We start from the raw sequence: 903655 nt of genomic DNA on the forward strand, positions 1-903655 counted from the left end.
GCCTCACAATGGGCCCATGACTTGGATACTCTACAATCTCAAGTCATACATGTAGAAACAGGCACAGAGAGGCTAAGTAACTTGTCCGTGGAAGCAGAGCCACATTTCAAGCCCATCACGTGGTCCTCTCTGCCTAGGCCATTACTTTGGAAGGGGCCACATGTCACCACATCAGGAGAGCTTGATCCAGGGCCAAGGTGCAGGTTCAGGAGAAATGCAAATCAAAACTACAATGAGATACCACCTCACACCTGTCAGAATGACAAAAATAAAAAACACAAGAAACAACAGGTGTTGGCGAGGATGCAGAGAAAGGGGAACCTTCCTGCACTGTTGGTGGGAAGGCAAACGCGTGTGGCCACTCTGGAAAACAGTTTGGAGATTCCTCAAAAAGTTAATAATAGAGCTGCCCTAGGATGCAGTAATAGCACTACTGGGTATTTACCCCCAAAATACAAGAACATTAATTCAGAGACACATGTACCCCTATGCTTATAGCAGCATTATTTACGAAAGCCAAATCACAGAAGCAAGCCAGGTGTCCATCATAGATGAATGGATAAAGAAGATATGGAATATATACACAATGAAATATTATTCAGCCATAAAAAAGAAGGAAATGTAGCCATTTGCAACAGTGCAGATGGACCTAGAGAGTATAATATTAAGTGAAGCAAGTCAACCAAGGGAAGACAAATACCATATGATTCCACTCATATGTGGAATTTAAGAAACAAAACAAATGAGTGAGGGGGGAAAAAAGGAAGAGGCAAACCAAGAAACGGACTCATAATCATAGAGAACAAACAGATGGTCACCAGAGGGGAGGTGGGGAGAGGGTGAGATAGGCGGTGGGGATGAAGGAGGGCACCGGGGATGCTTGGAAATGTTGAATCCGTATATTGTACACCTGAAATGAATATAACACTGTATGTTAACTAACTGGAATTAAAATAAAATAAAACATTTTAAAAAGATGCAAAAAAAATAAATAAATAAATAAAAATAAAAATAAAAAGATGCAGGTTCAGGGAAGCCTGGGTGGCACAGAGGTTGAACACCTGTCTTTGGCTCGGGGTGTGATCTTGGAGTCCTGGGATCGAGTCCCACATCAACCTCCCTCCAAGGAGCCTGCTTCTCCCTCTGCCTGTGTCTCTGCCTCTCTCTCTGTGTCTCTCATGCATAAGTAAGTGCAATCTTTAAAAAAAAAAAAAAAAAAAAAAGATGCAGGTTCAGGAACCAGTCTTCAGCTACCATCTGGAAAATGGGAAGAAGAACAAGAAGACAGACCCAGGGGTCAAACCCCAATCTGCTTTGTTCCAGAAACCATGACCTTTCCAACAAAAGCTCCAAGCTCCTCTCAAGAAGGTAGGGAGGATAGCCAAAGAGCCTTTGGTGGTTGCTTACTTGTGTCTCCTATTGGGTTTTAAGGAAGCTTAGGAGAACATCTCCAAAGGTTTGAAGCTGAAAGGCGGGTCCCAGGAATTGATGCAGTCTCAGCTCTTAACGCAAGGATCCATGTCCATCGCTACTAGAGCTCACTGAGGGGCAGGAGCAGCTGCCAGATTCTCTGGAGAAAATAGTAATGCTCTTGAACTTCCACTGGCTCTTCTCAAGGTCCTTGGATGGAGCAAGTACCATGTTCCAGCCTGTTAGACAATTCTTTTTTTTTTTTTAGAAACACAGTCTGTGGGGTCACCTAAGAGGCAAAATAAGCATGTACTCGGGGTACCAGTAAAGCAAGGCACTACGCATCTCCCACCCTCTAAATATTAAGGCTCTTCTATTTGATTTTTCCTTTTTTTTTTTTTTTTTTAGATTTTATTTACTTATTTGAGAGAGAGAGAGAGCATGAGGGAGTGTCCACAAGCAGAGGGAGGGGTAGACAGAGAAGCAGACTCCCCACTGAGAAGGGAGCCTGATGCCTGACTCCATCTCAGTACACTGGGATCATGACCTGAGCCCAAGGCAGGCAGCACCCTGATTTTTTTTTTCTAATGAAAGTAGCAATCACACAGAAAACTGAAACTTTGTTGGGCATGTTTAATACTAATTTTCCATATGGCAGAGGATACTAACTTGTGAGTGCTAGGGCCTTGCTATCAGGGAAATCTCAGGTACTGCAACAAACCCCCCAAATGTATGAGGGTTCAAACACAATAGAAAATTATTTTTCACCAGTAAAGTCTGAAATGTGTGTGGCTGTCCTCCAAGTGGTGATTCAGGGACCCACGCTCTTGAATGGTGTGCTCTGCTGTATTCAACACGTGGCTCCCAAGGTTACCATACTCACTGGCATCCAGCTGCAGAAGGGGAAAGCATGGAGGACTGCATGCAGGAGGTGTTCACGGGCTGGGCCGAAAGCAGTACCCATCTGCTCAGACTCCATTGGCTAAAACCCACTCACGTGGCACATGTCATTGTAAGGGACACTGGGAAATAAAGTCCGGGGGAACTGACACTGGCTTGCGAAGCAGCTGACCGATCTCTGGAACAACCTTTAAAAGTCTTCATCTGAGTCTGATGGAGGAGCTGGTTTAGCCCCACCTCCAGGCAGACGGAGACAAGGGGCCACATCTCTAACCCCCTGTAAGGTATCCAGAAAAAGCAACTCTTCAATAAAAAAGGAATGATAAGAATGACTTTACACATAATATATTGACTTAAAAGAATAAATTGTCAAAATATAAGCTTATTTATTTAATTTTTTATTTTTTTAAAGATTTTATTTATTTATTCATGAGAGACACACAGAGAGAGGCAAGCAGAGAAGGACCCAGGATCGCAACCTGAGGTAAAGGCAGATGCTCAATCACTGAGCCACCCAGGTGTCCCTATAAACTTATTTTAGATGAAAAGGGATTTTTCGTTTTGAAATCCTTTCCTTCATGAATATTTGCTTGGACATTCATCTCGTCCCCGGGAAGCTGTCATGGAATGCACAGCTCCATGAGGGAGACAGACATTAGCCCCAAAATTGTACAGATGGACGATCACCTGTCTTGGTTTGGGTTCCTCCAGAACCTCTAAAGACTAGGGTTCAAAGGAAGGTGATGTCCGCCGGTGATCCCAGGAAACACCAGCAGAAGTGAGGATGGGAGCCAAGGAGGGTGCACGTTCCCGCTGGTGCCTCTGTGGCACCCTGGGCCCATTCCCACCGCCGGGGAGCTCTGGGTAATAGAGAACACCCCCCCTCAAGCCTTCCCACCAGAGGTGCAAGGGCGCTGGGGCCCCGATACTTGGGGGTGCTCATGTCCTGGCGCCTCTGGCCCACTGCACGGAGGAACAGAGCAGACGCCGGGGCCGGAGACGGCCGGAAGCTGGGCCGCCGGTTGCACTGGCCCGGCTGGACACACGCGGGGCTCTGGGCACCTGCCCACGCCCCGGGCGCCGGGACTGAGAAGCACGGAGGAGATGAGAACAAGAACGAGATGAGGGCAGCCCCGGTGGCCCAGCGGTTTAGCGCCGCCTGCGGCCCAGGGCCTGATCCTGGAGACCCGGGATCGAGTCCCACGTCGGGCTCTCTGCGTGGAGCCTGCTTCTCCCTCTGCCTGGGTCTCTGCCTCTCTCTGTCTCTCTGTCTCTCTCTCTGTGTCTCTCATGAATAAATAAATAAAATCTTTAAAGGAAAAAAAAAGAACGAGATGGTGAGGCCCAGCTGCCGGGGAGGCGGGCTCTGGAGCCAGGCGCTCTGCTCTTGCACGAGGCAGCGGCGTGAGCTCCAGCAAGTCACCAGCTCTCTGCCTCGGTTTCCTCATCTGTAAAAGGGCCAAACAGCGGAACCTGCTTGATGGGGAGGCTGGGAAGCTTAACCGGGGCGATTCTCTGGAGAAGCTCAGCACCCCCCACCCCCCACCCCCCCTGCCCCCGCACCCCCAAGCCAGCTCGCCGTGCTGTTTGACTCTCCCACCCCCTCTCCCGAGCAGGTGGCTCCTTCCCAGGCCCCTCGTCACACCGCCCCGAATCAGGTGGCGCTTTCGGCCTCGGCTCTGGAAACCCAACTTCCCATGACCCGGGGACTGGCAGTGTCCCCGGCCTGGCCGCCCTCTGTGCTCGATTGATCCCGCCGGACACACGATAGCCCATTTGTACGTGATGGCATTTACTTCTCTGCTTGTTGGATTCCAGTTTCAGGCCAGGTCTGAGCACCCGGCCACGGGGAGAACAAAGCCCCCTCTGTTCCCCCCAGCCATTCATGTCGACTTTTGTTTCAGCCTAAAATAACACCGCGCTGGAGGGTATTTTCTTAACACCACCAGGCCCTGTGGAAAATGTGGCGGGTCGTGGCTGCTTGGGCCCGCTGATAACGATGTCATGATGTATAGGTGAGCTCCTGCTCCTCCAGGGCCCGGGTGACCCTGGGATTAGGGCCGTGCTTATCTCCCAAGACATCTTGCAGTGTCTGGGATTCCATTTCACGATGGAGGCCCCGGGGGCCGGAGTTATGTTATGTGCTTATGAGCAAAGTGGACTATTCCTGGTCAGGGCTGGAGTGGATTACGGCCGATCACTCGGCCTAAACCGGGGACATCTGAGAATGTTGAAAAAAGGAAAGAGGCTCCTCCAACCCAAACAAACACGGACTTCAAGCGAAGGCTCGGGCACTAAACATTTTCAAAGGCCTGCCTGGGTGAACACGGGTCCCGTGAAGAGTGGGTTCCCAGAGTCTCCGGCCAACCTGCCAGGAATGACGCTCAGCCCAGCAGCTTCATAAATCACACGCGGGCAGCTTTATGCCAAGAGGTGCTATTAAAAAAAAATTAAAAATTGACTTGTCCAAAGGGCCTTAAAAAAGAAAAGTCCCAAACCCACCACTTTCTTTATTAAAGTTCACAGAAAATAAATATCAAATTTCTTTCAGCCTGAATTTTCTCTCCAACTATAATCACAGAAACTAGAGATGGAGGGGGGAAAAAAAGAGGTGGGGGGGGGACCCTACTGGGTCACTTTTTCCATAATTTGTGCAGTGAAATTTGTTGCTGCAATCTTGGCAAATTCACTTTCCCATCTGCTATCGAGAAATCAAACAGAACCCCACGACCTGAGAGCAATCCCAATTCTAGAAATTTCTGAAACACATTGCAGAACAACAACAAGAGATTTTTTAAAAAGCTTCCCTTTAATTACAGACGAGCTTTCTATTTAGTTCAGCCCAGTCATGAAATGAAATTGAACTTCCTTTCTGATTCATTCTTGAAAACCTCAATGTGGATTTTATCAGAAACAGATCTGACGCCCTTGTGGTGCTCCCTGGGTCAGTCTCAATTCTGGATCCGTGTCTTCATTAAAGCTCATCTGTTTGGTTTGCTTAGGGAGAAATCATAACAGATCGGGTCCGATTGCTTTGCTGCTTGTGAAAAAATGTACTGACCTTTTCTTTGCCTTATTAGGATAAGCAGAGGCGACAAAAGTCACAGAGCAGAGTATTTTCCTAAGAGGGGCCCAAACGCCCCACGGAAACTCACAGCCCTGGGAGAGGCCCGGCACCCCAGCCCCCGTTTTCTGGACTGCAGAGCCCTGACCACCGCGGCATGTGGGAGAAAGGCTGGCTACCACCAAAGTCTGCTCCTTGCCTTTGGAAAGATACTCAGGTGACCGCAGATGTCCCTGAAAGCTGAAACAATTTTAAGTCCCTTCCCCCACCCCGTGGACCTTGGCACTGATGCCTCCTTTTCTCACTAACCTTAACTAAGCCACTTAAAAAGAAAGTGGAGGGGGGCCATGGGGGAGATCTTTATAAATGGCCATCAAAACCTGACCACAAATGGTTCCAATTTGCCGCAGTGATTAAATCTATGTGAGTTTAAGGGTTTTCATTCAGGTCATTTGCTACTTTGGAATTTTGCTGCATGCCTTGCGAAGAAAACCAACTTATGAGTCAGCAGTGAGCGTGAAAAGGGAAGAAGGTTTACTAAACAAACTCCAAACGGAGCTTAAGTGGATATAGAAAATAAAGACTCCGAATTCTAAATATGGATCTGAGAGGAGTGTAGCGGGGATTAGAGTCGCCTTTGTGCCTGGTGGGGCAGCCCGAGAAGCTGGCAGCCCGGGATCAAAGTAACAGCCACCAGTTTGTCAATATGCTAAGCTGGGTGTTTACACAAAAGTGTCAGCGCGCACTTTCCACCACAAAGAGGCTCATACATTCGAAGATTAATTACTTCCAAAACAGAGATGGTGGGTAAATACTGGCTTCTCCGCAGCCTAGCCTCCTCGGGGGTATTTGCTCAGCCCCAGGCTGAGATGCTGCCAAAGGCGGAGAGATGGGGGCCCGCGCCCAGAAGCTGGGGGAGCCCCATTCTGGTCCTCGTGCTTTCCTCCCTTAGCACATGTGGTTTCTCGGTACTTCACCTCCCCTGGAGCAGCCCCCTGCATGGCACCTCTCTTCTCTCCGTCTCTCCCCTCTACCCGCCCCCCCGCCCATGCAGGCTGGTGGGGCAAATTTCCTCAGTCCCTCCCTTCTTGCCTCTCCTTCTCCCAACCACTAGCACGTCGTTCCTTAGGCTACCCTAAGTAGAGGGGAAACTGAGGGACTGGACTGCAGGACCCTTGTGTAAGGAGCCCAACCAAGCCATCAATTTCTTTCTCGGTGTCCTCTGCGAAACGAGGACAGGAAACATACCTGCCCCCACAAGCACAGCCCAGTTAGAAGATTTAAAGGAGAGAAAGCTAATAGAAAGGTAATCGAGAGCGATAAGGCAACAGCGACCCTGGCAGGATTCTCCGCCAGCTTTCCGACAGGGACCTATTTTTCTCAGATAGTGGAAACCTGCCTGAGTGTGGATTATGAACACACACACACACACACACACTCGCTCTCACACACGTACCACTCCTCAAACCAAAAGCCACATGTGGGGCCCATGAGAAGTTCCTCGGAGAGTATAGTTCTCAGACCACATGCATTAAAACCACTGCAAACACTTGTTCTCAAGGCACATTCCCAGGCCCTTCTCAGATCTAGAACCAAATTCTCAGTTTCGTGTTTGCTACAGGAAGTGCTTCTGTCACTGGTGTTGCAAGGATGGTGCTGAGTCGTGCAGGAGGGAATGTCCTTCATTTTTACCGCTGTGTGTTTGCCAGAGTATTATAACACATGTGACAGCACGAGCTCACATGACTGCACTGAGTAGGTCAATGTAACACTAAGCACACACAAAAAAAACAGAAGTTGTTTTTATTTTTTTTTTTACTTTTTTAAAGTCTTTACTTTAATTCCAGTATAATTAACATACAGTGTAATACTAATTTCAGGTGTACACTATACTGATTCAACACTTCCATGCAGCTCGGTGCTCCAGAAGTTGTTTTTAAATTGCCTAAATTAACTGGAGATGAGGGTGGGATAAGAAGGTGGTGAAAATCATAACAGAGGCCTGCAGATATTTGAATCCAAAAACTTCACTCTGGAGGTGAGAGAAGCTCCCAGGCTGAAAAGCACAAACCTGACGCCAACGTCTGTCAGGGGGTAGTTTCCTGTTCTTTCATTTGTTTGTTAAAAGAGAAGCAAGGAGTTGGGGGACGGGGGCTGCCATGAGATTGTCAGGTGTGGTGGACGCCCTGGGTCCTGGGGGGCTGCTCCCAGTGCCCTGGGAGCTCCCGGCACAGAGAAGAATTTGCATGGCAGGTATTTTTGAAGGAAAGGTGGAACAGGTGGAAGCAAGATCCTTCCCCAAACCCTCACTAGGAGCCCCACAGCTCTGCTCTTGTGGTCAGTGATGTCAGTGGGGATGTTTGTTCTAAACCCTCCTAAGGGAAACCCAAAATCTAGAAAGGAAACCTACAGGGACAAAAGACTGAGGAAAGAAAAAAAATATGTTCTTCTCAGTCCCAGTCTGGGTCTCAAACAAAATTCACTCATTTATTCATTTGTTATGCAACAAATAGATACTGAGGCCCCACTATGTGTTAAGCAGTGTTCTGGGTACAGGGGATCTTATATAAGGAACACATGGATGAGGTTCCTGCCTTCAGAGCTCGTGGGGGGCCGGGGTGACAAAATAACCAGGCAGACACACATAAACCAGGTAATGGGAGATGATATGTCAACTGCGAAGGACATAAGAAGGGTGACATGAGGGGTGCCTAAGTGACTCAGTCGGTTAAGTGTCTGCCTTCAGCTCAGGTCATGATCCTGGGGTGCTGGGATGGAGCCCTGCATCAGACTCCCTGCTCAGTTGGGAGGCCTGCTTCTCCCTCTCCTCCTTGCTTCTGCTATCCCACTGGCGATCTCTGTCTCTGCCTCTCTCTCAAAAGAAAAAAAAAAAAAACCAAACTTTAAAAAAAGGAAAGAAAGAAGGGTGACACGATAGAATACCTGGGATAGCCTCCTGTGGAGTGGCAGTCAGAAGAGGCCCTACTGAGGAGTGACAGGGCAAGTCTTCCAGGCAGACGGAACATCAAGGGTGAAGGTCTTGGAGGTGGGAAGTGCCAGGCTCCAAGTGTGGCTGGAGTGCAGTGAGGGACAGGATCTCAGAGGGAGACAGCCAGGCTCTTCCCCGGACAGTGAAAAGCCGCTGGAGGGCTCTAGCTGGGGAAGAATGAGGTCGAATGGACATTTTAGAACGTCTACCTGGCTGGGCTGGTGGCAGTGACCCTCTCCCCAGGCCACAGTGACCTCCTTGCTTTTTCCTAAATGCCCCACACATGTTCCTGTCTTCCTTGCACTCACTTTCCTCCTCCAGGAAGGCTCTTGTCCCAAAGAGCCACATGACTTGTCCTCGCTTCCTTCAGAACGTGCCTCCCGTGTCTCTCCGTATCCAAGAGGCCATCCCCGACCATGCAATCTATAAAAGTGCACCCTGTCCCCAGAGCTTCCCATCCCCCATTCTACTGCATTTGTCTCTGTAGCGCTTAGCTATTACACAGCATACATACGTTGACCTGCTCGTCTCCGCCAGTCAAATGTAAACACGCCTGGTACATAGTAAGTACTCAGCACATGTTTGTGGAATGCACGGAGCGGCTGAGTGCACTCGCTGGTCAATTAACCCCTCAGAAGTGAGTTTATCTTGGTGTCTAGTAGGCTTCACAGCACCCCTCTCAAGACCATTCAGATCCACCCTCCAGCTCACTTATTAAGAGTTCACGTCTTCACTCCTTATTTAAGAAATGTTTATTGAGCATCTTCTACCTGCCAGGCTGAAACCAAATGAGCCGATGTGTCAAAGTAGCTAGTGTAACTGACAATGTCCTTACCCCGACGAGATGATGGGGTGAAAGAACCACGCGAGCACCTGCTATGTACTGCGAATACCCCTGAACAAGTGGCAGCGTGCCGCCAGTCGCATCATCGCGCACCAAGGTGGGCTTTGGTTCCAGGGCCAAGTGGGATCTTCATTCCCCCCACCTATGCGCCCCCACATCCATTCTCCTTCTTTGCCCTGCACTGTGCCCCATGAGGCTGAGCTCAGGACCCAGGCACCCAGGCTCTCTGGCTCCCTACTGGCCAGTGGGAGACCCCAACAAGAGACTAGGGAGAGAAAGGGACAGGATATCTATTCCTTCCTCTCTTCTTGCTTTGGGCCATGATGGCTGGCAGCGGCCCTGTCTTCCAAGGCTATAGCTTGGGTCCTCTTCTGGGTCACAAACTTCTCACCACATCCTCATGAGGCAGAAGGGGCAAGACGTTCCCTGGGGTCTCTTGTAGAACGGCACTAATCCCACTCACAAGAGCTCCACCCTTATAACTCAAGCACCTCCCAAAGTCCCCATCTCCTAATCAGGGATTAAGATTCCAATATATCAATGGGGTGGCGGGTGGGGGTGGGGGATACAACATTTGGAACTTAGCAGTCATGTACATATCTGTTTAATTATATAGATATATATAGAAATATACATACATATATTATGTATTGTTGTATATCTATGCCCCACCCCATCCTCCTGGTATTTAGAAATACCACACCAGCTGAACTTAAAAAAAAAAAAAAAAGATTTTATTTATTTATTTATTCATGAAAGACACAGAGAGAGGCAGAGATACAGGCAGAGGGAGAAGCAGGCTCCCTGCTGGAAGCCTGATGAGGGACTCGATCCCAGGGTGTCCTCCACCCACAGCAACAGCTGTACTTTCACTTTAGCATCAAACTGGTCAGTTTTCTTCCAGCATTTAAATTGCAACGTGTCCTTAAGCCTGGGGAGGAGGCAGCTGTGGGTAGGATAAAAAGTAGACTTGCAAAATGAACTGTCAGCCTCTGGAGGTTGGGGCAGCCGTGGCGGAGGGGGTGGGTGGGTGCTAGGTCCATTCATTCCTCAGCCATTCATTCATTCAACATTTGTCACAGGTCCAGCATACCCTGGGCTCAATGCCAGGCTCTGGGGACCCAGAGAGAAACCGGCCAGACAGGGACAGAGGCTCTGTTGGACACGGGGGGTAGGGGGGGAGGTTGGAGGGGGGGTAAGGATGAGCACATGCAAACTGGTTCACTGAGCCCACATTTCTTTGTTTCTTGGCAGGAGAAAGAAGTGCTCGTAGAGGAACAGCAGGTTCTCTCCACTTCGAGATGGGCAAGACACCCAAGCGAAGTTCTGCAGAAAGCAGGTAGGTGTTGGAATAGCATCTGAGGACTCTCATCAGCCAGCCAGGAGATCTTTGTCACCTAGTTGGCTGCTAATTGTAGGGATTGTAGGGCGTTTGTTCCTCTGGGGCCGAGGGGAGCACGGAGAGAGATACCACCAGGCGGAGAATGTCATCAGCGTGGTTAATTGCAAGAGCATCGCCGCGCGGCTAACAGAGGAGCACTGTGGTGCTAACGGTGAAAACGGGTCGTGTGGCCCCACTGGTGTCCTTACTGGGGAGCTGGTTCAAGGCTGACCCTCACCTCCCCCTTCGCCTTATCTCCTATTTCGATCATGTCCACGATTGCAAAACAGAGAAGGTGTTATCACTCTCATCTGCTCGTGGCATCTGATTATAGATATAACTGAACAAATCAGTTTGCTGACTGCAGCCCAGTGCCTGGAAGCTCACTTCTGGGTACAGTTGCCTGGCGGCAGGGCGTAGCCTGGAAGGCTCACCGGGGAAGCGATCAGGAGAGCAGATAAGGGAGGGCTGGTTCCTGTAGTCACAGGCTGTTCAGAAACTCCCGGATGGTCACAGGTTTAACGAAAATTCCCACCCTCCCACAGCAGTTGGGGCAATGCCTTGGGTCACAGCTAGGGAGGAGAACTCTGAAAGGAAGATGCGTGTGTGTGTGTGTGTGTGTGTGTGTGTGTGTGTGTTGAGGGGCGGGGAGTGCAGTGGAAGCTCGCCTCAACCCCAAACCCCTGAAGGCTTAAGGATGAGCCTAGAGACCAGCTGCCACCTGAGGCCGGAGCAAAAATAGAGGTCCAAACGGCAGCCCCTCCTCAATCTTCAGGGCTCCTGTCATTTATTTCCCGGAGCAGGTGAAATTTAAAAGTCCACCATGCAGGTAAAGAGACACAGCCAGGTGGTTTTCGCAAGGCTGCTGGCTTTTGGAGCCGAGGGACAGAGGAAAGGAGGAAAAATGATATTGACTCAGCAACTGGAGGTTGAAAGTAAATAGTGCCAGTGTAAATAATTAGGCTTTTAAAAAGAGCATTTCACACAGTTCCATAGGCCCCCGTGGGAGCCAGGAAGGGGAAAATAGAATGAGCGTAAATGGCTAAGAGCACCTTTCTCTTTTCCACTCTATCTTTAGGGCTTGCTAAGAGGTACCAGGGGAAAAGAAAGTGCCCCGGGGTTGGAAGGGCGGGGCAAGGACTCCTCGACTTGTATCCCACGGGCACAGGTACACTCATCAGACTTCTGGAGGGCTTCGTGACATCCTCCCTAAAGTTTAGAAAACCAGGTCTCTAGGAGAGGTAGAAATGAACTACACGGAGCCCGGCCTGGAGGAGGCGGCCTGCAAATGCCGGAGTGAGAACGAGGAAGACAGCTCACACTGGGCCACCTGCCCCACGGCGCTACACACTGTGTCCCCGGGTGGCATCTGGGGACCGAGCATTTCTCACCCGTACCACCCTCCTGGTGACCGTGCAGACTAGGAGTAGCTAGCCCGTTTTACAGACAAGGAAACTCGGCCTTTGGCCGGCTAGAACTCCTCCCCCAGGCCACGTCCCTGGTCAGGAACAGCATCAGAATTTGAACCCAGAGCCATTTGCTCAAAAAGGTTATAGGCATTGAGGCAGAGGCAGAGGGCAGTACTGGGTGCTCTTCCAGAAGCCACACGAGTCCAGGCCTTTGGGAACATGGGCCCAGATGCTCAGCCTGCTGGACAAGCAGGTGGCTACAGGCCAAGGCCCAGAGAAACTGCTCATTCTGTCCCCACTTGACCTGAGGCCTGTAGGAAAAGACAGAACCATTTCTCAAACTCCCTCCAACACGGGCAAAAGCCACTCAGGGCATAGCCAAGGAGATTGGAGCATGCCCTGGGGCTTCCCAGAAGATGCCCCAAGGTGATCGTGATGATGCAAATGATGCTGAAACTTCCAGTGAAAACCAAAAATCAGGCCATAAATTGCTATACCTGGTGCCAGGCACCTAAACAAGTGGGTGCAACTCACTGGGTTATAGGATTCTCCGTGGTTGTTGGGCCTCGGAAAGCCTTCCCTCTCCCTCCTCTCATCCTCCCTCCCCACATACTTAGACCAGATCCCCACGGTGGCTTGGAGGATGGCAGCTGGACAGAAATGCATATGGAGTGGAGAGGACCAAGGTGGCCAGGGTGTGTCAGAGGATGGTGGTCCTGCTGGTCTTATGGTCCTGGGGAGGGAGGTTATCCCAGCTGCACTATCGACTGGGGCCATGCACTATCCCCTTAGGCAGAGTCATGCCTAAGTGGCTGTCCACAAATGCAAGCTTGCGGAGAGAACCAGGTGGCACACAGATGAACAGTTTGTAATATATATATATACATATAAGTATATATATAATTTGTATATATATATATATAATTTGTGTATATATATATAATTTGTATATATATACACAAATTATTTGTGATTTATTGATGTGACTCGGGAAGAACCATCTAGCCTACCTTGTGTTTGACAGGCAGCCCGTTTCAGAGCCTAGACCCAGGGTTTGAAACAGAGTGACCTTAGGCAGGTGACCTTACCTTTCTTATTTTTTTTTTAAGATGTGTTTATTTGTTTGAAAGAGAGAGAGAGAGTGCATGCATAAGCAAGAGGGGCAGAGGGACAGGGAGAGAGAGAGAGAATCTCAAGTAGACTCCCACTAAGCAGGGAACCGGATGCAGGGCTTGATCTCATGACCTTGAGATCCTGACCTGAGTGGAAATGGAGATGCTTAACCTTCTGAGCCACCCAGGAGCCCCTCCTCCTATGTTAAATGGCAATGGGGGGCGCGGCGGGTGGAGAGTTATGTAGTAGAACTGGCCTCAGGGAGTTGATACTGACGGGGTTAATCTATTTAAAGTGTTAACAGCAGCATCTGTCTATCATAAGTGTCTTCTTATCAAGTGAGTGACTGTTGTCAGTACTATAATCACAGATTCCTGCTTATAAAAATGCCAAATTCACCTATGTTAGGAAGGTGGTTCGAATATAATATATGTATATGAACGCATGGGGAGGTGGTGTGTGTATGCATGTGCGCCTGCAACCTGTAAAGACCAATGCAGGGCGTGGCGGGTCTGAGAAGGTGGCATGTGAATGATTGTAGTTTGGGAAACTGAGCTGCTGGTTCATTTTGCTGGACTGCCTTCCTGTCACCTCCCAGCAGAGCTGGCCTATTGTACACCCGGTCCCAGCACGCTTCTCCCAGGGTGTGCATGTCCCCAAGGGGCCTTTACCAAATGCAGTCAGCTCTCCAGGTGGCCTCTCTGCTGCAGGGGTGGGGCGAGAGGATGCCCATTGTTCTCCAACAAGTCCCACCAGCTTATCTGTGCTCTACCTTGGCTCAACTTCTTTCTCCTGCCTCCTACCAGAAACCCAGAGGCAGCTCATTGACCAGGAAGACCTGACTCATCTGATGTTAATTAGATGGCAAGAGATTTATGAAAACTCCAGCCTTTCCACTCTCTGCCCACACCTCTGGCCCTGAGAAAGTCATCTGAAGCGCCCCGATTCTGTGGGATTCTGGGCCGAGGGCTGAACACAGCCTCGCAGACCGTCATGGACCGTCTGCAGCCCACACATCTGCAAACCAGCTCTGCCCGGAGGGGCTCACGCTCTGCTTCTTCGGTGCCCTGTCACAGTCCAGGGAGAGGTGGCCCCAGCCGCGTCACTCTACTCCCTTTGTAGAAATGCAGAGAAGCACTATGGTACTGCCTCCAAGGTCCCCTCTGAAATGAACTTCGAAAGGATTCTGGTTTGCATGTCAGTACCAAATGTCCTTGGAGGAGAACCAAGATTAACTTGCCTTATCTTGAAGTCAACCTGACAATCAACTGGGTCACAGCGAAGCTCCACTGCAGGCAGAGAAATCCAAATCATCCCTAAGCACCTGAGCTCCCCACCAAGTCCTTCTCAGGCAGAGGCCACAGACTGACCTCCTAGTGACCCAGCCCTGCAGCAGATGGGGCGCTCAGCACTGTCGGGGTCTGTGTGATCCGACCAGCATGGCTTGGGGCTTTCTTCCCTACACCCGGACTGAGACCCCTGCACACTAGGTTCCCCTTGGGAAAGAGAGAGGTGGAAGAGGGTTCAGGAGAGCTTGGGGTATCCCAAATCCTTTGGAACCTCTGAAAGGCTAATAGGAAGGAGTGAAGCCTGACCAAGGCACTGGATGCAGTTAGGTTGGTAAGGCCTTAGGAATAAACAGACAGATCAAAGGGACAGGAGAGAGCCCCAGACGGGACACGCTGACACGGAGAACACAGGGGACAGTACCGGGACCTAGCAATCGATTGTGTAAAAACAGCTCTTTTTCATCAACGAGGCTGGGTGGTGTGGTTAACCATTTGATGAAAGTAAGAAAATTAAATTGTGACCTCCGTCAGACACACACACACACACACACACACACACACACACACACTTTCCAATGGATTAAAAATCAAACAGTCTAAAAAATTAGAGGCACATTGTGGGTTAAGTGAAATAAGCCAGTCACAAAAGGACAAATACAGTAGGGTTCTACCTGCAGGACAGGAGTCGGATTGGAGACAGGAGAATGGTGGCTGCCAAGGGCCAGGAGAGAATGGGGGAGTTTTTGTTTCATGGGGACAGACAGAGCTTCAGTTTGGGGAGATGAAAATGTTCTGGAGATGAATGGTGGTGACGGCCACATGACCAAGGAAGTGGCACCTGGTGCCCCTGACATGTATGCTTAGAAATGGTTAAGGTGGTAAATGTCCTGAGGCACCTGGGTGGCCCATTCGGTTATGCAGCCGACTCTTGGTTTCAGCTCAGGGCCTCAGGTCATGATCTCAGGGGTGTGGGATCGAGCCCCCACATGAGGCTCCAGGCTCAGCGGGGAGTCTGCTGGTCCCTCTCCCTCTGCTCCCCACCCCCACCCTGCTGCTCATGCACACTCTCTCTAAAATAAATAAATAAAATCTTAAAAAAAAATAACAGATTGCCATAGGTGGTTAAGAAATGTTTTTAGTGACATTGGGGAGAACAAGAGGTTCCTATCCTCAGCCACTTCGCACGTTTGGCCTTTCCATACAATTCCTGCTTTATTATTTACCTATTTTCCTTTTAAATTCTTCTTTTAATTAACCTTGGTGAGATATGCCTTACATATAATAAAACAGCACCTACATTAAGGTTTACTGTTGTTGCATGTTGCCTTTTCTCAGAAAGTCATATGAATGGGATCAGAGAGCTCCTAGTCTTCTGTTTCTGATTTTTCTCACTCAACACAATGCCTTTGAAGCTCATCCATGTTTTTGGATGCCTTAATATTTTGTTCCTTTTTTATTTTTAATATTATGTATGGAGATGCCACAATTTCTTTATCTATTCGTCTGTTGACAGACATTTGGGTTGTTTCCAATCTGGGGCTATTACAAATAGTGCAATGAACATTGGCGTGTAAATTTTATGTGGAAAGTCCCAGCTTTCACTGGGACTGGAATCACTGGGTTGTATGATAAATGTCTGTTTTAAACTTACTTTTAACGTAAATTCATTTTGAGAAAAAAATGGATTCGCTATTAGAATTCAGAGGTGATATCACTTGCCACAAATTGAAATTCACCACAATAATAAAACCCCCAAGATTCAAATATATATAATAGTATGGGGTTTTGTTTGTAAATGCAATGAGGATGTAACGTTGCACAAAGCAATGCTCTTACATGCCTGAGAGATACTGTTGCCTGCCAAAGGCTTTGAGCATTAGGTTAGTCCCAGAGAATTCTCTCTGCTAAAGGGGGAGATTAGCAGGTGTTGAGAGGTGTTAAAGATTGGGCCAGGTTGTCTTTGAGGGAAGGAATGACTCTGGGATTCAATGTTACTTAACGTCCGGCAGTCATGCCACCAGGATAGCACAGAGAGCTAGGCTTTGGTCACCTCTGATTTTGCTGACCTCTGTGGGCAAGGAGAGAGCTCTTCCAGCTACATCTATTTATTGAACAAAAAAAATGGCAAAGCCTTTATTATGGGCTGGAAGTATCCTAAGCACTTTACAGCAGTTAGCTCATTTAACAGGTAAGACTCGAAACACTTTTTATGAGAGATGGGGATTGTAAGAAGTACATGTGGTGGTTCCTGATGAAAATAATGTTTTCGATGCAACTAAGTAACGTTCCAAATAATGGGCACATCAGATAGTGGAGACCCTCTTCAAATCAGAAGCCATGGTCAGACATGAGCCTGGTCACAGTGCTCTCAGGCCCGTTAACCTTATTCACGGAGGCTCAAATGCTGGCCACAGTAACACAGCAGCTGTAAGCCCAGCACTGCTCACAGGCGTGGGTCTAGAATCAGATTTCGGTGGAATCAGATCTCCGTAACCAGACACGCAATCTTCGGCAAGCAACTTGGTCTCTTAGTGGGAAGAGACCTGTGAAGTAGGAATAAAAACACCTGCTCCATAGGCTCTATAGGTTGAATTGGAAGACCTGCACAAGATAACAAATGAAAAGCATTTAGCATTGGTGCCTAGCAAGTAGCTCTTGATGAATGACAGGTTGTGGTATTGTTGTTATGACAATAATATAAAATGCTGGCACTTGGGGTGCTCTGTGGATAAAGGAAAATATGGGTCAGAACGTCAACAATGACCTATTATCAAATAACTATGATGTGCCCGGCACTGTCTTAGGTTCTGGATCTCTAGTGACAGAAAAAGAGAAAAACAGGCCTGGGTCTTCCCCTCATGGAGCTTTTACTCAGTGGGAGACATGAATAAGCATGAAATAAGCATGAAAACAATAGGTAAGTAAGATAACGTGGGGTTCTGATGATATATTAGAATAATTTGCTATGAAGACATGGGTATTCTTTGGGATGGTGAGCAAGGGCCCCTCTAACAATCTATGAAGTTAAGACCTATATGACAATGAAGAAGCAGAAGAGGATTTGAAAAGACAGGGGAGGGAAACAGAATGATGATGAGTTTTCTTTATAAAAAAAATAAGATTTTATTTATTTATTCATAGAGACAGAGAGAGAGAGAGGCAGAGACACAGGCAGAGGGAGAAGCAGGCTCCATGCAGCGACTCGATCCAGGGTCTCCAGGATCACGCCCTGGGCTGCAGGCAGCGCTAAACTGCTGCACCACCAGGGCTGCCCAATAATGAGTTTTCTAAGCTACAACATTAGAATGTGCAAAGGCCCTGGGGGTTCCTGGGCTTAAGGGCAAAATAGGCCAGAAGTAAGAAATAGGTGAAGACCTGATTATCCAGAGCCTTGGAAAGCCATTCAAGAAATTCTGTATTTCATTCTGGTTGGAACAAAAATATTTTCCTTGAGGTATTTTAAGCCAGGGAAGGTTGTGATATGATTGGATTTAAGATTCAGAAAGATCACTCTGCCTGCTGTGCAGAGGATGAAGTACAGGGGCAAGAGCAGAAGCAGGAAGTCCAATCTGGAGGCTGTTGCAGGAATCCAGTGGAAATATTGGTGGATTAGACTCGGCTGGTCCCTTCGTAGTGGTGAGGAGTAGTCCTGGGCAGGATGCAATTTAATGGATTTGATAAAGGGGCAAGAGGAAGAGAAGAGTCAAGAAGGTCTTAGGCTTTTGACACCAGCAACCAGCAAACAAAGCTGCTGCTTCCTAGGATGGATATAAAGATGGGAGGGGAGCGGGTACATTTGGAGCATTTTAAGTCAGAGGTATCTGTTAGACAGTTGTAGAAAAAACAGAGACTGATGTCGGGAGCCCAGAGGAGGGACCCAGGCTGGAAAGCAAAATTTCAGATAAAAATATTCTGAAGCTATGGTATCAGATGACATCACCCAAAGAGAACAGTTAGAGAAGTAGAGGCCAGCTATGCAACACTTAGCCCGGCCGAGAAATACATTTGAGAAATGCTGCACACTAAATTTCCCTCGTGGGGATTCCACATGCACAGCAGCACATTAAATGCTCTGATAAGTCCTACAGTTAGCAACGAAGTCTGTTTATGTTCGTTTAACTTAGGGTTCTCCAAAGGGATTTGATCGTGGAAACCTTTTTACACATAAAACCGATTAACATGCCATGGAGTGCCAAACAGATGAAGAACTCGAGTCGGGTCTTCAAGGATGAGTGGAATCAGGGTGGTTTATGTCTAGGAGAGTATCAAGTACAGGGGTTGGCAAACTTCTTCCGTAAAGGGCCAGATCGTACAGATTTGAGGCTTTGCAGGCCATATGGTCTCTGTTGCAACCATTCGGCTCTGCCACCGTAGCACAAAGGCAGTTGCAGGCAGTATGTAGATGAGCGGGCACGGCTGTGTTCCAGTAAAACTGTATTTCCAAAACCAGGCTGCGGGCCAGCTGTGGCCCATGGGCCATGGTTCCTTGACGTCATCCCCTGATGGAAGATAAGGGGATCTAAAGAAGGCAAAAGGCAGAGAGAGGGGTGTGATCCATAGGAGAGAAAAGGGCAGAGGGGGCGAGAGGAAGTAGGGAAAGTAGGGAAACGGCCAGCAGGTGTCTGGGGGAGAGGGAGGAGCTGCTCTGGCTGGAGGTGGGCTCTTCCCTCTTCACCTGGGGGCAGGGAGACTCCCAGTATCTTGTTCTGCAGACACAGAAGCAGAGGTGCAGAGGTTAGGCCACCTACCCCACTGGGACCCCAGCCCGTGTCACCTGACTCTGAGTCCAGCCACACTGACTCGGACACACCACAAGATAACCTGCCCTGAGACTGAGAAGACAGTGCAGCCGGCCTCCACCTCCCCCTGCACCACCCCGCCCCGCCCCGCTCCTCCCCTCCCCTCCCCTCCCCTCCGTGGACGAAACTCTATCCAGAGGCCTCCTCCGCCTTGTCCCTTGCCCAGGCTGGGGACTGGATTAAATGGCCAGCCGTGCCAGGCTGCCAGCCTCTACCTCCCTCCCCCGCTCCGTCGGACGGGGGATGAAAGGGGCAAGTGGCTCACCAAACAGAGAGGAGTTGTGCATTAACAAATGCCAGTACCTCCGGTGCCCATGAGAGCAAAAAGAGATCCAAGAAAACACTGATATTTATTTATCTGGTGTTTTCTTTCAGATCTAGCAATGTGACAATAACACGTGTCACTGTCAGCCCAAGCCCTGCTGGAAACGCCTTGAAAACTACGTGGAGGTTCAGAAAATAAACAGCCGTCGCTCTGATTCCGGTGATAAAATACCAGTGTAAGGAGAGCCTCCTGGGACCCATAATCTGGAATTGTCAGGGGATAAGAATTGTCTGTCTTTTTGATAAAAGATGTCAGCTACCCTTCTGGGTTTTAAACAGAAAGAAACACTTCTGATTAGGACACTGCTTGTATATCCTGAAGTCTCGTTGAAAGAATCCCTGTGTGCAATGACGGTGCTTCACTTGCCCATCAATGTCCTTAAAATTTCCTTATCAGAAGAAAATTCAGCCAAATCAGAGTTACGGAAAGTCCACAACTCCGGAGCGCCTTGTTTTTCTCTGAGCACTTGCTTCATGAAGGCTGAAGTTTTCTGATTACTGTTCCGCTCCAAAAGCCTTCAAAGACTGCTCCAGAATTGACAATTATTATTTTATTTTTTATTTATTTTATTTTTTTTTTAAGGCTCAGGACTAATTAGCCTCATGAAAGACTGTTTTGTTGTTCGCGGTCTGTGGTTGTTCTATGGCTTGTTTTGCCTTGAAAACTGCTACAACTGCTCTTTTCTTTCTCAATTGAAATTCAACAGGGAAAAAAAATAGTCCAATTAGGAATCATCAGTGGACTGCCTCAGACATAATAAAGCCCCGAATAAATAAATATTTATTGAATGAGTGAAGGAGTGAATGAATATGAAACAGGCTCTCATCTCGGGGACAGGCTAAGGATCCAAGCCAGGAGCTCGAATAGCCACCAGTACCTGTTGATCAAGGCAAACTAGGAGGCTAGCCAGGCTTCTTAACACCAGTGAAACTCAGCTGATGTGTTCAGAACACCGTGAAAGGTCACGCATTCATTCAACAAACCTTCATGGGCCATCCATTCTGCTCCAGGCTTTCTGCTGGGCCCTGCGGGAACAGCAGAGCAGGATGCATAGTCCCCGCCTGCCCGGGGCTCACATTCTAACGAGAGGAAGGCGCACAAAACACAAGCACACAAACTAAGGAAGAATTTTGGGTTTGTTTGTTTGTTTAAGATTTTATTCATGAGAGACACAGAGAGAGGCAGAGACACAGGCAGAGGGAGAAGCAGGCTCCCTGCGGGGAGACCGATGGGGGACTCGATCCCAGGACCCCGGGATCACACCCTGAGTCACCCAGGCACCCAGAATTTTGGGTTTAACGAAGTGCCGTGATGGACAGTTAACAAGAGGTTAACCTGCTCTGGTTAGGGAGGTCCAGGAGGCCACTCTGAGGAGGCGTCATTTAGTCTGAAGGACGAGAACGCACCAGACATGTGAGATCGCAGCCGTTCGTGGAAGATGAAGGAGATATTACTCGGAATGGTTCCCTGCAGCTGCTGAAGCAAATTGCCACAAACTCAGCAGCTTAAAAAGATGGAACTTCACTCTCTCCAGTTTTGGGGCCAGCAGTCTAATGCCGGCAGAGATTCAGGTGTCCGCAGACCTCCCTGCCCGCGGAGGCTCCGGGGGACATGCTGTCCCCTGTCCCTCCAGCTCTGGAGGCTGTCCCCTGCCCTCTGATGTGTGTGTTTCTCACCTCCAGAGGCGACGTGACTGTCCATCATCCTGCCTACAGTCTAATTAAGACAAGGCCAGTGTTCCTTCTCTCCTATGCCTCAAAATTCTTCCAGCGTTTACCCATTACTCAATTCTAAGGCCACTTCCCCACATTCTGAGGTCTGTGCTGTAGGAGGGCTCTGCTTCCTTGTTGCCAGTTAATAATCCCTTGAGTTGGGGCCCCTGGGAGGCTCAGTTGGTGAGGCATCTGCCTTGGGCTCAGGTCATGATCTCAGGGTCCTGGGATCAAGTCCAGCTTCGGGCTCCCTGCTCAGCAGGGAGCCTGCTTCTCCCTCTCCCTCTGCCCCTCCCCCTGATTGTGCATTCTCTCTCTCTCTCTCTCTCTCTCTCAAATAAATAAGTAAATCTTTAAAAAAAAAAAAAACTCTTGAGTTATTCAAGGTGTTTGCAGCTCAATCAGGCCAGCTCAAAGGCATGTCATGATGGAACATTCTAGAGGCCCTCTCATATATTCCTTCAGCCCCAATTTCTTTTTCATTTTAACCATTTTGTTTGGGAATGCACGTGCACTGTATTATGTTGTTTGGTATTTTCCAAAACTCATAATACTCACTATTATTTTACCTTTACTGATAATGACCCAGAGTCATTAAAATGAACTTCTGTTGAGGCAGGATGGTGAACTTTTACCCTAAAAGCTATTAAGTGTGCTCCTGGGGACCCTCCACACTAAATGTTTCCAATCTGCTAAATTTTGTGCCTGAAAGTGGAGGTCTCCCACTGGAGGTCTCCCATTATTGTCCCACTGGGTTTTCTTCTAGGCTCCATGTGCCCAGGGTCTTACTCCCATGACCTCCGTGTTGGACAGACCCAGCCCTTGCTGTGGGTGCTGCTATGAAGAGATGGCTTGGGGCCACTGTGATCTTTCCGTGTTTGCCCTCCTCCCCCATCTGGATGCTGAAAATCTTTCGGTGGTTTCTCGCTGCCTTTACGATGACCAACCAATTCCAGGGCCTTAACATGGACATAAGGCCCAGCCAGAGAGGCCCTGGGCCACGGTTCGTTGACCATGGAACCGGGCTGCCTCCCTTACTCTGTGCTGCAGACATCCCAACCTCTACAGTCCCTTATATCTGCCACACTACCACCTGCCTCTGGGCCTTTGAACCTACAGTTTCCTCTTCTAGAAGTGTTCTCCTTTCCCCATCTCGCCCTCGTCTGGTAAGCTCTTCTCAGGCTTCACATCTTGGCTCCATTGTCTGTTTCCTCGGGAAGCTTCTCCTGACTCTGCTGACCAGGTCCTTTATCCCTATAGGCTCCCAAAGCACTGCGTGGCTTCCCTCTGTTGCTCTCAACACAGATGACCATATTTACATGTATTTATGTGATGATAATATAACCGGCTGTCTCCCTCCAGCCTACATCACTCACTCCCGAGGGACTCTTATTTATTCTAGTCCTTACCACGTTCCCCATGTATCACACAGTTGCTGCTACACGCTTAGTGAATGAGTGAATTAATGAATGACCTGCTAAAGCGCTAGATCGCCAACAGCGAACAATGACTTCCAAGATTATTGTCTTCATCTACTTGAAGAGAAGATGAATCTCTTTTCTTTCAAAAGTGTGTCCGTTTCTAGGCCAAATAGGCTCCTCCTCCAATGCCAAGTCATCTCTGTAATCCACTCACGTCTTCACTGGCCTGTCATTCTGCAAGAAGATGATCTGACTCTTGCTCCCTCAGATGAGCAGGGCACCAGTCCTAGTGCATTCTCAGAGCCCCTCCCCCGGGTCCATGGGGGTCCCTGGTCCTGGTGTGTGCCCGCTGAGCACCTTCCTTGTCCTCCAGAAGGGCTTCTAATTCTCCATACTGTCTGGAAGGGTCTGGTCATCCAGCCATGCTCCAAAGAGGACAGGAGTCAAAGAGGAACCACAAACACTGTCCCCACTTGCCCAGCAATGGAGAAAGGGTGGGCGGTGTGGCCACTGGAACTCTGGAAGCTGGTTCTTCCAGCAGCCAAGGAGGATGACTCGCCTTCCCAGAGTGCTGGGTGCAGCCCGATCATACCATGTCCTGACAGCAGAAAGGGCAGGGCTTGACCTCATGCACAGGACGGTCCAGTTGTGGGGGACACGGGACATCCAGGGCTTTGCTCGACCAGCATAACAACTGTCCAGCAGTTGTCGGGATGTGAACTCTAGACAGTGGGTGCCCAGGTCCCAACACAACCTCTAGTGCCTTAGTTTCCTCCTAGGGAAAATGGGCTTTTAAATTTAAAAGCACCTATCTTTTAGGGGTGATAGGAAGGTTAAGTGAGTTATACAGGCAAAGTACTTAAGACAGGGCGGGTGCTATGGGTGCTATAAGATTAGCTATTAACTCTTGTTGTTATTAGCGATTACAGTCACTGCTGAGTTGGCGTGCTATAAATGCCATCTCCGTATAAGCATCAGAATGCTCATGGTATAAGATGGATTGATTAATCCAGTTCTAGGCTGGGGAACAATCCCTGTGCATATCAATTTTCAAACAATGCACTATTTTTTAACTATTCTGTATTTTTAAAATAACACGGATGGAAGGAAACATCAACCCCTTTGATGTGTCCAAAGGATGTTTCAGAGACACGCGGGTGGCTCAGTCGGTTGAGGGTCCCACTTTTGGTCTCATCAAAATGTCATGATCTCAGGGTCAGGGGATTGAGCCCCATATCGGGCTCCGTGCTCCGCACAGAGTCTGTTTAAGACTCTCTCTCCCTCTGTCCCTCCCCACCTGCTCATTTGCTTTCTCTCTCAAATAAATTTTTTTTTAAAGGATGTTTCAGACTGCATAGGGCTCAGAAATCCCTTCAAAGAGCCCAGGGGTCCCTGTGATCCTAATGCAGGCAGCACGGAGTACTGTGAACATTGCAGGCTCCGGGACCAACCTCACCTGGGTTCAAGTCCTGGCACTGCCTTTTGCTGTAACTCCCCTGCACGCTCCTATGGACCTTTTCTCTGTGCCCATTTGGAAAATGGGGATAATACTAGCATTTTGGCAGAGGGTCATTGTGATCATTGATTTAAAAGCACGGAGCATATGTCCTAACACAGAGTAAGTCCCTGATAAATGTTTGCTTCTATCTGTTAGGATCAGACACAGTTCAACGCTATGAGGCACGGCATCTCCCTGCAGTGGCTAAAAGCGTAGAAGACATAGGCTGATCTGTAGGGTGTTTAAACCCAAACCCCATGCCGTCTTGTTTCTCTGCCAGTCCTCTTGCTCGTAAAAACCAAGGACCTAGAGAACACTGAGTGATGCGAGTCAGCTCACTGTCTGGGTCCTGGGTCAACAGGAGTTGCCAGTAGGGATGTGATGTGATCAGGTTCAGCTTTTAGGAACACTCTTCCAGAATTTGGAATAGAGCAGCCTCCCTGCTCGGCCCCTGTAGAGGGGATTTGTCATTTTGTTTCCAGCGGGCGATGGTTTCCTCTCTCACACCTAATCCTAGCCAGAGCGGACACCGGCTGCCTGCCCCGGACTGGTCCAGCCGCCATCTATCTTGATGAGAAGCAATTTCATAAATTCAAATGGGGCAGGTTTCCTACACAATTTATTTAGCTTAACAAGTTAATCAGAGTGCACGAGCCCAATTTGTCACTGTGCTGTTTTCTCTCGCTTGCCGCTCTAATTGTATAAATATGCCCAGAGGTTTGATGAAACTTCTAACGCATCAAACAACAAATGGCCCACTTACAGAGCGCACCGTGGCTATTTTGAAACAGGCGTCTCCCTCTTGAAGCTGGCAGATTCCTAACCATCCAACAGCCTGGCACGGTTAGGGGGCTGCTCCTTTGGGTTCAGCTTCGGATCCCAGAGCCTGGAGCAGAGCAGGCAGGGGGTGGGTAAGGAGTGCGGATGCTGTAGAAGGCCGCTGTCCCATCCTCCCTCGCATCCCCTCTCTCTTTGGGATTATTCAGGACGACCAATGGCCAGACTCAGGGACTCAAGAGCTCGATCTCTCCGGGGTCCAGGCCTCTTCCTCAGATTGTCATCTGAACTCCTTTCAGCACCTGATTTATTAAGAGGCTCAGGGAGAGGATGTTCTCCTGGTCCCTGGAAACTGCTAATAAATCTGGGGCGAGAATACAGGTGGCGGAGCTCTTGAGGCTGGATGGCCGAGGGAAGGGGGGTAAACCAAAACGAGTGTGTCCGCATTTGGTTCTGGAAGTGTGACTTTTCAGGATTTCCTTTTCATTTGTTTTGAACTCCCGCCTTTTGGATGCCAGCGCTCTGTCTCCTCTGTGTTCGGGTTCGCATTTCACCCTATAAACGTAAGTTTCATAAAGGAGGTGTCTAGCGAGGAGATAAAACATTCTGCAAGGCAAAGCACTCCTGTCCCCACCCCACCCCCCATCTTTCACACATTTTTGTCTCAAGCCACAGATGTTTCCTCTGCCTTATCGTGTGTGCCGAAAAGAAATCCAATATGCTGGGCTTTCAAATTTTCCGCCACAGAAACAAAGACAACAGGAGGGGCAGGGAGGGCATGCTTCGCCCCGAGCCCGGAGGCTAGGAGGGAAACGTGGAGGGCAGGTGCCCTGGGAGAGGTAACGCATTCAAGTAAGAAATGCATCGCCCACCTGTGCCACCCCAGAAGCCTCCAGTCGCAGGCCGGGCTGGGACTGTGCGCATGGCCCTGGGGACTGCTGCCCAGACCCTCTATCCTGCTGCCTCACTCCCTAGAGATTTCCGTCTCCCTACGAGGTTAGCTGCACGCACCCTTGTCCAGGGCCGGGTGTCCTTCCCACCACGTCACCACAGCCAGGACGCCCCCCGGGGACCGGGTCCTCCGCCTCGTCCTACCCCACCCCACCCCAGTGTCTCAGATGTAACCTGACCACCAAAACTACTCTATGTAGGGTTTTCACCTTAACGCCCCCCATAGAATCTCCTGGAAGGCTCACACCCCCAGGTGTCTGAACCGTGTCATGAGTCACCAGACCTAAAGCGTGTCCAAGGAGGCCCTCACCCCATTCCAGCCATTCATTCTATCATCCTGTTGCCATGTCCCCTGGGCCCCCTCCTTCTGTGACTACAGCCCCTGCCTGAGCTCACACACGTCTCCCTTCAACCCCGGCATGGGCAAATGCTTGAGCTTAACAGATATTTATTTTGATGTGGAATAGAAAACAAAATGACTTTTTTTCACTTATGATAGTGATACAAAGCTCTCTTTTGGATATATATATATCTAAACAGAGAATCAAATCCCTTTACACTTTGAGAAACCAGGCTACCTGACATGCCGGTGGGGCAGACTGGGTGAGAGCACGCACTCGAGTCTGAAACCCAGCTCTGCAGTGGGGCCCTGGGTGGGGCCCTGGGCAATTCCTTAACCTCTCTGTCCCTCCCAGGACTGCAGTGAGGGTTAAGTGAGTTACAGCTTATTCTATGCAGCGTGGGGTCCGTATGGTGTTCCTGCATCACCATCAAGGAACTCTGGACTGTCAGGGCTCCTCTCTGTGCTTCTGGAATAATGTTCTAAAGGCTGCACCTGATCACATCACATCCCGACTGAAAACCCTTCCCATTGCCCGTAGGAGGGAGTCTCACCACAACGGCCCCCAAGGTTTTCCACCAGCTGCCTCCATCCAAGTTCTACATCTTCTTCCCCTGCTCTTGGCCATCTGCTCTCCCTGGTGCTGCCACACCAGTCTCCAGACTGTACCCCAAATGCACCTCGTCTGCTCGTGCCTCCCGCCAGATGTGCTTTTCCCTCTACTTGTCCACTGGGCAAACTCCTCCTCGTGTTTCAAGATACGTTTCAAATATCAGTGTGCAAAGGGATCTTCCTTGTATCTGCTCCCCAGACAGGGTTCGGCTCCCTGAAACACACACACACAGACACACACACACACACAAATTGCCCAAAGTGATTCCCTTTAAAATCACAAAGCTAAACTTATTCAAGGTTAAAATATCTTTTTAAAAAATGATGTTTAACCACATTCAAGCTGCAGTGACAACTGAGTTCCTTTTGAGAACTCACAAAGAACAGCTTCTCTCTCAGCTATAATTCCCCCAGAACTGGGTTCTGTGTTGATACAACGGATGTCCCGCCACGTCTGGCTTTGAAGGCAAAGATTATTGCAAAAAGGCTCATTTTGTGAACACGTCAGAGGACTTCATTCATTTTCTCAAGACCCTTTTGGGACCTCGACAGCTAGCTCTTCCTCTGGCAAGGCCCTGAGTGGGTGATCATCCCTGGAGCTCTTCCTTTGTTCGTTTGCCATCTGCCTTAGCTCCACCACGTGCCCTTCCAGCGGTGGCTCTGAGAGCAGCTCCGAGGACTCCTCAGGGATCACCTTCGCCAGCTTCTTGAAATGCATCTTTGGCGAGATGGGTGATTTCCAATTGCAGGTCATTTGAGTTGTGTCAACCTGGTGTTTTATGACACTTACAACATGGGGATAATGGAGAAGAACCTGAAGACAGATTTACGCAGGGCCTGGAGAGGTGTTCTTGGGATATTTGCTTCTCTCCACACCCTTCAAAAAATTAACACTCAGATGGCAAGGCCCTTGGTCTCTCTTCTATTTCTTACTGTCTCCTGGATTATAACTGGATGCTTGTATTTGAGGGCACATGTGCCTTCAGTGCCCCGTATCTCCCTTCTGCATCTGTTCCCCTCACTCCTCTCCCCTTTGCCAAGCCTCCCCAACACACTCCCCCAATACCCACAGGCAACTATATACACAGACTTTCCTTCTTTCTCTCATTTTCTTTTCTTTTCTTTTTTTTTTTTTAAGATTTTATCCATTTACTCATGAGAGACACAAAGAGAGGCAGAGACACAGGCAGAGGGAGAAGCAGGCTCCATGCAGGGAGCCCGACGTGGGACTCGATCCCAGAACCCCGGGATCATGACTTGAGCCGAAACAGATGCTCAACCACTGAGCTCCCCAGGCCCCCCTCTTTCTCTCATTTTCAAACATGTGATGTTGAGAAAGGCAGTTCTCGTAGATAACATCAGACGGGAATGGCACATATATTTTCATTATTAGGCTGTCTTATCAATTAACATGGCTGCCCCAGAGCACTGGGTCAAGGGTCTGAGACCATGTACTGCCTCCGTGGGAAAGATCCCCATTGTAGAGGATCTATGCCTGCCCTGAGCTCAGCCAGAGAATGGTGGGAATGAGAAATGGGATTCCAAACCTGGTCCAAGGGGGACTCTAGACCCATGGCTCCTCTCCAAGAGTTCTGCATAGCAAGTCCCATCTCTCGTCTCGTCTAATAGTCTAGAAACCATCTACAGAACCTCTTCTAAGCCAGAGTTTGGCCCAGAGCCCTGATAAAGGAGCAGTTTGAGCCCCTGTAAAGAAGCCCCTCATTTGCTGACTGGGTTGAGGTTGAGGTAAGGAAGCCTTTTTTTCTTCCTTTAGAAATACCACCAGCCCCAAGATACTCACCTCTCCAGTCCTGAGGAAGAGTGTGAGCCACATTTCCCACATTCGCCCAAATTGGTCATAGAGCCCCTTGAGCAGAAACACCAGAAATAGGTCATTGAAAGACAAGTATCCATGTTGGTAGATCCTACTCGCTTTCAATGAAACAATTCATTCATTCATTCATTCATTCATTCATTCATTCATTCAGTGAGACAGACCATCATCAGCCATCCTATGGCACAGGGGGGCCAAAGTCAGCCAGGTGCACCCTGAGGGCAGAGCTGGGCATGTCAAATAGATCTCTTAGAAAGAGCAATATTTTGGGGAGGCCATCATTTTTATAATGACAACTTTATTTTTTATTTCTTAAATTTTTATTGTGGAGGATTTGGACAAATACAAAAGTTGACAGAATTAGTAAACCACCGCATATCCTTCACCAAATCCCATCAATATATTTACTGTTAATTACCTAAAGAGCACATGAATACATCCATTTGTAAAACTTTTTTTTTTCAGACAACTGATATAAAGCTTGAGACCTCCTCCCCTAGTCCCATACCCCTTGCCAGCGCTGACTACTATCATTAGTTTGGTGGGTCTGCTTCCTGACCTCTTTCTGTAGATGCTTCTAGAAATACATGGTATTGCTCTGGCTTAGTTCTGTAAGTTTGTTTGTTTGTTTGTTTGTTTGTTTTTTAAGTGTTCGTTTTATATAGTTTATTTTGTACTGTTTGGATCTTCCTGCATCTCTCTCACTCTTGTTTTTTTGTTTGTTTGTTTTTATGTTTACCAACAAGAAGTTTTAGAGCGTTTTCCAAGTCTGTAGATAGAGTTCTACCTTTCGGTCATCACTGACAGTCCGTGCTAACCAGAGGACTGGAGCATGAAGTAAATCCTGGGGAGACGATAGCTGCCCCAGCACGTTATTTAACCGTTGCCCCAGGATGGACCCTTGGGTTGTTTCCAGCTGCCTACTAAACAATGTTGTGATGAACATCTTTGTGCAAATTATCCTTAGTTCGTGTGCAAGTACTTTCCTAGGGCAGATAGATACCTACAGGTGGAATTACTGGGTCAAGGGGCATGCCCAGGCAGTTTTAATGTTAGTAAATCCTGCTAGATTTTCTCATTTTCAAGTTATACTGCCACTAGAACTAAAAAAAAATGTTCATTTCCCTACATTACACAATACTGAAACTGTTACACTTGAAAGTTGTTTGTAGTCTGATAGGTGAACAAATGAATATGATATAAATTTTAATTTGCATTTCACTGATAACTGGTAGATCTGAGTTATCTGTTCTTTCCTTCTTTGGGCCATTTTTATTTTCTTACATTATTTAGTGAAGATAAGGATATTTGATGCCAAGGCACATGGCCTATAGTAGCCACTACCAGGGTTTATTTCATGTCTCCTGTCCCCTCTGATTACTAGTCATCCTCAGCAATGCTGAGTGGTCCAACCGGTTGAGCACTGTGAGCTCTATGGTTTGGGATTATCATAGAAACACTGGACATGGGCCCTGACATCCAGGATTGGAGGAGATTCCAGAAAAATGAGAGACTTCTCTGACATCTTTAACCAGGGATGGCATCTTGGAGCAGAAGCTAGACAGGCTGTGTCAAGCAAGGGTCTGAGATGGTCTAGGGAAGAGCAAGCCTGAGAGGCCTTGGCTCCAAAGTGTGGGTTCCCGTTCTTGGCACCTCTCCACCACTCCTAGGCCCTATGCGGAACAATCAAAGCCACAGACAGCTTACCCCCATTAGGTCTCGGCCTCACTGGGACCCAGTCATCTCCAGAGAACTGGCACCAGCCCCGGGAGAGGACACAGCTGCAGAAGAAGCTTATGTTACAGGTAATTTTGGCAATTAAGACTCATGTTCAATTAAATGGATTTATATCATGTTACTTGGGAGGCCTAGTGATCTGGGGCAGGTCCCAAGTGGAATTAAGCACGGAGAACTCCAAGTTCCAAGCCCAAGCCCTCCCCAGTCTTCCTATCCAAGAATACTTTTCCTGCTCCCCGTCTGAGAGCTCACAGGAAGAGAAGCGCCTGACTGCGCAGCCCCTTGTCCCACTTCCCTGAATTCCTCCTACACAGAGCCTGGCAACCCAGCTACTGGGTGACCTCTCCTTTGCACCTTACAACAACCTGGTGAGGACCCTCCCCGTTTTTCAGATATGGACATTGAGTCTGGGAAAGCTCTCCTTCAAGGACACTCATCAGATAACTTGGAGATTATGACTCAGAGATTATGACGGATGATCTTGAGGTCTCTTTCTTATACCGGTATTTAGAGCTTTTTGTCTTGTTTTTTTTTTGTTGTTGTTGTTGTTGTTGTTTTTATTTTTTGTTTTTTTTATTTTTTTTATTTTTTATTTTGCTCTATCTGTATGTCAACCGTACCCTATTTGCTTAATATTTTTCTCTAAATCAACTTGCTTTTAAAAACGTATATACTTTTGTCTAGCAGGAAATCATGGGGTTTGTGTGTGTGTGTGTTGTGTGTTGTGTGTGTTTAAGATTTTTTTTTATTTATTTATGAGAGACACAGAGAGAGAGGCAGAGACATAGGCAGAGGGAGAAGCGGGATCCTTGTGGGGATCTCGATGCGGGACTCGATCCCAGGCCCCCAGGATCATGACTTGAGCCAAAGGCAGACAGACACTCAACCGCTGGGCCATCCAAGTGCCTCAGAAATCATGGTTTTGTTGGATAAACTACATATGTTTTCTTCTCTGCCCATGTAACTATGGAATAAACAGAGTGCTATATATCACCAAACAGTCTCCTGGCGATGCCCAGGACGCCACATTTGTGCCTCACCTTGGAAACACTGCACACTGCTTCTTTAGGGGGCTGTGCCCCCCATACCCAGAGGCCAGCCCTCTGGTCGGGGGTCGGGGGCAGGGGTTTGTGGTGTATAAGCTCTGGTGTCAGGCACACCAAATCCCGGCCTTGCTACTTACTACCTTTCTGAACTTGACCAAACCTCTTAGTCTCTCGGAGTCTCGGTTTCTGTGTCTATAAAATGGGACTAATAATAGTACCCTCCTTTGGGGCTGCTGGCATAATTAGATTAAATAACACAGGACATGAATCTGACACTTGATAGCTCTCATTAGTTTCTGTGGCCTCTGGGAAGGAAAGGAAGCAGGGCATGGCCTGGTTCCCACCTGCAAGAGACCAGGGTAGAGTTCAGGTACAACTTGATGGGCTGCAAGGGCCAGTGTTCATACCTCTGGGCAGAATGCAGAGTCTTCAGAGCTTCTGCCTTGAGCTCAGGCCTCCATTTGGCTACATTTTGAGCTCAATTCTGACAGGAAAAGTAATGATCCCAGAGCAGCTAGTCATCTCCCCGTCCCGACCCGTACAGAGCAGGCAAGGCCAGGACATGGGAGTCAGAGCAGCAGGCACTTGGGGCAGCTGCCCTCTCCACAGACCACACTAAACAATTCAGGGCACATCTATCTGCTTTGATGGTGGGCTCCACCTGGGGTTCCTAGGAAGCTGGAACCCTCACATGTGCTTAGGAGCAGGGGCATGGACAGGGCCGTATTATGACGTTGTTTGTGGGACTTGGGCACTTTTAGTATTGTGTTAGTACTGTTACACTTGAAAGTTGTTTGTCCCTTCCTTCATAAAAAAAAATATTAGAACCTCTATTTTACAACTGTGTTGGTATAAAGACAAGTTGAATCCAGGCAAATTGAATCCAGGCTGGATTCCTTGTTATATATTTATCACTATCACATTCATCTTCTTCTGATTTTCAAAGAAATTAACATTAAGACCTTCTCATGCACCCTAGAAGTACTGTGGGCCTAGCCACTGTCCTACTTGGAGGACAGGCTATCGTGGGGTGTAGGTGGTCTCAGGGTATAGAAGTTTTCCCTAGGGCTGAGCCCAAAGGGGAAAAGCCCATGGAGGAGTTTCTCCCAAACTGACTCTCGGGTACTCTGGGGCACACCTGAGTTTTCCAAATAGTCTGCAAGGAGCCATCCTCACCTGGACAGTGGAATCAGACCAGAGGCTAGAGCAAATGGGCCCAGGCTGGATCTGGGGTTCAAATGCCAGATTCCAGCTCCTCCCCAAATGTCAAAGGTAGAAGGAGAAACCCAACCAAGGAGAGGAGCTTGATGGGCGCTCCAGCCCTAGAAACAAATACCCCACACCCAAAGCCAACATGACCCTCGACAGACTCCTTCCTGACACATTTCCATTCCCCACCCCCACCCCCAAACTGGATCCCAAATACAAGTTCCTAATAGCAGGACGAGCCCTCAGCCTGGCAGCTCTGTGTAGAATACTTTCCTGACTCTTCGAGGCAGAGCTCTTGGTTTGAAGATGGCAAACCAACCCACATTGCTTCTGCAAAAGGGAGGACTTGTCACGCAGCTTTAGGATATCTCAGGGAAACTAGGGTCAGGAAAACCCTACTCTTTTGGGGGAGACTGGACCCACGAGCTAGAGAGCCCTCTGGGGTGGGGGGCCCTCTCCCTTTCATCTCTAGGTCTGTATACTTCACTCTTCTTCCTCTGCAACCTGGCCCAGTGGCAAATATATGGCAGCCCCATGCCTCCTTAGACTACGCATTCCCGTTCAGGGATGCCCTCAGCCACAGCAGTGCTGTCTCTTCATCTTGAGTTCCTGATCCCCAGGAAAGAGAAGCTGATTGGCTCAGCTTGGGTCAGGGGTCCTTCCAGCACTCCTGGGTGCCTGTGTCCTGTAGATTAAAAAGCATTTCCCACAGAGAGTTTCAGTGAGTGGTCCTAAGGACCCAAGAGTCTAGCTGGGAAGCTCCGTTGGCTTGGGCCATCCAGCTGAATCACATAGTTCATCAGAAGCAGAAGGAACGGAAGTTGAGTCGGGTCGCCAAAATGCATCCATCCAGTCTGCCCGTTGAGAGCGACCACGGGTAGGCAGAGCCATCCTGACGCAGCTGTCCTCACCCACGTTGCTTACAATCCTTCAACCAGAGTGTGATATTTACCCAACAGCCGCCCCTGGGGTCTTGGTCACAAACACACAACCCGGACCAGGCCACACAGAGGGCCACGGGCCGCTCATTCGTGCCTGGACACAACCCACTTTGCAAGCAAAGGATGGTTGCCTGACAGACGCCCCTTCTTCTCCCCAGGCCCCTGGGTGAGACTCAGCAAGAGGAAAGCAGCTCCGGGCCGGGTAGGCCTGGGAGACGGGCGGGAGATGGCAGTCCCCATCCAATAGCTCAGCTCTGGGCAGTGGCTGAGCCCTTCCAGCCAGCAAAGTTACGGCCAACATACCAGCATCCCAGACGCTGAGCAGATGACACTACTCGTCTGCCATCTCTCCCAGGGAGCCTGCCAAGTCCCCAGGCCCGGCCAGTGCTGACATTTAAAGCAAAGTGTGTGTCAACCATATTAAACAATATCCCAAGCTGTGGGTTATTAAGTGCAGGGTGAATTGACCACAGCAATTAAACTGAGATTAGGGAGTGATAAAGCCAGGGTCCCGGGGCCGCAGGCCCTGTCACACGGGGAGGCCTATTACAACGTGTGAAAGCCACATCAGAAACTCCGTGGCGTGGCCTTCAAAGAAAACTTGCCCTATCACCCCAGCCCCCCAGCTCCTCACCTTGATTTGACTTTTCTACCTCTGGCCATCTGAGGTCCTCAGAGGACACAGCTCCTGCCCAGCATCTGGGAATGACTGGAGACTGGCAAGTAGGGTCATGGGAACCTGGCCTCAAAGCAGTGTTCTACCCGTTGCGTCTGGAGGCCCGCTGCCTCCTCCTTGCCCCTTTCCCAATTCAGATGACACACAACGTGGGATCAGCCTTGAACTCCAGAGCAGGTAGGAGCCTCGTTGTGTGGCATCCTGTAGCCCCAGGCAGCCGCAGAGGAGCAGCTGGAGGCCACACAGGCGGGGCCAGCCAGGAAAGGCCCAGGGAGGGCCAACCCTATATGCCATCGACTGGGCGGAATGTAAGGGTGAGGGGAAGATATGCCGGCGCTGGACAGACCCCACACACCTTGAGGCAAACACGCGCTGCCCTTTGAGTCACTGGCTTCAGTCCCCTGGGCACCAGGGCCGTGCATGGTCTTGCCACAGCTCCATGGCCTGTCCTCCAGGCTGTTGGGTGGCCCCAGACATTTACACGCTACCTGGTGTGTGGGTGGGGGAAGCGGTGTCCAGAGGAGGCTCTCCTTCTAGATCCGGGTCTGAGCCCTGCACCCTGCCCAGGGAGCTGCCTCTGTCTCTCGGGGACTCAGCGTGCAGAGAGAGGCGGTGTAGCTCCAGAGCCTGTTGTCCCAGGAGCCTCGGGGGTCCAAGGCTCTGTGGTTGAGGCCATAGTGCTTGCAGTCAAGGCAGCCTGCAACCCAAGCTTTGGTCCTGCCTCTGGCTCAGTACGGCACCTCGAGCAGGTGGGCTGCCTCCCATTTTCTCATGTATAAAACTGCCCAGCAACAGGATATATACACACATATTCACGGTTGGGGAAGAATCTTTTTTTAAAGATCTATTTATTCATGAGAGACACAGAGAGAGGCAGAGACAGAGGCAGAGGGGGAAGCAGGCGCCTGCGGGGAACCCGATGCAGAACTCGATCCCAAGACCCCAGGATCACGCTCTGAGCTTAAGGCAGGTGCTCAACTGCTGAGCCACCAGGTGTCCCGTTGGGGAAGAATTTAACACAAGGGAGGCGCTCTGCTACATTGGTGGTGGTCATTATTTTATTTTTCCAGGAGAAGTCACCACTGAATTCTGTGGATTACCCCTGAGGATCACAGCGAGTTTATTCTCTGGGCTACTATACAGGATTTTGCCGAGGCCTCCCTTCCATGGCCGGCCACCGGCTTTGCACACACGTCTACCGTGGGCCCTACTCCACAGCAGAGCTGGAGGGGCCGCTGACTCTGCAGGATGCCCGTGGATCTCAGGCTCCTGCAAACACCGGCGTCTAAGGAGTTAGCTGGGAGGCCGCCCCCGTGGGAGCCTGCAAGGTGGGGAGACCGAAAAGCCAGTCCTTCACCCCGCTGTGCTGTGTCTCTCTCTCTGCCTTAGGTGGCTCTCAGAGACTGCATCTGCCTGTGGCACAGGCCCTTGGCAGACAGGAAGCTACGGGCCAGGCCATAGCTTCCACTGGGTGACCCTGGTCCCGGTGCTTGGGAAACACAGCCTGTGCCCTTTATCGCGCCAGCCCCGGGAGGCTAGGGTGGTAGCTGCTTCCACCGCATGCCCCCACCCCCGACCCCTGCTCAGCACCTCTACCCCTCCTCTAGCTGTCATCAGTCCCCTGACTTCACTCCCCTCATTGAAAACACTCGAGTTTTATGTGGAATTCAAGAAACAAAACAGAGGAGCACAGAATAAGGTGGGGGGAATGTAACAGGATGAATCAGAGAGGGGGACAGACGGTAGGAGACTCTTAATCATAGGAAGCACACTGAGGGTTGCTGGAGGGGAGGCGGGAGAGGGGATGGGGTAAGTGGGTGATGGGCATCAAGGAGGGCACATGACGGAATGAGCGCTGGGTGTTACACGCAACTAATGAACCTCTGAAACCAATAATTCACTATATGCTAATTAGAATTTAAATTAAAAAAAAAACAGCACTTGACTGGCTGGACCCTAACTCATCCACATTCCTCTCCAACGTGTCTTTATTGCATTCAGAGAGGGCAAGGTCCTAGAGAATTCCTCAGGATTTGACTTTTAATGGATAATGTGCCAAAACATACAGGCTTGATGGTAAGCCCCGGGGTGGGGGGACACGGTGGGAGGGGGGGAATGTTTGGTTAACACTTGCGTGCCCACAGCCCAGAACAGTGCTGACCCATAGCAGGCATACCTATAAATAGGTAAACTAATGATACGAATGGAGGGCTAGGAAGGCAGCCCCTCTTCTGGGGGAGGGGGTTCCATGATCATGGTTGGGTCCGTTGAGGAAAGTTTCGCTTCTGTCTCAGCTGGTCTTTTATGACTAGAAATAACAATGATGGTGTTCAGAGGGTTAAAGAAACAGATTCCATCCTAGCTTCCAGAAAGGCCAAAGTTGCCCCCTGGACCAAGTCAGATGCAGTCCGGTGAGACGGGTTCCTGGGATTAGTGGAGAGCGCTCCAACCTCACCTTACTTGAGCATTCTGCTCTACATTCATTTTCCTCCTTGCTTTGCTCTTTAAGGGGGCGGGTCAGTCAGGGGGGCTGGAGACCATCTTGTTTTATTTAACATATCCCTATATCCTTATAAAATGTCCAAAGTCTCTTCCAGTTGGAGAAAGATCTGAACACATGAATGCAGCAATAGCGTAACCCAGAAATAGTGTGGGCTGGGGAAACGGTTGAACCCAATGCACTGGGCCTAGTTGCAAATGGGCCCCTGAGGTTAAGATGCCACTGGCCAAACGTTTCGAGCATTTTTGGGTTCTGAGTGGTCAGGAAGGATGAGGAATCTCTGCCCAAAACTCAGTAGATTCCAAACTATAAAAGCCTTGGGTCAACCATAAAGACATATATATTTGGTGCCTCTGGGAAGGGGGAAGAGGGGGTCCTCAGGCTGCCATCTGGCTTCTCAGCAGCCCCACCCCCCAACCGCACTGAGGCCAACTTAGCCTTAAGGACTCCAGGCTCTACCTCTACCCTGGATCACAATTTATCTGCCCCTGGAACTCCCCAGCAAGACCCTACTCTCACACTGGAAATCTTCTGATAAACTAACTCTGACTACAGTGTGAATAGTCCTGCATGGGCTTAACGTGTCTGCATGTGAATAGGAAAGGTGCCTTAAAATGCAAGCCCTTTGGGAAGGATTCTAGATACCATCAATGGAGCTGTAATATGGGAGATTTCTAGAAGGGAAGCCTTCCCACCGATAATCTATTGACTTACCTCTAAATTGCCCTTCCTGGTTACAGTTCAGCCACAGCAGGACCTTGAACAAGCTACATCCTCTTCCTGAGCCCTGGTTTTCCATCTGTTACTTAAGTAGGTTGAATAAAGAGACATCTTAGGTCACTTTAATTCAAAAGTTGGTTCTTTGAATGCAAATTTCTTAGCTAGACATTTATATCTTCCCATTATTTGACCCTAAACTCAACTTTATTATCCATGACTCCCCTTACAGAAACAAGAGGGATCATATTAACAATGCTATTAAATAATCCTATAAAATCACTGGTGTTTTGGTGTTTCTTGAGTACTTACCATGGGCCAGGCATTACTTTAAGCACATTTTCCATTTGACCTCAGACAGCCCTAATGATAAGATTCCCATTTTACAGATGAGGAAACAAGGGCTTAAGTCATGTGCTGGTCCAGCAAGTAAAGGCTGGGGCTAGAGTTCAAACCCAGGCAGCCTGTGCCCTAAGACATGACATCATGCTGGGTAGGCTTGTTCCCTGGACAAGATAGGGCCCCCCTCTCCCTACATCAATTCGAAAATTAGGCTCAGAGAGGTTAAGTCACTTGGTCAAGGTCACACAAGCAGTAAATTGAGCCTCTGAAGCACTTCCTTTGGGCTCCACCCTGTTTCCACTGGATCCCAAGACCTTCAGGCTGCCCTCTGGCTTTTCAGCAGCCCTTCCCCATCACGGTGGAGCTGCTTTACAAGTACCTCCCTCCCTCTCTCTCTCTCTCTCTCTCTACACTCCTCCACCCCTGCCCCCCCTCACTGCCTCCTGTTCGGGCTTTTAACTACCTGAACTGCCTCCTATCACTTGGCTGGAAAAGCATCAGAAAATCTGGATAAGAGGGGGACAGAGGGTCTGGGAGACTCAGCAAAGGCAGCTCTTTTCCATGAAAATAAAAATCAAGAAAGCCCAAGTCTTTTAATCTGACCCAGAAAATAAACTTCCTTTCTTCTGGGCTGGGATAGCAGATGCCAAGATCCACCTCAGGCCTTTAAAAAACAAAACCAAACCAAACACTACTAAGCCTTAAACCCCTCTATGATTCCGTTTATAATAAAAACATTGACTTCCCCTCTCCCCTGGTGGGGCGAATTGCTGCGGTTAAAGAATCTGTTTTTGTAGTCAGCTAATTACCCCCTTAAAGGATGGCTGATGATCTAACTTCCCGCCCTCAGCTTGGCCTCAGAGCTCCCCAACTTGGCTCCAGAGGGCTACGGGGCTGAGAATCAGGCCTGAAGAGGTTAGGGAAGAGGGGGACAGAAGCCCTCAGGGCCCCCACCCCCCAGAGCATGGCATAGGCACCCTCAAGGCAGAAAATCTGTCTTCCAACCTGCCTCTGCCACCTCCTGTCTTCGCAAGTGATGCTACTAACTTCCTGAGGCTCAGGCTTCTCATCTGTGAAATGGGGACACCAACGGTACCATGAGAAGTTGAAAGTCCGGGGTCTAGCACAGAGCGAGTGCTCAGTAAACACTAGATTCTTCTCCCTTGCCAGTCCTACTTTCCCTTTCCTTCCTGGACTACCCAACACTGAAGAGCCTGGCTAAGCACCTGCCTTCCCAACTTGCTCTTGCTCAATCATAGCAGCCATAATAACTATAACGAACATTTAATGAGCACCACCAGCCAGATGTATATTGAGTGGTTTAGAGCTGTTACCTTATTTAATTCTAGGAATGATCTTGAGACACATCCTATTCCTACTATTAGGCCCATTTTACAAAGGAAACAACTGAGACTCAGTAAGGCTAACTTACCCACCTAGGAAGGTTAGCTGTTGTAGAATTAAAAGTCAGCACTTTGATTTGAATGCCCATACTGGGGACCTCCATAGAAGTCAGAAAAATTTATCTCTCCTCCCGTCCTTGGGAGATCAAAGAGAAAATTTAAGGCCCTGGGCCTACTATGGATACCAGACCAGAGGCAGAGGCTCTGTTCTCTACCGAAGTGCAGGTTATAGTAGAAAGAGGTGGTGCCGGGCCCAGCTCAGATATCATTGGATCCTACTGTATATGGGAGGTCCTTCAGTTCTCCACGATGCCCATTTGGAAGAGGAAAGAGGGAAGGGTGGAGAATACCCAACAATTCTTCCTTAAGATGGGAGCTAAGAAGGAAACTGGCAAAAGTCAGCACCGCAGAAGAATATGGCGGTCAGGGAGCCTCCCTCAGGGAAGCTAACATTGTAGGTGACTCCTAAAGGCAGAATGAGAATTAGCTGGGTGAATGTAGTATTCCAGAAGAGGGAACAGCACAGGAAAAACCACCAGCTCACAAAGAACTCCAGGTTTGTGCCTCCACTGTGCTTCCCAGCTCCATCAGCCTCTTGGTCCAGATTTCCAGTCTCAAACACATTGTTTTTCTTCTTAAATGACCCCCTCCTATGGCCCTTTGGGTGTATGCCAGGCTGGGAACTCTCCAGACCTGTGCAACGCTCTGTTCCTACAGCTTCTTGTTTGCCTCTCCCTCTGGCTTCCTGGATTCCTTATCTTCCTCTCTTGTGGTTTACACCCTTGTTATGGTCTGAACTTTGGGTCCCCACAAAATTCATAACTGGAAGCTCTAAAACCCAATGTGACTAGATTGGGGATGGGGCCCATGAGGAACTGATAAAGGACAAATGAGATGGTAAGGGTGGATGCTAATCTGATAGGGCTGGTGCCCTCATAAGACAAGAAAGAGATAGCAAACCTCTCCCCCACCCCCACCCCCATCCCTCCCTCTCTCCCTTTCTGCTGTGTGAGGACACAGTGAGAAGGTGGCCAACTATATGCCACAAAGAGAGCTTCCACCTGAACTCTAGCTGGCTAAACCTTGGTCTAGGACTTCCAGCTTCCAAAACTGTGAGGAAAAAACTTTCTACGGTTTTTAGCCACCTAGTTAGTCTATGATATTTTGTATAGCAACCCATATATGCTCATCTCGATGAAATAAACCTTTCAGTAGCTCTCTGGGAGTTTCAAGGTGGGGGGGTGTAGTTTTGTTTTGTTTTGTTTTTGCTTTTTAACTCTGAAAAATATTTTGGACAAAGAATTTGCTGAGTGTAGAATTTTAGGATGAGAAGACTCTCTTCCTAGGGTTTGATGGCTATTCTCCACTGTCTTCTAACTTCCACTGCTGTTGTTGAGAAGTCTCTGGATCTTCTTAACCCCCAATTCGTGAAGTATGATTTTTTTTCTCCCTGAAATCTTTTACAACCTTCTCTTTATCTTTGTTCTGAATTGTCACCATAAGAGGACTCAGTGTCAATTGTTTCTCATTCATGGCTCTGGAAAGCCAATGGGTCATTGAATCTGAAAACTTCTGGGCAGTTTTCTTGCATTTTATTTTCCTTTCAAAATGTCTCTGTCTCTACTTACTGTGAGTCTACTTTCTGACCTTCCTGACCGTAGAATCAAGATACATGAATTTGGCCTTTTTAAATAGATCTTTTCCCATAATAGCTATCTTTTGGGGTTTTCTTTTCCTAATTTGATCTTCTGATTTTCTCAACATTATCTTCCATCTCTTATTATTACATGTTAGTATTTTTGCCATTATACTTTCAGTTTCCAAGAACTCCTTTTTGTTCTACACCAGCTGATTTTCATAGATATAATATATTCTCTTATCACTCTGGGGATGTTATAGTTTGTTTTTTAATATTCATTCTAGCTCTTGTATTGTCTTTCTTTTTTCTTTTTTTGAGAAGGGTCTGGGTTTTTTCACACTGAAGACTTTTCTCAAATATCTAAAGATCCTTGGCCTTCTGTTTATATTTAATAGAGAGGACCTAGAAAGCAAGTGGAAATCTGTGAGTGTGTTGATGACTGGTCAAAGGCCATATTTTGCTTTTGGAGACCCCCAAATGTCAATATTTATTGCTCTTTCCTTGGAGACCTTCGTTCTCCAGAGGGGGAATCTCTCATCTCCTGGGGGGTGGCAGTGAGGAAAAAGGGAGGGGGAGTCAGTACACAAGAAGCTAGAATTCAAGGAACCAAAGACAGGATCAGCCCTTTAACAGTTCAAATAGGATGGTTATTGAGATTCTGTGTACTGGGTAGAGGGAGAGGGGAAGGGGAAAAAGGGACTGGGAAGAGGGAGAAGGGAAAAATGGGTGGGTGAGGAGATGTATGTTATTGGTATCTTGGTTAAAACTCATTCTTGTCTGAAAACCCCAACACTTTCACTTATGCATTCTGTGTGGTGATTTCTATCTCAGATGGCATCTAAGAGGCTGTTAGATTTCTGTTTTATTCTCCCCTTGAAACTTTTTTGAGAGGTATAAATATGGGAAATAAATATAACTCAGTGTCTGACAGTTTTTCCTTTATATGTCCATCTTTTAGAAGGGAAGTTTTCGTATTTAAACCCCATAGTTTATTGCTTTCTGTTTTAGTGTTAAGTCTTTCTATTATACAAGTAGGAGGTATTTGTTACGGATAATCTAGACCAGGACTCAGCTAACATTTTCTGTAAAGAGCCAGCTAGCAAATATTCTAGGTTTTGTGGGCTAGGTTTTGTTGTCCCTACTCAACCCTGCTATTGTAGCTCAAAAGTGGCCATAGACAATACATAAATGAATAGCCCTGGCTGTGTTCCAATAAAACTTCCTTATAAAAACAGATGGTGGTCCAGCCTTGGCTCACAAACCAGTTTGCTGACCCCCCACCTGCAGAATACAGACTAATAAAATGAAGAAAACAAAACTACCAAAGATAATCGACGTTGGTATTTTGATGTGTATCTTTCCAATCTTTTCTCCACGTATATATATTTCATTTTCACAACAGGACTGTCATCTACACACAGTTCTAAACTGTTTTTCTCCCATAATATTTCAAGAATATTTATGCCATGAAAGAGTCTTCAATAACATTACTCTTACTAGCTGGGAAGTATTCCATCACATAGATCGATCACAATTTATGTAACAATCTCCCTATTGCAAGATTTTGTTTTTAATTTCCGTCTCTCCTATAAAGAATCAGGGCTAATATTTAGTTGCTGTGCATGAGTCCAGTGACACCAATGCTGTACAGGAGCCATCTGTTCTGATTAGTTTGTGCTCTTGCCATGCCAGCCATTAAATTTTTTTTTTTAACATCAAGCCTATAAACTATATGGGAGTAAATAACATGAGAAGTAAGTCTTAATATGATTTAATAATTACTTTAGGATAAATTCCTAGAGAAGAACTTGTTGCTTACAAAGTACTCACATTTTTAACATTTTTGACAAGCATTGTGAAATCAACGGCCAGAAAGGCTATGCCAATCTTTAATCCTACCAGCAGAATGTGAGGGGAACTTTTTTTCTACTAAGGATCTTTTTAATAAGTAAATTTCACATGTTATCATAAATTCTTAAATTTGTACAAGATATCTAGGATTAATGTCTATTCTCCCTCTCAGAAACACCATATAGAGTAGATTCTCTTAGCACATTTCAGGCACATAACTTTCAACTTCATCTTTCTCCGACACCTGTGCCACAGACTTTCATCACAAGAAGTACACTTAGAAAAAGGGATCCTGTGGTTAAAGACGTTCAGGAGAAGTGAAGGACTGTCATCCTGTTCTTTGACAGTCCGAGAGCTCTCCAGCCCCTTAAAAGCATTGAGAAGACCTGCATTCCATTTAGAACCATTTACCTCTTCAACCTAGAATTTAGTAAACAAAACTCTCTCTTCAAGTAATAGCGATAAGAATTCAAATGACTTAGTTCTTCAGAACAAGTTTGGGGAATCTGGTCTCAAGTGTGGACAGAAAGCATTATCTTATCGTTGTTCAATACTATGGTGTTCCCGCCCAATAATCCCACCACTAAACAGGATGGTAAACACAACACCACACCACAACGAGGAATTAAGATTATTGGCAAGTTCTAGAAAAACTTTTGGTGAGCACAAGCTAAAAACAAAACAAAACAAAACAAAACAAAACAAAAAAAAAACAAAAAAACCCCCACAATAATATTAAGACTACTAATTCTAGATAAAGGGATGATGAGAGGGGCATAAGTGAATTGAAGTTGCTTGCCATATCCTGAGATATGAAGTAGGCAACCCATAGAGCATAAGAGACATAGTTTTACCTTCACAGGTAATAGCAAAGTTGAGGAACTCATTACCCCATCAAGTTCAAGGAACATTTAGGCAAATTAGTGGATGTCAGATTCATAATGGATTATTGGAGGAAAGCTAAAGATTCGGGGAAAGACAGTATTTCTGACCTTTTGGAAACTGACATCATAGAAGGAAATTACCATGTTCTTTCTTGGAGTCTGCCAGTCATCACTTAGTTCTTTTCTTAAAGGTCCCTAAAGGAAGAATTCTTTGCCTCCCTTAATACCCCATCTCATGCTATTTTATCATTAATTGTTGGGAAAGATCATCCTCATGCCTCATCAAAACCCTTCATCTTCTTTCTAGCCAGGAGCTGAAAAATAACAATTTGGGACTCTACTTCTTTTATTTATCAATATAAAGGGAGGAGAGAAGAGTTAAAATGTAGGGAGGGCCCTGAAAACTCACTCTTTCTATTGATTTTCAGTAATCTTCCCAGAGTAACTTAGAATTTGAAAAGTTTTGTCAAAATGTGTTTCGCATTCACACATTAAAAAAGGAATAGCTCCCCCAATCACCCTCCTGCTTTCAATGATTCCTGAGTGATGTAAGTTCTATAAAGATGATATTCATTCAAGCTTGTTATGTCCTCTCTCCAGGGGCCTCTTTCATAACAGGGCACCTCTCAAGATCACTAGCAGCGAAATCTCAAAGTTTCTGGGCACTGTGGCCACACAATACATAACTCAGGAGATTCCCCTGTAGGTCAGCATCTCAAGGTTCTCTATGAACTCATTAACTTTCTCAGCCTTGATTGACAAAGAAGACAGAACACCTAGGAAAGACTGTCATTCTATCATGGAGAAGACATCATCTTACATTGCATCCAATCCATTTCATTTTGTGTATACAATCCGTATGCAAATGAGCTAGTGATAGGAAGGAATTTGCCCAAAACTCTGATTATTAAGAAGTGTGGCAAGGGTTAGAACCCTGGGTCCCCTCTTCTGCAGAGAGCTCTCTCCACTTCCTTCTGTTCCTCTCTACACTGTACACTTTTTGCCAACCCTATGGGGGAAGTTGATGGGTCAGAAGGGTCTAGGAAGATTCCTTTGTGAAGATAAAATCCGTCAATTTCTAGTCTTTAGAAACAGTAGAAATCTCATTTGGGGTTTTGAAGCCTTTGTCTTGTGTATGTTTAGAGTTAAACCTTTGGCTGGATGTGAAATGTTCCAGAACACTCTCCCCAACTGCCTAGCAAGACCCTTCCAAATGCCCTCCTTAATTATGCAGAAAGCATCTTTCTTGCTAGGTTGCCAAATAATATTGCAGGAACTAGAGCAAAGCTGGGACTTGTTTTCCTCTCTTCTCTTGACTGTACATCCTTAGTTTGGTTTTAAATTTCTCCATTCTCCATGGCTATTGGCAACACCGGATTAGTAATGCTAAAAAATTTATCTTTACAACCTATTGTCTTAGGTAAGATTGTATCAACAGCTCCAGATGGACCAATCTCTAAGAATAATTTCACTTCCTCTTATCATTGACAGGAATCACATTTACATATTCTACTGGTGGGCGAGATAATGCAGAGATGATTAATGTCCCTCGATGTACAGATACCTGTAGACTGTTTGATCAATGTCTCCCCAAGAAAGTGTCTTTCATTCTGGATGCTCAAAGTCCAAAAACGTGCTGTGATTAATGTAACTAAATGTTTGGGGTCGGCAGAAGCTGCAGGCTCTGTTCCCTGCGTCCCCGTCACACTAAAGAGAGGTCACGGGAGACTGGATTAGTCATGTGGAGAAAAAGTCTGTGGGGCGCATGTGTGCATGGGATTTCAAACATCCCCTTAAAGAAAGAAGCACAATCTTCCCTGGAATAGCTCCTCCAGAGACTCACAGGTCTGATTCTGTGCGTTGTATTAAAGTTAGGATGTATTCTGATTTATTTCACATATTTGTTAACCAGAAATATCTGGCTTCTCCAAGTTATCCCTTAGAGAGGCATTGGAACCAGCTAGAATCATGGAACATAAGGCATGGAAGGGAGTTAGATATTGTGCTTTGTTTTCTTAATCCTTCAGATTTACTTAAACATTTCCTCTGCGATGCCTTTAAAGAGGTACCAGTCAGGGTGGCAGAGTTTGAGCAGGGAGTCCGGGGGCAGCCTGGACTGCATTAGATGTCAGCTCTTCCTCAAGATGGGGGGATGTGGGGCAGGTTCCAAAACCCTCTTGTGCCTCAGTTTACTCATCTGTAATCTGGGGGTAATAACCACAAGTACTCTTAGGGTCGTTGGCAAAACAAAATAAGAAAACATCTTTAAAGTGCTTAGTTCAATGCTTGGCACCTCACAAGAATTTAATAACTTCTAGTTATTGTTGTTGTCGTTATTAATCCTAAAAATAGCTTGTTGAAATGTCTCATACTCATGCATGTCTCATGCACACTTCATGCAAACAATGAGGCTTTCTTCAGGTACTGCCTGGCTACGTTCCTCCTGCAAGGAGATCTATTTTCCATTGGAAAATATTTTTAAGGAAATTATATTCAATTCAAGGACATTTACATAATAATATGCATATCTAAAACCTGACTAAGCCAGGCTGCCCCTAGCTGTGGGAGCTGAAGAGGCCATATTTAGGAATACAAATTACTTCTGGAATATGTTTCTGTGCCCTGGACTGCTCCCAAGGAACACACGTGGGTCACAATTAAATGGCAAAACTGGAAGATGTTAGAGGAATTCAGAAAGAAAATCCAGAACCACATAAGGTGGTCAAATCCAGAAGATGGAGTTTGGAGAGGATGAGCCAGAGGTGAGAGTGGTAGGAATTTCTCAAGGGTGAGGACCATAGGCGCTGGGAAATTCATTAGGACTATTCATTCATTCATTGATTCAACCATTCATTCAAGAAACATTTATCAAATGCCAGGTACAGTTCCAGGTGTTGAGATAATGCAGGAAACAGGTCAGACCCAGTTCCTGCTCTTGCAAGGTTTACATCCCAGCAGAGAGAACAGACAGGGCAAGCAGACAATAAATAAGGCTATGTCAGCCAAGTACAGGGCTGCAAGGAAAATGGAGCCCCACCCTTGTTTCTCCCTCTCTGGGCAATGAAGACGTGCTCCATAGAGAAGCAGCTCCTGTATGACTTTGGGGAAAAGCCATGCCCTCACCAGAGCCCGCTCTTTGGAATGTGAGACCCATAATTCTAAGTCCCCAATGTGAATCCTTGGAAAGATGGCTGCCAGCAGTTATACAATCTGGCCCAGGTTAAGCAGCACCCACTATGTCCACTGCCAGGTCCCCTTCCCTAGCCCCACCCCCAATCCACTATGACTTGCCTTGGACATAGTCTATTCCCAGGCCGACTGTGTCAGTCAGTCAGAATGGGTGCTAGTGGGTAAGCCTTTGGCCTCTACACCAGATGAGATTATGAAAGTCTAAGAAGAGACAAGCTTTCCTTGCTCACTGACACAATCAGAAGATGTGCTGACCCAACCATACAAGTAGGAGGGAGACCACTGTAGGGTGATGTGCATCGTATCCAAGCTTGTCCTGATGGAAGCCACTTTCGTCCCCTTCCACCGCCCATTTTTACCCACCAAAGGGCACAGGGCTCTCTGGAACCCCCAAACCCTGTGGCCCAGCCCCTTCCTCAGTGTCACACAAACACCTTGCTGTGAAGGTTCACCTCCAAGGCTGTGCTCAGGAGTTAGACCAACCAGAGTTTAAATCCTGACTCCACCCCTTGCCAGCTAAGTGACCTTAACCTAGCTAAACCTTAATTTTATCACATGGAAAATGGGGGAAATGCAACTAGCAGTATGAGGGCATCAGTGAACTCGTACTTTCAAAGCCTTGCAAATTGTTAGCTCATAACAAGAAGAAAGGAAGAAAAGAAGGAAGGAAAGAAGGAAGAGAGAATGAAAGAGAAAGAAAGAAGAAAGAAAGGAAAGAAGAAAGAAAGAAAGAAAGAAAGAAAGAAAGAAAGAAAGAGAAAGAAAGAAAGAAAGAAAGAAAGAAAGAAAGAAAGAAAGAAAGAAAGAAAGAAAGAGAAAGAAAGAAAGAAAGAAAGAAAGAAAGAAAGAAAGAAAGAAAGAAAGAAAGAAAAAAAGAAAAAAAGAAAGAGAAAGAGAGAAAGAGAAAGAGAAAGAGCAAGCTGCAAGAGCGCTTCACTGGGACGAAAATGCCTATTGCCTGCTAAATAATGCAGAGTGTTTGCCCTTTCTCACTGTGAAGGTTTAGAAAAAGGTTTATGTGATTTTGCATTTTTCTCCAACTGGGAGAGAGAGCCAGGAGGTAGAGCAGCAGCAGGGGGATGGGTCTCCAGCAAAAAAAAAAAAAAAAAAGAAAAAAAAATACACATTCAATAAATGGGAAAATTATTTAAATAAGCAATCCTGAGGAAAAAAATATGGAAGCCAATTTTATTCATAAAACAACTGATTTACAGCATTCTAGCTAAGAGCAGCTTTTAACTCAAGCCTCTGAGATCCTATTTATTATTCAGCAAAATATTCAAGATTAATAAAGGTATCTTTAATACTAATATAGCAGCAAGAGCTAATATATGTAAAATAATTATTATGAAAAGTATTATCAATATTTGGGGGAATAATGTACATGCATAATGAATGAATTTTGCCCCTGGGTTTAGGCTTACATCTTGGCCTGATTTTGCATGGAGAAATTCTGCATTATAATGAAAGGCAAAATGATCACACATTATAACTGCGAGTTTTTTATCACTGCTTAGAAGGATCCTAAAACTGTCACCTAAACAGGAAAAATATATATATATTCCATATAAGCATGCAGATGGTGAGATTTATCATTCTTTGAGTGGTGGAAAACACCCAAACACCCAATTGCTTTCAAAATGACAACTATCAGCCCTGAAGAAGTAAAGAAGAATTTTTTTAATAGCCAAATATCACAAAAATCTACTAAATTTTAGGCAAGGGAAGTGTTGCTTAGGTTTATTATTTTATTTTTAGAAATCCTCAGGTATTACTCAAATGGCATTTATAAATTAAATCGGATGAAGAATTATTTTCGTCTTTATGAGCCACTGAGGATGTTATAAAATTGAATAGAAACTCCTCCCCCACCTCTACCCTCACACCACACTTGCGGGATAAAAAATAAAATTCTATTCAGCAAAACTCTGAGCATGTCTCCTTGCATCAAACCTTGTTGGGGAGGAAGGGCAAGAAAGAAGGAAAAATTAGGGACCATTCCTTTCCTTCTAGAGCACTGAATCATATAATAGAACGGGTATCTCGGCAATGAGCTCTCTAGTCTAGTCCCTTTATTTTACGGATGAGGATGAATGAATGATGAATCCGTGCAAAGCTATGTTTCCTTACTTCTAAAGCAGAGGACTTTCTACCACCCCTCCCGCACCCCATCCACCAAGTTCACCGGGGCAACCGAGGAAGATGCAGTGTCTGCCGATGATGTCAACCGTTGCCACACAGAATCTGCACCTCCTCCACCGAGGAGGGGGTCACACTGAAGTTAGCCTTCACCACACTCAGCGCAGACCCCAATTTTAGCAAGAAATCAACTCACCATTTCTCAGGACCTACTCTACACAAAGCATAATGTGGACTCCACTCAACAGCCGCTATTCTTCTCTAACTGAAATCTCTGTGGCGAAGTCTTCTACCGTAAATGATCCCTCAGGTGGGGCACGCATGTTCAGCATCATCTAAAGAAAACAAAAGTTTCCAAGCATTTGCTAGCTCTGGAATTTATGTGTAAGAACTCATGTTTGAGAGGTTTTATTTTTTATGTTAAATGACGACACCATAAATCTCATGAACCGCGTAAATCAGACTTGACTCCAGCCCCGTGAGTGAGGCCAGGACCGATTTATGACGAGGCACAAGAGAAGAACAGTGTGTTTTATTTGTTTTACCACCTGGCATTTGCACGCAGAGGAGCCTTCGGGGGAGCTGACGTGTACAGGCCAGGGAACAATCCACAGGGCTACGATAAATCCACCTGCAATGAGCAACCCACCTTGGGTTGAGAACTTGGACTCGACTTCAAAGATAGGCTGTGTGGTGGAAGATACTTAGTCCCAAGCAGCGACGGCCTTTGGGTTGGAAGTCCACTATGACAACTGCCATATCTTGCCTTCAAACACTGCTACTTATTATGATCAACAGAGAGAGTCCTTTGTGGACTTTTCCCATCTTTATTAATGGGAAATTCAAGATCAATATGAAACATTTTAAGGGACATCGTATGAGTTCTGAAATGAAGATAATTTGCCTTAAAGAGTCCCAAGTCACTAAAGCCGTTTCCCTGAATCCTGTCTCTGGGATAATAGTCATTTATTAAACAAATATTTAATGAACATCTACTAAGGGGTGAGTCCCTCCTCTCATGGAGTTTACTGTCTAGTGGGGGAGACAGAAAATACAAGAGTAGTAGATCAGATGAGAATAACTGCTATAGAGAAAAATAAAGTAGAGTGACGGAGTGATTTATTAGATAGGAGAGTCCGGGAATGCCTCCTAGATAAGTGGCCATTTCATTAGAGGCCTGAAGTCAGAGAAAGAGCCACGCAGATAGCAGAGGCGAGTACAGCCACGCAGGGCGAAGACTGGAGATGGGACAAGGCTGATGTGTTCAAGGAGTACCCAGGGAGATTAGGACGGCCAGAGTGTAATGAGTGAGAAAGAGAGTCATATGATGAGACTGGAGACATCACTGGGGACCAGACCCATAGAAGGACTTGGGCTTTAATTCTGAGTGAGATGGAAATCTTAAGAAAACTTGAGCAAAAAAAAAAAAAAAGAAAAGAAAAGAAAAGAAAACTTGAGCAGAGGAGCAGAACGATGTGAACTGTTTTGAAAGTTGCACTCTCCTTTTGGAGGACAGAGGGTTAGGAAGCAAAGATAGAAGCCAGGAGATCGGTTAACATACTACTGCAATAGTCCAAGCCAGAAGTCATGGGCGCCACTGGCAAATTCCCTTCCTCTATTTTATTTACTTTTTTTCTTTTTTTCTTTTCCTTCCTCTACTTTAATCTCAACTTGCACCTCATGCATATTTCTCACTAACCATTAAACACATTTTAAGGACAAAATCACAGTTGAACGTAGAGTCTGAGAGCTCTGGATAATTTGGCGAGCAGGGGAGCAGGGGGAGAGATGTTTCTGAAAACTAAGTTTTAAGTCCAGAGGACATAAGAAGTCCTTTTCCTTTTGAGACATATCGAAGATACTACAGTTCCATCTGTTAGACAACAGGATGCACCGGAGGATGATACCATTCTTTCTGATGACCCTAAAACCAATTTTTTTGTGCTGTAGGTTCAGCTTCTGGGGAAAGTCTTCCCTACACCCGTCTACCAATGTGTCCAGAAAGCAGTACTAGAGACCTCACCGGACTTAATGAAAGCTCAACTGCACTTCATAGAAAGGAGAGAGAAAAAGAGCATCAGGAGAGAGAGGGAGGGAGGGGGTGGGGGCCGCTCTGCTGTATCCTCTTCCAGCAAATTGGTTTCCAGTCATGTGAGCGGATTGGGAAGAGAACACTTACGAGTGATTACTAACACAGGAAGGTTGCAGGGGGGTGCACCGCGTAGACAGTGAAGAATGGGGCCAAATGGGAGGGAATGGACAAATTAATGATTAAGGAAGATTTTTTTTCTTCTAGGAGTCGTGTCCAGCCTGGCCTCCCAGATTTGAGCAATCTTTCACTGTCAAGAGAGGCTGGGAGATTGATTCAATTAAGATTAGCAGAGTCGGAAAAATGGCATCTGGGTTAGTTTTGGTGAGTGGTGTCCTCTCTCATCTCTTGGTGGTGGTGGTGGCCTGAACACACGCAGGGTTGAGCTCCGTCGGATCCCCGGGAAGGCGACGCAGGCTTTGGAAGTGGGGTTCGTGGACCAGACACTGGGCAGGAGAGGTGGCACTTCCCGGCTCTCTTCCTCGGAGGTCTCTTGCATGTGTCCTCCTTGGGGTTGATTTTCTTATAATTAACCACTCGTTGGAAAGGAAAGCGCAGGAGCTGGGGAAACTCTGAAATGGGGGCGGGGGGGGGGAGTCCTTGCTGGAATTTCCACTTGAAGCAAATGAATGTAATTGGTGGTCTCATTAATTCCGAGACGAGGCCCGGGTGCCCTCACCGGTGCTTCCCAGGGGCCGGAGGGCTCCGGAGACGCGAGCGTGTCTGCAACAGAGAGCGGCAGGCAGCGCCCCGTCTGCTGGCCAAGAGCCTCACAAGGCTTGAGGTCCGGGGGAGAAGGGATGGGGGAGGACATCACTGTCGCCTCGTCCCACTGCCACGCCGAGAAACCCAGATGCGCAATGCTCCGGCTTCTGCCCCGTGGATCTCTGCGTGGAGGGGTGGCGGCAGATGCTGACAACGGATGTGCCTTGCAATTCACCGCTGCCGCCTCTAAATTCGTATTCAGACCCTGTTGCTGGATAAGTTTAATGAAAGTGGTACTTTCCACGAGGTCCCTGGTGGCATTAGTTCACATTACAAAATCATTATACATAATTTGACACTATTGTGCACCGTTAGCTTAGAAAAAGAGCTTGTTTTACAGCTCTGGGGACAGAGGTCCCTCCAGATAAGGTTGGGCTTAAGAGAGAGGAGAGAAGTGCCTCCCTCTGGTTAGTAATGAGGACTTTGATGTTTGATGCAGCTACTCCCTTTATGCCCATCAAGACAGATATTTAGTCCAAGGGAAAAAAAAAAAAAAAGAAAATAACCGAGTTAGGCTCCTAAAAGGCAGCGGAGGACCAGGCAGTGAGCTCTACCACTCTTAAAAGCAAATATTTCATCTTGATTTTAAAAGCCTCTCCCAGTGCCACAGACCCCTGCTTGATTTTTGTTATTGTTGTTGTTTTGAAAGGTCCTAAAAAAAAAAAAAAAAAAAAAAAGGTCCTGCTCCTGGTGACTTGGCACAACTTGTCACACACTGTTCCACCCTGTTCCGCACAGCCACGCAGGGCTGGCATCCTCGTGGGCTGTGCAGGAGTGGCCTCACCCATCCTTAGAGATGAAAATGCTTATGCCTGCACGCAGGTAAATGGGTCCGTTCCTGAGTGCCTAAGCCCTGAATACCCCAACCCTTCCCTCAGGACCCCAGATGTCCTCAGGAGCCAGCAACTAAAGGGTTGATATCTGTCACTCCAGGGGACATGTAGGCTGAAATGGATTAATTTATGCCCCTCCCCAAACTCTTATATTAATGTCCTAATTTCTAATGTGACTACATTTGGGATGGGGCCATTAAGGGAGGTAATTAAAGTTAGATGAGATCCTAAGGGTGGGACTCTAATCCAATAGGGCTAGTGTCCCTATAAGAAGAGGAAGAGGGGCACCTGGGCGGTTCAGTCCCTTAAGCATCTGTCTTCGGCTCAGGTCGTGATCCCAGGGTCTTGGGATTGAATCCTGCATCAGGCTTCCTGCTCCGTGGGAGAGTGTGCTTCTCCCTCTCTCTCTGCCCTTCCTCTCTGTTGTCTCTCGTAGGCAAGTTCACTCTCTCTCTCTCTTTCTCAAATAAATAAAATTTAAGAAGAAGACGAGGAGGAGACTGCTCTCTGTGAAACACACACAGAGAAAGGGCCACGTGAGGACACAGTGAGAAGCAAGGAGAGAGGTCTTAGCAGAAATCAGCCCTGCCAGCACCTTGATCTTGGACTCCCAGGCTCCAGAACGATGAGAAGAGACATCTGTACTGAAGCCACCGCACCTGTGCTATGTGTTGTGGCCGCACTAGCTGACTAACACCCAGGGAGTTCTCATGGGTTAGTTCCCATGCCTCATATCCTTCAATAAATCATTTTGTTTTCACCTGTTAGCATCCTTTCCTACAAAAAGAAGTCATGTACCTCCCTCTAGCTACCTTCCAAAAGTACATGGTTCCAAAACAGAATTAGTTCACACCTACATGCCGGTGTGGACTTGGGGTGCCAGGTGTCATCTTGACCCCTGTCCCCTTAGACAGGTTGGCTAATTGGTCAGTCACCCAGGCCCCTGGAGCCCACCTGCTCTGATATCTAGTACCTGTCACTTCCTTCCACCTGCCCAAACCCCCCCTTGGCTCACAGACCAACATGTGTCCCCCTTACTACACTGGCAGCCACCAAAAGTCTGGCCTTCCTGCTCCAGGCTGTCTCTCTCCCACCCAATCGCCTCTCTTCAGAGACATAACTTTTCTAAGACCCCGAGCACTTCACTGGCCCACTTGAAACTCATCCGTGGATCCCTATCCCTCTTGGATAGAACCTGACAGCATGGGGCAGGCCTCGCAGAGTGGAGCTTTCCCCTTCCAGGTGATGCACATGCTTTCCCTTGTGCCTGAAGCAGCTCTCCCAAGCCCCCCCCCGCCCCCCCCCCACACACCACGCGGCCAGCTCTCACATGGCCTCCCATGGAGGGCACTGCTTACATGAGTCTGGCAGTTGGTCATTCTGACGCCCTCAAACACTTCCCAAGATGAGGACCTCGGCCCCTCTGGCTCTCCTATGGGCAAGTCCATCTTATGACTGATCTGAAATCGTGCTCCTTCCTATACTCTCCCTGCTGGTCCTCCTTCCCTCCCCCTACCTCCTCCTTGTCCCCCACAACCTTTCCAGCCTCTCAGGTTTCCTTAGCTCCATGAGAGTGGAAATGACATTACCCCTTACTCACTGCTGAATTTCCAGTGCCCATGAGGCCTGCCACCGCAGGGTAGGTGCCAAGTTAATACAGGATTAACTGTATTAATATGTTGAATACAGGATTTATTTAAATATTTAAAATACCCACCATTTGCTTTGACGTGGATGGAACTGGAGGGTATTATGCTGAGTGAAATAAGTCAATCGGAGAAGGACAAACATTATATGGTCTCATTCATTTGGGGAATATAAAAAATAGTGAAAGGGAATAAAGGGGAAAGGAGAAAAAATGAGTGGGAAATATCAGAAAGAGAGACAGAACGTGAGAGACTCCGAACTCTGGGAAAAGAACAAGGGGTGGTAAAAAGGGAGGTGGGCAGGGTGTGGGGGTGACTGGGTGATGGGCACTGAGGGGGGCACTCGATGGGATGAGCACTGGGTGTTATGCTATATGTTGGCAAATTGAACTCCAAAAAAAAAATCATTTTTACATAAATAAATAAATAAATAAATAAATAAATAAATAAATAAATAAAATAAAATAAAATAAAATAAAATAAAATGAATGCTAGGGCTCCAGGAGACCTCAGGGAGTAAGATCGAGTTAAACTTCCTCTTTATTAGGTGAACAAACCAGGGCTCGGCCACGGGAAGAGAATGGCCCAAGGTCACAAGGTGACAGAGTGGCCAGGCCAGGCTAGAATCTGGACGTCTGAAAGGGCTAGGAATACACAGCCAACCATAGGCCATTTGCAGGTGATCTAGGGAGAGAGTCGCTGGGTCCTTTCCCAGAGGCCGTCATTGGGATGGTGCAAACGTCAGCAAACTCCCATACCTGGTCCCACTACCATTTGTTCTCGAGAATACAATTTGAGATTGATGACATTTTAAAGGGTGTCATATTCTGGGCATTCACAACTTGGGCTAGAGTGCAGGAAATCCTGCTTGTCTCACAGAGGATGACAAATGTGCTCTGGGAAATTCCCCGAGGGAAGGAGAGCATCTCGGGGAATCTCCATCACATGGGCAGGTCTGGCCTAAGAGACCAGAGTGAGAAAGGGTGTTTAGGCAATTCCTTCATATTCTAGAAGTTTCTTGGGACACGTGTAATGTGGGAGGAATGTGTGTTTCAGATGGAGGGTGGGAGAGGAAGGTATGGTAGGAGGGACTTCAAGTCACCAGGGAATGGCTTCACCCCCAAATGCCTCTCCCTTCCTTGGAGGCCCCACTCCTTCCAATAAGGGGGAGGAAAGGTTGCTTTCAGGAGATCCAGGTGAACCTCCCACTCCCCAACCAAGAACAATGGAGGGAGAGAGATTCTCAGAGATTCAGGGGCAGGAAGCCACATTCCAAGGGAAATAGGTGGACAAAGAGAATCTAAATAACCACCCAAAGCAGAGGGAGAGAAAGGGACACAGCCTCCCAGGGGCTTCAAACCTGCAAATAAAGAAGAAACAACTCATTCCCCAGGAGAACCATGAAAAGGGAAAGACGACAAACAGACACGTTATTTTCCTCTGTCTCTCTCTCCCTCTCGCCCTCTTCCACCTCCTTTCTCCTCTTGTCTCTTTCTTCTTTCTGAGCCAGATGGCAGAGCTCACAGGGACCCCAGGTAAGTTGTCCGCCTCCTTGTGGGAATGGTTTTAGTCACACAAATAACGATAACGCTAAAGACACCTGGTATTTATGGAGACTTTACGACACACATTCCCGTTCCAGGTGCCTTGCATCGATTCCCTCCTTGAACCTTCCCCACCCTGGACCTGGGGTGCTGGGATTACGCCCCTCTTCCAGGCAAGGGCACAGAGGGCAGAGCAGCTGTCATCCGTCCCAAGTTTCGAGCGAGCCCTGTGCAGGGCTGGCATCCACCAGGGTGTCCTTCCTCCTGTGTCTCCAAGCTCCTGGCACTCACTGGATCTTGGAACTGCAGCCTTGGGGACCCCCAGTCATCTCAATGTGGGTTCATACACCCACGTTCACACTGGCCTTTACAACTTCCAGTACAATCCCTCATCTTCAACCTCAGTAGCTTCCCCTCTGAGGGCTTGAGGACTCCATCTTGCAGACCAAGAGGATTATCTCAAAAGAGCTTCAAGCTGTCCCCCTGCCAGGTGATCTAGTGGATTCCACACTCTTCTTCTAAGCTCCCCTATAGGCAAGGAGAGGAAGCAGGTAGCCCTGATAGACATTGGGGATAGAAGTGGGGAGAGAGGACAGAGTCCAAAGGCATGGAGGGCAAGCTCCAAACATCTATGGAAGCTCCTTTTTAATCTAAAAAGTTCACGAGGGGTTCACATTCTACTGCAGATTATGTCTGTCTCTGAGAAAACAGAAAAAATCATGTTTTTAACTACTTTGCTCGGAATAAAACAGATGATCTAAAAAGTGGCCCACATGCATCTCCCGACTTTATCCCCAGGTGGAGAAGGGCCTAGTCTGAGAGGATCGGAGCCAGCCCAGGCCTCACCTCACCCAACCATGTTCCAGCAGAGGCCCAGAAAGTGACGTGATTTGCCCAAGCTGCCCAACAAGACAGAGTCTAGGCCCCACACCTGCAGAGGCCTAATCCAGAATTCCTGCACCGCCTCTGATGCAGTGATTGAGCGCAGAGGCAGAGGGAGCTGGCAACGCTGGAGAAGAGTCCCCTTGTGGCTGAGGAGCCTCACCTCAGTGGGGTGGCCATCCTGACGGAGGCAATGACACCATCCACAGCACCCTTCTTGGCATTTCTGTTTCTGGATTGTTGATTCTTATAAAATGGGAATGATCATAGTATCAACTCCACGGTTTTGATATAAGAATTCAGTGAGATGCCACCAACGCCTGGCACATAGGAGGGGCCTCAATAAGTCAAACTCTTAAGACTGCCATCATCTTAAAGGAGGACGCTCCTTTTTTCCTGGTTCCCTTCTAAGACCTGCCACACTGGGAAGCTTCCCAAGGAAGCCCTTGTAGAGCTCTGATCACGTTAACCTGCCTCCACGGGGTGGTGTGGGGCTTCTCCAAGTGAACACCTGCAGAGAGCCCAGTCAAGGCCCCGGTACAAGGGAGCGCCTTACAGAGAGTTTCTGGGTATGCCTGTGTGTATATTGACTATTTTATATTAGGTAGTTTCAGATGGACAGCTTTATAATTTAATGTGTGCCTACGTTACAGAGCGATGGCCACCGTGTGTCCAGCTACCACCCATCACCGTATAAGTGACGCCCTTTTACCCACTGGTGCTTAACAGCAATGACCTTTTATATACTTAGAAGTAACCTCTACCTCCTTATATATATATATAAAGACTTATCCCCTCCGGGCTTCTTTTCACGAAGCGCTATTTGGGTTGTCTCTCCAAGCGAATCTCTTTAGAGGACGCAGGAATGAGCATTCTGGGAAGATGACGTCAGGAGATCAGTGTTTTCTGGTGTCACAGGGGAGAAACTTCTTAATCCACACGGCGCTGACTTTTCCCCTCCCCGACCGGCTCGAACCCCCTGTCCGCCCAGCGCTGCCCTGGCAGGCTCCCAGAGCCCTCTGGCTCCATTCAAAATCCCCTTTTCAGAGATTTGGCAGTTTTATGGCCTTTAATGACCTCCTATTGTACCCTGATTGCCAATCAGGGCACACGTAATGACCGAGCAGCATCACTTAGCCCTTATTCCGATGACAATGGCCAGAGTGGCCAGCTCGCTGTTTTGACATGAGCGGGGTCACAGGGAAAGTTTTCGGGCGGGTGATTTAAGGAGGCCGGACCAGCCAGCACCCTCGACTCCTCCGTTGCTGGGACTTGGACAAAAGAATGAACTCTGAACTTTTCCTTTGACGGATGGAGGTCATTAAAACCGTGGTGGGGGCCCCTTCAAAGGCAGGTGTAGACCAGGCTGTCCCTCAAAGCGCCTAATAAAGAGAGAACAGGCAATTGTGTGGGACTCAGAGAAGGGGAACTTCTGAGAGATTCACTCAAGTGGTTCAAAGAAATCAATGAGCCGCTCTGGCCGATTGACAGGGGGCAGAAGTGCCGCGACATTCCCTCTACCACCCATTGAATGGGTGGCTGCCCCAATTGTTCCCAAACAGGGGCCACCACAATAAATGCTTGGGGTCCTTTCATGGGTACCCAGGGCTCCCGGGTCTTACGCCAGCAAGAGAATCCACAGAAAGGGACACCACCAACGCCCATTTTAAATTCCATCCATTTTAATAACGTGCCTAGAGATCTCCAAGCAGCTTAAAATATTAAAGGTTTCTTTTAAACATCTGGAAGATAACATCTAATTACTCGATCCTGCTCCAGGTTATTAATATGTAATCGGAGCTAATCCCACCCTACCCAAACAAACAGCAAACAAAAGCACTTCCCCTAGAAGTATCATCTTCACAGAGCACGGAGAGCCCCCAACATAGCTTGCAGACAACACCGCCCCCCAAGCCTCGTTCCCACCACAGCACAACCAGCTGGGACCACATGCTGGCCCTGGAGGGCCAAATCCAGAAATGTTGACCTCCTGGCAGTCGGCAGGACAAGTCAGCTAAATAGATTGACTGCAAATGACTTGAGTCATCCAAGTTCAACCATGAAGGGAAATGAAAGCTCAGGAAATTTCACCTCCCTCCTCTGTTTTTTTCTTTTTTTTTTTCCTTTCGAAAGGTGTTTTTGCTTTTCGCATAAGGGTCAGGAATTTTGATCCCAAAGGTCTGAGCGGGAATATAAATGGATTTGGACAAACTGGAAGCCGGCTCTTGGGGGAGTGGTGTGCTGAATGCATCATTAGGATCACTTGCCCGGCACATTACACACACATGCTCTCAGGATACCGAATTCGGCACCCCTCTCCTGCCAGGGCGATGCTTATTAAGGGTAATGCGATCGGATGAGAAGGCGACACACAGGCAACCACAAAGCCCAGAGGAAGCAGCTGTGGAGACAAATAATGAAGGTCCCGCCTCCCTAAAATGCACCCACGAGGCAGAGCCACATCCTTTTTGCATTGTCCAAGGACAAATCATTGCGGGTTCTTGAGCAGTCGGTGGTGTCAGCAAGACTGAAGGGAAAAGCCAGGGCTCCCCGGTCCCTGGAGGGGCCCCGGAAGCACCTAGCGGATGGAAGTCCACTGGAACCCCAACCTCTCCGTCCCTAACAGTGAAACTGACAGAAAGGAGTGGGGTGAGCCTCATGGAGCCCTAGAAAGAAAAGACAAAGGAGGCCATGAGAAACCATGAGGACTTTCCATCTCTCCAGATCCCCAAGAAAAATGGTCTGACTCATCCCAGCAGGTCACCGTAGTACAACTCAGGCTTTTCGGCATCTGCGAGCCCAAGCCAGGGCGGAGAGTCCTAGGTGTTGGAGTTAAGGGTGGACAGCATAGACCCAGACCCCGTCTTCACTGGAAGATGGAAATTAAGCAGATCATTTCTCAAATAATAAATATTCTGACAGATGCTCCAAAGGAAAAACACCAGCGCTCTAAGAACCCAAGTGATGGCTGGGATGTCTGGGGGGATGAGGGTAGGAGTAGAGGTGCTTCAGGCCGTAGGGGCTGGCGGATGCCCCTCTTCACTGCAGAACCAAGTTAAGGAAGGAAGGGGAGAGGTGGGGGGGGAGGCTGGGAAGGGGGAGGGAGACAGGGGGAGGGGAGATGAGGAGCAGGAGGAGGAGAAGGACCAGAGAAGAAAACTAGGTTGTTTGGCAGGTCAGCTCCCAAAGAGGTTGGGGCAGAAATGTCTGGAAATATCTGGAAGGTGCAGATCTACCTAATTCCTGGGCCGGTTAAATCTGCCCTGAGGCCAAAGACCCACCAAGAGCTTCCATCTTGAGTTCATGCCATCCCACGCTCTCTGGACCGTGGAGGGAAGGAGCATCACGATCAGACATGACCGTCACCTTACTCAGCTGAGGGATAACCTATAAGTCTCGCTTCTCACCATCTCCTGCTAAACAGTGTTATCTATTAAAAGGTGGAAGGAAAGGGCACTAACTTGGCTACTGAGCATCTGCACGTTCTCACCTGCGATCCCTTTACCAGGGATGAGGGCCCCGGGCACCGTCTTCAGCCGGATCTCCTGGTCGGGAAACACCACGACCTGCGGGTCATTAGCATGTGCCTGTTTCACAGATGGGAAAACCGAGGTTCAAAGAAGCCACGTGCCCGGAGTCACACGGCCTGTAAAAGCGGATCCGGAACTTATGCCCACGCAGTCCAGCTCCAGAACCCGTCCCCTGACCCTTTCTCCCAGGATGTGGGACATGGAAGAGCTTCCAGCCCTTCCCCCTGGCCCCCGACTCCGAGGCGCGTCCGGCTCAAGATGCGGAGGCTCAGTTTCCCGAGAGACACTACACGCGCCTCGGGATGCGCGGCCTCCAGGTCGCAGGATGGAGGCCCGTTCTGAGCCCCACACCGCTAGGGGTGGCGCTGCTTTTTTTTTTTTTTTTTTTTTTTGTTCATTCTTTCTTTCTTTCCTTTTTTTTTTTTTTTTTTTTTTTTTTTTTTACAGGAAACATCTCAGTTAAATATGCAAGCGTGTTTAATTGCCGGGGCTCAGGCAACTTGTTTATCTTCCTTAAACACTGCCAGGGTGGCTCTCGTTTGTTATCTGGGGTGTGAAATGGAGGCTGACAACAATTAATACCTCCTCCCAGGCAGCTCGGCGGCTCTCTGACGGGAAGCTGTGTACTTCCGAGCAGGCCTGCGAGGAGGTGGCGGGCCCGGCCGTCACTCAGGATCGGGGCTGGGGGGAGTGACAGCGGCAGCTGACGGCCCCTCCCGCCGCCTCCTGAGAGGCCCCCATGATAAAGCGGCCTGCTTTGTGGTGTAATCAACTTGCTATACATGCATTACCTCCTAATGAGCGCCGTGTTTAAACAAGTGTATAGAACACATCTGTCCGGGCCTTGAGACTCGAGGCTGTGTGACCAATTTCAGCATCTGAAAGTTAAATTAATGGTAAAGGGTTTAATTGTGAGTAAACAATACGGCATTAAGGAGCAGTAAACACAGCAGTGGGGACCCACCGGCCGGGCTCCGGCATCACAGATGCGGCTGCCTCCACGTGACTCTTAATGGTCTCCCCCACCCGGACTTTCTGACGGTGTCCTGAAGCCCATTTGTCATCTAAATGGCCCGTCCCCCTTCTCGAACAGCATTTTGGCCCACGGTCCATTCCCGGGGCCTGCGGGGTCTGTGTGCTCTGGAAGGTGGGCAGGCCAACCCCGAGGCCGGCGGGGAGGGTCTGGAGAAGTTCCGAGGGGGCCCAGACGGGGACAGCCACCCCCCCAACCCATCCCCACCCCACCCCACCCCCGACACCCAGGCGACTGGCGTCCATCCGGAGCAGAGAATCCGCCTGCGACTCCGGGCTGCAGTGACAATGCTTCCAAACCTGGTTTTAAAACACCCTAGGGTGTCTCCCGTGAACAAAGGATGCCTCAAAAGCAAATTAAGTTCCCTTTAATTAAAGATCATAACATACGCCACGGAACATTCCGTCACGGTAGGGGGAAGGAAGAGACTGTCACATGAAATGAATAGGACTCCACAACTCTAAAAAATTAAGAATTACGCCACAAAGACTCTGCACCTTCCCAACGTGTTCGCGGCGGTAGGCAATGCCATCCTGGAGCTGGAGGGTGAACTTGGCCGTGGGGGTAGGATGCGGAGGGGTAGCCGGGTGTTTCCCCGCCGCCGTGTGCACACAGCGAAGCCCTTGGCCTTGGGAAGGAGGAGGGCACAGGTCAGGTCCTCCCTGTCTTTCTCTCCATCCCCTCACTCAGCTGGACACGGCCCGGGGCCCAGGTCCTGGGAAGGTTCAGAGGCTCACAAGAGCCCAGGAAGATGCTCTCCCCAGAGGGACAGGTGCCTCTCTCTGCACCCTTAGCTGTCACCACCTGGGAAAGCCTGCAGCAGGTAACTCAGCCGCCCAGAACTTTCCTCCCCTTTGCCCTGCTTGCATCCCGAGCAAAGGAGTGTGTCCTGCAGCCCAATGCCCGTTGGCAGAACACTGAATTGGGGTCTGCTGCGGGGGGAGCTCAGCTCTGAACAGAGGAGCCCTGGTTCCTCAAGGACCTCACAGAAAAAGGGGCTGGTGGTGGCCAAGATCAAGCCATTTCTCTCCCTTCAGATGTAGGGCTGTGTGCTTTCAAAGACAATAGAGTCTCGTGGCGTCACACCCAGACTCCAAAGTCAGGGTCAGATCCAGGCTCTGCCACTTACAACTCTTGGAGCCTCAAATTCCCTCATCTGTGAAATGGGGTAATAACGGAGTTGATGAGAGGATTAGATCCATTAGTACTTGAATCCATTGGGAAGGGGCTTTGAACGCATATGGTAAGTGTAAATACTCAATTAATGCTGGAAGCATTATGATGGGTGTGCAACGGGTGCCCCTTTGCACAAGACCTAATCAAGCTGACGTGCAGGAAGAGCTCAAGGAAAAGCAGGGCCACCGCCGCGTCTGGCTCACGGGGTGCACCAGGCTGCTGGGCTCGCCGGCCCGGGCGTGTGCGCTGAGTCTTTTCCTCCGCCTGCTTGGTCCTCCCGCCTCCACAGCCAAGCACACAGGGCAGCCCCAGACCCTCTGGACGCCAGCTGTGCAGCACGAAGGTCACCGCAGCTCCAGCCCCGCCTAGCCAGGCAGACCTTCCACTCCATTCCGAACGCCCGGGCTCGGTTCCCACAAATAGTGTAAGTAAATTCTTGCCTCATAAAACCAGCCCCACGTCAAAACCAGCTCTCAAGCTGCAAGTCAAGTTTGCAGAGCTGCATTTCTTAGAAAGTCTTCCCAACATGTTGGCTCATTTCGAATGTTCTAAATACAGATAACCTCATATTTCTATTTCTGAAACCCTCTTGCCAGTGATTTCTTTTTCTTTTTTAACACTAAATGGTTTTCTATATTCGTGTTGGGCAAATCTGTGTGCCCCTCAGAGACCCCAGAATTTCTAACTATGAGCTGTGACACCTGCACTGGAAGGGGGCTCTAGGGGACCTGCTTGAAAATGGCTCTGGGACCTACAAATGGCTGGAAGTGGGGTATAGTGGCTGGGCCTCTTCCTTCCTCCTCCACCTGGCTACCCTTTTGGTGGCAATCTACAAAAGTCTGGTTCTTCCAAAAGCACAAGAAATTATTACCTCACTTTGCCACACATTGGGTAATGGAGTTGCATCCCCACTAAGCCTATGTTGCCAAGTCTTTGTTGTCTCTTGCTTTAAAATTATTCCTGGTCTGACAAGTGCCACCTCCTGTTTCATGTCTGACAACCAGACCCATGGCACATGGAGACAGAGAATGACCAGGTTGAGACACCCCTTTTGTGACAGAGGAGTCCTTCCATGTTTCCAGGAATAGCCAGAACCAGAGTCCATGGCCCACCTAGGCCTGGTACCGACTCTACTCCTGCTGATCCTGCCCTGTTCTCCAGAAGAAGGTGGAGCAAGTTCAAGCTGGATTTCCAGCAATGACCTGTAGGCATGCAACAGATGTCTGTAATCCCTCAGAAGTGGAAAGAAAGAAATTCAGAAACCCTCTCCTTCACTGATTCTTGCCAAACTTTTGCCTCTGCTCTGAAATTCTACCTTCTGATGAAATCTTTTCCAGAGCTCCTATCAAGACCAAGGGATCAGAGCCCTAAGTCCCCTGACTTCAATATCAACCCTGATGCCCACCCTTCAAACCCAGAGCACATCTGCTGTGTTCTCTCATCAGGCTGAAAATCATTGTACCTTATCTGATTCATTTTGATTGATAAGACATGGCCCAGAGAAGTACATCTACCAGCAGAAAGTAACACAGCAATTAATTTACCAGGGTAAAATATAGACCCATCCCAAATACCATCATCATCATCGTACTCTGTGGTCCCTTCAAATAATGGTCTCCCTGCCCCTGAGGTCTTGTCCAACAGATATACCCTGTATATTTTAAGGATTTATTATTATTATTATTATTATTATTATTATTATTATTATTATTACTTGAGAGAGAGAGAGAAAGTGTGTGTGTGTGTGTGTGTGTGTGTGTGTGTGTGTAGGGAGAAGGAGAGGGGTAGAGGGAGATGTTGAGAAAGAACCTCAAGCAGACTCCATGCTGAGGACAGAGCCTGATGTGGGACTCAATCTCACAACCCTGAGATCATGACCTGACCCAAAATCAAGAGTCAGATGCCAAACCGACTGAGCCCCCCAGGCGCCCCTGGACACCCTGTGTATTTTAAAAGAGGAAATGCACTCGTTTTCTGCCCCAACTCCTTTAAAAAAACAAAAACAAAAACACAGGCCACGGACCCAGCTATATAAACAGGAAGGGAAAAGGTAACTCATTGAGCCAACAGATCCTGTTTTCGTCCCTCTTCTGTGACTTTAGTTTGTCTTTAAAGTCCATTTTCACCCCTTATTGATTTTAGCTTTCTACTGGTCTATGAATGACAACTTGAATTAAGACAACACAGGCTGAGAGGCCACTAGGCAGTGCTCAGTGATATCCTGGGCTGCCTGGTGGAAAGCATCACAGCCCTGCAGCCTCCTGCCCGCCCTCAATCTCTTGAGGAGCGGTGGGCAGAAAGACGCCCCTACCCAGCTGTCTGGCATGGGGTCCAGTTAAGTGAGAATGGGGTTCTGAGGGGAGAGCCAAGCATCACCTCGCAGCTGCCGGCCCCATGGCCTCTTTATGGACAGAGGTGGTCTCTTCACTAAAGGGACTGTGTGTTAATTAGCAGTTCCAGAAGAGATTACAGATTCGGCCCTGCCTCTGCCTGCACTGAGCAGAAAATCTAAGCCTGGTTGGCCTGGTTCTTCCAGACTCACAGTTGCAGAGAGCAAACCCACCAAGGCACCTTTAAGTGACTGCATTTTCCTTCTCGCCAAGGCTCTTCACCTTGCACAACCTTTTGACAGAAGTGCCAGTTAGCCACCCATCAAAAGTCGTATTGATGATGTATCTTATCCCTTCATCTACTGTTAAACACACACACACACACACACACACACACACACACAAAATGTAACAAATCTTTTAACCCAGGAATCCTGGTTTTACAAATCCATCTTAAGGACATCACTGGGTAAGTGCATATGTTTATATAAGGACATTTACTGCAGTACTGTTTATGACAGACAAAAGTGGAAACATTCTAAATATCCAACAAGGACGGATTGGTAAATACCTTTTGATAAATCCATTTGATTAAATACTAGGCAGACATTTAAAATCATGCTGATCAACAGTATTTACAATGGAAAGATGTTTACAATATTTATGCTATGTAAATAAAAAATTAACAAATTACTGACTTAAATATGTATAGTCTGGGCAGCCCCAGTGGCTCAGCAGTTTAGCGCCACCTTTAGCCCAGGGTATGATCCTGGAGACCCCGGATCGAGTCCCACATCAGGCTTCCAGCATGGAGCCTGTTTCTCCCTCTGCCCCTCTCTCTGCCTCTCTCTCTCTCTGTCTCTCATGAATAAATAAAATAAATTAAAAAAAAAAGATGTATAGTCCTATTCTTGAAAAAAGAAACAAAAAACCCGACCACTTCCTGGAAATCCTCTATTGTTATTTGCATAGCAAACAAAGGAGAAAGGAGACAAGCCAAAATGTTAAGATTTGGGGAGGTTTTAATTCCCTTCTGAGTGATTTCTCCATGCATTCATTTATAATCAGGTAAAAAAATGATAAAGCTATTTTCATGGTGAGTAGTTAGAGCTGCATGGGCCAAAGAGATGGCCCGGAATAGTGCTCCAAGCTGTGTAATGTCACCCGAAGAGAGTTCCTGTCATGTCATATTTGGAGCTTTCGCTGCTCAAACAACAGCAATACAACCAATGCAGGGCACTTCCTATTTTCTTGTATCTTCCAGCATCCAGTGGGAGGCCCTGCACACAGTAGACTAATTTAGAAAGCCTGTTCCCACAGTCACTGTGGACAGCAGGAGGTTGATGAGACTTTTTTCTTTTGACCAAATAGACAGAGAAGACAGAGACCCAGAGAGAGAGAGTCTGACCCAACACCACAGTATACCAGGAACAACGTTCATCTCCATGGCTCCCCCATATTCCCAAAGCTGGAGATCCAATCCTGAGGGACAGACTGATAGAAGACCTCTCCATTTAGGAAGCTCCCAAGAAGATATTTCTAAACCCATTTTGGGGCCATGGATAAATCTGGTACCCTTGATGGGAGCTATAACCGTCTCCAAGAAAATACACACAAACACAATTTTGCAGACAGCCCAGGGGGCTTACGGGCCGTCATGAACCTTCTGTGAGTGACCCTGAGCCAACAAGTCCTGGGGAGGCTCTGCTCCTGGGGACCGGTCTCCATGGCAGGCCAGCACCCGTCTCCAGTTCTGATAATGAGCGCTTGCCTGCACACTTCCCACACCTTCACGTCCACCCCCAAGTTCCAGGCTCCGGGCCCCCCCAGAGCAGGCTGTGTAAGGGCCAACAGGGTGGGGAGATGATGGGGAGGCAGTGAGCGGCAGGGGAGGTGGCCTCTGTTCTATGAGGAGGCCGCCATCTTGTCACTCCACAGCGCCTGACGGAGCTTCCTCAGGAGCAAGAGCACTTCCGCCTTGTGCAGGGATGTTAAAGAGGGCAATTAGAAGGTACCACAAGTCAGACCTCACGCACGCACGATCCTTCCAGATCTGAGGCCCGGCCTTCTGATCCTCTCAGCTGGTACAGAACTGGGGCCAGTAACAAAAGGTGTTAATAGCCTGATGAGGAGCCCATGCTGATAGATGACCCATTATGGTGATCGCTCTTGTGCGAATGGCAAATAGGTTTGATCAATTAGATTTTAATGTAAAGTGGGGCCTGGGGGAGAAAAACAGCAACCAGGAGAGGGAAGACCCTTTGTTACTAATGTGTCTGGAAAAAGCACTTAATTGAGGTCATAATAATATTAGCAGTTCTCATCATCAATAATTCAGCCTTATTTATTACTACCCGATAAAGTCCTGTCAGGTGGGGAATGTAGGGGGCTTTTGTTAGAGACAGGATACATGGGGTAGCCTCTCTCTCTCTCTCTCTCTCTCTCTCTCTCTCACCAGCTGCAGCTGCTGGGCCTCAACATCCAGGTTTCTCTCGTTCTCAAAATACTTTCTAGCCACCCTCTCCCTATAGGTAGAAACGGGGCACAGAAAACTGAAGTTCATCACCAGGCACGATGGACCCATCACCCATCCTCCCTGCCTCAAAATAAAAAATAATAATAATAATTTAAAAAATTAAAAAATAAATTTTTAAATTTTTCTTCGAAACGGCAACTAGTTTTGCTTCAGAAACCGCTCAGGAGAAAAACAATTTCTAGTGCCACCTGATTTAGTACCCTAAAGAATAACAAAAATTCTGCCTTTTTGCACACTCGGAGTCACCTGTGGTTTGTTATCTTTTGAAGCAAAAGAGAGAGCGCGCGCGCGCGTGTGCTAAATGAATGTATAATTGTACAATTAAAGATGCTAGCTCCAGTGCTAAAATTTAAAATGTATTAGTCTCATAAAACCGCCTCATTAGTCTCCGTGTCTTAAAGGACATACTTGTCCATAATGAGGCGAACGCAGGAAATGGTGCAGGGGTGAGGACAAGGGGAAGGAGGAGACATTTGAGCCGGCTGCCATTTCATTTTTCAGAAAGGGGGAGGAAAAACACTTAATAAAGATAATTGGGCTGGAAGTGCCTGTTCCCATCTGGAATCTCAACACAGTCAGACCCCAGGGCAGACGATCGGTCATTAACCAGGAAAATAACCTATTTGGAAGGGATCCGTTTGTTTTATAAATGATGCTCCACTTTAGAACAGCTTAACTGCACTAATAATAAAAGTTCCTCGAAACCCCGGCCAGGGGATGGTGCACAAATATCGATCCGGCTTCTGCTGGTAATGGCTGGACGTGGCTTCCGCTCTGCTCGCAGGAGAGAGCTTTTGAAGTTTGGCTTCTCCTTTTTTTTCAAGTCTAAATAGAATTTAAACTGCCCTTCGGTGATCAGTGGCTATTAGCGGCCTGAGTTAGGAAATAGCGAGTCGTGGGGTCAGGAGCGGGGGGGCCCAGGTGGAGGATGGAGGGGGGAGGCGAGGCCCCCAGCGCAGGGGAGGGGAGAGGTCAGCTCGGAGCCCAGCAGCCTTGCAGGGTGGGTGGGACCCGGATTGCTACAGCCCGGCAGAGACGAGGCCGTGGAAGCATTAATGCCACCCCCCTTAGCCTCAGCCCGGTCACTGTGTTCCCCCGACACAGACACACGTGTGTGCACACACACACACACACACACACGCACACACAGGTAGGGCAGAAGCAGTCAGAGAAGTCATTCATCAAAGCCGAACTAGAATTGTATAGATCAAGGCAGTGAGCAGAAGCCCAGCGCCTGATCCCACTGCCCCGATGGTGAAGACAACGGGGAGCGATTTACTATAATTAGAAATAAGGTTTCGGTGGCAAAGCTCCTCTGATCCACCTATTTCCAGGGAAGGTTGCTTAGCTGCTTAGGAGGGCGTGTGAAAGCGGGGTCTTCTGAGACAAAGGGAAACTGGGAGGTGGGGACTGAGCCTGCAGGCAACCTGCCTTTTAAAGAAAAGGAGGGATCTGAGCCCCGAAGGAGCCAGCTCTCCACCAGTGTTCTCCGCTGGGGCAGCTCTGCCCCCCAAGGGACACTTGGCAAGGTCAGGGATATTTGGGGCTGTCACAACATGGGGGGCAAGGCACTGCTGGCGTCAAGCGGGCAGAGGCCAGGGATGCTGCTGCACATCCTCCAGGGCACAGGGCCCACCCCACCCGCCCACATAACTATCTTCCCCAAATGTCAGCAGTGCCAAGGTGGAGAAGCCTGGTCTGCTCAGATCACCTTCACGGAGGTGATCACCCTCAGATCACCTTCCAGTTTACTCTGCGCCCCCCCCCCCCCCAATGCTGGCCTCTGGCCTCACACGCCCTCTCCCTCCTCCCTTTCAGTTTCACTGGTTAACATGTTCCAGGAAAACGTCTTCCTTCGAAGTTTCTCAAGGACCATTTCTAGACATCACTTCCTGAAGGCATTGGTCTCTGCCTGGCAGCTGAAGGGAAAGGGGATGAAGGACCTGGGTGTCCTCTGTGGCTCCACTGGTCACATCTCCAGGGCACCTCCTGTAAATGGGGAGGATAAGAATGCTGCTCCGAGGGTCATAAGGAGGACATGGGGAAACATTTAGTTCAGGACCAGGCATGGATTAGTTGCCCAGAAAGGAATTCGAGGGGGCACCTGAGTGGCTCAGTGGTTGGGCGTCCGCCTTTGGCTCAGGGTGTGATCCCGGGATCCTGGGATCGAGTCCCACATCGGGCTCCCCATGGGAGCCCACTTCTCCCTCTGCCTGTGTCTCTCCCTCTCTCTGTGTCCCTCATGAATAAATAAATAAAATCTTAAAAAAAAAAAAAAAGACAGAAAAGAATCTGAGGAGACAGAGAGAGAGGTGGGGAGACGGGAGATAGAGACAGAAATGTTTGGGCAAGGGGGAGTTGGGAGTCCGCAGGTGCCGGGCACCATGGTGGCAAAATGGCTGCAACCCCCAACACCCATGGGTGTCCACCACCCATCCAGGGATGCCTGCCATTTTCTAACCATGAGAAATAAAGCTCATGCACAAAGCTCTTTAGAATCATCATCCCCATCCCCTACAAAGCTAAAGTGTGTGTCTGAGCAAAGCCCCCTCGTTCACCTTTCCCCCTCCCTTCTCCACCTTGATTCAGGAGAGAAAGGAGGAGGGTGGGGCATGGCCTTACCAAATTTCTCCCTGCATGCTCCACTGTTTCCTCCTGACAGCGTTTGACTGTGCTTATTATTTCCAGCAAAGCCCTTATCATTTTCAATGTGAATTTCAAATCACACTGATCCAGCCCTTCTTAGCTAAAGTCAGCTTTATCAACCACAAGAGATGTGGGATTTGAGAGAGATCTAAGTAAATTCACATTGTTTGGATAAACTCATTCAGGGAGCTCAACAAATCAAAGCCGAAATGGATATGTATTCCAAAGAGACTGAGACAGCCGGGGGAGAGGAAAAAAAAAGAGAAAAAGTTACCATTAACATTTTTATTTCTTAACACACATGCACACACACACACACACACACACACACACTGCAGCCCCTTTTTAATGAATGTGTTCACAACCTCCTTTTGAACCATTACCAGGGCTCCTTAGGACACCAGGTGAAGCCACAGAAGCCGCGCTGCTGATGACAAGGCAAGCAGGTTGCTGGAGAAATCACATCGCCCACCCCCACCGCCACCTCCCAACTTCGGTCAGCGAGACCACTATCAAATATGGTAATGGGTGAATTTATGCATTATCCCATAATTTAAGGAACTGTGTGTATCATGTATATTTAAAACTATTTCTCTATAGTTTTAATTATCTCAGTCTGCAGGGGCAAAAAGAAAAAAAGCAGGCAGCTCCCTTGCCTGAGACCGAAATGAAAGCATTTGCCTGCTGACAGCTAAGATGTCTGTCCTAGCTGGTTGAGATTTCCTATGAAATTTGCATTGGAAAGGCAGCTTTAAGTATACTTAAAATAAAAAGGGGGCATTTGCATCTAATTTGCTACACTTGCAGTATTAGAGTTTTATCTGAATAAAGACACGTCAACTGGATTTATATAGCTAAGCTGATAGCTGGGAAAGTCAACACCGAAAACATTAGCTAAATTCAACAAAGTTGGAGAACAGCTAATAATATTTACAAGTTTGGGGTTTGTGTTGTTTTTTTTTTTTTTTTTCCCACTCCACTGATGACTTTAAACCTGTAGCAAATTATCTTCTTTTTACACAAGTTGGGTAATTACAAGGTTTTAATGAAAGGCATCTTCAGAGATGGACCCCTTCTCTCTCCCCCAACAATGCCACAATGTATGCTTATAAAATGGAGTGGTTAGGAATGTGATGTCATGGTGAATCCTGGTGGTTGGGGACTCAGGCAGTTTTGACTTCTGACTCGGCCACTAACTGGGCAAATACCGCCTTCGGCCTAGTTTCTTCACGTGTAAAATGGGGATCGTGACATTTGTCATCCAAGGGCACCAGGGCTGTGCAGACTGGGAGTTGCAGTAAGGTGCCCAACCAAGGACACCTATCTGCTTGGTGCCCCTTGAAATCCATCCCCTATCAGCTTGGCAAGCCAGTCATGTCCGCATCCTCCCGGGATGGGAATTCACCCACCGGTGCTGCATGGCCAGCAGCCCCACCGCACCTCGCAGGGAGGTGAAGAGCTTTAAAATGAAATGGCAGAGGGGCACCTGGGTGGCCCAGTCGGTTGCGCCTCCAACTCTTGGTTTTGACTCAGGTCGTATCTCAGGATCCTGGGATTGAACCCTGACTTGGGCTTCATGCTCCACGGGGCGTCTGCTTCTCTGCCTCTCTTCTCTCCCTCTGCCCCTCCCTCTGCTCACACACATGCTTGAGCGCTCCCTCTCCCTCTCTCTCTCTAAAATAAATAAATCAATCTTTAAAAAATATATATTAAATGGCATAGGGTAAGCACTTGAATAGCATCTAGCACATAGGAAATGTCTGAAAAATGCCGGCTTGATGACAACGGTGATGAAGATCAACAATGAAATGCCACACAGCTGATCCATTTCTTCTATTGGAGGAAGAGCTTCAGCACTGTCTTCACTCACTTGAAAGGCTCCACTCTCATGGGGGTCGTCTGCAGACCAGCCTCGTGACCCCTGCAGCAGGAAAGGCAGGGGTGGCCCCGATGCCTTTTCGATTTAGAATGCTTTCCGCGCCCCCCAACACCCTTTCCTCAGCTGGCTGGGGGTGCAGTAAATCCCAGGCTCTTGGCACAGCCTCACACAGCTGGGACCAGATTCCTGCGTGCTGGGAGGCCCCTTCTGTGGCCACTTTTCCTAACCCAGCGTTGAAGGAAACACCCCGTTGGGAAGGGAGCATGACGCCCCCCTGTGTTGGCCTCCCTGCCTCACCATTCTCTGAGAAGCCCATGCAGCCTGCCCCCAAAGTTCCTCAGACCCCAGCTGCATCTCCAAGGAACTAGATCCATAGGTCTTTCTACCCGGAATCGTGGAGCTTACCCCAACCTCCTTCAAGCTCCACCCCTGAGGCTCTTCCCTTGGCTCAGAGCACTTACCTTTTGGGTGCGCAGGGGCAAGTCTCTTATTCCCACTCTGAGCCTTGGTTTCTTCATCTGTAACATGGGTATAGAAAGGATACCCACTTCTCAAATCTGTCGTGGTACAAAGTAGCTGATGGCAAACTACAGAGAAGGGACAGGCTGTCACATACCGAGGCCCCGCTTGGCGGAACAGGTTCCTGCCACCCAGCCACAGACCCACAACCAGAAGTCCTGACCTCAGGACCCGGAGCTAGGAGCACCTGTGTCCATTTCAGGGGCTGGTCAGAATCACTGGCTGATTCAGATATCCATGCTGATGGAAGGAAAAGAGCCTCCCACCCACTTAAGCTTGCCAAAGCCGGCCATCTGGGGGCACCGGCACACCGGCTGCAGGTTCTAATGTTTTAGTGGGAAAAAAAATGTTAAAACTATCTCCAATGTCAATAATCAGGATCCCCAGAGCCAAGAACACAGTGCCGCCCGGCTGGCAGCTTCCTCATGGCACACAGGATGATGTCACCAGACAAAAGATCCTGCTATTTAAAAACGATAAGCAGTGTGCTTTCACTACCCCGTTGACCCCCTGCAGATGCCGAGGATTGTGTTATCCCTAAGCAACAAAATGTCATCTCTGAGCAGGACATGGAGCACCTCCATGGTAGTGTGCTAGGGGAAGCACCCCCACCAGAGCAAGAACGGGTGCACCTGTTATTTGGAAGGTGATCTCAGGAAGCACTGCAAGGGGACGAGGAGGTGAGACAGGATGGAGGGAAAGTCTAGCCAGAGTGGCTTCATGATTAGGACACCAGCCCATGTTCTGACCGCAGCCCCCCCCCCCCCCGTCTCTACTGTCCATCCTGTGAAAGCTGGAGACAGTGCAATGAGAAATGATGCGGATTACATGTGGACAATAATGGTAATCAAAAACCAGAAAAAGTAGATCAAAATCACTTCTGCTTGCTACCGTTGAAATAAGTGCTTAACACAGCGAGTGCTCAACACGGGTTAGTGTCTATGTTTCTAACTGTCTGAACCTCTTTCCTGACAAATACACAAATATATCTCCCTTTGGAGAAAAAGAAAAAAAAAAAAAAAGGCAGGAGCTCAGAAGACTCGGAGACTGGCACACTCCCTCCCAGCAACCAGGACAGCTATGGAAGAGATGAAGGTTGCCCAGAGACTGCCGCTAAGCCCTATCCACCCAGCACTGGACCCCAGGGAGTCCAGATCCGAGGCCAGGAGAAACTAGAGGGGGCTGCACCCTGGGGCTCACAGGACCAGGCTAGATTGGGCAGTAGGGTGGGGAGAGAAAAGAAAAGGGACAGAGGACACTCAGAGGCCCACACAGAGGAGAATGTTCCCTGGGTGACTCTGGAAGCCTCGCTATGAGCTACCCTCAAAGAGCCTCCCTTTGTAATAGCCTAATGGCCTGAAATGTCCCATCAGCCAAGTTTTCTTTCCCTGGCATGTTTCCTAAGTCTGAACTGGCACATTTATAATATCTGAAGGTGCTCGATTCAGCAAATGGCACTTTTCTGTGTGGCCATCCCCACCTCCCAGAGAAGCCAACAAGCCTGTCTAATTCTATGTCCAGCCTGGATGCCAGAGCCAAAGCTTTACAGTCGCCTGGAGCTGCAAGCATCACCCTCGACAACTGAGCCTTTCCTCTCTACAGTGTCACTGCTCTACGGGCCTGGCAACCCAGAATGAACCCGAAGTCATCCAGGGCGCTGACTTCAGCAAGTCTACCTTTACGGACATCAGTACTAGAGCCACACAGACCTGAGCTTGAATCCTGTCTCTGTCACGTACTAGCTGGGCAACGCTGGATGTGTTGTTTACCCTCTCTGAGTCTCCAATTCCTCATCTGTAAGTTGAAGATATTTGGTTACTGATCTCAAGGGAATGTTTCTAGAATTAAGAGCTCATCTGTCTGATTCAGTATTATGACAGAATAGACGTTTAGGAAAAACCTTCCTGCCACATAACACATTCACCATAAAAAAAGGTTGGATAGAGTATTTTGTAAGAAGGCCCTTTTTCCTCTAATGCAGGAAAGAGCTGGCAATAAAAGCAAATGAAATCCTTGGAGACCAGAAACAACCAGAATGCTCAAAAGCAAGCAGAAAGTAAGCATAGACTAGTGTTGGCCCAAGGAGCAGCTGCTAACACCTGGTGGATGCAAGCCTTCGTTGTAAAGGGGCTCTGGTGTGTGGAGCAGCAAAGATAAGGCTTCGGGACTCAAGCAAAGTAGCTGTTGAGATTGGTGACCCCTGAAAGGTGACCCTCTCCATGAATGAATTAGGATAGGAAATACCATCCCGTATATCAATAAAGCTGTTACAGAAAATAACTCATCATCCCACAGATAGAGACCATGGAGCTTTTACCAGTCTCTCCTAGGAGCTTAGACATGAGCCTAACTTGGGTTTCAAGTCAGAATCCATTCACCAAATCTATATATATGGCACAAAAAGCCCTATGCCTTTTAAATTTATTTTTAAGTGGCCCCATGTTGGTAGCTAATCAGGAAGACTGGCAGAAACAAATGCAAAATTTCTGTAGAGCATTGCCCCACGTGTAGGCCTCAAACTACTCCTACCGATAAAGAGCCAAGACAACATAACTTCATAAGAAAAACTCACAAAATCACAAGGAAACAAACCACCATGAGAACAAGACCTGCAAATCTGTATATATGTGAACAAAGAGAAACAGACCATAAAACCACCCATGTCTAGTATGTTTTTAGAATTGAATGACTTTTATTAGTAGATTATACACACAATTACATTGATGAATTTCAAAAAACATGTGACTGAGTAAAAGAAGACAGATACAAAAGGGTTCATATTGTGTGATTTCCCATATTCCATTTAGGGAAAGTTGAAAACAGCCAAAACTATCAATGGTGGAGAAGTCAAAGAGTGGTTTCTGTGGAGAAGAAGGTGGGTGATATAGGGAGGGAGGGAGCAGCTTTAGGGGTGCTGGTCAGCTCCTGATTGCTCACCTGGGAGGTGGCTCTATATTATGTCCACTCTGAAAATTCATCAGGCCATAAACCTATGATTTCTGCCCTTCTCTATATATAATTTATACTTACATTTAAGCAAGAAAATAGGTAACTTAAATTGCACACAGTGTGAGGGGAAATTAGTGAACTTGACAACAGGTCTGAAGGAATTACTTAGGCTATAGCACAGTGAGAAACAGGGGTGCAAAAATTGAAAGAGGAGAGTTAGAAACCAGGGAGAGTAGAAGGAAAAGATCTAGCATACAGCTAATCTGAGTTCCAGAAAGAGGGGAGACAATACTCAAATAAGAACAGTTGAGAATTTTCCATATATTTTAAAGACTTTATTTATTCCTGAGAGACACAGAGAGGCAGAGACATAGGCAGAGGGAGAAGCGGATGCTCTACCACTGAGCCACCCAGGTGCCCCTTAGCACAGGTCTTGATCTCAGGGTCATGCATTCAAGTCCTGTGTTGGGCTCCATGCTGGGTGTGGAGCCTACCTAAACAACAACGACAATAAGGTTTTGGTAAAGCTGCAATGAGGTAATATAAGTCCAGTATTTGGCACTTAGTTAATGTAATGTAACGTTGGCTTCAAAATCAATCCCCTGTTGGGCCAGAGCAGGCGTGATAAGAGTCAAGTTCATCTTAAATTATTCCCAGAGGCTACTACCTCAGGATTCTCACTTGAAGCCTCAATTTAGCTCTCTACCTATAGAAAGTATTTATTTGACTAATGCCAGCTAAGGGCAGACTTATGTAGGAGCTTCAAGAAAGGAAATGTAATGGATGGATGCCTGGGTGACTCACAGTTGATCCTCTGCCTTTGGCTCAGGGCATGATCCCAGGATCCGGGATCGAGTCCCACACTGGGCTCCCTGCATGGGGCCTGCTTCTCCCTCTGCCTGTGTCTCTGCCTCTCTCTCTTTCTCTCTCATGAATAAATAAATAAAATCTTAAAAAAAAAAAAAAGAAAGAAAATGTAATGGAAACCCACTCCCCACACCAGTCCCAGCCCACTTCCATTTCTAGGAACAACACTCCCTACACACCCACACTCAATATGCCCATCCGATGAAGAAACAAATCTAATAATTGTTCTTGTGAGTGCATTCTGCTTGTCACTCCAAAGTGACACACTGTGATCACAGTGAGATGTCACAGAGACTTTACAAAGTTAGCAGAGCAGGTTGAGAATCAGAGACTCAGAAGGATGAATGGCTTGCCCTGGGAAATAATGCACATACCTGTCAGGCAGACCTTGAATCCAGCTTGCATCTGGCTCACCTGCTTCCCATCTGGGGCCTGACCATGGACTCTAAAGCGCCCCCCCAGTCTTGCAATAAATGACTCTCTGTCATCATTCTGGTCCCCTTCTCAAAGAGGTCTTTCTAATTCATTCTCTACTGCTCCCCCATTTTCACCTCCAAATAGTACTCCCCCACTATTCCTAGTTACCTTCTATTAGCTGTCCATTCGGTTACTGCCTTTATCCACCAGAGCGTCACCCAGTGCCTACCAGAGTGCACAGCACGTGGTTGCCAGTCCATAAGTGTTTGTGGAGTGGATAAATTTAAGTCGAGTGAACTCATAAAATTGAATGAGCTCATTTATGCAGTTATCTTTCTTTAGGTAAGCAGCTATCATCACTGAACAGGGGTCAAATACTATACACACACACACACACACACACACACGTATGTATGTATTTCTCCTTACAATCCTTCCCCACCCACACTGAGCAGCACTCACTGGACAAAAAGTACTGGATGAATAAAGGGAATGGTTCATGAACATGACCATGACCATATGTACCTTCTGACTGCTGCCCTTTCTCACTCTAAGCCACTCCTGGGACAGAAGAACCAAGATCACTAGGAATTAAAATAAATCCATCCCTAGAAGCCGCTTCTCACCTTCTTGTTCTCATTCAATTAAATGAAGACAATGAATGGGAGTGCATCCCACCTGGTGATGGCCATTTAGAAAGCTTCCTCCTGCTTCTCTACCTTTGTTTTGTGGCTCTAGGACTTCACTGAGTCCCATCCCATCGCTAGATGGTGCAGAGGAAGGGAGAGCAGGGAGAGAGAGAGAGAAAGATAGAAATATGTTTGAAACAAAAAGAGAGAGAGGGGGAAAGAATGTAACAGTGTAAGGTTGGTCACACATTAGTCATTAAGTCAAAGCCGAATCCCAGTGTTTGTGTGAGGTAGAATTATCTCATTCTTTTAGCCTGTGAGTCTCTGTGATCCACCAGTCAAGTATGTGATTGGATTTCGGCTCAACAAAACCTGAAATTACACACCTATTGTGCTTGAGCTAAGCCTAGTTTCACAGTGGTGGAGAAGGCTTCTCCCAGCTTCCTTGGCAGTGTTCGATCCAACGCCTGTTCTCAGTGGCTGGTTGATGAATGAGTAATAGGATTAGAGTCTCATCTCGAGCCACATGGTAATTGTCCTGTTGGGTGCAGGGAGAAAGGCTGGGGTGATGGATAGAGGCTACAGAGTGGAGGTGGGCCTGTTCCCTGACATGTGCCCAGTAACACAGACAGGCCAGGGGCTGCAGGAAGGACAGAGCCATGGCCTGGGAAGAGGCCGGCTAGCATTTACCAAGGGTCTTCAGGGTCGCTGATCATGCTAGGCACCTGCTGAGAACACATCCACCTTATCGAATGCTCAGAACTGCTCCCTGAGGTGGAGGAGGGGACATCTTTGGGGTTTTATCCTGCTTCACATTTATTCCCCACTTCTTGATACAGGACCCTCCTCCTTCTCATGGGGAACCAAACCATGCTCACTTCCAGAAGAAGCTTCTGGAAGGACTAACTCTACCTCCAGTTCTCAGGAAGGTCACATGACCGAGCTAATAGGAGATCCTGGCAGTAACTGGCAACAGTGCCCCCAGGCAATAGGCATGTTTGTTCCCCAGCCAGTGAAATGGCAGAGCATGAATCAATAGGGGAAGCAGGAAGAGCAACCACCAGGGGACATGAAATTGGGCCGTGGAATTCGGAAAGAGAGGGCCATGTTTTCTCTTTCTACTAATACCTTTACCTCTAAGACTAAGGTCAAGTCCACCCGCTGAATTTTTCAGCAAATAAAAGCTAGTAAACACCCCTTTTGGTTCCAGAGAACTTGACCTGGTTTTTCCATACAAGTGAATTATCGAATGTTTTACAAATGAGGAATCAAAGCTCACAGTAGTGGGGCTACCCACTCAAGGTCACACAGCTGAGAAGTGGCAGGGCTGGGATCTGACCAAGCCTTTTAGTTCCAAGCCCCACATGTTTTCCCAAACGCTGTCCATCTCCACCAGCTAGCTGTGGAGGGCCCAAAGACTCTGACACCACAAGGGAAGGAAAAAAAAAAAAAATACTCAGCAGCCTGGGAGACCCAGGGCACATTTTGGGGTGAAGAAGGCCAACACCTGGTTTCCCATTCTGTCCATTGCTCATGGTCTTTCCCACTCTGGGCAAGAATCCACAGGGATTTTGAATGATGAAATTAATAAGAGCTTTAGAGACAGACCTAAGTTCAAATCCTGACTCACCAGTTTATTCCGGTTAAGTGACTTTGCATGTCTCTTATCCTCTCTAACATCGCTTCATCAAGCCCTTCTGGAACTGCTGTCCTCAGGGTTGTTTCAAGCCACGATTCACAGCCTGCTGCTTCTCCAACGCCAGCTCTGGCTCCGTCCCACCAGCCCTTTCCTCACCAGCCTCTTTGTTTTGTTTACAGGAAAGAAGATCCTGTCCCCTGGCCCCCATCTATGAAATGGAAATAAGTATACCTCCCCCTTATGGTGACTATGAGGATTAATCAGATAAAATACAGTTGTCTATTATGCCTTCTGGTTGCAAGGAACAGAAAAACCCATTTACTGTGATTTAAATGAAGAGAGGTATGTAGTTTTCTTGCATAACAAGTTATCAGGAATAGACAGTTACCTGATTACCTCAACGGCTCTACAATCCGCTTGCCTTTCTTTCACCTTGTGGTCACAAGGTGGCTGCAGCTGCCCTAAGAGCAGAACTCGCAGGACAGTAAGTTTTCATTCCCATCTTTTTAAAGACAGCATCCCGTGCACTGCCCCTTAGGCCTCACTGGCCCGAACTGGATCACATGACCACCCCTTGCCTTCCCGCCCACTTCCCCAGGGCCTCCAGCCCTGGCTCCTCTAGCTGCAAGGGATGCTGGGAAGACAAACCTGTGGGCAAAGGGAATGAGGAACTTCGGTGGCTTTGCCAATCTTTCTCTATCCTCTGGTCCTCTAGTAAAAGGAATAAGGAGGAAAGTGACCTCCAAGGAGACAATCACCACAGTCACCAGATTATATAAAGTGCTCTGGACAGAATCTGGTGCATATAAAATATTCTGTAACTGGCAATATTATTATTATTTTATTTTATTTTATTTTATTTTATTTTATTTTATTTTATTTATTCATGAGAGACACACAGAGAGAGAGGCAAAGGGAGAAGCAGGCTTCTCATAGGGAGCCTGATGTGAGACTCAATCCCAGGACCCCGGGATCAGGACCTGAGCCAAAGACAGACATTCAACCACTGAGCCACCCAGGCATCCCTGTAACTGGAAATATTATTGTTGTTGTTGTTGTTACACTAAATGTTCTGCAGATCTCTCAGGAAAAGGCCTCCTACCACCCTAACCCTCCTAGGTGCCAAGCTTTAAGAAGCACAGCGCCTGCAGGCATCCAGCTCTGCCTCCCTTCCTGCGCCCGCACAGCCACCAGGAAGAGAGAGCTGGCTGGTGCTGGGAGGAGGCTCAGCTGTGGAATGTCTGGCCTGGTCCTTGCCACAGAGAGCAGCAATCATAGCAGCCTCTGCAGACAGAGAGCTGGAGCTGAACGATCCCATGCAAAGCAGATTTGGGAAGTGAGTTTCTACAGGAGAACGGCTCAGTGGGTGCTAAAGCCTTTCTGCGACTGTTGTCCTCAGGGTTGTTCAAGCTATGATTCATGGCCTGATGCTTCTGTGACACCAGCCCTGGCCCCATCCCACCCATTCCTCACCAGCCCCTTTGTCTTGTTTGCCAGAAAGACAGTAGCTGATCATTCCCCATCTGTGAGAAGACAACGTGTTAGGGGAGTCGTTCTTTCCTGGAACATACGGGAGAGTGGCCCATCCTCCAGTCCCTCTGCACTCACTGGGTCCCCAAGGACTGATGCTTTCATTCATTAATTCAATAATTCATTCACTTCATTCATTTATTCAGTCAATCATATATTCCACAGATAGCTTTGAGTGTCTACTAGGGCTCAGTGCTGGGGTTATAAGCCAGCAAATAAACCACACATGCTGCTTGCTTTTTTTTTTTTTTTTTTTTTTAAGATTTGATTTATTTATTCGTGAGACACAGAGAGAGAGACAGAGACAAAGGCAGAGCAGAAACAGGCTCCCTGAGGGGAGCTTGATGTGGGACTCAATGCCAGGACTCCAGGATCACAATCTGAGCCAAAGGCAGATGCTCAACCCCTGAGCCACCCAGGTGCCCCCACACATGCTGCTTTCAATCACCTCTCCTGACCTTGGCCTGGGACAAGTCCCCCAGACCTCCTTAAGGATGTTACCCGGGACACTCCCAACATCCCCATTCTTCCTCCTGCAATTCATGCTCTGGTCCTTCTAATCACAAGTGTCACCTTGTCCATGTCCGCAGGCTTCCACTTCACATACACTGGGATGGCTCTAATTAAAAAGGCAGACGATAACAAGTGTTGGAGAAGACAGGAAGAAATCGGAATCCTCATGCATGGTTGGTGGGAATGGAAGATGGTGCAGTCCCTTCGAGAGGCATCTGGAAATTACTCAAAGGTTAAACAGAGTCATCCTGTGATCCAGAAATCCCATTCCTAGGAGATTGAAGACAAACGTCACACAAACACATGTACACAAATGCTAATGACAACACTATTCATAAGGGCCCCAAAGTGGAAGCCATCCAGCTGTCCATCACCTGGGTAATATTATTCAACCACAAAAAGGCACGAAGTACTGATGTGTGCTAAAACGTGTGAACGTAGAAAACACTGCACTCAGTGAAAGAAGCCAGACACAAAAGGCCACATACTGTAGCATTCTATTTCTGTGAAAAATTCAGAGGAAAGAAATCCATTGAGGCAGAAAGTAGATTAGTGGTAGACATGGGCTGAAAGGGGGAGGAACCAGAAAGTGACAGCTAATGGGCTGGGGGCTCCTCGGGGGGATGATGAACATTCTTTGGGGGATTATAGAATTAGTGGTGATATTTGAACAACCTTCTAAATACATTAAAACCACTGAGTGGTCTATTTCAAGAGAGTCAGTGTTATGATGATATGTGAATTATATCTAAACAAACACACACACATACCCCTCCCTGGCAGCCCTAAGAAAATTAAGGTTTAGCTGGAGAAGCAGGGGCTGACCCATTGGCTTCCTGTCTTCTCTGGCATCAGCCCAGACTACCAGTCCTCCAGAGACGGGCCCTGCATGCTAAAGCCCCGCCGGCCTCCTGCAGACCCTGCTGCCAAGGGCTTGCTGCTGCAGCTCTCTCCTCTCCCTCCACTCTCCTCTGCCCTGAGTTCACTGCTTGATGAGGCAACCCTGGTGGACGCTGGGCATGTCCTTGGGAAGGACGCCGGAGTGGAGGCCTCAGCGGTGTCCTGTCACCCACCAGCCTGGCCTGACTGTGTGATTCCGGAAAGGAGAAGAGGAGCACAAAGCAGCCACCAGTGCCACTGGAGGTGACCTTCATCACAACCCTTGCCCCAATCAGAGCTGGCACACCAGCTTGGAAGAGTCACCATGAGGGTTGAGGATCAGTTCCTTTTTTCCTTACAAGTTTTCTAGCGAATCAGGCTGTACTTCAAGAAGCAACTGGGTGGAATTTTCTTTCAAACACAAAAGCTGGAATAGAAATGCCAGACAGTCCTCAGGCTGGTCTGCTAATTAGGAAGCCAGTTAACAAGCCCATCCTCCTTGGAAGACCTTAATGCCTTGAAGTGACATTTCCCCACCACCACCACCACCACCCCACCCTACCCTCGATCCAGTTAGATGCATCATCTTCACCTTTTATTCTCCAACTGTGTTGGGAGCTGGGGGGAAAAGCCCAAGTCCCACATTCCTGAGGTGAAGGGTGCTGTGCTTCCTAACAAACCAGCTCATCCTCCTCTCAGAAACTCCACTGCCCCTCTCTGCCTAACCCGCAGGCTTGTGTGAAGATCTCCTATCCTATAAAGGCTATGAAGATCCAGTACTGTAGGGAGGGATTGGGATCAAGAGGACAATTCTAATGACAACCACTTCCCTTAAGTACACGGAATTGCAGAGTCTAATGAGATTGAAGCACAACATGGGTGGGTGCCATATTGGTATGTGTTGTTTCTGAACCTGGAAAACAATAGCGTCAAGATAGACAAGCAGGGATCCATGGAGACCCCAAGCCCAAGGCTGCTCTTACCAAAGAAGGGGTCAGCCAAATGGGAGAAAAGATGCACACAGGCAGAAAGGGCTCTAGACCCACGAAAGGAAGGGTGGTTGCCCTTGGCTGTGCCACTCTTTCCAGGCTACTGCTGAACATCCAAAAGAGAAATGCATCAGCCTGGCCAATACCTGCTGCCAAATCCAGCACCCAGGAACAGGGTCTGGCTGGAGGAGGGGGATCCTTGAGCCCTCACCGAATCTGTTAGTTCCTGCAATCCTTCAGCCTTGGGGATGAATCTCCGACCATCAACAAGCCTCAGTTACAAAGCAGGCTCTTTTTACACTTCATTTCCCTGCCTCCCAGGGCAGATGTGAGGATCAAGAAGGATCACACAAGAGAAACAGATTAATATTCCAGAATGCCATGAAAATCTAAAAGAGACATGTCAAGAAAACACATTTGTCAGAAGGAACTCTTCAAAGATGGAAGAAAACTCTTGGTGTTAATTCAGCCCCTTATGGGAGTTTATGTGCCCCTTCAACTTACTCTATTTTCTCAGTGCTCCAGAAAGAGATAAAGTCTACAGAAATGTGGACATTCAGCCAAGTTAATACAACTCGAAGACTTATTCTTCCCTTGAACATGTATTAAGTGTCCACTGCATGCTGGGTTCTGAGCCGGATGCTGGGTTATGGACACGAGGCACACACAATCCCCGACCCCTTCCAGCAGGATAGGTAGACATTAAAAAAAAAAATTACACACTTGGTGGAGGCTCTGGAATAGTGTTCATGGTTTATCGAGGGCACAGCTCTGAGCACGGTGACAAGAGCAAGGAAAAGTTTCAGACAGAAGCACGAGCCTATTGTCAAGAGACTAGATTTGGGGGCCATGCAATCCAAGGTTTTATTTTTTTTTAAGATTTTATTTATTCATGAAGAGACACAGACAAAGAGGCAGAGAGATAGGTAGCGGGAGGAGCAGACTTCCTCCGGGGAGCCCGATGCGGGACTCGATCTCAGGACCCCAGGATCATACCCTGAGCCGAAGGCAGACGCTCAACCACTGAGACACCCAGGTGTGCCCAAACCTAGGGTGGAATAGCAACTTATTTGATTGGGTGACCTAGAGCAAACGACTTGAACTCCCCCTGCCTGGGTTTCCCCATCTGTAATCTAGAAAAGACATCAGGTCTACCCACAGGGCTGCAGGAAGAATTAAATACACAATGCATGAAAAGTATCTAAGATGGAGCCTGATACACAGTCAGTGCTCGGTAAGGGGGGGCCTAGAGAGTGATGCTGCACTGACTTTTGAAAAAAAGACTATTCACCATGGAGCTGGCAAGGTCAGGGAATGAGTGTATAAAGGAACACCCGAGAAAGTGTTCAAGAAAGACCCAGAAGCCTAGTGCCCTTGAAGAATTGTGAGGCGGTGAAGGGTCCGTCTGCACCCCACCTCACCACCCCCAACCGAGATTCTCCCTTTGTTCAGTTCTCACCCACAGAAGCCAACAAGATGTCACCTGCCAGGCTGACCTTCACCTAAGGAAGGCTCCCCCCAGGCCGTGGGCGTTTGTTGCCGGCCTGATGGCGAGCCCCTCCTGGGCAGGGACGTCTCCTTGCCTGCACAGAAAACTGGGCCATACATCTCATTAAACCACCGGATTAAAATCCAAACTGGTTCTGCCCTGGCTAATTTGCTGCGTGTACCAATTAAGTCCCCACCCCAAGGCCTCAGAGAGGCTGCTGGGAGAGCAGGTGGCCTGGAAGCCATGTCATGCGGTCAAGCAAGTGATGTCCAAAGAATGTGACCAGATCAGTAAGGGAAGCCTTGAGCGATGGCAGGAGGCACGGCGTCCAACACACGGAGAGAATTCTCTTTCCTTGCAATGTTCGTGGAATGGGAGACTGTTTAGCTGGTGAATAACTTCCCTGAAGAAATTCTGGGGCATTTCATCATCACCAGCTGGTGTTTCTTGGCAGCTGAAGCAAGATTATGACCGTGTTGAAATGGCACCTACTGCCTTGTAGGAACAAGGCATGACTTGCTACCTCCGCAGGCCCGCACAGCCTCTGACTCCGTGGTGTGTCCCCCAGGCAGCCCCCCGGGGCAGCTCACTCCCAAGGCAGCTCCTTGGGCTTTACAATGAGAGAAGCTGGTGGAATGGGGGCCTCTGAGCCAGCCCCGAGACAAGTGCCACCGGCCGGCCACCAGCTCCCCCAAACACCGCAACCACCTCCGCTTCCAGAAACCCTTCCCGTTTTCAATTCCGCCCAGGTGTACTTGGACACATTTGAAAAATCTGTTCAATAAATTACCACCTCTACATGACCTGACAATAGCCACAGATAATCCAGGGCTATTAGAAGGCTTGTTTACAACTCCTATAATTCTAGGTTGTGCAAAGCCCAGTAGGTTGGGAAAGGTGTCAACCTTCCCTCTGTTAATGGCACAACTTGTGTTCACAAATTATACATAATGGATCCAAAGATGTTACAGACATTTGAAAAACAAAAGCCGTGCCTCCTCCCAACCTCCCTTCTGGGAGTTTACCCTCAAGGAAATTACTGTGAATGTGGGCAAAAAAAATTTGCACAAGACTGTTGTTTATAATAACAAAAACTTTAGAAAGAACCTACAGTGCACAACAATAGAGGATTAGTTCAACAAACCTTGGAACACGCACGCACACAATGAGGCTCTAAGTAGCCATTGAAAATAATATTGCTGAAGACAGCAGGACATGGGGAAATTGTTAATTATCTATTGTTAGAGGGAGCAAAGCAATAGCTGCAACTAATTCCATTAAAATATCTTACATAAATATATATATATATATATATATATATATATATATAAAAGTTTTTGGTTTTTTTTTTTGAATAGTGTTTGGGAGGCAGGTGTGCTCCCCAGGCAGCCAGACAGGTTTGGGGTTTGAAGCTTCCAAGCTCTGTGACCTTGGGCAGATTATAGAACCTCTCTCTCTCTGGACTTCGGCTTCTCTATCTGTAAAATGCAGAAAATACCAACTTCATTGGGCTGTTGGGAAGAGCAATAAAATTACCCACATAAAGTGTTTAGCACCATGTCTGATATGAGATAAATGTTCAGTAAGAGGTGATTCTTGCTGTCGTTGTTGTTATGTGACAATGGTTGACTCCAGGAGGTAGCATTATAAGGATTGGGGGTTGTTTCTGCTTGTCCGTTTCCTAGAAGGTACTACTATTGTAATGACCAAGAAGAATTTTAAACTAATAAAGGTGGGGTAGGAATTGTTGCTTTTAAAGAGGGAAACTGGGACTAATGAGAGGTGAGGCGTGTCTGTGACCTCCTCTGCAAGTGGGGACTGAGGACCTGATTCTAATAGATCCTGCTGCCCAGACAGGAGGGGAGGAGCAGTGGGCTCAGGAGGACCCACATCTAAGGCAGGGGTTCTGGAGGAAGCAGGGGGCAGATGGTCCCAGACATTTACAAGCAAGGTGCCTCCCCTGTTCTCCCTTCCATTTCAGCTCCCCTAGGAATTTAGGTGATGGAGGGGTTTGAGCCTGTGGGGGGGAAGGGGGCCTGAGGGAAGGGATGGATGGGGTTATAAATAAAAGAGGTGAAAGGGTGCTGGGGCACCTGGGTGGCTCAGCAGTTGAGCATCTGCCTTCAGATCAGGGCATGGTCCCGGGGTCCTGGGATCAAGTCCCACATCAGGCTCCCCGCAGGGAGCCTGCTTCTCCCTCTGCCTTCTCTCTGCCTCTCTCTGTGTGTCTCTCATGAATAAAATAAATAAAATATTTAAGAAAAAGAGGTGGAGGGGTGCTGAACTGGGGACACTAAAGGGGTCCCCATAAAAGGGGTATGTGGATGACTCAAAGCTAGTGTAGGTCACCCGTGTTTCGGAAAGTGCAAATTTGCCTAGTCTTGGGGCCCCAGAAGGTCAAGAACAGCGTCAAGCCTCTGGAGGTCTGGGTGGCCTCCTGCCCTCCTGCACAGGCCACCAGCTCCCAGCGCACCTCACCCAGGGGCCAGGCAGGCATCCACCCCGGGCCCTGAGAGCCTCCTTAATTAGCTCAGGTCTCCCAGGTGCCAGGGCATGTGGCCACAGTAGCTCAGGAGGGGGAAGGCCTGGGGTCCACAAAATCCAAAGCCAGTGTCGCCCCAGAGCAGAGTGGAGCCCAGGGACAGGACCAGAGGACGTTGCTCCTTGACACAACAGAGAAGCAGCCCCCAGATCAGAAGCTGGGATCAGACGGAGACCTGTGCCGGTGGTGGCGCGGGGCTTGGTTCTCAGGCAGAGAAATCCAGAACACAGAAAACACTGAGCCCAGTGTGGCCGCCTCCCTGGTGCCCTGGAGGGAGGTGAGGCCCAAGAGGACCGCCTGATAGCAGGAGGTCCCCACTGGCCCCAATTTCCCAGTGCACTGCTAGGATGGAGGGGCGAGGGGGGTGGGGAGCGCTCTGCCTCCAGCATCTCTGTGGGGAGAACTCGTAGCCCTACCTGAGGACCAGCAGCCCTGGTCCAGCTGATCAGCATTGCAAAGCCACTTTTTCAGGAAGGTGGGCCACTCAGACCCCAGGGCCATCTTCCTTTATGCCATTCCTGAAAAAAGAATTCTAAGATAGCACTTCCCACCCATCAGCATGGCCATAATCCAGAAATGGGAAATAACATGCGTCGGGCGAGAAGTTAGGACCATCATCTACTGCGGGTGGGAACGTGATATGGTACAACCCTGAAACAGTTCGGTGGCTCCTCGACAAGTTATACAGAGTGTAACTTGTATCCACTCTTAAGTGGATGCCCAAAAGAATTGAAAACAGGACCTCAGACTAGTACATGGACACACGTGTTCACTGCAGCATGATTCGCAAGAGCTGAATGACGACAACCCAAATGTCCATCAATGGACAAATTACATTTTCTGGAATGTGGCATATTCCATAAAATGAAGTGTTATTCGGCCATGAAAAGGAATGACACGCTGACACATGCCACAACATTGATGAATCTCAAAAAACTATGCTAAGTGAAAAAAGCCAGATACAAAGGGTCACACATTGAGTATGAGTCTACTTACATGAAATACCCAGAATCTATAAATCCATAGAGGCAAAAAGCAGATGAGTAGTTTCCAGGGACTAGAGTAGGGTGGGAGCTAGGGGCGGACTGCTTAATTGACATGGGTTTCCTTTTGGGTGATGCAAATGTTTGTTTTTGGAGCCACATAGAGGCAAATGTACTAAATGACACTGAATTTTATGTATAAACTGGCCAGTTTTGTCAGGTAAATTTCACCTCCATAAAAATAAACGAACCTTAATTATGAAATTACTGGGCCGTGTGTTTCACCCACGTGATCTATTTCATCCTCAGAACAGGCCCACGATGCAGAGATTTATTATCCCATTTTACTGATAAGAAAACTGAGGCTCAGAGAAGTGATGTAATTTGCCCAAGGCCTCATAGCTCATGCTCTGCCCAGCTGTCTCAGAGGCTGTTTCAAAACTGCCCAGAAATTCCCCAGAGTTGAGCAAGATGGCTCAGCAGTGTGCCGGGAACAGGCATCCTGGCCTGGGTGGTGAGGGGACAGGCCAGGGGCCTCAAGGGTGGTTCCATGCCCCTTTGGGGTGCCAGGATTCTGAGAATAATGGCAGGGGACCACAGAGGAGAGGGATGCCTAAGGTTGAGCATGGCCTGTGGGAGAATTGTGGGGATGTTGGGGCTGGGGCAGAGGCTGGGGTGGAGGCTGAGGAGGCCGAGGCCCTGCCCTCAGGAATCCAGACACCTGGGATGGTCAACTGTCCTTGATCCTTCAAACCAACACTGCCTGCACCCTCCAGTTCTTATCTCGGAAACCTAACTCAGAACAGAGGCCGCGCAAGGAAGTACGAGGAGCCCTGGCTTCCAGGTCATAGCCACTGAGTTCTCTGAGTCGAGAAAAGGTGCATCTTGTCCTTCCTCTCTTCCTCCTCGTCTCCTCTTCTTCCTCTCCTTTCTTTCCGCCCTTCCTCTTCATCTTTCATTTCATAGCTAAGATTTATTGAAATGGCCATCCCATTACCCTCATGCTCTACAGCATCCTGAATAAGCACGGGACCGATTTCAGCCAATGAGGCACGGAGGGAAGACTGCGGGTCTTCCAAGACATGCTTCCTTGCTCCAGGAAGAGTTGGTCCTGCCCCTTTCTCTAGACATTGTCCCATTGGACTGTGTGGCCGGAAGCTGCTGCAACCATGCCACCCCTGGCCTCAGAATGCAATTACCATGAACCGGGGGAGCCGAGAAGGAAGGACATCGCCACGGCCACTGCCACCGAGCCACTGATGATGCTGGGCAGGGACCCATCATCATGCAAGAGAATAAATTTCCTGATTGCTTAATTGGTGTTTGCTCTTCCTTGCAGCCAAAAGGATCCCACCTGGCAGATACATAACGCTGATAAGAACTCTTGGGCAGAGAGGGGTTGAGTAACTGGTCTAAGATCACACAGCTGGTGGGACTGGAATCTGAGCCTGAGCATCTGGCCCCAGAGCTCTATCTTCCCCTGTAAGATGCTGCCTCCCCCCTTTGGACAATTGCCACTGCAAATAAAGTGCCTGGCACAGGTGGGGGTAAAAATATCTCCTGCACGGGGAGGGATAAAAATACAGGGGTAAAAATACCCCACAAGAGACACAAAGGGCCCAGGACAGAGCAGAGGGCGTGCCCAGTGGACATGCAGTCCCCACTCTTTCCATTTATCAGCCCTGACTTGATGTCTGCTTATTCCCAACAGCTCAGAAGCCAGACTTCCACGTTTTTGCCAACGTCTGTCCCGGACCCCGCCTTGTTTTCCAACCTCTCCTTGTACGAGGCTCCCTGCCCCCAGCCCCCCCCTACAGGCAGCTACCCTGGCCTGTTAGTTCCTCCAACCTGAGAAGCTCCTTCCTAACCCAGGGCCTTTGTCCTTGCTGCTCCGCGGCAGGAATAGCACCCTTACCCCCAAGGTCTTGCCATAGTCAGCTCATCTCAACACTCGGGTCTCAGGAGAGCACCCCCCGCCTCGGGGCCCATCCGTCTCAGTCTCTACAAATCATTCTATCTTATTTCTCAATAGATCACATATGCTTCTCTGACATAGTGTCTTGTTTGTATGACTTTGTTTCATTATTTTCCACCATCCCCCTTGGAACGTAAGCTCTAAGAAACAGAGACAAGTCAGTTTGATTCATTGCCAAATGCGCACACCCAGAACAGTGCCTGGTACACAGCAGGTGCTCAATGGATACCCACAGAAGGCACAGAACTCTGTCTCCAGGAAGCTTTGCTGTCTACACTGCTTCTACGAGAAGCCACGCTCTCCGCGTGGAGTGCCTTTTACACCTGGGCTTATCTGGCCTTTCCAAGAACCTTTTCTCGTTGTCAGACGTGCTTTTCTCAGACTCGCTGTGAAAAAAGGGGTTTCAGTGCTCATCTCAGCCCTGCCAGTTTGTCACGATGTGACCTTGAGCAAGTCACTTCACCTCTCTCGGTGTGCCTCCGCTGCCCTCACTGTCACCCAGGGTCATGATTATTTTCACGACCTTCTTGTGAGGAATGAGTGAGGAAATGCACGGGCACTCAGCAGTGTCCCCGGCATAAAGGAGCGGCCTGTGTTTGTAACTTAGGACAGAATGTAAGAGAAAGAGAGGGGGTGGGAAGGGGGGGGTGGAAAGCTGCATGGGAATCTTGTTGACAGGTTCTGGGGCAGCCAGCCTCCTCTGGATCTCTTGGAGCAGCAGCATCTCAAGAGGACCCCTGCCCTGGGGAAAGAATGCAGGACATCTGGCTAGACACGGGTGCAAGCAACCTTTCTCAACTCCAGTGGGTTCCCTGATAGGATCAGGCAGTGACGGCGCCCAGAACTCAGCACTTCCCCCATCCTTGATCTGGGGAGTGAGCTTTGGGGCATCGAGGGGCCAGGGAGGAAATCCACCCTCAGTCCCCAGGGCTCTCAGCAGTGGCAGCCGCTGCTAGGGAAAAGCTTCATGCCAGGATGGTTGGGTCTTAATAGCTGCTAATTGGTCATAAGGCAAATGGGGGAAGATATTAACGAGCAATCCATTTGGCTCCAAGTGAACGGACTATAACCCAGGGGATTTTATCGGTCTGGCTCTGCATTTTAAGAATTTTCATTTCAGGAGTGGCTTGGTGCTAAGATGGTGCACTGTGACCAAGGCTGTGTGACTGACAATGGGGGAGAGAGCTGAGGGTGACAGGATTCAGGTGTCTGCAGCACAAGCCTCCACCATCTTCCTGTCCTCCTGCTGAGCTTAGGGTTGTTCTCAGACCTAAGAGGACCCCGCCCACCCATAGCATCCCACTCCCTTCTCCTACTCACCCCACTGACCCTTCCTGAAGGAATCAGGCCCACTCTCACAGAGGAATCCACCTTCATTTCTAGGTGGGGCCTTACCCAGAGAATGGGGTATTCTCTGAGAATGACCACATCTGGCATGCATGGATTACCAGTTCTCTTTGTCTTCTTCTTCTTCTCCTCCTCCTTCTCCTTCTTCTCCTTCTTCTCCTTCTCCTTCTCCTTCTTCTCCTTCTCCTCCTCCTCCTCCTCCTCCCCTCCTTCTCCTTTTCTTCTTCTTCTTCTTCTTCTTCTTCTTCTTCTTCTTCTTCTTCTTCTTCTTCTTCCTTTATAATGGCTCTTAGAACAATATGTGCTAATTAAAAATTCAACAGAAATATATCGAGTAGAAAATGAAATAGACTCCACTCCATAATCTTGTTTCTCAGAAGTAACCACCATTAACATTTTGATCTAGAGCCTTACAAATACATGAATGGATAAATCCTACCTTTGATATTAAGTATTTCAGAGATTAGTGTAATGAATATCCAAGAGTGTACCTTCCATCTAAAGAAATGAAACATTACAGACAAAATTGAAAGTCCTTGCATCTTTTCCTTGTCTCATTTCCCCTTTCTCCAAAGGTAACCTTTGTCCAGAAATGATCCTTTCTAAACCCCTGTTATATTTCTGACTATGTGCACTTAGATCCATATGCAGTATGTAACATCATTTTACTTAATGTTATTCTTTATAGAAATAGAATCATTGTATATGTAGCCTTCTGCAACTGCTGTTTCTTCTCTAAATTGTTCTCAGATTCTCCATGTAGATATTTGGCAATATCCAACAGTGTATGAAGGTTCCTGTGCTCCACATCCTCACCAACAAGGCATTGTTAACACTCCAATTTTTACCAACCTATGGGATGTCAACTGATATTTCATGGTTGTTTCAACTGTATTTCCATGATTACTAATGAGATTGATTATCTTTCATATGTTTACTGGCCTTCCAGTGTCTCTCCTGTGAATTGACTGACTGTTCATACTCTTTCCCTAATTTCTATAGATAGATAGATGATAGATAGATAGATAGATAGATAGATAGATAGATAGATAGATAGATACTGATGATAGAGATGGAAGGTCTTGACACAATTTTCAAATTAGCAATTTATAAAACATTTCTTGATGTGTAAGAGACATAGTCCCTATTCTTTTTTTTAAAAGATTTTATTTATTTATTCATGAGAGACACAGAAAGAGAGGTAGTGACACAGGCAAAGGGAGAAGCAGGCTCCATGTGGGGAGCCCGATGTGGGACTTGATCCCAGGATCCAGGATCACGACCTGAGCTGAAGGCAGACGCTCAACCACTGAGCCACCCAGGTGCCCCATAGTCCCTATTCTATATAATATTCTGCAACATGCTTGTTATGTTCTTACTATAGCTTGTACATCTTACCAGGCCAGCACTTTCTTGTGTATTCAGCCGTTGCATAATATCTGTATATTACGATTTATTAATCATTCCTCTGGACGGACATTTTAAGGAGTTTCTCTTCTCCATTATAAATAATGAGTATTTTTGGAAAAATTATTTAGGTATAATCGCAGCTATTTCTAGAAAAGATGGTCAATTCTCAGTAAATTGTAAGTAGTAATCTATAACAAAGAGGAAATTAGAATTCAGTAAAGAGTGCAATGTAATAAATTCAGCATTAAATCTCTTCCAGACTTAATTCCTCCTCTTTCAGAAAAATTTTTAAACCAAAAAGTAATCTGCGAATAACCACTTTGGAATTCTGTTTGGCAAAATCCACTAAAGCTAAACATGCACCTGCCTATGACTCAGCAGTTCCACTCCCGGGTACCCAGCCAACAAAAATAAGTGTGCAAAAAAAAAAAAAAAAAAAAAGTGTGCATATCCATGAAAAGACATGTATGAGAAGGTTCACAGCAGCTTTATTCATAAGTAACTTAAAATTGGGTACGAACCTGAGTGTATACCAACGGATACGTACAGTAACATGGATGGATCTGAGAACATTGTGTTGAACTGGAGATGCCAGACACAACAGAGGATATACTCTATCATCTCATTTATATGAAGCTCCAGATCAGTCAAAACTAATCTATGGTATTAGAGAAATCAAGATAATAGTTGCCTCTAAGCAGGGAAGGTATTGAAGGAGCCCACAGAGGCTTTCAGAGGTGTTGGAAATGTTCTGTATTCTAATTTGGGTCCTGGATTTATCGAACTTTACCTTTAAGAGATGTATACTTTGTATTTATTATGCTACTATGGCTTTTTTTTTTTTTTTTTCTGAAAGAAACAACTTGGTTATTTTAACTTCTTTGTATCCTGCCTAAGTGAAAGGAAGGAGGAAACATTTTATTAGGAACCTAAGTGCTAAGCAGTAAGCTGAGCATTTTTATGAATTTTTAGTTATAAGTTTTAGTTTTAAATTGTAAGTTTTAGAAGTGCCCCGTGATACACGCATAACTGTTCCTTTGTTTACAGATGAGGAAACTGAGTGAAAAATTGATGTAATGTGTCCAAGGTCATGGAGCCACTCGAGCTCTATTACTGACCATGTGAATTACAACTATAATAGTTGGCATTTGTCAGACACGCCATGTGCGTGGCATTATTCTTAGTGCTTCACATGTACAATCTCACTTGTAATATCTCGTGTTATCTGCAATATGATCCTGTGTGCCAGGCATCATTATTAATCCCCATTTTATAGACGAGGACATTGTGGCTTAGAAAGTCACTTCCCCCCGGGGACACAGGGCCGATAAGGGGCAAGCGCCATGATCTTCTCATTTCTGCATGACACCAGTCCCATTTCTGAGTTTTCCAGCTCCAAGAGTGGAATTTGCCTCACACTAGATAACCCTGGGGATGCTCTCCTTGCAGTGAGGCTGGCAGCTGTTTGCCTGGTTCCAGTGTCTTCTGGTGGAAGCCTCTGCTTATTTGTTGACTTGTTTTTCACACTTGCTCATCTGTTTAGAAAGTCGGAAAACAGACCCATTCAGCATGGGAGCCCAAACATTCCAAGCTAAATTAGCAGGCATGTCTCCCCAAGGCCAAGGGGATCAGGGAGGGGAAGGAGAGAGAGAGAGAGACAGAAGAATCAGCACCCGGGACCCCAGGGACCCCAGCGCAGATAATAAACTAGCAGCAAAAGGCTTGTGGTTACATGTTTTTTTGTAGAATTGGATCTCACCTCGGGACCACAATTTAATGGGAAATACAGCTTGAAGGAGGTGAATGTTGAGGGCTTATGAAGAAATGGCCATCTAACTCAACAGGACCAGCTGGTCACCCTGAGCAAAGGGTGAGGGGGCAGAAAGGGTCAGCAGGGGTGGGAAAGGACAGAGAGCCCCTGGCCCACCACTGGCGGACTGTCCTGCAGTCCTGCAGAGGAGGCCTAGCAGAACCGAAAGGATCCCATTACACAGCCAGCTCTCCTTGGTGTCACTACTCCTCCAGCCACAGGGCTTCCATCTCTGGCCACGGTCATCCTGCTGCCAGCGGTAAGTCATTTCCACAAAGGGAGGAAATCCCCACCTCCGTACACCCCCAGCCTTCAGCCCACCCACCACGCTGCATCCCTTCCCTCACCTCCATGGGGGACATAGCTTCCCACAAGGCCCTTGGACAGAAGCCCTTGGGTTGGGAGGAGAAGGAAGTAGGGTCCCGGGGCAGCCTCAGGGACCCCAGACTCACTAACAATACAATAATAATAAGCTCAGCCGCCACCTAAGAGCCTACTGGGTACCATGGCCTCCAATCCCTTAGATGACCCTACAAGGGATATATATTAGCCCATCATATGGAGGTTTGAAGGAGAGTAGGCTGTCATTGTCCCCACATGTTGGCCTGGCTCCAGATTCCCTCACTGCCTCTGCAGAGGAAGAAGGAAGCAAGGAAAGAGCAGGTAAGGGAAGCAAGGACGTTGGCATAATGCTCTGTATGCAGTAGGTGCTCATCGAGTACCGGGCTACTTCCACCATGACGGTTAACACGGTGATATATGCCCGACAGGGTTCACACGGCTCCTGATCCCTTCCCAGGGAAGGGGCCACTCTGACAGCCACTGTCGGTCGTCTGGGGCTCTCCTAGCTGCATCAGTGATGTTTCCAGAAGAAAAGATTGCTCCCTGGGGACGCACATACACTCACTCAGCCTCCCCTTAGAACCCCACAGCCAGGGAGAAGTCCGAGCCCCGACAGGCCACCGCCCAAGTGCTGGAGGGCTGGGAGCTCGGTGGTTCCGCCGGGGGTGAGGCTGACAATTCTGGAACGCAGTGAGGTCGGTAGGCAGGTCAGCTCTGCGTGCGAAGGGCAAGAGTTTCCCAGGATCGGAGAGGGATTAACACCCCCTGGAGGGCTTCCGGGCCCCAGCGCCCCAGGCGCTGCTGGTTCAAGAAAAGCCAGGCTCCCTGTTGGCCGCATCTAGGCTTACCCACTCAAGGACCCTTCGGCGGTGTGGATGGAGAGGGCGGCTATTGGGTGGTTGTTCTGGAAGAGTCGGGAACAGCTTCAGCTCAGCCATCCTGGAAAACGATGGGCCTCAGATGGTGGCAGCCAGGAGTCCTAGAAAAAGGCTTCTTGCTCCAGTCCCCAGAGGCCAGCACCTGGAGAAACAATACCAGATTGTTCCCTGGAGGTGAAAACAGTCTGTTCAATTCCTACAGTGTGAAGAAGGAAGGCCCCGGGGGGACATTATTCACCCAGAAAATGCTTTTAGAATGCAAAAAGAAAGCCAGGCTTCCCTGAACCGAGCTGTTAGGAAAACCGGATTTGGAAGGCAAAATTGTTCATAGTCACATTTCCAAGTGATTACGGCCCGCAAAGTCATTTCCAGCCATGCCACCACACCTGTCCGGTCACCAGGGGACCTTTCAGTTCTGGGCAGCTGGAGTCTGGATGCTGATTATACGAGCTGTGCAACCTCGGGCAGGACCTCTGCTCTCACTGAGCCCTGGCTTCTTCGTCTACTCCCATAACCTACCCTTTCTGCTTCAGCCTCTCAGCCACTTGGCTGCCTGAGCAAACATTCCGGGAGTTATGAAAATTTCACTCCCCACGGTTGATTGATGACCCAAATTGCACAAATTTCTCACTTTCCCTGTAACCATGCCCTTGGACCATCAAAAGGTAGAGCCTGTTTCCCCAGCTCTTAAATCTGGGCTGCCTTGTGACTGGCTTTGGCCAACAGGATGCGGCGAAGTGACAATATTCCATTCCCTTCGTGTTTCTACTTGCTCCCTTGCACCCCTGCACTTGAGCCTGCAACCTGACACATATGGAGCCATGCTGAGTCCACCTGACACCTCAGACTTGCAAGAGAAGCCACTTAAGCAAAGTCACCTGCTGGTTCAAAGCTAACCACAGGGCAGTGAGTGAGCCCCTCCAATGAGTTCAGAGCAGCAGAACCAGCCAACCCAAAGACTTATAGGTACAAATAAATGTATTCTTCATATGTGCCACTGGGGGTTGGGTGGTTGTTACGCAGCATCACTGTGGTCACGTCTAACTGATACGCACCTACATACCCTGTCACTCACCAAATAAAAGCACAGTTGTTAAGTGGATAATGTTGGAACCAGTCCTCCTGATTTTGAATCCGACCTTCAACCCCTATCTAGCTGTGTGATCTTGGGCAAGTTATTGAAGTTCTTGGTCCCTCCATTTTCTCATCTAAAATCGCACTTGACCATGGGAGAGTCCACCTCATAGAGCTGCAGTGATTAAATGAATAAACAGCGCACCATGCTTAGAACAGCACCAGGTACAAAGTTAATGCTGTGTAAGTATTTGCTACTAATACGGTGTTCTCTGCTAAGTATATTATCAATCCACTTTCCTCTATCCTCTACTGATGTCACCCTAATCTAGGACATTTTCTGGATGGTTCTCCACCCCCATCATATGCTATTAATCCACTCTCTATAATGAAGCCAAAGGAATCTTTCCAAGGTGCAGGACTGACAGTGTCACACTTTGATGAAAACCTTTCAGTAGTGCCCCTTTGTCCTTGGGACAGTTTAAACTCCCCCACATGATTCCATGAACCTGCCTCTGTTTAATTCTCTGGCCTCCCCTCCCCCTGGCTCCCCACACACACGTCATCAGTAACAGCAAGAGTGATCAGAGCTGTGTTGGCCACTTCCCCACACAGAATTCCAGACAAGTTCTTCAAAGAGGGCTCTTCTACGTCTGGACCCAGGGGGTATTGTAATTCCTTGTCTCTGGGACTGGTTGTCACAGCCGATGAGACAGGTTGCAGGTGCAACCCTTCACCGTGTCTTCCCCTTTGTGTGGAGTTGCCAGTGGCACAAGAGGACTGCACCCCCTTGGCCTGAGTCCCTGAGTGACAAACGGCATGGAGTGGGGTTTACGCCCCTCCCCATCCTGGGCTTCCACACCACACCGTGCTGGGCGGGAAGCGCGAGTGAGTGATAAACCTTTGCTTGAAGTGACATTGGGCCTATTCGTTTCTGCACTATAACCTTGCCTCCCCTGACTGGTATAAAGGGGCCAGTCAGCTAAGACAGGAGGTAATCTCAGGTCCCTTATACTCTGGCAATCATTAGAGGTGACCCGTGGTAGGGAGTGTACAGAGGGGGAGAGTTCTCGCAGTGTCGTTACTTAGATTTCAGTGGGAATAGCATGTACTTTCTGCAGACGGGCAGATAGATCTTTCCCATCTGACCGGAACACAATCCAAATGTTAAAATTAGAGACAAAAGTTAGCTGCTGAGGAAAACATCAAAACATGATCCTCCATTAGACCAGATTGGATTGGAAATGCCCCCATGGCTGCTGCGGTAACTCACAGGGGTAGGGCGGGGTGGGGGGGTGCTCTATTCAGATACAGAGCTGATTTGGCAGGACGGGGCGGGGGAGGGAGGGGTAAACCCCTACCTCCCACTCCACACACATACACGGCCCGCCCCAGGCTACGGCAGGCCGAACCACTGTCTGACCACAGTCTGGTCTCCTCTGCCCACCAAATCTGCTCCACAAATACATTTCAAATGATGTCTTTCAACACTTAACAAATGCCCAGAGATCTGCTAATATCAGACTGCTTGGAGACAACTTTTTTTTTAAGATTTTATTTATTTATTTGAGAGTGAGAGAGAAAGCATGAGCAGGAGGAGGGGCAGAGGGAGAGGGAGAAGCAGACTCTCCGCTGAGCAGGGAGTCCGATGCAGGGCTCCATTCCAGGACTTTGGGATCATGACCTGACCTGAACTGAAGGCAGATGCTTAGCCCACTGAGCCACCCAGGCGCCCCTGGAGATAACTTTTTTGATGCTTATTTCGAACCTTCCTAGTAGGGAAGGCAGTCGTAAGTCTTTTTTCCCCCGCCACCTAGCTTCCCAAGGCTCCCCACACATCCTATCATCAGCCAGGTCAGACCCCCAAGCATGTTTTCCCACCACAGTCGGGGACCCTGACCACTGGCCCCCAACAGAAGGGCCACATTGCAGAACCTCTCCTATGTGACAAAGAAGGCCTGGAGGTTTGTGCAAGGGAAAGGGGAGCTGCATTCTGGCGGCACGCACTTTGATATGAAATTCTGGTCAGGGCTGGACCCTTTATTAATTTGCTCCCCATGAGCATCAATGGAACTATTTCCGAAGACTGAAAACCCAGAGCAGGGGAGAGGCAGAGATCTCCTAAAAAGTACCATCTATGGAAAGTCCGTGCACCAAGACATGGGATGCCTCTTCACTTGCTTTCCTCTCTACTCCAAATCCTTCCCCAGTTCTGGGGGCATGGAGCAGGAATCTAGGTCTTTACCTGGTTCACCTTTTGACCAGATGAGGAGCTCAGCTCTACCTCAAATGAAGGAGGGAAAGAAGGCAGGACCAGAGCCATAATTTCCTGATGGTAGAGACACAGGCTTTTCATGGGGGTTGTCTTGCCCCCAGCTGCCCTGCCTTTTGGAGGCAAAGCAGCCTACAAGGGTAACACAGTACCTAAATCTTCATTTACTCAGTATTTATCGAGCACTTGCTATATGCCCAGTGCTATGCTGAGTCCCCACTTTGGCTAGTCAGGGTGGCTGGTGTGAATCTACAAAACACACCAGGGAGAAACATCTATCATATAGAACCAAGGTGAGTGCCATGAATAAGCAAAGAATGTGCAACAATTAGACATGAAAAATGAGACCCAGCTTTAGACTGGGGAGATGAGGACATCAAGGAAGGTCACTGTGAGGAAGCAGCATTTAGGAGGAAGCTGGGTATGGTTGGGCTAAATGGTGTTTTAGGCCAAGAACCCAGTTTCCCCATGGAGTTTCTGAGACTAGAAACACTTGAGACTGGAAAGCCAGGGAGAAAAGACCGCTGTGGCCAAATGGTGTGGGGAGTTGAGGGACACTGGGTGCGGAGGAGACCAGGGAAGTCTGAGTGACTCAAATAGGCATTCATAAGAAGGTAAGTCTAGCCACCATGGCCCAAAGTGGGGCAGGCCCTAGAACGACCTCATTGACCTCAAAGGAAGCCCATTTATCTTCCCAAGTGAGTATGTTTCTTAGGGCTTAAGTGTACTGGACTCCTGCTGTGTTCCTCAAACCATCCATTTACTCCTCACCAGATGTATATTGAACATTTACTAAAACAGGCCATGGGATTCAACAGTGAATAAGGCACAGGTCCTGCCTTCAAAGAGCTTCGTACCTGGTGGTTGAAACTGTTCCCAAATCCATCGATTACAATATAGTGTGATAAGTGTTAGCATTGAGGCAATTCAGCCTAGAAGATCAGGGAGGCCTTCTTGGAGGTGACGACATGTCAGCTGAGTCTTAAAAAGGCATTTTGAATTTGTTGAGAGGAAGAAAAAGCCTCTCCAGACAGGGTACAAAGCATTTAGAAGCAATGACACTTTTGCTTTAATCACTGGTTCCCAACCTGTCACACATTAGACTTGCCTGGGGAGTTTTGAAAAACTGGGCTATCCTAGCTTCACCCTTTAGAGATTCTGATTCTGGCCTGGAGGTGAGCCCTGGATGATTCTAAAATGCAGCCAGGTTTGCGAACTCCTGCTCCAGTTAGTCCTTAGTTACAATCAGAACCTTGGAGGACTTTGCCCTTTTGTCACCCAAGAAGACTGTCATTTTGCTCCCAGGATGCTTGATATCTGCCCCGAGAGCCCAGGGCAGCCATGGGGTGACCTCAGGACAAAGTAACAGCCCCAAAGTTCTCGGACTGGGCGACACAGAAGTTTACTCCATACCTTCTCTCAGCCCCGAAAAAGAATTCCCAGCCGATGCAGTAGACATGGAAGCCAACCACGCAAAGACTCGGGGGGAAACAAGAGTGAGGCAGGAGGGGGTGCCAAGGAGCCTCCGCTGACCTCCAGGCTTGATGCTGAGTCCAATTCCAGCTTTGTGATCTTGCCCTACCCATGCACTTGATTTACCCACCATTTCTCCTGGCTTAGTAAATAAACATGTGTGTTTCCAAAGGAAGCTTTGTACCAAGTGGATATTTGGAAATGGGAAGCTGGTGTTCCCGGTCCTCAATAAAAGGCAACCTTAAGAGTCAAACAGGGGACACCTGGATGGCTCAGTGGCTGAGCATCTGCCTTCAGCTCAGGGCGTGATCCTGGGGTCCTGGGAGCCTGCTTCTCCCTCTGCCTGTGTCTCTGCCTCTGTGTGTGTGTGTCTTTCATGAATAAATAAATAAAATCTTAAAAAAAAAAGAGTCAAACTGACTTCTTAATAACGCTATTAAAGTCTGTTTGGATGCATTTGCATACCGAAGCCTCTGTACCTGAAGCTTCCTCTGCTTGTAGTCTTGCTTTGGCTTTTTGCTTTTACTGTGGTAAAATATATAAAACATAACATTTGCCATTTCGATCATTTTCAGGGGCACAGCTCAGTACACTCATGTTGTGCAATGAGGACCATCATGCATCTCTAGACCCTCCTTCATTTTCCCAAACTGAAACTCCATACCCACTGAGCAACACCTTTCTTTTCCTCCTCTTCCCCTCCGCCACCCCCCCACCCCAATTCCCAGGCAGGTTATTTTCTCTTTCTGATCTGTTCGTTTTAAAGGGAGATTGACAAGAATTGAAGGGGTATTAAGGACATATGAGCACCAACCAAGGTTCTTTTTTTAACTTAGTTGTGATTGGAAAGAGGCTGAGTGGGCAAAAGTTAGAGAGGAAGACAAACCATGAGAGACTCCTAACTCTGGGAAACAAAGGGTTGCAGAAGGGTGCGGGGATGGGGTAACTGGGTGACAAGCATTAAGGAGGGCACAGGATGAGATGAGCATTGGGTGTTACACTATATGTTGGCAAATTGAATTTATTTATTTATTTATTTATTTATTTATTTATTTATTTATTTTTAAAGATTTTAAAAATTTATTTATTCATGAGAGACACAATGAGAGAGGCAGAGACACAGGCAGAGGGAGAAGCAGGCTCCCCGCAGAGAGCCCCATGTGGGACTTGATCTGTGGTCTTCTGGCAAACACGCAATAAAATCTGAGTTGGACACCCAAAAAGGGAGCAAAGAGCAGGGAACTGTCACCATGATTGTCTCTCGGAATCCAACAAGGCTGAGAAAACTTATCCCCATTTTCCCAAAGAGGAAACTATAGCTCATCAAGGCAATACCTTACCCCAAGTGACACAGCTAGCCCACATCCAAGTCTCTGGGGCCAACTACATGCCTCTGCCCATCTCACCCCATCAGACTGATCTCCACGGGCCAGCTTCAGGCTAGCCCAGCCAGAGGATGTGAAGAACGGGGACCCTCGGCATAGAGGCTGCTCTGAAGCTCTGTATAAACACGGTCCACACTCAGGAAGCGGACTCCTAACAAGTTAATCAGAATCAATCAGAACAGCGCATGCCCGGGTGACACTCTTCCTGGTGCATAAGGAGTGCTGTCACTCTCTGGCCATGGGGCCACCAAGCTGGTCCTTTAATGAATGCACATCTGCACATCCCAGGGGAGCCCACCCTGCGCCTTCCCAGGCCTTCACTGGGCAAACAGCCGCGTGCATACTCACTCTACATTTGGGTGTTCCTGCCTCTGCTGGATTCTGATGCAAATGGATTTGACACATCCACCGAGCAGCAACCTCCCAGCTGAGCTCCCCTGTTTGCTGATGGTTTCCAGCATCCTCTCTGGACTCCTTACCTCCATCTTTCGTGTTTGTTTAAATAACAGCCAGGTAGAGACCTCAGTTAGACATCCTCCAAGATGCCAAGACTGGAAGCAGCATCCCCTGCACGCCTCCCCACCCTCGACAGCCGTCTGTATGTTTGCAGATCTTTGACTGTCTCCATTTATTTGTGAGGCTGGGATGGACCCATATGAATAAAGCTTGCACATTAGTAGGAGTCTCCTGCATTTCCAGGCTCCGGGCTGCTGCCCGGTACTGCTTGACCCTTCAGCTGCCTGCACGCACCTTATTACCCACGCCCTCCCCAGCATGAGATGGATTATATGCACCGGCCTCCGAGACATCACGAACACAAACCCATTAAAGAGTTTGAGAACTTTCTTTAGAAAAAAAAAAATCTAAAAAAAAAAAATCTACCATTACCTTTTATCCATCCTTTTTTGGGGGGGATGGAGAGGGAGTATCCATCTTACTATGATGAAACTGAGTTTTAAAAAATGAGTCTAAGATCTGTGTTTTCCCCAGATGAGAGCCCCACCAGGTGTTGAGAGAGAAGTGTTCTCTGCCAAGTGGTCAGGAGACGATGGGGTGGGTGAATGTGGCCCTCAGGAGAGAGAACCAGAAGTCAGGCTTGAGTCTGAAAGGCCTAAGGTGTCTGGCACAGAGAGGACAGGAGGTTATCTGCCCTGTGCCCCCAAGGCCAGCTAGGGATTGGGGGGAGCCTCCTTCACCCACAAGAGCTGAGTGGCCACTATGGCCTGGAGTTTGAGAGCAACTTTGAGAGGAAAGAGTTTATAAAATACTCCAAGATTTCCAGAACCTGGGCCTGCTAATCCTAAATTGTCCAGAAACATTGTTAAAACTTAATTGTCTTAAAGATGTTTGTCACTTGCCTGAAACAATTCATTCTCTTCCTCTGAAAATAGAGGCACTAAATATTAGAGAATAAAATGGCCTTTTCCATTTTTGAGACTAGATGTTTAAAAGCAGTCCTGCTTAAAAAAGTTCAAAGGCCATTTGATCCTGAATCAGTTTTTCCCTAAAACCCCATTATTTCCACCAAACCCAAATCATGCACATTGGGGGGTGAGAAGCAAGGATGAACAGGGAGCAGGGGAGCCTGGAATTGGAGAGATCTGAGTTGGAGCCGGAGCCCCCCTTCTGAGGGGTCTCCAGCTACCCTGTAGAAGTGTGAGGATTCAAAGAGAATCCCTCAGCCCCATCCCTGACACACGGTCACTGCCAGGTGCCACAGCAGACACTGTTTGATGCCTTCCACCCCCCATCCACCCTGCCCTTTCCTGCTTGCTGGGAGATCTCCCATGTCGCTCAGGGTGCTGTGTGTCCAGTGCTCATGAACCATGTCAGGCCAGCCACTGGAGAGCTGCCTCCCAGCATACCCTTCAGCTGGACGACCATGTGACTTAGACTGGACCAAAGCCACAGAACGAGAGCGTGTTACCTGCTTTCAGAAGAGCTTGTCCCCCTAGTATCTCTCCCTCCTACCTTTCATCTGGCTGCCATACTGTGACCGAGGTGCCCAAGCCGGAGAGCGAAGGCCAGCGGGCTGAGGAAAGCAGGGGGAGTATGTCCTCTGTGAGCTGGTCGGACTCCTCACCAAAACGGGAGCCACCCTTCTCCAGACCTCCTCTGCTAGCGTACGATTAACCAATTGCTTGGGTTGGTCGATTGGATCTTCTATTTTATTCTGCTACTGGTGGGGGACACCTTTCCTACCCATCATTCCCAGACCTGTCCATACTTCCCTTCCCGCCGGGGGATCCGGGAAGAACCATAACAAAATGGAATTCCAAAGGAAAACAATCCAAAATTTTAAGATAATCATTTTCATGACTGGGTAGTTCTGGTGGTTCCCAAGATACCAGCAACAAATCCCAAGGTCATCCCCAGCCTGGACGGTGAGGGGAGCTCCACCCAGCTCCACCCAGTGACCCCGGACAAGTCACTTACCCCTCCACCTACATATGCCTGTGTCTCTAGCTGCAAAAACAGGAATCGTGATACCTAATTTACAAAGCTGTTGACGAGGCCCTTCCTTGGAGGGCCTTTTGGAAAACACAAATCAGCACACCGCCTACCCCCCTGGGTTCACGAGAGGCTCCCCCATCTACCACCTGCTGACCTCCTGGGCCTCGTCCCTCGACACTCACCCACGTCCTGCCAAATTTCCCTCAGGGGCTGGAACAGGGCCTGTGCTCTCTCCTCCATGTCTTCAACTATCTCCCCGTGCCTGGCACACTTGTTCTCCTGCCCTCTTACCTGCCTGGTCCCTGCTCCATTTTCTCTTCAGCTTAAAAGAGGCACCCGGGTGGTTCAGTCGGTTGGGTGTCTGCCTTCGGCTCAGATCATGATCCCAGAGTCTTGGGATTGAGCCCCATGTGGGGCTCCCTGTTCAGTGGGGAGCCTGCTTCTCCCCCTGCCCCTCCCCCTACTCATGCACTCGCTCGCGCTCGCTCTCTCTCTCTCTCTGAAATAAAGAAAATCTTACAAAAAACCAGTCACTTCTTGGAAGCTTTCCTTGATCTTGCTTGTGCGCCCGTACGTGCACACACATGCGCGTGCACACACATAGCCTTCTTAAGACTCCGTGGTCCCATTACCTGTCCAACAGCTGCCTTCCCCCATTGACTTCACCACTGGGCAGAGATCAGATCCTCCGGGCTCACCTTTGTACCTCCAGCTTCTAGCCCAGGCTGGACTCATAGTAGGCACTTCGTAAATATGTATTTATTAACGGTGCACACGCTCACGTGAAGCAGTAAGCGTAGACGCTAGCACAGCTGCAGGTATGGGGCAGGCACACAATGAATGCACACCTACGAGCAGACGGCTAGTGCAGCGGTTAAGGCCCCTCCCGCGCAGCAGTCCTGCCGGGGCTAGAATCCCAGCTGTGCCACTTATGAACTGTGTGACCCTGGGCAAGTCACTTAACCTCCCCGAGGCCCCGTTTCCTCGAGCACAAATAAGCATCCTAATAATAACCACCTCATAGTGTTGTTGTGGGAGTTCACATAGTTGATAAAAATAAAGTACCAGGCCATGGTTAAGTGCTAGCTATTATTACCGTCATCAAAACTGTTATTATGCCGGAGCCGTCCAAGTGGGGGGCTGGGGCAGTCCAGCCCACAGGGGACCCTGTCACCAGGTGTTCTCCGATGCCGGGCCCCGGCCCCCTCTGTCGCTGCCCACCCCGCGTCCCCAACAGAGATGCCACCCCCGAGGCTTGCCCTGCGCCCACCCTCCAGCCCTCCCGCCCGTCCACCAGCGGTCACAGACGCACACGCCTGATTGATAAAGTCCCTATCTGGTCATTTACGATCTGGCTGCTGAAGAGGCGGCTCCTGCCAGCTCGAAAAGCAATTAATCTACAAACAAGCTGGGCAACAGCAGGCCTGGGCATTGCAGTCTCGGCCGTGGCCGCTCCAGAGAGCAGATAAGGCTGCAGTCGGCTATTTATTGTACATTTTAATTAAGTGCTTGTTAACGACAGTTATTTTAACAGTCATAAAATTACTGTTGTAATGCATTTTGTTGGAGGGAGAATGGAGGGGCCGCAGGACTTTATGAAAGCAACCACAGATTGCCTTCACTTTAAATCAAAGAATAAATTCTGAAGAGGAAGGACGGTCCTGTGGTCCAGGCCGAGACGCTAATGGTTATTTAATGCGCTCATCAGTGTTTGTAAGTCCTGAGCATACGGCGCGGACACAACAGCCTCCAAACCCTCTTTAACACTTATTTGAGATGACAGGAAAAATGAAACCGTTTGTGCTTTCAATGGAAAAGCAATCATTGGTACATTATATTCGCCTTGCCCTATCATGCTAATGCATGGTAAAAATGTCACCAAATGTATTTAAGGGCCTGATGGACTGTTAACGTTGGATCCCTGGTACTGGACTGATTAATAAAAATCTTCAATTTGTATGTAAATGCAGCGAGGCCTCATATCATCCGCATACCTGCACCCAGAGAAAATAATAAAGTGAAGTTTAATGCGGGAATTATCAGCATTTATGGAGCTCTTAAAGCAGTGGCGGCCCTTGGAAGCAGGCGTGGAGGGAGGCGCTGGCGATGGGCAGAGATGTTTCTCGTGGGATGTGTGGGCTTCTCCCGAGGGCTGGCTGCCGCTGAGCTGCTGATACCACACCCCGGCGCCTTGCTTTCATCTGAGGCCTGAGCCAGGTGAAGGGACTCTGGAGGGTGAGTTGGGGCTGCTGCCAAGTTGTTCCCAGATGTGGCTCCTCTAGGGCTGACACCTCCATCTTGGGACATGTGCCTGTGTCCCTCCCGGCTCTGATCTAGAGGAACCCCATTGAGGGGTCAGACCACCTGCTAGGCCAGAGAAGTGGAGATGCACTGCCTGCTTGTAGGGACTTGACACCTTGGTACAAAGGGCCATAGTGACAAGAACAGCCACTTACTGCTGTGTGCCAGGCACAGAGCTACGCACTTTGCATGATATCTTAATCCTCATGATGTCTGTGCCAGGGACTGGCTCCCTCTTCACCAGACCCACTTCCTTTTCCTCTTGGACATGCAGCTGAACTACATTTCCCAGAGTCCCCTGCAGCTGTGAGTTGTCACGTGTTAGCTCAGGTTAGCTGAGAAGTGAACGCAAAAGATGGGATTAGACACAGAAGGATTTTATTGGTGGGGAGGAGGAGCAGAAAACAGCTGGGAGAGCCTTCAGGCCACATGAGGGTCTGAACTCTGTGGAAATGGAGAGAAAGGAGGATTGAGTAGAAAAAAATCTCAGATTGAGTCATGCTTCCAAGAAAGTTTCTGCCAGGCCAATGGGATATCTTTGAGCTACAGGTGCCCATTGGAAGAGGCTCTGATCTTGCTAGAGGAGGCCTGGCTAAAGACCTCCACCATGCTTGGCACCAGCTGGAAGAAGCATGGCCTCTCTCCCCGTGAATGTGATGGTAAATCCAGGACAGCAGTTGGGGTTCTGCTCATTTAAGCTCCCCAGAGTAGGAATGCTGAGAAGTGCATTTTCATGGCTGCCACGCTTTTTAGCTGATGGAAGGTTGGCAGGACTCATGTGCACCCCTTCCAGGCCTGGCCTATAAACCCTCCCATGGGCCATCTATACTCATTTCTCCTCCTTCACTTGATATGCACAAGTATGGGAACCTAGGATCTGTGTGTCAAAGAACCAAAGATGGAAGAAGCTTGAAGCTTGACCTGCCATTTGAAGGAGAGCTCCCTCATCCATCAGAAACATCCATTTAGGGAATCCCTGGGTGGCTCAGTAGTTTAGTGACTGCCTTCAGCCCACGGTATGATCCTGGAGTCCTGGGATCGAGTCCCACGTCAGGCTCCCTGCATGGAGCCTGCTTCTCCCTCTGCCTGTGTCTCTGCCTCTCTCTCTGTGTCTTTCATGAATAAATAAATAAAATCTTAAAAAAAAAAAAAAAAGAAAGAAAGAAACATCCATTTAGGACATCACTGGAGTGGTAAATAAACTTGAATTGCATTAAGGCATTGAGATCAAGGCATTACATTAAGGCTATCACAGTGGTTAGGTTAAGTGTTAACCTAATATCAACTGCAGAAAGTGAGTGTCCTGGCTCTTGTTTCTCAAGTGAAAAAAATAGTCCAGAGAAGTGACTTTCCCAAAGTTATACACTCTGGGTGCAGCAGCCCTGGGATTCACATCTGACCATCTCCCTCCTGACTGGCCAGAAACACATAGACCAGGAACACCAAAGTCCTTCTAGCACCCCTGCACCTTGCAGACATTAAAGGCCTCCGTTCCTCACTCTCTGGGGTCCCCCTGAAAAAGGAAAGAGGGCAAGCTTCTAATGGAACTTTCAGAGTGTTGGAGTCTGTGAAGTTTATAGTAGGGAAAGGGTGGCCAGTAGATATTTGGGGGGACCAACCCTGTCCCCCCAAATTGCTCCTCTCTCTGGCTCCGGACAGCCCTATGAGCACACCAATCTTCCTGCCAGTGACAGCAAACCTCACGAGCCTAAGTCAGTACAATGATCTTGCAGCATAACTGGACAAGAGCTGTTAGTATTTTAAATGTAGCTTCTCCTTTGGCTAGAAATTCCATTTCTCAGAACTGATCCCATAAGAATGCCAACACCAGGGTGCCAAGAATATTTGTAAACAGACTTACTGCACGTTGTTTATATGGAAAAATACTAGTTGCAACCCAGCAGTTCACCAATCAGGTCTTGGTTATATAAAGTATCATATGTTCTCCTACTGATACACTGATACATGGAGCAGTGGGGTAGGTCTAGAGGGACTACTTTGGGAGTATATATATTATACTGGAGCAGGGGGGGGAGTTACAGAACATTATTATAATAATGATTCCATTTTTTAAAATGTAATAAAAAGTGTTCTCTTTGTTGACAAAAGGAAAAGGATATGCAGAGATGTTCACCGAACTGGTAAGAGTAATGAGGAGGCGGAAGTCTGATTTCTAAAAGAACTATCATTTCCTAGGCCACGCACTTTTGCGGTATCAGAATTGTTTACCATGAGCAAGGATTACTTCTCTAATCAGAATGAAATTTAAGAACCATGCTTTAAGTATCCTGGGGAGATGCTAGGACCTCAGGAGGCACAGTGGAGTGAGAAGTAAAACAGGGAAGAAAGCCCCAGAATGATGGATAGTGGCTGGGCTGTTGGTGTGAACACCCGGGGCTCCATCGCACCCAGAACCTTTTGGGGGAGGACGCACAGCACACCCCAGAGCCATCCCACCTAGGGGCGAAGAAGCGGGCTCTTTCTCCACCGACTCCCAGACTCCCACCTCTCACTAGTTGCTCCTGCTCCTGATGGTGTTAACAGCACTTGGCCTGTTCCACCCAGAGCCTGAGCATGTTCCTTCTTCCTGCCAGAAAAAGCCTTCGGAGAGCAGAGGCAGGTGCCCGAGGTAGGAGCCATCATCCACAGATCTGTCCACGGAGGCCTGCAGGTGACCTCTGGGGTAGACGGCAGGGATATGGGTGGAGACCAAGAGGCTCTGCTCCAACAGCATGCTTCTCCTCCTTCATTCCACGGTGTCCTGCACCGTGCTGACGTGCTGAGCTCATGTGAGGGACCAGGAAACACACAGTGAATCCAACTCTATATATATTAAATATACAATAATAATAATGTTGGGGCACCTGGGTGGCTCAGTGGTTGAGCGTTTGCCTTCGGCTCAAGGTGTGATCCCAGGGTCCTGGGATCGAGTCCCACATCAGGGTCCCCACAGCCAGCCTACTTCTCCCTCTGCCTGTGTCTCTGCCTCTCTCTGTATGTCTCTCACAAATAAATAAATAAAATATTTTAAAAAAGAAGAATATTATTAATATGTAGACATTTCAATGAGGCTAAGAACTCCTCACCTCCCAAATAAGAAAGGTTTTTGGTTTTTTGCTTTTATTTTTTTTCACACTTTTCCTCAATCCTCAATAATATCCAGGACTCCAAAATAAGGATAATAATAGTATAAGTAAAAAAGCCAATGACTGTGCTTGAGTAGCAACGATTACGTGCTAGGCATCATACAGTCCTAGTCTCTAATCGACTCCTCATAGCCCACCTGGGAGGAGCATGCCATCAGTAGCAGCTGTGGTCTTGGCTGTGGCCTGTCCCATCAGCCATACCCAACAGGGAGGCTGAGCTTGTGCTTTTGGGGCAGAGCAAGAGCACCCAAATTAAAGAATAGAATTAAGGCATTCAGCAGCTGCTGCTCCAGAAATCATAGGAGCAGGTGTCTGAATGCAGGCCCTTGTTGAATTCTCTTATGCTTTGAGTACTAGTTGCACTTCGAAATACATTCTTGTGAGTTCCTCTGTGCTTTGGGTGTCTATATAGGTCTGTATGGGGTCTTTTCTTGGTTTTCCTCTTACTGCGGCCATTTCTATGGACATTGGTGACATGCCAACTTCTTGCAGTTCAGGCACAGAGCCCCTTGCAAAGTCAAGACTCCATCATATTCTTCTTGCTTCCTGTCCTGAGACTCCCTCTGACCCCATGGGGCTCCTCAGACCCATGGAGACCCACTTAGCATTGGCCAGTTGGCCAGGCAATGTGTACCCCAAAACACCAGAGGCCATCCTTGACCAACAGGGGTGGAAAATGATGGGGATAAGCTTTTCCTTTTGTTGCCCAGGCAGATCATACTGATACTCATTTCATAATGCATCCCTGTGGTGTGTCTCCCATGCTCCTTGTATGACCTGACCACCTCCCCCCATCCCGTCCCACCCACCCCTGGCACCTCTGCTCCCTCTTTGGCTCCTGCTTCCTGGGATTCTCTCAAATAAACTACCTGCACAATAGCCTTTGCCTCAGGATCCGCTCCTGGAGGAGTCCAGGCCAAGACAAGGTTTTAATCAGAAATAATCAGAGTTCCCAAAGGGACACAGGCTTAAACAGGGTTTTTAAGTAGAAGATAGAAATTGCTTGGCAGAGAGAAATGAGATGGGGAACATTGGAAAGACAGGGAGAAAAATTAAGCCAAAAGAGAAAGAGAGGGAAGGAAGAAAATAAAACCTCAATTTGCTGGTTAGCCCGCAGCCTACCTCTCTTTCTAAGTTCCAAATTGCCTTCATTTTTTCAAAATTCCAATCAAGTCTATTCCAGAGGAAGCAATTTCTGCTAGTGCATGGTCCCCTCACCTCCTGACCCAAGAGAAGATCTTAGAACTTGAGCTAAAAGAAACCCAGCAGACATTAGCACATCAACTGGGAAAAGAAAAAAAAAAAATCTATCCACAAGTCACTGCAGAGTATGTTCCATCTGATACAAAGGGTTCGCTCACCATCAGGACCCTAATGAGAATGTGGCCGGGACACTGGCAGGAGCTTTGTGACAAAGGAGGAGACAGTCGGGTGTCTACAGCAGCACATGTTCACACGAACCAACGGGGCAGCAACAACAACACACAAGATTTCTCCCTTTCCCCAAAGACACATGGACAGAAATAAAATAAGACTTTCCCTCCCAGATTTTGAAATTAACCCATTTTAAAGACCTCCTGGCTGCCTGCCTCGCACCACTGGCCCTTCTGGAGGAGGGGCGAGGACACATGTTGGCCATGCATGCCCACTCCCAGTAGGAGGTCCATGGCTGTCGGTCACCAACCATGTCACCGCAGCACTTGTTCAGGGCAAAAGCGAGAGATAGAGTCACTGATGGGGTAGCCACAGTCTCCAGGTGAACAACAGAGGGACTCATGGGAAACTGAGCCCTGTCTCCTCTTTCCTGCAGCAAAGGCAAGGAGGCAACTCTTTTTTTTCAATTTTTTTATATTGTGATAAAATACACACATCGTAAAAATTACTGTCATATCTATTCAACTGTGCAGCTCAGCAGTATTAAGTAGATCAGCATTGTTGTACAACCATCACCACCATCTGCCCCTAGAGCTCTTTTCATCTTGGAGAAATGAAACTCTGTGCTTTTGTTCTTTTTTTGAGACAGAGACAGAGAGAGAGAGTGAGGGTGAGAGAGACAACATGAGTAGGGGAGGAGGAGAGGGAGAGAGAATCTTAAGCAGTCTTCATGCCCAGCATGGAGCCCAATGCAGGGCTTGAGCTCACAACCCTGAGATCATGACCTGAGCCGAAATCAAGAGTTGGAAGCTTAACCAATGAGCCACCCAGGCGCCCCAAAACTGTGTCTCCATTAAACACTAACTCCCTACTCCCATTCCAGCAAGCTCTATTCTACTTTCTATCCCCATGAATCTGGTTATTCTAGAAGTAGCTCATAAAAGCGCAGTCATACAGTAGCTGTCTCTTTGTGACTGTCTCCTTTCACTCAGCACAATGTCCTCAAGGTTCATCCATGTCATAGTAGGTGTCCTTTATTTTTAAGGTTGAATCATATTCCATCGTACGCATTTACCACATTTTGTTTGCCCCCTCATCTGTTCATGGACATGGGAGTTCCTATCACTTTTTGCTATCGCGAGTAATGCTGTTTCTAATGTGAGTGCACAAATATCTCTTCCAGACTCTGCTTTCAATATCTTTGGGCATATCGGGAGGGAACATCTCTTAACTACAAGTGGCCCCATAAGAAGCCAGAAGAAGGGATGCAGGACAGTTGTTATCAACATAGGTTTTGCTATTAGAATGGGCTCTGAATCTTGATTCTATTTACACTCTCCACACGTGACGAAATAACACTTGTTGGGCACCCACCATAGGAACCCATTCCTCTAAGGTCTTCTGTATATGGTATTCGTATATGTATATGTATATAATTCTCATAGCGATTCTATAAGGTAGGTTTCATTATTAACCCTTTTTCATAGAGCAAGAAGGTGCATGGAAGTTGAGCAGTTTCCGTGGATTCAAGTAAGTGGTAGAGCCAAGATCTGAATTCAGACAGTCTGGTTCCTGAGCCCTATAATGATCATGATAATGAGAGGGAGGAGGAAGAAGAGGAAGAAGAAGAGGGAAGAAGGAAAAGAACGGGAGTTTTAAAGGAAACTGAGTACCATCTCCTGGGGCAGAAGAGGGGCAACATTTTTTTTTTCTTTTCATCAACATGAAACATGAAAAAAAAATCTCAGGACGGTGATGGTGATAATTTAGCCATCACTCATGTGTGCTAACTCCACATGAGTTGGGCATGGCCATAGCATCTAAGTGCTCATACTCTAAGCACTCTCTGGGCTAAGTATATTAATCCTGTTTTGCTCACAAAGAAGCTGAATGTCTGAATGGTTTCATGACTTGTACAAAGTCATGTGATGAACAAGAAGAGGATCCAGCTTCCAAAACCAGATCCTTCTGTCAACCAAGTCTTCCCCTGTCTGTTCGTTCAATCCCTGGTGTCGGCGTGAAACCCCCGATAAAGAATGAGGAAGGACCTGGAGCAGAGTTCATGTGTTCTTCCACCCTTCCGGCATGTTCTTTGGCCCAAGCAGAAATTCCAGGGACATCTGGCAAGAGGCAATAAGGTGTGACAGTTGGAAAGGAGGAAGAGGAAATGCCACGTAGCTGGAGATGAGGAACAGATTTGGGGGCAGCTTTTGGAGAACGAGCACCTTTGTGGCAGCTGCAGGACGCATGAGGATGAGAGCCGGGAAAAGAGGATTTTAGGAAGTGTCGCTCTAGATTACGACTTGAGTCCACGTGGAAGTATTTTAAGAGTCACAAGTAAAGATTAGGGTCCTTTTAAAATTATGTATTTTTTTTCAGACCCTGATCCTCTAAATACAACAATGAAGTAAGACTGGGCCACATAGGGCCCCAGCTTATATTCGGGTTAAACCAGGTGAATAATAATATTGGGTGGACACTCGGTAGGTGCCACGCACTGGGTTTATGGCAAAACTGAGACAGAGGTGTCCCTCCACTCAGAGCTCTCTCTTCACAGGCCAAACCCAGCGGAGGGGATGGCTCAAATCAGGAAATGGCACTGTTTAGAGATACTTGGGGGCCTGAGATTAATACAGTTTTCTCCTTTAACGAAGAAGGGAATATCCAGGTAAGTCCAAGCCCTCCTTTGGTGTGGGTGTCTGTCCTGGCCTCCTCCGCCTTCCTCCATTCCTTGTGGCTGGGCTTTCTCCCACTCCCTACTATCCGGCTCCCCATATTCCCACTCTCCTGCTTTCCGACTCCAATTCTAATGGCAAATGTAGCATCAGTCCTTCCTCCCTCATTCAGGGTGCTCCCCAATGGCGTTTCCCACCCCAGCCCTGGCTTCCATGGCCCACTCAAAACCTTTGGGTTTCCAACTCACTCCCAAAGAAGACTGGCGTTTCTCACCAATCCTTGGACCCAGTTCCCCCCAAAGTGACTGTTGATTGCTTCTAAATTCCACTCTCTCCTGTTCCCCTCTTTCCTCTGCCCGGTGTGCTCCAGTCTTGAGAAACAACCTTTTCCTTTTCTAAGCACTTACTGACTCTCTCTTCATTTAAAAGATTTACATATTAACTGTACCAAAAATTTTTTTGAAAAAATGAGAAAAGGTAAAAGAAAATGAACATCACCCAATCCCTCTGCCCAGGGATTAATCCCATCATTAGCTGCCATGTTGATGTGAAAACCCTGTAAGAGGCCCCCATTCCTCCCCAAGATGAGGAAACTGAGGCACAAAGAGGCTAATTGGCTTCTCACATCTTGCCCAGGTGGTAAGGGCCAGAGCAAGGATCCAGGTCTGTCTGACCCCAAAACTCTTTTTTTTATTTTTATTTTTTTTATTTTTTATTTTGACCCCAAAACTCTTGTTCTTAATCTGTCCACTCCCCCATCCTCTTGCTGTCCCTCCAGGGCTCTGGCCACTGGGGGCCATGTTCCTTCTCTGGCACAGATGGAGCAGGTGCAGCTAGTCTGGGCGGGCTATTTATCAAGACAGCATGTGCCCTCTGCCCATGGGAACAAACACCCACTCGGGGTGGCCAGTCATCAGAGAGGTATGAGATGCCCTCCCTCATCCTTACACCACAGAGCACCTCCTCTCCCGGGGTTTGTGCCAGCATGAAAGAAAATCCACACCTAATAGTCCGGCACATTTACCTTGTACCCGCCTAAGCCCCCCTTGAGAGGCAGAAAGCAGCTATAGGGAGAAGACATGGAAACATGGGGACAGGTTACCGCCTGAGGAACCCACTGTGGCGGTGTTCTTACCAATTCACATCATAAGCAAATGACTTTGAAGGTGCCTGGAACACATATTGGCTGGAGTGCCATGTCCTTGCTGCTCTGAATCCTCCCAGATACCCCTCAACATGTGTCTCATTCTTCTCCTAGGAACAAACCCCCACCCCAGGGGGTCATCCTAACCTTCCCCCAGCAATTTACATCAGCAACTCATTCACAAGAACCTTGAGGGCATAGGAGCTATGTGTATACACACACACAACCCACGTCTACACCTCTAATGTTATTACTGTGATGACTTGCTTAACACCTGTTTTCTCTGCTCAACTGTGAGCTCCATGAGGGTAAAAATGGTGTCTGAACTACCCACTGCATTTCTCAGCTTCTAGCACAAATTGCGCAGTGATGTGGGAGCGAACAGCAATCAACCTGGCTTGTCTCCATGTGTTTTCTTCCCTTCCTCCAACTCTCCCGTTCCTTGATCCCTGGCTCACTACATTCAACATTCCACTCAGCCACTGGTCAACACAGATCTCAAAACCTCCTGAGAATATCTAGCCTGATTTCTGCCCTTGGGAAAAACTTACAATCTGGTTGGAAAGGTAGGACCGAAAAAAAACATCAAATATTATTGGCCATCTAACACTTAGTAGATATATTTTGGGGGCCTTTTGGTTACAAGAAACAAAAACCCAACTCAAACTGACTTATGCAAATAGGGCAATGGTATGGATTTCAGGCATGGCTGGATCCAGGACTTCAGCTGTGTATAATAAGTCTCATCAGGCTCATTCTGTCCCTCTCCTTCCCCAGTAAGGACTGCATGTCTCAGTTCTGTCTTTCTCTGTGTTCCTTTCATTATCTAATGGAACCCTCCCTTTGTGGTGGCAAGATGACCATCCTCATCCCTATGCCTATATCCTATAAGTTTAGCTTTCCCTAAAAGAAACAGTCTCTTTTTCTCAACAGCTGCAGAGTAAAAAAACAATGGTAACAGAATTAGCATCGCAGGCCTAACCTGAGTCTTGTGCTCCATCTTGAACCCATCACAATAAATACACTTAGTAGCAAGGTCAGGGTCACACGCTCACCCCTGAAGCCAGGGCAGGATCTGAGCCATCCTAAAAAACATTCTGAGGTTGAGAGAGATGTTATTTCTCAAGAAAGTGGGGATGCTGCTATCAGAAGTGGGAAGGGATCTTGGGCAGCGCTGACTACATACCCACCAGAACAGGGATCAGCCACTCCTCCTTTAGACACATCCTTCATCTCTATTCTTCTCCTAGGTAAACTCCTTTGGCATTTACACCACAGTGAGAAAGTGGGCTGGGGGTGGTGGTGGTGGAGATATGGGTATTATTATCTTAATGTTATTTCACTTAATGGGTGAAAATCTAAACCCCTGACAGGTAGTACCTGGACAAGATCGCAGGGCTGGTTGTTGTCAGTCCTTTAAATCTTTATTTAGAATTGCAAAAATCTTTATTTAGAATTGAGAATCTGGGGTATGATTGGGGTGGGCCTGGGACTGGTACCATAGACCCAACCTGCTGATGGCAGTGTCTTTTTTTTTTTTAAAAGATTTTATTTATTTATTCATGAGAGACACAGAGAGAGAGAGAGAGAGGCAGAGACACAGGCAGAGGGAGAAGCAGGCTCCATGCAGGGAGCCCGACGTGGGACTCGATCCCGGGTCTCCAGAATCAGGCCCTGGGCTGAAGGCGGCGCTAAACTGCTGAGCCACCCGAGCTGCCCCTGAAGGCAGTGTCTTAATTTGAGTTCCTAAAAGCAGGTGCTGAGCAAAGGATTTGGGTACAGGTAGTCGTTAGGGGGGTGATCCCAGGAAGCTCACTGAGGCAGGGAAGGGACGAAAGCCATTCAGGAGTGAGTCAATGGACAGGTTCCCACTGGGGGTTAAGCCCATGGGACCCCCTCAGATGAACCAAGTAGAACCTGCCTTAGAATGAGCCCACAAAGAGAGAAGAAAGCTGGAGTGTTTGTTCACGCAATCTTGTCACTCATTAATTAGCTAATTATAATTCTAAATATGAATATGGGGACATCTGGGTGGCTCAGTGGTTGGGCATCTGCCTTTGGCTCAGGTCGTGCGTGATCCTGGGGTCCTGGGATTAAGTCCCGCATCGGCCCCCCTGCAGGGAGCCTGCTTCTCCCTCTGCCTGTGTCTCTGCCTCTCTCTGTGTCTCATGAGTAAATAAATAAAATCTTAAAAAAATAAAATAAATACAAATATGAATGGGAACATAAAAATCCTGTGTCGCAGAAGTACAATTCATGATACTCTGTGCATGTTTGTTAAAAGCATTCATGTGCTGGTGGCAAATATTGGGACAAACCAAAATCTTCCGGAACTTTATGTCGATGTTTCTTTACTCTTTGGGGTGACTGGGGAGCTCATGATAAAAGAAGTGGGGGTGCTGTCAGACGCTGGGGGGCCCTGTGTGCCATTGCCCTGGGCTCCACTCCTGTGACTGGGACAGTGGATTTTCTGGGATGCTGGGCACATTCTGGTGAACTAGCCTAAGATTTGGAATTTGTCGAGTCCCAAAGCCTTCAGCAGTGGCTCTCTGGACCTCAGCTGGACTCCATGCAGTGGCTGGATCATCAGAGCACAATGCAGATGACCCGGGGTTGTAGCCCGGCCACCTGGCCCAAGTCGCCAGCCCTTCCAGCTCCCCAAAGCTATCCCGGCAGGCCCTCTGCCCAAGGGTGAAACTTCCCTCCTGGGGACCTTGAAGTCTAAGACCCCAGCACTTTGGATCCCTCTCCTTCTGCAGTGGTCTTCCTTCCTTCCTCTGACCTTGCACAATGGAGAAAGCCCCGTTATCATCAATCACCCAGGGGCCTCCAGGGAACTACAGGATCTCTAAGTCCTTCAAAGCCCAAATCAAAAGCAACCACTCCATTTGGATCCTGACTGCTTTCACCGAAGCTTCCAAACTGGTTCTGTACTTGTCAGATGCGGAAGGAGGAAGGGGAAGGAGTAAGCAGAAAGGGAGGACGTCCCCAAGGTTTGGCCGGTGGGGGTATATGACAAAACAGTGACCCCACCAACCCCACAGCACCAACCACATCATTCACAGGGCCCAGAGCAAACTGAAAAAGTGGGCCTCTTGATTGAAAATTATTAAGACTTTAGTAGGACACCAAGAGCAGAGCATCAGAATGAGTGCACAGGACTGTACAACCACAAGGCTGGTCCTGCTCCGCTTCACAGACATTGCTCCCCTCCACCTCTCTCCCCCAGACAGGTCTTTTTTTTTTTTTTTAAGATTTTATTTATTTATTCCTGAGAGACACACAGAGAGAGACAGAGACACGGGCAGAGGGGGAAGCAGGCTCCCTGTAGGGAGACAGGACGGATACAGGACTTGATCCCAGGACTCTGGGATCACAACCTGAACCAAAGGCAGATGCTCAACTGCTGAGCCACCCAGGCCTCCCCAACACATCTTTCTAAGCCACTGAATGATATCCTCCGACCGGCTTTCCTGAGCTGTCTCCAAGGCCACCTCCCTCCCCAGTTACTTTCCCATCCTCCGTTTTTTTTTTGTTGTTGTTGTTTTTTTTTTGTTTTTGTTTTCCATCCTCCGGTTTTATTCTTTCATTGTTTTATCAGGCTCTGAAATTACTTGTTTAAAGTTGTTCATGAGTGTCCGTGTTTATATCTGAGTCCCCCAGGAGAACGTAAGCTTGAGAAGGCAGGGGTCCGGCCAGCTTTGCATGCCACCGTGTCCCTGGTGGCTATCACATGGCGGGCCACAGAGGGAGCCCACAGTCAGTGCGTGGCGAGAGGCGGATGAGCCAACCAGATCACGCACAGTGGGTTCAAAAGGCGACAGGGGCTCCGTGCCAGGCTCATGCCCTCCCTGGGAACAGCCCCAGCGTCCGCCCCAGGGCTGTTAGCTGACTTCTTTGCTTTTCAGCTCAACAGTGACATCGTGAAACTTGCACGGTTTGCCCTTTCGGCCCACTTTACAGGAAGAGGATATCCTGCAGAAATTAAAGAAAGGTGGGATGTTTAACAAAACCCCATAAATAAGCCCCTGGCATGCCTTGGTGACTCCTCCTGCCACTAGGTCCAAATGTCATGTTTTATTTCCAGTCAATGGTCAGAAAGGGAAATCACTTACGAAATGCCCAACCCCCAAAGTAAGTCCCCAACACCATGGCACTGTCCTGAAAATAATTTGGCAAACTAGCAATGTCTACTGAAGCCGAACATGTCCACATCCTATGTCCCATCCGTAGGGACACACCCAGCAAAAATGCAGCTGCATGCCCAGCAAAATGCATGAACCAGGATATCCCCAGCAGCCTTATTCATGCAAACTACCTCAATTCCCATCAACAGCAAAGTTGATTAGAGAAATTGTGCATGAAGCACCTTGCCAGTAACAGGAATAAACAATCTTCAAGCAACAATATAACATTGAGTGGAAGATACCAGAAACAAGAGAATACACTCTGTATGATTCTGTTCTCACCAAGTATAAAACCAGGCAAAACTAACCTTTGCTATTGGGAGTCTGGCTAGAGGGCACCGTCGGAGGTGTTGGGGTGACTAGGAGACCCAGGTTCTCCTGAGGGGCTGTCACCTTCTGTTTCTGGATGTGGATGCTGCTTACATGGGTGTTTTTCACTATGTAAAAATGTATTCTATACATAGGATACTTGCATTTCATGGATGTATATCATTCTTTGATAAGAAGTTAAAATTTTTATTGAAAAAGGGAAATCCTGGGGCTCCCATGTAGCTCAGTCAGTCAGGGTCAGACTATGCAGTTTCTGCTGAGGATCATGAGATCAAGTCCAGAGTCAGGCTCTACAATCAGCGGAGTGTCTGCTTGAAATGCTCTCCCTCTGCTCCTCCCCCCACTCGCATGTGCACTCTCTCTCTCTCTGATAAATAAATCTTAAAAGAGAGAGAGAGAGAGAGAGAGAGGCACCTGGTGGCTCAGTGGTTGAGCATCTGCCTTTGGCTCAGGTCATGATCCTGGGATCCTGGGATCAAGTCCTGCATCGAGCTCCCTGCTTCTCCCTCTGCCTATGTCTCTGCCTTTCTATCTGTGTGTCTCTCATGAATAAAAAAATGAAATCTTTAAAAAATAAAAAAATGTATGTTAGGTACATAATCATATGCCAAAGTGCTTCCTTATGTGTTCTGAGCACTTGACATGGATTAAGTCATTTTTCCTCAAGGCATTTTACAGATGGGGAAACCAAGGCACAGAGAGGCCAAGTAACTTTCCCAAGATTCCCCGGGGAGTAAGAGACAGCGCTTGGATGTGAGCACAAGACTTTTTCCCAACAAGCCAGGCGACCCTGGAACCCGGATCATGATCCATACCCATGACTCGATGGTATGTGGAAGACACACACGTAAGGAGGAAACAACGGGTTGACTCCAGTGCCCAAAGAGCCAATAAGACAATCCCCCCAACCAATTTAATGAGGAAATGACACAAAAGCTCCTTGAATTGTGTATGGGTGAGAAGAAGGGGAGTGCATGGATCTGGGAAGAGGAAAGGAATGAGTTATCCAATTAAGATTTCACTTTCAGGAGTGAAACCCCAAATGCAGGTGGCACACGATGGCATGAACACTGCAAGAGCCTGGGTTGATTTTTTTCCCCCTTTCCTTTTTCCTCAAAGCCGCGAGGCGCCAGAGGGGGAGGGAGGTGAGAGCCCACACATATCCCAGCATGCCAGCCTGTGCCCTGCCGAGCAACCTGACTTGTCTACTGCTTCTAAACAGCTGGAAAAATGTCAAACTGTCATCAGTGATTAAAGTGGGATTTTCCAAAGGTTTCAAAAATATTTCAGAATTCAAGACCTTATTCCTCTTGCAGAAGATAAATCCAAGCAGCATTCCTTTAGCAGATGCATCATGGGACCCGTTTTCCCAGCTGGAGGTCTTCTCTGGGTTCCCGGGGTAGTAGAGGGCAGGCTTGGCCTTTGCTGTAGTTCTTTTAAAGATTCAAATAGGTCTTCTTGGCTGCTTCCAACCAACCACGATGCATGGGAACACATGCAACAGGCCCCAAGCTGCCCCAGAATGCATGTAACTCTGAAATGTGTTTATGGTGGGCCCATTTGCCCACTTCAAAAGCCTACAAGGCTCCTGAAGAATGGACCTGTGCCTTGTCCACTTCTGTGTGCAAGGTCAATTATACCACCTTCAGGGCTCAGTGCCAAATAAGAAGATGGGCTCCTGGTTCGAACATTAAGAATTTCAAGATTGCCGGGATCCCTAGGTGGCTCAGGTGGTTAGGCCTCTGACTTGGTTTCGGCTCAGGTCGTGATCTCAGGGTTGTGAGATCTGGGCCCCAAGTCGGGCTGACCAATCAGAGTGGACCCAGCTTGGGGAAGGCCTTGCTATGCTATGCCTTGAGCCCTTTGGTCACTGGGACACTGGACCAGGGAAAAGACGGAACAGCTGGGGCAACAGGAGAGCTCTAGGAGGCTGAGGGTAAAGCAATAGGAATGTTGCCATATTTTAACAACCAACAAACTGTGCATGTCCAGACCCGCTGGATACCTGCCTCCTCATAATTACAGAGTCCTCCATGGTGGTCCAGACAGCGCACTGCTAATTCCAATCCCTAAAAGCCAATCTAAATCCACAAACATTTGGCATACCTACAGTGTACCATAGACTGAGGAAGTACCTGAGGAGACAGTAGACAAAGAACAGAATGGGGCATTCTGGAATATGATTGAGACTGGGCCTGGCACACAGTAGATGCTCAGTTAATACCTATGAAATTAAGCTAACTGAAATCAGAAGCCCCACCCAAGACATACAAGCCCTGTTAGACCCACTGTTCTAGATCCACAAGGCTTTGTAGTAGTTACCTATCATTACTGCACAATTATTCTAAAATACATCAGCTTAAAACAGGGATCGGCAAACTTTGCCTTAAAGGGCCAGATAGTAAATATCGTAGACTTGTGGGTCATATGGTCTCCATTGCAACTACTCAACAACTCCTGCTGATGGAGCGGGGAAGCAGCCGTAGACAATGTGTACACCAATGGTCCGTTTCTCTGTCCCAGTAAAACTTTATTTACAAAGACAAGTGGCCAGTCCACAGGTGACAGGCTCCCGACTCCCAGCATCCAACAACAAACGTGTATTATTTCACAGTTTTTGTGAGTCAGGAATCCAGGTGCAGCTTAGCTACGTGCTGGTGGCCCGACATTCCTCATGAGCTTGCAATCAAGTGGTTAGCCAGGCCTGCAGTCACCCGAAGACTCTGCTGGGACCGACTAATCTGCTGCCACGCTCACCCACACGGCTGCTGGCAGGCCTCAGTGCCTTGTCCTGCAGGCCTCGCACAACACGGGAAGCTACTTGTGTGTGAGAGATTGGGAGAGAGAGAGATTCAGAAAGTGCCCAAGACTGAAGCCACAGTCATTTTATAACCTAACCTAATCTCAGAAGTGGCATCTCATCACTCGGGCCATATTTCAGTCAGTAAAAGTCAAAGTAAATCAGTAAGTCCAGCCCACACACAAAGGGAGGGCTCTCCAGGAGGACAGGAGCTGGGGATTAGTGGGGGTCACTGGAGGCTAGATGCTGCAGTCACTCATCTTGTCATTCATATAGTAAACATGGTTTTGCACCTACACCCGCTCAGGGTAAGCACTGGGAAGAAATACCCTGGAGACAAGACACACACGCCCCTGTCCTCCTGGCACTGCCAGCTTATATTTTTCTTAGAACTGATCCTGTTATATTAAATGAGAAAGTGAGGGGCGCTTGGGTGGCTCAGCTGGTTAAGCTTCTACCTTCTGCTCAGGTCATGGTCCCAGGGTCCTGGGATCGAGCCCCACGTGGTTGGGATCCCTGCTCAGCAAGGAGTCTGCTTCTCCCTCTCCCTCTGCCTCCTCCCTTCTGCTTGTGCTCTGTCTCCATCTCTCTCTCTCAAATAAATAAATAAGTAAAATCTTTTAAAAAAAGATAGAAAGAGACACAAAATTAGAAAAGAAAAAGAAAAAAAAAAACAACCTGAGAAAGATATTCCTGCATAATAAAAATGATTTTCCAGAACTCATAGATGTCTATCTAGCTCAACCAACAGTCCCGATAATAGAGAGCAAAACCCCAAATGCCTTCTGGAGCCAGAGAGACAGCATGAAAAAGTAAAGACCCCCCCCCCTTCCCACCTTAGAGCACAAATGTGTTCAACAGAGAACCTTGGGTCCCATCTCAAGAGAGCTATGACCCCCATTCAAATCCAGCCTGTTGGGCTCTGCCAAAATGTGGATCCAGTGTTGTTGGAAGTGATTTTTCAAGAAAAGTCTTAGAATTGGGATTTTATGTTAGATCTCTTAACTTTTTAAATATGGGCGATGGTGAGAGACTGTGTATGGCTTCTTCTATTCTCTGTCTCGGCTAAGCTTCCCCCGGTCTCAGGTCCTAAGGCAAAAGCTTACATGCAGGTGGTTTACATGGAAAAGGATTCCAGAGAGCAAGGACAGGGAGTGAGGGGGGACGGGGGAGAGCCACACAAAGTCTTGCTCTTAGGCTGACCATTGCTGTGGGAGCCAGATGCTGCTAACCCTTCTGAGGCACTTAGGGCCACGGGACATCGCCTGCTCCAGGATGGAAGGTGGCAGGCATCTGTCCGCTGCCTCCCCTTTGGTCAAGGGAGCCCCACAGGTGTTCATTCCCCTGCACTTCCAGCTGGCATGCCCCTGGGGACCCACAGCTTGCCGCTGGCACCCCAAGCCAATGCATCAGAGGAGCCAGAGGTGCACTGTAGGGCTGTCAGGTGAACCTGCTCGTGCCTGTGGAAGCAGCAGCTGAAATAGGGTGAGGCTGAAAGTATTTGAAGTGGGTACAAGACTGGTCCCGTCCAGCGGTCCCCCTGAAGGAGGCACATATAGCCTCTTGCTGTTGAAGTCAAGCTTGGCCACGTGATTGTCCTGGCCAATGAAAGGTGAGCAGGAGCAACAGGTGTCACTTCCAAGCATTCGCTTCGAGAGCCACTATGTGACTCATCGTACTCTCTTGATCTCTGTCACCGGCAGGCAGCAACACTCCAGATGGGAGCTGCTCTGTCACCCTAGGTTCAGGAGTAAAAATGTCACGATCGGAACCATCACTAATGACACGTGGCCTGGGTGATTATCAGCCATTCAGGTTGAAGGATAGTTTGCGACCGCAGCAGAGCCCAGCCTAACCTGACTGATGCAGCAACCAAACCAAAAAAGAATGTTAAAAGTGTGCAAGGTGATCGAAGAGTGCAGGCTTTAAAGCCCGGGACACCACAATTGTGACCTCTGTCTTAGAAGAACAAAGGTCTAGGGATCCCTGGGTGGCGCAGCGGTTTGGCGCCTGCCTTTGGCCCAGGGCACGATCCTGCAGACCCGGGACCGAATCCCACATCGGGCTCCCGGTGCATGGAGCCTGCTTCTCCCTCTGCCTATGTCTCTGCCTCTCTCTCTCTCTCTGTGACTATCATAAATAAATAAAAAATTAAAAAAAAATCTTTTTAAAAAAAAAAGATATATTTAAAAAAAAAAAAAGAAGAAGAACAAAGGTCTAGCTTCACAAGTGAACTACTGTGGTCCTTGAAGCTCACTTTGCAAGCTGTGGGTGTGGGGAATGGAGGGCTCTGCTGTGGACCCTGATACCGTGTTCTTAATACCATAATACCATCAACAGACAAGAAGGCTTCTGGAGCTGGCCTTGCTCCAAGTTGTTCATGCTAACAAGCACACAGAGAGGATGAGATGGACATACCAAGCAGAAATGATGGGCAGAGTTTAGGCCTATGAGAGTACATGGGGTTGGAAAGTAGAAAGGAGGCATCAAGTCGAAGGGCTGAATTTCATGACCTCCCTCTCCACTGAGGAAAGGGACAGAGACTCACGTATTCACTTCCTGTAAGTTCTGCAGGGCTTCCCAGATCAGCATCTTAGATTCAGCAATATCACCAAATAAATATCAGCATGCAGGCTGACTACAAAACACTTGAACACAAGGACTTCTTCCCTCACCACAGGGCCTTTGCACATGCTGTTCCTACTGTTCAGAACACCATGCAATGGAAATACAATGTGAACCACATATGCAACCTTAAATTTTCTGATACCCACATTTAGAAAGGTAAAAAGAAACAGTGAAATTAATTCTAAGAGTCATCTTTACTTAACAATATATCAAAAATATCCTCCTGGTTTCTCTCTCTGTGTCTATTTCTATGTCTTTTCTCCTCTTCTTACAAGGACACTAGTTTTACTGGACTGAGAACCCATTCCACTCCCGTAGGACATAAAACTCCAGCATACATTTCTTTTTTTTTTTTTTTAAGATTTTAAGATTTTAAGATTTTCTCTTATTCATGAGAAACCCAGAGAGAGAAACAGAGACATAGGCAGAGGGAGAAGCAGGCTCCCTCAGGGAGCCTGATGTGAGACTCGATCCCAGGACTCCAGGATCATGCCCTGGGCCGAAGGCAAATGCTCAACCACTGAGCCACCCAGGCGTCCATCCAGCATACATTTCATTTTAGCTAGTTATATTTACTATGGTCTGACTTCCAAACGAGGTCACATTCTGAGGTTGTGGGAAAGAGATGAATTAGAGGAAGACACTATCCAACCGGGTACACCCGGTATTACTGTGTTGCTTTATAGTACTTGATGCTATCTTAATTTGTCCTGCTTGTTTTCCTGGTTAGTATTTCAATGCCCCACTAAAATGCAAGCTCCAGGAGAAAAGCTAGCTCCTCACTATCTGCTGCTCTTAGCACTGTTTCTAGCCCACAGAAGACACTCAATAAACATTTGCTGCCAAGAGAAATGGAGAAAAGGAGACAAGGAGAGAAGAAGCAGACCTTCTGGTTTGATTTTTTTTTTAAGGAGGAGGGGGAGAGGGAGAGAGAGAGAGAGAGAAAGAATCTCAAGAAGACTCTATACCCAAAGCAGAGCCCAACATGGGGCTCGATCTCACGACCCTGAGATCATGACCTGAGCTGAAATCAAGAATTGGTCGCTTAACCGATTGAGCCACCCAGGGGCCCCTGGTTTGATATTTTTAAGATGGTCCGTGGGAATCAAGAAAGGGCTGATGCTATGGGGGCTTCCTACAAATGGTGGTTTGGGGACGAGCCTTCTATTCTCTTCCCAGAAGATTTAGAACAGGCCCAACTAGGGCTTTTGGACAACCTCTTAGAGCTATTCATTCCCGTGTCTCCTAGGAACTTGCCCTCAACCTCCCAGCTGTTCACCAGCCCCTCCTTGCCCCCCCCCGTCCCTCCTTGCCCCCCCCCCGTGGAAAAGTAACTGCCAGCTGACCAGAAGAATGGCAGAGACAAAAGGAAAAAAAGGGACACTTGCAACTCCTGCCCAGGTGACACCTTGTGCCACTTTCTTCTCTTCGGAGGAGCAGTGTCTACCTGTAAGGGTGGCTGGTTCGTACAACTGAGAATGCAAGCAGTACCAACACTCCGCTGCCTACAGGTCATTGACAGAAGGGGCTGGGTAGGGACTGGAGTACCCTGGAGCGTCCCCAGGTAAATGGGCAGCGGCCATGAACTCTAGGTTATGTGTTCACAAGGGAGAGGCTTGTGTTTCTTAGCCCTCCAGTGTTTCAAACAAACTGGGATCTAGATTTTTTAAATAAAATTACCTAATTAGCAAGTGTTGGCAAGCAATTCAATTTTTGAAGAACTCAATGGAAGCCAACCTCACCATTCCCTCCCCCCTAAAAGTATGCCTATGGCCCCACTTCTAGGGAATGGGTCCTCAGTGTGTCTCTAACAGTCCAAAATTGCCAATCAGTGTGGACAGGAGCAAAATGGTACTCTGGTCTATAGACTCATACAGGTAAGGCTCAATCAAAAAAAGCAAGGAACAGGTTCCAATACCTACAGTTAGGCCTAGGCCAGCCAGAACACTTTCACCCCTTTCCTAAGCAGAGATAATGCAGCCTTGACCCAGGTCCCCTCCAAATATTTGCATGAAGTATGAGGATTAAGGTGAAGGGAAAGCTCAGCAGCCTGGCTGTCCTTTTCTTTCCCTCAATCCAGGGACTACTCTTTGCTTATCTCCCTTCCAAACTCCCAGCACCACCTCCCCAAGTCCGCAGAAAACCTTCCTCCCAGAGGGATCATAGTTAAGAATATCCAGTCTGGTCTGGACTCTCTATGCTTCAGTTTCCCCATCACTAAGATTAGGGCTAGGTCTTACCCAGCTTTGTGCAAATTAGAGACAAGCACTTTTCTCCCAGGGCAGCCCTAAGCCAGGGCACCAGCTTGATGAGTGCAGAAGGACTGGACTTCAGGACCCTCTTAAAGGCCCCTCAGCTGGATGCCTTTGTTCAGTGAGCAGCCTGCACAACCATACATGGCCACCCTGGATAGTTTTTCCTTTGTAGACCTTCTATGTGATACTGTTGAACACACATTATTTGTGATAATTAATAATTAATAATTATATTGCTTGATAATTAATGCTTGATACAATTATTTGCTAATTAATTATAACTCAACATTTTTTTAATCCTATTTTTTTTTTTACATGCTCTTCAACAGAGTATGGGTTTACAGTGGTAAATTTTAAACCAGTGCAGCTTTTAGGGTCCTCAATATGATTTCAGGTATCTTGGAGACAGAGAATTAACATTGTTGAATAATAAGAAGCATTCCCTTTTCAATTCTCTCATTTTCTTCCAAAAGAGATTCGGTACTTAATATTTCCAACACTTGCTAATGATTACACACACACACACACACACAGGTCCTCTAGAAGTCCTTCCCAAGCAAGCAACATGGCTCGCATGTTTTAGATTGCCTGGTTTTAGTTGTTTTTTTATCTTTCCCCATTTCCCTTATGGTAAGAGCTACTTTTCAATTTACAGTAGCAGTATCAAGTTTTCTTTCCAAAAACATGTATGTAAGTATTGAAAACGAGTCAACTGTAGGGAAAAAAAAATGTTAAACAAATAACAGTAGAGGTGGTAGTGGAGGGTTTGAAGTTTGGGAAACCCGACACCACCCTATTCCAGACCAGGCCAGATCTGGATGTTTTCTCAGCTTTCCCGGCTTGAAGTTGGGAGGAGAATGAGGGATCAGTGTAAACGTCTGACACCCAGAGGTCCCCTGCTCCACTGTGTCTGGAGCTGGGCCTCCGCGCCCTCCTGACTTTCCAGGACTGGGTTCCCTCGGAGCTCAATTCTTCAAGCACTTGCTCCCTGGAAGCTCCTGACTCTCATAAACCTCCACCTCTCCGAGAGGCATGTCCTCCTCCGAGAGGTCCTGTCTCTTGAGCTCTGGGGACCTCCTCAAGAGGGACGTGCCCCTCGAGAATGAATGCGCCCTCGGGGTGGGCTCGGGACGGCCCAGGGGCCTGCGCGCAAGCTGCCCTGGCCCGGCGACGGCCCCGCGCGCTCCCCGACCACGGAGGGAGCGGAGCAGGGTACACAATGCGGCTGTGTTCGATCCCGCGACGTGTCACTCACAATCGCCAACAATTTATTGCCATTAGACGACGTTGTCAGGCGCTAATTTCCTGGTGGCGCTCCATCACAGGCCTCGAAGCACCAGGGGAGGGGGCTCAGAGGCCCACGGGCCCGGGGGCGCGAGGGATCGGGCGCGAGCCAGGCGGGGGTTCCCGTAACGAGGCTTTAATGAGGGGCGCGCGGCCGGCCTTTGTGGAGGAGCCCGAGGAGGCCGCGCGCCCCCGGAGGTCACTTCCTCCCCGGGGCCCGAGCACCCCGCGATCCCGCTGAGGGCCGGCTGCGGCCACCAGGCTGGGTGCCCACTGCGGGGCCCCCCGGGGGCCGCGCCACCCTCGCCCGCCGCGAACTGCGGCCGGAAACGCAGTCTCTCCATGCAACAATGCAAACGCGCTCATTACCATCTCCTCAATATGCATGAAGAAAATGCGCGAGGCTGGCCGAGCCCCATCACCCGGCGCTGGCCTCGGCATCCAATAAGGCGACAAATTCATCTCCCAAGACGGATGAGAAGGGGGCGCCGCGGGGAAGGAAGATCCACGGAGGGGAGGGGGGGAGACAGGTCCTGGAGAGGGAGAGAGGAGAGAAGAGAGAAAAACACACGCAGAGGAGAACCCGAGAGCCAGACCGAGGAGCGGAGAAGCACGCAGACCGGGAGGAAGGGGAGAAGGGGAGAGAGAGGGAGCGCTGGGGGCGAGAAGGGGGACCGTCACACGCACACGGGCAGGCAGAGATGAACAGAGACAAAGTCAGGGCAGGGGGGAGGAGCCCGACTGAGAAAAGTGAAGCGCAAAGTGGTCCAGAGGAGCAAATAAAACACCGGAGGTGGGGGTGGAGGAGGGAGCGGGGGAAAGGGAAGGGAAAGGGATGATTGGGGAATCGAATGCCTAGAAAGTGGGGGAGACAGACAGCCGGGGAGCGAAAAACAAAGGAGAGGGCGGCAGTGAAACTGCTGCAGTCAGGTGGAGACGAGGTTGGTCGTGGAGAGGTAAAGGAAAATCAGATCACTTGCGCTGCGGGCCAGGTTTTCCATCCCCGCCATCCTGGGCGCGGCGAGTGGCGGGCCGCGGCGGGGCCCGGGGGCGCCGGCCGGGCGGGGTTAGCGCGGGGGGCGCAGCGCGGAGCCGGGGGCCGCCGGCCGGCCTCGCGCTCCTCCTGCGGCGGCCCGGCCGGCTCCCGGGTGCACGAGCCCCGCTCGGGGCCCACCGCGCGCGTCGCGGCCCGCAGCTTCGGCGGCCTGGGCCGGGCGGCCTCTCCCCCGCCGAGAGCAAAGTTGGCAAAGTTTCTTGCAAAGTTTCCCCGACGCTCCTCGGGGCCCAGGGGCCGGCCTCGAGGCCCCGGCGACCAGCGGGGAGCGGCAACCCGTTCCGGGGCGGCTCTGCAAGGCCGCGGCCCCGCGCCTCCTGGGATCCCCGGGTCCGGATTCCGGCCTGATGCAAATCCCTCCGGGCGCGGACGCCGGGCCACGCACTCGGGCGTCCGCGAGGCTGCTAATAGCGGAGAGAGAGAATGCGGAAGAGGGAGAGAGAGGGAGAGAGAAGAAAAAAATATTCTCAGCTCAATTTAAGTCTCATGGAAAGGGCTTACAACTGTAATTAAATCATTAAATTCTTGTCTACGCTTCACAGAGCGGAGAGAAATTAACTTCCCACCAACCTCATTTTCTATTTGAACATGAAATAATGATTTTCTGCCCGTCTAATTACAAAGCCAACATCTGATCAAGCCAGCATCCAGAGGGGATTATCGCATGCACGAGTATTAGACCTCATTACCAGCTTGAGTGCAAAATTATTACATCTTGTAATTGGATGGTGAGATTTATATACAGATCGGCCCGGTTTCTGTAAGATTGTAATTACAAGCTTCGTTGGTTAGCTACTTATCAGAACTTTGCAGGAAAACAAAACAAATGACTGAGGAAAACGAGCATTTCATTAACCTGTAACCCGAGCGCGGGGGGAGGGAGCGGTGGGAGCGTGCGCCGCGGCGTCTGCAGGCAGCGGAGGGATCGCCGGCCGCACTGCAGCCCCGGGACTCCGGGTCTGGGAGGGAAGGACAGAAGATGGGCCTCCGCGGGGACACCCAGGGCTGCAGCGGCGCCCCCCGACGGGGACGCGCGCGCACCGTGAGGCTGGGCGAGGCGGGGGGCCGAAGGGGGCCCCGGTGGTGAGCCGCTCGCGTGCAGTGCGTGGCGCTGCCCCTGAGCCTGGAGGGCCGCGGGCCCTGGGCAGACGTCGGGCCGCGCGGCCCCAGGTGCGAGTCCAGCGAGCGCTGCCGTGTGCACCAAACGTGTCCTGCGGACACCCTCTGCGTGCACTGCCGCGCTCGGGGCCGCGTAGAGAGAGCGTCTACAGCAAGCCTCCGAAGCGCTTTGTGCGCTGGGAACGTTGGAAGGCGGCGAAAAGACGGAGAAGCTTTTGTGTGCGGCGGTTTGTGCGCGCACGCCCTTCCCAAATCAACTTCCCGTGCACCTGCTTCTCCTCCCTGTGCGAGTGTCACTTTAACCTCATCCCTTGGATTAAAAATCTCTGGAGATGGCTTGGCTGCCCTCGAACCCGCGAGTTCAGTCCGGGGGCCGAGCGCCACTGGCCGGTCGAGTTGCAGAGCCAGGGCCACGTCGGGGCTCGGCCGCCTGGGACGCTGAGTCCCGACGTGAAGTGCGAGCTCCCGGGCCAGGGCAGGGCCGATCTCTGCTGGACACTAGGGTAGTGGAGAGGCCGCTTCTGCTCGGGACCTGGGGCTCCTGGAGGGACCTAATGAAAGGAGGTTATCGGGTACGCGAATGGGTCTAGGGTTCGCCTTCGGGGCCACGGGCGCCCCCGGACCTGCGTGGTTGGTTCGCAGAGAACAGCCTCGCCCGGTCCCTGGCCTGTTTCCCACCTCCCGCAGCTCGACGCAGCCCAGTCGATAGCTGGTTAGGCGGGAGAAGCATCTCCGAGGCTCATAGTTTTCTCTTTTCCTTCTGGAAGAGCGGAGTTAAATAGCGAGCGTTTCATCCGGGCGTTTACAGCGCACCCCCCAGAGCCCCCGCCTCGGAGTCTGGCTCCTGGCTTGCTCGGGTCCGATGCCACCGCTTTGTGCAAACTCAAGGGTTCAGGGCCGTCGAGGCTCAAGGTCTGACACCTAAGGAAGCACTCGGGGAAATGATGTTACCCTCAATTCTGTAACCCCTGAGATCTTCCGTGAGAAGCTGAGCCCAGGATTCCCGAAGCCACTTGGCTGAGAGGTTTAACTGGAAACGAAATCAGGCGCCGGGGAAACATTTCAAAGCCAGAGCTTCCCCTGGTATCTCCCCCTCTGGGGGAGACTCCAGCTAAGGCGAGCGCCAGGTATGAGACAGAGAAGCAGGTGGGGAGGGGATATGGGAAAGAGCTCAGCCGCACGTGAGAAGGCCACACGTCCGTTTCCCCAGTTGAACCCCAGACGGGTCGCCCTCGAACCCCAAACTGGTCTCCCCCAAACTTTCCCGTCTCCTCACTACCACCACCACCACCACCACCACCACCACCACCTGCATTTTTCTCGGAGCCGCCGCCCTGTGCGAAGACCGGTGAAAGGAGCCGGGAGTGAGGGGTGGGGTCAGAACTGGGAGCTCATTCCTGAACTGCCCAGAGCTGCCCAGACCAGAGGGACAGCCTGGGGCCGGGACTCTCCGATCCCTCCACTCCGGTGGAATTTGGATTCAATTCCTCCATCAATCGGCGCGGCGGCCAGTTTCCGCCTCGCAGCCCGGGCTGGCCACTCCAGAACAGTCACCGCCTCCGGGTTGTCCCCGGAGCGCGGCACCGCTGCAGGCCTGGCCTGGGCGGCGGTCGCGGCCGCGGCCTAAAGCTTTCAGCCCGCAGTCGCCGCGACTCCGGGAATTTCAATCCCGCGGTGGGCTGCACGCCCTAATCCGTGGAGGCGGGCGTTCGGGTACTGGGATTTCAGGTTTGATTTAGGAAATATCCCACTGTGAAACTCAAAGCCTTGCCTCCCATCCCCACCCGAGATGGCGATAGGATCTTTGCAGAGAGAAAACAGTTTGGCACGGTGACCGGAGAGCAGAGGAAGGGGCAGGGAAGCGAAGGGTGTCTACGGACCGAAAACCCCAAGACAAACTTGTCGAGGCGCTCTCGGAAAGTTCCCGGAGCCTTCGCCACCTGGCTTTCTGCTCCTCCCCCCACGCACAGCCGCTTAGGGCGCCGCTGGGCTCCGCTCTCCAGTCGTGGCTCCCCGGGATCCCCAGGGGTCCGCACTCCAGCCCCTCCAAAGGCAGAGCCCGCCATTTCCATCAGACATTCGCACCCGGACACAGGCCGCGTTCAAGGAGCTGATTTCAGGGTTTGGTCCTGGGGGGTGGGGGGTGGGGGGGGCTGCTTCGCTCCCCCGGGCAATGAGATGGCCTCTGAAGCCTCGGCTAGAAGGCACCCCTTCCCCCCTCGCACCACTCTTCTAGTTCCTTCCTCTACGCCGCCGAGCGTGGCCTGGAGTCTCGGGGTGCGAGACGAAAAGGGGGCCCGGAGCCGAGGAGAGCCCCAGCGCCGGCCCCGGGCCGAATTCTGGTCCCGACCCAGGCCCCGCGCGGCGGCGGAGGGGGGGGGAGGTGCCGAGGGGCTGGCAGCCGGGAGGGGCCCGCTGACCCCGCACTAACCCGCGGCCCCGCGCCTCCCGCGGCCCCTCCCCGCGCAGGCCGGAGGGGGCGGGCGGGGACTCGGAGCGCCCGGGCTCGCGGCCCCGCCCCGCCCCGCCCCGCCCCGCGCGCAGTATCCTCCGGGGTGGGCGGCCTCGCCTGGAAGGCGCCCCGGCGATTGGCGACTCGGGAAGGAGACGCGAGGAAAAGTCGAATAAGAGGGCGCGACGTCAGACCCGAGATTTGGGGAAGGGCAGGGGAGGAGGTGAGGGCGGGGACGGACACACAGACACAGCCTCAGACCCAGATGCACGGACTCACACCCCCCGCACGGCACCTTAAGTGTCCCCAACTTTAGGCCGCCTGAGCCCGGGGCGCCGAGGCCAGGGCTGGGGGTGGGGGGGGGAGAGCCGTGGGAGTTGACTGAGTGAGATAAAAACAGGGGAGAAGAATGAGTGAAGGGGGCCGAAAGGGGAGAAGAGGAAAGGAATAGAGAGGACGGAAAAGCAGAAGGAAGAGAGTTTCCGAGCGTCCAGGAGAGTGCAAGAGCCCGAAGGAGCGGAAGCGATCCTAGGGGGAAGAGGAGCGCGGGGAGGGCGGGGAGGGGAGAGGAAGGGCGAGGAGGAGGAGGAGGAGGAGGAGTGAAAACTAGAGGAGGGCGAAGGAGGCGAGGCGCGACACTGCTCGGGGAGAGGAGGGCAGAGAGGAGCGAGGCGCGGGCAGAGGCAGCTCCGGCTGCGAGAGGAGGGAGCGCGGCGCAGAGAGGAGGGGCTTGCGGGCCCGTAGAAATGTCAATCAGAGCCCGGAGCCCCGGGAATCTCCGCCAATCTGTTCGGACCTGACCTGGCTCCTCGCCGCCGCCGCCGCCGCCGCCGCCGCCGCCGCCGCGGAGCAGATCAATAGGCGAACGCGGAGCGCAGCGCAGCGCGGGAGGCAGCGCGGCCCCAGCCCGGCCCAGCCCCCGATGCGCGCCGGAGCCCGCGGGCGGCGCTGAGCTGGGCGGCCCCGGGGGCCGGGCCCCCTCTCCGTCCGTGCCCCGCGGGCCACCATGTCCTTCCCCCAGCTCGGATACCAGTATATCCGCCCGCTCTACCCACCCGAGCGCCCGGGGGCCGCCGGCGGCGGCGGCGGCAGCGCGGGGGCCCGGGGCGGCCCGGGAGCCGGAGCCTCGGAGCTGGCCGCCTCGGGGTCCCTGTCCAACGTGCTCTCCTCCGTGTACGGGGCGCCCTATGCCGCGGCCGCAGCGGCCGCCGCCGCCGCCCAAGGCTACGGTGCCTTTCTGCCCTACGCCGCCGAGCTGCCCATCTTCCCGCAGCTGGTAAGCGCCCAGGGAGCCGGGGTGGCGGGGGGAGGGTAAGAGTTGGGGCGCGGGACAGGGTGAGCGCGCGGCAGTAACGAGCGGGGCCCAGGCCGGGAGGGTGGAGGCGGTGACGGCTGGGGCTCACCCGCGCGCCCTCCGCGCGTGTCCCTTCCCTCTCCATGTGCGTGCAGGGCGCGCAGTACGAGCTGAAAGACAGCCCGGGGGTGCAGCATCCGGCCGCGGCCGCCGCGTTTCCGCACCCGCACCCCGCCTTCTACCCGTATGGCCAGTACCAGTTCGGGGACCCGTCCCGTCCCAAGAACGCCACCCGGGAGAGCACCAGCACGCTCAAGGCCTGGCTGAACGAGCACCGCAAGAACCCCTACCCCACCAAGGGCGAGAAGATCATGCTGGCCATCATCACCAAGATGACCCTCACCCAGGTGTCCACCTGGTTCGCCAACGCGCGCCGGCGCCTCAAGAAGGAGAACAAGATGACTTGGGCGCCCCGCAGCCGCACCGACGAGGAGGGCAATGCTTATGGCAGCGAGCGCGAGGAGGAAGACGAGGAGGAGGACGAAGAAGACAGCAAGCGCGAGCTGGAGCTGGAGGAGGAGGAGCTCGTGGGGGAGGAGGAGGACACGGGGGGCGAGGGCCTGGCGGACGACGACGAGGACGAGGAGATCGACCTGGAGAACTTAGACGGCGCGGCCGTGGGGCCTGAGCTCGCCTTGGCCGGGGCGGCGCACCGGGACGGCGACCTCGGCCTGAGACCCATCGCAGACTCCAAGAATAGCGACTCGGACGACAGCTCGGAGGGCCTGGAGGAGCGTCCGCCGCCGGTGTTGAGTCTGGCCCCAGCGCCACCGCCGGTGGCCGCGGTGCCGCCGTCCCCGCCCTCGCCTCCCGCGGGCCTGGACCCCTGCGCTCCCGCGCCGGCGCCCGCCTCGGCCCTGCAGAAGCCCAAGATCTGGTCCCTGGCCGAGACGGCCACGAGCCCGGACAACCCGCGCCGCTCGCCCCCGGGCGCTGGGGGTTCCCCCCCCGGGGCAGCCGTCGCGCCCCCAGCCCTGCAGCTCTCGCCCGCCGCCGCGGCCGCCGCGGCTCACAGACTCGTCTCGGCGCCGCTGAGCAAGTTCCCCGCTTGGACCAACCGGCCGTTCCCAGGCCCGCCGCCGGGCCCACGCCCGCACCCGCTCTCCCTGCTCGGCTCGGCCCCTCCACACCTGCTGGGACTTCCCGGAGCCGCGGGCCACCCGGCCGCGGCCGCTGCTGCCTTCGCTCGGCCTGCGGAGCCCGAGGGCGGAGCAGGTGACTACGGAGCGCGGGCCGCGGAGGGCAGGGGTGGGTTCGGGTCGCGCGGGCGCGGGCGGGGGCGCGCAGGACCCCGGGGGCGCAGGGCGCTTTCCGCGGCCCTGACTGCGGCACTGGAGCGCTCTAAAGGCCCTCCTTTTTCTTCCCGGCTCCCCTTAGATCGCTGTAGTGCCTTGGAAGTGGAGAAAAAGTTACTCAAGACAGCTTTCCAGCCGGTGCCCAGGCGGTAAGAGACCCCGCGGTAGGGGGTGGGGTGGGGGGGGCGGGGATGGTGGGATGGGCAAGGGGGGGAGGGACAAACGCGGAGGCACACGCGCGCCTTTCGCCCCCGGGGGAGCGCAGCCGGGACGCGCTTTAGAAAGGGGCCGGAGCGCGGGGCCCTGGGTAGTCCCCGCGGGCGCACAGCCGGCCCCGAGGTCCCGGTCCTGGACCCCGGGCGCGGCCCAGGGTGCGGCTCGCTGGGCACCCGAGCCCGGCGGGCCCCTGGAGCGGGCGGCGGCTCCGGGAAGCCCACCTGCAGGCCTCCCAGCCCGGCCCCGCGATCTGCCGCCCTCCCGCCCTCGTGTCGGTGAAGGCCGACATCCACAGCGGGCCGGCATCTGACACGGAGACGCCTCCCAGCCCCCGGCCTCAGCCCCGGCCTGGGTCTCCCGGCCCTGGGCAGCGTCGGTGCTCCGAACTTGCCTTTGCTACCATTGCTTCTCTCTTCCAGGCCCCAGAACCACCTGGATGCCGCCCTGGTCCTATCGGCTCTCTCCTCGTCCTAGTACTTATTTTTAAAAATTTTAAATCGTTGTAATAATTGTAAAAAAAAAATCGCTCTGTATAGTTATGACTTGTAAGCATGTCCGTGTATGAATACCTTAAAAAGAAAACTAAACAAAAAAGAAAAAAAAATAAAACAAGTCCCCCTGAGTCCTCCCCAAGTGGCTTCTGTACCCCACATTAGCAGAGTCTGTGAGGGTTTTTGGTTTGTTTTTGTTTTTGTTTTTGTTTTGGTTCGGTTGATTTTGGGGGGTGGAGTCTCCGTGAGAATAACCGTGTCTGACTTTTTTTGTATATACAGAAAAATGTACATATGTGTGAACCAAATTGTACAAGAAAGTATCTATTTTTGGCTAAATAAATGAGCTGTTGCCACTTTGACTATAACCCGCCTGTCTGCCCCCCCCCCCCCACGACCGATCGGCTTGGTTTTTGTTGTGTTTTGTTTCATCCACTCCCCCCACGCCCCCACCTTTGAGGAGTCGCCGGGATGAGAGGAAAAGGAGGAGAGTCAGGACCGTGTGATCGGGAGAGCGCGGAGGCCGAGGAGACACAGCAGTGGCGGGCCCTGGGGTTGCCGCTGGAGGTGAGGCAGTTGGAGAGAAGTACGTGGGGCGCCCGTGGGAAAGGGCAGGGGAAGCCTCAAGATGCCCTCGGAGGAGTCCGGGCAGTTGGGCCCACCTGCCTGTCCGCTGGAGCCACCGAGGGTTCTTGGGGCCTGCTCCTATGACAAAGCAGAAAGACTCCGAGAAGGGTCTGGATGCAGAAGGGTTAGGCTGGGAGGTTCTCATCACTCCCAGCCCCATTCGTAGAGACAGGCACAACTGAGGGGTTCTCAGTCTTCTGTAAGGGCATGTGCCAGCTCAGTTCAAGCCTCTTCCAACCTCCTTGCACCCTAGACTCCTCCTTACAGATGAGAGGGTGCGGGGTGGTGGTAGCAGAGGGTGGGTAGGGAGGAGCAGGGAGCCTAGGGATGAACATCCTTTCCTCTCCGGGACTGCGCCCAGGGCGAATTTAGTTGGGGGACCCGTGTCCTGGTAACATCGGTTTGTCTTGGCACCCCAGCGGGTTTTCCGCAAGTGCCCCAGAAGGACGGCTGTCTGGGGGTCCCGGTTGGGGGGGGCAGGGGTGTTGGGCCCCTGTACCTCTGCATCCGGGACTCAGGCTCCCAGCCGTCCAGGGGTGGGCGGGTTGGGGGAGGGAGCCGAGAAATTTGGGGCTGGAGCTCCCTCTACAGGACAAAAGGGCCACTCAGCGCCTACCTCGGCGGCCTCTCCAGCCAGGCCGGCGGCCACCAGCCCCCTCCTCCTCCTCTTGTTTTCTCTTTCAGTGGCCGGCGGCGGCCCAACTTTGACTTGAACAAGTTGTAGGGAGCGCCAGAAGAGTGCCGCCTCGGGGCATGAAGCGGAGGGTACCTCTTTTTGCATCTCCTTCCTCGTGATTAGTTAGTAAATTTAGAGGGTGGCCAGATACCAGGAGTTTGCCACCCACTCCCACCCCCTTGTGTGGAGCCTGTGACAATCCTGCAGGTCTCCTGGGAGGTTTGGGAAGCGCTTGCATGCCTGAAGCCACAGAACAAGGCAGGCATTCTATTTATAGTACCCCTTCCAGGTTGGGGAGGGGGAGCAGACCTGGATCCTAAATGCCCAGGCAGCTGCCTGCATGGCCCCCAAGGAACCTCACTGAGGCTGGGGAGTCTGGGTGTGGTGGCCCCCCAGGGGCAAGGGGGAAAGAGGGTCTGTTGGCATCCCGTGTGTCAGTAAATGGCCTTTCCCAGAGGACTGGTGAAGCGGAGGCTGCTTTCTGAGCACAGACCTTCCAAGCAAGGCTGGGGGCTCCCCCTCTAGCCCTTTCCCCAGAAGTGGGAGATGTCTCTCGGGGCTCCATCCCCTCCCAGCTCTTTATTAATGGTGTTCATGGGATTCAGACGCCTTCCCAGGTCTCAGGTGGAGGCTGTGGTTCAGCTCAGGTCCTGGGCAAGGCTCCCCTGCCCCATGGAACGGGCTCCAATCGTCTGGGCCTGGAACCTCAGAGACCAGGGCCCCGGGCCAGACAGAGGCCTCTGCTGTTAGCCTGAGTGCCTATAGGTGGGCAGCCCCCCCGCCATAGCCTGTCCACTAGTGCCTCCCGAGCTCCACTGTGGCACAGATCTAGTTCCCAGGTCTATGTACGTCCTGTGAAACTCTAGGCAGATAATTAACTTCTCTGCACTGTTTCCTCATCTGTAAGATGGGAGTAATGCCACCTACCTCGCAGGATGTGCGGGTGAGAGAAAGCTCGTCCGGGGCTGGCCCGGGGTCACAGGGGTAGATAGCCCTGGTCTGACTAATACTCTATTCCAGAATCTCAGACGGCTCTCTTCAACTCTGGGCAATATTTCTGCCCATACACAACCTTCAGCCAGAAGAGTGAGGTGTCGGCCATCAGGCACCACAGGACCCAGTTCAAACCAGGGAGAAAGGAACGTCCTAGGCCATGGTGGTCAGGGAGAGGGTGAGAAGGCAGGCAGCCTCTCTGCCCTGAGCACCCACCAGGGGAGGAGGAAATGCCTCTGTTCACAGGGAGGTGGGTGTGGAGAGGCCAAGCTTGGAGAGATCTGATTCCCTGTGCTTGGCGTCTCTCTGGTGTAAACCCTGAGGCTTGCCCACTTCGTCAGGATGGTGGCCCTCCGATGAAACAGTCCTGCCTCTACGGAGCAGGCAGTGTGTGGGGGGCGGGGGGGGGGGGCAAGGACAGCTGGGAGAGATCTGGGAGTGGCTCCATGTAGCTGGATCTTCTCCGTCCAACAGAACACATGGGCCCTTCCCATGGCCCCAGATTGACCCCCATAGGATAACTTCAATCAAAACAAAAAAGATCCCATGGGCTTTCTAGCCAAAGGAGGGAAGAAGAAGCAGCTCCCCTGCCCATTTCACCATTTCTGCATCCTCCTCCCCAAGCCATCCCCTCCTCTCCCTCCTCTCAGGGATCCTAGGAACTCTCTCCATCCATACTTTATTGTGTGGACCTAAAATTTTAAAAGGAAAAAATAAGCTGGAGGGAGTACAGTTCAGAGAGAGAGAGAGAGAGTGAGGAGGAAGCCAGAGAGAATAAGGAGTAATAGAGAAAGAATGTCTGGGAATCTTATCCTGGGTCCTGATTAAGCTTCAATTAGAAATAAAATATGTCAATCACTCCTCCTGGAAGGGGTTCCTGCTGTCGGGGCTGGTTATGCAAAGCACGCCATGGTGTGTGGGGATAATCAATTAGGTCAGAGGAAGGAGTGTATGTCACCGCTTCCCTCATTATCTGCACGGAGCTGGAGGTGGGGGTGCATCACCGAGCCAGAGAGCCAGAGGAGAATAAAATTATCTCCCTAAGTGATGGCCCACCTCTGGGACTGGCACATTCATGATTTCCAATTGAATTTATTTTCACTGGAATACAGGGAGGAGGAAGCGGGGTCCAGTCAGAGGGCAACCTGGAAAAGCTACTGCGGTAGAGGCTTCCCCGGAGAATAAAGAGGGCTCCAGCCACTCACCTGCTCCAGGGGAGGCACCAGGAGAGGGCAAGTCCTCCCCAGCTGGGCCGATGGTCTCCAGGCCACCTGGAGAGTCCACTGTCTCAGGCCTGGGTTTTGGAAGGTGAGCCATAGGGATTGAATCCTTGGATGGGAATTGGATGTCAGACATCTTCACTGATTTGTTGGGACTTTTCATCAGGAACTCTGGCTGTGGGCCTAATATTCGTATCCTTCTAGAAACGTTGTCTGTATCTTCTAACTCCTAGCTGCATGTACCCTCTACTTCTGCCAAATGAAAGAGGGCAATCACGGGTATGTACAAATTATGTCTATGGGGCAGAGCTAACTCGAGCTTGAGGGGAGGCAGTGTCATCCCGACCTGGGCCTCCACCCTCACCATCTGCAAGATAGAGGGGATTGGAGTCGATGAATCCAAGGTTGTCGCATTTTGGGCATAAATAGAGGGAGCCCATAGCCTCTCTGGAGACTGCCTCCTGATCCTGATTAGCCACTGTCAGCGGATCCAGCCGGCCAACGTGACCACACTGAAAATGTCCATCTATTGGTGGCCTACCTGGCTCACTTGCAGCTCCTGCTTCCCTCTCAACAGAGGCTCCAGCCCCTCTGAAGACCATCCAGATTGTTTGCACGGAAAACCCCACAGGGCACCTCTTCCTGAGTGTGGGAGAGGTGGGTAGCCATGGCAAGAGGTCCCTAGGTTGAGCAGTGGTTCTCCGCTGGGCAATGCCCCCACTCCCAGGACATATGACCATGTCTGGAGACACTTTCCATTGTCTTGACTGTGGAAGGGTGCTGCTGGCATCTCATGCGTGGAGACCAGGGATGCCGCTGACACCAGGGATGCTGCCCCACAGACACTGGCCAGCCCCGACAGCAGAGAATTAGGAGGTCCGAAATGTCCATAATGCCTCAGTCAAGAAACCAAGAGGGTGAGGGAGGGGAGAGGCGTCTGGGGCCATTAGAGCAGTGTGTTTTCTCCCAGAAAACTCAGCTGTGTGGAAGGGAAACATTAGGGGAGGATGCTAAGTGGGGCCACTTTTTGCTCTTTAAAACTCTGGGCCCTGGAAGGGGGCCGTGGGGATGGGGGAGCACAAGCACGCAACTTTGCCAGCCTGGGAAATAGAAGAGGAGGTCTCTGCTCCCTGAGCCGCTGGAGGTGGGACCGTCTCAGGAGGGAGAGACAGACTCCTCTCCAAAGAGGATGTGTGTCTGGAAAGTTGGGGCCTTTCTCACTGGATATTTATATCAGGAGCAGGTTACGGGAATGTTCTCGCAGATGAAAGCCTAACTCCTGTGGTTTGGCTCATAATAATTGCCACCTCTTAACTGCCGCCAGCCCTTCCTACGCATAAATGTCTCTATTTATTTACTTGCTTATTTTACCCCAGAGTGGGTGTGGGCGTGTGGGTGTGGGTGCATGGGTGTGTGTGTGTGCACGGGTGTGTGTGGGTGCATGTAGGAGTGCGGGTGTGCGTGCATGTGGGGTGGGGGGTGCGTGTGGGTGTGTGTCCCGTGTCAGGGAGCAGGAGGGAGACAAAGGCAGGGTAAGGTCTTACTCTGGCCCGGCCTGTCTAGGACGGGAAGGCTGTGATTTCATGGCTTTTGTGCTGGTGGGGAGCCCTGCATTCTCCCACTGCTCTGGGCCGCTAACAAGTGGGCCCGTAGCCCTCCGGGACCTTTGGAGTGCACTCATCTGAGAGATTGTGCTTTTCTCAGCCGCTCAGATTTATTTTGCTAAAGTTACAGGGCAATTATGGAAATGCGCCCTTTGAAGCTGGGCTGATTTCTCTTTATTTTCTTCTCCCTGACAAAGCAGAGCTTCCCTGCCTCTTGTGGGCTTTTTTTCCCCCCTGCTCGCTCTCTCTCTTTCTCTCTCTCTTTCCTCTTTTTTTTTTTTTCTGATAATTATTAGATAGCGGGAGTTTCCAGGGGTAATTTTAAAAAAATCTTTTGAACAGTGATAAAAATGTGTGTAGATTAAAATGACATTACTATTATTTTGATATTATGTTATGGTTTTTTTTATGGGATTTTGATGGCCAGCAGGGGAGAAATGAATTAATGATAGCAAGAGATAGGCCTCATGCTCAGATTGTGGGCCTGTGACATGCTGGCCTGCCTGAGGCCCCGAGTGGGGAGACCCTTGGCAACCTGGCAGGCCACCTGGTTGGCTCAAAGACTGGCTCAGCCTCCTGGGGCTCCCACTGGGCCCCCCAGAATGCAGAGCTCCAGGAATTTAACAGGATGAACGCCCTGCTTCCCCTTTCCTCACACCTCGGGGAGAAAGAGGCCCAGACTCAACAGAGCTGCGTTTTCTGGGCTTTGTACATTATTTATCACTGTTGCACAGAATCTGGAGGCTCTGTGTGAACCAACCCAACTTATTTCTCTCCTCCCACCCCACTTTGCTTGACTTGACGCTGGGGTGTTGAGGAAAAGTGTCTGAAGCCAGATGGTGTCCACCTCAATGCCAGGGAGGCCTTCAATGCGGGATGGGGCCTGCTTAGAGTTGGGGGTGGGGCTCAGTTTCTATTTTTTAGAGCGGCTTTGAAGTTTTCTTTGTCCATATTTTTCTTTGCTCCTTCCTTCTTCCCTTCTTGTCTTTGGGGTGAATGGCTCATGATCTGTATACAAATGCTGACAGGAAGTCTCGCCCCCTTCAAGACCTGGGCATTGGCCTCAGTGGCCGGAGTGGAGGCCGTGTCACCTCCTATTTCCTTCACCCTCTTTCACAAAATAAAATAACTAAAATAAAACGAATAAAATGGGGTTGAGTGCTTATTATTTGATAGGCCTAACCATTAACCATGCTAACTGCTTTCCATGAATTTTCGTTAATGCTCACAACCCCTCCTCAGGGAGACCTGATAAATAAATGAAGGCTTAAAGAGGTCAGGTTAAGAGACTCTTCTGGTACGAGGAGAACATTCCATAGGTATGTAGCTGTCTGGATTAAAGGGGTAATATAAGGGCACCTGGGTGGCTCAGCTGGTTACTCATCTGCCTTCAGGTCATGATCTTGGGGTCCTGGGATAGAGCCCCATGTCAGGCGCCCTGCTCAGTGGGGAGTCTGCTTCTCCCTCTCCCTCTGCCCCTCCCCACTGCTTGTGCGCGCGCGCTCTCTCTCTCTCTCTCTCCCCCTCTGTCAAAGAGATAAATAAAATCTTACAAAAATAAATAAAAATCAAAGGGTAATATACATTTGTTTGTACAAGGAACTGGTGTGATTGCCTCGGGGAAAGGACCCAGGCAGCTGAGGGTCAAGGACAGGAGGGATGTTTTTTAGTCTCAATCCATTTGCTCCTTTTGAACCTTGTGACTGTGTTAACTCCTCAAGAAGCTTTTTAGATTTTAAATGACTAAAATGCGTGAGAGAGAGTGAGAAGAAAGACAGGCACACAGAAAGCCACTTCCCTGGATCCCACAGCATTCATTCATTCACTGACCCCTCAGGTAACCCTCCAGTACCACCCATATGTGCCAGGCCAGGCACCTTGGGTGCGGTGGTCCAGAGGGTGGGTCCCGCCATCAAATTGTCTTGGTTTAAATCCCAGCTCCGCTGCCCCCTAACTGTGTGACCTTGAGCTATTGACTGCACCTCTCTGAGCTTTGCCCCCTCATAAAACAGAAAAAAAAATCATTATAATTTTACCTCCCGCATAGACCATTGGGAGGATGAAATGAATTCATGTGCACTTAGAACAAGGTACCATGCAGAAGGATTTGCCTCATGCATACTAATTACCTAGTCTATTACAAATGTTATTTGCATTAATGGTAACAACAACGACCCTGGGCAATGGGCATGATTGTCCCCCACTTTATAGGTAGGTCAGCCCAAACTCAGCCACTTGCTCAGTGAAGCCAATGAGGGGTAGAGTCAGCATTCTGACCCCGTGTGCCACTTGCTTGGGATTCAGGGTGGAGTGCCCATCGGCTGTGACACCACTTTGCTCCTGCCCCACCTGCTTACCTGATCCGTGTGGACCTGACCCTGTCTTGCTGGGGCCAAGATCCTAGGAAGCCCCTACACCCTGCCTCCCACTGCAGCCCCCCATTTCCATCACAAAGTCAGCAAATTGCAAGGGCATGTGAATGGCTGTGTCACAGACACCACCTTGAGTCTGTGGCCTTTAAATTAAATTTTTAAAGTAAGTACAGGACAGAATGAGGATCTCTGTCCACCTGTTCAATTCCTCCTCACCTTTGGTCCTGGTGGAGAGGGGCTCTCAGGACAGTTACATGCCAGTGGCTTGTTGTAAGCAGTCATCCTTCCAAATCTCTCTGCATGTGCTCCCTGCAGCAGCAGCAGCAATCTGGGAGCTGGTTAGAAATGCAGAAGTCCAGGCCCCTCACAACTCCACTGAATCAGAATTGGTATCTTCCTAGGATTCTCTGGGGGACGTGGGTGCATATGAATGTGTGAGAAACACTGGTCCCTATGCCTTTCAATAAAACATGTGGCCATTCCAGAACGGAGACAAGAACAGTCTCTGAGACCTGGACCTCTATGGGATAGGCAGGATGGAGGATGCACGAGGGAGGGTGGAGCAGAGGGGAGGAAAGGAAGGAATGAGAGGGGTAAAAGGAGAAGGTACCAGGCTTCAACATGAGGCTGAATTTATCAGGACTAACAACATATTGTGCCCCTTCCTCTATTTTTAATCATATTCAAGGTTGGCTGCGTGTAACAACAGGCTCCTCATGGCCACAGCTTCTGCCCTTCCAGATATTTCATGGCATGCGGATATATGTAATTAGAAAATGTGGGACTTTATTAACAGGAGCTGATTTCTAACAGCATGCCTCATAGTGATCCCCACTAAACTTGGGCGATCTTATGAAGGGAGGGGTGAGTCAATATGTCGGCATCTACTGCTACATAACAACCCCCGCCTCCCCCCCCCCCCCAAAAAAAGCACGCAGAGATAGGAGAGAACAAGCAGTCATTCTGAAACATGTTCTGTGCATCCGGATTTCAAGAGTAGCTTAGCTGGGTAGTTCTGGCCTGAGGTTTCTCATGGGGGTTACAGTCAAGATGTCAGGGCTGGCTGGAGTCATCTGGAAGCTTGGCTGGGTCTGAACATCCAATTCCAAGACAGTTTGCTCACACAGCTGTGGGCAGCAGTTCTCAGCTCCCTTCCACGTGAATCTGTCCACAGAGCAGCCTGAGTGTCCACAATATGGCAGCCCTCTGCCCCCAGAACAAGGGGCCCCAGAGGGACCGAGATAGAAGGCACAGTTCTTTTTGATCTCTCTTCAGAAGTCACACTGTATCATTTCTGCAATATTCTACTAGTCAGCCCTCTTCCATATGGGAGGGAACTATGAAAAGGCATGAATATCATGATGCAGAGATCATTGGGGCCATCTTGGAGCCTGGTTACTACAGTCACTGACACATATGTGTGACTTAACTCAGCACCAGCTTTCCTTTCGAAGAAAAGACATTCCTGAGATCCTGAGCATCTGAGTGCCTGGGTGCCAGAGATAGAAATCCAGTTCAATAGCCTTTTCTAAAAAAGTTTTTGTTGGTTCATGTAACCAGGGAAGCCAAGAGTGGAAGAAATAATAATGATAGTGTTTATTGATCACATGCTATGAGCTAAGTACCTGCTTTAACTCATTTAATCCTCACAAAGATTAAGAACTTGAAACCATCAGTACTTTGTTTCTTTTTTAATTTCAGCATCTACATCAGTGTTGGCCATCTTCTCAGAATTCCCCAGGTGGCAGGTATACCATCACCATTAACTCAGTATCCGTGGCCTTGAGAGCTGGTGATCCAAACAAAGGGAAAGAAAGAAACGGTTTCAATTGGTTCATCTCAGTTATAAAATCCCAAGGAAGAACTCTGATTGGCTCAATTTGGTCATGTGTTCATTACTGGGCCAATCACAATGGCCAGGGGTGTGGCAGGAAGAGGAAGTTCCTTGAAGAAAGATAGGGTGCATCGTAGAAAGGGCAGATGGAAAGGGTGCAGGATGGGAGAGGGAAAGAAGATCTGCAAAGAGGTTTGGGATGCAGGTGATGAGAGAGCCATCGGTCAGTACCTCAAAGGCCAGGATCCCAGGCTGGTTACTGCACGAAGGGCAAAATCAAAGGCAGACCACCTCAGCCCTTTCCGACCAGCAGATTCCATCTGGCCGAGATGGACATGAGTCATGGCCCAACTTCTGGAGCTTCCCCACGTGAGTATCATCCCTAGGAAAAGAGCTGAGTGAAAGTACACCTGGAGATTCTGACGTCAGACCCAAAGTGGGGTACAAAAGTGCACATTCCCTTACGTCTTATTTTTTATCTTAGTTAGGAGCTTGCAACTCCGTAATATTTCCCTGTTTGTCTTTTTATAAAAGTAGCTTTTCTTGAAAAGATCTTTAGAGCCCCCATGGGCCCTATGGCTTTGATACCTCCTGGGGAACTACTGGGTACCATGGAGGTCTGCTGATGTGACTCAAGAAACTTGGAGACAGGGGTCAACAAGAACCAGTTCCCAATGTCTTGGGAGGGTGACAAGGGAGAGAAGAATGGGGTTGGTCTGGGGGAGCTCCTGGGGACTCATGTTTTGCTTAAAGTCAGTAGAATTTTAGGGCTTGGCATCCCCTCTTCTCTTCATGGTCCCTCTACCTCTTTTCCCCTCTGACACTTGATCCTGAGCTGAGGGATACACTTTGTCCTGGGGATTCTCTAGGAGCTTGGTGCATCCCAGAGCCTCATGTTACTGAGCACTTGATAAATATTCACCGAGTGACTTGCTGCTTTGGAATTTGATGATAAAATCAGGCTCTTCCTAATTTCCTTTTGGGTCGTTAGGACAATCTTTTGCAAATATTTTCTAAAATAAGAATTATTAAATACTCTAATTATAAATACCATTCTGTAAAAATAGCTTAATAAGTGCCAAATAGAAGAAGTTTAAATACAATTATAAAGTGTAATCATTCTATTTTAGTACATGTGCTGCCGAAGTGAGCACTAAAGTGTCATCATTATAAAAGAGTTAGTAGGGTACTAGAGTTCCCCTTTGTTCAGGTTTGCCATGTGACAGTGACTTGTCGTCATGCTTTTCTTTGCCAAGTCAGCAAGAGAGTCTCGTTTGAGGGCAACAGTTATTCCATTTGTCCTGTGTCCTCTCCCTGCCATGCCTGAGCAAACTCAGATATATGCCAGCCCTTCCCGAGCTCCCAAATATTAAGGTGGAGTCAGGACTGTTCTTGAGGTCACTCAGTAAGGTTGGGACTTGGGGTCCCTGTCACATGCTCTCACTGATTTTCCTAAGACGCTCCCTTATTGTCCACATAACAGTCAGGCCAAGAGGTCTCCACACCAGGGTCTGTCTTCCCAGCAAAGCTCCTGACCTTTTGTGTCCTAGAATACAGCAGAAGAACAGGATGGCACAGCCTGGCTGGAAATAGTACTTGGGAAAAGGCCATAGACTCAACCACTTGCTCCACAGCATGCAGAGGGGCCATTGCCAAAAAATATAATTATCCAGAAATGTGGAGCAGAGACACTGCAGGAGAGAGGGGCTGAGCAGAAGGATGAGAGGGGAAGGGAGGCAGAGGCAGTGCCGATCTGATGGGTGGGCAGAGTCCCTCTCCATCAGTGGTGAGCTGTGACCAGGGGCGAGGACACATCCACAACTAAGGTAGACTGGTCTGTCAACTCTGACCTTCTAAGAAAGCTGTCTCGATGATTCAACCCTTCCAAGAAAGAGGCCCCTTCCATCCTGCAAAACTGTGGATGTTCATCCTCACTCTGCAAAGAGAGAATCAGACAATCTCCCCTAGAGGAACCCACCTGGGTAGGGTCCCGGGTCCTCAGATGGGATATTTGTGATGGGAGCAAAAGATGGGTGACCAGTTTGCCTGTGGGGAAACCACAGTGGAATATTCTCATCTCGCTGCCTCTGAGGTCTTTGGCTCATAGATTTTCAAGCATCTGCTGAGCTTCTTCTGAGTCAGGTTCCACCCTTGCTCTGATTCTCATTGGTGTGACAGTTACAGCACATTGGTATTTCTCTTTGCTCCAGCAACACCCTCTTGAAGTACAATACAGGAGTATTAGTGGCAGGTTATAGGACCTCTCTGAATTGATACTAGTGTCTCCAACCCTGAGAACGCGTCATAACACACACCAGCACATAAGTGTGACATTCAAAATATTTAACAGCTGGGACCTCACTGGCATCAGAGCTGGCAGGGTCCTGAAGACTCCTGCTGTGTGCCAGGCATTGACAGGTCAGTCTGTGAGTCATGGGAATGTCTGGGAGGTCCCAGGGTAGAACCAGAGCAAAAGAGGGGACACTTGGGGATCTCAGGGCAGCACTCTTTACCAACTGCCATGGAACTATTTCAGGATTTTCAAAACAGAAAGAATTGGATATCCACCTACAGAATAAGAAAGTTGTATCCCTTTCTTATTCCATACATAAAAATTAACTCAATATATCAGAGAATTGACTATAAGAGCTAAAAACTATACAATTTATAGAAGAAGATATAAACATAAATCTTCGTGACTTGGGGTATGCTAAAGCCTTCTTTATTTTTTTTATATATTTTTTATTTATTTATGATAGTCATACAGAGAGAGAGAGAGAGAGAGAGAGAAGCACACAGGCAGAGGGAGAAGCAGGCTCCATGCACCGGGAGCCTGACGTGGGATTCGATCCCGGGTCTCCAGGATCGCGCCCCGGGCCAAAGGCAGGCGCCAAACCGCTGCGCCACCCAGGGATCCCTACTAAAGCCTTCTTTAGATATGACTCCAAAATCACAAGTAGCAGAAGAAAAAAAAAAGAAAAAGAAAAACTTGACTCCATCAAAATGTAAGGCTGTGGGGATGCCTGGGTGGCTCAGTGGTTTAGCGTCTGCCTTTGGCCCAGGGTGTGATCCTGGAGTCCTGGGATCCAGTCCCACATCGGGCTCCCTGCATGGAGCCTGCCTCTCCTTCTGCCTGTGTCTCTGCCTCTCTCTCTCTCTCTCTCTCTCTCTCTCTGTGTATCTCTCATAAATAAAAAATAAAATCTTAAAAAAAATGTAAGGCTGTGCTACTATAAAGGACACCATCAAGAAAGTAACCAGAGAACCATAGAATGGGGGACATAATATTTGCAAATTATATATCTGATAAGGGAATTGCATCTAGAATATATTTTTCAAAAACTATTACAACTCAATAATGAAAGAAAAATAACCCAATTTAAAAATGATCAAAGGATCTGAATAGACTTTTCTCCAAAGGTAATATACAAATGGCTGATAAGCATGTGGAAAGATGCTCAACATGATTGATCATCAGAGAACTGCAAATCAAATCCATGATGAGACATCACTTCACACCGTGAGGACAGCTGTAATCAAAGAGTCGAATAATAACAAAGGTTGGACAGGATGCAGAGAAACTATCACCTTCATAGTTGGTGGGAATGGTGCAACCCCTTTGAAAAATAGATCAACAGTTATTCAAAAAGCTAAACGTTGTTTTTATATGACCCGGATTTCCATTCCGAGATATATACTCACGAGAGATGAAAGCACACATCCACACAAAGCTCAGACATGAATCTTCAGAAGTAGCAGTATTTGTAACAGCCAAAAAGTGGAAACAGCCCAATGTCCATCACCTGATGAATGGATAAACAATATGTGGTCTGTCCATACAATGGGAATACTATTTAGCTATGAAAAAGATTGAAGTCTTGACATGTGCCATGATGTGGATGAACCTTGAAAATGTGTTAAGTGATAGGCCATTGTAAAAAGATTGCATACCATATGATCCCATATATGTGAAATACTCAGAATAGGCAAATCGATAGAAACAGGAACTGGTTTCCTAGGGTTGTTCCAGCTGGGAAGAAATACCGAATGACTGCTAGTGGGGCAGGGTTCCTTTTTGAAACAATGCAAATGTTCTAAAATCTATGTAGTGATGATTGCACAACTCTGTATTTTAAAGTCTGCTGAATATTGTACATTTTAAATAGATGAATTACAATCCATGTGAATTATAGCTCAAGAAAGTCACTGGATATGTCCCACTGCGGCAACACATAAACATACTACTTAAAGACACTCTCCAAAATGTTCAGACACGCATGCCTACACGTATGCATACATACGCACTAAGCAAACACAAGAAGAAGGAGAAAATTGGTTCGACACCAATAGCTGTGAATATTCCCCTCTAAGGCTCCTCTAAGTGAATTTTTGTTGCGAAGCTTTGGCATAAGAGGTATCGCTGAAAACACATAGAATTTTATCTCCCCCAAAGAATAAAAAGCTTTTGTAACCTCAAATAATTATGTTCTGGAACTTTCTTATATGGCAAGCTCCCTGAGTCGTCTCTATAGCCTTCGTACAGTAACAGGATTCCATAGGACAGTATTTGCAGGGAGACCTGCCAGGGGCTTATAAAAGCCTGGTGCTGTTATCCCCTCAAAAAGCAGACAACTTCCCCCCGACGCCAGTAAACTGCTGTCACCTCACACTAACCTAGGAGAGGTGGTAGGGGAAGATGTTTTCCAGAATATTACAGTGCAGGGATGCAGCTCTGAGTGCAGGGAAGATGGAGGCTTTAGTGACACACCCTGTGGCTAGGGTCGGGAGCCCCCAGTCACACACCATGTGGGAGACTTGGAGAAGGCTGGTCGACAGGTAGATGAAACCCTTGTCTTCATCAGGAGGGCCCCGCAAAGCTCTGAAATGCACTCACAGGTTAACTGCCATTCCAGGCAAGATGGGTCCAGGTTGGAAGGAAGGCCTTCCTTCTCAATGGCTCGTCCTTGGTACTGCTGCCTGAGGTCACAACCATACACTCTGCTATGATGACAGCTGGTATCTGACATTTGTTGAGCACTCTGATAAGCATCTACAGGCTTATCTTGTTCTAGCCTCAAAGCCACTCACTCAGGTCAAAGCTATCATCGTGCCCCCTCTGCAGGTGGAGCACCAGAGTCTAAGGGGGACAGGGTGAAGGTCTGGGCCCAGGTCTCTGCCTAACACCGTTGCCAAAGTCCTCATCACTTACGCTTCAAAGGCAGGTGCTCCGACCCATACTTACAAACTAATAATTAGGGGAGAGATAGCAGAGGAGGGAAGAAGCTCGTTCTTTTCTTTCCTTGGCCACAGTGAATTACTGCTGAACTCAGCTTTCATTAGTGAATTACTGTCAAAACTCTTGAGAAGCAACATTTTGGAGGACAGAAGGGTGGGGGACAAATAGCCCCTCCAAGATAAAAGGAGAGAACAAATGGAGTGGAGGGTCTCTTACACTGAAGAAGTCTTCCTGCAGGTGTTTAGGAAGACAGCAGGACCAGTACGTTAAGTAAGATAGGGGAGCACAGACGCCCTCAAAGGCTGGGCCAGTCCCCTGCCCTTGGTCGCACGGGGACCCAGATAGATGCCTCCTCACCTAAGGCTCCACGAGCTGTCCCCTCACAGAGGGCACCCCCTCCTTTTCTCTTCCTTCTGCCTGTGCGCATGTCAGAGACCTGTCCTGTAGATGAATGAAAAGGGGTTGAGGAAACCCATTTGCCCAGCCTGAGTTCCTCCATAGATCCACACTAAATGGCAAGGAGACCGCAGGCCAAGAAAGAGCCCCAACCGGGGCCAGACACACTGAGTTCGAGCCTCATAATCAACTCTAACAAGCCGTCCACTTGGGTTTCTTTCTTTTCATGTTTTTATTTTGACATACTTCTAAATTTACAGAAAAATTGCAAGGATCGTACCAAGAATTCCCGTAAACCCTTCACCCAGATGCCTCAAATGTAAACATTTTACCATATTTCTCTCTTTCTCATCAACGGATAGATAGCCAGAGACAGGCAATACTTGTTTTAGGTACTTATCTTTCACTTGTATAGATATATGAGTATATCGGTATTTAGATTTATCTATATTTACACAAGTGATAGCTATGTAAATATAAAGATCTCCACATAAAAATATTTATATATGTGTACAGTACACATATACAAGCCCATATCTACCATATACACATGTATGTGTATATATGTCCAAGAATATATGTAATTTACACTATGTATATATATATAAGTTGATACTTCCAATTCCGATCCAGCAGGGCCGAGTTCGTCAGATCCTTGTGCTCTCCGTACACGTCCCTCCTTTGTCAGTGAGAAACCTGGCTACTATGATGCACCATGTCTTCCCTTATTAGCCCAATCCCAGAATACACAGCATTTTCAGAATTGCTAACCTCTACGATTACAAAAAAGGAACCAACTTTCAAGAGCTAAAGATTCACACTGAGCTCTTTTGTCTTTCATCCAAACGCTGTTTCAAAACCACCGGGCTCTGCTCTCCCAACCCTTCCTTTCAGTGTGGTTTATTGTTTCATTTGAAATATAGTTCAGTTCATTTGTTTTCACTTGTACCTCATTTTAAGATTTTCCGCCAACCTTGATGATTTTACTCCCTTTTTTTTTTTTTTGAGTGCATGACATTATTATCATGGTTCCCAAAGTCAGAATTGAACCAAAAACATATATTAAGAGAGGCTTTACTTCCTCCCATTCTTTCTTTTTTTTCAACCCCCTTCCCACCCACTTCCTAGAACTAACCAATCTCATTAGTTTCTGTTTTATTCTTTTAGCTGTTGTTTTCTTGGCTTTGTACAAATATTTTCTTTTTCCCTTCCTTTTCCTACACAAAAAGTAGCATCCTGCTTGAGCAATAGGTCCTGGAAATCACCCCCACCCACCTAAGTCCCAGATGTCGTCTTCATTCTTTTGTACAGCAGCGTAGAACTCCACTGGGTGGACAGCACCACAATTGTTCAGCAAGTCTAGTAGTATTTAGATTGTTTCCAATATTTTGCAATTACAAACAATGCACCAAGACATAACCTGGTGCATTATTTTCACATTATTGGAATGCCATCCACTTTTAAGTGTTATGTAACAGTAGGGATTAGATCCAACTCCATGTAATAGAAAATCCCAAATAACAGAAATATATAATGGGTTATTCCCATATGCATGACAGAAGTCCAGAGGTAAGCAGTCCAGGGTTGGCACAGTGGCTCCTTCAGGGCCGTCAGGGACCCAGGCTCCTTTTGTCGTTGTATTGTTCCATTCCTAGCGTGTTGTTTCCATCCCCATGGTCACCTCGTGACCCAAAGTGGACCTGACGCTCCTGCCATCACATCTGTGCCCCAGAAAGAAGGAATCAAGGGCAAAGAAAAAAGGGAGGGCCTTCCTCAGGGATTATTCTTTTATGAAGACATTCTGGAAGAATCTCTCAGCAATATCTACCTGCATCTCATTGACCAGAATTTAGTCACATATGTACAAGGGATGTTGAGGAAAATAGTCCTATAGCTGGCCACAGTACTGCCCTCAGTGATTAGGGCTCTTTTGGTGCAGAAGCAGGAGAGAATGGGTATTGGCCGGGCAACTAGCAATCTCTACCCCATGTTACTACAATTAACTTTGCAGCCCTTCCGTTCTACTATACAACCTGTGAATCTTCTGTGAACAAGAGCAGACAAAGTCACCTCCCTCCCTAGAGTAGTTTGGGACAATCTTAGGAGCACTTTCATCACACCCAGCCAGTGCGAGGCCCTTCCCCCTTGGGGACCAGAAGCACCCTGGAGAAAGCAGCCACTGGGGACCACCTGTTATCTACGCCACGAGGAGGGTCAGATGTTTTCACGAGAAGAGGAAATACAATGATCCTTCAGCAAGCAGAGGAGATAAGCCCAGAAGCCAGATGCCACTGTCTCTCACCAGGCGCGAAAGGAACAATGTACTCAATGTTACCCGGAGAACCAAATGTATCAAGAGACATTTAAAAAAGTCCCCCGGTTTGTCCCAGGGGGATAGGAACTGTCCTAGGAAGCAGCGTTAAGTGTAACCTGAATAATGTCAGAGGGGCCAGAGGAGGCAGCGCTTCTGGGGTGAGTTTGGGAGCAGAGGCGGGGAGGGAGGAGCGTCGGTTGGGACGAGCAGGGGACACAGCTGCCAGACTCAGACTCCGAGACGAGGAGGGGAAGGGGACTCCCAGGGTGGCACGGCGAGAAGCACCGGGGTTCTGGTGGCCAAGGGACCCCGCCTTGATGGGTGACAACCATAAAGTCACTTCCCTCTCTGGGACCTCCATTTGCTCACCCACAAACTGCTCTCTAGTTTGGAGCAGGTGGGAAGAATTCAGTGATGGATTAAAGCCCAGCAAGGAGGTGGGGCTCATGAACAACTAGCCTATCTTGTAGTGTGCCAGCTGCCGGGCAGTCCTCCCGCAGGTAGCAATATCCGGTCACCAGACCCTCCTGCACTGGACGGAGCCTTCGAGAAGGCAGGAGAGCACGCGCCTTCCTGGGGGAGGCCAGAGTCCCCTGTCTCCCTGGGACACAGTTAAAGGATCTGCCTGTTCTCACGGCTGAGCCTCGTTACCCTCTGCTACGTGAGGCCGGAGCAGGATGGCCCCAGGGGCCGAAAGAGGCCAGTCCACCTCAAGAGGTGGGACATTTTCGGTTTCCTGTTTCCTGCTTCAACATGCTGGTTCTAAAGGAATTTTGTCCCCAAGGCACTGTTCATTAAGAAATCACTTTCCTCATACTCAGGACTCCTAGGATGTCAACCTGTAATTTAGCCTTGTCCCAGTGTCCACTGGACGTGCAGCCCTGGACATGTCTCAGCCTCTGGAAGCGGCCCTCCCTTCCCCCTCAGGGTGTTTTGAGAAGCCAACAAAAGCTCTGCTCTCCATGGTTAAGTACCAGAAAGTGCTCATGCCCATAAAACCAACTCGTGTGAAAAAAGCACATTCATTCTTGTCCATTAAGCTCTTGAATAAGCCAAAAAGAAAGAAAGAGAGCGAGAGCGAGAGCGAAAGAAAGAAAGAAAGAAAGAAAGAAAGAAAGAAAGAAAGAAAGAGCTACCATGTATTGAGCACCGATAGGTCACCGATCTGCTAAACGGCAGAGCTGAGATTCAAACCCAGTGCTCCATCACCCCAAACCTAGACTCTTAAAAAGTTAGACCTTCTGGCAGAGGGCCTTTCTGAAGCTCAGAAGCAGAGCCTAGAAGCAAGGGCGCAGGACGGGTATCCTGTGGTGTGGGTGTCCCCAGGAGCCTTCCTCCTCCCGGGCGGTGCCCCCCTCCCTTGAAACCCAAACTCCTCCCTTCACTTCTCGGCCACAGTAAAAACCAAAGTTTATTTTCGTTCCCTCCCTCCCCATGTTAAAGGAAAGCAGAGCTTGGGCTCCACATTCCATTCTAAATAAGGGATCGGAGGACTGTTCAATCTAATTAAGATGATTTGGCAGTTTGGAAAGCCATATTTCACACACCCACGTGCACACAGGCACACACCCTGTGCACACACACACACACCCTGTGCACACGCGCACACACGCACACACCCTGTGCACACGCGCACAGACCCTCTAGGCAGCCCCGGCCCATCATCCCCAGCCAGGTGCTCTGCCGCCAACCTGGGGCCGCAGAGGCATCTGCCCCGCCACTGCTCCTCTGCAGGGTCTGGGGACGGTCCGCATGTCATTGCAGGGTGGTCGCTCAGATGGGGACAGTGAGTCACCCGGCTCCTTCTCCTGCCTATTGATTGCCTTCTGGGACTTCCACGGCTCAGGCCCTTGCGTGCTCCAGACAGGAAGGCAGCTGTCAGTTGTGAGAAACTAGGGTTCCCTTTTTATTCATAATTGAGTTTTTATTGGTTGTTCTGAGGATCAGTACAGACATTTCAATTTGTACACAGTTCTTAATGTATGTACCGAAAATCTAAAAAATCATGTGGTTGTGATTCTTTTCTAAAAGTTATTCCAGTGAACTTCCAGCTTAAAATTTGGAGGCAAATTTTCCTTAACAGTATAGAAACTAGGGTTCTGCCTCCAGGACGGCATCAGCTGGAGGGCAGGGTGCGGGCGACCACTACCAAGGGCAGCGATGGGCTGTAACCACCCACTCAGGTCTGAGGCCTCCCATGCCCTCCTTGGTGATCAGCCAGCGGAGGAAGGGGGTCCTCTAAGACCGCCCTTCTCAATACGTGGTCTGTGGACCAGCATGTAGGTGTCACACAGGAGCTTATTAGACGTGCAAACCCCACATTAACACATGCACAGGAAAGTTGGTGAAACTCTGCTCTCAGTTGAAAACCTGGAGGCCTCTGCCACCCACCGCCCCAGATGCAGATTCCTTAGCTTTCAGGGCTGAGTACCCGGCCAAATAAAGAAAAAGCTCTGCAGGAAGAGAACTTTGAGAAATATTATATTCCATGTTCTTCTCCAGAACACACAAAACCTATCAGCACATTAGAGGCACTGATAAGTCCTGCATAAAGGAACATTTACTTTTTTGTTTAACTGAATGTCTCCTAAATTTATTTAACCACTAAATATTCTTTTCATAGAACACCCACTGATGGAATATATTTGGGGAAATATTACCCTTACTTGTAAGAGGCAAGCACAATTCCTCATATTATCTTTGGGAAAAGAGCAGCTGTGGTGTCCTCACGACAGTACATCTTAACAACCAGGTCTGAGACCTCAGGATGTCCAAATCAGGAACCTATTTCATTTTTTTTAAGATTTTATTTACTTATTCATGAAAGACACAGAGAGAGAGGCAGAGACACAGGCAGGGAGAGAATCAGGCTCCCTGCGAGAAGCCCGATGCAGGACTCAATCCAAGGATCCCAGGATCATGACCTGAGGCAAAGGCAGATGCTCAACCACTGACCAACCCAGGCACCCCTCAGGTACCTATTTCAAGGGTGACAGGAACATTTACATCACTTACCTTTGACTAGGGCCACACCCAAACCTCTTCAGGATTCCAACCTGGATTCCCATGGTCCCTCAAATTTAACATGCCCAACCCAACTGCATTCCAGAATACTTACCTATACCAACAGGAATCTTCTCCCAGGCTCCAGAACTGTGTCTTTACTCCCCTGACCCCTTATTGCCCCTCACTCCTCCCCCACCCCCTTTGCCTTGTCCCCTCCATCTGATCAATTGCCAAGCTGACTCTATTTTCTCTTTGTCACGTTTGTCATCTCTTCCCACTCTGCTCCCTCTCCTTATGACTAAGCAGGCGTCTTGTCCCTTAAGCACCTCCCTGTCCCGATTTCTCCATAATTCATCCTGCCCACTGTGACTAGAAGGATTTCTCAATGCATGGATGTGCTTCTGTCATTCGCCTGCTCAAACAAGTTCAAACAATATCATCACCATCAGCATCCTTGGGGATGACATTTACCAAGTGCTTGCTTTGTTCCGGTTCTCTTCCCATTTTGAAGACGGGGATGTTGAAGCACAGAGAGGGTAAGAACTTGTCTAAAGCTCCACATGAAGTAAACGGTCGCAAGAAGATTTGAGGTTTAGGAGATATGGCACCAAAAGCTTGGTGCTTCCTCCTTGCATGGCACTACCTCCCTTCACAGACCCTGGGCTGAGGTCTCCCTTGGCCTTCCGTTAGCCCTGTATGTCCCTCCTTTCTCACCCAGGCCAAGCCGCCACCATAGTGGAGTATGGCACCATTACTCATCTCCATCCATCAGCACCGCCATGAAATCTTTGCTGAAACACATTTCCTCCACTCCCAGCCCCACCACCCTCCATCTGTGTTTACTAGGATCCTCTCTCATCCCGAAGAGATGGCCATCTTTTAGAGGCCCTTAGCCTCAAAAAGGCTGTGTCTCCTTTTGCCAAGCCTCCCACAGGGTCGGTGGCCCTCTGTCCCCTCCAGTCCATCCTGCACCCTGTTTTAAAAGATCTGGAGTGAGCTGGAAAACTTCTTATTATAGAAATACACCAAAAGGAAATAACATTTCAATTCAGCACATTATTTGTTGGGCACTGCCAACATCTGGAGCCGGATGAGAAAAACTTACAGCCTGGAAAGACAGGGTGTTCTTTTATTTAAACCCCATAATATCCCATGAGGTCATTAAACCACGATCATTCTCTTTCTATAGAGGAAGACTCAGAGAGGCAGAGACAGTTTGCCAAGGTCACACAGCAAGTAAACGAGAGAGCACAAAGTCCCTCCTGAGCAAATTGCCTCACGGGATTTTTTTAACGTGTTATTTTTAATTGCAAGAGAAATATAAATGTGTAAAAAATAAACCAAACAAATCTCAAACAATACCAAAGAGCATAATGGCAAAATGCCTCCATTCGGATTCTGAAATCACTAATACTGTATATTTCTAGGTGTTTGTATAGATCTATAAATGTACACGTATATCGTATGTATATGTGCTTATATCCTACGTACATACCACCCACCCACATAGGCAGGTGTACGAATACTGAAGTAGTCTGTGCACGAGCTCCTGAACGTTTGCTCTGTGCACTCAGCAGTCTCTCCCAGGCATTATTCTAGGCTGGCCTGTGTGCTTTGCACCAAGGCCAGGATTAGTGAGAGCGGAGAGGCGCTGGGCACCTTCATGACGTCATGAGCACCTCCTGAAATTTTGCATCCGAGGCAGGTCTTTATTTCTACCCCAGTTCCCCACCCTGCCTTGTACACATTTTATTTAATCCTCAGAGGGAGTCCATGTTGTCAGAAAATATAGTTGACCCTTGAACAATATGAGGGTTGGGGTGCTGAGCTACCACACAGTCGAAAACTCAAGTATAGGTCTGACTCCCCAAGAACGTAGCTACTAATGGCCCATTGTTGACCGAAGCTTTACACTCACAGTTGATAACGTGCATTTTGTAGGTGACATGTATTCTCTATTATCTTCCTATAATAAAAGAAGCTAGAGAAAAGAAAACATTATTCAGAAAATCGTAAGGGGGTGCCTAGGGGGCTCAGTCAGTTAAGCATCTGCCTTCAGCTCAGGTCATGGTCCTGGGGTCCTGGGATCGAGTCCCGCATGAGGCTTTCTGCTCAGCAGGGAGTCTGCTTCTCCCTCGCCCTCTGCCCCTCCCCATCTCTTTCTGTCAAATAAATACATAAAATCAAAAAAAAAGAAAAAGAAAGAAAGAAAGAAAGAAAGAAAGAAAGAAAGAAAGAAAGAAAGAAGAAAGAAAGAAAAGAAAATCATAAGGAAGAGAAAACACATTTCCGGTCCTGTATAGTCTGTATCAGAAAAAATCCACATGCAAAGTGGACCTGCAGAGTTCCAACCCATGTTGTGCAAGGGTCAACTGTATGATGATGATGGTGGTGGTCTCTGTGTCACAAATCGGAAAATGGAGATGCAGAGATGTAAAGAGATTTGCCCAGCTTGAGTCCAGGCTGAACCTCAGGCTGTGTGTGTAGTTCCTAAGTCCTGGTCTACACCATAGGGCTCCATTGGAGCCTTTTTTAAAGAGTTTTATTTATTTATTCATGAGAGACACAGAGAGAGAGGCAGAGACATAGGCAATGGGGAACCTAATGCAAGACTCGATCCCAGGACCCTGGGATCATGACCTGAGCCAAAGGCAGACACTCAGTCACTCAGCCACCAAGAGGCCCCTCTGTTGGATCCCTTTAAGATTGAGGAGTTGCACCAGTGAAGCCTTCCCCTGGCAGACAGCTTCCTGAGAAGAGCAGGGGGGGCCAGAACACTCTCGAGGAGGGAGGGGTCACGGAGGAGGTGGCATTTGAGATGAGTGGTGCAGCACGGCTGGGATTGCAACAGGTGGCACGTTGGGGGGGGTAGCGCCCAGGGGAGGGAACTGGAGGCACAAGGGCCTGGAGGTGAGGAAGGACCGGAGCTGTTCCAGGACAGTCGGGTTTGGCTAGATGGGGTCAAGTGCTCAGAAGGCAGTGGGGAGGATTCACGAGATGAAAGGCGTGCCAACCCAGGGGCCCCCCTGGGCGGGGTGGGAGGCCTTCACCCTGTTGTGCGCAGGGGCAAGGTGACTTCTCTTAGGGCTGGAGTGGGCACCAAGCCTCTGCTGCGCTGGCAGCTGCCCCCATCTCTGCGCCTCGGCCTGGAGCAGGCCATTGCCTTTTCTCACCGGAGAAATAGCAAGAGAAGCAGACGAGCCCCTTGGGCTGCTGGCATCTTTCTGCCTTATATTTTGGCACAAAGGCACTCAGCTCTAAAGCATGACCCAGAAAGTTCTAGTGAGTCACGCGTCGTGGGCTGAGTCCCAGGGGTGCAGCTGGGCGGTCGTATGGCAGGGGCTGGTGTCTGGGTCCCGGGCGAGGCCAGGGCAAGAGGCAGGTGTGAAGACAGGGCGTGCCCCGTGCACGTGATGGTAGGAAAGGGCCCCTCTCCTCCCTCGCCCTCCACGGAAAAACATCTTCACTTCTGCAGTCCTCGCAAGCATGAGAATTTCTTCTGAGGGAGGCTGGAATGCCCAGGTTTTAGGAGAGCAGGCTCTTTCTCAATTATTTGTGTCCAGACTGCCCTTTCTGTGGATCATCTGTGGAAAATTGTTAATCCCTTAATGGGCTCCAGAGCCACCCAGCTTGTTTTGCTGCTAACCCCCATCATGCACTCGGCGTGGCCTCCCAGAGCGTCTGTCTGGCCTCTCCTTTGAGATCTGTATCCTCGGCCCAGAGAGGCGTGTCGGGGCCAGGGCAGAAGCAGCTGGATTCACAGCTCAGCCTCACACAAACAGCTTCCCCCCATGCCTCCCCTCGGCCCACTCAACTACCTCGTGGCCCTTCCCAGGCCGCTTCCGGCTGGAGGCTCCGTGGGAGGAGGCCCGCCGGTGCCCACCCTCGTGGCCTCACTGCCAGGCATCCAGGAGGTGCTTGCTAAATTACTAGAAGAAATGAGTTTTTCTAATGGGGCTACTGCCAAGCTCCCCTAGCACTTGACACCTCGGTCACCTGACAAACACCACAGGCCTCTCGTGGGCGTATAGGGCCAACTGAGTTTTCCAGGAACTCCCCAACAACTTTTTTTTTCTTCTTCTTCTTTTATTAGATTTTATTTATTTATTCATGAGGGACACAGAAAGAGACAGGCAGAGGGAGAAGCGGCTCCTTGCAGGGAGCCCAATGTGGGACTCGATCTGGGACCCCAGGATCACGCCCTGAGCCAAAGGCAGACGCTCAACTGCTGAGCCACCCAGGCATCCCCATTTCTTCTTTATTATAGAAAAATATGTATAACATCAAATTTACCATTTTACCAAGTTTAAAGTACTACTATGCAGCCATCAAAAAAAAAAAAATGCAATCTTGCAATTTACAAGGACATGGATGGAACTGGAGGGTATTCTGTTGAGTGAAATAAGTCAATCAGTGAAAGACAATTCTCATATGATCTCACTCATATGTGGAATTTAAGAAACAAAACAAAGGATCATAGGGGAAGAGAGGAAAAAAATAAAACAAGAAGAAATCAGAGAGGGAGACAAACCATGTGAGATTCTTAACTCAGGGAAACAAACTGAGGGTTGCTGGAGGGAAGGTGGGTGGGGGGATGGGGTAACTGGGTGATAGGCATAAAGGAGAGCACGTGATAAGATGAGCACTGGGTGTTATATAAGACTGAGATATATATATATATATATATCACTGACCTCTACCTCCAAAAATAATAATACATTATATGTTCATTAATTATGTGTTAATTAACATTTCATGTTAATTGAATTCAAACAAATTTAAAATAAAATAAATAATAAAGCGCACAATTCAGTGACTCTAGAATATTCAGTGTTAGACAGTCATTGCCACCATCTAGGTTCCAGAATATTTTCGTCACTGCCCGCCCTACTCCAAAAACCCTATAGTCCAAAACCCTAAACCTAGGCAACCAGTTTCTGTCTCCATGGATTTGACTATTCTGAACATTTCATATAAATGGAATGCTACACTATGTGGTTTTTTTTTTTTTGCATCTGTCTTCTTTCACCGAGCATACTGTCTTCAAGGTTCATCTTTGTTGTAGTGTCTAGCAGCACTTTGTTCCTTTTTTGGCCAAATAATACTCCATGGCATGGATGCACCCCAGGTTGCTAATCCCTTCACCCACTGGGGGACTTTCGAGCTGCTTCTATCTTGTAGCTATTGTGAATGCTGCTGCTATGAGCCTTTGCGCACAAGTTTTTGTTGGAATATTTACTTCCAATTCTTTCAGGTATATATACCTAGGTGTGGAATTGCTGGGCCATATGGTAATTCTATGTTTAATTTACTGGGGGAACTGCCAAACTCAATTGCCACCTTTTCCTAAAACACATTCATGTTGATTCTAGGACATTCAGAAAATGCCTGCACAGTAAAGCAGAAGTTAAAATCACCTGAAATCCTGGCACTGAAAGATACATATTGTCAACTTTTCTGAACATTTCCCACCATGATTCTTCAAAATGCCTTAAATATGGGGTGGCTCAGTTGGTTAAGCGTCTGCCTTCGGCTCAGGTCATGATCCCAGGGTCCTGGGGTCGAGCCCCACATGGGGTTCCCTGCTCAGCAGGGAGCCTGCTTCTCCCTCTCCTTCTGCCCCTCCCCACTCCCAATTCGTGCTTCGTTCTCTCACACTCTCTCACTCTCTCAAATCAATAAAATCTTAATAAAAAAAAAAAAGAATCCCCAGATACATGGTATACCTTCCCTTGAAAAGTTTTTACAAAGACAGAAAAGCCACTTAATGCCACCTTCTTGGTGACACTCAAGGCTATTTAAAAGTGCAAGGTCACCACTCCCCTCTTCCTTTCCTTTATTTTGCTCCCTAGCCCTTCCCTGTCTTCCTTATCTCAATAGCGCTTAGTGTAACCTGTCAAGGCTGGAGTTCTCAACTGTTTTGCTCGCTGCCCTGTGTGCAGTAGGGACATGGTAAGTATTTGTCGAATAAATTCATATTCATGAATAAACGAAAATGCAGTGGCCAATTTAAGAGTGAACTGCTATTTTATTATTTTTTATTGTTTTTAAAGATCTTATTTATTTATTCTTACGAGACACATAGAGAGAGGCAGAGACACAGGCAGAGGGAGAAGCAGGCTCCCCATGGGGAGCCGGATGCAGGACTCGATCCCAGGACCCCAGGATCATGCCCTGGGCCAAAGGCAGATGCTCAGCCACTGAGCCACCCAGGCATCCCTGAAAAGCTATTTTAACTGTGTTTGTCAACGTGCGGCAGAAATGGTTGTGTATTATTCCTCATGGGTGAGCAGCCACCTTGGAAATCTCTGCAGCCGGCCTCCTCCTCTGAAGAAGGATGGCATGCCTTAACCTGGCCATGGACATGGCCCCTGGGAATTCCATCAGCTGGGACCAAGGCCTTGCCCGCCCTTGAACATTCTGGGTTCTGTTTTGCAGGAGAGGCCCTGCTCATTTCCATCACAGTCCTGGAGAGGCCTGGAAAAGACGGTCCTGAAAGATCTCCTAACAGCCCAGAGCCCATTTGGTCCTAATTTCAGGACGGGCTTCTTCCGAACTCTAACCGAAGTCAAGGGTCCCCAGGGGAGACCATGTCTCTGCCTCCACCTCCCTGCCCAGGTCAGAGCAATTCTGCTGGCCACCTTGTCACGGGCCCGCTCCGCTCCTGATATTAGTTACAGATGATGGCAATTAGAGGCCGAATCTCCCTGGCTCCTGGTCGAATATTGAGACAGGGCTACAGCTATTTTAAGATTTTAAGCAGATTTATACTTAGTGCTTCAAAGACGGCCAGGCAGCAAGGAAAATATGGTAACTGTTGCTTTAAATTATAGCTATCATTACTTCAAAAGGAGATTCAATCAGAAACCACTGAAGACTAAAACTATTTACATCTCCTGACACTTAAAAGCAAGCGAGCAGTTTTAGCCTGTCAGCCTTGGACATGTTGGCTACAAAGAGAGAGGTACCTCACTGGCCGGCGAAGGAAAACATTTGCAAGGAAGCAGGAACCGAGAAGGGATCCTGGGGGTCCTCCCACTTGCCTGCCTCTCTCTCCCACGGTCTCGGAGGAATTCAGGGTCTGGGGCCCGCAGCAGTCTCCAAACGCCTGGCAAACCGGGCTCTCCCCAAGGCCGGGGGACTGCCCTTTCCTGTCTGGCCTCTGGCCTTCGGTCCCAGCCCTGGGGAAATCCTGTCTCATCCCATTAATACGAGTCCCAGGACAGGACGGTCCCCTGCTTCTTCTGGGCTAAGCTGCACAGACAGGACAGGAGGGCTGGGTTATGTATCAATCAGAATCTGAGCCGCAGACGGGGCTCAGAAGTGTGGGCGCTGGAGACGGACTCCTCCGGGATAGACTGTGGGCTATTTAATTTACTAGCTGTGTGACCTCAGAGAAGCCACTTAACCTCTCTGAGACTCAGCATCCTTATCTGTAAAACCGGGGTATTGCACAGGATTTCTGAGAAGCTTAAACGAGACGGTGTGCATAAAGCATTTTATTAACGAGGATAGCGCTAGATGCCGTAATACATAACCCCTCTAATTTCAGCATCGCGACACAATGAGATTTATTTCTCACTCATATGACAACTCAGAGAAGGTGCTTATGGTCCCTAGGCAGCTTTTCTCCCTGTGATGATCTGGGGATTCAGGATCCCTCCATCCTGTGGCTAGACCATCTCCTAGTGTTTCAGAGTCCCCCGCGGCCGGTCTCAGGCAGGGCAAGAGTGAGCGTGCCAGGTGCCAAGGACACATCTTGGAAGATCCATGAAGGCAGCAGTCACCTTGCCCTGTGTGTCAGTGCCTCTGAGAAGCCCCCCTTTCCCTCCCAGTCTGAATTAGAGGTCCTCCCTACATGCTTCCCTAGCACTTGTGCTTCTCTGTATCCGTCGCAGCCCCTGGAATGTAACTTTGCAGGCAGAGCCTGAGCCTCTGTTGCTCACAGCCAAATTCCAGAGGGACTTTGCACCTGGCACACAAGAGGGGGTTCAATAGATGCTGGCTGGAAGAATTTAAGAGTAAGATCCAGAACCTTGCCACATTCCTGCACACGGCAGATGCAGATCAGCGAATGGTGCTTAACAGGTGATTAGTGAACATTACTAGCTGGTAAATTTAGAAAAAGGATATACAGGCATTCTCTATACTAGAGGCTAACTATGGCCTGTGGGCCAAATGCGGCCCACCACCTGTTTTTGTAAATAAAGTTTTATTGGAACACAGACCCCATCTGTACATGAGGAGGGCTGAAAACCATCCCCAGATGGGCTGCTGCCTCCTGGGGGGAGCTCCACACAGGAAGAGCTCACTTGTTGGGTGGACAGTGGCTGTCACCTGCCACAAGCACTTAGTATACTGTTTTCCATTAACGTTGATATTATTTTACTTACTAGTGTTTTATTTTTTTTAAGATTTTATTTATTTATTCATGAGAAACACAGAGAGAGAGGGGGCGAGGCAGAGACACAGGCTGAGGGAGAAGCAGGCACCATGCAGGGAGCCCAATGTGGGACTAGATTCCAGGACCCCAGGATCACGCCCTGGGCCAAGGGCAGGTGCCAAACTGCTGAGCCACCCAGGGATCCCCCCTTACTAGTGTTTTAAAGCAATCTTGCAATTGCACAAAGGAGATGCAGGGAGATGTGTGATTACTGCAAGGTTACAGCTGGTACGCGGCAGAATGAGGATTAGAACTAAAGTCTCTTGGCCTCTGACCCACCCTGGAAACTAGGAGAAAGAATAAGAAGTTTCTACTTTGCGGGTTTTTTGCTTTAGACAGGCAGGGACCTTGGAAGTTTTGCTCTAGGTTTCAGGAAGCCGATGTTTCAGGGCTGCTGGCCATTTTGCAGGTTGGAAGAAGGTCAGCTCTGTTTTTCCTGGGTTCTGGAATAAAACCTTCCCAACCTGCAAGGCTCATCTGCAATTCCTAGCCCAGTATCACTTGCCCCCATCACCTATGTGATCTGGACCCTTTTTCCAACAAGAAAGTCATGGCAGGTGTCGTGGCCAGGCCGGTGTTCTCCAGGTGAGAGCTGGTGCCTGCCCATCCCTGGTGAGAAGGTATTAGAAAAAGGCCGCTTCTCCCTGCCCCCACCCATGGCTCACTCTGCCTCCATCCTGTCCGGGGCTCAACCCAGCCCTTCCCTTGCCTCCAGGCCCCGGATGGCCTAAGTAGTCACACACACACTACGTGACCTGAAGGACAGCCAGGGTGGGGCCCGTGGTGGCAACAGATGAGTCCCTTTCAGTTCTAGAGTTTTTTAAAAATGAGGAGTGTGTGGGGCAGCCTGGGTGTCCCAGCGGTCTAGCACCACCTTCAGCCCAGGGCCTGATCTTGGAGACCTGGGATCGAGTCCCATGTCGGGGCTCCCTGCATGGAGCCTGCTTCTCCCTCTGCCTGTCTCTGTGTGTGTGTGTGTGTGTCTCATAAATAAATAAATAAATAAATAAATAAATAAATAAATAAATAAATAATCTTTTTTAAAAAATGAGGAGTGTGGGAGAGAGACCCCATTCTCTAAGTGGGTGCGGTTGTTGGCCTGTTTTTCTGATGGGACGCCTTCATTATCATGAGACACACCCTCAGGCTATCAAGGATGTGCTTAAACTCAAGGAAGCCTCACGTCCTGGCTGTTTTCTGGCAGAGGAGTATCACTGTAGAACCATCAGATGTCCCTGAGGGGCAGCCATCGATTCCCAGAAGGAGCCAAGCCAAGGCTGAGACCCCGGGTGGTCCAGGGTGCTGGTTCTCACCCACACTGCTCAGGGCCCTAGGGAACTTAGGTGGACCTGGAAGCACAGCAGGCAGGGAAGATGTTCTCCCACACAACACGGCTGTAGGCAGAACCTGACAGTGCTGGGCATCCGTGTGTCCCGTCCCCTCAAAGCTGCTCCCCACTCTCCCCTCCCTGCTCTATGGCCCAGAAGGCTGATCCAAATAGTCAGGTTCGTTCCCACACCCTCCCTGCTCATCTGTCCCTCGAACCCCCAGCTATCTCCTGATATCTCCTTAGCAATAGGGAGCCCGGCGAGGGACTAGAGGAGGGAGGCAGAGAGGAAAGGAGGAGAATGAGTTGGGGCAGTTACCCGCCAGCTCCCTGTGGGGCATCCAAGACAGGCCAGGAGGGGGCTCAGCAGGTGGCTCGAGAAGACCCTTCCTGTCTGGATTCTCTCGTCTGGATTCTGATAACGGCTCCCTCCCTTTGTCCCTTTGGGCAGAGGGGCGCCACAGCCCTGCTGTCATGCCTTGCATTTCTCAGCATCCTTGCCCACATCCTTGCAGATAGTGCCTTGTGAAGCTTCCTCAAATGATCCTAAGTGTCAGCTGCTGCAGGCCTGACCTGGTGGTGACAGTGCCAGCCCTCGCCAGACCCTGGTTTCCATCAGCCCCCGTGACTGGCACAGCCCTCCCAACCTCATCAGGGAGATGGTTGTGAAATACGCCCCCCTCGGGAAGGGCTCAGGGAGACCAGGGAACCCCGCCCCTGCCAGGTGGGCAGGAACCCCAGGCATTCCAGGAAAGGCCACTCTACAAGTAGCTGATAGCCGTAGATCTTTCTAGGCAAGAAGCTGGGAGCATTTCGACCACAGTGAATGGTGGGGTGGGGCGGCCAGGCTAAGGAGAAGGACTGAAGGAGACAGTGAGCCCTTCCCTCATCTTCTTACTACCCCCGGGGAATTCCGTGTCCAAGCGGTCGTAAAATACCCACCTGATTTAGGAGGAAATGGTGACAAAAGATGTGGCACCACCAGGAACACTCGTCCTCGTGATAAGTCGTGGAGGATTTAAAAGGGTTGCTGACATTTGCCGTTATGTATCTTTTCATTAGAGGTAACTATCACTTTAAGCAAATTGTTTCAGGGCCTGGAATGTAGCAATAAGTGATCTAATTAGTGTAGGCTGTAATTTAGGAAGGTTCATTATGTCACAGACATTATGACTCCTGGGTATTACTAAAGGACTCATTTGTAGCCCTTCGAATGATTTTCTCATGAACACACATAATGTCATCCATCGGACTAGCACGGAGCCTTAAGAAGATCGACTGGACGAAGCTGAAACTCCAGGCTTTTTTGGGAACTAGGTTTCAGGATAGTGGTAATAAACGGGGGAACAGGTAGTTCAAGGAAAACCGAGTTTCGACAAGAGCAGCATGGAACCCTTCAACTCTGCCACCCAATGTCAAATACGTCCCTTAGGACGAATGTGACATTCGTTGTGAACAGAGCAGCCTCTAACATCTAAAGATTTTAGCTCTTTGGGAGCCAGAGAGTCTGAGAAATGGCTGGCTTTGAGGTTTAGTCATTTTCTTTTGTATTCTCAGTCTCCAAAGAAAGAAAGCACACCTGTGATATCCATAGTCACAAAAATAAAACATGCTGTCAGCTGAACCACCAACTTGGGATTGTGTTACTGGGGCCAGGCCGAGGCTAGCCCGCTACTGTCTACCTACCTGTTTGCCCTTTCGTCCTGGGCATCCAGGTAGACTACATTTCCCAGCCTCCTTTGCAGTTCGGGTGGCCATGTGACCCAGCTCTGGCCAATGGGAAGTGGGCAGAATTGATGGGCATCGCTGCGGGGCTGGGCGCATCCAATCTTAGCGCTGAGCTCCTGTTTGCTGTCAGGATGCAGTTAACGGGGTGGAGGGTTCCGCGGGTGCAGGGGGTGATGAGAGCACCACCAGATGGAGAGGCCCTGAGTGACCTCCGTGGGGTCTCCTCCTCCATGGATGGACACGGGGCATAGACCGGACTAATCCCATGCCTATGGGGCCCCATTAAATCCTTGTTCCTCAGCACCCCCAGCCAAGATCTTGAGCAGCTCTTTTTATTATTTATTTATTTATTTACTTATTTATTTACTTATTTATTTATTTATTTATGTTCAATTTGCCAACATATAGCATAACACCCAGTGCCCATCCCATCAAGGGCCCCCCTCAGTGCCCATCGCCCAGCCACCCCCACCCCCCGCCCACCTCCCTTTCCACACAAACCCCCCCCCCCTTCTTTTCCCACAGTTAGGAGTCTCTCATGTTCTGTCTCTCTTTCTCATATTTCCCACTCATTTTTTCTCCAAGCAGCTCTTTGTGTTACAGGAGCAAGGCCATTCTTTTCCCGGCCTCTAAATATTTTTTTTAAAGAGTTACAGAAACTTAACCAATTTCCAAAACTTTCAACCTTATGAACATTCACAGACAGGAACAAAGCCGGCGTCCAACACGGTCAGATCTGCTCCCCGGGAACAATAGTCGTCAAGGGCAGGGAGTTAGTCTCTTTGCTTCTGATTGGATGGGCGCGGATGGTGGGGCTGGAGGGAGGCAGCATTCTGAGTGTCCGGCCAGGGTCACGGGGCAGGTGTAACCTCGACGGATCACTTGCACACACATCCAGGAGAGAAAACTAAGGAAAAACTTCCAGGGGCTATGCCAAGATCAAACAGCTAGGAAGGGCAGCAGAAGGAAACCCTCCTCTCCTATTTCTGCTTCCTCCCCGTCACCCATGTGGCGGCACAGGACAGCATGTCCACGGAGCAGCTGTTTTTTGGTGTGATGACCCTCAAACGGTCAGCAACTGTGGATAATTATAACCACAGAGGAACCACGTTCCCTAATGCATGGACCATAAACCCATCAGTTGTCTGGAGGCCACAGAGGGATTTATAAAAGGCCATTCGTCTAATTAATAATTGGTCCGCTGCCAACTTAAGTGGTTTGGTGCTGTTAAGTGTAAGTATATTTTTAATGTAAGGAACTTATTCCCATTAGCTGTCTTCTCTTTTGAAAATATGGCCAAGTGAGAGGCTGAGATTCCACACGCTGAATCACCTGGATTTGCTGGCCTCTTAAGAGTTTACCTGTCAGGCCAAGTTTATTTCCCACACCATGCTCCAAAGGACAAAGCCCATCTTTCATGCAATAAACATTGAGGGAAAATCCCGGCAACGGCAGGCTCATCCTTTGGCACTTTTTTTTTTTTTTTTTTTGGTTCCAGGCCTGCCTGTGTAAACGTTGCCTAGCTCACAGCACAAAGCGCCATGTGTAGAGCCAGACCTTCTGCGTGACTGTGTGACCCACACAGACAATTAGGATATTTCCCGCCTTTGTGCTTAAGGGAGAAGCATCTCTAACAGACATCACTGGGGAAGGCATTTGTGTCTTGGTTTGTTCAATGTTTTGAGGGTCCCAGAGGCGACTTGGTGCTATGGAACTCGTGCCCACCCCCCCACCCCTTCCCCGGCAACCCCCGCCTGAACTCATATGCTGAAGCCCTAACTCCCAATGTGATAATATTTGGAGATGAGGCCTTTGGGAGGGAATCAAGTGACCCAGGGTGGAATCCTCAGGATGGGGTTAGTGGCCTTATAAGAAGAAACAATGGGAAGAAAGAGCTGTCTTTCTCTACTAAACAAGAAGACCATCTGCAAGCCAGGAATCAAATCAGCTGGCCCTTCGAAGTAGGACCTGCCAGCCTCCAGAACTGTGAAAAGTAACTTTCTCTTGCTCAAGCCACCCAGTCTAAGGTATTTTGTTAGAGCAGCCCAAGCTAAGACACTTGATGAGGCCCTCTTCCGTCTGCCAGTTACCCTGCTGAGCGCCCTGCAGTTTATGGAATAAAACAAATCCTTTTTCCCTTAAGGAACAATGGCAGTAATTTGCTCTTGGTGATCCTTTCAAAATATCCCCAAGAATGTTCTTCTGAGCCGGTCGCAAATCAAAATTCCTCCAGCTGATTGTGATTTAACAATACGAGTTATTGAAATGTTTCATTTGGTCCAAAGCTTGCATCAGCTGCTTGATCTGATAGATTTGAAACAAAAGAGGAAAAAATGTTTTTCCATCCTCCTAGGACTTTTCCAGACTTGCTCTGCTTTTGCCAGGCTGTGATCTAATCCTAGAAACCTCTTCAGGACTGCTTGGGCCTAGGGAGTGTTATTTAAGGCAGGCCGGCTGCACACTTTGCAAGTGGCACTCAACACTCATCCATAATCAGATGCCTGGGCCATAGGTGCCTCTATTTAAATAGGGCTGCACTTTATGACTTCTCACTTGTTTAATCCACCCTCTACACATTGGGAAGTTTTAGGAAAGCCTTTGTACAGAGAGAGAAGAGAGCTGGTTTGGGGAAAATCAACTCAAATCCTTTCTCTAAATGTGAATCGCCTTTATAAAGATGTTAAGCACATTAGACATTTTCCCTCCAACATCCAGCTGTTTCTTCTAACTGCTTCCAGAAAACCCATACAGAACCAGAAATGCTCCAAGGGGGAAAGAGCCCGGAATCACTGAAAAACAGCAACAGTCCCCTCCTCCAGCCTCCAGTGGAGGGGCCTCGAGTCTTCCAGAGACTCCTCCACCCAGCGAGCTGCCCTGTCACACCTACACAGGTGTGCTATCGGCGGGGGGTCCCCGCCTCCCCCGCAGCTGACTTGCCCACCACCCATTCCACCCACTCTCTCTTGTGTGCAGTCAGACCCAGATGTAAAGCAGATTACGGTGTCCGTATTCTTTACGAGAGAAAACACAAACACAGGTCTTTTCCTCGTTCCCTGCAGCAAAGCCAAACCCATTCGAGAGAACCTGTGGGAGAATGTCACCCGAAGAGTCGGTGCCCGGCAGCTTGCTTTAGACGACGACGGCGCCGCAGGGCTGGAAACATCTGGAGTGTGCAGAAGAGGCTCATCACTCTTCGAGCTGGAAAAACACACACAGCCTGAGCAGGCTGCCAGGGACCGAGGGGAAGGCTCTCGACTTCCCAGCTCACCCGAGCCTCTCGAGGTTAATATTCCAAAGGCAAACACTGCATTTGCACAGCACGTTCTGTCTCGAGCCTTCACTCTGCTGAGTAAGTCACTTGATGCTTTTGAAGCAATTTTGAGGCCAAAGGCAGAGAAAAGCCTGCAAACAAATGATAGGACACTCAAAGCAATGATCCTGCTCACGTGTGCCCTTGTGTGCTTGGACAAGTGCCTCCGAGCCCATTCTTCTCTTCAGGATCCTTTCAGCAAAGCTGCCCGTAGAGACAGGATGGTGACTGGCATCCCCATTTTATGGATGGGAAAACTGACATACACGGCCCTGGGAGGGATCTTCGGGAAAATCTCCTGCATTGGGCCTAAAGTCCCAGTGATACCTTGATGCCGTTGGGCTTAAGGAAAGCCACCGAAATCATTCTTGCCTGCTCTGCCACCCAATAGCACCAGGATCATGTCTGATCTTAGCTGAATGCCTTCCTGTCCCAGAATCCTGTGACAGAGATAATAATCATACTTGCCCCAAAACATGGGTAAAAAAAGACTATCAAACTCTTGAAACAGTACCTGGCACATGGTAAGCACTTAATAAATGTTAATGATGGTGACGGTGGTAATGATTTTGAAACCTATGCTTAGATAGATTTCTAGAAAAAACTAAGTATAAACTTGTCCATCAGAATTCCAGATAAAAGAAGATTATAATTGGATGATGCTATGGGCTTTTAATTTCTCCCTTCCAAGATCAAATATTTAAAGAGGTCAGGCCTGACCTTCTCATTTCCATTTTGGTACAGGGTTCTGGTTATATTTGTAAGGTTCTTGGGGATGCCTGGGTGGCTCAGTAGGTTGAGCATCTGACTCGTGATTTCAGCTCAGGTCATATTCTCAGCATTCTGAGATCAAGCCCCACATTGGGCCCTGAGCTCAACAGGGAGTCTGCTTGAGGTTCTCCCTCTCCTTCTGCCCCTCCCCTGGCTCATGCTTGCTCACTCTTTTTCTCTCTAAAATAAAGAAATAAATCTTAAAAAAGAAAAGAAAAGAAAGGTTCTGAGTTGAGATGTCAAAAAAAAAAAATTCTCTGCTATCTGTTCCTGAATACGCCAGCACTGATGCCTCAGGCTGTTAGATCAATTGAAGAATCTCCCTGCACTTGGCAGCAGAGGTAATAACTAACTTTCTGCCAGGGAAGTAAAGGAAATCCAGAAATCTTTGACCTACCTCTTTGTGTTGGTATCTAACATTTTACTGTTTCTTTGACATCAAAAACCATCTGGAGACCCAATGGCAGAGCCTGCTGGCGCTTCTAGTGTGCGTGTTCTCCTCGCCTTCCTGGGCACACAGCCACCCTTACTGTCAGCTATGGCCATAGGGCTGAGCTCTGGCGGATAGAATATGAGCAGAAGGGATGTGCACCACTTTCAGGCCTCACATAGTTGATCCTTATTTTTCTCTTTCCTCATGTACCAGCAGACTGTAAAGAGCCCCATGGACTATAAGAGGGTTGAGTTTCAAGATGGAAGGAACCAGAGCCCCTGAGTCACTACACGGAGGAAAACTGTCCATCAATCAAGAACACTTATTTTGAATCATGAATAAGAAATGAACTCATGTTGGGGTGCCTAGGTGGTAGAGTCTGTTGGGTGTCTCGCTCTTGGTTGTGGCCCAGGTTGTGATCTCAGGGTCATGGGACCAAGTCCCACATCAGGCTCCAGAATCAGCTCAGAGTCTGCTTAAGATTCTCTGTCTCCCTCTCCCTCTACCCTTCCCACTTGCGCTGTCTCTCTCACTCTCAAATAAGTAAATAAATCTTTAAAAAGAAAGAAGGAAGAAAGAAGAAAGAGAAAGAAAGAAAGAAAGGAAGGAAGGAAGGAAGGAAGGAAGGAAGGAAGGAAGGAAGAAAGAAAGAAAGAAAGAAAGAAAGAAAGAAAGAAAGAAAGAAAGAAAGAAAAAAAGAAGAAGAAAGAGAAAGAAAGAGAAAGAAGCTAACTTATATTAACCACTGGAGTTTGGGAGAAATGGTTTAAAAAGTCTGCCTGCCCCTAACTAGAGTAGCTCCCAATTGTGGCAAACTCTAAAGCAGTGACTTAGCTAAGTACACACAGCTAATTAGGGATTTAAGCTTCAACTTCTTATCCAAGGCTGTCACCACTAAAAGCCCCTTAGAAGATGTCATCCACTAGTGCCTGACACATAACAGGATCTCCAAAGTTGATGGATGAATGGATGGATAGATGGGCATGTAGGCTATTAAATGTATGGATATATGGGTTGAGGGGTTGGTGGATGGATAGAAGGATAGGTGGGTGGATGTGTGGATGAATGAGTGGTTGGATAGATGGATGGATGGGTAGGTGGATGGATGGGTGGATGGATGGGGGTATGGGTGTACCGATGGGTGGATGGATAGATGGTTGGGAAATGGATGGATGGGTAGATGGATAGATGGGTGGATGGATGGGGGTATGGGTGTATCGATGGATAGATGGATAGATGGTTGGGTAGATGGATGGATGGGTAGATGGATGGATGGGTGGATGGATGGGTGGGTAGGTAGGCAATAACCCTATAGTCATTTATCCATTAAACTGTCTTCAGTTCACAGGAGAAGGAACAGAATGAGTTTGTTTTTCTTTGGGGTGGGATGGGGTTTCATGATCAACCCTGAGATCTCAGAGATGGGCAGTTCCATTCAGGGTTGTAAGGCCTGACCAAGGGCTGGTGAATGCACATTGGAATCAGTAGGGAAATCAACCATTCAGACTCCCTGGGGTCCTGATTCAGTCTTCCACATGGTGGAACACACTGCCCCCCCAAAAAGACAAGACTAAATAGACACAAGCCCAGCGAACTGAGGCTGGATTTTTTACGTGGCTAGCTGGAGGAGGGTCTGCCAAATATGAATATGGTGTTTATCAAGAAACAGAGGGCATATCAGCCAGCTGGGCCAGCCCCACCTCACTTGCCACCTGCTTATCTCCCCCCCCCCACCCCGCGTATGCCATTTCACTGTGTTGAGGTGCAGAACACTCAGACCTCCGCTCTGCCCAGGAACCCCCCTCTGCAGGGCTGCAGGGGCTGAGCTCCCCACGTTCAGCTCTCTGCAGGGATGGCTGGGCTCCCCTCCTCCCGGGGACGCGCCAGCCTCTCCGCCTCTGGCAAGCAGGCCCTTTCAGCCTGTCTTTATGTCCTTATCAGGGCTCCGCGGCAGGCCCAGGTGCCAGGCCTCATTCACTCAATTACCGTCTTCACGGGACACAATGCTCGCTTCTGAAAGCCTACACTGGGCGCAGATAGAGACACTTTCATGGCAAGGATTCAGAGCTAAATCCTCTTTTGATACTGTCAGAAACTCCCTGCCAAGCTGACACTGTATGTTAGAGGGAAAAAAGCTCACCAGCGCAGAAAGCCGAAATTAAATTAAACAGGATATTAATACCTAGTAGTTAAGGAAATGATATTTCCTTTTCTTGATTTCTCTCTCTCTCCCAACGCTGGAGCCAAAAAATGCATCCCAGCTCAGCTGAGCCAGCCGGGCCTCAGGTTTTCGAAAGCACAAGCAAATCCCCAACCATGACTGCTCTCAAGGCAGATCTTCCTTGGGGTCCCTTGGCCAACCCGACCCCACCAAACCCAGGCTTTCCAGCTCCCCTCCGTTCTCCTGAAGGACAGTCTGTTGAATCCCTCTGAAGTGGAAGGAAACTGATACTCAGTTCAAGTGGTGAGATTATGGGTGGGACTTTTTTTCCCTCTGCTGTATTCTAAATTTCCAAAAACTATGGCCATGTTATTTTTATAATAGAAACTGTATTTATGTTTTAAAAGGACAACCCCCTATGCCCTCTCTTCAAGTTCAGAGCTTTGTGCTATTTCTCGATCACATGCTTGGCAGCAGATCATCACTGATAATAACAAGCTCAATTGTCATTGAATCTGTATTGAATGGTGTCCATTTGGCACCTTCTGCGTGCCAGGCCCTGTGCTGAGCACTCGTGTGAATTGTTTCATTAAATCCTCATGACAGGTGTGTCAGGTTAGTAACTGCTACCATTCCCACTCTAAAGATGATTCGCACACCCATGTTCAAGGTAGTGTCATTTACAGTAGCCACAAGGTGGAAATGGCCCAAATGTCCATCAAGGGATAAACGGATCAACAAACTCTAGCAAATACATACAATGGGACAGCAGTCATCCTGAAAAAAAGGAAGGAAATCCTGACGCTACAGCGTGGATGGAATTTGAGGGCATGACGCTAAGTGAAAGAAGCCGGACACAAAAAGATAAAAAGATAAATACTGTCCTTTTGTGTGAGGTGCCAGAGTGGTCAAATTCACAGAAGAAAGGAAAATAGAACGGCGGGTGTCGGGGGCTGGGGTGGGAAGAATAGGAATTTTTTGTTTAACAGGTACAAAGTTTTAGTTTGGAAATGATGGAGAAGTTCTAGAAGTGGATGATGGTGATGGCTGCACAACTGGAATGTCCTCATTGCCATTGAACTGTACACTTAAAAACAGTTCAAAGGAGGGATGCCTGGGTGGCTCAGTGGTTGAGCGTCTGCCTTTGGCTCAGGTTGTAATCCTGGGGTCCTGGGATCGAGTTCTGCATCAGGGTTCCCTGAAGGGAGCCTGCTTCTCCCTCTGTGTCTCTGTCCCTTTCTTTGTGTCTCTCATGAATACATAAATAAAATCTTTTTTTCAAAAGATTTTTCATTTACTTATGGGAATCATGCTGGTGATAAGAATGCTCTAAAATAAATTTTGTGAGGATTGTACAACTTGATAAATAAAGGCCTTGGGGTGTGTACTCAAAAATTGTAAACTGTAGGACATGCAAAATATGTCTCAAACAGTTATTAAAAAAAAATACAATCCAAGTTCTTGGGTAGCCTACAAGGCTCTATAGATGCTTCTCTGGTCACTTTCTTCTACTTCTCTCCCTCTTATTCACTCCACTCAAGCCCCAGTGGCCTCTCCCTGTTCCTTGAACATCCAAATGTGCTTATGCCTCAGGCCCTTTGCACTTACAGTTTGCTACTTCTGGATGAACACTCCCTCAGATGTGTATATGGCTTTCTCACTCCATCCAGATCTCTGCTTGCATGTTACCAAATCAGAGGGACCTTCCCTGATCCCCGTCTAAACTAGCCCCTAATCTTTCTGTCCCTTTAACCTGTTTCATTTTCCTTCTTAGTATGTATCGCCTCCTCTTGACCTATTATGTCTTTATTTAGTCTCTCTTGACCTAACAATGTAAGCACAACAAGAGCAAAGGCTTTGTATGTGTTTGCTGCTGGCTCTGCCTTGTCTGCAGTTACTTGCCCTTGGTCAGCCTCAGAATCACACCCAGGTGTAGACAGACCTTAGAGAAGACCCGAGCCCAGCCTCTTCCAGAATGGCTTCCCCATGATGTTTGGCCAACCATGGGCAGACAGATCCCGAAAGTGCTAAACATGGAAGGGCTCTGAGAAGTTCTGTGTGGAGCTTGGTTGGACTGCTTATAACCTTCCCTAAATAAATTTGACCCCAGAACCCTTCCTCCTTCTTCCTTCCCCTCACTGAGCTATAGAAGATGCAACACCCATAGGGTCCTGGGGTAAACTTCCAGAGATGCCGTGTCCAGGCAAGCCTTTGTTTTGCGGGTGAGAAATTAGTGTCCCAGAATGGGAGAGGGACTTGCTCAAGCCTGGGGACTACAAGCCAGGCTTCCCAGCTCCCAATCCCATCATCCTTTCCTTAGTAACCTTTGTTTTTGACCTTCAGGGATACACGACATTGGCTGGATGCAGAAGAGGACCAACGTGCTCTGTTTCCCAGAGTTTGCCCTAGAGAATGGGAGAAATAGGGAAAAAGAAATACACAATTCTCCCTGTAGTGCTGTGACTTTACCGGGTTCACCAGCATTTATGAGCACTTACTATACGCGAGGCTCCACCAGTATTTATTGAGCACTTACTATACACGAGGCACTGTGCCCACGGCTTCACGCACTTCAACTCTTCTCATGGTATGTGAGCCCAGTGAGGAAGTCCCACTTTACAGGTTAGGAAACTGAGGCTTGGCGAGGCTCACTGACCTGTCCAGGACCACATAGCAGGGAGTCTGAGAGCCTAGATTCGCACTCCAGCTTTCCCAGCCGCTAAGATCCACTGCCTCCTCGGACCAGCTGCCTCTCACTGGTCCCCACTGGAGCCCCCCTGCCTCCACCAAGGTTAAGAGCTTTGCAAATCCCCCTAGGGAAACTCTGCCAGGGTCTGTAAGGAACAGATCAGGGAAAGGGCAGCTCCTCTACTTCACATCCTTTCATGTGTTCCAGACGAGAGGGGGCATAGGGACAAGGCAGGTGACCTGGGCCACAGTCCGGGCTTGTTCTGGAGATCTCCTCCACTCACTTGTGGCCCCGTGGGGTGTTAAATAATGAAAGGTATAGGTGGCAGAGGGGGTAAAGAACACTGTTCTCAGGCCTCCACATGTGCAAGTACCCTTTCCCTGTTTGTTTTCTCTCTTCTAGTAAAATGAGCTTCTCTGACAACCTCCTGGCACGGAACCCTGCGGAACGGAGACCAGCAGAAAGATTGATCCCCCATAAATCAGTACAGTTCAGTCTAACAAGCAATTATGTGATTGCAACAAGCGCTGTCAGAGGGGGCAGACCGCGGCCCAACACGCAGCCGCAGCGTCACATGATCTGCCCTCGCCGTTGCTGGGGTTTTTTTTTTTTTTCAAACAAAAAGAAATTCTCCAAATTCATGAAAAATAAAATAAAATAAAACCCCGACTGGAAGTAACAGATGGAAAAGGTGGAGCAGCAATAACTAGTGGCTCAAGAGGAAACGAGGAAACGAGGGGAGGCCGCCCTCCCCGACCCCCACCCCACGGACCGCCCCCCCGCCGCAGCTTCCCTACCCCACCCAAGTCTGAGTCACCCCCTCCCTCGCCAGTCCCTGCTCTGTTGGGTGTCTTCTTTTCTAAAGCTTTGCTATTTTGTTTATCATGGATTTTTCACAATAATTTTGATTCTAAGAAAAATACGGCATTAAAATATTATTTTATCCTGATCACTGGGTTTTCTGGCTCCTATGCAAATTTTGTATCACCTGCCTCACCTTTGACTCAGCCCTGGCTGAACGAATGCGGGCGGGAGACAACCAGCGTGCGGGGCAGCAGTGCTAGGTGCACTGATTCAGTGCAGGCGAGTGGGACAGGAGAGGACAGAAGGCCATGCAGATCCAGGTCAGCTGGATCTTCTCTCCTCCCTAAACCCCATGAGTCTAGACAAACCCCAGGAAAATGAACCCCCGTGAGGACTAATTCTCCCGTGGGCCGCAGAGCACAGGTGAGAATAAATACCGGATCAACTAACCCTCATAGGCTCTAGCCCCGTGCTCTGCGCATTCCTGAGTTCTGTACATGTGCCTGTTCATTAATTTCCCCACGACTCGTGGGTACGTCCTAGTAGGACGAACCATACGATATTGCCACTAATCGACTGTTTCTGACTCGCACTGATGGCAGTTTCATGTCATGTGGCCTGAGAGTGTTATCCCCATGTCACTGATAAGCAAACTGAGCCATAGATGGGGAAGCTAACTTGCTCTAAGCCCCAAGGTGGTGGAGCCAGGATTCCAACCTGGGCAGTCTGGCATGAGGCCCTGCTCAGAATCACTCTCCTCTCCTCCTGCTCCCCCTGTAGATCCTCTCACTGTCATAGTAGGTCCTGTCCCTGATCAGGGCTGGTGGCTTTACTTTGTAAGGGGGTGGTGGTGCATGCTCTGAGAGATCAAAGAAGAGCTGCACAGGAGCCTGCCCTAACTTAGGACCAGCAGCCCAAGCAAAGGGGTGCCCTGATGCCTCCTCCAGACAGCCCAAAGGATTTGTAGCCTCAGCTGGCTTCTTGGCTGCAGGAACGTGTGTGGTGAAGTTTCAGGCCCCTGGAGCCCAGAGGTGATGGAGAAAGTGGATATACCATCATTTCATTATTTGTGGTGGTTGGCCCAGGGCAGGGGGCCCACAGGGAATGTGCCGCATTCGCTCCTGGAGGACAGTGGTCCCCTGCAAATGCAGTTCCAGCATTTATGGATGAGGTACATCAGGCGGCATTCCTAACCTGAAACTCCCACCCAGCCCAAATCCAGCAGCAGCTTTCCTACGATCCTGGAGGTTTCTAGACGGTGGGCAACTCCAGGCGGAGCTAAGGTCGAGCACCCAAACCACAGCCCTAGAGCACAGATCCAAAGAAGCACTGGATGAGCACACTGGTCGCTTTCACATGCCAGCCCAGAGTGGAACAGAGGCCCAGGACCAGAGTTCAAGCCGTGGTGGGAAGGCTCGAGGGCTGGGCACAGTTTTTGTTATTATGACTTCTAAACCTACCAGCTTCGCAGTGACAATCAGCAGTCAGTCCCCAACAGGCCTGAACTCAGCCCCTGAGAGGACGGAGACCTCAGCGGCTGCCTTCCTATCTGGGTGCAAGCTGGTGAGCGCACACCATTCAAACATTCCTTCCCTCCTCCCCAAAGGCCATCTGGGCCCAAGAACTCTTCTTATCTGATGCATCGTAGCCTCCCACGAATGCTCACCACCACTACCATTTCTGATTTTGTAGTTAATGCGAGGCCTCTGCATTGTAGCCTGGCGGCAGAGTCCAAATGAAGAAAAACTGCAGATTTGCAATTGCTTGTCTCTCCTCATTGTCTCCCCAGTTTTGGCAGGCAGACGATGTGAGCAGGACTCAGGGAGTTAATATTTGAAGCTCCTTCCCTGGTAGCACCAGCTCCCCGCGTCTCTTTTGTGCGAGTTTAATAAAATAAATTTTGAATATCAATAAAGTACGTCCTATTTTTCTTGGCATGTCCCGGCCCTGCTCCATCCTTCTATTGCAGAAGTCATGCTACAGACAGATCACTTTTCCACAGATCATTGATGTGGTGCCACGAGGGCTGCAGATGATTTGCTAAAATGCTCCAAAGGTATTCAAATTTCTTTAAAGAAGAAATTCAATTTATGTGCATTTATATTACAATGTCTGTCAGGAAGAAAGGTTATAATCACCAGCATATTTTAGATTTACATTTTCTTCTGTACATGAGGTAATGGTATTAGAGGGAAACTTTGAAGCTTAGGGTTGAATTGGACGCATGGTCCTATTTTCATTGCTGCTAAAAGCAGGTTTTTGAAGTTCTTGAGGAAAGCATATGTTAGCATATGTTAGAGAAATATCAAGAACAGGAGGCTGGGTGGCTGAGAGTTTAAAACATTTGTCTTTCCTTCTGGCCTCTCCATGTGGGGCACAGATAGGCTATGCCTCTACACCTCGACCCCTCCGGGAGCCATTTGGGGTGTCAGCGCCTGACACAGAGTCCAGGAGAAATGAGTGTGTGCCAAGGCCACTGCCCTTCCTCACCCTGGGAAGGCCCAGAGAGCCAACTCGGCGGTCCAGGGAGGGCAGGGAGGGGTGAACCACAGATTCACCCAGGAAGTAATCCTTGATCCTGGATATTTTTAAATTACTTCCAGTGCTTTCTTCTGGGAAAACTTCTAGGTTTTCCCAGGAAAATTTCTTCTCGGAAACTTCTGTTTTCAATCCTTTCACCATCCAATGGGCCAGTACAAGCAAGATGGTGGCTGAGCCTACGTCATGTAAACAAAAAACTGGCATCTGGGATTCTTGTCCAAGAGCCAAAGCTGGTAACAGGCACAACCAGGATTCCAATCCAGGGATTTGGTTCCATGGGCCACTGTGTTAATCCAGTTGCCTGGGGCCATCCAGATGGAGACCACATTTAGTGTCTTTAGCTATGCTCCCTAGACAAGGATCTGTGGGAAGCTGAGTGAACAAATGTTCTTTAGTGATCCTGACCCGATGCTCAACATCTCCCTCTTCTGCTCCATAGCAGAGTTTCGGACACCTGGCTTTGCTGCTTCCAAATTGCATATTTAAAAAATTGGGCCAGGGAAGGATGATGTTTTCTCAACTTCTTGTCCATGGTTAAGACTACATATTTTGTTTGGTGGGTATTTCTAACTGAATGTCACCACCTCTTTTATTGTGTTTCTTCCTAATGTAAAAATAATAACCACCGAGTATAAAACATTTAAGTTTACACTCAATTATAGAATTATGGGAGAAAAGGGAAATTAAGATCAATCTTAATTCTATTTCCCAGAAGTACCATTGTTAACATTTTGGTATATAACTTCCTGTATATCTTTTTTTAAAGATTTTTTTTTAATTCATTCATGAGAGACACAAAGAGAGAGAGGCAAAGACACAAGCAGAGAGAGAAGCAGGCTCCCCACAGGGAGCCCCATGTGGAACTCGATCCTGGGACTCTAGGATCATGCTTTGGGCCGAAGGCAGGCACATAACCACTGAGCCACCCAGTAGTCCCAACTTCCTGTATATCTTATACACACACACATATATAACATGTTGAACATGTTTTATATAAATACATTTTTCATAAAAGTGAAATCATACTAAATTGTTTTATTGAGATGCTGGTTCACAACAGATTATGAGCATCTTTTTATACCACTGACTATCCTACAAGAGAATTTTAACGGCTGCATAGGATTCCCCTCTATGGTTGTACTTTAAAGTATTTAACCAATCCCTTTTTGTTGGACATTTAGGTTATTCCCAATTTTTCATGAATATAATTGATACCATGATGGACTTCGATGCAGCTAAATCTCAGCTCATAGCCACAATTATTTATTTAGGACAGACAAATCAATAAAAGTGAAATGTGGGGGCGTACAGGATATGTATATTTTTAATTGTTTTGGTCAAGATTGCCACACTATCTCCAGAAAGATCATACCACTGACTTTTTCCATCAGCAGTGAGTGAGAGTCCATGTTTCATTGACCTAAACTCTAACTTAATTGGTTAAGAAAGCCACTTTTAAGTTATTATTCCACATGGAGAAAGGTAAACAATGTATTTCCTGGGAGCTCAGCCTCTTCTGGGAAAATAGGAAAAAATTACCTTAGTTAATGTAGAATTTGGGGAGGCTTCCCATGGGAGAGAGCTCACAGCTTGTAGACAGGTGTTCATGTGATATCCATGAGCCTTTTAGGGTGATGGAGACCTAAGGTTGGTATTTTACTTTCTGACCCTCCAGCAATCACTTAAACTTGGTAGGATGGAAATTCCTGGCTATGACGTGACAATGAAATGGAAGGCTTTGTTCTGTGTTTTAAGAGAAAAGAAAAAATCAAATAGGAGTTAGATGGAAGAGCACAATATGTGTCTTCCCCAAAGCCATGAACAGAGAAATGGAGAAGAGAGGTTAGTAACTGAAAGGAAAGACGCAAGGATTGGCTTAAAGGAACAGTAGTCTTTCTCCCGGTTCTGAGGCTCAGCTGAGCAGCTCTTCCTTGGGTTTTCCCTGGACCCAGTCATGCAACACAAGTCAGCTAGTAGGTGTACTAGGCTGGGAAGTCCCAGCTGACCTTACCCACCCTGGCTGCCACTGGGCACCTCAGGACCCTCCAAGTGTCCCCTCACCCTCTGGAGGGTGGGACTGGCTCCCTGGCTTGGCAGTCTTGGGGAGGTGTTCCAAGAGAGCCAAGGCAGGAACTGCGAGGCCCTTTAAGGCCTAGGATCCAAATTCACCCAGCCTTGCTTTTTCCAAAATGTCTTCTTATTGTGATAAAATTCATGCAACATAGAGGTTACCACTTTAATCATTTTTAAGTATATAATTCAGTGACATTAAGTACATTCATGTGGTTGTGCCACCATCACCATCATCCATCTCCAGAACTTTTCCATCTTCTTCCCAAACAGAAAGTCTACCCATAAAACACTAAATCCCCATTCCCCAGTCTGCCTAGCTACCAGCAGCCACCACACTGCCTCCGCCTCCAGGAATTTCACTACTCTGGGTATCTCCTAGAAGTGGAATCATACAGGGACACCTGGGTGGCTCAGATAGTTGGGTGTCTGCCTTCAGCTTGGGTCATAATCTCGGGATCCTGGGAGCAAGCCCCACATCCAGCTCCCTGCTCAGCAGCAAGTCTGCTTCTTCCTCTCCCTCTGCCCTCCCCTTGCTTGTGCTCTCTCACTCTCTCTCAAATAAATTTTTAAAACTCAGAAATCTTAAAAATAAAAAGAACTGGAATCATACAATGTTTGTCCTTTTGTGACTGGCTTATTTCACTTAGTATAGGGTGTTTAATCCATGTTGTGGCAGACGTGAGAATTTCCTTCCTTTTTAAGGCTGAATAATATTCCAATGTATGGATATAACACATTTTGTTCACCCGGCTATCCAAGGACACTTGGGTTCTTTCCACCTTTGGGCCACATTCACTTTGGCCACATTCTCTAAGTATAAGCAAGCCCAAGACCAGCCCAGAAATAGACCTACCGACTGCTGGGAGGAGCAGCAATATCACACTGGGAAGCCCATGGTGCAGGAGACCTGGTTTGTTGGGGCCATTCTACAATGCTCATCTACAGGAGCCAACAATAGCACTGACAGCCGGAAAGATCCTGACAGAAGCACAAGAAAATGTAACAGGTTATGAGTGCAACATCCAGAATGCTGGTGTAAAGAATAACTTTAGCACACACAGGAACGGGAAAGTAGGTGTGTTCACGGCACAGAGCTTCTGAGCCAAGAGAACTACCAGTACCTTCCAGTTCAGAGACATCGTGAGCTTAGTGCTTGCTTATGAGTTTAATCAAAATGAGCTCTGCGTAATGAGCGTATTGGTCTGTGCAGCGGCTGAGATGGAATTTGTGGGAAAAGAGGCAGGGATAGGGGGCAGAGGCCGTGAGTTCTAGCCTCCCGGACCCCCAAACAGGAAGCAGCCATGCTATCTCCCCAGAGTTAATTCCATACCTTCTCTGGGGTTGCAGTTTCTCAGTAGTAAAATAAAAATCACCACCTCTATCTTGTCATGAATAGATGAACTCATGTTTGTAAAAGTCGTTTAAAAAAAACACATGAAAAGAAAAACACGATTATGTCTTGCTCCTTCCTCCTTCCCTGGGTGATGTCTTTCAAGTAGCCACGTGCTCTTCCCTGGTGTCCGATTCTCTGTTCCTTCCCATCTGGGGTCCCTGACAATGGGCTTGTCTTTGCTTCATCTGCTTTCTCTCTGAAGTACAGCCAGGTGCCCCCAAAAGACTAAAGAGCTAAGTTTACCAGGGCGCTTCCTGGTCCATTTCGATTTCAAAGTGCGCTGCGGGTTCTGGATGCATGTTAAACAGTAACCCGGTCCTCAGCCCAGCGGCCCAGCTGCCCCTGCTTCCGTGCTGGTCACTGTCTATTTTCCTGTTCCCCTGCGAGGGGTGAATGACTGGAGGAGCAGAATAGAGGCCGCTGCCTTGTTGTCGCTGCCCCTCAGTTATAAGGCAGGAGGAGACACAGTCTCCCAGAGCCTCGGTTCTTCATCTGCAAAATGGGGTGATGCAGAGCCAGGATTAGCATGAGGCCGAATCACACAAGTGCTGTCTTACTTAAAATCTTGATAGTTTGGTCACCCTGGATTTTGTTTGCTTGTTTGTTTGTTTGTTTTTGCATTTACTTTTTAAAAATTGCATTAAAATCATTTCTTGGTTACTGAGTTCTTTGGCACCCCCTTCAATCTTGTATCTGTAGTGAGGGTCTCACTCGCCTCACCCTGGTCTTGGCTCTGATACCAGTGCTGATCTCAAGGGCATGTCGCAAGGGTTAAATGAGGTGACACATGGGAATCTGTGATGGACACACCGGCAGCACCTGACACAGTGAGCTGTGGTTTGCATCACCGTGCTTATTTCATCTGTCCCCATGCCTGGACAAGGAAACTATGGCTGAGAGTGGTCCCACGACCTACCCAGGGCCACCCAGCAGTTCAACACAGGTCTGCGTGACTTCAGAGAAATCCTTCTAATCCACTCTCCTCCATGCAGACAGGGTCATGGTGGCAGGGGATGGATTGGGAGGGCAGGAAAGAGTGGACTCTTTTTCCAGCCTAGACAGTCCATTTCATTTCATGTCACTGTCCCCGGAAATGGGTTCTGTCCAGAAATAAGCTGAGGTGTCTCTCCCTATGGCCCCCCAAACTCAGGTCAGGTATAACCATCTGCCATCCCCTCCCATGGTGCCCGGTTCAGATCACAGCAGATGTCACTCTCTGTCTCCTGCACCAGGCCAGGATGGGGCTCCTCCCACGCAGGCACCTGGCCGACTTTGCTCACACTCTGTCCTGGTGACTCCGAGCACAGCCTGGCACCAAACAGATACTCTAAGAGCACTGGCGGAAGGGAAATGAGTGCAGGGAAAAGACAACAAAGAGAGCCTGCGCTGAAGTCCAGCAATCTACTGCAATACCAGGTTTCTCCTCTGCAAACCAGGGGCCATCACAACACCCACATCATGGTCTCTGTAAGGGTCAAAAAAGTAAGACACCAAACCCAATGCCTGGCACATAGAAAACACTCAATACGTAATAATTTAGATTTTTTTTTCCTCTTGCATCCTAGAACCACAGAGTAATAGCCCAGAGTTTCTCAAACGCAGCTCTCTTGACATTTTGGGCTGGAGAGTCCTTCATCATAGGGGCTGCCCGGCACATTACAGGATGTACAACATTGCTGGCCTCCATCCACTAGATGCCAATAGCATGTCCCCAAGTGTGACAACCAAAAACAAAAACAAAATAAAACAAAACAAAAAAACATCTCCAGATCTTAACAAATGCCCCCTGAGGGACAGAATTGCCGCCGGGGTTGAGATTACTGATGCAGCCCCTTGACAGATTTTTTTTAAAGATTTTATTTATTTGGTGGGGTTGTCGTGCATGAGTGGGGGGTGGGCAGAAAGAGAATCCCAAGAAGACTCCATGTTGAGTGGAGCCCAATGCAGGGCTCAATCTCACGACCCTGAGATCATGACCTGAGCCCAAATCAAGAGTCAGATGCTTAACCAACTGAGCCACCCAGGCACCCCGACACAGATATTTGAATGAAAAATGGATGATTCTCAAGAGGTTCTTATTTGCTGAATACTCTGCAATATACATGAGTTTGAGCTGGGTGGGTAGATATTAAAAGAAAAAGAAAAAGAATAGCGACAACATTCTGATCACAGATGGCAGTAATTGAGGGGTTCCCGGGGTTCCGGTGTATGTTGACTAGTCTTCGGGCATCACCTCTAATCCCAATGGTAGCCCCGTGGGGCAGGCATTACTAGTACATGTTCCAGAGGAGGAAACTGAGTTTGCAAGAGCACCAGGTGACTTGCCCAGGGCCACAGACTCATGAGTGGCAGGTCTGAAATGCCAAGCTGCTGGGTCCAGCTCCAAAAATTGTGTCTCTCCACAACTCTGTTGTGTCTTTCCAGAATCTTCCCAGCTACGTTCCAATTTCTACTTGAATAATCTCCATTGGACTGTGTATCTCTCCGCCTCTCAGCCTCCCTCCCCCACCAAATGGCCAAGAATGAAAATATCTGAGAAAATAAGCCGAATTTCTAAAAACTTATATCCAAATGTCTGGAAGGCTCTTGCATGGGTGATCAAATTAAGGGAAAGTATGCTTACACAGGAAGGGCCCCTGCCAAATTGAATTCTTGCTTGCCGCGTTGTTTTTGGACGAAGAACAGGACCCTCGGAGTATGGTTAGAGCCAAGATGATTCTGCCCCCAACAGCCCAAGAGCAGCACACAGGCTCCTGAGGCCCTGGTCACACGACCCTTCTGCCTTTAATTTCTGAAACTCCCTTAGGAAAGTATCTCCACTTGTGCCATCCAGAGCCACTTGGCCCTTCCTCTGCAGGTTCCAGCACCCGCCAGCCAAGATGAAGAGGGGCTGAGGACACTGAGGCTCTTATCATTGCTACCTTGAGTATGGTCCCTGGATCACCCGTGGCGGCAGCGTCTGGGAGCTTGTTAGAAATGCAGGTTCAAAGGCCCAAGACCAAACCTGCTGAATCGGAAACTCTACAGGTAGGGCCCAGAAATCTGTGTGTTCACCAGTCCTCCTGGAGACTCTGATGCCACTGGTCTTGCCCCACACAGGCCTTCAGCCCTCTCCTTTGATGGGCTTCACTTGAAGGAAAGAGGTCTCTCCAATTTGGCCAAGATAAAGAATATGGGGTCTGAGCAAGGGAAAGGAGTTATCTGAATCTTGGATGCAAAAAGCATTTAGAAAGAAAGGGATAGAACAGGAAGAAAAAGGAACAAACGAGGAGGCCTCATGGTCAAGATGAGCTGCTTCAGCAGGGTCACTGTCCTGGCAACTAAATAGAGGACAGAGCATCAGAACTCAAAGCGACCAACATCTACTTTGCTCGCCATGTCTTCAGTCCCACACACAGAGCTGTCAGAGAGATCTAAGTCACAAATCAATGTTGTCACTTCCTTCTGAGCCTCCCCATTGACCTTGGGCTAAGGTCTGAAACTCCCTAGGCATGCCCCCCTAAGCTGGTCCTGCTACCTCCCTGGTGCCGGCCCCCGCCTGGCACTGAGAGCCCCAACACTACCAACCACTATCACTTCCCACACTCTGCCTGGCCTGTCTTGGTCTCCAGACTCAACATGCCTCTCCCTCTGTCGGGGTTTCTTCATCAACAGGTGTGTCTCCTAGGTACCTGCTCCCAAGAAGTCAAGGCCAGAAGTCAACGGCTGTGTGGACCCTCCAACCCCCAGCCAACTTGGCACAAAAGATATCCGTCTGGCTTCAACTCTTCCGGACCTTAAGGTCAAAGATAACCCATGTTGACAATGGCATGCCATTCGGTGATGGCTACCGGGAACTGTTCAGAAAAAAGTTGGCACCGTGTGGTACGCTTAGTTGGTAAAGGCAGAAGTTCGGGGGTCTGATGCCTTGTACTAGAAGAAAAAATTATCATCCTGCATCCCACCATTCCAAACCCTTCTGGTCCATCACTGGGGCGTACCTCTTTTTTACATTCCAGGCTCCTTTGTTATTTCCAGGCTGACTCTCTTAATCGCCACCCAGGTTGAGCCTCAGAGTAGCAACCACCTGCATATTAAGAAGCCACAACCCATTTTCTAGAAGAAAAAAAAAAAAATCAGGTTTTCACTTCAGCCCTTACTCCTGAACAAAGATATTTGGTAATCATCGCCCAACTTGCTTTAATATTTAGCCAGCATCTTGGTCAGGGAGCACTCATTTTTCATGGACCGTTCATTACAACGGTTCTCCACAATCGAGCACAACGCTGGGCTATCTTTTTCCAACCTTCCAAAACACAGCGGACCTGTGGTTTGCAGTCTACTCATTGTGGCCCAGAACACCAAGCATCACAATCCTGGGGAACACCCAAGGTCAGAAGCGTATACCAGCCACAGGGGACACCCAGCAGTGGGGAGGCCCCTTGAGAAATGCCTTATGGGAGGGAGAAGGAGGGGCAGTCACCGGGCGGGACAGCCTCAAGAGAAGGCCAAGAGCAGAGCCAAAACAGTTGAGTGGCGAGGGGGAGGCTGGGTCTCGTGCCAGCTTATGGAGAAGTGACACATGTTTCTGCTTTAAGTGATCAGTTTTTACTCTTAACATTGAAGATTAAAATTAAGTGCATTACCATAGATCAGTTTACAGGGATTTGCTACATCTGTTTTGGAAATGTAAAACAAACTGAGTAACATCATTATGCGTATTACCAGAATTGGAGAAAGGTATCAGTCACAGCCCGGCTGCTCGGCCCAAGCTCCCCATCTCGGCGTTTCTCACGCGCGGCGGCGGGAGGAAGACGTGGGGCCAGGAGGGGAAGGAGGAGCCCGCGCTCCGGGCCTGTGCGGACGCCCCGCGGCCAGGTCAGCACGGGTCAGCGGCCCCGCAGGAGCCCCGCCGCGGCTGGCCCGGGGCGCTGGGGTCCCCCGGAGGGGGGAGTTCGAGTCCCGCTGCGGGAACGAGCGCGTGCTTTCGGGGCGCTCCTCCCGCCGCTCCCCCGGAGCCTTCCAAGCGGTGCTGCAGGGTCCCCCGTTTATCCAAGATTCCACATACAATCCCATAGTCAAACCCCCGCCTGCCCAGAGCGCCGAGTGACTGCCTACAGACCCGGCCAAACCCAGACATCTGCACCGAGGCGGCCTGCTCCGGGTGGATGACCACCGCCGCCCGATTCACCCCTGCAGCTCCCCGGGGGCAGCCCCGCCCTCGGGCCCATCCTGATTCACCCCTGCAGCTCCCCTGGGGCAGCCCCGCCCTCGGGCCCGTCCTGATTCACCCCTGCAGCTCTGGGGGGGGGCAGCCCTGCCCTCCGGCCTGATTCACCCCTGCAGCTCCCCGGGGGCAGCCCCGCCCTCGGGCCCGGCCTGATTCACCCCTGCAGCTCCCCGGGGGCAGCCCTGCCCTTGGGCCCGGCCTGATTCACCCCTGCAGCTCCCCCGGGACAGCCCCGCCCTCGGGTCTGGCCCGATTCACCCCTACAGCTCTGGGGGGGGGGGAGGGCAGCCCTGCCCTCCGGCCTGATTCACCCCTGCAGCTCCTGGGGGCAACCTGCCCTCGGGCCCGGCCTGATTCACCCCTGCAGCTCTGGGGGGGGGGCGCAGCCCTGCCCTCCGGCCTGATTCACCCCTGCAGCTCCCCGGGGGCAGCCCGCCCTCGGACTGCTCCCCTGCGGGCGCCGGCTCCACGGCCACCAACTGCCTCATCTGATTTCGTATTCTGCTGACAAACGATGTGCGCCCCCGCTTTATCTGGCTGCTAATATTAAATATCCGCGTGCAGCGAAGGCCTCTTAATTTGCTGGTTTCTCCCGGTACGGGGGGGGGGGGAGGTGGACGGGGGGGGGGGCTCCGAATGAACACGTGGTCCGGAGGCCGGGGGCGGGCGGGCCCCTCGCGTTGTGTCACCGGGTCCTCCCCGCGGCCTTGATTTGTCCCTCAACGTCCTGCTTCAAAGAGTGACCCAATCACCGGCTCAGCAAGCAGTCTGTTTATTATTACTTTTGATAGAAAGGCTCATAACATCCTGCAATGCGCGTGCATTTTTTATTCCGTTTGGCTCCTAGACACTAAAACCATTCGGGACCTTTATTAGGATGCACTCAGCCGCTCTTTGGGATGAGGTTGAGGTGGGATTTATGCCTCTGCGCTGCGCCCTGCACAGAGCGGCAATAATGCCTGTTTAGCAAGCACTTGGTTCGCGTGCGGGATGATCGGCCGTAAAAATTAAAGGGATACAAAGATAGATAAAAAGGAAAAAAACAGAGTGATCTCTTCAAGTGGGGCCTCCAGTAAGCCATTGCACAGGGAGGAGAAATTCATTCTTTTTTTTTTTTTTTTTTTAAGATTTTATTTATTCACGAGAGACACAGAGAGAGGCAGAGACACAGGCAGAGGGAGAAGCAGGCTCCATGCAGGGAGTGGGTTGCGGGACTCGATCCCGGGTCTCCAGGATCACACCCTACGCCGAAGTTGGTGCTAAACCGCTGAGCCTCCCGGCGGCCCTCTAATAGAGAATCTTACTCTCTAGTTGCATGGGCCAGGCCAGGGGGTCGGGGGCTCGCAGAAGTCAGGCTGATGGCTCCGGGCTGTCACTTGCCAAAGGACTTCTGTGCCACCCGGCATGGACTGAGATGCCTGCATAGCCACACTTCCTTCCCATGTTTCCCTAATTCCTTCCAACCCCAAAGGCCTGTGGCCTTGAGATAGACGGGAGCCTGCGAGAGGGCCAGTCAGATGCCAGGGCTCAGGCCCCTGTACCGGCCAAACCAGATGGACTCAGCGAGACGTGACACGAGTTTGAAGCAACTTCCCGACATTTGGCTGGGTGTCCAGGCAGCCGGCAGAGCACGCATGTTCCCTATGTGTTGGTGAGGTGCTTGCTTCCAAGGGCAGACATGATCCAGAAAACCCTTGGAAAGCACCCAGCACCATCCCCAGGAAAACCGGCCCCTTCAGGAGCTGTGTCCCAGGCAGGGCAGCCGAGGGCCAGTGTCCTTCCCTGTGGGAAACGGGCTTGGAGGAGGACGGTGAGTTGTGAACGGGAAGGGTGTCCTCTCCAGCTGCCCCTCAGCTCGCCTCACCGAGGCAGGGGGTGCACAGCGAGGAGAAGCAACCCCATTCTCCAGCCCCTGCAGCTGGGTTCTCGGGGATTAGATTGGAGGCTTTGCCCTCTGCTTCCACCCCAAGTGAGGGCCTGCAGGCTAAACGCGAGGTCCACAAGGCCGGCCGAGCTGCTGGCACCCACCCTGCAAGATGGCCACCCACCCACCCACCTCGCTGCCCCCCCTCTCTGGCTCTCACCCCTGCATTCCATTGGCCCCCAGAGATCATCTTAAAATAGAAATCAGACCAAGTCACTCTGTCACCTGTTCCAGCCCTCCCAAGGCTTCCCATCACATGCAGGAGAACATCCAGATCCTTCCCAGGGCCTGAGAGGCCCTCTGCATTGTGGCTTCTGCCTCTTTCTATCACTTCTCTCCTTCCACTCTCTGCCACGTCCTTTCTATGGTGGCCGCCTCGGCCTCCATTCTCTGCCTCTTGCTCTCCAGACTCTGGAACTTCACATATGCTGGTCCCCCTGCCCAGAATGCTGTTGCCCAGATAGGTGCATGGCTGCCTCTTCATCATACAGATTCTAGCTTAAACAGGGGAAATGTTTTGCCTCCCAGGGGAAATGGGGCCCCTATCTTGTTCACAGCACCCTATTTTAATTATCAGCATAGCATTTAGTGCTACTCCCCCCCCTTGTTTATTTATTGCTATTGTTTATTCAGCCTCCCTGTGCCAGGATATAAGCTATTTCAGAGCAAGGGTATCACCTGCTTTCTTCACCCCCATGTGCCTATTCCTTGAGTGGGGCCAGGCACAAAGTCAGGCTTAATAAATAATTAGTTGTTAGATGGATGAAGGGCAGTGGATACCACACAGCGGCAGTATAAGTACTTCACAAACACGATCCCTTGTGACAACCCTGGGCTCTGGCTACCGGGCTGTTATTATATCCATTTTACTTTCACCTAGGGGAAGGACTTACCCAAGGTCACACATCCTAGCAAAAGGTGGCAGTGAGGACTCATGCCCAGGGTCGTTTCTGATCCCAGAGCTGGTGTCCTCGACCACCAAGTTACACAGCCTCAATTTGTGGATGACGCACAAGGACATGGTGTCTCCCCAGATAACCCGAGTAGAAGGCAAGTTGGGTTCTTGCCTTATAAGCACTTCTGGGCAACAGGGCCTGTAACCACTTCCCTGCTTTCCCCATCCCGAGACTACTCTGGATTCCTGGCCTTGGCAGTGCCATGTATAAATTTAGCTTATGTGCAGTCCCAGCCTAATGCAAGAAAGCATGTTCCCTTCCCACCCCTCCCCTCTTATGCATCCCCGACTACCTTTCTAGACCCGCCCAGGGCCCCCTCTCTGTGCCTTCCACCCTCATGCACATGCCCTGAGTCCCCTGTCCCAACTTCTTGTGGGTCCCACTGTCCTCTTCTCACTCCCACCCTGAAGTCAATGACTCCTTAAAAAAAATTCACACAGCACAAACCATAGCAGGTCATGAGAAAGCAATGGAAAGAGGAACAAGCTTGACTGTCAATCAAAAAATTTTTAATGGATCCTCTGGCTTCCGACAGCTTTCACTACGTGCCTGTGGCTCATTTGAGGAATTATTCTCGGGTACCATTTGCTCTCCTGGCACCGCATCTCTAGCACGTGTATTAGACACGTCCCAGGGCGGAGTGTTTTGCTTAGTTACAGTGGATGACGAATGTTTCCACAGCTGCAAACAAGACACTTTTGCTAAGAAGTTGGGGCTGTCGGAGAGGCATGAGGACCTTATTATTGGTGTTTGAATGAAGAAAGAGAAGGAGAGCGGCAGGGATTCTTCTAGAAAGGCACCAGGGCAAACAGCAAATCGAAGAAAAGACAAATACAGTCGGCCTCTGCGGTGTCTCAACAGGCCCGGTGTTTATCTGGGAGCATACTGAGTAATTACATTAAAATTGGCAGAGACCCACTGTGTGCCCCAGTCTGAAAGCCATCCTGAGGACCAGCATATACCAAGGTCTTGCCACATGCCTGGCGTGGGTAGTACTTCACTTGCTCCTCGAGACAACTCAAGTTACAGATGAGGACACCAAGGCTCAGGAAGACAAAATAATTTGCCAGGGCTCGGAGTGCCAAATGACATCCATCAGCCTCTTAGCTACCCTGCTAAAAGCTTCTATCCTCTACTCCGCACATTTAGGTTAAGGAAAATGTTTTTCAACTCAGTGGTACAGAATCACCTAGGGCACTCTTTTCAAAAAACACCAATGCCAGAGCCCAGCTTAGACCAAATAAGTCAGAACCATTGGCAGTGGGCCCCTCTCAGGCAATGGTATTTTTGGAAAGCTTTCAAAAAGGTGGTTTTGAATGTGCAACCAGACTTGACATCCACTGAAGTGGTTCTCAAAGTGGGGTTCCCTGGACCAGTAGCAGCAGCACCTGGACACTGGTTAGAAATGCAAACTCCAGAGCCCTACCCTAGACCCATTGAATCAGAAACTCTGGTAGAAGACAGAGCCCAGCAACTGATATTTTAATGACTCCTCCAGGTAATTCTGAAACATGCTAAAGCTCAGGACATGGTATGCTGATATATCTTTGAGATTCTGATTTCCATGGTTTTTTTTTTTTTGGATATCTTCCCAGAAGTGGGATTGCTGGATCACAGGGTAGTTGTACTTTTGGGAGGGAACTGCCACACTGTTTTACACAGAGACTGCACCATTTTGCATTCCCACCAACAGTGCTCACAGGTTTTAATTTCTCTGTATCCTCACCAGCACTAGTCTTTTTGTTTTTTGAGGGTTTTTGTTTTGTTTTGTTTTTGTTTTGGCAAAGCTACCTTAACATGTGTGAGGTGACATCTCATTGTGGTTTTTGTGTATTTCATTTCCCTGATAATTCATGACATTTTTTCATATACCTGTTGGCCATTTGTATAATCCCATGTTCATTGCAGTGCTATTCACAACCGCTAAGAGGTAGAAACAGTTTAAATGCCCATAGACAGATGAATGGATAAAGAAAATATTGCATAGACACACAATGAAATACTATACAGCCTTAGAAAAGAAGAATATTCTGCAATGTACAGCACGTGGATAGACATTGAGGACATCATGCCAAATACAGAAAGACAAGTACTGCATGATTCCACTTAAATGAGGTATTTAAAATAGCTAAAATCAGGGACGCCTGGGTGACTCAGTTGGTTAAGCGTCTGACTCTTCCTTTTGGCTCAGGTCATGATCTCAGAGTCATGAGATGGAGCCCCGCAGGCTCCCTGCTCAGCATGGGATCTGCCTAAGATTCTCTCTCTCCCTCTATCCCTACCCCTGCCCCCGTCCCCAAAATATATAAATAAGATGGCCAAAATCATAAATTCAAAGACTGGAATGGTGGTTACAAGGGGCTGGAAGGAGGAAGAAAAGAGGAATTATTAATCAACAGGCATGAAGTTTCAGTTAAGTAAGATGAACAAGTTTCAGTTAAGTAAGATGAACTGGGCAGCATTGCAGCGATAGCCCGCGATGACATATAAAAATTGTTGAGAAGATAGAGCTCATGTTGTGTTCTTATCACAATTTTTTTAAAGATTTATTTATTTATTTACTTATGAGAGAGAAGGAGAGCATAAGTGTGGGGAAGGGCAGAGGGAGGTTCTTAAGCAGGCTCCATGCTCAGCATGGAGCCCGACTTGGGGCTCAATCTCATCCCCCTGAGATCATGACCCGAGCTGAAATTAAGAGTCAGATGCTTAACTGTCTGAGCCACCCAGGTGCCCCCACAATAATAAGGCATATTTTAAACCCACTGATCTTGGGCCTTTGGCTCAGGTCATGATACTGGAGTCCTGGGATCAAGTCTGGCATCAGGCTCCCCACAGGGAGCCTGCTTCTCCCTCTGCCTGTGTCTCTGTGTGTCGCTCATGAATAAATAAATCAATAAAATCTTAAAAAAAAATAATAAACCCACTGCTCTTTCTAGAATATAAATTCCAAACAGGCAAGTTTTGTTCACCCCTGTATTCTCAGCATTCAGCACCAAAATACTTAAAACGTGAACGGATGGATAAATATTGCTTGCAGTATGACGCAGATGCCACTTCCCCTACATTAAGACAATCTGAACCGGTAAGGACTGAGATCCTACTTTGCAAAGCTAGTTAAGGATTCATTTCATTGGATTTATTTAACTATCTATATTGGCAAGATGAAAATCTTTGCAGGCCAAAAGCGTTTAGTCTGTTGTTTTTTTTCTTTCGAAACAAGCTACAGGGAGAATGAAATTAACACCAGCCACAGTTGGTAATTGCCCGCCTGGCCCTGCTGTGATTAGTCCTGGTTAAGCAGGCAGGTAGCTAATCTGCAAGGCTGTTTTATTTTCTGCCATCACCGCCCCCCAGCCTCCCCCCCCCCCCCCCCAGGGTGGAGGACTGCTCATTATTGACAAAGACCGAGAATTTTCCCAGCAGTTCAGAGAGTGGATCCCGCATTCTTCTGCCCAACCCAACACTCAGACCGAGCTGTAGCTTCATCAGAGAGAATGAACCAGCCTTCCCGCTCTGCTCATTAAATGCTGGAAATGCGCTGTCTTTCTGCAGTGGCCTCCTTCCTGCAGGATTCCCTTTCCGCAGCCCGACCGCGGTTTTACCGTGTGTGTGAAAAATGTCTGGGAATCGCAACAGTACTGCAAGGGAGCAATGGTGAAATTTGTCCCCACAATTAATGTGTCCGTGATTGGCAGAGGGGAGGGGAGGGAGGGCCGGAGCAGCGGGTGTTACAGAGCAATCAGCGATCAATGGCGGGAAGGTGACCTGACACCGCAATCGTCTGCAATCGTAATCAATATCACTCGGGCTCCGGGCTCCGGGAGCCTCTCTCCACCTCCCCTGCTTCATCTCGACAGAGTTGATTCTTGTATAAATACCTTAAATAAATAGCACGAGGAGAACACCCAGGGATACTTGAAATTACGTCCATATCGCGCCAAGGCAAAAAGCGGGTTCCGCTGGGGAGATCTGTCTCTCAGAACCAAACAAGCTTCTCCTTTAAAAACCCTCATAATTGGTTATTTACACACACCACGACTTCGCATTTAGGCTGCATCTCGATTATCATAAGCATTTCCAACGTGAAGGACCCGAGCGCTGACTGCGCAAGCTCCTCTAATTTCTGACAGTTCTAACTGGAGCTGGAGAGAAGCGGTGATTGATCTGCTTGGGATTTGAATGGGATACCGCCTGTCTCCAAGCCAGGGCTGTTTTCTGGGAACATGTGTTGTCTTGAAACCCTGGCTGACACTCTTCAGGAATCATAAGGATTAGAGGGGCCAAGATTTTTGTGTTCCTTACTGGCTTGCCTCCCACCCTCATCCCTTCCTCTGGTAAGGGGGAGGGAGGAGATTTTGCTGAGATTTTGTTGTGGAAAAACAATGCGGCCCCATGGATAGGGGTCCGCTCTGCTGGTTGGCGAGAAGCAACATCAATTACATGCAGATCAATTTAATCACAAACGCCAGAGCAGATTGAAAACAAAGGCACCTCCTGGAGCCCGTGGGGCCTGCGGGATGCTAAGGGAGGCAGGTCCCCAGGGACCTCCTAGAAATGCTCTTATTGATGGGAGCCTCCTAGCGGGGAAGGATCCTGGAGCTCCCAGCGGCTCTACCGCTCTAGGGCATCCTGAACGTCCTCCTTCTCTCCTGGTCCACAACCGCCCCCAAGCTCCGCCCCCCCGCCCCGCCTCCCACCTCAAGGCCCAGCTGCTGAGAATCCTCCTGAGAGCTGGAGAGTCCATCCCTACACCACCCTGATCCACGCGCCAACAGGACAACCAAAGTGGCCCTTTAAAAATTATACCGCAGGTCTTGGTACACCTGTGTTTACCACCTGCCGGTGACTTCCCCTGGCATTTGGAATGACAAGGCTCGGTGGCAGCAGTCCCCGTGCACCTCTCATAGACTACTCTCCCACTCAGTCACTATACTCAGGCCTTCTTTCTGTTCCTTGAACACACAAAGTTTATTCCTACTCCAGGGCCTTTGCTAATGCTGTGGCCTCCACCTGGACTGCTCTTTTGTGCTTCTCCTGTCTCTTCACATGGCAGGACATAACATAAGATGTAATATATAATATATGAGGTGTTATATATTATACATCATGTATATTTATGTATGTAAATATCTTAGATCTGCCTCAGCTCAAATGCTACCTCCTCAGAGAAGCCTTCCCTGGCTTCCCACCTCAGGTCACCTCCCAGGCCCTTGTCCACCCCACAATAGCCATTCTCTAGCACATCACCATGGCATATTTTCTTCATAGTATGATCTCACCTGTGTATCCCTCTTATCCATTTCCCACCGGCAGAGGCTGGCCTCTCCTGCTCAGTGCCCTACCCACAGCATCTCAGGCAGTGCCTGGCACACAGTAGGTGCTCAGGAAATATTTGGGGGAAAGAAAGAAAGAATGAGCTTCAAAAAGGAAGCTCAGTGGCTAGACACCCCTCTGCCCTAAGTCCTGGTCCTGCCCACTTGATTATCAATTTCTCCAATGGCAAAATTAGGAGCCCCACCCCATGAAGCTCCCCGATCAGAGATGCTGGCCGTGTTGAGGACCCTACTGCCAGCCCTTTCCTTCTTCTGTCTCCTTCTGCTGGCTCAACCCCAGTGCTTTTTGGAGGCCCAACTGAAGACCCAGGAGGCTTCCAAAGCACTTGTGCCACCAAAGTGTCCTGTCCATTTAGGAAGGCTTGGGCCCCAAGCTTCCAAAGCCCTACATAGAGTAGTCTACGGGCCCTTACACTGTCCTCACCCCATTCTGGTTCCTTCTATCCCCTCTCATCCATTTGCACCAGCCTGGGAGCTTCCCTGGCATCCCTCAGGGTCTTTAGAGGGGACTTACCCCACACAGTCAGCATCTTTGCTCCCCAGTCAACACAACCACCAAAAACAGCCCCCAGGGAGAAGAGCCATGTCTCCGGCTTTATTTATTCCAGAGTTGATGTCTAGATTGCACAGCAGCTCAGAGCATGGGCTCTTGGGCCTGCTGTGGCCCTGCCACTCACTAACTGTGCAGCCTTGGTCAAGCGGCATAAGCCTCCGTGAAATGGAGATAATAATACTTAAATGAAATTAATGCTGACCATATTGTAAAGTACCTGCCCTATTATACCGCGTGTGGCAGTGGTATGGCAAACACGCGTGTGCACACGCCCACACATACTAGAATTCTGTGATTCTCTTCTGTTGGCATTAGTTTGTCATATCTGGTGCCCCATATAAATGAGCTCTTTTCCCCACTGTCCTATAGCTATACATTCATAACTTTTTTTTAGCATTATAGCTTTTTTCTCGGTAATCTGCCTTATTTTTTAAAGGCCTTTTTTTTTTTTTTTTTTTTTAGAGCAGCTTTAGTTTCACAGCAACTTGGAGAGGAAAGATTTCCCATGTGCCCCCTCCACACACACGCACAGCCTCCCCTACCCTCAACATCCCCCACCAGAGTGGGACATTTGTTACAACTGATGAGCCGATAGCACATCCTTAGCACCCAGAGTCCAGAGTTTGCATTAGGGCTCACTCTTTGTGTTGGGCATTCTATGGGTTTGGCCAAGTACATAAGGCATGCATCCCATCATTCTAGTATCACACAGACCCTTTCCACTGCCCTAAAAATCCTCTGTGCTCTGCTTAGCTATCCCTCTATCCTAACCTCTAGTAACTGATGTATTTTACTGTCTGCATGGTGTTGTCTTTTCCAGAATGCCATGTCGTTGGAACCATATAGTGTGTAGTCTTTTCAATTGGCTCCTTTCATTTAGCAATACGTGTTTTTAGGCTCCTAAGTATCTTTTAATGGTTTGATCGCCCATTTCTTTCTGGTGCTAAATAATATTCCATTGTGTGGATGGACCATAGTTTATTTATCCATTCACTTCCTTTTTTTTTTTTTTTTAAAGATTTTATCTATTCATGAGAGACACAGAAAGACAGAAAGGCAGAGACATAGGCAGAGGGAGAAGCAGGCTCCATGCTGGGAGCCCGATGTAGGACTCGATCTCAGGTCTCCAGGATCACACCCCGGGCTGCAGGCAGGCACTAAACTGCTGAGCCACCCGGGCTACCCTATCCATTCACTTCCTGAAGAATATCTTGGTTGCCCCCTCACCTTGGCTGAGGTGAAGCTGTTCTGTGAGCTTTCCCTGTCAACCAATGCCTTTGTGATCAAACTGTACAGTACTTTGTGCATTTGGGGTTTTAAAAGTTTTTTCTTATGCATTATATCAAATCTACCACTGCATGAGTGGAAATTAGGACTTAATATAGTTATTAGACATTGTCATATTTCTTCAAAAAAAATCTCTCCTATAAACCGTAAGAATAAGTATTTATAAAGGTGCTATAAACATCCATGTACAGATTTTTGTGTGGATATAGTTTTTCAACTCATTTGGGTAAATACCAAGGAAAGTGATTGTTGGATCAGATGTTAGCATTTTTAAAATTTAATTTAATTAATTTAATTTTTAAAATTTCCTTTATTTCTTTTAGACACATAAATAAAATCTTTATTTTAACATTATAGCATGCACACGAGCAGGGGAGGAACAGAGGAAGAGGGAGAGAGAGAGAATCTCAAGCTGAGGGCAGAGCCTGACCTAGGGGTCAATCCCAGAATCATGAGATCATGACCTGAGTCCAAAACTAAGAGTCAGCCACTTAGCCAACTGTGCCACCCAGGCACCCCAGCATAATAGCATTTTAATCTTTGAATTGTTCTCATTGGTTTCAACCACTCATCCATTTATTCCACACTTACCTCCTCGAGGGGCCTATCTGAGGGCTCAGTGCTAGGTCCTAGGGAAATGATGGGTATATAACAGATTTGGTGTCCACCCTTGGGGAAGGTACAGTCCAGTGGAAGAAACAGATAGGAGATAAGGAAACAGGTCAACATGTCATCACCGATGGGATGTGCATCATGAAGGGATTGTGTGGGCCAACAGAGACAAAGCAAATGAGACTAGATTCAGGAGGGAGATGTACTTAGCCAGAGCCATGAGGGAGGCCCCTATGAAGGGGTGACACCGAAGTCAGGACAAGAAGGGAGTGCAAGAGTTTCAGTCATGAGAAGGGCCCAGGGAAAGAGATCCTGATGGAGGGAATCAGGAAAAGAACTGGTGTATCCTCAAAACCAAGAAAAGCCATCATGAGGAGGGGAACTGGACTGCAGGGTCATATGAGTGCTTCTGGACAGTCCCTAGCCCCAGCTGACTGGAAGGAGACAGAAGCAAGTATGTCTTCCAGAGTGCCATCTGCCCAAGCACCTCCTCTGCCATCTGGGCATGCACAAGTCTTTAAAGCCCCTGTGCTGTGCACTTCTGACCCTGCCCAGGCCTAGGAACGACGTGGGATAAATCACAGCGATCGCAGAGGGAGTGCAAGTAGTCTCAGCAAGCTCGGGAAAGAGGCCAGATCCTCGACCACCACCCCCTGTAGTGAGGAGGGCTCTAAACTCCACCCAAGGCCCTTGCATAACTCCTCTTCAGAAGAAGGCAAAGCAGAGATGCGTGTGTTGTGTGCTGCCCAGGCTCCAATGGGGCCATGCAACCTCAAAGGAGCCTCCTGTGCTAGTGCTCTGAGCCCCTGGCTTCTCCGCAATGGGAATGTCGCCCATGAGCCCTGGGCTGGGCTATTTCCTTCTTCACCACCATAGATTCAGGACCACCACCCCCTTTTCCCCATAGCGAACACCCAGCTCTGCCTGGGTTCTTCTGTTCTCAGGGCAGTAGGCCCAGTTACCATCCCGTGTGTTTCTGGGGAGGCTCCTCTGGCTGCGTCTGAGGACCCTATCTGTTCCGGTCCCTGAGAACTCTCCCTACTGAAGAAAAAGGAAACAGGAGTTTAATTCCTAGCAGGGCACTCCCTCCAAAGATGGGTGGCAGTGTAAATTACGGTAATGAGGGCCTGCCTTACGAGTTGCAGAGGAATTTATACCTCTCAAGTAAGCATACCGTCGCCATTCTGCCCAAAATACCACTTCCACTTTCCCTATATTTCACCATTAGGGATGCATTCCTTTGTGTTGACCAGATGCAGTATTAAGATACAGATGAGTGGGGAGATTGGGGGAGGTCCATAAGTCATGCATTCACCCGTGTAAAGGGGAGGAGGCTATGGATCAGTAGTTCTCAACCCTGGTGTATATTAGAATTATCTGGGCCACACTCCTGAATAATTGAAATTAAGTCTCTAGAGACAGGGCCCAGGCATCTGTAGTTAGCGAAAGCTGCCCAGGTCCTTCTGATGCTATGCAAGTACCAACAACTGCTGCCATGGGCAAATCTTCACAAAATATACTAGGGGTCACCCAGTAGATGGCTTGCGCTTTGCAGGTTGAAGCCAAAGGAGAAGCCAGCCACTGTTCAGCTGGGGCCATACCAGATTCTCATGGCTGAGCTCTCTCAGCTGGCAGGGGCCCTTGGCCAGGTATGAGATGGATCCCCTGGCCTACTGGGGCCTTCCCAACATTCCCAGCATTGGGGCAGGAGCAAAGGACTCTGGGTTATATGGGGGAAAGAGAAGAATTTACTGATAAATGAGCAGGACACGCAACCAGAACCCTGAGCAGCAAGCTCCCTTCTCTGGCAGGAGGGGAACATTCTAACTCAGAAATCAGGAGCAAGCACCCCGTGCATTTCAGTGTAACACATACCCTGGTCCCGCTGCCTCAGCAGCAGCCTGCCTTGAGGGATCCAGGGGAAATGAAAATTAATGGGGTGGGGAAGGTAATCAGCAGTGAGTCCCACTTTTGTTAATAACCACCCTCCATCACGGGTAGAATGAGACAGAGCGTCCATTTGAGGCCAGGGTCACCTTGGGAGAAGAGGGTGGGAGCCTTGGAGGGGGTCTTCCTCCGGCCGGGGCCTCCCCAGGTCACAGAAGATGGTCCCAGCAACACACTGGCCCTCTGGAGCTTCTGGGCCCCGAGTGTGCTTTGAAGAGGGGCTCCAAGGGCTCCAAGAGAAAGGTCCCCGGCCCGCGGGGGGTGCCTCCCAGGCCTGCCTTTGCTGAGTGGTCGTGCCCACCACCGCTCTGCTTTTGTCCCTGAGACACTGCACTCCCGGGTCGCTGACCCCACCACGTCTAGCCCCTGCTGCTTCACCGCCACTGACACAGTCACCCTGAAAGACAGAGACACTTTGCGGTTGAAGGTCCTGCCAGCAGGAGGGCAGTCCCCAGCCTCTGAGTCTCTGAGCCCAGCCCCGCCGCCCCCATGGTACCTTCCCGATGCCACCCACCCCGCCCTGCCCTGCACCTAGAAATCACCAGGGCCTATAGACAAACTGCTCTCCCAAGTTAGCTCTTTGTTTCCAAAGCCATTTTCATCTCCCATCTGCTTGCTCAGCCTCCCCCGCCAGCACCGTGCTGCTCGGATGGGGAAGATGGGTGCAGGAGCCCAGATCGCAGGGCTTTGGCCTGTGCTGCTGGGCCCTGGGAACCCTGCCACGTGGCTGATGTCGCTGGGGGGAGACCCCGCAGGTCAGCAGGGCAACGGAGCCATCTCAGCCATTTCCCATATGCCAGGCACTGGAACGAGCCACATGGATATAGCACCTCACTAATTCAGCCCCACGAGCCAGTCAGGTCAGCGCGGTACAGTGGGGTTAAAGCTTGGATTCTGGAACCTGGCTTTCTGGCTTCAAATCCCTGCTCTGCCACTTACTAGCTGTGTGACCTGGGGCAAGGGACCAATCTCTCTGGGTCTCAAATGCCTGCAGCTGATCTGTCAGTGGAGTGCCAAGAAGGCCGCATACATAAAGAGCACTTAAAAACAAAGTCAAGGGTTGCTGCAGGGGAGGGGGGTGGCAGGGCCAGGGTAACCTGGCTGATGGGCATTAAAGAAGGGGGCCTTGATGGAATGAGCACTGGGTGTTCTAGGCGACTGCTGAATCACTAAACTCTACCTCTGAAACTAATGATACACATTTTTTTAAAATTTAAATTCTGTATTAACAAAAAATAAAAATAAATAAAAAATTGAAAATTTGAAAAACAAAAAGAAAAAAGAAACCAAAAACTTTTTAATTTAAAAATAATAAATAAAATAAATAAAATAAATAATAATAAAAATAAATAAAATTCACAATTTTTAAAAATAAAAATAAATGTGAAATGAATCTTTAAAATAAAAATTTTTTAAATAAAAAATAACTAAAAGTATCAAATTTTAAAAATTAAATAAAAAATAAAATAAAAATTCAGAAATTCTTAAAAATAAGTAATAGACACTAAGGAAAAACAATAAATAAATAAATAAATAAATAAATATTAAAAAATAAAACAAAGTCAAGTGTGTTAGTCTGGTCAGGCTGCCATAATAAACACACAGAGACCCATGGCTTACACAACAGAAGTTTATTTCTCACAGTCTAGAGGCTAGAAGTCCAAAATTAACTTTGCTGGCTGATTCGGTTCCCAGTGAACTTACACTTACAGAAAGAAGCCAAAGAAAGGACAGCACAACTTGAGAGAGGCTGAGAGACAGAGTCCCAGTGACTTTGTTTAAGCTCCTGGATATAGCTGTGCCTGAAGCCAGAGTTGTGAGATTGAGCCCTGAGATCATGCTGGACCTGAGCCCTGCTTAAGATGCTCTTTCTCCCTCTCCATCTGCCCCTTCCCCCTTTTCTCACTCTCAAAAATAAGTAAACAAATAAATAAATAAGCACATATGTACATACATAAATAAATTTGTAAAATAGAGTGAAGAAACAGAAATTAGAAATTCTAAATAGGTCAGAGGCACTCAGGAGCCAGCTTGGAAATGACAGTCTTACCGTCTCCCTCTGTCATGCGGAGCCCTAGCATCAGCCAGAGGTGTATTCTAAACACGGTGGAGCGCTCCCCAAATAAATGTGGCCACTGGCCAGGCTGGGCCAGAAAAGACGATGGGATTTTCAACATCGCAGTTTGGAGGCACTGGGCTCTTCAGCGCCCAGAAATCAATGCACTATCACAGGGAGCCTCCATTTGAGAGGCACTTGGCACTGATTGGGGGTGAGTCGGGCTGCAGATAGGTCAGGCAGGCCTGAATGAGCTCCTGGCGGTGTGCACACCAGAGCAGGCTGGGTGCGAATGCTTGATTCCAAGCAGCTAATGAGTCAGGGGTCAGTAGGTAGTTAGAATGGAGAACGGCCCCTCTCGGCCCCCAAGCTCCACTCTGGGCCAGGGGCAGGACAGGAGCAGATGACCCAGGGCAGGTCTGGGCCCCACAAGGATCTGGAGCCTTCACCCACTCAAGGGAAGAGGAGTTTAAGGCTGAGGGTCAGGGCCCCTGTGGAGACTGAGAGGAGGGGTCTCCCCCCCACACACACACACACAATACCCTTGCCCCTGAGTCTGTGGGGGAGGAGAATCAGAGTGAGACCCCTTGGCCATGGTAGCCCCACCCCTAACCCCAATCAGAAGTAACTCCTGCAAGGAGGACCTGATGGCTAAATTCAGCGCATCTGGAGAAACTGGGTGGGGGTGCAAGCAAAGGCAGGAAGACAGACAGCTGAGGCGGGTGTGAGCACCAGCCTGAGTAATGGATTGGGCCTCAGAGAGTGAGGGGTTCATTAGCAGGGCAAAGCCCAGGCCCCCTCGGAAGAGCGGCCGGGTCGCTGCTCAAGCACTGCTCCCGGATCCCTCGCAAGCCGGATCAGCCCAGCTCTGCAGGATGGGAGGGAGGGCGGCCGGGGCTGCCCCCCTCATCACGGGCCACCAGAACGCGTTGGCTCCCGGTTCCACTTGGCTCCTTGAATACCCGAAAGGCACAGCCTGGGCCCATCAGGGCTCCTGGGTGACCAGCAACGGAGACCAACCCTGGCTGGCGAGCTCAGAGGGGCACTGTCTGGAAGGCTGTGGGGCAGCTCTCGGAATCAGAAAGGACTCAGTGCTAGGCTCAAAAAGGCAGAGGAGAGGGACCCGGGGGAGGCGGGCAGGAGCCCGTACAGAGCCCCCTCGGTTCAGAACTCAGCCCCAGCCATTTTTCGTCCTGAGAGAGTGAATGCGAATGGCTGACCTCCGGGCGCGGGCTCACCCATTGGCCAGAAGGGAGGGGCGGTGTCAAAGCCCGGGAGAATCTCATTGGCTGAACTCGAGCCGCTGCCCCACCCATTGGCCAAGCACCTTGATTGACAGTTCTGCCAAGAGCCGCCCGTGGGAGGGGAGCGGCCAGGCCCCGGAAGTAACGCTGGAGGTCTTACCGGAAGTGGAGGGAAGCGGGAGGACCAGTGGACCTGAGAGACGAAGGAAACCCCGAGTGGCCGTCGCAAGGTCAGCAACGCCAGGATCGGAGAGGCCGTTTTCCTGACGCTTCCAATTTACTCCGAATCTACTCGTGCTCCATCAGGTGGTCAGAAAGCATCCCTCCAGTGCCGACGCCCACGCCGTAGGGGAGCGGTCAGGAGGAGCCCCTGCTGGAGCTGCGGTCGCGGGCCTCACCTTGGGCCGGTCAGTGGCCCAGACGGGGTGCTCCCGCCATGGCTTCTCGCCCACCGCGGCCGCACCAGGCGGTGACTCTGGATGAGGACACAGGCCCGCCACGGACTCGCCCACCGCGGCCGCAGCGCCAAAGCCCGGGGTTGACGGTGATGCCGCGCGGATTCCCGGGGCAGGGTGGGCCCGGCGGTGGGCGACAGTGAGGAGGAGGAGGAGGAGGAGGAGGAGGAGGAGGAGGAGGAGGAGGAGACCGTGTGGGGGGACTCAAGGAGCCGCCACGCTGAAGAAGGAAACCCAGGCCTGCAGTCAGGTTGTGTCTCATCCCAGGAGTGACCACAAAGCCCAGGCGCCACTTGGCGGATGTCCCTGCTGAGCCCGGGACGGAGGGGCTGGCAGATTCACAGCTGTGTGTGCCCAGGTAGCATCACGGAGTTCTCTGACCGACCTCTGGCCTCCCCTACCCTCCACCGGGTATCTTAAAACACAAGAGCCAAAATCAGGGAAAGCAGAGTGGATTTCCCATTTATTGAGCACCTCCTAAGGGCCGGGTGCTTTTCCTACAGCATCCCTAAGTCTCGGGACAACCCTGAGAGATGGACGTGCTGGCTGGCTCCACCTTACAGTCCAGGAGACGGAGGCTCAGGAAGATGAGCTGCGATCGGCGCCCAGGAGCAGCTAATAACCAAAATCCTGGCTGGAGGGCACGTGGGTGGAGGGGCGAACGGCTGCCAAGGAGCCCACTTTTCCTTCCTCCGCTGGCACAGGGACCAGTGGCACTGGGTGGCCCTGCCGCGTCTGCTGGGCACAGGATCCGTGAGCCCTGGACACCTGCCCTCGCTAAGTTATGGCCTCGCTTAACCAAAGTTTGTCAAAGGGCAACCCTGAGAGAAGAAACAGACTTATCTTGCCAGAGCCCTGCTAAAATCCCAATAAGCCCGTTGCGAGCTAGAGATTGAAGTGCGATTTTGGCATCTCTCCTCTGGTGTGGAAAGAGCTTACACTGAGTCATATTTCAAAAAGGCACAACTGACACAGTATAATCTCTGGTCTTAACTCCCCCTGACCTTGAGAGAGCAGCAATAAAGCGCAGGGGCTGCGGGGCTGGGAGGAAGGCGGGCTGCCAGGAGAATCTCATCAGGCCCAGGCCCTGGCCCTGGCAGCGATGCCACGTCGCCGCAGGGGAGCGGTGGGGCCTCTCCTGCCATCCCCAGGCAGGGACAAAGCTCCCAGCCACGGAGGGGCAGCCACCTCCTCCTGGAGCCCCAGCGCCTCCCTGACTCAAGCCCCCTCGCCAGCCACTCCCAGGACTCACCGCCACCTCCTCTCCTCCTCCTCCTCCTCCTCCTCCTCCTCCTCCTCCTCCTCCTCCTCCTCCTCCTCCTCCTCGTCTTCCCCTTCCCACCCCTTTCTCTCTCCCAGTGACAATAATGAAGCTGAAAATGTCGCCAGAAAAGGCATCGATCTGTTTATCTATCACTCGCTAATCAAAAGTTTCCTGCCTCCTGTTAAAATACCAATGATTTCCTTTGCGAAATCAAACAGGTCTGTTCTCAGAGACGGGAGCGCGTCAGTGGAGACAGTTTAATTACCGCCCGTGATGCCTCTTCCCTGAATACCAATCTTTCCTAAGTTACATGATGAACACACTTTAGGGGAAGAATTAAATCAAAAAGCAGGAACTGACTAATGGTGGGCCGTCTCCCGTGGAATCGGGCTTCCCTGTTACTCACTCTGTCCTCTCCCCGAGGCCCCTGTGATGCCAAGCACCCCACCCTAGGGAATCCCAGTACAGTGCAGGGGGGCCTACTGTTACATCCCCAGCCCCCTTGACACACAATAAACGCAAGGCTGAAGCCTGGGGACGTTAGAGGCAAAGCCTGGTGCTCCATTCCAGTCCTGGTTCTGGCCATTTAATTTCTAGGAGCCTCAGTTTTCCTGCATGTAAAATGGGCATAGTGAATACCCACATCAAAGGCTGCCGTGAAGATTAAATCGAACGCAACAAGCCCAACCTTGATCATACGAGAGGTCAATTAATGAGAGTGGTTATTAGCATCTCATTATAACATTAATTAGAACATTAAATGTAACTGTAAGCAGATGTTTTTCATAGATTGATATCATATTCATATAAAATATGTGACTGCAGTTTTCTGTTAAGTAGGAACATGTTCCGTGTTTTTGGTCAGCTTAATATTTTTCTGTACCTCCTACTTTCCTATCGTCAGATGTTACTTTCACAATAAAGAAATTATTTAAAAACATATATGACCACACACTGATAGGTTTTTATGATTTTAGAATGTTGTTATAAAATGTAATTAGCACGGGGGCCTGGGTGGCTCAGTCGGTGAAGTGCTTGCCTTTGGCCCAGGTCACGATCCCAGGGTCTGGAATTGGGCCCCATGTTGGGCTCCCTGCTCAGCGGGGAGTCTGCCTCTCCCTCTGCCGCTCCCCCTGCCCCCAACTCATGCTCTCTCTCTCGCTCTCTCTGTCTCAAATACATCTTTTTAAAAATTTAAAAAATAAAAATATAAGATATAAGTAGTCAGCCTCCTTTATCTCCTTTATTCTTTATGAATTATTACAGACACAGGGAACAGCATACACCAGCGCACGGAAGCACTGCTCCTTCCCTGACTGCCTCCTGATGAGAGGAAGAAGCACAGTCACTTACACGATGTTCAAACCTCCCTCACCCCTCTCGCTGTCACCTCAGTGTGCCTCGATGAGCCTTTTCACCTCCACGTCGTCCTTCAGAAGGGTGAGCATGTCCACACCACCAAAGGGCTTGCTCCCCAGGCTCACCCAGAGTGCTGGCAGGGGGGTCCCTCTCCTGCTGATAAGCTCCTTTTGACAGGAAGAAATGACTACAACGTGACACCATTTATGGAAAAGAATAGACACACAGTTTTCAGATTTTATATTCTCAAAGAAAAATGATAACATTATGTATAAAAATAAAAATAATTCCCCTCTTCTGTCTGGAAAAATGGTAAGGCCCACGGCCCTCACATCCTTCCACCACCATTCCCACGTCTCCATTTCTTTCTCACACGCAGGTGTGTGCACACGTGTGCTCACACACGCACACGTGCGCGTGCGCGCGCGCGCGCACACACACACACACACACACACACACGGCTCTCTTCCTGTCCTGATAATCTCCCACCTTCTTGTGTGGATGGAAGCCGGGTTTCCCCTGCCATTCATCACACCCCCCACTGATGCCACTCTGGACTCCCGCATCAGGGGACCAGCTGCAAGCCATGTCCCCAAATTGCTGACTCTAACCTTTCCTGGCCAGTGACCTCAGGAAGCATCCAAGCATTTGGAAATGAAGCCTGCCGGGCCCAAAAAGGAAGTCAGGTTTAGCCCTGGTGGGGGTGGGGGTGGGGCTTTCTGGGCTGGTTCCCCCAAAAGGCTTATCCCTGGGGCAGCTTCTTGACTTCCATCCTGCCCAGTGTCATGAGTGATGCCAGGAGGAGAGAGGGATGCCCTTCAGGCTCTCCCAGCTCTCTCTGGGCACTTGCTGTCGGTTCCCTGACACAGGGGTCCTCTCCCAAGGATTCTCTTCCCATCAGAATGCAGCTGGCGGGAAACTGAGGCTCAACTGGCTTATTCCCTGCCCCCCCTGAGCCTCCAACAGAAGCTAGATGCAGGCTTCCTTTAGAGCTTTGACCCAGGGGATCCCAAAGCGCCACGTACAAGAATAAGGAAGAAGACACTTTCCTGAGACTCTACCAGAAGATTCTAGAAGAGACTAAAATGTACCACACAATTTAACAGATATGCCTCGGAGGGCTGGCCCCCGGAGGTGCATTACCTGACTGTGGACCACAGGCAGCGGTGACCAAGGCAGGTCTCCACCCTCAGGAGGCACACAGCCCTGCATGGACACCAGCGCCACTGCTGGCAGCTATGGCCCCAGGCTGGGAAGTCCTGTGGTGGGCAGGCCAGCCGTTTGGGGGCAGAGAGGGAGTTTTCAGCAATCAGGTGAGGCTTGGGGGGTGGGGGCTGGGAAGGGTGCGCAAGGGTGGAGGGCAGGCAGGGCACGTGGCCCAGGGCCTGGGGAGCCCATGTGGAAGAGCTACTCCTGAGGTCACTGGGGGAGCCATCGGGCAGCTCTGAACACAGCAGTGATGTGACCCTATTCCCACCTCACCTTGGCCCCATGTGGTATTTAAGAAATGCCCCCAGGAGGCTGATGTTTTGGTCCTGTGATTAGGAGTGGCTGGCATCCCTGCCTGTGACCAGTGACCAGCACTAAACCAGTGTCGCCCTGGGGCAGGGCGGGGGGGGGGGGAGGCACTGGGTGCAGGCTTGTGGTGGGCCTCCACTTCTGGCCTCCATCCCTGCCTCCCTCTCTGCGTCCCCTTCCTCTCCATGTGTCCTCTCTCCCTCCCTCCACCCCGTTTTCTGCTCTCCCCTCATTTCTGCCCCTCCTCTTTCCCCGCCTCCCTGGACAGGTCCCCCACCCACCTTCTGAGCACCACCAGCATGGAGAGCAAGCGGGATGTCATTTATTTTTGTGGGCTCTTCTCACTGTTGGCACACACACAATTCCCACCCAGCTCATAATGTAAATATGACCTTTCTGATATTCATTATCAATTAAAGGAACAAATCTCCTTCTTTGAGCAGCACAAGAGACCTTTCCAGCCGAAGAGCACAAAAGGACCCCTCGGGCTGGCTTCCATCTCCATCCCATCACCGGGTGCTGTGTGGGTGGGGTGGGTGGGGAGGCAGGGCAGGGCAGTCAGACAAATAGAAACAAACGTGGGTGGGAAGTCCCTGGAAAGTCAATGCTGCAATTGCCTGGGACCCCCAGCATCACAGAGGCTCCAAGGCAAGTGGGCTCCCCAGTTCCTTACCCTTCTTCCCCTGCTGGGTCCCCACGGGAGGACACAGGCCCCCCACAACCCCCCTGAGCTGCAGCCACCAGAGCTCCAGCTTCTCAGGGGTCCCCTCCCACCCATGGCCAGGGCCTGATCTCAGCCCATGGGAGGAGCAGTTTCCAGGGCCTGCACCCTGGCACCTTGTGGAAAAAAGAAGAGTTTTCACATTTTATATAGATTTGTTTACAGAAAGTCGTTTTGCAAGGAGGTATACTTTCTCCCCTAGGCCCACGGTGCCCCAGCAACCCTTCATCCCTTTTGTTATTCATCCTTCCTCCTCCTCTTCCTCCCCCTCCTAGTCATTGTGTTCTGGAAGCACCCTCACAGCTCCCTCCCAACAGCGTTTCCCAGTTTCCTGCAGGAGCCAAACAAAAGCCTCGAAGGAGCTCAGAAGCTGTGGGAGCCAGCGCTGGGCCCTTCCCCTCCGGTGTCCCCCAGAGGACTCCTGCTCCCTGCTGTGTGGTCAGGGCAGCTCACCTGCAGCTCTGAGGAGGGGCTGGGGCCCCAGGCAGCTGAGAGAGAGAGAGAGAGAGAGAGAGAGCGCCAAGCGAGGGGCAGGACGCCTGCCTAGGACGGTTTCAGGAAGGCGGCCTCAGAGCAACAGTCCTGCGCACGCCCCAGCCCTCTCCTGCGGCTGCACCCCTAGCGCCTCATCCCAGATCCCCCCAGAGCCCCAGGCCCACACACCACCGCCCAGGACGAAAACCCCGACCCCCGGTCGCCTGTTGCTGTCACAGCCCGGGCCTAATTGCCGGTTAGAGAGGGGCGGCAATCCGGACCAGGCCGTGCGGCTGGCTGGGCTAACCACACCCGTCTGGGGCGCCTGGGGACCATGCTGTGTGCATTAGAGGCTCCGGGTCGCGCAAACGGCATTGGGCACGGTGGTTGCCCAAGTCTGGTTCCCATTCCTAGAGCAGCGTGCCCACCAGCAGCCAGATTCTGATGGAGAGGCGGAGGGCAGTCTGCCAGCGGGCGGTGGAAGGCACAGTTGGAAAGCCGGGGCGACACAAAGCCAGGGGAGGTAGGGGTAGGGGGGAGAGAGGGAGAGGGCAAGAGGAGACCCAACACCCCCAAAAGGTTAGGTGGTTTGGCTTCCGTGTCAGAAACGTCCTGACCTGGAGCCCACTTTGTCTCCCTATTCGCTCCTGACAAGTGGATTCTCCAAGTTCAGTCCAAGAAGAGGCAACAACAGCTCATGACCTTGAGTCAGAATCTGTTCTGTACTCTCCGAGGCCACAGCAGCAGGGGACACAGGGTGCTCATCCCACATCCCTTTCCAGATGATAGGCAAGCCAGGTCCACGCAGGCCTTCACTAGCTGCCCTCTAGAAAGAGCCAAGGCTCCCTTGGGGGCCTGCCCGCAGCCCGGGGCAGGCCAGGAACCCTTCCTCAGGCCTCTGCGCGCCTTCCCGCGGGGGCCAGGTGCACTCTGGTGACACCACAAGGCTGCCGGGGGTACTGCGGAGGGGAAACCCGGACTGGGCTCAAGAGGGGCACACAGACAGCACCTAGAGGGTACACACACACACACACACGTATTCACATATGCATACACCTGCGTGCGTGCACACACATGCACACACACACGCCCACATGCATATGCACACACACCCATACACACACTCACGTGCACACTTGCATACACATGCACGCACAGGAGTGCACATGTACCCAAGAGAACAGCGTGTGACCCACACATTTGCCAACATAGCATGGGCCCCTCTGTCTGGCCACATCTCCCCTCCCAACAGCCTTGGTTGACTTAAAATGTGACCCAATTTTGGGAGCTGGCAATAGGAAAGGGACTCCAGAAAGCGTCTCCTACATCATCCTGCCTCAGGGCACGACTGTTCTCTAAGCCACCTACTTGCTCACTGTCCCTTTACAACCCCTGGGTCTCCTGCCATCGGGGTATGTCCCAGATTTAGAAAACGAAGAATGGGAACATCCCATTCTTCAACCCATGTTCCCATTGGATGGGAACATCCAATGTACCCCTTACCAGGAATTTAATCGATGGGTATGCCAGGCATTTTTCCAGATTTTATTCATTGCAGCATTACTTATACCAGCAAAATAACTGGAAACCACCTTATCATCCATCACCAGGGCCGGGCTGAGTACAAGGTCGTGTATCCAAGACATGACAATCAAGTATCGACTAGGGTAACAGGGATGGTGAGACTCGGCCCTTATCCCCATGGAGCTTGTAGGCCACTGTTGACATCTGCATGTGGCCACTGGTGGCTGCCCTCACCCAGAGGCACAGCCACATCCACATGGGGCCTGTGGCAGCCAGAATGGAGCAACAGTGGGGAGCTCTCCCGGGTTAGGAATACAGTATCAGCAGCAGCATGGAACAATCATTGTGCCGGCTTCCTTTCCGCCTTGCTGGGATGAAACATGCCTTCAGCTGAAAGTTCAGCTACCATTACAAGCTTCCCCACTGAAGGGAGCATGGCAGCCCAGACAGGGGCCAGGAAGGAGTCACTTTAGCAATTACATTTGCTATCCATTGTATCTATATCATTAACCTCATTAACCTCGGGGCAATTTTTAAGCGCAAAACATTGTGGCTTAAATAAACAAGAAGCATGTATTATCTGGCAGAGTGTCTCTAGGTCAAGAATCTGAGAGCAGGGACTGAGAGCCGCCCTGGCCCAGGGGCTCCTCATCTGGCTGCAGTCAGGATGCCAGCCGGGATTGTGCTCATCAGAAGGCTTGACGGGGCTTGGAAAATCCATTTCTGAGGTGGGCATGGATGCAGCTGTGGACAGGAGGCCCCAGTGCCTTCCCCCTCGAGCTGCTTGAGCTTCCTCACACAATGGCAGCTGCTGTCTCCAGAGCAAGTGGCCTCAGTAAAAGTAAGCTGAAAGCCACAGTGTCTTGCATGCCCTGACCTTGAGGCGGCAACCATCATTTGCACAGTATTGTATTGGTTACGTGTCCTTTCTATTTAGTATGCAAGGGAACTACTCAAGGGATGACTACCAGGAGGTAGGGCTCACTGGTAGGGCCATCTTGGAGGTTGGTTAGCACGGTAAGTAATATTCAGATTTGGCGACCCTGAGCGCCACCACCCTGATCTGCCCCACCCTACCCCTGGTCTCTGGTCCCCTCATCTGTCCCACGAATGTTCCCACTTGCAATCATCTCTCAAGTTTCCTTTGGAAAGGAAGAGATTGTAAATTGATTTGTTAATTTATTGAAATAGTACCCCCCCCAAAAAAGAAATAGTACCCATACTATTGTTCTGCATAGAAGGCCCTCATACCCTCTCCCATCTCGTGTCTACTGCGTCCCTTTCACACCCTATGTTCCTGCTAACTTCTATGACCTAAAGATCCCTAAATGTGGATGCTCACACCTGCTCCCTGCAGGCTGTATGTTTTAAAAATAGCTGTGTGGCCTTTGATAGGTTTCTTGACCTCTCTGGGCTTCCCTTTCTTTATCTGTAAAATGGGGTGACTAAAAGTACCCGCCTCTCTGGGAATAAAGTGAAATAACACATGTCAAGTACTTAGGACGGCACCTGGCTTGGAGTAAGCACTATTAATATTCTCATTGTTGTGACCCTGTCAACACCTTATCCTCCCCTGGGAACCCCCTCTTCTTTTTTTAAAAAAAATATTTTATTTATTCATTTGTGAGAGACACACAAGAGAGGCAGAGACATAAGTGGAGGGAGAAGCAGGCTCCCCATGGGGAACTGGATACGGGACTTGATCCTGGGACTCTGGGATCACACCCTGAGCCCAAGGCAGATGCTCAACTGCTGAGCCACCCAACCCTCTTTTCAACTCCACTTACCAGCATCCTATTACTCCTTTCCATAAAGCCCCCCTGGATCTCCTCACCATCTCTGCCAGAAATGAATCTCCAGTCCCCTGCACTACTGGAGCCCATTCCTGCCTTCCTCAGCCTGGTGACATTCTGTCTGGTGACACCCAGCTCTTCACCCTCTCAATCCCACCCCACCCCCACCCCACCCACAGCTTAAATGCCAGCTCCTTGAGACTCCCCCAAGCCTCCAGCACACAGTGGGGGTGAGTGGGAGTCCCCCTCCCGGAGGATCAGTGAACAGGTGTTGAAGAAGACCTAGGAGAAATGAATGAGCAGAGACAAGTGGGGCACACCTGAATCTCTGCAAGATGAGACTTTGATGCTGCTTCCTTTTTTCCAGAGCCTGCTTTCTCAGCTACAAAAGATAACTTTAAACTTTTTTGAGTGCACCATTCAATAGCATCAGGTATATTACATTGTTGTGCAACCATCACCACCATCCTTCTCCATAAACCTTTCATCTTCCCAAACAGGACTCTGTCCCTATCAGACAGTAAGTCCCCATTCTCCCCCCACATTTCTACTTTCTTTTTCCATGAACTCAACTCTGCTGTGTGCCTCATAAGTGGAATCAAATAATATTTGTCCTTTGTGTCTAGCTTATTTTTCTTGGCATACTGTTTCAAGGTTGTTGTAGCACATACCTGAGTTTCCTACCTTTTTAAGGTTGAATAATACTCCTCTGTGTGTTTGTATCACATTGTATTGATCCGCTTATTCATTGATGGACTTTGGAGCTGCTTCTACCTTTCAGTTATTGTGAATAATGCTGCTATGAACATGGGGTGTATGGATATCCGTCCCAGCCCCAGCTTTCAACTCCTTTGGATGAACACCCAGACCAGAATGGAATTGCTGGATCATATGGTAAGTCTACGTTTACTTTTTTTGAGGCATGCCACACTGTTTTCCACAGCAGCTGCACCACTGTATACTCCTGCTGGCAATGCACAAGAGCTCCAATCTCTGCACATTCTCACCAGCACCTGGTGTTTTCTGCTTTGTTTCATTTTCTGTTTTTTAATAGCCATCTTCGTGGATAAGAAGTGCTTAAGTCTTATCCTCTTATGGCTCTTGCCATTATTGGCCAAGAAAAACTTCTTGGTGCCCGGAACATAGTAACTACTCCATGAATGCTGGTAATTTCCATTATGTAATGCTTTGGCTCATGGGACTGTCACTGGGAGGGAAGGACACTAAAGGCCAGTCATTGGCTCAAGAGGCAAAGACTCCACTTTGCACCCAAAGCCAGATTCCAAAGTGTTAACCAGCACCAGCTCTGTCATCTTTCCTTTCGCCCCTTTGCTAGGTGACTCACATACCACACATCTGCCTCTATTTGTGGCCTTGGTCTCTTCTGTTCCCTAACGACCCCTTGAAGAGAAGTAAGTGACCTCACTAAATGTAGTGATGGGAGTGACCTAGGAATCAAGGGGTCCCTGGCCAGAGCTCTCAGAGACAAGTTGCTGAGGGATCAGCTTGGGTTCAGTGTTCCACAAGGAAGCAAAGGGTCTCTCCCAAGACCAGTTTATGAAGCACAGTTTCAGAGGCTGGTGAGTCCAGGTCATAGTCACTCTGCTTTGCTTGGTGCCCTAAACTGTGTCAGAGAGCTGCAAAAGCTCTCTCCTTTTGCATTCTTCTCTCCAGTTGAGCTGACCCTCCAGGGCACGCTCACTTGTCTCCTGGAAGCTCTCAAACAAGGGGCCACATGGTGTGGCGGCTAGATAAACCTAGGTTCTCATCCCAGATCTATCTCCTGCCAGCTGTGCCAACTGGATGAATTACTTCACCTTTCCTAATCTAGGTGAGGGGGGAAGGGTGAGAACGTTCCATGCCCCACCCACCCCTTCACCCTCAGCCACAAGGGTAAAAATCTTGCCACATCTGCCACCCTGAGGTGCTACAACAGCTCTGCGCTTCATTTGGAGGGAAAATTCTCATGGACAGATTGGGATTTTCATCATAGAATCTATCCTCACAAAGATCCCCAGACCTGTTTACAGAAGGTGCTACACGAGGCAGAGTCCTCCTTTTCTAAGGACAGCAGAGCTACTTTCTTCATCTGGTTCAACTCAAAGCACTGCCTTCCAGCCAAACTCAGCTCCAGGAGTGGCCTTCCCTACTGCAACCCCAAAGGAGCATCTTCAAATGTACCAAAGTGATTGGGACTTGGATGTTTCTAGTTATTGTCAACAGTGTGATCAACATTTCCAGCTGAGGAGGGACCCCCAGCACATAAGTCAGACAGAAGAGCACCTGCTCCAGTTGAGATGGGAATTTGAGGGGTCACAGTAGGAAAGGGTGGTGATTGGGTGTAGAGAGTGATGTGTAGCTAAAATTGGTAACATGGTTTTGTTTCTACTCATTTTTTAAAAGATTTTATTTATTTATTCACAAGAGACACAGAGAGAGAGGCAGATACTCAGGCAGAGGGAGAAGCAGAGGGAGAAGCAGGCTTCCTTCAGGGAGCCTGATGCGGGACTTGATCCCAGGACCTCGGGATCACGACCTGAGCCAAAGGTAGGTGCTCAACCCCTGAGCCACGCAGGTGCCCCTGTTTCCAATTTTTTTAAGTAATCTCTATCCCTAATGTGGGGCTTGAACTCACAATTTTGAGATCAAGTATCTCATGCTCCCTGGAATAAGCCAGCTAGGCACCCCCTGTTTCCACTTCTTTAACAGGTATTTTTTATGTACTGCAAATGATACTGCTCGCCTTTTGTAGAATTCATGTATTTTCCTCTGAAATAATCTATTTAAATAAAAGAGTAATCCTTTGGATGGAAGGTATTAAGTAAATAACTATATAGTACTCAAAAGTGTCAAGATGGCCATCAAGATAGGGGTGTTTGGAGAAAGGGATCTAGCAGGCCAAGGATGATTACAAAGAGCGCCTTTACTTCTACACATTTGCTTCTGTCAAGTAATTAGTGCCAGTGATTATACAGAGTGGTTCGGGCTGTGCTGGGCTGTGCTATTGCTGTCTGCTGCCAACTCAGCACCACCACCAGCCATCTCCTTCCCAGGATTCCTGGGCAGCTGGGACTACATTTCCCAGAACCCCCTATGCAAGCAGGGTTGAAAACCTGTGAGAAGTTCGGAGGTGGGACCTGCAAGGTGGAAGAGAAGTCATTTTTCTTTGGAGGCAGTTGGCAGCCAAGTGCTTAAGATGATGTGGGGTTTAAGCAGCTTCCCAGAGAACTTCAAGAATGACTTACTTTGGTGCTACAGACTGAAGGAGTGAGGAGGAGCTTCCTAGATTTTAAGAATTGCAGGAACTTGCCGACAAACTCTTGAATAATCACTCACATATGTGCTAAAATGACATTATAGGAGCTCTGGAAATCAGTCAAAGATCCACAGCAACCTATCTCCAACCAAGAAAAAGTCACATTCAGCTGGTGGAAAATATGGTCTTTTTACTGGCCCTTGCCTGGCATTGCATGGTACAATTTAGGGGAAGAAGTAGCCTGATTCCCAGTTCCCTTCTAGAAATAAGCAAGAGCAGGGTGGACCTAATTTGCAATGCTCTAACCTGTGTGGGGGCTGCCAAAGGGATTCGCCTCCTGACCAGGAGCTCACGCTCATGCTCACGTAAGGATTCACAACCTGGATCTCAGGCAGGAAGTGGTAAATGTGGCTCAGGAAAATTCAAGAGGACTCCAGACCAGCAGACTCCTGACGCCAGCAATTATTGGTTGGGGAAGCAGGTAAGGTCTAAGAAGAAAGTGGAGACATTTAAAAGCAGTCACCTATATGGAGCAATACACAGGCCCAGGGGAGACCTATGTCCGGAAAAGCCCTGAGAAGACCTCAAACTTTCATGTGAGGCTGATCCCCAGGCTCGGTACTTGCCCTGCTGGTTGGTGAAGGTCCTGCCTGCCAGTCCACAAAGACTGGAAGAGGTGGCTGATTTTTTTAATACCCAATTTTAAACAAAGATCATGAAGTTTACAAAGAAACAGGAAAACACGGCCCACACAAAGGAACAAAATAGATCTCCAGACACAGTCCCTGAAAACACATGGGCATCAGACTTGCTAGGCAAAATCTTTACTTTTTTTAATGTTTGATACGCTTTAATTTTTACATATTATTTAATACATGCTATTTAATAAACATATTATTGATCTTACATTGTCCCCCCCCAAGTTTGCTAATATAATCAAGCTATTAATTCGGTTTTTTTCCTTTGTTAATTTGTGAGCTCTAACATGCTTTACCATTTCATAATGGTTGCCTCAACTTTCCAACACATAGGCCTCTACCATTATTTGAAAACATGATTTTTTCCCCTATGAGGATTTAAAGCTACACCAATATTTTTATTTAGAATATTTTCTTATTTACTTGGAATACTTTCATTTTTCTCCCTCTATTAAATTCATATTTTTTGATAAGGTCTTTAGAATGTGTTTACTTCTCTGCACTCTTTTTTTCTATCCATAACTCTTCTTTTTCTTTTTTTTTAATTTAAATTCAATTTGCCAACATATAACATTTAGTGCTCATCTCATCATGCGCCTTCCTTAATGCCAATTACCCAGTTACCGCATCACCCACCCCCTCTCCCCTTCAGCAACCCTGTTTGTTTCCCAGACTTAGGAGTCTCTTATGGTTTGTCTTCCTCTCTATTTTTTCCCCACTCAGTTGCCCTCCTTCCCTTATGGTCCCTTCCACTATTTCTTATATTCTACATATGAGTGAAGCCCTCTAATAATTGTATTTCTCCACCTGACTTATATCACTCAGCATAATGGGCAAAATCTTTAACAGAACTGTCTTAAACATCATTTTGTATGTCATAAGCACTATGAGTGTGCATGCCATGGCCTGATGTACGTCTCCCTCAAACCTTATGACCTTGGCACATTACCCATCTAACGCACACACAAAAAAAACCCTATCTGATATAGGCTCTAACAGCTAAAAGAAAACACAAAGAACTAAAAGAAGTCAGGAAAATAATATGTGAACAAAATTTGCACATGAACAAGAGACTGAAACTATTTTGAAAGAACCAAGAGGAAAATTAGAGGCTGAAAAATAGAGTAACTGGAAAATTTACTCATGTGGTTAAGAGAACAAGCAGAGGAAACAATCAGCAAACTTGAAGAGGAGTCATTTGAAATGATGAGTGTGAAGAGCAAAAAGAATGAAGAAAAGCAATAAGAACCAAAGGGGCATATGAGATACCACTAAACAGGCTAACAGATGCATCATGGCAGTCCAGGAAGGAGAAGAGGGTAATAAAGGAGCAGAGAGGGATCCCTGGGTGGTGCAGTGGTTTGGCGCCTGCCTTTGGCCCAGGGCATGATCCTGGAGACCCGGGATCAAATCCCATGTTGGGCTCCCGGTGCATGGAGCCTGCTTCTCCCTCTGCCTGTGTCTCTGCCTCTCTCTCTCTCTGTGTGACTATCATAAACAAATAAAAAAAATAAAAAAATAAAATAAAGGAGCAGAGAGTTGAAGAAATAATGACCTCAAAGTCCCAAATTTTAGAAAATACATGGATCTACCTATCCAAGAATCTCAACAAACTTCCAAGTTTATTCAAGGAAAAATATGCACGCCCATTCATCCAAAAATCTGGCTTCTGAGGAATTTTTCCATAAAGAAATATGATCATCTTAAACAGGAACATGGGTGGATGATCAGCTGCAAGTATTTGTCACAGCCATTTTGTAATTGTGAATAGCTGGAGCAACCTATACTTTCAACAAGGAGTTTGGGTAAATAAATCATATCTGTAAGATGGTACGTTGTGCAGCCATTACAAAATGTTGACAATGTCCACAATTGAACATAAAGAAAAGAGAGGGGCTTATAGGCATTCTAATTTTTGTAACGCAATATATATGTCTATATATGAAACAAGATTTGGAGAGATAGCCATGAAAGAAGGAATAGTAGGTTTTGTCTGAATGCATGGGATTAAGGATGTGCTTTTGTTTTCTTCATTTTGCTTCCGTTAAAAGAAAAAAAACAACTATGAGAATAGCTAGGATAGAAAAGACAAAAAATAACAAGCATTGGCAAAAATATGGAGAAAAGGGAACCCCTGTACACCATTGGTGGGAACATAAATTGGTGCAGCTACTGTGGGAAACAGTATGGAGATTCCTCCAAAAATTAAAAATAGAACTACCATATGATTCAATACTTCCACTGCTGGGTATTTACCCAAAGGAAAACAGTAATTCAAAAAGATATGTGCATCCCGATGTTACTGCTGCGTTATTTACAATAGCCAAGATATGGAAGCAACTGAAGTATCCATCGGTAGATGAAGGGATAAAGAAAATGTGGTATATGTATACGATGGAATATTATTCAGCCATAAAAAAGAATGAGATCCTGTCATTCGCAGCAACATGAATGGACCTAGAGGGCATTACACTAAGTGAAATAAATCAGACAGAAAAAGACAAATACTACATGATTTCCTTTATATATGAAATCCAAAACCCAAAACAAATGAACAAACAGAAAAACCCAAACAGACTCTTCAATAGAGAGAACAAATGGGTGGTTTCCCAGGGGGTGATGGAGGGAGGTAGGCGAAACAAGGGGATTAAGAGGTACCAACTTCCAGTTATAAAATAAATAAGTCATGGAGTTGAAAAGTACAATACAGGGAATCTAGCCAATAATACTGTAATAATGTCATATGGTGACAGATGGTGACTACACTCATCGTTATGAGCATTTTTTAAAAACTATTGGATTTATAATAAGAGATAAAGCCTTTCTTCAGAGAGTTAGAAGAAATTATTTTAAGATTTGTGTGGAATCAGAAAAGACCCCGAATAGCCAGGGGAATTTTAAAAAAGAAAACCATATCTGGGGGCATCACAATGCCAGATTTCAGGTTGTACTACAAAGCTGTGGTCATCAAGACAGTGTGGTACTGGCACAAAAACAGACACATAGATCAGTGGAACAGAATAGAGAACCCAGAAGTGGACCCTGAACTTTATGGTCAACTAATATTCGATAAAGGAGGAAAGACTATCCATTGGAAGAAAGACAGTCTCTTCAATAAATGGTGCTGGGAAAATTGGACATCCACATGCAGAAGAATGAAACTAGACCACTCTCTTTCACCATACACAAAGATAAACTCAAAATGGATGAAAGATCTAAATGTGAGACAAGATTCCATCAAAATCCTAGAGAAGAACACAGGCAACACCCTTTTTGAACTCGGCCTCAGTAACTTCTTGCAAGATACATCCACGAAGGCAAAAGAAACAAAAGCAAAAATGAACTATTGGGACTTCATCAAGATAAGAAGCTTTTGCACAGCAAAGGATACAGTCAACAAAACTAAAAGACAACCTACAGAATGGTGAGAATGGGGCAAATTAACAAGGCAGGAAACAACAAATGTTGGAGAGGATGCGGAGAAAAGGGAACCCTCTTACACTGTTGGTGGGAATGTGAACTGGTGCAGCCACTCTGGAAAACTGTGTGGAGGTTCCTCAAAGAGTTAAAAATAGACCTGCCCTACGACCCAACAATTGCACTATTGGGGATTTACCCCAAAGATACAGATGCAGTGAAACACCGGGACACCTGCACCCCGATGTTTATAGCAGCATTGGCCACGATAGCCAAACTGTGGAAGGAGCCTCGGTGTCCAACAAAAGATGAATGGATAAAGAAGATGTGGTTTATGTATACAATGGAATATTACTCAGCTATTAGAAATGACAAATACCCACCATTTGCTTCAACGTGGATGGAACTGGAGGGTATTATGCTGAGTGAAGTAAGTCAGTCGGAGAAGGACAAACATTATATGTTCTCATTCATTTGGGGAATAGAAATAATAGTGAAAGGGAATATAAGGGAAGGGAGAAGAAATGTGTGGGAAATATCAGAAAGGGAGACAGAACGTAAAGACTGCTAACTCTGGGAAACGAACTAGGGGTGGTGGAAGGGGAGGAGGGCGGGGGGTGGGAGTGAATGGGTGACGGGCACTGGGGGTTATTCTGTATGTTAGTAAATTGAACACCAATAAAAAATTAAAAAATAAATTAATTAATTAAGAACAACAAAAAAAGAGATAAAGCAGGCTATTTTAAAATGAGCCACATACCTAGGAAGTGTCAGAAGTGGGATTCGAACTTCTTTTGCTCCCAGTACACCATGCTGCCTTCTGTCCCAGCACCAAATGCCCTGCTGTTGAGTTTCCCTTCACTTAGAATGGCCTCTTTCCCAGGGGATGCCTCCCACCACGATGTCTCAATGAGGGCTCCCTTCATAATTTAAAGTGCTTTATCAGGCCTAGGGAGGATTTGTCAGCTGAGAAAACCTAAAGTTTCATCACTCGGTGGGCTTTCTAGTCTAAATTAGCTATTACAGAACCTAGCTTTTTGCTTCTGGACGCTAAACCTCAACCATCATTTCATTTCACCTGCAAATAAGAAAGCCACACACTCTGCAAGCCACACCTGCTCCATGCCCTCTTCAGACCTCCTTCACCAATCATGAGTGCAAGAGCCACGTATCAGGATGACCCAACGGTTAAAGCTGAATATTCTCATTTCTGACTTTGTCAAGGTGTCTTCACAAATTTCCTCCTTAATTTACATAATTTCCCCTAGCATCGCCTTCCCCCAAGGGGCTTTGGATATCAAACATAAACAGGAAATACAAGTCAGTCCCCTCACCTTTGCCAAAGCCTAAATGAAATCAAATAAAAAAAGTAATAAAATAAAATGAATGATGATCATTACCTTGCCATGGCTATTTCAGAGTAACAAGGTCTGACAAGTATTAATTCACCATGCAGCCATATACATGCCCAGATTATATGATGCTATATACTCACTTTCCAGTACCAGGGACTGAGATGTTTTCATCCCAAAGAATCTTTAGCATTCAAGTTTAGGAACTTTGAACTGTGCAGTCAGTTTCTGCAAGGATAAAATTCCACCAGGAAAGGGATTTAGACAGAAGTCAACTGATGGATGGCTCCCCTCGGAATCTGCAGCTTTTAAAAATAAAATTGATCTCATCACAAATCCAGGAATACTTTGTCACCAAGAGTAGAAAACAGGACCACTGGAAAGCCATGTACTCACAAACGATGCTAAAGCCTCGAAATCACGAACTAGGGAATAGCAAAGAAGCCTATTTTATAGGTGAGGACAGATGTTTTCCTGGCACACCCTTTCAAGTTTCAAGAGAGCCCCAATGTCTAGAGCAGCAATGCCATTGGTTAGAAAACTCAGCTTGGGTTCAACAGGGCAATGAGGGTGATCTTCTCTGGGCCTGGGGTTTCCTAGGAAAGAGCTCGTCTTATACTAATAAGGCAGGAGCAACAAAAGTACACAGTCAACCTCTGGAAAAGAAGGAAAAATCAAGAAATGAAGGAAGCCCCAGGTTTCCAGGCAGAGGCTGAAGAATAGAGTCGACTCTCTGTAATACTACTAGTCGGGAGATACAAAATAGAAGGATCCAGAATCAAAGTCCTAAGAGTGTAATGTTCACTCACAAGAACTACTTTTGTATTCCTAGCAAACTACAACCTTACACTAAAACTTCTAAAAGGGAAAATGTGTAGGTCAAACCCATACCAAGGGAAAGCAAGAAAAAAAAAAAAAGAAGAAAACAGGGTAGCGGGGGTGTTGTCATTGGACTCTTAGGGCATCGGGTTTGTAGCTGCCAGCCTTTCCTTTTCAGGGGTTATTAAAATATTTGAGATATATATATTATTTATATATAAAATATAAGTATATAAGGACCTATAATATATAAATATGTAAGTATATAATATGTAAGTATATGTAATATATAAATATATGTAAGTATATATAATATATATTCATAGTCCAAAATGTGAAAAGAAAATCATAAAATTAAAATTAATCGGGGTTTCATTAAAGTGTCTGCAAAACTTAATGTTATATCAACCTCATTAATGGCTAAGTTTAGCATTCATAAAAATTCCATTATGTTGGAAAACAGTTTGAAGGGTAGATATTTCTCCCTGTGCAGGGATTCCTAGGTGCAGTGATTGCCAAGAGATCTCAACCATCATAAACAAAACGGAGGTACTCAGAGCCCAAGCATTCCAAAGGCAAAACGATGTTTAAAAATCTTCTGGGCAATCGTAGCGGACGTGCGAGGTGGGTGCACCGCAATAGGAGTGTTGTGAGGCAGGGAGGGGTCTCGGAAGGTAAGGGTGCCTCCGCATCAAAGCAGCCCTGGCCCTGGGCCACCTCGGAGCCCGGGAGGCAGCAGCCAGGGGAACTGGCTCAGCAGCACCCCCACCCCAGTCCCTGGTCGGGTGGCCCTAGTGGCCCTAGTGCTGCCCGGCTCCCAGGCTCCCAGAGCCTCCCTGGCTAAGCTCCCACCTCTCTCTTAAGCTTCTATCACAACAACAGCCCCAGGGCCAGACCCCTAATTGTCAGCTTCTTCTAAGTGCCAGGAAAAAAACCCTCTCCAGTCCTCCTCCCCCCTCCCCAGCACAAGCCCAGGGGGTCAGGCAGGTTCAAAAGGTGAAATAAATGAATCTTTACACATTATAAGGACCCAAGCAACATTCTCTGTGGCATTAATGCCTGAAATGGCAGCAAGTAAAAGCAGGTGTGCTGGGCGCCCTGTCAGCTAATGACACTGATAAGCTTGCCATGCCCGGTTCTGCTTCATTTCAAACAGACTGCTGGAAAAAAAAAAGGAGGGGAAAGCCAGAGCAGAAATAATTGCGGGAGCTTCCAGTGAGCTCAGAGAGCCTGCAGGCAGAGACCAACGTGCCTGATTTCATCCTCTTCCTTTTATTTCTAGAACCTTAAACGTTCTGCTATTATAAAAGTCATCATGTCAGCCTTCTCCCCAGCCTCTCCGCTGCCCATTTTCAAATTGTATCAATTGGTAAGGCTTTTGGGCTGAAGGATTTTCATCTTGATTTATGGTTTCTGTGCTTTAGAGAGGAAGCAAGCCCCACTGACCTGATTCGAGCACGGAGGCCGCCGTCCTGGGCACGTGTCTATAATCGGATCCTCCCGAAAGCCGGGAGAAACCGGGCAAGGCTTGGTGTCTCTTGTTTCCCTTTTCTTTTCTTTTTTCCTTTCCTTTCCTTCCTTCCTTTTTCTCTCTCTTTCTTTTTTAAAAATACTATTATTAGGAGAGCAAATGGCAGGTGAACAGCACTGTCATCAATCTCCAGCTCAAGTGGGTGAAGGGTAGTCTTTGATCCTTAGCAGTGATTTGGCGGGGTTGGGGGGCAGGCTCTCGGTTCTTCAGGGTACTGATGACCACTGGCTTGGGCACCCGGACCCGGGAAATAAGGCCCAGCAGGGACCTTGCAGAGGGGCTCCTCCAAACTACTACCTTCTAAGCAAAGAAACCACAGGGTTGGAGAACAAGTGCTGTGCTGGCCTTTTGAACCAGAGGGCTGCATACGCAGTTAAAAATGAATAAATAGGGATCCCTGGGTGGCACAGCGGTTTGGCGCCTGCCTTTGGCCCAGGGCGTGATCCTGGAGACTTGGGATCGAATCCCACGTTGGGCTCCCGGTGCATGGAGCCTGCTTCTCCCTCTGCCTGTGTCTCTGCCTCTCTCTCTCTGTGACTATCATAAATAAAAAAAAATATATATATATATATAAATGAATAAATACCTACCTACATACATACACACACGCCTAAATGCCCATTTCTGCAAGCCCACGGGTGTGCGGGGAGCGCTCCCATGTCACTCTCCAAGCTGGCCGGTGGGGGCCCCAGGGCGTGGGGTGTTAAAATGTTCAGCTGAGTCATGGGGAGGGCTTGGGAATAAAAAGCAACAGTCCTCTTGGCACAGTGTCCAGCCACCGGGGCTCTGGAATAAAGGATCTGCTGGCTTGGTCATGCAGAGAGATGAGCCCTGGTCCCACCTGTCACCCATCGCCCCGCGGGGGCAGCAGGCAGGAAGGGAGCCAGGAGATAGGGGGCCGAGAAGGGGGTCCTTCCTCCACCCTGGGGGGCTGCGCGGACCGGGTTGGGAGCCGGGGCAAGCTCGGGCCAGCGTGCGGGGAAGGCCCGAGACCCTGGTAGACGTCAGGTCGGTTCAGGGGCTGCTCGGTGCGGGCGCAGTCAAACGCACAGGTAAGTTCATCAGGCACCTGCTCTGAATTGATCGCGGGGCTCCGGGGATGAGGATGGGCGCCCCAGAGACATGAGGCCCCCCTCCCAGGTTCCCCACAGTCTCTTTCTTTGCTAATTCTCTCCACTTAATCTAAGTGTGCCTGTTACAGGCCTGTTGACTTCCAGCTTTGCTTTTCCGAGCCTCACCTCAATAAACAAACAAATAATAAAAATTAAAAAAAAAAAAAAATCACACCTCCCCGAGACTGGAGCCCCTTGCAAAGGCGCCAGCAGGAGAGGTGGCTCTCTATGGCCCACGTCAAACTGGCGAGAAATCAACCCTGGTGTTGAGAGACAGAGAAAGAGAGAGAGGGGGAGGGAGAGAGAGAGAGAGAGAGAGAGAGGGAGAGAGAGGGAGAGAGAGGGAGAGAGAGGGAAAATGCTAATTGTGCCAGGGACGCTGACAGACTTGACAGTGTCTTCATTGAGAACTTGCCATCTGAAGTTCTCCCGGGCTCCTTCAGACACCGGAGGAGAGGCAGGAGGGAACCTGACAGGAAGTGAGGATTCGAGACTTCAAATACAAACATTATGAAAAACAAGCAACATCTGCAAACAGTAAGTACTTATTTATATTTTATGGAGTGTGTGCCTGGGATTCTGACAGGTTTTTAAACAGAGACCATATTAGGCCCATTCAGAGTGGAGAATGTCCCTTTTAAAAATGCATTACCCCGCTGCTCGGGCAGGTCGGCGGCTCCGCAGGCCTCAGGTGAGCCCTGACCCCGCCCGACCTGGTCTAACAAAACACACATGCGGGTTTGCAATGGGACCGTTTACGGCTCCCCTCTCAAGGTCAGCGCAGGCGGGCGCTGGAGGGTTAGTATTCAGCAGGCTTCTCCCTCAGCTGACAGAGCCGCTTTGAACTTTTCCCTTTTGAACAAATAGGACGGGAAACCGCAAAGAAACAAGTGCTGGGAATCATAGAAGAGAGTGCGCGCCGCAAATAAATAAATAAGCCGCAAATAAATAAATAAGTGGCCAGCCGTGTCCCCGGCAAATGAAAGGCACCACTCCTGGATTTCCAGTGTCTCCCTGCATTTGGGGCAGATGAGAAACTTTAAAATAAAAACAACAGAATAAACCGGCTCTCTTTTTCTTCCCCTACTCCGAAGGACGAACCCTTTATTTTTGACAACAAATAAAAAAGCAGTTGGCAGGTATGGTGTGCTGTGCACCATGAAATATTTAGTAAGGCGGTAAGGACTCCCCGGACAGCTTAAGAAAACCACGATTATATTCAGAGAGAAAGCCATGAACAAACAGAGGGGGGGAATACAAAGAAAGATAAAGGAAGGCCTTTCATCAGGACTTCCTGTCCAATAATGCAGCCAGGCTTGATCCATATGTTTTGAGAAAAATCAAAGTGTCACAACTATCCAAAATGTCAATAGCTCCGGTAAGGAATATTGTCTAACATTTTCTATTACACCGTTCAAGAATTTGCCTCCCAGCACAATTTGGAAGAAAACACTCTTTTATTTCAAAAACACTCAAAGAAAAGAAAGGAGTTGGGGGGGGGGGGGAGAAGGAAGCGAAACAAGGCGCATTTCAGTGCCGCGTGTAATACAATAATGCTCTGGGCTCCCAAACCAGCCTGAAAGCCGATCCTCTGATGAAAGTGAGTTCTCCTCCACACCTCTCCTCTGTTCTGTCCTTTCTTTGCAGACACTCTCGCAAAGGCACTTCCTGGACAGTTGGATGTAACCGAGCAATCTCTGTGCAGCAGGAAACCAGAGAAGGTGGACTTTCAGCAGCCCTCATATTTGGATAATCCCGCATAATGATTTCAGGGCTTCGTCTGGAAAGCTCCACTGGCTCCCCTCCACGCTAGGCGCCTGGCCCTGCTGGTTGACCCCCATTAAGGGAGGGGAGAGAGAGAGAGAGAGAGAGAGAGAGATCCTGGTGTGTAAACAAACAATTTATTGCTGCTTCTGCGAAATGTAAACAAAGTCCACACCCCTTGCCCCGGGATCAGTGGGCCTGGCCGAGTCTAGTTTGACAGCACAAGCGTCCTGCGCCTCCGAGTCGCCTCCTCAACATCCTGGAAACTCTAGAGGGAGAAATCCTGCACGAGTGGCTGCTGTCTGCGCCTCGTGGAATCTTAGAAACAGGCCTCCGACAATCAATATTACTGACAAATTAATCTCTGCGAATAAACTGTTGTTAGCTTCCAGGCTGTCCCGGTGCCCGACATAATTGTTTCAGTGAAGTTGAGGCCTGCGTGCCCGTTTGTTGGTATTTTTCCTGGTCGGCTACCTGTGGGTAGCCCTCCGACCGGCCCGAGGGCTTTGGTCTCATCAGATGAAATCCTCCAGCGGCCCTGGCCTTGCTGCTGTCCTTCCGTCTCTGCTAGGCCTTTTTCTCTGCTTCCCGACACATTCTGGCCAAATGCTGAGAAGATGCCCTTCACCCACCTCGCGGGAGGGACAGGGCGAGGGGGTGTGGCGGGCCGTAGTTGTCTACATTTCTGCCCAAACTCAGAACTTACCAGAAGCAGTTTGCAAGCACGAAGTGAGTCAGGCACTCCATGGCAGGGTTCCAAATTCTCCTTTAAAAAAAAAAAAAAAAAAAAGATTTTATTTATTTATTTGACAGAGGCAGAGTATAAGCAGGAGGAGTGGCAGGCAGAGGGGAAGGGGAGAAGCAGACTCCCCACCGAGCAGGGAGTCAGACACAGGGCTCGGTCCCAGAGCCCTGGGATCATGACCGGAGTCAAAGGCAGACACCCAACCGACTGAGCCACCCAGCCGACTCCCCTATTTTTTTTTTCTTAAGGAATGGAAAGGGCACACGATACCTCTGTGACTTCAGGATTTCTAAGTGTGTGTGCAGTGGTGGTGGTGGGGGATTCCTATCCAGAGCTAAAATTCACCCAGTCTGCATCAGTATTAAACATTGGGATGCCCTGTATCACCTGCTACATAGCCCTTCTCCCCAGTCCCTCTGTGGCTTGTCACCCTGGCTTTCGCAGAACGCTCTACTTCCCTTAATTCAGCACCTAAAGGGTTAACGTCTGGCAGAGCAGAAGGACCTCCAGGACACCCCTGCCCAGGACCCATTGGTGAGGGCCGCTGCCCACTGTTGTGTGGTATCTTGGTATAACCCTGCCTCAGTTCCCCACATTCATTGCCAAGCCTGAGGTCATGCGGCCTTGCCCTTGGGGGAGTTCCTCAGGAGAGCTTTTCCTGAGCCCTCCCCTCCTTGGGACCCAGTTTCCCACGGACCTCAGTCTCCACCCAAGACATAGAGGGATGCTGTGGACACCCAGGAACAGCAGAGCAAACAGGCGAAACTCAAACGCCTCTTGCCCGAGCCACAAACAGTCAACAGCAGCAGAAATCAACAGTCACAAGGGTATAATTGTCATTAGTATGTAAATTCTAAAAGCTCAGTCAAAAATATCAATACCTCCCACTTAATTTATTACTATATAAAGATGGATGGTAGTGGAGCAGAGCATTGATTTTCAGAGCCCTTAAAAAAAAAAGGCGGGGAAGAAAATCGTCAAAGACAACTTAACACAAAATGCTGTGTCTCAAAATTAATCATCGCGCCTTTTTAAAACACACACGCACACTTACAAAAAAAAAAAAACAACAACACTGTACCGACAGCGCGTGTGGTTCAATCTTCCTTGATTGGCTTTTCTGAAAATGAAGAAATGGAAGAGGCCATTTCTGCAAAGAGCCCTCTCAGAATGGATTAGATGTAAAGACGGGTTAGCATTTTTACTGTATCGACAGCCGACCATTAGGCCCGCGCGCTCCAGCCCCGCCGCCCAGAGCAAATCGAACAGGACAGAACAGAAGGGTTGCGGGCCGGGCGGGGGCAGGACGACCGCGGCTGCTCCTGCGGCCCAGGCTGTCACGCTCCCGCTCCCGCCGCCTGTAATTACGCCACCGCCTTCCTATTTACCAGAAAGTGTTCCTAGGAATAGTCATGACCGCTAAATAAAGAAAGAAATTCATCATCAGCTTTAAAACTGTGCCGAGGAGCCCCGAACCCCGGGGACTGTGCCTGTGTCTGAAATGATGCCGAGATCAGAGCAGAGTCGTCCCCTGTGCTGGGGACGGATGGGTCACTTCTCTGCCTCTGACATTTTGAGATGTTTGCATTTATACGGAGGGGGAAGGGGGGGCGGGGAGGGAAGGAGAAGAGGAAGAGAAGACAATAAAGATGTTGAGGCGGGAGATTTTGGCAGTGGATCCCCAGGCCGCTGGTTTTGTCCTGTCCTTTCGGCAGCGGGACTCTGCACTGGGAACCTTCTCCTGACGACAGCGACCGAAGCCTTCTCTCAGCCCTGCCGGCCGGCGTCGTGTCTCTAAGTCTCCCGGAGAGATTTCCAGGAGAACAGGCGAGCCCACGGCTTAGGGTACTAAGGATGTTGTCTGTCTCCTATTTCCCGAATGCCAAGGACCGTCTCTCACGCTCCTCAACGAACCCTGCAAACTACAGATTATTATCTTGGGCTTTATTACGGCATCTGCAAAAACTTCTTTTTTTTTCCATAGGGTTGCTCCACTAATAATCAGGCTACGAGCCAAGGGCAGTGCCTCACATTGCTCAGCCTCGAATTGGGCACCTTGTTGAGGAGCATTTTATCCGAGGGAACCCCAGTCCCCGATACAGGCTGTTTATCAGGGTCCATGCTACCAGGCTGATATTTCTAATTTATCGAGATGCTTCAGAGGTATTCAGCAGGAATCCAGTTCTCCTCCTCACTCCGCTTGTGAAGTGGAACTGCGGTTTGAAAGGAACATCAACTTGCTAGCTGTCTTCCTGCTGTAATTGGGTTTAATTCATTATCTTTCATTTCAATAAAATCACAGAAAAACACAGGGATATAAATGTGTAGGCTAATTGCTTATGGAAATTCCGGGGCCGTACTTGGTATAAATTTACCTCTTGCACCAGGAAGACACAGTTGTGTCATTATCGTGGAATTTTACAACAATATGTAATTATAGAGAGAAGCAGGTGTAATTAGCAAGTCTTCCCACAAAGCAGGTAGCATTCTTGGTTAAATATTTACAGCTGCGCCAACAGCCAGTAATAATGAGAGTTTTCTCAGCCGCACGTTACAGAGCATCCAACAAATATTATGAAAAGTGGTCATTATCAGCCCGGCAAGCACTGCTTTGCCTTCTCGTTTGCCAGAAATGCTTCTGTGTGGTTGCTGGACGGGAATCCGGGCTGGGTCGGCTGCGCGGTTTCAATGGTGATGAAGACAAGTAACTAAGATCTCTTCCCTTGTTGCTGCCGAGAGGAGCAATTAAAGCTGCATATTTAGAGATGACATCAGCCAGGAGTCCTGCGCAGAGAGAGAATGCCTGGCTCTTCTCCCCTTCCTTCTTCCCTCGTCCCCTTTTCTGTCCAAAGCAAACCCACGGGAAACTGCAAAGGTGCAAAGAGTCTGCAGGCTTGCACACTCCAAACCGCTGGCCAGGGGTCAGGCTGACCTGCAGCTGGGGCACAAAATAAAATCAACGCCACCCACCCTGTGCAAACACCCTCTGTGGCTCTTTATTAGCAAATGATACGAACTTTGACCCAACCCAAACAACCTTTAATATTTTCCCCCCAAATATTTAAAAAAAAAATTCATTCTGGGGCTCGAGAGGAGTCAGGGAGTCTGCGAGCCGTAATTTGACATCTGAATTATTCTGAGGCTAATATGGAAAGCTATTCACAAGCTTATTTGGAGACGTGTCAATCAAGATAGCACTTGTGCAGGGAAGATGGACCCGGGCTTAGGACTGCAGATAGCTTTCAGGGAACCACAAAATAAAAGGAAGCCAAGCTCTGATGATTATGTTACGTCTTCATTCTTGACGATGACATGGTTTTTTTCTTCTTCTTTTTTTTTTTTTTTTTCTTGGTAGAGAGTACAAACGTAGGAGAGCAGTGTCCCCGGGATGTGCCTTTCTCCACACCTGTAAAAACATTTTAACGTTTATTAATGATGATAACCATAAACAACAAACATGGTGTCGGAACTCGCCTCTGTTAATTTCAAGGCGCTGATTAAGATTTTAAGCAACGCTTCTAAATTAGACTGTCAGGCTGCTGTCTCCGACGCAGGGTTGTTTGAGCAAGCAGCCTTTCTGAGTTGATTGTGAGCCGGGCTAGCAACGTTCAATGTTCTTTCATTCATTTTCCATGAGATGGGGGTGATTCAATTAGCCCTGATTGTCCATGAGATGTGGCCCAAAATAAAACGGCTGGGCTCTGACATCCTCCTCCCGAGGTATTTCCCAGCTGACAAGTAACAATGTTAATTACCCATTGTTATGATCTGAAAGACACCAGAATTTTAATTATGTAAATTTGAAGCCATTTTGTTCATAAGACCAAAAAAATAAGCAGACAGTGTTTTTCATAGAGGGAACTGTAATCCCTGTTTGGAATCTCCACAAACTTAGCTGCAGTGTGTGTGTGATGTGTCAGAGAAGAGTCCACTCCATCCATGCCTGAGCACCTGGGGATGACTTCTTCCTCTAGAGACAAAGAATAGGGCATTGTCTTTGACATTCTGTTTCTCCTGGCATCATTCTTGGGAGGCTCTGACAGCCCGTTTGTGGGGCCATGTCTGCTAACATAGAGGGTGTCTATAATGGATGGCTTTGCAAAACGTAGGAAACCCTTCCAATCTCAATACCTGTGAGGCCCCGACCATTGCCCAACAGAAATTACACCAGACACCTTCAACAGGTCCCCCCCTCCTCGGGTACGTTGGAAACATTTTTTTTTTTTTTTTTTTTGCTAACCACCAAAACCCCAGTTAGAAAAATTCTGCTGGCTGGAAAAAAAATAGAATCATAGTCTCTTTGGAGCAATGGAGAATTCAGGAACCTTCTCAGTTCCCCAGAAAACACTTTATTCCAGAATGATGTGCTCCATGACTGTTGCCTTCCTCTAATCATCATACCCTGCATCCCTAGGAATCTATCAAATGTCCAGGAGGTATGTGGTACCCAAAAAAAACATGTTGGGTATTCCTGGTGGTCAAGCTGTACCTGATGTCAAGCTGAGACACTCCAATCTTCCCGGGGTTACGTGGTGGTATATCTCTGTGCCTTGGGAAAACTAATGGGGTAGAGAGAAATCATGTAACTCATCTAGAAAAGAATATAAAATTTTATTATTATATTAAAATGAACAGTGATAAATTATGGACTAGAATTTAAATTTATTGATTTTTAAAGATGAACAGGAGACATTTGAACATTTGAAAGAAAATGTTTCCCTGGAGTCGATTGCCTAACTCATGTCCCCATCACACCCTGAACCCTGAGAGGCTGAGTAAAGGGTGGTCCGAGTTTAACCCCCTCTGCTGGGTAATATCAGTGAGAGAGTTTGGAAGGTCTGGTATGTCTTGGCCCTCAAAGAGATTCCAATCTGGAGCCTTTTCCTCTGCTTCCTGGTGTGATTAAAAAGATGAACCAAACCGTGTCCCAGAGGACCTGGTCCTACCAATGGCATACTCTTTAATACAAAGGACCAGAATGAGAAGAGAAAGCTGGGGAGAGCAGGGGTAGGGAGGGAAGGGGTAGGAGAAGGTGTGCTTCACTAAAAGGTGCTTTTCACATCAAGAGCCTGGAATACAAGTAGCTGGACTTAAAAAATATATATATTTTATTTATTTATTCACAAGAGACACAGAGACAGAGACAGAGGCAGAGGGAGAAGCAGGCTTCTCGCAGGGAGCCTGATATGGGACTCGATTCCAGGACCCTGGGATCAAGACCTGAGCCGAAGGCAGATGCTCAACACTGAGCCACCCAGGTGCCCCATAGCTGGACTTTATCTGCAAGGTAAGGAAACAGAGACCTCACCCTAAAACTTATCCTGCTTTCAGTAGGATTTTGGCAGAGTAGACTAGATAAAAACCTAAGAATAGCTTATAAGCAAGCTGGCCACAAGATGATAAAGGAAAGGAAGTAAAGTAACTGCCACTAATTGAGCACTTATTAGGTGCCAATTTATTATCTTCTCAGTCGTGGTCACACGCCCATTTTCCAGAGTGAGAAACCAAGGCTTGGGGAGACTGAGCCTCTTGCCCAAGGGACATACCCAACAAGTGATGGAGCCTGTGATCTCCACTGGCCACACTGCAATTCTGTATTCCGGGTGCTTGAAATTTGGGGTGTCCGTAGATCTGGCTTGGGGAAGAAGAATCAAAATGGAAAAGGTCTCAACTAGAAAGATACAATGTAACTATTCCCGGGGGGTGACTTCACAGCCTCCTACCTGGGCCGGCTGTGCCTGTTGCCCTGTCTCCCTTCTCAGCTGCTGAGAAGCTCCCACCTCACGGATCCCTCCTTCCTCATCTACTCGCTCTTCCTGAAATGTCAGACTTCCTCCAGGTTCCATCCAAGACTGTCTCCTCTTCTCCCTCTGCCTCGTCTCTTTCTCCACCTCAGCGCTACTGAGGACATTCCAGGCTGGGTAGGCTTTGCTGTGGGGGCCCGTCCTCTGCATTGCAGGATGTTAAGCAGCATCCTTGGCTTCGACCCCCTAGACGTGGGCAGTAGTCCCCAGGCCCCCGGATTGTGACGACGGAGAATGTATTCCAGCCGTTGCCAAATGGCCCTTGGGGGCAAAGTCGCCCCTGGTTGTGAACCACTGCTCTAGATGATTTTACCCATTTCTATGTGTTTAATTACCAACCAGGCATTCAGAGCCTGACCATCTCCCAGAGGGGCTTGTCCAGTCCAGCCCTCTCTCCCAAGCCTGGACTTACTTACTGTCACTTAAAATCAGACCTCGTCTAGCAAGCGCCACCAGCTCCACATACTCCAGACTGAACCTGTCATCTCCCCCGCTGATGCCCAAAGCTTCCCCTCCTTTAGGTTTCCCATCTCAGAAACAGCATCAGAAAACTGGGAGTCACCCCTTATCTGCACCTCTCACCCCGTGCGCCCACAGGTGCACCTGCGCACATCCATGCCCCCAATCCATTACTATGTCCTGCTGGTTCTGGCTTCTAACCCACCACTTCCCATTTCCAGTGCCATCACCACCCCCCCTTCAAAACACCAGCATCTCCTGCTAGAACAGGTGCGCTAGGCAATGGGCTGTCCTCCTCGGCCCTGCCCTCCCAGTCCACGTGTACACATCATCCACCAGGGACTATTTGTAAAGATCTGATTGTGGTCACTGCTCCACTTCCTTATGACCCTTGGGTGGTTTCCCGTTGCTCTCAGAAGGAAGCCCAAATGCCCAGCATGGCTGCAGGCTGGCCTTGCCCACCCTGCCAGACTCACCACAAGCCACTCTCCTGGGACTTAGGGCAATTGAGCAGGTGTCCAGCCAGCCAGCCAGGAACATGGCTGAAGTCCAGCCCCACCAGCATCACCACCAGTTAACTGACCCCCATTCATCCTTGAGGACACCACCTAATTTACCCTGACTTGTGTCCCTCAGCCATGCTCCCTGGGTGTCAGGATCCTCCCCGCCTCCCTTACCACCACTGTCACTTATTGAATTGTGGATCTCCTCCAGGCACTGAGCTCTGTGAGGACTAAGACCATGATTGCTTCCTACACGTCATCTACACCTCCATGAGCTGTTCAGTACTATAGCCACGGTGCCTACTGGGCAAGTGTGACACAAGAATAAACACTGGATTTCAAAGATGTAGAACAACCAAAAAATAATGTAAAATGTTCCTGGATATTTCAGTTATATTGGGTTAAATGATTTATTAAGTATAGCACCTGCTCTGTTTACCTTTTAAAAGGTGGCTACTAGGGGCATCTGGGTGGCTCGGTTGGTTAAGTGTTTGTCTTCAGCTCAGGTCATGATCCCAGGGTCCTGGGATCGAGCCTCTCTTTTGGTTCCCTGCTCAGTGGGAAGTCTGCTTCTCCCTCTCCCTCTGCTCCTGCCCCCAATCGTGTGCCCTCTCTGTCTTTTGGTCTCTCTCAAATAAATAAATAACATTTTTAAAAATAAATAAATAAAATGTGGCTACTAGAAAATTTAAAACTACTCATGTGGCCCACATTATGTTTCTGCTGAACAGTATTGGTCTAGACTCAGTGTAATGTCTGGTATGTAATAGCGGTTTGTTTTTAATATACATTAATAAATAGAATGAGCAATCCCATCATCCACATTAATGATCTAAAATCCAAATCAGATCTTGTTGCTTTGTTACTTAAAATCCTTCCGGAGCTTCAGGAAGGAATTCAAGCTCCTCCCCATGGCGGGCAAGGTCCTTCCAGACCCCTGGATCCTGACGGGGACTCGAGCCTGAAGTCTTTGCAGGTGCTATTCCTTCTGCCTGGGTCCACCCTTCCATGCCTCCTCTGCCCAGCTGTTTCGGACCTCTCTTTAAGTCCCTCTCTGGAAAGTCCTCCTGAGTCCCATGGGACGGTGTAGGGAGCCCCACTGTATTGGAAGTCATTCATTCAGTCAGCCATTCATTTGCTTACTCCATTAGCTCCTGGGGGTGCAACAGGGAGCCAAGTCAGAGATGCTGTCTGTCTTCAGGGAGCCTACAGACCTGCTGCTCTCTCACCAGAGTCTGGGTTCCTGACAAGGACCACATCTTCCATCTCTGAAGCCTGGGGTACAGAACATGCTCTATAAGTGTGGTTATAGATAACACAATATTGTCTACCCCAATGCCACGGGTCTCACGCTAACGCACTCGCCAGTGGGTGTGTTCCCACACCAGCCTCAGCCTGGGGTGTGGGCCTCACCTTCTCCCTTCCTGACTATCCCTGGAGGGATGGGCTGGCTCAGCCATGCAGTTACCAGTTAGGCCAGGCATTTGCTCAGGGATTACTGGGCCCCTTCCAGAAGAGGATTACCTTGTGTCCAAACCCACTGGGCGTGGGAACAGCCTTCCAAATATTTGCTGAGAGTTTCTGACCTTTACCTTCTGTCCCACGGCCCCCCAGGGCTGGGATGTGAGCGATGCTACAGCAGGTGATTGGCAGCTCAGAGCTCCTCCCCTCTCCCTTCCTCCCTCCACCCCCAGAGGAGCCTCTGGTATTCAGTCCCAGCCTGGCTGGAAGGGCAGTGCCTCTGCTTAGTCACTCTTAATATTACACAGGGAATGCACGATGCTCTCCGTGTTGACTCTGCTAAGACCATTAATGCCCTTGGTGGCATCACTTTAATTTGCACTCTTGAAGGAAGGCAAACTGCTGTCCTTGGAGCCTGGGAGGATATTGCTTATATTAAAGATGAAGATGGAGTGGGGAAACCAGCTCTGACCCTCAGCAGTGGATAGGAGGATGTTGAGGGAGGGCCTGTGGCTTCTGGAAATTCAAATCCTGCCACCCCCACCCCTGGATGAGCCACTTCACCAGTCCAAAAGATATTGCCAGAGGTTCTCAGCAATGTTGGGGTTCTCCCTGCAGGCGAAGCCCAGGGGACTGAGCATCAAGGTCATTGCTGATCAAGGGGCAAGAACAGAAGAGGAAGAGCCTGGGCAGACACGCCCTCCCATCCAGGCTGCTGATGAGGGCAGGGGTAGAGCAGAAAAGGAGAGAGCCTGCCCTGCTGTGGAGGGACTTCCAGGAAGAAGATACTAGAGCTCCTGAAAGCAGCCATAGGAGCCATGGTGTGCTGGGAGCAGGGTTGCCCAATAAAATATAGGATGCCCAGTTAAATTTGGATTTCAGAAAAATCCTCGTTTCTTTAACAACTTTATTGAGTCGTCTTTGATACATAAAAATTGTATATATTTAAGATATGCAACTTGATGTTTTGATAGATGTATATACTGTGAAAAGAGCATCACAATCAAGCTGTCGCCTCTGTGTTACCATGGGCGGGTGTGTGCCGAGATTTAAATCAAAATCTACCCTCTTCGTAAATTGCAAGTATACAATATAGCGTTGTCGACCATCGTTACCATGCTGTACTTGAGGCCCCTAGAACCCACTCGTCTTGCACTACTGGAGCTCTGTACCCTTCGGCCCAAAGAAAATGTGGTATATGTTTATAATGGAATATTATTTGGCCTTTAAAAATTAAGAACAACCCTGCCATTTGCAACAACACAGGTGAACCCGGAGGACATTCTGCTGAGGGAAATAAGCCTGACGCAGAAAGACAAATATTGCATGATCTCACTTATATGTGGAACTTAAAATCGTAAAACTCATAGAATGGTGGTTGCCAGGAATGGGGGGAAGGGGTCGGAAGGGAAAATGAGGAGGTATTGATCGCAGGACACAGGAGTTTTTTATTATGGTAAAATACAGGAAACATAAAAATTACCATTTTAACCATGTTCCAGTGTCTATATATGACCCAGTGGCGTTATTGTGCCACCATCACCACCTTTTAGTTTCAGAACTTTGTCATTTTCCCAAACAGTAACCCATGAAACACTCACTCCAGGGGCCCCTGCCCCTTGGTTCCCCTATTCCAGACCTTTTGCATGAATGGAGTCATACAGCATGTGGTCTTTTGCGTCTGGCTCCTTATTACCTGGCATAATATTTTCGAGTCTCAGCCAGCCTGTAGCATGAGCTGGTCTTTGTTCGTTGTACGGAGAGATCATGTTTTCCTTGCCCATCACTCACCGATGGACACGTGAGTTGTTTCTACCTCGTGGCTCCTGTGAATGGAGCTGCTAGGAGCATTCGTGTAGAGGTTTTGATCGCACACCTGCTTCCGATAGTTCGGAGTCTATACCTCCGAAGTATGATAATGGGGAATTGCTGGGTCGTTCAGGAACCACATGGGTCACATGTTGAGGAGCTGCCAGCAGCTCCTACTGGGTTGGCATCACTTGACATTCCCACCAGCCACGTCTCAGTGTACCAACAACTCCGTGGGATATAGCCGGATAGAGAGAGGGCTAAAGGGACAAATGCAGAACACACAGGGCAGAAAGTGAAGTCGGTGTGATTTGCTGCTGGCTGACTACGGGGAGCGGAAGACAAAGAAGTGTCAGGATGATGCCTGGGTTTCGGGGGGAGAGTGGTAGCTCTCACTGGGGTGGACATACCAAAGAGGACCCGGGTGCGTGGGTGGGGGGTCGAGCAGGGGCTCAGCTGGGGACACGTTCACATTCTCAGAGTGCCCACCCTGTTCCAAACCCTGTTTCCCAAGGCTTGCCTCCATGAGCGTATTCAATCCTCACCTAACCTTCCAAGGGGAGCTCACAGAGGGTTGGTAACTTTGCTGAGGTCACAGAGCTGGAGAAGTGGAGTGGCCCAGACTTGAGGACAGGTATCTCAGACACAAGGGCTGTGATGCCACGCTGCCCTCTCAGCAACCATGCCTCGTAGGAAACCCTGATGTGTCTACACCCCAGATGGGTGTTCTGTGCAATTATCGTGTACCCTAAGCGAGACATTTGTTTTTGTTGTTTATACACTCCTGAATTATCTCAAGATTTATGAAAACAAAAAATGTGTTTTATTTTTATAATTAGAAAGAGGATAGACCTTAAAAAAAAAAAATCCAGCCAAACAGATGAAGTTGCAGGGAAGGCCAGAGGCCAACGGGCTTCTGTGGGATGAAAGACCTCCAAATAGGTGTCCTCGGCCTAGAAAAAGAAAGTCTAAGGACAGACAGGATCAAAGACCGAGACATTCAAAAACATGTGGCTGGGTGAATACCAAGTACCCTGGCTCCCCAGGACCACTGGAGGGGCTGGGCTCCCCTCGAGGCCGGGAAGAGGCTGTGTGCAGGCACATACAGGCAAGCACTACCCACATACGAGGGCCCGGCAGTTTTGCCACATTCCCCCCAAAACTATGTGTCTCTGCTACACTATAAAGGGGGAGATTGTAAATGGAGCCGTGGTTCTGAGGTAACTCCAGGGGTACCTGCGAAGTACAAGCTGGTGTGTCCTGCTTCCCGACCCGGCAGGTGGGGCCTCTGCTGACGGAGGGGCCCAGGCTCTTGCGGTGGCCCCACAGCGGGGTGAGGAATGCTTCGCAGACAACCCCCCATCGCAGCAGCCCCCCACTCTTCAGCTTGTGCAGCTGACAGTTCCTCAGGGTGGCATAAAGTGCCGCCAGACCCAGCTTCACCTCCCGGCACCTCACCCCCACCCCGAGGCTGGCTTCCCTGAGCCCCCTTAGAGAGACGGTCCCCCCCTCCCACCCGGAGAAGGCGACAGGTCTTGCACGGGAGAGAGCACCAAGCTGAGTTCTCTGAGAAAAGACTGGTCCAAAGCAGAAAAAAAAAAAAAAAAAAAAAAAAAAACAACAAAAAAAACCCCTTCCCTTCACAAGATAACAGATAGACCACCAGGGCTCCCTGAGTCCAGAGTGGTGGTGGCCAAAAATATATATAAACGGGCACAAGGAGAATGTGGGCATAATTCCAAGCATCAGAGGCATGAGGGCTTCCAGTGAATCTGGCTCTGCCCACCCTGGAAGTCGCCTCAGAGCTGCCACCTCGCCCTTGGCACACCCTCCGTGTTACTGGACGTTAGCCCTGAGTCTACGGGATCCTCTCCTTCAAATAACTTCAAGGATCAAGGAAGTCCTCGCATCCCCAAGCCTAGCACTTGACACCGCAAACATTTATCATCCCAGGTCAGGAATCCTGGCTCGGCCTAGCCGGGTCCTCTGGTTTGGCATCGCTCACAGGGAGGAGCCCCCCTCGGGTGTCAGCCAGCGCTGTGGTCCCATCTTGAGGTTCAAGGGGAGGAGCCGCCTCCAGGATCCCGGGTCCTCCTGAGCGGTGGCCACGTCGTTCTCTCCAGAGGGCAGCTCACAGCAAAGCTGGTTTCCCTCAGAGGGGGCCAAGGTTCCTGAGGCATCTTACTGGTGACGTCCAGAAGGCTACTGGGTAGACGGGTCTGGAGTCTGCGGGAAGGGTCTGGGCAGGAGATGCAGTTGGTGAGTCACCAGCAAGTAGACGGTATTTATGTATTTATGCATTTATTTTAAAGATTGTATTTATTTATTCATGAGAGACACAGAGAGAGGCAGAGACACAGGCAGAGGGAGAAGCAGGAGCCCGATGCGGGACTCGATCCCGGGACCTCGGGGCCACACCCTGAGCCGAAGGCAGCCGCTCACCCGCTGAGGCTCCAGGCATCTCCATGAGGAGACCGTATTTAAAGCCACGGGAGGGGATCCCTGGGTGGCGCAGCGGTTTGGCGCCTGCCTTTGGCCCACGGCGTGATCCTGGAGACCCGGGATCGAATCCCACGTCGGGCTCCCGGTGCATGGAGCCTGCTTCTCTCTCTGCCTCTCTCTCTCTCTGTATGACTATCATAAATAAATAAAAAAATTAAAAAAAAATAAAAATAAAGCCACGGGAAAGCGTTGGCTCGCCCAGGGAGGGAGGCGGCTAGAGACGTCGGTGCGCTCGAGGCTCCTGTGATGTGGTTCTCCGCAGGCGCTGGCAGGGCGGCTGGCGGCTGGCCCGAGCTGTCAGCCTCTTCATGAGCGGCATCTGTTGAGGACACCCTACGCTCCACGGCCTCGCCAGAGTGGCTGGTATCCGAGGGGGTGGAAGGGCCCAGTACCATAATCCCAACGCAGAGCTAGTCTGAGGGGTCATCCCAGCCTCACGGCTCTGGGGTGGAGTCAGGGGCAGGCGGGAGGAGGCCTCCCTTGATACTGCACCACAGCCCGGCCCCTCCACCCAGCACTGCCTTGCCCTGCCTTCCCCTCCTCCTCCTGCTCTGCTCTTCCCCAGGCAGGAATCCCAGGTGTCCTGCCGGCCTCAGACCCGCTGGCAGGGAATGCCACCTGCCTCATGAGCACTGGCCCCTCTCCCTCCACGCCTCCCATCACCCGTGAACTTCCCATCTCTCAGCTCAACCACGGCTTCCTCAGGGGACGGCTGTGGGACTGTCCCTCCCTGCCACCAGAAGCCAGGGTCCTGCCATTATTGGTTTTCATAGGCCTCTGGGGTCCCCTCTCCTGGACACCTCTGCGTTTATGATTACACATGGATTTCTAGGTTTGTTTGGCTGTCGTCTGAGTCTTCTACTAGCCCACAGGCCCCACAGGGTCAGGAACAGCATCTCTTGTTCACCCCACATGCTCAGTCTCATCATGGGTCTGGCACACAGTAGGTCATCAGGACGTACGTGTTTGACGAACAAGGTCCCTGGTAATGACAAATGTCGGGGCTCCAATCCGGGTGACATTTCTGGCCTGAGGAAGACCAACCTACACTATTCCACTGAGGCCAAATTCCTTCTCCCGTGAATACCTTCCTTTAAGGGTGGGATTTTTTGTTCTCACGGAAGAACAGTGAGCCACCTGCCCAGCCCTCGCAAAGAAGGGAAGGGCTCGCCCTGTCCCTCAGGCCAAAAAGCATGTGTCTCTTCCCACGTGCGCCATCTCCCTTGTCTGGTCACCGCATCCCTACAAGGCCCTGCCCTGGGCTTGGCCCCAAAGTGGTACCTTGTTTTTCTTCCTTTGTACACAGGTTGCAGGGAGTGCTGGCAAGCCCAAGGCCCCATCAGGGCTGAGGGTTCAGCTCCTCTCATAATGGGAGGTCAAACGAAATGAAAACCCACCTCCCTTGCCCCATCATCTGAATTCCTACATTGGCTATGACATGGCTAAGGGGAAAATATTGGATTTATTTTTATGAGTTAGTCATCACCCTAAGGCCCTTAAGAGGAACCGGGCGAAGTGAATCCATTCAGAAGGTCGGGAGGTCATAGCTAACTTGTAAAAATAAATCCAATATTTTTTACTCTGTCTTATTAGATTTATATGATGCAGACATCCAAGGGAGGTTTGTTTTAAAAAAAATGGTCATTTCCCAGCGCTATGTAGAGTATTTCTTCCTAGCCTCCACCAAACACCCATTCCATCTCTAGGCTCTCTGCTGGTCATCTGGCCAGGTGGCAATTTCTTGATTTTTAAAATAAAAATGGTTTGGAAATGAATACCTGAGAGTCTACATGTCCCCTCTATCATTTCATCTCCAGAAACCAGCGCAAATATTTCTTCTGAGCCTGAAGTAGCTAAACACGAAGGTCGGAAAGAACTGAATACATCTATTGGGTAGCGCTACCGGTAGGTTCAAAAATTCACTTCCCATCTGAAAAAATGAAGCAGTAAATAGTGTGGGATCAAATGGACCCATTGCTGTCACTCAGGAAACAAACTGTGCCGTCCACAGGCTTCTCTCCTGGTTCCCAGCCTGGTGCTCCCTCAGCTGGCGTCTCCCAAGTGACAATGAGGAGCATGGGCCGCTCAGAGGTCTGTGGGGGACAGTCAGCAAAAATCCATCCCCATTCCTGGATACTTGCTCAAGCACCTTCCCTGTCTGCTCTCTCATTCCTTGCTCTCCAGATGTTGACTTTCTCTGCAACAGTTTGACAAGCCCAAGATCCAGGTGTGGGCGAGCCTGGTTTCTCCTGAGCCCTCTCTCCTTGGTGCACAGATGGCTGCCTTCTTGCTGTGTCCTCACGCGCTCGTCTTCTACGTGTGCACTCATGTCTGGTCTCTAAACTTCCTCTTGAGAGGGATGCCAGTCAGATGGGACTTGGGTCCAATCTAAAGACCTCATTTTAATTTAATTTCCCCTTTAAAGATCCTACCTCCGAAGGCAGTGATGTTTTGAGGTACAAGGAGTTAGGGTTTCAACATATGAACTTGAGGAGACAAAATTCAGCCCCTAACAGCCCCAACCCCGCAGACTAGACATCGAGCTTTCTACTGACAAGGAGGGCCTGTCTTCAAACAGTGTTCGTGCTCGGGACAGAAGGGGCACCGAACCTCCACAGGAAGAGGAACAATGATGTGCGAATCATCTTTTCGTGATGAGACTGTCGAGTGACCCTCATTCTTGTTCTCTCACAGCTGCATTTCCTATTTTAGTTGTGCGTGCGAGCCCGCAGACACTACCTTCTCTCCGATCACCCCTGTCTAACTACAGAGCCACTTTGGACACAAAAAGAAGTAACGAGATCAACTGTTTAATCTGCCAATTATGAATGGTGGGAACGTGGAGAGCCCCCCATGGTTCATTGCATTTCAACCTCTTTCTTGAAGCTGAAGTTTTGAATTATCCTGTGTTCTCAGGAGAAAAGCCATCAGTTTCTGCTCTGAATTTCCAAGGCCACTTTCCATCCCGTGATAAATACCCAACGCTACCCAGATTGATCCTGCTGGGCTGTACGTGTCACGGCTCCCCTGGAGAGAATGTGAGCAATAATGTCATCACACGACTCTCCGGCCGGCCAGCCCTTGCTCTGGCCTTCCACTACCCCACCCACTCCTCGTGAAGGATTCAGTGGAGAGACTAGGGCACCCTGGTTAGGCCAGGAGGCCTGGAGGAAGGTGAGTCCTGGCATTCTACGATAGCCATCAGCCAGTGCTTTAAATTCTGACCATTGCAAGCTTTGTTCACTCTCAGAGACAGGTCTCTATGTAAGCCAACTAGGCTGCTCTCCAAATAGTATGATTTTCAGGGCGCTGGAAGACTCTCCTGCACCTCAAAATTCCACCATCAAAGCCACTCCTTTGCATTAAGGAGGTATTTTCCAAGGTGTGCTCTGTGAAGCGCTGGGTTCATTTAAATCAGTATTTGGGGGAGGGTAAGGAAGGGTTTGTTAAGGAAAGAGAAGGACACTACATTTTCTTTCGCGTCATCTTCCCAGATGCTGGCCTGAGGTCTGCCACGCAGCAAATTCAATAAATTGACATAGGATGACTGTTAAATAGTCAAGTAAGTTTGGCAAGCAGCAGACAAAATCCAAATTTTGGGCTTTCTCAAACTTTCAGTGAGCTGACATATAGCTTAGGAAATGCCAAGAGAGGGGATCCCTGGGTGGCTCGGCAGCTTGGCGCCTGCTCAGGGTGTGATCCCGGGATCCCGGGATCGAGTCCCACATCGGGCTTCCTGCATGGAGCCTGCTTCTTCTCTGTCTGTGTCTCTCATGAATAAATAAATAAAATCTTAAAAAAAAAAAACTTTAAAAAAAAAAAAAAAAGGAAATGCCAAGAGAGGGAACTTCCCGGCAAACATTTATTTGGGTTTAATAATTTCCAAGTGCAGGGGCACCTGGGTGGTCCAGTTGATTGAGCGCCTGACTTTTGATTTCGGCTCAGGTCATGGTCTCAGGTCGTGAGATTGAGCCCCGTGACAGGCTCTGTGCTCAGCTCGGAATCTGCTTGGGATTCTCTCTCCCCTCTCCCTCTGCCCCTCCCCTGTGCGTGGGTGCTCACTCTCACTCATGTGTGCAAAATAAGTTAAGAAGGTAAGTAAATAAATACATAAAAATAAAAATTTCTCTAAAAAAGTGATAATATGCAAGGGCAGTTAACCACCTGACTGACTGACTCCTCTTGTTCTATGGTGGAGTCGGCTTATAGATTAAGAGCTTCATATGCAAAAAAAAAAAAAAAAGAGCTTCATATGCTAAAGAAAAGCACTGAGGAGGACATGAAGGGGTATAAACCTGATTTTTAAAATGGCCTTTGGGGGGCACCTGGGTAGCTCAGTGGTTGAGCATCTACCTTCGGCCCAGGGCGTGATTCCGGGGTCCTGGGGTCGAGTCTTGCATCGGGCTCCCTGCAGGGAGCCTGCTTCTCCCTCTGCCTGTGTCTGCCTCTCTCTGTGTGTCTCTCATGAATAAATGAATAAAATCTTTTTTTTTTAAATGGCCTTTGGGGTGACTTGAAAAGCAGGTGTGCAGACAGGAAACCTGAAGATCCTGCCAGCCCATTTGAGGGACAGGATGCCTGAAGTTTCGTCTCTAGAATGTGCCCGATTCAAGGTCACATCAGGTCTGGGAGAGAACAGTAGGACGTTCTGGAGGAAGTCAGTTTCCTCAGATTTGTCACTGGGTCCCCAGCACAGCGGCCCCTGTCCAGGGCAGGTGGGTCTCCACCAGGACGGGGCAGTGAGCAGGGAGTGCTTGGGGACGAGGAAGGAGAAGACCCAGGAGAGCAGGGAACTGGGGCCTGGGAGAGCCATTGAAGTGGGTGGGGGTGCAGAGCTTGGACCCCAAAGAGCCCCAAGATGAATGTTAGGTAGCTCAGTTATGCCATAGCCTGAACCTGCTCCCCGATGCCGCCAAATAAACCACCACCTCCTCATCTAGAAACTAAGGCCCCTCTTCTCCTTCTAGAAAAAAGAGACAGAGACAGAGACAGAGAGACAGAACAGTTCCCATCCCTCAGAGCTTCAATTTAGCCCCCCTCTTTGATGAGCTGCCGGCAGGATGTGCACAAACGAGTGCAATTTAAAACTCCGGAAGCTCGGCTTTCAATAATTCCCTGCTAGGCTTCCGTCTGCGAAGAGTAAATAACACCACGGCTACAACCCTGGGAGCAGAATCACCAATAACAGCGCCACGCTTATAAACTTTCCCAATTTTCTGCAAATCTCCGCCGCTTTCTCTCTTGACTTGGGTCTGTATCAGATTTTTTTTTTTCTTTATTGAACATCTGCCTTGGGAGCCACTGTCACAAAAAGTAATAAACACATCAATCCAGAAGAAAAAGAGAGGATTGTGCAGTCCAAACTACTTAGCCAATCAGATTGGCAGCTGGCAGCCTGCAGGGGTGGGGTGGGAGCTTCGGGGACCCCCTTCCCGGGGGACCTTCCTGGGGCGCCCCGCCCGCCGAGATGCGCCCAGCGCCTTCCCCACCTGTTAATTGCAGTTTGCAACGCTAATCGCAGATTTCAGCCTTTGCTGAGATCTCAAGCCCTGGGATTAATTTGGAAGTCTCCCGTTCAGCCAAACCGTGACAGCTCCTGTCTTGCCTTTGCCTCTTCCCAAATACTGGGGGGACAGTGCAAAGACTCGCCCCAGAATAAAGAATTCCTTAAGAAAATAAATCCAAACAATAAACGGTTGCCTCTCAGATCGCTACCCGTGGATTCTGCAAACATGTACTGGAGACGTGATTGCGGCGTTCACGGTCCCCGAAGGCCCCCCACCCCCCATCCAAATAACAACAACAAAAAATTATGCCTGAGAGGGAAACAAAAGCAATTTATGTTTTCCAGTTATCGTCCCAAAAATAGCCAATGATTACTTGCATACCGAACAGGCGAAATCAAATCTTTCACTACTGCTTAAAAAAAAAAAAAATCCTATTACAAATTACATTTAACTCAGGTGTGTATAGTTTGCCAGTTCTTATCCAATTGTAAATTAGACCAGGGTTGCCTGTTGGGAGCGAAAAGTGGCTTTTGAAACATGTCTTATTGACTGGGTATAAATTACCTGCAGCAGATTTGTGAAGCAAATTTGAAGCAGGAGATGCCTCCAGGCAACACTGTATTGATTGTAGATTGATATTCAGCTGATTTTAAGGTGAAAAATAAATATTGTTTTAGCAGCAATTTAATTAACAAATCATTGCACAAATGGTAAGAATATTGTGTTGTCTAATACAGGGATTTGAGCCTTTTCTTTTTTCAATTATCTGATAAATGCTTAGTTTCACATGTAGATAAATTGTCTTTGGTTATCACTCTCCGTCTCTGTGAATCCGCATGAAGCAAAATCATGGTCCTGGACACCTTGCTCATTTTTCTTTAGACTCCAGAAGTGAGGTTTTCTCTGCTCCTAAGTGAAATGAACGTGCTCTTGGTCAGCACTGGCAAAAACTGAGCGGAGCCGTTTTTAGCAGAGCCCTCGTGGGACAGCGGGAACTGGGGGCATCAGGAGACCCCCGGCCCAAACCCCATCAAGCCAGCCCTGTCCTCAAGCTGTCATGTGATCCTGGGCACATCACTCCACTTCTCCCAGCCCCAGTTCCTTGGTGGGTTGGATCTTCCCTAAAGTAATGGTGATGACCAGCTCTTGGAGGCAGAAGGCCTGGTTTCTAGTGTTTGCCTGTTCCCGCCCGTGGTGTAAATTCTCCCCCTCTGGCTGATTTGAAGCAACCAGTTGGACATGACTGCATGCATCATTGGGAAGAGATCCTGCCAGCACCCCCAACCAGCTCCAGGATAATAATGATGAATGTCAACATGGTTTTTTATTAATAGCATGTCCAGAATATCCAACATTTCTCCTTTTGTTCTTTTAGGGGGAAAAAAGCAAAACAATGACAAAATCATCCAATGTGGAGATAACGTCTATAAGCATTCTCAGAAATCTTCCAATGAACCGATTTTTTAAAAAAATATCTTTTCTCCCTTGATACAAAAATATTCCATATGCATCGAAAAGAATGGAGGCAAATTCAGGGAAGTAAAAGGAATAAAAGCACGTAAATCTGTATATTGACCTCACCCAGGGATTAATATATTGGGGTATTGCTGATTCAGTTACTCCTCTGTGCCCTCTTTCTCCTTCTCCCTTACACACAGACTCACCCACACACACAGACACACACACATACACTCACACACAGACACACACTAATTTTACAAACATGAGATCAAACAAGCTTTTGTGAGTCTTGTTAACCAATGAAAATGTTATTATGTCATTAAATATTCCTGCATTTTTTAAGGGCTGCATCTCCAAGCTTTCATCAATCAGTCCTTTATTTCTGACCTCTAGGCTGTTACCAGCTGTCCGTTCATGTGGGACGACTATGGATTCATCTTGGACCAAATCTTTGTCCACAGCTATAATTATTGCTATGAATCAATTGCAAGATCAGGAGCTGCTATATCTACTGTTGTTGTTGTTTTTTTTTCTAAAGATCAAACTTGTCACTGAAAGAAACCTCTTATTACCATCTCTGTATAAGATCAGAGAAACCCATGATCTAGGGACAGGCCCTACATTGATTGAGTGACATAATATGGTTTCTTTTGTTCATATTTTTCATTTAGTTTAATTTTGTTTTATTTTTGCAATGAAGAGCCAGTTAAGGGGTTGGTTGCTGTCATCTCGTCCATCAGATCCCACCGTTCTTCATAAGGGTGACCCGTAAACCTGGAGAAAGGGGCCCAGGAGGCCAGCTCCCCACCCCCTTGTCATTTCAGAGCAGCTGACCTGTGAAGGAAGGGGAAGAAGCCATCACTGAAGCCCATGGAATTGTCCCCACTTGGAGCAGGGAGAAGGCAGGAGGAGTGGGCAGGGAGGGCTCCGCACGCTTAGGAGCACCCACAGGCCCAAGGAAGGAGGCCCCCTGAAGGGCAATAGAAGCCACTCTTTTGCCATGGAAATTTACTGTGAAAAATAGACAGCTTTAGGATATTTCTGATTTGTCTTTTCAACAATATTCAAGAGGACATTGAAGCCAGAAATGAGACCAAGCGGGATGGGAAAGAAACAATCTGAGATAAGGGGAGAGTGAATGGAGAGAAAACACAATTGATTAATTAAAAACCATCATCTGAACAGCAGGTTGGATGCTGCAGAAAATCAATTTAATGAAGTAAGAGACAAATTCAAGACATCTTCCATTATACACGTGGGGACGTTTGATAGATACCGATTTACGGCGACAGAGAAAAATGACCAAAGACGCATTTGAAAAACTTAACAGTCGCCACTAACAGAACAAAAATGGAGTACCTCCTTCTAGATTATTTGTTTATTAAGAGGAAGAAAGTAAATGTGATATGTATTTTTTTTAAAGGAAGGGAAATCAAGCCTAAAACACAAAACAAAGTAACAGAAAACCAAATATTACCACCATTATTTATAATAAGATTAGCTGCTAAATATAAAACCGTATACGTGAGTTCACACTATTAAATTCAGAGATTTACAGACATAGTAAAAAAAAGTTGCTATTTGGTTAAATGGTCCTAAAAGAGAAGAACTCAAAAGTATCACATAAGGATATAAAAGATTTGAATAAAAAAGAAAAAAATATTTGAATAATAAGGTTGATTTAAGATATAACTCTCAATTTTGTTTCCTACCAAGGAGACCAAATTCTTTTAAATTTTCCAAAGAATCTTTATAAAAATTACCTTTGGCTTCCAAGGATGGTGACCTTAATGAATTCAAAAAGAATGATATTGCTCCTGACAGGTGGCTTTAAGATGGAAAATCGAGCCCCACCATTCTTTCCCCTTCATTTCCAAAATCCCATAGACATGTGTAAAGAAATCTAATGACACAGAACAAACTATATCTACCCCAGAAAACTGACAGGAATGCAACTAAGGGACCCAAATGTTATAGTAGTTCTAAAAAGTCACAGAAAGGGGAGTGAAAAATAACCCAACAAGTGACACAGAGCCTGCATTTCATGGCAGCCATGGGGGAACCTGAGAACTCCTGAGAAGACTCTGACACCCCAGGAGGCTGGAGAAACCTTCCTATCAGAAGGCGGGGCTCAAGGGGCGCCCAGGGGGCTCAGTCGGGTAAGGGTCTGCTCGGGTCATGACCCCAGGGTCTTGGGCAGGTCCTACATCAGGCTCCCTGCTCAGCGAGGAGTCTGCTTTTCCCTCTCCTCTGCCCCTCCCCACTGCTCATTCACTCTCTCTCTCTCTCAAATAAATAAATAAAATATTAAGAAAAAAATAAAAGAAGGGTAGGGCTCAGGATGAGGACAGCCCAGGGACAGCCAATCGGGCACTCAAGCAGGGTCCTCGGGATTTCTGATGCCAATCTCACTGTGATCAATGACGGGAATGGTCACCTGGGGGAAGCCCCTGGTCTGTGGGCTCCCTGTGACTCTGGGCTCTGGCCCCTTGCCCTCCTGACAAATTAAAGTATGAGGTGGTAAAGCCCCACAGAAAAGTCGTCATCATGTAATACACTTATTCAAAGCACAATTTTCTCATAGTCTCCATATGAAAAATGCAGCATCTCCATTCTCTGATTCCCAAATGATGAGCTGAGAGGTATAAAAAAGTTAGAGGTGTGGGGTGGGAATGATAGCTGCCTCATCCAGTTTTCTCATTCCCCTCACCCTTTAGTAGGTTTTTCCAGGAAAAAAAAAAAAATCTAGGCATACTTTTTGAGTTGTTTTCCAAATTCGAATTGAATACAAATCATACATTTCTGATGTTTTTCCAAACTTTGAGACATACATCATTTCTTCAGCTCCTTGGAAGAACCCTTTTAATTAGGCTCAGTAGTATCGAGCCCATTTGACAGATGATGGATGAGAACACTGAGGCCCAGAGAAGTCAACTGGTTTGCCCAGAGTCACAGAGGGGTGGAGCTGACTCTTGAGTCCCCAACTTCTGACTCTCAGCCCACTGTTCTTGTCCCTTTACTGACAACCATAAAACCTTGACCCGAGTGACAAATAAATAAGAGCCTTGGCCACATTCGTGGGAGCCAAGATGGTTCTAAGTGAGTGAATACAACTAACAGGAGCAGCTATTACACGTGAACTTTTCTGTCCGGAGCTCACCCCGCTCTTTGACTCATTCTTCTCTCTAATGAAACGGGAAAGTGGCCGGAGCTTCTGCAGACCCTGTTTTGTCCCTTTCCGGGGGGCCTGCCTGCTGGTCCACTCCCGGGAGGTGAGGCCGGGCGGCGGGTGACTCCCCTGCAGGGGCGCGGGGGGCCGGGTGGGCAGGGCCCCGGGAGGGAGGGCGGCCTGCTAACATCGCTGACGTCCCAGCGCCGCTCCGTGTGACTTGCCCGCGGCTGAGGACCAGGCTCCCTGAGCTGTGGACTTGGTTGGCTCTTTCGTCCGAGGCCTGGCACGAAGATTTATGTGCCTGGTGTGACCGCACTCACCATCCATCACGATTAGTTACAATAAAATCTCTCTTCGTGTTTTTAAAAGCCCTTCGAGTTACATTCCATTATGCAGTTAACATGTCGCAGATGGTCGGGCCATGGCTCAACCAGAGAACCATTTTTTGATCTCTGAAAAGGAGGGCAGGGAACAGCGCTTGACCTCCCCAGAGCACCCCCCCGCCTCCAGCCCTTGAGCCTGGGCTAGAGGAGAGAGAACAATTAGAAGGGGGGCCCTGGCTCGCCCCCCCACACACCCCCAAGAGCTCGGTGGCCAGAACGAAGCCAGTGGCTGAACAAAGCAGAAGGGCTTGGGTTACCGCCTGTCTCTTGAGGGAGGTTAACCTGGGTGCCCTCTGCGCCCGAGAACATTCCCCCAGCCTCCCCTCCATGGGCCTCTCCAGGCCGGCCTGCGTCTGACTTGTTCAGTTAACACTGGCTCAAAGCCCCTGCTGGGAACTCCACTGTTGAGAGGTGAAGGGACGATTGTTGATGGTGTCCCCCCAAATCTTGCCGCTCCCCACCCTGGTCTCAATGGCATGAGCTGCTAGCCCGCTGTGCTCTCAGGTGGTCACTCCCGGGTCCTGTCACTGCCTGCCGCCTGCCGTGTGGCCCGCTGGGGTGCGGGGGCTGCAGGATCCCCTCCCTTGACATCAGCCTTGGCCGTGAGGCTTGCTCTAGGCCTCGGCCTGCGGGCGGATGTGAGGTTGGCAGGAGCTTCAAACCGTTGTGTTCCCGCCGCTTTTCTTCCTTGTTTCCAATCCATCCAGAGACAGGGCCGCTGCCTCAGGCTGAGGCTTCAGAGAGCCGATCCCCCCAGCAGCTTACGGTGACCTGCAGCCACCCTGGGACCTGGTTTGTTTTATAAGCTGCTGTGATTCTGGGGCACCACTCAGGAAGATCGGGGCTCAGGCCCCAAACTCACCCCCCTTGCTCCTTCTTGCCCTCCTCTCCACACCAGTCTAACCCCAGTCGGGCCTGCTCTGCCATTGCACCGTCCCCGCGGCCCCGGCCCCATCCACGGCTCCTGGTCTCCCCACCTGTGCTCTGCTCCAGTTTGCACGATCGCTCCTCCCCGCAGCTGGCCTGGGCATCAGAGGAGGCCACTGCCGTGCTTGACCTGCCTTCCAAGACTTTTCGTGGGTTTTTACAAAAGAAGTCCAACTCCTTGCCTGTCCCCATGCTCCGTGTGACCAGGCTCTTCACAGCTCTCCACGGCAGCCCATCCTTCTCACTACCGTGTTTGGGGGCATCTGCCTCCTGGGCGTCCCCTCTCTTCCTCCGATGTGCCAATTCCTTTGCTGTCCCCCGATCTCCTCCTGTACTGTTCCCCCGCACATCACTTCTCCAGGAACCAGTGCAAACGGCGCTTCCTCGGAGAGGCCTCCCTGACCCACTCCCTCCCTTCCTGGCTCTGTTCAGTGCGTTTATCATTACCTTGTTTGTTGGCCTATTTGCTTTCTATGTGCCCCTATACCCCACACTAGAATATAATCCCCAGGAGAGAAGGGACAGTTGTCTTTTCCTCTGATGCGTCTCCAATGCCTGACACACGGGTGCTTGATAGAATTTGTTGAGTAACAATAACATTCACTGAGCACTTGGATGCATTAACTCATCTAGAAACTTCGCGTGTGTCAACTCTCAGAAACTTGAGGTAGGGATGATTACCATCTTCATTTTATAGGTAAAGACTGACTCCAAGGCACAGAATGGTTGTCTCGCTTGGCGAAGGTCACACAGCTAGTGAGTGGTGGACCTGGGATTTGAGCCCAGGCAACCTGCCTCTAGAGCCTGGACACTTAACTACCTCCGTCTCTTGAGCAGATCTATGGCTTCGTAGGACTTTGCCAAGTCACACCCAACCAGAAATGACACCATCCTGAGAAAATAGACACGTTGTTGGAAGGCACCACTCTTCCTCCTGCCCTTCTGGAGGCACAGTGACACCGTGAAAGGAGGTGAACTCTGAGGCCAGACAGGTCTGGGTGGGCCCTTAGCTGTCATTCATCAAGGACTATCCATGTGCCTGTCACAGGGCCAAGGACTGGGCATGTGTTATGTCATTTCACAGATAGGGACACCGAGGTTTAGGAAGGTTGAGTGCACTGTGTATGCTCAGAGGCAGAGAGAGAGAGAGAGAGAGAGAGAGAGAGAGAGAATATTCCAGCTCAGACAGTGTGACCGTCTGATTGTGGGCAAGATACTTAATCCCTCCGAGTCCCAGGTGACTCATCTCCACAATGATACAAACGAGTAACACAAACTCACAGGACACCCAGAGCACCGAGCGGTCCCCGGAAGGCCGTCCGACGGCAGCGACAAATAGCAAGGAGACACCCCCACCGCTGGGCACCATTGCTCATTAGAAATAACTGCCTAGGCCCGGCCATCAAGCAGTCGGGGATTCCAGAGACTCCCGAGAAAAGTATTGATCCGCTAACGACCCGCCTAAATCACTAGAAAGCCATCTGCAAACAAAACGCCCTTGAGAAATCATTAGTTGTCACCAGCTCCTTAACCTTCACGGCCAGTGGGGTCAGACGGCGAACTTCATTCCCCTAATGCTGTGGTGTCGCCGTCTCCCCCTGCCCGAGCTTCCCGGCCGCCCGGCTAACAGCTTCGGGGACAGGAGGCTCACCTTTCCAGACCCTCCGCTTCCCGCTGAAAAGGAATCCAGCCCAAGGCCGACCCCAGAGAGCTCCAAATCAGATTCATTTTCTCTAAATCCTAATAAATGAGAAGAAGGCAGGGTGTTTCATCTCCTGCTTATCAACCGCGTGATCCATCGTGGGGACATGGCCGGGAGGCCGGGAGCATGACAGATCCCTCTCCTTAGGGGGCAAATTCATCACACCTTCCATCTCCACCCTAAGTGCCTTCTCGGCCAACCCCGCCTGCCTTCGATCTACTCAGGGGCAGTCGGCCCGGCCCAGCCACAGGGCAGCAGCTTAGAGGCTTCACTTGAAACACACCAGGAGTCCCCTCCTTGAGGGTCTTAGTTCATTTATTTCCATTATAGATCCGAAACTGTGGCGGTGCCCAGGCTGCCAGCTGGAAGCTGACAGAGGGAAGGGGGCCAAGCAGGAGAGGATGAAGGTGGAGATGAAGAAAGCCACAGTCTGATTTCAGACTCCACGCATCAGGCTCAGGGATCTTCGTCAAGGACAGAGGGCAGGCTGACCTCCCTGAGTGACCACAGCATCTCCCAAGCTCTGCAGGGTTGTGATCTGCCCAGGCTCCTGCTGGTCTCCCCTGCTCTGGGACAGAGGAGGCCCCTGAGGGACCCTGTGAGGACCCTAAGTAGCTCTCGGAATGAATTCCAGCAGAGCCCAGAGACAGGGCTTTGTCAGAACCACAAGCCCTTCGGAGGGCATTCAAAGGGGGGAGGACCAATAGGGCTCAGACCATCTGGCCTGTGGAGAGCAGGGTGCAGGGATGCCCCTGAGCCATCAACAGTAGCAGAGTCGGAGCATCTGGCTGGCTCAGTCGGTGGGGCATGGGATTCTGGATTTTGGGGCTGTGAGTTCAACCCTCACATCGGGGGTAGTGTTTACCTTTAAAATCCCCCCAAACCCAAAGAGTAGCAGAGTCTACCATAGAACTGGATTCATGGCCAAATCAGAAGGGTTCTCTGCCATGCAAAGTCGGCTTCTTGGAGGAGAATACGGTCACTTCTTAAGTCAAGAAGCCAGCAGAGGATTTGAAAAATTGCAGAGGCGAGCTTAATATCTGTCTCTTTTAAATAGTTCATATTTGCTCCTTTCAAATGAGATGCAAGAGATTTATAATTGGATATAACCCTGACCCACAATTTATTCCTCAAACATCTTCCACCCTACCCACTGGGAACAGTTTCCCAGCTGCTCCCACAGTGCTACCCCTCCGCATTCTCCCTCAAGAATATTTTGAGAGCCCTGGTCAGCTCAAAAAGAAAAAAGACCACTCTTTAAAACAGAGAGATGCAGTTACCATCTGAATGTTGCTGAGTGTCGTCTTGGACAAGAAATGAAAGAGGGCCCTTAAAAACCTTTGGACAGATAGGATACCGAAACCATAGGCAACCAAAGGAGAGGAGAAAAAAATAGATACACTGAACTTCATCTTTGTGCTTCAAAATACACCATCAAAAAGGTGAAAAGACAACCCACAGAATGGGAGACTTTTGAGAGTCAGTATCTCATGAAGGACTAGTAACCAGAATATATAAAGAGCTCTTAGAACTCAACAATAAAGATCAGAAATAATTCAAGTAAGACATGAGTAAGGGATTTGAATAAACATTTTTTTCCAAAGACAATCTACAAATGGTGAGTAAAATACACAAAAACATGCTTAATGCCATCAGTCTTTAGGGAGAAGCAAATCCAAACTGCAATGAGATGTTGCTTCACATCCCTTAGGACGGCTATCATCAAAAAGAAGGATGGTGATAGGGTTGGTGAAGATGTGGACAAATGCATTGCTCATCAATTGCAGACAGGAAAGCAGAATGGTGCCGTTGCTTTGGAAAACGGTTTGGAAGGTCCTCACAAAGTGAAACATACAGTCACCGTATGACACGGCGATTCTAGGTATAGCCCAGGAGAACTTGAAGCACAACCACGTAAAAACCTGTACACAAGGGATCCCTGGGTGGCTCAGAGGTTTAGCGCCTGCCTTCAGCCCAGGGTGTGATCCTGGGGACCCGGGATGGAGTCCCGCATTGGGCTCCCCACATGGAGACTGCTTCTCCCTCTGCCTGTGTCTCTACCCCTCTCTCTCTCTCTGTGTCTCTCATGAATAAATAAATACAATTAAAAAAAAAACAAATTTGTACACAAATGGCCATGGCATCATTATGCATAACAGCCTAAAAGTGGCAAAAACCAAAATATCCATGAGTTAACGAATAAATAAACAAAATGTGGTTCTATCCATACAATGGAATATTATTCAGCCTTCAGCAGGAACGAAGCATGTTACACACTATGACATGAATAAACCTTGAAAACAGTATGCTAAGTGAAAGAAGCCAGACATGGAGGTCACAGGTTGCAGGGTTCCATTTATATGAAATGCCCGGTATAGGTGAATCCATAGAATCAGAAAACAGACCAGTGGTTGCTGGGAGCTGGGGAGAGAGGAGATTGGGAGTGGCTTCTAATGGGTATGGGGTTTCTTTCTGAAGTGATGAAAATGTTCCACAGCTAGAGAGTGCTGGTGGTTGCATAGCTTGAAAATGTACTAAAAATCACTGAACTGTACACTTTAAGAGGGTGAATTTTATGGTATGTAAATTATATCTCAATTTTAAAAAATGAACTCTTTTGGCAGTGATTACAGGGATCAAAGGAAGACTTAACCTTGAGAGGGGTACACTCGCTAACTTCAGCAAAGCAGAAAGGCTAAGGGAGTCACCAGCCTGAGCAGGCCTGGCGCTGACTGAGCCGACTGAGCCGGGGAGGAAGGGGCTGGTGGATTGAAGGGGAGGGAGGGACGGAGGGAGGGCGGCCAGGAAGTTGCTGGCTTCCCAGGCAAGGTTCACCCGGAAGAGAGTCAGGCTTGTGTCTTTAAAGGTAAAGGAAGCTCCTCTGCTTCCAAGTAGTATGAGCCTCGATGAGCCCAAGGAAGATGAACCAGTGTTTCTGTTTCCTTTAAAGGTTCAGACGCTGAGGGTCCCCCCGAGAGCATCAGTTTTGTCCATGAGACACACACTAAGGTCTGGAAGCCAGGAGCCTTGGGTGATGGCCCCAGTTTTGACTTTACTCGCTGTCGAATAGCCCATGTCCTATAACTGTTTGGGATCTCAGCTTCCTTCCTCAAAAGAGAAGAAGTTAGAACAATTGATTTCCAAGATCCTCCTAGCCCAGGAAGGGCTAGGATCCTTGTTCCAGGATTCTGTAACAAGATGCCCCGAGCAAGTGACACTTTTCCTGTTTCCTGAAGTCTCATTTTTTTTGGAATCAGACTTTGATCATGAATCATATCATGTTATTTCCATCGTATTCCTCTTTCTTCCTCAAACTGGGCTAGAGGTTTGTCTAGCCGGAGTCTTGACTTCCCACAGGAGTCAAGAGAGAGGTGAAGCTCTTTGTAGGTGTTTAATGAATGTTTATGGGATGGCAGCTTGTAAAATGTTCTTTGGTATCCAAGCTAATGATCTGGTTTATGTCTGTACGGTTATGGAAAGCGTGGCCACTCTGTAGGTTGAGCACTAGGAAGTATTGTTGGTCTGAGACCGGACTCCGATTTTTTGAGCCCTTGCTGGTTTCAGAGGTGGACCCTGGGACTGTTCTTTGGGAGACTTCATCATGGAGAGATTTGGTAAGACTCTCCTCACTGTGCGGGGGAAACGAGGTCACCTCTCAACACACGCTTTAGATGAAAGTGCTAAGATGTCTGGTTTTTATGTCAAAGGCCAGTGTCATGGAGTACAAGGCTTATCTCTACAAGGAATTGTGATATTTACTGATTTTAAAAACCCACTTTCTCTTTTTTTTTTTTAATTTTTATTGGAGTTCAATTTGTCAACATATAGCATAACACCCAGTGCTCTTCCCAAGTGCCCCCCTCAGTGCCCATCACCAGTCACCCCAATCTCCCACCCACCTCCCCTTCCACTACCCTTTGTTCATTTTCCAGAGTTAGGTGTCTCTCATGAAAAACCCACTTTCTCTTAAAAAGGTTGAGCAATGAGGCCTTTGGACCAGAGGTGGGGAAATAAAGAACCTTAGGAAGGAGCTTCTTGCCTGCCAAGGAGCCCCATTGCCTCTCTGGCTGTCACTCTGGAGCATGGCCAGAGCCAAATGGATGTCACGTCTGCAGATGGAAACTGAAGGGCTGGCTATCCAAGACACCCCCGGCCTAGGTCTCCATCAGGGAGCCTTACCCACGTCAGTCCTCGAAGATTCCACACAGACCCATCACTCGGCAGAGCCTTAAGAACATCCCAGAATTTTAGGGCTCCATTTCAGTCCTATGAAAGGCTTAGTTCCAATAAAGATGCTGAGTTTTCTAGTTGCACTTTCTGTGTTCTCAGGGAAACTTCTGGATAGAGTCATGCAATCATGCTGTCATCTAAAGAGCACATCCAAAAGAGCCTGATTCCAAACACAGTAAACAAAACAGCAGCACAGTGGATGCCGCCACGATTCAGGATGTGGCTTGTGGGCATGGGGCATCCTTTCCGTGAGGCACTCTTGTCTGTGTGATTTAATTTCAGGGGCACCCCACCCCGAAACCTCCTCCTCACTGAATTTTGAACTTGTGCCATCGGCAAGCTATTCCTCTGGGTGAAACCCTCTCTGTGTTTAAACAGGAGGTACTCCCGGGAGGTCTCACTTTCTTGTTAGCGGAAATGCGTGCATTAGTGGGGGAAGAGGGGCTGTAAGTAGGGGCATTTGCAAAGGGGCCTAAGACACAGGAAGAATCGGTAGAAAAGTCTGAATTCATCCATGTCAGACCTTTGCTTTGGGCTGCTTTCATACCTAGAACCAAACGGAATGCATTTCTCTGATTTGTAGGGACTGTATGATTCCCACCAGGCAAACAATGGGTTAAGAAGAAGGGACGCCTGGGTGGCTCAATGGTTGAACATCTACCTTTGGCTCTGGTCGTGATCCTAGGGTCCTGGGATCGAGTCCTGCATCCGGCTCCCCGCAGGGAGGCTGCTTCTCCCTCTGCTTGTGTCTCTGCCTCTCTCTGTGTCTCTCATGAATAAATAAATAAAGTCTTTAAAAAAAAAGAAGAGGAAGAAGTTTGGACCACAGTGAGATACCACTATATACGTATATATGGACGTGGAGAAATTGGATCCCTTGTGCATTGCTGGTGAGAAAGTAAAATGGTGGAGCTGCTTTGGAAAACCGTATAGCGGTTCCACAAAAAAGTTAAAAATAGAAATCCCATGTGATCCAACAAGCTATTCCACTTTGGGGGGTATGCTCAAAGGAATTGAAGGCAGAACGTGAGTAGCTACGTGTACACCCGTGCTCCTCCCAGTAGTATTCACACTGGTTGAAAGGTGAAAATAACTCAAATGCCCACTGATGCATAAATGGGTAAACAAAATGTGGTGTACACGCACCATGGGCTATTCTTCAGCTTAAAAAGAAAGGAAATTCTGTCCCCTGCTACAACATGGATGAACTGTTAAGGACATGACGCTAAGTGAAATTAGCCAGACACAAAAGAACAAATACTGTATGAGCCCACGTACATGAGATGCTAGGAGAGTTGAATGCATAGAAACTGAAAGTAGGGGTTATTGGGAAGGTGGATAAGAACTCATTGCCTGATGAGTACAAAGTTTCCGTATGAGAAGATGAGAAAGCTCTGGAGATGGATGATGGTGCTGGTTGCACAACAACGTGAATGTATTGAATGCTGCTGAACCGCACACTTAAAATGGTTAAAATGGTAAATTTTATGTATGTTTTACTACACACACACATTTTTTTAAAGGAAAGAAAAAATTCAGTAGCTGAAAAATAGGCTTCCCTTCTCTTTCCTCTAGAAATACCAGGGTTATAACCAGGGTTCAGATTAGAGAAGGAGCTGTGTCAGTTAGAATAAGGCTAGGCTGTTGCTAGGTAACAAGCATCCACCCCCCATTTCGCACCTATGCTATGCATTCATCATGGGTTGTCAGGGGAGTTCTGTCATCCTGCTCCTCCTGGCACAGCAGCACGTGCCAGAAGGAAAAGGATGTCCGAAGGGTCTTGCACAAATAAGTAAAGGCTTTGGCTTGAACACTACATGTGACGTATCTACTCTAAACTCTTTGGCCAGAACTGATCACATGGCTGTACCTGAGGCTGGGAAGTTCTATGACCGTGTTGTCTGCAAGTGGAGAGTCTGAAGTCTTACGCAAACACTACTAATGATTTCTTTAAAAGTATGTAGACTAGTCCAGGGGAATAATGCCCCTTGCCCCTGCTCATTGCCCTTGAAATGGAGAACGTCTTCTGATATGTGAACGTTCACCCAGCCACATCATTCATCTGGTCTCTTGTCCATCCACAAACCTCTTCTGAGAGTCTGCTAGATGGGCAAGATCTTCTTTGTGGGCCTGGTCACCTCTTGCCATCACAGATGGTTTCTGGTTGCATCAAGGAAAGGCTCAATCTCCAAGTCATCAAGGCCTAATTCCTCATGGTCTTTGGTGGTCAATCCTCTCCAGCTCAGTCACCCAGGCAAGGGCTCCTTCAGGGCTCTGGTCACTTCTTGCCACCTAAGATACTCTCCAGCTATTTCTAGGATGACTGAGGCAGCCATGCTCTGAGGGTCACTGGTTACCCAGGAGGACAGAAGCTCTCCAAGCCAAGACTGGAACGGCTGCCTCACTGGGCCAAGTAGAAGAATCTCCCCTAGAAGCCTTCTGTTTAAACTCTTGAGCAAACATTGAGCTGGGACAATGCATTCTAGGTCCCAAGGACAATGAGAGCGCCTGTGCTCATGCATTACATCCGCCTGGTACACCAAGGCCAGCAGGTCCCAGCATGCCATTCATCCTCATCTTTCCCAGTCTCTTCTCTCACCTCTTGCATTTCCTTCTCTCAGCTCATTCTCCTGTGTCTTCTGGGGGCTTCTTTCCATAGCCAATGAGCCCCCCAACCTTCATTCATTTATTCTATAAGTGCTTACTGAGCATCTCCTTTGTGCCAGGCACTGTTCTAGGGGCCAGAGACAAAGCAGTGAACAAACCAGACAGACATCCCTGCCTTGGTGGAAAAAAATTGCCGCAACCCACAAGGGAAGATGGCAGCTTACCCCGAGGTGCAGCGGTGGGAATGATGAGGAGTACCCAGATTATGGACGTATTGGACAAACTCCACTATTCTTCCGGATGCTCCTCCACTTTGCCATAATCAAACCCTTCTCCGTAACGAATCACTTCTTACGAATGTCCTACTCTATTGCTGCTCTTAGTCAATGGCTGCTTACTCCTTCACAGAGAAAACGGAGGCCTTCGATGTAAACATCCCAGCTCCTTGTGTGTCACCGTCATGCTACTCATGTGGACATGCGTCTCCACTCAGGATGAAGCTCTGCTGTTCAATCCAGTTCCCTCCCTTTCCGGAACAAGACTTCTTCTAGCATCTTTGAGCTTTCCTGAATTCTTCAGTCTCATCCTGTATGCTGTATTCTCCCTTCATCTTGTTAAACATGCTCAAGATGATTCTCCTTTAAAAATTAGAATTTAGAATATTAAAATGATGAACTTTCATATCAGTTTGGGAAAGTACTGTCTGTCCATTGACTGGGGAGACAAGACAAGTGGACACACTGTGGGGAGAGGAGGAAGAGTCAGAACCTTCTCTAACACATTCACTAAGAGAAGCGCAAGATGAATTATAGATTTGAAGGTACAAGCATAAAACAAAACAAAAAAGCAAGAGAAGAATAAGGGGAGCTTATAGGACAGAAACAAAGAAATGACAATGGAGAACACTGACGGATTTGACTATGTTAAAAATCCAAACATTTATTTATGATGAAATAGACCATATATGATAAGAGATTCCATAAACAACATTAAAAGACAAATGATAGACTGGAAAACATTATTTGTGACACATACAAGACAGGGATCATGTCCAAAATATACAAAGAGCTCCTGTAAATCAATGAAAAGAAGGGACTGAACTTTTTTTTTAATGACAAAGGATATGAACAGGCAATTTATAGGAAATAATCAATGGCTAGTATGCACATAAAATAAGGTTAAAAAAAAACAGCCCCTTCTTTTCTTCCTTTCTTATACAGGTTATTGAGGCAGTAAAATGGTCTCTCCATTGCAGCCACTTTGTCTTCACTCTTAAATCCACTGCAGTCAAGCCTTGATGCCAAAATCACTAAAACCTCTCTGGCAAAGGCACCAATGGAAGGTATTTAGCCCTGCTAGAAAGACTGGTGTATTCGGAAAATAGTAAGCATCCTCTGATTGGAAGCAGAGGCTTGGTGGGGCTGAGGGTGAAGAGGAGCTGGGTGCAGGGATAGGAATGAGACAGGTGCCTGGGGACCAGAGGGCCGTGTGGCAGTACGTTTACTCTTTCAGAGGAAACTAGCTGTGGTCACTGCTGGGGGGAACAGCCTAGAAAGGCCAGACTGGAAGAGAAAGACCCAGGGGAAAGCTGTTGTCATTGTCCCAGTGGAACTATCAGGAGCTGGAATAAGGAGGTGGCAGACAGAGAAGGGACGGGCCCCTGGGGCCGTGATGAGCCTGCGGACTCTGGACGGAGGGAAGGAGGGTAAGCAGTGAGTCACAGCCAGAGAGGTGCTCCTGCCGAGGACACCTGTCCGAGACACGCATTCATCCACTGCGCCTTCCTGTTAACGCCACAATTGTTTTTAGGTCTTTGAAGAAAGACCAAGAAAGACTTCTCACAAGTAGGATGGTTTCTCCAGGGGTCCGCCTGCCCATATAGTCAAATAAATGAAAATCAAGCTGCCAGAAAGGGTAGTTTGGGAAGACATCTGACCCAAAAATAAATCCAAATGAACCATCCGATGCCCTATAACCTAAGTGTTTAAATATTTTCTAGGCTCTCTCTTCCCCAAACACGATCTCGATAAGCCTGGAGTCTCTGTGTTCCCACCCTCCGTAGGAAGAGGTGGATCTGCATCATCCGTCTTTTCTGCACCCCACGAATCCAGTTCATTGTGGATTTTATTTCAGATGGTGGAGGTGCTGGCACCCTGCGTCTCGTCTCCCTGGCACTGACTCCTCCCTCCACCCCCTTAGCAGCGGGGGGTGGGGTGGGGGCTCCTAAAAGAACAATAGATTTATAATATGAGCAAAACAAAGGAGTCTGGAAGGAACAGCTCGTGGAAATAAGTAGGTCAGCACACGATCAATTTCCCAAATTTCACATTATGTTTGAAAAATGCACCTCTACTACAGGAATCTGCTTCGGCCCTGTGGGCTAAGGCATGGAAAGTTTAAGTTCCTGCGAGGCTGCTTTATCAAGTAGCCCGAAGTTTACCCTGGAGGTGAAGCAATAAAATGGAAACAAAAAATAATTTAGCAGTTTTGCAGTTAGTTTAACCTGGCTTTCACCAGGTTCAACGGCTTCCTTCAATGGCTTTCACCTTCCTGGGGCTTGCCAGGCTCATAAAGCTACAAGCTGCATTTCAAAGCTATGAATTTGCTAAATAGAACTTCATTTCCTCTTCTTATTAGAGGTAATTAAATTTATTAGACGCCAGTAAAAGCCTTGTAAACAGAAAATATGAATGCTTATAAAATCTGCCCTGTCTTTTCAGCCTTGATAATTAAGATGTAACCAGAAAGCAGCTAATAACAGCTCATAATTTATGAGGTGCCGTTCAACCCCGAATCTGAGACATATTGTGGAGGTATTAAACACCGAGATGAAAATAATACCCCACTGAAACACATTATTTATTAAATACATAACCACTCAGAGAAATAAACACATCACACACAGAACTTGATATTTCTGATGGAAACAGTATATATACATCATCTCCTGCCTTGGATATATTACCCATCAAGCCAAATTCTTAAATCAAAGTCACAACTTGTTTAAATGCAAACTGCCCGTGGCGGCCCCAGCAAGCCCCAAATTTCCTCTAGACATTCACCTTGATGTCAGTTTTCAAAGACTGAGTCACTGTGAAGGTTTTGCATTATTGTTGTTTTTAACATTCGCGTGAGAAAAAGAAATCCCCCCAGCAAGCATTAGAGAAAAGAGAAACCGAGAGAAGACAGGGAAAAGATTTTAAAGAGAATAGCAAGAATCATAAATAGATGAAAAGATTTCCCTCCCTCCAGCACAGATGCACTAAGAACCAACTGCAGACACCATGTCCCCCGCCCCAATGTTATCTGACCCCAAATGGAATCCTTTTATTGCAGATTAAGAATTTACGTTATTATCTTTATCAATAGTCCATCTGAAACCTGTACTTTAGAATAACTGGGTGGTGGACACTTTAAACACCATATTTCATCAGTTCAAAGTTGCCTTGATTATAAGGTACAACATTATTTTATGTATCATTAAAAAAGAAGAAATAAAACACTGCAAATTAAACTATGACACGTCACTGCTGAATCCTGATGTCAGAGACATTAAATAGAAGTGGTCAAGAAAGGCCTCACTGGAAGGTGACCGTTGAGAAAGAACCTAAGAAGGTGAGGGAGACAGGACGCCTGGGTGGCTCAGTGGTTGAGTGTCTGCCTATGGCTCAGGGCGTGATCCTGGAGACCTGGGATCGAGTCCTGCATCGAGCCTGCTTCTCCCTCTGCCTGTGCCTCTGCCTCTGTGTGTGTGTGTGTGTGTGTGTCTCATGAATAAATAAACAAAAATCTTAAGAAGAAGAAGAAGAAGAAGAAGAAGAAGAAGAAGAAGAAGAAGGTGGTGAGGGAGTTGTGTGGATATCTGGGAGAAGAGTGCCAGCAGAGCAAAGAGTCCCTGCAAAGGCTCTGCAGTGGGTGAGTTCTTGGTGCAGGGAAGCCAGAGTGAACAGTGCAGAAAGAGATGGCTGGGGCTGAGAGTGGGAGTGGACAGGGCCATAGGAGATGAGATCAGAGAGGTGAGAACATATATAAAAGTTTCCTCCAGGAATGCCTGGGTGGCTCAGCGGTGGTTGAGCATCTGCCTTTGGCTCAGGGTGTGATCCCGGGGTCCCAGGTTCAAGTTCCGAATTGGGCCCCCTGGGAGGAGCCTGCTTCTCCGTCTGCCTATGTTTCTCTCTCTGTGTGTGTCTCTCATTAATAAATAAATACAATCTTAAAAAAAAAAAAGTTTCCTCCAGTTTTCTGTGAAGTTGAGCACAAATTTTTAAATATCCTTTAAAAAATTTGGGGGAGTGGTGTTATCCATCAACTTCACTCTAAAACCCTACAGGGTAGCTTCTAGAATAGTTTCAGAATCCATGCGCCCTAGCATCCCTGCCATCTTTACAGGGGGTCCTCCTCCCAGACCCCCCTTCCCTGGCAGACTTGATGCCGGAAAGCTGTTCACTCGCCCAGTTCGTTCAGAGGGGACGCGTTTGTTCAATGGCCTCCAAGCTATGAAGGGCACCGACTGCTTTCACAGTGCGGGCTTCATGAGCTAGTGCCTTTGTTTCTCATCAGAGATCAGAAATTGCTTTTATACAATAATGCTCATGAAGAAACTGCCCCCGTGCCCCAAGTCACCACCCAGCCCCAAAAGGCAAAGTTTCTCACTGGAAAAGCTAGGTTTCTCTTTTTTGAGCAATTGCGGGGAGTCTTGCAGTATGCTAAAAGCTTCGTGTACTTTCTCTTTTTCACCCCTCAAACAATGCTACATCATAGGTGCTCTTAGGAGCCCCAATTAAAAGAAGGGAAGTGGGGGCACAGAGAACTCATAACCCGGAGATCAAATGGCAGAGGCTGCACGCAACTCTAAGTTATTCCTGCCTCTACTAGAGCTGGTTTCTGGTATGTCTGGTGAACCAAGGACCGAGGCAGAACCGAAAATGGTGCTAAGGTCAAGCACCGGAGGCCCAGTGCTCCCTGGCTCTCGAGCCAGACAGCCTGGATCTGAATCCAGTCTCTGCCAGCTCCTAGCTGTGCCATCTGGGGCACCCTCTATGGCCCGTCCATGCCCAAATGTTGTCACCTGGAAAACACAATGTGTTTCCATGTTGTGAGACAGCGTACCTCACGTTGTGCGCGGCGCAGATGGTTACCAGTCCCATGCACGGGGCTCCAAGGACACTCGGGCACAGCCTAGGCCAGCGTATCCAACAGGCCATTTCAGGTCACCAAAGGTCAAAGTGTCCTGCGAGTGAACGGGGGAGATGGGTCTCCTTCCGGCAGGAGTCACCAGGATACAGCAGCAGCACCCAGGGAAGCTGCTTCCCACGGGGCGGGCGTCGTCCTGAGGTACAGGCATGAGCGAGCTTTGTGCTGCCGGCGTGGAGTCCCTTCTTATGAGGGGTCCACTCATGAAATCACGTACAATTACTCCTAAGAGTCCCCTGGGGGGCTGCCATGCTGCAACTCGGTGTGCTGTCTTTTGTCTTTTTGTTTATTTATTTATTTTTTAAGTAAGCTCTAGGCCCTTGTTGGGGATTGAACTCATAACCCGGAGATGAAGAGTCGCATGCTCTACCAACTGGGCCAACCAGGGGCTCCTGTTCAGCACAGGAAGCTGCCCCCAAAATGTACAGGGAGCCCCAGCTAGTTTCCCCAGATTGTAACATCTTGTGTAGCTGATACACAGCATCAAAACCAAGAAACTGGCAGAGCTGGGATCCAGGGAGGTGATTCCAAATTCCCAGGGTGCCCGTGTGTGTGTGTGGGTGTGCACATGTGCAGGCAGTTCTCCACAACTGCATGCGTAGATTCACGTGACCGCCCCGGTCCAGGTGCAGAGCCGTTCCAGCACCTCGAGGCTCCCACCGCTGCCCCTGAGAAGCCACCCCTTCCCGTCCCTCTCCTCCGACAACTACAATCTGTTCTCTCCAGCTCTATGCTTTTATTAGTTCATATTAGGTCATATGATAAATGGAACCGTTTATTTATACACATTTCCAGCGTATAACAGATTGGATTCTTTTCGCTCAGCATACGTCCCCTGAGACCCACCCAAGGTGCTGTGCGTATTGGTAGCCTATTGCTTTTTTATTGGTTAGTAGTGTTCCGAGGCGTGGATGTACTCACGTTTATTTACTCACTGCAGGTTGTTTACATTTGGAGGCTCTTGTGAATAGCTACTTAGCTCATGTGTGTACAGGTTTGGTGTGAATATAGATTTGCCTCCTGGGGGATGAATTTGGGTGCTCTTGCTGGGTCATGTGCTAACTACTGTTTAGTTTTATAAGAAACTGCCCAACTATTTTTTCAGAGCGGCTCTGCCTTTCTACGTTCCCACCAGCAATGGGTAAGTGACCCCCCTCCTCCACGTTCTTGCCAGCATAAGGTGATACCACTACCTTTAAAAGGCAGCCAGCCGTAGGGGCACTTGGGTGGCTCAGTTGGTTGAGTGTCAGACTCTTGATTTCAGTTCAGGTCATGGTCTCGGGGTCATGGGATTAAGCCCCATATCGGGCTCCAAGCTCAGCGGGACGTCTGCTTGAGATTCTCTCTCTCCATCTCCCTCTGCCCCACCTGCTCATGCTCACACCCTCTCTTTCAAACAGATAGATAGATAGATAGATAGATAGATAGATAAATAAATTAATAAATAAAATATTTTTAAAAATAAAATAAAATAAAATAAAATGGCAGCCATTGTCACAGATATGTAGGGGTATACCTTGTGGTCTTATTTGCATTTCTCTCTCTTTTAAAAAAATAGGTTTTTATTTATTTATTCATGAGAGACACAGAGAGAGGCAGAGACACAGGCAGAGGGAGAAGCAGGCTCCCCGCAGGAAGCCCGATGCCAGACTTGATCTCAGGACCCCGGGATCACACCGTGAGCCAAAGGCAGATGCTCAGCCACTGAGTCACGCAGGCGTCAGTGGCTTATTTGCATTTCTCTAATGGCAAATGATATTGGCCATCTTTTCATGGGCATATTCACCACCTGTATGTCCTCTTTGGAGAAAGCTCTGCAGGGTTTCTCCTCCGGTGCTGGAACATGTTGTGGTTTTACATGGAGCACCAGGTGTAGCAGCTGGCTTGTGATTTAAGCCACGGGTAACTTCCAGAATGAGGGAACAGGGATTCTGGTCCCATCTCCCCCGACTCCTCCAGGCTGTGTACCCCGAGTGTAACTTGGGGAGGGAATCACCAGGCCATTTAGCCCTTATGTTTGTGTGTCCTTCCCGAGCACACAAGATTGGGTTAAATGTCTATGATTTGAGAGCAGTGTCTTACCAACTTTATGACCCCAGGCCAGTAGGGTCTGCAACTGTCTTGCCAACCCAAGCCCACTGCTCCAAGTCTGTGTCCGCTGAGGTCTTCCAGCTTTCCCTCGACCTCCGCGGGCCCCGGCAGGCAGTCTGCTGTTTGTGATCTTGCTCTCTGGAGCTGTGCTGGGCCTGGATCCCCAGGGCCTGCTGCTCGGAGAAGGCCTTGCCGGCTTGTCCTTGGGCTGCTTCCTCTGCCTCTGGGAGACCCCTGCTGCCATGCCCCAAACACCAGCTCAGAAGCCTTGGCTAACCTACTGGCACCTCCTTGACCGAATGTGTCTTTGGGACATGAACATTGCTGGCCAGAGGCTCCCTGGCCCCACCAGGCTCGGCTTGTCCTCTGGCCTGCCACTGAGGCCCACCATGCCCGGGGCCCGCACACGTAAGACACAGCACTGGAGCCACGGAAGGGTCCAGATGTTGTACAAAACACAGGCGAGAGGCAAATTTTGGGGGGTGAAGTTGGAGAGAGAGGTCAGGGGTAGATACGTAAGCTGTGGAGTGGAGATTGGACAGCAGGGTGACGGTCAGATGAATTCCACTCCAACGGGCAGCCAACGAATGCTTACGGGGTACTTCTTACATGTCAGACAAAGGTTCGCTCGATTGATAGCTAATAAATATTAACAGGTTTGGGGGGAGGGAGCGTCCTCCTGAGTTTGATGGACGCGCTAACCTGGAAGTCAAGAGCGCTGCTGTGAGCTCTGCCCTCCAGCATCCCGTGGTCCGCTCTGGAAGCCCAGTCTGACGAGTCAAATTATATTCCCAAACTGTCCGGGGATGGCACAAGCGGGAAGGATCCACGTGGGGTGGCTTGCAAGCGAGTCAAGGATTGAGGTGGCAAGAGGGGCCGCCCGCGGCCTGGACGGCGGAGGCGCAGCGCGGGCTGCGGGGAGGCGAGGAGGAGCAGCACAGCGACGGATGCAGGACACGGCAACGGGCACGCAACTGCGTTTCGGCTCCAACGTCCGCGCGCCAGCGAGCGATTTGGAAGTCCCTCCCGGAGCCGGAGGCCCCCCGCGCTGACCCTCTGTGAGGACACACGGGTCAGCCCCCCACCTTAGGGAGCGTCGCCCGCTGCCTCCCAGCACCCACCTTGGAAGAAGAAAAAAAAATCATGGACCAGGCCCCCCCACCTCTCCTCGTGAGCCATCGGGACCACGCGAGCCTGGGCCCAGGAGCACGCGGGCCGGAGCACCCCGCCAGGCCCCCCGGGGCCCGCCCTGCAGTCCCACTTGGAGGGGCAGGCTGCGGCTGCTGAGGCCAGACGCCGGCCCCAGAGCCACCCCCCCCACCCCCCGGGTTGGCCTCCCCGGCCGCATGGCTCAGGCTTCTCGAATTCAGGAAGAGCCTTAGGTTTGGCTCTTGGTTCTGTTTCTCCCCTTAAAAGAGCTGCCCTGGAACGCCTTTATCATCACTATTTTTTTTCCACGTTGCTGTATGGAGAGCGGTCTTGGCATGAGTGCTTGGATCCGGACACCGTAATAAGATTCATCGTCGTCATTTATACCCGGTGAGTCATTACTAAGTGCTGGACAAGATGTTAATCACCTAACATGCACAATCGCCGGTGGTAGGGCTAATTTTCGGAGTGAGTCTAGGGCTTGGCGATCCTTTTTCTGTAAAGAGCCAGGTAGTAAATATTTTAGGCTTTGTGGGTCCTATGGTCTCTGTGGCAACGACTCCATTCCGCCACGGGAGTGAGGGGACAGCCATAGACAATGCACAAACCCAAGTGTGGCTGCCTTCCCACACGACTTTATTTTATGAAAACAAGTGACGGGCCAGATTTGGCCGTACGCTGTAATTTGTTGACTCCTGCTCTGCATTTTGCTCTTGTCACTTTTGCTTGGCCTGTGTGTTTGGGGTGATCAGTCTTGGCCTCTTTGATTTTAATAACCTGCACCATGAATTCCAATGGCTTGTTTGGGTAGTTAAAAAAAATCGCCAAAATTTTGTGGACCTTTGTGGCCCAGGGGAATGAGAATTAATGGCAACCAAACTATTTTCTAGACTATCAGAATTTCTTCTTTCTGGGCTGGAATTGGAGGGGTAGGCTGTTCTTGTTCTTGTGAGCACTCTGGAGCTGTCTTCTTCTTCAACATATTGGGGTTTATTTGGGAGGTGGATCCAAGAATCTTCATACTCTTCCCAAATCTTAGTACATACCAGGAGCTTAAAATCCAGTTTCTAGAATTCACCTTCAATAACTTAGTTTCTCCCATCTGTAAAACGGGTACAGTGTGTAAAAATGAGCGAGGGCCTGAGATCAGAAATGCTGGTCAAGGACAGGACTTTGAGGACACGGACCTTGTGTCCCTAGCACAGAGTCTGGCATTTAGGAAGGAATCGAGTGTTCGAAGGATCCACTTGGCAAAGGCTGAGAAGACGAGTCAACACAAGTGTTGGCAGTATGGCAGCCACTGGCAGGCCAGAGCGGGGGAGAGGGCATGGCTAGCTTCCCCACCTGGGGAGCTTCCACCTTCAGCTCGACAAGCTATGCCCCAGTGAGGAGGCCCCTGACTCAGCCACACTTCTGTTGCTTTGTGTGGGCAGAGTTTTGCTGGCCCAAGGCTGTCAAATTCACTTCGATGTTGGCCTCAGCTGGGGCTTCATGCTTTCAGAAAAATTTCCCCCACTGCCTTTCACTTGAGGTCCTTGGCAGGGATGCCTCTCCCATTCTGCACGCACAACTCACTTAATGGGCACAAAGATATGGGAGAAAGCTCAGGGAAAGGAAAAAAAAAATAACAACAACCAAAACCCCCCCCATTCGACCCAGTCTAAACCTTGGGAAATCTAACAGGGTCTGCATCTCTTTAAAAACTATACACAGACATTTCTGGTCGAAGTGAAACCATGCTTCTCACAGAGGACTGGAGACAGCAAATGAAGCTTTAGTCATACACAGTTAGTTTCAAACTTATGTTACCGCTCACGGGGAGAAATCAATGTACAGTATATTAAAAACAATCACTGTGGCCCTTCAACGATCCAATAGTTGAGCTTTGAATGCATTCGAGCTAATGGGGGCTCTAATGGCTTCTGACAGATCATTCCATTGATCAAGAGGCATGTATGAAATACGCTGCCTACTAAACTCTGTTTTGATTTTGAGAAAAGAAAACTAAACGTCCATGGTAAACAGGGCTTTGATTGTTCACATGTTCACCAAGGGGCCGCTCAGCCTGACCCTGGTCGGGAGCCGCGGAGGGAGGGACAATGGGAATCCTATATACCTGGCCTGCTTTTCCCCGACTCTAATCAAGGCGTAATCAACTGGAAATCTCTGTCTGAAGCATTGGGGTGGGGGTGGGGTGCGGGGGGCAGGGGGTGACCAGAGGTCCAGTTTTCTGTGTCGGATGAGTTACGAGCGGTCTCTTGAGCCACTCTGAGAAATTGACTCAGCCCTTCCGGGGGGCTTTGGGGTTGCTAGGTTAGCTGCGCATGGTCCAAAACGAAGAATGGGATTCCCTGTTTGGAGGGATGAGTGGGGGTTTTCAGCAGGGAGATGACAGTTTTGCCAAGAAACTAACTAAAGCGTGTTCCCTTCACCTGGGGGTGCCCCAGTGCTGAGCGCACTTATCCGCGGGTACAGGGATTTTGGCAGGGGGCATGAGGTCTGAAACAGATTTTTTAAAAATGTAGACTCCATGCTGCATGTGGAGCCTAACGTGGGGCTTGAACTCACGACCCTGAGATCCAGACCCGAGCTGAGACCAAGAGTTGGATGCTTAACCCACTGGGCCACCCAGGTGCCCCGGGGTCTGAAAAAAATTTCGAAAGTTCTTGGAGACTATTGTCACGCAGAAGGCCACTCCAGTGCCCCCTGGTCTAGCTGCTTGTGTGTGTGTGGGGGGTGGTGGTGGGGGGGAGGTGTTCAACTGTGAGCCATACGCCGCTCCCAGGTTACACGGACCTTGCCCTAGTAGGGCTGATGAAAACGCACACCAGTGCTTCCATTGCCCATCCGAATCCTACTGGTCTCACAAAATAATCATAATCTTGCTTCCTTGCATGGGCACCGGACCTCAGCATCTACAAGCCCTTCCGTTGCTGTCTCTGTGGGGGTGCACCGGGGGGTGCTGGGATTCTCCCGTGGGGTTTCTTTCCACAGCAGACCCTCCCCTTGTCCCAGGAGCTGGGAAGGGCAGGCGGGATGCCCTTGAAACTGGCGCCACCAAGGGCATGCTAATCCCTGGTCTTTATTTCATCTTTAATATCTAGCAAGACTGCGGAGGTGCTTCCTGCGGACAGTCACTCACTCAGCAGGTCAACTTGCTCTAAGCACACGCGGTCCGGTCCGGAAGCCCTGTGCTTTTCCTAAACTTCCTGTAGAACGGCCTTGACCTTCCTGTGCGTGGGGCACAGAGCTGACCTAGGCCAGCGCTTCCCATCTCGCAGCAGGAAGCTGCCCCACTTACCAGATTAAAAGCAACAGGAAAACCCTTGTGCTAGAAGCACTTCATTTGTATTGGTGCCATGTTTAGTCAGTGGCTTTTGTAAAATTGATGAATTTTGTCTAAAGGCAAGTGCAGACAGGCAAACAGATCTGTATCTGCTGTTATCCATTTAGCTTGACACACATGTGCAGAAGAACTATTTTACCTCGATTCTTTCAGGACTGATGAAAAGTAAATGCAAGCAAAGTCATGAACTGCATCATTGGAAAAGAATCACGGAATCTAATGCTGGAAGTTAATTAATGCTTCCCTCCCCTTGAAATAGACTGACCCTGGTGCTCAGACATTCACAGTCAATAAACAATTGTTGTACACAGATCATCCATTAGAAGGTGATGGCAAGAATTTTTTTAAGCAAATCTAAAATTGCAGCGGGTGACCTAATCCCACTGGAGGAAAGCAAGAGTGAAGAATCATTTTTCATAGGATCTCATTTATAAGAAGTTCCATGCCATCTGCCTAGAAAAAAATGGAAGCCGGGAGGTGCAAACGGGGAAATATAAATGGTAACGTGTTGTTCTGGCACTAAGTACGAGACACGATGTGACTCACTATACGGGCAGGATCCTGGGGACGGAACAATCCAGTGAGCGAGGCATTACTGTCCTCCCTGTTATATAAACAAAGACTGGCGGGCAGCCCGGGGGGGCTCAGCGGTTTAGCACCGCCTTCAGCCCAGGGTGTGATCCTGGAGACCCGGGATCGAGTCCCACGTCGGGCTCCCTGCATGGGGCCTGCTTCTCCCTCTGCCTGTGTCTCTGCCTCTCTGTGTGTGTGTCTCTCATGAATAAATAAAATAAATAAAATCTTTTAAAAAAAACAAAAACAAAAACAAAAACACAGACTGGGGCCCAGGGAGGTCAAGTGATTTGCCCAAGTCCCAAAGCTACCACGGTTATCAGAGGATAATAAACATTATAGCTCATAGACCTGCTCTCAAGACCTGCTACAACAGGCACTGCTGCAGGCATTTTATATGCACAGTATTTTTTTTTAAAGATTTTATTCATTTATTTGAGACAGCAAGAGAGAGAACAGCAGTGGGTGGGGGGCAGAGGCAGAGGGAGAAGGAGATTCCCCGCTGAGCAGGGAGCCTGACCCGGGGCTTGAACCCAGGACCCCAGATCATGACTTGAGCCGAAGGCAGATGCTAACCGCCTGAGGCACCCAGGCGCCCCGCCCCCATGCACCGTATTGAATCTGCACAAGGACCTTAGGCGGTAGATCCATTACTATGATCCCCATTTTGTAGACAAGAAAACAGAGGCTTAAAAGGACGGCAGCCTTCGGGTCAGGCACCGGACCCGGAGTCAAAGTGGGGAAGCCCGCCGCCAGAAGCCTCTTGCTGCCATCCAGGAGTCAGAAGGAAAGCTGGTCGATGGGAACAGGATAAATGGAAGGGGGTGGAGAGGGGCCTAGTTTTCAACCGTGGGACAGGGATCTGCGCAGGTTATCTGGAAGGATGTCTTGCCTCTAAATGGTTCTGATCGCAGAGGAACTGGGCCCGTCCTGTGCGAACAGCGGGGCCCGGGGGACGGAGGGCCGTGGGCCGCGCTGCCGGGGGGGCCGGGCTGCAGCACCCGCGGGGCTGGCCATGTGCTTCCTCCTTACTGGTAGGAGACCACCCAGAGGCCGAGCCTGCAGACCCCTGCGTGGAGTCCCCAGCCGCTCTGGGAATGTGTATCAGGGTCTCTCAGGTGAGCATGAGTCAGTGTCTCCTTTTCCCTACGGCACTCAGGCCTGCCGCAGGTGCCCCTGTCCCACAGGAAGCTATGACCTGCACCTCCCCCTCCCCCCTGGCCCCTCGCCCCCCAGGCCCTAAAGCAGCCCAGCTCTCCTGCAGCCGCCGTCAGTACAACACACTCCTGGGCCTTTCCTCCCCCTTTATGGCTGTCAAATTGATTTCACCATCGTGGTACCTATGGCTCTCGATGAGACTTAATTAAAAATACCATTTAATCACAAAGTGACAAAGGCAAACTGGATAAATGGCATTACCACATCAGCACATCCTGATCCGCTCTCTCCTCTCCTTCTCAATCTGTTTGGAGGAGAATTGCCTTTTCAAATAAGAATCCCCCTGTCTTCTGTGCACTTGCCTCTGACAGATCTCCAAAATAAACAGTATTTAGCATGGCATGGATCCAAATGTATGCAATTTGCCCAGTGGTAAAATCAGCCTTAACTAGAGCAGAGGAAAAAAAAACAAAACAAAACCCACAACAGTTGCATTCGAAAATACCTTCCCCTGAAACACACAGAAACTGTTCTGCTGAATGTGGGGTGTCTATTAAATAGGGCCTATGGAATCTCATTTCCAGCATCCCTCGATTCAGTTGGTGATGGATTTAGCAGCTTATTACTAAAATTGTGTCACAGGTGATGCCATGACCCCGCTCTTCTCTGCCTAGCGAGCTCCCCTGACTGGGAGGCTGGGGTGGCAGGAGAGGCACTCGCCACCCCCTCAGTGCAGGAGTGGCTTGTTGCGAGGTGGCAGGGTGGGACGACCCCCATAATTGCACTTGGAGGGCCCCCCAGGACAGCTTCCCCATCTCAAGGTCTGAGCCACCTTCTGTCAATCCCCAGTGGGTCCCCTTCCCGGGACGTACGACCATGTGAAACCATCATGTTGTTGATCTGCAGGTATGCTGTACATCCCCCCACTATTTCGGTCACTGTGTATCGCTCGCCCCCAGCACGGGGCTGGCACAGGGGAGCCCTTGGATGCCCGGGGTTCACAGAAGCCGCTGAGCCATGGTAGGTGGTCAAGAAAGGTTTGGGGGTTGCAGAAGGGAGGGGAAGAGCAACTGAGGGCAAGGGGATCTCTTCAGATCACTTTTCTCAAGAGAGTTAGGACTGGTGGGGGGGAGGGTGGGGGAGCCAGGCAGGAAGCAGGTGGGGCTGCTGATTCCAGGTGGTCCCTGGGGCCAGGCCGCCTGCTCCCTCAACCACACTGTGGCCCATGTTCCCAGGAAAGTCCTTTCCTAGCTCTCAGGGGGAGAATGAGACCTTCCTTCGGCCTGTGGGAACTGGTTGATGGCCAGTAGCCCCAGAAACCCCCCTTCATATTGTCTCTTGCTGTCCCTCCTTCTACCCACCTGAACCCTCCCCACAGAGCATCCATAATCCCCAAGCACGCTGAGCTCACACTTGCTGAAAGCCATCATCTCTTCTGCGAAAACGAGATCTCACTTGTTAGGCTTGCTTTAGGCAGTGGTTTCTCCCACCCCTGGCGCATCACCTGGCCCCACCTGGAGGGGTTCGAGAACTATCTCCACCTAACCCCAAGCCAAGGAAGCAGGCCCGCCCACTAGCATTCAAGGAGAAAAGAGTGGGACCTCTCTCAGTTTCTTATCATATCTTTTTAATATTTTTATTGTTTATGAGTGACGTACAAGACATATTACTACAAGTAGTCCACAAATATAGCTCAATAGTAAAACACACACATTGGGGAAAGCACTAACCATGATTACCTATTTCTACGGTAGGGGTGCAAGCAAGCAGGTCTGGAGAGTGCTGACAGTGAGGGGTCGGGTTTATGATAAATGATTACGGGGAGCACCGGGGGCCATGGAGGCCCCTCACATCCTGCCCAAGAGTGAGAAGATGCTACTTAGCCCGTTGCCATGCCAGGATGGAGGCCTAGGGCTGCCAGATGTTCTGAATTCTAAAGAGAATGCACATGTTTTAATTTTTCTATGAGATCTCCCAATTTTTAAATATTGGCACCTCATGAAATGGTAACACAGAAGAAGCTCTGGCACGAAATCAGTCCAAGAGCAGGCCACACGGCCTTGGTGCCTAGAATGTGGTTTCTATGTGCCACACACTCCTTACCTCCAGGAGTTCATCTAATCTCTATGACAGCCCGGGGATGGTGAGGCAGGCAGCACTTCCTTTCTCTTTTACTGATGAGGCTCAAGGACATGAGGGGATTCATCCAAGGTCTGAGACAACAGAGTCTCCAGATGATGAAACCCTGGCTGCTTTGGGTAATGTGGCCTTTCGGCGGTTGACTCCGTGGAAGTGAACGCTACCTTGAACTGGGGACATTCTAATGGTGGGACAGAGTCGGGTTCTCTGTGTGCCACTCAATGCGCAAAAGAGCTCTTCGGCTTCCAAACTACAGGTAAACCACTACCAGAGAAGGCGATGGGCTGGGGCAGGGGGCTAACTATTCTCGTGATTTCTGGGGTCACCATGGGGCAGGGGCCAAGCCAAAAAGGGAGAGATGTGTTAATGGCATCACGAGACAAAATCGGCACGAGGGCAGCGGGGGCCAACGTCTACATCAGGTCAGCTTACAGATACAGATGAATACTAATATTTACCAGGTATCTACCTGTCAGAATTTGTTCTATACCTGTAGCTAGGTTGTTCCATTTACTATTCACTTTGTCAGTTGGTGTTTTTAGTACCCCCGTCATAAGGATAAGGAAACTGAGGCACAGTGACATGTCAAAAGTCACAGAGCCAGTGTGCTGTTTTGATCCAGACACTCCAAAGCCAAAGCCCAGGTTTCCACCTCTACTAAACGTCTCTTCTCTGATGCACCGATATCATCAGAATGGGCCACTGGGACTCCCCGGGCCTCCATCCCATCTTTCGTTATGCATGGATGGATGGGGGAATTCTAGAAAAATGCATGTGTGGGCCAAGTCCATGAGGCAATGCAAACAGGTCTGCGTCTCTTTCATTAGATCAGGGAAACTTCTCAACGACAGATGTCAAGTGTATTTTAATTTCCAATACCTCCTCGTTCCCAGGGGCAGAGGACAGAACTCATAACTTGGGCTGTTACTGAGGTCTGGCTCACAGAAGGGACAGTGGCTGCTCTTCAATGACTCATTTCTCTTTTCATTCTTTTTGCCAATGGTGATGGTGGCTATAGACAAGTGGAGAAGAGAATTTCCTGCTCTCAAATTTTTTATAGAAGCATTATCCAACAGGACTTTCCACGATGGTGAAAATGTTCTGCATCTGTGCTGCCCAATATGCTAATCACCAGACATGTGTGGCTACCTAAGCAGCTGAGGAACTGAATTTTTAATTACAATGGAAACTGGATTTAAGAAGCTGCACCCAGCTAGGGGCTACCATATAGGACAGCACAGCCTCTAGAGGGCGTGGTGAGAAATTGGGGGGACCGGCATATAGGTTCTGTCTTCCCCCGGATGACTAAGAGTCTTCTATTCTAGAGTCTCTGAAAAGGCTTGGGAAGGTGGAAAGTAGGTTGGGCTCTGCCATAGACAGGGCCCACCCCTTGGCTCTTGGGAGCTGAATGGCTCCCATGAAAAATCCTAGTGGGGAACAGTATTTTGGGGGCAGGTTCTTGTTTCGTACCAAATCAGATTATAAACTGTGCCATCTTTTAATATTTTAGAACATTTTAATATTCGTGGGCTCCATTCCCTACTCTTTCCAACGGGGACCCAGGTTCTATAATCTAAAGGCCAAGTCTACCCATACTGCCCTTGCCTGAGCCTGTGGCAAGGTTAGAGGAAGGAGGCCAAAACTAGCTTTTCCTCCTCCACCTAAAACTTGGGCTCCTTCTAGGGTTTTGCTTCCAGAAGCAGACCTCTGAGTTCTGAAACGATGTCTGTGAGATCGAATGGCAGAGGCATCGAAGGATCATCCTTTTCCCAATACGGCCGACATTCCGGCTTCTGATCCACAGGCAGAGTTCGGGCAATCCGGGACTGGCACCTGGAAGAGTAGGAAGAGGCAATTAATCCATGGGAAGAAACTCCTGGAGGACCCCGGTTCTCGGGCAGTTTGGGACGACACGGCCGAATGCTCCAAAGACTGTCCTCCTGGGGGTTGGTTCTGACATGAAAGAATGAGTTCACCGAGCAGGACGCAGGTGTTCAGAGGGCGGAGGAACCGTTCTTGGCTGCGCTGGAACTTCTTTTTCTTTTTTCAATTCCCAGCTTTGTATTATCTCTAGTGGCTTCACAGAAGCCAATCACCGGGGAAATTCAGTTACTCTGCCTTTAAAATGGTGAATTATTTTTTCATTATCTCAACTGTTATTTAAAGTGTGTGATTAAGCCATTATCAGATTTAAATGTTTGTGGGATTTCGATGTATTACTAGATTACTGGGAAAGATTAAATTGAATTTACTGCATTAAAACGTCCAAGAATAGATTAAACAATATTATGGGCCGGGATTGACTTTGGAGATTCTAGAGATTTACAAGTGTCCCAGCTTGCTGTGCTCAGAAAAAGGCACTCCAAGGAGAGACGGATTTATAAGGATATATGCAAATAGAGGTTAATAATCATTTCCACTGATGAATAGGTGAGGAAAACTTCCACAAAATTAAATTAAAAGGCTAGCAAGAGTTACTCCCTAAGGAAAACACTTAAATCACGGTTTTTATTAAATGGATTATTCATCAATAGTAGAGAAATTAATTATCATATGCGACTAAATTATAGCCTTATAGGAAAAAAGTTGGGGCAGCATCATCCCCACCCTGGCAGGCATCTACCTCTCAGAGAGACCAGCTTATTTAAAATTGGTCTGGGAAAGCTCAGTGGCTTTAGCTTTATTCGTCTGAAACACGAGGATCAGAGAGAATGAAACACAAGTTGCAATAAGAAAGGAACAATTTCCCTGCCCTCTCGGAGCGCACAGTGGCGGAAGCACATGGACCCGAAAGAAGTACTATGAGTACACTCGGAAGAGATGTGTGGGTCCATCCCCACTCCCACCTTCTCCGCATTGTTCTCGAAATCAATTAAAAAGTGGTCATTCCCACGATTTGCCCTCTGTGGAGGACTAACTATGAAGACATCAAAGGATGGAATATCCTGGCCCTATTTCCAAGCCTGATGGTAGAGAAGGTTCCTAACTGAAAGACATCGTCTTCTCTGGGGAATTATTAATGGTGAGGTGATCCCCATGGGAAAACATACTTCAACTTTATACCTATTTGCTCGTGTGGTTAATTGCTCTACCGGCATCCTATGCACTCAATCCGTCGTACATTACACATAACATTCCAATATATCTTCAGCTCTCCGCATCAGACCCTGATAATAGCGTCTGTTAACATGCACTAAGTACTATTATGTAGCACATCACTTCATAAATAATAAGATTAGCTGACCTCAGGGCCCCAAGAAGAGTAATGTGTTTAAATGTTCTCATTATTTATTTAAAACAAGAATTAAAGCAACAGAAGCTGCTTTTGACAATCCTCTTAGCATAAATATTAAACTGTTTGCACTGATAAGCCCCACATAGCACCGAAGAACAGAGGGTGCGTTCTGCAGACTACTTGGTGATAGGTGTTTGAGACGGTGCCGCTCGCTGTCGTGGTTCTGATGGTGTCTCTGTAGTTCTAGAAACAGTCTCTAAATCACATGAAAGGGATGCAGGGAAATTAATATTCAGAGGGAGCTGCAACTAATTACAAAGGAACTCAGCAAAGCTTTTTAAATTGTGCTCTCTCTCTCTCTCTCTCTGCTTTGGAATCACAGAGCAAGGCTCAATTTACTAGGTAGGGGAAGTTATTCCAAATTGAGCATCTCAACCTCTCAGTGGATAAATTATCTGCGCACACATTATCCTGGCTGGCAGATTAAGGGCCTATGATAAGTGTCGATCCACCTAGAATATCATAAGGTTTGTAAAAAGTCAATAGAGATGCTTTTTCACCTGTCAAATGGGTTTGCCCCCTCGCTTTGAGAAAGTATTAAAAATATTAAAGCCTGCTGCAGAGGTTTGCTCACGCCATGCAGTAGACGCTTCCCCCAGCTTTTTGTCTGGGTGAAGCTGCTCTGTGATTTTCTGCCGCCAAAGAAAGGCCTGGCTGGTGTGGAAACGACCTCCTTTCCATGGGGGCCCCCCCCCGAGAGGCTAGGAGCTGGCTAAACTCACAGGCTCCCCCTGGGCCAGAGGTAGAACCCGCGATGGGGTCCCTTCCCGGGTCTTAATTCAGAGCTCTCAAGGTCATTTTCAAACTTGTTTTAATGCTCAGTGTTCCTTGCCGATTTCCAAAAGGCGGCGAGTGATGGGGCCCCAGCAGAGGGCTCGTCGCTGGAGGTGATGCTTTCCCGATGGGAGGGGACACCCCTCACCCCACCTCCATCTACGGTCTAGTCCTGCATCGTGCCAGACTGCGAACTGAAAGAGAAGGGACTGAGGATGGCTCCGAGGCATTGCATCTTTTCCGTTTTCATTCCTCTTGCTCGATTCATTCATTCTGCCTCCTTTTGGCTCATCTCCTACGATGGGGCAGGACACCCCATGCAGGTTTCTCACCCTTGCTGAGCCTCAACTTCCTGTCGAGTAGGAGTGATGATGATGAGGAGGAGGAGAATGGTAATAACAGTACTGACTTATGGGGTTATTGTGAAGGATAAATGAATTAATACACGCAGAGTGCTTAGAACACTGCCTGGTGCATAGGAAGCACTCAGCAGATATTATGGAGTATGATCGCTGCTGTTGCTTCTACCACGAGGACTGGTGATGGACAGATGATGACGCCGAGAACAGGGCTGCCTGTCCCTGTGGCAACACCCTCCCTTCACACTAACTGAGTGGGCGGCCCCTGGCCTGGCTCTCTTCTAGGAGAAGCTCTGGAGATACGGAAGCGGCTCTTTCTGGCTTGAATCTAACTGAGCCTGTGGTTGAACCCTATCACCATGTGACACTCCAGGACGCTGCGGCTTATGTGTTCAAGCTGCTACAACCTCCCGGTGACAGGCTAAAATGCTCTGATTCAGAACAACTCCACAGTTGCTCCTGAAGACCTAGAATTAATAAAACGTGCTGTCATCGTACTTTCTAAGGGGTGGCTCTTCCAGACTGATTTGGCATATACAGGGAAGAAAGTCAGATTGTTTCTTAGCACGCAGAGTCTATAGTTCCTTGCAAAATAAGTTCTCTTAGGACCCTAACTTCTCTTAGGAAATGTGTTAGGAATGTGGACCACAGTGTACATTTGCAGTCTGCATCTATCCCTACCTTCCCCATCAAGAGATTATAATTTTCCCATAGGGAATCCATCCCCCCCCCCCCCCCCCCCATGGTTGGCCATGTGGTTTGGGTGGGATTGGCTCCACCTCTACAGCCAGAGGAGAGCCTTGACCAGCTCAGGCTAACAAGCATATTGCACTCTCCCAGCCATAGGGAAGAGGCTTAGGGGGAGGCACATGTCCCAGTCTAGGGCAAGAGGGAGAGACTAAACCAGAGGACTGGTGTGGGGGCTGCAAGAAAAGCCTTTCTTATCTCTGTGAACTATCAGGATGTACCATCTGGGACTGCCACAATCATTTTGCTAGGTGCAGCAAGGGGCTGGGTTCTGAGCAGTGTCATTCATAGCTAGATCAAGCCTCACCTGGAAGCCAGTTATGTTTAGAATTTTTTAGTTTCATGAGCCATGATTCAGTTAGGTTTTCCTGTCACTTGCAACTAAAGAGTCCTGGCTGACATGCTGGCCATGCTCCCTACCTGTGAGTTATTTCCCCCCTTTTACTACAACATCCGTTGCCACAGACCTGCCTGCCAAAGGGATGTGAACTGTCCTGCCTCCAAACTGAGATGCCGCTGCTGACACAGTATAGTGTGTGCAGGGATCATCCGAGTAAGGAAAGCAGGAAAACACTGGCTTTTGCTTTTGGTTTATTTTTTTTTAATTTTTAAAAAATTTTACTTATTTATTCATGAGAGAGAGAGGGAGAGAGAGAGAGAGAGAGAGAAAATGAGAGAGAGAGGCAGAGGGAGAAGTAGGCTCCATGCAGGGAGCCCGACGTGGGACCCGATCCTGGGTCTCCAGGATCACGCCCTGGGCTGAAGGCGGCGCTAAACTTCTGGGCCACCCAGACTGCCCTTGCTTTTGGTTTAAACGGTATTTCTATTTGGGACAAACTTCTATCCAAAAAACAAGGGTGTGCTGGTGTCATCCAAATAGTTCTCTGCATGCAAATAAGCTGGTTTCTATGACCACAGCTGGATGACTTTTCTCAAGACAGTTGAAAACAGTTTCCCTAAACTCAGTGTTCCCAGGGAGAGTAGGTCATTCTGGACCCACCTAAACAGTAAGAAAGTCATCTTGTCCTCTCTATTCCCATCGTAAAGCAAATCCTATTTTTCATGCTTCTTTAGTTAGCAAATAAATGTGGATCTACCCCGAAACCCCTGCCCCTTTCATGAAACATTACAAAGGGAGCAAAAGAAAATAATGTACACGTCATCTCTCTCCCTCCCAAATTCAGATTATTTTGATACCAAGGACTCTCTATGAGCCACCCCAAACTCTCACTATGAAGGAATGGTTCTCCCTGAAATGGCTTGGTGGCACAATACAAAGCAACTGAAAGGTGTCCTACTGGCTGGCCCGGTAGCAGGCTGCCCAGAGGTCCCCTTCTCTCCCTGCCGGTGTAACTCATCCTGGGCCTCAGAGCCACTGATTTCCCCTAGGGCCACACTTGCATCTGGGTGATCGGGGTGGCAGCAACATTAGTGAACACTGGTCGCCGTGCTAAAATTAACCACTTTAGCTAAAGTGTGTGTTAATTATGGGTATGCAAGCAGTCAATAAAAGGTTAATGCAAAAGTCAAAGGATACATTTCTTCCCTTATTGCGCCACTTCACAGACTAAATGACTAACATTATACTCTGTGTTTTTAATCAATAGGTTTTACAGTAATGTGCTGGCCATTGATTTTAAGAAAACATATATGGTCTTCCTCCTTGTCCCTAAATTTTGTAACAAATAAAGAAGGACAGGTAACATTTCCATAACTCTTGGTGACATGGTAAAGATCTCAGGAGAAATGTGTCTTGCTAAAAGATTCATCAAGATGAGCAAGCTTAAAAAAAATACACCCCCCCCCCAAAAAAAAAAAAAAACCCAAAAACGCGAGCTTGATGGGGAAATATTACCAGGCACACACTGTTGAGGAGACAAGAAAAATAAACTCCTGACAGGGAATTCCTTAATGGGAAACAGGACAGCAAGAGCAACTCTTGCTTAAAACAATTACATTCTGTACACTGTTTAAACAAAAGATTCTCAATACACAGCACTGTCTTAATTTGATTTTTATAACCCCAGAGAGATGGGGGAGGTGGGTATTTGACCCCCATTTCGAGTGAGGGCTGCCTTCCCCACGGTTAACCAGGAGGAAGTGAGTGGGTAAGCAGGGCTAGGCCAGGTCTGGGCATCTAGCTGGCTACCCCTTCTACTGCATTCCATCCTTGTCATGCACTTCTGTTCGGGTGAAAACGGGCCCTGTCCCCTGACTATTTAGCTGTTCTTGACTCATTTAGATATTTGGGAGGTTCCAAATCATTTCAGGGCAAAAAGAGGAGCAAAACATCTTTTCCCTTCAAGTTCTAGAAGAACTATTATCACAGCAAACGACAGACAAAACTTCCTTTTCACTCTGATGACTCTGTGGTTCTTACAGTGTAAGCATCTATAGTCCATAGAAACAAAAGATACGTGTTCATCTTTTAGGGAGCATAAGCTGCTTCTAATTATATTCCTGGGGTGACCTTGAGAAAAATCTCTCAACCTCTTAGTTTCCTCAGCTGTTACACGAAGCTAATGCTTCTCTGCTTCACTGGGTTATGGGAAGATAAAACCAAATATGCCTATAAAAGCCCTTTAAAATGGGTAAAATGCCACACAAATGTATAATTATGTCTCAATAATCCTTTCCTCTCTGTGCAGGTACTGGTCCTGTTTCAAAACCCCGGCTGATTATGCAATGTTGGCCAGAGGCGCTTGTAACGCCTATAAATAAAAAGGAAAGAAATCACACTTCTAAAGACTGCAGGGACTGAAACCAACAACTTCACCAGAAAATACCCAGTGAACTAGAAAAGCACAGTTCTCTTCAAGTCAGTTTTTTCCAGAATTGTAATTTACAATGAGGAGCTGACAGTCATTCTGGCTGATGGGAAACAGGAGCCTGTGTCAGGCTATCAACCCCATCGGAATGTGTTTCCTCGAACGATGGAGGCCAGCATGGAGGCTTCCGAGGCCTGGCTCAGGCCCATGGAGAAAATGCTGGTATGGCCTCACATCAAATGAGGCCCAACTGGCCGGATCAGCATGAAAGTGGTGGCAAGTAATGACGTAATTGGGCAACAATCTCCTCTGTGACCTTTAATGCTCTAGAGGGAGCAAGAGACCCCAAGGGAAGGCACAGAGGTTCTCTGTTCCTCCCATTCTTTCTGGGATCATGAGAGTCACAGCATCTTGCCCCATGGAGGGGGGGGGGGGGATTCCAGTGTTCACATGTAAGTAGTTTTCATATACCATACAATCTTGATCCCTGACAGTACTTGGTGACAATTTCAGGGATTTTCACACGTAATTCTGAGTCTCCAGGATGTCTCCCTTAAACATTACATTTCAAATCAAATCTTGGGTGAGCGGGTCACTCCACTGTGCTGTTTTGCATGGTCTCACTATGCTTTGCTCCAAATAATCTGTCTTCATCAGTGGTGAGGAGAGGATGCAGTCCAGTTTATGATACTCTACGCTTGACACTCCGAGGCCTTTCAAAAGAAGTGGGCTAACAAATTTATAATTTGTGCTCTTGGACTTTCTTGTCACGGCCATCCTGGCACTGTGAGCCACTTTGAAAACAAAGAGCTGCCCGGTCGTATCTACCATAATGTTCTATCTTGACAAAGCTGGTTTTATAAAATCAGCTTCTTAAATTTGTATAACTCAGTTTACCCACGGCAGAACTACTAAGCAAAGCCAATTGCCAAATGAGTTTCAACAAAGGACACGTTCACTTTCTCTTTGAAAGGCTTTTAACCTCTTGCCTCTGTACCACATGTTAATGTTTCCAGATCAGTAAAGTCAACACATATCAGAGTGAGGAAAAGCCAAACTTTGGCCCACGGGTCAGCTTTTTTTTTTCTTTTCTTTTTTTTCCCCATCAATATACCTTTTTAGTTGGTAGTATTTTTCAACCATGACCACTTGAGAGAGAGTAGGGTTGGCTTAACTTCTAGTTGTAGAAGAGTCTACTCTGGGGTTCACACTTCAGGGAAGAAGTGAAGAGCCTTCAGCAGGAGAGCCTACTAAAGTGTGTTAAAAACCAAATAGCCCTAAAATGCTTATGAATGCTTGTGCTATCAAGCCACATGGCCAACGGGCCATTTTTCAAGAAACCACTGTGCCATTTAGCATGGATAACCCAGCTGTCTAGATCTTAGCTATCAGTCAGCACATTTACAGAGTACCGAGTGCGGGTCCCTACTGTCTATCCACTGGGAAGGGAAGGGAATAACACAGGCAGGGCCCAGCTGCTGTAAATGACTTGTGTTCTCCACATTCCCTTGGAACTCATAAGGCATTTTCCATATAAACAGTGGTTTTCATGGTTCCCAATTCTACCACCTATGATTTCTCTGAAATATCACATTAATATGCCATATAGCTCAATAACCATGAATATCAGGGGTTTGGGTTTTATTTTGTTAAATGAAATAAACAAAATGAAACAAAACATTTAGAGTTCCAACTTGGGACTCCAAGGAGAAAACTCCTTTGATATGGGTTTCCCATTCTCCTGGCTCATGGAACCAGGGCTTCTTTCCACTCCAATCACTGCTAAGAGCTCCTCTGGCCCATGGCAAGGCTCCATCAGAGAGGAGAAGGGGTAAGAATAAAGGTGCCCGGTTATGTACCTCCAGGAGATACATCTATTTAAATAAATGTTGGTCCTCAAATTGGAAACTGAGGCCCAGAAGATTAACTAACTTGTCCTAGATTTCATAGCCAAAGGAAAGAGTCCAGATTTGGCAAAATTGCTTGCCTCTAAATCTCGAGCTCTTTGCACCATTCCAAAATACCAATGTCAAAAGGATCACGTGGGGCTCTTGTTAAAAATACAGTTTACCAAAGGCACCTAGCCCCAAGTCAGACCCTCCGGTCAGTCTGAATTTTCCCGAGTGACTTTTTGGATCAGGCCAGTTTGCGAGAATGCTGCATGCACCATGTTAGCCTGCCACAAAGGACCACGAAGATGCTGAAATGGAATGTGGAGGGGGGACGTGTGGGTGTCTCTGGGTCCATAAAGAACACACGTTATATTCATGTCCCTTTCAGAGGACACCAGACTCCAAGTCAGCTCTTGCGGACATGCAACTTGGCCCCCTATGCAAGTAACTGGCGACTGTGCAGGGTCTGCACATAGGACAGGTCTCTAGGAGTCCTTCCCGGACTTTGGGGCCTCTGACAGGCCTGGGCGATCACTTAATAGGCGAGACTGCTTGGCCCACCGCTGGGGTGTAAACCCAGGGGGTGGAGGGTTGAGAACAATTTTATCCCCAGGTTCATTTGTCGGCTTGTCAGTGACATAATGATAGTGATGAATGGGCTACCTTGACAGCTCAACATTTAGGAGCTGCTGACCTTTGACCTCTGGTCACATGATAGGGTCACCTGAAACTTGCATGACTTCTACCTGGTCAAGGGTAACAATATGAGGGTCAAATAGGCTGGACGATTATATGTATCAAGTCTGAGGCAGCTTGGTCAGGAGCTTTAAGAGAGGCCGGGTTGGGTTCCCCGGCGCACAAAGCTATGGAACCACTGCAGAAATGCGCTCAACAAAAGATATACAATTTCAAAGCAGTCTAGAGTAACTTTCCTTGCGAGGGAATAGAATGAACTCATTATTTTTAAAGGGCAACAATGAAAACAAACACTTTGGAGGAAAATATATTGTGCCCGTGACTCTGCCGTGGGGAGGGAAGCGCCCAGGCGCAGGACTTAATGAGTGGTATTAATGCTCTCCCCGCAGCACGGCAGAAGGTCCAATTTGATGCAATTACTGGAATGAAATCCCCACCGGCTAGTATCAAGCCCTCCTTTCAGCCACAGAATACGGTTTCTCTGCTGTCCTGTCAGCACAGTACCCCACAAAGGACCACGATGGACAAAAGATAACCCTTTCCTAATTTCAGGACTTCCCCTGTCGCTTGAAACTCAAGTAAAGTTTGCACGGGGCAGTCTCAAACTTCACAAAGATTCCAGAATGGCTTACGGGCAGAAATTCAAGGCGGCTGTGATTTTTAGGTGCATGGTAACATTAAAGTATCTATCTATCTATCTATCTATCTATCTATCTATCTATCTAGATATTGATATATCTATATCTATAGATATAGATATTTAATATAGAGATATTTCTTCTTGCAGATGCGAAGATTTTGCTTTTTGACTATCTGGTTAAATTCCATTTACTCACGATCAGATAGTAACAGTCACGTAGGTAACGAATACGGTGCCGCAAATGAAAGCTGAAAGGCCAATGTCACTGATTTGCAGAATCTAGAAACTCCATAACCCATGCAAGAAGCAGGCATTACAGAGAAATCTGATTTACATCAGAAGCCTGGTTCCTACAAAGGATTTTTCCCCGCAAAGTCAAAAGACCGACAGACAGACTGCCACTGGAGCATAATCCACTCATACTCCTGAGAGATGAGCAAAGCAAAGGACAATGGCTTACAGAATAAAAGGCCAGCTGTTCTGACTTTGGAATGCTCATTTGAGTTGTAAGCTGTGAAATAAATTTGAGTTGATGGTTCCCCCATCTGCTCACCTGTCAGTCTATCTCCACTGTACTGCTGTTTTTAGAAATACTTCCGTGTAACCCACTTAATTGGTTTTGGGGATGCCGAGAAACATCTCCCAAGTTTATTTTAACCTTATTCTGAAAGTGAGGCTACTGGGCCTTTGTGTCTCTCCTCTTCTTCAAAAAGTATTCACTAGTGGGTCAAGAGCATGCATGGGAGAAAGCTCAGGGTAGCCCAACGCCAAGCGTGTGGCAGGGCAGTGAAATTCAGAACCAGAAGACGGGGGCCAAAAGGAAATGCCAGTTCATCGAGGACATACCAGCCCGCTGATGTGTTTACTCTCTGCGCTGGTTCAAAAGCTAAGGTAAAGTCCGAGTTCTTCCAATGGTCGGCCAGTCCCTCTGTGATCTACCCCTTCCCCACCCGGCTCTCTGACCCTTCCTCCCTCCGCTTGTCCCCGTGTTCACTTTGCGCCAGTCGGTACTGGCTCACCTGCTCTCCCTGGAACAGGAAAGAACACTCTCAGAGCATCGGTATCTGCTGTCTCTTCTACCTTGAAAAGTCTTCCCCTAAGACACCCATGTGGCTTGCTCCCCCAGGCCCTCAGGCCACTGTTCCATCAGTGAGGCCTAGCGTGACTGTCCTACCTAAGACAGCAACATCTCTCCTTCCCTCCAACCCCTTGCCGGCACTCCCCATTCCTCTTTCCCTGCCCTTTGGTCCTACACAACACCTGATACCATTTGGGGTGTGTGTGTGTGTGTGTGTGTGTGTGTGTGTGTGTGTGTCTGCAAAATAAGCTCTCCGAAAACAGGGATTTCTTTCTTTCCTTTTTTTTTTTTAAATATTTTATTTATTTATTCATGAGAGACACATACAGAGACACAGGCAGAGGGAGAAGCAGGCTCCCTTTGGAGAGCCTGATGTGGGACCTGATCCCAGGAACCCAGGATCATGACCTCAGCTGAAGGAAGATGCTCAACCACAGAGCCACCCATGTGCCCCGAAGACCAGGATTTCTGTGTGGTTTGCTCACCGCCATCTCCTCCAAGCCTAGCACAGAGTTTGGCATATTGTAGGCACGTTAAATACAGTGTGATGCACAGAAGTGCTTCCTTAAAATAGACTAATTTCCCTGCTATATAATCAGTTTTATAATAATGATAGTAAAAGTAGGAGGCATGATCAAAGGAGGAATAATATCATGACTAGCCACTGCCAAGGGGGATGGTGTGGCAGAAAGATCACTGGTTGGGAAATTCAAGATCCAGCCCTGCCACTACCTTACCCTGTGACCTGGGGCAAAATCGTGGCTTTCTGGTCATCAGTACTCAGGTCTGTAAAGTCAAGAGTTGAGTCAGGCAATCCTTAAGGTTTGGGTTCATCTCTTAGAAAATTGGGATTCTGGGGGCACCTGGATGGCTCAGCTGGTTGAGTGTCTTGACTCCAACTCTGGTCATGATCGCAAGGGTACTGGGATTGAGCCCCCACATTGGGCTCTCTGCTCAGTGGAGAGCCTGCTTCTCCCTCTCCCTCTGCCACTTCCCTGCTTGTGCATATACTCTCTGCCAAATAAGATTTAAAAAAAAAAAAAGAAAATTGGGATTGTACATATACACATAGTTAACGTCCACACACCTCATCTCGTGTGACCTGCACAACGAGGACAGGAAGGAGGGGTGATACCCAGTTTGGGAGACAAGGAAGCAGAGGCCTTGCTCCAGGTCACGTGGCCGGCAAGTCACAAAGCTGGAAGTGAGGTCACTGCCAGGCCAGCAGTTTTCTGATTAACTGTATTTCCTCTATTGGTAGAACTGGAAAGTGCCACCGGTTGCTGTTACTCTGATTCATAAACCACTTTTGCAGGCAAGTCCTAATCCCCTCAGAGGCAATATCCATATGTATCATAGATTCCAGCGGGCAGAATGCAAGATTCTCCAAGCTGCCACCTTGTTCCAGGATTAGAGATTATAACCTGCTCCATTTGCCTATGGATGCTTTATGACAGGAACTCTGCTGTTCTTAGCTGACACCCACCATCCTTGAGCTCACCTCATGGTCCAGGGTCCTCTAGCCACAATGTCTCGAGTCCCAGGGAGCCCCAGGGAATAGGAGAAATGGTAGAGGGGGAAAATGTGTGGTCACCTCCTCTCTTTAGGCAGGACAGGCAACCCCTCCCCTTCTCTCTCACTGATGGGAACTCAGTCAATGGGCTGCAGGAGAGGCTGGCAAGTGGAGGTTTTTAGGGAGATGGATTACCCTCTTCTTTTCTCTGTCAAAACCAAGATCTAGACCGAAGGAAGAAGGAAAAAAAATGTGGGTATGATGAGCATGATTCTCTGCCACAGAATGGCAGCAAACGGATACTAAGACGTTTCTGCTGGAGATAAATGCTATGGAGAGGCAGGGGAGGGCGCTGGCCACAAGGGTCGTCCTAGCCATCTATCTGGGCGCACAGTTTTCTAGGGGAGTATAGGCATGTTCTAAGGGACAGCGAGGAGGCTGCTGTAGCTGAAGGAGGGTGACGAAGGGAAGGAGGAGATGGGATCAGGAGAGCCCAGGGTCTGGGAAGCCACTGTAAAGAGGGATCTTATTCTAAGTGAGATGGGAAAGGACAGAGGGGTTTCATGCAGGGCAGTGATATGATCTCTGGCCTGGTCCCCTGCAGAAAGCCTCCAGACTCCTTTAGGAATTGGGTCATCTCATGAGAGTCAACTTCTCTGCTTGACCCATACATAGTGCTGGTTTAATAGAGCAAAATATCCTCCTTAAGACTTGTTCCTGGCTGACAGGCCACCCCCCCCCCCCCCACGCTGGGGGCTGGGAGGGAGCAGGACCCTGAACCTGATCGTCCTAATGGCTTTGAAGCTTTGTTCCCCTCTTTGCGATGGAATAGAAAAGAAGAAACGACGCCAAAGCCGCCCTGTATTCCTAAGTTCACCTGATGTGTATCTTCAGAACTCAACTCACATCCAAATTATGCTGTTCTTTTTCTTCTTGGGGCTGTGGATTCAGGCTGAGGAAGCAGGGTAATCCTATATGCTGAGAGCCACGGAAGACTGAACAGGCCTCTGAGTCGGTGCTGGGTTTGCTTCTAAAGTGCCTCCGTTTGAAAGGAGTTTTTAAAAATTGCACTTCAATGGGAGGCAGGGCACACTCTGAAGTCCCCCAGCTGGTTTCTGCTGGGCTGCCAGCTTCATGGCCGGCACACGAAGCCCCTTGGAGCCCCGGGATGCAAGGATGAGCTGCCGGAGAGACTGCTTTGGGGTTGCAGAGTGGCCTTCGGGTTAACTGGTGGGCTTATTAATTAATCATCATAACCACAACTTGCCCACCTGGGCATCTGTGAGGAGAAAGGCAGAGAGACAAGCCGCTCTCTCCTCATCACTGATGGTCTCACACGCCCGCCACCTAGACGGGCGGTGGCCCCATCTCACATTTCAGGGCTCCTGAAAGCGGGGTCTGCAGTTCTTCCTTCGCTGCCTGGGTGATCTCATTCTCCCAGCACCAGCAGTTTGCCTGTGAGGTGACCTTGGGAAGGGCGTTCAGGCAGCATTTTCTCATCTGTCAAGCTGAGACAGCCCCAGAGCCCCGGAGTCACGTCTGGTAAATACTCAAGCGCGGGCTGGCACTGGCCGTCTCATCTCACGGCCCCTCGGCTCCAGGAAGAAGCCTTCTTACCGGTGGGGGACAGAGTGAGGCCACGTCCTTGCCACATCCCAGCCACGGATGGGTGGGGGCACACGACGAGAGCTCGGCTCCATGCAGGAAGACACCCTTAGGCCCTCACTGTGGATCCCGGGCGCTTTCTCATTTGCCCAAATTCAGAAGGTCACCGGGAATCAAAGGACGACATCTGCTTGTGCAGAATGTCATTATAGAGGAGGCTGGGAACAAGAGGCCTGTTACAAGTCACCTTTCCAGCTTCCGAAAACAGGCCGAGTAACGGAGAAGTTCGGCTCCTCACTGAGCATTACAGGAGTGGGGTCAGCTGGGACCGGGCCAGGGCTCGGCGGTGAGCGGGACGGCACAGCGAGGACTTGATTAGCCGCTGTAACCTCCTGCCCCCGTGCCCGGCCTGCCAGGGAGCCCAGCTTCTCAGCAGACTGCTAAGTTAGAATTTACACTTTTTGGAAGGACGGCTCTGTAGTCAAGACCACCTGGGACTGAGCACAGAATACCTTACTGAGGGCCCATTATGCTTCCTCTGCAGCGCCAGCTGATAGGTTAGCTCGAGTGAGACCACAGGACCTGGGAAACCTGCTGTTTCTAATTTAAATTGCACTTTCTAGCTGGACACTGACTCATGAAGGTTCTGGTGGCCAAAGGCAGCCACTGGTTAAGTTACGAGGCCAGGGCTGTATGTATGTATAGCGCCGTCGGCAGGTGGCCGGCCCATGTGGTGTGAACGGAGCGGTACCAGGACGGCACGGTGTTGTTCCTCTGGCCTCCTCGACCCGGGCCAGAAAGTGCACCATTAATTGGTTCTCGCAAGCATGTGGGGACAATATAGGGGGAAGGCTTCTAGCGGTGCAACGGTTCCTAAGGAGGAGAATATTTTAAGTCACTGCTGAGATCATGCTGCTTCCTGGTGTGACAGAGAAGCATGTGAGCTCTGCACGCCCGGGGGAGTGGGGGGAAATGGGACAGAGGAAGGGGTGGGGGTCTCGGAAGCCCAATTTTACCTTCTTTACAGTTTCACCTAGGGTTGACCACATGACCAGCCTTCTGGGAGAGATTCATTCAGGAGGCCAGCAAATGCAGACTAGAAGCAATTTAATTGGTTCCAACTTAATGTCCTTTTCCAGTTGGTCTCGTGCAAGCACCTGGGAGTTATGGCCACTAACTTAAAATGATTTATAAAGTTCTTTCCCAGGAGAAAGGTCTCTGGACAGGCAGCGAGTGAGTCCGTGAATTATTTCTCCATGGTGGGTACAGTCAGAAGATGAGGGAATGGGTTCAACCGTAAAGAACCTGAAGCTCTCTCCAAAGAGGGAGGGAGGGGGCTCTCCTTTTCCCAGGAAGGTAAGTTTTGACTGCTGTGCCTAGCTCTTGCAGACGTCAGATTTGACAAACCTCTGCTTTTAGGAGCTCATCCTTATCTCATATGTCCTCACTTTACAGGCGAGGTGAATGGACTTGCTCAATACATTTGCGGCAGAGCTGGGAGACTAGAATTCAGGTCTTGGGAACCTTCATTCACCGTGGGCTTGCCTGCTTTTTCTTTTCTAACGTCATAACTGTTAATAGCAAACATTATTTAAGGATCTACTTTGTGCCAGATAGGGTTCTCCATCTTTCCAAGTAACCCTAATAACTCTGAAGTTGGTAGGATTATCATCATCTTACAGATGGGAACACTGAGGCAATAAGTGGTTTTGTAACTTGCCCAAGGTCAGAGACTGTGAGCGATGTGGCCAAGATATGAACCCAGGCACTCTGGCCCTAGAGCCATGTTCTAAAGCCACTACCCTATGATGTTTCTGAAACGATGTACACTCCCAGTCTGACATCTAATGATACAGAGAGCTTTATAATGTAAAAGCAAGAGTCTCCATCTAGGGGCACCTGGCTGGCTCAGGAGGAAGAACATGCACTCTTGGTCTCGGGGTCATAAGTTCAAGCCTCACGCTGGGTATAGAGATTACTAAAAAATAAAAAAAAAGAAGAAAGAGAGTCTCCCACCACTGGACTTGTTTCTAATGGTGGTTACCTTCTATATCTCTAACTAAGATGCACACACTGCTATTTCTTGACTTATGAACTCCAGATATTTATCTGTTGGCTTCCTGCAATGGTACATGAAGACCTGGCTCGCCCTTATTCTGCGCACGTGTGAGTGGTGTTTGTGGGAACCAGTCTCCAGCCATGGCCCCAGTGGACTAGCCCTCTGACAGTCACTCCTACGTTGGGTCAGTTGGCCTGTCACCTGCTTTAAACTGGCTGCAGCACTGGTGACAGTCCAACAGTTTCTCAGAAAAGCCTGACAGCTCTCGCTCTTGTGCTTTTGGGAGTCATGGGCAAGAAGGCTGGATCCCGGCTGTAGAGACCCCCACAAAGAAGCCACTTGGAGAGAGAGAGGCCCCGCAAGCCAGAGCTTCAGCTGCTGATGTCAGTAAGGCAGGACCCCTAGTGGGGCCCATGGAAGAACGTTCTATCGCTGAGCCCTGGTCAACACACAGAAAGCCAGAGTCTTCTGTGAGAAATAATGACTGCAGCCATTTTAAGCCTCTTAGTTCTGGGGTGATTTGTTATGCAACAAATAACTGAAAGTAGTGTTTTCTGTATTTTTAGTTCCTTAACTGGCTACCTCTGTAACTGTAGATAATATGCTTACCTTCTATATCTGGTTCCGTTAGCTTTTTTTTTTTGTTGTGCTGAAAATACATATAACATAAAACCTGGCATCTCAACTATTTTTAAGTATGTAGTGGCATTAATTGCATTGTGTAAACATCAGGCCTGTCTATTTCTGAACTCTTCCATCGTCTCAAACAGAGGCCCTATAACCATTCAGCAATCACTTCACATTCCCCCCTTCTCTGGCAGCTACAACCTCTCGTCTACTGTCTCCATGAATTTGCCTCTTCTAGATAGTTCTATAAATGGATTCACCATACAATATGTGTCCTTTTGTGTCTGTTGTATTTCACCTGGTGTAATGTTTTCAAGGTTCATCGATGGTGTAGCATGTATTAGAGTTTAATTCCTTTTCATGGCTGAATAATTCACTGTATGCAGATAGCACCTTTTATTTATCTACTTATCTGCTGATGGACTCTTGTGTTGTTTTCACTTTTGGCTGTTGTGAATAATGCTGCAAAGGACACTGGTGTACAAATATCTGTTTTGAGTTCCTACTTTCTTTTGGATATATACCTAGGAGTGGAATTGCTGGGTCATATGGCAATTCTACATTTTATTTTTTGAGGAACTGTCAGATTGTTTTCCAAAGGTACTGCATGATTTTACACTTCCACCAGCAGTGTAGGAGGGTTCCAACCTCTCCATATCCTTGTCAACACTATTTTTTTTAAATTTGGTATAGCCATCCTAGTAGGTTGAAGTAGTCTGTCATTGTGGTTTTGATTTACTTTCCCTAATAACTGATGCTAAGCATCTTTTTCATTTACTTATTTGCCATTCGATATCTTCTCTGGAGAAATGTCTAATCAAGGTCTTTGCCCATTTTTTTTTTAATTTATTTATGATAGTCACACACACACAGAGAGAGAGAGAGAGAGAGAGAGAGAGAGAGGGAGTCAGAGACACAGGCAGAGGGAGAAGCAGGCTCCATGCACCGGGAGCCCAACGTGGGATTCGATCCTGGGTCTCCAGGATCGCGCCCTGGGCCAAAGGCAGGCGCCAAACCGCTGCGCCACCCAGGGATCCCCTCTTTGCCCATTTTTAAATTTGATTGCCTATTTGTTATTGAGTTTTAGGAGCCCTTTACATATTCTGGACATTAAATCTTATCAGATACATGATTTGCAATGTTTTGTCCTTATTTTGAAGGTTGTCTTCACTTTCTTGATAATGTTCTTTGATGCACAAAAATGTTTCTAATTTTGAAGAAGGCTAATTTATCTATTTTCTTGGGTTTTATTCATTTTGAGGAGAACTTTTCAACTTTCCCTTTTATAAGATAATAATAAGAGTACCCAACATAAGATGAAAGACTGAGTCACTTAACAGCATGAAACAAAGTTGAAGGAATATGAGATACCCAATGCTTCTTGTATGCTGGAAGGGTAATATTTGTGTTTATGTCATTCTCAAGTCAGTTGATGGTTTTCACCAAAGTCAACCTCTCCCTGACACTACTGTTAACCCAACTCTGAGTTATTCCCTAAACCTAACAGTGACTAATGGGAACAATTTAGAAAATAGCCTAGAATCTTTAATTTACACTTATGCAGATTGGAGGTTTTCATTCTGCACTTCTGCAAATGCATCTGCCTGGATAAATACCTTATTTCTTCCACCAACCCAGAGGGAACTGGTGGCCATCTCAGCAGCTACCCATTTCCGTCCAGAAGAATGGCAATATCTGAGGTGTCTGGTAAATCTTTTCACAAAACCCTTTGAATCTTTTGGCAAAATTATCTGATCTGTTAAAAGAATTTCCTGACACCTTCTGTGGCATTTGTATGAGACTAAGAAAGGGTTATTAAGACCACACATGTGTGCGTATCCTACTCGGCAAGCCATCCCTTACATAATCAGTGATACTCCTTTACGACACAAGCATTAGCCAAATAGGCAAATGAAGAAAGGAATACCATGCAGGAGAAGGCTATCATAATAAGGGCTTTTCCCCAATATACAGGGCAGCTTGGGGAAACACAGTCTGACCGTCTGTACCTCTGAATCCGGGAAACAAAAAACCGACCATGATGATGCTCTCCTTGTAAAACAAGCTTTATTTGGGCCTTTCTGACAGCCAATTACCACTTTTCCCCCTATCAAAAACATTTAATTCACTGCCATTTGGAATGTCTATTTATTTGTGGGCACTTAGGATGTCAAATACCTCATAACTGCTTTTGTCCTTACTGTGAGAAAAGAAATGTGGCTCGGTAGAGAAAATTAAAAAGTGTTTTGAGCTCTCAGGTCAATATAAGCATTCTCAAAACTGTATTTGCAAAAGCTAGCATGCTGTTGAAATAACTGTTTGAACTAACTCGGTTCCAAACAGATAATGATGTTTTGCAGAATTGCTTATAAATTAAAACTGGAAACAACCTAAATGTCCATCATTGTGGGGATGATACTAAACTATGTCCACACTATGGACTTCTCTGCTACAATTAAGTAGAATAGAACAGATTTATATTCTGTGTTCTCATATGGGAAGATTTCCAAACATATGATGTACTGAGTAACACAACCAAGTTGGGTATTGATTTGTCCTGGCCTAATAGCCACTTATGGAAACGGCAAAAGAAAATACATATTTGTCCCCAGGACATCCATCTATCTGTAAATGCACAGAAAAATACCCAGAAGGGCAAGATGGTCAGAGACTGGGGCTAGTGGTCTAAGAGCACTTTTACAAAGTTTTAATTTTTGAATCGAGCAACTGTATTTGTGTATACCTGTGTGATTAAAAATGGATAAAGATGCTAACTGATGGTGAAGAAAACAAAATACCTAGGAGCCGGGGATGGGGATGTGAATCGGTTGTCGAAGCATATAAGTGCCTTCAGTTCTAATTTCCTTTCTACTAGTCAGAATTCTGGGAACTCTGCAAGAGGAAATTCTTGGCTTGGTCAGTACGGGACTTTGAAGTCAACAAGGTAAAAGAGTCCCTTTGCATTCATTCATTCATTTATTTGAGAGAGTGAGTGAGGGGGAGCACCAAGGGAGGGGTATAGGGAGAGCAAGCATCTTTTTTTTTTTTTTTTTTAGAGCAAGCATCTGAAGTAGGCTCATGTCTGGTGCAGAGCGGGACACAGGGCTCCATCTTACGACCCCAAGATCAAGACTTGAGCGGAAATCAAGAGTTGGACCCTCAACCGATTGAGCCACTCAGGTGCCCCGGTTCCTTTGCATCTTAAGGGAGAACCTGCCTCCAACATTCTGTGCTGCTTCAGTAAAGGCAGGGTCATCTGAGGATGACCTGCGGTCGTCGAGAAAGAGGATTCTTTTGCTGGTCTCTCTCACCTTCCCCAAACTTCTGCCATCCCACTGACACTGGAGCCCTGAGAGGGGGAGAGTGACAATAAAGGGCCCATGACCATACTCACTGGAAACACCGAAGCTTTATGCAACTCCTTTCAGCTACACGCCTCTTAAGGAAAAGCTGTCAAGCAACACAAAGGCAAAGTGGAAACAGATGTTTTTCTACCAAAAGGGCTCTCAAGAATGGCTTCAGATACTTCGGTTTGCTTTCTGGGTAGCTGTACCAACTGACTTCCTGGTCCACCATGACAGCCCCTGTGCGCTTCTTGGGCCCTTGGCGGGTACACGTGCCCAAACGGGGCCCGGACATGGCAGCTGAGGGTTCCAGTGAGCCCTGAAGACGGAGGCAGGTCTGGAGTTCTCAGTCTCGGCTCGGCTTCAGAGCCACTGGCACCTGCCTATACTGCCTTGCTCCCCCCACCCCTCGCCGCTCCCCCAAAACAGGCCCGAGAGCCACTTCTTTGCAAGGCGAGCCTATTCTCTGGCTGAGTTCATTTTTCCCTTCTGGGGAAGGGAAGCCTGCTTGAACTCCTCTGAGATGGGAAGGGTCTTGGGAACACAAGCTCCCCCTCCTTTAGTTCACGACCCCCTCCCCTAAGGCTTTGCTTTTAGGCACCTTACTTGCTAAAGGCATTTAACTTTAATTCCATTTGACTTCAATTGTGTCCAAATTACTGTAAAAAGGAAGAAGACAACAAGCTGTAAATATGAAGAGAGACAGAAAATCATTGAGAATCCTGCCTTTATGAATATTTGATGAAGAGAGGTTAGATCCATAGCTGGTAAATTATAAGAAATTATGTCCATCATGTGACTCTGTCAGCAAAGGTTAATACAAATGGGTTGGGACTTAGTTGGGATGACAACGCAGATTAAAAAAGATTTGTCCTGTCCTCACTGCAATTAGTTTTTCTCCTATTATTAGTGTAATAGAGTTGATCGTTAGGATTATGGCAACAGAACAAATGTTCAGTGAAATCATTTTGTGTTTCAGACTCACATTGCATTTTTACAATAAATTTTTCATCTCTGCTAATCTTGCCCTTAATTGTGTGGTTGCTGTGGGCAGGATCCAATTATTAACTCTTTTGATCCTACGATGCCCTTGCCATCAAGCACGCTGATTACATGCAGACTGAACGGGTGATCCTACGTTTTTCTGCAGCTGGATACATGGATCTCGTGGTTCGTTTGGTGCATGCAGAAAAATGGTTAGTTTTGCTCAAATAACAGCTCCAGTCGAGTGTGAAATTGTTTATAATTGTGTTATAGGATTTTGCCCAGGTTAAAGGGCTTCTTGGGGCTTCCATTATGAACCTCATTTCTCAGGTATTTATGATTCATTTTCCACTTTTAAAAATTCTGAATTAGGCTTAACATTCTCCGCTTAGAGGCCTTACTGGTGTTGCTGTTATTATTATTATTTTGCAAAGGGGATTAAGGTAGTCATCCCACATTCTTTGTACCAAGGCAGAGAGTGTAATTGATGTCAAGCCTGGTAAGCTGGGATGTAGAACAAATGGCACCGTAGACCCAAATGGCTGAAGGCATGATTTCTCCAAGTGGCAGTCTGGATTTCCCGGGGTACCTTCATGCCCTTTGACAGAGTGGAAGAGCTTGAAGATGGAAGCCAGACAGAGGGTGGGATGAAAAACCAACAACCAAAGAAAGATATGCCAGACGGTATTTAAGTCCCTAGCTACTCCAGACTAGTGTCTGAATAATTAGAAACAATCTTGGACAATGTGGTGTCAGCTTACTTAGCTTTGCTACCCTCCTTCTAGAAAACTCCACTGTCCTCACCCAAGGTCACCCTTTGGATGCCAACCTATTTGTGAATTACATAACCCTTCATAGACTTGCTGTGTGCTTTTCAAATGAAGGATAAGGCTGATGGAATGTGTGAAGATCCACAGAAGACAGAGATAAAAGTCAATATGACTTGTGCCATGGAGGGTATGCAATGGAGGGGAAGATGCGGAGGATGGAGCATGCCCACAAGAGAAAAAGAAAATGAAGAAATAAAAATCTAAACACATCAATGTAATATATGCTAATAAACCAAGGGACCCTGGAGGCCCAATGCAGAAGACAAAGTGTTTTTTCCAACTCTAAAGTAAGGCTAGAAAATATGGATAATGAGGGAAAAACTGTCTTGGGAAGGGTTAAATGTGACAGCCAAAAGAATAATTGGAATTGTCAAGCCTCAAGCAATTTCACTGTGGAAGCAGTGTCTAAGCAAGGTCCACTGAGAGTCCCCCCCAACTGAAGCATACACGCTGCCCATACTTAGAGTCATCCCAAAGTAGGAAATTTAACACATCAGGGAGCCTGCTGGATTATCAGATCAACTAATCAATAGCATTGACAATATTTCTGCCTAAAAGCATGGGGGAGCAGTGAAGTAAGGCACCAAAGCGGACAGGATCTTTGCCAATACATTACCTTGGACCTTTGACTCCTGCCACAGGCCCAAGAGGCACATGACTTTTCTTCCCAAGACCTGGGATTTTCTGCCTAAGTAACTTTGACCTGCTTGAGTTGAGTCAATTGCATCCTTCATTAGGAATTGGTACAGGTGACGTATGCAAATGGCAAAGACCCAGTCTCCCAGGCTTCTGAAGCAGCATGTCGGGTCATGCCATTACCCACTTTTGGCAGCCCTCCCCGCCAGACTCTGTAAATCTCAGTGCTGTGTGCGGCGGCGCTGGACTCAGTGGGATACAAATAGCTTCTCCGTGTATCTGGATGGCTCTTGAGACTTGAGCTACCTGATGAGTTCTGTCCCCTCTGTCTGACCTATACCTGGTGGCTCTGAAAAGACATTTAGGCCCCTCTCAACTCGCTGAATTTAATGCTCCAGAAAGCAACTAGATTTCATCCATGAGGATGAAATTAACTCAGAGAGACAAAGAGAACACACTTTTCTTGTCCCCACGTCTATAAAAGAGCTTTGGGGCCATACGGAGCCTGCTGATTGAACCTACAGCACACATGCTCCATGGAGTCTGACAATCTCCCCAAATGGCTCCTATTGGTATAGCAATCTGGAGGCCAGCCCCCAAATGTCAGAATGAACCCCAAATCTAGAAACACACTTATAGCTGGTAGAGACACGAACAAGGGAAGAAGACTCACATTTGCTCAGTACCTGGCTGGTATGGACCTGTTAACTTATTTAATTTTCTCAACTCTACATAATTATTTCAAGTTCACTGATAGGAAAACTGCAGGTTTAGAAAGAGAGGTTTAATAACTTGTCCAAGGACAAAAAGAAGACTGAATTCAAATCCAGTTCCTGCCAGGCTCTGGACTACTACTCAAAACTCTCTGGAGCACCCATGCTGCCTCGTTCCCACCGGAGGAATGAAAGACACCTTACCACATGCAGCAAAAGCAAACAGTTGGAATGTCAATGCCACAAAACCCCTGAAGCTCCAGAGAAAAAGATGGCTGGACAGTGGCACGCTTTGGAAGGAACACTGGCGGTGGTGTTTGTTCTATTCTCAGGATATATACTGGGGAGTGCAAATAGGAGACTTAAAGGGGTAAAATGCAGAACTTCTTGGATACGGGTGCCTTGTGGTCCACATCTGTACCAGTCATCAGGCTCTCTAACCATGACAAAGCCAAGGTTTTCTAGAACTGGCATATGATTGTAGTCCGCCTGGCTGTGCTGTAACTATTTCAAGGACTATTAAATTAAACCCTGGAGACAGTTTCCCTTAAGATAAAGAGCATGCTTTTTATTGTGCCATCAAAGGAGACCAGAAAACCTGAATCTTTCAGCTTTAAAGACAACATAATGAGATCAGAGATTTTGCTTGCAAAGAAATTAACTTTCGGTTAATTAATGAAAGTAACCTTAAACAGCGGGCATGTTGCCAACAACCAGGACACTATAATAAAAGGGGGGGGGGGGAGGTGGAGATAATGGGCTGCTTTCAAGGGGCCAGGCTCAGCAGCCCAGAAAAGAAATTTGATGAGGATGCTGCTTGTAAATTTGATCTCAAATTCTTAAGATGAACAAATAATAGTCTTATCTGTAATAAAGTCTGCTACAAATGCTTTCTTTTCGCCCATAATTTTCTGTTCAATTTAGATAGAAGATTTAATTAGATGTTGGTGAAACACCAGTTATTTAATAAAACCCTTAATAAAAATCTAATCTATGGTACATAGAAACTGCTGTAATATAATCGCAATTTAAAAAAATACATTTCAGAGTATTTACTTCTTACAATTAAGAAAAAAAATATATATGTGACGTGTTCTGTTTTCCGCTCAGAGTCTAAAAAGGCAAACTGAATGAAAACACAAACCAACCAAACCCAAACTGCAGCCCTTTCTCCTTTCTTGTAAAGTTTATTTTTACAGGTTTTCTTTTGTCCTACGCAACCAAAAGGGCTCTTCGAACCTGAATAGAGGCCATGAAGAACGATCCCTCTTATCTCAAAAAGATTTTTTTTCTCATAAAGATTTTTAAACTAAAATTTGCTTATTGTGAGAAATGGGTTTTTAAGGATTCCTGAAACTGTATGAGAAAAAAAGATGGGTCCTTATCTTTGTTAAATCTATTCAAAATTCTTCTGTCTGGACTATCACCAAACTCTGGAGTGATAAGGCTCTCTTCTGCCTAAGTCCAAGAGTATAATAAATTAACAGAATGAGGGACCCACTGCTCCTCTGAAGGTGATGTTAAGGACATTTGGAGTATATACTCTGAATCTCTAATACCTTGACCAAAGGTAGAATTCTAGACTGGACATCCTGAGCCCCGGGTGTCAGTCAGTATGGTCAAATCTTAGTGGTCAGGTTTCCTACACAAAACTTTGGGCCTGGTGGCAATGTTGGTTTCCCAACACACAGAGCTGCTCCTAAGTTCCCGGTTTCTGGTGTAAGAATTAAGTGGAAGTGAGATCCAAACTGTTTGATGCATTGGGCGGTCTGCTTTTTTTTTTTTTTACAGGTTTTACTGAAAGGAATAGACAGCGTGGAGACCCTGCCCTTTTCGGACTGTATTACTTATTGGCCATGTCCCTTTCCTCAATATTCCACCATTTTTATGCTCTTCCATGATTATTTAGGTAGAAGAATATGAAGTAATTTCTCAGATAAACAAAAGGGGTGAGGTGGGGTGGAATGGGGTGGAGGTTAACTGAGATAGAAGAGTTAACGTCCCTTGTCTGAAAGAACAAGTAGAAGCTGGTGGAAATCAGTCTGCTTTTCTGCTGTCTACCGACATAGCATCAAAACTGAAATGCCTAGTGAATGAACTCTATGTCCTTGGCCAGGGCCATGTGGCATCTCTGCTCACATCTGACTTGAGAAGGTCACTGTTTAATGCATCTGGGTGTTGTGATCATCCAGATTTAATCATCAGGATGGGGTTCCAGTGGCTTCCACTGTATATAAATTTAAATAATGGCCCCTCCTCTCAGAAGGAAGGAAATCCACAGAGTTTGCCCATCTGTTCTGCGAGGCTGTTCATTTTGAGTTTCTGATTAGATGCCTCCTACTATCCTATGCATGCCACAATCTCCGAACTATGCCACAGTGTTTGGGGGACATTTAATAATTTATAGTGCTTGTTATTTTTGGTTCGAATTGAATTCCTCTTTGGCCACTGACACAGGGGCTTGGCATGGACTGGACATGGCCGGTACTTGCTAAGATATACTGTCCAGGCAGCCAGTGGGAATCTATTGGCCACTCTGGAACCCCACAGCCACTCAAGAATGTGTCCTGATTGGGTGTCTGATTGGATTTCATTTCTGTGTCTGCCATGCCAATACCTACATGGCTGGCTTAGCCACTCACACAAGTCCAACCCCAGACTGGGCTGGAGGATAAGAGAAATTGGGGACCTGCCAGAGGGTTCGAGGAAAATGGAATGAGGACATTGTAAGAAGATGACCTAATTGCCCACTTTGGGAAGTGGGCTAGGGGAGGTAGGGGTGAGATACATACAAGCTGTACTGTGTCTCTTCCCAATGTACACTAACTTATCAGTCAACTCCCCTCCCCTCTACAAGTGGGCTTCACCTGCTTTGTAGCCTTACTATTCCCCAGGACAAGAGACACATTCTTCTGTTAAACACACACACACACACACACACACACACACACACACACACCTGCACGCTGTGCTTCTAGGTCCAAAAAGCCAAAAGGGGGGAAAAATCCCAGTCCCTTTTTTGGTAGAAAGCACAGAGGTGGTCTCTGAAGCTTTTTAAAATATTAAATTGTAATTAGGAGACATGAGGTTTTTGCTCTACTTGTGGGTTTCATACAACATCCTGCCTCAACAGGATCTTTTGGAGCCCATGACGCCTTCAAGCACGAGCTGTTCTTCCAGCGGGATGTTGACTTTTGTGGTCTATTAAGCAAGCAATGCATAAGTCAAAGTATACTCTTCCAGGAGAACATCAGCACAAGTGCTTCAGGCCAAACTGTACATAAGGCAGTCCCCTTTCCCATGGGTTTGCTCAAGAGAATGCTCTTTAACAGGACCAGGAGAATGGCAAACTTAGGTGTTCATACAACAATTACCCACTAGGTCCCCCAAACCACCTAAGGAGTCTATTTGTGTTGCTGGGGAAGTCACCAAGGTTCTTGGGCAGTGGGCCCTTCAGACTGACAGTCAAGGCAACCAACCCTGCTCTGGCTTCTTCATGTGGCCATTGGCAGCTGAGCCTCAGTAGCTGAGATCCTGAGCCTTGAAATCCAATAGAGGCTTAGGCTGGAGTCTTGACTTGTGACGGACCTTGGGAAAAGTACAAAATCATGCTAAGTGTCCTTATCTCTAAACAGGGCTACACATATCTATTTCACAGAGATGCTGTGAGGACCCAGTGAGACACGGCACAAAGTCTGGCACCTAACAACTAGCTCCATCAATGACAGCCTTTATTATGAGTGTAGTATCTTCCCTGGCATTTGGGGACTACAAGCTGTGACTGTTTTGTGACAGTCATTCTGTCACTGTCTTTAACAGTCAGGAATGCCTCTATTATTCTTATAAGCATGATGATTAGCTCTCTCTAGTATTTCAAAGCATGAAAACCATCCTATGGTTGGTAGTGACAGCCACCAGAAACAGTGTCAGGTTCTGGTACAGATGGTACAAAATGGTGGCTCAGAGGCCACCTTTAGCTCACATTTATTTTGGCCCAAATGGTATGGCTTTTGTAATTTTTTTAAAAATGTGAATTAGTTTTTTTGAGAAAAAGAAAAGAAATGGAAATGAAGAGATTTGAGTCAAAAATACATATTTCTGTCTTTGCTTGAGAAACAGGAAGATCTGCTTATTTGGCCAATAATCCCCCACAATGATAATTGGCCAGAGCTGAGTAATGGCTGCACCCTTTGGGTGGGACACACATGCTCCAGTTTGAAACAAATCTCACCTCTCCATGCTTGCCTGCTTCATCCATCTGTATTATCAGGTCCTGCTCTGGTCCGTTGGCTGTAGAAGAGCCAGCCCATTTCTGTCATCATTAGCCATCCGCTAGTTGTCTCTCTGGTTCCTTCCACAATTCTGCCATTCTGCTTTCTGAAGTTTTAGTTCAGAAGGGCCTTGGGGTTGCTTGAGTATTGCCTCATGAGTTACCTCACTCCACAGCAGTTACTTGGGTGGCATCTACGTGCTCTCTCCCCAGGGTGATCATCAACAACTAGTCTGGCCATCATTTGTTTTCGCTCTCTCAGCACGTTTACTTACATATTTTCTTCTGTCTTTACTTTGAGGCCAGTTCAGACCCAGATAATTGTAGAGAGATATCAGATTATAAAGCTCAGAATCAAGCTTCATTCTTGGTTTGGCCCATCTTGTGACTGTATCTCCTTATTATCAGGGATTGTGTTAGCAGACGCTGAATACACTTGTGAACACTCCCCCATCTCCAGGGACGTACTTAGCATATCTGACAGCTGAAGAACATCATTTATTAGGCCCTTCTCCTCTAATAGAATGAAATTATTCTCAGTAACAATCATATAATACTCAGTAGTAATTATTGTCTTGATTCATTCTTTAGTTTCAAATAAGTAATTAACAACGAAAAAATACATCTCAACTGAAAAATATTCAAATTCAGCCAAAGGCTGTGTGCACAGAATTAAGTTTTCATTTACCAAATTATTACCCAGATAGTCTGTAAACTGGTTCACTGTTTTAAACAAAAATATAAACTTCAGTGGTCACATGGTATGAGAGTCGAGGGATCCCCAACTGTGGTTTCTTTGTCTTAATCGCTGCCTATCATCGGTCATTTTCAATCTACTGTTTAGATGCAGGATGATGTGGCGCCATAGTCGTTGAAGACATAAATTAAATGAGAAGAGCTCAAACAATTCCAAATGGCAATGAACCTACTCTGAAATGGATAGGCACAGCTGAGTCTTTGCACGTCAGTTGCTGATGCTATAATTGAGAATCCTCTGAATTAATGTCTATGTAGAATACTATGTTCATTAAAGGACAGGTTATTTAAAATGTGCTAATTTGAGGCACCTGGGTGGCTCAGTTGGTTGAGCATCCACCTCTTGGTTTTGGCTTAAGTCATGATCTCAGGGTCATGAGACAGCCCTGTGACAGCCTCCAGGCTCAGCGGGGTTTCTGCTTGAGATTCTTTCTCTCCCTCTCCCACTACTCATACACACACACTCACTTTCTCTAATAAATAAATAAATCTTTTTAAAAAGGTGCTAATTTAAAGCCCACATATATGTAATATATATTAGAAATATATATTGGAAATGTGTATGTATTAGAAAACTTCACAAGTAATTCAGAAATTGTGTAGAAATGAGATCAACAAGAGTTTTGTAGAGAGAAGTCTTCTATCACGGGTGTTCTTTAGAACTGACAGAAAATGGTGATAATGAAAAGCAGACTGGTTCTTGTCAGTTTTATTATTGTTTTTAGATCTTCTACAGATAATGCAGCCTTTATTGCCAGCATGGAGTGGAGAGAGGGAGAGCTGGGTGGACCATTCCCACTGCCCACCCTTGGTACATCACTGCCTATCTCTTCATTTGATTTCGGCGTTTTATTGTTAAGACATTTTGGTCTGGTTTCCTGACCCCGTTTGGCCCAGAACTTTGGTCTGAGTCTTTGATCTTCTTCTCCCAAATCCACTAATCTGGACTCTTGATCCAACCGCCTACCATTCTGGCCTCCAGACCTTGCTTGCCTCTTCCTGAGGACTCAGCTCCCCACACCAAACCTCTTGCCTACCTGCACCCTTGCCCACTGCTTTTTTTCAGATACCATCCTCTGTCTTTGATGATTTCTCTGGATGTGAACACTTGCCTGCTTGATGGAAGGGGACTCAGTAAGCTTTCTTTCCAGTAGCGCTGGCCTCTTGGCACAAACTCTACATTGTCCTACTGTTGCCTAGGTTTCAAAGGAGCAATTCTAGGAAAAGCATCATCTTGATGTTAGTAGTTTGGTGGGCAAGGTGACTAGGGATGCATACTTAGTCTTACTTGATGCTAGAGAAAAACTGCTCAAAAGAATGGATGATTTACTAATGGCAGTCAAGCTGACCAGTATCAAGGCTAAAACAGGTGATAGCTCTGTTAGGTGTTGGGGTTGTTCTGGGGTTTAATGCTTTATTAGACTCCATGCTGTGTCTATGGGGCCACCAAAGGCAGCTTCAGCATTAGAGATGTCCATTTCTTAGGACAGTATGTTGCCTGATAGCAGAATTTATGGCCCTTAGTTCTGAGATGTCAATAAAATCATCTGGCCACGTGAGTGCCTTCTCCAGTACAGTCTAATATAGAATGCTTATCTTATTCAGGCACAACATCAGCTTTTAATATCCTACTAAATCTGCAAATCAATCCCTGATTTTAAGATTTCTTTGAGGGGAGTCTTAGGCAGCCTGGAGTTCCTTTATACATAACGATGATGATGCTCATAACTTTATCAGTTAATCACATATGTCAATAAGCACATAGACTGGTTAACTGAAATTGTTTCCCTCTGCCTTTGCTTAAAATTTTGGCCTATTGTTATAAGAAACAAGGGCTTTCGAAAAGAGTAGTGGTTGTGGCTCATCATTCTGGAAAATCAAAACAGAGTTTCAATATTTAATTCTAAATCCTTAGTATCCATTATTAACACACATGCCTTTACTTATTTGCAGCAAGGAATAATAATCCTAGCCTTTCATCCTGTTTCAAACGAAATAATACCAAGGAGGCATTTTAAGGTGTGGCTCTGATAGGCTAAATAATGGTTGTATCCTATTTATTTAGCCCCTAAAATCTAACAAAATATCAATATCCAATCACACAGGCTTTTAACTCCACATGATAATTTATATGTATATAATATATATACTGCATACATTATGTGTGTATATATATATATATATATACACAAATGTGTGTATACATGCAGAAACAGATAAGTCTATGTCATAGAATATCAACAGTTATACCAGTGTGTTTGAAAATGGTATTCAAATGTTCTGATATTCTTTACCATACATGCTTGCTTTGTGCAGTTCAAATGTTCCTCATTTCTGTGTAGCTATTATATGTTTCTAGGATGCTGCTTTGAAAAATCTGGGCCACCTTCAAAGATTTTTATAAAGTGACTCCTTTATTCTCATGAAGAGGAGAAAGGCGGGTTAATCATCTATTGACTCCTCAGCCTTATTACTCGCATAAAGCTCTGGCTTTGCTAAATTTCCGCTTTTTAGTTACCTAACAAACACACATCAGCAGGAGGTGCAGATAAAGATCGAAAGATTAAGCTTTGTCACTCAAATGATAATTAAAAAGAGTATTTTAAACACACTGTAAATATACACAAGCCATCATAAAATCATCAAAACCCTGCCAGAGCTCACCACCTCCAGAGTATATAGATTATCAGGGAGAGGGATATTGATGTTAAGTCCTGCTTGTCTTGGAAGATTGTCATTAACTGTCCCAAGCCTGCACTCAGACAGCCACCTGAGCTAGGGGAAGACGGGGAACCTGGCTTCACACATTCTCGTGGCAGATTAGTGGGATTTGGAGTGAGCAGTTTAATATGCATTTAATTGTGATCCCTTTCTATTCAATTCCAAGATTCCTTAAAATATATTATTCCAAGTACTTAAATAAAAACAACAGAAATCAAGATTCTGTTGTCCTGCTTTTAACAAATAATTTCATATATAGGAAAGATCTAGTAAAGCAGATTAATTTCTCCTAAAAATTTCATTTATAGCATGTCATAAAAAGACACATGAGCCCATGTATATTAGAAGCATGCAGTAACATCACCTTTCATAAAAAGAAAAGCTTGTCATCACAATCTTATTAGGATGTCATGCATTGTTAAACTGGTAAAATATTTCTGTATATTCCAATTAGTGCAACCATTTACTGGCACAGACATTATAGAGACAACTATCTTCTTTAAAAAAGTCCTTTCCGCTGGGAACTAATCCTTTGTTTGACAATTCAGAGAATGTTATTTAGAGATTTTAATTGCTCAGTTGATCTGTGGCTGGATCTCAATAATCAAAACAATAAAATTGTTGGTTTCTTTTTTTTTTTTTTGACAACTGTAATAAAATGCTGGTAGTGTCCTGGGATAGTTAACTCAAAGCTGGATTGACACTGTCAGATTCTTTTTCATATATCTTCTTTATCAGAGCAAAACTAGCTCTTTCTTAAAAAGTAAAAAGTACACTAATGATATTGCCATTATCAGCAGATATTCCAAATATAACTTAACGTCTACCTGAAAAATTCAACCTGATTATAACAGCCTAATCTGATTACCAATGAAAAGGGCCTATGATTCTTAGACGGAAAGAAAAAAAATCTTCAAATCGGTTAGAAAAAGCCAAACATTCCAATAAAAATGGGCAAAACCATAGATAAATATTTCACAAGAGAAGAAACAGAAATACCTATTTAAATATGAAAAAATACCTCTGCCTCATTAGTAATCAAAATGACATAAATGAAGTCAAGGAAATAATCTATGTCCTCATCTATGAAACTGAAACAGTTCACACACACACACACACACACACACGCACACGCATGCACACACACATATACACAGTTTTCAGCATGGGTGAAGGTAGAGGAAAACAGGCGTGCTCACAGGCTGCTGGGGGAGACTATATAATTGGTTAAACCTTTTGGAAGAACATTTTGGTAATATGTGTCAGAAGCCTTAAAAATGTGCAGATCCTTTGACCCAGTAATTCAATTTCTAGGAATTTATCCTAAGGTGATAAATATTCACGCAAAATTTTCAGCCAAGGATATTCATCCCAGCATTTCATATGATAAGGGAAAAAGAGGAAAACAACCTAAATGTCCAACAGTAGGAGAAAAATTAAGCAAAGATGGTGTATTTACACAAGTTTCTATTAACAATCCTGTTCCCGAGGAATTAGGTTAAAGAGATGAAAAACTGCTTGTGATATAGTAAGTGAAAAAAGGCAGGTTATAAAATACCATGGCTCGAGTTGTGCTTTAAAATATATGTCCGTACATATGAATGCACTGAATAAAACTTGGAAGACAGCACACTGAAACATTCTTAGTGGTTATCTCGAGGTGGTGGGACTAAAGGAGGTTTTTCTTTTGTTTTGTACTTCTCTGAATTTTCAGGAAAGTATTTTAATTAGCACAGATAAAATATTTTAATTTAAAACATGCTCATTGAACAAGCAAATTCAGAAGTATTGAGTCTTAAAAATGTTACCATATTTTCTAAATAATTTACTTTATGAAAAGTACTTGTAGATCTAAGTAAGTTTCTGCTTTATTTGGAGAAGAGTGTGGAGTATCTACACAATGATAAATTTTACAGCAATGTGGAAATAAGGCATTTACAAAAGTTTACAAGAGCAGAACTGGCAGTTAGGATGGTCAGGTTCCTGGCCTGAGAAAACAGTTCGTTCATTATACAATGTTAACCCACTGGACAGAATGTAGGACGCCCAAAACATGACATTTGGTGCCAAGGGAAACTGAGCAATTTGGTTTGGCACAAACAACTGGCTATTAATATCAGCCATTAGGAGAAACACAAATCAGCCATGAATTTGCATTTGATTTTGATTTTTAAAATTCTATAAATGTGGAAATTTTTATTTTAAATATTCATATAAAAAAAAAAAAAGAGTTCCTCCTGGCAACCACCAGCTTTCCCACTCCCACCTTCTCAACCCCCAAACACACACAGGGGGTACTTCCTGCTTCCTTTCTCACAGACAAAGAAGCCACTGGCATGAGCTCAGGGACCACACGCATTACTGAAAACCCAGGGCCAAGCCTGACCATGAAAATGAAGACCATTATGACCTTGTTGAGGTGAGATGCTTCAAAGTCTTAGGACTTCTCATTCTGCAAGTAAAAATTAAGTCATCTGCTTCCTAAAGAGTCAGAACAGAGTCATCTTACTCTCTTAACTTAATCTGTCTCCTGTCCAGCATCCCTGCTTCACGTTTTTTCTTTTCTACTGGATTCCATTTGGGTTATGAGGCATCCTGACTCTTGAGAGGGGCATCTGCTCTGGTCTGTTTGAAGGATAAATGCATGGGGGGTGCAATGGGATGTGTACGGGAGGGAGAAAAAAGGAATTTTTGGCAGGTCCAAAAATTACTGATGCATTGAGCACCTACTATGTGCTGAGTGCTTTCCACTCGTGTGTGAGTGCATTACCTCGTGTAATTTTGCATATCCCAGAATACCAAATTCCTTCTGTCTGCAAACCCCAGCCAGGATAATTCTTTGTGACTACCAATATTAAGGAATATTTTAAAACACAAAGTGTACGAGCTAATTTAGCCATTGGTTTCTTGATTTTTAATACCAGGGGAGGACTTAGATCCAAGCCAACAGCAGAAAGTACAAAAGTGATCACCTCTTCCTTCTGAACAGGGCAGAGGGGAGCTCCTCTAAAACCGGAAGCCCACTGTGGCACCTGTAGCCAGTCCAATAAACAACCTGTAGCCAGGTTGTTTAACTAAGGGCGGGGGCGAAGCTAGAGCCTGGGCAAAGGAAGATGGACAGCCTGTCTGGAACCAAGCCTGGTGTCTAGATTTTTGAGTTTGCTTTTGTTTTTCAAAGCTCTAGATTTCCAAATTCAGATGCAGAGCAGAATCGTCCTTCTCCATCCCCCACACAAGCCTGCCAGTACCCCCCACCTCATCTCTGCATACTGCTCGCTAAGCGGCTACAGTATAAATAACTGCAAGGAATGCTTTATGCTTGGCCACCCCTCCAGCAGGAGACAACTGGCTTTCTCGGTGGTGTTCAGCGAGCCCCACTGAGCCACTGCCGACGCCTCATTAGAACGCAAGACACTCCTGCCAGCCCTGGGCGCTGGATGCTAGCTGCCTGTGGTCTGCATCTGTAGTCATGACAGACGGCCGAGACTGTTGCCTTCCACTGAAGACCAAGTACATGATCCACTGCAGTTAATCAATAGGATAATGGAATGAATCAATAGGAAAGATTTTTAGAAGGTCTTAATTAAAGAAACACTTGCAGATACAAATGATGTCTTCAATGTATTGATAGTGCCAAGGTGAAGGGTTAAACACAAACAAAACCATCAACTTTATTTTGCCAGCATGCCTTCCACAGGAGAACAACCTAGCAGCCTCCTGGCCCCAGGGTCGGCCCATTAATCAGTCCCTTGTCAATTCCATGGCCACACTGTATGGGAAAATTAGGCTATGATCAAAAATTTTAATTACTAAACAGCGGCTCCAACAACGATGAAAAATAGATGTGCGCCCCCTGTCTGGCCTTCCAGTGCCCCTAAAGTGGGAGCAGCGTTCCCCATAAAAACCAGTTCTGCAGATGGACTCCCCTCTGGATGCGGTGCACAGAAATTAGAATAATTAAAGAAAGCCTAAATTGATGGATCCCATTTAGGCAGGAGGAAGTCTCCAGTGAGCCTTCTGCTCAAACATGTTACATCAATATTTTTGATTCCCTCGATGGTCCTGCGCTAGGTACTGGTTTAAAGAGACATCAATCTGTGATGTCAGCATTTATCTAATGAACCTTCAAAAATCAATGTCCAGGGTGGCCCGTAACATGCAGGCACCCAATTTGTCCACTCTCCTAGCCTTCCTGGCTAAACCCGGAGCCATAACAACAGTGGACGTGGACTCAAGTGGCAGGTGGGATGGTCAGACCAGAAAAGGCTGAGATTCCATCGTCCATCTCAACTCGGGGAACTCAAAAGATGCACAAGCGCCACGGGAAAGCCGAGCTCCCCTTCCGAACTCTCCAGGGCCTCCTGGCTCTGGACGGTGCCCCTAAAACGATCTACGTCTTCGCGTCATGCCCCCCTCTCAAAATGTGCCTTTCCCTCACTCAATTCCCCTTCCCTTTACTGTTGCTTGACAGGATTTTGGTCCCCTTCCTGACAGCTCTGGCAATTTCCCCGCTTTTTGGGTTACTCGACCGGGATTCCCATTTCGCTTCGCTCAACGGGAGGCCCAGGCTCATTTCTCTGCTTGTTCGTGTTTATGCTCAACTCACCCTCACCCTTCTGCCGAGAGGGCTCCTTGACGCTGATATCTTGACACCCTAACAGGCAGAAGAGAGGGTCTAAGTTTGTTTCGCTCCTCTTTCGCCTCTTTAAAATAAATTGGCCTGTACCGGCTGCCGGGAGGCCGAGTTATTTCAAGTGCGAAACTCGGGGTGACAGGTCTGCCATTCACCACGCCAGGCCCGGGCCTGCCTTCTCGTCTCCGCTTCTACGCACGGCGGTTCGCTCCCTCTTGACCGCGAGGGCCGGGCTGGGGCGCGGCGTGGCCTCGGACAGCTGTAGGATGGGCTGTGCGGGCCGCCCGAGTTGTCGTACAACTCCTGTCTGTCTCCTTGAGTGCGGCTTTCGGCGGCCCCTCGTGCCAAGTTTGAGTCCAATTAAAGTACAATGAAAGGTACCATGATTTCATTTGCTTGGATTGTCACATTTCAGAAGTTCAGTAGCCTGCAAAATGTTCGCTGTCTCTCATTAAGCCGGTTCCAGCAACTGTGTAAAGGCTCTAATTTAGCTGCTTTCTATGCTGGGCTTTCAGGCCTGAAGATGCCTGCCTGCAGGGGAGCAGCCGACGCCACCCGACGTACCGGCAAGTGCTGCCGACCACACAGATGGAAAATGCTCGGGCCTAGCAAACCCGGCTCTGCCACAGAAAGGAGGCAATATTCGACAGGCTCCCACCACATCTTGTAGCGTCGCCCTGGCTCAATTGTTGTTGGAGAGAGGAGGGGATGTGCGTGCTCAGGGCGTGTGCCCGGGTTTGGTGGAGGGAGGCGGCCCACCGTCTGCAAGCTCATCGTATTTGCAGAACCTTAACTGAAGACCTGCAACTTCTTTTCCTGATAGAGACATTTCTTTCTCTAAAAAATCCTCACAAAAATATGAAGCTGGACTGTCGTTTAGATACACAGCTAAAAACGAATCGCCTTTCATCAAAGAGTGCTGTACGGAATCCGGTTTGTCCTGGAAATCTGACATGTATTAGACACTGGATAGATCTTAATTGAGTCCCAGTTGGGCTTATGGAGGAAAAAAAAAATCACCATTCTGTAGACCGCGACTATGCTAATTCCCATTATGGCTCCGGTTTGATGAGGAAATTGCTATACAGATGCCAGCAATGCAAATTACCATTTACAGACTGCTTACTAGAGGCCAGGCAGTATGCTATAAGCTTATGTGTACTGTGTCATTTAATGCTCTCAATAACCCATTTTCCAGACGAGCAGACTGAGGTAGAGAACGTTAAGTCACTTGCTCAAAAGTCATGGCTGGTAAAAGAAAGAACCGAGGATCAAACCCAGGCCTGTCTGATTCCAAAGCCCTCCTTCCTAACAGTTTTTGCACTTCTGCTTCAGTGGCGAACTCTAGCGCAATTCCCAGGGGCTTCACAAACCAAGAACTAGCAGGTGCACTGTGACAGGAGCAATGTCTGTCCTGCTTCTCTCAGAGCAGAGATTAGTACGGCAGTGGGTCAATCTCCACCTCGGCTAATGCATTCACTTTGGTGGTCAGGGATCTTCTGGAGAGGTCCAATCCTGCTAACCACTCCATTTTCAAAAATAACACCTCTGAGTGTTTTTTTTTTCCTAACGACAAAAGAAAATGTAGAAATGCCCAAAAAAGACAAAAATAACTTGCAGTGCTATCACCTAGATACAGTCACTCTTGATGCAGATTCTCTACTGCCTTTTTTTTGGGGGTGGGGGGCCTACAAAACTTAGGATTCCAGTGTAATTAGCTCTGTGCTTGGTATTTTTCTCAATGAGTATGCAAATCCACCCAGACTACGCCTTGTATCCTTCCCATGGATAAACGTGATTATAATCACTGGATTAGGCTGGCTGCTCCCTGAATGTTAAACCTCGGGTTCTTATAAATGTGCTGCCATCTCAACTGACTCCATGAAGGCAAAACCTGGAACTTTTTTTTTAGGCCCAGGTGGTGAGAAGGGCCCCAGCTGGCTGAGAACCGAAGGTCAAAGAGGCCCTTGGTCTGTCTGAGTGTGCCAAACTCTGAATCCCAGAAGCTTAAAATGTAATCAGAGTTCCTGCTCTCAGCTCAGGGAACCACAGATCTCCTAGTATTCCTTAAAAAAAAAAAAAAAAAAAATACAGAGAAAGCCCAACATAAAACTGAAGAGATCAGTTTAATGATGTATGCGTAAAAAATAATCAAGATCAAAACATGCTTTCATTTTTCTGGGTAAATTTTTTTTTTTGAAACATATATGGTTGATATTCTTGCTTGGGAGATGGAAATGATACTCCAGCCTGCAGCAGTCAAGGGTTTACAGAACTGGGGCTGCTGCTCTTTGCCTGGCCCCGGGAAGGGTGTGATGAACACAATCTGAAATCAATACCAGGAACAGTTACTGCATCTCAATATTATTTGCCGAGATGGGCCACTGGAAGAGGAGTGGGGGAAGAGAGATATATGTCAATAGCTTTCACGAAGCACTCCACAGCCATGCACAAAGGGAGGTCAAATAACTATCAGCCTACCAATCCCCATTGTAAGTAGTAAAAATGATAAAATCAATATTATTAAATAAAAAGTTAGCACTGCTATTGAACTCTCTCATGATCGTGGCAGCGCTGGGCTGAAAATGAAGGAGGCTATTTTCCAATCTCTTTAGGGGCAAATGTTTAGGCTCATAAACATTTGCAAAATATAGGGGCAGATATTTTTCACATATAAACGGAGCCATGGGGACACGTGAACAATAGGCCAGGTAACTGTCACCTCGCTAGAACACAAGGATCCTTCCCACCCAGGTGAAGAGATATTCTGAGGGCTGCTAAAGGCTACATCATTTAGAGCTGGACTTTGCTCCTCTGTCCTTCAGGGTGACGGAGGTCAGGCTGGCTCGGGGGCTTTCCAAGAAAACAGAAAGGTCCTATTTGCCGTCCCTTCAAATCTTGAGATTTGGAAATGTACCAGAAAAAAAAAATCATGGGAGAGAAAAGGAAGAAAAAGGATAAAGGAAAAAGAAAAGAAAAAAATAAGGAAAGAAAACAAGGACATTTCAATAGCAGAGAATTGACCTATTCTTGTCAGCCCAGAGGACTGTGGGGAAGCTTCTCAAAGCCAAGAATGTGTTCTTTGCTGCTGGCGTTGGGTGGTTAATTGTGCAAGCCGAAGGTAGCATATAGCAGGTATTGAAAAAGATAAATTTAGACTAAAGATAGTCCAGCCAAAAATTCCTATGAAAGCAGCAAGCTCTAGTTATATCTGGAGGAGGAAAGGGGAAAAAAAAAAAAAGAAAGAAGGATGTGTAAAACTGAGTGACAGCCCATGGGCAAGACTGCATTTGCTGCTCTGACCTGCATTTAAACACAGAGCTGCTTAGCCTTTTGAACACCTAAAGTTGGCTCCCTTGTTTGCATTTCATAGAAACTACTATAGAAAGTAAACAAGAACCTTTGGTGAATTATTTAGCATACAAATAAACCAGCAAAGAAGGCTAAGTAGGCCTATATGAACTAACTGGATTGAAATATTCATCTGTAAATAACCCTCCAATCTGGTGCTTTCACGTACAAATACTACATGGAACATTAGACACAACTAGCTTCTAGGGATATTTAGGCTCACTAGAGAGCAATTTTTATGTCTACTGGCATCTGTGGGTAGTGATATGGACTGACTGTTAATATAACCAACATAAAATTTATGTGAACACTCAGTAAAATCGCAACCCACTGTCAGACAGCTGGTGGCTGATGCGGAGCACATGCGGGTTTTATATGCACTGCGTAAACTAACCTTTGCAATAAAGATTTAGCAGGTTTATTAGTTTAGGAAATCGCTATAATTAAGGATAATTCATAATGGCCGCTTATCCACTCTCCAGCAATAGCTAGCTTAATTTAGGCTCCATTTCTTGGAGCCATAAATAAGTGAGCTGCTATCTTCTGCACAGATGTAGCATTCAACCTGTTCATGTTGGCTGGTTTTTGCTTGTGTTTTAATCAAAATCATTAGTAGATAAGACCATAAAAAGCACAGGGTTTGAAATAAATTAGCAAGAAATGCATAGGCAAAGTTGGTGTGTGTGTGTATGCGCATGTGTGTGTATGTGTGTGTTAACTACTCAAAAAAAAAAAAAAAAGTAACCTCTCCCTCCAGAGGTAAAAACAATTAAAAATAAATAATCCTTTTAAATGTATTAAAGGAATTTTCATTTACAAACCCAAGGAGAGAGAAAGTGACAGAGCAATAACATTAATGAAGGCCAGAGAAATACGAGTGTGACCTCTCTCCAGTATCTCCATTTAACTGTGCATGTAATTAAAGCCTGACCTTTGCAAATGCAGCCCACTCTGACGTGCGGCAGCCTCTCCTGCCATCCAACCTCACGCTTCAGGGACGGGAGATTGCCACGGCACAGGCTCCCGCCTTCAGTGTCTGCTCTCTGTCCCCACTGACAGGGACACCTTGCCTGTGGGTCCTTAGCGACGGCTGACACTCTTCTTCCATACATCTGCTCCATCTTTGTGTTACAGCCTGTGCACTTTGTGAACACCCTGGGCATGAGTCAGCGAAAGGCGACCGGTCCCAGGATATGGGTCTAGATCATCGTCGGCACCTCCACGTTGCCAGCTGGGTGGGTGAGCACGCCCTGGGTGTGGGGCCCTCTGCTGAGTCCTCCCTGGGCCTGGGCATGAAGAGCCAGCCAAGGGACACCTTCCCTTCTGGAACTTTCCTCCAGGGAACTGCAGCTTGGCTGTCACAGGAATTTGGAATCATAGAAACGGTGAAGCCCTACAGAGACTTAAGAGTAGCTTCGTTCAGGAGACTTTCTCAAGTGTGGAGTTAATCCTGGGGTCATGGAAAGGGTTTTGGTCTCAGAGTCAGAGGGTCTGGGATGAGTTCCCCGGCTGTGTCCCCAGGTTGGCCAGTCAACCTCCCTAAGCTTCAGCCTCCCCACTTACAAAGTGGTACATCATCACCTGTCCCACCTAGAGCATGGACTGCGGTAAGGACTCAGGGAAACAATGCCCACAAAGCCTCCCGGGACCTCGAAGGTGCTATGGGGAAGTGCAGCCCAGCCACCTGGCAATGGGGTCTCTCCCACTGTAAGACAGGCCCACTGCTATCTGCCATGTTCGCTTGACCACGTTAAGAGGATCAAGAGAGAGAGAACGCGGGCAGCAGTGGCTAGTCAACTCTAAAGAGCATGACTGTGTCAGTTATTTGAGCCAGATCCCCTCCTGATAGTTTCAAAAGGTGTTTGCTGCCAGTCCACGGGTTCCAAGTACACCAAAGGTCCTCACAACCCCTCAGAGGCGGGATGGTGAGGACTTTGAGGAGGCTGAGGTAACGCCATGTGTTGAAGGCCACGATGCAAAATGGGCTGGGCACATCGGTATTTCAAAATTGTATCTTATCACCAAGACAATTTTTCCATTCCTGGTAAGTACTAAAGGTGGCTCAGCCTTCTCTGAATAGTTTGACCCGGTGACCAAAGGAGGAGCCAATAACCAGTTAAGTTAAACCCTGCAGAAGAAATTTCTCTCCCCAAGCATTGTTATGGAGAAGATGGGTGTGGAGCTAAAACTGAGGGAATTAGCATCATGAGACACTTTTTATTGACAAATGCTGGTATCCAGGGTCATGACCACAGAGTTGGCATACACGCCGAAGGCAAGGCCCCTGGCTTGCATTTCATCGCAAAGGCCCTGGGAAGGAGTGTGACCTTAGCTCCCAAGTTAATAAAAACAGCCACAGAGGTCCCGTCAGCCCACTGAGTGCCGCTTATCTGGCACGCTTACCTGCAGCCCTGTGATGGCAGGGGGCTCACCCTCGTTTTTATTCACGTGCAGGCCTATGTAATCAGGTGTGCGCTCGGAGATTTATATCCCATTACGGAAGTGATCTTGGTGAAATAAAAATCTAATGCTGCGGGCTGTAAAATAGCACTGGATCACAGAATGAGGTAGCAAGTGGGGTCAGGCAGTGGGCTGGCCCTTCCCCATTCCAGCATTCAGACTGAAAGTATTAGCCCAAAATGAGGAACATATTTATCAGGAAAATCTTTTATTCTTTTAAAATAGAGTTTCCTTTAGGAGTCAAAGTTCACAGGAACATTTACCATTCTGGTGCACAAATTGACATATTTAATAAGGCTTCTGGAAATTCAGAATTTAAATCATGGTTAGAAAGATAGGGTCAAAACATGTCAAACCTGAGAGCCTAGGGTCAAAACAAAAAATGTTTTCATTATAGCCGAATCGCTCCAAAACAGTCTTAGCCTCCAAAAATTATGAACTAAAAGAAAGTATCTTAAAACCAATGAATAGGCCCCAGGGTTTTCTAAAGAAATATAAAGTGGTGAGGGCCTGCCCAGGCAGGAGAACAAATGCTGAAGTACACAGCGCCCTCAAACAGAAGTAGTAATAGTAACGACAGTTGTAAAAGTGTGAGTTACGTAAAACCATTTTTGAGGAAACAGAGCTTCAGATATGCAGGTATCCTGTGTTAAGTTCCCAGAAGTAAAATTAGCGGGGTATGTACAATTGAGCTAGATCAAGTACATTTCCACCTATGACAAAGGCAGGTGGCCAAAGATGACAGCACAGGAATAGAGCAAGAGAACTCCTTTGAGGGGGAGGGGGGGAAAAAAAAAACAAAAAACCTTGGTACTGTAAGGTTTTTTTTTTTTTTAATTATTACATTAAAAACAGTCTTGAACAAGGACTTGATAGATGATTCTTCGTACCCCGCAAGCAGCCAGTTTATTAATGCTAACAGTTCTGGTCACTGTTATAGAAAACAGATGCTGGGATATTGGTTTGCCTCCATCCCCACCTCCTGCTAAAATGTACATCGGACACAGGACCCATCCTGTGGGTCCTCAAGACATTTATGCTGATCTCTAGTGCCGAAATATTCTTTGTAGGTAACAGAAAGAAAAGCATTTCTAAATGGCTGTCCTACGTCTCGACGCTTCTATCCCAACCCCTGACCATGCCCCGAGGAGGTTTTACTCTTGCCATTTATGCTTATTTTCACCTCAAATCTACTCCATAACTTCCCAGGGATCTCCTAGGGTACAGCCAGGCGTTCGCGACCTCAAGAATAATTAAAACAAAGCGTATTTCTGTGTAATATCAACAGTGGGATTCACGACTATAGAACACAGGGCGGTGTGGATCTCAAGCCCAAGTGGGAAACAGCAGATCCAGCACATGGCTTGTTTTTTCAAACGCTGTCCCTCAGAATTTCTTTCATTGAAGAAAAGCAGATTCCCAACCAGAAATAACAAACCTTTCCAACATAAAAGATAAATATGAGGCCCCCTGCTTCCGCCTGCCCTTTGCCTGGTGCCTCTGACACCAGCAGCTTAGCAGTAATATTTTGCTAACTATCAAAACTTGGATTCATTTCATTTGCAGATGGGGACCCCTATTGGTATGAAAAAAATCCCAGAGAAAATGGAAACTAAACACAGCCTTCTTGACCAAATATGCCTGAACTTACCAACAAAAAGAAGCAATCCCTACAATTCCAGTTCACCAGGGAAAACCGAGTTCAGACTCTGGGCTCCCCACCCTGCACCAGCACCAGCACCCCCTCCCCCACCCCAGGGAAAGCCTGACCACCCCCCAAACCAGGCTCTGAAGTTCACCCCCTCGCCCACCCTGCGGGGGGGCGCGCACGTGCACACGCGTGCTCTTCTCCAGCTGCCTGTGTCACCGGGGCTGCAGTCCATCTCTTTGCTGACAGATCTCCGTGTTGGGCAGGATTTCCAATCCTTCATGACTATCTATTTGTCACTGCAGGTGAGTGGTGGCACTCAGCCTGATCCCCAGCCACTTTCACAGTTACTTATCTGTCTTTATGGATTCATCCTGTGTGTCAAGCCAGCGCATAACAGCATTACTGTCAGGGTGACAAAACTGTCCCCAGAGTGCCACAAATGATTCTCTCTCCTTCTGGCTGCTAGCAGGGGAAACAGTGACACCGCCTCGCTTCTCTCATCCTTCTCCGGCCCCAGCCTGGTTCGGCAGCTCCTCCTGCACGGAGGGAGAGCTGGCTCATGATGGGCTCGGGAAGAGCAGCCTGCGGGGCCCTAAAAATGCTAAAGAAAAACGGGACAGGGCTCCTGTGAACTGCAGTGCTTCCCGCCAGGCACCCAAGCTTCTGTCGCCTGCCCAGGTGCGGCCCCCCGAGTGTTTAACGCCTAGCGCTGAGGTGGCCCGAGAGTGGGTCCTCCCTCCTCTTCAACGCCCCAGGCCCGTCGCTTCCCCGGCCTGGCCTCCCGAGCACGCACAGTAGTCAGCAAAGGGCCCCCGAGGCTGTTAAGTGCCGGGCTGCTAGGCCCCAACTGCGATGGCGAGCTTTTAATTGCTGTCATTTTTAGAGCAGAAATATTAACTGGAACTAATAATCAATAATGATTGCAAGGGTACACTGGGTTTGCCAAATGATCTGCAATCATCTTCATGAGCTGGCTGCTTCGGAAACAACAGCTCATTTCTCTTCTGTTCTGCAGTGGAGCCCCCCGTTCCACCTTCCTCCGCAGGCTTCCTTCCAAACGTAATTCCGACAGCAAGGCGGTGCCTGTGGCCATGTTGCTGGGAAGGAAGGTTTCTGCGTTTCCTTTATTTGAATCCCACCACGGCAGGCCAGAACGAACGCATCAAAAGAAACGCTGCCTTTCTACTGCCACCAGAAACTTGCTCGAGGATCCCACATTAAGACACGCTAGTCCGCAGCCGGGTCCGCAGTCATTTCACTGGCCTGCCCGGAGTGACCTCCTGATGCCACTCAACAGTTTCACAGACCCCTCCAAGTTCAAGGTCAGTGGCGCCTGGCTCTGTTCACCAGGGCAGCCACACTGTACTTGGGGCTTCAGTAAGTGTTAGAAAAATAGATAGTCAACAAGACACTCTACTCACCGGGTGGGGTCGGGGATGAAGTCTGGTTGGAAGGCTTTGCTTTCCCTTTGAAAGGTCAACCGAAATACAAGTGCATGCATGCGGGCGCGTGCGCGCGCACACACACACATACACACACACAGACACACGTGCCAGTTCAGGCGTGCCTCAAACTCCGCTTTGTTCTTATCCTGATGAGCGCTCACTGTCTGAGTTTTTTTAAATAGGTTCAATCTGATTTCTGACACTGGAAAAACAAACCTAAAAGCAATTTAGAAAACACCTGCCCGTGAAGTCAGATGGCAAAATATCTAAAGCTTCTCTCGAAATCTGTGACCTCAGAGGCTGACATGGTTTGATGGGAAATTTAATGTAATAGGCTGCGAAAGCCAAGAGGCCTGTTGTCAGCAATGAAGTCTGAAAGTTAGCAGAATTAATAACACTGTACAATGGAAGAGCCCTCAAGGGACAAGGCTGCAGAACCAGGGCAGTGGGGAAAAATGACTTTTGAAGTCATTTCACTATGACATTCTGTCATCACTGCTAAACGGAAATAAAAAATCATCCGAATCACCACATGTTTCTTTGTGTGTCCTTCCCTTATCTAATATAAAGTAATAACACCCCACCCAGGCTGGGAATGGACCCTCGAGGGATTCCGAGAGCTCCATTTTGAATCACTAAATGCAATAAGAATAAATGCAAGTGGGAGTCTGTTTAGCAGAGAGTGATGCCTGGTCTGTTGCCCATCGAAAGCCAATAAATCTCAATGCTTCAACAAGAGATGAAAATGGTTATCTCATCATTGCAGTGCCAGGGCGAAATTTTCTCTGAGCCAGAGTATTTTTATGGATGATTTATGTCTGGGAAGGATAGTTATTTAGCAAAATGGCAGATAATGATGAATAGAAAGTAAATATGAATAGCAGCAAGGGAGTGGTGCTTTGCTGCCGCAACAGACCAAACAAAATCCCTCCATAAAGTACATGCCACAGATAATTGCCATTACACTGAAGCTAGCATCCCTCTATGACTGGGAGTGAAATACAAATGAGCCCATCTGATTTAGTAAGTGATTGCTCTTTGTTGTTCTAGAATACATGCCCCAGGAGCCTGCTAATTTTTCTTGAAAGCATACTCGGAGTCTACAGAGTCGTAGTCACGAGCACAGGCTTTGAGCTGCATTGATGGGTTCTAATCCCAACACAACTCCCTAGTTGTCAGACCTTGGGTGAGTTCCGTCAGCTTCCCAAACCTCAGTTTCCCCACCTGTAAAATGAAGACGACGGCACAGATCTCTGAGGCTGCTGGTAGGGACTGAGCAGGGGACCCTCGTCCAAAGAGCTTAGCACGATTCTTGGCACAGAACGAATGCTACATAAGTACTCCCTATTACTATTAGTCAGGGACCAGCCACCCAGGGAACCACTAATTACTCTTTTGATTTTGTCTGCTCTTCTTCGTTCACCGAGTCTTTCAGGTGAGCCCAGAGTAAGACTTGAAAAGAGGAAGAGTTCTAAGTGGAGATTTTGCAGTCTGGTTGGGTGGGAGTCAACATTTACTCAGCACATTTTTTTCATCGTCCCACCCTCACTATCCTTAATTCTCAAGGCACACGAAACGATCGCGTTATCAAGCGGGAAGAGGAAAGAAGGAACAAAAGAAATTATTCATGGAGTTACAATGCAAAGAAGTCGATTTTAAAAATAAACAGAACTGAATTTTTGGAGCCTCTGAATAAAAGATAAGTTGACTGCACACAGAATGTCAAAACGGAGTGGAAGGAAGGTATTTCTCCCCCCTCCCACCCCCCAACACTTTTTTTTCTGTACTGAAGCACTACACAAAGAAAAAAAAACTAATTATAGTTTTAAACGTCCAAAACGCCATGTCCACCAAAAGCCCGATGCTCATTAGTACTAGTAATTAACTTTACAACTGTCAACACAAACAGCACACAGGCTGACAGATCGAGGGTAGCTCTGAGGGTGCTAATAAATCCGGAAATAACAACTTGACACACAGATGCATAAAAGGATGCAGGTGATAAAGAAATGTTGACATCAAATCTAATTATCTTCGAAACGGCCAACTACAGCACGAGCCACAGTCACGCACTGTTATTGCTGGTGATGAGCCCCACCGGAACGGCGCTGAACCGCCGCCTACAACCCCGCTTTTACAGCCCTTGTCAGGGCTGCTGAGGACAGTAACAAACAGGAAATTATCAGTGCCGCGACCCCTCCAAGTCAAAAATCCAGTGATGAATATGGGCTCAGCAAGGCATAGCAGATTACCCCCTCACGAGTTCTAAAGCTGGGATGATATATGACATTTTTATCAGGCACTTTCTCAGGAATGTCACCAAGAGGGAAAATAAAGGCCCTGCACAGAGGCGCCTAGGTGAATTATGCAACTGTAATTGCCGATCATAACCTGATATGAGTTGAAATTGCTCTGTTTTCATATTGAGATAGCATAAAATTGTCGGGAAATGCAATGGCTCCTTAATGTGGGCTAGATGAGTCTAATATTCTGATCATTTTTCACTCGGCTGCAAGGTAAATCGAGCTTCCTTAACACAGCCACTGTGGCCCAGGGCAATCGAAGGGCCCAATTTTACACTTGAATTGAGCAAATATGTGTAAACTACGATTTTTCATATTTTCTGCATGCATAAGAAGATGAAACATCTTTATCATCTGTATTGTCTGGCTGAGCTTATACAAAATATTAGTTTATCTGTCCTACTTTGGTTCATTCCATAAGCGAGACACATAGATCTGAAGGACAGGCAATATCTCCCATATAGAAAACAAGTCTATCTTTTATGCAGTCTCATTTCACAAGTTCTCCTATTTAAAACAACCACCACCACCACAAAAATCGACACAGTGGCAGGATACAAAGGAAGCATTTTTTTTTTTTTTTTCCAAAGGGGTGGAAGAGGCAAATGAAGGTACCGAACACGAGCAACTGTTCGGTCACTCCCCCGTGCGTGCACACGAGCAGGGGAAAAGCCAAATAATCTCTGGTGTCTCTGCTAGATTGTCTCCCTTCTCCCCACTGAAATCAGTTATACCGGCAAGGGGATAAAGGAAATTTAATTGTTTTCCTGCTGAGGCCTGCGGCAAATGGAAAAAGAACATGTCGGCTTTCTTCCTCCTTGGAGTCAGCTCTAAACCTGGGATGATTGGGGCGGCCTGGTGCCTGGTCTGGTTCCTTCTTGCTCCCAAGCCCCATCCCCTAAAGGCTGGAGGACCCGGGCCAGACAGAGCTGCTTCTCTGCTACAAAGTGAATCCTCCTCCTCCATAGCCTCTGCTTCTCATCCCGGGGGCCTAGGCAGCCACATGAGGCCATCCTTGTACATGACCAGCTCTGTTTAGCCTGGAAGATGAGGTCCTGGAGATGGGTCTCTGAACAAATCAGCCCTTATAAGGGCCATTATAACAGGGGCCCCTATGATGTGTTCCTTCCACAGTGATCTGTGACTGACCAGCCATGTATTAGTGCTTTATTGGCCAGTATCTTTATCTTCTCAGCATTCCTAGAAGTATTCCATTGCTAGGCCTAAGGCCTGACTCATTCTCCTGCCATGTTCAGCCTCAAGCCACAGTGAAACGTGCATTTATTTATACAGCCAGCATATATACAAAGCATTAATATAGCCTCATGGGGTTTTTGTTCTTTTAGAGATAATCAAACAATTTGTTTTTAATCAAGAGACCCCTAGTTAATAGGGCTGTTGGTGACCGAGAGGCCAGGGAGAAATAAAGTGACAGACTAGGAAGAGCCACCAAGAGTCCAATTCAGCATGGGATGCTCAAAGCCAGGGCCAAGAATTTAGGCTAACCCTCCCCCTTCTCTAGTGGCCCACCAGTTCCATAATGAATCAATGCTTAACGAAGAACAAAGTGCTGGACAAGGTTTGCTGGAACTGTCTAAAACTAAATGAAGCTAAGGCACGGTTAGGAAAAAGTGTTTTCTGTGATGTGTGTGTGCTGGGATGCCAGGAGGCTACATGAGAGACCGCTTTGTTAGTTTTATGGCTCCCCCCCATTCTGGCTTCCTCCTTTGTACACCCACTGCACTTACATTGATGATACTTCAGTACTGTAAGTTCCTTAAAGGCCTTATTTGTCTTGGTATCAGCAGCATCTAGCTCAATCCCTGGCAGAGCTGGCATTCAACAAATACCTACTGAGTAAGTGGATGAAGTGACGCTTGTGGTAATCAGCCACTGTATTCATTTTTTATTGCTGTGTAATAAGTTACCTTCAAATTAAGGCCTTAAAACAATGAACATTATTATCTAGTAGTTTCTTTGGGTCAGGAATTTGGGAGTTGGATGGCTCTGGTTCTGGGCCTCTCACAAGGATGCAATGAACCTATCAAGTGGTGCTTGATTTGGGCTGGAAGATACACTTTCAAGGTCACTGGCATGGCTGTTGGCTGGAGGCCTCAGTGGCTTGTCATGAGGGCTTCTACATTGGGCTGCTCACAACATGGCAGTTGGCTTCCCCCAGAGTAAGTGGTCCAGAAAGAAAGAGATTGCAGGTAGCCGCACTGCCTTTTATGAACTAACTGTCTCCCTTATTCTACCCAGCAGAAGCAAGTCACCAAGTCTAGCACATATTGAAAAGTTGGGGATTACACAGGACTGTGAACATCAGGATTGAGGGCCATCCTGGAGACTGGTTACCACCGCTAGATTCTCAGATAACACATTAAAGCAACACTGACTGAGTTCCCTCTATGTAGCTAATCCTGCATTGGGTGCCAGGGACACAATGTTGGTGGAAACCAAAGTAGAAGGTTCCGCACTCACCGAGTTTACAATCCAGCAGGGAAGCTGGGTGCTCAACAACCAGAGCATCAGAGCTGGGGGTGGAATGCAGAACCCAGAGCACTCGGAGCTTAAGATACTTAAACTTAGAGCCATAGGCTTTTTTTCTTTTCTTTTTTTTTTTTTTTTAAGATTTTTATTTATTTATTCATGAGAGACAGAGAAAGAGAGAGGCAGAGACACAGGCAGAGGGAGAAGCAGGCTCCATGCAGGAAGCCCGATGCAGGACTCGATCCCAGGACTCCAGGATCATGCCCTGGGCCGAAGGCAAGCACTCAACTGCTGAGCCACCCAGGCATCCTGAGCCATTGACTGTTAGATAGAATGTCATAATACGTGCTATTATCAAGCACTAGCCATCATTTTTGGCTCTTCCCCAAATAATTATATACTGTCCTGAAAACACACTGCTCTATTGTGATGGTGAGCCCTTTTAGGTACTGGGCAAGAATCAGAGGTGGTGTATCAGCTTCCTTTCTCCAATGAACTTTGGGCCAGGAGGGCAAAGACTTTCTTGACTGCCTGCCACTTCCATTCTTCAGAGAGAAAACCAAGTTATATACAGGTGGAGATGGAAACTCTGCTTTCTGAGCCCTGGAGATACCCTTCCTAGATACTAGAAGACCGAATTATGCCCATAGGTGATTTGAACCAAACTACACCAAAACAAAAACCTTCCTGTGTAGTTTATTGGTTGTTCTGTATTCTTCTCATTTTTAAAAATAAAGTAATAGGAGATATAAGTTTTTCTGTTTCTGTTTTTCTTGTTTTGTTCTGTTTTTTAATCCCAAGAATCGACCCCTTTCTTCCTAGGGGATCTTTATTGAATTGCAACACACTCGATATTATTAAGAATTCTGATCAGAGGTAAACATGCAAAACACTCAGCCAAGGGGATTAGGACTCTTTGTTAGTGTTTACGTTATCTGTTTTTAATTCCTATATATCCTTTCTTTATCTCAGTGTTTCAACACTAATTGCAAAACAGCCCTCACTAACAGTAATGAGTCCCTGGACCTTTGCAGACCTCCAGACAGAGCTCAGTGTGTAGATAAGGCCTCCCCTTAACAAGGCTCAGTATCTGGATCAAGGTCTTTTACTGCTTTTCCACTTTCTTTTGCTCATCTGGCCTTCCAGAGGCTAAACCAGCTCACTAAATCATGGAGTTCAGGGTGATATCTTAGTCAGCTGAGAGTCTAAACTCAACCAAATCTATTGAAATGGATATGCTTGCTGTTCCCGGCTTTCAAGATACTTCCTTACTTCAAATGGAGCAAGACTGAGCATCGGTATGTAAGAGCACCAATTCCACCTAGTTCTGAGAACAGGGCTTCATCAAAACTGGGCCCTGTCCCCCGGTTAATCTCAGTTTGCTGGTTTGAACTGACTAACGCTAAGTTAAGCTTGTTCTATATGATTTCAAGCATCAAGCACAGCTCCATTCTCCATCTTTTCCTTCCCTGAACGTTCATGCTGCATTTGCGGGTAATGCTGTCTGGGTTCTGCCTGCGTGGGAATCCTAGCCAAAGTGGTCAAAGAAAGAATGAGCTCTTCTATCAGTGGGGTTGGTTCAACTGACACTTACTTTATTTAGCAAGAGAGAAGCTACATTCTGTCTCTTCCTTCCTTTATCTCCCTTTTCCACTCAGCCATTTCTACGATTACAAATATCTTTTACTCTTTTTTCATTGCCAGCTCACCTACACATTGAAATGGTACCTAGTTCATCTTCCTGTCTTGTCTCTTCCTGTATACTCCTTCCAGAGACTTAATTCAGAGACTGTTGCTAAGCAACGATACATCAGAGCAGCCACTCACCAATCACTAATTGTCCTCAGCATTTAGCCTTACAAATCTGGACAGCCTGCAACAATGGCAAGGAGTTGCTGTGGCCAAAAACACACCCAGAGGTTTCTTAGCGCGGTGAGGACAGAGGCACCAGTGACCAGGTGCTACCATCACGGCTGTAACAAAGCCTCCCAGCCCCATACCTACCGAATTGCACCATTATAAGCCTACCAGCCTGGCGCACGGCTCTCTGGTCCTGCTCGGGAAATAAACCGGAGGTACGGTTGGAAATTTCTGAACGCACACACTGGCACAAATGTGCACACCGGCATTTCGCACACATTTGCCTTCCTCCCCGCTGGCCACCCCATTTCTTGAGTTTCTAGTTGAATTGAGGATCTATTAGTAATCAAATTTCAGCCCTCGATTTTATGGTGAGTGTAATGGAGTTAATTTCTCTAATGCTAGCAGTTCATGGAAAAGGTCTCTTGTGGCAGAGCAGGCCTGGGATCCGCAGCAGCTGTCAGAGATGCCGCTAAGGAATTCCTTATTAGCTAAGATGCAACCAGGCAGAAAACTCATTACACAGTGCTAAATATACTTAATCACATCTATTAGAGAAAAATGAACTTGATAATTACAACAAATAACTAAACTGCAGAAAGTGTTCAAGGGAAAAAAAAAAACCAACAACCCACACCAGGATCTAAGGATACAGGGAACGTGAGCTGCGCAAGAGTCAAGGCAAACTAGGGATGTGTGTGGCTTTGTGCGGAAGGAGAGACCAGTCTCCAGGTAGGTGGAGCTGATTTAAGTCGCCTACGAAAATGACAGATTTACATTTCAAAAGTGCCCTTGTTTATTTAGTATATGTAAAATTTTAATTAGAAAGGAATCCTCGGAGGGTAAATGCTTTGTTTGTAGACTGGTTCTCAGTGAGGGTGGGGGGGTTGGGGGGGCATGCTGTAAGGGAGCCCACAGTAAACACTCAGTTTGACAAATAGAGATCTGTAATAGCTCCGTTACACATACGGCTTCCCTGGAGCCTGACAGACGTTGAGAGCCAAATTTGTCTTTTTCTCTATCTCAGGTTTGAAGTCCCTGAGTTGGGGCGAGGGGGACCTTTACCATCCCCGTCCGTCCGAGGAATGCACAGAAGGAGCCCCACAGTGAATGCTGCCTATCAAGTTTTCTGGTGCCTGACCTTGCTCAGGAAAAGTCACTACTGACAGAGGTGGCTCAGGGCAGCTCCGCTGCTGCCGGTAGCTAGGGAGGCTGCGGAACCCAGTTAACTCTGAGCTGAGCCCCAGCAGGAGATGATCTTTGGAAACCAGGAGAAGGGGAAACCTGATCTCAGTTGGCCATGAGGAGAGATATCAGACTTCTGGGAGACAGAAATGGAGGGTGGACAGAGATAAGCATCCGAATACAGGCTGAAAGACAGGAGATGCCATCCTATCATAGAGTTAAGGGGAGCCCCAGGAAGGTGTGACAAGCGAGGGCCAAAGCGGGCCAAGCCTGGAGGGGTCCTGAGTCGCTGGCAACTTCTTCTCTGCAGAGAGGAAAGATGGGCATGGTTTTTAAGCATAGAAGTATCAGGATGGTTTCATGTCCTGATGCTTCATGTCCCTCATGTCTGCTGAGGAAAAAATACGCTGCCGTTACTTCTGAGCACTGATGATGGCAGCAGGAGGCCCCCTGTCCCCTGGATTCCAAACACCCCGGGCAAAGCAAATGTCAAGCCTGTACAGTCACACAAATGATTGAGAAGCCCTTTCCTCTTATTCATACTTTAAAGGGGATAAAAACAGAAGCACTAAAATGTGGTCTCCCCAAAACACTCAAGTGTCCTAGTCAAAGAGGTCTACTTCCCTGTCTTACTCTTTTGGTGGGATGGTCTTTGGCATACGCGAGGGACATTCTTGTTTTGTCACCAACTCATTCTGTGTAACCTCAGTTTCCCACCAGGACTAAGCCCAGAGTCTCCTTCTCAGACTAAGCCCAGAAGCTTCTAGTGCAGTCCACTCTAGCCCTGGCAATACTACCATCAAGGCAAAGGAGCCCCTTTGCTGGGAACACCGGGATAGGGTCCTTGCTTCTCCCCATGGGAAGCACAGAGCCTCCAGAGCCACTGGCAGCCATCCTGTGACCCAGAGAGGAGAGTGTGATGGTGGGACCAACGTGAAGGAAGTATAAAACCAGCACAGGAGCAAAAGAACACAGGTCACAGCCACCTCATTTGAACCCAAGATGGAACTGTACTAACACCAGATATTCTTGTCCTTTTCAAACTCATGAGCCAATAAATCAGCTTCCTCACTACTTTCCCCCATATCCCAGCCTGGTTCATCATCCCCCATCTTCAGCTGAAGGAATCCTAACTGATGGAGCATTAAATGTCCCCTATTGACCAGGATGCTTCACAGGGACTCAACCTGTCCCCGAAGGGACATGTGAATTAAGAGCCCCGACCCAGGTGACTGCTGATGGTGCCTAGCGCCTGCAATCCCGCAGCCCGGCTGCCCCAGGAACGGGCATTTCCGAACCTGGGCCATGGCACGGCCATCACGGGGCACTGGCGCTGAGAGCTGCTGGGTCCAGAGATCAGAGGATGCGGGTGTATCAGCCCAAACCAGCCATCCAGCTGTACTGCGTTTCATCACATATCAATTTTTACTGAAAAGAAAACCATACAAATTTAATCAGCTCTTCATATGGAAATATTTAACTTTTTCCCCTGGAGTTGTTTGATATTATTGTTTTAAGAGTCGGGATTAAAAAAAAAGTCAAGATGTGTGATAGTGGTGGACACAGAAAAGCATCCATTTCTGGCAAGAATGCAAGTCTCATTTCCAGTAGACTCAAGTCTTAAATGCTCTGGCGTCTCCGTCAATTGCCTGCCTCAATGAAGGACATATTACATGCCCATAACCATGAAGTATAAGACAGGAATGATCCATCCTGCGCAGTCCTCACCCACAGTCAGGGCGGAACGCTATTATCAGTGAGAATAATATGATCTCAGAGAAGCTCCTGTTGCCCACAGGTTTAGGGAGTGTTCTGTTTTGGCATCCAAATCTCTGAGGCTTCCACTTTGCTCTTCTGCCCTTCAAAGATGTTATCAAACAGCCCTGTTCCGGAGCTTTTAATCTCTGAAAAGCTATAATGTAGAACTCTCTTACATATACACCTATTAAAGAACTATGTTCTCTCTCAGTAGTCATAAAGTGTAAAACACCTCTTAAAAGAGACTTCCTTTGTTTCCCAGCCAAGGGCACATGAGACGAAAAGAGGCTGCCTTTTAAATATAATTTTAAAACACTGTATTAAATAAAATGAAGTATTGATATACAAAGTGATTTAAAAATGAGGGCTGCTTTTGCGATCATGGGCGTTGTTAAGTGCAAAAATGATGTAAGCTGTCGGCCAAAGCCAAGAATTTTCCATCTCAGAAATGGGTCATCAGAAACCTGGTGGGGGCAGGGGTGGTGGTGAGGAAAACAGAGTGCATTGTCACCAACTACACTGGGAAGACCTGTCAGCTTGAGTGAGGGTGGGTGCCTTAGTGAGGAGGGCAGGGCAACACACATCGCTGGTTGCCATTCATGAGAAGGGCACATCCAACCCCAGCCAGGACAAATGTCTGAACTGTCCTGGACTGCCCCAAACCACAGTGCCAAATCCTTATAGACTTCTAACCCTGAGTTACTTGTAAAGCAATAATGTGTATTGGCTGTGCCGCCATTAGACACCATATGCAACCAGATGAATTTTCTCAAGAGCTACGTCACCTTATGGGGAGGGGTTAGGACTATGTCTATTTACTCAATGCCATGGTATCTGCCAGGCAGGCAGGGTTAATCTGGCAGGCTCCTGAAGACCTCTTCTGGCCTTCATTGTGTTAGCAACACTTACCCTTCCCCTCCAAGGAGGAGAAATGGTGGAAACTGTTAGCAATTCAGACGATTATAAGCCTGTTTCCCAGAGGAAGGCTTGCTGGAACCCAAAGCACAGACAACTTGATGTTGACGTTATGGATAATGCTTTTTTTGAGAGGAAAAAGAAATCCCATTTCTATTATGCAATCAGGAAACTGAAGATGTCTATCTCCAGATAACCAACTGGTTGTGGTACAATTTCAGTTGGAAACCTTCACAGAGAATGTTTTCCTACTGTCGGTTCTGGTGTTTCTGTCACTTCACATTGACTTTTTTTGCTTTCTGTAGCAAATAAATCAGAAAGTTAATAGTTCTGTTGATTTGTTGGCGCTTTCTTACCCCCCTCCTAAAAAAATAAAGAAAAGAAAAGAATAGCTTTAAAGGGGGAAAAACTGATCCCAGCGTGTTAACAACTCCATCGCGGTTTCAGGCTGTGGTCATGCCAACTGTCTAGTAAAAAGAGAAATTCCACTGTAGCAGAAGTAATAAAATCTTCTTTTAAAGCACAAATACCATGCGAGGAGGAAACGTAAACCCTTGCTTTGGGATGAGGAAGGGGGGGGGGGTGGCGTGGTATGAAGTAAAATATGGACTGGAACTCAGGAGATTTGCGGTGACCACACTGCTCTGGATAATCTTTCACCAAAAGCAGCTGTTTCCATGATCCCAGAATGTTCTTTCTCTTAATCCATCACCTAAAGAATTTTAGAAAGATGTAAGCTATTATCTAAGGCCATCTTCATTGTTATTCATAAGGCGAAATATTTATCGTCCACTGTTTTTTCAAAGAAGCTCTTCTCTGAGATGGAGTCAGAAGATTCTCTTCAGCAGAGCAACACGCTCATGGCAAGCTGATTGTGGGAGGCAGGTCGATAGGGGGGCAAACTTCTGTTCATATTCATATTTGCTGATATGCTGTTAGCCATCCCCCAACCAGAGAGCTGGGCATTTAACATCTGAGTCCTCTCGCTGGATTTCTAGGTCTCATAATTGACAAATAATTGACTTTCCTTAAAATCAGGGTCAAAGCTCCCCAAATTACCACCCTTGGTGATGAACACACTGGGCCAACTGTTCCCCAGGCAGCACGGAGGAATCCTGTCTGCCCCACAGGCCCCCACTTGGTTGCTCCAACAAAAGGCAGCAGTTGAATGTGGAGAAAAAGTCAAGTGAAAAGAGCGAGGATCCTGTGACATGAGGCATTCACCGGCCAGATTGTTTTCACACAATCACTCAATATCTCTGATGATGGCCAGACTTGGAAGGGGGATCCATTTGCCAGGTATCGCTCCGACGCTGAGAGCCAGCAGGCTGGAGGCAGAAGGCAGAGCCAAATTCCTGTTCCCCAATTCAGGCTCTCCATTAAACCCCCCACATCCTTGAGGCACAGCAGAACCCTGGGAAAACGCGGGCGGACCCACAGGGGCAGGGCCCCCCAGCAAGCAGGGTCTCTCTCAGATCCTACAGCACCTCCCACCCCCCAGGGGCCCTCCCTCTTCCCCCTTCCTAAAATGCTGCCTCAGGGGAAGGAGGGGCAGCAACTGGGGAGGTAAAATGCAGCAGCAGCCCCAGCCAGCACCTTAACACTTTAATGAATTAAATTGCAAAGACACAAAGAATTGTATTTCATTTCGTCTGGCTTTACCTCCAGCCCTCCCACTGCACGGGCTGAGGGGCTGTATGTAAACAGTATCATTCCCCCCCCTCCCCAGCACACTTTGGATTTAATTGTATTCCTAATTGAAAATGAAAATTAATTTGCTTTTGATCAATTCCAGGTGGCAGATCCGCCTGAAATGGTAGCCGAGCATTTTCCCTCCTTCTCTCTGGGTGACCACACGCACGTGCCCATAAACACCAGCGGGCGTTACTGGTGTAAACAGGCCCCAGTTTCTTCTCACAAGAGGTTCCTCCCCCCACCCCCGGCCCCGCTCCCGCCCCGGGTGTCCCTCTCCCCCTTGCTGATTGGCACCGTTCAATTTTTAATAAAAGATTTACCAAAGTGACGACGCTTGTGGAAATGGGCCGCTGACAGACTGGGCCGGAATGAAGCTGTGGAGTTACAGATGTCGAACAATGGGGGCTTACATCGGGATGGACGCGGGGATCACAAATATCCCGGCATCTGGTTTCTTTATCTAAGTACCTTTCTTACGGTTTGGATCTTAATTTTTTACAGTTGACAGCAGTGTTATTTGAGCCAGTCAGTGGCATCTGGCTGCTGGAGGGGGAAAAAAAAAGAAAGAAAGAAAGAAAGAGAGAGAGAGAGAGGGAGAAAAAAAAAAAATCTCCATGCACTTTAATTAATTGTGGAGAAATTACATGGTCCTCCAACCGTGTAGTTTGTCATCAGTGCACATTACAGATTTATATTAGATGTTTCTCCACAGTGTCAGGAATAATTAAAAGGGGGTAGGAAATGATGCCAACCAGCAATGCTTTACATCAGTGGTGAAAGTTTTATATTTATTACAGCCAAACAATTTTAGAAGAAGATGTCAACTCAGAGGCTTGACTGTGCATGGAATACATATCAGGCTGGGGGGAAGCCAATGCCGCTGGAATAATGAGAGAGGGCTAACGTTTAATCTATCAGGCCGACTGGAATTGCTATGGCGTGCCACAGTTATTAATGGTGCGGCATCCCCTTTCCTCATAAAAACATTCGCCCAAAACAATAAGTAACATATGCCTTTTTCTTTTTCCTGAAATGATCTCCATCCGATTGTTCTTTCTGATCCGAATAAGAACAGAAGTGCCAACTGTATGCAAGCCACTTGTTTTGCTCCATTAATTCGTTTTACACTTCTATGGCTTGGGCAGCACTGGTGGAGCTATGTAGTCAAGAGGTATCAAGAGGACTCTTGCTTTCATTGAGCACGTGATTACAGACAGCATCCCTGCTGGGCCCTTCATGGAGGCCACCACGCCCTGACAACAGCCAACACGAGAGGTGACCGCCATCCTGTACCCGTCAGCCGAGAAACTCCAATGTTAGTCATTCCTGGTACCAACGAGCAAACCTGGAACTCATTCCTTTATCTTTTCCAGAGGTCAGAGCCAAGGACTACATTTGGAAACCAAAGGTCACAAAAAAGCAGATAAATGTCAAAGGGAACGGTCATCTAGAGGACATCAGTCTTCTGAGTCCGCCTTGCAAGAAACCAGATTTCCTTTTGTATCACCAGCACATCGGGCAGCGCATTTCAGGGGGATTATTAGATGCCCTCCACCTTCATCTTGCGTCAGCAAGAGAGTTGGTGCATGTGATAATCCCCTAATATGCCATGCCTGTCACTTCCTATTTATTAGCTCCTGGCCCTGGATATTTTCATAATTTCCGTTGAGCCGGCATGGCCCAAGAAGTGGAGACGTCCTGGGAGTCACGATCTCAGGACAGCCTTACCTTTGACCCCATGGACTCAGAGGAGACCAGGGCACCAAAGTGGTTCTCTCCTGAGGGTCTGTGGTCTGCATAGCGGGAATCCTCCTCCCTTAGACCTTCATGAGATATGGGAAAAGGCAACAGAAGCTTTTCATAGCAACACAGGTCTCAGAGAAATGCCAGGGGGTGTCCTAGGAAAATTCGCTTCAGGTTTTAGCAGGATTTTTCTACCATAAAGTAATAATACCCTCGATTATGTTAAACACTTTAATGATGACAATATCCTCAAATTACAGTGCTTTAAATTTTTTAAAGTGTTTTTGTGAATATTACTTCATTTTACTAATACTTGTGTAACTCAACGTAGAGGTATAAAAAGGAGAATAATCGTAGCACTTTTCTTCTTTAGAACTAAATAAAACATGCACCTCAGGCACATTTTCCCTTCACAGATGGCTTAGAACAGTCGGTGCTCAGTTTTCCAAAGTATTCTCTATAGTTCAAATATAATCTAAACGCCTTTCTATGGCTCTACTTTCCTTCTGACTATTCCAACTACCTCTACTCCTCCTTGAAAGCTTTTCCACGTGCTTCCCGTTCGTCCAAGGGGTCATTCCCACCTCAGGGACTTTGCACTTGCTGTTCCCATTGTCTGGAACGCTAACTCCATGTCTGCATGGGGCTATCTCCCTCATGTATTTCAGATCTCAGCTTAAATGTCACCTCTCAGAGATGCCTTCCTTGAAATCTCTAATCACTACTCACACTTCTGCCCATTTCTTTTTTTTTTTAAGATTTATTATTTATTCATAAGAGACACACAGAAAGAGTGAGAGGCAGAGACACAGGCAGAGGGAGAAGCAGGCTCCATGCAGGGAGCCCGATGCGGGACTCGATCCCGGGGTCTCCAGGATCACACCCTGGGCTGAAGGCGGCGCCAAACCGCTGAGCCACCAGGGCTGTCCTCTGCCCCATTTCTTAATTCACTTTCTGAAGTGATCTCCTTTATGTATTTATTTAACAGGGGTCCCCTGCATTGGAATGTAAGCTCCTAGAGAACTTGCAAATACTACAACTTCAGAGTAGATTTCTCTGTGTGCTTAGACGTATCTACAACTAGTTTCAAATAATCGAGTCAAATTTTTCTTTAATTCAGTAGAAAGTCTTTAATCTGGTTAGTGTAGTTGACATTTTTACCACATAAATGATTTTTCTTCATCCCGTTCAGATTTCAAAGCCACTGATGGAACCTCTCCTTTGGAGTGAACCTAAGGAAATTAACCAAATTTGAAGAGATGCTGTTGACTCATAGCTATTTTTATTGGAAAGAAAAGAATTATTAATAAAAGGTCAAGCCACCATATTTCCTGTCCCTAACGGGATTATTTTAAGGTCAATTATTTCACTGTTTGTATTAAAGTGGTTTGCTCGCTAGGTGTGAACTCTGCTTTGAACTGAGGTTTGCCCGGGCTCCACCAAATGCCTGCTAAACACAGCTGCAGAGAGGAGAACCTATGTACAACTGTGGCCAAGGCTAAGAATTGCTGGCTCCCAACACTCTGGTATTGAACAGCCAGTGCCCATGGCAATCCTGCACAGTGGGGCTGGCCAGGGCCAGGAGAAAGGAAGTTTAAATGAGACCAGGCAGATGTGAATTCTATATAGAAAACAAAGTCCTACAGGAAGTGAGAGGCCTACGAGGTGATCGAAATCTCTGGAGAGGTTACCATTAGGATAAATCCTTGCTGATTTCACAGAAGTGAAAACGCTACCTACCTCCACCCCTGTGTTTCGGGCCCAATCTCAGCCCGGTTTTCTTCCTTCTCCTCCACCCCTCTGTCAGCTGGGAAACAAAGGAGTCCCACTTTTGGAGAAGCAGAGGTGCCTTTGGGGTTGCTCCTGACAATGTGTCCTCCTCACCAAATTCCCTAAACTTCAGTTACCTTCATTAAGCCACAACGGCACCGTGCTGTGTTCCATGCTGTACAAGAAGCTGAAGAGAGCAGGTTCCTGGGGTTGGGGAGCTAATGGTTTAAAGGCGCCTGACAGGTATGGCACATGCCATGTCAGCTCGGCTCAGATCCCTTCCCTCTGCTTCTCATCGTCCTTGAAAAACCAGCCTGCTCTTTTCAAGTAAAAGGAGCAGTGCAAGCAGTAGGCCTGCCTTTCCGAGGTGAGCCCTCCTGCTCTCACAAGCTCTGCTGGCTACTCCTGGCCCTGACCGCAGTGAGGGCATGTTAGAACTCCGACAGTGTCGAAGAAACTGGATTTTCTTCCCTGGTTTTGTGGTCACAAGTATAGACAGTGAATTTGGGGGATGAGGGGCTTGTGAGTGGGAAAGGCACCTTCTAGGTTGAGCACCACCTTGGTGCAGCTGGTATAGCCGCAGAAAGAACTTTGCTGAGAGTCATCTAGCTTGTTTTAACCAAGTTGTGCCTCTAAGACCTGAAATGTTCTAGGCTTCCAGCACCCATCCTGAAGCCCTCTGGGGTCAAGTCATATGACATGACGTTTTTCCTAACTCCTAGATAGTGATTCCATTTGTGCTTGAGAACATCTTATCCTCTGACTGCCTCTGAGAGTCCTCTTCCTGGGGCCAAGCATCTGCTTAGAACCTGACTGAATATAGCTGTGGCCATAGCTATGAGGATTTCATATTCAGTGTGTCTATTACTGGAATAGAAGTTTCAGGTGTGCCTTACATTCCGTGAGCAAAAATATTGGGCATACAAGTTCAGGTAGCTCTAAGATGAGGAGAAGTAGAGTGGGATATATTTTTATTAAATATGCTCCCTAAAACTCTAAAAATAATTTAATGGCAATATTAAGGAAATTTAAAGTTACACATAATACCACTGGTCTAACAAACCTGCTTAACATCTACACGCCTATATAATTTTTACTATTTTTTAATCTATGGGCTATTTGACCATGATTTTGCTGTTTTTGTGTGATGGTACATTAGAAATACTTGCCCACACATTTCTAGGTTGTCTTCATAAACATTGCCTGTGTTTTTCTCAAGCCAAAGAGTATATAAAACTTAAAGCCATCTATTAAATGAGGGACTATAAATATAAATCCCTTGTTACTCAAAAACTTCTAGGCAATAGCAAAAAATAACACGTGAAATGCGCACGAGCTGTGATATGGTGGAGCAAAGCTGAAGAAGGGATGCATTAGGAGCCCTGATCTAAAAGCCTGAGCATGGGATGCTGTGAACTAGCTTCAGGACCTCTGGAAAATGAATCACTTTCAGTTCGTCTTAGTTTCCTCAACGAGACACAGAGGGTAGGGTTGGGTGAACTTTAAGATCCTTTCCTGCTCTAAAACTTTATGTTCGTTCCTTAAAGCAGCTTTATTCTGAGGAATGTGAAGAAGAACCGCAGGTACCTTAACTTCCTCCTTAAAGGAGTGGTCCAGTAAAAGAATACAGGCTTGTGTCCCTCGTCACCCTCTTTTGGGAACGGAGCTCTCCAACACACATGGCTTCAGTGGGAGGTTCCTGGAGCCCTGTTTGTTCGGTGGGACCTCACCCCCTATATGGAGGTGAGCGCCCCAGAAGTGGTAGCTGTTTTTCAGCCATGTGGACCTAAGATACAGGAGAAGTTGGTGTGCTGAAGGATGAGAGCAAGCACAAATTTAAGGAGATGCAGAAGTCAAGGACAGATGACCTCTCCATCTGTTCCTAAGATCAAGTTTGAGATTTCCTGTATCCATGACAGAGTCCTACCAAAATAATTGTGTCCCTTATTTTGCTGGTGTATCTCATATAACAAAGTAACTCATAGTTAACAGCTTTCATTAAGTGTCCTCTGCACTACATGTCTAGATCTCTTGGTAATTTTAAAAGAAAGTAAGCAGGGACCCCTGGGTGGCTCAGTGGTTGAGCCTTTGGCTCAGGGCGTGGCCCTGGGGTCCTGGGATCCAGTCCCATATCAGGCTTCCTGCATGGAGCCTGCTTCTCTCTCTGCCTGTGTCTCTGCCTCTCTCTCTCTCTCTCTGTGTGTGTCTCTCATGAATAAATAAATAAAATCTTAAAAAAAAAAAAAAAAAGCAAACAGTATAGGTGGTTCTATCTACAGAAGAGGAACCGTGGCAGTGAGCTCGTAAAAACCCAAAAAACACAGAAATCCACATACTCTAGCACAAAGACTGTTAACTATTTCTGATCCTCTAGCTTCACTGGTGCTTTACAGTGTGGGAAACCATGAGCAGGAGCTAGAGATCCCCAAACTTCAGTGTTTGCATAAATGAACTCATTTCCGAATGAACCTGGAGTTCTGGGCAAAGAAGAAGAAAAAAAAAAAAAAGAAAAAAAGGTTCACCATTTTGAATTTTGACCCCCCCGGATCCTCTCAACTTCTTGTGCTCTCAATGCTATGGCCTTGCATTCCCAAACCCCAAGAAATGTGGACTGATCTTTTGCTGTTTTCCCTCAGTCCAGCCCTAATGAATGCCCTCTTATGCACGCAGAGATGTTAACAGAGATAGGCGAGATGGAGGCTAGGAATAGAGTCCAGCCAAAATGTTTAAAACATTAAAGCACTACATATTAGATTAGGACTAATCTGGTAAACTCAGAATACCTTGAAATAGGGGAGACACATGAAAACATGAGCCTTTTTTTTTGTGCTTTGCCTTAATCCACCTACCTATCGGAAGGTCTAATCTATCAGGTTTTTAAACCATATACCAGAGATATTTCCTTCACTCCTCGGGGGGAAAAAGACAAGAAGGAATTGGTACCATATGAAACAATGTGATTTCGATTACATTTCTAAATTAAAGCTTTGCAGCCCCTGGATGTGATAATTGTGTTTGTTCATTACACCATCTTTACCACCACCGCCAAGAAAAATCCCAACCTCAAAAACAAACAATTAGGAAGGGAAAGAAACATATTCAGCATATACCCAGCACCCAGGAATCTATGTACAATTGAGGTTTGATTTACAGAGGAAGGAAGGGATGGGAAGATTTAAAAGCCCCTGACAATTCCAGTTATTTAACTTAAAAGCACAAACCCAAAGAATGTTCTCGGGTTTGTGTGCATCAAAACTTTCCCAAGGTTTCCCATAAGCGGTAGCAAGCTGCTTTGTCAAAGCGCTCAAAAAGCCCTTGCGACACACTGGGGTAATAATCTACAATTAAGTGTTCTCCAGTGGGCCTCAGCATGACAAACCATAATGGCTCCAAAGAAGCCCTTAAAACCTACCATGTCAATGAGCTCCCCCAAGCACGGGAATTTAGAGCTATGGATTAGACCTCTTAACCCTTCTCCTCCCCTCAAAATATCTTAAAGACCCTTTTCTCCCAGGGGAAGAGTCATTCTAGCCAGTGTCTAGTTAAGAGGTCTTTGTGAAGTCACATTTAGACCTAGTTACAGGACGTCTAATGAAGACTCTGCATTCAGCTGAGACCTCCCCTCATGTTGCCATAAGCCTGATTGAGGGGCCAGAACCATAGTGACCCCGCCAAAATGAAGCAGCAGCCTCTTAGGGGTCTCGTTTTGTTTCTGAATGTGAATGGCTCTGTGGTCTTGGAAACGACATCTGGTTTTTTTGATGCTTTAATTTTTATAGCTATAATGGCACCTTATCTTCCAGGTTTGTTTAAGGAATACCTTAACATAAAAGTAGAGGATTTCGCCAAAGAATGTGTCTTGTTTTCGATTGAAAGTAACAAAACTGACGAAATCAGATCCTGTTCAGTTAGTAAGGCCCTTCATGCTGAATATCAGTCACCGTGAGAGATGTGTGCCTTCTTTCAAACTGCAAGGAAAAATCTGGAATCAACTCTGTATTTTCTAAACTCAGTGGTTACAGTAATACAAAAAATGATATTGAAGTGGATGATCCCAATCTCTACACGTTTGAAATGGTGATCATATACCATTATTTTGGAAGGGATTTTCTTTTCCAATTATGTGTTGCTGATGCCTCCATGTGCTTCATTCCCAAATCACACCCTGCTGTTGGGGGCTGAGACCCTAATATACATGGTGCAGACACCAGCTTATTATTACAAATTCATTCAAGCCCATTCATGTGCAAATGGGAAATTTGACAGTACAATTATGAAGGACAACACTAGAAGAATTAAAGAAATTTTAGTGGCTTGAAAGCATTAATGACTCTTTTCAAGATCCTACAACTACTAGAGCACCTCTTTTACCTAGTCTTATGTTCACACCATCCTGTTGGTTTCAAAAGCTCAGAACATTACCCACCTATGGTTAAACAAGTTCCAGGGCACAGGACTGTACACAGCCTTGGGGAAAGTTTTTGGATAAGGACTGGTATAGAATTGGAAAGGATTATTTCCTAATAAAAGCTTCTCCCTTCCACTACATTCAGGCCAGCAGGCCACATTGAGATGGCAAAGTAAGGTACCTTTTTTTTTTTTTTGGCAAAAAATTTCCATCACTCTTTTTTTTTTTATATATAGTAAGGGAATTCTTTTCATTTTAGAATCATAAAAAGCTCTTAAACTCTGGTTTTAGATGGAAAAGCAACTAGCTCTTTTATTAGGAAAATACTGTTGAGAGTAGCTTTATTTCCTTGTTAGAAAAACATCTGCCTTCCAAGAGACAGGGAAGTCAATGTTCATCATAAAGCCTATTTAAAAAGGTGAATGCAAGATTTCACATATACCCTTCAGTAATAGGGGAAATGATTAACATCTTTAATTTTTTATTTTCAGATTCGTAACTGGTTTCAAAATTTGGCAAGCATGGTTATGCCCTCACAAAGTGGCAGTGGGTCCTGGCAGCGCCCTTTTATACCTTCTCAGCTCTGAAGTGATACTGAGGTAGCTATGATGTGGGCAGGGTGACACAGTATTGCACACATCACAAGTCAGACTCTCCAAGAGCTGTGAGGACTTTAAAGGTGATTCATCTAGGGGCGTTTGGGTGGCACCGTCGGTTGAGCATCTGACTCTTGGTTTAGGCTCAGGTTGTGGTCTCGGGCTCGTGAGATCAAGCCCCGAGACAGGGTCCACACTCAGTGCAGAGTCTGCTTGGGTTTCTCTCTCGCTCTGCCTCTCCCCCACTAAAATAAAACAATAAATCTTTAAAGGCCATTCACCTATTACAAAGTCACATTGCTCAGGGTTCGCAGGACTCAGGTGTGTCTGACCAACAGGAGACTTTTCCAATTCTCTGGAATGGGATGAGTACACATTCTATAAAGACAGTTTTATACAAGGACAGCTGAATGTACTCAACTCAACCTCTGCCCAGGTCTAGATGTTGAGATCTGGGCAATGGGCTTGGCAAAAAGTCGAGGGGTTTTTTGCTTCAGTTTCCCTCACACTTCACACTTGAGGGTGTTGCCCTGAGATTTCCCAGCTCCACAGCCTCACCTTCATTTCTCTGTTAGGTATAAAGTGGCCAATTCTTCAAAGATTACATAGGCTTAGTCACATCACTGAAGAAAAGCACTAGTTCTCGGAAGACAATAGTATCTCTGTGAGCAGGTGAAAAAAAAGTCAGTCTGCAATTGACAGGCCACTGGCAGTTTGTCAGTTTCTGAAAACCAAGGTGATGTAAAAGTCTTTTAACCTAAATAAAACGAAGGAGAAATCTGGCTGTCTATTGGTGAGGGCATGAACAAGCCCTTAACTACAAGCCCTGTAAGAAGAAAGTCAAGGTGATTACTAACCCACTATAAAATTGCAGAATCCCTAAAATATTTGGAAATCTTTTTTCTTTCAATTACTGGCTTTGTACTTTAGGTATGATTATATCTGAGGCCACTGAGTTGACACAAAGATCAAACAATCCCTCCCAGGATAACTCTGTGATTTTCACAGCCAGGAAGATGTCAAAGCCGTGCTTCTTTCTTTGCATCTCAGGTCTCCCCCAGAGCTACACATGGGGCTGGATCCTTAAAACTTCCCCTCTACTTCCACTAGTGGTGGAGCACACCCTCATTCCCACCAAACGGCCATTTACTTCCAAGTTTGAAATCGGAGTACCACCCTTGACTCTTTCCTCCTCATCCCCATAACCAATTGGTTATGAGGTTCTCTTACATTGGAGGTCCTCTGAAATTCATACATTCTCTTCTGTTATCACTGCTGTGCCTGAATGCATGCCCACATCACGTCATTTCAGGAACACGACTTCTCTTTAAATACAACCCTTTAAATGAGAACCCAAATCTATGCCCGTCCTGCCCCCAAACTATTCTTCCCTAAAGTATCTCTGGCATCATGTCACTTCTCAGCTTTGGAAACCCTTGAAGGCTTCTCAGAATTCAGGCATCTCTTAGTACTCCCCACATATTTGGTCTAAGTTTCTTGAACATTCTGTTTCAGTCAGAAAGTCTAACACATGGAACCTGGTTTATACTATCTTATTCTGACCCTCATAATAAATTCTATCTAATTGAAAAGACCTCTTCCTATACAGCTGTCTACATCTTACCCTACCTGAAATTTCTCTTTTCCCTTAAATCTTACATATGTAGATTGAAATGAACTTACATTTGAATTTGGAACTGATTAATGAAATTACCACCTACCCTGGGTCTGTGAGGTGCACTGGCATTTTCTCAGAAGTCCATGAATTTTATGAGAACTTTTCAATTTTATGCCTTTATTTCAATAATAATCTAAAATAATTGCTTTACCAGTTACATAGACCAGATTTTTCTTTTGCACTGCCATTTCAAAATTGAAAAGCATTTTTTTTACAGAATACTTCAGTTCAGAATTCACAACTGGTGTCTATGAGCCCCTACATGAAGAACATTTTCCTTCTACAAGACATCTGTCAATGACAAGACAATCACATGTAGCCACGTGACCTCTCTTCCCCAGTGTTGTCTCAAACTGTAATTTAGATTCTTTATTGGAGTTTTTACTTTTCAGGTATTGAATGTTTCATCTTCACATACAGATAGTGAATTCTCTAGGAACAGGAATTATGTCTGAGACTACTCTGGATTCCTGATGCATAAAGCAAGTGATTGGTCAAAAGTGGTTACACTGGTTTTGACTATGAGGGCCTGACCTGATCCACATTGGGTGGTGGGGAGTGACAATGAAGACAGAGTTCCACTAGATATCCAACCGAAAATTATGCAAAGGTAGCACTGAAATTGTTCAAATGTCCCTTATCCTCACTAGAGTGGCATCAACTTGAAGGCCTTTCCCATAACGTCACAGAGCTCTGAAATAATGCTTTTCATACAACAAGAGTTTTTATTATTATTTTCTTCCAATAAGACAATAAAAACTGAGCCTGCTTACTAGTATTAGTACTAAAATGGAAACATTTCTTTCTCATAACTGGTAAAGAGGTACTGGAATAAAAAAGCGTATTGAATTCGATCTAAATGTTGCTGGCAATTCCTTGATCTATGTTAATTTCATGCTAGTGTAGATAGAATTTTAGAAGTAGAATTCTAGAACATTCATCTCCTGTATGAACAGAGTGGTCCTGTGTATCATTCTAGACTGCATTAGTAGCAAAATGAAGGCAGAGGGAGATGCCAAGGAGGCAGGATTAGAAGGAGCAGAGAACCTCAGAATGGGATCTCACCACCTGAGAACTGGGAAAGGACTGGAAAATCACTTGACCACTATCCACGTACAGTGCTTATTTGATGACCTCAAGTGTTTCCTCATGCAAGTGTGCAGAGCTGACTTATATGGATTTGCAACATTTACTTTAATACATTAGTTAAGAACTGGGGCAGCAGTTGACAGCAGAAACCAGCACAAATGAAGCCATGGATTAATTTCCTAGAAGAAAGAATCTTCTTTAACTGGTGCCTTTTCCCTTGTCTTCCTCAGAGACAGGAATGGACGGGAGCAACTAGGAAGCAAGATGGCTGACGGGATGTGAGCTACTCCTGTGGGACGGTGAATGACATTCCTGTCTTCACCACAAGAGACCTGTGGAGTTTCACGGAGAGCCAAAAACTCACGGCTGGAAATCATACGGATTTTACAAACCTGTGACAGATAAATACATAAGCAAATACAGACACATTTTGTCATGTACAAGCTCATTCCAGAGAATGTGCTGGAATTATGCAGGAAAGTAGAAGGGGAGTTATGGGGAGAGATGATGAGCTATTTGCAAAGTAACTCATATGCCTCATGTGTTGACTTGAGAAAAAAAGAAAAAGAGGCTGGGAAGGAAGCTTTAGAAGGAGAAGATAAAGCTAGGGCAAAACGAGCAGCTTTTCTTCATCTGTGAACCATTCTTTGTTCAGGGGCTACTGCATGTTCGGCATTAAAGTTAATTAACACACAGCGCACTACTGCCTGGAATGCCTTACATAATTACACCTGTAGGCTAATTAGGTAACTCTCTGCTGTCCCTTGTCTGAATCGCCCAAGCTACAAATCTCTCAAAGTGTGGCAAGCATTCATTTAAGTAAGGATTGTGACACGCCTGTGAAATCGAAAAGTTGTCACTTCCAACACGTTAGACACACTAACAGCCGAAGTGAGTTTCCCTATATGCTTTTCTCGCAGAAATGGAAATCTTGAGAGAAGTAGTAGCATCTTCCTGCACTCCTCTGGCTTTTCGTCTGGTGTGGTCCACAGATGCCACAACAGCATGCCACGTAGAGCTGTATTTTGTAGATGACAGTGTCAGGCAATCACCCACTGAGGTATTTGTCTGTTACCTATTTAGTTTTAATAGGGTGAAATATTAATATTGATGAACTCTGAGTTGATGGAATTATAGGAAATTTAGATTTTTTTTCCCCTTAGATTTGTCTGGAATTATCTAAGCTTTCTATAATGAGGAAATATCTTTATGCTAATATAAACCTGGGAGGAGAAGGAAAAGACTGGTTAAAGAGTCCTCCATAAAATAACCCTATCCCTAATTTTCTCACACTAATGTATTAGTGACTACCATGTAATATATATAGTGTAACTTATTATTTCAGAATTTTATCCAGATTTTGAGACATTATGTACAATGAAATATTCATCTACAACAAGAGCTTTCTTCCATTTATACAATCAAATTGAATAAATGCCTAAGCTATGCTGTAAATTCCCAAGAATGTGTAACTTTGTCAAATGGGGCATAGATTTTAGAGGCATACGACGTAATAAGAGTTGTAATCAATAACGTTTAATAATGTTATGTTTATTTTTTTTCTCTGACCACTATTTGCAAGTGACACCATAAATCACCCTTGAGATTGATCACTTGGAGTGGCACACCTTTGTTTACAGGTGAAAATGACAAAAGGAACACCATGTCCTCCAATCTGTTGATCATGTGGGCAGGAGGTTCACCAGAGATCTCTACCCAACCTGTTCTGCAAACTGGTGGGAGGGGAGGGAGGACTGGGGGGTAGTGAGAAACGGAATTTAATTGGTTGCAAGGCCTGCATCCACAGCTACCATCGGCGATGCTACCCAACCGGTGGGCCCAGCCAAAGGGATCAGAAACAGGTCTACCATTGCCAAGTTCACACTCTGCCTGCAGCGACTGTCAACTAATGATAGATTAGACAAATCTGATTGCTCTATCAAAACATTCATCTCAAATCTTGATTAGTAAGCCTATTGAATTATGATTAATTCACAAGGGTGCTGCTGACAGATAAGATACTTTATCTGACAATGTGTACTAGTTGCTTTGCCTGAAGCCAAAAAAAAAAAAAAAAAAAAAAAAAGAAGAAGAAGAAGAAGAAAGAAAGAAAAAGAAAAAAAGAAAGGGGGGGGGGGGAAACAAAGCAAAACACAAATGACCGAAGTTGCTGGTAAAATAAACAGTATCAAGTACAACACATTGAGAGGGATAATGAGGCTGCACACGCCTTCTAATTTAGTGAAGAGCTTGTTTGTGCAGCCCCAGCCTTGATACAAAAAAACAAGAGGGATTTAGGGAAATACGCCGAGAACAATACACTGTGAACAAGTGGACGCCAGGGCACCCTCTGACCTTTTCCAGGGGTGCAGTTAGGAGGCTAACTTGGGACTGCTTCGGGAGGCGTCACCCTCGGTTTTGGCGACATCCCAGCCTCTGGAGCCAGAGCCAGAGCAGAACCGGCATGTCTTTCTCAACGTTACCATCCAATTACTCCCCTTGTCTCTGGGATGAAGACATCTGCGCACAGAAATAGTCAGCAGCAGACCTAAACTCTTGGGATTTGCGGAAGGTGGGCTGTTTTGGTTATCCTTGGGGGTTGAAGTGATGAGGGGGAGGAGGGAATGGAGCAGGGCTCTTGGGTTTTGTTCTCTTACAAAACAGTAAGAATGAAAATTTTTAAAAATATTCTTTTAAAAAAATTTAAAAAGTGAATCAATAAAATATTTTCTTCTTTGAGCTTTGTCTGAAAGCCAAGAAACATTCAATCTGAGAGACATACAAGTTTGAGTTTTAGTGCTTAATGACTACATGACTCAGGGAAAACTGAAACAGTATCGCTCATTCCTTTATCAAGCCAGCTTATCAGCCCTGAACCTAAATGTATCAATCAGTCCCCAGGCATTCACAGCTTTGTCGATCCCCCAAATTCAGCTGCGGTTGTTGTTGGGGTGTGGGGATGCACAGCAAAGAGTATGTGAAGTACTCAAAATCTCATGCAATTTTAGATGGTATCATTATCTTTTGCCGACTTTAGGATTTTACCAAAAGCCTAATGTCCTATAATCATGTTTCTCTTTAGCTAGTATTAACCTTTCGGTGACTTCTCTCTTCCCTCTCTCTGTCTCTCCCTCTCTCTCATAACTATCCTCTGTTAATCAATTGTGCACTGCAGATGGGGTCAAGGAAACCTACTTCCTTCTTTGATAGCCTCCAATGTTTCTACTCTTGGGGATAAAAGTGCTTTAAATGGAGTTATATTCTAGGAAAATCAATATATGATTACTGCAAAGATTTGTATTGATTGTCCTGTTGCATTGCAAAAAGGCTAAAGAAAAATGGCATGGCACATTTCCCTTCGATTTCGGTTCCACAGAGTTTGTTCTGACTGTTTTGGGCAAGAAGAAAATGTTGGAACTTTATTTAATGACCTAAAGTTTTCATCATTCAATCCACTCACTTCTCTCCCTACCCTAGAAAATGCTGCATTATCAGTGTACTGGCTGCTCATAGGTAATGCTGGGACTGGCAGGAGAGTCCTGGGGGCTGAAGACCGTCCACTTCGGCAAGGGGGCCGTGCCAGAAGCTGCTGGCTGCCTTCCTAACATCTGCTCTCCTCTTCTCCCTCCCTTGCAGAATCCTGGTTTTGCTAGGAGTAGCAATGCACCTGGCTGAAAAATATTCCTGTTTCCTTTTTTTTTTTTTTTTTTTAAATTTTTTTTAATTTTTATTTATTTATGATAGTCACAGAGAGACAGAGAGAGAGAGGCAGAGACATAGGCAGAGGGAGAAGCAGGCTCCATGCACCGGGAGCCTGATGTGGGATTCGATCCCGGGTCTCCAGGATCGCGCCCTGGGCCAAAGGCAGGCGCCAAACCGCTGCGCCACCCAGGGATCCCTATTCCTGTTTCCTTAATCAAAAGGGGTGACTAAGTGACTACATTTAGCTAATGGGATTCAAGAGGAGACTGCTGGGTAGGGCTTCTGGGGAAGGTCTTTCCAATGGGGAGGCGGGTGACTCAAGGGCCAGGCACATTTGCCTTCCCTCCCTTTTTTCCTCCTCCTTACCAGTAATGTAAGTAGCTACTGTGGTTCTCTCATAGTGGTGAAGGAAACCTGCAGGGAGAAGCCATGCCAAAAGGAGGGCAGAGCAGAAAGACTGAAGGAGCCGTGAACATTGGTGGTGTGGTGCAGCCATCATAATGGCCCTATTCTTGATGGATTTATTTCCCATGAAGGAAACAGAAATCCCTCTGAGGTTGAAGCCACTGTCATTCAGGTCTGTGATATCTGCAGACAAATGGGAGACATTTCTCCTACAAAATGCCTTTTGATGTGGGCCCTTCATGTCATCCTGAGTAATAAAAAATTAGTTACTTCCAGGGCTAATGTCTTAGGCAACGGCCCCTGAGTGATCCAATTACTTCCTGGTCTTTGTAAGCCATTTAGTTGTTTTCCTAATCATTACTGCTGAGGAATTACAATAGTACTATAGTCTTTTAAGAAATGCAGTGTAACTTTGTTAACCGTAGTGGCCCAGCCTTCATTCCCCTTTCATCGAGGACGAGGATTCCAATCTTGTATAGGGAAATTTCTTCCCCCAGGAGTGTGCCGTCTTTAGTGGGACTGTCACCAAGGTGCTGCGGCCTCTTCCACTGAAGAGGTGGGCATGGGATCCAGGCTGGGCCCTGTTAGACTGTGATTCTTGAGTAGATAGAGCATATTCTTTCCAAGAGCAGCACCCTGATGAGTATCTGTGTTTTCCTCCTGCCTGGATCCTCAGAGCTGCACTGCTGCCTCTCCAGCTGAGTTACTCTTCCAGGTTACTGTAGACAGCCCCGTATCTTTCCCAAAAGAGATCCTCCCACTCTCTTGCTTTCCACACCCATCCTGCAAGTTAGCCAGTATTTCTTTCCGTTGCTTGCAACCCAAGAATTCTAACACAGAAATTATTCCCAGGAGGGAACATAAGGCATCCACATTCCTTTTGTTTAAAAGAAGGTCTTCAGAAAGTAATCTCTAGCCTCTACCTGGAGCAGCTACTACCCAGGGGCTCAGTGCTCGCCCAGGGCACGCTGCTCCAACTCTACACTTTGGAAGGTGCCGTTCTCAACTCAGTCACATACAGCAGATGCATCTCATCAAAATCATCTCATGGAATAATACAATTAGTTACAGTTTTTCTTTGAAAATTTTAAAATTTGAAGTCAATTTTCCAGAATTAAGAAATCCAGGAAACCAGTTCTTTGTCTTACTTAAAGACCAACAAATAACTGCCATTATTTAATGCAGAGGCTGGTTCCTAAAAGTGGGAGACTTGGGTTCTCACTGAATATGAGAATCCCAGGATCAGTAAACTAGAACCCCAAGGCTTTGAGGCCCATCTAGGTTGTTCTGGAAATAAGAGCCATTTATTATTCTTTTTAGTTTTATTTATTTGAGAGAGAAAGGAAGAGATGGAAAAGGAGGAGCAGAGAGGGAGGGAGAGCGAAAGACTCTCAAGCAGACTTCATGCTCAGCATGAAACCCAACCTGGAGCTCTATCTCACAACAGTGAGATCATGACCTGGGCCAAAACCAAGGGTTGGATATTTAACCAACTAAGCCCCCCAGGCGCCCCTATCATATATAAATAAGAGAAGGAGCTTATTAAATTTAAGAGAAGGAGATTCTGAAAGCCTCTACTTTACGGCGAGAATGCTCACTGGAGAGTTCTACCTAATGGCTCACTGTGCCTAAGCATTGTAAAATTCTTACTCCATACAAGTAGGAGTTGCTTATGCCATCTACTGACTACTTAGCTTCAACGGTCTACTCCAACATTTCCTTTAAAGATTGCAACTTAAATAGAAAGTAATATTAAATTAAGAGAAAAATGAAATTATAGTAGGAATAATAACAGCTAATCTTTACTGAGTGCTTCCTATATGGCAGACACTATTCCCCGAATATTATATATATAAAAAGTAATACAATACTTGTAATGATCCATGAGTTACTATCCCCTTCCTTCAGGTGGGGAATAAGGAGGTTCAGATGAGGCAGAGGGGTTAAGTAACTTGCCCAATACCATTTAGATTATAAATGAAAGAATCAGGATAAATCTCAATGTTACTGTGATAAAATTATATATTCCTCCAATACTACTGGAAGCAATATAAACTACTATAAACTAGTCCAGGAACCTATTTTAGTAATGTAGGGCAAAAAGCCACACAAATGTTACATCTTTTGCTTAAAATTACACTTCTAATAACGTCTTCCAAAGAAACAATGAAAAAAAAATCTAAATGAAAAAAATCTAAAGAAATTTTTATTGCAGCAATATCTGTAACAGTGAAACTAAGCAGAAGTAACCCAACTTTTTAATAATAGGGAATGATTAGAAAAAAAAATGGTATACAAACTTAATGAATTATTGTCATTAAAATGCATAAGTATTAAATTATGAAGCAACATGGGAAACACTTTGGTATTAAATAAGAAAGCAGGATATAAAATTATATGCATGCATAACTCAACAATCAAGCCTAAATTCAACAATGTATTCATATAGCCCATGGCAGGAAATTGACTTTCAAACCGAAAATAATTTGCGTTAGGAGAGTGGGACTCAAGAAAGGAAGAGAAATGGCCTGAAGTTTCCACTGTCCCCAGATGCTTCTGGATCTTGACTGGGAAAGGCTATCATCTTGCCTTCACTGTAGATTAACTAGAAAGCTACGAAGGAGGGGAAGCTTAGCAACGCAAGGCTCTTTATCCAGTCAAGGTAAATGAAGTTCGGCTGGTCAGGAGAGTAAATAAGATTAGTTATGGGCTCCAGGTCATCCACTCATGGAGGTCAGCGAGTGTGAGATTATTATCCTTGGTAGAAGAGCAGCAAAATAGCATTAAGGAATAAATTAATGAAAAAGGTAGAAGATTATTTGAACTAAAGCCCTAATCAGTTTAGAGATTTCACTCAACTGCTCTACTGGCCATCAGTCAAGCTCACAAAACAAATATGCTTGTTCTCTTAAGTAATTCCAGGAGATCTCCCTTTCTTGCTTCAAAGACATCCAATCTAAGGAAAGTCATGAATAAAGTTACTCCAGTTTGCTGTTACACTTCATACAAAACCCACTGAAGCATTAAGGGGCATGCTACTAAAATAGTAAAGCAGACTATTTATACTCGATGCATAATTGCTAGTCCTGTTTGGCCTTTGATTCCAAATAGAACATCATTCCATATCCATTCAGAAACACCGAATTCACCAACATGCAAACTGCATATTTTATTAAATAAACACAAAGTAGGAGATAATGACATACATTTGTTTTCATTACAAGTAGTAATGCAATATTTCTCCAAGGCTTACTGCATTAGCATTTCTTGCCACGTTCCAAATGCCTTTGAACTTTCTGAAAAGCTACATCTGTTAGCTCCCGTGTATACAGCAGAAAGTTACCAAGTGAATTAAGTTTTAATATAAATTGCTTTGTTCACTATTAAGATTGATGTTGGACACACTGTACTGTAAGTTGCAAACTGCAATTACAATTCGTTGCAATTATCTTTGGTTGTTAATAGCACAAGATAGCATGTCACTTTCTACCAAGTGTATAATTTATCATTTGTGTTTTTTTTCCGTGAACTCTTGTGGTATTCCAAACGTATAATCTTGTTGTATTTATTTCCCAGTGGCCCAACAAAATGCACAGCAAGTGCTGACTAGAACAAACTAAAAAGCACTGCTATTGACAAGCCGTCACTTGAGCAGTAATGAACATTCTGCCTCCACTTTCACCTCAACAAACCAGCAGCTTTAATTTATGATAAAGCAAAGGAGAGGCAACCTCCAGGTTTATTATACCCTCAGTGCTGTTTCAAATAAAGTAATTAGAAGGTCAACAGACAGGTCTGGAAAGCCAAATATAAATGCAACCCTTCTGTACCGACATTAAAAAAAAAAAAAGACTAGTGTGTTCAAAGAGCATTTTATCCATCTTTCTTCTCTAGAGCGGGGCAAGTCAATTTTTTTTAATACTACCGTAACCAATCAGAAACAGTGGCAGCTCCCCTCCTTCTCTCTCTAATTTGCTCCATATGGACGATGAACAACACACCTCAAACACGCTGTCCTTAGGAGAACATGACTAGCTAGTCCAAAAAAGAAAAAAAAAAAAAAACTGCTTTGAATTGTAAACTCAGGACAGGTGATTAGGAATTTTATTCATTTATTTTTAATCAAGAATGAGTTAACATGTGAAGTGATGGAAAGCCTCTGGAGAAGTCCTAGCAGTGTTAAGGTAGTCCACAAATAAATGAGTTTTACAATTCTATTTTTAAGACATTTTGCTTAAGAAAAGAAAGTCTTGAAAAGACATCAGAGGGAAAGGAGTTGACTTGCAGAAAAATTACCCTTTCAATACACTTTGTTTTCCGTGATGAAAGAAACAATTATAATAAATAGCATGCTGTTTCTCAGGAACTGTCTGTAACATCATACTTCATTTTAAAAGTTCCTAATTTTGCTTATGCTGTAGTGTTTACTTTCCTCTATTTTGTTTCTCTTACACAACAACAACATCATGCTAAAAATGCTCCTAAAGGCCATGAAACCCAATGGACTATGACTCTATATCTAGTCCACCATCCGAGGAATCAGACAATTTTAAGGATGACATTAACTCTTCTAAACCAGCTGCTTTCAAACATTTGGATCCAAGGATTACTCGAGTGGGAAATAATGTCCCAAGAATCCACTCCATTTGTCCCCATTAGTCTACTGTTTCTCCCAGCGCCTAGATATAAGGTAGGGTAGGGAAGAGGAAAGAAGGATGGAAGGGTAGGAAGCAGGAAGTGGGGGGGGGGGGGAGAGAAGGTGAGGGCAAGAAGGAGACAAACTCAGAGCTCAACCAGCTTCTGCACAAGTGGAGAAGGTATATAACATGGGTGCTAGGTTTGAAAGACAGTTTTAAAAAGACCAAACTTTCAAAATAATGTGAGTCATTCTCGATGCCATAACCTATGAAAAGTAAGCTATCGGAGGCTATTGTGTCACCTTCATCTGGGATCTGTGGCATATATGCTCCAAAAGCCTTTCTGAAATGGCACTTCGACATATAATTTTTGCTTCAAGTAATTTTTTATCACTGTCTGCCCAAGTAGTTGGTATAATTACACTTGATTATATAAGTGGTAGAAATGTATGTAATCTCATAATTAGAACATGTAATTATGTTGTAAAAATCCCTACAAACTAAAACAAAAAGTATACAAGTACAGTAGGTGGAGTTTTTTCCTTTGTTTCATCTTGTTTTGTTTTGTTTTTTTTTTTTGTCTTCATCCAGAATTACAACTGAAGCAATGACTCTATCATGGCGTGGTAGGAAATGGTTGTATTTTGGGTTTTCATCTACTTGGCTGAAGAATGGGCAGGTTTGATCCAAGATCACCTTGATTATCTCCACTGCCAAAAAATACTTGCAAGTCAGGCATTAATAAGAAGATAGTATCTGTACCCTATGATTCAACTATGTACATGAAATGTAAAATAGTACTGAATTTCTGTGGCATGTAGTAGCTAGGCCTGTTTTTTCAACCCAGGGACATGTTTTCTTACATTGCTGCTCTCTCTTTGTTTTTAATGAAAAATGTAATGCTAATAATTTGTACAATTCGGGGAAAAAGAATGGAGAAATAAAGTAAATTATTTTCAAAACACTCTTTGAGGTGGTGATTTCAGCCCTTTCTCCAATTAGATACAACAAGAAGTATTTGACTGGTATGAATTCCTCAACCCCTCTCCTCCCCTTTCCTGGTCTTTCACTGGAGGACCAGTGAGCAATTCAACATTCAAAATGTTGGGCTGTGCAGTGGAGTAAGACGCACAGAGCCTGAGTAATACAGACTGGAAAGCGAGACTTGTTTCATCAGGGTGTAAACCTTCGGTTCCAGCCTAAGTCCTGACAGTGGCGCTCCTAGATGTCAAATCTCTACCAAACAGTAATTCTCGAACAGGAAAGCCAGTTCTACTTCTTTTCCATATGAGACCCATATACCAAAGGTTTATGAAAATAGAGGGGAGGTCCTGCTTTTTATCTCCAGTGCACAGTACTGAGACAGATTTTAAGGAAAACGTAAGGGAAATACAAAGCATGGTCACAGTACATGAGAACCTTACATGGAGACCAGCGCTCAGGACTTGTGTGTATCTTGCAGACAACCATTACATGCATAAAGTGTTACTATAGCATTCTAAATTGTTCTAAGAGTGTGCCAGAGACTGAAGAAAAAAACTTAGGGTGTCTTGGGAGATTACTGGTTACCTCCCCAACAACCATTCCCTTCTTCTTTGTTGCTAACAGAGCTCCTATTTTATTCATGCATTCAACTCAGAGAAAACAGATGCCACTGCCGGCTCAGAAGCAAATCTTAGTTAATAAAGCCAATCATGGTGTTTCCATTTTCCTTGGTAAATGGTTTAGCAGTGAACATCTGACCCAGATCTGGGCAGAGAGACTGGAAAGAAGGTCAACAGGGAATTTTCTAGGAAGGATTTCCTCACTCTTGAGAAGGAAGCCCTGGAAGAGTTGGTCTCTTTCCATCTTTGCTGTTTCAACATCTGGATGCAATGCCTGGAGCAGCTGCAGCCATTTGAAACATGAAGGAAGCCAATATAAGGGTAGAAGTTACGATGGTGAGCTTAAAAGAGAGGAATCCAGGTCTTCATGACATCACTGGGCCTATGATCATATCACACAGACAGCTGTCCTATTTCTGAACTTCCTGTAACATGAGATCATAATTGCCTTTGTTTAAGCCAAGTTGTTGTCAGAGCACAATTTGATACTGTACCCATTTGTCCCTTATGGAGAGGTAACATTCACATTTTTAGCTAATTATGGAAGAGCACCATTTATATTTTTAGCTTAGATACAAGCATGCCAACACATCTGAATTTAAATCTCATTCACTAAAATTAAATTGGTATCTGTACATATTACTGGGGAGGTTTTTAAAATTTAAAATTTCAAAATCCTTTGGAGCCCAATTTGGCAATTTCTATCGAGAATTACAAAGAAGCTTATCTTGATTTTGGCGCAGGTCAGCACCTCAGGATTTCAGTAACCATTTTACATGTATAAATAGTACTCCTTTAAATCCAGAGTAGAGTATATATTTCCTCCATGTTTTTGAATTATTTCCCTGAGGTAAAAAGTGAAATACTGGATCAAAATTGATAAGCTTCTTTGTAATTTGTAATTTGATGGAATACTATTTATACATATAAAATGGTTACTGAAATTGTTAGTAAAGTGAAAAAATTATTATGACAAGTAAAAAAAAAGAATACATAGAGTTGACTCTTTGTGGGGGAGGAAGGGGCAGAGGAAGAGTCTGAGAAGGAGAGAGAATCTTAAGCAGGTTGCATGCCCAGCCCAGAGCCTGATCCCACAATCCTGAGATGCTGACCTGCTCCAAAATCAAGAGTCGGACACTTAATCGATTGAGCCACCCAGGTGCCCCATTATACAGATGATTCTTGAACAACATGGGTTTGAACTGCATGGGTCCACTTCTATGTGGTTTATTTTTTGGTATATGTAATACTGTACTATAAGTCTGTTCCTTATGATCTCTTAGAATTTTTTAGAGCTTACTTTATTAAAGGAATGCATTATATAATAAATGTAACGCATAAGATATGTGTTCATCAACTGTTTATGTTACTGGTAATACTTCCAGTCAACAGTAGGCTATTAAGTTTTGGGGGAGTCAAAAATTATATAGGGATTTTTGTGCAGAGGATCAGCACTCTTGACCCCTGCATTGTTCAAGGACCAAATGTAGTAAAAGCACCAAAAACAACAACAAATAATCTCAACATAGGTGTATGTTTAAGAGTTTGGAATAAAATCTATCAAAAAACACTTATAGAGGTTGATGTCATGGTTGGAGGTTAGAAATGAGTTCCCTCTTTCCTAGTCTTGTTTTTCCAAACTTCCTAAATAGAAAAAAAATACATATATTCGAAATTTCCACACTACATTATTCAGCTGCTTAGTACAATTTATGGGCAATGACGACTGAAAATGTCTAGAGAGGGAGATTGGGATAGCCTGGGGAAAAGACTGGAGGCAGATGTAGAAAGCTCATTAGCACCAGGATTTCTTCACAAATAGTTGGATTTTCTTTTAAATTCTGACTCCCTCTTCCTTTAGTTCTGTCTCTCTTTCTTCTCTCTCTCTTCCTCTCTCTCTTTTCCTTTCTTTCCTTCTCTTCCTTCCTTCCTTCCTTTTTAAGGAGATGATTATTCCACAATTTGGGTAAGGTGAACAAGAATAGTTAAGTATGGGATGGTGAGTTAATGCACCATCCCTGAAAGCAGCCCACTGGGGAAAATCCCCATTTCTAAATAAGAAAAAGAAAATGCCAACTGCTTTGATTTGAGTGTTCTGCTTCAGAATAAATTTGCCTGGAAGCGCAGAAGGATACAAGGTGGGGGCTGGGAGGTAATAGTGCATTCTTCTAAATAAAAGCAGGGACATGGATGTTCCTTCTAATCTAAGCCAACAATGGCACTATTGACAGAGTCCCAAAGATGCTCATGATATTCCGCATAATTAAGAGGGATTGTTGGCATCAGAAGGACCAGAAATATTCTGTAGATTAACTGCTTACTTCATTGCTAATGACTGCCCAATTTCTTTAGACTAATTGGTGCAATCTACACTTTTGCAGCAAAGATGAAGTATCAACTTGATTTGGTGTCGATAAAAAATTGATGGATGCTTCTGACTGCTACTTCTTAACAATACACGGATTATTACTACTATAATTATCATAAATGACAAAACATGGGCAAGTGGTGATTACAAGTCTAATTCTATCTTGAGGTTTTAATGGCATAAACCACTCAGGCTTTACACTCATGATTTACTACATCATCAAAATCCCTGGAAGGATTACCCTTGGGTGAATGCCACTCATTATCTTACCAATAATACACTGGTTTGGCCCAACACAGAACAAATCATCAAGACTGAGTTCTTAGAAAAGCTCGGTTCAATACATAAATCTCTGGTTTGTGAAGGATGCATGTACTTGCCAAAATCTTTCTCTTCATTTCTGGGTGTTAGGTTGTATTTCAGGCTGACATGTAGAGAGTCTAGGGGTCTCTGGGTCACACGACAGCCTACCAAGCTGTATGCCAAAGCTTGGAGATGCTGTTACTAGCTTGGTTATGGCCAACCAAACATCACCAGAGTGCTATCAACTAGGCAGAGAGAGAAAAGGGTATAAATCTCACCTGCTCCCCACTGGGTTGGGTGCCAATACTAGAGTAGCAGAATACCCTTCTCTAGGGGAAGGGGACAGAGGAAGACTTCAAGGAGGAGTCTGTTGTCATTTTGGCGGGATGCTGTCAGCACCGAACAGCTTGGACAGCCGAACAACAAAACATGTACAACAGGCCCCTGTTGAGGCAGCTCCAGTACCATGAAGACCTCAGACCCCAAATGCAAATTGAAATGCCCCCTTCAAAGTCCAAGTGAGTAACGAGTAAGTAAAGCAGTGAAAGGTAGGGGTGGTGTGCGAGATAGCCCTCTACCATGAGCAGCTACCCACATTTGCCAGCTGGAGGGGAACCAGTACAGTCCACTCTTCTGTCTTGTTTTGTTTTCCAAGAGGTGTCAGACATCTTTCCCTGTAGTGTGAAATATCTCAGTTTTAAAATGTTGTCGGACAACTGCATTTCTTAGCACGATGGTTAAGAGAGTGGCTTCCCGGACCAGACTGCCTGGAGTTGGATGTCAGCCCCTCTAACACTGGGGACACACCACTTCATCTGAATGTCAGTTTTCCTCGTATGTATAATGGGGATAATAACAGCTACCTCACTTCAGGGAGTTGTTTTGAGGGTGAAATGAGGAATAATGAAGGTGCATAAAATAGTCCTGACACGCAGTAACTGCTCAACAGTGGCTACTGTTACCTGAGGCTGGATTTGGCCTGCTGGCTCTCAGGCTGTGACCTCTGCTGTGGGAAGGAGTGATGTATGAGGCAAGAAAAATGGCCAAGAGCAACCGCTCGCAGGCTGACCGTGTGAGTAGGAATTCTGTTTTCCCTACTTGCTGGAGGCTGAATGACCCTGTGAGACATCTTCTGAAGCCTCAGCTTTCTCGTCTAACAAATAGGGATAATAAAACACCTGCTTCGTAGGGAGCTCTGAGGATGAAATTTAAAAACTGACACAAAGCACGTGGCACAGCACTCAGCACAGGGTAAACACTCAACACATACAAATAGTCATGATTCACGTTATTTCTTAAGCTGAATTTTTCCATATAGTCTTCGAATTTTAAATCTTTTTTTAAAAAAAGCTAGTCCAGATTTCCTGCTCTTGTCCCATTCCTTTCCCTAGGCATTTTTGCCATGAGCATAGGTTTATTACTTTATTATTAGTTATGAACCATGAGAGATTCCCTTTTGAAAATTAATCTATGTTGCTTTTTAAGGTGGTACTTCATCTATTACAATTGTCCCCAAGGGCAAAGAACTCTTGCAACAAACAACTCTGTGTGTAAACGGTAGAGGTAACATATATTCTTAGGAGTGAAAGCTGCTATGGTGCTTTGCATGAGACATAATCGTTGTATACTATACTATAATATGTTATAATATGCTAAGATCCGGTTCAAGGGAATCTGCAATTGAAAAGTCCAGTACAATTAAAAGTGCCTGAAAAGCCACGTATGTTTCTACGCACACCCTTCAGGCAGGCTAGGTTTGTGTGAATGGCTGAAAACGGCATTTGCTAGCTGAGCCCTGACAGTGACTGCCTGGTGAGTGTAGCCAACCAAAATTCTCACACACTCTGAACAAAAGGAGGTTCATTTCATGGTTTGCATCATGGTGGAGCTTACTTTGGGGGGCTCCTGTAAATTTCATCTCAAAACTGGACAGGGATAGTTTCAACTGAAGCACGGCAGCCTCTGGAAAACTGAAGGGTATGTATGTGTGTCACTAGCAAAGAAAAATGCATTTCCCTTAAAATACTTATAAGACAGGTCCAGATTATACCAGAAATGCCAACAGGCACACACTGCTGCAGATGGACACCTTCAAGTCACCAGAGGTCCTCTACCACTTGCTTGTGACTTTCAAACACCCCTTTTGGCACATGAAGAATCTTGTATGTCACAGCTATTTGGGAAAATAAATTACGGATAGGATCTAGTATTCTGAGAACTGCTAGACTGTCAGGTATATAGGCTCCTGCTTCCAAGGATCAAGTTTACTCTGTGATTCACCAGGTAAATCTCTGGGCCTCTCCAAACCTCCAATCACTGAAAAGTGAGTCAATTAATACAGAAAAGCTGTGCTTTGCGAATGAAAAGTCATCAGAAAGTTTCCAAGAGAGATTTCTCTAGATAACAATCTCCATAGCTTCTTGTTTTATACCCTAGTCATGGTGCGTATTACAGGAACTGGACGTAAAGTAACTTTGATTTTCTTTGAGATCATTTAAATATTAAAAAGAAAAATGTTCCTAACGCCATCCTCAATGACTTCAGTGTCATCTCCTGGCGAATGTGGAGACCATCTGATGTGCGGGGGTGGGTGAGATTAAAGCACGGCTCCCTCTGGAAATATTCTAATGGAACCCCCTTCTCCTTCCTATGCCCTCCCCTCCAAAAGACTCACAATTGAAAAATGCCCAAATCCAATAAGAGATATCGCTTACTGTTGGGGATGCACATACCACAGGAAATGCTGGGGATAAAGGAAATCTGTGAATCAGAGAAAGATGTTGGTATGCAAGATTGAAGATATACCAGCTGGCCTACTGCTTCAGCTGGTTTCCAGAGGCCAGGAAGAAATTAGTCTCACAGTTCAGTTGAAAGAACACCTGGCCATTCACCCAGAGGCACAAATTCACTGTCGAACAGGGTTATCTTTGTTTTCATTCCAAACACACCTAGGAGTGAAGTTATTTAAAATCCTGTGACTCTCACTGTCCTACACTGCTCACCTTCACAAAAATCAGGAGGTGTGGATGAGGGCCCAGGGATGGGTTGTAAAATATCAGTGTCAATGGGACCCATTTTAAAGGCTAGGATGGTCTTCCTCTATTATAACTGGGTTGGAGCATGTCCTCTTGATTTCCCACATACATTTTATTGAAGATTTACAAATTTGAAGAGCTGGGAGGAAAAGAATTGTATTAAAGCCAAAGCATTAACACTCTGCCCACAACCAAAAAGACATATGAGAGCTCCTGAGGCTTATAAGGATGGTTAATTAGCTCAGTGCTCCCTTGTCATTTGGGGCCTACATAAAACTAAAAGCAACGGTCTAAAATCAACTCAGGTTTATCATTGGTACGCAGGTCTGTGAGTGTGGGAAACGTCATTTTACTGCTGAATCCTCAAATCTGAAGCTAATTCCTCTTTCTCCAAAGAAGAATCAGGTTGTGTCTTGCCATGAAGCGCTGCCAAGCAGTGAGGCTGGGTGTGGTGAGTCCTGGAGGAAGCGACATGTTGGTAGAGGAGGTGACTGACCTGGATTTGAAGCAGAGAAGCCAGATGTGCCTACACAGGAGGCAGATGGGACAGGGTGATCGTAGAGGAGTCGGCAGTTGGGAGGGTTGAAAGGACTGGCAAAGACCATGGCCACGAGACTCTGAGGGAGACCCGGGCAGACCCAATCTGGAATGCAGCCTGGACATGGGGCCCTTAGGTGACTCTATCTTAGACCAAGTATAAGGCACTGATCTCTGAAAAACCCAAACCTGCCAGTTCTATTGTTCACTTGTTCTTCTTCAATCCCTTTTGTATTCCCTTTTCTTGACCTGCTCAAGGGCATCCTCCGTTTTTCTGTCTTGCTCTTCTCTCTCAGGTTTGCCAAGCATTGCATATTTTTTTTAAGGCAACGTATAATTTACACTTTTGAGGAACATGGCTTGAAAGATGACAAAGAAGTTTTTTAAATTTGGAAATCAGTTTTAAACTTACAGAGAAGTTACAGGAATAGTACTGCAAACCAACCAGCTTTTCTTTATCCAAATCCAATTACTGTTAATCTCTCCTGGAATCTTTTTGCTGAGGGCACTCAACTGGTCAGGTAATGCACATTTGCACCATTAGAATGACCTTGTGCTTGGTGCCCCAAAGAGAACACAAGATGACAGTCTCTTTCCTTGAAGATTTAGAATTGGATTGTCAGGCAACCACAGATGCCCATGGCCACACTCAACTGGTTAGACTCTTTGAAAATAAAGTCTGAGCTTTTGGAAATTTCTTTACCTGCGCATACTGAGGTAGGGAAGAAATGGAAAGAAACTATAGTCCCTAAGAGCAACTATAATTTGGCAATCCAGCATTTCCTCAAATGGGTCAAATAATTACCAGTAACTTGGCATATTAAGGTGCATTACATGGGTAAAAGGAGAGGATGGTAGGCCTTGGTCAAATACATTTGGGAAACATTTATTTAGACGAGGTTTATCAAGTAGATTTCTAAACTGCAGTTTTTCCTCGGAGCCTTCAATGGGCTCTGCTAATGGGCTTTGAAAGGGTGGGAATATATATATAATATTCCCTATTTCTCAAATAACATTGAATTAGCTCACAGGATTACAGTTTCATTGAATGCCCTTGGAAGTGTGAAGGAAGTTCACACTCTCAAAGGCAGAATGGGAAAAATGTGTGAAGTAACATGCAAACAATGGCAAAATATCGTAGCCCAAGTCCATGGCCAGAAGTAATGAAGTGATACCAAGTAAAAGAGGACAACTAATCAGAGAAAAAGCAGGAAACTAAGAGGAAGAGAACTTCAGTAGAATACTTCCGTAATACTGTTGGCAGATTTATTAGTTTTAAACTGCATCATAGGGGATCCCTGGGTGGCGCAGCGGTTTGGCGCCTACCTTTGGCCCAGGGCGCGATCCTGGAGACCCAGGATCGAATCCCACGTCAGGCTCCCGGTGCATGGAGCCTGCTTCTCCCTCTGCCTATGTCTCTGCCTCTCTCTCTCTCTCTGTGACTATCATAAATAAATAAAATTAAAAAAAAAAAAAACTTTAAAAAAAAAAAAACTGCATCATACTATTATTATTCAAAAACCTAAATCAGCTTTCAAGCACTCATTGGATTGGGTCCCGACTTAGCAGAGGTAATAAGAAGGAGCTGGGAACCAACATGGAGTATCTACAGGGTGCCAGGTATTGCTTATAAAGTGTGTGAGTTCCTTGGACTGGCTTGTGTTAAGTCTCTACTGTATCTTCAGCACCAGCACAGGGTCTGACATGTAGTAGAAATGCAATGAATATTTCCAGAATCGAAATGAGTCTCCGTCTTATGGTGTGATGATATATTCATCAGATGGACTTCTGTAAGCTACATTTAAATGTTTCATTATTAGACCACAGATACCATGAGCTGGTGGTCCATCGCTTACAGACAGGGTTTTATTTGGCTTCTGGAGGGCTTTAAAGTAAATCAACAAGATTTAAGAGTTGGGAGATTTTCAGCAAAATCCAGATTTCCAGTTTCTTCTGAAATATTGGAAGATATGGCAACACTTGGCCGGCATTCCCCTAAGGCCACACCCAGGGCAGAGCAGAGTAGTGGCTGCAGCTGAGAAGCAGGTGTCACTGTCCTGACCACTCTCTGTTATCTCTACACCACTGGTCTCTGCTGCCAGTGACCCGTGTGCTGGTCCTCTTGGGCCCTCTTGGGCATCTGATCTATAATAACAATCGCCAACTTGTATAATGCTTACTATGGGCCAGGTACCATTCTTAACACCTTTACATCTATTAGTTCATAACAATCCTGGGAGGAAGGCATTCTTTCTTTTTTCTTCTTTTTCTAGAAAACCAGAACCATCTCTCCATCCATATTGTTATACTGAGCCCCTCTTTAGTAGACCGAACTATAAGAAATCAGCATTTTTATATTGTCAGATACTTGAATTGTGGCTCAATTTGATGAATGCGTTTCTACCACAGACTTCAAAACACAGAGAAGCAATCTTCTCATAGCCCTTCTGACCTACTTCTTTAGGTCGTGCAGTTCTTACATCTGTCTTAAATGACATTTGAGTGATCCTGAGGTGGGTGTTCTTACATGTCCAGTTTACAGACAAAGATCCAAGGAGAGAAGGGACATATAACCGGCCTCAGCTCTTGTACCTAGTAAGTGGCAGAGTGGGTATTGAACTCAGATCACTTGGCTTCACCACCATGGTCTGCTGCTTCCATTACCCAGACATACTTTGTTATTCCCCATTCTTTTCTAATTTGTCACATCTGTTTATCTTGTATATCCCCTCAAACTACATTGGCCTCAGTGGCATAAAATGCATCCTTTTTGTATTTTACTCTAGCAGATTGCTTTTTTTCTCAAACACCTTTTGATTTCACTGGATCAGGATGATGTGTGCAAGTAAATACATTTCCCAGCTCCCTTAACCTCCATCAGGAAACTAGCCAATGTCTGGCTCCCCAAGAGCAAGCCCAATATTGACGAAAGCTGCCACAAGCTGGCAGCCCCATGCAGTTGAGAATGGAAGGCTGCCTTCACACTTCTCACAATGACAAACACCACAAGCTTGCGTTACACACACTCTAGGCTGATGACTGGAATACACACATATTAAGTTTCATCCGTCTCCCATTTGGTTCAATGTGGGTTTACCCAAACAGCTGGCGTGGAGCCTATCCTTTCACTTAAATTAGTTCTAGTGCTCCACAGTTTTGATTTACTGACAAAGCACTCTCTTTATCTACTAGCAGCATAAGAGTTTTGTCTGGGCAGAAACGGCGGTTGGTACAATTGGGCCAGTGTGGGTACTTAGCATTTCCATGTGGGGCACTGACTAGAGAAAGGTATTTTAATTCCCAATTAGTCCATATCAGCAAATGAAATGTATTTTCCATTATTTCTTTACTCTGGATTCTGATTCATAAAATATCTTAAGGAAAACATATTTTACGTTACTGAGTCTTTGATTTCTCAGAGAAACTAATAAATAATCAACAAAAATATGATTAAAGACTGCTTGAGCTACCATCCAAAAAGGGACTCTAGCCAGCAAAGAATCTTTCTGATCCAAATCTTTTTATTCCTAGAAACAGAATTCTTACTTAGCCTTTCAAAAGCCTGATGAAGGCTTCTGCTAAGTTTTGACATAAGATTTTCATATTCAAAATATCTGTTGAAATAAGGGGAGAAGGGATATGGATCTTGAAACTGCATTAGCCTGAAATAGAGCTTAGTAAGCTAGAAAGGGAAATTACTTCTCTGTAATTGGAATTCTCTCCTAAAAAATCCCTTTGAAATCATGTTCAGCTACTTTCCCATTATGTGTCCCAGAGAAGCTAACTTTAACCCTTTCTAGAATTACCCACCATAAAAAGTATTTGATATTTATAAATTGCTCTGGGAAGAGATTCCTGTGCAGTGGTCGGTGTCATCAAAGAACTTAATCATGAACGAGGAGCTCCCAAGAGTCATAGACATGGTTGAGAAAATGTTTTCTAGGACATTTCCTCCCACTCATGCTTACATTTATACATCACATTTATCTTGGCAGCATAGTCCTAAGACAGATGCCCGCAAACTCCTCAATTTGAGTTTCTTTACCTTTGAAATGACAACTAAGTTCTGCTCCAACACAGTTCTTTAAGCTCTTTGAAGGCCAGGATTGGGCTTGATCTTCCCTTGTATCTTCAACGCTGTTATACAGTAGTTGCTTGATAAATGCCTCATGAATCATGAGTGAATGAATGAGAGCCAGTGAGGTAATCAGGGCAATGACTTAACTTCTATTCTCTTCTGTTTTTCTTATCTGTAAAATGGTAATATCATCTTCCTCAAAGAACTCTCATGAGCATTAAACGAGATAATATAAGTAATACTACATGTATTACATTAGCACAGTGCTTAGGACACAGCTATACTATATAGCTGATAATGTAACTAATACGATAATTACATATAGTTCATATATAAATAAAATACTAAGCCAAGTCCTATGAAGGCTATAGAAAAATGGGATGGAAGAAGGTTCTCCTCCCTTTTATATCTACCTTGACGTGAAGACAAGAAACCTGGTACTGCCTGAAGATATACCATAATGCTACGGTGTTCCACTGAATTTCCATGCCATCAGGCTACATAGCTGCATCACATTAGAGTCAGTGCCTGGTATCAAAACCAAAAGAGGGGTTATCTGGCCTACAGGAAAATTCTGTGTATGTTTGACATATCCTGTTTTGTATCTGTCTTCTTTCCTTAAGTAGGGAGACTCATTCAATAGTATGCAGTGGCTAACATGGGTATTTCATAACTTGATAGCTATATGCCACTTCTATGGGCTTCTTAGCTCATAGTAATAATGAGCAACATCAACTTCAGTTTGACTTGGAAGGCAGTTATATCCATAGAATCACCTAACACAGGAAATTCTACTGCTTTATTTGTGAAAATTTTTAGTGTTTTCCTTAAAGATGTAACATGCAAAGTAAAGCTAATTAAACATTTTCGAGCCTATTCCTTTTTTTTTTTTTTTTAAAGATTTTATTCATTCGTGAGAGACACAGAGAGAGCAGAGACACAGGCAGAGGGAGAAGCAGGCTCTCCAAGGGGAAAGGGATGTGGGACTCAATCCGGGACTCCAGGACCACAACCCAAGCCAAAGGTAGATACCTAACCACTCAGCCACCCAGGTGTGCCTTGAGTCTATTTCTTAACTATCATTCTTATTATTTATTTATTTATTTTCTCAAGTTTCATTTTTAAACATTATAACACAATAACAATTATCTATTACTTTGAAATCAAAAGTAACATCAGTTTTGACACAATGTGTTTTGTGTTTCAAAAAAACCCTGGAGGGAAATCCCTAAAAAATACTGAGTATTATACAAACATAAGGTAGAATATAAGTCATGTAGGATGACCTTATTTTATCCTATCAAATATTAGGGTACAGAGGCTATTTATTGTTCTCTGTTTCAGAGTAATATAGTTTAATGTTCTCAGAGAAATTATATTCTTTCTTAGGAAATAATAACATTAACCAAGGCACTCACTAAAGAGATGTCAGAATATAAAATGACTTCAGATAATTTTTCTATAGCCAAACTATCAAACATAAGATGGAGAAATATACGTGTGAGTGTGTGAGTGTGTGTGTGTGTGTGTGTGTGTGTGTGTGTGTGGAGAGGGAGGGAGAGGGAGGGAGAGGGGGAGAGAGAGAGAGAGAGAGAGAGAAAACAGAGAGTCCTCTTTTTAAAAATCTGAACTATTTCTATCATATTTCCCAGGATGGTATCTCCATAGAAATTTCTGCATGGAGACATAAGGCCAAGGAAGCAACTATACCACCAGGAAAATCAACACAAATCTCAATTCTCTACTGTACACTTAAGGGTTAATTGGATATAAGTGGGCAAACATAGATGGCAAGTGATGTTAATAAATTTTTTTTTAAGCATAGTAACAGATGTTGGCTGTCCTCCCCTACATCCATATCTAGGACCTCATGATCCTATTTGGAGCTCAAACCAACAACTCTTGGAGGAAGCCTCAGTGGTTGGCTTGAAACTCTTCAGGTTAGCCAGTCCCAAGCTAGTCTCAGAGCTTCCTTCCAGATCTGATAAAAGGTAGGAAAAAAGCACTGTTATCTCTTTAGTTCTTCCTAGCATTCCACAAGGGGTCAACACTGGAAAGCCTGGGTCAATATATCTCACAGTATTTCTTTTTCCCAAGACCTAGCACAAGGCTGCATGTAAAATGGTGGGAGAACTGGTCTTTCTACATCAGAGCCACCCAAGGGAGAGTACGCCAAAGTGAGCCCACCTGCTTCCCATCGAAAGTCAACCCAAGCCTGTGTTTCTTTACTTTGCTGGCAACCCAGGTGCTATGCAGGTAACCTTCAAACACTCTGAACACCTTTAAGATTAAAGATTAAAGTGGGATTACTCTATAAAGTAAAATATGCATGGAAAAAAGCATCGGTTTCCAGAACAAAACTCTATAAAATCTAATTCAACATCTTGATGCCTGAGTTATCAGAGTTTACAAACGACAGTCAAGGTACATCATGTGCCTAAGAGACATGTGACATACATGTATTAAGAACTCAGAGTGAGGAATAACCACATTTTCTACCTTCGAAGAGCTTCCAATATGATGTTATAGACCAAAAAAAAAAAAAAAAAAGAAAAAAAAATTAAGTCAACATAAATACAATGTAAAATTACAAAAGTGTTAAGAAGAGAAGGATTATTTCAGAGACTGAATGGATCAAAGGGAGTAGATGGAATTATGAACAATATTTTGCAAACCTTCACTTATATCAGAATTTAAGGCCCATTATTTTTTCCCCATGCCCCTGGGTCCTCTCCAGTAATGAATGATGCTACATTTTAGGTACGCCTGGGTGGCTCAGTGGTTTAGAGCCTGCCCTCCACCCAGGGCATGATCCTGGAGTCTCGGATTGGGCTCCCTGCATGGAGTCTGCTTCTCCCTTTGCCTGTGTCTCTGTCTCTCTCTGTCTCTCTCATGAATAAATAAATAAAATCTTTTAAAAAAGAAAAAGGATGCTACATTTTAGACTCCTCTCTATCTCAGGATATAACAGAGAAAGGAGGTAAAGGTGCCCAGGTAAATGGCTTTGATAAATTCACATCACAGGGGGCCACCATAACCAAACTGGGATACCCACACTGGGCTGACAGGCAGAGCATGCTATAATGCTCATTCATTCATGCCTCACATATTTACTGAGTGCACATGTGTCAGGCACTGAGCTAGGCCTTGGAGATATATTTGTCCCTAAGCTCAGGAGAGAAGGTTTCATGTAGTGTGGGTTACACAGGATAAATCATCAGACAAACAAATAGGAGCTTCAGATGCAGTTGGGTGCTTTGAAGAGAAAAGAACAGGATGATGCAACCATCTGTGCAGGGAATGGAGAGGTAATTTACCAAAGGTAGTCAGGGAGGACCTCTTTAAGGTGACAACTGAATGACAAAAATTCAGAGGTCAGAAGGGCAGAGCGCATCAGGCCAAGGGAGGAGCAAATGCACAGGCCTGGAGACAAAAACACAGTTTATGAGCTGGAGGAACAGAACAGAAGCTGATGTGGGAAGATGGAGGAGGGGTGAGTACAAAGAGGGGCAGGCAGGAACCAGGTGCTGGTAAGGAGATTGGCTTTGTTCTAGACGTGAAGCAAGAAAATGACAATGATCTCACATGAAGTGTTGTTTTTTAATCTAAAAAAATTTTGGTAACTGCTTTATTGAAATATAATTCAAATTCCATAGGATTTACCCATGTAAAGAGTACTCTTGCATGACTTTTAGTATATTCTTTTCTGCCACTCCAACCTGATAACCACAACTGTACTTCCTGTCTTGACTGATTCACGTATTCTGAACATTCCACATAAATGGAATCATAATATGTGGTACTTTGTGACTGGCTTCTTCACCTACCATGTTTTCAAAATTCACCCATGTAGCATCTATCAGTACCTCTTTTTTTTTTTTTATTGCCAATAATATTCTATTGTATAGATATACCACATTTTGATTATTCATTCAATTTGATGGACATCTGGGTTGGTTCCATTTTGGGCTTTTAGGAATAATGATGCTATGAACATTTGTGTTTAATTTTTGCATAAATATACATTCTCATTTCTCTTGGGTAACTAGGAGTGGAACTGCTGGATCGTATAATAATTCTATGTTTAACCTTTTTAGAACTTCTCAACTGTTTTCCAAAGAGTCTACATCATTTAATATCCCTGCCAACAATGTATTGAAGGCTCTAATTTTTCCCTATCATCATAGCACTTGGTATTGTCTTTATGATGAATAAGTTGCTTTTTTAAAAAAAGATTTTATTTATGAGAGAGAGAGAGTCTCAGAGACAGGTAGAGGGAGAAGCAGGCTCCATGCAGGCTAACGTGGGACTCGATCCAGGGTCTCCAAGATCAGGCCCTGGGCTGAAGGTGGCATTAAACCGCTGAGCCACCCAGGCTGCCCAATGAATACGTTTTTAAAAGATCCAAAAAACATTTATGTATCACTGCTTTAAAAAATAATTCTAGGGATGCCTGGGTGGTTCAGCAGTTGAGCTTCTGCCTTCAGCTGAGGGCATGATCCTGGGTTCCAGGATCAAGTCCCGCATTGGGCTCTCTGCAAGAAGCTGGCTTCTCCCTCTGCCTATGTCTCTGTCTGTATCTCTCTTTCTCTCTGTCTCTCATAAATACAGAAATAAATCTTTAAAAAAATAAAAATTTTTGTAAAACTCACTGCTTATTAAGAGTTTTGGAGAGCTGAAGTGCTTCAGGAATTCTAAAGAGTAATGTGATATTCAAGAGGAGCAGACATCTCTTTCCATGAAACTGCCACCAAATGGATAATAAGGATGGAGAGGCTCAAAGTAGAATTATATCTGTGCTCAGAATTTTAAAAAAATAAAATAAATAAAATAAAATAAAAAAAATTCATCTAGCTTCATAGCTATACAGAGACTACTCCTGTCTGTGCTTTCTCCTAGTCTTCTTCCACTTGTTTTTAAGTGGCAAAACGCAAGCACTTAAGTAGAAATTTGTTTTTCTCCCCCTCTCACCCGACCCCCTACCCCCAAGTGTTTGGAACACAATGTTACCAATCATCTGACCTAAAGCAAGCCTTTTCCGGGGCCAAAGCCTACTGGGGTTGGAAGGCTGTGAAGCTGGCAGCTTACATGCTGCCTGAGAGCACAACCCCGTGATCATGCACTGAAAGACTAGTTCCCAAGGGGTGCTGAGGAGGAATGAATCCTGGGCAACTAGTTCAGTGGCCTTAAAAGCCATAAAGTACAATAGGTGGATTGACATACTTTCTTAACTCCACCCTCATCGTCTCACAGGCCCATCAGAAGCACAGAATGAGTGTGAAATCCAATGGACTTCCTGAGTCCTATCCTATGCTTAGGGAGTAGGGGTAGCAAATCCTGAAGTTATCAGAGTAAGCAAAAATTAGAGTCAAAATTACACTCAAAAATCTCTTGAATTGAACACAAATATTTACTTGCCACTTGTAGCTCAATAGTAAGCCCAGCACAGCTAGGTTTTCCAACATCATTGGAATAGATAGTATTTCTTCAGTGAAGCACCAAATGATCAGTTAAATACCAAACAGTTGTCTTATGTTAGGGGCCATATTGTGGAAAAATCAACCAACCAATCAACCAACCATACCTTTGAGGACAGACTCATACTCAGAGTACAAAGAAATTCACCCTCAGAAGAGGTGGGTATAGATTCCTGACTGTCTCACATTTACTCCAGGGCAAATACTCATGGAATGGAATAGTAAGGAAAGAACTATTTAAATTGCTGTTGCTATTTCTCTTTCTCTCTTTCATTTAATATACACTATATTATATACATATATATATATATCAAATATAGTTAAAACTATATTTGATGCAATTCATGGAAATCAGTTTCAGAAATCCAAAGTTTAGACAAAAGTCATCTTTGTCACAGATCATAAAAAGGCCGAGACTCAATTGCCAAAGAAACGTAAGATCAACAGGTTTCAGTAATGAAATTCCAGAGACAAGAAAACACCATGCAGTGGCCGACCTTACAAGTGAAAGGCTATTTAGATCTTATCTGGTTTAAACCCCTTGCTACAGATTTGAGTAAAATGGGATCCAAAGCTATTTAGTGACTTATCCAAGGTCACAAGTGGCAGAGCCTGATTCAGGGTGCAGACTGTCTGACTTCTATTTTACAAATTCTAATGAATCAAAGAAATAGCTCAAAGGTAAAAGTATACCTACTGGTTTCAACTTCATTATTCATCACACATTATACCAATTAAAATGCAATATATGGGTGATTATTGCTGTGCTTTAATCATATTGTGTTGTCTACAACATGCTGATGGACATATGTTTTGGAAAATCAAATAAAACCACAGAGTTGGTTGTCAGTGGCTCTGAATTTTTTTTTTTTTAATTTACATAGTCTCAGCTTGCCTTTGGGGAATTTGTAGACCAAAGCAAACCTGTCCCCTGGAGACACTGTGGAAACAGTTCTTAAAGCAGAGTTATTCTCTTTGTTGTTGCAGTCACTTATAATCAGAGAAATCGGAATGTTAGCCTGATTCCATAGAATTACATAGCAACTGCAGTTGGACCTGAATCCCCCATAGCAGTCCTATGAATCACCAGTAGGTGAGAATAATATCCACAATTCAAGATCTGACTTGGGCCCCAAAAGCTAGCACGACTTTTTCCCCCTTATATCTGTTCTCCATTCTCCACTCTAACACCCTCCTCTTCTTTGAAATCTGAGTAGGACTCCTCTGCCTGGTGACCTGTTGGAATATACTTGATTGTTTGCTTTCTCCTGTGTTTTTCTTAATGCAATAACTTGAAATGTCAACATGAGGTGACAAGTAAATCCTCAGTCAAAATAAGTTTGCAACCAAACAGGAGGAAGAAAAGAAAAAGCATGTGGAGAGCCGGCCATGGAGGTTGTTGAATGGTGGCCAAATCCATGGCCAAAGCACTAATAGAGCACAGCATTTATCATCACACAAGATCATTCCTGTTCTCTTATTCAGCAGGCTGCATTCTAGATCTTTTCCTTTGGGACTCACCATTTGCTCTGGTTCTGTACCTACTGCAAAAATTAGGTTACAGAAAGATTACGGCACGCTATCTGGATATTGACAGAAGCAGAAGCTATATGTACAAAGCCAGAAGTACGTATAGGAAGAATATGTGTCAATTCAGAGTGGGGGAGAATGTCTCTTGCTTTTTAAATTTCCCTGTAAGACAGAAACTTAGCAAATTAACGATACTGTCTATGATGCAGATGGGAGAGAATCCACACTTTCCCATTCTAACTTGGAACAGAGTTTGGGAGAATCAATTTCTGGCATCGTCTATATGAAAGGAGAAATGAAGGTCAGCGAAGTTGTAAATCACAGAGAGGGCACAATACTGACCAGCCAGCAACTGGCTGCTTTCATGGGATCTCTGGCAACAGCTTAGGCACCACACAAGTGTCCTCAAAGCAAAAATGTGCCACATAGTGAACATGTCACCATTTCAAGCAGTTTCCATATTTTCACAATAATTCCACCCCTCTCTTCCTCACTTTGGTTGTGTTGGCCCTGTGGTGGCTATGGCAGCTTGCCTCCATAGGACCCAAGCTGAGAGGGATGAGTTACAAACCCAAATCCCAGTGTTTGTTAAGGGGATTTATGCATTAGGTTCTCTGAAACTTTATCCAGAAAGTCTTCCTCATTCCTCTGTTGGGTTTCCGGAAGAGAGAAATCCCCTCTGCATATCTCCCTTTGACTCGATGCTGGATACGGGCACATATAAATCCTGCTAATGACTTCTGCCTGTGGCTGACAGGTTCTGGTCTTTGGTGAAAGCTGGGTTCTCAAAAACTGCTTTTTGTTTATTTCCTAAAAGGATTTATTGCAGGACTTCTTCAGTTAGCATCAGCATTCCCCACCCCACAATGGCTGTCAACACCCTTCATTTACTTGGGTGCTCCAAATGGAGGGATCTGATTCATCTGGGACCCTAAACATTCTAACATTCAGAATTTTAAAACTGTCTTGGGTAAAAATCTAAGGGCCGTGTTTTGGGAGTTTCCTTTTTGGGAGATGGGAAGATGTTACTTTCTTAACACATTTCATTCTTGAGATACAGCACTCTTGGTTTTCCTTTGGGCATTCCCACCACTTGGGCTGCTTGGGGACTGACTGATTTAAGATAATCAGAATAGGCCTTATCTCCCTCACAGTTACAGGGACTGATTCAGGAATGGACACATAATTCATTCACATGAAGGAGGCATGGGAAGAATCTGGGATTAGTGATGTGATGGTATTTGTTAGGTCTGGGGCTACAACCATCCTGCATCTAGAAGAGGCTAAAGCTACCAGCAGCCATGAAGAACCTAAGAATGGAACCAGCTCAGAAGAACCAAAGAACAGAGAGATGAGATGGGTCCTGGTGATGTGGTTATTCCTGGGACTCAGCTATGCCTCGATGAGTTACCATGTCCTTTTCAATTACACGAACCAGTAAACTCTTTTTACCTAGGCCTATATATGTAAGTTGAGTCTTCTGTCTCTTGCAACTGGAAAAATAGTAATTGATACATAAATTCAGTTAAGTAGACTCTGGTATTTATCAAGTCTGTTCTAGAGTCCTACCTTCTCTCTTAGAATGTAGAAACATAATATTATAACAATCTTGACATCTTGAACAGAGGTGCTGGCAACTCCTTCTTGTAACTTCAAGCACCTTGCTTGCCCTCCCAATCAGTACCCCTGCTCTTGGGTCTCTAACCTCTCTCACTACTGCTTTTTGTCCTTGGCATATACACATGCTCTTGACTTTCCCATCTTATGAAATATCCTCCTTTGCTCAACCCTCATTTTAGCTGTCACCTTATAACTCTATTTTCTTTCTTGGTCAAGCTTTCTGAAGTAGTCTATACCAGCCCTTCCCAAAGCCTCAGTTCTGCAAATGGTTATATATAAAAGAGTACACAATCAAATATATTTTGGGAAATGCCCCAGGTAGTAGCCTCCTTTTGGACAGTAACTCTCATGAAAATGAGAGTATTAAAGGCTCTGGGAGTTCTTACAGAGATGAGGACCATTCAATTTTATTTAACCCAATGTTTCCCAAACTGATTTGACCATGGAAACTACCCCCTCTTTAATTTGCTTAAAAACATCTAACATCTCAAGGATCTAGAGTTCTGAGGAACACACACTGGGAAATGATACTTATATGCGATGCCTTCATCTCTCACATCTCATTTATTTACTTAAAATGATTATAAGACTTTTTATTTTATTTTTTATAAGACTTTTTAAATACCAAAAGTATATAGCATAATATAACACACTTGTAGTTATCATGAGCTTTGCTAAATCTTAATGAAAAAGAAAAAGATCTAAATCAAATCTGGTGAAGGATTTACAGTTTCCAAATGTTCTATTTCTCTCATGCCTCTTTATCTTAACACACATTCCCTTTGCCTTGAATGTCCCATCTACCCTTGCCCCACCATTCTTTTCCTGGTGATATCCTCTTCCCATTCAAGACTCAGCTCAGTTATTACCTCCCTCTAGGAAACCTTTCCTGATCCCTCCTGTTCCCCAGCCCATCAGGGTTCTATGGTCCTCCTCTGAATTCCCAGACTACTCTGAATGTACCCCTATCAAAAGACAGCAATTATCATACTCCTGGCTAATTGTCTGCTTATTCAGCAGTCTTCTTTATTAGACTAAGAGTTCCTTAAAGATAGACACTGTCTTTTCTTTCTGTATCCTCAACATACTTTGCAGTGCCAGGAATAACATAGATAATAATTCAATGTTTCGTGAATGGTGAATGTTGCAGGGTTTCTCAGTGGGTCTCCTCTGTGCTTAACATCCCACAGATATCTTGACCTCTGTGTTCTCCTGACTTCTGTACATTTTACCTGGTCACTATCTTCATGTTGGGATGCTATCTCCACTTTCATTTTTCTGTCTCAAAGCAAGTGAATCAACTAGGATGTACTCTGCTGCAAGTAGCAAGAAACAAACTCTCAAAAGCTTAAGCCATCAGGATACTTATGTAAGAAGTCTGGAGGTGAAAGGCATTGAGGTTGGTCATCATGGATCCAGGCTTTCTTTCCATTTATTCTACCAGTAGTAGTGTACCAGTTTTTTGTCATCATGCATGTCACCTCATGGCTGCAGACTGGCTGCCGTGGGTCCAGAATCCTGTCCTCCCATTGTGTGGCAAGGCCAGATGCTTTCTTGAGGCTCTGTCTTTTAATCAGGGAGAAAACCCTTCCTTGAAGCCCCTAGCCGACTTCTCTATGTAGTTCCGACAAGTCAGCACTTGTGCTATGGCCCCCCAGCTTGCCAGGGAGGCTGTAAGCATCCGGCCCAGAAGAATAGAAACACCATGCCTGGCTTAACCTAACTGTGATTCACCACCTGTGGCTGTGATTCACCACCGGTGGCTGGCAGAGGGGCCAATCTCCCTGAAATCAAGGGGACTCTATCCACCACCTGAACAAAACAGATTCTCTTCACAGGGATGATGGAGGCAGGGTGGAGTTAAGGGACTGGCTGCTGGGTGGCCAACACAGTGTGCCTGCCAGACTTACACTGGTATGGCTGTCAGGGTACCGGGCTGTGAAACCAAAAGATTCAAGTTTCCGGGCTGCTGCTTCTCACTCACCAGCCACAGGCCCATAGCCAGCTCCTGGTGATCTCTGAGTTCAGTGCTCATTAGCTCTAACAGAAGGTCTCCTCAGTGTATCATGTGAGCTGCCTAATGACGTTTACAACAGAAAAGCAGCTCCCTATTCATCCAGCCTCTTAAGTTAGGTATCTCGTGACATTTCTTAAGGCAGGAAAACATTTGTCCATGCATTCATCTGGCAGTTGCTGTGTGTCTCCCTCAGGGCAGTATGGGTCACAGAGATAGTTAAGACAACCTCTGCCCTCAAGAGGCTCACTGTCTGGTGAACAAGACAAACATTTACATGAAGAGCTAAGCTTAACATGACAAGTGCCATAATTAAGATCTGTAGAAAGTGCCATGGACCAGAGGGGAGGTCAACTTGCTGGGCGAGGGAAGGATGCCGACAGGGCTGCCACCTACAGCTGTGCAAGCGGTGTTCTGCACATCTCACATAGGTGATGTGGAAGCCCTGGATGCTGAGCTCCAAAGCCCTCTTAAGAGAGGAAACATTTGTGCAGGAAGCAAAGGAAGGTTGGAGGTTGGACAGGGTAAAGAAGGACTCTGTGGAGAGGGAAAAAAAAAGTACAGTCCATAGAAAATTCAGGCTACAGTAAATGTTCTGGGGCAGACCTACTATTGAAGGAAGGGGTGGGGGTGGGGGGATGGGCAACAGAAAGGAGACTGGGTGTCAGGTGGGGCTTTTTAAAACCTGAACTTTATCCTTTAGTTGGCAATAGAGAGTCAATAGAAGTTTGAAAACATTAAAAGTTAACTCATTCCTTCAAAGGTGAATGAGGCCAATCCCATTTGCAAATTAAATAACTACTAAATTGCAGGGGTCCTAAAGTACTCCCGACTCTATTTAATAAACAAAGAAGTTATTATAATGTTCCAGAAAGAATTGTCAACTGTACTTCTCAGTTTTTCAGAGATTCTGATGAAATGAATACCTGTGTTTTGTCCTTCCATAAAACTGAACAGGTTAAGGATACATCCCATAAATCCTACAATTATTTCAAGCACAAAGCATAGCTTTACTACATTATCGCTTTTAAATAACACATCACCAGGTTCTGGTTCCCAAAACCACTTTGGGGAAAATGCTTTCCTAAGTGACATCACCCCCTTTTCCATATAAAATGAAAAAATAAAGGATCATATTCAGAAGTAGCGGGCTATGGGAGGAGGACTGGTATACCTTAAGAGCCCACTATGGAACCCCCTACTGCCCTGAGAGAAACAAAGAAATAAATTAAAAATATAAAAACCCCCAAATACACATAGTTGAGCTTAAGAGAGGTGGGCTGGTTTTCCCCAAATCCATTAATAAAATAAATCACTGTATTTCATATTCACAGTCATCTCTGAAAGTTCTCCTCTTAATTGCTCCATGGCATCATGTTTTATTTTAGTAAAGTTCAGATTTTATTGCCAGGGACTAATGGGCATAGAGTCCCTGAAGAACTTGTTTTAAAACATTGACCAGTCAACCATAAAAGGGATATTAAAACAGCTATAGAGGCTAAATAAGAATTAAAAAGTATAGCCACTTATTTTTAAATTAGAATCCTCTTTCGCATTTAGGAATATAATAAAATGTGTCATAAACTTTCTACTTTCATTCCAAAGTATTGTTGTAAGGATCGACTGTAATGCAGATACAAACCTTCTACAGTTAAGCAGCACTCATTAAAATCAAGTGCTGTTTTTAAGCATTATTAGAGACATTTTAAAATTATAAATGATAACAATGTTATAAAAACCTTCCAAGGAGAGAAACAGAAAAGGAGAAACAGGGGAAATCTAATGAAGAAGACTGTTAATAAACTCATGCCATCGGTAGGTCAAAATTCATAAGGCAAGCAGGGTCAAGTCCTGGGACACATCTGGGTAGAACTCGTAGTCCAACAGAAGGCTGTAAAATGTGTTCAGATGAGATCTGTATGGATCATGGTTGCATCATTTGGTGTCCCCTGCCTCCAGTCTTGGAAGCTTTTCCATAACCTCGTAACATCTCACTTTACTAATACACCAGATTCCTTACCAAGGTTCAGTATCAATGATTAGTGAAGTAGCCCCATTTCGTAAGTGGGAAATCAGCCAGTAGAGAATCCATCTCTCAGTCTTGCCTCAAGTTCAATCTGACTAGGCACTCAGATCCCTAGTACTCTGATAACGGGTTACAGTCCTTCTCTTCTTCTGGTGGCCAAGAGGAGGGCAAAGATTGTTCACCCAGGAGGGAACGTACACTCAGATAAGCTGTGCCGGGGCCTGGTCACACGCAGAATGCGGAAACGACTTTTCAGGCTTCCTTCTGAAATAGGGCACGAGGCACAGAGAGAAAGAAGATGGTTTTTCCCAGCAGAAGCACTCTCTGGCCAAATAGGACAGACACAGGATGTCCAACCAAAAGGAACAATCTTTTAGTGAACATGATCTCTGAAAGGATTTGAAAACAGAGATCTCAGCAGAAATCCAGGCTGGTGCCAAAAAGGGGGCAGGGGCCAGGGAAAGTGCAGGAGCAGGATGGCAAGGAGGCCCAGAAGCCACTTTACTTCTCATTCAGGGGCACCTTCCATTCCTCTCAACAGTTTTAAATAAAGGCATCTTGAACTGGTTTAGATTAGCCCTCACCAGGCACATTTGTAAAGATAAAAAGAACATGGTTGTTTTCCTTCCTCTGAAAGGGGGTTGGGAAGGGAGAGCAGGAATGTTCAGCCAGGCCTCTATGAAGGAGAGAAAACAAGACTCAAGTATGTTCTTATGCCCACGTTGCTTTGAAACTTCTAACTCCCAAGCTTCTTGTCCTCTTACTCCTTGGTCACAGAGACAGCAAAGGAGAAAAGGTGGTGTGTGTGTGTGTGTGGGGGGGGGGGGGCGGGGGGCGGAGGAGGGAGTGTGTTTTTCTTCCTCATCCTGTAGTTCATGGCAGCAACTAGCTTGTGTAAACATTCGGTAGCCCATCTGAACCCTATTTTAGAACAAAACAATTTCAGTTTTAAAGTGTTTGAATTACTTTAGCTAAATCTGAGGATTTGCCTATTGAATCTGGAGCTGTTCCCTTTCAACTCTGAATGAAGGAAGAATTATGAGGCTGGAATTATTCAATGAGAGCTATCTGTCCTGGCACTCAATCAAAGGGATTAGGATTTGGAAAGAAAAGCCTACAGGTGATCCTCCAGGAAGCATACCAAGCAGTTATCAAAAACATACAAGTTCAAAGCAGCTCAATTTTCATATGTTAAGTGTACTTGGATGCAGCCCCAGGCTCCTTTCTAGGTAAAAAATTGTGTTAAAGCTGTTTGTACTTGCATACTTAGCAGACAAGGGAATAAAAAAGCATGTGGTACACTGGGGCTGAGTCCACCTCACCTGCATGTAACACGATAAATCAATTTTGTTCTTTTGGTGAAATACAATCTGATACTGTGTCCAGGCTTCCCAGACCCATCCCTGACTCCTAACATCATGGCAGATATTCATTTACCTCATCAATGCAAAAGAGCTGTCACAACACAAATGCTGTGAGGTCAGGCACCCCGGCACCAGCAGCTTAACAATTAACAGTGCATGCTATTCACGAGGCTTGGGTGTTGTTTTCCCAAACACCATGATCTGGGCTTAATGGTGTATTACCTACTTAAGAGCTTTACTTGGGCACACTGAAAAGGAGGAAAAAAAGGACACACACTGAGATTTAGGTTATAGAAGAGGATGCTTTTGGGGTGGCCTTCCTGTACTAGCGGGTCATCAAGACATGCACTTTATATATTGCTGGGAAAATTCTGCAGGATGCACACAGAAGGATCCAACTTCCTTTGGTGTGCTCAAAAGAGCTCTGAGAAAATAAATGTGTACTATATAGAACTAAGGTAAAGAGAGGTTATGAAAGCCTATTTTCAGTCATTAGAAATATATGCAAAACATGTAATAGCCTACTGGATACATAATCCATACATAATCAATCGATGGCCAGAAAGGGAGGAGCAGAGGGGCATCTGGGTGGCTTAGTGGTTGAGTGTCTGCCTTCAGCTCAGGGTGTGATCCCAGGGTCCTGGTGAGTCCCCCATCCGTCTCTCTGCAGGGAGCCTGCTTCCCCCTCTGCCTGAGTCTCTCTGCTTCTCACTCTCTGTGTGTCTCCCATGAATGAATAAATAAAATCTTTAAAAAATAAAATAAAAGGAGTAGCAGAAACTACCTGCTTCTGCTACATCCAACCGCTAAGGAAGGAAGGTCATTACAACTCCACTACAAGACTCAGCCTGTCACCGACTGACAGTGAGGGTGGTGAAGGGCCTAGAACCCGGCAAGACAGAGCAGAGCTCCAAGAGGCAAGCATGGCGATCTCTGACTGTAGGACTTCAGAGAGTGAGTTGGCTTACCCAAATTTTAGTAGCCTCATCTATAAAATGGGCATAAAAACCGACTTGCCCTAAGAGGCTGCTGATACTTATTCAATGTACGCTAAGAGGCACTGTGCATCCTACAAGCATTAACTTCTCTCCAACCACATTATGGAATAAATATTAACATTCTTTCCATCTTAGAGATGACGAAAAAGGGAGCTGTATCCTTCCGTGTGTGCCCTGCAGAATTTTCACAGCAATATAAACTCCCAACTGAGAGATAACAAAATTAAACAAGCAGCTTGCTCCAAGTCACTGTACAGTATAGTGGCAGAGCAAAGATTCAGACCCAGGACTCAGAAGAAAAGGTCTATGTTCTTTCCCTTCTCTACCTGATTTGGCCTCCCTATACAGGAGTCTCTTGAATTTGAGCTGCCTTCTATGATTAACGTTATTACTAGCCTACTGAGCTAGAGCCCCTGGGGACCCTCCTCAAATCCTCCCTCTCCCTCCCTATTGCTAATCAATTTCCAAATCTCATGGCCCTGCCTCTGCAATGTCATTCTCTTGCCTGCATGGTGCTCTTTCTTCTGGCACCCAAGAGAGCTTCTATCACCTCTGGGGTTTAACAATTGCGACAGGCCAGCTTGCTTTTTCTTTTCTCTGAGTATTTGCTCATTCTCTTCCTGAAACTTGAAATATCACCTATCTCCTTGCTTAGCAGAATTGTTCCATGCCCAGAACACAAGCAGCTTCCTTTGACCTTGACTACTCTCTCGCCGGTGCACACAGCACATGGGCTGAACCTTTGGTATGTACTACATCCTCCTCGGCATTCTGCTTAGCCAGGCTTGCAGACCCCCACCCGTCTGTAGGAACTACCCTGTGTGTGCCATGAGTACTGGGTCATATTTATTTTTATTTTTGTGGCACCCAGGTCTTCCAAATATGTTTTTCTGAACCAGGAAAAATGGAGGACGGGGAGAAAGATTACCTCAAGATTCTTTCCAGGTCACAGATATTTGATTCAATGATACAACGATACAGATGATATAGATGATACAAATGATAAAAACAAAGAAATAAGAATGGCAACAAGAAAAACCCTGGTATTACATGAGGTATAAAGCATTAAAAAAATTCTAGGCAGGGACACCTATGTGGCTCCGCAGTTGAGTGCCTGCCTTCAGCCCAGGTCGTGATCCTGGGTCCTGGGATCAAGTCCCACATTGAGCTCCCTGCAGGGAGCCTGCTTCTCCTTCTGCCTGTGTCTCTGCCTCTCTCTGTGTCTCTCATGAATAAATAAATAAAATCTTAAAAAAAAAATCTAGGCATTGGTGCCAGACTGCCAAGGTTAAAATCCTTAAAATCCTCCTTCTACTACATACTAGTTATAAAACCTCGGGAAAGACTCTTAACTTCTTGGAGCTTCAATTTCTTTCCCTCAAAAATGAGGGATAAAGACATAACATACACCCCATAAGTTTGCTGTAAAGGATTAAACAATGCGTGGTACATTTAGAATAGCACTTGGCACATAGTAAGTGTTCAATAAATGGTAGATATAAAACTACATGGATAGAATATTTCCTCTCCTTGCCATCTAAAATACTAACCTCTTAAAACAGGTACAAAAAGGGAGAAGTAAGCATTACAGTTTGTGCTCTCTCAGAATCAGAGATGAAAAAACTCTAAGAAGTTGGATATTGCAAACTCTGCTAGACTTTTTTTTTCTTTTTTTTTTTGCATAGCTCAGTTTAAGGCCCCAACATAAAAGAGCAATGCCATAAACCTGGCTCCTCCTGGCTTCTTATTGTCTTGGCACTGAACAATCAATTTGAAAGTACATTAAGTTATTTAACAGGTCACCAAGTAGCAGAAAGCTAAAAGTTTAACCATATTTACAAGGAAGAATTATATGAAAATATTTTTATTGATACTATAAAAACCACCATTAAAAATGACTGCATTGAAATACTGAAAGTGTATGGAACAAATGGGCAACTCTTAAAATATTACCTGGTTCCAGACAGTCCAAATTTTGTGTCTCGTTAGCAAATAAGATAAGTGACTTTGTCTGAAATGATGTTTTATAAATCCTATTAACAGGCTATAAGAGAGGCAGTGGTTCCCAAAACAGGAGAATTAATTTCTGAGTTCAATCCCCATTGTACCCACAGCAATGTGGGGGGACTAGAGAGGAGGGGCTATTTTCAGACCAATATACTACTAATAGTCTCTAACAATTCTATTTTATACTTTTCAACATACCTGTATACTTATTACCTTACTTGCACCTCATGACAAGCTCGAGAGGTGGGTTGGGCAAATACTATTACTCCTGGGGTTTTGAACAATAATAGAGAAACGTGAAGTGGCTTCATTGAAATCAGTTTAAAGCAGAGCTAAGTTTGACTCCCGGGGGCTGTGCAGCCCTTTCCACATTGCATGGAATTTTAAGAGTGGGTGTGCATGACATAGAGACAGATGCACCCCAATCTGGACAAATCTACAGAATACCATCCTTTTAAACTCTGTATCCAGATGAATTATAGAGTACTTGTTTGTTCTCCTACTTTTTGAAAAATAGAAGTGATATACCCTCACCATCACATAAATAATAGCACAGTGCTTTGTATATAACTTTTTTAAAGAGCAGGACGTCCTCCAATGATTGGTGCAATTTTGTTTTTGCCCTTTCTTGCCAAAAAGAAAATATGGCTTTAATAGAAGTTTACATCTGCGTGGCATTACATGCATGTAAAACAGATGTAACCTAATTACATTTTCATTTAAATTGCTAAATAGCTACCTAAGTAAAAAGCTAAAATAACATACAAACAACAGTTACTATAATAACAAGTGTACTTAGAATTGAATGAAAAGGATCAAAGCTGCAGCGTATAGAATTTTAGTTGGTCTTTCAAAAAGAGAGCGACTTCGTAATGCTGCCTCCATGTACCTCTGTCATTCAATGTCTCTCCTGCTCGGCCTGAAGACACATGGACGGAAATCCATAGCATTTATATAAAGACTCTGGGTTTCATGAAGATTAGACACACTCTACTAGAGATTATATAGCAAAACCCTAAATTGGAAATTAGAATTCCAGGGCAATAGAATCAACTTGATTATAGTTTTAAGCAGACCTGTCTAGGCTGAAATCAGAAATCACCTCCCAACCCTGAGATCAGAGCACCCTTTCTTGGATTTGTCGCAAAAGACATTGTGTCAGTCATTGCATATTCATGACCTGTCCCTTCCTGTGTGCCCCACAAAGGTTCGTCAGAAGGATCCAGAGCATTTGAGATGATGTTTAGCTTTAGAGAAGGGAACACATGGTTGGTCTTCACAAAGGAACAGAGGCAACACCACGTTGTTGGTCTGAGACAGCTGAAATCCTCAACAGTGTACTCTGGGAAACACAAACCGGTTTGACCTAGCTTTGCTGAGTAATGTCCATGCCAGCTTTTCCTTTATGATTTCAATCATATTTTTCACTCAAGTGAATCTCAGGTGATAGGTGACAGTGGTTGTTATTTTAAGTAGCCTGAGAAGAAAACTGTCTGTTTAGAGTGTTGGAGTAGTATAAAATTATTTAAAAATTAGAGTAGTCTATCACTAAAAGCAAAAGATCTAGCATTGGAATGCTAGAGTGAAAACACTCTCACATTCGCTTTCTTCTCTAAACCAGACCAGCCAGTTTTTCTGAATTTTGCAAAGGAGTGCAGAAAAATAAAAGACTTGGATCCAGCCAGTCCTGTTTGATCATGGGTCTGAAATGTTTAAGAGGAATTAAAACAACAACAAAACAAAATGGAACATCTCTCCTAAAACCAAAGGTTTTAAGCTGAGAACATCTTTATCAAAGAGATGGACAAACTCTAAAAATTAGCTTTAAATTATAGCCCAACACACCTACGCTTAGAGTTAGGTTTGGGCCCCCCTTTTCATTGGACTGAGCAAATGTCCTCTCTCTAGAGGTGCGAAAGTATGGAAAGGCAAAGGATCGGAGGAGGTGAGGCATTGAAAGACCTGAAAACAGGAAGATCACCTGGGGGCCAGCATCTGGTGTGAACGTTGGCACTTCTTCCTCAATGCTGCCTCAACATGGTATTTTAATGGGCAAGCAAAGGGCTGCCAGCACACACTGCCTCTCACTATTCTACAAACAGTCTGTACTTTCAATCTCATCAAGGACCAAAAAGGGCTCCCACACGTTTGGTGGCAAAGATTTTCTTTTTCGTATTTAGGCATCCTCCACCAAAACTGGGATGGTTCCCTGCCCGGATCCGGTAAGAATGAGATTTGGGAAGAGAACAGGAAACAACTTTTGAGAATCTTCTTGTCGCCCAGCTATTCCCAAAGCCGAGAGCTTTGGCTTGCTCTCTTCAGATTGGCTGCTGTTTGCTTTCTGCAAAGGGCGTTTACAAAGTTTCACAATGTGTTGAGAACAAGCTTGCGAAAGACAAGTGAGGGCTTGTCATGATTTTGTAACCAATTATTTCATTTGTGTTTTATAAATCGGTCATAAATGTCATTGACTAATTGCTGCCCTCCCCACCCCCCACCCTCCCTCCACCCCATACACTCACTGGAACAAACAGGCAACCTTGTACCACTCTTGCCAGGGGCCAAGAATTAATGGCAGGTTTTACACTAAACTTCCCCTATTTGGAAGGGCATCAGTGGCAGCTGAAGACACACTGTGATTTCTCTACTTAACCACCACGCCTCTCTGCTCTGAAAAACAAACAGATTTCCATCATTCTACTCTCCGCCCACCTGAGAAAGTCAGATGCCAGGAGAAAAGGTAACAGATGGCCCAAAAGAAACAATATTAAAATAATCATATTACAATGTTACTGACTGAATCAAGGTCTTTTCTTATCCATGTGATCATTACTAAACCAGTAGTTACTCAAAAGCTCACATTAAGTGATGATTTATCTGTTTGAACGTGGTATGAGCATTGTCTTCTATTGATGCTTAGTAGCTCTGGGATAGGAAATGTGAATAATGTCCTGCCTTGGAATGAACTTTAAAGAATAACCACATTCCAAAGGCTGATGCCAGAGGCGGGAAGGAGGAGAGAAGTAATTATTTTGAGATGGGTTAAAAGTCAGCAAGATAGGAAAGCTAAGGGCAGCTCTGTCCTATAAACTTTTCTGGAACTCTACTCCCTTAAGTCAGACTTGACAAAGGATCTGTCACACACATACACACACACACAGACATAAATATGACAAGCTGCCCTCATTTTTGGAGTAAGTACATTCTTCACAATGGTGTGTGAAGCCACAAAACAGTAACTGTTCAGAAACATACCAAGCCATAAACACCTTCCCTGGAGAATGAGAAGGTGTGCCACGAACCACCCAGCTCCTCCTTTTTTTCAATTTGTGAAAGCTGAAGTCACAAACATGGCTTGTAGGCCAAATTGAGCCCTCAGATACATTTTTAAACTTTTAAGAAAATTAATTGCCCCAATTTTTATGTAAGTACATTTCATTAAAAAAAAAAAATTCTGGATTTCTGGCTTCTTTTGGCAAAAAAGAAATCCGGCTAGTCCACCACAATGGGCCCACATGCCCTGGTGGCAGCTGCTCAATGGCTGTCTTCTTTAGGCTAAAGGGGTGATTTCTGGTTCTACATCATCCCCTCAACTCCCTAGCACATTGTACCTGGCCTACCTCACTCACTGACATGACCTGCAAACTCTTGTATGGATGTGACCTGACCATTTCTGCCATTTTGTGTAATTACTAATTAACTGCCCAGTAAATAATTATTTTCCCTATTTGAAGGCAGATTAAAAAAAAAAAAAAAAGATTTCAGAAGCCCTGGTCCCATTGAACGATTCCAACTGTGACCAAAATTCTACCATACTGAGTGAGTCAGTGCCTGAATTTCAGAACCATGTGCGCCATACATCCTTTTGCTCACCTGAAGATATCCTGGCCCCAGTCCACTCAGACTGGCTGGTCAGCCTTTCCTCCAGGTACCTGATACCCTTAGGGGTCTGTCGCATGTTTTGTGGACAAACTATGAAAATGAACCATACCATGCTCTAAAGGAAAAATGCATTCTATTTTTATTGACTCTTATTACTCTAAAATTAAGTCTGTTCAAAGTTGACCTATCAGACGTGCACTCTCAGCCTGACTTTTTTTTACAGTTATGATAGAGAAAAACTATCATTCTTCGTGATATATTTTTTTATAATGAGGACCACCAAAAAAAAAGGCAGAGAAATCTCAGGACCTTTGGAAATAGAAATGAATGTACATATTTTGCACTAGCAAGCAGTAATTACTTTACCATGTGAGGCTCAGGGTAGGTAGTAATGTGTAATACCTTTAAACTTGGAGCCATCCCAAAAAACAAACAGCAAAAAACCTGACCTCTGACCCTGTTTTGAAGCATCGCCACCCGCTTGGGTAGTGTTTGCATGTTGAAATATTTATTTCCTTCATAAAAAAATCTATCTGAATATCCAATCTCTCAGCAGAAAAGAGTCTTATTTCCATGTTAGCAGAAGCCCTTAAGTAATTTGGGGCTATGATCTGAACACTACAAGCTTTACCCACTTAAAACTTTGCCAGTTTCAAGCTGCATATTTTTCTCACCAGCTCCTCATTTGCAAAACATATTAGAAATTCAGGTGAAAGGTGACGAAGTTTCCACAGCTGGAAAGCCCAGTTAGAAAACTCTTATGTTCCTTGGGCATAGCTTCCAACTGAGCATTGTCTTCAATGAACAGAGCTGTGTTTCTGGGCATCCTGTCACTTGAAGACAGGGTTTATACCAGTGAGGATGAACAAGTTTTCACAAGCAGGTACTGTAGTGGTAACTTCTGGATGTGGTGTGGGAGAGACAGAAGCCTCTCCTGGCAAGCTACTTCACTGCAATACCTCTGATTGTGGTCATTAGAGTACAGGGATAGCACCCTAACAAGAGTTTCTTCATCTGTTCATTCATTATGGTATTCGAATAGAAGGCCTAATGAAAGTCACTTAGACTTTAATTTCCACCATGAAAAGGAAACTCAAAATATCACATAAGGCGCTCGACTGCATCACATTTGTAATTGTGGGCAGATGAAAGGAAAGAGGTGCAGCTGAGGATGCTGCGCCCCTTCACCAGCAGCAAGGATGAGATGAATCTGAGCATCTTTTCCATGATGCTAAGGAGGCAGTGTGGTGGGGTGAGCCTTTGCTTAATTTCCCTCTGAGGCCAGGATCGGGATACTATACAATGAAGCTCAGAATGGCTCTTAAAGCAGAAGGGCTTTAGGTTTTCCTTTGTGTTCATGGACGGACATCACTTACAGGGGAAATAAATGTCTGTGCTTTTTTGGTGCAATGATTTGGGGAACACAAAGGAATACGGGCCTTTATCTTCAGATACCACTAGAACTTTACCTCCAACTGTAAAAAAAAAAAAAAAAAAAGATTTTTTTTTTTTTTTAAATTGAGATATAGCTGGCACAACTTTACCTCCCAATTTAGTAAAAGCTCATTAGGCCTGAAATAGTGTGCAGAACCCATGCTGTCTATCTGTGAGGAAAACTGGCCACACTCTGTTTAGACTTGTATATAATGTGAATCTGGGAATTCGGAATTCTGTAATTCCGAAGTATATCAGAAAATGGTTTTTGCATCTAATCCTGTATCAGTTAGGGTTGCTTTAGGTGGGGAAAAACCCAACTATGTTACAACAAGAAAGAAAATGGTTGTGTACTGAGCTATTTAAATACAATCATTTCTCTACTTCAGATCTTTTAATTTAGACTTACAAAAAGAACCAACCAAAGTACAAGCATAAAAGTGTGTCCCCTAACAGACAATATTGCCAGTGTGTGCTCAGCGTTACTTTGGATGTACAAACAAAAAGTTTTACAGACAGCTTTTTGGATCCTAACCTGCTTGGAAGGAGAGGCACTTTGTAAGTCATACAAGTTGCTGATGAGGGCTTCTGCAAGCCTTTCCAGCACCTTTGGGCTAATGAGAAAAAGGTGCCCCCTGTGGGCAAGGAAAGTCTCCCAGTTTGGAGACAGGAGTGTGGGCTGGACTTCAGCCCCTCTTATTTTTTTTTTTTTTTTAAGATTTTATTTATTTATTCATCAGAGACACATACACACACACACACAGAGGCAGAGATATAGGCACTGGGAGAAGCAGGGTCCCCGTGGGGTAGGCCCCAATGTGAAACTTGATCCCAGGACCCTGCGATCAGGATCCGAGCCAAAGGCAGATGCTCAACCACTGAGCCACCCAGGTGCCCCATGTCAGCCCCCTTAGCTAGGAGTCTGGATGCAGAGTGAAACCAGTGTGGTGAGTATGGAACATAACAAATGCATAAGCAGGGCTCTTTCCAGCCACTCTGGTTTCCAGGTAGCCAAAGTCTTGTTAAATAAACTTACCAGCACACAGAGGTCAGGGACTTATTTCACAACTGTGTGATCAAATGATCCTGATAGCATCAAGTTAGAAGGATGAGGAATAAATCAAGGGATTCTAGTCAGAAATAATTAGGAGTCACAAAGAGCAGAGTCACATGGTTTCACTTCATGATTAACCAGTTCTTCTAGACTTAAGGGTGGAACTGGTTCTATCTTCATATTCTGGCTCTGAAGGGCACACATAGAGCTGAGATCAGCAGGTCTGGTTCTTTCACTGGTGAAAAGCCATGAGCAGCCTTCTGCTGGTGAGCATCAGAAGCTTGGAAGCCAGGTTTTCAAGCCCAGGGATGAGACTTATAGCATGGTTTGGCCTCAGGCTTCTTGTGGAAGCAAATTGCTCCAAGGAGAAGGCAAATTGAAGATCGACAGGAAGTGGGCAAGCATCAAAAAAAGCTTCAGAAATTACTAAGAGCTGGCTGGAGGCAAGCACTTCTTAATTTTACAATGAAACCAAGGAATGCAGAGTTGGTGACAGCAAAGTCACATCAGATGTAGAGACTTCTTAGTTCTCTTCTTTACTTCCATATTGGGGTTTTCTCCCCAAAGTTAGTTATAATCATAAATGAGGGGGTAAGACCTTGATAATGAGTTTCCAGCTTTGTACCTATTAACATACATGCCTCAAAAAGGAGAGATACAGGCAGAGACACAAGAAACTCACATACAGACACACAGCCAGGAAATAATGAACAATGTCCAGCCTTCATAGTGACAAAAAAATGAAATGAGATGTACCTTTTTGCCCATAAAATCAGCAATTTTTTAAATGGTAATACTCCACACTCTCAAACATGAGAAGGGAGAAGCATTCTCAAAAACGGTTGATGAAAATCTAAATTGGAACATCTTTCTGAAAATCATATTGGTAGTATTTTATACAAATATTCATTGCATGCATTTATCAAATACTATGATTTGTTATGAACTTAAAATGTACAATTTCTTTCACCCTGTAATTCCATACCTAGAAATGTATTCAATAAAGGCTCAAAAATTATAAAAGGTATTGATTATAATATTTAAAAATGAAAAAAAGAGGGGCATCTTGGTGACTGAGCTAAGTATCTAACACTTGATTTTGGCTCAGGTCATGATCTCAGGGTCATGAGACTGAGTCCCAAGAGGGGTGCCTGCTTAAGATTCTCCCTCTCCTGCCACCCCTCCCCCCACCCTAAAAAAAGTGAAAAAAGATGACTCAACACATTATTGTATATTTTGAGGTAAATTATTATTGAATGAAATATAATTAATGAGAAAATTATCACAAAATAATATGAAATAGATAAAGAAGTACAAATACTTTTTAAAACTGAAATCTTTCTAATTATACAAGCAGATACTAACAGTTTGGGGTGGTAGGATTATGAGTAATTTTTATCTTTTTCTTGTACTGTTATATAGTTTTCAAATTTTCTACCATGAGCATTTTTTAATTTTAAAAGCAGGAGAAAGTACTGAACAACAAAAATATAATTAGCTGAAGAGCAAATGTACTTAGAACTTCAAAAGCCTATAACTGAAGAAAACAGCAAAATGGTGGCATCGAAATTCCAAAATACACTTCAGCAGAGATTGACAAATACTGAAAATATATAAATTTGGAGTCCTGAAACAATGTTACAGTTGTGTGTTTAAACAGAATCAGAAAAGGTTCAAAACAGAAGATACACAGAGACCACCTGATTTAATCTCTTCATTAGATAATTGTGCAAATGAAGACTAGGTATTGCAATTACCCAGGACTCCTAGCTTCCAATGTATGCCCTTTCCATGACACTAGGGACAGCAGGACGTTTCATCTACATTACAAGTGTCAATCAACTAGTGGTAGCTGTTCAATATGCTGTGTTGAAAAGACTATAATAGGAGTTGAATAGGAAAAAATGCAGTAAGATTAGTGACATCTGCCATGGGCAGGAGAAGGGAGTGTGCTGGTAGGCATGCCACATACTTGACATTCTTGCAAAAGAAAATGACATAATATTATCTTCTCCAAACCAGGTGTTTGTCACTATAAAATCGTGAATGCCTATTTCTGGGGGAACATTTGATATAAATTAGGACTAAATAAATCTATAGCTTCAATGGGCACAGAATGAAGCGGAAAATTCATACTTTCCAAATGAAAAGGGGCAATTACAAGTTTCATAAAGGTACAGCATCATGCTTCACTTAAACATTCATACTCTCTCCCCACAAAAATTAGCTGGGAGGCAAGAGCAAAAAAAAAGTTGAGAAAGCAAACTCATGCCTTTTCTCTGGAAAGTTTTAAATAGAAATAAAGTTCAGATATGTGAGGGACGTTGCATGCAAATCTTGGGGTTAAAATAGCCAAAAGCCAATTAAGCCTTGGAGAAACTTCAAAAGAGTCAACTTCACAGAAAAGTTAAAGACCTCTGTAGGGAAATATCACCTATTTATCTATGAAAATAGTAAATACAATACCAGCAGATCAAGTCCTACTGTGTATTACATCATGATCGGGTAAGGTCTATTCCAGGAGTGCAAGGATGGCTCAACAGTATAAAATCTAATCATATAATATATCACATTTACAAATTAGAGGGAAAAAACCCAGATGTCAACCCAGTAGACAACCTCCTCCCTAAAAAATTAGGATCCGATTGAATGTAAAGTGTATTAATGAGAATAAAAATTCCTTTCCTTGATAAAAAGTATTTACCAGAAATCTCAGGAAATCTCAAACTGACTTGTGAAATATCAGAACTGTCCTAAAAAACAACTGAAAAAATATAAAGATGCCTACTGACCCTACTACGATTTAACACTGTGCTAGAAATCTCAGCAAAGACAGGAAGATCAATAAAAAAAAGGATCTCTGCTGGACATAAAAGGGCAACATCATTGCTATTTTATGTACTATTATTCCTTACCTATAAATTCCAAGGAAATTAACTGAAAAATTATCAGAACTAAGAAAAGAGTTTAATAAGGTAATTAAATAAATATAAAAACTTAGCAGCTATCCTACATATGTATAAATCCATTATAAGAGCAACAAACCCCTAATGTACCCAAAAATAAATGTAAAGGATGTGAATAATTTTAAAACTCTACTTAAAGACACAAAAGATGACATAACAAATTAAGAGATACATGAGTTCAATGGATGAAGAAACAGGTTTCTTAAAGTTCCCTAACATAAAAATCTATAAACTCAATGCACTCATAATAAAAATGCCAACAGAATGTTTTTTAATTTTTAAAAAGATTTTATTTATTTGACAGAAAGAGCAGGCAGAGGGAGAAGCAGACTCCCCACTGAGCAGGGAGCCTGATGCAGGGATTGATGGATTGATCCCAGGACCCTGAGATCACGACCTGAGCTGAAGGCAGATGCTTAACCGACTGAGCCACCCAGGTGCCCCCCAACAGGATTTCTTAAATGGAATCTGACCATCTGATTCTAAAATTAGTTTGGAAGAAAAAGGCACGAGAACAGCAACAAAATTATAAACAAAGAACACAGGAGGGGAGCAGCCCTATATTTCAAAACACAATCTTTTGCTAATTAGGCAAAAATATAAATCAAAGAACAGATTTAATATACAGAACATTATTATAAAGAACTGCAAATCAAAAAGAGAAACGACTTAATAGAAAAACGCATAAAGGATATGAACAGACGACATGAGAAGAAAAAGTAAAAGGTTCAATAATAATGTGAAAAGAGGCTCACCAGTCATCAGGAAAATACAAATTAGAATGAGACACCCTTTTCACCTGACATAGTGGCAAAAATAAAATAAACAAGAGTGGTAAGTTTATATCAATTCTTCATACACAGCTGATGGAAATGTAAATCGGTGCAGCTCCTTTAAAGAGCTACTTACTGGTTACTAAAATCTTTAATGGGCACACATTTAATCTATTAATACCATTTCTTGGGATGTAGGCTACAGAAATAGTCCGTATATACACCAAGGGGCATGAAAAGGTGTGTTCACTACAATAGGTTTGTGATAGCAAAAAAATTAAAAAATTCATAGTCATCAAGAGCAAGGTAGTTAAAGTGGGATTGATAGCCATCCATATTATGAGATGTCACACAACAGTCAAAAGGAATTAATTAGATTTCTACCCTCAAATGTGAGTAGCTTTATAAGTCAGTGTAGAGTAAACAAACATAAGTCGAACTGTAGGGATTATATCATTTTATAAAAAATAAAAAGATAAAGAAAGAGGGAAAGAAGCAATGGATGAGAAAGGGATGGAAGGAAGATAAGACACTGCGTAGGAAAGAAAAAGAGAAAGAAAAAAGCAAAACAATGCCATATATTTTTATGAGCAACATATAAATGCACGCACGTAAGGAAGAGGGAGATCTAACAAACAGGCCAACGTGATTGTGAATACATTACTTTTTGCAGGGCAAAGTCATACATTTGCTGGGGCACTCAAAGGAGGGTTGTTTTTCTGAAGAAGAAATACAAAGTAGTGGTTATGTGCGGACGCTGGACATAGGCTGCTGGTTCTAACCGTTCTTTAAATCAATCTGCACCTCAGCTTTCTCATCTGTAAGTTGGGGTAATAATAGTACCTACTCATAGGATTACTATTATCAATGAATAAATTAATATACATCAAGCATATGTCTGGCATACAGTAAACTATCAGCACGATGTATTAGCTCTAAGTTAGGATGAGCCATACAAAATTGCTGATGTGACTGTTTTTATTTACACAAATAGTAATTTTATATGGTTTAACTTAATGTTATGTGTATTCTTTTGACTTTTTAAAAATATACATGACGTACCTTTTTTTTTAAAGGCTATGGAGAAGAAATGATGGGGGTTAAGATTAGCAGAGAGGAGCTGAAGGGAGTCACTGTGGACAGAAATATTAAATAATCCAATATATGTGTCTAGAAAGAGCTTGTTTTTCACAAGGAAAGCCAGTATTTAGAATAACTTTCCCAAGTAAAATTTGAGACATGCTTTCAAAATCTATTTTGTACATATTTCCATATGAACCCACTGGACCAAAATTTTTATACAAATGTCTATATTCTGCATAACAGTAACAATGTTATTAAACCTGGAACTTCAAATACTAAAAATGTAATAATTTATACCTTAGCATGAAATAATAAAATTTCTTTTGCCAAAGTATTGCATACTGCTTTACCCTAAATAAACAACATGTTTCAAATTTGCTATGATTGTAACACTCATACAATGTTTAGGACACAGTTGTAACACACACACACACACACACACACACACAATTACAATAATTAAGAAGCAAATCTCTGAATTTAAAATGGGTTAGACTGGCCTTAGTTTTAGTTTTTGAATACTAGTATCAATTTTTAAATGTACTTTCTATGAAAAACTAATGAAACATCCTCAGCTGAAGTCAATTTAGAAACAGAAAAATTTGTCTAAATATCAAAACAAATCTCTAGTATTAAATACACAAACAACTCCAGGAGAGTAGAGATTCCTAGGAAATAGTGCTATAAATAGTTTGACATTATTACACAATCTTCTCTGCATATCTCGTAATAGAAACTGCTACGGGTGATTGAAGAAATAAGCAACTTTGACATTTCTGGATGTAACTTGAGGAGATTATTTCATCATAAAGGATTGGTACAGAATATACTAACCAACAACTCAATATCAAAACTCTCCTTGCAACTCTAAAACAGTGCAGAATGACATTTAAGATAATCCATTTATCACCATCCAATACAGGCTGCTTGTTCACAAAATGTCAGTGACAAGGCTGGAGCATTCCCATCCCCAGGCAGAGAGTGCATGTGACAAGGAATCTTTAATATAGCATCAGCTTCATTTCCTTATATTCTACTGCCATACCCTGGACTTCGGCTCCCAGAGTTTTTGCAATTTATATGAGCAGCTGTACAAATGAACCGCCTTCTCTTTTTGTCACACACCACAGAGAAACATTCCCCTCCAAGGATAATGAAGAGTCTGCATGTTCATTTGCCAGCACGCTATTTACTACTGGTGAATTGCTGATGTTTTTATCAGCCATCCTTGAAAAGCTCAGTGCTTCAATGTTCAACAATGGTACTTCTAAAAATGGAAATGGTTCTTTAAAGTAATAATAAAGATAATAGGGACTTGTGTTTATATGGTATTTATTTATATTTCAAAGTAGCAAAAAAACAAAAACAAAAACAAAAAACAAAAAACAAAACAAAGTAGCTTTGTACATGGTATCTCATGTTCTTCAGCAGATCCCTGTAAAGATTGGTTATGAATTATCAGCATTTTATAGGTGAGGAAATGGAGAGGTAAGCAAGTTTTTGTTGTTTAAGGCCTCGTTGCAATCATCCAGAATCATTCAATGCTGGGGCTGAAATGATCCTTGGGAGAGAATTAAGAAGCCCCCCAGTTTGGAGATTGCCAACAGTGTTCTGTTTGACCAAAGAGGGCCCACAAATCTATATATCTATATATATCTTTTATAAAAATATCCAAATTTCCAGCTTTTTCTGAAACTGTACCAACACTGAACCCGCATCTGGCAGAGAATCAATTGGCTAGAGCTCATCAATTAAAGTGTGTGCTCCCTAATTCACTACCCAGTGCATTTTGCTCCTTCTACATTTGTTTTACACATAATAAAACACACAGATCTTTGGGGTAAGTCCAATGAGTTTTGAAAAAGGTATATATGCTATGTAACCATCACCCAATCAAGAGACACATCTCCACCGCCATCCTCAAAGCTCTCTTATGTTCCTTTCTGATTCCTACCTCTCTTCCTTCTTACTCATCTTTGTCACCTGCACTTGAATTTGAAATTCCTCTTCAGATTATAGACAGGGAAGCCAAACCCTAGGGAGAGGCAGGGCCAGGAGTACAAGCAAGGGTTCCAAACTTCTGATCTCTACCACCATCCTTAAAGCTAAGTCTTTTCAACCTGTTGCCCCAAGAATTGACCTAAAAGAAAATGCCAGCATATCACCATCATCATAGGCCTTAAAGAGACACCAGGATAGGTGAACAATTTCAGGCTGTTCCTTCACTTCAAATGAATCAGATTTGGGAGTAGCAATGAAGTAGCAAATGGGAAGAAGTTTAGACAGAGACTCTTCCGGAAATGTAACTGTGACCTAGATTTGATCAAGTGTATGTACTCCCCGCAGAGGAGGTGGGACTGCTCCATCCCCACCAAAGGGAGAGCATCTGGGGTCAGCCTCCTGCTGTGCCGCCTTGCCACTATTAAACTCTGAAATGGCAGGAGCCCAGCGGCAAAAATAACCTCTGCTCTCTGTGCCAGGCCACCTGCTTCTCGTCTAGGGCTGATGATCTTTGTTTAGGAGGCTAAGTGCCATATGGGATCCTGGATCCTTATTTGAGGGAGGAAAAAAAAAGATATGTATGAAATTAAGCCTGAATGCATTTCTGTGTGGAACTGACTCGTGCCTTACTTTCTCTATTAACCTCCTTGGTTAATTACGTTCCCACCTGAGGGTAAGGTATGAGGAGAAAGTGAAATGAGGTCTACTCCCACATTTATATTTATACTTAAGAGGTGAAGTGAGCAGTTCCACAAGGCCTTCCTCTGGCCAGTGCATGCTGGTATCTCAACTACCCCATTAGGAGAATCTCCCAGTAGGCTCCATGCACATGGAAGAGTAAAACTCCTACTTCTTAAAAGTTTGTACCTCCTTCCCAGGAAAAAACAGCTCAGAGGGGCAGATGTGCCTGGAAAGCAGGGCTGACTTCCTTTGCAGGATGCACACCTGCCCTGGAGACCATGGGCTTTTTTTCCCCACCAAGACTGGAGTCTGGAACCAATGAGGAAATGCGATGGCTGGAAGTGACCAATGAACAGGTTCTGGTTCAGCACCGACATTTATGAGCCAAGAGGCGGATGGCCAGAAAGGCACGCACTGGTTAATAACTGCAATTTATTACATGTCCCGGATTTCGATACTTTGAGCAACATAAGGTACACACAACATGGTTTCCGTTCCAAGTAATCCCTGAAAGGTAGAGTGAAGCGGCTCTATTTTGCTGCTGATAAGGCTGAGAGATTGAGGAATGAAAACTCACTTTAGTTCAGAAGAATGAAGTAGATGCTGGACAAATACTACATCTCGCTGAGCTGCGGTTTCCTCCCCACGGGCGTAATAACACTCCCTGCCTAAGCAGGGCCTTACGAAGATCGAAGAATATATAGAGAATGCTAAGAAGTATTTCAGCACTCATTAAGTTCTTGTCGTTGCGCTATTATTAAACAAAGGGCAGAGCCAATAATAGAACCCCTGTGTCCCTATTACTGGCTCATGTGCCCTTTCTGTTAGACCGTGCTGTAAGAAACTCAGATTATAGATCATCTACCCTGTAGTTAGAACAAGCACTAGGCAAAGGGGGGACAGAGGGGATGCAGGGGGAGGGGGGAGAGACAGCAGACAAAAACCACCTAAGACATGGAGATTAGCTGTTATAAAGAAATGGCATCAGGTAATCATCATCCAAATTTGTGACTGCATTTCACAGAACAGTGCGGATGGGATTTTATTAGATGGTCCTGCCAAAAACATATTGGCAGATACAGCTCTGAGCTTGTGGTTCACCAGACACACAAGAGCCCCTCTTCAGGAAGGGGATCCTGCTTGGGCCCTGGCCCAAGTCCAAGTTAATGCACAGTTAAAAGTAGCAGCTGCAGCAATGCTGAGATAGGGGGTCCCCTGGAGGAGGGTCTTGCCAAGGAGGCTCTTCCCGAATTACTTATCAATTGTTAACAGAGAGAACCTGAAAAAAATTACACACATAAGACGCAAACAAAACCTTGACAAAATTTGGCCTCAGTGAATGCAGATGCTTTAAGAATAAATACAATTAGTCACCAGATTTATTGGAAAATCTCAAATATATGTATGTAAATTCAAAAACACTGGAAGTCCAATTTTCACCTACCAATGGGGGTTCCGTGTAAGATAATAATGCTGGCAAGGATATGTTGAAGGCCTTTATATTCAGATTTTGCTGATTGCAGTGCAAACTGGTACGACACTTTTGGAAAGCTATCTGGCAATATATACTGAAAGCCATAAAAACAGTCTTATCTTTTGACTTAGCCATCCTTCAGATTCCAAGGAAATAATCCAAAATAATGAAAAAGAGGCACGAGCAAATAGTTAACTGTAACACTACTTACCATGTTGTCGAATCAAAAGCAACTTAAATGTCCAACAACAAGGCAATGATTTTGCATACTGCGATACATTTCCTTGATGGACTATGCTGTGGCCATTCTAAATTATATAAGGAGACTGACTATAATGGTAAGTGAAAAATGTAGGCTCCTAGGGTTACAACTATTTTTAAAACATGCACATAATAGACATATGCAGTAGATAAGGACTCAAAGGGAAGCACCCCAAAATATTAATCATTGTTTGAAGCCATTTTCTTCTATTTTTAAAAAATGTTTCCACATTGTCAGCTTATTATTCTGAATATCCCCTACTCTGATACTGTTACTGTACTGTGTATATCACTGTGTGCAAACTAGCAGCCCACAACACACATCTTTACTACAGATGAGCTTTCTCTGGCCTGCCTTGCTTTAAAACAGCGAAATATCTGCCAGCATTGAAAATGCTGAAAGTTTCACATCCACAGCTTCTACTAGAATCACAGAATTTCTCCCATCCCTACAAAGCAGTGACTGGCTGGAGTTGAAAAGTGACAGCCCTTGTAGACAGTGTAGGCGCTGGCCTGTATGTCACGGCCACCATCATGCCTGTTGGCTTTCCACCCGAGACCACGTTACTCCTTCACGCCACCTGCCAGTTCCTCATCTGTGTGATCACCAGGGGAAAGAAAAAATGGATGATGGAGAATTGCATCTAATGTGATTCCTCTCTGAAAGGTGAATCACTGCATATTAAACTGGACCTCCAGTGTGGACTATCCTATCAGTGGAATCTCATGGGCCTAGCCACTCCTCTTCTCACTCCGGCACAGCCAATTCCAGGCTCTTCCTACCAATAAAAGGACAGTTGGGTCCATCTCACCTCCTCTACCCTGAAAGTGATCCTCAGTCAATGATCTCTGCTGGTGAGATCTTTCCTTGAAGTGAGGCCGTGACAAGGCCCAGGCCACTCTCCTTCTCCATGTCTGAAAGGATCAGTCTGTTAGATAGTACTTCAGAGCCACATTACCCTCGCTGCATTTCCGTGTTACAAATCTAAACCATTTTCCGGGCTTGAGACAGTGATCCAGCAGGTTAAGGGAGGTGCTTTCTCTCCCCTGTATGTCTTCCATTATCTGACAGAACTCTGGCTCAGTTTGCTGTGGGCAGATGTTTGCATTATTCTTTTCCCTGGGGCAAGGGGGTATAGGAACAGAGACTGTGTGGCAGCAAAGTGGAGACGTGGCACTGGAGGACAGGAGGGCCATCATATCTGCTCTAGGAAGACACAGTGGATGAGACACGGAACTTGCATTTGTAAATCTCCACAAAAAAGTCGCAAATTACTTTTACATTACAAAACAAAGTAACACTGCATGTTACGTTCACTCACACTTCTACAAAAGGCTACAATTGTGGTAGATGAATTAACTAGAAAACAAGCAAAAAAAACCCACAAAAAAACAAAGTACTTTCCTATTTTATGTGTCTGGTCTATAGGGAAGGCTGAACGAATAGCGCTGGGCCGTGCACCTTTAGCAGACACTAGAACTCCAGGCAGAGTGTCCTTAACTGTTTCCTAAAGCTTGCAAAAACTGTTCTTCAGGCAAGAGAGAAGATTTATTTCACATAAAGGACAAATGCTGTCCTTTAATTAACAACATCTATCTCTGGGACAAGCACATCAGGTATACAATACAGAAGATTCTTTTAATATAAAGGACAGATGGCAACTCCCCTCCTGGGACCTTCAAGGCTGCCCCAGAAAAACACACAATTTTAAAAGGCTTTGAGAATCCTCTAAGGAGAGCCAGTCAAGAGACAAGAATGCTTCACTGCCCCATTTACAAAGTAAATCAGAAAGTGTCTCGGAACCATTCAGAAACACTTGAAGAAGAGCCGGGTAAAGCCGAGAGAGGAAAATAATAACGTGTGCCTGGCAGTTAAGTTGCATCGCGAAAGTTTCCTTTCCTCTCAGCCTGAATGGCACTGGATGAAAAGGAGTTTTAATGTGAAGTCTTGACTAACACATGGGGCTCCTCCATCACATAACAACAGGGCAAAACAAAACTTTCAAACATTCTCTTTAAGCTAATACTGAAAAAAATGTCCAACTAGGACATTTCCACCCAGCTGGGCCCCAGGTTTGCTTGGTAAAAGGAGGATAGGATGGAGTCCCCAGCTTGAGTGGAATGTCTCTCCTTTTATGGTTCTCATTAATCTGACTCAACACACACATGTGTTGGTACAAGATTCCTACAGCATGTGTTATACCTGCCTAACTGGGTGCTAACATTATAAACCACACATCAACACTTCTTGCCCGAGTGTTAATGTCTATTAATGTCCTGCTGGGTAAAAGGCTCTGAGAGCCAGCCCAGAGCCACAGCTCAAGATTGCCTGCCACAAGTTCTAGTCTTGAGTGTGCTGATTTTAGGTGGCCCATTTAATTAAAAGAATTTCTAAGGAGGGCGGGGGCATCTTGTGTTGTACTTGGTTTCTTGATCTCAAATTACAGAGGTGATCTTCACACAAGAAGCTCAACAGCCACATAAACCCGAAGGAATTTAGGGTTGAGGACTCAGCCATGTGGAATTTGGCGACTGAAACCCTAGATACCAAATTAGGCGGTTTCCACTGCTGCACTGTGATGTTTTATAACACAATGATAGAGGGACCAAAAGGGCTTACCAGTGTCATAGTGAGTTTGCTTGTCTGCACATTTCCAATATGGCCTATGAAGTGGTGAACACTTTCTCCCGACTGTATTTATTAAGTTACCAACAGCACATAGAACGTGCTTGCGTATGCAATATACATGTCACTGACACAGCCGAATAAAGTACACACTGTGGATTGCTTTTACACAAAATAGGGAGAATGCTTAATGCCACATGAATGGACACATAGACAGCATGTATATGGAAACAAAATAACTGGAGGACAATTTAATAAATTTGGTGGAGTTTCCTCCAGCTTTGCTAGGCATCACTGAAAGTATGTATCTAAGCCACACCACTCCATCCTCGCAAATAAAAAAAAGAAAGAAAGAAAAGAAAAGAAAAGGAGAAGACGTACACACAAGCACAACCGTCAAAACTGGATTTGCCCTTCTCTAAATTAATCCAATTATTCAAATGTCAGTTATATCTGTCACAGGCTGGCTCCTTGGGCCGAACCAAACTGTTAAAAATTAAAACTGTTTTACTTCGTTTAGTCTTTCTGCCTTTTTAGTGTAAAATCCACGGTCCCGACAAAAAGTTGTGGGATTTGACACCCAGCGCAACACAACCCTATTGCTGTCGTCCATGCATAATTCACTTTGGAAATATGCACTTGCTTTAAAATATCACTAAAATATACATGTAACATATGCTAATTTCACTGCGTTGGCTTGTAAGCTCTAGCCACTAGGTTATATGTAAACTTCGCCAAGTGCATACACTGTACATAAAGGGATTATAAATGAAAGGAAATATCTCTGTCCCTAGCTCTCTGTCTCCAGCCTTGGCCAAACTGACAGCCCCAAATCCCAGCACCATCTAACATGCCCTTCCCGTGGAGAAGACAGCCTGTTCTCAGAGTCTTAATTACATCCCAGCTGACTGCCCAGCATTGCCAAAATCAGGCAACAAACGCTGGCCCTTCACTCACAATATGGTCTGCTAAACAGACTCCTGGTCACACAGAAAGAAACTTTCACAACGTGGAGAAATAAAGGGACAAGCAGGAGATCAAGGGAGAGCATAAATAGTAACCTAGGGGATGGAAGAGAGAGAAACAATTCATCCCCTCCATGCAAAAAAAAGAGAGAGAAAAAAAAAAAGGAGGTGGGGGTTGGGGGCGAAAAACCTTCTCTTCCCAGAATCCTCAGGCACCACTGAGCAGCAGAATTTTAACAAAGCTATCCTTATTACAATGAAATCAAAGCCCTACTCATCCAGCCAAGTACTGCTGCTCCTCAAGATGGACCGCTGATACTAAGATTCAGTAGATTAATGACTGTTAAGCAAGACTCATCCACCCCACATGGATCAGGCCATTATAATTACAGAAGAACAGCGTGCAACATTCTACCATTGCAAATGGTATCATATGTTTTCCTGGCTGGCTTTTTGGGAAGGATTTAGCTCATTTGACATGGGCAGAAGGTACCAGAGCCTTACATTCATATCCACCTGTCCGTCCTATCTGCATACATAAAATTAAGTTTCTTTCTGTTTGTGATTACATCACATGTAAGATGGTCCCCAAACTTAGAGGCTATTCTTGATTTGTACCCATTCTAAATACAGGATAATGGCATATATACATTCACTTTAGGGAGCTTCTGGAAGGCAACTGTTCTCCAGTGCAACAGAAATGTAGATCAACAAAAGATCTTGGTAGAGTGCTAATAGAGAAAGATCCACTCTGTGTATGAATGTACACTGAGAAAACATTTTCAAATATGAGCCCCAAATCAGAAGTTGCAAAGGCAGATGCTGGGAATTTTATGTGTTGATGTCAGTACTGACATTGTGTTTCCAGGGGTAACATTTATTCAACACAATGGGAACAGTGCCCACTGGCATTCTGTCATATAGCGACCCCAGTTGATTTGCAATTAAGCTGCTTCTCACATGGGCAACTCCACGTGTTATGCTCCAAGATGAATAGGGCTATGGATTTGGTTATTTTAATGAAGGCAGAGGAGCCTCCTGAACAAGGCCGGGCCAGGGCCAGATAGCTAGTTAAACAGTAAAAATAACTCAGACATGGTCAGCATAATTTACAATGTACTTAAACATATATCCTCATTAAGTTTTAAAATTACTCTATAATGTAAGGTTGGTATTATTCTGATTTTACGCAAGAGGGAACCGAAAGGTCAGAGAAGCTAAGTGGCTCACTAGAGAGAATAGGGCTTTGGACTGTGGGAGTCCTTTTTCCACTGCCCTATGCTGTTGCTCTAGAAAACACAGAGGTAAGACAAAATGAAGGTAACTAAATATTTCACACAGAGAGTGCTCGAGCAGAGAACACAAGTATCTCACTTTACAGTTAAGACTAGGGCTCAATAGGCACACCTTCAAGCAGGTAGCAATGAAGCTGAGAGGTTAAGAATGCCATTTCTGGGACGCCTGGGTGGCTCAGCGGTTGGGCATCTGCCTTCCACTCCTGGAGTGGTGGCTGGTACGGGGATGGAATCCCGCCTGGGGCTCCCTGCAGGGAGCCTGCTTCTCCCTCTGCCTGTGTCTCTGCCTCTCTCTCTCTCTCTCTGTCTCTCATGAAAAAAATAAATTTATAAAAAAGAATGCCATTTCTGATGGCACCTCTCCTCCTCTTCAATATAGCTGCTCCAGGTGAGGACAGTGAGTTTTAAGGAGAAAAAGCATGTCACAGTTAACTACTACTATTGTTATCACTAAAGCCACTGCTGATTCCCTCTGTAAGAGAAGGTGATGCCCTAATCCCTATAATACAGTGACACATGATGGAATGATTTATCAAAGGGGGTCATTATACAGAAATGGCATAACAACAAGGAAACTGCTACAGTTGCTGGGATAACAATTCTGAGACTCATAAACCGTTATTTGGATTTTTGTGTGCATGTGGTTTTACCTGCTAGAAAATGCTTAGTGAAAAAAAAAAGTTTCATTATAATATAATCTGAGTTCAGCATGACTTAGCTAGAAACCATAGCCTAATGCTATATGCAACCCTAAAATTATATCTTCACACTCCTTTATTCTTTGAGCTGATACAAAGCTGTAAGACAAGATAACACAGGATGCAGTATACTAAGCAGTGCTGAGTAATAGCTATTTCAATGATTCATTATTTTCTGTGTAACTTAAATAATGAAGATTTGGAATCCTTTTTCCATTATAGAAACGGACTACATTCAAATTGCATCTTGAGAATTGATACCAAACATCCTTTGGGGATAAATTCACTGCAATTTGAAGTCTGGGAAGGCAACCAAGATATATAATGGAAAGAACATGGACACATTTAACATGTGCTTAAACAAGAGATTTAAAAAAAAAAAAAAAGCCAACTTTAAAATCCAAGCCAATGAAAAGGGTTTCAAATTATGCTGAGAAGACATCTTTCTCACCAGCAATCTACATAAACAACTAATAAATGAAAAGAAAACATTTGTTGTGTTCTGGTTCCCTTAAACATAACTCTTTCTCAAGGTGTGGACTCCCTTAAACATAACTCTTTCTCAAGGTGTGGACTCCCTTAAACATAACTCTTTCTCAAGGTGTGGACTCTTTCTCACCATTTGGCCCATGAGCCAAATCCTGCCACCTGCTTTAGTAAATAAAGTTTTATTGGAACACAGCCACACTTACTCATTTACATATTGTCTTTGGTGGCTTTTGTGCTCTAAGAGCAGAGCAGTTGTGACAGAGACTGTGTGGCCCCAGGACCTAAAATATTTACTGTCTGGCCCTTTTCAGAAAAAGCTTGCCAGCCCCTGCTCTTGATGGAGACCTACTGTGACCCATATGGCAGGGAACTCAACCAATTCTAAGTAATTTGCCCTCATGAATTAGGTTTAAAGTTCAAATTTTAAGAAGTATACTTTATTTTGTATCCTGGCAGGGTTTTAGTTTTCACAGCAGTGATCAGAAGCCTAGCAAGTTGGCAGTATCATCAGGACAACTGAGGAATTTTAGCAATCTGCTTGAAGTTCCTAGCTGAAAGTTCTGCTTTCCAAAGTAACAGCCACTGATCTCAGAGGGACACAAATCCAAAACTGGTACTGTAGTTTTAGAAGCAACGGTTCCAAGTTTTGAGTCCCACCTTCTAAAAGTACTTACAATATACCCGGTGGCAACCATCACTCTAGCTTTGGGAGGCCCAGTTTCTTCGCTGGGAAGGTGACGATATACTCTACCTCAGTGAATTACAGAGAAGGAGATGGAAGGTTCCGGTGGATGCAAGGCACTTAAGGCAAGGTTGATTCTCTAAATGTGAGCATATGAGAAGAAAGGAAATATTTCTGGATTTGCAGAATAAACTTTCAAGAGTCATTCCTTTTTATGCATTACCCTTACCTTATCCAAATATCTGTCATCTTAAGAATCTTTTTACTGTACTGATCTGGCTACAGGTGTATGAATTCCAAGTACCACCAAGAGGGGTCTTTGTTTTCCTCTGACTTTGCCTTTTATTTTTTAAGATTTTATTTATTTATTCATGAGAGACACAAAGAAAGAGGAAGAGACACAAGCAGAGGGAGAAGGAGGCTCCCTGCAGGGAGCCCAATGAGGGACTCAATCCCAGGACCCTGGGATCAGGACCTGAGCCAACCGACTGAGCCACCCAGGTGTCTCTGATTTTGCCTTTTGAGAGCCCAAACCTCAGTCATCCTCTCTGCTGCCTGCATCCCAGAGATCTTCCAAATTCAGACTCTTCTCTTATATACTATTATAATAACCAGTTGCTAAACAAGCTCTTATACAGGCTCATATGCTGAAGTCACCACCATGTTCTCTGTGCAATCCATACAAAACGAGTCAAATAATCTAAAGAGCCAACAGTAACTCAAAATATATAAAACACTAAGTCCAGGTAAGATTTGAAGAGACATGCCTACTGCTCATGCTAAAGAGATACAGAGGCAGAAATATGGAGAATTAGTTCTGGATCTGAAATGCACACATGCAGTTATTATGAAACAAGTTGTACTTGTGTTACAGTGATATTATTAGGATCTTCAAACACCCATGACAAGAATATGTGCATTTGGAGGATCTCTGGGCACAAGTTAATATAGGCTTATGAATATATTGCTTAAAAATACCTAGAACTATGGGGCATTTTGTTATTTAAAAAAATGCAACACAGGGGCACCTGGCTGACTCAGTCAGCTAAGCACTGACTTCAGCTCAGGTCATGATCTCAGGGTCCTAGGACTGAGGCTTACATTAGGCTTCCTGCTCAGCAGAGAGTCTGTTTCTCCCTCTCCCTCTGCCCCTCCCCCCAGTCATGGGATCTCTCTCTCCTGCTCCAATAAATAAATGAAATCTTAAAAAAAAAAAAAATGCAACACAGATCAGTCTTGGGTTTAGTTTTGAAGAAACTCAGTTTTTTCTACTGGATTTGAGGGTAAGAAAATAAATCTCTCAGGATTTAAACACAAATTCTATACTTGATACTCTACTCATATTCTATACATTTCATATATAAATTAGAGACTAATACTTCTCTCATTTTCTCAGTGGGCAAAGAAAATACTTCTCATTTTGAACTTTGCTGTAAATTAAAATAATTCAATTTCAGTTTTCAAATTCAATTTGCAAAGTAACTGAAACAAAGCTTATGAATATCGAAAATAATGTGGACCACCATACATGCAGTATGTTTGAGATCTCACAAACTCTATGGACTTTAACTTACAATATAAATGGTCCATCATAGACAGCCCGATACTAGCTTTTGGCATTCAAAGTACAGATGTCCATGTTGGCAAAGAAAGCACTTTCTCAAAGGACTTTCAGATGATTCTTTACAGGCTTCCAGGTATCCTCATATCAGGGAACTGTGAACTGGTCTGCAGACTGTCTAGGTATGGGGGTCTGTTGAATGATGAAGCAAGCATGGAGCTCTATAGCTATCTTTCTATACTTGGAGGTTTGAGCTTTTCACATTTGCCTCTAATCAAAATACAGAGTAGAATCTGTCTACTGCTTCCTAATGGGGACAGGAACAAAGCTTTGGATTCTAAAGGTGTGAATATGCCCCTGAAATTAAAAGAGTTCCACTATGTCTGCCAGCTGTGATCTTCAGAGAAAAATGATAGTGACAACAGCGTAGGGTGACTTCCCCTCACAGCATTAACTTGAAGGCGAGCATAGTGCTTCCACCACTAGCCAGATCTGAATTCTTGTTCTGGATCCTGCCAGAAGCCTTTACCATTAGTGCTGACCATGAGCAGAGCAGACAAGTGAATGCTGTAAAGGACATGGTTTCCTATGTCATATCTACTATGAGAAAGAGGTCCCTAAGACTGAGTCCTCTGAATATGGTTCATGTGCTATTATGGGAAATCTACAAACGATTTCCCCAAACTCTGGAATGAGATCTGGTCAAAGAAGGTAACAGAAATGAGGAGAGAGTGAAACAGGAGCAGGCGGTGAGAACCAGTAACAGGGCTGAGAGACTCCAAACCTATGACATACTTCAATAGGTTCTCACTGAAGTGGTACCACTTGAGGTGTTCGAGAACTACCACATCAAGTGGTGGATTCCAAAGGGGCCCTCTGGGAAGTCTTATTTCACACTGCCCATTTACCTATACAATGCAAGAGACTTAATGATTCTACGAAGGATGTGTCATGGATCAAGCCAACTGATCACTGTCAGCACTGGTCATCGTCATGGAATTCCCCAGGGCCAGTCCCAACATATGCTGCCTGAATTAGTACCAAAGGTAGATTTCAGAGCAGATTTCAGGTAAAGCTGATAAATGCCTGACCAGACCTAAACTGGAATGTCTCTGATAATAACGAAACACAAGCCGGTGCATCTGGCTAGCAAAATCTGTCTTCTCGGCCTTGAACAGAAGTTGGAATCTGCCTTGCAAGAATGCACAATACAACATCCGTGAATTAGCTCAAAGAATTTAATACCTGTTGCAATTTTCTCCAATTTAGTATATGAAATAATAACACAGACAGCAATTACCATAAAGAAAAACTTCAGGTGCAATAGCATTAGTTCAACAGCTGGGATCAAGTGTCAGCCCAGAATAACAAATTTCATTCATTTTATCTCCAGCTCTGGAGACATGCTGCTACTAGCTTTAATAGTCAGGAATGTCTGTTGGCTAAATGACTCTGCAGAGCTAGTCAAGTGAGGGCGGCCCGCGACAGTTTAATTGGGCTGCTTGCTAGAACTCTATCTGGGGGCTATAAGCAGTGGACTATAAACGAGCAGAAAGCTGCACTCGATGCTGAGCAGAGCAGCCTACAGGAGGAAAGAAAAAAAGGAGAGCTTCAGATGGCAGGATCTCTCACTGGCGTCAGGTTGGCTACAGGTGAACCGGAGCAGCGTAGCTCCTGCTGCAAAAGAAAGGGGGGCGGGTTAAGGGAGCAATCATTGATCTTGTATTGATTTCTGGACACCGTGTCCTAGATCTACTCCAAGATAGAATGACAGTTTTTGGTTTTGTGCTTGCAAGAGACAAAAATGAACAGCACCAGCCCTACTGGTTTCTGATCATATTTCCTTTAGAAACGTGCCACCCATAGATTTTTTTTTTTTTTTCAGACAGGGAAATCCAAACAAGTTTATCACTGCAGGAAGAGGGTTAGGGGCTGATTAATCAGCCATTTGTCTTCACTGCTCTGGATCTGGGAGTCAAGGGGTCGAAACCGAGCACAATTGGGCTCTTTGGTTTTATCTCAGGTAACCCCCCGTCTCTGGTAATTGAACCCATTCCTCGCGGTCAGAGTTCCTGTCACTCATATTCAATGTCTGTCATTACCGAGAAATGCTTCATGTCATATTACACTGACAGAACCACTACAAGCAAGGCTAGCAAGACTCCCCCAGCACCAGAGGTAAGACAATGGGAGCCTCTTTCAGACCAGTGATGTTTAACATTTTATGTGCTGACACTGTGTCTGTAAGCACAATATAATGAAAGTCTAGTAAATGGGAGATAAAAATTCATACTTTCCCTCCTTCAGGGGCTGCCAGGCAATATCAGAAATAAAACAAGTTGGCAGCTCCGACGATACCACTGCACCAGTGCCATGGCAGGCGTTTTCTAAGTGTGGTACGTGGATTTACACACGGACACACTCACCCATGAGCACACACATCCCCATTTGTTTTTGATGTGGCTTGTGTACAAATCTTACTTCTCCCTTGGCAGGGCATGAGTCACTGTCACAGGGTTGCTAACCTCAGAAATCAAACTCTCCTCTGAACGGATTCTGACACTCCCAGACTTTAAAAGAGAGAGAAGAGAAGGCCCAGCAGCGCCTTTAACAAAGAATGACTCCATCATTTCATCTGGAAGTCTCACAATGAGTTCTGAGCAAGAGTATGCCCCTGACGGGGGTTCAAAAGCACAAAGCCCACTCTTGAACACCATCAACTCCTCATTTTCAAGGTCTTCAACCTACTTTTCCAGCTGCACCATCCCTCATTTCTTCCCATGCAGCTTACATGGAAGCCTCCATGCTCTTTACTCAATCATACTTTGCCTTTTCATGCCCCCGGGCCTTTGCACATTTTCCTTCCCTTTGGGAAGCTTTTCCTCACCTCCCTCCTCCTTCAGGGCCAGCTCATACACTGTGTGGGTCTGAGTTCCCTTAGTGGTCCACAGCTCTCTTTGTGGTTAAGGGCTCTGGAATGATGCTGGGGTAGACTGAGTCCTCATTCTGGCACTTCAGCAAGTTTGTAAACTGTGCCTCTGTTTCTTCAGCCCTGAAATGGGGGTGAACAGTAATATCTACCTCATAGGGCTGCTGTGAAGATAAAATGAGATAAACCATTGTACCAGTTACGATGGTTACCTGGTGATAAGATAGTACCCGGGAGAAGAGTAAGTACTCAATAAATATCTGCTATAATGACAGTAATAAAATAATAATATTATGGTCATTGGTATTCTCAAGGCACTCTGTTTGCATTAATATGACATCTCGGAGAGCCTTGGTGGCTCAGTGGGTTAAGCGTCTGCCTTCAGTTCAGGTCGTGATCTCAGGGTCCTGGGATCGAGCCCTGTGTCAGACTCCCTGTTTAGTGGTGAGTCTGCTTCTCCCTCTCCCTCTAGGATCTCTCTCATTCTCACTCTCTCTCAAATAAATACAAATCTTTTTAAAAAATATGACATCTCATTTTTCTTTGCTTTAGAGTGATTGGTTTCCACTGCTCGCTTCTGTTGGATATAGCACCGTGGGAATTAGTACTACCTGAGAATCCGTGAGAAATGCGAACTGCTTGGCCCCACCCGAGGAAGACCTGCAATCTGTGTTTTTCACACCCACAAGGTGATCCTAACCTGTATCCAAAGGACAGTGGGAGGTGGAGGGCTTAGCTTTGGGGACCTGACTTCTTGCTCTGGAAGCCCGGCTCCTTTCCCTCCAGGCCTCTGTGTCCCTGGAAAAGTTCCTTAACATCTTTTTGCCTTGGTTTTCTCCTGTTAAAATGAGGGGTAATTTAAAAAAAAAAAAAAATACCACTGGGATAAGTTGAGTTAATAAGCATTTAAAAAGTGCCTGGCATGGAGAAGTAGCCACTAGGGACTAGCTAGTACTTTAATTATTCAGGATTAACTGAGGAAATAATATATGAAAAGCACCTGCATGCTTATTAAAAATTCAACAAAGAGTTATGATTTGCAGTAGTATTCATCTGACTGTAAGCCTCCTGCAGCCAGAGACCCTGCCTTAGTGATCTCTGGCCCCTGAGAGCTCAGTAGTAGCTGTTCAGTAAGCAGGTGCTCTGAAGCAAGGTTTGCCACCTGGACTCTGCCATAACTCCAGCGGCCTAGGAGTCAGGTTGGGTATTGATTTGGGGTTGGTGCTTTGCTGGCCAGAAGGCCGAGAAGGGCAACAATTTGCTTTGGCTTCAGCAGCCTTCCTGAAGCCACCGGCTTCTGTGCTATCTTTTGCTAGGATCCCTCCGCTCCAGTTCCAAGGCTGCTTTCACGAAAGGTCACACCTCCCCTAAGCCTGGTAACTTTGGATTTAAAAATCATCTTGACTTGATATTTTAGAGGGAACATGGTAGGCTTAGTGAGTTTAATCTCTCTCTCTCTTTGAATACACCGGGTGTGGGACACCTTTTAACCTATCTGACAAAGCTTTAAAAAAAGCCTCTGCTTCCCAATAGCCTGCGGCCTGCAGCACAGAGTAAGGGCTAGACAGGAGCTATCCATGCTGGGGGAGGCAACCCCACAAAGGGTCACGGTGGCTCAGCACTCCTCTGGCAGAAACCAAACTGTATTCACAGATTCATCCCCTTCTTCACCCCTCCCTGGAGAAAGTCAACACGGGCTGAGGAAGAGACACAACCATCCCGTCAGCAGCTGGCCTTCCCTGACTGGTCTGCTTCCCTGATCTCTTCCAATAGTCAGGTAAACACCAGACCAAGGGTATCGAAAAGTTGGTTTTGTGGCAAAGGAAGAAACTAACCTGCTTGGAGGAAGTGCCCATTTCAGACAAGTGCCAGGCTGTCACCGTATTAGGAGAAACTGTGCTTCCACAGTAACTATAAATAAGCTAGTCCGCACAGTCGTCCAGCTAGTGGTCCAGCTGGCTCAACAGTCAGAACTGTAACAGTTAGTCTATATGAAGGTTTGCTCTTCCAATAGAAGACAGGATTCCTTCAGAGAATCGTAAGTGAGCCACCATTGGCAGTGAGCAAGAAGTAGCCTCTAAGTGTCGAAATAGGCATTCCTAATGATCCTGCCAGCAAAAAAGAATGGAGTGTGGGTTTTTGTGTGTGTGTGTGAAATTACATTTAAATCTCATGAACAAATAAACAAATTCCATGATCCTGATGATTGTTTCTACTATGGTTCCTTGTAACAAGAGGTTACTGGTGACTCGAGACTTTTTCCCTACTTCTAATAGAGGAATTTAGGAGACAAGAGAATGGAGTAAGCCTTCTTTTGATGGATCCATGGGAGCAACACAGGCAAACCCAGGTAACAGGGAGAGAAGCTGAAATTATAGTGGCATAAAAATAATTCATGTTTCTCTCCAGGGTATTATCACTATCAAATCGTACATAATAATATGTCAGATACAATCCCTGCATTCGGACACAGACCTATTCCCACTATTGCTCTGGAGCAGACCATGGAAAGAGTCTGAGACACCGACTAGACCCCCAGACACTTCACTGCTAACCATTTTCTGGAGCCCTACAATGAACCAGGCATTCAGACAGGACAGTTTCAGATCTCCAAGCACCACATTCTCAATAAAAAAAAAAAAAAGAATTATCTTCACCAAACCAAGTGGGGAAAGCACGCTGCAAAGAAATTTCTAATGCTGAAATATTGCATTGCCAAATGTTCCTGTCAAGTCGTGGTTTAATTACCTTGGCCCCCATGCCTCTTATAATCACCTGTCATTAGCAACAATGCTTGCATCTGTTTACACGTCTGTCAGAAATGCCAGGCCGGCTGAAGCCAGGGGAGAAGAAAACTTTTAGTGGGAGATGGCCTCGATTGAAAAAAAGTCACCTGAAAGTTGACCTATCTCCACCCAGGGCCATGCCTCAAAAGATAACCTAAGGAGAGGACACCTGAGGCAAACACTGGAATGGTACAGAAGCAGATTTTAAATAGGGTTGTTTTGAGATTCCAAGACCAAAGAAGAAAATGTTGGGTCTCCCGTGGCATTTCTGCTTGCCTCCAGAAGTAAGAGAAGTGGTGATGTGTTCTACCTTCTAACATTGTCAGAGTCACTCTGCCCCTGCTGTCCTCTTCAACCCAGCAAGGTCACACCTGGCCCGTACTTCCTCCATTAATTCTCCTCTCCTTCTCCAGGGACTAGGTCTTGTTCTTCTTGCCACTTAGTAGCTGCCACTGCCTCCTCTAGCTGAGCTTTGGATTTTCTCCCAAAGACCAGCTTTGTAATAGGCCACAAGCTCCCTGGAGTCCTCTTGCAGCTCCACATCCCTAAAAACAAACATGGATCCTTTTGTTTTGACATTTTAGCACTTCAAGGGGGCGGGGGCAGGGTGTGATGGTGGAGATATATCATAGGGCTATTCAGAAACCTACAGTATTTTTAGTTAGTGGGTCTGGGTCGTGACTGCTAGGGTTTGCTTCTCTTCCAATACGTTTAATTGGTTCAAGTTAAAGTTTTGTCAATAACTACTTAAGTTTTCTCTGCATTTGGTTTCATTATCTACAAAATGGATAACAGTACCCCACCTTTGTAGGACTTCCGTGAAGAATAAATGTGAATACATACAAAGCACCAATACACAGTAGGTGCTCAATCTCAATCAATACCCGTTGAGCTCCATTTTGATTCCCTCTTTCTCTCCATAAAAACTTTCCCAGCTCCTTCGGGGCTTGTGCTTTGCTTATGGTCAAGGCCATGTACCCATTTCATTTTTCTGGCATAATTAGAATTGAGAGGCCTACCACAGCCTTGAGCACAGGTGGAAACCTTTAAAATACTGGTAAACAGAATTTGAATTTCATTTTTATTCATAGTCAACAAACGCCAGTGTGGAATGATATCTGTCCCCCTACCCTCTCCTGCCACTCCAACCCCCCCTCAACTTCTTTTCCCTCGGGTACCGTACTCTGATCTGGCTGGCTGGCTCCTTCTTCGTGGCTCTGCCCAGGGAGGCTCCCTTAGAGATTCCCTAAGAAGCTCTGGGTCCCCCCAACTGCTCACCCGTTTTTCTCCATAGTGCCCCTCACCTGACATCAGCTTCTTTAACCGTTCACTTGTGTTTGGTCTCTCTCCTCCGTTAGACCCTAAGCTCCGTGGCACAGGAGGCAGGCCGTGCTTCTTGTTCTTCGTTTTATCTCTCGCACCGGATACACAGTAAGTGCTCACTAAGTACCTTCTGAGTGAATGAATGGCACGTTGCTTTCTTCTTAACCACCCACCCATCTTCATGCCACTGGGGAGCCGGACTCAAGATTAATGCCCGGCTCCCATCTCATCAATGCTCAGAGATGCTTCCGTGGCTAAGCGCTGATAGAAACACAACGAACATTCTTTTGAACCCTGCCAGAGAAGGTGATAACCAGCGGAAATCAGGTTTCTGCCCTGAAACAAGGCCTACTAAGGATTTGGGAATGAATCGGTCTTTATACAAAACACCTTTTCCACCCTCACTGGTGCATTCTACCCTCACTCCTGCCCAACCACATTCCCTAGGCACAGTGACCTGGACCCTCTGTCTTCTCCTGGCCCATGAACACTGTGAGCCTTGCTTTAACCAACATCCCCGCTGTGTTGCTTCTGGCGAGGCAGCCTGTGGGCTCCACTGTGAAGGCTGCAGGGAGGCCACTTTGCTCGTGCTACCCTGACTGGAAGGGTGGAGCCTCTTTCTTCCACTTTCTGAAATGTACAGAACTGTAGCCCTTTTCTGGGCTGGAACCATACCAGGGCCCTTCTTGAATGCAGCCCACTCAGGAGTTCTCCGCTTCATTTTTTGGGCAGCCTGCCTCCTCCCTCTGACTTTCTCTTCTCCTGATCAGTATATTCAGTGATCATTATCTCATTAAGCCATATTTCAGGGCTTGGTCAAGGTGCATCATCTTACCTTAAACGATAATGTCATTTCATTCCAGGAAAAGGTTCAAAACCCTCTCCATACTCTGAGGCAGATTTAGGGGAGAAAATCATGCTTCTTTTCGAATGAAAGACCCATCCACAGGTTGCCATGTTTCTGATACATATTTTAAAAGAAGATTATTTCTTTTCCCCACAAAGAAACCAGAGAACACTGGATTTCCCTTGATGGTGATTTCAGCAACTCTAGCCACTAACTCCTCTTTCTTAAGATGTGGTCAAGTAGATCCATTCTCTCTCTTTTTCCCTTGTCTTTTTGTATTTAAAAATGGATGGGAGAGAAAACTGTGAACCTTCTCCACATACACCAACAATCCGTGAACACCTCTTCCCTGACAGGCATTAGAGCCAGCTCCCGGGCACTACACTTTGTGCAGGAATCCAGTCTCCATTATTAAGTTTAAAGCTATGGATGAAGAAAACAAAAATGCCCTTATATTACAGATGTGCACTGGGGGCAGTCACTCTAGGGTATTTTACTAGTTCAAGATGGTAAAAGAAATCAGCCATAGCTGGCACCACCACATATTGTTTCAGAAAAATGTACTGTGGAGAATTGACAGTGTACCTATAATTTTAAAAGATTTGCTCATTTAAACCAACCGGCAGTATTTTCTGCCACATAATGGAGAAATTCACAGGATGCTGGGCCCCCTCACGGCTTCTGTGGCTATAAAAGCCCCTTCATGCTGGATTTTTTATATTTGGTAAATTAATAGTTTACTGTTCCAAGATTCCTATGTGTTTATATTATTGCTTTTCTAATATAAAAGTTTGCAGTTGTTATGGAAACATATGGTAACATTTGCTGCTAAATTTTAAATGCATTTTCTACCCCTGTTACACACCTGAAATGAAGCCAAAAACTCTCTTTGCTTTACATTAGGGTGAAATTCAAACTGGTCTGGGTGACTATAAATGGTTACTGTTTGTCTTGGCTCCTACCTGTATCAGATTTAGACTGAGGAATCTTAGGGAAGAAATTACACGGGATAAAATGGATATTTCAAAATTACAAGGCCTGCAATTCCAGTGGCTCCAAATATCAGCTTTCTGTTTCATCTCAGCCTGCCAGAGAGAAATGGTGGGGCTGCAAAATAAAAGATCGACAACATTTACTCTCTGGAGCCAAATGCTTCTTGTTTTGATTATACTGGCGGAGAAGGCTGCAGATCCTGATCAGTTAAGTCTTGTTAGCAAATTAAATGGTTGTAGATTACAATGGTGCAAGACATGAGTTTTAGCCCCTGGCTTCAACTGGAAATGACAAAAGGATAAATTCCTTCAGCCCATTTTGTTCTGCAATTTTCCTCCTTGAGCACTTCACAAGTAATTGTTTGTGTGGACTTTTGGCCCATGGGAAGGCTGGCTGGGAAACATGCGCTGGACAGGTGTCCTAAGCAGTCCCATTACCCATTTCTCCATGCCTTAACGCCTTATCCAAGTCAAGTCTCCATGTGCAATGTAACTAGTCATAAATACTACTGAAGAAAACAAAGCAACTTGGTTTAGAAAAACATCAGATGAGAGAGATGCAAATTCTTGCCTGCTTGAGCATTTTTCTGGGACTTTCAATCAAGATAAAGCAAGAGTCACAGAAGAGCTTCAGCTTCAAAAATGTGTGCCTCTGGTCTTGCTCTGGGACCCGAGAGACCTAACTCCCATCTACCTCTGGGTCCTGTGGGCTATATTCTTTTATTCATTTCTGCACATTTGTTCAGAGTTGAGATTAATTTTCATAGGTTAACTCTCTGGCTTTTCTTTCTGGGCATATAATCATGCTATTTGCTGAAGAATTTCACTTTACGTTTCAATATTAAACAATGTTTCTATATATTTGAAGTGGATAGGGGAAAGAATCAGGATGCTTTTCTAAGTACGGAAATAGAGAAGTTGCCAAAGATTTTTTTTTGTTCCACAGGCCCTTGGACAGTAAGAAATGTTAAGTCCCCCTGCATAGTACACATTTGGAGGGCTATCTGGCCTCCTATAACTGAAGAGTGATAAGGTGATAAGGTGATACCTTTCCTGCCTCCCTGCCTTTCTGCATCAATTCAAATGAAGAATGTCAAGTTTTAAGACACCTGTTCTAGTATACATCCAGGAGGCTATCTAAGGAAGCCAAGAACTCAGAATATAGTCACAGTAGGGTCTCATCAGCAGTGCAGGGTAGAGTGCTCACAACACATGGAGGGTTACTGCATTATTATATTATGCGTGAGTATATATAATATCTACAATATAAATACTGTATTAATTATATTATGTAACTAACAGGTAAACTGTTATATGCAGTGTTGTATATTTTCATGTTTCTCCATCTTCTTCTTTGAGGACAGACAGAAGGTACTATTTCTTAAGCCATCAAGATGTAGGAAAATGCAATGATTAAAAAAAGGACACCAGACCCCCACTGCCTGGGCTTGAGTCCTGATTTGGTCACATCAACCTATGGCATTTTTGGTAAATTCTCTAGCCTTTCTGAGTCTTGGGTCCTTCAACAGTAAAATGGAAATATGAGTAGCACTTTAGTTAGCACTTCCTTCACTGGGTTGGCATGAAGAGTAAATAAGGACATATGGGGAAAACATTTAGAAGAGTACCTCGTATAGAATAAAGGGTCCAAGTTAGCTGCTACTGTTAATTATGATGATGATCATCTTCATAACCGACAGCATAATTATGATTGAGATACATATTTCTTGGCCCTTTTGGTTCCTAAGGCCAATGTTTCTTAAACTTTGATATGATCCACTGTCATGATTCTTAGCATTATCCATAAACCACTCTACATTGTATTTCTAGCATTTTTCTTTAAATTAACTTAAAAAATTTTTAACCCCCATACTTCAAGACCGACTTCACCTTTGACCTCATCAATATCATCTGAGAACCATGGATCCAAATGCTAATTATGCTTTTCTAAATCTGAAACAAAATACATTACTCTTAAAAAGTGCTTATGGGGGTATGACAAAAGCACCAGGTGTGCCCCCAGCATATTTTACACTCTAGGAGTGTCTGAACTAGGCCTTGGCATGTTTCAGAAGGGCCTACCTATGCAGGAACAGGGAGGCATTTGAAACTTGGCAGAAGCCCACCACCCATAACTATCTGCATGGACAATATGCAGCCTTGTCAAGGGACTGGATGTGGATGACGGTCACTAGGCTTACTTCACTAAACACATACTCGAGTCTGAATCCTGTCTTGGTGCTAACGGACTGAAAATAGTTCCCTCTCATCAGCCTAAATTCCCAGCAATGCGAGCATCGTGTTGTTGGGTGGACTGTACACCGGGTGAGGCCCTTGTGAGAGAAAAAAAATGCCACCATATCCAGAAGTCTCGCCCAATCTCAACAGACCAGATTAAATGTATTTTGACCTCTGTGCTAACCCATTTTCATGTGATACATTTGGTACAAGAAAAGATTAATTACTTATGAAAAACAAGCTAACATCTCTACAGCAAATATATTATCGCCATAGAGAATGGGACATAGAGGTTTGTGCTTGCATCATTAGCTCAGCTATAATAAATGAGACACTCCATGTGATGTATAATATGGTAAAGAAAACCCAGCTGTTTGCTTCTGTAGGCAAGTGCATAGGTGCACTGCACCTGAGTCTGCAAACACTTAATAAGCCCTCAACAACAAAGCTGCATCACTCAGAACAGCGATGGCTGAAAACCATTATCCATGGATAATTAACTATGTCAGGACACTGAGGTCCTAACATGAGGTCCTCATAATTCCCCACTAAGGGAAAGACAGTAAGACATTATTATATTACTAATATTTAATAAGAAGGCTGTTCTATTTGTGTGTTATTAATGCAAGCTGTAAGTTACAGCAGCATGTGAATTAGTATTAGGTCTTCTGAGCACTCTATCACTTGAAGGGCAATGCAACCCTTTGAGCTTAAGAACCGTAAAAAAATACTTCTATTTGGGATTAAATTCTTTTTAAATGTTATTTGCAATTTGTTCTGTTTATTTTCCCTCTGATCATATGAACATATCCATGGCGCACATGTATCACTGGAAAAAGCCACCGCTAAAACAACCAATATTGAGGAAGCTGAAAGCCACATACTTGTAAAACATTTCTAGGGAACTCATTTGATCTTGAGAAAAGCCCATCCTTTTGCTCTCTCCAAGTATCCTGGTCATTTTGAGACTCTCCCCTATAACACAAAGTCTTTAAATTGCTCAGTAACAAGGATTTTTTGACGCTTGAAGACAAAAGCCCCTCTCCATTTATTAAGACGACTTCCAACTGTGTGGGGCTGTTCTTTACCTCGTAATTAAAATAGCACCTGAACAGGACCATCTGTGAACATGGATTAAGTTTTTACAAAATGTGAATATCCTTTCTTTTCTGCCAAAAAGCCTCTAAACCTCGTACTTATTTTGTGTGACATACCAACCACCACCACCACAAAAAAAAGAGGTATGCTTAAATAAACTTTTCCTACAATAAAAAGAAACAAGGAGAATGAAAGGAGGGTAAACATTTTGGTCTTCACTGCAACCTTCCATGCCTCAATTAAATCAATAAATTAACGTACAGCTCTGTAATTTGCTCTAAAGAACGAATGAACAGTCTTTGCTTTCTGCTCCTAACATTCTGTCAGTGGATGGCAACCCAGAGACACAGCATGCCACTTAATTTCCCTCTTCCTTTTTCAAATACACACATTTTGGAAAAGACATTATTTATACAAAAGGCTGCCAAGACATTGGGGTAAGATGGATTTGGATATACAGACGATTTCATGAGCTGGTCTTATTTAACCAAAATAAAGTCTCTTTGGGAGTTTTTTGCACAAACTGCAAATCCATAAATGCAGAGATTATAAACATTGATACAGACATTTCTTCCAGAGGGTTTTCTGACCTGATGTTAACTTTACATTAGAAATTCATGTTTCTTTAGAAATGTTGGCTTATTTTAGTGAAATGGTTCCTTTGGTACAGTGGGGGCTGTGATGTCAACCTGGCTGCATTCTAACAGCCCTTATGAAATATTTACAATGAAATTCAGCCACGCATGCGTAACAGCTGACTTTAGCAGCAGCCAGGGTCTATGCTTACTTTTCTCTTTTTATTAAAGGAAAGAAATTGCTTTTATATTTTCCTCTTCTCCAGAAGATCAAACCCACATGTATTTAACAACTTCCCAGACCACACCTCCATGTGGGCATCAGTCCGGATCAGTGAGACTAAAAGATTATTCTGACCACATGACAACTTTGAGCCATGAAAGAACAGCTGGGTTCCCCCATGGTGGAGCTAGGGATAAGGCCTAAGCTTGAGACTGCAACAGGAGAAATGGTGATCACTAGCAGTAGAGTCCCTGCCCTACACCTATCCCCAAGAATCAAATCCTTCATCAGATTCAAATTTGCCAACATTTTTGCAGACACCCTTTTTATGGTGACACTATGCACCACATACACCTCATTCACTTCTAAAAACTCTCATGATTTCTCTGTAAAAGGAAAGAGGAGACTGCCAAGTTAGAGGCAAAATAAATAAACAAACAAACAAATACACACAAATATTTCCTCCAAGTAAGAACCCACACAGAGTAGAACAATGTTAAAAGGTCACTGAAGGCAATACCCAGACTGCATTCTGGTGCCCTGGCCCGGTCATTATCTCTATTCTTGAGAAGTATGAGAAAGTTGAGAAGAGTTTTCATTCAAAGAAGGCAGGACTTCCAGTCTATAGCAGAACCCTATCTACACCATCCAGTCCTCAGACAGGTATTGATTAATTAGCCTGAATGTTAAGGTACAAACATTAGAATTTCTGCTAACATTGGAGTGCCTGGGTTGCTCACCTGGTTGAGCGTCCAACTCCTTGTTTCAGCTCAGGTTATGATCTCAGCGTCGTGAGATTGAACCCTACAGTGGGCTCTGCATTCAGCTTGGAGTCTACTTGAGATTCTCTCCTACCCCTCCCCAGGCTCATGCCTGCTCGCCCCTCTAAAATAAATATTTAAATAAGTATATTTAAAAAAGAATTTCCACTAATATTCAAATAGAAGACTTGATAAGCATATACACATAGTCTCCATTTTCCATTTCTCTTGAAGATGCAGAGGACCTAGTAACATAGAGCCAGCCCCCCCTGCAAAGCAGAAGAGCTGCTCCTACTTCTGACAGGGTGTGTACCTCCTGAGCACCTCAGCCCCACCACTCCGGCTTCGTTCATCTGGGGTACCTGCCAGGCCCTGTACACATTTGTGTTTGTAACCTCTTGTCTGAATTCACTAGAAAACTCACAAATATCCAGGTATCATGCTGCTGTCAGTAAGAGCTCCAAAGGACACTTCCTTGGGAAAGCCCAGGGCCTCTTTGGGCACAGCCTCAACATTGCGTGGGCCCTCCTAACCCTCTTGAAACCAGTCTCATTCTCTTAGTTACACAGCCCAGGGCTGATGGGTCATACGCGCCTCTGGGTAGATGTGAAAATGCTCTGAAATATCCAGGGAGAAGCCAGCAGCTCACGGAAGGGGCAGAGCTCTCAAGCACTGTTTGTGTATGCTCTGCTCCACCTGGAACGTAGATTTATGCGTGCAGGCGTACCGACTTAACACACCCTCTCTGACTTCCCTGCCACAGCCTGTTCGCGATGCTGCTGGAAGATGCTGTGCTTAATACAGCTCCCGATTCTCAGAGGCCCCTCAGAGCTCTCCAAGCAAGCATAACATGCAGAATTTCAAATGAAGAACCAACAGCAGAAAGATCATTTACAGTAACTCTACAAACAAGCTAAATGAAAGACTTGTGTTCAGTCATTAAAAATAATAATGCTAAAGCCCTAAGGGCTGAAATGTAAAGCTTAGACTTCGTGTGAGGAAGCAGAAAAAGTGTGTGTTTATTATCCCAATAAGATAACCTGCTAATTTATTTAGTAGGCAATTTTAGAGTACATTCGTTCACAGTGAAATCTTACTTTATCAGATTATGTGAACAATAACAACCACAAATAAAATGCTGGTTGCAGCCACGGGCCTTCCAGGGGCTGCTGGGAGGTACCGCTCACTCCCGCCCCTCCATTCTGCCGTCTCCGGCCCAAACCCGGAGTTAGTTATAGAGTTATCTCTCTCACACTTTGCAGATGATGCCTAACATCATGACAACAGAGAAGAGGAAAGGTCTCCGGACCTGCCTACCTACAACAAGTTTCTGTAAAGTAATGAATACAGACAGCTTGGGGACCATCCACCTGCGCTGGCTGCCTCTTCCTGCCTGCAAAGTGAAACCACCAGGGATTGGCAGAAGGTACTTGTCTGACAGGGCCAGGACAGCCTTTCTCCTCAGTGACAGCCCGGGCCTACCCTCTTAAACCTGACCCACCGTAATTCCTTCACAATGCGGCGGCGAGGCAGCTGACAGTAGCAGCTGCAGCTCCTAAGCGAGATGGATGGAATTTTGCTAACTAGTTCCCCAAGTTACATTTTACCTTCAAGATAATTTATGAGCTGCTCTGGAGCCTTGAAGAGACAATATGCTTGCCATAAAATTAACTGTAACAGTCTTGTAGGTTATAATTAACACTGGGAGGGTAGCACCAACTGGATGAAACACATGGCATAATTGATGGTGAAACTGGAAATGAAGCAAGCTAACAAAATCATTACTGTGCACGCTGCTTAGCAAAACCTATGCTTTCCGAGGGTTAATTACAATCGCCTTCCAGGGCCCATATTCCAGTAGGGAAGGGGCCAGAGCTGGGCCGGGGCGGGGCGGGGGGTGAGGGTGGAGGCTTTGCTGGCAAGGCCACGGGGCACCTGGACGGATACGGAGACTGTCTACAGTCTGGAAAGAGAGGCATGCCCAACCGAGAGCCATGCCGAGCATCTGGCAGCGGGCTTCCCGGAGCTCCGGCTGAGCCCTACGCAGGCCTGCCTTATAGATAGGACTTCATTTTCTCAGTAAACAGCATCTTTTTTTCAGTGAAGTAAAAGATATGGATAAAAAGAAGAGACTCAGAACTTCTAAAATGCCCTTCAAAGGGCTTATGATATTTATTTAGAATACGGCAGAACTCCAGCATTTCAACTTGACGTGGGCATGTCTTAGTGAAAAATGAAGATAATTCCACTAAACCTAAAGGTTTATTGAACTAAAAAGTACCCTGTCCAGAAGAGAGTATGAAGAGAAAGCTAATCAGAAAAGTGTCAATCATTCCCACCTGGCAAAGAAACGCTAAATTGTTCCTTTCGTGCCCAGATATGACATGGCCTGATAAATACCTGAAAGCAGTGACTATTCTAAACACATTGGAATCACTCAAATAATTTCAATAAGTAACATGAGGGTGATTGACCTATTTTTGTTTTTTGATTTGTCGGTTTTGTTTTCTGTCCTGAGACAAGATGCTGAAACTCATTCCGATGTGTGATACAACAGTGTCCCCTACAGGCCGACAGAATTGTTCCTCCCCCCTCCCTCCCCCCAGTACTTCCTCAGCTGAAAGCAGAGTCAAACTTTGATCTGTAACCTGGAATATCCATTACAGGGTAAATTTGTAAAACGCACTGGAGACATCCCAGGATAGAGTAAGATCATGACTCTCCACACACGGTGAATACTTTCCGAGACTTAAGCACACTGTACAACTGGTGACGGACCCATCATAGAGGAGCTAAATGCTACCTGTTCACCTTAAGGGAACCCACTCAAATCAGCCCTGACTAACCAACCCTGCCTCAAAATTTCTCCACTTAGAGGGTTTACAGGTTCTTAGAGGCTAAAATTTGATGTTCCCATTGGCGCCCCTACTCCCACCTGAAAGACTGTAAACAATATAGGAGGAGGACACAGCTATAAAGGTAGTAACTTTCCTTGAAAAGAGAACACGGGCTGGAAATTACTTCTTTACAGAGAGAAGGGCACCCACAACTAAAAAGTGCCGAACGTGCTTAGATATTGGAGGAAAGAAACCTTTGCTAATATACTCATGCCTTTCTCCACCCTGGGTAGGATCCTGGAAGGGCTCTGAGCCCTATTATTGTGGGACCCATGCCAAAGTACTACACGAACCTATGAGTGGTTGTAAAGCCTCACAGCCCAGGTCTGTGCTGGGGCTGCTCTGGCTTGACTTCCATTTCCACCATTAGCCATGTTGCCTTGGGCAAGTTACTCCACCTCGCCATGCCTCTGTTTTCTCACCTCCTAAGCCACTTAAAACACTGGCACTTAGTCTTCAATAAACGTTAGCTGCTATTACTACTAAAATGAGCCCCACTGCAGGTTTCAAGGACAGTGGAGGGAGAAGGGTGACACGGTCAGGTGGAACACCTACCCTACCTCCAGCACTTCCCTGGGATCTAACTTACAGAGAGCACCTTGTCCAGCGGGAGGGTTGCTGAGACCCTGAGTATCAAGCCCCGAGCGAAAAGCCAGCTGGAGAAAGGATTCAAATTGGAGTTCAGGCCTCTGTCTGTCAGTTCTATGTGACAGTGCTTAATTAGTGTGGGGCCTGGCACAGGACAAAATCCATCTAGCATTCATCCCTACACAGGTGTGGTAAGGTGGGGCTCCTACCATGAGGCTGGGGCTTGACATGGGTGGGGGGGGGGGGGACATACTCTCAAAGGATTAATGTGGCCAGGCTTATTTTTGACTTTTCTGTTTGGATCTAAAGGTGATGGGTAATTTTTCCTGAACACCTAGTGTGCTAGTTCTATTATTATCTCCTGTGCAAGTTACAAATGAGAAAACTGAGCTTCAGAGGGGTTAAGTAACTTCTCTCTAACTGCCTAGAGTTATTACAGACATGGATCCAAGACTCAAACCCAGGCAACCTGCTCAGAATCTATGCTCCCAACCTCCATGCCATGTTAATGAAATTTGCTCTGAAAGAAAACATCCCGCATTCATCATTGAGAATTAAATCCCTCTGGAAAGAAGTATCCCAGATTTTATCCCATGACCCATAATCACACATAAATTTCTCCTCTATTTCTCACTCTTGGAGACAAAATGCTTCCTACCCACTTGCAGCCAACACAATTTTACAATGGAGCAGTCTTCCCCACAACAGCTGGGCATATAGTGAGAGTCACATGGAGAGCACTTCAGAAGAGCCAGCCACTTTCTTCCCTCTCTTCCCCACTTTCTTTGCACAGAAGCCTGACTTAATACTCTTGCACAGCATTTATTGTACTATATTGCATAATACATTTCCCCTAGTCAAGTGTTACTCATCTCTATAACCTCAAGGCCCATGATAGTGTCTGCTACCAGCTCGGTACTCGATAAATATTTGCTGAGTCAATGCATAACTGACAGATCACTCACAGTAACCATAACCACCGTTTATTAAGTTCTGGAGTGCATTAACACGCGCAATCCCCCACCGCCTTTCTTCAAAGGAGATTTTCAGAGTTCCACTTAGGAACACACGTCTTGTCTGTCCTCCCTCTAGAACATAAGCTCCATGAGAGAAGCTCTTCCATCAGTGTTGTTACCACTCCACTTCCAGGACCTGCAACAGTGCTTGACAGCAAGTACTTGACAAATAGCAAGCACTTGGTAAGTATTTGTGGAAGAAATAAATGGATTAATCAATGCCTTTTCAAAAAGTTTAAGAAAGCACTGCCTGTGAGAAATAGTCAGCAACCAATCACAGTCAGAATCTGCCAGGAGTGAAGCTCATACTGAAGCCTGTGTGTTGATTTTATAAATAAGATGCGCAGAAGTCAATTGGCTTTTGTCTCCCATAAAACTGTTCAAATAATGACAGTAACAATGGTAATAACATTAACAACACTGGCCTCCTTAAGATAAGTTGCTGTATCTTGGAGAAAAGGTAACCCTATCTCTAGACTCATTTAATCCTTGCTCTAAATTTATACAATGTTTCAATTCCTACACATTTATGAGGAGGTTTTATGGAGTTACCAGGTTTTATGGAGTAATCTGGTTCAGATACACAAAGGACATTCTTCTGCTAAGGGCAGCAGAAAGCAGTGACTGCAATTATTAAAGGAGATGGGACAGATGTATTAAAAAGGAAAGGAAGAGATGGCAAATGGCAGGCTAGTGCCTTCCTCCTTCTCCCTCGAAGCTTCTTCATGTATTCCGCCCCCGCCCCCAACCCTGCAAACAAATTCAGCCAGTTAGGGTTAGAGTTAGCTACTGGACCGTATTCTTCTAGCTCCAAACTACCTCGGCCAGAAGTAGCAGCCCCTCTCTCTAACGTGAGTGATAGCAGTTGACATGATCAGACGACACCATCACATGTTGTCTCAGAAGATAGTAACCTCAGCTTCGTCATCCCATAGCCTGTCCTCGGGGCTATGCCTGTCCTCAGGGCTAGTGGTTCCACTTCTCATGACCACAGTTTCTGAGGGCAGCAAGCAAATTCTGGCCCAAATGTCAACTCACTAAGGTTGACGCTCATCACTGCACTGATACCATTAAAGGCATATCAGGATATTCACAGGTAACCAGCAAAAAGCAACTCCCTGGAGCAGGTAAAATGCGAACTTGAAGCCACATTTAATATGTATATATTATTTAATATATATGTGTATATATATTATATAAATTTACTTCAGAGAGACAGGGAAAGTGAGTGCAGGGGGTAGGGGGAGCAGAGGAGAGAGAGACAGAAACTCCCCACTGAGCACAGAGCCTGATGCAGGGCTCGATCCCATGACCCACGAGATCATGACCTGTGGTGACACCAAGAGTCAGACATTTAAATGACTGCACCACCCAGGGGCCCCTGTAGTCCCATTTAGGTTCAGCATTGCCCCTCCTGGCCTGAAAGTCATCCTCTTGTTCAGAGGAATGGCTCTAGGGAGGCCTCTCCCCCTTCCCCCATTTCTATTTCATTTCCAAGAACAGCATGGGATCAGGAATAGCTGCCTTAGAAATGAGACTATGTCTTTTTGTCTTGGTCCCAGCTCAATTCCATGGTGTCCATTTCTGGGCTCTTCCTCAAGGACCCAGATCAGCCTGTGCACACAGTGTCCTTCCTTGGACCTCCTGCTGGAAGCAGTAGTCAGGGTGCAGTCTTGGGACTTAAACACCAAAAAACCACATATCAGAAATTTCTCCTTACATTCAACTTCACGGTTTCTACCTCTGGCTAGATGAGATGAATACATACTCAAAAAAGCAAGAGGCCGGCGTCTCAAAGAGTCATTCCTCTTCAAAATTAAGAAGGAACTCAAAGTACTTACAAATACAGAATGGGTTGACGGGAAAGCTATTCTATTCAGGCAGCCACTGAATAAATCTGAGTGCCAGGCACTATTCTAGATGCAAGGATATGTGGCAAATAGGCAACAGGGTCCCTGCTCATATCGGGCATGGTTCTAATAAAGCTGACAGCTTAATGTTGCAATGAGCCGGGCTGCAGATTTTACAGCTGGATAACAGGCAAATGCCCTGCCCTCACAAGGTTTATATTCTGGTAGGGGAGACCAAATGTAAACAAAGAATCAAATATGTATATATGTGAGGCTATTCCTTTTTGTAAGCTCCTACTACACTGTAGGTTCCTTTGGATTAGACTTTAATGCTAAGTCATCTTCCAGGTTCTTGCAGAAAAAAAATGAAAATCTGCAGGCTAGCCACTGTGTTCCTATAAACCTGCCCTATCCTCCCCCACACTAAACTACACATTATTTCAGAATCAACACTGTACCATGCTCATCTTAATATTCCCCACAGCATTTAGCATGGTTATTTGTACATAACAGGCACTCAATAAATAACAGTTCATGGCTAAACTGGACTGGATCAACTTGTCAGTTTTGTATATAATTCAGGCCTGCCAGGAGGCAAAAGGAGAAACCACATATCCATGGAGAAAAACTTTCCTGTGCTAGTCTTGGGACCAGAGCTGATCCACAGAAGTTATACACAAACTGTTTTACTTGCTGCACCCAGATCACAGTTCTGAAGCTCATTCACTGTAGGAAAGGTTCTAACAGCTGGATTTTGGAGCCGTAACAAAGATGTCCAAAGTGGATCTGTCCTGGAGGTAAGTGCAGATGGTAAAGGTTACAGTGGAGATGGTCAATAACAAGATGGTTCTCTTGTCCAGGAAAAGGGCTAACTCGGCAGTTCTCTGAGCTGACAAAGCCCAATATGCGGAAGACGTATATAAAGTCATCAAGATCTAGAGAGTTCATTTTGACTGGAAGTAAGTAGTTCTGAAAGTTTTCCTAAGAAATGGCCATAAACAGTTTTGAAACTGTTCTCAGCACCATTTTAAGGCTCCTCATACCCGAATGAAGTTGTCTACGATGGGACTATCGATGATCTTCTGAGCCTAGAAGTGGACGAGCTGTAAATAGTGTCTGTTTACTCAGTTACGTTCCTATCCAGTGTGCAATGGCTCCGAGAGGCTGTAACGAAAGGGATGGAGGAGAATGGGAGAAGGAATGAGGTGGGGGTTTTCCAAAACAAATACGCAGGGCTACCTGCAAATAAGCCAAGGGCTGGGCCTGCCTACAGAAACCAGGGGATGGGCCCAGCTGTACTCTCACGACAGCTTCATTTGGAGCCCTGGCCCCTTGCTAAGCCGAATACTCCTAATGGGCTCATGAGTTTCTCTCCAAGTAACGGGGGTGCATGCTTACATCAGTTGTGTTCTTAAATCTCCCGGTAAGAATCTAAGTGGTTAAGGAAGCGAATGAGAAAATGTTCAAGACATCATTCATCGTCAGGGAAATGCAAATCAAAACCACACTAGGATATCTACCATCCAAATAACAAAGGAGAGTGAGTGTTGGTGAGGTTGTGGAGAAAACTTCAAGCCCTGTGCACTACTGCTAGGAATGTAAGACAGGGTGGCAGATATGGAAAACAGTCTGGCAAGTCCTCAAGTGACCATATGACTCAGCAATTCCACTCCTGGGTTTACACTCAGAGCAGAACAGCACAAAGAACAACCCACATGTCTGGTAAGTGAAGAATGCATAAGCAAAACGTGGTCTATTCCTACAGTGGAATATTACTTGGCAATGAAAAAGAACAGAGTCCTTATATAGGCTACAACGCAGATCAACTCTGAAGGCACTATGTTAAATGAAAGAAGCAAGATACAAAAAGTCACATAGCGTAGGGTTCTATTTATATAAAATGTTCAGAAAAGGCAAATCCATAGAGATAGAAAGTAGGTTAGTGCTTGCCAGGGACAAGGGGACAAAGGGGCATTGAGAGTGGCTGTTAGCAGTTCTGGGGTTTCTTTCTGGGGTAACAGAAATGCTCCAGAATGGGATAATGGTGATGGTTGCACAATCTTGCGAGTATACTTTTAAAAATCACTTAAATGTACACTTTAGAATGACTAATTTTATGTTACATGAAATTTTATAGTTTGTGAATTTATATCTCAATTGAAAAAAAAAAAACCCTAATGGCCTGGCTTTCGTCTTATGTTGTTGTATTTGCATCTTACTCAGCACAAATTTAAAGGTGTTATTTCCAAGCTAAAAAGCATTAAAATCAGACAAGTGTCCCTCAACTCCCTGTGTAGCCTCCACCTAGCTCTCAGCTCACTGTAGTTCCCCACAGGCAGTACAAGGTCAAGTCAAAATCCAAAATGAAACATATACTGACTTTGGATAATGTTTATTAGTTTTTTGTTTCCATTTTAAATATAACTATTGTCTGAGTGACAGTTGTATGTGTAGACAGTGTAGTTCAACATAAGAGGCTTTTCAAAAGCACAGCAATTCTGGTCTGCAATGATGTATACAGTGAAATATTCTCCTGAGTGGGTTGGAGCAACTTGCCTCTCCGTTGTGGTTTCAGGATGGTTCCACCACCTTCCTTTCCACTGCCTTCCACACCCCGCTTTTCTGGGAACTTGTTAGAATCTCATCCCCAGATACATTCTTCAACTGGCTGTCGAACACAATGTCTCCCCCATGGCATCTTATGTGGTGTTTTGTGTATGGTATATACAGGAAACACACAAAAATGTTCATGAAATAAACTCATTCTTATTTCAGAACACAGAGTCATAGCCGTGCCCACCGTCTCCGAAGGAGAGCACAGAGCTTAGTGAAACCCAACATCACAGTTCGGATGCCAGGACACTCTTCCCAGGGAGCTGGGAGAGAGCTTTAAGTAGATTACCCCTATCAATGAACAGGAAGGGAACATACAGCTTATGACCTGCCCAACGCTGGCAACTAGCATTGCTATGATGCTTTTTTGAAAAAGGAATAAAGAAAGGAGCAACTCTATCTACTCAATGGACATTACGTGCTTTCATCTTCCTTTTACAGACAAGAAATTACGAAGTTGTGTGTCTGAGAGTAACAGGTACATCTAGGATCCAAACGTGCACAATGTTTGGTGGCCAGGGGCTGAAGTGGATCGTAGCGTTTTTGTAGACCATTTTCCCGAACACTTGATTTACCTATATTCGCTCAACTGAGTGAGCAAGCTGAAAACAAAATATCTGATTCTCCTTCCACCATGTTCAAGGCAAAGGAAGCCCATTCCTCTCCTCCAGCTGACTACGGATAATTATTCCACAATAGACATGCCCTGAAAATTCTCCACAGTTGAGGAAAGGCACTAGGGATTTGTGGAAAATAAACCAAGGCACCGATGTTTTGCTGTATTTTATTTAGAAAAACAACTTGGGCACGGACACGGAGCTGTACCTTTTCTTCAGCGCACTTTTCAAATGATAATTTCTTCCACTGTCACCATTAAATCTTAATCCATTCCAGCTCCTTGCATGGGTCATTGAGTCTATATGTACTGCTGTTATTTTAAAATGTTTCCCCTTGGTAGGGAGAGAGGGGGAGACAAGACGTTGGGAGCCAGATGGGCCTTCTTCACAGTTCATTTATCAGACCTAATACACAGGGCTCCACCCTCTTCTCTCTCACTACTGTGGTTAAACCTCCATATAATTTGGTAATCATTTTCATTATCAGAGAGTGACCCTAAAGCAGCCTCGCCCAGGACACCCAGTCCCTGCAGCTGCTCTTTTTCTGCCTTTTCCTACAGTAGACCCTAAGAACCTCAGGGTTTATTAGCTGCAGACTGACCTTTGGGCTGCGGAGGTCAAGAAGGGGTCAGATCAGAGGGCTCGCCCAGTTCTTTAAAAGCTATAACAAGCTGTCCATCAGGCAGAGTGGACTGTATAAACAAAGCCAAATCTTCAGAAATTCTGTACCACTTCTGTTAACACTTACCCTGCATTCACACAGCTTCTCCTGATGTACTTGGGATCATTCAACTCGGGGGAAGTGAATAGACAGCCCTAATAAGCCTATTTGGAGAGGGTTGTTTATGGGATTACCGAGCTTGGGGAAGGCGACCCACAGCATTCAGATATGCCTCTGGAATCACCGGGTTGTGTGACACTGTGACAAACTCAGTTACCCCGAGTCATGCAGAAGTGACACTTTGCTCAAAAAGTGAAATTACAGGGAACATATGCTTTCAGTTTAAGAGACTTCAGGGAGTCCAAACAATGCCTCAGCTGTGGGCCTGAGAGGGAGAGAAATATTTTAAAACCCAGTTACAAGTTTGGCTTCAAAACATTCTCCCTCATATCACTACTGCAGAGGAACTGCAGAGGGGCTGGGGGGGGGGGTGCTCTTTATGACAATGGACCCCTACTGGAGCCACTGCCGGCAGCAGAGTCTCTGCTGACCCCCATTTCTTGAGGCTGTACTACTCATCATGCATTCTCCAATGTGCAATAGAAGGTAATTAGAGTCATCTGTATTTAACTTTCGGAGGAAAAAATTTCTATTATCTAATCTAACTGATCCCCTGACAGCTTTGATGAAAGTAAAATACTGTAACCTATTGCTTGGCCTTTGGCGAGCGCTAATTATTTTCTGTCAAAGCACATTTTTCCTCGTGTAATTCCAAAGTACACAATGAGCCAATCTCTAAAACACAGGCGGCTTGGTTAGCTCGGCAGTGGATGTTTTATAACTTTCACCACCACCCGCCTGATGGCTACTCGGGGTAGTGCCCGGTTCCAGACGGCCAGAGGAAGCTTTGATGAGGAAAAGAGAGGTGGTGTATGGTAACAGTCTGTTTATACAGATCATATGGATGAGTCTTTCAGATAGGTCACTGGGATGGGAAACATCAAATGGGGGTGGAGAAGGGGTGGCGGGGGGAGGATTATGGTTATTTAATACTCTGAAGACACTTTTCCTTCTGAGCTCTCAAGACATGACCCTCTTGAAATTTGCTTTCAGGTGTTTAGTTTTAAGGGGGTCTGCAGAGTGTCAGCAGCTAAGCTCTTTCTTTTCTCCTCCCCTACCACAAAGGACTTGAGAATTTTTGTTTCAGATGCTAGACTCCATCAACTTCAACACTGGCTCCAGCTCCTGATTAAATTGTTAGCAGTAAGGGCCAGAAATGCTGAAACCAGACTCCTTTTAAATAGGCCATTTTGGGCATGTTGTCTGATGATTTGGTGTAGTAGGAAATTATTGTTAACAAACCAAATGCACTCAACAGAAGACATCCATCCTCAACATTTGGTCTCTGAGCTGTGCTGTCTTTGGAGGGATGGGGCAGGGGGGGTAGTAAGGAAGGGTGTGGAAGAGAGATTATAGGGAAATTCTTTCTTTCCTTTTCTGTTTCTTATTTAATAAGAATCACCAGGGGAAAAGATATAAAAGGTTAAATATAGAAACACATCTTAGATGTCCCCATATGGATTTTCCAGTATTTAATAAAATGTGCATATTTTAATGAATATATATGCTTAAGTTGGAATACAAGAAAAGTTAAATTGGAGATTATTTACTTACTGTAGTTGAAACTGTCCTTTAATCTGACTACACTACAAAAAAGGGAGAGGGAGAGTATCAAGGGGAATTTTAAAATTATTCTTCTAAATCAAGTATGAATTTAGAGATAATATACACACTTGAAAAGCAGCTTTCCAATACCTAGTTGGGGAGGACAGTTCATACTCTTCAGTGTCTCCTTTCTTGGAAAATGCTCATCTTCAGCCTTGTTCACAAACCAATTTTAATGATAATTATTACTAGTAAAGCCATCAATTATTATAAATTCTGTTGTATGAACTCATTTGGAGAAATATTATGTCTATCAATGTTCTTGACTCCCAGGCACATAGGATTTTTAAGCATCAGATAAGACCCCGCAACAAAATTCAGCCTGATCTTCCTGATTCCTCTCTCTCTTGCTGAGAGACAGATAATTCAACAATTTTTACCCAATTGCTGATCTAAAAGGTAACTCTAACATTCGGGGGAAGTGCTTCCAGCGTTCCAACCATTAATTGTTTTTCAAATAAAAGCAAGATAACAGAATCCATACTAAGCAAGCATCCATTCTGTAAAAACTGATGATCTATAGAAACTTTCTACCAGTAGCAACTTTCTAATCACAGGTAAGTCCATGAGCAAAGAAATGAGGTTGAAGCCAACATAATTCCTACTTGGCCAGTTATAAAACTGGGGTTGATAAATAGACCACTTTCAAGCAATCTGCCTCTCACTGAGTGATGTAAGAGCACTATGTGAATTTCCCAGACATCTGCCCTAACTAAATAGCAATGTTAGTCTTTTAGACTGTTGATTAAAAGGGTCGTTCAGCATCAGGTACTACTATTATATTATGCTCAGGATGCAAACATTTATGCAAAGTGTTACACTCAGGGATAAATCATATACACCTACAGATGACATCATGGCTCATTTCAATTAATGTAGGTACCATATGAAGCAGAGCTAACTTTGGCTGAAAGCAACTATAACTCGCTTATTTTTCATGGGTCCTCAAATCAGAGGGACGAGACCCACTGTAAGGAAGGGCTCGGCCGAATTACAGCTCTTGTTTTTTAGGAACAACAAATCCCCATTTTGTAACACAACTAACCTGGCATGCCACTCCCTCCTCAGGTTCTGGCGTGTAGTGAGCAAGGCAAGGATGGCGGTCAAGATTTCATTCCTTTGTTCCACAGGGACCCCTTCTCTTCTAACTTCATGAAGCACAGCATTTGTCTAGAAGAAATGGTCCAAAAAAGAGAGAACGTGAAAAATTAATAATAAAAAAAAGCCCATAAGCAAATAAGGACAGTAAATCAATGGCTTTTTTATTACAGTTCCCCTGCTAACAAATCAATACAGTAAATGATGGTCAAAATGGCCAGCATATATTTTGTATTTAATCAATGTACAAGGCACATAAGGTAAACTCTAAAGCTCCATTGCCTTAAGTAACACATCGAGATACTGTGTGTTCTCGCTCTAATTTCCTCAGTGCACCAATGGTCTTTTTCCTGGGAACTGTCTCCCATGAGCTATTATTAGAAATGATTTTCACGTACACTTCACTGTGAGTTGTTTGTTTTGCCTTTTGAAAAAGAGCAGTCTCTGACTTTCACTCTCTCTGTTTCCTGCCACCCAGCTGAGGATTTCTGCACTGCCTCTCGTATTTGAATCATTAATTTCTATTTCCAGCCATGCCAGCAATTTTTTGGGGGGGGGGTGTCCACTCATTTTCCTTGCTTGTTGCAAAACAAGAGCTTGCAAAGAAAGGAACAATAAGAGTACAAAAAATCAAATTCAGTCTCAATGAATCCTTCCAGCTTTAAAAATCCACTACATATTTCAAATAATTATGTACAAGGATGCTCGTGCACAGCAGATTTCTGATTTGAGGAAGAATCAGTTATTCAACAGTCACTGCTCTGGTCCTTAAAAGAGATTAGGCTCACAGGAGAGTACAAAAACACTCAAGCTTCTACCTGGCATTGCAAAAGGTCAGATGTTGCTTTTAGAAATAGGTGAAGCCCTAGCACAACTGCTCACTCTAACAAGGAGCATTACACCGAAACTTGAATTTAAAGTTATCATTTCAATTTTGTCTACAACTCACTCCTGTGTGCTAGTTCTACATACATGTATTTTAAACACACAAATTCATGTAACATTATAAAAAACAATTCAGAAAACAATATAGAGTATTCTACTGGGACCTGAAATGTAAGTGTGCAAATGCCTTTTGAGTTTTAATGATAAAACTTTTCATCACACATATTTATCTTCATACAACTGGAATAGAAATCTCAAGAATTTAGAGATGTTTTCCATTTAAAGTTGGTGTGGCTTCTTTGGAGATGTTATACCCAAAGCAATTGCTAAAAGGAATAATCTTTTTTTTTTTTTAAGATTTTATTTATTTATTCATGAGAAACACACAGAGAGAGAGAGAGAGAGAGAGAGAGGGAGGGAGGGAGGGAGAGAGAGAGGTAGCCCGACGTGGGATTCGATCCCGGGTCTTCAGGATCCCACTAAAAGGAATGAATCTGTTACTTTCTTTGTACTAGTCCGTATTGAACTGATGCCAATGCCTTCACTTGCTTAAAGAGCACACTTACAATTGTTTTCATGTAACTTGGAAGTACTCCTTCCTTACTCCTCTATGGCATTTTACAGTATATACTGAAATGTCTTCCAGGACAGCCTTGAGAAGAGGTATAGTGAACATTTGTTGTCTGGTTGCCTTCTATCCAGACCCAGTCCCCCTTTCCTGTAACAACATCAAACCTTCTTTTAGGGAAGTCTTTTATTGTATGCAGTCTTAGAGAGACTGCCAACTAAAGTATTCCACTCTCTCCCATGAAGGGTGTGGGCTAGGCCAACCTGATTCGCTCTTCTAGGACTTCAGACACTGAAGAAAAATGACAAAGAAAGGGAAAAAATTTGGAGGCCATTTATCAATTTCCTTAGTTCCTACCACCCGTGGCCCTCAAAGTATTCTTGGTTTCCTGAACTTTCTAAGTAGAGATCATTCTTCTTCTTTTGATACCACGGAGTTATCCAATATCCTTTCAATCAAGTTCCATTTTGTTCAAATTCACCAGAATCTGTTTCTGTTGCTTACAATCAAAAACTAACTGATACAGAAAGATAAGATAGGAAATAGTACTCCACTGTTAAAGGATCCAAGATAATGTGACTAGCTATAGCCAAGAAAAGGACCCTGATCTCAGCTTCCTGAGTCCAGAGTTACAACTTCTACACCAGGCAATTCACCCAGTTGGACACTCAGTGAGCTTCGAGGGCAGTGACATTTTTAGCTCTCTGACCTAGGGAAGAAAACTCATTTTCTCTAGGTGCTTCTCCTGCATGAAGCCTGGGTTCCACGTGGCTAAAGCAGGAATTGCTAATGCAAATACCCACCAAAGCCAGAAAGGTAACATGAATAACTTAAGCAAGATTACCTGATGAGAGTATGTGTTCTGTGCAAAAAGGCAGTCACTATTCAACAATAGCCAACTCTGTCATTCAGAAAAGCTAAGTAGTGCCAGATTCATGAGTTTTCAAAATAAACAAGATATCCATTTTGATTTTTTTTATGTGAAAGTTTTTTATTTTAAATGTTTAAAACTTTTTTTTTTTTTTTTTAGCTTTTTAAATACCAGGTGGCCAAACAAGAAACACCAGTGACTGAACAGAACTCAGGTAGCTGTTAACTTGTGACCTCTAATGTAAAAGATGTCGAATTTCAGAGAGGTGCTAGTATCAATGGGTATTCTGACAATAACATCACTCCTTGTCTGTAATACCCTATCCCAAGTACTTAAGGTTGGAAGGAACCTCAAAAAGTCATATGGTTCATCACTATGTCTGTAGGTACATATTATTTTGCCAAAATAATAAGCAAAATGTTTCAAAGAGAAGACAAAGTACACATCTAGATGGCTCCAGGAACATAAATAAAATAAATTTCCATGTGATGGTATTAAAATAACTTTTTTAAAAAAGTCATTTATCTCTTCTTTACCTGTTTGCATCATTTAAATTTTATCCAGAGGCCCTTGTTTTCCCTGGTCAGCCTCTGAGAGGAGGAGTAAGGATTAAAGAAAGTAAGTTATGCAAGACTGGGGACCCTGACTGCTTACTTCACTACTGTACCCCAGTGTTCCTAATGATTTTTATTTTTTTTAAGATTTTATTTATTTACTCATGAGAGACACACAGAGAGAGGCAGAGGCACAGGCAGAGGGAGAAGCAGGCTCCCTGAGGGCAGCCCAATGCTAAACTCAATCCCAGAACCACGAGATCGTGCCCTGACATCCCCCTAATAATTTTTAATAAATATTTGTCAAATCAGTAAATAAAGAAGAAACTTGAAAAATAAGTATATCAAAAACAAAGAGTAAGAGAAGATGGCCTTTTAAGACTCTACTTTTAAATTCATTAAAAAAACTGAGATAGTTACATACTTTACAGAGGAACTCTCCACTTGACAAAAGGATCCACTTCAAGGTCTGTCTAAATAAATAGCCCCCCTATTGTACAGTCTCCCAAATTTCAGTCATTCTAGCACAGTCTCAAAATTCTTGCCATGTTTGTGTATGAGGTATACAATATTTAATATTTTTATTTCAAATGACTCACATTGTAAAGTTTCTTCAAAAGAAAACTGGAAAACCTGTGGTACCCGCCATAAATGAAAAGATAACTGCAAAAATAATATAGTAAAAACAAAGCTGTATGTTTATTTCATTCTAGGTAGATGTTGCTTGCTGAAGGCTCTGGGACAGAAGCCTACTCTGTCGTTGTAAATGAGGCCATTAACAAGTGTTGGTGAATGTTAGGACCTGAAGACCTCCTTGACAGAGATGTGCACTGAAAAGGAATTGAAAAGGAAGTTCAAGGTCTCACAGCCTGGTCCCCACTACCTGCGGAATCCTGGAGCGCCACCTAGTGTTCCCCTAGTTGACACCCATGATCCATGTCCCAAGCTCTGGAAACACCACCTTACTACAGTGGTTTTCCAACACTTTACAGATAAACCTCTTTTTTCCCCCAAATGTATTCTACATGGAACTCAATACATAAAACAAAACTGGAGCAGTTCTCTTTGAAGAAGCTGCTATGGAAGACCTAACAGCTCCTTTTGTCATGGGGCATCTCTTCCAAACCCCAAGGAACTATGAACACAACTTGCCAACCTCAACCTCAGAGCATTAAAATAGCAATTCAATTTTTTATAGTTTATACATTGCTGGTGGGAATGCAAAATACTGCCATGTTTGGCAGTTCTGTACAAAGTTACACATACACACTTAATGTATGACCCACTGATCCCATTTCTGGGGATTTAGCTCAAGACACAGAAGCTTATGTGCACACAAAAAACCGCTACAAAAATGTTCAGAGCAACTTTATTCATAACTGCCCTAAATTGGAAATAATATAAATGCCCTATAACAGGTAAATGGATAAACACACTGTGGTACTACATCTGTACAAAGGAATACTACTCAGCAGTAAAAAAGAAAAAAGAGACAAACAATTGACAGATGCAGCCACTTGTCTGAATCTCAAAGTCCTTATACTGAGTGAAAGAGGGTGGTCTCCAAAGATTAAACACTGCATGATTCCATCTACTTAACATTCTGGAAAAGGCAAATTACAGGGACAGAGAACAAATTAATGGTTGCCAGGGATCAGGACAGGTGATGGTTTATTACAAAGAGGCAGCATAAGGGAATTTTGGAATGATGGAATTATTCTGTACTATGGTGGTGGTGGTGGTGTGAGTTTCTACATATGTTAAAACTCAGAACTGTATATCCCCAAAAGTTTATTTTATCACATGAAAATCTTCTAAAACCTAATTGTTAAAATTCATTTCATCACATTTTTAGGACAACCAAGAATGCAGAGAACAAGTGTACATATTAAATACACCTGAATAAAAGTAGTCAGTAAAAATAGAACTAGATCTAGATAACAAAACAAATTCTGTTACCAAAAAAATGTTTTCAAGATATTGGAAAAGGATGGGTGAATTTAGATTGAGCATTCAGACCCTAAAATATAGTATTTCATAAAATTCAGAGTAAAGTCATTGCACAAAAGCTAATTTCAGAGTGTCAAAGAACATTCTTTTGACAAGGATTAACAGTGATATTTTTTTCCCTCATACTAGTGTTGGCTCCTCAAGGGTTGACTTTATGCCGGAAATGTTAATAGCCCATTTTCCCATCAGTAGTAACACAGGACTGTTTTCAAATAAGTACCAATTTTTAAACAGTCTCCTGTTACCAAAAACAAATTCTCCCTCTCAAAATTAAGGGCAAGTAAATCAGGGATTTAGAAATCATGCTCTGGGGTGAAATTTCGTTAGTAACTCTTCTTCAACAGAAATTGATGAAAATGCTGGCCTCTCAGGAAAAGACTATGAATATTCTTAGGGCTGCTAGCTGTTCAAATCCCGGCTGTCACCTCCTAGTTATGGGCTTTCAGTCCAATTGTAAAACAGAGATGACACTGGAACCTCTCCACGGGGTCTTGTGAGGAGGAGGTACCCAGGACATATGCCACTATGATTATTATTGTTTAGGACTCACGTAACAGTCTCATGCTAGGTCATATTGTTTTAACAAAAGCATTTCTTCAAGTGTCTATGACTTCACATGAAACATGTGAAAAGGAAATCAGGTGACCACTGATCAATCATGACCTATCAGGAGCCAGAACAATATTCTTTTCCATCTCCCAGATGGTAGAAAACCTTTACCCTCTGATGGTGGGTTTTATTTTTAATGCCACTCCTGGTTTTAATTGACACCATTCTCTCTTAGGCTACCACCTAATACGTGTCCTGATCTTCTTCATCTCCTCTGTGGGTTCCCCAGGGCGAGATTCCTGGTTCTCATCTGATATCTTCTGTTTGCTCTCTCCATGGGTGATCTCCTCTCCAGTGGCTTCAAGGTTCCCCTGAGACTGATGTCTTCAAGTGGACCTTGCTGCCAAGCTCTGGCCCCATATAGCCCATGACTGCCTACCTCTCCTTAAATATACCCTTCAAACATAGAGTCTCAACCTCCACTCATCCACATCTCGACTATCATTGCTCTTGCATCGTATCCTTCTTCATCGGTCTGCTCCTTCTCCTCTATTTCCTTAGCAGGGCGAATGACACCACTATCAACCCAATTACCTAATCCAGATGGCTGGGGCTATTCCTACTGGCTTCCCTGTCCTTTCCCTGTACTCCTGGTACCTAAACTTTAAATCCTGTCATCCCTCTCTGTTCAATACGACTCAGACTTATCTTTTCCCTGCTGCCACAGGCTGAGTTCAGGCCTCTCTCTTGCCCGGCCCATGTAGTAGCATCTGAATGAGCCTCTCTGCCTCCATCTCACCCCCTCACGAATGTTCTTCCTATAAGAGGGCTATCTCAGGGTCAAAGGAAACAAGGAGCTTCAGCTTCTAAAACTTCACCTAAACCAGAGTAGTTCTGTTTATAAGCTCCACTTACTGTCATTTGAGGGAAAAGTTTTTTTTTTTTTTTAGAAGCCTGAATTCTTAACCTGACCAAATAAAAACACAAAAAATCATACCAAAACAACATCTCTTAATACATGTCCTGACTGCTTCCCAAATTTTATCTCCTGCCATGTTCCATTCCATTTAGAACCAATTTCAGTTTCCTAAAAACACATGGCTGTTCTACACAATACATTTACTTGTTATATAACTGGCTAGTAACTGCTAATTCTTCAAGAAACATCTCAAATAACACCTCCTCTATGAAGTTCTCCACTAACCAAATCCTTCCGCCAGATTACATAGAGTTGATCATCCCTCCTTACTCTCGCTCTTGAACATCTCACAAACCTTGCTATGCTCCATTGCTCTTATTTACTCACTGGATGCTTCCTCCTCCAGAGTGGGAGCTCTATTAGAGCAGATAGGGCCCACGCCCATTTGTTCCCAATACCCTCCAAGGTGCCTGCTTTGGCACCATGTCATGAAAACAGACTCCTGAGGGATAGGGTGTTGAATAAATGAAAGCAAATTACATGCTGGAACATGTCTGGGAAAGAAGATGAACAATCAAGCCACAGAATACTATTTGAGATCAAAAACAGTATGTGAAACAAGCTCTGGTTTGATGCAAACTGTATCTGATGAGAATTCTAAGAAAAATGTTGTGAAAACTATTTTTAAACAAGAGCATCAAGAAAAGTAAGGCTATGCAATCCCTAGGAGACTATGTAGAAGAGTAATACATATTTGGAAGGATGTATCTAAAAGTACATCTAAAAGTTTTACTACACTGGGATCACGTGTAATCTTTGCACACCTTCCAAATAAGCCAAAAAAATCTCACTTTCTCCATTTCAAACACAAACAAACAAACAAACTACTTTGGACTCGTCTGACAACCTACAGCATCCTAAGGATCTCTAAGAATTCCCCCAGTGTTTTCAGCTACTCCTGGCTCAAAACTATGTACAAAACCAAGTAAAAAAACCATAATGAGAGAGGAAGGAGGGAGGGAGTGAAGGAGAAAGAGATTGACTGAGAATGAAAAAAGGAAAACCAAAACTCTAAGATTCTAAGCAGCCTCAGATTTGGGGTGCATGGGTGGCACAGTCGGTTGAGTGGCCAACTCTTGGTTTGGGCTCGGGTTGTGATCTCAGGGTCATGGATCCAGTCCCATGTCAGGCTCCATGCTCAGTGGGGCAGTCTGCTTGAGATTCTCTCTCTCCTTTTGCCCCTCCCACTTGTGCTCTCTCTCTAAAGTAAATAAATAAAAATTTTTAAAAGAAGTCTCAAATTTTAGGAAAAAGTCTCCCAATTCTGAATTTATTCAATTAAAATTGAGCAATTCACCCAATTCTTGGTGGATGTATTTGTCCATGCCTTCCAGTATGTTCTAATTCTGGGGTATCAGAAAGAAAGCACATATGGACATACATGCAATAAACAGAATTTGTAGCATACAAGGTTTTTGGACAGGAATCACGCTGAGCTTTAAAAGGAGAATTACATACAACATTTACTTCTTACTAATAATTCAACAGAAGTCTTTAATTCTTTGGGCTCCTTTCTGATATGGGGTAACAGCTTCTGATAGGCCTTTAATTCTGAAACTCAAATTTAATCCACCCATCTTACAAATCAGAGAACTCTGTCTAAAGAAATGCACAGCAATAGGAGGCATTTCACAAACGTGGCTGATAATCCCTCTGTTTAGTTCATTTAAAAAAAAAATTCTGCTGCTGTTTTTCCAATTTCAAAAGTCATATAAATACCAGGATGCCAGAACTACATGCCTTTCCCATCTTCCCATCTCCTCTTCCTCATCAGCGCCAAAAAAGCAGGACCATCATTATGGGGGAAATGCCCCACCGAACACTTTTTATACACAGAGCAGCCTCATGTTAGGGCTGTATTTCCCCTCTGCACACACAAATTACAAAGATATGCTCGGACTGATAAAGAGGGCTAAAGGTTCAACTTGTGAAGAAACTTGGTTTAAGATGTTATCAGCTGGGAAAGCTATTTCCTCACATCAACACTGCCACGGGCTGTCAAAAACCCAACCAGGGCTCCCCTCTTCAAAAGTCCAGGAACACTTTTTTTTTTTCTCTTTTTCTTTCCTTTTTTTTTTTTTTTTTTTTTTTAAAGAAGAAAGGCACAGAACCCACTGAGATAGCCTTAGCCCCATCAAAGAAAGGTCGATCTCAGGTCTTCCTTCATTTACTGATTGTCAGTTTAAGATGGCTCTTTTGTGAGGCCTCTGGAGCTCGGTGCTGAGTGATGCCTTCACATTTGCTAAACTGGACTGGGCATCATGAAGATCTCTAGCATGCTGGGATCCACAGCCCAGCAGAACAAATAAACACATCTCTCAGCCTTTTTGCCTACTTTATCTCCCTCTCTGGGAGCAAGAGGGTTTTGGGGGTGCTAATGTTTACACAATGTTCAAACTTTCTTTCCCCTGTTTCCTGAATTTGAGAAGACACATCCTGGATGACCTCGGCTGGGAGATAACACCAAGGCACCGCTGGCTGCCACATCTACTGGACTACTTCAGGCTGCTGTCTCCATCCTTCTCTTCCCCGTCTCTGCCTTTCATGGCGGGCTCAGCAAGGACAGCAGATGAGCTAGACTGTCTTGAACAGAAGGCACAAAGGCAGTAGTCTCCAAGACGCTGCCCACAAAGCAGCCTTTCATTTCCACCTACAGATCCACTTGGTTCAGTTCATCTCAAAGACCCACTTGATTTGAACGAACATTTCAGCAGACTTTTTACCAAATGAGCCTCAAAAATGTACTATTAAGTCATACTTTTAGCCTTTTCCCATCATGAGCTATTGAACTAAGGGAGCTCCTGGAAACTAATCAGGATGCCTAGAGGGGAAGGAATGCCGGGAAAATGCTTCTTTGGTCAGTTTCCTCATCTCTGAAGGGGTGTCTGTAATAGCACCAACTATCCTTGTGATGATTACGTGAGATAATCCACTCTGAAAGCACTCTGCACAATGCTTGGCACGTACAAAATGCTCAACGAATGCTGGAGACCTATCACCAGCAGCATTATGTGTAAAAAAAAAAAAGATTGGGAAAAAAGATCCCAGACGGTATGGATAGCAATTGTTAAAAAAAAAATAAAATCCTAAAATACCACAGCCACGAATGTGAATAATTAGAGGGGTTTTTTTCCCCAAAGCACTTTAATAGGACCTCCCATTTTTCTCCTCCTACGAACACAGAAATCGTCATAGCTCATATGTTTATCAAGAAGCTCCGGAACCCCAGCAGTCGGCCTGGGTCTGCATGAACTCTCAGGATAGTCATGGTGACGACTGCTGAACACCGAGGCTGCTGGAGGGAAGGGTGACCCGACATATCACTTAACGTGGGGTATTGGGACAGTGAATGGAAGCTGGACCTCAGAACTGGCAACATTGGTGTTTCAGATGATGGTGAAAAACTGTCCATATATTTGTCAAGGAAGAAAAAAAAAGACAGAAAGAATGGGAGGGAGGGAAGGAGGATGGAAGGCAGGGAAGGAGGGAGAGGGAGGCCTGGTGGGGGGTAAAGAGGAAGGGAAGGGGGAGAGGGAGCAAGGGGACAGGGGAGGAGGGAAGGGGGAGAGGGAGAAAAGGAAGGAAGGAAAAAAGAAGGAAAGAAAGAGGGAAAGAGAGAGAAAGGTGAAGAGGAAAAAAAGTGTTGTTTATAGAAGCCAGCTGCTTGGGCCTTGGCGCCAGCAGCCCCTCATCCTGCTATTTTACGCTTGCAACCCCACTGCCCCCACTGGCACAGGTACAACTAAATGTTGACTTCAATGCTTCAGAGAGCACTCGACTGATTTTGTACATGATTAATTGCCAAAGACATGGCTGGCCATATGGAACAGAGAAAGCATCAAGTAATTCATACTTCTGTATGTGATCGCTTGGCCCCTGTTGTTTTAATGTACAGGAAAGAGCTAGTATAGCACAGCCCTGGTGTCTTGCCCCTGACAGCCCATTAAGAAATCTCAAAGCACCTAGTCGAAGTTATGCTGTTGGCTTTTCAATAGCAGCCTAATAAAACAGAAGCAAAGCTTTCCAACTAGTCTTAAATCTTTCACATACAGTACATTAACTACTGTGGCTAAAACAACGGGCTTCTTATGATAGGAAATGGGATTTGATTTCTAGTCTCTGCATACTTACTGAAAGCCTTTTTTTGACCTTTATGGAGTTTCCAAAATCATTGTTCTTTTCCCCTCATTCTCCAAGTAGCCTCATAAGTTCCTTTGCTTTTGTAGAGTCTACCCTTAGTCACTACGACACGTGGTCTATATAATGAAGCAGATCCACACAGAGGTAGAGGAAACAACATAATTATTCTTACCAAGAGAGCCCAAGAATCATTCTGGCTTTGGAAGCACTAGCTTTTTTTTTTAAAAACAAAACAAAACAACAAAAGTTATATACTTGGCGGGTGGGCGGGGGATGGGGGGGCTCACAAATATACTCTTATCACCCTTCCCATCCCCTCCCTTTCCCATCATTCTGTGAAATGAATCCATTCAATGTGGGAAAAAAATATCAATTTATTTTCCAGATGCTCTACTGTTGGCTCCGGGTGACACTCCACGCCAGGCCAAAGAGGGACGTGCCAACCCCAAGTAAAGTTCTGTCCCAGCTTATAGTCTATTAGCTTTATCCATTACTAAAATCTTTGCAGACTGTTATTTTCAGGTTGAAGGGCACACAGATACATTTCCATGATGTTTCCCTTCCCAGGATTTTCAAATGACAGCACTAAAAACTGGAATACCATCAGTAGTTTCCTTTGTCAGGTCTGCAGTGTATTGGCAAGGGATGACTTTGTTGGCACTTTGCATTACAAAATATTTATACAATGTTTTATGTCTGAGGATGTTTAGGTGGTGAAATTATCCTCCCACCAGAAGACACCATATCTGGGAAATTCCACTTGACTGCCTATTCATTAGCAGGATTGTAATTGCCTCTACTGCTGAAGTGAACTAACAGCCCATTTAGAACTCTAAGCCAACGAAAATTTCTCTGCCTCCCTGCCACCTCTCCTTCCTCAGAACATGCTGGTACTTTCCAGGATGAGCAACTCAACCATTAAACAATATCATGAAACAGAGGGCATAAGCAAGAGGCTGGAAAGAAAAAAAGAAACAAAGGCACTGAAATTTGACTCAGTAATGTAGCAGTGAAGACACACTGCAAGATTTCTACAAAGACAAGATTTCTCACCTACCATGATGGGATAGATATTTCCTGTTTTATTTATGGGATGCTCCAGGGGTATGATGATAAAGTAATTCCTATTTTACAGATGCTAACACTGAGTTTGGGGAGCTGAGATTCCAAGAGTTATACAGGTCAGTGGCAGCAGAGGCACTATGCTAATTCTTTACATTTCTAGCTGCTCACTGCAATGGAAGCTCTAACAGACTATATGTGAAAGTATTACATGTAACCTATACAGAGAGAGAGAGTAAAAAGAAATACACATGAAAGTATCTCTCCAAAATCTCATCCATGGAAACAAACCCTACCTTAGCTGTCTCCTTTCCATAAAGAAAGTAAAAGGTTTAAAGTACAGACACGGCACACAGTCACACTCCCTGGATCCAGAATTAAGTGTGGGCATCTGCATACACCTCACATAATGAACACGAGAATGAGAGCCAGCTTCTTCCCAATTACTTTCCAATTCAGCAGGGCCTTGCCTTATCTGCATCTTTTCATCAAAAACTAGTCATTCTGCAAATAAAAAAGCAACAGTTCTCCCAACCCCACCACAACAGACATATGGCCCCGATTCGCAGCCACAGCTTCCAAGAATCTCCCTCCGCTAATCCACTCGTTGGCCTGTTAATTGTGGGTGAAGAATGGCTAACTATACCACGTACTACGTACTCATCCACTGATGATGTTTGGCCTAAAAGTGGCTCAGCGGCTTCCTGTCCTCGGGCGAGTGAAAAGTTACCCAAGATCTCCATCAGATCAGCTCTCCCCTTCCCCCAAACATCAGTAGCACAAAGGCTGAAGTGGTCTGTCATGCACACTGGATTATATGAAGTGTAAAACATTGGGGGAGAGGGGAAGGGGAGGGGAGGCCTTTGAAAGGGAACGGGGGAAAAAGAAATCACACTTGCAAGAGGATCCAGCTGACAGCCCAGTCCCTAACAAGTGAGACAAGTGAATATGTTTGGAAACATTGTGAATGCAGGAAGAGTGCAGGTCTTTTGTCTGCAGCCCTACAGTGTGTCTTTAACCCAACTGCTGCCTGCATCACTGAACATATGTTTTCTACACAAGAACTGAAGCAGAAAAGGCTCTTTGTTATAATTCACTCCTTTGTATATATCTGCCCTCCCCGCCCTGTCCACCCCCTCTTTCAGTAACATCCAAACCAAAGCCCTGGTGGACACTTTAACTGCCTGTGAGGGTGAGGCCAGAATGCCCAGCCGGGACCTTGTCCTGCCACCAGGCCTAGAGAACTGCTCTCCTCACAGTTGCAGTAACAGCAAGAGATATATTTATTTAGTGCCTATTATGTGCGAGATGTCACAATGAACATTTTATCAACATCATCTCATTGAATCCCATGGTCACCATATACGAGGCATCTTTGTCTTAAAGATGAGGAGATTAAAGTACTGAGAGAGTAACCCCCAAAGCCACAAGGGAAGAAGAGTTCAGTTTTAGATGTGTGGTACTGGCAATGCTTGGGGACACTTATCAAACAGGGGTACAAAGTTGGGAGAGAAGTGCAGATGTCGGATTTGAGACTATGGAAGATTTACACACCCACACACACCATTCTGTTCTTTAAACTAAACACTGCATCTGAGCTGGGAGAGCTGGGAGAGCTGGGAACTGGGGGGTAGAGAACTCAGAGTCAAGCAAAGCTGATGGGGCAGGCTTCCTAACTCCTGGCTGTGATGAAGAGAAGATTATAGGTCTCTCTTGTCCTTGTGGGTTTTACCACAAGGAGGACAAACACAGGCTCCAGAGTTCTAATACCTTAGTGGCTCAGAGTTGGCCATGAGCAAGTTACTTACCCTCTCTGTACTTCAGTATTCTCATCTGTAAAATGGGGGTATTTCTAGCATTTACTTTAGAGGGTACATGGGATTTAGCTTTTACGAACAAGGTCCTTAGAATAGTACCTGACATGTGGTAAGGTCCCAGTAAGTGTTAGCTACATTATATTTTTTAAAAAAGATTTTACCTATTTATTCATGAGAGACACACACAGAGAGGCAGAGACACAGGCAGAGGGAGAAGCAGGCTCCATGCAGGAAGCCCAATGCTGGACTCGATCCCGGGACCCAGGATCATGACCTGAGGCAAAGGCAGCCACACAACCACCGAGCCCCCAGGCGTCCTAGTGTTAGCTACATTAGAGTCTCACTTACAGCCACAGTAAAAAGGCACTAAAACTGATCATTGTCTTTCTACTAACCTAAGTCTTTATTTCTTCCTTTCCCCCCTCCATGTTAACCATGCCTCTAAACCTGGTAAGTATCTTTTAACATGGATCCCTTTGGCTGTTGCTGGTGGGTGATGGGTGATGGCAACTAACATTATCCAGTGCCTACTACATGCTAGGCACTGCTCACACTCATTGTATCACTGAATCCTAAAATGAAGTCTATGAGAAAAAGGTATTATCATTTCCATTTTGCAGATGAAAAAGCTGAGATGCAGAAAGATTAAACAACTTGCCAAATTTTACACCGTTAGTAAGCAACAGAACCAAATATAACCCTGGCATCCAACTCCAATGACCGAAGCAAACCTATGTGTAAACGGATTTATATCGTATAAAGTCCTTTCAGGAATGGTATCTCATTTAAGCCTCATAAAAACTATGTGAGTTAGGTAGAGCAAATATTATTAACCACATTATTGCACATGAGGAATCTGGGGCTCAGCTAAACTAAATATCCCATTCAATATCAAAATTAGTGTAGGAGTTGAGCTACAACTAGCAATCCAGTGTTCTAACTCCCAGGGCCTGTGCATCTAAACTCAATTTACAGGACGGGATTACTAAAGGCAAATTCCATGGATTAAGTCAGTTAACTAGTCTCTGAAACCTGTGGACATCCCTAGTATCACAGTACTGGGCAACTAGGTGCTTTCAATCAAAGTAGGGAAATAAAATATACACACAGGGTGGGGTGTGACCAAGGAGGTTACAGAAAACAACTGCTGAATTCAACATGGCTCTTAGAATTAATTTTGATTTACAGAAGTCATTTATGAAGCAGTCACTCTACTCAACTGCCCTGTTCACTGCCTATCATAACCTTAACATTTCCATTTAACACTGATCTGGCTAAGTACTCTCATCCCTTTCATTTTAAAGAAATGAAAACTGAAATGAGGACCTGTAAGACCAGAGAGAGAACCAATAAATTCCACCACAAACTTCTCCCCACTCTTAAAAAAAATCTTATTTTTCTTAAGATTCCTGAGGTCAGAAGTATGCCTTGCTACAATGAAGCATAGTCATATTGACAATGTGACTATTAAAACTCTCAATGAAGTAGCAATCTGGTAGGGAAAGATAATTCAGGGAAAAAAATCACATGAGCAGAGTTGCTATACTTGTCCTCTGATAACATCTACCTAAGACAAATGCAGTCTCTGCCTAGGACGCTCCCTGTAAACACAACTGTCTACAAAGTCTTCAATGCCAGCATGCCTTGCTACCTGGCACGTATCTACTCAGAGGAAATGAACAAACACACACACACACACAGACACAAACACAATTTGGGGATATAGTTCTCAAATAAGAATTCAGAACCTACCTAAGTGCCTATTAAATCAGCAATCTAAGAACATATTACCAGTACATGAATAATTACAAAAAGAAAAGCACTTTACAGTGGTTATAAAAATATAATCAGAAAGGTATTAATAACATTAACAATGTAAAAAACCTATCACTTACTGAACATGTGATAAGCCCTGCTGTTCACTTTCCATGTATTCCTCACTAAATCTTCATGATAGTTCACTGAAATAGGTTTTATTACTATCTCAACGTGTAGATCAGAAGATCAAGGCACAGAGATATTACGTAACTTGTTTGAAATCACACAACTGGTAAGTGGTGGCGCCAGGATTCAAACCGAGGTAGTCTGAGTTCACTTAGCCGCTAAACTACATAATGACTAATCACATAGAGAGCACTTTTTGTGAGCCAGGGACACAGCAGCTCACTGAATCCTTCCAACAACATGACAAGGTTGGTTGCTATCATCAGCAAACTTATGTTGCAAGTTTAATAACTGGCCCAGGTTCTCACTGCCCATGGATAACAGAGTAAGCGCAGTCAGGAGAATTGGAGTCAATGATGCTAAGTTCTTAACAATGATTTCAGTAACAGACCAGGGTTCAGAGATGGGCTCTACCTGTGGAAGAAACAGTGGCTCACTCCTTCATTGTCTGGGGTCCATCCCCCACCCTGACACATGGGCCTGTGGTCACAGGGAACAGCATCACTTTTGGAACACATCAGATCTTTCTACCTACATCCATTCCAGATACCTCAGATCTTTCCTAGCTATACTGTCCCAAGTCAAGGGGGAAAATGATAGTCTCATTTAGGGTTTGTTTTCAGCCTTTCTCACATTTATGAATATTACATACGAAAGGAATCTGAGTGGCAGACGGAAACACTAACTCCTGAATGCTAGTATTATCCAGAAGGTTACAAAAGTCCTCTAGGTTGGCAGATGCTGTTCTCTTGATATGATTTGTGCCACTGACAAGCAGTCAGCATTAGACACGTAAGTGTGGCTTAAGCAGGAGAATTGTAGCTTCCTCCTTAGTTGGGAATACATCCAACGTTCACATGAGCAATTAAAGAACATGATCGAAGGAGCATGAACATCTACACATTTATCAGAATCTGGGTCTGGAGTTTATGGAAACAAGATTTTCAACTCCAGATTTCTCAGGAATTTTTAAAACAAAACTATCACACCACTGCATTCATTTGCTTAAATTATTCCAACTGTGATTTGGAATAAACCAAACAAGTGGGATAGCTCAATAAGAACACAGAGGGACTTGGCATGGGAATGGGATACTTGGTGGCCTTCAGCAGGAGCAGTGGTGGGAATCTGCCCATGATTTGTCTTTGTCCTTTAATGCCTCCCACTTAGGGTGCTCTAAATTCTAGAGTTCTAACTGTATTTTATTCTTTTTTAAGAGAAAGAAGGACCAGTGCAACACCTTGGGGGTACAGACTGTGCAGAGCTTAACCTCGGCTTTAAATGGGTAGCGTGGCCACCACAAAGTTGCTCTGAGGGCCCCGAGGGCAACAAAAGCCGACATTTCTGCTATAAGTGATAAAGTTTAAGACGTGCAACGATACAGTTTAAGACGTGCAACGATACGACGGCTGTTGGCACGAAATCCTGATGAACTCTAACTCGCTGTAGTCAGAACAGTTTTATGCTTTGATAAGCAGATATGATTGGCTCATCTTCTAGAGATAATTGCCTCTCCTGCCTTGTTTAGTGGTTATATGTTCCAGACCCCAAGATTAAACTGTTGTAGAAAGACCGGTGATGGGCACAGGGCTTTCATGCTAGAACTGTCTCCATGAGACTGAGCAGGGACACTTTAACTTTGGGGTTTAGACAATGGGTATCCTGAAAGGGTTAGAAAAATGGGCAACAACTGAACCTCCTCCTCCCTCCTGTGTTCAAGTCAACCACCTGCTGTGGTATTTTTGTTTCAGTAACAAAGAAGCCTTCATGTTGGAGGCTCATATTTACTGTTTTGCTGCACTGGCCTCTCTAGTTTTAGTTAACTCTTAAGGAGCGGGGCAAGAAATATTTCTTGCCTGACACACCAATAAAGACACCGACATACTTTGGTGATGGGCCCCCACGAACAAATGGCCGTGGATCTACACCCACATGGGCAACCACACCGCCTGCCTACCTCAGTACCCCACCCTGGAGTCAGGAGCTCCTCTATTTCTATTTAAGAAAGTCTTATCGGCCATGGGGAGCTGCATAAAATTTGTGATTTCACGGTGCCCTACAGTAACAGGTGCTGGGGTGAACAGGAATGTAAAGTGTTAAAAAGAAAGGGAGGGGATCCCTTCAGACACATGAAGCAGCTTGAAAACACTGACAGCAGAAAGGGGGAAATTTTTAAGCAATTTGGCCGGGTCAGTAAAAAGTAACACAGGTCAAAGGAACAAAATGGTACCCAAAATTTCTGCCTGTTGATAAATGGGCCTACTGTCTTGTGGTTGGGTGCACAGGCAAAGAAAGGCTGAGCAACTGTTGCATGGAGACAAAAATATGCTCTCTTTGTGGCACTCTGACAATAAGTTACTTCAGCTCGATGAGCGCATGAGGCCCCCATCCTCCCCGGATTTGAGGCTGGGGTATACATTAATGAAAACAAAAGGGCCCGTTTTCATTGTAACCATGCGGAAGGGTTAAGCATTTGACCTTCAAGTATGGTGCGCTTGTGCTCGCTGGAAAGGTTCTTGACAATATAAACAAGAATGACTGCTGTTACAGAAAGGGGACACAATTAAAAACAATCTCAGATGCTTGTTGTACAGCTGTTTGAGTTTCAGCTCTGCCTGACCTCTAAGGAGGCTACATGTTTAACGGAGACAATTTAAGATATTTTAGTGAGTCCCTTAACCATTCCCCATTGCCATCCTTGCCCTGGGGGATACCTACCCACAAACACAAAGCGCATTTCCAGTAATGAGATTTCATGCGGTGAGGTTCACCCTGAAAGCCATTTGCCTCCCTGGTCTGTCCTCCTCTTGCCGTCTGACCACCCGGAGAAGCGGCGAAGGGCCAGATCTTACAGGCACTTGGCGGGAGACAGGGATGTCTGACTTTGGAGAGCACGATTAGCACCGTGCCTTGGAAACAACTGTTTCCCCTCCCACCTTTTTCTTTCTACAAGCAAAATCTTACCGCACCTTACTTTCCAAAAAGATGTTACTGAGAAAGAGTTGTTACTCTAGTAAGTGATCGTCGAATTTATCTGAAAAGGAATTCTCTATATTTGAACGAAAATACGGTCATTTATTTTCAGTCTGCAAAAGGGAAAGCCTGGAGACATCCCAAACATAGTTAGGAACAGATTTAAAACAAACAAACAAACCTGAGAGTGTCTTCCAAGCCACCAGAGAACATGGTTTCAAAAGAAATAGAAATTCTAAGGTAAAAGACTAACTCCTTTTCTGAGCTGAGGGAAATTACTGCCTTCCTGTTGCTGGATCTGCTTATGGCTAGCAGAAGGCCTTGAAATTCCTCCACAAGTAAGACGGTCCCTGGGAAGTGACTGTGAGAAGGTGCTGCCCACCACTGGGGCTGGAAGATGCTGGAAAGATGAGGGACTGCCAGCTTTACAGGAAGAAACCATGGCAGTCTGCTCCAGATTTGAGAAGCGAGGCTTCCCACTTGTGGGGAAGAAAGGAAGTCATACCGAGGTGAGACAAAGGGAAGAGACAGGCCAAATCTCGTAAAGAACGGGGCACGGGGAAAGTTTTGCTTGTCAAACACACTTTAATCTCTAAAGTCACTGGGCTTTGATGTTGCCCCAAACAGAAAACCTACATGGTTTGCAAGATTTACAGCATTTCTAGTGGGAACAGTTTTCATGCTCCAGGGTTTTTCCCTTCGGAGATTAAGGTTTATTTCATTGCTGATGTTCAATTGTGCCTGACTGTAAGAGCCTCATCAGAGACAAGGACATTTTCCTGCCCTCTGACTCATCAAATACACCCAACTTTTATTCATCAAATCAAGTTCGTTTTTCAAGGAACAAAGCTGCTGGAGATGATCCAAACTATAGGGTAATCACCTTGTCATTCTGACAAGATGGAAGTGTTGCTTTTGCAAAGAGTCAGCTCCTAAGAGAGATCGCCAAAAAAAGTAACTTAAAAATGGCTACACTAATCTTTATATTACAAAAGAGCACACAACTCATTTCGTGAGTTGAAAGGAAGAGAAGCGAGATAGATGGGAAAGAAAGAAATGAGTCACCACCTCTGCCTATACATCGAGGGCAACCTACCGCAAGCCCTAACACTCAACTAATTATAAGTCACATAGAACAGAAGTGCGTTAACAGGGCCACCAGAGGTACAGTTTGCTGAAGTGAGCTCTAAGCATTTCTACCCATACTCTTTTTTTTTTTTTTTTTCTTAAGCTGGATTTGACTCTTTTGGACCCAAATGAGATTTGACCTGTAAGGCTAGAACTTTATAATGTCCTTGGCTAAGAAGCTGGTAGCAAATTTCAACTGGATAGTACTTAAGTAATTCCAGCTCAGTTTAGGAAAAAGGCAGGCAGGATCACAGAATAAATCACTGCTTGGATGCAGAGACACCTGCTTTTCGCCACAGTACCACTGCCAACTAAAACACCCCCTCTAAATGGACAGGCTTAATAAAAAAAAGAATTATATTCCCACTTTTCGGAATGGAAAATGTAAACAAACCCCTTAGGTGTCTTATTTGTAATGATGCTGATGGAAGCCACTCCTTTTTCACTGAAGTAAGCCAACACATCTCTGCAGTGCAACACACAAAACCACAGAACACGCAGGAGGGGAGAGACGAAACAGCAGCACATGATCAGCAGAGGCTAAAGTTATCACCCAGGTCTCCTGGCTTCCCATCACACGACCCCTCTGGAGGTTACAGCTTGAGGTTGCCTTGAGGACACACCATAACCATAAGTGAGGTCTTACTCAAAACTGCAACAATCTGATCCTTCACCTCGTACTCCCCATGACACTATTAAAAAAAAAAAAACAAAAAAGCCCAACCATTTTCTTTGGCTTGTCCACAACAGATACACACTTGTGCAATATTGAAGGTATGGTTGTCCCTTTGGGGGTTGACTTCTGTGCAATTTGCAACAAAACACACCTTGGATTTTTAAGAGAGCTATCCTGTACTTACAATATTGATTTTTCATTTTGCTCTGTAAATACTACCACAACTTTAGAACTGATATACAGCATTAGCAGTTTCCCTGGCCTCAGAGACCAAATTAATCACAAAATCAACAGTATGTTTTTATGCCACAAGAGTTCAATTTTAGTTTTCAACATAAATTGCAGAACCACAGCCAGCGCCCAGTGCAATTTTGGAGATGCACTGCTAAATTACCTCCCATTTGTGATTTAATACAACAATGGTTTTGCAAATTAAAATGCTGACAGCTTCAGGTCAGCCTTTCTTGTAGTCAGCTACCAGGCAAGTGAATGTCTCCGGGCTGATTTCTGGAGGAAGTCAGGAGAAAGCTAACTATAACACCCCCATCTGGCTAAAATGTGCCTCTTGTCAAGCACCTCAGGTTTACTTATCAACACCAGGGACTGACAAAACTTCTCTGAAAACCTCTTCTCAACTCAGACCACAGAAATGTATAGACGGGTTTGCCCAGCTCCCCTTGCCTTGTCCTCCTGTCCTTGCCATTCAATTCAGATTCTTTCCCTGCTGGATGCACCAGGAAGGTTTTTTTGACTCTACAGACTTCTCTGGGGATTTGATACTTGTTATCTCCCTCAGTCCCACCATCTAGTCCTGGTTTTTTTCCAACCTCTCTGACTGACATCTCAGGTCATTTCCCTGGCTCTTCTGTACTTGTCTGAGGTCATCCCACCCTCTGTCCTGCATGCCCTTTACTCTCAAACCTACACTCTCTCTCACACACTCCCGATTCTTCAACCGTGGTCTCTGTGCAGATGACTGTCACGTGTCAGGTGCTTCTGGCACAGATCCACACAGGGGACAACTGTGCCAAGCCCCAAAGGAATGTCTCCTGAAGACCTGAATCCAACTCCAGATCTACTCTGGCTCTGATGTCTCTACCATCATTTCCAGATCTTCTTAGGTGTTCTACTCACTCCTCAAACTCAATATGCCCTCAAACTTCCTCTTCTTCTGTTCCTTAGCTTGGTAAATGGTATTATCATCCAGCCAGTAGCTACAACCGGAGTTACTTGTGAAACTATTAACTCCCTCATCTCTCAACTGCAACCTCCAAATGATGGTGAAGTTGTATGCCCCTCTTTAAAAATAAAACTCCAGGGGCACCTGGGTGGCTCAGTGGTTGAGCATCTGCCTTCAGCCAAGGTCATGATCCCAGGGTCCTAGGATCAAGTCCCACCTCAGGCTCCCTTCAGGGAGCCTGCTTCTTCCTCTTCCTATGTCTCCGCCTCTCTCTGTCTTTCATGAATAAATAAAACCTTTGAAAATATATAGAATAAAATAAAATAAAATATAATATAATAAAATAAAAACAAATTCTCTAGAATTTGGCCCTACCTTTTCTTCCCTCTGCTACTACCCTGGTTCAAAACCTCATTATTTCTCATCAGGATATTTGCAAAAGGTCCTTGTGGCCACAGCCTCTCCTCTCCACAATCCACGTGCCACTGGGTACAATTCTAGAAATGGATCTGCCTGCCCTGCCACCCTATGAAAGGCTTTGAATCCCACTGCCACCACCATCTCCAGATTACAGGCCAAATTCCTAAGCCTGTCATTCAAGGCCCTTCTCTTGAGTTGATCCCCTTCTCCTCTTTCCACTGTTCTCTGCTTCCTGGGTACCTGTCCCTCATCTTCCATTTCATCCCAAACAAGTCTATGAAGTACAGGTTACAAAGGACTACATCATTTCTGCATATGAGCCCTAGTATTCTCTGGAGCAGTGCCCTTGTGCCTACTGTCTGCCCTGCTTAAAATAGGCCTTGCCCTTCTGTGAAAACTGCCTACTAAAAGTCAGTTCACTCTTCAAGGAACAATTTTTTTTTTTTTTTAAGATTGTATTTATTTATTTGACACAGAGAGAACACAAGCAGGGGGCCGGGCAGGCAGAGGGACTGGAGAAGCAGACTTTCCACTGAGCAGGGTGCCTGATGTGGGGCTTGATCCCAAGACCCTGGAATCATGACCTGAGATAAAGGCAGATGCTTCACTGACTATGCCACCTAGGTGCCCCTCTTCGAGGTACAATTAATAGGCACCTCCTCAAAAAACCCCACAAAAAATAGCATCTCCACTTCCATGAAGTCTTCTCCAGTTTTTTTCAATCTGACTTTTATTCTCTGGGGCACGCTTGCAACATTTTGTTTCTACCTCCCATTTGACATCTCACATCATGTCTTACTTATGTGTGTGCCTATTTCCTTACAGGCATGCGACACTCCACAAGTACAGCACTCCTGGTTTTCTCCGATCTTTGACACATGAAATTTTTTTTTTTAATTTTTCAATAACTGTCAGATTGATTGAAGCCTTATCTGGACTTTGTGCCCTTCTATTAGATGCCAGCTGAATCTGAAATGTACTTTGTCAAAAGACTTCATGAACTCTACTAGAAAAGGATGGAACAATCACGAAATGGCAATCTGGGCACCATCCCAGGCCAGCAGGACTGTGGGATTCTTAAGAGGAGGAAGCTAAGTTATCTTAACGTTAGCCCATAGAGAAAACCCATGGATATGCTCTTGGGTGCTTGGAGGTTATCACATTTCTCCTTCATGCCCAAGACATGTTTATAAACACAGAAGGCTATAATAAAACTCACATGAGACACAAAACTCAACTTCGGCAAGTGTTTACATTCTAATCAGGACAACAAATCACTTCTCACCAGGAGATTCCATCTCAGTCAGCATGAGGGTTCTTGTACATGTGCCAAGGGGACCATGGGCCAGAAAAATTCCTGGTTCCTTCAAGCTGGATGGTGATTGTGAGCATCAACACAGAAAGAGTGAGAAGGAATGGCATCTAAACAGCTCTTCTGACACCGCCATCCAGATTCTGCGGGGTTCCCACATGCCAAATATACAACTTGATAGTTCCTAATTTGTCACATAACCCCCAACTTAGGCAAGCATGTGGCAGTACCAAGGATGATAGCTCCTGACCTTTCTGACGGGAACAGGCTCCCGTGATTGCCTCTCTCTGGCAAGGGAAATAAAAATAGGACAACTTCAGGCACCCTGTCCTTCCTTAAAATCTAAGGTGAATGATGTTTGGGATGCTGAAATTAGGAAAGCAGTGGCAGAGAGGGTGTAACGGGGCTCCAGCCATGGCACCTCATCTTCACCAATTCACTCATCTGCTCACAATCTGTTAAGAGCTGGGCCCTGGTTGCATCATAAGACTTCCATGGGAGGGTTGTACATTTTAAGACTTGCCTCCCACAAGGAAAATCTGATGAAGGCTGTCTTACTGCAGATAACAGCACTCAAATTAATACTGTGGAATTGGTTTGTCCAATAATTGGGAGGAATCTAGACAAAGAAACAGCATGGCTATTCACATTCTATTTTACAACGTGATCAACCATTCCCCGTTCTTTGTCAAGGGACGGCTAATGAGATTCATAAATTCACTACCCAAAATCACTTCAGCTATTTTAATGTCTCCAGCAACACTGGATCTCCATGAGACAGATAAGTACTCCCAAGTTTTATCTGCCATAAAGACTCAATGCCTCTAGTCAGTGAGCCAGACATTTCATGAGGGTAAGAGGGAAATATAGGATAAGGACCTGACCTAGTCAGACAGGGCAAGGGAGGCTTTTCTGCTTTTCTGGGCAAGTTGAGGTGAGATCTGAAAAATCAGTAGAAATAATCCATATACCCATATATGTGTTGGTGGGAGAGGACATTCGAAGAAGAAACACTTGCAAAGTCCTTGAAGAAGGGAGCAGCTGTACTGGATTCATCAAGAAAATGCCAGTACGGCAAGCAATATGGAAGTAAAGAGACTGGAGGGAATGTAAGGCAGGAGAGGCGGGCTGGATAAAATATTTCAGTCTTTATCTTAACAGCAACTGGAACCCATTAATGGGTTGACTCAGGGAGGGGGCACCACTGGACCTGCATTTGAAAACATTGCCCCGGGCTGCTGTGTGAAGAATATAGAAATCCAGACAGCAATAGTCCGAGGGTGTGAGAGTAGTATTTTGGACTAGATTTGTAGCAGTGGACCTGAACAGAAATGGACAGACTCAGGACATATTTTAGATGTAAAAGTTCTTAGACTGGATTATGTGGGGGTGGGAAGAGGGGAGTTTTTTTGTTTTTGTTTTTGTTTTTTTTTGTTTTTTTTTAAGAGGGGAGTTTTAAGGGAGGATCCCTGACTTCTGGCATGAAAAGCTATGTGGGTGGTGTTATCACTTCCTGAGATAGAGAACTCTAGAAGTAGACAAGCTTTGGAGGACTGCCAGCCTCACTTGTAGGGGGCCTTGAATATGGCCTGCATGTCCCTGCCTCTACAGTACACACACTATTCCCTCCAAGGAATCTCTCATCCCCATCTTCACCTCCCAGAATTCTGCACATTCTATAAGACTCAACTCAAAAGTCCCTGCCAATCACAAAGCCTTCTGAGATCCCATCCATCCAGATGTCTACCACTGTCTTCCCAACTTTCATAGTTCTATTTATATCTTCTACCAACATCATCTTCCACTTTATATACTAATTTTAAATGTGGCTATTTCCCTCTCGAGTCCTCCATTGAATTTGGGAAATATACATAGCAGGTACATTCGTGCTGGTTAAAGTAAGACAGCTTTCCTGTCAATTTGCTAATATGTTTGTAATTCATCCACACAATCAAGCTAATCTGGTAAGAGGTCAGATACCTGTTGGACAGGAGTTCTCAATCCTGAACACATGTCAGACTCACCTGTGAGCCTTTTTAAATATACAGCAACTTGATAATACCTTGGAACCAACAGAAGCCACAGTTTAGACCAATTAAATCAATGTCACTAGAGGTGAAACGCACATGATACATTTACAAAATTAATCCTGGATGATTCAAATGAGTAGCCAAGATGGAAAGCTATAGCTACTGAACCCAAACTCCTGGAGACGGTGCTCATGTCTTTAAAAAGGTGCATAAGGGTCTCTTACATACATCTTAACGCTGAATGCCTCTAATGCAGACAAATTATATTCCAGAGAAGCCTGAAAAGATAAGGTTTCTGCAGTTGGTAATGGATAATTACTGCACATTTTTAAACAAGGCAGTTTTCAAAATGCATTAAACCAAGAAAAAGGGGCAGCAGGTCATTCAACAAATATCGTGTAAGAGTACCTGTGGCATAAAAAGAGGCACCTCAGAGGAAGCATTTGTGTCTTCACTTGCCCAACAAATACTTTGGGTTCTGACTCTGAGCATTGAGAACATAGCAGTTAGACAGGACAAAGTCCCTGTCCTCAAGGTGCTTAACGTTCTAGCACAGGAAACAAACATTTATAGGACATAAATTCAGATATTACTAAGTGCCCTGAGGAAAAATCAAGTAGAGTAAAAAGTAAGACAAAGAGCCACTCTCAGATGACTTTTTTAAAAAGGCCTGAATGGGAAGCACAGATTATGTGTAAACATAACATAAGCCGAGATGAGGGTCTCAGAGAGCTATACGAATGTGTTAGATGAGAAGTAAGGGGACACGGAATTGGTAGATGGCAGGAGGAATAAACAGGATAGATTCAAATCAGCAATGCTAAAAATATGGCAGGCAATATGCAAAACGCTGCACCTATCACCTCAACAAATCTCATAATGATCTGCTAAGGGAAGCACTTCCATTATCCCCATTTTACAGATATAGATAACTAAAATCCCCAGAGTGACCACCCAGTATCATACACAGCTAAGTAACGGTTCCAAGGCTCGAATCCTAGCCTGACTCACTTGAGAGCTCAAGCTCTTAATCCAAAAATACCTAAGTTTGTAGACTTCAAAAGTGATGGGGTTCAACCTGAAATGACTTGGGAGTTATAGCCAGCAACAGAAGCAGACTTCTCAAGACAACAGGAGATGAGACCCAGCAGGGCCTAGAGTGATAGAGGGGCTTTCTACCCAGCTCCTGAGAATCAGTCTACCAATATGCTTTACTGAGGGGGTTGAAGGAAAGTTCTCCACCACCCTGCCCCCTGAGATCTCTTTTCATCCTTGCCTTTAAACTGAAAATAGAATTCCAACCCCCTCCCCCATAATCTCAAGTCCTCTCCAAAGACTTCTGAAGATAAACTCTTACCTAGGAAGAATATGTGCAGGCTAAAAGCTTCAACCCACAATTCTGGAGCCAAGCAGAAAAAGGCCATGAACAGACAATGAGCAACTGCTGAAATGACCTACTGAAGACTGACAGGTAGAAGAGAATGAAAGAAGCCGGAGAGGCCAAAGAGGCTCAGCATATCACAACACAACAACAGAAATTTGGTACTGAATAGAATCCCTTAAGAACATAACTAAAGAGTAAATTAGTCAATGTGCCATGTTTCCAGGGGTAAGGAGCCCCCCTTCACCTTCCGTTGACAGAAACAGCTATAGCACAGAGCCTTAAGACTTGGCAGGGTAAAGGGCCAAGTACCTCCCATATGGAAGGCAGTTTCACCACGTGATAACGTCACTGGATGCCAGGGCAACTGCTCTGATCACCTGGACTGATTCAGCTGACCTGGCACACAACTACGTGGTGAAAGAGAACAATCCTCCCACATTTACTTGCCAAGGAAATATGAGTGTTCCTTGCTATAGAACCTCTACTTCTATCAGAATTCTTTGGTTGCAAGTAACACAACAGGGTTTTAGCTAAGATTCTGGTGATTAAGAGAAGAGACTGGAGCCAGGCTGCCTCTGCTACCTGCAAAGCCTAGCTCTGTCACTCTCTGCTTCTGTGACCTCGGCAGTCTCTGACCTCTCTGAGCCTCAGTCTCTTCATCTATAAAACAGGAAGGAGAGATATGTAAATGAAAACTGTGAGACACCAGTTTTTACCAATCACAGCTGCAAAAAGTCTGTTAATATACTGCACTGGTGAGGATGTAGGAGAAACAAGTACTATATCACAAACTCTACATATATGTACATATACACAGATATATAAATACACATGCACACACAAACTTTGCTCCAAATTCTATGGACGGCAATTTGACTATCCCTCTTAAAGCTAAAAATACACATTCTTTGATCCAGCAATTCTGCTCCTAGATATTATCATAGATGTTATACATGAAAATCTTTTGCATTATAATATTCATTTCAACATTATTTGTGAATTCAGAAGACTAAAGATGGTAAGGGATTAGTTAGATAAATTATGAAACCACATGATGAAAAACCATGCAGTTGTGTAAAAGAATATACAAATATGGAAAGATTTCAGACTGTTACTCATTTGAGGAACAACACATAAACGTTTCTAAGTATACAGAATATCTCTGGAAAGGTACAGAAAACGTTGTGAAGGGTTTGAGGCTCCAGGAAGAGAAAAGGGTGGTTGGGGGAATTAGTGGTGAGAAAGACTTACTTTGCACTCATAAGCTTTTTGTACTTGTTAAATTCTGCCCTGTGCCCAGGTGTCACCAATAGTCCGAAAAGAGCTCACCACATGCTCATGAGGTAGTCAGACTAAGGCAATGCACTTATACCTGGAGCCACTGAAGAAAGTGGCTCCAGCATCTGTAACTTCCAGATGCTGTTAGAGAAGGAGAAACAGATGCTAGACAGGAAAATACAGTATGTTCACCTTCATATGAAAGAGCCTTATTTTGACATGCCAGGTTCAAACACAGGGCAGAGAAAAGGGTCCAGAGCAACATTCATGTCATCATATTTTGCTACGTGCATCCAGTTGAAAGTTGGTAGATGCACTACAAGAGAGAAGGCATGGCCAATGGAAGACTTGGGAATGGTGGCAGATACTCAACTGGGAATTGGGAAATCTGGGCTCTAGGTCCACCAGTATTTGGCTCTGTTGCCTCCAGACAAGCCTCTGTACATTTTGAGCCCTTCCTTTTCCAAGAGAAAGAGAATGGATGCTCGTCCCTTGGGTCCCTTCTTACTCTGACATTGCAAGATTCCATGGCAGCTGGACCTCAGCTTGTCAGAATGTGGCAAGTGCGGGTACGGGCACAACTGGTATAGACAATACATAAAGATCATGAGAAAAGGTTCCAGGCCTTGAAAGAAAGTAAGCAATGACAAAACTGCATCACTGTTACCAGTCTCTTTTTTTTTTTTTTTTTTTTTGGCATTATGAAGAATAAAGAGATACGAAGAGATATCAAGGAGATATCATTTTAAAAAGCATGAAGTCCATTCTCTAGGGAAATGTCACTTGGGTGTGACTCTCAGAAGGCTCTCTGGTAAAATGAAACAGTAGCCCCATAATATCATTTCTTCATCTCACCAATATGTTAGGAGAGATAGTAGTAGCCTCTAAATTCACTTCAGACCTTAGTTTCCTGAGCAGAATCAAAGTTGAGGCAATCCTACAGAAGCCCACATCTGAAGAACAAAGTAACAGGGAGTTATTAATCACTTGAGAATTAACACATTGTGCCTTAAAAGTAATAAAACCAGTCACTGGAAAATAGTAACATCGCACAGAGGAGCAGAATGAGAGTCTAGCAGAAATCTATATATAAAGGTGGAAGAGACCAGAGTGAACAACAACCATTTACATTCTGAACATTGACTCAGTCTTTTTTTTTTCTAAAGATTTTATTTATTTATTCATGAGAGACACAGAGAGAGAGGCAGAGACACAGGCAGAGGGAGAAGCAGGCTCCATGCAGGGAGCCTGATGTGGGACTTGATCCCGGATCTCCAGGATCACGCCCTGGGCTGAAGGCAGCGCTAAACCGCCCTGACTCAGTCTTTCAAGTGGTGTGACTGAGAAGCCAAAACGCAATGGCAAATACAGGGCAGCGTGGAGTCTACAGGCACTAATGTGAAGCTATTAGCCAAAGAATGGGGAGAAATGCAGGGGAAAGAAACCACTGTATTTCAGCAGTGGAAATGATAGATTACCACACTCGCTATCCTGAACCAAATCAAATAACTCCTGAATGACACTCTGGCTGTATTTCAAAATACTTTTATGTAAGTACATAAGTCCTCAAAAACTGTTGTCTCTCCAAGAGGCAGTGGAGATGTCACTTCCTCCAGACCTCAATTCCCATATCAAAATAAAGAAAGAAAGAAAGAAAATGAGATAGAGCTGAACAAGGAAGAGAATCATAAGTGGTTCACACGTGGGAAAACCTGGCTCTGACCGAAATCCAAAATTATTAGGCTGGTATTCAATCTGTGAGGAAAAAAAAAGACCCTGGTAGGAAAATACATCAGTTCATTTGTAATTCTCCTGCTAAAAACGTACAGTGTTGCTTATGTGCTGTATTCAGGATGCAGACAAGCCTTGAAATTAGCACAAATAACAGAATTTTGGCTTGTTTCCCCTTCACCGATGCGAGATAGTAAGATAGATTTCATTTTCTTTTTAGTTGCACATGATCAGCACTTGGCTTTCCAGGACTAAGACAGGAAGGCAGTCATTAAGGGGTGAAAGCACTGTACCTTGCAAAGAAATGCATTAGAAAAGGGTCCTTGCTAATCTTTCTAATCTTATCTCTCACTACTGGACTCACACAAACCACACTCCATCCAGTCTCATCAAGTTTGTGAGCAGATTTTGTGTTTTCCCACTATGATGTCTCTGCTTCTAGCATCTCTGAATATCCTCCACCCATCTCCATCTATCAAAATCCTTTGTATTCCCAAAGGCCTGTGTCAGAATCCACTCTCCCCTTTGATTTTTCTTCCTCTGAATTACTTACTGCTTTATGCCTTATCAACCTGGGAGACAGAAGTCCTGGCTTTTTGTAGAACTTCACACTTATCTGCACAAAGTGGAGCAGATGAGTGAAGAAATGACTAGAATGAAGAATTAATATTTCTTTTCTGATGCCACTCTATTAAAATAGGCTACAAATATAATTACAGTCTGGATATTTTTCAAGGTATATTCCATAAAAATATCTCAGCGCAGAATAACAAAAACAAGAATGCAAAGGGGGTAGATGTTAATGTTTCAGATTTAAAAGACAGAAACGGCGTGTTTTAACACAGCCTTGTTTATGAGAATATTCTATTCAATTTCCAGGTTTTGCAGACCACTCAATAAGGTCAGTTTCTTTCAGAGCTCTTATTTGCTGCCTCCTGAAATGGAATCAAGGCTATCCTAACTTAGAAAACAACACTGCCTAACTAAACTAATTAAGCCAGATTCTTTTTCCCACCAAAGTAAAAAACAAACAAGCATTTTAAAGACAGATCCTGAGAACCCCAACAGGCCACCTTGTGTTCCTAATGCCTGGCTAGGAGGACACTATATATGTTCACTCTGTGTAAAGACAAAAGAGAGATGGGACACTCCAGAACAACCAGTCAGAATTGCTTGGGGTCAGCAGCGAATGCTACTAATTTCTCTCTCCTTAGCAAACGTCGGAGGAAGGAGTGGGGAGTCTTCAGCCTCCAGTGGCATGCACACCAAAAGCCTTTGTAAGACCTTCGGTCACCGCCTACTTCACCCAAGAAGCCAGGGCTGCCTCATGGACTCAGCAATGGCAGTTCTGCTGGTTGTAAAATTACAACCAAACTTTTCCCTTTGTTCTAGCAAAAGACTTCCTGTGAGAAAGCAGTAATCCTTTAAAGCTTTCCAGCCCAGAGGTCTCTCCTGGTTTGTATTCCCCCCAGCCCCAGCCCCCAGAGGAAAAGCTCAATCACATCACAAGGCATTTCTTGGTTCCAAGCTGTACTGGGGCTCAAGGACTCCTGGTGAGGAAGAAAACTGGTCATCTGAACATCCTTTCCTGGGATCTGTCTGAAGTGTAGACAAGCAGCAAAGATGAATATTAATATGCCTTCCATCATCAAAAGCTATTGCATACCCAAAGGATGATAAATATTTTAATCAGTTTTCAGCTTGTCTAGCGGAAGTCAGTTTACTCCTCAGAGATTTTCCTAGTTCTGTGCCCAAAACCTGTCCAGTACACACTGCTTTCCCCATATAACTCTTGGAAATTAGTAATAAAAATGTCCAAGCTTTGTTGGGCAACTCATTTAATTTTCTGTCAATTTTACTCTACTAAGTTTCCCAACAGGAAAATCTAAAATATGAAGGATGCCAACAGATGAGACAAAACACCAAGATTCTAAGTTTTAGCAGTACTGCTGCTAATAACCTACTTACGTCTCACATTTTAAAAATGTTTTTCATATTTGCATAAGTTGTTTGCCAGTGACTGCTCCATCTTCTCACTGTAAATGCCAAAGGCATAAAACAGGACATTCTCAGGCATCCTCTGTACTCTCGATATTATTATTTTTTAAATGTTAAAGGTGTTTGGGGGCATTGTTGGGAGGGTTGTTTGTTTAAAAATAAAACTAACCCCATAGTATTCCTGTTAAGCAGGACCTGACATTTTAGGGAAATGTACAGAGTTAAAAAGAATTTATTAAAGGCCATGCTGTTTAACGTGGGTGGGAGAAATGGCTGGACGGGAACATTGACCTCACATCAATTCATTCCTTCAACAAGTTAAGTGTCGGGTCCCTACTATGTACCAGACGCTGTTCAAGAAGCTGAGGAAATTACAGTGAATAAAACAAAGTCCGGCTCTCACAAAGATTATGTTAGATAGAGGCAGACAATAAATGCGAATCATGGTAGATGGTGGAGAGCAATAGGAAGCAAAGCAGAACAGGGCAAGGCACTATCGTAAAAAACTCTCTCCAAGGAGTGACATGAAGTGAGGGAGTGAGTCATGCTAATAAACAGAGGGAATAATATTCTAGACGGATGTGACAGCAAATGCAAAGACCATGATGCAGGAGAAAGATGGGCATGTTCTAAAGACAGTAAGAGGGCAAGTGGGGGACTAGAAGGGAGGAAAAATAATGTTCTGGGGGTGTGGGTGGGTGGACAGACTCTGTAGTACACTAGACCCACTGCAAGGAAGTGAGATATCTGCACGTGATAGTAGGTTTGGGCTGGGGGAGTGAAATACCAGACTTATATTTTAAACAAACACTCTTACAGGGATGGACACAGGGTGATAGAAGCAGGGAGGCTCTTTCTACAAATGATGATGGTTCTTACCAAAGTGGTAGCACAGGGGGTAGTGAAGGGTGGCCAGATCACAAATATTTTAAAAACAGAGTTAACAGGATTCACTGCTAAATCAAGAGATAAATCAAGAGAACTCCAAGGTTATAGGTTAAGCAAATTATTGAACTGTGTGATACTGGGTGACAGGATTGTAGATTATGGGAGTTAAGAGTTTGGTTTGAGATATGTTGAATTTGAAATATTATTACTAAATAACTACATATGGCCCACCTTGCCCAATCACTGTTCGAGCCTCCAAGACATCAGACCCTGGTACTAATAGACAATACTAATCTATTACAGGCATTGGAATGTCCCACTACTTCCATCCAATAAAAAAAAATTCACTGTTAACTGCACAAAAAGTATATGACATCAAATAAAATACAAGCCCTCTTAATTCCCCAACATCTGTTTAAGACCTAATGTATTATTCTGGGTATTTCATAATTGCTCATTTAAATTAGTAATATTTAAGTAAAGAGACATATATTTTCAAGCTACCACTTGTTCTAAGTCTTCATAAAAAAGCAGATTATGTCTGAAATAGTAGAAATTAATTTTTTGAGTATTGCTATAATACTTCAGATTTTTATTTGAAGGCTAATTTAGTCAATCAATCAAACCAAAAACAAGTTGGAGGTCATCTGAGATTTTTATACACATCAAAGAAAAATTCACAAATGAGATCATCACAGGTGGTTCCAGATGGGCTGAGGTCACATAGAGGAAATACAAAAAAAGTCAATCATAATTTACGTGTTAGGGGAAAAGACGGTGTTAAAAACATCATCTACAAATGATCACAGAGATACTTTCAGGAATCCTGAAAAGGCAACATATCAAGTTTCCCTTGGTTTAAAAAAAGGTCATTCTTTTGCAGGTGTCAATGAAAAGAGAGTAGGATCATGGTTATGTTACCCTTAATGCACGGAAGAGTCAACTTAATGTGTTCCCGGAGGTTTCTGGTAAGTCAGATTCTGGTACTGGGACCACGTTTCTCCATAGAGACATTTTTGCAAAATATGGAAAGATTCCCAGCCCAGCTTCCCAAAGTATTTAGCCCACGTAGGATAGAAACATTACCAGAGTAGCACTGGGCTCCAATTCATTGAGTCACACTAGCTCTGGGACTGACCCCAGTTCTGGAGGAAGGGAAATAAGAGGGAAGGGACGCTGTCACTAACAGGGACCCAGTCAAATGACCCCTAAGTAATGTCTCCTAAACTGAGGACTGTCTACAATTTCCTTCTAAAATCACTAGTGGAGGGACACTGCGGGGGGGCTCAGTGGGCTAAGCATCTGCCTTCGACTCCAATTATAATCTCAGAGTTCTGGGATCAAGCCCCACGTTGGGCTCTGAGTGCAGCGGAGAGTCTGCTTCTCCCTCTCCCCCTGCTCCTTCCCCTGTTCATGCTTTCTCTTTCTCAAATAAATAAGATACTTAGAAAAATAAAATTACTAGTGGTGCATTTTCTTTTTTTCATTTGATCATTGTAACAATTTTCTTCAGAAGGTAACAGTTTTAGGGACCACTTGTTAACCAGCTTGGGGGAAAAAATCCTATAATCTTGATAATGTTCCTAACAACTGGCATACATCCTTTGGAAATCCTTCTTTCCTTTTAAAATTATAGGTCTGCTGATTTTTTTTTAAACATAATTTCATTCTTCTAGACAGATTCTTCTAGAATATCTCAAAGGTATTTCTAATAAGATAAACAACAGACTAGAACTGAATTTAATGTCCCACTCCCTACCTTACTCACCCTCCAAAAGAACTAGAGGAAATAAGGTATACAATTGTTTTAGGCTGTATCTTTTCCAGAAAAAGATGGAAATTACTGACATCCCAATCCAGCACCAGGGGTTGTGATTCACATCTGAAATACTATGATGGGTCTGCTAGTCAAAGGAATCCAAAAGAAATTCCAGCAGTTAAGGTTATGCTAGCACCCGCCAGGGGAAAGTAGCAGGATCTTCACACCTTTACATCAATCCGAAACCTGGTGTGGCTAAAATTATTTAAAACAACCAAATCTGTCTATTTGAAAAGAAAATAGAACATGTGTGAAATGTGCACACCTGCCTGTGTGTGTGTGTGTGTGTGTGTGTGTGTGTTTAACAAAGGCTAGCAAAATGTAGTGAAAGCCTATGGAATCAAGGCTAAAATAGAAACTGTGGCTGTTTATTCCAGGTTTTCTCTGCACGTGCTCACAAGAGTTAAGAGAGATGGCAAGCCTCTCACTTGGAGTTTCCTAGCTCTTGTCACTCTGTTTCACTGTCTTCTGCATTTTTAGCATTGTTCCTCTTGTGTGCAGGGCAGAGGCACCTGAACGATCCTCTTAACATTCCTGGGATGTAGCAGGCACATCCTAGTACTTGGTACCAATAAAGCTCAATTCTCATACAGCTCATATAAGGGTTAAAAACAGAAAGTCCTACCCACTGGTTTGCTCTGATGTTCCTGGAGATATTGTCACTGGATGTATCCTCAGTAGAATTCTATTCAACACCTCTGTCTTTAAGTACAAAGCTGTAGGCTGTAGCAGCTTTAAGAAACATAAGTATCCCTTTTTTCTGCTGCACAGTATCTGTGTGTGAAATTCTCTAAAGGGGTTTAAGTATTTACCCTGAACACTATCAGACGGTTTCTAAAATTTTCCTTATCCAGTTGCAAAAACACTTCAAAGAGAATCATAAACATAGTCCTTTGTGCTTTCGATGCACATTCTGTTTCTCAAGCTTAAGCCTGAATTCTCTTGGAATTGTAAATTTTTTTTCCCAAAAAGACAGGATACACAATGCTTCCTTTTTTTTTTTTTTTTTTTTTTTTAATTCATTACTAAGTCTGCAGTGACTAAGGGAAAAACTGGAAAACTCTGAGAGAAATCCAGGAGGCAATCAAAGAAGGAATCAAAACCTGTTAGAAATTCATTGCTAAATTACACTTACAATTTCCCCTCAGATATTTTACTCTTAATAGAACAATGCAGTTGTGGGTAATAACAGTGGGTGGCTGGAGAGGGAGGAGAATCGAAAGCATCAACCTTCAAAGAACACGTTTAAGAAAATAAAAACTGGGAGCTAAGGATATTTAGCCACTGTAGCTGAAAAGTGACTTTTCTTTTCTTTTCCAAATTTCCAAAGCTAAATATAGAGGTCCCTAAATTCAGTGTTTGTGTACCTAATTTGAATTATTGGATTCTTGTGACTGTTTACCTGCCTCCAATCTGTGTTTATCCTGAGCCATTCAGCACTGCCCCACTCCAAAAAGGGAGAAGGGAACTTAAATTTTCATTGGAAACCATCAGACATCTCACATCAAATCCTAAGTTTTACTACAATATATTCTGCTCTTGTATCAAAGATGCTAATTCCAAAAAATGGAAGAAAGGATTATGTTTGCAAATATAACTGAGTATATACAGCTAACATTTAAGGAAAGATATTTATATATACACATACATACTTACACACACACAAGTATATATAAATATAAGTTGGTGGCTTCACTATTAACACAGGCAAAAAATTAGTATTTATATCACTTTCTTCCTCATACCCCCCAAAAATCTTCAATCTTAGAATAAAGATGAAAATGAATTTAGCTAATTGAATTCAAATAGAATAGCAGATACTGGTATACTCAGTATATACTTCAGTGCATTAAAAGGCAGCCTTGTTCCTCTATTCGGTTACAAAGAATTTAATCTAAGGCACTGTGATGATAGCTTCATTAATCTCTCCAAAAACAAACAAACTGCTCCTCAGCTTAATCACTGCTTGTGCCTGTGTAACCTATACTAAGAAAGGCTCCACCAGACAGCAGTGGACAGGCTCTTGGCATGAGTTCTCCCAGATGATTTACACAGGCCAAAATGACAAGGAAAAACGCATGACTCATCTTGAAATTAAACTATTATAACTAACTTGTAAAGGACAACCTTTACAGTCGTAAGTACATTGCTCTCTTAAAACTTTTAACAATAAGAAACTGGTAACAGAATTAAATAAAACACCTACTCATTTTCCACGTCTCTCTACTCTCCTGGGCCAAATTTTAACATAAATGGGTAGAATTTAATGTAGCCTATAGCTTACCCAACATAATTATATGTTGTGTTTTACACTGTTTCAAAACGGATACATTAAAATGATCCAGTCTTGGCTCCTTCCCACTAAAGTCAATAAAGGTTATTAAGGCCAACTGCCATATAAACGCACTGCTATCTGGGTGCTAAAAACTGTCAAGACAGGAAATGCAATTCAAGATGATCAGGATTCTACTCTCCTCTTCTATAAGAAAGAAGCAATAAAAAAAAAATTTTTTTTAAAAGAGGCATGAAGAATTTTCTCTCCAGTGTATCAATAATCAGTACTTCTGAAAATATTTACTCTGGAAATTATTCTAGAATATTTCCATGGGATTATACTAAATTGACCTTTTGTTTTTTAAGGTCAGGGGAAAATGAATAAATGTCATCAATTTAGAGGACACCACACCTAGCATTCTTTTCTGTATCACTGTGAAGTTGATAGTGTTAAAACATTTTTATAGGTAAAATAAATGTCAGTTTTGCAAAGTGTGATACCAGACCCTGAGAGACAAATGGCCTATCCATTGAATCTGGCTACGGCAAGACTTCCTCACCTCACAGGAGACTTCGGCTTTTCAGACTTCTCTTTACCCAGAAAGCAAAGCTTGTACAGTTTCTTTCAAATGGTAACTCTCTCTTATCCTGAAGAGTCTCCTCATAATACACTAATCTTCATTGTGAAGTGGTGGATTGGTTTAAGAAAATAAAATAAAATACAAATATCTGAATAGCATACCATCCTGCACAGGGAGCACAGATGAAATGAGAAGGCAAGGCTAAATTCTTGGGTTATAAGAATGGGTTGCGTTGCTTTGGGCTTGATGGCTCATAAATTCATGAGGTAATATTCAAGGAAAATGTGATATTTTATCAGAATGTCATTCAAATATAGGGTTTAACATTTACATCACAAGAGCAAGCAGAGAGTAAAACTATCCTTAGGGGGTAAAGTGGCAAGAATAAACAGTGTGATAAAAAACAGTGCTTGCTGGAACAGAGAATGGGAAGTAGAGGCTGGGTCAGTTTTAGAGGCAGTGGCCTAAAGTTTCTGAAATATGTGACTGGTTATGACATGTGAAGAAGCAATTACCATTAAGGGAAGAAATGTGATTTCAAAGCTCATTTTCCATTCTTCTGTATCCAACCTGAGACTACACCTTCCAACCACAAAGTGGAAAAAAAAGAACAGAGAGAAATCACAACACAAGTCTCTTCCCTGGTGCGAGGGCCATCAAAGGTTGCTTTACTCATAAGCAAAAGGTGAAAAGTAATGTACATATTGCCTGAGGAGTTTTGTTTTGTTTCGACTGCAAGAGATCCATAAGATGGTGCACAACAGACAAAATAAATTAATTAGGGAAGTCTTAACACAAACCTGATTTTAAATTAAAAAAAAAAAGCACAGAGATAAAGAAGAATCATTTGTCTAAAAGGATCATAATTTTGAGTAATATATTCCCTGGAAGCAAAGCAAGTACATTCAGAAATGCCGTTCAGATTAGTCTAATTCTATAGAATCCAAATGTGCACCAAACACTGCACTTTTTATGTTAAATTGCTGTTGAATTTGTTAACCCACAACTGATTTCCTGTGTTATGGAATCTTGGAGATTACAGCTAACTTGAAGCAACAGGGATAATTCTTGACAGTTAATGGTACATTTGTGTACATTTTCCTGAAAGGCCAGCATCTGGAGGCCTCAAACTGGTAGCTCAACATTGCCCCCTACTGCTTACAGCTGCAAACATATGAGGTGGGCTGGTACAAAAGCAGGAATTCCAAAGGGCCAGTGCCAGCCAGTCCCCCCATGCCCCAACCCTAGTATACAAATACCAGATGGCACTGTACTAACAGAGCCACAGAACCATGGACTCTCTCGATGATTATTATCTTCTGTCTCTTCCAATAGCAAAAATAAATCATTATGAATTTGTTAAAAGTCATTTAAAGAGGCTTGAAGCCATGCTTAAATTTAATTTAGAAGTATCATCCCTTTTATCTTGGACCAAACCTTCACTCTGCTGATAATGATCACCCTGAGGCTTGCTGAGGAGAGACACTGGGGCCATTGATTTCACTCAGAACACTCAGTAATGCCACACCAACTGCAAGGAAACTGGCTCTGGAGAATTCCCAAGATCACTCTTCTTCCTGGTATTTTTTATACAAGAGTCATAAAGTAAACAGAAGATATTCCGTCTAACTAATGTGCCATGGCCTGATTTCTTAAAAATTATAACTACATCTTTTAAATGAATTCATAATGAATATAATCAGTAAGCTCATAATACCCAAGACTACTCTTTAGAAGGAAAAAAAAAAAACAAAACCTTGAACAAAAGCAATGCAAAGAATTTTATTTTTTCTTAAATTTTCACTTATTTGTTTGCATAATCAATGAGTTCCTTTCTTATTTATTTGTCAATGCTAACTTGTGGAGTTGCCAAATTACAATGCCAAAGTCAACCCGATGTTTTAAGGAGTCAAAGCCTGCTAAATAAAGAGGTTCTTCTAACTCATATGTAAATGGACAAAACCAGAATAACACAGTAAAAAAAAAAAAGTCCCTGAAACTCAAGCTGCTTTTATATATACATCCCATAAAAATGGAGCATACTCCACACAGGCTAATTTTAGGAATGGGGCTAAGGAGATTAAGGCATGGACTTTTCATTACCTCTGACTCAGTTTTACAATGTTCAGTTTTATACTGAGGCTCAGGTCTTTAGAGGGATCCATTTTTGTGATACTATTAGTACAATAAAAGAAGGATTATAACATTCCTTCCTCAGATATATATCCATGAAAGGGCATGATCTAAAGATCTGAGGAGATGTCTGGAAAGCAAGGACTTCCGGATTCTGACCTAGATTTTCAAACTAAGACCCCTTCACAGTTCTGACTTGATCTTTTCATTATCATAAAATTGGGCTGAGCAACAGCTACACATTTTTGCTGCTCAGTTTACTGTTTCCAGGATATTTAGAAGTCTGTGCAGTGATACTACTTCTAGAGCGTGGCAGGCTTTTATCAGTTTCCCATGACGTTCCAAAGCCAAAGGTTTGGAGGCAGAAGAGGGAGGGAGTGAAGGGCATGACCCTAGGGCCAGCCTTACTGAGTTCAAATCCCAGTTCCCTCACTTTAGGGGCTGTGTGATCTTAAGGAAGTTATGTAAACCTTTTGTGGTTCAGTCTCCTGGTTTATGAAATAGAGAACCATCATACCTACACTTTATGGGGTTGTCATAAAAGTTAAATAAGTTATATATAAAACATTCAGAATAGTGCCTGGTACTTAATAAGTATCATATAAGAGTCTGCTATTGTTACTACTATTTAAATTAAGACTTAATTCAAAACTTGCAAGTGCCTCCACTCGCCTTCCAGCTATACTTCCCACTATATCCCCTGACTCCTAGCTTTGAGCACCCTGTCCCTCCCCGCTTCCACTCTTGTTTGTGTACTTCCTGGAGCCTGATGTTCCTCTCCAAATGCCCTATCTGACCCTATACCTCCCCATCCAAAGTCCCCAAAAGCCACATCTGCTGGTCCACAGCAGTCCAGGTCCAGTGGTCCAAATTTAATATTCCCTCCTCTGGACTGTGATTTTTTTTTTTTTTAAATCTCTATCACAGGCTTTCATTTTAACTAATGTAACACCTGGCTACATTCATGTCTCTCTGCTTGTTAAACTGAATGTAGTGGTTAAGAGCATGAGCCAGAAGGCCTGGGTCTCGATCTTGCTTAGCCGCTTACACTGTGACCTTGGGTGAGGCACTTAATTTCTCAATGTCTCAGTTTTCACATCTATAACTGAAGACTCATAAGAGTTTCTACACCCTGTAGGAGTGTTGTATGAATTTTAGAAGTCAATACGGGGAAAATCCTTAGACCAGTGCCTGGTGCATCTGAAAATGCAAATGAATTTTAAATCTTATTGCTGCACTCTTCTTCCCTCCTCGTCGCTTCCTAGTATGTGTCCAGCATGGTGTCTTGTCTGTTGAAAATACCTGACCAAATGCTCACCCTTCTGAATTGAGCTTGTACTGACAAAATCGGAGCCGTTCCTTACGAAGTGTTACCTGACTCAATAATTTTGAATAATGAATTATGTATTTGTGTATGCGAATTAGGCAGCAGAGGAGTCACACAGCACAGCACCCCAGAAAATATGGCCAGAGACCTCATGTACTTACCACACCTTCCATCTTCTTCCACAGTCCTTCCAGTTGAGTCATGGGTTGACACCACCAATCAGTGCATTTTCTGTATCGATTGCCTTGAAACCAATACTGTCTCAGCCACTCGAACTCAACCTGTGGACCATAAGGAGAAGGCAGCTGTCATAATGCCCTTTTGTGAGGGACAAAGACAATAATAATGCCCTTTGTGAGGGACAAAGACAATAATAATGCCCTTTGTGAGGGACAAAGACAATAATGTTGTTACTCGATTCTCCTCCAGTAACTTCACTGCTACAAGGGGAGAAGGGGTGAGAAAAGCTCAGCCTAACCAGTTTCCAATATAACCTGGAGTCTCTGGAGCACTTCTACAAAGCCAAGAAAAGAATAATCTTAAAACTGAGGTCCTCTTAGCAAGACAACCCAGCTTGGGCTGGGGAGGGGTCCTCCAACACATTTATTAGTCAGACATGAGGAAACTATATTCATCAACAGATACTGAAGAAAAATTAATTAATAAAAATAAATTTTACAGAACAGATAAACAAAACACAAATACTGAGATGCTAAAGTATATAGCAGCCTGCACTATGTACGATAGAGAAGATATAATCGAAATAGGTTTTTATTAAACATCTTTATTAAAGGCTTGTATTTAGAGCAAAACACAGAAACACATATTAAGAGATAATCAATTTCAAGTTTCTTAGATTTAAAATCAATAAAGAATTTACCAAAAAAAATAAATAAATAAAAATAAAAAATAAAGAATTTACCATAGGCCAGGAGGAGCTGGTGAGAATCCCAGTCCTTAGAACAAAACAATACAGTTAATTGTGGGGACACATATTAAGAAGCTACAGCCATTCAAATTGTTACTTTTCAACTCAGGGCACGTGACAATAGGTAGAAAAAACAGCAAAGACATTAATAATTGTTTTTCTTTTTTTTTAATTTTTTTAATTTTTATTTATTTATGATAGTCACACAGAGAGAGAGAGGCAGAGGCACAGGCAGAGGGAGAAGCAGGCTCCATGCACCGGGAGCCAGACGTGGGATTCGATCCCGGGTCTCCAGGATCGCGTCCTGGGCCAAAGGCAGGCGCCAAACCGCTGCACCACCCAGGGATCCCAATAATTGCTTTTCCTTCCTATGAACCTACCATGGTCATTATTATGGTTATCATTTGCCCCCTTAGCATTCCTCCTATTCTAGCAAAATTCCACTGTTCATCTGTTAACTGACCCCCTTCCCTAGCCCTAGTCCATGAGGTCTGAGGAGAGAGTGCCAGTCCTAGTATCAGGGGTAGAGTGTGCAATCCAAATGTCAGCCAATCAGCCCACCACATTTCCCTAGTCACAGAATTGGGTATGCGGGCAATCACTCTTCGTTCAATCACAGGAAGTCTAGGGACCGAGAAGATTCAGGAAGAGTATTCAACAACCATTCTGCCACCGAATGGGGAAAATGGAGACAACACAGTAAGAAGCAACTGCAAGATAAAAAGATAAAAACCAGGTGCTGCTGACACCACCTGGCTCTTGATCAAGCTGTTCCTAAAGTCTTTCCTATTTAAGCCAATTCAGGCTGAGTTTTCTGTCCCGTGCAACTGAAATAATTCCAGTGTATGTACGTGATAGGCTGAGGTAAAAGCTCTGGAAGGGTAAGAAACTGTTTTTTGTTCACTTTCCAAATCCTTAAAACTCATCTTCAACTTGAAAAAATCCAATTTTACTGTTAAAGTACAACACTATTCATCCTACAAGGTCTTTTTACCTCTATCCTCTAAAGAAATGTAGAGCTTTCACAGCTTAATGTTGGGTCACCTGACTTTGCTGAGGTAATCGGGTTCCCTACACAGACAAACTGTTATAACCTTTACCTGTTACCACAAAGAATTTTTGTGTTTATCCATATTGAACTTTCATGAGGCAAACAAAAGCAACTTGTGAAGACTTAACAATGGTGAAAATGGCTCAAATAACTAGCCTGAGAACACCCAGTCATATGAAAGGGTTTTAGTTTACATTAACTAAATGTTTGTTTGATATGTAGAACTGATTTCAGTCAAAGCTGTTTAAACAAAAAAAAAAAAAAATGAGGAATGTAGACAATATTAAGACAATAGCTGCTGAACCTTATCTGTGGTATTAAGAGACAGTTCTTAACAGAAGTAAACGTGACTACTTTGAAGGGAGAGCGAATATAAGTGTAGTTCAACTTCTCTGAAGATACAGGCTGAACTTTATTACAAGAGAAGATGTTTTTAAGAGATTTTTCATGAAACTGGTTCATGTGACAGGCACAGCCGATCAGCATGGCATCATGTCCTATGTCAGGGAGAGCTGAAAAGGTTTTACAAGGTCTTCCTATCTTGGGCCTGGTTATTTCCATTGCTGAAGATAAAACATGTAAGCACCAGCCACAATGGTGTCCCAAGAAAGAAAATTGAGTACCCTATGTAAATAGTTCATTCAACTTATCAAGGTATACATGAGTCTAGATTTCAGTAAATGAGAACTCAGAAGGTAGGAGAGGGGCATACCTGGAAACTCTGCTATCAGACAAGAAAGCAAAGAAAGAGCTTGTCCGTTTTAATAAATCCTGACTTCATCCTCCTCCTCAGATGCCCAGCCACCATTTGAACCAGACAGTGCCATGAGGAAGAATAAGGGCCCCACTACTAAATAGCTATGTCACCTATAAATAAGGATAATTACCTAATAACCACATAGGTTTGTGGTGTTCATTAGTAGGTGAATAATGAACAGCCTACTATAGGCCGGGCACTTGCTAGATACTAAGGAAGCAAACTCAGCAAGACATGAGGCCTAGAATTTGTTGTCCTCCCTAGGATCTCACAATCTGATAAAATTTTCATGGCAGGAAAAGTTTTAACATCCCTGTCAATTCATGCCCACCCCACTTCCACCGAGGCCCGTCAGTAAAGTTCAACACTGAGGATTCAATCCCAGCAGAGGTTTATTTTATGAGCTGAAGTACTGCCCAGGAGATAATGATCTTTCTGGGCATCGAATCCACTGGCATGCATTTTATTCAACTCCATAACCTGACTTTTTCATTTCAGTGTTGTGGGCAAGAAACATTACAGGATTTTAAGCAAATGTCACCCTCACCACTTCCCCCACTGCCAAGAGAAGCCGTTGGCTGCTTTCTTAAACTTAATTAAGGAAGCAAAAAAATAGTTTCAGCCCTTTGATTGAGAGTTTAAGTTACAAAAACAAACAAACAAAAACAACCCAAAACAAAAAACTAAATAAGCAAAAAAAGTTTTTATTTTTCCTCCCTAAACTGTGGGAAATAGAAAGGAAAAGTTGCAGGATGGATGCTGCACAAAAGCTGAGGGGTCGGGATTCAGAATAGAATGGAAGCCTGATTTTCTTCAGGGATTTAAAAATGAAAAGAAAAGAAAATCAAAGACCAACCATGGTAACTGACCAATAAAGTCCTAAGTGTGACAGGAGTAGGGTCTCCATCCCTTCTCCAGGGTACTATTCCCCCAGGAAGCTCATAACTATCGGAGCAGAGATAAGAGACAAACCATCAGGAAGGGAATGGCTGACTTCAGGCCAAGAATGCTCCACGGGTGATGTGGATCTCCCAAGATGCGAGCATCAGGGAGACAACACACAGGAACTCTCTTGAGGTGCCCTCGGAGTTTGTGATGCTTCTAAACCAGACTCCCAGATTTTGGACATGCCCTTAAAGGAAATTCACTGCTATTCAATCTTTTAAGCAACTGCAATACAAAGATAAGCAGTGCCCCCAGGTGTTTATTTACCCAGGGCCTACTGACAACCTAGAGGCCTTGCAGGTTCTTGAAGTGACATCTGAATCATCAGAGAAATATGAAAACATGTCCACAGCAGTGTCAGTTTCATAAATGTGACTCGGAAAGCCATCTCTTATAACCCTCATAACTAACTTTTGCCTGGAACAGTCTAAAAGATCAGTCTAGGAAAATTGTTCTCCTAAAAATGTCTGGAAGTCTGAAGGGGAAGAAACCCACCTACCTTAGGCATTCAGTAGCAAAGTTCCAAATCATATTTATGAGCTACTACATCACCATATATTGTAAATCATCTCCAGCCTCTCACAGGTAAACAACTGACAGCTACTTTTCTTCTGCCAAGTTAGTTTGGGCTCTCCGTTTGGTCCCAGCTCAGCTCACACATTCCCTCATGAGAAGTGTGCACATGCCCACGGGGGTTAATGTCTCACTGTAGTAACTGGAATAAGTTATTTCACTGAGCAAGATGTTAGACCAGGGAGAGATGCTGATGTCCAATGTACCAAGAGCCACACTCCGAAGGCCCTTTTAGCTCTAAAAGATGCAGGTCTAGCCAGACCAAAGCTAGTTTTAAAAAGGGAAACAGAATATTTAAAAACATGCAAGAAGATTCTGCTTCCAACTGGACAAAAATCTTTGCTAAGTATCTTAAGTTAGGAAAAAATATCTGCTGAAGGTACTCAGTTCTATTCCCCAAAATTCCCAAAGTTCTTTTAGTTAGAAACCATCTAAGGAAAACAAGCCACATCTACACCCACATAGCCTGAAAGCTTGCAGTACATAAAACCAAAGGCTTCGTCCCATAATTGGTGCAGCAAAGGCACATGGCTTTTAAGAAAGAGGAGAAAGCAAACAATAAGGAACCCAAGGGAACTATTATGGACATGTGTGCTATTGCTTAACAATGGGACACGGTAGAAAGTGAGCATGCCAGCGCTCCAACCCAGGCCACCGTGTATGGCGAAAGAACAGTATCTGACAATATGCCTTGACATATGGAATTCATTCTCTCAGGGGATGGCCTTGAGGAATCAAAGACTGGGGTAATGGACACGATGAGCACACACACTATTTAGATTCCAGATCTCTCTCTATCCCTTCACCCCTAGACCGGTCTAAAGGGGCTAAAGTTTCTGACACATCTCTATCCCACTTGGCTAACGTATACAATGTCAAAAGCAGCCAGCCACTTCCCGAAGCTAATGGGTTCAGATGACAATATTCTACTGTTAGATAAACATGGTGATTTTACAGATTTCCCCCACTCGTGAATGATAACAAAACATGTCAGTCACAGAAGAAGACCAGAAGGAGGCAAAAACAGCCCACAAGGGTATTTAAGAGAGCACCCATTCTGCTAGCCCAAATCCTAACATTACAAGGTCTATTGAGAAGACTACATTTCCAGATTAGAATTTCTTTACTACAAATATGGAAAAAGACATCACTTTGCTCCCAAGCCTAATTCAATGAGGTCACTAGGCCCATAAACGCTTATCTTTCTTGAAGTTCTAGCTATCAGCAATGTCTCTAGTAAGGACAGGGAGGAGAGAAAATGGGATACTTATCAGGCACAAGGAAGGGAAGAAAGTCAGTCCTGAGTGCAGCTTATGAGCATCAGAAGTGATTATTATTTCCTCAAAAGGAAGAATTTCTTTGCCTTTGGTTCTGCACATTATGGCAATGTTTCATCAAGTGTGGCACAGTTCATAAGATCCTAAATATCTCTTTGGGTTTTTTGTTTTTTTTTTTAAGATTTTATTTACTTATTCATGAGAGACACAGAGAGGCAGAGACACAGGCAGAGGGAGAAGCAGGCTCCATGCAGGGAGCCCGACATGGAACCTGATCCCGGGACTCCAGGATCACGCCCCGGGCTGAAGGCAGGCACTAAACCATTGAGCCACTCAGGGATCCCCATCTAATTATCTCTTTGAAGACATTATATGACATTTGTGGAAGCGCCGTTTCTCTTCTGCTCCAAACCCCTCAATGGCTCCCCATTTCCCTCTGAGTCAACTGGAAAGTGGTTGTCCTTACAGGGACCTCCAAGGACTGATCCGATCTGCTGCTCTCAGGTCCCCAATACCACCTCTGTGACCCATGTCCTGTCACTCACAGCCCCACTTATGCCATTCAAACTAGACTGTTCCTCACCTACTCTGGAAACATCAAGTATTCTCCCACAGATTATGCAGTGGCTTCTCCTTCTGCCCAAATTCATACTCCCCAGATATCCATATAGCTCACTTCTCATCGTCTTCAAGCCCCTGCTCATGGCACATCTTGTCAGTGGGAACGTTTTCCAATTCTCTCTAGCTAACACACAACCTGATGAACAGAGGCATTAAATTTATTATTTGTCATCTTCCTGTACTAGAACAACTATTTTACTTACCAGTATATCCTAAAGCACACAGAAGAGTACCAGGCACACAGCCAGTCATTACTTGTTGAAAGGACGAAAGAGAACATGTTTATATTCTAAATTCTCCATCAATCCTTCCAGTTCTAGCAAAGAGAAAGTTGGAGATTGTTGACAGTCTTCAATGGTTCTCTCTCACCTGAATAACTTTTTTCTTTTAATATTTTTTTGTTTTGTTTTAATTTACAACAAAATTCATCCATTTTAAGTATAAAATTCAATGACTGTTAGAAAATGTATGGAGTTGTATATGAATTTCCCTTTTTCTCCCATGGATAATGGAAACCTCAGGCTCAGAGCCTCCTCCCAGCAAGAGCATCTGCAGGAAGGTGGTAACACTGCTGTTTTCACTGGCGAGATTTTTCTGGTTCCTTATTCTTTTGGCTAGTGATAATGGCTTTTACTTGAATTGGTAATACAAAGCTTCCTTTTCAAAGAAATTTATTTACATAAAAAATGAGCTGAGTTATGGGATGCCTGGATGGCTCAGTTGGTTAAGCATCTGACTCTTGGTTTGGCTCAGGTCATGACCTCAGGGTCTTAGGATCCAGCCCTGTGTTGGTCTCTGCGTTCAGTAGACAATACACTTGGGATTCTCTCTCCCCACCCACTCTCTCTCTCTCTCTCTCTCTCAAATAATAAATACATCTTTTAAAAAAAATGAGCTCAGTTTTTAAATGTATTAAATAGACAACATGTACAATCCAAAGATAAAGCAAAAGTGGAAAGGGTGTTACTGAGAATAGCAAAGCTTGTGAAACATTGGCTGGTGGGATCCAGACCTGCTGTTCTGACACACTGCAGAACTTCACCTCACTTTGCAAATAAAAAGCAAGGCACTGTTGCTTGCTCTTATGGTCCACCTATGACTCCCATTTGTCTTTGCAGGAAGACTACTCTTCATGAGTCCTGTGTTTCTGCAGGTCTTGTGAGCAAGGCACTAACTTCCCTCTGTCTCAGCCTCCTATTGCAAGAATGTTTGATATGGTGAAGCCTGGAAGATATAGTTTGCCCTCTAGAACAAAGGGCAAGGATGCTAACAGACTTGAAGGATAAAGACTGTATCTTGTTTGGAGCAAAGATCAGGATCACCTACTACCTATTATAAAAGATTCAGCTTCCCTTTGCTAAGGTTCCTCTCCTATAACACAATCCCTCCATATACCCACATTATAGGCACTCTTTGCATTGCCCTGTTGAAAGAGAGGCTTCCAGAACTGGGACAAAAATGCTGATACTCCAACTACTGCTGTTCTCCTAAGTAATTAAACTGCTCTTTGTCCCTCACTGAGGAATTTCAGGGCTCATACTCATATAAAATTATGGCAGATCAACTTGTTAGCTTGCACATAGCTTCCCAGTTCTTGAAAGTCTCACCTCATTGTGGATTTCTTCTCCTTGTTTCAGAACTACAGGCTCAAAGGATTTCAAAGAAACATCACCATTGTCTGCCTCATCACGGACATTCTGCAGAGCCAGCTGGCAGCGCTGTAAAATATAATCCAAGGTTCCGGTCGAGCACTGCAGAAACAGAACCAGCAACCGAGATTATAAGCAAAATCCAAGTTCATCATACATTACTTCCCAAGGATGTTCACATTTGCCCCTTTTCTGTACATTCATCTGTTGCCCCCACAGCTCAGTGCATACTCAAACTTAAGAATTACTAAAGTGGCCTACTCACTGGGCTCTGTGTTGCCAGCTTGGCCTCACCTGGGCCACTCTTCTTGCTGATTTTCTTATGTTGGCCTTATATCCCTAAACAGTAGGCTCCCTGAAGCTAAAGCCATGTACATATATGCAGACATAAATGTACATATATACATACATACACACACACACACACACATTTTATTATATATATTTTTCTACATATACTACAGCATCTAGAACCAAGTCCTAAATGTAAAAGAAACTTAGTAAGGTAGTTTTTGGATAAATAAATAATTAGCCAGGAAGTCAAAGACACTGGCTTTATTATAAGTGCCCTGAACCTAACAATGGGAAAGAAAGGTAACCAGACTGATTGGTTCAACAGCCTACAAAACAGAACAGTAATGGCAGGGAAAAAATTTGAAGTTATAAACACCAAGCAAAGAACTCATTTTCCTTTCCTGCAAAAACCATACACCAAGTAGTTGCAGTCTTTGGCAGGATAGGTTCTTCAAATAATGAAGACTATGTAGTTCATGCCCTCAAGGCATGTTCAAAGGCATAACTTAGTACCTTTGTATTGGCAAGGGCACAGATAACTAGTTCATCCCTCTCTTTGTCTGTGGGAGCAAAACAGAGGTCAAATGGACAACTCCTCCTTTGAATGCTATATGTCAGAAAAGAAAAGGATGCAGATGGAAGTGTGCATCCGTTGGTTTTAATGGCAACATGATTTCCTAGAATGATAAAAAGCAGGCTATAAATATATCCTTTAGGCCCAATGAGGAAAATGTATCCCCAAAGTATTTTTATTTTAATATTTATAACTTAAGCAGATCCCTTAGAAATAACCTTGAAGGCTAATGCCCTGGTACAAAAATTATTTGTATGGTTACTGCCATTTTACACAGTGTGTCATGGATAAGCCTGAGAAAAATAAAGTTATGGTGCCAAAAACAGAAGCCTGACTAATATGTATTTTAATATAAAGATCTAAGAGTGCTGGGAGCCCAACAGCTCCAAGCTGCTACAAAGAAAAAAACAAAAAGTGAAGCTGAATCACCACTCACTTTTGTCCCAGAACCACTCCTACAACCGCTCTTAAAATGACGTTGTATCTATAAACATGCTCTACTCACACCTTTACTTTCCCAGGTATGGAGTGACCCAAGTAAGAGGTTACTAATCACAATGACATTTATTACAAAAGACTGGAAACAACCTAAATTCCCCATTAATAGCAGGCTCGTTAAATAAACTACAGTGAAGCCGCACTTGCAGCCAAAAGTAAGGGGATGGGGATGCTTTTCTTTCTGGGCGTACAGAGTTTTATCTCTTGTACAGAACCTATAACGAAGCCTGTTTTTTTGACAGGGGCAGGTAACAACTTTATTGAGACATAATTCACATGTCAGAGAAGTCACACACTGAAAACATGAAATTTTTTGTTTTTAGTATATTCACAGAGTTATGCAACAATCGCCACAATTAATTTTAGAACATTTTTGTCCCCTCCCCAAAACAAACTGTACCCCTTAGCAGTCACCTGCCTCTTTCTGCCAAGCTTCCCAGCTCCAGACAACTACGAATCTACTCTCTATGACCACTGGTCTGGCTATGCTTGACCTTTCGTATAAATAAAATCATACAACAGGTGATCTTTTATGGCGGGCTTCTTTCACTGAGCATGGTAGTTCAAGGTTCATCCATGTTGTAGTCTGTATCGACAATTCCCTCCCTTTTATCACTAAGTAATATGTGATTGTATGGATATACCACTTTTGGTTTTACACTCATTATATGATGAACCTTTGGCTTATTCCCACCTTTTGCCTAATATGAGTCAGGCTGCTAAGAATATTCATGTACAGGTTTTCATTTCTCTCAAGTATGGCACTGCTGAGTTATGAAGTAATGCTATGTAGAATTCTTAGGAAGGATCAGACTCTTTTCCAAAGTGGCTGAACCATTTTATATTCCCTCCAGCAGTGCATGAGGGTTCCAATTTCTGCACATCTTCATGAATACTTGTTACTGTGATTTTGACTGTAGCTACTCTAGTGGATGTGAAGTGGTAACTCACTGTGATTTTGATTTGCATTTCCCTGATGACTAATGATGTTCAAACATCTTTTTGTGTGCTTATTGGCCACTTGTACACCTTCTTTGCAGACATGTCTATTCAGATCTTTTATCATTTAAAAAACTGGATTATTTATCTTTTTAATTATTAGTTTGTAAGAGTTATTGATATACTCTAAACACACAAGTACCTTGTGACATAAGTGAAGGGAAAATACTTTCTCACATTCTCTAACTTCTCTTTCCACTTTCTTGATGGAACATTTTGAAACCTAATAGTTTTTTTTTTTTTAGATTCATTTTTTTAAAAGATTTATTTACCTATTAGAGACAGAGAAAGAGAGCACGGGGGGAGGGGCAGAGAGTCTTAAGCAGACTCACTGCTGAGCATGAAGCCCAAGCGGGGCTTGATTTCACAACCCTGAAATCACAACCTAAGCTAAAACCAGGAGTTCAACACTTAACTGACTGTCCACTCAGGTGCCCCTATTTATTTATTTTAGAGAGAGAAAGAGAGAGAGCATTGGGGGGTGGGGAGATGGAGAGAGAGAATCTCCAGCAGATTCCACGCTGAGCACATGGCCCAACACAAGGCTCAATCTTACAACCCTGAGATCATGACCTGAGCTGAAACCAAGAGTTGGACACCCAACCAACTGCACCACCCAGGAGCCCCTAAAGCCTAACAGTTTTTCACTTTGGTAAAGTCCAAATTATCTATTTTTTCTTTGGTTGTTTGTGCTTTTGGTGTCATATCTTAAAAAAAATCACTGCCTACCCCAAGGTATGAATTACTTACTACTAAGTAGTTATTACCAAGCCTTACTAAAACAAAAGTGCAGAATAGTATGTAGACTACTACTTGTACAAAAAATGTTTTTAATTGAACAAATATTTGCTTGTATATGTACTAAGTATCACAGAAAGGATAACAAGAAGCTGATAACACTGGTTGCTAGTAGGAAAGAGGAGCTGGTTGGCTTTAGAAGAAACAGATATTAAACTATCTATTTCTTGGGTACTTTTTGCATTTTGAACCATTTGAGTGGCTACCTATTCAAAATATAATTATACATAAAATTTAAGTTAATAAAGGATATTCAGGAGAACAGATTTCGTCTGTTCCAACAAGAAAGAAAAAATCCAATAAAGGTCAAGAGCCATCAGATATAATCTAGTCACATGTAATAAAAAAACTAAGTAGATTTCTTCTGATTTAACTAATATGAAATTCAGAACATCACTTCCTTAAGACAATCTGTTTCTAATGTATTTTGAAGAGACAGAAAATAACAAATCATTTTGTGTGGCACAGATAAAACATGCCATGTTAATTCTGGATGAAGGAGAAAACATTCATAAAATAAAAGTGAGGACTTCTAGTAAAAATAAGTAAGGACTACAACACTGCCCTCAAATCATAGATTTTTCCTATCTCCTCTCTGGATGGAAATAATAATGTAACCTTCATGTTAGAAAAAAAATTTTCCCTCTTTTATTACAACAATGATTTAACATGAAATAAAAATTTATAGAAAAAACCATAATCCTGTCACCTTACCTTTTTTTATTGTTTTTATTGTACATGATTCTTTGTCTACACAGCTGTAATCAGAATGTACACATCAGTGTATATTGTTTTTCTCTGTGTGTTAAGTATTCAAAATAAGTATTTTCAGTGGTTGCTCATTGGGGCGATATTAATTTACTAGTCGTATACTCTAGAGGCACTAAAGTTCTGTTTAACTTTTCACAACTCTTTTTTTTTTTTTTAACTTTTCACTACTCTTAATCACTCTAAGCAAACATCTTTATACATGTGTGAGTGTGTGTGTACTCCTTTTTAATTATTTCCTAGGTTTGGTTTCCAAACAGTGTTATGAGATCAAAGATATTTTTATGGTACTTTATACATATCCCCATATAGCTTTCCAAAAAGTATATCAATTAGAAAAACTTCTAGAAGTATATGAAGGTATCTGTTGCACTGTAACTTTACTGACACTGAACATTATCATTTTTTACTCTTCACAAAAATAAAAAGTTACATTAAAATGGTGATGTTTCAAAAAAGTTTTTTTTTACTTTTAGGTGATTATTAAAGCCTGTATACATAAGATCACATAAAACAGAGTTAGTCCATTTTTTCTTAAAAGACCAGATAGTAAGTCTTACAGGCTTGCTGGCCTAAGGTCTCGTTCCAACTATTCAGCTTTGCCATTGTTAACTCCAAAGCAGCCATAAACGATATGGAATCAAATACGTGTGGCTGTGTTTCAATTAAAATTTTATTTATAAAAACAGTTGGCTAGTCCATGGGGCATAGTGTGCTGACCCTGATCTATAATACAGAAAGCAAGATGGTCACATCATTCATAGTAGAGGTGTCTAATTAGTAGCCTGAACTTGGGTACAAAGCCTGTAAAAGACAGAGATTTGAGATAATGTTTTTCTCTCAACAGCATCACTACATATACCTGCTTCTTTATATAAAAGTTAATTAGTGCCCATGATGTTGCCTAAAACTTAGAAGACACAAATACAGCTGTGACTTAAGCAGAAAATGCTGAACCTCAGCATATTTTGAAAGCACTGCTACTCTAATAAAATTGGTCCACCTGGAAAAAAGGAAACCAGACCACAGGGATACTGTTCAAACTGTCCTCTGGGGGGCCCCTTTTGGTGGCTTCTGTATAGGCATGTCTACTGCAGGAGGTGGAGGAGGAGAATTTTTGTCCCTTGTTTGCATTTATCTGCTGGACCGTTCCATGGGGGAGCTCTAACTCAGCCTGTTTAAAATTGAATGAACTACTGTCTTCCCCTAATGTCTTAAACGGTCATTTCTACTAATGGCAATGACATCCCCAAATCACCCAGGCTTGAGAATCAGCCAAGAGCCCAGCACAGGGAAAGCATCCAATGAAGAGTTCATTCAATCATTTGTTTGTCCATTCATGCATTCATTCATTCTTATACTCCTTCCTTCTCAACTGTCTAACAGAACTTACTTCCAGGTCTCTTTTATCATTATCTGTGTGTTTGTTTGGTACCTGGCTCCCCAGTTAAAATGGAAGGTTCAACAAAGGTAGTGTCCACAGATGTCACATTGATGATGTTGACGGCTCTCTCTCTCAAGCCCGTTGTGCGGCTAAACATGTCACAGGGACTCAAGTATTTAGATGAGCAAATGGAAGAGAAGGGCAAGGGAGAAAAGGAAAAGAGCAAATGGAAGAGAAGGGGCCAGGGAGAAAAGGGGAAGGGGACAAAGGAGTGGTTCATGGGCTTGATGGTATCTTAATTTAGTAGACACTCATGCCCTCTCTACCCCACAGCAACATGACCAGACCACGAGAAAAGCTATTTAATTCCCGAAGGACATGCCACTGCCTTATAGACTCAGACTGAGAAGGTCTTGTGCTTGTGCTTCCTGCCACTTTGTACTATCCCTTCTGTTCAACTTCCCACCTCGGTCCTCCCTGTGGTATAATGAAAAGTCAATCTACAAAGCAAAGCATAGATAACAAGTTTGGATTCAAGGTCAACCTGCAGTCCTTTTCATGATTATTCCCCTGCTGTCTGGAACCCTCCTTAACCGATCACACAGTACTCCAGGGTAACTGTTAAGTATTTCCCACCTCTTAACTTTCCACTCTGAACCGGTCTAATCAGCTGACCATCAGCCACACTGCAAGTGGTAGCAGAATTTAGCAATAAAGTCTGGTTTATGGACACAACAGGGAAGCTCAGAAATTCCCTGGCACCACTGTAACTCTCTCCTTAATTTATATTCACATATGACCAGAAGCCTGACCAAAAAGTTAAGAGAAATGTAAGTTCTCAACCATCAGAGCCCGGTCATAGCCAGCATATACACAAGCGCACAAATCCCCCCCATCTGCTTCTGGTCATCTCCTGTCCTTGACCTTGACAGATATAAACCCCTTAGAAAATCTAACTAGCAATATCTGCCAATAGCATTTTACCTTCTCCAAGAAACATAACCCCAAAGAAGCAAAATATACTTATCCCATGCTATGAATATTTTCTTAAAAACTGTATCCAACACAACTCAAAGTTAAAAAAGCAAGTAAATAAAGGCTAAAGTCAAGTTCGATGGAAGCAATTTTCCTATCAAATACTCTTCCAAAACTCTATGCAAAATTGCTCATTCAACCACTGCTGTCACATCCAATTAAGTTTGAATCACATTTTTATTTACACTTACCTCTGCCACTCGGTGGGTGGAACTAAACCGAGGTGGTAAACCAGCCAAAACACAGTGTTGGTGGGTGGCATTGAGATCATCTGTAGGAAAAATACCAAAAATTAAAAAATAAAAAAATAAAACCACACACACACACATTTATTAGTCACTATAAACTATTCAACAAAAATACAAAGTAAACAGTAAATCCATCATTCAAGAACAACAATAACTGAGGAATTAACATCTACTTTGTATTCTTTAAACCATTCTTTATAACTAGGATAATTTTGCATATATATAAATAAAGTATATGTATAGACATCAAAACCATGACACTTCCAAGAGTGAAAGGGGATGTTAATTATTCCAGGACAACAGGTGTAAACCTGGATTGTCTTTAGCCAAAAGAGTACATGGTTATCCTACTTACGTGTAGTCTTACGATCACCACTCACCACTAAGTTTTACTCTTTATGAACTTCTTTCTCTTTCTCATGATACATCAAATTCTACCCATGCCTTTAGATAATAAGCCAAAACCTTTTTATACTATTTAGGGTGGAACAGCTTTCATCTGAAAATCTGCCTTTTTCTCTCCCCAATCAAAGTATCAACTTTACCCTAACAATTTTCCAGGCAAAAAACCAACCAACTCAGCAGTTGCAAAGTTTTGGCTCTCAGAAAAGAATTCTAGCCTATGGATTCACAACCCAAGAATGGAGTAGGTGGTGAATTCATCAGCTAAAGAATAAGCCTAAAACCACACGCAGTGGAAGAAAAACCAATGGCCAAGTTGTTGTGTATTCTAAGAAATGATGCCACATGTCAGGCAAAATCTCTATCACCTCTGCTTAGGACACCACTTTCTCTATTACAAAGAAGAGAAGGAAACAGTACTGGTCCCCAGCAGTGTGTGATTTCCTAAATAGGCAAGTGAGGCTTCTTACCAAGATACCAACACTCATAATGATTTAAACCAAAAGGCAGAAAACCATCATATCATTAAAATTAACTTTTAAACAAAATAATGGAAATGCAAAATGTCAGCCGAAGGTCTCCTGCTTCTGGACATTCTGGAGTAACAGTGACAAGGTTTGCCTTCCTACCTTAAACAACTATAAAAATGGACCAAAAGTAGGGACACCTGGATGGCTTAGCAGTTGGACATCTGCCTTTGGCTCAGGGCGTGATCCCAGGATCCAGGATTGAGTCCCACATCAGGTTCCCCGCAGGCAACCTCCTTTTCCCTCTGCCTGTGTCTCTGCCTCTCTCTCTCTCTCTATGTCTCTCATGAATAAATACATTTAAAAAAAAAGAAAACAAAAATAGGAAACAAATGTTTCTGACACTGGAAAACAGAGCAAGATACAATCCCAAAGACAAACAAAATAGGTGAGCCCTAAGATTGCCCTAGCTTACTACCTAGAATGGAAAGGGGGAGTCAGACAGAACCCAGAGTTTTCAGTTTTCCCTCTTGTTGAGTTGTGAAGACAGAGACTAGAGTTTAGGAAAGCCAGGCAACAAGGATTTGTAAGACAGAATACTGGAACAGGAGAACCTGTACAAAGAGAAAACAAGTAAATATCTGCAGAAGAGTTTCTTCAAATCTGTGGCTAAGCACTGACCTGTCCACTTGTGAATGAAAGCTTCCCAAGAGCAAGAAAACAAGCACCAGCAAATGATAGGCTGAAAAATCTCAGACCTCATGTAAGGCTGAGGATATTTTGTGTTCTCAGCAGCTAGAATGGCACCTACTATGAGATAATGGGTTAGAGTCCTTGGAAAAGCAACAACTTAGCAGTAGAGCCAAATTAGTTCATCAAAGGCTGCCCTAGATCCACTTAATAGCTTAAAAGCAAGCCTCAAAAGTATCCAAGTTATTCCAAATACTTTAACTAGTCATTAGAGCAAAGTCTAACACTATTTAAAAGAATTTAACAAAATCAGATACCTAACAAAAAAAAATTCACAAATCTAGCATCCACTCAAGAAGTAACAGAGAAGAGGGGTACCTGGCTGGCTTGGTTGGTAGAGCTTATTATGACTCATGGTCTCAGGGTAATAAGTTTGAGCTCCATGTTGGATATAAAGATTACTTAAAAATAAAATCTCATAGGACTACCTGGATGGCTCAGTCAATTAAGCATCTGACTCTTAGTTTCGGCACAGGCTATGATCATAGGGTTGAGCCCCACATCAGGCTCTGCACTCAGTAGGAAGTCTGCTTCTCTCCCTCTCCTTCTGACCCTTCCCCTGCTCATGCTCTCTCTCTCTCTCTCTAAAATAAATAAATAAGTATTTTTTAAAAATAAAATATTATAAGAAAAATAGTAACAGAGCAATGAAAGATGTGACATACATGATACATGACACATATGTATATATAAGATGTATACATATCACTCTCTTCTTTCACATATACACATCTTTCATATATATAAGTAAATAAAATGAGGCTTCTAAGGATGAAAAATGTAATATCTGAAATTTAAAAATTACACTGAATGAAATAAACAGCACTTTAGACATTGCAGAAAAAAAACCAGTGAATTAGAATACACAGAAATAAAAACTACCAAAAAATAAAGCACACAGAGAAAAAAAGACTAAGATAAATGAAAGGGCATCAATGACCTATGAGATACTACTGATCAGTTTAACATAAATATAATTTGATTCTCAGAAGAGGAGAATGACACAGGGCACCTGGGTGGCTCAGCCAGTTAAGCATATGACTCTTGGTTTCAGCTCAAGTCATGATCTCAGAGGTAATGGGATAAAGCCCTGCATCAGGCTCTGTGTTCACCGTGGAGTCTGCTTGGATTTTCTCTCTCCTCTCCCTTTGTGTCTCTCTCTTGCTCCTGTGTGCACATGCTCTCTCTCAAATAAATAAAATTTTTTTAAGATTTTTATTTATCTGAGAGAGACAGAGAAAGAGCACGAGCAGGGGGAGGAGTGGAGGAAGAGGGAGAAGCTGACTCCCCACTGAGCAGGGAGCCTGATGCAGGGCTCAATCCCAGAACCCTGAAACCATGTCCTGAGCTAAAGGCAGACATTTAACTGAGTCATCCAGGTGCCCCTAAATAAATAAATCTTAAAAAAAGAAGGAAGAAGAGGAAGAAGAGGAAGAAGAGGAAGAAGAAAGAAGAAAGCAGAAAGAAGAAAGAAGAAGAAGAAGGACAGAAAAAAATTACCTGAAAAAAATTATCTGAAGAAATGATGGCCAAAGAAAAAGATCAGAACAAAGAATAAGAGCAACAAATAGAAAATATTAACAAATAAGGTAGCTATTAAACCAATTATATCAATAGCCACTTTCAATGTCAGAGGAGTAAATATATCAATTAAAAGACAGAGATTGGCAGAGTGGATAAAAAGCCAAAACCCAATTATTTATATGTTTATATATTCACTTAGTATAAGGTCACATATAAACTAAAAATAAAGCAGGGGAGAAAGACATTCTATGCTAACACTAATCAAAACAAAGCTGGAACACCTATATGAATTTCAGTCTTTGTTTCTTCAAAACAAAGAAATTATCAAGGATAAAAAGGGCATTACAAAGTGATAAAGGAGTCAATCCTTCGTGAAGATATAGCAATTCTTATGTGTACGTGCCTTGAAAGAGAGCTGAATTATATGAAGCAAATCTAATACAACAGCAAGGAGAAGGATGTCTGTGTGGCTCAGCGGTTGAGCATCTGCCTTTGGCCCAGGCCATGATCCTGGAGTTCTGGGATCGAGTCCCACATCAGGCTTCCTGCATGGAGCCTGCTTCTCCCTCTGCCTATGTCTTTGCCTCTCTCTCTCCCTCTCTGTGTGTCTGTGTGTATGTCTGTCATGAATAAATAAATAAAATCTTAAAAAAATAAAAACAGAAGGAGAAATAGACAAGTCCACTATTATAGTTGGAAACTTCAACATCTCCTATCAGAAAAGGACAGATCCATTAAGTAGAGAATCAATAAGGACGCAGCTGAACTCAAGAATACCATCAATCAATTGGATATAACTGACATTTGTAGACTACTTCATCCAAAAAGAGCTAAATACATATTCTTCTCAAGCTCATATGGAACATTTACCAAGATAGACCACATTCTGGGACCAGAACAAAATAAAAAACAAAACAAACATAAAAACAACCCAAATTTAAAGGATTAGAAATCATACAATGTCTGCTCTCAGACCATACAGGAATTAAATCACAAATCAGTTAACAAAAAGACAGCTAGAAAATCTTAAAATACTTAAAAGATTAAACAACTTCTAAATAACATAGTAAAAGAAGAAATCTCGGGACCCCTGGGTGGCTCAGCGGTTGAGCATCTGACTTTGGCTCAGGGCATGATCCTGGATTCCTGGGATCAAATACCACATCAGGCTTCTTGCATAGAGCCTGCTTCTCTCTCTGCCTATGTCTCTGTATCTCTCTCTGTGTCTCTCATGAATAAATAAAATCTTTTTTTAAAATAAAAAAAGGAGAAATCTCAAGAGAAATTTTTTTTTTTCTCAAGAGAAATTTTAAAGTATTTTCAACTAAATGAAAATAAAAATACAACATCAAAATTTGTGAGCTGCAGCAAAAGCACTTCAAAGGGAAAAATTTAACATGCTGAATGCATACATTACAAAAAAAAAGATCTAAATTCTGTAATATAAGCTTCAATCTTAGAAAACTAGAAAAAGGAGAGCAAATTAAATCTAAAGTTAAAAAAAATAACTAGAACAAATCAATGAAATCAAAAACAGAAAATCAACAGAGAAAGTCAATGAAACAAAGCTGGTTCTTTGAAAAGATCAATAAAATCAATAAGCCTCTGTCCAGGCTAAGAAAAAAAAGGAAAAATACAAATTACTAATACCAGAAATACAAAAGGGAACATCAGTGCAGATCCTATGGATATTAAAAGGCAAATAAAGTAAAATTATGAACAGCTCTCTGTCTACAAATTCAAAAATATAGATGAAATGGATCAATTCTTTGAAAGATTCAATCTGCCAAAACTCACATAAGAAATAGATCATCTGAATAGGCCTATGTGTACTGAAGAAACTGAGTCAAAATTAATTACCTTCTTAAACAGAAAGCATCAAGCCCATATGGGATCACTGGTAAATTCTACCAACCATTTAAGGAGAAAATTATATCTATTCTTTACCATTTCTTCCACAAGAAAAAAGAAGGAAGACGTCCTAATTCACTCTATGAGACCAAAAATACCCTAATACCAAAACCAGACAAAGATATCAGAAGAAAAGAAAACTGCAAACTAGTATCTCTCAAGAACACGAATGCAAAAATCCTCAACAAAATACCAGAAAATAGAAACCAATAATATATATTTTATATACTTTTATATACATCTTATAGACTTATACAGAACTATCAAGTGAAATTTATCCAGGTATGCAAGGCTGGCTCAATATTTGAAAATCAATAAATATATCCCAGCACATCAACAGGCTAAAGAAAAAAAATCACATGATCATATCAATAGATGCAGAAAAAAAATCTGACAAAATCCAACACAAATCCATAATAAAAACACTTAGTAAACTAGGACTAGAGAGTAATTTGTTCAATGTTACACAGATCATCTATAAAAAAATCTATAGCTAACATCATATTTAAACTTGATTTCTCACTAAGATAGGGAACAGGGCCAGAACGTTTCTTTTCTCTCTCTCTCTCTCTCTTTTTAAAGATTTTATTTATTTATTCATGAGAGACAGAGAGAGAGAGAGAGAGAGAGGGGCAGAGACACAGGCAGAGAAGCAGGCTCCATGCAGGCAGCCTGATGTGGGACTCGATCCTGGGACTCCAGGATCACGCCCTGGGCCTAAGGCAGGCACTAAACTACTGAGCCACCCAGGGATCCCTAGAATGTCTCTTCTTATCATTCCTTTTCAATAGCACACCGGAAGTGTTTAATGAAATCAGACAAAAAAAAAAAAAAGGTATACAGATTGAGAAGGAAGAAATAAAACTCCTTCTTCACAGATGATATGACTTGTCTCTGTAGGAAATCCAAAAGAATCAACAACAAAAAACTCTCCTGGAATTAATAAGCAATTTTAGCATGGCAGTAGGATATAAGCTTAATATACAAAAGTCAATCAGTTTCCTAATGAGTAAGTGGAATTTGAAAGTAAAAATTTATTACCAATTATATTAGCATCCCCCATAATAAAATACTTAGATATAAATTCTAACAAAATATGTACAAGGATCTACATAAAGAAAACCAAAGGAGCGCCTGGGAGGTTCAGTTGGTTAAGCATCCGACTCTTGATTTTGGCTCAGGTTACAATCTCAGGGTTTTGAGAAAGCTCCAAGTCAGCCTCCATAGTGGGAGACTGGATCCTACTTGAAAGATTCTCTCTCTCCCTGTTTTCCTTCTCTCTACTAAAAAATAAAGAAAAAAGTAAAAAAAAAGGAAAACCAAAAACCCTAATGAAATCAAAGAACTAAACAATGGAGAGATATTTCATGTTCACGGAAAGATTCAATATTGTCAATATGTCAGTTTTTCCCAACTTGATCTATAGATTCAATGCAATCCCAATCAAAATCCCAATAAGTTATTTTGTGGATTTTGACAAACTGATTCTACAGTTTCTATAGTGAGGCAAAAACCCAAAATAGCCAACACAATATTGAAGAAGAACAAAGCTGGACTTACCTAACTTCAAAAATTACTATAAAACTAGAGTAATCAAGACAATGTCTTATTGGCAAAAGAATGGGCAAAGAGATCAATGGAACAGAAGAAAAGAGAATCCAGAAAAAAGAGCCACATAAATATGGTCAACTGATCTTTGACAAAGGAGCAAAGGCAATAATACAATAGCAAGGATAATCTCTCCAATAAATGGTGTTGGAACAACTGGATAGCCACATGTAAAAAAAAAAAAAAAAAAAAAAAAAAAAAAAATCTAAGAATCTAGAACCAAACTTTACACTTTTCACAAAAATTAACTCAAAATGGATCATAGATCTAAATATAAAATGTCTAAAACTAAAAAATAACAGAAGTGGAAATCTAGATGACTTTGGGCTAATGATGAGTCTTTGGATAAAACACCAAAAGCACACCCCAGGAAAGAAGTAATTGGTAAACTGCACTTCATAAAAATTAAAAACTGTTCTGTTAAACTCATTGTCATGAAAATAAGAAGACAAGCTACAAACTGGGATAAAATACTTGCAAAAGACATGCTCAATAAAGGGCTGCAGTTCAAAATATAAAGAACACTTGAAACTCAACAAGAAAACAAACAACTTTACTGAAGAAATGGGCAAAAGACCTGAACAGACACCTCACCAATATACAGACTGCAAATACGCACATGAAAAGATGCTCATTATCATTTGTCATGGAACTGCAAATTATAACAACCATTTGTCATGGAATTGCAAATTAAAAGACACTACTAAGCACCTATTAGAAGGGCCAAAATCCACTGATAACTGGTAACACCAAATGCTGACACAAATAGCGTAAAAATAGAACATGCATTCGTTCCTGATGGGAATACAAAATGATATAGTTGTTTTGGAAGGCTATTTGTTCTGTAGGGGTTTTTTGTGGTTTTTTTTTAAGATTTTATTTATTTATTCATGAGAGACAAAGAGAGAGAGAGAGACAGAGACACAGGCAGAGGAAGAAGCAGGCTCCATGCAAGAAGCCCAACGTGGGACTTGATCCCAGGACTCCAGGATCATGCCCTTAGCTGAAGGCGGCGCTAAACCGCTGAGCCACTGAGACTGCCCAGTTCTGTAGTTTCTTACAAACTAAACCTATTCTCACCATAAGATTCAGCATCTGCCCTCCTTGATATTCATCCAAATGAAATGAAAACTTAGGTCCACACAAAAACCTGTGAACAGATGTTTAGAGCAGCTTTATGAACAAGTGCCAAAACTTGGAAGCAACCAAAATATCTGTCAGTAGGTGGATAAACTGTGGCCCATTCAGACAATAGAATAATATTCAGCACTAAAAAGAAATGAGCTATCAATAAATGAAAAGAAATGAGGAAACCTAAATACATATCATTAGGTGAAAGAAGCCAATTGGAAAAGGCTATCTTCTCTAAGATTCCAATTATACAACATTCTAGAAAAGACAAGACTGCAGAGAACGTAAATAGATGGTAAGAGTTGAGTGGAGGGAGGGAATGAATAGAAGGGTTACAGAGGATTTTTAGGGCAGTGAAACTATCTTGTATGATACTATAATGGAAGATATGTCATAATACATTTCTTAAATACATAAAACATATCCATAAAATAGACAACAACAAGAGTGAACTCCATTGTAAAACATAGACTCTGGGTGATAATGATATGTCAAAGTAGGTTAATCAATTGTAATAATTGTAACCACTAGGAGCTAGGAGCCTAAACTGCTCTAAAAATAAACTCTATCTTTTAAAAAATTATCAACTGAAAAGTCTTTGGAAAATTATTGAACAGTCCATAGCTCACAGTCTTGAGACCAATATGCAGGTATATAACTATATAGTTTTTCTCCTAGGGTGTTCTCATGGCAAAGGAAAACACTCACATCATTTCATTCAATATGTAGATGAAGAACTACTTTGTGCCAGGTACTACTCTGGGCACAGTGAACAAAACAAAGTCCTTGCTTTCATGGGGGTTACATCAGGATGGGGAAGATATAGAGTAAGTAAATAAACAAGAAATTCAGACATGACTTGCTCTGGAGAAAACAGGACAATTTAAGAAGTATAAGAATTAGTGGGGGTGTGAAGGAATAACACACTACTAGATATGGAACTATTGCTGGGGAGAGCTAAGTTGGCTTGAGATCTGAATAACGAGGATCCTGGCAACACCAACATCTGGGATGAGAGAATTCCCAGCAGAAGAAAGAGCTGGCACCAAGGCACTGAATAAGCTCACTGTACTGGAGACTGCAGCAAGGTGCTCAAGGTGGAGAGGGAAAGGTGAACAGATGAAGGTGGTCGCCGTTGGTCACAGTCAGAATGTGGGGCTTAAGTCTAGATACAATGGGAAACGATTAGAAAACTTTAAGCAGGGGAAAAAAGGGTGATCTAAGTCTGAGTAGACCACTCTGACAGCTTTCTGGAAAAAAGGGAGGATGGAAAAGGGCAGGCTTTGGAGCAGGAAGACCTGTGGGGAAGCTGCTGCTCCACGTGGGAGCCGATGGTGATGTGGACCACCGTGACTGAGCAGGAGATGGTGAGCAGTGATCAGGTCCAGAATGCTTTAGAGAAAAACAGAAGACCTGCTAAAAGATTGGATGGAGGAGGGAAGGAGGGGAGAGAGTGAAATTAAGAGCAGTACTGGGAGTTATCAGAGGAAAGAATGATTAAAGATGATTAAGTCACAAAACATTAGGTTGATGTGAAAACAGTGTTACAAAATGCAGTGAAAGGTGAGGACAGAGACGGGAGTGACAATTGTGGAGTTTTAAATACAAAGGAGAGGACAAGGAAGGAAGGAAAGGACCCAACCTCGGCAGCTGGGCTCAGAAGCGTGGCTTCAAGCCTGATGATGGCTAAGTGAGAGACTCCCTTTCAGTCTGACCCCCCTCTGACGCCTCTGGTTAAACACACCTGAGAATTTCTGGTTAACCTGGACTATTTTGTCTAAAAGAACAAAATGAAGAGCAGAGGCTGGAGGAGGTTTACTCAGGCAGATTCCCATAAAGGGTTGAAATCAATTTCTAAGAAATACATAAATGCCCTTCTCATTTACACAAATAAAAGCCTCACTGATCCTATGCTATTAATACTAGGATCCATGGACATCATAGAGAAAGTGAAAACATCTTTTTAAAAAGATTTTTATTAACTTGGGAGAGAGAGTGAGAATGCACAGCAGCAGCAAGGGGGGAGGGAGAAAGAAGACTCCCCACTGAGCAGGAAGGAGCTGGGCTGGATCCCAGGACCCCGGGAATCACGACCTAAGCCAGAGGCAGATGCTTAACCAACTAAGCCACCCAGGTGCCCTAAAGAGAAAACATCTTAATGAACATTGGTTAAGTGCTTTTGTTCCACTGAGGGGCAACTAGTCTGATGCAGGCCAAGGGGCAAACACAGCATTCGAAAGAATACACTGAGCCCTATACCTTTATTCAAATCCTCGGCAATTTCCGAATCAAACAACTCTTTTGAAATTGCTCCCACCTGTCTCTAATCCATTATGGCTTCTAGAAAAAACCCTGTAATTTTCATCCAAGAGCTTCTAATTTATCTAAAACCCTAAGTCTGTACAAGTGGCTCCAACTTCATGGACTGTATGTACATCTTAAAAGATATGCTAAAAACATTTGCTAGCTTTACAAAACACGACTCTTAATTTTTAGGAAGAAAACACTAAAGATGTCTATTTGTTAGAGCTATTTCAGAATACAGCTAAACACTGACTAATTCTATATTCAAGTGGAATCAGAGTTTGTAGAATTTATTCAACAAAACAAATAGAAAAGCCCTCACTTTGCTGGCTAAATGCTGTGTGCTCTGTCAGTGGGTGAAGAGAGCTCTGGACATTCACTGTAGCATGAAATCTCATCTCATATATAAAAGACCATAGATGCAAAGGCATTAATTTCCGCCAGGGTGACTGAATCATGCCCACAATTCTCCTGAAATCCCACCTGCTGAGATTCCCCTCCCACACGGACCAACTGGGGCAGTCAGTCATCCCAAATTTAACCCAGCCCCTTACTTCCTTGGTTTTGTTGTCCAGTGTGTTACCAGGGCTATTTCATCCCAGATTCCTTAAAGTAACAATCAGGAGCTTCGTTAAAGGCACACTCCTGAGCTAAATAGGCCCAATACTGAAATCCAATCTTCCTGGCTTCACGCAGTCACTGAAGCTTTTCATTCTTACTCACCTGTCCATTCTCATCGCTCAATCTTAATATTTATGACCTTATTTTTCCTAGACATGGGGACATCCATGACTGAGAACATATTCAGAATTTAATAGCCACTGAAAGGGGGGAGGGGAAGCTTTGTGGCAAGATGTCGGTACAGACTCAGGCCTCTCAAGCTGCCCCATTCCCAGATTCCCCAAGGTCATGATCAGGGGACTATTCAATTAGATCAAGACTTTTGTCAGCACTGAATATTAGAGAAAGGTGCTCAATATGCCAGAAATTGCGAGGGTTTGTTCTGGATAGGCTTAGGCGGGAGGAGATTAAAGAAAGGGTGAAGAGGGCTGACACATGAGTGTCTACACTGAAGGAGCAGCACCCTAGTAAATACAGCAAGCCAATTCCGGGAGTGCTCACCCTCAAACTCAAAAGAACTGAGAAGGTCTGACAGGCTACAGGGCAGCCAGGGGGCAGGCCCCTTGCCTCCACGGGGCAATCTTAAATGCAAGCAACCTGTGACACCCACAGACCCCAGGATGTGCTGCTGGTACAAGCTGCCACTTTGAGAAGACAGCCTGACATAGCTGAGGTAAGAAACTAGAACAAGTAGGTGCACCATAAGCTGTCATGGTTTGTCCATTGGGCAAGCATCTATACCACACGGAGATCAAAATGAGTTATTCAGGACACTCCAATTCTTGAAATCTCTTATCTGGCCAAAGAAGGATACATTTTCATCCTTTCATACTTCGATGGAAGGATTTGGCTGGGAATGTACACCAAGTTTTCAAAAGAAACAATCTCAACACCAATTTGCCCATAAACCAGTACTAGTCCTCCTTCTGAAGGAAGAAACAGACAGAGACAAATCACCAGACTCATGTAAAAACACTGCAGTTCAAAGGAAAGGAACCACTTTGAAACTGTCTCTGCTCAAAAGGTTTTACTCAAACTGACAGGACAAATTTTTTATAAAATTCTCAATATTTTAAGAAGACACTTGATTTAAGGAAGCACTGCATCTGTGAAAATGGGGCAAGTAGACATGAAGATGGAACAATCTGCCATCAGGAAAGACTGCTTGGAGTTGACTTTCTTTTTTAAATAGTGTCCTTTCATTTAAAATGATGGAAGATGGAGTGAACAACAGAATACATGCTACACAAAATTCAAATTGAAAGTGGATGAGGGAACTCAAAACATTCTCCTACTTGGAGGGAATATGAAAATTAGTGACAGAACAGCTAAGAAATAAGGGACAGATTCTGGAAGCCAAAATATATGAAGAATCCTAGAAAGAAAGCAGGAAAAGGATAGATGAAAGAACCACCAAAGAACAGAGGATATTGCTCAAAGTTGTGAAGGGACTCTGTACTACAAAATGGTTGTTGAAATACATAAACATATTCTGTTCAAAAATTAAATACAAAATATGACAAATGTTCAAAGAAAAACCATAATTTATCACTACAGAATCAAAACAAAGATGATCTTAGACATCTCTCAAACATCAAGTATTAGAGCTCAAGGGAACAATATCCAGAGTTTTCAGGTAGGAAGACTGCGTGCGACACAAGAATCCTATAGCTATCTAAGGAGGTAGCAGCATGTGAAGGTATAGTCACTTTCAATATAAAAACTCAGAGAATATAAGCTACCACCATTCCTTTGCCATTAACCTTCATGACAAACTTGTTAGAGCCTATACTTCATTTAAATAAAACCACAATACAAAAAGAAAACATAGCAGTAAGCTCCTTGACATAGGTCTAAGCAATGACTTTTTAAATATGACACCAAAAGCAAAAGCAATGACAGCAAAAGTAAACAAGTAGGACTATATCAAACTAAAAAGCTCTGCACAGGAGTGCCTGGGGGGCTCAGCCAGTCAAATGTCTGACTATTGATTTTGCCTCAGGCCATGATCTCAGGGCTGTGAGATTGAGCCCCCAGTCAGGCTCCATACTGGGCGTGGAGTCTGCTAGAGAGATTCTCTCTCTCCTCTGCCTGCCCCACTCCCCCTCTCATAAACAAACAAACAAACAAAAACAAATAAATAAAGAGCTCTGCACAGCAAAGGAGACCATCAACAAGATGGCAACCTACGGAATGGGAAAAAATATTTGCAAATCACATATCTGATAAGAGGTTAATATCCAAAACATATTATCCAAGAACTCCTACAACTCAAAAGCAAAAAGCAAGCAATCCAATTAAAAATAGGCAGAAGATTTGAGGAGACATTTCTCTAGAGGTACATGAAAAGGTGTTCAATATCACTAATCATCATAGAAATGCTAATTAAAACCACAATGAGATAATACCTCACACTGGTCAGAATGCCTACTATAAAAAAGACAAGGGCAGCCTGGGTGGCTCAGCGGTTTAGTGCCACCTTCAGCCCAGGGCGTGATCCTGGAGGGATCCCTGCATGGAGCCTGCTTCTCTCCCCCGCACCCCCCCCCCCAGCCCCAGGGTGTGATCCTGGAGGGATCCCTGCATGGAGCCTGCTTCTTTCTCTCTCTTCTCTCTCTCTCTCTCTCTCTGTTTCCCATGAATAAATAAAATCTTTAAAAAAAAAAAAAAAAGACAAGAAATAATAATGTTGGCAAGGTTATGGAGAAAAAACTTTTGGGGGATCCCTAGGTGGCTCAGCAGTTTAGCACCTGCCTTTGGCCCAGGGCGTGATCCTGGAGTCCCAGGATCGAGTCCCACATCAGGCTCCCTGCATGGAGTCAGGGAGTCTGTCTCCCTCTGCCTGTGTCTTTGCCTCTCTCTCTGTGTCTCTCATGAATAAACAAATAAAATCTTTAAAAAAAAAAAAAACTTTTGCACTCTTCATAGCAATGTAAATTAGTACTGCCACTATGGAAAATAGTATGGAGGTTCCTCAAAAAATTAAAAATAGAACTACCATAAAAATAAAACTTCCACTTCTTCATATTTACCCAAAGAAAATGAGCACACTAACTCAAAAAGGCATATGCATCACCATGTTCACTGCATCATTATTTACAACAACCAACTACCCACTGATGGATGAATGGGTAAAGAAATTATGGTACATAGATACAACGGAACACTAGCTATAAAAAAAGTATGAAATGTTGCCATTTACAACAACATGGGTAGACCTCCAGGGCAAGGAGGTCTAAATGAAATATGTCAGACAGAGAGATATGAATACCATAGATCTCATTTATATGTGGAATCTAAAACAAAAACAGGGACACCTGGGTGGCTCAGTGGTTGAGCATCTGCCTTTGGATCATATTGTGATCCCGGGGTCCTGGGATTGAGTCCCATATCAGGCTTTCTGCATGAAGCCTGCTTCTCCCTCTGCCTGTGTGTGTGTGTGTGTGTGTGTGTCTCATGAATAAATAAAATCCTTAAAAAATAAATAAATAAAATAAAACAAAAAAACAAGCTTAAAGATACAGAAAACAGGCTGGTGACTGCCTGATGTGGGGTATGGGGAGTGGGAAAAATGAGTAAAGGGGGTCAGGAGGTACAATTTTCTGGTTATAAAATAAAGAAGTCATGGGGATGTAATGTAATGTAATGTAAAATTGCCAAGAAAGCAGATTTTTAAATTTCTTATCACAAAAAAAAAAACAAAAAAAAACGTGTTTCCTAACTACTGCTGACCTTGAAAACAAAACAGCCAGTTATCTTACTAGCAAAATGGGTTTATTCAAGAATGACAGGGGAACTGCAATTCAGGACACTTGAACTATGGCAAAACAACAGTCAATTTCAGAGAACAAAAAAAAGGAATGCTACTTTACAAAGGAAAAGGAGGAGTTGGGAGAGGCTGCTTGAACAAAAGCCCACTGGAGGCAAGTGAGAGTTCAGGGCAGTAAGGATTTCTCACTGGCTGAGTCGTGGCAGTTTCTCACTGGTTGGGCTATTGTGAGGCAAGTGGAAAATCTTCCTCCCTGTTCCTGGGGCAGTAAAGTAGTATCTTACTGCTGGCCTCTGACCCGAAAATAAGTTGGTAGGGCAAGAGAGCTCCCTTCTCTGCTCTCCCAACTCTATTATAAATGAAGTTTCCTCTATTCAGTTTCACATTATGTAAGATGACGATGTTAACTAGACTCACCGTGGAGAACGTTTCACAATGTATACAAATATCAAATCATTATGTTGTACATCTGAAACTAATATTACATGTCAATTATACCTCAATTTAAAAAATAAGTTTTTAGGGGATCCCTGGGTGGCACAGCGGTTTGGGCCTGCCTTTGGCCCAGGGCGCGATCCTGGGGACCCAGGATCGAGTCCCACATTGGGCTCCCAGTGCATGGAGCCTGCTTCTCCCTCTGCCTGTGTCTCTGCCTCTCTCTCTCTCTCTCTGTGACTATCATAAATAAATAAAATTTTTAAAAAAATAAAAATAAAAAAATAAAAAATAAGTTTTTAAAAGAAAAAAACTCACATGAAAATTATCAGTGAGCATAAAAGTAGTAAAATGATTTCAAATACGGCTATTTAATGCAAGTATTAAAAATCATTATCATCAGGTAATGATGCTTCAACTAAAAAAAAATAACATTAAATATCTAAGTGGAAATCCAAAAGAAATATGAAAAAACACCTGGGAAGCAGGCCAAAGGGTTGCATACAGGAAATGTGAAGAAAATCAAACACACCTTAACAGAAAAACGGGCAAATGACGATCAGATGCCGAACAGTAACAGAAAGAAATATGCAAGTGGCCAAGAAACATAGAAGAAGTTCGACCTCTTCAATAAATTTAAAAATGCGGTTTCAAACAGCAGCATGCTACTTTTCCTCTTTGAAGTGACAAAATACTTAGAAATTGCAATGTTCAGTATTATCTGGGGTGAGGGAAAGGAGGCCAGTGGTAGTAACTGACAGCCACATTTCATGCACTGTGGTGGAATGTACATTGTGACAGTCTGATATGTACAGTTTTAAAATAGTCACACCCAGGCAGCCGGGTGACTCAGCGGTTTAGCGCCGCCTTCAGCCTAGGGCATGATCCTGGAGAACTGGGATGGAGTCCCACGTTGGGCTCCCTGCATGGAGCCTGCTTCTCCCTCTGCCTGTGTCTCTGCCCCTCTCTCTCTGTGTGTCTCTCATGAATAAATAAATAAAATCTTTTTTAAAAAAATTAAAACTTAAAAAAAATAAAATAGTTACACCCTCCTCTCATCTAGGTATTCCACTTCTAGTGTTTTTTTCCTAAAGCAATAATCACAGTTGCAAAGATATGTGTACAAAGATATTCACCAGAGCAATATACATGATATCAAATAAACACCAGAGATGCATTAAACCACCAAAAGTAGGGGAGTAATATTTAAGCCATTTTTAAAAATCACATTTCAAGGAATATTTAATAAGGAAAAATGCTCAAGATATGAAAGTAATGAAAAAAGGGTTTAAAACATTGTATCTAAGATAATACTAATTTTCTAAAAAAAAAAAAAAAAAAACAAACCCATATGTGTCCAAGTACAGAATGAGACACTAGATGGAATTAAACCAAATAGTTATGAAGAATATGATCTGTGCATGGTGACAATATGACATATTTGTATTTACGCTTTCCTATTGTTTATAAGTTCTTTAAAGTGGACATGCACTAAATTCCATCAAATCCAAGGTGCACCTTTTTTCTTCATATTTAGTATATCTGAAATTGGACTACATCTTCAGATTGATGGCATCTCTCCCTGGATGGCATATAGTACTACTTTTGTATGTAGCAATAAAAAATAAAACAATACATATCATTATTTTGGAAAGATCCAAAGGATAATGTTCAATGAGGAGATCCTAAGAAAAGAGGCATTCATTCCTCAAATTAAAACGATGGCACACAGCCATCAGTGAAGGCGGTATGAGCTTTGGATGGTTCTGTAAACCTTCCGCAAAATCCATTCTTCCATGGGAGTGAAAACTATCCTATAAAAACAAGCACAGAGGTGAAGATGGCCTGAGGATACACGACTTTCCCCCTCTTGTTTCTAAATTAACTTTTATGGAATGCTTAGTTTGTTGTTGGGTTGTAAAGAGGATAGATTCTTGAGGTTAATCATTCTTTTTCCCACCTTATGAACTTTAATCCCACTTTGGCAAGAGCTGCCTTTAATCTTCCAGACTGTAACTCTTCCCAAGAAACAGCAGGGCAGAGAAGCTTTGGGAAACAGAGAGATGAGAAGGGACACAGGTGGCTTGAAGGGGCAAACCTGAATGAGTAGTTTTCTTCTCTTTCCCCCTTTGAACAGGCAGGGCCATCACTTCTGCCCACTAGAACCACCCTAATGAAGTTAATGAATAAAACAGAAGCATCCACTTAAACCCTTGGTTCTGTTCCTCCATATACCTCCTGCCTTCCCTCTTGATTCATTCCTATGTCACATCTGCTTTTCCACCGGCACTTAAGGATGGTGGCTTTGGTTTCTGGCTTATACCTGGGGACGAAAAAAGGATGACCTCTACAAATACATGGCAAGTTCCCATTATGTACAAGGCATTAAGTGCTGTTATGCTGTGTAATAATACAGAGAAGACGGTAGTGGCTCTTAAAAACCTTAATTCTAACAGATAAGACCTCTGAACCAATTACTACAGTCCAGAGGGTAAAAAAGAATTACTGCATCTACACTGATTGGTTGATGCCTCTGCCATCATGGATATTAAATTCTTTAATGTCACCCTAAATAAATATACGTAGACAGAAAAACCCAACAAGGTGGAGGGAACAGCGTAAACAAATAGAAGGAAAAATGTTTGTGCCAAAGCCAATTTTAGGACAGAATTATAGCACAAGGCCACTACAATGATTTGACTGAGGACTATAATTTAGGTCTTTTTAAAAATTTTTCAATGTTTCTAGGGTCTAGAGGAATTATTCCACAGGAAGAATTTAAGGAATCTTCCATCATGGGGTATAATGCCTGGCCTTGAAATCTGCTACAGGGACTGTTTCAGGAATGTGAAACTCATTCCTTGTCATCCTGAACTGAAGCCTGCAGCAAGAGTCAATAAAATAAAAAAAAAATTAAAAAAAAAATTAAAAAAATTAAAAAAAACCTTCCTTTATGGCCATTCTTCCTATCTTTAGAGAAGTGGCAAAGATCACACACAGGATATGCAATCAAATCAAAAGTCTGAAAAATTTCTTTTCCACAGTTCATGCTTTTAGGAGTTATGTTATATAGATCAAGAGCCAAAGAAGGCATATTAAGACTGCCAGCCAAAGGGAAAAATTCCACCCAAGCAACCCAGGAGCAGATTTATCCTAATATAGTATGGCTCTAACTAGATAAAATATGACAATAAAGGATCTCAAAATTCATAGCAACTCATCCATCCTCAGCCTAAAAGAAACCAACACAGTTTTATTACCTTTAGTAGATTTTTAAATAAAAGATCTGGAAGAGAATGTACAGATTGATCCAGACACCGTATCACTTTGGAAAATTATGTGATGTCACATGGTCATTTGAACTAGATATTAGGAAGCAAAGCATTGGTCACTGAAGGAACAGATTGCCATGGAAGATTCTAAAAACTGTCTTTGGAGATCCCCAAGTAGTAAATGAATGGCCCCCCATTTGGGGGAGGAACTTCATAAACTTTTCCAGCCAGGAGCTTTCCTTTTGCCTATATGTTTATGTTGCCATGATACTGGGGGTGCGGGGACCAAAACTTTGGTTTATTCATCTACTCAATAACTCCAAAATTATTAATAAAGCATCTACTATCTTCAAAGTACTGCTGTTAGGTGCTATGGAGGTTACACATTTTTAGGAACCTGAAATAGGATAGACAGAAGATATTTTTAGAAAATCCAAGGAAGAGAAAGACATGAGACCCAGATAAAAAACAGAATGGCCAAGGACCACAATGAGAAGAAGTCTCAGTATGATAACTGTAACTGGTGACTTTGAAGAAGTAGTAAGGCGAAATGACACAGACAGCACTAGGGCATGATTATCCTTTCAATAAGAACAACAAGAAAGTCTTGGTTCAAACACAAAGCAAGCTAAAATGGAGTATGACTCTGGGCCTCTGAAGAACTATAAAATCTTGACCTGACATTTGTAACATTTCCCTTCAATGAGACAAGGTTAGTGATTACTATGGATTCTCATTTTCTATTTATGGATCCAGTCACTTTGAATAAAGGAGACACACATAACAATTGTTACATACTGGTTTTCAAGTTTCAGATTCCATGTCCAAAGAAAGCAGGGTAGTCTTATCAAAATTATAGATCAATGTGTAGACATTATTAACTTCAATGATGTGAAAGTAATGATATGGCTGAAAGGGAATTTCCATCTCCCATTTTACATCCTAAGTGTCAGAGATATACGATATATCAGCTGTAAGGTAATCAATTAGGAAAAAAAACAAAAACAAAAACAAAAAACTAAAGTAAATGTTAACTAATAAAACTTAGCAAGAGTGAGGGGTACCTGGGTGGCTCAGTCAGTTAAATATCTGATTTAGGCTCAGGTCACGAACCCAGTGCCCTGGGATCCAGCCCTGTGTCAGGCTCCCCACTCAGCACAATCTATCTGTGCCTCTGACTCTCAACTCCTGCTCTTTCTCTCTCCCTCTCTCAAATAAATAAATAAAATCTTAAAAAAAAATTTTTTTGGCAAGAGTGAGAGAGTATAAAAGCCACATCCCCATTTTCATTTTTCTTCATGGAGGAATAGACAGTGCTTCAAGCTGCTGGATGGGGAAAGAGAGCAATATTAAGTATGTGTTTAAGAGTTAAGGAGGTAATCACTTAAAGAATAAAATGCAAATACATTGAAAAGTGGTTACTTCTAAGAAAGAGAACTCGGGGACAGGTGGCAAGGAGTTCTTCACTTCCCATTTTAGATCATCCTCAACTTTTTGAACTTGTACTTCCTAGTCTACATATTATTTTTATAATAACATGAATGAGGTACTGACAGGAAAAGATCTCCAGGACATATCATTAAAGAAAAACAGCAAGTACTAGAGTAATATATATAATATAGCTTATAAGATCCCATTTGTGTATTTTGTTAATAAAGTAGCAACAATATATATGTAAATCATATTGGTATAACTATATTTATGCTCATGTTTACAAAAGGATCACAAAGAAAAGTAAATGGGAACTTCCAAATTTTATTCTGCATTATTCCATACTATTTTAATCCCTTACATTGAGAATATACATATATTGATGTATTACTTGCTCAGTTACTTTTCACAGCATTCTGAAAGAAGATCCCGTGACTACGTAATGAGTAGAGCTGCACAATTTGACGGAAGAAAAAACAGCTTTAGTCTCAGAAAAACCTGTATTCTAACACAAGCTTCACTAGGTCCATCGCTCTGAACAAGTTACTTTGCCTCTCTAAACCTCCTTTCCCTTTTTATAAAACAGCTTTATTAAGATATAATTCACATACCAAGCAATTCGTTGAAAGCATATGATTCAATTTATTTTAGTGTGCTCATGGGATTGTGTGACCATCACCACAAATGAATTTTAGAACATTTTCAGACCCCTAAAAAAACCCACACACCCATTAGCAGGCAATCCTCATCAATTTTCTTTTCTGGCAAAAAATAGGGACCCAAGAGAGAGGACTACCTACTTGATGGACTTATTGTAAGAAAGAAAGGAAATATATCAAAGATTCCAGCACAGTGCCTGTCCCTCAGTAGATACTCATGCACTTCAAGTAAAGTTCAAGACATCAGTGATAGAGAAATATACACCAGGACTGGATACACTAGAAAAGTGGAAGAGATAGAGAAATCCTTTCAAGTACCTGGGACTCCTACCCTAGGAGCAAATTCCACAAGAGATGCATGCCCTCTCCCCAGTTTTACTGAATACAGACGAATCAGGTATCGAGACAAAAAAGCACCAGTTTGAAAATGTCAGCATTTGGGGTTACAGTTTTAGAGTGAAAGTTTCAGGAGGACAGATACATCCTCAACCAAAAACACGATGAGCAAGAAACAAATACCGTAGTTGCTGAGAAGGTAAGAAGAACACCACAAGTTAGTATTGGACGAGCAGTTCAAACTATGCTGTCATGTTTCCACTTTTCAAAGTGAAAATAAACATGACAGGTGCTCATTTGGCTGTTCGAGCACTTTCCACTGAAATGGCAATTCCTCAAGCTCACCGACTGCAGCCTGAAGTTATAATTTATTACTGTTTCTCCAGTATTCCCTTGCCTCGGCAAAAAGCAGAACATAGCACCTACGTTTCAAGACCCATGAGAGGTAATAAAGTATAATTATTTAGAATTTATGATTAAGCCATAAATTACAGGCACTTTTTACTTCAGCTGGTCAGTCAGGAGTTGGGGGAGGAAGGGAATGGGGTCAGAGGAAGAAATAACAAAAGCCTTTTCCTTTGAATAAAATGTCTACATCAGGGCAGGATTGAGGGACACCTGGAGGATTTACAAAGATACCACAGTCTCCAAGCTAAGTCCCAGGGGAGCCCCAATTAAGAGGCTTTAAATTCCTAGAAGCCTCTGTTCTTCTGCTCACAGGGCAGCAGACTCCAACTGGAGTGCTCATGATGACACCAAAAATAGAAGCAAGGCGTATTTTCAGGTTATACCAAATCAAACGTTCACAGGGCTCTGGGTCTTGCTGCTCTGAGGAATAGGCATTTCAAAGAAGGTGAACCTAATCTGTAAAACACTACTGGCCAGGCTCTATAGGTGGACTCATGCCTCAACCAAGGTAAGAGTATGGTTACCACAGAGCTCTGGTTCAACTCTTCTCCCCGTCAAGAAGCAGTTGGTGAGATCACCCTTTCTTGCACTTCCTTTACGTAGTCATGGAAGTATATGTATGGAACAGTGATGGGCAAAGCTGGCAAAACTCAGGGCCTGAGGCAGGGTAAGAACATAACATTCAGCATTCTTCTGTCACCCACTCGCCTCCTGGGTTCTCCTGTAATGCCATGGCCCAGCTCCCCATCTTCACAGTTGGTCCCCACATTCAAATCGTAGTTTGCAAAGCTCTTTTTTTCTCTGGCCTCCCAATAACCCAAGGAAGCAAGTATCAAGAAGCTCTAGTTGTCCGGGGAGGCAGAGACTCGGGAGAAACATGCACAGTATGTAGCCAATAGACAACTCAGAGAGTCTGGGACCTGGTCACCTAACAGGAAATGGCCTTTCATCATTCTGCCCAAAACTGTTGGTGAAGTAAAGCAAAGCCAAATAAAGAAACAGTATGTATTTCAATTCACATTGCTATTTTTTTTTTTTTTTTGCCATGGAAATTTTACTTGGCAACTAAAGCTTTGATAACTTTTTGAAGCTTTGTGATAACTTTTTGAAAATGAGACTTAATTTGGATTGAAGGAAACAAAAATAGGCCAGAGAGAACAGTCATGAACAGTGACAAAAATAATAAATGAAGGGGAGGGGATAAAAAGGTTTACCTCAAATGTTTGCCTAGTGCTCACCTTTGTCCTGAAACATCCCATCTCTACACTAGGCTCCTGGTTAATGAACATAATTTGATGTCCCTTGAACTGTATAATCTGTTCTACAAAAAAACAAACCCACAGTTTGTCTCCAAGCCACTTTTAAGTCCCTAACTCCCTGGTTACATTCAGTCTATGGAAAACATCTGTGGCAAAGTAAATCATCCTACTCTGAGAAGGACCAGGGTGTATTTTTTTCCTTTAAGTGTGTTTTGAAGTCCTGGTTGGAAAATTAGTGAAAATTGTAAATCTGTTTGCAAATCTGGTCATGTCTAACTCTGAGATTAGGGCAAAGATTCCAATTTAAAAGTAAAACCGTGACAACCCCAGTTAAGCGTGTCCTCAGGCACTGCCAGCAGGGCCTTCACTCACTTCCACAGGCAGTGGATTTATTACAGGCACCCGACACGTTCCCCATCAGACACCCCTGGAGTATTTACTTGAGACAGCAGGGTTCAGTCTGCACTTCCTCTGCAGACCAATATATTATTATAAATTGAGCTAAACTGTTTCCTTTTCATAAGTGCTATGAAGTTCAGATTTCAGGTATCAGCACAGGGCCGAGGTCCCTCCACAGGGCTCCATATAGGATCTGGATTCTAACAAGTAAAGAGAAAAGGTAGCAACAGACTATGGTGCCTTTTATTTTTGTTTCTTTTTTTTTTTTTTAAGAGGAGATGGTGGGAAGTTCATTACAGAAACTGAATAATAAAGAAAATAATAATCTTCTTTAAGAATAATAAAGAAAATACATTAAAATGAATATATTAAAAGCACATTTTAGCTACATTGTGCTGTGCCTGGCCCAGATCGGTAAGGTATCAACTATTTCCCCTATATCTGAAGAAGGCAGGAGCTGGAAAATCAGGAATAGATATTATATCTTGGATTATCAGCTTCTATAAAATAACAGCACTTACTTCTGTTTATAACCTACAGTAGTTAAAGGAACAAATGTATGTTTTAAAATGTATATTCATTATAACATATAGGTAAAAAAGGCAAAAGGCAATGTAATTAATATTTTCATTATTAATCTACTATTTCTGAGGAAAGAGAAACATAACTTTAAAAAGAAAGGGAAAAGAAAGAAGTGTACAGAATACTCCATTATCTTCTCTTTCCTTCCTGAACAATTTAGTTCTAAAGCCTTTAGGTGAAGCAGAGGCATCACGGTGAAGGAGGGAGAGGAGGGCCCAGGAGCCCAGAGTGGGGGTCCAATAGGAGGAAGAGAGGGCCCTTGATGTGGGTGTCAAGGCCCAAATGGGACAAAAGAACAAGTTCCAACCCATGCACCCTACTAACTGTGTAACCATGGTTATGTCACTACATCACTTTAACCCAAACTGATTTTTGGGCAATATAACTATCATCTACTTTTTAGTGCTATGGAGATGATTAAAAGGATGTCTGACTTGTTGTTAGTTGCCAGTAAATGTGCTAATTATTCACATACTACTATTATTCCAGATACACATACGTGCAGACTGAAAAAAAGACTGAAAAAAAAATGACTGAAAAGGAATATACCAAAACAGGTATGAACCTGATTTTTATACTCTTCTTTCATTTCTTACCTTTCAGTGTTTGTTTCCTCTACAAGGAATATGTATTTTATTTACTCTCATAATCAGAAAAAAACACAAAATGTTCTTAAATAAACAGAAGGTAGCTAAACTTTTAAAATGTATATTTACTACTTTTATATGCAGAAAATTAATCTAGCAATTTAGAAGGGCACCAAATGATTATCACCTCTTTCAAAGTTACAAAACTGCTAATAGAAACTCTTGAGCAAAGTATCCAAAGGCAAATGGTTTACTGGCTGAAATTAAAACTCATTTATACTCAAGGTAAATATCCATATCCAAATGCTACATTAAAAGATGAGTAATAATCTATAACCTACAAATGATGCTTATCAATGGGGCAGGGACTTCAAAATAGATACTTAGTTCCCAAGGCAAGCAGGAGAGGGTCTCAGGAAGAGATGACCTTCAGCCTAAAAATCTTCCCACACAGAGATTTCAGTGTATTGGAATCAAGTCCCTTTGTGTGTATTGGAATCAAATGGTCCCTTCTAGAGCAGGAAAAGCACTATATGTGACACCTGCAAACCATCCTAATCCCCTGTATCAACCCAGTTACGTTAGACAAATCACTTAAGAAAAGAACAATCTAAAAAAAAAAAAAAAGAAAGAAAAGAACAATCTAGGCAGCCCGGGTAGCTCAGTGGTTTAGCGCTGCCTTCAGCCCAGGGCCTGATCCTGGAGACCCCGGATAGAGTCCCGCATCGGGCTCCCTGCATGGAGCCTGCTTTTTCCCCTCTGCCTGTGTGTGTCTCTGCCTCTTTCTCTCTGTGTCTCTCATGAATAAATAAATAAAATCTTGGGATCCCTGGGTGGCGCAGCGGTTTGGCGCCTGCCTTTGGCCCAGGGCGCGATCCTGGAGACCCGGGATCGAATCCCACATCGGGCTCCCAGTGCATGGAGCCTGCTTCTCCCTCTGCCTGTGTCTCTGCCTCTCTCTCTCTCTCTGTGTGACTATCATAAATAAATAAAAAAATAAAAATAAAAAATAAATAAATAAATAAATAAATAAATAAATAAAATCTTAGAAAGAAAGAAAGAAAGAAAGAAAGAAAGAAAGAAAGAAAAGAAAAGAAAAGAACAATCTCCATACCATCTCCACGACAAGCTTGATTACTAAGTGAATGAGACTATGTATGTGAAACTGATTCGTAAACTGTAGAGCAACCTGCAAATGGAAAGAAGAGATGTAGGGCTTACATAGATTAGTATTCAGCAAATGTAGCAATCACCCCACAGGAAGAAGTGAAGAGGTAAAGGGACACAACCGTAAGCACCACTAAAGTACACATCATGGGAAAGAAATTCCCTACATAATGATCTTCTCGTCTTGCTGCTGACAAAGAGAAAGTCTCAGATTGGTACCATTATACAGTTACCTCTCTAACAGGGACACATGTCCCTTTTTCACAAAGACAGAACAGGACTCAGGATCTTCAGCAAACAAAAACAGCAGGTACTTAATGCTATTTTACTCTCTATATATTATTAAAACTCTTCTAATTATAAACCAAGTGATATTGGTCTTCTGCTTAAGACTGTGTCATAAAATCTCCTTCTAGGGGTAACTGGGTGGCTCAGTTGGTGAAGCATCTGCCTTCGGCTCAGGTCATGACCCTACAGTCTTGGGATCAAGTCCCATATTGGACTCCCTGCTCTGTGGGGAGCCTGCTTCTCCCTCTCCCTCTGCCTGCTACTCCCCCTGCTTGTGCATGCTTGCTCTCTCTCTGTCAAATAAATAAATAAAATCCTAAAAAAAAATTTTTTTTTAAGTAAAGCAAATCCATTTCAGTGAAAGAAAGTGAATTTATTTTAGAGAAAAACATTACATAAGTAATAATACAGGAAGCATGGGGATCTGGCTAGAAACTCGAAGCTGACGTGTAAATGACTGAAATTTGGAAAATGCTTGATGAGATAATAACCTAAAGAACTAATCCAAACTCTGAATTTCTAGAAGGCAAAGACCAGGTTTTATCCATCTTCAATATCTCCTCCAGAACCTCTAGCAACATGGAGAACGTAGTGGGCCCTCTACAAATACTCAATTCATTGAGAAATAATTCTTATCATAAATACCAGCTTTGAGCCTTGGGGCTCTCCAATTCTAAAGCTAATACGTGAGTAGATTCCCCCAGGCAGGTAAGAGTAAGATAAACTCTGGATAGTGAGGAGCTAAAGCCAATGACAGAATAAACCTAGGGAGGCTTTGTAAGTAGAAAAGGATACTATCTATATACTGTGCACTGGAAAACAAGCATAAAGTCCAAAAACAAAACAAAATGCTTAGATCAAAAAGCCAAAAGCAAAAGCTGCACAAATGCCACAGCTTCTTCGGTTAGCCTAAGCACAGCTGAAATACTCTCCCCAAAGAACCCAATGACAAGTGGAGAGAAAGGCCTTGTCGTCAGGTCAGCTGGTCCTGAGAAGAAACTAACTTCAAAACTGGAAAAAAAGTTTCACTAAGACCTTGTACAGACAGGGAAATCATCTTACTATTTCAAACTGATAAGCTCATTTGGACAGCTGAGTAACTGATGAAAAGTCCTGAAAATTTTAGTACATTTAGGAACTCTATAAACAATTAGAATGGGGGAGAAAAAAAGTAACTTTCACAAACGAGCAATACCTGAAAAATAAGGGAATAAAAACAAAAAAAACTAGTTCCACCATGTAGAAGATTCATTATTGCTATAAAATACCTAAAAAGTTTATTTGAAAAGACATTCTAAGGACGCCTGGGTGACTGAGCTGGTTGGGCATCTGACTCTTGCTTTCAGTTCAGGTCATGATCTTATGGGAGCCCTGCACTGGGCTCCCAGCTTGGCAGGGAGTCAGCCTGAAGAGTCTTCTTCTGCCCCTCCCCAACTCACTCACATGCTTTCTCTCAAATAAATGAATAAATCTTAAAAAAAAAAAAATAGACACATTCCAATATGTAGCTAGTAATCTAAAACTTAGATAGTATAGCATTGGTATAGCTTGCCCCTCCTAATTACCAAGCATGAAGTAGCAGTCTCCTTGGTGAAGGGGTATTGCCAAACCGGGAGTCTCTATGTCCCATGAGATCTTAAAACCAACATGCCAAGTATCAGGGTCTCTGCCTTCGAGCTGAGGGTCATCCTCACTTTCCTCTTCTGGACCTGTCAAAAAGAGAAGAGCCAGATCAGAAACGAAATGTCTCATCTCAAGTTCTGGGCTTTATAATCTTTAGCTCAGGAATAATTAAGTTTTAATAAAAAATATATAGGAAGTGAGCTAGATCCTTTTACACCATATATTTTTAAAAGACACATTGTTTCAAATATTTTTAACATGTACTTTATTCTTTAATCAAAAAAATCTTTAAATGATGGGGAAATAACCACCGGTACCAAGGAAAATAAAAGATGATTTATTCAATTCCATGCAAATAAATTAGGTAATCTAGATTAAATGAACAGTTTTTTAGGAAGACAATAACATCAAAATCACTCCCAGAGGGTAGAAAAGCTAATGAAAGCAGAAAAGATAGACAGAAAGCTACAAAGAACTATCTCTTAGGAAAACACAGGTGTCAAAGAGTTCCAAAGAAGAATTCTACCAAACAATTAAGGAGTGGGTTATTTCCATATACTTAAATTGTTTAAGAGCACAGAAAAAGAAGTTCCCAAATTCTTTTTATGAAGATAGAATAATATATATTAAAAAGCAAAAAGAAAACACACACACATACACACAATCTCACATCTGAGAATCAATGCAAAATTCTTAAACATAGAGAAACAGAATCCAAATCTAACAGCATATTAAAAGAATAACATTCCATGACCAAGTAGAAATTATCATAAGAATACAAGGACAGTTCAATATGCAAAAGCTTAAAATTCATCATATTCACAGATGAAAACAGAGTCACCAGAGATACACAAAATATTCACTAAACACATCCTTCCAAAATAAATAAATAAATAAATAAACACATCCTTCCATAGCCAAAACATCAATAAAATAATAAGTGGACAGGTTCCTTAACATAATAAAATACAGATCTCTCTCAATCACAAGGCTACCATCATATTTTAATAGGGAAACATTAAAAATACTCCCAAAGTTAAGAATTAGAAAATAATGTCCTTTATCATCACAATGACTCATCACTATTTGGTAGGAATGACCAATCCAAGTGTGTTCTCTGGAGTTGCATAATAAATGAGCAATAATTAGATAAAAGAAAAGGTGCTTTTTTGCAAATACTACTTTTATCTGCAAATCAACCAGGAAAAATATATCCCAAGCAATAGTCAAATTTAAGAAAATGTTAACTACAAATGTGTGCATATTAAAACATCCAGCAAGATTCCTAAACATGGGGAGGCCTGGGTGGCTCAGCAGTTAAGTGTCTGCCTTTGGCTCAGGGCATGATCCCCGAGTTCCAGGATCGAGTTCACATAGGGCTCCTTGCATGGAGCCTGCTTCTCCCTCTGCCTAGGTCTCTGTCTCTCTCTGTGTGTCTCTCATGAATAAATCAATAAAATCTTCTAAAAAAATTCCTAAACATTTATTATCTATAAGAAAAAAATTGGGGCAACCCGGATGGCTCAGCGGTTTAGTAACACCTTCAGCCCAGGGCATGGTCTTTGGGACCCAGAATCAAGTCCCGCATCGGGCTCCCTGCCTGGAGCCTGCTCCTCCCTCTGCTTGTGTCTTTGCCTCTCTCTCTGCATTTCTCTGTGTCAGTCATGGATAAATAAATTAAGTTAAAAAATAATAATTAAAAGAAAAAGAAAAACATTTTTTAAATATTATTGAAAGCCACAAAAGAAAGTTTAAACAAATGTAAAGGCCTATTATGTTCTAGAGACATAAACTTGAATGCCATGGGAATGTCAGTTCTCCCTAAATTTGTCTATAAATTTGATACAAACACAATAAAAATACCAACAGGATTGATTTTTAATTAAGTGGGGTTGGTAACTAGACAAGCTGATTCTATAAATCACATGGAAATATAACAAGCAGGCATAGCCAGGGAAATAGTTGTTTTGTTTTTTAAAGATTTTATTTATTTATTCATGAAAGACACACAGAGAGAGAGGCAGAGATATAGGCAGAGGGAGAAGCAGGCTCCCCACAAGGAGCCTGATGTGGGACTCGATCCCAGATACCACAATCACGCCCTGAGCCGAAGGCAGACACTGAACCACTGAGCCACCCAGGCATTCTGGGAAATAGTTTTTAATATATAAAGAGCTACTGCACATCAGGAAGATAAAGATCAATACTCAAACAGAAAAATGGGCAAAAGTTATGAAGACAGAACACATAAAAGGAAATAGGATAAGCATGTAAACATTTAAAAGATGTTCAAACTTATTCATAAGAGAAATGCAAATTAAAGCCACAACAAATATTTTTAACTTGTCAGAACAGATCAAACAGTTTGATAAAATAGAGTGTATGAGTGTAGCAAAATGGCATATTCACACTCTCTATAAAGGACAATTTAGCAATACTTATCAAAATTACAAATGCATAAACACTTTCAACTTAAAGGAATTCTACAATTCCACGTTTAGGAATACCCTATTTGCACAGGTTGCAAAATGACTTTTGAGCAAAGATGTTTATAAGAGCAAAAGATCAAAAATAACCTAAATAGGGGCACCTAGGTGGTTCAGTCAGTTGAGGATCCACTCTCAGTTTCGGCTCAGGTCATGAGCTTCAGCGTCCTGGGACTGAGCCCCAAGTCAGTCAAGCACTGAGCCTACTTAGGATTCTCCTTCTCTCCCTCCTTTCTCCCTCTATGCCTCTATCCCCACTTGTGTGCCATGCACGTGCATACTCATGTTCTCACTCTTAAAGACGAAGGAAGACGAAAAGAAAGAAGAAAGAGGGAAGAAGAAAGAGGGAAGGGAAGGGAAGGGAAGGGAAGGGAAGGGAAGGGAAGGGAAGGGAAGGGGGAAGAGAAGAGAGGAAGGGAAGGAGGGAAGGAGGGAGGGAGGAAGGAAAGGAGGGAGGAAGGGAAGGAAGGAAGGAGGGAGGAAAGGAAGGAGGGAAGGAGGAAGGGAGGGAGGGTGAGAGGGAAGAAGGAAGGCAGGCAGAAAGAAAGAATCCAAATATCCAACAATAATTTTATGGTTAAATAAATTATGAAATGTACAGGCAATAAAATACTGTGTAACCACTAAAAGTAAGAGGACTATGCACTGATACAGAACTGATACATTTTTTAAGAGAAAGCAACCAACAGGATGTAATTTGTGTAAAAAATAATAACACATACATGTATGTGTGTGTATGTATGTATATACATACAAAGATATATGTGTGTGTGTACTATTTCTAGAAGGATATTCTATTCTAGAAGGATACCCAAGACTGATTTTTCGAGGAGGAGTAGGAGGAGGAGGAGAAGAAGAAGAAAGAAGAAAAGAAAAGAAAGAAGAAAGAAGAAAGAAGAAAGAAGAAAGAAGAAAGAAGAAAGAAGAAAGAAGAAGAAGAAGAAGAAGAAGAATACCAGGTACAGGTGGGGAGAGACACCTAAATGAAATGAAAGGCATATAATATGACCTGTCTAAATGAACAGTCCTGCAGGGACTTCTAAAACTTATAAAAACTTAGAAAAGCTCATTTATGAAATATTTATTAAGCACTTACTATATCTGAGGCACTGACTTGGGCACCTGGGCTCTATCAATGAATCACTGCAGAGCTTTGCCCCAGTGGAGCTTTCTTTCTAGTGAAGTTATGAATGTTCATCACTGATTTCTAGAAAAAGGACAGTTTAAATTCCATTAGATGCCAGACTCCAGTCTTCAAGGGGAGGGGTCCATTTTTCTGTTTCATCCACATTTAGGGCTCTACTAACTCACACACAGAAGGCAATCAGTGAACCGTGGTAAAGTGGTACTCAACTGCTTACTTAAAAAACAAAATGCTCTTTCAGTTCACACCATTCACAGCCCTTCCTGGATTAGATGGAAGGACAAGATAATGCTAATTGAAGGGGGGAAAAAATCCTGTAAATTAAATCAAATAACATAATAAAGCACTACATTGCTAATTTAGTATAGTTCTTAACAGTAAAGAAGTTTAGAGAAGGGACAGGTTAGGTAGAGCAGAAATCTTGGAGAAGGCCAGACTTGAAAGACAAGTATGGTCTAGATTCACTGAAGGTGAAGGAAGAAATGATGAAGGAAGACAAAAAATGCAAAGTTTCCTATGATCACAACAGGCAATGAAACACGTTTAACCTAGACTGTATTGTGTTCGTGTTACAAACAATCCAACAGTATATGCATCCCAGATGGTATACCTCCATATACAGAATTCCTAAATTCTGAACATATTACTCTACGGTCAGTAGCTGTGCATAAGTGTTAAAGGTAGTAACAGGGGGAAAGGGGTAGGGAGGAAGCCCCCTTTATAACTATAATTCACATTACTCTGCACAGTTATGGTGCAAAAAAACAGACCAGAAATCCAAGTTCAGTGAAGGAATGCTACTAAGCGACCTTTAAGCACATACCCAACTTTGGATATTCTTCAATTCCTTAAGTTTGAATCTAAAATCTGATATTGCAACAGGGCACCTGGGTGACAGGTGAGCGTCAAATCTCAGTTTCAGCTCAAGTCATGATCTCAGGGTCATGGGATTGAGCCCTGCATAAGGCTTCACTCTGAGCCTTATGGGCTATTATAGGCTCTGCACTCTGAGTGCAGAGTCTACCTGAGTTTCTCAGTCCCTCTCCCTCTGTTCCTACCCCCTCCCCCTGCTCCCTCTCCCGCTCTCTAAAATAATAAATAAATAGGTCTTTAAAATCTGACATTGCCATATGAACAGAATCTTACCTTTTTCTTTTTCCTATTCGTTATTTCTGATACATGATTTCTCAAGCATTCTTTAGTTGGGAGCAACTTTTAGCAAGTTTTCTTTTTTTTTTCTTTCTTTTTTTTTTTGGAAGTTTTCTTTAAGAATAAAGTCCTACAGTAAAAAGTCTAAAGCCATTTTTCTAGGTTAATCCCACCAAAGACATTTAAAAGAAAACCCTCTAGAACATGAATGACAAATACCTTACATATCAGAGGACACAACTTATTCATTGGTCATGGCTTTTGTGAGCCCAGGTATGGAATTATTCTGAATTTTTCTCCAAGCTCAGCAGGAAAGAGTGGTATAATTAATAATGTTCGTCACTGGCACTAGAAGGAGGAGTTAGTAGCAACAGAACAAATATAGCAGATTTTGCTATCCACACCTGATGACATTCTCTAGGCATGTCTTACTTATACATAATACATAGCTATGGCTGAAATTCTGGAATTTGTAAAACTTGATCTTATAGACCAAAAAAGAACCTGCAAAAGGTGTACAACTTGACCTGCACGACATTTTCTTAACAAAACTAAGTTAGCTGCCAACTGAGACAAGTGTTTTTGCATAAAGATACAAACGTCCAGCTATTCTTGAATTACAGGATCCGGTATCCCTGAGCCAGTCCCAAGCTAAAAGCAGCTGCCCCTTTTAGACAAGGCATGTGCTTTCTGCTGGTGACTGTCTCCGTCAGCCATTTCCCTCATCGGCAGTACCTGCCTAGCCCCTATAGGCTTTTAAATCTACAAACTTTGTTTGCGCCCATAGGCAAACCATACCAATCACCTACTTACATAAAATAACTGGAAGCCAGTCACGCCCATTTATTTATGCACTGTCCAAGGCTGAGTAGCTAAGACATAGGCCGTAAGGCCCACAAAGCCAAAAATATTCATCATCTGGCCAGCCCCTTATTCAGAAAACATTTAACAACCCTGCTCTAAGTCTTAATATTTGTGATTTGATAGAGATGTCTACTGCACGTATTAGGGAGGAAGCCAGGCTGAATAAAATAAGAATGATGTCATGCAACTAGTGTTAGCATACAACATAATAAAGTAATTAATGCTAAATTATTTGATAAGCAGATCAATTTAGCAAAAGAATACTGCTATGAGAAATCGTATGTTTATATCTGTGATACCCTAGGGCTTTTGGTGGCTTCATTCCAGAGAGCCCTAATGATAACGGATATAGCAAGGAGCACCAGGGAAAAGAATAGAAATATTTTAAGAAGGTTTTTCATGTGTCTGTCTCTGGTGAAATTAACTATGACTGAACTTTAAAAAGAAATGATTTTTAAATTACAATGACAATGATGCTGTTGTGGTTTCAAGCCAGTGAGTATGGCTATTCTGCTAAGTGGTGATCTTCACTGGCTAATGGGCTGGTTGACAACTTTCCCCTCTATCTACTCTCCCCCCTTGTCCCAATATGGCACCAATAAAGTCTTGAATGGCAAACAGAGACAGTAATAGCAATCAATGTTTCCTGATGTCTCCCATAAATCTAGCACCTTTGAAACATGCTCATTAAAATAAGTTTTCTTGAAGGTTTGTTTCCCCCCTTGGGCTGGGTATGGAAGAGGGAGGGAAGCTGTGCATCTGATAAATTTTTTAATGCATAAGTATAGTGTTGCTCACTTTCTCAATAAAATCAACTTGTAATTATCTATAGCAACTGCAGCTGATTACTCTTGCTTCATGTTATTCTGCAAACAAGCAGAGGCAAAGGCTCCTACTTGCCTTTAAACCTCAGTAACACTGAAAGGATTGTGTCTCAGTGCATTTGATGCTTTCCTAGCTCCCACTAACCAAACTGTTCAAGAAGTAAAAGATGTGACAAAATAGAAAAGAATGCTAAATTTAAACGTCAAGTTTAAAATACCAACTCCCCCCATCAAATTAACCAATTTGATTTTTTTACACTAGTTTTTGAAGAGCAATTAATTCCCATTTGGTAAAAGATAAATGCCATCCAATATTTTGTTTGTATTTCTAAAGCTGTATGGAACCACTGTCACATAGGAACCAAAGACAGAAGACTGAGCATGAAGGAACACAAGACAGTTCTAATCAAATAAAATATACTGCTTGAAATTTTGTACCACATTTAATAACATAGACCATTAATACTGTATGTCACATATCATTTCTCTGATATATAAATTTATGTTCATTATCACCACACGTTAAAAATAGCCCAATTCGGGCAATCTGGATGGCTCAGCAGTTTAAGCGCTTGCCTTTGGCCCAGGGCGTGATCCTGGAGACCTGGGATCAAGTCCCATATCGGGCTCCCTGCATGCAGCCTGCTACTCCCTCTGCCTGTGTCTCTGCCTCTCTCTCTCTCTTTTTCTCTGTGTCTATCATGAATAAATAAATAAAATCTTTAAAAAATAGCCCAATTCCTATTCCCTATTCCTTTGGCCAAGTGCTAAGATTTCTAAGACTCTAGCCTGGGCAATTATATTCTCTGTTTTTTTTTAACTCCACACCCAGAAGGACCTAAGTCCTTCTAGTTCTAGGTCCCTTCCTATCCATGTCCCAGATCTTGAGGCAGGAGAAACCCAGAAATTGCAGCTGGTATACAAAACCTCATGATGCTTTCTCTGTCCCGTGCTGGCTGATCTGTGATATTCCAGTGTCTGGGATGGAGAACCCGTTTTGAACAAAGGGAGGAAGTCAGAGGGTTAAGAGGGTACGGTATGAGGTTTGGAAGACATCTTCTGGGGAGGGGGGAGATGGCATGTTGGGTGTACAAGAACATAATTAATTCTGAGTTGCAAGTGTATCACATAAATGACATACATTTGCAAGAAAAGAGGCTGGAGAGGGAGGCAGAGGCTAGGACACAGAGGGTTTTGAGAACCGTGATAAGGAACTTAGACTGAGGGCAGTAATAGATGCTAAAGACTTTTTCATAGGTTAGATCTGTTTTTCAGAGTATTCCTTTGGAAAGTAGACACTTCTGTGTACAGACTTTGTATAATTTTTCTGGACAGGTTTCCAAAGCAATGGCATAAGCCAGAGAACATTTGGGAAACACTTGAAAGGCATGTACTGCTGAGTGAAGTAAGTCAGTCGGAGAAGGACAAACATTATATGTTCTCATTCATTTGGGGAATATAAATAATAGTGAAAGGTAATATAAGGGAAGGGAGAAGAAATGTGTGGGAAATATCAGAAAGGGAGACAGAACGTAAAGACTGCTAACTCTGGGAAACGAACTAGGGGTGGTAGAAGGGGAGGAGGGCAGGGGGTGGGAGTGAATAGGTGACGGGCACTGGGGGTTATTCTGTATGTTGGTAAATTGAACACCAATAAAAAAATGAATGAATGAATGAATGAATGAATGAATGAATGAAAGAAAGAAAGAAAGAAAGAAAGAAAGAAAGAAAGACAGACATGTACTTAAGAAAAGAAGGGTTAGCCAAGGAGAAACTGCCCTGGAAGATTTCTACAACTTAGTAACACTATCCTTGTTTGGTTGTGAAGAACAAGTAGTCAGGCCTGCACCAGATTGACTTAAAGCAAACTCCTTCCCAGCCACTGAGGAATGAATAGTCTGAAGAAATTATTTCAGAGACATTTGAAGTTGGGGGGGGGGAGGGGCCTAATCAGTTCCAGCTCAGAGTCTATTAGAAGAAGCTGGAAGCTGCTCTCAGATGCCTCAAAACAAGGAATTCAGGACAAACATAGTCCCTTGACACCGACAGATTATAAAATTAATCAGAAGTTTTCTGGGTTTTCAGGAGAAATGTGGCAAACTCTTTCTCAAGAAGTCTAAAGCCTTTCAACATGATGTCTGGCTCTGTCAGCTTTCTGATTAAGCATTTGGAAAAAAAAATTTAAGATACAAATATTCACATACATAGGAGAATCTCATTACATTATGTTTCATGGACTTGGGGGGAAAAAGCAAAAGTGAGAAAAGAAGATAAAAACTGTTCTGTGGGGACACCTGGGTGGCTTAGTGGTTAAGTGTCTGCCTTTGGCCCAGAGTGTGATCCCGGAGTCCTGGGACTGAGTCCCACGTTGGGCTCCCTGCATGGAGCCGGCTTCTCCCTCTGCCTGTATCTCTCATGAATAAATAAGTGAAATCTTTTTAAAAAATTAAAAAAAAGAAACTGTTCTGGGGGCTCTTGGCTAAAGTTTCAAAACCGTTACATTATGAAGTAAAATATGAAATGAGAAGTGGAAGCAAAGATATTTCTCAAACAATACATTCTCCAAACCAGACTTTCTAACAATAGAGCTTTTAACTCCTTGAGCAACATCAAGAAAAGGACAGAGTCATAGAGATTTACGAGAAACCTTTCACATTGTAAATAACATAGAAGATCAGAACCAAACAGGATTAATCAGAAAAGATAATTGTTTGTTCATCTAGCTTCAGGAAAAGCTTACCCAGAGTTCAAAATACCTAATACCCAGTGTTTGTCCTTCTCAAAGCTCTTAAACAAGAAAGGGAGTGGCCACAATAGCTGGGGGCAGGCATTTGGGGGCCAGGAGAAGTCTGCTTGCCCAACGGAGGAAAGCAACAGTTAAGAGGAGCCAAAGGATGAAGGGAAAGGGACTGGAAATTGACCACACTATTAACTGTTGAAATAAGGTCCACTTGAAGCCAGTAACACACTGCTGGGCTTTGTATTAAGTGAGACAATGCCTTATCTTTTTAAATTAAGTCTGTTTAGGCCATGTATCTGCTATTTGCCATCAAAAGAATCCTAATTCTAAACAGAGATGGTAGTTGCAGAAATCAGAGTTATTGGACAGCGGCCAGAATGTAGATGAAAGGCATATACTACTCGAAACTAAAAATACTGACTTTAGGCAACAAATACTTACTTTTCTCCCATTATATATACCTACAAAGAAGGATACAAACCACATCTTCAAGGGGCTTACAATTCTAATTCATAACTTAAACATGCACAAAATTAATGTAAGGCCTCAGAAGGCAGGGCAGTGGTTATTGCTTGGGGAAAAAAATACACTGGAAAGAAGCATTTCTAGGGTGCTAATATAGATTATGTCATTCAGTAATACAAAACTAAATTGCCCAATTAAGGTCCTAGACAATAAAGCTTGTTCCACTCCAAAATCTGTCATCTCCTACTCATCACATGAATACATCATTAAAAATTCAGCCATTCTTGGGGATGATATTTGCAAATCATATATCTGTTAAGAGATTAGTAATCACAACATATAAAGAGCTCCTAAAACTCAACAACTAAAAAACAACCCGATTAAAAAATGGACAAAAAAGTTGAAGAGGAAAGGACACCTGGGTGGTATAGTCAGTTAAATGTCTGATTCTTGGTTTCAGCTCAAGTTGTGATCTCAGGGCCGTGGGATCAAGCCCCATGTTGGGCTCCATGCTCACTGCAGTCTGCTTAGAACTCTCTTTCCCTTTGGCCTCTCTCCCTAAAATAAATAAATAAATAAATAAATAAATAAATAAATAAATAAATAAATAAATAAATCTATCTTAAGCAAAACTTGAAGAGACAGTTCTCCAAAGAAGATACACAAATGGCCAAGTAACAGTGAAACAAAACTCAACATTGTTAATCATCAGGGATCAACCAAGGGGCACGAGGGGGGATAATGGGTATGTTCACTATCTTGACTGTGGTCCTGGTTTCAAAAGGGTGTTAAAACTTATGCAACCGTAAATTTTAAATATGTGCAGTTTATTGTATGTAAATTATACTGCAATAAAACTATTGAGGGAGGGGGGAATCAGCCATTCATATTGGCTGGCCTTCCCTTGACAACCAGGAGACAGTACTGTGGATTTTCTTTTCTCATCAGCACTGAACACTGTCACTCTTCACTGGTAAAGATGGGTGACACCATAAAAACGATTTTATCGCCTCTCCTTCTTCTAATCTGGCCCACCTTCTCTAATCTGGATTACTACAATAGCCCCTTTCTCCTGCTTCCAGTGCAGCCTCCCTCCTTCTACTCAAAACCACAATGGCTCCTACCTTATGCTATGCCATGGACGACCCAGTACCTTGTATTACAGTATTACTTCTTTAATATCTTCTATCCACTCTGCATTCACTGCTTTCCTTTCTGTCTTCACTGCTGTTACTCCCCCTCTTCTCTCACTCAATTCCATCCATACTTGCTGTTTCTGAGATATCTCAACATCACATTCCATCTCTGGGCCTTCGATATTCCCTCTACCCACCAGGCTGGTCCCGCTCATTCTCTTTATAATCTTAGCTCAAATGTGATCTTCTAAAGGAAGCCTACTTTCCTATTTATTTATTTACTTTAAAAGATTTATTTATTCATAGAGACACAGAGAGAGAGAGAGAGAGAGAGAGAGAGAGGCAGAGACACAGGCAGAGGGAGAAGCGGGCTCCATGGAGGGAGCCCGATGTGGAACTCGATCCCGGGTCTCCTGGATCATGACCTGGGCTGAAGGTGGCGCTAAACCGCTAAGCCACCGGGGCTGCCCCTACTTTCCTATTTAAAACTGTCCATCTTGGGAAGCTCGGGTGGCGCAGCGGTTTAGCGCCGCCTGCATCCCGGGGCATGATCCTGGAGACCCAGGATCGAGACCCACGTCGGGCTCCCTCCATGGAGCCCACTTCTCCCTCTGTCTGTGTCTGCCTCTGTGTGTGTGTGTGTGTGTGTGTGTCTATGAATAAATAAATAAAATCTTTTTAAAAAAACCTGTACATCTGGGACGTCTGGGTGGCTCAGCAGTTGAGCATCTGCCTTTGGCTCAGGGCATGATCCCACAGTCCCAGGATCGAGTCCCGCATCAGGCTTCCTGTATGGAGCCTGCTTCTCCCTCTGCCTGTGTCTCTGCCTCTCTCTCTCTCTCCACGTGTGTCTCTCATGAATAAATAAAATCTTTATTAAATTAAATAAATAAATAAATAAATAAATAAAATAAAACCATATACCTGTGCCTCCCACTTGTTAACAACCTTCTTGTTTGTTTCCTGTCTCTCCTTGCTAAAACATAAGCTCTGTGAGGGCAGGGATTTTTGTTCATGGTTCTAAGCCCAGCATCTAGAAGAATGTTTGGCAGACAGTAGCTGCTTACTGTTCAATGCACATATAATTACATAGGGATTAAATAAAATGTGACTTAGACCAACCAAAAAGTTTTACTGAACAGTGTAAGTGACTTCACAAATAACTAGCAGGGGCGCCTAGTTGGCCTAGTCGGTTGGGCATCTTACAACTCTTTATTTCAGCTCAGGTCATGATCTCAGGGTTGTGCGATTGCGCCACACATTGGGCTCCATGCTCAGCGGGGAGACTGCTTGAGATTCTCTCTCTTGCTCTCCCTCTGCCCGTCCCCCCATGTATGCACACATGCACCCTCTCACTCTTTCTCTCTGAAATAAATAAATCTTTAAAAAAAATTACTAATAGCACATGGCATGAGTAGTTTTTTACAATGAAACACAGTCAAATGAGCTTTGAGATCTCAGACAGGGATGTGGGAGGCTAAGGAAAACATTAAATATCACGGTATTTTTCAAAATTATGAATGCTTCAAAACCCATAGCTGCAGTTACAATCTAGCCTGTCATGCTCTCAAAGATGAGCTCAGTAATACGAAACTTGTTTCAAAGTAAAGATTCAAGAATTATGGTAACGAATTTCCATCCATAAGTGATTTCAACTTTTCCTGAGTCAAAGACATGAATGGGAATCCTAGAATTCCAAGAAAATTATTATAAAGTCTCTACTTTCTAGCCTATCACATACTCAGCAGGAACTATGGATTCCTTTTCTTCCTTTGCTCTTCTTGGGAAATCTGGAAAATAATATCAAGAATCTGCAATACTTGGCACTATTTAAAATTCTTAAGAATTGTTTTTCCAAAAAAAAAAAAAGAATTATTTTTCCTATAAAGAAAATGCTGCAAAAAATGTATCCTTCCAAATGAACATAAAACAGTAACCAATAATTATTTACTTGACCCTTTTGAAGGTATTCCAGTCAGAGAACAAGGTGTAGGACTGTATTAGACAATGAGTTGTTAATGCCTTCTCTGCTAAAATTTGTGCCTGTGTATGTATATATGTTTGGGTTTTTTTCGTTTTTCCATTTTTAATAACCAGGAGTAACAAGCAATTGCCAGCAAAGCTAGCATGGGAAAATCAAATACTCTGCCTATTTACACACAATTCCCTGAAGCCATTCCTGATTAAATATTGTACCATCTCAATCTTCTTACTGGGGATATCTATTAACTAGCACGGCTTGTGAAGCCAATGAATTTAGTATATAATTACACGTATCCTATACAAATTACTTCTCAATGACCTCTACTCACAGAAATAAACTAAAGACGGATGACTGACTCATTATAAATCTACATAAAGATTTCACTGGGAAAAGGTATTGAAAGCAAAGTCCTGAAGGATCTTAAGCTTCACCTGAATTTAATTTCAGCAGGAAGTAATCTCTTCTGTTCTGAACTCCCAACGCATTTCATGTGAACTCCTGTGGCATGTAACAACACTTCCTTGTCACTAGGGAACTGTGTGACCTTGGACAAGTCACTGCCATTCTCCCCGCCTGAGTGTCTTCATCTGTAAAATGAGATGCTTGAACTAGGTGATTTCAAAAGTCCCTTCCAGATCTCATGGATGGCAAAGTTATAATCAAAAGAGCATACTTTAATTCACCTGTCCTTTCAAGGCAAAAAGGGCATTTGAATCACCCCTTTGGAGCCTCCCTAAGAAGAGCCAACTGAACTTCCTTTAGCAGTTGCTTGGCAAATCATGTTCAGGGCCTCAGAAAACAGTACGGTTGTCTGAAATTTCCATTCTCTTTATCCCCTTCAAGCACTTCCTAACCTCGACTGTAATATTAACTCAAATGGCTCTCTTCAAGTCCACCCTTGCCATACTTTTGGCAAGATTACAGGCAGGCCAGAGAAGTAAACATATCACTTGTCACCTGGAAGAAATGCATCCACCAAAAAGTTTCAAGGCACATGCTTTGTAAACCATCTGACTCAACATCACACACATAGCCGGAGACCTAGAGAGAGGTTCCATTTCATATAATAAGCATCTAATGCATTCCAATCACCTGATAGCATGTGTAAAAAGCCATGGCAGATGTTGTGGGAGGAGAGAAGCAAGGTGGTGGGCAGAAGAGGAGAGGATACAGGACCTGCTAGGAAGAGCAAGTAGAACATTCCCTCCACCTTTCCAGAGGTGGACATTTTAAAAACCCAAATCCCAGAGGGAGCTATACTGCAAGAATAGGAAATATCTGCTCAAAGGCAGTTAGCCTTAGCTGTTAAGACTCCGAAGCCAGAATATCTGAGTTCGAATCCCACCTCCGCTAACAGCTATATAACCATGGAAAAGTTCATCATCCCTCTGTGCCTCAGTGTCCTCACCTATAAAATGAAGAGAACAGCACTACTTCATTGACAGGGTTGGTATAAAAATAAAATGGATTAACATATATAAAATGCTTCTACCAATGCCCAGTACATAGTAAGTGCTCAATAAATGAGAGCTCCTGGAATTGTTGTTATTATTTATTAGATGAAGTTCTGGGATTCTCTGGGATTTGTTCTAAGAGAACAAAGGAATCATGCTGCTCTTACAGACTGCAATTCTGCAGTTCCCTCCTCCAGATGACAGTTACAAGGATAAACCTTTATGTATTTATGTATACTTGTATACTTTATCAGTCTTAACTTCTCCCAACCATAGAAACCATTCATTCGAAATATAAATTCCTTCTGAACAATATTCTAGGTTTCAAAAGAGACTTGATCCTCCACGCTCTTAGAGAACAATAGGACTCTTAAACTGTAGGGCTGAGAGGCGATCGGGGCACAAAGCCATCTCTGTAGCAGTCTGAGCTATCACATACCATGGCCTCAACAGCCTCAGCTTCAGAGAGCAGCCTCCTGAAGAAGGAAACTAACAAACTGGATACACTGTTCCCTCCCCATCAGAGTTCTTGGACGTGGTTGTTCTCAAATCCTTGGCAATACCTTAGTAAAGATCAGAGGAGCTCAGTTCTTTCCATTAGGACACTATCAAATCCCCTTTGGAGCAATTTTCTTAGGTCAGCATCATTATTTGAGGTGCCAGGGAAACTGGTAAAATTTCCAACACCTAAACTACTTGCTTGTTCTGGGCTGAGGACATGGGTTAAGATATTTTAGCTATCCCGAGGAAATGTCTGAGCTTGGAAAATGCCAAGCAATTTCAAGAGAACTAAGAGAATTATTTTTTTTAAATCACTTTTCCGGGGCAGCCCCGGTGGCGCAGCGGTTTGGCGCCGCCTGCAGCCCAGGGCGTGATCCTGGGGACCCTGGATCGAGTCCCACATCGGGCTCCCTGCATGGAGCCTGTTCTCCCTCTGCCTGTGTCTCTGCGCCTCTCTCTCTCTCTCTGTCTCTATGAATAAATAAATAAAATCTTAAAAAAAAAATCTCTTTTCCAAAACAGTTTAGAAAACAAAAAGCATACAGTGATAACGACATCCAATTAACAAAAACAGTTTTCAGGAAGCAGTGACCTGACCCTTCACTGTTCCAGTCCATTCCCTGGTTTTACAAGCATCTTTCAATAAGCAGGTAGAAGAGATAAACAGAAAACAGAGTAATGCTGTGTTTTGTCATCCTTTGTCAAATGCTCAGGCACAGGACAAAGTCAGCAATAGTCACGCTACCCTGGATATGCTCAACTTTCTTTTTGTAACCCCATGCTGAAAAACAATGGAGTCCCCAAACACGCAGAAACTGTACAACAGAAGAAGGAAAGTTCTGGTAGGCCACAAAAAGGTAGCCCTATGATCTCTGTTCCAAGGGAGCCAGATTTCAGAAACTTCAAGAACAAGTTTGCCCACAGCACCCCTTTGCAGTCTAAAACTATAGAGCTGATAGGGGAAGGGGTCGTTGGAGAGTGTCCTAAAACCAAAGGACTGTCTGCTGCCACAACCCACTTCAACTGCTTCTGGCCAGGAAGGACAGTAGTCAAATCTGTATGAAGCCAAGAACAAGTCCATATTTGACAAATCACTCCCATCAAGACAGTGATGTCAACCACAATAAAGTATCTTGGCAAGACTGGAAATGTGCACCTATGGGAACCTGGAAAGATTTGACAGATTTTTGTTTTCCCAGCCCTTTATCAGCAAGTTAATTATAGCAACTGTGCAGGCTACGGGAGCTTTAGAGAAAGGCAGTTGGCTGTCTGAAACCAAGATGCTGCTCTCTGGGCATAAGAAAGACAGAATGACAGTAGTGCTTACACATAGAAATATTCCATCTAAGTACAGTGTAACAATGAGCTAGACAGCCCCACTAGATGAGAAAGAGGTACACTCTGCAGATACCTGGGTGTGGCAAACCTACAAAGGACACATGACAGCCATGTCCGTACAGGTACACACACACGCTCACTTACTCCCACTCACGCACACGCACACCTCCAGAGCTTCCACGACTCATGTGCCACTCAGGGCTGCGTCTTCCCAGAGCAGACTGTACCTTCACAGCTATAACTGTACACTGCCACCGCCGACCGTTCCACCAGATTTTCATCATGATGCCAGCTCACGGCCATTTTCCCCATGCCAAAATAAGGCTCCTCTTTCAGGTATGGCATTTTCTGGGGATCCATGAAATTCAACAAAGTTACGTTGTATGCTGCTCTGTTCTTAATGTCCAGCTCATCTTGTCCATCAAAGGACCCCATACCGACCCTGGGGAAATCTGGACCTATACACACCGGCACGGCATCAATATTAGATTTCTCTTTGCAAGCAAGTTCTTCCAAAGCCTGGATGGTCTCTATCTGCAGGTAGTCATTGAGCTTGAGGAAGGTCTGACAGGCAGCAGCTATCCCGGCCTCGTCGTATTTTGTACTAGCACCCTTCACTGGCCAGGGCACCGTAAAGAGCCTGGTATTCAGGTACTTGTAGGTACAGCCTGGGTTGCCAATGAGGATGCGAGATACTGGAGTGAGTAAATCTTTGCCTTGGATCCTAACCAGGTCCCGAAAGAAGCAGCCATGCTTGTGCAGCGTTAGGAAGGCTTCTTGAACTTCTTTATGGAGGTCCTCAGGTACGCTGCCGGCTTCGCGGAGAATTAGTTTCGGGTATTTCAGCTGCCACTAAAACAAAACCAAAGCAAAAATATGTGTTCATGGAGAGCCATGAGTTTGTCATTCCCAGAAGTGTGTTTCTTTGTTAGCGTTAGGAGGAAAAAATAAAACTGTCAGGTAGTATTTCTATACAGGACTTGCATCTCTCCAGCCTCAAACAGAAGGCTACATGAAACAAATGTCATCAACTGTCCAGTCAAGATTTTCAAGTCCAAGCTCAAATTATTCATCTTTAATATAAATAAAATAATAATACTTTCTGCTTTGATCTCCCAGGCTCCCTCTACAGCTACTTCTCCCTGCCCTCAATCTGTCTGCCAACCTTTGGCCCTCCAGACAACACGATTTTATTAATTAACTGCTTACCATCTATTTATTAAGGGCTTACTAAGTGCTATGTCTTATTCTAAATGATTTAGACACATTAACTCATTTGTGACTCACAACTCCATGTGGCAGTACTGTTACTGTCTCTGGTTTATACAGGAGAATCTGGAAGCACAGAGACATTTTTAATACCTGCCCAGAGTCACATAGCTGATACATATTGTAGCTGGGATTTGAAGCCCCTGAGCTCTCGAGTCTGGTTCCAGGGCAGGAGTTCTGAACCACGAACTTGCTCTGCCTCCCAATAAATGACAAACTGGTCTCTGCTTTAATACTTTCACTGAAGGAGAAATCACTTCAAGTTGGGAATTAGATACCAAGTCCCATGAATACTAGAGCCAGGAGAATTTTGTTTACAACAATAAGACTAGTGCTCAGAGTGTATTCAGGACATATTGAATAAATGGGTGAATAAATGAGGTGTTCTATTGTGATTGAAAAAGTTGTGATCATTTTACTGGTGTCACTGGAGGAGAATACTGCAAAATAATCCCTCCTTTAATATGGAAACACATAGATTTATTACCACAGTGGAGGACTTCATTACCTGTTCAGCCACCACTCTGGCTCCTAGGAGTTAGGAACAGGTGACAAGCCAGAGTTCCCAGATTCTGTACGATGAAATGGACTTTTTTTTTTTTTTACCAAAGCACAGGATTTTACATTTGATCCTATAAAGGTTAATCTGATCAGTACCTTCTCAGTACTCTTCTGCCCATGATTTTTGAAACACATTCCTTCTATATCTTCATTTTTTTTCATTCAACATGTCTACAGAGCACCCACCAAACACTACACAGAGATATGCTCCTTCCCTCACAGAGCTTTCTACCAGATCAGGTAATAAATAAGAGAAAGCAATCCCAAGTTGCATTAAGTATCAGGAAGGGACCAAAGACCGCAAAAGCTTTGAGGAAGGACACCAGACTGTTCTAGAGACAAAAAGAAAGAGAGTTTTACTAGAGCAAAAGTGCCAAAGACAGAGTGACATGCGGTGAGGCTGAAAGGAGGCAGAGGCCGGACCACATGGAGCCTGGGAGGCCAAAGGGGGAACCGGGAGTTGATGCAAAGTGTGCTGGAGAGGACCCAAGGGGAGAAGAGAAATTTTATTTACATTTTATAATACTATACATGTTTTATAGGCAGAGCAAAAGGCAGTGCTTATGGCCTCGGTAGGTGTGAAGGGTATAGAAAGGAAAGCAGTTATGGATGATTCTCAGTTTCTGAATTTAATAACTGAGTAAACAGCTTACCATTTATCTATCTATTTGAGAGAGGGAATGTTCACTCGCACGAGCAGGAGGGAAGAGAGAGAGGGAGAGAGTCTCAAGCAGATTCCGTGCTGGGTGTGAGCCTGAGATCATGACCTGAGCCAAAACCAAGAGTTGGACGCATTATCAACTGCGCCACCCAGGCCCCCCTCCATTCTTTTTTTTTTTTAATAAGAAAGACTGGGACAAAACAGGAATGGTAGATGGAAGGATCGGAAGGAATAAGAAGCTCCATTTTGAAGCCGTAGCCATTAAGATACCTATGAGATCTTTAGATAGAAGACGCAAGGGGGGCAACTGCACAGACATACCTGGAAATCCAGGTGGCAACGTTAGCACACCTGTGGTCTATAAAGGCCTGAAAATGAATGAGCCCTCCCAGGGAAACAGCATGAACATGGAAGGGGAGTCAGGGGGCTAATAGCCATTTCCTGAGTCACAGAGGAAAGGAGCAAAAGAGACCTTTGAGGGAGAAAAGCGGGAGAGGATATTAATGCAAAAGTCAAAAGACTTCAAGTGCTTCAAGAAGGATGGAGTAGGCGACCGCCCCTGGGAAGCCAACTGAGATGAGGACAGACATCGTGATCCCCGAGATGTGGCAGCATGGAGATAACTGATGACCATGGCAAGAGCAATTGCAGAAGAGTGGTGGGGATGACAGTCAGATGAAAGTCAGCTGGCGATGGAATGAAAGAGCAGCAGTGGAGATGGCATGTTTAAATGTCTGTCTCAGGGGGTCACACTCCGAAGGGGAACAGAAAAACACAGCTGTTGATAAAGGGAAATACTGAATCAGGGGACCATCTTCAGTTATGGAAGATAGGGGGGCACATCAGGGCTTGCCAGGATTCTCCTGGGAAGAGGCTGATGCTGCAGGACACTGCAGCTGATGATGCTGCAGGACACAGGGTGATTAACTACAGGAGCAAAATCCTTGAGTGGCCAGAGCAGGAGTCTCTCAAGGGAAGGTACCTGAATGAACCCTGTGGGGTTTGTATGGCAATCCGCCAGAGTTGGTGGGGAGAAGATGGTAGAACTGTTTTGGTTTTAATCTAAAAAACAAAAAAAAAAAAATCAAGTTTTACTAAAATATGTGTACATATATATGTGTGATATATAGACACATATACAAACATTTAATATGAGTTCTATTATAAAATAGACACAAGTATACCAGTAATACGTATGTCTGTTTAATGAATAACTATGGGTAGTGTGCTGGAGTCACTTCATATCCCCTTGAGAAAGCCTACTGTGTACATCTCTTCCCAAATGCACATTCAGTGACGTCATGTTGATAGCCATGCATGCTACTGGCCATGGAGATGTATTTACATCACAGAAATTAGTTAACACTAAAAACTGAGGCTGGGTTTTTTTTCCCCCTGAGACAGCCCATTCTTAAACACTTAGGAGGACACCACTGTACAGGCTTAAAATTTGTTACTGACAGGAATAGATGATCAAAAAACATTTGGATCAGAAGAAAGATACTTCCTACATCAGAATAAACAGGAAGGAGAAAGAAGATGTAAATTTGGAGAGGACTGTAATAGTAATTAATGGTTACTATTACTAATGGTAATAGGCAAATAACTAAGTCTCAGGGAGCTTTTAGAGGGAGACAGAGGGGAGCACTTTAATTTTCGCAGTGGAAGTGCAAACCAAATCAGTAGCTACAAACGTGTGCTGGTCAAGTTGGCTGCTTGCCAAACAGTTCTGGACTCTGCCATTACCCAGCTTTTTGGGCCCAATGTAGAATGATGCTTCCTAGCCACTCATGTTGGATGAGATATATGACTGTTTGGGTCCAGAAAAATGACGGGCTGTCACCTGTAGCCTGGAGCACTTTGTCACCAGTACCACACCCTCCAGAATGCTCTTTCTGCCACAGAAATCAGCCAGTGGCTACGTGGGTCCCCGAGTTACTAATTTAATGGGCAGCGATTCTCTGCCAATCCACTAATGATACGTAGGGTGAATAAGAAATATTGCTGGGGGAACCACTGAGATTTGAGGGTTGTCTGTCACTATGGCATTATCTAGCCTACTATGACTGCTCCAGAAATCAGGAAATAAGCAGGAAGTCTAAGTACGAAGAAAAATGAAGTTATCAAGCCTGCATTTGGAAAAATGACCTTACTAGGAAAGCGCAATAGGATGGCCCCGCTTCTCAGAGTGCCTATCTGAGGTGTGTGATCATAAATTTAAAGTGACAAAGAGCAGAGTTATGTGGCACAGCACTATGAATTGCCATCGAGACTGTCAGGGATGCATTTAGGATTTATAGTTTCTATACCCATTTATCCCATTTGAAAAATAAAAAGAGAAATACCATACTTTCTGTTTATGCAGCTCATGCAGAGAGCAGTGTAATCTAGTAAGCAACAATATTTATCACTAAACTGGTTATTCTCTGAGCAAGTCCCTGAGGCCTCAGTATACCCGAAGCACTTCTAACTAACAACAGTGGTTAAGAAGGAAATTTCTCCATACTTTCCTAATAATTCTAGGTTTTTTTTAAATAATCCTCAGTGTAAAATTTTAACAAAAAGTAAGATAATTCCCAAGAACTTTATTTGGGAACACACTCCCTGTGGGACTGAGAGAGGAGAAAGACTGGAGATAATACACACACACTTCCATCTATATCTACACACAGCTTGCAGCCACTGTTGAATATGCAGTGGGGCTGGAGACTGCAGAAGATGTATTTAACACAGGGGAATAATAACTCTAAGGACCTGGGAAATTCACATAACCATATGAGTATCACATGTAAATACCTTGACATTAAAAACAGCATTCTAAAAATAAAACAGTAATAATGACATGGGAAAGTATCCGCCCCCCCCCGCCACCAAATTTTTTTCACTGATCTCTCAGTCTCTTTCCCCTCAGACCACATAGGCCTCTTTTCCCATAGGCCTCAAGGAGCCAGCATTCAGCACCTACCTTCAGGGCAGGCTTTTTCTCCCAAAATCTATACCTGCCAGGCCCTTCTCATCCTGCAAGCCACTCACTTAAGAATCCTTCCCTGAACTGCTCCCATCAAACAAGTATCCCCCATTATCATTCATCACACCCTTCTCATTTATCTTTCACAGCACTTTTCAATCCATAACTACATATTTATTTGAACTATTATTTGTTTAATAATCTCTCCTGCAAGACTAAATCTCCCAGAAGAAGGACATGGTAGCAGTTTTATTCTCCACTATATACCTAAGCCCTTGGCTGACTCGAATAGAAGTGTTCAAGACTTGTCTCTAAGAGTAAGAGGATAAAAAAAAATCTAAGATTGAGAGAAAACAGATCAGTGAGGGTCTGGGCCGGGAGTAGGAAAGAAAGCTGATGACTGCAAAGATGCAGAAGGGATCTTTTGGGGATTTGGGAAATATTCTAAAACTACTGTGGTGATGGTTGCACAACTCTGCAAATTTACCAAAAATTATTGAATTGTATAATCTTAAAATTATTTTATGATATGTAAGTTGTACATATATTCAGCTTGATAAACTGTTTTTAAAAGATTGATACATTTGAATATATAAAATTTTAAACTTTTGCATAAGAATTATAAAATAAAAAGGCAAACACTAATTGGAAAAAAACTATTTGCAATATACATGGCAAAAATGGGCTAATCACTCTTAATAAAGAAATTTTCTAAATTTAAATACATGTACACATACGTATATAATATGTATAAACATATATATCATTAGAGAAATTCACACATAAATTAATGGGGAAGGCTCTTAAATATAAAAAAAATTAACTGCACTAAAGTCAGAAAAAACATAAATTAACGTAATTTGAATTAAATTAGATTTAATTTGGTTTACCTATGAAATTTGCAAAAAATAAAATTTTATTGTAGTAAAATTGTAGTACACATTCCTGATGAGGCAAAATCAAATATTCTGATAGTCTACAACTAGGAATGCAAATTATTGCAACCTTGCTTCTGGCCAGTTGAACAAAATTCACCAGAACCTAAATATGCTCATATCTTTCCATCCAGTTATCCTACTTCTAAGAATTTATCATAGGGAAATAATAAGAGAAATGTACCAAGATTATAAGGATATTTATCATACTATTCTTTTTCTTAAATTTTTATTTATTTATGATAGTCACACAGAGAGAGAGAGAGAGAGAGAGAGAGAGGCAGAGACATAGGCAGAGGGAGAAGCAGGCTCCACGCACCGGGAGCCCGATGTGGGATTCGATCCCGGGTCTCCAGGATCGCGCCCTGGGCCAAAGGCAGGCGCCAAACCGCTGCGCCACCCAGGGATCCCCATACTATTCTTTATAAGAATTAAAAGCTGAAAATGACCAAAATGCCCAACAGGGGATTAGAGGTAAAATGGTATATCTATGTGATGAAATGCTAAAGTAACACAACTTTAGAAAAATTTCTGTACTGTTTTGTGGAAAACTTAAATAACAAAGTACTAATAAACAAGAAAGTTTATGATGGTTATCTCTGGGTGATGAACTTGGGCATAATTTTAATTTTCTTCTTTAGATATCTGCATATTTTTTATATTTGCCAAAGTAAATGTAAAATACTTTTTAAATTAGAAACGAGGGAGAACATGTCACATTCAAAAATTCTTAATTTTCATGACATTTCTTATATTTGCCAAAATATTCTTTTTGATGACCCTGAATTTTCAAGCTGTTTCTTTTTTTTTTTAAAGATTTTATTTATTTATGCATGAGAGACACAGAGAGAGAGAGAGAGAGGCACAGACACAGGCAGAGGGAGAAAGCAGGCTCCACGCAGGGAGCCCGACATGGGACTCGATCTCGGGTCTCCAGGATCATACCCTACGCCGAACACAGCGCTAAACTGCTGAGCCACCGGGCTGCCCTCAAAATGTCTCAATATAACTTCTGGTTCTAACTGAAATCTCATTTGGAATGCTGTTGAATTCTCTAGGAAATTATGACTTTAACACAATAAATACAAATGATAAGAACTGGCTGATTTAGTCAATCTCTTAAAAAAAAAAAAAAAGAAAGAAGAAAAGAAAAAAATCCAATAGAAAATTCCCTATCCTAAATGCCCATTCTAATTATTCATCAAGTAATTAGACTAGTGCCTGACACATAAAAGTACCATGTAGTGTTTCTTAAATTTTCCTTTAAAGAGAACTATAAGTAACTCTGGAAAAGAGCTGAACATTAAATAATTGAATATTAATTCATTCTGGCAAACAAATAAGTTCTCTTTTCATTTTGGACAGGTACATATAAAACAGCAGATATCACACAAGAATTTGGAACAGCTGTTGGCAGGTTTTCAAATATGTAAGAATTTTTTTTATTGTTGAATCCCATTAAAGTTTTGCCAGGGAGTATATATAGAGTCATGCAACTGTATTAATAATTGCTTGGTCACTTAATATATCTCTTGAGATCTATAAAAGATTTCATGATCTAAATGATGATTTTAATAAGCAGTTGGAAAGGTATTTTAGGTATAAACCAGCAACATGCCAGGCCTTTATCAGTGGCTGAAAGATGTGGAATGCTACATTTTCTGGATAATAAGCTTTATTTTCCACCTATTTTAAGCCATTATATAAAAATTCTACTGCTGGGCAGCCCGGGTGGCTCAGCGGTTTAGCGCTGCCTTCAGCCCAGGGCCTGATCCTTGGGATCCAGGATCAAGTCCCACATCAGGCTCCCTGCATGGAGCCTGCTTCTCCCTCTACCTGTGTCTCTGCCTCTCTCTCCTCTCTTTCTCTCTCTGTCTCTCATGAATAAATAAATAAAATCTTTTAAAAAAATTCTACTGCTTGTCCTCTCATAGCAAGGGGTGGTTCTGAAAGAATTTCATTACAGACAGAGGACAAACATGTTGCTATCTGGGTAAGATACCAGTTTTACAGGAGGCTCACCTAAATGAAGCCAGTGGAACTCAAGCTTCAGTAGAGTGAAATTAAATTCAAAATCTTCAGTGACTTGGGAAATGTACTTCATTTAAGAAGTGTTGTGATGTCAAAGGATTCTATTTCTCATCTAGCTGTTATCAGATTCTGCTGGTAACACTTGGCATTTTGCACTCCATAGAAATGTATACATTATCAATCATAATATTTGCTACATAATTTTTTCTTTTTTTTTCTTTTTTTTAAATTTTTATTTATTATTTATGATAGTCACACAGAGAGAAAGAGAGAGAGGCAGAGACACAGGCAGAGGGAGAAGCAGGCTCCATGCACCGGGAGCCCGACGTGGGATTCGATCCCGGGTCTCCAGGATCACGCCCTGGGCCAAAGGCAGGCGCCAAACCGCTGCGCCACCCAGGGATCCCTAATTTTTTCTTTTTTAAAAGATTTTATTTTGTTTATTTGAGAGAGAGTAAGAGAGAACACAGAGGAAGACAAAGAGGGAGAAGAAGATTTGCCACTGAGTAGGCAGCTGGATGCAAGGCTCGATCCCAGGACCCTGAGATCATGACCTGAGTTGAAGGCAGATGCTTAACCAACTGAGCCACCCAGGCGTCCCTATATATAATTTTCATCATAACATGCTTATGACTTGGTAGCCATTCCAAGACAAATGGACTGGACACGTAACTGGCCCAACATCCTGCTGTGCTCCAAAAGTAGGCTCTCTTCTGAGGTCACTGCATTGGTCCTGCTACAGCTATCACAATGAATCTTGTGATAACCTGTGGTTTGCTACAAAGTGACCCAAGAGATTATTTGTTCATTCATTTACTCATTCAATAGTTCTTTCTTCTTCTTTTTTTTTTTTTTAAAGTAGGCTCTATACCCATTGTGGAGCCCAATGCAGGGCTTGAACTCATGACCCTGAGATCTAGACCTGAGCTGAAATCAAGAGTTACACATATAACCAACTGAGCCACCCAGGCACCATAATTCAGTAGTTCATTTTTTTAATTTAAAATTTCTTGAATATCTGCTCCCTACCAGATACTGCATAAAGTGCCATAAATACAATGACAAGGTAGTTCCTGTTTTATAGCACCTCAGAGTTTAACAGTATAGATAAAAATAAAAAATAGCTAAAGAAAGACTTATCACAATTGAAGTATGAAAATACTACTATGGGAGCAGGGAATAAACAAGCAGGAAGGGAACCTGGAAAATTCTCAGTTATTGAATACATATTTATTGAGCATATACTATTTGCAAAGCACGAGGTACTGGGAATGCGAAGAGAACAAAACTTTGATAAGCTCTCCAGGAGCTCATATTTATTTACATGGTATATAAATATTTAGTACATAGGGTTCACAACATACATAGTATTTTACACATTTATTATTGACTTATTTACTTAGCAAAATATATAGTCTTTTTAGATCGTGGTTAAGTACCATGGAAAAAAAGAAATCCAAATTAAGTGGATGAGGACATGAGCCGTGAATGTTGCTGTTTCTCACAGGCTGGTCAGAGAAGGCCTTTGATAATAAGGTGACATCTGAGCAGAGGAATGCAAGAAATGAGGATACAAGCCCCACAGATACCTAAGGGAAAGAGTGTTCAGGCTAGGGGAACATTAAGTTGCAAAGGCCTTGGGGGCAGCAGTGTGCTCCATTGATTCTCTGAAGAGCAAGAATGCAGTAGGTTCAGGAAATGAGCTGAGAGAAGTGATCAGGAACCAGATCTTACTGTGCTTTGTGGGTAAATGTAAGGTCCTACGGTTCTGCTCTGAACACAAAGAGAAGCTACCAAAGGGCTCTGAGCAAGAAAGTATAATGAGCTGACTGGAGTTTTAGAAAGAGCACTGCTACAGATGCTGTGGGAAAACAGACAGGAAGCTTTGCAACCATCTGAGAAAGAGAAAATGGGAGCTCTGGTCCTGGCGTATACAACAGAGGAGATGGGAGGTGGTTGGATTTTTAATATATTCTGAAAGTAAAACAAGTGGCATTTCCTGGTATCTTCACAGAAGAGGTTGTATTTAAACAAGGTCTTCAAGGGTGAGTAGATACTCACCAGACAGAAAAGGGGATAAGGGTGCGCTCCACACCCAGGGAATACCAGGCACCGAGGCATGGAAGGATGAAAAGACACAGCAGAGCCAGCATGTAGCAAGAGACTCTGCATGATGGGGAGTCTAAGGTTGGACTCCATTGTTAGGCAATGGATAGAGATGAGACCAGAGAGGTAGTCTGGAGTCATATGGTCAGTGGCATTAGAGGACATGTTGAGGAGGGTGTACTCTACCTTACAGGTAAGAGAACTGAGCAAAATTTAAGAAGCAAGGAGTGACAAGTCAAACATATTGATGGGAACACAATATTAATGCCACTGGAGAGGGCACAAGGAACCACACAGGAGAATAAGAAATCTGTGTTGGTGTAAAATAAATGATATCTGAGGGCCTGATCAAGGACTGTGTTGGTGGAACTGGAAAAGAAGAAACACCTTGAGGGATTATAAAGAGGTAGCCCTGCCAGGGCCCAGCACCTGAACAAGGGATTGAAGCAATGGGTGGAAGGTGAGGACAGCAAGATTTATGATTTAGTGAACAGGACAAAGTGGGGGTTGTTGCCTTTAGAGAAGAGAATGAACAGCAGAATCCTGGTAAAAATGGATCCTTACCAAAATGTAAATCATAGCTTGTCACTTTTGTGGCTCCAAACCCTCTCACAGCTTCTCATGTCATTCAGAATCACAGCCAACATTTTCAGCACAGATGGCAAGTTCCCATATCATCGGGCCATGGCTTTCTGCTCTCAACCCTTCTGTTCTCAACTCTCACTTCACACCAGGTATGCTGGCCTCAGGGGCTCCTCCTCAAATATACCTCAGGGACTCCACTATTCCCTGTGTCCAGAACATTCTTCCCACAAGCATCTGGCTTGCTCCTACACCTCCGTAAGGTCTTTGTTTAAATGTCACTTGGAGAGAGCCTTATACAACCACCCTAATTTGCAATCTCCCACCCTACAGACCTTACAGTGCCCTCTTACTTTATCCCCCTACCCGTTTTCCCTTCCAACATTCATTTTTTGGTTTTCTTTTTCTTTCTGCTCCTTCCTCTACCCCTGCCTCATAAGAAATAAACTCAAAGAAGGAGGAACCTTCTGAGGGCTTTTACAACTTCATCTCTAATGCCTAAAACATTACCTGCACAGGGCAGGAGAGCTAAACACAGGTGTTCACTGCAGTCAGTAATGAATGAATATGGATCATGTTGTGTTAGATGCCCCTGAAAGACTTTTAGGCAGAGCCACCCAACAGGTAGTTGGAATTGGTAGCACTGGAGGTCACAGGGGAAAGCAGGGTTTGAAAGAGATGTGTGGGATTGTGGGGATGAAAGCAGAGCAATCCTAGAAGCACCAAAGAGATATAGTAGGATGATACTCAGAGTCAGATCTTGGAGTCAGACAGCCTGGACTCAAATCTGGGTCTTGACACTTCTTGCTTATTATAAGCCTTGAACAAAAATTTAAACCCTTCTGTGCTTCCCATTTTCTCATCTCTAAAATGGGATTAAAAAAAATCTGCCTCAGAGGATGTAAATGAGCAAGATGTAAGATAAGTGGTAAGATATAAATGAGCAAATACATGTAAAGCATGGAGAAGAGCAAGCAGTGCTAAAACCCAGTGCGTGGAAAGTACAGTAACTGTAAGCAAGGGGCCATATACTTAGGAGAGAGGCATTTTCTCGGGATAGGAGAGAGAGCATTCGTGTATCTGGAAGCCAGGATTTGTTTTTGGACTATCTAGTTCTTCATCTCTTTGTGCTCTGTGGTAAACCTACAGAAGTTTTCTCCAATTTCTACCTCGGGTTTGTTGTTGCTTTGTTTCTTTTCTCTACGGTCTTATCAGAAAAAAACAAAAAAATGTCTCTGAAGGTGTTTTGAGTCTGAGCATGGTATTCTGGGAGGCATACAGCGTGGCAGAAAGAGCACGGGACTTTGGAGTCAGGTAAATGTGGGCTTGAACTCCACCTCTGCCGCTTAGATACAGAGCTTAGTCTGGATCTAAAGAGAAATTTCTAGAAGAGGAAGATATACTACCTACCTCGAACCCTGAAGCCTGAAGAAGAGCAGTTGCTAGCTGAACGCACATTTGTGGCACAAATGCACAAGGGAGTTGTGAGGACTGAATGTAAGAACCACACCGTGAGGGTCAACACACATACCCAACAGGGAAGCTGCAAAAAGTCTTGCTTTTGTGACTGGCAGCTGGACTGGCATTCCTGTGGCCACGGCCTATTTAAAGGGACCCGATGTCAACTCTAAACTTTCTATTTATTCATGTCATTAAAAAAGTAATTTCACTCTGTCTTTTAAGAGAATAGATTTCCTTTACTAAGGGTCTGTTGAAGCACTAACCCTTATTATAAGGTGTACTTAAAGTGATTAGATATTGGTATCAGGCTTGTTGTAGGTCTTGGAAAGATAAAAGAGCAGCCTTGATAGTTGTTGTTTGCCTTTGAGTTTCCTTTTATCCCCCGGTGTAGGGCTGGCTCTGAGCACAGCTGCTGATAACCTTTGTGTTTAATTCTTCATGTACTATTACTACTACTTGCACCATACCGAAGCCGTAAGACTCAGTAGCTGCTTTAAAAGAGTGTATGCAATCATGTACCAGATGGTTTCCATCTATGAAAACAGCAATAAAGATTTAAGAACTGATTGCATTTTGTAGGTTTGTTTTAAGGATTCTTTCAATAATTTTTATTTCTAATTATCAAAGAATACATGTTCATTTAAGACAACCTAGAAAACTAGAAAAGCTCAAAAGAGAATACCCTACCACACTGGCACATAACATTTCTGTATAAATGCTGCAAACATTTCCCAATGCCATCTTCTGGAGGAGGAGTGTATATGTATAAAAATAAAATTAAAAGCATATTAAACATTATCATATAACCTGCTTTTTAAAATTAACTAATATATGCATTAATTCACTCATCCATCCAAGCAAATTAATTAAATACCTACTAGGTGCCAGACACTGTACAAAGTACAGGGGATGAGGGAGACAAGCATAAAAATAAAATCACTGAGATAATATAGGTACATATAAAGTACTATGATGCACACAAGAGGGAGCAGAGACAAGCCTCTATGCTGTAGAGGTGTCAGGGAACATCCTACAAGAGATGACACGTTACTAACAGGTAATAGAAGTTCACCAAGGAAGGGAGGAGGCAGGGCAGCAGAAGATGTAGCAAGAAGGCCCACACATGAGACTGCCGGGCTAGTCTGAGGCCCTGCCAAAGTCTAGTGTAGGTAACAAGATGAAAGAGTTGGGGAGATAAGGCTAGAAATGCAAGAGCCAGGCAAAAAGCAGCCACTGCTGTGTTTGAAGCAGGGGGTTGACATGCTCAGATTTGTGTCTTGGTTAGAATATGTGCTATAGCTCTAAGGGTTAAGAAAGAAGGACAAAGAGGAAAAACTACAGCAATCCATAAAAGGACTGATCCAGTGAAAGACACTAAAGATCTAATGAGAATGGAGATGACAGATAACGTCCTGGAATGGACAGTGAACTGGAAGTCAAGAGACCTGGATTCCAGATGAGTAAACATCTTTCCTGTCTCCATTCTGCAGTTACTGAGAACTAGCCATATGCAAGTGCATGTCAGGTGTTAGAGAAACAAAGATGAGGGGGCCCAATTCTTATCCCCAAGAGCTTACATTCTAGTAGGAAAGAGTAGGTGAACATGTACTATTAGGGGCTGCCCAACATGCCTTCTTCTCTTTCTCTGGAAATAGGACTCCAATTTTCCTATGGAAAACCATCCATCTCTGACTCATAGTCTATGCAGTTTGAGTGGAAATGGTGAAAATAGTCATATTTGAACCCAACTCCACAAGTAGGTGCATGAACGAGGCTCGGCAAATAGGAGCATCTCACTACCCCCAACACAATGATTGGTTCAAGAATGGGTACAGAACTCTAACTGGACCAACAGGATCACTCCCAGGGAAATCAGAAGATGGAACCAGAAAAAAAGAAATGGCTATCTTCTTCTAAGATCCCATGCGCTTAAGACCACATACCTAGGCTGAAAGAGTCCACCTACGCATGCTAGCAGGTAGAGCCCATCAAGCATAAAATCACACAGAGAGCCAAACCATAACACAGAGAAAAGCAATGATCAGATGATACCTTTTGAGGAGCTGGATTCAGGCCATGTACTCCTAGACATCTAAATTAAGAAAGTCAATAAATTCCCTTTTGCTACAATGAGTTTGGGTTTTTATCACTTGTATTTGAAAGAATACTGACTACTTCAGCAATACTATGTAATAATCACAACAGAGGTATTTATAAGGTACAAGGAGCACAGAACAAAGTGCAGTCAAGTCTACCTTTAGGTAAAGTAAGTCAAGGAGGTGATGTTTAAGTGAAGTCTTGAAGAATTAGCCACCTGGCAACAAGGTAAAAGGCCAAAAGATATTCTATGCAGAAGAAACACAATGAGCAGAGGCAAGGAAGTAGAAGAAAGCATGGAATGTTTGAGGAAGAAAAAAGCAGTCCACTGTGCTAAAGCAGAAACAGATCATGAAAGAACTGGTATGTTCTGTGGGTGATGAGGAGTCACTGGATGACCAAATCAGACCATTTCACTTCTCATTTAACCTCTCCAGACCACAGGTGCTTCTTAGATCAGAGCAAATCAACACAAATTGATAAAAATATTAAAAACTTACCTGCTGATAGAATTCATCATCCTTGGGGGTCAGATAAGGAAGCCAAGTATCTTCAAGCTCTTCAAGAAGTCTCAATTTCTGTTTAGAAATAATAATGATTATAGGTGACTGAATATAAAGCAAGTAGAATATAAAACAACCCCTTATTTTTCCAATAATATCAAGAATAACTTAGCCAACCTGAATGCATAAAAGCTTTTAGGGACAGAAATTAGCCAAACACCTATTATAAAATATATTAATTTAATTACATATATTTAAATTACACATTGTATGAAGCATTCATTTGGAAATAATAACTTTATTCACTCTCATATTCCATGAAACAATTTGATTCACCAATCTTGACACGTTTCTTTAACACCAGGGTCTTTCTCATCACTGGAATCACCTTTTAGACATCTTCTACAGTTTTCCAGAGCAAACCTTCCTGTCTATAAAATCTGCCGGAGACATAGCAGTTTCTGAATCCTTCTAAGACAATAACACTGGAAAAACCAAATCAAACCACAGTATCCATTTACAGAATGTCAGGATATTTGGAAGATTGATTCATCCTATAAATATTTATTTGATATCATATCCACATATGTATTCCTTTTTAAATAATTTTTAAATTACATCTCTAGAATAATCACTAATTCTGTGTTAAGCATCTTTGTTTCTTTTCTTTTCTAATTTTATGAAGAAAAACGTTTTTAAGCATACACAGCAAGAACTGTCTGAGGCCATTCCTGTGTCTTCCCAAATAATAACATACTATTCAAAGTAATCAGGTGAGGACCTCAAATTATAAAGTACTTTATAAAGAACTGAATACATATAAGGTGACGCTCTCCTTCTAAGGGATTTTTTTCAAAGAATACCTATGTAATCTACAAACATGTGTCTGTGTGTGTGTGAGCCCACATGGCATATAAATAGCATTATGTGTGTGTATATATAGACACACATTTCGCATAGGAATTACCTATAACTACAGAAAATTTCTCGAAAAAAAAAGGAAGAGGTAGAAACAATTGATTTTTAAGTAAACTGCAATAAAATGCATATTCAGGCTGTTATCAGCACCTTTATAAGAACTAGAAAATGGTATGCTGCACTGTGGGTCATTGCAGTCTTATTCCACACGCGTGGCTTGGGAAACACAAACTGGAATTTAGCCCCCACCTGCTTCAATGGACACTGTCTTTATGCAGAGAACAACCTGCTCAACCAGACATGGGGACCCTATCACCCTCGCTTGTCCGAGAAAAGCAGCCTTTTCTCAAAGACCCACCACAGAGTAGTCCAGAGAAAAAAAACCTTTGGCCAGAACTTAAATCTCTCTGTATCTTTTTGCATATTATCCAAGGTAAATAAAGAAAAAAGAAATAGAAATACAGTAACCAGTTGATCTAAGAGAGGCAAAACCCTAAATTTTACTCATACAAAATTCTGGTCTATTTCTTTAATGAAAGCTTTCTGCTTGGACTCTAGGTATTTTCTCATCTAAAACGATTAAGACTGGGACACCTGGACGGCTCAGCGGTTGAGCGTCTGCCTTCGGCCCAGGGCTTGATCCTGGAGTCCAGGAGGGAGTCCCACATCGGGCTCCCTGCAGGGAGCCTGTTTCTCCCTCTGCCTAGGTCTCTGCCTCTCTCTCTCTCTCTCTCTCTCTCTCTGTGTCTCTCATGAATAAATATATAAGATCTTTTTTTTTATTGGAGTTCAATTTGCCAACATATATAAAATCTTAAAAATAGAAAAAAACACATGATAAGACTGTCTTATTAGTTAAACTATTAATAGCTTTCCTTTATGAAGAATCTATAATACTAAAACGAACTATTAGTTTAGACAAATCATTGGTTAAGTGGCTCATGTGTTTTCAACATTGGCCATTATGTGGGAGCATAGAAAGAACTAATGATATTTCCATTCATATACTTACACATTTATGTACTTCATCACAAATTTAATCAAAATCTATACCTCAATTGTCACTTCAACCTCAAGAAAGCCCACATTTTCCTATGAATCTTTTGCCAGTCCTTTTTATAGACAGAATACTTAAATGCTGGGAAAAAATTAAACACATTGTTAAAATTCTTGATTAACTCAAGCACAAATGATATCTCAACATTGATATGACTCTACCCTATAATAATAAATAAATACCACCTTAATATCTCTTCAGAAATCTTAAAATAAATAAATAAATAAATAAATAAATAAATAGATAGATAGATATCACCTTAAGATCTCTTCAGGCAAGTCTATAAGGCTAATCTGTATATATGAAGGAACACAAATGTACACCTCTAAGAAATTAAATATTCTACCTTAAAAAAAAAAAAATTCTACCTTAATGAGATTAGATCAACAAGCATCAATGGAGGCTGAATTTCTATTTATAATTAATACTTTAGCTACATCATTTTAAAAACAACCATTTTCCAGCTCAACTGAAGTCCTGTGTATCAGGTATAAAACATTAGAATTTGAAAAGCTGTATCAAAAGGCTTAAATTCCACAGGAATGTTCCTACTACAGAGCAAGGAGAATATAAATGTTCTCCTTCCACTGGAAATTTTAATCTGATACTGTAAGCATCATTATATCTACATGACAGGAGAGAATGCAGATCCAGAAATCACTCCACTTAAGACCACACATATGTAATCTGTTCTGTGTATCAACATTCACAGCCTACAATTTTACCAATTAACTAATGAGATCAATTATAATCAATAATATTTATGAACTTAAAAAGAACTTTTGGTCATCCCCACCTTGGTGAAATCAATCAGGAATTAATATTAGATTAAATTGGTAGTTCATGAACTTCACATATTTCTTAAAAATTAAGATTGCTTTATAAAAAGACAAAGTCCCTCTAGAAAGCATGACTATAGAGAAAAAGTCCTCTTATACTCAAGAATGCAAATTAGTACAATACTGATAGACAGCAACTGACAATCCTATCAAAATTTATTTTTTTTAGATTTATTTATTTATTTTATGATAGACATAGAGAGAAAAAGAGGCAGAGACACAGGAGGAGGGAGAAGCAGGCTCCATGTCGGGAGCCGGACACGGGACTCGATCCTGGGACTCCAGGATCGTGCCCTGGGCCAAAGGAAGAGGGCCATAGGAGGGCCTGGGCTCTCCTATCAAAATTTAAATGCATTTGCCCATTGACTCAGAAATACTACTTCTAAGGATTTTTTTCTATGGATATACTTTACTTGCACCACGTTCAGAAGAACATACATGCAAGTTTACCCACTGGATCACTATCTGTAGAACAAAAACTTGGAAACATACTAAAACTACTTATTTGTACACTTTAAAAGAATGAGTATATTGGTATGTAAATTTCATCTCAACTAAACGAAGAGATCAGAAACAACACAAGTGTTTCCACACAGAGAACAGTTAAATAAACTATGGTACATCCACACAATGAGATACAATGCAACAGCAAACAAGAATGAGGAAGCTTCCCTGTTAGTGAAATAAAAAGTTCGCCAAAATATCTCAGGAAGTAAAAGGCAAGGACAAAATATCTGCTCATATGTGCATCCAGAACACATAAAAGATATGTGACAAATTACTGACATGGTTGCCTGCAGGCAGAGGTAGGAAAAAACTAGACGGCGACATAGGTGAAACAAGACTATTCAAAATATCCTAGGTATATTGTTTTGATTCTAGAAGCATGTAAACATACTGCCAATTCAACACATTACCTATTACTAACTCAAACATATTATCTACTAATTCTTAATGTAAAATTCAGTATAAAAATGCAGATGCCATGATATTTTACTTTGTTTTAGAAAATGTATGTTTTTGTGATATACAATAAAGTATTTGGGGGGAAACTATCATAGACCAGTACACTAAAGAATGTAGGGGGGTAAAAAACCAGAGCTCTGACAATTTCTTTGTGTCAAATGCCAAGTAGTCGGTAAACACACAAACATTAAAATGCACTCCTGAGTGGGGGTAGAAGGTGCTCGTGTTTGACTGTCAGATCTGGCTAACTGAGGCTCCTTGGCCTGATGTACAGATAAATCCACACAGCTGGGCCCTACCGCACACCAGTCAGCTCGCACACTTCTTTGCTGTCACACCGGTGTCAAATACATCAAGCTGCTCACAAATGCTGCACAAAAGCCAGAGAGTGCAAGACCCAAGCTCTCCCACCTGGTAGAAGGAGCACATGAAGGCCCTTCCATGAGGACTATGCCCCATTTCCAGAGCTCTATCAAGGAAACAAAACACATACCTTAATGCCACTCAAAACCACAAAGGTTGAAGCTAGAGGTAGAACTTTCACCCTGAGCCTCTTGACTCACTGTGAAAAGTTAAGCTATATCTGAGCTTGCAAATCTCATCAAAGAGAGACATGGTTTGCGAATACAGTAATTACATAAAAAGATTAACCGGATTATGACTCATAATATGCAGAGGTAGCTCACCTACAAATAAAGTATATTTTCTTCAGTCTCATCAGATTACATTGCTAACTACTCTTATCCTTTATCCATTTTTCATTTTTAACATAATTTTTAACCTATGAATCATATTTTGTCAGGTTCGATAAAAATCTAATTTTGTTCTCAGATACTTTTCAAGATGCAGTCCCAAGCAACAGCTTATGAATATTTAGTGTAAAAACAATCACCTGATCTTTGGAGGATTTCAAGCAGTAAGTGGAAAAATTGACCTAGTCCTTAAGCAGGACATTGAGTGAGTATGTAAAACCTCCCTGAGGAGGATACATCAAACTAACGCCACAAAGACGAGTAAAAACTAGCTAAGCCAAAAGTAGTATAAATAAATATTTCATATACCCATATGCCATATTTACTTTTAATGAAAGGAAAAACAACGTACTTTAACCACTTTAAGAAACTTAGTATTCACTTTCCCCTGCTCGCTGAAAATAATGGCATGGCGAAAATAAAGAGAATTTGGAGGAAAGAGTAGAATTTGAGTCTAGACTCATCACTTCCCATATGTGGTACACCCAAATCGACCTCTCTGGATTTCAGAGTACTCATCTGTAAAAGACTGTTTCATAGAGTCTCACGAAGATGAAATAAAATCAGTTACAGTTTACTCATCTCTAAAACACTGTCATGTTTTGTGTGTTATTAGAATGAAATAAAATCAGTTACATATATTAGTGCATTTTACAAATAATAACCTATACAGATATTAAGGAAATGGCATTCAAATAGAGGATGGGGTCTATATAACAAAGCATGAGCTAAGAAGCCAAAAGTTAGTTCTATTATCAGTCCCATCCATCTAGATATACAATTTGGAACTAGTCTCTTATCTCCATGTGACGTGTAATGAGTAACACATATAGAAATCTAAGAATAGTACCCTAGCACATAAAAAACCCTCAATATACTATAACAACCACTTATTATTTTCTCCCTTATTCTGGGAAATTAGTTTTATTTACTAGTTATGAATTATCTATAAAAGAATCTATGCATAACCCACCAAATTATACTTTATGCCATAAATTAATGCTACATGAGAAATTCAGATATTAATTTACTTGGGTGAACTACAGCAGAAACATATAAAAGCTCTCCATAAAATTTTATATATAAAAAATGCCTCAATTAGTTACACTGATAAAAATAAAAATTATTGTAAAATTTTAGAACAGACGAAGAAACAAAAACGCATCCAGTGATACAAGGTGACCAGCAAGAGATTATGTAGCTGGTCATGGGAAAATCTCAACTCATATTCTCATTTCCCAAGTACAAGGTCATTTCCACTATACTCCACCACTCCAACGAAGAGGCAACAGAAATTTTATCTTTTAACAACTGTTCAATTTTTACCTTAAAAAGTAAATATAAATACAAAAATCTTAAATGATTTTAATTAAAAGCAATCCTATTTTTTAAATTTAACACATACGCTTATACCACTAATTCTGGACACCCAAGTCTTGGCTGCTTTGGTAGCTCTACAATGCTTTCAAGAAATTCTTTTAAGAAATTTACTTCACGGGGCAGCCCCGGTGGTGCAGCGGTTTAGCGCCGCCTGCAGCCCAGGGTGTGATCCTGGAGACCGGGATCGAGTCCCACATCAGGCTTCCTGCATGGAGCCTGTTTCTCCCTCTGCCTGTGTCTCTGCCTCTCTCTCGCTCTCTCTGAATGAATGAATAAATCTTTTTAAAAAAAAAATTTACTTCACATTTCTTACTGTATCCAATAATGGGAAACTACACTGTTGCAGACAACAAATTCAGCCAGAGTAAAAAAAAATCTCATAATCCACAAAACATCAGGAAAAATTCTCAGTTTTTTACCTCAGTAGTAACACAAAAGTAGCCCTAGATTGTTGCTCCACTCTTTCCTAGAAATCTTAAACCAACACTAAAAGGATTAGGGGAGTCTGGGTGGCTCAGTAAATTAAGCATCTGCCTTTGGCTCGGGTCATGATTCCAGGGTCCTGGGATCAAGCTCCTCATCAGTCTAGCTGCTTCTCCCTCTGCCCCTCCCCCTGCTTATGCTCTCGCGCTCTCTCTCTCTCATTCTCTCTCAAATAAATAAAATCTTAAAAAAAAAAAAAGACTAAAAGGATCAAATTGTTTCCAATTAAAAACTATAACCTTGGAAAGCAAGATAAGACTACAAGGCAAAGTAATGGAGAGAAAAATCAATCAATTGAAACTGGCTGCAAAATGGTACAAATAACAGAAGTACATTTTAAAAAGTAAGGGGACGTGGATTATTCAGTTAGTTAAGCATCTGACTCTTGATTTCGGGTCAGGTTGTGATACAGAGCCCTGCATCAGGCTCCATGCTCAATGCATATCTGCTTGAAGATACTCTCCACACCCTCTCCTGGTGCCCCTCATGCCCTGACAAATAAAGAAGTCTTTTAAAAATAATAAATAAAAATTAAAAAGTGACATTAACTGTGATTCATAAATTCAATAGATTGAATATGGTAAGTAGAGGAACAGAAGAAATACAGAAAATTAAATCATGCATCTAGACAAGAAAACCTCAATGGCTGAGATGAAATGCAAACAGGATAGGATTCAAAAGAGATTATACATCTTAGAAGAAAAGAACAGTGAACATGAAAACATATCAATAGAAATTATCCAAGAGGAAACACAGGTTTAAAAAAAAAAAAAACACATTAACAGAGCATTAGTGAGCTGTGAGAGGACTTTAACCACTGAAATGCATATAATTAGAGTCACCAAAGAATAAGAAAGGGAATGGGGAAAAAGAAAAAGAACTGGCCAAAAATTTTCCAGATTTGATAAAACTATATAATTTTCCAAATTTTATGAAAACTATAAATCCACAGATTCAAGATAGATATTCACAGAACCACAAGCATGAAAAACATAAGGAAATAACACTAAAGCACAATATAATCAGGTTATTTAAAATCAATGAAAACAGAAAATCTTAAAAGCAGAGAAAAAGAAACAGTATATATTAAAAAACAAATCATTACATAGTACACACACAGAAACAAATCATTACATGAAATATCTTTGAACAATGCTAGCCAGGAGACAGTGAAAAAATTTTTTCAAAGAACTGAGAAAAATATTTGTCAACTAGGTTTCTACACTAAGCCAAAATGTCTTTCAAAATCAAAGGCAAAACAAACATGTTTGCAGTTACAGAAAAATAAAAATAATATCAGCAAAGCTTCACTGTAAGAAATGATAAAGAAAGACTTCCAAGCAGAAAAAAAAGACACTAGGTAGAAATTGGAGTTTACACAAAGGAAGAAAGAAAATCAAAAGTAGTAACTTCACTGGAAATATACAAGACTTTATCCTTACTATTTAAATCTTTATGAAAGATAGCTATTTAAAGCAAAAATAATAGTACATTGTGGGGTTTATTATGTACGTAGAAGTGAAACACACTGCAACAGTCCCATAATGGTCAAAGAGAAATGAAAGTATATTGTTATAAGATTCTTAAATTACATTTGAAGTGCAATAGTACTACTTAAAGAAATATTCTAGATAAAGATAGATGCTAGAAACCCTAAAACATCCATAAAATAGTAACAAAGAGTTACAGGCAATGAACCAACGAGGGAGATAAAATAGAATCATGAAAAATCAATCCAAAAAGGGAGAAATGGAAAAAAAGAGAAGAGTAGATGGTAAAACGGTAGAATTAACCCCAACCACATAACAATCACATTACATATAAACAGTCTAAACAATTAAATTAAAAGGAAGAGACTACCAGATTACATTTTAAAAAATCAGTATCCAATTATCTGCTGCCTATAACAAATCGACTTCAAATAAAGAAACAAATGGGTTAAAAGTTAAAGGATGGATACAATAATATGACTCTAGTTAATGCTACAAAACTATACACTCAAAAAAGGTTACAATACTAAATTTTATGTTACACATATTTTGTGACAATAAAAAGTGATTTAAGAAAGAGTGGAAAACAATATTTACCACAGTAGTACTAATCAAAAGGAAGTTCAAGAAGTTATACTGATACCAAATAAAATGAGTTTCAGAGCAAAGAATATTTTAAGAGGTAAAGTAAGTCATGTCATGATAAAGGAGTCAATTCATCAAGAGACCAGAGTAATCTTAAATATCTATGCAACTAACAACAGATCTATAAAATACATGCAGAGAAAACTGATAGAACAGCAAACAGAAATAGGGGATTCCACAATTACAGTCAAAGATTTAAAGATTCTTCTCTCAGTAACTGGTGGAACAAACAGAACATTCAGAAGAACAGAAGACTAGAACAACACTATAAACCAACTTAACCTAATTGATATTTATATAACTTAACCAAACAATGACAACACACACATTTGTCTCAAATGCACACAGAACATACTGCAAGATAGACATATCTAGATATCAATATAGTTCTTAAAATTCAGATCATTAAAAATATGTTCACTGAGGGAGAATGATGTCAGAAACACAGCTGAGTAAGACATCACTCAACTGTATGCCCCCCTCAACAAAAACAATTTGGTATCCATCCACAGACATAAGTGCCTTATGTGGGAGCTGTAGGATCCAGGACCATATACTAAGGGATCATGGAGGTGTCTCACCCACCTGGTAGCAACTAACAGGCATACAGACCTGGGTCCACTGCAGACCCCAAACTGGCCCATAAATAGGCTCCAGCCCCATCTAAGCCAAGGTCCAGGAAGCCCTGAGGAACACTGACTTAGATGATTATCCAATCCATGGACTAGAGGGCCTTTGGGGAATTATCAGAGTCCAGTGGAGAAGCTCCAGCACACCATGGGAGCAAGAAAAATCCATGACCAGACATGTTGGAAGAATAAGAGGAATGATTTGATGTTACCCATGTTACTTCTCCTACAAGGGGGCACAGGTCAGTGCACAGAGTACTCAGTACCCTTCTTAGCCCATGATTTCTCCTATGGTGAAAAGTGAAACTGTGTGAGTGAGCAGCCAGCTTCCACATCTGTATGGGATGCTGCCAAAGAGGACCATTTCTCTCTCATCCCACTAAGAGTACCAAGTTATGAGCTTTACAACTGGGGCATAGTGACTGGCTAGGAGAACAATAGCCAAGGCTTAAAACATACATATTAAAGGGACAAATATCCTATTAACCATACCATGGACTCCATTAGAAGGCCAACTCACAAGGGGTGGGTCACCCTACCCATTGGTCTGATCTTTCCAACTGGCCCACAGGCACCCAGTGCTCCACAGTTCTCACCCACAAACCCCCTTCTGCTGCAGGTAGGCAGTTGATGAAAGCAAGCTTTTTTAGACAGCTAGTGAGCAAGCACAGAAAACCGTTTTGAATCTGTGGATCAAGGACAGACCACAAACCTGAGCATTTAACAGTGCCCTTGGAAAAGCAAAAGGCAAGTTGTCAGTACTCAGTCGTGCTTTGCAGGACTGAGAGAAGACATATAAACTTAAGAATTCTGCCACAAGAGGGAGCAGGAAGTGTAGAAGAGGAATATCCATATATTTGAGAAAGCCTCAAAATCCCTAGTAGGGCTGACAAAAGGGATTTCTCTCTGGAAGTCAGTCAGTAAAGACTGGAGGAGCCAGCAATGCAAAACTTTAAGGAATATGAAAAAAAATCAGGGCACTGTGATACTATCAAAGAATTGTAATAATTTTCTGGTAACCAACTCTAAAGACATAGAGATCTGTGAATTGCCCAGTAAAGAATTCAAAATAGATGTTTTAAGAAAGCTCAATAAGCTATGAGAATACACAGAAAGACAACTGAATGAAATTAGGAAAACAATACATGAACAAAATTAGAAGTTAAACAAAGAGACAGAAATGATACAGAATCAAACACTGAATGAAATAAAAAATACAATAGACAGTACGAACAGCAGAATGGGTCAAGCAGAATTACTGGGAGTAATTCCATGTGAAGGAAAAAAACAGGACCTCTGAAATTACCCAAGTAAAGGAAAACAAGGAAAAAAAAAGTGAGGAAAACCTACGTGAACTATGAGATACCACCAAAAGAAGCAGAATATGAACTACTGGAGTCTAAGGAGGCAAAAAGAGAGAGAGAGGTAGAAAGCATATTCCAAAAAATAAAGTCTGAGAATTTCCCAAATCTGGGGAAGGATTTGGCAATCCAAATTCACAATGCCCTTACTGTACTCAAACAGATTCAACTCAAAAAGTTCTAACTCAAGACATATTATAATAAAATTGTCAAAAATCAAAGACAAAGAGAAAATCTTAAAAGCAGCAAGAGAAGTTTGTCACCCACAAGGGAACTCTGATAAGGCTAGAGTGAATTTCTCAGCAGAAACCTCACACACCAAGAAAAAGTGGGATGATATACTCAAGGTGCTGGGGGAAAAAATGCCAACCAAAAGTACCAAAAATACTTTATCTAGCAAAGTTGTCCTTTAAAAATCAAGGAAAAATAAAGATATTTTTCAGATAAAATCTGACTTCAACCCTATTAGCTAACTACAAGAAATGCTACTTGTCAAGCTAACTTGACTTACAAGAAATGCTAAATAAAAAATTCTCCAAGCTGAAATGAAAGGATACTATTTATTCCAAAGAATGAATATATATAACATACAGGTAAAGTACACAGTAAACTTCAGAACTTTATTAGAGTTATATTGTAATATTGTGATGTGCTAACTAGTAAAAAGATTAAAGGACAAAAGCATTAAAGTAACTACAGCTATAATAATTTATTAATGTATATACAATATAAAAAGACATCAAAAACATAAAAAAAGAAAGAATAAAAGGGCAGAGTTTATGGAGCATCTGGCTGGCTCAGTTGGTAGAGCACGTGACTCCTGATCTCAGGGTTGTGAGTTCAAGCCCCACAACGGTTGTGAAGATTAAAAATAAAATATTAAAAAAAATAAAATAAAGGATAGAGTTTTTGTATGCAGGTAGAGTTAAGTTGTGATCAGCATAAAACAGTCTGTTATATGTATAAAATCTTTTATGGAAGCCTCATGGAACCATAAAGCCAAAACTTATATAGTAGATACACAAACATAAAGAGAAAGAAATCAAAGCATACCAGTATAAAAAAAATCATCAATGCACAAAGGATGACACTAAGAGAGGAAGAAAGGAAAAGGGAACTGCAAGATAACCAAAACACTATTGATATGTGTTAATGATATGGCATTAATAGTAAGCCCTTTCCTATTGATAATTATTCTAAATGTTAATGGATTAAATTCTCCAAACAAAAGACGTAGAGTGGCTAAATGGATTTAAAAAAAAAAAAAAAAAAAAGACCCAAGTATGAAGAGACTCAATTAAAATCTAATGACACACAAAGGCTCAAGGTAAAGGACTAGAAAAAGACCATGCAAGGTGGAAACCAAAAACGAAAAGGGGTAGCTATACATATATAAAATAGACTTTAATTCAACTTTAACAAGAGACAAAGAAGGTCATTATATAATGACAGAAGGGTCAACTCATCAAGAGAATATAACAATTTTAAGTATGCACACACCCAACACTGGAGCACCTAAATACTATTAAACAAATACTAAAAGATCTGAAGAGAGAAACAGACAGCAATATAATAATAGTAGGGGAATTCAATACCTTATTCTCAACAATGGATAAATCATCCTGATAGAAAATCAATATGGAAACATTAAACTTGAACTGTACTTTAGACCCAATGGACCTAACAGACATATATAGAACATTCCATCCAACAGCAGCAGAATACACATTCTTCTTAAGCACAAACATTCCCTAGGTCAGATCCTATGTTTGGCAACAAAACAAGTCTTAGCTAATTAAAAAAACAGAAACAAACAAAAAAACAAGAAGCAAAACACAACACAACACAACAAAACAAAAACCTGAAATGGTGCCAAGTATTTTCTTAACCAGAATGGTATGAAACTAGAAATCAGTAACGGAAGGAAAGCTGAAAAATCCACAAATATGAGCAAACTAAATGATATACTCTTGAACAACCAACAGGTCAAAGAAGATATCAAAAGAATAATTTTAAAATATCTTGAAACAAACAAAAATGGAAACAACATATCAAAACTTATGGAATGCAGTGAAAGCAGTTCTGAGAAGAAAATATATAGGTATAAATGCTTAAGTTAAGAAAACAGAAAGATCTACAATATGCAACCTAACTTTAAACCTCAAGGAACTAGATCAAAAAAACAAACTAAGGCCATGTTTGCAGGAAATAACCAAAAGCAGGATGGAAGGAAATGAAATGGAGTCCAAAAAAAAAAAAAATATGGAAAAGAACAAAAAAATTAATAACTCTGGTTATTTTTTTAAGGATAAGCAAAATGGACAAACCCTTAGCTCACCAGCTAGAAAAAAGAGAGAAGATTCAACTAAACACAATCAGAAATGAAAGAGGAGACATTACAACTGATGCCACAGAAATGGAAAGGATTATAAGAACAATTATATACCAATAAATTGAATAATCTAGAAGATATGGATAAAATCCTAGAAAGCAGTTACCTACTGAGACTGAATCATGAAGAAATAGAAACTCTAAACATAACAGTAACAAGTAAAAAGATTCGATGAATAATCAAAAATTTCCCAACAAAGAAAAGCCCAGGACCTAATGGTTTCACTGGTTAATCTACCAAACATTTAAAGAAGAATTAATGCAAATCCTGTTCAGACTGTTCCAAAATGTTAAAAAGAAAGGAACACTCCCAAAGTCATTTTACACAGCCAGCATTGCCCTGATACCAAAGCCCAGTAATGATACAAGAAAAAAACAAAACAACACTACCAGCCAATATTTCTTTTTTTAATGTTTGATGCAGAAAATCTCTGGGGTCAGGCAGGTGTACCTTTCCTTTTTTTTTTTTAAAGATTTTATTTATTCATGGGACACAGAGACAGAGGCAGAGAGACAGGCAGAGGGAGAAGCAGGCTCCCTGTAGGGAGCCTGATGTGGGACCCAATCTCAGGACCCCAGGATCACAACCTGAGCCAAAGGCAGATGCTCAACCAGTGAGCCACCCAGGCATCCCAACAGGCCAATATTCCTGATAGAAATAAAAACAATTCTTTTTTTTAAAAGATTTATTCATGATAGACACAGAGAGAGAGAGAGAGAGAGAGAGGCAGAGACACAGGAGAAGGGAGAAGCAGGCTCCACACTGGGAGCCCAATGCGGGACTCGATCCAGGAACCCCAGGATCACACCCCAGGCCAAAGGCAGGCGCCAAACCACTGAGCCACCCAGGGATCCCCTAAAAACAATTCTCAATAAAATATTAGCAAACCAAACTCAACAGCATAGTAAAAGGATCATACACCATAATCAAGTGGTATTTATACCTGGATATGCAAGGATATTCAATATACATAAATTAATAAGTGTAGCAGACCGCATTAATAAAATATAAGGTAAAAATCATATGATCATCTCAAATGTTTTTAAAAAAACATTTGATGAAATACACCATTCTTGGCACGATTAAAAATTATCTTAAAAATCTGGTATAAAAACATTTGGCATAGAAAAAAATGTATCACAACATAATAAGGGCCATATAGGACAAGTCCACAGCTAACATCATACTTAATAAAGAAAGGTTCAAAGCTTTTCTTCTAAAAAAAAAAAAGATAGAGGTGCCTATTCTCACAACTCCTATTCAACATAGTACTAGAAATCCTAGCCAAAGCAATTAGGCAAGAAAAAGAAATAAAAGACATCCAAATCTAAAGGGAAGAAGCAGGGATGCCTAGGTGGCATAGTCAGGTAAATATCTGATTCTTGGTTTCAGCTCAGGTTGTGATCTCAGGGTGGTGAGATCAAGCTCCACATCAGGCTCTGTGCTCAGTGTAGTCTGCTTGAGACTCTCTCACCCTCTCCCTCTGCTCCCCCTGCTTGCTCACTCGCTCTCAAATAAGTAAATAAATCTTAAAAAAAAAAAAAAAAAAGTAAGAAGCCAAGTTGTCTCTGGTTGCAGGTGACAGGACCTTATCTACAGGAAGATCCTAAATACTCCACCAAAAAACTGTTAGAATAAAAAAATTCTGTAAAGTTACAGAATACAAAATCAACACACAAAAATCTGTTCCACTTCTCTACACTAACAATGAACTATTTGGATAAACACTTCTATTGATAATATCATAAATAAGAAAATTAAATTAATAAAAGATGAATTTATAAGACTTTGATAAAATAAAATGAAGACAAATGAATGGAAAAGTATCCTATGTTCATGGATTAGAAGAATTAATATTGCTAAAATGTGCATACTACCCAAAGCCATCTATACATTCAATGCAATCTCTATCAAAACTCCAATGGCTTTTTTCACAACAACAACAAAAAATCCGAAACTTACAGGGAACCACAAAAGACTCCCAAATAGCCAAAACATTCCTGAGAAAGAACAAAATTGGGAATTTCAGATTTCCTGATTTCAAACTATACTACAATGCTATAGTAATAAGAACACTATGTTACTGGCATAAAAATCAGACATATAGGGCATTGGAACAGAATCAACAGCCCAGAAATAAACTCTCCTATATGTGGTCATTTAATATTTGACAAAGTAGCCAAGAATACTCAATGGGGAAAGAACAGTCACTTCAATTAATGGTATGGGGAAAACAGGATAATCACATGCAGAGAATGGAATTGGACCCCTACATTACCAAGTCACAAAAATTAACTCAACATGGATTGAAGACTTAAACATAAGACTTGAAATCATAGGGATGCCTGGGTGGCTCAGCGGTTGAGCATCTGCCTTTGGCCCAGGGCGTGATCCTGGAGTCCCGGTATCAAGTCTCACATCAGGCTCCCTGCATGAAGCCTGCTTCTCTCTCTGCCTATGTCTCTGCCTTTCTCTCTCTGCACTCTCTGCGTCTCTCATGAATAAATAAATAAAACATTTAAAAAAAAAAACAGTTGAAATCATAAAACTCCTAGAAGAAAAATTAGGGGATCTTGACATTGATCTTGGCAATTATTTTGACATGAAAAGAAAGCACAAGCAACAAAAGCAAAAATACGTAAATGGGACTATATTAAACTAAAAAGCTTCTGCAAAGCAAATGAAACAAACAAAATAAAGTCAATCTATAGAATGGAAGAAAATATTTGTAAACCACCTCTCTGATAAGCAGTTATTATCCATAGTATATAAGGTAAAAAAAAATTTAATTAATTTAAAAAAACAAAGTATATAAGGTACTCATACAACCCAGTAGCAAAATAAAAAATAATAATAAATCTGATTTTTAAAAAGGCAGAGAACCTGAATAGATATTTTTCTAAGGAAGACATGAAAATCATCAAGGGGAAATAAAAAGGTGTCCAACATCACTAATAATCACGAAAATGCAAATCAAATCCACAGTAAGGTATCATCTCATAGCTGTTAGAATGGCTATTATCAAAAAGAGAAGAGATAACAAGTCTTGGTGAGAAAAGAGAATCTAAACCCTTATATACTATTGGCAGGAATAGAATATGGAGCTTCCTCAAAAAATTAAAAATATAACCACCATATGATGTAGCAATCCCACTCCTAGGTACATGGCCAAAAACAAAAACCAAAATCAAAAAAATGAAATCAGGATCTCAAAGAGGTATCCATACTTCCATGTTCACCGCAGTATCATTCACAATAACCAAGATATGGAAACAACCTAAGTGTCCATCTTTGATGAATTGATAAAGATTATATATATTATATATACCATATATATAAAATGGAATATTATTCAGCCATGAGAAGGAGGAAATCCTGCCAATTGGGATAATATGGATAAACCCTTGAGGGCATTATACTAAGTGAGAAAGATAAAAGACAAACACTGTATGATCTCACTTATGTGTGGAATCTAATAAAGCCAAACTATAGAAACAGAAAGCAGAATGATGGTTGCCAGAATGAGGGTTGGGGGAAGGAAAATGGAAGATGTTGGTCAAAAGGTACAAACTTCTAGTTATAATACTAGTAAGTTCTAGGGCTCTAATGTACAGCATGATCACTATAGTTAACAATACTGGTAATTGCTAAGGGTGTAGATCTTAAATAATCACACACACACACATACACACAAAAGCAATTATGTGAGATGACAGAGGTTTTAATTAACCCCATCGTGGTAATCATTTTGCAATATTTATATATATCACATCATCACATTTTACACCTTAAACTTACACATTGTTACATGTCAATCATATCTCAATAAAGCTGGGGGGGGGGTGCGGTGTTATAATAAAATAAAATTAAATATCAATAATAGAAATAGATCTTGAAAATCCAAATTTCAAGTATTTGGAAAATCCAAAATTCAAGTATTTGGAATTAAATAACCCACTTCTAAATAATCCATTAATTAAAGAAGAAATAAAACAAGAAATTAGAATCTATTTTAAATTGAAAGAAAATGAAAAAAATATTCAAGATTTCTGGGATATAACTATAGGTACAGGCCTATTATTTAAAAAAAGAAAAATGAAAAAAATAAAAAATAAAAAATAAAAATAAATAAAAAAAGAAAAATGGTTTAAAACCAATAACCTCAGCTTCCACCTGGAGAAAACAGAGAAAGAGGAGCAAATGAAACCTAAAGGAAGCAGAGGAAAGAAAATTATTAAAAAACTAGAAAAAAAAAGATCTGAATAGAAATTAATGAAATAGAAAACAGAAAAAGGAAAGAAAATCAAAGAAACCAGAAGCTGGTTCTTTGAGAAAAGAAAATTTAAAATACCTAGCTATAGTGATAAGGAAAAACAAAACAAAACACTGAAGTCTCAACGTGCCAATTAAAAGGTAAGTAAGGAGATATTATGAACTCAGATGAATAAATTCTACAACTTGGGCAAAATGAAAAAATTTCCTGAAAGACACAGATTATCAAGGTTCACTGAAGAAGATAATCTGAAAAGCCCTTATCTGAAGAGCCCTTAATCTAATAATGAAATTGAATTTGTATTTTTAAAACTTGCCACAAAGAAAACTCAAAACTCAGAACCTTCGCTGTCAAATTCTATTAAACATTTCACAAAGAAATATCAAATCTATTCAAACTCATCCAAAAAATTAATGAAATTCAATCCCAAAACCACGCAGAATTATTACAATAAAATTACAGAACACTATCCCTCAGGAATATGAATATACAAATTATTAACAAACAGCAAACTCATTCTGACAACACATTAAAAAATATATATATATGTCACCAAGTATTATTCCAGAAATGCCAGATAGGTTTAACATTCTAAAATTGACATAAGTCATATTATGAATAATCACCTTTACTGATGATGAAGAAAGAAAAACCATATGGTGATATGAATTGATACAGTAAGAACATTACATAATACCCAACATCAATCCTACTAAACTAAACACACTCCGTAAACTAGGGACATTCCTCAACCTGATAAAAGGAATCTGTGAAAACCATATAGCTAACACAATACTTAGCAATGAAAAGACTAAATGATTTCATTGTATGATCCAGAAAAAGGCAAGCATGTCTGTTCAAGACAAGGATGTCTGTTCATCCCTCTACTCCAGATTGTACTGAAGATTCTAGCCAGTGCAGTACAGCCGGAAAAAGAAATGAAAGCCATCCAGACTAGGAAGAAATAAAGAAAACATAAAATTGTCTGTATTTGCATATAATACAAGCACCAATATAGAAAATCATACAGGCTCTACCGGGATCCCTGGGTGGCGCAGCGGTTCAGCACCTGCCTTTGGCCCAGGGCGTGATCCTGGAGACCCAGGATCGAGTAGCACGTCGGGCTGCCAGTGCATGGAGCCTGCTTCTCCCTCTGCCTATGTCTCTGCCTCTCTCTCTCTCTCTCTCTCTCTCTCTCTCTCTGGGTGACTATCATAAATAAATAAAAATTAAAAAAAAAAAAAAGAAAGAAAATCATACAGGCTCTACCAAGAAAGCAACCAGAACTAGTAAGCTCAGCAAGGTTGCAGGAATACAACCTTGCAGGACGAGGCAGCAAGATCAATATACAAAAATCAGTTCTATAATATCAGAAACCAACTAAATGAAACTGAAATCTTTTAAAATATCACTTAAAGTAACATCAAAAATTAAAAACTACTTAGGGATGAATCTGGCAAAAGGTTTTTCCAGACTCACACTTGAAAAACTAGAAGAGAGTGCTAAAAAGAAATGAAATAATTTCTAAATAAATGTGGAGATATGCTATGTTCATAGATCAAAAGACTCAATAAAATGTCAAACTGCCTGCAGGATGATACAATCCCAATCCAAGATTCCTGTAAGGCTTTTTCTATAAATATTAACAAAATTAAAATTTATATGGAAATGCAAACACCTAAAGTGGCAAACAACTTTGCAAAAGAAGAATAAAGTTGAAGTACTCCACTCTACCTCTCATTATATAAAACCATAGAATTCAAGGCAGTGTGGTACTGACATAAAAGTAGGCAAATAGATAAATGGAACAAAAACAATCCCAAAGTAGACACACCTATTTGTGGTAAATGGATTCTGACAAAGATTCAAAATTAATTCTCTAGAAGAAGAAAAATAATCCTTCTAACAAATTATTCTTAAAGAATTATTTTTCTTTTATGGATTGTGCTTTTGGTTTCATACGGAGGAAAATGCCTTGCCTAACTTAAAGACTCAAAGAATTTCCTATGTTTTCTTCTATTGGTATTATAGTTAAAGTTTTATATTAATTTTTATAGTTGGGTCTTATACTAGTATATTTATTCATTTAGAGTTAATTTCTATTAAATTTTTTTTTAATTTTTTATTTATTTATGATAGGCACACAGTGAGAGAGAGAGAGAGGCAGAGACATAGGCAGAGGGAGAAGCAGGCTCCATGCACCGGAAGCCCGACGTGGGATTCGATCCCGGGTCTCCAGGATCGCGCCCTGGGCCAAAGGCAGGCGCCAAACCGCTGCGCCACCCAGGGATCCCTAGAGTTAATTTCTATATGTGATACAAGATGTGGATTAAAGTTCTTGTTTGCTTTAATATGCAATTAAATTAATATGTAATTTAATTAGTAAGAACAAAAGTGAATCCAGAGTGAAAGTTTTTAATACAGGAAACAAATCTGGAAGACAATCAGTCTTCCAACCAGTCTGGAAAACAATCTGCTAGTTTCTTTAAAAGTTATAGAGCTACAACATAACAGCACATGTCAATACAAAAATGTGTACATAAACGTTCAAAGCAGCTTTATCTGCAATTGCCAATCACAGAAATAAATGTCCACCAACAAGTGAACAAATAAACTGGAGTATACTGTAAAAAAGAGTAACTTGTGGTATATCAAAACAAAAATCAACATTCAGCTATAAAAAGAATGAATTACTGATACACACAACAACATGGATGAATCTCCATGGTTGACTGGGGCCAGGGCTGGAGGGAATATGATGGAAGCATTGCTAAGATGCCCAAAGAAACTACGGGGGTAACATAATACTCAACAAGCCTATACATGTGTTAAAACTTATCAAGTTCTTCAATCTAAAAATGTGTGGCTTATTGTATATCAGTTATATCTCAATAAACTGATTTTTAAAAAAAAGAGAGGGGGAAAGTGAGGATTACTGAAATATGGTTTATCTTGCCTGCAAAATTGGACCTGGTGTCATCTGGAGCATAAACTCTTGGGTTACTATTCAGTTTCTTTCATCACTTTAATCAAACTTCCTACTGCTTCTTGAGGCAATTTAAGTAATGCACATTTTCCTAAATATCCATTTCATCTAAGTTAGCTCTCAAATGTATCATATGCTTTTATATCATTCTTAGAAATCAGGAATACTAGTTTGTGTACCTTCTTTTGAGGCCCTAATACCAGATCACACAGGATTTGCTTCTTTCTCATATTCTCTTTATTGCTATCCAGAGTTTTAGTTTTGCATTTATTTTAAAACAGAAAAGTAGGGGATCCCTGGGTGGCGCAGCAGTTTGGCGCCTGCCTTTGGCCCAGGGCGCGATCCTGGAGACCCGGGATCGAATCCCACATCGGGCTCCCGGTGCATGGAGCCTGCTTCTCCCTCTGCCTGTGTCTCTGCCTCTCTCTATCTCTCTCTCTCTCTCTCTCTCTGTGACTATCATAAATAAATAAAAATTAAAAAAAAATAAAACAGAAAAGTAATATTTTAAATCGATAATTAATTTTCCATCCATTTATATGCTGCATTTATATGCTGACCCTGGTTTTCTATATTAAAAACTTTCCTCTCTCTCTCTCTCTCTCTCTCTGTGACTATCATAAATAAATAAAAATTAAAAAAAATAAAACAGAAGAGTAATATTTTAAATCGATAATTAATTTTCCATCCATTTATATGCTGCATTTATATGCTGACCCTGGTTTTCTATATTAAAAACTTTCCTTCTGGATTCGCTTTTGTTCTTACTAAATTGTAACGGTTATCCTGGTTAGAATTCATAGACGATAACTTTCCTCTCCAGGTCTTTTTTTATGACTGAAAATACCTGCATTTTTTTCATCAGTTTTAAAAACTGAAATTAATTATAGTCTCCTATCTTCCAGCATCTACTATTGCTACTAAGAATCTTTCTTTTGTAAATAATCTGCATTTGGGGAGAGGGGCAAATCTCAAAGATTTTTTTTCTTTATGTCCCTTGTATTCTAGTTTCAGGATGGTCCTGCTGAAAGTATCTGAAGACTCAGGTCTTTCATTATATAAAGAAAAGTCTCAACTCTAGCTCTTCACATGTTGCTTCTCCATCAAGACCTTCATCGTCTTTTTTTCTGAATTCCTAACAGACATATATTTGAACTCCTCAATATACCCCTCAAGTCTGCTAAATGTATGTTCTCATTCTATTGTTCTGTCTCTCTCTTTCTCTCTCTCCCTCCTGCTCTCCCTCTCTTAATCTTTTGTCTCTTCATGCAACCTTCAGGGAGAATTCTTTACTGCTCTCCTCCAACTCATCAATTCTCCTTTTAATTCTATCTAAAGTTCACCCCACCTATTATTATTTATATGACATTACTTTTCATTTCCAAAATTGTGAACTGGTTCATTTCTATGTATAGTTGTTCCTGTACCACTTGTGCATATTTGAGGACATTTTAAATTTTCACTTTTAGAAAAATGATGCATCTATTTATTCCTTTGAATTTCCTGAACAGGGCAACCCCGGCGGCGCAGTGGTTTAGCGCCGCCTGTGGCCTGGGTTGTGATCCTGGAGACCCGGGATCAAGTCCCACGTCAGGCTCCCTGAATGGAGCCTGCTTCTCCCTCTGCCTGTGTCTCTGCCTCTCTCTCTCTCTCTCTCTGTGTGTCTCTCATGAATAAATAAAATAAAATCTTTTAAAAAAATGAATTTCCTGAACATCTGAATATGCTTATTTTTGTTTGACTCTTTTGTTTTGTGTTGTGTTGTTTTATTGGCGAGCTCTACTAGTGTGGGGCTTGAACTCATGAGCCCAAGATCAAAAGTTGCATGCTATATTGACTGAGCCAGCCAGGCACCCTAGTCTTTGACTTCTGTAAAATTTATCTCATCTGCAATAATTCCTTGTTCTCATTGTTGAGTTTTTTAAGCTATGGGGGCTTTTATCTCTTTTTTAATTTAAAATCTAGCTAGTTAATGTATGGTATGCTACTGTTTTCAGGAGTAGATTTCAGTGATTCATCACTTACATTACACTTAACATCTGGTGTTCACGTGACAAATACACTTGTTTTCTGTAAGTATATTTCTGGTACTTTGTTTTGAAGGCTAATTCTGAGTGGATGGCTTTTTTTGTCTTTGCCTTTTTCCCTTCCTCTCTCTCTCTCCATCTGTACTCACCTTTCCCTCCATAGTGATTTTATAGTTGCCTCCACAAGGATCACTATGCCACCAGCCCAAGACCAAGTCTCATATCATGGTGATTTGAAGTACCAATCAGACTGATCAGTTTCTATTCTGGAAGGTTTATCTATCTTCTCCTGTTCCTCAAATTCCATAGCTCCATACAAACTATTCCCCTGACATGTGGGTCTTTTTTGAGTTCCCTTTTATGAGAAATACCACTTCACCCCTACCTCTGACTTTATGCAGTGAACCTAGTTCTGATTCCATCTTGAGAAGTGAATTTTTAGTCCCCATCATTCCCAAAGGACCTAAAATTCCCAACCGCTACTTTTTAATTTCCCACCTGAAGCCTTTGCATAGGACATGCCTTCAATCCAGCTTAGCCCTTTACGTTTAGTTCTCTTTCTGGTCCACAAAATCTTGCCCAAAAACCCACCTAGGACTCTTTTTTATCTTTTATTCTTTTAATGTGTTATCAATCATAACATAGTGTTATCAAACACTAGCATAAATCATGTATTTGGAGCAGAAGGCATACACAAGCTATAAGCTTACTGCATCACTTGACAAGAAGGCACAGATGATTTCTTTATAATAAAAACTCTTAGCAGGAGATTCACTAGGTCAAAAGGTATATACCCTTTTAAGAGTCTTGATTCATATTGTGAAATTGCCCTCCAGGAAAACGGTATCCATTTCATGTCCATTAACAGACAAAATCCCTTTCTTTATTTACTCACACATCAATTATTATCAACCTTTTCAATCTCTGGCAAGTTGTTAAGTGAAAAAACAAGTTCGCCCTAATTTACATTTCTTTGATTATTAATCAGGTCGAGTAACTTTTCATATGTTAAGTGCTGCTTGCAGTAGCTCCTTTGTAAAATGCCTGTTCATGACTTTTGTTCATTTTATCTTTGCCCTTCCAGATCTAAGAATCTATACTTGATATCCAGGTAAAGACAATAAATCTGGGCATTATGCAAGTTAATTAGTAAGAATTCTCATTTCTCTTTCCTTATTATGAGCACCTGTCTAACAAATTACTCAGTTCCTAATAGAGTTTACCTCTTGCATCAAGCTGTAACACTAGGGTTTTCAACACTTTAAAAAATATCCTCCCTAAGACAGCACCTTTCAATGTAATTCATACTTTCCCAAGTATTCCACAAAGTTAGTAACAGCATTCCTTTTTCTTGTAAATTACTCTTTCACAAGAAAATTTTTTACAAGAAATTTTTTTCATAAGTCAAACCACATATATAAATATATGCTTTAGTTCTTCAGACAATAATTTGAGTATCAAAACCTATTTGTCTCACCAACCTGACCTTAAGTCCTAACCACTTACAATCATCAATTTTAAGAATGCAGTCCAAGTTTCAAAAGGAAAAGAAAGTTTCATAAAGAAAAAAATTCCTATGGTGAAAATCAGCTAAACAAGATCTAAAAGGAAATAAAGGTTGGGGAGTGATTGTGGAAAGGACTGGAACTTTGGGAGAACGGTACTTTACACATTTCAAAAACATATTATTAATATCAAAGCAAAAAGTACCTCTAACAAAATAAAATGTTGGATTTTTTTTAAAGATTTATTTTTATTTATTTATGACAGACATAGAGAGAGAGAGAGAGAGAAGCAGAGACACAGGCAGAGGGAGAAGCAGGCTCCATGCCGGGAGCCCGACGCGGAACTCGATCCCGGGACTCCAGGATCGTGCCCTGGGCCAAAGGCAGGCGCGAAACCGCTGAGCCACCCAGGGATCCCCAAAATGTTGGATTCTTTACTCAGGTTTAATGGCTTAGAAAGAACAATTCTAACTTCTTTTGACTTCATCTGGAGGCACTACCTTGTAAACTATAGATTGCTTAAGCCATCTCCAAGTACCTTCAACAGAGATACTCACTTACCCAAGATTCTTCTTCACAATCAAAATACTGCCCATAATTTTGTAGATGAATACAAGAACAAGGGCAACACAATTCCATACCACAAAAAAGAGATAATAGATTAATTAAAACTCCTTCACTGCCATTGTACCTACATTCTAGCTCTGAGGACCTAACAATTCACCTCTTACATTTCCAGGAGAACAACTTTCCTCTTGGCCACACTTGTTCAGATGAGAAAGTCACATTCCCTCAATCATATTTTAATCTTCAGGGAATTTCCACCTTGAGATCTTCTACCTTACTAGTCTACTCAAAGGTCAGAGAACAGAACTCCGTGAGATTTCACCTTGTGTCTTTCCCAGCTTAACATTATTAGTATGATCAAACTAAGCACTTTCTTGCTAGCAGTCCAATTGTAAAAAATAACACTTGAGACCAATAAGATTTCTGACTTCTTTGTAATTTTACAAAGCTTTAACCATTAAACCATGATCAAACAACCTGCCATGGGAAAGCAGATGTACATGATGCTGCAGTAAAGACATCAGTAAGTGACCTCAGTGACTGTCCATTAAATAATCCTTAGCTTTCTACTGTCCCTTTCTGGCTCTCTGCTGTTTCCACAGCAAGTGCTGCATAATCAGACATTAAATACTTTCCCTTGTGTAGCCACAAGTGAATTATACAAGACATGATATATGACTTTAACAACAACAGAAATCCCTTAGCTGCTGACAGAGCTGTATCAACTATTAGTTTTGCCTAGCAGTTATAAAAAGTTAAAGAAAAATACCTGAAAGAATAAGTTATTTAATAACTATTTTATAGTTTTATAACCCAAAGTAGTTATTTCTTTTTTGTCTTCATTTATCCATTCCCAGGATTCCAGGAAGCCAATACACACTCTTTATTATCAAAATTTCTTGACTGAGGCATTCTATGAAACTCTAACTCCATCAGCATGTATTTAATCATTTTTTAAAGATTTATTTATTTATTCATGAGAGACACACAGAGAGAGGCAGAGACACAGGCAGAGGGAGAAGCAGGCTCCCCACAGGGAACCCGATGCAGGCCTCAATCCGGACTCCAGGATCATGCCCTGTGCCGAAGGCAGACGCCCAACCACTGAGCCACCCAGGCATCCCAGCATGTATTTAATCTTAATTCAATGTGTGTATTTTATGTTCACAAGTTTCCTCTTCCAATTATATCACTAATGAAAAATGACCACCACAAATGAAAAATGACCACTTTCTGATAGAAAGTGAATAATAGAGGTGCCTGGGTGGCTTAGTCAGTTGAGAGTCACACTCTTGATTTGGGCTAGGTTGTAATCTCAGGGTCATGAGATCGAGCCCCCAGTCAGGCTCCAGCTCAACAGGAGTCTGCTTGTCCCTCTCCCTTTCCTGGCAAAAACGTGTGCATACATGTGCTCTCTCTGTCAAATAAATAAATATAATCTTTTTGAAACAATGAACAATAATTCTAATAAAGTTATTCTTCTCCTACAAATATGCTAAGGCTTGCAACCTTATCTATCATGTGTGTAATTTCATTATGCTGTAAAAATACACAACTCCAATCAGAGATGTAAACCAGAAGACCAGGCCTTCCACTCAGTTATTCAGATTTTATCTACATGAACTAGATCTCTCTTTAAGCAGCCTCCAAACACAAGGGTAAAAGGCAGGAGTAAATAACGGTTAAGAGCTCAGGCTCTAAAATCAGCCCTTCCTGGTTCAAACTCTGTCTCTGCCAATTATTAGCTGTGTGAACTTGAGTAAGTCACTTAACTACCTTGTGCCTCTACTTCCCTCTCTATAAAAGAGATACAGCAATCATATGTACCTCACAAGGTTGTTATGAAGATTAAATTAAATGGGTTATTATTTGTAAAGAAATAAATGTGTGTGCAATTACAAAACAATTAAGGGTTTAATACATATTATTTAATTACATCTTAATAAAAGTTTAGAAATAGACTGATAAATAATTTTGCCTGTCCTCCCAGTTCCATTCCTTCCTGCCATCCTTGGGGTTATGTGCCAGTCACCACAGTTCTATTGGACATCATCAAGCAACCTCTTTCTTTTCCTGGGTTTCATCTCTACATCCTTTGTGCTTACGTTAGCTCAGGCTTTAAAGAAAAAGAAAAAAAATCCCTACCACCTTAAAAAAATTCATTAACTAATTCATTAATTAAACTCTTGCTTGCCCTAACCCTGCTGTGATGTGGCTTCCACCACTGCTAATTCTACTGAAACAACTCTTCCCAAGGTCAATGACCAACTCCATCTACTAAAATGCAGCATCACCCTCTTGGTCATTTGGGAAACACTGTACATAGTTACCTGCATCTCTTTTTCAAAATCCCCTTTTCCTTTGGTTTCAGTAATATCACCCATCCTCCCTATATTCCTCTAGCTATGCTCCCTCCTTCTCATCTGTTTCATCAGGTCTTCCTCTGCCCTTCATAGCAGACCTCCTATACCCTTCTTTTCTTTCAAAGCAGTCTTTCTTTAACCATTTTCATCTTCTTATAATGGGTTCCTTAAAGATAATGCTCAAATCCTCATCTCTAGCCCAAACCTACACTTAAAACTGTCTCCGGGATATTATTACAACATGCAAGCCCCCCCAGCACCTGAGACGCAATAAGCCCAAATCAAAGTCAACATTCTCCTTTCCTACCTTCCTCAAGTTTGTTTCTCCTTCTTTTAATCTTAAATTAATGTCATGGTCCACCAGACTGACAATGTTGAAAGTTCTGTTCCTGTTTCTCCTCACTCATCTCATTCATGTTTATTGGCTACAATCGGCTCTTCAATCTATGCTCTTTTAATTATTACGAAAATCTTATGAGGATGATACAGATATCATTATCCCCATTTTAAAGAAATGAAAACCAAGACTTGGACAAATAAAAATAAAACACCTGGTTCAAAAACCAGAAACTAGTAATCTCACACCTGGGATGTGATTTCACTCATTTTATCTACAAAGCCCAGGCTGCACATTACGGTATACTAGGAATGCTTATTTAAACCTAAAGGTGCACATTCCAAACACTGCCTCTACTCAGAGCCAAGTCCCAAGGAGACAACAGTGATCATGACAGATATTTCATGACAGATATTTCAAGACAGATATTCCTGCTTACATGGGATTCAACACATAAGAGAAGCGTCAGACAATTAAAAAAGCAAACTACATCAATGCAGGAAGTTCTATGATATAGGAAGCAAAGAGTGATACTGTAGCAACTAACTTAAAAGATAGGATAGGGAGCTCTTGGGGAAGGCTTTCCGTAAGAAGTGACATCTGAGCCTAGAACTGAAACATCAGTGGGTATGAGTCAAGCAGAGAGAAACAGTGGTCAAAAGGGTTCCAGAGATAGTATCTCATAACAGTTAGGAGGACTATTACCAACAATAACAACAACAACAAAAAGTGCTGGCACAGATGTAGAGAAATTGGAACCCTTGGGCATTGCTGGTGGAACGTATAATGGTGCAGTCACTACAGAATACAGTCTGGCCATTCCTTCAAAAACTTAAGCAATTCCATTTCTGAGTATATACCCCAAAACTTGGAAGCTAGTTCTCAAAAAGTACTTGCACACCCATGTCTATAGCAGCATTCTTCCCAACAGCCAAAAAGTGGAAGCAACCCAAGTGTGCATCAACAGATGAATGGATAAACAAAAGTGGCATATTCATACAATAGATTATTCGTCCTTAAAAAGACAGGAAATTCTGACACATACTATAACATGAACGAACCCTGAGGAACACTATGCTAAATGAAATAAGCCAGTCACAAAAGGACAAACACTGCATGATTCCAATTCTGTGAGGTACACACATAGTTCATTCTAGAGACAGAAAGTGAAATGGTGGTTTCCAGGGCCTGGGAAGAGAGGTAAGTGGTTAGTTAAGAGTTTTATGGGGACAGAGTTTCCATACTGGAATGATGAGAAAGTTCTAGAGGTCAATGGTGGTGATGGCTGCATGACTATCAGAACAGACTTGTTGCTCCTGATCTGTATGTTTAACAACAGGTGAAACTGTAAATGTCATGTTATATAGATCTTATACAATTTTTTAAAAAATTGTTCCAAAACACTATGCACAGTATTGTGGAAATCAGAAAGCAAAACTAGAACATGGACAATCTGAAGAAATCAAAAAGTTCAGAAAGGCTGGGGAGAAAAGATCAAAACACACACGCAGTTGCTGTAATTTCTAAACTACAAGTGACTTTAGAGTCGGAGGTCATATACTGTTCTCGTTCTCGAAATAAAGTAACCACACAGGAGTTTTTGGCATCATGGAGTTAGAGCAGAAAAAAATGCTAACAACCAGCTAATGAGAAATGAGAGCGTTCTCTAGCTTCAAAGTTAGGAAACTTCTATTGAATTCCAAGAGCAATGTGAAGTTTTTCTAGGCTGAGGGTAAAGAGACTTACTCACATGAAGTCTAAACCACAAAGAGTCTTAGGGCTCCATGACAGCTCTCTGAAAAGACAAGTAGTACTTGTTGCTTTTGGAAGACAACCTAGCTAATAAGGGGGAAGAAATGCCTTTGCTGGTGTTCTCTGAATATATTGTAGATCTTGAGCTCGCTCATGTTGCAGATCATTAGAGCTCTGCCTGCTGGTTAGATTACACATGAGGTTACGCCAATGGTTTCATTTTCGGGGTATCTCTCTCATCCATAAAATTCAATTCAAGCTAAAATCTGGCACACAAAGTCCTTGCTCAGATGGTATTTTTATATTTGCATGTATGTAAATGAGCACATGCTAACACATATTTATATCATATAATGAACACAACATACAGGTCATAATAACTTTAAGGTGAACAGCTATGACAGATTTTAAGATGCCTTTATCACTGAAATATATTACAGCTTTTACGAACGTACTACAGTCTAACACTAAAATATTTCAAAATGAAATTTGGCATGTGATCAATTTATTCAAACACCTGGTCCTTATTATTTACACAATAGGTGGGAATGGGAAAATATAATGTACTTGTACACTTACTGATAGAGCACAGAGTATGTGCAAGAAGAGGCACATACCCAAGATCTCCCTACTCCCCAGGAGGTAACTGCCCCCACGAGACAGAGGCAGTATCCAGTACCGAGTATTCTCCCAAAAGAAAGAAAACTGAAAATAGAGGTTGAGCATGCATAAGGGCAATTCTGTATCAAAAGCAGAATAGCAGACAGCCAGAGAGGTAAAAAGAATGGGAGGTCAAGGGTATAAAGAAAGAGCATAGACTGAAGAGAAGGAATTTACTAACTTCAGTTAAGGCTTAAATCTGAAGAAGACGCCTCAAATTATAATTTCCTCAGCTCGGGAATCGCTACAGTTTACTCCCAACTCAGGGCATATATTCTCTAAATGCTGACGGAATGGCATTTCCTGGCAAAGAAACATAGCCAGTTTTCTTCTTGTGGCCCTTCACCAGCAATCTGCCACTCTGAACAAGAGCATGGCATTTCTGAGACCCACAATTCATGGTTACAGGAAGGAAGGGTACTCTCCTGGGACAGGAGGCAAAGGGACCAGCCCTGGAATTATCCAGTCACACAGAATCAAGGAAACGTATCTCTGGATGTGCTCTGTCATAAACCAGCAAGAGTGAATCATTCTGTGTCCTTGCCTGCTCTGATTCTTCTCCACTGCTCACTATGGAGCCTAGGCTCATCTGCCCTCCCTCTGATAGTCTATTTTTTGGCTTGATTTACCTATAATTTCACTTGACTCACCTAGTCTGCCAGAGACCCACTATACAGTCTAAGACTAAAGCTGTTTATAGGATTAGTGAAATATACCAGACTTGCAGATGAGATAAAACAGAGGGGGGCAGGGAACTCAAAAGCTTGAAAAAAAATTTTACTTGCCAATTTAGCATTAATCTCATCCATTCTCACCTATGTCATTCCCCTTTCTGTTCCACATTAGGTCTCAAATTAATCTGCTCTAACTATATGAGTCAGTCTAAAAGGAACAAGCAAGTTTCTCCTACTAACAATTCCTCTGAAACTTAACACAAAAGAGAGTTAATCTTTTCCCCCCAAATTCCAGTTGCCTGATTTTCCTTGGGCCAACAGGTACATCTGCACCTAGTATTTCATGTCAGGCAAAGCTTTCACTCCCTTGTCTGTAAAATGTGTGGTAGTAGATGACCTTTAGCTAGAGCCACTTCTCGGGTGAGTTTACAATGACCAAAATCAAAATAAGCGAGCAAATATTGGGTTGTATTTTTCATTAAAAGGAACCCCTTGTCCTGCTTCACCTCTTCCAACATTAGAGTTGTTTTCACCTGACTTTTCCCTTTGATCCGTAGGGTAATGGTGGTATGGACAGCAAGCTCCCCACAAAGACATTCAGGTTATAAAGCAAATGCTGCTGCCCTGGAAACTGAAGGTGTATGCTTTGTACGAGGGCGATATTTCTAAAGAACCTGTGTTCAGTGCCATACGGCCTGTCTGCCACCTTATGTTCCAGCATGAGGTCAGGAATAACCGGCTTCAAGTTAATGGTTTCAGAGTACCAGCTATTAGCATTTGTTTGCTTTTATGTGCTCTCTGCTTCTGACTGTTACCCATTAAAACTTCACAGTAACAGACTATCCAAGTGGATCACTGCATTCACAGTAGTCAAAAAGAATCCAGAATAAATCAGACATTCTAAATGCGTAACTGATGCCCGTGTTTATAAGAGAGCACATTATCTCATAAACTAGATTTGAGATAATCTCTTTGAATCCCATTTCACTCAGGAGCCAGAGCTGAATTTTCTGATTTTATTTTCATTATGCTCTGATTTGCCAAAAGATACACAGTGTGTGTTGCCATTCAGCCCTGAATCCACACTGGCAAAAATGCCTGGACCCACAGAGCCACAGCAGGGTGGCGCCTTGAGCGTCACACACGGCACTTTCTCCTCCTGGTACTCCCTGCACTTCCAAAATAGCAGCTTTCTCATTTATGGCCCATAATCTCCTAATCCAACAAATACTTTTTGAAGAAGTTTCATCATGAAAAGAGGGTGTGTGTGTGTGTGTTTACTTGTGTGCTGCCTTTCTCACTGTGACTTCTCTGAGACCACTAAACTTAGCTTTCCCCTCTTCCAATACATTCCTGATCCTTCCACTCCTCTCTTTTCTCAATGCTACTGCGGTAAGCCACGGTCCTCTCTTGTCGACAAGACTCTGATAGCCTCCTCCTGGTTGGTCTTCCTCTTGTCACATGTGCAGTCAGCACAACCTCTTTATATTTTTTTAAGATTTTATTTATTTGAAAGAGAGAGAGAGAGAGAGAGATGGAGCAAAAGTGGGGAAGAGGAGCAGAGGCAGAGAGAGAAATAGACTCCCCGCTGAGCAGAAAGCCCGATGTGGGACTCCATCCCAAGACCTGAGGGGAAGGCAGATGTTTCATCAATTGAACCACCCAGGCGCCCAAGACCACCTCTTAAAAAAGGACATCAGTTCATGTTCTATAGCTTAAAATTTTCTACCTTCTAAAGGGCTCCCAATTAACAGAGAATAAAACCCAAACTCTTCAGCCTGACCCAGCGCCTGCCTGCCTTCCCCAGCTCCAGCAAGGCCCCCTTCATGCACCACTCTCTAGTCACACGGATCTTCTTTCTGTTCCTTAAATGATACTCCCCCAGCCCCAGCTATGCAAGCCTGTCTCTTAGCGATCCATTGCCAAACCAGCCCAATCGTGGCCATCCTATCGAAACCAGAGCCCTCACTCCAGTCACTCTCGCTCATATATTCTGTTTTATCTGTACTTACTGTTTGTCTCTCCACTAGAAGGTAAGCTCTGTGAAAATGGAGATCAAATATATCTTCCTTTCTTCTTTCATTCAGTAATTACTCTGTGTCTGCTTTGTTCAAGGCATCGTTCTAGTCGCTTGGATTAAGTAGTGAACCAAGGAGTCAAAAATCCCTTCTCTCTGCCCTGATGTCCTGCCTGTTCATCAATGAACCTCCAATATGAAGCAGACACTCAACAAGTATCTGTTGAATGAATGAAACATAGCAGTGATGTGATCCTCAAGTTTCAGTCTTGTGCTTCAATATGCCTTTTAAAAATATTTTCAAAACATCAATCAAGTGACTAATGAATGAACTCTGTTGAGACTGGTCACACATATAGAAGGTAAAACAGAGTCAACAATAATGTCAAGAACCTTAGATATCTGGTGCTGAGTGTTGTCCAATGGCCATCTAATTTACAGCATTTCTGTAAGAAAAATCTGCAGTCTGAATTCAAACTCCAAATACAATCTTTTTTCTTTCGTTTGTTTCAATTTTTTTAACATAGGGGAACATCATTGATCTCGTCGATGACTGGTAATGAAACCCACTTGGCAATTACCTGTTAGATTTGTCACACCCAATTTAGCACTTGGAGCAATTATAAAAAGTAAAGCCCCAATGTGAAATCACTTAAGCTCCTTCTCCATTTTGCTGGTAGGCTGCCCTGAGTCCCACCCAGAGGAGCCCATCACTGCCAACACCTTGACAGCTCACCTATTTTCAGGTCTGCTGAGATCTGCCTGGCTATCGTCCTGCCAACTCTAGGAACAGGAGTCCCAGAAAAACACAAATCCACCTCCTTTGTTCCAAAAAAAAATTTTCACTCTCAAAAGTCACCAAGTTGGCTAACCATATTCAATTTATATGCTGAATCTACTCAAAGAACTAACACACACACACAAAGATAAAGGAGAGCCAAATGGGGCTATTACCAGTTCAGATACTATTTGTTTCACTCATTTACCTACATGATTTCAGAGAGTTTTCAGAGTGTATGTGGATGGATAGCAAACACACTGCTGGGCTTTGCAGAGCCCCCTGGAAAAAAAAAAAAAAAAGCATGCACAGAAAAGAACATAAAAATCTATTGAGGAAGAGGAAGATGCCAATAAAGAATATTGGGCCCAATTTCTAAAGAATATTGGGCCCAGTTTCTAATACCAAGGAAGGATTCATGCTCAATACTCATCTAACAAAGCAGAAGTATCCTGCTAGAGGGATCCCTGAGTGGTGCAGCGGTTTGGCGCCTGCCTTTGGCCCAGGGCGCGATCCTGGAGACCCGGGATCGAATCCCACGTCAGGCTCCCGGTGCATGGAGCCTGCTTCTCCCTCTGCCTGTGTCTCTGCCTCTCTCTCTCTCTCTCTCTGTGACTATCATAAATAAAAAAATTAAAAAAAAAAAAAAAAAGAAGTATCCTGCTAGATCTGACTGCTCATTACAATTGCTTAAGGAGTTCATGTTTTTCAGTACAGCTTCCAATGCTTCATCCCAGTCCTACTGACTCAGAATCTCCAGGAGTAGGGTCTGGATGCCTGTGTGTGCACATCATTTCTAAAGCCCCTGAGGTAAAGTGATGATCAACCATAAACAGAAAGCACTGATTGACAGAATCTAAAATCTGTACTCAAACGCCATCGGAAGCTAGGCACCTTAGTGACTAAAGCAGGCAGGTAAAAGATAAAGGAATTAATGAAGCATGTATTTAAATTAAATTTAAAAATATACTGTAAGCCAAATTCGATCTGCTCCTCTTGATTTTATTTTTTTTATTTGAACTCTAACTTCTTAAAGTTAGGCACCATACTTTATTCATTCCTGTGTCAAGAACAGTATCTGATATACAGAAGGGTCAATCACTATTTGCTAAATTACTGATAAAAATAAGGGGAAATCCCAATGCTTTGGACACCATTAAGGGAACTGCCAGGGAACATTCCTCACCCACTCAAGTAAAATTTATTACACAACTACTATACATAAGGCTCTAAGGATACTACCCTGAGTAAGATCGACAAAATTCCTGTCTACGTGGGGCTTACATTCGGGGAGGACAGAGGACAGACTGGGCATTAACATTCATAAACAGATAGTAATGAATAATATTCTATCTGAAGTAAGCCAATTTCAGATAGTAATGTTATTCAGCATTAAAATAACTATATTTAGTCTCAAAGATTGTTAAAGCACACGAAATCAGGGCTGTCTGGGTAGCATAGTTGGTTAAGCATCTGACTCTTGGTTTCAGCTCAGGTTGTGATCTCAAGGTGATGAGATTGGGCCCCATGTCAGGGTCCACATTCAGTGTGGAGTCTGCTTGAGATTCTCTCTCCCTCTACCCCTCCCACTCATGCTCTTTCTCTGATCCTCAAATAAATGAATAAATCTTTTAAAAACACACACAAAAATCAGTAGAAGTTACTGGCTTCAGAGGAGTTGAAGAATACTCATTCACAGGGGGTGGGGGGTGGGGGGAGGTGGTAGAGAGAGAGTATAAGCTGAGGGTTACATGCCCTGAGCTCTGCCACTATACTAGTTGAATGACCTTGGACAAATCAAATCAATCTGCAGGAATTAGTTTAAATGATCCCTAAGACTTTCTAGCCTTAAGGTTTTATATTCTATTAATAAAGAAGCATTAGCAAAACTCCACATGCTGTGATGGTCATTCACAACCTAGTATCCAAACACTCCAATGTACCATCCCTCAATGGTTAGGGCTCTTGACATTTATATATTATTATAAGCTGAAAACATTTTCCAAGCATTTCATGAGTCCACCTTTACAGTTGACCTAAGGCAAAACCACAGGCCCAGCTATTTATTGCCACGGTGCAATGGCTACTGGCATGCCCAGACTAAGTTATGAAGCTGGCATTGATACAGGCCCTACAGCAAAGGAAATCAAGTATCAAGCTCAAGGTGATTAAGGAATCCAGAAATTAGTTAAATTCCCTCATTCAACAAACATTAATAAGAGACTGCAGGAAGCCAACCACCAATCTAATTCCTAAGGGGGGGAAAAAAAAAAACACAGGCTTTTCCTATAAAAAGAAAAGGTGTGGGGATTCTTTTATTTATTTATTTTTTTATTTGTTTATCCGAGAGAGAGGGCATGTGCTCTCAAGCACATGAGTAGGGGGAAGGGGAAAGGGAGAGAATCTCAAGCAGACTCCCCGCTGGCCTGGGAGCCAGACATAGAGCTCCATCCCATGACCCATGAGATCATGACCTGAGCTGAAACCAAGAGTCAGATGCTCAACCAGCTTAGTCACCCAGGCATCCCTGGTAGGATTCTTAACCTGAGTTTCAGATGCTCCGTGAACCCCACAAAATGAAATGTCAAATTTGGGGTGTATGAGTACATTTCTGGGGAGAGAATCCATAGCTTTTATTAAATTCTCTAAACGGTCAATGATCCAAACCGGAGACACTACACAAGAAGACATTTTAAGCAAAGTCTCTCTTCTACTTTTTACACAAATCCCCATTGTATATACAAGGAAACTGAGGTTTAGAAAAGTTATGTGCCAAAGACACAGCCAAAAAGTGGCACAGCAGAAATCTGAACCCCAACCTACCAACCTCCACAGTCTGTGTCATACACTCTCAAAATTTCTATACCTTACCCCCCACCAAAAGGCTATTTAAAAGAATGAGTCAGGGCAGCCCAGGTGGCTCAGTGGTTGAGCACCGCCTTCAGCCCAGGGTGTGATCCTGGAGACCCAGGATCGAGTCCCACATCAGGCTCCCTGCATGGAGCCTGCTTCTCATTCTGCCTGTGTCCCTGCCTCTGTGTGTGTGTGTGTGTGTGTGTGTGTGTGTGTGTCTCATGAATAAATAAATAAAATCTTTAAAAAATAAAAAATACTAAAAGGCCCCATGGACCACAGACCATTATCATGTGTTGTCAGTGACCAAGGCAGAATCAAGTCTATTTCTAAGAAGCTGGGGGAGCCAAGACATCAATTTCTCAACTTCTGCCTCTACCCTAGTGGAGTAGGAAGACAGAAGTACAACAACCCAAACTAGAGGTTTATGACTTTAGGGATCCTTTCCATTTAGAAGTCAAAGTACATGAATCTCCTCAGGCAGCCCAACCCCAAGGTCACTAACTTGTACATTCCCATGGCAGGCATCACCTCTTGAATCTGATGGGTTGGCATACATCTCACTTTCTGAACTTTCCTCTGGATCTAACTCTTGGCCTTGACCCCTCATATCAACACAAAAGGCTGTTTCCATTTCATGAGTCACAGCAGGATTTACATTAAAAAGGCAACCTGGAAATCATGTGCCAAACATGACAAAATTTGAAGTAAATAAATATCCACTTATATCTCATGGTGTACTAGAAAGAACTGGGTCTTTGGAATCAGGATTCAGTCTAAGTCCTAAGACTGTTATTAGTAGCTGTGTAACCTTAGATAAGTTAGTTTATCATCCTGAACCATGACTGCTCAATTTCTAAAATAGAGATAACAATATTTCAGATTTTAATAATCCACAAATTTTTAGTGAGTGCCTAAGCACCACCGTTCTAGGCTCTGGGGTACATTTGGGAATGTAACCAAAAAGGTTTCTTCTTGGGCAGCACGAGTGGCTCAGCAGTTTAGCGCCGCCTTCAGCCCAGGGCGTGATCCTGCAGGCCTTGATCGAGTCCCTGCAGGGAGCCTGCTTCTCCTGCCTGTGTCTCTGCCTCTCTCTCTCTCTCTCTGTGTCTCTCATGAATAAATAAAATCTTTATTAAAAAAAAAAAAAAAAGAAAAAAAGGTTTCTTTCTTCATAAAGCTTGTATTTAGGTGGAAGACAAATAGCCAAACAAATAAAACGTAAAATAATTTTAATAACACTAATCACATTAAAATAATAATAGCTAACGGTTCTTAAACATATACAATGGGTCTGAAACTATTCTAAAAACTAATTATTAACTTATTTAAATCTCCTAAGAAAGGGACATACTATTATTATATACATTTTACAGGAAAAAAACTAAAGCCCCCGAAGGCTAAGTAACTCACCCAAAGTCACACAGCAAGTTAAGCAGAAGGGCAAAAATTGAAATCCAGACAATCTGACAGCAGAACCTCACTCTACACAGCATTTGGTGATATAATGAAAATTAAATGAATGATACACAGAGAGATGTTGCTGTAGCTCATCTGGTCAGTGAAGCTACACTGAGCAAATGTCGTTTTAGGTAAGACACAAATCACAAGCAGCAGCAGCCAGGCCCAGAGTAAGGATCTAGGGAGAGCGGTCCTAGTAGGAAGAATAGCTGGTACAAAGGCCCTGAGACAGAACCTGCCTGGTGGCTTCCAGGGATAGAAAAAAGGCCAGTGAGGTTAGAGCCCAGTGAAGTGCGTGGAAAGCGTGGCAGATGAGTTCTCAGATACAGGCCGAAGCCAGATTATATGCAGCCTTTGTCAGCCAGAGCACAAGGATTTCATTCTGTACACGATGCAGCATTACTGAAGGGCCTTACAGAGGGAGGTGACACAATCTGATGTGTATTTTTAAAATATGAGCCCAACTGCCATGGAGAATGGTTTATGAGGAAGAAGGGGCTGTGAAAAGTTGAAGCAGGGCGACCAGTGCCGGTCATGGTGACCTTGGCCATGGTAGCACTGACAGAGGAGGAGGAAAGTGTGCAGGTTCAGGACACATCAGAATCACCTTGAGGATCAGATGAGGATGGACAAAACCCCTAGCAGAGCATCTGACACACAGCGGGCACTTAGAAATGTTCATTACTTTCCCTATCTAACATTAATTATAAGAGGCTTGGAATAAAACTATAAATCATACCCAAAAGGACTAAGCCTCTCTGACACTCTCGCCCCCATTCCTCCAAGGAAGCCCATAGCTTCAAGACTAAACTGGGAACACACCAAATTCAAAACACAATAGAGAATTGATCTATTAAAGGAGCTGGACTGTTAAATTAAAACCGTTTCTGTGTGCCAAACTGAAACACAAAGGGATCAGTCTTCTTTAACAATAAAGACCAGTTAAGAGGAGGCTCTGGTTACACAATCTCCTCCTCTTCACCGTGAGGCACTTAGATGGAATTTTTTTTTAATAGAAAAGACAAACTCTAAGTAAATGTAATAATTGTTTCAATAATGTGCCCTAACCACCCAAGAAGTTACAAAAAGAAAAAAAGAAACTGGAAAATTGGGATTCTTCTATTACACGATCAGCTAATTGCTGCCTCAAGTCCAGGCTACACTCACACCATTGAAGGGATGATGCTGTTTGGGAGATCTGACAGCAATTAAAGAAGCAGAAAGAAGATCTGCCTTACAAATATTTAAAAATAAGCAAACAAACTAATATAACGATCAAAAGTTTGTCAATGAGGCCAACTGACTGAAATCATTTTCACATGTGGCCCCAAAAAGTGTCTTTTTAGAGAAGCCATGCCTCACTAATGTCCCAAACAGGTGGTCCTATTGTGATCTCAGTCGTTACAACTATTAGTACCCATCATTTTTTTTCTAACAACAGCAACAACAACAAAACAAAAACAAAAATACAACTGAATGATCTGTTAAACATTAATGATCACCAAAAGTTGATAGAGCATCTCCGTGTGCTCAGTAACTAAAAAATACTGAGTCCCAGGAATGAGACCTTCAGCTGAGAATAAGCCCAAAATAGGAGAGAAATTTCCTCCTCTGGATTGCCTTACTGAAGCAGAGCTTCAGGATGAAGAGGAAATTGGCCTTAAAGATACAACCAATACAGCTCTTATTCCATTCTTTGAATTTTTAATGATTTAAATGCTAGTGCTGGAAATCATCCAAGGGTCTGAAATATCAACGCTATTTTCTTTTTTTCTTTTTTTTTTTTTTACTATTTTCATAATAATACTATTATTTGTTTTTTTTTTCACTGTGTTGACAACTGCATCTCTAGTTTGAAAGAATGGCTGGTGAAACTGGTGATCTAGCACAACTCGAGCCAATAGCACAGAAGTGCACTATTCACTGTATTCTTTACCATCACATGTTCCAGTCAAGAAAAAAAAGTTAGTTTCATTTAAAAATGTCCCTGATGAAGCAGTAAACATTATTAATCTTACTAATCTCAAATGTTTAGTAACTATCATTTTACTATTCTGTGCAACAAAATGGGAAGTATAAAGCACTTCTGATATATACCAAAGCAAAATGGTTGTCTCAAAGGAGAGCATGTGTGCAGTTATTCGAGCTGTAGACTAGCCACTTTTTCATGGAACACCATTTTTACCAAAAAATATATATATTTTTTTTTCAATACTAAACTGGGAATATATATATATATATATATATATATATATATATATACACACACACATATATAAATAGTTAACCAGACTTTGATATATGGCAGACATTTTCTCAAAATTTAATGAACTTAGCCTGTCATTTCCACATACCATATTTGCTGCCAATGAAAAAATTTTGAGTTTTCAATCAAAAATTAAAAATTTGGAAAATCTGTATTTGATACCTTGTGCTTGACAGTTACCTAATACCTAAAGGCTTTTCTGATAAGATCAGTGATGATATTAATGAATGATTTTTGACAATGTATAATAAATGCCAACATTTGGAAGATCTGCATAATTCAATGAACCCATAATTATCCAAATGACTAAAGCATGGTATTATAAAATCATACATGAGTAGGAGATCCACTCAAAATGCAAACTAAATCAATAAGTAATAATATAACAGAGTAGGAAAAGATAATTGATATGGTTTAAGATTCTACATTGCAACTAACCTTTAAGAAAGTATGACTTGTTGAATTTTGGTGTAATACCAAACAACATCCACATTTAATAGCTAAAGAAGCAGTTAAAATATTCGCCTTTTCCATTAGTGTCTGTGTGAGATTGGATTTCCTTCTTATACTTCAACCAAAACAACACAGCACAACAACTGAATGCAAAAGCAAGTATGAGAAGCCAACTTCTATTAAGCTAGAAATTAAAGAGATTTGCAGTGAAGTAAAAACAATGCCACTCTTCTTGCTAATTTGTTTGTACTGGAGAGTCATTTTTCATTAAAAAATTATGTCAATATGTGGTGGATGTTTGCTATTTTTAAGTGAACTAATAAATATTTTTTAATTCCTCATTTTATTTCCTAATAAGGTACATAGAAATAGATACAGCCCATAAAAACAAAAGCTCTTTGGGGTCCTCACTAATTTTCAGCAATGTAAGTATAAAAGAATTCTGAAGCCAAAAAGTTGAGAATTTTGGCTTAAAGCAAATCTTTAATAGCCGCCTTTCTTACACACACCCTGCACCAACCAAAAGTAGAAAAGAAGATAAACTGAATTTCTTTGGACTCTATTGTGTAATTTACTTAAGGCCCATGGGCCTTGCTAATTTGCATGTCTGATTTACTCAGAATCCTTTCTTCCTCCTCCTCTCTGGCAAGAAACCACAGACAAATTCTTTTGCTATTTCACAACCTGCTCTTAAGCAAACTGCAATGCAGTGGTATAGACATGGAGCTCATCCAGCCTGGCAAACAGGGATAAGAAGCTCAGCTCCAAGGTTTCCCAGCCAAGGGCCCTTTTCAAACACTAAAATCCACAAAACATAGCATTAGCTTGCTCAAAGCAAATAGTTAATTTGTCCTTTCACTAGAAATCAAAAGGACAAAATCATGCAGCTAGAGTGTTGCTTCAACCCCTGCCCTGACCCTCCAACATCCCCTTTTTCCAAAGCAAGTGAATGTCTAAACCACGAAGAATCAACAAGTCAATCAATCCATAACAAATATTTATACTGTCTGCATGAAAAAAAAAGGATATATAGTCATAAAAGGAAAACTAACAAAACAGGTAAGGAAAAAAAAAAAAAGCCCAGGTAAACATTGCTATAAAAGTGTGAAGAATGCAGAGAATAACTGCACTAACATGACCAAGGGCATGAAGAAATGAGAAGAGAGTCAAAAATTAAACGCAGGTAGTAGGGGTAGCAGAGCTGAAAAGCTGGTAAAGGACAAGACACTCCCAGACATCTGCTGATAAGACCTTTTGGCTAAAATTCAGTCACAACAGAGAGAAAATGAAAGATAATGCTAAAGTCCCCAAAGCCAAGCTAAGGAATCTGGACTCTATCCTGAATATTAACAAGGACACACAACAGGCTTTTGAGAAGGGTAGGAACATAATGGAAGTGTGCTATTTGTTTTGTTTTTTAAGCACTAATCTATTAATAATATGGCTGCATTAAAAAAAACCATGACTAGAGTCCAGGGGACCACCTAAGGAGATGACTAGAAAGCCCGGGCAGACATGAGCTGGGTCTAAACAATGACATGGCAACAGAAATGAAAAAGAATCAAGAGCTACACTAGTAGACAGATCTAGAATTTAATGCGGTACCAAAACTGTTAAAAAAAAAAAAAAGTGGAACCCTACGGAAGTAAACATTAAGTCAAGGTAATTAATGACACATCTATTGAGGGCCTACTAAGCTTGTTGCTGTACCTAGGCAATAAATGAAATAAGGATTTGGACACAGATAAGTAATTTTAAACAGGCTGAGGGAAGGAGGTGGATATGATGGACTTGAACTCACATCTTTCCAATCTGTTATTACTGTGCTTCCCTATGCTGCAGAAGACAGAAAGTTTAAAAAACTACATTTCCCAGACCCCTGTGGAGTTAGGATTCTGAGTGAGAAATAGGTTCTGCCAATTAAATGGCTACATGTGAGATTTAGGAGGCAGGAAGAAAATAAAATGGAGACCATCTTCTTGCCGTTTAAACATTTTCTGTAGGCAACGTAGTCAGAAACACTGAAGACTCTGTCTGCCATGACCTCCCAAGGATCTGGCTATTCGCTCTGAGCTTATTAAATGTAAGCTGTGATGGCAGGACTTTCCTGTCCCCCAATTGCAGCTACCAGGCCATGTTCTTAAAAATCAATAGTTCTAGTAAAGGCTTCCTGATTCCAGCCTTCTTGGGTACAACAGATTACTGGCCAACTTGGCAAGCCAGGCTGTAGCACTGATCGAGAAGCCCATCTCTAGAGGCTCACTCTTGAGCCCATTTCTCCCAGTGACTGTAAGAATCTATTTCCCTATCTTACTAGACATGTGAGTGGGTTTAAATAAAGGCAGACTAAACAAGTGGAACTACTTGTACACAGGTAAAAGAATGGAACTGAAACTTGGAAACAAAGCCAGGATAGAGCGCAGAAAAAATATGGATTATCTTCATGGACACAACAACTGGGGAGACCCCAGGACTATACTAATTCATTCTCTAATATTTCCACAACTCAGTTTGGAATCAACAGAGAAAAATGCTTTTGGCTTTCTTAAGTAATTATAACAACATCTGCCATTTATCTGAAGCTCTGAATATGAACAAAGGTATTCTGAAGAGTTCTCACTTCATTTTACCTGGTACTGCATACCAAAAGGATGCGTATCCTACACTGTATTTTAAGAAATGAGAGAACCAAAGCACTAAGAAGGTAAACAATTTGCCTAAGGTCACAGAGGGTAAGTTAGTGGTCCAACTAAAGTATTTCCTGCTTTAAACCTATTTTCTTCTGTTTGGTCTTCTGTCAGTTAACTCTAACCATGTTCTAAAGTAAATGTTAAAATTGTTGATGTAGAAATATTAGGAGCTTAAGAGGGCTTGTAAAACCACAAAGAATTAAATTGGGCCTAACTTATAACCATGGAAAAAATTAAAATTCCATATGTAATTTTCTTCTCCAATTTTACTTAAAATGTGGTGCCTGTGGCGGGCCCGCTGTTCCCATGACATGCTTCCAACACACACAGTCCGAGGAGCAAGTGTCATCCAATTATTTGGACAGCTATTCATTTATTTTTGTATCATTCTAAGGGTTGGAAAATTAACAGTGTTGTGTTGACAAACCTTCACTAGGCCATTACATAAAAGCTCAAATATGTTTACACTACTCAACTCTGGTTTGAAGAAGCTCAACAGCAAGTTAATATAAACCTATTCTGAACAAATGTTCAGAAAGTAGCCCTGTCGGACAGAAGGTTAAGCTTTGACCTTCCCAACTTTTTCCACAGAATGTACAATCCATCACGTACAAAAGCACAGTGAAGATGTGAGGTGTTGGTAAGTACCGCTGTTAGTGAGAAATTCTGCTAATTATTACACCAAATAAGCATAGTTAACAGGCCATGGCCACAAGAGGGGCATGTTTCAGGGCATTAAATAGCTGCCTAGGGTGGAGATGAATATATTACACTATGCCCTTTACCAATAAAACAATTTCCCGGACACCTAGAAATCCAGTCAGCTGGAGCAAGATAACGAAAGTGTTCTTGGGCTCCACTGTGATGCTCCAGTGCCACCTAGTGACTCACACATTTTAACTCACAGAGTTAGGGCAACTGACAGGATCTTTATAACCTAAGCTTGGATGTAGGAAAAGGAAACAGGAAGAAGAAATGCAATTTTGAAAGCTCTCCCAACTAAATGCTTGCTTTTTAAAGTATATATATATACTTTCCACTTTGGGGCAATTATGAATCATATATATATATGAAATTTTATATATATAAATTGTTATATATATATATATATATAAAATTTTATTTTCTCCCCAACTCTGCATTCCTAAATAAGAATGGGTATGTCTCAAAATAAGCTCCTCTAAAACCAAATCAAAGGCCAAACTAATCAGTTGCATTCCAGAACTGTATCTTTGGTCAATTATCGTCCAACATAAAACTTGTTCAAAACTAAACTTCAATAGTGTCCAAGGTAGGAAAATATAGCGGAAGGCTGATAAGTTAAGACTAAATAGAACTAGGGGCATGTGGCTGTATCAGTCAGAAGAGCTTGCAACTCTTGATTTCGGGGTTCTGAGTTCAAGCCCCACGTTGGGCATTGAGATTACTTAAATGAATAAATTAAAGGTTTTTTCAAAAAGACTAAATAAAACTAAAGGCCTTGAATCCATAAGACATATGTAAAAATCAGCATGCTTTACATAATATATTAGCATAATGCAAATGGTTAGAAAAATAAGAAAACTTAGCAATCTGTGCAAGAGTTACCTGAAAATAACTTTAAGAAGTTCCATTCCACTCTTTGAACCAAAATTACCTTTCTCATTGAGCCTGTTTCCAGGCTGTTGATTGCTAAGGCTACATCAGATAGATACACTGAACATCCACACAAATACAGTGTATTCCCCAAACAGCACCACTGCCACAGAAATCCATGCCTTTCTCATGCTAATGGTTGGTGAAAAGAGATCTGGCCTACATTGCTGAAGATAGAGTAATGAACAAAAGCAAAGTCACCTTGTGGAGTTTACATTCTAATAAAGGAAGACAGACAAAAAAACAAAAAAATCTAGAAGATATCATATGATGGTAAGCAACATAGAGAAAAATAAGGGCAAAGGGAAGAGAGGACACCAACAGGCAATAAGATAGAGAGTGCTATTTCGGGGTAAACCGAGAAACCCTCTGGAGAATGCAGTGTTTCAACAGACTTAAAGGAAGTGAGGGAACCAGACATGCAAGTATCTAGGGATGGGGGATGGGGGGGAATTCTAAGGGAGAACAGCAAGTATAAAGGCTCAGGCAGGAAGCACTTGCCTTGTTTAAGGAATAGAATGGAGGCCAGTCTGGGTGGGTAAGAAAGGAGGAACATGACAGGAGACAAAGTCAGAGAAGATGTCGGCAGGTCAGATAGAAAAGCAGAGGATTTTTTTTTTTTTAATAGGAGCTTCATTGAGATACAATTCACATACCAATGGCCCTTTTTTTTTTTTTTTAACCAATGGCCCTTTTTAAAGTACATTATCCAGAATGTTTATTCAGAATTATATAATCATGCCCACAACTTAAGTTTCAGAACATTTTCATTACACCAAAAAAACCCAGTACCCATTAGCAAGTCACTCCATACCCCACTCTTACCCAGCTCCCGGCAACCACTAATCTAGTTTTTATCTCTATGCAACATACAACACATAGCCTTTTGTCACTAGCCTCTTTCACTCAGTATAGTGTTTTTGAAACTCATCCATGTGGTAGCACGTATCACTATTTCATCCTTTTCATTGCTGAATAGTAGTCCACTGAATGGATATACCATAATTTGATTATCCATTCATTATCAGATGAACATGTGGGTTGTTTCCACTTTGGGGCAATTATGAATAATGCTGCTATAAACATCTAAGTTCAAAGTTTCTGTGGGTTTATGTTTTCATTTGTCTTGGGTAACCAGTAATGGAACTGCTGGATTATATACGGCAACTATGTTTAACATTTGAGGAGCTGTAACAACATTTGAGCATAGGGGTGACATAATCTGATTTTTTTTTTTTTAAAGACTCATTTTGGTTGCTGCCATGTAGAAAGGGGCAAGGAAAGGAAGAGGGAAGCTAGTTTGGTAGAAACTGCAGTGATCCAGGACAGAGATGTTAACAGATTGAAGAAGAATGGTATAAGTAGGGGCTGTGAGAAGTGGTTGGAATCTTTTTTTTTTTTTTTTAAGATTTTATTTATTTATTCATGAGAGACACACAGAGAGAGAAAGGCTGAGACATAGGCAGAGTGAGAAGCAGGCTCCATGCAGGGAGCCTGATGCGGGACTCAATCCCAGGTCTCCAGGATCATGTCCTGGGCCAATAGCAGCCACTAAACCGCTGAGCCACCCAGGGATCCCCAAGAAGTGGCTGGATTCTAAACATGTTTTGAAAGAGGATAGAATTTGCTGATAGATGAGATGTGGAAAAGAAAATGAAGAGTCAAGGATGTGTCTAAGATTTTTGTCCTGAGCAACTGGAAGGATGAAGTTGCGATGTACTGGGGTGGAGAGGACCACTCTGGAGGCTCCCCATGCTCCACTTTCAAGGATTCCTGCAATGCTGGATCAGAAGCAGCTGCCATATTTCTTATTTTGCCTATCCTTTTCAAGTAAGGCCATACCATAACCCTAATCTACATCAAAGTCCCTTCAGAGCCATCCTGGATATTTTGTTTTTGTAAGCAAATTCCAGTTGGCAAGACTAACCAAAGAAAAGAAGAGCCAAAAGCTATTATAATTAAGTAACCTCTGACAAGATCCATGATAAAAAGAGGTTTTTGAAACTACATTTCCCAAATGTCCATTCAGAAGTTCCTCACTTTAGAAGAATAGAATAATTCAGAAAGAGGAAACCATAGCCCAAGAGGCCAGGGGTGACACAACAGAAAGATCAATCAAACCCTAGCCTTCAAATACAACAGGCATGTTTTCTCTCTGGCATCTCCAAGACCAAGAACTTGGTTTATTAAATGTAGGATAATTCATGTTCTTAGATATCACTACAGCAAATATCCATAAGAAACTAAGAGAAGAGAAGGGGGGAAAAAAGAGGACCCTCTTTTTGGAGGGCAAGGAGTGGACACCTGAGCTCAAAATGCAAAATGTGTCTAGTCACTCCCATCACACACTTTTTAAGGCAACCAAAATGCATAACTAAGACTCAATAACAGAACTGTTTAAGAGACTTTCATAAGTCAGGATCACTACTACTTTTGAAGGCCCCACTCAACATCAAAATAAACATTAAACTGAACCCAGATTTTACATTAAAAAGTTTCTTTGCAACAGAAAAGTTTGAGTGGATTTGTATAATTTTGCACTGGAATTTATTTGGCTTTGAGTAACTCATTTACGATGACTATAATTTCTCAGTAATCACTAGGTGTACTTGGAAACTGAGAAGTTGGAAAAATCTAACTTACAAATTAATCTCAAATGCAAGAACAATACTAAATATAACAACTTACAAAGCTAATGTAAGAGTACATTTTATAAACTTTCAATTCAACAGGTATTCACTTTAATTCTGCAATTTTTTTTGTTTGGATTTAGAGTCATTTTCTTCAGTGCTCATACTGAGGTATATAGACCCCTGAAAAATGGTGGACAAGACTGGTAGTTGCTGAGTTCTGGCCACTGGAACATGAGCTGGAGTGATGAATGCCACTTCCAGGTCTGGCCCTAGAGAACTCCAAAACACATTTCTGTGTGCTCTTTTCCTCTTCTGGTGGGCTAGAATGGAGATAACCTAAGGTGACTTCACAAGCAATGTACTGAAAATGTAAAACCTCCTTCCATCTGCAACTCTACAAGAATGCACAGAGGAAGCCATCCCACCAACCTGCTTACATACTTAATACTGTTACATGAGCAAGAAACAAAATTTTACCACCTCCAACCCACTATACAGTATTTTGATATGATTTTTTTTTTTTTTTTGTAGCAATAAGCTATCCTACACCTAATTCAAACCCACAGAGCTAGACACAATGCCTGGAGTATCCCCCAGATAAATGGCCCTGATTGGAAACTTACACCTTCACCTTTTGAGTTGTGCAATAACTAATATATAATAAAAACAACAGCTATATAGTTACTAGTTATTTAGTTATTAGTTACTAATTGTTTACAGCTCTAAATGCTTTACATAAATTAATTCATCTTCCTAACTCCCAGTGGTTGTTTCTATAATTGTCTTCACTTGAGAGAAAATGAAACTGAGGTAGAGAGAAGTTAAGTAACCTGCCCCTGGTAGCTAGTAAGTGGTAGAGCCAGTGTGGATGTGGCACCCATACTGTTTAGTCATTATGCTACACATACAAGGAAAGAGGTATTAACCTGAATCCCAAAAGAGCTTGATCTTCTCTCTCATTCACTAGGAGGCAAGATAAATGGACCAAATCAAATAGTTGCCCCTGTTTGTCACATACATGTTCATTATTAACCTTAAACAGGACTTCAGATAAATCAGGACAGTTATGATTTAATGCTCTCCCTAATCCTGACTAAAAAGGCATCTCTGCTGCATATGTGGGTAGATAGGTCCAAAAGTCAGTGGAATTATATGTTCCCTTCCATGAAAATGCAAATATCTCTGAAAGCAGCTAATAAGTAAATCTGTACTTTTCCAAAGAAGCAAGGATTAACTCCATTGTGGGTTAAATTAGCTGAACATCAGAAAAGGACATCCAAAGTAAACAGTCATGTACTGGTGGTAGCCAGGAGTGATGTGACCAAATGCACACTTGAGGAGGAATTCCAAATGTGGTCATGATCATTTTCCTGGTTAAAAGTAAACAGAGAAACAAGGCAAGTTTTGACATGGACAAGACATTCAAGATCATAAAAAAGCAACAGCCTCACCAGCAGGCCACAAGTCTAGATTAAATGCTATTTCGGATGACTCATAAACCACTCCCACAATGACTCTGCTCATGAGCCAAATAGAGTCCATTCCTCCATTTATAAAGCTGCCTATCCATTCCACCAAGGTTCTATGACACAGAACTGCCCCTTTGTGCGCCAATCAGAGTATCCCAAAAAAAGTGTAAAATTCCCCTGGTATCATCTACCAGCTTAGCAAATGACTATTTCATCTTCTATCTCAAAGGGAACCACAACCCCACTTCCCAGTACTACCTCCCTAAAGGTAGAACTGCCCAGCAGTCATGATGCAGAGTCAAATGGCATTTACCTATTCGGCAACTGGTACTGTACTAGGAATGTTAACATTTATTATCTCTTCCAACTGCAAAGAATTTAAAACCTGAGCTCTGACAGCTAACACAGAAGACAGGTAGATGCGTAAGTGGTCAAAATTCATGCAGCCCCTTCTCTGAGAGTAACCATGTGAAGAATCAAAGGACACTTAGACCATTTAAGACATAAAAACTGACTGTGATATTGCCAGCGTGGAAGGAATTCCCAAATGTTGGAAACCTTATCAAGTCACTGAGAACATATTCAAATATACCATGTGCCCAGGCCTGTGCTGAGTATTGTGGCCAAAAGAAAAGGAGTTAATATAACAGCTAATGTCACCACCATAGCAGCTAATATTAACATCAGTTGAGCATTTAGTATACTACACTGAGTGCCTTAACCTATATTAACTCATTTAAAACTTGAACCAACCCCATGAACAATCCAGCCAGAAGTTCAACATGGGAAAAATAAATGAGTCTTATTATAGTAGAAAGTCAAACCTTCTTCTATGAAACTGTTATTTTTGGATGATGTCTAGGAATTCTATATATACTTTAGGTCAGTAAACAATTTATCCCTTGATTATTATTAAATTAAAAATATCCTCAGAACCTGACTTGTAAACGTTATAAAACCTAACCTGTGGGCAGCCCGGGTAGCTCAGCGATTTAGCACCGCCTTCAGCCCAGGGCCTCATCCTGGAGACCGGGAATCGAGTCCCATGTCAGGCTCCCTGCATGGAGCCTGCTGCTCCCTCTGCCTGTGTCTCTGCCTCTCTCTGTGTGTCTCTCATGAATAAATAAATAAAATCTTAAAAAAAAAAAAAAAAACCTAACCTGTAAATGGAGAATGTCGAATGCTTCATATCACAATAACCACAAGGAAATTACTTTCCTTGATGCAACATTAAAATTAAGGAGTCCCATTAGCTTAATAATGCCACCTTTAAAAGAAGTACCAATGTGAGCCTTGCTCCAAAGTAGCCCTAGGGAAAAAAAAAAAAAGGAAAGTTCTTATAGCCTTTTTTTTTTTTAAGATTTTATTTATTTATTCGTGACAGACACAGAGAGAGAGAGAGAGAGAGAGAGAGAGAGAGGCAGAGACACAGGCAGAGGGAGAAGAAGGCTCCATGCAGAGAGCCTGACGTGGGACTTGATCCCCAGTCTCCAGGATCACATCCCGGGCTGAAGGTGGTGCCAAATCACTGGGCTACCAGGGCTGCCCCTCTTACAACTTTTTAATTGAAGTTTTACAGCTAAAGATTCAACATGAAATCCACTGCTACTGATTAAGAAAATAATTTGAAAGTGTCAAAATTAGTTCCCAAAAGAGTTCCCATCTTTAAGGCCAGATTAAGGTAATAGGTGGGATTGAGCCATCTATCAGGTAAAATAAATGCTTCTGGACAGGGCCTAGACTACACAGGGTCAAGAAATTGTAAACAAAACACCACTTATAACAGAGCAGGTCAGCGCAGAGGCCTGACCCAGTGGGGGGATGCCCTGTAGCTGTAGGCCTAGAAGGCTACCCTGCAAATTCTCGACAGACGCTTAATCAATATCATGCCTTAGGACCTGAACTGCTACTATAAAATCAATATTACCTTTATTTTAAGTAGCAGGAGGAACAATGAGATTATCTTGTTCCTTACAAGTCTGTCATGGAAAATCTGGCTCATGGTGTGTGTCATCTTCTGTTTTTGCCTGGAAGGAAAGTGTTTGTTGGGCTTGGAGACAGTCTGGCACAGCAACCCAGAAATAATAGAAAAGGTAAAGGAATAACACTTCTGCTCAGAAAAGCTGGGGCCTAAATATACATTACAACCTACAGAACAACAACGAATCATCAAGAGAGGAGCTCCAAGGCTTAAGCCCACAAGCTCCATTATGATGACTCTCCAAAGTCAGATTTCCTGAGCTCCAGATTCTCTCTACCCCACAGCCTCACTAGTGGCCCCTCAAATAAAGTACCAGGTGTGTGAATGTCGAAAAGACAACACCTGATCTCATACCTGCACCAACTCCTCCCTCAGCCTTCTGGTCTCAGACATGGTCACAATCCAGTGGATCATGCTAAAAGCACAGAAGTTATCCTTGATTCCTCTGTTCTTTCAAACTCCATCAAACTCTGTCAGCTTGGCCTCTAAAATATAGCTGAAACCCCTCTCCTTCTCTCCACCTCCATAATCACCATGTGGGGCCAAGCCCTGAGCATCTCTCTCCTAATGTTTCCCCCTCATTGTGTGCTGGCCCTCCAGTATTCCCCCCACCTCGTTCCCCCACCAGCAACCAGAGTGAGCTCTTGAAAAAGCAAATCGGATGCAGGCGCTCTACACACACACACACACACACACCTCCATCCTCTTAAGACCTTCCCATGGGTTCCCATCAGGCTTGGAATAAAACCTGAATCCTTACCACAGCCTGAAGGCCCTAATGTGATCTGGCCTCATTCTTTCTCCCTTTAGTCTTTTTCTCTCTCAAGTTCTAGCCACTGATCTTCTCTGTTCCTCCTATATGCAAAGCTCATCAGCACCTCAGAGCCAAGTCCCTGTGGCGGGAATGAATATCCTCATTACCCTTCAGATCTCACAAGGAAAACCACCTTGGCGCACTCTATCTCCAGCAGACCCTCTCCTCGCCCATTATCATACCATACTGTTCATTGCTAACAGACATGGCCTTATGTATGTATCATCTTTAGTACTGTTTATTTATTTCCTATCTTTGACAGAATGTTAACCTCCATAAGAGGAAGGACTTTGGTCTGTTTGTCACCACTAAATCCCCAGAGTCTAGTACAGCACTGAGCACATAATAGGCCTCGGTTAATACCTGCTTAATAAATACCCGAGTAGCACCTAGAAATCTGTTATTTATCCCAGTCAGGCTAAAAGTATCGGCGATGTGTTCTCACTCAGAGTATTATGGTCAGAGACAGAATTTAGGAACAGAGAAACCCCTGAACTGCCCTATATGGGATCAAACATCTCTAACACTTTCCATTTGAAAACAGTTCAAGAAGACAATAGGAATAAATAAATTCTCAGCTTTGCTTATGCTCTCTACTCCAAACCTAATCAGCAGAGAATGAGAGCAGAAGCTCAGATGATGTCTCCAATCACCAACATCGCATTTGCCTCTATAAATCAGTGGATTCAATGCTTCCTTTCTCCGTCCATCACAACACACACACTTCTCACTAATCTCACATAGTTGTCTACAGGCCTCAATAAGCCCTCTGGTACACTGCTCCCCTCACTCCATCCATCAAGAGTTTATAAGTTCCACTTCCTAGATAAAGTGGTCTAAGTGAAGAGAAAGGGGAAAGCGTTAGTATTTATTCAAGTATCTCCCATATGCTGAGTATTGTGCTGAATGTTCAAAAGCTTTTTTACTATGTAAATTTTATTTAGCCCCATTTTTAGAAATGATAAAACTTAGGCCTGTGATTTGCCAGAAGTCCAGCAAGTAAGTGACAGAGGCAGGATTTCAATCCACATCATTGGAACTCTAAAATCCCAATTCTTTCCAAGTCTTCATATTAGCAACAAAAACAAGAAACATACCAATATTACCTTTTTTCTACAGTTTTAATTTGGGGAAACACACCCTTTAACAAGTAGAGCCATATCACATTTCACTGATACTGAGTCCTTAGACTATAAATTCCTTTGTATGCAATGGGTTCCTACATGACAAACAGTAAACTTCTTTAAAAGTTCCCTTATAGGGAATCCCTGAGTGGTTCAGCGGTTTAGCGCCTGCCTTCGGCCCAGGGCGTGATCCTGGAGTCCTGGGAATGGCGTAATCCTGGAGTCCCAGGATCGAGTCCCACGTCGGGCTCCCTGCGTGGAGCCTGCTTCTCCCTCTGCCTGTGTCTCTGCCTCTCTCTGTGTGTCTTTCATGAGTAAATAAATAAAAATAAAATCTCTTAAAAAATTAAATAAATAAATAAATAAAAGTTCCCTTATGTATGTATCTACATACATAGGACAGGGCCTAGGGTCCTGACATCTACATCTACAAAATATTATAGATGCAAAGGAAGATCTGACCAAAGTTTCCCTTCCAACATATCATCTCGACTTTATAAGTGATAGAAAATTGTCAATTTTGGTCAATGTGGATCAGCAGAACAAATAACCCAGTTCAGCATAATGCTTATCAAACATCCAGGGAATTCATGACAGATACTGAAACCACAAAGCCAGATGATCCCCTTGAAAGGCCAATGTCTACAGTCAATCTGAGCTTATTAATACGTGATTCCATTCTCTCTACTACCACTAAAAAGCAAAGGCAAAAACATGACATTAAAACACCCCCTAACAGACAGCCCAGGTGGCTCAGCAGTTTAGTGCTGCCTTCAGTCCAGGGCCTGATCCAGGAGACCTGGGATCAAGTCCCACATCGGGCTCCCTGCATGGAGCCTGCTTCTCCCTCTGCCTGTGTCTCTGCCTCTCTCTCTCTCTCTCTCTCTCTCTCTGAATAAATAAAATCTTTAAAAATAATAATAATAAATAAATAAATATAACACCCCCCACCAAACACAATCTGTGGGTTTTTTATATAAATCACAGGTAAAATTAAATTTAATAAATTAAATTATTCTTGTCAAACTTTATTCATCATAACAACAAATATTTTCAATAACACTACATAAAACCATGAACTCTAAAAAGGTTTATTTCTAAAAGAAAAATTTACATGCAAAATTCCATGTAGAAGGGCAAAACAAATTGGTCTGACATGTTCATGTTAGCCCTTTCTATCCTGGAAAATATTAGAAATTCTCTAAATGTATCCACTCACATAAATATTGTCCAGATCTTTCCTAAGTAATCCAGACACTTCTTCCATTATATTAATTTTCTCTGTGGATCATTATTAAATAAATTCACCACAAGCCAATTTAAAACGGAACAGCATGAAAAAATAAATAAATGGCATATTGTGTTTGAAAGTAAGAACATATTAGGCTATTTGGTACTTTTGCTATTCAAGCCTCTGTGTTTACAGATAATAAAATGAGGGCTTTTAAGGCATGTTAAATCATGATATCGATTAAATCAAAACTCTAAACTTGTAGTGGCAAGAAATAGGACTTTTTAGTCTCTTTAAAGGACTGATTAAAAACTTGGCTCTTAGTAAGGAAACCTGCTTTTATGAAAAGCTCCTACAAACAACAGAATAGCACCAAATCAATACTCTTCTTCTTTATTTCCCTTCTCCTTTCTTCCTTCCTCTCTCTTTCTCTGTCTCTCTCTCTTTTTTTTTTTTTTTGTTTTGTTTTGCTTTTAAGATCACAGAATGGTGAGCTGTGTGGCACCAGGTTCAACCCAAAACGATAAAAACCCACACTCTCTGCTCCCCACCCTAGTATGCTCTACAGCTGTAAATATTTCATGGTATTACCATCATTCACTCGGTGCTTATATTGTCTGATCAAGCCTCTATTTCTGTCTGTTAGATACTCTGGAGGATAGCGTTTTTTCATGTCTGCTGCTCAGTCACATAAAGCCCTTGCTTCTCAAAGGTTCTTCAAAGTTCAATAATTTATTAAACACTGCTGGGGTCGGTAAGCACTCACAGAAATGCATAACTATAGAATATGCGGAACTATTAAAGAGTTCCTTTAATAAAGAAGGTGACTTTAGAGAAAATGACAGCATTGTTGCTTATACTAGAGAGGCATACCTGGAACAACTGAAGCTCTCCTGTGCTAAGAGGCAAGAAGTTAAAATAAACGCAAGTACCTGGTTTCGGGTAACAGTCATTAAGCGAACACACTGTGAGATAAGACCTCCACAGAAGTCCAAAATCAGAAATCAAGTCCCAGATTTCCTGTTCCTCAGTGTGACTAGTTGGGTGACTAGTTGGGTCTCCACGTTCCCCTTTCTAAATACAGTTGAGAATTGGCAATTTCAGTAAAATACTTCTGAAGCTGTACACTAATGACATTTTTTATTTAGCAATATACTCCCTAAATCTACTCATTATACTTAGTCCTTCCTACTGATCTCTGAGCAATAAGCTCCGACGATAATGAAACAGAAATACATGTAACACACACACACACAAAGAAGTAATAAAACATTAGAGTACTATACTTTAATCAGCAAGTATTTATTGAATTCAGATTTATCAGGAGCCACAGAGAATACAAGCAGACAAACACATTGCTCTATGTGTCTACAAAATCTAGGTTGGGTGACAAGGCACACACTGAGTGCTTAGAGTTAGGACCCAAAGCAGTATAGAATTTATTGTTAAATTAAATGAGAGTTTTTGAGGGCCACAGTATTTCAGAGATGGTAGAAGAGGCGTATTTGAATGACAGTAGTCAAGGAATATGCTAGAAGGAAATTATTTTCTACATATTAAATTTTGCTTTCTTATTTTGATTTGATTTCCAAATCTTAGGAAAAGAAACGCTAATATCCAAATTAATGATTAACACAACAAATTCACTTTCACTTAAACATGGCAGATAATAGTCTGGGATCCCTCCTAAAATCAAGAGAATGAAAGGAAAGGTATTAGCCCATGAAAAATGTCAACCCCACATTCTGGAAGGTAGAAAAGGAATGTTAACTAGTGTTAACAGAAGAGGGAAAGTCAAAGCCTACTTACTGTCAGGGCAGGGATGGGGGTGGGGAGTCGAAAGACCAGCAAGTTGTAAACTGACTCATGCTACCATCTCCAGGAAGACTCAGGAATTACAGGAACCAGCTACCTCTGAAGGCAAGGGCATTTCAGAAGTGGAGGTGAAAATAGAAGTCTGGTGGGAAGTTTATGAATAGAGGGTAGACTCCACATCCTTTCTCCCAATCCCAACAGCCAAGTAACCAATGCAACCCTGACTGAGCAAGGGATGGTTTACTGTATGAAAGCTGGTGACCCAGAGAAGTCTAGACCTTCTAGTACCAGAGCAGACTGAGAATAGAAGTGACAGCTGCATGTCAGCTGAGGGCCCTCTTTTTTTTCTCGGGGGTTCCATAAATTCATGAAGGACCTGGAGGTGCCATTTTTCATCCCACATGCTAAGCACTCAGTGGATTCTTCTGATTTCAAAAGTCATTCATATTTTTAGACCAAGGAAATTTTATTATTTCTCTGATCATTTCTTCTGATATCTTGGTTCTCATTCTACAACTCCTAGAGTTAGATACTGGATCCCTGGGACTGGTCCTCTATTTTTATATCTTTCCTTTCTTCTTTTCTACTGCTTTGTTCTACTTTCTGAGTTCTACTTTGTTTTCTAACCCTACTGGAGTTTTTATTTTTACTATCATAGTTTTGAGAGTTATTTCTTGCTCTTTAAATAAGTCTTTTTAAAAAATTTACAATGGAAAATTTTAAACACACAGAAGTAGAGAGAACTGTATAATAAGCCCTCAGGTACTCACTATACAACTTCAACCATTATGAACATTTTACTCATTTTAACTCATCCATTCTCCAACGCTATCTACCTTTTTTTCTAAATTACTTCAGAGCAAACCTCAGACATCATCATAATCTTTCAGTTGTAACTCCTTGGTATGTGCCTCTAATATATAAAGACAACTTTTCTTTAAAAATATCATGATACTGGGATCCCTGGGTGGCGCAGCAGTTTGGCGCCTGTCTTTGGCCTAGGGCGCGATCCTGGAGACCCGGGATCAAATCCCACGTCGGGCTCCCGGTGCATGGAGCCTGCTTCTCCCTCTGCCTATGTCTCTGCCTCTCTCTCTCTCTCTCTCTCTCTCTCTCTCTCTGTGACTATCATAAATAAATTTTAAAAAATTAAAAAAATAAATTAAAAAAAAATATCATGATACCAAAAAAAGTATCCTGATACATTATCACAACCAACAGAATTAACAATATGAATGTTCCTTTTTGATTCACATCTTATTCCTGTTTCATGTAATTTCTTTCCTTATCTAAGAAAATTATTTATAATTTGTCTCTGACTCTCCACATTATACTATTTCTCTGTATTCCTTTCTGTTTTGGGGTGTTTTGTTTTGTTTTGTTGCTTTGTATTGTCATATTTTTTGGAGGCATTCCTCCATGCTTGATGATGCCTGCCTATCAGTTTTAAGTTCAAGTGCAGCCATACAAATGGAATTAGAAGCCATAAGTGCTGAAACTCAGTTTGTCAATTGGTGGGCCTTGCCATAGGGTAGTATGATGGAAACCTGGCCTTTTCTTTGGATATTCCCACATGTCAACCTATAGATCCTTCTTCAGGCTGGTCAACTTCCTTGAAGAGGAATCCTTAATTCTCTTCCCTGGTTACATTAGTTATATAACTGTTCTAAATAACAGAGATCACAGGCAGGCCTAGGCTACATCCAGCCTGAGGACCTAAGTGTGATTTATTTGGACCAAAAAAGTTTTAAAATTCAATTATTTACAATAAAGAGCTTTAAAAAAAAAAGATTGTATTTATTTATTCATGAGAGACAGAGAGAGAGAGAGAGAGGCAGAGACACAGGCAGAGGGAGAAGCAGACTCCATGCAGGGAGCCTGACGTGGGACTAAACCGCTGGGCCACCAGGGCTGCCCCAATAAAGAGCTTTCAAATAAAAATCCACATTTTGAGCTTTTTAAAAAAAGAAATTTAGAGCCTCTGCAAATACTGGACCCACATTCACTGAAGCTAAGTTAAAGCTGTCCCTCAAGGTAGTGCGGACATATTCTGGTTTCACTACAGGCACCACCAGTCCCTGCTGTCTCTCCTAAATTGAGACAGAGTTGCCACTTATAATAATCATCTTCCCCCATCTGGCCCCTGAGGTAGGCAAAGTTGAAGAGTCCTGCTGTAAAGAGATATGAATGCATAAAGGGAAAAGATATTTATAAAATACAGTTGGATTTATTTTATTTTGGGGTATCCTGGAAAAAGGATGGATAATCCAAAGGAAGAGTAAGATAAGGCAAAATACATCCAGCACTAGGCAACCACAAGTGGAACCCTGTATATTTCATATCTCAAAAATAAACAGCACTCCAACACCTGAGTACCCTCACTAGAGATGAAATCAGCTCTTCTCAAAGCGTCATATGCCAAAGACCTATATTTTAAGAGGGGGTGGGCACGAGGGAGGCAGAAACAGAGATTTATCCTTTGCATTCCTATAGGGAAACGAAATTCTCAAAAATGCTTTTCCTCTACAAAAGGGCAGGCAAATTATAATGCTTTACAGGCAGGAAGACAGATCAAGTTCTGAATTCAGACTTATAAAGGCCCTAAAGGCTCTTTTCTTAAATAATACACTTGACATCATATAAAATAAATATGTATATACAAATATATATACACATATATATGTATGTATATGTACACACATTCACATATATGACAGAGCCAAGCTTAGCAAAAACATCAGGTAAATTCCTAGAAGTTTCTAAAGACAGTTTAGACACGTTCAAGTGACTTTTTAAGACTCAAATGATCAGCCATTAAAAACATCCAGTGACATTTCTTTTTACTGGTTGGACACAATTTCACCAGTTTCAGACTGAAAGTCATCCTCATGACTCTTGGCTATATACCTATTAGCTAAAAATAACAGTGCTACAAAACTTGCTTTTGGACTAACAATCCTGTCATTTATCCTTTAAATGTTTATCTCCTTTGGTCACAATTTTATTGTAGTTAAACAGCAACTAGTGTGTGACCAGAAGCATTGAAAGGCTCTGCATACACAAAGAACATACTGTTGTGTTTCCCAGCTGAATGGACTTTTCCGTGTGTGTGAACAAAAGACAAGGTCCTGCTATTCTCCAAATTAAAAGGCAAGAAACAGCAAGGAAAAACACTGCACAGAAAACCTCTCAGTTCACTTTACAAATGCTAATGAAACAGTGAACCAAAGAGGCTGCTTTTCTCTTTCCCAAGTTTTCAAAGTCATGAAAAATAATTACACGTCTCGGCGTCGCTTTTAAAAGGGCTGTGTTGATAATAATTTGCAACCCGCTGAATCTAACACAGTCCATTCTATCTAATATGGATAATATGAGAGAAAGGACAGCCACATGCAAACACTGTGGCTTAAAACCAATGAGTCAGGCAAAATAGAAACAGTGCTATCTTACAAGGGATCTGAAAGCACTCAATAGACCTGACATTTGAAACCTGAAATTTTCAAAAGCTCCCCAGGTCCTTACAAAAGCAGATGAAGCTGAATCCCCAAGGCCCTCTGCTAAGCTGAGGGCCTAAGAGAAAAGAAGCTGTTGCTGCCACCAGCACTGGCAAGTGGTGAGGGCTCCCTGACCTAAAACTCGGGAAGGGCCACTGAGACCAGTCCCAGTTATCACTTCCCTAAATGAGTTATCTCCTGGTCCATCCCTCTGGCTAATTTAGCTCTCATCTATCTTTCATGTATCTCTCTTTAGTTCTTAAATAAATGAATGTATTTTCTTTTTTGGAGGTTTGCTTTAATTTGTAGGCCTGAAAGAAGGAAGAGTGAGGAAAGTATTTCGATTTTGACATTGTTACTTCAAAGGAGAGCAGGAGTCCAAGGGCTTGGGATTTATCTTCCTCTATTGCAATGTGTACAAACCATGTCTTACCTGGGATTAGGTTTGGCTTGCAAGTGACAGAAAATCCAAAATGACAGTGGCTCCGCCAGACTGGTGTGCTGATCCTCCAGCTGCCCGGAGACACTCAAGCCCCTGCCCACTGACCCACTCGGCTACCCCTGAGGACTGGCCCTCACTCTCAAGATCCCAAAGCTGCCCCAAACATTCTAGGCAGCAGGATAAAAGGAAGGGCCTGAGAAGAAAAGGGCAAAGGGCATACACCACTTTTCTCTTAAGAAAAGGTCCCAAAAACTACCTCTGTGATACAGACTCTTGTGAGTCACATGGCCACACCGAAGCTGCAGGGGAAATGCAGCCTGTATTCTGGGTAACTAATTGCACTGGAAAACCCGTGACAGGAATATGCAACAGGGACTTGGGAGTTTATTCAAAGTCTCTGCCACATGGAGATTTCCAAGTTTTATAAAACTAGAAATAGTTGATGATTTCAGTCAAAAAAAAAAAATCCTCTTCAGAACAGGAAACTTGCAAATGCTGCAAACAGAAGAGTCAGTGAAATCTACAGACTTGACAATGGAGCCCTTGAACTACTCCCTATATCCCTCAAGTACACCTCAATGATCTGAATCAGACAGCTGAATATTCTCATGTTCTTCCTCCCTTGGGATTGAAAGTCCTGCCCCTGTGACACCCACAGACCTGGAGGGACCCTCCTCTGGGTCGTGTCAACTGTCCAAGTTCCTCAGCCCTGCAGCCCCGTCACCTCCCATCATTAAGAAAGAGGAGCCTCTCACATCTAAGGGGCAAATCTCACAGAAATGACATTTGGCTGATGCCCAAAGGTGACAGGGATGAGAGCAGGATAAATAAAGAATAATGTAGAAGCCAGTTGGGGCAGTCTTTCATTATAGCTCTTTCAAGAGCTATTAATCTTGGTCATAGTCAGTCGGCTAAAAATAATTACTTCTTCTAACACATGTTGTACATGCCAACTAGCCATGGTAACAGGTCAGCCCTTTTACCTAGGAAAGACGTGGCCTCTGGTTTGCCCACAGCCATCGGAATGGGTTTGCACAGTTGTTCTAGCACAAGCTCGTCAGTCTAACCGAACAAAACTATCAGGGGAAGGATCACTATCAGCAATATTGTCACACTATCAGTAAGTTGTAGAACTAACTGGAAGACCATTTAAAGACCATCAGAAACATTTTACAAGATGTAATTTCCTTTCATTATAATGAAGGGAAATAAAATTTTAAATACTTAAGCATTATTTTTTTCAAACTAACTAGTTCACTGTTGAGGAATTTTAATGGAGTGCTGTGTGTCCTGCCTCACCAGTAATTTCTCGACACCCCCTGAAGTTCAAGGTATCTTTGAGCCTGCAAGTCAGTTTGGTTTATGGAAAATGCTCCAGGCCTGAAATTCTAACTTGCAGGTTCAGCGCTAAATTAAACAGCTGAGTAATCTTGAAGAAGCCAACAAACTCTCTGGGCCCCGCCATGGCTCAGCTGTACTACGGTTAAGTTTGACTCAAAAAAGCCATACAGTTCCTCACAGGTTAGACAGTACAAATGGGGACACCTGGGTGGATTAGTTGATTAAGCGTCTGCCTTTGGCTCAGGTCATGAACCCAGGATTCTGGGATAGAGCCAGACATGGGGCTCCCTGTTCAGCAGGGAGTCTGCTTCTCCCTCTTCCTCTGCCCCTTCCCTACCCCCACCGAACCCATGCACCCTTGCTCTGTTGTTCTCTCAAATAAATCTTTTAAAAATAAAAGAAACAGTACAAATAGATGAGCTTACATAAGCCCATATTAAGTGTTATCACTTCTTCATCACCATCATCATCATCATCTATCTCAAGTTATAAAATTCCCCTGCAGACCTACCTGAGAGAGGGATTATGAGAGGATTCACAGCAGGATTTCCTTAAGTCATGGACGTTTCCAAACCCACTTCACTAACAATGCACAGAAGATATAAAAATTAAACAAAGACAAAATTGCACAAAGCAAGATGCCCGGTCACACAGACGGTGAAAGGACAGCAGGAGCAGCTGCTGGCTGGGGGTCAGTCAGTAGCAAGCAGTACCTCCACAGGAAGAAAGTAGAGAGTTTTAAATGACAACCCACCAGTCGGATCTCCTGCAGCTGGCAAGACAGCGCAAGTCCTATAGCTTCCTGAGATAGCAGAAAGCTGCAGATGCAGGGAGAAGTGGAGTCACTTCTCCAGTCCCACCTTTCCCTCCTAAGAAAATGGGGAGACTTGACCCAGTGAGCTCTTTTTCAAGAGATATCTAAATTACTGCAGTGGGCACTCTGTCAGATACTGTGAACAGGAGCTGCTCATCTCTCAAGGTGGCAGTCTTACCCAGGAACTGTGGGCGTAGGCTGGAGGATTTACACTAATTAGGAAGGACTCAAACCAAAGTGGCACCAAATAATGAGAAGCAGGAGTTACAGCCAAATTACAAGACCTCCTAGGACCATGAAAAATCCCACCAGAATTTTGCAAATTACATAAAGTTAATGTTATAAAGCATGCACACAGATGCAAAACTTGGAAGAATTTTTTCAATTATGCCAACAACAAAAACTGTAAGTTACTAGAGGGGCCGCTATAAATCTCATAACATTTTCATACAACCATAAATCATATAACATTTTCATACTTCACATCCTTATAGGGCTTGATGAATAAATGTCCAGATTGAAAACCTATCCCCAGATTTTCTTTTCTTTTTAAGCCCTCAATGAAGGATTCTGTAAGAAAAAAGAAAGCAGCAGCACATCTGACTGTGAATTTTACTTGCAAAGTCTTTATACCTTGGGGGAAATGGGTTTACTTTTATTATAACTATAAACTTCATTTATCATTTCACAGGAGACATTAAAATAATTGTGGGCAATGTGATACTGTCCCTTGCAAGCCACATTCCTGCCCTGCAGATAGACTGCTGCCACACAGCTGGGTTAGAAGATGGTGTTAAAATTACTGTGGAACCACATAATTGCTCCATCATTAGTGGTTGGGGAGAGGAGGGGACAGAAAAGGGATGAGTCTTCAAACAAATTATTCCACGTGGATTAAAAGGGAGTATGCACAAACATATGCAAGATTGGTTGCTGAGCTATAGTATAGGAATCAACTTTAAAAAAAAAATTTAAGGGGATCCCTGGGTGGCGCAGCGGTTTGGCGCCTGCCTTTGGCCCAGGGCGCGATCCTGGAGACCTGGGATCGAACCCACGTCGGGCTCCCGGTGCATGGAGCCTGCTTCTCCCTCTGCCTGTGTCTCTGCCTCTCTCTCTCACTGTGTGCCTATCATAAATAAATAACAAAAAAAAATAAATAAATAAAAATAAAAATAGATAAAAATAAATAAAAAAATAAAAATAAAAAAAATTTAAGATTTATTTATTTCACGGGGAGGGGCAGGAGAGACTCTTCAGGCAAACTCCCTGCTGGGCAAGGAGCCCAATGCAGGCACAATCTCAGTCTCAGGACCCTGAGATCATGACCTGAGCCAAAACCAAAAGTCGGATGCTCAACCGACTGAGCCACCCAGGTGCCCCAAAACAATTTTTAATAATACTCAAATACTAACTTCTTGAGTTAAAATTCCCAAAAACAAAATTGACTTATATTCAAATCCCCTTGACCCAGTTAGTCTGCTTATGTGCATATATGGAGACACCATACTCTGTTTACCCTTGCATCGGTTGATGGACATTTGCATGGTTTTCACTTTTTGACTATTATGAATAATGCTGCTACGAAAAGAAAAGTGTATTAAAAGAAAGCCTAACCCTGCAAAAAGCTGTCGCTGTCCTATTCTTTGACCTACCCAAACTTTCCCTCCTTAAAAAGGTAACTACTACTGAATAATTCCAGAGATACTCTACCTTTATGCAAGTATTTCATATACATAGTAAAAAGTATTCTGCATCTTGCTTTAAGTATCTTGAAGACTGTTTCATATTGGTACCTACAGAACGGTCTTTTCTACTAGAGCAGCTCACCAGCTACACCTTCCTTAATTTGTTAACATGTTCCCTTCAACGGATGTTTAAATTGTTTCTTACATTTTTGCCACTACAAATAATGCCACAATGAATATTCTTGTGCATGTCTTTGTGCACATTTGCCAATATAGAAAGTGGAATAAATTCATGGCTGGGTCAAAGGGGATTGGAATATAAATCCATTTTGTTTCTGGAAAACTTTAATTCAACAAGGGTTTAATAGAAGAAATTCAAATCCTCACTGCTACTTGAATAAGTGTGTATATAATCACCAGCATAACCAAAACATGAGCAATCAACTGCATAATTATTTTTAATATCTTTATTGAGATATAATTCACATAACAAAAAATACATCCATTTAGGGTATACACTTTAATGGTTTTTAGTATATTCACGGGGTTTTGCAATATTCGCCACAATCCATGTTTAGAACTTCACCATTACTCTAAAAGAGAACCCCCGCCCCATCGGCAGTTACTCCCAACTCCCCACCTCACCCCACTCCCAGCCCCAGGCAAGCACTAATCTGCTTTCTGCCCCTAGATTTGCCTGTTATAGACCCTTTACATAAATGGAATCATACAATATGCAGGCTTTGGTGTCTGGCTTTCACTTAGCATAATGTTTTCAAGATTTATCAATGCTGCGGCACATATCAGTACTTTGTGCCTTTTTATTACAGAATAATATTTCATAATAGGGTTACATGACATTTTGTTTATCCATTCACCAGTTGATGGACATTTGGGGTTGTTTCTCTTTTGAGTTATAATGAATAATGCTGCTACAAGCATTTGTGTAAAAGTTTTTGTATGGACATGCCTTCAATTCCTGTGGGTATGGGTCAATGAGTGAGCAAATGAATGAATGAGTGAGTTAATCTATAGAAACCTGCATGAAGGTAGAATGAAAGAAAAAGAATGTTGTGAGGTGGCCAGGGTGGGGGGTGAGGGGGTGGGGGTGGATCGACAATGAATAGATTTAGGAGACAACTCTAACAATACTGTGACACCAGAGTATTTAAAGGTATTATACTTTTAAAATCTTTCAAGATATGACATTTATTTGAAAATGAGGATAAAATGAAATAAATGTCCATACACGTTAGATTTAAAAAAAAAAAAATTGTCACCAGTTAAGGGAATAGAGGAGGAAAAGTTCTATTTCTTCAAACCTATGGCTTTCTACGATTGCTTGCCAGTTTTCACCCTCCACAATGTTTTATCTCCCATGTTGTGTGTGAAATTTAATCAAATAACTTATTCTGAGCTTGCGCGATGTTGCCATGCACTATGCTAGGCAGAAAGACACACAGATTAATAAAACCATTGACTTCTGGTTCTTGAGGAGTTTGTATTTTAGTGAACATGATATTTCTGATAACAGTGTGTGGAGATTTTAAACCAGGGGTCAGCAAACGTTTCCTGTAAAAGACCATATAGTAATATGTTAGGCTTTGTAGGCCACATGTGGCTCCTACTGAATATCCTCCTTCTTCTTGTCTTTACGAGCCACCAAAAATGTAAAAACCTTTCTTAGCTCAAGGGCCAGCCTCTGGTATAAATTATAAGCAAAGAAAAAAATTACAGGTTTATAATCAAATTAAACACGCTAGACACAATTTAAAATTCATTAATTCTGAATTACAATAGCCGCAGCTCTGGTTTTTCTTACTAATTATTCTCTTATTTCCATGAATCTGTTTATACCGAAGTTAATTCTCCCATAGATTCCTTGGTTATTGACGAAATAAACTTTTTCTGTCTCTAAGTTATGTCTACACTTCAATTCTCAATTGAAACTACATTCCATCAAGCTGGCTAAAATCTGTAGAATATCAGGCCCTAGATAACATATATACACAGGTACACACATCTCTCCCTGCACTAATCCCTCTGTATAAAGCAGTCTAGGCTACATTGTGAATAAACTCCCAAATCTCAGGGGCTTGATGCAACAAAGGTTTGTATTGTTAAAGTTCCATGTCCAATATGGGCCAGTAGTGGAGGGGCTGGGCTCTACTCCACACAGTCATTCATGGACCCAGCCTAATGTAGACCCCATGATCTAAAACACATAGCTCCCAAGGTCACTGTGGCAGAGAAAATGAATAGCCTGCAAATGTCACCTCAGCTTAAATGTCTCAACCAGAAAATGACACCTGCCACTTCCTCTTACATTTCATTGGTCTGAAGGAATGGCCTGATCCCACCTCACTATAAAAAAGCTGGTTGTTTTTATTATCTTCCAGTATACTCAGAAAGAAGAGGAAAAACCAGGAGTTGAACAGAAAAAGCTAAAGCAAACATAGGATGCCAGGGACAATCTCACTATGGTTAGCTAGATGTGCCTCACTGATCTCAGTTATACATTATGCAGTCTGATTGTGAAGGTACGGTACATACACCACTCAGGCATAAATAAATCCACATTCACCATCCTTAGACTCTCCAGGCTAGTAAAACCAGGTCATACCACATTCCTGATTCCAACACAGCAGAAATGAACAAGACTTACTCAGCTATCTCTGGGATCATCCTATCTAGGGCTTATCCTGTAAGCAGTTCCAAGATTAATCAATTTTTAGATTTATCCAAAGAAACAAAACCCTCCTGTGACACCATCAATAGCAAATGTGCATTGAAATGCATACCTGAGAACATAATGAGAAAATGATAACTGATCATTTTGACAAAAGACCCTGAGCATCTTCCTCTGGGACCGCATGCCTCTCCTACAATGCCCTACATTCTCTTTTAGGGCCTATCTCAGAAACTGTATCTTTACCTTGGTTCATACATGATGCCATGCTCAGTAGTTTACACTTCACAGAGTGCTCAATAAACACTTCTTTATTTGAATGAAACTGATGGAAGTGACTCAATGAAATTATAGTGGAGCTGAATCCTGTTATACTATTGCCTCTTTCATAGCAACATTTGAGAGCTAAAAGGCTGGGACAGAAAGAGTGGCGCATTTCCCAGAAGAATCAGAGAGGGGATGTGGAGTGGATAGCCAAGTTGGACTTTGGCTCACAATGCCCCAAGGACACTGACAAATAGCCCAATAATAACCCATCTGAGTCTCAGAAGTCACTCCTTAGAGCTGCTCTATAAAAGCCAAAGGGAATTATTCATTAGCAAGTGTGAATAACATTGGATACCACCAGCAGATTGTGTTTGGCTTTACTGAATTATTCATTAGCATTTGTGAGAAATGTACAATCCAAAGGGTGTTAAACCAATCCAGATTGTTCAGCAATGTTTGTTTTCCTTTAAAAAGATTAAAAAGAAAAAAATCACCTCCAAGCTACAGTTCTTAAATTTAAGACCAGTTATAAATCTGGCTATACAAGTAGGTAAAGAGTAGAAAGTCAAGTAAGAAAGGGAGATCGGTGATCTTATTTAATATTCATCATTATAATGACAGGCAGTAGACTGAACCAATGTTTGTTTACCTGTCCACATCTTGCCTTTTTAGATGTTGTATGGTCAAAGACAGTAGGAGCTCTACAATGAGATTCATATGTGGAGGGGGAAGAAACTCCTTTGAGTCCTGTCACAGAGCAGATGCAAATTTAATTACTGCACGTTAAGCTTTCCATCTTGTCTAGATGTCCTTGGAAAGCAACTGTAAACAAGAAGCACTCGGCAATCAGGTGTCAGGGGCTCATTTGATCTGCTACGAAATATGTCACAAATCCCTGGCAGAAAGTAAGTCGAGAAGGGGAACAAAGAGAGAGAAGTGACAGTGGTGGAGGCAAATCTTGGGGGTGTGCCTGTTAGCGCTAGGGACCGCTCCCACTCCTGGCTCCGACTTCCCAGAGAAAATGCTACCTGCCTGACAACATTCTCTCATCTCACATTTGTTATACATTTTCCTGTGGTCTGCAGAAATCACCACCACAACTGGGGAGTCAACCAGGGAGATACTAAGCACAATTAAATTATTCGAGACTAAAGAAAACCTAGCTTGAGCTGATGTTTTTTTAAGACAATTGGAGAAATCCAGAAATTAATGCAGATTCAAAATTCAGGTAAAAGAGAGCATATCAGCCAGCTGTCTCAGAAAACCCTAGGCCGAGCTTCATTTCCATCTTTTTAGTGTGCCCCTAATTGAATAAGAAGAATGTTCAATTCTATGAAGCACCCGGTCTGAACCTGAGCTGTCAAATGCCCTGCTGTTTCTATGATAATGGGTGCTGGATTTGTAGGCAAGTGAAAGGAAGTGATCCCTGAGTGTACACAATTTGTAATTCTGCAAAGAGCCTGTAGCCTTCCTGAAGGGAGCCCACATCCAGAGTACACTGTTCACTTCTACAAGCCAACTTGCAGAAAACAGAGTTGTGCGCTCACAACCAAACCATAGTTCCAAAAGGCTAAATTATTTCTTGAGAACTTTAAAATTTTATTGACTTAAATAGAACTCTCCCCACTACTATAATGAATGAACAATTTCCAAATGGAGGGAACAAAATCTGAAAGCAAACAAGCTCTTTTAAATCTGAAGCCAAGTTAACTATCTCGAAGCCTCAATTTCTTCTTCTCTGAAATCAGGGAGAATGGCAACATTGTAGGACTCCTGCTAGAAATACAGAAGATAACACATGTAGGTAACAACCAGTATTACTATAGTAAAGAACAGGAAAATTTATATTAATAATACAATCACTATTTGCCTAGTAACACAAGTTTTCCCATGAGAATAAATTATTAAGACTGTCCCTAAACACTCAGCAAACATCTTATGATCATTTTACTACCTACCTAACATGTTTAAATGAGCACAGAAGTTCTTTCTGCCCACTTTAGAATACTTTTATAAATGAGTAGGAGGTATCAAAGACTCATCTAAGCTTCCAGAGAATGATCTATGACTCAATATCAGCCCAAGAGCAAGGAGGAACAGAAGTAGAAAGCAAAAGATGAAAACAACAATTGGAATCAGTCCCAGCTCCAGGTTCATTCACTCTTTAATCTTGTGTTGTCAAATCTTCCTTACATCCCTTTTAGGTTCCTTCTAAAAGTATGACCTAGGAGAAAGAACAGAACCAAAAGGAGACACCTAGTGGCCAAGTGAGTTTCAATTCAGACGACAGTGAAATAGCAAATAATGTTAACTTTATAATCTTAGACCTTAAACTATCTTTAAACCCCCTTTTAAGCATGTGAAATATATAGATATTAAAAGCAAGAAAGATGCGGTGGCCCTGGTGGCTCAGCGGTTTAGCGCTGCCTTCATCCAAGGGCGTGATCCTGGAGACCCGGGATCGAGTCCCATGTCGGGCTCCCTGCATGGAGCCTGCTTCTCCCTCTGCCTGTGTCTCTGCCTCTGTGTGTGTGTGTGTGTGTGTCTCTCATGAATAAATAAATAAAATATTAAAAAAATAAAAATAAAAAATAAAAGCAAGAAAGAGAAATATAAGACAGAAATCTAAGTATCAGAAAGAGAAACATGTGGGATCCCTGGGTGGCGCAGCGGTTTGGTGCCTGCCTTTGGCCCAGGGCGCGATCCTGGAGACCCGGGATCGAATCCCACGTCGGGCTCCCGGTGCATGGAGCCTGCTTCTCCCTCTGCCTGTGTCTCTGCCTCTCTCTCTCTCTCTGTGTGACTATCATAAATAAATAAAAAATTTAAAAAAAAAAAAAAAAAAAAAAAAAAGAAAGAGAAACATGTAAGTATAAAGGAAATACAATACTTTTATGTATAAAATGAAGCTGGATTTTAACTTCTACTTCAGCCTAAGATTCACTACCTATATAGATAGGGAGGGGCTAGTAATGGAAAGAAGGCAGGCTTTCTGGACTTATCCATACCTGGATTCAAATTCCAGCTGTGCTACTCACTCACTGATAGAGCAATATTTTCAAACCTCTTACACATCATGAAGCACGTAAAAAATTGTATTTTTGAGGTACCATGGAGTAACCAGACGAGGCTGCTGGGGCTGGAGCTGACAGGAACCAGAGAATCCAGCTGTCCCAGTCCTCATAAACTCAATCCAGGAGCTAAGAACTAAACTACAGATTGTTACAATCTATAACACATTCAAGGCACACCAGTGGGATGTGCTCCATCAACAATCCACTCAACATTATGGGGCCTTGGTTTCCTCATCTGTAAAATGGGGTAAATAATCCTACTTCACAGGTTTATTATGAGGATTAAATCAGGCAGCATATTAATGAAATACCTGGCACAAACCAGGTATTCAATAAATGCTTATTTTTTTTCTGTGCTACTTCTTTCACTATCAATGCAAGAGAACTTGTTATACCAATAAGTTAACTTCCAAACTTATAAGTAATATTAAGCATAGCTACTGTTTGAGCGCATATCATAAACCAGACAAGCATGGGGTTGTTACCACCCTTACAATCACCTTAGACGGTAGGTATAGTAGGTACCCTCTCTTGTCCACCCAGTGTCTATTCTCACAATTATTTCTGTCAACAAAATCCTGATTTTGACCTGGGCCACAATGGGCCCACCCAAAAAGCCTGCTCTCCCAGACTTCCTTGCAGCTGGGGTAGCCATTGGCATAACTCTAGTTAATGAAATACAAGTACAATTGCAAGCCAACTAATGATTTCCTTTTAAAAAAGAGAAAAAAGCCTTTCTACCCTCCTTTTCCTGAAAAGACCTCAGACCAATCCCTAAGGGTTAATCCACCATCTTTTTTTTAAGATTTTATTTATCTAGGGCCTGGGTGGCTCAGTGGCTGAGCGTCTGCCTTCAGCTCAGGTCATGATCCCGGAATCCTGGGATCGAGTCCCACATCGAGCTCCCTGCAGGGAGCCTGCTGCTTCTCCTTCTGCCTATGTCTCTGCCTCTTTCTGTGTGTCTCTCATGAATAAACAAATAAATTAAATCTTAAAAAAATATATATCTTGGTGCCTGGGTGGGAACGGGGAGAGATAATGACAGATGGTAGGAATAAGGCAAGGCAGGTAGGCACATTCATTTTGAGATAATGAAGCTGAACAGGACAGTTTTTCATGAACATTCAGAAGGAAGACCAAAAAAAAAAAAAAAAAGGAAGACCCAGCCTTCATATCCAATCTCTCCAACCAGGACATAGTAGATACTCAATAAATGTCTGATGCATGAATTCCTCAATACTCATTGTCAAGCTTTTAACTGGTTTGGTGCACAACGAGAATGCACCAGAATGGCACTTTCTTGGAGAGAAAAAATTTGATTTTCTCTCACTCAGAAACAATATGGGGGAAGCTAACTGCTACATTGGAAACTGCCCTATGGAGAGGCCCATGTGGCAGGGAACTGATGTCTCCTCCCACCAACAGCCTCCAGCCAACAGACACAAGAGTGAGCTTGAAGACAGAGCCCCTCCTACCCTACTCAAGTCTTAAAATAACTGCAGCCCCATCCAACATCTTGAATGCAGCCTTCTGAGAGACCCTGATGGAGCCAGAGACACCCTGCTAATCTATATCTGGACTGATGACCCACAGAAGATGTAAGATAAGAAACAGTTGTTAATTTCAAGTCATGAAATTCTGCAGTAATTTGTCACACAGCAATGACAGTCTATTTGCCATCTTTCAAGGAAATGATAAGCTAAGAATGGCAGAAAAGGATGCTAAAACAAGACCCTGCCCCTCATGACCTTCTTGGGCAGCTTCATCACTACCTATCTCATGAGTCAGGTGAGAAAAAAATAAATAAATAAACCTTTAATTCATTAAACAATAAAAAGCAATTCTAAGTGATATAATTATCACTATTATTACCACTATTCCCAGGTAACATCTAATGGGTTTAACACAAACATAAAAAGAAAAGTAGTGGTTCTCAAATTTCAATTCAGTGGTAAAAAAAAAAAACAAAAAAAAAGAACTTAATAGAATTTACTGGTAACCATAGTATTCCATAAAAAGGGTGGATTACAAAAGCACACAGGATGACTCCACTATTTAAAAGATACACACACAACATCTTCACATAAATACACAGGGAAAAATCTGAAAGGTTATAGACCAAGAATCAGCAATTTTTTTTCTGTTAAGGGCCAGACAGTAAGTACCTCAGGTTCTGGAGGCCATCAGTTTGGCCCAGGTACTGCCCTCTACTGTCTCAGCATGAAAGCAGGCAGGTACAACATGGAGAGATGAGTGAGGACGGCTGCATTCTAGTAAGGCTTCCGTTATGGAAACTCATTTTTACATTTCATATTATTTTTATATGTCACAAAATGTTAATCTCCTGTATATTAGAATATACAGGGCGATTTTGTTCATGTTGACATGGGCAGTGGAAGAAGGAAAAAGAGTCTTGGGAGACATGGGGACTCTAAAACACACTGAAAAAGTAAGACCTGGTAACCAAAAGATTGGCAATAAACACTGTCAGCTGAGCCACAGATAACATTTTCAGTGGTCCTCATGATCCTCCAAAGTGGACAGAAACCATGCATGTCTCTATCTGAAAACAAGCAATATGAGATGGAGAATTGAAACAGAATGAGAAAAAACCTAAGGTGAACTGTGTAGGTTTCCTCACAAAAAAAGTAAAACTACACCACAAAGAGCAGAAACACACACACAAAAACTGAAAATACTATATAAAGCACTTCTTCCACCTGTGTGTATATGAGAAATTTCATATTTTCAGAATACAGTCCGTTCACTTCACAGAAACCTAACACAGAATTTATTATAAATTCCTTATTTGCAATTTTGGTCAAAGTATATGTAAAATTCTTCAGGATTACAAAACAGATGTAACTGATGACATCCAGTCAGTATGTCCAGCTCTTAAAAAAATACACTCTACACCTACCCAGGTAACTACACATGTAACATTCGGTTTTGTAGGCACAATGTCATAAAGCCATTCTAGCTGTCACCATTCCTGTAGAAAAACAATAAGACAGGAAAAACACAAGTTCTGGTGTTTCTTGTTAACATTTACTGTGTGATCCTAGGGTTAGAGATGACACTGCTAAATATTCATGTCAGAATACAAGGCAGGCAGATCTTTCTAATTTTGAAAAGACTGTATCTAAAGTATGGAAGAAAGGCAATCGAATTATCTTAATTACTTCAAAACAAGTGACTTTTGGTTTGCCTTCTGGTCCTTAAATTCTTGTTCCTTCTGTATATCTACAATGGCTCTCTAGTGAGCAAATTTGTTTTCTCATCTTTTTTTATAAATAACAAAAAAAAAAGAATTTTTAAACATATGTAAATATTTTAAAAGATTAAATATTTTTGTATTTAACTGTTAGAAATACTTATGAACAAGATATGTCATCTCATATAATGGTCAACTTTATGTTATGTGAATTATACCTCAATTTAAAAAAAAAAAAATGCAGGCCAAAAAATAAACCCACAATCACACTGATTTGTTAAAAGAGGTGGGGATGGGAAATACAATCCCTGACATAGCTCTAAATATCTGATTGAAAAACATTTTAATTATTTTTGGGCAATCTGTTGTTTTGAACTATCTATGCCCCTCTTCTCCCCCTCTATTCACATATATACTAGGCATCTCATCCATCTGTCTGTCAACTTGGAGTTTTCGTTCATAAGAGTCAGAATATTTTTCTTTGGCTAGCGCACGGAACTGTGAGAATTAAATGAAGGCAGTAAAAAGATGGACAAGAACAAGTGTTTACGAGGATGTAAAGAAACTGGATCCCTTTTTACATTACTAGTGGGACGTAATACAGTACAGCTGCCACAGACAATAGTCAAGCAGTTCTTCAAAAAATTAAACATACAGAAGTGCCTGGGTGGCTCAGTCAGTTGAATGCTGAACTCTCAGTTTCAGCTCAGATAATGTCAGGGTCATGTGATCAAGCGCCAGATCTGGCTCTGCACTCAGCAGAGAGTCTGCCTGGGATTCTCTCTCTCTCTCCCTGCCTCCACTAACGTATCATGCATACTCTCTTTTAAATAAATAAATAAAGTTAAACATACGATTACCGCATGACTCAGCCAATTCCTCTTCTATGCATATGGCCAAGAGAAATGAAAACATATCTCCATAAAATCTTTGTTCACAAATGTTTATGGCAACATCATTCAGAATGGCTAAAAAGTGGAAACCACCCACATGTCCATCAAATGATGAATGGATAAACAAACCGTGGTATATCCACACAACGGAATATTATTCAGCCATAAAAAGAAAGTATTTACACATTCTACAACATCCATGAACCCTGAAAACATATAAATCATACTAAGTAAAAGAAGTCAGTCACAAGAGGCTACTTATTAATGGTTCCCTTTATATAAAATGTCTCTAACAGGCAAATCTATAAACAGAAAGTAGATTCACAGTTGCTTAGGGCTGGGAGTGCTGACTGAAAGGAGTGAATGGAGAATGACAGCTGATGAGTATAAGGGGGATTTTTTAAAGATGAAAATGTTCTAAAACTAGACTTCAGTGGTGATGGCCCCACAACCCTGTGAATAAGCTTTAAAAAAATGCATTGTATACTTTAAATGGGTAAACTATGTATGTAAATTACATTTCAATAAAGCTGTTTTAAAAAAATAGTCATCTCTAAGTGGGGAAGTTGAGGAGGAATAAAGGGGAGAGTTATTTCCCATTATAATCCCTCTGTATAATGTGATTTCTAGCACGTTATAAATGTGAAAAACTTGTTGGAAAAAGTACATGCAAAACTGTACAGACATCACTGAATACACATTCTTTCCTCATAACGTCAATCTGGCAGAACCAATATATGTTTCCCTAGAGGGCACCACACAGGCAAAATAAATGAAGGCTCATATTGCTGCTGGTAACAACAAGCACCCAAAATACACATGTATGTGTGAGTGAGTGGGTGTGTGTATATATGTGTGTGCACACCCGCATATGAATCTCCCGCACACAGAAATCAGCAACCTGTGTCCATCATGCAAAATTAAAAATAACATATCATAACAGGCCTCCCATTAGCACAAACTGTACTGCACTCTGCAGAAACAGATGTAGAAAGGATTCCTGCTCCCCAGGGACTCGCCACCAAAGAGGCAAACCAAGTAGGCCAATGCAAAGGCAAAGCATAAAGTGAACTGACGAGGGGGCACAATGGAAGGAAGGATTTGCAGAGATCGAAACTTTAAAACTAAATCTCAAGAAGGAACTGGACTTGCCCCCAGATGAACTGGGGGGACAGAGGAGGACAGTAGGTTAGAGGGATGAAGTGAAGTTGAAGGGGTGTTCCTGAGAAAATAAATGGCAAACAGAGGGACCTGGAAGGGGGAGGAAAGGCGGGGCAGAGCTGGGAGAGGAAGGGGAGGTTAGAGAATGGCCTGGGAATAAAAGGACACCTATGTACCTGTAGCACTTGGAATTGAGCCTACAGGCAATAGGAATACATTGAACTAATACCTACAATGAATTAAACCAGTCCAATAATGAGAAAAATCATCTTGTTAGCTAAGTAGAAGATGGATCAGCAAAAAGAGCAGAGGCTGGGAGAGAAGGAAAGAAGAGTGGAGAGAAAACCAGTTAGAAAGCGGTTGCAATTTTGCTGGAAGGAGGTATTTTGAGATAATCTGTGGAGGCGATAGAAATGAGGAGGGGTCACATGTTAGAGCTGCTCACAGACTGAGACTGGTGCCTGCCTGAAGACAGATGGGAGACAGAACACATGATCCCAAGATTTCCAGAGAGAAATCCATATTGACTTGGGTATGAGGAAAAAATTTTTCACCAATGATGCAGTGTTTCAAAGATACTAAGCTAGGAGTCTGACTGGGTTTGTCCCACTATAGCGGAGTACAGAGGAGTCCAATCGGCTTTCTCCCGGACAACGAACTCAGGAGCCAGACAGCCCATGTCAAAACCCAACTACCAGCTGCAGACTTCTGAGGGCCTGATTTAACCGTTCTGTCCCCAGTTTCTTCACCTATAAAACAGAGCTAATAATAAGATCTATTTCACGGGAGTAACATGACATCAAGTGAGATAAAGTGCACGTGCCATGTCAGCGCTTGCTATTTCTTCTACGGTGTCTGCGCAGCGATGTATTACTTCCCTCCATTTTATAAAATAAGACACTGAGGCTCAGGAAAGACCTGTTTCTTATGCTGCCAGTTAGAGGCAGACACTTCTGTCTGGCTGGCTTTGAAGACGATGCTGTTTACACTGTGCTGTGCCGCTTCCTGAGCTGCTCATTCAATCACACTCTAAGAAGCACATGGAATTCCCAAGCCACCAGCTTCCACAAGAAGAGCAGACTTGGTTTTGCCTTGATTTCCCAAGAGTACCTACACAAAAAGAGGGTGATCAGGGCATGAGCTGAGTCCTGCCTCAGGACGTGGGGAAGGATGTGACCTCGCCCTGGAGGCCTTCCCTGACACCCAAGTTGGTGTCAGCTGCCGTCCACACACTGCACGGCAAGCTGTGGATTCCCCCATTCTAAGCACTCCTTCCACTATTTTGCAAGAGTCTCTTTCCTAATCTCTCTGTCCAACTTGTCTATAAGCCCTATGAGTTCAGGGATGGTCCATCTTATTCAGCTTTGAGCAACAACCTGGAACACTGGAAGTGTTAATTAAATGTGTTGCATGAATGATTCTGAGTTCTAATCCTGGTTTTATATGTACTTATGTCAAAAGGTTGTATTATATGGTTAACAAAGGCCACATTCCTTGGCCATTCTGGAATAAAAGATAAAAGTCCCCTTTCCAGCCATACATTAATTGAATGTGGCAGAAACCACTGGCTGTCTACTCACCAGTTCTTCCTTCTGTCCCTATGAACAGGACAGCAATGAGGAGCACAATTTCAAGGAATGAATCATGAACACCCAAAGCCAGGCACGACTTCTTGGCACAGACTGTGAGGACAGAATACCATGGCCTGGGTAGCATAACACAACTTATTTGTCAGTTGTGGAAGCTGGAAATCCTAGAGCAAGGTGTTGACAAGGTTAAGTTTCATTTTGAGGCAGCCCCATCTCATAGCATGCTCACAAGACCTGTGTCCATGGGGGTGAGGGGGAGGGAGGTGAGGGGAAGAGAAACGGAGGGAGGGAGGGAGGGAGGGAGGGAGGGAGGAAGAAAGACTGCACGAGCATTGCAATGTCTCTTAAGGGCACTAATCCCATCGTGAGGGGCCCATCCTCATGACCCCACTTAACCCTAATTACCTCCCCTCAAACCCCACCTCCAAATACCATCAAAGTGGAGGTTAGACCTCAACACACAAATGTGAGGGGACACAAACACTGAGCCTATAACAAAGAGAAATCTTATTCCCTTTTGCCAGACACTAGATGCCCAGGCTTCCATGCAACCAGGAATGGCCAGATAATCCAGACCTGGCCCACAAGACATAATGAAGAGTCTACTAGGAGGCCTGCAAGGAAGAATCTAATAGAAAAACTCCCTCTTCTCTTCCCTTTTGGTTCTGGTACCAATTCCAATGGCAGGAGGGAATCCTGCATAGCATCAAATGACCAAACATATATTTCTCATATAAATCCCAATACTGCATCTTCCTACCCACTTCTTCCTGCTTTGAACATAGCTGCATGAGGACATGATATCTGGCACTATCACCACCATCTTGTGGTCACTAGCCAAAGGCCAAAAACTCCACATGGGTAAGAATGGCAGGGCAGCAAACTAACACATGCCAGTGTCCTTGATTATAATTATTAAGCCACTGCTCCAGAAGAACTTCCTTCTTCTGGGCAGCTTATAGTGCAAAAAAGGTCATATTTAACCCACTACTGTATGGGAATTGTTATAGGTGGTAGGGTTTTTCAAACTCATACTGAACAAATGCATGAAATACTTCAATGGACATCCACTCTAATGTGCTACTGGCTGCCCAATCTGAGTTGTAGACATTTGAGATTTGCAATCAAATGAACATAATACTGTTCAATTCTGGGAGAAGAGAACTGTCATTTTAGAAATATTAAAGAATCCCTACATCACCAAAGAATGTCTATTCCTCTCAAATTGTGTACCAAGGGTTCATAACATTGCAGAACAGAATGGATAATGCTAGGAATACGGATTACTTCCTTTAAAAAATAAAAGATCAAATCTCTTATTCATAAGAAACCTAAATAATAGACCAGAAATCCAGAAACTGAAGTTGTGGCATTATCTGTCCTTTTTTACCATTTGCAAATTATGTTAACAAATGAAAAACTTCACATCTTAAGGAGAAAGAGAGGTCAGGCAAGGAACTTCACTATTAGATTTGACCTGGTGAGGGATGCCTGGGTGGCTCAGTGGTTGAGAGGATGCCTTCGGCTCAGGTTATGATCCTGGGGTCCGGGATCAAGCCCCGCATCAAGTTCCCTGTGAGGAGCCTGCTTCTCCCTCTGCCTGTGTCTCTGCCTCTCTCTCTCTCTCTCTCTCTCTCTTTCTCTCTCTCTCTGTCTCTCATGAATAAATCAATAAAATCTTAAAAAAAAAAAAAAAGATTTCACCTGGTGATACAGGTACAAGAAGAAATGCTTTTTGAATGTTTTTTTTTTTTTCCATTCTGTACACTTTTTGAAAAATGGTTTGTCATGAGTTGATTCAAAGGATGGAGTTAGGGCAGCCCCGGTGGCTTAGCGGTTTAGTGCTGCCTGCAGTCCAGGGCATGATCCTGGAGACCTGCGATCGAGTCCCACATCGGGCTCCCTGCATGGAGCCTGCTTCTCCCTCTGCCTAGGTCTCTCTCTTTCTCTCTGTGTCTCTCACGAATAAATAAATATTTGTTTTAAAAAAAAAAGGATGGAGTTAAATTTCAAAAAAAATAACTTCAATCTGTAGAATCTATGTGCTTATACGACATGGCTAAAGCATTGCTTCTGTTGTTTTATTGTTACTGTTACGAGTCTTCTACCTTCTTGCTCATAAGTCTTCCATAGACATAAAACTCTTTTATTCTGGCTAAAGGAAGGCTACATTTTACAATTTAAAATTATAGAGGAAATTCTTATGTAATGTTCTTTATAACAACTCAAAGAGTGTTGCCGTAACAGACATGAGACAAACTCAAATCTTTTCCTGAAAGCACCTACAGGTGTCATATGTAACTTTTTTCCATGTAATCTCTATATAATTTATATTTCAAGATGACAGGTTAAAGCACTCAATTATTGTCTTAAAAAAGGCTCAAATTACACCAAACATCTCAAAATAGCTATGACTTTCCAAAAGTTCTCAGATTCTGTCCTCAAAGGCATGTAAGTAAATACATTTAACTGAGATGAAAATCTTGCTTCGCTGGGGAGTGGGTAATTATCCCTCTTAATTTTCCATGCTGGTGTCTCCTCTAGACTATAAACTCTACAGGTAGCTCTCTATTTAGTTCACCTCTAGAGAAGTCCGCCAAACCATGTTAGAGATCTTGGCTCTAAATAAATGTAGGTTAGAATAAAACACAGACTGAAAAAGGAGCTCCCTCTAGGGTTTCAGGTCTTAAGGTTCTGCCAACAGACTGTTCCAGGGTTGTGATTTAAGTCCCCTCATGTCTTCAAATCTCTCTTAAAAAGCCAGACTCCTTTTTCTCCTTACTCATTCCTTCCTCTGTATCCAGCACATTTCATCAGGAGCCAAAAGTGTCAAACATTTTCACTGGTAAACAGAAATCTGTTGGTCGTGTGTGTGTGTGTGTGTGTGTGTGTGTGTGTGTGTTTTAACCTGCTGTTATTATGAGAGGGGACAATGTAATCTGCCTCGGGCACCTCTCTCTCCATCCATGCCAGGCTGGTCATTTTCTTTTTATCAGAAAGGAGAGCAGGTCATCGAATTTTAGAGCATGTTGACACCAATACTAATAAAAGCAAGATAAGAAGTGGCTGCCCTTAAGGTGCCTGAACCTCCACCTAGCCTAAAACAGATACTTCACAGTTCCTACTTCACAGTTCCTACAGTGTAGTTGGAACTGGAAAGTGATTTGACACCACACCACCTTAACCACACAGACCCCAAGCACCTAACAGGAGAGTTAAAAAACGCAGCAGGGATAGTAGAGCCACCTAACTCGGGAGGTCACTCCTCACTCCCCCGGGCTAGCGAGAAGGTTCCTTTAAGAGGGTAACAATGAGGGGTGCCTGGGTGGTTCAGCCAGTCAAGTGGTGGACTCCTGGTTTCCGATCAGGTCATGATCTAGGAGTTGTGGGATTGAGCCCCGAGTCCTGCCCTGTGCTCAACAGGGAGTCTGCTTATGGATTCTCTCTCCCTCTCCCTCTGTCCCCCCTCTGCTCTTGTTCTCTCCTCTCTAACTAAATTAATATTTTAAAAAGAGGCAACAAGGAATGAGAGCACTGACTTTTCAAGAAAACAGCAGAGGCATGAACATGGTTCATTCTGAATCACAAGTCTGACAATAGTACTAGTGAACTAAGAGATCTGCTCATCAGTAGCTTTCAAATTTTTCAAGTTCTAAACCATTCATTTTAAAGAAATCTTACCCAAGGTATAGACATATAAAATACATTTAAAAAGGCCAAGTTCTTCTCACCCCCTGCCTTGCCACAGCAGAGTGCAAGGAGTGCCCAGGTCACAAGGGTGCATGCAAATCAGTGCACCAGAGCCTCCATACCACTCTGCCATTTCTAGGGCAACACTTGAGATTTTATTCTTCTTTCTCTCATTTTCTCTTCTTTCTTCTGCTCTTGATAATCATTAGTTCCTCAAGAGCATCTCTTACATTTAAAATCCCCAGTGCAGGAGGGTGCCTTGATGGCTCAGTTGGCTGAGCAACTGATTTTGGCTCAGGTCATGATCTCAGTGTCAGGAGACTGAGCCCAAAGTCAGGCTGTAAGCCCAGCAGGGAGTCTGCTTCTCTCCCCTTCCCTCTGCTCCTCCCCCTGCTTGTGTGCTGTGTGCATGCTCTCTCTCACTCACTCTCTCTCTCTCAAATAAATATCTAAAATAAAATAAAAAATAAATAAAATCTCCATCCAGTGGGGATCTAGCCCCACGTTGGGCCCTGTGCTGGGCAAGATAAGAAGTGGTGTGGAACTTACTTAAAATCCTCTATCTGCTCCTCCCCACTTCTAAAAAAATAATAATAAAATCCACAGTGAGATCCCAAATTCACTTGCAGGTAATCTAAGAAACACACTATAAAATCAGATACTTTTTACAAACTATCTTGACACGGATTTATACACCTTTCCAAAAAGTAATCTGGCAATACGTCAAAGGGACTTAAAAAATAATCTTAATTTTGACCTTATTGTTCTCTTCTAGGAATTTATTCATAAAAAATAAATTTAAAACACACATCAGGATGGCTAAACAAACCACTAAACACAGCTTGATTTATACTAATAAACAAAATCAGCTAAATGGTCAACAACATATGACGGGGTCTACTGTGCTTTGGCACTACAATGCTTCTAATATAACAAAAAAATGTAAAAAACTATGATAACTCTATACAATATTACCTAGAAAATATAAATGGATTGATAGGCAAACTAAAATTTACCTACTGAACTGGAATACTAAATCCAGGACTATCTTCCTCCACAGAAGATAAAACAATGTAAGTTTATCTGAGACTAACTTGCTGGGAGATACTGTATCCTGGCATTATTGAAATTATCGGGAAATCAATTCAATATTTCCATTTTCTAATGTGTTCATGTTCCACCCTCCTTTTCCCTTTACAAATATGTTGGCTACTTAAGGTAAGAGAAGAAGTTCCACCAAAGGTTCGCCTGGGGGGCTCAGTCGGTTAAGCCTCTGACTCTTAATTTTGTCTCATGTCATCATCTCAGGGTCATGAGATTGAGACCCTGCATCAGGCTCTGCATTGGTGTGGAGTCTGCTTAAGATTCTCTCTCTCTCTCTGCCCTCTCCCCACCCCTGCACCTACTGCATCAAGGAAATAAATAAAATCTTTAAAAATATTTTTTAAAAATAATGGAATACTTTGTAGAGTTCTCATTATAAACTCCACAATAAATGCGTCTCTAAATGTTTCAGCAGTCCTTGTCTTCAAAGTGCTAACTAGTCAAGCAAACAGATAAATAGGTGTAGTGAGATAAAAGCTAACAAATGAGGACTGGGGAATCAGAAGTCTCAGAGGAGGTGGCATCAGAGGAAAGGCTTGCACTTTCTCCTTTCCTAAATGCTGGTAAAATGGGAAGGGGGGCTTCAGGGAAAGAAGGGCATCTCTAAAGGCACAGAAGCTGGCATCTCTAGGGAGGCGGCATCTTCCCATAGCGGGAGGATCAGGTGTGAGGTGGCGAAGGTGAGAGGGGAGGGACAGGGGTCACTGCCTCTCACATGTTTCAGATCATACATGAAACTGAAACAAGAGGAACCTTGTCTGGCAAGCCCAGGAGTCTGAATTTTAACGTACAGCCAGGAGCAAATCTGAGAAATTGTAAATGGTGGAGTGACATGGCTACTTTATACCTTTCAAGTTGGTATGAAAGAAGTTGATAGAAGGGAAAAAGCAGGCTGAGTGAGGGTCTAAGGCCTAAACACAGGGCTGGCACAAAGATGAAAAGAAGAAAGAAGGAAAGACGTTAGGACAGAGGCCAGGAGTTTGGTGACCAACCTGATGAAGAGCAGGAGAGAGAAGAGCTGCCCTCCTTCTTCTGGAAGCCCCACCTCACATCTTCCCAGCACTGGCTCACTCCTTCCCTCAGTCAGTTCCGTCTGCTAGAAAGAAGCTTCCACTGAGAGCTCTTTGCTGACAACCCCAAGGACTCTTACCCTCACACTCTGTTTTATTTTTCTTCATAGCATTTAGAGCCACCAAGAGGAGGTATTTGTTTCCTTACTTATTTTCTGTCTCTCCCTACAGCACTTGAGCTCCATGAAGGCAACTGTTGTCTGCCCAGTTCATGTATTTCCACAACTTAGAACAGGGCTGGCACATAATAAGGGCTTAAAAAATATTTGTTGAATGAGTGAATGAATGAGTGACTAGGAGAGAAGGAAGGAAGGAGAAAGCAGGCAGATCACTCAGATCTGTGGTTTGAGTGCTTGCCTAAAATGAGATATTACTGTACTAAAATCAGGACAGTGGGTGAGGCAGGAGGAGTAGAAACACAAAGATCAACTGTTTTGAGTTCTATAATATTTTATCTGGCCAAGGATTACATTCTGATAAGTCTTTAATAAGTCTTTCCTGCTAAGGTAAAGACAAAAAGGAGACTGGGAAGTACCTGTGGAGGTCCTGGAGTACTTTTCAAGCAGGATCTCCTCCTTTCTTTCTCACCACAGTGTTAGTATTCCCAGCACATTGTCTGAAGACACTGAGACTGACACAGACTTACCCAAGATGACACAGCTGAGACTGGCAAAAACAAAACTAAAATTCACATCACTGGACTCGTGCCCGTATCCACTACATAATACCAGAAGCAAACCAAATTTAGTAACCAGAACTTTTCATATACTTCAAGAACACTGTTAGGCTTTCCCTCACCCTTCTGCATTTTGGGACGATTTTTAACTCGGAGTTTCAAATTTATGAAAAAAGATGGCTTTACAGTCATAATCTTCTATATATCTAAGAAACATATTGCCTGAGACTGACCTCTGAAGTCTCGAAGCCTTAGTCTCAGCCAATTAAACACTGTGTTTGAACTTCTTTACCATGAGAAAAAAAAAAGGGTCTTAAATGAGATCATCGTCACCCACCACCCATGTCCCCCTCTTCGTTCTTTATTTGAAATTTCCACTCGTGCTTCACAAATCACATAAACGGAGCTCTCCATCCCTTTGCAGCATCACACAAAGACCGAGTAAACGTTTCATCCTGTCAGCTAACCGCAGGTACCACTGGGCTGGCGTCTCGTCCCTTAAACCAATGGCCGAAAGCTGACAGATTATGCAAGACGGGGCTGAGTTTAACTGGCAGAGCCGCTCAGACCTGCACTGTGCTATCTGAAACTCAGACCACAGGAGACAACAGTTCACTTTTTTCACCGTGGCAACAGATTCAACCTCTTGGCCCTGTGGAAGCCATCTGAATATATATAACCAAAAGGAAAATGAAAAGAGAGAGAGAGAGAAAGAAAAGAAGAGAGAAAACTTCCTATCTCCTGATTGAAGAGATATTCAGCACTCAGATTTTTTATGCACATTTGATCATGCTGTTGACAGCCTTGGAAGTTAAGTAATATGGACTGCTGCACAGAGGCTTCAAACCTTGATGGAAACCAATGGCAGGCTCCTTTTGACAGTCCAATAATGACAAGCACGTTGCAGGCCAATGCCCGTCATTCACCAACATCTCCAACCTGCTCCAACTGCTGCACAGCGACTAAGTGGAGGGTCAGAGGTTAAGCTCCAAGAAGCCAGCAATGAAGGGCAACTGTCATGCACCACTGCCTATTGTGAAGCAGCAAGGAGTGGCTGTCTCCTCCAGAACATGCAAAACGTTCTCATTCTGTCCGGGCAGAGACACATCTGAAGGTCCTAAATGAGACCATTGCCAATTCATGAAGCTCCAAACTGACAGCATGCCATTCAAGCTGTCTCCGATTTGACTTTTTTCCTATTTCAAATCACAAATGCATGCAAAGTATACAGTTAAGCATAACTCTTCAGCCATGGTTTTAAGCATGCTATGCTTTTAGACACATACATAGCCTCAGACACATACACATTCTCAGATCCTAAAAGAAAAGAAAAGAAAGCGCAAAATTAATTCATTCTTCTTTAGGGAGTTTCTAATAAAGTATATAATTCAACATGGCACAGAAGAACCCTGGTGTCAGTTTTCTAGAAAAGTTCACAAATGTGTACAAAAGAAAATAATCTTAAAAAGGACTCATTTCATCTAATATCACCATATTACTATGAGAGCATAAGAATATAACTATACATGTAGAATTTTATTGAATGCAATATAATTTTAAGTACTAAGTAATTTATTAATACATTTTTAATTTTTTAAAGAGAATATCACTCACAAATTACTCAAGAGTTTCACATATGACACAAATACATCCTTCCACAATTCTCAGTTTGAAATCTTGTTTTTTATGTAATGGAATTATATGATCCCACTCAAGTGTGTGTATTAACATATATTAACAGAGCTTTGATCTTTATTGAGTAAAAAGAAATGTCTCATCTCATTTAGAAGCCATTTGATTGTCACTAAAAGTGATTGGCTGAGATCAAGAATTAAGTTGGAAAAGTCTTCTTATAGCCTTTTCACCAACAATAGTATTTCTACCCACAGGTAGAGTCCTTATAAGTGGCCCTCATCAGAGACAGCCTTTAGTGGAGTGAACTTGAAAATGAACCTTCTACAAAGGTGTTGGTCTACACACAGCTACAGCACTAACATCACTCTTAAAGCCCGGATCACTATCACCTACCCTGCCTCAAGAAAGCCTGGGGTGAGGAGATAACCTATCAACTATAGGGAACAAGGCCAAAACACCCCATCATTAAAGCCTGTACAGACTGAGATCAACTAATTGTCCTATGCTATAACAACAAGAACATAGCTAGTATCTTAACATAGAGATTCAGAAAACCAAACACAAGTTATTTTAAGTAATGTATGAGCATGTATCAACCTTCTATTTTCAAGTAAAACCAGAAATTATGGTTCATAAACCCAGATGACTATACGTAGTTCTGATCAAGAGAAATATCACAAGCTGCAAGTACTTATTCAAATACTATTGGGACAACCCCTTTTTTTTTAATATTTAACTTATTTATTTGAGAAAGAGTGAAACCCATTATAATACATAGTTCTGATCAAGAGATATATCGCAAACTACAAGACTTATTCACATACTATTGGGACAACTATTTTTCTTAAAAAAAAGATTTATTTATTTGAGAGAGAGAGAGAGTGAAAGACAGAGAGAGAACAAGAACAGGGGGAGGGACAGAGGGAGAAGCAGGCTCCCTGCTGAGCAGGGAGCCCCATGTGGGCTCCATTCCAGGATCCTGGGATCATGACCTGAGCCCAAGTCAATTGCTCAACTGACTGAGCCACCCAGACACCCCAGGGACAACCACTTGAATAACACTGTTCAAAATAAAGTAACTAAGAGTGAGCATTCTGCAACATGAGAGACTTGATAAGAATGTGAATATGAAATGATTTCTCCTTCCTGGGGGATTATTTCAGGAAGAAAATTCCTTACTTCATATTCAGGCATAGCTGGTACACAAAATCACAAAGACTCCATTTGGAGATAGGAACTTCTTCCTCAAATCCTTTTATTTTAGACCTGGGTTGCAAACCTCAAAGCTTAATGTGAACTGATACAGGACAAATATAAGAAAGTACTCCTTCTGACATCCCTAGAATCCACTAATGTACTCATATTCCTACAGAATAATACAGAATGAAAACTTAAATGCCTTCAAAAACAGGTTAGCTGATCAATTACTCACAGATGCAGGAGTAATACAAGTAAACCAAAAATTTAGGAGAGGCAGATCCCAAGAAAACTTCACATGGTTAAGTCCAATGCTCAAATTATTCAAATATCACAAGGTCTACACTGTGGGAAAAAGAGGATGTGATCCCTAAATCTGTTGTCAACCTCAGATTCCAAAAACAAGGATTCCCTCTTCAGACCTTCCTGCTGTGTGACTTTGCATGAAAGGGTCCCCACTTCATCCTTTTATGCAGATGACAAACAGAAGAACTTGTCTGGACATCAACCTGCAGTCATAAAACCTTCATTTCCTTCATTTCCCCGTTTCAAAATATCTTGGAGGGACACCGGGTAGCTCAGTGGTTAAGTGTCTACCTTCAGCTCAGGTCATGATCCTGGGGTCCTGGGATCTCTCATGAATGAATGAATGAATGAATGAATGAATGAATAAATAAATAAATAAATAAATAAATAAATAAATAAATACAATCTTTAAAAAAAAAATCTCGATGCCTGAGGGAAGAAGGAGAGAGATAATGACAGCTGGTAGGAATAAGGCAAGGCAGGTAGGCACATTCATTTTGAGATAACGAAGCTGAGGAGGTCAGTTTTCATGAACATTCAAAGGGAAGAGCCAGTCTTCATATCCAATCTCTCCAACCAGGACAGAGTAGATACTCAATAAATGTCTGAGGAATGTCCTGATGCATGAATTCCTCAACACTCACTGTCAAACTTTTAACTGGGTTGGTGCACAACGAGAATGCACCAGAATGGCACTTTCTTGGAAAGCAAACATTTGATTTGTATACTCAAGAGATCAGAGGGACAACTATTGTGTTGTACTTTCCCCATTCACTATCATCCCCTCTCACCTTTCCATATATCCCAAATTTCACTACCTAAAAGATTCTCCCACATGTGTATGTAAAGCATTTAGCAAGAATAAATTTTTTTTAAAGTTGCTAAATTCAGTCAAATTTTATCTCAGTCAAATCAGTGACTCCTGCTGTTTTAAGTGTGCCACAGATCGGTGGAGATGAGCAGAATTTCCACAGTGGGAGTTGGGGTCAAGAATGTGGCCCCGACAACTGTATGCTGCGAGCTGTTCCAGATATTCCCTCAGATCGAGACAAAGGTTGTTCTCCCCGCTCTTAACACTTGATTTTTTATCGGGCCCTCAGTGATAAAATGATACAGCATCTAATTTTATCTTTCTTTTGTAAATGAAACCAAAAGGCTATATGCTTACTGTTCAAATAATTTTAGAAACACTGCTGCATGCTCATGGTGGTGGAGGGTGGAGAATAAAGCTCAATGGAGGAACTCCTCTTCTCTCTCTGATTCCATAAGGTGAGATGCTTCAACGAAGTGCCTAAGTGCTTTGAGATCATCAGCTTAGAAGTCTAAGCTAACCCAAGGAGGTGCCCTGCTTTCCTTCTCTCAGCTGAACAAAAGCCAGACACACTCATTTTACCATATTCATTGTACACGGAGCTGTTCAGTGCAAGGAGTACCAGTTGCCTCCGGGTCATGAAATAATACTAAAAACTTTATAATCATTCATTGATTTAGTTTTCAGCATACTATATCATTTGAATCCAATGGGAGCATAAAGAGCTATTTGTGAGGTCAACCACGGTACAGACAGATGCTGACACGCTATTGATGGCAAGGTGGAAAGAAATTGCTAAATACAGCAGATCAATACCTCGTTTCACTGTTACAGCCTTCTGCAGACATAAAATATATATCTTTACAGCTACAAAAATAATAATAATGAAAGTGGGAGATAAATGCTTCCCTCAAGGTAAACTATTTGATTAGCTAAGGGCAAAGGTGACAGCAGCAGTTACACTAAAGTAACTTTATAGTCTTAAATAAAAACAGGAGGAAGAGCAGTAGATGAAATGGCAAAATGAATCAGGACACATGGGTGATTCAGATAAAACTCTTTTAAAAAATACAGTGATAGGCAAAGGACCACCAAAATCTAAGATTTTCCTATGGTCCACAAATACAGTTTCCTGAGATCTATTTATCACATGGTTTTATGCAAAACATTTCTAAACAAAATATTTTCTGTGGCTGATGGAGAATAAACAGAGTGTTGAAGGATAAATAAATGCTCTATAAAGTGTGAAAAAAAAAATGTTGCGAGCCAACCATATCTTTAGCACCTTGCTAGATATATAAGATAAACTTATAACTTGGTTCTTGGCCAGAGGGAGCTTATAATCTCTCTAAAGAAAAAGAGAATTACAGAAAACTCTAAGAAATATAAGCAATAATAAGATGACATATTTAAAATGACCAAATGTCAAAATGTATGGTTGGTACCATACACTAGTAAGTATACTATATGCACACTTACTGTTAACGTACATTCTGACATAGGAAATAAGGTCAGCAAGGAAAGAGATGAAAGAAATAATCCTCAAAAGCTTCATGAAAGAGGGAGAACTCAAGGCAATTCCTCAGGGATTGGTGGATCTAATAGAATATCATCAAATTAGTTTTCATTTCTCTGAGATGAAACTTGTTTTGTAAATCCCCGTAGTTTGGGCTTAAAAACAACCAAACAGAATTTACCATCAATTATCTGAGCTATAAAGTCTCATAGGAATCTTTAAAAACAGTCTAAAGGGTATCTTTATTTTCAAAAAGTTATACCTACTTTTTTCAGCTGCAATGAAATGCTAAAAAATGAAGGTGGAGAGCACAGGAGGGGTACTACATGATCTACTAGAAATCACAACACTAAAATGTCAGGGGTTATATTAAGTCCTCCAATGAATATTATTCTAAAAGAAAATATTTAATAATTACACAAAAACCTATTATCAATCATCAAAGCATTTGTATGGCATTTAGCAATTAAAAATCAACCTGTTAATCTAGGACCAACATATCAGGTGGCATTCATTTTCCCAAATAAAAAACGGGGATATATCACCCCCCACAGCAATTAACAAAATAAATTAAAAATTTAAAAAAAAAATCTCAGTGCAAGAGAAGCAATGAAATTATAATGTAACTATAACTGAAAGGGAAGAAATAATCATATATTTTTCCTCCAAATAAGAATTTAGAAACAAACAGCTCTAAGGCATATAACAATAGAAAAGAAATTCTATCAACTTTATAATCTATTATCAATTTATATAAATTACACTAGCTGTCCAATCTTTTTATTTTGGGAAAAGAGTATGTTTCCAGCATTCTTCTGCAGAGGAAATGTGACTGAACCAAAAAAGGTTTACATCCTCAAGCAATGCACACTCATCTCACTAACCATGTGGTATTGTGGCTGTCTAGGGCACCCCAAGTAAACTAGAAATTCTATGGGTGGATGAAGGACTCCTAGATCTTAGTATACTTACTTAAGACTCTCTCAGTAATGAGCATTTGAAAATTCAGTCTCGGAAAACAGTCAATCTATAAACATTTATTGGATATCTGTCAACAAAGTTCTGTGCTAGATATTTCAGAGAATGTGTGTGTGTGTGTGTGTGTATTTTTTTTCCTAATAGTTTCTCCTCCAAAAAACTTGATACTCTATTGGGAAGTAGAGATAATTGAGTAGTGGATAAGATAAGAATACTAAAAGCTTCCTATTTTAAATCATATTTATATCTTCATAGCATTCTTAGTGTTGTGCTCAAGATTCTACATGCACCGGAGCACAAAGATAAAATATGATCTGTGGAACTAAGGAAGAGGGAGAAATACTGACAAGTGCTCCAAAAACATGCACACACTGCTACAGAAATACAGAAAATAAATTATTTTTAAAATTTTGAAATGCTTTCAATACTTAAATAAAAATAAAAAGGAAATAAATGAACTAAGTATTTACTGCAAGTATTTAGTAAAATAAAAAGTACTTTTTGGGGCACCTAGGTGGCTCAGTCAGTTAAGTGTCTGCGTTTGGCCCAGGTGATGGTCCCTGGGTCCTGGAATCAAGTGCTGTGTTGGGCTCCCTGCTCCGCAGGGAATCTTCTTCTCCTTCTCCCTCTGCCCCTCCCCCCACTGTGCTCCTGCTCACTCACTCACTGAATAAATAAAATCTTTATAAGAAAAAATGGTGGTTTAAGCAAAGCAGAAGGAAGGAAAAAATGAAGTTTGAGGTAAAAAGTAATGAATTAGTAAAGAATTAGCATAACAAGTTCAAGAGACAGTTTTCAAAAAAGAGACCACAAGCAAATGTAATGAAGTTCTGAAGAGAGTACACAAATACAGAAAGTTAAAATATAAAAGGAGATATAAAAAATGAATATGGAATTTTTAAATTATAAAACTGCACAATTCTACCTTGTAAGCCAGAGAAGGTTATGTTCATGCCAGTAACTATAAAACTTCCGTTTCGGGGGATCCCTGGGTGCTCAGCAGTTTAGCGCCTGCCTTTGGCCCAGGGTGTGATCCTGGAGTCCCGGGATCGAGTCCCACGTCGGGCTCCCAGTGCATGGAGCCTGCTTCTCCCTCTGCCTGTGTCTCTGCCTCCCTCTCTCTCTCTATGTCTATCATAAATAAATAAATAAATAAATAAATAAATAAATAAATAAATAAATAAATAAGTAAATAAATAAAATCTATCTTTAAAAAAAAAAAAAAAAACTTCAGTTTCCGGCAGCCCCGGTGGGGCAGCAGTTTAGCACCGCCGGCAGCCCAGGGCGTGATCCTGGAGACCTGGGATCAAGTCCCACGTCCGGCTCCCTAGATGGAGCCTGCTTCTCCCTCTGCCTGTGTCTCTGCCTCTCTCTCTCTGTGTCTCTATGAATAAATAAAAAAAATAAAAATAAAAAATAAAACTTCAGTTTCTGAGAAAACATGACCAAAATTTACTCAAAAGGAAACAAAACTACATAAAAGCAATACCTAGAAAAGATATTAGAACACTTATCCAGGGATCCCTGGGTGGCGCAGCGGTTTGGTGCCTGCCTTTGGCCCAGGGCACGATCCTGGACACCCGGGATCAAGTCCCACGACGGCTCCCGGTGCATGGAGCCTGCTTCTCCCTCTGCCTGTGTCTCTGCCTCTCTCTCTCTCACTGTGTGCCTATCATAAAAAAAAAAAAAAAAAAAAAAAAAAAAAGGCACTTATCCAAAAATTACCTTCCCCAACATCACATGAAGAATTTTACAAGTAATTTAGTTCAAATGTCCAAGGGAAAAATAATTCTGATGCTTCTTAAAAGGCTCCAGAACAAAGAATGAGGAAAATGTTACAACTCATTTTATGACACAGGCTTATCTATGATACCAAAACTTGACAAAAGAAAGCACAGAAAGGAATGTTTCCCAATATTTTAACAGGTAAATATCTTCCCTCTACCATTAGCTTATCCTCAATCAGGCAAAAGAGCTTTATTAAATTTTACTAACTGAAGTCTGAATTATGGCCATAACGTGTATGTTAAATATGCCTCACTGAAGATTCTGAAAGACCCGTAGGGGGTACTACCAGCCAGCTTCCTTAACAATCACTCCTAGCGACCCATCTTGCTCTTCTAATTGAAATACTAAAAGAGTGAATTCAGTAGTATGTTAAAAAGCCAATATAATATGACCAAGTAGGATTTAGGCCAAGGAACCAATAAGAAACTATATTAATAGGTTATATTCTATCAGTAAAAGGCTTTACCATGTAAATAAATGTCAAAACTATATTCAAAAGAATTCAACCTCAGTCCCTAGTAAAAGAGTAAACTAAAAATCAAAGATTATTGCCAGCAACTATCATTATACTTACTACTAGAATCCTAAAACAGAATTCGTAAAGGCATGACTACCTGCTATTGCCTCTACTTAGAAGTTTTAGACAATGTAATAACACAAGAAAAAAAGAGAGAGGGGACTATAATTACTAAAGGGGGAAAGACCAAATTATATTTGCAGATGATTAAATTATGTGCTTAGTGTATACCTAGAAAACCCAAGAATATCATACTGAAAAATATTAGAATAAGAATGCATTCTATCTTGTGGCCAATTACAAAAACAGCACACAAAATAAGCTTTCTCATATACCACCTTAAAAACATAATTTAAAAATATCCCATTTGCAACAGTAACCAAAAAATAATAAATATGTAAAATATCCAGTAATAAACTCAATAGGTAATAAAAAGTACTTTATTGAGTAAAATTACAAACCATTCTGGGAACATAAAAGAGAGCTTAAATTTATGAAAAGATAAAGAACACTGTTGAATGAGAAATTGTTTTACCGTATTTATTTCAGTTCTTCCCAAATTAAGTTATAAGTGTAATGCAATAATAATTAAAATAGAAAGGGCTGATATACCTAGAAGACTCCAAAAAAGTGATTTTGGAAGTTTATCTGGAAAAAGTATTGTCCTCTCCATACAAAAGAGCCAAGGATTGTCTGAAAACAAATAATAGTCATGGGAGTCTTATACTGCCTGAAAGTGGAAGGTATCCTAAAACTCTGGTAATTAAAATGGTGCATCAAGGGTCCCTGGGTGGCTCGGCGGTTTAGCGCCTGCCTTTGGCCCAGGGCATGATCCTCAAGTCCCAGGATCGAGTCCCACATCGGGCTGCCTGCATGGAGCCTGCTTCTCCCTCTGCCTGTGTCTCTGCCTCTGCCTGTGTCTCTGCCTGTGTGTGTGTGTGTGTGTCTCTCATGAATAAATAAATCTTTAAAAACAAATAAAAAATAAAAAAAATAAAATGGTGTATCAAGAACAACAGACAAAACAAAAACAATAAAACAAATGACCAAAAAAAAACAAAAACAAAATAAGTAGATCTAAGTATTCTGGCATTCATTTAGTCAAGGCAGGAGATAAACTGGTTAACCTCATGAGGAGAAAACGTCAGACATCTACTCCATTTCATACAGCAACTAAATTCTTGATGTATTACAAGAATGATATAAAAAATTTTAAATCACAAAATAATAAGAACATACAAGTATCTAATCTGACACTTAGGTGGGAAAAGTTCCCCTAAAAGATGAAAAACTTTTGAATAACAATAATTCAAAAGTAAAAGGCAGGCAATAAACAACCTAGGAAAAATATTTCCATCATTTGATTAACAAATAATATCCCTAATCTATGAAGAGTTCTTACAAGTCAGTAAGATAAACATACATTAGCAAAATGAACAAAGGTTATAATAAATCACAAAAGAAATATATTTTTGCCCAATCAACATGGTGAGAGGGAATTCAACCACAAACTTAGTAATTTTTTTTTAAGGTTTTATTTATTTACTCATGAAAGACAGAGAGAGAGAGAGAGAGAGAGAGAGAGGCAGAGACACAGGCAGAGGGAGAAGCAGGCTCCATGCAAAGAGCCTGACGTGGGACTCGATCCTGGTCTCCAGGATCACACCCTGGACTGAAGGTGGCACTAAACCGCTGAGCCACCCGGGCTGCCCCACACTTAGTAATTAAAATACAAATTAGTTCTACAATGAGCTCCTACTGCATCTCCAAATTGTCAAATATTTTTCCTTTATGATAATTCCCAGTGTTGAAGAGGATGCAACAAATACGTATTCATAGGCATTCTTATTATAGTGAAAACTGGCATATCTTCTCTGGGTGGCAATCTGACAATGAAAACCAAAACTCTACAAATGTTAAACTGACAATTTGCCTTCTTGTAATATATCTGGTGGAAAATACCAGAGGTTCATACAAAGATTCATGTGCAAGAACGGTCACTGAAAGAAAATTTATAATTGCAGGAAAAAAAATCCATATGATGAAATAAGTACTAGATAATAAAAATCCATATGATAAAATGCTATACATCTTTGTTTAAAATGCCATACATAAATATGTATCATAAATATATTTTAGATAAAACTTGGCTCATAGTAATATACTGTACATATAGTAGGCATCTCTGGAAAATTATAGGCCTTTTTTTCCCCTTTTGCTATTTTTCTGTATTTTCAAGTTTTTCTAATATAGCAAACTATCATGTAATCAGGAAAAAATAGTATTTTAAATAAGAAATGCTTAATTATCTTATACGCCATACACATTGTGGTTAGCAACATGTTGAAAATAATCACATTACCTACAGTCACATCTACAATAATAAAAACAGCTAACACTTAACACTATATTCGCTTAACACCATTCTAAATACATAGAGTAAAGCAGTTAATCCTCACAACTATTATTATCTCCATTTTACAGATGAAGTTGAGGCTCAAAGAAATTGACTTGCCCAAGATTGCTCTGCTAGTAAGTAGGGAAGCTAGGGGGAAAACAAGGCAAACGGTCCAAAATCCACACTCTTAACCACAACAGGCTAAAGTCTCTCCTGATGAACTATATTCTAAAGCAACAAGTCTGATTTATAGCATAAATGTTAGAAGATAAACAATCGAATAAGCACTATTTCCTTTAAAGTAGTCTCCATGGGAAAACTATACATATCCAAAAATGTGGTCACTGATCAACACATTTTTGGAAATCCTTCCTTTGCCTGTCTCCAGGGGGCAGTAATCAAGTTTCCAATGAGAAAAATGAGATTTCTTCCAAACCACTTGCATTCAGATGCAAGTCTTAAAGTGTGATTAAGCTGCACAGTTTTGCTTATGGTAACACTTCAAGAAAAATCGATGAGGCTGATTTTACTATCACACCCATAACTGGTATCCATTCCCAGGAACTACATTCACAAGTGGATTTCACCATTTTGCTATTCATATTCCTATGAACACACTGAGCCAAAGTCATCAAAGGCAAAAACTGTATCTTATTCATCCTTGAATCTCTAGCCTCTAACACAATTTCTGGCACACAAAGAGGACTAATTAAGTATTTCTGAATGAACTCTACAGAGAATGCCATACAAATGCTCTGAGCAATGACAATATAGGAGAATAAGTAAAAATACTGCCAAGAGGGCATCTGAGTCTGTATATAGATAAACATACAATGTGGTAGAAACTACAATAGAAAAAAAATGGAAATTTTAAGGAGTAATTCCTATAATTCTAAATATTAAGGAAGACAGAACTCAGTTTTTAACAGGTCTTCTTATAATAATTCCTAGCTGTACTCATTTCACAAAACACAAGGAGGGGGAGTAGATCTGCCCCCTAAGATGCCGTCTGCATTTAGACAATGATGTCTAAAAAGCAATCTACCGAACCAAGGATGCAGAAATAACCATAAACTTTCTCAGACAACGATGCAAAAACACATCTGCTACACAGAAGACATCAGGATGCATCCTGCCTATGGGTTCAATCGACAAAGCACAACGTGGTGCCTGAAATATAAATCAAAGAACCTTACATCCCTGGTACTTATTGACATTTGCTACCTGCAAATTTCTAATATGTGCAAGATGGGCCTATTTTTATTTACAGCACAAACCACAGACTGAATGTAAAACAAGATGCTTAATAAATCCAGAGGAACATAAAACACCAGCATAACTCAGACAGCAAGACAGACACTCACTCCTTAATTAAGTGGGTGATGTTCTGTTTAAAACAAAAAGACAACCCTGGGCTATAGCTAAGATTAAGCACTCAGTGTTGCGAGGGAAACGCCAACCATTTTCAGGGCAAAGGCTTTAAATCATGAAAAATAAACCATCTAATAGTCTGTATTCAATAGTAAGTAGACAGTCAGGACACAGACTGATTTGGATTAACACATTTTCAGTTATAACAAGTAATTTTACAGAGGATTAGTATCTTGATGGTCTGATCAATATGAGGCACCGCTGCTATTACAGATGAAGAGAAAATTGCCCCTCTGGTAATAAAGTGTGCGTGTCTTCGTTCTCCTTCATTTGCTGAGTCCATTACTGTAATGGTTCCAGCATTAACAGCTGGGGCAATTTAAGCAGCAGGGGTCTGATGAATTTAAAAGCTGGGCGCACTGGCTACTCATCCTTTCCTCCCTTGCAGTCTGCATATGCAACTCCTCTGCCTGGCTGCTTCCACCGCGAAGACCATGTTTTATGAGAACAATGACTCCGATTTCCCAATTATTGTCTCATTAATAGTGTTACCAGTCCATGTGACTAAAACAAAAAGTGCTCGCAGCACACTGGCTGCTGATTCTGCAAAAAGAAAAAAAAACCCTGCACAATATTTACCTAAATAACAAGATTGACATGACAACAGGCAAGAGGCCACATAAACTGAAATGTTTGCATTCATTTGTCGGGTGCTATTCTCAAGCAAAAACAAAACAAAACAAAAACAGAACATTCCTGCTGACAGGAAAAAAAAATTCATCAGCAAAAATGTTCCATCTTCTGTTTTCAAAAAAATGGTCAACTGGAAAACACTGAGATAATGGACTGCTGTGCATAGAAACAGAAAATCCATATTAATACGACCTTGAGACTTTAATCACACCCAATTCAGCAGAGTGAGTTAAGGTTGCCACATCAGCCCATTTTATATGATTATTAGAGAAATGCTGGCCCTTGAGGCTCAGCCTTGAATGATCCAGTCACTAAATGAAGGTGCCAAAGGGCAGACTTAGGGCTAATACAGAAATCAGAGCTCTGAATTTTCTGATCACAAACAGTTATGAAAACACTCATGCCCTGGCAACGTATCTCCTCCTCAGACCAGATGCAACATAATTTGGTCCTTCAGACTGAGTTTTCTACTTGGTTTCTACCAGCCTTAAAGGTCTCAACTGCCACTTAGCCATATGGCAGTTCTTTAACAGAAAGGAAGGCATGGTCACTTTGCAAGCATCTCATTTCCAAAACTACAGAGCAAATAAATGATGGGCATGACAACAAGACAGATGTGCACAGCATAAACAAAAATGCAAGCCTATAGCACCTATTCAAGGGTCAGCTTTCAAACATGCACTGGCCTTCCAGACAAACACAATGCCAAGGACAAAGGTTTGGAAACAAGTTCCTACCAATGCAAATCTTAATCTCCTGAACATTTCCTGATCCAACCCAATAGTCCCCTCCCCACCCCCACCCCCACCCCCCAGATTCCTTCCAGCTTACACTGGAAAATCAACTGGTGAGACAATTTTGTAAAATAATACAAAACCAGTTTATAACAGAAGTCAAGTGAATGTGGTTAGCAGGACTCTAAATCCACCTCTGAATAGTACCTTTTTCAAGGGTCCAAAAGTACCATCTCAACTATAATGTTCTTGCCTTCCAAATCTTAAAAAAAAAAAAAAAGGAACAAGGAACGCCTGGGGTAGCTCAGCGGTTGAGCATCTGCCTTCGGCTCAGGGCATGATCCCAGTCCTCGGCTCAGGGCATGATCCCAGTCCTCGGATAGTCCCACATCAGGCTCCCTGCATGGAGCCTGCTTCTCCCTCTGCCTGTTTCTCTGCCTCTATGTCTCTCATGAATAAATAAAATAAAACCTTTAAACAAACAAAAAAAGTTCTTGTCATCTAGAGGTTACAAAGTCACACTTTATAACTTTATCAAGAAATCTACCATAACAAACTAACAACTATAAAATACACAGAGGATGAACTAGCATCTGATATTTGAAAGAGTGCACCAGAAAACAATTGCTGGCAGGTGCTAAGCAAATGTTGAAAAAAAGAATCCTGTTTCTCAAAATTAATACCTATACCTATGTCAAGTAATTTACAATCCATAAAGTATTTAACGCTTTTCCATTATTTCTTTCAGGCTCCAGTTTCAGCTCTCACTAATGGAAGGCCTAATGACCAACAACAGGTGATGCTTTTGGGAATTCATTCATTCATTTGATAAATATGCACACACAACTGTGTGCTTGGCACAATGTGAAGTGCCAGGAATGGAATAATGGAATGGTGAATAACAGAACTAACCAGACAGGGTCTCCACTTTCCTGAAGCATACAGTCTAAAAGCCAATAATTGTATTGCCAAACCTAGCACAATAAAATCCAATCAGCAGCCAAGGAGCAAATATTATAATTAGTAAGGGTCACACACAACCTGTATCAGACATTGGAGGCTCTTAACGATTCAATCTTTCTTCAACAGATACCTATAAATGTCTCTTATATGCAAGACACTACTAGGTATACTAGAGAGAAGGAAGGATGAATCAGACACCAATATTGTCATCAAAGAATCTAATGGTTGTTTTTTTTTTTTTTAATTTTTATTTATTTATGATAGGCACACAGTGAGAGAGAGAGAGGCAGAGACATAGGCAGAGGAAGAAGCAGGCTCCATGCAGGGAGCCCGACGTGGGATTCGATCCCGGATCTCCAGGATCGCACCCTGGGCCAAAGGCAGGCGCTAAACCGCTGCGCCACCCAGGGATCCCCTAATGGTTGTTTAAAAGTGTCTAAGACATTTCTCAAATGGCAAATTTAGTTTTCAAAACTAACACTAGCATGGTTAAGAAGAGACCTAGAAATAATACAAAGTAACAAGATTCACAATGACTCAATGGTTTAGCTAGTTAAGTTTTCAAGGAATGTATATAAAGTGGTTTGAAAACCAGGAACAAATAAACTAACCCTTTTATCTAAAGAAGGCAATCGAAACTACCAAATGGTGATTAAAGGTTGACCCATATACTGGAAGAGAGATCAAGCAAAACTTTTAGGGAAAAAGATCACAGAGTAGAATCTGCTAGGATAAGTTTTAATTTCTTTTTTTTTTTTTTTTTAAGATTTTATTTATTTATTCATGAGAGACACAGAGATAGAGGCAGAGATGCAGGCAGAGGGAGAAGCAGGCTCCATACAGGGAGCCTGACCTGGGACTTAATCCCTGTTCTTCAGGATCACACCCTGGGCTGAAGGCGGCGCTAAACCACTGAGCCACCCTGGGCAGCCCTAGTTTTAATTTCTTAAGTCCCCTGGTCATTGGCCACCATCAAAAATGTTCTACGTTTAGTTTCCTAAATTAGCAACAGATACACTGGCAAAATAATCCAAGATGGTCCATGGTGAAGGCAAAGACCAAAAGAACTTTCTCAGAACCTCACTAAAATATCAAACTGTAAAAAATAAAATAAAACTGAGGTAAAAAGACCTAAAAAGTACTTACATAAACAACAAACTTCTTTTTATTCAGTTATTATATTTATAACTCATTACATATAACTTAAGATTTATTTTATTAAATGATATTAAGACAATTGCCACCAAAAACAGACTTTTTAAATAATTTTTATTTGAAACAGCAAGTTTATTCTGGATATATTCCGTCACTGATAAAAATGTACAATACTTAAACAAAATTATTATGTTACTATTAAACGTATATAACCCTCTCAGTAATAAATGTAAACTGTTCTATTTTCAGTATTTTTTTAAAAAGATGATCTTACTCAAGCCAACATAAGAACCACTGAAACGAGTTTGGATTTCAGCATCTACATCTTTTCACTCCACGACTAAGGAATGGTTCTAATACCCTATTGAAATACCAACTGCTTTTTTCACAGAACTAGAAAAAAGAATTCTACAATCTGTATGGAAACAAAAAAACTCCAAATTGTCAAAGCAAAAATTTTTTTAAGATTTATTCATTTATTTGGGGAGAAGGAGAGGAGCAGAGGGAGAGAGAACCCCAAGCAGAATCTGCGCTGAGTGCAGAGTCTGACATGGGGCTCAATATCTGGACCGTGAGACCACAACTGGAGCCAAAACCAAGAGTCGGACACTCAACTGTTCCACACAGGCACCCCTCAAAGCAATCTTGAAAAAGAAAAACAAAGTTAGACGTATCACAATTCCAGATTTCAAGTTATACTACAAAGCTGTAGTAATCAAAACACTATGGTATTGGCACAAAACAGACATAAGATCAATGGAACAGAATAGAAAGCCAGAAAGAAACCCACAATTATATGATAAATTAATCTTTGATCAAGGAGGGAAAAATATGCAATTGGAAAAAGTATCTTCAACAAATGGTGTTGGGAAAACTGGACAGCAACATACAAAAGAATGAAACGGGACCACTTTCTTACACCAAACACAAAAATAAATGGATTAAAGACCTAAATGTGGGACCTGAAACCATAAAAATCCTAGAAGAGAGCACAGACATGGGCCATAACAACTTCCTTATAGATATGTCTCCTGAGGAAAGCGAAACAAAAGTAAAAATAAACTATTGGGATTACAGCAAGATAAAAAGCTTCTGCACAGCAAAGGACAGTCAACAAAACTAAAAAACAACTACTGAATGGGAGAAGTTATCTGCAAATGGCATAGCCATACAAGGGTTAGTATCCAGAATACATTAAAAAAATTTATAAAACTCAATACCCAAAAAACAAATAATCCAATTAAAAAATGGACATAAGATATGAATCGATATTTCTCCAAAGAAGACATCCAGATGGCCAACCGACCAACATTAAAATAGACTCAACATCACTGATCATCAAGGAAATATAAAGCAAAACTACAATGAGATGTTACCTCACACCTGCCAGAATGGCTAAAATCAACAACACAAGAAACAAGTGTTGACAAGAATGTGGGAAGAAAAGAACCTCTTGTACTGTTGGTGGGAAAGCAAACTGGTAGGGTCCCTATGGAAAACAGTACAGCAATTCCTCAAAAAATTAAAAACAGAACTACCCTATAATCCAGTAATCACACTACTGGGTATTTCCCCCAAAATACAAAAACACTAATTCAAAGGGATACACATACTCCTATGTTTACAGCAGCATCAATAGCCAAATTATGGAAGCTGCTCAAGTGCCCAGGGATAAATGAATGAATAAAGAAAATGTGGTATAGGGGCACCTAGCTGGCTCCGTCAGAAGAGCATGAGATTCTTAATCTCAAGGTCAAGGGTTTGGAGCCTACTCATTAAAAAAAAAAAAAAAGTGGTGTATCTATACAATGGAATATTATTCGGCCATTAAAAAGAATGAAACCTTGCCATTTGCAACAACATAGATAGAGCTAGAGAGTGCAATGCTAAGCAAAACACAAGTCAGTCAGAGAATAACAAATATTAGAGGATTTCATCATGTGTGCAATTGAAAAACAACACAAATGAACAAAGGAAAAAAAGAGACAAACCAAAAAACAGACTCTTAACTATAGAGAACAAACAGATGGTTACTAGAGGGGAGGTGAGTTGGGATATGGATGAAATAGAAAATGGAGATTAAGAGTACACTCACCATGATGAGCACTGAGTAATATATAGACTTGTTCAATCACTATACTGTACACCTGAAACTAATATAACACTGTGTTAACTATAGTGGAATTAGAAAAAAGAACAGGTCTAATATTTCTGAACAACCTCTAAAGGAGTCTTAGGCCTCTCATAAGGCTACATCCTTAGACAGATCTTAGGAAGGAATTCCATGATCCTACAACCTGATTAAACAGATCTTCCGGAGGAAGGAATTCCATGACTTCCATAGCACATAGATCCTCCCTGCTCCCATGTCCCACTTCCATGATAAAAACTCACCACTATACTCTTGGTACTTGTTTAATTATTACTTTTCATGGAAAGGCAGTCAGTTCCATAGAACCAAATCTGCCATATTTAGCCACGTGCCCCCAGTCCTAGATATGCTACTTGGCACTTAACCAGATTCCTCATTGGAATCACAGAACACAAAAAATGGTTTGAATGACTATTTTCTCAATTCTCCCAAGACTGGTACATAACTTATACCACGTGGGATCCACAGGAGAGAAGCTAGTGGAACCCCAGTTGAGAAATCTGTCCAATTAGTGGATATAAGTATACTAGGTGAATATCCTGAACAGAGGCTATAATATCTACAGGGATCAGGTAAGTGGTAACTTGATGCCAATGATGTGATGGTGGTAACAACTACTTTTATTTTTAATATGTGCAGGAATGTTCTGGGTGCTTTTATATACATCCCACTTAATCCTCATCATGATCATAAACATCACAATTTTACAGATGAAGAACCTGAGGTTGGGAGCAATGAAGCTGCTTGCCCCAATCAGTGATGGAGCAGGACTCGATTCCTGGAGTCTGCTTCTCCAGCCCCATATTCTAAACTGCTAACAGGCAAACGTGGAGTGTGGCAAAATGGAAAGTCCATCTACCATCTAAAGGGGCAGCCACCATGCAGCTCCAGGTGGTGCAGCGCATGCCTGGTGTTGCCAGAGAGTCTAGTTTTTCAAGAAAGCTAGACATCCAAATTTTTATCTCCACTTTGTATTATAAAATAATTCAGAAACTTCCAAACACAGTTTGGGCCAACTAAAACACATCTACAGGCAGGATAATTATGTGAGTTGTAAATGTGTGATCTCTAATGGTCCCTATCTTTCCGCAAAAACATACATCCCAAAAATGCATAATCTAAGTCTCCTTATAAGAAGTATTAGACAAATAAGAATACTGGTATAGCATACAAAGCAAACAGCCTGTAAGTCATCACAAATGTCAACAATGCCTCACTCATCCCAAATGTCAATGTCATGAAAGAAAGCAAAGAAGACCAGATTAGAGAAGGTTAAAAGAAACCAGACATATGACAACTACAGATTATGTGTGGTCCTAGAGTGGAACTTGGGCCAGAAAAAAAAAAAAATGCGATAAAAGATATTATTAGGACATTAGCAAAATTTACATACGAACTTTAGAATAAGAGTATTTTATCAAAGTAAACTTTTCTGAATGTGACAATTCACTGTATTTCCATATAACAGAGTGTCCTTGTTCTTAGAAAATACATGCCGAAGTAAAGGTAAAGCAGAGGTAAAGAGGAATGAGGTCTCCAACTTCTTCTGTAATGGTTCATTAAAAAAAAATAACAGGGGCACCTGGGTGGCTCAGTTGGTTAAGCATCTTTGCCTTTGGCTCAGGTCATGATCCTGGGATTCAGCCCCACATTGCCAGGGTGGGTGGAGTGGGGGTGGGGGTTGTCCCTGCTCAGCAGAGGGGCCTGTTTCTCCCTCCCCTGGCTGGTGTTCACTCACTCTCTAATAAATAAAATATTTTATAATAATAATAATGGTTTATGTGTATATTTAGGGAGACAGAAAGCAAAAAAGCAAATGTGACAAGATGTTAACGACTTGTGAATCTGCATAATAGGCCTGTGAGGGCTCTCTGCTCTACTCTTCAGCACTTCTATAAATTTTAAATCATTTTATTTTTTTTAAAGATTTTATTTATTTATTTAGCAGAGAGAGAGAACACAAGCATGGGAAGCAGTAGGCAGAAGGAGAGGGAGAAGTAGACTCCCCAATGAGCAGGGAGCCCGATGTGGGCTCAGTCCCAGGACCCTGGGATCATGACCCGAGCGAGCCAAAGGCAGACACTTAACGGACTGAGCCATCCAGGCACCCCTAAATCATTTTAAAATAACAAATTATAGCATCTGGAAAAACAAAAGCATGGAGGCAACCCTCTAGCGGTAAAGGGCCCTTCGGACGATCGAACTCATGCTAAGCCATATCTACCGTATCCCTGGCACAGGGACCTCATCACACTGGATCCTCTGAGTGACCCACACAAGAAGCCATGCTTGACTCCATTTTCTCCCTAGAGAAACTGAGGCACAGGGCACCAACCCTCCATCCCAACAGCAAGGAAATTTTTAAGGCCATGGTTCCAACTGAGACTTCCAACTACCAATCTGGACCATGCCACCGTATGCCTTACAAGAAAAATTCATTATAAAAATGCATGAATAGGGCGTTTAGGTGGCGCAGTCAGTAAAGCATCTGCCTTCAGCTCATGTCATGATCCCATGATCTAGTCCCACATCAGGCTCCCTGTGGGGAGTCTACTTCTCCATCTACCTCTGCCACCTCCCTTTCCCTCTCTCTTCCTCACTCATACTCCCTGTCTCAAATAAATAAAATCTTTTTAAAAATTAAAGAAATTCTTTTAAATGAATGAATATACTTTGGTGCATTCTTAGGTTTTAACACAGATTAAATAAACATTATCAGGAAAAGCTAGATAACATTTAGTCCAGCCTTTTCATTCACCCTCCAGACTTGCACAACATATAAAAGTCTATAGCATAAGCAATCACAAGAAGAAAACACAATCTAAGTTATTTCAAAGAGAAAAGAAAAATCAAAAGTAATATTACCCATTATGGAGATAATTTAAAAAGCAAACAAGAAATCTTTGTGACCTTGGAATAGGTAACGATTTCATAGATATCATTAAAAAGCATTAATCATAAAAAGCAGTATCAATAAATTAGACCTTTATCAAAATTAAGTATTTTCGTACTTTAAACAATCATTTAATAAACTAAAAGACTGGAAAACTATGTTCACAATACATATCATCAACAAAGAACATCTAGAAAATCTGACAACTCCTAACACTTAATTTTAAGAAGACAGCCCAACCCAAAAAATGGGCAGAAGATTGAATAGACACTTCACAAAAACAAATGTAAACATGGTCAATAAACACATGAGAGGCTCAGCATCATTACATGTCAGGGAAATGAAAATCAAAGCCACGATGAGGGCCACTTGGGGGACTCAGTCTGTGAAGCATATGCCTTTGGCTCAGGTCATGATCCTAGGGTCCTGGGATGGAGCCCTATGTGCTGCTCCTGCTCAGCAGGGAGCCTGCTTCTCCCTCTCCCTCTGTCCCCCCTCCCCATTCATGCTCTCTCCTGCATGCTCTAGCTCAAATAAATAAAATCTTAAAATAAAAATAAAAAAAACACTTCACACCAAGATGGCTACAATCAAAAAGACATTAACAGGAGGTGACAAGTATGTGAAGAAACTGGAACCCTCAAGCAATGCTGGTGGAAACATAAAAGGGTGAATCTACATTGGAAAACAGTATCTTAGTCCATTCGGGCTTCCAAAACAAAATACCACAAACTGGGTGGCTTATAAACTGCAGAAATTCTTTGCATCTAGTTCTGGAGGCTAGCAGTTCAAGATTTAGGTACCAGCATGGTCAGGTTCTAGTGAGGACTCTCTTCCCGGTTGCAAACTCCAAACTTCTGGCTGTGTCCTCACAAGGCAGGAGGGATGAGGAGCTCTCTCAGGCCTCTTTTACAAGACACTAAACCTTTTACTAATCACCTCAAAAAGGTGGGGAAAAAGCCCCACCTCCTAATACCATGACGTTGGGATTTAGGATTTCAACATAAAAATTTTGGGAGGACTTAAACATTCTAACGAAAACAAACAGTACGGCACTTTCTTAAAATGTTAAATGCAGATTTACTATGTGACCAGCAAGTCCACTCCTAGGCATCTTCTCAAGAGAAAGGAAAATATATGTCTGTACAAAAAGTAGAATAGGAATATTCATAGCAGTGCTGTTTAAAATAGCCAAAAAGTATAAACAGCCTAAATATCCACCAACTGGTGAATGGATTAAACAAAGTGTGGCATATTCACACACTGGAATATTATACTATTTAGTCATAAACAGGAACTAAATATTGATTCATACATGTTACAACATGGATGAACCTCAAAACAGTATGCTGGGTAAAGAAACCAAACACAAAAAAGACCACATACTGTCTGACTCCATTTACATGAAATCTCCAGAAAAGGTAACTTTTGAGGACAAAGAATTGATTAGTGGTTGCCTAGGGATGGGGGATAGGACAGGGGAATAAACTACAAATCAACACACATCTTCTTTGAGGGATGATGGAAAGGTTCTAAACTGAAATTATGGTGATTATTGCACAACTCTGTAAATATACTACAAATCACTGAACTGTACACTTAGAAGAGGTGAGTTTTATAGTACATAAATTATACCTCAAAAGGTTTTTTTAAAAAGATACTCAATGTCATTAGTCACCACTGAAATGGACATTAAAGCCACCTTGAGATACCACTACACAGCTACTAGAATGGCTAAAATTTTAAAGACTGACAATAATAAATATCAGTGAGGACATGGAGCACTAGAATTCTCGTACACATTTGATGAAGATATAAAATGGTGTACTCGGTGTGAATAACATCCCCCAAAATGATATGTCCAATCTTAACCCATGGTAGTTGTAAATGTGAAAAAGGATCTTTGCAGATTTAAATAAATCAAAGATCTTGATTGAGATTAAGATCATCCTGGATTTAGGGTAGGCCCTAAATATAATGACTGGTGTCTTTACTTGAGAAAGGAGAGGGAGATTTGACACACAAAAACACTTAGAAGGTGGCTATGGGAACACAGAAGCCAACTATGTTCTGGTTGCCCAAACCAAGAAATACCAGGAGTCACCAGAAGCCAAGAGAGGCAAGGAAGGATTCTTCCCTAGAACTTTCAGAGGGACCATGACCTGTCAACACCCTGCATCCAGATTTACCTTTAGAACTAAGAGAGAATAAATTTCTGTTGTTTTAAGACACCAAGTTCTGGCGGCCCTAGGAAACTAATGCAAATGGCAGAACCACTTTGGTAGTTTCTTAAAAGCTAAACAAAGAACTGAACAACTAGAATCCTGAGTGTTTATACAAGAGAAACAAAGACTTCTACATGAAGGATGATAGTAGCTTTTTTTTTACATTAACAGTCCCAAACCAGAAATAATCCAAATGTTCTTAAGCAACAGGTGAATGAATAAACAATATGTGGTATATCCAAACAGTACACTACTGCTCAGCAATAAAAAAGGAATGAACTACTGATACACAGGACAACATGAATAAATCTCAAAGATCATCATGCTCAGTGAAAGCAGACAGACTCAAGAGTACATACGGTGTTTCCATTTATATGAAACCATAGAAAATAGACTCGTCTACGTCGACAGAAAACATTATTTATTGGTAGTTGCTTGGGAACCAAGGTAGGGGAGACAATGACTGCAAATCAGCAAGAGGAAATTTCTGACTGAAAGGTTTGCTATGTCAACTATGATGGTGGTGTTGCAGATATAAACATCTGTCAAAACCCATCAAATTGCACACTATAAATGGGTACGAATTATTGTTCATATATTATACCTCAGTAAAGTTGATTAGAAATGAAAAAGTAAGTCATGAGTAACTGACCATTTTCTATTGAAGATTTAAAACTTAACTGTCGATACTTTGTTCTAACCAATAATATTTTCATAAGCAAATTTTAAAACAGTATCAAAGGAATTCTTTAAAGTAAACAGGAAGACAACTTGCTCTGTCAATTAAATACATTTCACATGTTGAAAATGGAAAAAAGCTTTGAGTCAGAAGACCTCATTCTGAGCTCTAGTTCTGCATAGCCACCGAGTGGCCTTGGGCAAGTCATGATTCCCTCAAGCCTCAGTTTCCACATCCATAAAATGTGGATGACATGAGTATCTCATAGGCAAAGGGTAAAGTTTCAGTAGGGTAAAAGCTCCTTTGTGCAGGGATTCCATCTTAGCTAAAGTCATAATCCCAGTGTCTAGCAAATCATAGGTGTTCAATAAATCAATGAATGAATGAATGATGAATGAAATCATTCAATAAATCAATGAGAAGAATGAATAACGTAATTATAAAGGAAAGGTGATAAGGACATCATACACAATGCCACTGGGTGACATTTATCTCTTTCTATGCACTGTTGTAGTCTAATGCAGAAGGATCCTAGGCCCTTTGAATCCATCTTTAGTATACTGTCCATATCACAGGCAGACTCCAGCATGAAAACGTCAGGTCCCTGGTGAGACCTTGTTATAACTCAGGTCATTATAGGACAGACTTTATATTTTAAATCCATAGAAGCACTGCCCTAAGACAAACACCTGTAGGACTCTAAATTCTACAAGAGCAAGAACTGTGTCTGTTTTAGTTATCATTGGTCCTCATCTCTAATATTTGCCTAATAAGGAGTAGGCAACCTAACAGCACGTGTAAAGGTTATGTAGCCAGATAAAGCAGGAAAGAGGGGCTTTTATAAAGGCCAAAGTGGCTAATGGGTAGAGAGCAAGGAGAGTGTCATGTTCCATGAGGCTGTAGAAACAAGAAGGGTCCAAACCATGCAAGGCATTGTAGGCCGTGTGACATTGTGTCTTTCTCCTAAGAGCAAGAGAAAGTCATGGGAAATTTTTAAACAGGTGGTTGGCAGAGGAGGGAAGAAGGAAAGGGACGTGATCAGATTTACATTGCAAAAAGATCACTCTCCAGAGTGTGCAAAACAGACTAGTTGTGTGGAAGAAAGGGGGCAGAGGCATGGGAGCTGTTAGGGTGGAGAGTAAGTGCAGACCAATAAGCAGACTGTTGCAACATCCATTAAAGAGATCATGGAAGCTTGGTCCAAGGTGCTGGAGACAGAAAAAGGGGGACAGGTTATCGACATATTTAAACAAACCAAAGGGACTTGATTTGCGGAGAGAAAGGAAACCCTCAATTCTTCTGAACCTTACGATTTCGTCTGTAAAACAGGACAGTTGATAATCCATCTGCATAATCTCTCACAATCTTCTATGGTAGGAACATGAAATAATGTAAACTTTACAAACTTAACGTAGGTCCTGACGTATAATAAATGCTTAAAAAAAAAAAAAGTCGCTATAGATGTTATTATTGCCATCCATGAAATGGCAACTACCAGAGGCTGAAGCCCAAAAAGGTAGAAAATAGGATTGTAGTGAGACTCCTATCCGCTGAAGACACAGAGCACGACAGGCAGCCACTGAGATAACTGTTCCAAATAAACACGTCTGATTTCACCTGAACCAATCTCAGTCCTCGGAAACCATTACTGAAGAGAAAGCACAACTGTTAGGCTCAGTCATCTGAGAGTCCGGTAAACTGAGGCACCAGGGTAGCTACAAATGTGACCAAGGAATGAGGTGCAGAAGAGCAAAAGGAAACGGTGTCGCGATTCTCATTCGTGATCCAACAGGACTAGGCCCGCATCCTGACCAGCACGAAGGTATGTCCCCCCAGGGTGTCTGGTGCCCTTACTGACAAGGCCCTGTCATCCCTCGGCTTTAGACCGTGCGTCCGCTCGCCGTGCAACCGAATCCTCCCGGTTCCCGGCCCCTAGCTACAAGTGCACGAAGGATCCCACACTCGACAGTCGCCGACATACCTTAGCTTCGCGCTCTCTTTCCTCTGCGGTCGGGGTCCGCTTCATGCTGCCGCTACAGCCGCCTTCGCCACTGCGAGCCGCGTAGATCCTTCGCCCTGGACCCCGCCTCCTGCTTGTAGTTCTCTCGGCGTCCTGCTCCCGCCCGGCGCCATTCTCCGTCAGAGCCGCAGGAACTACCATTCCCAGGATGCAAGGCGGCGACGCTCGAGAGCGCCTCGGGGTTTGTAGCACGAGAATTTCCCAGGGCCGACAGCTACGCAGCGAGCTGGCGGGCTAAGGCTGGAGGAAAACTACATTTCCCAGGAGGAAACGGAGCCCGCCATGTTTTTCCCGTGCTCCTCTGGGTCAGCCGCCCAGCACGCCGTCGGCGCTATAGCAACGGTAGCTAGCCGCGGGGAGAGAGTGGCGGTGAGTACTCCGGGGGAGTTGAAGGGGACGGAGGTGGCCCACCATCTACCTGCAGCACCGGGCAGGGTCCTGGGGTCAGCTCTACGCCGGAGAGAAGGCACTAGAGTTCTGCTCGCGTGGAAAGCAGCCCGGCACGAGACAGCACATCCTCAGGCCTGAATCACAGCCCGCCCGTTATCCCCACGCCCAGCACCGGTTTGAAATGTTATAGCCCAGCCTTAAGTCCTAGCTGAGGAGCGTTAATGCTAATGGCTGTGCCCATCCAAGTCCTTCAAGCAGAAGGGCACAGAAACACAGTGCTCTCATTAGCCCTTAAACCTCCTGAATGGCCTGTTGTTTGTTTATCGCCTGATGACCCCCATAGGCTCTGAACTACATGACGGCGGGCATTCTTTTTACCTTTTTAGTCTCAATGCCACATATTCATTTAATCATCAGGTAAATATTTTTTAAAGATTTTGCTTATTCGAGAGAGAGAGAGAGGCAGAGACACAGGCAGAGGGCGAAGCAGGCTCCACGCAGGGAGCCCCAGGGGGGACTCGATCCCCGGTGTCCAGGATCAGGCCCTGGGCCGACGGCGGCGCTCAACCGCTGAGCCACCCGGGCTGCCCTCATCAATTAAGTATTAATGTCGGTGCCCACCTTGCACCAGACCGCTGTTCACTACCGCTGTGAATAGGACTGATAACCCATCTCAAGAGGCTTATACTTGATTAGTAGAAACAAACCAGTAATGAGGTAGTAAACAAATAATTTTAGGTAGAGATGACTGCTGCAACGGAAATAAGCAGTGATGAATTTGAGGGGGGGGGAAGAATACTCAAACACAGAGTGATCAGAGAAGGCATCTCAAGAAGTGACATTTGAGCTGAGCCCCAAAGAATGAGAATCCTGCTCATGCAAAGGCTTTGAGCAAGACAGGGTACTGTGGATTTGAGGAACTTAAAGGAGTGTTGAGTGAAGTATGGCAAGCAAGGAGGGATAACAGAAGATGGTGTTGGAGAGGCATGACAGCACTGTGCAGGGTTTCTCAATCTCAGCACTATTAACATTTGGAGCCAGATCATTCTTGTGGTTTCTGTGCACTGTAGGATGCTTAAAATCGTCTCTGGCCTCTAAAAGACAGTAGCACCGCCCTCCACCTTCCCAGTCGTGACAATCAAAAATATGACCGACCCCTTCTTAGATGTGTGTGACCTTAGGTATATTACCTAAGCTGTGTCTTGGTTTTCGCATTTGTAAAGTAGTAACAACCTCACGGGGATATTGTGAGACACTTGATTAATTCGTATAACTGGAGCCCTTAGAAGAGGCCTGGCACATTTTAGTAAGCATTCAGTAAATGTTAACACACCACCACCATCATCATTATTATAAAAGCTACCATGACTCTGTCATGGCAGAGTCATCGTTTAAACACACAAGTGTCCTATGTTTAAACTGCTTGATAATTTTAGTTCCTAAAATTGACTTTTCCTGTAGCAGTGTTTCCAAAAGAAGCAGGAGGTAATCTCTCAGGTATAAGTCTGTTCGTTGTTTATTGCACAGCTAAATGCAGTGGTTCTCAACCTTTGATGAGTTATGATAAAGTTTATGAACTCTTTCCCTAAAGATGTTGCATATAAACATATGCATACAAGATTTTATAAACCACCTCTTGGGTCTACAGACCCCAAAGCTCCATGGATTCCATTCATTCAGCAGTTATTTAGCAAATGCCTGCTATGTGCCAAGCTGTGTGTCAGCCTCTGAGAATACAGACAGAGATACACAAGACAAATAAGCTGGGTTCTCTCGTGGACTTTACATTCTAGGCCCAACATCCTAGAGATTGAGAACCTCTGCCTTAAGGCATATTTACTGGTAGTTTCCATTTGGCTTTTGGGGTGGTTTGAAATGAAAATATAAAATCTTTTTTTTTCCCCCACATACTAGACATTGCACAGACCATTTATATCCACGTACAAAATTGAGTTACTGTGGTGCATCTCTGAAGAATAGAAACTGTAAAACTGTAAAGATGCCAAAATTAACTGGACAGCTTTGTATGTTGAGGTAGGAAGCCCTGGGACTAGACCTCATGGCAACAAACACAGGACAGAACAAAAACTCAGCTGGTGAATTTATGAAACATCTTTCACAAAACTTGGACCTACCCACTCATTTGTTCACCAAGCTAAAAATTAATAGTTAACTAATATTGACATCCCAGGCAAATATGCTACTGCTTTTAACTTACCATCTCACCGTTAGAATAACTGTGAGATAGCTAATTTTTTCTCCATTTTTAAAGTTAAGGAACCATGGCACCTGGCTGTCTGAGTTTTCAGTAGAGCATGTGACTCTTGATCTTGGGGCTGTAAGTTCAAGCCCCATGATGAGGGTAGAATTTACTTAAATAAATATATATAACAAAGTAAAATGAGTTTTTAAAAAATATAATAATGAAATAAAATTAAGGAACTGAAACTCAGCAAAATTAGGTGACTCGGCCAGCTAGTAAATAATAGAACAACCATTTGAATCAAGTTTCCAACTAGGTTTTTTCCAAGATACCTGCTTGCTTTGGGGGGCATAAAGGAGGGGGGGAATAGAGAGGAAGTATTTCTTAAATTTACGGGAGTTTGTTTTTGTTTCAGATCAAGAAATAAAAAGAAGGAAGAATGATAATCTTACCCCATTTCCTAAGCAAACTATAGGAAATACACTGTTGAAAGAAATGCTGACTGAATATAGTATTACTTGTACAATAGAAGCTTTTACTGTCTTCAAGCCGCACGTGTAGACAGTAGATGTCCATTAAAGTCATAATTCATTTTATTTGGTTCATTCCATTGCACAGTTAATGTTATATGTTGGAAAGATTTTATTTGAATTTTCTCTTCTCCACAGATAGACCATGTCTGGTCCCACTGATGAGACGGCAGGAGACCTGCCTGTGAAAGATATAGGTCTAAACCTCTCTGGAATGGGAGGGTTGCAAGGTATGGCCAGCTGTTATTTATTATCATTATGAACTTTGATCAGTAACTTTTAATTTAAAGTATTTCTGATATCCTTACAAACAAAGCCATTTAAGTAACTATATAGCTCTTGATTGTACTAAACAGGAACATGGAGAGTTTAGAACAACATATGGTATTTTACTGCATGCATCAATTATCAACAGCTCATAGAAAATGTAAAATCCCCCTCTGTTCTGATAAAGAATTGTTATAAATCATCTTTTTAAAATTCCACACATCAGTAGAAACTACACAGAATCAAGCCTCCAAATCGAATTGCCTGGTTTAAATCACATTCACCATTAAAATGTTTCTTTATGTTTAAATTTTATATGGGAGGAAATGCCATATTTAAAATTTTTTGCCTTTCAAGTAGAGTATCTCAAAATGGTTTGTTTATCCAAGTGATACTGACTTTGTTTTATCAAATTAATACACATTAAATGTTTCCTTTATCCTTTTATCATTTAGTGGTTGCCCTAGAGCTAAAAAAATCACTTTCAAATTGAGAATGAAAAACACTGCTTTGAGGAGCAATTTAGAGTGTAGAACTATGTTTTTGTTTGTGTATACAGTGTGTCAGCTCTGCTGTCATGCTACTGCATTTGTCATTGAGACAGCTGTGATATAAAATATATTCCACTAAGATGTCTTAATACCCCTGTGAATTAGAACAATTCAGGTGGCCACCTTGAACTATCACGGAAAGATGGTCAGTGTATTGTTCATTGAAAAAGATAAATTTGACTATACAGCTTTTATTTTTAAATTTACAAGATATATATATTATATATATATATTATGTATATATAAAATTTGCTTGAGATCTTTGGTGGAACATGAGGTATTCAGATACAATAAACATTAATTGTGCATAGCTGCTTATTGGAATTGGCTACTTTAAGTTCAGTTCTTGCCCTCGGTTTACCACTATAGGGGCTTTAACCTTTGTCCATTTGTTCTTTATTTCTTTTGGATGATAATGAAAATTAGCCAGTGATACAGAAAATACTGAATTTAAGTATATGTAAAAAATCATATACACATGCTAAAAGGTATAAAAGTTCTTTAAAAATATATATATAATATAGCTTATAAATGACTTGTAGAGGTTTATTTGTTTGTACTTGCAAATTTTACAGTTTATTTTCTAGAACCCAAAACCCATACATAGCTCCAAAAAACTTCTTATGTTCACCAAATTATTGTCATAACTCTTGCCTCTGTTAAAAAAAAGAAAGAGAACACAGTTTCAGATACTTTTTTAAAATTTTTTTCATAATTGAGCATATATGTTGAAAAGTCTTATCGAATCAGAGTTCCATCTTATAAATTCTTAAAGAATGGTTATTTAAATATCCTGTTGAATGGATACTGTTATTGCCGAAATCCTCAATATTGCATGTAAACTTTTATTTTTTTTAAATTAAAAATTGTATTTATTTGAGAGAGAGAAAGAACGCACAGGCTGGGGGAGCAGTAGAGGAAGAAGGAGAAGCAGACTACCCACTGAGCAGGGAGTCCCTAGGGGGCTCAATCCCAGGACCCTGAGCGGAAGGCAGAGGCTCAACCAATTGAGCTGCCCAGGCGCACATGTGAACTTTTAATAGCAAAGATTATTATTCTTCCCTCTGATTGGTGATGTAAGCAATGCTATAGTGTATTCTAAAACAATCTTAAATGTAAATCACGAAGGAAAAAAGTGCATTGAGGATTAGATTAATATCAATGATTATCGGGATCCCTGGGTGGCGCAGCGGTTTAGTGCCTGCCTTTGGCCCAGGACACAATCCTGGAGACCCGGGATCGAATCCCACATCGGGCTCCCGGTGCATGGAGCCTGCTTCTCCCTCTGCCTGTGTCTCTGCCTCTCTCTCTCTCTCTCTGTGACTATCATAAATAAATTAATTACTTGATTTTAAAAAAAAAAAAAGATTCAGGCTATAAAAATGTTTTAAAAAAAATATCAATTATTATCATTTTTAGAGACTATTTTAAGTAATCGCACTATTAATTACCTTGGCATTTTTGCAGAAACATCAATGTCACGGACAATGAAGTCTCGCCAGGCAGTGTCACGTACCAGTCGGGAGGAACTGGAAGACAGATTTTTGCGTTTGCATGATGAGAACATTTTGCTTAAACAGCATGCCCGCAAGCAAGAGGATAAAATTAAAAGGTTATGATAAAAAGCTTTTAGCTTTTTCTCCTGACTCTGTAAAGTTTGGAGGATATGCTTTTTTATAAACTTAATTGAAAACTCCACCTGTAATCTTTTTTGGAACAAGGCAGGTTGTAAATAAATACAGTTTTTAAAAATGGAAAATCTTACAAACTAGAATAATAAACCAAAAAGATGATGAGTGTTTATTATGTCTGAAGTTGCTATTTGAAAGAAAAAGCTAATAGCTAAGAGTGCCACGAGTATATCATATCTATAAATAACTTCTGGTTTAATATTTATAGTTTAATAAGCAAATGGCCAAAGCATCTGTTTTTTAAATGCCTTGGTTTAAAATAAAAGTTTGAAAAAGTAATTAGCTATTCTAACTTGTTAGAATGCATGTTCCCTTAAGACTTGGGGTTTACTAATGAAAACCTCACTTCAGTATCTGGAACATACTTAACTTTGCTTGGATTAGTCTAGAATCTCTATTTCGAAGAGTCTCTACTGTTTCTGAAGAATTATTGTCACCTGATTTGTGTGCAAAAGATTTTTGCAGGGATAACTTCTTAAAAGTAGGTATTCTTTCATTTCTTCTTGTTCAGAAGTACTTTAACTATCTTCTGAGTGTGTGGCATTAAAAGCAAAAAAAGCACATTCCCATTTGTAAGCTTCAACAAGCCTGTATTCATATTCATGTTCTAGGTTAAATGAAAAGGTGAGAAAGCCATGGAAGAAAGAAGATTGGGGTGGAGGTGGGGTCAGTATTCTGCTTAGAATGTATCCTAACGGGGTGATTCTAGTTCAGTTTCTACTCTGTGGACTTTGTTTTAATGGCCCACTGACCTGCTGTGTTGGGGGCTTTTACTTTGAGTCCTTTTTTGAGTCATGATAATGTCTTTTTACAAGACATGTGACTCACTTGCCTGATTCCTTTTCTGACCAGTAACACACACGTATCCTATCAGAATGAAGAATGTAGTCTATGACCACTGAACAATTTTTTTTTCCTTTGTAGGCCTAATTGGTCAGTAAAATAATTGAATTCACAACCTTGACCTCATTAGTAATTTGTCCCAGACAGAAAATATAAAACAACCTAATAATGAGCCATGTAGTTTAATGGAAAAAGGACTCAGCTAGAAGTCAAGTTGTATGCATGTGTTCTATTATTTCTCTTCCTCTAGCCTATGATATTATGTTCAAGCCATTTAACCTCCTGGGATGTTATTTTACTTAGCCCTGAGAGTAGTAATCCAATGACCACTATGACCCAAAGCTCTAAAATTCTTCTGAATTTCACAAACACAACCTAGAGGCATGTGTAGAACTGCTCTGATTTTTATTTTTACTTTTTAAATTTTAAGTAATCTATATACCCAATGTGGGGCTCAAACTTACAATTCTGAGATTAAGAGTCACATGTTCTACCAGCCGGGTACCCCAGAACAGTTTTAAATTTATCCTTAAGATGTAATTAGGACCACATCAGCATAAATATAGATTTGATAAGCCACCTTTTTCAATAAGTACTTAAACTTTATCAGATTACTTACAATGTATTAATAACACAAAATAATGATATCAAACAAATGAAAACTACTGCCCTTACTGGACAAACATGCAATCTTGTTTCTTAACAAAAAATTTACTTGAACATCCTTGAAAGAATTTAAAGCCACTCCACTGATGTGCCATTCTTAAAAATGTGGGTCATTTATTATTCTCCACATGTTGACTGCTTTTTTGTATTAAACCTGTGTCTTTTGAATGTGATCTCTATCTCTATGAAAGTCTCTCTGTAATAAAAGATTCAGATATTTCGGTTGACATCCCATTTAAATGTCAACCCTATTTCTATGGCTAAACCATTGGGTGGGGCTAAGGATCCTAAACTCATTAAAGGGCTAGATAGAGTGTGTGGCTCCGTTGGTCTTATGATACCTGCCCAAATTTTCCAGTGATATATCATTCTCTGGATTAGGTGGAAAAGGAACTAATCCATTGATTATTTTACTAGGGTGTTTGTGGTACTCTTGGATCTTGGTTTTTATTATCCTATATCCCTTATAAAGCATGTTTAATGGATTTGCCTCAAGGGAAAGAGAAAACAATCTTAACTGATTATGTTATGCATTGCTCTCCCTGATGCCACATGCTGTAGGCCGAGTAGCCAGAAGTGTAGATAGACATGTATTACTACCGCTTTTACAGAGGACTCTGCTTAGGGCAAAAAAAAGGTTGTTCTATGACATCCCAAAGCTATTAAGGATTTTTTTATTTCACTTTTGTTCTCTTAAGTAAAAGCTTCTGTCCATAACCACGCTAAAATAAAGCAAACCCCGTTTAAAGAAAAATGAAGTGAGTTTTTATTTTCAATCTCCGTCTGGCTCTTTATAAAAATAGATTCACTATAAACTAGAATCAGCTATTGAAGATGTGCGACCAATTTTGTAAAGTCTTGAACTTGTGTCTCTCATCAAAGCCACCTTTTCTTTCTTGTCCTGCCAAGATTTTTCCATTCACTGTCAGGCATGTTTTCCGTACGTGTATATTACATCACCCCCATGTGCCCTTTCTGTCTTTTGTTCTGTCTAACCAGGTTTTATCAAAACTTAAAAGAATGAAAGGTATAAACTCCTAAGATGTCAAAAACACAACTTATGTCTAAATTTAAGGTAGCATTAAAATAATACTTTTTGCATCTAAGTATTTTCTGCCATTAAACATGAATGCTCCTTGGGTCCTAAGCAACATTTAGTGGCACATTTCAGTTTCTTCTGAATTTTTCATTGGGCTTTTTGTCTGTGTGTACCAATGCATTCTAACATTTTTGAATTTGTAACATGTCTCAATCTTAGAGAACCTGAAAACAGTTCCCCTAAAACAGATCACCTATATGCTACATAGTCTTAACACACTTTTCAAAAGTTGTAACTTACTGTGGCTTGCATCTATAACCCACCACATCCACAATCTGTAGCTACATTTAAGTGCATACAGCATTCCTACATAAGGTCATGCGTTAAAAATTGCATTTGAGGAACATATGGAGTAAATATGTGTCCTCTCTTTACTAACCTTAAATGATAAGCCTTAGGAAACTGTTATTTGTCAGTGCTATAAAGCAGATTGTTGCCCAGTGGTTTCAATTATCATCAAAGGATTCTTCACAGGCAGTAATAGTTACATCAAAACCTGAAATTTATTATTCAGGTTCTGCACTGAAGTCCTCACAGTGATTATGTTCCTTTCAACAGAATGCATTTTATGCTGACTTCTCACATTCCTTTTCATCTTTTTATTATTTCCCTAGAATGGCCACCAAGTTAATACGGCTCGTTAATGACAAGAAAAGATATGAGCGGGTTGGTGGCGGCCCCAAGCGGCTGGGACGAGATGTGGAAATGGAAGAAATGATGGAGAGGCTGCAAGAGAAAGTTCATGAGCTTGAAAGACAGAATGAAGTCCTTAAAAACAGACTCATTTCAGCCAAACAGCAACTTCAAATCCAAGGTTACAGGCAAACGCCGTACAACTATGTGCAGTCTCGTGTTAACACTGGGCGTAGAAAAGTGAATGAAAATGCAGGCTCACAAGAATGCCCCAGGAAAGGTAAAATAAGCTTATATTAAATCCTTAAATGTAAATCTTTTAATAGGTTGTTTTACACACGCACATACAGTATTTCTGTATTTCTCATGTTTTTAAGTTCCTTTAGAAATAGAAAAATAGTTTTTTGACTTGCGTTTTGATAAAATGTTAACATAAAAATCATTTGTTGAGTAAAACATTGAACATAACTATTTATCCTGATATGAGAGACACGTGTGAAACTGTAAAATAGAAGTTGAGTTTGAGGTGGTTTTCTGTATTTCAGGCAGAAATCACATTGACTCAGGCAAATGGGAAAACCAGTTAGTTTGCTTATTTATGATCATGCTTACTGTTTTGAGTGATCACACTTAATTTCCTTTTCCAAAGACCTTTTATAAAATTTTAGAATCACTTAAGTCTCTTATCATGTGGAGGCAACATGACCATGCAATGTGCACATAACTAAAGGTTTAAAAAATTGCATTCTTGCTCCTCTTCTTACTACCTGGTGACCTTGGGCAAGTCATCTAATCATTCTGAACTTGATCATTACATGTAAAATAAAAGGATTTAGGCAGGAGACCATAAAGGTCTTCTTTATCTGTAGAAATGATCATAGGTTTATCATTTTCCTCATTCGAGAATGCATCACCAAAAACCTGCCCATGTTACAAAGCAATTCAGTTGCATAGGTGAAACTTACTATAAAAAGAACCTAAATGTTTCTAATAAAAATTCCCAGTTCTTCCAAGGACAGACCATTTGTAATGAGGCAAAAAGTTAATAAATATTTTAAGTAACATTTTTTAAGTTCAACTACTAGGGAAGGAAATAAAATTGTAGCTGCAGTTGATCTTCATTTGGAACATGCTTCACATAAACACCAAACATTTTGAGGAATACAAAAATCTGTGTAAAACTTTCAATTCAATTCATGTAGGAGGACAAAAAATGCCATATAAACAGAAAAGAAGAAAATTTTGTTCTGTTTTTTTCTCCAAGCCAAAATATTGACCCTCTCTCTTCTCTAGGCAGAGTTCCCTTGAAGTCAGTAAGGCCTCCACACAGCAGGAGGCAGCCACAGGATGAAAGGGCTCAGCTACTCCTAGCTTGTGAGATTGGCAGTAGACTTTGATATAACCAAAGCAGTCGTAGGGCATTATAAATTAAAAAATACATTCTGCTGCTAATTAACTTTCTACTTGGAAGAGGGCCTTGACCTCTCAGAGCCTCATCTTTCCCATATGTAAAATGGAGTAATAACACAGATGAGAAGAAAGGTCAAGAAATGGTAATTCCGTGGTGTGTATTTTACCTTTCTACTTTAGTTTGGTCAACTGTGACTGAAGTAGGGCAAGATCATCTCTAAAGTCTATAACGTGTTTTATACTAAATAAAAAAGCAGTGCCCAAATTTTAGATCAACGTGGAACTAATCTACTGCTGTGAATTGCTGTTTGAATAGAAGAGTCTGAGTCTGATGGAAGCTTACTCCTATAGGGAAAAAGAAGAAAAGAGACACAGAGCAGCTTAGTCTTTAAAATGTGACTATAAAGTTTAAATTTATCCTTGTGTTCATACACTTCTAGTAATTCAGATCTTTTTTCACTACTTGGTACAGAGTCCAAGACATAGAAGCTGCACAAAGCACTAAATAGTGATAAATGCTTTCTTTTTCTTCCTTTTTTTTTTAAGATTTTGTTATTTATTCATGAGAGACACAGAGAAGCAGAGAGGCACGCACGCAGAGGGAGAAGTAGGCTCCCCATGGGGAGCCCAATGCGGGACTTGATCCCAGGACCCTGGGATCACGACCTGAGCCAAAGGCAAAGGCTCAACCACTGAGCTACCCAGGTGCCCCATTGAATACTTTCTCAACCATTATCTTTCTGAGTGAACTTAAGACACCATTATCAGGGTTGATACCTTAGTAATAATCTCTTCAAGATCACCTTTGAGCCTGGATCTTACCCACACTTGTCAGAAGTATCACAGTGTAGGGTGACTTGGGGAGAACACTAGGCCCTCTCCACCTACAAGCCAACTTGCCTCCCAAGCTGCTATAAACATTACCATTTTCTATATGTGCCTTGTCAGGAGAAAGGATGCAAAGTACTGGTTTAAGATGTGATCATTGTAATGTAGAAACAATCCTTATTGTAAAGAACCAGTAGAACAAAGATTTTTATAAGCTGTGTATGCTTTAAAATGTAACCATTGTCAAACCACTGTTACACAGTAAGTTTTAAGATTATTTTAAGGGTAAGTAGGTTGGGGTTTGTTTGGTTTTTTTATTTCACTAGTGATGTTTAGTTTTTCCATGATTTATGTAGGAAAAGTTTATGAATTAGCATTACTGCCGAAATCGGCAAATTTTAACACAGTAAATTATTTTAATGGCTTTAGGCAGAGCCTTTCTGTTCTTTATTCTGAACTACAACCATAGATATTGAAAATTTTGGAACAGAAAATAATAGTTCCATTCTAATTAAAAATAAACTTTCTTAAGAAAATGAATTTTATCTGTACCTTATATCTGAGATTATGCTCCATTAAAAAAATTAAATTATGTCATTTTATCTACCTTAAGCTCTAGTAACTTATTTTGTAAAGTAATCATACAATTAAAATTATGTCTCATTTTTATTTTTTTTAAAGATTTTATTCATTTATTCATGAGAAACAGAGAAAGAGAGAGAGGGAGAGAGGCAGAGACACAGGCAGAGGGAGAAGCAGGCTCCATGCAGGGAATCTGACGTGGGACTCAATCCGGTGTCTCCAGGATCTCATCCTGGATCGAAGGCAGCACTAAACCGCTGAGCCACCCGGGCTGCCCTATGTCTCATTTTTAATAATGGGACTAGACTTGTCCCATGCATCGACTATTTTTATAAGAAAAATATTTTAAGAGCAGCAGCAAAAATGTTTTATTTCAAAGAATCTCATTGGTGATACCTTTTTGAGTTACCTTTGTTTAAATATGGATTTTCGGGATCCCTGGGTGGCGCAGCGGTTTGGCGCCTGCCTTTGGCCCAGGGCGCGATCCTGGAGACCCGGGATCGAATCCCACGTCGGGCTCCCGGTGCATGGAGCCTGCTTCTCCCTCTGCCTGTGTCTCTGCCTCTCTATCTCTCTCTGTGTGTGTGACTATCATAAAAAAAAAAAAAAAAAAAAAAAAATTAAATATGGATTTTCATATTGAGTTGGAATAAGCCTAAGTACAGGAAAAGTTTTGACTTAAACCCACAGTATCTGTGAGTCACACAAAGGAAGATTAGGTTCAATATGTAAGGTCAAGGAATGTGAATGACTAATTAAAAAATTAAGAAGTCTATATCAAAAAATGCTAAAAAAAAAAAAAAAAGTCAAGGTTTTGAAAACTTTTTCCTTCATACTTTAGCTTATATTGTAAAGCCCTGACTTTGGTTCTTTCAGAAATTACTTTAGGAGTTCTAAATTTAAGTTGAATCAAATTATTTCTAGGTGATTTGGTTTCCATAGTAGAATTTGATGGGCAGTACTTGCTGCTACGTACATTTAATGTGCATCAACGATAGTACCTTTGGCAATAGATTTCTGATTCTCTGTGTTATAGAGCACATATCTCTCAGTACTTAAGAAATTTTCTTATATTGCAAATTTCTTCATGATAGCAAATCAAGAGTCCTTCTATCCCAATTTCACCTTTATAATCTTACTGATTGACTTTTAGGTATTAGATTCCAAGATGTCGATGTAGCAGAAACTCTACAACCCATGCTTACAAAATATGGCAACAGTTTACTTGAAGAAGCCAGAGGAGAAATAAGAAATTTGTACGTATTCTTTTTGTCGTCTTTTTAGAACTTTATTAATCATGTCTTTTTTGATACCTCCCTTTCCTTTATTTTAAACACAATTGGTTTATGTACAAATAGTTTGCTCCACTAAATAAATACATCTAGATCTGTGGGGTAAGAACAGATACTATATAACATGCTTCCAAAAAAATGAAGAAAATGAACAACTTAACCAACTACATCAGTGGAGGCGTTTATAGAATAGTCTTCTATATTATAATTTTCTCCCAAAAGGAATGTCATCAAGCCCAGTCATTTAGAATAGTACAAGATTTCGGGGCAACATTTCCATTCTCAGAAAAATTACAGGTAATTATTTTTTTAGATCCTGAATTAATTAGCCTTTTTGCGGTTAAAAAAAAAAAGGAATTGAAGGGAGTGACTTAAAAGTTTGAAGTTATCAGATACATATGGATTTCAGATTTTGTTTCACTGTGATTCTATGGTACTGCATTCTTCATCATACTATGGTTTCAGAAAAGTTACTTCTGCCAAAGTTAGCTTACTTTCCCAGTTAATCAAAGCCTCATGGTTTCAGTGTCTGTGAGTTACACAAACGAAGGTAAGGTTCCACCTTACCTGCAGGCCTTCACCTGAATCATCAAAAAGTAACAATTCTGAATGAGGAAAGAAAACATGAAACAGAGCATCACGGTGTAGATGGTTGCTCAAGAATAATATGGGCTTCAAATTACTTCTTTTGAATATTTTAAATACCAATTAGAACAATGACTAGCCTATGAAGGAATAAAACCAGGAGACTAGACCTAATCTTCTTGCCTGCTGTTCTGCTGAAAAACAAGGGTTTATACAAGCTTCCTGAGGCTCATTACACTGGGATGCTACCAAAACATGGTAGAGAAATAAATACGTGCAAAAAAACACTATTATGTTTTGCAAATTTCTCACACACGCTCTCTCTCTTGTTCACACTCTCACTCTCTTAAGAGTTAATTTGAACTATCTAGGCAGATGTACATAGGAAAGAACAAAAGTGTATAAATTACCTGAAGATGGCCAGATTGTGGAGTACATAATAGGTAACCAATACATACTGAATTGAATTAAATCAAAGTCCAAGTTATTGTCTAGGACATTATTATATAAAAAGCAGTATTTTGAATTATTCCACATGCACTTTTAAATCGTCCCATTTAATCTACTCGTCACTATATGCAGAGGCACTTAAGCTAAAAATTTTAACTTCTGCTTGCTTTTTATCATGAAGAACTTTCTTTGTACTGATCTTGAATACTGCAGACTTTTCCTCAAATTACAAATTCTTGTAAAGGTTCTTTATTTCAGGGAAAATGTTATTCAGTCACAGAGAGGCCAGATAGAAGAGTTAGAGCACTTGGCTGAGGTCCTGAAAACTCAGTTGAGGAGAAAAGAAAATGAAATTGAGTTATCTCTTCTTCAGCTTCGAGAACAGCAGGCTACAGATCAAAGGTATGTTAAAACAGAAATATCACTTTGATAAGGTCAAAATTAGTTTAAAATACTTTATCATGTGCCATAGAAGGATAAGCCTAGTCTATTTTAAAAATCATGTTTTCACTTAACATTCTTCATATAAGCCTGCTCTAGACCTACTAACTGCTCTCAACAGCTCTAGCGGAAGGGCATTTTTCCCTAACCTACTTTGCTTCATCTTGTCTCCCCAACTCATTTATCCATTTGTTGCATTTACCATAACTGTGGGAAGTTCTAATGCCATTTGACTGCACCTACCAAGAGAAATACGTATGACAAGAACCCTGCTATTGACACAGCATGTGAATAAGTCCAGCCTCATTTAAGTTTTTCTCAAAGCTAAAAAAATTCCATAATACGGTACCAGCTTTTTTTGATCCCAAAAGATGTTTTTTTTACCTCTCCTAATCAAAATTTGCTTCAAATTCGGTTGGTTATTATGAATGACAGTGTGGCCCTACAGCAATCTCTTTGCTGCCTCTTCATTTTTGATGTTTATAATGTACTATATTTTCTTTCCCATCCTCCTTTGTCATTTGTGGTTCCTAATACCTTTCTCTCGTTTTGTACTTCCACACTGTCTTTCCAATAAGACTTTATCTTCTTACCATATTCTTCCTCAAATCATTTTCTCCCCTTCCATCCTTTTCTTTTTTCTTTTCTTTTCTTTTCTTTTCTTTTCTTTTCTTACCATTCTGTTTGTTTTCTTGGACTGAGCATACCCAGAAGTAGAGTATATTAAATTGCCAGGTACCCATCACTTAGCTTAAACAGTCATTAACATGTTCCCAATTTTGTTTCACGTATTCCTTCACCTTTATTTTCTTTAAATAATTAGCCCCAGTCAGATAAGATATCATCCCTCCAAGGAATATTAGTATATATTTCTGGTAGACACTTTTTTTTAATATAACTCCATGCCATGATTGCACCTAACAAAGTTAACAGCAATTCTTTGATACCTTCTAATACCAGCCTATATTTCAAACTTCCCTGAACATGTCTTCTCCTGTTTGGAATTCAGATGAGCTCTACACATTACATCTGACATCTCTTATGTCTCCTATTTCTCCCTTAATGTTTTTTAAACCAGACCTAGATCTCTATTTATTTTTCCCCCTCCAGTGTATATGATATCATGCTTCTGTGGCTAGATTCTCATTTTGAAAAGCCAGTATGATTTTCTAGTTTCTCATTTTGGATTCAGTTTAATCCTCCTTTAACAAACTAACCTGCCATTGTAATATTTGAAAAAACTAGGAAAAGATGCATCATATGAGACTTACTTTAAAAACAATAAAGTTAGCTGAAAATACAGAAGAAGCTTTCTATTTCAAAGATTCAAATGGTTAGTATTCTCTGATAACTTCTGTTCCTGAAAAGTTATGTGTAAAATTAAGTTACATAATGAAATTCTATATATTTAGTGATATTTGTATACTCTTATAAGGGGAAGGCAAAAGACACATGAATGTTTTTGAGAATTATATTAGATGATACAATTTGAGTACTGGCTTTGAACCAACTTGAATACGTAGGAGTTATCCCTTTTCCCCTAGGAAGAAGAACTGATTAGACTTTGTCTTCTTGGAAAACCAAGACGTTATTCCTTGTGAGGAACAGTGCTAAAGGACCAGACCTCAACACTGAATATGATCTTAATAAATTGCCAATAGCCATATTTAAAATATTTTCTAAATATAAAAATTCTGTGCTTAGACCAAGTCCAAGCTTAGAGCCCACCCCTATCACCTTTACTCAACAGCTGAGTACAAGGTTATCAGTGACTACTTCCTCTGTTATGTTTCTCAAATTCCCAAAGAGTAAGATGGATACTGTGTTGGCCATTCCCTCTTCCAAAGGGATATGATCGTCAGGAACTAGTGTTCATTGGAAGGGAGATCCAAATGTCCTTCAGTCCTAAGGCTAGGACAGCAGAAGCAGTGGAGCAATAGACAGGTATGCATATTTTCTCCTATAAATATTGTCAACAACAGACACCAACATATACACCTGGATGTGTTTACCCTAAAAATTAACTAAGGCCCTCAGTGGGGAGCTATATTATTCACTCAGTAGCAGTCTCTTTTGTCACATCCAGAATTAGAGAAAAAATGAGTATTACAGGTAAAGGAACTTTGTTGCAGAGGCCAAAGAAACCAATTTGTACCTTACCTCACTGATTTTATAATATTGAAAATCAAATGTTATTTGCTTAGAAAGGAAAGGCACTTTTAGTAAATAGCATATTGTTCCTTGAAATACAGTTGTTGAAAACTGAAGAAATGACTTCCAATAAAGGTCTTTAAGTCTTTTTTCCTTATATGTTTACACATAGCTCAAAATTTTATGTGTAACAGCAATTTTTTGAGGCTAATGGAAAACTGTTGAAAAAAAATGTTGGGAGAATATAAAACTTGGTATAATTTACTGTAAAGAAAAATCACAAAATGGAAAACATATTTAAACTTCTCTTTCACGGATACATTATTTCAAATTTGAAATTCTAGAAGTCTGATCAGGATGTTGGGCTCCTTGTTCTCAAACATGAACCTAACATAGTCGTAATCTTCAGAGTGCGGTGCTTGATATTTATGGCAAAGAGCTTTTTCATAGAATATTACAGAAACTCTTCATAGTATGTGTTTAATAGACCAGTTTGGTTTGGCATCAACTTGACATAAACTTTTGGTTATCCAAAGCCCTTAATTGCTTTGAAGTAAAAGCCCAGTGCTGTTCTTTTTTATTAAAATCATGTTTTTTCCTGTTATTGTGGTCTATTTTGGAAGACTGAGTTGTGATTTTTGCATATGTTCTACATAATGCCTCATTAGCAAAAAATCTTGTATCATTTACAAGTAGCCTGAATGTCTGTGTTGTTTTGAACAAAAATCCATATTAAAATTTAAACAATATAAAAATGCACATTTTCTGCTTATTAAAAAGGCCGTCTTAAATTAAATGCAAAGCAGTAACCAGTGAACACATGTATGTGAACATTAAAATCAGAATGATTTTACCTTTTATTGGCTTTTTCAACTCCAAAAATATTTATACTCTTACCAAATGTGTAACTAGTTTGTACTAAGTGGTTTTTTTTAGTAAATGTTAGGGTGTTTACCTTCTTAATTAAAAATCATGTAAGTTCCACAATATCCCAGTGGAGGAAATTTAACCTATAAATGTTCCAGACACTCTGATTTACCCTCTTCCCTTTGGTTGACAGCAGACTGTCAAATCTTAAAACAGAAATTCCTTTTGCAGCCATGCAATGTAAGAAACAGCTTGGCCTTAGGGAGTCCATCTTTTCCTTCTAGGCACACAGAGGATTACTTCCTGGTACTCTTAATTTCTTCCCCAGCTTTTTATTTTAAAAAATTGCGCACCAACAGAAAAGTTGCAAGAATAGTAGTCTGAACGTTCACATACCTTTCACCTCTTTGTATCTTTGTGAATGACATAAGTCTATTCTGTATTTGGCATTCATGCACTTTTCCCACTTCTCTGTCCTCTCTCCCTTCCTCCCACTGCCTCCCTCCATCTGAGAGTTAGACACATGTATCATTTCGCCTTCTGTACACTTCTAAGTATCTTCTAGGAACAGAGACATCCTCCTGCATAACCATAGTATGGCTGTCATACTCTAGACACTTAACAATACAATAACAGCAATACTGTTATACAGTCCATCTTCACATTTCCCAATTGTATCCCTGATAGCTGTTTTTTTGTTTTGTTTTTTCCCAATAGCTGGTTTTGGTTTGTTTTGCTTTGTTTTGATCTAGTATCCAATTAGGGGTCATGTATTTAATTGTCGTGTCTTTTAGGTTTCCTTTATTCCAGAGTGGTTCCCCATTTCCAGCCCATTGATAGTTGTTTGCAGAATGCCCCTCAATTTGTATTTGTCTGATTGCCCGGCCCCCTAATTTAGAGGGCACATCTGGTCTTTGGATGGAAGGGTAACTGGGGCCAAGGATAACCATGCACACATTATTATTACACAGGCAGGTGATCTGTCATTTTTTTAAAAATATATCCACCAAGCTTTTGCTGTTGTTTTAAATACCTTAGAATTTGCCCAGTAGAAAGTATCACACCCAAATATCATTTCTCTTCTCCCTGTGTTTTTTAATATTAATATAATCTATCTTTCTGGGATATCAGCTTGACATTTTCTCAGCACTTAATATGAACCACACAAATTGTCACAATTTGTAGTAACTGGTATAGTAGGACATACTTGAGAGTGGAGACACAGCTAGAACTAGGAATATCTCTGAGGAGGGAAACAGCCTAAAAGAATGGGAAGAAGTGGGGATCCCTGGGTGGCTCAGTGGTTTGGTGCCTGCCTTCAGCCCCGAGTGTGATCCTGGAGTCCCGGGATCGAGTCCTGCGTCGGGCTCCCTGCATGGAGCCTGCTTCTCCTTCTGCCTGTGCCTCTGCCTCTCTCTCTTTTTCTCTCTCTCTCTCTCTCTCTCATGAATAAATAAAATATTTAAGAAAAATTAAAAAATAAAAGTGGGAAGAAGTGGTCTCTTAAGATTGGATTTGACTGGCAGCTCTCTCATGTAAGGACTCTGGCCAAATTCTTTACTTTGCTCATAAGCCTTGGTTAGCTACCTCAGCTATAAAGTAAAGAGAATGAAACACGTAAGTTGTTCCCTACCTTTTAAGCAGCACACTTTCATCCCCTAGGGACCTCATGTTTGAAAGATTTTTGTCTACTAAGTAAGTGGTATGTATTTTAATCAACTTTCTGGGTTTTTTTCTTTGGTTTATCAAAAACCTGTATCATGCCAATGGTTGCTTCTGATAATTGTGAAGTAACTTACATCATTGGACTGACTTGGTATAATTCTAGCAAAAAATAAAAATACAAAACCTTCACCTTGGCAACTTAATTGCTGGTAAACCAACATTCTCCATTGAGCTTTTGGATATATTGAATGGAATTCTCAGATTGCCACTACTAGTTGGAATCTATTAAATTTGATCTGCAAAATGATCCCTTTAAGAAAATCAGCCAGGATTTCGGTTCTTCCTGTCTCCAACCAGTCCTTGGGAGTGCCCGCTCCATTTTCGTAAGAGAGTGATTCTGTGCATTTAGAGTGCTTGACAAAATTGTTTCTCTCCATTCCTCATGGGTGTTGCGAGTAAGAAAATATTGAGCTCTGATTTATATTTTGACTCACCATCACAAGAAAGGTATGATCCAGAGGCAAATAAACGTACACAGACAAATGTTTTCCCTTATGCAATCTTAGGGAGCATTATTTTCACCTATGAACTCAGGTAGCAGTTTTGAGCAAAAACCATTACCTTTCAAATAGACTTTCCTCAGCTTTTTAGTGAAGCTTGTTCCATTTAATTTACCAGCAACCTTCTGTAATCTTAATCAGTAGTGTTACCTTGCTAGTGACTGTTACCTGTGTACCCCTAGTAAAAGCTATGGATAACCTACATTTCTTTTAACAATATGCTTACAGAATGTCGTCCACTGTTTAAAAAAAAAAAATACAGTAGACATGTTTTAATCCTAAAGTTGTCTTCAACCTTATCCCCCAAATTTAGTCAGCTTAAAACTATGATTCAGAGAGAGCCTCTCCATTCTGTCATAAATATTTTACTCAATTACTTTCCAGAATCTCATAGCCTAGCTTCTGTATTCTACAGCCTTCTCTTCTAAATGGTGTTAAATATCATAACATTTTTGCCTCAAAAAAATCAAGAGGCTTTCTTTAGCATTCTCTGCTGGTACAAAGAGTGAAATGGTGATGAGGGTTGGGGGACAGGGTAGGGTGAGAGAGCTGTGTGCCTGGGGAGTAAAGTATAAGATACTTTCACTGAAGGAAAGATTTTTGCTTCTTAAGATTTCATATTAGACTATACATTACATAGCTCCACTGAAAGTTTTTCCTTCTCCAGTGTATCTGAGGTTTTAAGTTTCTGGATTTATTATGGCACCCAGTAGCAAAGCTGGAGTCAAGTGTTTTCAAGGCTTCCATTAGAAATTCCTTTTTCAGAGTTTATTGCTTGACTGTTTCCAATTATATGAGGGAAACTTGGCACATAGGTTGTTGAACTGGATTACTTTTTTCAACATAAAATCTAATTTATTTCAGTTTGTTTTTAATCTAGAGATGGGTCAACAACTCTTCCAATAGTTTTAGAAGATTTGATCATAATTCTAAATAATAGGTCTATAAAAAAACAAGAGAAAGAAAAGAAACTGCATTTTCCAACTTAATTGTCCAAGGTTTTTTGCAAAATCCTTGTTGAAAAATTTGAGAAATTTATTTTTACAAAGCACATAATTAGACTGCTTGATATCTGTTTGCAGATCATTTCACCATGTGTAATGCAGCATGTATGAATTGTTGCATGACTGTCAGAGTTCATCTGAATGTTTTTTACCATGGATCGTTCTTTTTGTTAGAATGTTGTCATCCTGAAGATGTGATGTTCCCATCACAGTGCATGAAAGAGAGCAAGAAAGTATGGCGTGGCAGTCACTTAAAATACTGCTTATAAAATTAACTCCATCTCTGTTCTTCAAAGGAAACCAACCTGAGGACCTCCTCCTAGTACAGAGGTGTAGGACAAGCCTCTAAGCACCGACTCTAGCCCCCTCTTGCCTCCATCATCCTCACAATCCTTGTCAGCTTCTTCTGACATTCCTTTCCCTTCTTTCCCTCTCAATCTCCCCCTGTATTTTTTTTTATCATATTTCATTGGCCTATGAAAGATGTTGAGTCAATTGTCAGGCTTGAGACAATTTTCCATTCTATGTCTTCCTACAGGCCAGGTCACACTTATCACATTGTTGATTTTGATCTTCTATTTAGGACTTTCAGCTAAGCAGCCAGCCTCTTCTTCCCACCATGACCCTCAAAAATGTCTAATCATAGGGGCACCTGGGTGGCACAGTCAGTTAAGCACCCAACTCTTGGTTTCAGCTCAAGTTGTGATCTCAGGTTTATGAGATTGAGATTGAGCCTGTGTTGGGCTCCACGCTCAGCTCAGAATCCTCTTCAAGTTCTCTCTCCCTAAGCCTCTCCCACTTGTATGCTCTTTTTCTCTCTCTCTCTCAAATAAATAAATCATTGTTAAAAATCTAATCATAACAATGACTCTTACAGATAAAGCCCCTAAAAACTGACACTTGAAAATAATCATTAAAGACTTGCAGGTGTTGCAAGTGTACTCTTAAGCAAATTGACTTTTTATTTAAAGGACCACATTATTATTTTTTTTTTAAATTTTTATTTATTTATGATAGTCACAGAGAGAGAAAGAGAGAGGCAGAGACACAGGCAGAGGGAGAAGCAGGCTCCATGCACCCGGAGCCCGACGTGGGATTCGATCCCGGGTCTCCAGGATCGCGCCCTGGGCCAAAGGCAGGCGCCAAACCGCTGCGCCACCCAGGGATCCCAAGGACCACATTATTATTGTTGTTTTCTAACTCTACTAAAGTTGCATTTGTGTCCACCTGTTGGGCATTATTAGCATAAGATACGAAGTCACTTTTCTTGGCAATATTTTGAAAAGTTTAATCTTCAAGGAGGTTAGGAAAATATTCAGGTAAACATCCACCACTTAAAACACACTAAAAAGTTTTTGAAAGATGTTTACCATCCTTTGCCTTACAGAGAAAATTCAAAATTAAAACCTATTATTTCTATAACCTTGTGTGGCTGAATGAGTTATTGGTGCTTAATTCTTTGTTTTTATCGTTAAGTAATTGTTACTCAAACATATATAAATGTATATATATTTTTCTTGAAAATACTAAATGTTTAAAAACAAGAAAATATCGGAGATGACTGAAAATGTAAGAAGAGATTTGAAATTATTTGAATAGTTCAATCCTTCCATATCAATAACTGTCAGTCACCATTGAGTGGTCAAACCAAGTAATTCTGGAGAAAACAGATTGTTATATTTTGGTTTCTAATTATGAAAAAGTGAATATCTTCTTTATTTGATTTATGTAAAATATGTTTTCCCTTCATATTATAATATTTTTAGTGAATAAAGAGCATGCTATGAGGAAGAATAGAGAGTGTACTGCAGAATGTGTGCTCAGAACTACTAGATAACGTGTTTTAGACACATAATTATTTTAACATTGTGTTAAGACTGTATCCTGGGTAAGATCCAGGTTCTTGGACTTGTTTATCTTCTGTGTGAGGACAACTAACTGTCCGATGCCAAAATACAATGAACTTTCAAATATCAAAGAGGAAAATTAAGTATTTCAAGTCCTCAGCTGGTTTACAGATGTGTGAGCTTTGTAGTCCATTTTCTGGTTCCAGTAGGGCATTGTGACAATTTTTCCAATATGTGTACACTAGATAAGTTTTGGAAGTAAAATTACTTACTTTAAATCCTGAAATAATTTTCTGAATTTAAAATTTTTTATGTTTTTTTTTTAAGGAAATGAAGTTTTAAAACCGAGCTTCACAATTTCTAAAATACTTTTTTGAATGTAAAACGTATTAAATTAAGGAGTCTTTCTCTGTCAGGAAAGTAAATGCCTTTTGAAAACGGGTATTCATTTAGATCTGTGATTAACCTTTAACAAGATCTTCCTGTTAAATTCTACATTTGCTTTAATCTCAGTAGGAAAAATACAAACTAGTATTGCAGCATATAGAGTTTCTATATACCCTGTGGACGTTAAATGATCTCTTACAGCTAAAGGCACATCTGCAACATATTTAAATGCCAGCTTTGGGCATTATTAGTATAAAATGCTAAGTCACTTTTTTGGGAAATATTTTGAAAAGTTGAAACTCCAGGAGGAAACTCCAATAAATGGTAATCTTATGATACCATTTGTTTCGAGGGAGTGGTAGGAAGATGAGTGGCTGTCTTGCATATTTTTCTCTTAGGGAAAAGTAGTATGATCGTCCTTAAAATAAGTATGAAGTTTGGGGGTGGAACCATTACTGTGCTATAGACTGATGTCCTTTAACTCTTTCAGGACGCTGTAAAATGGTTTTAAGTGCATATTGTAAGTTGTTATAGGGGTGATACAAGTCATCAAATTTGAATCTCCCTTCAAACTCTGAGAATATATGAGTTTAACAAAGTTCAAGAACAGTGAGTTGTTGGCATTAAGTAATCTATCCTAAGTGTATAGTAAACTAAAAACCTTGGTGATTGATATGCAAGTGTATAAATTTTTCCTAGGTAATGTTTCAATGAAAAATTGTGATTCCACCACAGATTTTTTTCCTTTTGCCTTGCATTTTTTACTTTGTCTCTTTTTTTCTTAAACACATCGTTGAAGGTCAAACATTCGGGACAATGTAGAAATGATTAAGCTTCATAAACAACTAGTGGAGAAAAGCAATGCTCTTTCAGTAATGGAAGGAAAATTTATTCAGCTTCAAGAGGTAATGTGATCATTTATTTTATTATGGTGATGCATAGATACAAATGTATCTATGTGTATACCTAGTATATACAGAGATATACTATCAAAGATAGTGTTTAAGTTGTATTTTTTAAATAGAATGGTCCTAACACTAGAAAGTTATTTTTAAAGATGCTCTTTTTATTCTTAAATGTGTATAACTTCATATGTTATTTGTAATTTATAACTTAATAACTAAAGAAATAACTGCTTGGACTTTTCTTAAATACCTGTCTTCTTAAAATAATAGACATCATAAATTATTTCATGCCAAGAAAATGTATTTTTGACTCCTTTTATCTGTAATTATATGGGCACATAGCACTGAAGGTTTAAATGTATTTGCATCTATCTTCAGTTATAAGCACTTATGAGATATCCAAGATAGACCAACTTATAAATACATCAGTAATCAGGTTTTGTTCAATCTTTCTTTGGTGTGGTGTTTTGTTTTGTCACTATCTACCATTATCACAAAATATTTGAGTGCCCATCATGTCAGCTATCAGTCTACTTATTTTATTTTTTTTTATTTTATTTTTTTTTAAAGATTTTATTTATTTATTCATGATAGTCACACAGAGAGAGACAGAGAGGCAGAGACACAGGTAGAGGGAGAAGCAGGCTCCATGCAGGGAGCCTGACGTGGGATTCGATCCCGGGTCTCCAGGATCACGCCCCGGGCCAAAGGCAGGCGCCAAACCGCTGCGCCACCCAGGGATCCAGTCTACTTATTTTAGATCTTAACCATTTTTGTTGACAATACTCAGGACTCTTCATCCCCATGGCTGCCTTAGGATTGTGGCCCCACAGAAATATGCCATCAGAAGGCTCCTATTTATTGGCACTGCATAATTAACATAGATTCTGGAATTAATGAACCCCAAAACATTCCAGATGAGAATTCATATTAAGCAGTACTTTCCTTAAAGTACTGAGACAAGGAAAGCAGTAAATTGATGGGCAGCATAGGGTGATCTGAAGCTTAAATTTACTATTGAATTAGATAAATATTTTTAAAATGTGTTTTGGTTAGTGTTTTCCCTCCTGCATGAACCTCCTTAAATGTGAAGTAGTAACTGCCTTCCATATAAATATGAGGGTTTATGAAAGAGAGAAGCTGAATTGGAGAGTAGAGACGATAGCACTATCTGCCCAAAGATAGAAGAGGGAGATTAAGAAAACACAGAGCTGAGGGCCATTTCTAACATTGAGAATTAGGAAAGGAAATAAAGACTGAGCTTACATTCTTTTGTCACTTTCACCTTTTTGACTTCCATTTAACAGTGCTGCCAAGTATTTGTTCAAATACCAACTATGACAAGCGACTGCAATAGCACAGGTTCCTCTTGGGATTTGGTATTGCGTAAAGAAAGATTTGAAAAGTTCAGACCAACAGCTTTAGCAAATGAGGCAGGAGGCCCAGGAAAAGCTGGTTAAAGATAGCATGCTATAATATAATCCAAGATTAACAAAAACTGGACTCCAGTTACTCAGTAGCAATGTTTCTTTTAAATGATTGGAGAGGGCAGCCTGGGTGGCTCAACGGTTTAGTGCTGCCTTCAGCCCAGGGTATGATCCTGGAGACCCGGGATTGAGTCCCATGTCGGGCTCCCTGCATGGAGCCTGCTTCTCCCTCTGCCTGTGTCTGTGCCTCTCTCTGTGTCTCTCGTGAATAAATAAATAAAATCTTTTAAAAAAATAAAAAATAAATGATTGGAGAACTTCTGTAGAATGTTAAGGGATATTAATTAGCAGATGAGCCATTTCATGTTATGGTCTTTTGGTCTCTCTGGAAAGACTTTAATATGATCATCTTTTTATTTATTAAAAAAAGTATTGGCATTTAAGAATATAAATTTGAATCTAAAACATTCATAAATGCCATTTTAAAAATTAAGGAATTGGGATGCCTAGCTGGTTCGGTCGTTGGAGCATGCTACCCTTGATCTCAGAGTAGTGAGTTCAAGCCCCATATTGGGCATAGAGATTACTTATAAATAAATAAATAGATAGATAGATAGATAGATAGATAGATAGATAGATAGATAGACAAAATTTTGTTTCTAAAAATTAAGACGACTTTAGTAATTATTTTTACTGAATTGAAAATTTCAATCTAGTTGTATTAAAACAACCCTCTCTTAGGCTGTTTATGTGCTGTGGTGACAAATCCTTTCAAGTTTGATTATCTATGGTTAACATTTATTTTGACCCATGTGGCAGCATTCTTAGCATGTCCAACCATTGTAACCACAGCAGAAAGGAAAAAAATTGCTAAAACTAATTTACTCACCGGTCGCTAATCAACCAGTCAAAAACTAGGAGGAAATAAAGGACAAAACGTTTTCTTTATGTGACTCTGTGCTAAGATAACCCTATATTTTTTTCCTAATTATACACTTAGGTCAATAGTGTCTCCATGGACAAGTAGCACATATATATTGTTTATGAGGTGAAGAATAATCTGTATATTGTGAACTTTAGGAGTAAATTCACTTACAAAATTGTAATTACTTACTAAACACAGAATCCAAAAATAATTTTGAAAAGATTTTCTTTTTGTTTTTTAGAAGCAAAGAAGACTCCGGATCAGCCATGATGCCTTGATGGCAAACGGAGATGAGCTAAATATGCAACTCAAAGAGCAACGTTTAAAATGCTGCAGTCTTGAGAAACAATTACATTCCATGACATTTTCTGAAAGAAAAATAGAAGAGGTAAGCTCCCAAGAGTTTATTAGCCATTCCTTGTATTAAAACTTCTCTGTCACTGTTTCAATAAAGTAAAATAGAGACATTTTAAAAATATGTTTACTTGAAGATCCTAAACTACATACATGGTGCTTTGAGCACAGCAAATATAGTCATGCCAACTCAGTGCCTAAAAATACTTGCAAATGTGCTGATACCCACTGTTTACCTAATGGATTGACTCTTGAGGAAAAAGAAAACACGACTTCCCAGTGGAACTTAACCTTCTCTGCCTCAACATCTGATTAGCCATTTGAGATACCAAGACCACGTTAGAGGACACATCTGTTTCTGAGGAGAGGGATAGTCTGTCGTGCAACATCAGCAATTTTGTGAAATTATTTCATTTTATTTCTAGGAAGTTATTTGAAAACTCATCTTTCTATTCTCGTTGCTACTCATGTCTCCAAGCTAGCACAGTCTCTTCCTGTAGTCTGTTAAACTTGTCCTGAAAGAGAATGGCAATGAAATAAATAAGATGCCTACATTCTGCTCTTATCTTGAAAGAATCCTTACTGTGTCTCAAACTAGCATCAAAAGAGAATTACGAACATAGAAATGAATTTTGAGAGTCTCTCACCCACAGGAAAACATTGTAACTACAAAATATACTGGTGAATAAAACTTAAACATGAATGCTAGAAATAAATACAGAAAGCTACTTTTTAGTTGTAAAGCTGTAATGATTATCCTGAGTTTATTTCTAAAAATATTCATTAGGGTAAAACAGGATATATGATTCATTAGATGTGCTACTGATTCTTTGTACATTCATTGCACATTAGATGGCTAGCAAACATAAAAAATTGTGTCTTGAGAGTAAATTGTGATTGACAAGATTTGTTTGAGCCGTGAACCAAAAGAAAAGTTAATCCTTTTATTTTTTATGGGCCAATTGGAAATTAATACAAAATGAATGTAATGATAGAATTCATCAGGGAGGAAAGTAAAAAATATTATGTTTCTCAGACTTCATAGCAAACTTTTAACACATTCTTTATTGAGATTTGACACATGTCACCATAAAGCAATGCATACATTTCTGCTAAATTAAAACAGAAATATTAATTTCATGTTTACTTAACAACTTGGAAAAAATCAATGCTAAATTAAATACAGAAAATATAAGTTGACTAGTTAGCAACTGCAATTTAGAAATAAAGATGGAAACATGTTAGCCTCCCCTCATGTTATTTTACCCCCGTGTGGTTTTATTTGATAATCACCTAATGTGTCATTTTCTTTTCATTTTAGCTGCAGGATAGAATTAATGATTTAGAAAAGGAACGGGAACTTTTAAAGGAAAACTATGATAAACTTTATAACAGGTAAATCATGAATACATGCGTTTTCTCATTCCCTTGTTTGAGATCTTTTATATCAAAGCAGTAGATGTCAGAATGTCTAATAGTGATTAAAAAATTAGCAATGAATGATTGCAAGAAATATATATATATAATTTAATGTAATATATATACACATATATATTAAAATAAAAATAGCTTTTTTTAGGTATAGGTAAGAAATTGTTTAAGCCGAGCAGTAGACTCTTACTAGAAAATCATATCACTTTGTTGCTATTACCATTTATTGAATATAAACTGTAAGCAAGCAGGCTATGCTAAATACTCTTCATACATTATTATAAATTTCTCATAACAACCAGGAAATGTAGGTATTGTAAATGCCCATTTTGCAATGAAAACAAAACAGAATTAAGTCACTTCTCTACATTCATAAAGCTGTGTAGTGATAAAACTTGGATTTGTGCATCTTCTGGTCTCTCCAAGCCCTGGTCTCTTCCCTGGACTACCCAGCTTATTAGCTGAGAGTGATTCTCTTGGTGGAAAACAAACGTGTGCACTTAAAATTGTCTCTGTTCCTTATAAAGAGAAAATATCTTTCTCTCAAGATAAATTGTTTTAAGTTTATTTGTAGAAGTAATCTTTACACCCAACGTGGGGCTGAAACTCATGACCCTGAGATCAAGAGTTGCAGGCTCTTCCAACTAGCAGCCAGGTGTACCCCCTCATATAAAATTTGAAAGAGCTAGTTCAGTTTTGTTTTTTAATCAACCTCATAGTGATGGTATTTTAAAAATTAATCCCTTCTGATAATGTTAGAAACAAAATTCTATACCACAGCTAAGCTTATTAGTTAAGCAGTACAGATATCTGTGTGTCTGTATATGTGTGTATTTTTAAGTCTTTTCAGTATATGGTAACTGATGAAGGATAAATACAGGTTCATATGAAAGTAAATTTAATATAAATATTGGAAGGTATATGTTATAGTTAATATTCAACAGTTGGCCCTATTGAGTGTATTCTGAAACATCAGAAAGTAGCCATCTGACACACAGATACACCTCTTAACTTTTTAACTGTATGTTTTGGATGTTTTATAAACTAAAGGTACATTTTGTAAATTAATCAAATCATACCTAAAGAGTGTGGTGATAAGGCTTTTAGTTATTTTTACTTTGAAAAGATACCTAGATTATTGTTAGGCGTCATTCCAGTGGCATAGATCATCTGTTTACCTACTAGTGTTGATTATCTTTGCATAGTGGCTCATTACATTAAAAGTTATCAATAGCAGATTCAGACATCAGTTATAAAATAATACCTGGGGCTCTCTCTCTCAAGGGTAGACTGGCTAAAAATCTTTATGTGGGATCTACCTTGGACCCCTTCCAGATCATTTGGCCCTATTGCTTTGTTCTGGCCTTTCTCTCATCAGCCCTGATTAATTTTACTTAAAGCATTTATTATGCCTCCTCTTTTACATTTACATTTCTGTAGAAAAATACAGGGTTTATATTGCTATATATCTAAATATTTAATAGTTCTGTGTTTGAAAATTCCAAATTTCAGTATATATAGATGACACAACTGCTGCATTATAGGGCAGAGAATAGTGCTATCCCCATATTTTAGAAATGTGAAAACTGAGACTGAAGAAAAATTGAGAGACTTGTATAGAGTCACACAGCATTGCTGAGACTCCAATGTAGTACCCAAACCCCATTCTTTTGACTCTGAAATTGAATTTTTCCCCCTGTTCTTCATTATCTCTCTGATTTTATTGCATTAGAAAACTGATCCTGTGGAAGGGAAATGTTCGTGCAATGATAGAACTACTAAGCATTCAGAAATTGTTATTGATTTATATTTATCCTCAACATCTTGTAACTTCAAATAATTTAACATGGTCTTAATACAAGAAAATAAGTGCCATTTGGCCATTACTTATACATTTTCTACTTCCCAATTTGAAGATTTACTGAACATACCTTCTGGGAATAAAAAACATTAAACTTAGCTGGGAATAATGCATAAATGGAATTTTGAGGGAGAGATGTTTTTCTCGTATTTACTTTATCACCGTGAAACTTTATCTCTCCATATTAGTAGATGATCTGAGAGTGTAAATCTGACTTTGAAGGGTTTTTTTTTTTTTGAAGGGTTTTTTTTTTAATGTTTTATGCTTGAGCTACATTTTTTTCTTGTCACATTAAAAACAGACTTCATTATGCAGCTTGCACTTGAATTTTGTGTGAGATATATGGAAGTAAATGTGTGTAATGGGTGTCAAAACACTTTGTATCAAAAAAAAGAATTAATGTCACTTAAGCACAAAACCCAGCAAGCACACATGATAGCAAATAGAACTATAAAATTCTCTAGTACAAATTTTTAATATATATTATGTTTTCAGAAGCAGAATTAGAGACACTTCCACAAAAATCATTGTTGCCCTTAAGATTTTTTACAGCTTTTGTGTTTCGTGGTTCTGTTACTCATCATTGCCAACATCTAGTGCTCATCAAAAACTAAATAAATTTACTCCCTGTTTGGTTAGTCATGGTGATAGCATGTTTTTTAAAGGAGAGCATTTGTTTGTTATTCAAAATTGGCTAGTTTTCAGGAGAAAAATATGATTTGCAGATTACATTCTCATCTTCCTTTTCCAAATGAAATTTTGAATGTGTTTATTACTTGACATATGACATATTAGGGAATCATCTGGTAAAATAAAACCCTCATGTTAGTATTTGGTATGAGCTTGTTTTAATATGAGAGAACATTTTTGATATGATGCCAAGAAATAAGTATAACTTTAAGAAATATTCCATTTAAAAATTCAGAATAAACTTTTTGCAATGAAATTTGTGTGGTCAGAGAGAAACTTTATACTACAGTATTGTAAAGCTGTGTCCCATTTTTGAAGTTAGTATATATATCTAGTTTTAGCATGGTGTAACTGATGAATACAATAGTCCTTCTACTATTGTATATATGAATAACCTGGAAAACAGCAAAATATAGGTTTCACTACCCCTTTGAAACCTCCATCCCCCAGCCTCCCACTACCATCCAATTCAGATTTAGTTAATTTGAGATAGGATCCAGAGAATCTGTGAGAAGTGATTTTAAGGTATTACTCCTAAGAGGCACTAATACCTACTTTAAAAAAAAAAAAGAAGAAAAAAAAAAGAGTTGGTTAGTTCTTGGAGATGGTGTTAACCGTTTTAAGAATCGGTTTTTACAATAGTAGTAGTCGTCTAATATCCAAAATTTAATGGAGCACTGCTGACCACTCACAGACTCTCTGGGCTCCATTTCTGTAAAGTGAGCACCTGTCCCCTACAATCTTCTAGGAATCATGAAAGCTCATGTGATCAAATACAAGCATTTTGTGCTTCCCAGAAATCAAACTGAGTACAGTTGGAGCATCATTTTCTTTCAGCAAGTGAAATATCCCTATGTAAATACGTATTTAATTTCCATTAGGTCTAAACTAAAGTACCTATGGATTTCTTTGTGGATGACTTAGAGCTTATTCTTCCCTCTCTCATACATTAGGATGCCCTTAAACATTGGAATATATGAAATTTCTTCTGTAAGAAAAAAGGCCTTAGGGTGGAGATTAATTTTTCAGCTCTTATTTCTATCTGATCATGTTGTTGATCAACGTTGTGTATGTTGACCCATGACTGCCAGTGGACATGCCAGTGACCACAGGCACCAATGGGCATTCGACTATAGATTGACATTTTCTCACTTCTGCAATAGAATGTGACAATGAAATGTGCACACAGACCAACTATGATCCCCCCTCACTTGTCACTATAGGCAATATACAAAAACATTTTCATGAATAAAAGTTTCTCAAAGACTGTTCTCATATGCAGATTTAATCATGTACACAGCCTTTACAAAGAAAATGGAGCCAGATGTGGTTCACCATTTATAGTTACACAGATGGCTCCAAGCATAGAGGAATACAGTAAATTCAAAAGGAATTCCTCATGAAACTCCAGTGGAATGTAATCCTAAATTTAGAGGGAAAATAGCAGTGGACTAAATTCAGATTGACTTATGCTGATTTACACTAGTATTTTGTGGGTTTGGAGAAACCAGGCTGCTAAATTGTTCTTAATTTAAACACATACAGCTTCTGATGTTTCTGCCAGATTAACTGTTGGTGATCTTTTTGCTGGTACTAATGCTATTGGAACACTACTGTTTCTAATTTTTGGCGTCTGATATAATGTATAATTGTGCCTATTTCATCATGCTAATTTTTTTTCCGGGTAGTACATGTTTTTAATAATACAAGACACACACACACACACACGTGTTTGGTTTACATAATTTGACCAGACATAGAAATTGTTTGTTCTTTATTTTTAAAAAATGAAAATGTAAATGTAAAGGAATATTCTTTAATATTTAAAGTACATGCTTTGTTTGGATATCATTTAAGTCTAGATAATCATACCACTGATAAAATTAACTTAAAAGACTAGTATATAGGTCCATGTGTTTCTTAAGATTCCATATGTGAAATGAGAACATTGATAGAAGAAACAGAGACCATATTTAGAGAAACTTCTAGAATTCCATTTATTTTTAAGCTCATATTATTTTAAATGCAATAAAAACATTCAAAATGTAAAATAGACACACAATTCTGTTCCTTTGAAAGCCATGCCTCTCAGAAAAGTATCTCTTTTAGAATAAAAACTCAAGACTAGCTGAGAGCAACATTAAGGGCAATTTTCAAAAACAAGCTTTTCTTCCATTTGCATCATTACAAAACCAGATTTTATGAGTTCTTATTTCATTTACTAGGTTTAAAATAAGGAGAAGAGTCAAAGCTGCTGATAATTATTCAATCATATCAAGCTTCACAGATAATAGTTTTCTGCTGAGATACAGATCGAGATCAGTTTTTCCAAAACCTGGCTATCACCTGGGGAAGTTTTATAAAACTATGAATTCCCGGGCCCCAGATCCTTCATTTTTCTATCCCTCTGAGGGTTTTTAGTGCAACAGTCTAGCACTAGTGTTTAGTTTATCGGCATTCGGGAACCACTGGTGCAAATGAATGCTGAGATTTTGTCATTAGTAGATTGTAACAAGAGTTTAAACTGTTGTGCTTCTACTAAGGAATAACATTTCTGTCTTCATCATTCTTACCGGGGTGTTCTCACTGGGTTTTCTTCACAGTTGTGTTACAAGTAAAACTTCATTCTTAGCTTGTTATTGCTGTGTGTGTTGTGTTAGGACAAAAACTACATTATCACTAATTCTTAATAGCAGAATTACTGTCTCATAGTTCACTGTGCTAGCACTTCATGGCCGGAATTCTGTGAATGTGTATTATTAAGCACAGACTCGGTAAAAGTTTCAGGTTCTAGAAGTGAAGATCAGGTGGCGAGCCTGTTTTCTCTGTTTGAAGAGGGTTTGTATGTGGGAGAGCAGAGTTTTATCCGAAGCCGATGGCTGAGGTTTGGAATTGCAGATTCCTCTAGAGTATGTACAGTATCTGAATTCCTTTACTAGTCCCACAAAAGCTGCACACTGCCAACTTTTCTGACTGTAGAGCTCTAAATTAAGGCCAGTTCCTTTGCTCATCCCACAAACCCTTTCATGTTTCCTAACCGCAGCCTGAGAAAGGCGCCTTGGTTTCAACAGCAGCAGACCAGCATATGTTTACTTAATTCCTAAGACATGATGACAGTGGTCTCTGTGCCACTAAAAGCTTTTCTCTTTGGTATTTTCGGTTGAAGCCGATTTCCAGGCTCTCCTTGCATGTCACGTGTGTTTTTGCAGTGCCTTCAGTGCTGCCCACGAAGAGCAATGGAAGTTAAAGGAACAGCAGCTGAAAGTACAGATCGCTCAACTCGAGACTGCCTTAAAATCTGACCTAACAGACAAAACTGAAATCCTTGACAGATTCAAAAACGAAAGAGGTACATATAAAACGACTACTGACTTATTCATTTCAGACATCTGTGTTACTCATTGTTATTCACTGACTCGGTCAGCACTGATTGTGGCGCCTACTGTTTTGCCAGGCACCGTGCTACATATGGGGGACATATCTTGTATTAATGGCCATCCATGTTCGTGAGTTTATTGGTCACTCAAAATTTCCATTTACTCAACCTACCTTATATGCCAAAGGAGTTTGTTTGTTTGTTTTCCTCATCAGTGATACTTTTTATTCAGGTTGTCTTTCGTTTTTTGTTTTGTTTTGTTTCCTAAATGTCGAGCCTTTCTGTATTCAGCAGTCAATGAGCATTTACTGAGCTACCAGGATATGTTAGGCAGTGTTCAAAGTTCAGGGGGATACAGCAATGAACCAAACAGAGGCGTTGCCCTCATGCAACATAAATTCAATGGGGAGAAACTGAATATAATTAAATATGCAACGTGTCAGGTGGTGGCAAGTGCAGTGGGAATAAAAAAGCGGGGTAAGATGATAGAGTAGCAGAAGTAGCTTGCTAGTTTTGATACGTCGAACAGGGAAGATCTCTGATAATGAGATATCTAAATCTACCCTATGACAGTGAACTTAAATACCAGGAAGACTTGTCAAGATATCCCTGCTAAAATAATAATCATTAATAAGTTTTGTATACAAGTCACAGATCTCACCCTTCTCATCTCATGGAAACAAAATAATTATAATTAGAGTAGATGTCTGACTTACTAGATTATACACACAAATGCACAACAGAGGAATTGAATTATTTGCGTCAAATGTTGTATCTGTTGCTCATCTACTACATAAACCAAGTGATGTGATAACGTTGCTTCTTTTGAACATTTGCAGTTGTGTTGCATGAGAGCATTTCAAAGTTTAATGCAGGCTTAGTTAAAAAATACATTTCTACTTAGCACTCTATTTAGATAACAATGCCATATTTTATTAACTATAAGAGATATTTTTTCTCTTTTGACATCTCTGAAATTGGTATACATCTTATAAATGATAACATTTTAAAATTATGGTCTGACCTTTTTTTAATATTTTAAGAAATATGAAATCAGAACACTTATAATCAATGTAGTCTTAATTTCAGTGAAAGACACATTTGCAATATTTATTTACCAAGTGACTGAATTTCGTGAAAAATTATGAATTTTTCTTGGAAATATTGTGAGTAGAATAAAATAGTGGCATGATTTGTGACTGGGTGGGCACTTAAAAGTTTTGATGTCAAAGATACATATTTCCTGATTTTTATGTGGTACTTAACAGAGTGCTTTTGTTTAGTAGTTGCTCAGTAAATCCTTGCTGACTGAAGGAAGCAGAATCACTCTATATTCCCTCTCTTTTTGCCAACAACAAATATAAACTCTCCATTCTTAATGGAAGAGAAATGGGGAAAAAAAAAAAAAAACAAGACCTGCCTTATTTCTGTGCTTTCTATATATCCCCAAATATTAACTCCAAAATTCTTTATCTCTAAGCATCTGAATTGGTCTCTGGAAAGAAACTCTTAAGGGGATAGAATCTTGGTGGTCTTTTTTAAAAAAAACTATCTATTGCTGAATTAATTCCAAAGGTTCTTTAAAATTATTTTTTTTAATTTTTATTTATTTATGATAGTCACAGAAAGAGAGAGAGGCAGAGACACAGGCAGAGGGAGAAGCAGGCTCCATGCATCGGGAGCCCGATGTGGGATTCGATCCCGGGTCTCCAGGATCGCGCCCTGGACCAAAGGCAGGCACCAAACCGCTGCGCCACCCAGGGATCCCGGTTCTTTTAAATTATTAAAACTGAAGTTGCTAAGTCATTTTAATCCACCATTAATACATTCCTCATTTTTTTTACTTTTTATGTCATGTATACCACTAAAAAAAGTCCAGTAAGCAAACAAGAAAAAAAATTCTAAAAGTCACTCAGTCACACAACCCACAAAATAATCATTATTAATATTTTTATGTATATCCTTCCAGAATTGTTTCTGTATGCACAGATAGTCTTATAATGTGCTTTTTTATTTACTATATTATGAAATCGTTCCTTGAGTATAAATATAAATCCACATCATCATCACCATTTATTAAGTTGTCATAGTTTTCCATGTGAAGATGTACCAAAGATTGTTTAAGTCTTCTGTGGATGAATTTTTAAATAGCTTTAGTTTTTTTTTAAGTATCATAAACATCTTTCTACACAAATATTTACACATTTATTCAGTTGTTTCCTTAAGAAAAATTGCTAGAACTGAATCTTTCTTTTTAGTACAACTGTTATTTATTTTGCTTGACCTCCTGAAATTTATAGATCTAATGATTAAAGTTTGGGGGTTTTTTGTGAAAATGTTACAATAGATTATAAGAAAAATATTACAGCCTTGAATCATTTTTCCCCCAGGGAAATACTAAACAAAAAAAATTGAAATTGTCTATATAAGGAAATCTTTTAATATTAGAAAGTTCCTTTTTGTATTACAGATTTTTAAATTGTTTCATTTTACTTTGAAGTCTCTTCACACATTTACCTTTTCATGTATCAAGTGTTCTTTGCCAGAAGATGTTTCCCTGGGTTCTTAGAATCATTCATCTAACTGGCAAATTATTTTTAGAGAATACTCACCTCTTTATTCAAGGTACAAATTAGTTTCAGATTGTGTGAATATGTGGGGGAAGGATATGTAAATGCAGTTTGCATTTGGTTAATGCTTAAATTAACTGCATGTGTTTAAAGGCCCTGCTTTTGAAAGTTCCTTTCTATCTTTAGCTGAAATGCATAATTCAGCATAATGCATATGGTTATATTGATCACAGCTGAAGATATTAGCACAAAGGAGCTCTGAAAATTGTTTAGTTGAATTGTTCTCTGCACTCTGCTTGTTAATGGTGTGCTTGAAGAACATAATTTTAAAAGAGTAAAATGTTATCTCATTTGAATAAAATACTGTTTAGCTTAACCTGCTTTTTGTCAAATCATAAGGTAAGGAGGTTATTTTTCATCTTGTACAGGATGCTTTGATTTTTCATATTATAATTCAGCAAGTCTATCTCTTCTTTGAACTATAGCATCTCCGTGCTTTTTAAAGACCCAGGAGTTATATCCCCAATAAACAGTTTGAGAAAGGGAAAATATTGTGGATAATTCTACATAAAATTTAGTAGAAAGAAAGGTACTAGTATCTAGTAATGTCTTTTCCCACTAATAAAATACTTTCCCACTAATAACATCCTACTTTTAAAAATATGAGGGGAAACGGGGACATTGTTGTGGAAACAGAAATCAACAAAGGAAGAAACATTTGAATAAGTTTATTTATACCTACTAGCATATCATTCTCAGGACCCTGCTGTGAAATATTGAGAGAATAGAAAAACTAGAACATAAAACTAGTAATCAAAATATACTTTGGATGAAGTCGTCATGTCCTTTCCCCTTTACCTCAACCTCACAACCCGTAGCACTTCTTGCAGGCCAGAGAAGGAAATTATATCAGCCTCAAGACCTTTGGTTTTACGTTTTTCTTACTGTACTTAACTTTCTTTCTGTTACCTAACCATTCCTATCTAGGTTTTTTAACCTAATCAACATAAAAGAAAGCATTCCACACTCTTACTCTATTCTGTAACTGAAAAAGATGTTTATCTCCTCTACAAATTCATGTTTATAATTAATCCTAATTTTTAGTTTAAAGACAAGTATTTGTCTTCAAAATTTCCAAGTACTGTTCACATTTGGAAATTGTCTCATTTAGGTCACTTAGTATTAGCAACTTATACTTGAGTATAACCTTTTAACCTTTCATCGATAAGATAAAAATGTTTATATATTTGATATTAAAATGTCTCTGCATACCCTAGAGTCACATTTTTTTTTTTGCTTTTTAGTTTGTCAGGAAATATGTGACATCAAAAATAATCCAAATTTATTCCCTTTCTTCTTAATTGTGTAATTTATGATTTTCACTTACATGTAATATTTATAGCTTGGGAACATAAAGCATTTTAAAAATCAGAAATGTATTTGTGTATTCATGTAAAGAATTCTTGGCAAATGTGTTGGCTTGTTTTTTTTAAGAAAAGGAAACAAAAATGTACAACTTGAATTGAGGACTTTTGATAAACACAAATCTTTGAAAATAGGATGAGATTAGGAGACACTTTGGATGACATGGTTTGGAGTTAGTCTACGGGGAGCCAGAAAGGATACTTGACCCCCCACAGTGAACTGTGTTGAGAGGTATGCTGAAGAACATGAGACTAAAGAATAGATTTGTTAGCTAACTCTTTTTTTTTTTCTTTTAAGTTAAACATATGTTTAACGCAGGGAATGAAAAATTAGTCTCTTTATGAATTTACCATCTTTTGTAGCTGTACCCTGTACTCCTACTTGTGAGTCCAGGCAAGTGAGTGCCTGGGCAGACATAACCTATCTATAGTCCTTAACGACAGCTTTGAGTCCATGTCCTACTAATTAACAGTTCAAACTCAATGAATAAAGAGCACACATGAATTATTACTGATGCTACCATGCACTAGCTGAGAATCCATTTCTCCTATCTTAACAGATTTGTTCAAAATGTGGTTGATTAAAATGATGGGTTTAGTTAATACCAGAGAAATTAATGTTGTTTTAATAAAAAGACTTTATGCTAAATTGGGAAAAGAAAACTTAAGGAAGTCAATTAAGACACTAAAAGACAAAAATTTTTTTGCATGCCTTTCAGGACCCTTAATAAGTAAGTAAAAATCATAGATTTAGAAACATATTTTCTTAGGTATTTTAGATAGAATGTTCCTTTGAAGTCCCAGAGGCCACAATTTCCTTATATTAATACTGTGAACTTAAGTCTTCAGTTTTTGATAAGCAACTGGATCATATGGTAGACACATGATAGCGTTCATTTGTTCCTCATTCCCTCACTGCCTTTGTCTAGGTGCTAGCACAATTTCCTCTGACCAGAACAATACGTATCAGGAATTATATCAATTTTAAATACGTTCTTATGCCTCATGTTCTCTTACCTTTCTAATTGTGTCAACTTTTTTTCTAAGACCAAAATGAGAAACTCACTCAAGAAAACAGAGAACTACAGTTACAGTATCTGGAACAAAAGCAACAACTTGATGACCTTAAACACCGCATGAAGTTTTACAACCAGGTGAACTATTTTCTTACTTAGGAAATAAACTCCAAATTTTTATCTCAGTATTTTATGCTTGGAGGAAACTGTAGTACAAAGCAAAAGACTTCAAATATATTACTTAATTTCTTAATTCATGGTTATTAGGCAGCTTACATTTCAGGAGGAGATTCTGAATAGTTGGAATGTCTCGTGTACTTAGTTTCTTAATTCATGGTATCAGGCAGCTTATGTTCCATGAGGATAATCTGCATAGTTGGAATGTCTCTTGTACTTTCCATTAATATCTCATTGTGAGCTTTTACTTACTCTATCTTTTGCAGGATAGTGATATTAATGCTGATGAATTGAGTGAAGCTCTCCTACTTATAAAGGTAACTTTCTGAACTTCACCATGAATTTCATGTCTACATATAACTGTTTCAGCATAATGATGACCCTTGTCTGTAACCCTTATACTCAGAGAATGAATTATTCAGGAAAGTGGTCAGGTGACATTTAGTTATAGCATATACATATTTCATAATGACATCAAAATTACATTAAAATAGACCTCAAAAACTCTTATTTAAAGCACTTTCTCCAACTGTAACAAACATTTCACTTTTATACACCTCGCTATAAAACTAATCAGTAATTTTCTGTCCTAAGAGATATTGGTATATACCCTATTATCTTAAATAAAATATTGAATTATAAATATTACCAGAAGATATTTTTCAGGTCTAGGATATTCTGTTATTTATAAGAAGACCTGAGAAAATACATTTTGTTCCCTTTAAATCAACACAGTGTAGCTTTTAATCAATTGAAGAAATAGAAATGTACATGATTCTTCTTTATGTCATGAAGTAATAAACTGTTTTTAGAATTCTCTGTAATTGTTCCAAATGTCTATCCAAATATATTCTCTGAATCAGGATTTTTTAATTCCTGATGGAAAATGGAAATATATCTGTTTTCAATTAATGATTTGTTCCCTGCTATATCTATATTAATTCACATGATTACATTTTAGAAACTCTTATTTCAATAATAAAACATGTTTTTGTTTTAGGCTGAAAAATCACAAAAAAATGGAGACCTTTCCTTCTTAGAGAAAGTAGACAATAAAATTAACAAAGATCTAGAACGCTCCATGAAAGAGCTACAAGCAACTCACGCAGAAACAGTACAAGAACTTGAAAAGACACGAAACATGCTAATTATGCAACATAAAATTAATAAAGATTATCAGGTAATGTGCTGCACTAAGTCGGGAGAATAGGCTTCCTGTGATACACTCCTGGTGATTTACTTTCCAAAGCAGTATTATGTATTATTATCTGTCATAATCTCTTATCGTGCATTACCCACATGCCTGGAATTTGATCTTGTAACTAGGTTCTTAGAGTAAATAGCTTAAAAACAAATAATTTTTTTAAAGTCCTGGTTTTAGAGAAGAAATAGCAGCAATGAATTCACCTTAGCTGGTACTAGCACTTTCTGTAAATGGATTGTAGTTATCCTACACAACCACATGTTATTTTAGCCTTTAACAAACAGGAAAATCACCTCCATGAAAAGGCATCTGGGGTTTTGTTAATTTTACTTCTGATTTATGGACATCGCCAAGCACAATTTTCTAAGCTATAAGCTATTGGAGGTCAGAAAACCATGGTTTACAGTTCCTGATAGCCCCAGGATCTAGGAAATGCTTGAGTCATATTGCTTTAAAAAATGAAAATGGAACTAATCCTAAGTATTGAAACTTGTTATCTCTTATTTTTTAGATGGAAGTTGAAGCAGTGACCCAGAAGATGGAAAATTTGCAGCAAGATTATGAACTCAAAGTGGAACAATATGTTCATCTTCTTGATACCAGAGCTGCACGCATCCAGAAACTAGAAGGTACAGTTCTTTGTCCACAGTACCTAGATGAATGGATTTTACAATAGTTGAAAATGTCATCCAAATCTACATTCACGATTTATTTTTGCTCTATATTTTTCTGATTCATAGCTGTAATTAATAAATTCTCAGAATTTATGGAGTTTTATCAGAAAGATTGGTTTTTATCTGCTTCTTTCCTACTCAAGAATTTTTAGTAATTTTGTTGCTTTCCAGATTCAGTGTTGTAGGCAAGATTTCAAAGTACTTTGTGACATTGTAGACCTAACTTTGTAGACCCCGTTTCTAATTTCTCTTCTAAACAAGCTATGTATCTCATCCAAACAAGTGCGGTTGCTCTTTGTCAGATTCACCTTTCTCAGTCCTACCATGGTACCTTTGCTCCACCTGAGAGCCTCCTTTATGCCCAACATATACCCTTTTACCCTGCTTTGAAATCTACCCAATTGCAATGCACGCCTGTGCCAAGAAGCTGGCTCTGATCATTCATCTACTTGAAATGTCCTTGCAGTGGTTTCCAGACTTTAACAAGTATGAAAATCACATGAGGAGCTTGTTTCAAATGTAGCTTCCTAGGCCCTAGCCCTAGAGATCTGGGGGTCCATGATTCTATATATATTTGGAAATTACTCCGAGCAATTCAGATAGAGGTGCAGGGCTATACTTTGAAAAATACTATGTACTAACTATGTACTAACCATTTTTCCTCCTATGTACTCAAAAAATATTTGTGGGGATTATATTACGTAAGTGTTCTTTACTGTTGGAGTTTTGCATATTCCCTGTGACTGCAATATAAACTCTATGATGCTAAGTACTTTGTCTTTCTTTCAAGTCCCCTGACATACAATGTTTAATTCAAATGATTGATGCCAGCAGTAATTTTACACTCTTAAAAATTACTGAGGATCCCAAAGGCCTCCTTGCTTATATGGGTTATATTTATCATATTAAGAATTAAAAGAGAAATTTTGAAAATATTTATTTTATGTCATGTGAAATTAATAAACCTGTTATATGTTAACATAAGTTACAGTATTTATTTTTTAAAAGCTGTATTTTCCATACCAAAAAATAGTGAGAAGAGTGACATTGTTTTAAATTGTTTTACCTTTTTTTAATTGACATTTTTGCAAACTTTTTGGTGTATACCTCAATAGAAAACAGCTGGGTTTTTAGACCTGCTTCTGCATTCAATCTGTTATGATATCACACATTATGTAGCCTGGGGAACTCCATTAAACACTTAACTTGTGAAAGAATAAAAACGAAAAAGGCAAGTGACATGTCAGTAGTATTTTAGAAATAGTTTTGACCTCACTAACCTTCAAAGCAGTTGCAGGAACCCTCGGGGTTCCCAGACTACACTTTGAGAACCATGGCTCTAAGTAGAAAGGTTCAATAAATATCTTTATCTGCCTGAACAGAGTTTTCCAATAGAGCAGTATTTACCTTTTATTTCAAGTAGTACTCAATAAAAATTTGCTTAATAGAATTTTCCTAAATAACAAGGAAGTCACATCGCTTGGGATTTTCATTCCTATTAGTGTTACTAAATCTTCACCAATATAATTCATCTGTCCCTTAAATTCATTCCTATTAGTGTTACTAAATCTTCACCAATATAATTCATCTGTCCCTTAAATTCATTCATTCATAAATTCATTCCTTAAACATGCTCAGGTTCTTAATGCCTCCTGAGCAAAGTGCTAGGCAGGGAGGATCCAAATAGGAAAAAAAGCTCAGGTACCACCCTTAAGGAACTTAGATAAAATGGAGCACATAGGACAGGGGCACCTAGGTGGCTCAGTCCATTAAGCATCTGACTTTGGCTGAGTTGTGATCTTATAAGGTCATGGGATCACCCTGCATTGTCATGTGTGTCCTCCCTTCCCCATTCCGCCCCACACCTGGGCTTCACGCTCAGCAAGGAATCTGCTTCTCCCTCTCCCTCTGCTCCTCCCCCTGCTCCTGCTCTGCTGTCTTGAATAAATAAATAAAATATTTTTTTTCAAAAAAGATGGAGCACATAAATGGACAGTTATACTTGACCATGAAGAGTGTGAAGCTAGGAAAATGCAGAACATAACAAGGAAACACTAAGGAGAGAATGCCTATTTAAACCTGAAGATTCAGAGAGGACTCCGTAAAGTAGGTTTGAAATCTTTAAAGATGACAGAATTTGCCACTAAGTAAAAGCAGTGAAAGGCATTCCAGACAGTAGAGGACGCAGTGCTTTTCATTTGCAAATCTGCATGCGTACCCCTGTAGTTGGAACTCATGATTAGTAAAGGAAGGAAAATCTCTCCAGGTAAGGCTGGAAAGAGCCAAATCATGAAGGCCGTGTTGCCACCCTGAAGAGTTTGAGACTTAATAACCTAAAAAAACCACTAAACAATTTTTAAAGTAGGCAGTAATATACCCAGAATTGTATTTTGGAGATTATGCTGTAGTTATTAGAAAGGGTAAATAAGATTTGAAGGAAGGAAGCACTTTGGGTTCCATAATAATCTGAGTAGCAAACACTGGGAATGTAGGTAAGATGGCATTAGTAGACAGAGAATGGACAGGGACAAATTTGGAAAGATTAAAGAGACAATGTTGAATAGTCGTGACTCTATGAAGGTTGGGACAGTAAAGAGAAAGAAAAACTAGAACAATTCTGTGGCAACAAGTTTAGGCAACTGGTTGAATGGTAACACCGGTGCTTGAGATTCAGAGTACAGAAATAACTGGAAAAGAATACTCTACAGTAGCTATATTCTATTTTGGATAAATAGTTTGCTGTAGCTGGGTCCCTCATAGGCAGAGGGCTCAGCAAACCATGAGATGTATGGGTCTGGAATTCAGGAAATAGACTGAATTAAAAATAGAAAGAGGAGAGTCTTTGCATATTGCTAGTAGCAGAAGTCACAAAAGATGGAGATGATCATCCATGAGAATATGAGGGCTAAGAGGATAAAAACAGGACCCCCAGCAAACTATGAAAAAAAGAGAAACCCTTAGAAAAGAACAAGAGAGGTAGAAGGAGAAGCAGGGCAGACGATGACATGGAAACCAAGGTAGGATAGGGGTTCATAAAAGGGAAAGTGACCATCATTGTCGAGAAAGCAAAGAAATATAAAGTGATACAAGAACCTAAGTCTGTTCCATCTAGCAATTAATTTGTTAATGATAACCTTTTCTGGAGCAGTTTCATGAGAAAAGTAAGGCAGATACTTTTTTGCAGGAAGTTGAAAAGTGTCTGTTAGATGAGGAGTTGTAGATACGAAAAAGTATTTTACTTTTTCCATAAATTTAGATGTAACATGGGGATAAAATGTGTATCTAGAAAGAGATATATCTGTTTAAAAAGCAGCTTTATAGAAGTATAATTAACATACTTTAAACTGCATATATTTAAGGCATACAGTTTGAGGAGTTTGGGCCCATGGATATACTGTGAAACCATCACCACAATCAAGACAGTAAACATATCCATCACCCCCAAAGTAGAAAAGTATATATTTCCATAAGCTGAAGGGAAGGAGTCAGTGGAAAGAGAAATTGACTTTAAAGGAGAGAATATAATAAAGCAGAAGCAGAGGAATAGGGGGAATCCAAATATTTACCTCAGCTGTTCATTCAAAAGCCTTTTTTTTCCTTTTTCCTTTCACCTGGTACAGGCTGTGTTATAACTTACGTTGTAATTTTGTTGTTAATAAGTGATGTCAAAACAAAGGATGAATTTTTATAGAATACAGTATTACTCACAGAAAAACAGTGTAGTCATAGAATTTAAGATTGAGACTCTTCACCAAAGCACTTAGACTTCCTACCACTTCAAAAGCCAGTTTGTATCTTCATATGTCAATATTTAAAAATATCTAAACTCTGTGTCTTCTCTTGCAGCCCAATTAAAGGATATTGCCTATGGCACCAAGCAGTATAAATTTAAACCAGAAATCACACCAGATGACTCTGTTGATGAATTTGATGAAACCATTCACTTAGAACGAGGCGAAAACCTACTTGAAATCCATATCAACAAAGTAACGTTTTCTTCTGAAGTTTTACGGGCATCTGGAGATAAAGAGCCTATCACTTTCTGTACCTATGCTTTCTATGATTTTGAGCTACAGACAACTCCCATAGTGCAAGGCCTTCACCCAGAATATAACTTCACTTCTCAATATCTCGTTCATGTTAATGACTTATTTTTACAATATATTCAGAAGAACACTATCACTCTTGAGGTCCACCAAGCTTACAGCACAGATTACGAAACAATTGCAGCAGGTCAGTTGAGATTCCATGAAATTCTAGAAAAAAGCGGTCGAATATTTTGCACAGCAAGTTTGGTTGGTAAGTACAATCTTATAAGCTTTGGATATTTGAATCACTAATTTGATTTGTATATTAATATGGTATTCTACATTACTGTCTTTTCTTATGGATTCAAGATGCCTTGAGGGTAGGACAGTGTCCTCTAAGTAATCTGCCTACAGTTGATTAGACTATCCTAAATGTCATTAATGATGTCAGTGCAATGGCAATTAATTTTTCACAAGTTTATAAGTGCACAGATTTATTTACCATATAATACCCTTTTTTGATTAAATATTAGTTGTAGTCATTTATCCGAGTTTAAGAGCTTATGTTATCACCATTACTAGACATTGGAAATACAGTGGTCAGTGCTAAGTAAGACAGAACCCCCGCCATCATGGAGCTTATCTTCTAGAGGGGAAGACAGGCCATAAAACAAATTCGTATCTCATCAGATGAAGAAAAATGAACAAGCTAACAAAGATGGAAGGTTGCTAATTCAGATAAGAGCTTCCTTGATAGGTGAACTGAGTAAAGATCCATGACGTCCGGGGGAAGAATGTTTCATGAAGAGGAAACAGCAAGTACCAAGATAGACAAAGATGACATGTTGGAGGAACAGCAGGAAGGCCAATGGTTAAAGCAGAAATGTGATTAAAGCAAAAGAAGGATGAGTACACAAAGTCAGCCTGAGAAAGGCAAATACCATATGATTTCACTCATATGTGGAATTTAAGAAACAAAACAAATGAGCAAAGGAAAAAAATAAAAGAGGAGGAGTAGCAAACCAAGAAACAGACTCTTAACTCTAGAGAATAAACTGCCTATTACCAGCAGGGAGGTGGGTGGGAGATGGGGAAATAGGTGATGGGGATGAAGGAGCACCTTGATGTATGGAAGTGTTGAATCACCAAAGTGTACACCTGAAATTAATATTACACTGTATGTTAACTAACTGGAATTTAAATAAAAGCTTTTTTTTTAAAAAAAGTACACTTTAAAAAACAAAAGCAAAAAAAAACAGTAGAAGGACCAGATCAGCTCTAGAAACTTGTAGGTCCTGATGAGGCAAATGGATTTTTTTTTTCTCTGAGTAATTAAAGTCACTGGAGAGTTTTGAGGAAGAAAGTGACATGATCACACGTAGGTTTTAGGAAAACCACCCTGGGTGCTGGGGGAAGAATAGACTCTCGGGGCCAAAAGGGAAAATTAGGACCATTTTCAGGCTCTTGCATTAATTTGTGGAAAGATGATGATGGCTCAGATTAAGATGGTAATGAGAACGGTGACAAGAAGCAGTTTTTTTCAGTTGATGTTTGATTAACTTCAAGATTTGCTTATCAACCAGATGGAGAGTAATGAGGAAAATGGAGGAGGCAAGAATTTCTGGCATGCAGGATAAGGAGAATAGGGAAGCCATTTATTGAGTTAGGCCTGGGAAAGGAACAAATCTGAGAAAGAAAGTCAATTTTGTTTGAACAACTTAAGACTGTCTTGTTGGGACAGCCAAATAGAGATGGCACGCTTACCATTGGATACACCTCCCCAAAGGTTGGGGATAAACAAATGAAAAGGAGAGTCATTACCATATGGAATATATTTTAAGGCTTTGGCCTCTGTAATCTCACATAGAGGCTGAATGTACACAATGCAGAGAGAGTGGCCAAGGATTGAGCCTTGGAAAACCGCACAATTTAGAGTTTAGGAAGAAGAGACACCAGCAAAGGAAACTAAAGAGTGGCCAGTGATTTAGAAGGCAAACTAAAGAACAAACAGTATCCTAGAGGCCAGCCAAGAAACCATTTCAAAAAGAAAAGAGGGTGATTTAGCTTCTGGGGAGGGATTTTATTTGATTGATTGATTGATTGATTGATCACAGGGGTAACACATATTTACATGATTCAAAAATCATAAGGTGTAAAAGCTTATACCATAAAATACCTCTCTCTCCCACTTCTGTCCCTCAACTACCTTGGACCCCCTCACCAAAGCTATGAATTCTTCCAAAGAAATTTTAAGCATGTACAAGCAAATTATGTGTATCCATTAGTATTCTGGTTTTAGGACTTTTTTTAAAAAAGATAGTAGATAGAATCATGTTTGTTTGTTGATGATCCATTAGTGAGAAAGTAAATAATGAAGTAGAAGAGAATGGGGAAAATAGTTTTAATAATATGCTATGCTCAGGAAAGCTTAAGTATAGAATATCCTCTATTCAACAAATATTGAGTACCCATTGTATACTAGTCACATTGGTAGGAATATATCAGTGGAAACCACAGCCCTTGGCCTCAAGAAACTTGGAGTGTGGGTGGAGAAATACGCTGGTGAATAGACAGTTAAGTGAAAGGAGTCAGTGTCCTAATGAGAGGACAAATCTTTCCCCTCTTTGAAGGAAGCAGAGAGCTTCTAAGTCCCCCAGAAACTGTAGAGGAAATCTTCACGGAGGAAGAGAGATGAATAGCTGCCCGAGTTGAAAAGAGTAGTGAGAGTGTACAAGGGGAAACATCATGCAAGCATGTATTACATCTGAAATATATTTGGCATAGCTATGGCATATGTCCCTGTACTTGTGGCACAGTAGAGAAGTGGGAAGGTGCCAAAGATTTCTTGAAAGCTGAATTATAATGTGGAATTTTATATTTAAAATTTTGAGATTTTATATTGTATCTGTCAGTCTACATGGAGTACAACTTGTTAAAAACAAGCTACTGTAGCATCAAAAAGAATCTGTGGAGTATGTAATACAGTGTTTAGGTTTTTTTTCTTTATATTTTGGAAGGATTTAAATAGTATGAATTGGAATATCTCAAACATAATTTGACATTGCTCTTTAATAATACTTAACATACAATGAAACTCAACTTGCAGAAATAACTTTATTTTCTTCAGCTCTGTTCTTTGCCAATCACACATCATTTGTGCAAGTCATACATTATTTTACTCAGAATAAAATTTTAACAGTGAGTTATGCATTGATTTGAAGGAACTAAAGGAGACATCCCAAATTTTGGCATAGTGGAATACTGGTTCAGATTACGGATTCCCATGGATCAAGCAATTCGACTTTATCGAGAACGAGCAAAGGCTTTGGGATACATAACATCAAATCATAAGGGGCCAGAGCAAATGCAATGGGTGAGCTGGTTGGACTTTAAGACATTTTTATGATACAGAAATTTTATAATATGTCTTTTTATGTCATGCTTTAAACCAAAATCATTTTCTTTCACAGCCATCAAGTGACTCTTTTTAACTTCTTATTTCAAAATAATTATGACTTACAGGAAATACAAAAGCAGTACAGAGAAGTTCTATATACCCTTCACCCAGCTTCTCCCAATTGTAACACTCTCATAACTACACTACATTATCAAAGCCAGGAAATTGACATTGGTACAATACTATTAACTAGACCATAGACCTTACTCAGATTTTATGTTTTTACTTGTGTGTGTATGTGCGTGTGTAGCATTAGTAGTTCTGTGCAGTTTTATCATGTATATATATTCATGTAACTGCCACCACAAGCAAGATACAGAATTGTTCCATCACTAGAAAGGAACTCCCTTGTGCTTCCCAGGGTACTTTCAAAAAATAGAATTGCAGTACTGTGAATTGGAAGTTTAAATGCAGTTCCTCAGAGCAGCATTTCCCTGTGTTTCATAGAGTCATAATGGCCTTACTTCCAAAAGAATTCCACAATACAATGAATGCAGAAAGCACTAAAGTGAGCCAAGTTAAATAGGGTCCTTGACTTTCATGTTTAACAAGAATCCCAAGAGGAAAGATTCAAGTACACACTTGAGTTGAGTAACAAAGGGATAAAATATAGTTGAAACATTTTGGAATGTTTGCTCAAGTCATAATTATCTTTTTTCTTTTGGATTACTGTCACTGCTATCCATGTGGCTGGGCCCCCAGGGGCCAGATTTATGTCCAGTGGTCCTATTTTTCCCACTCTATACTCAATTATGAGTAATGATTCAGGGGTATCCACCTGACCCCAGTTAAGCCAATCGGATTCCACTTTCAAGAGAAAACAAGACTCTCCATGCTTGGAACATGTGAAATTGAGAGCTTTGGGGCAGCCATCTTCTACCATATTAACCAGCAAAGGAAAGAAAATGGGTCTGGAGAAAGGGAATAATGAGCAAGCATACAGAGAAAAATGGACTCCAGATCAAGGGTAAATTCTGGCAGTTTTCTAGACCTCTTACCTTCCTAAGACCCACCACATTTCTGCTACGCAATTCCATGAAATAACCATATGGACTTAAAGTCTCATTTTGTTGTATTTGCTAGATGGAACTAGTTTCTATAATTTTCAATTAGAGAACCATGACTAATATAACACTGATTCCTGAACTTAGAATGACACCTGTTTCCTAGAGATCATCTTTCTGGACTAGTATTCTTTAGGACATACTATGGGAAATGCTGTAATGGAAAAGAGAATTAAAAATAGAGAGACACGGCTATTTATTTAGTTTTGTAGTTTGTTTTTAGATTCCCATTTTCTGGCTTGGGTGAGTCGTTTGTTGGAAATCCAGTTTTTGTGGGTAGATTTGGAGTGAGAACCACAGGGGGTATTTTTAAAAATCATTCCACTCTGCATTCTATAGTTGAATACAAACCAGCCCCAGGACAGCAGTATTGGAATTCCCTTCTCAGTTTTCTCCTCTCCATACCACCAGATGTCTCTACTGAGGACATTATGAGTTTGGTTCTATTTTGCCTTCTCCAGTAAACACTGCTGGAGTCAGAGGTTCCAGATGCTCAATCCAAATTTAGAAATACAGTGAAAGAGGAGCTCCCTTTGTAGAAAGTAGAGAATTCTCCAACACTAAACACGGCGCTGGAACACTAACGTTTCTTTATGCTAGGTCATCAGCTATGGTGAGCTTAACAAGTTAGTTACTGCAATTGTTTGCTAAAATGCTTATGCACTGGCACCTGAACAAAAGTTTCATATGGAGTTGTACAGTAGCTTCTACCTCTGCCTAATACCTTTCACTCATCTTTCTTCTGAAATGTCCTCCCAATCCAACTTATTATGTCCGCCGATGTTTATCTCTGACCTTGTTCTCTTGTTCTTATAACAGTTGAGCTTCAGTTTACTGGCTAATTTTAGGCTCATGTTTGCTTCCCCATACACCAAGGGTTGAAGATGAGGGCCAACTCAAATATAACAAAACAATGTCTGTGGGTGGACTCCATCAAATTCATTGGATTCTTATATAGGAGTGAGATATGGTCACAATAGCTGGAGTGGTTGAAGAATTAGCTCTTAATAAATTTGTGAACTAGAAAACATTTGTCTTTGGACCCATCTGTTCACTTTATTCATTAGCTATTAAATAGAATTAAAGGTTTTAACAGTAGTCTCTACGTGTATGTTCAGGCATGTATGTTTATTGCTCATAGCTTAAGATCACCTGTTCACCTATGTTCTAGGGAGTATTGCTTTTGACTGAGGATCAGGTCTTTTACTGAGAAATTCACTATGAAGTGTAAATATGCATCTTTTTGTCCATTTACAAAATTATTTTGTTTGGAATTTGGCAGCTGCTGTTTATCTTCTCATTGTATTATTACTATAATATAAATATGTATTTTTTTCCAGTCAAGTCAGCAAGCACCCAAAACTGCCCAGCTCAGTTCTACTGATTCCACAGATGGCAACTTAAATGAACTTCATATTACAGTAAGGTGTTGCAACAACCTGCAGTCCCGAGGAAGCCACCTTCAGCCACACCCATATGTTGTATACAAGTTTTTTGATTTTGCAGACCATGATACAGCCATCATTCCCAGTAGCAATGATCCACAATTTGAGGATCATATGTGTTTCCCAGTGCCAATGAATATGGATTTGGATCGATACCTTAAGTCAGAGTCTCTGAGTTTTTATGTGTTTGATGATAGTGATACTCAAGAGAATATTTACATAGGAAAAGTCAATGTGCCTCTGATTTCATTGGCACATGACAGGTGTATCTCAGGTAAGCATATTTCTTGAATCTGAAATTATAAAAACAAACCTAAATTATACTTCAGTTACAGATATGATTAACCTTCCTAATGTTCTCAGATAATCTTAAACTTTGGGCCTATAGTTTTTTTTTCTAGTTATGTTCTTAGTAGTTCTGCAGATTACCAATATGTATCTTGACATATCAGTCTAAAATTAATACTAACAACTCTATCAAAATATAGAAAGTCTACCCCAATATAATTCCATTTCCTCCCCTCTTCTTTGTGCTATTACTGTTCTATATTTGTATAAAGAATACCTATATATGTTATAAACTCAACAATGCTATAATTATTCCTTTATATGATTTTTTGTCTTTTAAAGAAATCAGGAAGAGGGAGACTATAATTATAGACCTTCACGTTAACTTATGTGTTTACCAATTTTGGTATTCTTTCTTCCCTCCCTCCCCCTCTCCCATTTCTGATATTCTTTATTTCTTCCTATGGATTTGCGTTTCTGTCTGGCATTATTTCCGTACTCCAATATAACTCCACTGCCTCTTTCTCCTTTGTGCTATTATTACCATATACTTTTTATCTTTATGTAAGCTCAACAATATAATTTTGCTATTACTGTTTTATGCAGTTATCTTTTAAATCAGTTAAGAAATGACAAAAAACATATTTACACTGTCTTTCATAATTACCTATGTGATTATTTGTGTTGGTCTCTATTCCTTTATGTTGATTTGAGTTACCATCTGGTATCACTTCCTTATAACCTAGAGAACTTCCTTTAATATGTCTTGTAATTCAGGTCTGCTAGTAATGACTTCTCTCAATTTTTATCTAGGAATGTCTTTATTTTGCTTTTATTTTTTAAAGGATAGTCTTACCAGGTATAATATTCTTAGTCATCAGTTATTTTTTTCTTTTGCACTTTGGGTACATCAGGTAACTAATTTCTGGCATGCATTGTTTCTAACGAGAAATCAGCTCTTAATATGATTCCCTTGTACTTGATACTGTCTTCAAGATTTTCGTGTGTGTGTGTGCGTGTGTGTTTCTTTAAACAGACCGTGATGTGTATAGGTTTGGATCCCACTGTGTTTATCCTACTTGGAATTTGTTGAGCTTCTTTATGTGTAAGGTAATGTTATGTACAAAATTTAGGGAGTTTTGTGCTGTTATTTCTTTTGTTCTTTTCATCCCTTTCTCTCTTGAATTCCCATTGCATGTATATCTGTGGTGTCCCACAGATCTCCGAAGCTCTATTCATTTTTTTCCATGTTCTCTCTGCATATTGGATAATCTCTACTGGTCAGTATTCAAGTTCACTGATTCATTCTGCTAGCTCAAATCTCCTATTGAGCCCCCCTACAGAATTTTTTTGTTTTCGTAATTGTAATTTCAATTCCAGAATTTCTATTTAGTTATTTTCTATAAAATTGCTCTTTATTATATTCTCTGTTTTATAAGCCATTGTCATCACATTTTCCTTTAATTCTTTAAATATCATTTATTTAAATTATTTGAACATATAATAGCTGTTCTGATGTTTTTGTCTGCTGAGTGTAACACCAAGAAGGCGTCTATTGAAGTGTAACACTTCTAGAAGGCGTCTATTGATGGCCTTTTTTCCTATATATGCAGCATACACTCCTGTTTTTCCACATGTGCCATGATTTTTTGTTATTGTTTAAAACTGGACATTTAGGATACTATATTATAGCAACTCTAGATTTCAACCCTCCCCTACTCCACAGGGTGCTTCTCTTGCTGTTTTTGCTTGGTAACTTGCCTGAACTAATTTCGTATCTTCCACTCACTGTACCTACTGATGTCTCTGCTAAGTTTTTATTTATCATTGATTGGTCATAGGTTGTACTTAATACCTTGAGCTGATAGGCTTCCACCCTTTGTGGGTTAGTGTACTTGTTGGGTAATTGTTTTTCAAAGTTCAGGCAGTCTGCAAGTCTCATGGTCAGCCAGGGAAGTAGCTTAATAGAGTCTGTTCTGACTTTTAATAGAGTCTGTTGTTACTGAGTTTCTTTTTTTTTTTTTTTTTAAGATTTTATTTATTCATGAGAGACACAGAGAGAGAGAAAGAGGCAGAGAGGCAGAGACACAGGCAGAGGGAGAAGCAGGCTACTTGCAGGGAGCCTGATGCGGAACTTGATCCCGGGATTCCAGGATCATGCCCTGGGCTGAAGGCAGGCGCTAAACCGCTGAGCCACCCAGGGATCCCCATTACTGAGTTTCTGTAGATTCTCATCAATATGTTCTCAATTTGTTGTATACCTTTTTTTAATTTCCAGAGCCCTTGAATGGTTGTTTTTGATCATTTTGTCCAGTTTTATCTTGTCATTCTTTTTGTGGGAAGGATTTACTGAGCTCTTCACTCAGCCACTCTGGAAGTCCCACCCATGCCTATAATAGAAGTTTATCAACTCCTTATGTTCTATCTATATTCTTTTGTTCTAAAGTCTAGAGTTGTTTTGTGGCTCTTTCCCAGCCAGCCATTAAAAGATGTGTCAAACATTTGAGGACCACGTAAAGGATACTACTCCTAAACAACCATTATACTTGAAATATAGATTTGCTATCTTCAAGTCTGGAATTTTTCATACTGAAAAATTTAGTGCGATGACTAAAATTTGTGACTCTGTATTACAGTTACAAGCTAGGTGATACTCTTATTGCCGTTTTGGGCATTTTGTTTATTTTCTAGACTTTTTTTTTTTTTTTTTTTTTTGCTGTGCTACTATTAATTTGGAGTAATTTAACAAATCCCAGTGAAATATGTTAAAATTATGATAAAATCCTATGGTAATATGAAGACTTCCTTAGATACATAAATTATTTTAAATTGTGAGGTTTTAATATATTTTTCTATAGAGACAAGTCTTTTGCAAGAATATTTAAGGCAAAAGAAGGTTGATACTTGAGCTATAACCCAAATAATGTCTTAGAGGAAGGCTAAAAGTTCTGAGTAATCTCTGAATTTAATTTCAGTGAATTAAAATATTTATAAGTTAATTTTCTCATCTTGGAATCAATATTATCAGTGAGGCCTCAAGTTCTGAAAGCAATGTGCTTCAGAGATGAACCTATCAGATTATTTTGTCTTTATTCTCTAAGCCATTTGAGGTGTGAGTAAAAACCAAAATTATTTTTAAAGTTGTGGGTAGTTCTCTTTGTTCTTCTTTAATTCTTATGGTAATACTCTGGCATTTATTAAAATTATTTTTGTAACTTGACAGGAATGTTTGAGTTAACAGATCATAAAAAGCATCCTGCAGGAACCATTCATGTTATATTGAAATGGAAATTTGCTTACCTTCCACCAAGTGGATCTATAACAACTAAAGACTTAGGAAATTTTATACGCCAAGAAGAGTCAGAAGTTGTTCAAAGAGCACCTCCAGCATCCTCTGTTAGCACATTAGTTGTTGTGAGTAGCAGTGACTTTGAATTTCCTATAGAACTTAAGAAATAGTATTTAAAAAAAGAAAGAAAAAATAGCTGAAGTCTTATCTAAGTATATGTTCATGATACTCAGTTTGACATATTGATTTATCTTAGGCACCAACACCTAAACCAAGGCGGCGTTTAACACCTGTAGATAAGAAAGTGTCTTTTGTGGATATCACACCACATCAGAGTTCTGTAAGTAGTAACCACTGAAAATAATGATTTTTTTCTCGCATACCAAATATTTTAAATAAATGATATAGGTGTAGTATACTCTACCTGATTTCAAAGGAAACTAGTAAATAAAATACTTCTTTTTCCTTTAAATGTTGGCTTTATAATTTGGCATTGTGTATAAATGTTAACTCTTAATAGTTTTTGATCTAAACCCTCCTATGACTCCATTTGTAACTCCAGCTACTGCTCTAATTCTCTGCCCCCATTTATTGGGGGGCGGGGGTAGTGGGGGATGGGAAGAAACCTCTTCAGAAAGTCCTAATTCTGTTTCCCTTTCTTCACACTGTTTCTTGAACTCATGCTAGTCAAAATTCATCCTCAGTTAAAACCACTCTTGCTAAGGTCACCAATACTTTGATTTTGCCATATCCAGTAGTCAGTTTTCTGCCTCCCAGTAACATTCGACACAGTGGAATACTTGCTCCCTCTTTTTTTTTTTTTTTTTTTACTTGCTCCCTCTTTACTTAGCTTCTGGAACACTGTATCTTTCTAGTTTCTCTCCAGCTTTACCCGTTATTCTTCTCACTGTCCTATACCAAATCTTCTATTGTCAAGTTGCCTCAGCAGTTTCACTGCAGACCTAGACTTCTACTCACTCTGTATCTACATTCAGAGGTCTTACCCAGTCTCATAGTGTTAAACATCTAGATACAATCTCTCTCATATTTATTACCTTCAGTCTTGATCTCAAATTCCAAATTTATTTCCTTCCTGCTTATTTCATATGTCCTGGATGTGTAATAGGAATCTAAACTTAACATGTCAAAAACCAAATGTGACTTCACAGCCCTCTTCTAAAATGTTTCTTTCATTGTTTCCCATTCTTAGTAAATGATTAATCATTCACTCAGTTTCACAGTCATGAAATTTTGAAGGCATTCCTTTGTCATTCTCTTTTTCACATCCTACAACCAGTTCATCCACCAGTTCATCCACCTGTCAGCTATACTTTGAAAATATACCCTGTATTCACATCATCTCCATTATCACCACTCAAGTCCCCATCATCTCTTTTGGACTTTAAAAATATTTTTTTTTCCTTGTAATTGAGATATAACTCTTAAATAGTTAAAGGACACAAAACTTAAGCATAGAGCTCAATGAATTTTTACCTATGTACACACTTGTGTAACCATCACCCAGATTAATTTTTTTTTTTCCTCAGGGCACCTGGGTGGCTCAGTCCATTAAGTGTCTGCCTTCAGCTCAAGTCATGATCTCAGGGTCCTGGGATTGAGCTCCACATCAGGCTCTCTGCTTAGCAGGGAGTCTGCTTCCCCTCTCCCACTGCTCCTCCCCTACCCCATCCTACCCCCACTCATGTGTTTGCTCGCTCTCTTAAATAAATAAAATCTTTAAAAAATAAAAATAATTAAAAATAAAAATATATTTTCTCCTTAGAGTTTAAAATAATATCTGGCATATACAGTGCTTTTAATATATATGTGCTAAATAAATGAATTCAATAATAATTATTCAGGCAGTGTTAAATAGCTAACACTTATTGAGTGCTCATTATGTGTCAGACACTGAACTAAATTCTATATGTCCACAAAATCATTTAATCCTCACAACAACCTTATGATCATATTAGAATTATTCCCATTGAAAGATCAGGAAAGTAAGGGGCACCTGGGTGCCTTAGTCAGTGAAGGATCTCAAGGGTTGTGAGATCAAGCCCCATGTTGAATGTTGGGCTTGCACTCAGGGCAGAGTCAACTTGAGATTCTCTCTCTCCCTTTCCCATGGCCCCTCCCCTACTTGCATATTCTCTCTCTTGCTCTCTAAAATAAAAATAAATCTTCAAAAAAAAATCAGGAGTAATATGAACAGAGCTTAAGTGACTTGCTTAGGACTGGGTGTTATGCTTGCTATATGTTGGCAAATCGGACTCCAATAAAAAAAATATACAAAAGAAAAGTAACTGCTCAGGTAAAATATTAGATCTGGGGTTCGAACATAAGTAGCCAGATTTCTACGTAAATGATCATAAACATAAAAAAGACATACACAGAGATATGTGTTGGAATGTGATCACAATAGCTGAAAATAGTGATCTAGTTAAATGTCCAACACCAGTAAAATGGTTCATTAAATTATGATACATTCATTCATTTTTTTTTAAAGATTTGTCTGTCTACTCATGAGAAACACAAAGAGACAGCAAGGCAGAGACATAGGCAGAGGGAGAAGCAAGCTCCCTACAGGGAGCCGATGTGGTACTCCATCCCAGATCCCAGGATCATGCCCTGAGCCAAAGACAAATGCTCAACCACTGAGCCACCCAGTCGTCCCTACATCCATTCATTTTAATACAATATTTATTAACTATGATGTTTACCCGAAGTGTCATACTAGGAGAAAATTTTATGTTGTAATATTGAGGTTTTTTAAATGTAACAGTATATATTGTATTTGTAGTATAATTCCCACTATGTAACCAAGAAAGTTTTTTATTTGCATTAAAAATTAATCATAAAGGGCACCTGGATGGTTCAGTCAATCAGACGTCTTGACTGATGATCTCTTATTAATGGATATTATCATTGGGTAATAAGAATATGGATTTATATTAATTTCTTTTGATTTCTGGTTTATCTTTCCCATTTTCTATATTGGACATGTTTACTTTTAAAATAGCAAAAATGGGGTGCCTGGGGGGCTCAGAGGTTGAGCATCAGCCTTCGGCTCAGGTCATGATCCCGGGGTCTTGGGATCAAGTCCCACATCTAGTGCCCCACAGGGAGCCTGCTTCTCCCTTTGCCTATGTCTTTGTCTTTTTCTATCTCTCATGATAAAGAAATAAAATCTTTTTTAAAAAATTAATAAATAAAATAGCAAAAATCATAAGCTGTATTTTAAAAATACACATCAGTTTATGAATCCTGGAAAATGGTTGACTAGAAATTGATATTTTATACAGTTAAAAAATAATGTTGATCATAGACATTATGTATCTTAGCATATGCAATTTTTAATTACATGAAAAATGTATAATCATCTTAGAAATATTAGAAAATACAAATAAGCAAAAAAAAATTAAAAATTAAATTTTTCCAAATCAATATATCAGAGATAGAATTTTAGTGAATTTCCTTCCATACTTATTCCCATGGGAATATGCACATTGCATGTTTGTTTTTTAACAAAACAATATAAAACTATGTATATTTTTCTGTAAATAGCTTTATTACTCAAAACTGTATTGGGCACTCTCTTCAGTGTCAGTAAGTACAGATCTACATTATCAAATTTTTCATGTTTGCAAAGAACTCAGGTATTTGTATATACCATATTTTACTTAATCCTATACTGTTGGACATTTGCATTGTTTTCACTTTTTTTGCAATTATAAACAATGCTTCAATGAATGATACTTGGAATTCTTTTTTTTTTTTTTTTAAGATTTTATTTATTTATTTGACAGAGAGAGAGAAGAAGCACAAGCAGGGAGAGCCGCAGCGGGAGAGGGAGAAGCAGACTCCTCACTGATCAGGGAGCCCAATGTAGGGTTCCATTCCAAGACTGTGGGATCATGAGCCAAAGGCAGGTGCTTAACCCACTGAGCCATTCAGGCACCCCACACTTAGCAGTTCTTAAATTACATATATATACCATAACTATCAACCATTTTACGGAAATACACTAAATTTAGGGTCATACAGATAACTACTGTATTTACTCTTCTCTCTATATATAAGTCTTAGGATCATTTGGGATTTAGTAATAAATATAAAGTAACATATATGCATGTTTTTACATCAATAAAAGGAAATATCTATTCCTCCTGAAGATGTGAAGGAAATTTCATCAGAAGTGGAGCATACACCAGAAATAGAAACTAATATGCCAGCTCTTTCACATATTCCTGAGGTATGGGTTTGAATTAAAATTATTTTGAAAGGTTTAATTTGGTTCCTAAAAGATTGTCTTTGTATTATCATGGATCAAGAATTCATAGCATTGATCATATTTTTGTGTATAACTTCATGGGAACAGAAAAATCAAAACATGACCAGTGTTGTATCAGCTACAATTATGCTGATATTAGCAGCTAACAAATAAATATATGAATTAGAGTAATAATGTAAAATTCATTTTGATAATGATTTTTTTAATAATCAAAAATTAATTTGATATTAATGCATTTTTCATTCTTGGCCTATAATAATGTTTTCATTTATCCATTTTTCTGTGCAATTTTAATGATAGTTTTTCTAATGACTCACTTACATATAATGCCTGTCTGTATATTTAAGTCTCAAGCCTTACATGCTTTCTGAGGTGCTTCAGCAAGTCCACACACATGTGATCTAAGGAACAGTGAGTGTATCAGTGTGCTTGTATTTCTTCAGGTTTCTCAAGAAAGCAGTGAAGTTAAGGTAAAAGAGAAAATACAACAAGGAAAAGATGATGATGTGTCCTTCCTATCTGAGGGCCAGGTTGCAAATCAAAGCTGGACTTCTTCTGAAGATGAAACAGAAATAACTGAGGAATTGGAACCAGAAGGTGATTTTTTCCCTTTCTTAAATTAATATTATTTACTTAATTCTGTGCTTTTTTTAAAATCTGTTAGAGCATGCCTCCTAGGACATCTTCATGTAACAGTGGATCTACTCCATGATAACCTATTTCATGACCAACATGAGACACAATTCAGTCCAGTTAGCTACTGACAGCTGGAATTGTTGCACACCTTCTTATCTCTTTCTCTCTCTTTTTTTTTTTAAAGATTTTACTTTTTTATTCATGAGAGACACAGAGAGAGAGAGAGAGAGGGAGGCAGAGACACAGGCAGAGGAATAAGCAGGCTCCATGCAGGGAGCCTGACGTAGGGCTCAATCCAGGCCCTGGGCCAAAGGTGGCACTAAACTGCTGAGCCACCCGGGCTGCCCACACACCTTCTTTTCTCAACCTGGAATGCCACAGTGTAATGAATGCAAGTCTTACTGCTGACCATGTTCCCAGTTTATATTTTAAGCGGCTTTATGTTCTCTTTGGGTTTTGTACTATCATCTGAATTATTCTAGAGAAATTAACTTTTTAAAAATTAAAACTAAGAATTCAGACAAAGAAGACAACTCTTAACAGGGTTTAATTTATATAAATATCTAGAAGAGGCAACAAGAGTAACAGCACTTAGGTGGTGCTTAGGGAATACAGAGATATAGAAAAGGAGTAGATTACAAGGGAGCATAAGAATACTTAACAGGGTGACAGATATGTTCACAAATTATACGTATATCATAGTATCAAATTTTTCTCTTTAAATATGTGCAGTTTATCATATGGCAATTTTGCCACAATAAAATTGCAAAATTTTAAATATGTTTCTACATAATAGTTAAGAATAACTTGGTTTTTGCACAATATAGTTGGTTAGGCTATAAGGAAACACCTATTACCCTGTCCTTCTCTTTGAAAAGATTATTTTTGAATTTCAGAGCAAGCTATATTATGTTTCTACTAAAACTAAACTAGGAGTTTTTCATCATTTTTTTTTCTCTTTCTACAATATAATGTAAAAGAAAATATCTTTGCTGCTAAGAAAGGTCTAGCCATGATTATCATATTCTCCTTTTAAGATCATCCTTATAACATATTCTTATTTCGCTCCATTTCACAAGGTATAAATATAATTGGTTAAACAGACTTGAACCACTAAATTTTTATTTTTTAACAGAGGAGGAAGACAGATCAGCATCTGACAGTGATGAGTGTATTATTCCAGCTCCTATCTCCAAGAATATCAAACAGGTCAGTAGCTTGATGCCAGCTAGAAGTGTTACAGAATAAAGCTGCTTTTCCTTAATAGTGTATCAGTCTTCATACATGAAAATCTTAAGGCAGAAATATTTCTGGGAAAATTTTAATGTATTCTCACAATCTTACCCATGTAATCATCTAGTACAAAAAAAAATTCATAGGTAGTTTCATTACATAATGGATCATAACGTGTTATTTTTGCTTACATGTTAACAATACTTGTCATCAGCAGCTTTAATAGTTAACTTGCTGGGGGGGGGGGATCCCTGGGTGGCTCAGCGGTTTAGTGCCTGCTTTTGGCCCAGGGCTAATCCTGGAGTCCTGGGATCGAGTCCCACATCAGGCTCCTGCATGGAGCCTGCTTCTCCCTCTGCCTGTGTCTCTGCCTCTCTCTCCCTTTGTGTCTCTCATGAATAAATAAATAAAATCTTAAAAAACAAAAAAATAGTTACTTGCTGGGATGCCTGGGTGGCTCAATGGTTGGGTGTCTGCCTTTGGCTCAGGTCATGATCCTAGGATCTGGAATTGAGTCCCACATCAGGCTCTCCTCAGGGAGTCTGCTTTTCTCCCTCTGCCTGTGTCTCTGCCTCTCTCTCTCTCTCTCTGTTTCTCATGAATAAAAAAATAATAAATAAATAAATAAATAAATAAATAAATAAATAAATAAATAAATAAATAAATAAAATCTTAAAAAAAAAAATAGTTACTTGCTAAAAACAGTTGACTTCCCTGACTCCTTTTCAGAATGATTATACAAAGATGTATTCAATCTAATATGAGGGATGCCTGGGTGGCTCAGTCACTTAAACGTCTGACTTCAGTTCAAGTCATGATCTTAGGGTCCTAGGAGTGAGCTCCTCATCGGGCTCCCTGCTTAGCAGGAACTCTGCTTGTCCCTCTGCCTCTGTTCCTCCACCTGCTTGTGCACTCTCTCTCTCTCTCAAATAAATAAATAAAATCTTTTTTAAAATTCCAATCTGAGCTTTAGGAATTGAAAATGGGATATTGCATTTAAAAATATAATACTTGCAAATGTGAATTCATTCATATGTTAAAGATGTCCCTGATAAACTATTAAAGTTATTTAATTTCTGCCAAAATATTAAACCTTCATAGAAGGTAATTTATCTTCTATAAGTATACTTTATATGGGAAATATACCACTTACCAGAGCATTTTTTATTTTAAGAGGGGGGTAGATTTTATAAAGAAAACGTTAGTAAAGTAGAAAGGCCCTAGCTTTTTCTATCCATTAATTTTCCTGAAATGATTCATTGTACTCCTTTTTTTAGAATTTCTACTTTATGGATAAGAATTAGAACACTTCTTTCAACTCTTAAAATTCTTAGCTTAACCTCTCTGCAGAACAGATCCAAATACAAACAGATGATTGACAAATACAAACAGTTCATCTGTCCAGTGTTTTATTGTCATTATTATTAATTATTACCTGACCCATGCCATCCTGATATATGGAATCTTTATTGTTCAAAATCAGTAAATCAAGGAAGGAAGGAATCCTGAATATGATTGCCTATAGACTTTTAATGATACGTTTAGTTCAATTCAGTTTAGCTTTTTTGCTTTATCAAACTTGAAATTGTTAAATTATTTATCAAACTAATGCATAGAAATTCTCTGCTCTCTATTAGAAATTTTTGAAAATGGGAATCAAAGGGAAAATGGGCCCCTTGTGTGGGATTTAGCTTCATAGCCATTTGTATTAGGGTTTTCCAGGAAAACAGAACCAATAAGATAACATGAATAAATATGTACATATCAAGAGATGTAAGGAATTGAGTTGCATGGTTATGGAGACTGAGACGTCTCAGGATCTACATTCAGCAAGCTGGAGACCCAGGAAAGTCAATGGTGTGGTTCCAGTCTGATTCTGAAGACTTTAAAACTTCGAGTGCCAATGGCATAAGTTCTAGCTGGAAAGCAGGTAGGTTCGAGACTTAAACAGAGTCAGTGTTTCAGTTCAAGTTCAAAGTCAGGAAGAGACCAGTGTTACATCTGAAGGCCATCAGACAAGAGGAGTTCTCAGCATTTTTGTTCTATTCTGGTCTTCAGTTGATTGGAGGAGGCCCCCATCCACTTTAGGGAGGGCAGTGTGCTTTACTCAATCTAACAATTCAAATGTTAATCTTATCCAGAAACACCCAGAAGGACACACCTAGAATACTGTTTGACCAAAAGTCTGAAAATCAAGTGGTCCAGTCAAGTTACCAGATAAAAGTAACTATCAGGGGTTCCCAGGTGGCTCAGTTGGTTAAGTGTCAGATTCTTGGTTTTGGCTCAGGTCATGATCTCAGAGTTGTGAGATCAAGCCCCATGTTGGGCTCCATGCTCAGTGGGGAATCTGCTTCCCCTTTCCCCTGTGCCCCCCTCCCTGCTCTCACTTGGTGTGCTCTCCCTCTCTCTCAAATCAGTCAATCTTTTAAAAATTTAACTATCACATCATTTTATTAAGAACTCTCATTCATTACATCAAGAGTAGTAAGCCTACATGTCTGAATCAGATATTTCTTTCTCATGTATCAGTAGTTTTTCTGGAAGACTTTGCCTACTTCATCAGGATTTTGGGGTACCTATATAATTTAGCCTTTTGAACATAAGAATATGAGAACTAAGATACTGAATCAGTCCTGGAGTCTAAGAAGATAGGTACTAAGGGATGTATTTAGTCAAAGTACAAACAACACTCATCTCTCTTGTCATTATGCAGTGACTCCTTTGGATTCAGTGTCTGCAGTTTGTCATCACTTCTCCTAAGGAAGTAAATGTATTCTGGCCCTGCCCTCAGGGAACATGTACATTAATTGGGAAGATGTGTTCACGAAAAGTTAAGTAGTTATTCAACTGTTAAATTACAATTTAAAACAATGTCAAGAGATTGTACCAATCATTTTTATTTAAGATTTTATTTATTCATGAGAGACACAGAGAGAGGCAGACACATAGGCAGAGGGAGAAAGAAACAGGCTCCCTAGGGGGAACCTGATATGGGACTCAATCCCAGGACCCCAGAACAACCACTGAGCCACCCAGGCACCCCAGGAGGTATAGTACCAATAATTAATGTAATAGATAGTTGAGGTAAAGAATACTTAGCTGTTTTCTAGCCCCCTTCTCATTTTTTCAGATGAGCTTTTAAGTGATAAAGTGACTTGCTGATAATCTTGTCACCAATTAAGGAAATTCAGAGGAAGGAGAAATTTAAGTGACTCTTCAGTAGACTTTAGGGAAGATATGCCCAGAGCTGGCCCACCTGTCCTCTTGTGAGCAATATGTCTACTTTTTCTAATTTTAAGCTGACTTTCACTGCTTTCCTTGTTTATTGCCCAAAGATAGCCACACAAAACTGCCCAGCCCCAAAGAGAAAAATCTAATTAGTCATGCAAAGCCACTGGATTGCATCCATCCTTATTCAGTTGTATACTCTTGATCCATTCTGTTATGGCCAATCACACAGTAAGAGGGAGTGTTCTGTTTCAATAATGACATCTCAAAGATGGGGATATATGATAACAGAGAGAAAATCATGTGCACTTCTAGTGCAGAGATACATATGCATTTCAGAAGTCAGGAATACACTAACTATAGAGCAGCCTTTTTATATAAGAGGATAGAAGACTTCAGATACAATGCAGAAGCTAAACATTTTGGATTTTATCTAGTAGATACTAAAGAGACATTGTAATAGTTCATTTTCTTTTTTTGTAAGGGTTTTTTTTTAAAGATTTATTTATTTTTTTTTTAATTTTTATTTATTTATGATAGTCACAGAGAGAGAGAGAAAGAGAGAGAGAGGCAGAGACACAGGCAGTGGGAGAAGCAGGCTCCATGCACCGGGAGCCCGATGTGGGATTCGATCCCGGGTCTCCAGGATCGCGCCCTGGGCCAAAGGCAGGCGCCAAACCGCTGCGCCACCCAGGGATCCTAAGATTTATTTATTTATTCATGAGAGACACAAGACAGAGAGGGGCAGAGACATAGGCAGAGGGAGAAGCAGGGAGCCTGATGCGGGACTGGATCCTGGATCCTGGAATCAGGCCCTGAGCCAAAGGCAGACACCCAACCGCTGAGCTACCCAGGCATCCCAGTTAATTTTATTTTCTAAACAGTATATTTATCACTCAGAAGTAACTTTCAAAGTATAGGAAAGTGTTATCTAAATTATAGCACCTTAAACCAAAATGATTCTCAACTGGGGGAGATCTTGTCCCCCAGAGGACATTTGGCAATGTCTGGAGGAATTCTGGATTGTCACTCTGGGAGGGACTGCTACTGGCATCTAATAGGTAGGGGTTAGGGTTGCTGCTAAACATGCTACAATGCACAGGACTCACAGCCTCTTTGGCCCAAAATGTCCATAGTGCTGAGCTTGAGAATTCCTTCATTCATGGAACCATGTGTATTGGCAACATCACTAGCATCTCGGTGGAATTGTTCATTGCCTTTGACTAAGACAGAATAAAGAACTTCAATTTAACAAAGAGGTTTAGCGAAAGAAAGAACTAGGTCTCTAAAATATCCAACTAATTCTAATGTACACATCTATTTTTTCTTTTATAGTAAACTAGAGTTTTTTTCTTATTATTCCTGGGAAAGTAATTTGTGTTACTTTGCTACCGACTGCTACAGTCTTGACTACCATTCCAAATGTGATTTATTATAATGGTTTAAGATGCTTTCTCAAATGTGTGAATATCATTTAAAGTAAGCAACTGCTATAAGCAATGCTTTATGCCTCAGTAGCCCTTAATCACCTCCAACATGCTTTTAAAAATTCTACTTTTAGGATAAGGTACTAACCAGTATATTATGTTAATAGGTGATATTTAGTTTTGTTAAATTATTTACCAAATAGAGTAAAATAGTTTAATCTGTAAACTTAGGAACAAACCTCAAAAGATCATCATAATCATGAATTACCATATTTTCTAGTGATTATACCAGTTTTTCTCTGTGCTACTTTAACATTCATTCAATATGAGACATGGAACCTTTTTCTTTAAAGATTGAAAAATTAGTACAAAGAACTCCTAAATATACTTCACGCACATTCACCAATTGCTAACATTTTATTACATTTATCATTTCCATTGGTTCTCCTATATATGTATGCGTGCACCTGTGGATGTATATATACATACATTCTTGAATTATTTCCGAGTTGCAGAAATCATGCTCCTTTACCCTTAAATATTTCATGATAATAATACAATACTGGGGGATCCCTGGGTGGCTCAGCGGTTTAGCGCCTGCCTTCGGCCCAGGGCATGATCCTGGAGATCCGGGATTGAGTCCCGCATCGGGCTCCCGGCATGGAGCCTGCTTCTCCCTCTGCCTTGTGTCTCTGCCTCTCTCTCTCTATCATGAATAAATAAATAAAATCTTTTTTAAAAATAATACAATACTATTTAATATGCAGTCCCTATTAAAATTTTGCCAATTGTCCCAGTAGTATAATTTATAGCATTTGATTAATCTGGTCCAGGATCCAATCCATATTGCACACTGCATTTAGCTTTCCTCTCTCATTAGCCCTATAATCCATAATGATGGTTTCAGCCTTTCTTTATGTTGAATCTTTCACATTAACATTTTTTTAAAGAATACAGGTCATTTGTATTGTATAATATCCTTCAATTTGGATTTATGTGCTGTTTTTCCTCTTATATTCCTTTATATGTTATGGTGGGAATACAATAAAAGCAGTGTTGTGTCCTTTTCAGTGTATCATGTCAGGAGGCACAGGGTGTCATTTTGTCCAATGATTGATGATGTTAACTTCCATTAAGGTGTTGTACCACAAAAACTTTTTTAAGCTTAAAAATCCTTGTGTCTCATTAGTTTCTTTCTTTACCTCTTCTTTAAGAACTGCTTCAGGTAGAAATCTCAGCACAGTGATACATAGCTCTCATCAGAAGGAAGGTATTATTGAATGGCTCTTATGTGCTAATAAGCACATCCTATGTAATATGTCCTCTAATATCACAATTCTACATTCATTAGCATCTACTGTGTGTCATAAAAGAAGCCTTTCCTGGCCTCAAAGCAGTCACAGTCTGCAGGGGAAACACAATCAATGCATAGTGGTTAGCACTAGGAGAATGGAATGCACAGAATGCTATGGGAACATTCAGGCAGGTACATTAGGGACCCTCATCAAGGAAGACTTCCTAAAGTCAGTGAAGCTTGAGCCAAGTGTTGAAGATGATTAGGAGTAAGTAAGGGCCATGGAGGGATCTTTAGAGTCAAAAGAATGATAGCTTAAGAATTAGAGAGAATGTGGAACATGGCTCTTTCTGGGAATTCAGAATGGTTTTAGGATGGGCTACGTTATGGCAACCTGAGGAGGCTCAGGAGGATATGCTGAAAAGATAGGCATGTCCTGAGCATTGAGGACTCCTTGTATCATCTGAGAAGGTTGAAGTCTATCCTAAAGTTCTATGAGCAGCCAAAGGGAGGGGGAAGATCACTCACTCATTAAACAGATCTTTAGCATTTGCTGCGTTCCAAGCTTTTTTCTAGGCGCTGAGAATATAGCAGCAGAGAAGTAATCCTCTTGCTCTTAGGGAGTTTACACTCTTGAATTGCATTTTAAAAGAGCATGCTATCAATAATGTAAAGAATAGATTAGAGGCACAGAGACTAATTAAAAAGTAATTAGAGAACCCTACTCTGTGGTTATCCCCACTTGATAGATTTTTTTAATTGCCTCTACCCTATAATGTCACAAAAGTGAGACCAGAAGTAGTGTCCTAGATAAGTATCATTTATGCCAATTACACTGTGAATCTGAATTACCTGCTACGCTGTATAAGCACTTTAAGATCACGCAGTTTCTTTTTTTCATAATTCAGAATCTCACAGCTCCTAGTTATCTCTTAGAAATGTTGATCCTTAAAAGGAATCTAACAGATTTCCCAGGACTTAGACATATTACTTGGTTCTTCCTCTTTTTTTCATGTCTGTGATGTATAATTAATCATAGATTACTTCATTTTGTTTCATTTCATTTACAACATTTATGAGCTTCGCTTTGTCAGAGTGAAATGCTTGTCCCCTCCTTTTCTTTCCAAAGTGGCATAATTAGTGTTAGCATCTTTTTTAACAGGCTACATAAAGTTTAGTGGCTGGATTAAATCAAGTCATTAACATAATGTGCTACCCAATTTGCCCCTATCTCTCTTCGTTTCCAGGACATCAAAGTGCCACAGAGCACCAGTGTAATTGGGCCTTGCTGGCCTGTCAGATTCCGTCAGCCTGATGACTGCTGCTTTTACTAAAAAGCTTCTAGGCATGATAATTAAGGGGGGAGAGGGGGAGAGTCTGAGAAATGTAAAACTTTGGACATTTCTCTATGAATATTTTATTAATTTGAATAATCAGAAGTTAACAGTATCAATTTGATGTATAATACATTGATTAAAAGCCTTGTTTTAGGTCCTTAAAATAGACATCAAAACCAAAAATTTGCATCTGCCATGGCATTAAAAAAAAGTAACAATCCTTCTTGCAAAATGTTTGTAGTTTTATCATTTAAGCAATGGAGTCTTCCATTTTCACAACAAAATGTATGGCCATCAATTCACAGATTTCTTAAGGTGCGCCCACAGGTAAGAATGGGAATTCACATGCTGAAAGAGCAGTGGTCTGTTCTGTGCGTTGCATATTTACATCTTCCTCTGTTTCTACTAAGCAGTTTTGTAAAAACTGCCATATTTAATTGGACTAAATTACATTTCTACTTGGGAACCAGGTCCTCTTGAACAATATGAACTGGCATTCCCAGGTGATTGTAATAATGATGTTTTAAGGATTTGAAAGGCAAAAATGCATAAAGCAACTCACTACTTTTAGAATTCATGTATTAAAAAATATTAAATCACTTCAGAATCAAATATGAGGGCACCTGGGTGACTCAGTTGGTTAAGCATCTGCCTTCGGCTCAGGTCATGATCCCAAGGTCCTGGAATTGAGTCCAATGGTCAGTGGGGCTCCCTGCTGAGCAGGGAGCCTGTTTTCTCTCTCTCTTCCTTCCCTTCTCCTCTGCTTGTGCTCTCTCTTGCTATCTCTCACACACACACATAAATAAATAAAATATTTAAAACAAAAAGTGAATCAAATATATCCTATCAGTGGGTAAAATAAGTCCCTCCCAAATTTTACATATAGAAGCTTAAGCTAGATAAAGTAGGTTTCAAAATATATTTTAGGTAAAACCAGAAATGTTGGATTATTCTCCTGGTAGTAACCGCTTCCAAAACTATTTTTTAGGTTTTGCTACTTAATTATCTCTTACTAATATACTATGAACATCTTTCCAATAGCAGTATACTCCATTTCTTTTAACATATACATAATATTCCATTGCACAGCTATACCATATTTATTTAAATAAGCCCCTTTTGGGAGAACCTTAAGTTTCTACTAGGTTTTGTTAATACAAACATTTCTGGTTAAAATAACAATGTATAAAAATTCCCCCACTTCCCCACATCACACCTTTGCCAAATTAATGGTTAAAAAATTATACTTCACTGATAATTCCATTATAAAGAAGCAAAAAAGGGGGAATATTTTATATATATATATATACACATATTTTTATATGAGCATACAGACACACCATTTAGGTTTACATAAGCAAAGAAAATGTCTGGAAGTGTATAATCCAAACACCATTCATTAGCAGTGAGTTTCTCTGAGACATGGATCAGGACAGGGGTGAGCAAACTATGGCCCATGTGTCAAACCCAGCCCTCCTTTTTTGTAAATAAACTTTTATTGGGGATCACCTGGGTGGCTCAGAGGTTGAGCGTCTGCCTTTGGCTCAGGGCGTGATCCTGAAGTTCTGGGATTGAGTCCCACATCGGGCTCCCTGCAGAGAGCCTGCTTCTCCCTCTGCCCGTGTCTCTGCCTCTTTGTGTGTCTCTCATGAATAAATAAATAAATAAATATTTTTTAAAAAAACTTTTATTGGAACATAGCTATACCCATCATATGACCTGCAATGCAAAAAATACTGGCTGGCTGACCCTTTCCAGCAAAAAATTGCCAACCCCTGAGTTGGGAGAAAACAAGGAATTTTTTATACTTTGCTTTTAGGATTTATATTGTTGATTACTTTTAATAATGAGTGTAGATTGCGTCTAGAAAGGAAATAATTTGTAGGCTAATTATGCATTAAAATGTTAAATAACTAAAGAACAGTTTAATATTAATATCGTGGAAGCTTTTTTTTTAAGATTTTCTTTTTGGGGGGAATCCCTGGGTGGCTCAGTGGTTTAGCGCCTGCCTTTGGCCCACGGGATGATCCTAGAGTCCCAGGATCGAGTCCCACATAGGGCTCCCTACAGGGAGCCTGCTTCTCCCTCTGCCTGTGTCTCTGCCTCTCTCTCTCTCTCTCTCTCTCTCTCTCTCTCTGTCTCTCATGAATAAATAAATTTTAAAAAATAAAATAAAATATTCTTTTTTGAGAGAGAGAGAAAAAAGTGTATAGGAGCAGGGGGAAAGGCAGAGAGAGATGCAGACTCCCCCTGAGAAGGCAGCCAGGAATTGGTGGAATTAGGCCTCCATCCCAGGACCCTGAGATCACGACCTAAGCTGAAGGCAGATGCTTAACCAAGTGAGCCACCAAGTTACCCTTGTAGAAGCCTTTTAATAAATATCTTAGAAAGGGTCAACAAATGTAGGTTCAATCTTTTTTGGTTTAGAGCAGTGGTTCTCAAAATGTGGTCCCCAAACCAGCAGCATCAGCATCACATGAGAACTTGTAAGGATGCAAATTCTTGGACCCCACCCCAGACCTCATGAATCAGAAACTCAGAGACTGGGTCCCAGCAATCTGTGTGTTATCAAGCCTCTCAGGTCATTCTGGGGTATGCTAGAGAGAATAACTTTAGGGAAAAGTGGTACTACTCACTGTGACTGCACACGGGATCACCTAGAGAGTGTTTTTAAATGCCAGGGCCCGGCTCCATCCGGATCAGCTAAATCCAAATTTTGTTTAAAGCTCCCCCGGTGATACTAATGTGCAGCCAGAATTGAGAACCACTGTACTATAACATCTGTTTTCAATGATGGTGAGAATGGAATGGCATATCAAAATCACCTGAAATTGAGGGTAATTTTTAAAATTCTCTCCTTCCTTCACATTATTGCCATAGTAAGCCACAGTTAATGATGGAAATGTGTCATATCCCTCAGGTGCATTAGGACAGGAATAAATATTCCAACCATTGCTTTAGAACATGTGGTAACAAGCTTCTGTAATTTGCTGACCATTATAGGTGCAGTAATTTACATGGTATATAAGGGATACCATGACAATATTCTAAAAATAAGTATTCCTATCCCTAGCACCATTTGTTTCTCCATTATGAACTTTTCAATATTTATATATTTGTTCAATATAGGTCTTTCACAGAGCCTTTGAGAAAAGATAAGTTACCGCCATTGATAAAAGCTGAAGTCTTTTTGGTTTTGTTTGTTAAAAACATTGTTATCTCAACAATTTGAGTGTCTCTTCACTCTTATTTCTCCTAAAGAGCTATTAATTTGTTTTTAAAAAAAATAAAGAGCTGTTATTTTAAAAAACCAAAGACTTTTCAATCAAAACATGTGCGAAAAAAAAAAAAAAAAACATGTGCGAAGAGCAGATATGATTCCTAATAAGAATTTTTTGGAGTCTAGTGTGAGTTGAGAGGACTTTTATTTGAGTTTTTGCAATGACTCTGCCCACCTCCAGCCTGAAGAAGGGAAGTTGTAAGAATCACCGTTAACCATTGCTACCTCACCCCACTTACATGTGGCCCTGTAAGTGCCAACAGTGAGTTTGACTGTTTGAACCAACATTTTGAGCTTTTTTTAGAGCTCACCCCAATTAAAATTTTGTTCTTAAAGGACATAGACATAGATCATCACCTTCCATTTCTGTTATGTATCATTTTGCTATAAACTACCAAGTTCTGGGGTGCCTGGCTGGCTCAGTGGTTGAGTCTGGTTTCTGCTCAAGGCATGATCCTGAGGTCCTGGGATCAAGTCGTACATCGAGCTTCTCACAGGGAGCCTGCTTCTCCCTCTACCTATGTTTCTGCCTCTCTCTGTGTTTCTCTCTTAACTAAATAAAATCTTAAAAAAAAAAAAAGTACCAAGTTCTACCTACCATGGCTCCTAAGAGGTAGGCTTTATTTGTATTTATTTACACACACACACACATACATACACATTTTTATGGTGATAAATATAATACTCATGTAAATTCATGTAGCCATTTGGGGAGTGATTTGAATTTCTCATATCTGTCACTTAGCAATTCTTCTAAGAATCACTCACATATACAGAAAAACAAAGGGATAGACAATGCAACAACAGTGTAATAACAAAAAATTGTGATCAACTTCATTATCAGTAGAGAAATAAGTGAACTATAGATTATATATGCATTATAAATGGAATTCTGTAAAACAATATGAATGAGTTAGATTTTAATTATAAACATGAACAATCTCTATAGTATTGAGTGAGAAAAAAACACAAGTTGCAGAATGGTTAACCACTAATTATAGAGAACGGTACCACTAATATAAAATGTAAAAACAGAAAACAGCACTGTACACATGTTGTAGAAAACATTCAGGCATGTTTGGGAGTGATACACACCACCTTCAGGATACTGGTTTCCTCTGGGGGAATGAGAAAGGAGAGAAAGGAACTAGGAGAGGTGGGGGCTTTACCTGCATCTGAAATGTTTTAGTTCTTCAACAGTAACAACAAAAAAGTTTGAATCAGACACAGCAAAATAGTAACATCTGTTTAGGATGTTGAGTATTTGAATATGCCAAATTATTTTCTATATAATTTTACAGAAATGCTTAATCACTGTAGAGATTTAGAGTGAAATAAAACTCACATGTAATCTCACCGGAGTTAAAGTTAAATCTAATTGACTGAAACAAGTTGCAAAACCTTTATCATAGGCCCTTCTCAGTTAAGGAATACTATGTTTAAGGGCTGTCGGGTATAATTAATTTTTTTTTCTTTTGAAGATTTTATCCATTTATTCATGAGAGACACAGAGAGAGAGAGAGAGACGCAGAGGGAGAAGCAGAGGGAGAAGCAGGCTCCATGCAGGGAGCCCGACGTGGGACTCGATCCCAGGTCTCCAGGATCAGGCCCTGGGCTGAAGGCAGGTGCTAAACCGCTGAACCACCCGGGCTGCCCCGAGTATAATTAATTTTTAGGACTCTAACAATTCAGCTCCAGTGTGGTTGCTCTGATGGTGAAAACCAAAGAAGAATTCAACATGAACCTCTGAAGTAAAACAAAAAAGTCAAGCATGCCAGTAAAAGCTTAAGTAAATACTATAGAAAAAATATGGCCTAAAACGTGAATTAACATCAGTCAGGAAGCAATAGTGGCATTGAGCCAAAATCATGAGAACTATAACTTTTTTTCTCTGCAAGTAATACTAGCTGTCATCACATCTTTAGATCATTCAATCACATGATATGTGGTGTCCATCTATACAGACAACAAAAAGAAAGTTGCTTGCAGTTCCTATTTGAGTGACTTCTATGACTTCTGTTTACCACAATCAGAACTTTTAAATGCTCTTTTTATATGCTGATGTCAACATCTTGCTAACTAGGAAGTTAATAGGCCAGTTGGTGAAGGAGACAAAAAAAGTAACATCATACTTAGTAACAAACATTCACACATATAGAAAAGAAAATGGGAGGGATACCTGGTTGGCTCAGTTGGTTAAGCATTAGACTCTCGATTTCGGCTCAGGTTATGATTTCAGGGTCATGAGATCAAATCCCAAGGCGGGCTCCCCACTCAGTGTGGAGTCTTAGGAGATTCTCTCTCTCTCCCTTTCCCTCTGCACCCCCACACCCCCACATTCATGCGTGCATGCACTACCTCTCTCTCACACACACACACACAAAAAAAAAAAACAGGAAAAGGCTAAAGCCTATGTATGCTGTGTGGCAAACTTACCATTTGTGGAGGCTACTAGGGTCCTGCCAAAGTAGACCTGTCATGTTCTAGTGATTCTGATCAGACATGATTATGCATCTATCTGCAGAGGCTTCGCTTTGTCATTTGAATATTGTTATCCTTTCCAAGTCTCCTAATGGAACTTTTTTTTGTTGTTTTATTATGAAAAATTGAAACATACAAAAAACTTGAAATAATAGTAACCTACCATCTCAATTGCACAATATTGGCCTGTCTTTGAAATAGCCTTACTTAACTAAAATCTAGAACGACAAGATTTCTGTATATTTTTCAATGGCTATTAATCGCCAACCTACTGAAACATGGGAGACACAATATTTGTGAAAAGAGAAAATACTGGGGATCCCTGGGTGGCTCAGCAGTTTAGCGCCTTCCTTTGGCCCAGGGCATGATCCTGGAGTTCCAGGATCGAGTCCCACATTGGGCTCCCTGCATGGAGCCTGCTTCTCCCTCTGCCTGTGTCTCTGCCTCTCTCTCTCTCTCTCATGAATAAATAAAATCTTTAAAAAAAAATAAAAGAGAAAACACTAATAATTGAGCTTCCTCTATGTCTGGCAATATGCAAAAGATAATGTGAATATGTAAAAGATATTCAGCCTCCCTTGACTCTGTATCTTTAACTGATTATTGAGAGCCTACTATGTGCCAGATAGGATGTTAAGTAGAAGATTGGTAAGAGACAGTTCTGGCCTCCAGGAGCTCACAGTGTGAGAGAGGCAGGTAAGTAAAGAAATCCAGTATAGGGATCCCTGGGTGACTCAGCCGTTTAGCGCCTGCCTTTAGCCCAGGGTGTGATCCTGGAATCCCAGGATCGATTCCCACATTGGGCTCCCTGCCTTGAGCCTGCTTCTCCTCCCTCTGCCTGTGCCTCTGCCTCTCTCTGTGTGTCTCTCATGAATGAATAAATAAAATCTTAAAAAAAAAAAAAAAAGAAATCCAGTATAATGGGACTGAAAAGTACAATGACGGTCCAGTGGAGGAACCAACTTGCTCTTGAAGATTAGTAATGCTATCCTGAAAGGACAGTATGTATGGCCCAGGGCCTAAAATAAGTAGAATTTTGTCTAATAGAGAAGATTTTTCAATGCCAAACCTGAGCTATATAAATAGCACACCACTGGTCCAGGAAAACAGCAAGAATGGAGGTTAATAGTTTTCAAGCAGAGGTGATACCTGATTTGTTTTTAGAGAGAGACTTTGGCCACAAAAAGAGTAGTTGAGGCTGCCGACAAGGGATTAGGAGCAAGAGTGCCTCACCTCTCTTACAGCTCTAGAGTATATCCACTTAATTTTTGAGTCTGTACTACATACCACACCAGTGATACCATATGCAAGATAATAGTTCCTGTATCACTGAATTTACAGCCTCATGCCGTCCATCTGCTTATAGTTCTGCCAACCAGTTATCTTTTATGATTCCTTCTGACTTCTTCCTTGTTATTCTAGCAAACTACATTTTAATACTAGGAAGCTGTTGAATTAGTTCTTCCATCAGATCAGATGAGAACCTAAAGAAATTTCTCTAGAAATAAAAATGAGAAAATAAACCACATCCTATTTTATCTTTATATCCCCAGTAGTGTATACAATGTTGAAATATCATAAGCTTTCAATAATTTGATGAATCATTGAGATATTTAGGAAGTAAAATGAACAAGAATGGGTAATCTGTAGGATGATGTGGGTATGAAAAAAGAGATATCAGAAGTGACTCCAAGGTCTCCTGGGCTTAGGTGACCAGGGAGATGGTGATGTCACCTGAGATAGGAAACACCAGAGGATGAATGAGCTTGGGGAAGAGGAGAGAATTTGAGTTCATTTCTGACACTAAGTTGGAGTTGTCAGTTATGCAATTGAAGTGCTTCCTAACCTTCAAAATCTTTATATATAATCTAGTTGAACTTTTGATTCCAGAGGCAACACTACAACCAGTATTTTTCCAACATTGAAAAATAAATTGGCTGGTCCCAGTAGCCAAAATATATCATGTTTGGAAAATTCTTTATCCAGAGCATGCTTCCCTAGATATATATGATTTGGAAAACATATCCCCTTTTTGATGTATTTTAACTTGATTCATGTAGCATAAAAAGAACAAAGAAATGACAACTAATAACTTCTATCCATAATATTAGAGAATTTAGAAGGACATAGGATAGAGGTAATGAGATTAGGGTGGGATGGGGGGGTAGTGGATAACAACAAAAAATTGGACGAGAAAGGAGATGTCATCATGTGAGGAATTTTAAAGCTCTTTTATTTATTTGAATAATGTGGGTTTTCTTTTGGTTTGTTTGGTATTAATGTTTTGATTTGTTTCTTTGGCTGTAATCTACTTTCATTTAGAATTATATTTTTGTATATAGCCTTACTTGACAACCTAAATACGTTCTTACAATAGTGTAAGTTTTCATATGAGGACTATAAACAATATATTATTAATAAAATAACCAACCCATTAAGTAAATTTTATTCCCCTGCTATTTAAAAGTTCGTTCATTTCTTCATAGGGTTCTATGATAAACAACTTTAAATTCTTCTTTTCACAATGTAGAAATAACCATGTATCTATCTCTTTTGCCTTTTTATGGCTAATTTCCTTTAATTCTTTTGTGCGGGCAAACAAATGTTTTATAAGAAGTTACTATTTTAGCAATTCTGAGTTTGTCAAATTACAACTCATGTAAAAGGCTTAATTATGCATTGTGCTACATTTGAAGCAGATTTATAAAATGGGTGTTCGTGTGTGGTATTTTGACAACCACCATACATTTTAAGGAAAAAATAATATCACTTAAAATATTTTCTTTACCATGTTAGTCTTTGGCAAGCAGAGAAGGGCTTTTCTGAAGTGAGGTTAGACAATGGAGCCAACTTCATTTTTTATGCACGTGAACGGAGAGGGCTTGAGGTTATTAGTTGAAACCGAGTAACCTTTCCAGGCTTTCATCTCTTTCTTTTCAAATTTGAATATGAAAAGCATATTCAAGTCAAAGACCATCACTTTAATGACATTTGGCAGTCATTTGATTTATTAGGTTTTAGAAAAAATTTTCCTTTAAATATTTCATCATACTATGCTAATCCTAGTAATATTGCCAGCTGCAGCCTTGTACCTGTATTAGTGGAGACAGAATGGTGTGGAATTTTCTCTGTCATCCTAGTAAAATTTCCATGAATCTACTGAATAATAAAATAACCTTATTGAAATATTCAGATTTGGGTTTTTAGTTAAAGTGTCTTAGAATACATAATAAAAGAAAATGTCTTTTGAAAGAGTGGGGTAAAATTACTTCATCAAATATTGAGGGGGTTTGACAGCAATAGAAATTGTTCTTTATGGGGATATTTTTACAATAGGATAATTATGCTTTTCAGTTTAATTAATTATATCATATGCTTTGAAATATCTAAGTAATCACTGTGGTGAATTTACACACTGATTTATGTTTGACAGTGAGTTCCTAAAAGTTGGTCCTATAGACAGGTTTTTGTTTCAGAATTTTCTAATTATTATTTAAAGCTATACAATTTACATTAGCATGCTTCTGAATTTAGTAAAGAGGAATTTAGTAAAAGGAAATGAAGCACAAATTTAAAATTGTAAAAACAAACAGGAGTTATCTTGGTGTGATCTAATTTTTAAGTCCGTCTGTTTGTTTTAAATCATTACTCAAGGAAACATGTATGGTTCATATACTGATGTCTGTGATACCAAAATCTATTAAGTAAGGATTGAAATGAAAATTACACAGTAAAACAGATATATTTTTAGTTGTTAATTCTGTAAAGATGAGATAAAAAATAAATTGCAAGGAAATATATGGTAGATTAGATAAAAATCTTGTTTCTTTTGTTTGAAAACATTACATATTGAATGAAATATATTATGGCAGAATATACAAGAGGATGAATTTTAGTTTCTGCTCTAGTTAATATGGATTCATATAGCTACATTTATTAGCATAATAGCTATAAAGTATTCAACAGGCTTTGATCTCTGAATAACCGAAACTTTCTCAGGTACTGTAGATTAAATAAAAGCAGTGATAAACATGTACTTCATTACATAGTTTGAAATAAGGCCAACTGATACTTGTCATTCTGAAAGCAATCGGAGATGAAGATCTCATAATCTTCGCCCCTGATAGACTACTAGTGGGGTATTTATAGCCTCAAATGTAAATCAGGAGACTATTGCCATGACACTGTTAACTTCAAACCCTGGGGCATTAGAATCTCATTCTCTCTCTCTCTGTCGTGAATAATCTATCATGTATAACTATACAGTAGTGTACAATGCGTTCCAAAAAAGAAACCCATTGGCCTTCATGTTTTATTTAAAATTTATACTGAAAAACAATAAAGAGGTTTTTGCTCATTTGTTTTATGTTACTTTGTTGTTTTTTTGTTTTGTTTTGTTTTTGCTCTTTAAACAGCCATCAGAAAAAATTCGGATTGAGATCATAGCTCTAAGCCTTAATGATTCTCGAGTGACTGCAGATGACACTATCCAACGGCTGTTTGTTGAATGCAGATTCTACAGTCTTCCTGCTGAAGAGACACCTGTGTCACTTCCAAAACCCAAGAGTGGGCAGTGGGTCTACTATAATTATAGCAATGGTATGTATGGTTCCTTTATAACATAGACTTTTATTTTTGTCTTATCTGTGAAGGTAACTGCAGGAACAGGGAAAAAGTATAATTCTCTAATGTTCACATAAAGTCATGGAAGTCTCATCAGAATGGATTAATAAAAGTTAAAACTATAGCATAAGGATTAAAAAATTTTTTTAAGATTTTATTTATTTATTCATGAGAGACACAGAAAGAGAGGCAGAGACACAGGCAGGCTCTGTGCAAGGAGCCCAATGCAAGGACTCAATTCCAGGAATTCGGAATCACACCCAGAGGCAGACGCTCACCCGCTGAGCCATCCAGGCATCCCAGGATTAAGAAATTAAATTTGAAGTAATACTAAAGAGAAAAAAAAAATCTCTCTAGATGTTCCTGCTATATTATAGTATCAACAGAAAGTAATACTAAAGAGAAAAGGAAACAATATCTCTAGATGTTCCTTCTATATTATAGTATCAGCAGAAAAATGTCACCTCAGTTGCCAATTGAATTGAATCAAAAAGTATGGTATTTCATGGGGGGAAAAGTACTAGCTTTTTAATCATATGATTCAAACAATTTAATGACCTAATTTTTTCTATCTTTCTGATCAATGTTATCAGATGGATGTTTTTACAATATATGTATGTGTACATCTCTCCTAGTGTCTATATGTTCAGGATTTTAATTGAGTGAGATAAATTCTTAGAATACCTTTTCATGGTTTAGCCCACACATGCACTGATAACTGGAGGCAGGTTTCCTCTTTGAGAGCTTTCTCTATCAGCTAGTTGACATCCAAGTCGGACCCAACTGGTACCCTGTAAATTCTTCAATCAGCCAACTTTAAGATGTTTTTAAAAATGGTATATATCAATGTATAATTCAAGAGGAGTAAAAATAGCATATCAATCTGACATGACCCTATGTTAAAACTGCTTCCTAAGTTCTAAAGCCCTATATTAAAACATAAAGATGGAGTGTTGCATTACCTTTAGCCAAAACAGGCCATCTTATGCTACTTGAACACTGATATTTTTTCTCACCAGTTTTATAAATTGTATTTTAATTAACATGTGTAATTGTGCTATTGATTTTATGTATACCATGCTACTGATTGATCATACAGTAAGATTACAAATGCTCATGGTTACTTGTGTGTGTATGTACGTGTAGGCACATGTGCACACACCTGCTATTTTTGGAACTGTGGTCCAAAAATTAAGACAATAATCATGAGTATCCAGAAATCTGTTCCAGTCTTCCCTGTATCCACAATTCTTATTAGTTATGTGGGTAAGATGTTTAGATTTCATGGTATCCTATTTTCTTATCTGTTGAATAAGGTACTTTCTTAGATCCCTTCCAGCTCAAATTCTATAATTCTATAATGACAGATAGGTTGAGAAATCATATGGGAAATAAATAGTGTGGTCAGAACAAGAATCTGATTCTTCCTTCCTTTCACTGACTTGATATAACAAATATTTCCAAAAATACATTCTCAAGCTTCCTAGAGATCTTTTACCTGCAAAGTTTCAGAAAAGTAAACCATAGCAAAATATTATTAGTATTGAAAGAACTGATTAGACAGCTAATTATAATGAAAATACCATACCCCAAGAAAAGAGACAAACTCTTCTGGCTTTTGTATTATTCTTTTTTTTTAAAGGTCGGCAGTAGAATGTTTGGTTGGACTGACAACAAAATTGCTTTTTAGAAATTGTACATTGAGAAATTTGGCCCGCTGCACAACAGATTGTTTTTATTTGCTTAAGAAGCAATGCAAATCATTCTGGGGATGCAACCTGTTAGCACATGCTCAAGTGTCCTGAATTTTGTAAGGTTCTCACATGTAACCAAGGACTTTGGGGGCTTTTTGTTAGTTGGTTGGCATTGGCTCAGGTATATTTTTTCCTTTTACTACAAGATAACCTACGATCTAATTGGTATTTTAACAATTGCTTATGGCTGTAATGAATAATTGTTCATCTGAATGCAACAAGAAAACCAGTAATTTATTAGAAATAAATTCTGTAGAAGTGTTTACTATATACCTTTTTTCAACTTCTCTTCCTACCTATTGGAATTTGACTGTAAGTATTTTAAAGGCTAAATGAAAAGAATTGTAAGGATATTTAAATCCTCTCCTGGTGGGAGGGGAGAGAAATGTATTTTGTGCTTCCGAGCAAAATAATGTTGTTTTTTATCTACTATATAAAAAAAATGTAATCTTGGGTCATCAGCAAATTTGAGAAATAATATTAACGTCATAGGAGGCTTTATTTTATTTTTCACTTAATTATGACATAGTGAAAATGTTTATTTTTAAATTATTGTATTTGTATCACCTTTAGTACAGGGGAATCTCCTTGAATCTTTGGTTAATAAGTAACTATCTCATCTAATTATTGTAATGATTTGCCATTCACTTGTGACTTGATGTAAAAGGTCAATATAATGTAGACTTACATCTTCCAAATCTTATTAAATGTTAATGAAAGTAATTTTATTTCCAAACTGACTTTTTAATTCCGATGGAAAATCTAAAGGACAATTAGTACATGCTATTTCCTGTTTGAACACCATACCAGTTGAGAGGTTGACTGAACCTCACAATGATTTTTACCCTGCATTATGGCTTGAATCTTTTCAAAAGGGATTTGTCTCATGAGACCTAAATTAGGTACATAAAATGAGAGGTTTATTATAGTGATCCCCAGAATTATTTATAGCCTGATTCGGTCTTTATTAAGAGGTACTAATACCACTTTCACTTACACAAAAAATATATCTAATGCTAGGAAAAAACAAAGTTGAATTCACTTGCTAGACATTTGTAGCATGAACAAAACATTTGTGTTTTATTGCGCCTGAAAATTTTGCTCAGAGAATGCTGAGAAAGCAAGAAAATAGTTTGGAAAAAATAAGATTAATGGTAGGTCTGAAGAATGTTGTCTGGACTGAATAAAACCTAGGGAATTGACAGTGGGAAGAAAAAAGATTAATGAAATCGTCCAAAGTTTTTATGAGACTTATACGGATCTGGGTCCTTAGTCGCTAAGCACTGAGCAGAGACTATGTTTTGGAACAATTAAAATTTAATTCAGAAGATAAAAACAGAATTTACATTTTGTCATTAATAAGAAGAGAAATTTGACAAAGATAAGGATTAGGGGAATGATAACACTCTGACACAAAAAGTCTTCTGAGATTCAAGTTTATCAACCCTCTGTAATTAAGACATCTGCATTTCTGCCAAATGACACTGATAAAAAAAAAATGTAAAGATTTTTCCAACCTGCAGAAGTGAAGGATAGATTTTTAATGGTAGACAATTCAAGATCAGCTCAAGTTTTTGGACTACTGTCTTGTACCTTTCTTGAGACCTATGCTTTCAATAAGTTTATGTCAAAATCTAGCAAGTCTTAAATAAATGTGATTCTAATGAGTATAAAAGTTAAATAACTTAATTTTTAGAGAGTTCTGATACTTTTCAATCAACAGAATTGCTTTTTTAAAGATCTATTTGAAGTTTTGAAACTGTAGAATTTTTTTTTAATTGTCTAGTTCCAGAACACCAAATGGTTATCTTTAGGACCCTGGTGTAGAGGTGGCCACAGTGTCCAAATTCCCTACATGTTCAACACAAAAGTTTCACTGGTTGCTGATCCCACTCAAAAAATAAGCAAAGGGATGTTGAGCTACACAGTGGTTCTCAGTGTGTGACATCCTGACCAGCAGCAGCTGTGAAGATAAAAATGCAGATTCTCAGGCCCTGAGCCAGGCCTGCTGAATTAGAAACTTCAAGGTGAGCTCAATAATCTGCATTCTAACCAGCCCGCCCAGGGATGCAGGCATACACTAAAGGTGAAGAATAACTGATCTAGATTAAGACACCCATATTCTAGGCATTGTTGGTGCCAAGCAGAAGAGCTGGACTTCACATTTGGTATACCTTGAGAGAAGTAAGCTAATGGATAGGGAGCTTGAGCTTTTTCAGAAAGGAATTTTTAAAAAGTGTTCAACCAAAGAGAGTTGTTTAAGACACCTGGAGCAGCTGCACCTAAGCAATATCCCTTTGTGAAAGAGTGAAAGGAGGGTCAGGTGGCTTCCCTTGATTCAGGTACAGAACTCTCTCTCACACTCAGGTCTGTGCTGACCACATGGTTGCAGCTTAAACAGTAGAAAAAGTTTCAGCTTCATATGGAAGAAGGAGAAATTCTAGCATGGAGGTTAAGAAGGCAGGCTCTGGAGGCAGACTTTGCTGGATCCAAATTCTGGTTCTGCCACTTTCTAACTATATGAGCTTGGGCAAATTACTTACCTCCTCTGGGTCTATTTAATCATTTGTCAAATATGGAACAGCATGGTTCTTAATACATGCAATTGCCATAAGAAAAGTATTGCGTGTAATACTTAGTACATAAATACCAATTGATAAATGATGGCTGTCACTATTTGTGTCATTGTTAAGATAATAGGAAATACAGAGTGCTGGCCAACTGGATGAAGCAGAAGCAGAAGGTGTCCCAACTATATCTTTCTTTTTTCTTTTTAACCAATTTCAATGATAAAAAAAAAAAAAAAAGTTAAACAGAATTGCCATAAGGTATAGCAACTCTACTTCTGGATACCTACCCAAAAGAATTGAAAGCAAGGACTCTGACAGATGTTCGGATACCTATGTTCATAGCAGCATTATTTACAGTAGCCAAAAGGTAGGAACAATCCAAATATCCATCAAAAAACAAATGGGTAAACAAAATCTTTGTATCAAAATGGAACATTATTCAGTCTTAAAAAGGAGTGAAATTTCAGTTACATGCCATGTGGGTGAACTTTAAAAAGCATTATGCTAAGTGAATTAAGCCAGACACAAAAGGACAAATATTGCATGGTTCCACTTAGTTAGAGGTACCTAGAATAGTCCAGTTCATAGAGACAGAAAGTAGGATAGAGGTCACCAGGGACTGGGGGGAGGCGGAAGGGGGGAGATACTATTATCAGTTTGGGATGATGAGAATGTTCTGGAGATGGATGGTCATGATGGTTGTACAACAGTGTGAATATACTTTATGTCGTTGTATGTGTGCTTAAAAATGATTTAAATGATCAATTTTATGTTACTTGTATTTTACCACATTAAAAATTTTATTTCAAGCTATTGAGGTAACGTTATCAGAACTGGCCTAGTTTAATTGAAAAATTCTAGACTTTGGATTCAGTCCCATTGGCTTGGTGTACGGGTGGCCAAAATGAGGTCCAGTCTTCCAGCATTAGTAGAACTCACCTCTTTTTTTTTTTTTTGAACTCACCTCTTAGTAAGCCTTTTTAGCATTGATAAGCAAGGCACTATACTGATAAAATACTCTGAACCCTCTTTTTTGATTCTTATAAATCTCAGAAACCTGTATCATGAGCCACTTTTACTGATATTGCATCATGCAAACAGCAACAAGCTAAGAGCCGCTATTTGACCTTGGTTCTCACTTCTCTTAAACCCTTAACCCATCCCTACACAGACACGTATGTGTCTCCCACACTGTGTTCCCAATTCAGTGCCCAGCACGTCAAATGATTAAATGAATTTGTATTATCATAATTTGAGACTGGACTAAAATTGTCCAGGGGAACATTCTCAAGATGAAAAGTGTTCCCAGGGGAGTCTGGCTTTGGAATTGTCATGGTATCCTTCACCCTGTGTGTACTTTTGATCAAGGATAGTCTCTAAATTGAGATCTGGACACAGGGGGCATTTTACCTCCAAAATGTCTTCAGAAGCTAAGACATGCTGAATGGCTGCTGAGCTGAGAAAAAATAACCAGGTTGAAAATTGGTGTTCGCACTCTGAGATGCCATTTTCCTAAAGTGCAGGTGCTTATTTACGGCTTCAAGTGTTCACCGCCTTCTTCCTGATGGAACTTTAGATCAGTTATTTCATATCCTATTTCAGCCGAGTAAAGTCTGGCCACATCCCTGCATGCCAACATGCATGCTCTTTTTTTTTTTTAGATTTATTTAGAGCACGTGGGGGGGGGGGCAGAGGAGAGAGAGAGAGAGAGAGAATCCCCAAGCAGACTCCCCATTGAGTGTGGAGCATGACCCAGGGCTCTATCCCAAGACCCTGGGATCATGATCTGAGCCCAAACCAAGGGTTGGATGATTAACCAACTGAGCCACCCCAGCCACCACCGCCCCCCCACCACGCACCATTAAAAATCAAAGACAAACTTCATACCCTTAAGGCCTCTTTCTCCCTTCCCTACATTTCTCTTCCCTTACCGCCCCCACCCGAACACCAGCAAACATCAGCCTATGGATTTCCTCAACCCAATACACTAGATGCCTCTTTTATTGCATGTTGTGGCAGGAGAGAAGGATTAAATTACTGAGGCTGTCAGGAAGGACAAGCTCTCTGCCATACATTATCATTATCACTCGTTTCTTGGGCAAGAGAAAATGCAGTAAATCCCTCAAATACAAAGCAATAAAGACTGCTGGCTTTTACTGTCATGACTGCCAGTGCCATTAACAGGCAGTGACAGCGATGTGGCACTCTTAGATGTCGCTTGTATCTTTTCTGACAGTGTGCACATAAACCTGCCAGTGACATGACATTAGATCACATGACTATTCAGATTTGATTCTGGTTTCCAGAGCTGCTTTCTTTTCCCAGGCATACAAGTGAGGTGGCATGACTTGTGTCTCTAAAAACAGGTATTTGTACAAATACAGAATGGTACTAATGTAGCATATTCTTGACTGACTTTTTCTGTGGATTTTTTTTTGGGGGGGGTATAGTGATCTACGTGGATAAAGAAAACAACCAAGCAAAGAGAGACATCTTAAAAGCTATACTACTGAAACAAGAGATGCCTAATAGAAGGTACATTTAAGCATTCTAAATTATCTGATGGTTTATATAAAATAAATCTCTGTAGCATGGTGTGGTGAAAGAAAGCTCAAGATGAAGAATCAGAACACCTGACTCACCCTGTGCCCTCAAATGAGTCTGTTTCCTCTCTGTCAATTTCCTCCTAGAAATAAAGTAGTCCTGCATACCATACAGAGTAACTATAAAGATCCCATGGTGCTTGCAAACCAAGACACCATACAGTGTATATCCAATATCCCATTACTGTTCAAGTATAACTATAAATAACATAACATGATTGCAAGGAGGGTGTACTCTCCAGCCAAATGGCTTGAATATAAATTCTTGTTCCATCACTTACTAGCTTTTTGACCTTAGACAACCACCCTCTGCCTCATTTTCTTCATCTGTGAAATGGTGATAATATTATATAGGATTGTTGTGAGGATTCAATGAGATAATGTATGTGGAATGGCTAGAATTGTACCTGGCACAGAGCGCACAGTCAGTGTTCATTTGTCATTGATGTAAGTAGTAGTAATGTCAATATTATTACTTATAATAGCTCATTAGCCTTCCAGACTATTTTACCTTACTCTCGTTGTTTAATTATATATCATTTCATGTGATTTTTTAATGCCTTTGTTTTTCAAATTTGAACAGAAGACTTTGCGATTCTCGTTCAGTAGAGAAAGTATACCCTTTTAAAGAAGGAAAAACCCTGATCTTAGTAATTTCCTGTTTCGTGTGTGCTCCCATGTGTACAGTTTGAGGAGTTATGTAAGGTGCTGCCCGTCAGCCCCATTTGCTGGCTCTCCTCCCTTGGCTGGAGTGGGCCCTTTATCTCTCTGTTGTCATCTTCTCCTTGCCCTTGTGGCCCTTACATGACACACTTAGTGCCTCAGAAACAGAGTTCATTCCTGCACACCTTAGGGATTCAAGTTCTCCCCTCTTCTAGAGGGCATGAAGCGAAGGTTAAAGACATTCTTTTTCTTTTTCTTTTTAAGATTTTATTTTTAAGTAACCTCTACACCCAGCATGAGGCTCAAACTCACAACTCTGAGATCAAGAGTCGCACGCTCCACTGACCGAGCCAGCCAGGCGCCCCAAGACATTCTGTTTTTCAAAAGAGCTTCCTAACTAGCATTTGATCTTCTTTTTCAAAAAAGGAGACTGGAATTCTTAGCTATTAGGATCTGATAGCAGCTTTTTCATTAACTCCTTGAAGTACATATATCAGTTCTTTGGATCTCAGTTCTGAAGAAGGGGTGCCAAAAGCTCTTGTTAATTAACCTGAAGTTCTGTTTTTCTCAGCATGGTAGATAATCATTCGAGTTTTACTTATTTACTTTGTACACTTGAGCTTCTTTCAAGGCCCCCTCAGATACCATCAGTGTTCCAGGGTTAGCCCAGGTCACAATGATTACACAGCCCTGCCATGTCATCTGCCGCTCTGTGGTCCACAGGCAGGCCATTACTGTCCAGGACTGAGCTCTCTTCCCATGAACAAGCCCTGGGCTCCACTTCCCAATCCTTTCAGTCTTATTTGTCTACCTCTGTGTTCACTTTGTTTTTGGAATGTTAGAACCTATTATAAGTAGAACTCCTCATCAGGGAGAGCAATTTTGTTTCCTCAAAAGTATGTATTTTTAAAAAGACAAATTCAGCTTTAACTGTAGACCTGCCTTTCCTCAGACGACCTACTTACTTGTACCAAAATGGTTTTAAAAACTTTTTTAAATGTCCACAATAAATGTGATGACTTCCACTGACCCATCCTTGTTTCTCTAAAAATCTCTAAACACCCCTAGAGACCCAAGTGTTCACGTCATCTTGAGAAAAACCAAGAGAGGCACTGGGGGTGCAAGGTGACAATGCAGAGGGTGGGGGTGAGTAAATCCCTGGGGCACTACTGTGCAAGTCTCTGACCAGCACAGCAGATGAGGGCCATGCTCACTTTTTTCCCCTCACAGTATCATTTTCTTCAGGACAAAGAGGGATTTTATGTTTTATGTCTCCACAGCCAAAAGACAGTTGTTATTCCAGTGAATATTCTCACCTTTTGCAAATACTTACAGGTCTCATTACTTCACATTGTTTAAAGTACCTGCTAGCTTATAAGAATTCAGTCTTTCAGGCAGTAACCCTCTTGAATATTAGAGATACCTTACAAAGCCACAGTTAGAGAAGTTCGGCCAGTCTTCCTGACATACATAAATTTATGTACATTGTATAATGAATTATGTACACCACCTTCACACTCTGCCCCCTGCTATATTTGGAAGCACATAAGTGTCACTTTCAAAGGGAGGTAACATGTTGAAGTGAGATTTTAAAAATTATTTGAAGTCGTCATTTTGACACTGACTTAAGGTTCTTTTTTTGGTTTCATTTCTTCCCTTTAACATGTTCTGTTGAGCAGATCCAGCATAACCATCAGCATTCCAGTATGTAAATCTCACAGGGTAACCCTTAGGCTCTTCTATGCTATTTTATATGAAAAGGAATTATTTCGAAATGAGGAGTCAAAATTGTTAAACAATTTAAGGAGTTTTAGTGCTTTCTGATTTCCTAAATAACAGCAAGTGACATTCGAAGTCTAAATCTTGATGCCCAGCCCAGGGCCTGCCTCCTCCAGTAGACCTTCTTCAAATGAGCCAACCTTAAATAGCATCGTCCATTTTGCAGTTCATGTAGTAATTCAACAAATATTTATGATCCCCTGTATAAGTATTGGGAGCTAAATGCTGGACAAGGTGGAGTCACATTACAGAGTGTATGTCCCACGGAGGATGGTAGACAGAAAGTGAACAAATAAACCAATTACATATTACAGTAAGTACTAAGAGAACATTAAAAGTTGCTAAGCTGGAGAATAACAGCGACAGCACACCTAAGGAGGTGATGGTATGCTGGATAGGATAGTGAGGGATGCGAGGACCCAGTCAGGTCGTGAACAGTGCAAGGAAGGTCACTGCAGGCAGAGGGAACTATGGGCCTGCAGGAAGACATAGATGTCTGTGTCTCGGACCTGACAGAGGAGGTTAGCAAGGCAGATCTCACTAAGAAGGGGAGAGTTCTGCAGGAGGGAGAAGGGATGCACTTCCCTTTCCACCTCCCTATGGGTATTTGGCATCTACTTGCTTGTTTAGTGTCCTAAAGAGGCTTTCTGTCCAGTCTGAGGACCAGGACAGGCACGTAGGTAACTTACTATCATCTCCTTAGGTGCACTATGGCTGTTATTTTCCAGTTTAGCAACTTTTAACTTTATCTTAGTACTTATTGTAATATGTAATTGCTTTATTTGTTCACTTGTTGTCTACCATCCTCCGTGGGACATAAACTCTGTAATGTGACTCCACCTCTTTGTTTGGCAGGCTTAACAGGAAGACATAAAAGGCGTCTTACATCTTATGTGCAGGGTAGCCTAAGCCAAATTGTAGCTTTTTAATTAATTCTAGTGTACCCTCTTCCCTTTTTTGCTTAACTTCATAGTTTCTTAATTTCATACTTGACATCTCATTTTGCTCTCTATAGAATTTAAAGCTAGGAATAGTGAATTTTGGTTTCTAGCCTTTCCCTGACATTTGGAACGATTTTTTTTTTCCTTTTTTGTCTCAGAATTCTCATATATTCAGCAGAGGTAATGGTCTGCATTTGTAAAGTGATAGAGATATGATCCTTAAATATGAGACATTATAGGAGGATAACACTTAACAATATTAGTACAATCTGCATAGCCTCTATCTTTTCTGGAAGTCTTGTGGATGTAAAATGTGCATCAGATATCCCTTGTAATTCCTTCTCTTCCACTCATCATCATTTTAGGACAATTACTTTCATCATCATTCTTCTTGTTTAACTGACTGATACAGTCATTGTATAATTTGGCAATCTCAATTTTCAATTGAAACAAACCTTCCCTATGTCTTCTTTTTCTCTTCCATTAGAAATATAGAAGCTTAAGCAGCTCTACCTAGATTAAAAATAAGAATAATAAAAGAGCAAACATTTCCTCAGTTCTTACCATGCTCTAGGCACTGTTTACATGTATCATCTCATTTGATCCTCACAAGAGCCTTTGAGATAGGTATTCCCCTTCCCATTCTACAGATCAGAGAGGTTTAGTAATGTGTCTAACATCACACAGATCATAGTAGGAGAGTAGACATTTTAACTCACAATGGATGCCCTTTAACCATTCTATCTTAATCCCTTTGTTTTATGCATCATATAAAATACTCATCTTATCCACTTACAGACCAGGATCTGTACTCTTAATAAGTATTGTGTGAATAGGGGCTACCTTGTGTTTGAATGGAAGGGATTTCTATTTTATAATAAAAATTTTTGCTGGCTAAAAACAGGGACTTAGTAAAGGAATGAAATGTCAAATACTCACTTTCAGCAAATTAGTTAAAAATACTATCATATTTACCTATAAGTGTTTGGAAAGGATTTTATTTGAGTGTATTGTTCAAGGCATGATTTCTCAGAGACTTAGATTTTCATGTAAAAATGTAATCTGAAAAAAAAAATGTAATCTGAGAAACAAGTTTCTTATTTTGTTTCTGATTTAGGATGGCTATGTTTTGAAAATGGTTAAAATGGTAGTTTACAAGCATCCATGGTTTAAGCTATGCTGCCAAGACATATCAAAAGAGTACTTAACTGTAAATTCCTGTCATTTGGTCAATCCAAGTGTGTTTGGCCTCAACACAAGCCACTAATTCAAATCAGTTACATCAGAACCCTACAATTATGTGTCTAAAAGTAAAATAAAACTTGGATGCTAGGACTGTAAGTTAAAAGATTGCTGAAGTAGTACAAACATTTCATGTAGCTGTTGGGCAGAGCTACAACATTTACCTAACATGACTCAGAATGTTACCCAGGAAACATAGTCCCTGCATTTCATAGAACACAGAGAGTTGGATTAGATAAATTTCTTGGTAGCCACTCTGAAGTTGTACATTTCTGCAGAAAATGTTGCATTTCTTTTGAAATTAGCGCCCTGATCTCCGTGGTCTTTATTCACTTGATCCTTTTAGCCTTAAAAGTAGATATGTCACAATACGATCAGATAGTGTATATTAGAGAGAACATCTGGTTCTTCTCTTTGCCTAGTAATTTCCTCAGATTCTAGAGTTAAATGTTAATCAGTGCTTAGAAAAGTGGATTTATGTTCATTTGAAGGCTGGGCATGCTATAATAATTCTAGTAGTTCGTGCTATAACTTATCTAACCTCATGTAATTTGCTTTTTATTGGAATAATTGGAAACTTCGAGATTTCATACTTACTGATAAAACCCCATTTGGGAGTTGAGTTTCATGGTGATTTTTTCCTCATTTGTGGGGATTTTGTTTTTTTCTCCTCTCAGTGTTCGCTTCACGGTGGTCAGTGACCCTCCAGAGGATGAACAGGATCTGGAGTGCGAGGACATTGGCATTGCTAACATTGATCTCGCTGACATGTTTCGGGAAGGGAGAGACATCATCGAGCAAAATATCGAAGGTATGGGTGGGAGTATTGCTCAATTTGTACAACAATTGCTGAAATCCAAATTCTTTATTAAATTTAGCTGGTTGCAGGGACATTGAGTCACACATTGGTTGAATCCTTTGCAACTCAAGCTGACTTTTCTTTGAGGCTGGAAGCTTTTCCCTACATCATTCCTTGCTCTCCTCCTCTGCCTTCCTTTTAGTCAAAAGAAATTTTAAAATAATTAATTGCACTTCACAAGGAACTATTCATTTTGTTAGTATTGAGGGTGAGTATCTGACAAAAATGCGGCCATTGGATTTTTTTAATGTTGTTTATGGAAGCTTCATGCTGTCAAGACTTATTTCAGCCAAAGCATGTTATTCTGAGTCATCATTATAATGTCTTTTGTAAGGCTTCTCTCTAATTCAGTGTTACAATTCAGTGATATAGCTACTGCAAATAACTCCAAGTTGTAATGGTCACTTATTTCCTCGCAGGATTCAGAGAGGAATAAAGGATTCCTGACAAAATGTACTCTCCTGAATTCTCACCTCAAAGGCATGAGTCCCATCAGTGCTTAATTACTACCCTCTATATTTTCATGTAACATATTTAGAACATGCTGAAGGAATTGTGCTTTATGATTCAGACGTTTAAAACTCATAATGAGGATGGCCAGGGCTCTACACAGTAAATGGACAAATGAGGCTGAGTCTTACTCCCATTTGTTAAGTTAGCAGAGCCATCTCTGGAAAACTGTACATGGCTTGTTTACTCATTTATTCATGCATTAAATGAACACTTATTTGAGCACCTCTTAAGTGCCAGACACCGTTACCCCAGAGTTCAGCTGTGGTTCACATGTCAAGCTGCCTGTCTTGAGTGTGTGCTGCATGCTCAGAAGTCAACATTAAGCTGATAATTAACCAAATTGGAAACCTATCCTAGGAATCTTTATGAACTATACATATCTAACTACATGACAGTTTGTCACAACTTTGTTTGGCACAGAAAAAGAAGATGAGAGGATTGCAATATTAACCTAAACTGTCTGAAAGACAACCAGAACCAAAAGAGGCTGAGAAAAGCAATGAAAATTATCTATGCTTTATATCCTTAATCTTCTCTCCAGACAGTTCTGTTTAGCAGTCCATCTTCTCATTCTGAGAGTCCACGCATGACCACTCTAATCTGACACAGATAGCTACTCTGGCCATGTTTTAAGTGAGAGTCAAAAAATTAAACACTCAGGGGTCAGGTCAGGATTTTAATGTTGTGTTCTGTGCCAGACACAGCAGTAGGGAGTCCCAAAGAAGAGATGTAAGTAAATCAGGGGAATGAGGTGGGGACCGCTTGTGGCCATGACCTCCTTTCCTGCTCAGATCTAAGTCTTTGTATTCCAAGTTTTGTTTAAAGGTTTCCTTAAAAAAAATTTTGGGGGATCCCTGGGTGGCGCAGCGGTTTGGCGCCTGCCTTTGGCCCAGGGCGCGATCCTGGAGACCCGGGATCGAATCCCACATCGGGCTCCCTGTGCATGGAGCCTGCTTCTCCCTCTGCCTGTGTCTCTGCGCCTCTCTCTCTCTCTGTGACTATCATAAATAAATAAAAATTAAAAAAAAAAAATTTTGGAACTGTCATATCATGATCCCTTTTAGGCCTTATTTCTTCAAACTTAGAACTTCTGATCTTGTGTGGAAATCGTTATCCTCTAGCCTTTCCACAAAGTAAACTTCAGGATAGATCACGAGTCTTCACTCCACAGGCAGTATGTTTGCACACATGTGATACCCCTGAAATGTGTATCTTCATATACACTTGACAAGCTGTAATTTATAGATTTCTGAGGTGCTGGTGAACTTTGGACTTTTATAGAGCTATCTCCATGTTTTCAATTCCTGTTACATATATCCTATCTGAAGAAAAATCTGTTGAATGATATTAACACTTTTCTGCCATTTTTCTCCATAGTCTTTGATGCCCGGGCAGGTGGTGGAGGTATTGGCAAGCTCAGGGTAACTGTCGAAGCGCTCCATGCCCTACGGTCTGTCTACGAGCAATATAGAGGTGACTTGGAGGCTGAAAGAAGCTGCTCCAGAGGCATCTCCTGCTCCTGAGTAAACACTCACATGAAAGCTCTAAGATGAGATTTCTGTAATTACTCTGGTGTATATAATCTATAATTCATGGGGTGCAGGGAGGGGGAGGCCTGGGTTTGTAGTGTTCAAGTTTTGTATACTTTTCCATTTGTTTATTTTTCTATTCCCTTCTTCCCATGACTGCCACCCCTCAGGACTTAAGTTCTCCACTGTGGGCAGTACCTTCTCAATAATTTATACCTACATGATAGCATGAGAAAGTCTATTTGCATTTTCAACACTTTCTTATAAAGAACCGACATGCAATTCCCATTTTTATTTTTAATAAGCAAAAAGGATAAATCTTAGAAAACCTATGAAAAAGAAACACTTTTATGTTATCCCTAATCGTCCCACTAAATGGAATGCCTATGATTAGCCTCATTAAGAGTTTTATACTGTGAAGATTTTATTAGAAGCAATATATGAAAATTACTTGGATTAATGTGTTAATCTTCCTCTTTAAAATGCTAATATCCATTTTATGCACATTAAAGCTCAGTATGCATTTTCTTTGATGCATGCAGTTTCTATCAATTAAATATAAAGAATGAGACTTGGCACCAACTTATTAAATTACTGCAAGTTTTTGGTTTCCTTTCTTAAAAATCACACTTCTTATTTGTATGATTTTTATGGATTTGTAATGGTGATATGGGATCCAGGGACGTGTGTATATAAAGAGGAAATAGGTACATATATGTACATACATGAAATTAATATATGTATATATACATGAAATTCATATTTTGAAAACTTAGCTTATGACACAGAAAGAAAGTATTAAAAGTATGGCTCTAATTCTGATATGCTTAGTTAGACCTGAAAGGAATATCTTTTTTATCATTTTTTAAATTTACATCAAGCTTGTACAATGGTGGGGTGTATCTGGATAACCAGATCCTCAAAAAGCAGCTCAGAAAGTTAATTTTCTAGCTTTTACCCAATCTCACTGAAGGATTTAATTGATATTTTTAATGGAGCTGTGAATCAATGCTGCAAAGGAATTGTCTCTAGAGGTCTAGGATATAATGCATTTCATTTTTTAATTTACTTTTTTATTTGTCATTTTCTTCAAAGGATTTTTATAGGCTGTGGGTTTTCACTGTTTGCAAACAGGCTATGTTCCTTCTTAAGCATATGTAAAGTATTCAGGGAGATAAGTAATTTATTAAAATCTACCTAATTTGCCGTGATATATTAAATCTCTGCTTCAGTGATCACAGACCATTTCATTTAGAGAATTAGGCATTCCCTCTTTGTGTGATTAAAGCTCTGGAAAATGAGTTCTTTGCTCCTATTTGTGAACATTCAAAGCCTGCTAATGGCAAGAAGATGGAATAGATTATGAGACAATTCATTACAGTTCAACAGAAAAAAAAAAGCAGCTATAATGCAAAAATGCAAGTATGAATATCTGCATATAGTTTGAACCATCTGTGCTCTAATGGCTTCAATAATGACTCTCGTCTTTAGGAGACTTTGAAATGACATCCGTACAATATTAATTTGTTGATGTACATTGTGGGACCAGTAGAGTACGATCTGACCACAGAAATCTATAAATTCTGTCTCTACCATTGGGCCTCCCTGTCTGGGGCCCACCATCTCCAAGAAGAATCTTGCTCTCATCAAACTCTGCAAATCTTCATAATAACTCATTCCTCTGGAACCTTCTAGAGACCACAAACATCTGCAGACTAAACCTCTCCAATCCTAGTAAACAGCCACATGTTTGTTGTCACTTCAGCTGGCTCTGAGCTCATCTTTTTGGCCTCTCTTTCTAGCTTTCTTTGGCTTCATGCAGTTACGGTGTCATTAAGGCCCATAATATTCCCTGCAGTAATTTAAAACAGCCGGATTATACCCTGGGATTAACTGAGTGGTTTTTGAGACATTTATTGTGGTATTCTCCCAGGAGGTTTGTATTATTGTTTTAAAACGTTACATCCCAAACTAAATACCCGTTTCTGCAAGGAAAAGAACCGGATTGCGCTGACTTCTTATGATCTTTAAGTGGAGAGGGGGAGTTTTTATTAGGGAACTTCTGAGACCTCGTCAGCTGGGTGGAATGTATACCTCAGATCCGATTAGAGAACTAGCCATGTTTCCATCACATTCAAGTTTGCCATAGAGATTATTAAAGATTCCTTTTCTAGTTTTAAAATAACACACCTTCCTGGGGATCCCTGGGTGGCACAGCGGTTTGGCACCTGCCTTTGGCCCAGGGCGCGATCCTGGAGACCCGGGATCGAATCCCACATCGGGCTTCCGGTGCATGGAGCCTGCTTCTCCCTCTGCCTGTGTCTCTGCCTCTCTCTCTCTCTGTGACTATCATAAATAAATAAAAAAAAAATTAAAAAAAAAAATAACACACCTTCCAACTATGTGAATTCTTACAAGACTCATTTTCTTAAGTAACAGAATACCCACTGACACTTTTTGAAAGGGTAAGTGATACTGAATGCCATTGTATGGATGCTTCAAGTGGGTTTCATAATCTGTTGGAGAATAGTTTTTTATCCTGTCTTGTGTTGACCAGAGTTCATTGAAAAAAAGTTCACCACCCTTTGGATTACAGAGCAATGGCTCTCTCTTGGGGAGCCAGGCCTGAACTAAAGTATGGCGAGGAGTGAGGGGGCGCCAACAGTGGCCTTGCCACACAAATTCTGGAGTTTAAGCAAGGCTTTTGTGAACCTACAGCTCTTGATGTAAATGTACACAGTACACTCAGCACTTTTGGGGGATGTAATGCTTTCAGTTTGGAAATATAAATAGAGATGTGATGTGGTATGTGGGAGAGTGTATTTTACATGGTTTTTTGCCTACTGTAGTAGAAATGTCAAATTCCCAGCCACTGTCATGAGAAGCAGTTGACAAAAATAAGTTTTATGGTTTACAGTGTGGTTTACATAGAGAACATTTCTCTTCACTCTCAATTTCAACATGTTTTCTAAATTATCATGGTTTATTGCCATTTAAGTTAAATTAGTTTTTTTAAGAATAAATAGAGAATATATTTAATCAAATAAAGAACAGCCACATTGAAATTCTGCTGTTCCTGCTGTTCATTCGTTACCACAAAACACAAATAGTTTCTATGTGTTATGAAGAAGTGTGGGCTCAGAAGTGGTCATGTGACTTGGGAGGTTCTGTGTGCACCGATGTTCCCACAATAAAACATAAATTATTTTAGTAATCTGACATCAAGAGCTGTGACAATGAAAACCACTTCTTACACATGTTCTAACAAGAATTTGATTAACATTTTTGTGGATATGGAAAATAACTTTTTTTAGTCAAACTACCACTATTGCTGAATTTAGAATGATTTCCTTATTCACTAGATAGCAAAATGTGAATCATGTCTGTGAACAAATATGAGAATAAAATGCCATCTTTGTGTAGTACAAAACAACCAAGGGAGAGCTCTGGTGATATCAAATTATCGAGTGATTGACAATATCAGGATGATAATTCATCCCCAACGATGAGAGTACATTTCAATAAGTCACTCATGCCTGAAGGCCTCTGACTACCTTAACAAAGAAAAACTAAACCCATGATTTATTATAGATTGGACAACATGCCTAATTAGATCCGTGAATGGGAGCAAACAGCTTTACATCCCTTCTGTTCAGAGCAAAAACAACCTTCAGGTCAACCAGAAAGCTAAAAAATATCAAAGATATAGAAACAAGTGTTTTAAAAACTGAAAATACAGAATTAGAAAACATCCCTCATTCTAATCTCTTTCATCTTGCAAGATAGATTTTCGGTTTCATTTCAAAGAGCCACCAGTGGACTGTACCTTTTAGTCTAACCTCCTGGAAAATTGAGCCCATGTTCCTGGTATTGTTAAACCTTCTGTTCTTACCCTTTCATTTTTCCATATAACATTGACTCATATCTTTAAACCATGTTTCTCCTTCAGCCTTTCTGAAGTAATATCTAGCTCTGTCAGTGTTAGAATATAGCTTCTTTTCTGTGGTGGACACCAACAGGCTTGTCTTTTGCCTTTTGCCCCTTCTCACTCTCTGTTGAGATTGACCTTTCTCATCCCTGTAACAGCATTGCCCCTCTCTTCGCTGAACACCATTAGTTTTCTTTGTAAATCAAATTCACCATCTTGATCTTTCTATTTCTGCCATCTGTTTACACCTATATTCAACTGAACATTTCCTCCTGTCTGTCCTTTTACTCATTTTTAGTTAGTCAAGGCACAATTTTTTCCTTTCTCTTCCTTTGGTGCTACAACCACTCCTTTAGATACCAGCATCCATGACAGCTCTAATAGCATTCCTCAAATCTGCCTTTATGTGAAGACTTTTTAAATTTGACCTAACAGGGCTACTTTTAGTCAGCCATTATGAAACTGAGGAAACAGCAAGCTAATTTTTGTATCTGTGTTTTTTGTAGTGAAGTAACAGAGGCTGGAATTCAGAAAGCTCTCAGAAAACACTGTTAAGAAGCTGAAGCATAAGGATTTTTTTTTAAAGGAAATGTGTCACTAAAATCAAGCTTTATTTGGCATAAATGTATTTTGTCCCAGTTACACAGGCCATCATTAACATTAGGAGAAATTTAAATAATTTTAAGAAGAAAACTGAAGAGATTACACACAACCCAAGATGAGGGAGCCTTTTCTAACCAAGAGAGCAAAGACAACCTATAAAATGAGATAGATGTCTTATGTTAACATTGAAGCAAGGTAACAGGCAAAACAATTCAAGGTGGAAAACAAGGGACAAAGAAGGACAATTTATACTAAAAAAGAAACAGGGGATCCCTGGGTGGCACAGCGGTTTGGTGCCTGCCTTGGCCCAGGGCGCGATTCTGGAGACCCGGGATCGAATCCCACGTCGGGCTCCCGGTGCATGGAGCCTGCTTCTCCCTCTGCCTGTGTCTCTGTCTCTCTCTCTCTCTCTGTGACTATCATAAATAAATTAAAAAAAATTTAAAAAAAATAAAAATAAAAATAAATAAAAAAGAAACAAGTCAAAGATCTAATGAACTTGAACATATATACACCTAACAGTATAGCCTTAAAGTACATGATGCAACAACTTGACAGAACTTTGTACAAAATTTATTTATTTGTTCCCTCAAGAACAAAGACCATGCTGAATGGAAAAATGTCAAGAACAGGTATGAGGCCTGATGGGGCAGAGTTATTGGCTATTGGAGAAATGAAAGAAAGAAGGTTGGAAAGTACATAGAACCAGAGGTGGTAGCCTTGGGAAGACTAGAAGAGAAAGAGACACTTTGAAAGGGGGAGGTTCCTTGGAGACACAGTAGTGAAATGAAAAAAAGAATCAGCTGAAACTATGGACCCCAGTGGAACAAGATAGTATTAAATGGTATCATTATCATTAAAGAAGTCATTTATTAAAGAAACGTCACTGCAGCAACAGAAGAGGATACTCTTGAGCTAAGAAACCCTGTAAGCTACCCAAACCTCTTCCCCACCTGTATGATTATCTTTCCTGGCCTGTTCAGGAAAATTGAAAACAAATAAATTTTACTTAAAATATCCTGTATCCATATTGCATAAGAAAATAAAACTTTTTGGCAGGGTGGAGTTCTACCTTAGTAATGATGAATTTGATAGTTTGGACCAGCATTCCTGTTGAGAACTGGAAAATCTGATATTATACACACGCACATACTATATATGAAGCATCTGAAAACATCAAAAAGCCGCCAGCCACCTAGGCTGTAAGGAATCACTGGAACAAAATCTGGGAACTGAGGGAAGCCCAGAGGGTGAGCCAAGCATTAAAGCTGATTTGCTTCTAGAAGCATCTGCCAATTTAAAAGTATGGATGCAAAGCTGAACAGAGATTTCAACAGACTCATGGAGCTCTGAAGAACAATAATTAGAAATTTAGAGCCCACCAAAGACTAGAACTTAGAGCCCCCAGTAAATCCTTCAGGTTCAAATTATCTTTGCATATTTTATGTACAACGTTTGGTACACATAAAAAAATAACGAGGCACATAAGGAGACAAGACTGTGACTGAAGACTAAGACAACAGACCAGTGAAACTCACACAAGTAATTCAGAAAATGGAGTCATCACCTATGAACCTCAAAAAAAAACAAAAACAAAAACAAAACAACCACTGCTTAATATGTTAATAGAGTTAGAGATGCCTGAGTGGCTCATTCTGTTAAGTGTCTGCCTTTGGCTCAGTCAGGTCTTGATCCCAGGGGTCTGGGATTGAGCCTAGCATTGGGCTCCCTGTGGAGCCTGCTTCTCTTCTTCCCTGCCCCTCGCCCAACTTGTGCTTGCTCTCTTTCTCAAATAAGTAAAATCTTTAAAAAGTGTTAATAGAGTTAAAGATAATCTTGAGAAATTTGACATAGAATTGGACATTATTGAAAGAAAACAACTGGAAATATCGAATGTAGTCTATAATTACAATAAATGAAATTAAGAATTCACCAGGTGGATCTAACAGCAAATCAGACACAATTGAAAAGTGACTTGCTGAACTGTAAAAAAAAATATATTCTAAAAAACACCCATTCTGGGGCATCTGGGTGGCTCAGTTGGTTAAACATCTGACTCTTGATTTTGGCTCAGGTCATGATCTCAGGGTTGTGAGATTGGGCTCCCCACTCAGCATGGAATCTGCTTGAGATTCTCTCTCCCTCTGCTTCCCTCCTTCTCCCCCAAAACACTCTTGTGTTGTCTCTCTCTCTCTCTCTAAAAATAAATAAATCTTTTAAATATATATATATCCATTCTGAGGCATGAAAAGTAACAAAAAAGGCAGGGGTGTATTAAAAGACATGGGATTGTGTGGAAGGTAATACTATACAATTAGACTTAATAGACCCAGGAGAGGAAAAGAGCATTAGAATCAATATTCCCAAAGATAATGATTAAGACTTTTTCAGAATACATATAAGGCACAGTTACAAGAATGGCCTCATTCTGTATGCTCAGGCTGGGGAAGTACAAAGAAAACCGCTTAAGGCACATTCTGTGGAAACTGCTGAAAACCAAAGACAAAAAAAAATTCTTAAAAGCAGTCAGAGACCTAAGACAACACTAGACTGAGAGCTGACTTAACTGAAACAGTGGAAGTCACTAGAAAATAGTATGAAACCCTTGGTGGGGGGGACCCCTGGGTGGCGCAGCGGTTTAGCGCCTGCCTTTGGCGCAGGGCGTGATCCTGGAGACCCGGGATCGAATCCCACGTCGGGCTCCCAGTGCATGGAGCCTGCTTCTCCCTCTGCCTGTGTCTCTGCCTCTCTCTCTCTCTCTCTCTGTGTGACTATCATAAATAAATAAATAAATAAATAAATAAATAAATAAATAAATAAATAAATAAAAATTAAAAAAAAAAAAAAAAGAAACCCTTGGTGGGCCCTACCTCACTCATATCCTCACTCCTCATCTTTTATTCACAAAGGGGCCAACACTCCAGGGGACTCGACCAGCGGGAGCCAGGAACTAATGCATAAATACTCCCCTTGTCCATCCCTCTGACGGACAGTTCTAAGGTCCATTCTATAGGGTTCCAGCAGAATCCAGCCCCATCACTCATAGAGGTGATCACCTTGGCAATACAACTTGGCACTGGCTTTTCCATTTTATTTCTCCCAGTCTGTCCTCTGTGGGATAATTTCCCAAATAAAGTTCCCACATGCAAGTCCTCGTTTCAGGCCCTGCTTTTGGGGAACCCAGGCTGAAAGTAAGTACCAGGAGTGGCCCTAAAAGGCAGAACATTAGCATGGGACTCAAACTGGGTCACTCACAGATCAGATGGCAAAAAGGATGATAATTATTTATGGAAAATGGTGTGGTAACCCCTGGCATGTGACAGATTCTTTTTTTTTTTTAAGATGTTATTTTTTCATGAGAGACACAGAGAGAGGCAGAGACATAGGCAGAGGGAGAAACAAGCTCCCTGTGGGGAGCCAGATGTGGGAATCGATCCCAGGACCCCAGGGAACACAACCTGAGCCGAAGGCAGATGCTCAACCACTGACCCACCCAGGTGCCCCATGTGACATATTCTTAATGATAGTGGATTAAGGTAAATGCGGGGAGAGGTGGGGGGGAGAGTGAAATACCATGTTATCAGCTACCTACTTTGCCAAACTTATGCTATACTTCCATTTTTTTTAAGTTGAAGAAAAACTTCAGTAGGTGGAAACTCCTAAAGGAATAAAGAAAACCAGCCCCAATGCAAAAGAATATAATACCATATTCCAACATGAATTAATTATAATTAAACAAGCATTTGCAGGTGGGAGGAGAAAACATACATCAGGAATTTAAAAACTCAATAGAAACTGACAAACTGGAACTAACGGGAATTGGCATTAGGAAAGAAAAGACAAATTAACCTTGTGATGACTAAATTATAAGGTACCTAAGAGAAAATAAGTGAGTGGAAATCAAAGGTGGAAAATAGTGGGTAGAAATGAAAGAAGCCAAGAATATGAAATGAAAGAAAGAATCAAAATGAAGCTATAAGAAAATGATAGATATAATAGGCAGATATAAGTACATTTAGAGATGCCAAAGAGAAAACAGTGAAATAAGACAAATTCATAATACTTTAATTCAAGAAAGCTCTCCTGAAATAAAAGAAGACCTGAATCTACATAGTGAAATGGCCCACCATGTAGGAAAATTGCTTCAAAACAGTCAACTCTGAAATATATCTTAATAAAACAACTAGACATTAAAGTCAAAAATCAAGAAAAAAATAATCTTCTGGTCCTCCTAGCCAAAAGAAGAACATGAAGGGAGGTTGGCATTAGATTTCTCAACAGCAATTTAGAGAGCAAGGGAGTGGTCAAATAGTCTTAGCAAAGAAACTGATACAATGTGAACCAAGGATTTTTTTAAATCCAACTTGGATAGTCTTTCAAATATGAAGGCTATTGGAAAACAATTTTTACTATGGTGAAATTCATATAACACAAGTTTAACTATTTTAAAGGGAACAATTCAGTGGCATTTAGTACATTTGCAATATTGTTCCATCTAGTTCTAAAACACTTCATCACTCCAAAATAAAAACCCTGTATACATTCAGCATTTATATGCTATCACCCTCCCTCCCAGCCCTTGGCAACCACCAATCTGCTTTCTGTTCCCTTGGATTTGTCTATTTGGGATATTTCATATAAATGGAATCCTGCAATATGTGGCCTGTGCCTGCCTTCTTTCACTTAGCATACTGTTCTTCTAGATTCACCCATGTTGTAGTGTGTATCAGTACTTCATTCCCATTTATGGCTGAATAATACTCCATTGAATGGACAACCAAATTTGTTTATCCACCCATCCACTAATGGACACTTGGGTTGTTTCTACCTTTGGACTACTGTGAGAGTGCTGCTAGGAACATTTTGGTACAAGGATTTGTTTGACTACCTGTTTTAACTCTTTTGGGTGTATATAAATGGGTCATGTGATAATTCTATGTTTAACTTTTTGAGCATCTACCAAATTGTTTTCTACAAGAAAGGAACCATTTTCTTTTTTTTAAAGATTTTTTTTATTTATTCATGAGAGACACAGAGAAAGAGAGAGAGAGGCAGAGACATAGGCAGAGGGAGAAGCAGGCTCCCCACAAGGAGCCTGATGTGGGACTCAATCCAGCATCCCAGGATCACACCCTGGGCCAAAGGCAGCTGCTGGACCACTGAGCCATCCAAGCATCCCTCCTTTTTCCATTTTCAATAGCTATTCTTATGGGTGTGAAGCAGTATCTCATTATGGTTTTGATTTCTGTTTCCCTAGTGATGTTGAGCATATTTTCCTGTGCTTGTTTATAGAAAAACAATTGCAGGCATGCAAGAATTCAGGGAATATGGTACTAATGAGCTCTTCGTGAGGAATCTACTAGAAGACCACCTTTGTCCAACTAAGATGTGAATGAAGAAACTTTTTTGAAGGACTGATGGTAAGCACTGACTATATTTAACCTCAGATCTTAGACCAATCAGTGGAGACAAGGTGGAAGAACAGTATGTGAGTGTTATGTGCTCTGATAACATGATTTTTTTAATAAGAGGAAAAGGAAAAATGGAAAAGTAGAATAAATTCATTGATTTCACATAGATTATAGGTGAGGGCCAAAGACAGCATTTAAAAAGCAGACAAACGGGCAGCCCCAGTGGCCCAGTGTTTTAGCATTTCCTTCAGCCCGGGTTGTGATCCTGGAATGCTGGATGGAGTACCCACATCAGGCTCCTTGCTGGGACCCTGCTTCTCCCTCTGCCTATGTCTCTTCCATCTCTCTCTCTTTCTCTGTGTGTCTCTCATGAGTAAATAAATAAAATTAAAAAAAAAAAAAGCAGACAAACCAGATAGTTGAAGCCTAAATAAGGAAGACATGGGCATTATATAAATATATTAGTGGAAAGATAACTACTAAAATAAAAACAAATCATTTTAATCACCAACATTTCTTTTATTAAAATGCAAAGAAAACAGACCAGAGAATGAAAACCACATGGTAAAAATGCATAGTAAATGCAACATAAAATAATCACACAGGACTAAAATCAAGTGTTTAAGTTGTAACAATAAATGTGAGTGGTTTTAACAAACTTATGAAAAGGAAAATATTTTCAAATTGTCTTACAAGGCAAAATCCAACTCTGTATTATAAGAGATACTTCCAAAACAAAGCACAATAAAATTAAAAGGATGGGCAAAACTATACCACACAAATGTAGACAAAGAAAGCAGGGATTGTGAACTTGATACCTGACAAGGTGAAATTCATGGAGGGAAAAGTGCTTAATGAGACAAAAGAAGGATACTTTTATAATCTTCACAGTGAAGATATAAATGATGTCTGTAACTGTGCATCAAATAATGCAGCAGCAACCTTCATAAAGCATAAATATAGGAGATAAGAAGAAATACATGAATTAGATCTACAGTAATTGATACATTAATTAGAAAAGACTATAGGTCCACTCTCAGCTCAACACAGGGCAAGTTGGAAAAGAAAAGAAATGATGTATCTATCCACACACACAAACTTAAACAACATAATCCCAAGGTACATCTTATGAACACATATTGAACCTTTCACCCTCATGAAAGAGAATATTTCTTCTTTTCAAATACATGTGGAAAATTCATGAAAATTGACCACATGTGAGGTCACTGAGAAAACTTCAATAAATTCTTTCAAATAAAAATAATGTAAACCAACAACATTGTCTTATCACAATGTCATAAAATGCAAAATAAAATCAAAAGGCGTAAGTTCTTTTCCATCTGGAAATAAAATGTTATTAAGTAATTCTTTAGTCAATGGAGAAATATAAATTGAAATTGAACAGTTTCTTAGAAAAATGATTATGAAAACCCTATATATCAGAATCTTTGAGATACAGTTAAAGCAAAGAAAATGCATAGATTAAATGTAAGAATGAAAATAAAAGTATAACAATAAATTATCAATCTCAAGAGTTAAAAAAGAAACAAAAGTAAATCTAATGAAAGTAGAGAGACTGAAATAATAAAAATAAAAGCATAAGTAATTGAGTTAAAAACCAAATAGTAGAATTAATAGATAAAATACTTCTATGAAATAATCAACAAAATGGACCTAATCATTGTAAAAGAGAGAGAGCACAAGCACAAATGAAATAGGACACTGGGAGATTAACTATTGAATCAGTTAATCTGATGAGTTAATTGATCAGTTAAATTGATCAGTTAATCATGAATCTAAACTGTATAATTCTTTGAAAATAAATTGAAAACCTAGATGAAATAGATAATTTTCTGAAAAATACAATTTATCAAAATTGACCCTGGTAAAAAAAGAAAGCTTAAAATATCAATTTTCACAATGAAATATAATATTAAAAGTTCTAATTCCAGAGGCACCTCGGTGGCACAGTTGGTTAAGCTTCAGACTCTTGATTTCAGCTCAGGTGGTGATCTCAGGGTCGTGGAATCAAGTCCCGCATCGGGCTCTGTGCTCAGCCTGGAATGTGCTTGGGATTCTCTCTCCTCCCTCTGCCCTTCCTGCTCATGTTCTCTCTCTGTCTCTCTCTCCCCCTCTCTCTCTCAAATAATAAATTTTTTTAAGTGCTAATTCCAAAAAAAGCACCAGGCTCAGAAGGTTTTACAAGGGAATTCTAATAACCTTCAAAGACTAAATAATTTTTAAAGTTCTTCAGAGTGTTCCAGAGATATAAAAAAAAAGAAAAACTCTCATAACCTTTTAAAGAACTGGATATATCATTGATCTGTAGACCAAATAAACACTGCACACACAGACACAAAAGCAAAAATCCTAAGTAAAATATTAGCAAATAGGCTTGAATACCAAATTAAAAATATAACAAGTCATGATCAAGAGGTGTTTATTCCAGGAATGCAATGTGGCTCACAAGGTCTTGAAACAGAGCCAATACATAAAAGAAGTTGGCACATCAAAGGTGGCGTACCAAGTTAGCAGAGAGAAGCAGACTACTCAATGGTGGCGTCAGAACCACTAAAAAGGCACCTAGAAAAGGTGCCTTTGGAATCCAAAATAAATTGGATTCCAACTCATTCCTTAAAGCAAAATAAATTCTACGAATATTTACATAACATAAAATGAAGCCGTAAATGCACTAGAAATAATTACTTTTAACCATTTCATAAAATCCAGAAGCTATGAGAGAAAATAGTAATAAATTTGATTATATTACAGAAGTAAAATTTTTTTCATGGCAAAAAAAAAAAAAAAAACCCACGTCAAATCAAAGGACGAATGAAAAATTTGGAAAAATATTTGCTAAAAATGAGACAAACAGCTAGTTTCTTTACTAGAACTCCCAAAGAAAACAACAATAAGAAAAAGACCAAAACCCACAGAGAAGCAGGTAAAAGATATGAACAATTTACAGAAAATCCAAATGACGTAACAAATGAATATAACATTAACTTTCTTGAATGTGATGGTATTCAATGTGGAAAAGATGCTTAATGTGCTCGTAATAACAAAAATGTGTGTTTACAACCACAATGAGATATAATTTTTCAACTACCAGATTGACAAGATCAAAAATGTTGTTAACACATGGTGCTATCAGGACTATGGGAAACACATATTGCACACTCATGTATTGCTAGTGGGAGGTAACTACCCACAGACACTGTGGAGATCAGTTTGGCAATTCCATCAGAATAAAAAGTACACTTATCCTTAATCCAACAATTATGCCTCTAGGATTTTATCCCAAATACGTACTCATAAATATAGGGAATGATGTTTGGACATTATTTATTTCATCATTGTTTGGAAAGGCAAAAATTGGAAATACTCTAAATATCAAATAAGGAACTCATTAAAAAATTATGTTACAGTCATGAAATTGAATACAATGCCACTATTTAAAAGAAGGAGTCAGGGCACCCAGGTGGCTCCTGTCAGTTAAGCGTCTGACTCTTGATTTTGGCTCAGGTGGTGATCTCAGGGTGGTAAGATCTAGCCCCACCCCCCCACCCATCCCCCCGCATTGGACTCCATGCTCAGTGCAGAGATTCTCTCACCCTCACCCTCAGCCCATCTGCCATCCTCACACTCCCTTTCTCTGTCAAATAAATAAATCTCTAAATAAATAAAGTGTACAGTTCAGTGATTTTTAAAATATATTCACACAATTCTGCAACCATCATAATAATGAAAATTTAGAACATCTTTAGCACTCCAAAAAGAAACCACTTATACATTAGCAATTATTTTCCATTTCCAGCTCCCTGACCCCCAGCCCCAGACAACCACTAATCTACTCTCTGTCTCTATGGTGCCTATTCCACACATTTCACATAAATGTGATCATACCATATCATATTTTTTAAGACTGGCTTCATTTCGCATTAATATTTTTGAAGTTCTTCTATATTGTAGCATGCGTCAGTTTTTGTTTTGTTTTGTTTTGTTTTGCTGAGTAATATTCCAGTTGTTATGGCTATACCACATTTTGTTTATTCATCAGGTGAAAGCATTTAGTTTTTTTCCACTTTGGGCTATTATAAGTAATCCTGTTATGAACATTTATGTACAGGTTTTTGTGTGGGTGTGAACTTTCATTACTCTTGGGTATATACCTAGGAGTGAAACTTCTAATATTTAGTAACTCTGTTTAACATTTTGAGCAATTGCTAGTGTTTCAAAGTGACCACACCATTTTCCATTTATGCAGTTTGAATTTTGAACCCTGTGCCAATATTATCTATCCATGACAATTAATAAAATATTTTTTAAATAATAAATTAGAACTATACCCATTGACTTGGGGAAATTTCCATTTGTATTATGAAAGATGTAAGGCAAGGTTCCATAAACTAAGAGAAATATGTATAATATGATTGTACTTTTGTAAATGGAAGACTAAAATATTTGTGTGTGCTTGCATGTGCAGTTTGTATCAGTTATAAATGTTTTTGGATGCAAGATAACAATAAACCAGATTAGCAGTGGTTAAAACAAAGGAGTTTGTTTTTCTTCCATGAGGGATAGTCTATATATAGACAGTTTCTAGCTTGTTTCAGCAGCTCTGTAGGGCTCTGAAAGACCCAGACCCTTCTTATCTATCTACCCCACCATCTTTCCACTGCATACAGCACCTACAAGCATGATATATGTGTTTTAGGTAGGAAGAAGGGCAAGGAGCAAAGACTCTCCTAAATGAGTCATCAAAAGTTTTTCTGGGAGCCCCACACATAGCTAACATCTCCTTGACCACACTTGGGTCATGTGGCCACATCTAGCTACAGGGTAGGCTGGGAAATGTGGAGAAAGGATTATCATTATTGTCTTGGACCAGACATGACCCATTGCCAGGATTAAGCACACTGCATTGCAAATGAAGTCCAGAATCCTCTCGCAAAGAAGAATGGAACCACTGTCTGACAGTACATACATACAAATGAAAGATGATTATATGATCAGGGAAAAGAATGTGGAAGGATGCACATCAGAGTGCTAACGATGCTTTGGAAGGGGTTGCAAGAGAAGACAAAGCTGAAGGAGTGAGTGGGAATAAAATAGTGATGCATTAATTAAAACAATTAAGGACTCAGAAACCAAGCCCAGACACCAGGACACGTTCTAGCATACACTGGGTGGAACAAGGCCAATGTGAACAGCACTGGTTTGGCGTTATTATTCATTTCTTAAAAATGAGGAACTGGAGACTTGGAGACTGATGTCAGGAACCCACTGAATGTCTTTGGGTTTATATTGGTTTAATGATCTATAGTAAATGGAACAGAGTTCTCAATTTTAAAAAATTTAGTAGGAGCTACAAAGAGGACACTTTGGAGCTCCAAAACCATATCGGAAACCATAGGGGAAAACACTTGGCATATATACAGAACGAAAAGCCTTAAAAGGAGCGAGCCACAAACAACAAAATAAATCTTGGAATGAAGTGTTTTAACAGAGGGAATGTACAATGGCATCACATGTTTCCACAAGGGCTAGAGACCCTCCAATGTCTCTTGCTCAGCACTCTCAAGTCTGATCATTGTGTTTTCTCCCCAAACTGACAGAGTCAGAGCCAGAGTCTCTAAATCAATTTTGGATAATAGAACCAAAGCAGATGGGGGTGGGGGAGGGCATTTTGGATGCCTGTGGGGCCCTGCCTCATGGCCTCTCTGCCACATCTGAAGATTCTGGCTGTGGCTTCGGGTGGCCAGCTCTGACAGCTTCAACTCACTTCATTCTAATAGCATCTTGCCCCAGGTGCATAATGTGCTCTTTGCTCTTGTTCTGCATTTCTTCAGAAAGAAGGAAGAGTTTACTTACTCTGTACCAGTAGGAGTTTACTTAGCCTTTATACATGCTATAACAATTTATTGCATAATAGAATGGTAGATTTGGGATCAGACTTGGCTGCCACACTACAATCTCTCTTAGGATGGCCCTCAAGGATAGGGATGGAAATCACACATGGGCCCAATATGATGGACCCCATCCATCAAGGCTGGTCCTAGCTACTGCACTGCTGAATTCTCAGCCTGCCAGTAGCACAGACTAACACTGAGCCCTCAATTTGGTACTATCTCTCAAGGAGACCAGCAAGCCATTGATGGCAAGTTGATACATTAGACTCCTACTTTGGAGGAGGCAGTAATTTGTCCTTACTGCAGTTGATACCTCCTCTGGATATGTGTTTGCCTTCCCTGTCCACAATGCCCCTACCCGTATTTCCATCCGAAGATAACAAAATGTTTGATTTACCAAATGACATCCCACACAGCATTGCCTCAGATCAAGGAAACCCTTTTATGGAAGAGGAGATATGACTGCTTCTACCAAATATTGCAGTGCCCAGAGGCAACTATCCTAATAGAATAATGGAATATCCTATTACAGGCTCAGCTGAAATGCCTGCTCAGAGACAACTGAGCAACTTGAAGTGCTGTCTTTCAGGATACAATTTATGTACCAAGTCTATAGCAAAAATATGTGGATCCAGACACCCAATATGAAGGGGCATAGGAGTAGGAGTGCCCCTTCACCTCCACTCCCAGTAACCCATTTGCAGAATATCTGCCTCCCATCCCTATCATTTTAGGTTGTGAGGGCCTGAGTCCTAAGAGGGGAACTAACTATCTCACCTAAGAGAACATAGTAAGAGTTCTACAGAAGCCACAATTAGTGCATCATCACTTTGGGTTCCTCATGCCCATGGACAAATAGGCAAGGAAAAAATAGAAATTATTATAGGGTGATGGATTAATGATGGCTCAAAACTACCCCCATCAAGAGATAGGATCTATTTTCCCTCCCCCTTGGATCTGGGCTGTGCCTGTAACTAAGACTAGCCAAGAGAATACAATGGAAGAAATTCTGTGTTTGTCTCTGATCTTCCCTTTAAGAAGTCGCTCATTTCCTTTGGGCTCTTCAGATATCTATCCATCTGAGCTCATTGGATGATAACACACAGGCTGTAGTATCTCTTAGACCAGGACTGCCAATATCTTTTCCAAAGATTTCTCTGATACTCATTTTATTGGAGTCCAGCTCCTTGCAGTGTGATTGTCTTGATACTAGCATTGTCATGTCATGCTGTAGCATAGCAACTTCTATGCCATGATGTTTAACAAATTCTGATGTTTAACATGTCTGGAGAGTTATAGTCATTAGCAGCTGTGGTTTCTGATACTGGGAACAGAGAAGGAAGGCATTCTTCCATGGAACACTATTACTAGCTTCCCAGGGAATGGAAAAACACCTCTGTTGATAATACTTGGCTTCAAGTTCAAGCAAAATATCAGGAGCAGTAGCTTGGAGAATGGTTGCTGCCTGCTAATCTCAAATCAGTATTGGCATATGCATTCTGGTCTATTTCTACTGAAGACATTTCATTTGAAATAGCTACACTGGCAAAATAATTGTAAATGTATATATTTTCATATTACATGTGGGAATGATTTGCATGCAAGACTACTTAAATGGCAAATAAAACATCCCCATCAAGCTCTAGTCAATACCATATTATTGCTTTTATGGCAATTAACATCCCACCTTGGATTAGTCTTGTTATTGTCACTATTTTTCTTATTAAAATCAGTGACCCAAAATTAAAAGCATAATCCATGAAAGAAATAATTGAGAAGCTGGACTTCATTAAAACTTAAACTTCTGCTCTGCAAAAGGCACTGTCAAGAGAATGAGAAGACTGGAAGAAAATATTTGCAAAAGAGATATCTGATAAAGGACTGTTGTCCAAAATATACAAAGAACTCAAAACTCAACAATAAGGAAAGTAACAACACAGTTTTTAAAATGGGCCAAAGATTTGGACACTTCATCAAAGAAGTATACAGATGGAAAATAAGCAAATGAAAGGATGCTTAACATATGTCATAGGGAATTACATATAAAAACAACAATGACATAACACTACACCTACTAGAATGGCCAAAATCTGGAACATTGATAGCACCAAATGCTGGCAAGAATGTACTACAACAGTCACTCTTGAACATTCCTGGTAGGAAAGCAAAATGATATAATCACTTTGGAGGACAGTTTGGCAGTTCCTTACAAAGCTAAACATATTCTTACCAAGCAGTCTGGCAACTATGCTCCTTAATATTAACCCTAATGAATTGAAAACTTATGTCCACACAAAAACCTGCATACAAACATTTATAGCAGCTTTATTCATAAATGCCAAAACTTGGAACAACCAAGATATCCTTCAATATGTGGAGGGATAAAAAGTGTGGTACAGGCATGTATGGAATATTATTCAGCATGAAAGCCATAGAAAGACAGAAAAGAACTTTCAATGCATATTACTAAGTGACAGAAGCCAATCTGAAAAGACTCTGTGCTGCATGATTCCAACTATATGACATTTTACAAAAAATAAAACTATGGATATTTGAAAAAGGCTGGTGGTTGCCATGGTTAGTAGGAGGGAGGGAGGAATAGCTGGAAGCAGAGGATAGTTAAGGCAGTGAAAGTATTCTGTATGGTGCTATCATGGTGGATACAGGTTATTATGCATTTGTCCAAACCTACGGAATGTCCAACACCAAGAGTGAACCCTAATGTAAACTATGGACTTTGAATGATAATATATCAATATAAGTTTACCATTGTAAGAAATGTCCCAGTCTGGTGCAGGATGTAGATACTGGGGAATATTGTGCATATGAAGGAATGAAGGATGGAGGAAGGCAAGAGGTTTATATACTCTGTACTTTCCACCCAATTTTGTTATGAACACACAACTGCTCTAGAACAAAAACCTACAGAAGAGAGTCGCATTTTCACATTCCTGCTTTTCTGAAGCCCTGAAGCTGTTTAGATATTAAGTTCTTTCATATAAGATTCTTGGGTGACAGAAGAAAAATATAAAACAATTAGAGACAGCTGAGTTCACCGAACAAAATTGACTGGTTCTGCTAGTAACTGACTGCATGTCCATAATTAGACCAACTTCCTTGGATCTTTCACCATAACCTGATGTAAGTATATTGGACTAGACAGTTCTAAAATCACCTGCATCTTGAAATTGTGATTCTTTTATTTCAATTTTCTTTTTTTTTTTTTTTGTTTCCACATACAGATGGTATGGTTTCATGGCCACTGTCACATTATTCTAGAGAGAACTTAACTTTGAAAGTCAGGCAGTTACTTGTATTGGATAAATAAGAGGAAAGGTGTTGCAGGATTAGAGACTTGCATTTAAAAAAAAATGTATAATGATCCAGGAGATATTACCCAGCAAACTTGGCTCTGGAATATCCATTGTGATTCACACAGATTCTCAAGGACAGATTTCTCCCCAATATGGGAAGAATTTGAATGATTCAGTATGGATATTCTGAAGGGACATGGCTGTAACAGAAGGCACATGGAGAAGATATGTGTGAAATGGAATGAAAAAGAGTTGTGAACACTTACCAGATTTTATATTCTTAAAAGGTAAAAAGAGGATTATACTTTGAAAAGATTTTTTAAATTGATAAACTTTTAGCCAAATTCATCAAGAATAAAAGAGGGATGACTCAAATAAATAAAATTAGAAATGAAGGAGGAGAAATAAGAACCAAAACCACAGAAATATAAGATTATAAAAGAATACCATGAAAAATTACATGCCAAAAAATTGGACAACCTGGAAGAAATTGGTAAATTCCTAGGAACGTATAACCTTCCAAAATTGAATCAAGAAGAAATAGAAAATTTGAACAGACTGATTACTAGCAGTGAAATTGAATCAGTAACAAATAAAAGTCCAGGACCAGATGGCTTCTAAATGAATTCTGCCATACATTTAAAAAGGAGTTAATACCTATTTTTCTTGAACTATTCCAAAAAATAGGAGAGGAAGGAAATCTTCCAAATTCATTCTACAATTCACTCATTCTACATCTATTACCATAATATCAAAACCAGTTGAAGACACTACAAAAAAAGAAAAAGAAAGAAAACTAAAGGCCAACATCTCTGATGAACATAGATAATCCTCAACAAAAATATTAGCAAACTGAATCCAACAATACACTAAAAAAAATCATTCACCACTATCAAGTGGATTTATTCCAGGAATACAAGGGTAGTTCAGTAGTCACAAATCAATCAATGTGATTTATCACATTAGTAAGGAAGAGCATAAGAACCATATGATCATCCTAAAGATGTACTTGACAAAGTACAATATCCATTCATCATTTAAAAAAGAAAGCTCTCAACAAAAGAGACTTGAAACATATGTGAACATAATAAAGCCATGTATGAAAAACCCACAGCTAACATCATAGTGGTGAAAAACTGAGAGCTTTTCCTCTAAGATCAGGAACAAGGCAAGAATGTCCACCCCTACCACTTTTACTCAACATAGCACTGGAAGTCCTAGCCACAGCAATCAGACAACATAAAGAAATAAAAAGCATCCAAATTGGTAAGGAAGAAATAAAACTTTCATTATTTTCAGATGATGTGATATTATATGGGGGAAACCCTAAAGACTCTACAAAAAAACTGCTAGAACTGATAAATGAATTCAGTAAATTTGCAGTATACAAAATTAGTATACAGAAATCTGTTGCATTTTCCATATACTAATAATGATTTAGCAGAAAAATTAAGAAAACAATCCCATTTACAATAGTACCGAAAATAACAAAACACCTAGGAATAAAGTTAACCAAGGAGGTGAAAGACTTGTACTCTGTATAAAACACTGATAAAGAAATTGAAGATGACACGACAAATGGAAAGATATTCCATGCTTATGAATTGGAAAAACTAATATTGTTAAAGTGTCCATACTAAAAGCAATCTACAGATTTAATGCAATCCTTATCAAAATATCAACAACATTTTTCACAGAACTAGAAAAAATAACCCTAAATTTGTATGGAAACACAAGACTCCAGATAGCCAAAGCAATCTTCAGAAAGAAGAACAAAGATGGAGGTATCACAATCCCAGATTTCAAGATATACTACAAAGGTATAATAAGATGCTATAGCATTGATACAAAAATAGATACATAGATGAATAGAACTGAAATAGAGAGTCCAGAAAGAAACCCATGCTTATACGATCAATTAATCTGCAACAAAGGAGGCAAATATATACAATAGAGAAAAGACAGTCTCTTCAAAAACTGGTGCTGAGAAAACTGGATGGTTATATGCAAAAGAATGAAATTCGACCACTTTCTTATACCATACACAAAAATAAACTCCAAGTGGATCAGAGGCCTAAATAAGAGACCTGAAAACACAAAACTTCTAGAAAAAAATCATAGGCTGTAATTTCTTTGACACTGGCCACAGAAACATTTTTCTAGATGTTTCCTTTACAGGCAAAGGAAATGAGAACAAATTAAATTATTGGGAATATTCCAAAATAAAAGACTTTGCACAGCAATGGAAATCATTTTGAAACTAAAACTTTCACAAAACTAAAAGACAACCTACTAAATGGGAGAAGATATTTTCAAATAATATATACAATAAGAGGTTAATATCCAAAATACATAAGGAACTTACACAACCAAACACCCAAAAAAATCCAGATTAAAAATGGACAGAGGACATAAATTGACATTTTTCCAAAGAAGACTTACAGATAGCCAACAGACACATAAAAAGATCACTAATCATCAGAGAAATGCAAACCAAAACCACAATGAGATGGCACCTTACACCAGTCAGAATGGCTAGAATCAAAAAGACAAGAAATAGCAAGTGTTGGTGAGGATGTGGAGAAAAAGGAACACTTGTTCATTATTCGTGGGAATGCAAGTTAGTACACCCACTGTGGAAAACAGTATGGAGGTTCCTCAAAAAATTAAAAATTACTCTATGATCCAGTAATGTCACTAATGGGTAATTACCCAGGGAAAATTAAAACACTCATTTGAAAAGATATGTGCACCCCTACGTTTATTGCAGCATTATTTACAATAGCCAAGATATGAAAGCAACCCAAATGTCCATCCATAAATGAATGTATAAAGAAGATGTGGTATATATACATAAAATAGAATGAGATCTTGCCATTTGTAACAATATGAATGGACTTACAGGGTATAATGCTTAGTGAAATAAGTCAGTCAGAGGAAGACAATTACCATATGATTTCACTCATATGTGGAATTTAAGAAACAAAACATAGGAAAAGAGATATAAACAAAAATAGACTCTTACATACAGAGAACAAAGTTGGTTGCCAGAGGTGGATGGGGAGGGGTAAAAGAGATACAGAATATCAAGAGTGCACTTATCTTGATGAGCACTGAGTAATGTATAGAATTATTCAATCATATGTAAAATACTTACATGGTTCCAAAGTCAGATCTACAAAACAAGGTATATTTAAAGAAAAAAAAAGAATTTTTCAATCATTATATTGTACACTTGAAACTCAATATAGCATTCTATGTTAATTTTACTTCAATTTTAAAAAAAGATTGCACTGTAGTAATGACAGAGTAATAACTAAAACCTCTGGATAAAGTATTAAAAAACAAATATATGAATGCACTGGAGAAAGTTCCAAAGCAGGCATAAGCTAAAAAAATTCTCTCATTCTCATTCTTTCTCTCTCTGTCTCTATCTCTGTGTCTCTGTCTCTCTCTTTCTCTGTCTCTGTTCTGTCTCTTTCTGTCTCTGTCTCTCTCTGTCACACACACACACACACACACACACACACACACAGAACTTTTTGCCTGAGGTCAGGCTTTAGTCAGCCACCATTCAAGTGGCTCAGAAACTCTCAGTGTAGGAGGCATGAATAATAAGAGGACTTTAGGATGACCACAGCAGTTGAAAAACAGGGTATGGGGAAGAACATCATGAAAAGAAGAGATCCACAGAGAGAGAGCCCTAAATTCAATGTATAAATTCTGTTTAAATCTCTGGCTGCCTCTGACTTACACATTCATGGAACAGATTTCAGTTTTACGAAGAATAAAATAACAGATTTCAGTTGCCGCCCACCATTGAAGAGATAGAGTTTGGAATTTGAATTCACTTAATTAACTGCTGATTAAGGGGACAACAAAAATCAAGAATCTTCAGAGGAATATAATAAATCTAGGGTCTTTACAACATATTATTCATAAAATCCAGGATATTAACCAAAATTACTAGACATACAAAGACAGAGGAAAATGTAATCCACCCTCAAGAGAGAAGGTAACCAATAGAGACATTAACCCCAAGAAGACCCAGGTATTGAGATTGGCAAACAGAATTTTAAAGGAGCTAGTGTTCAATAATGTAAAGAAAAATATGCTTGTAATGAATTAACAGATAGGAAATCTGAGCTGTGAAATAGAAACAATTGAAAAGAACCAAGCAGAAACTCTAGAACCAAACATTAAAATCTGAAGTAAAAAATGCATAGCTGATAATACATAACAAAAGAGTTAGTGAGTTTAAAATATATTAATAAAAAACAAGGAGCACCAAGGAAAAAAGACTTCAAAAGTATATAGAACATCACTGGTCTATGGGGAAATATGAAAAAGTCAAAAGGAGAGAGAGAAAAGATAAAATGGAAAAAATATTTGAATAAACCAAAGCAGAATAGATAGAAAGCAAAGCATACCTAGCATACCATACTCAAACTGATGAAAACTGGAAATGCAGAAAAAGTCTTGAGCAGTCAAAGAGAAATGATATATTACATTTTATATAAAGGGGGCAAGGCCACAAATGACCTCTGGCTTATCAGTAGAAAAAAGATGGAGGCCAGGAGACAGTGAAACCACATCTTTCAAATGCTGAGAGAGAAAGAAATGGTTAACTCACTATTCTATATCTAACAAAAGTATCCTTCAAGAATGAGGCAAAATGAAAACATTTTCGATAAGTAAAAGGTAAGAAAATGTCACCTGCAGACCTGCACTCTAAAGAATCCTAAGGAAGTTCTTCAGGCTGAAGGAAAGTAATACTGGCTAGAAACTTTCCATTAAACTTACCATTAATAATGTAAAAGAGTTATGACCAAATAGCACCATGAACCCATTTCTCTCCCAATGGAGGTAACAAAATATTGAGAGTAATCATGAGTGCTGTCTATAAAATATTTCTGGTTTTCTTCATTTCAGGAATATGATAGAATTGCCAGTTCTGCTTTTTGGGGTTTGATAGGGCCATATGACTTGCTTTAGTCGATGAAATGTGGCAGAAACTTTATCAGAGTGCACATTTTGCCTCATTTTCTTTTTCCAACCTTAATAATCACGCAACCAGAGATGGCACACACAGACTCTAGGCAGCCTTCAATAGATGTAGAGTATGAGAGAGATTTGGGGGGTTGTTTGTTGCCACAGCATAACCTAGCCTATCCTGACTCATACAGAAATTAGTACCTAGGAAATGGTTAAACCACCACAAAAGGAAAGTATATGGCACTGGCTTAGGGGCAAGCATTCAAATGTATAGCAACTGCCCTAACGGTGCCTGGAAGGTGTGTGATTCAGGCTTGCAGTGGAAAACATGGTAAAACTATCTGCTTTGATAACTTGGAAGGCAGATAATTTGTCCAATAAAAATTTCTCTTTCTGACATGCGATCCAGCAGACAATATTCAAGATAGTGAATATGCTGTCAGCATATGCCCCAAAGTGAGAGTGTATGGAACAAAATGGACATGAGAAACCTATTTTTTTAAGACACTGAAATTTTGGGGTTTGTTTTTGTAACAGAAGTCAATCCATCCTAACTGATAAAGTGGTACCACCCCAGCCCCCACCAAATCATTGGCCCACTCATGCTCATGGAGAACAGCTGCAGTTGGTAGGCAAACCACTCTGTGTTTTCACCAATGGAACATAGGCAGGTGGGGAATGCAGGACTGTAGGAACATCTATGGCTATTTACAAATTGAAAATATTCCCACTTCTAGCAAAAGGCTGAAAGCAATGCTTAGGATTATCCTAGACAGAGAACGAAGGGCAGAGGAATATCCACTTGACAGGTCCCCAACTCTGACATCTTGAAAATTCTGTCTTTATTGAAAGGAATTCAAATGAGAGCCTAGCCTAGAGAGAAGAGTCATTGCCAATATTAACACGTTCTCAAACAATGAAAGACCGGGGAATCCAACAATATAAACTGTGTGATCCCATCTTTGTTGTTAAGAAGATGTACTTCAGTGTGTACATATTTATACAAAAAGTCTAGAAATGTATATTCCAAAATATCAATGGTTGGCTACCTCTAGTATTACAGGTAATCTCTTTCTCTCTCTCTTTTTTTTTTCTGTATCTGTATTTTCTCATTGTTCTAAAATGAATAAATGCAGTATTTATGAAATAAAAGCTTTCCAAACAAAATAAACAAATACAACAACCATGAAACAAAACTTTGGGAGAGAACAGGTCTGACAAGCCAGGAAAAAAATCTAGAAAGGCACAGGGCCAGTACTATGCAGAGTCCGCTGGTGGAACTGAAGTTCACCCCACAGAGAGTGAATGCAGAGAGAATTCTGTAAGTACACAGGGAGGAACTTTTCCTTGTCAGGTCCTGTGAATTTACCAAGAGAAGAGTCTGTGTTATTACAAGCTGGTTAGCACAAAATTTTCAGGGTTTCCTGAAGTTCACGACAAACGTTTTTGGAACTCTTTCAGGCCCATGTCTACACATGGAAAGTTCTTCCTACTTTAACTCACCCTTTGGCAGCATGCAGCGTGTTAACACCCCATTTGATCACCTTTAGCAAAAATTAGGGTTCTTCTGAAGTTCCTTCCAGCCCTCTGTACGAAGTTCAAGTGTTTGAAAATACCACACAATGCCAATCTGAGAGAGGCAATCTTTTGAGGGAAACAAAAACATGAATGCCCCGGCGTATTTTATGAGTTATCGTCAAAACCACCCATACCATACTCCATGTCGATTAATAAAGCTGTTCTTTTATGCAGAGCATTAGGGAAGAAAATGAGAGAAAGAAACAAAGTCTAGAATTCTAGGTCTTGAGTCCCTTTACAAAGCATTGCTAACAAAATGATCTGTTTCTGCCACAAACAACAGTGGGATCCTTTCTCTCACAGGCTCATCTCCCTCACAGTACAATGGAGAGGGTGTAGGGGTGACCAAGGTGGGGATTGTAGTGTCAGCCTCTCAATCTCCAAAGTCCCATCCAGCTCCAGCATTGTAGAACTGAGTAGCAAATCCTGGAAATCCCGTCTATTTCACGGTGTGTTAGCTGAAGAGGGGTTTCAAAAAGCTGTGATAAATGATGGACTCAAAACAAGCTCTAATAATCAAAAAAGTGGGGCAAAGCTGGTCCTGACCAAGATGCAAAACAAAACCCTTTTATGAAAGAAATAGGCCCCATTCGAAGACATAAATCATCCTTCCTGCTAATACATTTCCTGCTGTACTTTCCCCCCAAGCTTTGTTGTTCATTTTTCTCACCATCAATAAATAAGAATTGTTTGTTACATATGTAACAACTTAGTGTTTTTCTTCTAAACCACTGTGCTCTGTGTGTTGAGGGCACATATTCTTTCCACCTGTTCTGATTGTCATTGGTGTTATTAAAGAAAAAAAAAAAACCTTTCCACTTGGGTTTATTCAGAGAGATTTAACATCTGATTTTACATGGAACTATTTAAAAGAAAAAGAACAACATGGCCTGAAGCACTTCTAGCATAGGGTGTGGAAGTATTTGATGTCCTGGTGCTTGTTCATAAAAGAATGTTGTTTTGAAATGTGCAGTGAAGTCAGGGAAAGAGATCCAAAGAAAGTTCCCGTTGAGACAAAATCAAATCAACCCACCGACCCCCAAACACTTCCCTCTTGGACCAGGGGGCCCCTTGGCTCTGTGCCCGCCATCTGTGCCCAGGGAGGCCTCGGCGTTGCTGCCTGCAGTGACGTGTGAACATGGGTTTGTCGCAGTCAGGGCACTGATAAAGGTAGTTCATGGATCGGGACCCACAAAACAGAGGCTGCCCCAGTGGTCGGGCCCGCATCACAAATTTAAAACCTACTTACGGGAAGTGCCCAACTGTCAAGGAAACGGAACGTGCACCACTCACAATCCTCCAAGTCCGAGCTGGCTGGCTTACCGGACGAACCCTGGAAAGAGGACCTGCTGGCGCAGCTTGCCCCGCTTCGGTCTCTTCTATCCTCCAGAAAGCTCCTGTGGCCCAGAACCCCTCGGGAAGAACACTCCTCTGTTGGTGAGGCCCTGTGCTCCCTCAAGGCCTGGACTGTCTGCTCTTGAACAGAGGACATCCAATCACTGCTAAATTGTTTTATTTTTGTCAACACTAACAGGCTTCTGGAGACACATCTGTCAGGGCTGACCCAGAGCCTCCGAAGGGACTCTGCAAGAATGAGTATCGCCCAGGTAGTAGCCCTTCCCCCAGGAGCCCACAGGCTCGTGGGTTACCCTTTAAAGCCAAATAAAATGTCTGGAGCCACCAGGCAGGGCCAGGAGACACCTGCCTGGGCAGGGCATTTTAGGGGGTGCCACAAACTCAGCCATCAAAGGAAATCATATTTTATTTTATTTTTATTTTTTAAAAAAGATTTTATTTATTTATTAATGAAAGACAGAGAGAGAGAGAGAGAGAGAGAGAGGGAGAGAGGCAGAGACACAGGCAGAGGGAGAAGCAGGCTCCATGCAGGGAGCCCGACGTGGGATTCAATCCCAGGTCTCCAGGATCAAGCCCTGGGCTGAAGGCAGCACTAAACTGCTAAGCCACCCAAGCCCCAGGAAATCATATTTTAATGCAGCATTTTGAAAATCAAAATTAATGCAGAAAAGTCCATGATGAATAAATTACCAACATTATAAATAAAGAAGGATCCAGAACAATGCATTGCTCACCTATACCAGAGCCCGAGGCAAAAGGAAAAATCAGTCGTATACTGATACCCTGTCTGTATTTAAAATTTTGGTAGTCTGTTCGCCTTAGACTTTTGTATTTGGGTTTTTTAAAAATATTGCATTTAAATAGGATTTCTCTTGATGGCTGAGTTTTGGAGTGCACACTCTCAAATGTGCTGAGGCAAGTGCCTCAGCTGCCTGACCCCATCCCAACCCTGAGCTTCCTGCTAGGAAGCAACAGGACCCAGCTTCCTATCCTCCCTCCCTGCCTTCCAGGATGGTGAAGGAAAACAAGGTTTGTTAAGAATCCGCTCAGGGGTCAACAGGCGCTGCAGCCGGTCCCTCTGCGGTCAGTCATCTCCGCCTGTGTTGCTGACCGGCCTCTGGCCTCCACCACAGGGCACTGCCTGCTGAAAGGGCACCACCACCGCCCATGCACTACTGTATGGGACTTAGTCTCACTCTGGGTCTTGGGGACAGAGGATCAGGGGAGCAGCAGGTCAGGCAGCCGGTTACTACCACTCCGGCAGGAGCCAACTTTAAATTGGAAGTTTCTAGGGGCTCCTGGGTGGCTCAGTCGGTGGTGTCTGCCTTCGGCTCAGGTCATGATCTTAGGGTCCTGGGATAGAGTCCCACGTGGGGTTCCTTGCTTAGCAGGGAGCCTCTTTCTCCCTCTGTCCCTCCCCCACTCATTCTCTCTCTCTCTTTCTCTCTCTCTCTTTCAAGATTTTATTTATTGATTCATGAGACACAGAGAGAGAGGCAGAGACACAGGCAGAGGGAGAAGCAGGCCCCATGCAGGGAGCTCGATCCCGGGACCCCAGGATCATGCTCTGGGCCAAAGGCAGACGCCAACCGCTGAGCCACCCAGGCGTCCCCCGCCACAAATAAAATCTTTACAAATAAATAAATATATTGGAAATTCCCGGCCCTCGCATTTCCTAGGACTCCTCGGCCGATGCGGGCCTCGGACCCTGAGGGGCACTGCCAACTTGGGGCAGTACCGGGGCCCTCAGCCCCGCCCCTGCCTGCGCCCCGAAGCCCTTCCCAAGGCCTCACAGGTAACCCCGAAGTCCAGCTCCTTTCCATGAGCCCCGGTGGGGCTCCTCCCCGTCCAAAGCCGCTGCTCGAGGTCCTGCCCCGGGCAGACGCCTCTCTCGGCAGCGGACGGACGGACGCACGGACCAGCTCTGTCCAGCACGAGGCGACGTTCCCTGTGGGCGCAGCCCTGCCCCGAGGCCCGCGGCCTGCAAGCCCCCGTCTTTCCCTCCCCACATCGCACGTGGCCCGGGCACCTGTGCGGGGGGCTGCTCGGCTCCGGCCCGGATGGCGGAGCGCGGGGCTCAAGGCGGCTGCATCCTGGGGCGCGGGGGTGGGGGGCGCGGAGCATCTGGTTCCACCCTCGTCCCTGGGCGTTGCCGGTCGCCACCCAGACCCTCCCCAGAAGGGGCTCAGCTCCCGATTCCACAGCATAACCCAGAGCCCTGAGTGTGCACAGGTGGGGAGAGAAGGGTTTGAATCCCAGTGCCCTCTGCTCCCTGGTGACACGACCCTGTGCATGTGTCTTGGTCTCTCCAGGCCTGCTCCCCCCTCTGCAGAGTGAGAATCACAAATAGTACTGCCTGCAGGAGCCTGGGTGGCTCAGTGGGTGAAGGTGCTTTCGCCTCAGGTCATGGTCCCGGGGTACTGGGATCGAGTCCCGAGTCAGGTTCCCTGGTCAGCGGGGACTCTGCTTCTCCCTCTCCCTCTTTCTCTCCCCCTGTGTTCTCTCTCTCTCTCTCTCTCTCTCTCAAATAAATAAAATCTTAAATAAATAAATAGTACTACCACCAGTAGGCATTACTGTGGGGGTAAATGAGTCTTCCAGGCTGAGCACTTGGAAGAGGATCTGGCACATGCTAAGTACTCCATGGCCATCAGCCACTCTTATTACCTCCTGGCTTGTGGCAAGTTTATTTTGAGGCGTGGAGAAGGCAGACAGAACCACTGGTCACCTCAGTGTCCCTGGGACACGGGGCTGAGGATGCTCCCAGACTCACTCTGGGTGGCACTGGACCCTCTCCTTCCCAGGAGCACTACAGGGATTGGAAAGCCCGCAGGAAAAGATCCCTTGGCTTCAGAGAAGGAGAAACTTAGAGGTTTAAGTGTAAATGGCCTTGAAGGCCAGAACACTGGGAGTCAAGTGTGCACACACCCCCTGCCTGACTCAGATCCCTGGCTTCAGAGCCAAACCCCTAAACGTGCCCTGACCCAGGTCAGGCCTGGAACGGAGCGTGTCTCCTGATAGTAATGCAAAGAGGCAGGAAGACTGCCTTCTTTATGCTTGCATAAAACTGGAGCTTTAGAGCACTTTTTGTTTCCAGGGAAGGTGTCTTGGTGGATGTACTTGGTCAAGAATGCCTTTGCAAAGCATGTCTCACACACCCCATATGGAAGGGCGCCCCACCGAGGGCTAGGCTCCTGCAGAATGCTTCGTGGCAGGAGGGGAGCAGAGCACTCCCCAGCCGTCCTCCAGATCAGTAAGATTTCTTTCCTTCGAGGGAGGATGACTTGCTTGTGGCCCCAGAGACCAGCTCCGGCTGTTAGACCCGCCCCACGTCCCATCCCTGGCCCTGTAGTCCTGTCCCCCATCCTTTACTGGCTTGAAAGATCCTGTCAGAGTCCAGAGCCTCCACATGAGCCCCCAAAGGAACAGCTGGGACTCCGCCAGCCGGCACCATCACCTCCCAGGCAGCAAGCAAGACCCCAAGACACAGGCTGACATAAGCTTTACAAAATTCTCTGGAGCCAGCTGGCCTCACCTACTACGGAACCAAATGCCAGGAAACTCTGGCTGGCCCGCCAAGTCCCCTGGACCGAGGGATGGAGGACTTGTTGACATGTGCCTTCGTCCTTCAAGAATCCACTCCCCCCCACCTTCCCTCACCCCCGCCTGCACACTGCACCCGGCCGCACAGCGGGCTGAGTCCTTGCAGCTCCCTGCGCGAAGCTGGGGAAACCAGCTCCAGCTGGTGGGAGGTTTCCTGCAGGGCCCCTTTCCCACAGGTCCCCGGGGATACACCCGGTGGCGCGGGATCCAGGTGCCGGGAGGTGGAGCAGAGGCAACCCTAACCGTGAGCTGCTCCGGATCACAAAAAGGAAAGAGGAGTCTAATCTTCCAACTGCAGCCCATCGTTTGTTTCTTGGGGGATACGGTGGCCTCCGAGGGCTGCACTTTGCTTCTCTCCCCTCTTCCCGAAGGGTGAGCCGTCCCAAGGCCTACGACCACATACAGCAGCAGCACCTCCGGCTCCCGCCTCCATCGGTATCACGACTATTCAGTGTCCCCGGCAACAGCCAAGAGCAATCGAAGAGGAAGCAGACTCTCCATCAGGGAGATCCCAGCACATCCACAGCAGCGTGTCCCCCCACCCCCACTCTGGCCCAGTCCCCACGCACAGGGCGGCCTCAGGCCTCCTCCTCCTCCTCCTCTCTCCACGCCAGCCTTGCCAGACAGCAGGGCCTGCTTCCCCCGAGCCAGCCTTGCCTTTCCCAGAAAACCTTTCCTTTACAATCCCCCTCCTCGGGGCACCTGGGGGGCTCAGTCAGTGAAGCATCCGCCTTTGGCTGGGGACATGATCTCAGGGTCCTGGAATCGAGTCCTGCGTGGGGCTCCCTGCTCAGCGGGGAGCCTGCTTCTCCCTCTGCCTGGCCCCCCCAACTATGTGAGCTCTCATGCTCTCCCTCTCTCAAATAAAAAAATAGTTCTTTAAATAAAAAAGAAACTAATCAAATCCCCCTCCTGCAGGCTGCTTCGGCTGCTCTCAGCCCCATAGCAAGAGGCTGGCCAGCCTTGTCACCAGGCACCCAATCCCCAGCTCCCCCCTTGTGACTCCCATCTTGTGTGCCTTTACCTCCGTCACCCGTTCACTTGTCGTGGGTAAGCACATGTTTTCTAAGGATGCAAAATAGACCTAAACACCTTAATTCTGGAAACTTACTGAAGGTCAAACATTTACACAGCCACTAAAATCCCCTGTGTTAGTGTCATTTACATGTGTATCTGCGAGGAAAACATAAGGAGCCCGGTAGACAGCATTTTGTGGCTTTTCTCCATGAACTCAAGTAGGCAAAAAGGAAGCACCGCTGCCAAATAGAACTATTCCCTCCGGCCTTTCTCCCCCCGACCAAAGAAAACAAAAGACCAGAAACACCTGTGCCACCCCTCTCCCTAGCTTCACTTCACAGGATTTTGGGAGCCCTGGCATCCATGAGGAGTGGGACACCCCCAGATCCGTGGCCGGGATCGTCAAAGCCCTGCATTTCTGTGAGTTTTGACTTGAGCTGAGGTCAGGACAGGACAAGGGCGGGAAATGTGCTTAAATGCTGACTGCCTGGAAGGGCTTTTCCATTTTGTGGTGTCGACCGTGGGTCAGACAGTCTCAGGGAATAAGCCGTAAGTGGAGGTGAGTCTTTCCATATGTCTTGCTTGAAAATTGAAAATGATCACCTAATGTAGTCCAGAATCCCTCCAAAACAGTTTTATTGTTTTGAAAAAGAAAAGGAAGAATGTGAGCCAGGTTGAGACGTCATGGGGTCTCTAATCTCAATGAACAAAGTGGGAGAATAATTCACCCCTGAAATTGAGTCAAAGAGAGATCCCAGCCGGTAGGGTAGCAGGTGGGCTGTGGGTCCGAGTGGACATTTCATAAAGCACCGTTTGATAAGGACGATGGCATGCAATAGTCCCAGGAACTCCAAGCTTCCACATTTTCTGATGAGAGGAAAGAGGCTGCTATCCTCCTGAGAGATTATTTAAAATAATTTTCTCAGTACTAACTGAGGGATTTTATGTATAAGGTGCAAAAAAGGATGGGGAAGATAATGGACAGCAATTTCCCCAGCAGGACTGGCAATCCACGGTAGAGAAGCTGACAATATTCTCCCATGTTCTACCCCAAAATACAGCCTCTTCCCCCAGATATATGAAATTCCACCATTAGAGATTCTTTCCTTTGTATTAGACATTCTTAACAATCATGAAAGGAAAACATTTCTTCCAAATCCCTCAAAGACTGAGTTACATTTCACTTCCAGCCTATTCTGCTCTATAGGAAGAGTATGGGGTATTTAGTTTCAGAACGAGTCAAGTAATTCTATTTCTAATTACAAAAGTGAACTGCTTTTCTGAACGAAATGATGTAATGTCTTGAATTTGCTTTAATATACTACAGAAGGTGGAGGAGTAGGTAGGGAGACAGAAAGAAGACTGGCTAAGAGCTGATTGTTGTGGAAGCTGAGTGATGGGTACATGGAAGTTCAGATCTCATACTCTGGGCTGTTATATATGTTTGCAAATTTCCATAATAGGATGTATTTATTTCAGAAAGGAAAACAAAAAGACTATGCTAAAAAATTAGTACGTTTTGTTGCATAATATCCAAAAGCCATAAAAAATATTTGAGTTGGACAATTAGTCTTCTATAATCCTTTCCCCTCCACCAGAGACTACAGCTGTAAACAACTGGTGTCTGTTGTTCCAGATTTTTTTTTAAATTCTAGAATTCTAAAGCCAAAAAGAACCTCAGAAGCTATCTAAGGAGGTCTAGTGTCTTCACTTGTGAGGATGTTGAAGGCCAGGACGAGGGTGGGTGGGTGTGGAAATGAGTACAAGGCAGAGGCCAAACTGGAGTCCAGGTCCCCCTGTCCCATGGTCAGTCTGCACTGACCCTTCTCGGGGGACACAGTTTTCCCAAACACATGCTTGTTTACTTCCCTAGTTTACAATCTTTCTATATTGACCAGTGAGAGACCTGAAAGTCAAGCCCAAAGTATGAGGGCTTTTTACCCAAGAAGTAGATTCCACAGAGCTCGGTGATGAAGGCAGGAAACCACCTCCCACTTCCTACATTCTGGGGTCTGGAAGATGCTATGTACCCTCTGCAGAGATCAAAGTGTGAACTCCTGTCCCTACCACAAACCAGGACATAAATGAACAGCTCCAGTTGGCAGCCGTACCTACCATTGGCTTACAAATCCATTGAAGCAGAGAAGTGTAATTGGGAAGGAAAAGCAAATTCCAGCCCTAGATTCCAAGGATCCTTTGCTCGGCTGAGGAGGAGCAAAAGAGCTTAAACAAACCTGAAGCTAAGCCCCAGTGCATCATCATCCCACCAGACTAAATGATGAACCAGACAGGGCACTGTCGATCATGTTCACAGGACATTCCTCTGTCCACACAACCAGACATGCTGGCAGATTCGGGGGCGATACCTGCCAAAAGTCACCGGGAAGTCAGTAAAGGCAGAAAAGAGTCCTCGATCTCTACAACGCGAAGGCCTCCCCAGAGGTCACCTCATGTCTTGCCTTGTGCTGCATCATACCAAAGCCACCTAAAGCAGCAAGAGAGGAAGGGCAGTGACCTGGAGGGCCAACGGAGCTCCGTCTCCCTGGAAACCATCCCAGTGACTCCACGTGAGGGGCGAGGGAGCTGGGGTATTGATCCTCCAGCTCTGTCAGTCCTGAGCTGAGGGCGGCCCGGCATGTTTCCCAGCACACTGGCCTGCCCCGCGTGAGGGCAGAGCTAATACAGGAATCCCTCTGCTGGAGATGGGCAGGTGCTGGCCGCGGACAGTCAGGCCACAGGGAAGGAGCAGGTGCTTCCCAAGGGCCATGGGGGTGGGGCGGGGGGGACCCCCACTCCTGCTGCAGGGCCTGTGCTGTATGTCCCCAGAGGCTGCCCATGCCAGGCTGGGAGACTGGGAACTCGGTAGGGCTAACCCCTCTTCCACCCAGACCCATCCGAGCCGGGGTGCCACATTCCCCGTTCACCTCTCCTGAATCCTACCCAGGAAGCACGGCTCAGGGGCCTTCTGTTCTCAGATGGAAAAGCTGTCTGGGGGTCAGGGTTAGGTCCACGGGACAGGGATGCTGCCCCTTCTCAAGGACCCACAGGCATCTACACCCCCATCTTCTTCAACTGTCCCTCTGCCCTCCCCGCTCGAGGCCTGAGGACCCGTGGGCTCACCTCGGGGAAGTGGGGCGTCCTCTAGGCCCGAACGAACATGGTGACCTGAGGCTAGCATTTTTGCCAGGGAGCCTTCCCACCCCCAAAAGGATAGGAAGTGACTCCGGCGGCTCATTGCCCCGGACATACACCCCCCTTCTCTCGCTGCAGTGAGCCCAGAGTGTCCTGAGCGGATGGGCAAGGCCTCGCGTACCCAGAAACACAGGGCCTCCTGCAAAGGATTCTCATCCCGCCGCCGTGCACCCCAGTGGCCAGAATCCAGGGCACACAGAGTACGTGCCCTGTGAGGTCCTTCCACAGGAGACAGACAGAGATTCCCGTTGGAGGCAAGCGTGGGAGCCGCAGGAAAGGGGTGGGGGGCGGGAGCCGGGGCCCCCCCTCCGTCGCCCAGCCATCCTGCTGCGGTGTCTGGCCAGGTGGGACTCCCCAGGATGACATTCCCAGAATGACGGCAGGGAGAAAGCCACGGAATATTCTGGAGGAAAGGGGTGATGTGAGAAGATGTGGCAGCCCGGCGGGACAGTGCAGCCAAGACGTGAGACGGTCTCTGTCGCCAGACTCTGGCTTCGGGAACCCGGGGTGGCAGAGAAGACAGGAGGGACGAGACAAACAAAACCGAGGGACTGAAGCCAGGTCCTCCTGCAATGCCATCCCCCTCCACCGCCCTGGCCAAGCGGAGGCCCCTCAGTGGGCACGGGAGGGGGTGCCCGCCGGCTCCCCAAGGCCCCATCCGTGCTGCCAGGCCTCCAGGTGAGTCCCGGGCTCCCCGGAGGAGGCGGCTGACTTTCTAGGTGAATTCACCAGCGGGGTGGGAGTGACAGCCCGAGGTGGGGGGTGGGGGGGGCCTGGAGCAGAGAGATCGTCCAGGAGGAGGCCAGAGCCCGTGCGCATCTCCAAACGCGAGCACAATCCAACCCACCCAGCCAGGAGCTTGGCTTCTAGAAGCCCAGTCGGCTTTGGGGAAAATAAGAAGGTCTGAGTTTTCTGGTTGTTCACACTCAGAAACTAAAGCCCAAGAACTTCCCAACATCTGGCTCTAACCGCACAAAACCCCCACCAGGCGTGCTGGGGCACCATTTAGTGATGTTATGGCTCCATCTACAGCCCGAGGAAGGATCTCGCCGTAGATTTCTCCGGAAGCAGCAGCCAGGCCTTTGAGTTTCACAGGCTCCTTGCAATTAATGCTAATAAAGCCCTCTCCCTCCCTTAGCTGCGTCCTTTATTCAATGCAGATTTGGAACTGCCCTGGAAGTTATTTATTTCAGGCTGTGTCTACAACAGCAGCTGTTCGGAATATACTAGAAACCCTTTTAGCCAAAATTGGTTTGGAGTTTCTATTTTAAACCACTGTTTGTAATGAATGGAATTAAATGGAGTTCTTTGCCCGCCCCACCCCCTTTTTTTCTTTTTTAACAACAGAACGAATAAGAGCCTTTAAGATAGCAGGAACTTACTCTCTTTCACTCACTGAATAAACATTTCATTAGCACCTTCCCTGCGTCAGCCTCTGTGATCAGCAACAGTGTCAAGTCAGGCCGGAATACTTCCCATAATTGATTCGTCAGAGAATTTCTGCTACTTCCTCTTGGCTGGAACCCCCACATGGGGTGGGGGCAAAGGCAGGGAGAAAGACCAAGGTCACCCACAGATATGGAGCTTGGAGGGCTTTGAAACCCAGTGATGTAAAATCCTTTGACTCATGACAAAATGGAAGCTGGAAGCCTGTTCCATACAGGTAGGATTTTTGTCCTTTTTAATTTTTTTTCCACAGGAGTGTAATTAGCTTTTTTCCTATTTAAAAAAAATAACTTCTTTGTGCAGAAACCTTGGAAAACAAGTCAAAAGAGAATTTAAAAAAAAAAATCTAAGGTGTTAGTAATCCTATCAGCCAAAGATGACCACTTTGGCGGTTGACCAGCTTAACATGGCCTTGAACTAACTTTGTCTTTCTCACAATGGTACATGTACAAATGGTATATTCTCTCCAACCCCACAGGAGATAATTATCCTTCCACACCAAAGCCTATTCTGCGTGATTCTGAATGGCTGCAGAGTATGCCTTCATGTGAATGAACCATAATTTCTTTAGCACAAGGCAGATTCCCAATTTTTCACAATTAAAAGCTCTGTACGGATGATATTCCTTCCCATGAACCCTAGCCATAAAATTTCTGGGTCAGAGGGCACATCCCATGGAGGCCGCTGGGCCAATATATCACATTGCCATCCAGGGTTAATCTAGAATTTCACGTCGCATATGAACCAACATCTACCTGTAGAAGCCCTGAGTGTTTCCCACTTCAGAGGGAGCAAATGGGTGTGAAGGGCACCTTTGCTGAGCATCCCAGCAGGAGATAGCAAGAGTAGTTCAGAATGGTTTTTTGAGGGTTCCTGGTGGCTCAGTTGGTTGAGCATCCGACTCTTGTTTTTGGCTCAGGTCATGATCTCAGGGTTATGAGATCGAGCCCCCCTGTTGGGCTCTGCACTGGGCATGGAGCCTGCTTGGGGTTCTCTCCTTTTCTCTCTCTCCTCGCTCTCTCAAATAAACAAATAGACATCTTTTTTTTTTTTTTTTTTTTTTAGGATTTTATTTATTCATTCATGAGAGACACAGAAAGAGAGAGAGAGTGAGAGAGGCAAAGACACAGGCAAAGGGAGAAGCAGGCTCCACGCAGGGAGCCCGACGTGGGACTTGATCCTGGGTCTCCAGGATCAAGCCCTGGGCTGAAGGCAGCACTAAACTGCTGGGCCACCCAGGCTGCCCAAAAATCTTTTTTTTTTTTAAAAAAAAAAGAATTTTTATTTTTTTTATAAATTCTCTACCTTGTAGGTGATTGAGACTGCAATGCCTCTAGTAAACAGGCAGCCAGACATGTCTGGGACCTGGTAAGGATTTAGTCAATAGAGCATTACCACAGGCTCCGCAGATTAAGGGAGACAGGCTGACGCGATTCCTCATCACCCATAGCTCACCGCTTGCCAGGGTGAAGTCGCCCCCGGTTTATTTTTCCTCTTTCCACATCCTATCCACGATCTATGTCCACAGATGCTTTGCCTCACCCGGCATGTCTTATACGGTTGAGCTGGGTTCCTCTGGAGGCAATTACATTCATTAGGTCTTTGAAAAAAAATCCTGGTGCTTCTCGAATGCGAGGTGTGATCTAAGGAATCAATACACCGGCTTAAGGAAGACTTGCAGATCATTTTCTTTAGAATTGAAACATTCTTCTGTATTATCCCTCCAATTCGTGGGTTCACATGGGGTGCAAACAACTCAAGGGATAGTGAAAGGCAGGTCTCACCCAAGGACTGCACAGCAAAAGTCAGCTGGGGGTTAATTTTGGAAAGAGAACAGGCAGAAAAAACTAGCTTCAGTTGAAAAGGAGAAACTAAATTTTGTTTCTCTGGTCTTTTTATTTTTAGATTTTATTTATTTATTCATGAGAGACACAGAGATAGAGGCAGAGACACAGGCAGGGAGCCCGATGCGGACTCGATCCCGGGTCTCAGGACTACACCCTGGGCTGAAGGCACCGCTAAACCCCTGGGCCACCCGGGCTGCCCTGTTTCTTTGGTCTTATGGGGCTCCTAACTGATGCTGTCATCAGCCACGAATAAAAGGGAAAGAATGTAGTAGAAAACCCCAGAACCTCAGAGCCTGATGTCACCTCTAAGTGGAAGGTGACGCAGAGACAAGAGTTGCCCAACCAAGGTCACAGGCTTGGGGGGATGGGGATGGGCTGGGGAGCCCTGCCTTTCCGGCTGCTCATCCATGTAACAGAAGGGGTGCTTAGTCGTTAGGGAGCAAGAAGACATCCAAAAGGGGAGGTGGCAAGGAGAGCCAGGAGCAGGAGAAGCCAGACTTGCTCTCTCAGATTCACACTTCTCCTAGGAAGGAGATGAATGGTGGACTCCCAACCCGCCGTGCCTGCCCGGTGATAGCTGCGCAGAGCAGGGCGGGGTGGGCGGCCCCCAGGGCCTCTGTTTCCATCGAATGTTCTGGTCACCTTGACATCCTGGCAGTTTCCCTTTACTGCACGTGTCATGCTGAGAGTGTGGGTGAGGCCCAGGCTCTGGTTCATACTGAAGGCGTGTCCTCCGACGTGCCCTGGAACCTGGGCCTGCATCCTCTGCGAGTCCCTGGGGGCCTGCGGGGGAGCACCTGGGAGACGGCGCTGCTCACCTGCCTGGCACCCTCCCTCGGCCCTCACGTCGGGGGCACACCCCTGGTGCCCGGGACTTCTCCCAGCTTCCAATTCATCTGCCTGTGTTTGCTCCCAGGGTGGCAAACCGCCGAGAAGGCTTGGGGCAGTGGGGATCTCCTTATTACTGATAAAGCCGAGGCAGAGAAGTGATCAGTACCCCACACTTGGTAGCTCACAGTGGGACCCTTGGGCGTGCCAGACAAAACAGCAAAGATCTAATTACACTGACAGGGATAACTTACAAGGTCACACACCTTCCACCTGCCATCTCCAAACCAGATGGCCTTTCATTACACGCAACAATGAAATAAAATACTTCGAGGCTGACATTTCAATAGGTCCAAGGTCCTGAATACAGCTGAACAGCTCCCCATACTTTCCTGGGCCACAATTTCCCTGCTGGAATCGAAGGTTAATCATTTTGGCTTAAATCCCCTACTCCATCACCACGGCTTCTCAGAGCTGCAGTAACAGATATTTGCAGGGTTTTCCAAACTTGCCCGGTGCCAAGAATCACCTGGGAAACATGTCAAAATACAAACTCCCAGGCCAAACCCTGAACTGACTAAGTCAGCAGTTCAAGCAGGGGCCTGGGCATCTGTAGTTTTAAAGAGCTTGTGATGGTGTGTTCAGGCAAGTCTGGAAAATATTGAGGGAATCACCTTGAAATCCTTTAATATTTCAGAAGGCACCAAGCTCTGAACACTCAAAGGTGCATTTATTATTGCTATGATTTCAGAGTAGGATTGTCAGCTTTAGCAAATAAAAATACAGGATGTCCAGTTCAATTTAAATTTCAGATAAACAAGGAATGACCTTTTTTTTTTTTTTTTTTTAGTATAAGCATATCCCATGCAATATTTGGGTTATACTAAACATTTATTTTTATCTGGCAACTGTGTCAGATGCTATGTGCCCAGTTTATTGTGTAATCTGGAAATGCTCAAGAAAAAAAATAGTGCTTAGCAAAAGAAAGTATGTCACGGGCGCCTGGGTGGCTCAGTGGGCGAAGTGTCTGCCTTCGGCTTGGGTCATGATCCTGGGGTCCCACGTTGGTCCCCCGCTCAGCGGGGAGTCTGCTTCTCCCTGTGCCCCTCACCCTGCTCATGCTCTCTTCTATCACTCTCTCTTTCTCTCTCCAATAAATAAAATCTTTTCTATAAAAGAAAGCATGTCAGTGATAGAAAAGTGTCGATTTTACCTTCCACTCTCTAAGCCCCCCAGCTTTTTGCTCGGCCCCTGCATGGTCTGCTCACCAGCAAGAGGGAGCCCCAGCCTCTGGCTCTTCTTCATTCTGACGAAACAAACAAACTAACAAAAGCTACTGTTACTGAAGAAGACAAAGTGCTTTTAAAGATGAAATGTGGGGATCCCTGGGTGGCGCAGCGGTTTGGCGCCTGCCTTTGGCCCAGGGCGCGATCCTGGAGATCCGGGATCGAATCCCACGTCAGGCTCCCGGTGCATGGAGCCTGCTTCTCCCTCTGCCTGTGTCTCTGCCTCTCTCTCTCTCACTGTGTGCCTATCATGAATAAATAAAAAAATTAAAAAAAAAAAAGATGAAATGTGAAGATTTTAACTCTGTACTAAACAACTTCGCATTCTGCTTATTGGTATCTAATATGAGACCATGGACCAGGTACAGAACTTTCCAACTTACAATGGACTTAGGTGCCGATAAACCCATCTTAAGTTGAAAATGCCATGTCATGCACTGAACCTACAGAACATCCTAGCTCAGCCCAGCCCACCGTAGATATGCTCAGAACACCCATAGTAGCCTACAGTTGGGCAAAATCATCTCACACAAAGCCTATTTTACAATAAAGTGTTGAAAATCTCAGTGAGTTACTGAATGGCCTCCTGCAAATGCAAAACAGAATGGCTGTAGGGGAGCAGAGTGGCTGGAAGCGTATCTGTTGGTTGTTCACCCTCATGATGGCAGGGCTTCCCAGCTCACAAGAGAGGATCCTACCACATATCACTAGACTGAGGAAAAGATCCAAATTTGAAATTCCCAGTACAGTGTCTACTGAATGTATACCGACTTTGCAAAATTTTAAGAGTCAGAAAATCGTAAGGGGGAACCATCTGTATGTTAACGCCATTCAGTTGCCATCTATCGGTTGATTTCAAAATGATTCTTTTAAAGATTTTATTTATCTATTTGACAGAGAGAGAAAGAGCACAAGAAGGCAGATCGGCAGGCAGAGGGAGAGGGAGGAGCAGGCCCTCCGCTGATAGAAAGAAGATGCTTCACCGACTGAGCCACCCGGGCACCCGACTTTAAAATAATTTAAGTAATTTTAAGCTATACACATTTTTTCCTCTGGCAAAACGTCCTGGACCACTCAGCCCCATGGTGTGGACGTGCCTCTATCAGATGACACCTGGCACGAGGTTGAAGGTTCTTCTTCCCAGGCCCCGATAGATATGTAGGCGCCTCACGGTTGGAAAGGTTTACAAGAGTGCCAATTTGGAAATCCCATCGTCAATTATGAAACAGACCTCCCCCGCACTGAGAGGAAGGAAAATGCAGAGATGAATATGAAAATCCGAAGGGCTGTATGGTCTAAGAATGAAATGTTTTCTAAATCAAATTAAGCTACACAGTGGAAATTGAGGAGAAAGTCCTTAAGGTGACTTTTGAATGAAAATGAAATGTCTGTTAGTAAGTTACAGAGGTGCAATGATACCAAGTGGCAGCCTTGTATCTCATTAATTTCAAACATAGATTTTTATGTGAGGCTATTTGATTATAATTTGATTATCTGACCCTGTAATTAAAGTTTATTGCCAATTTGGAAGCTTACATGTAAAATGAACTGGTTTTCTTCAAAGCAATATACAATCCTTTGGACTCATTGACTTCTGGTTTTGCATTTAAATGGAAAAGTCAGTTATAACGTGACAAACAGGTTGGGGTTTTGATCATTAATCCTGCTAAAGCAATATTCATAAATTCAATTCTGAATCAGTTGGAATACTTTTCTTTTATTAGTTTCTGTGTTATTAAATGAGATTGTTTCTGACTAATATATTTCTGGACTCAAACTGTAGCTCCGAGCTGTTATTCAAATCAAATAACATGCCCCTTACTTGTGCCTCACACTAATAAATGCCAACTTGTGATACATTTGCAAGAGACTGTCAGCAATATTAAAGAAGGCAATAATGCCATGGAGGTCTTGAAGTGAGCTGATTTTTCTAAGGGCTGATATCCGTCATTTCTCTCTCTCTCAAAAAAAAATAATAATAACCCAAACAGATATTCCAACCTTTTAGTCTTAAAGCCAAAAGCATACTTTGATTCATATAAACAGAATTTGCAAACACATTAAATAGCCAAGACATTGGAATTAGAAAACTTGTAACTTTGGGGTCCTGAGTCAGGGAAGTAGGAAGCTGATTACGGAGCAAAATCAAAGTCGTATTGGGAAGGAAAAAGTGCTGCTTAGCTTGGGAAATGGGTGAGTCTCTCCTTCCAGGACATAGGTGGGAATGTGGGAAGGAGACTATGCTGCTTTTGCAATTAGAAAAACTATTCAGAAGAGCAAGAGGGGGGTCTTCGAGACCCTCTTCCCTGAACCCGTTTTACAGATGAGGAAACAGGCCTGGAGGAAAGTCAGCTGGCCACTCCCTGTGATTTTTTTCTGACAATTTTCCCACCATCCAGCCCACAAAAGGCTCAGGAATTTTTTGGGGAAGATTTTATTTATTTATTTATTTACTTATTCATGAGAGAGATAGAGGGAGAAACAGAGTCTCTGCAGGGAGCCCGATGTGGGACTCGATCCTGGGACTCCGGGATCATGACTTGAGCCACCCAGGCACCCTAAGGCTCAGGAATCTGTGTGGAAAGTTCCGCTGGCCGGAGCAGGGGCCCAGCACCATCCTTCTGGCTGTCCGACCTCCAGCAAAGCACCTGAATACTGCGAGGCCCGGCCCCCTCCGATGTAGCCCATTCCTGCTCTTTCTCCTCGTTTCCAGAAGGAAATGAGACCAGGTAACTAATCTGTAAGGTCAGGTGCCTTATCATAGCTCACTGTTTTTTTTTTTTTTTTAAAGATTTTATTTATTTATTCATGAGAGACATAGAGAAGGAGACAGAGAGAGGCAGAGACACAGGCAGAGGGAGAAGCAGGCTCCATGCACGGAGCCTGACGTGGGACTCGATCCCGGGACTCCAGGAGGCCCTGGGCTGAAGGCGGCGCTAAACCGCTGAGCCACCGGGGATGCCCATAGCTCACTGTTTTAAGTTCAAATGCTTTACTGAGGTAAAGTCTATGATGCAGCTTTCCTGAATCATCATCAACCCTGAGTTTTGCATCATCTCGGATGACTTTCTCTGGGACCTGCAGTGCCTGGCGCCCAGCCCCAGCCTGCAGTGGTGGGTGTCCGTCCCTGCACCCTGCAGTGATGGGTGTTCCGGCCGGTGGGGCCACTGGCCATGGTCACCACAGGCAGGGCCGGGCTCAGGGCCCCAGGAGCAAAATGCTTGGCTTCTTCCACCAACACCGGTCTCCAAGCTTCTTTCAAGAAATTGAAGAATCTGCCCTTTGGGGGCAGCCCAGGGGCTCAGCGGTTTAGTAACGCCTTCAGCCCAGAGTGATCCTGGAGACCCGGGATGGAGTCCCACGTCGGGCTCCCTGCATGGGGCCTGCTTCTCCCTCTTGCCTGTGTCTCTGCCTCTTTCTGTCTCTGTCTCTGTCTCTGTCTCTGTCTCTGTCTCTGTCTCTCTGTGTCCCGGCCGGTGGCAGGGGTCGTGCAGGCTCGCGGAAGCAGGTGCAGCTGGGCTGGGCTCACCTGCGAGGTGCTCCGGCCTCGGCCCCCCACGGGGTCCCCAGCTTGGGCTCGGCAGGAGGGGGCGGCTGGGCCCATGGCGGGCCGGGGGAGGCTGCTTCCTCAGGCCGCAGGTTTGTTGTGCAGGACACGGGGAGGGAGCTGCCAGCAAGGCGGCCACGTGAGTGTGACCCCAGAACCATGGACCCAGGGTGCCCGCCACCCCGAGACTGTCTCGGCGGAGCCCCTTCCCCAGGGGTTGGCCTGGGTTGCACCTCTGGCCGGTGTAGACCCCTCCCTTGGGCCCACTCTGCGGCTGAAGAGCCGGGTCGGGCTGGCGGCCGAGACCTCGGCTACGGGCAGGGGATGGCGGGTCCCAGGCTCTGGCTCTGTCCCGAGAAGGACCTGCCCTGAGCGGTGCTGCTAAGGAGCAGGTGTCACTGCCCCGTGACAGCAAAGTTCAGGTCTCCTGACCGCCTCTTGACGGGGAGGCTCCCCACTCCATGACCACACTCCCCGCCCAGCGGTGGCAGGTTGGCACCCCCTCACCCTGCCGACCCCGCATGACCTCTCCTGCCATGCACTTGGAGGCACCAAGCCCACCTGCAAGTAGGTTGTCGCATGTGTCCTGAGACGATGGGAACTCTCCTGGGCCTGTGCTGTGGCCTCTCATTAACCTAAAAGAACAGGAGCTGCAGTTCTTGGGGCCCAGCCCCAGCTGGTCACTGATACCATGGGGTGCACCTTGCCCCGGATGGCGCGCTCGGGCTCTTTTCTGCCTTGGTGGTCGCAGTTTTGCCATTTTGCAAATGAGTGTACCCTCCGCGCCATTCTGTGTCAGCTTCTGCAAAGCCACATGACTCTACCCCCCCCTTTTGAAAATATATATGTAATTTCCATATGTTTTACAGTGTGAATTTAGTGGTATTATGTTCACAAGGATGCAGCCATTACCACTAATTCAGAACATTTTCATGACACCACCCCCCATCCCTGCAAATGCACCCTCCCTTTTGAATGGAAATCGGAGTCAGGATAGACCCATGGAGTGGCTGGGGTGATGATGGTGTTATCACCTATGAGTGCTTGCTGTATACCAGCTACTGTGCATGGTGCTGTATGTATTTCCTACAGTGTGCATCACACCCGGAGATGGGTGCACCGTGCTATCCTCCTTTCATTCATGAGGGAACCGAGGTACAGAGAGCTAGAATGAGTGGCCCACCATCGTGGGATGGGATCCCAGGGTGGTGTGGCGTCTTCCCCTCCACTGCTTCTAATGGGTTTGTTCCCTGTGAAGTATGGAAAGATCTCTCCAGGCCTGCCATTGTGGCTTTTCTTTTTTTTTTTAGTTCTTAATTTTTTTTAATAGTAGCAAAATATATACAACACCAAAGTGATCATTTCAACCATTTTTAAGTGTCTGTTTCGGCCCAAGCCCCCTTCCCCAGGGGATTTGCCTTGGTTGTACCTCTGGCCGGTGTGGACCTCTCCTCTTCTGCCCAGTATGCCGCTAAAGAGCCAAATCAGGCTCTGAATACCAATTCAGTGGTATCCAGTATATTGGCTGTGCTGTGCAATCATCACCACCATCCATCTGAAGAACTTCACCATCGTCCCAAACAGAAACTCTGTACTCATTCAAAACTAACTCTCCATTTGCTCCTTCCCGTAGCCCTTGATAACCTAGTCCACTCTCTCAATGAAATTGCTTCTTCTAGACGTTTCCTACATGTAGAATCCTACAATACTTGTCCTTCCATGTCTGCCTTATTTCACTTGGCACAGTGTCCAACATGTTCATCCATGTTGTAGACGGGGTCACGATGTCACTGCTTTTTAAGGCTGAATAATATTCCATTGTGTGAACATACTATACATTCTTGCTTATCCATTCATTGCTGATAGACACCTGGGTTATTTCTACCTCTTGGTTGTTGTGAATAGTGCTGCTATGAACACGTCTATATATACTAGCTTGAGGACCTGTTTTGAATTCTGTTGGACATAGGAGTGGAACTATGGGCTCTAGAGTAGTTCTATGTTTAACTTCTTGAGGAGCTGCCACACTGTATTCCACACAAGCTGCACCATTTTACATTTCTACCAACAGTGTACCTGCAAGGACTCCAATTTCTCCATATCCTCGCCAACCCTTATTTTTCACTTTTTGATAATAGCCATCCTGATGGGTCTGACATGGGTGTGAAGTGGTATCTCATTGTAGTTTTGATCTGTGTTTTCCTCATGACTAATGACGTTGAGCATGTAGCTTCTCATGTGGGGGTGATTTATTTTTAAAGGTCACAAAGTGGAGAAGAGGGGTAAGTGCTGCTGGATAGAAAGTTATCCGGGGAAAATGTGTGTGTGAGGAGTGGGGGACGTGGTAATGAGCAAAGGCAAACATCTGTGTCGAGTCTACCTTTTTATTTCTGAATTTTTTGAACCACTGTTCTCAGCAGTGGCTGCCTCTGAGAATTGCCTGGGGAGATTTTTTTTTTAAAGGATTTTATTTATTTATTTGAGAGAGACAGCATGAGCACGAGCAGGGGCAGAGGGAGAAGAGACTTCCTGCTGAGCAGAGAGCCCTATGAAGGGCTTGATCCCAGGGCCCCGGGATCATGACGTGAGCTCAAGGCAGACACTTAACCAACTGAGCCACCCAGGTGCCCCCTGGGGAGATTTTTAAACTACGAAGGCCAGTCACCCCCCCAGAGCTTCTGCCCTGAGCAGTCCAGATGGAGCTAGCATCAGAGGTTTCTGAAGCTCCGCAGCTGATGCTCATGCGCAGCCACTGCTCTCAGCAAACTGTCAGTGGGCATCACCCATCACCCTCCCAGCTGGTTTACAAAACTACATGCCTGCAAGCTGTGTGTTTGCGTGTGTATGTGTGTGTGAGAGAGAGAGAGAGAGAGAGAAAGAGAGAGAGAGAGAGAGAGAGAAGAGAGGTTTATCGTGATATTGCGCACATACATGAATTCTAGAACATTCTCGTCACCTCAGAAGCAAACCTCAGCTCTTTAGACATCACACTCCCAGTCCTATCCTCCTCCCAGCCCCCAGCTGCTGCTAAATTTCTGTCTCTGGGAATGTCTGTTCTGGACATTCCCTACGAATGGAATCATAATGCATGGCCTTTTGTGCCTGGCTTCTTTCACTTAGCATAGTGTTTTCCAGGCCTGTTGTAGCATGCATGGGTGCTGTATCGCTTTGTATGGCTGAATCATACTCTCGAGTCTGGATATGCCACCTTTTTATTTAGCCAGTCATGAGTTGGCAGTCATTTGTATTTCCACTTTTTGGCTATTGTGAGTGGTGCTACTATGACCACAGCTGTACAAGTTTGAGTGTGGACCTTCCAGCTTTCTAAGGTACCTCTTTACTCAGTATTGTCCCCTTACAGGGGAGGCCCACCTCTAATTTTTCATGAAAAAAAATTGGAAACCCCAGATCCCATGTCTTTAAATGTTTAAAAATCCCTTCTAAAATTTCCACTGCTTTGACGCATTCTGTGTAACTACTGTTTTTGCAGACTTCTTTTTTGAGTTTGCAGACTTTTTTTTTTTTTTTTTTTTAATGATAGTCACACAGAGAGAGAGAGAGAGGCAGAGACACAGGCAGAGGGAGAAGCAGGCTCCATGCACCGGGAGCCTGACTTGGGATTTGATCCTGGGTCTCCAGGATCACGCCCTGGGCTAAAAGCTAAACCGCTGCGCCACCCAGGGATCCCTGAGTTTGCAGACTTTTTAAAAAAGGTTGTATTTATTAATTTCAGAGAGAGATCAAGAGCATGCAGGAGTAGGGGGGAGGGCCAAGCAGACTCCCTGCCGAGCACGGAGCCTGATGCAGGGCTCGATTTCATGACCGTGAGATCATGACCTGAGCAGAAATCAAGGATTGGACACTTACCCGACTGAACCCCACCCTGCCCCGCATCCCCTGTTTTGTAGACTTGAATCACTTGGAGGCTCAAAATCTCTCAATCATCTTGAGACCATACTTAGCCATCTCCTTCCTTTGGGGTGCTTTTTCCCCCTCCTTAGAACTTCAGACAAAGCTCAGTGATGTGGTAACAATAACCGTGATGGTGGTGGCCCTTATTTCTCCCCCGCACTCACTCTTACACCTCCTTCAGGCAAGGCTTGTGTCAGAGCCGCCAAGCCCTCCGGAGGAGTAACAAGGAACTTCTGGCAGGGGTGCAGAGATGGAGAAACCAGGAGCCACCGGGTCTCTGGGAACCCCATCAGGGGAAGGAAGGGAACCAACTCTGAAATAATTACAATGCACATCAAATTCAACATTTCCCAAAATGTGGAAAGTATGTTGGTGTATATTGGGAAATGGTCTCAGGGGCCTGGAGATACAGCAAGTAACACCGAATCAGCAAAGGACAAAGTTGTTCCCTTTTCAAGCTGGGAACAGATGAAGCAAGGAGAATGGCTCAGTTTGGTGCTAATAAGTCTGTAACACGTCTCTTCAATCTTGTCTCTTAAAAAATAAAATAAAAACAGACGTAGATCCAAGGCTCCAATCCTAATGATCCTAATGGTATTGAACCAGAAATTGGAAACATTGCTTTCATTGTATTTTATAGTTGGCTTCTAATTGACGAGTCTCATTGATTTTTCTCCCCCTGCCCCCCACCACCCCGGTGGAAAATTTTGGATGTTTTCTTTACGTCTACCATCATGACATAAAGTTTACTTTTAAAATAAACATACTTAAGTTTAAGTTTATAAAGAGTGAGTTCATTTGAAGGAAAAGACTAAGTAAACAGTAAAGCAGGTGGCCAGCAGATGTGGCAGGGATCATGAAGGTGGTATCCAAATGGGTCTGGAAAATATCCATGGATGTGCTCAAAGGTTTGAGGGAGCCCCCGGCTCGGCTTGGGAACAAGAAGCAGCCTGCCGTTACATCACAGGACGATGACCAATAACTTATAGATTGAAGGGACCTTAGAGATTAGGTCCCAGCCACAATTTCTGCAGGTGACGGAACCTAAGGCTATGAAGCTTGGAGGGCCTGGGGTCACATAGGTGTCCTTTGGGAGCCAGCACTGGGCTCAATGGCTGTGTATCTGCTGCCATCGGTCATATCAATCATGTGCTGGCTCATGCATATCATGGCTAGGTCATGTCATAGGACATTCTCTCTTCCCAGCTGATCTGATACAATAGCACATTTTGCTTCCAGTAATGTGACTAATGAGTACTCTGAATCATGTGGTTCTGTCTCCGCCACTTCGCAAAGCTCCACGGATGAGGCTCGTTTGTGAAGAATGATAGAAAGTTCTCTTTCTCTCTAGAAGTAAGACAACAGAGTTGTAACTGCTACAACTAGCAGTTCTGCTTATTAAATATTTCCAATGTTCCTTTCAGATACATGGTACGGCTGTCCTTCCTTCCCCCTGCTAGGTTTGAGGATAATTTGTTTTCCAGCATAGATAACTGATACGAAATCTGGCTCTTACCAGTGAGATAATGCATCTGCAGCATATCCAGTGGTGCCACCTGTGTGTTCCTTTTTATTGCTGAGGAGTACAGCATCAAACAGATGTACCACAGTTTATCCATTAGCAGTTGAGCATTTGAGTTTTTCCCTATTTCATGGTAATATGGTAATTATGAATAAACCTATCAGGTAGTATGATCTTTGTATTCAAATTGCTCTTTTTTAAAAAAAAAATTCATTTCTCTACTTGAGAGCATGCACACGCATGTGTGCAATAGGGCATGGCATGTGCATGAGCAGGGGGCAGGGGCAGAGGGAGAAGCAGACTCTGCTGAGCGGGGAGCTCTATGTGAGGCTCGATCCCAGGACCTTGAGATCATGACCTGAGCCCAAGGCAGACGCTTAACCGATGGAGCCACCCAGGTGCTCTCAAATTGCTCTTGACATAAAATGGTTTTCTCCCTGTGGTCTTGTGTGGTTTGGTTCCTGCCACTGGGCACTCCTACCTCTTCTCAGGGCTCCCTCTCCCCACTTTCCCCGCTCCGTCCCTAGCCCAAGTGCTTCCTCCCAAGCTGGCTCTGACCTGGCCTTTCTCTGGCTGGCTCTCAATGCCTCCTCAGGGGCCTTCCTGACATCTCTACCTAAATCACCCTCCCCAGCAGGTGTCCTCCATCACCTCACCTATATGCCCCCTTCATAGCCCACCTAGTGGCCTGTAATCATCTATGTGTTTGTTATCCTCCTCCTACTGGAACATACTTTCCATCATGAGACCATGAGAGGGGAGAGGCTGTGTCTGTCTTTCCAAGGTCTTAGCACATTTTCTGGTGTTTCACAGGTATTTTCTGATGGAATGATGGGATAAATGAATAAATCAGAAACGTAGTGTAGGTTTGGCTTATATAAGTCTTGAGTGGCCAGTTACAAAGTTTGCTCTGAGGCAGGCAGTGGAAAAATCATTCAAAATGGTACCTTGAGAAAATTTTCTTCATTCAAAATAGTTTTGGTTACAGTGGGCTATAAAGAAAGCAAGGATTAGTATACATATATCTTACAGACATCGAATAGCCTGCAATTGTGGTTTCCAATTCTGTTAACTGCCATTTCCCTGTGTTGTTATGTTAACATTTAAGATATATCGGACTGATTTTATCCCTTGAAATTTCTTAGAATTTAAAGATCTATTATTCCAAAGAATATATAGCCTTGTTTATTTTTCCCTCTGACCAGTATTCAAAATTAAATAGGGAATGATATTATCATTGTGTGAATTCTGGAACAGAAGGGCATAAAATATATTGATGGGTGTGTATCTCACTTTTACTAGCAGTAAGGGTATGTGTGTAAAGGCACAAACAGCATGCAACATTCTGGTGTATCACCCTGTAAACCATAGATTTATTTTAAATGATGGGGTCTTACAATAGACTCTTCTAGAACAACAGCAAACAAAAATGTTTTATTCCAAGATTAATAGACAAAGCAATAATCACTTAATTCATCTCAAGTTTCTGCCTGCTAGCAAATCTGGAAAAGAACACACAAAAGGTAGTTTTTACTTACTTTACTTACTTTAGTACAGTGATGTGGCATGGTTGGAGTACCCTATTTAACAGGGTTCCCTGGAACCCATTAACTACACACACACACACACACACACACACACACACATATATATATATATATTTTTTTTTTTTTAGAAAGGGGGAGGAGGAGGAGGAGGGAGAAGGGGAATCTTAAGCAGGCTTCATGTCCAGCTCAGAGCTCAACAACATGGGGCTTGATCTTGTGACCCTGAGATCACAGCCTGAGCTGACATCAAGAGCTGGATGCCTAACCAAATGAGCCACTCAGGCACCCCATTACAAAAGGATTTTAAATTTATTTATTTATTTATTTATTTATTTATTTATTTATTTGGCAGAGACAGAGAGAGGGAGCACAAGCAAGATGAGAGACAGGGAGAAGAAGAGGTAGAAGCAGACTTACCTCTGAGCAGGGAGCCTGATGTGGGACTTGATCCCAGGACCCTGGGACCATGACCGGAGCTAAGGCAGGTTCTTAACCGACTAAGCCACCCAGGAGCCCCTACAAAATATTTTAAAGAAATATGGGAGCTCCTTCAATTGGCTCTTCTCCCACATGCATCCGTCCATACTGATCTCACACAATTTTAGCAAGGGCCTACCCCAGGTCCCAGAGACTCTGCAAGGGCCGAGCACACACTGCACGTAAAGCAGCTATGTTCTCTGCCCTCCTAAAGCTTGTAGTCTAGAGTCATCACAAGGACCCCAACAACCTAGTCCCAGTGGAAGTGACCTTTAAGCCAAGCATGGCTCATGTAGGCATCAGCAACTGGAGTGTGTGATGGAGGCTTCTGCGAAGCACAACAGTTTAGCTCTGAGTAGCTCTTGAGGAAGTATGTGGCTCAGGACCCATGGCTGCCCATGGGCAGCTGCATAAGTGAGTGTAGGGCCTAGTGGGCAGGGGTGCGGGAGGAGGTGGGGGGGCTTGGCAACAGCCTCCTCAATGATTCACGTGTAACGGGAGAAACATCTTTAAAAATATGAATCACCTTTTCTGTTTGGCCTTTCTGAATGTGATGTTCTGGAGGAGAAGTTGACTGGGGGCATCAGATTTACTTGGAGCAAAAGGAGAGGTCCCACTCGTTTACAGAAAAGATACAAGAGAAGGGGTCATGCTCAGTGTTTGACATTCAAAATTAGTTTTGTGTGGTAAGCCAGACTTGGGGAGATTTTCTGGTTATCTCCTTGGTTAGGAGATCAAGAGCCAAGCTTGGAAGCAGCAGTGTCTGAAGGCCTCCCAGTCTGGGGGTGATGTCACTGTGGCCCTTGACCTGTGTGGCCTGTGCTTTGGAACAAGAGAATATGATGTAGAACTGTGACTTTCAAATACGTTTTCCATGATGCAGTAAGAAACTGATTTGACATTTTTTAACCTGAACACACACACATGTGTGTATAGTCAAAACACATTACAGAGGTGGCTCAGTTGGTTAAGCACCTGCCTTTAGCTCCGATCATGGACCCAGGGTCCTGGGATCGAGTCCTACGTTGGGGCTCCCTGCTCAGCAGGGAGTCTGCTTCTGCCTCTTCCTCTGCCCCCCACTCATATTCTGTCTCTCTCTCTCAAATAAAATCTTTAAAAAACACATTCCAGAGAACAGTTCTTAGCCTTGTTATATCTGGTATTTTCTTACTTTTAAATTTGTCTTTTTAACGAATGCGGGTCATGACCCACTGACTTTATTTCATCCCCCACCAATGGCTAATGACTCATAGTTTGAAAAAACACCAAGGTGGACGAATTGAATTGGCCTTGGCAGATTTTGGAGGAGGAAGGTAGGAGAGACAAAAAGAAAGCAGTCTGTGTGTCTCTATTTCCATACTTTGGCCTTGAGAGGGAAAGATGTGGCCAGAAAGAGTGCAGGGGGTGTTTCTGCACCAGCTCCCCCGAGGACCCTGGAAACAGACCCCCTGCCTCTGCATGAGGCAGTCAGGCCACAGCACAGTGAAACGGGTGGTGCGTGGCCAGGCAGAGGAACACAGCTTTCCATTCCATCCCATCGGGGTGTAGGTGCAACCTGAAGCCTCCACATCCAGGAGGGACAGGGAGACTCCACGCCAGAAGGTCGTGGGTGGGAGGGGCGTCCACCTGCCAAAGATGAGGCTGACCAGGCCAAGGGGGCCCAGATGGCTGATTCCAGCGCTCGAATGCCCCAGGGTGAGCAGTAGCCAGGAGTCAGGGGACACCTTTGCACAGGCTCTACCTCGGAGTAGAGCTGGCTGGAGGGGTGGGAGTCTGCAAAACCAGAACCCAAGTTCTTTTTCCAGCAAAGGTAGAAAATTGCCTAGAGAAGTTTTTAGAATTGTTGTATTAGGTTGGACTTAATTTAGCCTTTTTTCCCTTTCCTCTTGCTTTGCACCAGATAGGGATCCGCGAAGACTAGATAATTACTAGATAAACTGTGATGTGTGTCCACGTAAGGTGACGCTGGTAAGCGGGGCAACAGCCCAGGTGCTTGTGGAAAGCCCCATCTCCCCCACACCTTGCTCAGGGTCAACCAGCGAAGCGCTGCTGAAATGTCTAAGAACTGGTGGGTGGAGAAGGCGCCCCGATGGAAAGTGCCAACTTCCGTGGTGCCAATACCCCCCACCCGGCCCGCTCCCCACAACCAGCGAGGATGCTGCTGGACCCCGAAAGCTGGCGAGCCTCTCCCAGCTGCCGCCGGCACATCAGGCTCTCCTCCTGCACCCCTCGGGTTAGGGGCCCAGACTTGGGGATCTGCCCATGACCCCGAGGGCCAGATCAACTTTCCAGCCCCAAAACTCCCCTTCCGTGGGCGCTGGCTCAACTCGGATAGTCGCCCCCAATTGGGCAGGTCTCCCCAATGCCCCTTTTCTCCTGGAGCTCCTCCTCTTGCAAACCTTCAGAGCTCACCTGCGCCCTGCGGCCCCAGCGGAGGACACAATCAGAGCAAAGCAGCCCTGGGGGCGGGAGGGGGGCTCCCGAGGTCATCGCAGGCCGGCCCCCTGCCTCCAGGCGGGTCTCCCCTTAAGTCGTCCTAGACAGAGGCGCCTGGCGCTGCCCATTTGCTCCGAGCGCCCCGAGCAGCCGCGGGAAGTTTTGTGCTGACTCGGTGGAGCGCGGCGCGGGGCACCGGGGAGTCATTAGCGCTGCGGCGCCGGGAGGGCCCGAGGCCTGTGGCAATTAGTCAGCTCTGCTCCTTGGCAGCACCAGCTGTCTCAGATGCAGCCGTCCTCCAGGTAGCCCTGTAATTGTCCCCGGAGAAGGCAGGTGGGTGAGGGGCCACCCGAGCTAACGGTAGCCCCGCAATCCTCCCAAAGAAAAAAAAAAAAGGAAAAAAAAATTTTTTGGAGTATTCAAATATTTCTCACTTACTTTCCAGAGCCTGTTATTGGTATAAAGGTTGAAGCTCAAGCAGCTTAACCGTTATGTGGAATGACCTTTAGTTTTAATATTAATATATTATCGTAAAGTCTGTGCGAATCACGAATGCAATTTTGGTATTCATATAAAATGCCATACGCTGAACCCGTTGCAACTTTTCCCCCCTCCCCTCCCGCCCCTCCAGGAGGCTGCCAACGAGGCGAATTAATATGCGTCATCTTCCTCGCCCCTTTATTTACTTAGAGAGGGTGGCCGGGCAACTTTATCAAGAGTAACATTATCAAGAGCTTTTCTGCAAGCTTCTTTATCATATTCACATCCGCGTCTGCTCGACACTTGTCAGTGTCAATCAAATCGCAATAATACGCAGATGATTTGCTCATTTGGTTTAATAAAATCTTTCTGCTTATTTGTGCTGGCTCCATTACACCACATAATTGCTGTGCCGCGGAGGTGCCAGGCAGCCGGTTGCCTGGGGGATAAGAGGGGACCGTCGCTATATGAAGGATTTGTTTCTTTGCCTCTGTCTCTCCCCAGTCACTCATATTCCTAAAATTAATATTGTATTTGAATCCAGCCCTGCTATTCTTATGCAGGCTAACATTGTTATTACTTATTATTTGGATGTGAAGTCATTTATTTTTAGTTTTATGTCCAAGCTGTCAAGCTAAATTTCATTGTGAACTGCCACATACAATTTTTAACTGCCATTTAAAACGAGATTCAAACTCTAAATTATGGAGTGAGCCTGTTCAAAGGGCCGGCCTGACAGGAAGTGCAAGAAGCCCCGTTTTCCCTGCAAATCAAAGGGGCTCCCGGTGATTATTTTTGTGGAAATGAAGAAGCTGCATGCGGCCTTAGTACTTGACGATCACCTTGATGGTGGCCGGACACCCAGGTGGGCACGTGGAGGGTGGGTGCAAAGAGTGGGTGTGGAGTCCGGGTGGCACTCGGAGCCCCTGTGCCACCTGCCCTAGAGGGTCTGCTGCATCTCAGGGAGAAACAGGGGCCACCTGCGTGGCCCCCTAAGGCAGGCTTGCAGAGAATGACCTGATGTGGGGCTGGGGGGCTGTCATGTAACCCCCCAACAGGATGCAAGGCTCCCCCAGAGTGTGGCTGAAGAGAAACCACAGTTAATTTAAAAGTTTTATTTTCTTAAGATTTTATTCATTTATTCATGAGAGACACGGAGAGAGGCAGAGACACAGGCAGAGGGAGAAGCAGGCTCCCTGCAAAGAGCCCCATGCGGGACTCGATCCCGGGACCCTGGGATCATGACCTGAGCCAAAGGCAGATGCTCAACTGCTGAGCCACCCAAGCATCCCTAATTTAAAAGTTGTTCATGGTTTTGCTTTGGTGTTCCCACAAAGGATGCCTTTTGTGTGTGTGTGTGTGTGTGTGTGTGTGTGTGGAGCACAAACAAACATTCCTTAGTTTTATCTCTCTGGCTTGGAGGCTTTATCTTGCTGGCTCAGCGAGAGCCTGGTAGTGTGGACAGCTACAGGCCCAGGGACCGCGTCCCCCCACTACACGCGCTCCCATCCAGGATAAGGGGAAACAAATGTGCTTTATGTGAATCTGCTCATTAAACAGCCGTGAAGACACCATCTGGGGTCAGCATCATGCCTGTCCTGCTGATGACAAATGAAGATGCTGAGCTGTAGGCTGTGGCAGCGAAGGCTCTGGAAGCACCCACTCGAGCCCATGAGGGCAGAAAGAAGGGGCTTTGGCAGGAGGAGGCCCACGAGCAAAGCCAGTGCTGGGAGAAAGAGGCAGCTGCCACCAGGAGCTCAGCGACCGCAGTCGGGTCCCCAGGGCCACCAAGGACCTGGGCTTTCTCTGCCATCCAAGAAGGCCCAGCGCTCCAGGAAGCCCTTTGCAGCTGGAGCCTTGGGAGCCCTGGTGTCTCTGCCCCTGTCAGTTCAGTTTAGGTTTGCAGGCAGGCAGGGGGCCCCAGCGGGCTGTCTGGGCCCTTTGTTACAGTGTCAGCTTGGAAACAAACCTGGGCGATCCCAACTCCTGCACCCCTCCCGGCCTTGGTCCCTGTGGCCACAGCAACCGCTCTGCCTCCAGGTCCCTCCTCCTCTGGTTGATCCCCTTAATCTCTAGTATTAAAAAGGTCTTAAACTTTTTTTTTTTTTTTTTTTTTTTTTTTTATTTACGATAGTCACAGAGAGAGAGAGAGAGAGAGAGAGGCAGAGACAGAAGCAGGCTCCATGCACCAGGGAGCCCGACGTGGGATTCGATCCCGGGTCTCCAGGATTGCGCCCTGGGCCAAAGGCAGGCGCCAAACCGCTGCGCCACCCAGGGATCCCCTAAAAAGGTCTTAATTCTAAATGTGCACACTTTGTCTTGGGTGCCAGCTTGAGTTTATGAAATAAATTTGCCCTCAGAGCTGAGCTGCTGTGGTCGCTCTGGAAGGCGGAAGGGGTTGTCCCTGGTGAGAAAGGGTGTTGGTGACATCTCTGTTCCTCTGTCCCTTTCTTGCTTGGGCACTGCAAAGAGGCTTGTGTTCTTTTCACAGATCAGGTTTCTTGAGCTGGTGGCAGTTACTTTATGGGAGCTTCCGGTCCCAAGCCTGCCCAGTCCGGCTCCATCATCCATCTTCCCCTCCTGTCTGAGCACAAGTCTCTGGCTCTAGTTTTTGGTGGGTGAGTCATGGAGCCTGGTGGATCGTGAATCTTCAACCGGTGTGGCACCAACTTTTCTATTTTTAAATAACTTTGGTAGTTTGGTAACTACAGTAATAACTGTAATTCACCTACCATACAATCCTGCCGTTTAAAATGCACAATCCAACTGATTTTAGTATGTTCAGAGTTGTGCAACCATCATCAGTTTTAGAGCATCATCATCATCTCAAAAACGAACCTTGTCCCCTTTAGCCATCAGCCCTGTAGTCACCCCACTCACACCTGCTGCCCGATCAGTCCTAAACAACCATTAATTTGTTTCTATAGATTTGCCTGTGCTGGTTATTTTATTTTTATTTTTATTTTAAGATTTTATTTATTTATTCATGAGAGACAGAGAGAGGGAGAGGCAGAGGGAGAAGCAGGCTCCATGCAGGGAACCCAATGCGGAACTCGATCCTGGGACTCCAGGATCACGCCCTGGGCCCAAGGCAGGTGACAAAATGCTGAGCCACCCAGGGATCCCCTGTGCTGGTTATTTTAGATAAATGGAATCATGTAATACGTGGTCTGCCTGTGACCGGCTTCTTTCCCTCCGTATCACATCTTCAAGGCTCATCTGCGTTGTAGCAGGCATCCCTACCCTGTTGCTTTCTCTGGCTGAATGATGCGCTGCTGTCAGATACGCCAGGTGTGTTTTATCCATTCATTCGTTCATGGGCATTTGGGCTGTTTCCACTTTTGGATTTTGTGAAGACTGCTGCTGTGAACATTTGTGTACAAGTTTTTGCTGGAACATCTCTTTTTAGTGCCTACGAGTAGAATCCCTGGGTCCTTGCCCCCAACTTTTGATCAATATTTAAAACTAATTTTGTCCACAAAGACTCACATCTGTTCACTCCTTCCTTCCTCCTTCACACTCCTCCCCCCAGAGACAAAGTCCACTGACATAAATGTATTGAGTAAAGATTTTGTAGCCAGACGGAGGACAGGATCCACGATGAATGCCCCACAGTTCCTGATGAATGAAAACCCTCATTTGGCCCCCTGGTTATATCTGTCAGCCCCTCCAGCCTGACCTCACCCCTCACCCCTGCCTTCTGCCCTCATTTCACTCCTTTCTGATGCACTTGAGTGGAGTCTCCCTTCCTTAAGCTTGCATGGCCACACACACTTGCGAATACCCTCTTTAAGTAGAGCAAAGGCCATCGAAGGCCATAGAGTGAGAAAAAGCTGAAGTCGGTAAAGCAGATCCTTGAGTTGCTGGAAGCTACGCTCCTTAGAGAACAATGGAGAGGAAACACAATTTTTCCCAGCACATTACAACCACAGCTAGAGCCTGTCCCAAGGGCCTGCCCTCTTCCGCTCTCTGCAAGGTCCAGGGCCCATGCAGACGTCTCCAACTAGTGACCCTGAGGATGGGTTCAATTAAACCCTCAGTGTCTGGGAGGCCTCCTAGAAAAAAAACAGATTTCTGGTTTCCCTGGAAAGACCAGACCAGCGCTGGCCAGCGATTGCCCTGTTGACTGGGCCTGTACCTTACCCCAGCCCAGACCTGGCCTACATCCCTCACTTCCATGTCCCATTGGGCATCTGTGGGCATTTGGATTTCTAGCCCATGCTCTATGGCAACCTCAGTGTAGCATCAAGGGAAAAGCTTCAGGGATTAGGAATAGGCAGGCCTCTGCCTGCTGAGTATGGCCAGGGCGATAGATGATGCCTCTGCGGGTGACACACAGGTGAGCAGCATGAGCAGCAGAGACGCTGGTAAGCCCATCAGAGCCATTGCTGAGAGTTCTGTGCTCAGGCAATAAAACACAGACTCAAGATGCTTGACGATCGCTGCCCAGAGAGACAACCATGTGGATGATTTGTTTGTCCAACAAATATTTAATGAGCATCTACTATGTGCTAGGCACTGTTGTAAGTTCTGGAGACATGCCTTGGAGAAATATGCCTGGGTGCCTGGGTGGCTCGGTCAGTAAACCATCTGCCTTCACTCAGGTCATGATCCCGGGGTCCTGGGATAGAGTCCTGCATCAGGTTCCCTCCTTAGTAGGGAGTCTGCTTTGCCCTCTGCCTCTCCCCCTGCTATTCTCCTCTCTCTCTCTCTCTCTCTCTCAAATAAATAATTTTTAAAAAGTAAAAAGAAAACCATTATCCCTGTCCTAGTGAAGCAGACATTCAAAAGGGGAAAATAGATAATATATAAGATAAATAAGTAAAACACCTGGTTTATTAGTGAGAAGGGAAGTGTCAAAGTGAGGGGGGAGTATTAACAGAGGTGGAGGGAGGAGGGTTGTAACTGCAAATATAGTGGCCAAGGTAGACATCGCCTAGAAGGTGATGTTTGACTAAAGACCTTGGAAGTGAGGAGGTGAGCCACATTGTTGTCTGGAAGAGGAAATTCCCAGAGGGAAATGTCAGAGGGAACAGCAAGTGTCAAGGCCCTGTGGTCGGCATATCTGAGGAAGGCAAGGAGGCTGGTATAGATGGAACAGCATAAGCAAAGGGGACAGTGGTAGGAGATGAGGCCAGAGTAGGGTAAGGGATTACAGGGGGCCTTATGGGACACTACAAGGACTTTGGGTTTTACTCTGAGATGGGAAACCATTGGGAGTTTTGGGCAGAAGAGTGACATGATCTGAGTTGTTTTCACAGGGTCCAGTTAGCTGTGTTTGCGGGGCTGTCAGGAAGAGACCAGGCCAGAGGCTTTGACAACAGTTCAGGTGAGCAGTGAGAGTGGCGCAGGCCAGGGTGGAAGCAGACCAGGTGGTTACACGTGGGTGGGTTCGGGCCACCGTTGCAGTAGGGGTGACCCAGGTTTGCTGACAGGTTAAATGTGGGGAGCGGGGTGAGAGGAGGGATGACCCTAAGGTTATGACTGTGTACAACTCAGGAGGCCCTGGAGGGTCACATGCTGTGGCCTATGCCATGCCGTTGGAGGAGACTGTGTCTGAGCATAGACATGGTGTAAGCACCCGGTAACATGAGTCAGAAGGCCCAGAGGGAGGTCCAGGCTGGAGACACAGACCAGGAGTCTTTGGTGTATAGACTGGATGAGGTCACTAGTGTGCAAATGTAGATGGAGCAGAGGAGAGGTCTGCGGTGTGAGGCCAGGGATACCCAGGGAAGCCAAAGAAGGCAGCAGGTCAGTTATGCCCCAGAGATAGAAGTCCTTCTCCATCTAGCTCATCTTTTTTTTTTATTAATTTTTATTTATTTATGATAGTCAGAGAGAGAGAGAGAGAGAGAGAGGCAGAGACACAGGCAGAGGGAGAAGCAGGCTCCATGCACTGGGAGCCCGACGTGGGATTTGATCCCGGGTCTCCAGGATCGCGCCCTGGGTCAAAGGCAGGCGCCAAACCGCTGCGCCACCCAGAGATCCCTAACTCATCTTTTATAGCAAGGCAAATTGGGTCGTATCTACAGGACTGAGCTACAGAATTTTCTCTCAAGTGCTGTGGTGCCAAATCTACAGCTTACATTTTTATACTCAATTTTTAGGCAAAGAGCTGGCATTTGTCTGTTCACACGGCTGAAATTTACAATGCACAGTGAAAAGTCTTCTCCTTCCCCTTGTTTCTCGGCCACTTGCCTCCTTACCCAGAGTCAACCATGTGCCCCATTCCTTGGACATCCTTCTGAAGGTGTTCTTAGCACGACCCTGGAGAAAGGTCTTTGTTTCTACAACTAGAACTCTTTCTGCTCCTGAGAAAGATAGAGAAAAATTAGCTCCAAGCCACAGAGAGGAGATGGCGGGGGGTGGAGGGGGGAGAGGGGGGCATGTGGTCCAGAAACCGGTCTGAATCCCCATCCTGCCACAACTACCACAACTGGCCAGGCATGGGTCCCATCCCTTGTAGGAAGGGCCTCTGCTTCTCAAACCATGAAATGAGGAGCACGGGCTCATATTAGCTCATCAAGAACTTCCTCATTCTTCTTCTGCAGTATTTCATTTTTCTGGACACACGGTAATTGGCTTAACTAGCCCCCTCACCGGGGAACTCTTACATCATTGCTAATCTTTTGCCACAATCACTAAACTTGTGAACTCAAAGTTTTGTACCTGTGAATATAAATCTGTTGGATAAATTTCTAGATGTAGAAGAGTCAGGTCAAAGGGCATGTGCGCTTAGATTTTTAATAGTGTCAAACAAGGTATCGATTTAAGCTCTCCAGAGACGTACATGAGGGTGCATGTGTTTTGATGCATTTTCCAAGAGTCCGTTACCAAATTGTTTGACTTTTTTCATCAATGGTTTTATTTATTTATTTATTTATTTATTTATTTATTTATTTATTTATTTTTTAATGGAGTTTTGGTCGGCAGGCAGGGTTGCCCGTGGGGGGATTGGCCGTAGCTCTAGACACAGCTCCCTGAAATGGCACTCGGCAGATTTAGATGAGCGAAGTCTGTGCTTGGTGGCCTCTCCCGGTAGCCCACACTCTTCTGGCCTCCTTCACTCGGAGGAAAGAGAAACTTATTCCCTCGACGGTTGTCACCATTGGAAGTGGGATTGTCTCTGAAATTATTTACCTCCGAAACAGAAATGGAAGAGTAATAGTCACCAAAAAAGGTGATTAGTTCATGGTATTTGAGGCTCTCTATGATTCACTCATTCATTCATTCATTCGATTCAGCGGCCTGGGATGTTCGGGGCACCAAGCTGGATTCTGAGAAAATGCATGAGTTCAGGTGGCCACCCTTAAGGAAGCTTATGTTCTAGGAGGAGGCCAGACCGAGCAAACGATACGAGGATTCCAGGGCACAGTGAGGCCCGAGAAGAAAATATAATAGGCCAATGCGACAATGACCAAAGAGGATGAGGTGGGAGAAGCCCTCTGGGGAGGTGGCATTTCAGCCGAGGCCTGAAAGAGAGGAAGATTGTCACACAGGATCTGGCAAAGCAGCATTCTGGATAGAAGGAACGGGCCGTCCAGGGGAACATCCAAGGAGCACATGTAAGGCTTGTGAGCCCGTGCAGAGTGGATGGCGGGAGAACTGGGGGGACAGGCAGGCCACCGGGGAGGAGTGGACTGTCCCTGATGATTGCAGCCTGACGCCCAAGGAAGGCTGTCAGCAGTAGCTGGGCGGCTGGGGGCTGGGCCAACACCACACATCGGCTCCCATTTCAATGGTGGGAACACTGCGGTCGGGACCCATCTCAAGGAAGCAACCACGGCAAAGTCCCTGAACTCGAAATTCCAAAGAGATGCCCTCAAACAGATGATCTGCTGGGTGCAAATGATAGCTCCTTGCTTCCCAGGGCTTGTTTGATGAAAGCATTCTGCTTTCTACCCATTACAGAGCATTTTATAAAACAAAGCTTTACAAGCTGCTAAGAGGCGGCTCCTCTATCCCAGTGGTTCAAGCTGGAGCGGGATCTCCTTTGATTCCTGCTGAGAAGATCGTTCTGGCTGCCAGGTGGGCCTTTGGAGCCCCACAGGTCACAGGCGCCGACACCACCTTCCATCCACGGCCACGGGTGCCATCCCCTCCCAGGCCCACCTGCCTTTGCCACGCAGGTGCTCACCACCGCCTTGGGTCTTAACTTCTGTATCAGTGGTGGACTTCATCCTTTTTTCAGACCGACTCATTCCAGCACCCCAAGCTACCTCTCGGACTTCCCCTGCTACCCTGAAGAGCAAGGCCAGAGCAGAAAAGCTAAAGCTCCTCTGGCTTTCAGTGGCGTTTTGATTGTTGTGTGCAGCAGGCTGCAGGCAGAGGCCTCGGTTGTGTGGGGCTCGGCGGGGTCCTGTCTGTCCCTCGTGCCTCTCCCCTCAGCCACCAGCTGCCGGGGCAGCTGCATCCCGCTCCGTGTCTCCCTGTGCTCAGCACATCCCCCGTGGGGACCAAGAGGCCCATTTCTTTCTTATTTCCATTCCGGCCCCATGCCTAATTGCAGGAGGGGGTGAAAAGTGTAAAGAATGTTATGATGTCCCGCCATCCTTAAAATTCTGAAATTGCTTTGGTCTTTGTTGGTCAGCAAATAAATTAATTTTCACTTGAAGAAACATTATTTTTAATGCCTTTCATTCTGGCCTGGCCTCATCCCACGGTCCGATTACTAAGGTAACTACTACCAGCGAGGATGCCATGGGAGCCGTAGATCAGAAATTGTTTACCAGACTTGCAGGCATCGATTTATTCAAGCTATCTGACACAGTTGATCATATTTTATTTTCCCAAATCTTCTCTCTCAAATTGATTTCTTCAGAAGGTTTTTTAATACAGGTTTATTCACCTGGCTAATCCATTTATCTCCAGTTCCACCTGTAAAGTTGAGACAATCTCTAGGGTGATCTGTGAGAGGAAAGAGACGTTCTCTCTGTGCCTCGCTTGCCACCCCCCGCCCTGGCCAACGCCTCCTGTGCAGGCACAGGCCCGCCCCACACACACGTGCACACATGCTCACACCCACACTCGGCTCCCACACCATCGCAGTGCAGCTGATCCACTAGAAGACCGTGAGCCTCCCCTCCCCTCCCTCGGCCTCTGTTTCCTCTGCAACATTGGAGGATCACACTACTTTCTCTTTAAAGTCCTGTCTGACTCGAGGTCTTTAGAATCAAAGGGTTGAGAGCTGGAAGGGAAGAGGGCATTGAGCCCGCTCTCCTCATTTCATGGTTTGAGATGCAGAGGCCCTTCCTACAAGGGAAGGGACCCATGCCTGGCCAGTCGTGGCAGTTGTGGCAGGATGGGGATTCAGGCCGGTTTCTGGACCACAGCCCCCATCCCCCATCTCTCTCTCTGTGGCTTGGAGCTAATTTTTCTCTTTCTCAGGAGCAGAAAGAGTTTTAGTTGTAGAAACAAAGACCTTTCTCCAGGGGCGCTCAGGCAAGTGGCCGCTGTGGCAGGTGTCCTTCCTTCTGTTGTTGCTGGAGCGATGGGGTGGGTGGAGAGGCATGTAGAGGAAGCAGGTCTTGAAAAATAATACGAACAGTATGCAAGGATGTGTAGACGCTGTGCGCTCTCATAAAGGACATTACCAACAAGGAATCTGAAGCATCACCCCAACCGGTCTAGGCTCCTGGAAGCTCAGGTGTGCCAGGAGATGGGTTTACCACTGTGAAAACAAACGTGGTGGAGCCTCCGTGCAAGGTCAGCCTATGTGTGTGTGTCAGAGGTAAGCACCCCTAGCCTAGGGCCCCCACCTCTCAGCAAGTCCACGCTGCAACACTAACTACTTGTTGACATTGCCAAAGAGGCAACCCGGTCTGATTTATGCAGAAAATGTTTCTGCCCCTCCTGCCGTAGCTCTCTGGAGCCAGGGCATGCATGCTCTCTCATGGGCCTGTCTCTGATGGGGCCGTTCCTTTGGCACGTCTGACCCTGCCTTGCCCTGTACTGTTGGGCGGACTTGTTGGATGTGTAGTTTGCAAGACGAGATGGAGGGTTGGGTCTCTGGTGAGCAGAAGCATTTGCTGTCACCAGAGAATCTTCCCATTGTCCCCATGGCTGTCAAACCAAGAGTGATGTCATGGAGGGGCTTTTGTCACACACCGTTTGGGACTGAAATCCGTCTCTTGCGTGCTCCTTGTCAGCAGAGGTAAGAGTGGTGAGCTGCCTCAGAGAGAAGCCTGGCAGGCAGGGCCTCCCTCAGGCTCACTTCATCTTCACCAAGGCCCCACTGTTCTCCCATTAGCTTCTCGAGACCACTGGCTCTGAGACGACTGTTCATTGAGACTCTCCCTCAAATCAGGTACAGGTGACAGAACTGCCGAAAAATGAATATAAATGCACAGAAGGCTCGGCTGGATTGACAGGCCCTCCGCTTCCTGAGAGGGTTGTTCCCTTGTTTGTGTGACTTGTGTTGTAAATACTGGGGATGGCCCTCCGCCCGGGAGTTTATAGAGTGCTAGGTGGGAATAAAATATGACCCTTCTCCAGAATAAATAGGTCTTGGATACCTCCAGGAGCCACTCAGCCAAGCCAACAGGACCATGGGAGACCACGTTTTTTGTCACTGAAGGATGCCTCTCTCTCCTGGCCTGGAAAGACCAGTGTGAAAGACCCATGTCAGATTATTAAAGCAGCCACTGTGGCTGTCTGCCTTGGGTGCCTCTTGTACCCCTGCTAGAGCTCAGTGTGGGCTCATCTGAGGAAGGGACCAAGGCACTAACCCCTTTCTCTTGCAGTTGTCACATCTCTTGGACTAGATTGTTTGCTTTTTTTTTTTTTTAAGATTTATTTATTTATTCATGAGAGACACAGACTGAGAGAGACAGAGACACAGGCAGAGGGAGAAGCAGGCTCCCTGCAGGGAGTCCGATGTGGGACCTGATCCTGGATTCTAGGATCATGACCAGAGCCAAAGGCAGACGCCCAACCGCTGAGCCACCCAGGTGTCCCGATTGCTTGCTTTTTTAAGTCAAATGTTCTATGTATGCTTTATTTATCCATCACATGAAAAGGACCTATTTCCTAGGCCCTTGTTTCCTTGATGCTACCACTCCCACACATGGAGATCCATGGCTGATCAATGGCTCAGAACTCCTCGTAGGAATATATGCATCTAGCCCACATGGGCTATATTTAGCTGCTTCCCAGGGGTTGCAAACTGGCAGCCTGGGCCATTTTTGGTCATCTGTTCTTTGGCCTGTAAGCAAGGAGGTGGGCCTGTGGCTCATACTTGACTTGATTCCCACACTCATGTTGTCTGTTGGGCCATGGCTTGGAGAAATCTGCTAACACGTTGTTGGCAAAGACTGGTCAAGGAATCAGTGGAGACCCGTGTTGGGATCCATTTTTACCCATGGAGAGATTGTGACCATCAAGAGCTTTGACGTTCCTTTTATCACTTCCTGTTTTCTTTGTTCCTTTTATCACTTCCTGTTTTCTTCGCATCCTTGATTGATCCACTAAGTGGTGGTTTGTGCCCACCTCCAGGAATGCGGGATGCGCGGAAGACACTCATCTTAATGTGGAAAGGGGAAAAACAATAAAGCCAGTCCTCAGCTCTGGAAATAAGCAGCCATTTCAGGGCGGCTAAAGGCATTCATTTGGTCAGCAAATAAGGGATAAGGGAGCTCCCTTTAATAAGGGAGCCAAGAAATCACAGTGGGGAAGGGATAGTCTCATCAATAAATGGTGTAGGGAAAACTGGATATCGACATGCAAAATAATGAAATTAGACTTTTATCTTGCACCAGACACAAAAATCAATTCAAAATAGATTAAAGATTTAAACGTAAGACCTGAAACCCTGAAGCTCCTAGAAGAACATGAAGGGGACCAAAAGCTCCTTGACATTGATCTGAGCAATGATTTTTTTTGGATAGAACACGAAGAGCACAGGCATCAAAAGCAGAAGTCAACAAATGGGACATCAAACTAACAAGCTTCTACACGTTGAGGGAAACTGCCACCAATGTGAAAAAGCAACCAACAGAATGGGAGGGAGTGTTTGTGAGCCAAGTATACGATCAGGAAACATAAGGAACATAAGGAACTCCTGCAACTCAACAGCAAAACAACAACAACAGAAACGAAATAACCTTATTTTAAAAAGTACAAAGGAGGGAAGCCTGGATGGCATGCTTGAGCTCTGCTTTTGGCTCAGGGTGTGATCCTGGAGTTCAGGGTTGAGTCCCACATGGGGCTCCCTGCATGGAGCCTGCTTCTCCCTCTGCCTAGGTCTCTCCCTCTCTCTCTGTGTCTCTCGTGAATAAATCTTTTTAAAAAAAAGTACAAAGGGGGACGCCTGGCTGGCTCAGCGGTTGAGCATCTGCCTTTGGCCCAGGGCGGGATCCCGGGATCCCGGGATCGAGTCCCACTTCGGGCTCCCTGCATGGAGACTGCTTCTCCCTCTGCCTGTGTCTCTGCCTCTCTCTCTCTCTCTCTGGGTCTCTCACGAATAAATAAATAAAATCTTTAAAAAAAAAAAAAGTACAAAGGACCTGACTAGAACTTTCTCCAAAGAAGACCTACAACAAATGGCCAACAGTTAAATAAAAAAGTCCTCTGCATCACTAATTATCAGGAAAATGCCATTGAGAACCATAATGAGCTATAGGTCCACAACTATAAGGTGGCTACTATGAAAGTAAGTGTTGGCGAGGAAGTGGAGAAAAGGGACCCCTTATGCACTGTTGGTGGGAAGGTAAATTAGTGCAGCCTCTGTGGGAGATGGTATGGAAGTTCCTCAAAAGAGTAAAATCAGATCTACCCTCCAATCCAGCAACCCCACTCCTGGGTATATATCCAAAGAGATTTAAATCAGGATCTTTTTTTTTTTTTTTTTAAGGAGTCTATTTATTTAATTGAGAGAGAGTGTGAGCAGAGGGAGAGGGACAAGCAGACTCCCCATCGAGCACAGTGCCCAACTCAGGGCTCCATCCTGCAACCCTGAGATCACGACCTGAACTGAAATAAAGAACCTGATGCTCAACTGACTGAGTCACCCAGGTGTCCCTAAACTCAGGATCTTGAAGTCTGCACTCCCATGTTCAATGCAATATTATTCACAATAGCCAAGACCTAAAAGGAACCTAAGGCCAATTGATGGATAAATGGATAAAGCAAATGTAGTATTTACATATGACAGAGTATTATTCAGCCATAAAAAAGGAAGGAAATCCTGCCTTTTGAGACAACATGGGTAAATCTAGAAGACAATTGAAATAAGTCAGCTGTCAAAGAGCACCTACTATGTCATACCACGTGTATTAGAAATCTGAAGGAGTCAAATTTCTGGAAGCAAAGAGTAGGATGGGGGTTAGAGGGGCTGGGGGAGGGGGAAACAGAAGGTGTCCTCAAAGGCTACAAAGTGTCCATCATACAAAGTCATTAAATCCTGGAGAAATACTGAATCACACCCTGCCCATAATTAACAACACAATTTAGTTTTAAGCATAAAATTTGTTTCCTTAAAAATTTGCTATAAGGCACCTGGGTAGCTCAGTAGTTGAGCATCTGCCTTCAGCTCACGTCATAGTCATAATTCCAGGGTCCTGAGATCAAGTCTTGCATCAGGCCCTCTAGGGAGCCTGCTTCTCCCTCTGCCTATGTCTGCCTCTGTGTCTCTCATGAAAAAACAAAATCTTAAAAAAAGAGTCAAACTGACTAACGTGTTCTCTCTGCCTGCCATGCTGAGAACAGACTGAGAGGAAGCAGAAGATGCCAAAGCCTAGTGAGGAGGCTGATGCTGTCATTTCGGTGAGATGTCAAAGGTCCTGGTGGCTCAGACCAGGGTCCTAGCAGTGGAGGCAGACGAATGAATTGGAGATCCTTAGTTTTGCAGAATAGTCCTTTGCCCTCCTGCCTCTCCATGAGTGTGACCTTGCATTTTACTGCTGAGCTTTCTGGCCAGGAAGCAGTAGTGACACACCCTCTAACCAGCTAGATTTCTGATGAGCTGCAATGGGCTCAAGTGGCTGTGTTGAGCGCCTGTGGCTATTCCAGGAAGGAAAGAGGAGGAGGACCCCAAGATCCTGTACCCCATGCTGTGTGATTTAATGTAGAAAGATCCCAGTCAACAGGGATACTGGGATACTGGTTGTGAAGACACAATGGATGGTGGTTGGGGGCTGCAGGTTTTTTCCCAAACCTTCTTAGTAGTTAGGATTGCTCAGCTAACCCCAGAGGGCTCATCACCTGGGCTAATCTGCCTTCTGGAAGGAACCTGCTGATCCTACCACCTCGGCGCAACCAATGCAGCTTTGATTCGCTTAATGAGATTACAGTAAATACTTGTCCTGAGAAGCTGGATCACGTGACCCTGGGGTGATGGCCTAACTCTTGAGAAACTCAGATAACCAGGGGGCTGCATCTCCCTCTACCCAAATGCATAGAGACCCCACACCCACCCCAGTTTACCAACCTGGTCCTTAGCCACATGGGCGTATTCGGGGCTGGTCTTCTACTGGCCCTGGCACAGGGTGAGTATGGAGCCGTGGAGAGAGGGTTGCAGTAACTGTCTTCTAGCTCCCAGCCGTCAAGCCCTCCTAATTCCATCACCATCCCGTCACTCCCCAGATCACCCTAGGAGGAAAGACTGTGTCTCTGGCCCCATGCTGGGAATTACTGTTACTGCCTCAACTCTTAAAGGCTTTGAGCCCTGAGTAGGTGTGGAAGGCTTGACTTGTGGCTAATCATTTTCATTTCAGGGAATGAGGATTCCACGTTCTGGTTCTGATGGGAAGGAGGAATGTAGGTGCAGAGGGGTACGCCAATCACGAGAAGGGTGCCAATGGAGAGGCTCTGGGGGCTAGCGGCACGAACTTTGTTAGGCAGGGCAGCCCTGAGGATGGTTTCTGAGATGAGACCCACAGATATTTAAGGCATCTTAGCTGAACGGGTCAGTAACCCATTTTGAGTCCATTCCTCTTCTCTGCGTACCTGAGCCCCTGATGGAATGCGCCCCTGCTTGAGACTAGTAAGTATTTTGTCTAAGGGACAATATAATGGAAATAGGAAATATCTCTTTTCGGTATGATTTTTTAGGAATGCAAATGTGGATGCAGGATTTTTTTTTAAAGAAATTTGTTTAGAATGTGCCTCTAACAATTTGAGAAACAGGTCGATTTACTACTTTGCTACATGCATTCTTCCCACTGCCCACCAGAGGGCACTCGACCATCCACTAGGAGATAGGAAGGTCCCTCCCTGCGGGTCATTTAAACTCAGGCTTAGAGCCAAGTTAGAGCAGAGCATGGTTTGCTTTTTAGTGTCAGTTGAAAGGAAAGGGCCCTGTAAACGGTGTCAAGAGAAACTGCTGCCTGTTCCTGGGGAAAATAAAAATACACTGATATCAACCCATTGGGATATTCAGTAATAGTCTCTGCCGTCAAGTTTATGTGGATTCACATTCCTGGAGATAGCAAGGAGGGCCTGGGTTTCCCATTCCTTCAGTAGCCTTTGCTTTCACGTCTCCACACATTAAGGAATATTTGGTACCTTGTCACATTAGAGAATGAGACAGAAAAGTTTACAGTGTACCAGTTAGCAGGGACCTGAGGCCCGACCGAGTCTGGCCACAGGGAGGATGTAGCAAATGTTGAAGTGGGAAATCCATAAAACATCCCTCCTTAAGATTGCCCTGCTTGCCCTTGCTAAGGTTCCTACACTAACCCACACAGCTCGCCACCTGGTGTCTTCTGAACCACGTTGTTCTTTTTCATATGGATTCAACTTCACTAGCATTAGGTAGGTATCTAGCAAGTGGCCATAAAAGCAAGTCCGATTCCCAGTCTCCTTGATATTTGTTAGATCAAAGACGTTGACAGGAAGTCAGCCTTAAGAGTGGGAAGTAGGAAATGCCAACTGAAAACTTCAAAATATACTAATATTTACAGTACCAGGTATTCGAGTAACTTGGGTTAGCACAGAGCATAATTGGTTTTTAATCCTGCATGCGTAATCACTAGGATGTAATTCTACAAAATCAGTAGTTTGTGGAGGTCTAGAAGCCTCTCACCCATGAAATATTCCTGCCAGAATTGGGGAATCTAATCAAGTCTTCAGAACTTACAGTTTACAAGAAATGCAGGGAAAGAGGACCAAGCTACACAACATCACAAGAAATCCAGGATGTAAAACATCCCGGTCTGTTCAGACAGTCCATGTTAATGGCAGGGGAGAGGGGATGTGAAAGGACTTCTAGAATATACGATTAAAGAAACCAGATGTAATGAGTGAATCTTGATTGGATCCTGGCTTGGGAAAATAAAAACTATGAAAGCTTTTTTTCATGATGTGTGGCAATTTAGGGCCATTTAAGTAGGTGTGGGCCTCCATTAGGACAAAGGATTTAGGGAATTCTCTCAAGTGTGATTATGGCAGTATAGTTCTGTAGGGAAATATCCTGCCTTTAGGACACACCTGCTGAAATATTCCGGAGTGAAGGTCACGATGACTGCAACTTATTTATAAATGATCTGAGAGAATAGAAAGGTAAAAGAAATACAGCAAAACCATTAATCATTGTTGAATCAGGTGATGAGTATAAGGATGGTCATAAGGTCTACGTTTCTAACAGCTTTCGTAATTAAAAAGTTGGAAAAGATCATGGTGGCAGTGTCATTTACTTTGGGGGCAGACCCTCAATATCAGTGACTTCTAAGATGTCCTTCAGGAACCACTATTCACCGATTATAAGAAAGGAAGGGGTCTTGTCTGCAACAGTGCCCGGCCCACAGCAGACCCTGAATTATTTAGCAGTGCATGAATATTGCTTTCTCTCTCATCTTTTTTTGTCTGAATCTGCCACTCCAGCTAAACTAAACTTAGGCCTTTATCATCTTTCAATGCTTTGAAACCACAGAGTGAGGTGGTTTAGCAAAGATAATGCCAATCAGAGAGAAGACTGCTCTTGTGGCTGGGGGTTTACTTGGCAGCAAGCTGAGAGAGTGGGTGCTTATTTGCTCTGCCATGTTCAAAATGCTGTTCGATTACGAGAGGAAACCTATTCTTTTCCAGCCCTCTGTGAGCTGCAGTGTTGTATACTGCTTGCTTTCCCTTAAAGCATAAATATTCAGTGGTCCATCAGATACTCTTATTTTTATTTTAATAAGTTGTAGTCTGTCTGTAGAAATCATCCCTTTCTCTACCTACCTATCCTCCAGCCAGCCACTCAGTAACTTATGTGAACTAGAGCAAGGGAGTAGGATCGGACACAACTCCAAACTACAAGCACATGTGTGATGTGATAGCAAGAACTGTGATGCCCAGGGAAGGTGCAGAAAGGACAAAGCCATTTCATCCCTCCATACCAGTGTTTCTCAAACTTCCATAATTGTCAGAAATTCATGATTTCTGCCATATGTAAGGATCACCGTTAATTATAGGATTATTCATAGCCTTCCTTGAACCCATTCACTTAAAATGCCTCCTATGGCCTCGAAGAAAACATTACTAACTATAAAAGCATAGTTTCGATGCGTTGATCTATTTTTTCTGACCTATTAAAAGAAATGTATCGCTATATAATCATCTCCTATATCTTGAAGAACATGTATAATCAGTGATACATGTACCAAAAGAAATAGGAATCTACCTTTCAGAAAAGGATTCAGGGGTGAACAGGTCGAACTAAAAATCTTGGCTTATGCGTGCACGTGTATGAAACATACACATTTCAACTAAGCTTCATTATTTTACCCCTTCCTTCTGTTAAGACCTTCCTTTCGTAGTAAATCAGCGACCCAAAGGTTTTGTATGATTAATTTCCCGGGGATCAGGGGAAGAATGGTTTGGTGAATATTTTGCTGATTAGAACAGGAGCAGGAGCCCCAAGTGCTCATAGAGACCACATATCTATTATGTCCAACACCAAGAATTCATCTTTTGACACCAGTATCAGATATACTCTAAAACTTTAGAATAAGGAAGTGATTGAAAATGTTCTATAAGTAAGGTTTAGAGTCAGCAGGGTTTTATTCCTCCATGCTTTACATACTTTTAATTTTTTATTTTGCTTTCATGTCTCATTATGTTTCCATGGTTTACACAGAAATCAAATAAAAATGTACCAGACCAAAGCTTTATAACACAGACAAGAAAAAAACACTAAGTATTATTCTGAAGTGCTAATAGATGTGGCTACTAAGATCTTTAGGTACTTTTTCAGCATGATAAGTGTACTCTATTCCCCATCTGCTATTTCACTGGGACCTCCCCCACCCACTTCCCCTCTGGTAACCATTTGCTCTCTCTAGTTAAGAGTCTGTGTCTTGGTTTGTCTTTTTATTTTTCCTTTGCTCATTTGTTTCTTAAATTCCACATATGAGTGAGATCAGACAGTACTTGTTCTCTTATTTCACTTAGCATTATACTCTCTAGCTCCATCCAGGTCATTGCAAATGGCAAGATTTTATTATTTTTGACGGCTGAGAAATATTCCATTGTGTGTGTGGTATGTGTGTGTGTGTGTGCGCGTGCATATGCATATATATCCACATCTTCCTTCATTCAATGGATACTTGGGCTGCTTCTAAAATTTGCTTCTATAATAACGCTGCTATAAACATAGGGGTGTGTATATCCCTTTGAATTAGTGTTTTTGTATTTTGAGGGAAACACCCAGTAGTGTGATACCTGGGATTGTAAGGTAGTTCTATTTTTAATTTTTATTTATTTATGATAGTCATAGAGAGAGAGAGAGAGAGAGAGGCAGACATAGGCAGAGTCAGAAGCAGGCTCCATGCACCGGGAGCCCGACGTGGGATTCGATCCTGGGACTCCAGGATCGCGCCCTGGGCCAAAGGCAGGCGCTAAACTGCTGCACCACCCAGGGATCCCTATTTTTAATTTTTTGAGGAACCTCCATACTGTTTTCCACTATGGCCGCACCAGTTTGCATTCCTACCAACAGTGCAAGTGGGTTTTTTTTTTTTTCTACCTCCTCGTCAACACTTGTGGTTTCTTGTGTTGTTGATTTTAGCCATCCTGACAGGTGTGAGGTGGTATCTCATTGTGGTTGATTTGCATTTTCCTGATGATGAGCATCTTTTCATGTGTCTGTTGGTCATCTGTATGTCTTCTTTGGAGGTATGTTTCTTCATGTCTTCTGCTCATTTTTAAATTGGATTATTTGGATTTTGGGTGTTGAGTTTTAGAAGTTCGTGAGTGGCTATGTCATTTGCAGAAATCTTTTCCCACTCCATAGGTTGTCTTTCAGTTTTGTTGTCTCCGTCACTGTGCCAAAGCTTTTTATTTTGATGATGTCCCAATAATTTCTATATGTTTTTGTTTCCCTTGCTTTAGCAGACATATCTTGAAAAATGCTGCTATGGCTAATGTTAGAGAAATTACTGCTTGTGCTCTCTTCTAGGAATTTGTATGGTTTCAGGTCTCACATTTAATTCTTTAATCTATTCTGAGTTTGTTTTTGTGTATGGTGTGAAAGTGATCCAGTGTTATTCTTTTACATGTAGCCATCCAGTGTTCCCAGCACCATGTTGAAGAGTACCTATTTCAGTCTTAAAGAAACGGTGCCTTGAGGCTGCCTCATTTCCTTTGGAGTCAATCATCTTCATTTTCATAATGAACTACGTTCCTGCTGCAGATCTGGGGGCGTACAGGTTGGTAGGTGTTTTAAATTCACTTTAGTTGTTTCTGTCCCTCATTCGTCAAATACTTCTTGCATACCTACTACATCTGGGCATTGGATTGCCTGTTGGGGTGACCACAAAGAGAGAAACACATGGTCCTGGCCTTGTGGAGCTTACAGTATCCGTGTGGGAGACAGACACTAATAAGTCCTCTCCCAAATAAGTGGAAAATTGCCCCAAGGAAGTGATGTTTCAGCTGACATCTGTGTAGGGGAGAAAAAAGGTTCCAGGTCAAGGGAACAACCAAGTTCAAAGGCCCCACCTTGCGGCGGGGTGGGGTCGGGGAGGGAGCATCATACCTCAGAGGAACTAAAATAATGCAAGTGACCCCAGCCTGGGGCAGATGCTGCTGGACGCGGTCATGCCATTGGTTGAAGGGTTGGACTCCTCAACAAACACTGGGGCCCTGTCAGCAATGAAGAAGAGGATGCGGATATCAGGTGCATAAGCAACAGTACTCACAGAAACACCCCGAACATGTTCTATCAGAAATAGAACTCTCCCATTTCCCGCCTTCTCATAAACAGCATGGTTTACCGTCACTCATCTCAGTGAATGTTCTCACCATCCATCCAGTAGCTCAGGCCAAAAATCTAGCCATCATCCATGACGCCCCCTGTGTCTCCGTGTCCCTAGCCCCCATGTCTTAACTATGGCCCAGTCCTGTCCATGCCACCTCCTAAACCTCCCTGCAATGCATCCACCATTACCTTCCTACAGCAGTCTCCGGCTCAGCGACTGCAGTGGTTTCCCAGCGGTTCTCCGGTTTTGGTGGCCTTTTCAAAATGCAAATCTGATTATGTCACCGCCCTCCCTAAAGTCCGGAGATCCAGGGTCAATCCTGATTGGCTTTGGCCCGTCACGGCAGCCTCGCTGTTCCACTTGCCCTTGGCTCGTGTAGTTGTGGACGGACACCCAGTGACTCACCTCCGGTCACTGGGCCTTGGGCCATGCTTCCGGAGAGCTTCTGGGAAAGGTATTCTTGCTCTTTGGACAAGACCCCTGGAAGGAAGGGATCCTTTTACGGCTAGGCACTGCTGCACTGGGTGTGCCCGCGTCCCAGCCCCAGGGCCTGCCCGGCGGGGGCAGTCGGGTCTCAGCACGCGCCGCCCCAGGGGCCCCACCGTCTCCGGCCTCCAGGGCTGTCGTGGGCGGGAAGGCAGGAATGGGCTCGCCGACCGGAGGGGACCTCAGAGAAAGTCAGGGAGAGGACGAGCCGGCACCCAAGGCTGGGGGGGCCCGGGCCGGAGGCAAGGATTTCCTGCTGCCCCCGCCCCCGCCCCGATGGGCCCACGTCCCTGAGCGCCGACTCCGCGCGGCCTGGACGGGAGCGCGCGGGCTCCGGGGCCCGCCCGGGGCTGACCGAGTCCGCTGCCGCCGTCCCCGGGGCTCGCTCTCCCGACTTCAAAGGCTCCTCGGGGCGGGGCCGCCCGGCGGGGACCGGAGGGTCGGGGCGTCGGGGCCTCGAGCACCCGCGGGAAGACCGGCGACCCGAGCGCCGCCGCGGGGCGGGTTCCGCAGGTTCCCCCGCCGGCAGGTCTAGACGCCCCTGTGGCAGCGCGACGGCCGAGCTGACGGGGCGCCCCCATCCCGGGGCCGGGACGCCGCGTTACGCCGCGTTACGCCGCGTTTCTCCACGTTACATAAGACGGTCCCGTAGGCTCCCCGGACCTGACCGGACCCCGGGCGGACGGCGGACGGCGGACGGCGGTCGGCGGTCGCGGCGCCCCTCCCCGGAGCGGAGCGCGCACACCGCTAGCCCGCCCGCCGGCAGGTCGCGCTCTCGGGGGCCGCGGCCCCGCCCTGCCCCGGCCTTGGGAAACCCGCAGGCACCGCCTCCCTAAATGGCCGCGGCGGCCACGCACAAGCCCGTGGGCGGGGCTCTGTGATGACTGGCGGATGCCGTGACCAATTACGTCCAGGGGCTTGTTTGTTTGTTCCCTCCCCCCCCGGGGGCCGAGACTTCCGTGACTGACAGTTCACTCCGGGCGCTGTTACATAAGGGGAGGGCCGAGGGCTGCCCCACCCGAGCGGAGCCGATTTGATTGGCAGGGAGCAGTGCGGTCGTCCCAACGCCCCCGGAAGAACGTCCTTGACGGACAGGTATGGGAGCCACTTGGCGCCGGGAGGCTGGGCGGAAGCGTCCGGGCCCAGGGGCGTGGGGCAGGGGGCGGGGCCCGACCCCGAGAGCAGGGCGGGGCAGGGAGCAGGCGGGGGCCGGGCTGGCGCTGCGGCCAGAGATGCTGTGGGGCCGCGACGGCGCTCGGCAGCCCGGAGCTCCGCGTTGAAAGCGCCGAGGTGAGGTGCGCTGCCGGCCGGCTGGGAGGGACGGGAGGGCCGTGGAGTCCTTAAAGCCGGGCCGCTAGCGCCTTCGGCCCTGTGTTTGTCTGCGCTGCCCGGCGCTCCCGACTCCCGAGCGACGGCGGCCGCGCTGGGACATGGGGGCGGGGCCGGGCACCTGTCCGCGTTTGCTGGCACCTGCTGCGCCGGCGGCCGCGGGCCCCGGGCCGGTGCTGGGGGCTGTCCAGGTGCTGGGCCCGGCCGCCCGAAGAAGGGAGGCGGGTCCGACCGGCTCGCCCGGTCCGCGGCCCGCCCTCCACGCCTCCGTCCTGCGCCCGGAGTTGGGGGGGTGTCCCCGAGCCCCGAGGCCTTCAGCTCTCCACCGGAGGGGCTCGCGGGCCCGGGGCCGGCCTTGAGCCGGCTGCGAGGCTGGGCCGTGGCCCCTGCCTTGCACCACCTCGAGACAGGTTTGTCCGGATTCCGTGCGTGTGCGGAGATGGATTTCCGCCCCGGGCGAGGGTGCGGGTCCCGGCTGTCCACAGCGAGCCGGGCCAGGGCCAGTGCTTCTTCGCCCTTGCTCAGGGCCTTGCTCGGTCTCCTTTTAGCGTGGAATTTAAAGCGTTTGGGGTGATGTATTAAGTTAGTGCCTATTTAGGGACCGTGGCGCGTAGGAAAGCAGCACCCTTCTGGAGTTTTGGCTCATGTCGCGTTCAGATCGTTCGCACGGCCCAAGACACTGATTGCTCAGCTGTATGACGTAAGGGGAGACCATCCTGTTTGGTTTGTATGGCCAGGGCCGAACCAGCAGAAATTCTCAAATTGTGTTCTACGCTTCCTTCCATCTATGTCAGTTCTGTTGGAAAATGCTGGGCCGCGTCGGTAGACTAGACATCTCATAAATGGTGTATTCTCTAAAAGGGTGCTGCAGTTTCTCGCGGTTGGAAACATAGGGCAGCAGTAGAAAATACCTCCTGCTTAAAGACAGAAGGAACTGGGGGGCAAGTTTTTATTTTTCTTTTCCCCCAAGTTTTGATTCCTAAATGCAGAGTCACAGACTCACTACGTGTTAGACTTGAAAGGGACCATATAGGTGAATGAGTCACTCCAGTAAATTTACATGGTGGTGAGCACTGTGTCCTAATGGGACGAGGTCCCCTTTAAGTCAGATGGGTCCTAGAAGTACTCTAGGTCAGAACATGCCCTCACACATCTTTGATGTCCCAACCATTCACATCTGTGCCCTAGACACCTTTAAAGGCAGACATGTGGAGAGCTCTCAGCAATAAGTTGCTGTTTGAGTGTAAGGCCACAGGTTAGTGGAAGAACCAGGATCCTCATTCCTTTAATTACTGGGTGGCATTAGGTTGTGGAAAGGAAAACAGCAGTAATTGGCATCATCCTGGTATGTGAGAGTTGGTATCCACCTGCGGACATCATAGGCTTGTCATTAAACAAATTTTTGCTCTCAGGGACATTTGGTACAGAATTCTCTAGTGATTTGCTCCTTATGAATTTAGTAGAATTTTGCTAACTTTTGACCCTTTTAACCTTCAGCTTTTTGATTGGTGCAGGTAGGAACTGAGAGAGGAGCTCTGCTTTACACAGAACCGAGCCTGGGGAAAATCACCAGAGCAGAGAAGTTGCTGTTCTTAGAGCCTGGCCTGCTGCTTTTTGTCTGCCTCTTCCTCTGTATTTTTAGTAAATGACCCAGTGACTTTATGACCTTTGAGGCATACTTTCTTGTCCACTCCTTGACACTGTGCTGGGAGATTTTGTTTGTGAAATGTCTCTGCATGCCTCTGTTGCATTTGTATGTACTGCTTGGCAATTCCTTCGTCATCTAATCCTACGGTTTCCACACATTAAACAGACATAAAAAGACCATTTCTCAGGGATGATCCTGCCAGGACCCAGTTGGCGCTCTCTGTCTTCTCTGCTCTACCTTCTCTGTTATGTCTTTGGCTCCGAGTTGCTGGGGAGAATAATTTTGTACTTAACTCTTTTTTAAAAGATTTTATTTATTTATTAATGAGAGACACAAAGGGAGAGAGAGGCAGAGACACAGGCAGAGGGAGAAGCAGGCTCCATGCAAGGAGCCCGATGTGGGACTCGATCCGGGGACTCCAGGATCAGCCCTGGGCCTAAGGCAGGTGCTAAACCACTGAGCCACCCAGGGATCCCCTACTTAACTCATTTAAGATGCTAATCAGTCCCCTTGGCTCTTTAATTCCCATAACTCTACACAGTGACAGGCCTTTTGCATATGCGGGTACAGCGCACCCTGCACCTGGCTTTCCTATAGTCAAATGCCTACTATAGATGCTAGTAGCAACTGGTGTAGTCCACCCATGTCTTCTGCATTTCTGGCACCAAAGCTTAATAACTGTGTCACTGAATATTATGAATCCTGGCCAGGGACTCGGTACACAGATTCCTGTAGGCGTTTAAAGGTGGGAAAGAAACTGGAGTCAGAAGAGAGAGGGGGTAATGAAGGAAAATTTTGAAGATATCTTTTCCCCCTAATTTTCATCACTATGTATTATACAACGTTATGCTGAATTTCTGTGTAGAATGTTAGATTTATTTCTCAACTATTTTGGAAATCTTAACTGTTGGTGTTGCTATATTTCTGTGATTTTTCATCTCATTTTTAGGTAAAGTGACTTCTGAGGACAGAAGAGTTTGATGACACAGACCACTGAATTTTTTTGGAGTCCACGTTATGAACCCTTTCTGGAGCATGTCTGCAAGCTCTGTCCGCAAAGTAGGTATAGTTGATAAATTTAGCGAGGAAATCCATTTGAGTCAAGGTAGAGGTCAAAGTAATTTATACTGAGGTTGCCTATAACCTTAACAATAATTTTGTATGTTTTTGTACATTACTCTGGGTCTGAAAACCAGTGTTGTTTTCATGTGGGCCAAGCAGGAACATGCCCTCACACATTTTTGAAATGTGAATTAAATCAAGCTGGCTTTCCTTAGGATTTTTTTTCTTAAGTTTATTATTATTTTTTTAGTAATCTCTACACCCAACATGGGGTTCGAACTCACAACTCTTGAGATCAGGAGTCATATGTTCTTCCAATAAAGCCAGCCAGGCACCCATAGGTTTTACTTTTGAGAAATACTTTGCTGCTGAAAGACAGTTTCTGAGACTAAGATTGCATCTCAAGTAGAAATCATTCTGGAAATCACAATTCTAAGATTATCTTGATTTAGGGTATTTACACATGATGAAATTTGTGACACATTATTGTAGTAGTCTTTTTACTATTCTGTAAGGTTCCACAATCAGAGCAGCTTTGAGAAAGACCAGTCCAATGTGGTCACCTCAGACTTGAGGGCACCGGTTTAATTTTTCCAAACAAAATGTCTATTTTAAAATCGCAAAAACTACATTGTAGGAAAGCTTAATGCAGACAAAAGAGAAGGACTATAACCCATAATTCCACCTCTAGGAGACCAGCCCCAGGAATCATCATCTTTTCTATCCATATAATATTGATTCTTAATGTGGCTAATTTGGGCTTTGGTTGTACTTGAGCCAGAGAAGTGTCTCTTGAGATGGTGGTTTAATCTCTGACTCATGTGGACCTCTGTCTTTGACTAAGGCTGACAGTCTGCTGGGGATAGCCCAGATGTAGATCATCAGGGACAAGACCAGAGCAGCGCAAGTGAGAGCATAGCTTTGTTCGTTGTTTCTAAGTGAGGTGCTCACGCCAGGTGGTGACTAGTATCTGTCACCTCTACTGTTTGTTTTAAGCTGCTTCACACCTGACCTTCTACAGGACCTAAGAGCCAGTGGACTCTTCTCATCTCGTACAGTTGTCTAATTTCTAAGTAACCCCTTGCCCTCTTTTTGGGGTCACCAGAAGAAACCGTTTCTTGCTCTGTACATCCTGTTCATATTGGTGTTACTGTTTTTATAGGATGTAGCTTTAAAAATTTTTTTATTGCTTTAGTCTTCCTTCAGCTTTGTTCTTTTACTAATGGCCTGCCTGCTCAGAGGACTTTTTAGTCATCTTGATCATGGTGCTAGAATGTCCTTGTGAAAGAGTCATTCCAGCTTTTAGGTCAAGGGTAAGAGTACATCACATGTACTCTTGTCATTTAAGAATCACGCTAACAAATGTTCTCACAACTTCATCTTGAATAGCGATCTGAAGGTGAAGAGAAGGCATTAACAGGGGATGTGATAACCAGCCCTCCACGTGCCGCTCCAAAGAAACAGCTGCCTTGTATTCCCAAAAACGCTTTGCCCATAACTAAGCCTACATCCCCTGCCCCAGCAGCACAGTCAACAAATGGCGCACATGCTTCTTATGGACCCTTCTACCTGGAATACTCGCTTCTTGCAGAATTGTAAGTGCTTGAACTATCTTGTTAAATTTTAACTCACCTTTGAAGGTGAAAAATGAAATCTACTCTGGTACACTCCGTATATGGCTGGTATCATTCGGTCTTAAGGCTCAAATGCATCCCCCTCCAGTATCAGGTAAGATCTGAAGGCAGACATGGGCTTGCATCTCCATGTCTATTTTGGAGAGCAAGAGGAGGATACTGAGATTTGTGAAGCATCTAAAATGGGTCAGGAACTGAGTGACTTAATTTTGGTGTGCCTGTATATGAGGTGAGGACATCCCTTCCCGAAGGGGTGGTTGTGGACACCAGGACAGTGAGAGGACAGCAATCTGTTGGTTCTGGGGTCAGACCCAGCTGGAGGCTTGTGTTCCACTGTGTTAAGTATCTCATGAGACGCATCCTGGAAGACCAGGGAAAGAGTCCCTGTTGGCAAAGGTCAGGAAGCCAGACTGTAGGGACTGGAACAGTAGACCCAGAGAAGTGACAACGTAGCAGGTACTTCTTAAAGCTGCCTTCATGTACTTGAAGACCTGTCATTACAAGAGGACTGGACTCCTGCTGTGTGACCCATAGAGGCAGAAGAAGTAGGCAGTTATAGGGAAGTCACAAAGATTGGGGCTCCAGGCAGGTAAGGGCAGGGCTAATCCTGGAAGCTGGAAGTCAGACCGAAGTCACACAAATCTGTAGCAGGAGGCAGGGGGCACTGCCCCAGAGTGCTGGGGGCTCCCTGACCGCACCCAGCCCACCACAGGGGCGCAATGTCAGCCTGGAGCGCTTGTTACTAGGACCGAGTTGTGGAGAATTCTTCATTGCTGTCGTTTTTAAATGTCTTTGTATAGCCTTCTGGAGCCTTACCTCGCTGTACTCGCATCGTAATGGTCAGAGGGTCTGAGGCCCCGGCACAGTTGGCAGTGTGTGTGACTTGATGGCAGTGGTCCCTTTGGCTTTATAATGGAGGCCTTGTGCCTGAGGCTGGGCAGCGAGTTGGACAGGCTTCTATTGTGGCCGTAAATCTGCTGTCTGTATTAGAGCACAGAACGGCCTTACTGTAGTAGACACATCTGCCAGCCAGCCATACTGCTGTTGACATGCTGAATTTTAGTGACTTAAAAACAGGATAACTGCTTTTAAAGAGGATTAAAAATGAGTGTGATGGTAAACAGGTAATGAAAACAGTCAACTAAGGTTCAACAAGTTATTTCTCAGTAAAATTCAGGCTTGGCAGGTTAAACATGTTGTAAGGCCCAGGGTCGACATTGTTTAAGATCTGGTCTCAGCCGTATTCCTTTCCGCTCATGGTGACCAGGTCCCAGAAGAGCCAATGCCCCCTTTTTCCATGCACTTTTCTTGCTGCAGGGCCCACAGAGTTCAGGTGTCAGGTTCATGAGTTCAGGTGTCAGGTTCAGAGTTCAGGTGCCTGAGTCATGGTGTCACTTTGGAGGGGGGGAGGTGGAGAACCTAGGGGGAGCACCCCATGCAGAGCCTTCCTGCCTTCACTAAGATTATCGCAAATCTAAACACGGCCCTCGGCCATGTGGACTGGTATTCACACTTAAAATGACATCTAAGTGATGGCAATTCTGTGGACTTTTTATTCTTGTTACCTAAAATTGTGCTTTCACAGGTGGTTTTTGAATGTGTGGGTGAAATCTGTTGTCCAGTCACAAAAATAAAAATTGTACACTCGTTTCCCTAAAATTTAATGTCCAGAACTAGATCAGGTTGCATTGTTCAGAATCAGCTACTAGATGGTTTCCAAGGTGATGTTTTGGGAAAGTTGATTTCTGGGAGGAAAACTTGATTCTTTGTGTATCCCTGCTTGGCTTGAATTTGTCTGGGCCCCTCTCTAGCTCCTATTTCTCTGTGAGCTGGATTTGTAAAGCTGGGAAATGGGCAGGAGCCTGGGCCAGGTGAGATGGTGATGACTTGGCTTGTATGTTAGTTGTCAGTTGCCCCTCGAGGGACTGTTCCTTCTCTCCAAACATGAACGTAGGGTTGTGTGATCTGTATGTCATTTACATCCATACAATTTCATTATTCTGTTTCTGTTTTAGTACCCTGGTTGTGAAGCAGAAGCTGCCAGGTGTCTATGTGCAGCCATCCTACCGCTCTGCATTAAGTAAGAAGGATTTGCTCTTAATTTATAGTATACTTGGTTTCTCTGACACCATCTTGGGCCTTAACTGTTTTTGATTTTTTTCCTACAGTGTGGTTTGGAGTAATATTCATACGGCATGGTCTCTATCAAGATGGTGTATTTAAGTTTACAGTTTACATCCCCGATAACTACCCAGATGGTGACTGCCCAGTAAGTAAAAGTCAGGTCTGGCTTCATTCGTTGGGTCCGAGGAGGGCTTAAAGGACTTGAAAGATTTCTCGGCTCTTTTCTTGAGCTCATGATTTTACAATTTCAGTTTCTCAAAATGTTTTGTCTACTCAGTCATCTTTGAAGGGGATTTTTGTCCTTTGTTGCATCTTTTGCCACACCCGCCTCTGCCATTAGTTTTCCTTGTTTCTCTGCTCATGGTGTGTGAGAGAGGCTGGAAGCTGTCCTACGGCACTGACTGTGTGCATGGCAACCACTGTGCTGCAGCAGAGCAAAGAGTGACTCCCACCCCCCATTCCACCCCCTGGATGCAAAATTTCATTTTACAGGAAAATGGTAGAAGTTGTTAAGTATTCCTCTTGAAGCAGCTCTTTGACTTAAAATACCATGACTGCCTTGTCCTGAAGCTGCCTTTGCAACTATCTGTATGGGTCTAATAAGCTCCTTGCTTCCATTAAAGGACACGTCTCTCTTTAAATACAGCGCTTGGTGTTTGATATTCCTGTCTTTCACCCGCTAGTGGATCCCACCTCAGGTGAACTGGATGTGAAGAGAGCATTTGCAAAATGGAGGTGAGTCAATAAGCGTTTACTTTGGTGATCTACCTCAGCAGGATGCTTCAATAATCCTACGTTGTTTCTCTTTAGGCGGAACCATAATCACATTTGGCAAGTTTTAATGTATGCAAGGAGGGTTTTTTACAAGATTGATACAACAAGCCCCCTAAACCCAGAGGCTGCAGTCCTGTAGGTTACTCTGCTTTGTTCTTTTAGATAAATTTGCAAAGGAAGCTAAGGAGATGATCTTGGTAACTTTTTGATTTAAACTTTTAACACAGGTATGAAAAAGATGTTCAGCTTTTTAAAAGTAAAGTGGTTGACAGTGTTAAGATGTGCACTGCTCGTTTGTTTGACCAACCTAAAATAGAAGACCCCTATGCAATTAGGTAAGTGGTACATGATCTAGATTAACCGTACTTTGCTGTCCTGTACTTCCATTTTCCAGGTGGTCTTAGAATGGGGATTTAAAAGGAAAGGGTATCATCTGTTAGCCTGCAACCTTTATCATTTGTTGGCAGCTCGCTTTCTGAAATCTCTTGGGCAGAAAGCTTGACATCTACTGGCATACTGTGCCAATAGCAAGCTATTTAGTCACTTTGATTTCCTAAGGATCCTTGTAATATGCATGTTCAAATGTCCAGACTTTTCTGTTCAGCTGGCAGTTTTAGCTGGAGCCCCTCTTAAACTGCCATAGCCCCACTGTCAATCAGATTGGGGGAAGGAGAGAAACTGAATAGGGTGACTAGGATGAATAGTGTGTTTCTTCAGCACTATGATATTTAATCTTGGAAGCATCCAAATGATTGTTGAGACCTGAGGAATTGGTGATTTAGCTCTCTGGCAGCACATATTGCTGGGAGGCTGGTTAAGTACAGTGGTTAAGAGCCTGGGCTCTGCAGATAGACTGGTTGGCTTTTGTGCTGACTGACTTGAGTGACCCAGAACAATTACTTAATTTTACTGCCATACTTTCTTCATCTGTAAATAACAGTACTTCAGGGATGGTTGTGAGGCTGAAATGAGCTGACCCACGTAAGCGTTCTATAAGGAATAGTTGCCCTGTGAGAGAATCATCTAGATTAATGTCTAAAACTTACATGTTGACAACTGATTATTGTTCCTTGTTAAGTTTTGTTAGGGAATTGGCTTAAGTATTCAGAAATGAATGTTATACAAATTTAGTAAGCCAAAGCAGATTTTTAAATATTTTTCTCTTCCTTAAGCTTTTCTCCATGGAATCCTTCTGTACATGATGAAGCCAGAGAGAAGATGCTGACTCAGAAAGTAAGTACATAACCATTTTTGAAACCATTAACTGTCTCCTTTCTGAAATGTCTTCTTCAGAGACTACTCATTATGTACACATAACTTTTTGGGAAATGAGTCTGTACAGCACCAAAGTCTCCATCAGCCCTATTTTTAATGTCTGTTTTTGATTATACCTAGAAGAAGCCTGAAGAACAGCACAATAAAAGTGTTCACGTTGCTGGCCTGTCATGGGTAAAGCCTGGTTCAGTACAACCTTTCAGTAAAGAAGAAAAAACAGTAGCAACTTAAGCGCTGGTGAATCTGGTGCACCGTGCACTTTCCTGCCGGACTCGGGCCTAGTTAGAGCTGACCGAGGGCAAAGGACTGCCGGAAGAGTAAAACCGTGCGAACGAGGACTGGTATCGTGTGTCCGTGTGTGCTTAGGTTCTAACAGCAAGTTTTGGAAACCTCTCTTTAAGTAACGCATTACTTCTGTCAGAAGTGTCTTTAGGGTGGTTATCTAGTTCAGTACTCCAAATTATTGGGGACCTCGAGGCTTAAGTATTTTTCTGCATATAATGCTAAAGGTAAGTTACATTCATTTACACTAATAGAGTAGATAGAGCTCGGCACTATCTAATGACTTTCACGTCCGTGGTTTCAGTTGTATATACATTAGGACGTGGAGAGGGGAGGTAGACGGGGGGAGGTTCCGTAGCTCATAAGCACTTGTAAGGGGGAGGTCATCTGCACCCCAGTCTTCAGCCTACTGTCTTACTGATTTACGGACTCCTGTCAATCACTGAGGTACACATTAGGTGAGTCAGAGGAAACCAGAACACTTGTTCACAGTTGTTTTTTTTTCCCCGAAAGCAAATTACTGTATTTTTATGGCAGGAGGGAGAAAGTGTTAAACGGTTTCTAATGAAGTCAGATATTTAAATGATGAATGACTAATGTGTTTTGTAGAAACAAAATAAACCAATAAATGATTGTTCTTTGTCATTTATACAGGAAACCAAAACCCCTTTCTCAGTATAACTAAACAAAGATTAATTTATAAATGCTTTATTGAAAAATACACTTATTTTCATATAAAATTACAGTAGCAGTATCTTGAGAGGTTTTATAAATATTTTTGCACCACTATTCTAACTGAACAGTGTAAGTTCCATATTTCTTTCAGAGCAATATGAAGTTACCCAGTAACTTGGTTTATACTGATTCAATTTACAATTGAATTTTCTCCCTAATAAGATTATTTGTTCAACTTTAAAACTGCTGGAACAATAGTGATTAATAAAGGTATATATAGATAATTCAATAGCTGTTAAATAACATTTCTAATTTTTATAAATGGTACTATGTACTAATAAAAACCTAAATTCTCCAATCTATTTTTTAAACTGCCAAGAACACACCCAAAGATAAATTTATCACCTTAATAGACACGTGTCTTTCAGATAACTACCTCCTAAAGAGGAGGTCATAATTTTTCATATTCCCTTAATTCAACTTGATTTAAAATCTTTACTTAGCCAACTGATCCCTATTAACAACAAAAACCTGGAGAATTTAAAACACATGCCCAAAGGTGGCTACTGGGGCTTAAACAGTTTAAAAAAAAGTACAAAAGCATCAAAGATGATATTGCATGTTTAGCCTGGAAGTTTTGTACTTCATAAAGTTCACATTGTAGAAAGTGCCATCGCAAATATACAGCAAAATCTGGGTTACAAAATCATGCTTTTTACAGCCCTAAAGTGCCACTTCTTATACAAGTTCACTCACACATTGCACACCAAACAATCCAGCACTTACCACACTGTACCACACCAAACAATCCAGCACTTACCACACTGTACCACACCTAACAGGGAGAGGGAAGGATTCCATAAAGGGAATGGGAGGCCTGGGACAATAATCTAGGAGCTCCGAATCTGGGCTTTCTCCCTTGTTCTGTTTCAGGAATGCAAAAACCTCCTACTCCTACCAAGTGTTTTGTGACAAACACCTAAGTTTTTGTTTTGCTTTTCATGAGAAGCTGACCACAAAACAGGTAGGAATGAACGGAAATACAGTCCCTCTGCTGGAGCACATCAACAGAGACCTCTTACACATGTATTTGAGCACGCTCTGTTCCCTGTAATACTTAGAAAAGCATTGCTGAAGAGTTAAAAAAAAAAAAAATCCCTGTTTGGATTCTAAGTAGCCTTGATGGCGAGCACTGAGTGGTAGGAAAAAGGCAGTTGGGATGAGTAGAGCTATCCTAAGGATACTGGAAGATTAGGAAAAGAGCCCCATAATCTAGCATGCATTAAATGGTGCTGCTGAACAGAGTTTGTGAAAAGACCGTTTCAGTACAACAGACTAACCTCAGTGAGAACCTCGGTCATTAGCTACGTCTTGGAGACGGCGTAATAAGGCAGAATGATTTTCTGGGCAAATTCTTTTTGCAGGGGATTCGCTTCCATCTTCCAAAAGAATCCCTCTCTTTTTGGTTGGAGTTTCTCCTGTCCGTATCATACTATTAATTTCTCTCAGTCTCTAGAGTGGGAGGAAAATAGATACAAAACAGTAATGCTAATACGCAGAGTTCAGTATTAAGAACCTCAAATGAGTTAAGAATTCACTTTGAAGAGTTTGAACATCTTTGTAAGACAAGACCTACTAAATTATATATTCTTCAATTTCACTTTTCAGCTGGCCGACGCTGATGACTATCTGGGTTGGAGGGCAGAGTATTTCTATTTTTTAACAGGTCCAGGGGTGATTCTGATGTATACTTTTCTAAAAATAAGAGTTCGCAAATTTGTGACTTTTTTTTACAGTAGATAAGGAGCATCACCTTGCTGTGCCATACTGAGTCAATTCCATATGTCTCCATTTTCCTTTTTTAAAAAAGTGTGATTTTACACAGTATTATGCCTTTTTCAGTCTAGTGTTACTCATATTTTAGCAGTTCTCAACTGGAATTTGATTCCTTAATTCCCTAAGGCATCCATTGTAGGTAATTAGTGTGATCTAGGAAGCACTAGTTATATTTCATCCTTGGAAGAATAGATAGATAGATAGATAGATAGATAGATAGATAGATAGATAGATAGATAGATAGATATAGTGCCTTCAGCATTAAGTTTCTCCAAAGCCCCAAAAGTCAGTTGCCACAGTATTTTCTGGTAGTTAGTTGGTTACAGTTTTTGTTTTGTTTTGTTTTTTTACATGCCTCTTCCTTATCCATGCCTCCTTATGGAAAATAAACTCAGCATATTCATCTGTGTTTATACAGGACATCTCAAACAGGAAAGTAGGGAGAAGAGAATCATGAATCTTCTCATGATTACTACCCCACTGCACCAGTTTTGGCCAGTCTTACTTTATCTATACCCTCCTTCATTTCCCTTTCACCAGATTGTCTTAAAGCTAATTCTAGACATATTTTATTCTTCATTTTAAAATAAATTTTCTGAGGTTTTAAATAAAATCACTGGTATTCTTTTATTACATACGCTCCTTCTCAAATCTTAACCACCTTAAGAAAGCTTTTCTTTGATTTTCTCTTCTTTCTTACATTTTCTAATCTCTAGTCTATTTACTTGAATATCCCTTATATTGATAATTGTATGTTACTTGTATATAATGTATATATCATTATATGAAATATACAGTATAGCTGTATAATATACATAGCATATTAATATATACCATACATTAATATATACATCAGTTATATATAACATCAGTGTGTTAATGACATTATATATAATACACAATCTTACACATCACAATTTATTTACACAATATGTACATATTTTAAACACAAATAACTTAATCCAAAAACATTCATACAGAATGTGCTGCGATTTCTTGTCCTCACCCAGTCTGTCACCCAGCACCTACTGTTATCTTTCACTCACTGAACAGATCAGGCTACATATAGTCTCTGCTATCTATGAATGCACTCCCTAGAAATGTAATATTGTGTATTAAATGGGTTCAAAAAAATTTGAAATGGCAGGGGTGCCTGGGTAGCTCATTCAGTTAAGGGTCTGACTCCTGATCCCAGTTCAGGCCTTAATCTTAGGGTTGTGAGTTCAAGTGCCATGTTGGACTATTTAAAAAAAAATGGAAAATTTTATGTGTTTGGAATATTTGTTTAATCGACATTGCATCTTAGATCTTCCCATATCATATATGCACATCTCTTTAACTGCTATATGATATTCTATGTCTATCATACTTTAATCCCCTACTGATGTATTCTTTCCTCCCAGTTGTTTAATACTACAAGCAATGTTATAATATTCAACAGGCTGTGCCAATCCACTGAAACTTCCCTGACAAGTATCACTAATGATCCCCAATCCTGTTAATTACTTTGCATGGTATTCTATAATTCTTTATTCATGGTAGCATAAATGTTAGGCTATTACAGGTTGGTTCTAGACTCAAGGAACTTGTGATCTCAGCTATCATCTATGAAGTCATGGTGACAAATGTTTCTTCAACCAAGTCTAATTAGAGAAATTCTCAATTCTGTGCTAGAATTTTTTTTTTTTTGAAACCTTTCCAGGTGGTGATAGATTAAGCGTCTAGAGCATGGCTTTCAATCTTGCATAACTTTTTTTTTTTTTGCACAAATTGTCATTTTTTTAAAGATTCACCTAAGTAAAATTCACCTTTGTAAGTGTACACTTGTGCATGTTTTAACAAACCCAGTCATATAACTACCACTATAATGAACAGCTGCTTCATTCCAAAAAATCCTCACATTTCTAGTTAAAATGCTACCCCCTGCCTCTCCCCACAACAAGCACTGATGTGCTTGTCCCTATAGTTTTGCCTTTTCCAGAGTTTCATAGAAGTAAAACCCTATCGTAAGTGGCCTACCAAATCTAGTGTGTTTCACTTAGGCACAAGTGCATTCGAGGTTCCTCTGTGTTGCTGGGTGTTACCAGTTTGTAGTTGCCCATTATCCAGGTGTACCACAAATCTGCTTATCCATTAGCCAGCTGAAGGACATTTGGGTTATTTTCTACTTTTTGGCAATTACGAATAGTCCTAAACTTCAGTTCGTGTACACGTTTTTGTATGAACCTTGGGTGAACACCTAGAAGTGAAATTTCTGGTTATATGGTAAGGGTACGTTTATAAGAAAATGCCAAAATTATTTTCCAGGTGTTAGAGCCATGCTGTATCATTTTACATTCTCACCAGGAATATATGAAAACTTCCAACTGCTCCACATCATTGCCAGAATTTGTTACCGTTATGTTTTAGATTTTAGCCATTCTAATAGGCATGTAACGGATGAAGCGTGTTCAAATCTTTTGCCTAATTTTCAATTTGGTTGGTTTTCCTTTTGCATTTTGATAAATCCTATATATGTTGCAGAAATAAATCCTTTATCAGATGAGAGGTCTGTAAAATTTCTTCCCACTTTGTGGCTTGTTTTTTCTTTTAAAGAGCAGGAATTCTTAATTTTGATGAAGTCCCATTTATCAGTCTTTTATGGATTGTGCTTTTGATGATGTTATCTAAGAAATCTTTGTGTAAATCATGTTCACAAAGATTTTGTTCCCCTATGGTTTCTCCTATAAGTTTCATAGTTTTACACATTTAGGTTCATGGTCTGTTTTGATTCATTTTGATATGTGGTGCAGAGTATGGGTGCAAGTTTACTATTATTTTTGTATATAGTTACCTAGTTGTTCAGCACTGTCTATTGAAAAGGCTGTCCTTTCTCCACTAAATTACTTTTGCACCTTTGTTGACAATCAGTTGACCGTGTATATGTGGTCTGTTTCTGGGGTTTTTTTTTTTTTTATTTGTGTGTCCTTTCATCAATACCACATTGTCTTGATTACCATAGCTTTACAGTTAAGTATTAAAGTCAGATAGGGTGTCTTCCAATTTTTTCAAAATTGTTTTAATTATTTTAGTTCCTTTTGCATTTTCATATACACTTTGGAACCAGTTTGTTAACCTGCACAAATAATTCTGGGATTTTGTCAGGAATTGGGTTGAACTTACAGATCAATTGGAAGAAAACGGAGATCTTGAAAATGTCATCCAATTCATGAACATGGTATTTCTCCATTTTCTTAGTTTTTCCTTCACCACTGTTGTGTAGGTCTCAGGATAGGAGTCTTGTATGTCTTTTGTCAAGACTTATCACTAAATTGTTTTAAGTAGGCTCCACACCTAGTGTGGAGCCCAATATGGGGCTGGAACTCACAACCCTGAGATCAAGACCAGAGCTGAGATCAAGAGCTGGATGCCTACTGACTGAGCCACCCAGGCACCTCCTGAAGTATTTAATGTTGTAGTGCTTTAGAAAATTTTTACTTCTCATTACTTGCTGCTATATAGAAATAAATTTGATTTTTGTACATTAGTCATATAACCTTGCTAATCTTATTAGTTTCACTAACATTTTTTAGATTGTGTGGTTTTTCTATAGAGAAAATTATGTGAATGGTGATGGTTTTATTTCCTTTTCAGTCTGTATGCCTTCTTTATCTTGCCTTATTATATATGTGAAAGCCTATAGTTAGTTGAAGAGGAATGGTGAGAGCAGATATCCTTGCCTTGTTTCAGATCTTAATAGTAGAAGACTATATGCCTTTTCTCCAAGTATACTGTCAGCTGTAGATAATTTTGGTATGCAGACTTTATCAGATTGAGGAAATTCCAAGAGGTTTTATTGTGAATGAATGTTGTATTTGCCAAATGGTTTTTCTGCAACCACTGAGATGATTTATCACCTTCACCTTTTAGAAGCGTTTGTATAAAACTGGCATGACAGTTGACCATTGAACATGTTGGGTTTGAACGTTCGAATGGGTCCATTTATACTTGGGGTTTTTTTTTTAGCAGAGTACTGTATTTTCCTTCTGATGTTAATATTTTCATTTACTTTACTGTAAGAATATAGTATATATGCAAATATGTGTTAGGTGTTTGTGTTCTTGGTAAGGTTTCCAGTCAACAGTAGGCTATTAATAATTAAGTTTGGGTGGAGTCAAAGTTGCACATAGATACTTGACTACATGGGGCATAGTGTCCTAAGCCCCATGTTGTTCAAGGGTCAACTGTATCTTCCTTAAATATTTGTTAGAATTTACCATTGAAGCCATGTGGTCCTATAGTTTTCTCTGAGAGGAGGTTTTTAAATTACAAATCCAGTTCATTTAAGAGATATAGGACCACTGAGACTACTTGTTGAGGGTATTTTAGAAGTGTATGTCTTTCAAGGAATTGATCCATTTCATCTGCATTATTACATTTATTGGCAAAAAGTTGTTTTTTTAACGTTCGTTATAGTCTTAATAACTGTAGGACCTGTACCAATAGCTCTCACTTCTGATATTAGTGATTATTTCTTTTTTAATCCTAATCTGTGCAGAGACGTATCATTTTTTTAATCTTAAAAAAAAAAAAAACCACCCGGGTTTTTAATGGCCTTAATTTTCTGTATATTAAGTTGTCTGTTTCATGGGTTCCTGCGTTTTTTCTAGTTGCTTAGGGTGAAATTTTAGATCACTAGTTGGAGATCTTTCTTCTTTTCTCATATATATAAGTATTTTAGGTCTATAAATTTCCCTCCTTTAGCATTGCTTTTGCTGCATCCCACAAATTTCGGTATGTCAAATTTTCATTTTCATTTAGTTCAAAATACTTTACAATTTCTTTTCTTCTTTGACTCATAGAAATATGCAATTTAGTTTGCAAATATTTGGGGGTTTTCTAGGTATCTCTTACTGATTTCTGATTTGATTCTGTTGTGGTAAGAGAAAATACATTATCTGAACCCTTTAAAATTTCCTGAGACTTATTTTATGGACCTCGATGTGGTCTATCTTGGTAAATGTTACCTGTGCACCTGATGCTGTTGTTGGAGTGTTTTATAAATGTTAATTAGACAGTATGGTTGTTCACATCTCGAATATCCTCACGGTTTATCTTCTGTTCACTTGTTCTATCAATTATGCTGAAATCTCTTGATGATAAATTTTTTTTTTCTATTTAGGATTTTATGTCCTGTAACTGGGAAATAACCTTCTTTATCAGTGATAATATTCTTATTAATGATATGAAAGCTGGAGTGGCAACATTAATTACTGTTGGTAGAGTATATATAACTTTTTTCCATCCTTTTACTTTTTAAAAAAAAACACTTTATTGGGATATAGGTCACATATTATACAATTCAACCACTTGAAGTATACAAATCCATGGCTTTCAGTTCGTTCCTAGAGTTGTGCAATCATTACCACATTCAATCATGTAATTCATTTGTGCAATTCATTACCACATATGCCCATTAACAGAAACCCTCCATTCCTCCCAGACCGAGGCAATCACTAATCTGCTTCTATAAATTTGCCTGTCCTGGACATTTCATATAAATGGCATCATATAATAATTACCCTTTTGTGACTGCTTTCACGTGGCATAATGTTTTCAAGTCCACCCATGGTATAGCATGTGTCACTACTTCCTTTTGGTTGGAGTAATACTCAACTATGTGGACACGCATTTATTCTTCAGTTAATGGGATATCTAAGTTATTGTCCTTTTACTTTAAAGTGGGCTACTTAGTTGGGTCTTGCTATTTTGTCCAGTCTTATAGTTTCTGCCTTTTAATTGATGTATTTAGACCACTTACATTTAATTGCTATTTGTTTGCTATTTTCCCATGTATTTTTTCCTTTTTCCTCCTTTTTCGGCCTTCTTTTGCACTGAATATTCTGACTTGTATTACTGAATTGAGTATTCATTTGGTTATAGGGTGAATATCTAACCACAGGCATACTTTGCTTTATTGTGCTTCACAAATAATGTGTATTTTGTGGCAACCCTGTGTCAAGCAAGTGTATCAGTGACATTTTCCAGCAGGATTTGCAACTTTGGATCTTTGTATCAAATTTTGGTAATTCCCACAATATTTCAGACTTTTTCATTATTATAATTGTTATTGATTATGATTCATTGAAAGTTCAGATAGCATATTTCTAAATTATGGTATGAACATTTTTTAAAAAAAGATACAATGACTACAGTATAGTATAAATATAACTTTTATATGCACTGGCAAGTCAGAAACTTCATTTGACTGGCTTTTCTATGGTAGTCTGGACCTGAACCTGCAATATCTCCGAGCTGTGCCTATATTAGAGGAATTGTCAGTCATGTCCTCCAGTTGATTTGGGGGCTATTGTTGACTTATGTTTCCGACCTTCACAATCCCACTAGCCACATCATTGGAATTAGATCACACTTATGTGGTGGTTGGAGGAAACTGTTTCTTAAGTATTTGGTCTTCCTATTCAGAAATATCAGTATGTCTTTGTTATTAAGGCTAACTGAGGTCTCTACAAGGGATAAATTTACTCCAAGGCATGTGACACCTTCTGATGCTACTGTAACAGAAAGATGGAAAAGGTTTTCTGTTTTCTAAGTTTTGCTTTCTTGTTTTCTCCAACTTTTTATTTTAAAAGAAAAGTTAGAAAAATAGTACAGTGAACACCCAATTATCAGTAATTAACATTTTATCACATTTGTTTTCTCTCTATAATTTCTTTTTTAGTTGAACCATTTGAAAGTAAGTTGCTCATACTGGGACAATGCACTTCTGAAACATAAGCCAGTACTATCATCAATACCAAAGGAATTTAACAGAAATTTAAAAATAAAATTTAACGCTGAAGTCCACATAAAATTTTCCCACTTGTTCCCAAAATAACGTTGATAGCTGTCCTCTTCTATTTAGGATCCAATCAAAGATCATGCACTGCATTTAGGTGTCCTGTCTCTAGTCCTCTTCATTCTAGAACAGTACCTTCCCCATCTTCCCTTTCCTCATGATACTGACTTTTTTTTTTCTTGCAATAGTCTAGGCCATTTTGTGTGTGTGTTTCTATCTAAGCCATCTTTATGAATACAAGTACCATGAATGGGCTTTAGGATTGAAGTGTACTCCTAAACACAGCACATGATGCCCAGTGATCTACCCTTATTGCCTCAAGGACATTGTTTTTTTTCCTTTCCTGGTGCTTCCTGGATACCCCTTCCTTCCACACCTTAGCATCTTGCTAACTTTTATACCATTAAGGCCTGATTCAAGCTTTCCTTCTCAACAGAGATGGAGGCAGATGCTGCTACACAAATCTACTAAATAGGGCTGTCACACTACACGGTACAAAATGTCCATTTCTCCCCTTAGACAAAGAATCCAAAGGGCAGAGATACTACCTATCTCTGTAGAAACACTCCATAATCAGTTTAAACTGTAAATGCACAAATAAGAAAAGGAATGAATAAATCAATCTAAATTCTTTTGTTTCCAGCCATAAAGTTCTCCCCCTAACCCTTATTTTTTTCACTTTTCCCTGGTAGTTCCCATCACTCATGTGAGTACGGAGCATTTCCTAACAACCCCAATTCTGGGGTTGGGAGTTAATAAAGGCCAAGATGTATACTAGGCTCACCTTTGAAGGACTGTTGCTGAAGTAATAGAAAATCTTTTCTCGAGGAGAAAGCATTGTTTCATTTTTATGTGGAGAAATGTAGACAGGATGGTTTTGAGACAGCTGTATTCGGCGAGGAGAACCTGTTCTTACAAACGGATAGGGAGAGAGTGGAGGAGCATCCATCTGTTTAAAAAAAAAAAAATCCATATTCCTAAGAAAGGTAATGAAATTTCTAACCAGGTGTTTTTATGAAAATGGTTATTTTTATTGAAAGAGTGGAGAGGTATAATAAACCAGTAACTTTTTTGAATAGTAAACAGTATTAGCAGCAACAATTACACCTAAAGAAAACCATACAAATAACACAAGTGCTTACTTTGTGGCAGTCACAGTTTTAAGCATTTTTAATACATTATGGCATTTAATCCCCCCAGTTAACCCTATATACTAGGGACTGTTCCTATTCCCACTTTTATATATGAAGAGATACAAGACAGAGAGAGTTAAGTAACTTGAAAGGTTACCATAGCTGGTAAGTTTTGGACAATGTGAATGCATGCAGTCTCTCTCTTGTATTACAGTAATTTTTAGGGAATCCAAAACCATCTTATTCTTGTTTACCGCTTCACAATAAAAAGAAATTCTGTTGGGTAGGCGTATTATCTCTTAGAGATTTCCTCAGTTTTATTTAACAAAAGGATGATTTCTAAGACTACTTCACCTATACAGCAGCTCATCGTAAGTGATTTCTCCTCCCTCACAAGTAAAAAAAGTATGCAATAATCCCTGTCAAACTTACTATGTTTGCCTGTGAGTACTTCATGGCAAATGTTTTAATTTGTTTTATGTAGATATTGTTGTAGAACTGAATGAGGTCTCCCCGCTCTTCTTCTTCCATGTCACTGTTGGCACCTGTGAGACGAGTAGGTGTCGGAGGGGCACTGCTAGGCTGTGGGACTGGCAAGGTGCTGCTTGACCTCATGACAGGACTGGAGTCTCTGCTGGCTGCAGCGGGTAGAACAAAGGATGTTAAACAGAAAGAGCTAGTGCAGACTGTTTTTAAAAAGTAAATTCATTAAGAGAAAGGCAAATAGTACTTGTTTAAATGGCAGCAAATGGGCACTCTATCTTCAACCCGGGGAGCAAAGCACAGATACTAAATAAGTATTAACCTTACCCCCTGCTATGTAGCAAGAGTTTACTGAGTAGTTTTCTCTAATAAATTACACCAAATTTTCTAGGACCCGTGCCCTGCATTAAGTGACACAAGTCAGCAATTAGGTATTTCCATAGCATGGTTTCAGTTGGTATGCCAAACTTTCCTGGAACTCAGACCAACAAATTCCTGCCTGAAACCTTCTCTAATTTCCCTGGAGAAAAATGCTATGCAGAATGTGCCTCAAAGCTATGGGATGAAGGACAACCAACTTTGCTACTAAATTTAGGATTCTATTTATTATTCCAACAATTTTTTTGCCAATATTTTAAGTTTCTATAGTCATAATTTCATTTAGTAATCTTTAGGTCTAAAAAGTGAGAAGCTCCTAATTTTGTTTTCTAAGTGTTCATAAAGATCTTCAACACTTACTTCTGTCTTTGTTTAGTTCTGTTGGAGAATTCTGATGGCTTCTGCTATCACTGCTGCCAGAATTTCTTCTTTTCCTTTTCCCTTTTATCAAAACACTTCTGTATACCTTTAGAGACCATGATAAGAGGACAGATTTATTGAGCACATCTTAGACTACAGGACCTTCATATGTTACTAAATTCTCACAACGACTCGATGTAGTAATAGTTGTCCTCCTCAGGGAGGTTAATATATGCAGCCAAGGTCATATATCTGTTAAATAACAGAGCCAAGATTTATACTAGGGCCTGCTGGCCTCAAATTCCAAATATGGCCTATAATGTTATAACGGGCAGTACTAGCACCCAACCATAAAATCAGGTCATTCTAAATCAAATACAAAGATCTTGCATACCTATCCTTTGAGATAAATGAACAATATTAAAGGTAAAATGAATTTTAGATTTTCACTTAATGTTGTCTTGGTTAAGTGTACAGTACTGGTTTTCTAAACCAGCCTGAAAGGTGACACAGAAACGAAACAACTTCCTAAATTGACATCTATCATGTGATTATCCGAATTAAGGAATCAAATATTTTACCTTTTGGAGAAAAGAGGACTTAAACTAATCAAGATGTGAAGCTGTCACTCAATGATTAAACAATATTAAAGAAAAGAATTCCTTAAAGTAGATTCTTATTTTGTATCCTGGGGAAAGGCTTCAAAATCAACTGTGGTTAATTTTTCATATTTATCAAAGGCTTTAAGCTTTATTTCAGCCCTGAGAGAAAATGTAGTTACCTGGCTCCGGGCCTGTGGCTGAGTCCTGTAACAACGCATAATATTCTGGAAGGACTTATCTTCTTTTGTGACCTGGCAAACAGTAAGAGTATTCTGAGAGAGAAAGTAACTTCCAGCAAAATATATTGAAGAGCTCTGTGAACCTACTTTCCCAGTAAAACTGGTGAAAATCATACAAACAGCCATTTCAAATCTCTGGAAATTGTCCTAAGGGTGTATAAAAAATGAAAAACTATTCAAGAAAATCTACTAAAATTCAGTAATAAGAGGGAGTAAGTGGCATCTGAACAAAGACCTGGCACAAAAAAAGTACATTTAACTAATTAAAAATTCACCCAAGGGACAAAATAGATCTGACTGGCAAAGAAAAAAAAGAATTAGCAATCTTGGGATAGACTGTGGAACCTGAAGAACACAGAAAAAGGAAATGCAGAAAAATTAACAGAGCTTCAGAGAGCTGTGAACATCATTCAGCACACAGAGAGAAGCAGAAAAAATGTTAAAGCTGAAAGCTTCCCAAATTTGTTTAAAAAATAGTAACCCATACAACTAGGAAGCTCTAAGGATTCCAAGTATAGGATAAATGCAAAGAGATCCATACCCAGACATACAGTAAAAATGCTGAAAGCCCAAGAAAGGGAGAAGATCTTGAAAGCATAAAGAGAAGCCCAATAAAATAACAGGCAACTTCTATTCAGAAACTACAGAAGCTAAGAGGTGGTGAAACAACATATTCAAAGTGCTCAAAGTAAACTAAGAATTCAGTGTTCAGTTATCTTTCAAAAGTGAAAGAGAAATAAATAAAATCTCAAAAATGAAAGAGAAATAAATACAAAATAAACAATTTGCTGCTAACAGACTGATCTTACAAGAAATACTAGAAGTTCGTCAAATTAAAAGCAAGTGACTTCAGTAATTCAAATACACATAAAAAGCACTGATAAAGATAATTATGGAACCGTAAAGACAGCATATATTTCTCCTTAACTGATTTAAAAAGCCATTGTATAAAACAATACATTTATAATGTTTCACTGGGCCTAAAACATACAGTAATGTAATATATTTGCCAAAAACTGCCTAGGAGGAGGAATGCTGTATTGGGCTAAGGAAATGACTCCAGATGACAACTTAAAACCACAGGAACTGATAAAGAGAATCAGAAATGATAAAATTAATAAAACAAAAGTTATACATTAAATATATTTTAGCTCCTTTAAAAGTCACAGAATTATTGTTGGATTTGCAACACTTACGGATATCACAATTCACCTCAAAAGATGAAAAGGAAACAGCTACATAAGAGTAACACTTCTATATCTCACTGGAATTATGTTAGCATAAATCTGAAGCTGATATAGATAGTTAAGGTACGTATGTTGGGGTGGGGAAACTGGGGAGATGTTGGTCAAAGAGTACAAACTTCCAGTCATAAGATGAATACATTCTGGGGACCTGCTATCTAGCATGGTGACTACAGTTAACAACACTGTATTATATACTTGGAAGTTGCTAAGAGAGGTGATCTTAAGTGTTCTCACTACACAAAACAATTGGATTAGCTCCATGTGAAAGAATAAAGTTGAACTCCTACTTCCTACCATGTATTAGAAATTACTCAAAATGGATCAAAGACCTAAATGTAAGAGATAAGACTATAAAACTCTTGGAAGAAAACATAAATATCGATGACCTTGGACATAACAATGTATTCTTAGACACCAAAAGTTCAAGCAACAAAGAAAAAATAGAAAAATTGACTTAATCAAAATTAAAAACTATATGGTTCAAATAACACCATCAAGTAAGTGGAAAAACACCCAAAGTATCTACAAATATCTGCAGAATATATAAACTACAGCTCAACCATAGAAAAGCACAAAACAATCCAAATAAAAAATGGACAAAGTATTTAAACTGGTATTTCACCAAAGATATACAAATGACCAGCAGACAAATGATTTCCTGATGGCCAGAATAAAAAACCCAAATAATAGTCAATAAGCACAATAAAAGACATTCAACATCATGAATCATTAGGAAAATAAACATCAAAACCACCATAATGGGGGCAGCCCAGTGGCTCAGTGGTTTAGCGCCACCTTCAGTCCAGGGCTGATCCTGGAGACTCAGGATCGAGTCCCACATCAGGCTCCCTGCATGGAGCCTGCTTCTCCCTCTGCCTCCTGTCTGCCTCTCTCTCTCTCTCTCTCATGAATAAATAAAATCTTAAAAAAAAAACAACCCATAATGTATCAATCAATACTGAGATGACTATAATAAAAAATTGAAAAGCTGACAAGGATGTAGAAAAATTAGAACTCTAATGCACTGCTAGTGGGAATGTAAAATGGTGCAGCTGCTGTCAAAAACATGGCAAGTTTCTCAAAAAACTAAACCTAAAATTACCATATGACCCAGCAATTCCACTTTTGGGTATATGCCTAAAAGAATGAAACTAAAAGTTCAACAAGATATTCATACACTCATCTTCATAGTAGCACAATTCACCATAACTAAAAAGTGGAAGCTACCCAAGTGGCCATCAATGGATGAATGGATAAACAAAATGTGATATGTCCACACTATGGAGTATTACCCAGCCTTAAAAAGGAAGAAAATTATAACTCATGTTACAACACAGAAAGATCTTGAGGATGTTATACTAACTGAAATAAACCAGTCACGAAAAGACAAATACTGTAGGACTCCTAGAGGCACCCAGAATAGTCAAATTCATAGAGACAGAAAGTAGAATGATGGGTGCCAGGATCTGAGGGAGGGGGAATGCAAAGAACCTATTTAATAAGTAAGTAGTTTTATTCTGTAGGGATGGAAATGTTTTGGAACAAGATAAAGGCTGGGTGTACAAGATTGGGAATGTACTAAATACCACTGAATTGTTCATTTAAAAATGGTTGATTTATATGAATTTCACATCAATAAATTATTTTAGAAAAATGTCTGATAATAAAAAGTGCTAATGAGAAGGTGGAGAAATGAAGACTTCATATACTGCTAGCAGAAATATAAAATGCTGCAGTGACTTTGGAAAAACAGTCTGGCAGCTCCTCAAATGGTTAAAAACAGTATAAGACCTTGCAATCCACCACCTTTAGGTATATAGAAAAGAGAAATGAAAACATGTCTATGCCATAACTTGTACACAAATGTTCATAGCATTATTCATGATAGTCAAAAAGTGAAAATACCCGGATGGCCATCAATTAACAGATAATCAAAATGTCATATATTTATACAATGGAATATTATGTTCTAAAATTTACTGTGGTGAAGGTTGCACATATCTATAAATGTACTAAAAACCACTGAGCTGTACATTTTAAGTGAGCGAACCAAGGGGTGCCTGGGTGGCTCAGTCACTTAAGCATCCAACTCTTGATCTCAGCTCAGGTCTTCATCTCAGAGTTGTTAGTTCAAGCCCCACACTGGGTGTGGGGACTATTTGAATGAATGAATGAATGAATGAATGAGTGAATTATAGCTCAACAAAACTGTTAAAAGTGTTCTGAGAGTAAGGAAGTAGCATCTTTACTTTTTCCTTTTATATTCCAAATGGTACTCACCTTTGCCATCACATAAATGGCACACATCAACAGCTGGTCCAGGTGTCTGTCCATCATAAGTTCAGGACACTGAATTATGGAGAATTCAAAACAGGTCCAGATTTTTTTCCTCAGTTCATCTGAAATATCCAGTTTAGCACAAAGATCCCGAAGGCGGACACCTGCCAAGTGGTAAACCTGGTAGATAAACAAAAACATTTCAAAGTTTGTTTACCTAACACTTATACTTCCCAAGCTTATACCCTGATAAGGGTACATGAAAAATTACCTTTCTAAAGAAGAGTGATAAAGAGCTGGTCTTCCTGGGTCTAATACTGCTGCCAGTTAAAGGTGGGCCTTGTTTCTGCTGATGTCCACCTGGGGAAATCTGTTGAATGGCCACCTGACCAGGGACTTGCAAGGTTGTTCCTGTCACCTGTTGAGAGCTCAAACTTCCAGCCAGGGCCTGAGCACTGAGGGGCTGGATGGAGCCAGTCACGGCTTGTGCCTGCCCTCCAACATTGACCTGGACTGGGAAGAACGTTATCCCTCCATTTTCATTCGCAATACCTATAGTTTGTTAGGGAGAAGATGAGGATGATGAAAAGTTCTCTAGGCACGGGTTTCCAGTTTCTCCCCTCCTAGCCTCCTCCCCCCCCCCCCCGCCCCCTTATCTCCTGTTGTCATTCCAGCCAAATCTCAGGTGACTTTCCAATAAATGCCACCGAGAAAGAACTCAATATTCAACTCTGCCTTCCTTACCTTGTACAGGAATGGTCACTGTTTGTCCATTGTTGGCTGTGACAGTGGCTGTTGCCATAGTGACCAAAGTCTGTCCAGGAACTGGTGTGACAGAAACAGTCTCCCCAGATACATTCTGCACAGGGACAGCATTGACGAGGGGTTGTGGGGGAATGCGCCCAGGTGTCCCTCCATCAGAAGGGCTATCATTCTCAACAAATAGCCGCCTTCTGGTAGAGCTGGCTGTTGGGGAGCTGTATCTATCATATAATGTGGCTGGAGATGTTATGCCTAGGGTCAGAAAAAAAAAAAAATCAAACAAATGGTTTAACTCAAGGAAACTGAGATCTAACTTCCAGCCAAGCTCTTAAGTTCAAAACTAATCAGTATCTGAAATACTTCATAGACAAAAATTACAGGGATCATATTCATAAGTATATTCAACTAATGAAAATTCAACCACACACTATTAAGAGCAAAATTTAAACACAAGAATTTTTCTCTATTTGTTTCACAATGCTCCCTACTTTATTCCAGCTCCTGCTAAATCAAACTCTGCCCTCTACTACTACATAATCCTGATGACTTAGGGGCAATTTAAACAATTATTCTATTTTCCTATGATACTTTTGACCATATTCAATTTCTACCTAACACTCATGTACAATGTGATTTTCACTGTAAAGCCACTACTCAAAACAAGGGGACTTGATATTACTAGGACATCATCTGGGAGCATTCCCCCCCAGTTTTATCAATTTGCATCTTTGTCTTTTTCCATGTATAGAAAATTACTAAAACTCAATGTTCTTCAGCAAAAATGGATATATGTGTTTTGGACTCAATTAAGCTTAGTTTATTATATTCTTTAAACAATTTTATTAATGCATAATTCACATAAATTTCACTTAAATTGTACAATTCAATGCTTTGAATTTGGTATTCAAATTTTGGTATACCAAATTTTGAATCTGGTATATTGCTACCTTTTTAATATATATATATATATATATATAACATGTAATTTGCCATTTGAACTATTTTTGTATGTACAATGCAGGGCATTAATTCCATTCACAATATTGTGCAACCATCACCACTATTTCCCAAATTACTTTGTCATCCTAAACATAAACAACCCCTATAAACATTATAGCACAGTCTGTTGTTAAATATGCACATCAGTGGCTGAATTTTTAAGCAGCATTCCTTCCAACTGCACATCAATTGTTGTTTTTAATTTAAAAATATAGGTAGGGAGGTCATAAGAGGATAGGGGTACTCGTGACAGACTATAGCTTAACATTTTAATTTTCCAATGGCACAAAACCCAATAAACTTACTAGATTTGTATTTGGAACAAACCTACAATTGGAAAGAATGCATTAGGATCATTATCTTGTAAAGCATTAAGAGACCTCAAGAAAATGGAGAAGTGGTAAGTACAAAGAAAATGAGTTTATTATTATTTTTTTTAATCTTTATTTTTTTTTTAAGATTTTATTTATTTATTCATAGAGACACACAGAGAGAGAGTGCGGCAGAGACATAGGCAGAGGGAGCCCGACGTGGGACTCAATCCAGGCCTCCAGGATCACACCCCAGGCTGCAGGCAGCGCTAAACCGCTGCGCCACAGTGGCTGCCCAAGAAAATGAGTTTAAAGTCAGGTCCTAAATCCACAGATTAGGGAAGGAAAAACTCTATAGAAACAGGACTGAGGAAGACCAGCTGTCAGATCTGTGTCTAAGATGGATAACAGGCAGAAAAATAGTTAAGCCATTATGATTTCTCTTCCAAAAAATGAGGAAATTTTCATATAGATTATCCATAGTTATTGAGTATGCACTGATTCTTGATTTTAAATCTGATCTTTTTTCTATAACCAGTGCTTATCAATTACATTAAAAGGTTCATCTAGAAATAATATCCTTCTAATGGCACGTAAGGATTTAGAACTCTCTGAATTTACAAAATTGCTTTTTAAAAGCAGTTTTGTCTTAACTATGTAAACTTAAACCTTGCATGTGGAAGATGTTACAAGAACAACCTGAAGGGGTGCTTGACTGGCTCAGCCTATTGAACATGATCTCAGGTTGTGAGTTTGAGCCCCATGATGGGCATAGAGATTACTTTAAAAAAAAAAAAAAAAAAAAAAAAGCAGCTGCCTAAATAGAACCAGATGAATAGTGAAACTTCTCTTTTCTGTATTTCTGGGGCCAGCACTGCTGTCCTATAAACCAGTGTAGCACAGCTCAACTGACAAGAGTTAAAGCTGAACATGCTCTGGCCATTCAGTACTTTTAACTCATCAGCTTGTCTATACCTAGTTGCATCATACAACTCTATCTTTAAGAAGCTTTTGTTTTTTCCTGATTTTACTTTTTAAAAAAGATTTATTTGAGAGAGAGCAAGAGAGCAAGCACATGAGAGTTGTAGGAAGGGGAGGAGAGAAGCTCAAGTAGACTCTGTGTCAACCACGGATCCCAACATGGGGCTCAATCCCACGACCCCAAGATTACAACCTGAGCAGAAATCAAGAGTTGGACACTTAACCAACTAAGCCACCCAGGCACCCCTCTTCTGATTTTAAAAGAAATACATATTTATTTTTAAAAATTTACAGAAAGCACCTGGAATTCTATTAACCAATATTTCTTAACAGTTTGGTTTTCTTTAGCCTTTCTGTATGCTTATATATAATAAACACACACTTAAGATACATTAATATTAGTATATATTATTAATATATTAATTATAATTAATTATATAGTATTCTCTTTATTTAATATTAATTATAGTATTATATATTAATACATAGTATTAATATATAGTTATATTAATATATAGTATTCTCTTTTTAAAGTCACTTGTTATTACATGTATCTTCCTGTGTTCTTAAATATATTTCAAAAGCACTACTTTTAAGTGATCCATGTGGTACTATAATACTCAACTTATTCTGGCTATACAAGGCTTTCTAGGGGAGGGTTCCAGTTAATAATGCACAAAATATTTCTTTTATTTAAACCCTATTAATTTCACTTCTAGTTTCAGATAGAATTTCAATTCTCAGATATTAGGCTCCCAAATACTCCCCTTAGTATTTTTTTTTTTTTAAGATTTTATTTATTTATTCATGACAGAGAGGCAGAGGAAGAGGGAGAAGCAGGCTCCTTACAGAGCAGGGAGCCCAATGCAGAACTCAATCCCATTGAGGATCATGACACAAGTTGAAGGCAGACACCCAACCAACTAGGCCACCTGGGTGCCCCCCTCCTAATATTTTAAACTTACTTCTTCCAAGTCCTCCAGTATCCGCACGAACTTCACTCACCCTTCTGGGAGTCAAAGGAGATCCAGCAATACAAATATCATCTGCTCTTTCCAGGTTCTGGGGTGGCATAACCTATAAAGAATGATATACAGAGTATCATTATTCAAAAAGGTATTTTCTTTAGAAATACAGTCACAATCTAAGGCAAAAGGAAACTTGGCTCACCAATTCTTTAATGTAAATAAAATCAGTGTCTTTTCCTGTTTCATACTGAAGTTGAAAAGGTCTGGCAAGCTTAAAAAAATTCAAAGCTAATAGGTGAATTCTAAATATGATTCAGCCTTCATTACTGATTTAGATAATTAGAATACCAGCCATTCTAAAGTACAGAGACTTGACTAGAAAATTAAGAGAGAATGCTGAATTCTTACTCTGGCACTGAAACCTTGAAGCAATCACACATTATTTCTGACTCCTAGAGTTAGGGGTTTCTTCTTAGATACAGGGGTGACTATACCATATTAAACCCAATGGCCACCCTCTCACTTCCCATAAGGGAGATACTAAGTTTAACTGCTCTCCGTGAAACAAGAATATAAACAGATTAGATCCTGTTGTACTTTTGTTACAGAAAGATGTTAAGGTATTTTCACAAACCTCTTCACAAGTAGGAACTCTGTTTTCATTGTCTCTAATTCTGTCCCAGAGTGGAGACTCTGGTTTCCATGCCAAATGATCCAAGATCTGTTCTTCAATCTGATTAAGGTGTTTTACCACTTCTCTACAAAGACCATCTTCTGCTCTAATGAATACTTCTATCACCTGAAATAAAAAATGCCCTGGTTTAATAATTATTTTTGTCACTAAAAATGCATTTATTAAGTGTGAAGCAAAAATGGGTAAATTGCATTTTTTACATATTTATAGATACAACAGATAATTCATCAAAAATTAAAAATAGAGATCCCTGGGTGGCGCAGCAGTTTGGCGCCTGCCTTTGGCTCAGGGCGCGATCCTGGAGACCCGGGATCGAATCCCATGTTGGGCTCCCGGTGCATGGAGCCTGCTTCTCCCTCTGCCTGTGTCTCTGCCTCTCTCTCTCTCTCTCTCTCTGTGTGACTGTCATAAATAAATAAATAAATAATTTTTAAAAATTAAAAATATAAATAACAGCACTATTTTGAACAGGTGGTCTTCCTTTCACTGTCTTTATAAATTATTATTATTTAAAATGCATGTAGGAATTACAGAAAATCTTTTATATAATGGCATATTTTAAATTGTTTTCAAAGAAAAAAGAGCCTCTTCTATTAAAGTTGAAAAATATTACCTTTTTTTTTTATTTTCAAAACAATTTATTTATTCATGAGACACAGAGAGCGAGCCAGAGACATAGGCAGAGGGAGAAGTAGATTCCTCGCAGGGAGCGTGACGTGGGACATGATCCCTGGACCCAGGATCATACCCTGAGCCAAAGGCAGATACTCAACTACTGAGCCACCCAGGTGTCCCTGAGAAATATTACTCTTTAAATTTTTTTTTTAATTTTTATTTTTATAGATTTTATTTATTTATTCATGAGAGACACAGAGAGAGAGAGGCAGAGACATAGGCAGAGGGAGAAGCAGGCTCCACTCAGGGAGCCTGATGTGGGTCTCGATCCCAGGTCTCCAGGATCACACCCTGGGCAGTGGTAATAAACCGCTGAGCCACCTGGGCTGCCCAAAATTTCACATTTAAAGACTCTAGCTCAGTTGGTAAAGCATCTGACTCTTAATCTCAGGATCATGAGTTTAAGACTCACGTTGGGTGCAAAGATTACTGAAAAAAAAAACAAAAAAAACCCCACAACAAATAGAATAAAAACTCTAAACATTCAATCTATGCCACTAAAAAAACTGACTTTGCTCTATTAGAATTAAGATAAACCCATACACTAAATCGATATCAGGACAGAAATAGCTATCAAATCAATGCCATCACTTTACGCCTCTATATAATATGTTAAAGAGAACTTTTCTTCCAAAGGACACTTTCAATGTTATTTCTACAAAATAAAAAAAGGTTGGGGGTCCTAGGTGGTTCAGTCAGTTAAGCATTTGACTCTTGATTTAAGCTCAGGTCTTGATCTCAGGGTTGTGAGGTCAAGCCTGGTGTTGGGCTCCACACTGGGTGTGGAGCCTACTTAATTAAAATAAAAAATTTAAAAAGATTACTATATAAGAATAGCTACTGATTTGTTTGCTACCTTTTTTGAAAGGCTTCTCAGCTAATACAATGAAAGTATCCTAAAAGCCCATGGCAGATAAAAGGAAGAAGCAAATGAAGCTTTTACCCAAAATAGGTCTTTATACTGTCTTAGAAGAATTTAAATAGTTCTTAAGACTCTTCTATTTCTCCTTCCCAGAGTAGAAATTACTAATCATATAATTAAGAAGAGAAGAGATGTACTTAGGTAGCAAAATGAATTAACTGGCTAACGACAGGAAGTTGATCACATTTCCAATTTCCTCATCAGTATTAGATTTTAAAAATACCTTATAAAAATGATAAAGTGGCACATCAAATATTTCAGTAATAAATGGAAAATTCCCAGGAGGCTTATAAGAAAAAGTGACGACCTCAAGGCAGCAGGCTAAAAGTGATCTATGGAATGCATCTTGTTCCAGAATGCCCTATAAAACAAAAGTTATTAACATTTAGAAACATTAGCCTGCTCTTATAAAGACATTTCCTACACAGTCAAGTTAAATAAAAATATCAAAGGAAGTCTTATTTTCCGAGTTAGGGAGAAGTATGTGCTTACTTTCTTACAGAACTTTTCTTAGCTTAATAAATAAGCCCATGTTTTAGCAAATATAAAAGAATGTAGAAGAACTTTCAAAAATCTTACCTATTGTATAATACAGTTGATACAAAAATTATATCCCTAACAAAAATATACATACATCCTGTTTAGGGGAATAACAATGTGGAAAAAGGCTACAAAACAGTATTTACAGTTAGAGGCCACTATCAGAAAAAGACAGCTGGAAGGCAGGTGCCTGGCTAGATGGTAATGGGCCACAGGTGAACACACTTCTCTCAGGAGACATATTTACATCTCTTTTTTTTTTTTTTTTTGCTTACTAATTTTCCAAATCTGTACATAAACACTTACTATTTTTGAATTAAAAAGTTACTTAAACACCAAAAACATAGGCAACAGAAAAAAAATAGGTAAATGTGGCTTCATCAAAATTAAAAACTTCTATCAAAGGACACTATCAATGAAGTAGAGAACTCACAGAATGGGAGAAAATATCTACAAACTGTATATAAGGGATTAATATCCAGAATACATAAAGAACTCTTGACCAACTCTTGACATCAAGAACAACTTGACCAAAAAAAGACAATCATATATTGTTGATTATGAATAATATTCTGAATACTATTCAGTATTAAAAAGGAATGAAATTCTGACCTATGCTAAAATATGAATGAACCCTGAAAACATTGTGCCAAGTGACTGAGACACAAAAGCACAAATATTGTATGATTATATCTAGAATAGGTAAATTTGTGGAGACAAAGTAAAGTAGGGATTACTAGGGGCTGGAGGGAGGTGAGAATGGGGAGTCATTGCTTATTGGGTATAGACTTTCAGTTTGGGATGATGAAAAATTGGTAAGGGTTGCACAACACCGTGAATGTACTTAATGCCACTAAATTGTTCACTTAAAAATGCAGAAAATGGTAAATTTTATGTTATGTATATTTTCCTACAATAAAAAAAATTGTTTTAATAAGTTTCTTAGGTGGGTATATACAGGTATATACTTATTATGAGCCCCTAAACTGCAGCTATGTTTTATGTGTGTTTCAAAATTTAAAAATTTGTCTTAACAGCCTTTTAAATTCCCACAGCCATAATTTTATGTATAAAAAAGAAATGTAAATTGCTACATAAAATTAGAACTATTAGTTTTATAATTTTCTCTAAAATATTATTTTTAAAAAATTTTCAAAAATCATTTCTATTGATGTCATTAAAAGTAAATACTACATATTTCAAAATCAATTTATATTTCTTGACTAGTAAAATCTAGAAAAAATAATTACTTTAGTCAAAGAGCAATGGCTGAATATTTATGTTAAAGTCCTATCTAATCAATACTCAACTTATCCTGGATATACAAGGCTTCTTAGGGGGAGGGTGCCTGTTAATAAGTTCATGTATTCTAAAAACTCAATTTTTGTTCAATCTGAATGTTTCAATCTTTGACTACAGAGTCTTACTGCCAGAGAAGCTGTGAATTCTAGGATACAGCCTGCCGCACCAAGAAACATTAGTGGGGGACCAGAGGCAAGTACACTCAAGACATGAGTTTCTCCAGCTGCCAGTCTTAGTCTTTCAAAGCCACAGTTTTATTTTTGTTTAGTTTAGCTGCGGTTGTGTGTAGGTAGGGCCGTAAGGAAACCATATCTTATCATGTTGACCAATACGCTGGTGATTTACTCACAGATAAATCCATGTCTCCCAGTCTTTTCTGTTCCTGTTCAATAACAGATTCTAATACTTTATAGTAAAGCATTTCTGCAAAACGAAAATGTTTGCTGGCAATTTCTGCATAAATAAAAGACAAAAGTCACATACAAAGAACATATTGTAGAAAGTGAGAGTCTATCCCAACCCCTGCCCACAAAATAAAATTTAAAAACCAACCAATTACTTCATAAATATGCACTTCCTATAGCTGCTGTTCCAATCATTCCTAAGATTTCTCAATTTTCTTCATGGTAACCAAGGTTACATTTTTCTAAAACAGTGAAATGGGGATCCCTGGGTGGCGCAGCGGTTTAGCGCCTGCCTTTGGCCCAGGGCGCGATCCTGGAGACCCGGGATCGAATCCCACATCGGGCTCCCGGTGCATGGAGCCTGCTTCTACCTCTGCCTGTGTCTCTGTCTCTCTCTCTCTCTGTAACTATCATAAATGAATAAAAAAAATAAAAATAAAAATAAATAAAACAGTGAAATGAAATTTGCACTTAAAAACTGTCACAGCATTCCATTAAGAGACACTTTTTTTTTTTTTTTTAAGTTTGAACTGAGCAGCTCTGTGCTAGAAGGTATATATAACTGGTTTACTATTCCACTCATACTTGATTCTAATTCATGACAACAGAAAACTTCTGGAACAGGTGTGGGCATGAAACAGCTAATATCTTCTGAACTTAGTATTTTCAAGAATCATTATACTTCTAAATTTAATAATGTCCAGTCTACAAATGAAATTAAAGATTTTGCAAACAAAGTAATCAGACATCAGTCTAAAGTTTCTCTTACAGAGAAGAGCCCAGAAACCACTTGGTTGACAGAAAAATTGGACATCTATATTCTACCCCTCAATCTAAAGTCCAAATCTTTTCTTCACATTTCTGATTCACTTACCAAGAAGACTATGTAGGTAAGCTCGTAGTTAAGTTAAAATGAGAACAAGATGGACAGTATTAAGTCTTACCTTTAGAATTACTGAAATCCTCATCTGGCTGGCAATGCTGAGAATATATTTCATACATTTCTTTCAATCTGTTGGCAATGGCCTGTGTTGGATCTCTAGAACATGTCCTAAGGAAAAAAAGAAAAGAATAAGAAATTATCCAACCAAAAGGTCCTGCCCCATCACAAAGTAATAAACTATTTACAACTCTGTAATTTTACTAACCTGTAAATATAAAATACTTTGAACAAAAACTACACACTTCCCAAATTATTCTAGGAGATTCCATACTTGCTTATCAAAAGTGTTGGTATAACCATTTTAAGCGAAAAAAATATTTCTTGTGCAGAGCTGTACCTTTACTACAGTTAAGGTTAGCATTCTTGACTGGCCCCCACCTACCCTACCCATCTGCAATCACTGGTAAACAAAATTGCCTTCAGCTGTTTCCTCAGAGGGCACTACAACCTCCATTAGGAACTCCTGGAAGAAAACAGAATGAGGTATATAAACTATATTACAGACTCCTATAAACCATTACTGGCACTCTACATCTTTTCCTCCAAAACGAGGTTTATTTCATTGTTTTTTGTTTGTTTGTTTGTTTGTTTGTTTTTTTAACTAGAAAGGCAATGTAAGTTCAATTAAGAAGCATTATACAAATTATCATCATGTGGGCCTTTGTAACATTTTTTTGTTTTTTTCCTTCAAGGATTAACATACACTTTTAACTTGATTTTAAATATTTTTAAGGTTTAAAATTCCTAGTAGGAATTCCTGGTAGGAAAACATTATGTGAATGAATACCCAATGGCAAACCACTACAAAAGGTATGGGTTACACATGGGGCCGAGGGGGTAGGCATTCTCTTCATAGCACCCCAGGTTTCTCTCCATGAGAAGGTCAGAGGTACACTGGTGTGTATTACTGTGACATCCATTAGATAATCTAAGTTGCTTTTCCTTCAGCAAGGGTTTTGTGTGTCTGAAAAGCATTATGCTTGACCTCCAAATTTGATTGACAATTTACTGATAAGATTCATAATCTTTGAGTCACTCTGATATTTGATACATTTGCTGGGTTATGGGCCACATCTTAGAAGGCCACCGTAACTTCTGGATCCTGCATGGCAGCAAGAACCTTTGGGTCACTAAGAATTTCATTGAGCCCAAGCATCCCTTCCAATCCAGGCATTCCCACAGGAAAGCTACCTAGAAAAGATCCAATTTTGGTTCCTGATCATCATCTGGCTTCTTTCGCCCTCTGGGCTGCCTCATGTTCTTCCCTAACCTTCTTAACCATTTCTATTCTTTCTTTGATTTCTCATTCTTCACTTTTTGCTCACACTTTCTCTGATGTTTGGCAATTTTCTGTGCCCTCGGTGGAACTTCTTTCAGCAGGAGCTAGCATCTTCATCATAATCCAGTTTATAAGCAAGGGCAAGATCATGTGCTACTTCTTCCCAGTGGCCCAGAAGTCTGTGTGCTTTCCCTCACCACTTGTAAGGCTGAGCTGAATCAGGATTTATTTCAATAGCTCTGTCAGTCTTGGATGGCAGCATTTGGCTTCTGTAACTTGATGAAGACATGCTCTCTTGGCATACAGAATGGCCAAGCAAGGATTCAGCTTGATGGCATCTATGAACAAGTCAATGGCTTTCTGCAGTTCACATCATTTAGAGCATCAATGGCAGCCACTTTTTTATCATTTGCCAGATCCATCATTTCCCCTGGTCACCTCTACATCATGACGCCTCATTTCTGGAGGGGTGTCAATAACTGGTTCAATCACACCTTTACTGTCAATTTCTAGACCACCTTCCTCACTTGATGGTTTGTCTGTCTTTATGTTTTCCTCTGCACTTCTTACTATCTGTTTTTTTCTTTCTTGATATCTTCTGATTTAGTTTTATGAGTAGCAGGTAATATTTTATCCTCCATGCTCTCCACCTACTCCTTCAGGAAGCACATTTCCTGTGCAGAATGCTCGGATCCTGCTTACACATTTTCACAAAGGCCTGAAGCTCGCTCACTTTGTGAGGGTCCATGGTCCAGAGGTGGTGGGAAGCCATAGGCACAGCAGAGGTCGCAGCCCCGTCCAGTTCCAGGTGCTGATGCTAGCTCAGTATGACTGTGTAGAAGTAATTATGTTTTTATCTTGATCACAGATATACATATTCATTGTAAAAGCATAGCACGTTTAGAAAATGACAAAGAAAATAAAAATCAGTAATAATCCTGCTAGACTTAGTTACTAAGTATAATATACAAGCAGAATTTTATTTAGAATTTTAATTTTTATTTAACACACAGGTACCTTTTAACAGAAAATAGGGCCAGTATTTACTGATAATATTTAACGCCACTAATGGTGTTTAAGATTAAAGAAGCTGCTACACCTGGCTAGAGATTCTAAAGAGATCTGTAAGATATGAAGACTAAGTCAGTCTTCTAAAATGTATTTATAAAATGCTTCTGTATTCCAGGTAAACAAGGTCTGAGAAACATGACTTAAGAAGAGGCCATACAGACATAGCCTACTAGGTACTAATGACAATCAAGTTTATAAGTAATGTAGACTTCATGAAAATGTAAAGGAAAATTTTAGTCAGCCTTGGTATTTAGTAAGTCCAGCTGTGAATAAGAAATTACTAAAGTATGTATATGGGGCCTTCTTATACTCTACCACCAGAAATAAAATGGGCTCCTCCTATAGGGCCTGTCATCAAATTCTATACGTTTTAGAACTAGGAGGGGTCTTGGAGGTAGTTTTTTCAAATAAATTTGCAAAACTATGTACAGGTCATGAGATTCAGTCTATTATGCTTTTCACTAAAAGCTCAAAGATCTTCCCAATAGTCTCAGGCAGACCAAAGGACTAAAGGCAGCTAACTCTAGAGCTTACAGAAGTTACAGTGGTTTGACATCAGTTATGAATATAACTGCTTAACTTTTTCAAATCTGACCCACCCCTCATAAATTTGCTCAGGTCCAATCCTCTTTATGGAGTCCTTTGACAACTCCCATCTTTATTGATCCCGCTTTGCCTGAAATCTTAAGATAGAATAGTTGGTAACAATTTGGTGCTTTAATCTACAGTGATAGTGTTGTTAGTTACTGTCTCTCATCATATACTACATAAAAGAAATCTGAGTGCTATGGACTAAAAATTTGTGCTCCCCCTCCAAATTCCTATGTTGAAACCTAATCCCAAGTGTTATGGTGCATGGGAGGTGATTAGCTGATGAAAGTGGAGCCCTCACGAATGGGATTAGTGCCCTCCCTTGCCTCCTCACACCATGTGAAGACAGCAAAAAGACCAGGAAGCAGTTCTCACCAGATACTGCATCTTGGCACCCTGATACTACACTTGCAGCCTGTAGAACTGAGAGAAATTAATTACTGTTGTTTATAAGTCACCCCATCTATGGTCTTCTGTGATAACAGCTGGAACAGACTAAGATATTGAGGAAAAATGATCACCTTCTATTCATACATCCCATATTACTAGGTCTTCCACAGACTAACAACAGGTCTAAGCATGCAACTGGTATATGATAAACAGTGAGTGAATTAAGGCACTAAAAGTTAAAAAATTAAAATAGAAAATGGTCAACAATCAAATCTTAGATGGCAAGAGCTCAAACTAACCTTAGTATCTGTTCCAGTTTCTCACTTGGTGCATTCCTGAGGCCTGTTAGCATGGTGTGAAGACGGCTTAAGCTGTGTGTTGCTGTAGACACTGGAGTCACACAAGGGCTGTTATCCTTCATGTACCTCACACCAGTAAGTGGTGTGGAGATTCTAAGTGCTTTAGACTAAATGGGGGATGGGGAGAAACAATATTTTAGGTCAGAATGACTTTCAATTACTTCACAAACAAGAATTTAAAACCAACCAGACTTTATCAATAAATTTTAATGATTCAAATATCACCATTCTTGTAATTTAAACATAACAATACCACTAGGAGCCACCATCCTCCATGTGAAGATGTTTGAAAGGACAATTAGTATTTTAGCCAGCTAGGAAGTTTGTCTCTTAAAAGTTAAACCTTTAAGAAGTTCCTGGGTGGCTCAGTTGGTTAAGTCTGACTTTGGCTCAGCTCATAATCCTGGGATCAAGCCCTGTGTTGGGCTCCCTGCTCAGCAGAGAATCTGCTTCTCCCTCTCCTCCTGCTTGTGCTCTCTCTCTCTCTCCCCCTCTCACTCACTCACTAATAAAATCTTTAAAAAAAAAAAAAGTCAAACCCTTAAGATAAGGCATAATTCCCTAGTATCCCTACTTCAAGCCAAAGCCCAAAGGCACAAATAAGCAATAAACTGTTAAGAATATCCCAGAGAAACAGAATTTTACAGTTCCCATCTACTGCTTTTTTTCTAACTACTCACAGATTCACAAAAGAAAGCTGTGAGTTAAACCTTGTCCAAATGGATTCCATGATTTAACAAAAGCCCATCTAAATAATCAAATCTGCCTCAGAGAGGTGGTACAAAACAACACTCCTGGACAAAAAAACAGCCTGACACAGAACAGCCTTCTTCAGCCTTCCTACCCCTCCTTTACCTTTAGTTACAGAAATCTCTCCATCTTCCCCTACTAAAGTAGACCTTCAGGAAAATATATTTAAGTCAACATTCTTAAATATAAATATGAAAAGTATATGACTTAATGTCTGAGATTTTAAGCATGAATGGATATGCCAGTGAAACATCTTTTCTGTTTTTTCTAATAAACTCTGAAAGGTTAAGGCAGCATAAGACTGTTTTTCAGTATTCAGGATAAACTATGTTTTCCTAGGTAGTCAGCATATTATATGCTAGAGATGGCAGTGAAAACACCTAGCAAAATTTTCACCCAGCAAAACAAACCACTCAAGTTTAATGCGATACAAACAGGCACCAAAAACTGCCCTACAGATATAAATCTATGCTTCCTCTGTGACTTAAACAGGATAGAGCCAAGACTTCCATTTGGTTTCAAAGAAGTTAATTCTGTAATTTTTTTAGGTCAGTAATATGATCTGGATAGGCTAACTACATTCAGAAGTCTGCTCCTTGCTCTACACACAGCTTTCCCTGGAGCCACCTTCTTCCCTGGATTTGACCCAGTGCTCTGCTGGGAGGGAAAAACACCTTGCATACGTACAGGAAAACCAACAGCAGCCAGCAGTGTCTCTCACCGTCCACAGGTAACATTGCCTCTGCAAAGGGAACAAGTAGCACTACTACTACTACACTACAGAAAGCTGTCCACAGTCCTCAAAGTCAGCACGCAGCTTCTTGGTAGTACTGTTTAGTTCTTAACTTATGGCTTCCTGTGCATTTTGATCAAGAAGAGTCTTTCTTTGACTCAGGCATACTGTTATTTTTAAATATTAGGACATTCCTTCTCCAAGTAAAGACTTCTAAATTTTGGAGTGTCCCAGAGCTCTATCCTCAGACTTCTTTTATTCTATATCAGTTTATACTGCCAGGTAGCCTCTCTTCATTCCATGGCTTTAAAAGCCATCTATATCCTGATGTCTCCAGATGATACACACACAGCCCTAACCTCTGCTGTGAATTCCAATCTTGTATATCTAAACTGCCTACTCAACTTGCTAGCATACCTAAAAAGGCATCTCAAACTAACATACCATGTAATGCATACTCTGGGTTTTTTTCCCCCAGATTCACTCTTCTCCCTGAATAAATGTCAATTGTAAATATTCATGGACTGCCTACTATGTGCCAGGTGCTGAAGACAGCACTGGTCACAGCCCTCATGAAGCTTATATTCTAATACCAGTTGATGCATAACAAACAATTCTTTTTTTCCCCCTATCTTTGTATCTATTTATCTATTTATTGTCAGGCAAACAATTCTTTCTACCCACCCACTTATCTTAAGACAATGACAAATACTAAGAGGAACAGTAATTACAGAATAAGAGGGAAAGGAAGTGCTGAAGGTTGGGGAGGAAGTTGGCGGTTATTATTTTGTACAGTGGTTAGTCCACCGAAGACCTGAACGAAGGACTTAAACCCCAGGAATATCTTGAAGAAACATGTTCTAAGCAGAGGAAAGAGCAGGAGCAAAGGCTTTGAGCTGGAGTATACTCAGCGTATCTAAAGAATGAGAACAGAGGTTTATTGGGCATGAGCACAGTGGGTGAGGAGGAGAGTGGGAGGAGAGGAATTCAGAGAGGTTCACTGAAGACCTTAGAGGCCTCCGTAAGGACTTCAGCTTTCACACCATTTACACAACTGGAGTCACTGCTGTCCTTTCTCCCACAGCCTAGATCCAAGCCATCAGGCAATCCTGTGGGTGCCATCTCCACAATACAGCCTAAATATAACCACTGCTCTGGTCCAAACTATTGTGAGCTATCACCAGAACTACTGCAACAGCCTCTTAATTCTCTTTTTCCACCTTGCCCCTTGAAACACCTCCCCACAGAACCTTTAAACATGTCAATCAGACTGATTCAATCACACTTTCCCATAACACCTTCCTAATGGCTTTCCTTCCAATCAGAGCAAAAGCAAAAATCTTTACTACAGCTTCCAAAGCTCTGTATGGTCCACCTGTCCCTTGTGTCCCCACCCCCTCACTTTTTAATTACTCTTTCTTTCGCTCACTCATTCTATTCCTACCACATAACATTCTTACTGTTCCTCCAAAAAGCCAACCATACTCCCTTGGCTCTTGCATTCTCTGGGCTTCCAAAACACATTTCCCAGCTTTTCACATGGTTTGCTCCCTCACTTAACTTCACATCTCTGTTGATGTTACCTCCTCAGAGATGCCGTTCTCTACTGCGATACCTCTGGCAGCCCAAGGCCCACCCACCTGTCCTCCCTTTTCTCTAGAACTCTGTACTACTCTATTTTACTTGTCTTCATATATCATTATCTGATGTCCTATATATTTACTTGTTTGGTTATCTATCTCCCCACATTAAAATATAAAACAGGGTGCTCGCCTCGGCAGCACATATACTAAAATACAAAACAGGATATTCATGCTGTTTCATTCACTGATGCACCCCAGGATCCAGGACATTATCTGGCATGTAGGATACCTTTAGAATGTTTGTTGAATGAATAAGCAAACCAGTCTTAAGCCTATCTTATGGGAGAGTTACCCCTTGGAATCATCCACACTGCCTCTGGAGGCACTTGTCAGAAGCTGTATATTTTCTGTGAACATCACACAGTAGAAGGGAAACTCTTGATCTCCATCACCCTAAGTGTATACATGAAACAACACCATGACCCTGAAACTCAGTTTAACAGAATTTTCCTAAAAACTACAGATTCTCAGTTTCTCTAGCATTTAGATAAAGGGACCATTCCGGTCAATTGACATTTTCTATGTCTACTATGCTCAATAATACAGACTACAGATTACTGGCCCATTTTTCCAAAACCAACAGTTATCAGCATGATACATTCATTTAAATTTATATTAAATGCTCTTTCTCTCAGAACTAATCAAAAACTTTGAAAGTTGATGTCAACAAAAATTAATCAGTAAACACAGACTTTTTGAATTAAGTATGACGAGCATTTTCTTTTTCATACTAGAAGTAAAATGCATGTGTGCACACACACACAATTACCAAAATGAAACGGAACCTCCGGCACATCTTCTCCTGCATTTCTGCTCTCTTGGCACTAGCCAGCTCACCTTGTCAAAGTGCTGCTGCAAGATGTTTTTCATCTGCACCCTTTCAGCAGTCTCTGTTCCTGAACCAGAATTCAGACACTTTGAGAGAGTCCCAATTTCCTCTTCAGCATCATCTCCAAGAAATATCCTTTCATCTAAATTCCCAACAGATAAAACATACTCCTCATAGGCTTTATTGATGGCTTTACTACAGGGGGAAAAAAACAAAAGAGGCGACATGTACACTCACAGAACTGCCATTTCAGTTGATATTTTAGGCTACTTATTTCATTGTTTTTAATTTACTAAGAAGTTCTCATAATTTTGTGAAAGCTAAATTGGAGATCACTGCTAATTATAAAAACTGAGGTGTATAAAACATAAGCTTGCGGGAATCCCTGGGTGGCTCAGTGGTTTGGCGCCTGCCTTTGGCCCAGGGCGTGATCCTGGAGTTCCGGGATAGAGTCCCATGTCGGGTTTCTGCATGGGGCCTGCTTCTTCCTCTGCCTGTGTCTCTGTCTCTCTCTGTGTCTCTCATGAACAAATAAATAAAATTAAAAAAAAAAATAATAAGTTTGCTACACGGTGCTGGTCCTCCATACAGTATTTTGCTGACCGTGTTTCAGTGATGGTGGCCTGTACCAATCTGCCAGGCAAGTGCAGTTTCTAGTGATATGCTTAATTATCTTTCCTAGCTGCTCTAGGCATCTCCGAAGACTTCACTACTTCTACATTATCATTTTTAACCTATTTAACCTGTTTTGGAACTATTTCCAAAAGAAGTTATCTCAAAAACTATGATCCAAAAGCTTAACTATTAAAGCTTTAAAAAACAGCCATTCGATTTTCAATAAATTTAAAACCATATGGTTAGAGTAGCAGTTGACAAAAATTTTTTTACTGCTTTTCTATGTTTATCCCACAAGACAGTCTAAATTTCCAACGTACAAACAAAACACTAAACTCTGAGGTTTCCTAAGTACACAATTTAAAATACTAAAAGTTTGATGACAGAAGTACTCACAAACTCTCTCCAAAATTCCCAGGTTCTAAAAACCCTGTAAGATTTTCTTCTTTTCCTTTAAGGAGCTATGATGAAAGAAGAGATCCTTAAGTCATCATATTAAAACAAATCTTTCCCCAGAAAATATTTTCACATTATCTCTTTACTACTAACAAACCTTTTTTTCATAAAGTTTCCTAATATAGGGTTTCCAGAAATGTTCCTTTATTCCTTTTGCTTCCAAAACTAGACCATCATGTAAGGAACAGAGTTTCTCAATGACACAAGGTGGGTCAGAGGAAGGTTTAGAGTCCTTAGCATGAAAATCTTCAGACAGGCCTATAATGAATAAAATCACAGAACAGAGAAGTCAAGTAGCATTCAGTAAGTCAAACTGTAATACACAAAAATACAGAATCTAATCATCATGTGAGTTAGCATATAAGTATATAGGAAACAGTGTACTAAGGGCCTAACCTGACTCTAAATTACCTCAAAAATAGCAAACAGAAGAAAACATAGGCAGTAATCTCTTCAACATCATCTTTAGCAACATATTTATAAATCTGTCTCCTCAAGTAAGGGAAACAAAAACAAAAAATCAACTACTGAGAGGACACCAAAACAACAAACTTCTGCATAACAAAGGTAACCATCAACAAAACAAAAAGGCAACCTAGTGAATAGGAGAAGAAATCTGTAAATGATTTATCCAATAAGGGGTTAATATCCAAAATATATAAAGAATTCATACAACTCAACACCAAAAAAACAAACAATCCGATTAAAAAATGGGCAGAGAACCTCAAGAAACATTTTTCCAAAGATATCCAAGTAGCCAACAGACACATGAAAAGATGCTCAACATGACTCATCATCATGGAAATGCAAATCAAAACCCCAGCGAGATACCACCTCACACCATTCAGAATGGCTGGTATCAAAAAAAAAGAAAGAAAGAAAGAAAGAAAAAGAAAAGAAATAACAAGCAGTGGTGAGGATGTGCTGAAAAGGGAATAAACTGGTGCTGCCACTGTAGAAAACAGTATGGAATTTCCTCCAAAAATTTAAAATAGAAATACCATATGATCTAGTAATTCCACTAGTTATTTACCCAAAGAAAAGGAAGACGCTAATTCGGAAAGACATGCACCCTTATGTTTATTGCAGCGTTATTTACAATAGCCAAGATATGGAAGCTACCCAAGTATCCATTAATAGATGTCTCTCTCTCTCTCTCAAACACACACACACAGGAATATTACTCAGCTGTAGAAAAAGAATGAGATCTTGCCATTTACAACAACATGGGCAGACTTAGATGTATATTATGCTAGTATAGTTAAGTCAGACAGTGATAGACATGTTATTTTGCTTACACGTGGAATCTATAAAGCAAAACAAAGAAAGAAAAAACAGGTGGATCCCTGGGTGGCTCAGCAGTTTAGCGCCACCTTCAGCCCAGGGTGTGATCCTGGAGACCAGGGATCGAGTCCCTGCATGGAGCCTGCTTCTTCCTCTGCCTGTGTCTCTGCCTCTCTCTGTGTGTCTCTTATGAGTAAATAAATAAAATCTTAAAAAAAAAAAAAAAAAGAAACAAAAAACAGACTCTTAAGTATAGAAAACAAACGGCTGCCAGAGGAGATGTGGATGGAGGAATGGACAAAATAGATAAAAGGAATTAAGCAATACAAACTGTTATACAAAATAACAAAAGTTATTTTGTAACTTCCAGGTGCAAAATATTAAGTCATCCCCTGACAGCCTGCTGCTGGGCCTGCTGCCGCCTGGTGGTGAGTCGCAGATGTCAGTCTCTGTTCTGTAGGATGGCTTTTGTTAAAGTTGTCAAAAATAAGGCTTGCATCAAGAGATACCAAGTGAAATTTAGGTGAAGACAAGAAGGTAACACTGATTACTATGCTCAAAAATGGTTGGTAATTTAGGATAAAAATAAGTACAACACATCCAAATACAGGATGATAGTTCACATAATCAACAGAGATATCATTTGTCAGATTACTCATGCCTGTACAGAAGAAGACATGATAGTCTGTGCAGCTCATGCTCATGAACTCCCAAAGTATGGTGTGAAGGCTGGTCTGACAAATTATGCTGACAAATTATTGTACAGACCTACTGCTGGCCCACAGGCTTCTCAACAGGTTGGACAGGGACAAGATCTATGAAGGCCAAGTGGAAGTGACAGGAGATGAATACAATGTGGAAAGCATTGATGGTCAACCTGGTGCCTTCACCTGCTATGTGGATGCAGGGCTGGCCAGAACTACTACTGGAAATAAAGTTTTGGGGGCCCTCAAGGGAGCTGTGGATGGAGGCTTGTCTGTTGCTCAGAGTACCAAACAATTTCTTGGTTATGATGTGGAAAGTAAGGAATTCAATGCAGAAGTACATCTGAAGCACGTCATGGGTCAGATTATTGCAGATCTATTGTGTTACCTAATGGAAGAAGATGAAGATACCTACAAGGAACAACTCTGTCAATACATGAAGAACAAAGCATCTTCAGATATGGAGGAGATATAAAGAAAGCTCATGCTGCCACATGAGAGAACCCAATCTATGAGAAGAAGCCTAAGAAAGAAGTTAGAAAGAAGAGGGGGAACCACCCAAGATGTCTCTTGCCCAGAAGAAATATTAGGTAGCTCAGAAGACAAGCTTCCTTAGAGCTCAGGAGCAGGCTGCTGGAAGCTAATAAACCAAACCACAATTTCTATGAATATTTTTCAGATAAAGACAATAATAAACTTATTTATCATGCAGCTAAAATAAAATAAGTGAGTCACGGAGACGAAAAGTACAACATAAAGAACACAGTCAATAATATTGTAATAACACTGTATGGTGACAGTGAGTACACTTACTGTGGTGAGTGCTGGGTCGTGTAAAGAATTGTCGAATTACTGTTATACACTTGAAGCTAATGTGACATTGTATGTTAATTATACTTAAAAATTAAAAAATAGCAAATAGGTAAAGTGTATCACTACTCAAAAGATTTCAGTTATTCAATTATTTATCTGGAGAAACTTAAAGAAAAAAACCTAGAGAAACAATTTTAGTATATTGCTGTAAGATCTAAAAAACATTAAAAAAAACCCATAAAAATAAAATATAACTTTGCAAATATGTCTGACATTAAAATAAAAAATACAACTTTGAAAAAAATTACTATTCAAAGTACATACTGCTTATATGCTTTCATTTCATTATACTGGATGCATCTAACATATTGATTTACAGCTTATTCTTGACCTAGACTCAGTATAAGAAAAACTAAATAAGAAGGGAAAAAATGAAAAGCAGCCAATAAATAGAAACCTGAAAGGGAGTTAGGAAGGAAATGAGAGAAAAAAAATAATAAATTAAAAACATTAAACTTACCAAAGCAGGAGCAACTAGGTAACTAACTCCACTAACTTTAAAAATCTACCTTGAGAGTTGAACAAGTTAAAATTCTAATTGTAACCACCCCAAAATTGAAAATCACTCAGAATCCTATCATGGTATTATTTAAATAGCATTATATACTAGCTCAATAAATACTGTTTAATATTTATAATATTAAAAATATATTTATAATATTGTCTATAAGTTATGATTTGGTTTCTTCCTGTGTATCATTCATAGAAATCATATACCTTTAAAACCTGCTAAAATGCATTATCAAAGTAATAATGTCTACCCATCCTTTAGTTTAAGAACTAAAAATTCATTTTACTTATTTACAACTGTAACTACTCCTCTTCTGTAGGAAAAAATGTGAAATGAAGATTATTTCAATAAATCCATTTTGAGCTCCTACTGTGTGTCAGGCCCAAAGCCTGGCAACACAGAAGAATATCAGTTTTAATGTCAATTTGCTACTCTGGGTTTTTAAATCCCTTTTTCTTGTTGAGTATATATATTGCAGAAACTTCTAAAATTGTCATGTAAGACTTTACACTTCATAATATTTGCAATTGCCTTTTCCATAAATATTTTTACAGAGATCTCAACTCCTAGCGATAAGTACTCTAGATAACAACTTTTCAAGGCACTTATGTTCTCCGATGCTAAGAAACCTGTGGTATGTGTACAACTCCCAAGAGTAAACACAATGTAGAAATGTCAGTAGTCCAATAAGCTCCAGCTTATAATCTTACCTTTAAAATTAGGGTTCACCAATTCTTTACGATTGGAACACTGAAGGGCATTTCCATAAACCAAGTCCAAAGCACACAGCAGAAGATGATAAGAATTGACCAAATCATCACTAATCATGGGGAAATTACCTACAGGAATGTAAACAGTTATCGAGTATATTTGCATCAACTTTATAACATTTTAAAAGTAATTTCTTCCTTTAATTAAGATGACATTATACAAGACTGTATCAAAGCTGACTCAAAAGCTACATGAAGTGTTCTGGCGAATTTACATTTTGAAACATTACCCTTAAAGTCTAATAAATTTCTAGGGGTGTAATGAAACCAAAAGTTTACTAAGAAGGACATTCATTCACTCAATATTCATTAAATAAGCATTAAATCCTTAGTAGCTAACCAAAATTTTATCACTGGCTTTTTTCTTTGAAAATTCTAAACAACTTTATAAATTATCTCAAACTATAGAAAATGCTTTTATGTGAAAATATTTTTCTGTCAAGAAAATTAATAGATATTGTACACGTGAAACTAATTAACATTATATGTTACCTATACTGGAATTAAAATTTAAAACAACTAATTGAGAACAAAGTAAAAAAATAAAAATATATGGAGATAAACAATGGTCCAACATCTTTGGGATGCACAAAAAGCAGTTCTAAGAGGGAAACTCATTAAATAAAAAAAAAAAAAAAAAAAAGATTAGTAGAAACACTTGGATGGGAACTGAAAAATGAGTTTTTCATGTATATACTTTAAAAAGACCAGAACCTATCATCAGACTCCTAACAGTAACATTTTAGATATTTTCTACATAATAATACAAACTCATACAAATTAATGCCACAGTATAACAATGAAAGATATTTAGGTCTAGAGCTAATATCCCAGAAATAATGCAGATGCATGGTAAGAAAGAAAACAAAACAAAACAAAACTCAAACCTATAGAAACATGTTTCTGCAATGCTAGTTTAACACTGAAATCAGTCTTTATAGGCAGGTAAACAGTATATATTCTTAGAAATTAAGAAATTCTTCTAGATTTCTAACTTTGAGCATATCCCTTTTCTGATTAAACACTACATATACATGCTTCCTACTGACTTTACATTCTTGTATCATCACATGAATTCAAGTTTAATGCTAATATACATCTAAGGAATTATTTCTAAACCTGAACATTTTCACACGTAATGCCTGCCCAAATGCATGCAGACACACACACACACACACACACACACACACACACACTTTGTTTCAGGCTTTTTTCCCCTCTCTTTTCTTCCAAAGAAAGTTACCACTTACCTCCATGTATCAGGATAATTCTTTTTGTATAGATGAAAACATTCAACAAATGAACTTACATGAATTAAAGAGAATTTTTTTTTCTGTTGTCAGAAAGGCAAATGATAATTAATAGGTTAAGTTTTGCACTGATACAACCAAACTAACTTGTTTGGTTCCACTATAAAGATGTTTAATGTTAAAATATACTCAGTTTCTCAAATGTAAAACAGGAAGCAGCACCTACTGGTTGCAAGCTACAAAGCCCATCACATTGACAAGCCTAAACTTGTCAGTGCTTTGTACTTGCCATAAAGGAAAAAAACAGCAGCACTGTAACTTCTAACAAAAAACTGAAAGGCCCCTAAAGATCAGAATCTTAAACTCCAGGACTGTCCCAATGTGACATACTTTACATTTCAAATACTGAGTTTAGAAATAAATCTCACTTTGTAAGATAAGTTACCTTTCAAACAACAAAGATAACTTGTTTCAACTCCAAGGTTGGCTTATTTATCAGGAACGAGGAGATTGGAGATTATAAAACAGGAAGTGGCACCAATTGGTCTTCAGACCACAAAGCCCTTCATGATGACAAGCCCAAACCTGTCACTACTCTATACTTGCTACAGGAAGTCAACAAAGATAACAGCAGAAAGTTGGCTTATGTATCAGGAATGAGATAATCTGGGATTGCCCATATGCTGCAGAGAAAGCCATGAGAAAGGTGCCTATAAAAGAGTACAACTCTCTCCAAATAACTAAATTGAGAACTGAATAAAACTAATGAAATGACTTTATTAGAAAAAGATTCTACTGAATCATAAAAGATCAGTGTCAGACAGTGAGGAGACAGACTCTTCAGATTAAATAATTATAAACTGAATTAATAATAAAACTGAAACACTGAGTTAACTGCAGAGACAAAAAATATGCTACTCCAGGTGATCAAGTGAGACCAAAATGTAAACAAGGACAATAAAATTCTTTTTAAATAGTTTATATGGTACCAAACACATTCATTCCTAGGTACACATACACCATAAGAGATATAAACAAAGCAGATAAAAATCTCAGAAGTCAGATATACCTGCCCAAAATCAAATGACAAGATTAATACTATATGTAATACCAGCCACAGCAAGCTAAAAGTGACAGCAAGGGTGACTGCCACTAGGAGAACAGTTTATAGGCTCTTACACTTTTATTTTGTACCACTTAACATATCACCTTTATCTCCACTAAAGAAACATCTCAGTGTGATGGAAAACAAAATAACGAACAGCTTATTTTTGGCAGAAGAAAGATTTTTCTTTTCAATCAACCACGTAGCTCAGGGAAAAAGGGTGAGCTCTCACTTAACTAGCTAGAGAGGATCAGACATATCAAACCCCAAGACCAATGGAGTGACACTTTCTTGCCAGAGGGCCTTTGCATCGGCATGAAACAGAGAGCTAGATCTGGGTTTAAACTTGAGCTCTGTTCCTAGTTTTTGGGCCTCACTTACCTAATCTTAAAAGTAAATAATTTGGGGTACTTGATCTAATTACGAGAATCTCTTATATTTATGAAATTCCTTTCAGCTCTATGATTCTTTGATTATAACTTTGTGTTTTATTGGGCTTTTGTAGTAGCAAAAGCATTCTACATAGTCTATGTAATTAATGTAACTGTATTTCCTTTTCTTATTTAGGTTACTAAGAATCATTTCTACATAGAAATACAGAGGACCAAAAACAAACAAAAAACATTTTTCAATGAATATAGACCTTGGTTAAGTTAAGGGAGATGAGAAGAGGGAGAAAATAAATTGTATTCAAAGGCATTTGAGCAAGCATATTTATCTGAACAGGATGCAAAAAGCAATCTGAACTATACATGCTGAGGATGAGCAGTCACGAAAAACACATCTCAAGACACCAGTACAAACCAAATGTGTTTTCAGTCTGTAACTCAGAGGAATAGCTTTGGGTGGCAAAGATGTTAAGTAAGAACAAAAATAAAGGACTTTCCACTTAATAAAAGAAGTTTTGGATATTACATAAAGAAATTCAAAAGACTTTTATGAAAATGTAATACTTAAAAACAAATCTGAGATTAAAACCCTTGAGAAATTTTTCAATGAGCATCTTTCCCTGATACACATTACAGGTTGACAAAATAATATCTGAACACATAGATAAATATTGTTCTGTCTTACCTTTTGCATATATAAAGAGCACCCAACAAAAATGGAAAACTTCAGACACGGTACAGGGCTGTCGCCTTTGGGGGAGGGAAAAAAAGTCATGAGATAAATTCATTGTAAGTATTCAAAAAAGACATCACAAATGACTATAAAGTATGTGAAAAACCAAACCCACAGTTAATGGGAGTGAGAACAAATTCCCTTCACACAGAAAACATATAAGAAGTTCTGTTCCAACCAAATTCTGGTAAGGACAAAGCCAGGGAAAGAGCTCATCTCAGAAAAAAGAAAATTCTCAAGAACTATAAAACAGTTCAAGGTCAAAACAGGTAAGGTAGAAAATGAGTAACAACAGTTCTTTTTTTTTTTTTTTTTTTTTTTAAGATTTTATTTATTTATTCATGAGAGACAGAGAGGGGCAGAGACACAGGCAGAGGGAGATGCAGGCTCCATGCAGGGAGCCCGATGTGGGACTCGATCTGGGACCCCGGTGGGCTGAAGGCAGCTAAACTGCTGAGCCACCCGGGGTGCCCAACAACAGTTCTTTTGATGATGTGAGCAAGGCTAATGCTGCTTTCAGGCCCCTGTATACAATTGGATAATTTCCCTTTTTTTCCCCCTTTTCATAGCTGATGAGCTGTAAACTCTCCCTCCCAAAAGACATTCCAGTTTACATCAAATCACTACAGGACTATTTAATGTAGATTCTGGGCTTCCTAGGACTCCTTATTCTTTAAGGCTATCCGTTGTATTTTGCCAAGCTGTCTGCTGCAGGGAGTTTCAGACCTTTTTTAAGCTCTTGGCTTTTCTGCCAGAATCTCTGCCAATGTTTAGATATCTGTGGTCTCCACATCCCAACAAGGAGCTCTCAGGAGAAGAATCAGGACACTGGGGTTTAGTTCCCCCACTTTCCCCTTGAGGCACACTTGTTCTCCATGTGCCTCAGTCTCTTCATCTGCTGAATGATTATTCCACTTGGGCATAGTTTTGTACTTCAGTCACCAGTCCATGGTAAGGATTAAATGTCAAAGTGGCTTCCCAGGGTGCCTGGGGGGCTCAGTCAGTAAAGTGTCTGACTCTTGATTTCTGCTCAGATCATGTACGCAGAGTTGTGAGACTGAGCCCTGGGTCGGGTTCCATGCATAGCACAGTCTGCTTGAGACTCTCTCTCCCTCTGCCCCTCCCCACATTCGTGCATGCTTGCTCTTTCTCTAAGATAAATAAATAAAATCTTTAAATAAATAGATAAATAAAAGTGGCCTCCCTACCATAGGCACATGAGAATCCAGTTTTAACGCCTACCAAGATAAAGATTAAAAAGCCAAACTTTTTGGCTTAACACACAAGCCGCTCTAAAAACTGAATCTTTGGGGGATCCCTGGTTTTGGCACCTGCCTCTGACCCAGCGTGTGATTCTAGAGTCCTGGGATCAGGTCCCACATTGGGCTCCCTGTGTGAAGCCTGCTTCTCCTTCTGCCTGTGTCTCTGCCTCTCTCTCTCGCTCTCTGTGTCTCTCATGAATAAATAAATAAAATCTTAAAAAAAAAAAAAAAAAGCCTGAATCTTCAACTTGAGAACCCTAGAACTTAACCTACTGGCCAAATTGCCACTTCCGGTGTATTCCTTCTTTATCCTCTGTAACAAAGGCTCTATCTACCCATTCACCCATTGAAATCCTATCCATTGTTCCTTTCTTCACAGAATGTTACCTGCCTGGCTCATGTACAGTGGTTTAACTTTGCCTCAAAAGTTGCATGTTTCTGTTATCTTTCACATTTATACATGCCTCCGCTCCACAACTATACTGTAAGCTCTCAAAAGGCAATGGCTGTGGGTGTTTGGTGTCTGGTTTTTTTCTTTTAAAGACTCATGTCCTGGGGCACCTGGGTGGCTTAGTCAGTTAAGAATTCAACTATGGATTTTGGCTCAGATCATGACCTCAGGGTCATAGGCTCTGCACTGGGCATGGTGCCTGCTAAGATTCTCTCTCTGCCTCTGCTCTCTCTCTCAAAAATAAATAAATACTTGTGTCCTACAGAATACCTAACAATGTACTTTGCATAGTAAGTTCTCAATAAATACCCAGTGACAAACACTCAAAGTGTGTGTGAGATGTAGTACAGAGTCTTGTGAAGCACAATAGCTCCACACTTAATTGTGTGACCCTGACCAAATTACCTGACCTCTCAAGGGCTTATGTTCTTCTACCTGTACAACATCAACCTCATACAGTTTCATAGGGATTCACTTACATAATGCAGGTTTAGGTCTTAAACAGTCCCCATAATAAATGCTCAGTAAATGGTATACATTATTACCATTAGTCAAAAGTACTAATAAATGTATACAGAGTGATCTAAATGTAAATTTTTAAAAAACAAAGCTATCTTAGAATTTTCTTAACTGCAATTAGGCAGTATACATACCCCAATAAATATCAAAGCAAGTACAATCTAAAATCATTTTCTACAACTCTCCAAAGAAGATATTCTGTATCTTTCTGTAAAGGATGACATCAGCCTCACTCAGACTTAAAACAAAGCATCTATCCAAACTATAAGCAAACTAGAGCAGCTGCTTCCATATTAGTGGGGTCACCTATCTAAGAAAGTACATAGTTTGTTTTATTTTTAAAAGCTGCTCACTTACTGTAAATACCCTTCACAAAAATTTTATATTGAAGGAGAGGCAAAAAAAAAAAAAAAAAGAAAAAGAAAAAGAAAAGAAAGAAAGAAAGAAAGAAAGAAGAAGAGAGGCAAACATTATTTGTTCAATTATAATAACTCTTTTTCCCCAACTTTTCTTGTCAAGATTGTTCTAATTCTACTTTGAGAACAATTTCCATTTCTACTTTATGAAAAAGTGTTCATGATAAAGAATTTGTATACCATGACTGTCTTTATCTGCCAGGAAAGATGGAAAACGCTGAGCCAGAGTAAGTTTATAGATTTTGCAGACATGATCAGAAAGCACAAATTCATAATATTTTCAGCTCCCTTATTTTCCCCCCATCCAGTTTCCCTACTCTTTTTTTTTTTTAATGATTTTAGATTTTGTGTTTTTTTTTTTAAGATTTTATTTATTTTCATGAGAGACACACACATACACACACACACACACACACAGAGAGGCAGAGACACAGGCAGAGGGAGAAGCAGGCCCCATGCAGGGAGCCTGACAGACTCAATCCTGGGTCTCCAGGATCAGGCCCTGGGCTGAAGGTGGCGCTAAACCTCTGAGCCACCCAGGCTGCCCAAGTTTCTCTACACTTGATTGACTGTCAACTTCAAAATACACACTGAAGCCAGTTCAGAGGGGATTTACCTGTTATTCAGCTGGACAAAAAAGTCAAATAATAGAAATAGTCAACACAGACAATAACAGAAAATTAAGGAGTCAGATTCTATACTCAGGTGACTAAGTGCTGAAAATATTTAAGGTCTCACTTTTGCATTTTTGGGTACTTCAGTGAAAAGGGCAAGTTTATTGAAACAGTAATTCCATGCATTTTGTAATGTGAAGGAAGCCAAATTCTTCATGGCTAACATGCAATGAAAGCAAGAAATTATTATTAAAAGAGAGCTGCTGGAAAGAGATTATTTTTTTTTAAAGATTTTATTTATTTATTCATGAGAGATACACAGAGACAGAGAGAGAGAGAGAGATTGGCAGAGACACAGGAGGAGGGAGAAGCAGGCTCCATGCAGGGAGCCCGACGTGGGACTCGATCCTGGGTCTCCAGGATCAGGCCCTGGGCTGAAGGCGGCACTAAACCGCTGAGCCACCCAGGCTGCCCAGAAAAAGAGATTATTTTTGAAATCGCATTTGTTTTTTTAAGACTAGCAAAATCGGGGCATCTGGGTGGCTCAATCAGTTATGAGACCAAATCTTGATTTTGGCTCAGGTCATGGCTTCACCAGTTGTGAGGCTGGGCCCCAGAGTGGCCTCTTCACCTGCCTCCTTGCCTCCTTACTGGGCAAAGAGCCTGCTTGAGATTCTCTCTGCCCCTCCCCCCACCTCACATACATATACTTTCTCTCTCTCTCTAAAAACAAACAAACAACTAGCAAAATAAGCGGAGGAGCACAAACTGAGAGATCAAAACTGTAGCACAGATAAAATATATGTATACGTATTCCTGACGAACAAATACAAAAACATACCGCTGTTTTCTTCCTCTCTGTTGACGGGGCTGCTCCTCTTGAGGATATTTAAAAATGTCCTGAAAAATGGGTTCATATTTCTTAAAAATTACCGCTGAAACAGTGAAGTTTCTTTCTAATCTCTCGGTACGTTCTCTGAAATGTGGGGGGAGATTTGCCATGTCTTCCCACTTCTTCATCTTGTTAAAAAATTCAATTAAGCTGATATTAAAAATAAAGAGAGATATTTTCAACATTAACAAGATAGAGTACACAAATGTAATTACATCAAAATTTAACTCATTAAGTTATATTACTTTGAGACAGTGATAAATATCACAACTCATGTCTCTGATTAGCTTCATCTCTTACAGACTGGTTTATTTCTCTGATTTTCCTAATCTGTTTTTTTCTGAGGTTATCCAAGGGTTTTATTTTTTAAATTATGAAATATATAAAAGTACAAAATAATTAATCAGAGTAATGTAACCGACACTTATGTACCCAACTGCCAGATTTAACAAACATTCACATACTAAATAAATTTTGCCGTGTTGGCTTTAGGTTCTACAGAAACTGCCAAATTCCCACTTTGTCCTCCTTCCCAAACTCTCCTCTGACTGCTCTGCCTCCTCAAAGATCACCACCATTCTAAAGTTAGTCCGAATCCTTCCCATCCATGTTTTTATACTTACTATCTAATGTAGTTACAATACAGGTCTACATGTATCCATAAACACTATGTAGTATCTTTTGTATGTGTAGTTTTAAGATTTTACATAAATAGTATCATACTATATAAGTGGCATTCTGCAACTTGCTTTTTCATTCAATATTTCTGAAATTAACATTGATACATGTAGATCTCCTTCATTTTAACTATTAAAAATATTCTTTAATAAATAATAGTGAAAGGGAATATAAGGGAAGGGAGAAGAAATGTGTGGGAAATATCAGAAAGGGAGACAGAACGTAAAGACTGCTAACTCTGGGAAACGAACTAGGGGTGGTAGAAGGGGAGGAGGGCGGGGGGTGGGAGTGAATGGGTGACGGGCACTGGGGATTATTCTGTATGTTAGTAAATTGAACACCAATAAAAAATAAATTAAAAAAAATATTCTTTAGTATGAACTACCATGATTTTTTGCATTGGTTTCCCAACCAATGGAAATTGAGGCTTCTAATTTTACATTCTGACCAAAAAAATGCTGTAATCAATACATCCTTGTAGATGTATGTAAGAGCTTCTTTAGGAACCACACCAATAAGTAGAAGTGCTAAGTCAGAGACTATGCATCTTCAGCTCGACCAGATATGGCTGAATTTCCCATTTAAGTGGCCACGGCAATTTATACTCTCACCAAGTACATCAGCAACATAGAGCTCCCATTTCTCTGAATAATGACCAAATAATGACCAAAGGTTTTATCAGACTCCAAATTTCCCCAATTTGAAGAGAATGACAGTTACTTTGTTTTTTACTTTGAACTTCCTTGATTTCTAGTGAAATTGAGCGTCTTTACATATATACTCACATATAGGTATGTGAGTTTTGACCTTTGTGAAATCATTCTTTACCCACTTTTAGTAGTTGTTTGTCAATCATGCAACCATTTGTTACTAGTTCTTTATATAATCCTGGATACTGACCTTTTCAGTTATACATACTGTAAATATCTTCTCCCAATATACTCTTTGTTTTTAATCCATTTTAGTCCATTATGGCAGTAAATAATCTGAACCCAGAGGTAAAAATTTAAAGATAGAAACTGAGTTTTTAAAATGGAAATACAACTGAAGCCTAGGACTGTATTACTTGCATTAAAATATTGGGTAAGTTCAATTTACTATTGTTTATGATGAAGATTCTATAATTTGACCTTTGCTTCTAAAGTTCCTTATCTGTCACTTAACTGGATTACTCTGCCTCCACTTTTCGTCTCCATAATGATTTTATTTTTGCACCTTATTTAAGTCCACTTATGCAGGTTTACAGCCCAGGTATTCAACTCTTTATGCACTGCCTCTTGTCCTTAGGCCTAAATATAACTCAGGATGGAGCTCAAGGTTAAGAAATAGACTACAGCTAAAATATTACATTTCTTGTTAATTAGTCTAATACTGATCAGACTAATTAAGTGATTAATTAGTGATTTTTTAAACTATTAGGTACATAAATTTTGACAGTGGTATTCTCCCAACAAAGTGCCAAATATCCTTTTTCCATCGATCCTTAGTGAATCATAAAAGAAAATTCACCCAAAAGGCATAAATAATAATCAATTCAATTATACAACAGATAGAAAAACGATTTCTTTCTGCCTCTTCTTTAAAACATCATTTGACTCTTCCAATAATCATAATACTGTTGCTTATCCCTCAACGAAAAGGAGAGGTATTTACACATTCCATATAGTAAAATACAAATTCTGTCCATGCAGTTCTAAGTTTAATACTGTATTTTATTAACCTTTGCAATTTAGAGTACTTTCTAAAGTTTCTCAATATCCTTATTTAGAATTCTCCCAACACTGTGCAATGGTAAATCATAATGTTTAACAGCAAACTCTTTATAAAATTGCCTAACACATTAAAATTTCAATAGTTTTCGCCAAAGAAGTATAATATAATAGATACTAACTTAGATGTGGTAAAGGAAAACCATGACCTAGTTTCTAAATTCAGCACTCTATAGATACAAACACCCAGGAGATAATGAACAAAGAGAATTCTTACTAACACTATGATTTTTGGGCTTTCATATTTGTCATTCTCTAGTTTTCAAACTCTGATATAGTTACCTCTGCTCTGAACATCTCAGGATTCTAGTTAAAGATACATAGTTTCCTTCAACTGTCCCTTTGCTTACAGTTGGCACAGATTTTCTGCAAGCCACATATAAGGCACATGCTAACCAGTGAAGATCATTTCCCTGTAAAATAAAAGAAAATTGATGTTTAGTTAACCAGCTATATAAACATTTCCATATAAACAACTTTTTAGGGTAGCCCCCGGTGGCTTAGTGGTTTGGCGCGCCGCCTTGGGCCCAGGGCGTGATCCTGGAGACCCGGGATCGAGTCCCACAATATGCTCCCTGCATGGACCCTGCTTCTCCCTCTACCTGTCTCTCTCTCTGTCTCTAATAAATAAATAAAATCTTAAAAAAAAAAACCCAAAACTTTTTAGATTAAACTCTTTAGATTAAACAAAAGGTGCTATTTTTAGGTTTGTGGGAAACTGTATTTTCAATGATGGCTGTAGCCCATGTGCTCCTTATACTATATATTGACATTTTCACATTGAGAGACAGGAATCTGTGTTTTGTTCCCTCATTTTCAATTGTGTTAACTAATAGAGTAGGTGAAAATGATGCTCTGTAACTTGCAAGATCATAAAGGGCAATAAAGATTCTATCTGGTTCACTCTCTCAGCACATGTGCCTTGGGTGTCCCAGTGTGGGATAAATTAACAGTCACAGAGACTCGATTTTCTCATCTGAGGACTGTGAGAATGAAATGAGTTGCAAGCTTAAAGCACAGGAAACACAAGAAATCAAAAGGTAAAATTCTATAACCAATATTCTGTATTAAATGTTGTATGAGGGGTGCCTGGATGGCTTGGTCGGTTAATCGTCCTGCCTTCAGCTCAGATCACACAATCTCAGGGTCCTCAGATGGAGCCCTGCATCCCACTCCCTGCTCAGCGGGGAGCCTGCTTTTCCCTCTCTTCCCAGCTTGTGCTCTCTGTGGCTATCTCTGTCTCTCAAATAAATAAATAAAATCTCTAAAAAAAAAAAATCACAGGAGTCTTATTTTCCATCGTACACTTCCATGAGACTGACATCCTACGTGTTATCTTGCAGCATACCCCACTACAAGCTCCACAAGGGCAGAAATTTTTTAAGTTTTGTTCACTGCCTTGTCCCCACCATCTACAACAGTATCGGGCAAAGAGGTGATTTAAAAAAAAAAAAAATCGATAAATGAATATTCATTCATTCACTGAGTAAACGGGGCTAAGAATCTGAGATCCAAGTCTTTAACAAATTGAGTAATCAAACATGTTTTCAAAAATATTTTACTAACCATCTACTGTTTGTCACTTGCTTACATAACACTGGATTTCATACAACTCAGCCCCTATGAGTTGAAATACCTCAACTGTATGGTGATACTACTTGTTCTATCCAATTTCGAAGACTGTTGAGAAGACAAAATAAGAGCTTATTTGCAACCACTTATGCCCATCACCAAAGAACGGCTGGAATCACTGACCAGACAACCACCGAGGAATAAAGAGGAAGATGGCCCATGCGGCCACATGCCCGCCCTGAGGACACGAGGGCGCTCTGTAAACTGAGGCGCAAGCACGGTCCATGACTGCCTTGTGCGCCACAAACCACACGGAACCTCGTGAGACCTTCAGTGCAAATCATCTCAGATGTACGTATCACGACACTGAGCTCCGGGGTGGCTAACTGTGCAAAGCCCCCTAGGTCTGTCAGGTCCTGAAGCCACTACAGGACTAGCCTTCCCGCTTCCCCGCCCCCACGCCGCAGAGCGCAACTACGGGGAGGAGGGACCTTGGCACACCAACAAACAGCGAGTAACCTCCGTGGGTCACACACAGACGGAGACACCCTGCTCTTAGGACTGAATAGTACCTTCGTCAGGCCTTCCCATCCGGAGCCTATTGGCCCCGCTCTTGCCACAGACCGTAACGCAACGCAAGACAGTCCTCCGGCCTCCCGCCGGGCGCCACCCACCAGCGCCACAGCTGGTAAACAATCCCGACTTCCGTGTCACTTCCCATTGGTCCACGAAGGGGCGGTGCCTACGCAGCCGAGCCTCACTGGCTAGAATGGCCATTCTTCTCCCGTGCGAGCCCCGTCCGAGGAGAGGGACAGAGGCTGCCTGAGCGGCGGCGACGCCGGGGCGCTGCGCGGCGTGCGAGGTGACCGAGAGGTCGTCCGGGTCGTCGCGGGGCGTGCTTCCCGGGGACGGCCCGGGGACGGCCAGGGGGCGTGTGTCTACACGGAGGTAGGCCGACGGCCCGTTTCGTGTGCCCCACGGAAGACCCGCCTCACGCCACACACACAAACACAGCCCGAGACGTGAACGACGCGTTTGCCGTCCGGACGCGACGGCAGGGCCAAGGCAGGGCCAAGGCAGGGCCAAGGCAGGCCCCGGGCGGCTCGGTGCGGCAGGGGCGGAGCGCAGGAGGGGCGCTGCCCCGGGCGGACCCCGCGGGAGCACAGCCAGGCGCCGGCGCCCCCGCCCCCGCCCCCGGCCTCGCAGCTGCACCTGCTCCGTCCGCCAGCGAGGGGGCTGTACTCCCGCAACCGTGACCGCAGCTCGGCCCCGCCCCCGGAGGGGGAAGCTGCGAGGCGGGGTTCCCCCGCGGGGCCACCGGAGGTTTCCTAAAGCAGGTCCCAGGAGCAGGGAGCGCAGGGACGGCGCGAGGGCCGCGGGGACCGGGGAGACCCGCGGAGACCCGCGGAGACCCGCGGAGACCCGGGGCCTGCCCGACGGTCGCGCAGGACGCCCGGCCCGGGAGGGAGGGGCCCATCCCCGCGGCGGGGCGCGACCACTAGGCCCGGGACGCCCCTCGCCTCCGCCCCCGGGCGCACCTCCAGCGTGTAGCTCTCGCTCATGTTGCGGTAGCTGTCCCAGGCCTCGGCCCGCGCCGCCTCGTCCATGTTGAGGCGGCTGCACAGCTCGTCGAACCGCTGCTGGGTCTGAGGGGCCGGCGACCGGGCCGGCTGCGCGGCGTCCTCCGCCTCCCCGTCGTCTTCCTCCTCCTCATCCGAGGCTGCCGCCGCCGGAGGGGGAGGCGGGGGCGGCGGCGACTGGTCGCCTCCCGACGGCATGGCGCACCCCTGGGCGGCCGGTCCTCAGGGGAGCTGAGGGCCGGAGCCCGCAGCCATTCAAACCGCGAAGCGCCCGCCCGTCCGCCGTCCGCCGTCCGCACGGCGACTGCGCCGCCACCAAGGAAGCTAGACCTCAGGTAGGCACCCGTAGTTCTGAGCGGGGCCTGATGGGCAATGTAGTCCGAGCCGGAGGCCCACGGGGGCCAAAAACCATATTAAAAAAAAAAAAATCAACGGACGTCGCGCTCCTGGGGCTAAAATAAAAGTGTCTTTGCGACGTTTTAAGTAAGTCTTCACGGTGGGACTATTCAGCAGGGCTGTGCTGAAGAGAAAACATCCAAGAAACAATGACTTGTGACGGCTTACTGCCCAAGGTGTCTCCGAAATTAATACTCATTATCTGCCTGTCTTTAACTGTAAAGTAAGAGTAAGGGATCCCTGGGTGGCGCAGCGGTTTGGCGCCTGCCTTTGGCCCAGGGCGCGATTCTGGAGACCTGGGATCGAATCCCACGTCGGGCTCCCGGTGCATGGAGCCTGCTTCTCCCTCTGCCTGTGTCTCTGCCTCTCTCAATCTCTCTCTCTCTGTGACTATCATAAATAGATTAAAAAAAAAAACGTATAAAGTAAGAGTAATAGCAAGCAAGGGCCTGTTTACCTAAGTTTGAACTTCAGCATCGCTCCTAATTTCTAGTTCTTTCCTATATTTTAACTTTATGTGAGCCTTTCAAATAATCATTGGATTATTTATTTATTTATTTATTTATTTATTTATTTTACAGCGGCAATTCTCTTATTTCCCAAAGAGCCAATTTACATTCGCTCTAAGTGATATATTTGTACTATCCTCAGTGGCTTACCTTTGTTCTTTTATTTTTATTTTGCTTTCTCTTTCATGCTTAGAGTAGACTTCAATCACTTTGAATCACTTTATTAACAATCCTCTTTGATTTACAAGTAGTATAGGACATTTTTCTGTTTGAGGAACCACTAATGCATTGCCAATGGCCATGGGGTCACTTCTTTCTCTCTACCTTGACCCTCCTTTTTTTTTTTTTTTTTGAATTTTTTAAAGATTTTGTTTATTTATAAGACACACAGAGAGAGGCAGAAACAGGCAGAAGAGCAGGCTTTCCGCCAGAGCCGGAGGCAGAACTGGATCCCAGAATCACGACCTGAGCCAAATGCAGATGCTGAACCACTGAGCCACCCAGGCGCCCCTCTTCCATGACCCTTTGAACGCATCCACCTGCTGTGAGGAAGCCCAGGTTACTTGGAGAAGCATGCTATCAGCGATCGACAAAGCTGGGCATTAAAGAGGTGAAAATAGATTTTATTCAGACACTACTGACAATGAAGTAAAGAGCTGAGCTCCATTCCAATCTGTGCAGGGGTCTTTAAAAAAAAAAAAAGAGGAAACCTGGGTGGCATGAATAAATAAATAAAATCTTACCAAAAAAATCTGTGCACAGGTGAGTGGATGATTTAAAGGGAGAATGAAGGACTAGGGATGGGAGAAAGTGGAGCTCAACCAAAAAATTCCAAAGGGTTAGTGAGTGTCAATGTGATCAGGCCAGCAGGCAAGTTATTGAATTTAGGATTCTATCTTCCTTCCTACAAAGACTAGGAGACCGAGACCCTATATGGCTTTCAGATCATTGAGAAAGACACTTCAAATTGCAGGAGATACATACACATCTCAAAGGCACAGAGGAAGGAGTCACCATTGGAAGCCGTTTTCGGTAAATCGCCAGGTGTTGGCTAGAACCAAGGGTGAATTCTGGCAGCCATGAGTTTTCTTAGGCATTTTAATGCAGGGCTGCAGTCATCCTAGGGCACGCCCCTGTGCTGCTAGAAGCTATGCTATAGTTTGGTCATCTCTTGAGTACAGAAGTCTGGAGGAGAGTTGCATAGTTTTCATGGGGTGCATACGACCTCAGCCCCAGCCATGTTGAATGAGCCAGTTTGGAAGCAGAACCTCCAGCTTTCAATCAAGCTGTTCCCAGCTAATACTTTATGGAGCAGAGATGAATCTTGCCACTGATCCCTGCTCAGGTGCAGATTTGTGGGCAAAAGAAATTATTATTATTCTTTCTTTTTTTTATTATTATTCTTTCAAGTTACAAAGTTTTAGGATGACTTGTTATGCAGCAATAAATAAACACTGGGGTGGCTAGGTGGCTTAGTTGCTTCCACATCCGACTCTTGACTTTGGGCAGGTGTTGATTTCAGGGTCATGAGTTTGAGCCTGCATTGGGCTCCACGCTGTGCATGGAGCATACATTAAAAAAAGGAAAAAAGAAATAGGAAAAAATAGGCACCTATGGAGTATAAGACATGTTACGATCAACTATTTTTTTTAAAGATTTTATTTATTCATGAGAGATACAGAGAGAGAGAGGCAGAGACATAGGCAGAGGGAGAAGCAGGCTCCCTGTGGGGAGTCTGATGTGGGACTCCATCCCAGAACCCCAGGATCACAACCTAAGCCAAAGACAAACACTCAACCACTGAGATACTCCTCTATCAACTATTTTTATAGAAGCCTCAATTTTGCATGTATAAAATCCTTGCCCCGTTGTGATATGATAGCCCAGTAGAACGTCAAAGCCCCCAAATGGCGATCTAAAGATAAACTTTATTTTTACATTGCATATATGACCTTAGAATACATGAGTTAACTGTGAAATTTCACATAAACTTTTATAAGACAAAACACAGCGGTCTTGAACCTTTTTGGTCATGTCTTCCCAAAAGAATTACCTTGTAGAAAAGAAATATTTTATTATTTTTTTTTATTGGAGACCTTGTAGGATATTTTAAAGTTAACATCTAATAGTGTGTTTTTTTTTTTAAGATTATTTATTTATTCATTAATGAGAGACACAGAGAGAGAGAGAGCACAGCAGAGGGAGGAGCAGGTTCCATGCAGGGAGCCCGACGTGGGACTCGATTCCTGGTCTCTAGGATCACGCCTTGGGATGAAGGTGCCGCTAACGCTGAGCGCCACCCCCCCCGCCCCCGCCCCCGCCCCCGGGCTGCCCTAAAAGTTTGTGTTAAAAGTTTGATGAACCTTTCAGCCCCTGGACGCCATCGAGTAAGCATCGTTAAAGTCTCCCCTCCCACCGCCGTCATGTCTAGGTCAGAGTCTCCCAAGGAGCCTGAGCAGCTGCGGAAGCTCTTCATTGGAGGTTTGAGCTTGTAAACAACCGATGAGAGTCTGCGGTGCCATTTTGCGCAATGGGGAAGGCTTATGGACTGTGTGGTAATGAGAGACCCCAACACCAAGCGCTCCAGAGGCTTTGGGTTCCTCATGTAGGCCACCTGGAGGAGGTGGGTGCAACCATGAACACAAGGCCACACAAGGTGGATGGAAGAGTTGTGCAACCAAAGAGGGCTGTCTCCGGAGAAGATTCTCAAAGACCTGGTGCCCACTTCGCTGTGAAAAAGATTTTTGTTGGTGGCATTAAAGAAAACACTGAAGAACGTCAGCTAAGAGATTATTTTGAACAGTATGGGAAAATGGAAGTGATTGAGATCATGACTGACCCAGGCAGTGGCAAAAAGAGAGGTTTTGCTTCTGTGACATTTGATGACCATGACTCTGTAGACAAGATTGTCATTCAAAAATACCATACTGTGAATGACCACAACTGTCAAGTAAGGAAAGCCCTATCGAAGCAAGAGATGGCTAATGCTTCGTCCAGCCAAAGAGGCCGAAGTGGTTCTGGAAACTTTAGTGGTGGTCGTGGAGGTGGTTTTGGTGGGAATGACACCTTTGGTCGTGGAGGGAATTTCAGTGGTCAAGGTGGCTTCAGAGGCAGTCGAGGTGGTGATGGATACGGTGGCAGTGGGGATGGCTAGAATGGATTTGGTAATGATGGAAGCAACTTTGGAGGTGGCGGAAGCTATAACGATTTTGGCAATTACAACAATCAATCCTCAAATTTTGGACCCATGAAAGGAGGAAATTTTGGAGGCAGAAGCTCTGGCCCCTATGGTGGTGGAGGCCAGTACTTTGCCAAACCACGAAACCAAGGTGGCCATGGTGGTTCCAGCAGCAGCAGCAACTATGGCAGTGGCAGAAGGTTTTAATTTCTACCAGGGAACAAAGCTTAGCAGGAAAGGAGAGCCAGAGAAGTGACGGGAAGCAACAGGTTACAACAGATTTGTGAACTCAGCCAAGCAGTGGTGGCAGGGCCTAGCTGCTACAAAGAAGACATGTTCTAGATGATAGTCATGTGTATGGGCAAAAAACTTGAGGACTATATTTGTGACTAATTGTATAACGGGTTATTTTAGTTTCTGTTCTGTGGAAAGTGTAAAGCATTCCAACAAAGGGTTTTGTTTTATTTATTTATTTATTTATTTATTTATTTAATTTTATTTTTCCAACAAAGGGTTTTAATGTAGATTTTTTTTTGCACCCATGCTGTTGATTGCTAAATGTAATGGTGTGATCATGATGCTGAATAAATGTCTTTTTAGAAAATAAAAAATAAATAAAAATTTGATGAAGTGTAATATCCAACATGGAACTATAAACCTTTTAAAACAAAACATTACTAACCTTTAAATATATCCAATGGACTCATAACAATTTGATACTCACTATAATCCATTTTTAAAATCCATGAATAAAATTTTTCTTTAACAATGAGAAATTTTATATCCTTCCTTTCTTTTACTTCATATTCCCATTTTATTATTCCAACAAAATTTTATCCTAATATGTTCTGTGCTCCAAAGTTCTTTATTGATTCCTTTCCTATTTTCTTTCAGCAAAAATGTATTTGTTACAAATGAATTTTTCAAGTATCTTTCTGTTTATTCTTTTATGTGTTCATCGAGATATAACTTGCATGCAGTAAACTTATTCTTGTAAGTATACAGCTCTGAATTTTGACGAAAACATAGAGTTACATTCACCACCATCAAACTACAGAACATTTCCAGCACCTGAAAAGTTTCCTATGCCCCTTTGTAGGAATCCCCTCATCCCATAGCCCCTGGCAACAACCAATTTTCTGTTCCTTATAGTTTTGCCTCTTCCAAAATGTCACATAAATGTAATCATATAACATATAGCCTTTGAGTTTGGCTTCTTTCAACTTAGCGTGATGCCTTTCAGATTCATCTATGTGCCAGTGGTTTGTTCCTTTTTATTGATAAGTAATATTCTATTGCACGGATGTCTCAGTGTTTACTTATCCATCCAACAGTTGAAGATATCTTGGTTGTTTCCAGTTTAGGGTAATTATAAGAAAAGCTACCATGACATTTATGTAAATGTTTTTTCATAACTTAAGTTTTTTGTTACTCTTGGGTATACACATAGGAGTGTGCTAGGGACTAAATGTGTTCTCCCCAAATTCATATGTTGAAGCCCTACCCCCCCAATGGGATTGTATTTGGAGATAGAGCATTTAGTAGGTAATTAAGGTTAAATGAGGTCATAAATGTGTGGCCTCATAAGAAAGCCACATGCATAGACTGAGGAAAGGCCACATGAGCACACAGGGAGAAGTGATCCTAGCAGACCAAGACAGAGCAGTGTTACTGGGTTATATGGTAAATGTTAAGCTTTACCATTTTTTCCCCCTAAAGTGTCTCTCTCATTCTACATTCCCACCCACAAGGAAATTTATATTTGGGGACTAAGTGGTACAAACTTCTAGTTATAAAAATAAATAAGTCATGGGAAGTAATGTACCGCATAGAGAATATAATCAATAATATTCTGATAACTTTGTATGGTGACAGGTAGTGACTAGACTTACCATGAGTATCATTTCATAATGTATAAAAATATTGAGGGATCCCTGGGTGGCGCAGCGGTTTGGCGCCTGCCTTTGGCCCAGGGCGCGATCCTGGAGACCCGGGATCGAATCCCACGTCCGGCTCCCAGTGCATGGAGCCTGCTTCTCCCTCTGCCTGTGTCTCTGACTCTCTCTCTCTCTCTCTCTCCCTCTGTGACTAAAATAAATAAATAAAAATAAATAAAAATATTGAATCACTGCAATATACACCTGAAGCTGATAGAATGTCACAATTATTTTTTAAAAATATTTTATTTATTTATTCATGAGAGACAGAGAGAGGCAGAGGGAGAAAGAAGCAGGCTCCATGCAGGGAGCCCCATGTGGGACTCGATCCCGGGACTCCAGGATCACGCTCTGGGCTGAAGGCAGATGCTCAACCGCTGAGCCACCCAGGTGTCCCTCACAATTATTTTAAAAACATGCATTTAAATTTACTTCCTATGATCAAGAAGCTCTAAGTGTTGTATTCCTTTCAGACTGAATGATCAGATGACTTTTATTGCTACTGTGGCTTCAGCTGTGTTTGCAATTTTGTGTCTCCCACAAATATTCAAAGAAAGAAGTGTTGGTACAAGCAAAAACCAGTTGAGGGCGCCATTGACTCAGGCAAGGCTGGAACCAATTTCTAGTTCATCTGGTGTGTGATGAGTCTTCTGGAGACCAGAGTTAACTAGCATTTCATCTGTGATTAATTCTAGTCAGGTATTTGTGTCTCTTATGAACTGATAGTATGAGGTCCTCAAGACAGCTTTCCCTATTGTGAATGAGAATCTGCCTGCTAAAAATTCAATTCACAGTATAAACTACAAAACCCAGCTAGACTGAGGTGTGCCTGGGTGGCTTACTCAGTTAAGTGTCAACTTAGGCGTCAACTTGATTTCGGCTCAAGTCATGATCTCAGGGTACTGGGATTGAGCCCCACATAGAGCTCTGTGCCCAACAGGGAGCCTGCTTGAGGATTCTCTCTCCCTGTGCCTCTCCATTCATTTTTTTTCTCTCTCTCAAATAAATAAATAAATCTCAAAAAAACAAAAAACAAAAAACAAAAAACAAAAAAAACAAAAAAAACCCTATTAGATTGAATATACAGGGAAGCCTTGGTAATCTGGAATGAATAGAACCTATCCTTTTAGTCCTCTATAAACAATTTTAAACGATAACTATTATAAAAATCATTGCCTTATAATGCCTATGGGGCCTGTTGAGTAGATATTAGGCTACATACCTTTAACTGCTTTGTACTGCAGAGTTTTAAGACATTTTGTCTAATCTTGAATAGCATTTTTTCTCTCACTTATGATATTCCATCAGTAACTTAATTGCAAAATTAAAAAAAAAAGGCTTTGTCTATTTTTTTTTTTAAGATTTTATTTATTTATTCATGAGAGACAGAGAGAGAGAGAGGCAGAGACACAGGCAGAGGGAGAAGCAGGCTCCATGTAGGGAGCCCGATGTGGACTCGATTGCGAGACTCCAGGATCATGTCCTGGGTGGAAGGCAGGTGCTAAACTGCTGAGCCACCCAGGGATCCCTGGCTTTGTCTATTTTTATCTTCCTTCTTGCATTCAGGCTATATGATGTTTCTTTTCACCAAAGTCACCCTTTCTTTTATTGGAGGGAGGAGTACTTGAAACAAAGTAACAGAGGTGGCTGGGAATGTGTGTCAAGTTCACCACCAATAGGCCATGAGTGAGGGCCTTGCTTTGAGTGGAGAGAGTGAATATTAATAACTGAGTTTAAGAAATCAATCTTAAAAAAAAATCAATCTTAACAAAAGACTCCTGAAAGCCACAGCAACCTTGAGAAAGAATTACACTTCCTGATTTCAAACAATACTACAAACCTATGGTAATCAAAACAGTACAGTGTTGGCATGAAAACAGACCCATGGTCACCAGAGTAAAATAAAAAGCCCAGAAATAAATCCATACATATATGGTCAATTAATTTATAATGAAGGAGCCAAGAATATACGATGAAAGAAGGATAGTCTCTTTGATTTGGTGTTGAGAAAACTGGACCACTACCTCACACCATATACAAAAATCAAAGTGTATTAAAGACATGGACATAGACCTGAAAACATAAAACTCCTAGAAGAAAACAAAGATCATAAGTGCCTCAACATTGGTCTTGGCAAAGATTTTCTGAATTTGATGCTAAAAGCAAAGGCAATAAGAGCAAAAATAAATAAATGGGGCTACATCCAACTAAAAATCTTCTGTATAGCAAAAAAAAAAAAAAAAAATCAACAAAATGAAAAGTGAAACTGCAGAATGGGAGAAGATATTTGCAAATCATGTATCTGATAAGGGATTAATACCCAAAATATCTAAAGAATTCATAAAATTCAATAGAAACAAACAATTCCAGTAAAAAATAGACGATGTAAATAGACATTTTTTTCCCTAAAAAAAAAAATAGACATTTTTTCCAAAGAAGACCTATAGTGACACCTGGATGGCTCAGCGGCTAAGCATCTGCCTTCTGGCTCAGGGCATGATCCCAGGGTCCTGGGATTAAGTCCCACATCGGGCTCCCTGCATGAGATCTGCTTCTACCTCTGCCTGTGTCTCTGCCTCTCTCCCTATGTCTCTTATGAATAAATAAAGTCTAAAAAACCAAAGAAGACATACAGATGGACAGAAGATACAGAAATATGAGCTCAACATCATTAATTGTGAGGGAAATGCAAATCAAAATCACAAGATACTACTTCACATCTGTTAGAATGGTTATTCTCAGAAAGCTAATAAATAACAAGCGTTTGTAAGGATGTAGAGAAAAGGAAGCCCTTGTGCGCTTTGGTGGGAATATAAAATAGTGCAGCTGCTTTGGTAAAGAGTATGGGAGTTCCTAAAAAAATAAAAATAGAATTACCAGGGGCTTCTGGGTGGTTCAGTCAGTTAAGCAGCTAGCTCTTGGTGTCAGTTCTTCAACGCAGGACTGAGTTCAAGCCCCACAGTGGGCTCCATGCTGGGGGTGGGGTCTACATTAAAAAAAATAGAATTACTAAATCATCCAGCAATCACACTTCTGGATATTAATCCAAAGGAATTGAAATCAGGATCTTGAAGAGATATTTTCACCCTCATGTTCATTTCAGCATTAATCACAATAGCCAAGACATGAAAACAACCTAGGCATTCATTGATGGATGAATGGATAAAGATAATATATATGTACATATAAAATGGAATATTATTCAGCTATAAAAAGAAGGAAATCCCGCCATTCACAACAACATGGATGGACCTTAAAGGGCATGATGCTAAGTAAAATAAGTCAAGTGGAGAAAGACAAATACCGTATGATCTCATTCATATGTGAAATCTAAAAACATACAAACTCATAGGCACAAAGGAAAAATAGTGGTTGCCAGAAGCAGGGGATAGATAGTGGACAAAATGGGTGAAGGTGGTCAAAAGGTACAAACTTCCAGTTATCAAATAAATGAGTTCTGGGGATACAATGTATAGTATGGTGATTGTACCTACTGATACTGTATTGCATATTTGAAAGCTGCTAAGAAAGTAAATCTTAAAAGTTCACATCACAAGAAAAATACTGTGTAACTGTATGTGGTTATAGATTAATTAAACTTATTGTAGTCATCGTTTGTAGTCACACATATCAAATCATTGATAAATGCCTAAAATAATACAATGTTATATGTCGATTATATCTCATTTTAAAGAACATAATTAGGGGGGATCCCTGGGTGGCTCAGTGGTTTAGTGCCTGCCTTCCGCCCAGGGTGTGATCCTGGAGACCCAGAATTGAGTCCCACGTCAGGCTCCCTGAGGAGCCTGCTTCTCCCTCTGCTTGTGTCTCTGCCTCTCTCTCTCTCTCTCTGTCTCTCAAGAATAAATAAATGAAATCTTTAAAAATAAAAATAAAAAAATAAAATAAAAATAAAAAATAAAAAAAATTAATTTAAAAAAAAGAATGTAAACTCTGGGGGCACCTGAGTAGTTCAGTCAGTTGAGCGGCCAACTCTTGGTTTTAGCTCAGGTCATGATCTTAGGGTTGTGAGATGGAGTCGTGCTCTGGGCTCTGCACTGCTCAGCACAGAGTCAGCTTGCCCTTCTCCCTCTGCTCCTTCCACCACTTGTGCACTCTCTCTCTCTCAAATAAATAAATAAATCCTAAAAAAGAGAGAAAGAGAGAAAGAGAGAGAGAGAGAGAGAGAGAGAGAAACAAGTCCTTCCAGTTCTCTCTCTCTGAGTGACTTCAGCCAAGATGAAATCTCCCTCTCCTTTATTACCACTCACCCATCCTTTCTTTCTTTCTTTTCTTTCTTTCTTTCAAGATTTTATTTATGTATTTATTTGAGAGAGCAAGTGAGAGAGAGAAAGACCATACAAGTCAGGGAAGAGGGCAGGCTCCCCACTGAGCAGAGAGCCCCGGGATCATGGGCTGAGCCAAAGGCAAAGCTTAACCAACTGAACCACCCAGGCACCCCTGACTTGTCCTTTTGCTGTGCCCTCTGGAACCCTTAGCATTTCCTCAGGCCAGGAGGAGGGGCTGTGTCTTGTCTGCTGCCCACTGTGCCCACCGTCCCCACCAGGCCCTCACTCCTCATGTCATTGAATCTCATGCTCTAAGCCCATCGTTTCTATTTTTTCCTAACAGAAAATGATATCATCATTCTTCTGGTGGATCAGGCCAAAAAACTTTGGAGCCATCCTTTTTTTTTTTTTTTTAAGATTTATTTATTTATTTGAGAAAGAGTGAGAGTGAGAGAGAGAGAGAGTGAGCGCACAAGCAGGGGGAGAGGTAGAGGGAAAAGCAGACTCCCTGCTGAGCCAGGAGCCTGATGTGGGGCTCAATCCTACGACCCTGAGATCATGACCTGAGCTGAAGGCAGATGCTCCTCCAACTGAGCCACCCAGATGCCCTGGAGTCATCCTTAATTCCTCTTTTCCTCACCTCCTGCATTCAATTCATGAGCAATTGCTGTCAACTCAGACTTCAATTATTCAAAACCTAACCAACTGTCATCTCTTCTGGTGCCATTCCTCCAGCACAAGTTTCCATCATTTCTTACCAGCATCATTGCATTTTCCTCCCAACTGGTCTCCCTGCCTCTCTCCTTCCTTCTACAGCAATTTCTTCTCAATATAGAAGCTGTGGTGGTAATTTTATGTGTTGACTTGCCTGGGCCATAGTGCCTAGACATTGATCATACATTATTCAATGATTCTGGGGGGGGTACCTATGGATGTGATACATAGTTAAATCACTGTACTTTGAGTAAAGCAGATTGCCCTTTGTAATGTGAGTGGGCCTCGTACAATCAGTTGAAGGCCTCAATAGAACAAAAAGACTGACCTCTCTCAAGCAAAAGAGAATTTTGCTAGAGATAGCTTTTGAACTTTAACCCCCTGAAGAACCCATTGGCTCTTTCCTAGGTCCTCAGCCTGCTGGCACACCTGCAGATTTTGAACTTTTCAGTCTCCATAGTCATGTGAACCAATTCCTTAAAATTGATCAATCTCTATCTCTCTCTTTTTCTGCCTCTCTCTTTTATTGGTCTGCTTCTCTGGAGAAGCCTGACTAATAAGCAGCTAAGGTAACATTTTTTTTTTTAAGATTTTATTTCTTTATTTATGAGAGGCCTGGAGACCCAGGATCACACCCAGGGCTGACAGCGGCGCTAAACCACTGAGCCACCCGGGCTGCCCTAAGATAACATTTTTAAAAAGTGAGTCATATCTTGTCTCTCCTCTGCTCAAAATACCTCAATGTTTCCCATCTGATTCAGAATAAAAACCAAAGTCAAGAAAATGGTCTTGTAAAGTCCTTTAGGATCAGCCTCCTCTACCTACCTCCTCAAGCACATCTCCTGCTACTCTTCCCCTCTCTACTTCTGCCATTGCAGCCTATATGAATAAAGGTACAAAAATGCCTTACTTTGTGATGTGTCGGGCATGAATGGTGTTTGTAAAGGCATGAGCTTGGGATGTGATCACCAAGTGGATGAGTGGGGAAGAGAAGAGGATGAAGAATGGACTCCAGTGTTCGGAGGTCTGAGGGGAGGAGGAAGAGAAGAGGCAGGAAGTGAGCAACAAAGGAGGAAAAGGCAGGCAGTGTGGTGCCCGGAAGTGAAGAAAGAGCCTCAAGGGAAACGGAGTGAGCATCTGTGTCTAGTGATATTGATGAGACAAGAAGATACACAAATGTCCGTTGGACTGGTTGGTCAAGCTCACCAGGGGCCGATTTGGCCAGTGGGGACAGAAAACCAGATTGAGGCAGGTTTGGGAGGGTTTGGGAGGAGACAAATAAGAATGTAGAGAATCCTTGAGTTTTCCTGCAAAAGGGAGAAGAAAAGTAGTACAGGAGCCAGGGAGGATGTGCGGTCAGAAGAGTTCTGTTTTGTCCCTTCATGTGCTGTTACCTTAGGGGTGAAAGAAACAAGGGGCACCTGGGTGGCTCAGTCTGTCAAGCTGGGTTTCAGCTCAGCTCATGATCTCAGGGTGGTGAGATCGAGCTAGGTATGGGGCTCCGCGATCAGCCAGTCCGCTTGAGATTCTCTTTCTCTCTCTCTGCCCCTCCCCCTACTTGCATGCACACCCTCCCTCTGGCTCTTTCATAAAAAAATAAATAAATAAAATATTTTTAAAAACCCAACCAGAGCATGTTTGGTGTTGGTAGAAACGATTCAGAACTGGGACCCCCTCGGCTCCTGCTTCCTGTCCTCTTGGAGCAGTGGGAGCAGGCTCCTCGCCGACGCATCCCCTACCTGTGCCCCCGGGGCCTCCTGCTGCGGCCACCCGCGCGCAACACGCTCCCTAACGACACCCCACACCTGCACGGGTTCCGGATCCCGTGGGAGCCCAGCCGGGCCTCGGCTCCCTGCCTCCCGCCCCGCCCAATCCTCACCGCCCCTGCCGCTTCCCGGTGTCTGACTCTGGCGCCCTCTGAGCCCCGCACCCCGGGGAGACGGGGAGGGGTGTCCGGCCCCGGCGCTCAGCCGCAGGCCGCAGTAACCGCTCCCCCTCCGCGACCCCTCTGCCCCCGGGCCTCGGGGAACCCCCTCCCGGCTCCCCGCCCGTCTGCTCGCCCCGCTGCGCCCCTTCCCCCTTCGCCGGCCTCGGTCCCCAGGCCCCCCACCTCTTCTCTCCCGGCGCGGCCCTCTCTTTCTGGGCAGCTCACCCAGCCCGCAGCCTGGATCGCCGGCCGGCCCCCGCCACGGCGTCTCGGGGCACACCTGTGTCCCCAGGTTACTCCGCCGCAGAGTACCCGGGCCAGCGCCCGGGCAGGATCCGCCGCCTGCCCCCACCCCCGCCCCCCCCACCCGAGCCCCGCCGCCGCCCCGGGTCCTCAGCCGGGTCACCGGTCCCCGAGCGCCGTGGATTTCGCCGCGCGGTAAGCAGAGCGCGGACAGGCCCCGTTTCCTCAGCGAGGGCAGGAGACGCGCTGCTTCGCGCAGGGGGCGTGGAGGCCGGTGACCCTGGACCTGACCTGGGGCCGCAGCCGGAGCGCCCAGCGGGGATGCTGAGGGGGAGCAGCACCCTGTTCGAGGCCCGCGGGATTCAGAGGTGGGAGGGTGCTGGGTGGGCCGCAGCAATGGCCCGGACGTCAGCGCGCCTGGAGCAGAGCCACAAGGGCAAGAGTGGTAGGAACTGGTGTCAGAGGGGTGCGGGGGCTGCTCTCGAGCATGCTCAGGGGTCAAGGTGAGGCCTCTGGCTTGCCCTGCATTGCAGTGGGACGCCGGAGTGGGGGCTGGCTTGATCTGACTTATGATGTTATTTTATTATTTTTTTTAAGATTTTATTTATTTATTCATGACATACACACACATACAGAGAGAGAGAGAGAGAGAGAGAGAGACAGGCAGAGGGAGAAGCAGGCGCCCCACAGGGAGCCGGATGTGGGACTCGATCCTGGGTCTCCAGGATCACAACTTGAGCCTAAGGCAGATGCCCAACCGCTGAGCCACTCAGGCGTCCCTGATTTAGGATTTTAAAGGCTTAGGGCTGTAGGTGGAACAGACGATTAGGTTGACCACTTAGGAGGTTTTGTAATAGTTCACATGAGAGATCACGGTGGTTGGAACCAGAATGGAGACAGTAGAGGTAGGGAGGTGCCCAGATTCAGGAGATACACCCTCCCCCAACATTTTACTATGGTATAATTTATAGGGGTCCCTGGGTGGTTCCAATGGTTAAGCGTCTGCCTCTGGCTCAGGTTGTGATCTCAGGGTCCTGGGATCAAGCCCAGTGTCAAGCTCCTGGCTCGTTGGGAATCTGCTTCTCCTCCCTCTTCCTCTCGCCCTGTTTGTGCTCTCAATCTCTCTCTCTCATTCTCTGTGTCCCTCTGTCTCAAATGGATAAATACAATCTTAAAAAAAAAGAAAAATAATTTATACATGTAGATGTATATAAAACAAAATATATGTAAACAAAGAAGCTGAAAGAAGAATAAATAACAAAACCAATATTCACATGACCACCACCCAAGTTGAGAATTATGAATGCTTTAGAAGGGCCTGATGGCCGCATACGACAGTCCTCCCCATTCTTTTAGAGGTAACCACTAACTTAATTGGTATATTAATGATTCTCTTGCTTTTCTCTCTCTCTTTTTAAAATATTTTATTTATTCATGAGACACAGAGAGGCAGAGACATAGGCAGAGGGAGAAGCAGCTCCCTGCAGGGAGCCCGATGCAGGACTCAATCCCAGGACCCCAGGATCACGCTCTGGGCCGAAGGCAGGCATTCAACCACTGAGCCACCCAGGTGTCCCTCCCTTGCTTTTTCTTTATACTTGCGCTGCTTATATCTGTACCTCCAAATAATAGAGTGCTGGGTTTTGAGAGACTAGGAGGTGAGCACAAGTGTAGTGGTGTCAGGGAGAGGTAACTGTGCCTCTGCATCTTACACGCAGCCTCCTGGGAGCAGGGGAGCTGAACAGGGCCTAGGAACTCGGTCTTGGCTTTACCTTTTGGAGGCTTGTAAGGGCTCCTGCTAGGATGTCAGGGTCAAGGTCATTGGGTGAGTCCTGAGAAGTAGAGCATTCACAGCCGCTGGAGGATCTAGAAGTATCACCCTCAGAATCCTGAAATTACTTGATGAAGTGTTCTGGGGTGGGTTTATGTTTATTCATCGTGCTGGACATTCAATAGGTAATGTCCAATCTTGGGACATTTCCTTGAATTATTTAGTTCACAGATATTCTTTCTTTTTGTTCTGTTAATTGTATATTGGACCTTCTAAATTGCTCTTGGAACTTTTTTTCTTTACCTTACATCTCTTTGCCTATTTTCTGAAACGTTGTCTCAACTTACTACTCCTATTTAACATTTCTGTTGAAGTTTCATTTCTGCTAACATGTTTTTATTGACTTTTTCTTCTCTGAATTTGTAGAAATATATTCTATTGCTCTATATATTACACGTAAGCTAACATGCATTTTTTGCCTCATCTTCTTTCTCTCCATGGACGCAATTCTCAATCTCTTTGAAAACTTTTGGTAAGATTTCCTTTCTCTGCAGTTTCTGTTCCCTGCTCTTTGTTGTTTATCTGATTAAAGATTTCTTATTTATTCGTTTGAGAGACAGAGAGAGCACAAGTAGGGGGAGAGGCAGAGGGAGAAGGAGAAGCAGATCCCCTGCTGAACGGGGAGCCCCACCTGGGGCTCCATCCCAGGACCTGGAGATCATGACCCTGGCCGAAGGCAGGTGCTTAAGCATCTGAGCCATCCAGGTGCCCCTGTTTGTCTGTTTGGTCTGTCTTCTCTGTTAAAACTTTTCCTCTGATGTCTGATAGATCTTGGCAATTGCTCATAATTAAAACTTTGGGGATAAAAAAACTGATGGGGGGGATCCCTGGGTGGCGCAGCGGTTTAGCGCCTGCCTTTGGCCCAGGGCGCGATCCTGGAGACCCGGGATCGAATCCCACGTTGGGCTCCCGGTGCATGGAGCCTGCTTCTCCCTCTGCCTGTGTCTCTGCCTCTCTCTCTCTCTCACTGTGTGCCTATCATAAATAAATAAAATAAAAAAAAATTAAAAAAAAACTGATGGGTGTAAATGGCATGAGGTTTCTTTTTAGGGTGATATAAATGTTTTAAAATTGGATTGTGGTCCTAGGGCGCCTGGCTGGCTCAGTTGGTTAAGCATCTCACTCTTGATTTTGACTCAGGTCATGATATCAGGATTGTGAGATCAAGCCCCACATTGGGGTCTGCACTGGGTATGAAGCCTGCTTAAGATGCGCTCTCTCCTTCTGCCTCTCCACAACCCCCGCCCCCCGATAATCATAAAATATAAAATAACACAGGATTGTGGTAATGACTGTACAACTCTGTAAATATACTAGAATCTATTGACTTGTACATGTTTTTTTTTTTTTTTCAGGTTTTTTTTTTTTGTTTTTTTATTCATGCAAGACACAGAGCAGAGACACAGGCAGAGGGAGAAGCAGGCTCCCTGCAGGGACCCTGATGCAGGACTCGATCCCAGGACCCCGGGATCACGCCCTGAGCCAAAGGCGGATGCTTAACCACTGAGCCACCCAGGCGTCCCAGGCATCGGTATTTTTAAATCTCCTGAGGTGACTCTGATGGGCAACCGAGGTTGAGAAAGTGCTGCCCACTTTTTAATCCATCTCTCTGTTTATTACATGTTAAATACTTATTATGCTTTATCCAGACACAGACAAGGTGCAAGAATAGTGCAGAGCTTTCCTTTACGCCCTTCCCTCAGATTCCCCAAATGTTACCATTTTGACTTGTACATGTTTAATGGGTGAATTTGTACTATATAAATTACATCTCAATAAAGTTTTTTTTTTTTTTTTTTTTTTAAGCTAATAGGAAGCTCTCAGTACATAAATGAGGCTTGATGACTGTAGGACACGGTTTTTTCAAGCTTGGGACTACTGACATTTTGCACCTGATAATTCCTTGTTGTGGGGTGGGAGGTAGGGACTGTCCTGTGCGTCATAAGATGTTTAGCAGCATCGCTGATACCTACCAGCAGATGCCAGTGGGACACACACCCGTCATCGAATTGTGACACTGAAAATGTCTGTAGACATTGCCAAATGTCCCCTGGGGAGAAAAAAATTGCCCCCCACTGAGAAACACTGTGTAGGGTAATCAAAGTGTGCTATTTGTTGGGTAACCATCATGAAAATAGCTTTTAAAGTGCTTTCTTGGGGAAAAAATTAGAGTCCCCAGTGAATTGTCTTTGAATCTCCTGCTACAAAATATGTCTGGATGCCAGAATTCTGGGAGCCAACTGGGGGAAATGGCTCAGGATAGTAAGCTTTAGTAGCAGTCACTTAATCTTTTTGTTTCCATACGGTGGGCGGCCACGTCCTTGCCTGTGCCCGGAGGCGCCCAGCG

The 903655-nt window shown here is 43.0% G+C and overlaps 7 protein-coding genes, 7 long non-coding RNA genes and 3 pseudogenes across 39 annotated transcripts; 9 read left to right on the forward strand and 8 right to left on the reverse strand.

Annotated features, from left to right (window-relative positions):
* Positions 1-35892: 35892 nt before the first annotated feature.
* On the reverse strand, positions 35893-43722 carry LOC144314372 (uncharacterized). Its single transcript, XR_013380248.1, has 3 exons — positions 43584-43722; positions 37492-37582; positions 35893-36585 (listed from the first exon to the last, which is right to left on the reverse strand). It is a non-coding gene; the product is annotated as an uncharacterized LOC144314372 (long non-coding RNA).
* A 26808-nt stretch (positions 43723-70530) lies between these two features.
* On the reverse strand, positions 70531-78981 carry LOC144313480 (uncharacterized). Its single transcript, XR_013379117.1, has 3 exons — positions 78842-78981; positions 72292-72417; positions 70531-71872 (listed from the first exon to the last, which is right to left on the reverse strand). It is a non-coding gene; the product is annotated as an uncharacterized LOC144313480 (long non-coding RNA).
* Positions 78982-133142: 54161 nt separating this feature from the next.
* Positions 133143-136668, forward strand: IRX3 (iroquois homeobox 3). The gene is made up of 4 exons (XM_077898400.1): positions 133143-134220; positions 134394-135513; positions 135676-135742; positions 136229-136668. Exons 1-4 carry the CDS (start codon positions 133951-133953, stop codon positions 136281-136283), a joined length of 1512 nt encoding a protein of 503 aa, XP_077754526.1. The 5' UTR covers positions 133143-133950; the 3' UTR covers positions 136284-136668.
* Positions 136669-144767: 8099 nt separating this feature from the next.
* Positions 144768-167437, reverse strand: LOC144314375 (uncharacterized). 2 transcript variants are annotated; one of them, XR_013380250.1, is made up of 5 exons: positions 167291-167437; positions 149329-149429; positions 147605-147845; positions 145858-146008; positions 144768-145581 (listed from the first exon to the last, which is right to left on the reverse strand). It is a non-coding gene; the product is annotated as an uncharacterized LOC144314375 (long non-coding RNA). The 2 variants fall into 2 exon arrangements; XR_013380251.1 differs by lacking the exon at positions 167291-167437 and adding an exon at positions 151220-151304.
* A 2383-nt stretch (positions 167438-169820) lies between these two features.
* On the reverse strand, positions 169821-184513 carry LOC144314374 (uncharacterized). Its single transcript, XR_013380249.1, has 3 exons — positions 184189-184513; positions 183712-183836; positions 169821-171478 (listed from the first exon to the last, which is right to left on the reverse strand). It is a non-coding gene; the product is annotated as an uncharacterized LOC144314374 (long non-coding RNA).
* Positions 184514-219296: 34783 nt separating this feature from the next.
* On the forward strand, positions 219297-219393 carry LOC144315034 (small nucleolar RNA U13; annotated as a pseudogene).
* A 6906-nt stretch (positions 219394-226299) lies between these two features.
* On the forward strand, positions 226300-229557 carry LOC144314379 (uncharacterized). Of its 2 annotated transcripts, XR_013380255.1 has the most exons (3): positions 226300-226605; positions 227052-227202; positions 228313-229557. It is a non-coding gene; the product is annotated as an uncharacterized LOC144314379 (long non-coding RNA). The 2 variants fall into 2 exon arrangements; XR_013380254.1 differs by lacking the exon at positions 226300-226605 and having other exon boundaries at positions 226932-227202.
* Positions 228104-657074, reverse strand: FTO (FTO alpha-ketoglutarate dependent dioxygenase). Of its 9 annotated transcripts, none has more exons than XM_077898409.1 (10): positions 656728-657074; positions 548254-548331; positions 533310-533934; positions 516940-517083; positions 490008-490087; positions 483425-483568; positions 475827-475946; positions 435102-435226; positions 229136-229195; positions 228104-228488 (listed from the first exon to the last, which is right to left on the reverse strand). In XM_077898409.1, the coding sequence occupies exons 1-10, from the start codon at positions 656905-656907 to the stop codon at positions 228434-228436; spliced, it is 1611 nt and encodes a 536-aa protein (XP_077754535.1). In that variant the 5' UTR covers positions 656908-657074; the 3' UTR covers positions 228104-228433. The 9 variants fall into 9 exon arrangements, 8 of the variants coding, with proteins under 8 accessions (XP_077754535.1, XP_077754534.1, XP_077754533.1 ...); XM_077898408.1 differs by having other exon boundaries at positions 228104-228491; XR_013380253.1 differs by lacking the exons at positions 228104-228488; positions 229136-229195 and adding exons at positions 409542-409994; positions 414343-414577.
* LOC144314380 (uncharacterized) lies at positions 233116-238256 on the forward strand. 3 transcript variants are annotated; one of them, XR_013380257.1, is made up of 4 exons: positions 233116-233610; positions 234304-234461; positions 237092-237242; positions 238026-238256. It is a non-coding gene; the product is annotated as an uncharacterized LOC144314380 (long non-coding RNA). The 3 variants fall into 3 exon arrangements; XR_013380256.1 differs by having other exon boundaries at positions 233170-233610; positions 234378-234461; XR_013380258.1 differs by lacking the exon at positions 234304-234461 and having other exon boundaries at positions 233173-233610.
* On the forward strand, positions 349096-356395 carry LOC144314376 (uncharacterized). The gene is made up of 3 exons (XR_013380252.1): positions 349096-349259; positions 350791-350966; positions 356023-356395. It is a non-coding gene; the product is annotated as an uncharacterized LOC144314376 (long non-coding RNA).
* On the forward strand, positions 656990-762391 carry RPGRIP1L (RPGRIP1 like). 5 transcript variants are annotated; one of them, XM_077898402.1, is made up of 27 exons: positions 656991-657135; positions 660028-660119; positions 662175-662319; positions 665621-665919; positions 669613-669715; positions 671045-671188; positions 680508-680613; positions 683207-683353; positions 684641-684714; positions 690511-690650; positions 695719-695825; positions 696131-696181; positions 696865-697044; positions 697580-697697; positions 701589-702041; positions 704992-705143; positions 707632-708010; positions 711248-711438; positions 711570-711653; positions 715467-715568; positions 716051-716204; positions 717379-717452; positions 734939-735122; positions 741921-742005; positions 747376-747509; positions 749448-749630; positions 759423-762391. In XM_077898402.1, the coding sequence occupies exons 2-26, from the start codon at positions 660035-660037 to the stop codon at positions 749591-749593; spliced, it is 3837 nt and encodes a 1278-aa protein (XP_077754528.1). In that variant the 5' UTR covers positions 656991-657135; positions 660028-660034; the 3' UTR covers positions 749594-749630; positions 759423-762391. The 5 variants fall into 5 exon arrangements, with proteins under 5 accessions (XP_077754532.1, XP_077754528.1, XP_077754527.1 ...); XM_077898404.1 differs by lacking the exons at positions 656991-657135; positions 759423-762391 and adding exons at positions 657150-657573; positions 659071-659190 and having other exon boundaries at positions 749448-751363; XM_077898401.1 differs by lacking the exon at positions 759423-762391 and having other exon boundaries at positions 749448-751363.
* Positions 762392-821791: 59400 nt separating this feature from the next.
* On the reverse strand, positions 821792-825345 carry LOC144314386 (uncharacterized). Of its 4 annotated transcripts, none has more exons than XR_013380259.1 (4): positions 824855-825285; positions 824202-824493; positions 823791-823897; positions 821792-823694 (listed from the first exon to the last, which is right to left on the reverse strand). XR_013380259.1 is itself a non-coding variant. In XM_077898426.1 (4 exons), the coding sequence occupies exons 1-3, from the start codon at positions 825078-825080 to the stop codon at positions 823851-823853; spliced, it is 348 nt and encodes a 115-aa protein (XP_077754552.1). In that variant the 5' UTR covers positions 825081-825345; the 3' UTR covers positions 821792-823694; positions 823791-823850. The 4 variants fall into 4 exon arrangements, 1 of the variants encoding a protein (XP_077754552.1); XR_013380261.1 differs by lacking the exon at positions 824855-825285 and adding an exon at positions 824616-824843 and having other exon boundaries at positions 824419-824493; XR_013380260.1 differs by lacking the exon at positions 824855-825285 and adding an exon at positions 824616-824818.
* Positions 824333-835260, forward strand: AKTIP (AKT interacting protein). Of its 6 annotated transcripts, none has more exons than XM_077898423.1 (10): positions 824333-824467; positions 828426-828535; positions 829928-830133; positions 832188-832252; positions 832341-832441; positions 832943-833031; positions 833107-833205; positions 833298-833405; positions 834243-834303; positions 834466-835260. In XM_077898423.1, the coding sequence occupies exons 2-10, from the start codon at positions 828494-828496 to the stop codon at positions 834574-834576; spliced, it is 882 nt and encodes a 293-aa protein (XP_077754549.1). In that variant the 5' UTR covers positions 824333-824467; positions 828426-828493; the 3' UTR covers positions 834577-835260. The 6 variants fall into 6 exon arrangements, with proteins under 6 accessions (XP_077754549.1, XP_077754547.1, XP_077754546.1 ...); XM_077898421.1 differs by lacking the exon at positions 824333-824467 and adding an exon at positions 825439-825594; XM_077898420.1 differs by lacking the exon at positions 824333-824467 and adding an exon at positions 825660-825789.
* Positions 835261-835319: 59 nt separating this feature from the next.
* On the reverse strand, positions 835320-886587 carry RBL2 (RB transcriptional corepressor like 2). Of its 2 annotated transcripts, XM_077898416.1 has the most exons (22): positions 886243-886587; positions 883415-883545; positions 880635-880835; positions 876484-876548; positions 872995-873123; positions 869010-869170; positions 868853-868917; positions 867850-868036; positions 863827-863993; positions 860198-860304; positions 859199-859302; positions 857231-857368; positions 855351-855515; positions 854714-854825; positions 851440-851709; positions 850967-851247; positions 850699-850875; positions 847112-847183; positions 846331-846436; positions 845542-845747; positions 844761-844925; positions 835320-836814 (listed from the first exon to the last, which is right to left on the reverse strand). In XM_077898416.1, the coding sequence occupies exons 1-22, from the start codon at positions 886480-886482 to the stop codon at positions 836644-836646; spliced, it is 3420 nt and encodes a 1139-aa protein (XP_077754542.1). In that variant the 5' UTR covers positions 886483-886587; the 3' UTR covers positions 835320-836643. The 2 variants fall into 2 exon arrangements, with proteins under 2 accessions (XP_077754542.1, XP_077754543.1); XM_077898417.1 differs by lacking the exons at positions 883415-883545; positions 886243-886587 and adding an exon at positions 882264-882281.
* LOC144314383 (hsc70-interacting protein pseudogene) lies at positions 860311-863820 on the reverse strand (annotated as a pseudogene).
* Positions 870658-871544, forward strand: LOC144314384 (large ribosomal subunit protein uL18 pseudogene; annotated as a pseudogene).
* HNRNPA1L3 (heterogeneous nuclear ribonucleoprotein A1 like 3) lies at positions 885448-891003 on the forward strand. The gene is given in 4 exon segments (XM_077898418.1): positions 885448-885652; positions 887555-887799; positions 889337-889790; positions 889793-891003. Coding segments are annotated over 2 exon segments (1167 nt in total). The 5' UTR covers positions 885448-885652; positions 887555-887799; positions 889337-889405; the 3' UTR covers positions 890575-891003.
* The last annotated feature ends 12652 nt before the right edge of the window (positions 891004-903655 follow it).

Source organism: Canis aureus, chromosome 5 (genome assembly GCF_053574225.1).
Source record: "Canis aureus isolate CA01 chromosome 5, VMU_Caureus_v.1.0, whole genome shotgun sequence".
NCBI lineage: Eukaryota > Metazoa > Chordata > Mammalia > Carnivora > Canidae > Canis > Canis aureus.

Excerpts from the sequence above, each read along its gene's own strand:
- AKTIP (XM_077898423.1), top strand. The coding sequence starts at position 828,494 with ATGAACCCTTTCTGGAGCATGTCTGCAAGCTCTGTCCGCAAA. Across the intron at positions 832,253-832,340 it reads ATCCTACCGCTCTGCATTAA|TGTGGTTTGGAGTAATATTC; the intron begins GTAAGAAGGATT and ends TTTTTCCTACAG. Across the intron at positions 833,206-833,297 it reads AACCCAGAGGCTGCAGTCCT|GTATGAAAAAGATGTTCAGC; the intron begins GTAGGTTACTCT and ends CTTTTAACACAG.
- LOC144314386 (XM_077898426.1), bottom strand. The coding sequence starts at position 825,080 with ATGGGGGCGCCCCGTCAGCTCGGCCGTCGCGCTGCCACAGGGGCGTCT. Across the intron at positions 824,494-824,854 it reads GGACGGCGGCAGCGGACTCG|GGGTCTTGTCCAAAGAGCAA; the intron begins GTCAGCCCCGGG and ends CCTTCCTTCCAG. Across the intron at positions 823,898-824,418 it reads CCAAGGCCCAGTGACCGGAG|GGCCCCAGTGTTTGTTGAGG; the intron begins GTGAGTCACTGG and ends CATTGCTGACAG.
- RPGRIP1L (XM_077898402.1), top strand. The coding sequence starts at position 660,035 with ATGTCTGGTCCCACTGATGAGACGGCAGGAGACCTGCCTGTGAAAGAT. Across the intron at positions 669,716-671,044 it reads AGAGGAGAAATAAGAAATTT|GGAAAATGTTATTCAGTCAC; the intron begins GTACGTATTCTT and ends TCTTTATTTCAG. Across the intron at positions 684,715-690,510 it reads TATGATAAACTTTATAACAG|TGCCTTCAGTGCTGCCCACG; the intron begins GTAAATCATGAA and ends GTGTTTTTGCAG.
- FTO (XM_077898407.1), bottom strand. The coding sequence starts at position 656,907 with ATGGTAGTTCCTGCGGCTCTGACGGAGAATGGCGCCGGGCGGGAGCAG. Across the intron at positions 490,088-516,939 it reads AGACTGCTACTTCATGCTTG|ATGATCTCAATGCCACCCAC; the intron begins GTAATTAGGAGG and ends TTTTTCCTACAG. Across the intron at positions 435,227-475,826 it reads GGAAGAAGATGGAAGGTGTG|ACAAATGCTGTGCTTCATGA; the intron begins GTAAGTACATGA and ends CATTTCTTCTAG.
- IRX3 (XM_077898400.1), top strand. The coding sequence starts at position 133,951 with ATGTCCTTCCCCCAGCTCGGATACCAGTATATCCGCCCGCTCTACCCA. Across the intron at positions 134,221-134,393 it reads TGCCCATCTTCCCGCAGCTG|GGCGCGCAGTACGAGCTGAA; the intron begins GTAAGCGCCCAG and ends ATGTGCGTGCAG. Across the intron at positions 135,514-135,675 it reads GGAGCCCGAGGGCGGAGCAG|ATCGCTGTAGTGCCTTGGAA; the intron begins GTGACTACGGAG and ends GGCTCCCCTTAG.
- RBL2 (XM_077898416.1), bottom strand. The coding sequence starts at position 886,482 with ATGCCGTCGGGAGGCGACCAGTCGCCGCCGCCCCCGCCTCCCCCTCCG. Across the intron at positions 846,437-847,111 it reads AGCCACAGGCCCGGAGCCAG|GTATACAGAAGTGTTTTGAT; the intron begins GTAACTACATTT and ends TGGTCTCTAAAG. Across the intron at positions 845,748-846,330 it reads AGAACTAAACAAAGACAGAA|CCAGCAGAGACTCCAGTCCT; the intron begins GTAAGTGTTGAA and ends TACCCGCTGCAG.